Raw genomic sequence first — 1,028,286 nt, forward strand, 5'->3', positions numbered from 1 at the left:
AAATTACCATGTCAGCTCTGCCGCTGCAGCAGTCTGCAGGTTTACACCTCATTAAGCTTTCAAGTGCCAAATGAATCAACAGGGTTCAGCAGAACCATTCTTAATTAATCGTTCTAGCAACAGGGAAAAAGTAACAGAAAAAGAGAATCACAACTTTCAGTGAACGCAGGCGGGTTTACAGAAACTGAAACTATTTTTCCGATTTAGTGTTTCAGATTAAAGACACCCACATACTCATCTCAGCCAGCAAATAACTGCCAGGGGCTGGTTTTGGACTAGGGTGGAGTGAGAATACAAGCTGGTGACTTGGAAAACTTTTTCATCAAGTCCTTCAGTTTGCTTTGCACGGCTCTTCAGGCCTCAACATTTTGTTGCCTGTGAAGTCTCCAGGCTTCAGTTTCCCAGCACACCCGAGGCAGCGGGCAGAGTCCACTGCCGGGCACTTCAGGGTCTCCGGGCGTTTGTGGGACTTGCAGTCCAGCGTTTCCTTTAGAAGTGCAAGCTGAATCCGTCAGTCTTTTCCCGTCTACTCCCCCAAAGCAAGATGCAAACTTAACGGTAAGGGAGGAGGCCGGGAAAGCTGGGGTCTCGCCTTGTCGGTGCCCCAAGCATCTCGCTCTGACAAATTCCCTGTGCCATGGTGCTACAGGAACACAAGGGCAAGCTGTAAGGGTAAAATACCAGCAGCCACAATAGTCTGGAAAGCAAAGGACCATCCTGCACCTTACCTGAGCACAATTCCCTCATCCTTGCAGGAGGGCTTTGCTTCGGCGTTAGACAGCACCAGAAAATGTCATCGATGTCCCGAAAGACGCGGAGCTTGGGTGATGCTGCAGAAAGCAAATGCTCAGGCTGCCGTTCGATACCTGGACGGCAGCACCTCCCCTGACTGAACGTGCAGGTAGCCCCCACAAATGCGGCACCTCGTGCCGTTGCACTGCTAGGATGGGTTAAGGACATCCCTCGGCCCGCAAACCCGTGTCCTGCCTTTCGGCACGCGTTCTGCCGCCTCCACTCACACAGCCCCTCGGACGCAGCAGACTCCGAAGGCGGAGAAAGGTGTCTCAAGCCTGGCAGCAGGCAAGCCAGGCTGCGTAGCATCCAGCTTACCAAAGCGCTGCTGTACATAACTCAGCACGCTAACAGACCAAATTCAGCTGGGAATCTAACATGTACTGCACAGGATCTCTAGGGGAGTTTTGTATATCTTCTCCTGTCTTACCTCATGCTTGCATTACACCAAGTTAAATTCTCCCTCGAGCTCGCATCTGCTTACCGCACAACTTGCAATCGTCTGTGTAACATAATGGCCAGCTTAGCACTCAAACCACATTTCCAGTGCTCGGTTTTTACTGGTACTGACATTTTCACCATCATTGTCAGTCATCCAGTTTATTTTCCCTAATCTATCTAACATCTACCTAACATTTATATTTCAGTGGTGCTTCAACAGCTACAACCTGTCACTGTTTTTCTTCCTTTTCTACGTTCAGGCCTAGTTATGCCAGATTGCCCAGTTGCTCTATAACATTGATTAACCTTTAATTTACCAATTTAACGTGCAAATAAAATACGACCACAGGTTGCAACTCTTTAAGGCTTTTAGCTTTAGAGCACCACCACAAGGGAGGGAAGTATTACTATTTCCATTTTCAGGACAGGGAAGTGAGGCACCAAGGACTTGAGTGAATTGCCTGTGGTAGCTCCTGAAGACAGCGGCAGAGCTGAAATTGCACGTCCCAGATCCCAGACTCTCCTCCTCAACCCTTTGCTCCTTCTTTTATGCCAGAATTGGATCCAGTGGAAATATGTGGCTGGTTTCAGGGAAGTCTGGATTATTTTTAAAATAAACTTAGCAGCCTGGAAAACCTGATCCTACAACTTCAGACCTCTTTGTGCTGCCTGATGAGGTCAGAGAGCCTCTGCAGAAGGGAGGTGTAAAACCCCGAGTATCCAAACCAAGGCACCAAGCAACTCACTGGGGCTGCACCGCTCCCAGCGCAACGTGTGACGTTTACATCCATACAAACACATGCATTAGGGTCTGTATCACCCTGTCAATGAAAATATCTTCCCATGACTTGCCAAAATCCTACTGATGCTTTTAAAGGAGTGTTTTGAGACTTCATTGTCCTTAGATTAATTTGAGTCATACTGCCTATGGACTAAACACACCATTATTTTCTTTAGTTTCCCTTTTTCCCATATGAATTTATACTAAATTAGTAAAGCTGACAATGCATTAAGGAAAAATGATCTTAAATCATACTTTTAATCCTCTGAATTTCTGTTCTAGTAACAATCAGTATAAAAGAATATTACTTGTGGATTAGTTTTGATAAAGTTGGAGGAAAAAAACTGTTGGCTTAAAAATATCACTAAGATTATGTCCAAATTATACCTGCTAACCAAAAAAAAGTATTTACTTTAGAAATACTTTGTTCTCTTATAGTTATTATAGCAATAGATATGATAACACTTCCACACCGGTTTTATTTTAAGGGATTTTAAGGTGCAAATTGAAGAATTAGCAAACCAAATAGAACACCAGAAATGAAAATACTCTTCCAAACCCATTTATAAACAGCTAATTGCTGAAGAGTCTCTGTTAATAGTATTCTGCGGCGAGACAAGTGAGGAACCCGACACTGAAAGGCAGGTTCTTATGTGGAAAGTCACTTCACACCTCAATTACAGCTTCTGCCAAGCACTTCAGATCTGAAGTATAATGTTTTCTCTGGTGAGAGGATACCATTAGCACAATAAGCAGTTAGCACTGAGACTGTGAACTGAACAGCACCCAGGGAAATCACCTCGCAGTGGGAACTCCTTAGACTTTTGTTTTTAGCCTCTTTGAAAAGCAAATTGATTAGCACACACAGACAGTACACACACACACACACACACACACACGCCTCCTCTGCCGCCCATACTACTTAGATATTCATCGGTATCCAAACCACCTTTGCAGTTAATAAGAAAAGCTCGCTTTAGGACATTTCATAGGTTCATTAAGGGCATGGTACTAAGGTAATACTCTACAAGTGTACTGCTTCAGCAGTACAGAGCAGGTTCAGAAAAGATATATCGGTGTAATTATTCAAACTCAAATTCCTAGGGATCACAGACTTGCAGCATGATCAGACTGGCATTCAGGATGATTTTGGAATAGACTTTTCCCCAACTGTTCGGCAATACTATTTCACTTATTCTTAGAGACCCTACTGATCCTCCACTACGGTGACTAACAAAGTTTTCTATTGGACACCTGAAGACGAAGGGACTCTTTATGCTAGTGTCCCATCCCAAACCTTGCCTAATTCTTCAGAGTATGGATGAATGACTGGAGCGCTACCAAGCATCTCAGTTCAGTTTCATGGCTGTTGTAGATGATTATCACAACTCCAGTTTTGATACAACCTTGTACATCGCCATGGATGAAGGTCCAATTCTTCCCATGTCATGACAGTTTCCTCAGATATGCCAACATTGCTGTTTCTGGGCCTGAGAACTTCACAAGCCTTTGCCTTTTCCCAAAAGCCAGCAGCTACAGAGGTGCTTTGCAAGCCTAACTGGAGTATGCGTACCGCAGAGCTAAGCCAAAAAGCATGCCACCTGTAATAACTTACACTAGACTTCATGGAGATGCAACATCAAGTCATTTGTTTCATCTAACTGTAGGGACCTGACACACAAACAGACCAGTCAGCCAGGCTGGGCATAAAGCACGATGTGAAAGCTAGGGATGGACCAGAAAAACACAGCTTCCTACCGCACACTTGATTACATGACCATTTCGTATAATTTAACTTTTACATTAATTATAGGAATAAGACTCTTGAGTAATCTGCCAGTTAGCAAAGTTAGCATATATATCCGTGAATACAGTCAAACCCCCAGATATACACGGTTTGTAAATCCTTACAGCATTGTTCCAAGGTACGGAAGCACATTAAAGGTATTAAGAAAAATTTAAATTGCAAGAGCATACACACCATAGCTTTAACTTATACGGCCTCTCCCCTTTCCAAGCACGTTATTCCTAGTACATTACATTCCCTGTATATTACTTGTTAGGATGACCCACAACACATACTGGGCGTTTTCCTATTTCTCAGGAAGAGACTCAAATATCTTCCAGTCAGACTAACAAAAACTGGTTTGATGAATCACTTACTTCCAGTTGTTAGCGGCCTCGCAGAAACCAGCAGGAGAGCACCACGCGCTATCCTGTTGCTGTTGTTGATCCATCCGCGACCCTGCAGCGTGAAAGGGTGGATGCAGCTGCGGAGGTATTAAGCTGCTTGCCCAGGACAGCAAACCAAAGCAGTGCGGACTCAGCCCCACGCTCTGCCTATTACTCCCCCTCGGCTGGTGCTCAGATAGCCCTAAGCAACATCATCTTAAGTCAGTGCCCACAGTACATATTTACTTTCTAGAATATCATCACTGAAACACAGATTCCCATACTCAGATACTTTGAGCTTATTGTTTGGTCTTACACTCCTACATTACGATTTTAAAATTAATTATCTAATCCAGGCAACTGTTTAAATTCAGCTGAATGGGACATGAATCTTGCTGAATGAGAAGTGCAGGTCTCTGCAGTGAAATAGGTTCAGTGCTGCTACAGTCCCCATTCTGTTTCAAAACTTCAGTTGCAATTGCCTGCTCTAATTTTGAATGGGAAGTCTCAATATGCAGTAATTAAGCACACAGAGGAGCTCAGGAGGGCTGTCTGTCAGCACCTGGCAGTGGGACTCCCCTTCCAGAGGCACCTGCACTAAATGGTAATTCCTTCCCTCCTTTTCCCACTTTATTCCCCAATGCTTCTCCCTACTGCTCAGAGGAACAGATGGAACAATCACCCTCCTCCTTTTCACAGCACAGACCCCTGCTGCTACCAAGCACGTTATGCAGTTGTAATACACATGATTAGGCAAATCAATGGACAATGCAGCATATTAGAGTAGGAGGGGTTACATGAGGCAAAACACAAATCCCAGTTTATTTACATTTCTGCATAATTACCAAAAACTGCAGACACAGGACAAAACTAATTACAGCACTGGCAGGTAAGGTGCTGTACCAGGTCACTACCTGCAATATTTGGAGTACAGCTGAGACAAGTTTGTTCTCATCTTGACATGCAATTGCTGTCTCATTAGCATTTATGAGTTATTCTCCCAAATCTCTCACACATCCTTAATTAGGCACTTTGATGTTTACTGCCATATACCTTACTACTGACTCCAGACTGGAAAGCGTAACTTGAGGTTGCAAAATCCTTGTTGCAACTAACAGCCCTCCCAGTTTTGCACTGAAAGGTACAGCTCGCCTGACAGGGGCCAGACACACACAGCTGCTGCCTCCTGACAAAGACAGTTGCTGAAGTTTCTCCTTCCATCACTCCCCCAGCAGAGCTTTGGTTAAGGTAAATGCAACTCTGAAATGTAAACCCTTAACCTGTGCTCCCTGCCCAGCAGTTTCTCACCTCCATCTTCACTCCTTGCAGCTCGTGAAAGGCAGGAGGGACTCTCACAGACTGATGTGGTCTCACCATATCCGAGCAGCAGAATAGCAGCATCAGAAATAAAACATACCTACACAAGTAGCTAGCCTGCTGCTGACAAGTGCCAGGTAAACAGGTGAGGCAACGAGGTGAATGGTATTCAGAGATGGGACTTAAAAGAGCAATTTAGCACAAAGAACTTGGGTTCTGAGCCCAAAAGTGGGATTATGCACAGAAAAGAACAGAACAAGCCAAATTAGCGATGAGAATTAGAGAGGCTATTAAATTTCTGGGCTCTTCAAAGAAGGTGATCTGCGTGCCAAGAGGAAACACGAGGGATGTGTTCGCAGTAGTGGAAATTATCTCACACACGTGGAGTTGGTTTTATGCTGGTTTATTAACTCAGAGCAAGGTTATGCCCAGGCATCACCTGGTAAGCCTGGAATATTCAGACCTTTTGTTCCCCCCAACAATGCAAAAGTATCGTTCAAACAGTAACTAGGCCTCACAAATCCCCCTTTGGCAGAGGGTATTAAGCAGTCCATTTTACAGATGCATAGATATACACTGAAACCAACAGTCAAAGCTACAGAAGGGGGTTCTTAGGGAGAGGGATTGATTTCTGGCATCTAATTTTGGCCAAGTTTGTCTAATTTCCAGGCATTTAGAAGAGCAACAGCTCCAGCTGGTGTAAAAGAGAACCATGGCTCCCAAGGCACAGAAAGCCTCAAATCAGACACTCAAAAACAGACATGCAAAAAGATACTTAAGAATACTTCAGAAACTGTAGCTTTTGGTCTCTTGGCCTTGCTCAGTGCAAGTCAGTAGCAGAGACAGAAGTCTCAGCTCTCAGATTTGAGCTCCACTGTATTTCTGTATGCCCTACCCAAGATTTGGACTTTTATGAGTTAGGCCCCGTGAAAGCACAAGCTGAACGTGGGAGAAAGACAATGTTTTCCCCACATCAGGGTTCTCTGCTGCATCCAGTTACCGCCTCGGTAAGCGAGGAGGTGCGAGTGCAGGGCGCATCTGCAGCGCAGGCGGCCCTGACCAGCAGCCTGGGCTGCAAAGCAGAACCCCAGTCGGCTCCTTCAGAGACCCGGCCAAGGCCAGGCACAGGGGAGCTCGACTTGGCCGCGGCCTCTGAATTGCCCCCTCTTATCCCTGGCACAGCCCGGGGAAGTACACTAACCTCTCGCAGCAGCAATGCAGGAGGCAGCTTGCAGAGAAAGCAGAGGAGTTGGTGCCGACAGATTGCCATCTGCATCATTTTGACACGAATTCACTGGTGGTCTCTAGGGTTATTAGTCAATAAGGTTACTGCCTGGCTAACGTTGCTAGTTTAAATGTGAAACTTTCTGTTCTTTTCCATGCTGTCCACTAAGACTATCAGGCTAAAGGAAGCTTCTCTCACAGAAATGACAGGCTTTTAGGTAAGAGCTGGCCTTCCTCATGGAGCTCTGCCAACATCATAGCCCTCACCTACAATATATGGCTTTTAGTCTTGTCCTCAAGTGTCCTCCAAAATACCATCAACTATGCTGGATTGTATAGTGGCTTTTCAAGATGAGAAAATGCTTAATAAAATGCAAAGCAATGTTACTACGCTCATTTCAGATATGATCTAAGCCAGGTCTCCAAATGCAGTACTCATGGTGATAACAGTCACCTCTCCAAAACCTAAGAATGTAAAAAAAGTATGATTTATGGGTACCACAATGCTACAGACCCAAATTTATTTTGTCAATACAAAATCATGCCTCACACATGCCCACAAAACCAAAGGCTGCAGCCCATTTCCCACTGAAAAGGAGAAAAACAGTTCCGTGACAGACATGGAAAATACTTTAGAATTACTGGCTTACTAAGACTGACACAGATGCCATTTGTTTGTATGCTATAACTAATTATCAAACACTAATAGGACATTTAACAGAAAAAGGTGAATTCATCCTAGCCGCTTCCTGGGTGGTGTACCATACTCACATTAGACATTCCCCTGGGGTGGTACCATATTTCCTCCATGTGTAACATGTCCAAATACGATCAGAACAATTCCATATTCATTTTGTTCTCCTAGCTTATCTTTTCACAGCTTTGGAGTGCATTCTTCCTTATCTTGGAGACAAATGGCCTCCACTGAGAGCTCTAAACAGCAAAGCTATTTATCTGTTTGACATGTGTTTCCCTGTTTGTTTTCTCCAGCCTTGAGACAATCAGCTCAAGCTTTGACAATATTCAGCTGTGTCAACGGCGGAGGGTTGCCTGGCCCATTCACTCCAGTGATGTGAATCAATTTCTTTGCGATATTTATCATTTTCTGTAGTAAATCAAGTCTAATCGATGCTTTCTTCTTTTGAGGTAGAATTAAGTCTTTATAAACTTTTCAGAAAGCTGTCTGGAATGAAAACAACAACAAAGAAAGTTATTTAATCCGCTTAGTACTTTTTTTTTTTTTTTTTTTTTTTTTTTGGAGGGAAGAGATGAAAAGGCAGTAACACAGAGTGGGCTGTGCTGTCCCCATTAAAAAAAGACTTTTGTTTACTGACTTCTGATTGTTTGCAGTATTTCATTTGTTGCTTGTAATACAGAAACATAACCTTATTCTAACTGCAACTAATAGACAAGTGTCTCCCTCTCTAGCACAAATGTGTCTTCATATTTTCGGAATGACAACTGTCAGATTCAAGGGAAACCCCTCCCAGACCGTATTCCCCCGCTTGGTCCTGCCAAGCCACGTAGCCAAGATTTAAGAGCACTGGATTCTCTGTTCTTCTAGACTTGCCAGCATTAATTCTCATTTACTCTGGCTCTCAGTTACACTTAGGCAGCTCCAGTCCAGACCGCAGGGCTAGCGCATATGCCACCGAGGGCACCAACACGGCCTGCAGATGCCCTTTCTTCATATCCTTGGCAGGAACAAGCCCTCTAGGCACCAGCAAGGACGGAGAACAGAAAATCCACAGGGCCTTGGGCAACAACTCAGGCTGCTGCCATTCACTTACCCAGAGAGAGCAGCTTTCTGTACTAACAGCTCACAAACGCCTCAGCCAAGATGCAGGGTTGGCAACCAGACCTAGCCTTCTCTCAGGCCTAGATAAGAATAACAACTTCCAGTGACAGTCTCCTGTGGCAGGAGTGTAAGGGCCAACTGAACAGTCTTCCCACATCCATCTTGATCGGCTTTATGCGAGCTCTGCACCCCCACCATGACAGATGGCTGGGACAAAGATGCCTTATTTAGGCAGTCTAGATCTTTAATATAAAGTTAGCAAATTGATTAAGAAAATAAACAAACTACATGGATAACCCCATTTGATCTCTCCCCCAGAGCACTCTGGGCACCTCAGACAACCCACTTTCCCCTCCTCCAGCAAAACCCCACAGCTCTTCCACTCAGGCTTAGTTCACATTCAAATGCAAGTTACTTTCTGCAGGACTTTTGCCAAGACACTGCAATTCTGTTCCCTTAGGACCAACTACAATGATGAGCAACAGTTACCTTAAAACAAAGTACTGCCTATGCTATAAATAAGGAGGGGGGAACGAGGGGAGTTGAAAGAGGGAGCTTTAAAACCAGACCAGACTACACATGTACTGAGCTCCTCAGATCTATTAACTGATTTCCGGCCTGGAAAACATGCTAGGACCAAATTCCTATAAATTCATCCATCTAGCTCCTCTAGGTAGTTCTGACTCCTTGTCCACTCACATCCTCTAGGAGAACGCACAGCAGCTTACTTACTGGTACAGGATTCAGGGTCTTGGAGAAGCTTTTGTCCATATTTTTTCCAAGTGTTTGCAATTCATGGATTTGGCATGTCTCAGTTAAGACTAAACAAGGTTAAGGTGCTCCAGTTTCCTTTTAAAAGCATTCTTTTACGTTCTCTTTAGAAAGGCAAGGCTTCTCGTTCATGCAGACATCACTCATTTGGAGCACTCTGGATGCATAATAACCACTGCCTCTACCACAAGTCGAACAACGCAGCCGCACAGGAAATTCTCACCACCCAATATGGAAAAGCTTCCCATCCCACATCTACAGTGTTCACAAAATTGCTATCAATGAATATAAAAGTCAACATTCATTATCAGCTCCACTAACACTAAACAGAGTTTTGCAGAAGGGCAATGATAACTGTCAAAAATGGGCAAAAATGGAAGAAAACCATGCATGGAAATGGGACTCAGGGTACAATATATCACAGCATGGCCCAAGTGTGGACATAGAGAGGAATAGCATGGAGCAGAGACAGGAGAAAAGACTGCAGAACTACCGTGTTTTAGGAGACAGAGCTGAACCATGCAAGGCCTCAAAGGTGAGTACAGTGACATCTAGTTATCTGTGAGTTAACATTTGTGTGTTTTATGTTCCCATATGGAATTTAGCATGGCACTATGTTGTATAGACAGGTATTTACACCCAAACTTGACTCACATAGCCATGATGGAAAAGGCTCAAATTTAGCATAAAGCATCTTTGCATTGACTCCAGAAGGAAAGAACAAAAGGATTAATCCAGAACATTGACTTCACTCTAGAAGAGGCAGCCAGTTCCTGAATGTAAGCAGATCTGCTGGAAAAAGAAACAGTTCTCCTTGATAGTCTGCCACAAAATGAGAAGGCAAAGGAAAATAAAAATAAGGGAAAGAAAGCTGGAGATATGGGATATTATATCTATCAATTTTTGCAATATGTATTTCCTAATCCAATCAATTTAGCTTTCTTCAGCATGCAGTTGAAGAATGCTTCAATGTTCACACCTGAAACTTGTGAGACAAGGGGGTTGCTTTTTTAAAAAAATTGCCTTTCTCAGACATATGCTACATAATTGCACCTACATTGCAGATTTTATTGCTAGCATTTAGAAGAGTAAGTGCTCACTGACATGCAAGATGAGAAACGTTCCACCCTTAGGGAACACAGCACAGAGGCTGATTAAGCAACTGGTAGGTATTTAAGAGCATAAAAAATATTGGCAGATCAGGGTTGCAGTTCTTACTGAACTTGCTGAGCTAGCCTGCTGATTTCCAGCAGGATGTAGCATTGGTGAAAAATAAGACTTTAAGCCTAGGGGTTTTATATACTTTTTTTTAATAATAAAAAGTTTAAAAACTAATCACGATTTGCTCCTCCAGAGGTATGAATCTGACAGTCCCATTTTGTCAGAGACCGTTGCACCACACCTGATATTCCACACCTCCGCCCTTTTTAAAAATCCCTTTTAGAGCTGTAGCTCTAATAGCGCTGTATCATATGCAGTAGCCATCTGATTTCAAGAACCTATGCTCAGTTAACAGAAATCAACACAAAATGCATGCACTGATGATTTTAACACTACTAACCCAAAAAGGAGCAAATGAGTTGGCCAAAGCTATGCAACACAACTAATAGCAAAGCTAGGTTTAGCCAGCACAACAGCTTTGCTTTCAGTCCTGTACTCAAGACCTTGTACCATACTATTTCTCCACTTTGGTTAGTATCACTTCAGTGATATTAACAGCACATGGAGGAAGAAATAATTATGACTTCCATTCTTCAGAGAGTAGTGATGTATATGTGTGGAAACATTTCAAATACAGCACAAAAGAACAAACGCATATGTCAAAATTTTTGAAATACCTTACATAAGAACCACAGAAGTATAAGCTATAAACCTATCTTGCACTGAACACGATAAAGAAATTCCCTTTATTGTGTATAACAGAAAACATTTTTAAGAAGTGACAGCGCTATGCAGATTTTTCAAGTTATTATTTTTGAAATGTAGTTAGCTATAAAGCATTTTAAAACTCAAAAATGCAGCAAAACAACATAAACAAGTTCATACAAACATAAACATGATATTTTTCAAATAAATCCCACCACCTAAAGATGGCTAAAATGATGCTTTCAGTTATATTTGACTAGGACATCATTTTACCGCCTGATAAACAATTAAAACTGTTTCTAGAAGTTTACTGCGGTTAGATTCCCACATGCAGAGATCAAATCCGACTCTATTATATGAGTGAAGAAAAATAAGAGACTAATTATGAAGGTATTATACAGTCATATCAATTTCCTTCAAAGCTGTCTTGTCCTCCAAACTGTCAACACAAAGAAAGAAGAAAAATATCAACTTTTCTGCAGCTCAGGATAGCCTTGGGAACACCTCATTATAGCAATGAGCTGTGTTGCCTAACAGGTCACAGCGTATTCTAACACAGTCTTTTAGTCTTCATCTTCATTTGTGCTGCAAAGAAAAAGCAAAGGGTTTTTCTTTGAAGACACCTCCAAGAAATTTCCCTTCCCAATAGCATCTTTCGAAAAACCATCAGGTTCAGATGCACAATTTTCTTGTTGCTGTGAAACAACGCAGCTTGCAGTAGCCAATCCTTCAGGCTGCTCTGAAAGTCTAATTGCAGTGTGCATTTGCTTTTCTAGTTCTTCTATCAATTTGCCAGGAACAGAAGTAGATTGCAAAGAAACCTTTGATTTTTCATCACTAACCTCAAACATCGAAGTGTTTGTGTCTTGCCTTAATCCATTACAGTCAATAAGTGCAGCTGTCCTCTCCTCTTGAAGTGTGCCTTGTAAAGAATTTATTTTCCCATCTTCACTGGTTGAGGACTCTCGCTCATCTGAATCAGAGCCTTCTGTCTCAGATGATGAAGTACTGCTTGATTCTTCAGAGTCACTTGTCTCCGATTCAGAGGAAGGCAGCTGTTGCTTAGAAACTGTGCCAGCAGCTTTTAACTTGCTCTCTTCCTCTTGTACTAGCACTGCTGCTGCTTCCAGCTCTTCCAGTTCAAGTCCTACGTGAGACTTGGTGAGTGTGGCTTTCTGCAAGGATTCAGCAAGTGCAGCCAACTTTTTCGATCTTTAACAAAGAAAAAAATGTTATTTAACTTTACACACAGAACATTCCCATTTGATAACGAGATCACAAATCTTAAGCATTTCTATTATTCACTTGGTTTGCAAGCAACTTTCTTCTTCAGTTATGATTTTAAGAGTAGATGCTACAGGGAAAAAAAAGAATTCATCATTATTATTTTGAGTAACTTTTCCCACAAGGCTAGACAGTATACCATAAAGTCCTCATCCTCAGTGACATTTTCAGAAAAGATACTGCTTCTTCAACATTTCAACAACACACAATAAGGGAAAACACTGATTTCAGAACAAATCTCTTCAGGATTGCCAACTTCTTTAATGGCAGGTTCATTGGTATTTGGTTAGTTGGATTAAGTCCATACAGGGCAAGATCATTTTGTTTTACTATCCCTCCAAATATGTGAATGAAGCATAGGTGACCTACAGAGCATATTTGATTAGGTTCATCTCAGAAGGTTGTCTTCATTATTTACAGGATTAGTTTTTGCTATTAATTCTTCCAGAGTTATTTGATGCCCTCAAACTATTTTCAGATTTTGTACTGGTTATCTATTTAACAATCTCTTACCACACTCTTATTCTAACACATGCACTCAGTCGATGAATACCCTGGTTTAGCGGAACAGCATGTTCCTAATGGAAACACTCTCAGACTTCAGGAGCATGGTTCAGTATTTGCTAGTATTCAACCAAGTGATGCTCATTTTGTAGATAAAAATAATTGTATTATGTTGAACTAAATTCTTAGAAGGAAAACCTTCAAATTCAAACAAAACATGAAAATTCCTATGAAATTAGAGCAGTTTTGCTGTTTGAAAGGTTTATGCTAGACCTCTTTGATGTGCAACTCCTTTCACTGTCTTCCACTTTCAGCATGTTCCACAAAACTTTTAATTTGCCCAGCAAGCATTTTCAAAAACCTTATTTAATAGCTTTGCTCTGCCATCTTCCATCCACTTCCTGTTCCCCCCCCCCCTTTTTTTTTCCTTCTAACTTTGAAGATTTTTTTTCAAAGCTCACCTCTTTAGGAGCACCTGAGCATCCCTCTCCCTTCTCCATCGAGCCTAGCAAGCCTCATTCTTTAACGGTTACTGGAGACGAGGCCCCCCCCCCCGACACACACACTTTTTAGCTTGTATGTTAAAAATAAATGTTTCAGGATAAAAAGAGGTATGTGATTACTCAGATTTGTTTTGAGTCGTATGCATTTACTAATGCATAAAAAAAGGCAACACTGACAGAAAAACTGACACTGACATATTGCATATACATATTCTAGGCCTCCCAGAACATTTTTCCTGCATAAGAAAGTTTAAGAAATAATATTCTGCAACTATGCTACCTGTTTCTCTGATACGTCCTCCTCCTTTCAAAGCTACCTTGGTGCTCCCATGCTAGCATATGTTCAATAGACCATCTGAAGGTGTGCTTTACCTTTCAGTTGTACGTATAATTTAAGAAACAAGTATCAGGACCATTCTGGTTAAGCCGTACAGTAAGGCAGGCACGCTAAGTCAGCTGCCAGTCTTTGGTACAGCTATATCCATTTCCTCAAGCATTTTGAAGTCAGCACATGTTTTACCAGAAAACTGCATCGCAGATTTATAAACAGAACAAAAAGCAAGAGAGTGCCTTGAAATGAAGGGGGCGGGTAGAGAAACAGGTATAAAATAGCAAACATGCATCCTGTTTCTTGTTGCAGAGCTTTGCCTCAGACTATCAATCAACTTTTCACCACTTCCTGCACCAGCAGGTCTACTATAAATCCTGCAGCAACCGACTGGGTTTCATTTCCTCCGCCAAAGCCTGCTAACCTGCAAGGCATGACACACTGACACTGGAGCAAGCAGCTGATAATGTAATACATGACTCCTGCGAGGCAAAAGTTAAAGTGCTTGTCCTCTCAGTCGAACGATTTTAAAGATCTTTATATTCTATTTCCCAGGGGGGATAATTACTCAGTATAACATAGACTCTGCAATTTTTTTTCCTGCTCCTAAAGGAATTGTACTTAAAAGTGGGGGAAGGGAAATTTAATGCAGCTTCTTATATGTTTTACAGAGACAGTGCAACATTTAAAAACTGAACTTGGAATGAAATCTTATTTAACTTCCTCAGTTCAACCTGTAAACTAGAAAACTAAGAAATAAGTGTTTGCATGAAATAACTGAAGCAACAGAAAGTAATTTATATTTTCATGGTTTTTTTTAAACTCTAAAGCTCAAAATTGACTTGCAACCTGATCTAAGCAACCTCCAATGTAAACATGGGATTCCAAATTTTAATAAGCTGCTTACTACAGCAGTACTTTACTCTGATATCTTTCCAAGAGAAAAACTTTCACCAATTTATTTTTGTCACCAAAAACTTGAACTTTTCTTGAAAAGGCACAGAGGATTTGACAAATTGCCAACCACAGTTGGAGGCATTTTCCTTACTCCATCACAAAAAAAAAGAAAAAAGCCAAATGATTCATAAGAAGGTTCACGAAGCCTTGCAGGTCGGTGGTAACAGAATGACCCGCTTGCAGGGAAATTTGTTTCCTAAACACATCCCTGAGAAGTTGGTTTATGCCTTGAGTCACAGGAGTTTATATCCCTTGCAGAAAGCATTTTTCATCTTTGCTTTTAAAACAGTCTCCCCCTTTCCTTCCAACTAGATGCATGTATGTGTGTGTGTATAAACCCTCCCTGCCATGAGAGCTGTTAACACTGTAAAGGTACAATCCTTTCTACTGCCCTATTACCTGTCTGCAAGAACACAGCAATAAGCTCCACAGGCTAAATACATGTTGTGACAAAGCACATTGTCAGTGAAATTAAAAGGCATCGCGTATAAAACGGATAAAAACTAAAAAACAACCACGAGAAGTTGCAGGCACAATGATTTCCTCTGGTGATACATCTTCAGCTCCAGCCACCTCAGTCTCACCTACCTGTTTTACTACTGCCATTATAGATAGAAAATCAATTTTGAAAGTCCTGTTTGTCCTCACACCTCTTCCATCATGTCTGTCACTTCTTTTCCCCATCCTATATATATTTTTTTGGCTTTTGCCCCATTTCTGCTGTTCTAAGTTTTCATGCGTATTTTTTCCTGCCAGATATTCTCAGGCCTATAAATCAGTCCCTTAAAAATTCCCTCCTCCTCTTTCACTGTCTTATTATAATGCAGTTAACACCTTAGGTATAAAAATAAGCCACATAACTAAGTAACTACGTCGAGTATTATGCAAACGTATGGCACCTCTCTCAAAAAAAATGAATAAATAAAATAAATAAAATAAAATAAAGCAGTTAACAACTGATTTCATTACACAACTGTGGCTTCAAGAGTTATATTTAGCCTTTTTTCCCCTAAAAGTCTTACTAGCACTACTGGCGGAGGATGTGATTTTCATCTTTACAAAGGACTATAGAAAGAAGCCATTCATTAAAAAAAAGCCTGCTCTGACAAAAACAGCACAACTGGATACTGCACTTGGATGAGTAAATGCCTGCAAAAGGCCAACAAGTCCATCTATCCTCCTAACCCCTACAACTGCCTCCCAACTCTTGCACACGTATGGTCCCAGTCCCCACAGCAGCGACAAAGGCAGTACGCGGGCAGAGCTCGTGGCAGACAACTGGAAGGGAGGACAAACGGAAGAAGGGGAAGGAGAGGAGAACCAAACAACCTCTTAAACTGCTGAGAAGGTACCTGTTTGTCCAGCAAAGGCAAGTCAGGCCCACTATTTTGCTGCTCAAACACAAATTCACAAATTTAAATGTCACTATGCATGGAGCTGCAGTCCTGCAACGCACGCCCAGAGACCCCCACACGTCTGGTTTATCAGAACCCACCTGCACTTCAAGACATGACTTATTTCCACCTCTACTCATTGCTTATAATATATCAAAACAATTTAAAGGACATCTTGGCTCTGTCTAGTTGATCTTCCCCCTTTTTTCCCCTCCCCAAAGGATCTCTAAGATTCCAGAAAAAGTCTTCTGAGAAGTCATTAAATAAACCAACAATTATTTTACTATTGTTTTGTCCTTAGCCACATCAGGTATTTGATTTAGACGAAAAACAGTATGAAAAAAATCTCTCTTCAGTTGCTCAGTTTTCATTTTCTCAGTACATGAAATGTTTTACTCCCAACTTTCACTTTGGTCATCAAGTCTCCTCCTGGAAAAAAGACAGTGTAGAGTGTGACACTTCAAATGCAAGAAACAAAACAAACTCAAACTGCCATCTTCTTGACAAATATATACATAAAAGCAGAAACTCCACGCCCCAGCTTTCCAATTTTCTATTACAAAAAAAGAACACTAGAAAACCAACACCTTTCTGTACAGGGGACTAACAGAATTCCATCAGAAGACCATAAAATAAGTCCATCTGTTTAAGGTGATTATCTAATTTCAAGTACTGAGTTTTCAGGAATGCATTCCACATCAGCCTTAAGACAAAGTGGCAGCACTCAGCAGAAGAAAGAAAGAAAGGGAAAAAGAAAAAAAAAAAAAAGAAAAGGCAAACAGCATAAAAATCAGAGCATGAAAACCTTCCAAAGCATGACAGTGGGTCTCTGAGCTAATGATTTCTATAGGTGAAAGATAAGCAACAACTCAGGAAACAAAAATCAAACATCAGAAATGACATATGATGTATTGGTTAGAGACTTGCAGTAAACAGGTCCTCCCGTTCCCAAAATCTTTTGAATACTATTGTAGAAATTAAACAGCAAATACTTTAATTTTTCAAGTATGATTAATGGAATTGCATGATTACTTTAAGACATGCTCATTCAGTATGCACGTTTGTGGTAATGATACTTCTTATTATGGTAATAGTGTTCTTACATAAACATGCATAATAGGTTTTAAAGGTGCTGCACATGATAATTATTAGTTATCAAGATGTCAGTTGCTTAAGAAAAATGTTTAATTACAGGTTAAACAGATCAGATGCATGTTTTATTTAATGTACAGCTTTGAGGAACAGATTACAGCAGAGGCATCTCAGGTCTTGTCCATGTAGTCTGAAATTAAGATTTCAGGACGAAAGTACTGTAATCCTTCTTCAGGCAGCAGCAAAGTTTCTGCATGTGCTAGAACAAAAATTCCTGCTCCATAGCTCTTAGCTTGTAAAAGGGTAAAACGAGAAAAGAAGAATAAAAGGAGATTTAGCAAAAAGCTCACATGAGAGCAGGAAAGTAAAAGCCAAGAGCAGCACAGCTAATAACAGGGCCAATCAGAAGACAAAAGCGTAAAGTTCAAGTTAAGCCAGTCTGGAGTAGCATTTACGTACACAGGAGCTGTAAAAGTATTCGCTGCCTCAGCACAGCCTCTAAAACCGTAGCCCCGAATACACAGCCTCCCCTGCATTTCCCTCCCCTCGTCTCCTTCAGTCCTGACCATCACAGGTTTACAGCAAAGCCCTTCCGTGGCAGTACGAAGAGAAGTGAAGGCGATGAGGATCGACTGCAGTGCTGAGACACAGAGCGCAGCTGGGAAGCAGGACACAACTGAGTCTGATACTCCTGCGGGTTCCTGTTCTACCTTTTGTTCCCGGGAGCAAGGAGAGCACTAGGTTCTCATGAGTCAAGATGGCTTTTATCTCCAGAACATGGAGTTGCAAGGGAAGTTCACATAGAAAATGTATCTTAGGGATGTGATTAATATCATCTTCTGCAGGGAGGACAAATAGCTTTACATAAGCTGGAAAGACAGACAACCTACCAAGTCAACCCAGTCACCGAAGGTAAAGAATAAACACAGAATTTGAAGTATACATCCAGCCTCAAAATCCTCTAGTTTTTCCTGAAGGTTAAAATAAAAATGTGCAAGTAATTATGTTTTTGTATAACCTGCCCATCAGTCCGAAATAGCACCACAAAAGAAAAAGGTTTAAACAAAAAAACAAAAACAAAAAAATAAACATGGGCATTAATGGGCCAGGCCTTTCCATCTGCCCAATACTTACCCTGTGTCCAATTGTCTTGCTTTAGCAGTTTAGTTATGTTTAAAAAAAGACCAATCAGAAAGAGCACTTGAAGCACTAATCGGGACATGGGAGTTACATACCTAAAATACTGTGCAGAAGATCTGCAAACATGGCAAGAAATATAATAGTCAAATTGGCATAACAGTCCTTAAAAGCAGGAGTCCATAACATTTTGCTATGGAATGGAAAGTGCGTCCTTTCTTGTATATATGTAATCCCTACCTTGCTTTTGTTTTTTTGTAAATAACAGTTATTTCTGCCACCACATGAGTTTGGTTTTGCATTTTACAGATGTATACAAACATCCACTTTTGTGAAGTTCAAAGTGTAAACTAGGTGTAACAGATGGCAAAGCACAAATATAAGGCTACAGAATTTCCTTACTGTCCACCCTTGCTCAAGCACAACCAAGCTAGCTGACAGTGCCCAAGAGCTGCCGTGGCAGACTGAGCGATTCTTGCCCGAGTAAAACACACGAGCAATAGAGCCTGAGAACAGAATAGAATAGAGCACGTCTTTCAAAAACGTTAACAGCAGCTTTGGTTACAAGCCTGGTGTTTGAATTAGACCTAACTGGTCTTGGAACAAGGTTTTATAACTGAAGTTTGTTATACAACCCTGTTAGAATGTGGTTAGGGCCTATTAATTGTGTTACAATGGGAACCAATCCTCCATGCTAGCGATGCTCTGCCTTGGCTCTATAGGGCTCACAAGCCCTACTTTAAATGTAAAACACTTTACATTAATTATCTTTAAGCCTTACAGGCAAGATAAACAAGCCTCAAAGAAACAGCAGATCTCCCAAGTGCAGACTTGTCTTTGCAGTGCCAGAGGTTCCACCAAAGGAGAAAACGGGTCTGTCCCACTGCAAAGCAGCCATCCCTGGCAGGCCTGCAATTCCCCAAGACCCATTCACACACAAACTAGCATCACGCTGTGCCAGTCAGCATGGCTGACAGACAAAAAAAGGGCAGTTGTTTAACTTACCTCCACTCAGCAAGAGCTCTGGACAAACAGCATTCAACTAATAGTAAAGTTGCTGCACTAAGCTAACGGCTTTCTGTCTGCTGCATTGTAAGGTATTCCCAGCTGCCTAAATATTTTACAATTATTGTATGAGAAGCTACTGAGTTTAATGAGAAAAGGGTCAATCTATGTTTAAAATACCTGTCTCAATAAGGCTTGGAAAAGTTCAGACCTATGAAAGAAAGCTTAATAAAAACCCTTTTTTCTTAGATAAAAGATGAAGACAAACAGTACAACCAGTCAAGAGCACAATCACTTTAAATCTGTTCCAAACGACATACCTGGCAGTGTTGCTTACATTTTTTTTTTTTTTTTTTTTACAATTATTCTTCAGTTAGAGGTATCATAACTATTAAGCCAATTCTAGAATCAACATTGTCCCAGACACCACCAGATACTATCCCAAAGTAGAGCGTCAGCGGTTCAGATAAAGAGGGTGTGTAAATTTAGTATCTGCAAGACACTGAAACGACAGCTCAGCAGCAAGGGATAACAGAACTTTCTGCCTTGCCACAAGACAGGTAGAGGACAGGCTGCAATAGGACATAACTGATGTTTCTACATGAACTGTCCATGGTGAACAAAAGTTACACAGATCACTGGGCATCTGCAAAGGATCAGACCCTTCGACTTATTTTTTTTTTCTGCCCAGAGCGGTTCCTGCTCGATTCCATCCATCACTGCCCTCCAGTCCAAGCTGCATCATCTAGACACAATGGTTATGAAGAGACATCCTTTAATGTTCAACCCATTGAAAATACCAGCATTAGCTTCCTAGAGGAACTCTGTCATGATCTGTTGAAAATTTATCTCCCTTCAGCAACAAGCCTGCTGCTTAAGCTCCTTTCAAAGAGAAGGCTCAACAAGTTACAGCTGACCATGATATCAAAAGACTAGAAATTAAGTTCACACAAGAATGACACAGACAGCAGAGCATCCAACTATTCTTATAGGTACTTGAGAAGAAAGTAAACTGTTATTTAATCTAAAATTTAGATGACTGCTTCTATCTACATCCTGCATAGCTGTTTTCAGCAACCAAAATGATCATCTGATGACATCTCTTGAAGCTTATGATAGAGCTGGCCTTTTTAGGTAACGCTGTAAGTTACTAGAACAGCATATTCTGACACCTCAGGGTGGAGGGAGAGGTTGTGGAGACAGACAACTCTTGGAATTACCCTAACATGACTTAAACCTTTAGTGCTTCCAACCAACAGTAGCACGTTGCTCTTAGAAAGGCAACTAACCAAGCCAAACATCCCTCCACACCCGAAAAAACAATTTCAAACAGCCGGGGGGGAGTGGGGGGGGGTGGAAATCTTACAATACAGAATTGAAGGACAATTTGATTTTACTAAAATATTCAAGACATGAAGCAGCTCAGGTTTGATCAGCCTCTACTGTGGAACACAGAGGTGATAATGACGACGGCACTGAATGCAAAAGCAGACTTCATTAATGTAGGAACATCTAAAGTCAACATGCACAAGAATAAAAAAAAGCACAAGTGGCCCAACAATGAGGACAGATAAGGAAAAAAAACCCTCCAGTTCAGAAAAAATCCTTACAAATGGACATTTAGCTGTAATAAGAAATTCATCACTCTAAACACACCATCCATTTGCTGAAACTACTCTTTAAAGTGTCATGGGTTACAAAAGATAAAATGAGCCTCAGAACGTGCCTGGAGATAGAAGTCTCTGACTTAATTACACCTTTTAGCATATGGGTTTTATATGAGATACCATATTTCAACATTTCTTATTCCAATTTCAAGGTTATTCCTAGAAAGTGCTTGAAGTTATACACTATTCAAAACCAGAGCCAGCCCTGTAATGCGTATTAGACCTTTCACAATTCTTATTTGCTGGAAGTAGAAACACACACACCAAAAGTGAACAAAAATATTCCAAACAACACTCTGAAACAAATTCACAGCAGAAAGCCAGTAGTCTTGGTAAACTTTAACAGATAATCGTAACCACTTTGCATATCTGTACATGCCATTGTATTACTGACAATAAGAGTGATTTTACCTTTACACTGTTTTTCACTGAAAAGCACCTTATACACCCTTGTTCCCCAATTCCCCATAAACCTGGGGAAACTATTCAGATTTTATTTCATTCAGTTCTGGGAACCTGACCATCCTCTACAGTGAAACATAGCTAAAACCTAACAAAGCAGAACAGTACTACCCTGAAGGAGGAAAAAGATGAGGGAGGAAGTGGAAAAAAGAAAATACACACAGCAACTAAACCAAAGGGCAACTATTTCATGGAACAAAACACATTCATTCAGAAGAATACCGATTATATTCTGTTGCACTTGCTATATGCACTAAGAATATCACAGGCCTGATGAACAGAAGAGCCCAAAATCTGTTTTACATCCCTTCTGCAGAAACAGCATCGCTAACCACACAATTCCTCTTACCGTACCAGTTAAACAGAAAGCCAAAAAGGCAAACATCTACAGAATCACTGCTTCCAGTCTTTACTACTGCATCTGTTCTCCTAAGATACAATACCTAAAGGCTGCCCATCATAAACCTACCTGGGCTTATGGGATCTGAAAGAATCCCAGAATAGGTAGCATGATTAACAGCTGGTGAGATAAACACAAACAGCACCATTCAACAGCTTCATGTTTTCAGTCTATTATACGTTTTTTATAGTGATAGGCAGAACCAATAAATAACCTCATTCAAATCCCATTAGCTCTGATCAATGAGTGCAAAATATAGCATAAAAACAAAGCTGAATTTAATGTGTTTGTGAAGTGGGAAAATGGCCCTATTTTCCTCAGGACTCTTGTAAAAATTGACCGAAGCTTTAACTGATCTACATTATCTGCAGCAAAAGAAAGACAAATGAGCGTAAACAGGACACAAACAACCTAATGTTTGTTCACATGATTTAGGACTAAACTAACCACTGTCTTCACAGGCAACAAATAAATCATCCTCACAACAAAGCACTAAAGGCTGCTTAATTTCTAAACTTCCTTATGAAAAGCTAGCTGTTGAAACAACACAGGCCTAGTCTATACAAGATAATTTATCCAGCCACAGGTAAGAACGGATTCTTCCCATTTCTCATGAGAACGGATTCCGATTTTTAGTGTAGGTAGCTTAGGTTTACCTAGTCACGCTGTCTATGTATATTCCTGTTAATTACTCCCTTTCCAATAACTTTCGGAAATACCAGGCAGCTTCAATGAAATTTGGAAGTGACTGTAGGTCAAAAGAGATCTTTAAATTCCTACACATTTCATGAACCTAAGTAGAGGCAGACCCAAAATAATGACCTGTGCAAGAAAAGGCAGGCAGAACAGAGCTGCTGTGTACAGGCTTCGTAGGAGACCAAGGCGCACACGTACCAACTGGCTGATTGGTGCTAAGACTAGCCACAGCCTTTGCTGCCTCTCACCAGGTGGAAGGGTCAAAGGATGGGATGAAGAGCTTAGGACACATGGCCAGGTGCTGTAGGAAGTTTACAGAATCATTTTTTCCTCCCTTGTAGACATCAGACAAAATAGAGACTGGGAAAGTGTTCAGTGCACACCAAATCTTTATCTTGAATGTAATAAAAACAGGAGCATTGTGTTAAAAAAGAAGTCTGAAAAAATACATCTCTCTCTAAGCAAGATGTCACCATTTTAAACTGACCAGATTAGAAGAGCAGAAATCCAGCACAAAGAGACTGCTTTTGACAAGAGAAACCAACCACTTGCCTTCAGATACCAGAAAGCAGTCCTGAGCTATAGCACAAGGGCTGATGTGGAAGCACCCCAAGGGTCTGAGGGCAATATAACACGCTTTCATCTTGAAATTCTGGCTTTTAAAGGGCATTACATGAATTCTGAAACTAAGAAAGAGTAATATATTTATGCTGCAATTCACCCGGCAGTCCTGTAAACATGAACTGCAATCTACATAGCTTAAAATATTACAGTTTGTTAAACGTAAATCAAACATAAAACACAGCACCATCGTTTCAATTTAAGTGACCTTTTATGTTAGTCTTTTTTTCCATATTTCAAATAATTTTCCCTCCCTATTTATTCTGAAATTCCACAATGCTTCTTTTATAATGAATCTAAATACTGCATGAGCTGAACTTCACAGTTATAAATATATATTTTTTTAAGTATTAAGCTTTCCAATATAGCATCTTACTTTTATTATTCCGTCTTTTTGCTAAGCTGAAACTAAACATATCTCAGATTATAAAAGAAATTAAGTACAGCTTATTTATGTAGACAATGCTATGAAAATATTCATAAGAGGAACAGAATTAATACTGGACTATAAAAAGAAACTCAGCAGTTATTTATATATTTTGAGAATCCTTCAACTGGGTTTAGAAATAGCTCAGTGTTGCCAAAATAGCTTCAGCTAAGTTGCAACCAGTCCAAATGTCTAACAATGGCACAGCTTCCAAAGTTATACAGGATAAATAGGAATAACAAGAGATGAATAGACAGCTCACCACAAAACAGAGGCAGAGAAAGGAACACTTTCAAAATGCAATAATAACTATTGGCTATATTACACAAATGGAGAACAACTGTCGATGTTCCATTAGCCCTGTGTCCCTCTTAAATTTCTTAACTACCATTGCATGGAACTTGGTCTACACCTTGCATCTCTGGTGAGATGCAGTACAGCATTACTAACATTGTAAATTAAACAATTTGTGTTGTAACATAGGAATGAAAGGTATTCACATAAAACAGTGCATGAGATGCGACTCTGAGGTCACATACTACAAAACTAACAAGAACAATGACAATGGGCAGAGTTAAAGGTACTATTTCAAACACATTTCTCCAAAAGGATCCCACCCCTTTACAGTGGAAGTTATCAACCAAAGAAGAAGAATCCTAGCGAGGCAGACTGCAGTTCTGAGCGTAATACCCCTCCGTAGTTTCTGACACCGGTGGGAAGGCAAAGCACTCCCTGTAGCCTTCCCACTCACAGCCTTTGTCAGCTCACGCAATCTAAACAGGAAAATGCACCAAAAGCCTGAGCAGCTTGCAAATCCCCAGCAGAAAAGCACAGATTTTTGCAAGAGCCTAAATTGATGGTCTGTTCCCATCTCCCCCTCCACATTCCTGTGCTTGTAAAGCACCCAGCATCAGGCAGTCCAGTCCACAACCAAGCCTCTTTTGCATTATGCTGATACTATTACCATACTCCACAGAAACGGCTGGGGATCTCGCTTCCTGACTACGACAGGAGAACTTGAAGGCCGCAGATGCTTTCCATCAGGAGTAGCTGGCCCAAAGCAGCAGTTCTTGCAGGAAAAAGTCCTCAGGGAACAGTGACCAGTAGGCATTAGGCCACAAACTGTAAATTACTATCTCAATAAATTCAACATTTCTTCTCATTCTCTCTGCTCACTGCTGAGATTTATGGGGCATTAACTGTAAGGGGGGGGGGGGGGAAGAAAGTGGAAGAGACCGTGCTAGCTACTGACAAAGTTGAAAACAAACCAGGAGGGCATTATCTGCCTGCAGACCGTCTTCCCACTTTGATCACAGCTGCACACTCCACCTGCTTCAAAAGGCAACAGCTACACAAGCTCATCCTTCCCCTAGTCAAAACAGGAGAAGAATCAGCTGAGATGTGCTGACTGAAGAGACATGACACAAATCACTGACCCTTCTGTAGGCAGATAGGAACTGCCTCCCCACAACTTTGGAAAATCAAAGGAAGTGCCTGAGGGGGAAAAAAATGGCTTTCTTCTTTCCCTTCTCTACCCACAGCAAGGTGCATTCAGACACAGCCTGAAGGAATGAGCTGTAGAAAAGTGATGGAATAAATAGAAAAAAAACACAACAGAAGAAAGGAGAGAAAAACATCAAAGGAAACTGCAGCTAGCAGCTGGGAGGAGAGATTAAATCCCTTGTTAAAAATCCATGTTTTACAGGGCTTGCTAAAACATACATAAAGGGGAATTTCTGGTATTATATCCACCTGTCTATCACATTTCAGCCTGCAGGGCAAAGAGTGTTTTGCTTTAAGCCTCTTAAGTCAGTATTTTATATTACTTGGGTATTGTTATTTACAAAGTGCCCTATATGCACCTCCTGCTTTACAGATAATTAAAGTGACAGCTCAGGCCTTAAATAAGACGCAATGTTTAACGGGAAGCATGGCAGCTCAGGATGACAGTAAACAAAAGGAAAATATATTAAAGAACATGCATCATAACAGTGAAAGATGAGACAAATATACAATGTGCTTGCAAATTATTAGTTACTATTTTTAAATCAAAGAACTACATATGATCTAAGGATTAAGAGCAGATGACTAGGAATAAAAATAATAAAAAAAGCCGGGTTCTCTACCAAATTCACACACCAACAGCCAGTGCTCTTTGATACATTGGTAAATTCTTACCTTAGTTCTAAGGAAGATGATAGCACTTCCTTTTTGAATTTTTAAGAGCAGAAAAGGCTATTTTATCATCATAATACATTCCACAGAAACTCAAGTATTTTCTGCACCAGGACCATACCTAGTGTCCAAATCATGTGATATTTTTCATCTTGACAGAAACAAATAAGACAGTACAGAATCACTCAACAACCTAGGGAGAATGAGACATAAGATAATTACTCTTCACTACTGAGATGTGAAACTTATTGCTGGTCTGATTTTTTTCCTGCTTTATTTTTCAGGTAGGTGGACCTTATCCGTAGACATACTATCTTTTGCTATACTACAAAGCGGCTAAATAACAGAAATCTTTCCATCATATTTGTAGACATGTCCAAATCAACCTTTAACTTTCTTACTGATGAACTACCAAATTCCTTAAGTCTCTTGCCATAATGCAGGTCATTCAAACTCATAAATTCACATAGCTTTTTTCCCCCCTAAACTCTATGTTTTAACATCTTTTGGAACTGCTGACACTTAAAGTAGTCAGTTTTTAGCAGTCTCACAAATGACATGTGCGGAGGTCATGCCACTTTGTTCTCCTACACGATACCACCCCCCTGCTTCAGCTAGGCATTTTACTCAGCCTCACCTGCAGAGAAATAAACAGACACACAGGTTCAAACAGTTCTAAGCACGACCCAGCCTATTTTTCTGGAGCTGCTGCCTTCAACTGCTTTATGTTCTCCACTCCATAACTATGATCCATAATCTTTTATTGTAAATGTGCCATCTTATATTTGGCTGCATTAAAACGCATGTTGCTCAAATAAGTACATGTTGCCAAACAATCTGGATCAGTCTGTGCAACTCATCTGTTCAATTCATTTTCTACTTCTGTCTTTTTTTTGAAAAAGAACTTTTAATGTCACAGAAATTTCTAAGACATATACTGTTTTCTTTTACAGATTGTTAAAGATACAGGACAGTACTCAGACAAAAACTGGGGAAAACGGATATTCTTCATTTAAAAAAAAAAAACAAAACAAAAAAGACAGTCTTTTCCCCAGTCCTTTTTCCATTTTCCAGTATTTGTTCAAACATTAACATATTAGGAAAGCCAAGGCTTAGTGGTATGTAAACAGAAATATACATAAAAATAAACCTCAAAGAGTCTGCAAAGAGGCCATTTTAAGTTGCCACTCCCATCACTGGTAAAAGCTCGAAAACCAGCTGCAGCATCTGAAAGTCAATACACCACTATAGGCCACCAAAGAAGTGAATGAAAAGCAAACCTAATGCAGCATGATTACTCAAAGCAGCAAGCGAATGTGGTGCTGCAAGCAGAACCTGCTGCCAGCAGTAGTAATGCCAGCTTGTAAAGCCTGCTAAGAAGGAATTACAATAATTGAGCCCTGTAGTCATGACTTACCATTGCAAGTTATCACAGGACAAATAAGGGTGAAGCCTATGTAACCAGATAAAACAGCTTTCTTACTGTGTTCATGGAAAAGGTGTGATCACAAGTAGCAGACTTTTTGCTCTATCCCCGGTACCTGTACGGCTCTTTTCATGAAGCAGAAAGGAAGGAATATTCTTCAGAGTGACAATCTCCATAGACCAACAAGTTTCATTTTGCATGGAGTGGAGAATAAATGTATCCAAATGACAATACCATTCAAGAAAGCACAAAATATATTCTTCCGACTGCACAACACATCAAAAGAAGGCATTCTGCAATAGGAGCAATGAGGTTATTAGACTATCTGATAAATAACATGGCTAGCTACACCAGAACACATGCTGATGGCAAGGCTGTTTTCAGAGCAGCAACATGAAAGCTATTTTGCTTTTCTCTGCACCGCCAACTTTGAGTACTGAAGCTGTGTCAAGCCTGAAATTACCACAGCCTTCACTAAACCATGGTTAAAATGGACAGCAATGAAAGTAAAGTAAAGCCAGAACTACAGCCAGAGTACAGCTGACTGTGAAACTGGAATTCACAAAAAATACAGTACCGGGAGGTGTATCCTTCCTAAAGTCTTAACAGTATGGAATGCTTTAAATACCCTGTACAAATTGATTTAATGCCACAGAGCAAGAAATAGGATTTTTATCCAGACTGTATTCCTGCCTGTGCCTGTTCTTACGGATCATGGCTGCTGAAGAGGTTAAGAGCTGAAAAATCAGCATATTCTTCTGATACTGAGAATACTTTAAAGCACAGATTATTTTATGTTAATAAATATTTTTTCCACACACAGACACAAAGTTTATTAAACATGCTAGTAGTACCCCTTTTCAAAATCTGCTCAGACAACAAGATTTTCTCTATTCCTTCCTCATTTGACAGTACAGTCACGGGTTTCAGTTTAGTCACTCCTAGGAACACGGCAATGCCACAAGGACTGAACAGCTCTTTAATGAACATCCACCATAAAAGCAGCAAAAAACAAAGACCAAAAGATTTTTAAAAGTCTTTTTCTTCTATTCCAATATTTTGAGCTTTACAAAATGGCAAATCATTAAAAACAAACAAAAAGCCAAGAAGAAACAGTTGTAAAAATGGCATAATCAGAATAGTTTCTACATAACACTTTTCAAAGTTTTTCAGATCTTGGCAAATAATGAAAAGGGTTATAAAATCTCTAAGTCTGTAGATGGACGAATGGTTTCACAAATGATTTTTAACATACTATTGGAATACATGCCAAAGTTCTATTTATATTTATCTAAAAGTCCTAATACTTCACTACACAAGCTTAAAAAAATGTTCCATTTAAAAAAAAATATTGGCCCAAATCTAGCAAAAGCTTAAGTTAATTCTTTCAGGAATACGGCTGTATGTGATTTGCACAAGATGCTCTTTGCCCTACAAGCAATCAGCATAGAATATGGAGAGCTGGTATGTGGAGGCACATACAAGGAAAGCACTGGATACAAGAAGCTCTAAAGAAAAGACAAGAATGTAAATTAATAAAACATACAACTATGCAAATACTCACATGAACTGAAGGGAGGCTTTTGAAGCATCAGTAGTAGAGTGTTTAAACATGCACATCAGCAAAAGTGGATGCCCAAACTACACACAGTATAATTTTCAACTGTATGTTTCCGAAAAAATTTTAGTAGGCTTAGACATTCTAAACTGTTCCTTTTTTTTTACAAATTTAAAGAGATGATCACTTGTAAAAATAAATACTTAAAATCAGTTGCAGCCATCAGAAAGGTCAGAAGGAACAAAGAGATCTGCCCTCTACCAAACTAACCAATGGACTGAAACCATGATGCTGAAAGTGGAGCTCCTTTCTTCCTTGCACACTAAGATCTGATCTCACAATGGTCGTAACAATCTCAAATCTCATTGATCTTAATTTCTGAAGGACTAGGTTCCTTAACGTTCATGCAACATCAGGCCTTAAAATGTCTGGCCCACACTACTGTGTATTGATGAAAGCAGTAATTCAGAAAGCCTGGGGAAAGAAAAGGGAAGAGCTGAACAATCAGTCAATCTCATCACCTCAGTGACATGCTGTGAATGTAATTAATCCTACATTTATTTAGAGAACTTCACACCCTACACATAAAGCAGCAACTCCCTGCTGGCTTCAGACGAGGTAATTATGTTGTAACAAGGACTTGGTTTTTATTATAACAAAGAGACGAAAAGAAAAAATGTAGCTATAAAGCTATCATATCTTTTAGGGTATGTCCGCCTGCAAATCAGGAGAAGCAAACACAACATGTCTAGAAATATCTGAGTTCACTTAAATTTAGTTAATTCTGATAAAGATAGCAGCTTCTACAGAGGCTGCATAACTACCACAGAGAATCTTAGTTCTTATCCTAAAGCAAATAACTTATGCTTCAAATGGCACATTGCACCTGCAGTCACCAAAACTAGCCAGAGCAGATTTGTCTTAGGTATAAGTATTTGTGCTCTGCCATGCAGATGTGTGACTGCAGAGCACACATACATTGAAGAAGTCCGTGCACGGGTATAACAAACTGTGTTTCTGGAGGGTACAGTTCCACAGGACATGCTGACGCCATTTAGCAGCTCATCGCTCTGGAAAGAGGGAAGCCCTGCTTCCTGCCACAGCAGTTGGACCTCCAGTGGCTGTCGGACTCCCCCACCAGCTGACAACAAACCCAGCCGAGAAAGGAGCAGCATCTCTGCCAGGTGAGTTAAACTGGCTCCTCCAAGTCAAATGAGAGTCACAGCCAGCATGAAGGACAGGATGGAACTGCATGCCCAGAAGCATGGGAAGAAGCAGGAAATGGAGAAATAGGATGGACAGAAGCAAGGACAAGTAAACAAGATCTCCCTGCTGTGGTGCCAGTAAGAGTTACACTGACTTAACTGCCCCTGAGACTCACGGCCAGGCAGCCAGCAAGTGCTCAGTAAATTTGGGTTACATGCTAGCAACAGAAGTGCTGCATGAACAGCTGCCCATACTGTAGTGCTCTACACACCTCAGAGAGGTGTTCTAATAATCTGAATTAGAATCTATTCTAATTTAAACTAAAACATTGAACAATAGGGGATAATTGCCTAAAGTATACCATTAAGTCACCTTTTGTGTCCAACTTTATAGTTATGGTTCTGCTCAACAGTGAAGGGTTATGTAGCTGCAAACCTCCTTCAAAGTCCCAAGTCAAGAAAAAGCCCTCTGCATCCTTCATTTATTGTACAGGCTTCTTTTTTTTTTTTTTTTCTCCAAGAAAATAAACTAGAACTAGTGTCTGGCTATACGGAAAGCTTCATACCTGGTACAAAGGTACCTTCAAACCTGAGCAAATTCCTTCTCTCTACTCACAGCTATAGGAAGTCATTCCAGCCAAGAACTTAAGATTAAAAGAGGAAAAAGAGGTTCATATGAGTATTGGTAACATCCAGAATTGTTACAGTTACTTAAAATTAACCAAAAGGTATCAAATGTTGCTCTTAACTTCTAAGAGATCAAAAGAGATTATGAGAGAGGTGGCAGAGAAAGAAATACAGTGGCAGAGAAAGAAATACAGTGGCAGAGAAAGAAATACAGTGGCAGAGAAAGAAATACAGTGGCAGAGAAAGAAATACAGTGGCAGAGAAAGAAATACAGTGGCAGAGAAAGAAATACAGTGGCAGAGAAAGAAATACAGTGGCAGAGAAGCTTTCTCAGATACATGGACGCGGTTCCCCAGCAGATGTATGTTAAAAACAAAGTAGCATATTAGATGGACAGCTTGTCTGATCCAGTACGACAAGTCCTGTGAAATCTCTAAAGCTTTTAAAGTCTTGAGTTTTTAGATTGACTGTCATTCAAGTCTTATCTCTAAAAGGTCAGGTCAATATTTTGTAGAACAAAATATATCATGCATGATACTGTTTTATGTATTTAAATTGTGTAATTTTTAAGTTTTCCATATCTGTGCACCTAAATGGAATCTCTATCCAAAACTCCACAGAAGCAGGAGTAAAAAAAGTCCTCTCAATTGTATTTGCCCTCACACAATAAAGGTATGTAAAAAAAAAAAAAAATCCACACACAAGCCAGTCTTCTCCATCTTTATATGGCACTTGGAGTAAAACTGCTACTCAAATTATTTTCACATTAAAACTTTTCAGAAACATGTATTATGTCATAACCTACTGACAAATTCCTGAAAGAAAAAGTGCAGTAAGAAAGAATACTCTCCGGGTACCACTGAATTACCGCTAATAATCTACACAATGTTGAACAAATGTCTTCACCTGAATCTATCCTTACTGAAGAAACCTTTATAAGGTGTTGACATGTAGTAGTCCCTTTGATGAAAGGGAAACAGTCCCACTTACTATCAGAAGACGTCTGTGAAGTTAAAAGAAAAAAAAAAAAAAGAGCACATTGCTATGTAGTACGTTAGGCTAAGTCTTTTATCAAGAATTAAATCAACTGAGATTCAGATTTATTACAAAACGAGTGAAAGACTAGCAAACACTAATGAGTTTTAATCTAGATACTGGTTAAAACTTAAAAGTGCATTTGTTGACCTAAATCCACTCTCCTTATGGAAATAAAACCTAACACAATATTATTCAGGTACAGAAGACATGTTAAAAGGCTGAGGCAGCCATCAAGTGTATATAACGTACCTGCTTCAAATACCTGTAGGTCACCACCACCAAGAATAATTCACCGAAATCTTCCATCAAGAACTTAGCACTAAGCTAAAAGAGCTGTAAAGTTCAACAGTTAGAAAACTGGGGGGGGGAGGGGGCAGGTGACTGCCCAGTCTGGGTTAATTTGCCTTTTTGCACATATATGAGATGTGATCATTTAGTCATGCTCTATTTTATATGTACGGTTTCCAAAATTTTGGGGGGAGGGGAGGGAACACGGAGGGGAGAGGAAGGAAATTGTTAATCAAGTGGTCAAATTTTCTCTCCTGGACTTATCACCTAATTTCAGTCTCCTCTCCCCAACCCTCCCCATCTGCATTTCAACCTCTTGCCTGTATCTTCTTTCATCAGCTCCTCCAAATTAGCTTTCTACTTTACTCCTCCCTCCCACCTTCCACCAACTTCTCTCCTTAGCACCTTCCCAATCTTGTTTCCCTCTTCATACTCTCACCAGGTTCTTTACTGACAACTGGCATCACACTTCTACTTAAGTGAGACTGCACAGGTGTCTGTCTGGAGAAAAGGATGCTAGAGCCCAATAGAGATGTTGTCTCACTCCAATTACAGTGCCCAGTCTCATCCTGTGATCAACAGATGACCACTGCCACCTTCAGCAGAAGCACATGCAGCCACACTCCAGTGATGCTACACGTACAGTCAGGCTGTACACATGAGCAGCAAGACACCACAGCATGCGGTCTAATCCACACTACATGCTCTGAAGGGAACGAAATACAATCACCAAGAACAAAATCTTCAGACATTTATGCATTTTGGAACATAATGATTAATTTAATTGAACGTATGTGAGTGGCATTTTAAACAAGCTTTGGTAGATTCACAGGAAAGCAACACACATAGCCATAATCCAAAAACTTAGGTAACCTCAACAGTAGGCAATGCTGAGCTCTGCTTATGACAATTCTTTTAATACGTAAGAAACACTACAGGTAAAAACAACAGTAATAGTTCCTTATGACTTTCCATTTAGGCGATATCAAAGACCACATAAATGGATTTTTTTTTTTTGCCCCCTGCCCCTCCACATTGCAAATTCAATTCATAGCTTCCTTTGTGAATAAGAATTATCCTGTTAATAAGGATTCAAGAAATTTTTACAAAATTAGTCAAGAAAGAAGCAAGCATGGAATGGGAAGGTGTAAGAGTTGATTTTTGAAGTTATCTAGATACAGTACTAATGGTATGTAAAAAACTTAAGTCACTCCAATGTTATTGCATTTGTACAAAGCTTAACAGATCTCCTTTACTGTTTGTGTCTGAGTGCTAAAATATATAACAAGTTGGTTTTTTTTTTTTTTTTTTTTTTTGCAATCATGAATAAAAGGTGAAGTGGTAAATTAAAATATATGAAAAGTAGAGACAATGAAAAATATAATACACGTTACAGGGAATCAAAGATCATTCTCTTGCATTTCTCCTCATATCCATGAAACTTTGAAAGGTATATCACTGTAAAACTATACATAAAAAAGCATAGTAACCCCTGGAAAACTGCTAGGAACCCTAACAGCTCTACCTCAGGAAAGCAGAAAACATACAGTTACCGATACTAAAGTAGTATATGCTCAAGACAAAACATGTATTTAAGCATTAGGAAATATATGTTAATTTGCCACGTGCTTGATTGCTCTGCTTTATGGAGGGATGCAGAACATGGATGCACTTAACTGCCTGCCTGGACAATGGCTCAAAGGCAGATGTTCAGCCTTCTACCTACCCACTACTGTTACGGGCAGCAGACGTCACCTGGCTGAGCTATGCAAAAGCACGTATGTACAACAGCGGCCAAGAAAAAGCAGTGTGAACAGAGGCTGGAGCAAAGGGGAATACAAAGGACCAAAGGGAGACATCAGGCTACACAAAGGATCTCAGCACAGCTGAAGTCAGTGAGTAGACTTCTGTGACTTCCACAAAGGACAAGTCCTATGGGGTCACACAGCCACGACTCTCCTTCAGCAGAAGGGAAAAAGCTCTTTTGCAATTACTCCTCCTCTCCCTACAAACCCACACCTAGATTCCTCCAGTCTTAGCAGCCCATCTGCAGCCATCAGACAGTCAGTGGTTGCCCTACAAGCTCTTCTCTCCTCCCATCTCCTTCTGCCCTTTGTACCAGAGTAAGGGGCTTACAAAACAAATTTAGTTACAAATGCACCTTGGAGAGGCTGCCATATGTATCATAGCAGTTTTGAAAAGCTCTGACCTAGGAAAAAAAAAGGCAAGCAAACCAGACAAATTAAATTTAATTTTATTATGGAAATGAAAGTAATAACAGAAGTGACAGCAGGGTGGATGATAAGCTCACTTAGCAGGGGGATCAAATGAAGTGATGACATGCCATTATGACCTCAGGGGTTAAAGATGCAATTTTCCATCTGGCTGCATCTGGCTTTTCAACATAAGTGTTGACACCACCTGCCGAGATTTACTACGAGCTGCCTCCACAGGTCTTTGTCTAGCTTTTGTTACCAAGTTAACATTTATTTTTCTCTCTTTTCTGATAAGTTTAGCTGAGCAATATGCTCCCTTTCTTCAAAACCCCATGTACAGTTCATACCAGTTTATAAAATAGATCAAACAACTAATAGTAACGTCACAAGCAGCTCAAAGAGAGACACTAGAAAACTACAAGGCAGGTAGCAAAACTAGCCTTAAGAGTACAAACATGAAGATTAAACTTAAGCTACACTTGATAATATCTTGCATTATCTAAGACTTTTCTGAAATGTACTTTTCTCTTAGCAACAGCTACCTGAATAAAATGAGTTTATCTGAAAGAATCCTTAAAATTAAAGAACTAGATTGTACCCATCAAACCCGACTATTAACCACCTGCACTTCTATTATTCAGCAGCTTAATCGTTTCCAATTCTAGATACACTGTACTTGCATCATGTTCTGCCAGCCCAGTGACACATTCACTTATTCATCTAATTTAGCCACAGCGAAACAATGATCTCAGAACAAATTTGTAATCAGCTATTGACACACTGTTAGCTGTACGGTTTTTGTTTCCACATCCCGTATTTAAGGGTTAGTAACTGGTAGCTACTATGTACTGTTCCTCTCCCAGAGGCTTAATCTTGGTTAGGACTGTCCTCTTACTACCATTTGATATACCCCTTACATTTTTGCCCATGCCCCCCCCCCCTTTTTTTTTAAACCTACAGATCCCAGGCTTCTGTTTGTCAGAATAGGTAAATTAAGAAGCTTGTTTCCAGCCGTTTTTGAGGTGTCCAGATTCTTCACTAAAAATAACCCACAAGCTAATTCAACTAAGACAAAGAGGACCCAATCTCCACTAGGCGTTAGTTACATAATGGGGGGGGGTACATGCATCTGTGCATCTGCATGCCTGCGCACATGTGAAGCCAACCAACCAATCCACCCTTCATAGATTTTGACAGTGCCTTGGGATTAAAACTATGAAAGGAGAGAGGAAAATGGAGGCAAAGAAGGTTAACGAAGCTTGCATGGAGCAAAGAACAGTTAAGAAGCAACAAAACAAAGAGCGCCAAAAACACCTATAAATACCTTCCTCTGCCAATACTCTTTCCCACAAAGGCAATCACTATCACCTTCTCCTCCAGGAATGAAACAGGTACCACCCTCCTATCAAGATGTGTTACTCACCTGGTGCAGGTGAGAAGCCTTGTTCTTAACAGACCAATCACCAACCACTTCCAAATCTGTTAAGGTATTTTCTGAATTGCAAAAAAACTTAGTAGTTCCCTTCAATATTTATTAGGGAAAAAATAAAGTGTTCCTGGTTCACTTAGCACATGCTTAACTTCAAGCACATGGTTCACTGCAAAACTGAACAGGACTGACTTAAGCCTATGGTTAAATGCTTTCCTGATTCAGGACCTAAAAATAGGAGATGCTTTCTGCAGTTCCTCTTTGTCTTGTTCTCCTAATGACAGACAACTATTGTGCCATGTCATTATGACAACAAGATAGCTTAATTACCTTCTTTCCAGAGGCTGTCAGTTCTGCTTAACTGGTATCTAATGTATGCGTCTGGAATGGAGTAAATGTGTTAATGTTTCAGTCACATCTACCATACATTTTCCTCTTCTGTATTTAAAGAAAGTCTTGGTTTCTATAACTGGCTTGCTAGACATTATATTCACTGATATGGACAGCAGTGATAGTCTTTTATGACTGTTTTTTTCAAGAAAGATGCATGAAATAACTTTCTTCTTCATTTACTGTACTTTTTCCAACTTGATTTCAACCTGCATATGAATTTCCCCACACCTGTATTTAAGGCAGTAGGTGAGAGGCCTCCCTCAAAGAATGAAAGTTTAGAATGAACTGGCTGTTACTGTAAACTAAGCAGGTTTCATGAATGAAAAGCTGTAGTTGCTTTAGGACTTTTCGTGCATTTTGACCTGTAAGAATATAATCATTGTAAACATACAGAGAAGAATAAGAATCAACATTACCTAGAACAAGTAATAAGCAGCTGTGAACTAAAGGCCTTTAATAATCTGAGAAGTACTGGTAAGGTCAAGTCTTAAACATGCTTCCATATTTTTTTTATCACTCGAACTCAGAGATAAGCCATTATGCAATAGCAGCCTATTTAAGTTGGCTCAATTCTCTTTCATATTTCCTGTTCTGATCATTACCAAGTTCCTTCTATATCCCTCCATTACTTCTTGTGTCTCGTGCATTCAGAAGTTATTTTTTCCTCAGAAATCTCTTGTTAAATTGTGGACTGAAATGCAAAGACTATTTTTAACCATTGCTTTATGAGTCTATATATTGCTATATCATCAAACATGGCAATGTCACTTTTCCATTTATATCAAGAAGGCCTTGCTCTTTAGAGAACAGTTTTAACATTCAGGCACAACATTTTGCTGCCATGATCATTCCATGGCTTTCTGAAGCGAATGAAGAACTTATGCAAGTGTCTCACATTTCAGTAGGTTTTAGGCAGCAAAATTTTACAGGAAAAGGTAGGGGACAAGGTGAACCCTTGCAAACTCAATACTCATTTTGGGGAAAAAGGAAAAAAAAAAATAGCGCAAAAATCACAGAACCTGTACCTAATCAGCTGGGTTCTCTGCAACAAACAGGAAGGTCTGTATTACTTCTTAGATTATTGCATGCATCCCATACACATTTGTGGGTAGTATGAAAGACAAAAATCTGTCAAGAATAGTATAAAGTTTAGTAAGATTTGAACATGCAGCTTCCTTTGTTCATTTAATCCATTTCTCATTGTTTTTCTACACATGCTTTTGTTTAAGTGACTGAAGCATGCCATTACTCTAATCAGTCTGGTTGCAAGCTTCCCAAGACACAGGGCTCTTGAAGTTAAGCAAAGCCACACTGACTCTATTAAAAGAGCACAGGTGAGACACAGAAGTGGTGAAGTGTAGGGACTTAGTCTAGAAGTGGCAGAGTCACCACTTCCTCTCAACAGAAGTGGAAGCCCAAGCTTATCACCAGGGAGAGCGAGCTGGCAAGCAACTGCAGGAGCAACAGCAGACAGGTATGCGTGACACTTATTCCAGTGTTACAATCAATTGGTACAACTGCTATAGCCAATAAACCAACTGCTCCACACAGATGTAAATGGTTTGCAGGTGCCTCAGACTGGAATTCAAAGTTGTTGATTCAACCTTGAATTGGAAGTTGTCCCCAACTTTTTTCCAAATGTTACATAAGTGCTATATAATCATTTCTGTTCCTAGGAAACATTGCAGTGCAACAAATATTCCCATAAAGTTGTTCTACTATATTATTCCCTGCCCCCGTCACCCCAAAGATGAATATAATCAATGAAAATTCACAATTTTATCTAAAAAGCAATTCTTCCCTTCTCCAGTGATGTTACTGTGTAAAAAATCACAATGAATATTTTCTCTTATGTTATATAAATAGCTAAATAGCCATATTTATGAAATGAAAAGATTGAACACATTTCCACTTATGGGATACAGCATTTCTTTTGAACTTCTTGACAGCTATTCATAGATAAAGTGCGCTAAAATATTCTCATATCAATAATCAATTAAGAACTTACTTGATTTTTTGAATCCAGATGCAATAGTCTGTAATGAAGAGATCATTAAGGATGTAGGAAGGGTCATTCTCCCTAAAAATCTTGTGAATGTCCAGCAGACACTTCAAAACTGCACCTTTTCCTGGAAAGAGATTTTGATTTTTGTAATTCATTAGAAATAATGGCTAATCTTTATCATCATCTCACCTTTGAGGTTGATAATCATGCTATTTACAATGATCTTGTAACTTTAAGTTGATTCACAGCCTCAGAAAAATCCTGCATGCCTCCCGCATGCCCTCTGTGAAAAAGACAAAGGTTGTAACTCCATATGCCTACACAAATACCCATGCCAGAAAAACACAAAGTTGGGAACACACAGTCCACAACAGGATCAACCGCGCGGGAGAAGCCACAGCAACTGCAAGCCAACATAAGCGATACCACTCCCTAACATCTAACCATCACCTTAAATTTTGCGGATCACTTCCTACCACTGTTTGTTATGGAATAACTAGGCAGGTTGGGCCCCCAGAAAGAAAAGCTCATTTCAGGCTTAAAAAGGCCAAATTTTACATGCTGTTGATAAATGCAGTGAAAGATCAAACTGAGTGTTTTCTCATTCTACAATCAGAAACCATTCTGTAGTCAGTTTAATTTTCTTCATATACAATCATTCCTTATGAGGAGAACTCATCAGAAAAACTTCCCGTTAGCTGGCATCTTCTCGTTTAGTTTTCTAATCAAAGCTACTAAAGGGTTAAGTGCTGGAACATACAAAAAAAAAAAAAAAAAAAAAAAAAAAAAACCTCCACTGTTAAACAGAGGGGGAAAAAAATTCAAATAAAAACAGCCACTACTGCAAATGGAATCTAATAACCCCCTCCCAAGAGACTGGCTCCTCCAAGGCTATGAAACCTGAACACGGATGAAGTTACATTTTACAGACTAAAGAAAAAGAAAAAAAAAAAATCAGGACTCCCCCTGCTGTTCAAGCACAAGATTTTTGTTTGTTTGTTTTTAAGTACTTAGATGCTGAAAAACTATAGACAGAATGCAATTGAAAGGGTATGGAAGATTGCAACAAGGAGAAAGAATTTGGACAGTAAAAAGCAATGGCAAACAACTGAAAAACACTGATCTGGAAGAGAAGCAATTGAACAGAAGGCAAGAAAGAATGCAAATGAAAACAAAGCCTCATATATAACTGAGAAACTTATAGATTCCATGGCCATCAACACTTGCCAAGCTAAGCTTGTCAAACTAGACTATTCTGACTACAAAGCATGCTCTTCTAGAAAGCAATGATATGTGGAATTAAAATTCAGGTAATTTTTTGGTTCTAGCTGTCAAGCTCCCAGCCTGAACCATTTACAATATCCACTGTTGCTACTCACCTGCCAAGTAAAAATGTAAATCAGTGACTATAACGTTAATTCTCAATAGAAAGTAGTCTTTCTTCACAAGTTAAAATTTTAGATTATACTCATTTCATGGGGCTCTAATCAGAGAGGCTGCAATTTTGATTTCTGCTTTCAGAATATGCATCTTTTAAAATGCCATTTATAAATAAGAATTCCTTACGCAAAACTGCATCAAGCAGTCAATCACAGGAATTAAAAACAAGAGCTGAGTAACGAACACTATTTAAGCCTTAATGGAGGGTGTCCATAAAACATAGATGACTCTTAACCAATTTCTGTGAAATTCTAAATTGCAAGTTCCATCTTTGGAGATCTATTTCAGTCTTTAGTAGACATCTGGTGCTATCTTTCAGGCTGCAAGGCTGCGGTTACGTACGCAGCAGCAGCACTCCATACACCGGCTGAAGGATGCTTTGCTGAGCCCCTCGCCCCCACCTTTTCCACAGGCCGTTCCTCCGCGTGTCTTTGCAATGGGCTAGCGCGGGCATTTGTGAAACCACACACCGAGCTGGATCGGAGAACTGAAGCTGGAGGATAAACAGGTTGGGGGCTTTTTTGGCAGTTATGTCAGTATAACTCACTGAAAGGCTGTCTGTTAAAGCAAACCTACAGTGTGCTAGTTTTAAATCTCACCTGTTTTGTAGCCCTAAAATTCTCATTTTTAAAACACAACTGTATACTCAAGTTAAGAAAGCCATGGAACAGGCTATGAAGACACACCAAGTATAACCAATTTCGTTTTCTCCACGTAGCATAAAGAGTCAAGCACTCTCATGTACAGGGGCAATAAAGAATACGCATAAGAAGCTTTTGGTGATAATCTCAGGAAAACAAGTGATCTATTTTAAAGTCAGTTTTGCTTATCTTTTGTATTTATATTTTAACAAGGCAAACAAATAATACAATGACATATGCAATTCATTTTGATTTCTTCAAACAAATGAAAATAGCACTCTAAACGTACTTACCTCATAATGTAAAGTTATACCTCTGTGTTATGCTGATCAATAAATATACTGCTTTTCATGTACAGATGCTATTATTTAAAAAACAACTAGTTATACTTCAAAGCATGCACAAGATTTTTTTGTAAGAGGACCAAAAATACTTATTTTCTAAGCTACTAAAATTTAAGATTTAGACCACAGAAGTATATGAGTCAGACTCCAATACACTCTCTTTAACTTTCGGTATAAGGATCTGCATTGGAGGTAAAGGAGGATAACAACTATTTTGAAATTGGGTATGCTGCAAGATAGGCTATCAGAACTAAGTACCAACCCATTGTTTTTCTGGGACAATGGGATTTTCTTTTCCTGCCATTCAAAAATCTCTGCTGTTGGGGAGAGGATAAAAAGTTGCAACTCAGGAGGAAAAGAAGGACGGAGCCTGAGCACGAGGCATAAGTCATAAAAGTCAGAGCACATGTCTGCAGATCACTGGATTCTGCTGGAGTTCATTGCTATGACAGCTGGCAGAGAATAGCCCACAATTTCAATTCTATATAGTTTCAGAAATCCATTCCTCTTTCCACAAATTAGTTCAGAAAATGATACAACTCAACCCCAGCTTTGTATCTGTCTTTTGATACAGTAACACAATGATCTGACACCATCATCCAGCCACACTGGCATTGGTACTGAGTATCTGGAAGTAAAAGAAGTTAACAAACCTCATCATTCTACATTGTTTTCTTCTTCCCCCCCACAGAGACTTGTATATATTTTTCCACTTGTTTGCAAGAAGCAGGAGTATTTATCTAGAGAAATAAGCTTAACTTTACCATCCCTCATTAAAAAGAAGATTTAAGAATAACATGAGATTGAATATAGTAGGACTATTTGTCACAACTCCCCCATGCTTTCAGCAATACCTAGGCAGACTGAGACATAATCTAATCCCAAGACTACTTAAATGCAGAAAAAAATCCACTTGCCATATCTTTACAGCAACCACCAAAGTGAATACAAATTAACTTTAGCCTCTCTAAAAAGTCAAATGTGAAGTCATTTTTCATGTTAATAATACAATTTTTGTTCTTTTTTAAAGCTTTTAAGTCTTCTAGTATTCTTATTGGTAAAAAAAATATTTTGCAATAATATATTTTACAATTTGATGGCAAGCTCAGTCAATCAACCACCCACCTCTGAGCCCTTCTGGAGAGTCTATAGAAAGTAAAGTAAAACAAAAAGTGTTGCCAGAGTCACCACCCTGTTAAAAATCAAGTAAAGAACTCTTACTGACTTTTAAATGAAAACTTTCTGGTAATAACTGATCCTGCTGGATGACAGTACTACCTGTTTTTATACATAATTTTTTATTCATACATCTATCAGAGTCAGTTAGTTAGAAGGCAAAGCACATTCAACATCACAGAAAAGAGCACAAATGGGTTTTCTCTTTATTAGCAGCTCATAAAAGATGGCTTGCATATCAGTATTACACAATGGTAACACAACAGCAGTAAACACCAAACAGCCCACACCACTTATTTACTACAGGTCTATTGAAAGTGCGCTTCGGATATTTACATAAAAACTACATCTAGCAAATTTTTCTGTTACTCATCTGCCAAACGCAGTATACACCTTTTGTTGGAAGGAGTATTTTAGCTGGTACATACCACTGAATCACCATTCAGCAGTTTAAGCCTATCCAAAGAACAAGTAAACAAATACATCAGATATCCTAGATGACAATGCTGAAGTCTGAACAGTTTTGTTGAAGAAGTATTTTAAATATTACAGATCATTAAAACAGAAGAATATGAGCAAGTTTGCTAAGGACCTTAACATTAATTAGCTTAATGCATTTGTCTTATAACTAACACTTTGACAGCAAGTGTTAATTCAAAAAAGTTTCAACAACATATAAGATCATTAAATAGCTTAAAAACACAGTATCCTGTACTTTGAAAATGATCCATCAACAGTGATAATATTTTTAAAGCAAGCTCACAAATAACTTGACATAACAATTCAATCCCATAAGAATTCTCACTAAATAGCTTTACCATGCTCATTAGTTTGGAAAACTTCAACTTTTTAAAAGCTGAATATTCATTCCCTTAATTTTGTTAGTTTTTGAAAAGTTGCAATGAAAATTTTTTGAATAGTAATTACTTTCCTAATAGCTGTTTATTAAATCTTTCCCATTTTATGCTTTGTTAAGAGTATACCTGTTCGGGTACATGAAGTTTCAAATTTGCAGCTAAGGGTTTGAAAACATCATTAATAAACAGATATCAACATACTTGGACTGAATTACATGCAAAATACCCTGACTTTATTATCCAAACATTCCATTATACTAGGTCTCAGCTTCTCTTGCTAGCATCCTGAAAGAGACCTTAAATCAGGATGAAGTCAACTACAACCAATTCTTCCTTGAAGTTAAACACCCATCTTCTTGCATCCACATGACAAGGAATAGTTCTTTGATACTATTTAATTGAATTTGCTATCTATCAGTTGACAGTCATTTTTGCCTGTGTGCATCTCATGTACATTAAAATACAATGCCAAACCAGGTTGGTAAGGCATCATTTCCAGCAACTAGAATGACTACTTAATGCTATCTACGACTACTATGTTTTTTCATGCTACATTTTGCTATGTACTTTGTAAAAACTGAAATTCTCCAAAAGCTTAGCTAGACTTCCAATGAAATTTGAAGGAGGAAATATTTGATTGAACAAGTGTGCCTTGGCAGCATAAGCACAATGTGCAAATCCATTTCTTTTAAAGATAGAGAAACATTTTTCCCCCTTCTGATTAGCTAGACATCATTTTGCACTTTTTCCCAATACTTTGGTAGTTGGTTAAAGAATTCCATGCTTTTCACGCCACACAAATTCCATAATTGCTAAGGCTAATCTGGGGCACAAAACCCAGAATTTTCAGTCAATATTAACTATGATTACTCATATCACTGCCCTGCTAACTTTCTAATGCCCCTCCAATAGATTAATGCCCACATGAAGAAATTAACATATTTTTTGCCCCTTTCCCAGGTAGCACCAAGAGATTATCATGGCTAATACTGAAGATAGGGCCTTCCTTTCTCCTAATAAGGATTCCAATTGAAATGGGCATGCATTCCCTTTTTTTGAGGCTTGTGTGTGCTATTCCAGCATCTTGAAGATCCACCGGCAGCTCTGCCAACGCAGCCAGTCACACCATCCTGCACTAGTTTCCCAGGCAACCAGCACAGCCGCAGACATGCACAGAATGCAGCTGAATGAAACCAGATCTACTGCATTTTTTAAACTTATTCCACTGCTTGTAAATCATTAGGTATTAAGATGCTAGAAGACTTAAATAGCTCAGTAATTACATGACATAAGCCTACCTCCTCTCGATACTTTGGACCAGACTGTAATACGAGTGTTCTGCACTTCTTGCAAACATTTTGAACTATTCCAGGTCTACAAACTACAAGACTTACTGTTCAGTGACTTAAAGGAGAGCGAACTAACACCTTATAAACATTTACCATTATTTACACAGAAGCATACAATGCATTTCATACACGCAGGCCCATACATTTTCCCCACCAAAAAGCTGATCATTAAGAGCAGAGTTCCTCACTCGCTAGTGGTTCAATTCAAGGCATTTGTGTCAGCTCACGTCAGACAGCCTGGAAATGAATGCAATGTTATAAAGAGGGAAGCGAGGATTACGAATGGACTTAGCGGCACGAGGACAAATTAGATTCTGCAAACTGTTCTTGGTTTCTTTATGAGGGTTCTGTTATCTTAGTTAAGTAACTGTACTCTTATAAAGAACACATACATGTGTGCATGCAGTATACACATGTATACATGTGTATATTACACATGTAGTCTGCTGCACTTCTACTCTCTTCGCCCTCCCCAAATTCATGGATTTTCCCCACCTATTCACTTACCACTGGGTACCATAAAAACACTAGAAGTTTTTGTAAATTAAACAAACATTAGGAAACAAAACTTAAATGTTAGGACTTACAACTGAAGTCTGCTGCTCTTTTGGTTATTGACGCACCCTGCACATCACATTATGGAGGAAAAGTTTTCCTTGTTAAAATAATGTTACTATAAATCAACATTGGAAGAAATTCCGCAAATGAAACCATGTTTCTGTCTTTCAGTTCCCTTTCAAGACTACAGAGAGTATATTGCTACAAAAAAGCTTTGAAACAGAAAGACATTTTATATGTATACTTTACCCCACGGGTGAATTCCAAAACACAGAATAAGAGGATATATCTTTAAATAAAGTTGAATTTCTTTTAAAGCTTACAGCAGTAATTTTTATGCATGTCACTGAGGTCAGAACTACAGTTAGCCCATCTCCTGTCCCACTACAGGATTATTTAGCATACCCAAACTAGCCCTCCAGGGGCTTTGCTGTTGGGCACGATCACCATGGGTGATACAGAGAGCCCATACTCAACTACTGCTTCAGCCCTAGTGGTTTGGAAGAAGCGGGTAACGAGGCAAGAGCTGCAGGCCACACGTCCAAAGCAGGAAGATACAGAAAGTTACTGTAGATGTCATCTCTCTTACCAAACTTCAAAATATTTTTGTTAGGTCATTGAATGTTCATCCTGTAATACCATTTTTGCACTATAAAATTTAAAGAAAAAGCACACAGCATACCCCCTGATATACTATCCTCTTAAACAATTCTAAAAGGCTGACAGAACTGTATGATTTTACTTTTATTACCAGAATTTTATGTTTCCACACTTGTGAAAAGCTGCATAAGCCCAGTGGAGATAACAGCACAGATTTTCCCCCTAAAACTTCACTACTTGACTGTTATAACAAACGGTATTTTCAGACATCAATACTTTCGTGCAGTAGGACAGAGTAGTATTGCAATTTCTGTGCATTTTTTAATCTTCCAGCTCACAAACATTGAAAATAAACCATTAATAAAGTGTTGCTTCTCAGTGTTTCTTCTGCTAGAAAAAAGTCCAACATTGAGGATGTTTTTTCTGAAAGCAGTAACTTACAATAAATAGCAAACTTGTAAGTAACTTTAACAGCCCAACTTATAAGTACAATTATGCAAACCTGCACAACTGAAGCTGAAACGACCATACTTCCAAACATTTGTACACTGCTATGTGAAAGCAGTCTGGGATAAACCAGGAACGTAGAATGCTGCTGCTGAAAGACTTATTAACAGTCATTAAGAAGATGACAGCTCCACTCCTGAACATTAAACAAAAAGCTACAAATATGTAGTGTAGGTTTTTTTTTTCTTTTTATTGTTCAGTTTTAAATAAATAGAAATTGTCAGTGTGGTAGAACTAAGGTAACATGCACAAGTCAGGGATTTTGAACTTTGCTCCTATGACAGAACAATGATACAGAAAGTCAGGGATGCAAAACAAATTATTTTGATGCTTTCCATTTGTGAAACTTACTGCAGGACTTTAGGGGCCACTGAAAAAACTGTAAGTTATGTAAGTTAGGTTTCATTCACTTTACTGCTCTAAAGAGCTCTCATCAATCCTTTAGTAAATATTGGCTTCCCTTAGATCTTAAGCCACGATCTCATAGCGATTCAGGATTTCTATTCTTCTCCGACCACCACTGGACTTACCAGACAGTCACCTCAATCATTTCCCACTTAATCCTACAAAAAACAGTAACAGTCTGCCCATGAGCCACAAAACTACCCCTTGCCTTCCAAACAGTTCCTTAACATGTGTGATTCTGTATGGCAATCCTAAAATGGCATACACAAAAGAACAGTTTAGGTACTGAGAGTTAGATGTCTAATACAATTATTATAAACAGGAAAAACATAATTAATGGATTGGCTCAAATCAGGAAAAAAAAACAGGTTTAATTATGGGCAAAGAAACTAGCAAGAAAAGTGAGAACTTAACAGTAAGGTAAACTTCCGTTCTGTCAAAATCCTAACAACAATAACAATGGTTAAATTAAAAGAATAGTTCTTCCAAAGGGTAAGACTTCGGAGGAAAGCTGCCCAGATTTGGGGGCATACATGTGCATTCCAGGAAAAGACGCCAAAATCAAGATGAGCAGAACTTAACTAGACAGAACAGTTGGAACAACTGTAGCAGATGCTTAAAAAAACAAAAAACAAACAAAAAAAACTATACATACACACACACCCTTAAATGGAGACAAACCATGGAAGTTAAAAGAGACTGGAAGCATTTCTGATAATGGGCTTCAGTCACGTAATTAAGGAGCACACAGGGAACTACGGAAACCACAGAACCCCTACTATAACTCTCCTGCTTTGAAATACAACTTAAATGTACCAGAAACAAAAATTAAATTTACTTTTAAAGGGGCCTAATACAATTATAGTATCTAACCTACCATAACAAAAGCATCATTAAAGTGTTCTTTTCCAACAGAAAATCTCTTTACAGACATACATATACAGTATAAACAAGGATACATTAGAAACCAACAACTTGCAAACACATATACTAAACTAAACTCTGAAGACCTTTTCCCTAAGGGCTTTATACATGATGGGTGGACTATCTCCATTTATTAAGATACAAGATCTGATCAAAGGTTTTTCTAAAGATGAGACATTCATAATTCTTCTTTTGCGTGGACTCTCTGAATTACATGCAGCTCTGCAAGTATCATTTTCAACCCCTAAAAAACTTACCTAGTTGCAGTATCATGACTGTATCATCGATGGCACGTGTCACTAATCTGAAATGTCTGTACAGGGGATAGCATAAAACTCTTCTTCCAAAAGATACCAGGACATCATGAATACTAGTGAAACTCTGCATGTATAAATAAAAAAAATATGAATTAGTGTGTACCTTTTGATACAGAAAATATTTATTCAGGAAAAGTCATAACAGCATAGATTGAAAAGCCCTTTTTATATACTATGTCTAAAACCTGTATTTCAATAGATTTGAAAATCAACATGCTAATCTTAAACAGAAACAAGACCCTGCATATTTAGCTTGCATGGCAGGATAACAGAAGTCCAATATATTTATATTTTAGTGGTTTTGAATTAAAAAAAGAATTTAGCAAACATTAGAATAAAACATCTAACTCAAGACTCCACCATTCTTTAGAACAGAGCAATGAATTACATCTGCCCCATATTATTATATATATATTAAAGGGAAGCTATAAAAAGCCTTTTAAAAATAAATAAAAATTAAAAACATATGATATTAACAGAATACATGTGTACATATAAGATCTTTAAAAATGATACACGACTGCCTTTCATGGACATTGCAGATATTTGAGACAGGGATAAATGTATCTCCCTAGGGAAAGCAGTTCATTGTCCTCCTTTATGAGCGAGGAAGACCTCTAATTTACTCTGGCCAGAGGCACCAGTGGGTTAAAGAATCTCTTAACAGAGTGATTTACTCTCCAGCATTCACTTTTCAAAAGACAAAATAGTCCATTTATGAAATGTGTTTTTATTTGAATACATCTTGAATTCTCAATTTATTAAAATTAAATAAAAACGTTTTGCTGAAAACCAGCACTTTTTCACATTTCATGACTACCTCAACCCATTTTTCATTTTAATGGATTGCTGATGTTTTAATCATTTATATTTTGTTATTTAATATTTAGACTCTAAGGTGCGTACATGTCATGCACAGCAAAATGGCAGACAGTTCAAACAAACCACAGCTGAGGCAGTTTTGTTTACTGATTGATGAAAACACCCGCCTCTACATGGTTTATATAACAGATATAGTTATTAACAGCTTGGTGCCAGGAGACTGAATTTTCTGGGTGTGAAGTATACTGTTGGCAGAAGCTGTGCCAAGAGCTGCTACATTATAGGATAAGCTCACACACAGAAAACTCCTTCACTATGTTAGGATATGGATCTGAAAAATTCAAGAGCAAAGGCAATCACTGCATTTTAACTGCACTCCTTCAAGACTTGCTACTGCAGAGCATTCAACCAGAAACAAGTAAAAAATGAACTAATTTATAAAAACTAGTTTTCAACAACTAAATACAACCTTCACCACCACTAGAAATGTTTGTGGGGTTGGACCCAAAAATCCTGTCAGAAATTTAATATTTGATCCTGCAAACTGCAACATGGCTCAGTAACTTAAGGAATGAGAGAGGGAGAGTCCTTTCTAACTTGTTGCCATCATGGGAAATAATGATCTAAAGGCCAAGTTAAGTCCATTCCAACCCCAGGTGTGTAACAACTTCATTACACAGGCCTATGTGCTTCTCAGTAAACAATTTGAAAGCGCACAGAGAAAAAAGGAATTCAGTTTCTTCCCTTTATTCTATGTTGGCTTCAAAGGGCTGGCAGCAACTAAACAAATATGGATGCAAAAACAACCCTGAGAAGAAATGAGGGGTAAAGCAACATGCATGTCCACTGACTGACTCTGCAAGAAACCTGAAACAAAAGCAATTAGAGTCGTGACAGGTCACACAGTCATTAGAGCCCTAATGACACAGCAATTTTACAGTTACAGAACAGGGGTATTTTTCCTAAAAGGTTATGGAATTCAGCATTTCCATGATATGGGAAATAAAGCAGTCGTTCAGTTCAAAAAACTTTCATTCTTCTGTCACTGGAGTTTGCAGTTACTTCTGGGCTTCCCAGCTCTGGAGCAGCTGGAGAAGAAGCCAGAAGCCACCCAATTTGCATCCTAGAAAAAAAAAAGCAAGCCAGAAGTGCAGAATGTTGATCTAGAAAGTCTGGAAAAAAGCTTAGCAGCAAAAATCCCCAGAAGGGGGCAACAAACTTCTTTATCAAAGCCCAACATCTTCAAAAGTCATTACTAAAACATGCATCTGAAGTAGCATTTAAAGGATACCGAGCTCACTAGGTCCCACTGGGCAATATCTAACACTAAGAAATTACAATTTCTGCTCATTATGCCCTTTATGGATTACAAGCTTTGCAAATCATATCAGCTTTGTTAACATATCTGACATTCAGTATCTGTGTTTTCTGTTAAGGTCTCTGCAAGATGAGAGCTTCTTGCAGAAGAAAACATGTTTTTCATCTATACATTTAAAATTTGTTTTGAACTTATTAATTGATTAAAGAGATTTTTCATCATTATGGATGTGTGAGATACTGGGTTTTTTTACGTGAAAAACCCTCATTCTGTTTGTTCTTTCTTCCAACCTTCTCACAGCATAACTTCTTCCTTTGACAGAAGATGCAGTCTGATCAACTAATCCAAAAAAAGTCAAAAACCTACACCCAGCCACATCGGTCAAGAAAACATGAAGATGGAACTGCAGAACAGCTTTAAGATAGCATGTGTTCAACACATACTGTATTTGATGTCCGAAGGTATGAGAACCTCGATAGAACAGAAAAAACAATTATATTCATCCTTTCTAAAAACAGCTGCCTGATAAAGCCCCTTGCCAGTTTTTAAGTTGTTTTGCTGTTCAGCAACTATTTTAACATTCAGTACTGCTTTAGCCAGTTAAATGGGATGATATTTATGACTTCTGGCCAAAGATCTAGAGGGCTGTATCAGTATTTTTTTACCCTAGTTATGTAGATGCATACACATACTTCAGAGGTATGGGAGGCGTAAACACCGTTACCCCCTACATAAAGGGCAGGACTTGTGAATGAAACCCAGGAGCTAGGACAGCGTGCAGATAAGCAGCTTTTAGGTAGTGCCCGTCCTTAGCTTTTCAACAATGGGCCAGAACAAGGTCCAGCACCAAAAAGATGTACCAGAGGTCATATTCTAGCCTCCCGGGGCCACTAGGAGCTGGGAACCCAAAAGTCCTGATCAATTTCTTGTGATGTTTATTAAATATACAACAAACACTTAATTCATCTTCATTATTGAAAGAGCAACCTTTCAACAAAACCAACATGCAGTTCCAAGAATAAATAATAAAGCAAATATATAATGCAGTACTTAAGTTTTAACTTACTTCCAGCCAGCACAGTGTTGCACTCAGTTTCCTGACGTTCCAAGATGATTCAACCTGATTTTAAGAGAGGAAAAACATAAAGCAAGTATTATTTAATTCAATGTTCAGGACTGCTGGCAAACTATTTAAGATAACATTCCGGCAGTAATTTAAGAACCTATGTGAATATGAAACAATAATTACATTACATGCATTTTAATGCTGTCCTGTGGCCATTTCAATGATACTGTAACACAGTATATTAATAAACTGAAATGCGTTTCCATACTGGGGATAACTAGCCTAAGCACAAAGCCTTTAAAATAGGACAGCAATCACAGGAAAAACTGCATTGGAAGAATTCTGTCCCTCAACACACTTTTCACCAAGCAAAAGAAACTTGAATCTGCCTAGTGAATCAACAGTTCAAGCTAAAATGCCTTGTTTTGTGAAAACAGCCCAAGACTTTTGGCTTTCAGAGAGGGTCCTAAAGCCAGCAGTGCATGTAAAACATCATTATTCTTAAAATGTGACAGATTCATAGGATTTGTGAGGTAGTGTGGTCTAGCGGGATGATTAGGGCTAAAAGCCAGGAAGCCTTGATCTATAATCCTGGCTCTAATAAAGATCTGTGTGGCCTGAAAGTCTTGGTTCTCCTATTAAAAAAAGCAGCGTGCTTTCACATATACTATAAGGCTATTGCAAGGATCAACAACATTTTTGTACATAAAGATCCTCACATATTTGTGATTTTGTGCAGCAAATTAACAATATGAAGCAATACAACAGCAGTCCTATGATTATTCTGTTGAATAGGCAGGTCTGCACGCGTCTGCCTGCAATTCTAAAATCCATGTCTCACAACTCTGCCTGATAAGGAGAGAATGCTTTTGATTATCTATTCCAATATTTTGATTAAAAGCATAGAAAAAACATCCACAGTTAGCATCAGCAGAGGAGATGCTAGGAACAAAGCCATATCTGGGAAGCAGCTCCATTTTTAAAACGCAAGTTTTCCACAGAACAGCACAGAATCTTGTTACCTAGGCTCCATACTAAACTTCCACTATTTTCTTAATTCTTTACATCCTCTAAAAAGCCTAGGATATACAGCACAAAATAAGGTTGGCTGCTGTCTTATGGAGGAGATAGCTTTAAGCCAGGTTTTCTTTTTCAGTGTTCTGGTGTTTGCCTATCTTCCCAGTTCCCTCCAGCTCTTGAGACACCATGAAAAAGAAAACTCTGAATTGTGACTTCTTTTGAGGGGGGAGAAAAAAAAAGCATCAATCTTAAGTTTTTAAATGCTTCACCATAGTTTCCAGAATGCTCCAATGCTTCAGGAAACTTTTTCCATATTCAGCAGACAAGTTTTAAAAACTTAAAAAGCATACAAAGGCAGCCTTTTTATAGACACTAAACTCTGTCTCAGTCCTGCAAACTTGATTATTTTGAGTACTTTTTTTTTTTTTTTTTAATTATAAGCATATCTAATACAGAACTGTCCAGGAAAAAGGAAGAACCATCAATTTAAAAACAGAAACTTCATGAAATCTCTATTAGGTCAATCAAGACGTGCCACACCACAAAACAAATCACAAAAGGAATTGTTTGGAATCTCCTGCATCTCCTACCACTTCTCTCCGACAGCTAAAATGCTGCTCCAGAAGAATAGCCTAGAAGTATTTAGAAATCATCATAATCCTTAAGTGTATCCCAATAGTTTAATCCAGATATATAAAATCTTTCATTTTAATTTACTCATCACATTTTTAATGTTTGGAGGTAAGGGTAAGTTCACTTTAAAAGGTTTCTCAAATGACAGTACAGAGAGTCTGGCATTGGGTTCTTGAAATAAGCTTTTTTTAAAAATTACTTACATTCTTGTCACCTTCATTGACACAGATTTCATAGCAATATGCCAGAAGGATATCAATTAGACTGAGATATATGTGATGACGGGCTCTTTTATCCAGAAGATGAGTTTTATTTTTGAATTTTCTCAGCTGCTCTCTCTCTTCCTCAGAGAAGACGACTATAAAAAGTAAAATGGTAACTGATTACAAATTTAAGAGTGACACATTCATTTTAACAGGCAGTATACTGCTTCCACAGTCTGTTTAAAAGAAGCACGCTACTAATCTCAAACCACTCATCACTCAAGAAAAAGCACAAATCATTCTTACTTTAACTTTTTTTAAACCTTGATACAGTCCTTTAAATATCAAGTTCCAGACCTGCAAAGTACTGCATGCACACGCTAGCACTTTAGAACCCCCCCCCCCCCCAAAGTACTGAGGATCTTTGTGGATGCCTAGGTATCTTGTACAGATATGAATGCAAAACTAAGACCTAGGTACATGAAAGTTTCTGAAGTTCATGTCCTATGGGACAAGGATAAGGAAACAGGCTAACAAAAAACAAATAGATTTTCCTATTGTAGAAAAGGATAAGAATTAAATAAATAGGGATGAATTTAAAGAGGGAAGGTACAATTCTGTATTCTCAAACCTCATCAGTTCTAGGAGCTACATCTGACAATATCCTTCCACTGGGTGGGAAAGATCAGAGATCAAAATCCTGTTCCCACTGATACTACTATGAAAGGCACAGTTCCTTCTGAAGAACTATGGTTTTCACCCTCAGTGACCATAGTATTTTGCTGATCTTCAATGTACCTCACCAACTTAAGAATGACAACACGAGCCAAACTCCAAAGAATCATGTAGCCCAGTACCTTCTCTTTGGGTTGCATAAGGAGGACAAAAACAGCAACATAGCAGGCATGCTGTAATAACGCATCAAAATACTTCCCTAGCAAACTGTGGTATAGGCACAGACAGCTGAAATTAAATATTGAAAGGGTAACCTGTCTGAAAAGTACTTAAAACACTTAAAATGCAGAAAGGATGGCAGAATTGCCTTAATCTCTAATAGCAGAGATTAAGTAGATAATTGACTAGAAGCCACCCCCATACAAACTCACAGTAAATCAAGTCATTCAGTAAAATTAAAACAGTCAGAAGCCTGAGCTAAGACATTTTCATCCAGACTGTCCAGGCATTCCACGTCAATAGGAACTGTTTTACTCTCTTTTCTTGAATCAGATAGATCCAGTGAACACACTTCAGTCACCCCGCAAAACAAAGTCACGGTCCTACAAAGGGACTTCATAGGAGAAAGCAGTGTTACTAGCTTGACAGCTGATGCTTTGTTGCACTCCTGAAGTGCCACTCTACTATTTGTTCAAGCACTAATAACACCGGAACCATCAGCCCAGGTTTAAAATACCACTTCATTCAAGGAGATTTCTCAGGGACTAGAACAAGTCTAACACAGCACTCTCGTTACACATCCAAAGCAAGTCCTAAGGCCACGGATAAGCACAAAACACGACCCTCAATTCATTTAATTTTAATTATTTATTCTAGAAAGAGAATCTTACAATACTGAAATCCCCATTCAATTATTCTGTTACCTCCCCTCTTTTGGGTCACCATGTTTTGGTATCTTTAGTTAAGGACTGAGAGAAGCTGCAAGGAGGATATACATAACTGCAAAACCGCAAAAATGCAAAACAATTATTGGTTAACATACTCAAGTGAGGACGAATATGTTCCCTATCCTGACAAAACATTAAAGAGTCCTTGCTGGCCAGGCAGACACCAGTCAGGGGGGAATGGTCAGCCTTCAAGGCTCCCTGAGACAGATCCTTGAATCCTGCCGAGTTGCCATTTTCCACCAGCTTCATCAACACTAACAACTTAACCTGATGACCCAACAATTCCGGGCAAGATCCAACTTGATTCCCTATTCTTCCACTTCAGAACTTTATACTTTCCATGCTGCACCTCTGGAATCCTTGAGCTACTAATGGTCCTGTCTTAAAAAAAATTAAATTCTCTAAAAGATCTGTAATTTTACCTTTATCTTTCTATAGACCTTCTCACAGTTCTCTCTCAGCAGTCTGAGCCAAGGTGGTGCAGCTGGGCCACATCAGAGCTGTGGATCCTTGGAACACAGGCAGCTAAACCCCACGGGGAGCTTACAGCTGGGCTTACAGAGAGAAAAGCTTACAATCCACAGCAAACCAGACTCCTTTTATACCCATTTCTCTACCATCAGGATGATGACTACAAGTGTTCTTAGAGATGTTTCTCCTCACACACTGCTCATTTTACACAACCTGTATTCTCATGGATACAATTGCTCCGTGAGACATGTGGTTGTCTTTATCCCCGGAGCTTGCTACAAGCTTTCTAATTTTATGACATGGATGCCAAAGGCACGCAAGTATGTGCACACCTCATCAAGGCATAAAATTACGAATGAGGAGAAAAATTTTGAATGTTTCTTCTTTATGAACTTAATGTTTCTATGAGCTGCATAACCATGAAATACTTGATTTAAATTCCTCTGGAAACTCCTTTATGAACTAAACGTTTCTCTGGAGTCAAGCCAGTCTCCATTCATTCACAAGCTCCCACACTAGGAAATTCCAGCTTTTATGTCATCTTGAGAAAGCCAATCTCTTCCAATTAGCTATCTAGTACAAAATAACCATTTAGCAAAAACCATGGCAATTCTACTCCATTTTTCCATTAATACAATGTAGTTCAGCATTGTCCCTTAACTCACAAATATAGGTATATCTATATTCCATCAGTAAATTTCCTGATAAGTTCCTAATTTATACTGATTCTTCAGTGAGTCACCACTATCATTTATATTAAAATTATCCATAAAACGTATGTGCAATGTTGTAGTACACTTGAAAAAAATCAGTTTCTGAAAAACATAACAAAAAATCATTTTGTAAGTTGCTACAGTAGTGTGGGATTAAGGAAGTATTACAACAGGGTGTTTACAGTTAGGAGACAGTCAAATGGTAAAGAAAAGGCATTTCCGATTTCAGCTAGCTTTCAAAAGAAAACCCTCTACCAGAGTAGAATGCAATTTATTATGTAATGATATGCAAATAGAGCTTTCATCCTGAAGAGAAGCACAAACCAGAGAGAGATGAAACTGAAGCTGAAAAAGCTGTGAGAAATTCTAAAAAACAGACAGCCAAAAATCTGTACGCAAATATTATTAAAGCAGATCCGATCCATAAAGTTTAAAATCACTTCCAGTGACTACATGAGTATTTAAAGAAGTCTGTTACAAAAACATAAATAAATAATGCCTCCAAAGTGTCCCAGAACCTGTCACAAACAGAATACCTGTTGTGATGGGTGCAGAACAGCTACCCCAGTACTCCCACAGTTCCAGGTCCACCCTGAACACATTTGGTATAGTTAGCAGTCGAGACAGACATACTAGGAATATAAATTCTGCTCTCCTCCAAAAACTGGTAACGTTCACTACTGGATCCACTACTGAGCATACACTTAACAACCTCTTCTTTTCCAAAGGCTACAAGCGGAGGTTTGTTCTTGTCTCATGACTGACCAAAATTAACCAAGATATCTATCAGCAGGGTTGAGAAACAGTAAGACTGTTTCTGATGCAAACAGACTTTTTAGAAGATCTACTAAGAAATATGAGTTAGATCACTTAAAATCCACATTCCAGAGGAATGTGTAAATGTGAACTATATTCCCCCTCTCAAGTAAAAAGCAAAGAAACTCCTAGTGAACTTTGTAAAACATATGAGGTAACTATGCTTTGGAGTTTTTGCATTTTAAAGGAAGAAAAGACTGTACCATATACAACTGGACCATATTCACAGAAAACACATGCCTACATCGTTTGCTGTTGTCTAGTAGACTAGACAATTTTCAAAGGTAAATGTTCCAAGATGTTTATTAACTTACTTACTGCAAAGTGCCAGGTGTTCTTAATAAAGTTGCTCCCTGGAGAAAATACTTCTAGTTTACAAATAAAGATCTATCCATTCCTTAAAGATTTTGAATAATAAATTATCCACCACCTATTTCTTATTTTTTCTAATTTGAAAATACAACTGTATAAGATTAACAGAATAATAAAATCATAATTACATTTTCTGCTATATTAAACCCATATTTTGTACACTGATTACCAATCTTTTATCTAAAAATACCTGCAGAGTAATTAAAACTCCTGCAAAGCAGCATCTGCTATTACTTATCAAATCCTAAATATGTAAGTTTTCCTTAAGTTTCATTTTAAAATGTTTTGTACATTTGTCAGTGCCAAAATCATGCCTCTTCTTGCTACAATATAACTGCGTAAGTTATATGCACACCTGTCTAAAGGATTCAGATGAATTAATCTCCTCATAGACAAATCTGCAATTCGACAAATCTACAGATTACCTTTATTTTGTCCTTTACTTACTTTAAACTAGCCTTTTCTCGTGTTAGAATAAGCATATTTCAAATTGTTCCTGAGTAACAACCGTCAGTCAGTGAAGCATAGTTTAGTATCTCTAAAAGGGAGGATGAAGTCCAACAATTATGGAGCGATTTATTATGGTGTTACCAAAATGTTATGTAGCTGAACTCATCACTTAGATTCTAGGTAGTGTTCACGCTTTTCAACAATAAAGTCTGTGTAATATCTATATCTCGAGACTACTGCGACACTCACAAATGGTTATAAATGTGTTGGGGTCCTCAGATGAAATGTGCTATCTAGACAGAAAGCAATCTCAGTGCTCTGACTAGTAGAATCCTAGAAGAGTCTAGATTGGAAAGGACCCCTGGAGATCAGCTGGCCCAGCTTTCTGACAAAAGCAGAGCCTTAGGTTACAGCCCTGTCAAGCACAGTCTTGAAATACATGACTACTTTGAAGGAAACTTTAAGGAACTCAGAGGGATTTTTTTTTTTTTTAACATGAACTAAAATATTATGCTACAGAATTCAGATTTTAAATGTGTACCTCTATCTCCATAAGCTAGTAAATCAGCAACACCAGAGAAAGGGGGAGATTAGTTAACAGAAAGCAGCTTATTTAGGAATAAGGTTAGCAACATTTTTATCAGTGGCAGACAAGTCTGTATTCCTTTCAAGCTCTTCCCAAGACACAAGAAGACAACACACATTACTATTCTGACTAGAAAAATGTCCAGAGGCTTTGCTCAGGATCAGTGTTTCCCCCCAGCATTAGATGCTGCTTTAAAAATACTTGAAAATACTACTATAAATTTATTAAAGTGGGTAACAACTAATGAAGCTGATTTTCCATTGATTTCTCTTGTGATTGAATCTTTTTGCTGTCTGATACGGTATAAAAGGTTGTTGAATCTTTTCACAGTGCTGATGTGCATTGATAATATCTCTTCCCTGTATGGATTCTGCAGTGTCTAAAAAGAGTGGAACTGGCACTGAAGATTCAATAAAGGCACTCTTTCCCTTCCACGTGGGGTCATTTTGAGGAACTTGTAGGAGTGAGCCATCTTCGAGACCTCCAAAGCTCTGTCAAGAAGAACATGATCAGACAAGCCTCAGTTTTTTAGGAAGTGAGCCCCAGAATCCTAAAAACACTGAACTGTATCCCTCTGTACACCTATATTCACTCTGAACTGCGATCAGTCAAGTTTATTTTGTTCATCCCTCCACTTACATGATCTTTACAATTGCTCCATTCAAATTTTAGCTCCAACCAAAAGTTTTTGCCTTTGATGTCAAGCCTCCACCCTTCTCTAATTCTCAAACCAACATCTACAGCACATTTCCTTCACAACACTTTTGATCTTCTGCCTGCAGTCATTCTCCATAAAGTCACTGGACTTCGACTGATTTTTGTCATGACTCTTTAACAAGTCTGCAGTTCCTATAAACCATACTGGACATGCATCATTCTTTCTTCTGTATCTTACTGTTGTCACCTTTTAAAGTCAGTGATACTTTACAACAGGGACTTATCCTTTACATTTTAAGAATTTTGCATGAATAAACAGTAATTCTTTCTCACACGAAAAATACTTGCTCTGCCACAGGAGAGTGCCACTGAGGTACACATACTGTGAAGGCCAGGAAGACTGAGTAAAACAGATACAGAGAACAATTTTGGAAATCTGGTGAAGTGATTCATCTTAAACTTGAAAAACTACCAGTAATGCTATATATTTGAGCATTCAGAGTCCTACTGAAAGGTGGATCTTTAAAAAGAAATTCTTATTCTAAAAAGAGATCAGAGAGAGAGAGCTGTAAACGAAGTAAATTATCTCTGGATCACATTAATGCTATATTAAATACATATGTCAGCCTGAACCTTTGAAGATTATTGCATTGCCTAAAATGGAGTTTTTACTGTTGTGCAATTTGAAATAGAATAAAAATGAACCTCTAACTAAGTTGAACATGACCATTACAAAATATAAAACCTGTCTTCTAGCATCTCCAGAAGCAAAACTAATATCAACTTCAGCTGCAGAAGAGAGGTTTTTTGAGAGTTTTATTCCCTCATGGGAAAGGCTGTGTAATTAGTTAAGCTTTACAGAGTATTATTTGACGTGAGTTAGACATTATAAGAGAGAATAAGATCTGGCCCTGTCAGCTTTAGAAAGTGTCCACTCCTGAAATGATATTTTGCTACAAATACAACGGTGAAACCTGCTCTGTAATATTTCTTCTGATACCTCAGCCATACTGCAGCAAAGACAATTATCTTAGTTGCCTGATGGTCAAAGAGCTGGTGGCAGGGAGAAGACACAAGAAAATGATTGTAATACCCAGTAAAATAAATAAAGACACTTAGTACAATCAAAGAGGAAATTAAAGACTGACAAAAACCACATACCATGCACAAAAGCTGGAATAATGGAAGAAAAAGAAAAGGTTAATTAAAAATAGATTCAAGGAGAGGACAGAAGAGAACCGAAGACAGTAAATGCTAATGAGAATAGCCGACAAAAAAAAAAAAAAAGAAAAAGAAAAAAAAGAAAAAACTGGTAATGAGACCAAAAAAAAAAAAAAGAAATAGATGAGGTAAAACAAGAGAAAAATCACCAAGGATGAAAATAAGAGCAGTAATCAAGCAAAGTCTTCAGTTAATTTTAACACCATGCAAAAAAATAAGTGATCTGTATTTCTAATTACTCCTTGTAGCCAAAGACTTTATAAAAAGTAATCAAGCATTTGGCTCCAAGAAAACAATTAAGATGAAAAACAGACATCACTATAAATCAGCAAGAGGAAGAAAGAAAAGTTTTTCTTGATTCGGTGCTTTTGAATATGAAAATTTTTAATAAACATGCTAATGTCACTTTCCCCCTAAATTCACTTTTTCATGTAGTAACTTGAGACATCAGTTCCCAGCATGACAGTAGGGATTCCACAGACACAGCTTAGGTGGGAACTGTCCTAATGGCCACAGCAATGGAGCACAAAATACAGAGACTACGGAAACACCAGGTGGCAAATTGTAGTGCCAATACCCCAATACCACGGTAGGCTGTACTGTCACCTCCTTTCAATTTCGTTATCATCACTCCTACTTTCATATCACTTATTCAACAGTCTTATCTGCAACAAAATATACACCATCCCATGTTTGAGAGAGGCAGGCTTCTCCAGTTCAAGATGCAGCATCTCTGGTGACATGATTTCTATCATATCTCTGTGTGTCCACATTCTTGGGTAAAGGCTTGAGACTGCATATGTTTAATCAAGAACGTAACTTTTCTTCACAGAAGACAGAAATAATTGTGCAAGCTGACCAGAGCAGTAAGCCTATCATGAGTTGTACCTCATCAAAATCTCTGAAGATTAGGAAAAGGAGAGGAAAGATGAAGGAAAGTACCCCTTTTCTTATTTTAGAAGTTTTCTTTACACACACACACGACACGTGACTTTGGAAGGAAGACTGCAGCAGTCTGAGTATTCCTCATTTTAAGCCTCGCTTCTTCCATAGGCAGTAAAAAGAACCTGAGTGAGGATCTTGGGCCCTCCTCCTTTATGCCCTCAAACAGGTCCAGAAGTTAAGAGAACACTTGAATCTGATTATTATATAAAAAAAGTTTGATCTCACACCTACCTGCGTGGGATACATGCATGCAGAGGCTGAAAGAATCACCAAACATCACTTCATAACACCTCTTAAAATATACTGCAATGCATACAAAGTTTGTGCCCCTTCATCTTCTGTGCTCTAGCACCCTTTGGCTTTTTATAGCTTAACCACTAGCGTTCTCATGCTTCTTACTATAAGCACAAGCTAAGACCAACGACAGTCTCTTTATTGGTTTAGGGATATAGCATGCCTTGGCTTAATGCATGCAGATATTTCTCTCGTTCCAGTGGAAATGAGGCAAAATTTCTCAGCTAGTAAAGAAGGTCCTTCATTTAGCAGAGTCTTCATTTTGTTTGTGTCTATTCCACGCCACTTCCACTTATTAAGTGCACAAAATGAAATATGTACTACTGCAGATCAATGCATTCAGCTTGTAAGAAGTCCCGAACTTGTAAGTCAGACTAGCTGGACTATCCCATTGACAGGAAAAAGCACAAAAACAATACAAAACACAGGGAATTCGTCCAACTGATCATCAGATTCCAGATCCAATAGCCCAGATCTACCTCCTGCTCTTTTCTATTTTCACTCGTAAGAGACCGTCAAGTGGAACCTGTACTCCCTCTCATGGTGGTTTCTTTTAACACAACTCACTCAGGTTTAAGAGTCTCCACTGGTTTCAGATGCTCATTCAGTTTGCCATTATTAGCTACTGTTTCCATTCAAACAACAGTAACTATGTTAGCAAAAGTAAGGACTTTTTAAGTTAACAAAAAAGGGGCAGCAAGGGTTGCTGTCATTACATAACACAAACAGCAGACGTTATCTTACTCAGATTTGCTGAAGATCCCCAAACCATATGAGCCTCTTTACCCAGCCACATGAAGGTAAACGGTCTAAGGTTTTTTTGATCATCCACATTAAAAAAAAAAGTTAAAACAAATGGTTTAGAGAAACCTTTTGTGCAGTCCCAATTCCTGCATGACTTTTACCAGCAGGATTACCAGACTTTTGGGTACTTTGCCTATTGTTACTGCCCATAAAGTACAATAACATACATGTTTTTCTTCAGGACCTTAATTTGAATTAAAAATATTTTTCATCAATAAAGTCATTCAGCTGCTCTTCATTTTCATTGTATTCCTTAACACAGGTAAACATCAACATTTCATTGACTAAGAAGTGAAAGGGTGATAATAAACAAAAGAACTCCTCATTATTCCATTTCCAAGCCTCTTGTATCTTTGTCCAATGCTTTTTAAATCAAATGCTTGTTATGGATAAAATCAACAATTTCTGGCTTCAAAGGCTGAAGAGAGATCAAATAACATCCACAGTGAAATATACAGCATTCACCCAAATTCTATTGCTCTACCCCTGTATCAAGTGTGGAAGGGCAGGGTATTACTAGTACAGTAAAATTACATTTGTTGAAGAACCTCTGCTGAAGGGATTATCATTATCTACTTTAGTAACATTAGATTTCATACTACATAGGAAATGAGCAAAGGACAATAAAAGAATATGCATAATAAATTGTACACAATGATTGCAGAAAGTACTACAAAAAGTAATCTCAGTTATCCATTACCAATACTGTAACAGGTTCACTTGCTAATCCTGAAACCATCCTTTTTAGTTTCTAAAAGGAAACATGAAGACTTTCCCTTAGAAAAAAGTCTCTAGAATCCATAAAAATAGCAATAGAATAATAAGAGCCACGAGCATCTGTGGTACTGTACAAATAAAATAGAACATCCTACAGAAGACACGCACACCACAGAAATACAGGCTGATATTAGGTCAGTCTTCCCCAACTGATTCTTGGAGGACTTGCTGCAAAGTGTCTGCACCATGTTTGTAAGTAAATAAAAATAGTTATGACAACTTTCCCCCTGGAAATACAGCCAGGAAAGGGAGAACAATAAGTTGCAAGTCTGAAAAGAGATAAGCACCACCAACACACAAAGGACCCACTTTCTATTAAAATAGCTACACAAAGATGGTTTTGATTTGATTACAAATGCCATGACTTACTGACACTGGCAGCTCATATGAAATCTTAAAAATTACAGCACACCCTCAAAAGGGAATTTTCTCTGCATAGAGAGCTGAAATTCTAGTCGGCCTTTAAGAAGGGTTAACTCTGAAATATGTTATGGAGACAAAAAGAGATCACATCCGAGCCTACAAAAAGCTAACAGATAAATGCTTAAGATGAAATGACCACTTTATCGTATATTGTGAGCTCCAGCAATCAGCGCTCTCAAAGATTTCAGTATGTAACTGTCTTTCAAAAAGAAAGGCATGATGCAGAATACTTCTTTCCTCTATGAAGGACAGCAGTTTTAAGACTGAAAATTGTAGGCTAAAACCAGTTTTGTTTGTTTGTTTTTAGAACAGTAACATAGTACATGACCTGGAATCACAACAATTAATTGACACAGATACGTTCTTACCAAAAGTTTGCCTGTCATGTTCCTGATGGCTTTCTTCCTGCAAGGCCATCTTTTTTTTATGGGCATCAATCCACCATGGTTGATATTTCAAAACATGCTGAATAGCTTCATCTTCAAAAAAATCAGCTCTGGAAAGAGAGTCATGTGCTGTTTATTTCACAGTTTATAGCACATGTGGGTATATTTTTATGCACAGAAGGAATACACCTAATTTGGCTCCAAGTTATTTCCCATGTGTTAGAAATACAATCCCAAAGAACAAACCTGGCCAGTATCTGCTCTTCAACTTAAAACCAGAAAATACTCATTATTAAAGCATAAACAACAGTATTCTTTTATCTTACAGTACCCCTCCCATACTTCCTCAACTTTTCCAAGGCTGCCCAGAAGCCTAGGAAGTTGATGAGTTTGTAGCATGACATAAAGGTGAATAGATCTTGTTTGTTTTGAATCCATCTAAAGAAAAAAACATTTCAAAGAGAGGACTTCTCAGAGAATATCGCTCTGGCAGCAAACTTGACTTCATTAGGAAGTTCTCCTATTTTCAAAGCAAGCATACTTTGGAGAGGAGATGTATGCAGCTGGAGAGCAAAGATCTGAAAGTAGGGCTGGGAACTGACTTTTGGGTAAACAGAAGGTATGCAGTAGCAAGGTGGAAAAAGAAGAGCTGTACGTGAATCCTGTAAAAGATGTAGCGCCATTTCAGCACAAAGCCACTGTGGTAGAAACTCAACATAGTAAGTCTGGAAGGATTTATATTAAAGGATTCAAGTCCTAAGCCTCCTCTTATCTTCATTTTTTTCCTTCAAGCCAAACAATAGAATGAAAAATGAGAACTATAAAAATGCAGGAAGTATTTCTTAACAACTTCTTAATCATTATACAAAACCTGCCCAGTTCACTGAAGGCAGATTGTAATTTGCTGTACTCTCACATTAACAGCTTCTCCAATGCCTTCGGTGTCTTTTTAAAAGGTATGCATTTTCCTTAAAACCAACAGAATACTTCTGCTTGCCACCGTTCCCTCCAGAGCTATGCTGGAAATACTTCAAATGGGTTAAGCCTATGTATTTCAGAACAAACAGAGCAATTCCTGTGGCTGTGCTTCAAAATATCTAAATACAAAAGAAAAAAAGCCACCAAGATCCCTCTTCTTCCTCAAAATACAACACAAATATTAATTCTCCCTACTGGGGCCTATACCCATTTCCCAGTAAATCAGTGTTACAGGAAGTAGTTCTGACAATTTAAACTTAGTGTATTTTTTCTGAAAGTTCCTGCACTTCCCTTGATTTGAAATATTCCAGTTTGGAGATACTGTCCTTGAAGGGCACAACGAATCATTTCCACCTTCATTACATAGGAAGAAGCACAAAGAAATGAAGTTTTGTTTGAGAGTTTTTCTCATTCTGTTGAAAAACAGGTTTTATCTGATACAGGCAAAGCCCAAAATGGTTTAAGCCAAAGTTACATGATTTCAAATCTCTAAGGAAAAATACCAGGATCTACTTAAAAGGGAACATCTACTTCCTTATCGACTAGGATGGATCAGTTACCATTGTTTCACGAGGAGAAAAAGCCATGACATCTGCAACCCAGAACGCTGGCAGGGTTTGGCTACTCTGATGCTGAAAAGGTCAACTATGAAACAAGATTCTGCAACAGTGCACAAAAGTCAGTCTCCACTGAAGTGGGGCTGCTGCGTTTAGCTAACCAGTAAAGTAACTGCAAAACAGGTATACAATGTCTTGTGTCACTGTCACTCTTCTGAATACCCTCTAATGCCTACTGCAAGAAGACAAAGAGCCAGACAGACAAAAAGTAAAGCCAGTATTTCCAAAAGCAATCTTAAAACCATCATCTATTAAATGAAACAGTGAACTTATTTCAAGTGAGGTACTTTCACTTGACCAGGTGAAATAAATCAGTACTTACAGGTAATGATCAGGATCAAACTTGGCAGCCTCAGCTGCCAGGCGTTTCCTCCTGCGTTCATCTACAGGCACTCGGTCTGGATCCTTAATGTCAATAACATCACTGAGTTCATCCTGAAAATGCAATAAGATTAGATGATCAAGCCAAAGATACAACGTACAAGAATTCTTTAATAAAAGTTTAGGAGGGAAGTCTATTGTCATTAAAGTGAAGTGCTAAGGCACTGTTCAACCTCCCTTATGAAAAGGTAATATACTACATGTCATACTATGCCTTCACTTTTAACACAAGTGCAAAAAATAATGATAATAATAATGGGCTCTGTTAAAATAGAGGAGTTCTAACTAGAATTTCTCATCTCTTGATATGCATTATTGAAAACTAGGCACAATCTTAAAACATCTGCATACCCTTTCAATTCAAACTCCGTCGTGCAACTGGACATCCAAATTCTATGGAATTTCAATTATTATGAATTCTAAGAAGCTTCAAATTTCATGAATTCTATTCAGGCCTTTATCATAAGGCAGGCAGGCCCTATTAACTCTCATCTATCCATGAATTAGAGAAACTGTTGAACATACAAAAGCAGAATGACTGCATTTTAAAGCTCCTATCCTACAAATTAATCTACAAAAGGAAACTTCAGTGCATCAGTATAGCCACAGTAAATTCATCATAAATCAAGCACACAGACCTTGAAGAATCCCAATCTCAGCCAGTAAACTTCATTGTGTTGAATAAAATAAAGTGAAATATCATATCTAAATGAATAATTCAGCATTGTCCTTTTCATGCAATATTTTATAAGAGTCTAATCCTATGAAGAGCTTTAATCTCTAATAATTCAATTATGGAAAAAACATACTATAAACACATTAGCAGGTAATAATGAATAAACCAGATTGCTACTGTTTAACAAACTGCACTATGTATGTACGGACAATTTGTCATACAATATTTTTCAAAATCATTTTCTAAATTGTGAATACAAATTCAGGTTGTTGTATTTAAAAAAAAAAATCAAGCAAAATATTTATATTAATGGGAAAAAGAAATCAGCACTATCAGCAAACAATCCATGCTCATTTTACTCTCACAGTCTCCAATAACAACTACCCCTTCTCTCTTCTAAAACTCCCCAAGTATTTATCTCAAATCACTTCAAGACAGGTGTCCCATATCTCAGATAACACAGACTGACCAAGAAAATAAGCCTGCATTCCCAGCCAGTGTTCCAGTCAGCTGATCAACCTCTTTTTGAAACAGGGCAAGCTTATCATACAATTATACTGCTCAAAGAGTTCAAGCAAAGTTCTCTGAAAGGTTCAGGCTCTGATAAGCAGAAAGTTTCAAAAGAATAGTATAGTAGAAGAACATTTTGAACAAAATATGTAAACCCATGACAGATTATAATCCTAATTTTAGAGGCAATAGAGAACAAAAAAATTAGTTCAGACTCTAGGGACATTTATTTACATTCCATTAACGTTTTCGTATGGAATCTGCCAGCTACAGTTATGAAGTGCTACTCCCGGAGAGAGAAGGAGACAAAACCAGGACTTCATTGCTGAAGGTCTTTAGGGATGATAAAGCGGAACCCATTTTCAAATATCTTAGTCTCCTGAACATCATCTATTTACTGCTGAAATTAGAATTTTAGCTGCTAATGACCTTATTTTACATCTGAAGATCTGAATCGGCTTTAGCAAGTGAGATAGAGTCAAGCACACTTAAAGAGACCCTCACATACACAAGGTGGAACAAGATGACTGCACATTTCAAAAGTTATTGCCTTCTGAAGAAATGAAGGCTAAAATGAAAACTAAAAGGAAAAATGACTACGAATTTCACAATGGAAAATATTTGAATGCAACAACCATAACAAAGCCTATAGATTAGGCAACTTTATTTTGTATTAGGTAAAATTGTTTCTTTTTTTTATTTGAATCATCTCTTTCATTTTAAGTATGTTTTAAAATTCATTGCATCTGAAATATACTTTATGTTGGCATTGAATACATTTGAAGTCAGAATAGGAGACAACGCTAAATAAAAGCAGGAGCGTTAATGGTACAGCCTAAAGACTGTTTGCAACTTGCCAGAACTATTCACCTGGCACATGACCAACTTCATACAAGCCTTTTTCCACACAGTGCTTTTAAAGGCTAGCTGAACTGTGCTGGCAGTGGCAGTCCACTTTCAGGTGTTACGTTCCATTTCTGCCCCCCCCCCCCCTTTTTTTTTTTTGTTAAGGCCAGGGACCCTTAGGCCCTTTCCTCTACCATTGATCCTACCGCAGACACAGACCAGGCTACTGCCTCAGCTACCACAGTTAACTCACACTTGACCACCCCTATTTCTGCAGGAACAAGGGTTTGTCTGTGCTATTATATGAAGAACAGAATATATTCAGTCATGTAATAGGATAATGAAGAGCATCTGTCATTAAATGACCCTCTCTTTACTATGGAACAAGCCAGGAAGCCTATCCAACCAGAAAGCCTATATACCTTAAAATTATCTGGAACTTTTAAGAGGCAGAGGAGTCACCTACCTGCAGTCGCTGGAACACCGCTGAGTGCAAGTTCCCAAATCCATAGCAGTACTGTTGTTGCAGAGTGCTTTCTGCAGTTTCTTCGTAAGCGGTCTGCTCAATTTCCCAGTCAAATTCTTCTTCCTCCTCCTCCTCCTCCAACTGAGCAGAGGCAGCTGTATATATTGCATGGTCAGAGAAAGAAAATGATTACAAGCTCATATCACACAAAACATATATGATTTAATTACAAGACAAACATTGATAATACAGCAAGCTTTTTATTTACTACATCTCTTAATAAGTCTTATATGACAGCATCAACTATAATTTCCAGAAAATAGAAGAACAGAAAAAAAAAGGCACCAAATGCACATGAACAACACATCTCCTAATCTCCCTTCATCTTATCCAGTTGATTGAGTGGTTTGAATGAAAATGAGGTATAACAGACCTGATTCATATATAACAATACAAAGACTAGGAAAAACAGTTTTGTTTTCTTTTTTGATGCAACACACATATTCCCAACTGTGGATGTTCACAATCTGTCAGATTTTGCTGCATCTCTGCAGCCTCCATCTCCATATGGCATTTTTCTCAAATATATAACTCTTCTCATTAAGAATGTGCAAAAGTATTAATTTCTTTCACACAAACCCCATGTTTTCTACTTCTGTTGTAACACGGAAGGATAGTACATGGCTGTATTACAGTTTACACTAGACCACTGGATTAGATTGACTCTTACAATCATGAAGTAGTTTCCAAAATTAAAAAAAACAAAAAAACAAAAAAACAAAAAAACCCACAACATTCACTGATTATTAAAGTGTTTCACACAGGCAGATGCTTACATCAGTAACCCATAGGTCCTGCTCCAAATTCTCCAACTTTTCAAAACGGAGACCAGGAAAACTTACACTCAGTTACTCAAAGACTGAAATAGTGGTTCCACTGACTTCAACATGAACAGAAATTTATTCTAAGATAACCCTGACAAGATCAAAGTAACATTATCAATAATTTAAAACAGATATTCACATAATTAATCACATAGTCAAACCTTCTTGTCTGTGAAATGATGCCATTAAGCAGGTCATCCACTGGAACCTGAGTGGTGGTGTTGTTTTGTTTTGTTTTTAAGCTTCCACTATTTGAGCTGAAAGACTAGTTGTACTGACTTGTAGGAAGTAGAACACTCAAAATGTGTGTTTATTATACAGCCACTAGAGGGGCTATGGATCTACAGAGGTTTAGCATGTGTTAAACATACATTTTGGAAAAGCATACATGAAACTAAGCTACAAACATGAAAAGTACATCACCTACAAGTTCTCTCTGATACTTATCCATACTTCCACATTCATTCACTTTCCTTGTACCTTGGACTAGACAATAACAGAAACAGACTTACATAGTGATATATGTAGAAAGACAAACTGTTTGTATAATTATTTTACTATACATATGTATCACTAATATAAAAGATTTTTTGTTGTACCTATCTCTTCCACTAAAGGTTTTGCTGATCTTAACTTCTTTGGTGCCAAAAGAGATGTCAGCATATCCAGTCCCTCAAAATATTGGCCAGGAATCTCCTTGGGTAACTGAATTGTAAAAGTTCCTTAAAGAAAAGTCAGTATATAGTTATTAGTCTTACATTAAAATATCCATGATAAATTAAAAAGGACATTTTTCTTCTTACAAAAAAGGCTCACAGAAACTGGGATACATGCAGAGAGTATTTTATCATGCATCAGTATCTGTGCATGTTTTTATACTTCCTTTACCAATTTCACAAAAATCAAAGATTTTAACAACACAGCATGAAAAAGCATATTTAACTGGTTGGGGTCTCTTGACTTACACTGTATAACATAAACCAACAGAAGATGAGCTTCATTTTAATTTGAATCCTTCCCCCAACCAGGTAATCAAAATAAGATCATAGGAAGCTATATTCAACATGCCGATTCATGTTGTAAGTTAAGTACATAATAAAGACTTTGGAAGCAGCAAACTATAGGTTTTATTTCAGTATTTATTTTCTTTCTGAATATATTTATTCCAGAAATGCCCTCCACCTTAAGGTGTGGAGAAAGGTTCAAGTCTTCTCTCTTAAATCAAGAGATTGCCTCAGGACTACTTAATTTCTGCTCAGCACTACTCGACTTCTTTGAGGACTTACTAGACTAATGATCTTGGCAAAATAACATATTTAACGCCTATAGGGCATGAAGGGGACTTGTACATAAACATCATTATTAGGACAATTATGGACATGTCTCTTGTCCTTAATTAGCTGAAATAAGTATAATGCATCCTGAACAAGAGTTTTGTATCACATAAAATAGAAGAAACTTCAGTAAAGTATAAAATACTGTATTTAAATTAAAAGTTCTGTGCAATTAAGCATGTTATTGAAGAGCTAGCACTGTATTTTCAGTGACAAATACACTAATAATATTAACTGATACCTTTGTCTGTATCATAAGATGCTTTTTCTCTACCATCTTCCACAATCCTTCCAGGAAGAGTCAATCTGCAGGAAAAAAAGAAAAACGAAGATGTCTCATTGAATGCCTGACTAATTCTGCAACTCAACCCATAAAACCTTAAGGCACAGTCCAAAGGCAGTACGAAGGATTTAACTACGTGACTGCTACTGATATTAATGGAAGTTACACTCCTAAATCCTTGCATACTACTTCAAAAGCTTACTCCCTACGTACTGGTACAAGAGATCAGTATCTGACAGAGGTAACTTGTGATTCCTATTCTCCCCGCTAAGATGAGGGCACAGCCACCACAGAGACGATGTCCTTAGTACTATGTGCAACACTCAGAAGTTTTTGTAACTTACAGACTCTGAGCTAACCTACAGTGACAGGATACAGAAACTCACCCAATTCACTGCATTCTACTAATCTACTAAAATCTTGCTTGTAGTTTACTACTGTATATAAGCAACATGAGGAGAAGAATGCCTGAGAATTCAGGAAACAGAAAATAAAAAAGGTTAGGAGCTCATCAGCTTTTACATGCCAAAGGTTCTCTTAACACTTTCATACTTGTGGTTTAAAACCTTAAAACAAAGAGGCCAGATCCACAAGATAAGCCATATCACTGTGGCAGCTACAGATGGAGCATGTTTTGAGGGCCCCAAAGGTAATGTTCATTCTCCATTGATTTTTATTTATTTTTTGAAGTTCAAAGCTTTTTACATCCTTCCACTACTTGCCTGAGAAAGTAAGGTTTGGCATAAAATTTAAAATCTTCCCCTTCAAAATATACATCAAACTCTGAAGCTCTGGCATAAGGTATTTTGATTATTATTGTAAGAAAATCTGGATCCTGGCTCAGCTCAAAAGCTGGAGTTATCATGATGAATCAAGCAGGAGAAGCAACCACTGACTCCACGGCCCTATCAAAACAGCAAAAGAAAAGATTATTTAGTTTCTATTTTATGATAGTAAATAGTGTTTTTTTCAAAATTTTTTTAAGAAGAATATTTCAGATTTTCACAGAATTATCTTCTACGTACTCAAGAATAAAACATTCATGATAAAAAAACCCTGTGCTCTCATCAAGAATAGCAAGGTCCTATCTCTTTACAACTTAATCATTGCTTCTTAATGAAAAAAGAGAATGTAAATGAATGCAAACATCTGGAGTACTGGAAAGCACCTACTATATTCAGCATACCAAGCACATTAAGTTCAGTCTTAAAACCTGTGGGCTTTTTTTTACCTGTTGATTACAGTTTTCCAGGCAGCAGATGTTAGATTTGCATTTCTGAAGTGATGATAAACCACTATTAGAAGACACTGAAAGAGAAAAATACTGTACTTCACAATCTATAAACACACTTCCCAGAACACAAACACTAGATTCAGTACACCCCAAAGAGATGACCTGAGCATACGCAGTAAGAGTACTACTCTTCATGCCTGCTTTAATATGTAAGCCTCTGGTTTAGTTACATGCACGGTAAGTCAAAGATGCCTCTTTGCACTGGGCTCATGATGCAAGAGCTGTCTTAACAGTTTACACAGAAGCAGTTTACACACCCGGGACTTCCAAAGGTCCAGTGTGAACATACCTTTCGTTCTGATGAGGCTGCAGTGCTTTCAGAAATCTTGAACAAGCATCTTAGAAACCTCACACTCCCCCAACAATTTTGGGGAGGCTAATGATTCAGTCAAAGAAAACCTAAACAATATACTAGTTGTAACTGGACTAAGGAGTGTCTGGGATCTCCTTCACTAAGTGTTTTTAAGGAGAGTTTAGGTCAACATCCAGGATCCTACATACGCATATAGGCAAATGCATATATTTATCAGGAAGGGAAGGAGCTTATATAGCACCAGCCTCCGGTACACAACTTGTCTGACTTTTCCAGAGTTTCAAAATGCAAGTGGCATTTCTTCAGTTTTAATTTAGAACGAGTTTTACCTGGAAAAAAAGAATGAAAACTATCTGTATAAGACAGAAAGTCTTTTTAATAAAACGTTTAGAAGAACAGAAGTATTATTTGGAAGAGAACTACTTTCCACGGACTTTCAGAGCTGTCTTTACTGAACAAACCCGCATTCTTACAGCTCCAAGAAGTGCAGAGCACAAGCACTAACAGGGCTAAACCAAGAGATGACCCGTTCCGTCACAGCGCAGTCACCTACCTCACGCGGAGGGCACGAAATTCCTCGCCTCCCTGTACCGTTTTATGGCAATTCAACATTTTCACCCTCTCCAGGCGCAGTAACCTCGCTGCAACCGCCGAGAAAACTCCGGTCCCGGGCACCTCCCCGCCGGTCCAACAGGCCGCGCGTCGCTCGCCGAACAGACCCGGCTGCCCAGAGCCGGGCGTTAGACCGACCGGCCGCCTCCGCGGGGCACCGCGGTGACTACGCGTAGGCGCGCGGCAGGAAAGGCGGCGAGCGCTCCCGCCGGGCTTGTCTGCCGCAGGCGCCGCGCTCCGCTACCACCGCCCGTTTCCGCGCCGCTCACCGCGCTGCCGCCCAACGGCCGCCCCCGCGCGCGCATGGCGGCACGCAGCGATCCGCGCATGCGCAGCCAGGCGGCAGCGCAGCGGGAGGCGGAAAGGCCGCGCCGCCCCGCCCAGAGGCGGCGCCATCACGAGTGACACCGCCTCCGGGGCGGGCTCGGCCTCGGGCGAGGCGCCGAGTTTCGGCAGCGGTTGGCGCATTCGCAGGGCACTGGAGCATCAGTCAGCTTTTGGGCCTTGTTGGTGTGATCTGTGGTACAAATTTCGGGCAGGAAGCTAAATTATGAACCGGTAGGCACTGTCCTAGTATCTCCAGGTAACTTCACATTTGCACCGAACAAATCTGTGAAGGACAAGGAAAAATTCCTCAGGAAGCTTATTCTTGTCTGACACTTCCCAAAGCACTACCTCAGTGTTTTTCCTTCTTCTTCTTTCCAGAACCTAAGAATTTCTAGCCCTTTTTGTCTGGTGATACTTTCTCCATAAAAGAAATGTTTGTGTGCTAATTTCAGGAGAGAAGAAACATCGGCCATTTTGTGTTGTCAGCCAAGGATGGCCTGCGGGAGGAAACCTGTATCGCCTTCTTCTGCAAAAGGTATACTGAATTTTTAGATCTATGAGGAAAAAGTTTTATCTAGAAATGTAGAAAGACCATTTTAAATTTTTTGACGCGTCTTACTGACAAAGTCAGTTTGGCTGCTGTGTGTTTAATGGAGCACTGAAAAGTGGCAATCCATCATCTACAACATTTTGGCCTAGTAATTAGTAAAATTTGCTGTCCATTTGAAAAATAAAAACACAAAGCTTTGCAGTTTGCAAGCGCAATTGACTCTACATGGTTAATAATTGCAAGTAAACCTGGTGTAATCCCATGGTTAAGGTGCCTAAATATACATCCTAGAAATATAGCTGGCATGCACATGAAAATGGTGATCAGAAACAAAGTATGCATTTCATTTAACAAGAGGAACAAAACTAGTAGTCTGCCCAAGAAAGAAATGGAAATAAGGTAAGTGTATGTTTCCCTCTATGTGAAATACATTATGAAATTCAATACAATAAAAAACAGTTTCCATTATCTAAACTACCAGTGCTATAATTTTGATAAAATACTAAGCCCTAGAAATAGTTATGCAAGTTGTCAGACTTACAATTTGCAGAATTTCAGTGTACACGAACAATTGAGGGATTTTCCTGAGATGGAAACAGAATATATCACTGCACATTCTTGGCGAAAATTCATCCTGTTCTCCCCGTTGACTTGGAGAACAAATACAAATATTTCAACTTCTTTTGTCTAAGTGTCCTGAAGCATTCCTCCAAATCTAACGCACTTTAATTTGAGTTTGCTTTCCAAGCCATGGATTTAATTTTCCAGGACTTTATAGTCCTTAACAGTTTCACTTACAAAAGTATTATGACCATAATACCATGATAGCTCTATTTTCGCTCTTTCCTCTTGCAGTCATGATTATCCAAAGATATTGAAGCTTCTCCTGATTTTATTTCTCCAGAGGAGGTAAGGTTCCTGAATCACAAAGACCTTCTTTGTTACTTTTTTAGATAAAGGATATAACACCATGTATTAAACTGGTTTCTAGCTGCATACTGGTGGTCTTTATAGCCTCAGGATCTAATCTGAAACAGTCTTTGCAAGAATAGAACCTTAATAGTCAGGGCTGTAAATATATAATGTATTTCCTAGTGTTACCTGTTTTGGTGTTACCTGGTAGAGAGCATGTCAGAAGTGCTCTATGTAGAGCGTGAGAGATCAAATTACAGTTTAGCTTCTTAGTGGCTGAAGAACACAAACTGTAGCATTAGTAACTGTAACGCAGAGGCGGTTGTGAACCTCTCTGAAAGCCCAGCCTGCCACCACTGAGCAGGAGAATTGTTAGATCCATGGATCGTGGAACAATGCAGAGGCAAGCACGTAAGGCATTGCATGTAAGGTGTGGTGCCTGTGGCAAATGGTTTCTTTCATGCCAAAACTACTTTTTTTGAACAGCTTCCTAGGGATATTGTTTGTCCTCTGTTGTATGTTAAAAAAGCCCTTGGTGTTGTTCAACCTAACTACCACAGAAGTAGCGTATAAGCAACTGTTTGCTAGTCTGGGTTTTTAGCTCAGTAGTAAGACTGTGAATTTTTGAAATTTGTAACTCACTAGAGAGCGTGTGCTACATTTTCCTTTCTGTCCCCTATGTATAGAGGACGTATTTCTGTTACAACCCCTTTTGAATGGAGCCTGGCTCTCAAGACAGAGTCACGGTTACAGTCTTATCTTATAGTATAGGCCTGTTTTGCCCCTCAATATATATGGCATTTCAGGGGGTTGTTACTGATACTCATTTTCTCATTAAGAATTAGTTTGGTGGGGTTTTCTTGCAGTATATACATTCTCGGAAAAGGATGTAGCTTTATGCATTGTGGGTTTTCTATAGTTTGTCATTTAGTGTTGTTATTTTCTCTTAGTATGAAGTAACTGATATTTTTACATCTGCTCAGAATCTGAGTCAGATGAAATTCTAAAACACCGACTGTTCATTGCATTCTTTTCATTGCTACTAAGGTTAAACACATTTTGGGATACCATTAGTCAGGGCTTGATGTGACAGCAATGTAAAATGACCAGGCTGTACAGCTTCACTGTCAAGCAAATGCCATTTACGTTTGGAAGGGCCAACTCTTGGAAGATTTGGCCTGAAAGTAAACCTGACTTTGCAGAGTAAGGCTGTGTATCAGGAGAGCTGAATGCATGGCAATTCACCCTTCTGCGTGAGATGCATCATTTACAATATGCTGCTCCCTTACCTTGGTAGCATTCAGATCTACAGCAAGTTCAAAAGACTCGGGCCTCCCAGCCTGTACAGTGACGTGTCTGGAACATAATCCTTTCCATCAGGTAGTGTTGTGACTTCAGTGGAGTTATTCGCATTACAATTGTAGCACTGAGCCATTTATTTTAAAACTACTAGATCAAACAGCTCTATGGAGAGCACATCTAGTTTTCATGTGAGGCACATGGGGCATCAGCCGTGTAACCCTGCTTTGGTGTAGTCCAGTAGACTGTGGTCATTTTACTGCCCGGTATTCCCTGGGGGTGAAACCAACCACATGGAGTTGTAGTTTGTTCGGACAACTAAGGCCACGAAGGATGTGCAAGGCCCTGGTTTCCCCAACCTCCCCATTCCAGAGGCTGCTGTCTCCATCCTCTGTGTAGCTTATACTCCGGCTCCTTGGGGCGGTGTAAACACTTGTATTTCTGTCGTGCTGCACACGCGAAGCTGGTAAACCATTGCAAACGCGTGTAGGGGTTATTTCTGTGAAACTGCCGGTGTTGCACAGACTGACTCGCTCAGCCATGGGAAGAGGAGCCCAAAGCCCCTCGGGCGGTGAGTGAACGCCTGTGCTCCCTCGCCGCGCACAGCGCCGCGGCTGCCCGGGCGCAGCGCGCCCGCGGGGCAGGTGGCGCCAGAGCCGCGCGCGGGCGGCGGGGCGGCTACTCCAGACAGTACGGTAGGGCGGCGGGCCCCGCCCCCGCAGCCGGGAGCCGCGCCGGGGCGGGCGGCCACGTCCCCGCGCCGCGCCGGGCCGCGGGCGATGTCCGCCGCGGCGGCGGGCGGGCGCAGGGGCGGCCGCCGGGCCTGAGCCTCGGCCTGGGCCTGGGCCTCGCCGCCGCGCCATGCGGCTCTCGTGCAAGGTGGCGGCCGCGCTGCTGTGCCTCGGCAGCCTGCTGCTGCTCTATCTGCTGGCGGGCAGCGCCGCCGCCCCGCCGCGCCCGCCGCCCGCGCCCTCCGCGCCCGCCCGCCCCGCCGCGCCGCCCGCCCGCCGCCAGCCGCGCCTCGGCCGCAGCCCGGCGCGCAGGAGCCCGCCCGCCGCCCGCCTCGCCGGCGCCAGGTAACGCCGCGCCGCCCCCTCGCCGCCGCCCGCGCTCGCCGCCGGCCCCTTTCCGCGGCGCCGCGCGGGGCCGGAATCGGTGCCTTCCCGTTGGTTCTGGCCTTGTCTCGCGGGCTGGGCTGCGCGGTGCGGTGCCGCTCGTTCCCGACCCGCGGGGCGGGCTGCCCGCCTCGGCCGCGGGACTCGTGCGGCTTTCTTATTTAGAGGCGAAGGGAGAGGGGAGGGGAAGGGCTGTGCTCTGCCGTGCCCGCAGCTTCTGAGCTGTTCGGCACCGGTGGGTTTTAAACTGCGGAGCTTTCTGCTTTAAAAGTTTTTTTCTGTGTAAGCTAACTCAGCAGAACTTCAGAAAAAGTTTGGATCCATGCTGTGTTATGTTCCCTTTTCCAGTACCTTCCAGTTGGAGTGTATTTTTTAGAAAAGTGGTAATTACTTCAGGAAAAAAAAAAAAAAAAAAACAGGAGTAGAGTGCTTTCAGTGGGTGGAGGACTGTTTTCCCCTCTGCATTCCAGCTATATTATGGTCAGTGTGACCTCATATATCTAATTAACTTGGTATGTCTTTGTGTCTTTGATTCATGATTTCACAGAGATGTTCTGAATGGAAGCCTGTTCCTGTTTTATGAGCTCTTATTCCGTAACTTATTAAAGCAGTTGGTTTCTTACAAGCATTGTTATCTTACTGAATGCAAGAGATGTTTACTGTGGCTGGGAATGGGTCATGAACAGAATTCAAATGTGTGTATTAAAGCAGGATTATTTCCACTGGCAACTGTACCTCCTGAACTCATTTTTCTTTAAGGCATATCTCTGCAATTATCATGGAAATCAAAAACACAGAAGGAAGGAGCCTGGAAAGTATAAAACTCTGCTGGAGAGAGTAAACAACTGTCCCATTTCAATGAGCATTTTAATGAGCATCTTCATGTTCCAAAATTTGACGTTATCTAACTTTTTTACTGACTTCTCAAGTACTTTTTACGAGGTCAGCAACACAAAGCGTTGGTGGCATGCACTACAGAATAGAAAAGGAATAATGCTGTGTTTAAACCATGCCACTCCAGCTGCCTTTTTTCCACCTCTGCTGGCAGGGCATGATCCTGCACCGTTGACAGCATCAGGAGTTACTTTACTGAGAAGCAGGAGTCTGATGGTTCAGTTGGACCCTTGCTGAAAGACCGTTTATGGCGTTAGTTACTTCCAAAATACAATATGACATAGTTAAGTGAGAGTACCCATAAAAAAAAAGGAGGGGGCAAAGTCTAGAGGAGATGCATGCTTTCCTGGAGAGGAATAGCAGCACCAGCAGGCACCGCTCCAGAGCGGATCGCATCCGCACTGCAACCGTGAAGGGATAAGGCAGTGTGATCTGCCTGTCTTAAAAAGTCTGAGCCGATGCACACTGAAAACAGTGTGGAAGCTGTTTTTAGGGTGCTTGAATTTGGGATAGAAGAAGCAAATGATTTAACTAGTTATTAACTTCAAGAGTAAGTATTCCCATAGATTTAATAGACTTTGTTTACACATTTGCTTACAGTAGAGCACATAATTATGTAATGTGCAGGGTCACAGACTGCCTATTTATTGCTATAGTATAAATACTATTTTAGTTGCTCCTTGTGAGCAAAAGAAATGACTTTTTAAATTGATTTGAGAGATCATATGTGATCTGATTCCTTTAGGACAATGAAAAATCTGATTATGATTGATTAAGTTCTTGTGATCTGATCATGGTATATGTGTATATATCTAGACTGCATGATTAGTTCAACTGACTTTAATGAAGTTGTGTCTATGTGAATGTAAAGGGCACAGTTTAAATTCAGCTTAGTTGATTAGCGTACTTTTGCAAGAAGAGTGCAAGTTTCGGTTTTACTCAGAAAAAATCACAGCTGTTATCTAGGATATGCATTGTTTTTAATCAATCGTACTGTGCACAAGGTGAATTGTAGTTTAGCTCAGATTCTGTAGTAGTGCTCTCTGTATTTGTGTGAGAATAGTAGAAGATTATTATTTTCAGGTTTCTTATGATGTAAGTAGTCATAGATGGTAAAGGCTTAACTGGTCACATATCAGCTGACTAGTGCCTACCAAATACTAATAAACACATTCTTGTGTTCTGCTTTGGTTGTTAGATGATTTTTTGGGCAGGTCTAAAGCATTATGTGTAAGTTTCTGGTTAGCTTTGAAAGCTGATTTTTTTTTTTTTGACAGTGGTTTTACTGATCCTTCCTCTTGGAAGTAGCAAGTCCTATGATTTCAGGAAATTTTTATATATATATATATATATATATATATATATATATATATATGAAGAAGTATAAATATGTGCCAAACCAATGTGTGCAAAGCATCAAAAAGCAAAAGGGTTATTTTATGTCTGAAGGGCAGATGTGACCATACTTTCTATTCAACCAGCATGGCAAGGCTTCAGAAGTGAACCCTCACCGTCATATTTAATCCTCAGAAAGTAACTTTCCTAAAGCAAAGCATCTCTTATATGGCAACCTCTCAAGATGCTTTTTCTTTCTTTGCAATCTGTGTGCATACGCATACAAGTTGGGCTTGAATTTGACAGCCTACAGTAACATGCTGAAAGCCCAGATACCTCATATTCCTCAGACAAAGAAACGATTTGATTTAAAAAAAAAGATTAAAAGCACCAATTCTGCTTTTGAAGGTTTTTTCTCCCTTTGTGTAAGTTGGAAGGAGGTTGAAACGTCAACCAGTTTTTGGTTGTCAGCGGTTGCAGTCAGGTTTGTGTAACTGCATTAAAGTGGGAAAACTCTATTTAAAGATGTTCTGAACCTTTCTAATTTATATTTTGAAGAGTTGTGGGAGAATGTGTTTTGTGTAATAGGGCCACTGTTGGGACATTGACTCAGTGTTGACTAGCAGGAAAGGAGCCTATTTAGTGAATAACCAGTTTTGATGAGTTGCCTAAATCTAACCTTGTTTATGCTGCAAGAGTAAGTGAGATCATAATATGAAGAACATTTTAAAAACTAACAACTGTATTGAGTTTGTAAGAATCTGCATTCATTACCTTTGTCTCATGAATAAATTTGAAGGCTTGAGTAGATTAGCAGGCTCTGTAATGAGATGAGAATGCGTTATTTTGAATGGATCTGGATTGATTTAGACAGGTTTTGGGTTAATTATGTTTGAGACACTTTGGCTGTGACTAATAAGAAAATTGCATGTAATCTAAACTTTAAGGCATAGAAATGAAACTACTGTGCTTGAACACACAAGCTTCTTCTGCGATGTCAATAAGCGTGCCTGTCCAAAAGAACACGTATGCAGAAAATAAAATACCATGAGGCAGCCGGATAGGAGTTGTTGGTCTGCATCACTGGAAGACCCTTGCTATAACCATTTTATCATGCTGTGTCTTAATAAATCTCTCTTCAGCTGTTTCACAGGGATGAACTCTGGAAGTATTTTGTGACGTCCTCTGCAGTGCTTGATCATAAGTAACAGTCCTTAATCTTAAAGACACATATTAGTACATAATAGGGAAAGCAGGAGGGAAGGAGAGGAAGAAGTAATTTTATCTGAACAGATGGATAAGAATAAGACAGGGAACAGAGTAAAGGCTTTGACATAATGTTACAATAGGCAGGTTGTAGTATATCAGCAAACTACATTTATATACTGAAGTTGGAAGATGGAAATCAGGGTAACACAGACCTGGTGTATGTAACTTCTGTATTTGTTCTTATCAAACACATTAAACTTTCAGGTCCATGTCACTGTATTATTTTAGATGCATTTACATCATAAAATACAATTATGGACTATATTAGTAGCCAGTAAATTGGACCATAAATGAACACGTGTAAATGTTAGGAAGAATATGGTAATAATAATAATTATCTATGTGCTTTTTAGTATGCATGAAAATCTCCTGAGTTAGATAACTACTATTACTGTAACAGCTGTTCCCATTTTACAGGCGGGACAACTAAAGCATAAAGAATTAGTGATTTGCCCAAACCTTCAGAGGGACCGAGTGTTGAAAACAGAGCCAAAAATAGTGGTCATTTGTCCTTCAGCTGCTACCTGAGCATGTCTCTATGGCAAAAGCCTATGAATGTCCCAGGCTGATAACCTAGCAAAGTTCGGTATGTTCTTTCTTGCTTGCTGAATGATTTTTATTCTATGTAACAAATTTTATCCTCTGTAAAGTTTATCCCAGTATTTAATGTACTCCATCCTTTAAAATAAAGTGTTCATCTTTCCTTTATACTATTTGTCATATTGTCTACAGACATCCAACCAGGCAATGTTTCAGAAAATTCTTAGCTTCCAAATATACATGATAAACTTACATTTCCAATTAGAGAAAATATATTGCATCAGGATTCAGTGTGCATCCAATATAAGATCTCTACTCAAAAAGGGCCTTGCCGTGAAGCAATAAATCTAAGTTTAATGTTATCGTTTGCTGCCTTTACTGTGTGCCCATAACATGTTCTGTTCCTCTTGGGGCTTCTTCATGCAGTATGGTGTGCTCTTCCATTGCTACCTACTGGTTTTCTCCACTGGGAGACATGGTTGTGACCTGTGCCTCTGCCAACAGAAATGACGTAGCTCTTCCACTTGCACAAGCAAACTGCTAACCTCCTATTTTCTCCACAACACATAGTGGAGATCCTCTTATATGCAGGAGGAGATCCAGATAAGCCTATATAGCCGCTTATTCTGCGTAAAGCAGAAGCATCCCGGATGTTATCGATCAAATTGGAACTGTTTGAAGACATTAGGTGTATCCTGTGAATCAGTAAGGCATATTGTTTCTTCCGAATGTCCTTTCTCTTTTGTTCCTTCCTTTCCTCCTCACAGTATGTGCCCAAGCGTGTGTATATGCGAAGGAGAGGAGGAGAGTTGTGAGATCTCCTTTGGTGTGAACTACTCATTCCCCTTTTATTGTAGCCTGACTTTGCCTTTTCTCCTGTCAAAAAATTCTATGTTTTTTCAGACTTCTGGGTAATAATTATTTTGTAAATGCAAACCTAAAATTCGTGTTAATGCATCCTTGTATGGCATTCTCTTTTCTCCCTATCCAGCTTGCCTTTGTTCTCACAGTTGTCTCCTAATGTGCTCATACTTAGGACACAAAATCTAGCGCTATTTATTCTTTTCCCAACATCCTTCTGCACCTCGTAGCTGTTTTCCTCTATTACTGTTGCCCTTGGTGTCCAAGACTGCTTCTCTGATCTGAAGGCTCAAACACTACTTCATAGCCCTTTTCCTTACTATCGGGCTCATTGCTCCTGCTTGTTCCTGCTTAGGCTGTTGCAGGCTCCTGAACTGTTTCAGCCCAGTTCCTTGCAACACTTTATTCCTAGTCTCCAAGGCTCAGCCTTTGCCTCCACTCTCCCAGGCTGGGAAGGTGTCTGTGTTGGCATGAGGTGTCTCTTGCCCATCTGTGCTTGTGTAGCTCCGTGGGCTTACGGGGCCATCCACTTTTGAGGGTTGACTCCACTGAGCCTGTTTCTTGGAAGAGCCCATCTACGTATAGCGATGTTCTTGCTATGAAATCACTGCAGAATGGAGAGTGGCTGAAGTCCACGAAGGAAAGCATTGCGCCCTGGTGCGAGGTTTGAAATGCTGCAATGAAAGGGTAGATCAGAGTCCCTCTCCCAGGGAATTCCATTGCCACAAGCTATATCAAAGCAGTTCACATCCTGTGTATGGCTTGATTTAGAGACTCAATTAAGAGGAAACATTAAAGAGATAGGGAGAAGAGGGGAAAATGGGATCTGTGTGAGCTGCTAATTATTTGCTTAAATAATTCAGTGGTTTTTACACTAATAGGTTGGAAAGTAAATACCACTTCACATAAACGTAGTATTCCATTATTTATTCGCTGTTGAAATTGGGGTTTAATTAAGACTAAAGCCTAAGACTTTAAACCATTAATGAAACATGTTGCTTTGTGTAGCCTGTAAAGTACTGAGGGCTGGTATTCCTTAACACGTAAGCGGATTATGCCATAGTACAGAATGCGGTTGTTTTACTAAGCAGTATTTTAATTTCTAGAAGAAGGTAATGACAACTTTATTAACTGTCATTTTTCTCTTTATTTAGAACTTTTGTTTATAGTATTCATTTTACTGATGAGTAGTATGCATGTAAGTGTGTGTAGTATGCTGAGAACAGGCCGGGATTGATGTCCTCTGTTCAGTGATACATCAAGAACTGGTAGTGATCTATGATTAGCCTTTTGAACTTTCCCATAATGATTACGACGCTTGCGATTTAGTTGTTTTGTCACCACGCATCCATCTAATGGTGTACAAATGTGGTCCGTGTTGGAATGTGAATATAATACAGTAGAAGTGTTCCTGGAGAATGCTTTATACTTCCGTGCTGATCAGTGGGAGGGGAAAAAGAAACAAAAACACACATTTTCAAGGTGTCTTAGAGTCCCCAAAAAGAGTCTGATTTTTTTCAGAGTAGCAAGAAGTTTTAACATGCCTTTTACATGCAGTTTCCCCTACTTTATAGTTGAAATGTCTGTAAAGGCCACATAGAAAGGTGGTAAGTGGAAGAACCTATAGCCTGCTCTTTGACTGCTTGTGGAATATAGAGTCTGGTTTGTCCGAGACACGTGAATGCATTTGTTTTTTAGAAGTATGTATTTTAGCAAAATCCCAAGTATTCTATCAGGTGAAATAGAGAGTACTCCTCTGAAATCATGCCAGTACCTTCAGGCCAGGATTAAGGCATGCATTTTAACAGCAAGATTAATTAGCTGTTGGAATAATTTGCATATAGATGAGGTGGATACTTTTTTTTTTTTTTTTTTTTTTAAGATGAGGATTGGATCTCTTTTTCCAGCCTAACCAAAAGTTATAGGTCTGGTACTGAAATTACTGGATGAAGTTCTGTAATTTAACTTGTATTGTGTTGGAAGGTCGGACTAGGTAGTAGTAAATCCATTCTGGCTTCATAGACTCTAAGCTGGAAAAAAATCTATCATTTGCTCTTACCAAGTTATTGTCTGGTTTTTGGTGCTATTAAATTGGTTTCACATGTATATGTACTACAGTGATTTATGCAAGCCAGTAAAAGTAGGAAAACCTTGATAAATTTCTGAAAATAGCATATTTCTTTGTGTTGTAATCTTAGCACTCTTGATTTTTACCTTTGACAAAAATTGGAATCCCATTTGCATGTTCTGTGGATATTTGATCAGAAAAAGCTGTTGATGCCCTGCATAATGGAGAAGAAGAAAAAACCCTGATCTCTAATAATGCAGTATTCTCTTCATGTTTGCCTGATTTTTTTTTATATATATGTCTATTTATTAATTTTCAGGAAGCCTGGAGAACAGAAACATTCAAAAGAACCTTCATCTTTGCAATGCATGCATCTAGCCGTTGTGGCATGTGGGGACCGGCTGGAAGAGACTCTCATCATGCTGAAATCAGCAGTTCTCTTTAGCAGCAGAAGGCTCTGTTTTCATATTTTTGCTGAGGATTCCCTTAAGCCTGAATTTGAGAAGAAGGTGAGTTTTTGTCATTTGTTAAATAAATTTAAAAAAAAAGTTAATTATAACCTGCAAATCTCTGAGCAAAGTCACACTGACATAAGTAAGTAGCAACTAAGCACATTTTGACTCTAAGCATGTTTCTAAAATCCTTATGCATGCATATTAAACAACCAAAAAAAAGCTATGTAATGTCTAATTCCTTCCCCCATGTCTTTCAGTTACAGGAATGGCCTTCCTCATATACAAAGAAGTTTGAATACAACATTTATCCAATAACCTTCTCAGTAGGAAATGCTCAGGAATGGAAAAAGTTATTCAAACCATGTGCTGCCCAGCGCCTTTTTCTTCCGGTAAGGCACCTGGATTTCTGAGTAGGTTGCTTCAGGAAAAGGTTTATTCCACAAAAAGGAAGCTTTGCTGGTGTAATATTAAAACCACTTTCAAGCTGAAACTTCCGTTCAAAGATATTTTAATCTGTGCTTTAGCTGCTTAAAAAAACAAACCTGAAATCCAGGCTTGCTTTTTCTCCTGCTAGCAAAGAATGTGCGTTTTTTATTTGTCTCCAATTCTGTTAGCCTCTCAGACTCTTAAGCTCAGCACTAGAGCTCTTTCAAGGCAGATGCTGCATGCTTTCCATAAATAACATTCTTCTGAGCGTGCAGTCATCATATCCTCTTTACCCACTATTTCCTTTGGCATATGTTAGCCCTTAGACTGATGATTTCAGGAATACCCTTTCCATGTATTTTTCTTCTTTTTCCTAGACTGTCAGATTTGCCCCGAAGATAGTAATTCCAGGGTGCTTAGCAACAGGATTTCACACAAGAATCCCATGTGCGCTGGGATCCCCCAGTTCATTGAACATTTGTATTCTTTACTCTCTAATACTTAGTGTCATAAACTGGGAAAATATTTTAGGCTGCTACAGAGGAAGAAGGTGTTACTAATAGTTTTGCTTATGCAGAATTCTCTGAATTTGAAAGAACTTCTGCTTAAACCAATTTCTGTGGAACTGGAAACATGTATCAAAAATATCCTGTGCATTGCTGTTGATTGGGGTGACTCCAGTAAAGTGATACGCTGTTCACATGATCCAGATTTCTTCATTGCTCTCCTATGAGAAATGGGGGGACAGAGAAATCTTTACTTTCTCAGATGGAAACAATCAGGAGACAGCTGCACACCCAGATATGTAGACTATGAATACATATGTGAGAAAATATGTGCTGTCAGCAGTTCTGTTTATCTGCCATTTAGAAGGAGATTTGAAGTGCTCCAGGACCAGACGGGCTAAAAGTAACTTGAACTTTAGCAGAGATCCTCTCTTCCCTGACTAAGTCCTTGTATCACCTGGAAAACTAACCATAAGTGTTAGCTTGTTCAATAAAGATTTATGTTTATAAGGATTTCATTGAGCAGGGTTATTTTCAACAGGTAAACGCAATTCTCCTGTTTCCATGGTACATTTTGGTACAGACCTCTCATCGCAGGAACCGCTTCGCTTTTGTTGATCATTACCTTTCTGATGACAGAAAGGGTTATGTATTCATGGTAATGCCTTTAGGCTGGGCAGTGCTTTTCAGTTCCCTTTTTGTCACTCACATGTTGCCAAAATTTGATGGGGTTCTCTAGTAACTTGTCTTAGGGCATACTGGACTGTTGGATGTTGTCTTAGCAAAACTATGAGGCAGCTTGCCCTGTAACTCTTTCTCTCTGGGGAATTGCAAGTTGTTGTGTGATAGGGCTGAAAACATTCAGCTTCCTCTTCAGTTTTTCTCACTGTTGTTAATATCAGGCTGAGTTTTACGGCTTGAATAGAAGTGGTTGGCTGAGAGCAGTTGCAGCTGACACCAAGTTGATAGGGATAGAGTGAGGAAAACAAGTCGTAGTAATAGCTGAGGTGGTAAGTAACCCTTCAGCTGGACTTTTGGTACTCAAGTTCACAGCCTGGTAGAACCTTAAGCAGTTTCTGGGTATCTTCAGCTGCCAATATTTTTAATGGTGCTTGTTAACTAGCTTCTGATGTCCCCTTTGATTAAGACATTGCTGTAGAAATCCAAGCCCCTCTTTTCCTGTGTTGCATTATACCTTTGAAGGAACCATGTCTGGAGTGAACTACAGCAGTTGAACTAGTGCAGAAGGCAATCCTTTCATTCAAGGAACAAATTACATCTATAGTCCAGGTGTTCAGGCTCCCAGCTTGCTTCACTGTGTGGTTTAAGGGCCTTGGGGGACCACCTCATCTCTCAAGAGAGAAATAAAGGACTATTTATAAAAGCTGATAGGAACTCTTAGGATACTAGGGTTAGATCAAAATTAATTGGTTTCTGTTTATGTGGCATAGGGCTGGTATAAGAGGATTGTTATTGGAAGTCCTCCAGTTTTAAAGACTTTCTCTGCTTGCTCCACTTCAAAGAATAGTTACTGCCCATTGGGGAGGTTTTAAGTCCTGGCTGTTCATCCAGGCTTTTCCAGGAAGGGCAGTCTGCACACAGCGTGTGTGCAGTGTGAATAGGGCAGGGTTTCTAATGTACTTGTTTAGATGGCTGTTTTGAGTCATATTTTAAATAAATACCAACAGGATGTCAGTAAGTACCCCTTTTTTCATATCCTTCCATGTCCTAAGCATTTTTAACTGCAGTGGCATAAAATATGACTGGATTTAGGGAGGATCCCAGGAGAGCAGCAGTGGAGTTTATCAGCTGTTTAGTCCTCAGTTATGCAGATTGTCTTGTTCCCGATAATGCCAAGCCCGAGAGGAATGTAAGCCCCTGATTCACAAGCACCTCTCCTGCCAAGGAAGTCTCTCTTCTACAGCACCAGCAGGCATGTGAAAGTGGAGGGTAGAAGGAATGTGTTAAAGGGAACTTGTACAAGAAACTTTCAATGGTTTTAGTCACTGATAAAACTAGAGCTTTGGGTTGTGTTACTTGCACCTTGTAGGAATGAAGTGTTTTGTCCTGGATAGCATGCTGATGATGTACAAAGTCTGAATTTGTGGAATTTATTGGGTTAGGGAAATACTAAGGAAGATCACAGGTTCCTGCATTTTGTAGAGGAATTCTGTGACATCTGATCATATGCTTGCTACATAGACTTAAGGAAACCTCAGTGTAATCTCATAACAAGTCCATAGTGAATCTTTCGCTGCAGTCTTCTTCTGTGAAACCATACTGTGGGATCTACAAAGGCAGAGTAAGGAAGATGTGGATTTTAACATTAACACAAAGTGAAACCTTAAAAAATTAACTAAGGTTAAATGTACATTTTATTCTAGCACCTTAAGGATGGACTAATGGCAGTGTAACAGTGCTGTGTATCACTACGAGGAGAGTGTTGTTTTTAGGAGGATGATGCTCTTAGCAAACATTACCTGGCTTATTTTTATAAAAAGAGAAGAAATTTTCCTTATTGAGAAGCACTTTTATCCATGTGTCATCCAGCTCGAGGCATCTGGGCATGGTGATGATGGGCACCTATAGTACAACCTGAGACAAGTCATGTGCAGCATTAAGAAGACTGGCAAGATCTAGCCTCTCTTAACTTTCAGGCAGTTCTGTGAGATGTCTAAACATTGTCCATGATTCAGAGATGTAGAAACTGAACAGTTCCCTTAAATTCTCTGTTCCAGAAGCATGCAAGAAATGTGACTCTTCTTATTTGTTACCTTTTTATGACAAGCTGTTTATATTCTCTTCTCCTTTCTCACTCAAAAAAAAAAAAAAACCACCCTCAAACCCCAAACAACAAGAACAAAAGACCAAGGCTGCATCACCACCTTGAGATACTGCCTGCCTGATTGTTACCTGCAGTTCTACTCGTTGTTTCATGTATGGTGTTGCTAGTGGGTTGGGAAAGAATGAGCCCTCATGAGGCCAACTTTTTTCTGTTACGAGTAGTTATGGTGGGAGGGTCTAGCCTGACTGGACCATAAGGACCACTGAGGATAATCCCATATATCTGTTCTTTCCAATGAGAGATCAGCTGTGATATGGAAACTGTTTTGTAGCACCAACATGGATGTTAAGACATCCGGATGAAAAGCTGTGTGGTCTAGATTCATGGGTGTTACATTCTATAGACATAGCTTGCAGCAGTCTGTGTTGCTGCTTTGGAGTTACCAAAACAACCAGCTAAAGTATCATAAAATGCTTAAGGGATTTTTGGATGATTTTAGTTCTAATAGTAACTAACATTTTAGAACCCTTCTCAAAACACTTAATCCACTTAAGAGCTTTTAAGGTAGATTAGCATGATCCCTATATTATAGGTGTCCTCTTGAGTACACTGGAGTAACCTACCCAGTGGATCAGTGGCAGCACTGGGAATAGATGCCAGGGCTTTATCTAGACAAAAGGCTCTGGCTCTGTTGTAAGTTAATTGCTATTACAATTTGGTTAATTAACTCAAATTAGTGGAACTGCTATGTTAGCATAAGATGCAAGCTTAACTGTGATTTGTCCCTAGCTTCTGGATAAAGATAAACTGACGTGCTAGCCAGTGCATACCATCAGGTAACACAGCTTCCCAGTACATCAATATATGCTTTCACAGTCGTGTGTTATTACTTGCCAGCCTTGCTAGCACAATCTGTAGAGACAGGTTGTGAAATCAAATTACAAGTAATTGAGTATTTAAGTGAAGTGTCAGGCTAAGTATAGCAAGTTCTGAGCAGAACTTTCTGACAGGTTTATTCAAAAAACTCTATAAAGCCGAAAAAAGTACAGTAGTTCTAAGCTGTAAGTGCCTGTAGAGCGAAGATGATGACAACAGCAGTCGTCCCATATTCCTGACCATTTGTTTCAAAAATCGCAGTCTGTCAGGTATGTCTACATGCTTTGTGCTAGCAAGCATGAACTCAGTACCAGATGCACCCTTGTGTTGCTCGTGCTCCAGGTCAGTCGGGTGCACGTCACTGGTAACCTGCAGTCGTGTCCCTCCCGTTCACCCCCCGGCAGACTCGGTGCTCTGCCAGCCCCAGCTGTGCAGTGTTCGGGCAGAGCTAGCCGCATCTGCCTCGTGGTGCTAAACTGCTCCCCAGTATAACTCCTTTGACATCCAGGGAGAGATACAAGGAACTCTTGTAGCTGCAGTTTTTGAAGTTAAATTCTTCTGCCCAAGGCCAAGTCAAACACACAGCCAGAAAGGGATGTGATCAATTCATACTGACATGCGTAGATTTTAAGAAGTCTTAACATTCCTCACATGAAAGAGGAAAGAGTGAAGGACTTAAAAGAGGAAGCACAGCTTTCCTTTTAGCCTGTTGGGTGTCAGCTGCAGGGCAACACCTTAGACACAGAGAAGAATCTTTTGACAAACCAGGAATGGAGAGTGTGTTTATTGTAAGCAGAGGAACACACGGCTGAAAACATGGAGTCCAATGCCAATATACAGCCAGTTCACAAAAAAATGAAATATTTCCTTATATCCATTTGCATAGAGCAAAATGATTAGAGCACATTGACTTCCACAGATTTAAATTTACATGTATGTTTAAAATCATTGGAAGAATAATTTTCTGCTAAAAGAAGCAGGGTCCACACTGCCACTTAAGTTTGAGAAGAGCTTCCATAAGCATCCATTAAACTTTACCCTCTGCTAGAAAATACGTAAACATGCCCCTACCAGGGCACCCTCAAAAAATTTACTTGGGCTACAGCGTGCTGTGGATCCCACAGACAAGAATCTCTAATTGCTTCTTATGATGCTCTGTATTCACTTATTGTCTCCTGTCTTAGACTAAATCCTTTTGGTCTTTTTTTTTCTTTTTCTTTTTTTTGTATTTTGATTGTGTATTACACATTACACAATGTGAATTAGGGCTTGTAGGTGCTACAGAAAAAAATGCAAGGTTCTAGATATCGTTAAGCTGAAAACCTTTTTGTTCTTTTCAACTACCTTTCTTGTATTGATCTGCTCTTAAAGTAGCTCTTTTTCTAACTTTTTTTTTTTTTAAGTATTAGATCCCAAGATATTCAATATTCGCTTCAAACTCTGGGCTCTTCACTCTTGGGTGTTTTATTGGACTATTAATGTCACTCTTTGTTGATATCGTCATATGCTGTTTTTGTTATTTAGCTACGAGGCCAGCAGAAAACAGTGGAAAAAGCAATAGGCTATGGAGAATTCTATAACCCTCCCCCCAGCAGTGATCTGTATTGTGATGAACTTGTTTACATGGAGTATCTTATAACTTGTGTTTAAAATGTACAGACATTTATTTTGTCCTGCTGTATAGGAAGAACATAATAGTTACCATGCCAGAAATATGGGTCAGGGCTTTGTTAAACTTGGCTAAATGTCAGTTTGAATCCTCAAGTGTTCAGTCAGGTGAAAATCTCATTTAAGTCAGTACTCAAGGATTTGGAATCTTAATGGAGGCCTGTTGAGCATGTCTAAAAGTAATTTTTTTTTCACTTTTCAAAATTTTAATGTTGTTCGCTGTGTTTCACAAGTAATCTTTAGTCGGGATACATTTCAGTTCATGTAAAAGTCAGATTTTAACAAAGCTTATTAAGTTACCCACATAAATAGGAAAATTTGGCAATAGTATCATTGCAAATGGACGAGTGAGTGATTGTTTCTTTCCATTACCTGATATAAATCGTTAGCAGTTTGGATTTGCCTTTCAAGTAAAGAAAGAAGAGAAATAGAGCTTTTGACATAGACTGAAATAAGAAAATTTCAGTCCTTCAGGAATTTTTGGACAGTTTTAGAAAATAATGAAGAAGAGCAACAAAAATTTAATTGAAACTGTTAGTCAACCTTAGCTAATAGTATTTACTGCCTAACAAACGACCTAACAAATAGGTGGTGCAAACATCATGGGAATTTTCACATCCTATTGAAGCACTATATAATTTGCCCTGCTAAGCTTAATTGAATGAACATGTAAGGACTTGGATAGCCACAAGGGGGAACATTGTCAACAGGAATAGATTAAATATCCTGGATCTCATTGTTTTACAATTTACACCAGTTTTTTACTCCCTTGTGACTTGGAACTAACTTTACTGTGGTTATTCCTGATACAGACTTTAATAACAGAGATCAGAATCTGGCATGAAAAGTTTTATGAGATTTCTATTTAGCAAGCAAAGTTTGCTCTTTAGGAGAACTTGCATAATTTTTTGTGATCAGTAGTGAGTTGGGTTTTTTTAATTAAGGTAGAGCATTTCTATATGTTAAATTGGGTTGCGTGACTGATTGTGAAAGCATCTTAAACATATGCACGCACGCACACATACACAGAGCAGCAGTTTCATACTATATTACACAGTGTATTATTATCAATACCAATCCTTTCAGAACCCATACCATACTGTGTGCCAGAAATACATCTCTATATTCTATGGTTAATTTTTCTGTACAACCATGCCACTTACAGATCTTTAAAAGAACTAACAAGGCTATGCAAATATATATTCCTTGCATTTTATTTCTGAACTTACATTAAGTAGGCCTTGCAGGCTACATCACAGGTTGTTTTGAGAGCTAAGTGGATTACTGTTTCGCATGAAGATTAGAATCTGACTTCTGTGCTCTGGTAGCTGTTTTGCCTGTCAGGTTTAAAAAAAATTATTTGATAACTGTTGTTCTGATATGCAATGACATTCAGCTGGTAAGTCAATAACTTTTTTAAAATTCTTGGTTTAAAATAAAGTACCTTTTGCCAATAATCTTCCTTTTTGTTGTCTGCTTGGTTTCTTTTTCATCTCTCTTCCTCTCCTCACTATGCAAACCCACAAGGTTATTTTAAAGGATGTGGATTCTCTTCTTTATGTGGACACTGATGTTCTCTTCCTGAGGCCCATCGATGACATCTGGCACATCCTGAAAGAGTTCAACTCCACACAGCTAGCCGCTATGGCCCCAGAACATGAAATACCAAAGATTGGCTGGTATAGTCGATTTGCGCGTCACCCTTATTATGGGACAACTGGAGTCAATTCTGGAGTCATGCTAATGAATTTAACCCGGATACGCAGCACTCAATTCAAGGTGAGAAGAAATAAAACTGTTGCAGAAACTAGTGGTTTATGTATTTTTAATATCATGTAAAATATATCTTAGTATAAAAATAGTAAAATTTAGAATTTAAAGAATCTGAAAAATATAGAATGCATATTTGGGTACTAAAACCAGTTGTAGTAAAAATGACTTAAAACTTTCCCACTGAATTGGTGGAGCACTGAGAACTTGCAGATGAAACAGTCCTTTAGCAGTAGTGTAACTGGTTTCTTTGACATTTCACTCTCCCTTCAAAGGTACATGAAAGAAGGATCTTCAAGTGCAGTCAGTGTATTATTTTTTAAATTATGGAGTTTGAGGCAAATATCCAGAGTAATTGGTAATTTTTAGCTTTTGCTGTAAATAACATTTTGGATCCTGTTGTAGATCAAGCGATTCTGTTAATTGATATAAATGATCGGGGAACCCTTTCACTCTTTACGGTGATATCTCCCCCTTTTTGTGAAAGGCCTGACTTGTTAAATCTCTATTTGTGTTGGTGAGCATTTATTCTCTTTAGAAACTTTGTTTACCTCTGAGTGGGCTTTGTCCTTAATCAAGGCCAGGGATTAGCTGTACTATTACAGGAACAGCTTGAGTAAAAAACTTGCTCTCAATATCATGATTCCCCTGGAAGGGAAAGGGAAGACCATTTTTTAGTCTGAATTTTTCTTCCCTTCAACACCTCAGTTTTGACCTTGTCCCTCTTCTACCAAGCACTTGAAAATAATAGATCTAAAACTTTTCCTCCTCTATGCATTTTTCACTCTTTCTCCATCCCGTTGCTCAGAATAGGAAGACTCTGAATAGCAGGAGCTGACATCACAGCTAGACCCAGGAGACTTTGCTTTCCTGTTTAGTCAGATCAGGAGATCTGGTTGTGCTCTATTTTTCCGACTCTTTCCATGCCTAACATTTCCTAGTAGTTCTTCATTTTTCATTTAGATATCTGACATGGCTTAGAAGACTGATAAATATGTGGGTGCTGTTTTCTCAAAGTCATATATGTCATTGCTGTTCACAGTATTAACCCACTGCTTCTGTTCTTTCTGCCCTGCAGAACAGCATGATACCATCTGGTTTGACTTGGGAGGAAATGTTGTATCCATTATACCAAAAGTACAAAAATTACATTACATGGGGAGACCAGGATTTACTAAATATTATTTTTTACTTTAACCCAGGTAAGTAATGATTCTTAGTCATGATTATCTGTAGTAAGAAAATTTCTTGAACTTGCAAAATTCAAAGAAAGTGCTGTTCATTATTTTTAATATGCATAATATACTCATATGTACATAATGTGCATAATACGTAAGTTCACCTAGGATTTACATTCTAAGAAAATAATTCTGAGGGTTGTGCAGGTAGTGGGGCTCAGACTTAGTTCCTTTGAAGATACAAATCTGTTTTCTAGAGATTCTGAGAAAATAAGGAAACACGCACGTACACAACTTGAACTTCATTCCTGCATTTGATCATTAATTTAATGTTATGTTTCCATTCCATATGTGCTCCACTGGACCAGGGCCTAGCTGAACAATATGTTTGTTCCAGGTGTTTATTTGAATGTTAAACTGTCAAACTTTCTCCAAAACTATCCTCTATTTTTCTGAAATGCAGTTGAATTCTGATACTTATGTAAACAAGTAACAATGCTAATATAAATAGAAAACGGACTCAGCTGTTGGTTTATCTTCTTTAAAACTGTTGCCCTTCCTAGCTTTGCTCCTCCACTAAAAGTTATTTTTCAGAGAAAGAAGCTTCCTACCTCTCAGCTGAATGACCCATCCTCACTAAACCCCAGAATGATGAGGTCATCTAGACTTCCGTTTCTTAGCTGTGTGTGTATTTTATGCTCTTCCTTTATTCTGCTTGCTCTGGGACTATAAAGAACTATGGAGGACTTTAAATCTCTCAAAGCTGTGTTCCCAGAGAACAGATGTGATACCCCACCTGTCCAAGAGATTGCAAATGCGGAGCAGAGGGACAGTGTGACCAACAAATATGTACTTGTAAGCCGAACAAAATGAAGTCGTATCTGATTCGTGTCTGTCATTCTTGCCCAGTGCCTCCCTGTAGCATTTTCAGCATAAACAACCTGTAGCATTTTAACCTTGTCCTTCATTTTTCCCCTGAATTGGAGTCTTACTTGCAAGAACGCATATTTCCAAGGAACTAGCAAGTTTAGGTGCCTTCATTTTAAAAGGGTGTAACTTTTTTCACAAGTGGTGAAACATAATTTCTGGAAATCCAGCCTCCTCTAAGTATTTTGCATTGATCACTCAGAAATGACTTAAGGCTCTTCCAAAACCAGTAACATTTGGAAATAGAGGAATCTCAAAATCAATTCTTTTTTGCTTGTTTCCTATGTGACCTTGTATTCCCTCAAGTAATCTTGAGACCAGAATAAGTTTGGATTTATCTTTATTTATTCTGTACCCAAATTCAGGCAAAAAAGGGAGAGAGCAAAAGCAAAGCAATAAAGTAGTATCTGTGTTCTGCAGACAGATGTCAAACATCAGTGTCCCTGGCACACCATGCAGTAGCCTCAATTCTAGGGGAAAAAAGTGGAGGAAATCTTCATTATGAAATCATAAATAACTTTCCAAAAAGAAATGCGTGTCATGTGATTGGGGTCTATCAGAAGAAGAAAAAGATGAAGCCAGATTAGTTGTCAGGTCAAACTCAAGCTGCTTACTTAAGAGTGCAAAAAAAAAAGATTGCAAAAACATTTGAACTTTGCAATGAGAGAATTCTCTATCAAATCCACATGTTGAGATTTCTCTGCTGCATAGCCAGTCTTTTCCTCATAACTAGTAAATAAGTTTTTATGAATTACGTAACATCAGACTGCACAAAAAAGAAAACAAAAGAACTTGAGACTATTAAAACAGAAAACTCGACTTTCCTGAGGTTTTAAAATGCTGGATTGTTAAAAATGGCTTGGGAAGGAATCAGAAATGAAAAACTGAGTCATTTAGTTAAGTCCACTGCAGATGGCTTTTTGTAGATACAATGTATTGGCTGAAAATACACAGAACCTGGGGCCTGAAAAGATCAACCTTTTCCCATGTCCCGAGGCAGTTCTGATGTTTAACAGATTTGAAGGCTTGCAGAGCAACTAGAAGCCGAGTCCAACTGTGACAGCAGTGAATCTCTAAGAGCATCTGGTGAGGAGAAGCTTATGAATACTCAAGTGATATGTACAAAAGCTGATAAGTACCTGGTGACATCCTTGCACACATCTGCTGGGGCTCATTGGAAAGATTCTTGGTAACTGTAAGAGGGTTGGGGTCAGGGCACTACAGCTCTTCTTGTCCTTTCAGCAATGCTGGGGAGCAATTCTGAATGTGTGATAGGTCAAACTGAATGGAAACCACTTAAAAACTACCCTTTCTTGAGCAGCCTCCTGATAGGCTTTACGGGAAGAAATGTCTCATAAACATTTTCTTCTACTTCCTCAAGAACCGCACAGGGCCAGCCACAGCCTTCCTGAGTACGATGAGTGGGAGATAAAGAAAGGCCAAGTGATGAATTCAGTCTTCAATGCTTCTGACATGACCTGTCAGCATAGTGCAATGATTCATTGTACTCCATTTCCATAGCGAAAAGGTCACAGGGGTTGGCATGATTTATTGTTGGAAATACTGTGAATGCGTGGAGAAAGCTTTAAAAAAAACAACAAAAATCAATAGGGGGAATGAAGTTACAAGCCCTGTTGAAAAATTAGAGAAATTAGACTGATCTTTAAAATAACCTGGACTTACAAAATTAACGGATGACAAGTCTTAGAAGGCCTATGAATAAAATGCACTACTTTGTATGGTCTGCTGTATCTCAGCATAGCAAATTGTCATAACCTCAATGAAAGCTGCAGCAGCAAACACCGGATGTACTTTGCAAGCTTTCCCATGCTGTCTCCAGAAGGATTCAGGATTTTACATAACCCCCACTGCTGTATGTGCTTCCCTAATCATTTCTGTAACTTCAAAAACTCCTACCAGAGGATGCCATATAGTACTACATAATGCATAGTCTCTGGGTTTGATTCTGTCACTTTTAACTTTGTAAAATGCACTCTTGGTTTGTATTTCCAGCCAGCCTTTCTGTTACCGTGTTTTTCTGTTAGTTCTAGTGTAACAGTGCTGAGACATGTATAGTCATCCCTGAAAAAATGAAGCTTCTGTATCTAGCTGCTGCTTTGGATCTTTGTGAAGCAAATAACTTTAAATGTTTTTGATTGTCAGTCCCAGCTTTTCCACAGAAACATGGCTTAACTTGTTATAACTCTTGTTCAACACATCTTTCTTTTTTCTCTCCCTCCCTGTCCCCTCCCCACCCCCAACCATCTCTCCTGACTGACACTGCCAGAGTGTCTCTATGTGTTTCCCTGTCAGTGGAACTACCGGCCTGATCACTGTATGTATGGGAGTAACTGTAAAGGTGCAGAAGAAGAAGGTGTCTCTATTCTGCATGGAAATAGAGGTGTCTACCACGATGACAAACAGCCTACATTCAAGGCGCTCTATGAAGTGATACGTGATGTAAGTCTGTTTTGATAGAGACAGTCCTTCTATTTCAATATAGATTATAGCTTTAACCAGATCACTTGAACTGCTATTCCAGCAGATTGGACTGAGGATAGTCATACTTTATGTATACCTGTCAGTCACAAAATAACAAGGTTGCTTTGGCCTCTTCTATTTTATTGTGTGTGTGCACTTGAGAGAGATGGTTTAAACAGTCCTCCTCCTTATTACAGTAAAACTCTAACCCAAGAGGCTGATAAGCTGCTTTTCTGTAGTACTGTGGGTGGAAGGAAGTGTTTGGTTGGAGATCTTCCTGCTGGCACTGCAGGTCTGATCCGTAAGTGCCCAGGGAAACCTTGGACTCCCTGAGCACCTAGAGCCTCTGGGCACTTGGAAGGCGGAAGAGGTTGTTCAGTAGCTTGCTTACAGGTGCAGATCCATATTTCCACTTTGATTAGAAAGAGTTAAGTTGTGGACTGTGTTTTCTACAGCACGGTGCGTACTTCGGGGTTACTTCACTTTCGTATTTGAAAGGTTGGTTTATATTCTCTTCCTGGTCCATACTCAAAATAACAGACTGGCTGTCACCAGCTGACGTAGCTGCACATAATCTGCAGGTGTGTGAATACATGATTTGTCCTGAAGTTTCCTAATTCTTTTTCCTGTGCTGATTTAAGCTGAAGAGCGTTGCAATAGCTATCCATTGCTGGCCACAAGGAGAGGTGTTTTTATATATTGCTGTGTAGGAGAGTATTGAGTTGACTTAGCTATGTCTACATCAGTAAGTAGTGCAGCACAACAGGAGCAGATTTGTGGAGCAAAACAGTTGTTGCTGAGGACCTGACATCCACAGTCTCAGTGTTCAGGAGTTTTACTTCAAGCTAGCTTTGGACTGGTCCTGAGGACTTGGAAGCCTGTTAGCAGATGTAATGTGTTAACATGTGCTCCTACAGGATATTTTCACCTTTAGTTTTATCCAAAAGGACCTCAGTTCCTGCTTTCTGAGGTAGCATCCGCTCACCATACTTTGGATTGCGTTGCAGAGCAATCAGGAGATTCGCTTCAAAAGTGAACTCCTGATCTAAACAAAAACAGTATTGTCCATGCATCCTGAGGTTACCCCGTTGAACGGGAGCACCTTCAAGTAACTGCTTCACTTATATGTATACAACCTTACCCTGCAAAATGTCTGTTTCATTGCAGTATCCCTACATTAGTAAACCTACTTTAAATATAAAGTCTAGAAATACAATTTCTGTGAAGCTGACTATTTCAGGTAATAAGCCTAGACAAACTTTTCTGAAAGCAAGCACTCTCAAGCGCACCAATGTCCAAATGTTTGAAGTTGATAGGCTTTGGTGACATTTTTGAAAGGTGAGGAACAAGTTATTGCCTACCTGTATAAAGCTTTATCTTATAGCAACTTTTAAATGCCATTTCACAACTACTGAAAATAATAATTCTTTTTTTCTTTTCTTTAGTTTCCATTTGAAGACAATCTCTTTCAGTCTTTGTACTACCCTCTTCAGTCTAAGTTTCTGGATACAGTGCACACTTTATGTGGGAGAATTCCACAAGTATTTTTGAAGCAAATTGAGAAAACTATGAAGAAGGTGTATGAAAACCGTGTCATTGTCTACTTGGGAGCCAACCACAGATACTAAAAGTAGCTATATTTTTATGCAGAGTTTTTCATTCTTACACCCAGATATCATGAGACACATAAATGAAGAGTATGACCTCTTCTACTTAAACTTGGAAATAAAGTGTTTTCCTTATATAACTTCCTAATAAGCTTTGAAATTACAAAATGGAAGAAATGCTAAAAGTCCACATAAACTTTCCTTTTTTAGACTTTTTGTTCACTTCCTACATTTCTCTCAGTTGTAACAGGGAGAGCTGATGACTCTCAGTTTTCTTTGATGAACTTAGTTTGGTTATTTGTCTACAAACAGCTGTATTCGCTGTAACTTTTTTTTTTTAAGTTGTGCGAAACTGCGTACTGATCTTAGGCTTAACAAAGAAGTGACAGTTTGAGCTATTTAATACCTAGGTAATATAACTCTTAGTGATTCTTGGGTGTCAGGAGAATGCCGAGTTACAAAAAAGATCACTTTTATGATAGGATGAGTTAAAATTTACTATGCTAAAAGGAAAATATTTGCTTAAAATTGCACTTCTCTCTGAAGATTTAGTACCTGCCATTCTTCACAGGTAGCACCGAAGATTTCTTGCTTAAAAAAATTAGGGGAATGGAAGTGTCTATTTACTTTGCATTTTACAGCACTTTTTATTTAGTGATTGTCATTTTTCCTCTCTGCCATTCAGTTGTTTTGTGAGGGCTTCTCCTAAAGGAATTAGGAGGAAAACCATTAAAGCATAAGTAGGAAAGCAGTATACAGGAATTGGGAAGGGGATGTAGTGGAGGGGGTGGCACCTACAAAGTTAATTTACTGCAGAAAGAGAATCCCCTCTTGCATGGAATACAGCTATGGTGTTCACCCTCACCCTTCTTCAGTCTTAAGAACATATCCCCTAACTTACTATTAGTAATTGCGTTAGATACAGTGCAAGAATATTGTGAATGAAGAGTACAAAAGCAGATACTATTGACCTGTTTTACTCTTTAATTAATCCTCTTTAGTTGCTATTTACTGCACAGTAATAATTGTATGCCACTGAGAACTTTTCTTCCGTCCCTTTGTTGGGTGACTGGGAATGCTGTCTGTGACCACTTCTTCTATTTTGCCAAAACCCCCTTGTTCTGTGGCATAAAAATGTATCTCTTCCTGCCGCTTTCATTCCCTGAAGCAGAGTTTTATGCTAGGATTATAGTGAATAGCCTCAGAGTGAAAGGACATACAAGATGGCTTTGACATTTATTTAAAATACTTAGTTTAGATTTCAAAAGCATGGTCATCATCTTACGATATGTGCATACTTAGGTATGCTTGTTAAAACTTGCAATAGCTAAAAGGTGCTAAGGAGAGGTTATTGGGGAATTGGAAGTAATGGCACTCCTAAGGAGCAGTGATACAAAAGCAAACTCACAGAAGGTGTTTTCTAAGTGTAAGCCCTGAGGGATACATGTAGCTGAGTGCTTATAGAAATCAACTGAGAAAATAACCTTACCTTTCAAGTAGCTGAGTGCTTATAGAAATCAGCTGAGAAAATAACCTTACTTTTCAAGTTCACTCAGGAAAAAAAAAAAAAAAAAAAAAACATTACTTGGAACGACTTTGCTTATTAGATATAAAAATGAGTAGGGGAGGGGTGAGGAAGACAAGATACATGAAGCCTTTCTCTAATGAAAGGAAAATGGCTACAGATATCCTGTATAGGTATATATCCTATACAGGTAACGTATGTGGTTAGAGATAAATAATCGATATGCATGGATGATGAAAAGGATGTTTCCTTAGTTGAAAGAGTGGAATTGCTGAAGAAATGCAGTTTTGGGGATGGCTCCCCTTACCAGTCATGACGTATGCACAAATCTCATAAGAAAACAATCTCTAGCAGCAACTCCTCTTAGCTCGCACGTACCTCTCTCCTAGTGTGGCAGCTGCCTGCCTGTCTCTTCACCCTGCCGGAGCTCATATTGCCATCAGACCAACAGCAGGAGGGAAAATACAAGCTTTGCCAGCATCTCAGGCTGCCAATAGACAGGCCGTATAGAGGGTTAAACGCTGACAGAAGCTTTTCCCAAATACACGGAGTGTGAAAACGTGTGTGACATATGCACGAGCACACTGCACAAGGGCCTCAGCACAGCAAGCCGCCCTGCTGGGAACCGGCTGAGGGGTGTAGCTGCCCCGGCAAGAGCTGTGAATGAGGGGCCTGCGGGCTTGGTCCTGGCCCTAGCGCTTTCACTGTGCGCCTGTGCTAGACCTCACAGGCACGACAGACACACGGCAATATCTGGTGTGTGTTTCTGTGGGCTGCAAAGCCTGGTCAGCAATTTGTGCGTGTTTCTGGCTCAGCCCCATTATCGTATGGTCTTTGCCCTGTCAGTGCAAATAGACGCACAGAGGACAGGAACAGCTCTGCAGTGGTTTGGATTGAAAGCCCAGAAGAGCTTCCTAACGGGAACCAGGAACCAGAAACGCATTTCAACTTCAGTGTAGATGTCACCATCTCTCACAGTTTTGATTGAAGCTTTAGTGGTCACTTAAAAAGAACAGTACATTCCTAGCTACAGAGAAAAGTTGGAAAACATAACCCAAATGAACGTGAAAGACTTCAAAGCCAGAAGGCAATAAAAGGAAAATTCAGCATGCTGTTTCAAAAAGTGCAAGATAATGTAAGCCTAATATGACAGGTAAACCTTTTAGGCTGGCAATACCGAGGAGTTGTGAAAATTTGAGGTTGCTTTTTTCGTTTTTTTAATATCAGGATAAAGCCAGTCACAGGTCAAGTGAGGACAGATGAGGCACACGCTGGGCACTTCAAGTGCCTCATCTCTTTGGTATCTACAGGCCACAGAAAGTTGCAGGCAAAAGTCTTGTTACCCAGATGGTTGTGACTCTAGTGCTAAGTCTCTGAAGTTGAGTGGGCTGTGGTTGCCCTGAAACTATGGGCATGTTATAATGAAGGAGTGGAATTCATTACAAAACAAAGGCAGTATTACATATAAAATTATTAGAGGTTAAAACAATGCTTTTTATGTTTACAGGAGGTGCTATATTATTTTTAGAACTGTATTATGTTCTTAACAGCTATTAAAATATATGAAATATATGCTTTAACATGAAGACTTCTGTTAATGTAATATCAAATTGCAGGAATAATGGGGGGAGGGTCCCCCATACTGTGCTTTTTCTGAGAAAAAAGCTGTAATTTGATGTCTCCAAAGTATTTTTAAATAATTATATAATTTTGATTTTTCCATTCATTAGAATTAATTTATATTTTATCACAGCTTCCAATATCATGTTATATTTCAGTTTTAACAATAGTTGATTCTAATATTAATCTTCTTTAGAAAACAGCTGTATTTCATACTCGTGGCTAATTCTTTGTTAATTAGCCTTCATTTATTTTATTAATGGGATATGTAAATACTTATATAGACTTTATATCCTTTTTTTTAACCCTTCCTCTTATGTATTTTAGTTATTTCCAATGGCATAACATAACCAAAACACCTTTGTTAATGTAACACATTGAGCAATGTCATCATAACATAGGGGAGAGCACCAAATAGTTTTCTGTAAATGAATATAAACTGTGGCACCCTAAATGTGTTGATAACAGAGGAAAAGAATCACCTTTCATGTTGAGAAAGAAGTAGTAGAGTATAGCCCAAAGAACTGTGCCCTGGTTATTTGAACGTAAGTCCTAACCCAGCAGATGCTTGATACTCTGAATTTTACCTGTGTAGTCAGTAGGCATATATGCAATGCATAAAGTTAAGCATGTACCCAGGTCCTTGCTGTATCAGCGTCAAATATTCAGGTTTTAAATTTGCTATATTATACTTGAATTTGCTGAAGATGGATAAATAGGGGCCTTGTATTAAGAGCTGCTGAGCACCTCCTTTTAGCCCAAAGCCATTTAAGAGAGCATCAGGCTACAGATGCACGTTGTAGAACAAAGAACTGCCAGGATGGGAAGCATTTGGTTGCATCGTTTGTATAATATGAGACCTTTTTTAGGCTATTTAGCCACATATTATGAAGTGGGCTTAGATAGCTTTGCTATCATTTCTCTTTTTTTACAGATAGAAACTGGAAACTGTTGTGTGGATGTGTTCATGCATGCGTGTGTGTGTGTGTACACCTACACAATAAAAGTGTACGTGTAAGAATTATGTACCATTTCTGTATCATTTAATTGCTTGTATATTTTTATTTGACAATTTGTTTATAGCTCCCAAGGAGGCACAGCAGTGCATTTTTATGTTGATTAAGATCCTTTGGCTTACCGTACAAATAAATGAAATTTTAAGCAAACTCTGTACTTTGATAGTTTTCTTTTAAATGTAAGAATTTTTTAAATTTGGTTTAGTACTAGTGATGATAACATTTAAGTGTAACATTTTCCTCCGTGTCCTTTTTGAAGAGTTAGTTACTTTATATACAATTGACACCGGAATTCGATTAAGTTTGCTTTTAAATTAGCTTCCAGTGAGGTTGTTACATTCTTTGTTATGTTGTGGGCTTTTTTTTTTTTTCCTCCTGTTCAAGGTAAAAGACGTGCAAGGATATGGCCTGGAGGAAGTGTTATCTTCTGTCAGCCTCACGCTGCATTTACAAAGAGTATCTTCACTGCACAATGCAATACAGCGTAGTGATCCACAAGCAAGGTCAGGTACTTAGTGACACTGATGTGGCTTTTGGTGAAGTAAGGTAGAGAGAGATAGAGTTGTCACAAAACTGGTTGAAACATGTCTGTATTGTGCTACGTGGAGTATGTCTGCACTGAGCAGAGAAAAATGGGCTTACTATGTCTCTTTTACCATTTTACTCTTACCATAGTGAGAGCGTATCAAACTGGGTATGTTACTGAAAGAGCAAATACATACATTTAACTTCCTTCAAAGTGCTAATGGGCCATGCTCCAATTCTGGCTGTGTTATGGCGGCATGGCTGAAAACAAAATTGGTCTCAAAGGAAACTAAAGTTTTTCCTTTCACCCGTGCCCTGTACTATTTCTCCATCATCTAATGCAGTACTTTGAGGATTTGGTCATTAAGCGTTATTTCCCTTCCCTTCCTTCCTTCTCTAGTTTCAGTTTGTCTTTCTGACAGTCCCGTGTGGTCAGCGCAGCAATGGCGCTGGCTTTCCTGTCACGCCTCTCTGCGTGACAAGTCTGGGAGCTGGCTGTTCAACCAAACCAGTTGTCTGCCTGGTGATGAAATTGTTTTCTCACTTGCTCAGCTGTATGGTATGTTGGACTCAGTCACACTCTTTGAAGTCAGGAATAAAACTCCCATTGATATTCGTGAGAAAAGGCAAGGCCAGCTGTAAAACAATAGTACTCTGTACAGTGTTTCTTCATCTCTGGCCAGAAAGGTGTGTAATTGTGTGGTGTTTGGTTATGTGCTCCATAACCAAACTGGTCAGCAATGTTCTGATCCAAGATTTTTTCACTAGGAAACACACCTTCAGTCAGAATTTAAATTGATTTTTCCATCATAGGCCAAAATAATATGGGCACAATAGCAAACAGCATTCATCTGTCACTGGTGATTCAGAGCAAGGGACCCAAACCTTGACTTCCCACAGGTCCTCGCTGCCATACTGCTGAATTCCTTACCTCAGTCTAAATCTCTTTTGCTGGAGCTGCCCTATTTCAAACAAATAAGCTCTCAGGGAAGCAAGGCCATGGAGCTCGGCGTTCCAGAGCTGAGGAACCTGGGAGCTGGAACAGTCTCCTCCCCAGGCCCACTGCTATGGACGCATCAATGACCATGACTGGCTCGAGGAGGCATCCGCATTGGGTTCACGTGAAGCACCGAGTACAAATGGAACTCAAGCGTCGTGTTCATCCCTGTAAGTATGACCCTAGCAGAGATAATTTCTCTGTATGTTCTGTGACGTTTGGAATTGGGAATAAAGCACCACTCAGCAAAAAATATGCGAGACTTTTAACTCAAATACCTTTTGACACTTTATCAACTTTAGCATCAACTAATGACCATTTAATTTCAAATCACTTCTTTGGCACTGCTTCAAGAAGGGAACCTCACCTAAATAACAGCTACCTAAAACCATTAAGGAGCCCACTTTCAGAGAATGCATCACTCCTTTCTATCAGGTATAGTCAAATATTATGCTGGTAAATAGCTGCTAGGTACCCACCCAAAGATGGGATGGCACAGGGGTGGCACAGGTACATGGATGACACCTGCAGATGCTGAAAACATTCCAAGATTGTGCTCCCGAGGCAAATGTATACCGATAGTGGGATCCATAGTGACTGCAGCATCCCAAAGAACCACAGTTACTGTGAGATAAAGAACTGCTGCTTCTGCTTCAAAAGAAATGGCAGTGTTTGGACATTTTGCTTTCATTCTGGATCAGAATAAAAAACAAAGTGTCAACACTTCCTTTGAAATTAAAATTGAGACAAACCAACAAAATGAGAATCCACGTTTAAGATTAACAAAACATTTTGTTAATATTTTCTTTTGAGGTAAAATATTTTGTTTTGACATTCTGATTTCCATAAATATACTATAATTGCTAAGTTGTTTTGTACAAACTACACTTCAGTGTATTTCAAAAATGTGTAACTATCTCAGAACTAAAATATTTTGGCCTTACTGAAATAATTACACTGAAATGACTTGGGCCATATTTATTTATTTATAAGTTTCATCAGTTGACCTGTCCCTGCAGAAATGTAACTTTACATAAAAAAGACACTGACACCGTGTTCATATACACTTTGGACGCAAGCTAGTTGCATGCTGTAGTGGTGTATCTGTGCAAAGCGGGTGCCTGGTCAGGGTGCGCAGCGTAAAGACGGACCTCCTCCTGCTCCGCTCCGCTCCGCTCCCCTAAAGGGCAGGTTGTTTTGCATGCTGGCTTCCTCGCACTGTAGGCTCCAGGTGAAAAACAAGTCTGCTTTTAATCTGGATGATCTTTTAGTTTGTACGATAGTCTAAAAAAGCTTTCTTTCCTGGGGATATACTGTGAGGAAGGTTTGGAAAAGTTAGCTGTGGGAAATACCGCACTGCCACTGACTTGCCATAGGCTCTCAGAGTAATATGAGAAAATATGTGGAGACTCAATGTGAGTTAATTTAGGGGTTAGTAGCTAACTAAGGGAAACCCTAGAATGTTATCAAATCTAATAGTCTTCCTCTTTTTTTTTTTTTTTTTTTTTTGAAGTATTCTTTCAAAAAAACCTCAGCACACACACAAATACAATTTCTGTGCTTTGAGCCTTTCCTACACTTCAGCTATTCTGATCTTTGGACACTCAAGTCTTCCAGAGCTACTGAAAGCCCGTTACACATTTTTAATCCCTTTCTCAAAGACGGTCACAATTTGTCTTGAAGTGGCTGTGTATGGCAACGTGCTTTAAAAACCAACCAAACAAACAAATTTCTCGTCTCTGACATTAAAACGTTTTGTGCCTTTGAACCATTCATTTTATTGTACCATGCTTAAGCTTCTGAAGCTATAACACCCCCCCAAAACCACAAAACCTCAAACCTTCTAACCTCCTTTTGTAAATCCTTTGATGTATATTCATATCAAATGTATAAAAAGTAGGAACTTTACTTTCTGAAGATCAAAGTGATTCTTGAAACATAGGATTGTTCTCATTTTTCCTATTGATCACCATTCTGATTCCGCTCTGTCTAGCTTGCCTGGTATCGTATTGGCTGGCTACCGATTTTTTCAATGCATGCTAATCAATTCTAGTTAAAACTGAGTTGAAATATCATACAAATTGCTGTCATACACCAATGAAATTACCTTAAGTCAGGTTAGGTCAAAGATCTCTAGGTATCTAATCTGAGCTTCACTACTGAAAGCAAAAGTAGCTGCTAGGCATTGCACCTTACATCACTTTAATCGGCCTACTGATCGAGCTGTGGTCAAACCGGGTGAGATCTGCAGCAACTCCGTGGAAACTTTTGAGAGCCTCATAGTCCTAAAGCTCAAGAATCAGGTTTTGTTCTTGGTTACAGAGCTAAAGGCCTTCCAGGGCCGTGGGATGAGCTCGCCGTCGGAGACGCCGCTGCCGCTGGAAGGATGCAGCAGAACTAATCTCTACTGTCTTACGTGATCTCACACCAGAGAAACACACATCAAGCACTGATTTGCTAAGTGATTGATTTGTTCATATGCATCGCTGCTGAAGCAAGATACACAAGTAACATCTAAATTACACAGCATAATCACACACTTCTACATTTGCACATTCCTGAAACACCAGCAGAAATTAGAACAATCTAGAAAAAAGTGATGGCAAATGTATCAGGCAGAACTGGATTAATAGTATAGGCTATTGCAGCTGGTCCTGCTTTATTGGAAAATTCTCCAAAAATATGTTTAAAAATTTAATTAAAAATGCTTTGCAGAACTATGAAAGAAATCCAAATTATAAATCTAAAGTAAGCTTTATGTAAGTTTAGTGCAAGAAGCTAGGTGAATCCTTGATCAGAAATGAATTTTCACATATGTAAAAGTCAACAGTATGTGATGTATGGTGGGAGGAGAATGAGAGTTCTTTGGCATACTGTAACTAAAAATCTCTGGTGGAAAAAAACCCAAATCTGCATTGGAAAACAAATTCTCATTGTTCTTTTGTTATATGTTTGAAAATACCATATCTCTTTTCTTAATATGCTGTTTTCACTGTTGAGTCTCAGTAAGTAATCTAAAAGCAGTATTGGGAACTTAGTGTGATTACATTTTGTGTGTCTTTATTACAAGGTATGTCAAATACCTTACAAAGAAGAGTAATTATCATTTCTCTTTCATTAAAGAAGAGACTCAGATACGGATTGCCTAACTCCTTTGCCTGGGATCACTCAACAAATCAATGGTGAAACTACCTACAATCTTTTTGTATTCTAGGGTTGTATTTAAATGCTTGTCCTTTGAAAAGAGAAGGAAAAGATGGATTGCTATGAATTGAAATATTTCTCAGTTAGTTGAGGGAACATCAGGTTCGAAACATGAAAAGCTCTCCTAACCTGAGCTTTATCCCAAAATGTATTTCAAATAACCTTTGCTACCACACAAATATACAAGTCATTCATGCACTTTCTTTGCTTTATTTCCAGAGAAATAATTGTGGGTTTTATCTTGTTTCTGCCCCAGAGATGGTTCTAGTTTTCTCAGAAACAGGTAGATGCTATTTGTATATCTTTTAAACATCTTTTAAACATTTTTCCCAAAACACACACACACACACACAAAAAGTGTTTTCATTTAATCCACCTGGTTGAATTTGCAGGACTTCTTGATGCCACAGCTCAAATTGGGTTGCTTTTTTTTTTGGCAAAAGATCATTTAAATAAAAATGTTTTTTTCCCATAGAAAACAATAAGCTTTTGCAAATATGTTCTTTGAAAAGGTGGTCTTTTTTCCTGTAGTGGGGGAGGAAAGAGCACTGAAAAATAGAAAGCATTTTCTCTTACCTCTGTCTCCTCCTGTGGTAGGAGGGAAAGAGGATAAAAGAAAGGGAATGTGGCTTCATTATTTTCTGTGATTTGCAGAGTACCATTTTAAAAAATGAAGGTTGCTGTCTCTTCGAATTACTTTTTTAGGGCAAAGGGACAGCTATGCTAGCTGTGATTTATGTACACATTCTGTATCAATGTACTGTATAAAAATTATTTTTTCAGTATTGATCTTAGACACTTTCCTAAGCAACCTAACTTAAGTTGAAAAACTCACTCAGGCCAAAATAAATCTGTCTACATGGATCTTGGGTTCTTCCCAGTGTAATGATATCGGATTATGCCAAAAAGCTTTCCTAAGCTTTCAGCTGTAATCCTGTAAGTGTTTAATGGTTGTCCACATGGGCAAATTATTGCACAGATGTAGTTATTCCACTCTAACTCTGCATATGCTCTGGAGCAAGGCAGCTTCCTCTCTGTTTCCAAATAAAAGTAATTTGGATTTATTTCTTTCAATTCCTGTGCATAAGATTGATTTACAAAAGGAATAGGTTGCTGTTTTATTCAGAGGTCAGCCTTGCTCTGGGTAGCTTTTTCATATACAAATACGTTATGTTCCATAACAGCTTGCAGCATAATGTCCCCTACTGATTTTATAACACGTGAAATATAAACAATCAATTCAGTATTTAGCACAGGCTCAAAGGCTTAAAAGAACAAAAAAGCGGATGTTATAAACAAAGAAAAAAAGAGACAACTTCTAGTGTGTCCATGTATGCAAGGATTCGAAGGCACATTGAACTGTAAAACCCAAACTTCTCCATAAACTAGATTCAGGTTTTTCCAGATCTGAATTAGCACTGTTTTCCACAATCTGCTAGTATCTCCAGAACATACTGTCGCCTGTCTTTGTTCATGATTCTGAAGAGGACCCAATCTTGTAAAATGTCTGCATTTTGTCATGTTAATTAAAACTTTCTTCCAGTGCTAAGATATTTGTAACCAGCACATAACATTTTGTCTGCCTTCCAAAAACCTTGGCTTTGTCTGGCTAACAATAAGCAAGCAGGGATGGTCCCACAAAGGGCAGGGAGCCAATTAAGCCTGCAGAATGGAGCTGGGGATTAAAATGGCAGGCTGAACACTATTGTTCAGTTTTCCTTGTGCACCACTTACAGACCTGTGTAAAATATAAAATGCTGTCATTTTTACTTGGTAAAAATAGAATTAGATTTAGGATAGATTTGCCATCTATTCTGACCCAACGGAAGGAATGAGACAAGCTGCTAAACAGTGAAAAGTCTGTGTTAGTATATGGTTTACTTCTTGTGAATTCTATCACATTTTGAAATAAAGCTCTTCCTTCAATGCCATTCCCAGCATATGACAGTAGTAATTTATTTAATATACTACAAATGTGATAAGTGCCACACTTCAAAAGATATAAGTCCACTTTTCTCAAACCAGGAAATAAAAAGATGGGAATGAAATCTGAGATGGTCTTCCCCTACCAGGTAAATCCTGCAGAAATTGTGATATCGACTTGTACCTTGCTTCTAGAGTCAAGATCTGAGAATGGTGGCCCCCAATTGCACTACCTATCCTCAGAGCAGCATCTATGTTACAGAGCAGTGCCAATTACATTTATAACTTGCAAATAACAAAGGTACAAAAAGTAACAGGGCCCCAAGCATAGCTACCACATAATACAGCTTTAGACTCAGACCTCACTTGCTACTTTCTGAGTGCAAAGAAGTGACTCTAGAGTACTTAATTAAAAGGTTATATGAGTGTTTTGTTCCATTACAAACTGTTGAATTAGTTTTATATTTCAGTACAGAATGTAGTACAGGAATTAAAAAAAAACATTCTTTTTTTAATGCAGCTAGCTTTTTTTACTGAAGAAATGCTATGTTGTCCTAGTTTTCAATATTAATTCTAGGTATCTTGGGAACAATTGTAATTTTTTTCTGTTTTAACAGAACAGGCTAGCAGTACAGCTTTTCAAATCGACGATAATTATGGTCTTTATTGTGTTCTTGGTGATACCTGCAAATGGAATGTGATGTTGTTTAGGAAGATTGAATTTGCTCTCATAGGGATTTCTAAGTGGGTTGTGTAACTGTACTAGACTTTAAAATGTATGTTTATGCCTCTCTGGGCTTGTTTTGGCTGTTGGGATTCTCTAACAGCAGTCATGCTGGGAAATGCAGTTCCTCAGGAAGAGCTGAAAATTGAGGGCATGTGACCACCTTTGAGAATTATTATAAAGAACAAGCTGTGCTGTGGATGAGAGCTGATGCTATCTGGGGGGAAATGTAGTCTGCTGGGGTACACAAGTTATTCAAGAGAAGCTGTGCCCTATGTTCCCCACTGTTCTGCTGAAGGTTACAAAGGTAAGCTAGTTTTTTGTTACTTTAACCAGACTTTTCTACCTCTTTCAAAATAATAAAGTGGATCCCAAGGAAAAGAACATAGGCTAACCTGTAATCTGAATTGTATTTTCCATTTCCTTTCCTTTTCTAGCTAGTGCATCTACTTACGGGCCTCAGCATCAGCTCCATAACTGCTGTTTGCTTTGCAACCTCTGTCAAGCCTTTTCTCAATGCAGCACATTTCTCGTTGAAGAGATTTTTTCACTTGTTCACCATGAAGAATACCCACTGATGTTTTGGGGGAGGATGTTGTTAATACTGTAGAGCGTAGATTGTTGTCCAAGCATAAAAGCAAACTAATTCTGTTTCAGTTGGTAGAGATTTCTAATCCTAGAAAGGTAAGCATATTATAGAGGGCATGAGATGGGAAAATAATGGTAGCAGAGCTGCAAGGGCAAGAGAGCTGCTAATAAAAATTGTTAAGTGTTCTTGGCTAACTTCCGAGGAAACAACTCAATGTTAATTTCTCTTAAGAATATATGCCTTAACTTTGCTGTTACTCATTCTTTCAGCACATTTCTATGATAAGGAAAGTGGTCAGAACAAAATGGTAGCTAAATTCATTAAGTTTTTATTAATTCCACCTCATGCGCTGATTTTTTTTTTTGCCCCTGTGGGTTGGAGCAAGTCTCATCATCTTTGTCTCTGTGGTCCTTTGCGTGCTTAATAGGGTTAGTGATGCTGGCTTGCGGCAAGGGAATACGTAACACAAGAGACATGTACAAGAAGGTGAAAGTGCCAAGTCCTAAGTATTGTTGTTGGGATTTTTCATGTCCGGTGGGGAATGCCATTTTCCTTTTAAAAAGCTGAGAATTGATCCATGGCACAAAATAGACAATGGCTTTGTAAAGCATTTAGAAGTAGCAACACTCGGAGTTAGACTTTAGAAAACTTTCAATACTCAGTCAGACAGAGCATCAAAATATTAAATCTGAGGTACCTGTATCTGCTCTAAAGTATTTTTGAAGTTAATGAAAGAGACGCTTTCCCTAAACTCCCTGTAATAACATAGCACAAGCTTCAGTCACCCTGAGCTCAGTTTCTTCCTCCCTTATTTTTTGTTTAACCTGATCTGCAACAATTTACTTTAATCTCATAGGTGGGATCCTATAACAAATTGTCTCAACAGTCTTAAGTGTCACTCTTGCTCTTTTATTAGGAGATGAGAGCAAACCATGGTGCGTGTTTGGCCCTGCCAAGTACCTTGAACAGCAGGGTCCGTCCCGTGTGGTTGGTTTGGTAAACTGCTGCTTCTCTTTTCCCTCCTCCTTTTGACCAGATATAGGGAGCGGGGACCACAGAAGTTCATTCACTCTCCGCTCCCACGAGCATTTCTGTGCCCTATTGCAGCCTTCACAAAGATTTCCTAGAAGGTCTGTTTACATTAAGGAGGGTTTACACAGAATAGTATGGAACAAGGGATTTGTACTGCTCCTTTGTAAATAAGAAACCTTAGATGTTCCTGTGAGCGTTGTATAGTCCTCCTGAGGTCAGAGATCCTAAGGATCTTGATCTAGAAGGTCTAGACCATAAAGGCCTTCATTCTAGAAGCCATATGAAAGCTGGGGTTTCTGTATGATGAAAATGTCAACACAGACCACTAATTCCACAGCCTGGATTGTTTCCTGCATGATAAAATCAACGTGAGGAACCAGAGGAAACGGCTTGCAGAAAGGATGTGCTTGCCATGGGTGCTGAGGTTGTCTTTTAGCCATTTATGGCAGTCCCCAAACCTGATCACTCAGCTACAGTGTTAGCAGCAGTTGCAAGAAATGGAGCTGTATCAGGGGTTTTCCATAAGTCGTTGAGCTGGCACTTGGGTCAGCAGAAAAGTCAGTACCGCTACAGGCACTACAATCTTTTTAGGGACCCCCCCGAGATGGTACAATAGATCTGAGACTCGCGGGGAGGCCGAGAGCTGCAGGGACGGGACCTGCTTCGCCATGCGTGGGGCAGGATGGTGACTGGCGTGCACGTGGTTGCCTGCACGCGCAGGCCTCCGACAGCGCCTGGGCCACTGTCCAGGTCTATATCAGGATTTTACCTAATAGTAAATTGCAGCAGATGCGCCAGCTCACATATGCCTAGAATAACAGTTGGCATCGATATCTGGCTACCTTATTTACAACCTCCTTTTTTTTTTTTTTTTTTTTTTTTTTTTTTGACTGTTTGCATTTCCTTCCAGGAACAACCACCACCAGCCCCTCAGCTCTGCTGAACTGTCCGTGGCAGACGAGTCCGTATGTCCGTGGCGGGCTAAAATCAGCCGAACGGGGGTCTCCCTCTCACCCCAACCCCAGCCGCCGCTTCAGCCTTGACTGTTGGGCTCCCCTCCTCGCTCATTCGGGGTCTCTTCCGGAAGGGAGCGACCGCCTGGACCTCACCGTCACGTTTTTAGGGATCTTTTCCAGAAAAAGGGACCGCCTGGACCTCACCGTCACGTTTTTAGGGATCCTTTCCGGAGGGGAACGACCGCCTGGACCTCACCCCCATCCTTCAGGCTTGGTGAGGAGAAGGGAGCGCCCGACGCGGCCAGACCCGGGGGTGCGGCCGCCTGACGTGAGGCGCCTCCCGTTTGGCGGGTGCGCGGCGCCCCTCGAGGCGAAGGGCGGGGCCGACACCCCCCGCCCCCGCCCCCGCAACGGCCGCAACGGCCGCCCCTCAGCTCCGCCCCGCCCCGCCCCGCCCCGCCCCGCCCGGCGCGCGCGGCGGCCCCGCCCCCCGCGCGCCACCGCCCCCCGGCGGAGGGAGGGCGGGAGGGGGAGGGCTGTCGGGGCCGCGCACGGGGACGGCCCGGGCGCCATGTTGGAGGGTTGCTGAGCCCGGGGTCTCTGTGTGTGCGCGGCGGCCGGAGCCCGTTTGCTGCGCGGGCTGGGGGGGGGCAGGAGGAGGGGAGCGGCGCGGAGCGGCGCGGGGGGACGCCCGGGCGGATCATGGACGTCGAGCGGCTGCAGGAGGCTCTGAAAGGTGGCGCCGGGGGGGGGGGGGGGAAGCGGCGTGTGTGTGTGTGGAGGGGGGGGCCGTGTCCCCGCGCGCTGAGGCGGGCGCGGGGTCTCCGGGGGCGCCGCGCTGCGGGACGGGGGAGGCCCGGTGGCGGCCGAGCCGCGGCCCCAGCGCCCCGGGACCCACGGCGGGTGGCGACCCCCGGCCCCGCCGCCCCGGCCGGGGGCTGCCCGGGCCGGCAGCCCCTCTGCCCCGCGGGGGCGGCCTGCCGCCGCTCCCCTCGCCCGGCGGTGCCCGTCCCCCCCGGTGCGCTGTGGTGGCAGCGCGCCCCGCTGGGCCAGCCCGGGGAAATCCGCCTCTCTCTGCCTCCGGCAGCTGCTCAAAAGAAGTTGCAAATCAACTTTTTGCTGCTCGGATGCGTGTGGCTTTCTCCAGGCGAGCGGTGCGGAGTGTCGTGCGGGGCTGGAGGGCGGTGCGGCAGCCGAGGCAGCGTGAAAATGTTTTGGGGGGAGCTGCGCGCGCGGTGGAAGCAGAGCGATCTTTAACGATTACGGATTTTTGTTCTGTCCTGTCTCCTTTTCCCATTCCTTTCGTGTCCTCCTCGTACCAACAGATTTTGAGAAGAGAGGGAAGAAGGAAGTGTGTCCAATACTGGATCAGTTTCTTTGTCATGTTGCTAAGACTGGAGAGACCATGTAAGTGTGACTTTTCTTGTTGTAGCTTATAAAGTTCCCATGTTTTAGGTGAATGAGGTAATACCTGATCTTTTTTGTCTGTGGAATGATTCCATGAGCTAAATAGCCTTGCCTTAGTTCTCAGTGTAACTTTGGATGATTAGTTTCATTTGAGGATAGAATTAGTTTTTTCTGAGAGAGGAGACTTTTTTTTTTTTTGCACAGACTTTGCTCAGGGTTATCTGCAGGTTTTACGGAACCTGCTCAACACAGCAAACTTGTTGCTTTTTCTGCATTTTATGTAACATGCAGGTTTTTAAACTGAAAGTTTAGCACATTGTTGCAATGTCTGTTGTACACAATGTGCCGCAGCATTGTACACAATGTGCCGCAGCATTGTTTACACACAGATACGAGTGGTTCGGATCAATTTTTCCGGGCTTTGTGTAATTTGCGGTGCTTTTCGCGAGGAGGGGAGAATCGCCTAGGAAGGTGCTCTCCGCAGAGAGGTGCGGGAGCCGACTTGTTACCCTGCCTTTCAGTCGCCACTCGTCTTTTTTCAGCTGGCCCCGAAGGGCTTGTGTTTCCCCTTTCCTGGGCTTCCTTCCGCGGGTGGCCGGTGGGATGTGGGCCCGCGGGCGCTGCGGGAGCGGGGTTACCGCGCTCCTTGTCAAGGATGAGGCTGGTGCTGCCGGGGGTGACTTCCTTGTGGGAGCACTATTTGGCAGGAAGGGGAAAGGCTTCCCTGGCGCCTTGCTGCAGGGAGGCTCACTTTCTGGCACCCAGGCTGTCTCCTTGTTTTTGAGGCCTAGTGCCAGGCTACAGGCTTCACCGAGAGATGCCTGCTTTTACCAGTGTTTTATTAGCAACTAGTGATTTGCAGGGGCTTTGTTCTGATTTCTAGAATCCCTCTCACTTATAAGAGATGTCTTTGCCTTTTTCTTTTTTTTTTTTAATAGCTTGCTAGTACTGTTTGAATTAATAGGTTTGAAAGAAAAATAAGTTCTGAAATGTACTTTGCTCTTTGAATAGAAGGCTTTTGCTCAGCAGAAAAATACACAGCTATAATGCTTAATACGCTGGAATAGTACTTATTTTAGTGTGGGCCTAAGCTGGTGGTTTTGTTTATGTAGTATGTTTAAAATATTTTTCCTGTTCTGAAATATTTCTTAAGGCTGTTTTTCTTGTTTATGCCAGTGTTACATATATTTCAAAGCAATTTTTAAAACCAATTGTATAGAGGTGACTTCTTAAGAAAATTATTCCCCAGGTAAAACTTGAGAGTTTGGTTATATGCTCTGAATAAACTCTTGTTTTTATTTCCATTTGGAAAATCTAGATTTTTTTTTTAATTTGGTTATTGAAAACTATTGCTTAACCCTGAACTCAGATCTGTCACCTGGAACTTCATGCAGGCCCTAGCCTTACATGTTTTCAGGGTTTTCTTTGGCTTTTTTTTTTTTTCCCCAGAGTCTGTACCTTTCTTCAACATTCTCAGACCTTACAGTTGCATTAAATTTTTTTTAAAAAGTGTCAGACACATATATGAAATATCCAATATCATCTGGAGGCAGACATGGAAATACTGCTCAGTAACACTTTATTTGCTTCCCTTTATCCATCAAAGTCTATATTTCTTCATCTAATACACTGCTGTTTTTACTAATGTGTTGTATACCAAATTATCAGGAGGAAATTGGTAACAAAATGTCGTGGTGGTCATTCATGATAGGAAATACACATTTATAAGAACTTAATGTACTTTTTAGAATACAGATTAGACTACTTTAGAAGTCATATTTTAAAAGTGCGCCTAAGTACACAAACTTAACAAGTGCATATTGATTCAAAATAAGCTAAACATTCTTTATTTCCTTTCATGTAAAAACCCCTTTTATTTAAAAGAAATCCAAAACAGTAAGAAATAGATTTTGTCATCTAATTACAAGACAATCCAAAATAATAGTTTGCGGTGATGATTATTAGTGTTTTTGTAAAGTTCAGAGTTCAGTTTGAAAAAATTGATGGTTAAGTCAGGACTAATTACACAAACAGTTTGCAGACTTATTAATTGAAGAACAATGGCCCTTATTCAGTCACAGCCTGTTCCTAAAGTAACAAACAAAAAGTACCCATGTAAGTGAGGAACAAGGCAACTAAGGACAAGCGAAACATGAAGCATTTTTGCTGTGAGTTATTGTTTCTTGTGGAGTTATGTAGTGTTCATGAGGATTCTGTATGCTTTTTAACCTATTCTATGAGGATTAAGTAAAACACTGAGTTTAGATTATACTTTGTAGTCTACATTCTGGATTAGAATTTAGAGTGTTCTACCCCTTATCTGTCTTTAGGACATAGTTGCAGCAGAGATCATAAACAATTACAAAACCTAGTTTGCAAGTGTGCTAATGAAGTCAGCTAAAATGATTTTTAAGGTTCTCATAGAAACCAGAGCATGGCATACATTGCTTGCTCAACAGATTGAAAGCATGGTCTCATGTAAGGCCGATGTGTACCTCCCTGTCTCCATTTGTTTCAGTGTGCTTATTCCTCTGAATAAGTTACGTCCAGGTACATGCAGGTTTAGGTTAGGCTGTAATTTTACTAGTATTTATTTCTCTTGGCAGCAGTCTTGACTAACACAGTCCTTGTGTCCCTATTTCACTTGTGCTTGTTCAACTGTTTATGTAGCTGCTTGGTAACCTGGAGCAGGAAACTGCTCAGGGTTGCGAGTAGCTTTCTTCTTGGCAAGATTGTCTTTAACAGGGATCAGAACATTGATCCAGCTTCCTGCGTCTGTGTTAACTTGTATGTCAAACCAGTACAATTGAAGAGGTGGTGTGGGGGAGGAACAAAGGGTGAGAGTTGTGTAAGCCAACACTGCAACCATAATAGTGCTCTCCAGAGTGTATCTTTGGTAATTAAATGTCCCTTTCATTTATGCTGAAGATTTGGAATAAATATGTTGTTAAATTTGGTTATGTTATCAGTATAAACTTAGTTGTGTTATCGGTACCTTGCAGTGAAAGCCTGATCGTGCAACCATGTGTGTTAACTTCATCCATTTGAAGTTTAAGGCTATCTTGTTGTGCAAAGTTAACCATTCACTTGTTTGCAAGATTATGGCCTGCATTTACAAAAGCTAATCTAAACTTGCTTTATTATATGTGACCAGAAGTTTGATTGCTTCACTACTTTCGAATAGTTTTGATTCTTAACAGTTGCTATGGTAAGACTTAGCCGTAGGTGAAATTTGAAGTTTGTGGTTCAACCCTTTTTAATCTTGTGTTGAGTCTTAAGAACTTGACTTTGAAGGGGTGGTGTATTCCATGATTGACTTGACCTTACTAAGATTTTAACAGAATTTCCATGATGAGACCCAGGATAGTAAGAGATAGTCATTATAGCCTCTTTTTCTCTAAATTATAAAAAATCAGCATGACTTGCAAAACTGAGTAAGGTGAACAGATATGAAATTTGTCAGTCTTAATACTTTATCTAAAAGACTTCTTCAGAAACACGGTATGTTTTTATGCTTGTTTTTTGCATAAAAAATCCACGTTTCTATTTCTTCTAAAGTAGAAGCAGCCGTAAGAGACAATAGAAAAAAAAGTCACAGTACTGCAGTACTAGAAGTGAAATACAAAAGTGATTTTTTTTCCCCAAGAATTCTTAAAGAATGGATGTGAAGTTTATCATTGTCACATATTTAAAATATGTTTTCTCTCACCTTTTAGGAAATTCTCTTGAATTTGAGGTCACTCTACCCCTTCAGTAGCAAAAATGTTTCTAATGCATTTATTTGGGTGCTTAACCGTGAAAATCCAATTTGTTTTTTACTACATTTTTCCTTTGGTTCCAAAGTTGAAAATAAAAGTTAGGAAATAAATGCTGCTAAAAAGGTGTTGGTCAATTCTCTCTGCATTTCCCCCACTCCTGCCCCAGGGCAGGTAACCTATAAAATACAGTCTTAATGTCTTATTATAATGGAAGCTATAATACAGGTGCTTCCAGCAGTGAAGGAATCCAGAAATAAGTAGTAAAGATCTTAACCAAATGTAGAGAATACAATACTGTGTGTAGGCAAAAAGGATTAACTGTAAAATAGTTCTAGGCTCAAGAGGAGAACACTGGCTAGGACATAATGTAGTTATGTCCATTCTTGTTCTAAATGTAATATAAAGAGTCATTAAAATATATTTCTGTTTTATTTCTCAGAGTTTCCCTAGAAGATATGAGATACTAATTTGCACCTCTTCTAAGCCTGAAGGTGTAAGTTGTATCTCTGTTAGCTTCCTTGAGGACTAGCATAAACAGTGCTTTGCAAAGCATCTTGAAATGGTTTAATACATGTGACTGCAGAGCAAATACGAGCATCTATAGAATTATCATAGAATAATAGAGGTTGGAAGAGAATCCAGGCAGTCATCTTGTCTAACCCCCTGCTCATGTGGAGCTAACTCCAAGGTTAGACTGGGTTGCTCAGGGCTTTGTACAGCTGTTTTGAAAATATCCACAGCCTCTCTTGGCTCCCTGTTTCTCTGCTTACCCACGCACACTGAGCAAAATGTTTTCGTGATCCAGTTCGTGTTTCCCCTGCAGCAACATGGGACCACTGCCTCTTACCTCTGTCATTTGGAGTCTGGATCTGTCATCTCTATACCCTGTTACCTCTTCAGTGGTGAAAGACAGCAGTTAGATTCCTTCATCTTAGCCTTTTGTTTTCCAAAAAAAGTCCTACATCCTTAGGTTATCTTATGTTGTGTGCTCCAGCTCTGTAACTGTCTTAGTGGCCTTCTGCTAGTCTCACTCGTTCTTCTCTCACTTGTATTGCATGGCCCAAAACTGGACACAGTGTTGCAGTTATGGACTCTTAAGCACCAAGTACAAGGGGATAATCACTTCCCTTGCTGATGCAGCCCGGTGTGCAGTTAGCCTTTGTCACTGCGAGGGTGTGCTGCTGACTGTTCAGCGTGTTACCCACCAGCGCCCCAGATTCTTTTCAGCAGAGCTGCTACCTTGCCTGTCCCTAGCCCCTGTGCTGTTGCATGGACTTGCTCCAATCCAGATGCAAGACTTTGCGCTTGTTTTTGTTGAACTTTGTGAAGCCCATTACTTCAGTTTATTGAGGTGCCTCTGAATGGCAGTGCTGCCCTCCTCCATATCAGCTGCTCCCACCAGTTTAGTGTCACTGATGAGCTTGCTGAGGGTGCATTCTGTCCCATCGTCAGGCTGATGATGACGTAGAACAGTATTAGTTCTGGTATTGGCTCTGAGTGACGCTCTTTGTAACCAGCTGCAGTTAGACTTTGAACCATTGACTGCTGCCACGTAAGCCTGGTGGTCCAGATTTTTAGTCCGTTCATTGAGTCGGTAGCGGTTCAACTTAGCCTCAAGGACGCTGTGGGAGACAGTGCTGCATGCCTTGCTAAAGTCAAGTTAAACATCATTTACTGATGTTTTCCTCATCCGCAGAGCCAGTAATTTCATCAGAGAAGTCAGTCAGGTTGATCAGGCATGATTTGCTGTTGGTAAATTATATAACTATAAATATAAGTTATATAACCATGGGTTTGTTCAAAGATAACAGGGAAAAAAAACTATTTTAAGCATTTCAATACTGTTTTACGTGCCCTGTATTAGAAGCAAATGTTTTTTCTTACAGATTTTTTTTTAAACACAGTTCTTGAACTTGGATCAGTTCAGCCTTTAATTTTGTTACAAAAGGGAAGTAGTTGTCAGTTATAGGAAAGGTTTGAGTGAAGATTGTAGCAATCTATGTGTACGTCAGTTCCCATTCTAAGCATTAGTGCTTTATGCATGTACTCTGACCTTCTTTATAGTAAATTCTTTTCTTATGTTACAATAAATGCAATTTTTTGTGGCCATGTATCCTTTAACGTATTTCCCTGCCTTAAATTTAAGTTGTATTTTTATGAAGAATGTTTTGGGGTTTTGTTTGGCTTACCAGTTTTGTTGCTTGACGTGTGTACACTAGCATTTTTTTGACTGAGTGTTTGAAATTCTTGTTCTCAGAACCAATTCTGATTTGAAGGTAAGTCATTATCCAGAAATGTTTAGAATTTGTAGGGGAATATAATTTCATATAATTAAAAAAAAATGAACTAAATTCTCAAATTCCTGGCATAGTACACAAGATGGTATTTTCTGAGGGAAGTCTGTGTGGCTTTGTTAGTGTAGGCCTCTCCTATTTCCATGTCTGAAACGAGACATGTGAGTAAACTTCCTTGCATTGTTTCCTACTGTCTCCCATTCCCCCTAATCTACGAATGAGGAATTCTCTGATCTTGTTTTCTGCCTCAGAATCCACTGATGCTTCCAAAGGACAAGAAGCACAGTTGAAAAGCTCGACCATTTGTCTTTCAAAAGATGGTTTAGTTCCATGGCTCTTATACCGATATTATAAAAATTCTAAATGGGTTAAATGTACAGTTCCGGTACTTCAGAGGAATCATTGTGAAGTAGATGAACTCACTTGTTCCTTTAGCAAATGCACACTGCTATACTGTTTTATGTTAAATGCTGCTACTTCACATCTTATGGGAGGGCGTTTTATAGTATAAAGGTCAGAGTTCAGCTACCATTGAAGAATTTACATGATGAACTGGTCCTAACAAACTCAACAGAATTCAAAGGTAAGGAAAAGCAAAAGGCAAAATCCTCGTAGCAATGCTTACTTCTCACTGTAATCAGACTGTTTGAACTGTGAATGTAACTAACTATATTGCCTGCAGATTTTTATTTAGAGGTACATCTTTCTTCCCTGGTGCTGTGTACAGTCTCAGTGTTTATACATGTGTTCTCATAAGCACACTGCATGCCATGCTAGTCTTTCTACAGGCCGTTCATCTCTACTTTGCACAGAAAACCTGCCACTATTCATTTATTCTGTACCAGTTAATACAGCTGCATGTGCTTTCACCGATCACCTTTATTTTCTTCTGTTGTCATCCTTCTACTCATTAACCTCACTTCTTCTGCGTTCCTTAATCAGATTTCCTCTCATCTTCAGTGTCTTTATCGGTTCTTATCTTTGCTTCTCTGTAGTGTTTCTTCACAGCTGTAGCTGTGGTTTTTGTTTGTTTATTAGCTTATTCTGTGCACAATAGTAGAGCAGCTTCAGTGCCCTGTATTCTGTGCAGAGTGACGATACTGAAACAAATTCAGTGCCCTGTATTAGAACATAAATGGGATTTAGTTTGTATGTGAAAGAGGTGATATATTTCTATATGCAATTATCAAAACGTAATTTTGTGTTACTCAGAATGATTTTATTTAGGAGGCAGCTCCTATAGAGGTGGTCATTTTAACTTATGTAGTTACGTTTTTGCAAATGCAAATTAAGACTTTTAAATATGCATTATTACATAATTAAAATTTAAATTAAAATAATTAATTTTTAATTTAAAGTTTAAATTTTGACTTCTGGACTTCTGTTATACAAGTTTACTGATGAAGCTCCATCTATTTAATGTTTTTGTATTCTCCCTACACCATCTCCAGGGTATTATACAATTATGTTGCATCTTTGCCTGAGGGATTACTTTCCTGAGCAATATCTATAGTAAGGATGCAGTCTGAATTGTGCTATGGAATTCCTGAAGAATTGTACAGTGCATAGCAGTAGTCTTGAAACATGTCTTAGTGAACGCTAATCTGTGAAATTTTATTTGAAATGGAAACAAATAAAAGCTAAGAATAATGCGTGGAATTGTTAGAGTTGAAATAAATATGATTGTCAAAATTCCAACAAAATGTCTGATCATGTTAAAGGCAGATCTGGAATACTGTATAAGTGGTTCTTGGGAGGTGTCTTGGATAGTACTATTCAAATGCAGCTACAGTCACCTGTGGAAAAGCAGTTGAGTGTAAATGTTCTTGAGGGTTATTTGATTGTAACTTGTGAGAGTCAGATTACCCTCCCCCAAGCCCCCAACTTTTTGTGCTAGTGGCTGAAGTGGTATTTATAAGGTTGAAATGAATGTCCTTTTATTTGAAGTTTAAAGATTTTTAAAATGCCCAACAGCTTAACTTGAAGAATATGATCACTGGAATCATGCCTCTCTTTGAAAAAGGTATTCCTAGTTTGTTGCAATAATGAATAACTGGATCCAAGTGTTGTTGTATGAAGTGCTGTAAAAATGTATAGTAATCTGGTTCCTATCTTGAAAATGTATTCTACAGAAGTGAGACAGATGTGGACTGAGAAAACAGTTTCTGTACGCAGCGATTACTAAGAGTCGATAAACAATTGTGTGTTTTGTAGTTAAGCTATACAGCAAATATTATTTGGAAGACTGTCAATCAAATTATTTTAAAATCAGTTGAGTTTTGTGTGTTTTTCTGTTCTAGTACAAACAGTGCTAACTAATCTTTTTACAAAGATAAATGTTAATTACACAGAATATTCATAAAAGTTATCCAGAACTAGAAACATACAATCCTCTACACCAACAGGTTTTATAAAAATACAGGATAGCAGGAAGCAATTAAGTCTGCACTCAGTGTGATAAGTTTAATTCCCTGAATTACAGTGATTTTTCTGCATACGTAGAAAAAATTATGTAACTAAATTGTAAGTAAAGAGTACTTAGTTGATGGTGCTCAGATGGAAGGATTTAGCTGGTGTTTGATGCTTATCTAAAAGTCTGTTTAGAAGACTTGCAACACTTTGTAGTTAGTGTGCACTGTAGGAAAGTCAGTATCTGGAATAATCGTTCTATTTGTAATAAAACTTGAGATTTATAAGAAATGTTGTTATAAATGTGCATCGCAGAAATGACATGAAGAGTAAGAAATGAATATAAGAATTTATACATTGATAAATAATGGAGAAGCACAGTAAGTGGAACAATTCAGTAAGTATACCACATTATTTTTATCAGCCAAAGCAAACTTCAGGTGAATTTTCAAGTGAAAGAGGGAAATGTAATGAAAATAGTATCTGCTTTTGTTCTTATAGATAAGCCATGTGTATGGCTTGTGGAAATTCTGAAGGCTTTCAGTTACCTTGTGCGTATTGTTTTCAACTGTGGTATAAGGAATTGAATTACTGAATCAAGAATCTATTGAAATCTTGTCCTCTTTCACTCTGTGGTCCACCTTTGCTTTTAAAACAGGAAATTGAAAGGTAGTTGAGTTCATTTGTCCGTAGATAACTGTATTAAGAAATACACTTTCTCAAAAAATTCGGAGTCCCAGTTCAGATTTTGTTTCTCTTCTGTGGAACAGCTGTACTCTGGAGTCAGTCGAGTATTTATCAGGAGAGATCAGAATTAGTCCCCTGATGATTGCAGACACTACTTTAATGCCTTCATCAGCTGTCTGTTTCCATAACTAAGTCTTAGTCTCTGTTGTTTGTGGCAGCAGCAGTAGTAATTTGCAAGTAATAGAGATGAGCACTCATACTACCAAAGTAGAAATATAGCCCTAATGTATTTCAGTTTTGGTGGTTCTGGAAGGAGCTTGTCCTGCTCACAAAAAAGAAAGCAAAGTCTCCATTTATGCTGACAATAATCAGCAAGTGAAAATGGAAAAATACCTTCTGAGCTTGTGAGAAATACCAGTTTTTCCTCTTTTGAGCTCTTCAACAGATTTTTAATTAAAGTGAAAGGTAACATGAGGTCAAATCCTGCTGAAGATAACATGAGAGCATTTTAATTTTACATGAGTTAGCAGGTGAAGGTGGACAGGACACTTCCCCAGGAAGCCTGTTTGCCAGCATGTTTTCCTGAGGAGACTATGCCATTTACAACAAAGCTCTGTGTTCTAGGAGATTCACAATGCTGTATCACCTGCAGTTTAAAATTTATTGCTCATTCAGAACACCAATAAAGAATCTAGCCTTTGCTCATGGTTTCATTTTATTGTTAGGCTGAAGAGTTTGTCTGCATGCCAGAAGCATTTAAGAATCTAATCTTCATTGATGCACAGGGGATTTTGGTGTGTAAGTCCATTGTTATTATTTGAAATTTCCCATGTTGATCTGCGTGGCATTGATAGTGAAAATAGCAACAGCGTGCAAAACAGCGACACTAAAATTTGTTGCATCAAAATAGTGAGTGCGTATTAAAGTGGAACATGGGAAGTACATTAAGTAGAAAAGTAATAAGTTTAGTTTAATGAATATTTGAAGCAAGAATAGTACTAGTAATAAGGTACTCTCTCTTCTTATCTGTTACATAAGAGCAATTGCTAGAAGGAATGGGTCTGCTCTCTAGCAGTCACATCACACACCTTTTTCTTCCTTGTCTGCAGCATTAATTTTTTGGTTAGATTAGTGATCTGCTTCACATCCCTATGTGTGGGATCACAGAAATGTGTATTCGGGAATTGTCCTCTCCCCCTTCCTTTTTGTTTGGGGGATTTTGTCTTAAAATCAATTTAGCTGACTGTAAAGTATTCGAGTGTATTCTAAGTAAACCATTTTGTCCAGTCATGATTCTTTTTAGTTATACTTGTCACAGAGCTAATAATGAAAGAGAGGAGAGGGAAGTGCTCCTTTATTTCACCTAATACAAAGTTCTCCTGTTTCTTTCATGGTCTTGTTCAATAACAGAACCAATAGTAGATCTACTTTGTTCTTTTCATTTTGTCTTTCGTGATGTACAACATCTCTCCAAAACAGATGGTATCATCTTAAAACTTAAACCAAGTAACTTTGTAATGAAATTCTTAAATGCTGTGAAATCTGAAGAGACATCCCATGAGGACTCCTGAGACTCTTAATGTTTTAAGTACATAGCTACGTCTCTAGAATCTCAACATCTCTCCAATGCAATGTTATTTTTAATTACACCTGTAATCTGTGAAGCAATTCCAGGAAGATTCAATGGATAATTGCAGTACCTTGATTTCAGATTATGCAGTCTGAATTCTTCTTCCTGTTTTTCAGTTCATTTTAGGTATCATCCTGATTTACCTTCTACAGATCTTATTGAAGTTTGCAACTTAAAATCCTGTAGTGTGTCCCTAAACTGTGTAAGCCCCATTTACTCACCTACAGTGCTAAATTTAGGGTTTTAATTAAGGTACTGAAAAGGAAGATATGTAACTTACTATGGTTCTATTCTGCACTTCTGTAAAATCTAATGGTAAACTTGTAGTCCAAGCTACACTTAACATCCAAGTCATGTAGTAACGTGTGGGATTGCTATGTTGTAACAAAGCCTTCCGATATAGTACTAAGAGAGAAAGAACTGTAGCATGTTCAGAATGGATATTTTTTTCTTAAAAACAATAGAGCAGGTATTTCATTTTTATGAAGAAAGTACACCTATTGCAATTGCAGCTTTGTTTCCTCTCCTTGTTCTGGTTCTCTGAAATTTAGTGTGCTTTTCCATGGTGCTTCAGATTGTAAGTAAGGCTTTTGTCTCCATTTCAGGTCCTCAAGTAGCCTTTCAGAATTACTTGAGTTATGTGCTTTGACATTTGTCGAATCTTCCCTGAACAACTTAAACACTTGTGATTTTCTGCCCTTTCTGTTGAAATTTCAAGTTTCCTGAAGTGAATATACCAAAGGGTAGCAGAATCTATTATAAAAAGTTGCCCAGTAATAGGAAGAAAACATCAGTTAATTCTCTGACATACAAAAAACATTTTGATACTTCAGGCTATTGAAAGAGGGTTCTCATGTCTCTCAGTAATCAGTGCAGTAAGGGAGAAAGCTACTCTCCCAGCTCCGTCAGTACAAGCTCTTCAAGTAAGCAGGTGATAAGGGAATTGGGTGAAGTCTTTTGCATTTCAGCAGCTTTCCTTTCCTCCTTTCCAGAGACGTGGGAGTGATGATTGGATTATTTCCGTGTAAAATGCAATTTTGTTTTTGCTATGTATGTTTGGAAAGATGACTTCTGTGTGAATCATGTTAGTAGGGAAGCAAGCTTATTTGCAAAGAATTTTGTGTTAGGAATTCTTGTTTTAAATCAAAGTATAGGATCATATTACTTGGTGAACTGCTTTCTATCTAAGGTCACTTCTGTCCCTTGTTGAAGAATGCTTTCTATCAAATAAAATTGGTTAATTTCTAAGCTTGGCTAACTTATGTCAATTGTAGTAATGGATTCCTTCCAACAGACAGTCATGTAGTTTTAGTACAGGTACGAAATTGTTTGCTTTTATTAGAAAACAAAGTTATTTAGGATTGTATTCTTCCTCGTTTCAGCTCTGCTATTGCTAGGTTGTGTCCCTTGTCTAAATTCATCTTTTTTTTTTTTTTTTTTTTAATGTTCCTGCTCCATGCAGTAGAGATCTTTGTTGCCTCATCAACTTTCAGTAAATAAAGCACATTGTTGTAGTACCATTCTGACTGTAGAGTTTCTTTGTGCTCTCTGTAGTTCTGCTCATTAAATTTTTTATCTTCACTTCATAATTCTGCCCCTTTCCTGGGGTTTGTGGTGGGTTTTTTTTCTGTCTTTTTGTTTTGTTTTTTAACCCCCTTGGTTATTTTTTTTGCCTTGCCTGTCACTTTTTCATCTCTGCTTGCTCAATTCATGTCTTCTATGTTTGATCTCTTTCCCCCCTGCCACCATCCCCTTGTTCTGCACTTAACATACCACCCCTGTTTTCACATGTAAATATTCTTCTAGAATCTTGCTTTGTTTTTCTTAGTATTGGTTGTTGGGTCAGGTGCTGTCTGCTTACCTGTTTAATTTCTGTGAAACACAACTGAGTATCTTTAGACACTCATATCTTTCCATATTTTCCAATATGTTTCTGTTATCTTCCTAATTTTGTTTGGCTTAAATTGCAAGGGCAGGGACTGCATTCTGGTACAGTATTATAGTGTTAAACATTTTTTATACCTCATCTATATAGCATACTTATTAGCATATGTTAAACCAAAGCTATAGTATCACATGTTTAAATAATGTAATGCAGTATTAGGCCTTCCTATAAAAAGACAAACTAAACTGTTGCACTGTGTGTTAGCTTCCACACTTTTATCTGTCACTGGACTGTTAAACTTTTTTTTGAATTTTAAATTGTTGAGTTAAAGTGTCAGCTTTCAGATCACTCCTGGAAGAGTTTGAGATGTATAGTTCCGCTATATACAATAAATGTGTATCTATATAAGCTGCAGTTCTGGAAGCATGCTACTGTTGCTTATTTTCAACCACCCATTCCTGACTTCTTTCCTTGCTGGGTGCTTTTCATCTGATTAGTTTCCCTTTTGCCCCTAGTTTTCTGTATGTCAGTACAGAACATTTAGGTTGACATAAGGGAGGGGTGGTGTGGGAGCTGGTGGGAGGAAAGCGAGAGGACTCTTCCTTTTCACAGTAATGCCAGTTTATGATGATTTAGAGGATCTGTGACACTATAGGCTCATTAGGCCCAGGGAGTTGCCTTTGTATGGGTATAATTACACGGAATGACCCTGATATTGTAGTGAAAGATGCTTCAGATATACATAAAATTTATATAATTTCAAAGTTGTTCATTTTCTAAAATGAGAACATGCTGAACCAAAGCATCTTAAGATCAAACAGTGCTTTCAAGTATTGCTCCTGAAAGTATTTCTACTAAGCATACAGTGTTCACATAATTTTTTTATTTGTGAGTTGCTATAAAAGAACTTTTACTAGGTTGCTAGTATAAATTCAAGAACAACATGGTTTAGAAAACATTTTAACATGCGGTTAGAAAAGGCTGATTCTGTACAATACTGAGTGTCAAAAGCAGGTTTGCATGAAAAATCTATTCGGAAGAATGCATAGATAGTATTTTCTCCATGAAATTTCTTCAATTTGGTTTCTTCACAGAGCTTAAAGTATGTCAGTTATTTTCCAGTCTATAAAACTTAATAAGGTAGTGTATAAAACTGTATGGAAGAGTTGCCTTTCATTTCTGATAGGCTATTGAATTAGCTACAAAAAGTATTGACCGAACTTTGCTCAGTTTCAGTGTGTCCCATTTTGTAGTAAAGCAGCTGTATCGGAGATCTTGCACTCTAATACTAGGGGTGTTCTCAGGGAACTTGTGATAACAGCATGGGGAAAAGGGATCACTGCCTGCTAGATTCATGTGGAAGCAAAGGTGGGAAGGAGATACCTGAAGGATGGTGTGTGGAAGGTAGAGATCTTGGATAGTGATAGAAAAATGGGGTCTAAAACAGTAAGTGACCTGCATTATAGCCTCCAGAAACCTTCCTGCTTCTTCCTATCTTCCAGGAATCCACTGTGTTGCCACTGCAGGAATGAATTTTGCCTACATTGTTGAAGAGTCTGGAGCTGACTCTGCTTTTTGTGGTGCTAGCTACTAAGTGGCTAGTGTTCCCATGTAATTTACTATTATAGGGGTAAAGCTGTTAATCAGCATCCAGTTATATAGATCGGAAGAGCTTCAAGACCATCATCTAAATGGGGACATGCTTTAATGTTTAAATTACAACAGTGAGGTCAGGAAATCTATGCTCCGGCTGCATCAGTGACCTCTGTAACTTTGGAGCAGTTGCTTATGGTATGTTCACATTTTAACCACAGATGTAACTGCAGTTTGTACCACTTGCTTTTAACCAGTTAGCTTTCATTCTGCTCATCTTGTAGCCACTGCAGCAGGGAATTTGGCAGTGCTGGAAAAAACTGCTTGAGAACCTGAGTGTGAATACCCAGGCAGCAAGCCTGTCCTGAGCTCCCTACCACTGTAGCAACAGCTCGCTTAGTTCATTGTAAAGCTAGTGTGGCTGTGTCTGGGTTAACTGTTGTTGCACTTGTGACTGGGTAAGTTTATCCTTAAACTGTGTTGCTTCTGTTTGTAAGCTGGAACATGTCATCTAAAAGGCAGTTGTTTATCAAGTGTTTTGATGTACAGGACAAAAGATCCTTTTTATGTCCGTATTGCAGCCTTAAGAGGTGCAGGTTCTTAGCTTTTTTTATACTAATGAAAAACAAATGGATTTAGGTTGAATGACATTTTTTTTTCCAACATTTTGTAAAGTGGCAAAATGTTATGTTCATACAGCTTCAGCATTGTAAAGAAGGGCTGGTGGGGACTGCTTTGAGGCAGTAGATTTCCATTTTAAACCTTTATACTTGTCGATTTTGTTTTATTTCAGCAGCAAGTCACTGTGTTGATAGTGTATGAAAAGATAAGTGTTATTATTTAGCAAGAAATAAATATCAATGAAAATAAGGAACTGCTCAAGGCGGAAGTGTGAAAACTAATCTAAATGAGCTTCTAAAAAAGTATTTAGAAGAATAGCGGAATCCCTTTTCACTGGGCAACTAAAACTCTTGGGATGCTCTACGGGGAGTAATCTTACTCTGTTGTGGGGGTTATTTACTAGGTCTTGTCTGCATTTTGTGATGCGCTTATGTATTAAATCTGTGATTTGTTATGAAGGGTTTTGGTCTCATGGTTACAGCACTACAGAGTTGGATAGCTTTTTAATTTAACCTTTGTAGTAGTAATGCCTTGTATTGTACACTGGAAATGTTACGGTATTTTGCTTTGACAGTATAATGCTTATTGGAGCAGTGCTCCATTGAGACTTAATTATTCTGTTTAATCTGTCTATGCCATTTGCTTTTGGGACTTTATTTATTTCTTTTGTTTTTCTTTCTGTTTTTATTGTTATTCCTCTCTGTAGTGAAGTGGTCAGTGGTTTCTTAGAAGGGAGGTTTGCTTTCCTCTTTGAATTCCTTTGCCCAGTTCTTGCAGATTTTATCACTCCTTCATAACTGCAAAACTGCAACTTTTTGTATCTTCATTTTTGCCTTTAATAAAAGACCAAGGTTTCATGTTTAAAATTCTTTAAATAAATCTGAGCTGAACTTTTCCATTTTCATCTCATGTTTGTTTGAGACGAAGAAGAAAATTAAGGCAAAGATAACATGGCATTATTTTTCTGGCGAAGGTAGGTAGTATGACTTCATTGGTCTGCGGTTTCATGTTCGGTAACAGTGACGCTTGAGAACAGTGTGCAGGAAACAAACTTCTTCATTTTGGTGGGGAGTGCCCACATGTAGTTCAGTACACAAACATTTGTATCAGCCCAACAGAAGGTCAGGTGTTATGTAGGGCTAAAGAAAGTTGGGGCTGTATATGCTAGCATTACTCCCAAAGAAAAGCCTGTAGGAACACAGCCTTTGGCTAAATGGTATTGCTTTCAGTTAAAGGGCTATCCAGGGGTCCAGATCTTCTACTTGTGTGATTTGAATCCACTCATTCCAGATAACACGTTGTTGATAAAGGTCAAAGATAGTTTTCTCTTTCTCTGTTGTCAGTTTGTTGTTCTCCCTGTGTCTTTTTCTGTTTCTTTTCTAGCATCTCTGTCCTCTCTCTGTGAAAGCTGCATCAGCGTGGCTAGAATAAAATTGATAGTGACTGAACTAAATGAGTTGCTTTCATGTTTCTCTCTATGCTGCTGAAGAAGGGCACTAGCCAGAGGAGGCCCAGAATTGCTTCTGTGGAGCGATTGGTGTAGAAGGGCTTTTGCAGCAGTTTTCCAGCTTGTATATTGTATGTAGTTTAGGAGACCTGTTTTCTTGAAAACGTCAATGTATAGAAATTCTAATTAGGATAAACTTGAAGTTATAAGGCAAAAGGGTAATTTGGAACGATTTTCATAGATTACTTATTGTTTGGGAACGTTTTTCAGACGTCAAAAATGTTTTGGTCAACTACTCATTAGCAAGTGCTGACTGTGGTACAAAGTATATTTGCCTGCCTGAGGTATTCTCTTACAAAAGAATTGACAAGGATGAGTACATCCTTGTTCAATACTTTTTCAATACTATTCAATACTGTTAAGGTTCATGGATACGGAGCAGTTGATTACAGAAGGCCTTTTTAGTCAGGTTTCCTAACATAATACACAACATGAGTGCTGTGTGGTTTCCAGACTGAAACTCAGTGAAAACTTGAGGCTGTGTATAGGCTCACATGCAAATTGTATAGAATGTGTGTCTATTTGACACGCTTGAATTATGACCGGGTATTGGTTCCTTAAGGAACTGGCTTACCCAGTTGCTAATGGCAATTCACTTGTTTTAATATAGTTTTCCAATAATTATTTAAATAGCTATCATGCATTAAATTCAGGAAAAAATAATGCTGCACTGCTTGCCTTGTCTAACTTAAAATTGGCACATCAGTATGAATGTTATTCCACGAACAATAAAGTTATGCTGGTTTTCTGTGGTTTTAGGGCTGGCTTGCATATGCCTTAATTCTGTGTGTCTTATGCAGGGTTCAGTGGTCTCAGTTTAAAGGCTATTTTATTTTCAAACTGGAGAAAGTAATGGATGACTTCAGAACCTCAGCTCCTGAGCCAAGAGGCCCCCCCAATCCAAATGTGGAATATATTCCCTTTGAAGAGATGAAAGAGAGAATTCTGAAAATTGTCACTGGATTTAATGGGTATGTAACATTTTAAATCAAATCTCATTTGTTGCCTAAAATCAGGTTTGCAAATACATTTTCTCATTTTTAACCATGCTCTATCTCAGCATTTTCATTCAGCTTCCTTAAACAGATGAACAGAAGTGAATTTATACCTTGGAAATGCATTAAAATGGTTTTAGAGCTTTTGCTTTTATCTATGAATTAAAATGTTCATATCTTGTGACATGTCAGTCATTTCAGCTTTTGAAATATGTAGCTAGTTTTTCATTAATACCCATTAATGAAGCAAACTGGCACTGTAGCACTGTGTACACTTAGCAGTAAAGTAGATATTAAAGTCAGATTTGTTTCAAGATGTTTTGAGAAACCTAATTGAAAGACCTCTTTAGGCATTTAGTTTTTAATTTTTGTGACAGTTCAGTAGCTTTTGAAGAACTGATCCTGTGATAAACATGGTGCAACAAGGAGGCAAGATGTACCTGTTTTTGAATTGTTAAATTTTGCCAGATTAAAATTTATAGATCAAATGATGTTTACTAATTGAGAGACTTCTCATATTCAAACTATTACTTGTTGACTGTATCTTTTAGATTAAAGTGTATATCCTTTGTTGGTTTTGTAATTCTGGAAGTTTTGTTTTATTTTAAATAAAACTGACTTTTTGTCAAGGGTGTTTTTATTTTCCATACTTTTTAAATAGCTTGTATAATATTTTATTGTTTCTAAACTGGTTTACATATTTGCAATAAACTGAGTCGTTGCCTTACATACGGGTCTCAATGTTTTCTTGAGAGAGACTCACTCACAAGCTAAACAAAACGGTCAATAAATGGATGGAGCTTGCCTCCCTGTCACCCTCAAATTTCAGCTTTGGAGGTACTAGTAACACTTCCATAGAACCATATTTTGAAGTTAATAGTTTTTACTGTCATTATTCCATACAGCTTAATTTATGTGTGATATAAATGTCTCTTAAGTCAGGTCCGATTCCCTTAAGAAGCAGAAAGAAAGCCACTTAAAAGAATGTGAAATTCGGCCTGTTCTCTGCTACCCAATATTTGTACCTGCCTACTATACTGAAGGAATTTAATATAAACCTATATAAACCTATTCTTTATGCTTGAGTTATCTGTTCCTCACCCCACCCCCCTTTTTTGTTAATGCTTAGCTGTGCCCAACATTTGTTAAACTTCTCACGTGGGGACAGTTAATGAATGGGCTGCTGTTATCTCCTGTTGTTCCCAAGTGTACTAAACAAACCTCCAGGTTTGGAGCTTACTCTGCAGCTGTGCTGTTTTGATCTATTGCTGTAATGCTAAGGGAAGCCCTCGACTTCCTCATACTTTTAAGTGAACCACCCAGTCTTTGAGGAAGTAAACTGCCTACATTAGTTACCTTTAGGAAAATAATAAAGTGGCATGTTTCAGAATCTACGACTGCAGAATAGTTCATTTAGCAAATCCTACAACTCTTACAGTGAGGATCTGATTGCGAAAGCAGGTTTCAGTTTTTGTCATTGGATATACAGGCTTTTTATCATTTTGAGTTGTGAATGTCATTTCAGGGTAAGAGTGCAGAGAATGAAGCTACTTAATGTGACCTGATGTTTTTGCTGGTGTTTATTTAAAAAAAGTGAAGGAAAGGTTTCATTAAAATCAGCTTATTTTTTCACTACATCTGTTCTAAAAAAAATAAAAATAAAAGTGCCACAGAGGTGTAAAAAATAAAATAAAAGGATCACTCCTGTTTTGGATCATTCTAGATGAAGTACTTTTGAAAGAAAAATCAAACTGGTTGTTTTAAACTTACTGTATCTTATTTGACATTGTATAATATGGTTGCAGAGACAGATTCTCATGCTACATTTTAGAATTGCTTTAGGGTAGGAAGTTCTTGAAAGATTTGCCATTTTCTTAGCCTTTGCTAGTGAAGCAGAAAGTTCCAAGGTAAGTTAATTATGTATCTTAGATGACAGGATATTTCACAACATGAAGGAAATAGCCATATTTGTAACCATAATCCAAATTTTTGGTTACACACTTTGCAGTCTAGCTAGTTTTTGTTTTCTGTATTTCATCAGTATCACATTCAAAATTAATGGCACATTCAGATGTGCCATTTTGAACAGAACTTGGTATTTAATTTGCAACCACTGGGTTTAGAAGGATATGAAGCTTATAGTGATACATATCTCTCTCTCTCTCTCTCTCTCTCTTTTTTTTTTTTTGGTATAATTTAATATGACTATATCTAGTTTTCCCCAGATATCTCTTGAATCCTGTCCATGTGACAGATTTTTGGTTTGTAAGTTATTCTGAACAGTAGTGCTAGGAGGTATAGTTGTGAGTGTTTTCATTAGGGAATTTTGACTAGTCACTTTAACAAAGCAGGTTAGGTCTCGGCATGCAGTTCATTTGCTGAACTTATTAAATACATTTGTAAAAATTTCAACAGTTCAGTTCTAATACTACACAAACAAACTTTTGAATTGTTGTCCATACATAGATTTACACCAATTTCAGTTACTTTTATTTAAAATCACATTATTAAACTATTTTAAAATTATGGTTTTATACAAAAAAATTCATGATTAACTAGAGGTGAAGTTAGCTGTTGGATTTTGCTAACTAAAAAACATTTACAAATGTTGAACAAAATACATGCAGAGGAGGTGATCTTGTGACACTTGGTGCCATCTACTGCTCAGTAAACAATGTTCAGTTTAATATAGGACGCTTTGGTGGGAAGCAAACTGGTTTTAGCAGTTGTCTAAATTTTTTATAGCTGAGAGTAAAATAGGTTAGATACAACTGCAAATTGTCCAGGCAATGATTCTCCAGAATGTTTCTTACATTTGGCTGATGAAAATTAATTTAAAATTCTGTGTATTTTTGTTTCCATGAAATAATTTGATTTTGAATGGACAGATTAAGCTGTTATAACTTTTAAAGGACTCTTTAATTAGGGACTTCTCAGTCCAAAAGCAAAATGCTCATCAGTGAGAACCAATAGACACAATTTGTGCTGTACCTATGTGGAAGAGTTAAGAGATCAAGTAAATTCTTGTATGTGGCCGCACCTTATATAGTTGGGGATTTGGGGAAAAGCAGGCACTGCATAAAGGCTGAGCATCATGAAGAATTTGGGTACTGCAAAGATAATTGTTTTACCAAAAGTTACAAAGACAGCAGCAATACCTGATTGATATTAGGGAAGCTCTAGTCAAATAAACAGTGAGACCACTTCTTGTAATAAACTGAATTAAAAGGAACATTTGTTCCTGGTTTGTTCTTGTTCATTCATATCAGACTTTGAGTTGGGAGGGGTGTGGAGGGGGCTACTTCTTTTTGAATGAAAACAGAGAGGTAAAACTTTTTGCCTGTGCATCAAAATATTTAGCAGTTTCTGCCTTTTGGTTTACTTCCTTTAAGCAAGAGCATGTCATAACGAATGTTTTAGAAATACTGTTGTCCTCATGTAGCATTACTTTTTCAAGTATTTAATGTATTTAATACTTCATCAGCCGTATTCTAACTCTCCACAGCTGATCGATGGAGATTAACTAGACCATCTTTCTATTCTTAGAAGTCAAGATAAATTGGAATCTTGTAGTTCAGGGTGAATGGCAATGGAAGGCATGAACTAAAAAAACAAACCAAACCAAAAAGATACCCCAGGGTAAACGCAATGTACCATCTGTTTTTTCAGGTAGCTGTGTTGGAACTAGGCTTAAGGATCTCTCTTAGGTTGTTGTATTGTAGCACACCTCCTTATTGTCTTCAAGTTGAGGATTATAACTTCCACAGTAACATAATATACAGACAAATCTGAAAAATATAATTGAATTGTTGCCACTTGGTCACTTCTTATTTCTGCTTACTGCTCACATTTAGTTAAAGTGAGCTCTCATGTAGTATGATTAATCTTAGCTATACTGACATGTTTTCACTGAACTAGTCGTAGATCTGCACATCTTAAAAAATGTGGGTTTTTTAGCTAACAGTATAGGCTTAATATATTGTGTACTTAGCTGAGTTCCTTATAAAGTAATAAAAGTTGAGTTATAAAAAAATCACAGTTTAGGACTTGGGTTATGTATATACATGTATATGTATGTCTGTGTTGCTCTGCATTTGGTGTATTGGTTATATTCCCAATCCAGAACTGATTCTTAAGTTTCATATTGTATCAGATACTCTTTTTAGATCTATTTTTGTAATGTTAATGGTTTCAACCTCAAAGAGTCAACTGTAAAAATCTGTAAATGTTCATTATTTTATTAAAATAACTTTAAAGGTATGATTTCATTATTGTGTCAAAAGTCACAAATTTGTTGAATTTTGACATTGTATATGAATTTGCAGTGAAAGTGTATACCATCTCAGGTAACTCTGGTAAATGTATGTAAAGTATTGCTTTTTTGAAATTTCAGTTTCTCAGTCGTATTTAAATAGAGATGAAATTGAGTGTGGAATTGCCAGATAGAAAACAGAATGTGTGAACATGATGTTTGTGGCTCTGTGGATGTATGTGTATTTATATATCTTACTCTAATTATTATTTTTGCTAAGGTGTTCCTTCATAGATAAGTATACTGTCTAATTATGACAAGATATAGTATTTGTAACCGTTAAACTTTAATGGTTCTACTAATTCCAACATATAATGCTTTTTCTGTAAATGTATTTTGTAAAACATGAAATAAACTACAAACTGAGAATTTTTTTAGATCTAGTGTGTGAGAGTCTTAAATTTATTTTGAATCACTTATCATTGCTGTTCTATATATTTGAATTATCTAATAAATACAGTCTTAAACTATTTTACTGTTGATCTGATTTCTGAACTTAAATACCACTTGCCTTTTCATTGCTTTAATGAATTACTTGACTTGTGGGATGATGCATTTAGGATTCTATTTTAAGTTTTGTTGTGGATGATCTATTGCACAAAAGACAATCCTTTGTCATCTCAGTGTATGGAATGAGGGAAATACCGCTCTAAGTTACTACCCTCTATTAGTAATGCTAACAAATTTGAATACTGCTTTCTTTCTATCCTCTCAGTAATGGGGGAAAGCAATAACATTATTGCTTCCTAGCAGTCTTACTCATTAAAATTGAATTAAATTGTTATAAATCTATTTCATTGCAGCATCCCCTTCACTATTCAGCGACTCTGTGAGTTGCTGACAGATCCTAGGAGGAATTACACAGGAACAGACAAATTTCTAAGAGGTGTGGAAAAGGTACGTATTTTTCTGAGAGAGAACGGAGCTAAATAGAATCACAATTAACATTTAAATAATTTCTCAGTTACTCCCAAAGATCTGTTTATTTCATTATGGCTCTAATAGCTCTTCTGTTTGTATTAGTTCATTTCATATCTTTACAAAAAGCAGTTTTAAAATAACTTAAGACATGAAAGTAAGTTTCAGAGGTAAGGCTATTGTGGTTCTTAATTATTGTGCAGTACTTGAAACTGAAATTTCTGGAGGGTATATTGTCATTCTTTATATTGAGTCCTCACCAGAAATGATCAAATACTCAGTTGAAACATTGTGAATTATTTGATCAGGGTATTTTCTTTCTCATTTGGGTTCAGATCAGGTCCAGAAGGTGAGGGAAGAGATGCTCTCTCTACCTCCCCCCCAAATGCTTTCTGTTTCAGTAGTTAGATCCTCTTTGGTAGAGGAATATATCTTTATAAAAGCATACAGATCTCATTTAATGGTATTTTACAGCATATATTCAGAATGTAGAGTCTTTCAAGAGCCAGTATCAGACTTTCAGGATGTGATTCCACGTAAGATTTTCTTAGTGGCGGAATTAGATTAAGAGGTCCGTACTTGGTCTATGCAATTAAAGAAGAGTTTGCTTTTAACCAGAAATGTTTTCACGGATCCAATATATAGTGTGGCCCCACAATCAGATGTACTGCTGCAAATTAAGACGGGAAGGGAGGTGCTCAGTAACAAGTGGTGAGACAGAGTCTTCATAAAGCCAAAATGAGATTTGTGGGATCCCATCTCATGTTTTGTTGACAGCCCTCATTAAAGTTAGTCTGAATTAATTTAGCTGGGCCTGCAAAAAAAGGCCCTTGGTATAATTTGTGTAAGCATTAATATGGAAAGAGAAACCTACAGACCTAATTTTTAAGCTCAGTTTTTAGATGTTAAAATTGATGATGTTTGTAGTGTCATTCAAGAGGGAGAGGTAGCTATGCAAAACATCTTGAATTCATTATTATTTCTGCCCTTTGTTTATGCAGTCAGAATCATTTATACAGTTGAAATATGGCTGTGCCAAAAATAGATAAGTGCTCACCTATTTTTTTGAATCCAGGACCCATACATACAAATAGAGCATTTCTTCAGCATTTCAGAATGTCTTCAGCATTTCAGAAGTTTTTCAGCATTTCACAATATTTTTCTTTGCTTTGCAAAGATTCTTTAATGAGAAACTATAAACACTTGAGCCTGAGATTTAATGTGCTTGTCTAGTTTTGATACTAAACTGCTTACGGAAATATTGGCTTTAAGTGTATTTATGGCCCAACCCTGTAAAGAGCCAAGACACTTTATTCCCGATCTGCTGATAGCTTTCAGCTACCTTTTCTTCAGAGACACTTTAACAGATATGACTAAAGTCTTGTAACCCTTTAAATTTTGGGGTGTTTGTCAGGAGCAGAAGTTTCTGTTTCTGAACTTGTAATGTGTTGTTTGTGTGTTGCAGAATGTCATGGTTGTCAGCTGTGTATATCCATCTTCAGAGTAAGTATAGTCTTCAGGTTCCTGGAACTTTAAGATTATATTAGTATGTATGTCTAATATATTACTCTTGCTGGAGGTAGTTGTATCCAAAAATAAGACATGCACAGTGCAATTTTCAGTATCACTACTTCAGTCAACAGTAGTGATAGTGGCCTGCAAGTGGTGTTACATGTAGTAATTTGAAATGACCAAGCAGCTTTGGAATTCAGATATATGGCACAGTTCATGATTATCCCCAAATTTAGCCATTGGTTTATACCACAGCTAGGTGTTGGATAAAATACATGTGATTTTTTTTAAATTGCTAATGTTAAAATGGCATAATTTTCACATCCATATGAGACTTTTCAGCCATGGTTCCCTGTTGGAGAAATTAAATTTCCTATTAAAAAAAAGAAAATACTCTTTGACATTCAGTGCAATTGCTGAGCAGGCTGGAAAAGGAGGCACGTTTGGTTAGGTTGGGTTATTTAATTTTTTTCATCTTTTAGCACTTTGAAATTAGATATATGAAATGACAACTGAAGGATTGCATCCTTCCATCCATTTATCACTGGGCTGTTTCAAATAAGTTTCCACATCTCCCAGTGTGTATTTTCTGGGTTTCCCCTGTATAAAGTAGCTTCATCGTGCCTCCTTGATGTGTTATGCAGCTCCATATAATAAACAGGTTAGGCTGTAATCACATCTGCTCATCATGCTGTGTAGTGTCCAATTAGATGGAAGCTAACTGTTCCGAATAACAATCTGTGTAGATTTCTCTGATGGGTATCCACTTGACTGCTCAGTGTGCTTCCTCCCTTCGCTAGTGTGGCTTAATTCAGGGGGTAATAGCAGCAAGCCTGATTAAAGATAGTTCAGATATTTTTATCTGTGCAGCAGTCATACCAGCATAAATATACCCTATTGCTTAGGCCATCAGGCATATGGATTTAACTAATGTAAAGCAATTACTAACCTTGTCTAGTTGAGGCGCTGACTTCAGGTTTTTTTCTGCCATAGTAGCAGTTAAGCTAGACACTAAGTCCACAGGATGGATACCCTTCAATATCAGTTGTGCTGTAAATTTATATCCTAGCCCATTTCCCAGTGTAACATTTATGTAGAAAACCCCTGGAGAACTAGCTGTGGGGGTGAGAAAAACATCATCTTAATATATGCAAGTATCTGAAAGGGGGGAAGGGGATTTGATTTGCTATTTTAGGTTAGGGTAGACCCTTAGTTCTTGAGGAACAGGTTTCAAGGCATTGCATTGGTCTGTCTGTCTTAATGTGCAGAAGGAACTCTCTCTGGATCAGAAATTCTTTGTCAAAATGATAACATGAATTTAATTCTTCCATCTTACCATAAAATAATGGGTTAATACTGATAGGTATTCTTTTCAGAAGGCTGAATAGCATGCATTCTTTCCTTAGAACAAATCTAAGCCCCAATCTAGCAAACACTTGAATGTACTCTCGTTTTTAAGCATGTGAGTTGTACACTCGATCACTGCTTTTTATTTTAAAAATATGCAGATATTAATAGAAGTAATGCCAGTAACAGAGCACTTCATTGGACAATTTTTAAGCCAATTTGATGCAAAAGAAATGTACCCTCAGTTCGTTTTGCAGAACGTGAAGAAAAACTTCTGCTTCAGAAAGCCCACCTCCCATATTAACTGGAATAATATTTAATGAGATACTGTCACTCTCAAACCCTGCCTATGATAGCTTAATTCTATTTCTCACTATTTGTTTGGAAAATGTGATGTTTTTCTATGCCAACAAGTTTAAGAAAGTAATTTAACTTGCTTTATTCATTACCTTCTAACTGTTGTATTTTAATTTCTTTTTAGGAAAAATAATTCCAATAGTTTAAATCGGATGAATGGTGTTATGTTCCCAGGTAATTCACCAGGTTACTCTGAGAGGTAAGTTTAGCTTCACGAGTTAACTTTTTTTTTGGATAAAAGCAAGGTGGTTTTGGATATAGCTGGCTCAGATCCCTTTTCTTTATCTATTCTGATCCCAAATAGGTAGCCTCAAAAATGTGTCCCAACATAGAATATTGGTGAAGGTAGGGAAGAGGAGTGGTGAGGATATACCCCATTTGATTTTTGTAACCTTGATCTTTTTGTAACATTGGTATTTTAAGTTACTTGGTTGTTTCTTTTTAACGTTTTTTATGATAACGTGCAATTTGGAGGTAAGGAATTTTATACAATGTAAAATACCAAAGTAAATAAATATTTTCATGATCTTTTAAAACTAGGATATAGCTACTTACTGTCTTACAGGAACAAAGTACTAAAAGAATGGGTTAATTTTTTTTAAGATCTAATATAAATGGCCCTGGAACTCCCAGACCGGTAAATCGACCGAAGGTTTCCTTGTCAACTCCTATGACAACAAACGGTTTGCCAGACAGTGTGGAACATAAAGAAACAAACTTGCAGCAAACAGAAGAAAAAAAAAACAGGTTTGAGGAGTAATGCGTTTTGAGTTTTTATTATTCTTACCTTTTTTCATTTACTAAAATATTTTAAAAGGGAATTGTCTTCTAAAGTATGTGTAATTAAGCCTTAACAGAAGAATATCTGCAGAAGGATTAGATGTGTACTTATTGCTGTTTGTGCTGTCTAGATAACTGCCAGCTCAAGCTTGTACAGTTGCAGTAACCCACCTCGTAAGTGTATGGGATATGTAGTAAAAATGAAGGGCGATTAATGGAGTTCAGAAACCCAAGATTACCATATTTGTGCCAGGATGTTAAACTAAACACAGATGTGACATTTCATAAATCATAAGCATTTGTCTGTAATTTAGACCCACAAGAGTATCCTGATCACTCTGCGTTTTCATAAACAACCAGATGAAGGGGAGGAGTGATGTGTTTCAGGGTTTTGTTATGTAGTGACTGAATTGAGTTTTACTGTTGTCTCTCGTAGAGTATTTAATTTGAAATAGCTACCTTAAAAACAAAAAAGAAGTGGAATAAATATGGAATATTTTTATTCAGTAAAAATCATAACTGCTTTTGTTGTTTATAGTGAATCACCAGCATCTGATTCAGAAGGTGCTCAAAGCAGTCCAGTAAAGAATAAGCACTCTGAAGATGATCCTGTAGAAGCAGAAGGACATGAGGTAAAAAGACTTAAATTTGACAAAGAAGGGGAAGCCAGAGATGCACCTAACCAAACTGCCACCAGTGAAGTTTCTTTAGGCATGGGGGAAGAGACAGAAACATCCTCTACATCTCAGGATAAGGAAAAAGATGCTGCTTCTGCCAGACAGCACTGTACAGAGGAAGAGGAGGAAGGTATTTCAGATTTTTCATTATCTGTGCTCTGTGCATTTTCCTAAAAGTGGGGATTTTCTTTGCTGGAGGCCAGTGCTGTTAAGATTGCTGAATGTCTCCTGCTGTGCATGAGGGTGAACTGCTAAATCCTGATCCATTTACCAATTCTGTTATTTCTTCTTTTCAATCTGTCCCACATCTCTATTAAAAATAATAATAAAATACTACTTAAAATTAAAGGCAGTACATTATATGAGTGTGGTAATGATATACCAAGAATTTGGGAATCTCTGCTTTAGGGTATCTTCAGATATTCTCATCTCTTCTCAAGGAGGTTAGGTCGTACATACATTTCACTATCTGTATTTTTCCTAAAATACTGAAATGTGGGTATAAAGTTCTGTTCCTCCACTACGAGGCTGAGCAACAATCTCTCAGATCCTATTAGAAGAGTGAAATTTACCTCAGGCTAAGGCAGGCACTGTATCTAATTCAAAAAAGATAACTGAAGTTCAAAGAGACTGATATTTTTTACATATTCTCCCAAGTTTCCTTTTAATCTTTATTTTGGGGGGGGGGGCTCATATGTATTTGTAAAATGTGCCTGTAGATGATGATTTCGATGTATACTCAAAGCAGTTGTTTTCAAGATTTCCAAAAGACTCTGCTTCTGAGGACAAATAAGAAAATGTGGGGAAGTCGGAAAAAGTTTTTTATATTGTCTTTATCCACAAAAGCTTAGTTAAATCAAGCTATATACTTAATCAAAAATTTTACTTTATGGTATATTAGGATAGGTAATGATGAGGTTGACTAATACTTTGAATTGTTTCTCATAAACAAAGGGGTGGTCAATTTTCCTATCTTTGCCTGTACTGTAGAAGCTTTACTCAGCATAGCTGGGAATGGAAAATAGCAGAATTAAAAGTTGTTTAAAAAAGCCTTATTAATACTTTACTTTCACTGTTTCTAGAGTCCTTCATGTCTCCCAGAAATGTTGGTCCAGACAGAAAAGATCAAGAAAAAGACACTGAATCCTCAACTGTGAATGAAGAGACCTCTGAGGAGAACAATCAAATGGAGGAGTCTGATCAGTCTCAAGCAGAGAAGGATTTACACTCAGACGACAGTGAAAATAGTGAATCTGTCAGTAGTGGAGCTGACTGCAGTGAAACAGAAGAGTTAGGGTCCTATGCTAGTGAAACTCCAGAAATTTCATCAGAGACCCCTATGGAAAACAGTGATGAAGCCACAGAAGTTGCAGATGAACCTATGGAGCAAGACTAATTTAAGTACACTTAGATGCAGTATTTTCCATAAGGCTCCGGTTTTACACTGTATAAATAATTTTATGTAATAAAGTGGACCTTTAGTTTTACAAAAAGAAGCAGGTTGTAAAATAAACTTCTCCATGGATTGAACCTTGAAAGAGTTGTACATGATAAGAACTGTGAATACCAGCTCCTTCAGGTCCTGCTTACCGCTGAACTTTCGTTTGGTCAAATCAGTGGTTTGTGTATAGTTTTTTTTATTTAGAATAAAAGTTTTTAAACTGGAAGGTAATTATAATTTTGACAACTTTTTTGGAGATTACCACACCTAGTTGTATGTAAGCAAGAAAGCTTTTTGTCTCGTCTTTTTCTGACAGCTATAGCAGTTATTTCATATTTTGGTTACAGTTTCAACATTCAACATGTGAATTATGGGGTTTCATGCTGGTTTCCAGATTTTTATTTGAATACACACTATGAAACCTTATGTTGTGTGTTTAAAATGTGTTACATTTCTCACACACACATATGCACGCACGCACACACACGTATGTGTACCCTCACTGTTCTAAGGGGGAAATGTTATATTTTTCTGTTTCTATAAAAGATAAATACAGCAAATACTTTTTCTATAGGAAAAGACTGAATTCACTTCTCAAGGCACTTTGTTTTGCCTCTGAAAAACAAATGAAATCTGGCCCATATGAAACCCTGGAAATACTAACATTGTTGCAAACACCAGAGTAAACACATTCCAAGAAAACTGTTCAAATTACAACATTTTTGTATACTTCTGAGGTGCCTGAGTGAAAGGATTTCATTTATTTATGAGAAAATGTGCTTTATGTTGAGAACGTTGTAATCAAAACATTAGCTTAAACTTTTGTAGAAGAAATGTTTGAAAATATGATAAGAAAATATCTTGGAAGAAATGAACAGGTACTTGCCTTTTTGAGTGCTTCTTGGAGCATTGTGAATATTGTAGAGAAGTTTCAAAATTATTCTAAAGTATGCAGATGGCATTGGTATGATCACACCACTGTACTGGAAGAATTAATATATGACCTTAGTTACATACCTGAGCTAAGTGACTAAAAGGTTAGAGGTGCATAGAAATCACCATGATTTGTATAACATTTTGGAAGTGAACTAAATATTTTTGAACATGCTACTTTGACAGCCAGTGTTACATTTTTTTCAAACCAGCTCAAAGCACAACTACTGCTTTAAACTCTCGATATTTTCCAGTTCCCATATTTAAAGACATGCAAGCTGCAACCTCCCAGTCACAATTACTGGCTGCCAAATTTATACCTGTTTCTTCAACTGTACCTTTTTGATATTTAGAATTTTTAAATTTCTGTAAAGTAGATTTTTGTAGATTGTAATGAGTGCTCACTGCCATTGTGAAACGGTATATAATTGTATAATTTCTGTGTGTAAACTGAATGCTTGGGCTTTCAATACAGTATTCATATAAAGCAATAAATATTAATGTTATGAAATATCTGAGTACATTTTTATCAGAATTGTCCCTCTTTGGTTTTAAGTTCACATACCTGAAGTACAAAAATGACCTCTAAAATGCATGCTGATAGTTTCTTGTACTACATGGTATGCTTTATATTTCTGGGGGGAAATCCAGGTTTTGAGTAACACCAGAATAATTTGGCTCAGTTTGAATATTTATAAAGTAACGTGTTGCTGACTTTACCCATGAAATTTAAGCAGACAGTGGCTTCAGGGAGATGCTTGCCAAAAAAAAATCCTATTGATTGAGATCCCCTTACAAAAGGAAAATCATACTTTATTGATTCATTTTTACTGTGCTGAAGGGTTGGATGTGTATTATCAAATTCAAAGGACTGAACCAAAATGTTGGAATTAGGAAAGTTTAAAATGTAGTGACATCTTGCATTTTTGTTTTTTGGGAATATTTTGCCAATGAGAACAAAATTTTAAAATTTCTAAGTTTAGAGTTTTCTGAAATTTTCTTTAGAATGTTTATTTGTGAAGATATTGTCAATAAACTTGTTCTTTAAGCACCTATGACCTTCCGATATGTTTGTTTTAGCAGCCCTAGTGCCAGTACTGTAAAGACTTGCATAAGAACTTTGAGGTATGGATCCATTTGTATACCTGCAAATATTTTTTTTGCAATAGCTAATAAAAATTGAAATCATGCTTTAATGTCACAGTAAGCATCTTGCTACCTAATATGTGCCTGCATTTAAAGACTGCATTCACTAAATCAGATAAGCTTCCTTTTTTTTAATGCTGATTTTTTATTACTGCAGTTCAAAGCAGCCATGTTTTGTCGAAAGTATTGTGCACCATCAGTAGGTAAGTAGCTGCTTTTCAATTATGTGGAGGTGTAACATTCAGTCTATTTTTATAGCTTAATATTTTTGAAAGATAGATGCTTTAAGTACCATAACTACGCAACACCACAGATTGTGTTTCCATGTACAGCCATTTAGACAGAATTGATCATGGGTACAAAGTCATTCTGTTTGCATTCACACAGGAAGTGTGTGACTAGATGTATGCATGATTAAAGCCCCCAGAACTATATAACAGGTGCTTTATTTTGTTTGTGTATTTGCCATATACATTCTAGTCCCATACCATGTTTTTTCTGCATAAAATGCGATGGTGGGGTTATATTTCAGAATACAAGGTAAAGATGAAACATTAATTCTGCTCTGGATATTTCAAAGAACCAAGAACTTGCTCTCTTAGAGAAAGTTAATTTCTGTAAAGTATCTGAGTTTCTGCATCTGCCTTGATTTCTAAAACTTGGTGATTTTTTTGATCTTTGCAATATGGATAGCTTTCTACTGTAGCATGTGTTTGATATTGTGAATATTAGTACATTGATGGTGTTGTCCATGTTAGTACACTGAAGTTAATGATAAAGTCTTTTGAGCTGGTTCAGGAAATGGAGTAGAAATTTCTGGATTTGCTCAGTTAGCTTGCATGCAGCAATTTCTGCTGGGTACTCTCTGGTCTCAGTTGTTGTTTTTGCTCTTGGCTATCTCATTAATACTGCCGAGCTATGGTCCTACAGTCAGCCAGTTCCTGTATGGAATGGTTTTACTCTATGAAAGACCTATCTTTTTGCTCCACAAATTGAGTTCAGAATAGCAAAAAACCCATATCCTAACATAACAACCTTTGGATTTAGCTTCAGCTGTTGGAGATTGCATAAAGTTTTGGGGCAAGGATTATTACTACTTTTTTGTACTGTTGAGAGCCTGGACAAATTTGGATTTTTTTTTTTTAATCAAAAATTTGTGTACTAAAGGTTTCCAAGGCTGAGACTCCTTCCATCAGCAGCACTAAGTCTCTGTCTTTTTAAACATTACAACAGGGAATATTCCTAATTGGAAAACTGAATTGGAATTGCATTTCAGCTTATGCCTAGCATAGGTGATGCAGGAACTAGCTGAAAAATATTTCTTGTTCTGTTTTAATCGATAAGAATTCTTTTGGGGTTTTGGTTTTTATTCAAACAGTTGACGGAAAGGCTTTATCATGACTCCAACAAGATTATTCTGGGTCTCGTACAAAAGAATCAGGCTTCTGTTTTTAGCTTGTTAACTCTACTGGGGGGGTAGGGATCAGAGCTGAAGCCTGATCAGATCTTATTTATATGAGATTTCTGTTTTAATAATTATTAAGCAGCAACCTAGTGATTGATAAAATCTAGAATTTTTTTTTCTAAAATGAATATTTCTATTGACTACAACCATACTAAAACACCCTTCTGAAATCTGTTGGCATTTTTCATTCACATAGTGCACTGCTAGGAAGGGTTTAAAGACTATTTGTATCTCAAGATGTGTCTTGTGCTCAATGATTTTCAGTCAGACAAGTATGGAAGAAGTAATATTTACTGAAGACATCCTAGTTAAATCACTGACATTATCAATGAAAGACCCACATCTTGTAGAGTAACCAATAAAATTCTTTTTTTTCCCCTTTATCAGCGCTTCTTGCCCTCATTTGCCTCAATGACTTTCATGCAGCAACTTCATTATCGATATAAATGTTCTCTTGGTAACTGCACAGTTTAACTGAAAGAGGTTAGCTCTGAAATTTGCATATATAGACTATATCATGTACTGCATGCATTTGTGTGTGTTCTCTATACTTCTATACAGTGGCTCATTCTGCTACTGGGCCTCTCCCACAGACTGATAATTGTCATCGGTTTACAGCGTATTTTGTATCCACTTCTGTGTTTGTGAACAGACTCTGGGACACCAGGCAGCTTGTTTCCAAGATTCCTACAACTGAATACTCATGTCAACAACTTATCTTCTGCAGAGTTCACTTTTTAGATTAAGTAATTCTTTGTTTTCTAGCTGAAAGATGATGATCTGGTTTCTGTGCATGCAGGTGGCAATCATGTTTTGGTTCTGAATGATTTTTTTAATGAACATGGCACCTGAAGTAATTCCAAGTTTCATCCTATTACCATCAGCTAGTTTGCAAGGTGCACTGTAAGCAACTGTTCCATTATTTCCGTTATAAGTTGATCTCCTGTCTTCATGTTCATTTCTTGGAAAAGCTGCTCTTCTCCATCCATTTTCATTGCAGCCAGTAACTATAAAGTTCATGAACTTTTCTTTCCTTTAGAAATTCTGTGGGATGATCAGTCGTAGCCAGGATTCACCCGCTGGTTCCTGCCTGCCTCTAACACCCGCGCGCTGGGTGTTCCAGTTGCTCCTATTACCAGCAGGAGTAACGGCCACAGTGAGGTAACAAGCAGCTGGAGCGTGTGGAGTGGATCTGAGGGGAAGAAGAGTTTGGACTACAGGATCCCTCCCCTGTACTCTCAGAGATGCAATAGCTGACTTAAGTAAGTTGGACCAAAGCAGCAGGATTAGTCTAGCAGACACTCTTCTGAACCCAGGTTCTTTAGTAAGAGAGGCTTCCTGTTTGAGAAAAGAGACATTAATTCCTGATTTTAAACAAAGGTTATTAAAAATGTATTGAAACCTGTCATTTGTATTGAAGAGGGTGGGGAGAAACATTCTAGTCTGAGAAAATATTTGGTTTATGTATTAACATCTATCTCTTGCCACAACTACTTAGAAGCTTAATTGTATACTAGATTACAGATGATAAACAGAGTGAGCAATGGCAGAAACTACTCACGACTGGCATTTCCCCTGCATACTTTATTCTGTTGTCCAATTTATAATTGCTGGATCACATCACTGCAGGTTAAGACAAGAAATTCTGAGGGCCACCGAACACTGCAAATTTAACAGTGGCTCAACCTAATGTTATTTGGCATACGTGTCTTCTGCAATTGTGAAAATTCAAAGCATGTCCTTAAACTTTCATTTCCACCTGTGTGGTGGTGTGGTTTATTGTCAATGCATGGACGCATCATATGAAATAAGCATAAATACTGACTCTTTAGACCGGTTCCAGAGTGATTTCTTCTCTCTCCAAATACTCTGAGCCATTTTACAGCTTTATAAAAAAATTTTTAAAAAAGAACCACTAAAATGCTGTGTATGCTGAAGTATGTCTCTGCTGTGATGCTGAGCATGCCTTTCAAAGTCTGCTCAAGAAGTATTTTTAAGCAAAACAAGCTATATACTGTTCTGCAATTATACCGTGTTCCTGTCATTGCAAACAGGAACACAATCAAACCCTTATATTACTAAGAGCAGTGTATGTTATCTGTTAGAGTGTCACATCAAAAGAAGGTGTGGCAGCCAGACTCCGTGCCATGATTTTAAAGATTCTCCTTTCCTAAAGAGCAGAAAAGCAGACTACATTGCATTACCTTTGGGATTAACTGGATTTACAGCACACTTAACAATGAGCGGAACCATGCTTACAGAGAGAAGGTAGTTCTAACTGATCAGGAGTTTCCCATAAAAAAGCTGTTAGTTGTCTAGCGCAGTATCTCTATCTTATTTACTATGGCAGAGTGTTGCATTTTGTGGGCAGGTGAGAAAATCCAGCTGTGTAAGATTGTGAGGTCAAGACAGCTGGACTGGTGGGATGGAGTCTTCCTGGGCTTCAGGGAGCTCTTGCTTTCCCTGTTCAGGTGCTGGGTTGGTGGACTGTGTCATGAATGCATGCTAAGGGCAACCTCAGTATCTCTTGTCATCTCCTTTACCTGGCTGTTTGATGGCACTTTTCAAATGGATGATGTTCACAAATCTAGGACTAGAAACTGAGAAAAATATTCAAGCTTCTGGAGGGAAACCCTAGACAAGAACATTCTAGCTTGAGATTTTACTTCTGGCAATGAAAATGCATTCAGGCCTTGAAAACGCAGTTAAGCAGCATCTGGACTTTATAGTGGACATATTCACATGGAACTTGAGGAACTTACTCTATGGTTGTTTTAGTGCTTGTCAGGCTACAGGAGAGAGCCAAAATAACTATATCCATTGTTTGTTTTACCTATAATACTTCAGTAAAAGCCTGTGTGCTGACAGTAAGTTTGATATGGCTTGTTAATTTAGTACAGCTGGTTGGGACAGGCCAGGGGTGAGCATTTCTGGGAGGCAACCCTGTTCTGTGGGCAGCTGGGACAGCTTGGCTTAGCCGGGCTCCGTGCAGGGGTGGGCAGAGCTGCCTGGGCCATCCTGAAAGGTGGGGAGTGCGGTGGGGAGCATGAATTGGCACTTGAGATCGCGATGCTGCCGCGGGGTGGTACCGCATCGGGGCTCCTTGGGGGCGAGGAGAGGCCGGAGGGGCTCTAGAGTAAGTTGGAGAGGAGGAGACAACAGTGAAGTGAGTCTCAAGCTTGTGAAGGAGAGGTGACGGCGGCCTGTTTGCAGAGGCTTTCCTGCAGCGGAGGGCTGAAGCTTTAAGACTCCCTGTGCTAATCTGAAAAGGCAGCAAGGATAGCCGCTGTCACCCTGGGGAAGTCGCGGAGGTGGGACAGCCGGGCAGCCTCCTAACAGCGCAGGAAGAGGACGGTGAACCGGCAGGTTCGAGGTCTGCGCTCTGCGGCCAGGCGTTGCTCCGAGGAGCGCACCGGGCCGGGCCGTGACCTGCTGTATGAGCCCCAGCGGCCTCGCAGGCGCCCGCCGGGAGGAGGCCTTGCCTTTCCCGGAGCCTTTCTAAGGAGCTCTCCTCGCTAGAGCGGTTTATGTTCCGCAGGGGTGATGCGGGGACCAATTCTACCTTAATTTTGTTAAATAAACAGAGGCAGTCGCGAAACCGTTCTCACCAAGGTAAAGTGGGGGAGCATCGAGGCTTGTTGTCCTCCCTCCCAGTTGGCCCCCGCAGACCGATGTCGCCTTTGTGCTCGCCGCGGTCTGTCCGCGGCGGGCGCAGGCGCTTCCCGGGGCCGCGTTAGCCAAAGGCGCCTTAGCCCGGCGCCCTCGGGGGCCGCCCCTCCCCCCAGCGCCACCTGGCGGCGCGCGCGCCCCGGCCGCTAACGGTCGCTCTAACGGTCGCTCTAACGGTCGCTCTAACGGTCGCCTCGCGCCGCGGACCCAGTGGAGGGCTGAGCGCGGGGGAAGGTAGGGTCCAGCGGCCGGGAATGGAGCGGCGCTGCCCTTTGGCTGGGAGATACGGAGTAAAAACTGAAATAGCGAGGGAAGGGAGGCCGGGGAAGGGTGGCTGTTATTCCCGTGGGGCTGCAGCCAGGCTGCTTGCGGGCATGGAAGAAGTGCTCCCTGGCTTCACCCAGGTGGCTCTGGGACTAAACTCTTTTTCCTGCTACCCTATTAACAGGCCCTGGCAAATTTTACTTATTTTTTCTTTTTTTAAAACAAGCAGCTTCATGTCCTGCATCTCTGGTAGTATTAGGCAACGGCATCACTTGATAAGGATGCACAAAGTGACTTGAAGTTGGGCTGCTCAAAAAAGCAGCTGTCCATACATACTTACAGTTTCTCATGGGGATCTGCCCTGCTGGAAATGGCTTGAATTTCACTGTAGTGAGAGACTTGCAGCTCCTGTGGTCCCTGAGGCTATGACCAGCTAAGAGAATGGGTTTCCACCACGAGGCTTCGCCAGCTTTGTGCTGCCCCTCTGTGCTGCCCATGGAGACATGGCTAAGGCTGCAAGTCTCGGGTAAGTTTGGTGTGATAGCTAACATACCACTGAACCCCCTTGTGCAATAACATGTGCTAGTTGTGGTAGAAGTGTGGGCTGGACAGGATCCAGCAAAACTATCTAATCTGTTTTTGGAGCTTGCCAAGGAACCCCAGGGGACATAGCTGTGCTGATGAAAAAGGAGCTGGGCAGAACAGGGGTGTGCTATGGCCAGCAGCTCCCCCGTCACACTGCGTGCCATGTGAGCCATGCCAGGGAACCCTGACCACACTTCAGCCTCCTCCTCCCTAGTGTGTCTGACCCTCAAGACTCCTGGGGGAGAGAAAACCACAGGATGGACTACACTTCAGTAAAGATTTCACCAAATACTTAAGCTAAATCATCTTGGCAGCAAATTAAGCTGATATTCCTCATCTTGTCCCTCTCCAATTTCACACTACCAAGAAAAGCCTGGTGAGTGACTTCCTGCTAACAATTCTCCTGAGCACTGCAAGCCCTATTAGTTTATCCTGCCACCCCTGTTTTCTACCTCCTAGACTAAACAGACACGACCCTTCCTGATATGACATGTTGTTCTGAGCCATCCTCTTCTCCCATTAATTTCCCTCTTCCTTAAATTGCTGTACCCAAATTAGGATACAGTACACCAGCTGGGGCCTCCCAAGCAGCCTGAGATAATGCCTCCCCTGTGTTGTATATATGTCTCAAAGTGATATTTGACTGTATTCAATTTGTGGTCCACCATAATCTCAAAGTCATTTTCTGCCCAACTTATGTATGAGCCATGATGCCCAATGGGGTATATTTGATTTTGCCTTAAGTGTACTGTTTTGCTCATGTCTCTCTTCACCTACATCTTTCAATTTTGGGGGGCCCTTTCCAGTTGAATACTAATACTTGAATACTGATCTTGTTCCATAAGGTCTTCACAACTGCTTCCCCTTTCACTGTCCTCTCCCTGTTCTCAGGAGCACTTTGTGTTACGCTGCTGCCTTGTTAATAACAGTCTGTAACAGAACTGGACCCAGGACAGATATCTGCAGGATTCAAGCTGATCTTAAGCTGTGCTGGGGATGAGGACAACAAACTGAGCGAATGAGAGCAGAAAGCCTGACCTTTACCTTTGGGACAATCCAGTTCTCCCTGTGCTTTGTTAGTTTATATTTATTCAAAAAGCACCATCGCTTGTGTCTTGGCATTAGTTTTCAGTGCCAGACATGTATGTTGGTACTCCTGTAACAGAAACAGAGTTTGACTTAGTGTGTTATGTATGAATTGTTACAGCCAACAGCTCCAAAACTACAGCTGTTTAGCTCCTGCTGCTCAGTCCAGGCTGATCCCTCGCCATCACACTTATGCTTTCAGACAGTTTTATCACCATTCATCTCTCACTGTCACTACAGTCTATTGCAATAATCTGGTGGACAGATGCCCTGGGACTGTCTTTCAGCTGATCTACAAATGCTTGTAAAACTGGCCTTTGGTACATGCTGGCGATATGACTGATCAAATGAATTGGGGAAGCTATCTGGGTATCTGTAACTGCCTGTCTTGCCATGGTCTCTGTGATTGTTCCAGAGGTGACCAAAAAGTCTTGCATTTGTTAGTATTTATACGTTGTGACATTAGTCACAAGAGAGGGATGAGGAAGGGGAGCTCAAAAGCAGGATGGAGAAGAGGCGTTTTCTTGTCTGTTCCTTTGACCACTTCTGTGCAATTGAAATTCTGTTTTCTTTGAAATGTCTGATGCAAAGACTTAAAGCAGGCTGCAAATTGGAAAACAGCCCTTCTTGGAGTTGTTTTATAATCTCGGAAAATAACAAGCATTAGAAAAACGCTCATATGAAAGCAGAGCCCTCTGGGTAGGCAACACAAAGATAGATGCACTATGATGACAGGTATGGAGATAGTTAACCCAGCAAAGCATTGTTTGCACTGCAGTTTAGATCACCAACAACACACAGTTCAGCCAGCAAGGAGAAGGATAGGTGAGCAGGGTGAGGAAACTTTTGTGCAACCTAGTTCCTGTAATGAGAAACTTGAGAGAGGGCAATGCAGAGCTGCCCTCTGAAATATGGTAGCAAAGCCCAGGGAAGAAGAATTTGAGACCTTGAAGATGCTGGACCTCAGGCTATGACAGTAAATGGAAACCTGAAATCTTCCAGTAACGTGACTTGGCTACTGCAGCCTGGCCTCCCTGGAGGTCAGAGGCTCTCTGTTGCATAGTAGCAGCTACATTTCAGTCTGCCAAATGGAGAAGAGGTCTGTGACAGCTGACACTGACAATAAAACTCCTGTTACCAGTGCCAAGAAAGGCCTGGAAAACCCTCTGAGCATCCTCTTCACCCTGTGTTTGCAAATAATACTCTTCTTTTGAGCAATATGGTTTACAAACAGAAGACAAACTCAGGAGTGAGCTGGCTGTTACGCATTCTTTCTCAGGAGCATGTGGAATTGTGAGTCGAGTCAGGGTAGGCTGCGCCTGGCCTCAGGGCCCAGCCAGCCCCGGGCCCCTGCAGCCCACGCACCTGGCTGCAGCGGAGCAACCCAAGAGCTAGACCTTCCTGCTGAGACGATCTACTTCCAGCTGATGGCCAAACCTGAGGCCACTGATGTCCCCCTTTCCCCCGAGCTGTTAGGGACAAGCCTGCAGTTACTGCAGTTCATCCCATTCAGGGTGGCAGGCCAAACAGCACAACAGGAGATGCACGGCCTTCCGGAGGTTCTGCCAAGGACAGTCCCACAGAGCGGCTAACGTAGGACACTGTGCTGCCTATATACATCCTGTATGTAGGAGGGCAAGTCTTAAATATTTACAAAAATACACTGACAAAGTGAAGCTTGGTTAGGGCCTGAAAGCTGCAATAGCCTTAAGTGAAAGGAAAGCTTGCGAGCCCAAAAGAACATGCCATGTGCCAAAACCAAAGGCTGATCTTATTGAAAGGTTACTGGTTGGCATAAAACACCTGGCCTCCTGGAGCAAAGTAGTTGTAGCTTTTCTACTTGCTGATACACACAAACCTGAACTTCAGCTTCATCAGTCATGCTGTCCTGAGACAGCTTTATTGAAAGGTTCAGCACCTAAAGGGATGTGCTAATCACATCCACTTCTGCTGGATGTGACAGAACTGGCTTTGTCAGACAGTGGGCATGAGTTTCAACAGTTTGTTGAAGAAGGAACATAAACCTGTCACTGCCTATCTGTGTTGTCTCCTTTCCAATGGGCTGATGAAATAGGGTGTCAGACAACAAAGCACCTCCTGGCAGGGCCCTGGAGTCAAACTCTGCGGTGCAGTTATTGCCACTCTAGGATGGCGCCAAGAAACTGGGCTGCCATGTTTTCTCACGAGAAAATTACAAACAAGGGTGCCTGTGCTGTTCAAAACCGGTGTCAGGCAATGGAGACTCGCAGAGATATTGAAAGAGACAGGGAAGGGCAACAGTGAATGTGATATGATTTAGAAAGGAAAAATGAAGGAGATGTGATCATTTATCATGAACTACAGCAAGGGAATATATAAACAGAAACCCACTTGCCTGCAGTTGTTGCTCAGGCAAATTAAATGTGAAGGAACAAGCAGATCTTTCTCCAAAGTGATTTGGGTTGAACAGTAACAGTTTCTGGGGATTAGAGTTACGGAGAACTGGTTAGCGTAAGCACTTAATGCCAGGAGTTCAAGCTTGCACAGGCTGTATCTTGCTGCACTGTGGTGGGAAAGGAGGTCTCTGCTCTTCATGCCTGAAGGGCGCTATGTGTTCTCAGCTGTCCTTTAGCAGCTGGACGGTGATGCAGTGGACTCACCCATGAACTTGACACCTGTGATGGTTCGCATTGTGTGAAATGGTGGTTATGAGGACGTTCTTGCTCTCTGAGGACTTCTCTGTGCCTGATCTGTATAGTGGCTGTGTAAGAAGGTCCTTCCCTTCCTAACCACCCAGCACATTCCTCCATGTCCCTGCCAGTCCCAGGGCCAAGCTGAGCTGCGTGGTTGTGCCTGTCAGGAGGCACAAGCGCAGGGTGCTGTGCCTGATGAGCAGGAAGCTGCAGCATGCCTAAACCTTCCATGTCTGGCTGGGACTAGCCTGCAGAAGCTGGGTCTAACCACAACAGTGCAGCCCATGGGTACTGATCTCCATACTCCTGCATCCAGAATGAGAACCAGTTTCCTGTGGTTCAATGTCACCCATGCCTTAGGACTCTTCTGAGGAGACCTAACTACTAACGGTTTAGAGAAAAAGCCGGATGTAGTTTATCCACAGACCTGCAGGCAGTGGGACAGTTGGTGAGCAGGCAGTTCCCTCACTCAGAGGAATGCCTGGAGAGGCAGGCAAAGAGACTGTGTGGGATTTGCCAGGCGGGACAGGAAGCAGTGTCTCCCGGGGGCCACAGGATATGCAGTGGGGCCTCGCAGTGGCTAGGTGAGTTGCTGCACATCCCACAGATGCCTGGCCACGTGCATGCAGACACCTGGCTGGGTGCACTGCTGCACGCCCTGCATATACCTGGCCGGGTGCATTGCTGTGTGCTCCACAGCTGTCTGGCGAGGTGCGTTGCGGTGTGCCGTGCAGACACCTGGCTGGGTGCATTGCTGCGCGCCCTGCAGACACCTAGCCAGGTACATTGCTGCGCACCCTGCAGATGGACTGGTGCCCTGCGAGCACTGACGGCAGTAGCCAAGGAGACCCCTAGCTCGCTGGTGGGTCTCGTGCCGTCCTGAGCCTCTTCTGGCGGGGTCAGCACCTCTCTGAGGAGCCTGGCTGGCACCCAAGGGGCTCAGATGGATGTGCTTTCCGGGGAGCGGTCCTGCAAACCGTGCAAGTACGAGCTTGGCCATCGCTTCACTTCCAGCGGACGGTGCAGCGAGAGCGCTGCGGGGAGCGGTGCGCGCGGCCGGCAGAGGGCGCCGGCGCCCCGGGAACGCGCCGCCGCGCCGGAGCCATTTTCTCGCCCGCTAGAAGCGCTGGCTCTCCGCCGCCGCCGTGGGGCCGGCGGAGGCCGCCTTCCCCGGCAAGGGGAGCGTGAATGGAGCCTGCGAGGGTTACCGCAGGGGAGGGTACGGCTGCGTGTCGCAGATGGCTCGGTGCCGAGCTGCGAGTTTACCTCCCCGTGCCTAAGTAACGCCCTTACCTCAGAGTGGGTGTCAGCAGGTGGCACGGAAGCTCCTGGAAACCAGTACCAGTAAACAACGGTTCGGCGAACCGCTCTGGTGCTGGTCGCTCCGATCCCGCCTTTAAAACGTGCATTTTGAAGCAAGTGTGGTATGCTACTCTCCTTGAAAAGCCTGGAATATGTCTAAGGTTCACTGTAAATTGCCAGTTGTGGAAGGTCAAAGAAACGAGAAGCGGGAATGAGTGAAATGGATGGGAAGCGTTCCTGACTAGCTTTGTATATTTAAATTGGAAATAGTCGCATCTTTGCAGGTTTACTGGGATCTAATGGGAAATTAAACAGAGCTCACTACAGCAAGTCTGTATTTGTATTCCAAAAGTTCCTACTCACAAGCACTGAGAAATTAAATTGACTTCCCCCAAATCACGAGATTATTTTCCAAATTTAATTTTTAAAAAAACTAAGAAATCTGGGATTCTTTTATCATCGTAAGTCTTGACCCTTTAACTCTCTTAAACTCTCGTTTCAACCTGCACCCCTATGTGAAGTGAAAGCTGAGCAATTTCTGTAGTACTGTCATGGCTCCAGGAGGTGGAGCTTTAGAATAAACAAATACTGCAATACAGTAAAACCGGCAGTGGCAATGCCATAGGTATGTCAGGCTGCAGGATTAGCATTCAAAAGTTTTTATTCCTTCCAGGTCCAAAGTTGCAAAGTACTATGACTTGCTGCATGTTATAACGAGTTGAAGGTTAAATATCTGTTTTTTTGAGCTGAACTGATCCTGTCAAGGATTCCAAGGCAAGTGTGTTCCTATCTTGTCAGGATATAAAGGAAGGAATACGGTGCACCAGGTCTGCATCGTCTCCCAGCCTCTAAAAACTCTGACTGTGATCCACCTCTCCACAGTCCCCCAAATCACACAAACCATTGCAGCAAGACTGTGCAAGTGGCTGAATTCTCATGAAACCAGTCTCAGTTTGAGTAACGAAAAGCTTTTCAACACAGTCTGTTGCAAATAGGAAGGGAATGACTGTGCCCATAAGAATGACTGTGCTTGTAATGCTTGGGAAAGGGAATTAGATATTTAGATGACCATAGGGAAGAGTCAGGCCAGGTATCGGGGCAGCTGTAAAGACAGTGCTGCATTGGAATAGCTTGCCCAGCTTTCTCAAAGCTGCTCTCCTCCTGTTCTTTCCAGTGATGGTGTCCAGCCTTAGGGTTTGGGGTGGACTACCTCCAGTCTTTCTTTTTTTCCTTATAATTCTACATTTCTAGAAAGTTTCTCTTTTATTGGGTTAAAATTCCACAGGACTGGTTCCAGTCTAGTTGGTGGTACGAAGATACGCATTTGTGTCTGGCCTGGCCTTGAAATTAAAATATATCAAATCTAGAATCTCAAATCTGAGGCTTGGATACTGTATCTGGGTAGCTGAGGCTGACTTCTGCAAGGAATTATTTGGCAAATGAGAGATGAAGTAGTCTTCTGTTTCCTTCTCCAGATAGTTTCTTTTTTATCTCTTGTTTTCATTACCTAAAGCTTTTTCCAGTCTAGTTTCAGAAGAGAAGTGATAAAGATCAGTTGCCTGAGATGTTCAAGATTATTCTACTCTCTAATGTACTTGCCTGCCAGGATTTTTTTTTCTCGCTGTTCATCATAAATTTTCTTTATTTCGTCCTATTTCCCCAAGATACACTTCAAGGCATCCTAATAATTCTTCTAATACGCATCTGTTTATAGATGCCACGTCTTTCCCTTTGGGGCCACTCCCCTCTAGTCATTCATATTTACTTTATCTTTGCTCACAGATCAGTCCTTAAGACTTTGGGTGCTCTTTTCTGAATGTATAGTCATGTGCTGCATTTTATTAACAACTTGTAAAGATACTAAGGAGACATGCTAGATTCTCTGTCAAGGTTAGTGACTATGTGTGTGTGAGACAGAGAGAGACTCCTGCTTTCCACTGGAGTCAATTATCTTCCTGGGAATCTTAGCAAGGAATGACTGTCTGTGTTTACATGGGCCTCACTCCATGCAGTTACCGCACCCAGGATCTTGCCTTCAGATGTCATAACGCTGGGGCCACCTCATGCAATAGCAGTCCCTGATGAATGGCTGTCTGCACGCCACATTTTATGTGAGGAGTGATTCATGTAAATTCCTGAGCAACCCTGGGAGCAAGATGTTGACACATGTCTTTTTCCTACTGAGGTGACTGCTCTGATCACTGGGCTATTAGGTGATGCCCAAACTCGCTGTGTTTTTCTGGACCCATGCAGCTTTGATTCTTTTCTTGTACAAGAGGAATTGAAGTCAGGTGGACAATACAAAACTGTTGATACTGGGCATTTCTGTCAGTGCAATACTGTAATTCACAACAAAATCTGTTTTAAACAACAAAAGAAATCCCTTGTGTTCTTGATACTCTAAGCATATCAGAATACAGCTGCATCTCTCAGAGTCTTTTTACTTCTGTTCTTTTGATTATTTATTGCTTTTTGCATTTTCTTTGGCTTTCAACTTGGTCAAAGAGCTGTGCTGCATGTACCAAAGGCCCTCCTCTTCAGATATCCTTCTGACTGCAGATCTGGGCTATCTTGTTTAAATATATGTTTCCAAAGAGATCTGTGTCAGGCAAAGACTAGAACTGGTGCAGAGTCTCTGTTTAGACGTCTGGCAGTACTGCTGTTAAAATACCCTTCAGAAAATGAATGTCTTGACTGTTTTGTCCTAAAGGGGGTTGCTTTCAAAACACTGAGTTCTGCATTATGAAAGTATTGCTGCACAGTGTTGGTTCACAGAATGCTTATGCAGGCTTTCTCATCCAGAGTAAATATCTCCATAGGCACATATAGCTGCTACCTTTTATATCTGATTCCTGCATATGAATATAGGGAGGCATGACATTTGAGAGCTAGGTTATCATGTACTTGCTAAATAGCTGTCTTTTAAACATAAATATTTTCTTCCCATCCATTTAAAATGGATACAATGGACATTTCAGCTTTACATATTCTTAAATACTTGCAACATTTTTAAATGATGAAGGGAACTTTCAGTTTAGTAGCTTAATGAAAAACATTAGCCTGATCTTTGCTTTTTTCTCCAACAGCTTTATAAGAGGGTTAATATATAGACATACCCTTTCTAGTGCTTAACAATAAACTCTCAGAGGCTTCCAAAACAAGCTAGTCACCTTTTTATACACTAACAGAAATAAAATTAGGATGAGAATTTGAAAACAGCTCTTTCTTTACCTGAGTATGCAGTGAGGATCTTTGCTACAAATACCTAATTTCTCTCAGCTGGGGGTTTGACTGTCAGCTGGTAGCAATAGAAGCTCATCAGTCTAGCAGTGTTGGATAGGATAAAGAGGCTGGGCATTTCTGCATACTGCTTTGGGGGGTGTGGAGGGGGTGGATCTTTGCTGTTTGTGTGCAGGTAATGATTGCTTCTGCTAAGGGGTGCTCTTGTGTCAGTAGCAAACTGAGATGTGTTGTACTTGAGAGATACACTCAAAGGGCTGTATGAATAGTTTACTTTCCTGACTTCTTCTAACAGCTTCTCTTTGACCCTGCCCTGATTAGTGGAAACCAAGCTAGTGTTTTAATTCATCAAAGCAGTCTTTTCCTTTTTTTTTTTTTTTTTTTTTTACTGAAAAGAAAGCTGTGAGTTGTGGTACATCAATAAAATGGCTGGGATACTGAACCAACAGATGGAAGACATGGGTTTGGGAGGAGAGATGGGAGAGAGACTTCCTAGATGAGAATGCCTTATAACCTTGGGGCATAGTGTCTAGTGCCTTCTGACAAAGAAGGATGTTTTTTTTTGTTTTTGTTTGTTTGCTTTTTTGCTTAGGCCTCCTATCCTGGGTAATGTGGTACCCTGTGGGTAGTAACAGGAAAGGGCTGTTGACATAGTATAATGAAGAGCATCTGCTCTTCGGTAGGGTTGGGGGTGTCCCTGTGTTTAAAGAGAAAGGAGAGTAGAAGTCCAACTCTGAGATTACCCCAGGAGTTTGAGCTGAACTCTTGAATAGTTTGGATTCACCAGATCTGCTGTTTTCATATATCTTCCGATCACAAAAAAATGAAAGTTACTGTTTGAAAATGGGTAAAAAGAGAAGTGCCTGTCCTGCATGTTAGTTCTTTGGACTTTAGCTGCTCTCTTCTTTTAGGAGACTGAAATAGCTTATAGAATGCAACACCTTGAGGGAGTGCTATGACTTTGGTCAGCTTGTGTTAATGGGAGAAGGAAAGTAACTAATAATACAGTTCCAAACAGAAATATCTTTTCCTCATGAGACATCAAGAAATAATTATGTAGAGGTTTCACAGCCCTAATGCAGGATTGTTGTGTTACTGCTCAGTCACATAGGAAATAAGGTGTTAGGTAATGTCCTTGGGAAAATGAAGCACAAAAAAGATATGAACCATGTAGCTACTGTGGAACATCAAAAAAATATTTGAGTGTTATGCAGGTGAAGTGAAGAGTATAGCTAGATGGACAAATGAGGTCTCTTTCATGATATCTGATATGTATATGCTCTACAAAATAGCAGCTTAATAAGCATCTAAGCTCATTACAAGAGAACTAGAATAGCTATATGGGGAGGAGGAATAAGCTTCCCAGCTACCAGATGTGAGCGTGCAGCCTACGCTGTGAGCGAACTGGCTTTTGTTTTCTGCATTGTTTCCTGGCCTGGGGGAGTGTTATACTGATTCTCATTTTCTAGGTGGTGTTTTTCTATTAGATGAGGCTTTGATTTAGAGCTATGTTAGCTGTGACTTGGTTTGTTTTCAGTCTGTGGGAATAAATGACCAGATCTGGGTTTTTCCAATTGAACTGTGAAAGAACATAGGGACAGTATCTTATCTGGGACAGTAGCAACTTGAAATTATGTGTACATCCTAACACAAACTGGATTTGATCTATGAGCCCTAAAAGGGACTTATATGGGAGTGCTGAATTCTTTTGCATGGGGTTAATTAACAAGTCTGAGAAAAGTCAGCCAACCTTCCATGGCTGAAATGATTGCCCATATAGCACCTTCTGCAGGGAGAAGTCCTGGTGCAGAGGTACCATTCTGGAAGCAGTGGCAGACTGCTAGCTGCTGTAACTGACATCCTTGTGCTGTGAGTGCTCTCAGTCTGAGAATAGAGCTGAACCGTGTGATCTGATAATGCAAGGCCTTGTCGGTTTTTATTCAGTGGATGTTTTTCACTTGTGGATGTCTGATGTTTCTAGTGGAAACTTGCAGTCTGATTACAAACATTATTCAGCTGCGTGCCTGCTGTAGCAGTGTCTGCTATCCTTGGGACTTACACTGGTACAGATATATTAGTGAATTTATCTTCTTCCATTAGACCACCTGGCATGGTGTATGCTTTAGGTGTGAATTTGGAGAGAATATGCTGCTATATGGTCTTTTCCCCTCTTCTCATCCAGTTCTCGAACTACTTAACACAGACTAGGCTGGAGAGGGCAAGGCAGTTAGCGCAGGACAGATGCTAAGAGCAGCTGGCAGTAAACTAGCATTTTGAATGATCTATGGACAGAATCTGAGAGGTCAGCCGTAAGAGCTTTGATCAGACAAACTCACTGGAAGGACAGACTTGACAGGAATGCAGGATTAAGCATAACAATAAAGGTAGTTCTTAAAATGTTCTCTTCCTAGCAGGTTTCTCTAATGTGGAGCTCCAAGTCTTGTTGTGTCTTAAGATATGGGATTTCTTCCACAAGCAATGTAGGACAAATGGAATCTACCTTTATACAAATGCATTTGAGAGAAGCATAACTTTATAGAGGAATCTTAAAAGTGATAGTATTTATTTGATGGAGAGCTTGTCTGTTTGTAGCTGCACAGCCTCCCTCTTGCTGGCTGGGGTCTTATAAGCAGCAATACCAATGCCAGTGGTTTACTCCAGATGAACATGTGTGTCTCTGGTACTTTCTAAGTTTGTGGAGAGACTGGGCAGTGTTTTTTTTTTAATTTGAACAGTGTTATTTAAAGTGAGATAATTTTTCCAGAAGTGTAATAAGAAACTTGTAACACAGGAGAGGGGTAAGACGAAGGAAAAGGGAAACTGGAAAAGGGGAAGAAAAGATACAGATATATCAAATAGCTTGTGGTAGAGTGAGAATACAAACCTCTTACTCTTGAGTCAGGTAGGGTTTACTTCCCAGGAATCAAAGGATGAAATACTGTTAAAACATTACCGTGTCCTTAACTGTCAACTGACATGAGCCTGTTCAAAGGATCTAAATGTGTGGTGTTTGCTAATCTAAATCCACTGCAAATGGATGGAGGAGCTGTTTAGCTTTCTTGTGTGAAAGGTTATTCTGTAGCTGAAATTGCTTTAGGTGGCTCAGCTGTATTGTCAGTAAAATGTGCCATCAATGAAGGGATTGGCAGTAAAGTAGCGTTCTGTGTGCTTGTAAATGTAGAGCATGTTTGCAGGACAGCAGTAGAGTATTTAGTAGATGCAATCAGCAATTGTATCATTACAAAGTCTATTTTCTGGGATTTAGAATTTGGATGTGTTTAATTGCAATGGGCTGATATGTACAGCTTGGATGCAATTTTTCATCTAGCTATTTTGGCTAGTTTAAAATGAACTCTGATGCATATGAGCTGCTAGACTAGAGAGAGAGTATGTGTATATATATTAAAAATATATAATAGGCATATATATTATATACATATATTAGGAATATACCCCGTAACATCTCTCCAAGAGTATATTGACTTTTTTGGGGTGCGTTTCAGTGAGGTGCATGATGGCAAGTATTTTCCGTTGTAGGTAGCTGAGATGGAAGGAAGAATCCTGTCAAGTGGTGAACTTATGTGCTTCAGCAGCTTTTAGTGTTGATTTCTGTCTCTAGCTTAAACATGTAGGCCAGGCTGATCCTTGGTGTAGCTCTGCTTCCTGAAAAAGGTGGTTGAAATAACTGATGATAGTAATGCTGTAGGTTGATGCCTTGCTTTTTTTTCAGAAAGAGTGAGGAAGGATGTTACTGAAGTTAAGAGGCGGAGAATCAAGAGATCTACACTTAGCTGTTGCTTCTGATGCAGGCTTCCTATGTGACCCAGGGCAAGCTATTTTTTTTTAGTTGCCCATTTACTGCTTGTCCTATCTAGACTACACTGACTGGGACCTAAAGTCTTCTATGCATGGTATGTCTAGCACAGTAGGGACTGAGCTTGGCTGGGGTCTTCAGGTGTTATTATAGAATGAGTAAAATGAAGAACAGTGTTTCAGCTGATCTTACCTGTCTGCATGAAGTATGATCCTATTTGTAAAGACCTTGTTCATAAAGTTATATGAGCAGTATGCTCCTGTGCACATAGGATAAAAAAGGCAAAATATTGTCACTTAAAGCTTCTAACTGGTCTTGATCAGATATATCGTGTTAGCTATTTCAGTCCATGAGTGTGGTAAGGGGTACACTGTCTGTATTTGAAAACTGGCTTTTGAAATCATACTGTAGCACTAATTCTTCAGCAGTGTTTATGAAATGATGTCATTAGTTGATGGAAATATTCACATTGCCCAGCTACGGTATATTTAATGTTGCTAATGAGTCAGTCCAACAGTACATATGTGTGTTTTGTACAAAGTAATTCAGAGTCACTCTTGGATACCATTTTAATCATTCTGCAAAGAGTTAGGGCCAACATCCCAGGGTGTTGGCCTGCAGAAAAATAGATGACAATTTTTTGCAGCTTGTTACCATTTCAAGGCAAGTTTAAAAATCAGCTGAGACTGCTGCCTTGCTGAGCTGCCACACACAGGGCACGGAGATGATAAGATCTTGCTAGTTCTTTTCCACAAGAATACAGATGTGCCCTGGCTTTGTCATGGTTCTGTTGATCATTTCTCTCTGCTGTAATATAGTGGGGGGAGGGGGTTGGCTTCGTGTTCGATCAAAATGGATATATTTGGCTGTGAGTGGATATGCCCTTGCCACTTCTGGCTTTTTCTTCCCTTCCTGCCATCTCTGTCCAGAGCAGCAGCCACTCTGGCTCATCTCGTTTGTTTAGCCTTTTTTAGAGGTAGCTTTTTATCGAAAAGTTCTGAACATGGACATACTCTGGGGTTTGTCATCCAAACAAGGTGGCTGTTTTCAGCTTGACATTTCAGTGTTAGTGGTGTCCTGTCTGATGATGAAAAGACAGGAGTATGGAACAGCTGTGTTACCTCACTGCAGAGAGGGGAGCAAAGGGGGTAATTGTGAAAGCTGCTTGGGGATCAAGTGTCTGTTCAATCCCAAGCAACTTAAAAGACAATATTTAGATTAAGGAACTGCTTCAAGGAATATGGAAAGACCAAAACACATCTAAATCATATCTTTTGCATGAACCTCAGCAAGAAAAAACAGACTATTTCTGTGCAGTTTACATGTGTAGTAAGACACATTTCTGATATGATACGTACTTACGGTTTTCTCGTTGTTGCGGTGGAGTGTATACTTGACAGCTTAAGGACTGAAAGAATTAATATATTCAGTTTATATTCATGAAGTACCTAGCAGCCTCAGTGAGAGATGAGGGCTCTTTTATGTAAGATACTATGCAGCTTTCTAAAAGAATTGTGAAAAGCCTTTCTACCTCAGTATTCAGTTTATCAGTTTTCTGTAGCTTAAAAACTAGACTGCTTTTCAGAGCATGTGTTCACTGAAGGTTTAAATCAAATGTGAATATTATACAAGAATATCAAATGAAAAACTAGTTTGATGTCAGCAGTTTTGACCCATGTAGAATCATTTGGCTTTTGTAATAAAAGCAGCAGCTGGCTTAGGGCTCTGGTGGTTACTTAGAAAAAAGAACACATTTCAGTAAAAGTGGGAAGGAGAGCTTTGTAAGTAAATATTTCCTCATTCACAAGCTACTTAAGAAACAGTGAGAGGAATGTACAGAATCTCCCAAAATTTTAAGATATGTCTGCCTAATCTACAGTATACCACACAAGTAATGATAAAATAAGTGTTGGTAGAATAATGAGCCAGTTCTTTCATTGTAGATGAAGCAGCTAATTATACACTAGAGGAGCGAGTCTAAGTGTTTCTGGAGAGCCAAGCATGTCAGATTAAGTTGAATCTGATGGAATGCTGTAAGGTTTGCTGTAAACTGGCATGGAAGCATGGCAGCAATCATACCTTTCCTGGGGCTTATGCATCTGACTGAGGGAATATCACTTGGAGTTTATGGCCTGTAATCTTGCTCTGAGATTGGCATTTCATTCCTCTTTGGCTTCTAAAAACTGAATGTGGGTATAGTGCAGGGAGTGGGGGCAGATCTTGAAGGTTCTGTAATTGGAAAAAGAGCAAAAATGATGGTCACATCAAGTTTAAGAACTGGATTGAGGTTTCTCTGGCCTGAACAGATCAAAACCAAAGCCTCCCCCCTTTCAAGAAGTATGCTCTTCATGCAAGACTGAAGCCATTCTAATAGTTGGATTAGATTAGTTGTCCAGAAAGCAGGAAAAAAAATCTCTTCCTCGGACTTGGAGGTGATCAAACTTTGATCTTACTCCTAGTGAAAGACTTGAGCACTGGCTGGAGGCTGTTCTCAGTGCGTGAAGTTCTGGGACTGCCTTTTAAAAAGCATTCAAGAGCCTCTTGCCAGGGGGAGCCTGGCTCTGGAGCATGACTCTATAGCCTGTGAAGAAAGAGGCTTTGACTTTAGCTTCTGTTTCTGTGGTGTTTTCTCCTGTTAGATGACATTGGATAAAGCAGGAGTTTAGGAGCAAGAGCTAGAACCCAGGGTTTGAGCATCTCAGATGAAAGTCCTTCTAGTTAAGTGCCTAGGGCGATGTCCCTCTGTGCAGAGAATTTGTGTGTTCTCTTCAGTGAATTGAGCCTTTTTCTTTGCTGGGAAAACACTTGCTGGATCAAGCCTTCTAAGCAGCATTTAAAGGCAACTTCTGCATTCAAGCCATTCCAATTTCATAGAAGTCTTGGCTCGCTTGATGCCTTAACTGCAGAAAGACCAAGCTGTGAAGAGTTGCATTCTTATGCCCTGTTCTGATTTAGCAACAGCTGAAGTAACTATTGTAACAACTCATAAGCTCTTAGTTTTTGGCTTGCAGGATTTGTGCATAATACAGAAAAGGCTGTGCCAGCCAGGACTGTGGCAGTTACTGGTATTCCTAAGGGCAAAACTAAAAGCTAAAGAAAATTATGTAGGCTTTCCTGTTTCCCCCTCCCCCCCCTCCATTTTTTTGACATCTGTATAGTGATTTTGGTGAATATAGTTTTCAACTTTGTCCATACTTACCTCTTTTTAAGGGGAAGGGTATGTTGCTGTGTGTTGCGTTGAGGCTACTGTGCCTTAACCCAACTCCTGTATGGGCAAGGAGCAGAGTGGGGGGCAGCCCCAAGTCCTTTCTGAACTTCAGTCTCTTACTGCCCTTGTTTAAGGGACAAAAGGAGGTATTCGATCCAGGAGTCTCATGCCATATAACAATGTCACCCTGACCACCGAGTTGTTAATTTTTTTCTTTTTTTAACAAAAGAATCACGTAAGAATTTAGGCAGTAGACTCTTTCTGTGATCTGGAAAGTGTTTTTCAGCCCACTATTCAGGAAAGTCTTGCTGGTTTTCATTTGGCCTGGACAGAGTGCTCTGTTAGATGAAATTTCATACTATTGTGCTCAGGAAATAGACTTTTTTTGGCTATTGCTGTTCCCATTGTTCAGTTCATTATAAAACCTGGATAAACATACTTTTTGGTATAAATATTACTAATGTTGACAGTAATTGGAGGTGAAACTGGCAAATGTATCTATCAAGCCATTTCACAAAGTAATCATTTATGAACGTAGCTCTATTAATTTGTGTAGTCAGATGCAGAGAAGCAATAAAAGTGATTGACTAAAAACAATTAAAACAGTAAAAATAAATTGTTTGTGTGCGTTAAAACCTGCTGAGCCTGTCAAATGAAAATTACAGGTTTAAATGTGAAAATTAAAGCTATTGATTTTAGCCAGTATGTGTGTGGCTATCAAATTCCTAATTTGTTGTAGTTTTCTTAGCTAAAAGTCCCTGAGACCAGAATAAAGGTAATCCTAAAACTCATTCCTGGAAAGGTGTAAACCTTCAGAAAGGTATATATGATGAATATTTGTATTGTCCGAGGGAGATGGGAATGTTTTTTGAAAGACTTATATTAACTGTCAGTGCTTTGATGCTGCAGAACCGAATATAAATATTCACCAATAATGGTAATTTATCGCACTTCAAAGGAGATGAAGAATGAGACATTGACATGAGAGAAAATATAACATTGATACAGACTAGATTACAGAGCTTCTCTCTTAATTTATGTGCAAGACTTTATTGTCATTTTATTTTTATGTGTTATAGTAAATCTTGCATTCAGTGAACTATTATTTTTTAGTATTCAATTAAAATGATAGCACAAAAGGAGTGCTATATCTGGACAGGTATTAAAGGATAGTGGTGGAGAACGGGACTCTAGTTCATATGTGAAGATCTTCGGCTGCTCAGTAAGGGCTACTGTCTTGAATTGAATGAACCAGGGCTTTAAAAGAGTATTGTGTGTTGACTTGCCAGTGTTAAGCTGTTGGTCACTGCATTATTTTCTTTTACAGTTTCTTTAGATCTCTAATAAATTACACCTTTAGATTGTAAAATGTAGTATTTGATGGTCAACTATTTGATCAATAAATAGAGATTTTAAATCTTGCTTTGGGGAGCATAAGCCACATCCTTTAACAGTCCTTATTTTGTAACTTAGGAAGCAGACTCTAAGGGTTAAAAGTTCTGGGACTTACAAATTCTGTATCAGTCACAACTAAGCATTTTTAAACCTGAAAGTACAGGGAGAAGACAACCTCTGTGCATGGCTTTTCCATATTTTCCATATTACTGTGGATGGCAGTGATGCTTATAGTCTGTGAAGCATTGTGGGTTTCTGGGGATGCTTGGAGATTGGAACAGCAGCAAGGAAGAAGGAGAGAATAGGTTGGTAACTTTTTATGTAGAAGTAACTCTAGAAAATAGACATGGAAAAAAAGGCTTCCATTGTTTCAGGGCACTGTATCTGAGAAGGAAGTATGCTTGTGGTGTATCTCTGGTGCCAGGCTGCTGTTGGGGTTCTCATAGGTGTGGTGTTAGGCTTCTTGGCTCTTACCAAAGCAGAAGTGGGCACAGCTGCTCGTCTCATACATTTGCCTGTTGAATTGCTGAGGAGAAAGCCTGCAAGAGGAGGGTTGCAGAGATACTCTCCAATCCCTCCTGAAGAGGTTCTCTTCAGGAAAGGTGGAATAAAGGATTTATTGAGGAAAGGTGAAGAAATCTCCTGCAGTCTAATTGCTTGGTACACTTAGCCCCAGAACAGCAAGCCTTTCTTGTTGCTGGCATCTTTAACCCAGTAAATGTTAGTTTTGTGGATGAGAGTGGTGCTTGGTATAAAAAGAAAAGAAGGAGAGGTGGGTTCTCAGTTGTTTCTTTCTTTCTGATCTCTGTGCTGTTGGGAGTTTCCTCTTGTGTCTTGAGCCTGTAAGGTTTCTTGTACCTTGGGGGTGCTGGAGCACATAGCAGCCATGAGGCTGTGCGGAGTGTTCTTGCAGGCCTGCAGAACCAAGCCGTTGCCCTGCAGCATGACTGAAAGCAGGGCCATGGGACAGAGGTGCCAGAGAGCTTGACTGCTACAGCCAGCCCAGAGGAGGCTGTGGTGGGGAGTGTCGGGGGGTGAAGAAGGAAGAAGAGCAGTGCTTTGGTGATATGCACTACCTCTGGGTCTGTCAGGGAGGGATGCCCAGGGAAGGAGGAGTAATAAGCCCCTGATTGAATGGCAGAGCAGCTGATTTAAGGCATGCTGTCTGTCTTATTTTGAGGACAGCTGTGAATCCCAAGTTATGGGATCTTTATGGAGCTAGATGCCTAAGATCAAAGCAAGTGGCAGCAATCACATGCATGTTGCCATCACCAACCTGAATGGCAGATATAAACCAGCCCCTTCTGCCTTCCCAGTCTGGGTTGTAAGAGGGAGAAAGCAGCGCACTGCCTAGAGCAAAGAATCACATCCTGTGCACATACGTGGCATTGTAGGTGAGTGTTTGTCACACCACACTGTTGCTCTTAATGGAAATAACCTGTTGGAGATAATTAATCTGATTATTGGGATGGCATAAATGAGAAGAGGAGAGACAGGGAGAGGTTTGAATCTTTCCACGTATATGAACAGCACAGAGTTAACAGGAAATGTTTGTCTTGATAAGGGATTTTTTTTAATGCCTTACAAAAATTGAAATACTAGGGCTGATTCACTTGAACACTGACACACTGAAAAAAATTCTTGGAGTCTTTTCCACCAGATGAACTCACCACATTTTCAGTAGATAACACAATGAAGAATACAAATAATTTGTAGTCACTACACAGTTACGAAAGTTTCTCTTTATGCCTGTCAAAACAACCCATTCTGTCAACATGCTACAGTGGTAGGCTAGTCAACAAAGGTGTTACTGAAATGCTATCAAGAATTTTTTAAGGCGGTTGTTCATGGGGCTACTGTTTAAAGCCACTAATACTCATTTAGTGATCAGAATTGGGTTAGTGTTCAGTTGTTCATGCCCAGCCAGACTCTATTGCTTGAAGTTAAGGGGAAGAGCCATGTGCATCTGCTCCCTCATGCCATTTGCAAATAGATACTGTGCTCCAGTGAGGTGCGTGCAAGTCCCAGAGCGCTGTATGGGCATGTCATACCATATGTCTGTTCCATCATGTGTGTGAAGGACTGAGGGAGGGAGAGAAGTGCCCACAAGAGGGCTAACTTGCTACAGTTAAGGAAGCTGTCAAAAGGGATGTCAGTTCTGGGCTCTGATTCAGCAAAGCTCATGAACGTATGCTGAAGTGCTTTGCTGAATCAAGATCTAGCAGAGGAACTTGTCAAAAGAAGCAGTTTACTTCTATCCATGCAGCTGTCAGGCTAACCTTAAGCCTTCTAGAAACTACTGTGTGAAGTGTGTTTTCTAGTAGTAATTCTTAATCTGGGGTCCATGACTGGTATGTATTATAAAACTTTCTTCTTGGTTAATTGATACTCATTTTCCCATCTCTACCTTTTAAATTGATATTGCTTTCCTAGGATGTAACAAAGATCAGAACCTTTATTAATATAAAGTTCTCAGTTACCTTAAGGCAGCAATCTGTGTAAATTAGCATTTGTATGAAAGCATCACTTTGAGTCCACAAAGCAGATTCTCATAACATCTGTATCACCTCTAGCATGACCTTTGCCTCTGAACAACTTTCAGTCAAAGCAGAGACTGCGAGGAGGAACAGATACAATGACTTGCACAGAAATGTACGGACAGAGTGAAAATAAAGCAAAAAACACTTTTTGCTAGAGCATATATTTCCCTTGCTCAAAATTCTTGGTTATGGTGTAAGTAACTACTAAGAAACTTAGTCTTCAAATGCAAAGGAAAAGTTAAACAGCATTTGGATGGATGGAGCAGGTGGTCTTACAACACATACTACAAATGACAAATTACTCTTAAAAGTAGTTCTATCTCACTTTCAGTTGAATGATAATGAAATACAAACACCGCTCAGGCACTCGTCATTCATTCTAGATGACAAGGGCCTAGTTTAGGACAAATATCTATGACCAAAAATGGACAATAGTTTGTACAACCCTGCTTTAGCAGCCAAAGTAGTAAAGTGGTTAAACTTTATGGCCTTGCATAAGTAGCAGATGTTCTGATTGTGCATTTTTTAATACAAATAATCATTTATTCACACCAGTTTTATATTCAGCACTCTTAAAACTCAATGTGTCTTATGTTTAGCGTAACAACAGGAGGAAACTATTCCCTCAGTAGAGGAAACCTAGTGAATTTTCACATAAGCACCATACTAGCATTTCCTTCCTTGTGAAGACTGTAGCATGCAGCAGTTCTAAATCTTCTGGGAACCATAGCATGGCACCAATATAGTAAATAACTTGAGCAGTTGTGTCCCGAAGTATAGTTACTGGCAATACCAGGCTGAAGACTGTTTGCTTTTTGTGTGTGTGGTTTTGTGGTTTTCTTACTTTTTTTTATATAAAAAGATATAACTCAATGCAGGAGCCAGTACATCAATTCAAGTGAAGAATGTTTTTTAGAAAAACTAGAAAGATCAGAGTTTTGTCCAACTGTGAATGCAACTGGGTAGGTGTTTGGCCTAAAATAGAATTTTTATCTTTATAATCTCCTTTGCAAGGATTTAAATCTGGAGGAAGGCCACCAAAGATTGAATCAATAACTCTAGCTTTACTTCAATATTGATATAGAATCTAAAGTCTTAACTGAAAGCCTACCAAAGTTAGTGACTTTGATCATTGACCCCTGGTTCCAGTATAGTTTGTGTTGTGCCTTTATGGCACCCTTTCTGTTTGTAAATGGAGAAGGTGACATATGAAGCTTCTATCTCTCTTCACGGAGAAGCAGATTTATGCAGCCAACCCCTATGATGTCAGTGAGGTAGGTGGTATGAATAATGGCTACCAGGTAGTATGCTGTTAAGATAAGCATGAACTTTTAAGACTTTTGCAAAGGGGAACTAATGTGAGCAGATAGACCTGCAGCTGATTTTTCTATAAATGATTTGCTGAAGGTTAGAAAAGGTGTTCACTGTAGTAACATACCACTTGTAGAGGGACTGTGCTGACTCTTTTCAGCATGAACCTCTGGCTGCTCCCTGGGAAACATGCAGCAATTAGAATGAAACACTTGTTTTGTACTGGATGTATCTGAACATCTTTGATAGAGTATTGATTCTGATGTATTCAGTTTTGTGTGGTAAGCTTTGTTCGCCTGCAGAGACAGCAAGCTTTGAGGGACCAAATAGATGATTCTAATTGACTGCTCCAGAAATTCCTGTTTGGAATTGTAGCTTCTTTTAGTATTGAAGTAGTGAACTACAATAAATGGTGCTTTCAGTCCTGCTTGCTGAGACAGCCTCCAATCCAGATAATGACTTAGTTCCTAGCATGTACCGCGCAGGTTTAGCCATTCAACTGTAGTGAGAGGAACGCATGTAAACCCTTTATGGAGGCTGATTGTGCTGCAGTTCTGTGCTATGTGGTTGGCTGTCATGTATGCATCCTTTTGGCCAGGATTAAAGGGACTGTGCGAGTGTTTAAGTGCATTGCTCTGTGTCAATTTGGTTGCTGAGGTTATGATTTCCATGGTTGTTTGTGCAAGAATCATTATTATCATTTATCCATGTGTGTTATGGGGAATGGCATATGCCTTGTTGGTACAATGAACTATGATGCTCAGTATATGTACATGGGGTCTAATTCTTCATGGTGGGAGCTAGTATGAAGTAGTGCCCTCTGCACTGGAGTGACTGCTTTTCTGTAGACATGCCTATTTATACTAATTCATCCCTTGTCTACTGCAAAGACTCTTTAATGCAATAGGGTGCTTGAAAATGTGAAGCTGAAATGCATTAGTAACATGATAACTATATTTGTTTTTGATAACTGTTTACAAATTTTGGTCAGCACTGGGGAACCTGTTGTTTTAGGTATTGCAGAAACTCAGTTTCAATTCTTTTTTTCCTGTGTATTGAAAATATGAAATCCAGCTTTGTTACAAAACATTAATACATAAATCTTCCTGTGTTTTTAAATGCAGACTGTAGTTAATCTATATGCAAATAACGTCTTTCATAGAAATGAAATTTCACATAAATTGAGTAGACAACTAGTAGTTCAACTTCTGCTATGTACTATGCATCATGACATTAAGCAGATTTTGATTAAAAAAAGAAAAGAAAAAATTTGAGAGCATACTATAAAACAGCCCGATGAAAAAACATATAGTGTCTCTTAAACAGAGTCCCAATCATAGTGAAGACTTTGGTTTTTTTTTAAATTTTTTAATAAGGATTGGATTGGGCCCTAAACCTCAGTTATGTATACCATCGCCCTTGAAGTTTACTAGCTGATCTAAAAAACTCATTCTGGATATTTACTGGAAGATTTTTAAATGTGATTAGCTGTAATTAGCATGCTAAAAGTCATCCTGTTTTCATGTTCAATTTTATTTCTGTTGGTGTAATGTGAGACATCTGGATTCATTACGTTGAAGTTGAGGATGGAAGAAGAGGTATTACAAAGCTGCTAAAGTAAAACCTTTGCAGGAGAAACTAGTGCCTAACAGTCATGGCAGTGCTGCTTGAAGGACTGATGTAACAGGAGAATGCTCTTGGTGCATCCTGCCCCCCTCTGCCTCTTTCAGCCTGGAGGGTCCCAGTCTGTTTTCACTCCTCAGATCTTCCTTTTCCCAAAGGTTTGATTTGCTGTGGACTAACTGAGTGCTTTAGAGCGAATCAGAAGATGTATCTGCATTTGGGGTAAAGTCCTGCTCGGCAGTTCTTTGTTGATTTATATTTGTGCCCTCTCCAGTCCCATACTGTCTTGTTTCAACTGAACACCTAGTTTTCTGTGTATTGCACCCTTGATTATAAAGGGGAGAAATAAAATAGGAATGTTGCTGTAAAGCTGCCTTCCCCAGTACCAAACCTCTTTCTCCCGCTGTACTTTGTGTTGCTTAACTCAAGGATGAAATGTGTACTGCTCTTAAATAGTAATTTTAGTCAGGATACATATATGCAAAGCTCAGTCTATTTTCCTGTGTCACTTCTCAAAATTCAGGCTGAGTTTCATGTTGTTCTTTATTGTCTTTGAATTCTCTTTTTTTGTCATCTCAGTGTGCTGTGGGGGAGCTCTGTTCCTCCCCATTCCTCCCTCCCCTCTTCTTTGTAGAGCAAAGGCATTAGGACTCCTCTCACTGCAAAAACGAGACCACTCCAAGTTATGCTTAGTTTTGGTGAACACCCTTCTTAATTACAGTTTTGGGCATCATTTCAAACAAACTATAAATCAGTCGAGATCTGTTTGAACTAAAGCCCAAATCTGTCTGGAAGATTTGCAAACCTCAGAAAAACCCAGTCCAAGTTTTACATATTATGCCGAACTCTAAACTTGCTAGGATTTGGGCTTCTTTACAAAAACTTAGTACAGCTCCAGTGAGACACCTCTTTTAAACATTTCATTTAAACTTTATGCCATGAGAACATTTGTCTTCCTTCTTCCTCTAGCTCTCCAGGAAAAAATCACCATGACCATTGTGGTGTTTGGAATTGTATGTGTGCTTACAGGAGGGATTTGCAGAGGAGCAGAGTTTGTTTTACCTCGTGGCTGGGGAAGAAAATGTTTGAAGTATTTCAGTTCTAGTTTCCCATGTGTTGCAGTGGGTACATACAGCACTGCCAAGAGAGAAAATAGAATAGGACTTGATAGCATTTCAAGAAATGCAGAACTGTGATTCTTTTGGAGAAATCCCTGTGGTTTTGGAGTCCCTCTGTGAAAGCAAGAAAGCTTACAATGAAGTCATGAAATCAAATGGACATTTTCACGAAGCTCTGTGGTTGTGTGGTGCTCCTACAGAGAGAATAAAAGAAGTGTAGAAGGGAACCCCTAGTTTAATGCAAGTGTTCCCATGGACTTCACTAGCCTTGGGATTTCACCCAGCACCTGTAACTGAAGATCTTGCAATGGTAATGTGTTTGAATCTAGTTATAGTCCTCTGACATACTGGCAGATGTGTTGTGAAGGAGGCAGGTGACCTGTTTGTGGGCATTTAATGTCTGGTCTTGACAGCTAACTTGCTCATGTCTGCACTGGTTTTCAAACACACTCACTGGTTTCAGTGGAGTTAATTACATCTGGGTTATGCGGGTACTTGATTCCCTTCCTGGTTCTCCGCCTTACTCTGATACCTTGTTTAGCCCTGTATTTAGGGAGGATGACAACTGAGGCTCCATTGGTGTAGGCTGAGTTGATGAGAAATTTTGCTGACAAGGTTCCTAGAGCATCACATATTCCCAAATAAAGTACCGCACAGTATTGTATGAGCACAGCAAAATCATTCAAGGCTGTAAGAGAAGTTCTGCAGTGTGTTTGTCTTTTGGGGGTGAAGAGATAAGAAGCTCAGTAATGAAACCGAAGCCCCATGTATTTCACATCCGCTTTTTTGGCTTAGTGTGTTCCATTACTTGGAATTTTTGAACAAATTGCTTGACTCATTCAGTTGCTAACCTGATGTTGGTAGAATAGACTGTTGGTAGAATAATGTTCAGTAAGTCCCTAGTAAAAGCAGTGGCATTTGGCTGCAGCTCCTAGTTACTTATCCAATAATGTATTTAATCCATCAGAAACAAATGATGTGAAGTCTTTGAAAAAGAGTAAGGAAGACTTTTTTTTAACTGTAGTACATGGGCTTGTATTAGTTTAAAAAAAAGTTTGCTTAACCATTTTACAACAAAGAAGCTCAAACACAAAAAGAGACATTTTCAGGCATTGTCATTGACATTTTCATCTGGCTAATTATTTCCCTTTCTAGCTAATGCTGGAGAAACAGTTATCTTACAGACTGGTTGTGTTTTTTCTAATTCTAAGAATGCTTTAGGTTCTCTGATCCTGGCTTGTTCTTCGAACTATTTTTGTGCTACATGTTATAATTCAGCTTTTACTTTTAAATATTTTGCAGTTGTAAGTTTGAAAAAGCCTTTGTTTGCTTAGTGAATTTGGTTTTATGGATCCATATAACATCAGTGCCTTAATTACTACAAATGGATAATAAACCCTTCCTCATATATGAGAATGGGAGACACAGAGTGGCTGTCATTAGGAACAATTGGATTTTCACTTGATAAGCTGGTTTTAAAAAAAAATAAATACTACAGACAACTACCTCAGGGCATGTTAGATAACTACAACAGGAACCATATAACAAAACTGATTTTTGCAGAAATTACTTCCTTTGTCTGTTGGCATTGAATACAGAAGACACTGAATGCATGTTCATGTGTAAATTGCAATACTGCTTTCACTCTTTGTGAACATTTTGGGTTTAGGTGTCTGGTACTTAATTTTCCTGTAATTCTGGAAAGAAAATGCAGCTGAATTTTGATACAGGAATGGTTAGGTCTCATTTTTTTCCCTAATAAGACACAATTCCTTGCCTTCAGGCAATAAAACCAATCCCTTGTTCCATGCAATGTAGTCAAAACAGTCATCTTGTCTTCCTGTTTTAAGCAGCCTAATCTCTTGTGATTGAAGTAGAGAAGGAAAGTTAGTCTTTGCTTTTGACTAGCTCCATAAGGAGAAAAGAACCCTACCCTTTGGCTGTTTAATGTCACCAGCCAAAATCCCAAGTCTGCAAATGAGTTAACACAAGCAAAATATCGTGCTGCTGTTGATTTCAGGGATGGAGCCCAAGCAATTCAATTTGGGAAACATTGAAAAGTACTTTCATTTAGCAAACATGACCCTTTGGTTTGGGATTTAATTTTTTAATGGATCAAGATTAAAATTTTTCCCCAGTCAATGGACTGTGTGTTAACCCCTGGTTCTGGTTTTACTTCAAGCACCTTTCAGTGATTAATGCAAGTTTTCTGAACTTTTTTAGAAGAGGGTTAAATTAAAATTCATGGGCTGCAAGTTCTCTGAGACTTATCCCTAGAAAGACAAATTATGAATAACCAGAGGACTCAAAGTACTGCAGCTCTTCCACCTTTCTGAAAGGTGGCACCATATCTGTTTTCTCTATGCACACCACGACCCTAGGTTGCCTTTAAAAAAATTGCCTACAGTGCATGAATGGTTCTCTGTAAATGTTTCCTCCCGCAATTCTTGTTTCCTCAGTCTGCCCTTTCAAGATGCACTTACTCCACTAGCTTGCTTTTCTCAGCTGCTGCTTGCATTTCCCCTCAACATAGTATCTTACTGTAGGCCTTTGGGTCCTGTTTCAGACCTTCAGAACCATTTAGCCAATAGGAAAAGTGAGATCCAAGAACTTAAGTGAAATTTAGTCTGTGTGAAGCTGGGCCTTCATGTTGGCCCTCCCTTAGTGAGCTGATACCTGTCCACTAAAAAGTGCAAACAGCTCCCCAAGGATTTTGTGAATCTGCAATAAAACAGATTCATTGCTGATGTGGATTTTCTTATTATGACTGTCCACAATGAGTGCTTAGGGAGAATAATACCTCATGAGCACTTTTTTTGACCCCTATCTAACAGTTTTTGCTTTTCTGATCAATCTTATTTTACCCCTTCTTTTCGGGACACTTCTTTGATTACCTGTTGCAGCTGTTTTATCAGCAAGCTTTCTGTAGTGTCAGTGGTAATCCTTCAGTGGAACAGAAGCAATATCCTTGCAGGGATTTGGGTGTAATTTTGACAAGAGTTGAAGACCTTCTTTAAGAACAGTTGGCCAGTTTGTGAAACAATTAAAATGAGTTTCAAATACATAATGAATGAGAAAACATACTTTTTTTCCCCTAATGCTACAAAAACATTGTTTTAAATTGAAACCTGAAAGAATCAGCTGCTCAGATGGTTCTTAAAGCGCAGCACCCAGAGTTTCAATTTAGGAAACAAACCTTAAGGTGCTAATGCTCTGTTTTTTCAGACTATTCGGATAAATTTTGCTGAAAGTCATAAGGGTTAATTAGTCCATCTGGAAATTTTATAGCTCAGACAATGTGTATTTAGGAAGTGAATTTTAAGTTCCTGCTCTTGTAAATGCTGGTCAAAAGTTCTAAAACTAAGGGTTATCAAGCTTTTTTGACTGACAGAATAATGACAGACCTCAGATTCATTCAGATGACTGTAAACCTTTGTCAGTGCAATACAGAAATCATATAGATGCATGGCTGTATAATAGGCCTTCCAGATTGCAGTTGCTCTAAGAGACAAAGACCTGAGATGACATCTTAAGCACCAAAGCTCTTCAGGTGAAGAGTTTCTATATCTCTTAGTAAATCTGTGTATATATGGAATAAGACAGGAGCAAATTTTGGAAAATCACAGGAAGATTATCTGAGCCCGATGAAAAGGAGAGCAGAACTGGACACTGCTTTCAAAGTTCTGTTTTGAAAATACTTGATTTATTAGAGAAATCAGAAGAACAGGATATGAAATAAATGGAGCTTGCATAGATGTTACTGAGTTTTGGGGAAAATCCTTTTAATATAGATTGCATGTGGGCAAGTTACCAAGATTTCCTGTAGCAGCAAACACTGTTTCAAGAGTGAATGCATTTCAAGAAAAGTGCCATCAGTTCATGGGGGGGCTTAAAGCACAGATTGTGGAATAAACAATGTACTGTTCTTCCTCCTTCCATGCTGGATCTTCCCTGAACTGGAATTTCAGATAGATATATGTATAAAATATGAAAAATGTCCCTTACTTTATGACAGAGAAAGAGAATTATATATTACAGAGAAAGAGAAATGTGATTCAGCTTGCAGAATGGTCAAATAATTCTTTGAACAGGAGTAATCAGCCTGGAGTGTAGGACAATACAGAGTCAATAAAGTGGCAATACAGGTGTGGAAGTTCCCAAGAGTATATGGTTAATGAAAATTATATAAATGTGTTTGTACTGAAGGGAAAAAAAAGGGTGGGGGGGAGAGTGAGTAGTAATGAATTTGTTTCCCGGGTAGGACACAGTGGGGCTATGATGAGAGTAGAAATAGACTTGCTTCCTGAGTAGGATGCAGTGGGGCTATGGATTTAATATCTATTCACATGATTATTGGCTTTGTTTTAGGGTTTAATGATTATTTCTAAGTGGTTCTGGCAGTCTTCTATTTAGAACATTGCAAACTAGTAAAATTTTGCTCAGAAGATGCACAAAAAGCTTTTGCTTTATCTTGTCACATCTTTGAAAAGGACTGTGACAGCTGGACCCTGAGGCTGCTCTCTGGGACTGTTGGGTGTAATAGAGTTCCTGTCATTTTGGATCTATATGGCTGCTGTTAAGATCTCCTTTTTTTTTTTTTGATGCTTGCTAAAGGTGTAATCTCCCTATGGAAAGGACCAGCATAGACCTTTGAAAACTTAGGAGCTGTAGAACAAATGGGCAAAACCAGCACAGCCCATTCCAAGTCACTCATGGATTGTCTAGCAATTTAGAGAAAAATTTCAGCCTTGCTGGACTCCTTATTCACTGAAGGTAGAAATTCTTTGTGGCTAGTGGCTATTTATTGCTTGCCTGTGGCTGTAGCTTTTCTCTGTTGTCACTTCTTTGTTCTGTGAACAGAAGAAAATCAGATAGGTTCAAACAATCAGTCAAAGTTCCCAAAGACTTCAACCCTTTGAAACATCTTAAATGATATGTTGACTCCACCAGAAAAGCCTAGGGAAGAGTGAAGATAGTGGAGAGTGCTTGTGGCTGAAAGCTTGAATGCGATTTGGGGTGTAATCATGCTGACATATCAGCAGTTGCTCCTGGGAGTGCTGATCTTGTATGCCAAAGAAGCAGATTAGTTGCTTCAGTCTTGTGCTTATTCTAGATCTGTCACAGTGTATGGTGTTGTCCTGAGATTGGAACAGGTTTGTGCTTTGCTCGCATCTCCTTTGTTCTTGCAAGAAATAGTATCCCTTTTTTGTGTGTCAATACGATGAGTAGATCTTTTGAGGCCTGTGGAGCATGTGGATTGTGAATCTTCATTCTGTAGAAAGCTGCCATGCCATAAATTGAGAAGAAGGTAACACAAGATAAATTAGCTGTACCATCTCATATATGGAAGCTTTCATGATATATTTTTCCTCATACAAGATGCCCATCATACCTACCTTTTAAAATGAAGACTGGTGAATAATGGCTGAGCCAAGCCATAAATACATAATGCAGTGCCACCTTTGAACCTTGTAGCTTGTGCATAGGTCAAAGATTATATGGGTTGTAATCATGATTTATGCTTTCAGTCTCCTGATATTTTTTAGACCATTTTTGCTTGTCTGTGGGTATGACTTTAATTATTTAATTATTCTATTTATTCTTAGGAGGCCACAGTGATCCTTCTCATACTACTACAAAATGCACTTTTTATGGATATAAAATAATTTAAACTTTGTGTATAAGGCTCATTGTGTTAAATCAGGCAAGCATATTCACAAAAATGTGAATAAGCATATTTATGGATGTTTCTATGTTAAAGATTAATGATTTATTAAAAAAAGCTTGTTTTATTGGTGGTAACAGGCTTAGCAATTGTCTGTCTTTTTTTTTTTAAATAATGTAAATTTATTTCCTAATTGCTGCAGAACAATAATTACACAAAGAAAGCTTGACAGCTTCCTAAATCATTTATCTAGTACTGGTTGATCTGAAAATTTAAGTTTAACTGATGAATGATCACTATGTATCTCAGAGAGCTTCCAAGCATAATTTTATTTGATGTTAAAGTGCATCAATCAACCCTTTAGCATAATTTGACAAAATAATTTGATAGTGGCAAATGTTTGTTTTCATATGTTTCTGGCTTCTGTTGATTCTTTGCTGTACCTGAGGCACAAGCTTACCTAGCTTATGGTGGGGAGCTTCCTGACTCGATGTGGACAGTAAACTTTGTTGTTTAGTGCCACACTTTCCTCTTCCTGTCTTCTGGCTTGTGTGTGATTGCTTTGTTGCAGGTAAAGGAAACTTAACCAGTACTCAGAAGTCCTCTGCATTTCACACAATGCTGCTGTCTGAGAGGGATGGTGTAGTATTTGCAGCCTTCCTCTGAAATTCACTAAGGGACTGAATGGCACAGGGAGGCTAGACTGCTAGCCTGACCTTGCCATACCGTGGTTGTATTGGCACATAGTAACTGGAATACTGAGTTAAGTTTCTAACCTGCTACCTTTAAAATACATGAACAAAAGGTTCCCAAGCCATGCCATTGTCTGTTACTGTTGATATTTCAATCTAGCAGGAGCTATATTAGTTAAATTCATTTCTACTTTGTGTTTCAGTTTTAATTGTCTGTGTAATCCCATTAACTGTCTGGGAGCTGAAGTCTGGCCCATCGGAAGGAAACCCTCAGAACAGCAACGATCAAATGTAAGTGGTGCTGAACGCATACAGTTAACAATCAAGTGTAATTGCAAGGAATAGTAGTAGGATTAGATGACTGTACTCCAGCCCCAGGGCATTGTGGCAGATGTAACATAAGGTCTAATAAACTATAAGTCCCTGTTGCCAGTATTACTATATAAAAGTAATAATAACACTGAGAGTAAAAACATCCATCAAAAGCTGACAAATCTGACACAGATTATACATACACACATGCATATACTAAGGATGCTAGTTAAATCTGATGGAGCTGCTAATAAAAATTCTTTGGTGGTCTTAATGGAACATCATTTTGTGCTTATTACTCCTTTCATGTGAGATTATTTGTAAGAAGCAATCTTTTGAGCATTGCTGGGAAAGGTGCTTGTAATTACAAAAGTAAATAGCAAGATGCCTGATAAATCATAGGAACAATAGCTGTATTCAGAGAGGAGCTTATATGCTGAAACTTTAAACATAGTGAATATACATGCTTATTTTTAGCACAGAGGCTGTGCTTTTCTTACTGTGTATTGCATGAAGAAACCCTGCTAGACAAATAACTCTTGTTTCAGATTGTGGGTGGCCCAGTTGCAGTCGTGTGGGTTTTTTTCTTTTTAAAGCCATAAAAAGAACACATGTATGGATTATAAGGAGAGTGTGTGTGTGTGTGTAGTTTAAAAAAGTCTCCAAACAAATACCAAGAGTATGTTTCTTTCAGCTGACCTGCATATCACTGCTGTTACAGTCCCATGAGTGCCCCATTCAAGGGGCTGACTTCTTTACAGGATAGAGCACTGCCTTATGATTTAGGAAGATGTGACAGCTTTGGCTGTAGCCTGGTGGGCCATGTTATCTTTCTCCCTCCTCTAAAATACTTACTGAAGTTAAATGTTCTAAGATCTATTGGTGACAACAAGTATTTGGGGAAGAAAAAGCTGTATGCATAATTCATTTTCTACAGCAAGACTCAGCAAATGCCAGATGTCCTACTTAAGAAAAGCAGTGATGTCAGCAAGTTGCATGTTGCTTATGAATTTAAAATGTTAGTGTGAATTTCAGCAAGCCCAGAATACAACTGTGTATATGTAGCTATTCTTCAACTGCATGTATCCTCCACTTACACTGAACACACGACTTTGGGGTTCAGCTTCCAGATCAGTGTCTAATGCCACATGTATATTTCTGGCTTGAATTTTGAAACTGAGATGTAAATGCAGTGGAAGTTGAAAGATCTGGACTAGTTCAATTGGGCTTTTATTGGCGCCTACTGCATTAAAAAAAAAATTGTGCTCAATTTTCAAATAAACATTCTATTTACGTTTAAATGCAAATGTTAATGTGTTTGTAAACCTTAAATTTGGCACATGCTCCAGTGGAGTTAACATAAGTGAAAGTAAACCTAGCCATGAAGATTGCTTATTATTACCTTTAGAGACTGGGTTTGTGTTCCTTTAAAAATATATGAGAATGAGTAGCAATGTGATAAGCTTCCTTTTTCTTTTTCTTTAGTGCTCTACATAAAATGTGTGTGGCTGTTGGAGCATTTAATCTTTAACTGCTCAAATTAATTGGGTGGTCACCTTGCAGAATATTCTTTAATGTTATACATCCCATTTGGGAGGTTGGGGCAGGGAGAGAGCCCCTCTGAAATTAATCTCTGGATATAACTGTTCAGATTTTCAAGGCTACCATACTAGGAGTGTTCAGAATTCTGGTTCTGTCTTTGAGTCTGTCCTTTTGTTTGCCTAACACTAGGAACTATGGAGAAATGTTTATTAATTGTTATTACTTAAATTTCTGACAACACCCAAAATATACAAAGGTGCTTCCCAACTCTAGAGGGTGATATACAGCCCAAAGCAAAGATTGTGGTTGTTAAGGTTCATTCTTAAGTGTTCCCTATTTATCTTACCAGACATGTATTTGTAGCCAAATGACCAATAAAAAATAGAAGTGTCAAGTTCTTTTTTCCAGAATGTGCAATATATTCACAATTTCCAAAAAGGGAGGGGTTGTTTATGTTGCACTCTTCAGATGGAAGAGCTAATATATTAAACATTTTCCCAAAGGATAGCTGTGGTCTTTAATTAACTTTTTTCCCATAGGCCTCTAATATAGCATTAGACAATATTTGGTCAGTACCCTGCTCTTCTAGTCCTGTGTAGGACTTATTGGTTCTCATTTCCTGGGGGAGCATTATGAGTGCAGACAGGAAGAATATATCAAATGAAAAGTTAATTGTGTTTAAGCTGGAGGTGAGAGAAACAGAAATGAGACTTCCATTCTATTGTTCCTCTGTAGTAAGATAAGCTAAATACACAGTTTCATAGGCCACTGACCTAGGAAAACAGGAAGAAGTTTACCTCAGTAACAAAGGACAAAATATTACAACAATATGTAAGCAATCACAAAAAAGTTCATGATAATTCAGCTTGAAAGCTGGTTACAGGCTTATGGAGGTAAGAACGTGCTAGTGATTCCTTCCTCAGGAAGGATTAAAATGCTGCCTACTTCCTTAAGGCTGCTCTGATTTGTCCTGTGTTATCCAAATTCTGCTGTGCACAAAAGCAGAAGTGATAGACGGTGTAGAGCAACTTAGTGCCTTATGGATTCATCATGAATTATTACAATGTTTTTGATGGTCAGGCTGTGGGCAGCTTCATGACAAACCTTTGGCTGGCATGAATTCTTTTGGGAGAAACCAAATTGGGTACATTTGAGACTAGATTGCAAGTGACTTTCCACTGTTATGAGTGCCCCAGACCCAACTACATAGCTTACTCGTGCAAAATCTGTTTTGTGCAAGGACATGAGTTCCCAAGTGGGTGATAACATGAGAAATAGCAGCTGTTTCGGAGCAGGATTTCCAATATCCTTCTCATTTGAGATGTCCCCATTGCTTATAAGATATTTTGCTGGAAAAGCTCCAACTGCCAGCAGCAATTTACCCAGCAAGGGTCTGTTATTTTCTTCCCTAATATGGCTAATGGGGCTTTGTGAAACCTGGTCTTCAGATGTCTGCTTGACTTGTGGAAGGTTATTACTCCCCTGGTTTCAATGAGATAGTTCTAGACTTCCCTTTAGGTTTAAGGATTTATATGATCCAAAATGTTATGAAACTTACTGGATCAAAAAGGTGCATGGCTTCTGCTTAGTTCTGTGCCTTCTACCCAAAACATTTGAAATCTTCCCTGGTGCTGGAGTTTCAGGACAGCTGTAGTCCAGGTTTACCTGAAACTCGGCCATAGCTTCCTTGAAGATTTATAAACCAGAATGAACCTGGCTTGAGTGTCAGGTTTGTCTAGAACTTATCACAGATGTTTTACCTAGCTGTATTTCAAGCCTGAGTGGTAGAGAGGCCAGCTCCGAGGAGGCAGAGCTTCATTAACCTCTAATAAATAGAGCATGGAGCAAAGGAAAAGAGGATAGGGAGAGAGAAGGACCAAAATGCTACTGCATAATAATTCACTTGAAATTTTGATTTGAATGCTGCCACAGTCCATAAAATGCACAGACTAGTGTTCATTGAATAAGAGCTGCTCAAGACCCTTCCCAGGAGTGAGCATGTGTATTCTTGTAAATCAAAGTAATTAACCGGTGTGCTGGGATCTAATGTGCCAACTGCACATGGCAAACTACATCACCATTGTGGCTTTATTATTATTTGGATGGTTGTAGCCTCTAGAGATTCTAGTTGATGTTTCATTGCACTGCTCACACTTAATTAAAAAAAATCAACCCCATCCCATGAGTTTAGAGTCTACTGTCCAGATTTTGCAGATACCTGCATGTGCTTACTGAGAGTAACCTTGCTGGAAAATTAGTGAGACAAGTTATACAATAAAATTTCAGTATATCATAAACTCAGCAGACTAGGGAGTACCTCTGTGTACCACGTTGTCAGTGCTGTAAGGCTGGTATTGCTGCTGTTTAACCAACACAGGTTATTAGTAAATGTGTGTTAGCATTGTTAGTGTATGACATTCCTTGTCATAGAAAATCTGAGAAGCTGTGCCCTATATTCCCTTCATATCTGGGTACACTGGGTTCACATGACATTGACAGTGTAAAATGACAGGATGTGGCTGACACTGGTTAACGCAAGGAGAGTGATCCTTGCCCAGAAATCTTGATTTACAATCTAGATAAATAAAAATAGCTTTCTTAAAATAGCCTGGTAGTGGTCTTTAAAGAAGTAAATACTTAAACTTTTTAATGTACAGAAATTTGCACATGCATCAGTGGCTTTTTGTTTTGTTTTTAGCATGCACAGATGAAGTACTAAAATCCATTAAATTTTCTCTCCAAGACAATGGAATTATTGAGGTTCAGGTACACAGATACTGCTGTGCCTCACTTTGACTGCTATGTCCATAATATCAAGACAAGATTCTCTGACTGAGACACCTTGTACAGAACACATTTAAGTCACTTAGAAATGGTATTTTTCATTGAAGTGGATGAAGTTAACAATTTTCTTGGATATTTATTATATGACAGGGCTTTTCTCTGAAGTCAGGCGTTACAGAGAGTGCCATCTTACACTTTTCTTTGCAAATTGCTTTTCTCCAAAGCCTAAACAAGAATATAAAATTGCTGTTATATTTCTAATTTCTGTAACAGTGCGTTATAACAATCTCTCCTGATAGCAGATCATTAGCCATGATTAAAATAACTGGCAATGGTTTGATGAGCTATAAAGAGGTGTCCATAACTACCTTCTCAGCCTTTGGTTCTTTTAACAGGGCACTGTTAGAGTATCAAATTCAATATCAGTACGACTAAAGTCTGCACTTTCAGGTAGAACAAAATAAAGATGATTATAGCTCATGTTCATTTATGGAGAGATCTTGGAAGTTATATGTTTTTGCTGTTATTTTGTTTTTTAATTTTTAAACAAGGTTTTTATGTGTAGATAGAGAAGATATATTTGAGTATAGATCTGCATGGGTGATGAGAAAACAATCTTACATGTTCTATGATTCATGATGACCCATAACTTACCATGCTGATGATTCAGTGGCCATACGTATTCACTTCTTATGGGGGAAGCACAGGCTATTGATGTCAGCACAGGATACAAATAGTGGAGATACAGGTCAGTTGTAACTAGACTTTTACCTTTCTACCAGTTGTTGGATGTCACGAGTGCCATACATACTGTCCCTGAAGGAGATCTACTTAGAATGTGATGTCTTTTTGCACCAGGCTGTGTATTTAAAAAAAACAAAACAAAAACAAAAAAACAAAAACAAACAAACAAACAAAAAAACCCCCACATTTGGCAATATCAGCAATTGGTGCTAGGTGATCATTTGGTTTATCTACATGTCATAGGTGTAATCATAAAGTAAGGATTGCATGGAAGAAGGAATTTGTAAATTGTTGTAATTCTGTGTATGTGCTTTCAAAGGAATGGAATGAACTGCTTCAGTTACTTTCATGAGCAGTGGTGGGAAAGCAAAGGTACAGTTGCATATTTTTGACTTACTGCTGCAGAACTCATCCAAGCCAAAGGAAATTTGTTTGGGTCGTAGAAGAATCTTGAGCTGCGTTACATGGGATATTGTTGCTTGGGCTATTGATGGGGCAAATCCACCTTTCAGTAAGGCAGTTTTATTGATCAGTCTTAACACTTTGTAGAATTTGCCAGTGGCTGATGTTTAAATCCTGGTGGACAGTAATTATTAAATACATTCATTTCCTTACTGGTGATTTATAGCTCCTAGTGAGAGGTCTTTGGAGAAATGTATGATGCCAAGTGTCAGTTCTGCAGAAATCCATTAGAAGATGAAGATTCATGCTGTGGTGCAAATGGTACTTGAAGTCTCTTGCTACATATGGACCCATCTGTAACTAAATATCCCTCTGGAGATGGTGATTCAGTTCTTACTCTTTTGTTGCAGCTTATTCCATCTGTCACTGATGCTTCAGTAGTTACTAAGTGATACTTCCAAAATAATAAGGACCTGAAACTATTCTGCCTGGTTTAGAACTTGTCACAACTCCTCTGTCTTCTAAATTTAGGACCTACCTGAAAATAATGGTAACTGGGGAGAAAGGGCTTGCCCTCTGCTAGGAATCTTTATAGGTCCTAAACTTAATTCAGTAAAATAGTCCTCTGAAAGTAGTAGGGCTGTTATCAGTACATAAAGGAGTTCATGTGTGGACCTATGTGTGCTCCCCCACCCCTGCCCCCAAAGATTTTGGGTAGCAAGAATTTAAAGCATCTGAATCTTTCTTTCTCTCAGCTCTGGTAAAATATGAAGGCTTTTACTAAAACAGCAGTGTGCCACAATATAAAATTTAATCTTCAGAAGACCTCAAGAAGCAGAAGAGATACTTTCAGTCTAATTTATGGTCTATTAGGTATAGTATTTGTGCATGTGTTGAATTTCCTTTTAAAGAGTAATAATTTGAATCTGAAGAAAACACTGTGGAGTTTCACCCATTCCAAAGTGTTTTTATTTCTTTTAAAGTAAACTGTGCGTGACACTTATTTCCATACATGTAAAATAATGAAAAAATCTGTGCTTCTTTGGATATAGAAGATCATGGGAGCACTTTCTTTAGTGTTCAACAGCTGCTATGTCCCACTGCAATGCTTATGTTCTCAACGCTTTAACAACATTAAGTTACATGGTTAGAAAAACTGGCTATTACCGAGTTTAGAATTACTTAAATCTTGCATTGGCAAGTTTCTTTCTCTGACTTACAAAATCCATGCACCTCTTCCTGTGGCTGCTTTGTAAAATCTAGACTTGAAAAACTTCTCATTCAAATAGCAAAATGAGAGCAACTTGGGCTTCTAAAGAAACTCTTGAAGAGCAGGAAAAGTAGGATGAGCTGGGAACGAGGAGAAGGACAATTTTTGCTGGAAAGGTGTGTGGAGAAAACTTTGGATGAATCCTGATGAATTGAGGCATCCATAAATAATATTTGCCAGTGCAACACACCCTGCATTAAGGAAGCAGGAAGGAAAACCAGTAATAGGTCCACAGAATGGGGAAGAGCAGCCAATCTGTTAGGAGAAGACTGGGAAAATCTCTTTGTTAACGTACTGGAAAACATCAGGGAAGTCATGCACCATAATCTTCTGCTTAGAAGATATAAAGGAGTACTAATGGCTGATGAAAAATGGGTTTGTGTGGTTAAACTCTTATCACTCAGCCCTGGAGGGCAGGACAGACAAACCAAAGAATATTCCTTGCCATCACAGAGCAAGCCTGTGCTACCATTTTGCTTTTTTGGATGCTGGGCATCATTCAGAGTATTTCTGGGCCAGGAAACTCTGAACAGGTACAGTGTATGAGGAGGTCATCAATAGAAGAGAAAAGGAGAAGGGATTGAGCAAATTAAAGACTCTTTGTGTCTAGTATCTTAAGCCTTTTTCAAGGATCTGTCTGAGTGTAGACATGGAAGTCATTCAGAGATGGATGAGTTTTAGTGATTTCAGATTAGGAAAGCATTTGAGATTTTTAATGGTCTCATGTGTGTAAAATCATTAAAGAGAAAATTCAGGAGCACTTGGTTTTGCATCAGTAAAATTTCTCCCAAAGTTAAAATTCTTCCCTCTTGATCACTTTTGTGAAGAATGCTGCATAGCTCCTGCATTGACAAATGTCATTGTTGTGACCTGCATATTGAAATGTGGAGGGTGGAGCTCCACAAGCAATTAAACAAAATTACTGGGTAGAATGATGAATGACTTAACTGTCTCATGATCTTTGCTATGGTCCAGTTAGAGAAAGAAGTGGAGCAACCACAGCCAGTAATTATTTGCAAGTAATTATTATTCAGTTTGTCAGGTGAATGCAGTGCCAGTGCCTGAGTTAGGTCAAAAAAACCTGTTTGTTATCCCTCATGCTTCTTTTGCCTTGGCTCCCTTTTAATTTCTATTTCAGACAGGAAGGGAATATAGTCAAATGAAGGTATTTTCTGAATTTAGTATATTGTGCCATCAATGAATACCACTTTTCTGTATTACTAATTTCTGTATCACATGCTATTGGGCTTCTAGCCTTTGAAAGGAAAAGGAGCAGCTGAAGTATTTCTAGCCTGTGCTTGAAAAATCCTTCATAATATGGTGTATAATGAATGCAAGACAAAGTCTTTGTCCTGCTGAAATTAAAGGTAAAAACCATTGTCTTAATAGCTTATTCTTAAATGCTTGTTTTTTAGCTCTGCTTTAATATTGTTTTTTGCCTTCTAGAAGTTTTCAGATCCACTTTTTGTCCTCTCCTTTGCAAAAAGGTGGTTCCTAGAAACACAACTCCTGAGTAAAGAGGGTTGAGAAACATCTATTAACTGTGCCGTGTGCTTTTACATCACACAGCAGAGTTCATTGTAATGAAAGTTGTGAGTTAGTCATATTCTTTATTTCAGCTTTAATGTTACTGAAAAGACACAAAATGCTTCCGTGTCCACTATTGTTCATCTCCATTTCTGTCACTGGTTTATAAACTGTCATATCAGAGATTCTTTTGTTTTCTGTTTACAGTGAAAACATACATATTTGTTTTTTCTTTCAGCTATAGGCACACCACAATTTTGTATGTTTCATTTGGTCTTTCCTGTGAGAGCTTCCAGTTATATGGCTCTTGCTCTGAATTTCTTACTGCTATCTCAAGCTGACAAGTCTTTAAGTCATTTTTTGTTTGTTTTGCCTTTTCTTTCTCTTGAATGGAAGGTTTCCAGTCATTCAAGTGATAGATGTCCTCTCCACCTGCAAATACAGGCTGAGAGGCTTCTTAATCAGTCTTCAAACTCTTGATGCACAATGTAACAACTGAACTGTAGCAGAACCTTTCCTTCCCCTCTGTTCCCCTAATGGAAACCTGTTCTGCCCTGTAGCAGCTCCTTTGGCAGTACCCGTGCCTTCCACTAGGCAGATGGGCAGGCAGTCTCCGTGCCATTCCCAACAAGTGCGCTGCTGGCAGGAGTTAAGCCATGATGTGTCAGGATGGTCTGCTTGAACTCCCCAGAGACAAAGAATGTCCTTTTCATTATGTCATGTCTGTAGAAAGATACTACTTCAAAAGCATTTATATTTCCTCAGACCTGACTATTTTCAGTTCCTGCTATGAAAATCAATTACTTTGGATGACTAAATGCCATTCGTCCTGTAAGAATTTCTGAAAGATTCTTCTGTTTGGTATGAGATCATGCTAAGTTGTATCACTGTGTCATTACTTTGTATTACAGTGCCAAAGGGTGGCTAAATTTCCCAAAGAGTCTTTTCCCTTGTTAATGATATAGTCATTTCTTGGTTATAGTATTAGGCACTGTATTCTTTTCTTGCATCAGCCATATCTGACAATAACTGAAATGCATAACTGCTGTTTGGAAGGGAGGCTTTCAGGATAAAAACAGAGATCCAAAGTAGAAATTGCAGTGGTCCTTTTCTGATAATATTCAAACTACTTTTTGAAGGTTCATAAAAATTTTAGGTTGGATTCTTCTGTAGGGAGATTGTGCTGGATGCTAGCATCTTTCAATGATAATTTGATGGAGATGATTTTGGAGAGAACTTGGTGAAAGGAATTACTTTGCACCTGCACAGAATTGTATACTGTAAATTATACTGTATTTTTGCCTCTTAGTGGTGGGAAGATAAACTAGGAAGAAATTAGAAAATGAATTTGGACCTTAAAAAAATTAGTAGAATATTGGGACTGTGTTGTGAATGAGATTCCAGAAGGTATGTTTTCAGCTGACTTAGGCAACAATCAACTTTAAAGTCTGCTTAATACTCAAATATTTTGCCAAACAAGAACAAATGTGTGTGCAGATACCAACTTGCAGAAACAATCAGTTTCAAAAGGGAGTACAGTTATTTCTGCTAAGAACTACCTAACTTAAGCGATCTGTTTTGCGGACACTGTATAAATGCTAGTGGAATAACATTAGCAATAATTCTTGTCTTAATATGAAAAAAAGTTGAATTACATGTAGTTAACTTGTAAAGCCATTTTATTTCTTCAGTCATTTATATAGCCCTGTAAATCTGTACAGTGCTTTACAATCAAAATTGGGTGTAGTTGCTGTCCTAAAAACTTCAGCTTCATCCCAAGCACTGATACTATTTGGATATAGTTAGATGAGTAAACCAATAAAGATTTTGTTTTTAAGAACTGGATGAAGAGGCTGCAGATTTATAGAAACACTAACATATATTACAAAAAAAGGCTGCTCTAAGCCAGAGTGAGCTAGTGTGTGAACAGTTTATGGGTTTTTTTCTGCTTTTTAAATTATATAATTGCTGCTACTTGGATTATGAATTACCAGAGCAAATAATATTCTGAATCTAGTAGGAGCTATAATAGTGTAAAATGTACCACAGAATACCCTTTTGAGTTACTCATAACGTAATGTGGGCATTCACTTAGCTGACAAACTTGACAATGCCAATACCCGAAGTTTTGAAATGTCTGCTGGCTCTTTGGTGTATGTGCCTAAGAGCTTCTCATGAGTCCAGTGTCACTCTAGTTAGGAAATTGGAATGTGAAATTCTGAGCTCTCTGTGGAACTATACACATGGAAGCACAAGATAGCTAGTACTTTCATTTTTCCTTTAAAAATAACAATGGGTAGGAAAATACTTCTTTGTATCTGGAAAAACTGAGATTAAAAAAAAAAAAAAAAAAAAACTCTCTAGCATGAAGCCTGAGCCTTTGGGCTACTGGTTTTGGAATGGAAAAGTGATATCTAGAAGATCGCTCTCAATAGTCACTTGCCTAGCATTACAGCAATTGCGTAGAATGCGAAAGACCTCAATTCGAGCCCCTGCTCCAATTAATACTTAATATGAATTCTGAAGAAAAAAAGGGGGGAGGAAGGGAGGAAGAAAGCCTGAACTGTTCAAATGGGACACAAGAGAATTGTCATTTAGCTGGTGGTTAACAGCTTAAGTATTCTGCTTTCTAAATTAGTCTCCCTGGCCTGAGGAAAATGTTTCTCACGCATTTGTGTGGGTGAGTGCTTTCTCTGTCTCATCAGAATTTTTGTCCCATCTCTGAAAAAACATTACCATTGAAATCGTTTGGCTTTCGTTAGAAATGTCTCAGCTATGCTTCTCTGCCAAAAACCAAAAGCCACTTAGCTGGGAAATTCTTATTATTCTGTTAAAGGAAAGAATGGTGATGTTACTGGGGAGAAATCTTAATAGTCTGAAATAAGAGTTTGTCTATTTAGAGGCTTTTGCAGTTTTAGTTTAGTGGATGCTACCTAGATTTTTACCTCCACGGTCTTTTTCACATGATGGTGGGTTTTTTTCTGCTCTTGAAGAACTTTTGTGGTTCTTGATTCTTTGAAAGCTTTCATCTGCGAAATCTGAAGAAGAGTATCCAAGAAGGGTAAAAAGCAATATGGCACAAAAGCATTATGGAATAAAAATTCAAATTGCATCCTGTATTAAAAACATTTCCTCTATTATTTTTTTGTTTGACATTCCACAAAACTGTCAATGATTTCTCTCCTCCCTTGTACAAGCCTTTTCAGTACCCTGGATACTTGATCAGCTAAAGCCTGTACTATTGTTATGTCTGTCAGCCTGTGAGCTGGCTGGTTAGTTCAGGTATACTTGTTCATGTTTCAAGCACAATTTTCACTAATGGTACAGATAGTAGCTTTAGAAATATGAGGTCAGATTCAGTGTGTTACTGGGCTATTGGTTACTGCACTGGTTTGTATCCCCTGAGCATCCTGTTGACTCCTAACTTGTGTTTGAGAAGGTGCTCCTTTGTAGGGTAGGCACAATGGTTCTGCTCTGCCTTCTGTAGGCAGGGTTCTGCTCAGTGGAAATCCTGGGTCAGAACAGAGCTCCTGTGCACTATGGTAATGTAAAGAGTAATAACTTGGAGAAAAGAGGTTTGGATGTCAGTGATGATTATAGTCCTTAAAGAATACAGAGAAGCAGTGCACATGTTTGGGTAAGAAGGAACAAAGAAATCCACCAGAGCGAAGGCCAGGGACTATTCTTCCCCACGCAGCTCTGCTGTGCTAATCCCTAGATGTGCAAATGTGAGGGTATCCCTGTATCCAGCAGGCCATGCTTGGCCATTTTCCTGTCTGTGTCATTGACTGCCTTTGCTGCTTTCCTGATGTTTGCATTCTTGTGATCGTTCTCTTATTTGTTCCCTAAGGTCAGTTGAAAAGGCGAACAAAATACGCTATTCAACACAACTTTGAACTGCTTCAATGTGGTTAAGGACAAATCTTTAATCAAACAATGCTAGCTGAAATGGTTGAATCTGGTGTTAGAAATGCAGTTCCCAGAAGCTGAGAGTTTAAGGGCCTGTTGGACATGATAGGGAGGCATCAATACTAGTAATGTGTAAAAACAAAAGGAGGGTGAGGAAATATGTGGAGTTTAGGGTGAGACTGATAATTGTCATATTTGGTAAGATTATGAAGACTGGTGATGTTTCATCTCTACTTTGTGTGGCACTCACAGGCTACAGGGGTCTGCTTTCTGTTACTCACAGAGTGCTGATGAATGCATAATTACGTATGAAGGGTGTTCCTCCTACGGGCATCTGCGATAACAGTTTTTGCTGCTGTTATTTAATGTTGGGAAGAGCTTTACTCTCCAAGAGATTTCTTATTAGCACATTTTACTTAATTTGCTCTTTGCCAATTTGCTCTCCTGCAATTACTCCAGCAAATTGTAGCTTGAAATTTGCTAAAAGCATTTGCTACAAGCATCTCTGTACTGAGTGCTAGCACAATTAACACAGAAACAACACAAAAGCTGATGTGAACACAGGGCAATTTTATTGCAAGATAGTGTCTGCTGGATTGCATATTGTCTTTACTGATCACATTATCTTAATTCATGTCTTTTAATATATTTTAGCTAATTTCAGTAATGTCTTGAACGGAAACTTAGCAAATATCTTCAATTTTTGAGTATGAAATCAAAGTTCACTGAGTTCCAAATCCAATCTATGGAGGAAAAATTCAAGAGTACTTAAATTATATTGACTTTCAATCAGATTTAGGCTTTTAACTACCAGTTCACTTCTCAAAACAGTTTAAATTCCCAAGCCACTCAAGTGATTTGGATGATTATTTTTATAATAGGCCAGCTCAAAACTCCTCATCTAAGTAGTGTAGAAAATTTTAAATCTGGACAGCACTGTCAGCGAAGACATATTCCCTCCTATGAGTGTATTAAGAATTCAGGCAGAATGAAAACTGATATTCTCAAAAATAAGATAATCAAATCCTTCTGAAATTCAGTAAGAGCTGAGTACACTAAGCTCTCAGGTATGTGGGAAAATGTGATCTATATGTAATTACTTTGGTGCTATTCATAATTCAGTTGCTATTTTAACAAATTCAGCCACGTTAGAAGACACACTGGTGTTGAAGAAACTTTGCCTCAGTTAAAATATTGTCACATTGTAGCACTCTCTAGGAATGTCACTGACAGAGGTCTGACATTGAATGGATGGTGGTTCTGTGTTTTGATAGTGTTTTCATACCTTTCAGGTGATTTAGTTCCTGTGTGGCAGAGTAGACTGTGGGAATGGAGCCAATGTAATTAAGCCGCTCCAACGTTGTATTTATTACATAATCATCTGGTCCAGCTGTCATTTCAGAGCTATTATAACCTACAAACTTTTTTCATCATTACATTTTTTTTATTAATGTTATTGTTGTGCTCTCTGGGAAAAGCTAGTCACTGAGTCACTTGCAACTGCATCACCTTTTTCTGTTATCTTCTGACCTGTGTATGATAAAATGGTGGTTTCATGCTAGTTTTCAATATCGATCTTGGATGTGATCACTGTAGCACAATTGCCGTGGATGGCTTTCTTGTTAGCAGTCCCTCAGAGGTACAGAGGATCAAAAGGATCACTTTGTACCTTCACATCAAGCTCAGCAGAGCTGCTTTGTTTAGGTAGGGAGGGGAATGAATTTTAGAAAAAGGCTGAATTGTTGCTTGGTTGTTTCAGTAATGATAACAACAACATGAACTACATTATCCATCTGTCTTCTTCCTAATTTCATTTTTCTCTATTAATAAAGGAGTAAATAAACAATTACTCTTACATCCCTTTTTTAGATTCTGGCTGCACTCTGTTTTGAGGCTACACATCCATGCAGATGGATCATTCAGACAAATCAGTCTTTCATAACTTTTCCCATTAATCTCACACTGTGCAACTAGCATGACATTTGATGTTATTTCCTCCCTCAAAAAGTTGAATTTTGGAAGTGTGTGATTTAAACAAGGGGAAAAGAAGGTGCTGAGAACTTCTCATACAGAGAATATTGCAGGCATGTTTTCTTGAGAGGTGTCAAAATGAAGTAGCATGAAAAACTCATGTTCTGGGTCTCTAAAATCTGACCTGACTGTAGGTCCAACATGCTCATGATTCTGGCCTTAGCTCACCCCTACCAGATGCTGAGTACAGGGCTGTGATAAGGCCTTGTGGGTTACACTGCCAGGGAGATGACTACTTAGGTTGTGGTTTTACGGGAGAATGTATATGAGATTCTTGTCTGATGGAGCACTTCAGAGAAGGGAAACCAGAATTGAAAAGGGGGTTGAGAAATAAACTGTTTCCTTGAAGCTGACTGGCTGGTGGCTTGCTGAGTAGCCCCTGTTCTTGCAACTGCATTAGCCTAGGAATCTTCCTTGATCTCATCAAGGAATAGTTTGCATGAGAAAGCAAATAAAGCATATGATGCTAAGTTTGTGTCCAGAGGAGCACACGTGTTGGTTTAATATGTATAGGCTATTCGTTGTTCAACTGTGGTGTGTGAATAGCTTCTCAATACAAACAGTAAATTAGCCAAACATTATATATTCACCGTTGCAGTCAACTTGTCCTTTTCCACTAGAAGGAAATGAAATCACGCAAAGTTTTAATGTGTATTGTTCAGTAGAGTACATTAAAAGACCATGAAAGGGCAAAACAGACCAAGATCTTTGGAAAAGGAAATAATGTGCATTTTCTCTTTATAGAAGCAGCAATCATATATAAATTAAAAGAAGTAGTTAAATAAGAATAATGAGTAAGAGGATGACCTCCAGTGTCTAAATAAAAATGAGAGAACTTAATACAGTCTACAATAATTTTACTTAAAGAAATCGAGAAAAACAGAACAGTAAGAAAAGAGTTTGCTTGCTGAAGTTGGCACTGACAGACATGCATACTTTTTCCTTGAAAGGATCACTCATTGAGTTAGGAATGTCGAAGTGTTCCCTGTGATCCAGCGTTGGGTTACAGTGAGAAACCTCCTAGCTTGTGGGCGTTGTTAGGCTTAGTGGGCTAAATTAGAGGCTGATATTTATCAGGCATCAGATTTCTTGCAGTACATGAATGACAGGCTGAAAAAGCCAGCTTCTCTAAACAGCTCTAGAACTGGGATCTCATATCATGTACTTGCATGTTCTGTTCTGCTTCTGACACTGCTGAAAATGCAAGATGAAGCACTGCTCTTTGATGTCAATGGGAGAATGGAGGTTTCAGGTTACATGTAAAAATCATTTTGTCCTGTGGATCATGAATTTCCTCACAGAAGCAGCATCACTAGTCACACAATGCAATTAGTCAATTTGTGGTGTCCAAAAATGTTTCAGAAAGGTGGAATTGAACAAGGAGGCTCAAATGGAGTCTTGGAGGAGAACAACTATTAAAAATGAACATTGGTTCTAGAGTAAACAGAAACTAAATCATACTCTCAGGCAAAAGAACAGCTTTGTATCTGTGAAGGTTTTCCAGTAGGGGAATGGAAACATTCACAGTGTGCACATGCAGTGGATCGTCATGGCAGTTGGGAGAGTGAGATGAATGGTTTTGTAGCTCTGTGTTTTTGTGTTATGTTAACATTTTTTCCCAAGTTATTTCCCACTTTTTGCTGGGCTGCTTGCCAAAGGTGCTTCCAAATAGAGAGTGGAGTTAAGATGAGATTGCCAGTACCGCGTTTTTTTAAGAGGATGTGCAGTGAGATGTGTCTAATTATGCCCATCAGCAGGTACTTAGCAGGTAGTGTGTGTCTTATTGTCTGTACAGCTCGGCTCAGGATCTTAGATGAGAATCAGACTTCTTTGAACACTGTCCTTTGAGACAACATCAGAGCACTTATCTTCTATTAGCTGTGGATTTTTCTTGTGCTGAGGTATTTGGCTGATCTCTAATTTTGTTTTCTTGATAGTGCAATTGATCTTTTTAAAGGACTTAGATCTCTTTTTGTGGTGGTTGAGATCTGTGAGTGTTTACTTGTTTGTTTTTGTCACTAGTTTTTTTAAGAAATTTAGTCTTGTCCTCTCTTTTGAATGTCTTGCTTTTCACCCTTTCGTTCTTTGGTAGCCTTTGTGGCACCTTCATTTTTGCCGATACAGCCACATGCATGTGGCTTCTGCTATAATATTACTTCATTGTTTGATATGGGAAAGTTAGAAATTGGATTTTAACTGCAATATTCTTAGCACAGATTACTTGGATTATCCACAGGCTCTGTGCTGCTTAGGGTATAATGGTGAGATCTTGGCAGTGCTGGTGCCTCATTCATTGTTTTTATGAAGGCCAGAAAGAACCATTATGATCTGCTAGTCTGACTTCCTGTGTAACACAGCTGGTGGACCCTCACCCATTAATCTCTGTATCAAACCCATAATTTCTGTTTGAGCTCTGGCATCCCATTTTAGAAAAACATCCAGTCTTGAACTCAAGACTGCCAAGGAAATGGAGTTTATTCCATTTTTAGGTACATTTTTGTTATTAAAAATTAATCTTTAGCATCATACAGCTTGGCTAGACATAGTCTGAAGGCCCCTATGAAGACAGAGATAGGCAAAGTCACTTGAGCAGGCACTGAAGTAACATCAGTGCATTTGTAGAATTAGTGTATGATCTTGTCCAAGGAGGACCGATGGAGGTGACTTGCACAGCAAAGGAGGTGAACTAAAGAGAGAAGTAGGAATTCTGCAGGTGGGAGGGGAGGAAAAGGGTGGGGGGGAGAAGCAAGCCTTGTAAAGCCTTGACCAAAGTGCATTTTTAAAATGAAAGAGAAGATTTGGCTGCTGGAGGCTCTATGGGATCCAGGTGCTACAAATGACGCATCTTTATTCTGGATTAATTTGTTTATTTGGTCTCCCCAAGGGCTGCAGGTAGTTTGGGAGGTTGTTACTTTTTGTCAAATGGTTTGTTTTGCTGTTCACTAGTTAGGTTCCTTTCCTCCTGGGAGGATTTCTATTCCTCTTGAAGGGAAATGACAGATGTGCCCTGCTTGTCTCTGCAACAGTATCCTCGATCCTTGGAGAGAGTTTTGTGATTAGTGCAGCTACTAAGTAGCCAAATCTTTACTCCTCAGCTTCCTATTCCCTTAGGTTCCTTCCTGTATCTTCCTGTGCTAATACTGTGTGTTTTGCAATAAAGTATTACTGATTTGACTGGTGTCTGACCCATGTAGAACTTGCTCTTTCCTGGAGCTATGTGACACATTTTGCCTTTTCATAGGCATGTTCTACTCTACATTTCTGTTGTAAAAAAGAAGGACCAAAGTAGTGCACCTTGTGGTTGAAGCAAACTGCTTTAGACTTGTGGTTATGCTTGGTTTTGTGAATATTTGTTCCATGGTGAAGTGCAGAGCAAATTAGATGATTGCTGGCCTTAGGCTATGCCTTGGCAACACAAAGCTACAGAGCTACAAACATGCATGGGGAGAATTACAGCCTTTTAGAAATATAAAAATGTATGTTTGCATCTCATCCAAAAAGATGCATTTATATTGGGAAAAATGTGTGGCTTCTCTTCAGTCTATACTGGTATGCGTCTAATATAGGCTATCATGTGGGGAAAAACATTTATAATAGTGCAGGTGGTTAAACACTGGAACAATTAAGCGATGTGGTTACTTGAGGGCTTTAAATCAAGACTGGAAGTTTTTTCAAATCATATGCCGTGGCTCAACTGAGAATTATGGGCCTGGAACCAAATTTGCTGGAAGCTCTCTAATTTAGACTAATAAGTGGCAGTAGCAATCCCATTAGTTTTTGGCTATGTGACTATAATGTTTTGATATAGCTAGAGAGGTATAAAACATGCATGTACAATATTTTGTATTTAAAAAAATAGCAATGCACACTTGATTCCAGAACAGATATCTCATATGGGCAGTGATATTTTTTCTGTGTCAGATACATTATCTTTGTGACTCTGCAATATGAGATGTTCCTGGACAATATATCTAAAGACTACAGAAAATATAGCACATCTTGATGGGGAATTACACAAGAATTTTCCTTTGCTTGTCTTAGATAATATATAATACGGCCATTCAGTTGACGGATGAATGTAGGGTGAGCAGGGTTTGTTGAGTAAGTTGACAATCAAAGAGCAAAGATCACACTGCAATGATCCATGAGTATTAAATCTTTCAGTTTAATTGTGCTATGAGTTGCAGGGGAAAAATGCAAACAAAGAAATCAGATGAGGTCTGTGAGGCACTGTCTGTGTTAGCACAAAAGCCCTCCTTTACTACCATGCTTGTCAGATGTGCAAGAGTGCTTGCGTGCACATGTGTGTAGATAGACATTTTGCTGTCTGTGTCTAAAGGCTAACTTCACGTTTCATGTGACTTGTGAAATGCACAGAACAAAAGCCCTGTGGTCTGTGAGGTACAGAGAGGTTGCATTTGGTGAACCTGAGCTATGGACAGTGGTAAACAGAAGTACTGCTAGATACACCTCCTGCATTTTGTTTCTTTCCCAGGTGTTTATTACTGGCAGTTGATGGATAGTGAGCTAAATAGGTTCTTGGTCTGACCCATTATGGCCATTCCTATGTAACACTGATATCCTTTGTTCTTTCTAAACCAAAGTTTTGGAAGGTCCTCAGTCAATCACAGGATTAGACCACACTAGCAGACTATGCCAAGGCCTTATTTGCAATAAAGAACAACTTTTCCTCCTCTTGTTCAAAGCAACAAAGCCATAGCTGAGCCTAGTCAAAGAGATTGTCTGCATTTTCTTCTTTCATTGTGCTTTGTCATTGCCAAATAACCTTGAGCAGTGCGATTTCTCTGGGGAGAGAAAGATAATGCGTATAATCAAAGCCCCAGGGATGCTATAGAAGGACAGGCATAGTGCAATGAAATGGCTGTAATGTGTCTATCCAGGCTTTTACTTGCAAAAGGGTTTTGTTTATCTTTTCTACGTGTTAAGCTAGCCAGTCTCAGACTCTGCGCTGGGTTTCTAGATCTGGTTGCTTTTGCCTGAAATTCATGGGGAAGGCTCAGATCCAGAGCTGGGCTTCAAAACTTAGGGTCACCTTTAGCTGAGCATCTCGGAAGAGCTCTGATGTGCAGAATGCAGAAAACGTGATGCTTACAAAGCTGCACATACACCTGTATAGGGTCTATTCCAAAATAATTCCAACTAGTAGCCTAATGCCAGTTATACAGAAGACTACAGAAACATAAGCTGAATGACTCAGATGTGGTTAATACTTACGTAAGTAGGATGGCTCTGATTCAAGCAATCAACCTCTTGTGAGGAATTAGCACAATTGAACAGTGCTCTCTGCTTGAATTTGGCTGAAGGACACCAACTTTATTCATTTAATCAAAGATTTCCTGGCCAGGTATTTGGCAAAGACAGAATGGAAGCACTGTGAGCCAGATACGCGTCGTTGTCCATCTGTGGAACTTTCATGTGTGCCAGTTGCTTTTCTTAGGCTGGGCTGTTGGAGGAGGTGAGACATGAACATCGCAGATAAGCCTCCCTTTGCTATCTCTCACTGCTCTTTCATCTACTCGGATTGTTCCAAGGGGTTTCTCTGCAAGTCTCAGATCTTCAGGCCTTGCCTCAAATTTTTGTAGGTGTTGTTTCAAACACTTGTGACCATTTGTTCACCAAACAATATCACTTTCATGCGAAGAGAGTTTGCAAACTTAGAGCTGGTAATACCGGTGTCTTATGTGCAAGTCCCTCCTGCAGATGGAGTTGGCATTTTTCGCTATAAGCTAATGCTGAAAAGCATGATAGAAGTGGGAGGAATACACAAAAAATGCCCTGTTTTAAAATTTCTTAATTAAATACAAACTGAAGAGCAGAATACATTAGTTATATATGACACAGAAGCAAAGAACATGGAAGTTAGATGCTTTGTATTTTTGCCCTCATTGGAGATGGTGGAACTGCTTCTGTGCTTTAGGTTACGTATGAAACATGTAAGTCTGTGTGATCAGACCCCTATGTAATGGGGATGATGCTCCTTTGTAAAATATCTATGTATTTCTTTTTTGTTCTCTGAGAAAACTACCGCAAAATAATAGTGCAAAATGTGCAAAGGAGGCTGATTGAGGTGTGGTGTGTGAGTGGTTTTTTAGCTAATTTCTCCTAGCACCATCACTATGTTGTCTGATATCCTTCTTTCTTAGTTATTGGGTGAAATAAGGCCTGTTCCTAATTCTATATTTCTTGAATCATTAATTAAAATTTGGTGCTCTCAATGTCTATAAAGTGTAATAAAACAAATAAAACATCTCTTCAAGTTTTTTTTTGTCTAAATGCATTGTAGGTAATTGTAGGTAATTAAAGTATTAAAAATTTTAATAACGGTTGGAAACACTTAAGTGATCTAATTTCCTTTTCATTAATTATGCTGCTTATTTCACAGTTTAAATGAGAAGCAGAGACTAGGCTGTTTCACCTTTGTGTTTATTAGTTTACTTGTACCTTTTTGCCCTTAGAAATTTATGAAACAATGTCATGCAGGGCAATGTTTAATCAAATAAAAAGTTTTGCACCGGTCTTTGGGAAAAGTTTGAAAACATGTCTGTTGGAATTAGGTCTTGTGGTCTGTGGTTTGTTTAGTTTTACAGCCCTAAATGCTAAGTCATAGCGATAATTCCATGTAATATTTTATCTAATTTTTAATTCTCTAGGTCCAAAAATAAGCTCTAGAAGAGAAAGATCTAAAAAATGATTCTTGTAACATTTAAAATATTCATTGTAGCTAAACAGACTTCTTGCATAAACTTTTCCTGGGGGGGAGGGGGGAAATGTGATGGTAATTTTTAAAGAAAAAAGCCTGTGAGTTGTTTGTTTTTTCTTTTCAATAAGCCACTTTTTTTTAGAATTGTCATGATTCCAAAGAAATGTCTTTTGCTGAACATAGAGCAGCCAGTGACTGATCAGCAAAAATCAGTGGGGTGTGTAATGGGGGGTGAAGACAATACGGATGCAGATCTAGTGAACAGTTGCTTTTTCACAGTTGGTAGGCTGTGTTGCAGGTGCATTTTCTTAATGAGGGTTAATTTGTCTCATATTTTAATCTGACAGTACTTGGCATTGTTGTTACTATGTAGGTTTTTTTTTTTTTAAAGGTAAAATATAACTCTTCTGTGTAAGATTGGGTATTTGGTTTCAAGTAATCTGTTAGTGCTGGGTATTAACTGAAGTTACTCAGAGCTGTTCTGTTGCTTAGATTTTTATGAAAGTAAAGACATTTTGGTTGCTTTGACAAAGCAAGAAGGGAGTACTGAGAGAGAACCAGGACCAGACCTGAACTTGAATACCACAGAAGATAGTAAAATGGTCTTGTAGTAATGTTCCCCTTTAGCATATGTTCTGCAATATTAAAACGTGTTGTTTAGTTCAAGAAAATGTCAGGCTGGGACACAACTTTCCTACAATTTCTCCAGCTATGAGTAGGGGAAAGTTATCTGTCTTTTAAGGAGCATGTTTCAAACAAAAGAGGGTACAGCTCCTCCCAAAGGAGGAAGCTGTCAAACTAACCAAACTTCTTGAATTGGCAGAAGCAAGCTTTACAGATTTTCACGTGGATACCACTTATTTGCTGCTGGCTAATAAGATGCACTTGTGAGAAGAAATACACTGTCCTGCTAGGTAGCCTACTGTCTCACTAAAGCCAGAAGTATTTGCATGAATATGAGCTAGTAGCCTGTCTTAGGTTTAAGGAGATTACCCTATAAAGGTTGCTTTGTAAAGGAAAAGAAAAACTGCACTGGGCACAGGACAAAGGAAAAGCCAGCTTTTCTATAGTTGCTCATTAAGCATCATGTGTAAATTATCCATTGTTAACCTACTGTACTTCATAGCCTTTCAAATCTCCTATGCCTTTTGTATTGATTTGTTTTCATCCAATATCAGCTCTCATGAATGTAAGATGCTGAAGTTCAGGGTTGGAAATCAATTCCGTCCTCCTAAAATATTACCTCTATGCCAGAGACTTCTGCTTCAGGGAATCTAGTTCAATATCCTATCTTGTGCTCATATAGATTACTTCTTTAGCTTCCTTATACCTGGAACATGCAAAAGGGATATTCCTACTGTTGTAAAGTAAATAACACAAAAAATCAATCTATGAAAAGGGGCCTTAATATCTCTGGCAATTGGCAAAGGAGTTTAGAGCTTTTTCTCTCACTTGATATCTGAGCCTGGTGAATAATAACTGAAACTCACCATTGCCATGATATTTATACAATAAGCTGATGACTTTAGTCTCTAATAGATACTCATGGAATAAAAGGCAGCATAACCTCTGGCATCTGAGTTGAAGTCTTAGCGAAGAGGCCAAACAAATCAATGAAGATGTATTAAGCTGTTTCTCACACTTCAGATACAGCCCTTCTGGTTCAGCAAATTTGATGGCACAGAATGGTATGTTTCCACTGGCATTTCTCATGTTATTACCATTGCATGGATACAGAATTGCTATAAGGGTTTCCATGTTAAAAAGGCACTTATCTCATTCAGTTGCTAAGTTCACTTTAGAAATAAATATTAATAATAGTTGCTTATGTAGTAGAATATCAAGGTAGTAGTTTATGTAGTTTTTGTAGTAGTTTATCAAGGGCTTGTTTATACCGCTGGTGCGGTACAGTTTTATAGAAGGATAACATTCTGGGAAATAGCAAGATGGGATGGATATTTGCCAAGGGGTGTACTTAATTCATCTGGCAGGGTTTTTTAAATTTTGTTTTGCTTATTCTTAAGAACTGTTACTGAAAAAGATCCCACACTTATCTTAACAGTCTGGTTTGTACGGTACCTTTAGCATGTATGTCCACACCTGCATATGTATGTGCTTTCCATCAGTCTGAATTATGGTTAGTCTTACTTGGGAGGTTGTGAGAAGATGGTGCTTGTGCGCCAGTCTAAATTAGCAAGCTAAGTCCTCGATTCTGCAGAAGGATCCAAAAAGATTCCTTAGTAGAGTCGAACCTTGTATGAAGGCCAGGTGTAAAGGGAGTTTTGATCGCAGTAAAGGAAACAAGTTTAATAGCAGTGGGATTTTGAAAATGAAGGTGTTTCAGTGTCGCTGTTTTTCAAGGAGGTTCATGCCTCTAGCTTTAGAGCTCTTCTTCCTCCCCCTAGACACTCTTCCCACAATGATCCTATGGTCCGAAAGGCCACAGTTTGGAAATCTGAAAACATTTGAGGCAGGCAGGTATGAAGATACTTGCTTTTAAACAAGAAGTACTGATCAATCCAAACTTAATTTAAAAACACTATAAAACAGAACAGCCATGCAGCAGTAATATTTATAATGAATTAAGAACAATAAATTATTATGGCTGTGACTGTAGCTCTGATGTGCCAGATATAAATGAGGAGATGAGCTGTCAGTACCCCACACTGGAGTGGGCTGCAGAGACCAGCAGGAACAAGCCAAGAAAGCAAAGGCTGGGCTCAAAGTTGCTCAGGGCTTGGCAGCAGTGTGACTGCATTTTGTGTACAGCTCTCCAGCTGGAGTACTTTCTCGTGATTATGCTGTCTCTGGTCCAAGAGCTAGCTGTTATGGGTTTCTCATAACATGCTTTTCTTCAGGATAGGCATGCCCAGTGTTTACACGGAGAATCAGCAGCTTTACAGAAACTAGTTTTGTAGAATCACAAGTACAGTGTTAGGTACCTTTATTTCTCTGTAGTAAGGGCAATGATATACCCAGATCTCACTTCTGACTGAAATCCATTAGAAATCGCTATTTGCCTGCAGCATTTGGGATGTTGACAGTAATTTCAAAAAGCTTATCTATCTAAGAGCACAGCTCAGATTATGGTGAAATTGCTGCTCAGAGTGGTACTGGTCTTCTAAATAAAACACAAATGCTATGCTGCTGATTGTAAATAGTTCTCAAATGTAATTGGGTTAACTCCCAAGTTTCTCACTTAATTTCGCCTGGTTTTGAGGAAAAAGGTTTACTTCATAGTCTGAGATATCTCTTACCTTTCATTTTTGGATGTAAAATCTCACTTCGATGTATCATAGCTGTATCATTCTTAAAAGCGGTGCTCTTGAAGTATCATTTTATATGTGTATATAAAAGTTGAAGCTTCAGATACTATGTTTAGCCTTAATGTGTTATGTAACTTGTTTTTAAGCTATGTATTTGTTCTTTATTTTGATCAAACTTCTGTTAAACTTGCTTACAAATAGTGATTTTAGTGAAAAGTTTCCAGTGCTTATTTGATGCATGATTAATAGAAGCTATCGCACGCTAGACTGGCCTACTGCTCATGTTCTAGCTTATTTTGATTAAACGTACAGTGGAGATTTATCTTTAGACAAAGCTCTGTCTTTTTGAATTACAGCCTGCTTAGCAGTTTTCTTTACCACCTCATTTGTAGGAAGCTCAGATGTGATTTAGTAAATAATGGCAATATTATCTGTAATCAGACACCTGTCCATCCCATTACAACTGTCACATTTCATCCCTTATATGGAAAGTGTTGGCACTGCAATGCAAGAAAACATATTAAAAAAAAAAAAAAAAGAAAAAAGCATGCCCTAATCCTTTTGTTAACTCTTTAGTGGAAAGTGTGCCAGTTAGCTGATGAAAATACTGCGCTTTGATAATTTTCATAAACGTAGGGCCACAGCGTAAGATACTTCAGTTGTGTTTGGAAGTACCTTCAAATCTAATTTCACATGCTTATACAAAATTAAATTTGTAAAGGCTCATGACCCCTCTGTGAAATAAAGCACAGTAGCTGCAGTTCTGCAGCAGGGTTGGAATCTGTGGGTTTGTGCATGCACAGAGCATGTCATCTGTGCTGTCAGTGGTGGGGCTGGCCCCTGGTCAGCAATCAGTGTGAGAATGCAACAAGGTTGCATCGCTGTCTAAGATCCTGGTGCTGTGCCCCTTCGCACAGCCAGGATATTACTCTGGTTCTTATAAAAGTAAAAGAAAAAAGGGAGGGGGAAGCCCACCCAACACAATAATAAACCAAGCTCTAATTATACTTCCTTATTTAACAGAAAAGGAGAAGGGCAGAGATGCAATCTCATAGAAGATGTGTTCATCAATATGAATTTTTTCAGACTTTATTATACATCCAAAAAAAACCAGACTACAGCTCGTGTGGAAATTAATGTTAATATGGCTTTTGTGCTCTTGTTTATTAAAGTTGTTAGAGTCACCGTATTCACAAATGGATCATGCAGTAGTCTGTCCTCCTCCCTCCCTTTTTTTAATCTGCCTAGGGAGGGACAGTATGTGATTTTTAACCCAACCATTTTTATTGTTTGGAATAGGATTTTATATACAAATCTGAGGTTTATGTTCCTTCCTATAAACAATATGTTTCTGCAACACTACTTCCAGTGCTTTTGTGGACTATAACATGCGAGGTACTCAGCAACTACTGTTCGTGTTTGAGTTGAAGGCTGAGTACCACATGATGGGTTTTATTAAAATGATATTTAAACTCAAAATGATTGTTTTTTAATATTGGAAGGTGCTTGCTTTGAATCATGCCAGCCTGATATATAAATAGACCATTTTTATATGGTTGTTTGTCCTGAACGATAACCATTATTAAGGCTAATATATCGAAATTTCCTCAGACAACCTCTCCATCAGAAGTTTTCTCCGGCTGGAATTAGAGTGCACATTTTTACTTGGCCCAGGTCTTTGGGGTATCTGGAAGCCCAGCCAGAATTCCTGGAGATGTCTGCAGGACCTGTGCAGTGGGTCTGAAATGCGGGAGTTGCTGCATGTGTGCTATATAGCTCATGTGCAAATAAGTGTGTGTAGATAAAACCAGACAGAAATATGGCAGTCCTTACTAATCTCTGTGGGACAATTCCCCAGTGGCCCAGTGAATATCTGCCTGTGCAAAAAACTGCTTCATCAGGAGTGACTAAATAGGAGTCTGCCTTATGGTTATGGCAGTCATTTGACATCTAAGGCAGACAAGTTCCAGTCCTTCAGATTAGGAGTAGAGAGACTTTGGTAGTCCAGGAGTTTTATTACAAAAACAAATACACAAAAATAAAGCCACAACAACTTCCCCTCCCCAGCTTCATTCCCATCCAAACTGCAGAAACTGTCACATGGCAAGAAAATAACTTCCTTTCTAGTTCCAGGCAATTCTACATTGCACTTTCCTTACCTCAGATACATCTGCATTTGTGCTACTGCTCAGACATAAATTGTGAGCTGCTGGGGAGCAGACTGTCCTTTATTGTCTACTTGTACAGCGTGACATGCAATGGGGATTGATGGATTGATGTTTAGTTGGAATATTCCTGACCAGCTTTTCTCAGGGTAATAGCAAGGCTCAAATGGACCTACTATTATAATGTGCCTCTTGTTTGTCTTTTGAATTTCTATAAACCCGAGCTGTGTTCTGGCTCATACATCCTCTTGTACTCAATGTTTTTTCAGAAGTGTAGTGTGCTGCGGTTTCCTGCATTGTAAGATGGCAACTATTACATAGCTTTACCTCATTGAATGCAGTAGGTGCAACTAAGATCGTAGATCTCTTAGATGACAAAACATAAAATTTGCATGGAAGATCTAATCTATCTTGTTCTAACTGATAAAAAAAGAGAAGGGCCACTGGTGGGCAGTAAAGTAAGATGCAGCATAAAAGTTTTACCTGGAGGTGCTAAATCATTTGACCATATCAGGCTCATAGGACTTTGTTAATAACTACAGTGCTGGGTTATCTGCCATTGTTTTAGTAAAGAACACAAGGGAAGGTCAATGTTTGCTGAGCCTTTCCTGTATAAGTAATGGCTTTTGCAGATCCTTGTGGATTAGTTTTGTCACTTTTGTGATTACAGCTTTTCATCAGGACGTTATCAAAGTGTTAGGCAGTAGTAAGGCAGTGTTGCATACCTTTTAATAGCAAGTCAGTATAGGAGATGAGTGGGCAAAGAAGAATATTTTCTTCATATTGGAGAGGGGTGGGGTGCTTTTTGATTAGATTTCCTGAATACATAAAGAAAATCACTGAACTGCATAAATGGATAGTTTACCTGTATATCTGAGCCTTTATGATAAAGGCTATTCTGAACTCCATGCTGGGCATCTTCTGGATGATTTTTTTTGGGTTAGGTTCTCTACCTTTGCAGAGATATGTCAAAGAGGAGTATTAGTGTGTAGTAGGCTCTTTTCTCCCAGTTATAGCCAGTGTCACAAGGCAAGTCCCTCATCTGTTGCTGTGTGTGCAGATGCACAGGTGCATGTACATACAACTGTTAATGACTGCAAGCCTGACTGTCAGTAATTTGGTTATATTTATCCCTCTTCATTTTAAAATTGAGTTGTAGCATTTCCCTATGTGGCTGTATTGAAATCCTCACAGCAATAGACTCTCTTTTGTTGAGCCCAGGCTGCATATGTGAAAGTAAAGCAGGTGGTGAGCATGCTGTGAATTGGAGGGTTTAGGCAAAGGACAGATAATATATTTCATTGACATTTTAAGCTTTTTCCCTTTTCTTCCAGTGGAAAATCACATGAACCCTAAAAGTAAAATCTTAAAGGATATGGCTGAAAATCTCTTTACGTCAGTTCATTGATGTGCTTTTTCTGATATTTTACACAGGACTTTTTGTTAAAACTAGAAGTTCAAGTTTGGTGGGAAATGATCCTTTGTGAAACAATTCTGTGTATATGGAGGATTATGTAACTACCATAGATAGAGACCAAGTGTTTTGGGGTGCAGTTGGACTATAGAAATTGAAAAGGGTTAAGCCAAACATCTGTCAAAATCTAATGCAGAATGACCCAGGCAGAAGAGAAGAGCTTTTCTGTGTAGTGTTACTTTGACTAAAAAGCTGCACGAGAAGCTGCTGGAAGTCAAGACTTTTACTGAGTTCACTATTTGCTGAGCTAATTTAATCCTGATTATTGAAATTACCCACAGCATTGAAATCAAAAGGGGTTGGGATTAGGCCAAATCTTGAGTACCTTTTGCAAACCTCACTGCTGAACTCTCAGTGCCTCTGTCCACCTGTGATAAGAGAAGCCTTATGCTATTCGGCAGGTTGGTTTCTTTGAAATGTATGTTTGGATAGTGTGTTGCAGAATAGCAACATGTTAGCATTGTAGAGGAGAGATGGCAGGTTTCTTCCAGTCATCACAGCAGACAAACTATGCCAGTTTTGGTGTCTTCAAGGTAGTTTGCGCAAGTTATTTTAATTGACTGAAAGTAATGGAGCAAATAAGCTATCAGGCCTTTGAATAATTACCTGCCAAAGGAAAGAAGACCGGAAATCATGGAATGGCTGGGCTCCATGCCATGTTCTGGCTCTACCAAGTCCCCAAACGGTGTGAATAACAAATGCCTGTTTGGGAGTATAGGATGAAACCCTGGCCCAGCAATACTGTGATGAGAGAAACTGCACTGACAGTGCAGCGTGTCACAGTTGTCTCTGAGACTGTGAGGAGCTGCTCCTGAGGAGGGATCAGGCAGCCAGCTGCCACTGTGAGCTTTCCTGTTGCTGCAAGTGTGAAGAAATAGTGAGCTCCCTTTGCTGCTGATCGGGGAGATGAGAGCTGTTGGAGCTCTGCCTGGGAGATGTCAGGGATGGAGCAGGAGGGTGAGCCTCCTGGGGCTGCAACTTGGGCTACATCCAAACATGGGCTAAAGTGAGACATAAACATAGTTTGTCAAAAATATGACTGAGGTTCTAGCACACAAATTTCAGCTTAATTTGGGGTTGGCAGCAGAGTCTACCAGCAGGAGAGTTTCACTTGGGATCAATATGAAAGAGTCAGATTGCTTTGGAGGCATCTTGCTGCAGAGGAGGTAAAAAAACAGATTTGTAACTTCAAGAAAGCATCTGTTTGAAATGTCTTATTCAGAAATAAAAAAAAATCACAGCAAAAGTAGGCTTCATATATCTATATCTTTATCTCTGTATGTGTGTGTGTATATATATATATATATATGTGTGTGTGTGTGTGTGTGTATTCAGAGTTTGTTTTCTAGATATTTCCCTCATCAAAAAATTTTTTTAAAGAAAATTGTTAAGTTTGACTTTAGAAATGCTAAATGTTTCCTTGCTTGTGTGGAAGGGGAAGACGAGCAATATAGAGAATGAAATTGCTCTAGCAGTACAAGACTGTCTCTTCCCCTTTCTTAAGCCCCTTCATGCTTCTGTTTTTCTCAGGAAAGGTAATGCCTCATGTTGGCTGCTGTTTGTCATGCAAAATCAAGGGGAAAGAAATAAACACTTACTAAACAATCAGTCAGTGCCAGGTCAGGATGGTCATGTCATTCTGTTATCACCTTTCCTGGAAGACAGAAGCAGTCAAGGTGAGATTGTCCTTGGCAGACTAATTCATCTGTGGCATCCAGTTGAATTCTGGCCTCTTACTGACACCTCCAGCAGCAGGGTCAGTGTTTCAGATCAGGCACAGAGGCAAAGTAGCAATGCCAAGTGATGGCAGGTATTTTTCAAGCAGTGGCAGCTGGAGGGCTCTTTGCCCTCCTTTAGCAGTTGAGCTGGTCCCCCTAGAGAGTTTTAGAGGGCTGTAAAGGGGACAGGCTGCTCTACGGCTGGCTGTCATTACCACCCGGAGCTCTATTTTGCTTTGCTTTCCTGTTTAAATGGATTGGCATTTGTGTTATAGCTGCATTTTGTCTGCTAGCATGATTGCAATGAATGATCTGTCAGCATTTTCAGGAAAAGGTGTTAATTTCAGGCATTTACAACTCAGCAATAAAAACTTGCTGCAAGCAGGAATGTGAAATACTAGTGCTTAGTAGTGGTGTTAATATTAATATATGGTCTTTCATAACAATGGCTTAGCAATTTAAAAGCAATTTCATGTTAACTCCCTTCTAACTGCACTTTAGAAGGCTGCTTTTCTTACAGGCTACACAGGTAACGGGTATATTTTGTCCCAAGGATGATAATTTGTGTACAGGGAACAGTCTCCTCTGAGTAATCAAAAATTATGGATACCAGCAATCATAGGAATGGCTAACAATTCCGTGCTAAAACTTCTTACAGTTTTCATTACTGTGGTATCTCCCTGTTGTGGCTAAATGAGGATCCTTTGTGAAAAGAAGTTAAAGACATGCTCCATGAAATAAATCCCTTTCCATTCTCTTGTATTACTGCAGTGAGAAATTTGGCTGAGGCTTCTATTGCAGTTGCTTCCTCTGAGAGTTTGACAAAAGGTCTCTGTACTTCAAGCCTTTAGTTCGCATGAGGTTCTCCAAGTTGGTAATATTGATTGTATCTTTTCATGTCAAAACTGCAGTATTTTTGCATGTTTTTAACAAAAATCCCATTTTCTACATCTTCTGTTTTTTTGAAGAAAATGGCAGCAGTCAATCTTTAAAGAGAGTCTTACATTGTGTAAGACTACTGATTGTAGAGATCTGTCAGACAGAACCTTAGCTGTTCTCTGCTGCTGCTGTGAGAATTTAAGCCAGCAAAGGAGTGCCCTAGAAGGTGCTTTCTCCAGCCAAGAGTCTTGCAAGCATAAGGATTTTTTCCAAGCATGACCGTTATTTCAGATGGTTATTAGTAGTACCTGAATTTCAAGTACAGTAGGATTTGGGTGAGATGGTGGCTGGTTAATACCAGTGTTATGGTAGAAGTTGAGACCTATGATGTTGCGTAATACATGTTTAGAGGAAGAGCTCACAGGCAGTCTATTTCCAATAACCCAGAACCAAGGATGCTTTGGAGAACCATGAAGTTAGGCAATGGTCTGCCTTTGCTCTCCCTGGGCAGTAACACTAAATAACACACTGCTCACGACTTGCTTTACCTGGACCATCTGGTAGTGCTGCAGTGGTTGCAGCAACACTGGGAAAACTTCTTGTTCATCTCCCAGAAATCTGCAGGATTAATACAATTTCTTGAGAAGCAGGTGTCTCTTAGCAAAATTTCCCATCATAGCTTCCAGTTTGGCATAGGACTTGTGGTTACAATTCTGGATAACCTCAGAACTTTACAAAAATCTGTTTCTGTGGTCATACACTTTCTAATAGAGAAGTGGCTTCTGAAGAGCTGCACAACCCATGAGTTGATTTTGATGGGATCACCTGTGCAGACAGAGACCTCTGGAGTAATTTGGGGTTTTGGAGGCTTCTCTACAGTTACATGGCCTTCACCAAATTTAGGGCAGGGGAAGGTGTCTTGCATCCCTGTTTTTTTCTGAACTGCTTGGTGCACATACTGTTCTCTTTACCCTTTCCTTGCAGTAAATCTTGCTCTTGGTGACAGCCATGGTAATTGCTTTATGTAGGATAAAAGTCTTCCCTTCTCTTGCTCTATTTTTATAGTATGCAACCTTCCACAGCTAAGTTTAAAAGGACAGAAAAATTCATGGTGTTTGCAATAAGATCATGTTTTATGCTTGCCTGGTGCTAAAGCAGAGAGAATACTGCCCTGATATGGAAATGTCAGGGGCATAGGCCTGCATCTAAGGCAGTAAATGTTTTTTTTTATTTCTCGTTCCATTTTATGCTGGTTGCTATTAATTTTAAACTTCCCTTGGCATTTGCAGCAATAAAAAGGGCAAAAATCCTGGGGCTTTGTTCTTCTGCTCATGAGACAAGTTCTCAAACTTCAAATGAGACTTATGCCCATCCTGCTTTTAGAGATGTCTGGGAACTCTTACAAATATGTGTCTTCAGGCTGAAAGCATCATCTGTTGCTGATGAACTCTTACAGAGCATGGCCCATATAGTTTTTTATATAATGAATTTAGACGTTTGCATCTATTCATCTATCTTCCAAGCTCCTGTTATGATACTGGCTAACTATGGTCTTAGTGCTGCTTTGCAATTTTTATCCACAGCCCCGTGAGCGGTTAGTGGGTCTGTGGCGACAGCCCCAGTGCTTTTCGTATAACCTGGTGCATAGGATGTGCCTTCAACATGTAACCTGCTATGGGAGAGGCGTGTGCTGTGTGTCTTGTAACTTGCAACATCCTGATTATCCCATTTGGACCAGAGCTATGGACTCTCCATGTTACAGGAGATGTGATGGTGCAGGGTTCAGATCCATTATTCTTCTTGATGATTCACTTTAAACTTGGCCTGACTTGCATAGCAACCTCAGAGAGGGTGGGGAAGTCTTTGATTTGAATTTTGCTCACTTCTGCATTGTTGTGGAGGCGTTTTCCAAACTCAGTGGCTTGCGTGTTCGTACCCCAAGGATTGTGATCCAAATAATGAACTGTGTCTTATATCTCTGCGTTATAATTTGGAGATAACCAGTTCCATAACACTATTTCCTGTGATAAAGCTCCTCTCAAGGGCATTTTTCAACTACTACTCTTGGTTGTGTCATACAAAGACAAATGAATGAAGCTGAAATTTTAGTTTGTCATGTATCTTCATAGTATTCATGCACCTATTCTCTATAGGGTTGGTTCCACAACATGTTTGGTGTGGATTGATTCTTGCACGCCTGGATTCCAAAGACTTTACGATTTGAGCTGAAATGAAGGAATATGCAGTGCTTGGCGATGACACATGGGGCTGGAAAGATAAATCCAATCGTATTCTACTGCTAGACAAATTTTCACAGCCTTTAATTTAATCACTGGAATATTGACAGGAAGATTTGGCCCAGTACTTCTCTGTTTAGCTGTGCTATTTGGTTTCTAGACTACAGCAGCAAACCACAGGTTTTGTCATGTTAATGAAAGATATCTCACAGCAAGTTCTGCCATAGGATGCAGTCTAAACAATGGAGAAATAACAATTCCTTGGCTGACCAAAGACTGTTCATGAAACTGAGCTTCCTGGAATGAGAAAGGCTTTGTACTCATCTCCTGAGAGTAAGCGATAGACTATTCTTTTCACTGAGTGAATCCCTGTACTGCTCAGGGCTTGGCACAGTTTAGGTTTTCCATGAGCCCACTCTTTAACCGGCAATGTGGGCACAGTTTCAAATGCTCTAAGTCTCCAAAGCACCTCTAAAACATCACACTCAGCTCTGAGCAAGACCCAGTTCGATGTTGTTCGTCCTACTATTGTATTAACTGTAACTCTGTAAATAAATATCAACACTACAATTATAGCAGTGCCAAGGAACATGATTTTATTGTGGAAGTTTTCAAGAGACATTTAGCCAAGATGCTGCTATATTATATCTGGGGTGGGGGGGAGCAGAACATTCCTCTTTCTGAAGTGATATTTCCATTCTGTTCTGTATAAATAATCCAAAGAAATGCATGCCTTCTTTCTGATATTACAGCAAAGAGGATTTATATGGGAAATAAATATTCGTAAATCTCTTTAAGGATGCCTAAATTATTTATGGTTGTTTTGGTCTGGTTTGCATGCCATATTGCTCTCTTCTGTTAAGCAGTTTTTACACCATCAGGCTTTTCACATTAATCACTGCAGTCTGTGCTTAGTTACCCCAGCTGAAGAGCCATCTATTACTTTCCAGCAGCCACAGCCAAATGATCTAATTTCTCTGTTGGTTGTTTTATCCAATGGTTCATAAACCTGTGGCTGTTATTATACTAGAAAAGATATGCTTTGATGTATCACATTGTTTGCCATTTTCCCTTCTCCTTTCTTAGGAGAAGTCATGATTAAAATAAGACTTTCTTTCATGGGAAGATACTACATGGCAATTCCCCCATGAAATTGAGTTTAAAGTCATGAATTTAAAATTCTTAAATACTGGACTACAAAAGCTGGCTTGATTAAAGTAGGTATGATTGCTCTTTGTCTTCAAAATGTGCAGAATATTAGCAGGATTCTGCTTAAAAATGAGGTGTTTGCTAGGAAAGGACACAGCTTTGACCATCATATAAAGAGTTTAACCTAATAAGTGCTGGGAAAGTATAGATATCAATATAGATGATTCCTTTTCAGATGCATTGACTTTTCACCATTCAGATTTTAGTATCAGTGGAATTAAGAGGAGATTCAAGTCCATGAGATTTGACTATCTCCAATTAAATTATTAGGATAGAATTCTATTTGGCTTTAAGGCAATATAGTGTGCCAAACTCCAAGAAGTTACTTTGCCATGATCAGCTGCAGCAGACTTTCCATCCCGTCTCTACCTTAAAGAACAGATTTCCATTATTAGGAGGAAGTACTGGTTAGTCTTTCCCATTTTCCGAAGAAAAATGAGTTGTGTTCATTTAACCTAAAAAATAGTAGGTCTAAAGTGACTGGGATTGTTGAAGTCACTGGGAGACCAGCAGCATCTCTGTCCTTCTCTTGTTGCATTTCTTCATATTTTGAAGGCATTCTGTACTCATTTATTTCCCTTGACAAAGATATAACATGGCTGTGAGAAAGTAAAGGTTACAAGGATACTAATGCTAACAGTGAACCAAAATGAGCATCTTTGACATGAAAATCTTTAACATATGGATTAAAATGTGGATTATCAGAACGAATTCATCCTTGAGCCTGCCTCACTAAATGGAATTAGGCTCTGTCTTGAATTTATTTTTCTTTGTGTGTAAATAGGTCTCTCTTGTATTGGAGTTTGGATCATATTCCAAACCAGATGAGGCCTGTCTTTTTGGGAGAGAGTCCAAAATCTTACAGAAGTTGCAAACTTTTCTCATTCTGATTGGGGGGGGGGGAAAAAAAACTTGGAAGAGCAATGACATGCATGGTATTATCAGCACTGAAGTGTGGAGAACAGCCTATATGATCTAAGTGGTCTGTGATGAGCTGTGTGGGGATTTCTTAACGTAACCAGTTCAATCACAGCCTCTCTTCTTTATTGCATGAGGCCTAGAGGAGGTTTAGTATAGCCACAGTGAAGCAGCTGCTAGGGCAACTATTTGCATGAGGGAGCCTCATGGCCGGCTGTGACAGTTGTGCATCTTTCTCATGGCAAGGTCTGTGCGCGTTAAGAAAGCAGGCCCCGAGATAAAGGCCTTCACTTCTGTAGCTCAGTATTAGCCGTGGCTTTATTGCAGTGCTACTGTACTCTTCCATGTACACAAGCTCTGCGATTTCAGTGCTGCTGACTGAGAATCTTAGGTTTTGCCTCAGTCCCTAAATCTGACCCTGTCTCACTCAGACCTTTTCACTGTGCCATTGAAGAAATACAGTATTCTTGCAGCTCTGATTCTGGTGCTGAGTCTGTTTTAACACCTGTACTGTATACCTTTTCTAATATTTTAGATAAGACCTATGGGTCTTGAAGTGCTCTGATATCTAGTTTTGGTTTATTGCAGTCAATCAATAATGCAGTAATTTTTCTGTATCTGCACACACAACAAGATACATACGACTCGCATGTATGTGATCTAGAGATGATTAATGGCATAAAGACACGTGGAAGTGATAAGGATTTAGAATTCTATTTACCTCACAAGTGAAAATACTTTGAGTCTATTTTTTGATGATCCCTTGGGGATTTGGGTTACTCACCTCTGGGAAACAAAACTGTTGGAAAGGATACTGCAGCTGTGCAAGTCCTGTCGCTCTTCCCACAGAAGACAGTACTGATATTCCTTTTCACCTGTGAAATGCAGTTCATAAATGCTACAGTAAAGCTTCTGTGGTGTTAGCTAAGCTCTCGCTGTTGCATGGGTTGAGTGATAATGAGATAATCTACAAATACCAAATCAAATGCAACTTTTGTGTGAACGAACAGCCAAAATGGTCTATTAAAAATACATGAATGCAGATGTCTGTAAAGTAAGAAAGTCACAGCTCTTCATTCTCTTACAGTTCTTATAAATGCATTTTCAGTTTAGGTGCCTAAACTTCTTTCTAAAAATGGGAGATGACAGGAATCCTCCTGCCTTTTAGGAAAAAAAAGCACAACAGGAGATGTTCTGCTATAATCCTTGTGGGGAGTTGCTCTAATCCATGAAGCACTGCCAAGTGCTCATATCCCAAAAGGGCATGATTATTTCATGACAACAGTTCTCCCTAGAGTGGCCTTACTGGTATTACAAAAAGCACTTATTGTGGAGAAAACCTGTATTTTTGGTGCTGGCAGTTAAGAATACTGAACAGCAGTTGCAGCTGAGGTAGTGATTCACAGTGATTAATGCAGATCTTCAGACTTCTCATTAGCCAGACACTGTTCCTTCTCAAGCCACAGGAAAAGGAAAGGAAATTCTTCAGATAAATACAGATAAAAGTATAGAGCTTCTAGCACCTCCATGCAAAGAGCGATGTTTGTGCCAGTTCCGAAGAGAAATGGTTCATATTTTTCTTTTAGGAGACCAAGTTCCGGAGTTCTTTGATCAAAATAGCTGCATCAGTGATCTCTCAGGTTTTTCCAGGTGCTCCGAGAATCCTGTGAGGACAGTGAGCATATGGTGTGAGGCTCTGTACAGACCATGTCTTCATCTTGCTAACTGAGAGAGAGATTGTGTCGAAAGCATACATGTGGTAGTTGGTGGTGAGCTCACTGTTTTCTAAATAGCACACGAATAATTGCAACATTGGATTTTGGATTTGCAGAGTCTCCTGCACAGTGCTTTCAGAAATGGATCCCCAGATGCTTATAATACATTATACAAAATTGGGTTCAGCTGGTGTTGTTATGCTAGAGGAAAGTTTTACCTTGACAGGCTTGAAAGTGTATTTCAAAGCTTCTATTACTGTTCTGGACAAAGAATTTATATGCATGTTTCCCGAAGCCATTTTGTGTTAATTTCTCAACTATCACTTAAGCTGCAGCATGTCTTAGTGACAGTCCTTTGGCTGTCATCAGAGGAATCACTGTAGTTAAAATTTATTTTTAAATATTCTTCAACACAAGGCATAATTATAAATATGTAGAAGAAGAGAAACTAGCAAGCTGTGCATTTTTCCATTTTGGTACTGGTATTCCAACCTCCAAAAGGAGAACAGAATATATCCTAAATTTAAACAGTGTCTGCCAGAAGTAGCATTAGTGGTAACATCAGAGAGCTGACACTGCTGGGATTAGTGTTACCATTATTAAGAATGCAGTTAGTAGTGGTATAGAGTGGGAATTCTGCAGTGGTGGTGCAAGAGTACACACTGTTCACCTGAAAGATTTATAATACACATAAAATATACATAAAAACAGGTTTATAGCATATGGCAGTATGGATGTGATGAGCCTGTTGAGATACTGTTTAAGCAGTCAAAACTTATTAAAAGTCAATTTGGAAGAAACTGCTGGAAAAGTCCATCCCCTCTTCCTTCTATTCAGTTGAACATTTCCTCTCTGTGCTGTAATGAGGAAGATGGATCACTGGCCATTTAAAAACTTTTGAAATAGGCTTCTGAATATCTTATTTCCTCTTCATTTGTCTCCCAAGATGCAACTCAAAACTTCTACAAATTGGAAAACCTATTTCATGTAAAACTTCAATCATAATCACAAAGAAGCTAACATATCATGTCTATGTCAGGTTTTATTTACTTCTGTTTTTCTCTAAATTTCATTGCTGATAGCAGAGTAATATGTCCCCAAATGTTTTATTTTCAAAAATACAAAGGCCAGCTGCATCATTCCTAAATTTGCAAACACTTAAAGAAAAGAAAATCCATTTATCTGCAGACACCAGCTTTCTGTAGTCCCTTAATTTATAGGATTGTCCATTAAATGGCTGATTAGCTTTGTGTCCTTTATATATGCTTCAAGAGTAGCAATCTCTGTAAAGTTTGCAGAGATTTGTGTTTGCTTGTTGTTATCCTTAGTACTTCACTTGATTATTTTTGTATACTCTTTGTTGTTTGCTTCATTTATTGCCAGCCTAACCATATTGCATGCTCAGGGATTTGCTAGTCTTCAAAGTATTTAAGAATGACTGCATGCTTGATTTCTTTGTATAAGTGAGACAACTGCTTCATTTCCACCTTTTCAATTCCCCTTCTCCTCCCCCATGTATCTCCCCCTCTCCCCAGTTTCTTTAGCTTTCCTCCCTTTCAGGAAGGACTGTGGAGCACCAGTGGCCAGTGAGGTGGTTGTGTTTATCAGCAAAATTCTTCTAAAATGATCAGCAAAGTCATACACATCCTGACGTGGCCAGGACTTTGTAGGTAGACATCTCCAATAGGCTTCTCCTATAGTGAGCTTTCCAGGGAAGACTGAAAGGCTTTTATATTCAGAGAAGTTCAGGTACCTATTGGAATATAATTTAAGATAATGAATTTCTTGATATAGACTCCCTGCAGTCTGTCCAACCTTTTCTCTGGTAAGCATCCTCTGTTGCTCACGAAGGACAGATCTTCCCCTCTTTCTGGAGGTATTCACTGCACTCGGTCAGCCCTTCTGAAATTGTGGACAAACCTGTCAAATAGTTTCTGTATGTCACTGACTGAGTCACATGCCTCTTTGTGAGGCTGGCTGCTTCTGTGGGTCACTGATGCCTTTGTGCTTTGGCATGTTGTACAAATAGAGAATGGAGGTTTTACCCCATGACCAGGGTACTAGATGCTACAGCAACATGGGTAATAGTGTTGAATTGAAATAAAGGGATTTTGAATGGAAGTACCTGATTGTAAGAGTCCACAGCTATTTGTCCACCAGTGTCCCTACTACCTGCAAAACTATGAGGCTTTGGACAAAAATGTATGCAGGCTGCATCACCATTGAGCTTGAGCATAACACCAAGGCTTTTTAACCACAAGAACCTAAAGCCACAGAGAAATCCCACTGTCTGTTTGTCATCTTTTCCACTGGAAAAGCAACTTGCAAGACTCTGGACAACTGCTGTTGCTCAGTGCTGATACCAGAGCAATGCACCGGTGTTAGGAGGAAATGATTCTGTGTGTTTATGGAAAGCTTTCACTGAAGGAATTCTTGGATTTTTTTTTTTTAGCCTTTGCAAAGGCAAAATTCAGTGATATGCCATTTTCGGGGCGGGGGGGGGGGGGGGAAGGCAAGGCAGAACTACTTAAGCAAGTGGAATTCCCTTGGGCTGGGCATTTGTATCCTAACCAGAGAGATTAGGATATAAATGCACATGGTGATCTTGGTTTGCCTGAGTCATTGTAAAGCTGTGGAGGAATCCTGAATCTGGTGTGTCTTTCACTACCGCACCTCTGGAGGAGGTAGAATCTGTTGTGGCACAGTGATTTTTTTGTTTGTTTGTTTTTAATAACTGGCTTTAAGGCAGTAACAGGCAGTCAGTGTCAGGCTGATGTATTCTGGTTTGATTTCAGGCATTACACAGGGGAACAGACTATTTCCTCATCTCCTCCTAGAGTTCTTTAGCAACAATAGCAGCAATAATAATAACAATCCAGGTTATTAAAAAGAAGAAAACATCACACCAGCTCTCTTAAGGAGTAGCACAAAGCCATGGCCAAACTCCATAGGGCTGGATGTCTTTGTTCCCAGTATAAGAGTAGTGTGTGTAGATAACAGTATACTGCAGTGTTGCATGATGAATATTTCAGATGTTTAGGAGAAATAAGTTTACTTTCATTCAAAGAAAAGCAAGCTTTTCACCAAAAAGGTCTTTGTCTCTACCCTTGCTCATGTAGGAAAGTTCATTCTTGCCTGAGCTCATTAGAAGAAGTGTTGAGAAAACTTGGTGGAATTGCAGTGAGTCAGATTAATGCGCAGGGTTACTACCTGGAAAGAAAAAATGGGTTATGCCATGGGGGCTAGATAAGTCTAACCCCCTAAGTGCTGGGTTGGAGGCTTGAGAAAGAGGAATGGGAAATGTCAATAGAGGGGACAGCTGATGGCTTTTTAATGGGAGAAGGGTCAGTGGCTTGGCAGGAGAATTGATGAACTGCCAGTGTACTATGCTGCATGTAACACTGAGGCAGTGCCATATACTGTATTTTAAGAGTGTACTGCCTCTCTTCATGAAATGTTACGGACTTGCCTTTTTAGCTAAGCGAGTCCCAGACTTTCATTCTTATATAGATTTAGGTCTTTTCTTTCCTTTCTTTGTGTTTCTCTTTTTAATCTAAAATGATTAAAAAGGGAACCTTTAGGCTCTTTTTTGCTGGAAATCTCAAGAGATCAGTTTTGGATTTGCTGGGTGGTAATAAGGTGTCGTGTTAGTGTGGTGTGAAAAAGAGGAGGTTAAAAGAGGAATTCAGAGAGCAGTGCTTGAGGGAAGAATTGTGCAAATCTTTTGTGCTCTCTTACATATGTTTGTATGAACATTTCATCAGAGTATAAACAGCAGAAGTAAAATTTCTCTCTCATCAGATTGGAGGAGGGTGGTAGCACTACAGAAACATTTAGAGTATGCGACCTTATTTTTTTCTGTTCAGAACCAGATGTGGGGATAAGGCTTGTACTGGAGGTATGTAATCCAATGAATGCATAGGTAGATGGAAAGAGGGAAACATGGGTGTTATAGTGGAGGGAACCAGATGCAGAGCCGTTATCTTCCAGATTATGGCAGATGTGGCAAGTTCTTCTGATTAAGTTCTACAGATGTCATCTGCATCTCTCATCCTGTCATAGACGCAAGATATTTTTACGTTGGTGGTTATCTTGATGCATTGTACTAACTGCAAACTTTTTACCTTGATTTGGCTGAAAGGTGGTTGGCTTTCTTTCCTCAAGGTTTTTGAGGTAATAATTACTGAAAAGTTAAACCATATTTTGCAGGGAATACATGGTGGGTATAGCTACACTGTCATCTTGCTTAATGCAGAGTGTGTAAGAAACCATTTGAAGTGTACACACTATCGAGCATGGTTGTTGGTTAATTAATGTGTTAACATGTGGACGGTAGAGTCCCTACAAGGGCCCCTAGAGTGTCTCTGACTGTATTTCCACTGCTAGGCATTTTGCAAAGTATGAAATGCAGGTTCCACCAAAAATCACCAAAGGAATTTTTCAGACTGAGAGGGGAAAAAAAAATCTGTTTTTCTTGTCTTAACCTTCTTCATATTCTTCAAAACAGGGCATTAATCAATGACAATGGAAATTGCTACTGTTAGTGCTGTCAATGTTTATAGTTTTGGGTTTAATAGCAAGGACATAAATATATATTTTTCATTACATTTTCACTGTTATTTGCTCATCATCCACAGTATCTCATATTATTCTAACTCATTGGTTGAAGCTATTAAAGTTATGGTTTGTAGTTCACACTGGCATCAAGCAGACAGCCATAAAAGCGAAAAACCTCTGAGACTGTGATTCAGCTATTAGTCAGTATTGGTCATTTTCTCACCATTCCCATAACAGCAAATCTCATCTTGGTAAATTGTATTTTTAACCTTCTTTCCTTATCCTCCCTCCCCCCATTTCTCCTCTTCAGCTTAAGCTAAAGTCATGTTTGCCTTTGCAAGTGCATGAAGATGGCCAAGTAGTGTTAAGCAAAGAAAGTCTGCTCATCTATCAAACAAAAGGAGTGATGTGATTAAGGCTTAAAGAAGAGATGGCTTCAAGCTGTGGTTGCAGGGGCATGTTGTGCTGCCCGCCCCAATGCTGTCTGTGGTAGTAAAGCTTGTCTGGCGCAGGTACTTATTAGGCCATTTTGCAATGGGAACTCTTCAGAGAAACTTGCCATCTCTGTAGATTCAGCTCTTTAGGTTGTAGCTCTGCAGATTTCAGGCCTTTTAGGCAAGTGTCTTTGGATTTCTACTTATGGACATTTCTCCTAGCTTCATTACTGTCTTGAAAATGAAAATAGCATGGAAAAAATATTCCTCAAAGTAAAAATTCCTCAAAATTCCTCAGAATAAAACTTTTATATTTTGCTAATATTTTGCTAATACAGCTCTGCAGGTACAGACCCTAAGTTTTTCCCTAAGTGTTTAGAAGATCCTGTGCTGCTTTGTCTTTGTTATCTGTTGTTACAGAGAATATACTGTTAATATGGTGGTTGCACTCCAAAAATTTGGGTGTCTGTGAATCAGTTAAAATAACATTGGCATGAAAACAAGAATCTATTCATAGAGAATACTGAGGTTTCAACAGATTACTCGATTCATGTGCAGAATGAAACCTTGAAATTGGTGAAATTGCCAGGGGCTTCACTTGAAGTATCCCGTATCCCAGGTAAGTGTCTTAACCCTAAACAATCAACTCTTAAGGTACAAACATCATTTTTTTTTCTTATTTTAATCAAAAATGTCAGCTTTGACTTGAGGTGCTCTCCAAATGCTTTTTCTTTTTCTTTTTTTTTTGAAATTGATACAGATAGATGAATTCCCTCCCCCCCTCCTCCCCCCCCCCCCAACAGCACTACTTAAAAAGCTAGTGTCTGGACTTCTTACGGATCTATATTTAATACAAGAAATTCTATTTCTGTTCTTATAAATCCTTTCTCTATAAGTCTGTAAAAATCCATTCCTCGGAGAATGACTCTCCATGGGCCAAACTCAGGCATCACTGCCACCTGTGCTGATCCTTGTGGTGTTGCTAGGATCTGATAGGAGTATGTCTTAATACTTCAAGTATAGTAGAAAGAATCGGGCCAGATCCAAAATCCACTACCTCTCATGGGGTTTTGAACTAACTTTTAAGGAGTTCTAGCTATTTCATACTTCATCTCAGTTTAAATTTCTGTTTACATGCTATATTCCAGGATATAAATTTACTGAAAAGTAAGAGTACTCCTTCATCTCTCCCCATTCAGAACTACTTTGGCAGCTGTTAGCAGAGACTTTTTGCTTTTTTTCCCCAGCTTTCTGCAAAGAATCCAAGTTTATCTTTGAATAGCCTAATTCTGTTTCAGTGGGTTTGGGATTTATTTCAGTCTCCAGAATTTGATGTGATTATCAAACACAAAGAAACACCCTTTAAAGAAGAAAAGTCTTTCTACAAATCTAACTATATTCCTCTCCAAAGGAGTGGCACATTTATCCTCAGAACAAGTCTTATTTGTATTTCAAATAAGGTGTTACTCTCTCTAAGCTGCTAAATGTTTGTAATCTCTGCACTTTGGAAGACACAGAACCAGCAGTGAACGTATTTCCTGTTTTCTCTCTCTAGCAGTTCACTTACTGCTTAGTTATCTGAATTGGTGCTTTAAGACTCTGACTGCCTTTGGGGACCTTTTTATATTTGTCCTATTTGCCAGTGCACTCATGATGTGATGACTGTCTTCTGGGTCATACCCAAAGTACATATAGCCCAATCTTCTCTCTCTAAGGGTACCATTTGGGGAGATTTTCCTGGAAAGCATATACAAAATAATGCTATGTCCTCAATTAGCCCTCCCAAGTTCTGGCAACTGATAGTTTGGGAACTTCTGGAGCTGACAGGTCTGTCTCCTTCATTTATCTTACAGTCTTCATTCAGACTTGGATTGTAATTCCCAAGTAATGGTCGTCATCTGGGTGCTTCAGCTGTTCAGTGTTGTTCTGTTTTGTCTTGGACAAAATTTCTGTCCATCTTTCTACAACTTTGGCTCACATTCTTCTTTATTAGCCCAACAGCCCTTGTGCTGTTTTTTGTCAGCTTGTTACTGCAGTCTTCTGTTACTACCTTTCCCTGGGCTTTCAATCATGTGTGTCCTGTAAACAAACAAATTGGTGTAATGTAGCAAATAATGCTGTGATCATAGCACTGCTGTGAGGGTAGAAGCTGAATGCTTCATCTGCTTTTTCTAATAACTGCCCTCAGAAACCTGTTAGGTTGCCTTTGCCAGTGACAGGTGAGAGTGGATTCTCAGTTGAAGTCTGTGGGAATGTATCTATATATACCAATACCAACAGCATTCTTCAGGAAAATGTTTTTCTATCATAAGGTGTTGATTCCTCAAAACTGAAACTGGGCAGAGGAGGGCAGAACAGCTGTTTCACCTTAGCTTTCCCTCTGAATGTTATCAGATACAGGAAGGACCTTTTACTAGAGGGAGACACTGAGAACTACCTACTACTAGCCTGTGGCTTATGAAGGCAGAGATCTGAGACTCAGGTTCTGAATGAGGCTGTGCTGCACATCCCAGGCATATGCTGCAGTCAGTCTTCTAGAGTGAGGCTTGGTCTGGCTTTAGTTCCTCCGTTTTGTATGAATAATTAAATATTATTTGGGCTGAGGGAGAGTGTACAGCAGTCCTATGGAGAAGGGACTTGCAGAACAACTACTTTGAATCCTTGCTCAGCCCAGCTCTCTGCCTTGTGATGTCCTGGCTTTGTCCTGACAAGCAAAACACATTCCCCCACATCAGGGGTTGTGAGTGTGTGTGAAATAGTAACTGTTTCTAGATGGTCGTAATGGTTATAGCCATCTTCCTGGTACCTGTTTGCAGCCATTCTTTTGCATGTAATTTAAAGTACATTTTGGAAAAGGTTCTATTATCATGGAATTTCTTCTGCTAATGCTCTATTAAATTGAGTATTGCCAGAGCAAGACCTGAGTTATGATAGGTTCCACCCACTCTGAAGGGTGCTCAGGACTGGTGCCATACCCAGCTGCTGGGGAGAGGTTCTTCCTGCTGCTGTGGTTTGGCCTTCAGTTCTTTTCTTCCTAATTCTCACCAGTGGTGTTGCTGTGGAATTTGTATTTCAGTACTGCACAGAGTACCATTTGCTTTGAAAGAAACTAGAAACATCTCAGAAGAGATGAAACACCTCATTGTGTGTCCTGGCATGTGTGATGTGTGTGGGTCTGATCCGTCAGCAGTTCCCTTCTCTTGCTGCTATCTTAATTGCTGAGAAAAAGGATGGGACCTGTAGTGGCCTTGTGAATAACATGCTGTGGTGTTTCCGTATGCGTGGTGGTCTATATGAGTAAAAGCCTTTGTGTCAATGTTTAAACAAGCTTACTTTTGTAGCCCTGTGTGTGATGGAGAAGTTTGATTGTCTGTGCAGAGAGAAGCAAACAGACATTGACTAGAGCTCTGCAATCATCAGCTGAATGAGAGGACTACAGATATTTTATTCAATGCTAGTGTTTTTTTAGCTGGCCGCCTCCTGTCCTGGCTGAATTCCTCTTGACTTCTGACCACTAGCTGACAGTCCTGAAGATTTGCTCCTCTGCAGTGAGACCTCCCAGAAGACTGTCACTCCTGGGAAAGGACTAGCTTCACCTTAGCCAAAGATGAGGATGAATCACTAGTTAAGATATAGGCCTCATGAAAGACTTACAGGTGCTGCCTTTTGTAAATGTCATTATCTTCTGTGGTGTTCCCCTGCTGGTGATGGACTTTCACCTCCTCACAGAACAATGTTCTCTGCTTCTCCCTGGGTGGTCACTTGTAATCTCTTTTAGCCCTACCATGTGGTATAGCTTCCTTGGGCATAAATTGCTTTGGAGCAGTTCCTCTACTTCACTGAAAACTGCTTATGGCAGTTAGATGCTGAACTACGTGCTACCATTTCAATACATGATCCCAGGCATCTGTGGCTGTGAATGTTACAGGTATGGAAGGGTACCTGGTAAAATGCCATGTTTCAGTGCTAATGAGTCCTGCGAAATAGCCAACCTTCTCTTAAAGTTATATAAACAGGTCTGTTTCAAAGTGGAAGCATTCTAGGGTGTTCTGGAGGAATTGTCACAAAATCATAGAAAATGGGGTTGGAAGAAATCAAAACCATCCTGAGGCAGAATCTACCAATAGCATTCAAAATCAGATATCTGTCTAACCATCCCCTATGCCAGATGCTCCACAACCACCCCAGGCGGGCAGTCTTTTCCAGCCCTGCTTTGTCTCTGTCATTAGAAAGGTTTTCCTAGTATGCAGCCCAAGCCTCCCTTAAATTTTAAGCCAAGTCCTGGGGAGTAGATCATTCCTTTTTGTTTTGGAGGATCACAAGCATGTTTCTCTGTCACTTCTCTATTCTTCACTCTCTTTTTCAGACCAAAATTCCCTTTCTGTCTTTTTGTGGCAATTATTGGAGTCGCAATTAAGATAACTAATTTGTGGACAGGAAGGGGAAGCTGAATTTGGGTGTTTTTGCTTTCATTGTGACTAACTTCAGATTGGACTGTGATGTTCCCTACAACAGTGCCCAAGCTATGCTGGATGCAGCCTTTCAGCTCAGTAGTGTCACCAGCTAGTGACTGTCTTTGCATCAGGTAAAGGCGCTCACTGAAGTGGCTGGCAGGGAAAAGGACTACCTGATTTTTTTATTACTTCTTTTCTTTTCTTTTCTTTTGGCTCTTTTAAGAGCACTCTGGTTTTATCAGTCTTCAGAGTATAGACTCACATATGCAAGTGCTGTCTGAATTTGAGAGAGTAGTTGGAGTGAAGATTTTTAATTTGGTTCAAGTGGCTTTTAATTTTTTTGAAGTATTTTTCAGATGAGTTATATGCTTGGTTGCTGACCTTGTAGATATAACTCATGTTGCTATTTATTTACAACCAAGGGCTGATGTTACTTAAACTGATCAACCAAGAAAGTGAGAGAGATGTTTGGGGGATTAGTAGAATACTTAAGGCAAAAAGGAGACTTATGAGCTAATTTGCTGAGGTCTGTTGCTACTGTTGGTGGGCAGACAGGGGAACCTGAGTCCATATTATGTCTCTTCCTACAGTGGAGAGGAGAAAAGTCTGAATTGTATTTCTAAGGCAGCCTTGTTGCCTCAGATGTTGGTGATGACTTGAAGTTTAAAGCTGTGCTGGGAATATGCAAGCCCTTTGGCAGGCACTTCTTATTTCACTGAATTACTGCATTTTGGGCTCCTGTGCCCCTGCTGATGGCACTAATCTCCATGTTAGGAGACAAAGTGCCAGCTGTGCCTAGTCCTATTTGTACTATTTTAGCCACATGGATGTTCATTCATTTAATTTGGAAATATTTCTCTGCAGTCATCAACAACCACATGCAGACAGCTGAAATTGCCACATTTATTCTCACTTCATTTTGAAAACGACAGATGCTACGTTAATGTAAAACATGGTGAAAGGGTTTTCTAGCTTTGGTTTTGTTTCTCATTTCTGTAGGATAGTTTGATGTATAAGCTATTAATGCTGATGAGTGAAGCTACTTTTCTCCAGCAAGGTCTGCTCCTGCTCCCATAAAGTCGAGCACAGCTTCCACTGGGGGACTGGTGCCCTTTATGCTTAGGCAAAGGGCTTAGAAACTGTACTGGGACCCAGGAAGTAGAAGAGTTGGTGCATGTGTGAATAACAGATACACACAGATGAGCTATGTGGTTGTTATTACTGGTTCTTAATAATGTGACTTTTTCCCCAGCCTGAATAATTCAAATGAGCAGTAGTGCTGTGAGCAAGCCCGAAGGTGTGTAACCTTTTCAGTCCTTTAGGTGTGGTGTATATTCTGTTGCCAGTGAAGATATTTTAAGAGAGCAATGGAAAAACATCTGTCAGGTTTTGCATATTGTGGGAGCCTTGCGCAGTTGTTTCTCTTCTCGTGCTCCCTTGCATCTAGGGCTATGTTGCAGTGTTTTGCAGCACAGTGCTAGAGCCTGGTTTCTGCTTGTGAACCAGCTGCAGCTGGAGATGTGCTGACCAGCTGTGCTGGGTGCTCAGGGTCATGGGCAGGGAGGCTGTGCTGCAGCAGCCAGGGCTGCTTACCTGCACCCTGGCACCTAGAGGAGCCTCCAATACAGGCAGTACCCTGTCGTGCACCCCGAGGGTCACTTGCATCACCTTTCACAGGACCTGAGGCACTGCTGTCTTTGCATTTATTTAGGGTGCCCGCGTAGAGTACTTAAGCAGTGCAAGACTAGGACGCGAGGGGAAAGTAGCTTTTGCTGTTTGTGTGTGTGTGTCAGAAATGAGTGTGCAGAAGAGAGGTGAAGACTGTGGTGAAACTGTTGACCCCCCTTTTAGTATCTGCTTCATTGCCGCTTTGGGCTTTGCCCTGAATCTGCATTCTGAGAGACCTTATTTGTTTGCTTATTTGTGTTTAGCAATCCTAGACAAGGTCCTGTTTGAGCAAGGGGGTTGGGCTAGTTGATCTCCAGGCATCCCTTCCAACCTCAACTGTTCTGTAATACAGATGCACAGAGGGATCGCTACAAAGACTTCTGGAAAGAGTAAAGGAAGCAAAACTTTTAGTTGCATTGTAAAACACTGACACAGGAGAAAGCTTAGAGGTTGTATATGTATAGGGTCTGTCTTTCCTTATTGGAGAATAAGTCCTTTTTGACTTTGGAATGGAAATAGTGGAAAACACTCATCAGATTAGTACCAAACAAGCATGCTTGCCTTCTATCTTGAGTTCAGTTTATAGCAAGAAGCGTGTGGAGTTTCTCTGAATGAGAGTTCAAATGCAGTAGAGCAGAGAAGCTTTTTCTGGAATAGCTTTGTAAAGTTGGCTTTGGTTTTTGTTACATTTGGCATCTGTGCTCGCTGGACCTTATGGTGTAACTGAGACTTGTTTCTTGTGCAAATTATTTGGATGTGACCTTGCTGCTTTTATTTTGGCTGTTTACCTCAAGCCCTAGGGGCTAGTAAATGCTGGATGCTTGCATGTAACTGGAGCTAAGCAGAAATTTGACAAACCTTGGGTCCCTTCAATTTGCAGCCTTTTGATTTACTTTTATAAAACAATTATAGTTGGATTTGCCTTTTGGGGAGTCTTTGTTTATGGCATTCTCAGCTAACAAAGACCAGCTAAGCCGAGGGATGGATTATCGAAAATCAAAGCTAGCTCCCCTAACAGGGACAATGGAATCCCGCTCGGTCCGAGCCTTGCTGTGGCACCTGGGAGGCCCATGCTCCAATATGATAAAGTATTTTCTTTGAGGGAAGGTCACCAAAGTTCACTTTTACAGAGGGGTTCTTATTCTCAGTTAATGGGGCTCCCTGTTGCATGGTCTTGCAGTTGCTTAACATAAAAAGGATGGATTGTCAAAGAAATTACTTTTAAAGTTCTTCCCTGGCAAATTTATCTGAAAGGACAGACCAAGTTTTCTCTCCTGTCCAAATGGAGAGGTCCATGACCCAGCCACCCAAGCTATCGTGCCATTTTGCACTTCCACAGTTTAGGATTTGTCAGCATTTTGATTTCAAAGCTTTATTTCTGGCCACATGCTGGCCTTCAGGATTGCGTTTTGTGATAGAATCTCCTACCTGGGTTTCAGAGCAAACTAATCTTTTTATACTATAAAAATGAAGACATTTCCAATCCCTTAGGGATTTTTGTAGTCTCAAAAAGCAAATTTATAATTTAAAATGAAATATTACATGCTTATATCACATCTGAGATGGACTAAGTCCTTTCTTGGTCCTTAAGAAATAAATACAAAATCAAAACATATGAGCAGAGCCAGATTTGGCTTTTTTTGTGCGTATGTAAGTAATTTCCTGCAAGTGTAAGTGATCCCTAGTCATAGCTGGGCCCAGACCCAATCGGAAGACTGGCAGTTATTCTTTCTGGTCCCTTTCAGACAGAACTGACTCGCTTTCCCTGGAAAGAGGGAAGTAGAGTGGGAGAAGTGTTTAACATAAGGCCAGCATCATCTGCTGGGAGAATTAGGTATGGGCTGTTTGGGTGTGCTTCAATTTGATTTTTTTCATGTGTAAATACAGGTGTTTGGAGAAGGTACTGGAGGAATGTAGTTATCTTCTTTCTATTTGATTTTGATTTGGGTGGGGGGAGATAAAAATGTCCGACAAGATTTTTATATGGGCTTGACTCCTGTGTAGCTACAATGATGTTTACAATACTGGCATTGTATTTTTGTAAATTAAAACACTAATTGTAGCTTTATTACCAAGTTATTTTCATTGTTAATTGGTTTGATTAAATCTCATCTAACAAGTGTGTGTTTAAGAAAACATACTTTCCTTATTAAGAAAGTATGTGGCAGCTATATGTGTACTAGATGACAGTGTTCAGTGGACAACTGACTTGAAGCTGATACCCTGTAGGACCACCTCTGGGGCCTGTCCTCCACGCTACCTGCAGTAAGAACCCAGATGTTGAGCACTCTGGAACTCAGCTGGAGGCGGAGACCTCCATTTTTCAGTGGTGCTTGTCCTGTCACGGGATCCTGCTTTGAGCTCTGAGATTGCTTGGAGTCTTTCAGCTTACATCAGTGGGCTTTGGGTCAGGTCTGTGTATTAAAGCCCTCATGCCTGAGCATGAAATCAGCCTAGCTGAACTTTATATGTGGCTCCCATTTTCTTTATAATATGTACCAATGTCTTGACTAAACATTGTCAGTCTCTGCAGTGACCCGTCTTGTGTTTTAGATGATGTGAAATAGGAATGACAAAGTTTCCAAGTAGAAGCCTCTGAATCTAGTACGGCTTTCTTTCATGACAGACACTTAAAGAAAAGTGGTATTAATTCTGCATTTTTGCATTTTAACAGTGAGCACATTTTCATTAATCGTAATGAAAGTTAAAACTGTGTATTGCTGAGAAGTTGTGCTTGTTTCAGAAAGCCACCACTCTTCCCCATTAACTCTGGATGGAAGCTCACAGAAGCTGTTCTGATGGAGAAAGGAAGCTGCTGGGATGAAACTCTGAACAGAATCTTTGCTATTTTGTCACAGTAAAGAATTTACATTTAATAAAACCAGGGGCCTCAGTTTGGAGGTGCAGCATCTACTGTGACAATTTTTGTCTTACCTTTGTTTTTTGACTTCCCTCCAATTAGTTTATGTTCCAATAAATCCTTAATACAAGGACTGTTTTAAAAACAATTGAAAACAAAACAAAAAGAGGACTTCAAATTGCTTATGGCTTGCTTTGTATGGCTTCCAGGCATTTGAGCAATTTTGCTAACAAGTATCCTGTAACCTATTTCCAAAGGCCACTAGCAGATAATTATATTTGGTTAATTTACATACTTTCAGTTTATAATCCTAATTAGTTCTCCAACCAGTAGTCCCTAGGCAATATGTAGTCTTACCTCATTTTATTTGCCATCCCTAATGTGCAAGTTTTCTTCTTTTAATTTACGAAAAAACGCTGTTAGGTTTGGTTCAGGGCTTTCCCATTTCAATGCATATCTAAACTGGGTGATTCCACGCTGATTTAAACCCTGTTTGCAAATAAGCGTTTTACATCCTTGTAGATCATTCTTTATGGTATGTCTAGATGTTCTGCAATTTAAGGAAACTGACCTGGGTTTGACACAGAGCCTGTTTGTATTATAAACATACCAGGCCAAATTCTGCACCAATCTGTGTCCAGGGGGTCCTGTTTAAATCTCTGGTTACCCAAAGTTAGGCATTGGCGTAGGCTGTGGAGTGAAGTGTTAGGTCTGTGACAGTGTCATACTGCTACCATTGCAAAGCCCAAGAGAGGGCTGTGTGGCAGTAAGGGTGAGTAAAGGCTGTGTGAGGATGTCTGGTGACCTGGGTACAGTCTCTGTAAGGAGACTTGAAAAATCTCCTGGCTGCTTGGAAATAGCTTGTTCCCCTTTGTGTATCTAGGACTCTCTCCTGTACATACCATTCTGGGCTCACATCACCCATGCCTGAGATTACATTCAATAAGGTGGCTAGGGCAGAAGGGAAAAGGAGGAGGAGGAAGACTGCTACCTCCAGGTTTAAATGAGAAACACTCCTTGAGCTCCTTCCAGGTTCAAATGAACTTCAAAAAAATACTCGGAATGCGCTTTTTTATTGGAAGGAGCAGGTCTGTCAGTGCTGATCCCTGCAGGAGTCTGAGTAACTGGGACTGAAGAGAAGGGTCAGCATCTGTGGGGTAGGACCATGTGCCCGGGCTCTGAGGATGGCTCTGGTGCTGTGAGGTGGTGCTCAGCAGCTGGAAAGCCTCAACTTTCAGGTAAAGCCTGTAGTAAGACAGGAGACAATCTCCACTCTGCATGGAGATTTCTTGCATGAGATGTCTATAGGCAACTAAAATAATAATTTCAGTTGTTATAAGCACTTTAGGCACTATAATACAATTTATAGAAAAGCTGTTGGATGAAACATTTCTTTTTGGGCATCAAAGACTACTTTCTGGTCTGATTCATTCCACTGTAATGAGGTCAGCTTGGACTAACACTATGGTAGTTTCCAATATTTCTTTGCAAGCAATAAAAAGAACAGGAATCTCCCTTTTCACCACTGCCTTAAGTACTTTGATAAAGCAATGTGATGAGCAAAAAGAAGCAAAATCTGTAGTTTGAACAACTTTTGCCCAGATTTATGAGATAACTGACAGGTTCTGTGAATTGACGTTGGTTCATAAATCGCAATATTAAAAGAGACAAATGATTTTTAAATGAAAAAAATAACAAATGTTTAGTGATGAAAAACTCAAAAGTGAGAGAATAATTCTTGGCCAATAATTTTATTTCAAAATCTTAAAGAATGTAAGTTTTTATACTGTTGATGCTTTGGTGTAATTTCTACACATCACACTTTAGTTCCTAGATTATGTTTATGCTGTTATACATGTGCATATGATGCTATAAGCATTTATATCATTGATGTCTTAAGGAACCATTATCTGTGAAGTTATTCCAAAGGAGCCTATCTTTGAGGTACACCTTGATTATAATTTTTCCTCATTAGAGCATTTCAAATCCTACTTTAGAATTTCCAGGTGGAATAAATGATAGCTTAAATGTCTTTTCATGCCTGGTTTATAGATTGCGACTCCACTGTAGTTCTATGCCTATGCTCTGCCTATGCATCTAGATTTCTGAACTTTATCGGAGGCAATAATATGATGTGGCTCATGTGCCTGTAATTGGGATGAACACAACACACAGCCAAAGTAAAGCAGCTTAGAGACAGAGATAACAAGCATCTTAGTTGAAGGCACAGTGTTGTGAAAATCATATGTTATGTTTTTCCTACTTGTACCACTGTTTAGATGGTAATTGTTTGTAATATGTCAGGTGAAATTCTGGCTCTATCAAGTCAATGGAAAATCTCTCAAAGACTACAGTAGGGCTAGTATTTTACCCCAGGGGCAAATATTGCTTGAAGATAAACTTAGAGGTTTATTGATGTGAGTGTCAGACTTCAAGGGGCAGTGACAATTGACATCAGCTGCAGATGCATTTCCCACTGTGTAACATGGTTTTCGGTGGAAGATGGCAGACATGCTTAATGCCAGTTCAGTGCTAATCCACAAATGGATGTGAAGAAATGAACCAATGTTTGCTCCTTGGTAACAGACAGAATAGGCAATGAGATGCTGTTTAATCTCTCCCCTTGCTTTTATCAGTATTAAGATTATAACTTTTGGTCTTCTGGAAGGAAAATTTAGAAGAATTTGGGAGTGAGTTTCTTGTGGGGGTAAGGAAAAAGGGAGATGGGATGAAGAATTTGGGAGCTATTCATAGTCTACTTCACTATTTATCCAGCATAGTATTCCAATTTATACCTGAGCGCTTAATTTGAAATAAAAAACAAGAAAATGATTGAGATCTCTTTGACATTCACTTTTTGTCCTTTTCACCATCTGTTTTTATTTATTTATTTTATTTATTTATTGGAATGTCAGCCAGCACTGAGCTTGTAGCTCAGATTTGTGTATCGCTAAGAAACCAGAAAAAAATAGAGTGGAAGGTCTATTTTATTCTCATTACAGGTCATCTTAAACGCATTGTGAAATGAAGCAAGATATTTGTTGTTTGATTCTGCTCTTCATACTTTTGGTACTTTTCTCTTGCCTCTTCCCTCCATGTCTCCTTCTCCCCCAAAAACTTCACTCCAGAATCTCCCTCAGAGTCATGATGCAGATTTTCCTGTTAGTTTTGGTCTACAGTAGGCTGACCAGTCATTCCTTCAGCAAATGAGTTATGCTCTAGAAATGAATATACTAAGTAGTGAAACCAGAAGGGAGTCAAAAAAATTTAAAATTGTTTGAAATATAAAACAATAATTTATTTTACTTCATTTTACTTGTTAATGTTTGTAGCTAATGATGATTTCATGAAACTGCTTTATAATTCAGTACATTCAAATCTATAAAGCAAACAGTTACTACCATGGGCATTTCAAATTACACAAACTGTCTTATATAAACAAATTAGCTGTACATGCACATTTTTTCAATAGGTTGCAACATTTGCAAACATGCTTTAAAATCCTTTAAAGCTGTCGTATACTGTACTTTGCTTCAGGCTTTTGAGATGAAACCTACATACTTCCTTTAAAAACCTTAAAAAGAAAAATGTTTAAATGTTGATCATAATTCTAAAGACTGCTGTTTGATACATGTTAAGTGTTATAAGAGAATGACTCTATCAGGAATTCAGTAATTCTGAGCTTAAACCTTGAGCTAAATATTGATAAACAGCACTCTGTGTAGAAGTGAACAACAGCAAAATAATATCACAAAATATGGTTTCACAAAAAATACGTATGTGCAGTTGCTCTTGTGGGTTTTTTGCTTTTTTAGGCAAAGAAAAGCATGTGTACTTTTTTATATGAATATAGTTTAAGCAAATTACTTGTGTAAGTATGGTTAATACATTTCTGATATTTAAACACTTTATGTAAAAGGTAACAAGTAAAAAAGTACAATCAATATTCCAAAAAGCTTTGCTAATATTGCCTTTGAAGGAGATGTGCAGGCTTTCTCTCCACTTTATAATGGAGATGCTGGCACCCACAGTTGTAGAGTTCAGTATTTGAACTATAAACTTGATGACTGTATCTTATATACAAAAAAAACTTGCCACATTGAACGAGGCATTGATTTCTACCCCAATGGTAGTGCTTTATGTACATAATTTAGCAGTGGGTGATTATACAGTAGTCACTGACAGGAAAGAATTGTACACTCGTGTGCCGTCTGGTGACTTTGTTCCGTGGGTTAATAGTTCTTGGATTGTCATCCAATTGTCAAATATTTTTTTATTTCTTTTCTTCATCATTTTTTTGTGGCTCAGTTCAATGATATTCATCTCTTTCTTTTCTTCTGCACCTTGCTGTTCCTTTAAACAATCTAACCTGCTCTGCATCATAAACTCACGTCTTCTCCTCTGCTCCTTTGCTTTCACTAAATGCTGCTTCCGCTCTTCCTTACTCCAGTAACGGCCCATCTTCATTTCACTTATGGCATCATCATCAGTTGTCATACCACTTCGCTCCTCCTTAATCTTTATGGCACGTTCTCTCAGCAACCTGTCCCTGACTGGCCTCTTTGTAATGTAGCGGGTCCCATCACTTCTGACCTTGACTTTCCATTCCATCCTCGGTTCGCTCTGGCTTGAGTTAAAGTCTTTGCACATGCTCACCAGGCTCATTTGGCTCTGTGCATATTCCACGGCTGATTTCTGTTGGATCAGCTGCATGTAGCTCTGATAGTGCTGTGCGTGGGCGGGGATGTGAGCATGCTTATATGGAGAATGATGGTATGGGGAGACACAGGAGCCGGAAGGTTTTTGACTGTGAGTTGGGCTTGTGTTTCCATCACTGGCTTTTCTGTCTTTGCTTTCCAGCTGCTTGCTGAGGTCAGGATCTTTAGGAGAGGAATGGCATTTACCAACACTGGATTCATGACTCTCTGAGCTAGGAAACAAATTCTTTTGGGAGGCATTATGTGCCACTACCCCCTCATTACCTTGACAGTTAATGCCTTCTGCAGTTCTGCGCAGTGAATTGTCAGGGGAAATCTCCAGTGTGAGTGGTGTGCTTCGGCAGCTTTCTCCTGTGTTATATGCGCTTGAGCTATCCTTGTCAGACTTCTCGGGGAGCTCTGTGATGTCTGAGAGCTCATGCCTGCGAACGTCGATGCTTGTATTATAGTTGCGGAACCCGCTGTTATGTAGCATCCAAGGCTCCCGGTACTGCTCTTTCAGCTGCTGCATTTTATGAGCTCTCACAATATTCAGGCACTCGAGCTCGATATTGCGGAGCTCCTCATTCAGCATCTCTAGCTCTCTGTCAACACTTTCTTGGTCGCTTTTGCTCATATCCAGAGTGCTGTTGTGATAATACAGATTGTAAGGGTTGGCAGACTTCACTTGGCACTTCAGTTCCAGCAGTTCCCGGAACCGCTCGCATTCGTCTACAGGGATTCCAAGGAAGTCGACGTCTGTGCAGTCGGCTGAGATGAACGACTCATTGCTGAACTGCATATCGCCACTTCCTAGGGTGTCATGGCTGTATGTCAGCTTCTTCTGGCTCCCTAAAGTGTTAGAGGAAGTGGTACGATCGTCTGCATTGTTTTCCTGCTCTGAGCTTTCATCATTCCGAGTGCTGTCATCTGTGCGCCCTACGCCGCTGTCCTTCTCATGCTGGTTAGATAAAATAGTGGCTGTATCTGTGGTACCTCCATCTTCCTCATGCTTCTTCTAACAGCAGAAATCAAAACAGAGAAATAGAAATTATTGCAAGGATATAAAATAGCTCAGGGCATTTATTTAAAAGTTTTCTTAATCTGTTACCTATTGTGTTTTCTGCATCTTTGCCTTGTACTTGCATAAAAAGAAAGCTTTATACGAGAGTGGTTACTGAAAAACAGCACACTATGGATGATCTTTTCAGAAGAACTTGGGGTCTGCTTTTCAGTTATATAGCAACAGTGTTAGAAGTCAAACTTTCAGAATGTTTCTTCTCCCGTTTCTAAGTGAAAATGTCTTTTCAAAACATGTGGCTCCCACAGAGGATGTGCAATTTGAAAACTCTAGACAAAAATGAAAAAGTTATTCATGAACTTATTTGATTGCATTGGTTGTGGCAGAACAGTGTGGAAACCTGGTCTGTATTGGTGGCTCTGCATGCACTTCACTGTTCAAAAACTTTTTTTTGCCTTTCTCCTCATATATAATTCTCACTTCCCTCATTTTCCTGACTTGTCCATTCACATTTTAATGTTTTGGAAGGCCGGCTGTTTTCACTATGTGCGTGCATATCAAATGGGATATTTTAGAAGCTAGCCTCCCGTCTGCCTTATCTGGCATATACCTCTCTCATACTTCTCTCAGTGACCACAGTGAGAATGGTGGATTTCTAAGAACTCATGTTGTAATGGGATGTGAGGGGGCAGGGAGAGGGGAAATTAAAAAGTTAACATTTTAAAATGTTTTGGTCCCTGAGATGAAGTTTTCTCTGTGGTCTGTGGACAGAGTCATGTAGCATTCTGATTTTTCATAAAGTCGTTTTGCCTTGATCGTCATTCAGGACACTAAGTTTATTTAGTCAAGCTCAATATTGGAATATTGAGTGCAATGTGATGTTTTGACACCATTGCACAATGGTATGGCAGTACCTGCTGAAGCATGCTGGCAGTAAATTGCATTGCCTGGTGGTGCTGTTCCTCTAACATGTCCATGTGCAAGTCATCCAGAAAATCATTTCTGTCATCATCCATCCATCCTTCATCCAGCTATGTGAAAAGGGAGGGAAAAACAAACAAAATGTTGTCAAAAGAATGAAGACTGACATAAATTGCACTCCTTTGTGAAAAGTGATCAGGAGATCTTAGGAGGTTCTTTCCTCTATGACGGTGCTGTAGTGTCCTGGGAAGAAGCACACATCCCCTCTAAGAGTGAGTACTGACTGTTTTACCCCCTCGTCCCCCCATCCATACAGATGCAGATGTCCAATAGCACAGTTAGAAATCCTCTGGACAAAACTTTTAGCTTCAATAGTCCTTCATATAAATGGAAAATAGCACTTTCATCCATGGAAATACCTCTAAGAGTTGGAACTGATTTGGTTTGTGTGTAATTTTATTCGTATATGTAAAAAAAAAAAATACTCCAGAGGCCAAAGCTTGAACACACCACTTGGCTTAGGTGGTGAGGCAGCATAAAGGGCTGGAGGGAAAAATGCTTGCTATGGGTCTGTGGGAGCAATCTTTTTACCCCAAACCTCACTCATCTCCCCAGAGGAAGATCAGGAACATCCAGGTTGGTTGTGGACTGGACCCTGTCTCTCCAGGAGCATTGGCGAAGGATGCTCACATAGCCCACGGAGCAAGAGATAAATCAAAGAGTGCTTGTGGCTGTTGTTCATGCCATGCTCATTAGTTAACATCTTGGTCATGCTAATCCCTCTTCTACAAGAAAAGAGTTGGTATCTAGTTCAGCCTTCTGTTATAGCTGAGAATGCTTCTTGATAGTATTTAATCACTTTTAGAGATGGTGTATAAAGGCCTAAATAATAGGTGTTTCTATGAATGATTAATCAATAGCTATAGGAATTAGAGTTCAGTATGTTGTTTATAGCCACGGCTAGAAACCATTCATAATATCTTGCACCGATGCTTGCAATGGGATTACAGAATATATTAATCACTGAACTTCTTACAAATTGAACTTTATAAAATGTAATAAAAGTATTGTGGTTGCTGAATTCATTATTTCAGACCATATATATGTCCTATCAAACTGTGTAATATGGTTTTAGGTAGATAAAATTCTTCAAAATGTAGTTATTACTTTCTAGAAAACAGCAACTCAATTTTAATTAAAACTTAAGAGAGTCTTTTTATTTTTGTTGCTACGCTACCTGAATTTCTGGTCTTGCAACAAGTAAGGAGATGTTCTTGCTGTCTTCACTGGTGAGAAGGGCCACAGCTTCTTCTCTGTTCTGTACTTCTATGCCATTAATCTTTAAGGAAAAGAGCAACAAAATGAAATCCATTCATATGGCTACTTCTGTCATAATGGGCTCTACAGAATTGCGTGGCCGGATAGATCCCAGCCCAGGTCAGGTACAGTCCCCATTCAAAACTGCAGCAGTGCTGTTTAGTTTAGTGTTGGACACATTTGTGGGTTTGGACATGTGAAACTATTCCCTGTGGTGGTGATATGCAGGGTTAAATAGGAAGAACCTTGTTATGAGAACAGAAACTAGAGAAGCAGAGTTGGGCAGGAGCAGAATCATAGCATCAGCTCTGGTGGGTGGGAAGGAACATCCTTATATGGGACAGGTGATAATGGGAACACTCTTCCCAAAGTCTAAATGGGATGGGGGCCTCTACTCATGTTTGTCTCTGCAGTGGATAATTGCTTCAACAACAATAATAAAAACCCTACAGTATAGGATTGCCCTTGGCAGACTATTTATTCTGGCATATGGGGAAGCTCGTTCAGCCTGCTGAACAAGTGTTAACACGCTTATTAATAGAACTGCCTGGAGAGATTTTGCAAAGAGGGATAAGTACTTGGGCCACAGTGGAGGGTTTCTGTGGTAGAAGGAGGACTTAAAAGGTGTATCAGGTTATGTGCTGAAAATCCATGCAGTGCAGTTGTAAAATGCTTAGCCTGCAAGAGTAGGGCTAATATCCGACTTCATCTGGCCAGGTCTACCAAAATCTGACTAATTGATATGTGGCAGAGGAAAGGGAAATGTCTTCAGAAAGTTAAAAAAAAAAGTGTATAAATATCAGTCTGAAAGGAGTGATTTGTAAGAATTATACTAAAATAAAGACAGTGAAATAAAATGGTTGCAGTGGATTATGGTGTGTTAGCAGACTTTCAGCCACATACTTGAATAATGCGATCCCCCTCTCGGAGTCGACCATCTTTTGCAGCAATACTGTTGGGGTCAATCTACAAAATAAGAGAACAGTGAGTGCTTTGCAGGTTTTACAGCTCAGTCTTTTACTTCCTGTTGTAAACCCAATACAGTATCTGTAATGTGAGTCTTGCAAGCCAGCATGTCCCTCATTGCTGCTAGATCTGTGGTTGTTGCTTGCCTAGTGATTAGAGGACTTTTCCTAGCTTAGGTAAGAGGATTTGAAATGCATGTTGAAATGGCTACGTCAAAACCAAAACATTTCTCCCTGACATACGTTTTCAGAGAATGTAGGTTTATCATTAAAAAAGTTATAATTTAACATCTTGCTTTAGAATACGGTGTTCTAACTGGAGCCTTCAGTTTTTACATACAGCACAAAGAATTATGTCATAAGTGAAGTATTTTAATGGAAGATTTTAGATATAGTTATGAGATTTTCCCCCCTAAATTACTATTGCTAAGTTTGAAATGGATCTGAGTGATAAAAAGATTGTGTATAAAAAGCTGTGTATTTCATGAGGGAGACAAAGAGAGGCTAATGTGCCCCAAATCTTTGTTCGCAAACAGAATTGTGTTGACCTTTTTCATGTATATCGTTTTTGGAATCAACTGAGAACAAAAATTCAAGGCAGAGTATATTAAAAATCCTTTGAAAACTTCATCTGAAGTTGAATGCCAAGAATGTTAGGGGAAAAAAGAACACTAAATGCCAAATAATGAATGCTGTTATCTGTAGGAAAAGAGATCCTTTTTTTAAAAAAAGAGAGATAATCAGACATTGTAAAATACATGTATTTCTGTTATGCGATGGAAAAGAAGCAACATTTCATGTGCCCTTACAAATAAGAAATGAGGTATTTTTGAGTGGAGGCTCAAGGACAACACATACCTTTTGTTTGTGCAGACTGAAATAGGTAATATAGCACTCTAGACTTTTGAACAAGGAGTTTGCACACAGGTGGCAAAGACAAGCTTTTGTGCTGGGTAGTTGTTCAAAACTGGAGAAGGTTTTGATTCAACTATGTGCTGTCCAGGTGAGTAAGGAGCAGGTACTGAGCCTTCTGATGACTGTGTACTTGAACTTGTTTTTCCCCCCCACACCCTATTTCTAAAGAAGTAGGGAGAACTTTTATCATTTTCTTTGCCTCTAGCATTGTGAACCGGTGCAGAGTTTCTTAATGCCGCTGGAAGAGGGGTTATGATTATGGAAAAATCATGCCAATATGTATCACAACACACTTAAATCTGTCACACTGTGATGAAGGAGAGAGATACATGGGAAACACTGGAGGAAAATGATTTATTTCAGGGGACAGACTTGTTTGAAGTGTCCTGCGCTGAAATCTAGGAAAAGTTCTGTATACTCCCGTCTGTCTCTGCTCTCTCCACGTCCTCGTTGAAGTCAATAAGAGCTTGACTTCAATGGATGCAGGATTTCACTGAGTTTGAAGGAAAGGAAAAACAATGAATTTCTCCCAATTATTGCATTGTGGCTGGTTTTGGAACATGGTACAAACAGGCAAGGATTTATCTTCAATGTCCAATACTCCTGTTTAAAAGACAAACTATGGAAATCAGCTCAATCTTACCTCACTCACGTAAATACCAGTGTCATCTTCGTCATCTGTTCTGTAACATACAGTAAGGCCAAGCTTGTCCTGGCTGTTCACTCTATGTAAATCTACTTCCTGAGGTTAGAGAAGGGAGGGGGGAAAAGGACATTCTCAGTGAGACACTGGTGACTGATGGAAGCAATTTTTCAAATACAATGAAAATATTTTGCTTAAGTGATATACTGGATCTCTTTTCATTTTACTGTGTAGACTAGGTTAACTTACAGAGCAAAACATGATTATATGCAGACAATCAATAGTTGGGGCATTTTTGACCCTTCAATCAATATAAAGTCATTTTGAAAATAGACCTTTTATTGATCTTAAAGAAGAAAAATTACCTATATTTCATGTAGTGGCAAGACTTCACATGCTAAAATACTTATAAAGTATGATTTCAGCATTTGCCACAGCTGGTATGTATTTTTTTCCTGTAAGGAGGAAAAGTCTCATGATTTTCTGGAAAAAAAAATACTCTATTACCTTAATTTGTGTAAATTTCATGAAGAAATGAATTCAGTAGCTTAGGAGTGTGACTGAAGATCAATATGTTGTCAGTGTAGTGTTTGATATTGGTAATAGAAATATAGTTTGTACTTCGATATCTTGCAAGGGTTTGCTTTGAGCAAGTCATGGTTTATCATTCTAGTGCTCTTTGATCTTATTAGCCTCGAAGCCATTTAAGCCATCTTAAAAATGTTTTTCCTCAATGCTTTTTGCCAAAAAGACATGACCTGGGTTAATGTTTTTCCTACGTGTGTTGTCTGTTTGTGCTACCAGTTGGTATAAAAGGGTCGTAAAATCCATGGAGGTGTCCAGCTGCAGTGCGGAAAGTTCCTGGCTGGTCCGTGGTCAGCGTGGCTGTCTGGGCTCTGCCTCGTGGCCTTCCCCGTCGTACCCTGGGAGAGGCGCCTGCCCCAGAGGGCTCAAAGCCTGCACTCAGCTCCTTGTGGCTTTGCTGCATCAGTCCGGAGGAGGCTGCCGCAGCGAGAGGGGAGCTTTCTCATAGGTAGACAGAAGAGTAGCAGGGTGTTTTACCCTCCTTAGAAGCAGGCTTGACAGCGAGAGGCTTTGCTGCGGCCCCGCTCCCCTGCAGCTAATGCCAGGCAGGATGCAGCAGGGGGCTGCTGCTGTGGAGGCGACGGGGATGAGTGGGCAGGCGGGGCAGGAGACCCGCCGAGGAGGAGGATGCAGGCTGCCTGGGCTCCTCGGACAGGGCTCCTCTGCTTGTGACTGTCCATTCCCATGTAGAAGTCCTGATAATGTAATTCATTATTTCCCACCTTCTCCCTGTTGTGACCTGCGCTGTGCCATTTGTAAGGGGTAAGACAATAAAACAAGCTGATATGAATAATTTATTGGCATGTCTAGATGACAGCTGCCAAGATCAGCAATCTCTTGTTATTTACTTGTCAACATGTGTAATTTCTTCTTCTTTTAAAGAAACATAGCTGTAAATGTCAGTGACATTTCAGATGGTATTTAAATGGTTTCAATCAATAGTATCCATGGTGAACTGCTGCTTTTTTTTCCCCTCTCCCTTTTGTTACTTAAAGGTTGAACACAATGATTTGATAGTGGGATTTTTTTTATTTTTATTTTTTAAGCTTTATGGGCTGTCTAGAGAGGAGACAAACTCTTCAGTAGAAAAGATGAGAGAATGTGGACCTGATTTTGATCTCACTTAACATTGTTAATCCTTGGGAATGCCACTGAAATCAATGTTTTTATTCTGGATTTAATCATGGTGGGAAGTGGGAAAAAGGTGGGAATATGTGAATCAGGAGCCTAATTTAGGCCTGGAATGATTCCCCTATTTCCTGCGTACTTTAGCAAAATGACTCCATGTCTTAAGAAAGGTTTTTGTGGTTTACTCATTTGAGAACATGACAGTGAAATAACTGCAAGGAATAATTACCCTTGGTGCTATACCTCATTATATTGTTTGTATCATGCTGGAAGTGAGAATATAAAAAGCCTGGTGGTTTTGGTTATTACTTAAGTGGATCCTATTTAAGGATAAACACTTGCCAACACTTTTGCAGGGGGAAGAGGGAGAGGAGGGAGCAAACGATTAGTTTCATTCTTACCTGTAGCATGTTTTGAATAACAACAGATGTTTTTTCAACAGTGTACAAGAATGAAGAGCATTATTATGATTAAAAAGAAAAAGTATGAGTTTACATTTAGTATGTAGCATCCAAGACATCATCTGTGATATACTGGAAAGTAATAAATCACCTGGTGAATTAAATAGTATATATTTTTAAAGAAAAACAGATATGTATTCTTTAAAAACATGCACACAAATAAAGCAGTAAAAAGATAAAGCAAACAAAAAATTCCTAGAGCAGGTGTTTAGAACCTGAATTTTTATGAGCAATTAGTTGATAGACTTAGCCTTGGGTACCATCCCTCTAGTCCTTGGTAAGAATAGAATAGTGCTATCCAAATACAATAATTTTGTGTACTTAAGATAGGAACAGCTGCTTTCTATGGGTCTTTGTGTCAATAAAGTTTTAATGTAATCATAAAGGTTTGAAATACTTGAGAGAGAAAAGTGCACAATTCCAGTTGGAGTTGAAGAATCAACTCCAGAATCTTCAAAGCAAAGGTTATTTCCTATGTTCACAGTCAGGTCTGTATAATGCACAGATACATTAAAGGGAAAAATGCAACAAAAAAATTGGCATCTGCAGGTACAGCTATTATGGTAACTTGTGCAATTGTACCAGGATTTAAAGTGTAGGAATTAATATTAGCTCAAAGAACTTTGACGGGGTAAGCTCAAGTGCTTGCAAAGTCATTGGACTTGCCATTTCTTCCTCCTCTGTCTGGAGCATTGTACTTCCGGATGGCCAGAGGGCATGATCCTGCAGATCTGCAGTGTTTTACATTCCCACTGCAGCCAACAGCCACTGCGTGCACAACAGTGGCTGGACGGCTTCAAAAGTCCCTGCTAGATGCGTGTTCTTTCAGAGTAGTCTGATGTACTGTGCAATCTTGAGATGAAAGAATATTTAGTGCTCAGCAGGGGCTCAGATTCTATGGTCATGACCTCTGTATACAACCTTAAGTACATCCTAAATCCTGTCAACCACCTCCATTGCAGAAGGGGGAGACATTGAAGTTATTTGGCACCTGGTCTAGATGTGCAGAAATTAGATAGCAGACAATGGTGGTATCTGTCACTTGTGGTAATATCAGGAACTGGGTTGATATGATAAATGTGAAAATTACATATATGATATAATTTTTGCACACACAGATGCTTAAAATCTTCTGCTTCTTTAGATCGGGTAAAAGTGGCATTTGGGGAGATGTTCAAGAGATATCTGCATACTATTGCAAAGCAGAGTCAGCACAGGAAAGTTGCTTGCAAGATTACTGGCTCCATGTCAAATGAGTAGAGCTAAAGGGATCTCAAATAGCTAGTTGCAGAAATCTATATGGCATTTGTAGCAATGCAAGAAGAAATGGATGTGTACTATGACATTATACCTACAACCACTCATAATAATAGATTAGGAGTAAGTGGTAATGGTAAATTAACCTCTACAAGCTCAAAAGATCACTTATTTGCAACAGATCATTGAATTATTCTACTGGTGACTTAAAATTATGGGTGCCTGCGAATTTATAAAAATCTAAGTGCTTTCTCTAACAAGAAACAAATGAGCAACAGAAATCCAAAATGAGTGCATAATTATGGGCAAAAAAATTCAAACATTCAGAAAGGATTATTCAGAAAGATAGTAAGTATTCTGTACTTCTGTTTCTCTCTCTAAAAAGTTGGCAGTGGGAGTGTTCTATGCTGAATTTTGAGATACCTGACCAGTAGGTCTACTTTTCTGCTACTCTCTTAATCGTTTCACCCAGAAAAGAATGTCAGGGAAGTAAATATAAAGAAACATTTTCTTTTGTCCTGTGTGAGACCACCTGAGTACTTTCTGTCAATTGACCCTTGTACAGCAGGAGGAAAAACCTTGTGCTTACTATCTTGAGTTGAAGCTAAAGAAAAGTGATCTTTACATTTGTCTTTCCACATAAATGTTTTTTTGAAGTAGGTAAAAACAGAAACCCCACTTCTCCACATTTTATGGAATAGAATTTTACAAAACAGGTTTTCTTTGCAAAATTGTTTGCTCTAGAGTAGAAGTAAAAATCTCTCTGCAGGTTTCCTTGCCAGTCTAGCTTTATGACGATGATTCTCAAATGGACCACAGAGACTGGAACTCAGCTTAACTCATCAGTGATGCAGGGGAAGGCTGAAGAAAACCACCTCTCATCCTGATGAGGATGGACTTAGGATGCCTAAGCAAGATAACTTCAAGTGTGTCAAGGCTCTTAGCCAAGCAGATGGCCAGTAGAAGTCTATAATTAAGACCTTTTTCAATGCAGTAAGAGGTGTTAAGGCCAGGTTAAGGTCCTCCAGAGAGCTAAGAGATGATAAACTTTCAATATTTGCTTGTCAGCAAGTTAAAATGTTTTGGATTTGTTTTTGCATTTGTTCCAAACAAAGAACATACAAGTATTTGTCTTAGAAACTATAGTTGGGAAGCTGAAGGAATGTACTGCATTTTAAACTCTTATGTATTCAATCACAGCCCAAGCATGACTGTGAACATAAGGGCTGACATTACAAGAAGGTGGCTCTTAATCAGAGTAATTCCTATTCAACAAAAGGTGACTGTGGCTGAACTGATGGTCCACAACATAGATTTCAGAAAAGAAAGTCCAGGGATTGCTTCCTCCTTTTCTGTCTTTATCCACATTGTCAAAATACAGTTATCCACTTGGACAGCACAAACAACAATCTAGACAGCAAAAGAAAGTGCTGTTACTTGCCTGTGGTCCTCAATACATAAGCATGGAGATGGCCAAGAAAGGGTTAGTAGCACTAAAATAGGCGAGTATCATGGATCCTTTGCCTCTCTTACTGAATTGCAGACTGGAAGTTGTCCGGGGCGGGGGGGAGGAATATTTGCATAAAAGATGCTTTCAAATGCTTTAAAGTCAGGATGGAATAAAGTTTTCTGAGTGTTCCCAATTGAGCCTATTGATTTCCATGTTCAAATAGTTACCTCCTTCACACCCTTCTTTCAAATAGATTCTTGGAAAAGGCAGTGGGAGAAGAGTTCCAACTAGAGCAGCAAAGTGCTGTAAGTGGGAGAGCTGAAACTTTCAGTACTCAGCTTTTAGTTACGACTTCCTAAAAGTAATTAAGTACTCATTTCAAGTTTTGAAGCACAGATTTTGTTGCTTCAGTGTGTTTATTTCTTGCTGATCAGATGTTGTGGTTTCACACGAAGAACCCAGTGAGGGAGCTGTTCCCTGACAGAAGTGGAAGAACTTGGGAAAAGGGATGGGATTTCCTTCAAGGGAGCTGTCACCTGAAATAGGCCTCTAGAGGAATATACATGCATTCTTTTGAAAGGGAGAATAACTCAAATATCGTTGTATTTGAGTGCTTCCCCAGATAGGTAAGCAAATGCTTAATGGGCTAGCACAGATGTGGCTATAGTAAAAAAGGAAACATGGAGAAGTTCAGAATTATCTCCAGTTTTGAAAATGGAATGAATTGTTAGAGGATAAATTTAAGGTGTACTGTCTCCATTGCAGTTTAGTAACTTAAATGTTTTCTATTGTACAGTTGGAACAGACTAGAAATATGCATGTTCTGTTACCCTGGCTCCGATAAACAGTAACTCTTTGTGTTGAGTAATCCCTTAGGTGCTGTCTATACACATCCTTTCTGTCAGTGTTTTGCCAGCTATCCCAACTGTGAAGCTTCGTTAGCCATCTGCCCAGAGACAGGGCAAGCTCAACTGCTTTGGAACTGGCCCTTGCGTGGCAAGGGAAGTAATTCAGTCATTTGTAAAATGTTTAGATTTAAAACTGGAGGTGGCATGACCTATATCTGATTTAATATCTGAAACGGTAAAAAGTAACTTTAAAGAACTGAAGAAGGACAAGATATTCAAGTGAAGGCTTCACTCATGTCCAGGACTGAGGGAGAGTATCAAAAGGGAGATTTTCTGGTGATTAGCAAACATTTCATTTTGTTTCTTGTCTCCAAGCTGTACTTTGTCTCAACTAGCCATTCAGTTCAAGTGACTTCAGTTTAACCCTCTACTCAGAAAACCAAAACTATATACTGTTCGGGTATAGGAAGGGGTAAGCACAGAAAGTCAAATGTGAGATAACAAGGCCTCATTTTTGATTCAGAATTTTCTCCTTTGTAATCTGAGAGAATTAACATCCTGAGAAAGCCCTCACTTAGTCTCCATGTCTGACAGCTGGACAGACTTGTTTGAATAAACATATTAATGCATAACACTGCAGGGAAATCCTGGAGTGACATTATTCTTTTTTTTGAACCTGAAATGATTTCTGGCTGGGCCTCTGTGAATAATGAATGTGCTTTTAATTTATAATAAAATAGTCATTCAGGACTTGGTCCCTCTTTCCTTGCAGCATGTAAACTTCAAAAGAAAAGAAATGCTGTTTATTTTTGTAGTAGGGAATGCATGAATGTTACCTCTGTCATCAATTTTAAGAGAAATGTTGAGAGATGAAGCTGTAAACACAATGTTGGTGTCTTGGCAATACTGCCAGCATAAATTCCTTCCTACGGATATTTATATTAGAAGCTTGTTGTGAACTTGGGTATTTCACTGTTTTGTCTTTTTTACTTGTTACAAATCACCAGTCAGTTATAGACTGTAAAAGTTTAGATGAGGAGCTTCTGATTTAAATTCAAAGCACGCCTTCTGGACATAGAAACCCAGAAGACTGACTTGATGGTTTTCGTAGTTTAGACATTCCTGCTACAGTCAATGAAACAGCGCCTTTGTGGTCTTTTAAAACATATCTATCAAAAGGCAAACAAAAAAGCAACTAGCCAGTTGAGTCCCTGTTAGCACTTTGACCTTACCATTGATCATAGTCTCTACAATTTGAACAAGAATCTTTAGTGGTTTTTAGGAAATACTATTAGGCTACAGAGGCTTTTCTAATGTTCATCTCCCTGTGTTACTGAGCTGATCACCTCTTGCCATCAAGTACTATATCAATGTCAGAATTATTAATGTTGTGGTTTAAGCCATATTAACGTCCGGCTACTGAAGTGCATGTGTTTAAACTGTTTTCAGCTCAACTAGTTGACCTCCTAATGGAAGCAATATAATTTATCCACAATATTAGATTTCTTAAAAGATAGATTTTGAAAAGACACTGGCAGAAAATACTAATCTGCTCTACATTTTCCCTTAAGACTGAAATCTATATTGTGTTTGTTTTTATTTTTTTTTAAAAAAGATAGTTACTCTGTGAAAGAAAGGCCTTGAGGTCTGCTAAATAGCATTTGTTTTACTGGTACTTTGATTGTCTTCTGACTTCAATTGCGTTTGTATACAGAAATGAATTATTACCAGATCTGCAGATTTTGAAGACCATTTGCAAACTTTTTGATGGGGATTAAGGCCTTGATCCTGCAACCACTATTATGTAAGGGAACAACTTCATGCTTATAGAATGACCAAACTCTGTTCCCATTGAAGATGGCAATAAATCTTGCACTGATTTAAACAGGGCTACAGACAGGTCAGCATTGCTCCCTTTGACAAATTAAGTGTTAGCGGGACCAGAATCTAAGAAATCAGAAGTGTGGGCAAACTAAAAAAACTGTTCACTTACTGATGATCACGAATAGATTATCTGGATCAGACATCACTGACAATATGGTATTGAGATACTTTACTCCTATTTATCACAAATGGTTAAAAATACTTCATTGGGACTTCTGTTCAGTACTTGCTTAACTATCTTGAGATCTAAGGCCCACAACTTATATATTATGCTCTGAATGATTGGGAGCGGGTTAATAAAATTAAGAAAGATAAAACTGAAAATGAACTTCTAATAGGATATGAAAGTACTAAAAGCACCGGCAGTTTTTAAACATTAGGCAGGAAAATGGGCTTACATGCATTCATGCTTGTTTCAACTTTTATCTATAATTTTATATGTATCTTTTCAGTTATGAAAAAGGGAGGAAGGGCTTAGTATAATGCTAGACCTATTTTGGTGTTTTCTTGTAAACTTAAAATAGTTCTGAATGATATGATCAAGAATGTCTGTTTCTCGGTTAGGGAATATTTAACAGAAAATGTATATTTAAACACTGACATTTACTTTTCTACTGTGACTGTGTGGAACAGGCCGTGCCACTGACAAAACTGAAACTTTTTTTCAGACTTTCAGAAAGTCTAAATCAGGATAGTTATACTGAGTTTAATGGGATTAATAGATTTGTTATTCTGTTTACCAAAGATCTGGCTTGTCACTTCATGGTATATAATTAAATATGTCATTAAAGAGACTAGTAATGTTTGCAACCTGTGAAGTAACTAAGGAGCATTATTATTAAGCATAACTGCTTGAAATGTCTTTTTGCTTTATACATAATATAAAGCTTATGATATGTACATGCTCAATTTTAAGTAAATGAAATTATTACTAAACATTAAGTACCTCTAATTCTAACTCATCTCGGTCCATTTCTTGATGAATTCCTCCCATGTAGTCATTTGGGTCGTAGTATTCATGCACTGATGGATGACTGGAGGGAAAAAAAAAGTTTGTTTTAGGATGGCACTCCGTACTTTGTACATATTAATCCATTCCAAGCTTATAGCAAGGCATGATGAAATTAGACTAACAACCAGACCAAGATATAGTGCAGGTGGTAAATGATATACAGTATACTTTTTATACCATTAAATGGTATAGGCACTAGGAAAAGAAAATACATGTATTATAAGGACAGTCTTAAACATCTGGCACATGATGATGGATGAAGGACTTGCAAACAATCTTAACATACATGTAGTGATTTTCTCCAAATGTAAAGCTGACTTGGGGAAAAAATATATAGGGAGGATGGTGGCAAAGTAGGAAAAGAGCTACCAAGTAACACAGGCTAAGTGGGCAGATATTTACCAGGGAGCAAGATGAGAGGAAATACTATACTTGCATTTATTTGTGAGCTCTGATTATTTGCAGACAAGCAGGCAAAATCATCCTTGCCTACCTGCTTATTATTTGTACTTTACCTTAAAGACACAAAATTATATCAAATTGCTAAATATTATGATAATAATTTGCCCCCAACTACTTGGATTCAAATCAATAGCATTTCATTGATTTTGAATACAACTGGCTGTGCTTAGTGATTTAAATACAGTTTAAATATGCACCACTTTTTAAAATTGCCACTCATTATTGGCATGTTGCTTTTTACACCTTGAGCTCTTGGACAACTTTATTGCCTGTACCTTGGCAGTTCAAGCAGTATAATTCTTTTGTGATCAGTGTTGTATATGCTGCAGCTTTAGTTACTTCTGTGGTGAAAGTGAATTCCCTTTAACTCTCTAACTAGATACATGTTGCTGTGTAAGTAATAGACTATTTAAGTAACAACATCTGCTAACTGGCCAAGATACCCAAGTTGTTATACACAGGCTGCATTAATTTGAATGGAATTTGGAGCAGTCATAGGAAGCATTAAGGAAAAAATGAGCTGCACCCAGTAAACCTGCATCATTCTTTGCTTACTCATGCTGTGTAACAGGATACTTAAATAGCTATTTGACTGCCCTTCTGTGCAGGGATGCAATTGGGCAGGCCATGTGGTTAAGGCCGATGTCTACGGCTTCAGAATAAGGCCACAGATGATGCCAGAAGTGGGAATCTGTCTAAGGATTTAGGGGCAGTATTAGGCTATTTGATAGGACTGAGCTTGTATTACACAGGCATGATGTAACCTAAACAGTTGTTGTCATGAATTAATCATCTTTGCCACATTTTTAATGTATTTGGTTTTGCAGTTGAAAAGCGGCAGGTAGTTTTTGTCTCAGAGATATTGAAAACGCATCTTGCAGTTGTTGGAGGACGTGCAGTGTTGGTGCTCTACGAGCAAGTGTATCCTCTCCACAGTGCTCTAAGCCCTACTGCCTGTTCACTGCCAACAAGACCACAGCTAGCTTTTTGTCAGGTATGTCTAGTAAAACATGTAGCTGTGCTTGCATTTTCGATGGGCTGTGAATACATGGCAATGCAGTAATATGTGATAGGACCTTTTCTGAGTAATCAGTATGGAGAGGCATGAAAGGAATAGATGTTGTACCCAGAAGCCCAGTTCCTGGCTGAATGTGTGAATGTTAACGTGCTATAAAGGTCACTTAGGAGTCCTACAGAATCAGTGCCTGTTTGTAGTCTGGGTGCACTGGGGCACATTTGTGCGCTGCCATTCGCAGCTCAAGCTCTCCGGAGAGTCTCTTCCAAGCTGTGCTGCACAGCCAGGATGGACGCGTATCAGCACTGCTTCTCACCACATACAGGGTCATCTCAAAAGCATGTAGGATAGACCAGGTTTATGGTCTGTCATATGCAACAACTGAGACCCCCTACAATCTTTTCTGTCCTTTTTGTACTTTGTGGAGATACACGGTGAGAATACAGACAATTTGTATGGATTTCTTGGGGAACTGTTTTCTTCTTGAACAGAGTGTGAGGGCATGAGGTATGTGCGCTAGGAGATAATCGTCATTTTTATTTCTAAGTACAAAAGCATCAAAGTACCATTAACAATAATTAAAATTTGATTCTAAAACATCTATGGCAGCAGTGGTAAGCAATTTTAGTCCTAGAAAATAATTTATTTGAGTAACATCGCTGCAGGGTTATAATAAAGTAATTAATACACTGGAGCAGAATGTAGCAGCTCTTAGCATTATACAATTTATGGCAGCCGTAAAAAATAAAGTTAAAACATAAGCAACCTAAAGAGGCAGTGAGAGGAATTACAAGCAGCAATAACTTTATCTATCAAACACCACCAACAAATGAGCTTTATGAGGCCATATTGTGACTCACTGGAATTACTCATGTGAGTAATGGCTTGTGAGAGTGGAGAAAAAGTGAAAATAACCTTTTGAGTTATGGCTCTGTGACATATGAATAGTGGCTACTTCTGTGAGTGCACGTTCACCAGCCAGTAAGGTGAGTTTGTGAACTACTTCTGACATGCTGTGCTAAGGAATACAAAGATTTGCAAATGCTTCATAAACTATTACTTACTCTTCAGATAGGAGGTATGGGTCTAGCACTGAAACGGGTGGAGTAGGCGAGCCCATCTTGCTTAGAGCCATGATGTGCTCGAAAGTGATGTCTGTCTGCGTGCCCACATCTACCAGCTGAGACTCATGGGAAGGACTGAAGATCTTGGTGCGTGGAGTTCTTCTCAGGACCTGCACCACAATGGGTTCCTTGGCTGTTTTGAAAGCTTCCACTGCCTGCTCATGTGTTGCTTTAGATAAATCCTTCCCATTGACCTGTGTGGAAAAAGAAAGCAAAGCAATGAGAGAAACAGTCAATGCAGAGATAATCTGTGTAATTCATCTGCTTATTTAAAAGTATCAGCTTCCATCTAAATGTACATACAGCAAGCACTAGGAACTATTTATGCAGTGTTATTTATCTGTTTCCTCTTTAACTAGACTGATGCAATAAATCCTGTGTTCTGCTTTTTATTTTAATTGTGAGATTTTACTAGGCTTGTTCTCTGAGCGAAAGTACAAATCAGCATCCCGTTTGCTTCCTGAAGATTAGAAATCCCTCAGCCCTTGTCCAAACAAAACAAGTCATTGATTCTCCTGTTATTTTCTATGTTTTCTAGGGTGGGGTTTTTTTTGTTTGGTTGGGTTTTTTTGGAAATCAGTTAACTGTAATACTGAACTCAAGGCTGTTGGGACAAGACTTGTGAATATACAATTTTGTATCAGTATCTGGTAAATACATTTTCAGATGAAACATGATGGTTGCGCCCAGTCACTGAAACAAAAAATTGTATCAGGATGGACATGGATATCATACAGGGATAGGGACTAGAAATAACGAAGAACCAATTATAGGTGTTTCTTCAAAACCACTTTTTGACTGTCCCATCCCAAAAATCTAACCACCATTACCTTTAGTGACCATCAGATGGAGACCCAACCCAGAATTACCAGCAGTAGACATGACTGGCTGGAAGATGTGGATCTGACTGATGCGCAGTATAAGGATTTGAACTCAGATCCCTCATATCCTAAAGGAGCAGTGTTATAGCTCATAGCAGTGAAACAGATTAAGCATGCAGTTCTAGTACAAGGTTCATAGTTTCAGATCTTTGGCAGGCAGAGATATCTCTCCCTGTCTGCAGAGCACTTCCAACCCACTGTGGCTTTGCATTTTCACTCCTGAATAGCTTCCCTGCACACAGGGTTTCAGAGGAATGCTTCCTTAAGTATCTAATTCAGCGCAGGGTTTGTGAAAGACATGAGCTGGGACATTTAGATCTGTGTTCTATTGCTTATGTTCCTTCAAGTAACTTACCCTCAGCTTACTCAGACAAGAAGAAAAAGTGTCTCTCCAAAGAAATTATGCATTGTAAATACTGATTAGTAGTCTTGTATGTATGTCTGTAAGCAGAAAGGGCCTTGCTCAGTTGTTCCCCTCAGCGTACTGGCAGTATTCTTGGAACTGAAGGGTAAATGCTTTGTGTTGTTAAATACCTGTAAAACCAAAGATTTTGAGAGAACCTGTACTGATGAGAATATCATGCTGCAGTCATCATTATCGCATCCTTGAGACTGAGGGAAGTGTTGGCTCATGTGTAGTGATAAACTCCAAGTCAGGATTTGAAAGTGCTGCTAGCAATGACCCTAAGGAACCCTTAGGGGTCCTGATCAAGGAATAAATTTCTTCTATATTTACTTTATGAATGATGTCTTATATTGTTCTCTTTCTAGTCAGACAGCTGTACAGTTGCAAAGCATGTTACTGAATCTATAATCAGAGGTATGAGTTGCACAGTAGAAGCCATAGCTTTCTGCATGGAACTGTTACATGAAAAACATGCTGAAGAGTAGGGCTTTTTTTTTCTTTTTTTCTTTTTTTTCTTCTCCTGGGTATAAGCTAGTGGATTTCCTTGCCTGGCTATTAATGCAGTACTGTCTAGACGCGAGTATTAATGGCTGCTTCTCCTTTGTCATATAACATTTCTGTAAATGCGCTGAAACTTATAGTAATGTGGTGACTCTGCCACGTTAGCTTCTTGAATATGATTTAAAACTCTATGTCCAGATTCTGACATCTTTACTCATATTAGATAGCACTTCATTCTTGCTGTGCTATGCCATGTTTAGTCCCACTAACGTAAGTGGAGCACCTGAAAGAGTAGCGTTACTCGGTGCAGTAATGATACCTGAATTTGGCCCATAGTTAACATATTGCCCACAGCAAAAAGCAATAAAAAGGGTTAACTTGAGTGCAGAATTGATTGAAAAGGCTAAATTCCTTTTGAATTACCCTGTGCACATAACACTTATTACACTGTCATCTTAGGTTTATCTTAGAGAGGTGATGACACTGGGGTTTTTTGATAAGCCGGCTGAGAAAGGAAGGTGTTAGCATTGCATTTACATTACACAAACAGTTGTATTGACTGCAATTGCTCACATTAATGCACAGCATGTAAATTTTGGCCTGGTCAAATTAAATATCATTAACTCGCCCAATTGAGCAGATTACTTTAAAACAATTTGTACAGCTGTAAAATTAAGTTCAGTATAATGTTTTCTGTGGAAAAAGGAAGTGCTGATTATGTTTCCAGTTTTATTATTTGCTGCAAATTAAATGTTGCACATTTTACTGTGTGCATCCTAATTTTTTGTGTACAACTATACTGAGCAAGTAATCAAAATAAAAGAATTCAAATTGCAGCAAGTGTAGTGTTTTCCAGAAATGTACTAAGAATCACTCTTGGGCAACACACTTTTCATATGAACTGCTTTCCACATCTTCGCACCAAAAAAACCTGCTAAGATCATGCAAAGAATACCTTCCCAGTTTATTACCCGGTATTGTAACTAACTGCATTTTGGTTTAGATTCCTTAGGATGCTTTATTTCAGCAAACCTCAGGACTGATATCCTCTTTGTGCTGTCATTGTTAATTGTTATAGAAATAATCGTAACTTCCAAGTCAGGTGATACCATGTAGGGAGTAGGCAGTAGTTCGAATGTGTCATAAATTGTTGCTACACCTGCTGTTATTTCCAAGTAGTATCTTGACTAAGTTTTCTACAAGCTGATAATGCACAAAAAAAAAAGTTGTTGCCTAAGGTGGCAGAAAGATGTGAGATCAGATTGTAGAATTTGGGGGAAGAGTCAGATAAAATTTAACTTAAAACCTCTCCTGCTTTAAAGGAGACCTTCTGAATGTTTTTTAAAAAAAAATAGTTCTAGAATTTCTGGCATTCAACTTTTTGAGACTGGTTGAGATATAGAGGATTTTTTTTATACCTTCCTAGCGCAGTATGAGGCTGTGACTGCTCGTTACCTCTCTGGCGGTAGTGGCGGCAGAACTAATGTGTGTGGCTTTTCACAAGTACACGTTCATCAGTGGCTTAGCTGTAGATGCTAGATAGTGAATTAGGTGGTTGAGGAGCAGCTACTCATCTTACTCTGCTTCATTTGTTACAAGAACAGTAGCCATGAGGAGAGGGGCAGGAGAAAATCTGGGTGCAGGGATGTTAAAGTATTGTACATAATTGTATCAGGGCTTGTCTGGTAGAACCTTTCATCTTATGCTGCTGGATTCAAGGCAGAATTGTGCATTTGATTAAATATTTGTATTAAAAAATCTCAACTTAGTGTTTCAGCATACTAGCACTGTACAAAGCATGGTAAGTGAATAACTCTGGAAGGGGGTTTATATCTGATATGTATAAAGTTTTACATTACGGGTTTGGTAATATGGCAATGACTACAGTAAAATAAAAGTGTAACACCCTGTGCTGTTTTTATGGGTTTCTTAATGTGCTGCAAAAGTGCAGACTGGCGATTTTGTCTTCAGAAGTTTATAATTCTATGAAAGATGGCAGCATCCTCCTAAATCATATTAGGTGTATAATTTTCTAGATAGTCATTCATACAATGAATGATCTCAGGGTCAGTCTGTCGATCTCTTATAGGAGACTGATTCCTTCACTCACACTGGGTATAATCTTTTTAGCTCTGCAGCTTTCTATCTTGATCCTTAGTCTTGGCCAATGGGGTAGGCATGACTGTAAGACAGCCAGGCCAATACGAGCTTTTAAGAAGCGCACTAACAAGAAAATAAGAGTTGCGCAGAGCTATCAGTACTAACTGTTGAGATTCTGAGTGTGGAATCATGGAAGAGTTTGCAGTGATGGGAAAACATGCTTTGAAGTGATTTACAGTAGCCAATATCTGGGCATGCTTATGGAAGTATATGCATATAACTGACACCTTTTCTTCTGGTGAATTGGGATAGCATAATCTGTTAAACTCTCCATGTGTCAACTGGAGAATTATGAACAAATGTGTGCCAGATGATCTGCAATTAGACAAAACACAATTACATTGGTGATTCAGAAGAAATTTTGCAAATTATTTTAGAGTATTCAACTTTTTCTAATGCTTTGTATTGAGGAATAAAGCTAAAATCTGTGAAAACATAACCTTAAAACACAGTTTAACCAGACAAAAATAACTAGGGGCTATTTTATACTATTGATTTCAAGAAGGAGCTCCTAAACTGAAGAGAAAATATGGATTATATTTTCTAGAAAAAAGTAGATTGTCTTGCTCCATTTTTCAAATGTGCAAACAATAAACGTTGCAATTGAAAAGGGAGAATGCCATTTCAGTAGCTAATCTTGTAGCTTGTGCATAGGTACTGATTAGAAAGTAATTTGTAAAAATTTACACCAGCTTTTCGATAGAAACTAGCCCTTCTTGCATTCCAGTAATGCAAACCTGATGCCTAAAGCCACTGCAGTCAGCCTTTAGGATATCATCCTTCCTGCTCTTCTCTCCCCCTATCGGTAAGATTTTGTCTAGTCAAATGAAGGACTTGAGGCATACTGGGGCATCCCAGAATTGCACATCTGAGAGTGGAGAATATTAAGAATTTCTTTATTATGAAATTATAATTTATGTTCAGAACCCAGCTGTAGCAATTTGGACTGATTAGGAAAGCCATCTTCATTCTCACTTTTGCTGCTTCAGCTAAAGCTTGTGGTGCAGAAATTCACACGAGTTTGTTGTGGTACCAGTGATTGCATTGCAGTAATTGATCTTCCTCTTCTTGAAATCTCAAATACTGTGAGTGTTTGGTTAGTTCAAATTATCAGGAACAATTGGACTGGGCTGTTTTCAAGTATTTTCTTTTGTCATATTTAATTCAATTTTAAATAGAAAACCCACATTTCATGCGGACGTCAAATATTTCAGTTCCATACTATTTTCAACTAGGAGACAAAAAATTGTTGAATTTTAGACAAAAAGAACATTTCAGAAAGGCCTGAAACAAAAATAGTGAAAACATTGCCTCCTCTTCCATTTTGGGTGCTTAGCCACATAGGGAAATTATACTGTCTTATCCTAGTCCCGTTAAAACTTGTGGTAACTGCCGCATTGTTATGTGTTAAATACTGAGCACTGACTTGGTTGAATTTTCTTTGTATAGTGTTTTCCATCATAGCACATCAATAATGTTATTTTCTGTTGTAGGGACATGAGAAGGAGAATGCTACAACATTTGGATAACAAAAATTAGTAAATCTCAAGACTGCTCATATATAGCAGACCCTATTTGCTTTCTTGTCTAGAAAAGCTAGCAGATGTTGGTATTTTATTTCTAATTAGTAAAAAAAAAAAAAAAAAAAAAAAAATCATGCAGAATAAAAATATACTGGGATGATCTCAATGGCCTGCTTTTTGGTATCCACGTGAAATTAGCACTGTGGCTACTTTTGAGTCCTTATGAAACTTCGGCAAATAGATTATATTGATAGACATGCTGTGTTGTTATCTGGAAAATTTTCATAATTAACAAACAATATTTTCAGTGCTTAAAAGCTAATAAATATATCAGTTTCATATTAAGTAAAAAAAAAATAGTTCTCTATAATCATATATTTTATTTCTAATGCCTCTAATTTGTATTCATCCAAATTCTTACTTAGTTACATCTGAAATAACACAGAATAAAAAAAATCCATGCATACGAATGCTTCAGAAGACTGCCAAAAATCTGCAAATATGCATAGTTTCTTAAGAACCTCACATGCCATGTGACAGAGACAATGGGATCTTTCATGGCAAAAAAGATGGATAAATTAGCCTGACTGAAATGTTAAAATGCTTAGCTTTTGGACCTTCTTTGTATTGGGAATACATTGAATATGGAGAAAGCTGTAGTCAAAGTTTAAAGAATGGACCTTGACAAAAGTTTTGGTGTAGCGAGGCATTAGGCTTAACAATTGCATGAGACAGAGATAAATACTCTTAATTAGGATCTTATGGTAAATAAGGAAGGGATGCTTGAATCCATGTTTTTAACAAAATTTTTGTAATGATCATGCAGTAGAATAGGTCATTTATAGTATATAGCATATGTTGTGCTATTTTGTACAAAAACAGGCTGCAGAGGGCTGTTACATTGTAATGACATCATGAAATCTGTAGAAATGCATGGCACAATTCTCTCTGGGAGGTCAGTGAATTTTATTTTATTTTTTGTTAATTTTTAAGAAGTTTTTTTAAGAGTTTGAATGAAAATAAAATAGTTGTTTGAGCTTGATTTGATACTCACTGAAGTCATTGGGCGTTTTGCCTTTGCAATGCCTTAGTTCAGGCCCTGACTGATCTGAAGAGATCGGTACAATAGCTGAAAAACGAAGCAAAATGTTACGAAGCCAAGCGTGCCATCAGTATTCAGTAGACATGGTCAAAGTCTGATAATGGAAAGCAGAATGCTGTCATGGTCCATTAAGGTAAGACATGATATATGTTTGTAATTGAGAAGAAGAGAGATGAGGCAATAAGATACAGCAAGGGAGGCCAAGGCACAAATCCAAAAGGAGGGCCCCTCCAACATGAAAATGATGTGTTAAAATCTCACTTTTATCATGCATCATGCATTAATTCTTATCTCCAAGACATAAATGGTGAGAAAACAAAAGAGGAACTAATAAAAAGAAAAAAGATGGTAATATGCTATGCTTGGCCAAAAATGGAATCAGCAGATGAACTTCACTTTTTTGAACCTTAAGCATCAGGTGAAATTCCCAGAGGACAGCCTGTGAAGGGTAGGGCACATGAAAGCAACTGGTATAATGTGACAGTACTTTAAGATCAGAATTATAATGGCTGTGAAAAAGGCCGGAAAGGTCTGAATACTACCTTGGCGATAGAAAAGCAATAGTGTACAGTGGGATCTTACTGGGTGCAGTTTTGGTAAGACCCGGGGGGGATTCTTGAGTCTGGCAGATTTTTCTTGCTTTGATAACTGCTTATTAAGTAGCTGGTTGTCTACAGCTATTCTGAACCTGCATCATCCAATGTAGGATGCAAATATATTATTCTTATGGAGTATGGGATTCTGCAGTATGAATGGCTCTGTTAGACGGGGGAGAGAATGAATGGATGGGTGAATCAGCAAGGCAAAAAGGAAGAGAAGTGGAGAAGAACTGATGGATTTGGTAGGCTTGTGAAGAATTTGCTCTGTCTAGGACACAGCTTTGCTTATTACTTTAGTGTTTGCAAATGTGTAGGGTTTTGGATGTCCAAAGGCATGACTTTCTGTCACAGTTGTGTGAAGTGTTTGGCATCCCTCCTTTTGAAATTATCCTTCTTCCTCTATTAATTCTGGATGTGTGTTACCATGAAATTGCTCTTGTGAGGACAGATTTTCTTGCATTGTTTTATACTGTACCTAATGCTTTTAATTTAATAACTATTTTACTGAGAGGTATGGTATCCTTCAGCAATTCCTGAGCCAAATTCCACTGTTTAAGATTGCAGTTTTAGGCCAAATCTTCTTGGGCTAAAAATCAGCATATCTTCACAAGGCTGGGAGCCCTCCAACTACGGTGTGAGCACAAGGGCTGGAGCTGCTATACAGATCAGTGGGAGTTGGAGCCATGACTGAGGTGGATCATACCGTTCTACTAAAAGGCAGCTTTGTGTGAGGTATGAGAAGGAGATTTTGATAGGGTGACGCATAATATTGTGCTACTACATATATGTCTTTTTATCAGCAGTTGCTGTTTAATCTTTCATCAAGATAAGCTATGGTATGTTGTATTTTTTTCTGGTGAAGTGTCATTAATTGCTACTTGGTTGATGGCAGACATAATTCTAAGTGAGGGTTTTCAGGTATATCAAACTGTGCCTCTTGTTTGTGCAGACGAAATTTACTCCTGGCTATCACCAGTCCTTGTTTCCTTTTCCTTCTGATACAAGGTTTGCAGAAAACCCGGTATTTGTTCTTCCTCTTTTCCTGCGATGACTGAATTTACACACCTGGGTTATTTACCCAAGAGAGGAGTTTAGAGTGACCTGTTCCTCAAATGAGTCTCGATTTCCCGCGTGCAGTGCCAGGGACTGCATGTCTGTGGGTCCTGGGAGCCCTGCAGGACTGAAGAGGCAATGCAAGGGCAACAAGGCAGGGCTGGGGAAGAGAATGAGGCAGGACACTCAGGGTGTGTGAGGAGTATGCATTCACGCATGTGCAAACTTCATCTGCGGTAGCACAGAGGAGGGAAATCTGGGCATTAACGGCAGTAGTTAACTGAAAAGTTGAGAAAGCAAGAATGACCCTGAGCATTAGAGTTTGTGTGCTTATAATTATTTTGTGTTTTATTTTTGCTAAAAGAGTGTGTAACATTGTTCGTTAGGTTTTGGTGATATATTACAAAAACTAGAAAGGTTTTTGTAGAAGAAAATGATTTTTCTAGCTATCGGATTGGACTAGTTTATGAGTTTGCTGTCATGAATGGTAAACATTTGTATGCATTGTACAGCTTGTTGGTTCTTCTATGGTTCACAAATCTCACAGAGGAAAACTTTTTTGCTTAAGAATGAGCAAGAAGCTTTTCTTTGTAGAAAATCATGCAAATCCTTGGGAAGCGCACCATAAAAATGCAAGATCTGTTAGACTACAGATGTCTTTGCCCCATTTAAAACACTCTTTATGGTCTGTTACACTTCTTTAGCAAGTTCTTAAGAAGTCTGCATATTAAGAAAAAGCAGTGCAACTTTAAATTTTATAGAAACTAGAGCAGCAAAAAGCCTATTTTCTAAACCTCCTTTTCCTCAGGAATTGGAGAAGGAAGATTCAAAACACAGGTTAATTCTTTTTGCAGGTCCATCTAATCCCTCTTTTATTTCCATATGGACACTCTCTCTTTTTCAAAAAACAGAATTATATTGTTTAGTAATAGACTGTTTCCATGTGTGTGCGCATTTCCTTCTGCCTTGCGAAAGGAAGGCATAGTTAAGACCAAAGAAAAATTTTTTTCTTAAGATCAGAGAAGACATTTGTTCTCTAACACATTGACTTCCAAATAGAAAATCTTGAGAGAGAGAGCCTTAAAATAGAGGAATTTTTACTCTGTTAGTAATTAACACATTTATGTATTAACAATACAGCACCAGTACTGTACATAGCACGTTGAAAGTTGCCTGCTTTGGGTTGGGTTCTCAGGCTCTGCTCTAGTGTATCACAACTCAAAGTGAAACCACAGGGGAATTTTATCAGCTGCTTCAGTGAAAACAGAATTGCACCAATGTAACCATAAAAAATCATGAATTACTAATGAGCAGAGTTTAGTAACTGCCATTACCCACTTTCTTTCATTCTCTGAGTTTGCCTGTGTATGCAAGTACGCTTCCTGTATGGCTGCTTAGCCTGCTTCCACTGTGGTGTTGCATTGACATGCTGTGCTATTGCGAAGAGGCAAAAACTACATCTATGTACTAGTCTAGTACAGCAAGTTAGAGCTTTTTCATGAATACATGTTTACTTTTTTACTACTATGTATTTCTAGATTTACCTTTAAAGTTCAGAATCCTGTAACATAGGCTCCTTAGGCAGATTGGTGTCTAAATCACTGATGTGTTGATGTCCTGAGTTCTCTTTCCTTTTTACCATTCTAGCACAACTTAATCACAGTCAACAGAGCTGTGTACTAATACTGTTTCATTTATATCATATGATCACAAGTATAGTATGCAATGATAGTAAATAGCATCAGAAGATTAATCTGTTTAGCTGAGGTTGTAATGTTACATGGATGTAGGCTAAATTGAAGTAATGTTAAGAAACCAGTTGCTGTACTGAGTCAGATGAAAGTCCCTGTAGAACAGTAACCTTTTTCCAACAGTGGTGCTTTCAGAGTGGTGCAAGAACAAGGCATACTTGGAGTGGGCTTTCTCCTGGCACCAGCAGCTACAGCTCAAATAGTTGATAGTCTAGCAATGTTTAACACCACACCATAATTAAAATCAGCATAGTGCAAGCTGTTGTACAGGTCAGGCCTTAGAACAATACTAATGTTAGTAGTATATCGGGACCACACTATGCAAACACAAAACAAGACCATTCTAATGCCCCACCTTCCCATTCCTACGCTATTGCTCACCTTTTCTAGTTTTCGATTCCATCCTGCCACTCCCCTCCCTTCTTCCACAAATTGACTCAGTGATGTAAGACAGGGAAGGAGCAGTTGTGGACAGCTCTGAAGAAACCCATGTTGAGAGGGTTATTAAAGCTGTTGCCGGGCAGAGGTGGAGCAGCCCAGCGCTGCTGTCTGGGAACCCTTCAGCAGCGACAGGTTCAGCTGGGTTCACTAAAAAGCGGGCCTGCTCCTTCAATGGCCAGCTACCTGCTATCTGTGGAGCAGGCTGTGTAATCTTGTGCCATCTGCTCCTAGGAGTACAGTAGCGTTTTCAGCTTAAGAGCACAAACTGATCATCTTGGAAGCTGGAGTGTTAGGTAGAAGTCCTGCCACCACCTCACTCTGCCCTTCCAGTCCATACTGCTCTACCTAGAATCACCGAGATTTCCCATAGTGGGTTACTGATAGAAGCGCTTTAATTTTCCTTCTTTGGCTAAAATTGATTGCAGTTATGCCAATATGGTCAAGCCTCATGCAAAAAGCAAGTTCTGTTGCACACTCGCAAGCAAGTCTGTCAAATCCAAATTTAAAAAGGCTTTTGGTTCATCTGTGATCTTTTAACATATCAATGTTCACTTTCTTTAAAGTGCTGTAGGAGTTAATTCACAAAATCCATGCAAATGCATAGACAAAAAAATGGTTTTAGTCTGGTTGTGTAATCCTTAGTCTTTGGTGAAGCATGTTATTTCTGAAGTGTTCCCAAGGAGTCTGATGGTAGCGTTTGAAAAGTACGGTCCTACTGAATGCAACTAAGGTTGTGCCTAAGCATAAAGCCACAAGAAACTTCAGCAATTAGAAATCAAATCAAGAAGTGTCTAGTTTCTGTGCCAGTGGGGAATGTGTCTAATCACCTACAAAATGTTCATGTTCAGAATTATCATTTGATTGAAACAAGTAGGAAAACACTGGCATGATTTTTATCATTTTTCTTTTGAATGACAGCTTCTAGTTTTTGCCTAAAGGTATGTTAATAGGAGGGCTTGCCTTCAATAGCCACTGTTTAAAGTACTGAATACTGTAGTGTATACGTGTATTTTGCATTACTTACTCTCCCATCCTCCTGTGAAATCCTTAACTGACTAGCTGGTTCAGGAGGGCTAGCTGGATCTGTTTACGCTTACCTACCTAGTCTCTAAAAGAAACCATCCGTACGTATGTATGAATGCAGAGTTCTCTTGTCCTCGTGAAAATGAAGCATGACCTTTTGTTTCGTTATTAATGAACACAACAAAACACATTTATCAAATCTGCACTTTTTCATTACTCCATATGTTTCCTTTTTCCCTGCCCATGTCTGACATGTGACAGTAAACCACAGAGTGATCGTCCCTAGTGCCCTCTCCCTTGTGACTCCTTGCCACCTGCTTCATAGCATTAAACAGATGTATAAGTGTAAAGCATTACAAAACCCATCTTTTCAATCATTTAACACTTGAAATAAAAAAAAATCTAAACAAAGCTATGCCGTGCTTAAGCATTTTATTTGTTCAAAGTAAAGAAGAAAAGCACTATGAATTTTAGGAAGATTATGAAGCAGTGAGATATTTCAGCTACATAGTAGGTCAAATTATCCATTTGTGTTGCAGCTGACCATTGGGCATTTTGTTGATTTCGTATCATATCTTGTTTATGTTCCTTTAACGACCAAAATATTCCTCTAACATGCAATAAAGAGCATCTTCCAGAGAAATTCTAACAGAGGCATTGCATTATTCATCGTCAAGTGAAGAGGAAAATTTCAATTGCCAGTTTCTGGTAAATGTCTAATTAAGAAAGGGGACTTCTGAGCCACAGACAGGCGCCACAATCATTAAAGGGCAGTTTTCTGAAGATTATGAGTCTCCAGTCTGTCAAGCAGAGTTTTTCTACAGCTAAACTAATTCAGCGGTAGAAAACCCTGTCTAGAACAAAGCCCTTGGAATTAACATCTTGTTTAAGCAAACACATGCCTACTTTGAAGTGAGTATGATAGATTCACAACTGTTATTGAGGTCAAGTTTAATGGTAGCTAAGTGACAGAATATAACTTTAATGCTATTCTTAATTCAGCTGCAGTTCAGAACCTGTATGGAAAGTGTACATACAGGATATTTAAAGTCATACAATGAATTTCAAGTAGACCAGTTTACTATAATTGGCACAATCACTTCAGTCATAGCATTGAAAACTACTGAAATGTAGGCCAATTAATTGTGTGGTTGCCCAATTATATTTGAGGGTATGAAAAGCATATATACAGAGGCAATTATTTTTGTTCCCAAATCTTAGTTTTGATTAAATTTTTCTTTGAGCTTCATCTATCCTGATATAGGATAAAATCATTGCTCAGTAAAGTTTAAGTCTAAAATCCAACTGTTATGCATGGGCCTAAATGTTTCCTTGAATCAGTCTTTCTTAAAGTCTGATTACTTTAGCTAGTGTAATTGCTCCAATTCTATGTGAATGGAATTCTAATTGTGAAGCAATTTAGTGCAACTGTTCTGTATAGTAGTTCTGGTGAAGGAAGTCTCCATCAGAACTGCTGCTTTTGGGAGCTGTCAATGAAACAGTATTGGTTAGTTCCCCTCACTGCCATTTTCTCATTATCACACTGATCTGTATGCTGGCCTTGGTGTTTATCTAACTTTGCCCACTTACTAGCTTCGTCTAGTTTAAAGCACAAATCCAATTTGAACACTATTGGTTTTTACCAGCACTGTCATTTTTACTCCTCTCAGAGGTGTGCCAGGCCACAAGCATGTGAACAGAGCTTTCAAGTTACTAAAATACAAAATGGTCATTACATCAGCTGTTTATTTATATGTGAACTGTAGCATTTGTGAAAGTTGCCAGCTCAGTGTTCGTGGAGGCAGAAAGCTTCTGACCCCAGACCATCTAAAGCAAGGACAGTGCAAGGAGAGCTTGTTTCCTGCCAGTGTTTCTATCCCTGTTCTGCAGGGACAGTGTGGAGGGGAGAGTTAGCGTGTGCTCACTCATCCCATGATCTCTCAGCTGGAAGTGCCAGTTTTGATGGGCTGGTTTTTTGATATCTTCCCACCAGGAGAACTGGATGAACTCCATCTCCACTTGTATCCCAGGGAACAGCTTTGGGCATTGTCCATCCAGTTCAGTGTCATCTGTGATTTAAAATTCTATGTTCTTATCCCTGGAAATATTAGATGTCTATTTAGGAAATCATTTCAGCATGTGCTTACCACCTAAGCTGTGTGTAAATATGTGCTTAAAGTGAAATGGGTACTTAGAAAATTTCTTAAATTGAGGTGCTAATCTTTATTTTTTATTTTACAAACCCTAAAAAGCCTCATCTCAGATGACTCATTCTTCTGTCACTTTCCTTCCATGAAGATTACTCTTTATTCCCCCAGGGATTTCCCTGTAAGGGGAGAAGCCTTTATTTCTGCTGCTGTTTCTATGAGAGCTGATGATATAGAGAAAAACAATACTGGAAAAACAGTCTAAAACACCTTCCCAACTTTGTGGCTTTACCTTTAAGAAAATTCTTCCCCCTCCTGCCTTCATTTTCACAAACTTTAAAATCTTCTAGTTAAACAGAAGTTTTCTTCGGGAAAAAAATCAAATAGCATATAGTTCTTTCATTTCATATGCTTCATGAAATTGGGAAATAAGCCTCAGGATATATGCACACAGGGAGTGTGCTGAATACAATTTGTTGTCACAGATACTACAGAACAAGAATCATGATGCTGCCACAAGTGCACTTGTCACCAGTGCCACTGTTCTGCATGGAGATTGCAAGTTGCCACAGTCCCCTTTGTATTTGTAATACAAAGCATTGATATGCACAGCTACAGTACACTTTAATGACTAGGTGTCTTAATTTGCTTTTTATTATGTGATTAAAGGTACAATGAGGTATGTGCTCAACAAGAGGGAAGACCATTGTTCCGCATCATTAAGCTCACAGCAGCACAAAAAGAAATTGTGGGCAACGTGCCAAAGCCCTTAATGAAGAGGATCTCTTTGAATTATCTATGGATGAGGAAGGGATAAAGCCTGAGCTCTGGTATATTTGATCCTCTTTGTGCTCTCTGTTAGAAGGACTTACGGAGCCAGACGTACCAGACCTTCTGGAATTGTAATTTATTGAAGCATTAATTTCCCAGCCACATTAAAGCTCTTGGTCTAATAGAGAAAGCCTGGTTATGTACTATTATTAATTCTTGCAAGTGTTTTCTGAATTCCTGCATGTCAGAGTCATGAACTTATTAACAACAACAAAAAAAGTTAAGGAGACTTGTTTATAATAAGGCTCAGTATTTCATAAAACCAAGTTATGGAAATTTTGTCTAGCTCTCACTTACATGATATTAGGGTTACCTGAATGATACCTCTTCTAGTAGGTTTTATTTTGTATATATTACTAACACATTTTAAAACTGTCTTTTATATTCTATTACTTGAAAAGAAAATGATACTTCATCTCCCTGACTGTTAAATTCTTACTGATTGCTCTCAATTTATATGAGGATGCAATTTAATTGTTATAGCAATATTTAAATGTCTGGACATACTCTCTAAGCTATTGAATTCCATCCCAACTATCTTCTGAAACAGAGAAATCAAAGTAGTAAGCTGTTAAAATAATTATGCACAGTAATTTGTATTCTAGAGTAATCAGGGATCCTAGTTGTAAATAATGCAGTCTTCTATGTTAGAAATCCCAGTTTTATAGGGTTACATGCACCTTTTACTTTCATGAAAGTTGAGGATGTTCCAACCATGTTTCCCCCAAAGGACTTGCATGCTTGAAGCTCATCCCTGATCCTGTGCACTATGCTATACACATCGCTGAAACAAGGTTGCAGCGCTTCCCAGGCTGATTTCTAAATCCCAGCTACTGCCAGAGATCTGCAGCTGCAGTCAGCACTGGACAATCTAGTGATCTCAGATATCAGTAGGACTGTTCCTGTGACTACTTTTAAGGATATGTATTTAAAGAATGGTGTCTTGCATGTGTTAAGAGATGTCAGTGGCTTGCAAAGGTTCTCAGTCCTCTTCATTTCACAACAAGCATTGTGCAAGCTTCCTAAACAATTAAAATATTCAGAATTTGTTTGTCTCAGTTTGTTTTGGTGGTTGCACTTCTGAGTGTGATTCACTGATAGGCATCGAACCCAGACTGCGTGGAAACTTGGCGACCTTGGGGGTTCGGTAACTCTTACAACAGACACTGCTTGATCTGAACAGAGGATTCACACAGACAATAGCCAACACCAAGTCTGCTGCTATAGGCAGCATCAGAAGCTAGTTCTCAATACAGAGTAATGTCCAAGAAATCTTATCATCTTCCTCTAATATTCTTCCCATCATAACATGCGTAGCACTTAATGAGTGGAAGTGAGTTGGTATAAATGGAAATGACAGCAAACATGTCCTATTTGTTCTCACAAGTGTTTTTTTTCTTCCACAAAGCAATAGCGTCCTCAGGGCGAGCAAGTAAGAATTAGAAAAACTATGTGGTTAAAATTTAATCGCTTCCCTACTGGCATAACATACAAAACACATATTTTATTCACTATGTTGTCAGCGACATCAGTATCTGAGATCAGATACAGGTAGCAGCGTAACAAACACTGTGCGATTTCCCTCCTCTGTGATGTTGTGCAATACCCTCTGCTGGTGACTGTAAAACATGACAGTGTTGGAGTATGTCAGCGCGTTTGGTATTTGTGTGACTCTCCGTAGTTGTTACCTGTTCTAAAACGTGTTATGAACGGCAAGTTTATATACGTACAGTTGGAAAGGTCTAGGTATTTTCTGTTTATCTGCAGTGTTAGTACGGTACAATCTGCTTCACGTTTCAGAGGTTAATCATAAGATATTTTCCTATGTTTATTTCAAAAGAAGTAAGAAATAGTATATCCCATGAGTATCTGGCCACCCCTTTACATGGTTCCATCATACCATTTTGATTGAAATCACGTTTTAGATGAGGCATGAAAGTAAGAAATTCAGAGAGATGTACAACATGGAAGGAAATGCAGAAACATAGGAAATGACATTTTTGTAATAGAAGTTAGTGTTATCACATTTTTAGAAAACTTATCAGATAATATGAATAATTAGAGGTATATATAGAGTGCTAGTTTCAATCTGCTGTTGATTCTAACTGTTAGCTAATACGTTTCCACCACAGAGGTGCAAAAACTGCAAGAACTAGACATAAACTTATACTGGCAGCAGCAGTCACTTGAAGGCAGCAGTCAACGCTAAATGAATGCACTGCATAGAGCGAGCTGTCTGTACGTACTTGTAAACAGAGACAAAACCTTCTGAGCATTAATCACTGCACGTGTCTTTCCTAACTTGTTCAGAGGGCGTGTGACCAAGCTATGACCCTTGTCAAGAGATTTTTACCTAACACATGTTGGAGAAAATAACCTCCTGTTTTGTGACACAAAGGTTTGTAAAAGGTTTGATGTATAATAACATACATTTAAATATTTGATGTTCTCTCAGTGTAAAGGAGTAGGTACATCATAACAACATAATGATTATGATACACATATCAAATAAGGATATCATATGAAAATTATATGAAAACCCTTTCATTTCCAGTTGTAAAAGCAATTTGTGCTGTTTCATTCTCCCTGTCAGTAACAGTGGTCACCAGCCTAAAAGAGAACATTTACTTTTAGAAATGAAATCTAATTGTTTACCTGACAAACTTCATATAGTAATTTGTACTGTTCCTCTTGCTTCTGTAGAGTGCACAAACTGCATCCCATGTTTAAATAAGTGGCAGAAATAGTCTTCCTTATTCACCAGTGCAGCCACAGAAATGTCTGTTAACGAGCATGCATGCAGATATCCTTAGAAATATCTAGGTGAGTCGGCTGAACTGAAACACTTCGCATTGGTGTTGCACAGAGTGTTGCAAAGCAACTGTGCTCTTTTCTTTCGTGCCTTCCCTCCTTCACTCGCAGTGCACGACACTCCCTCTACTGCTTTACCCAAGCTGCTGTACTGTGGTCCAACGCGCACGCTATATACCACCACTCATGCATATTAATCAGTGCTCATTGACTATTCATAACAGACAGTGATACAGAAGCTATAATTGCCAACTATGACAGCTGAAATTCCTCTAATTAACAGGCAAGTGCTTCAGTAGCAGGCATAATAAAAGACACTAACAATTTTGTAAACCATTTTGTAGCAATTACAAATAAACATGGCTACATTTTACTATGGTCCCTCAGGATAATTCTTAACATATTTAAGCAGCCTAGAAAAACATTTTAAATGTAAGTCATAATGGAATGAATCTACTGGTACAAAGCTCAGCAGTGGCTGTCGCAAAGCTGAATATGCTGAGTGGCTTTTATTTTTCCCTGATACTATGGTGTCATCTAGGAGCCTCAGTTTTACAGTAGGAGATGACTGAACCAGGCACATAAACACAATATAGGAAGCCCACCTTTATCCCTGAAAGCCTGTGCACAGCCTTACAACTTGGCTACAAAGTAGAAGAGATATTAGTGGTGAATGTATGTGGATTTAGAAAACAACAACAAAAAAGAGGCCTTGGACTGATGTTTATTGATAAGCTTTTGATCAGTTTTGTAGCATCTGAAAAATGGCCATCTATGCTATTGACCTTCATTGTTTTGTGAAAACTGTGACAGGATTGCATATTACTTGCAAACATCATTTTAAAAATATAAATTTTACCAGCTTGCAAAAAGACTTGCAATAAGTATGGCATTTATGACTGTTCAGTATTTGAGTGCCTATATCCACATTAAACCTGTGCCACAGATACAGAAGTTAAAACATCTGTGAACTGTCCAGACAAACTAGAAAAATACTCTTGAGCTGTAAGCTTTATGGATATTTTCCATAGGAAAATATGTGTAGGAAGTATTAACTGGCATTAGGAGTTTGGATTTAGCATACTATTTCCAATTGTTAAAGTATCCAGAAAGTGTGCCTTTTTATGCTTATTTTAATTCATTCTGCTATATAGAAAAGAAGTCAGAATAGCATAAGAATGAGGTATATATACCTCATAATTTTGTTGTAGGTGTTTCATGACAGAGTGCCTGTATCTCCTGTTGTGGTTATCTAACTGCTTTCTGACTATTGGCTTAGCAGATTTCTGTGGATGACAATGGCAATTTTGTGCCGGGACCTTGTGCAACTTTTATGTCCAAACTCTATTCCAGATACAGGTATCTTGCTGCAGGATAGCCAGCTATTACTACAATTGTACTACAATTTGCATTAAAATGATAAGCTATTGAAGTACAGCTCAGGCTCTGTATGTGTTTTAGTGTTAGACTTTACTAAATAGAGACTGTGACAAGTAGAGATCCTACTTTCCCGTAATATCTTTATGGGGATTTTTTGAATAGTGAATACTGTGTCTATGTGGCATTTCTCAGCTGCGCCTAGAGAAGAAAACAACTCTAGAGAATGCATTTTGATGGAGGAAGCTACCCACCTACGGAAAAGAAGGAAAGGGGATCTCTTCAGATTGCTGCTAAACATCCACAAGAGCTGAAAGCAGGGCAAGGCTCCAGCCCTGTAGTGTGACTATGATGCTTCCCTGACCAGGAGGTTACCACTGGGATGGTGGAAGAAGGACTTTTAAGGCTAGAGCAAATCAAAGCTACATGGTAGCCTGATATCTTACTCTTGGCCTCCTAATTTGAAAAACCATCCAGGCTATCTTTATTTAGATATGCCTCTGTTCAACAACATACTAAGCACTTCTCCAAAGCTGGTTGATAGCCAGTGGCTCTGGATCTTGAACAACTGGACAGCTCTAGTGTTCCCTAAAAACAGAAATGATGATGATGATAACTGATGATAACCAGTAAAATTGTAAAAGAGTTTATGGCTTTGATTAAGTGTTTTTTGGTTGTGTAATTTGATTAAGTAACTTGAAGATAAAATTTTCAAAGATATTGCCTTTGTTTTTTTTTTTTCATGGAATTAACTTTGTTCTTAATAGTAGATGCTATTTTTACTATGTATTATATGTTTATATGCTCATTATAGTTCAGTTTTAATCTTAGGATTTTTTTTCAGAAATAGTGTACAGCCAGAAATGATAAGAAATAAAACATAAACATGTGTGATATTCTAGTTGCTGTTTTAATAGCAATACACTTTTTTATTATTTTTCTATATTGATGTAATGGACTATGTGAGCTAATGTTTAATTATATCCAGTAAATGCCACTAAGGCCATAATAATATGGAATATAAGAATGTAAATCAGGCCAGGAGAGTAACTCCAGCAGAATGCTGCTGCTGTTTTCATGTAAGAGTGGAGCTCTCCTATAAATGTGATGTTTAAGATTCTTAGCTAATGAAGATTAAGCATATTGCTCAGCAGCAAACAGTATGGCTTACTGGTGCAGTTGGCTTTGTTGCAGTGTTGCTCTAGTGAGTAAGTTAACCTGATAGCCAAGCTAGCATTTATTTCAGTGGAGATGTTTTTCATTATCAAAATCCAATTCATATTTCTCTGTTCTTATAGGGAGAAATGGTAGCACTACCTCGTGTTAATACAGTCCAGTTTTTTAAGGTGTTTTGCCATACTTTAAACATTTGGGCTGAAAACGTCTATTCTGGGCATCGTCCAAGGCGAATTTTTATTTTTAGTGGTGTATTTCAGCCAGAGTGTTTCAGTCATTTCCAAGAGTGAGATTACAGAAAAAACGCATTGTTTGCCCATGTTAAGAAATTTTGGATATGTTTTCTTTGAAAAGTCTTTAACGTCAACATAATTTGAATCAAGAATTTGAAGTTTGGCACTAGGATGGTTTGTTTTGTCCCTGTGAAATCTGCTAAATTTGGTAAACTTTTAAGCTGTTGCAGTTTGCCTGTTTTCAGTAGTAAGTTGCCACAACTTTTCAGTCTAATTCTTATGAGACTCCTTCTGTGATGAACAAATTCTTCATAACAGAAGGTATGCAGAGGACCTTCTACTGCAATTGCGTTTCCTAATTGCTGTTTGTGAGGTTAAGGAAAAAAAGAGATTTTTTCATTGTCCTCACTGTTGGACCCAGATGACATGAAAGAGCCACCTGAAGTGTATAGGATGGGATTGATGTTAACTGCGTGATTACAGTTGCATTACAGTACAAAGACATATTGGGTTAAGCTTTAAGAGCCAAGTCTAGTGTAATACAGAAGCCCTGGTAAATGTGTGGTGTGCATGGTGGACGGAGAACTGGCTTTTTTTGGTTTGTCCAGATAAGGCAGATTGTTACTGCATCTGTCATTTACATTAACCATGTGTCATGTGTGGTGTCTATACTATGCCAGAGATAATGAGCTTAACAAAATGTGTGTTTAGTGAATGTCTTCTATCATGTGCGATATGAATACAACAGTGGTCCCAGCTGAATGTGAGGAATATGCAGTGAGCAATCCAAACTGAAGGGGAACAGTTAGCAAGCCAGCTGACTGGGAGCAATAATAAATAGCCTTTGAATACACAAGGTGCCAGGAAGAGTTTTCATTAGCATTTTTCTAGATTACTTGCCCCCTGACTGATTACATGTGACAAGTGTGTGAAAGTCCCTTTTATTGAAGATACCTGGTTCCAACTACCAGACACTTGCTTTTGTGTCCAAAAGCTAATTTCCAGGGAATACAAGATGGAAAGCATCCCAACCATGGGCCACCATGAAGGGCAGAGTCTTGCTCCATCTCTGAGAAGTGGGATGCACTGGACAGATCTTAGGCGATGGCTAGGAGGAAATCTTGTCACAGGGTACAGCTAGTTTTGCTTTTTGCATTTGTTTTAGTTGCAACTTATGATCTCTCTGCTTTTAACTACAAGCCTAGCTAAATTTTGCTACTTAAACGTTTGATTTATTTTACCATTAAGCCTGTCAGGTGTTGGCAGGTAAGGTACAGGTGAGCACAGATGAGGCCAACACACTTCATGTCCTGTCTCTGTGTGGGATGCTGAGTCAGAATAAAGAGGGACGCAAAGCACTCTGGGTCATTCGCCCTGGGTCGTGATTAAGGAACTCGAAGGCTCAGAAGTGCTCTCTGCCAGCTTTTCAAGGGTCAGCACTTGCACTGCCAAGTGCTTGCTCTTAGACAGCAGTTCCCAACAGCAAGAATAAACTCCTGTCCTTTGTGCAAGGAGCAGATGGCATATAGCTACTCCACAGACCTGGGCAAACACCAAGCCTGCACACGCCGTTCTGGGAGTTTCCGATGCTTGAGTGGTTGACTTTGCAGTATTAGTAATGGTTTGGCATTGTTTATTTTGTTTCTTTAAGTGCAAGTTGGCTTTCTTAGTATGTAGTAACTATTTAACGCTATATTTTTGTACATATGCTTAGCAAGTTCTGTTTAAACAAATGATTGCCATTTAAGCAGTGTGATTGTGGAAATGTTTGCTTAATGTATCAGTACTTTGATTACTTTTCTTATTTTTACAAATATTTAAGACTTGAGAGAAACAAAGGCAAGGAAAGAGAACAGCTGTGACTATAAATAATTCTTGCATTTGTGTGTTATATAAACAGAAGTCAGGAAACCGTACAGATTATGATTACAGAGTGGTGTGAAAGAAGATTGTTTGTGCTACACAACTGTACTTTAATGTTAGTATTTGGAATTTTTCAAAATGCGTTAGGGTGCTTTTTAATTATAGCTGTTGGCTCAGCTCTATTAATGCCCGAGTGCCTTCGTGTTGAGAATGTGTTCAGACTGAGTTCTCTGTCCCTGTTTTTATTTGCAAATTTCCAATACTACAATCCGTCAAGAGCTGTGAAATGTTTGATTCTTAATAATACATTTAATTAGTGTGGATCTACTTTAAAAATACCCTTCTAAAAAGTCCTCTGTCAAATACTTGAAAGCAAACCAGTATTTTGTGTGGCAGTGTGCAGGCACAACAATTAAATACATACTCTAAATATAATAGCAAAAAGATCTCAATTCTGCAGTTTTTTCTATAGGGGCATAGCAGTCTGCTTGTATCTTGGAAGCTTCAAGACTGGAGCCAAAATATTTAAACTAAAACATACCACAAGAGAGGATGTGAAAGCAAATGTAAAATGTTGGCTTTATTCCCATCAGTTAATGTTGAAGTCTTGAGATCCTTATTTGCTCCACTTAGCTTCTCTGAAAGAGTTCCAATTCTCAGTAGTAACTTAAATGAAATGATATTTATTGTTAAACCATGGAAGGAACTGTTCTGTCCTCTAAGCTCTTTAAGGAGTTTGATATCTCTTTAATTTATGCCGCTTGAGAAAGACAGTAACGTTATAGGAATATTAGAGCAGCATTATTGTAGGCACTGCAAGGCCAGTACATAAGAGAACTCTGTTGTGTTAATTCAGTCTTTCATGAAGCAGAGATGATAAGGTCAGAACAGGGTAAATAATTGTTTAATATGTCACTGAGACCTTCTGATGGAGAAAATTAGAGCTGACCTATAGACTACAAAACTCCTTGTACTGTGGGCTGCCCAAATGGGTGTCTGTTACAGAAGTGCCGAGAGGTCTTGGTCAAAGTAAGACAAAGGGTAATCCCTGAACCAGCAAATGTGCCTGCTGCCTCACAGTGCCGTAGTGATGCAAGTGGGCGAAACCAGGTTTTAGCTACTGAGAGAAGAGAATGCCCTAATAAAAAGAGGAAGGATGCTCTTTCACCTAATAAACTTAGTCTGGAATTACCACCTGCCAGCTGCTATACTTCAGGGCTAGCAATGCCTAAGTGAAGGACCTGAAGGCAGATAACGCTTTAAATGTTGTTCTTTAGCTGAAATCCTTAACGTGCTGTCCCCATCCCTTTTCCAATTGGTGACACAATTGGCCACTAAGAATCACCTATGTAAAGGTATAAGAGACTGGTAAGGAAATCTGGTGCTAAGCTGGCTTTGTGCTCTAAAGGCTTCTTCTGTGTTAGAAGGAACCTCAGCTTTCTGTCAAAAATGGTCTTTGATTTCTTGATTTTGGTACTGAAACAGCTGAGCTTGTGCCTCTAATTTTTTACAGGTGATTTAACTAGCTAGTTTCTATTTAAGAAGAATGCCAGATTTAAGCATGCACAAATTGTCAGTTTTGACATGGCAAAGGTACTGTGGTTATCGTTACCACAGTTACAAGAATGTAAAATAGAAAATTAAGAATATTTAAAGCAAGAAAGCAAATTATGAAAAAGTAGGACTATGGAGTTGAACATCAGTTACACACTTGTGTCCATAAGATTCATGTGCTCTCAAATCTAAAATTACTTACAGAGCATCTATCCTCATTTTGCTTTTGCTGTGAAATATCACTTTAGAGAGATAACACTGGTAAGCAAAGACTTCTATGAATGATGGTTCATTTTAAAATAAAAATGTTTTCTGTAAAAGCAGTAATACTCTTTTAACAATCTCAGGGCAAACAAAATGATTCACTATACTTGAATGCTGCGTAAAAACTATTGACATAATGCTTAATCTTTAAAACTGATAGACATGTGCCCAAAAGCTAATAAAGTTCATTCTAATACAAATGAGCAAGTAAAATAGTATATCATACTCTGTGATAGCTTTGCATCCTGATCATATAACTGTAGCCCAAGGACAAAGAAAATTGAAGTGATTTAGCAAGGTACCCAATAGGATATATCTGTTATTAGCCAGTTTGCTGAAGCAAAACAGTAATGTCAGAAAGATACAGTGGTGTAAAATCCATTTGACTGTGTCCAAATGCTTCTGCTCTTTGACCTTAATGTCTCCAAGATGAACTCCCCTTAGGGTCAGCAGAATAGTACTGAATAATATATGGCCAGAAACTGCCAAGACCTGCTAAGGACCACAGTCTTCACTTAGTTTTGTGTTTTAGCTACTGTATTCACATTATGAATTTTAAGACACTTCTGTCTGAAAAGATAACAACTTTAATTTCATAGTTTTTACTACTCCACACTTAATTTGAAACAGAGCAAAACATGAATGCTCTCTATTGTTATTTAGGTTTTGTATTAACCATCTGATGGAAAGAATACCTGGGAATATTAAGTATTCATGGTAAATGGTAGCCAATATGCAAAAGAGTTGTTTATATGTGTGCCTTTGTATTCATTTCTAGGTTCAGGTGGACAATGAGGAATCTGCTTTCTAATTCTTACCCAAAGCTCCTGAGCAGAAAGACCCAGATGAGCAGACCATGAATGAAATGGGATTTTAAGGCTGTTATGAACAAAGGAAATGTAAGTGTGCATTTTTGTCTTTGAATTTGGGAAAGATATATTCCCCCTGAAGGTGATTGGCCTTAGTTCCAGAACTGTTCTGCGTGTATGATTCTCTGATGGCCTGACAGAGGCTTCAGCAGTGACTGCAGTACGGTGCTAGGCACTGTACACATAAAACAAGAAGCTGCTCTGCTTCAGCAAAAGTACAGTCAAAACAGATTAGTCATATGGGGAAGGAGAAAACAGCAACAGAGGCACAGGGGGATACTGACTCCCAGAGAGAGGCTGTGTCTGTGCTGTGAGCTTCATCCATATTTTCCTAGTGCCAACCAAGAAGTAATCTTGAAACTATCTTCTTCTGAATATACAGGAATACAGAAGACAGCTAAGGTTTTACTGAGTTTTCTGGTGTATTCATAGTTATCTGTTTAGTGTATAAAATACACTAATGATATAATGTGGTATTTGGTTTCCATCTATTATATTTACAATATAATCTTATCAGTATTTGAAATTGCAGCTACACTGGGTTGCTTTCTTGTTTCATTATGAAATCAATACTATTGTGATAACATTGATTTGATAAAAGACAGTCTAAGTCCAGAGTCTGTTTTTTAGTACAGGAAGGACACTTTTCATGTCTAACTTGGTTCCCTTTGAACAAGAAATTCTAGTTCATTGAGTGAAGTCCACCGTTGGAGGTCACACAACTCTTACAACTTTGTTTTTTCTACAGTTATTGTTATCTAGCTCTATCTTAAATGGCAATGGAAGCTAATTCTGCTTGTTATTAGCACTGGTATTCTTGTGAGGTCCTGTGGATCAATGTAGGTTACGTATTTAACTTAATGGAAAGATGTTATGTATAATTTTGCAGTTTCTTCTCTTAAAATACACATTCTGATAACCAGTATTGATTAAGTAGGTTTGAAATGAATACAGAAGTATAAACTTTCAATAAAAGAAGTATGAAAGTACACAGGCAATCAGACACAGTGATGCATACTAAGAATAGCCTACAAATGAACATTCCTATTGGAACATACATTTACCCGCTAATCTTGTTATTTACAGTGAAGCCCCATAACTGCAGGCTTTCCATAATGCATAAATTGGATTCGGGTTTTCATGTAGACTCTTCTTTTTGGGGACTTGCAAGCTGTCTAAGAAAGTTAGTAGCATATGTGTTTCTTCTACTTTCTCTAAGAAATAGAGCAATGTAAGAATTTCACAGCAAGAGCATAAGTTGGAAGACAGGTATTAATTAATGAGATTATCTATTTATTCACAAAGTAAGCGGTTTTGGTACTTCAAAAATATTATTACATGTCCAGGATTTTTGTCCCAGTGGCAAACTGCAGAAAGACACCGGGCTCTGAAAAGTGAAAGCTTTTATGATTTACGATATGATTGTAGCTTTGCAGTTTCCCTGTTTGTTTGTTTGTTTGTTTTAGTGGCTTTGTCTATTTTTGGGGTGCCAGGTGTAGTTGAGAAATATTGTCAATGTTTCAATGAAATTTATTATTCACTGTCCCTCTTTGTTATCCTTTGTTGTTCCCTGAAATGAGAGGGCTGCTGCAGAGTACCATGCTTTCTGTTCAGATTATTTTTGTCTGTTCTGACTATGATGATGATAGATAACTTGTACATTTTTGTGCATAGCACAGTGCAGTGGATGCACTGGATTGAATGCATATGTCTAGAGACACAATCAGTTCATGGCTGGGGAGGAAGAGAATCTAGATTACTGAGAAATGCACATACAAAAGCATTAAATAATGCTTGCACGAATACAGCATCGAAGGCAGGGGTTACACACTTAAAGTATTAACTTGGTTACCAATATGATAATCAACACAATTTTCAGTTTTACTTATCCTTTTCTTTTCTGGTTATTGTCTGTATTTAGTAGGTTTATAAACTATCGAACTTAAATTCAAAAGTCTTTGAAATTCAGGTTTCTCTATGCTTTCTTTTGAGTTCATGTTCATAGCAGAGGACAGAAATCAAAATAATTAAAGCTTAAAATATTCTCATTTCATGGTGTGGCTAACAAGTGAAACTACAAGTAATGATGTAATCTAACATGTCAAAAAAGAAAATGAAAAGAGGAGACAGAAGGCAGGATGGAGCCAAGGGATGCGATGTGCCATGTCATCTTCTAATTAACTAACTGATCCTTTAAACTGTCAAAATCAGCAAGGAACTCCATGGCCCAATGTCTCATTAATATTCATATTAGGCCACTAGAAGCGATGATTCCAGTCCCAGTGGTTATAGTTAAACGTAAAAAAAAAAAAAAAAAAAAGAAAAAAAATGGCTAACCAAGGTTTCAACAGCTTCACATTCATAGGGAAATGAAGGCAGGCCACCCTGCTTTCTACAGACCTCTGCTAGGGGAAATTCTCTGAGGATGCATATTGATTTCTGAATTATTATGGGGGTTGTATATTGAAAAAACAATTATTTTTCTTCTTGCTATGAGCTGCCACATTGTTAATCTAACTGAGCTCCATGTTGTCAAATGAAAGAAAGATGCACACAACGTTGTAATACAAGCCCATTTTTAATTTTGTGCACACCAAATGAATATGCAGTTAATAAAAGCCTGTCATTTAGAGGAATCGGTGAATTCATTTTGCCTTGTAGGATGCAATTCAGGATTGTTTGTACAAAAATCTGGGGCCCACAAGAAAAATAATCTTTCATAATCTTCTTATAATACAATTATTCTCTTGCATTTCAGCCTGGCAGTCTTTTCCCACTCCCACTAAGTAGAGTTTCCTGAAGCTTGAAGTCTAAGGGAGCAGCTGACATTTGGTTTCTCCATTCATTTTCTATTTAATTCTTCATGGCAGGGCAATACTATGAAAAACAGTGACCCTCTTCTCTGTGTTACAAGTATTCATCTGGGGCCCAGGACAGGTCCGCGACTGGCAGGGATGTGCCAGTGTGCAGTAGAAGATGGGGATGAGGGCATAATTCTGCACCCTCTGAAGTCAAAGGGAGTTTCAGCACTGGCCTTGTAGCAATAATTTCAAAACCAGACTATTTTGAGGACAGTTAATCCCATTTTATACTTGCCATTTCTATCTGCACATGGCACAGTGGAAAGCAATATATTATATAGCACTTTATAGCACTGTGATCAGTAAAGGAGTAGTTGAGCCATAAATCATGCGCTATATACTCGATGAAAAAATAATTAAATGGTTTGAATCTCATTAATGTCTTTAATTGATATACTAAAGAAAAAATATCTTGGGTTCCCACCCTACTCCTCCTCTCCACTTCACCCCTCCCTTTGCCAGTTTCCTTTGAGATAACTTTTTAACAATTTCACGCAACTCATAGAGAAAATAATTTTAAATAAAAGAAGAAATAATCATCCACTTCAAAAGCTCAGTATAGGTCTGTGTCCTGTGTGCAAAAAGAGGGAGGGGAGTAGATGCTCGTTCTGAAGAGCAGTGAAGGAAGCAGCCCCGCTCTTTCTGCTGCTGTATGTTAGCTGTTGCTTTCCTGCTTCCCACACCGTCCTCCAGGATCATCTCAGCAGACTTATTTTAGGTTCTTGCTACAAAGTCATGGGCCTCTGAAGCATATGTCACTGCAGGGCAGTTTTTACTAACTTTGTAACCATCTGCATGGCCTTTCCAAGGGCTCATGAGCAGGGCCACCTTCCTGGAGTGCCCCTCAGCACATTGCGGTGTCAGCGGAGAGCGGCAAGGCCCTTGACAGGGCCCTGGCCCCTTCGAAGTGGTGGTGGGGAACTCTTGTACTCCTCCATGAGGGCAAACTTCACTGACAAATGAAGGCAGAAACTCTAAAATGTGCATAAAAATGCATGTGCCTCACCTATGGAGATCTGTTATTTGCCTGGGCAGCATCTCACTGCCTTCCCATCCAGAGGAAAATGAATCTCTATGCACAGATAGTAACCCAAGCATAGAGCATCCCGTATCTTTTTCTGTTGCTTATGCTCTATTGTATATGAAAGACAAGCTTAAATAACAAAAATTTAAATATTTTAAACTGTCTAGGTTTAGGTTAACAGGCACTGAATTGCCAGACCACAAATCTTGAATATGTTGACTATAAATGTCTACTAGGAGCATATGTTATGGATCAAAGAACACACTGATTAATCCAGCAGAGACAAAAGTCTGTCACTTTGGTCATGGTGGCATGATACCATGGAAGAGAGTACTAAGGAAGCAAAGGAATAGAAAACAAATGCTAATGAAAAAAAAGCTGTAAAAGGAGGTTACCTTCCAAAATACAGTTTTATTAGCTGAAATATTTTCACCTATGTGTGTATTTTTTAATTTAACATTTCCCATTCTATTTAAAAATCATGGATTTTTAACAGATATTTATTTAATTGGTCATTAATGCACATCTGTTTGCCAAGTTATCCTTAATGTTAAATCTATTCAACTAAAGGTTTCTAATTTTTATTGTGAAATGTGACTACGTGCAACTGTGTACACTGGTATATCATCAGGAAAAAAAGATCTGGAATCAGCAATGCTGTATTCAGAGATAAATTATTTTTCTTGGGTAGTTTTGTTTCATTGTTTTATTTTCCATTTTTATCAAACATTCTAGTAGAGCAGTATGTTTTTCATATGCAGTTCTATGGGGATTCTTTATACGGCAGTGTTAAAGTAGCACATCTTCTACTTTAAAACTACTTCAAAGGAGGGGAAGACAACTTCACCTTTTTCCTGGGAACCTGCCCATTTGATATTCTCTGGAACATAATTTGATTCACACTGAAATTTCATATTGTGAAATTTAGTCAACAGGAATAAGGAAAACAAAATCATGGCAGCATGGCCCTTTCCATTTGATAGAAGCAAACAGCAAAGTAGGGTTTAAGAATCAACTTCTCATGTACTCTGATGCTCAGCTCCATGTGCATTCTCCTACATCCTTTCTCCCATCCCTGCTGTGCTTCAAGGGTTGCCCTGGGGCGCTAGGTAAGGTGACAATAACACTGGGCTCTTTAGTGCCACGAAACTACTCATTCCCTTTCAAGGTGCCAGTTTTACTCTGACTAGTGTCAGGCTTGTTTTAAGTGCTTGAATGTTCATGTTTGCTCCCTGGGCCCTTTCTGTGGGCAATGGCAGAAAACCCAGACTACACCAGAGCAGGTACCTTGCTTAGATGTTTTTAATGTGGCCTCTGATCCTGCACAGAAGCCTGGGAGAGCAGTGTCCTAGCTTAGGCACCAGGGCAGAGACCATCCCCGCATAGGACCAGTCTGCTGCTCTGGTCCCTGAATTCAAGCCATACTTCCTCAGTGATGTTTGAAGCAGCCAGAGCCATTGTTGGTTTTCAGAACAATTTTATTTCTAAAACAGATTTTTTTCTTTAAGTAAGGAGCATGGACAAGGCTTTCAGCAAAGAGCTATGCCTGAATAAGATTTTTCAAGCCTGTAGTAAACATTTTGAATGGGAGCTGCTGGCTCAGTGTTCTTCCAACTGTCTTGTGCATGATATGCTTTTAAAAGTTATTCTAATACCTCTGTAAGCAGAAAACACATTTCCTTATGTGCATTACTGAGCACTGTTGAAATGAAATGCTTACTGCCCCTTCTCTTCTCTGCTGTTTCCACCTCTATCACTGTTCTACAACATATATCTCTCAAATGGTGTCTAAAAAAATCACTGCAGAAAACAACAGCTGCTAAATATTTTTTTTAGTATTTTCCAATATTTTTCCATACAGTATTGCAGATATAGCCTTTCCCCGTGTCTAATAGGTCTTCCCCAATTCATGTATCTTTCAGAAAACCTTTCCCATAGGAACATTTATGCTTCAAATGCTTTCCATTTACTTTAACCTATCTCTGCACTCATATTTTCTTCCCTACTATAGCTGTAATTTAATTTGGTTTTGAATTAGGAAAAAAAAATTGACTAGTAGGGCTTTCCTGAAATCAAGCTTTAATATTGAAAATATTTCTTGCGCTTGAGGTATCAGGGCCAATCAGTACTCTGTGGGGACCCTCTGCTCGTAAACCAGGGGATTTCTACACAGATTATGTTCAGAGGCACCCGATTCTTTGTAGAGGCTCAGGATTCCCATCACTTGCCTTTTTGGTTTCCAGAGAGCCTCTGGTGGAAGACAGGTTCCCAACTCTGCTCGTCATTCAATAGTGTTTTAATGTGCTCATTGTACATTTTGCAAAGATAACATTCTTTGTCATAATATCCTGTCAATGCATGCAGGTATAGTTGCTAACTTTATGTATAATCCATGAATTTGATTTTTCAGAAGTATTCAGTGAGTGGGTATACTTTACATGTTTTGTACATTTTCTGTCTCATTTCAGTAAAGGATAAATTTCTAAGTAATCTCAGAGGAAGGGTGCATGTGCGTGTATTTTATGTTTGGTAATATGTATTGCTAGTATGAGGTGTAGTAAGCATATCAGAAAATACCTGCCCCTACAATTTTACCTGATTTTATTGCAAAATGAAATTATGCTTCTATTTTCTGGAGGAATAAACAATGCTGTATTAGGTAGTTTCCTTTAACAAGCCACTGCTCAGCTGTATTTGTCCTCAGCTTGTTCTTCTGCATAATTTAAAAGACAGCTGTCATAGCTACATGCTATCCTGTCTGAAATTTGACATTTGTACAGTGGTAAATAAACCACATACTGTGCTCAATACTATAAATGCAAGTGCTCCCAATGCCCATTAACAGCAGACATAGCTGCGGATACCCATGCCAGCGGTGCTCAAAACCTTGCAAGTTCGGCTTAAACCAAATACAGCCGTGCTTTGGGAAGGGGTTAGAAATGAGAGGTGAGGAAACATGAGACTCCCTGTCATACTGTTTGCAGTGCCTGCTGCCTTGCTAGCTCAGATGGTGTCCTGCCTGCCAGGAAACCCAGCCCACGGGGCCTCGGTGGCAAACTCCCCTGCCCTTGCTGGGTGATCAGGGAATGTGCCAGTCGCCCGAGACTAGCCCTGGGGAAGCAGTACGCTGCTAATCCACGTCCTGAAAATGGTTTAGAGGAACAGCATTAAGGCAAGAGCTTGAATGGAACAAAATACTCTGACAACAAAAAAACCAGTCGTGTTCTATTAACAGACTGAACTGCGATTTCCTTCAGCAAAAGAGTTAAAGTTAATTGCATACTAAAGACTGTAAGATCAGGGTCCATGTGAATCAGGATCAGGATCATGAATGACTTATGTTGTGCAAGTCTATATATCCTTTTGAGAAAAGGCTAAACTCTTCCTGTTTAAAAACTTAAAAATACTTGATTAGACCCTGTGATTACAAAACCAAACACATTACATTATTTAGTCCATTAAAACTGTGAAAGCGTGAAAGCCTGCTACTTATCGTACAATCATGTATTGGTTTTAGTTGATCTTTCCTCCCTATGATGCTGTTTTCATTTCCTGTGAACATTGCATAGCACAGCAACAAAGCACAGGACAGAGCGTGCTCACTGCCCAACAGTGGAGCTGATTATAAAGATCTATTGTCACTTGGACAATATTTAGAGGAAAATGCCTACATTTTATGAACTCACTATTATTGTAACAAACATATGAAAGCTGGAGCCAAATAATGATAAGGATGCCTATATAAAAGCTGGAGCCCAATGATAATAAAGATACCTGAACAAGTTTCACTGAAAAATTTTTATCTTTTACAATTAAGTTAGTGTCACAGAATTTGATACACCCAAATGTTTTGTACACTACTTTATGAAAATCACTTTTTAATTGAAGCTAAAAAACACAGTAAACATGTTTCTTACAGGAAAAAAGAAAGAAAATAAAAGTGGGCCTTGACCTTTATTGTAATTGTCCAATAATAGTTTGTTATTTACTAAGTAGCAAAGGTAAATACTAATTATTATTCTAGCTTTCCCTGCTGTGGTTAAAAATACACAGGGTCAATGATGCATTCAGGCCTTTTCTTTCTCACACTTACTCATGGACATTTTATACAGCTGAGGCTGTCTTAGAAGTTGTTGTGAGACCAGTTATAGGGATTTATGAAATGGAAACTCTAAGTTGGAACACAGTGCAAAGCCCTGCTATACACGACTGACATCACAGATAATGAATTCCCCTAGAGATGAAGTTCAGAAATATTTTTTGTGGAGTTTATCAGTCAGGTCTCATTTCATATTCTAGGTTTCTGTTTATCATTAGATTAGTGAAAACACACAACTTTCTTAAGGCTATTTTCCAAGTCTCTGCTAATAAATGATTCTCCTTTCCCTCTGCCATTCATGCATTTGAAGATACAAAGCTGTAACAGCAAAAAGATGTTAATCTGCAGAATCCATGAGTTTATCTAATGTTAAGATCATGGAATAATTTTTGCAGAACAATCTGTGTTCTAAAAACAAGTGCAATACGTGCAACACAGCTCATTTGTACTATAGATGGTTTTATACTGAGAAGTGAAACTTTTTGCTTTTATTTTGGGTTTTCATTGACACGTAATACTTCTGATAGGTTTCCTCCATAACTTTCTTGTTACCACCTTGTGTATAAATCCTTTTGGGAAATTTCTCTAAGCAATTTAAGAGAAATAGTGTTGGAGAATTATAGACTTCATAATTCATGGAATAGTACGTTTGGTGGTTTTTCCTTTCTTTTAATAACAGGTTTATCTAAAACTCAAAAATGCTGTCATTAGTGTTTTTTCAAGTTACTGTGGTGATTCAGCTTAAAGATGATTTTCATATCAGTGGGCAGAATTAAAGAGATGACTTCTCAGTTCTGCAGAATCTGAATTTGTCCTCTTTTAGTTCAGACATCAAAAAGAGCAGCAGAGAGAAAAGGGAAGACTTACTGCTTCTTCCAACAAACATATCACTTCGGAATAGTGGGAGGCAAGGATTGCTATTATAAAGTTTATCATAGCCAGAAACTTCCAAAAGGTGGCATGTCAGGTTTTTAAAAACCCAGCATGAGTTTAACTCAAAATGCTGCCCCAGCAAAATGGGATTACTATCTCTGTTAAAATATGTCTTGAGGAACCTAAAAAACCTTTGACTCATCACCCGGCTATAGTTAATATTACATCTTTAAGTTGTTGAGTAAGTCATTTTTAAAATAAGTCCATTTGATTATGTGCCTTTTAAAAATGACCATTTGTTGGAGAAAGCATATCAGCAGGAAGAAATAGTGTAATTTTTTTCATGCTACTGTGGATGTAGCCTTTTGGTTGCTCTAGCAATTACTTGGATCAGACTACAGGACTTTTACGATTAACCTGCAAACTTTGCTCCTAGTTGGAAGAGAAAGGATTAATCTTTTCAACTGTCACAGCACACAGCTAGCATTGTACTCTTGGCCATGGTGGTAATTTCTTAAATTGCATACTTAGGGTTAAAATCTTGCTCTTGAGTTGCAGTATGTGACAAGGATTTAAGTATCTGTTTTGTGTGATTAAGAGTAATTTTGAGCAATTAAAGAAAACAGTTCATTTGTGGCAGGTGGCAGAAAGCTACAGAAGATAATTACTCTTTTTAGCCATCTGTGTTAACTGCCATTAGCAGAATTAAACTGAGATTCACCACTTTGAAATTTGAGGCAAAGTTCCTTTCCCTTAACTACATAATATAATACTCTCTGAAGTCTAATTAGAAAAAAAAATGTCATTTCACCCATGAGGTGCCTATTTATTAATTTTATTAAAAATATTGGCACTCCAAGATACAAATTAAACAACTGCTTGTATTAAATGTCTCTAAATTATGGTCTCTGAAAAACTGTTCAGCTTTGATAAGTGAGAAGTTTGTCCTGGAACGTCCTGATCTATACCATCAACAACTTCAGAGTTAAACTTCTATTGGAAAGAAGAGATGCGTCTATATCTTCTGTCTAGTGTTACAACTATGAAATAATCCAGTACTCCTCTCTGAATCTGCTGACAAGCACTAGGGCCTGCACTGCTGCTCCTAGCTTGGTTAAGCGATCGTGAATGATGTCATTTTGTGGTCCCTACACTGCAGAAATGCTATGAGCAGCTCTAGAAATATTTATTGAGATATGTGGAAAATACACAACATCAAAGCAAAACAGCAGGCATGGGAGATCTTTCCTCATAACAGTAGCTGGAAGAGTGAAGGTACAACAGTAGACACTCTTCCCTCGTGAAACAGCTGAAAGCTTTCTAGGGAGTAGAAAAACAATTTTCTTGTCTCTCTAGCAGTATAAAGAGCATATAGCACCAACCAGTTAAAGACTGATGCATGTGAAAAATCCAAGTAAGATTCTGGCAAAGCACTCGCGTCTGAAATGCTAGCATTTTTTCCCTTTTCTCTATTTCCTGGAGATTGTAAGGAGCCTGGGCCTCATGAATGTAGTCCCTAGCTCGTGTTATACCTTCTCATGTTTGTCAATTTTATCTACTCTGTACTTTCACTTTGAATATTAGGGTTCTGGTAAAATTAATGCTTCCTCATGCTACAATCATACAAAGCCACAGACACTATATTAGCTGGACAAAAGGTTACTATGTAACTACTGTGAAATTTCCCAAATACTCCTCATACTTTTGAGTAGTGAAGTACTGGGGCTTGGGCCTTTTATGGTAGTAAACATTATGCTTAATCACCAGTAGGAGTTTTCATGTTCATAGGATGATCCCAGCTAATTATTGCACCTTCCTCACTTTTTAATACCAACTACAGTTCTTTTACAAATGGGTGGATTATGTTAAAGGAATTACATTGGACTTTAATGACTGGAATGACCAATCATAAATTTGAGAATAATACTATGATTTCCTCTCTTTGGTGAAACAGTTTGCAATTGTAATTTTCAAAACCTGAATTTGCATTTAATAGCAGCTCTTGTGTAATACTGTACTATAATTACTCTTTAGCAAGGAGAGAAATAGGACACCAACAACAATGTTATACAGCTGACTCAGGTACAGTTTGGAAGGCACCATGCTGTAAGAGTAGAACAATACAATGATCTGGGGTGATCTTTAGATAAGACAAATGTTCAAAGTCTGATCTTCAGCAGATATAACGGACATTACAAATGAGGAACTGAGGATGGGACCGAGAAAGCGATCCACAAAGCCCTGGTTCTTACAAGTTCCTAACAGTGACGTTTGCATGATGGGTTTTCTGATTGCAGAAGAGTATGGGCTTCTGCTCTTGAAACAGCAGCCTTTATTTTGTCAGATGTTTTGTCCTTTTCCTTTGTCAGCAGACTGTATACGAAGAGACAGTTCTGTGTGATTTGTGAATTCAGAGTCTCTCTATGTTGGCAGACTTGGCTTAACAGAAGTTGCTTTCTGTTGCCAAGAAGTATGAAGGTTCTCTCAGCATTAAGTATTCAAAGAGGGTGGTAACATGCGAGGGAAACATACCTAATTAGTGCCAAACAAAAAAACCTCTCACTCTGTACAGTGACCTAAGCCATCTTAAAATGCACCTTCTTTTGAGAAACAGTATGCCTTAGTTTGCCATTGAGTTTTCTAGACTACATTTATACAGTCTCAAGTGGAGATGCCATGGACATTCCAATGGGAACTGGGTGTCCACATAGCATTTCTCACCATTTTTGTGACTACTGATGGGGAAGCAAATGCTCACGTGGCTGGTCTGAAGAAATACAGGACTTACAGCATTGACTGACTTGTATTTGCAAGAAGAAAATCCTGAGTTTTCATTCCCTTGCCTTCATTCCTGTGCCTTGTGTGCGACTTTCACAAGTAAATGGCATGTTCTGTGTTTTTGCCACAGTAGGAATAAAATCAGCAACTTCACTGTTAGTCTGTAAGGGAAGGATTCATTTGCCCAAATGGAGCTATCTAGTGCCATCTGAGATGCTCTAAGACATCCACACAACTGGCAGATAGGATTCAGGACTTAGGAGAGCCTACAGTCCTTTGAAGCAGTATCTGGAAGCCAGTCAAGATACTCCACAGTGCCTAAAATGACAATAAACTTCCACTTTGTGGCAACCGAATTCCAGTTTAGGTGTTGTCACCAAGTAGTTATCACTGAATATGACTGAATAGTAGAGCACAATATTTTGTTGTATAAACACTACTGCCAAGCTGATCAGGCAGTTTGAGTATTAAGTTGAGCAGTGGCTACATCTAGAGAAATCAAATACACATTTACATAGGTTAGATGTGATTCTGTGTAAAGTTTCTTACTACGTTTATTGTGCTGTGATCCATAAATGGTTGCAACATCCTGTTAGCTAGTGAGTTGTGCTTGTTTGAAACAAAGAAAGTATTTGTTATGGAGGAAACATAAACAAGTTGAATTCCAATGAATAGCTTTATGTTAAATATATAGGACAGTTATTCAAATCTCCTCAGCACACCAGAAATACTGAAAGTGGTGTTGTGAATTTGCTTTGCTGTGCAGCTGTATGTCCTTTCTTGAGCAGAAGATACTTTTTTCCTCCTTATTCCCTTTTTGAACCATGTTCTGGGAGCTTGGTACAAATGAAAGAAGAGAGTGGGAGGCAGAAATTGTGCAAGAGAACAAAATCCCTTCAAATAACTTTTAGACACATTTCACACTTTAATTGAATAAATTTTACAGAAAATCCTATGTCTGTAGAATACAACTCCCCATGTGCTCTCAGATACTATATCTGCAGCTGTTTATATCCAGACTAGATAATGTAATGCACTTATGTCTGTATATATTGTGGAGTGTATTTTAAAAACAAATGGCTATGAATTTCGATTTGGAACAAAGCAGACACCTGTGAAGAGACACTGTCTCTCTCCTTGGACCTCACTGTTAATCTCTGAACATTTAAGCAATATTAAAAATAATGCATTATGCTGAGATATAAGCACTGTTTTCAATGAGTGCATAATGTCACTGACATGACATATACGTACAAAAAAAAGTATGTATCATGTCAGTTGGCAAATCAGCTACTGCCTGGTGTTCCCCAAGGGGAGGGATTCATGCATGGGGCTGCCAAAAGAAGGGTCGTGATTCAGTTTGGCAGGGGCATAGCCTGGACACATTTTCCTTTAATTGCTCCTTGTCATGTGAGATGTGGTCCTGGGTGACATTGTGGCTAGAATAATACAGAAAATAAATACACCGAATCTCTCATGTGCCAGAATCCCTAAATGCTCTGTTTATTTTGCCAGTGATCATTAAAGATAAAAAAATAATTAGTGTTTCATTTTCTCCCACTTTTTCCCATCATTTCTGCCTGTGTAATGCACAATTCAACATGTGAGAACTACAATATATTAAACCAGGATCATTTTCCTGGTTAATCTGTAATCTTATAGTCAAGCTGCTTGCGCCTCACTTGTAACTTCATCAACACGGAGAAGAAAGGCTAAAGATACTTCTTAAGTCTCTCTGTAAAGCCTGATGGTTAGGGATGTCCTACAGTTTATTCACAGCGGGGAGCAGTGTAATTGTCAGCTCTATGTTTCTCTCCTAAAGAGCTGTCCTCTGGTGAAAGGAGGAAAAAAATGCAAACAAGATTTTACAAATTGGGCACACAGTAGTGTAACTGCCATGGCTGGAAATGACTCAGCAGCTACAGAGCACAAGACAGTATCATTCTGCAGGTAATGAAAGCTCTGCTTTTGAGTCTGTTTGTGCAATGTGTAAAGCAGGTGTGATTTGTTGGAGGTGCTGTTTCTCATGCAGGGGAGACTGGGGAAGAAGAAACTGCACAGATGAGGATACTTTGGGGCAGCTTTGCTGCACGTGAGGAAAATTATGGGGAAGGCTGGAGGGGATGGACAATGGAGGGATGGGTTTGGGGCTAACATACAGCTGGAGTATGCTCACAGGTAGTGCGTAATGATGCCAGGAGGCAGTCTGGGGGTCTGTGTATTATTACAGTGATTATATAGTCTGTTTACTGCACATACTGCAGAAAGTGATGTAAGCTGGCTGTAAATGACCTTGGAGGATTCCACTGTCATTAGGGTACCACTGGGTACAGATGTGCTGTGGCCCGTTTTATTTGTCCTCCTCACACAGAGGAGTGCTGCTTTACCATGGCAATTCTTATCTGGCCTACGGTTAGTTAAAGACTTTACGGCCAGAGGCAGAATTTATAGCTGCTGGACAGCACTGAGGAGAGCAGCCTGGCGTTGGGCGGTAGCTGGGGCTGGGGCGGCAGACGCAGCTCCTTCACTCAGTTGCTGCTGTGTGGTTGGCAGAGGATTGCTGTGGGGCAGTAGCCTTGGCAGACAGGCAGCGCAGGCAAGCAGATGGGATACTTCAGATGCAACAGGAGTAGAGACCCAAAAATTCGCATGGGGCCTGGCCACAGTGACCCTGTTCCCCTGAGGACTCCCAGTGAAACAGCATACAAAGCCCGGGTGCACTAGCTTTCAAGCTGATCATTTACTAGCAATGAGGGAAATGTCTTTGTTTCATTTGTTCACAATAAGCTCTCTGACTCCTTGTGCAGTTATCATTAAGAGTGTCCAGTTTGAAGGCGTCAGCCATTTAATTGTATAAAAGCAAAGGTTTAACCACAAAAGCTGCCAGGCACTCCCACAATTACCATTTGTCAGCCAAACAAAATGTCCTCAGGCTATGCATTCATCAAATGTTTATTGATTTAAACTTTGGGCATTTTACAGGATTAGAAATTATTAGTTCTGATTTAAATAGTGTTTAGAGGACAGAAATCAAATACAAAACAGTGTATTTATAAAACAACAGATTTTTTAAGAATTGCACAATGAAAGTATTGAAAATATGAGCATTTCAAGTGGTTCAGAACTAAAAAATGGTCTTGAGATATAGCAACTAGCTAAGTATTAAAAATAAAATGGGTAATTTTTCACTCGAAGTGAGTTTTTGGTCTTCCCAATGATTCTGTTTGGAGTAGAGGATACCAAGTCCTTAGAAAATTTTTGCAAATATATAAGAATGCAGAAAGATGGAGGGCTTCTTTTTTTGCATGTTATTGTTATCTGGTTTTAGCGGTCAAGTTGGTCATAAACATCTGAAAAATGACAAACTCCTTTGTTTTTAATCCTACAGTGTTTCCAAGTGCACGTAGCAATCATCTGAATTCTCCTGAAAGTGATACTCAGTAAGTCAGGAAAGGTGCTATCTAATTATAAGGAGAATTTTTCTATTTTGGTGAAAGCTGATCACAAATATGTGTTCATCAGCATATATTCTTAAATAGAAATGACACACTCTTTTGGGAGACCAAAGCACATGTAAACTCTGTGTCCATTGTATAGATATAAATATGGATCTATTTAAATATATCTCTGAAAGAGCTTAATCACATCAAACAGATAAACCCCTAAATGTGGAGGTGATCTTTGCAAAATCCTCAACAGTGATGAGTCACACCTCCAAAGAGCCAAGAAATTCCCTGCTTCCAAATACATATCTAAAGAATCTGATGTTCACTGAAACAACCTGGGTACATTTTGTGTGTCTGACCTGCAGCCTTAATCTTCACTTAAGATTATTTAAGGGGATGTGTTTATATACTTTCCTCAGATAAGTATTTTGTCCTCAGAGAACAGAATTATGATAGATGATGTAATCATCACATCCCACAATTATATGTGCGTCTGTGCTTTCAGACTGTTCCTCAGGAAAGGTCTGTTGATAATGGTCAAAGTTCGCAAGATGTATATGTTTGTACTGTAAAGATATCCCAATGGCTGATAATGGTCTTATTAAACCTGAAAAGATATTATTATTTAATGTCTTACCTTGGCCTTTGTAGGCTTGTCCTATGAGTAGCTTATATGAGTGTGACATTTGTTTATAGCTGAAACTTGTTTTAAGTGAAGGGCATCTTACAACACAATTTGTCAGTGGCTAAAGAGCCTGAGGCTAGGAGTAGACATTTACTTACAGAATCTTTAGACTATTTTAAACAGGCCTTTGGGACCTCCCTACTGACCAGCCTATAACATGCCCTTCTGTAGCATCTCACTGTGCTATTTCTTTTAATTGACTAACTTCAACACTGGCTGTTCAAAATCACTTTAACCCAAACATGCCCCCGGTCTGAAGCTCCTAATGACCTTCCCCTGGCCCTAAACACATATGGCTGAGACAATGCAAACATCATTTGGAAGATGAGTAAATTCAATAACTCAATTACCACTGCACCAAAATAACATTTATCAAACACTGGCTGCAGCAGTTTGTATCTTTAGCTCTCTGTTTCAATGGCACGACATTTGGGGGAAAGTAACTAATCGATTTAGGAATGATTAAATAGAAATTTGTAACACTTGGCATTATTAAACCTTCAATCTTCATTACAACTGCCTAACGATTACATCATGGGCTGTGTAAAATAAATTAACAGTAGCTGGAAACAATCTCCTCATAAATAAAGAAAGCAAAGGTATTAGACTAGTGTTCAATATAAAGTCTAATAAAAATACATATATTGTGGGATTATTAGTAGCTCGTAAATACAGAGATTTGGAAGAGTTTCAAGGCTGAAAAATTTAAAAAGCCTATCCAAAAAAACCCCCAAAGGTTGTTTCTAAGATTGAACTTGTTTACTTTATAAGGTCTAATCTATTGGTAGAGCCAGGAGCCTGAGGGGTAGAGATGAGAAAGAGGTCATCCCCTGAATCCTCCCCTAACACAGAAAAAACACTTCCTCTACAGAGCGCCTAAACCCCAGGTTCTCCTCCCGGGTGTTTCACACTGCCAGCCTTTGCCTCAAGTTCAGTTAGCTTCTAGTTTTGCCTGCTCCTTCAGAGATGTAGGAGGTCCTTTCCTTTTCCTTGTTCAGGACCAAAATGCTCAACATTTTAAATAAGTTAATTTTTAAATGTAAAAATCCTTCAGCTATTTTCCTACCAGCTTTGTTCAAACCCTGACCTTCTGCAATCTTCCAGTTGTCACACTTGTCTTCTCTTCCCATCCCAAAGCAGATTCAAGTTTTCAACTGTACTAGTAGTTACTTATCTGCCATTAGTGTAACTTGCTATTGTACTTGGGGCCCTGGCTTCGACAGACTTCAGCTAGCTTATATTCCAGAAACTGGAGGGTCATCTAGGACGCTACTGACTGAGCACGTTAAATTTGTATTCTGCATCAGCCGTGGCATGAAGGATCATGAGAGGACACTGCAGAGCGATTAGGGGCAAGAAAGCCAGAATCTCCTAACGGCACGTTGTCTGCTCTTGCGTGGACATTAGCACTCAGAGATGGCGAGAAACAATCTGTCGCTGGCAGAATTGGCCTGCGCCCTGGAATTTTGTATTTTCATTATGTTTCTTCTTCTGCACAAGCTTCTTTTTTCTTTTGTTTAATCTTTTTCCTTTTTGCTAAGTATCTTTTCTGTTTTTTGTAAAATAGGAAACTTGAAAGAATAATCTAGAAATAAAATTTTGTTTTGTTTTTTTTCTTTTAACATTACAATTCCGTCAGGTTTGTGGATTCAGCACTGGGAATGCTTGGGCAAACCGTTCTGTGTAGAAGACAGCTATTGAAAGGATCATTTACTGTCGCTAAATGAAATCAAAGCATTCTTTAAAAATTACACTGGCGAGCTATTAAATAGATACTTTTGGTTTGTGTATTGCTACAGTTACGTACTTATTTATAAAGTGTTAAAATGGAAAATTAATTTGATCTATTCTAGAAAGAATGGTGAGTACGGGGAGGGGGGCATTCAGGTGGTTTGGCACCAGTCTCAGAGAATGGAGCTACCTGGAGACAGCTCTGTTTTGCTGTTTTCAGCAAGACCCCTCTGAGGTCTGAAAGGACTTTCCAGGTATCTGTAAGTCTTATTTGCTCGTCCCTCTCTGGACTGGGCTTGCTTGGTACTAGAGAATGTGAGCCAGACCGTTCCAGCATCAAAACTTTAATCTCCAGTGGTAAAGGTTAAATAGTTCTTTGCCTTTATATGCTGGTTCTAAAACTAAAATAGCCTTTTCTTTCCTTTGCTACTACCATCTCTTCAAGGAGGTGAAAGTTTACACTAGAGAATCAGCCACTGAACCTGATTCTGAATGACTGATGAAATAAAAACAAAAATGGAATTAAAAAGATTTAACAAATATTTATCAAATAATATTGAGCTGTTTAGAAAGGGTTATACAACACAGGAATATTTTCCAAAACATCAACCATTACTACATCTATGAAAAATAATTTATACCACAACTCTCCTCCTATTTAAAACTGCAATGTAAATTTAAGTCACCAAAACCCATTTCTATACCATGACATATAATAAATAATAAATCAAAGGTTATTGACAATAATAAATATATTCCCTTGCTTCATTTTCAGAATTTAATCAAGAGAACAGATGACTGCCTTAAAATGGCTGTCCTATAATTTTCTGCTAGTCCCAAATTTATAGCAAATGTGGCTATTATCTTCAAAATTGTGCTTTTTTAAAGCTGAGAAAACAGGCCATTAAGCGAAAGCAATCAGCATGAGCCATAACCATCCAAGGCCCTTTATGTATTTTATTATTTAAAGAAATTCTTGCTAAGTGAATAGGGAGGGCAAAAAAAAAAAAAAGATGAATCTTCAGGTATATAGGCAACAAGCTGTGGAATGAACCACAGAATAAATAGTGTGGCTCTTAATCCTGCACAGCTACAGCACCCATGCCTACTGCTCCGGGAGGATACATGGAGACATGTATTTAAGGCTTGAATGCAAAGTGCAGCATTATTAAACCAAAGGTCATAAAGTTAAAATCACAGTTATGAATTGATTAATTGTTTTATAATTGTACAACACTTGATTATAGTTCTTGCTTGGATTAAAGCTTAAGTTGTTTACTTCCATCAAACCTTGCACACACGTATATTCAACTCCATGCAAACATGAAATTAGAGTCCTCAACATAAGGAGGGGGCCTTTTTATGTGAGCTGTTAATGTTTTTCACAAGTGAAATAAGTAATTCCTCTTTAAAGTGAAAGCATCTGCTTCAAATTTTACTGACACTAGTCACTATGAGGTTATTTTCTGTCATCATTATCCTATCCCATAAAAAACATCTTTAGTATGAAGATAAATAATCTGAAGAAATGATAGAATGGAAGGCTGAAAAAGGCAGAAGTATTAACTTGAATTGTGAAGGAAACATGCAGTGCTCCAAGTGAATACTGTTTCACTATCACTAACAGGCATGTAATTAAATACACCTTGCCCGCTGCATAAACAGGCTGTACCATGCCTAACAGCAATTTGATGTGTACTGAAAAATAGATCTTGAATAATACACCAGGATACTAAATAGAAATAATGAAAATCAGGTATTGTATTTAATAAAGTGTAATGTGACAGTAACCTCTAGCTCCCTAGAGTTGGAATTTTAACAGTTAACATCTTTAAAATGAATGTATGATACAGATTTAATCTAAAAATGTATTTTATGTGCTAAAAATCCTATGCTAATAGAGCAAACCTCAAAGTGAAATCTTTGCCTCATTGAGATCAATTTAAGTATTTTCATTGACTTTTGTGTGTACTGAATTGGCCATAAAATATTTGGTTTCATAAACTGACCGGCATGTAATTACAATAAAAAGTTTGTGCACTTTCTAGAATAGTTCCAAAGTATGGTTTTTTTTAAAAAAAAATTGCATATTTGGGTGAAATTTTGTATAAAGTGTTGCTGACTGTAGTGCAGTTACTACCATGAAATTCCTTACAGCATACACCAGTTGTCCCAAACTCAGATAGAGGAAGCATGTGTATCATACGTCCTTTAGCGTACAGAAGGGCTGTATTATAAAACCTCATACAGGTGAATCTGGAAAGTTCTGTTCCTCTTACAAGTGAGTTTTGGTAATCAGCTGTGAAGTCTCACATGTAAAGCACAGCTGCATTAAAAGCCATGGATGGACTGGTAGGTTGGGAACTGGAAAGGGTGTTTTAGCTCAAGGTTAGTGGCTTGATTTCTCCCTGGTCACTGGTTGCGGAAATTTCTTCTAGCTGACCGAGCTAGTCAGTGTCCTGTGAGAAGCTCGTGGGTGGCCTAGATCAGTGTCCAGGGAAAGTCTTTAATATCCTATAGCAATCAGTATCCTTAAAACATATCTAAGATGCTAAATAATTGTGAAAGTATTGGAGTATTGGAGAGACAGTGGCCTGTCTCTCCAAAGCAACAGGTTTCCAGGTTGTATTGAAATAACTTTGGTGAAAGTTTGTTCTATTCCTGGCTGTTTCATACTGTACTGTGTCCAAAAACAAAGCTTTTGCTTGGTAGGAGAGGAAAGTTTATGGCATTTATCCAGAGATAGGAAGCACATTTCTACACCTATATCTTTAGGAGCCTACCCCAAAGCTGTATGAAGTCAACAAAAAGATTTCCTTGGACTTCAAGTGCCCTCACATCCATCCCTGGGGAGCACACATGTCCCATGAGAACCTGGAAAAAATATCAGTGAGTCCCAGAACTCCAGAAACTTCCCCTTAGTTTATTTTATGACCACAGTGTGCAACATCATAGATTATCTCTATGGCTGACATGGAGCTAATTTATGTAATGCAAGGGTTAAGTCACGGATCAAAACATCATCGGTGGCACAGCCTAAGCAGAGTGCTTCCCCCTTTGTTTCATCAAACCCTGAGAGAGAGATTCTTTTTTTCTTTCATTTCCCAGGTAATATTACCTTGACCAGAAACTGTGAAATACACCTTGATCTTTGACAGCCTATTGAGGTGTATTTGCATTAACTGCCCAAGCTAGAATATAAATTTAGAATTCTGTTGGTGGACTGACCTAATTCCCACTTTGCTGTCTATGGTCCTCAGGTTTTGAATTTAATGATGCAAACAAGAAATATTTCTATGTCCATTATCTAAGGTTGATCCTATATTCCATTTATATGGGCTATATAAATATATCATTTATACCATATACCTGTGCTGCAGGAAAAATGGATTTTGTATCTGAATTTCTATATTTTCATTTGACCAACATATTTGCAAGACTTTATAAATCCCATGGTAACATGGCATCTGCTCAGTAATTCAGGCATTGAAAACAAACATCTATTTTTCAGCTGACATTGCAAAGGTGCTACAACCAAGACTAACGGATCAGTAGTTGAGCCCAGCCCCATAACGTGTATTCACATGCATCATTTAATCTCTCTGACTGGAAGGTGGTATAACACTGAGTCTTGGTCTACTCTGACTTTTTAGTTCAGTCCTGTGAGGCTTGAGCTTGGTAATCAGTGACAATAACTGGGCATCTTTTCAAATGTTTAACTTTGTTAAGCTTTGTTTAGCTTTTGCAGACAGTTTTAAGACTTGCTACTGATGTACATCCTGCTAGTTTTTCACTAAATTCACTGCAGAGTAATTGAGGGCAGATGTAGGGTAATAATGCAACAAACATGATTGTCTTGTTATCAGTTCATAAAATAGCAATCATCCTTTCTATCTTCTTTGTAGAAAGACTTTGAAATGATTATAGCAACAGCAACGTATCCTCAGGGTAAGGCTGCACCAATCTGCAGCCATAGGGTGAAGTACACAATCTTTAGGATAGCGAGAAGAGTTAGGACTCAAGCATGGTAAAGATGTTTGAGTTCAGCTCTCCAGACTTCCCAGTTGTACTACTTTTATTTTTGTTTACTTTGTGGAGAAATAAAGAGTGTGATGTGGAACAGTAAAGCTAATCTAAAATGTTTCAGCTAGATGTGTTTCCGTTGGCAGTATAATAATAACTTAGTAATAACCTGGTGTATCAGAGAATAAAGGCAGCCTATGCTCATAAATGTCCAAGTGTTTATAGAGGAGGATAAATTTATTCCCAGATTTCACCAGCTGCTACTGAGCAAGTTATCACTATTCTGTTTCAAGTTTTCTCTAGATATTTGTTGCTGGGGAACTGTGCCTAGAAAGGCAGTTAATCATCTGGGTGTGCCAATATGCTGGGATTAGGATACCGTGTGTTGGTTGCACAGCACCATCCAATTGTCAGCCATCTGACTAGCTGACACTGTTTTCATTTGGTATAAAATGTCCACACCTAATTGTGTCAGTCTGGTGTATGGAAGATGTTAGCAGTTATTCTGATTATATTTGAGTTCTAAAGATAGTATAGCTAAGGGATATCTGTAATCAAGTGTAATCCTTGAGAAAGTGGTAGTGCACTGTGCGTTCTCTGTCTCCTTGTATGATTGTTATCCTTTAACGTCTATTGAGAGGGACGTTTGAAGATACAGCATGTGGTAGATGAAGGCAGCACCACAGATACACATTGCATGGGATATCTCAATCAGTACAACAGTAAAATTAGCAAACTAATAGAAAAAGATAAAGAAGTAATCACTTTTCTTTGAGTTTCAGCCTCTCGTGTCTCTTCTTCTTTCTGAGCTCTTGTTAAGGTTGTGTCTCAAAGGAGAGAAAGGAGAAAAACAGGTCAATCAGGATGTCCATTTAAGTTGGCACATCCAACTCCTTAGGTTGCTGCAGTATATTCTGATTGTTCATAAGGAACTTCTTATAGTTCAAATGTGCTTGCAACTTCATTCTTTTTTTTTTAATGCATATTTAAAGTTCTGAGGACTTCATCTAATGTTGTGATTAAGTGAAGAAAAGCCTAGAGCAACTTAATTTTTAAAGAGGAAAAACAATTTTTTTAATGTAATTTTTGTTTTGATGTCTTTGGATTTCCTAAGTGAAAATTTTTAAAGCTGAACTACAAACCTTCGAAAAATGGAATTACAGCTTAGGTACCAAAACAGCCATACTTGTATGGGTGCAAATGATACCATTCTAACACAATAATCAAATGAGTTTCTCATAAAGTGTTCTGTAATCCAATAAAGCAACAGCCTTTATTTTAAAACCTTTATCAATCTCCATCTATAATATTTACATACATATCACAGATAGGGATGAAAGGGAACTGGAAAAACTGACAAGCAAACTGAGATAAATGAGAAATAACTCATCATTATGGCAAAAAAGCAAAAGGCAGCATTATGTAGAAACTTTATCAAGTAATTAATGATCTATCTGGGAATAATTACATGTGACTCACTGCTCCCATTTTCTTAAATGAATTTCAAAGCTATTAAATATCCCCTTAACAATAAACAGCATGTGAGATACTGCTTTGCAGCTTTTGTCCACAAAATTTTATCTTAATCAGTGAATATGGATAGTCTTGAGGAAGGGCGGGTGAGCGGATACAGCTGCCAAGTAATGAAGGATGTGCATGCTTATAAGAAAAAGGCTGAGATAGCAGATAAGAAGATAGAGCCTTGCATGTTAACAGTATTACTATTACTTATATTGTATGGATATAACTAGCAGATGATGTTTTATTATGACTTACATAATATGAGTGAGATGGACCTGTGAATGCATATCACACACACTTTGTAACTGGCATTTCTGACATTGTGAGAATATACAAATTAAACAGGACAGATAAAAAATGTATTTTCTTTCCCTTTTCCTATTTAAACAGATAAGGCATTAATCTGGCCTGTGGATAGTGTGGGTTTGCAGACAGTACTGCACATAGGTTTTTTACTGATTGCCCTAAAGACTAAATTATTATGAAAGTATTAGCTACAGTATTTTAAAAATAAACCAGTTCAACTACTATTTTTTGAAGACCCCGATGCTATCATTATATGTAGGATGTGGAATGAGCCTACTGAACAGATTGAACTGTCTGGGTTATGTGATTCAAGCAGGGAACACTTGGCTTTTGCAGGTTGGCTTAGGTAGAAGGAAAATGCTAAATTGCTTGGGACATCTATAGGCTATGCGCAAAAAAAAAAAAAAAAAAAAAAAAGAGAGAGAGAAAATTTAAACCGCCTGGGGATTTACAAATTGAACTAATGAAATGAACCATTTAAAGTTTGACCTAATTCACGCTTTTAGTACCAAGTCCTGTATCAGCTGCATTTCTTCATGTTTTAGAAAGAGATTATTCCCACTTTATTTTAAGATTTCATCCTATTTATCTGTCTAGACTGTAATCATTCTGGGCCAAAGTCTGGATCTTATTCTGTGTTTGCAAAGGTATGCATGATAGAGCTGTGTTTCAGCTGCCTGCTCTAATCATCCATAAAGAATGCAGCAGTCCAAAAGCAAAGAGCAGCAACAAAAAAAGTCATCCTTGTGGAGCAAAATGAACTCTTACAGTACACAGCTGTTTCATTTAATGCCTTCAGTTGTTTACTTCTAAAGCTAAAAATTGCTTAAAACTTTACAGAAATTTCACTTATGAGTCTGTTTTTATAAAATTCATTTACAAGCTAAACATCCAACGAAAATAATTCTATCAAAACATCAGCAACCTTTAAATATTCTATTTAAAAAAAATACATCCCTTCCAATACGATTCCTTTTTTCACCCAAAATACTATTTCATAGTAACATGATAAATGTTATATGAGATGGTTTAGTGTTGTTATTGGTGTTCTGTATGAGAGCTAATAACCTTACATAAAGCAGACATAAATTATTTTCACATATCATCCCTGGAGTAGCTTTATGAAAATGCACATAGCAATGGTATTGTTAGTTCTTCAATTAAACAACAGAGAAAAAGTGACTTTGTAGGGTTCTGCCACTTACAGAGAAAAAGTGACTTTGTAGGGTTCTGCCACTTGATTTCATGGGAGGATCCCATTCCCAAAAGTGAGAGTAACCTAGTTTTATGCTAAAGGGCAGTATGTATAGCTGTTGTATTTAGCATTTAATTTCAGCTCAGTTAAATTGCCTTTTGATTGGAAAGACTTCTGAACAAGAACATTCAAAGACATTGTTTCATCAAAAGGAATAAAAATGACTATTTTTCATCTAAAATTTTACCTCCTCCTGTGTCAAATCAGAGGCCACATTCAGGTTTGACTTTTAGTAGCACATGTGAGGTATATAAGGGACACGGAAAATTTATGTTTAAAAACATAAATAAGTAGATCTTGACATGCAAAAAGAAATGTAGCACTCACAGACTTACTCAGTTTTGCAGTTATTCTGAAACCAATGCATATAACGAAGAAAAGACAGTTTTAGATAGGCACTTTGAATTCTACGAACTAAAACTGATGTACCTGTAAACATATCTGTTGTGCAGAGATGGGCTTTAATTGCAGTGTTTGGATCCAGATCTGATTTTCTGAAGTTAGGATGTTCACAGATGTAGTAGGGCTAGTTCAGACTATTTGCTAACATTTCACTTGAGTTACTAGCTTTACACAGAGGCTTAAATAACACCCATGATCTTCCTCAGAAAAGCTTTCTGGAACTAACATGCTATATTTAAAGTGTTCTCAGCCAATTGAACAGAAATGCTGCACAATGGAGGAACACGTATGCAATCCTGTTTGTGAAACTTCATATTACTCAGATGCTAGTGCATAAAATTCTCCCACCTTCTTTCTTCCCTTCAAAAAATAAAGATATCTTACACTCAGTAATAAATATGCAAAAACTTAATATTTATTATTTTAACTGTTTCATATCCCAGAATCTACAAGAGCATGAAAATAAGAAAATTGTTGTATTAAACTTTTTTTTTTTTTTTACAAGAAGCAACACACTGTGGCATGTCCTCCTCACAGAGGAGTTAATTTTTGTTAAAGAAGTCCTCTTGTGTTTGCTTAATTTGAATGAGAGCAGCCATACTATGGAAGTAACACCTGAGCTGAAGAAAAGGATTGTGCAAGCAGCTTGGGAGATTCTCTAACTCTAGCTGCTGCCTATGACAACATGCAGTTAAAAACAATGCTACACTTGGGTTAAGAACTTGTGTGTGAGGATGAACTTGAGACAGGGCATTTAAACTGCAGTTAATATTGAGCAGACAAGGTCTAAGTGACATGTCACATGTGAGGTTGTGCAAGACAAGTGCAATCCACCTAACCCAACTAACCTTGCCTAAGTCTCCCATCTTAATCTTCAATGCACTTACCCAGTTCTCAGCCGATACAGATCACTGTTTCCCGTGACTTTGAAAATACTCTGCCAGGTTTTGCTAGCCAAGAAGTGTATGTTGAATTGCAGTATAAATAAGATAGAAGAAGGATTATTTGATTCTTTTTAATTTCTGTTGTATACATAGCTTAATAGTTGTATAGTGCAAGTAGTGAGTACCTCGTGAGTGTGTGTGTGTGTGTGTATGCATAGGTATATGTAAGTAATAAAATAACAATCTTGGAATGGTCTCACCTTTTCTTCCTTCCCTACATTTAGGGGAAATACTGTTATTTGTTATCTTTGGCTTCAATATGACTATATGAAAGAGATGCATGTAAAATATGTGTTGACAGAAAGCTGAAGTGCTCTGCCCTTTTTTCCTTTTTGATCATCTCAATTTTAAATAGCTTTGACTCTGTGTAATTCTTCCTTTCCATGTAATTTATGGGCTGAAGAAGTGAAAACAACTGTTTCCAGAGATAAAGCTAAAGAATTATATTGTCCTTTAGTTTCTTGCTTTTATGCTAGTACATTAATTCATAAATGGGAATATTAATACTTATGATGAACATACATCCTATAATTGCCCTGCTTAAACAGATAAAGGCCCAAGAGAAAGACAAAGCAATATAATGAACTTTAAGAAAATCAGTGTTTTCATTTCGAATATGAAGTTTTGAGTTGCAAATGAAGATGAGAAGATGAACTATATATGCTGTTTATGTTACCAGGTGCCTCATTAAGGTGCCTCCTCTCTGACCTATGCTGTTATGAGAAAGAAGCTCAGGCAAGTAGGGTTATACTAATGAGAGGCAAGAACATCCTTGCCTTTTCACAATTAGATCAAATGTATTGGGGAGCCAGATGGGACCTTTAAAATCGTCCACGATTATATGCCTTCCACAGATAATGGCAAAGACCCTGCAATGGCTATTTTACAGTAACACATAAATGAACAGATTAGCAGACCTTTTTTTATTTTTTTCCCTCTTGCTTGTGTTTTGATGTTTGGTGAGTTCTGGGGAAGGGGTAAGGATGGGAAAGAGGTGATTTACTGGAATGTTTTTCATTTAAAACAGTAGATTTCATACAGCCTAACTAGAAACAGGTTTTTGCTTGATGAAAGGAGAGCTGAATGAATTTTTTAAAAGTGCCTATGGTGGCTTTGATAAGAAGCAACTAATTCTGTCAGCTTCATCTAATTAAAACACCAGTGTCCTTGCTTCTACCACAACCCACATTATTGTTTCTCTGTTTATAATCTCCCCTTTTTCCTCGTGTGCCTTTCAGGTCTTGTAAGCTTCTGCCATGCCATCTCCTCCAAATGTATCATTCTTGTTTTTTAGGTCTTCCTCTGTATTGACTCTTCTGTATGTGTAAATGTGATATTGTATGTCTGCTTCTTGTAGATCAGAGAACACCCTTTTCTTTCTTCAGAGCAGACATTTCCTGAATCGGTTTACTAGTGATTTTTCCAAAATGTCAGGAAAGGAGTGCCAAAAAGGGACAGAGTGCTTGTGCTCAATACGCTGTTTTAGATCAGGGACTTAAGAGGGACTTGTTCATGTACATTAGATACTAGCAAGCTGGATATCACCATGTGAAGTGAAGAGACAGTTTAATCTATAGAGATTGACTGAGAATCTTTTACGTCTGCAGTCTAGTGTTGTTAAGATCTGTACTTCCACCCCCCCACACTGCCTTCCCCAATAGACCTAGCTTGCTCTTGTATCAGAGAGCCTGTGCCAAAAAGGGTGATTATTTGAGCAAATCTGGGTGACCATGAGGAGGAGAAAGCCCCGTGCAGGGAGTCTATCTGAGCATGAGTACAAAAGAAAGGTAGTGAAAAGCTGCTGTAAATACTGAAAACTACTGTGTTATACTTGCTTCAAATTTGAAGATAATGCAGGAAGCAAATAACTAATACCAATTTTTAATTTCTTTATGGTATACTGGATCAAGGCCTTACTTAACAGTACTGGCTGCTGAAAACAGTCATTCAGGAAAACACATTTTGGCACTATAAACAAAGTCTAATTATTTCATTTTACTATGGCATTTAACAAAATTGCCAATGAGTAAAACAATTGGCAAAGCTTTAAGATCCATGAGAGTATCCAGCAGAGTAGCAAACAAAACAACATAGTCACTACTGTGTTATTAAGTGGGCAATAGACACAGCGGGCCCAATTTTCCAAACTTTATAATAATTTGAAAAGCCCTGTAGAGTGCTTGCTTTTTACTTGTTCATCTTACTCCTTAACTGAGGCTCATAATTAATTTAAACCATATAATTCAAGAACAGTTGTTTCATTGTATAGTCAACTTTGTAGAGTTTTTAGATTACAGAAAAGCTTATTGGAAAATATTTTGCAAACATTGAAACTGTGATTGTATCTGCCTTGGTCACGTGCACTGAATTTATTATTGCTTACGATACATGTGTGCTGCACCCCCGAAGTCATTGCTCAGTAAGCTAGCTTTAAGCTAGTTCCCTTGCATACAGGGAAAGAGACTATGGACTGTAACACAAAGCACAGCTTGAACTGATTTACTTTGATTTTCAGTAGGGTAAATTAGCCTACAGTAAAGGCTAGATAGGTAACACTAGACTGCTACCTATATAGGTATACTTCTGTACCAACTCTGTTAAATCTATCACCGTTATTTCTGTGTTACCCTGTAGTCACTGTGTGACTGCAGTGTAGGCATACACTGAAGTCTCACCTTGCAGCTCTTTCCTCGTGATCACGTATGCACATTCACAGAGCCTGGTGAGAAGAGGTCTTACACTGCACAACTGACAGAGGTGCAGTTGTGGAGCTCCCAGGTACGCAGGAACCAATTGTCCAAGCATCCAATATAGCATATGCTGTCCCAAATGGCACAAGGGCAGGCTGGCTTTCTGTGGAGTAGTGCTGCTAAGAAACGATACCCTAAAAAGGCCCTCTTCTCTCTCTCCACCACCCCCAAATACAGGAAGCTTGTGTAGGCTTCACCCATGAATTGGCGTAGAAATAGATGCTCTGCCCTTCTCCCAGGAGGAATGCTGTTTGCCTGAAACAGTGTTTCCTGGCGGCAGTCCTGATTGTGAATAATGGCTATTTGCATGCAAATCCACCCTAGAATGCTCAACGAAAGTTAGGGCTTGTCTAAACTTAAGAGAAATAGGGTACGGTTTCAAGGCAATCAAGATTAAAAGATTTCTGCCTATCAGCTTAACTGCTTTCCCTGACCACGTACAGGCTGTCAACCTGTAACAATTGCAGGCCAAAACCCTGCAACTGTGGTGGAATAGGAGCTTATAGACAAGAAGTTATTGAAGACCAGCTGATGGATGGTAACTCATTAAGCTAGGGTAATATTATTGCTTTCAATGTTCTGCCCATACAGTTAATCAATTTTCTAAGTGAATGAAACTGAATTAAGGCTGCTTTAATTCCAAATGAGAATGTTGACACAAGCATTTAGTGAAGTTTAACTAATCTATTAAAAACAAACTTAGATTTGTTTCTCTCAGTAACCATCTGTAGATAACTCTGGGAAAGGTTCAGCACAGCTGCTTCAGGCTTAGTACATCTAATAACACAACTTAACCCAGTCCCCATCCGATAGAAGTGGAAATCCCATGCCACAAGACAAGGCTGCAAAGCTGAATATCTTAGCTCTTTATCTTCTCAGCTGTGATTGGATATGTGTTACATATCGCAAATGTTTAGGTACTTTTGATCAAGTGGATGATGAACAGAATGAGATAAAACATCAGATGTAGAAAAAGTATGTAAGTCATTGTGAATGAAATCAGCTTATACATCTACTTTTCATGTGTCATCAGCATTTTACCCCAAGCTTGTAGGTATGAACAAAACCAAGCTGTTTGTAAGAACAGAGCAGACTGCATTAAGGAATAGAGCTGATAAAGATGTAGGAAAACTTTGTATAGAAAAAAACTTCAAATAGAAGTTTTTACCAGTAGGTCAGAAGGCGTGTTAGTTTCCAAGTCTTCATCCATAGCCACTCACAGTAATATGTGCACTCTGTCTCTTTTTTACCTGCACAGCAGTGAAGAAAATGATAATGACCCTGAAAGTGTTAATGCCCTTCAAACTGCCACTACGCTTCAGAGTCAACATGCCATTGCAATGAATTGTGCCATTTCTCATTTCTCTGAAAGCTTATTTCACTTTGTCTTTTAGATATGGCTTCAAGCCCCTGCCCTTCAATTTATATGTTGAAGATTTACTTCGTATCCAAAGGGACTAGAGACTTATTTTATCTTGATGGTAAATGCTTTATTTCTTAATAGAGGGGTAGATGGAAGCAATCCTGAAGTAAAATACAAAAAAGAAAGAAAAAAAAAAAGGTGTAATATAGAACAATAGTTGTCGCATCAAATAATCCTCAGGAAACAAGGGAAAAAACAAGCACTAACATAGCATGCCAGACAGAAGAATATCACACTGACCCCGGAGACATAAAAAGAAATCCTAGTCTCCTTGAAGCTGATGGGAATTTTGCCACTGACTTGCTGGAGACGGGTTTACACCCACACTGTCTTAAAAGTGAATGCTTAGATGCTGAAGCACATGATGGCAGCCACCCCAGAAAAACACCAGCTTGCCGAACCAAGTCATGCTCCCTCAATCCAAAACCTGCTCCTAGCTCAAGGACTAAGTTTTTGGCTTGATTTTGTACCCACTTTTATTTTATTAGCCTTATGCAGGGATTGCAAATAAGCTAAAAGTGAGAGAAATCTTCTAACAGACATGAAATGGAGATGAGTGAAAGCAATTGCTAAAGGAAATAAAGATTTATTCTGTGCCTTGAAAAATTCAGACCAAAACCATTTAATTAAAACTTTAGTTCATCCCATGAAAAGATACATTTTTGAAAAAATAATAAAAAGTATAGTAATAAAATATAGCTGAACATACTTAGCATCTTGATTGTTCAAAATATTTTGACTACAGACTGAATTGTTTTTCCCCATCCAGTTCCTTCTACAGAATCAATTATATAATTAATCTGTATATTCTAGTAGGCAGAAAAATCTAGTTGGGAATAAATATATTTTTACTGCAGTGACTATTAAAGAGTTCTGCAAAAAGTGATGTGACTTAGCCATTGGCCCTGTGCCTCACTAATGCAAAAGTTATCCCCTCAAATTACATGGTCATTCTGGTTGCTTAGTATGGATTTGTGCAACAAAAGTATCAAATTGTTTTAAGTACTAACCTGCCTCCAGGTAGCAATTATAGTAACAAAAGAATCAAGCACCTGAACACAATTGGGTATGTGTGTGATCTCTTACTGTTCACCAATATATCCTGAAATAAACCAAAGAGCAAAGTCCCTAATTAGTTCTAAGCACTCCACTGTTTCAAATAATATATGTTTTAATCCACTCACGACAGCCTTGGCACAGCAGAAGTAAGACTTCTTCATACATGTCTATCCAAGCATAGTAGAAGCCCAGGTTTAAAACAGAATTTTATAACAATTTTTAAATAAAGTAGACAGATTTTATTAAATCAAAGATTGTGCTGTCCTGTGTGAACTGCAAAGACTCCAACTGTGGCCGAAGGAAAGGTTTTCCTGAGAGGAATCCCTTAGCAGATGAGATGTAGTAAGAAAATCTAGTAAATGCCTTTCAATGTATTTTCTTTAAAGCAATCTCCAAAGATTACACTTCAAGCAACCTTGTCATTGCTCAAAGTGAAATGGGCCAAAAGGTGAAAGACTAGTACTTCTTTCATCCTCATGGGGTTGCCAACCGCTTAGAAAGACTATTCAAATGATCTCATTAACTAACAACCCTCCCTCCAAAGATCTTTGCAGGTGCCCACAGAAAGGCAACAATTCCTGTTAAACTGTCATAACTTTCTTCTGATACTTTTTTCTTAAAAAGAATTCTGCACATTTGTCTGAAAGTTTTTCATGCTTATTTAGTGGCCTGAATTCTGACTACTATAAATTTGAGACTCAGCAACACTTTTGCTAGCTATTGATGCTCGTTATGTCTATTACTCAGATAAGAAAAGATACTTAATTCAAGAAAATACCTGCAATTTATCTGATACTGTGTTTGAAATAATCTTACATGTAACTCAACACAGACATGAGAGGGAGTCATATACTACTGAAGAAATTACTTGTTTTTAGGTGATACATTACTTTTTGGACTACTTATTCTAGCTGTGTTCCCTTCTTGCTGGTTTGGATGCTGAAGAGCTGTCTATCCTTGCACCTCTCTAGCCCCTTTTGCTGGGAAGCAATGGCATTGATTAAGAAGAGAACTGCCTAGTTAGCTACCTAGTCATTCTTTGGGTGGAGAGACTTGACCTTCTGCTGTATCCTGATCTCTAATGTTACAAACAGGTCTTGATTTTCCTAGAATTAATGGTTACAGACGTATTGATCTGGGTGTGAGAAAGGCCACACTCCCAAAAGCCAGACACATAAAAGAGAAAAATGGAGGAAGTGAAAGGGCTTTACTCTTCCAACTGTTTGTTGTGGCTGCTGAACTGCAAAGCGCTAATCACCGTGTCTTTCTAAATTATGTTTTTCTGTATACAAGGATGAGGTGGGACTTAAAGTTTGCCTTAGCTACAGTGTTCCACTTTGCAGCATCCTAACTTTTACAAGGCTTGCCATCGTTATAACAATGATAGGAATTAATCACAGAGAATGTCACCTTCATGTTAAAGTGAGCCAGACAGTTTTCAGTATATGGGAGTCAGCAAAGTCCTCTGAGGCTAAAGTATGCCCATGGTATTACTCATTGTTTCACACAGAATGAAAAGAGAAACTAATTCACTGTCCTTTTATACTGGGAACAGAATAATGCATGTGATTTTCCACTCTGAAAATATATTTAATAATCCCATTTAATGTTGAGTTAAACATTTCATTGTTTGCCATGACTAATCCATAGATTTGAAGGGAAAATTCCACTTTAAAGTGTAACGGAGCTTCTCTGTTCCTTCACTTTTGAATTAGTACTAACGCAGTTTTGAAAATATGTACCAATTTGTGGGGATATTTTGCAGCATGTGTTCTAACACACTTATCCTGAGTACAGTGAAACAGAGGGTGCTTTGGATAACAAATGCAAATTCTGTTAAACTAGTAAGACCAGTGCGATCTTCACTTAGAGAAACCTTCTAATGAAATGAATAAACTTATTCTGAAAGAAGTTCAATGAAGGATGCAGAATAGGATTATTCTACTCCATCAAGCACCCTTTTGATGTTTAATGAATCTGCAACACCAGGTAAATTATGGTTTTGTGTTCACTGCATACTTTTTAATGAGATTATAAAGAAAAATCCAATACATAACACATGGGTCAGATATATTTTTATATTTCCGTCTGGAGAGACAACCTCCAGAATGATCATTTGGAAATATGCAGTTGACTACAGAAGGAACATTTGAATAAACTTGCTGCTATTAAATCACGGAAATCACATAACTTGCTATTTATTGACACCTTTCTGAATCTGTCATGTCCAGTCGATAGGCTCATAAAAATACATAAATATTCACAGTAAAGGACTTTAATAACAAATTCTATTACAATATTTTTAAAGAAACACAACTGTCCCAACCATTTTGATATTTCATTAAAATTTTTAAAAATAATGTGGAGTGTATCAGTACGAAGGGGAAACAGGCACAAACGCTCAAGTCTCACGTGATATGGAGCATGTGCCATACCACATGGGGCTACAGCCCTGCTAATATCTCAAAATAAATCAGGCTTAGTATTTGAATGCCTCAGTTATACCCGTTCTTTCTCAACTTTAAGTCATGTCATACTTACATGTATGAAGGTGAAATCAGTACAAAAGTGCTTACTGTTTATCTAACACTGCTCTCAGTGACAGCAATGATCAAGCTCTTTTTGACTTAAGTAGGAACCCAATTAGGCTAAATGGTAAATGCTGTGGAAACTCCCTCCTGGAACAAGCCATGGCACCGTGCGATTGATTTACTTTTATGTCTCCCTTGCTCCCCAAAGCCGCTCCCAAGGCATTCCAGACCTCTGAGCTACTTCAGTCAAGGTTGCAAAGATTCCTTCTCTCTCCTGAGCAAAAGTTACCTTGGCCCATTGTCCAAAATGGGGTCAGTATTCCCTCTTAGGCTAGAAATGAACTTTCATCACCTCTAATTTTACTTTAACTAGGAACCTGCAGTACCTGCAGTGCTAGAAGTGGAAGCCTTCTGTCATCCCAGAAATGCCAGGCAGAAATGGGCCCCCGTGAACCATGCAGTGCATACACAGTCAAAGTGTATGTGAGCACTGATCATTGAGCCGGCACTTCGACAAGCAAGGTGTTCTATTTGTGAAACAAAGTGTTTAAATCCTGGCCCAATGGCAAAATTACTTCTCCTCCACTTGGACAATGTTTCTGGTTGTAAAAAGACAAGTTGTCTGGGGAAGCCTAGATGCATGTCTCAGCAGTCTCCGTTGGACCTGCTTTAAACAAACTAATGCAACGCATGCTCTGTGCAAGCCAGGCATCATCTTTCAGTTACTTGCATTAAAATTCAAAGGAGGGCCAGATTGTATGGAATGATCTTCACACTACAAAAGTTATGTTGCATTTTCTCCTGAGATGGTGTCATTTGATGGCTCCAGCTCTTCAGATGTTTCAGGACATGCTGGGAGTTGGGATTGGAGATGGACAAACGCAGTATTCTCAGGCTCAGATTTGTGGAATTTGAGAAGGCTTTCAGTTTCATTTTCCTCTAAATCCTCCAGTACTAAAATCAAGACTTGCATGACAGCCACATGACATAAATTCAGTATTTGTATTCAATAGCTACACTTTTGATAAAAGTTTTGTTACCGAGAAACTCACAGTTGGTGATAATACTGGTTCAAATGGTAAAAGCATGTATCATGTAATGAAACTTGAATCTCAGGGAGAAGATTAACACTCTTTTTCACTGAGTCACAGGAAAACATGATTACTGAGTTAGGGAATATTGGGTAAGCACTATTTTTCTAAAAAAACGAGGGTTATTATTCAAATGTCTTTCAGACCCATCTACAGCCCACCATACTGACTCTTTGTTGTCAGTGCAGGAGGAAAGTCTTCACAAGATAGATCTTCACAGTTAGCTAATGTAAATTAATATTATTGTTTTAAGGAATTTGACATACTGCAATATTGTCAGACACACAGAATTGCAAATAATTTCAAGAAGGAAATGGAAGAAAATTATTTTTATCTCTTAATTTAGAATTGATCAAAAATTAGTTGGTAAGTTTTTATTGGCTTTGGTTTAGGCATTAAGAGCTGTGAAGTCAATGAGACTGCGAGCAAGCTCAAGTGTTTTGTTAACAGGGATGGACTTAAGCATGTATTTTTGTAGCTCTTCTCATGCCTTTGGCTCTCATTACCAAACTTTGACAGATTTAGTTGTGGCAGTTGTTCCTACCCCCAGCTGTCTGCTTTGCCTTGACGATGATTGCTCCCCTTGTAGCAGGGAGTATGTGTCTGCACATCAGTCTAGTTCACTCTTGTGTTTTATACAGACCTACCCTCATCAGTGCTTTAGGCCGAAATGCCAGACTGTGAACTGAGGCACTTGAAGTGTTGACACACGTCCCATTCTGTCACTCTTCCTAGAAGACCGTGCTGCTGGAAGGCAGTGGTATTAGGTGAACAGCTGGAGGTGGTCACATCTTAAGCCACTGCAGCTAAATCTGCCAAAGCTTATCTGTCAGAGCGCACAGTGTATATATTTAACTTCATGTATATGGGACCATGGGATTACCACATTACTAGTTTGAATACAGTGCATTAGCCTGGATGAGATCAATTAAAAAAAAATGCAGGTAACAACTGGAATATCTGAGTGCTTCAATAAAAAACATATTGTTAAAGGCAATTTAAAGCAAATACAGGGCGCCTAAACTTTGCACATAATTTAATACAATTCTTTGGGAAAAAACTTTTAATAGTAGATGTTATCTGCTTGCTTGATAAATGCTTCTAACATACAGAGGTCGGATCTTCATCTGTTTTAAGTCAGAGTGACTTCACTAAAGTCAGGGCAGCCATGAAAGTCAACAGCAGATGGAAGAGCTGGCCCTAGTTTGCTGTTCACTAATCTTCAGGAAAGTCATAAGATTATAGACAGACTACTTTCTTTCTCCAGGATAAGGAAATATAATATCCCCAGAGTATACCGTATTTGCTAGCCTCTTATCTACACTCAAATTCAATCTGGAAAGTCTTTCCTCTTTACTAAGCTTTTTGTAGAATTTCTGTTCTATAAGCGTAGCCTTTCCAAGATTATAGGCCTTTTTTAATGTGTTAAAGCTGTCCTTCCATGCTTGGCCACAGTTCCTTCCTTTCCAGATTCCTGTTAAACATTTGAAACTTGTTCTTTGCTGCTCCTTTCACTCCTCATAGAAATTTCTTTTCCCCTTTTCTTTTGTGAACTGAAACACTTCCTCTACTTTAAACTCCCCTTAAGTCTTTCCATTGTGTTTCAGCTTTTGACCTTCTCAGTGTAGTGTGTGTGTGTGTGTCCATGTGTGGGAGAGAGAAAACCTATGTGTATGAGTTCAGATCTCAACAGTGTTTGCTTTATGGTAATATTCATCACCATTGCACATAATATGTATTATAAAAGTAAACTGAATTATAGGCAAGATAAACTCCTACATGCTAGAACTGAACCGAACTACTACAAGGCAACATGTTCTTCTGATGTTTGTGGTACTCTAGTGCCATCTAGTGAAACATATACACTAAATGTAATATGTGAGAAAAATCCATTTTTGCATTATTAAAATTAATTTATTTTAAAATATAATACTGAATATATGTACTGCTGTTCTCTGAGTGCATGAAAAATTCAGTGAGAAACTGTTGAGTATAAAATCATATAAAATAAAATTTTTCACTACTGTAATTTCTTAAAATAACCCAGAGTACTGCATTTCCAAGGCACTCGGTTTGCACGCGATTTAACATTCCATTGCACGTATAAAACCTGATTCTTAAATCTTTGATAAATCCATTCCAAGTAGAAACAAAGGAGCTTTAGTTAACAGTACCTAGTTTGTAGACTAAACATACAACTTGTATAATCGGTCTCAAAAAGCTGTTTACACTATTTGCCACATTTGCAAAGGAATGTGTAAAGGCCTGTTATTTACCTAAAATATTTTCCTGAAATCCTAAATCCTGCACAGCTTCTCATTTGTAGCACATGCGCTAAACAGCCTGGAAAAGCAGCTCAGGAGCCAATGGCTTTGAATGGGAAATTTCACATTTAAACCCCCCCCCCCCCCCCAAACAGGATACCTTTCTTTACAGGCTTTTGAAGCCTCCTTCAACTGAGTGGTAGTTTGAATTAGGAATTAGTTTGCACAGCATGGGCAACCTAATTGTCACTTCATGTCCCAGACTGTGTACACCTCCTCGAGTCGCTGGAACCAGGCTGTACACCCGGGCCAGGGACGGGCATGATGGAAAAGGGCTTTTGACATTACAGTGCAGCAGCTGCAAGTCTCTTCTCGCAGGGCTCCTTTGAATCTGGGTGCAGGCCCAGCTGGCTGGGCAGCCCCCTGAGCCCCCCCATCATGACACCACGTACCCATTGGCGTTACGGTCAGAGATGACAGATGTGGTGCATTGCCTACAGTTGCCATGTGGAGCATTTTGGAGCAAGATGAGAAGGCATAAGCCCCATACTGCATTACATGCATGAGACTTAGGTGCCACAGTGGAGAAACATGAGGTAAGAACCAGTTGAGTAAATCTCACGAGTAATCTGCCAGGCTTGACAAATTTGCATATAAGTGACATTACTATCCATTAATCAGTTCAAGAGAGAAATGAAAAAATGAGTCAACCTGCTGTCATTTGATTATGAGTTTCATTAGTCTTAAGTACAAACAGTTTATAAGATGTCGGTGAGATTGAACAGGAATTGTTTTTAAAAATCTATTGCCGCATTTGTCTTTATGTAGTTATAGTATATCAACATGCCTTAAGAAAATAGATCACATGATCAAAGTGTTTTATTTTGTCTTAATACCTGTTTCCATCTTGCTTCTATCACTACCTTTTATGCTACTGTACAAAAGTGAAGATTGCAAACCGGCCATACTGTGTGATGTACTAGCACAGATGGAGACAACCTCTGCCCAAATCAAGGATTAGATCCAAAATCTCTTGCAGTTAATGAACATATTTTCACTGATCTCAGTGAGGTCTGGAGCAGGCCTAAAAGCAAAGCTGTTGTATATTAAGTTAAATTTTCTTTTGGATGACATTTTGGAACTGTTAGTATAGTTCACATTTCAGTTTCCATTGTCTGCAACCATATGAACTTGATATTTTACAACAGTTTTATGTGTAGATTGGAAATCTGATTTCAGTTATTCCTGCTGCTGCCTTACTTCATTTAAGGAAATTGGTATTAAAATGTTGGATATATTTACGCGTCCACATTTGTTACTACTTTAGTCTGTCTGCAGTACCATGCAACCTACAATACTTCATTCTCACCATTAATTAAAACTCTTGCAAGGTTAACACACCCAGGAAATAGGATTGGTGAGCAAGTGTTGTGTAACAGATGAACTCATATAAAATCTAAATGTGATTTAATTAGTTGATAATGGATCATTAATTACAAAGCTAGTGAAATGAAACACATTGTTATGGGAACACATAATGGAACTATTGAGAAAGAATAGATTTGTTTTTACAAAGTACTTGTCTGCTAAGAAAACCACCTGTGCAAATAACTGGCTCAAATCAGATGACAAGCAGATTTTTTATTGCACAAGAAAGATTTCAGTTTCCATGACAACGCACCTAGGTCAAAACAGCAAATTGTATATTTTTCTGCAATAAACATTTCATTCACTCTAACAGGTTTAACATCCAGGTTTATAACGTGTCTAAAATATATTTATTAGGTAGCAATTATTTAATACAGCAGCTTCTGCCCAGTAATTGCTGTTCAGTGACTAAGGATTCAGCTAGAAGTGTACAGAATCTATCCTTAGACTTTTGGCATTTTCAACAAATTCTGTAATGCTGTTTGGCTCACAGTAACCTACTGTGAGCTCTGGGGAAAACTAAGCGCACAGTTTTAATATTATACAAAAGTTTTTTTTTTTAATTGAATTCAAGCATTTATAAAATTATATTAAATTAGGTCATATATAGAGGTTATACAGTATTTAACATTTTTACCAGTAATTGCCTGTACCTCTAATTTAATATTTAATGACATTATTTAAGAAAAGGGTTTCTTGATCTGAGGGCAAATATGCTTTATTTATAGGGCCTTTTCTCAGATGGAGAATGGAAAGTACAAATGTGTTCCTCATTAAGTCCCACGTTGTTACGTGATTGGATGACTAAATCACTGCTTCCCTAGGGTGCCTACGCCAAAAAGAACTGGAGTCAGTGCAAATAGAAAAATCGGTGTTCTCATTTCCAGTGTTCCAAATCAAAAATACAATTAGTAAATCTCAGAAATAATGAGGGTTTTTATTCATGAGAGCTGCCTGGAAGCAGCTCTGCACTTCGGCTCTGACCACTTGCCGGAGGTTTGGTGGGATTACATCTTACAGCACTGAGCCAAAAAACCAACATAGCGGTCGCACAGCAACTCCTGCTTCCCCTCCATATGGTACCTCTGTGTAAGGAGTCCGAGCCAACCCCCAATACAGGCAACTTTCTGTCGGCTTGACAGGGCCTTGAATCCTGCTCTGTTGTCTCCTTGCCTCTGGGGATAATTCCTTTTGATTCCGAATGAAATAATTCTGCGGGGGCTGACTCCGTGCACACGAAGGGGCGAGCGGGCCAGCGCTCACCGTCACTTTGTTCCTCGGGAGCTGCTGGGCCCCTCCTCGCTGCCCCCCAGCGCGCAGCTCCGACTCCGGGGCACAGCAGCTCTGCTGCTGCTCCAAGGACGGTACAGGGCAGTGCTGGAAACCAAAGCCAAGAGGCATCGCATGCTGAAGCAGCCATTTACATGTACTGTGCCATTTCGCCATATAAGCAGTGCACAACACAGTGTGTCAAATCACACTGACTGAAAATTTCCTATATTTTGAGTAACTCCCCGTCTCCTGGAAGTGCTCTGCTTTCTGCAGGGCAGGAGGAGGAGGGGCCTCTGCAGGGTCTGATGCTGACTCTTCCAGGAGCTTTTTAGCCTGGCTTCCCAGGGAAAGGTAGCTTGTATCCATGCGCTGCCTTCGGTTTCCTCCCAGTAACTTTTGGACTGGTTGGCTAATTTCTGCCAACCTTGACAGATGGTAAGAAGCTGAAAAGATACTGGAGCTGTCATGAAAGCTGGCAGGGGGGTAGAGCCCCACCAAAGGAAAGGAAGGTAGGAACTAGGTGGTCAAGGAGCACGTGTACCATGCTGGGCAAGCCACGGCACGTTTTATTAATCTTTGGTGGGTGTGTCACAGGGGCATAAGGGAAGCCTGAGGCTTTTGTCATAGAGGGAAACAAAGGATTTAGTGGAAAAAGGGCTTTAATTTATAGAACACTGGCTTCATTACCTTCTCTGGCCACAGAACAATTTTTTCTTTAATGTTGTTGGCCCAGACTACATTTTAGACCTTCTCCTAGTTCTGATTGTGTTTGTATTGACATTCTTTGCATCCACAATCAAGAGATCAGATTCTGAAAACAATTATTTCTTTCATGAAGATTTCTTTCTCTTATTTCAGTTCCAGAAGGGTTCAACATAGACGTAAGTCAGAGATGGGTGCTACAGTCACAGCTTTGGTCTGGAGCTCCAGACAGCAGCAGAACAGAGTGTACCCCAGGGCCTGCTGATTTCTAGTGGCAATTCTTCATGTAAAATGACACACTGGGTCCTTTTCTACATTATGTGAGCTGGACCTGGTACGAAGGAAAATTGTTTTAATAGCAGTGGACTGGCCAGAGGGGACTGGACTACAGTGATAGTTCTGAAAGTGCTGGGCTGAAAAAGGGGGAAGGTGCCTAACAGTATTTTATCTTCACTTTGGAAACTGAAGTGCAATGATTTCCTTCCAATCCACACTTAAAAGTATGTCGTGTTGTGTTGTGAGTGAAAAAAAGCAACTATGTCAAACATCTTCTAATAAGCTTAATTTTTTTGAAAAGAAATCTCTGAAGATAGTCTGTGTAAACTATTTCTTTTCCTATGCTTTCAGTTAAAAGACCTTTAGAAAGACCTTCTCTCGTTTCAGTGACAGCAAATACATGTGTACACTTAAAACCTTACTGGGACGTAGGACAAAACCTGAATATAAAATTCTTGATAAAAGGAATGTGTTTTACCTAATACTGTTCCCAATATCCACTATTCCTAAGTGAAGAACAAACAACAAATTAAAGCTTGTAAGGTGAGACTGAAAAAGAAGTGATAAGAGGGGAAAAGATTTCAAATGTGTGATCCAATGCAGTGAAGGGAAGGTGTCCAAGATGCAGACACTTAAAAAGGAAGGCTAAAAATTAGAGAAAGACCTTTCGGTAGGAGAAGAAATGGAGAAGGTTAATGAGGCCCTTTGGAGAAAGAAAAAGGGAAACAGCTCTGAGAAGGACTCTGAGGCACCAAACCAGAGAAGGTGATACTGGATGTGCATTATAAGGTCTAACTTCCTCAGATAGGAAATCAGTTTGATCACAGTTTCTGGCCCAATTCATATTAAGACACCAGGGATTTAAGATACTTGTAAAAGAGAAGAGGGACTTGCTCTGATGGAAAAGGTATGTGAATAGGACAGGAACGCACAGTCCCTGCATTGTGGGGTTTGGTCTTTCTCTTAGTGAAACCAATACAAAAAACCTCTTATACTGTAACATAAAAGGTTGACCCTACTTCTCTTATCCACCTACGAGAAGTCCCACTGGCCATTCATATTAGTAGGTTAGGCAACATGAGGTTTCAACCATTTCTGAATATTTTCAGTTCTTTGCCATTTTGAATAGGAAAAAACCTTCCCTTTTATGTCCTATCTCAAGATAGTAATGTCTCTGCTTTTACTTAAATGAGACACACATTGCCATGACTATTTAAAAAAAATCAACTTTAGCCTGTAAATATGTATGAAGACAAAACATTTTTGTATCCCCGCATCACTGATGGTGTCAACACAAATACAGAGCAAGGGCCAGCTTATGTTCAGCGAGTGGAAGGCATTGAAGTTTTCCTGCTTTCAGGATCCCCATGCAGTTGGTTGCCTGTTAGAAGTTGGTGGGAAGCTGGAACAACTCCAGCATGTTTCAACTTCAGACACATTGCTTCCCATCCTCAGAGCACATCTTTTCTTTTTTTTAATTTGAACACCCCTTGTACACAATGAATGACAATAAATGGGGAACTAGTTCATAGAATTAGTATGCCCTAGCCTTGCCTACAATCCCACCTATTTAAACATTGCAGAAACCAAAGCAGAAAGCATGTTCTGTATCTTTAATTAAAATATACGTACAATATGTTAATTACTGATCAAATATTTTGCAAACCGTGTGTCAAATTCTTTGAACATTGACACATATAGTAGTCAAAATCGACACACAAGTAGTCAAAAAACCCATTTATATGAATATAGGCTTCCAGGACTGGACACCAAATCTTGTAAGAGTCCACTTCTCACATTGTGAGTCCCTTTATTTAGTTTTATGTGCCAAATCTAAAATTGTTGTGATACATGAGCAGGACAAATTCTTTTTAGAATTTAGAATGTCTTAGAAAACAACTCGCCGCTAGATGGCTTCCTAGCAATGAACTTAAACTGCAGCTGCTCCCGTCACTGCTTTATTCAGTGCCCTCAAATCAGTAAGGCTGTATTGAATCCTGCAGGCATGCGCTGATGGTTTAAAATAAAAAGTGGTTCTTCCACCTCCAGAAAATCTTTCAGGTTTTCTGCTGGACACTGTAGATATATTCAGAGGAAGTGTTTGGTCCACAGCTTATAATGTTGACTAGAACACCAGTGAAGGCATCTCTAGGCTAGGAATAATATTGAGAATACAGTTTAATACCCTTTTTAGAATTAGTAGTTATCAAAACCCTCTGGACTAACACCATATAAAAGATACTGTACTGTGTGTGTTGTGCAGTTCTGAAAGAACTCAACAGCCCTCTGAAGAATTGTATTCTAAGAGCCTCAGACTTTTCTTATCTCCATGTGACAGGGACATTGTAGAGTACTTTGTTCTGTTTCAGTTAGTCCATCCATCTTTGCAATCTCATTTTCACTAGGTGTCTGCAGAAAAAATGTGTTTTGTTTTTTTTAGGAATGGAGCTTCCTGATAATATCTTTGCTTCCTGGCTTGGGACTTTGTCAAAGCTTTTTGTTCCCTCCTATTCATAGAATGTTTTTTTTTTTTTTGAATTTCCCTCTACCTTGGCTTTACCATTGCAGTTTGCAACTGTAGTTTGTTGTTTCTTAAAGCAGATGGGAGAAAGTAGAACTGTGCTATGCTCTGGGCGGAGGGCTTAAGAGGAACTGCCTGGAACAGCCAGAGTAGTTGTAGTCAGCGGACAGACCTGTGGAAGAAGGAAGCATTTTCTGACTTCCACCAAAGCATTCAGGAAGACTTGCAGAACAGAATTAACTTAGCTGGGAGCACTGGCTGGTTTCCCTTGGCTGGTCATGTCTCTTTGAAATGGATTCTCATGTTACTTTTCACGGAGAAGCATTTATATCTGGTCCTTCTGAGACAGTGACAACAATCTTACAGATAGCCAGGATTTATTTAGGAACATAGATTATTCACTACTCAGGTAGCAGGTGTGACCACCTCTGTCCTCCCTGCCTCTCTGCCTCCAACCCATCAGTAATGTCCTTTCCTTTAGGGTGCAGATTTCACTGTGGCTAACTATACCTCCAGAACAGACTACTGCAATGTACTCTTCCTAAAGCTCTGGTTTTTGACTATTTGGATGTACGAGATCATAGCAGAATGTAACTGACAGTTTTCTAAGAAGTAAATCATTTAGTGGTGTGCAGATATTATGGTAAGGTTTGGTTTTTGGTAAGTTTTAGTGGAGTTGAAAAAAAGATTAACCTGTAAAGCCTTGTCTGGAAATGTAAAACACAGGGAACCAACTTGTCTTCCATACAACAACATAAACGCTCAGGCTGGTGGATGTCTGGTCGGAAGGGAGAGGCTACGGCTGGGCCCTGAGTGTTCCGCTGCAGAATGTGCCTCCTGGCTGAGGTTGCTGAGCCCTGGCAAAGCTCCTCTCTCCTTTCAGACCTTTGAAAAGAGTCAGGTCGATGAAGACACATTGATATTCTTTTATTTTCTTTTTCTTTTTATTATAATGAATTTAGAGTGATGGTCGATGTGTTTTAAAATGGTGCTGTTACATCACGTAAACAAAGCAATATACCTAGTTAGTAAGTTAGGCAAAAAAGGGTTATCAAGTCAAAATTCAGTATTTCCCTGCTGATGCTCACCTCCTGTGGAAGCACTGTAAAGGAAACCACTTTCCTTTGGCTTACTAGTCACCTCAGCCAGTGTTTTCAGAAGGCAAGCAACTATCATCAAGGTTAGATTTTCAAAAGAAATGGAATTTGCAAGCAATTGAATGCTTGTGAGATCTCCTCCCTGTTGTGGTGTGATCACTGAAAGTATAATTGAGTTCTTTTGGAAATCTACTGATTGAGCGATTTACTAGCCTATCTACAGTACCCAGAAATAAGCAACAACCTAGTTTCCTCTCTGTAAGCTAGCTGATAGAAGAGCACACCTTCTAAACATGGCATGCACATATAATCCTAAGGTAAAGCTTTCCATCCGGGGAACATGTCATGGAAAAGTGGATCACGTCCTTAGGTATGTGTCCAGTGGCTTGGACAGATACACTAGTAATAAAGAAATGTTGGTGCAAAATACTCTAGAGTTCAAGCTCTATAATGACAGGTTTCAGACCTAAGTAAAATTTAATGAAGATCACAATCACTGTGAACACTGAAGTTTCTAACCTATGTAACTATGGCTGTGTGTGCCCCAGGGAGTTTTTCTGCTCCTGGAGTATGGATGTTCCCACAGCTGACTCTTGAAACAGCGTGTGTATCGTTTCAGTGCATATTTCTCTATTCCTATTCCCCTCGTTTCTGTTGGAAGGAGGGCTGCGTGTGTGGGCAGAGAGGGGGCCGCAGGACTCTGGTGTGCTGGCGATGCCTGTTGTGGTTCATCTCTGCTATCAGGAATTGATTTATTGCAATTTCACAGTTCTCTGCGTAAGGAGAAGTATGTATCTCCTACAAGTATAATTGTAACTAAAATTCTTTCTGGCTGTGTGGGAAGGGTGTATTTTTCAGCTCACACAGGCTGCCTTAATGGTGTTGAAACACTGTGTTAAGTTGCAACCTACTGAACAGTCCAATACGCCCAGCTGGACAGCTTAAAAAAGAACAAACTGAGAGTCCATACATTACCACAAATCTGCTATGGAATTACCATCAACATAAATGTCATACGGAAGCACTGTATAGAAAAATTCAGTTTCCACTGAATTCTTCACTTTCCCATTCCATGTTAGTGAAATTTTTTTAGAAAACTACAGTGAAGATATTGAAATAAGTAAGGAACGATGACAGTTCCTTGTGCATATTAAATTTTCGCGAGTCCCTCTTACATATTAAATTAGGCAATATCAGCTTTTCACAATTTTAACCATTTGCATTTTGAAGGATAAGACAGAGTAAAAATGTTGCCTTGCTGCACATTAAACATATAAAAAAAGCACTGCTCAGTAAACCTATCGTAAGCTAGCAGCCATTCCAAGCCTCAGACAGGAAACACCTGGTCTGCTGTGGTAAAACACCATGTGAGTGTACTGTGCATTTTGGAACAGATCATTTTGAATTGTTAATAAATATTCATCTTATTGCAGTAAAACACTGTGTGTCTAGTGCTATAAACATTGGTGGAGCTAAGCTAAATACATGCAATGTTAGTCATCTTGATTTTTCCCCTAAAATGAATACTTGACTTCCCCTCCAAGAACATCTGAAATTTTTAAACCTTAAAACCCAAGAAGATAATTCTATCAGATATACAAGTTAAATATCTCATTTTCTGTTATGTTTATTCTTTTTAACACATTCTCCCATGTTTTTTAAATGGCTCACCATAAGATTAACTAAAATGTAGTCTTTGTTTTCTTCCCTGGGAAAAGACTCGCAGCATGGCAGACATGGCCCTGTAGGTTCATGTTGGAATTCACTGTCACTCCTCTACTGGTCTTAATTTGAGAAACAAATCTAGAGATGTCCCTAATTACCTGAAAGCCAAGGGGCAAAATGCAAATTCTATACAAATCCTCAGGCCCTTCCTCAAGAGGCTGCATGCAACGCAGCTATATTTTTTTGCTGCATTAATATAGGATACTTTTGTGATAAAGGATTCCAGACTCATGCCCTGAATTAGGAAGGATTTTCTAATTTCAGGAACAGTAATTTAATTGTTGCAAATCAGTCCTGAACTGAGTGAGCCCCCAACCTTCTGCTACAGTATTACTATCTAGCTTGGCAAAAACTGGACAGGTAATACTAGTAGGCCAGCTTGAAAATAGGGAATTTTAGTGAAGACCATTAATTTGTTTCTAAAAACAGTTAAAGAACAAACACAACATTACAGACTTGCAATTAAAATAGCATTCTTAAAGGGTCCAACTGTTGAGATACCTATGACCAGAATATCTGCATATTTTCTTCCTTTTTTAGGCAAATCTATTAAAAGCACACGACACTCGAATGTGCCTACATCCATTATGTGTGCTTAGGGTTGCTTATCTGAACAGGGCTTCTGCACTGGAAAATGCTGATACTTCTGAACAAATGCACAAGCAGATCCTAGGCACTGCAGAAGCCTTGACCTATCTTGTGAGAGAGCCGGTGCCGGGGCTGCGGGAGACGTGGCTGACAGATGGGTGAGCTGGGCGCGCAGGCAGGCGGGCTGGCGGGAGCCGCGCGGGGCCGAGCCGCAACAGCACGGCCTCCGGCGGGGGCCACAGCGCCTCGGCTGCCAGCTGGGGCCCCGAGGATGGGCGAGGCTCCTCCATGTTTGTCGACAAGGTCTTTCAGAAGCTCCTACATAGGAGGCATGTGTGTGAATGGCACAAAGAAGCAAGAAATCTGTAAAATTGTGTAAGCTTTTTTTCCTTCTTAGAAAATTAGGGCTCAGACAGACATGTTCTGGTGGATTTGGCTGTGGTTTAAGATTTTACTGCCACAGCTGCATGGCCCAGCCCTCTGGCAGTTTACAGCCTCAGCTCGCAGTGGAGCGCAGTAATTTAAGAGCTGCTTATGGTGGATTTGTGCAGACGTCAGAGCCCGAGGTGCACGTGCCCGTTTCGGTGCCCCTGCAGTAGGGGCAGTAATCTTCAGCAGAGCAACCAGGTATGGGCAGGGGCAGTGGGGTCTTGAACATCTGTAGCTCAGTCTGTTAAAGCTTCTCTGTAAGAAGGTTTGGGAGCCATATTTCTCTTGTCTACCTATCTTTATTAAAGCACACTTGCTAATACTGTATTTCCATGTCCGTAACAGCTTTCATTGTTTAGCTTTAAACATTAAACATTTAGCATTCACCAATTTTCTGCTAAAATATATTACCCACAGAAAATTAATATTTTTTTCAAAGCATTTCAATACTCAGGAAAACAAGATATCATAAATCTAAAGAAAGAAAAGCTGCTTTCAATTGAGCAAAAAAAAAAAAAAAGGCCAAGTCTGTTGTGCATGTGTGTCAACAGCTTTCAAAGTTGAGATCTGAGCACAAAAAAGCAATCAGAAAAATCTTATTGCTCATACAAGAAAAATTTCCCTTGGTGAGAACACCACAAATGCTGAAGCAGCCCTAAAACTTGGCTTATTGTGTCTGTCTGTAGCTCTACAAAGCAGACTACTTGTTTCTATTTTCTGAGTGTGTTGAAAACTAAAACATGGCAGCTGTAACTCTGCTGTAAAGCTCCCCCAAACAAACACCAAAACAACTCGGAGCACCTGCTTTGAGCAGACATCAGCTGTGCAAAATGCCTCTCCAAAGGGAAGCTGTTGGAGAATATTTGTGAGAACCTAGAAGCAATGTCTTATGCTTCTCTGTCCCTTCTGCCACAGGTAGGTTATTTATTTTATACTATCATCACTGTTGTAAAGAGGAGTATTTCCTCCTGGTGAGATAAACAATGTAAGCAGAAACAGAAAGTTCAGCCCCAGTAGTTATGGCTGTCCTATGGGGACAGCAACGGGAGAAGCCCTGGACCCCTCCGGCGCGGAGGATCCCCGTGCCGGTGACAGTTTGGCTGCACGGTGAGCTCGTGCCAGTGCGGTGCGTGTTTTAGGCTGAGCAGACTCCAGCTCAATCGGTTTCCTTGCAACGCCACAAAACATGATATTAAGTGGGCAGAGGCTTGTTCCAGAGGAGGCAGGACTCCACTGCTAAGAATCAGCTCTTTTTGGATCTAGCCCTCTGGCTGGACACTGTAGATTTCTTTGCTTGGCCTAGATACTCAGCCTAGCTTATTTTATTTGTGTTTGCCTCTAGAGGGTATGGTACCTGGAATAAGCAGCATTTCAGGGAGACCTAGGCAGGTACTCATGGACTCCTAACCCTGGTGGCCAAGAAGGTGGAGTTTTAAATAAAAATCATTCACACTACAGAAAATACCACGTGAGAGGAAATTACAAAACTAGAGATTGTGTATGTTGAGCTGAACTGGTTGCTATGACAGTCAGAATAGCCAATAATATAATACCTTAAATAATTGGAATCATACTTCAAGTACAACATCTGTTTCCAAAATTGTCTTTGAATCATGTTACGCTTTTGTGACATATATAGTAGTGGTTTTTTTCTAACTATACTACTAAAGTGCTACGGTTAAGTAACGTCATAAACCCCTCCTGCCCATCTCTATCAGTTGGCAGTGCCGGAGGAAAGCCGCCTAGCTGATACACACAAAACTCCCTCTCTCTCTGTCCTCCATGCAGTCCTTTAGCTATTGCCAGATTAAACTTCCTGTTTTGGGTTGACACAAATAATCCTCCAAAATTGCAGACACTTTGAAAGATAATTGTGTTCGACAGATACTAATATTTCCATGAGTATTCAGGCAGTCTGGTATTTAAAATAATAAAGATTATAAACACTGTGTCAGATACCCAAAGTCTTCAAATAAATTCTAATTATACTGAGTGGTTGGCTATCTAGAAAAGGTGTGTGTAAAGCATACTCTGGCAGCTTCTGAAATACTTTTTGTCAGCATTGCCTATAAACTAGTAGAGTAGAATGACAAAGCCAGATATCAAGCAACCTGAAAGGGACACTCAGTTTAAAGATGAATGGAGAAAGGTGGAAGGGCTTCTCAAATGGATGAGGTCCTATTCCCCAAGCCATCTGAACCAAAGCAATTTTCATGTAATAACCAGATCGTAGCCTAGCTGACATGAAGATTGTTTTGGAATGAAAGATTAGCTCAGTCCCCTTTGAATAGATTTAATAATCTTCATTATCATTTTGGTCAGCTGCAGCCCCTAACCAGTAAAGAAAGAGAACCTTCTGCAAATACAAGACAACATAATTCCCCAGGTCAGTATTGCTGACTGTCACCAGTGTTGAGTATTCACATTTTTAATCTGCTGTATAAAAATGCTGCCAGGGCATTAAGGTGTCTCCACCACACCACAGACATTCATGCAGAGACCGATCTTTTTCCCTGTAATGTTCAAAACACTAGTGGTCTCACTTGGTATCTTGAGACCTTTCATTTTAGAATTTATTCCAGCTGGACTGCGGAGCTAGATTCATATTTCCTTGATAGGCTTTCCCCACACTGCAGTGTTGAGAAAAACCTCAGACTATTCAAAAGCTCTCCTGCTCTCATGAATGGCTTGTTTGTATGGGTGGCTTTGCCACCAGTCTTGGTACTATGAACACTCTCACTGTTACTGTTTAACTATAGTAAATCAGTTAAAGACTAACTGTGGTGTTCCGGAGAAATATTTTATTTCAAGCAATGAGACTGGCCTACAGTAATGTATCTGACTTCCAGACTGGAAAGACTAAAAGGAACAATGATTTTGAACATAACAGCATTTTTCAGTGATTTATATGTGCACAGAGTAAGGAGGATGAAGACTTTATGCTTTAATCAAGCTAAGATGTCAATATATCTTCCTTTTCAAATACTCTTCTGGCAGTGGGTCTAAAAAATTTAGTAAAAAGGTATTTTTTATGAAAGATTTCGCTGTATATTTCTCTAGCTAAATAGTTACACATAAAACAACTAAAAGCATGCATTATTATGGTAACTCCTGAGTGACCAGTTCAAACAGGCAAAACATGATAACTGCGCTGGAAACCAGATCCTCCTTGGCGGATGTTAGGGTAAAAGCCTTTCCAATAAACTCTCCAATTTTTAAACTACAGCATTTCGTTTTCCAGAAGCCTCTCAAGTATGACCATGTGGATTTTCAATGGCAGAAACATCCTGCTCACAGCTGATGTTTTGTCAAGCTGTTTTCTTCCCCAAGCCAAGTCAGGAGAAAATGCATAAATATTCTTAGAAGCAGGTCACTTTTTTCCAACTGACTTACTTTTTTTATTCAATGATTTTCTCTCTATTTTCCCCACAATACAGAGCCAGTATTGTTATAGGGAAAGAAGTTTACATGAGAAAATTTAACTGGTTTAACTTAATTTTTTTTTTTTAGCAAAACTTGAGCAAAAACCTGTGTGGACACTCTTTTGGTTGAAGATTAGATCTAATGTAAAAACAATTAGGAAAGGACTAAATTGAACCAAGGGAGAAAGCTGAATTTTTAAGTTGGAGTTTGGCACCAGTTATCTATGTTTGTTTAAAATCAGATTTGAATAATGTCAAGGTGACTTCTTCATGCAGACAAACCCTTAAAGCCTTTATCATTTTTGGATTCTGTGCTTCCTGCAACCAATCTGACTAGTGGTATGATATAGAGAGACGGTAACTCTCTTTTGCATTATGCTCCAGGTGAATAACTCCAGAAAACACATAGACATAAACCAGTGTGAGATGAAAATGAATTCAGTCTGATATATAGTATGTAGGAGGAAAAGGAAAATCATTGATGCAAAATATCTGAGAAAATTAGTTTCAAATCCCTATATGAACAGAACAAACTTCTGACTTCTGAAGCCTGATTTAATATTACACCAGATGTTAATGCATTTGCTGTTTTAGAAAAGCCTATGACAATTTTGTACAGAATTTCACTTTAATTATTAGTGTGTGAAAATAGCATTCAGGTGGTAATTGCAGTAAGTTTGAAGCTTTGCTCTGATTAACAAATTAGCCAGTTCTAAACAGATCAAGTAACAGTCAGAAAAGCCAATGACCCTTGAAAGCAGGCTTACACTTTCATTGGGCCACTTATTACAGACCACTTGCTTTGGATGCAAACAATGTCAGGTGTGCCCCCTTGGACCAGCAAATCTCTTTATTAAAAAATGAAAGAGCACTTGGTTTTCACTAGTTGCTTTGAAGTAATAGCAGTTATTCCTAATAAGAGGGATTTTCAAGACCCAAAGGGTCTGTATTTAAAAAGAGATTGCTTTCACTGGCATATTCCAATTTAATTAATTCAGATTTATAAGTAGAAGATCTACGTTAGTGGCATTCGTAATAGCAAATACAAAATTAAAAAAGAGTTTGTAATCAACTGAAATTTATAGAAAGGGGCCAGTATTTTAAAAAGCCAACATATCAGAAAATATGCTGTTGTTTAATGCTGAATAATTCATTTTTCATAATGGGTGAGACCCCTTTCCAAAGTTTTTGCCAACTGCTGTCTGGCTCTAAACTGATTTTCACGGGAACCTTCTTGCACTCCAGTGGGCATTGAGTTGGGCAAAGGCACCCTGAATTAATAACTAAGTTTTTTTCTTTTCCTTCTTTGGTTTAAATGTGTTCCTTTTCATCTCAAATTTTCAAATGCCAAATACTTCAGCTTCTATTCAGTATCTACATTTGCTATATGTCAGAAAGAGGAATGATTCCTCTACTGGTGTAAATCAATGTAATTGAGGACCTGTCTGGCATATTTTCTTGCTCAAAGGTAGTGTTTTGCTAGATACATTGAAATGTATATAAATTAGGTGAGATCTCAAAAACTGAGTCAACGCATTGCCTTTACAATCCAACATTAATAAATAAAGTATGTAAAAGAACAGTTGAATGACCATATTTATGAAAAATTCATCTTTGGCACAGATTGAGACTAGGCAGTACAGCAAATGATACCGTATGCTAGACTTAAAGTGGTTGCAGTGATTTCTGTTCATTATATATCTCATTCATTATAGATTCCCCTTCAAAATGGCATTCCTCTTCTGAAGCTATACTATCATATGCTATCACATTAAGATATGAAGGCAGTTTCAGTATTAACATATGGCTCATATTTGCTACTTTGATAAAATACAGGTCCTGACCTTGCAGGTGCTTTTGCATCAGAGTAACTTTTTCATCTAAACAAATGTATTGCCATATAGCTCTGGAAATCCAGAATTCCCTTTTCCAAGAATTTGAAAGTGATCAGTAAATACCATAACTGCAGAAGGGCATCATCTGACAGATCTACCAACATTAAAGCTGGAAACATATCCAGTGTTCATTATCCACTGATTACTCTATGATAGGCAACATACTCAATGAAATCTGTGAATTTATTCAAGGGTAATGCTTAGAGACAAGGGTATAAAACATATTTTCTCAATCTACAGGTTTCAAGCTGCTACAGAATTTCAGTTCCAAAGTATGATCTAGTCTAGCTTGGGAATTTTCATATGAAGGCTGTTAATGCATCTGGTTTGATTTGTTTATAATCAACCAATGTGGATTTTCTAAATATATTCCCTTGGAAAGTTTAGCTGATATTTTCAAGGAAAACAATAAAGAAAATTCAGCTTTCACATGCACTTTTTTTTTGCTTATACAACAAAAACCGTTGCTTTCAAGTCTGTGGTGTTCCAGAGACACTGGGGAACAGAACTATCTTTTCATGCCAAAATATGCATTTCTGCCCTACATAGATTATTTAAAGAAGTCTGCCCTGTTAAATTAAAATCTTCAGTTCATCAGTTCATAAATGGAAATTGTCAGTATCAATTAAAAACATCAGAAATAAACACAAAAATTTCTTGCAGATCTATTTATTTTTATCAGCTACAGAAATGACCTAAGGGAATCTAATTTTTCGGTGAGTCAGATCTCTACCCCAGCAGGGAGAGAGAGGTGAGGAGTTACTCAGGAAGCCGGTTTCCCAACCTCACTGCAGCAGACGGCTGCTTAAAATTCATCTTACTACACAGGCTGTGGCCCACTTTGGTGGGGCCCAGTTCTCTGGCTTTTCCTTCTGCCTGCGTTTTCAGTTGGCTTCAGCATCAGAGTCTGTTGGTTTCCTGGCCTGTGTCAAATCCCAAATCCCATTCTTGCCTGGATATTTGTCTTTCTACTGGTTGCCCTCCAGTCTCAGCTTACTGCTGTAATTAATGGGTTTGATATCCATCTTACTTCATCCCTAACATTTTCTGGACTGTTGAAATACAGTCCTTAGAAACTTTTCTTAGCATAACTATGCTTTGTTCAATGCCTGGCTGCAAAATATGCATTATTAAGTAGAACTTCCATTCCGTCTACGTGTAACATGAAATAAATAGAGGTTCCCAAATCAAAAGTATTTCACACCACCCTTTTGTGCATTACATATTTTAGGCAGGATTGGTAGAAATACCTACAATTAGGGATCCTTGATGCATTCTCAGACCATTTTTCAGGTTTTTTTTACATTTACATTTTTACTTACACTTTATCAGTTTTACCCAGCAGGTTGAAATTATCCATGCTGGGTATCTACTTCAAGTTTAGTTTTGAAGAAAAGTTTCAAGAAAAAAATTGCTCCTCTGTTTCTGAGACTGCATGTAGGGGAAAATGTGCTGTTTTGCACACTCTAAGTGTTGGGACTTCGAACATCTCACTTCACATGTGGGTTGTGGTGGCACATTGCTTTGGGAGGTGAGATCACCAGAGGTTCCCGCTGGGCTCGGCTCTCTCCACCCCAGAGGTGTCGCAGCTGAAAAGCTCACAGTCTCTTATGAACTAGAGATTGGTGTGTCAGGAGACAGTGTGACCGCAATAAGAAAGAAAGAAGCAGCCTGGCTAAAAACATGGTGCAAAGGTGTCACCTGGCGTATGTAGTGTGCAGCGAGAACTGAAAGCTGTGTTTGCAGGAGAGTGCGACCGGATAGGCAGGAGCAGGAGGTGTGAACAGAGGGATGCAAGAAACATTGGAAAAGCAGCCATGGGGAAACAAACTCCATGAGGTCCCGGAGAGAAAGAGGGCGATGGTGGGAGAGATTTGGGGGAACATATGGACTCCTTTTTCAAGCAGTCAAGCATTGCTGTACTTCTGCCATGAAGTTCTGATGTGCTGCTGAGCAAATCATTCAGAATGAGCTTTCACAGGTGGTCACAAGCTGAACACTCATTAGTTTGTTAATGCCCAGTTTGAGACACCTAATCTGGCTGATTGGCTGAAGTGCTGGAGCTCCACAACTTCACCTTAGGTTAGTGTCCCTGCTCTAAATATTCAAAGTGATTATATAACACTAAATACTCCAGAAGATCAGGTCTGAGGCTTAAGACCTGTCAAATCTGGCCTGCCACCCAACAAGGATGACCCTTCTTTTTGTACTTCAGGTTCCTGCCTCTTAATATCATCTCACTTTGCACTGGGGAAGATTAATTCAAGTTTGTGAAAAAGACACAAAGGGGATAACCATGACAAAATTAGTAATTCTGTATTTCAAGCAAAGTTCAAACTGAGTCAATAAGTAAGTCATGTGAAACACTCACTGAACAATAAGGACAACACAAAGTATTGAATAGCTGTTCTTGCTAGTCAGTGCTGTCAATCCTGTGCATTGACTGGAGATTTGGGGGGCAAGTACTCTGTGATCATAGGTATAAAGACAAGAATATGCAGCTATCCTAAGTGTTGAGCCTTTCAATCTACACTTTAACAATCTTCCAGTGTGATTTGTGTGTGTAATGTGCAATATATGAATGTATATGCAAAGATCCTTGGTACATAGCACATTGTGTAGCTTCTTGCTGTTTGCTTTAGAAATTCCTGACTGCCCAACTGATTCAGAGCCGTACACCCAATAACCCTTAACAAATTGCTCTTGCTGATAATCAAGGTTGCAAGGGCCAAAGTCAAAGTTCAGCTCTTCCTGATGGCGGGGGCCTCCCCTGAGCCCCAGAGCAGCATGTGATGCAGGAGGGCTCTCCACCGCCAGCTGCTGTTAAGGGCTGCGTTAGGTCACGCTTCGCTGCAAGTCGACTGGGACACTTGCTTACGTGAGGGGCTAGTTTAAAGCTCCTCTTAGTTAATCCCTCAAATGGCCCCAGTGACTGCTTGCAGGAAGAGTACTAGGAAGATTAAAACTACCTGATATTTTTGTTTGAAGTTCACAGGAAACTGCCCATGTGATTTTAAAAGCCTGCAAGAGCATACGAAAATGCATTTGAAATGGAAACACACGTATGAAGAATATGGACATTTTAGTTCCGCGATTTCCAGACGAGCTTCAAGTGACTATTTAACAAGAATTATACAAAGCATTAGGACAGTATAGATTATATCTGTATTATAGTGGGGTAATGCTACAAAGCTAGGGGGAGAAGGTTAATCTGATTTTCAAAGCTTTTTTTCTTCTTAGTGAAGTTTTTATGTTCCCTAAGGAAAGCTGTCATGCCTAAACAGATTATAGGGTAGTGTCTGACACTTTTATTATTGTCTTTTCAGGAAGAAGCTAATATTCAACATGAAACAACGCTTTCTCCTTCAAGCTTTTTTAAATTGAATGTTAAATGCGACATTTATAATTCTGACCTCAGCAGTGAAAGTCACATTCACATGTATTAAAGGGTAAAATCCCTGGTAGCTTGGAAACAGCTTTCCCATCAGTGTACTAGCCTTTGCTGAATTTTTAGGTGCTTATCTCCTTTTGTGTACTGAAAAGGTAGTTTGGGTGCCTAACTTAGGGATCTGGGTTCATTAGACAGCAAGGGTCTTCATTAGCTCGGTTTTGCAGCATCTGAGATCTGGTTTTGGATCTAAAGTAGAATTGGCCATAGCCATGATGATACCCCTTCTGTTCTAAAAAGTATCACAAGGTTTTCTGTACTCTCTCTCCTCCTCTGTAGCTGCATTCCACATGAATAGGTATTTTTCTGTTTTTAACATATGTAATTTTGGATAATTTTTCTTCTGTACAGATAAGCATGTTCTTTGTGTCACCATTTCTTAAAATGACCGAGAACAAACATACCCTATTCTCATATTTCAATCCTCTAGTTAATCCACTCACTTTTCACTACTAAACTTGAAGTTACAAGTAGTTACAGGATAAATACGGTGCCGTACTTCACATTCCTTGAAATTGTCTCTCTGCTTCCTTGTTATTTCAATCAGTGGGACTATGCCCAAAGTAAAGTAGTACAAATCAAGATGTGTGATCATCATCTGCTTCATAAACTTCAAAATAATGGTCTGTCCACTTTTCATCTGTGGTTCCTTAGTTCTTACACAGTCTTGTTTTTATTGTGGGGCTCTTCAGTCAGATCTGACAGAGAATGTCAGAAAAACATGTATTTTGAACGGATACATGCTGCAATTGTTCTCCTCACAGAATTGCTTACCATTTTTCCCTTCATAGCAGTTTATGCTTTTATCTCACTGCTTTGCAATAGCATTTTAAGATTTAGTGCTGATGCACTACCACTGATGTAAATCGCGCATGACTGTTCAGGGCTGCTGTGCAGCGTTGCTGCACTTCCCAGTTTTTAGGCAAGCGAATTCTCTTGATTTCCGCAGAACACGGATGTACGCTGACGCGAGAGTCCCGACGCCTTTTCTCAGACACTATAGTGTGGTTTTTGAACATTGCTGTGCTTCTTTGCATTGGAATGAACTTGCGTTGGCTTTGTGACATGGGGGTATTTGAAATTCACTTAGAATCTGTGCCCTTAAATGGTTTCTGGTATTTTGATGTAAGCTTGGAAAATTTACAACTTGATTATTCATATTTATTTGTAAATGGTCCAGAGAAACAAGCCAACCTCTTACCAAAACATTTGACATTATTTTTAAAGTGTGAAAATATGACAGCATATTTTTGCAACTTAAATTATTTTTACATCTTAGTAGAAAGTGACTTTCACAATGAAAATATTTGTTGATGAAACACAATTCTTATTTTCTATACTAGCAGCATTTTTTTTCTTCAAAGTGCAACTTAGAGTGTATAAAATTTGTGCAGATTAGAAATAGCATTATTTTAGTTCTAAGGAAATTTTCTCACTACCACTCAGATGGTTTTATCACTTTGTACTCCACTACTGCATTTACCTATTGCATAAATAACTAGTAATGAAGACTTCTGAAGGTGTGCAGGCACATTACTGCAACTAGAAGGTAAAATAATGGTACTTTTCATACTTAAATCTATAATTAGTTCTTCAAACAAAATCATATGGGAAGCAAATCTGATCCACATCTTGCCTATTCAGAACTGTTTACACTATTTGATTATTCTTCAATAAGTCAAAAGTGTGAATTTATATTTTCTCTTTCACCCAGACAAGGCTACAAGTAAATATTATATGACTTCAGAGGAATTCAGCATGTAATAATAAAGCAGACCAAAAATGTAGCCAGTTGACTAACTAGACAAATAAACAGTACCCATAACTTCACAAATCTTTAATTGGAATAAGAAAGTAAACAGTCAAGCAGCTTTCAAACAAATTAAACTAAATAATGTGAAAAATGAAAAATCTCATTTAGTTTAATTATAAAGAAAAGGAAAAGGAAAAGACAAAACCAAACAAAAACAATCTCATCTTGTGGTGTCAGTGTTTTCGTTCTGTTGAACAAGAACATACAAAGATTTACAGTAATTAAAACTCTAACCCATAATTTTTTAACTGACCATATTTTTTCAGCATACTGATGACATGATGATAGCTTTTCAAGGCTTTGCTGTAAATGACATTCTTCAGCATTTTACTACCAAAGTGCTGAACAGTTACAGTATCTCATCTGCATGAATTAATCCCTATGAATTTACCTTTTGGCTGTGTTTTATTCTTTCCCATTACTTACATGCAAATATATCCATGACTATTTGTTGCAAAGGAATAGGTTTACATTTCTACGTAAAATTGTACTCTTTATGTGTCTCATGACTTACTCTCATTAGCTATATACTAAATCATGTTAGACATAAGACTAAGTATGTTGATTCTGGAATGCAACAGTTACACATGGTTGACTGGCCTCTTTACTAAGGTTTATAGTGTAGTTTTGTAGTCCATAATATAGGCAATTTTTACTATATAACACCCCTGCTAATAAAAATAAAATTGTTACGTAACGCCACTACTAAATAATGAAACCACTGCTATGTTTAGTTTCCCTATTAAATTCTGCATAGCAGTAAATGTTGTTATAGAGTTTGTTATTAATGTGACTAACCTCAAAATTGCTGCCAACACTTGATACATAAAATTTCTGTAAAGAAGTTGGAATCAGATGACATAATGCTTTGCACCTTAATACACATTACAAAATTAGGGTAAGATTCCTAACAATTATGTGAGATTCCCAGTAAAGTATGTCCTGCACTGGATGGCACAAAGGACAGAAAGGTGAGGCCACCTGCCAAATGATGTCCGGCCCCTCTCTCATGTGACTCCACCGTTCAGGGAAAGACATTAGACTGCCATTTGTTTCTGGATTAACTCAGTTATGCAATTTATTTTTACCTTTCAAGTATGCGTGAAATGCAAGGAAGTATCCTGACTGTGCAGATTTGTTTTTAAACTTTCCTTTATTTCCATTAAGGATAGTGTAAGAGCTCCAGAAAAAATGCCAGAAACGCTGCCAGTGTTCCCAAGCGCAAAGATGCCGTGGCATTGTGGGGACAGCCGGTTCACACCACCTTACCCCTTCTAGCCTCAGACCGAATGGATGTGGGATGACAAATAAATAACTTTTTAGTTATAAGCAAAACAAAATCGAACTGTAAAATTACAGTCACTCTCTAGCATCATAATAAGGGAACTCTGAAAAAAAATTAAAGCTTATTGGAGTAATAAACTCCATAAGCAACTGCTTTTGTTTTTCTAAAAGAAAACATAGTAACTTTATTACAGTTCTGCCTTAATGAATCTTCACTGTGACCTCAGGATTCAATTTTAACAAGTTGATTTTAATCCTATTAGTTTAAGATCAAAGAAAAATGATTCACTAGCAAGGTTAAATGGAGCAACATTGAAGGATTTATAAAAGTAAGGCCAATACCCACATCAGTCCTTCTGTTTTAATTAAGTTTATGTTTTTCCTAAGTATTGCTGGCAGGAATTAATGCACAGAGGCCTAAGCCAAAGTAGCTTACTTTAACTCAAGGACATTTTTTCACTTACCCTGACTGCATTTTAAGGTTGCCATTTTAAAGTATTTAGCTTAATTTTCTAGGCTCTTTTCAGCAACTCTTTAAGTAACTACTATATTCCTTTTATATGACTAAAATCAAGGAGTTCTGATTACTGTGGTTGACAATAACATATTTTGACCTTCTGAATGGTTCATTCTGGTAAAAGGCATCTGTGATAGCATGGGTGTGCAACAAATCTGTATGCAGCTTCTTTCTGTGAAGTCCCAGGCCTTCCTTTAAAGGCACCTACCAATCTACAGCAGAAAGGACAATGCTCCAAGTTCTTCTCACAACAATTTTGTTTCCCTTTCTGTGGTTGCTTTGTCAGTCTCCAGAAAAGGTTGATAATGCAACTGCTGTTCAGATTTATATCTGACTGAAAACATTTGAGCTATTGGGACTGGTAAGCCTTGTAGATTTGCACACAGAAATTAACTCCTCCGTAGAGAACATTCCTGGAGAAGGGATCACCTGTGGCATTTTACTTTGCTCTTTCAGACTCCGTGGAGGAGGGAGATATTGTAGGAAAATCAGGCTGCACTCAGCCTAGGTGGAGAAGGCAAACAGGTGAACCAAATTTAGAAATACTTGAAAGATAAGTGAGCATATAAAGCTGTCATGGTGCCTCCAGTTACGTTTACTCATCTTCCAGTCCTTGCAAATTTACACTGCCCGGCCCTCACAAATATCTGGTTTTTTGGATTCACAGCACAAGCACCTGCTTCAGTGCAAGTTATGCACTTGCAAGTTCTTGCTATTTCTCTGTCCTCTTTCCACTTTTGGGTATCTAAAACCTTCAATCTCATTCTATACAGTGGTCTGAATAAATGCTGTAGGACCTTTTCTGCAATTTTTATTGCCTTTTTGATCACCCTAAGATGAAGGATGGTTTCTGTTGTTTTTAAATGACTTTCCTTAACTTCTATGCCATGTAGGACATGATGTAAGATTGTCCTGAGACAAAAAGAAGAGCCTTCCAGTGGTAAAATACCCAATCAGTGTCAGTTCTTTGTGACCTTCCTGGAAATCAGGTGATACATAGTTAACTTAGGCCATCCATTTGTGTGTCCGTGTGTGTGTGTGTATATATATATATATATATAAAAAATATATAAAGTTAATTAAAAACAGTTGTGACTGCTAAAGTGTAACGTTACTGAACATGACAAGTATTTGTCATGACTTCAAAATGCAAATGTGCTTTTTGACTTGTTATGGAAGTATTGCTTGCCAGACATTTCTAAATAAAGCCCAGGAGACTGGATTTACATCTTCCTCCTCTTAACCCTTCTGTTAATCACTTCCCTCTAATTCCACTTTTTTTCAATGTGTGTGGCTTGAGCAAGGCCCCTTCTGTATAATTGTTTTCTAAATTGGCAAGAGGACAGTGCAGGATGTGACCCTGCTCCAGTTCTTTACACAGAACTGTATTCTCATGTGCCCCATTTTCCTATGAGCTCTCCCACATCTCTGTTAAAGCAGCCAAGATCGTACAAAGCAGATTCCTCTTTCACATCTGTCTCTTCCTACAACAATTGAATCCATAAAATGAGTTGTCATCATGGTATTTGATAATACTCTGAGCCAGAGGTACTGTATCTTCAAGTTTGGAAGTGAGTGGGTTCCCTCCTTTTAGCTACAAATGATCATGTAATTCACTGCACTACACTAGCAATAGCAGTAAGAGAAGTCGATGAGAATTTCAGAGGAGGAGAAATAGCACCAGGCAAAAGAAGACAACACAGTTACAGCAGAAATACTGGAGTAAAAGGTTCCTCAGAATGTTTCTCTTTGTTAGGGATTTGTCTTGGCTGCATATTTTGCAGCCACTGGTAAGACTTCCCTGATTGCAGGTATATCTCAGTTAACGTAAGCAGTTAAGAATGCTTTCTAGCACACCAGTGCAGAATGGGACGTGTATGTGCACACAGCGTACGTGCACGTTACTGTTGCTTACGAGATACATGGCATCATCGTGTTGTATGAGAATGTTGCCCCTATGCAATATTAGCTTGTGCGCTTAAAAGAGACTCTGGAAAAAATGTGTGCTTAAACAACAGTCAATAATTGTGTTCTTTAAAACCAGTTTTATAGAAGAAACATAGATCCACTCCTTATGTGACAGTAAGCTAGTCTGACAGCTTTCGGCATACACTGATTTTTTAATAACTACCATCCATTGGCATATACTTACTTCTTTAATAAGTACCATCCACTGAGCACACATACCATAGATGTAAAACAGTTTTATTAAATTAAGCAGAGGCACAAATCATTAAAATTATTTTCTTACTAATAAAAGGCAAATGTTTACATTTATTAACACTATATTGAGTTCAAACCATATAAATTATAGAAAGGCTATTTTGCAATACCTCCCCCACCAGTGTTTATGGTTCTGTTGAATATGAGTTTAAAAGACAGCATTTTCTTACTAAACATAGCATTTTCCAGATTTTGATGGTTCCTAACTGTACTGGTCTTAATGAGATTCAGCGGCAGCTGCCTATTCTACATCACTTGCTCCACATCCCGCTGCGGTTCTGGGGACAGATGTCAGTGTAAGCATCTGTCCCATACCAGCTCCATGCTGCTGCCTGTGCTCTGCTTCTGACCACGGGTGTCGGGTTTTGCCTACAGCGAGGGGTACCTGCTCAACAGCACCAGGTCCCTCCGGTGCTCTGTTGCCTGCACTCCTTCTGTCTCCAGATGATCCTGTTCGTTGTCTCAAGGACTGACATTAACTGCCACCAGCAGCAGACCAGCATGAGCTGTGCCATGCAGCCCATCCTAACCACCTGGGAATGGTCTCTGACCTACCAAACAAGTACTTACTGCTCTTCCCAAAACTAATTCCGCTTCTATGGCCCATCTTTTGTTCCTCTTTGCAACCATCAGCCAAGAGGCCAACTGCTGATTACTGGGTTTCACTGCTTTCTGACTGTGTTAGTATAGTTTTAGCAGACTAGTTTAGCCTAGTTTACCAGACTAGTCTAGTTTTACTAGACTAACACAACTTTACTAATTTATTACTTAAAGACCACTGGCCAATCATCAGATGATAGCTACCAAGTTGTCATCAGGGCTGTGTAAATCTGTGCAATCTAAATGATGATGAAAAATCCATCTAGACTCTTGGCTATACCACTGTCTTCATGGCATCACAACTGCAATAAGAAAAGCTTATAGTCTTCAAGATGCATTATGCAACATAGTTTCATTTCTGTTCTTTAACAGAAGCTTACAGAAAAAGGGAGAAACAGATTATTACTTACTATTCACTGCACACTGGAATAGCAACTATATCTGTCTTACATAAAAATTAGCATCATCAACTATTAGATACTTTTCCAGCAGAAGAACCACTTCAAAAAAACTAGCTAGGAAAGTGTTCTGGTACCTAAATACATTTATTATTGTAATTATTCTGGTACATAAAACAAGTATTCCTGTACCTACTACATTATGCTAAATAAAAATAACATGTTACATGAAACAATAATAAAGTAGGTAAACTAGTATGTTTGAAGTGAAACAATAGAAGAATACATAAGAGCAGGACAGCCCTTTTTTTTAAATGCTCTTGGACAAATTAAAGTTCCAGAATATTCCAGAATGTTTGCAAATTCGGGTATTTTTACCACTCAGTTGGAAGGGGATTTTCTGCTATTCCATCACAAAACTTTTCTAAGAAGGCAGCACATGCACCATATATTATTTAGAAACCGCTGTTGCTAAAGATGGAATTTTCCCATAAATTTTAAGTTTTGACTGGTGTATTTGGGTATTTAAGAGTACGCGCAATGATTAGGGACCATAAGAACTGTCCGTATTTGTACCCTGATAGTAGGGCATTTTTAAACAGTCTCAAGCAAAAGAGCCTGCAGCTATCCGTATTTTTGGAATTGCTCTGCTAAATCATCCTACCAGCAACCAGATCTAATTCCTGCCCCCCACCTTTTCCACCTCACTGTAAGGTTGCTGACCGAGCAACCAAAATGCCTTACTGTACAGTGGAAAGAACATGAGCCTGCAGATCTCCCAGCATCATTTCCAAAAGTTTGCATTCTCAAATACCACTCTGGTAAGTGTGTTATAATCTAGCTCCTTGTAGAAAAAAAATAATAAATGCCAAACCAATGATATCAAAGCAATATAAATTAACACAACTGTGAAATCTCCTGTCTAGAGAGGAAGGGAGAGAAAGTTTGCTCATGTCACAGCAGGTCACAGAAGAGACTTAAAAGTTTTTTAAATAACTTAGATATGCTCCAGTAATAGTAAGAAAGATCTCAAGAGCTGCAAGTTCTACCTGGTTTCATATAAACACAGACAAGCAGGAAGGCCATGCAGCATCTCAGATCTTTGAATATAAGCGTTTTGCTACATTTCCCCACCATAGGTTTTCTGTACCTGTATTGCGGTGACCACATAGACAGCTCTTATTTGCTAGGTATGGGAGGCAGAGACTTCAAATTCCCTTGTCTTCTTTGTGCACACACTGGACACACTTCATTCACACCATGGTTGTCTGGTCTTTTGTATGTATAGCATTAGTTCTTACTGGCACATCCCAATACCTTCTGAAATCAGGCATCGTGCTGCGGAACAGCAGTGTGCTCTGAACCATGATACATGTGGTCATTCAAAATACGCCAGATGTGTAGCACTCCTGTATGCTGCTGCTGGTGCTGCAATATGGGAGATGTTATACAAAACTCCTAAGTATTTCAGTATCTCCTACTGCATTTTTCTTCTACTTCTATTGTTGTGTGTGTTTCTTTTTGGTAACAAGCTATCCAGTTAGTATATACATACATTTTGAAGTAATCAGAATATCAGATTTTTCTGTATGCTCTTGTACAATTGCAATATTACGTCAACTTTTTTTTCTGTGTATCTGGAAATCTTTCTGATTTCTCAGATCACTTTAATTTTCTGTAGTAATGTTGATAAGATGAAATGCAAAGCCTGGCAAATAAACCGCTGACATTGCAATGACACAGATAGAGATGAAATTTTTGCTTATTATTTGGATGTGAGAACTTAAAAAATGTGGGTTTATTATCTCTCTGAAGTCTTACATGATGTGAAGTTTCAGCACTGCACCTTTATTTCTGCAGGATACATTTATTCTGGAAATGATGCTCTTTTGGCAAGAGTCACCTAGTTTTCTCAAAAGATGTAGCATTCCCAGGACTGCGTACGCATGCCTCCATACACGTGCAGGCAGAGCTCTCAGGTTGTAGCGGAAAAACCACCTTGAACTTCTTGCCTTATTCCTTTGCAAAGATATCACAATATAGGCTTGTTCTGAGACAGTGTCTCTTGCAGTTGATTTCCCTTTACCATAGATTTGGCGATGAGGGGGAATGGTAAAAGAAGAAGAAATGGATTACTGTCTTCACCTGTGTATTGTGAACTTACAAAAATGTTGGGCCAAATGCTTAGTTGGTGCCAGTTTCCGCAGCCCTTGATGTCAGTGGATCTATGCCAAAGGGCTGCAAACTTGACTGTATTTAGATTACATGTGATTCCTTTATGTTTCTATAGATGTGACAGATTTTCTGTTGAGTCCCCAGTGCTCTCTCACTTTCCTATTTCCTGGACCAGATCCTCAACTAGTGTAAAATCAAGGAAGACTCTGCCAAATCAAGACTATGCTGGTTTACAGAGTCTAACAGTTTAGCTCCATGGAAGCTGTTGTGTGAATGTAAAAGGTGCAGTGCTGTTGTGTAAAAAAAAGAAAAAGCTGCAGATATTCTGGTCTTGCAAATGTCTGGAATGAGCTGCAGCATGCAGCCGGCTGACTGGGGGAGTCTGTGGGGTCTGCAGAGCGCTCGGGCTGGCTGTGATTGATGTTCGCTTCCAGGTACCTGTCAATTTTCCATCCCCCATATAGACTCAAGCACTGTATTACACAGTAATGAGAGATTAAAATTCCTGCAAACTTTCCAGAAATATCGGCCATGCTGACAAAGAAGTGCAGGAAGTCTGACCTGTTTTATGCTTACCAGAGTCCTCTATAGATACATAGATTTTCTTATATATCAGCATGAATTAAAATACTGCATTTGGGTAAAATGTTATTTTAATTAATCTCCTACAGACTGTTTTCAGCACATTTATAAGTGAATGGTGAATAAGTCTTCAGCTAAAAGCAGCACTTTCAGATCCTGCTGCTTAGAATAGCTCCCCACTTCTCCAGTATTAATTGTATCTGGTTATGTTTAAATGTCATTAAAATATGCAGCAAGTGATCTACAGGGATTCATATTTCTACCAAAAACTGAGTCTGCACCTTAATTTCCCAATGCAAGAATCCTGAATGGATTTTTCCCATTATGCCTGTTATAAACATCTGCCACTTTTGAACACTCAAAAGAGTGCTTCAGAATTCAAATTTTAAGATTGTAACTGAATGTTTTTAAGAGAGAATATTACTATTTTGTTCTATTTTAAACTGTTTCAAGAAAGGAAAGGGGGAGAAGAGGCAAGGAAGCCAAAAGTGCTTTGACTTGCTTTCTGTTTTAAAGTGTCTTAGAGAGCAGTGTGCCAAGAAAAACAAAGTCCAGAGCAGTGAGCAGCAGGGAGATCTTATTTCAGCAGTTGAGCATGTCAGGAGACACTATTGCCTCCGGCAGGGGGAAGGGAAAGAAAGTGAGAAATGGGGACTGGAACGGCGCGTACTTCACAACAGTTGCATTCTTCTATAGGCTAATGACAAGGACCCCATTCTGCAGTCTTCTTTCATATGATCTGAAATCAGTGGGATCATTCATGTACGCAGGACAAGTAAAATCTGGCCCTGGCTGGAGAACAGCCTTAAGAAATGGGTAAAGGGAAAAGTGAGAACTATAAGCTATCACTGTAAGGGAACGCGCAGACTTCAAGAACACAAACTACTCCACAGCCAGAGTGGGCAGCACTGTTTTCAGACCATTAGAATGAGCTTAAAATATGAGAAGGGAAAATAACAACAAAACCCTAGCATTTATGTATATTTTCTGTATATCTGTTAGTCTTATTTGAGAAGGCAAGCATGTGTCTGATATATAGCATATATTGTAGTATAGATGGTAGCAAATTTACTTGCTAAGGACAAGACAGTGACTTTCTTGTCCTACACATTTGTACAGGGAGCTGGGCAAGCCTACAAAGCTCCTATTTATCACCCTTTTAAGAAGAAAGCAGGGCTGCTAGTCCTTCCAGACAGGAAAAAGGGAAGCGGAGAAATGCATGGAGCACATATGAATCAGCATAAAGACAGAAAGAACCTCTTACTGCTGTGGGTCCATGCCAGCTACTTCTGTGCCATGCTCTTCTCAGACAAGGCGGTAACCTTACTCAAGCTACACATGAGGTCTGGGTTTAAAGGGGAAGGTACAACAGCAGGAGGAGAAAACAACCCGCAAGACTTGTGAAATTGTAACCAATTGCACTGGACCTGCTTTTGCCACGTTGTGTCACTGAAATGGGGCTAAAGCTGCCTGCAGTGCACCTATGTAGCTGAGTCAAACCTTGTATGTTTTTGAAGTAACATTATTTCAGTATGTTGAAGCCCGCAGGGCTATAGCAGGTGGAGTGTGAATTTTCACAGTACTGCCAGTGACCTACGGCAACCCTGCTATTTCTGCCCTTTGCTTCCTTCAGTGGGAACTGCCAGTGTCCTGGTGACACTGAAGCTGAGAAGGTTGTTAATGCCATCGATGGGACTGCTGCCTTTCACCAAGACTGATACCTTTGAGGAGTGCAGAGGAAAGAGAGAGCTGGAGAAGTAAAGCTGTGCTGTTTCTTGTCATGGAGAAGACACGTGGGACCTTAAGGGGTTTATGACTGCAACAAATTCACTCCAGATTTATACTGCTGTACATGTGAGAGCACAGTATGGCTCTGAGACTATAAAGTCATCCAGCTCAAAAACCAGGAGATCTTTGTCCTGCCTGGGAGAAGGTAATAGCCAGGGAGAGATGGGGATGAACTCAGTGTTGTGGCCACCCTCTGCTCCCAGGTTCCTTTGGGGCACAGCCCCACTCTCGCTGCTCCCTGACGTCTTGGGTACGACCTGGGGTAGAGCTCTCTGTGGAGCAATGACAGCTTTAGCACTAGCATTTTTATTTATAGTGGAGTGTTCTACATTGCCATCAAAACGAAATTTTAATTGTATTAGGTCAAGAATCACAGTCTTTCACTGATTGTATCTCTGTGTTATGGCACTCTGCCTGTATGTTAATTGGATCCTAGTGATCTTCATTGAGGAAGACAAGCAAGAGGCATCAAATGGAATTGGGAAAGGAGGCATTTCAGTATGGATGAAAAAGCTTACCTCTTTGACTCAGTTCAAGGACTACAGCTGAATTAGGAGTCCTTTTTATCAAATTCTTCCTGGTAGACCTTTAATCCTAGGCCTCATAAGCTGAAGACTGGTCCTAGAGGTGGAGGCTAAACAAGTTCTTTCACATTCTTTGCCTGAGACGGCTGCTTTAGCTCCTGACAAAAACTTGGAGCAATTCAGATTTGCTCTAATTTGTGCCTAGCTTCCTGCAGCCCCAAGAGGCTGTTTGGGTTGCTAGAGATTACCGTGGAAGAATGAGTGATAATTTGCTTAAGGCATTTCCATGAGGCTTCAGTCTATCAGCTACCCCTTTGAAACCGCTAGCACTAAAATCATTCTCTTTCTCTCTTCCACTTGAACAAGGAGAACCATTATATGGCCCTTGCCACTGATTTACAGACAAACACTTTGTGGATGTTAAAGTTACTGTCAGCATTGCCAAATACTCCCCAGAGTACTTAACTAGCACAACCCACTCTGAATGCACAAGAATCTTTATTGTGGTTTCCATGTCATTACATTGTTAAATGTTGCTACTTATTTCCAAACATGGCAGAAGCAACCAGTGCGACTTGAATGCATTTTGTAAAACTGACCTAGTTTACAACTAATCCTTTAAATCTGTGTGGAGACAGTAGAATCCAGTGGTTGGAATATGGAAATAACAGCCAAGAAACCAGCTTTAGTGCTGACTTCTGCTACTTATATAGTCCCTCTGCACCTATAGATCTCCACCTGTAAAAACATGGGTAACAGCACTTACCCATCTTTATTAATGGTTGTGATGTTCCGATGAAAAGGATGCTTTACACATGCAACACATTCATACCATTAGATAGAGAGTAAAAGAAATCAGCCGGATACAGCAGGGCTCATTCTGAAACAGAGTACGCTCAGTGCTGGCCTTCTCGCTTAGTACTTTCCAAGACAAATGTACAAAACACTTTAAGAAAAACAATCCAGAACCTAAATCTGAACTCTTAGTATCAAGGGAGTCAGTTATTGGGAATTACATAACTTGCTACACTTCATGGTCAAATAAGCAAAAGACTATTCTGATAGAAATGTTTGATTGAAAATGCAAGTTTTATTATTTAAAGGAGCTTTTCTTTTTCTAAAACTCTTTATACAGTAGTGTGAGGAAAGCTTATTATATATATATGTGTGTGTGTGTGTGTACTATCCAAATTCTGCTATCAATTACACTGATAACGTATCTGGAGCAACTCCAGTGGTATTTACATATGTCTAAATTAGAACAGACTGTGGTTTGTTAATGATGTATATACTTTCCATTACTGTATACTGTTCCAAGAAAGCAAGGACTCAGTGAAATCAGCTTTTCTTTCTTACTAGTGATATTAGCATACAAGGGATATTTTCTGCTCTGTAACAATGGGTGCAATTGTAGTAAATCTCTATTTACCAACATTTAAAATGACCACCTATAATCACTCCTCAGTTATTTAAATATGATATGATGAATTAGAGCAAAGGACCAAAACATGCCATGTCCCTTGTATAAATATAATTTAGTGGCCAATCTCGGAATTACTAATTTTGTATTAATGTTCCCATCTATATCAGTATTATTCAGCATGTTTCTTAGCCAACAATTCAAGTTACTCTTCATTGCTTTCCATAGTAAAATATTGCCTCACACAGGGATTGCTTCTAAACGGCTGTGTTAAAGGTATTCTATCCTATATATTGTTCAATAAGGTAAGTTTTAAAAACTGAATGATATGCAATTGGAAACAGTGTCATCTATATTTTCAGAATCCTCACTGAGTTACAAAACCACCACACGTACTATACATAGAAGTAAGCATTGATAGATTTTTGCATAAGGAGAAAGTTTAATATTATTATTAAAATTAATACAAGCAATACTTTATATCCATTCATGCCTTTCATGCAACCAATGCCTGCCATGCTTTACTGCATTCCAGTGGCATTTTTCATACCACTAAAACATGGTTGGTAACCACGTAACAAATTACAGTGTAGTAACACTATGACTACGCAGCTGTTTAGATCAGTAAACAAAAATTAAAACATCATATAAATAAGTCATTACAAAAGCTCTTAGAGGTGAGGGAAAAGGCAGTAATGAAGGCTTTGGGTTTTTTTTTTTTTTTTTTTTTTTTTTTTTTGGCTATAAAATACTATTAATTGTTCAACTGTGTTGCTGAGAAAGTGGAAAGACAGAGCAGGTTGCAATCTTCCACCAGTATGAAAAAGGAGCTACATTGCAACCATCTAATGATGATGCAAATTGCTGCAGTTCTTAAAACTCTATTGCAAATGCTGCATAACCTAATAAGAAAGTTTAGTGCTGTCTTTGGAACTCAGGAATGGAACAGACTAAATTTAAGTCAATGTAAATGGGCTGGTATTTTCACGCATTGGCTCTACATCAAATTTTTCTACTAAAAATGTTTCCTGTTTAGCTGAGATCTTTGTTAATTTGGAGTAAGGGCTGAAAGCCAATTTGCGTTTTTCCTTGACTACTTAGCAGTATAGAGGTGGGAAAATGACTTGCAGTGAGTCCTTCAGGATTACCTTTTGCTATTGCCGTTGCTGATATACGGACCAGAAAAGAGTAAGAAAATCTGAAACCATATGACACTTCCTTTGTTTTGGGTTTGGTTGTAATTTCCAAGCTCCACCCACTTTTGCAAAGTAGATCCTAAGTATTTATCTATGAATCTGGGCCTAGTTTTGCACAAACCTCATTCAGTGTGTATTCTTTAACATTAAAACCATATGTATTTTGTTGTTTAACATTGCTTTGATGCAGAATCTGGTTAAAGTCGGATGGTTTTAGGTGAACTTCACTTTGTTCACTCAAACCCAAAGTAAAATATTTTAGGGCTCATTCATACTTCTCATAAACTCTGTGTGGATGAAGTCAATGAACTTTCACACTGATGAAGCCACCTGTTTATCCTCATATCTCACGGGAAGGCACAACATAGGAATGAAAACACAGCGTTACATTACAGAAACTATATATTCCTAAGCTTGTAGAGCTGGAATAGTGTTTAAGAGATCTGGGCTTACTTTGAGTCTACCACAGATTTCTTCTATCACTCTGAACAATTCTATATACCTCAATTCTAAATCTCTTGAAATATGATTATAATAATTCCCTTCCTCCCATCATGAACCAATACAAACACAAAAAGAGCTTTGGCTAAAGTATGTGTATGGTGTCTAGCGTATGGGAAATGCAAGGAACTATAGCATAGCTACAAATCTGACTCGAATAGTAAACCAAAATTAATGCCAACTTGACTATTTGGCCTAAGTCAGATAAGACACAGACTTTAATTACAAACAGTACCTTGCCTCAGAAGTTATATCCCCCAGTACCAGCAGTAGAAAAGCCAACAGCTGGATGAAAAGCTGAATGGAGTTCTCCTAATCATGCGGGCAAGCAGGTGGTCCCAGCAGAGCCAGGACAGTGGTTCACAGCTTCATTGCTGCTATCTAGACTCAGGATGGACTAGAAGGCCTCTTTCTTTAGGGATGTGGAGCTGGCCACACGAGTAAGAAATTCAGAAGACAAACTGATGTAGAAAGATAAGACCCCTACTAGCTGTGATTTCAATAAAAATAAATGCATTTTTGCACTAACTTATGCAGTCTGTACTCCAGAAATCATAAGGGGGAGTTTAAAACTCACGTTGTGTTTAACATCCATAATTAGATTCTCTAACAACCTTATCTGTATGGGTTAGGTATTGAAAACAAAATAATTGAGATGTCAAGGAAGTGTTAATGGCTTTTGTTAGAATATACACAATTACACGTGCAAGATTCAGGACACAGTAACATTTAATGGAACTTTTAAAGTGTAATTTCAGAAGACTTTAACTTAAATCCTACGTCCCCATCATTCTTTTTACATAACATCAGTTCACTATAGATAAATGATAACTGTTTCAAAACTAACAATGCAAACAGCCATTTCTGAAAGCAAACATTATGCTGATTTAGAGAATGCAGCTGTTTTGAGTTTATGAAATTTGCATTATCTTTTCTTGGAACCAGATCATCAGCCTTGGGTTAGGAAATCTGGAAATATTTCACTGGATATTTCTGAACCGATTTCCGTCAGCATGTTTCCTTATTCTGACTTCAGCAATAAAATGACCATGTGGTCACAATTTGTCTTTGATTTTCATTAGTAGAGGTGAATACTGAAAGCAGTACTTAATCTGCAAAGCTTCAAGACAGTTTTCAAATACTAACTATGGTGGAAGTACTCAAATCATGTGAGATGCCTCGTATCACTATTATTTATGAAAACATTCAAGTACCATGAGACAAAAGGATTATAGAGCATAATGTAATATTTTATTCACTTGAGTTTTCTCTGCAGATTTTCCCTTGCTGTTTACAATTTTAACTTTAAAAATTCTGCTGAAAGGGTCTCTTTCCCCTCTGAAGAATTCCTAGTATGAAGTCATAACACAAATCCTAATTGCCCCATTCATTCTCCCACTGATAGAGATTAGTCATTAGAAATATCAGTTGTTACTAAGGAAAATACACTGTGATTTCATCAGGCTGGAACTATAGGCCAAATCTTCACCTAGCGTACATCAGCCATGGACTTCCACTGAAATCAAAGCAGCTCTGCTTAGTTTCATCAGAAGAGAATTGGTCCCATGAGATATACAACCCGGCAGGCATTGCAGACAGATTTAACAATTGCAATGGGTAAATATGCTGCTTCTGTACACCTTTTCTTATTTTGCCATCAGGCCTCAAGACAAAGGTAAACAAGCAACCCTTTGTAAAATGAAATGACCAAAAATCAAGAGATTTAATATTTAAAGGCTGAAACTGGATATTTATATATCACTGCCATACCAAGGTAAGCGTGGTCTACTGGTTTGAACCACAGACTGAAAGGGCTTTTGTATGAAAACAGGACACAGTTCTTCTGACTCTTCTATGACCTTGTGCAAGTCACAGGGGTTAGTCTTCTCTAGGCTTATGAAGGTTACAAGCAAAAACATTTAGAGGGAGACATCAGAAATGCAAATCAGTATTGGCATTCTTCATGGATCACCATTTTGTGCAAAAACCTAGCATGCTAGTCGACATCCACGCCTAATGGCAACTTCATCAAGGCCAAAGCGGTGTTCATTACAGTCTAAGGTTATGCTCATGCCCAGACTTAACTTTAAGTATGTCAGTGGTCATTAAAAATGGGCAGGCCCATTAAAATCAGTGGTCACATAAAGCGAGAAACAGAACTGGATTCTTCTTCTAAAAATTCTCTGGAACCTAAACAGCTGAAATTGTGCACCGGTAGAAAAGGTGTGAAGTATCAGGACTTTAATAAACTGCTGTGATCAACAAAAACTGACAGTAATGTAAACACCATCTTAAATGCTGAAGCTGATGAGTTCACCTGTGAGGTTTAGCCTGCAAAACTATTCCTCAAACCCAAGTTTTGAAGGTTGTTCCTCTGATACTACAAGTATGCTGCAACTGAGTCTTACAATATATATTATGTAAGAACCAGAGCAGAGCTCCCAAGATGATTCTCTACTGGCACAACTAAGTGAACTTATAAAAAGCATCTGTGAAAGGTTTCTATGGTCAAAGTCCCAAGACAGACGATTAACCAGTGATTATTACTATCGTCATCATCAACAATGTTTGAAAATTTCATAGTTGTTTTCTCAGAGAGTTAGGCCATATATTTGCTCTGAAAGCAAATAACTTGAAATGAGATGAAGTCCTGATTTGCATTACATGACTATTAGATCTTCATATATTAGAAAGGATTAAGTATTCAGAATTTCTCCAAATCTCAAAATTGTATAAATCTGAATGAATAAAATTATACAAATTGTGCTTATATGTCAAATTGATGTTTTGAAATTAATATAATGAGTAATATATCAACACGTATCGGGGAGTATGTTCAGCCAACAGGAGGATGGAATTCTTCTATAAAGGAGGTGATAAAAGTTAGATTGAAAGTACAGTATGTCGGGCAGTCAATGAAAGGTAAGACTGAAATATGGCCTTCATTGCTGATAACTAGATATATAGCTGGCAGAGTAAAGTAACTTATTATTATATCTAGTCATATACCTTGCATAAATTGCTGTTACAACTGGTAACGTCTTTTGTTTAACACTGTTAATGAACAATTGTTACCTGAGCCAGGTATTGCAATCCGGAATCTAATCCAAGCCCAGTTTAAACAGATGGTGGCCTTTCCACTTAGTTTCACAAAAGTTGGATAAAAGCCATAATTTTTAGTTCTAAAAACATTCTCCCTGTGTGTCTTGACTGAGCCAAATGGAGTGTTCTTACAGCAATGAACTCCCTTAAATATTTCAGCACAATTGGATTACAATAATTTCAGTGTGCTTAGCCCTGGAGACACTGGCATCTCCATAACAAACTTGAGTGCAGTAAGATCCCAGAATAGGAAAGACTTTTTCTCAAAAATGTGGCATGTTTATACATATTTTTTAAAACTCCTAAAGGTAAGATATTTCAAGTCTGCAGTTCTACGCATCTATTTTTGGGAAAGTAGTAACTCATGAAAACATTGCTCTGAAAAGTGTATTCAAGGTGCGTGTGTTTGTATATATGTGTGTGTATATATATAAAGTTCATGTAATATATTTAGCAGTCGATAGCTGGCTCGTCTAGCGACTGTCAGGCACGTATGTGTATGAGGGACTCTGGAGCTTTGACAGCAACCAGAATAATCTTTAATTATACAGACCTGAGCTTGGCTCGTGTCGTGGCCTGCTGTGAGAGGTGCAGAGCATAAGCTTTACAATGCTTATTGCTGTGCATGTGATATTTCCATGGAGTATTTTGGGTGCTCAGTATTTCTTGTCTTCGGGATATTTCTCCAACTGGCCACTATTAAAGAGTGAAACGTCTGATGGCTTTGCTTAAAGGGAATGGTAATTAACTTCATCTGATATTTGTTAGTAAGGCATGGTTTGAATAATTTTGGCATACACCTGTCTGGGATGAATTTTGTTTTCTGATATCCCATTTTCTTTATTGTTCTAATCATTCAGTATTTGTTTCCAGTTTTTGACATTAATCGTTATAATTTACATCATGTAACAGTAATGACAGACAAACTTGGGGTTCTGTTATTTTATATTCCTTCTGCCCCAAATACTTAGTATTGCACTACACCCCATATCAGAGGTGCAGCTATAAAAATATAGTGTGGTTTCTTTTTTGTCAATACAGTTCTAAAATCTGAAGCATGACCTCTATACCTGGGCATCGGCCAAAAATCATAGGGCTGTTCAATTTAAAATCCCTTTCCTGACATGCTCTGTAATCATTCCCTGTGTTAAGTCTGAGAGCGTGGCACCACCTGCCTGTTGCCTTTCAAGGTGTAGATACCCTAGTCAAATACTGGTCTCAGACACAAGTGTGATTTTCATGAATGAGTTCATGTAGTGAACCAAATTATATTTTTGGATTTATATCAGTATTGCTTAGGGCAAGCTGTTGCTCACAGAAGACAGCTGCTTGTGTTGTTTACAATCTTCAGGAATATTGTGTTACTTCTTCACAGCTCCAACTTTGTACCTAACTTTTTTTGTAACTTTTTGTTTGTTTAGTAATATTTGAGATGTAAAGAGGAGAAAAAATAATTACACCAGGCTGTGAATGTTCTGGATCATTAACAAAAGTATTCATGGCATTAGTCTAGCATATTTGTAAGAAATATCACAGTGTTATTCATTCACTATAATATACTGCAGTCAGCAAATGGATAAAGAGTGAGATTGAGTTGAATATCAGATCATGTAGGCTCACAGGTTTCACAGACTTCAGCTGAGCATGCTTTCAGCCCCTGCTTGCTCAAAGTCAGAGGGTTTGTATTTTCCAGTTCAGCGCACTTACTGTAAATAAGGAATATTACTGTTCACCCAGGACTTTAAAGAATCTTCTGAACTTCAGGCTAAGACTTGCTACGTGGATTTGCTCATGGATCTTCCCTTTCTTCCCTCTACTCTGTTGTACCACAGTGTATTATATATTTCTTGGGCTCCATAAACAAAACAAAAAAGTGTAGCTATTTCTGAGACAAATCTAAACTTCTCAGGGGAGAGATACAGCATCATTTCCTGCTTGGATACCTTCCTCTGGGTGCCTAAGTGAAAATCCTGGTGGCTTTATTACAGTCTGTATCCTTTGGTAGATGTCACCTACCAGTCCAAGAGCATGAACACAACCTGTGCCTGCTGCCCATGGTGGCAGCGACAGCCGTCCCCGTAACATTATTCTGTAGGGCGCTGCTGCTGCGCGTGCGGCTGTACTGCACTGTGCCTTGCAGACCTCGCGTCTGGAGGATTAGCAGGGGACACCGGCAGAGACAACAGAGTACGACTGCTGCTAGGACTGAGGCAGCTGCCATAATATTTTCTACTGGGCGGGGGGAATTATCTTCTTTGCCAGAGAAGGAGATGTAGCTTTACCTTTTTTACCTTCTCCATTTTTACCTACCTGTGTGTTCATCACATTGCCGGAAGCTGCCCATCAGTTAAGTTTCCAGTATTTCAAGGGAAAGAAGATCACTTCTGTGTCTAGTGAGAACCTTTATATAATTGCAGGGTGACTGGGACTTTCCATAGGCTGGACTATTGCCTGTTAAAAAATCCACTGAACCGGATTTTCTGTCATTGACTTCAGTGTATGCATTATAGCTATCTCCAACCTAATCAGAATCAGTGGGGCTAATCACAGGGTAAGAAACTGCTCGACACCAGTATGGGCAGCAGAAAATGTGGCCTATGTATTCATCAGAAACTGAGCTGGCTTTTTTTACTCTGAGTCATGCCTTCCACATGGATAAACAAAACTATTTTTAGCAGCAGTAACTTAGAATCACAAGTGGGATATGGTTTATTTTTTATAACAATATTCAGGAAAGGATCCTATGCACTCAAAATGTGTACTTACAGACAGTTTTTTCTTCTGAGAGTACATAAACAATTGTAATAATTCATAAATGTTATCAAAGTAATTATTTTCATTAGGAATACTTTCATTCTTTAAGGGCACACAGTGTGTTTGTATATGTGGACTTAAGAATACAGACATGCATCTTTTATTTGGGGATTGTTTCTATGTTATTACTGAGTTCTCCAACAGACACTTCTTTCCGTAAAGCACAAACACAATGTTTAATTATAGAGGCTCCAGCATGACATGTGCTAATAACAAACAAAACCTAAATCTTCTCCTTTGTACATTAGTTTTCTATTGTCATAGGTCTCTTGAAGCTTGGAGTTACAGTAGTGTAAAACTTTTGCAATTAATAGAAAATCATCACCAAATACTTGCAGTTAACTAACTACTAGTGTTGTGACCTATTGTACCAATCAAAGTCATGATTTGTAAAACTTCATGCAGAGATTTGCACTAACTTTGCCTATAAAGGGCTGCATAGATGCCTCGGTGCCATTTGAGGATAGCAGAAAACAATAAATCAGGCTGCCCTGGATTCTGTTTTACAACCGGAAAAGATTACACTGCTCTTTACAAAAAGGAGAGGAGAGCATTCTGATGCACAGCATTTGATGGTTACCACTCATTTTTGTCATCAAGAAGAAAGGAGTATATTGTCCACATGCTTTTAAATAATACTGTCAACATACAGTATTTCTAAATCAGCTTAATCCATTTTGCTATGAATGGAAACAGAATGCTTTCTGTATTTCTGGTGGGAGTTAGTTAACTAAGTGCTAAAACTTGCCAAACTGCATTCTATATAAAAAAAGAGAAGGAGCTTCATGAATCAAAAGCAGTGTTCAGCTGCATATAAATAGGCTTCCAGAAAAATGTATGCCTTGTAATCACATCTTGATAGTCTAATATCATGTATAAAAACCAGAAACTATTTTCTGCATCTGACAGTGTTTACAATATGGAGCCTGAAGTCTGCCCTCCTATAGTTACTATTTCATACAACTTTATTTACAGCCTAAAACAGAACTGGCTTCCTATTTACAGCTTTGAAGATATTTATCTATCAGGTGAGTACTAAGTGGCTAACTCCATTCATCCTGTCTGTGTGAAACAGGATGCAAGAAAAAATGTAATCCAAGGCAGAATGTAAATTGTGTCCCATCAAATATTTCTAAACTTGCATCAGGCTTAGCAACCAGTGAGTATTGTCCTGCAGAGTTTGATGTTCTGTGCAAGGAAAAAGCTATGTTTATTATTACAGTGTTGCAAAAGTGGCTTCTTGGCTTGTGGAGGAAATCTGCCCAAGATAAGAGCAGAAATCTCTGCTGTATTCAAGACAGACATATGGGATAGGTATTTCACTATATCACCTGAAGCAAGAAGGCAAAGTGAATGTAGGGAAAAAAATAAGTTTTAGGAGCCAGGATAACCATTCCCACTTGAGGAGAACTTGAGATGTGCGAGAAGGAGCACTCAGTTGCACTGGATTTGACTGGACAGACTGACAGCCCTGGTGTTTCAACCCTCAGATTCCCTATAGTTATTTTGACCTGATACACTGCAGGTACATTTATATCCTGCAGGGTTTCCAGTGGATCTTCAGGTGCTTATTTTGCTTTCAGCTGGAGAGGCCCTTTAGAAGGGAAGAAACATTTTACTACTTATTTGATGGATGTGATTTATAAAGGGGGAAAAACAGAATAAGTGGTTAGAGATGACTGACAGATGCAGTAAATCTAACCCAGTCTTTGAAGATGAATAACTAATGGTGTTGCACATGCAGCATTATCCTTTCTCTCTCCGTTAAGGCTTTTCAGCTTAGGAGCAGTGCTCTTACTTTTCATGTGTTGTTGAAAGCAGAACATATGGTTACGTTCAATCAAAACGAGTCAGAATCACTGTCAGATGAACACAGATTAAAACCATAACAGAAATCTGACCCACTCGGATGCTGTGGCGTTAGTGTCCTCCCACTCAGCTACAAGCACCACTGTCACAAAATGTCTAGTTCCTTCTTGCAGGCTTCGCTAGAAGCACACTGGCAGGAGAATATCATGAAACATTCATGTTAATGGTATTATATGATTTCCAAACATTTTCCACAAGAAAGAATTAAGTATTAATGTGATTATTGGCTGAGAATAATACACTAGCATCATATGGCTAGATGCCTCGCCTTTGTTAGGAAGGCATGGTTCTGGCACAGCCTCGATACTCTGTTTTAGAATGCGGTATCTTAGGTTCTGTAGCACTTCTGATAAAAAAGTAAGCCCTACGCTGTGCATTTTATTGGCTTTCCTCTTTCTCTGCTTGCTTCCCTAAGATTGGAACAAGTCCTTCTCTAGGGTGTATAGCTGGCCTTTCTTGTAATTCAGAGCTCTTCCTGCCAAATACGTTCTTCGTATTAGATGGGAGAACTGACTTTCTGCAATATTCATATTCCAATTCCATTGCCAAAAATGGAATTCAGGTGTTCTACAGGACAAAGACAAGACTGCCAACAAACAGAGTCCCTGGAAACCTAGAAACCTTGTATTCAGCAAGGATTATTTTAAACAGTAGAATACATAGATGCTATGTATGATGTCAGGTGTTGTCCAGTCCACTGATGACAGGTTTTGTCTAGGTGCTTAGCTTTTGTAGACACACCTCGAATTTGCTGGAAGAGCTGTTACTCTTAGCTCCCGTAGGAAGGCCATCTATGGGTTTCAGGATGAGTTGAGAACAGCCTCTAACAGGCAGCTGACCCTGCTCTCCTGAGACCAACTCCTTTACAAAATGAAACTTATCTGTAACAATATAGATGACTGCATTACAATCAGAAACACTTAAATTTGCAGTGCTTTTAAATGATTACTTTAAATTATTTATTAAAAAAATCTTGCTTTGTACAAGTGCAGTATATTATGGATCCAAATCTATTTTCTAATTCTGTGCTCCACTTGCTATCAAACATTAATGAGACAGATGTCAGGTAGTAGCCAAGATTATTGTTATACCAGTACTGTGCCAGGATGGGGGTTGATGTTACCATCTGATACATCTTTCCTGTCTCTGGTTTCGATGAGTCTGTGATATGTAATATGCATCATGCTTTACTAGGTTAGATCATATGTTAGAGGCCTGCTGCAACATTTGTCAGGTTTTTTTTATAGAGGAAAAAGAAACCCTAGGAAACGGTACTGATTCTGTGCTAAACTTTCACCACACATGCAAAGCCAATAATATTTAGCAAGCACTGCTCCAAAACCCAAAGGAAAGCAACACGGTTGGTAGAAAATATGATCTGAGAGCTTATTTTTACAGAGAAATTGCATTTCAAACCAAATCTTAATGTTTTCCTGTTTGTCCAGAGGTTTAGGATTTATTTGTCATAAGAGTAATGATATTATCTAAGAACAACAACTAACAGGATTTAACAGAAAGAAAAGCAGAAACTCAATTGTTAAAAAGAAAAAAAGTCCCAGGAAGAGTTGAAAAGCATAACTTTTTCAACACATAACTTTATTTAGAAGGAGTTATTGGGAGAAACAATTGAAATCCTTTGAGTAAAAGTAGGTAGTGCTGTTCTGTGCAGAACTCCTAAAGGTTAAGTTGTTGGCTGTCACTGTTCAGTTATACATCACATTACTGCTGGGGGAAGGGAGCACTAACTACTCTATTTTTCCAGCTCTGCAGCCAGACTCTCTTTAAACAATTTCCTGTACTGGGTTCACGTAAGAGACTAAATTGTTTCTAATACAAGGAATGTAGTTAACCACAACCGATAGACAAATACCTTTTCTTATCACTAATGGATTACAACACTTGACTGCAAAAGCAATTTAAACCTTACAAATGGCATATTCTACCCTGAAACAGCAGTTATGCAGGCAGAATTGTTGTTACAGCAGCTTTTCATTATATCTTTGAACGTTTGCACTGAAAATTGATTATGTGTTTTTTTTTTAATTCTGCAATATAGCTTTGTTTTTATCTGGTATATTTCTGAAAATGATAGACTTTCATAAGACTCTGTAGGTGTTTAAGCTGTGGGCAGATCTGGTGCTTACCAGTTCATATTGACACTCAGTAGCAATGCAGTGATGGATCAAGAATTGAAAAAAAATGTTTATTGTATTTATTAAAACATCTGAGAGACTTTACCAGGATTAAGGCCCAACATGTTAAGTGCTACAGGCAAAAACTGCAAATGTGGATGTACATAATAGTAAGCCCCAAACAGCCTATACACCACATAGACAAACTGTGATTGTGCAGCACTTAAGTGAGGAAACTAGGACCCAGAAACATAAAGGGCAGATTCAGACCACAGCGCTCCCCTCTCCCATGGACTATGTGCCTAGTTGTTAGGCAGCAGAAATAGTCTCTCTTTCTTCCTCTCCTTTTGGACTTGTGTCATTGGTATTACTGCAAAAGTCCCTTGTTTCAAAAGGAAGGAGCTCACTCTGTAGTCAACGGGGTAGGAGCTTCACCTGAGCAAGCGGTATGGATGAGTTCCCCTTGGGCTGACCCCTTCCTATCTTCCACTTTCTAGATAAAAAATCTTCTAACATTTCTTTACCATATTTTGGGTAAATCTATATTTTTGATGACAATTAAACTGTCGATCAAAATGGCCCATTTCTGGCTATCTATCAAACTGCACAGCATCCAAGTGCATCAGGCAGGCGGGATGCTTCTGGGCACCTCTCTGTCGCAGGTATAAACGCTGTGCATGGTCAGGACTCTGAAAGCACACTCGTCTTCCCTCGAGGCACTGTGGAAGCTGGATGCTTCCAGGCTCGGGGGATTCGTCAGAGTAAACCTTCTAAATTGCTCTCTGGGAGTTGGATGTCTGAACTCTGTCTGTGTCTTACCAAAGCAGACTCTGAATCTCACCTTGTGTGACTTGCTCATGCTATAACATACCCGCCTCTCTGTATTTTGTGTTTCTCTTTTAAAGCCCTGCTCCTAGAAATCATGGTCCTAAGTGGGAACATCAGCTTTCAACACAAAATTTTTAGCCTTCATGACAAAGAAGTGTCAAACTGTGGAACATAATGAGTTCAAAGAAAACAGATTAAATTCTCACATTATTTTTAGAAAATTTCTGCTCTCGAGTCAACCTCATGATATTTTGCCATGCTTCTTTAACACCAAGGGCTAGAAACTTTGTGGTGCCTTTTTTTAAAAAAACCTAACTGCTTTGAAGTTATATATTTAAGGCTCCTATTTAACAGATTACAAATACGAATCAACCAGTAGATTTAATATAAAACAAAGTATTTCATTCAGACATATTAATTCAGAATTGTTATTAATTTGCACATGGCTGAAACTAAATATTTGAACAGTGATTCTTCCAAACATTTCAAATACTGTCCTGGAAAACAGCACTCTTTAGTTACCCTCAGAAGACTCACATCTATGCTGCTCAGTATTTTTAGTTTCCCAGTTACGCTGGGAATTCTGTGCGGGAAAGGAATGAAGAGGTGATCCTGTGACGAGTAAAGAGAATAGCCTGGCTCTCTGTGCGCCTGACAGCCACAGCAGCTACGGGCTCTTTGCTCCGGTTTGCACTGTGCAATTCAGGGTGAATCGGCAGGTAGAGCAACATGTGGTACGCTCGCGGGATATTCTGGCATTAATCAAGTCCCATTTCCGTGTTCTTCTGTACGTGTCCACCTCAAAATCCTAATTACTAACGGGTTATTTGAGCCACATAATTGCATCAGTATTACAGTAAATATGCCATAGTATATACACAGAAGTAATACTTCCTCCTTTTTTAATGCAACCTTGGTTGTACAGAGCTAACATAACACACAGACATCTCTTCCATGTGTCGTAATATTTTCCATGTGTCATAAGATAATATTCATGTATTTTCTACAAAGTGATACCTGGCATAACAGAGACCTTCCTAAGTTAAAGCATGTTATTTCAAGCTTGTGAACAGTTGCCCTGTCTTCATTTTTAACACACCAAGAAACCAAGTGGTGTGGTCTCTGCTAAGCCCCTGCTTGAAGCACTGAAGGCAGGATTCGTGCCTGCTGTAACACTTCTCACCAAAAACTAAGCTGTCGAGATACAACTGAAAACCATTGCATTACCATAAGTTACTTAACAAATATCTGTATCACAGCAGAGCCCTGGCAACTTCTGGCATGTGCCCTCTTTGCATGCACCAAGTGGCCTGCGAAGTTCATTAGCTGAAATCATCCTGGAAGTGCTATTTTCAGAACGCTGCTCTTTCAACTGCCTGCTAAATGACTGCCTAATAATTGTGGGTGGAATGAATCAGAAAATTGTGAATATAATGATACTTCTTACAATATTAATTATTTTAAATGGAAAATATCTTGAGTTTGTCAGAAAGCAAAGTATCTGGGATCCTTGAAGAGGTTTGCTCTTGTGAGGAAACAACTAAACGGGGAGTCAGAAGAACGCAGGTTAGTTTCCATCTCCATTTCTGATCTCCTTTTGTGGATTAGGGACCCCCCCACTTGGCTGCCCAGATCCACCGTATGTCTGACAAGAGTGCTTCTAGGAACGCTCTTCCAGCCCCAGCACCACCTCTCCATCCTCTCCCTGAACTCAACTCAAATGGGCTGCCTGCAAATTCTGTTTGATCTGGCAGATGACATCTGCTCCTTTGATGTTGATGGGCTTTGTCACCCTGTAAGGAAAATTCCCAGGTCACCGTTTCTGCCTGCTGTTGTACTGTAAAGGCAGATGGCATAGCCACAGCCTAGGACCTGTCTGCACGGCAGGTGAGAGGACCTTTAAGGACTGAGCACATGTAAGGTTTTTGATTTCTGTAAGATTGCTGCAGAGCCAGCCCCAGGGGTCTCTGAGCAGCAGGCCATGTAAAGCAGCTAAGCCTTCCTTAGAGATTGCTCTAAGGTTGCCACCTAGAACCAACACAGCAGAAAGCAAAAACAGCAGGATTTTAAAAAGTCAAAATGAAGTGAAATAAAAGATGTGACTATCTGCCTCTGTTTAAGACAGCAGGTCTAGCTATCATGAAGGGATGGTAATAAGTCCTTGTAATTTAGACTTTTGCTATTTATACAGATCTTTGAAGACAGGATGTCTAGCCCTAGTAGTGTTGTTATTAGTAGGCAGACGAGTTATGACTCAGCCTCTAGGTTTTCTAGTGACCCAAGTCAAAACACTATTTAACAATGTTTCTTCCCATATTGCAAAACAGCATGGGTGTGAATCATGTTTTTCTTAGTGGGGAGACAAGGAAGGTGAGGCGAACAGAGCACTCAGGGCCACAAGTTAGCAAATCCACAAGCATCTTTTCTCTGCACAGTGTTTCTAGCAACACTGGGTCTCTTTCCCTACTACCCTGTACCATGTGCAGTCATTTAAATTACAGTGAGTGTGAAACAATATCAGTGAGAACAATTGTGGTTTACATGCTTTTCACATTAATTAAAATGACCACAGAAGGGGCAAGGTAATGGCAAGGCCCATGGGAAAATTTATCTGAATTAATGGTTTCTTCTAAGTTTGAAAGTCACTGAGATTATTAGGTGTACAGCACTGAGATGGTCTGAGAGTTAAACTTTGATTTAATGACTCCCAGACTTCTAGAAGTGTCTGATCTGGATCTTAATTTCTCAGCTTGATTCTATTGTCAAGAAGTAATATCAAAGTGTCCCAGAATGAAAGGAGTAGCTGTGAACTTCAGGCCCCAGATTCATCTGTGTTTTAGTTATCCTCTTATCACACTTCTGCAAGCCATCTTTTCCAGCGTAAATAATACATGCTCAGTAACTGCCCTCTCTTTGGTTAAAACAAGCAATAATTATGTCAGTGCTATAGATCACATATGTCAACAGATCCTCACTGAGTAATGGTTTAGTGTTTATTATACATCCCTAAATATATTTTCTAAAACATTTTAATGTTATTTCATTTCACACTGTAAAACCTCAGGTTTCAACACAAATGTCAGACATAATACTGAAATCCTTAAATAAACAGTCTTTTGGGGTAGTTTGTTAGAAGTACATTTTTCAGGAGCTGGTGCCACTTGCTGAAGCTTGCCCTGGTCTGTCAGCATACCTTTCCAATCAAAGCAACAGCTGCCAGACTGATATAGTCCTGCACCAGAATGAGAACTCTTCAGTGGTTACATGCCCTTGTCTTATCTCAGAGGGGTCTGTAGCTGCTGATATCAAATCACTAAAAATGGCAGTAGAAACAGTAATTCTGGGCTAATCTAATATATGCCAAAGTGAAGCCACTGTCCACCACACCCTAAATTCCTTGAACACCCAAATCTCCCTCTGAGAATCTTTGGTATACAAGGAATAAATGCTCTATCTGTAAATTGATTCACATTTTGGAGCTTTTTTTTAACAAAAAAGGCTATTTCAAATATCCAACTGGTATAACAAGCTGCAGTTAAGTATAGAATTCATGGATAAAAACATTTTTACTAACATTGTCATTTTGAGTAACTGTTGTCACCATTATAGATGCTTCCTATTCATCATGAAAGTGTAAGTAGAACTTGTTTATATGGTATATGACTGCAGGTGTTGTAATTATGGCTTAAGAAGCATTTTAACAATTTAATTCTTTGTTTTCTGAAAAAATCCTATCTCAGCTCAAATTTCTCATGTTTGTCTTAGTCTCAAGGTAACTGATTTCTATATTAAGCATTAGTAAAATCCCATTGAATATTTTGTTCTTTAATAATAAATGGTATTTTTGATAATTTTTATCTAGTGAGAAAATACTTATGGTTTCTGAAAATTGTTTAAATATATTTGAGCATGTAAGTCTACAGTTCTACAATTCTCCAGTGTTAAAGTGAGATTTACTTCATGCCCTAATATATGCGTTGTTCTGCATATCCTAACACAATGTCCTTTTTGATTTTTCACAAACATTTGGTAGAGAAAAAAACTAACTTGCAAATTTAGTGTTATTTTCCTTACTAAACAGAGGTTCATTTTTCTATCACTTTTTGCTGCTGACATAACACCACTGACTTGAAGTTTGTTGTTAGAATTTGTTAGCTAATCAGCTCTTGCACAACCAAAAAAATCTAGTGTAGACGTGGCTATGTACACTTTAATATAGGCTCAGCTGGTCACATTAAAACTGTTGCTTCCCTAATCTTTACCTTGACTTGTTCAGCAGATGCATGCATTGTGTTGTCTACACCACTTTAAAATGTGTCTTTATATAATTGTTTAAATGTTCTAACACTATCTATCTAAATCAGTCTAGACAAAGGCACTATGAGGCTACTACAAACTTCTATTGGTACATATGAGAGTGAGGAGCAGCCTTAAAGCTATCTGGAGCTGAGGATTACAACTGTCTGGGTTTATTCACTCCCCCAGGGAAGTAGGCTGTGTCTGCGGTTAAATAACTTGATGAACTAAAAGATCTGGGCTGCATACCTGGCTTAGCTGAGAAATGCCTCTGTGGCCATGGATAAAGTAACCTTTCTGTGTCTCAGTTCCCCGGTGACAATGATGATACGACCTCTCTTTACTCCATCCATTTGTACATTTGAATATTTATACTCTACCTTTTGTGAGACAGGGATTTTTGAATCCCAATGGGGATTCAATTTCAGTGAGGGTCCCCAGGCATTACTAGAATAATATTAATAACAGATGACCCACAATCTTGGATCTCATGTAGTTTTTCTAGTGGGTTGGAGGTTAAGTAGGGCAGAAGCTCCCTGTCCTTTCCCATGCAAGCAGAAAAAATATTAGACGTGTGGCTGTGACGTGTGAAATAAGCCCACTGCAATCAGTATGAGCCCATACCTTAATTGGCAGCTGCATTTTATTTCTGGTGAACTACTTAAATAAACCTTTGGGTTTTATTGTGGGAGATGAATAAGTAAATAACCTTTCTGATGCCATAATGGAATTAATATAAAGCTGCAGTTTGCTAGCAGGCATAGTCCAGGCATGAGTAGTTTCAAGGATGTGAGAAGGCCAGAAATGGAAAGAGCAAATGCTCTTTCTCCTAATGCAACAGTTGTCAGAAATAACAAGCCAGTTGTACAACGGTCAAATATTTGATGCTTATGTAAAACAATGTCTTGTGCTATTTACCTTCTGTTGCTAAAGTCTGTTCTGTTCCATTTGTGCCACTCAACTAATCTTTCCATTCAGTACTGGTAGTAGTAACAAAAAAATAATTTTAGCAGATTCTTGTCATCAACAGTATTTGATCGTTCTCCTTGGGCCTCCTACCACTGCAACAAAAAAGTGTCAGTGTCACTCCATGCTAACTGCAGCAGAGAAAATTTGTAGCCACTGAAAATATTCCGTGGAGGCATTGTTATGTGAACAATTGCTTATATAAATAAATACAGCTCTTTTTTGATAAAGATTTCAGACTTGCCCTTTATGGAATTCAGAACTGGCAGTAGACTGACATCACACACAAGTCGGAACCATGAAACCTTCATACTTGAGAATTTCTGATCTCTGCTTGTTACATTTAACAAATGGGAATGGAAATGCTTGTGAGACCCTTTTGATATTGCAGAGCCAAGAAGCCTGCTAAGCTCACTTTTTATGCAGCAGTAGTGCTCTTAATGCATCTTGGGGCCCAAATTCTGGTGCTGTTCAAAGGAGCAACAAAGTCAACAGGCACCGGAGCTGACCTTAGATAATCACAGAGTATTGCATTAGGCCATGAAAAAACTGATTCTGATTTGTGTTCAGTACAAATATAAGAGTCCACATATGAGCTTGATAACTGAGCTAATAACTATCTGCAAGACATGGCAGCTCCTCCAGCTCTATCATTAGGAAACCTTTAACTAAGTGCAAGTTGAACATATTTTTAAGGTGAGAGAACCTATAGGCTTGAACAAAAATACTTTAAAGCATAAACAAGACATCTGGCTAATGTGCTGCTGTTCCACATTAGATTATACATTTTTGTTTGCTCACATACATTTTGAAGCTCAAATGACGAAAATAACATTTGCCCACAGTTGCTTATGATAAAAAGCCCACTATGAGTCCAACTTACTGAAACTCCTATCTAGCTAAATTGGACATAATTCATGCAGCTAAAATGGAAACCTTGGAAAGATTACAACTTTTATGTAGTGCAGTTTGACTCTAGCCACCTGTTGCAAGGGTTCAGAATAGTTTCCAGTGTCTTTCCACATTGCAGGGCTGCATGAGAGAGGTCTCTAAAAGGGGCATGCCAGACAATAACACTCCCCACCTGGAAAGGAAAGCTCCTGGCAGCCTTCTCAAGGGCCTCGCGGCCAGCTAACGTGAAATTCTTCCTCTGTTGAGGGGGGAACGGCCATTTCGAGTTAGAATCTTGCTTTGGTTTAAATGTGTGAAGGGAGAAAGCTTCCCCTGGCACCTGTTAAAATGTATCAGAGATCCCTTGCTTCAGTCTTTACAACCTAATAACTAAATCTGTCAGGAGAAAACAGCCAACAGAAACATCTGTTTACCAAGTGCTAAGGGAAAGCGTTTATTTCCAGCTTGCACAGTAATCAGTCTTTTGCTGCCTCACTCATACTGCACTCATGTCTTCTGCAGCTGTGATGAAACAAAAGATCGATTCAGACTTACCTAAAAGAAGAGATCATGACTAAAAATGACATCGTGCCCAGGGTTACAAAAGCAGCAAGACTGCTTCGCTTCTTGCTGATTTGCAGCATAGAGGAGCTGTCTTTTACAGTGGTGAGGATGTATCTACTTGGCCTAGTGCACTAGTGCCCTTAGCTTCCCGAGCGACTGAGACTAAGACAAATGGGCTTGGGAATAAAAGGTTTTAGCCTACTCTATGCAAATTCTTATGCAATGTTATCATCAGGGAAGCTGAGCAGCCAGAAAAAAAAGCAGTGCCACGTAAGCCTTGTCTCTTGAAAATATTCTGAGGAAATGGAAAGAAATTTAAAAGCTGTCAACTGAAGTTTATCATTTAAAGTTTTCATTTATAGTAAGCTAAAGTACCTTGAACTAATTGTGGTAATGCTCTGCTTTATGAGTTCCTGAGTCCAACCTGTAGAGTTGCAATCATGTTTTTCTATTCTGAGACAATTTCTGTGTCACTATTTAAAATCCCGTAGACAACAGAGGAAGTTAGCTGAAGGGGTGATCAGTCACAGAAATTAATCAGGTATGTATATAAACTGCGGAACAATGCCCCCAAGTAAACTGATTTATTTAAGGATGATAGTAAATAAAGTTAGCCAAATATTTTTAACCCAGAACTGAATCCTAAATTTACTTCATTCCTTTCAATAGCACATCAACTGCCTTTAACTAATTCGTTGCTAACAGTATTACCTGGGAAAATGGTCACTACATAAGGTAGTGAAAATTATGTATCTGTCTATTCTGTGTGGCTAACTTCCTTGTTTTATCCAAGATAGATACTTCAGAGATAAATTACATCTTCTTGTTGAGGTCCACAACGAACTACAAAAATCTTGCCTTGTGCCTTCTTTTTTAAGAGACTCTGCTTGCGATATGCATTTTTTTATTTTATTCCCCTTCCTTATATATTTACTATATACTTTTCTCCTCTTTTTAACTGTACACTAAAGTAAGCCATTATGTAAAGCAACATATGAATATATATAACTTTCATCACAAGATGACTATATTATATTACATGTCTATAATAAATTCATTATATTAGCTCTGTCTGTAGAATCTTTAAATCTATATGATTTAGGAAATGCAATGAAAGCTGAATGATTAGCATTAGAGTGAGAGCTGACAAGATGTGGAATGGATTTAGCCACTTTTCTCCAAGCTTTTGCTTTATATTTTCTTACATTTAAAGCAATCAGGAGTACAAAATTGCTAATAAAATACAATCTTATTATTTTCTTGTTCCTCTGCACTTCCACTAAGTTTTACCTATTTGTTTGTTGCCAGTCTACATAGCTCTTGCATTCTTTAGAATTTCAATTTGACTCAAAGTCTCAGCCTTCTCAGAGTAGGTGGTCTGTAACATTAAACCATCAAACAATTAGTTTTATGCTTTCCTTTCTAATTCCAGACCCAGCTTTCTTTTCACTAGCAATGGTAGGAAATCCTGTCTGACATAGTGAATTATAAAGCAAAACAAAAATCAGGCACATTTGTGATTTAGAGAGACACTTCAGTGCTCTTCATCACTAAAATGACACTTATTTAATATAATAGCAAACTTTAATCCAAAGGCTATTTAAATGGTAGATAAAATAGTGTATGGGAGACAACAACAATAATAAAGGCTTCTCCAAAAAAATATAGCTTTAGAATTGACCTCGATCTAGAATTTGCCTCGTTGTACATCTAACCAAAAAGAAACTTTTAACTGTGAAGCTTAACTATAAACTCTAATATGATTAGCAGATTAATATAGTTAGATTGTACCCCCCAAAAAACTACATTCTGAGAAGGAAAGCTATATTAACGAAACTAGGCACTCAGCAATAATGGGTGGTTATGAAGTGAAAGACAACTAAAAATTTGTCAGATTGTTTTTCATAAGATTCTTCCCAGGCTGTCATAAATAATATATGATTTGGATTCTCCAATGACTAGTTAAGATTTTATGTGTTAAAAGGAAACGTAAAATTAATTTGTATCTCTATGTTTCAATGGATATGCCATTTGTGGGTTATTTTCATATGCTTATAGATAGATTCGGATATGTTCTTAAGTACTACCGAAGACCCCAGTTTTTCTTATTCTTATGCATATACTTAGCTTTAAGCAGATGAGTAGTCCCTTTGGCTTTAATAGGACTAATTCCATATACTTAATGTTAAGCATAATCATGTATGTTCACATGCTCAGGCTTTTTTCCTCAGTGGACAGATTATGGTAACACTGCTTTCATTATGGACAGCTATGGGTTGCATAGAACTTATAGTGATAGTTGACTGAGTAACTCTAAATATACTTTTTATCACTAGATTAGAAAACATTTTACAAATGATGCCATCAATTCTCCTAAATTCTCTCAGAGCAAGTTTGCAAACCTCTTCATTACTGATCCTTATCCCTCAGTGAAACCATCACCATTGACTTCAGCTAGCCAAGACTTCTGCCTTTGCAGATATCAAATTAATAGAGCACTATTCTCATTACTTCAGGTCAAGATTTGTCTTTTGATTCTGTCAGCTTTTAAAATACTGTCCTACTATACTTGGCTCCTTGTTTAATTTTATTTAAGGGCAATTTCCATTGAGAGAGGACTTACACTTATGATTTACTGTTAACAACTCCTTGACTAACACATCAAGGATGGGTAAAAGCAAAGACATTTGTTCTTTTTGCATCTGTTTGACAGTACAAACATATACTTATTTCCATAGTCCTTTTTTCCTTGCAGAAGATGATGTACATCATCTGATTCCCTGAGAATATAAATGACTTAGTGTGATTACTAGTCTGATGGCGAAAAGCGGTCAAGACCTTTCTCAAGACCTCCATTTATAGCCTTAATTTGCATTCTGCTAAGAGGATAGCCGAAGTAAATTCTACCATGGTTTATCGCTTCATTGACAACTCACTCTAATTAAGCAACCATGATAATTGCATTTCTTCCTGAAACTGCAAGGAAACATTTTCTAAGCAGTTAAAAGCTTTCAGGCTTAGGGTTTTTTCAGTGTTTTCCTAAAAGCAGGGAATTAAATAGTTGCAGTCTGACACAAACAAGTAGTAGGGGCCAGATTCTGCAATTCTTGTTCATACTGAACAGAACTTCAGGCTATGGAGTAAAACAATGGAAAAAAATTATTTTTAGGGTAAATTACTATTCCTGATAAAAGGGACAGAATTTGGGATAAGCGTATCATCTTAGTTCTGGCTGTGGACTTTTGGTCCATTTGTTCTATAAACCTGTTCATGTTATAACACGGTATTCAAAAACAAGTATAAAGTCCAAGCACCAAGAGAACAGTGACTAACAGCATATCATGCAAATATGGATGACTGTCAGGCATGTTACTTTCCCAATTCCTTAGCTTATGCATGAAATTCATTTTGTCCCAAAAGAAACTTCATACAATCTCCTCAACCCCTTAACTCCTCCCTTTTTCAGCCTGATATAAATTACTAAAATATTTTTGTTAATCTAGCGAATTCAGGGATCTAACGTGAGAACCACACCTGAGCATTTGGGGAAGCCAAGCTGGGAATACTGTACCTGAAATGCACAGTGTCAGCCCAGAGAAAGTAACCTTTAATAAACTAGAAAACTTGGAGATTTGCTATTCCTTGCAAAAGGTTAATATATTTTCTATCACTCTTTTTGACACCTTTGCTCATTCCTACGTTTATTACTTGCTTCAAGTCAGCCGCTCTGAAAGTTTGCAAATGTCTTTTGCAATTTGCAGTCCACAAGGAAGGCAAACAAACTTGCTTTTTGGCAAAGAGAGAGAGAGAAAGAGAACTTTCTAATTGATCAGCAGGGGATAAAAATGGCTAAAACGGAAAGAAAAGGTTCTAGGGGCTAGAGAAAGGCTTGTAATAGAAACAGCCAGCAATTCCCCTGCTGCAGAGGAAACTTTGCCTACAAAGCTTTTAAGAGGAAAGAGGGAGGCCAAAATGAAGGGAAAACAATGAAAGGTTATATATTTATTTTAAAAAAGGTATTGGTATGTACCGGGTCCTTCAAATGCAGGAAGGAATCAGAGAGTTGGCTGTGTGAACTTTTAAATTAAAACAAGAGTTGCTAGCAGGACACTTATAAACTCTAGCTGTGTCGCAAGACTGTTCATTTCTTTATGTTCCAAATTAGCTGACAGATTACAACTGCTAAAGGAATAGTTTTAGAAGCTAGATTTTCTTTAGCCTACATTATAACAGGTGCCAAAAAGATTAGTTTGAAATGACAGCTGTGGATTCTTGACAAACTAGCCTCAAGAGAAAAGTATTGCTAGCAGAGAAAGTAAGAAAATGCAAAAGTGAAAATTACATAAATTTGAAATTTTTTGCAAACTGTGATTAAGACAACTGCTTCAAACCAAGTGAAGTAAGTGAATCTAATTTAATCCAAGCCAGTGATGGTGCCCCTGAGAACTGCAGATCCTATGGCTTAGGAGGCAAACACCACGAACCGATAGACGCAGAGATGCCAAAGGAGATTTGGGAACCAGGCTGAGGAGGAGTTCATGCTTCTCTGAAGATGGATCGAGGTTCTGTTGGATCTTAAAAGATGTGCAAAAATAACTTCCTTTGTAGGATAAAATAATCTTAAAACACTGATAAAATCATCAGTTGTAAAGTCTCAGCTAGCTTACAGCGTCTTTAATCATTTTGGGCAGCGACAACTGCCATGACTGTTCCAACAGCAGACTTTAGGCCTAACACAAACTCTGGGCCTCTGAGCTTTCTTGTGTGAGAATTTGACCATTATTTTTGGCCACTATTTTTAGCAACATTTCATATTCTAGAACATTATCACTACTTTGCTTTTGTTTGTTCTCATGGGGGATGAACTAAGCTTTAAAGGGTTTGGTACACATTTTTGAAGACCATTGAATGATTTAAGGCATCTTCATAAATATAAACACAACAGTGGACTTAAGTGGTTATTTTAAAAAGCCAGAAAAATGTAATTGTTAAAAATGTAATTGTTAGAGTATATACCTGACATTGTCTTCTAATTGTTTTCCGTTTTGAATCTCATTACCTGATTTTAAATATATGCATCTATGTCCCATCCCTCATGGATTTCCTTAAGACTTACAGTAGATGAACGTTAGCCTCAATTCTGAATGAACTACAAGAGAGAGACAACTGAATATGCAGTCACTGGTGTCTCCTCATTAAACACATTTTTTTTTCCTTTGCAAGAAATCTGCATCAGGAAAAACATTCACTGTGCAAGAAAAGGGGTTATTTTTTCTTAGGTCTTGGCAAATGATGATAAACTTCCACACACTGTCTAGATTTGCACACCTAAATAGGTTCATCAAACCTTTCTTTAAAAAGAAATAAAAAGCTTTAAGTTTGTGTGAGAATTCCAATAATAGGAAATCATTCTAAAAATATAACATAACTGCACTCACATGTCTCTGACCCAACACCCAGTATGACCAGTGTAAAGGCTGTTTTCCACAGGGTTCCCAGCAGCTCTGCTTTAAAGCCATGCATTTAGCCATATTTAAATCAACAGCTTAGATTGCATCTTCATGTAGAACTACATGTCATCTGCTTACAGACCAGCCCATCTTTTTCTTTCACACTGGGTAGTACTTACTCTGCACAGGCAGTATCATGCTGTTGCACAGACTTGGCTTTTAGAATAAAAAAGAACAACTTTTCCTTTTTGCTAGAGGGAAAAACTATTAGCCAGAAAAGAGTGGTGGATCTCTGCATGCCACATAGAAAGAACAGTTTAAACTTCCAACTGCTCTGTGTCTGTGGATCAGGCTAGAGACTCTGGGATCTCCAGTGAATTAAACGGAACCTGAACTGAGCCAAGTTTACATGTATTATGGCCATAGGAGTCTTTTCTTTCTATTACCTCACTCTCCTTGTCAAACCGCAATGTATCTCCATCCAAAAGCGTACTCTCAGAAATATTATCATCCCTGAAAGCCAAGATTTCAGCAATAAAATATCTCTTTGAATGATTTCAGGCTGACATTAGCCTTTGTCCATGACAAAAGAATGGATAAACAGTAAAAGAGTCTGAGTAGCAAAAAAATTTCACTCTGTTCATTCATGGGCTTAACCCATGAAAGCTCTGCATAGGACCCATTTCTGTGTACAGTTAGATTTTGGTTTTAAAAAGAGTGGATTCTTAGGAAGAAAATGAATTCTTTTAGAAATCGAGTTAGAGAAATATACTTCAGAGAGCATTGCAAGGGTGGAAATCAGATGATCTCTGCGTATGCTTCTTTGGAGGAAAAAAGAAGTTATGCAATTCCAAGCAGTCATGTGATATAGCAGCTGCTAAAGTTACTGCTAATTTTTATTAGAGCTGCCCAGAGCCAGAAGAAAGAAGTTTAGTTTAAGAAATAAACTAAATCTTCCTGCAGAACTGAGAGAGAAGAAAAAATCTGCACTAAAAAGATTTTTTTTTTGCAAATGATTTAGGAGACATTTTTGCTCTCCCTTCCTGTTACTGGTTTCTTTCTCATATTCATCCAGTGAATCAAACATATATAATATTTACTAGTTTTCAGCTCAAATTCCTGCTAAACCCCATGACCCAAAAGGACTATTCACATGCACAAAGTGTACGTGCTTTTATCCACACAAGGAGGGAACATAGCCCTGGGCAATATACTTTAGTTGACCCTGCTCTGAGCAAAGGCTTGGACTAGAGGATCTCCAGAGGTCCTTCCAACCTACACAGTTCTGTGATTCCGTGAATCATGTAACGATTTTACTCTCTTTGTTAGACTTTAAGTTGGGATTTCAATATTACCCAAATCCCACTGATATTTTACAGGACTGAGTGCCTGTGGTTCATGTCTCTGAAAATTTGTGCAGAAATTAAACTGGATCCTGGGCCATACTTCGACACCAAAGCTTTTATGTGCTTTCAGTGTTGCACTTTCATGCACTTCAAAGCTATTTGGATCTCGGCAAAAAACAGAGCAAAACCAAAAGAATAAAGGCAAGTACTTCCACATAAAATTCTTTCCAGTAAAGAGACCAGTCATGACTTTTTCTACATCACCTCTTCCCAGTTTAGACAAGATGAATTCTGTACTGCTGGTGAATGGACCAAATAAGTAAGCTGTGTATAATATGCTGGGGTTGTGGGTGATGATAACTGTGGATAAGATTTTGTCAGTGTGAAAGAGTATGCAAGATGAGCCTGCTGCAGGGTATACTCTTCTCGAGATCCAGAGGCCAAGTCCTACAATACAGGCTATATACATTGATTTCTCTCAAAGATTATTTTAACATGAGGCTGAGTAGCATATTAAAGAGGGGCTTGTACCAGCCAAAGGGGAAGATACTGTCTTCCAGATGCTGACTTTCTCTCCACCTGCTTCACACAACTGAAGCACATTACACCCTTAATGCATAATTTAAATCGCAGATAAGATGTTTGCACCATGTGGGTTTTTTGGGAATTGCAGTGGTCTGGAGCATAGTAATTACTTGGCCTTCCTCGAAGGACACTCTCTCTATTACGTGTGTAAGGATGGCATGTATTTCTCTGCACAGCTAGTAATCTGCCCACAGAGCAGGTTTTATACCAGCCCTTCTTCCATGCATAACAAATTCTCAACTTTTCTCTTCTGAAGCATTGCTCCTCTCCCTCATGCTTTTGACTTAGCAGAGAAGCTAGATCTTATCAATCTTTAAAACCCATCAGAGGTAAATTCTCTTTACACATATAAGCTTTTTTAAAAATGCCACACCATTATAAGAAACCTAACATCACCAAATTAAATTTACTGTGGATCTTAAAATGTATAGTAATATTTTAAAAGCAGCAGCTTAAATATTATGCTCATTTTAAAGCCCCCGTGCTGAAGCAAAAAGTTCTGAAGTACTAATGTTGTCAGCCCAGTGCCATTCATATTTATGAGGGTCTAACAACTTTATAAGTCCTGTGGTTGGTTGCTCTTTGTAGTGGAACATAAAATAGTAAAGCTATATTGTCTAAAAATTACCAAAACATCATGCATAGAGCACAGAAGCAGTCAACAATTAATTTCACAATACTGATAAGTGTCACCTCTTAGTATTTAAAGCACAGAACTGCAGTTAATTGTGAACAGCTTTCAATTTTTCATGTTGTAAAGAATGACTTAGGCAAAGAAAAAAGCTTTAGGAATAAAAGGGAATATGAATCCAATGCCATGACTGCTATGCAATTTAATATAGAAAGTTTGATCAGTCACCTTGAATCTTCACCAGGCATCTTCATTTGCCATGCTTTCCTGTTTGTCTGTAATATGTTTCATGTCTTACCATAAGCTAATGTTTAGTAATTAAAAAACCCAAACCCTATACGGGAATACAGTTATACTGATGACGTATGCTATAAAGCAACAGGACTTTTTTGGATGTTAAAACTACAAATACCATTAATCAGAAGTGACGTTGTATGATATTTGTTACTAGGATAGATTCCAGGATTTTATTTCAGTTTCCTTATTTCGTATGTGGGAAAAAATGAAATATACTGTTGTGAAAAACATGCAAACGTGGTGCTCGTATGGCAAAGAGGTTTGCATGCTATGCTTTTGCTCTGAAGAAGAGTCCCACCAACAGTAACCAGGCTCCAACTGCAGGATCAGATCAGGATTCAGGATTCTCTGGATGATTTAGTTACCCTGACAAATTCAGTATATTAACATTTGCTAGATAAATTCTGTTTTTCATTTAATTCCAAATGAAAGGAGTTATGCAAATTTTACTCAAGTGCGTTTTGAATAGCAATGGTCTGAGCTTACTTTTTTTTTTTGTTAATTTGCGCATTTTGCATATCTTTTAGTACAATTGACATGGTAATTTACTGCGTGTGTGTACTAAATTAAGGATGATTGCGTCTGATTGCCCAATTATTGTGATACAAACGAAATGTGTGAAAATAGTTGATAGGACATTCTGTGTGTTTTCTCTAAAAAGCCTCAGAGCATTCAAAAAATCTAAAAATAAAATCTAACAGTTAATCATAATGGCTTGGCTTCAAATGTGGAAAACTGAACAGGAGATGATTTAAAATGCAAGAAATTGTACCATATGTGAAAAGAAGATTAAATCATCTCATTGTTAGATGCTTAATATGCCTCATTTTTAAAAAGTATTTGTCTGCTGGAGTTTGACACATTTCTCTTTGTTTAGTTGAAAAGAATATGAAACAGCTATGACTTCTTTGAAAGACTAATAATAACAATTCATAAAACTGAAACCTAGACTTCTCAGGCTGTTTGAATTTTCTTTTTAATGCATGTGTCAAGCAGCACAGCTATAGCCTGAATGGCAGTATCATCCTATAGCCCGTGACTTGACACCCCACGTATGTGTGTCCTAGCACAGGACAACCTTTGCACCAGGTGATTCAAGTAAGGAAGGACCTTTTTTTTCCTCAGCATGAAATAGCCTGGCAAAAGGCTATGCTGCAGCACAGCAGGCTATGCACAGGCTACTAGTTGCTTTATCAAGATAATTAGCATGGTCTGGTTTACTGGAAGATGGTAAACACAACTGAGGAGAGTGCATGAGATATTTCACAAGCTGTGTGATCATGCAATACATGAATCAACTGTGTGAGTCCCACACTTAATGTGAGATTTGACAGCCCTGGAAATTATAAAAGCAGTTTGCATTTCCTTTCTAAGTCCTGTTCCTTGTGGTGTTGAGCAAGTTAATAACCACACCACTTAAAAAAATGGGGAGTGGAGAGAGGGTGTATGCTATACAACCTGTGATTTGCACTGTTTCTTAATGTTATCAAATGCTATCATATCACTAGCATTTTTCTCCTACTTTTCCATTCCTATAAATATAGCTATGATAAAGTTGGATGCAAAAGAGAACCTGACCTAGAAGGTATATTCTTCATAGTCACTTCTGTCAAGTTTTCCCTTGTAACCATGGAATTCCAATGCAGCCATGAAAAAAATTCTTTAATTCCTCCCAAAAGATTTGGGGAACTACATCCCAGCTAGCCTCAACGGCAGGGCAGGACAGGGTTTCATTCTCCGTAGCTATTTCTGCATGGTAGGGCCATCAGAGGGTTTCTGTGGGGTACAGCTGTCTACAGAGAATACTATGTGAGAGGAACAGGGATTGTAAGTCATTTCCAGAGGAGAAAGGAGAATGAGGCTGTCAGGAGAAACTGTTGATGAGGTGAGGAAGTGCCAAAGAGCAGCAGCAAAGTCACAGATGAAACAAGGATTCTGGAAAGCAGAGCAGCTCTTGGAGACGCTGTCAGGTAGGCTGCAGGTGTCTCGTTCGGTGGCTCAGAGATCCATTTCTGAATGAGCATCTGAACAGACACTGATTGGAACAAAAGGGTTTAGATTTATCCCCCAAGTCTAAGTAGCTCTTAAGTAATTTGTGTAAAACTGAAATGACTGCACCCATTCTGTGCACATTTGAGGAACGAGGACAAATTTCTACAGTTAAACTGTTCCGCTGCCTGGAATTCACTGTGAGCAAGACAGAGCAGCACGCGGAAATCCTGGGGTGTCGTGCCTCTGTACTCGCGCCGAGAGCAGTTGTCTTCTGGCTTAAGCTAAAGATTTGCACTGTAAAGAGGTAGCTTTTTCACAAATGTAACTGTATTTAAAGAAAAATTGTATACGTTGTAATTCCAGTAATGACAATTATTTTCTCTGCTTTCTGTACTGTTTTTACTGCCATCTCAAGAGTAGTCAAGGTTAGTCCTCAGTTACTGTGCTCCCATGGATTGACACATTTACATCAGCTGAACATGGATACTGGTTTGCTTCTAAGCACATGGTATTCGCAAGAAAAAAGGGGAGGGGGAAGAAAAGGACACTATAATCCCATTAATTTAAAAAGAGTTACTCATAAGGGATTTATTCCTGCATTGAGGGAGCTTCTTTGGATAATTTCATTACCTCTTCTTCGCTCGGCATAGCCATGAAAGCAATATTCTGAGCTTCCACAGATTCAAAATGCCAGTATTCTACTTAGAGTCAACGTGCTGTGGACTTTTATTAGGAAAGAGAAAGAATACAATGTTGCAGATATTTAAGGCAAACTCATATAAGACTGTTTCAAAAGTTACAGTATAAAATAGGCTTGTAACTTGAGCACTGCAGTCCACTTTACCCAAATACAGACAGAAGATCCGTAATACTGCAAACAGAACAGCATTGTTTTGTTTGTTTGCAACACTTTCACTTTTCTCCCATCTTTTTTGTTCAAGTAAAGGACAATAATACAGTATTTAACATATAAGATGATGTTATACCTTTTGGTTCATTCGCTTTTTGCTGCCTGCCAAGGCTAAGCCTGGCTCCCCTCCTTGCTTCCTCATCTCCATGCCACCGCTTAGACTGGTAGGGAATCAAGTAACTAAATTTGTGTGTGTGGGGGGGGAATGCAGTGATAACCAAGGCTTTCTGTTTTTATTTACATTTTCCTCTTAAAACTATTATTATTCCCTTTTAAGATTCACCACGCTGTAGCATCCATGTTTTAGCAGAGATACGATGTCGCTTTATAAAGTATCATTAACAGATATGGACAAAAGGCTTGGACAGTTTTCTAGGAGTGTACTCTCCAAAAATAGCTGGATTTTCTGCAGCTGCACTCATTGCCCCTTTGTGTTCAATCTCCACAAATATTCTAATATGCTTGCGTGTCCTGGCAGGAACTTAAGCAGTCAATTTTAAGTGAATGTCTGAAAACCTTTTCTTCCAGAAAATTAATTCCTAAGCATATGTATCTGCACAGTAAATCTTGTTTGCAGAGCAGAGCTCTTCTGTTCATGACAGTGAAAAAATTCTGTTTCACCTATACACCTATCAGAGTTCAACTAGTGCTTACTTTGCAGTAAGTTTCTTGCAAGCCTATAGGCTTAGGTTTATCATATTAAAGTAATTTTAAAAACTGCCCACTGGCAGAGTATAAAGGCCATGTTCAATTAATACTTTTATTTACTGATTATTTGTGGAACTCTTACGCGAGTTGAGTGAGGCCACGTGAGCCGTCTGGAACTGGTGGGAAGCGGACCACAGCACGCAGCCTGTGGACGAGCGCGTTCTGACAAGCCGACCTGACTGGCAGCACACTGAGCCCTTTCAGTCTAGGACTCAGTCTGGTGGTAAAACTAGACCCCATCGCATACCAGTGGACCAGGCAAAATGGTTTTTCATTCATTCAGTTTTAAAGCAGCCCTTGCCTCCGCAGCAGATGCTTCTGAGCATATACATTTCACTGACAGGGAAGGTATGCCTTGCTCTTGTAAGCAGTCCTTTCATTGATTGCTCTGTTCCTGAGTAGCTGATGCATTTACTCCCTGCTAATTTGACTTTTCAGAGACTACAGTGTTAACACAGATACCAGGTTGTGTTTGCTCTGCAAACCACCTCCTCTGAGCAAAGAGTGGCTCTGCTAAAGCAACACATGTACTACAGGGCAGAGACCCCACAGCAAATTGTAAATTCTGTTTTTAAGCATACAGTACAAGATTTGCTAAAAAGTTTCACTGTTATTATGTGTAACCTATGAAGAAATCCATGTAATAGAAAAGCAGCATGTAATTGGTAGCAAATGAGTGGGCTTTGGGGAAAGTCAGTCAAATGCATTATGACATTCTCAGCTCCTGAAGTAATCATCCTTCCTGTGAGCAGCATGATACACTGGGCAAGTCCCAGGTGCCATAAATCCTCACGGCTTCACTGGAGCCAATGGAGCTGTGACAGTTTATGCTACTTCAACAGTACTGTGATTGTGCTTAAAGTTTTTTAAGGTGGCAAACAGTCAGCATTCAAAAGTCTCCTTCTTTCTAAACAGTATTGTAGCTAAGTAAACAAGTTTTCTAGTTAGAAGAGAATGTCATATTTAATTTATAATCTTTCAGAACTGATGTGCTTGAAAGTTTAAAAAAAAAAAAAGCTGAAATTAATTTTGTCTTAAGAAACGCCAGGCTGCTGAGTAAAGGATGTATTCATGGCTGGGACTTGAACCAAATTCTGTTAAGAGAGGAAATTAGCACCATTTTGCTACCCTGACAAAACAAAATCTATGAAAGTAGTAATCCGTTGCATAAAAATCAAGAGTTGCAGCATGTTATTTAACATGAGAGTTTGCTATGGAACATCTTAACAGTAATATAGTAGATCACTAGTACTGCATTAAATCAGCTGGTTTTCTTGCATGTGTAAGTCACAGCAGTATATGGAAAACCTCTAGTCAAATCAAAGAAAATCTCATTAATATTATTAATTCCTCACTTCTAAAATAATTCTGAAAGATCTGGAAATAGATATAGATAAGAAGCACTGCTTTCCATAGAGTAGCTATGAACAGATCAGAGTCCAAGCCTTTAACCCTGATCTGACAAGAACTTCGGGGAGTTACTTCCCTGTACACCTCAGACTACTCATTTGCAAAATACAGGTAATATTATAAAAGGCTAATATGAAATTAGTAATCGGTTAACAGCCATAACACAATCTTCATAATCTTATGTAAGCACTATCATTACTATTCAACAGATTCTGTAAAATAAAATAACAAGGGAAAAGGATATATCTTTATATTTCTGTTATGTGCCAGTTTGAAGACAGTAGCACAGAACATGCAACATTCATCTCAATGATATATGTCATTTAGTAGTAGAAACATGTCAGTGCTTATGTCAGTGGTGTGCAAGTGGAAAAAAAGTGCATTTACTGAAAATACAAGACAATTCTTAATCTGATTTATGTTTCTGCATTTAAGCTTTTAAAAGCTGTAAAACAGGAAATCCAGTCCCAAATTAGAGAAGGAAAATACGTTTTAAAATGATCTCAAACATAATTCAAAGTTTATCTCTATATCAGTTTGTCAGGGGACAGAATTTGCAAACAAATACCAATATAACAATACATTTGCTATCAGCTAAATAAACAGTGCTATATATGTTTATACATTTTACACTAATTCCTGCTCAGTAATTAGAAGTGTTTTGACAGTTCTGAAAATGAGAAATGACGCTTCTATTTTACATGTGTTCTAGAATGTGTCTACCAGAAGATCCATGGTAAAGCAACATTTTCCAGAAGGTAATAAAATAATTTATGGTTTTATTGTAAGTTCACTGTGATGGTCACTGGAATTAATTTTGGAAATGCTGTGCTCAGTGGCTTATATTGGAGTGGGAGTTCTTTACAAAAGATTCAGTTTTCAGTCATGCTGGTGATGCATAAAGCCATAGTATTAAATGAATATATCAAAATAAGCATACAATATACTCAGTTCTAGATAGTTAAGTTACCATCTTTCCCTCCTGCTAAGATGCTCTATTCTCTATGCTGCATTCCACTGAAGTCTTGCTGCTGTGTCCTGCCAGTTATCTCAGTAACTAATTTTTCACTTGAATTGCCAGACTAAAATTTGGGCAGTGGGAAGGTTACAAAAAAATTTACCTCTAGATGGGCACCATCATTCTACCTTACCTAATTTTCATCTAGACCATTTACAGGATATTTAGATTATAAAAGATATTGGGATTTAGTGTGATATTAAGATGTCTTGATGCAGGTAACCCCTGTTCCTCACATAAACCAGGGTTAAATATAATGCACTAAATATAAATTGCACAGAATACAGAATGAAGCAGTTGTTTCCAGGAGCTGATGTCCACACTATGCGTATTTCAAGGGCTTTGTGTTAGACCACCTCTAGTCTAGTTTTGTGAATGCCGGTTAGTGGCCGGGGTGCATTAAATGAGTTGGTTTTATCTGAAAAGAATACAGTTAGCCCACACAGATTACTCCACAGCATGAATCAAAATGCATTAGCTGGGGACGATTGACAGATTTGCTTCAAAAGGATAGTTCTAATCCAAACTCAAATGCTAATACGGATGCACCCAAAGGCAACGATTTTGAAACAATATGCTAAATCTTCACCAGCATTTTGTCTATATTTAAAGGTGAGAAAAGTGAATACGAGAATGAACTTGTGGTCAGCACAAAAAGAGTTGCCAACACCCTGCATTCAGTTGGGTTGTTATGGTGTGTTATGAATATAAGAAATTGCCCTTCTGCCTTTATTCTAGGGTTTTCTCTTACTCAACAATATAACCTGGAACTGTGGGAAAGACCCCGCAAAATGGATGTGTTTAGCCTGATGCCGTGCTACTCACGTGGGCTTTAAAAAGAGGAGAAATACAGAAGCATGGCACAACATCTCACCCTGCCTGCCGTTCTCCATGTTCCTCCTAGGTGCTTAGCATATGTACAGTGTAGTGGTAGTTAGTTGCTCAGCCTAGCCAGTGCCAGCTGCTGAACTTGTGGAGAAATGGGATAGAGAAAGGCAATAGGGAGAGAAGTCCCTTGCAATGGAGAGCAGACGCAACACCCCTTGGAGGCAGGCTACTCCCCTGTGCTGTAAGCAAGGCAGAGTTTGGCAGGAAAAAATGCCATATCACTGTGTAATTGCAGACTGAATTACGGCGCTGACACTCAATAAGAACTGAATTAAGTTTGCATAGAGAAACTAGGACATTTCCTAACTTTGGGGTATTTGATTTTCAAAAGGGTTTTTTTCATATAGTTGTTTTGTTTGTGTGACCTTATACTACTCAAAAATGGATGACAGCTTTTCAAATGCGCCTTTTTTATAGGAAAATTTTCAGTTCAAACAAAAATTGCACAGTTCTCACAAAATTGTCCATGCAGTTTCACAAGTATGTTACAACATATAGAGAGTTTAAGCAATTCCAGATCATTTCACAGCTCAACTTATCTTTTTATAGTTCTGCTACTGTGGCTCCATTCTTCTCCATATGAAGAAACTTAATTAATATTTTATATCCTTTCTAAATTGTGAATACGATTTATCATAACAGTACAGAAAATACCAAATACACATTGTCCCCTGCCAACAGAAAATCCTTAACAGCTGTTTATTGCTCATTTGCAAAACATAAGAGCAATGGAATTCCATTACTTAGAGAAACTGGCTGTTCCATGATATCCTTGGCAACAAACACCGCACTTATCTTTTTGAACAATAGACTCAAAGTTTCTCCAGTCTACAAAAATAAAAGACAGCAAAGAATACTTCTTCTTAACTGTAAAATGCTCAACAATGGAAACCGATTCACAATCAGATGCGTTTAGCTTCATGAAAACTAACCTAACCTCCCTCTCCCCCCCCCCCCCCCAAAAAAAAACTGCTCACTGCAGCTTACGAAAAACATTTCAAGCAACCATCTCTTTCACAGGAAGGGCTTTTTATTGAGGTCAAGACTTTGGCAAAATGAGAAGAAATTCAGACCGGAGTCTGAATAACACAAGGAATTACAAACAACATTAAGGGAGTTACTTAGACAGGTTTATAATAAACCATACAAAAATTACATAGCAGAATTTTTTCTAACTGTTCAAAACATTTTTTTGTCCTCGGTCTTAGAAACCAAGATAAATAAAATCATGGATTACACTACAGATATTTCACATATGGTTTTAACTAAATAACTTACAAGTTTCCACTTTCTTTAAAAAGAAATAACTGCAGCATACCAGATAGATGCTAGCTCCTCAGAAAGTCAGGACATGCACATACCATCCATAATCTGGTTTCTATATTTAGGTAAGAACTATACCTAAGGCCAGAAAGGTCAGCACTGAATCAAGTCAAGCATATTTTAACAAACATGTCTTCTAGACAGTGTTTGCCATGGTGGACCTAAACCCACACTAAACATCATGCCATTTGAAGACTTGACATGGAACTCACACTATTAAAAGAGACTGGAGAGTGTATTCACATACCTCAATAATCCGGTCATGAATTTGTAGCCCTCCTTCCTTAGCAGCAGGCCCAGTGTCAACTATTTTCGATACAAAAATTCCTTCACTAGACAAGCCATCTTGATTGTCCTTTAGGGATGAAAAGAAAAATGTATTATTTTATCTTGAACTAACTCTAATTTGCCCTAAGCTAAATCTTTTTCCATGTCACAATAATGCATGTAATTTGAAAGAAATATTCCTAGTGATGTCTTAATGGTACTGGTTTCTATGCGGTTACTCAGTGCTCATGAGAGCACCTGACACTCCCATTTTAAAAAGTTATACAACCATGAATGGACTTTAATTAGCTATATTAATTGCATAGTGATCATTTTTCCCTGACTTAGGCAAGCTCAGTAGTAATTGGCATTATAATTATTCTTGATGTAAAATTCAGTGAGATGGCAGCCTGCTTGCATATCAAACATAAGACAACAATACATTTTTATTTTTAGTTGCACGGCTCTTCCTCTAGAGGTTTAAAAATAAAACTGTGGCAAACAACTTCTAGCTAACAAGGTATCTTCATATTCCTTCCTATTGTCTAATCAGCTTCTATCAGTGCAGACCGATGCCTCAGAAGCATAATTGAAAAACTGGTTAATTATAAGGAAAGTATAACCATCAAGTCAATTTACTAGGAAGAATCATAATTAATGTCACGTCTCAGAGAGCCCCAAAACTAGTTCTGAATACTTTCTAGATTACTAGGACAAGTTAAAATCTGCTCCTTGATCTAATTAAAGTCGTATGCAACAGCTCCAGCCAACAAGCATCAAGAAAAAATACAGTAGTAAGTGCATGATGTAGGAAACATCTGCTGAAATCATAGAATTCAAAAGTTTTTTTTCTTTTAAAGTTCACCTGCACAGAGGGCTGCTTAACCTGTGGTGGAAAGAACAGTAAGTGACAAACTGCAAAGGGCCTGAAGCTGTGGGCTCTGATCTCACGCACCCTCTCCAAAGCAGTATGGTCTAAGAAACAGGTACCAAGGGTTTTACCATTTTGGAAGTGACGCTGCATCTATGTAGCATTAGTTTTGCTACCTGTGATCATGTGTGAGAGTAAATATGTTGAGAAAGAAAAGACGGTATAGTTAATAGACATCTGATACAAAACTGAATATAAGATCTGCTCTGAAAGAATCCCAACAGAACCAAGTACTTGGCAGCAGCATTTTTCCTCTAAGCGTTGACCTACATGCTTTTCCCAAATGGAAAGGGCAAACATATTTTAACAATTAACATACCATGCATGGTCGGCCACCGATAATATTAAATCCAAGAGAGCCAGAGTCACGATGAAGGACGAGAGTCAGTGCTTTAGTTTCTTCACCCTACAAAAAACAGATAAAAGTATTCAAAACATTTACATATTGGTAAGTGTGAGGATATATAATACTTCTATCCAGGTTTGATGGGTTTGTTGGTCGGTGCTTTTTCATGAAGCTTAGAGAAAAATGTTTAGAACAAATTTTCGCGAACACTCAGAACGCAGCAGCTCCAGTCTGTCACATCCCAGCTGCCTTATTGTCCTCCAGCAGCGCTTCTCTGAAAAATCCAGCCATTAAGATTTATGCGTATTTTTATTGAGATCTGCAGTGACACACTTAACAGCAACAGAAGATATTTATATGTAATATGGTTCCTGCAACTACTTGACCTAGTCATATGTGATGTGTTATGTAAAATACTCCATCTTTCCAATAGTCAAATTCTTGACTTTTTCAGTGCTCAAGGGGGACTGACTCTAAGGACTGCATTTTTATGTTACTTCTCTCTATTGCAAGCTACGTTATGTTGTTTTAGGCAGTATCAAACATGAAGTGTTATAAAACAGCAATTGTCTTGTGAGTTTTAGAAACCAACATTGAACAAAATTGCTACATATTTTGCAAAAGGCCTAGGATGCTAATTGCTATTCAGAGTGCCTGTTGTAAAGCAATTCTAAACAATTTTGTTCTTCAGACTCTTAACTCTAGCAAAACCTCTCTGATTAGACAAAAAATGTACAACAGAGAAAGAAAAGAAAGACATCTTGTAATATTTGAGGGACTGTGCAAACATGATCTGTTATCCTGTCCTCTTACTCAGGCTTGTTCCTAACTACAGATATGATATGAGCTTATATAAAAATGTTCTTTGTGACACCGTGGTGGTACTTAATTTTCTTTAATAGTGCATATACTTAACTTTGTCTCAATGTAAGTTAATAGAACTAAATCCTCAAAATTTAATAATTTCAATCTCAATCAAGTTTCTGTTATTAATACCACAACACTACAAAAAGGCATTTGAGTGACAAATCTTTTTAGAAATAAGAATAATAGGATAGTCAGAACTGTGTGTTGTACATCTGCAGACACATATGAACATGGCTATCTCCAAGAGCTTTTTTTTGTTTTGTTTTATCCAAAGGGTGAAAAAGTTATGAATACAAAAACGTTAGAGGAAGTTATCTTACAAGTCTGGTTTTCATAAGCAATTAATGACAAAAATTACAACAGTTGCATTGTAATTCAATGCAATGTTTTTAGTTTGTCCATTTTTCTTCTAACATGTCAATTTGAAGTTGTCAATCAAATATTAATGTCTATTAAAGTTGTAAAAAATGTCAAAATAATCCTATATTACTTAATTACTCTTACAGATTCAGGGGTGATAACAGAGCCAAATTCCCTGCCAGCGTAAACTGGCAGAACTCCACGGACCACATGCTCCACCTGAAAATTGGGTTTATAATTTTCTTGTCAGTTTGTGATCATTATCTTTCCTGCAGGTCCCGTAATTAGTAGGCTTGGACCTGATACAGAAAAACATGACCCAGCTCCCACTGATTTTATTTGAACTTGCCTATGCTCAGCTTCAGTAAGAATCAGGTGCCCAGAGGAGGACTGGAAAACTAAGTGAAAGCTATTTCCCCCCAAGTCTTCAAACCCACACCTCAGACAGTATTTCAAGGAGCTGATTTCCAGCCCTGTGAGACCACTTTCACGGACTGATAATTCAGTGTTTGAAAGACAAGCACATGCTACTGTCACTGTTTACTTCTCTGTTATACCTTTTTAAGATGGCAAAACAATTAGAACAATCAAGAATCAATTACTGCATTGCTGTCAAGAAACTTTTAGTAATTAAAGTGAAATGTTTTCATTAAAACCTCCTTATGCAGGTAAAAGTTTGTGTTTATACCTAGCAGAACCAGTTTTAAAGTAGGTAGGTTTGAAAGACGCTTAAAGCTGTGGAAAAGGAACCCTAATGCAGTGTTTTGGTAAGTATTCCTGAAAAATGTCCATGGGAGTTTTAAAGAAACTCTCAGTCCGTTCTGATGGATTTGTGTATTTTATCCATCTTGTCTGTGGCAGCAGAGCAGTGTTGCAGAGTACAACTCCAAATGACCCTGCAGAGTGATAATTCCACCATATGTGCTAAAATACCTAGGCACAAGGGAGGCAGCAGTGTGTTGGTGTTGCTTTAATACTTTGTTACTTTTGCAGATTCGCATCTCAATCTTAGCAATTTCTTAAACAGTCATCTTTGCTTCTTACGTAAGCCACAATGAAATGACTCTTGCACGGCTCTGCCTTTCTCATCTCCTCTTACATGTCTAACGTTCCAGTGAAACAATCATTAAACAGTGAGGTAACCCTGGAAATGCTGTGGCCACCATCCAGCCCTGCCCCGTCATCTGGTTCTGCAGCAAACCTGATGGTTACTGGCATGCTGTATTCCCACAGCTGAATAAAACGCTTAAACATAATTCTTGAAATTACTGTACTTCCCAGCTGAGTAATGTGGAGCTAATAGACTGGCTTTTGCTTTATATATTGGAAGACTCCAATTTCTTTGGTAATACTGTGGCTAAGGTCCGTCTTAGTTACAGGAAGCACTTCAGCTCCTTATTTATTGACCAGAAGGCTGCCAGGACGAGGCCAACTCATCCTGTTTGGGGGACAGTCAAAGAAAAAATACAATCTTGTTTCAAAGAACTTCATTTGGCTTTTATAAAATGAAAATTTGGATGTTATCACCCCCATAGAGGCACTAAATCTAAGGTCATAAATACCAGATCATCAGCTGGTTTCCCTATCTTTCTGATGTTTACTGAAAATCCATCACTGCCTTTGGTAGTCAGTATAGCAAAAGGCCGTAAGACTTTAAAATTTTAAAGGCCTTGTTTCGGCATGTCTTAAAGCCTTTATCTGCCTTTTAGAGACTGACATTTGTACAGTCTAAAATGTCATCCTCAAAGCTGATGTTACCACGCATGGCTTTCAGACTGCGTTCCGCAGCAGCTCAGACTGCTCTGCTATCTCCAGTGCCACGGGCTAGGTTTATAAACTGCTTTTCATTCCCCCGTGCTCATTTCTTCCCAAAGGACTTTGATGGCTGGGTACATAAAGGAATGATCAGAGCAGCTTATCAATAGGTGTGAACAGTGGTATGTTTCTGCAAGGATTAAGCGTTGTTTGAATAGTATGAGGTTTTTCTTGTTTATTCAGACTTTGATGTTTCAGGATTGACATGTCTGATCAAGGAAAATACTAATTTTTGAAGACAACACAGTACCTTCCATACCACTCCCTCCTCAAGCTTGCCACCATAAGCCTCACCTCTCCCCACCAAGGAATAAATAGTCATTCTCTGACTGCACTTTCAAACTTGTTTTTTGGAGTAAGCACAAAGTAGACATCCAATAAATACATAGTAAAATGAAAATGTGACAAAGTGACAAAGAGAATGGGGAAGAATACACATGGAAAACACAGCTGAAATCATTTAGTGCACATCTATCTGTTGAAGAGACTTAGAAAATTGTGAGATATTTACAGGTGATGTGTGTGCGTGTATAAAATATACATATCTGTGTATGTCTTCCTTCAGCATAGTTATGGCAGTGTTATAAAACTCACTTCCCAGAAATGGGAAGTCGAAGCACAGAAAAGCTATATGATTCATCCAGTATCACAAAGGAAGTCTATGCTAAGGCAAAGCCAGACCTGGGTCTCCAAAGTTGCTGAATCAGTGCCCTAGCCAAAAGGCCATGAATTCTGGTCTTGGAACAGCTTTAGTGATGCAAATGGCCTAATGTCCATCATTATCATATTTCTCCTTTAACTAAGCATTTAAACAGAACTGTGAGTGGACATTTCTTCTGTTATGACTACAGGATATGTTATCTCATTTATTCTAGATTGGTTCTCCATCTGCAGTGACAAGCAGCCACCAGGCAAAGAAGTTAGAAGACCTTTTCTCTTAACCTGCAGAGAACCCAGAACACCCTACAGTAAGTTTTGGAATCACCACATTTAACCTATGAACCCAGGTCATTAGTGCTAGGCCTATTTGTGCTTTAACATAGCCTAAACAATTACAGCTTCCAACAAAATATTTGAAGTATGAATGATGTTTACAATAAAATGATAGCAATGACACAGCACGCTTTGAATAAGCAGTTAATTCTGAAATTGAAATCAAACTGAAAAATCAGTTGTTTTGTATTATGATGCACGTAATCCAGGTGTTCAGGGACCTAATCTTTAGCCAAGTATGTATGCCCTGCTGAGTGCCTATAATCTGCTTCCTGTACTGCACAGTCTATGCTAGCATCTCTGAGAAAATAACCCCAGAGTGAAAACTTGGATGCAAGCCACATTCCCAAATTGGTAAAGCATCCCCTGCACTAGGTGATTACCAAGAGTCTTTTAAAAAACTCTCTGGTGCGCAAAGATGCAAGTTTCCTGATTGTACTTCTTTGGGAGCTGGGCAGACTGAAGCTGTTAGCATTGGAAAGCTGCCCAAAATGCCGTGAAAGACATGTAATTGATTGACCGCTAGACCACAAGTCTGTGGTGACATGGCACCTCTCAGCTTTCTTCAGATTAGGGGCTGCTTCAGAAAACCGTATAACAGCCTTTTGTAACCAGGCTGAAAATGAACACAGTCATCTTGGCCAGCTCCATCCATACATTTGATAAAAGGTATTGCTGGAAACTATGTACCAGGGATATTTACAACTATTTGCAGTAGCACCTTTCATGCTAATAGCAGTTCACCTCACTTTACAGAGCTAAATAATGCAAAAGCAACACTATCAACACTAGCCAAAAAGAAATGAAGGAGGAGCAATCTGAGAATAGAGGTGTGCTGTTTGGATCGGGTCAGAGATGAGGAGATAGAGGTACAGTGAGATTATTTCAGATAGCAAGACTGTGTGGAGGCCTTTCCTACCAACAGCAGCGTGAGAGGAGAGCAGAGGCGGCCCCGTGCCGGGTGGGCTGTGGGAGCAGTAAGCTCTGCTGTACGCTGTTGCGAAGGAAAGAGAGCTGCAGGGGAAGGAGGAGAACTGACCCGAACCTTGACATGAATGTGAAGTCTATGATTTAAGTTTTACTGAGTTTTTAACTTGCATCACTATCAAATGGTATTGCCAGAAGTTAAAATGGTGCATTCAGTATTGAAATACAATTTCTGTTTTGAGTCAGCAAAACACAGTGGGATATTTTGTCCTCAAATTCTAAAAAGAAAAAAAAGAAGAGAGAGATGGGAAAGAGAATTGAACATGAAGTTTTTTTTCTTTACACAGCTTTCTGAACTCCAGTATTACCAAAGGTATCAATACAGATGTTTGACAGTTTTGAACAGTTTAATGCGGCTGTGTCTGTGGATGTGGCAGCACATTCCAGGTCATGGGGAAGACTTTGAATGTCTTCATTTAAAAGATAATTGGCTTCTAGGGCTTCCCTCACTGGGGAGCCTCATTCCAATTAAAATTTTGGGATTGTTGTTGCTCTGGCTTTTGATTCTGGTCATTCTATAAATAGCCTATTTCTGACTGGCTGAAATCAAGTTAAATTTTCTCCTCCTAAGTTGAACTTTTAAAGAATCCAGTGTAGTTGGCTCTGGAAAAGTGCCAGGGCACAGTAGATGTCTTATATCTGGACCTCGATGTTACAAAGAAGATGGCTGAGCTAATGAAATCGATGGTGAGGTGTCCAAGTTGCATAACAGTTAACCGTAAAGACTGCATTTCACAGGAAGCCATATTCTCGGGTGGCTACAGTGAGCTACGGGCCTGGAAAGCCTCGGGTCACAGGGCACGCTGTGAGTGTCACTCCAGGGAGCCAACTTCTGGTGGCTTTAGACTGTTCCCAGTCCTGGAAGTTCCCGTTTTGTTGTCTAGAGGTTTCTTTAGGGAAGAGAACAGAGACAAAAACATCCCACGACCTGGGCATTTTGGTTTGTGAGTTGCCATACGGGACCCAGCTATCAGGGCGATGGTCACGTCAGAAAAGATACGCACAGAAACCAGTGAAGTGCGGCAGCCACAGGCCAAAGCGCAGGTGTCCCACGGGACCGGGGGGCCGGGCGCGTTCCCCGGCACAACCACCGCGCAGAGGCGCGCGCCGGGCAGCACCGCGGCCGCGGGGAGGCGGCCGGGCGGCGGGGGCGGCTCCAGCCGCGGCAGCCGCCGGCGCCTCGCAAGCGGCCCCGCGCCAGGGGGCCGCGGCCCACGCGGGAGCTGCGCGGCGCTCGCCGCCCCTGCGGCGGCAGCCTCCGTCCCGCGGCCAGCGGCCGCCCCAAGGCAGCCCACAGGCAGCCGGGCGGCGGCGCCGGGCCGCCCCCGCTCTCCCCCCCGCCGTCGCGGGCGGCCGCCGAAGCGGGCCGGGCGCGGGCCGCCCTTACCTTGCCGGGGGAGGCGGCGCGGGCGAGGGCGTCGAGGCGGGCGCTGTACTGCGTGAAGCGCTTCTGGTAGCGCAGCGCCGTCACCTGCAGCTCCAGCTGCGCCGCCGCCAGCCGCGACAGCAGCGACTGCTCCCGCTTGCCGGCGCGCAGCGCCTCCTTCTTGAGCGCCTTCTCCAGCGCCGCCGCCCGCGCCTGCAGCGCGGCGCCGTGGGCGCGCAGGGCGCGCAGGCAGCCGTGGCCGCCGGCGCGGCGCTCGCCGTGGGTGAGCACCAAGCCGCAGCCCTGCTCGCAGAGCCCGGCGGGCCGCGCCTCGCAGCGCTCCCGCATGTGCGCCTCCACGTCGCGCAGGTTGAGCACCTGGCGGCAGCCGCGGTTGCGGCACTTGGCCGGGGAGAAGTCGCAGGTCTCGGCGTGCTCGCCCAGGTGCTGCAGCGGCACCACCGCCTCGCAGCCCCGCGCGTGGTTGTCGCACTTGATGTCCAGCTTGAGGATGAGGCTCTTCAAGGGCAGGACGTGGTTGAGCTCCTTGGTGGAGATGCGCTGGCAGTTCACCGGGCAGCTGCCCTGCTGCACCACCCAGGGCAGGACGCAGCCGGCGCAGAACACATGGCCGCAGGGGGTGGTGAGCGGGTCCTCCAGAACTTTGTTGCACAGATTGCATTTGAAGTCGGGATCCACGTCCCCGCTGAAGCGATCCAGCTCGAATCCCATTCTTCTCCCGCTTCGCCAAAAAAAGAGAGGAAAAAGAAAAGCCCAGCCAAAGTAACCTCGCTGGGGGGCCGGGGCGGGGGGGTAAGAAAAAGAGAGAGGAGCAGGCGCCCGCCGGCTCCCCCCCGCTCCCGAGGAAAAGTTTCAGCGAAACCCCGAACTGCGGCGATCGCGGGAGCCGGCTGCAGCCGCTCCTTCCTCGCTGCTCATGGGGAGCGGGGCGGACCGGGCGGTGCGAGCTGCCTGCCGGAGCCCGGGCGGCGGCGGGCTCCTCCGCCCCCGGCGGCGGGGACTGCGCAGAGCGGCGCCGCGCGCTCCGCCCGCCCCGGCCGCGCTCCCCCGCCCCGGGGCCGCCCACCGGGGGCTTCCCGGGGTCCCCCCGGCTGTCAGCCCGGGGGGCGACGAGGGGCCCGTTGTTTCGGGGGCGGCGGAGGGGAGGGGAAGGGAGGGGAGAGCGGGTCGGGGGACGGGGTCGGCCCCGGCTGTGTCCCCCGTGCTGCGGCAGGTAAAAGGGAGCCCGGGGAAGGGGCGAGGGAGATGCCCCGGGGGGGGGGGGGAGGATCCTGTGAGGAAAAGGGCGGGATTTTGAACGGAGATGACGCTGGGCTGTGGGGAGCAAAAGCAGACGTCGAGGAAGGGGAGATTTGGGTAGGGGCGGCTGAGGGAGGGGAGCGTCTGCCCAGCGCGGGCCTGGAGGGACGTGGGGGCCGGGGCCGGGAGGGGCTGGCGGGCCATGGTCACCTCAGGGGACGAGGGGGAAAGTGAGGGGTGGTGTCCACAGGGACGGGGGGGGGGGGGACCGCGGTGGGGGAGGGGGAAACTGTGGAGAAGCCCAGAGGGAAGAGAGGGGCGGACTTGGGGGGCGGGAAGAGGCTGAGGGGAGGTGGAAAGTTCTCGGGAAAGTGCTGGAAAAGGCCCCAACTGGAAGAGGTGCAAAGGGGGCCTGGGGGAGCGTGGGAGGTAGGGCGCAAGCCGATGGCAGTCGAGGGTGTGAGCAGGCTCTGGTAAAACAAGGGAAGGAATGAAGAATATAAACTCTTGTCACGTTAAGCCTTAAAGTTAATAACAAATGGGATGGCTTGCTGAAGGTACAGTGTTAGAGCATATTGTTTGGGCACGTACAGAGCTCAGCGGCTTCTGGAAAGTGCCACATGAAGCAGTCCTCCAGAATCAGGTCCTCCGTCAGCTGCTGATGGATTGAGCTGTTCAATATGTGGAAAACCAGTTGTGGTGAGACACACACTACCAGTGAGAAAAAGTACACTCGCAACAGGCTGCCAGTGCTATTCATATCTTTATGAAAAAAGGAGCATGTTTTCTGTGTTTGTATAGCCTATTAATGTCCCATTAATGCCACTTGGATGTAAGTGAGGGAGATCAGAAAAAGTTAGAACTTTTGATGTCTTTTTCTGCCTTGAGATGATTTAAAAGCATTTCAGAATATGCTGTAAAAATATGCTATAAAAAGCTAGACCACACCTGAAGTACCAGACATAACATTAGGCAAAAACAATTTCTCTTACAAGGCAGATATTCAAGTCCTGAAAAAGCTATGGGAACTGCTTTGTTCATTGTGGATGATGAAGCACAATTCTGACATGCCAAAAAGCCACATACCAGTTCAATTGTTCTAGCGTGTCTTGCTTTATGGCAAAATAGAAGCCCAACTAGAAACCTCAGTTTCAAATGACCTTTAATATCTGCCTATTATATCATGGTGAAATGATTTTCTGAACATCTGGGATGATTATTTGTCTGTAACTGACCTTTAGGAGGTTGCAGACTAGTGGTTACACAATTAAGTTCTCAATTCAGTCAAAGGCAAGCAGTCTGTAGTATGAAGAGTTTTCATTTTTCAAATACAAATTCAATCTGTAGTGCTCGTTTCATTCTAATTATTAATGGTCCACAAAACTTAAGGCTGCTTTTAACTGTATGTATCGTCCCACTGAAAAAAGTGTTCATCACATTTATAGTTACATAATTAAGGAATTTTTGCAGGTTTAGGACCTTTTTTTAAAAATTATGATGGGATACAGGATTCCGCATGTAGATTTTCTGTCATCTGGTGTCAGGCATAGTCCAGAGCCATGATGATAAAGTTTAATGCGTGTGTATCACTGACTTTCTGATTATTCTATGATATTTGATCTGTAGTAGTGATTCCCGTACTTTCTTGTTGTGCTTCACTGCCTCTTTCCTCTTCCTCGTCTTTCTCATCTCTGCCTCCTCAGTATTCCCCTTTTCTCACCAGTCTCTGTTACCATTTCCTTCGCTGCAATGCTGCATCTCTTTTTGTCCCTCCCACTGCCTAGACCCACAGCTCCGCATCTGCTGCTTCTCCATGCATCATCTCTAATGGTGGTACACTTCTCTAGTAGGACACTGTCATTTTGCAGTTTGTCACACAATTCGGATATCTAATACTATCAAGCCATCTATTATTTTCTATTAACATTTTCTCTGAAATAGAGCTCGTCCCTGTTAGATTAGGTCTGAGGATGCACATAGTACAAATGAGTGACTTCGGATTTTCTGTTCATTGCAATGGCTGCTGTATCAGGCCTTGTCAAGACAGGGAAGTCGATCAATACAATTATTTCAGAATAGACTGTTTTGAGATAACAGCTCTAGATTAGTGCCCCATGTGATCACAGTCCTCTGTTTCTTTACATGCGTTTGCACAGTGCCTCATGCGTTCAAGACTGTAATGGAGTAAATAGAAATAATACATTACTTCTTTCAGCTACAGCAGGTTAGGTTTAGTATTTCAAAGATGTCAATACAGGATGCTTGAGGCCTTTTGTATTGAAGCCAGAGGCAGAGCTTTTATTGATTTCAATGGGAATGACGTCGTTACTAGGTTCCTTAAGCTATTTGAAACTATACAAATATTTGGATGGAAAATATGGGCAAGAACTCGAATAATATTTTCATTTGGAGTCATGGCTAGGCAGATGCTGTGCTGAATTCTGTGATACGCTTTAGCATGACGTTTATGTAGGAACAGATACTTCACTTATAAATTAAATTTGATGGAAACTTTTGAAGGCCACTGCAGTCTTTTATTTAGACGACAGTTTGAAGTGCTGACAGGGAATTGAAGTTCCCCTCTCCTTGCTGCCGTTATCCAGAGCAGAAGGCACAAATGGAACTTTCCCGACTGGAGACACATTTCAGTTTTCCCTTAAGGAAAAAAAAAAGGGGGCAGCCTCTCAACATGAGCCTTTAATGTTACTTTCAAAGGCTGAGGTTTGAAACTGAAAGGAGGTTTGGCTTCTACAGCCTTGCCAGCAGGGCTGAAATTACATTGCCACAGCTAAGAAAGGTCATTTTTATTTAGTCAGTTCTCTCATCATCAGAGCTAGCATACTGAGTTGGACCGCTTACTGAACCATTAAGGCTCTATCATTTTATTTTGCTGTCCTGTCGTAAGAAGGATGAGGGCATGTTGTCTTGTACTTCTGGCTGCAGTGCTGGCATAATGCCAACTCTGGAAGGACTGCAAAACTAAGGTTTTGCAGCAGCTTACATTCAGTCTAGCTTTCTCTGCTGCTGTGAAGTTAACCAGTCTCACAGAAAATCAAGTACAATTTGATTGGTGATGCTCATTCAGCTTCATTTGCCTTTTGTTCATAAACGTTAGCATGGTTTTACACGTGATTATGACATCTTTGCAAGCAAATTGATCTTTTTACACTGTTTTGCCTTTAAAAAAGGAGAAACCATTAGGCAATGCCCAGAAAGAATCAAATTCTGCTCCACAACGGGAATGTATGTCATTCTTTTACCTCACTTGACTCTGACAAAACCCCTAATGTTGATAGGATATGTCCAGTGGAACATGGTCTTCCTTACACACTTAATTCATGAGCTGGAGTCTTTCAGAAACTGAAACACACAGTGGTTCAGGGCATATTTAAAATATGCTTCGTGTATTTAAAATATGTGAAGTATATTTAAAACAGATCTGAAATGTCAAGATCTTATCAACATTCTGTTCATTGCTAAGCACTGAAGCACTGTACAGAGTCATTAATTTGAAAGATTCTGTATTCTGTAATAAGATTTTGTGAACTTTATCACATTTTTTTTACATATGTAAACTGTCTGTGTAGTTACTATCATTTTAATGCAAAGACATTTGCCACAATCTTTTATTTCTACTGACGGCAGAATACAAGTTTGCATTAATAGAAGATATGCAAAAGAGCTGGTGAGAGTGGACCAAATAAAATGTCAGGTCCTTTAATGGTGTGGTGTAGTATCAGCCAGAGTATAGATGGTTCATAATGACAATGATTTATATGATATTTATATTAAGTATTTTGCAAAGGATTAAACTCTGGCTTGGCAGTTGAGCTAGGATTTCAGGGTTTATATGTACAAGTCGAAAGCTGACAGAATAGTAAAATGGATGGTAGAAGTTAATTGTACATTAACAACAGAACAAGCTGCATCAAAAATCTGAATAAATCTCTCTCTTATAGAAGGAATGTTCAAGCAAGAAGAAAAAGATAACACTCAACAGTAACATCGACATCCTTTCTTGATGTTCCATATGTATTTTTGTGTAGTTGATTAACAGTGATTTCACTGCCTTGGAAATCTAGCTGTTTTCAGACATGTACTTGAAAGACTGGCATCATTTGAGCCTATTTCCTAACTTTCTTCCTCATCCTGATATACAGCTGAACATAGCCACCTATTTAAAAAATATGGCCGCATATAACTAAAGTCAAAGTAATTTTTTTTAATGAATAATTCAGAGGCAAGGCCCAGAAGAATTTTGACTATAAGTGCACCTTCTTATATTAATATGAATAGAGATAAATATACAATAATGCTATTATTTTGTTTTTTGTTTTAGGAAATGTGTTCAATCAGCAATGTTCATTGCTCTCTGTTTGAGTAATTATATTAATTCACCACTACAATATCTGAGAGTCTTGAAGTGATTTACACATTTTATTATGAAAATTCTTCTGTGTGTTGAGGGAGAATTAGTCCTGTTTTAAGGCTTGGTTTAATGAAATGCAGGATAATGTAAGTGCCCATTGTAATTCAGTAAGTCTTTAGCTGAGTGCTAGAAATTGAATCCCGCTTTTCCTGAGCCATTCTTCACTTCATGTTGGAGCTAGTTTTGGTGAGCAATTGCTTTTTATGCGTTAGTGTGTGATTTGAGTATGTGATGAGGCTCGACTGCTTGCCTGAAACTACACAAGGATTCTAAATTTCTGTGGAGGCTACATCCCAGGAAGCTCCATAGACATCTGTATGTGTCTAATCCTGCGCTCTGGCCTATAACGACAGGTGCAGTATCTTTGAATTCACTTAGCAATACAAAAAGGTGTGGTAGGTATCAATTATGATATAGACACCACATTCTATACTATATAATTTGTCTTTTCCTCCCTATTTAAACAATTTCAAGAGGGAGAACTGACATTATATACGGCTAATTCCCTTTCACACATCTTACATGTTGTAGCTAATGATAACATTTAAATCCAGACTGTAATGAACTCAGTGGCAATGGGTGGAACATAAAATGCAAGCCCTAATTAAGACATATGCTGTAGGAGTTTGTACAATGAATTCAGTAATAGTGGAGGTGATTCAGCATCTCAGAGAACAGGGCCTCTTATATAGTTGTACAAAGATTGCGTAAAACTTCTTTGAGCAAATATATAGCCTATGTCTGTACATATGAAATATGTAGATATTCATATGTACATTCATATGAGATATGAAAGAGCAACTCCTAGAGAGCTAGTAAGCACAAATTGCTCAGCATCTTTTCCCCATTTTCCATGCAAATGGATGTCCTGTAGTGTGTGGACCTGTCAGACAGTACTAACACGTGTGGCATTTTGCAGGGGCAGGTATGTTTCAGGACTATATTTAGCTGACAGATCTGAGAGTGGCCTTTGGATTGCCCTTACTTCACAGTCTGGATGCATGAAAAAGATCCTGAATGGTCTGAGATGAAGGTATGAGTGTGTGTTCACACATACACAGTTCTGAAAGTCTTCAAGTCCAGCCATTTTCCTCTTAAAAATGTGAAAAATATTTCTGTTGTCAATAACAGGAATGGATTTAGTTTTTGTACTACCAGAATGATTGTGAATAATGTGGAATGTTCTGTTTTGTCCACAACAACACTGGATGGTATCAAGATCTTTTTATACACTTTCCAAAATTAACGGTTCTTAATACTTTCACCAGGTGTTTTGACAACTAGGCATTTGTTCTCAGCCACTATTTGTTCAGTAAACAGTTGCCATGTTATATTTTTACAGCACCGCTACATTTCTGTAAGCCAAGGAAAAAACTATCATTTTAAAATGTATACATAAATTCAAAACCAGCAGCCTTACGGAAATTCTGGTGTGTTAAGCCAAAAATTCTTAAATTCTGGGTCAGATGAACCCTAAGACAGAAAAAAAGTTTAGGAGAATGTTACTCTGCCTGATGAGCATTACCACAAGATATTGGAGAGACCTAAGCTATATACTGGTTCAAGGAGGGAGTAGGGCATCTTTGGACAATAAGTCCACCTGTTGCTACTGACCTGTCTCAAAGAGTTCCTAAACTGCCAATTGCCAGAAGCTAGGAGAGAAGCACTACAAACAGGCCCTACTTCTGTCATGATAAGATAAGTATCCCCAGCTGAGCACTCACAGAGAGACAATTCTGGGCTTGATGACCTTTAATTTGATCCTAATGGAGCTTTTGACATTTTCTTTGGTAGCCAAGGTATTTGGGAAAATGGGGGTCACTTGAGGAAGCTTTTTCATGTCAGAGCTCTTGGATTTTCTGTCTAATTTATATAAAATGCTTAATGGTTTCTTTAGAACATGAGTTTTTAAAATGGAGGTTCCAGTACTTAGCAATACTAAGCACAGGTGGCAAAGAGCTTCTTCCTTATCACTTGTTGGGAAGGAGGCTGGGATAAAATGAAGCCATGGGTGAAGAGGTGCAACAGGCCTTTGTGAAGTTACAGCAAAGGCATAAGGCAATTTGCCCAGCAAAAAGGAGCAAATGGAGTGCCTCTCATTCATAGTAGTCAGTACTACCGTAATAAAAGTAAGTTTAATCCTTTTTAAAATAAACTTTGTATAGTTAGGTGAGGATAAGCATTGAACTGTCTGTGCAGGTCAGAATTGCCTTGCTGTGTTCTGGAGTTCCACAGGAAAGGTGTTTGAGAACTGTTTATTATATGTACTCCTAATTCAACTTTATTTGGGGGCTGAGCAAGAGCTCAGAAAAGTTGTATACTTTGAATGTTAAAAGATTTCCTCTGAAAGAATCTTACAGCAGTGTTTTGCTTACCTTGTTGCAACTGTTTATCTCTGCCTATAAAAATATACACAATAACTTCACAGAGACATTTTGAAGAAAGAGTGAGCTTGAACGATCACATGTTTTGTGTATGATATAAACTGAAGATGTCTGTAGGAAATCTCCCACACCATAAAACCTGAAGCACGTATAGCTGGGGATCCCATCCCAAAACTGCTGTCTGTATTTTAGGGATCTTAAATTGATGAAATCCTTGCCAGAGAAGTGCATGAATCAGACAGCTGTTAAGCCAAAATGTGCAACTTTTGATGCATGTTAAGATTTTAAAATTTTAAAGTATTCCCAGCTGATTTTCACATGGACATGATTCCATATTGCAAGAACTATAGGGGAAGCTACAACTTTCCAGGAGTTGTGAATCTTTACATTCCATGAAAGTGAAAACTAAATTTATTTTAAGGAAAAAATAACCTCCAGGAATGTGAAGTGCGTATTGCGTTGTTTCATATGGAAATACGTACTCTCACAAAACTGAGGCTTGATCTAAATTTGGCTAGTGGAAGGCCCTCTAACTGCAGTGTATAAGAAAAAGAAGTCCAGAGCTGAAGTTTCTAATCTAGATCCAAAATATAAAACATATGTCACTGATAATCAAGAAGGTAGATGCCTACACATGCCTAGCTGCATCACTGTATTGATTACTATCAGTAATCAAGGTTCTTAAGGATTTAGCCCCATTGCTTTAGTCAGTCAGTGGACTAAGAAGTCATATGTAAGAAACTTAAATCAGCTCAAGTGATGGTGTTTCTCATCGATCTGATTCAACAGTTATTCTTAATTAAAAATGGTGCAAGTGAAGGGGTTTGTGGGTATTCTGGAGACCAATCACTCACTTTAGAAAAAGAAAAAAGGCACGTACAGATATCAAACAAATCCCATTTTGCTGTTGCAAGACATGAGGTATTTTTTTCAAACATGAGGGGTTAAAAAAAGGATAAGACTTGCTGACTGAAAGATAGGAAGACTCACTCTTTTCGAATGAGCAGAGGCCTTTGGGAGCTCAAAAATTCTGTCGGAGGCATGGCTGAGTAGGTACGGAGACCCCTGAGGCCCCCGCGCCAGGGCTGTTCCATGTAGCTTTCTAATTGTGCAAAACTCTGGAGCTTTAGAAATGTTTTTAGTCTGTGTTTGTGTTCTCAACACCACAGAACTTGAGTGTGCTGCAGAAGATGCTGCGCAAGAGCCATTCAGATTAGCTTGTTAAATATTAATATTCACAGCTATCTTGCTCTAATGAGAAACATTTTTCACAGCTCTCATAACTGTTTCAGTTTCAGCCTTATTTTTCTTTTCCAAATGTCTTGATCTGGGCAGCTTCCAAAGTATTTTCTTCTTTCTTTTTTTTTCCTTGTGGTTTTAGAGTATTAAGTATGCCCTGAAACTGCGTTAAGATTTTAGACTAAGAGGAGGTTGAAAGTATCCTTGATGTTTCAAAGGTTTCTTCTGAACTTCTGACATTTCCAAAATGAAGAAAAGTAGTGTCTTTTAATTTTGCCAGTCTCTGGTTCATTTGTCACTGGGAGAATGTTAGCCTCTTGGCAAAGCAGTTTTTAATATAAATAGTAGATCTAATTTGCAAAATAAAATCAGAATTTTGTGAAAGCCCCTTGAAATATCAGATCTATTCTCACTGTAAAAAGTTTGAAGATCATTATGAGGAAGTATTGCCCACCACTTTTACAGTTTCCAGATGCGTTGATGTGCATTTGGACATCATTTGGAAATGATGGAAAACAAAGTTTGGATAACCAGTATGCCACATAAAATGTAAAGAAAATGTAACCGTAAAGGTGTTATTTGTGAAATTAACAAAATAATGATAATAGTACAATTAATAATATATTTTAATTAAAACAAGGACAGTTTCCAAAGACATTAAGATAAAAATTGGTCTGAATACTTTTGATCAGGTCTAATACATTTATAGGAAAAGGTCAAGTCACCAAGAGTGTTGAGGAACAAGGTTTCTTGTTTGTTTGGCTTTTTAGGAAGACTTACTGATGAGGTTGAAATGTCAGATCTCAAGAGAGGATGGTTTGGGACAGAGGACCGGAGTGGGTAGAGAAATAAGTAAAGTTTGGAATGAAGACTGTGCTGTACAGTCAGCATTTGGCTTATTTTCCCTCCCCAGGGCATATGCATGTGAGCTGTGAGTATCATCATACAGAAAACGGAAGGAAGCAAATGGCAGGTCTGGAGGAAGCGGGTGACACGTTCTAAGAGGTGAAGAGACTCCTGTGGAGAACAAAGCTGATCAGCGTGGAAGCTGTGAGTTGTTTGTATCCTAGGAGATCGCTATTTGTGTCTGGGTTAAACAGTTTCAGGGACACCCCGAGGTCATAAACTTCACTATTTAAGGTCACTCTCGCTTGGTTTCCATAGTTTTACTAGTTAATGTCCTACACAGTTTGTTCGCAAATCCAGCATGTACGTAAGGAATAGACACACGTCTGAAGAAGGATGAAATACCTAACAGGTATTGGTAGCCCAGCCAGCTATGTGCCAGAAATGAAGCTGAGATCCTTGGTCCAAAAGTGCCAGTCTCCCAGCCCATTGTGTGGCTTTGGATCAAGCTGTGAGCCGGGGTGGGGGGGATTTTAATCTTGTGTCCCTAGGTTTTCCAAAAAGCGCGTTTGCTTGGTTATCTCCAGAATTAATCAGAATTCCCCCAGTTTTGTACTACTTTGAAAATTTTCATTGACATTACAATGAGAATAAAATTTTGAAAATGGTTTGAATACCATTTTCACAGGTATTCCTTCTCTTCTGCATTCTGCTTTGTTGAGGCTAATGTTCTTCGTTGCATAGCTAAACGAGGAAGCTAAAAACTCGGCAATTTATTTGGGATCAAGGCTGTTTCCCAAACTGCAAAGCTGAGAATCCTGCTAAATATCAGGAGAAGATCTAACCAGTAACTAGTAGAGAGTGTTATGTGACTGGTAACAAATCCCCTCCTATAGCTGTTTGCTGCTGCAGGCTATTTTAGGAAGATTATTGTTTTCAATATAATGGCTTACACTGTGTGTTTGTACATTGCACTGTAACAGTGAGGACATTATGAGATTGCTCCCATACCTACTCTTCATGTTCTGCTAATTGATTTTCCATTAGGGAGCATTTATAAAGACTACTACGAGATTTTTTCCGTACTCTAGTTAAAATAACTTGTTGTGAGAGGACCTTGTGCCATGAAGTAAGAGAGACTTCACTTATTACTTAGGACCAGTACAAAATGTTCTGACAGTTTACAAGCTATGATTGTGACTTGGCCAAGCATCCTGCACATTCAGAAATTTGCTGCAGGGACTCTCTTGACATTTGCTACTTCTTAAATAGCTGTATAAGGTACTAGACTGGGGATGAGAGGTGCTTTTCCCACCCGGTCTGTGTGATTGTCAGAACCATAGCTAAGAGGCATTTAACCTCCCCTCAAACCCTCCTCCTACTTAGCAATAGGGGAAGAGCAGACTGGTTGTGTCTTCCTGGGACATATTTATATAAGCCACTGGTTGTTCTACACTGTATATTTCTGGCTATATGCAGACCTAGTGGATGTGTGCTCTTACAGCCCCAAGTAACTCAAGCTCCAGAACCTGTCCTCATCTCTGAAGACTGATTTAGTTGGTTCTAAAGGCAGATATTGCCTAAAGATGGGGTTTTATTGTTCAGTAATTCTATGTTTTCCAATATATTTTCATCAGCCACTGTGTAAATGTTTTTTTTTTTTTTCTCCCCCTAAGGTGAAGAGAAAATTCAGTGAAATTGGTAAAGAAAATTGGCCTGACTGGGAAAAAAATTATGAGCTGGTATAAATAGTTGTTTTATAGATTATTGAAGCCTGATGAAGTGGGCTTTAGTGACTGATTTAAGTCATTGAATAACAAGATGCAAAGTAATGGAAACAGCCAAAGGGAACAACCTTGGTGCTAGAGTTAAATGATTTATCTGACTATAGCTACTGTAGAGGCAAAGGTTAGTGTACTGAACTGGTGCTAGGAATTGTTTCAGAAGGCATGCAAAGCTGTTTCACTTTACTAAAATTTAAGTTGTATGTTTGCCATTCCCTTACAGTTAGCCTCAGTCCTCATACAAAAGTACAGTTTTACCTCTATTGTGTAATGTTAGTGGGTATGCATATCCAATTATCACGAATTTACTGAAGAAAGACAAATTGAAATAGGATGGCACCATTCATGCCAAAGCAAAAGTAAAGGGGAAAAAAAAGTAGGTAATAATGGTACGCTCATGGGTTTATTTTTTGTATTGTCACATACAATGAGTCATGTTTCCGTGTTTTTCCAAACACTTGATAAGGCATAAATTTGCTTTTCTGAGATCGTTCATTCTTGTCTCTCAGAACCTAACTGCTAAATTGACCTCTGATGCAGGCAACAGTATTGCAGCTAGCAGTAATTCAGACATATATGTCTAAAGCTGTTTTTCCTGCCTTTTGTATTGGTTTGCCTTCTTTTACTTTCCTACACAGCCTGCCTTTCGTATGTTTTTTCATACTTTCAATGTCAGTTTTCTTCTCACTGCCATTTTCTCTCTTCATTTCTCCACTCATTTCCTTGTCCTCCTTTTATTTTCTCAGCTCTCTGCATCTACCAGTGCATTCTATATCTTTCCAACCCACGGCATCTGGTTTTACTTGGCTGTCCTTGGCAGGCCTTTTATATTGCTCAAGGGGTTGGCTTCTTACTGGAATATACACCCTTCTGGGGCCTTGGATGGTAAATGTTAATGCTCAAACTGTGTCAGCACGCTGTTGGTGGCATTTTGCAGAACTTCTAGGTCTCTAGAGCTACTTCAGTCACGGTGGCAAAGAATGTCTGCTCTCAAACACTGAGGCTTCTGCCCAAGAAGCCTCAAGGAGAACAAAATCAAAGTGACCTGGAAAAAAGTAGAGCGGAGGAGGCTGCGAGATATGGTCTACATGCCTTTAAAGTGGTAGACCTATGGAGAAAACATTAAAAATAATAAAGCAGAGAGCAGCGGAGGCAGGTGCTGTCCTGAGAAAGCTGCTTCTCTGCTTCACTTGGGAAGTGTCCCACACTGGGTGGTACCACTGGGAGAGAGGTGTGTAATCCTACTTAAAGTCATTGGCAAGAAGATATGTATCTCAAGTGGCAGGATCTGAAGAGGGAACTACAACTCTAGTGAATAAAATACTTAAGTGCTGCTCAGTTCTGCACAGCAGAATGCAAGCCATTTTCATAAAAACAGTGAATACATTCTTGAAGATTCACAAGAGCTGAATTAAGTTAATGAGAGGCTAAGAGGGAGGAAGGTGGGACACTGGCAGATGTCTTGACGTGTGTGGACACATTGATCCTCTTTCATCTGCTCTTGGAAGCTGGCCACTTGTTGTGCAGTAATGAAAGGGACTGATTACAGAAATAACAAAAGACTTAGTCTTGTGCTATCCTAGCAAGAAGTAGTGTTACAGTATAATTCTACTTTAGCATTGATTTATCTGGGGAATAAATTAAATTCTTGCATTATTATTTGTTGTTGATTTTTTTCATATGGCCCTACTAGTTGACTATTATTTTCCCATGACATTTTCCCAGCATGCCTTCAGAAATATCAGAAAATGCTCACAAACACTCCAGAAAAGTGCCAACTAAATATTCCACAGAGTGCTTGCAGATCTTGTGCAATGCTTCCTCTGGTCTCTCCCAGCTGTTTTTTAGCATTGATCTAATATTTCACCCATGAGCAGTTAGTATTTTTGTGACATTAAACTTAGGAGGAGTTTGTGTTTCTACAGATGAATAAAGTGACTACTTAGGTTTTTCAGAAGAAAATAAGTATTCTCTTCACCAAAAATTGCTTCCAAGGTGCTTCTTAAAGGCTTCAGTTCTTTGGGTCTTTTGGGTTCTTCTGTGGTTTCTCCAAAGGAGATTAGGTACTTTTAATACTACTATTCAAACTACAGAAAATACATAGCATGTGATACTTTGTTTTTCCACTGATATTGATGAGCTTCGGATCAAGCCCTTAATATCCTACAAAACATTTAAATAGATTACCTGCAGTATTTTTCAATATACCTGTGTGCTAAAGAAGAGAAATCTATGCTAGCTTCTACAGCACGTGGAATTTAGGTTATATGGATATACAGTCATACAAATCTTACCTGTCTCTTGAAATTTAGTTAGCATTCCCTTCATCAACAGTTCTTTACTCTTTCCTTCCTAAGAAGATGTTTTTAAACAACATGACGTGAAGAAGGGCTAATAAGACCAAATTTTGTGGCTTCATTATCCTGTATAGTAGTATTACATTCATGAAGCTCATCACCTGTTTATCTAAAACCTGTAACTTTGGGCACTAAAAGGATCATGATGCAGAATCAAGCCTCTAATTAGATTGATAAAATCTTGGTAATGGGTAGTCGCTTTAGCAGGGCAGGCAAAACCCATGGTGCAACTTGCAAAGCTTGTCATCTTTTGAGGACAAACATGTCTGGAAAGCATTGCAGAAATGTGCTGGAGGCTCTTTGTGCTAATCTGGATCAAAAGGCTGATCAGAGAAATGGCAGACTCCTTGCTTTCTTGTGTGTGTTCTTTGACCAGGTTGTAAGCAACGTGCTGTAGGTCAGTCCAGTTTATAGCGTCAAGACATGCAGATAACCAGCAGTTAGATGAACCATGCTTGGCAGAGACCTTCAGGTTATCTAACATCCTACAAGTGGATGCAATGATGCAATGAGTTCTTGTCAAATGATGATGAGACCTTATGTCAGGGGATGAAAATAAGTGTTATGTTCTGTACTCTATATATTGTCTACCGGGAACATGTTGTACCACCAGTCAATTCCACAATAAACTTCTTAATATCACTAAGCCCTGTACTGGACATCTGGGCAAATACTCTACATGACTATGTAGTAGAAGTTGCTGTATGCATATCCGACTGCAATTTATTCATGGTTTCCAAAGGTCTGCATGCGCACATCAGTGCTCAGAGTCAAAGACAGGTGCTGAAACAATAATCCAGCACCAAAATTAGCAGGGTGGCAGGTTTCTCTTCAGATAACTAGTAAACTTATTTATTTTCTAGCTCATTTTCAACAGTTCTGGAAAAAAAAATAGGAGATCTGATGCATTGATTCTCATAGCAGGACTGTAATGGAAATATGTATAGAAACAATAATGCATTCTTGCAGAAAACACATTTTAGAATTCATGAGTCTTCACGTGATCAAGACATAATAAACAAAGGAAATTTTATAGACTCCAGCCAAGATTTAGCAACTGAAACCTCTTGCCACTGTTATTGGTGTTAGTGGAAGGCTGCTGCTGCTCTTGACCCTTTTTCACTGTACTTCTGCTGTTGCTTGGGACTGTAACAAGTTTTCATGTTCATGGGTATTTTGAGGAGTATTATGTGAAGTTGAACTTACATTAGCACTGAGTCATATAAATACAATGATGTGATTGCTTAGTCAAATGCCTGTGGTAATATGAATTCAGTTAGCTGTCTCTCTTTGCTACCTGTTTCTGAGGAGAAACCCCTACTTATTTTTATTACTGTTTAAAACATCTAGAATATGAGACATTTTGCAGCGCCAAATTGCATTTTACTCCAAGACATTATTTCGTAGAAAATGCTTTCATGAACGTTTAGTATATTGGGAACCCACTGATGAAATCAAGCTCCTTCGCAGGCTCTTTGTAGTTGCCTCTGGGTTTGTCATGTAGCTTGGTTCAGGTGGAATGCCCAATTTATGTTATTTAGCTTTGCTTCCAGCCACCAGTATGTTCACTTTATCTATCCTGAAAAGAAGATCCTGTTCCCTACTAAAGTTACACAACTTGTGAAAACCTTTCGCATGCAAAAAGCAAACAGGTGCTTGATTCATTCAACAACACAGATGTCTGTTTAGAAGACAAGTGACCCTCAGTCTGTGCCATATATATGGTGTTGCACTTGTGCTTGGTTAAAAAAGCAAGGCAAATAAATCAGCATTTTTTCTATAACCTTGAATTGTAAGATTTTTCGTAAGTACATTTTCATTAGGGAAAATTATTGTATTGAAAAAGACATGAATGGCCTAGAATACATCAAAAGACAAGGGAGCCTAGGAATTTCTTCTCTGCTGCAACAGTTACTTCTACAACTGATAGACCTATTCAAAATGACAACAAAGGCATGTCTGGCATTTTAAGATACAATTATTGGTTTAATTTTACAAATTTTCTCCTAAGAAACTTGAAGTAAATAATTATGCTTTTCTGTATTTTTCATTATTTATGCAGTGAGGAACAGATTCTGGATATCAGATCTTACAGATTTCCACTAGAAAGCAGATTTTTTGCACAAAATGACTGATGCTACTTTTTCAGAATCACATGGCAGTTGAGTGGAACAGCTCAGCTAAACCTAAAATTACTCACTCCTAGTCTTGTTCTTCAACTGTTTATCAATGTTATCCCTAACCCTACTGAGAAAATGTAGACCTAGTAGATAACAAAAAACAAAAGGCAGAAACAGTAGTATAAAGAGCACCTTCTACAACCTGCGCTCACAAATACCCAGTTGTACTAAGCTGAACTAGCACTAAGAGTTGTTGCTATTATTATTTTCAGGAATATGAGTGCAAGAGGAGTAAACATGGAGATTAAATCAGTCTCTTATATGTTAGGTGCAGTAACTCTAGAGCAGGACTATGATGATCATTCTGGATAATAGTAATAAAAATAAATGTTCCTAAGTAAGAAAGAATGTATGCATATACATATGTTTGTACTGAAAAAAGTGTTGTTATAAAATAAGACTAAGTAGGAAAAAAGGCAGCAGAAAACAGAGTTAATAAATAGAGACTGAAGAGTTATACAAAACCACTGCAACTGTATGCAGTACCTTAACGATATGATAGGTCATGGTGGAATCCCTGACTGTAAGTAGTATCTGCAAACTCATACAAAATCTTCAGGATGAAGAATTACTGTTGGCTTTAAAAATGACTAGTGAAAATTCATGCTCTGTTTTGCAGTCATCTTTTTTGGTGATTTGTTTATTTGTTTTCAGCACTGTGGCAGCGTTCTGCTCATTAGAGAGGAACAATAATAAGAGGTTTGAACTTTTGAGTTCTCTAAACCAATCTAAAGAAACTGTTGTTCCAAATAAAACTATCTGTAGAAATATATCACTGTATAAAGGTTTGAGAGATACTAGTGAACTACAACACTATCCCAGACATTACTTCAAAGATTTATTGTCTGGGAATCTGAATAATATTCTGTAGAATCTCTATTATCGGTATCAGACCATGATCCACTTTAATTGGCTGACAACATATACTGCAGCATGTTATTCTTGCTATCTACTTAATCCTAGCAAGAATAAACTATTCTCTGGAAATGGCAGTCTTATGAAAGAAAACATCAGTCTTTATATAAACCAGACTTAGGGTTCATAGAAAGGGGCACTGTTGTCCTCACTAGACTAAGTAGTTGTTGCATGAATTACCCATGCTGGCGTATGGAGCACCTTTGTTGTCTTTGTTCTGTGATGAGCTGAAATGAGATGCCAAAGTTCATTTGTCTCCTGCTGTGCAAAAACTAAGGAAAGAAATACCTTTTTGTCCTACTGACAGTATTCCCTGGGCCTTAAGAAGCACAATGTATTCTGCAGCAGTCACTCTGCATTTCGTGTTCAAGGTTGATTTAGTTCCATTTAGTTTACTGTTTGCATGTTTTGACTTTTTATTTTATTCATTTTGAATATACAGCTGAGAAAAAGATCCAGGTTGCAGACAGTATTGGAATGCCTAAGTAAGAAGGCAGATTGTTCTCTCCTGCTACAGGGCATGGCAACTTTGTGAGTTCGCAGTTAGTTTTCACATTTCACATAAATGAGTTTACATTTAGAGCCTCCCTTAGGGAGCTGTTTGGCATCCTTATATAAATAACAAGGCCCTCCTAGCCCAGAATAGACTTCTCCCCCAACCTCAGCAGACTTCTTACAAGATCCACAGAAGTCAGCAACATCCGTGTGAAGGACCTGCATCCCTGTATAGCACTGTTTTGCCTTGCCTGAGCAGTACAGCTTTCCTATCGTTTATGTTGTTGCCACCACATCTGAAAAGATTCTGTGCCAGACTTCTGCCCAAAAAGGGTAGAGGAGTAACTGCTACTTTCAGGCAGGCTCCCATCTGGAAATAGATTCAGAGTAGTAGAGAGCATGCTGCAGAAATTTGCAGATCCTGCTGTCTTGTTAGCAGCAGCCAGGCAAAACTTGGGCTAGACGTACTGCAGCACAGCCACATTTATTGTCTACAGTCACTTTGGAAATGGCCTGTACTGTGCTACTCTGCCTCGTGGGTGGCATCTGGTTGTATCTTCTCGCTGTTCGTCATTTGCAATGCACGTACTGCAAACCAAGTGATGACTGGTGATGGGTCAGACTTCTTGTAACTGGTTAAGCAATTTAGTTAATAATTAACTGGCTAGACTTGCCCTAAGGAAAAAAAACTCTAACTTTTCTTTTTAATGGAAAAAATACAGTTGCCAGGAAACAATAGCATTAGTTTGAGGGGGTTGCCCTTAGCTGATGCATTTTAGGTGGATTGAAAAGTAGAAGGCGGGAAGAAGGATACAAAAAATATTAGCAGTTCACAGTGCAGAAATGATGTTATTTCAGAATCGGAGCAGGAGTCTGCAGGTTTTTAGTGCTGTGTAGTGCTTGCCATCAAAGACTGAAGGAACTGTTCTGTCCATGTGAAACCCTAAGACTTTTATTATAAGCTCTAAGCAGGACAGGCCCTAGCAAAATATATCTTGTTCTTCATACCAGTCAAATAAGAATTTCTTGGGACAAATGCAGAGTATTTCAGTAATTTTTTTAGAAAATGCTTTTAAGTGTTTCTAACATATCTAAAATATTGTTCCTTCAAAGAAATACTGTGCTCATACCTCAGCGCTGCCGGACAGTTAACTTCACAGCTTGTGCTGTTGCTCCCTGGAATCAAGGTTCATACACCCACACAGGCTGAGAGTTTCACTGTACATAGGAACAGCGCTTTCCAGCACAGGTAGTCCAAAAGCACCTTCCTGGGGGTCTAGAGCTATTCCTAGAGGACATGGCTTGCAGGAGTGGCAGAGAAGCACTTGAAGTGAGAGCACTCAGAAACAATTTTGTTCACCAAACTGGCTAGTGAGCGATGATGAATACTTAAATAGTTCAGTAAATTCTCATTAAAGTTATCCAACAAATATTTTTCAGCCAGACTTGTTTTTGGTTGCTATAAATGCACCAACTGTGCTTAGATGTATATAATGCAGTTTAAGTCCTTCTTTTGTCAAAGCAAATGAATGCATTATCAAGGGTAATAGTCAATCTAACAGTCTTACCGAGTGCACTCACTGAGATATCCTATGACTTGTGAAAACACTTAAAAACCACACGTATTCTGTGTATGTTGTTCAGTGGTCAAGCATTGACTATGTTACATTTTATACAATACAGTACAGGCATTGTATGAAAATTTATGTATTCTTTCCTGAAGTGTTTGCTGTGCGGCAGGGTGTTATTTTAAATTGGGTTAAATGTTGAGTTGTTGCCCAAATGACCAATTTGTTTAAAGTGGCAAAATCTTTTAAGGCACAGTATTTTTTTCATCTTATATTAGACCGATTGATTTAGTTAGAATGAATGGAGTTTTCTGGCACACAAGCCCCTTTTTAAAAGATTTTGTATGATTCTTCAGTGGTTCTTCAATGACATGAAGGAAACATCTGACAGTTTGTTCTTTTACTCCTTTTCTAAGTAGAAAAAAAAGTAGAAACTGTCAAATGTCCCAGAAATGAAAAAATCAAATTCTTGCCCATCTCATGGGTACGTGAAGAAGTTCTCTTCATAGGACCTGGGTGGAAGTCTCTAGCTACTTCACTGAAATCATAATGTTAGACAGTGGTGGCACAAAAAACAGTAGTTAGACTCTGATTTCACATCAGTCTATCAAAGAAAAGAATTTATGCCCACTGTTTCAGAGGAGGAACAGCCATGAAAGTCAAATTCAGTTACAAGGTCTCAGTAATGATGAGGTCTGCATGTGATTGTTATCTGGATATTTTAAAAGAATTAATTGTATTATTTTCTTTAGTCCCTCAATCTACCTTTAGATAAAATTGTAGCAAGGCTTCCTCGGCTGAGAGAACGTACACAGTGCACACTGCTCACTAGAAGCACTGATACTGTGGTCATGACTGTCTGCGATAGTGAACAGATCCATCTCACTGTGCGATTTGTCTGAAAAGGGGTCAGTTAAATGGTTGAGGAAAGCTCGGTTTTTCTGTTAAGCTGGATCTGGTTGTGATCAGCAGTAATTAAAGTGGATAAAGTAACCATGCTCAGAAATTTTCCCTTCCAAGCAACCAGGACAATAGGTAAATCCTGGGATAGAACATGTGGTTGCAAAGAATAGCAAATGATGTATAGAAGTTTATCAGATTTTATCCTGATTATGTGGTAATTTACAACATTAAAGTATTCTTGTTGCTTTTCCTTTATTATTTATTATTTCCTTTTATTATTATTATTTCCTTTATATTTTAACTGAGGCAAATGAGTGTGCCATACTGCTGTGACCACTCAAGTCACAAAAAGCTGGCACCCATTTCCTAAGCTACTTAATGCTAGAGGAAAGCTAGAATTGCAGGGATGTTTAAGGATGCTCCCTTTTAAAAAAAAATAAGAAACTAAATAGAATTGATCTGCCTAGGTAGCTTACCCCTTCTTAAAGAACTTTCCTCACATCAATAAATCAAATATACATGGATATGTGTGCTAAACTATATAGTTAGGGTAGTTTGTATCCTCATACTTAATATGGCCAATGCTCATGTATTTTTTAATGATTTCCTCTTGAGCTATGTCTAATGTCATAAACCTCACGGGGATCTCAGAATGTAGTAGTAATTTCAAAAAGCTTCCATTTCTGTCCTCCTTTGTTGCTCAGCAACAATAGTTTTAGCTTAAATAAAACCTGAAAATTAAAAATAAAAAAACCCACAAAAAATAAAATTCAGACTTGAAATAATCCAAACCTCCTTGCATGACTTCATAGGTTTTCCCCAAACGCCACCAGGGAAAAAACGTTTCCCTGGCTTATTCCAGTGGAAAATGTTTGTGGAGTTTGCATGGGATGTGAATTAAAGCAGGCGAAAGTCCTAGGAAAGCTGACAGCAGCTTGGTCTGTTTTACGGAAAACAAAGTGAAAGTCGGTTGGTGTCTGGCTGCACTGGAATGCCTGCCCCGGTTGTGAACCGCGGAGTCCAGCTGGCTGCCGCTGGGCCGGAGCGCAGCCCCGCTCCGCCGTCACCGTACCTGCGTCCCTCGCGCCGGGCTCCCCGGGGAGGGCCCTCTCGTGCCCTGTGTCCCCCGCCGAACCATTGCAGCTGAACCCCAGTTGTGTTTGCGCCTCAAGCGTTACAGTAATGCAAATCAGAAGTGACAGCAACCCTGCCTCTCCCTCGCATGGAGGAAGAGAAGTGTTAGAGAGCAGCTGTGTTCTTTGGCACGCGGAGATAGCACATCGTTGCATGTGTCCCAGAAATATGGGCTGCCTCTGTGCAACAGGATTGCATTGATTCTCCCACATTAAAACCCTTCCAAGAGGATATTATTGAACAGGAAAAAGAAGCTGTTTTGAAACCCTGCCCTTTTATGAAAATTTGCTGTGAGAAACACTGATACTGGGGGGTCATTCAGGGCACTGGGAGCTAATTGAAGTCAACAGAGGGTCTTCCAGTGATTTTTAGAACTAGCCTTCAGAGCAGGTCCTGAACATAAATTTTTAAGTTTAGTAAATATACACAACAATGTGTCACTTCACGGAGTTCGTGTCAACAGAGATCTTTGCTGAAAACATAATGTTGTAGGCTATGTATTATGCATTACTTGGTTAGCCAATTCTCAGTTAGCAAAACCAAGTCCCTAAATGAAGTTTAAATCCAAACAAAATGAACTAGCTGATGGTTGAGATCATATTGGTTTTAGCCTGCTTTTAGGACAAATATTTTTGGAAAGATAATGTCTTAGTGAAATTTTTGACAAGCCCTGCAGTTGAGAATGAAAGCTGTTTAACATAAGGTTGTTTGTTACGTATCATCAAGAACATTTACAATGCAAACATTGCAAACATAGCTTATCTCTTCCATGGTGTTTTTCTTTTTCTTTTTCTTTTGCATTGTAATGTACTCTTATTCTAAATTAAATAGTCTTTTTATGATATGTGGTATAGGAGTACTGTATCTGAAATATATGTTGAACTCCATTTTTTTAAATGTAAAAGTAGAAGCACTGAAATATTGCAGATATTTCATGGATGCAAATGTCCCATGTTTAGCTCTGCAAAAGACTATTTCAGTTCAGTGGCAATATAGGCTTTCCTGTGTTGCCAGTCTAATGAAGCATGCTTGGACATAACATGTAAAAGGAGATGATTCAGGCTTCTCCAGTGTCAGTAGCTGGATGATAATCACATTGTTTACTTTGGGTCAAACTAAGCCAACATCACTCAAACAAACAGTAGAATCTAGTTGCTAGAATCACTGAATTCAGAGGATCCAGGGCAGATTTTAACTTTGGGCTTCCCAACATCAGGTGCCAATTGTCCAGACTGATGACTTGACAGCAGTGTGCTGCACATATGGATCTCTTGATCCATAGCTGCAAACTGCACTTTACTTGTAATTGAGAAGTAAATATATCATTGTTTTCAGACACAAGTTAAATCAAAATATAGGTCCTCTTTGCTGACAGGAAGTGGGAGAAGAGAAAGCAGCCTCCTAATTTCAGAGCCCTCTGATATGCTGATTATACCCATATCATAAATAAAGATTAAAGAAAATGCTCAGAGGACTCACTGCCTGCCGCAGCTGCCATGTATTGCGGTACTGCAAGGTCATATCTGATGCTGGAGAGTCTCTGGTATTCTTTCTTTCTCAGGTGTTGATGTTAATCAGCTTTCAAGGGCAGGGTGGCATGTTTAATGATAATGGAAATGTCTAATACTATTTCTTTCACTAGCTGTCTCTTGCATGCCTTACTTCCAACCCATCCATCAAGATTAACTAGAATTTATTATATTCGGCTTCCTTTCAAGAGGTGTCATTAGATGCATATAACCATTTGTGAGATTTATTCTTTCACCTTAAGGATCTTGGAGAAGTGTGCAAGCTCAAAGAATGCACATATAGCTTGATTTGGGATGTGATGAAGCCTCAGCTTATCAATCAGTAATACTGCTTAATGGAGAATAAGTTTTAGCCCAGAGAGTCATTCCCCCCACCAACTGTCTCTTTCCAAGGCAGATTCTATCTGGTCCTCGTGTAGCTGTCTTTACACAACTGCTTTTAAAGTAAATCTGGTTGCCACCAGGGTGCTCAGAATACCTCCAGTGCTGCCAGCAGTGCTCCGTTAGCTTCTCTCTGATGAATCTCTTCTGAAAACATGATCCATAGTCTTCCTGACATGATTAGCTTGCACTCCAGCAGCATCCACTCTCTGGAATCCCAGAGACATCTCTGGTTCGTTTCTGCAGTGAACATGTACCAGAACTGATGCTTCTGTAAATGTTAGAGTTATGATATACAGTGTGCTATAGAGATGATTTGCACATGCTCGATAAATCCATCAGTATCCATTTATCCATGCCTACATCATAGGCCTGGCTGTCCCAGAGGCACTGGACTCATTACAGGTGCATGGTAGAGTTGATCCATATGTGGTCAGACAGGGCTGCCTGACATCTGGAAATGCCAGACAAATTTACAAAATCCTTAGTTTTTTCCCCAGTGACATTTGTGGGTGGGAGAGTGGGATGCTGTCTCATTTTTACATGCATACCTACACTTGTAAGTAGGCCTGAGGAGCCAAATGCATTAGAATATGACAGATTTTAGTTATAATTTCTGAAGTATTTCATATTACTTTGAAGGGAGCTAAGGAAATGGAGTATTAGTAGCTGCTTCCTTTGATTTACAAAACTTTATAGAGTACTGAATTTAATATAAGATGCTTGACTAATGTAGTGACTTCCTAACGCTGTTAGAAAACTCTGCAAATAAAATTCGGGAAAGTCATAGAGTGCTTCATGTCAACATGATCAATTTGAACATTCTCCCATAAAATACTGGTTCATTAAACCAGATCGTGGTATTGGGAAAATTAAGTCAGGCCCTTAATGATGCTGTGATATTCTCAGGTTTGAAAATGCATGTACCTGAGTAAAATTTTGGAAAACTTAAAGAGTGTTTGCATCAAGACCTCTAGGAGGTTGCCTGGAGCCCATATGAAAATTATTAAATACTGCTTATAATGGAACCCAATATTCTTGGAACATGAAACAGCAGCTAAATGGAAACTTTGGCAATTACCATATTCATGCTTCATGCTAAAATATTTTTGAGATCAAAGTTTCTGTTATTAAAACAATGGTTATAAAAATAAAAAAATTACTTTTTGTAAAACAAACAGATTCTTTGTATCTGAGAGGTTTTTCATAGAAATCTTTATTTTGAAATGATAATATATTGCAGATTTCTTTGCTATACTTTGATTCATTCATTAAAATATTTTTAATTTTGGCATGTGGCAAAGGTCTAAATAAAAGCATTTTAGTTACATAAATACAGACTCTGTGGACTCAACAGTAATATAGTAAGTTTGGAAAACTGTCATTTGTTCTGAAAATATACAAAGACCAAACCACAGACAGAATTTTCTGTATATTGTAAACATTCTCACAGTATGGGTATAAATATCCCTTCTTTGATTCATTGCATGCCGGATTTTCAAGTAAAGAGATGGAAAAAGAAGCTAAAGAAAAGGGATTATAAATTCAGCAAGAGGCTTAAAGGCAGGGAAAGCCAAACAAGAAAAGAGCTTACAAAGTTTTAAGACACAGTGTACAGACAGGACCATAAAATTTTGATAACAATACTAGATAATACGATTTTATATTTACATCATTTTCATCTGCAGAGTTCCCCTCAGATTGTGCCATATTTAAGAAATTGTTCTAGTGGCTATATGCAGAGATCACTTTATCTAGTGGTTTCTGAGCAAAGCAGGGCAACTGTTCAAGATCACAAAGTAAAGTTTTACAGTTAAACAGGGTCAGTGAAGAACCTTTTCCAATGCGGTGCATGGAAAATATATATGCAGAGTCTGAAATGTTTCAAGACCAGGTTACTAATGCAATTCCAATAGCAAAGGTTTCCCCCCACCCCTTTCCTTTTAAGTTTTTTACTGCATTGATTTACGTTAAGTCCTATGGACCATCTTGTCCGAAATCCTTCCTCTGACAGTGCTGTGTCACTTGCTTTACAGAAAAGGAAATCAGCCAGTTGGCGATGATCCGCTATCTTTCCCAGGCGGAAGATTTTCCTAACTTCTATTGCGTAGTGAACAGCAGAAAGCAGGAACATTTACAACATGATTATATTAAGCCTGTCTAACGTAGCAGCAGATGGTCTCATTATCTATACCCGTATCCAGCTGCTGATTCACAGTACCATTAAGGTCTCTAATTCTTGCAGATACCTTGCAGCAGAGCTTGGTGTTTGAGGCACAAAAGTACTTTCCTTTATTGTTCAAAGGTTAGCAAACATATGTAATTTCCCACCCTGATTTTGTACATCTCTGTCCCCTCTCCTAGAAACCAACACCCTTTTTTAAGGCAATGGTTGAGATCTGGGCAGTTGCGCATTTCCCTCAGGCCACACGACCTGCAGAAGCAGGCTGGGTCCTGCCCTCTGTTTCAGCACCCCAGTCCCGAGGAAGAAGAGGGCGGAAGGTGCCTGAAGTTCTTCTCCCTTGGCCTCGGGAGCCCCTGGGGCAGGGTGCACTCCCTGCAGGGTGAGCGGGGCTGTGGGGAGTCCCTGGTGATACCTCCTGCTGATCCTGGGCAGACAGGGGAGCTGAATGATGCTTAATTTTAATGTAAATTTATGTAAATTCTGGTGGGTTTCAAGTAGACTTAGGCTTCAGAAAATAATGATTTTTGGGCCCTTTTTTCTCCTTTTAAAAACATGTTTTCATTGTCCTTTTAAACCAGATAAAATACACTGTTTTATGCTCAGTAGAGCAAGTCCTGAAGCCTTTCTCAAGCTGAATTCCTTTTAGGAGACTTGCTTGTTCTTTTTCTGGCAGAGCTCCCAGTGTCTTGATAGCAGTTTTATCTGAGTAAAGCCCTGAGTATTTGCATGACGCTGAAGAGCTAAAATTATCTTTAAATGGAGCACAAAAATTGCCAAAATGTATTGTTCTAAAAAGGATTGCTCTTTGCTTGGCCCAGAGGGGACACATTGTAAATATGATTTAAACATGCCTCTGCTACTACTGTCTGATCTTATCATCAGATGTTGCTGTGGAATTTGTCTATGCAGACCCTAGGAAGGAAAAACAGATTGAGAACATTAGCTTACGCTGTGAGAAAATACCTCCAACTTGCTTTGTCTGGCACAAAGAAAGCGCATTAGAAATACGCTATAAAAAAGGAAACAAACATTAAAATACTGTCTATCTTCTTTTATCACTCTGAACTTAAAACTTTAGTGCTGCTTATTGATTCTTTGATGTCAGGAAAGCGACATTTTTCTCCAGTCCTGTCCGACTGACTGTTCTGATGAACTTCAAGTTTTGATCTGTCTTTCTGACACTAACTTTACAACATGCCTCTGAGCAGAATCACTGTGTAAAATTTGATTACAGTGGAAAAGAAGCAAGCACTTTTCCGGGTTCTCTATGATGAAAATCTTGTATTTGTCCAATAAATCATTTGTCATTTCACAGACTGGTCTAGAAAGAGACTGACTTTTTTTTGTCAGTAGAATTTTCTTCAATCTAACCAGCAGCATATCACACTGTAAATGTGCTGTTACTGTATTTTGGTTTGTTTGTTTGTTTGTTTGGAGTATTAAGCTTGGTATTGGGAAACCAAGATGACAGGGCCAGGAAATGTCTGACATGAAATGTAGTTTATGAACTGGACTATATAATCAGGCAAGGGTTATCACAATTGTGTAATCACAATTAGCTCTGCAGGACCAAAGCTTTTTTACATTTGAGCATTTTCTAAACAGTAAAACATGAGGAAGTCCTGGAAAATGCAGTATTGGGAAGAACATTTGCATTTTAAAGTTGCTCTAAATGAATCCAGAAAAGAGGGGTTGACGGTTAGTGATTAGAGTATGAAGAAATACTTCAAATCATCCAGTAAGATTACTAGTACATCTGTAACTTACTTCTTACCTTAAGGTGTCTCTTTATAGGTACCAAAGATTTCTTAGGTAAAAAACCTGGGACAGTTGATATGTTTACTGTGGGCAGCAGCAGCATCGAAGGCAGAGTGGTGAGAATTTCAGTGCGGATGTGCTGTGGGTGCGTGGGTGTGCTCAGAGAGCCAGTATGCATCAAAGTCCACATTGCCATGTCCTCGAGTTACACGGCCTAGCCATGAATCAGTGCTAACGTAAGTTTGTTGATGCTTGTCTGCAATCAAACCTTCTGCTGGAACGTAGCCATCCTACTAGGGGAAGTAAGCTGGGATCCTCCTTGAAGGCCAGTTATAATTAAACACTGAATGGAGATGAATGGAGAGAAATTATGACCACTCTTCTGGTTCTTTTTGCCTTGTAGGATGTTTGGTATGTGGCCATGTTCATCCACAGCCTGTATGTCGTGCAACAAACTGTACCAGAAAAACCTCCTTGCTGCTCAAAACATGCCAACCAGGCAGATACTGTGCTTAGAGTAGGGCCTAGTGACCCTAAAAAATAAATCTGAGATCCCGGACTTGGATATATTCCCAACTGTGCCACTTGTCTGCTGGATGACTACTGAGATTAACTAGGTTAGGCCTACACACTCTTCAAGCTCACTTCCTGATTGTAGTGTAGACAGAGCTGAGACAGCCGAAATAAAAATAACCCGATCTTGTGCTCCTCATAGGATGTCTATCTGTTCCACATATGTCAGCTTGGTGAAAAGTGTTACCTCTCCATGTCCTTGTCATTAATTACATGGACAGCCCTTATGGTAGCATAGTTCTACTCAAACAAACCTAATTGGTCAAGTCACTGACCAAAAATAATACCAGAGCATGTTTGGAACAAAGAGAGGCAGAACTGGAGAGCACATGAAGTCTGCAGATCCATAGTTATTGCTTTGTCAGGCAACCAAACTGCATGGTGGTAGGTGCAATATGTAAGCTTTTCAGACAAAAACACAAGTTGGAGTGTGTGATAGACTTTAGACTTCAAACCGTGAGACAGGAGAAGTTACATGGAGCTTCTGTTACCAGGATTGTGGAATTTAGGAAAATCCTTAGCTGATGTTGGCATGGTTAGAAAAAATAAATTATGCCTACAGGAGCTGCGAGTTAGAGTGTAATTAAAAGTAGATCTGAAGTTACATGACTATGTGAAGAACAATAAATGAATGAATGATAAGTCCCTACAGATTCTGTGTAGTCCTTACATTTTTATAGAAAAATATTTATGGTAGAAGGAGTCTTGCACTTGTGTAAATAGAAGCTTCCATATGGTAAGAATACTTAAAAAGGAATGGAGTTTGTCTATTTAGTATTATCTCAGCTGCTTTTTTGGCTTCCGTAGCTGCTGCTGCTGCATTCTGTAGCTCAGGTTTTTTCTGTGACTTTGCTCAGAGGCAAATGTGAGATGCAACCAGTCCATTATAAGGAAAAAGACATTTTTTTGTAATTCTTCTCAAAAGTGCTAACACTTTAAGCAGAACTTGTATGATCAAATATTTAGAAAAAAACTATCACCCTAAAAGAAAACACGTTATTGTTAATGTGTTTGATCTGCTGCTTTTCTCACTTTTCACTGGTTTATATCAGGAAAAATGACAGAAATCAATGAAGTTGTTATTCTTTCCTCCCAAAGAGAATAATCAAACAGACTAAATGCCATGGTAGGAAAATTTCATATACAACAAGAGTTGGTATAAGGACATTTAAAAATTTATCTTCTGTCAATTTTTATCCGAAGTCATATTATTTTGTTTCTGTAAAGGGGTCTTAAGGAAAGTAAATTAAGTTTATCACCAGTGACAGAAGTAGTACTTTTAAGGTCAGTCACAGTCATAGTCAGTAGCTGTGTATATGTACTCTCTTTTATTCAGATTAGACCATGTATTTCAGAATGAATATCTTATATTAAATATAGCTCAATAAATACTATTAGAAATGCTCCTTCTTGTACCCTTGTGCCTGTTTTGGAGCAGACTGGAGAATACCACTGGTGGGGATGTGTCTTTTTGCCTTTTATTTTTCTGGCTATTTGAATTCCAAATAGAACATGACAAGGGCAAACTACACTTTTGAACTCTGACCTCTACTTTAAATTGAATGTGAAGTCTAAATATCTTCCTCTTTGACTGTATCCAAAGAGAGGTTTGTCAGAGACATCTTATAACCTTGTGGCTGCAAGGGTATCCTCTATTAATTAAAAAAGTTTTCTGAAGAAGTTCTGACTCAGTAGAATAGTCAAGGGGCAAATGTGGAAAAGAAAGGCACATTGTTCCAGTAGACAAAGACAGGGTATCAATTTTCATAAATCTGCATTCCCAAGACAACTGTTCAAATCTGGTAAAAGGTCCATTTCTTTGAACTTACATACCAGAAAGCTTTTATTCCTCCGCTCCACAGCAGACAAGAATACAGGTTAACTGTGTCTCATCAGTGTTATGCTTTAGATGATTCAGTGAAAAATTCTTTAGTCTAATGATGGAAGGTACTATCTAATTCAAGAAAAAATAAAAAGGAGAAAGAATCAAAGAGTTACCTGTGGTGCCAGACAACATTTTAGAAGATTCAATTTCCCTAAGTTTTCAAAGCTCTGCTCTTAAGCTTCATTGTTTTACATTCCTAGATGTTATAATTAGGGATTTATATTACTGAAAAAATGCTTATTTATTCCTGAAATAGCACATACCAAGGTTCTAAACATCAATGTCCTGTGCAGCCTAAGATCTTTGATTTTCAAGTTCTTACTGCTGTTTCTTCTCTCTTGCTGCATTTCCTCAGTGTATAAAAGTGGTAATAGTTAACTACAGTAGTAAACAGATACAGAGTCTCAGCTTCTGTTATTCTGTACTACAGTATGGAACTGGCTTTCATTGCTAACACAAAATCCGCACTAGTTTGCAAGTTCTCAACAGCACTGCGTGTGAGTTAAGTGCCTGGCCACTCATGTAGAATAAGCATATTTCACCAATTATTCGCAGTGCTTGTGAAGTCTAAACACTTACCTCAGTGTTTTCTCTCATAATTTTCATTCATATGCCTAATTTTTGTTAGATGAGCCCCTAGGCACCTGAGTGAAAAGAGGCATTAGGTACGTGTTTTCAGATAAGAACAAGCAGTGCATAATCCAGTCTGAAAAAAAGTTCAAGAAAGGAGTTAATTCTGCAATATAAATTCTGTTCGGCTCATATTATGTTTGTTCTGTGTTTGTGCAGCACCTAGTACCTTCTGTTTTCATCTGACTCTAAATACTCCTTGGATACATAGATAGTAGGTTAAAGTTTTAGATAGTGGCATTAATATAGCACATTAGACTATGAAGATAGAGGAATTTAGGTAGGGACAAGTAATGGTTGGCTGGAGAGAGGTCAGTGTTTTATTCCTCTTACATGAATCTATACTCAGCATACCACTCTTGGGAGAGTTATTTTCATATTGCAGTATTTCCTCAGACATTCAGTTTTTGTTTCCCTCTGGAATTCTGTTCCCTAATCACAGTCTCTCAGCTGAGGTTTCCACTTACGCTGCGCATCATGCTTGTTCATAGCCCTGTTTGAATGTCTGTGACTTTTGAAGGGGGACAAATCTGTAGCTGTTCAACCTGAGTAACAGTGTCTGAGTCTGGGCTGTTGTGAGAAGGTAAATAAAGCAATAAATAAATATTTTGGTTAAAATGCAAAATGTAGTGATGGACTTTTGCTTTATGGTTGCAATGCATGGCTAATCTACAGCTGTTTTATGCACAGCTCTTTTGTATTTTGTTGATTACTAGTGGTAGTTTTCAGCTGAAATAGTTAATAACTACACAGCCTTGAAAGTGGACTTTATTATATCAGTAGAAAGATGACTGTACCTTAACTTATTCCCCTTTCTATATGAAAATAGCTATATGGAAGTAAGCCCCGCTACATCAGTCTCATTCTATAGCTTTGTGTCTGATATAACTGAAGTGGTCTAATTTCTCTGTGTTGAATAGATTCTGAATTCTGATAAGTCTATCATATAGCTATCTGCATTCAGCAGATAAATTAACCCACACTGAGAGTCCATGCTGAAGTGACTGAATTTTCAATACCTATCGGTAGTGTCCTTAAAGTCTAGCTCAACCATATCCTCACTACATTTATTATGCAACATAGACATAGTTAGAATGAATTTCAGCAATCTACATTCTTGGCTGTGTCACTGTACCTAGATGCTCCCGCTGACCTGACTTGCTAGAATCTGGGAAGCTTTAGCTATGTCGGAAAAAATTGCTAGTACAATAGCTACAGGCCAGGTAGGTTAGGAAACCCACCTTTTTCATCTTATTTTACTTTCTGAGTTCTCTTGGCTTTCACCACTTTAAACACTTAACATTTTTGCTCTTTTTAAATCCATTTTCTGTTTGACCCCTCCGTTCTTGTCGCATATGATTGGACTTAAAGCATCTGCTTAGTGCCTGGCCTGAACAGCTGAAATAGATATGAGAAAATGGGAGGATCTGAAGAGATCATCACATCCTGATGGGAATACTTCCAAATGAATAAGAAAAAGATTGCTTGATTGATAGGAGATCTGGAAGACTTGCTCTAAAGTGAAGGATTTAAGTATCGCAGTCTCCTAGGGTATTAAAGTCAAGGCCAAGGTGTGTCTTGCATGAGGTTGAAAGTATCCATATAAGCAGAAGATTCTGAATAGGTGACAGCTTTTTTAGTCTGTATGATAGATAGGTAATGAGGTCTGATGGTCAGTGACTGGAGTCTCTCAGTGATTAAGATATCTTTGGACATCTTCCAAAGAGTTGTGCTCTAATCAGCTGGAAGTTTTATGCACCTCTAGAGGGTTCCTAAACTGTTGCAATAATATACAATGAAACTCAATTTAATTTATGTTCTCTGTTAACAGTATGTTATATATATGTATAATTCTATTCTATCATTTTCCAGACCATTTAAAGACGTTTAGTTGAGTTGGAGAATGAGGATAATGAGAAAGCAAAAAATACCAACTGCATGCAGGTATTATGCTTTGTACATGGCTTTTTTTCCAGCAGTGTTATGTTGGAGAGGGAAGAGAACTGTTTGTGCTTGCATTCTGTGCTTCCTATTTCTCTCTTTTCTGTACAGTTTAGAAAATGTGGGAGGTGGACACTGAGAATTGCATCTACAATTAGCATGATAGGGTTAGAAAAAACCCAGCAACCTGCAATGCTGAAGATCTTAATGTTGATGAACATGAGTATCCAAAAATTATAAATCATGCTTTAAAAATATGAATACAACAAGACTTCCTAAAGCCCTTGTGCTTGTTTAACTTCTTTCTCTTTGTCTGTCTGTCTTTCTGTCTGTCTGTCTGTCTGTCTTTCCCTCAATTGCAGCACTTTCATTACAAGAGCTTTAAGGAAGAAAATCCACCAAGGTTAGAGCTAAAATTGGTATCTCTGGATACAGTTTTTTCAGAGTGTCAGAGCAGGAAAAAGGGTCCTTCATGCACATCTGCCAGGAGTTAAAGTTAGGTTCTTAGGATGAAAAGGTAGACAGAGCCTAACTAGAAATTAGAATATGGAGAACTTCGTAAATTTCTGAGTCTTTAACAGAGTTTACAGACTGCTGAAAAACTTACATAAAGGGAACGCCGCAAATTGATGCAGGGAATGCAACCTGTAAAAAAAAAAAAAACAAAAAAAAACAAAAAACCCAAAAAACCCTGAAAACCTTCCCTCCTTCCCCTCTCCTCTTTCCCAGCTACATGCCCACCATGACCTTTCTCTTCAGCTGTTCAAGTGATGGTTCTGCCATACCATAATAATGTCTGTCTCTGGAGTTTCAAAGATGCTAATGTCTTGTCATCTTTCAATCTGATAATAGGTTTATGCACCTAAAAGTGGCATTTTCTCCTGGAGTTAGTTACAGGCAGTTGCATAGAGTAAATTGCTTTCCTAGTGTTTTTGATAGATGTTTAAAATGAGGACAAAAGGATATCTAGCTTCTTTTAAAATACGTGAGTGTATATATATGTATACATGTATGTATATATATGCATATGTTATTTAAAGACATTTTTGATACATAGAGGTAGCTGATCACACTCAGAATTTTTCCTGCTGTGAACAGAAGTTTCTTTGAATTTAGTTAAGTTTTGAGCAATTTCACAAGCAACTAATTAAAACCAGTATCCCTAAAGTGATTTGCTATCAGTAATAGTTGCACTCTGAATGTGTATTCCTGTATACCTGTCCCACAGTGCCGATAATTGCAGATGCTCTTTGTTGTAAGGATAAAAGGGCACATTAGTTTACTGTAGCTTAAATTACACTTCTCACCACTTTAGCCATTTGTCCTTTGATCCTTGTATCAGCACAAACCTTTGCACAGCACTTCAAGGAATCATCTTAATTCTCAGAACTTATTCTTGGGCACTTACCTTTGGCTTTTTCATACACATTTTAAAGTTTCTTTAATCATACCCTGTCACTGTCTTACAGCCTTAGCTTATCTGAAAAAGCTAAAGAAACTTTGAGGGATAAATTCTGTTCTTTGTGGTGCTCTCTGCACACTGGTGCTAATGTAGGGCCAGTTCCTGTGCTGCTGCTCCCGTTGACTTTGGTGAGAACTAAGCGATTTGACCTTTTGCATGGGATACTCAGCAGTGATCAAAACCTAAGTAGACTGTCAGTTTGAAAGGATCATCATTTCCTTGAAAAGAATTTAAATCTAAAAAATCAACAAAACTATAACCTAGGTAACATCTGAATCCTAGAAAAGATTTGGAATATTTCACAGGAGATAAGAAACTCCAAAGCAGAGGATTTGTGTTGTCTGACCCAACTATTTGTATGTGGAATACTATAAGTGGGTTTCATCAATAGGAAGAGTTGAAATATGGAATTAACTCTTAATGATTTGGAGAAAGGTATGCATTCCCAACTGGAGAATATAAGCTAAGCTTCTGTAGCCCTTTAATCTTCAAGTTCATAGACTCAGTAATACATTCCTGACTTCACATACTAGGTCATCTGAAAGGCAATGATTATTATGTTTTTCATTAGAAAAGACTAAGGGAGATAAAGACTAAGTGAAAAAAAGAGATTCGTAGGCCTTGTAGACTTTAAACAAACATGTGACTGATTTGTTAAGGGAATATTTTTTTCTTTCTAGACAAACCAATAAAACTGCAGTGTGGGGAAGGGAGTATAAGATGTGTGAAATGGGAAGACTTCCAGTATAAGAAGGTGAAAGATAAGTGTGTGCATGGTTGCCAATTATTTTAATGTACTATTGGATTTCATTATGTGTTATGCTATATATAATAGGTACTGATGGGTTATTAAAGTAGCAGGAGGCTTGTTGGCCGATCTAGACTGTATTTATGGTGTGGTTTTCATAGAGAAGGCACTAGATAAGGTGCAGTAAATAACAGATAAATTAGATCGGGAGAAAGAAAGGTCATTCATGTCATTTATTGCCCAAGGACTTAGTATCAGTTGATGGCCATGGCTGGCACTGATCAAAAAGCAAAGGGGACAGCTGGGAGGAAGTTAGAGTTAGGCACCAGGCTGCTCAAAGAGTGTGGGAAACCCAGCACTGTGGAACAAAGGATTTTATAGTAGTGACTGGTTCTGCAGTTTGTGCTAACTGTATTTGGTGAGGTTGATCAGTTCAGGGCTGGCACAACTGGTTACAGATTTTATTGTCGACATGTACACAAAGTCTTCTGGGCAGAAACCCCAAGTGCTTTGTCAAAACTGACATTTTTAGCTTTTACCTATTCCTCAGTGAAGTCTGAGTGTGCAGATTGAAGGGAGTGCAAGGCTCAGAGGGCAGCATGATGGTAACTGTACCTGTCTTCATGGGCTGGTGTGAAGTTAGGAGGGTCGTTTCTGGTGCACATTTTCCCATTTTTTTCGGCACTCCCTGCTGCTCCATCTGATGTTGCAGTTTAGTTCCAAGTATGAGAACTACCTTGCAAACAAAGCCTCTGAAAAAACCATTGAAAACAACCATTGTCCATGAGAGCCAATACGTAACAAATGTGTTGAGTGGGTCAGGGAGGGAGCTTTGCTTCAAGACAGACTTAGGCATAATTGAAACATTGCAGCCTTGTGAAATAACCTCTTGGATCTCTCGTACAGCCTTCTCTTTTGGGACAAAAGTGATTATAAATATGGGCCAGTGCCTCCAAGCCATGTTAGAAGAACTTGAGGGAGCCTTTTTATCTTTTGTCTTTGAAAATGAAAGTCACAATTTTTGGTGTCAAGTATGTGCTTCCAGCTGTTGCTAAAGAAAAGAAACTGAGGCACAGTGAACCTTAGTGTGAGCTGAAGCCATGGGAGATGCAGGTGGTTCACATCTCTCAAGCCGAGCATCCAAATTAGAAGTCCATAGTGAAGGTACAGCTCTGATCCCTGAATACTCAACAGCATGACTGATTGAGAAAGCAACAAAATAACTATAGTAGTAAAGAGATTTGAAAGAGAAGGGTTAGCATGTGGGCAAAAGAAGAGAGGGACTGAGCGGTGATGTAGAAGTGTCTATTTAAATATTTACGGGAGGGCTGATTCGTGGGTTGGTCATGCCTCTGAGTTCAAAATCGATTAAGTCAGTGAGAGTATGTGTTGACAGTGGAGTTTGCTTTGTTCCAGCAGACTGAACTACAGCTATAACTGATATAAGCAAACTGTGCTGGCTGTTGGAAAGGGTACATTCAAATTCCAAGATCTTAAATATTTCTTTAACATTTACATTTACGGAATTGAATTATGAGAAGATTCAGGTTGTCATAGCCTCATTAAAAAGAAAGGCTTGACTGACCTACCATAGTAATTAGTATTCACAGAATGAAAGAATTATGAAAATCTGTGCAATTTCAAGTGGTGTTTACTCTGCATGATTTTGGAGATGCACATTCCTTGTTTACAGAAAACTTAAGTTTTAGAAAGTGATTTCATAATGTTCAAGGAGATCAACAACATCACGCTTCTGTCCAAAGGGAAATGGATGAAAGGGGTTTTGTTTAGAGAGAAGCTACATTTTTCCACATCACTTCCAGTTGCTGCATGGCTGTTGTTGCCACATCATCAGTCCTAGATGTGCATCAGGCTTGGAATGTCGTTAAACTTTGTGTTGTGGCTTGCAAAAATGCATTTTGTCTTCTGCTGTATGCGTAGGGGAGGGGTGAGTTTTCCAACTCTCTTAAAAATGTGCTTGAAATGATATGAAGAGGTTTTCGAAATGAAATGTTTATACAGAAGTGAAAAGCATAATCAGAGCGGCGTCTTTTTGTCTTTTGTCTTTCTGTTTGTTTTTCTCAAATATTAGGAGTTTTACATTTCCCTGAAATAGGGCAACTCTTACTGCTGCATGAAATTTATCCTACTTAACTGATGTACACACAGGTTTTTTTGCAGAGGTGTTAGAGAAATCTTGAAAGAAATACTAACCATGTAGTACTCCTCTGCTGCCCCAGCTCCAGACTGCTAGTCACAAAAGTGGTATGCACTGACTGGATCTGCATAGCCACAGAATCTTGGCCTGCCTGTGGCTTTTCTGTCTCAAGTACGTATAGGCAGTCTGTGCCAGTCTACTCTGGAGCCAACTTGGAGTCCCTGCTGTATGATGTGGGAGTCCTCTTCAATTGGTGTGAAGCTGTGCTGGAACAAGAGCGGTAGGAAGGCCTTGGACCAGCTTTTGCCCTATGCAATTTGTTCTAAAGACGAAGTCAGTCAAGCAGAAATGCTGCCAAGGCTGCAGGACTGCCTAATTTGCTTGCTTTGTACAGATTCCACAGTGGCAGCATTGCTGGCTTTTGCTGCTGCTGCTTCTTTTTTTTTTTTTTCACAAAACACACTTTACAACGCTGTATCTCCAGTTATGGACGGACTTTGGCTTGAGGTGAGGTTGGGCAGAGCTTATCTGTAGATGGGCTGGAGACTGCTGGTACCCCTCCAGATGCAACCAAATAGCCAAAACAAAAGCAGTATTTATCCTATGAGGGGTGGGAATAGGTTTAATGAAAGTTGCCAGCAACATTCAGATTATGTGAAACAGGATAACCCTTGAGGTCATGCATTGGCTCAAGTTTTGCTGTGAGTGCAGTAAAAGCATGTTTTTTAAAATGAAATGGTGATGAATTCTACCTTTATCATCAATGGAAAACCTTTTTAAAAACTGGACTACAATATCTTTTGTTTGCTGCTTCTTTCACAAAACCTTAGACTATTTTGGGAGGCCAATAAAGATTCACTGACGTCAAAATGGAATATTAAAGGCAGATGTTTGTAGTTAGCTTATTTATCCCTAACCACTTTTCCTGATTTTTTTTTAAGAGATAAGTCTAGACCAGACATAGCACATTTCTAAAATGTACTTATTAACTGATTAGTTGTTTATTCAGCAGTTTCCAGAGTAGGACTATCAATTTTCTTTCCTCTCCTTAATATCCTTATTAATTAAATTACCATGTGGCATTTTGATAAGTCCAACAACGTTACTGTACTTGATGCAGAAAAATCAGTCTCCTTCATAACAGCAATGATCAGCAACATTATTAGATACAGATGCAATGTGCTGCTGATATGAAGAATCAAACATCCGGAGAAGATGGATGTTCAGGAAAGTGATATGAAAGAGTTTGCAGATTTAGATAAAGCAACAAGATAAATATATGTGAAGAAGTTTGTCTCTGTGAACTGTTTTTGGTTCATTCCCTGCCATAACCCCAAATATATTGTACACAGATTAGTTTCTCTGAGGAGGCAAACTCTGGGTTGGATGTAACAACAATATGGATTTCAGATGAGAGAAAGGAAGACTGTGTAGCAGCATGACACTGCTCTGTCATAAGACCCAGACTTTGCAGCAGGCAGTGCTGATAGGAGAAGAAATATTGCTCCATTAGCTCATGGTAAATATGCTCCAGAGTGGGAAAGCAATAAATATAAATATAGACATTGGTTGCTGGAAGCAGTCTGGTCCACTTGCAGAAGTAAAAGCACTCCTAAAACTGCTTTCCGTTATGCCACATTTTTTAGGCAACTAGGTCCTGTCTGCATTTCTTTTCCACCAGAAAATGGATGTTGCCTCCAAGAGAGGTTGCAAGAGAGTAAGGCAGCAGAGGCATGACAGACTGCCTGCTTTGCCTTTGCTTGAGGAGATGGAGGTCAGCTGTTGTAGACTGAATGCTGTACCACTGCCTCTGCTGTCCTGCTGCACATCCCTTTCCCATGCTGGGGACACAATTGCAGAGGCCCCACCATGGCTGTGGGTCCCAGGTAGCAGGAGGAGTTTTCCCCTACATCAAGGGGGTGTGAGGGGAGGAGAGAGCTGAAGGATGGGAAAGAAAGAGCAAATGGGATATACACATCCTCACCGTGCTCACACCTCAGCCTTCCCGAAACACCTCTGATCCTTTATGGACTTCTTCCCAGCCTTTCGTGCCCATTCATTTCCCCTCACTGCCTGTCCTCATCCACATCCATAGACCCTTCATCTATTTCAAGTCACACTGATCTCTCTCAGGCTTTCTTACCCCCTTTACCTTCCCAGCAAAACCCTACCGTCAACCAGTCTTTGTGATCCCTTACCTCAGTCCCCCTGTACCCATCATCCACCCTGAAATTTGGTCTGAGTTTTGCCTGTACTGCTGAGCAGCCTTAATACTGCTTCTCTCCTCAAAAGCCTGTTGCCTAATTGCAGCCTCTCTTCTTTACTCGTAATCCCTTGACACTTCGCACTTTTCAGCTATTCCTACCCATCTTCACCTCCTTTGATTCCTGCTGACTTTTTGCAGTCTCTTCTTTTTCTCACTGTCCCCAGACCTGCTCTGTGACCAGCACAAAATTAAATTTAGCCGATATTTCTGGGAAGCCTTTAATTAGCTCTGGGAATAGAAACTACAATGTCAACCTCGTACTAGCCAAGGATCCTTCTGCAGTTGGCTCTAGGACTGCTTGTCTTGCCAGAGAGCTACAACAGTACCCAGAATTTGGCTGAAGATCTGGTTTGGTCATGAGGTTTTTGACCTTTTCTTCTGTCTAATTTAACACTATTTTTCAAACTCAGCCAGGACTTTTTTTTCTCTTGACAGCTGGATTTGGCTTACTATTTCCGTGCGATTCCATAACATCTTTTTACAGTATTATCGTATTACTTATTTTCATTTTTAGCCTGGGGCTTCATTGGAGGGCGCTGAAGGAGTTATTGTAATAACTGACATTCCACCAGATGTGTAGCACAATAGCCAATAGCTTCAGACAAATCTTTTTCTGTTTTCTCTATAATAATAAAACAATAAACTTTCAGTTTATATGAAGACACATTAATGTAACTTTCCACATGTAATGCAGCTTATAGGAATCTTAAACCTTCCAGAAAATAATGCTTAAGTAGATTACCATGAGCCTTACTGGACATTTAAGGGAATATATTTATTAAAATGCACTTTGGTCATGAGAATATGTTTGACTTTAAACAAATAATTGAAACCATATTGGACCTGAACCCTGCCAGTCTTGTACTGTTGGACTGTGCCTTATTCTAACTGAAATGAATAGATATCTTCTGAAGTCAGTGATTTTTTTACCTGAATTAAGGTGTCAGAATTGGTTCTGTTAGTTAGGCAACTTCTTATTAAGGATTATTTGATTAGGTTTAATGTAAGGAGTTGTGTCTAGACATGATCTACGTAATTCAAGTGATGTTATGTTCTCACAGGACTTACCCATTGATTTACTGCGAGGTCACTGTTTGGCTCTGCTACCCCCGCAGCAAACAGGGAATCAGACTGTGACTCTCCGTCATAAACTCTTGCCATTTTTCCCCAGTTCCAGGATGCATCTGCTGTTTTAGACATACAATCGCTCTCATTTAGGTATCGCTAAAACCAGCTAGGAGGAAGTTTCCTCTAGACAGGGATTCAAATCTCCTGCCCTGAATTCTTTGAAGATGCCTGGCTTTCCGCTGACTATACAGGAGTAGAGAGTAGTCTTTTGGGGTGCCTAAATAAAGTGCAGACATGCTCCTCTTTTCTCCCCTCACTGCCTTGCCATCCTTTGTTGGATTTTTATCCTTAAATATCAGAGCCCCGATCATAACCTGGTACTTTACAGCCCTAGACATCCTCTGCTCCTTATTGTTCTCGCGTAGTCTACTCAGTTGTTCAGGTTTGGCAGTGGCCGTTTGGCATGCCCCTGCTGCTGCTGTTGCCTCCTTTTTGTAATCTTCCTTTTCTCTCTGCGTGCGGGGGGTGAGGGGAAGGAAGGGCCTCAGAGTTCACTCTTCCCTCTGTGTGTTACATGGCAGTAAGAAAGCACTGTATCACTACAGTGTGGCCTTGTGCCACTTAAGTAAAACTAATGAAGATGTTTGACCTCTGGAACTGAGAATTGTGGAAGAAAGTAGAATTTAGAAACCTGACATTCAAGTTTTCATATCTAGACTTGACTTCAAGATCAACTGGAATGCTAATGTTAAATAATAAATTTCCTTTTTCTAGGGTCTTTGAGTGCTGGCTATTATTAATCCCATACAAACAGCCACATTAACAGCGTATTCTGACTTCACAACTAAATGCTGGAAAATCGAGAAGGAGCAAAGTTAGAGTTTTCCATTTGACCAGTGCTTCTCTATTCTGTATGTATGCACAGCTTAGAGTTTGGGTGCAGACTAGAAAAAGGCGGATTGATTTAGGTCTACAGCTCCTGCTAAAATACTCTGCAAATACTAATACAGTAACTGAAGAAAGAAATCCTATCTATCAGCCTCAATATCTTTTGGCAGTCTAAATCTTCCAGAATTAAAGTTTTCTTCTTAACCCATTTAGAGTGTATTTGCATGGAGCCAGGGTAAACAGGTGCAGACTTATCTTTAACTGGCAACTGGCCTGAACACAGAGCAGCCCATTTTCTTTCCTTCATTATGCTGTTAGCTGACTATTGGTTTTTTTTTTTTGCTTAATGATGTAACAAACATAGACAGTACATATACAGTCATACTAATTTGCAGGTTTATCTTCTACTCATACATTATCTGTAGATGAGATAAAAATGTTGACTTTAAGGTCTGTATAGATGATTTGATACTTTCTTGCAATCTTTGATTAAACCTTTTCCATTTCTCAGTACAAAAGGACTAATTTTAATTATACAGCAGGCAGGACTGTGGTTATGCATGCAGAAGCAGCAAGACCAGACATTCTCTGAGTCTACGGAAAGGGCATGCAGGCTCTCCAGTGTTTCCAAGAGAAAGACCTTTGTGTTTAGCTGTGATCTCAAAGCCCTTTGTGGAATAAGCAAATTAACAAGCCTTTCTTGGTGCTTGGCCTACAACTCTTGTCTGCTGGAAAATGTCTTAGCTCCATGTGAAGACAAACCAGTATGACACACTGCTCTGTTTGTGAGAATATCCTTACCTTGCCATTCTCCTGCAGTCTGTGCAAAACACTGTTTCTCTGTGTCCAGCTTTCCACACCTGCCTTTTGCTTATCTCACCATTTTATTGGGTTGGTCACAAATGGGGAGTATTTTCTGTGAATTATCATTTTAGAAATTTAGTTATATTTGATACCATTTTTTCAACTTTTTCAGATTTTATCATAGTCCAGGTGTCAGCTAGCGGCATACCTCATACATGCCTGTTCTCATCAACGGAGTAAGCTGGTGGGAATTACTTCCTGTTGAGATCTTTTTGAGCACGATGCCCCCACTGCAGTATAGATAATGTGTACCTGACTTGCAGTAGAGCTATAAATATTCCACTCTAACACCTCTGTGAGTTTTCCTTCTCTTAATTCTCCAGTCAAAGAGATTGCCTCTGCTTTAGCACTACCCTCCTTTCAGTATTACTCCAATTTTGTAGCTCTTTATCTTCCTATTGGGAATGCCAGAATCTGGAAGCAGTCTAGGGTTAATTAGAGCAACTAAGAAGCTTTGATTGCAGTCAAGCTTGGGCAAAACATATAGATAGAAATTGCGGAATGATCCAAATAAGTGGGAATTTTGCCATTGGCTCCAATAAAGCAAAGATTTCATGCCTGGCTAAGTTCAAAGTCTGAAAAGCAGAAGAAAGTGAAAATGCCATGGAAGCTACTGAAGGAAAAAAACACTTAAAAGGGGTTAATTTTCTTTGAAGCTCATTTCTTGCTAGCTAGACTGAATTTTGGATGAACATCAGGATCTCTAAATAAGTAGATGGGTTTGATGGGGGAAGCTTCTTCCAACAAATGTAAAAGAGCTTGGATAGCAAAATATGGAACTTTTCCACCGTTTTATTTGTTGGTCATTTAAGATTTCGGTTGATCTTCCCCCTCCTCCCCCCATTTTCTTACTGTGGTCTCTTCCAAAAGGACGAAGTGTCAGAGTTCAGTGCTTGTGAAAAATTAATGTAAATGCACAGTTGCTTCACTGAAATCCAGTACATTCTTTCAGATTTCTGGTGATTTCCTTGAGAGCAGAATTTGGCTTTGCTTTCTAATCCATCATGTCAAATTCTCTGGCACTCACACATAAATAATCACTCGCAGGCAGCTGTTAAAAGTGGGCACTGCACAAAATATTTGCTTATCCAGTACTTCCACAGAACCTTCCATTCAGCTGTAAGTGCTTTGGGAAGAAGAACGGATGCGATTAGCTATGATAGCACATTTCAGCTCAGTTGCTGCTGTTATTTCATACCGTTTTGCTCACTCTCCAAATCTACAGGGCCTTCAGCTTCTTGGCTACTTTGTGCAATTTGTTCTCTTGATGTTTTCGTCAAGGGCCCATCTTTTTTATTGCTGGTAATTCAGATTAGGAAACCACAGTTTGTTCTCACTGTTATCTGTAGAATGCTTCATCAGCCCTGAAACACCTTCGAAAAGGCCTCTCAAAGGCTATTGTATTAGTTTGTACACCACCAGTCTAACCCGTAGTCTTCCAGCTTCTTTTTTAGTGTGGGAGCAAAGGCCGGTTCTGGGGAAGTCACGTTTTCTTGCTATTAGGGAATATGCTGTATCTTGCTATTAAGGGAATTCTGTTTGCACCATGTTCGCAGCCTGGGGCTTTGCCGAGACCCTGCATTGCAGGCAGAGTTGCTCAAGAGGAGCTGCAAACTGAGTGGTATTTCTGCAGGAGGAAGTATCTCTGCTGTCTGTTTGACCGTCTCATTTCGGTGTGTGGATAATGCAGCTTAGGCTCAGCATTTACTCTGGCGTCACTCCATTCCTCCTGTGCAACCTGATTTGATGTAGGCTGCTGTTTGATAAGCCAGGGTTAGAACGCAGCAGTTTTGACTTTATGATATTAAAACTGAGAGAGGTTTAACACCTCCTTTGCCCCCCCTTTATTATGCAATTTTTAAAGAGGAAGTTTGGGGGTGTGTTTTCTGGATAACTTTTTTCTGGATAACTTTTCTGGATAACTCTTCTTCCCCATGCTCCTGTCCCTTTCAGTGTGCGTATGAGTCAGTGCTGTCTACTCTCTCAGATTTATTAAGAAAAATAATTCTGTCTCTTTTGTATGCTTGGAGAGTACTTCTTATCCCCAAATTGGCCTGTTTCTTTACTCCTCCTCAAAATCAGCCATATTCCCTCTACTTTCTCCCTTCCCATCAGGTCTGCCTATTCCTATTTCCACTATAGACTTCATCACCATCTATGCTGTCCCTGTAGCATCAACTTTGCTCATTATGAGGTGCTCTTTCTCTCTCCAGGTCAGCAAAGAGGGATATGCAGCTACATCCCGGTTACCTTTTTATTCTTTTAAACCAGTCAGGATGGAAACGAGAAAGAAACTGGGAGCTGGGGGTGGAGTAGGAGTCCAGAGGAGTCACTCCCCTTCCTTGGAATCTGATCTGCTTTATTTGCTGATCTCTCTTCATCTCTCCATTCCCCCTCCTTTCTTGTCAGCCTGGTATTGGGTTACTGAAAGGAGTGAAGAGAGCACTGCCTGCTTTGGAGCCATTGCAGTCACTTCGATCCTGGGAAGCAGTCACTAAGACAAACAGCCTGTCAGAAAGGTTGCCTGAAATTTCCCTTAGCTTGGCTAAAATTTCTGAGGAAACTGGAGGTTCTCGTGTGTTCGGGAGAGCACCTGTAGCCCTCGCCAAAATCTACCACTTGCCAGATACTTGAGAGACTTGGCAGCCTGGAGAATGGGACACTGATGTTAAAAGAAAGAACACGGCTGTGGAGTCTATACGAGGCCTTTTAGCTTTGAAATCAGGGAGCCACTGGGTAACTGCAGCTACATAGCCATTTCTCTGCAAGCATAGCTAGGACTATTGGTTCTTCTGAGTCAGCACCAAGAGTATGAGCAGCAAGAACTGGGGAAGAAACGTCTCAATATGCTTTCGGACCTCTAGAGTGATCTTAAGACTGTTGTTTGCAGTGGTGTTTAGACTGTCATCCGTACCTAGCCCTCTAACTCTCATATAGATATTGTATCCAAAATTTTTCAGACCAGCTGGCCTGCTCTCAATTGTACATTTTGCTCCACTCAAATTGTGAATTTAACCAATGGTGATAAAGCTGCGCAGGGACAGAGGGTTCCATTTCACAAATCATTTTCTATTCCAAAATGAGAATGTGACACAGTTTTGAATTGCTGTGAAGTGAGCTTTTGGGAGCGTGGGGGGGATTATTTTAAGACAACAGAAACATTTTGGTTCAATATAATTTTGGTCTGAATTTGATTTTTGTGTTCTATGTTGCATAATATAAAGGCTTGAAAAAATGCATTTCAAAACAGAAAAGTTCCACTCTAAGGAAGTTTGAATGTTCAATTTCAACCTAATGCCTGTTCCAGCTTTTTTCAAAACACAGTGTCATTGAAACTAACACAGTTCTGCAAACATTTTGGATTCAAGGAAATCAGATTTCCTCCTGGAAGAATATCCTGCTGCAAAACTCCTCACCATCTCCCTCTTACATTGCTTGGCAGATTTCACATTAGACATTGCTTGTTTCCTTAGCTGTATTTAATACTTTTCTTGGAAGTATTGCCAATTTTACAACCCAGATGTGGAAAACTATAACACGTGATGAAATTCATATCAATACTGCCCAATAAAAACCCTCCTGAACTCAGTCAGTTTGTCTGTCACAAGTAACAGCTGAAAGGTTAGAGCCATATATTCAGGTTGGTGAAGGCAGAAGATGTGTGTTTTATGGTGCAACAATATGTGCCCCTCCATGCTTTATTTTTCAGGTATTTCTTTCAAACTTGTCCTTGCAAGGGGACTTGTAGGACATTCAGAATAACATTAAACACTTGAAATTACTTAGAAAATGTTTCAGTAATATGGGTACTTCACCACAGGAGGTAGTAAACCAGTTACGAAAATTTAAGTCTCTTCATGATGGCAACAGCCCCAGTACTCTTGCGAATGGTCTGTTGGTTGTTCCTCTTCGCCAGGATTCTTCTCCAGTCCTTAAACTGAACAGTTCATCTTTTGCCTTCCCAGTGAGCCATACATCACAAACTAAAATTGATCCCCATCAGTGCAGCAAAGACTATACTCTTTGCAAAGACACCTAGGCTTGAGTAAGAAAGTCTCTCTATTCTCCAGGCAGGCTGGAGACATGGAATGAGCAGGGCTGAACAGGAAGGAAAACCTGCACTTCCATGGGCTGTGTTAGATCTGACTTCCGAATGAGGGACTTAGGTCTGCAGGTCTTTCAGTTAGTTCCCTCTGTGATGGTCTCAGCTCAGTGTCCCTTTCCAGATCTACCGGCTTAAACAGGACCCTGGGCTCCAGTCCTTCTGCATTCCCTAGAGTCACCTCTGGCCTGGGTCCTGCAGCTGCGCTCTCCTGACGGCAGCCCTTCTTTGACTTTGGTGGTCCCTGCTTATCCCCTGCAAAATTCAAATCAGCTGGTACTCTTCAAGCATGCAGTTAACACACACAAGTTATGAAAGATTAAAGGGAACTCACGTTCCCCCTCTCCACATGAAAAGGGTTTGTAAAAACTCTTTCAGTGCCTATTTTTTTATACTCGTGGTAAAGAAATAAAGCTGAGGCAAATAGTTTTCAAAGATCTAAGAAAGAGGGCTCAGGGTTATTTTGCACCCTGCCTTGGCTAACATACCTAATAACTCTGATTTCATGATATACAGAGTTATAAGAGAGCCACAGAAAGTTGTTGTCCTGGAAGTGCAAAGAAATACAGGAGACTTCAAGAGACACCCTGGAGCAGAGCTGTGAGCTTCTCAGCCGTTTCTTAGCAGAATTGGAAGTGAAATTCTGCTGTGAGTGTTAATGTCATCACCTCCACAGACTTCGCGTATTGTGAAGTGACACTTCCTGGAGCATTGGGTATAGTCGTCTGCCTCCATTTGGGCTTTTAGATGTTTGTTTTCTCTCTGTTTTTTTTCAGCTTTGAAGTCATGTATTTGATAGATGATATATTTTGGAGGCCTTTGGGTGAGCAACACCAAGCAGGAAGAAGAAAAGACCTTGCAAGGGCTCTCTAAAATGCTGACGTGCAGGCCTGAAGGTCTGCAGCGCTGCGTCCAAGCCCTGACAGGTTTCAGAGGAGCTCAGAGCACAGGGAAGGTTCCCGTCTGCTTCCTCTGCATGGTGGGAGCCTGCAGCAGCGCAGCACGTGGCTGCGCTGCTCGCACTGCTGCAAGTGAGTCCTCGCACCGCTGCCTCTTCCCTGTGTGCCTGCCTGTTCTTCGCTCTTGCTGTTCCTCACAGAGCTTCCCAGAGCAGGGCTGCAGGAGGTCTGCCCTTGTTCGCAGTTTGAGTTAGTCCTGTTTGCCTGATCTGAGTTGCACCGTCCTGCCCAAAGAGGAGCGTGCGTTTGTGTGTGTGAGCGGGGAGCGCTTGTCTCTGTGGCGGACGCTGAGCAGCTTCCTCCGCGCCTGTCGTCAAATGACCTTTGGCTCTGTAGCGCAGCCCCGTCTGCGCTAACAAGTGCTCCACTACAAATTAACGTGCTGCCATGTGCCGAGCCGTTAGCCTGCATGGGAGCAAATGCAGCACCGGGAGTAGTATAAACAGTAGCAGCAGCTTTGGTGCATGTCGGTAGCTGGTGCACGTTTATAGTGATTTTGCTTATGGGCCATGGTACACCCAGGGATTTGTGGCTAAAGCTGCACTGCATAAATTCTGCTCTACCGGCAAAACCTAGCTGCAAATGTGTTCCTCAAAATCCTCTTGAAGCTTTGGATTCCAACTGGAGCTAACATCTGAACTTCAAAGCTTCGATGCGGTGTATTTTGTTTAAAGGAAACTTTGCAAGTTGATTGTTAAGCAAAATGAATCCCCCCACTGTGTCTTTTTATGGGTTGAAACCAAAGACTCTTGCAACAGAACAGCCGATAGAAGTGTTTCAGCCCTTTTTAGAAAAGTAACTTTTTGAGAGGGGAAAAAAAAGGAGGAAATGTAACATGATTAAACGGGATTCTACTGTTTTCCCCTAGAGATCAACATTCGCTGTTTCTCTTAGGTCATCAGCCACCATGAAACCAGCGTTTAACTTGCAGACTGATTGCAGCAGCTGCTTGAAGCCCAGCTCATAACCTCAAAACCAAACTAGAAAAAAAATAATTCCAGATGAACGTAGTTTAATTTGCTCAATATATTTGTAATGGAACACAGTATTGCAGATGGGCATTGAAGTTCAAGATTTCATCTGCATTAGATAAGGGAAGAAAGTGCTACTTTATACCACCGTAACTATTCTCGGTTTAATTCAATGCATTTAATCATGTGCAGTATACTTGTGTTCACAACAAATGTCCCAGATATCCTGGAGAGAAAAACATAAAGGGCTTCATGTCTCTTAGTTTTAAAGTTGTTAATCTTTTTGAATTCATTTATTTGGTTTCACTTAGTGTAGCACTTAGTGTATTTGGAGCATAACAGTTGGTTCACTGAGCATGACTTTGCTAGGTCATAGCAAATGGTGTTTTTCTAGTTTTAAGAAAAATCCCATCTGTCCCTGGAATATAGATTCTGTCCAGTGAAGGAGGAAAAAAAGCTCTCTTCTAGCTGGTGTCATTGCAAATCTCCTAAATGTTAATTCTTATATGAGTGCAGTTGGGCCGTTCTGTTACTGCGTTTTCTGAGCACCTCTGTTTGTGTTTGTTTTAATAAGACTTTGAAGTGGGTAATGCTGGAGCAAGGGGGAATGAGGTGTTGAGGGATGCGGTAGGAGTGTGTATGTGGTCCATCAAAGATCCTGGGCCTGAACTACTGACGTAACCACTGGACCATTTTGTCCCTTCACGAAGCTGGGGCAAATCAGCTGCTGATCTGTAATTATTCGTCTTGGAGGAGAGGAGATGTAGGAGGCAGTGGGAGCTTTCCTCTGTATTATGCCAGGAGAGTGAATATATACAGGCTCTTTCCCTGTGTGCTGGCTGTTGGACAGGGGCCACAAGGAAGGCTTAGCAAGTCCTTAAAATGGGTCCCCATCTTACTGATATTTTCCAGGAGACCCATCTGGTGAAATCATCCTTTGCCACTCACCCTTGCGAATCGTGAACTGGGGGGGCCTCAAGACAGAGAGTTATCCTGGGGGCAGAACTCCTCTATATGCAAGCTACTTTGCATCAGCAGAGAAATGCTGAAGTTATATGTACATGTGGGCACTGGTAGCTGTGCTCAGGTTTGCAGAGCCAGGTTGCTAAAGCAAGTAATGTCCCAATTGCATGGTGAACAGCAGAGTCTCAATGAAAATTTCCCTCCCTGTGGAGCCTGTTGCCTCATTCACTCCGAGGCTGAATGGGCGCTGATGTGTATGCAGCACGGATGAGGAGGGAGGTTGGATCAGAGTGCATGGGAAGAGATCATCCGTGCTCTGTTAACAAGGCTCAGTATCCAGCAGCTACCACTGAAAGACTTGCTGCATACTGAATACCCTTGAATATCTGACAAAGAATTATAAGAGCTAAGCTCTCTTGTAAATCTTCTGCTAAGACTCTTCCTGCCCTGGCTGTGTTACAGAGTGAGGTCAGTGCTGGGCTGCTGGACTCCGTGACTCTTTCCTTAAAGTGGAAATTTCTGTAATTTGGATGATTCTGAATATTTCTCTTTGCCTCATGTGCTTTTCATTATTTGTTGTTTATTTGTCTGCATGAAACACATTGATATTGTTAAGCTGTTCATGGCAGGAAACATTTACATGAACAAATATTTTGCTAGTTGTGCTCCAATCAGGAAATCACCCAGCAGGGGTATTGATTTTACTCTCTCCCACTCTCTCTTTTTTAAAACTAATTTGGAGCTCTGTTAGCCAGCATGGGGCATCGGTCATTGGCATTTCAGTGAGAAATGTCTAATGATAACTGAGTAGCAGTTGGCTTTCTATTGAAAGTCATTGAAACATCCCACCTGTCACAGCAAATTTACACATTCATATGCTAAAGAGCTCTGAATCAGCTGGTGTTATGTTTCCTTTCTGAGCCAGATTGTTTGCCTCTTACTTTCACTGAGTAGCAGATACTTCCTCTAGTATTTCCACTGGGGTAGATAAGAGTGGGTGAGTGAGTGCTCACAAGCTGGTGCTCTGAGGTTTGGTCTTTCAGATGTGATGTGAGGCCTAGGTTCAGCACCTGGACGTGATGTTCTACAGTAGAAAAGAAAATTGTGGCTTTTCTGTGTAAAACCTGAACCCAGTATTGATTTGGGGATTGATCATGCCAGATGAAGAGGTCTCTGGCCTAATACTGAGGCTCAGGTTCTGAAAGATATCTAGATGTGGCTTCATTTGGAAATACAAGGCTTAAGTGACTTAGGAACATGCAGCTAATATTCAAAAGCAGTTCATGAGTCTGGTGAGCTAAATCACAGTGTACCCCTCACCTTGTGCAAAGGCACAGGCTCCTGCATCAGCTCCACACACATCCTGAAGCAGCCAGAGTAGCCAGAGGCTGTGCCCAAGGTAGCAGACCTTTGCCCTGAGCCGGCTTATTGCCTTCAGTCAGGCAACTTTTAACGTGGTCACAGGCTTCCCAGACTGGGGCTCGCCCCTATCTGGCAAAGCTGGGGTTTGGGCAGAGGAAATAGCTGTCTCTCTGCACCCCGCAGTATAGACAAGCCCTTTGTGAGCTGGGTCTGCGTCTCTAAACCTCTGAGAGGCTCCCATGCCTTTACTGTGACTAAACTTGTGCATAACTTCAAGCACCTCAGCTTTTTGCTTGAGTCTGTCTGCTCGGCATTTTGCAGGATCAGTTGCTGTACAACACTGCAGGCAGTGTTACTGCATTTCACGTGTTTGCTGTGACACGACAGACGGCTGAATCTGTCCTGTTGGGCACAGTCTGGGGTTGCTGTCCTGTAATTCATCTACTTCAGTCTGTAGCTGAGTCTAAATGACAGGCACACAGGGACCCAGCGTGTTCCTCCCAGACCCCTTCTGAAAAATCTCAGCCCACAGAGGCAGGGCGCCCAATATCAGCGACTCTGCCCAGGGCGTATGCTTTGGTATAAGCCCGTTAGTCTCTAGCTCCTCAGTACTGTATTAGTGAGGCTATTTTTTTTTTTCCAACAAAACAATTAATTTGGTATTAAGGATTTTGACTGTAGCCACCTGACGGACGATGGGATCACAATATGAATGATGACTAATTGAGCAGCGGATGTGTAATTTGTCATTATTAAGGCTACTTTTTGTGCTGACAGCTGCTGTGTGTGGAGGCTCAGCTGCCGCTCGATGAGATAGTGGATCCAACACTGCCATCTTCTGACTGCACAGCAGAAAGGTACGGACAGGTTAAAGTTTTCATGTGCTTGCAAGAGCTCGCAGATTATATGAGCTGCTCTGAGTAATGTCATGGGACTTCCAAATTCCTGCAGTTCCGCAAATCAAACATTAGCTTTCTCAAGTCGTGTTTCCTGCAGTATGTTGGTATGCTCACACAGTTGTTGTTAACTTGTGAGAAACAAAAATATCATTAGTTATCATTACATGACAGAAATACACATACTTCTCAAATGCATCTGTTGAAGAAATATATTAAACCGGGGATACACAAAAAGTAGTTTAACACATATAAATCAGTATGGCTTGCATCAGGAAGTCACTGGATAAAGCAAACAATTGCAATGAAAAGCTAAAATGGCTTAAACTGAGAAATTAACATCAATTTAAATGCATTGTTGAGATAAACTGCAATATTGTTTAGGACAGACTGGGCAGGGACTGGTGTTTCTTAGGACTAAATTTTAGCAGCAGATGAAAAGACCAAGTGAGAGATGTTTGGGCCTTCCTGGGTAGTACAGCCTGGAAGGCATTCTTGTATTCTGTATGCTGTACTTTGATAAACTGAACAACTTGGTCATGTTAGCGCTGATAGCTCCTCGAAGGAGCTGGCTCCTGAGTAACTGTGACAGTATGGAATAAGGAGCTTCTGGTGTGATGCAGGCTTGAGTAATGCCAAAATGAGAAGCACTAACTCACATTGGCTTCCATATGTGCGAGGCCTCTGAAGAGGTGGCTCTACATGTGTGCTTTTGCACATGGATCTGCTAATCTAAAGATCCCTATGCAAGCATTAGCACTTGAGAGTGTATGTAAATTTATGACATTCCCCAGAGGATTTGGGTTCTATAAATTTAAGATGCTGGCAGGCTGGGACAAATATAATCCAGCCTCCATATGTTTCCTGGTATATAAAAAAGAAAATAAGCATATTTTCTTTATGCTCGCACAATGAAAATTCAAGCCACTAAAACATCTCTTTTCCATTTGAAGAACAGCAATTCATTTGATATCTTTTGGTGACATCAGGCTTCTGGGATGAGCAGAGCTAGTACAGTGTTAATGAGTCCTTAAGACTACAAACCAGAAATCAGAACAGTGTGTGAAACAGGAAAGAGAGTGGAGTGCTCATTTCTGTGTTGCATTTGTACCTTTCCACCCTTCTCCTTGCTCTAACTCAAAGGATAATGCTCCCTTTCTTCCTGACTAGAGTCCTCTCTTTAATTCCTCTCCTCACCTTCCCACTCTGTGTCAGCTTCTGACCTCATCTGATCACACAGTGAATTGGTTCAGCCTTTTCCACTGTTTTAAATGATGCTTAATGTTTTTGGCTGGAAGTGAGGAGGAAGAGAAAAATGTGAGTGACAGCAGGACATTCCCTTTTCAGCCAAAATAAGCTATTAATTCATTTATAACTCTAAAATGAAAATGAACCCTCAGCAGTTTTTTCATTAATATCACATGTTATTTATATTTGCCTGGCTTTCTGGCACCTGCATCACCCTCTGCTCTTCTATCGATGTCCATTCATTGGCTTCCCTTTCTCTATCACACCACCATAAACATCTTGGCTTTGCTTACAAGGTTTTATGGAGGCCTGTTGTAGCCTGTCCAGTCTGTCATTTCGCTGTCATTACTGATAGGTTGACTCCTACATCCAGATGTCCCAAGTTGCCCACCTCTATCCCATCCTAGTTATATTTTCATTTACATTGTTCTCCATGCTAATGATTGGGAGGAACTTCTCCTGCACATTCACAAATCGTGTATTTTGTTTCCTTCAAAACTTCCTTCGAACTCCAGGTGGTTGGTTGAGGTTGGTGACCCTGCTTGAGCGGGGGGGCTGGACTAGATGATCTCCAGAGGTCCCTTCCAACCTCAACCACTCTGTGACTCTGTGATACCTATTCATAATCTAAACAGCAGATTCTGCTGAGGCACGACCTGGCAGAGCGACCAGCGTACTGTCTCACAGTTACCCTGAGTGGCCCTGTTGGCTTGCCTGTATCCCTAGATCGTCCCTTGTCTTGTTTTAATTGCGGGCTGCCTAGGGGTGGATTGTGTCTTCATGTTTCTGTGCAGGAGGGTCAGAGTACTTGACCAGAGCTTGCAGGCCCTGAGCTAGTAGGAATAATAAGAACATTCCGGAGGTCTGACAATATTTAAAAAGGTCTCTTTGGACAGGAAAAGTCTCTAAAATTGTTTTCAGAACAGCAGGCTTTTGCTTTTCTTGTTTGCTTTTACATCAATAAGCTCTTTTGAAATATTTACTGTGTTTTTGAGTGATTAAACAGTAGGGTTTTGTTTGCATCTCCTTTTCCCTCCAGAGCACTATGTTATTAAAGCTGCTTATGTAAGGAGAGAAGTTTTCCTTGGGGAAGGCAGTACAGAGCCCGGTTAGCAAAGCAGAGCCGTTAGCCTGAATTCTTTCATAGGTAAGACAAAGCTGAATAGCTGTCTGTTGCGTGCTTTAAAAGACATCAGATGGTTCATCTTTGTAGTTTAAAAAGAGTTCAGCTACATTTTTGACCACTCTGGAAAGGAAGGCTGCAATGGCTTCCCATAACTAGAGCCTTCAAAGTTCATGTAATGTGAAGCAGTATCAGCAAAGCCAGTGTGCTCTTAAACACTATAATCTTGTTGGGATTAAAATTTTCATATTTTCTGGTATTCTGATGATTGAAAATAGGCACTTAATGACTCTGCGGGACTGTAAGGAGGACTGTGGGACTGAGAGGTCTACATGCTTATTCTAATTTGACTGCGTTATGGTATCTGCGACATAAGTTGTCCAAGCACACTGGAGTACTCTGATTTCTACCCACTAGGCAACGATCTCCAGAAGACTGTCTGTCAGCTCACAGCTCTGACCACCAGCTCTTTTACTTCTTTGTGCCCCGACATGCTTCCCAATGCAGTGGTTGTGCAAAGAATCCAAGTGCACTGATCCGGTACACTGGAAATGCCTGTTGCTTTCTGTCGAGCTTCACTTCATATAGTAAGGGGCACTGCTGGCCGTGTGTGTTTGTGCGTGTTTCCCTCACAGCATTAGTGATGTGAAAGGCTCATAAAAAGTTACATGTCTGTGTACATGTTTACGTGACTCAGACACGCACAGTCCTTGTAAATATTGCATAAATATGGAATGTGTATTTATATACAAAACTCATTCTTCGCAAAACATTTGTTCTTGTAACACAGGATTTTCAAGGTCTGCAGTGAAGGTACAAAAGGGATTTTACTGTAATCTGTTTTGCTCAATAAGATTTGTCTACTGCTGAGCAAAATGCAGTTAAAAAGTGAATACATGATAATATTTGCTGCACAGGCATTTGTGACCAACCATCCGCCAAGGGCTGCCCTCCAGCTCCTCCACAGATTTGAAATTCAAATCATTTGGATGGCCCTGACTGCTGTTATTCATCCAAAAACCTCAAAACCCCCAATCCGCATCTATCCATCTTTGAAATTATGAAGGTTGTATTGGTATAGAAAGGGAAAGAAAAACCCTGAAATAGCATTGAAGGGAGTTGTTACGTGCAGTGAGTAGAACCAGGATGTTTGTTGCCCGCTCTCTGTCCTCGGCTCACCTCCTGGGGAGGACTCTGGCACATCAGTGGTAGGCAGCAGCAGTGTATTTTTGAACTGATTGGTTTTCGCCGTGTTGCAGCTCCAAGGTCAAGTTACAGCTGCTCATCTGATGATGCTGGGGCCTGAGGAGATGCATAGCTTCCCTTCTCATCCTCCTCTTCTAATGCCTTACAGACTGACCTGTGTGAATTGGTAGCACTGCAGGAGCTGGAGCACTGCAAGAGGTTGTGGCAGAGTGAGTTGGGGATGGGGTTTGTTATTAAATGACAATTCAATCCAAGGCATTTGAGGCTACCTCTGTAAAATGCACTTATTGTTTGCAGTCATATTCATAATTTAGCTCTTAACTATGGCCAGAGCTTGTTCTCTGCAGAGTTCTGTTTAAACAGGTTTAAAAGACGCTCAAAGGGAACAAGGCTTGGTGCGTTCAGATAGCCTTGGAAATCACAAGCTCCTTATATTAAGCTCTATCCTGTGGCTTGCCTAACTCATTTTACACTATCAATTGCTTCCTCTTTTTAAAGTTGGGATAATAATTCTTATCTTGGAGAGCTGGGGTATGTGTACCTACAGAGTATGCAGGAAGAAACGTTTCAAAGAGCTCTACACCCACTTGACTCTACCTTTAGCAAAGTCGGGATTTAATGGGACTAGAATTAGACTGAAAAGAGCACTTCAAAGGAATAACAACCCCCATTCCAGTGAAAACCTAGGATAGACGGGATGTCGCAGGGAAGTAGGTAAAACATTATCAAATGTCCACATATTAACCAGTCTCCTTTTCAAAAGTGACTTGCACGTAAGTTACACAGACATTCATGGCAAAGGTGGTGTAAGAAGCTCCTGCTTTCCCCAGCTGTTAGCAGCAGCCTCTGCTCATGTGCCCTTGCCATCACGCTGCTGTGCAGATGCAGCTATCCGTGGGACCATGCTGTGAAGCACGTTACTACACATTGAAGGAGGAGTAAGCAGTCACACGGAGCGGGTGAGGAAGATGGCAGGAAAGGGGAAAGTTTTTAAATCAGCTTTGCTGTAAAAAATTTTTAAAGCTTGTGTAACTACAGCTCAATGCACTTGCTGACCTAAGCCAGACTGTAAAAGATATTTAAGGGCGTGTGACTTACGTACTGAAATTGGGACTAAGTGCTGCTTTGGGTGTTTGAAAATTTGACTTAAATTTCTAAGTCACTTGGACATTACTGAACACATTCCCTTGGAGCTGTATGAATTCTGTTTCTGGCCAGCTTTGTATTTCATTTTCAGAAGGCAGTTGGAATATGTATTACTATAACCTGAAAGAAGAGAATTGCATTAGGTAGTGATGGGGGCACTGGGGCTATATTTCTTTCTATATACCAGAATGCATTTGAATAAATTGACAGCCTATTTTCTTACTGTTCTTCATTTTGATTTATTTCCATTCTTGAACTCTCCCCCTTCGGATAACACAGTTATAGTTTTTCCTCCTGATCTGTACAGGGAGCCAACTTTCTCTAAGTGGTCACTAAACAAATGCAAGCAGATTGAATAACTGTTTTATTCTATTTGTACTGAACAGTTAAACCAAATAGAGGTTACTCTGAAATGCTAGATTTTGCAAAGAGGAGGGGAGCAAATTTAAGGCTGTCCAGAATAATTTCAGGTTTAAGATTTCAGTGAAAAACAAACACAATAACAAAAATGATGTACTTCTGATTAGTTACATAAATTAGCTGGTATTGTTCCTTTTTCCAGGCCAAGTGATTTATTGGATTATCCCACACAATGTTAAATGCAAATTGGAAATGTGTAAAATTATATTTGACTGCAGAGTGCACAATATGTACTCAGTTGGTAAGCAAAGTTAGCTCCATATGTTCTATACATTACAGTTATATAGTTACAGTGTTATGGCACGAAATGCCAGCTGTTAGGCCACGATATGAATAATCTGCAGATTGAGAGCCGTCAAATGTATGAATCTGTGACAACTGAATAATGAACATACTGAAAAGTTTATGACCTTAGTAAACCAGCTGTAGGGTGGCCAGTTCTTCAGTTTTCCTTTTTGCTGTATTAAAAAAGCAAGTAACATTCCTGACTCCAGAAAGAATAGGGCCAGATCTGCAAAGTAAAGAAAGTCTCTGGACACTTAGGTACCAAAATCCAGGAGTGGGACCCTCATGTCTCCACCTGCGCACACTCCTGCCCACTTTAACTACCCAAGTTTACGCCACTTCTCCTGGCTCTGGGCTCCTGGCTGGAAGGGTGACGCCGCTTCCTCCTGCTCACACTGTGTGTATGGGGAAGGGGAGAGGGGGGAGCTCTGCGAACAGCTCGGTCAAGAAGGGCATTTCGCTACTTAGTCTGTGAATCCTGACTGGCCTCAGCGTTTAGGAAACTTTGCCTCTGGAAGTTAGGATCTAGCCTAGTTCATGAGAGGCTGGAGCCAGCTCCCAGTGGAGTGAAAGGGGGCTCTGGTGTTTGAAACAGACCTTCACATGCTACTTGAAGGCGTTGAAATGCACGGGGCATATAGAAAAGTGAAATTCATGGCTTGGTATGCAGCTGTCACGTCATATGCCTTTAGTTTAACTTTGTATTTCTTTCTTAGTTTAACACAAAACACCGTCATTATGGTGGAGGGGATTTATTATTCTCTTTGTTTAATGTGAAACATTAGGAATTCTTGGTCTGGTGTTTTATGTGTGTGTATGTGTATGTATATGCATACATATGTATGTGTGTGTACATTTGTCAGCGGTAGCTGGGTCGTACTGTTATAACACTACTGCACAACACCTGCGTTTATACAAAAGAATGTTTGCTGATTGATGACAGTTTTCAAAACATTGAATTTATGCCATATTTATTTATTTAATTTATAATTTGTGCCTCTTCCAATTCATTCTGTTTCATGTTTTCCTTATCGGTGTCAGTTGTAGTCAATTACTTGTGCAAAAAGATTGAGGACCTAATTTACGGCATGATGACATACAGTAGATACACTGCTCCCATTAGATCCTGATGAAACCTCTCTATTAATTTTTTCAGTGTGCCAAGTCAAGTCATAGAGGGTAGAGCTTTGATGAATAAAGCATATTTTCTTACTTAGCTCTGTTCCTAACTAGCTCAGCTTCTAGAAATAACATTGGTTGGCCAGTGAAAACACGTTTTTGATAGTGGTAGGAATTTAAGATAAAAAACAGCTGGGTAATTTTTTTTTAGACGAAAGGAAACAACTTTGAACTCTGCAGACAATGTAGTTTAAACTCAAACAGATGTGGTTTAATCTTGTTTTTGATCCTCTTGTAGATTTGCTTTTAAAATGCATGCATGTGCACAGGAATGATGACTTTCAGATGTCTTGACATAATTTGTTAGAGTATCACCTTGGTGCATAAATCTTGTATGCCAAATGCTTCTTATCTTTGAACATGGACTGAAAGGTACCAGATAGAATTTATGTTGTTCTTTTGGTGCTATGTTGCCACTGTATAAAAGACACAGTATAGTCATGTTAATGTAAAGTCTCAACAGTGAGAAACTCGGATGTGTTTTTCTGGTTCTCAGTAAGTCTTTTTACTATGAGGGCCTAAGTAACTCTAAGACAAAAAAGACAATATCAGACATTCCAAATTAACAGACGCATTTGATCTGAGCCCAACCCTGTTTTACTGCTCATAGCTATTAGTCACATCTGGCATTTTCATATGTTAATTTCCCTCTCCTTTCCCCATATATTAACAAAAGTGGAAGTAAACATATAAGTAGACTTCCTTTCAATAGATAATCATCTTTACTTTTGATATAAATGTGGTATTGACACTGTCTTTCAGCACATGTTCAAATCACCATTAAACTTCAAAGTTCTGTGCAATCAAGGCCTACTTCTTCCCTATAGCCAAATCAGAGGATTGAATACAGGAGGGTTGACTGCAGATGTGGCTTTACACAGATGTGAGCATCTCTTTTTCCCAGTCTCCTTTCCTCACTGAAATGAGGGAGGTGGGTTGCAAAAGGTTCAAAGCTGCATGAGCAAAAGATCAGGAGGCAGCCAGCATAAATAACCACCTCTCTCCTGCTTGGCAGAAGTGAAGAACACTCAGAAAAAACAATGATGATACAGTGCTACCTTGAACTGAGGTAGGAGTAGCTGGGCGAAAGTGTAACTTCTAGACATTTTCATCAACACGTACGTATTTTTAGTGAGTCTCATGTTTGGCTCCAGGTCTCAAAGTTATTTAAACCTTTCACACACATTGAAACCAAGGGGGATTAGTCATTCAAATACCTTTTGAGCATTTGAGCCTGTGTTTTCTTAAAGTCTCAGCTTCTGAGATGAAGATACTGTATGAGATTTAGCAAAGGAAACATTTCTTTTCCAATCTGCAGAGTGGCAGGAAAAGTCTTGAGAATGTGTTGCAAATGGGTGATGGAGAGCAAAGGAGAAACCAAATGAATTCTGTTAAAAACACAAAAGATAGACCCAATTTCTGATTTCTGGTCATTCTTTCTGGTGGATTGATTTGCAATTTTAGAACATGTAGGGTTCAAAATACTGTGTGTTTCCCATGTCTCCAATATGTACTCATATAAATGATCTTTCCTGCTGAGGCAGTGAGAGCTCTCAGCTTGCCCTGTAGCTGGAATGTGTTAGTGCTCTTGAGCATGTAGAGCGGCCTTCTGAAATTAGCCAGGCTTTTCCTGCTTCATCTCTCCTCTGATGTAGCCACTCCAAACATGGGGATGTAGGAGCTAGGTCTTTTTAAAGCTATAGATAAAGCAGTCACATGACCTCTTACAAGATTAAAAACAAAGCTTATAATAAAATAAATATAGCCAGATATGCTGGGTTTTTTTACCGTGATTTAAGCCATTGTTGGTTTAGCAGATAGCAGGAAGCTATTAGTAACCCATTCTCTGTGCCTGATGGAAAAATGGGTAAAGTTGCTGTAGATCTAGTTCATGAAGCTCATCTGGACTCGTATGTTTTTATCTGTCTTGCCAGAGTCACCTGCTACTGCTCCATTTCCTTCCACATCTTTAGGGTGGCACTGTTTTTTGTCATTTTTTTTTCCCCCTGTCAACAACAGGAGTTTTCTCTATACAACCAGATTTATTTTTAGCAACTTTTAAAAAGGAAGCTATTTCCATGGTCCTTTACTGTAAAGATCTTTGCTGTATTTGCTAGATAGGGTAGAGATTACAAGAAAATATACTCGTTTTATGGAGCTGACAGACTAAGCAGCCAAATGGCACCCATTGCCTTCTGTGCAAAGACATGGAAGTGCTTGGTGGGTGTATGGGATCCTGAGAATAAGGCCCTCCAGATTCATGTAACAAGCCAATGTTATAGCTGTACTTCGTAAAGCATGGCCCTGCATTGCACGTGTCAGGCTGTCAGACTACCTTAGTCTTAGCAAGTGTGAGGTCTCAAAAAAAGGACATGTCACTCTGTGCCTACTGCACATGAAAAGCATCATGCTTACTAATCCTATATCTCCATAGATCCAGCCATCCTTATTTACGTACCTGCAAATATGAGAGTAAATGTGCAAAGCACTTCAGATTTATTCTGATTCCTGACTTCTCATTTACAGTTTCTACTTGTGCTGCACAGGAGCAGTGTTTCGTGTTGTGTGCTTTTCATAGGGTCTTCCAAAAGTGCCAAAAAGCCAGTGAACGTTACACATCTCAAATGTCAGCATCACATATTTGAGAGGCTCTGTCTGTTGTGCGAGCACTTCCATTAGTTCCTTCATTAAAGCGCCTGATTTCCACAAACAGCACAAGAGTGAAGTGTAATTTTGGCATCACCGAGAAGAGATGATTGATGGACACGTGGAAGAGGAGGCAGTGATGAACAGCAAGAGCAGTCATTTATCCAAATGACTGTGGAAACCTGCAACCAATTAATAATTTGCATATTTAGAGTAAGGAAGAGTTGAGCAGTAAATTATTAACTGCAGTCTAATAGCTTCAGCTAGGTGATCATATATAATTTGTAATGCTTATGTTAGCAAATAACTGCAGTAGTCAAGATACATCAAAATCCAAGACTGTGGCTGTGGAATATGTGTAAGAATATACAATGTCCATATTTGGCTTTAACAAACTATTGGCATGCCGTTTTGAAGAAAAGAGTGTTAAAGACATTAAAGAGAGTTTTTAAGAAATATTTGTCTTTTGCAAAAAGTTCTGGCTTTTCAGAAAAGGAAAGCAAGCCAGAAACCTTCAGAATTCCTCCTAAATCTTTGCTCCCCCTAAAAAACAAAACCAAAAAATTTTTAGTATTTGAATTTTGACCAACCCCCTGAAACTTTCTCAAGGACTTCTTTAAAGCTGCTGTCATGTGCTTGTATCTAAATGGGCATATACTATAAAATGCCACTACATTCAACAGCTGCATCTGTCAAGCATCCTGTCATACTCATCATAAAGTCAACCGAAAAAAATTTTCTGTGCACATTAGTGGAACTACGACTAGACCCTTCCTTTTTTTAGAGGTGGGCCAATTCTGAATGTTCCACAGCAAATGCTGTGTAATAGCATAATTATAACCTATGCTTTTTTATTACATTGCAGGAGATATAATTTTATGGGAAGCGTGAGAAGTCAGTAAAAAGATATTTTGGGGTGAGTAAGGAACAGGGTTTCAAGTCAAGAATTTTATTGTAATTATCCAAACTCAAAGCCAGCTATCTTTTCTTTTCTTTTTCTTTTTACATTTTCAGGGCCATTTCCTTCACTGTGACAATTTTGGGGTAATTAAGTTTTCTGAGGCATATTGTAGAAGCATAAAAATTGGGATTTATAAAATAAACTGAAGCATTTAACCATCAAGCAGTTGCTGACTCTATATAACATTAAGTACATGAAGGGAACCACTTGAGCAGTATTATGGATAAAAGGCATACTTATGACTTGTAATTCATGCATTACACCTACTTGAAATTGCTGCTTTAAAGCTCTTCTCCTTGTATGCAGACAGCATTTATACTGTGCATTGCATTCTTTAGTAGTTTATTGGTTACACAGTGTTATGACAATGATATCCAGTGATGCTGGAATAGTTTGAATAGTCAAACGGTAAGATTAGTGAATAAAATCTTGGGATTGGAACTGAGTCACGTAGTGATTTTCTGATAACAAGTATTTATTCTGTGTTCTGATCTTTGCTTTTAATCCAGCTCTTCCCTGCTATCTAATCAGAGCCAGCATAACGTGTTCTCTCTGACATAAAGTGTATCATGAAATGTATTTCACAGGTACAAGTTTCTCTAGCAGAACTTTCCAGTCCCTGCCATACCCTGGAGGAGCTCTGCTGTTGCAACATGGGGTCCGTACATCCTACTGTAGTCACACTGAGATAATTCTCCTTGACTTCAGTGAGAGCTGAGGTAGCCCTTACACATTATAACGGGTTAAAAATTATACATATCTGCATTCTCATGTGCAGTTAGATGATTATACTACAGAGCCGGAATGCAAGCTTCATCCATTTCCTAGCTTCCATCTTTTTGAAAGACACAAAATTAAACTCACCTCGCTGTGTATTGTTTACAGATTGTACTGTTTCATAGGGATCTTTCTGGGAAAAGTTGACACTGGAAACCTTGTTGTAACCTCGTGGGCACAATCCATAGCAGGTCTGGACATTTTGGAAGGTAGTTAGTTACCCTATATGTGTAAATATAGAGGGGAGCTGAGTTTTGATGAGTTCTGTAATTTTTATGGAATTGCCCTCGCCTTGTGTCATTGTTGGTTAAAGGAGTGAGCTCGTTGTCTCACATCGCCTTGTCTTGCTGTTATGGTTTATGTTGCCTTGTATTACATATTTGGCCTGGGCATCATTCCTACTGCTGGCTGATAGTACACAGCATCTGGAAAATTGTCTTCTTGTAAGCTCCTTCGTCCCTGGGTGACACAATGTTGGCACTGAAAACTGCAATCCCCTGCTGGCCATCCCCTAACATGAGGAATATAATGGGCCATGCCAGGGGCATGATTTGACTGGTGTCCTGGTTCCTGGAAATCTGGTCTGCTTTAGATTTTATATGAATAGCTGCACTTGAGTCTTGAATATTTGTGTTTATCCCATACATATCCCATACAGATACAACATTCTCAAAATGTGAGAAAATGAACAGAGTTACAGAAACAGTATTTTCTGTATTTAGCAGTCAGATTGCAGTTGCATGAATCTTTAAACTCAGGCAGAAACCTTTAATGATAATGCTATTGAGTGCTGTGTTGTTAGAGTGCAAGTCTGATATATATGCTTGATAATGGCCGTGTTATTGCAGCCTTTCACTCTGGTGCATTTTATGCTACATTCTTAAATGTTGTTTCTCTCTCCTTCATTTCCTATTCATTGGGAGAGATGTTTTTTAAGAGCAAATTTAAGAAGTCATAAAAGACGTTTCAGATGTATAATTTGGTTTTAACTCAGAACTTTCATATGATTCAAACAAGTTTGGATTGGGGCAAAATTTTAAGCTCCTAAATGTCTTAGGAGACAAATGGTGTTATGATAGTCCTTTGCCAGTACTGTTATTTTTAGGATGCTGGCCTGTTCCATGTGTTTGTATTGCAATCACATATGCAGCTAGCATGAAACAACCATCTTTCTTCATGGGTGCTATATCTATCTATATGTGTAAGATACATTTCCCTGCTCAGTAATATTTAGTATTTAATGGTCTATTAGCTTATCAAATTGTCAAGAAAAATGTCATTCTCTGGAAATGTTTACTTCAGAAGCTAAAGCAGCTAAATTGTATTGTTTCACTTTTGCTGACAATTTGGCGATTTTATGTTGAACTAAGGGATGCCAAATAATTATTATTGTCATGGAGACAGTATTTGTGAAAATTCTAGTAATATTATGGGATTAATAATCCAATAGGCTTCGTAACATCTCCTTTTCTCTCTTCTGTATTCAAATAGGTTTTTCTTCTATATATGTAGTCCAAATTGTTTGTGCATATATATCCCCTTATTACCAAATACAGCAATTCTTCCTGGTTAACGTGGCAGATGTTCAAGCACATCTCTGGAGATGTAGGTATAAACCCAGTTTCCACCTCTGCAGTAATGCAGTCGTATCTGAGGCAAGTGCACAGATCCATTCTGCTGTTGGAAACTTTGAATCTAAGACATACTTTGGGTGTAAAAGTGCTTAGTGATAAAGGCCTGTATTCCCTTAGTCCACTAAAAACGATGGAGAACTACCCTACTGACAACATTTACGTTCCAGTTAGGAGAGGCACATGGAGCTGGAAAGACTCTGGGAGTTCTAAGATATAAAGACAAGTGAAGAGGTGGCCTTAGTTAGATGCTCACCCTAGGCTCACTAATTTCCACTGGGAGGTATGGAGCAGCTCAGGGTCAAGAGTTAACTGAAAATCAATTTAACCCTATTTTTCCTTTGGCTATGACATTTGAGATGCAACCTTACAGCACTGATCTCAGTTTCTGGACATCCAGTATTATGCCATACCCACCAGGAACAGTGCTTCCTAACACTGGGTAGGTTAATTCAGGTGGTCACTGATTTTTAAAAACACTAAATCATAAAGTGTTGGGAGGTCATCAAAGCTAGAGGAAACAGAGGAGATTAAATGCAGACAAGGTAGAGTCAGTGAGAACTCTAAAACAAGTTTGTCCGCTAAAATGTGAGCTCAAATGAGCCTGCTGCTTGTGTGTGCCTCTCGCTGGAGCCCTGCCTTGCGTGTGGCTGCTTGCGTGGAAGCTGTCATTTAGTCTGATGGAACATCGAATCATATTCATTAAGCTAGACCAGGAATGTGGAGAGGCACTCTTCCACCCAAAAGGCTTTTATTACTCTTGTGATTAGTGAGTGTAATTAGAAAGTCTATGTTCACTGGAAGAAGACTGCTTTGGTATATGTTCTGGTATAGATTAATCTGAAAACCAAAACGTCATCATATTTTGACTAATTGCTGTTGAAACTTTTCAGCAAAATGTCAAAACTTGAAGTGAGGCCACATCAGAAAATTAAAATACAGTAAGTACATGGCTGGTATTTAAAAACAAAAAAATCCAAACAATTAGATGGATAAATCTAAGGGAAAAGAAATTACCAAACACAGTTGCTTGAGTTCTGTAAAATGAAATTCGAGTGTAGTATATTAGCGTACGTGCGGATTGTGTTTGAAAACATTTCTTATAAAGTCCTGAGAGCAAAAATAGGAAAGATGTGGCTGCAGATAAGCTCTGATGTTAGATGTGGCTGCAAATAAGCTCTGATGTTCAGAAGAGAATATAGATCATGGATCAAGCATCAGAAAGAAAAAGTAAAGGCAGGATCCCAGGGTAGTGAGTGAGTATTTTGTTATGGACTTGAATAGCTTTCAGAGAACTCACAAAATACTTGTTCCCAAATTTGCTGAAGGAAGGGCTCCTGTCAACCACAGTGGACTTTAATTCAGAACTACACCAAACAAGGTTTATGGAGAGGCAGCTATAATTCTCAAACTCTGGTTTCTATGATAATTCAGAGGGGAACTGAAATTCCAAAGCCAACTGTCAGTAAAAGTTACCTTAGCAGCCTTTTGTGGGTTTATTAGTGAGACATAAGCTAAATCAACAATGGCTATAATTACCTGCTACACAATAAAGTGGTGTTGACCCAGATAATAGTTTGCCTAAGGAAATAATAGTCCTTTCAATTTTCATTTCAAATAAAAGTAAAGGCCATGAATTTTTACTTGAGCTAGAAAGGAGCTCCATGTGCATTGCTTGAACTGGCCTTGAGAAAGGATTTCAGTACGTGATTTCTGAAAGAGCTGATTTAATGAATGCGATATTAAACTTCTGCTCTTGGCAGTCTAGATGAGTGTTTTTGACGCTTCGCTTGAACCAAGGAGGGTGAGATCTGTGCCTCTGACTCCCTGAAGTGTTGCATCTTACATCAGTACACGCACCTGAGCAAAGAGGCTGGTAACTTCTGCAGCCAGAGCTCATGGCTCTTGTGGTTTCATGAGGCTCATGGGAGAGGTACCTTACAAGTGTATTTTGGCTGCATCTTGTGCTCAAGTGGATGCAAACTGAAGCCATTGTCTGCAAATAAGTGCAGTTCCACTGCACTGTTTGAGATAGCTTGCAGTAAATGTTTGAGGATGGGGTAATAATTAGCTAACTGTAATGTTTTAATATATCCAAATTAATCATGACACTTAGTAACACTAAGCTTTGAGCATAGACCAGGAAGGAGCAGTTAGGTGGTGATAACTATTTAAAAATCAGGTTCTTATTTTTCCGTAGTTATGGCCTAAGTCCTTTTATGTAGTAGACATCTGGAAAGAGGAAGGAATTCCATGTAAAAAGTACCAAAGATGAGTGATCAAATACATAGTATAGCCATTCTATTAGGCAAAAATTAAAAATATGTACAAAATATCTATTGCTAAGAAAACCTGAATGCTCAGTCTTAAAAATAATGAGACAATGCTAGTCTTACTGCACTTCACTGGAAATCAGATGATTGGGGGTTTCATTTCTCTGCCATTTTGCAAGTTGCTTAAAACTCTTGCTGTTGCGATGCCTAGCTCTACTGGGGAGATGGTGTTTTCTGTCTTGCTTGTTTGTGTTGATGGTATAGGCTGGATCGATGGTACAGACCTCTGATTTGGAAAAAAAACAAACCTCTGATTTTGACTGCTGTCTATACAGGCCAAGTTTTCAAAGCTAGTCAGGAATCCAGAAGTGAAGACAGAAACCTAACATTTTCAAAAGTACATACCCCATTTCTGTACCAGGTGGGACTTAAATAAGTAAGAAAAAAAGGTACAACTTTAAGGACCTAAACAGCTTTGTGACTCTGACCGTAGCTGCTACAGGCATACAAATAATCTTGCTCAGAGACCAGCTAAAGTGCCTACTTCTTGCTCGCATGCCTTTGTAGAGTTGTGGATGGGGAAAAGTTTATCCTGTGTAGTTTTCTTATGACTTGTTAAAGAATAACACAACACAGCGCTAAGTATAACCCAGCTAACAGTTTAATGTGGAACAATTGGAGAGAATTACCCTTGGACTGACTGACTGCTGGAGACAGCGAAGGGCACTGCAGACAGTCTTTTCTGTTGAATGCAAGTCCCTAGGGATCCTTTTTGTTAGCCCTTTGTTCGCAGTTGTCTTCTCCAATGTCTGCCATGACGGCTGGTATATTTTATTCCTTGACTTTACACCTGTTTTGTGTTAACAAGCAGCAAAAGCTGAAGCATGACCAAGATAATTTGTCATATTATTGTGATTCTGACACACCCGAGGTAGGATGCTGATCAATCATGTACGAGTGGCTGGCTTGTCAGATAATACAGTTTGTGCACACATATCTTGTTGCTGAAAGCAAGTTAAAATCCTCATCGATTTGCAGGTGGATTAAGGAGTGTAATAACATTCCCTTACTGAAAGCAATAAAGTGGCCCATTAGCAAATGTGGTTGGATTGTTTCAGTAAGCTGCTTTCAAAGTCTCCACTCTTTTAGTTTTTATAACTCAAGGAAAGGAAGATGGAGTAAGATAACTTCAGGTACCATTCAGAACCTCACTTAGATTTGGGGCAGGAAATAGTCACCACAGTAAAAGCTGTTTGCACTGATCACAGTATTTCCGGAGGAAGAGATTTCTAGAGAAACAGAAACAAATCCGACTGCTTAATGATTTTCTCCTTGAAAAAAGTGTGTCTTCCTTAAAAACTTCATTCAGTATCACTTTTCAAAGTAGAACTGATCCAGTTCATGCTGATACAGGTGAGCATAATATCTGGAAATTAAAATAATTTTAATAATTAATATTTTATATTTCAGTTTATCTCACAAATGAGCTATTGTCTATAGGTGACTGAAAAGTCAATCAGGAAATGTAACAGTAAGGGAAGGACTCAGTGCAACTTTATTTTTAAAAAAGCTATTATAATTTCCATCTGATGTAAATTACTTTGTACGCTTTATACATTTTTGTTCTAAACCAGCAGGATTAAAAAAATGTTTGATTCTAGCAGATTCTTATCTTATTTTTTCCACATGCATTATAGTCTCCAATTTAGCTGAAGAAACCTGGAAGGTTTTAAAGAAAGTTGTTTAAGAGAAGGAATATATACTCTTCAGGAGTTGCCTTCCATCCTGTAGGGGAGACGGAGCCTGCCAAGGTTCCGGGCTAATTTTTAGAAATAACTGATCGGCCTCATGATCTGTTTTCTAGGTGATTTCTCCTCAGGTAAAATGGGAATAAAGGGTGGGAGCAAAAAGAATGGGAAACTGCTGTGGTGTGAGACAGAACGGATATTTGGAGTTTCTGCTTTGGCAGTAGTGGGCTGCACTGAGCTGCATTGCTGGACTTCAGTTACAGCTGGGTATTTTGTTGCATCGTTTAAATTACGTCAGTGGTACTTACGGATTTTAGTGTGTTTACCAATCTGAAGGAACATTCGTACTTTGCAAAGCTGTGTGGCTATTTTTTTCAAGTGGTGTAATTCTGAAACCTTGTTGTTGCATACCCTCAGATACTACATATATGTGCTGGTACAAAGAAAAATCTTAAGGTGTTCAAAACTCAACTTTCTGGCTGCCCAGAGCATGATATTTCAGCATTTCACTCTGAATTGGAACAAAAAGTTGAAACGTTGACTTTTTTTTATGGAATAAAGTCCTGAAAACGTCGGTCTGCGTTGCCACGATGCCTTAGAAGAGGGGGGATGGCGGGGCTGTGCCAGCGTCGCAGGCTGGGAGCAGGTTCCTCGGTGAGAGAATTTGCAGGGGGAGCTGCAGCTGCATAGCTCCCCAAGGGGGACATTGCACAGCCTGCGTGACACGGGGCACCCGGCCCCACAGGTGTTATGACCCAGAGTTGGATACATCCAGGTTTCGTGATTCCCTTGGCCTAAATTAAGGCAAAACGACACCAAATGATTGGTTACCTGCTTTATTCGTTAGCATGAACTTAGAAACAAAATTAACTTGGAGGCAACCTGAACCCAGAAAGCATAAACGGTCGGCGAAGGAGCCTACTGAAATGTTATAAGAAGCAACAAAGAGAGAAAAGCAGTGAAAGATGCAAATTGGCTGTCATGCACAGTCCCCCCTTCTGGAACCTTCCAGAAATGGTCTAGGGGCTTCTAGGGGCTTCCGGGGGTCTCTGGTGGTCTCTGCTCTGCCACTGTGATGTCACGACCAATCAGAAAGCAGGACTGTGCCCCCTCCGTCGCACCTTCCCCCGCCCGGGTTCCGGAAGCTGCCACCGGGTTCTAGAAGCTTCTCCCGGGCGGGGCAGCCCCTCCCTGTCGTTTTTTGCACTCTTTCTTTACGGTTTGCCACTGCCACGCAGAACTTGTTTGCAAAAATTCGCCTGGCGACGATGTTTGAGATATTAACAACTCGCATGTCCTTAATGTTCTCTTACGGTAGGCGCAGGCTAAAGAGGAACTAGAACAAATGAAACTTTCCCGGTAATCTCAGCAAAATGGAATCTCACACAGGATGTTGTGTCGGAAAACAAATATTTTGTCTTGCTTTTCTTGGCAGACCATAGAGAAATCTGATTAGATTTTTTTGAAGGGAGCCCACAAACGCCTGGGGTCTATGTCCGGGCTGCTGCGGTGCCTCTGGGCGCAGGTGTGGGGCTTGCACAGCTGCGGGGGATTATTAGGAGCTGGCCAGGCCCCAGCCCTTCCTGTAGCCTGTTACTGCGTGCTGCTAAAGCTTGATCTTTGCTTTTGTCTCCAGCATGGTGGGACCTTCTGGTTTTCTGGATGCTGATCTATGTTGTGATCTTGCTAAAAGGGACCTGGAACCAAATTGCTGTTAGACAAAGGAAAAGAGCTGACTTCTGGCCTCTGTGCTTAGAGAGAAAAGTGGCTGCGGGCAGGAATTGCTGTGCGAAGGAAGGACCTGAGTAACTGCCACGGGGCTATGAGATGTCCTCCTGGGAGCCTGGCTGAGGCTGTGGCCGGCAGGGGATCCTGCTGGCTCCTGCATTCGTTCACTGAAGTCTGAGACCCCAGCGAGGGGCTGCTTGCAAGTCGTGCGCTGGGCTGGGTGAGTACGAGGCTTGGGCGTGCTGCCGGCTGCTGTGCAAGAAGGCTGCCTTGGGATGTTATATAGCTCTGAGAGTGAACATGAGAAATATCTGTAAGACTTCTAGTACTTATTCTTCTGCTAGTCTCGCTTTGATTCTGGTTGTGCAGAACATGTTCTTACAGACCTAGGAGTGAGAGAAAAACTTGCTAATTAATGTTTTTAAAAAAACTCACCTCCACCGAAACTCAGAAACAGCTCTTTTAGCACAAAGTAACTGAATAATTCTAAGGCTTAATATCTGGAGGTCGCTTGGCCCTCGAATTAATTCTAATAGGAGCTCTTTCCTTTCTTTCAGAGGTTTTTAAGGTGGCAATTTCTGAGTTTAGAGTTGAGAATCTCTCATTGGTACAGGCCTAAAATGTGGTGGTTCTTGGTTTCAAGCCAGTGCAATATTGGGGGGGAAATACTTTTTTAAGTTCTTTGGAAACTAACATTTTTCTCTGGGGAAAATGGGAACAATGTTCTGTTTCTGCTGAACTGTACTGAAATGCTTAAGTCTGACTGCATGTCACTAGAAAACTCTTAACATCTAATCTCTATAAAAACATCATTATCAGTTTTAAAGTAGTGATTCATTCCCAGGTGGGCAATGATGTAAATGAAAAAGACTGATCTAGAAGGAGGTGATTTATTTAAGAAAGGTTTAGTCTTAACACCCTAAGTGTCTGTGGCTTCTCTGTGCCACTGAGGGTCTCTGCGGTGCTTGCAGGTGGCTGACTTGGAGGACATGAGCAATACAGGCAGGAGCGTCACATGTTTGCTCTTGAAAGATGAAATTTGATTACAAGAAAAAATTACCTGGATGTGCAGGGGAACCGATTCTGTGCAAAGGGTCAGATAGTGGGAAATGCTGGAACAGATGGCATATGCCATCACAGTACCAACATCTGCTGAATGAAACACCCAGAAAATCAAAATGCTTAGTGTCTGCTATGTGGCTTACAGTTACTGAGACATCCCATGAGAGAGGGAAGGTAAAATGGATAGAAATAAGCAGGTGACTTAGTACAGAAGCCAAGAAAGATGCATGGCTCTGAGTGTGAGAGAGGGGAGGCAGCAGGGATGGGAAGGGAGGAGAGTCCAATGTTTACGGCCCTTTTGCTGCTTTCAGCTAAAGCAGAGAGATTACTTGAGACTCTCCTGCCACAAACGTGGACTTTAGATAACTGGGGAGCAAAGAGAGGAGCTATAACTTGCTTCTGTTTTCTGGAGAATTAACTTGTATAGCTGAAGATCATGCAAAAGGGAGCGATGGAATAATTTCCTCCCAGACCAAAGGGCTTCTTCACCCTGTCTTGCCCACTGTTTTGATTCATCTCTTCTGTTCCCTGCAGCGTGTTGGGGCATGTAATCCTGTAAACAGCCCCTTTCCTGCCAGCCTTCGCTGGCTTCATGCAACGTGAACACTTGGAACTGCAGCTGGAACTGCAGGCAGCTCTCATCTCCTGCTGTGTCCCATTCACCTCCTGCATACCCTTCCATGTGCTTTCCTGCATGTCTGCAGAGAAGCCTGTCTATGGGAAGAAGCTTTAGTCCTTCTGGGCGGTGGGTCTGGAGCTGAAGGGCCTGAAGGCTCTTGGTCTGCATGAAGAGTTTTGAGTCAATGTTGTTGCAGTTGATTAAAACCTAAGGGAAAAACCCTTCAGGTCAGGTCTTGGTTCACAAGTCTGGAATTCTCTTTGCAGTGAACAATATTTGAGGGTGTGTTACAATAACTAGTGTCACTCGCTAAGATGAATTTGCATCTGAATTCAGACTGTGCGGTGTTGAGAGGCTGCAGAATTTGCCAAGGAATGATTCTCCTCTTAAGGATGCACCTGGGTTTAGGCCCAAAAGAGTAACGTAAGTGTAAATACTTGAATGTGTTCTGTAGAAGAGAGTGGGAGAATGACAGGAGTATGGCCCACTGCCTTAGGTTTTGCTAAAGCTTAACAGTGTATGTGTGTCAGTACCCTTTGTCAATCTTGAGCTGATTAAGCTTGGTGAAAATATTATTAGGCTGATGAAAGCTCCTTATCCAAGAAACATTCAGATGGCTTCCTTGGAACGACTTGCAGATCTCTCTCTAACACCCTTCATACCTTATTTAGGAGAAATGTGAAGAGCCACTTCTGAAAATCCACAGAGGGTAAACCTGTCAGTGGATAAAAACTTACTTTTTGCTCATACTTACCTGATTTGATCATTGCAAGAAGAAGTGCAAACAATTCTTCAGCTTCTCCAGTCTCAGCAAAGAAGCCAGAGCTGTGGCATGCAAAAATTAGAGCATGCAAGAGTACTGAAATGGGAAAGATGCTTTTATGCAGATCTGAAGAGGCATTTGGCCACATCTGGTGATTCTTGCTTAGCATAACCACACAAGCTATTCTGTCACTTAAAGATTCAGTATGGAGTTGGGATCATCCTGCTGCTGTACCAGAAACAAAAGATGTTACGCAAGGTAGAATGCTCTGCTGCAGTTTCTTGTACCTAACGTCAGCTTATGTGAGAGGTAAACAAGAAGGAAACAAGTTACTGAGAAACCTTTTCAAATTGAAATGCCACAGGACTTTTGCTTGTTAGCTACACTCTGCATACAGTTAAAAAGATGACAGTCATACGCATTTTCAGCCTAATCAGTAAGACTAATACTGTCAGGATGATTAGAGAGCTCACGCATACCAGATACACAGGGCAGGTGAGCGGAGGAGGGCTAGAGCAAGGCTTGCAGAGGGCAGTGTTGGGCACTGATGGTGTCCAAGATGAGTGGCTGGGTGTGGGTAAACGAGAGGGGTGCCTGTTGTGGGTGTCAGGGCTCTGGAGAAATATCAAGTTTGGGAGAAGACTTCTGATTTATAGCTTGCATTTACAGCTTGCTGTAATGCACAGTTATAGGTGCTCTGCTCTGAACAGAGCAATGGCAGCTGTTATTCTCAAATATTGCTGGTGCTAAGAGCTTCTCGGTGTTGCTGTTATTCTTTTCCTCCCCATGGCTCTGACAGCTATTGTCTACCTCACAGTACATCAGTGCAGGGACCATCTTCTTGTCTAGAGCAGTAGGGAGAGACGGGGGCAGTGCTGGCACAGCAGGACCTTGCTGTTCGACTGCGGTATCTGAGCAGTGTGATCTGTGACTGAGTAAGAGGCTGTGAAAAGCTTAGTAAAGATAGAGAAGAGCTGGACTTCTGCTATGCTCTCAGCATTCAAATACTCACTGTAGTTTTGCCTCCCTTGAGATATGTATGGATCTCCCCTTCTGTTACTGCTGACCTGTCCTGAGTAACTCACAACTATCCCAGAGTTAGGCCAGCTCCCTGGTAGCTACTGTGCAAGCCATGGCTTTTCTTCCTGATATGTGCTCTCTGGGGGTCTGCTGTTTCCCTTCCTTGCACTTTTAAGGTGCCAGCTCTTCCCAGTTTTCCTGTTGGTCTTCTCTTGCTTTGCTTTTTTTAGTGCAAGAATCCTCACAGTGCTGAAGGAGTTAATTGCAGCATTGCGCAACTGCCAGGGGTTTTGGTTTCTTATGTCCTGTTTAAGGAGGAGACAGGCTTGTAAATATTCATCTCTGAGGTATGATTATGCCATAGACCACAGTGGCTACAGACATCTTCCTATAATAGACTTTGGCAAGGCTGAGTTGATTAATGAAGTTAGAAGCATGAGGATAAAAACTCTGAGCAACTCCCATGCTACGCTAAAATATCTCATTTAAATTAGTCTTTCTAAAATATTTAGTCTGCTTTAAATTTAGACCCAGAGGAGAAAATGTGCTGATACTCATACGTGTACGAGTTGTCTGATTTCCTTTGTAAGCTGAGCAAGACTCTGCCAGTGACAAGCAGCAAGAACCTTTGAACAGAGAAGCTAGGAGCTTAACATTTCTAGCTGTTGTATGAAAGAATCAGGCCGTTAAGGAGATGACTGTGAAGGACAGAATATCAGCATTTTGAAAGCCTGTCAACATTGGCTAATGCTATCCCTTTAAGAAATGCTGTGTTGATGTAATGAGTTCTTCAAGTAATGACTTTTTAATGTATTTAAGGGAAACAAGACCACCCTGATTAGCTGTAGCTTTATTTTCAAAAGCAGTTATAATTACTGAAATATTGTCACATGCTATGAATCACTCAGTTCTGTGGCCAAGGTATCACAGGCTTGCTACAAATTACCATTAATTTCAGTGGTTAGGCCTCAAACGTTCTTTCCCATTTTGAAACAGTTTGGCAGCTAAACTGAGTGTAAACATATCGGTGCATATTTTCCTACTGGAATCAGTGTCCTGGTAGTTTGAATGTAAAGACTGTAAGATCTTATATATGATAGTGCCTATAAGGCTGGGAAGGGGGATGCTGTAAGCACTGTGGAGTCTGCCATGTCATGAAGTCAGCATCCTAACTGAGGAAAGTGCTTCTGCTTCCGTGCTGCCCTGTCTCTCGTCCCTGTTTGCTGGGCTGGCTGGTGTCCCTGCAGCTGCACGGTAACCCAGTTTGAGGAGCTGATCGGAGAAGAGCTGCTTTTACTAGTTGGGTCAGTTTGGAGATCCCATTCATGACAAAAACACGTCAATGTTTATAATGGCACAGTGTGCAGGGTAGAAACTAACTGCTCGGCAATAAGGAAAGGAGACTGACTCTCCTTCCATCAATAGCATGAACTTAAATATATTAAATTAATGCCTCTGCTGGTCAGGCCAATGGCACGTGGCAATACCTCTCAGTAGCCTGTGCTTTGTCCCAATTAACTTAAAAATTGTTTGTGCCTCATCATAATTGGAGGATCTTGAGCCTTGTACTGTTCTGTGCAGCATTTGTTTTAATATCTCCCTGCTGTAGTTGTACTTCATGAACTGTGAAGTGCTTGGTGTGAAGGTAACTGCACTGTGTAGTCCATGAGGAGATCGGCGCAGGATCTCTGATCACTAGAAAGTGCACCAAGGACTGAAGAAGTGAAATGGACCAAGGATGATTTTTCATCCCAAAGTCATCTGAGAACTCACTTGGGAGGACTCTCCCCGGAGCTGGGTAGTACACCTGTGGGCACACATATGGAGCTTACTTCTACTATGGTGAAGTGCACTGGAGCCTGCTCTCTGATAATTTACTCAAGCAGACCTGTGTAACTTATTGCAAAAATCTGTCATTGAACGTAGGCATTGCAGGAGCTGAGCTGTGCCTTGAAAAAGTTGCTGTTTAACTGCCAGCAGAAATCCTTTGTGGTTGGGCAGTAGCTTTCCAGGACTGACATCTAGGAAAGCTCTCCTTTGCTTGTTATCCTGTATTTATTTATTTTTCTTAAAGCAGAATTTCAGCAATGCATGTACAACAGAGTCGGACTGAAGAGGCAAAGTGATATCTGCTAGATAGCTTGTCAACAGAGGCTATAGCATATGAACACAAATGAACAAAAAGTTCTCTGGTGCTTGAATATTCTCTTTGCAAATGGGTTCTTTGAATCTTCTTTGCTTGTGAATCTTGGGAAGTCTCAAGTTCATTGTTCATGTTCAAAATCAGTATGGGATGGTGAGCTGCTGCAAGCTGGAAATGTGTGGGTCACCGCATATCACAAAGATTCTTGATGTCTGGGAAATACCACTAAAAGCATTTCACTTGTTAGCCGAAATAAGTACCTGAATGCAAAATAGCTGGCCTCATTTGCAAGTGGCCCAGCTCGCCTGTTTCTTCTGCCGAGAGCATCTGCATCCTGCCAAAGACTTCTGTTCCTCTTCAGTGTCCCGGGATTCCTGGGTGTTTGGGCAGTAGGAATGGAGATGTGCACTGAGGAAGTACAATAAAATGTTGTGAAATCTCTGATAACTTCTCTCCTATTTAGTGCTGGCTGTTATAAACAAGTTGCTGTGGTGACCTCTTGCAGGCAGCAATGGGTCTGTCCTATCTGTTCTCGGTGTTGACTTATACAGCAGTGGTCACTTCTGCTAGGCCTGAGTTAATCAGGAACACATCAGCAATCTCCCACATCCTGATAACTAGGAAATGTGTTTGTACTAGCTTTCTTTTCAACTTTTTCTTGAAGTCCTCTGTGAGATTTCTAATATTTCATCTAGGCTGGTTAGCTAACTGCTTGGGCGGGCCTGGCTCTAGTAAAGCACTTAGGAATGTGTATAAAATTAAACACAAATTTAATGGCTTAGTTTGAAGGAGTTCTTAATACTGTCAGCACACTGTCTGATATTTCATACATCACTGGATGTCAGCCTAGATTTTTCTGAAGTGATTAGTGCCTGAAGAAAGCTGATAAAGGTTCTGATTTCTTGAAGATGGATACTTCTCTTAAAAGGTGTTTCAAGTTGAACATACAAAATCTAAGCCATCTGAAATATTCATTTTCAATTTCTTCTGGCTGGAAAAGGGTGGTGGTAGGGAGGTAGCATGAGGGACTCTACGCCAGAACTGTTCAAAAACCTGACTTTTTTGTTGTAAGCTGCAACAAGACTAGACGAGTCACTCTGCAGAAACTTTACAGCAAAATACTCTCTTGGTAGAAATAGTAGCTGGATTTTATTTCCAAGGATGAGCACAGCTTCATTATTTGAAGATCTTTGCTATTGTTTTAATCGGTATGTAAAAGTCCTGCTTTTCATGAGCCTGCATGTTCTGCAGGGCTGAGCTCAGTGTGATGCGTGTGTTTCACTGTCTTTCTCCTTTAACTCATCTTGTGTTAACCTTGTCTTGTCAATGTTTTCTAAATCTAATCAAACAGAACCTGTGGAAAATAAAGGAATCTTTAAACTGATGGTTTTGAACAAAATAAATCATAAATCAGTACCTAATTTTTGAAACCTCTTTCCATGTAGAAAGCTGTTTTGGAAGCTGGAATATGGTTAGCATCATTTAGAAAGGAAATGTGCAAGAAAACCATGCCACCTGCAGGTACTGGAGAGAGTGAGCATTTCTCAACAAATTTTCCAGCACTGGCAAAACTGCTGAACTGCTTATTATGCTCATTTGCAGGTGATCAAAATACATAGGCTCAGTATTCTTTCATGCTTCCAGCAGGTGAAAGGCATGAAACCTAATAGAGATTGATTAACGTGGAGGTTCTGGAAGAACAGTCTTGGTCAGATGTAAATGAAAATGGTCTAGCTGAGGCAGGGTTGGTGGAGTATAGTTTTTCTGTTGTCTTCACAGAAAGAAGAGGTGTCTATAGGCCATGGGCTGGAACTTAGATGCTCTGATGTACTGGTGTGCATGCTAGCCTAGTCATCTCTCAGTATGAGGCTGAAGCCTTACCGTATGTCAGAGAGGTAGAAAAACAGGGCTCTACTTCTGCTAAGGGTGACTTGGCACATAGGTCAGTCTATATATTCAGATTTTTGATAGCTTAAAAACTTGACAGTGAGCAATCAGACTACATTGTTTGAACCCATAACTGTCAGGTTGCGAAAACACCGTAGTAGCGTTGCTAGAAGCAAAGCTGCTCATCAAATATGAAGCTACTTAGAAATAAACCTTGACAACAATGAGAAAAAGCATGAATGTGAAATGATTTAAGGAGAACAAAACAAAGTATCAAAAGAAAGCATGTGTTGCCAATTACCTGCCATTCTGATTTCTGAAGTAATTTTTCATCTGCAAGCTATGTGGTCAAATATAGCTGCAAATCAGGAGTGTACGTTCTAGCTTGTGGGCATGTTAAATACAAGGAATTGAGGTTATGTCACTGCTGCTACAGGTCTTCCATTTATAATCATTGTTCTTTAGCTCGGGGAATGCTGCTGGAGCTGCATCATAAATCGTAATTGCATAAAGATGATCTGCTGCAGCTCCCCAGACTCAATTTCCACCTGTAATTGGCAGAAGAAAGAAGACTCGGCACAATTATCTGGTATTAATTATGTCAAAGACTTTTTGTGATCTCCTCCTCTTTAAAGGCTCAAGTCTTGACATCACTAGAGAGCTTTGTGCAGAGAAAGGAGGATGGAGCAGGTAACTCACTAATTCAGCAGTTCTAGTCAAAAGCCCATCTGTGTCTTGCAAGGTAGAACTTCCTTCAGCAGCTCTAGCTGTTGAAGTCTAATTATCTCCAAATATCACACTGCTACATCAGCAGCTGGGCCTGGAGCTTGGAGCTGGACTTCCTGGAGAGAAAAGCACAAGGCCCTGAGAGTTACGCATGTAATACCATGGTAGGCATTCACAGGATCTAATGCAGTCCTGCCTTTTGTGCCTGCAAGAAAATTTAATCTTTTTATTTAAGTATTTATGTGTAGTGGGCTGAAAACTATTAGCAGGTACTCAAGATTTAAGCCTTGAAACAAATTAGTTGTACAATACCCACTTCAAAGGAAGAGGTGCATTCCACAACTAAGACTTCTACCAGATAACTTACACTTTAAATTCGTCTCTCCCCTTTTCTCATAGTGTATTTTTAATGTGGTATGGGCATCTCATCTGGTATAGCAAAGCCTTGAGTTCTGACTTCGCAGAAACTGTGTCTTTAAGGAGAAGTTACCTCTTGTAGGGGATACTGGAAAATAACCTAAACCCTTGTTTTGGCAGGATGTTTTTGTAATGTACTGAGAATGTTTATAACATTAAGTAGGAGTGGTACTAATGTAATTGGGACCTGATGATACACTTCCTCTTCCTCACACTGTCCTACAGTTACAGCGTTGTGTGCAGTGGGAGGCAGTGGAATGAAGAGTGTCCCACTAATCCCATAAAAATCCTGGATCAGAGGTAGAGCTGTACAGGAGTTAGTGCTCGTGCATGGGGATGTATGGTTTATCCTCTGGGCAGGTGCAAACTGTTCTCTGTATTCTAATTGTCCTGCCTTTTTTTTTGCCCTCTCTGAAGTCTAGTTTTGTGGCAGCTGTGGTGCAGAACGGCAAGGGTAATTAGGAATTAATAGTGCCAACACATAAAGGAACTATTCTACAATCTATGAGGATGATGGGATTCTTTCTCTCCTGTTGCCATGCATGTAAACTCATTGTAGGATTTCTGTTTTCTGATGTAAAAAGCCAGAACAAGCCTGTAGCGAAAAATGGACATAAATAATAACTCAGGCCGCAGCCAGAAATAAAACAAAACAAAAAAAAGCTTGGATTTTGCACCTGGTGGTTCTGTCTGTAGTGGGTTTAAGGACAGAGCTCATGGTTCAGCCTCCCAGCATGCGGAGGCATCACATTTAGTTACTCCTTGATGCATGTTTTCATGAATCCTGTCAGTATACAGTATCTTTGCATCCTCTCTGTGTCCCCCAGGTTTACTGGAAACTAGACAGAGGCTTCCAGGTTAATAGAAAAGGACAGATAGATGCACAAAATGATTGTGTATAAACCTTATTTTCATAGGAATGCAGGCTGAGAAAATGGAAGCAGTCAAATATAAATACACATCTCCCTCGTATTGCTCCTGTTTTATCAAGCATCACAGTGTCTGTGGGCCAGCTGAGAGAATCTGTCCTCTAAGAGTAACGTGAATAATGGCAGTCATGCTACTCTAAAGCAGGGTGATAATATGCAATATTTATTACATTTGCTTGAATGCTCAAAATGTCTTTTGACTGAAATCTGTACTCAGCCTGGCCCCTGGAGGGCACCAGCAGCCAACATTACATTTTTCCACCTGCCTTTTAGCTATTACCCACTGACATACAGCGCTATGAAGATGGCAAATATATCCCCTTGTATAGATTAAATTGAACTTGGCTTGCCTTGCATAATTTGGAAATTCAAAAGACCAATTTCTTAGTGTAATTGAAAACCACTACATTTCAGGCTTATTCATTGAATCAGTATTTCCAGTTAGAATTCAAATTAATCTGTCTACCTTTAAACAAGATAACGAAGGTGTAGTTATATTTACTCAGCCTTTTAACAATTAGGTTCAGTGTAGCTGTGTATGATTAGCTACACATACACAATTGCAAAAGGCTCATACGGACATGACTCGAGTCATAAGGGAAATTCATCTCTCAAGGCTGAAAATCTGAACTGACAGTTCAACACTCGGCCTAATGCCAGAGCCCCTCTGGAAGGGAAAATTAGAAAGCAGGAGGAGAAGAGAGAAATGACCAGCACAACATCGGGGCCATGTCAATTTGCATGTGTTTGCTTTGGTTTTTTTTGGGGGGGGGAGGGGGGGAAATCTTCAATCCTGGAGCCTTCTTGCTTGCATTAATGCAGCTTTACTGAATTATTCCACCACCTGTCAAAAAAAGACATGACACCTGAGTGTGTTTCCAGATCACATCTGTGCATCTGGATTCTGTGTTTGCTAGTCAAATGTACACATAAGCATGAGATTTGTGCATGGAAACATCTGTCTGGAGCATACCCTGCTTTGCATCACAGGCATCTGATGTGGTGGTGGGTAAACTGGGTGGTAAAATCCCTAATTCTTTGGAATATGAATAGAAGGGTTTTAAGAGCTTCCTTCTATAAAGAGAAGTGTAAGAGAAGACTTGACTAGTATCACCCTGAATTTAGGCACCTGACTGAGAGTTTGTGGATTGAGTTGGTCTTTGGACGGGCCTGAACTGGCTCTTACCTTCATAGATGGTGTAAGAAGACAGAGCTTCTAAAGTTCAAGAGAATTAAGCTGGACCCACAAGGTTAATTACATTTTGATAGGCTTTTCAGTCTCACTAGTAGAAGACCCAGTGGCTGAATGTTGAAATGTGTCACATGAATCCTCAGTAATGAAGAAATGGAGCAGCTCACCACAGACTTTGGTGAACTCCCCCTGACTTACAACTTGCAAACTGAGCTCAGGTGCCTTTCTACAAGCTCTGCTCTAGTTCCAACACAAGTGAATTCTGGGAAGTCTATCTGGCCTGTGTTAGACAGGAGGTCAATGTGAAGAATCAGATTTTCTTTTTTTTAAATCTACTGTTATAAAAGGGAGGTTGCATGAGGTCGTATCAGACAAGTTTGAGAACAGAAGCTGTTCTGCTACACTGTCTTTCTGAGAGAAGGTGCTGATTAAGTTCATGTGCCCAGCAGTCTGTGGCTGTTTCCCCAGCTATTAGATAGTGTTTCAGGGGGCCTGGGATTCCTAATGCTGAAAATAACTAGGAGGTCTGGTGAACAAATGGCTGCCATGGTTTTCACTAGAGACTGACCCCCAGGAAAGCAGATGACTCGTACTGTAGATCAACTGGCAATGGCCTTTGAATGTGAGAAGATCCAGGGAATCTGTGATTCTTCTTTCTGGGAAGAATTGGAGAGAGTAAAAAGGTTGTCCATAGGCATAGTTGACAACCTAAGTGGCACAGCTTAACTGCAGTGGGCTGTGGTCTCTGATTTTTGTGCCCATAACCCAAGTGAGCTAATCTTTTCTCGTTGCAGATGAGGCTTAGTCATGTTTCCTTGCATTTGCAGTAGGCTGAGACAGTTAACGAATACAGCTGGTGCACAGTAACTGCTTAAGCTGTGATTACTTGATTTGTGTATAAGCATGAGGTTGCATGCAGAAGGCAACCTTCAAAGTAAGTGTTTAAAAACTAGTCATTATACAGCAACAGCCATACATAGATACTCTGAGGTGGGGTTGGCAGTGCATGTTTGGGTTGTACTAGTATAACTTCTTAGCTTAGTTTGACCTGCCAGCTCTATTGAACAAACAGGCAAGAGACTGTTTTCTAACAGGCTTCTGCTTCATGCTTTATCAAGCAACCCGTGGCCTCATTTTCCATTAATTGAAATTTGTTCTCATTTATACTTGTGCAGAATGTGAGTGGATATTCAATTTTACAGGTGTGTTTATATTTAAACACCAATGTAATATAACACCCCAAAGAAAGGTGAAGTACTTTGTTATTAGATGCTATACAAATTTTTCTCCCTGTGCTTCATTTCCAGGTCTGGACTAGGTTATCTCTGCATCTGTCTCAGTTGTAATGCTGTTGTCAGCAAGCACAAGCGGGAACAGTGTGCAGATTGTTTTAATTTGCGCTGGGGGACTGCATTTGGCTCTATGAATGAGGACGCATCTTTGAACGTTCCCTGCCTCTACTGAGCTCAGTGCTCCTGGTTTGCAGTTCTACAATATGAGTATGCACTTAGCCAGCAGGATCTGAGCTGGGCCTACAAGGTAAGTGCAGGTATATTTGTAATAGTCATTAAGTCATTGTAATTCATATAAATTGTTCTGGCATCTCAGACTGGACCAGAGATTGGATATTTCAAATAGTAAACTCACTCTGCTATTTAAGGAGTATGGCAATGTTGGGTGGGCATTGCTAGGTGTTGTCATGTTTTCACTGTGAGTCATGAGTCTGCCAAGGGAAGCTGAAGTGTTTTGGATATGAGAAGAGACAGGGATAGAACTTGCTTGGGCAATCCTACAAGCAGTCCTCATGCTACTTTTTACTTGTAGGAACTAAGCAGAGTGTCACCTATCCCTAATCCATTCCCTGAGCTATTCTGCTGCGCTCAGCATAGACTGGAAAGAGAAGGGAATCTGTCCTAAAACATTTTTCTTCAAAGATTAGCCATTGCACTTGCTGAGTGAAATCCTCCCCTTGAGTTACTAAGGGGCTTTTGATCTGGAAGGCATCCTGCATATGTTTTTCAATGACAGACTGGAATGATTCCAAGGAAGCTTCTCTGTTCTGTTACCTAATTAATAATACATCTCTTGAAGAGGGGGAAAAAAAAATCAATGCATATTTTACTGATAAGCTAGAGTAGCTTCAAAAGCACCATTTCAGTCCATGAGCTGCATAATATAGCACTGCCTTACTCTGAAAATCCTAACTAGAACAAAACTTTGAATGTATGAGTGTGCGTTATGTTTCTAAAGTACTTGGATGGTTATTGCTTTGACTTTTCATGGCTTTTCTCTTAGAGAGAAAGAATGGAAAATACAAAGTGGAGTAGCTTAGTGAGCTGAGCAAACTAGCTGAGGTAAAAAGCTCCCTCATTTCCTTCCTGAAAGGGATTTGTTACTAAGATGAAATCTGCACCAGTGTGCTTAAGTTGTAAAGCCACTACCCAGTGTTATCTAATGCTTAAACAGCTGTTAGTCAACAAGCTGCTCTGGAAAGCAGCTTACGTGACCATCCTCCACTGAGGAACGCAGGGCAAAACTGGTGTAAAAATAGGGTTTGGGAGAGGATGTTATCTACCTTGATGACTGTCACTGTACAACACTGACCAATAGTTCCCACTCTGCAGTTTCTCATAATGAGATAAAACCTGAGGTTTTAACATGAACTTTTGCCACTGTCATTTCAGCTGATTCTCATAAAAACTGTTACACCTTGTTGTGCACCCTGTCGTACCTTTCTTTATTAGAAGAGAAGGAAAATTTAGTTTTTGCAAAGCCCAAATTATTGTGAAAAGCCTGGCTGTGTTTTTAATTCATTCGTGGCAGTTATCCCTCACCAATATAGACTGCTGCTATTAGGAAAGAAATGACATAAGTGACTTGACGTAAGTCTACGAAAGTAGATGAGGAGTCCTAGAGCGAGCATGCGAAAAAGACGATTTTTGTTGACAAATCTCTTCCTGCTTCTGTGTCGTGGGAGGAAAAAGCCTTTCCTTTAGCCTTGTTTTCCTCTGGAAATGCTATTTCAATTTCAATGGTTTCCCTTATGTTTCCAGAAGAGTCTTTTCCAGAGGTGCTGGAAAGACCTGGCCCTGCTTGTTTCCCCATCTCTGCTGTGCTGCAGCCTCTCTTGTTGTTGCTTTTGCTGACCGCCAGACCTGGTGTGCTCTGTGCGTCTCCCACCATTTTTTTCCCTGGGTATTCCTCAGAAGCTCCCAGGGCATAGGGGACCTCCCCCCTCTCTCACAGTTTTTCACCAGATTCAGTGTGCAGCAACCAGGAGAAAAGAGAAAAAATCAAACAATTGTCTGCTCTGATGCTGAACAGTGTACTTAAGGAGTTAACTGTAAACAGGTGAGCAAAACCAGGTACCATTCATTGCAAAGTGGCATTAGGGATTTCAGGCTTAAGCTGCTATGAAATCAAAATATAAGTCTTTCAACACAAACTAGGATTGCTTTGATTAAAGCTGAGGCTTTAATTTAATTTGCATGGGATCTAGATGAATGGCCTGCTTGATCAAAACAGACTGCATTGTAAATAAGTTCATAGAGAAATTGAGTAGTGCTGAGTGAAGGAGCTCAGTTCATGGGCTCAGAGACAAAACCTAATCCTAACCTGTAGCAGGAGTGTGCAGGACATGATGCAGGCAATTTTTCATCTTCTAGACTTCAGTCATTGGCTTTGAAAGCTTGCAGACATTTCAGCTCTGTAATATTTTTTGCTTGAGGGCAGAGGTAGTGGAGAGGCAACTGCATGCTACGCAAGATGTATACAAGACCATGTGAGATTTCTACACCTCTGGAGCAGGGGAACTGCTTTGATTCGGCTGTACCTGAAGCTTTCTCATGGCCTATCATAATATGAGTCAGTTTTAGCCACAATTAACAGTCAAAATTCAAAATCATCTTGGGGATATTCAAAATGGAATATTCAGTAGTTATGGAAACCATTGGTTTAGGAAACTCTGAAAACTCTTCCTAGCATCAGAGATATTTATTAATGGAGTTCAAATTGCAGATGCTCAGGAGCACAGGTGTTCAAAATATACATAGGACTAGAATCATTAGGAGTAAATATTCTTTAAAGTCATTGCAAGCGGTTTTCTTTTTTTTTTCAATTGCTTTTCTCAGACAAATAACTCCCACAAGTGGAGATAATCCATATTCAAAAGATGTTAAATCTTCTTACCATGGTGAACTAAATTTTAGGAAGGCTGAAGATTCTGTTCATCAGTAATCTAGTTCATGGGGGCCCTCTGGCTACATTAAATGTGAGAATTAACGTAGTTGGTCAGATATTAAACAAGAATGACTTGGAAGCCTTGCCAGTAAATGGCTGGGAGGAGTTCTTGTCTTTAAGTTCTCCAGAATGGTGGTTAAACTCTTTATTTGTTGCCCAGATATCTCCCAAGTTGGGTATCAAGCTGTGTTAGTTAAACGTTTATCACCTCTGCAAAAACAAAATCTTTCAAGTGGATAGCTTGAAAGATTTAAAGATCTCTGCATTTCAAGGACACTTTTAACAGATGTATCTTTGCTAAAATGCTACTTAGCACATTTGGCAATGCACTTAATCTATTACCCCTCACAACTGGATTCCAAGCACAATAAATGAATCCACCCCAACCTTTGTGTAGATTCCCAGCTAATTATAGATGGTAATTGTACAGGAGGAAACCAATAGCTCTGTTGTACATAAAATGAGACTTACTGTGCATCAGTCCTAGATTTCTGAAGAATATTGCAAACAATCTTTTTTAGTCATCAAATTCAGTTCCCTATTTTGTGAACAACTGCATAACAGAATCATGGTAAAATCTGGAAGGGTGTTAGAGAGGTCATGTAATTCCTCCATCAGCCCCAAGGCAGGATCAACTATATATTAATCCTGACAGCTATTTATTCAGTGTGTTCTGAAAGATCTCTAATGGTAGAGAGACTCTTGGCTAATCTATTCTGCTTCCTCATTCTTGCCATTAGGAAGATTTTCTTAATGTTTACCCTGAATCTTTCCTTTTGCAACTAATCAAGAAAAGCAAGTAACTTGTCCAATCCGTCACGGATATGGAAAAAATCATATTCCACTCTGTGTATGTGAAAACTTTAAGGTCTTGCCGTGAGTCTTCTCTTCTTTAGGGTACACAACCCTTAAACTTGGTCTTCCTTTATACTGTGTTTTTGTAGAGCTCTGATTATTCTCATTGCACTTTTGCTACTCTCTGCAGTTAGTTGATATCTGTCTTGATCTAGAACATCTTTCTCAAGTGTCTAAAATGGCATCACCTGTTTCTGATTTAGTAACACTGTTTGAAATATGTTTACTATCAAATTTAGAAGTAAACAAATACTATTATTCTTTGGGTTTTTTCCTCTAACAAGATTATTAGTCTTTCCTAGTGACAAAAGTCCTAGATAAAACTAAATTTAATAATATATATTCACTTCTAAAATAAGGTTTATTTTTAAAATAAATTTGGGGGTCTAAAGCAGGCTGTAATGCTGTCCCATCTTACTGTTCTTCCCCTATGTGATTTAGAGTCAAATGGCTTCAGTCTCTTCTTCTGTTGTATAGTTCACCATTTCTCCAGCTCCTTTACCTGTCTATTCTTCCGTGCATACCCTTCAGCTCCTGTGTTCTAGTCATGGCTGGTTTTTATTTGCTTTGTTTCAGTTCTTCACAACAAGTTCCAGATCTCTCAGTGTGCAAGTGCTTTCTTGTGGAAGATAATCATTCTCACTTGAAAATATTCCATGACGTAACAACATACTTCATGACAAATGACATTTGTTGCTGACTTTGCTGCATGCAATTCTTGAAGAGTCTCCTTTCCTCCTGCAGTTAAAGGCTGCATCTTATTTACTGCCTTATGTTTCTTTTGAACTCATCAGGGGAGGAATATAATCGGATAATATTTGAAATTACAATCTTTCTTGAGACAAAACATGAAACTGTGAGGTAGTCATCACCTTAGATTAGCATTCAAAAGCTGATAAGTAGACAGGGTAAATAATCTGCGCTCATTTCTGTGCACCAATTTAGGATTCTGGGGAATCGGATATCACACTAAGCAGCTTTGAGGAAGTAAGACTCAGTTAATCAAAGCGGGAGAACAAAGCTGCGATAGCAGTAGCTGAGATGATTTACTAGTCATTTGCAGCTGAGATATGCATGTGTTCTTCCACCTCCAAAAAAAAAAAAAAAAAAAAAAAAAGATTGCAGAAAGGGAATTTAGGTAAAACTTAGGTAAAAATTTAGGATTAGAGGAGACCAATAGGGTCATTGAACCTGATCCCTTAAAAGCAGTCCAGAAGGCTCCACAAAACCACTAGTTCTCACCCAGCAAGCCTCACCACATGCCTAGTGTGGGCACAGTAACACACTTGAAACCTTTAGCACAAAAACGGAAAAAATCATAATGTGCCAGAGGGCAAGCAAGAAATATCACGCTATTGCTAATGTCTTGAACTCCTCAATTAGCTACAAATTTGCTAAGTCAGTCAAAAGCTAGGAAACTGGTTGCTTTCCCAACTCCAAAGCCTCCACCAGTCTGTCCAGTAAGGATAATTCCTTCCATGAACAGTCAATTTCTATCCTGAGTGAGACATGCTAAGCAAGTCCCTGAAAGATACTTGTCTTGCATTTGCATTTCTAGATGTTTTATGCTTTGGGTTTAAAGTGAGAGGAAATCCTTTAAAAGGTTTTTGTGGAAATCATTTCTGTCACAGGGCCAGAAATAAACTTTTCTGCACTGCAGTTGCTGAAAGAAATGACCATCTGAGTTATAGTGGAATGAAATTTACTTTATCACCTAAGCCATAGTTATTTTCTCAGAAACTTCGTTCTTCAAGATGTAGGATGTCTGCCTGGGGCTTCTCCCAGAAAAGCTTGTCACTTTGAAGCGTGGCTTGGTCTCTTTCAGCAAATTCCCTTCCATTGGGGATCTTACTAAGGGAGACAGTGGAGTTTAATTAAATGTGCTTTAAGAAGTGCTTGTTGCAATTCAGATGTTCCAAAGCAGGCAAGGGAGAGACAATTCATAGGATATGTTAGGTGCAAAATCTTCTGTTGCGTAGGCCCGAAAGGGCTAAAGTCAGTAAAATCTTGGCTGATTTTTGTAGGATTGTGAAGCTTCCAAAATTGCTTCATCTTTATCCAAGCTGGCTTTCTGAAGTGTTGAAGTTTCATGTCATTCTGCATACTGTGCTGAATCAGAGGCTAAATTCAGTAGGTTTTGTTTTTCAGGGTGAAGTGGAGCTACAATAATTACTGAGGTCTGTGGATCGTTTCAATTATTTCCTTTTGCAAAAAGATTTTTATAAATCATCCTTCCTCTTTCATATTATTAACTTTCTTGTCAAAGTTTTATTCAAGCCACAGAGACAAAGATGGATCTTTCCCTTATAGATCTGCAAAGTTAGATTTACTTCTTCGACCCAGTTTAGTACGATTGAAAGCTAAGCTGTCTCCCTTATATAGGCTCTTGATAAAGCATGTATTTCTTTTGTTTCTGTCTTTCGTTCTGCATTGTCTTGTGAAAGCATGTAACTTCAAACTGTAAAAAACACTATCCTCCTACAGCAAGGAGAAAAATGACAACTCTTAATTCAGTCCAAGGGAAGTTTTATATCTTTAATTAGCTTCTTGGATTGTGCTCATGTGTGATTCACATAAAATGAACTATGAGCCATTGCTCATAAAGGTACTGTGGTCATCTGTAACCTTACAGAGAAGACTGTTAAGGCCAAAAAGCTTTTCTGGCTCAACATCAGTGACAACTTCAGAGCTAACTCTTTGCCATGAAATACATGTGTAGTGCTCCCACTGCAATTAGCTTGCTATCCAAGGGCAGAATTTAGTTTGTGGATTGTTAACTCCCAAGACTGACATTTTAATAGTAATGTGCTCTGCTTTAAAATGATGTAATTAGTCCCTTCAGGGCTCTAATCCTAGATCATATATTTCCAAACATTCTATAAGAATTGTTTACTGTTGTTTTTAATACACTTAAGGACACATGATAGTTTTTGTGTGTTATGCTACAACTGTAAAGCTAAAATTACTATTTATGGAGGTTGTTAATGTTCTTGCCTTAATCACATGGATGATCTTGTGATCATTCATAGTATTATGCTAAGCAAGGAAGATTTGACCCTGTACATATGTCATTCTTATTTGTTCCTGAACAGCTGGATGAGCACAAGGATTATGCCCAGGTATACTGATCCTGGGTCTGTTTTTTTTTTTTTCCTTAGAAGGCATTGTAGCAACCCCAAACTGTCATTGTTTCCTTCTTTCCAGTGGATACTGTCCTTGTGGTGTCTCTAGCAAGCTCCTGACCCCTTACAGCTGGACTAGCACAAACACATAATGCCAGAGTTAATGTATTGCTATTTGCAAAGTGTTTGCAGAGCCGCAGATGGGGAGTACCAATAAAATCTGCACTTTTACTACCTGCAGTAGTTAAATTTACCAAGGCATTTTGCTACACTTCCTGCTCAGTGTAGCAGTTGTCTGTTTTTTAATGATTTCCAATATATCAAAGTGCAAATAACTATAGTCACTTTTTGCTAGTCTTCAGGAATGAAATACCGCTTCATTGGCATGTAAGGTGCTGGCTCAGGTGCCCCATACAGTATATGTGGTATATAAGGATATCCAGACCAGTATTTTTCTTCCTTGTATGAGCATACTATTGGAATAGGAAGATGTGGCTGTACGTTGCTGGTCTTGTGGCAACCTTGCTGTGAAACAGAATTAAGAAAGGCTGGATTAGAGTAGATTAAAACAATCCTAAACCTATTTTAGGTTCTGAGGGGGAGCCAGACTGTAAAGCTCGAATAGAGCGTGAAGTCAAGCTTTATACTACTGAGTGCCTAGACAGAGCAATGCAGCAAACAGCTAATATTCTCTGTTGCTAAATGCAGGGAATCGCAGGAAGAACAACAGAAACATAAACGAAGTAGAACTAACGCTGCTAATGCTGTTGAGCCTGCCGGTTAGTGACAGCAAATCTTCACAAGACTTGTGTTTCACAGGGGTTTGGGTATGGATGTCAAGTTCTATGGTTCATGATTTTGGTTTGGAAACGTACAGGTATATTTCCATTAACATTCCCACTCATTCTTTAAGCATATTTTATTCTGGCATTCCTGACATTTGACAGTGTAGTCCTGATGGTCATAAAATACGTTCTCTTTTCATATATGGACTTTCGAAAATAGTTGCTAATTGCAGTCAAATAATGTTTACTTAACATTCCATGTTGCAGTCAAATAATGTTTACTTAACATTCCATGTTATTTCTGAAACTATTTATTTTGATAGTTACAGTGCTGATCACCTGTAAAAACTCTATTTTGGTCTTCTGCTGCCCAAGCAGTACCTGCAAAAAGACTCCAAAATCAGGAAAAAAATCCACAAAAAACCCTCTGTTCAGGCCAGGCATGTTGATGTAGAAGGCATCTAGGTAGTACAGTAACTTCTACCCTGAAATCAAATAGCTAGATAATATAACCTTGAAGAGCTAAAAAAAAGTTGGGTTCAGAAAGCATTTATGACAAAGTTCAACATCCAAAGTTAATGCATGAATGTTGAGGCAGTCATGGGGCAAGTGGAAATTTCAGCTTTGTAAAATGAAGGGCTAAGGAAATAAAGAGAAGAGGGGAACCGGTCAGAAATGGATGACAGAAGAACATAAATCAAAAAGGATTAAAGCTACAAATGGAGTTTAATATTTTATTGGCTAAAAAAAAAAAAACCTAACAGAGGATTATGTTCTGTGCTCTTTGGACTGAATTAACTTGATATGGGATGATGATCATCCACATACTTTATTAGACCAAGTGTTAAGTCATTCATTTGCTCAGCCTTCAGTCAGGCAGATTACCCCCCAAAATGAAAATACTAATGGAAAATTTGCCTGATTGAAAACTTGATCTCCCACCTAACCTGAATGATGTCCTAATTAACATGATACTACACTGGAAAAATACCAAATGCAGAAATGTCTTTGCATATGCTTGCACCACAACAAATAATGTGTTTTAATGAATGTGCTAAAGGGGTCACATCCATACAGGGATCCTACTAACCTCTGTCAACTTATTTGGCCTAGGTGGGCTTTTTGGAAGGGTCTAATATATTGGATAAGCAATATACTTAAGCGTATGAACTGATTCAGTAAAAGTGATGTGGGTAGTGATTTGGGGATGTCAGTTAATGACCTTAAGGAAAACAAGAAGTAATATAATGTGTGCTTTGCTGCTTCAAAGCTATATGACCACCTCTTTTCTCTTTTGTCCTATTCGCAGTGCTTAATGTCCCTAGGTAAGAGAGAACAGAAAATCAGTAAAATATTTGAAGTAGGGGAAGGGAAAGCATTCCTTCAAAATTGGTTTGGTGTGAACTTTCTCAAAGATAGCTGCCTTTTTTCTTTGCCACAAATCTAAAATTTGACCAGCCTCTGTTGCTTGTCAGAGCCCATGGATGAATTAAAATTGTGCCTCAGATGATCAGCTGGGAGTCCACAATGCCAAGCTCTGTATACGGACAGGGTTGAAAGACCTAAGGAAAGGACTTTGTTTAAAGTGTAAGGTGACAGGTGGCTATGGATTTGGGAGAGTAAAAGAAAAGTAGTGCGGTACTGGGTACACTGATACAATTTCAGTATCCTAGATGCCAACTTCCCTGATGTAGAAGAGTTTCAAGGAGGAGCTTTGGGGGTGTGGAGGGGAAGCTCTGGCCAAGTGTTAAAGGTAGCATGGAAGGAAGCGCAAGCAAAGGTGGTAGTTAGAAATCTGTTAAGGAGGAGACAATGGAGACTAGATTCCTGGGACAGACTCTCTGTACTAGATGAAGATGTGTGCATTAAGGATTGGCCATGAAAGACCTTGAAAATTGACTGTGGTGGCAGATGGTTTAGGAAGAGGGCTTTGTTTCAGCTTCCATTTACCCCTTTTGAAAAGAGGGGACTGTTATCTCTGTGTGTTAATTGGGAGCAATCCTTGCGTTTAGCTAGGAAAGGCTTTACTGTAATTCCTATGAATTAGTGGGAATAATGCCAACTGAGGTTGAGTGACAATTACTTACATTCATGGGTGGAAATCAATTCTTTGTTGACTGACCCCTACCTTTCCGTATGGTGATATGTTGCACTGTGGTCAGGTCACTGGCAGGCTGGCTGATACAACTTGGAATTGCCTTGAGTTTCTGATTCGATGGCTCAGAAGTCACAACATAGTAGCAAAAATTAATAATAAAAAAAATGGCTGACATAGGAAGAGTAAATAAAGAAAACAAATACAGCCAGATGTAGCAAGTCTTTGATCATAGATTACAAAGATATTTCAGTGCATAAAAATGTGAAGAGTAACGATGCCTTTGAAGAGTTTGTAACACGGAAGTCCATGTACATCACAAAGCCTAAAGGATAGGAAAGGGTAAAGGATTAAGAAATGAGAAGATAAGACTTTGCATCATTAATGGAATATGAGGAATAGAAGGACAAATGACAAATTTCACTGCATAGCGTGATGACTTTGATTATTTTACTGCTCTGTTGGCATAACACAATACAAGGATTTAAAAGTAGTAAAAGAGAACAAAGGCACAGAACTACTGAATGTGTATCACAAAGTTTGAGGAATTGGTGGTAATTGTTTCCAAAGTGAAAAAGAACCAAGAAGAGCTGTTAAAACATGAGATGCATATAGAGCGAATCATGAATCAAGCAGAGCTGGAATCAGACTGTTATAAGAAAGTAAGTAAAATAAGTGGGAACATTGGTCTCTGTTCTAAGGCTGTTTTTCCTGTAGAGTGCCAATAGGAGGGCCAGTTTCATGTATTTGCTGGCATGGGCTGTCAGCCTGAGCATTATTTGACCATATATCTGCTAGGAGCACTGTTGGCAGAATGTGTTAGAGAAGGAGGAGCTAGCATTCCTCATTTTCTAGAAAAACAGTGAACCGCAGCATTGTGTGTGGTGCAGTGCAAGCTGGGGTAGGTTACAGTGCTGGTTTAGCTTCCAGGGTCATTACTCACTTTATTTGCCTTCTCCTTATTCCTTTAGTACTGCATTCCATGCTATAAAATGTCAAGCCATGTAGTTACCTATACTTATTTTTCTTTCTTCTGCCTATAAGGTTGGCAAATGTAACAAAAAGTGCAGGTTATCTGTCAGCTGCTTCCATTAGTTCAGTATACTCTTAACCCACTGTTTCAGTTGTCTTAAATGGTACTACATTGCAAAGACCATGCCCAGAAGGTTATTTAGCAGTGATAACAGGCTCTGCTATCCTATACGTTATCCTGTGTTAGAAAAGTATTCACTTCTCAGTTTTCCCACAGCAGGGAAACTCTCTTTCTTCTCTCTGGGGCTAACCTTGTAAAATGAAATTCAATGAATTTTGCCTGATTGTCACTTCTAATCTCTTTGAAGATCTTTACCACTTCTGTTTGATCCAGGCAATGGAGGAAGAAGTCTTTAAAAACAAAACAAAAAGCTATAAATCATTGATGGAATCAATAGAGTTAATCCAAAGCTTCTGCTAAAGATTTTAAGAGTCTTTAAAACACAATGTGTGCAAAAAAGGCACCAATACCCCTATGACTCCCTGAGACATGAAATGGGCTGGGTTACCAGCTGTATCGGAGATGCTGGTTCCTGTAAGCCAGCGCTGAGTAGAGGCTCAGTTGAATTCTGGTCCACGTGTGAGACTGGAGAGCGCTCTATCGGGGCTGAAGTAACATCAGCCTGTGTAAGCAGTTTCACACCAGTGAATGTCCTGGGCCCTAACGAGGAAGGTGCAGGTGGGGAGGGGAGCGGTGTTTAGTGCACGGAGTACTCTGGTCTGTGCGATGCCTGTAGTCAGTTGAGTACATCAGCGTAGGAGATTTTTACCTTGCAGAGTAGGCTGGGAGCAGGCAGTGAGCTGGCTGTTCTCCACTCTGTTGTAGAGAATATTTTATCTGAATTTCCAGAATATGGAATTGAGGGCTCAAAAAATGAGTAGCCTTAACTGCTTTCTGCTTTTAATATCTAGCACCTGGAAATACAAGTCTCCAATAATGTGAACTATTCTAATTGTTAGGAATTTGGGGAATACATATGGTTTAGCTGTAGATGTTCAATTAAAGCAGTTGTGAAATGCCATCTGCCTGCTTGTATTCTATGTTCTAAAACTGCAGACAGCTCATACTTGCTGCCTCTCAGGTTTATCTCATAGTTTGTTTGTGGGTTTTTTCTTCCAACAGCTTTTTTTAACTTCATCTTCGTGCTTTTGCTTTCAGCTTTGGTTTTGGTTGTGCTAAAAGCAACCATTAAAAATACGTGGCCAAGATATTGCCTTCTGTTCCATCCAATATGCTTTAATGACACATTTTTCTAATGATTTTTAAATAGAAAATGTGACAAGTTTTTATAAAGTGGAACATATGAACATAAATCAGTATCTCATGTTCAGAATTTTTTTCTCTTATAAGTCAAATAACCATACAACTGTGCTACATTGCATTAGCACATATATTTTGTGAATTAGTATACTTTCTATGATCTCCCATCTGCTGCTACCTCTGATTAGATTTAAATGCTGGCTCCTGAATACTGAACGCTAAGAAGCCTTACTCTAGTATGCGTTTGACAAGCAGAGCTTGTCACAGACTGCCCTTCTTGTGGATGACTACTCATGAAATATGTAAGCAGTAGGAGGTTTTGTGAAGTCGAACAGTAAAAAAGGAAACACGGTTTATTTGCAATAATCATCTTCTGCTAGCCCATGCAAAAATCTTACTTAACACCTAAGTGAAGAGAAGACCTAGCTTTTCCATTTGCTGTTAATTCACTGCAGTCCTGTGACTTCTGACTGCAGAATCCAATTGCTGAGGGTAACTGAATCCCCACTGCTTCTCTGGGTTGCCTGGCCTGGCTGCCAGGGCTGAGTTAAATCGGGGGGAAACCTAGCAAAATCTTGGGGAGAAGAGGAGGAGGGAGAGGAAGGGAGTCTCCTCTGTGTTGGAATTCACTCATGCCACCTCTGGGATGGGAAAAACACTGCACCCCTGAGGTATAATCCAGCCTGCAGGGGAGTCACCGCTGCTGGTGACTGTCAGTTGCGGGGGCAGGACCTGGCTGGCGCATTACAGCCCTGCAGACATGGGAGCGCGAGGCCCTGTGTGGCTGCGAACCGAAGCCAGAGGCAGTTTCGAATCAGTTATGCCCAGGGGAGAGTTGGACGCTGGGCGAGTTTGGTCTGCCATGCTTAGCCGCACGTGCCTGGCACTGGTCTGTTTGCTGTGAGGCTTCGGGTGAATTTTTGCTGTGATGCCCCAGATACAGCATGGGAAGAAGGGCACTTGTTTGCTCCAGTGAGGGATGTTTGTGCTAGATCATACAGTGCTATCCAGGCTCTGCATGTCTTCAGTACAGTTTCGTTTGCAGCAAACAGTGTTTATTGCAGTGAGACATGCTGCAGGCCATCACTTCAGGGCTCAGATACTCTACAGAGCACAAATTCAAAGGTGATTCTTTCACTGATGGGAAAGTCCATCAGTGCTCTCCTGGTCAACACAGTTATTAGTGTAGATGGGCTGTTGGCTGAGCACTGCATTTTTATGTTTTTATTTAGAGACCAATAGAGCCTTAGTTTTGTTTTGTAGTTCCATCGTGCAATGTAGTTCACAGTATAGGAGGAAAGAATATATAATAAAAGAATTTTCACTTAATACTTTGACTATATAAGCAGTTTTAAAAGTTGTTTTGTCTTGGCCGCCCTTCCTTCTTAAAATTATTGGATGGATTCCCTTAATCCATTCCCAATTTGCAGAAGCTCAGGTGCCTTTTTCATTTTAAGGCACTCTTATCTGGTAAAATCTGGAGTAGCTCCAAGGGGCTTCAATAGAAGTCACATTTTGCTCTTGTTTTGGCATGTAAAATATCAGCTGCTCCTGGTTTTGGTTTGGCCAAAGTCCTGAAATCAAAAAGCTTTCGAGTATTTTGGTGATAGCAGAGAAGCCGCTCCCACATTTTGCAGGGAAGCGGAGCTTGCTGGGGAGATTGTCTGCTCTACTCTGGACCATACTTCCACAAAGAGCAGCAAATGTCTTAAAATGCCTCTGATGATCTATGATGGCAGAGAAAATCCACTGATGTTTTTCATTTTTAGAAGCAGAGTGGTTCACTCCTACAAATGTGCTTATGGATAGAAAATGACAGGGCTCAGGACACAGCTGGATCAAGCGCAGGATTTCATTGTCTCTTCATCGCCCTGCTTCTCCATCGTCATGCGCTTTTGCTGTCATTTGTACCTTGTAGGCTGATTGTAAAGTGATTGCAAAATAGAACAAGCAAGTAGCCAGGTGGTTTTGATGGTGTTTTGCACTCATTTTATGCTCACTTCATATAGCTGCAAATGAACACAGAGCGCAAGGCAGTGCTGAATCAGGGCCCCAAGCATGCAGTTTATTGGAGGAGCTCACTTTGTTTCCTTAATGGCACTTGATGGCATATCTCTCTTTTTTTAATGAGTATCAAATGATTATTTTCTTAGTGTACGGGTTTCAGTGATGTTATAATACAGTGAACAGCAAAGTGACTTATTCAGGAAGATTCAAAATATCTAAGACATCACAATTTTTGTTCCATAGCATCTGTTCTCCTTAAAATGTCACATACAAAAATACAGGCACAGGGGCCATTTTAGGCATTGGCACATACAAGGCTGGGCAAACACGAATAAAATGTAATGCCAGTGGAGGAATGAAGAAGGAAGTATTTTTTTTTCCCCAAATATTCTCCTTGATGTATGTGGAAGAGGTGGATGAATGCCTCAAGGGAAAGTATGGCACATCATAATCACCACATTGATCACTTTGCTGCCTGTGGCAGGGTTTTGATAACTGCAGCAAAAATAGCTTAAGGCAAGGCCATTAAAAACTACTAAAAACCCAATGGTCTCTTTTGTAGGTAATTATGGTCAATTGGCATGACCATACAGGGAATACAAAGGTTCCCTTTTAATCTCTCAACTTTTTTGTCTGGAAATCATCAAAGTAAGGAGATCACTATGAACAAATGTTACACTGTATCTGTCAATATTGGCAAACACAGTACTGTCCACAGTTATTCAGCTAGAAATGTATGCATAAACAATGAAGAACTGTATACACCTGGGTGCAAAAGATGACTTTGCCTTCAGCCACCCTAAGATCAATAAACAGAAGATAGCTGTTTGGGAAGTGTAGATATGCAGATACTGTAAAGTGAATATATTGAACATGCATTGTAAATCTGTACCAATGGGGGGAAAAAACCCCTGGAAAACTCAGAAATGAGATTATAACTTTTATTCCTGAAAATAGTGGTAGTAGCTTAACAGAAATTCATCTAGCTAAGCTTTGAATCCTGGACAACCATCAAACCAGGAATTTCATGTGCTTAAAGGAGTAACAGAACAAAAAATCCCACCTTTTTAATAGACTTATTTTACCCTAAGAAAAGTCAGTGGGGACAAAGACTTCCAGTATTGCAGCGTGGATTGCTTGTTGTTACCTTCAAAAGATGTGGACTCTTATCTGCTGTAGAGTTTTGGCTGACATAGCTGCGTGGTGTCAGTACAGTGTAGGCCACCAGAGGGTTACCGCATCCTTCTTAGCTTAGTTTTATGTTATTTGAAAAGATAACGAAGGAATCTCTGCACAGGTGTAACTCCGTCAGTGGTCTTGACAATATAATGTTAGCTGGTGGTTATGGGTATGTGTTTTTCCTCTATGAAATGGTAGGGGATATAACTATGTGTAGCAAAGGCTAAGCCCTAGTTAAAACTGGTGTATGGTATTTGAGTCAACTATAGTAGATGTCTGTGATGTGGGTAGTTGTGTATATCTTACAGAAGATATCTACGTAGTATCTTCTGTCATTCCAGCAAAACTGGACAATTGAGCAGTTCCTAAATCAACCCAAAAGCTTGGGGCAAGCAGCCAGTCATTGTGAAAATGCCTGAAGGTATTTTTAGATGCTCAGAAACACCACGGAAGGCAAGGGGTGTTTGACCAGGCTCAGGGAGAATCTCAAACAGGACTTCATAAAGAAATCAGATGCTAGGTAGCCATGTAGATAATCCACCACAGACTGGCCCTAGTCTGGCCCAGACTGGTGTGACTCTCTCGAGATGAGTACAGTGGGGGAGGGATTGGAAACTGGGAAGCAGGGGGAGGAGGGGGCAGGACTGTAATGTAGGGGCTCTGTAATGTAGGGGCTCTGTAATAGCTCGCAACCCAGGCAGTACCGTTAGTATTGCCTTCCACCGTCCAAACAACTCTTGTTTCACTGTGTTCACTGTTCCCTTTTTTTCCTGCCGTAAATGCAAGAAACGTCAACTATATTTGACAGAGATAACTGGGGGAATGGGATGCTAATGCTAAAGTGTTTGATTACAACTTGATTTTCAAATGGTGCAGCACCTGCAACAGGCCTTAAAAAACAAAACAAAAAACAACAAGAAATGCTTTGATAATTTTACTGCAAAATGGATAGTTCATCTCTATAGAGAATAAAAGTGTCATTGATCTATATGATAAATTGTATCTCAGTGTCTGAAAATACAGACCTTGTTTTTTTCATTATAAGGATGACCTTGCCTCTACTGTAAATCAAAAGTAACCAGGGATTCGCAGCTCTTATAAGAGCTACAGGAAAAAAAAATATTATTACTCTGGAGCTGCAGCCTACTTTGGAGCTGAAGGAATGTAAGGGCAGAGCTTCTCAGTTTCATTAGGTTTACACTGGGATGGATTTGATTTTCTGTCCGTTTGATGCTGTGTATTGCCCACTTTCCAAAGTGCAAGACGAAAGGAGGAGCAACATGGGAGAGTTTGGCCTCTGGCAGGGAGAGGGTGAAGAAGTGGTGATTTTTCTTTAAGATTTAATAATAGTAAAAAATTGCTAAAGCTTTTCTGCAGCCAGGACAGCAGTGTCTTTCAGGATCCTCTGAAGTCACCATTTCTGTTTATTCACGAATACTTCAGTGGTACACAAAACCAGACAATGCAAAGCCTTTCTCACTTTCCTCTTTTTACACTTGGAATTGAAAACTGAACAGTAGTACTTGATTTCATTTTATAAGTGGAAAAATGCACATATAATGTTAGGAATTAAATGGTTTTGAGTTGAAGTAAATGACAGAGCACAGCTCCCCTTTGTCAGAGACCAAAGCATCTCAGTTTCCTTGTGCTCGTGAGAGACATGGAGATCACATTTTCTACTTCAGCTAAGTAGAAAACCAATGTTGTGTGTTAATAATGTTAGCTCTTTTACTTGTCACTTTCTGATCGGTCATCTCAGATCACTTTTGGGGATAGTCCTGTTTCTCAAATGGAGAAACTAAAACGAGAGCTTGACTGAAGCAGTCACTGAGATGGGTGGTGGTTTGAGGAGACTGGGGGTAGATCAGCAGCCCCCCGCCCCATGCTACAGTGGGCACTTCAGGCTTGGCTTGGAAGCTCTCTGTATAACGAGCAGTAAACTTAAAAAGACACCTCTTGGGAATTGTTTGCATCATTGGAAAGATGCCTCTGATCTTTTATATATACATATATGTATATATAAATATAGGCATGGGAGTAAAATTTTCAACAGTTTCAACCAGAACTTCACCAGTATTAAAGCACAGTAATTTTCCAAACAGTTGGACTAGATGACCACCAGACTTGGCATTCCGTTAGAGATTGGCATTAAACTTCTGCTACACAGTTTCACCAGTGCCAGTGCATGCTTTTTGTTGGATGCCCAGGGTAAATATCTATTGAGTGTGAGCCTTGCAGCTATGTAGGTAGCAAAGGAGGCTAAAAAGGCTGGGGGTGGGTTAGGGTGGTGGTCTTCCTTTAATTCCTCTCTCAGAATGTGGCACATCCTGATGCAACATTTAGGATGCAAACAAATTAGCCTTTTCCCTGGTCTCCATTAGTATAATGTCACATGGTACATGGTGGGTCCTTCATACCATGCACCATCCCACCAGTCTTGTTTGATGTTTTTAGAGTTAAGTCCTAGTAGAGAATCTGAGTTTAAGTAGGAAAAGGCTTTGTGTTGATCTCTCTTCTATAGCGAGCACCATTTGCATCTGGTCCTTTTGAGATGGCTAAGGTTTAAGCATGCAGGTGTCATGCTTGGAGGCAGCAGATGCAGGTTTTGGGCAGTAGTTACTAGCTTCCTATTAGAGGTTAGAGCCTGAATTCTACTTCAGGCCCTGCCTGAGGGGACACCAGTGCCTGTCCATCTTTCCTCTGCACTTTTTTCCAAGAGCAACAAAAGTTAAAAATACAGCTTTCAAATTATTTGATTCAAAATGTTTTACTTTGTTTCAAGCTGAGATGTCTCCATTTGTTTTTGAAAACTGACCGATTCTGTTGATTTCTATGAAGTCAAATTAAGTTCTCTGGGGTGAGGTTGAACTACTTTATCATGCGACCAGCTTTTTGCTTCCCTCAGATTCCTGCTAGTATCTCTAAGGATTTCCCCTCTCTGTGACCTAAAATAGTCCTACAGACACTCTCTTCACTCCTCATCTGTCCAGCATGCTGAACGAGGCAGGATCTTAAAGTACGTGTTCATGTAATTAAAGACAGGTATTATTATGCACAGGCACAAGGGGGCAAATTAAGGTTGCACAGTCAGTCTTAATTCTGGCATTTCCAACTTTCAAGTGCTTGACTTTGCATCTTTAACAGCAAGGAGAGAATGAGATTGCTGTTCCTTTTTCTATTATATCTTCTTAAGTTAGAAAAAAAGTTGGATTTATTTAATTAAAAATTGAGGCTGTAGTATTGTATAAACAAGTTGTATTGTAATTTTGCAACATAATGTTCTTTTAAAATAGACCTTTTTTGCTTGTTCTGAGAGTTTTGTTCCCAATACCTGTCCCCTTCTCCCAGACCACACAGGTAGAGATTCTTTAAAAATCTTGGCTCTTTAACTCTATCAGCTTGCTGTTTGGCTTGGTAATTTATAGTCCTCGTGTCATGCGTGCTTACTGCTTGTGCTGTTATCATTTCACTGGGAAGTTTTTTGTTTCAGTGTTTTGAAGAGTTATCAAAAATACTTTTGTTTAGTTTTATTATGACAGGCATCAAGATGCAGTGAGCCTTGATTTATGTAACTGCACAGCAGGACCATGCAAAATGCCCCAGCTAAAGGAAAAGAATGTGTCCTAAGCTACACCCAAAGAGCCTGGAGAGCTTTGCCCGCTCTCTGGGTCGTTAGGTTGTGCTCCGCAGTCAGCATTAGTGACCAGCCAAGACAACCCCACCAGAGCCGCTGCAGCAAGCTCTCATGGAAGCTGCTGTTTGCTGCTGTGTTGGGTGCAGCTGCAGTTTGGGCTTTGGCAGCTCAGTGGCAGGAGAGCGAGGGACATCCTGCCCTGCAGGTCACAGAGCCAGTTGCTGGTTTGACCTGGGAGGGTAGAGGAAGGGCTGGACGGGCTTGGACCTGGCTAGCCTGAGGTGTGTTTCTGAACTGTGGCACAGTAACAATCAAGGTGCTATGAAGTCCTCCCTGCAGTCTTACCGCCATGGGACTTTGCCTCTCACGTGTAGGAAGTCTCCCTGTTCCCACATTCAAATGCATAACGGGAAGCTGCCCTGTTACAGATCTGTCACCAAACTGAAGCAAGGTAGGTCCCAGGTCTGCACTGTTTATTGCCAGACATAATATTCTTCCTAGTCCTGCTTCCCAGTCTGCACAAGTCCCTTCCGTGGGAAAGAAATGGAGTTTTGCCTGCCACCACGCTGCTGTTAGCAGGAGGAACGTCCAGGCTGTGCAGGGAGGAAATGGTTGGCTGGGTAGGAGCCCGGCGCAGGAGCCGGGTGCTCTGCTGAGAGCAGGGACTGGCAGGCGCTGCTGCATCCAAATCACACAGCTCCATACAGCCCCTGCCTAGGGACAGATTCCTTCTCCTGCTACAGGCATGTCCAGTATTTGGTTTTGAATTTGGACTTGAAATGCCAAGGATTTAAAGAAAAACAACTATACTTTATATTTGACAGGCATTTTAACTTCTTTTTCAATATGCTCCTGAGCTGAAAGATTGGGCTGTACCAAGAATCTTCACAAAGACCTCAGGGCAAAAATGCCTTATCGTTTTACAGGGCTTGAGTATAGCGAGGGTATTAAAAGTGCTATTAAAGGCAAACTGCAATGCAGGGCAAAACGCATTCCAATCAATAACTCTATTTACAAAGAAGAGTAAATCACTGTTCTTTGAGAATGATATCATGTATCACAATAAAGACAATAACAGCCAAACAAGAAGCCCTTTCCTTGACAGTTGATGTTGTAATCTGGGAAACAAGAAGTGTTGCTCGTCCTTTGATTGCATTAAAAAAAAAAAAAAAAAAAAAAAAGCCCGAAGACTTTCACTTCAGGAGCTAGAGCAGTCTCTGTGTGTTATTTGGTGGGTTAATGTTAACAAGGCATATATTCTTCCTGCATAGATCACAAAATTCATATCTTTAATGAGATGCAGGTAAGCCAGTTTCTCTCCCCAGTTTTCTCGCGTTTACAGGATCCCAGGCCCCTGGTATGTTATCTTCATCCCCTCATCCAGCAATTAACTCTGTGTAGGGTGACTTCTGTGCTCCCAATCCAGAGGCAGGATGGGGAGGTTTGAGTGCATAACTAATTTTTGTTTAGGAGTGTTGATGATGGGTGAATAAGTTGGTAGAGAAGGCAAAGATCTTTCGAGTTGCTCTCCAAACCCATTCTGACAGTGCTTCCTGGGGATGGGGGGCAGGTACACACTGCCTTGTGCTTGAATGCTGAAATGGGTAATGCTTCAGGGTTTAAGCAAAAAAAAAACCAAAAAAAACCCCAAAAAAACACGTTGGGAGACCAATACCATTAAAGTGGATAAAGCACTTCAGGAAAATAATTCCTAACCTTTCAGAAGTGCTTTTCATTTACGATGATGTTGGTTCAAAATCTAGTTTGATGAAAGCTTGTTAGCTAGTGGCCAAAGGAAGGAATATTTAACAAGGTTTGCGTTTAACTCTGATGGTTTTTATGGAAGGGTTTGTTGTTGAATGGCAATATTTCTTCTGGATTGTTCTTGAAATACTACAAATTTAAACCGTTGCTTTGAAAAATGTAGTAAGCTAACTCAAAAGTTTATTTTCTCACTAGGAAAAATACCCCAGTGGGTGTTGGAATATTTAGCTGGATAAGCTAATCAGCTAGTCGTCATAAGTTTCGCTGACAGTAACAGCAGCTTTGTAATAATATACTCTTACTATGTTTCCTATCTGTGGTATCGTGTGTTTGAGTAACTGTCTTTGCAATGCATGTCATATGGAATAACTGCTGCACCTGTGTCAGTTTGATGTTCGGAGCCTTTTAAGAATATTGGCATAGATTTTAAAATCAATTGAATAGCTAACCTCCAGAGTACAGTAAAATAACTTTATTAGGCCTTACAAGTAGTGTCACTGAGTTTGTTTCGTGTCTCTCTTATTAAATCAGTTCAGTTAGCTGTTCATCCTAAATCCCTATAGTTATTAAATGCTCCTCCTTAGAGCAGAACCAATATCGTATTAGAAAGCCTACAAATGAAGTTTTAAATGTCTGAAGCAGAGATGCTGTTTGCTGAACTAACGTATATTAAAGTCCCTTGTAGGTGAAGACAGCTCTGCATGGAGCTTGTTGTGGTGTCCCGGCTTGCTGCAGGAAATTGTGTTGCAGCCGCGATGCTCCTTGCAAGGGCCCCTGGGAGAGGGGCCAGCGCTTCCAGGCTGCAGAAAGGGCCACTGAAACTGCCAGCGGCTGGCACTGATCCAAGCAGCCAGCAAAAAGTTTCTGAAATTACCTGAGTAATGATGCATGAACTGGAATCCCCTCCCTGCTCCTTAACAGTGACATATTCTTTCAAATTCAAAAGACTCGCTGAGTTTTATCAGGAGTCTCTCTGGCCTGGAGTTGTTCAGCACTGCAATACTCTCTGGGCACTGGTAGATCCAATTGTGTGCAAAATTTGTCAGCTCAATACATGATAGTTTCACACAATGTAACAAAGAAATTTGTATCGACAGTTGGGTCTGCCTGTGATTTGGCATGAAATGGGCAGGCTTCAGAGGTCAGTGGTGGTAAATACAGGCAGAAGCAGGTTGGAGCGCACAGAGGTTGTCTGACTTTTGTTTGCAACTTGGGATAAATTGGAGTTTCAGAAATTTCACATGGAAGCTATTGCCAACCTCTCCCCTGTATTCGCAGTTATTTCACATGCAGGACCTCTGTATAATGGATGTGAAAATACTGAAGGACTGCTGATGGTTATTGGGTGCTGATACACAGCAAATTTTTAATGCAGCAGTAACATTAGCTGTGAAATAGGGGCTAGTAATTTCTTTGAGGTGTTTTTGGAATAACTTCAGGTGTTTAAATCTCAGTTTTTTTAGGAAAGTACTATAAAGCAAGTTGAATTTTCCTTTAGTGAATGAAATAGTTTTTTCTCTTCGAAACTAAATGCAACAAGAATTTAATAATTCATAAATTGAGCTTCAACATCTTTTAAATAATAGATAGACTGTCATGCCAAGTTCAGCCGAAAACTTACAGAGCATACATTTTTATGTTTTTCTTTGACGTTTCGGAGAATTACAGAACTACAAACATTTATTTTGTATTTCTGCTCATTTCAATATTTTATTCCTTTCAGGTTGATTTAAGAAATAAAAGCAACAGTTTTAAAAAAAGTAACTAGCTTCAGTTTCTGATGGAAAAAGAGAACAGACGAGAAAGGAGCTTTATGTATGCATTCATAAATGATTCACTGGGCTTTTGGCTGACAGAACAGTTTTGTAATAACTTTGTTTATTATTTTCTTATCAGCGGAATCAAATGTTTAAATAGCTCTGTTTGAAAGTCCTGTAAGGTTGACTAACAATTATACCCCTGTCACCTCTACTGTCTTTGTCCTTTCCAAAATAATCAGACTGGATTTATCTTATTGGTTTTTTTTCCCCTCCTCTATAAAATAGAAACTATTCCTGGATGATGAGGCAACATACAGCAGTAGTGTGTCATTTTGTGGTGTTTTTGGATATGGGGAGGATGGGTAGTCTCTTGCTTAAAGCAAAAGTAAACCCATTGTCCCTGATGCTGACTTTCCGTGTGACATTGGCCCTGTTCCATTACACCACTGGATGGGAAGTGTCCAAGATGGCAGAAGAGATGGGGATGATGCCCATCCTGGCCTGTGGTGGGCCCTGTCCCTCTGCGGTGCGTCACAGAGCCCTATCTGTGTGCCTCATTTGCAGAGGTATTGACATGACAGGCAGGCAAAGTTAGCTGTTTGTGCTTTCAGCATGGTTTCCTAAGGAGATGGGCCTTGTGTGATCTAGCTGCATGCGTGCAGCATCGAACCTGCTAGGCAGTCTTGGCTAAATGCAGCAGGAGGCAGAGCTTTCAAACAGTCCAAATGTCCACAGTTTTTCATGAAAATAAATGTCTAGGATTCCTCTTCTCTTTCTCATTTATACCCCTAGTCAGGAAGAAAACTAAAACACGGGCTCAGCCCTTTTAGACAACAAATAATCCATCTGCGAAGGTGTTGCAAGTGACTCATCCAAAGGAAAAACCTCAATGAGAATACAAACATTGTTAGGGCTTAGAGAATCCAGCCCAAAACACAAATCCACGAGAGCAGCCTTTGTCCATTCCGTGATCCACACACCTTCTGTCTAATGCCAATCTAGCGGAGCTACAACTGACTCTGGAGGCGATGGGCTGTCCCAGCAGGCCCCCTATCCACGGTGCTATTTCTGACCCTACTGCAAGGTACGATTTATTATTCAAACAGAGAAGTCGGAAAGTGAAGTAGTCGCCTTTGAGCCGTGGGAACACAATGCGGCACTTCCTTGCATACCTTGCAGGGTATTATAACTAGCAGGGGAGCCTTCATGCTCTCCTGGTGGTTTCACCTGCTGCAGTGTGCAGCTCTGTAATAATTACTTGAAAATAGGAAAGATATCCGTCTAGGTGTCAGAAAACTTGAAATTAAAGCAGTCTGAGGTTAGAAGGAGAACTGTAGGCATGGAGCAGGGAAATGATTTGCATGTTCAGGTCAGTGACACAGTTTGTAGAAGACCTGCTCCTTCAGTGGAACATCCTGCTTTTCAACTCCTTGTTTGTACTCTTGTAGGGTTACTGTGGATAGTAAATACATTAAAAAAAAAAAAATTTTTTTTTTAGTTTCATTGAGGAGAAAATGCTGAAGTAACTTCTTTAACATGGATATCCCAGGTTTTGAGATAAAATTACTTACTGTAGACTTTTTGGAGAAAGAAAGCATGCTGAAGTACTGGTTTAATATCTCTCCTTTAATAAACACACGTAGAAACAAGTGCGATCAGAAGTATTCCTAGGATTTTATTTTAAATGTTTTGCACTGCCTGAAGGTCTGGCCCTGCTGAAATAAGTGGAAAGGCTACTACTGATTTCCTGAACAGGCAGCTGCTTCTATCTTTTATTTTGGCAAAATCTCCAAGCGCCAGAAACGGAAAGAGTATTTTCATTCTTTTATTCCCATTAATGTACATCTTTCTTTCCCACTCTTCCTTCTTTTGTGCGATAGAAGTTAATGCTGGAGTTGGTGAGAACAAAGATGGTTGTTATTTTTTAATTAGTAGCAGTTGTGTGTGTGTTGTAGGGCATCCTAGTGTGAATACGATTCATTTAAAGATTTAAAGTTTGTGAGATGAACAGTATTGATGTGATTTCTCTACTCCATCGCAACAGGAGTTGCAGTAAATGAAGAATCAGGCACTAGGGATTTGTTTAAACAGATGTAGTTGCTGTTCTGTAGTGTTATTTATGAAAGACCTGAGATATCTCTGGTAATGACAGTCCTAATTTCTTATTTTCCCATTCTGTGTGCAGAACTGAAGTAAGGAATACTTAAGAATCCTATGCAGATGATTTGAAGTAGTCCAAGTCGCTGTATCTTTGCCTTTGTCTCATATTGTTTACAAGCTATGAATTAGTGTCTTACCACTCAAATGGGAACACTCAAAATTTTAAGGGAATCGTTATCTTTTCAACTAGGTATTCCAAGCATAGAAACATGACACTGGTACTTACTGTGTATTAACTGGCAAAGATTGGTCGAAATTTCGCTGTGATAAATGCTCCCACGTGTGAAATTACAATGAATCTGTATTCAGTTCCGGCTTGTTCAACTCCATTTAAAATAGTTCAGTAGTCTGGATGGTTATTTGCAATAACTCATCAAGCTGATAATAGTGTTTATTGCACCTTTTAGTATCACTTAAGTCTCATATTGTATCTTTTACATTTCATTGGAGGGAAATAGGTTAATTTTAAAATCAAAAGAACTTGAATTCTCTCTCTCTTCTTTTGGGAACTTGATTCTGTTTCTTGGAGACTCTAAAAACATAAAAGGCAGGCAAACGGGAATATTTCTATCACCTGCCTTATGTTCTAAGTTGATGGGCTGGTCTCCTATGATTCTTTTTGTAGTGAAAAGAGAGAAGTTGTTCATCTGGAGAATGATCTGGAGCTAATAAATAAGGCTTTTCTTTACATTATTTGTAGGATGGAGCCTTGCAAGAGCTACTGGCTAAGTTAGGTTTCTCACCCAGTTACAAGTTGGGTTCTTAACTGATGAAAGCCTTGACCAACTGAAGGAGGAGTAATCTGATCTGGATGGATATTTTTAGCACTATTTCATCTAAACACTCAAGCTGTTATTGGTAACCTTTGTCCTGTAGTTATACCTAGGAGCATAGTTTCAGGGAAGGACTCCATGTACAAGAAGCTACACAAATTCAGCGCGAAAAGATAGTCCCTGCCCCAAATTTTTTCTAGCCTAAATAGTTTGATGCTCAGCTTGTGTGATCTGTCATAATACTGTTTTATTCTCTGTTATACCATTTGAAAGCTGGGCTTCTGTGTTTGCTTCTGATCATTTATTTCTAAAAGATCTTGCAAAAAATGTTTTTCCTCAATCAGAATCTCATATGAAGCACCTTTTCACATAGGGTGCTTCCCCTTCTCATTGAAAATGTTGCAAGCGACATAATCCTGAGGGGAAGAAGTGCTAATATTCAGTGGTGATGGAAGAAAATAATTTGAATGTGATGGTGCAGTGGTTGGAACATTTTGATTAAAAATGCAAGAATATTCAATCATTCTATCTAGCAGACCATATGTACATGAAAAGCCTGTCTTCATTCTTACCATTCTGGGTGCTCGTTTTCAGCGGAATGATTGATGGCGAGACTCCTATTTCTACACCTTTCATCTATCTTCAGTACTTTCATAAATGTTGAATTAAGCAGTTTTTATGAAACTTATCATAGACTGGAGTGTTCATTGAAAGTGACTGTGACAAAGTGGATTCCCGTACTCCTGAACTTCAACAGCAATATTGCACGATACGTTTATTTCTGCCTGGTTAAAAGCACAGGATATTTTTTTTATGCATTTTCCACTTTGAGAAAAATTAGAGAGAGGAAAGGCTTTGGAGGGCTTTTGGAAAAAGGAAAGGAGAATCATGGACTGAAAACCTTGCTGCTTGTTCTCAACTGTGGAAAGAGAGACTATTGCCTTTCAAAAGTTTTTGAAATCTTTGTTTTGTTCTCGATAGCATTTTGTTTTGGCCCTGTCCTTCTGAGATTGCCTTTTTTATCTTGGAGTAATACCTTGAAGCCTTGTCTATGTTGGATTCTGTTACGTCTTTGAAACTTAAGTACCGTGGCTTGTGTAGGTTACTTTGGGTTGAAACTGGAGTAAATAATGTTAGGACACCTCTTTTAGATACCACCTATCAGTGAAGAAACAGTGGAAACTATTGCTGAAAAAATATAAAGTTAGCATTTCTTCTATGTTATGTATGACTGATGTTGGACTTTGGAAGTAAAGACCTGTATGCAGATCTGTAGCTGGACAGAGCCATTTACGGTGTATTGCAGCTAAAGATTTCTCTCTTGGGTGACTGTCATGAATCTTCCCACGTTAGAACTTGATAGAACTGAATTTTCCACTTCACCCACAATGGTGCGAATACAACAGTTGTCGTCGTGTTAAAATGCTCTGCTTTATCAGGCAGTTCATTTGCTCTGGAGCTGTTAAAGCCACGTTGTGTCACACCTGCTGGCAGTTCCAGTACTGTGATATTCCATTAAGTATCTTCCAAATCGGGTTAATGTTTTTCCTGTGAAAAAGATATATAAACGCTTAATTTATGGGAGCACGTGGAACTTGCAGATGTATCAGTGTCACTGCTTCCCCCAGTAACCGAATTAAATGGCTGGAAAAGGGCAATCAAGGTGGCTGTCACATGCCAGTGCATGGAAGTTAGCATAACATCTGCTTTGCCGGCTGTTTCAGAACTTGCTGGTGCATATTATAAGCAGGGGAATAGACTCTCTGCTACTTTTTACTGGCGAAGACAGTGCATGGGAAATGTTCAAATTCTGCTGAGAATAGCCTTTTGTGAGTTATGGCAGCAGGTTGATATTTCTACCCTGTTCAGCATTTAAGTTACAGGAAGCTTGGAAAAAGGGCATTTCTCTTTTTCTATAGTCAAGCTGACTTTTATCCTTTCATCATCTGCCTGAGCGCCTAATACTCCTCACTTCTCGCTCTTGGGAGTGCACCATTCATTGCCTGATTAGTATTTGGGATGTAAACTGCAAGTCAATTGTAGCTATAATTGTTGCAAGCGGTTTGTGTTTTGTTGTTGTAATTTTGTATTTTCTAGAAGAACCATTACAAGCGGATGCAATATAAACTCCTAGTTAAAAGCAGTGTGATGCATGGGCTTTCTGAAGGCATGGGGGAAAACTAGTTATTGGTAGTAGGGCTTCCGGTTAGAAGCATTTATGTACCTTTCCTCTGGGAGGCTGATGAAAGGGTAAAGCTTTTATACTATCAGGCATTTGTAAGTGATTCTCCATCTGGAACTTCAAATTGGACTAGCTTGATGAATCACTTGTACACCAGAGCTCTTTGGGTAGTTATCCTTCTCTTCTCCCAGCTGCGGGTGGCTATAGTCACATATGCTGTTGCTGAAAGCACAAATAAAATGCTACTTACTTTCTGGACTCGGAAAGCACAGGCTGTAGTCCTTGTGCTGCCATGGTCTGCTGGTATCATCTTGGGCAGGCTCTAGCCTGATAGGTATTTTTGATGTGTGCAGTGAGTTAATTGTGCCAAAAACCAGTGAAAGGCCTTGTTTTGTTGTTGTGGAAGTGATTCCTGTAACAGAAGCCACAGCCATGATTTGGGGCATGACTAAGTACAGGACAGAAGAGGTGGAGAGTAGATGTTGAACCTCTGTCATCTCTGTCCTGAGTGAGCAGTTGAGCCACTGCACGGTTACGTAAAACTGGGGGCATGGTGGCCGCTTCCTTTTTCAGTACTTTCTGGTCTACGTAGAGTCCAATCTCAGGCTATGTATGGTTTTGGTATATATGCATTTTGCTTACTTTCTGGCAGCTTAGTATGACTTCTGCTTTCAGGTGACCTGCAGTGGTGGAAGAGGATTCTTTAGTGCGAGCTTTTGGGACTTGCTTTATTCAGTTGACTGTGTGAGTAATGAGATCCAGGAGAGCCTCTGCTTCACATGTGCTGCTATTATCTTGGATTTCATTGCTCAGATGGTAATGCAGTGACTGAATCGGTGTGGTAAGGATCATTTTTGACTCGAGGAGCAAAACAAGTTCTCTCATCAGTGACTATGTCTAGTTGAGACTGGAGCTGGGCGCCAGGTGTTACTGACCTTTAAGATGTTGTCTTTGACCTATTGCAGGTTGTCTCGCTGCTTTCCCATTATCCCGAATTGGATTAGTAGATCAATGAGGAGCAACTAGAAAAGAAGCAGAACTCACTGTGCATTAGGCTTGACTACACTCATTACTGTGAGGCTATGGGCAGCGTGGTGCGGACAGCAGAGTGCGTAGCAGCATGAGCTTAATTTATGAACAGGAGGCCTGAATCATCTGTTAAGTCAACTGTAAGGTCAAGGAGCCAAATTCAGTCTTCGTGGAAGTACTGTTGATTACAGTGAAACAGCAACTACTAACACCAGGGTTTTTCAGCAAAAGGAGTTTTAGGAGAATTAAGTTGTACTCAGCTTATCAGTAGCACAATTTCTTGTTTCTGAGGGTACTGCCAGTGGCTGCATGCAGTATCTCTCACAGTGAGTATCTTTTGAATTATTTATAACTGACATATTTGCAGTACTAGACCACAAGCATTTTCTGGCCTAAAATTAGGCTAAGCAGTAATCTCTCCCAAAGCCTTTGCCAGTTATTAGAGGTTGTTGCCAGTCACTGGTCTCTAAGCATCTTACCCAGTTTGCTACCAGGTTCTCGTAAACTCACTCCAATACAGCATACTTTACCGCAGCTGGGCCGGCTGTAGCCTCCTTATTTTGCTGAATTCATGGGACTCAGTTTACCCATTACCTGAGATGTTTTTAGTTCAGAAGGAGTTTGAAAATGTGCCAAGTTACCTCTGTAATGCAGTGGGCAAGTATGAGGGAAAAGGTGTGTGTGGGGGAAGACTCTTAAATGCTGTAAAACTAATTATTTCAACACGTGTCTGGTGGTGGCCATGTCCGCGCAGCTTCTTTCACCAGGGTTCGTCGGTGCCACTGTGGGCAGAGCCGGCCCAGCATTGCTGGGCTGCGAAGAGCTAGTGTCCAGGGTCTAGGAAGGGTTGTCGTCACCCCAATGCTTTTGAGTGGGATTTTGAGCATGCTGATATTACAGTTTGAATGTCTGAAGAAGAGTTAAAATATTCTCAAAAGTACTATTGTATTTTACTGCACTAGGGCAATAGCTGCAGCTAGAAAGTGCTCTGGGTCGTGTCCAAATAAAGAGGTGATGGGCGGCTGCTGGCGTCAGCCTCTGCCTCGATGGGCCCCGTACCTGTTGCTTGCTGCGCGGTTGGTTTCCTTCCTGAATACTGTTTCAGCTGCTGCTTTTACTTTGTGCATGAGGATGCATTTATGAGACTTCATTAGCTTATGAACTGAAATTAATTTAGAAGTTTGTCTTTTACTGAGTTTAGTACTGCAACATCAAATTTTTCTCACAGTTTGGCTTAACGCCCCTTCCTCATTCAGTTTAAAGCTTGAAATCTTACAGGCTACACAAGAAATTAGGTTCTTAATGACTGTTTTATTCAATTATTGTAGAGATACTCATCCTATCATCGTTAATGTTGCATTTTGAAATTGGCTTGAGATGGAGTGTAAAATATTACTTTTCTCTCCAAGTCACAAGTGTTCTTGTATGATTTTTTAACACAGTTTTTAACCATGTTGGATTTCCTTTGCAAATTTTTAATTTATTTTGTTTCAAAACCCAGAATTTATTGAAGTTGAGATTAAACTGGATTTTAAAAAAAGCTTTGAAACCTTTTTTGAGAAAGGTTTTTCCTCTCTCAAAATTTCTCAGCATCTCTACAAAAATTGGTTTTGATTGGAAATAGTTTCATTTGCTGAATATTTTTTAAAAGTAGTTTTAAGAACTATTTAATTATTTAGTTACTATTACTTGCTATTTTAGTATTTACTATTTACTTTTTAAAACCAGAAAAGTCAAAATTCATTTTAAAATTTCATTGCTGCTTGTCTTAGAAAAAATATTTTTATTTATAAAAATATTTGGCTGCTCCAAGAGAAATCCTAATCATTATAATAAGCCTTTTTTGATGGATAACATTTTTCTAACAGCAGTTGATTTACATAAAACTGAGAGAGCAATCTGAGAGTAGGTGTAATCCAGCAGATTTTCTACAAGGGGAAAAAGAAAAAAAAGAAAAAAGAGGAACTTAATGTAATTTTTAGACATTATTCATCATTACTGAAAGCTGGTAGTTAGATGAAGAGATAACATCCTTCCTAAACTATCCTTTCAGATTTTTCTCCCACAACAGAGAACTAATATGCTTTTCTTGAAAAAATCACATAATGGAGGGGCTGTTGGGAAGCGGGTGATAGAAAAACAGAAAAATCTGCAATCAGTTACAAACACGTTTCAGAGGACAGCATTGGCGTCTGCTTACTTGGCAATTTAAAAAGTCAGCTCCATTTAAAAAGTAAGACTGTACCATGTGATTTAAGTCAAATAAATACTGAACATTAAGCTGACAGCTTAAGTGCACTGTATTTGGTGATAGTGGGCACTGCGAAGAATATAGTTTCTTTTTAACAGTAGGTAGTAAATGTTGTAGCAAAAATGGAAGTCTTTGCAAATACAATAAATAAGCTGCTCTGTACAGTGATCTATCAGAGAAGATCCTTCACATACAAGGTGCACTCCCATCTTGTCAGCCAAAAACCGCCATAGGGAACGTACACATCGGCCGCATGAGGGTGCCAAGAGGGGAAGAGGGGGGGTCCAGGAGGTTTGCTCAAATCCACAGCCCAAGCTGTGCATCTCTGTATTTCATATGGTTCCCAGGTGGTACTAGAGATGGGGCAGTAGGTATTACTTCAGACGATGCGAGGAAGAAATGGGCTGGGACGTGGCAGTTGCTGGAGAGCAGAGGGGCAGCCTGAGTGAAAGACGAGGAGGATTATCCCCCTTGGACAGTGGGGCAGCCCTCCCATAGGATCACCTATTTTCTTGTGTTTCCTTTCTTATATCATTTCCAAATCATGATTTAGTTTTCTTAGCTATACAGGTCAAAGTCTGTCTACTGGTCTTCCAGTCTAATGTACAGGCCAAGTTTTATCCCTTCTGTAACACTAGCACTGTGCCACCCTACAGGGCATGTTTTGTGACTTGGTCCTGGATGGTTTCAGGGGTTTTGTTTATGTGGGGATGTCTCCCACCCCATGAAACCTATTTTGTTGTACAGTGCACTTGAGTTGTCGAGTTGTCCCCGTTTCCCTTCCATGTGTTCAGCAGATAGGCTGAAAGCCTTCTGGCATGCTCTACGCCTGCAAAGCAATATATTGCAAGCGTAGGTTTGTAACCTGGCTGGCAGCTTTAGCACGGACAGTCCCTGATTTGCAATCAACAGTTCTGTGAATTTTTAATTAGAGTCAGCTGGATGATTAAAAAAATTACAGGCATCTTCCTATCTGATCAAGTGCTTAGAAACAGTCATTTGTCTGGTGAACCAAAAGTCTTTTGTCCATTCTAATTATATTCCCTCAGAGTGTATTCGGTAAAGAGGTGCTGAAGATGTGAAAGAACTTGCAGAATAGAAACATCATGGCCACATTGAGAAAAGAAAAATGAAGCTGCAACCAGAAGGCCTACAAAACGTTCTGCATGTATAAAATAGGTCATTGCACATTAAATCATGCAAATAGCTATCTGTGCATGCAACTATGAAGTACAGGGGTAGGTAGGTCTGTGCCGAGCTGACATGCTTAACTGCTGGGTGTTAGAAAGCAGTCTTTGAAATTATCTGGATATAGGTTGCCCCAATAACTGTCAATGAAAATCAGTAAGCTCTGTAACCAAAACTGTGTGAAAATGGATGAAGATATGGAAATGCTAGTAGAAGTCTGGCATGGCATAATGCCTGCTTTAGGGTTCCAGTCCCTGCACTTTGTCCACAATTTTTGTCCTGATCTCCAGTCTTCTCTGTTAAGTAACTGCGTGATATATCTGGCACTCCTAAATGTGTAGATTCCCTTTGAGTACATAATGATCTGGACCATTAGTCTACTTCTGCTTGTGTCTCTTCTTTCCTCTTTTCCTTAATTTTCTACCTTACAAACTCCATGCGCTACTGTTCATGAATTCTTATGATTTTCTCTCTTGATGTTGGGTCTTTTGCGTTTCTTTAGATTATCTTTCCCGTCCCCTTTACTTATTGTCTCACCAGTGCTGTTTCTTCATCTCCTGCCAGAGAATCAGCTCAAAATCTCCGATAAAACATCATCGTTTCAACCTCGTCCTGTAGTTCCTGTCCCCAGCGGTATATCTGTTGCTAAAGAGAGTGTACATTTATTCACTTTTAATTAGCAGAAAGCCAACCTTTTATATTCATGCACAAGTGGTCTGTAGGTTGTCTGTTCAGTCTGCTGTGTTCTGGCTCCAGTTGTATCTATGCTACCTAATGAAATGCTTTTGAGAGAGACAGGCATTGCTAAGATAACGTGGTGGTCAGCACCAATTAAGAGAAAAACAAAGACAAAAAGATAAATAATGTCTTGATTCCTTCCAAGAGGAATCCTAGGAACTTTTTTATTCTTCAGACTGGTCAAATGAATTATGGAAAGTACTATTTTAGCATTATATGCCTTAGTCTGCTGAATTCTGTTCTTCCAGAATTATTGTTTCCAGGACTTTTTCAGTTATAAAATTGAATTTGGGAATTGGCTTTTTTTCTATGGTACTTTATTCTGTCTGTCTTCTAAAATTTAGAAAGAATTATCCAGATACTGATTTCTATACAAATTCAAGCGGTCGATGCATTGACTTGAATGCTATCCCACAGTCTTTAAAAGCTCCGTCAATTGTAGGTAGCAATGTTGGTTCATTGTGTTCAGATCACACGCAACGAGGAACGCTTTTAGGCTTACTGCTGGCCCGTTGATTTAAAACATCTTCTACTGCTGGGTGTTACCTTGGCCACCAGGGTAGCTTCAGCTTGGCTTACCTGTGTGGGAGTTGTGAGATAGCAAACGTTTTTAAACAGCTTACATGGCAATTAATGTTAAAGACTACATGTAATTATCCCATCCTTATTTCACAAGAATTAATGCATGCTGTTTAAAAAAAAACCCAAAAAACAAAAAAACCCAAAAAATAACACTTAATAGCAAGGTAAGAAGTGGCATTTCATTCTCCTCCTTTTGCAGATTATGGTACATGGAGAGTTTGCTTTTTCCTATCTGTTTTTATTTTTGATGGAAGTTGAATGATTCTGTTTATCTCTTCATGTATCATTTCTGTGATATGCATTTTCTGTATCCCTTTGGGAAAGATAATGCAGAAGTTGGCTACCGCCTGAAATACCCAGTAGAAATATACATGCATATTTGGTTATGTATCAATTTCCATGTATACAGGACCAAAAAAAGGCAATAAATGGCAGGGGCACAATGAAACCGCATTTTCTGTTTTAAGAATAGGTGTTGGATAGCTTCTCTGAATGAGCCACAGGTGGGAAGCAGTGGGAATAGCTCTGGAACTGAAAGGGTTGTGCAATGCGGAGTGAAAAATTGAAAAGCCTAGAGTATAGGTCTGAAAGTCTTAAGTAGAAAGTTATGTTTCCTTTAATAACAGTGGTTCTTCCTGTTTTGTCTTTGTTTCTCAAATTGTAATATTAGAAATAATGCCTGTATCTTATAAATGTTGGGGTTGGTCTGTGGAGCTACTCCTTGTGAGTCAATTAAAATTTTCTTTGACCAGTCAAAATGCTGGCAAAATAATTTGTTTGTTTAGATCTCTGCTTTGGATAAAATAGCCTGCTGTGAATTTTGCTCTTTGAATACTCATAATTCTAAATCTGGCTTAAGAATTTAAACATGAGGTCTGAAATTAATCCAAGTGCTCTGCTTTGTATCCTGTGAAGAATAATTGAATGCTTAAATATTTACCAGCCTTGAATGTGGTATACAATAATAAATAATCCATATATACTGTTGGAATACCACCTCCTTTAATTTACTGTATATAACATTGACTAGGATAATAGTCTGCTTTCTCTTTTACTTTGCTTTAGTACAATAACCTTTAAACCTCAGCTTATTTGTTCAAAATAAATCTGAATCTCCTTTTGTCAGTAACCTGCTTTATTTAACAGGTATTTCCTATTTCTAGTCTCTTTGCTGGCATTTATCTGCTTGCAAATGGATTCTTTTATCAAGTAATCCCAATTTTAAACAAAATGTCCTTTGCTATCTCAAAAAACCAGGCTCTTCAGTGTTTGCTCTTCTACCAATTAAGTAGAGTGAATCATTGAAACCCTTTTTCAAAGCATCAAGTAGCTTGTGTAGAAAGAAATCCTGATGGGCTACTCTGGCTAGAGTACACAGTATATAAATGGCTCATTTGGACATTGGGAGAGGCAGGAGGGGATGGATATTTATGGCTGTGGATTTCTTGGCCCTTTTGCTACCTCTTTTCTAGCCAGCTATTCCATCCCATCCCATCCCATACATATCTGGGTTTGCTACTGTAGAAGACTTCTGCAGATAAGGGGGTAATTACAGAGTCAGCAGAAGCCGATCTAAGATCATGATGATGCCAGTATGGCTAGTCCCTCAATCTTGTCTTGTCCTGTGTGCTAGTGATTGTGGGGCTGCACAATGAAGCAAATTTATTTGCTGATCCAGCTGAAAAAGAGTTGGTTTTTTTTTTTTTACAAAAAAAAAAAAAAAGACTTTTTGCCAGGTTACTTTGCCACTGGGTTAGTACTACATGAAACTGCATGGAAAGGGGACCCCTGACAAAGCAGAGATGGTGGGAGTGACTGGGGTGAGGGACAAGGGTTGAGGACAGGACTGACCATTTCAGCAGTGATGTCACCTTAAATTAGCCTAAGCTGAGCAAATTGCTATGACAAACTTGCAACTTTGTGTTGACATCTCTGCCCTCCCTTCTCCCTCCGCTATACTTGCTCTCTGTATTATATCTGCAAATCCTGGCTCAGTTTTCTATACCAGAAGGTACCTTTGTTCCCTGCGAGGAGGAAGGGGAGCAGAATTTGGACCTGGTCTTAGCCCATTTGAAAAAAATTCTGCTGACTTCATTGGATGTTGTCAGGCAAATATAAGATTGTAGATACTCGATTCATTCTGCCTTTCACGTTTAGCAGTGACCTTCTTCAGATTCAGGATTCATTACTATTCACAGAGATGAAGGTATCTCATTTCCGTAATGGCACCCTTCCCCATATGTGAGGTGTTGGGTGTTTACATGTAGCTATAACAACTGAATAACTGTAAACAGAAGTATGCAGATGAGAAAATTACCAGCCATTTATTCATAAAATGGTCAAAGGAACTGCATCTTTTATCCAGGGATAAATACAAAAGAAATCCTAGGCATATAGCTCTGATGCTGTAGATCTTTATGTCAAAAGGTTAGGAGTGAGGAATATAAGATAAACTGAACTGTAATCTTAAAACCGAACAAAGAGATGAGTAAACAAAAAGCTGCTAGAGAATCTGTACTTATTTTTCTTTTCAGCAAACCAGTGTTGATACTTCTTTTACATACGCAGGGAGCGAGTCCTCACCATATCTGCTTTAGTTGGGATAGCATTTTTTGGATACAGGTATTATAGCATTTAGGTATGTGAGAATATTACTGTTGCTGTCTGAGGGAGGTGGAGTGAACTCCTGGCAAATGCCTAAGCACACACCTGTCCTGCTTGGGTACATAACTTAATTGTACTGCTTGGGTTGATTTAGCATTCAGAAAGGTAACAAGTATTTAAGACTGTGGAAGGTGCAATGTATATAAGTATCTGATGGGGGGGTTGTCAAGAAAATGGGGCCAGACTCTTTTCATTGGCCCTCAGTGATGGGAGAAGAGACGATCAGCACAAACCAAAACACAGGAAATTCCTCTTAAACATAAGAGAAAAGCTTTTTTATTGCGAGGGTGGTCAAACACTGGAGCAGGTTGCCCAAAGGGGTTGTGGCATTTCCACCCTTGGAGCTGGGTCAAAACCCAACTGGATGTGGTCTTGTGCAACCTGCTTTAGCTGACCCTGCTTGAGAAGGGGGTTGGACCTCTCAGGTTGGTTGACCTCTCCAGAGGTCCCTGCCAACCTCAACCATTCTGTGAATCGGATGCAAGACCACAGCTTTAAGGCAGCGCAGTCTGCAGACAGTTCAGACTCTGTTTTTTATATGGTTGTGGGTAAGGCTATTTCTTTATGGGATTCACAGCCCTCAAATTTGAGGACCAACCAAAACAGCAGTAAAATGTGGTGTTCAGCAGCAAGGAGCTATCTGGCTCTGATATTTGAGAGTGTATACAATGGCAGCTATTTTATAAAGCAGCTGACGGCCTGAATGTGTTATGCTGTTATACACCTGCGTTTCAGGAGCTAACGGTCTTCAGTGTCAATTCATGTCTGCTGCATGTCAGTCCTTTCTTGCCTAAGCCATTCTGTGCACACCTGCAATGAGTAAGATCTTTCCAAGATTTTGAATAATCCCAGCTTCTGCAAATTTATGGATGATGTCTAATCAACACTGTACAGCTTCTCTGCCACTTTCAGTTATCTTCTGCTGTCTGTATTCACGTTTAGAGTGTAACTGAAGAAGAGCATTCCTCTTTGGCCTTTATCAGAGGAAACAGGACACCATCTTCTAATAAACCTTTACTTCTGATGATGTTTCACTACAGCATCTTATTTCTGAAAGAATAGTAAAGAGATATAGGATGTTCCTGTATAATTGCGAGGAAAGACAATTGAGAATCCAAAACAAATCCCACCCTAAATAGGCACAAGGCAGACAGCAGGGCCTGTCATTTGTGTTAGCCACCAAGAGAGGCAAAAGTAGAAAGGTCCATATCCGTGATGGAAGGAGTGCAACCTGAATTAGGCATGATCCTAGTAACTAGTTTGTGTGAGATGATACTTGAATCAAATATGTATGATCTTTCCTGTTCCAGTGTCTATCAGATTAATGTCATACTTCACAAGCAGCATTTGAGCAGTTTTGAAAATCTGTTATTCTCTGGAGCATAGCAGAAGTCAGATGAGGGAATGGCACACTGGAAGGATCTGCCAGTAAAGTAGCAGGTGAACCAATAAAGAAGAAAGGATGAGGCTTGCAGCATACAGGTCCAGGACCTGGAAAATTACTTGATGAGGAGGAGAGAAATGAATATTTTATAACTATTCATGCTACAATTATGGTAGCATGAAAAGGCAAAGAAAGAAAAGGAGAATAGTAGGCTTGTTTCTCTAGCAGTGCTGTGGGTTTGCTCTCATGAATCTATCTTGTGTCTCACCCAAAGAAAAGAAGCTGGCTAATGTGTTCTGCAGATGGATTGGTGCTGGCACTTAAACAGCTTTATATCTAGTACACAGGTGTTTGATTTTGTTTTTGTTAACAAGCCAATAGCAGGCAGATTTAGGGAAAATTGACCACAGTTACTTGTATAGAGAGAGAGTTTCTCTAACTGTTCCTAATCTAACTCCACCATATGCTCAATGTATGAGCCCAAGCCACTACACATCTTCCAGTCAATGGGCCACACTCGCATCTGGTGAAAGATAAAAGCTGTAGAGCTATACCTAGCAACATTGCTCAGTCCAGAGTATCGTTCTGTAGTCCCATTTTGTTTCGCAGAGCTGAGCAAACCCATCCGAAAATTATCCCCGATTATTCATCCTGTCGCATTCCTGTCCCTTTTTGTTGCTGCTTGTATGCTTTCCAGAAAACGCTCTTCACAGCAGATGTTTGCTAAAGCAGAAAGTGTTAGAGAAATAGTTGTGAAAAGTAGATTCCAATATGTTTTTTCACATCAGATGCATATATTGAATATGAGGCTTATCCAAAGAGTTGCTAGAGTTGGGAGAGTCTTCATACGTATTCCAAATTAAATGCTGCTTAGGTGTTAACTGTAAATTTTCTGTAAGAACACATCTGTCCAACATGAGCCAGGAAAACTAAAGCAGTGCTTATTCAAGGAAGTTTCTTGACAGACACCAGAAGGGATAAGAATTGAGGCAACATGTAAGTATTGCACTGGGTTAAGGCTATGTAAAGTAGGAATTCATTGCTGAAACTATTCATAAAACTATAATGGAGGGATGTTAGTAAAAACTTGCATGCCTTTTGAGTTTGTAAGAGGCAAGCATGGGAAAATCAACTGAAAGCAGTAACAGGCAGGTCATCTATTCTTTCTCACATCTACTGATGCTTTGTTCAAATAACTGTAGGTTGTACAATAATGCCAAGTTTTTCCAAATATTATGCCTCCAGGAGGTTCTCAACTGCATGTACTCACAGTAGCTAGTTTAGTGCAGAAGTGAAGACAGCAAGTCATTATTATTCACCAGTGTTCCTGTTGTCCTTCTCAGGTTGTCTCCTTCTGTCTCCCCACCTCGTCCCCCAAATGACTTGTTGCTTTGTAGAAGGGATTATTCCTGATGGTGTTTTGTCACAATCAGAAAAGAAGTATTAGAAATACCATGCATCCACAGTGTCCTAGATCAAGAATCCTATAGCTGGGGGGACAGAGCCCCTTTCAGTGTTCATGGTAGTCACCACTCTTTTTGTTAGCTTCTATCCATGACAAATTTACAGTGCAGCTAATGCCTCTCTCTGGCCTGCCGAGACACTGTTAAAGTGCATATGGAATTTGAGTCATGAGGGAGTGTATTAAAAGAAAGTAATCCATTGATTCTTTCCTTTGATGGTGTAAACACAGGGGCGGGGTGGGGACACAGATATCATACACAATGTTCCAGGGAGAATTCAAAAGGGATCCAATAACAAGACTGTGCAAACCCTTTTAAGAATGACCAAAAAGCCATGTTCTAAGAATGGTATAGAAATTCAAAATTCAGCAGTTTTTCATCTCTAAGACTTTTACCTTGCTTTTGGAAGCGTCATTTTATCTTGACTCATCCTAGCTTACTGGGAAAGTATTGTAGTGTAGGAGTAAGGGCTGTGCAGTTGATGTTAAAGTTGTATTTATGATGATGTTCTGAACTAGTATCTTAACTTTTTATGAGCCAGAATGACATTTATGAATAATTCATTCATGACATGGTAAGCTGAACTATAGCAATTTCTTCCTAAGAGTTATTTGGGAGAGCTATTGACAATACGAAAATTAATGTTAACGAAAGGACAGAAGTAGCAGTAGGCTGAAGAGACTACACGCGGCCTCTTGGGAATACATCAGGATTTATAGTTTTTTCTTGCTTTGATTAAATTAGAATATTGTCAAGAATATGTGATATATTTTATATTTCTCCCAACCCCCCACCTCTTAAATATGTTCTGAAATTTGAATGTGGTACAGTATCCGAGATGTGGCAGCATCACAACATGTTACCTATAGCAGATTCACACAAGGACTGAGATGCCAAAAGTGGGAATTATTTGGAACTGTCTTGTCTAAATTCAGAATTGGCACTTGGGAGCGAGATCTTGGTAGTGATGCATAGTTCCACAAAGATATCAGTTCAGTGACAGTAGCAGTCAAAAAGCACATTGAATGCTAGAAATTATTTGGAACGAATTGAGAACAAAAGAGAGATTTACACAGTAGCATAATAATGTTTGATGGTTTTTCTGTATCATGAACGCTGTGCAAAGTTCTGGTCCTTTCTTCTGAAAAAGAATACAGAGTTGGAAAAGGATCAGGGAAGGACAGTGAAGTTCATCACTGGTATGAAATGTTTTTTGCATGAGGAGCAAGTGGGCACGGGGACACACAGGCACACATACACACTCACAGATGTTTTTTCTGACATGGACAGAATGGATGGGAATCAAATATTCACTGTTTATTCTGCAAGAACAGTGGCCTTTAAATGAAACCAGTAAGATCCAGGATCACAGTGAGCAAAGGAAGATAGCTCGTCAGGGGGAGCTATTAGCTTCCCTGTTGAGAAGTGTTGTGGGTGCTAAGAGGTTACATGATTTCAGCCAAGGACTGGACAGATTAATAAAAATCTGTTGAGTATTCTTAAATATACAGAAACTACCCATGGCTCTAGAAATCCCATAAAGCAAGCTGTAGGCTGGGAGAGTATTACGGGAAGAATTTTGTAAAGTTGTAGCCTTCCTTTTTCCTAGACATCTGCTTATGGGATTAAGTGGACTTTTGGTCTCACTGCTGTGTTCTCACATCAGTATTGTTGATCAAATGAAAGACTAGTTTGCACCAAAAACCTGCAGCAGGCATTCTTTTATCCTTCTCTCCATTCTGATGAGTCCAGGCCAAGTTGTAATTTTACTGTTTGCACTTTCAACGAGTCTAGTATAGACAGTTTGTATTAATTGGCATCATTCCTCTGTTTTTATGGTCATATTCCTTTGTAGGGAGGACCATGGGAGCATTTCTCAGGGAAGGAGGATTATGTGGTTAGAACAAGGTTTCTGCGAGTTGTGACTTTCAGATTATGTTCTTTGCTGGGCTTTAAGCCCAGCGTGATATGATACTTCGACGTGCAGTTTGCTCATCCGGAAAAGACGCCAGCCTGGGTGCAATGGAGGGCAGCAATTTTGTTGATTTAGGAACTTTCTGCTTCATTAGGCAATGCCGGAGATAAATGTCTTTGGCTCTACCTTACAAGTTGCACCTCAGCTGAACTCATAAGGCTGATTCAGAAGCTGCTTTTACTCTTTTTTTTTTTTTTTTATTTAGTTTCACTTTCCCTTTGTGTCAGTGCACAAGCAAGGGGATGTTACCAGCTGCTGAGACACTGTCTCCTTTTCTTCATAAAATGTCACCAAAGCAAGATGGACAGTGAATGAGTCAGGTGTCACATGAAGGCCTGGACTGAGTCCTGGTTGCAGTCCACTTGGCTCAGATTTGTATTTTCCTGAGTCAGCTTGCAGGTCCCCCTGGAGCCACAGTGATTTGTGAGTGGGTTTCAAATCCAGCTCTGGTCTTCCTGGATATGACAGGTGGCAGAGAGGGAGTCCAGGAATATTCATCTACGTTGACAATCAGTACAATAACCGTGCGAAAACTTCCTGAAAACTCCATGGAAGTGCTGGTATAGGTGGATAAAGGGAAGGGATGTGTAGCCTGCACCTGGGGAAATTTTGGCATCAGGAGAGCTGTCTGTGGCTGTATTGTAGCGCAGGGGGCCTGCTCAGTGAGTCTGCGATAGATGTCATAGGCTGGCAATAGGGGTAGCTGCCTGAATTAGGCAGAGGGCTTTCCCGGTCCTTGGTGGAGCCCAGGATAGGAAAGACTTAACCTTCTGTTTCTCTAAACCCAAATTTTGCATGTTCCCAAGTCTGTTGTTGGCTGTCATGAGCTTGCTTTGCCTATGCTCTGAGCCCTCTGGATGCAAATCAGCTTCAAACTGAAGCCACATAGCTCTGTTAGTGCCCTGTCAAGCTGGAGGGAAGAAACTGCTGAGAAAGCCCTGCATTGCTCTGTGCTGTGTGTCTGCAGGTTCTCCCCAGCTCAGCACAGGAGCGCAGAGCAAGCCTCTGTCGTCAGCAGAAGACCCTGTAAATAGACCCTTAAAGGAAGAGCGCAGACTGTCACCCTGCATTTACCCAAATTATGGGGCCGGAGATTGTCTCCTAGCACAGTAGCACGCACTTCAGCATCCAGTTTGGCCAATGTCAAATGCTTTACAGATCCTGCCTTGATATTTTCCTTGTTTCCTTTTTTGTGTGTGGTCAATCACGAGGGAGCTATTTCATACGGATTTCAAACATCTTGCTAGTAGTAAAAGCTGCAGTTTTTCCTACATTCAGGAGGAGTGTGGGATTTTTTCTTTCTCTTGTGCTGTTCCATTTTGCCTAAACTAAGCACTTTGTTTGTGTCCTTGTAAATCTTTGTCCTTTTAAATTCAAAGGTCAATGATACTTTCTATATGCAAATTCAGTTGTTAAATGTATTGCACATTACTACTCCTGGCAGATGGGAAAAACTGCAAATTTATCATGGTGATGGCTTCAGGAGCAAAGTAAGTAATTATAGACACAGTATGACAACTAACGACAGTCTCTTGTATTCTCTAGTGTTTTCGGTAGCCTTTCATATGAAAGAAGAGGAATAGAAGGTTACCTTAACTGTGCATCTGAATCTAAGCCAATATTACCAGAAATTGTAATGTATGTCCTTTATTATTACCCATAATAATGCAATTTAACTTCTGGCCCCTTAATACAACGCTTCCTGAAGACACGTTAATAAATACAAGTTTATTTTGTGTTAAAACTTTGCTTTTGTTTCTCATGCACCATAGGGAATTATAGGTAGTTGGAAGGCAATAGTCTGCAGAAGGAAGTCAATTTTTTATTAGTTCTACTTCATTATGCTTGGGTGCTCATGCAAATATTCAAATGTAAAGAAGGTATTTTATAAAGTAGTAGTTTTGTTGTTGTTATTATGATAGTGGCTATCAATTTTACATGTTCACAAGTCCACTGTGCCAGGTGCTGCATTAACTACAACAGATCATAATCCAAATATTTAGGTATTAAAGAGCAAGAGAAATGGAGGCTTGGAAACCTCTTGGTACAGATGGAAACTTTCATAGAGCTGCTCACCATTTTTGGAGGGACCAGAAAGTGCCGGCAGAGCCAAACTGCTCTGCAAGGATGTGTGGTTTCTGCTTGGCCCAGGCTGACCAGCCTGGCCCCTCACTAGGCTAAACTAGTTGCTTCACTTAATGCCCTCCACAGCAGGCATCTGGGGGGAAATCGTGTTCCCACGTCACCTGGCTGCATTCCTCAGTTTAGATCAGAGCTTCAGCTCATCTTATAAACTCTTACTTATAAATATATATATATATTTTTTTTTACCAGGCAGTTACTATATATTGATCCTTAGTAAATGTAGTGATCTGCACTCCAAAAGGCCAATTAAATATGCTACATATCTGCAAGAGAATGAGTACTTCAAGTGGTAGAACTCCTTTTATGCAATAAAAATCTCTTTTTTAAAAATCATGTTCTAACCACAAGTGATTGAAAAAGTTATAAATTATTTCACCACTGATAGAACTGTATAAACTACTGTGCCGTAACATGGACAAAGCTATAGAGATTGCATAAAAGCTTAGTAGTCAAAAGTCTAATGAATAATATTCATAAACTGCCAAAAGAAAAGATGTAGTCAGGCTAAAACATTGTGTACCTCAGATGACACTTTTCTGACATTTTGGGGAAAATTCAATTAGCATTAATGCTAATGGTGGCAAAATAGCACAGCGTGGCCTGAAAAGCTTGCCAGTGCCCAGCAGAGGAGCCAGCCTCTTGCAGGTGTTCAGAAAGCCTAAGGTCAAGCTCATACCTGATCTGCTCAAATTCATAGCCCTGGAGTTTGCAGGCATCTTTGGGTTCACAGCCCCCAAATTCTCTGTGCCTGCTGGCTAGATAAAAAACTAGAGGTAGTGCTTATGGGCCCACGCTGTTGACTTCAGTGAGACTACCAATTTTATACCAGCTAAGAACTGAACCTGGGCCAGAAAAAACAAAGATTTTCTGCCATAAAAGCCTGAGGATGTTGTCTTACCTCTTGCTGACTAGTGTAATCGTCACAGGGAAATAAAAATGTGCAGGTGCTTCTCCTGTCTGCTCAGTTGGGCAGGTACTTTGCTTCCTCTCCTAGAAAGAGACTTTGATGATAGCTTTGCCCTGCTCCACTTAAGTTATTGCTGGCAAGCAAAGTGCTCTGTCCCTCCCCAGACATAGGGAAGGATCTTCAGGAGACTGAACTGTCTGATATTTAATAACTGCAAGTTGCCAGGACTGTATTTAAATAGCCCAAAGAATATTTAAATGCTTTGATCCAGTACTGATTTATTACTGAGATAAAGTATGCTATGTCTCTCATGTTTGCAACAAGAGTGTTCTTAAATGGCTGTGAACAAATTATTGACCTCATCCAACTCCGCTAACTCGCCTCCTTACGTTAAGCTGCCCCTGCTTGCAGCAGAATAGTGACTCTCTCTGTTGTCATGTTTAAAAAAAAAAAAATTCCTAAACTCAAGCAAATGCACTTAGATGTTTCAGTGACTCCCAATGTCTTTCATTTGCGTACCCATATATTAAAATTATACAAGCCTTTATTCTAAAACACTTTGAACATTGCTGTAGACAGGTAGAAACATTTAGATAAACAAACTATATGTTTATAAGAAACATACGAGCAATAGTTTTGTAACCATTGAACAACTTTGCTGAAAAGAAAAGAAATGAGAAAGATCGGCCATTGCTCACTTGGCAGATCCCTATGATGAAGTCTTCATGATGCTAGTGTTTAATTGTGGTTTGCTGAAAACTGCCCCAGTGCAGTTACCCTCAAACTCCTGCTGTCACCTAAAGGGGAAACATTTGTGGTCTCTTGACAGATCTAGTAAGAAAATGAAATGTGTAGGCGTACAACCATGGAGACCCAACTCTTTAAAACTCTGTGTAAGATGGCCTAGCTTCAGTGTAAGATGGCCTAGCTTCAGAAGAGAGAAGAATTAGGTGCCTCGTTCCCAGGAATGTGGCTTGTCTGAAGTGTAATCACTCCAGGCATTCATGTTTAGATAACGTTCTCCAGCACAGTGAGCTCTCTGAAAATACCTCATCTGAAGAATAGCTTTATATTGCCACTCTAGATTCTCTCTAATTTTTTCCAGTATTCATCTTATACTAATCTTTTCCACTCAGATGTGTGGAAAATGACTGCAATCTTTCTTCATGGTTTTTCCTTCTCTTAATCATTTGTCTTGAGTAACTGGTGCTGCAATATTATGAGACTTAGAATAAAATGCCAAACATGAATTTACAAATGTTGAATGTCTGATCAGATTTTGAGTTTTGACTGCCAGAGATTTCCCATGAATCTCTCATATCCAAAAGCAAGAGTTGTCTCTCTCTCTTTCTCTCTCTCTTTTTTTTTTTTTAACTGAACAATATGGGTGCTTAGAACACAGTGGAATCTTAGAACACAGTGGAATCAGTCCACCCATTCAAGTAATGGGCTGCTAGGTAAAAGCTGTTAACTGTTGATAGGTTACTTCAGCGCTGCTTATTCCCTGCTTCTCTTCTCAGTTTCTGGACCACCTCATAGGAAGGTATTGTGCTAACAGGGTTGCTGGTGTGATCTAGTGCAAAACATGTTTCAAAACACGGTCAACATTCATTGACTTCCTGATTCCGATCTGCAATGAATTTAAGGGCCAGGTATACAGAGCAGTAAGTACAGGAACACATAAATCATTTTCTAGGGCTCAGAAAGGGTTTAAAATTTCTGAGACATGTAGAAAATCTCAGAGAGCTCTTAGAATGAAACTGTTTCCCATAATAATGTATAGTAAGAAATGTGAAATTCTCAGGTTTAGGGCATAATAATTGAGGTTTGGTTAATTGAGTTAAAATCAGTTGACTTCAGTGTTTGATGGGCATTGTCCTGGGCCTCACATACAGTCCAAGCAAATACATTCCAAAAATATATAAAAATAATACCGTATTTTGATAAAGTTCATTTGTTTATGCACTTACAGTTAATAAAATAAGTTATGCATAAATGTACATTTGTAAGCATAACGAGCATAGATGTATAATTATTTATAATGCAAATAACTGTCAATAGATACTTTAATTTTTTGAATATTCAATAACATACCTCATATTCTAATAACGTCACAGATATTCCACTAGCTTCATTAGGTTATAACGATTTTACACGGTTCAAAAGGCAGTAGGATCGGAACCAAAATATTTTGACTCTAACATCAGTTGTTATGATATATTATCTTTTTACTCTTTTGTTTTGGCTTGGGAGATTTCTGTACTTTCAGTGACATTTCAGGTTCCATTTTTGTCAGTCTGTAAATGTAGAACTTGCAATGATTGATGCATTTTTACTAAAAAATGTCATGGCTTTGGTGGCAGTTTTGGTTGAGTATAGGTTGGAGGATCAGGTGTCTAAAGGCAAACAGCATTTCTGGAAATATTTACTAAACAATAGAGAGTTTTGGAGGGCAGCCAGATCCCCCGAGTGTGGGTGTGTGTTAGTGCTGCCCGTTGGCTGAATGATAGATAGCCTTTCCTTCGCTTTTGTGTCACCCCCTGGTGACACCCCTGCTATCCCCTGGGTAGTCTAATGAACGATACTGCGCATGGTCAGAATGCCCCATAAACATAGTATGACTTTGTTATTTCTCAGGGTTAAAGGTTTAAGAGCTATTAACAGATACTAGTTTTCTTCTTGAAATTTCTTTGGTAAGTGCATTGATGATGGAAGTGTCAAGTTTTCCTAAGTAAAATTCAAATGTTATGCGGTAACAAAATAGCATTGATTTTAATCATGAAGATACTAAAATGAAAACAGATCTTTGAAGTTCGGGGAAATACTAAGACTTTCCATCTTTCTTCATGAATATAACTTTATCTATAGGTCCAGACTTAAAAGCTGTTAAGGACACACAAAAATCTGCTTTAAAACGTGTAATCGTAACTGTGACTATGCTCTTGTACTAAGCAGATGGGGACATCACTTTTAAAAAATGGCCGTACATGAAAGACAGTTTTCCTCAACCCTTAAAACCCATTTTGTACAAAAGGAATGCTGTTCCATCCCATAAAGACAGATGATTGACATTATACAGTGCATGAAATTTTTCTTTTCAAAATCATGACATTTTATAATAAAAGTAGAGATAATGCCGGGAGCTAGTAATTACACTATATACTCCCCCAACAAAAAAGATCTATCGGGGGAAGAAATGAAACAATATGTCTTTACAAAGAATGCAATTAAGTAAAGCTAGATTAGAGAAACCACAGAGGATAAGTGACGTGCCTTATTATCTCAAACATGTAAATTTAATTTTCTTTTTTCCTAATAATTCTTATTTCTCCTGCATTTTTCTCACTCCATGGAGATCAGCTTGCCACAGCTTCATTTTTCTATTGATCTATTTAATTTTTCTCCATTGTGCATAATAAAACACTAAACAGAACTTGCTATCAATGTGCAAACAGCCTTTCTGCCTCGGAAAGGCAAGAGATAATATTGTTACAAAAATCTTCTCCCTGGGGGAGAAGATGACATTAATATTTTTGTTAGGGGAGGAGTGGCTAAAAATTAAATCTTGAAATTACCAGTATTTATCAGAGCCCCTCACAGAAGTAGAGGCGAAGAGGTGAAATGGCTGAGTAAATACCATCATCTCTGCATCTCTAAAGGCAAGGCTAAGGAGACATTAAAAGAAGGATGGAAAGTCTCCTCTTGGGAGTATTTATCAAGGTGCTTCATCTTGGTGGTAAATTTAAGACAAGACGTGCATGACAGTATCAGTTGATGTGAAAAGTTTCTTAATAAGAGGTTAGGTTTTCTAGAAGGGATATTTTTTCCCCAGGGTTTTTATAAGTGGAAGGATGTATTGTAGATTAGTTCTGCACAACTGGACAAGGCAAGGAGCAATACCTTCTGCTAGATAAACCACTTTTAGAAGGTTAGAATTTTGTCAACGGCCTTTTCCTTAGTAAAAAGAAATTGTACCCAAAGTGTTTCTGGTAAAACATGCAAAAAGGGTTTGTATAAGTGGAAATGTGTAAGGAATTATTCTGCAGTCAGTAAGGCTGGCAAATTCAGTGAGGTTGTAGGAAGGTTTAAAAATGCATTCTACCCCAATTATATACAGTGACCTGAACGTGTGTTTTACCGTTTTCAGTACAGTCAGAAACAGAAATCTTCATTTACAGTAGTCATATTCCGTAAAGGTGAGATGTAGAGGAAGAAAGATTTTTCTTCGTACCTACTTGATGAATTGGTAGAATATAATCATAACTCTGACTTACAATGTCTGGTAGCAATTTGAGCTCTGGAGTCAGTCAGCCCCTTTGCTACTGCAGGGCAGAGGTAATTGTAAAGTTTCCGGTCTTTGAGTAAGCAATACATTTTAAATTTGATTGCAGTATTTTTCATTGTATTTGTTTGTTAGGTAAGGCACTAGTGAGGAAAATAGAAGAAAATATCATGGTTGGAATTCATCTTGCTTTACTTTAGTTGTCCAAAATTTAAGCACCTAGTCAAAGCTAGCCATCTATCCTTCCTCTATGAGTAATGGAGAAAAAGAGAAATCTCCAAAGGGTGAGACTTCTTACATATTTAACCTTCTTCAAGATGTGATGAATCGCCCTTGGAGAAATTTGCCAAGGGCATGCATGAACTGTAGAGGCATCTAAACACTACTTTGCAGTATACCCCATGCTTTTAGTAGACTGAAGGTAGATGAGATGAGTCCCGCCTCATGTGACTTAGATCCCTTACAAACACAGCACGGACTTTGATTATGAACACTAGTAATCTGAAAACCATCTGCAGATCAAAATGTATTTGCTGATGAATAGCCGAATCATTTTGAATCATGAATCCAGCTGAGAACATGCAATCTGTTCGTGGGCAATTCATGAACAAGAAAAGGGAGAAGTCAGTTGAATAAATTGTTGGTTGAGAGGTTTTCACTGATCGGTATTTGATATAATTGTCCTCACGGAAGGTCCTGTCCAAAAAAGCCAATGATGAGAGGCAACGACGGCTTTCTGCCGTTAGCATGCTGCCCTCATAAAACTGTCTGGTGTAACAGATGAGTCTAGCACTTAAGTTTATTGCAGTGGAGTAGATAATAGTAGCACAAATGATAATGATTCCAATCATGATGTGCGTATCAAGTGCATAAGGTACATGTACCTGTTCTTCTGTTTATCTTAAGAACAGTTTTGGTACATGGACTTCTGCTAATTATGAATGCTGCACATTGAATCATGTTAGTCATGAATCTTGGCATTGAAAGGGTAAGAGAAGACTTTAAAAATGAGATTCATTTAGGTAGCATGTCATCAAATGACCTGATAAGTAGGGACTCATCTGGATAATGATTAGGTTTTATGTACTAGTACAAGAATTGATTTACTATAAAAGAAAGGCAATGAGCAAAAAAACCATATCTATGGAAGATTTTATCTGGCTAAGCAAATTACCTGACAAGATATGCAGATCCAAGCCAGACTTTTAATATTCTGAAAGCACTAGATTTTGACTCCTTATCCAGCACAGTGTTTATTTTATGTTATGAGTAGTCCCACTTACTTTGATTGTATTACTTAAAAAGGAAAAGCATACCAGTTTCCACAAAGATATCAGAGTAGCTTCAATGGCAAACTTCAGTGCCCAGCTAAAGAGACAACTTTGGTATTGCAAAGTGTTCAGTGTTCACATTTCCTGCAATGTGCGGGAACTTTAAGGAAATATTTAGAAAGTAATTTTATGCTCATGAATGTTAAAGGCAAAATTTTCACTGATTGTAATTCTTCAGGATGTGGACCTTAATTTATACCCACAGGAAATATCCCATTTAGGGAAGCAGTTAGCATTATCATAGTGCATATATTTGAGAGGTAGAGGTTTATTTTGGGGTAGGTGATCCACTAATTCGCTAAAAGAAAGATTGATCATCTTTCACTTTCCTCAACTGCATAACAGAGATCTTCAATTTCTCCCTCTCTCTCTTTTTTCCTCTATTTAAAAATAAAAAAAAAAAAATGCAGAAGAAAGGGCACTGGGGCATGAGTTTGGCAGAGTTTTATAACTTTTCTTTCACGTTTGTCCTTCAGCATCCAAAAGTAAACTAGTGTAAAAATGAGCGGAGTGAGAATTAAATAGTCTCTATGATTGGAATTTGCAAAGGTAAAAGAAAAAATCCACTTATTTCAATGGAAACAAAATTACAGCAACATGGCACATCCTTCAGATTACACGCTATGGGTCTTTAATGGGCGCGGATAGTAAATTAGATAGGCTGTGCCTGTCTATTTGTCATCAGGAATCCTGCAAATTCAAAACCGCCAACTTTGATCTGAGTCCAAATCTCTGATGAAAAATTTGGCTTATGTCATTATAATAGTATGTGCTGCTAACTCAGTATGTAATTTCAAGTTTATTTTTCAGATAATTTATGGGCTGATCTAACATAACATGAGTAAATGAACTTCCATTAGTGAATGCTGTTTCCATATTAAATTGACAATATATACAATGTTCTCATGTTCAGAAAGTATGTACGTCAACATAGCTTCATTCTTTTTGCACATTGTTTAATGAGAGTGTGTGCAGAAATCAGATATGAATGTGCACCCCATGCAGACAGTATGGAGAGAAAGTCCCACAGTTAGGCCATCGGCTGCTGTATGACTGCACTCTGTTTCAACAAGAACGGGTATTTTTTTGAACTAGCCCCCAAAAGTCCATAATTTCTTTTTACACTACTTATTTTGGAATATATGCATATATGAGCTCGGCAATTTTCATCGGATTTATGATTATGCTTGGCAGAATTATACAAGGAAATTATTTTGGTAGTATGTAGCACGTGATGAAGTGTATTAGTGTGAACTTCCTAAGCAGTCTCTTTAAAACAAAAGCCAGCTTTGACATAGAGCGTTTGTTTTTTACTGCATTCATGTAAATAGGTATTTTAAGCAGAAATTAAATCCTGCCACTGAATTATTCACATAGGGGACTTTTATTTCTATGACTACTTGTATTACTACTGACCATTCCATCTTTCTCTCCCCTTTTCCATTTCCCTATTTTTTCCCTAAATTTGTCCTTTGTTAGCATGACCATTTATCAGAAGGATGATTGCCTTCCATTTCCCATGTCATCTTGGGTTACCGCTGTAATTTGAGTACATCACAATCACAGGAGCTGTATGACACGCTTTACAGTACTGAGCCACCGCCTATGAAGGGAGAGGGCTTTCCCATCATACTCTTGGGTTTTTGAAGTTTTATAAGATGCTCTGGCTAACAAGGCAAGAGTATGTGTCAACGTGCTGAGAGCGCTCCCTGTTGTGTGTCCTATTTCCCTCTGCTGCGCTGTTGACTCCAGTAAGACAAGGAGGAAGGAAACACTGAGAAATGAAAAGGGATCATTGCAGGAGGGACTGTCTGAGCAATAGTAGTAGGCAAAAGGTTCAAACTTGTTCTGGTTGAGCTGGGGGAAAGGTGAGGGAAACTTTCAGGCTTGAAAACCAATGTGGTGGGGATTTTTTTGTTTGTTTTTGTCTTTTTTTTTTTAACATTGATTGCAAATTCTATTGCGGTAGGGAAGACTTTCTATTAACTTCAGTAAGTTTTGGATCATGTTGAAAAAAAATAAATTCTATAAATGCACACTGAATATTTGGTAATGAAGTTTTCCAAGGCTTTAGGATATGATTTAGTTTCTGAACTACTCTTCCTATAGGATTCAACATTGCCTTGGCTATCTGCTTTCCTTCAGTTCAACTCTTGCTGTGCAGAGTTCTGGAAAAGCTGCCCAGTGTCCTCTCTTTCTTGCAAAAAGCTGAAACAAATGGTTAATTTGAAAAGACAAGATTTGTTTCAACTTAGCAGATGTATTTGTGACCACTTGTAAAACTACTTTTAGGCCTTGAATCTAGGTTGCTGTTGCAAAGTTTCTTGGTGTTTAAAATATAAGCCCAAACAGATATTAATAATGGAAGAAGGCCAATAAATGACCTTTTCTTCAGTTTTTTAAAGCAAATGCAGTATTGAATTTTTCATCTGTTATTTTCTTTTGAAATGTGAAAGATCACATAAATGAAAGCAGGTGAATTAGATTATATTCTCTGCAGACACAGCCTTGATGCTATAGCAGCATTTGGATACTTGAGAATTGTTTTTTCATTTGTTCTGTATGTTTTCTTGATCTCCGCATAGTATTACTGCTTCACATTTTCATGAGAAATATTTGAATGCAATCTGATTTTATTAATTTTTACAAATACAAAAACATTTTTTTGTTTCCTTAAAGCTTTCTGAACAACCGTGACTGTATTCCAAGGGAGTTCATTTGTCATGTGAGCAATGGGCCATGGTTCTCCAAGCAGACTGGTATAAGTTAGGAGTATCGGACTGGTTGCGACCCTAAAAAAGAGAACCAGGCCAGAAGTGGCTTATGGCTAGCCAAAAGTGGCTGCTGTTTAACTATTGCCTTATAATTAGAAACCATAAATCTGTGCATAAATAGTGATCACCTGGTTAAATTTCAACACCAATGAATTGCTTTCTGGGATAGAGTAGAGTGAGAGCGAACATGTGAGTAGAATGACAGGGAGAAAAATGCAGCTGGTGCAAATCTCCCTGACTTCTGTCAGTGGAGTCGGACCAGTTTTACACCCCCCTGAATTGTTGGCCGTAGAGCTCAGCTTCAGAAACTTGTATTATTAATAATGCCCCTTGCAAACTGGTAGGTGATAACATTTTGCAGTCTCAAATACTGCACTGACCCTCACTAATTTGCCTTGAAAAGCAGTAGCTAAACCCGTGGTGCTTTGGCTAATGGCACAACTTACAGAGCAGGTTCCAGCGAGGAGCGGAGGCTGGAGGCAACCGGCCCTTGCCTTGCAGCAGGGTCTGTAACGCTGTGCCAAGCGATGCTCAGCCCCTTGCCTGCCACGCTTGTGCGCGTCACAGCTTCATTGCAAGCTTCAGCCTGTTCTGCATCGCGTGCGTGAGGCGTCACAGGATCTGAGGAGCTGATGGGCTTGTATTGACCAAGGGGAGGAAGTTGTGCATTTTAGGTAGTGATTTCCTGCAGAGGCAGGCTAAGGTGGCGGCAGTAGAGATCAGCCCTCTCCCCGCTGTCTCCGTGGTGCCCTGCAGAGGGCAGGGCTCTCTAAAAGCCGGTGTTGTCAGCAGGATGGTGGATTGTGACCTGAACCCCATCAGCTGTGCTTCCTGGGGCTGCCAGGTTTGCGTGGGAGATTAATCGGCTCTTGTGTTTCCTGCCAGACCTTTCCCCAGTATAGAGCAGGGTATTTTGGCCTGCTCTAACTAATTGTATGGGTGTTTGCTTAGCTTTTTGCTCTTTTCATTGCTTTGTTCATTTCTGAGATGTTAAAACACTCATTAGCTTTGCTTCCCTTCTTTGGTGTGTCTGAACTGGATGGTTGTTGTGGGCATCAGGCCTGCGCCCTTCTCAGAGGCCAACCCCTGCAGACACGGAGCAAGCGAGGCAGCAGGGAAGCCTCTTTGTACGCTTGTCAGGCCGCTTCTGCCACCCCCAGCTTGCAGTGTGTGGCTTTTTCCAGGCTGCACGTGCAGCGTGTGCTTTGCTGACAAGCACCAGTCAATAGGTGAGGAGTCTGGACGCCCTTGCTGAGAAGCGTTGAGGAGAAGCAGACTCCCCAAGAGTGACTGTGCATGAAGCCTCGCGCTTACACAGAAAAAAATGACAGAAAGGACACACAGAGTCTGCCCGTGCTACCAGCCTTGAAGGCTAAAGTCTTCTGAAGGGCATGGTATTAACCACAAGTTTACAGCCTACTCCCCCTCGGTGCATGGAAGGGCTGTACCAGGAACTGATGCTAATCTCACTTTCCCTCCCGTCAACCAATAGCACGAATCCCTGGGCTTGTACCACAGATCTTGTCCTGTTTTTTGGTGGTATTTAAGCTTCAGCTCCTAAACTAGGGAGCATCTCAGCTCACATTTAGAAATAAAATGCAGTGTGCGATAATTTTGCACTGGCAAAAGAGGCAGGAAGTTGGACACAGGATCCAGGGGCTTCTGAGCGCTTGGGCGGAGAGTGTTGCATAAATACCGGGGAGTCAGTGTAGCTGGTGAGGAGCAGTGTGAAACAGTGTGAGGGGAATCAGGCCAATATTTTTTAGCTTCCCATATAAGTGTTATGTCATTAATGGTCACCTCACAGGAGAAATTGAATGAGGGAGAGATTTAACACCATGAATACCAGAGTGAAATAACACAACCTGCAGGTCTCACTGTCGCCTTAGCGTACTGGAAGAACTGGCCTTGATATTCAAAGCGGTGTGAAGGCACTAGCTCCAAGCACATTAACATTGAATCTTAACTGACTTAAGGGCCTCCACGTACTCCAGGCTTAGAGTTTGTGCTGATATTTTAGCTTGTGTTGGTAAGAATGAGCCTAAATCAGTGAAAATTATCGTCTAAAGAAAAATTAATGCATGTCATGTAATGTCTATGCAACTTGTTATCCGTTTAATGTCTTTTGACATGAAAAGAGAAGTGGCAATGGGGGAGCGAAGAGGTCAGCCATGTGCTCTGCGTTGAGAGAGCTCAGAGGACCAGCCTGCTCTAGGGTTTCACCGAACCCTTGACGCTCAGCTTAGTCCTACTGAATTATGAAGTCTCACATGAATGTGAGTTCCACATGCGCTGGGACAACATCGTGCTGTTATGAGATCCAGGTTAAGGCCAGCACTTTAATTCTTTTAAACTTTTTCATGTTGGAGATTGTTCAGATGCTAAATCCTGGCATCAGACTCTTGATGGTCTAAGGAAAGACAGTTACAGCTTTGAAAGAGGAGAAGAGAAGGAAGGAGGGAATAAAGGCCGCAAGGGAAAGAAGGGAAGAAAAGCATTATGTGATCAAACGGAAAACAGCTTCCAGATGTTTCCTCTAGTGTGAGTGTGTCTGAGATGGTTAAGAAAAGCTTATCAAGATATACAGTCCAAATAACAAAAGTGAGAAGTGATTATTGCAGTTGTATGTGCACGTACATGAATCCAAACCCAAATGGAGCCAATGAAATGGCTCTCTAAGCTTTTTGATTTTTTTCCAGGCCCAGCTGCACATGGTAACTTCTCAAGTTTTAACAAATGGATTTCAGGTTCTTTTTTACACCAGTTGATTAGATTCCCTGCTGTAAACTCCATTGCCACTGATAAGTCTACAGAGACCAGCATTTGCGAATTTATTAGTTCTCTATTTGTGGGTAAAATATTCTCCTGTGATTCATCCCATCACTAGAGAATGCTTTTTCAAATAGATTGCATTTTGCTTCCTTAAATTTAGCTCCTTATTTGATATTCCCATTGTTTGCTTAGTATATATCTTTTCTCAAATGGCTTTTGGTGAGTTTTTTATAACCTCAAACTTTCACATCCTTCAACATAACTCATGCATTTCCACCAGTGTGAGGGAGAGGGCTTTGTGTCTCTTGTGCTCTCTCTGCCGGTTAAAACCTGAGGGAGGGTTCCCATATTATATCTTACATGTCACATTTGTTGGAGAATATTAAAAGAAAGCTGGAAGTCGAGTATTGCAAGTTGTACTGATATATAAACAGAATCGATTTAACTTTTTTGTTTTAAACCCCGCTGTCAGCAGAACTTAATTTGTTCATAAGCAGCTGATTCAGCTCACTTACAGTGTCTGGGAGATGCTTGAAAATATGAGGTTTATTTCGGCAGTTTACAGTAACAATTCAGACAAAGTGTTTTTATTTGTATTCCTGTAGTACTTTGAGTTCCATTCATGGATTTTACATTCTAAGGAGCTGACCAAAGAAAGAACAAAAAAGGGGTCCTTGCTTCAGAAAGCTTACAAGTTAGCCAAAGACAGGAGTTTACAGACTATATTGCACAACAGCAATGGCAGTTTCACAGCTGTGAAGTATTTTAAAGAGAACTTTGTGTGGATACAGATATTTTTTACTTAAACATTATGGCTTTTGTTTCCTTGTATCTTAAAATAGACTGCTTTCCTTTGAAGGGTGATGAATCAAAAATTCCCCTGAATTTTGGCGATATCTTAGGTTGAAAGAAAAGCTCATTTATTATGGTTTTGCTTAAAATGTCTTGGCTTATTGTCAAGAGGTAAAGTACATCTATTGTATTATGCTTTACCAAATATCTGATTTAAAAATTACAAATGCCGCTCACAGTTCTGGATATCAGCAAACGCTTATCATGGTCCTTAGCTCATCTTGGGATAACAGCACAAATCTGCTATTGAAGTGTAACCAAAAGCGGCAGAGACTGTGGTCCCGCAGCGGTCTCTGTTATGTGCTTGCATAGCACTTGGCATAACTCAAGCCAGAGAGCTAAGTGCATATTCAGATGAAATTCTCCTCCCTCTGTCATTAGAAATAAATTACCAGAATACAACAGAACATTTCTAATGACCTGTTGAAAAACAAAGCTCTGTATTCCCTGTTAGTTCTTATGGCTTTGAACTTTAATAAAGATGTAAGCAACTACATTCCTGTGATAAATGGCCTTTTACTTAGGTTTATGATGACTGAGTTATTGGAGGAGAACAAAGTAGTGGGAGGATTCCAGCAGACCTTGTCCAAATAACTATCCTTCAGTTTTACTGCAGTGTGTATAGCCACTTGATGTGAGTGGGAACCCGAGGGTCTCTGGGTGGTAATGGAAAACTCAGGAAACGATGTATTTCTTTTTCACCACATAGACTTTGAAATTCAAAAATTCTATGTTGAAATACTATTGTTATTCCAGAATATGGAAAATAGTTTGTTTTTTTCATGAAAGACTGCTGCTTTTAATAGGCAGGATATAATGAAATGAAGTGAAAAACTTCAGTAATATGGAATTTGCTGTTTGCTGCAAGTATATTGCACAGGTCTCATGGAAAGGTCAATGCAGAAAAAATATGTTAATGCTCTGCAAATCTTTTTAGCTTTCTGTGCTACGATTAGTCCCATAAGCTTTAGCGAAGTAAGTGGGGAAGCATATGGAGAACTGGCGTCTGTTGGAACCAAATGAACATTATGAATGTGCACAGGCTTAGCAATGGGGCTTGGCTTTCACTGTTACTGTGGCTGCTTTACACCACCCCGTCCGTAAAGGAAAAACAAAGCGGGGTGGGGGGGAAGAAGGACCTGAGGGTATATGTGCTACAGCCAGCTGAACACTGGGCTTCCACAAGTTCTGAATTTCACTATCGCTGTGCCCTGGACTCTGTAGTTGAGACAACTTCAGAGAGTTGTCCTGTGGATGTTTGAAGCAAGTTACAAACTTTCAAAATCATGACTCTGACCAAAACACGGAACCTTTTGTAAGCTCCCAGCAGCTAATGCTGTCACTCTTTGTCCTGTCCACCTAATGCCGCAAGATGAAAGCGTACTCTTAGCATCAGCATTAGCATACCCCTATGTACTCTTTCATCTCATGCATAAGCAATCTACTTACCCACCAATAGTAGAAATGAAAAAGCCAAAGCTTTAACTTATCCAAATGATAACAGCACGCCAGCACCAGCTATAATCAGATCATGGCAGTGATTCGTGCAAATAATAATTTCTCCTCCTCGTCCAGAGCAAACTCCCTTAACTTGGAATCATGTTCTTCCTGCTACACCACGAGTAATTGAATGTCGAAATGTTTTGTCAGTGGTAGCTGTACTACTATAAAGAGACCGGTTCTAAAGCGTTGCTTGTACTTCCACTGCTTATGAATACTTCCATTGAGTCTATAAGCAAAATGAACCCAATGCGATGAACAGATGACTAAACCTACATCTCTCTTAGATGTAATGCAGGTGCTATCTTTGCAATTACTGTTTTACAGAAATAAAAAGAGGCTTGAGTGAAGGTATATGTGTTGGCAGTACGTCCTAACATGGAAGTGATGCTTCTGGGAGGGGAGAAGTGTTTTGAGAAACTAGCCAACATTATGACATTTCCCTTTATCGAGAGCATCTGCTATCGAGGTGGTACCCAGCCTACATTTGTTGATTTCAGTGGGATTTGTGGTTGCTTAGCAGATTCTTAGGATCAAAGCCAAATTGTTCAAAATTTAGATCAAATAAGTTAGATACCAAAGCTAAAATGTTCACATTCATTTCTCAAGAAACCAATTTGATATTGCTATGCTTGATGAAGTGTGTAATGATGATGGGAGAAAAAGTGCTGTTCATATTTTTGCTGTAGTTACAGTTAAACTAAAGAGGGAGGATCCAGAGTCTTTTTCCTGGATTAATTTTAAGAAGAAAAGACTTAAATCAACAAAAATGATAGCAGTATAAAAAGTTTTACAGCTTTTCATGCTAGTATTGTCGTTTTGGTGCTGAAGAAAATTGTGATGTTATTTATTCACAGCATTTATGTTTAAGCATTCATATGTTTTGATGAGATATCCCAATGGGGAACTGCTCTCATGAGGAGTAATTTAAAACCCTGAAATAACTGCATAGTCAAACCCCGTAGTACAGACGTGATGCTGTACTTGAGTGAAAGTAGTAGAGAGCTCTGAAGATCTTTATTGTATATCTAGTGGGAAGCACACTGGTGAGATGGTTTGCTTCCCAGATAATTGAACCTGTCAGTCACAGTGTCGAAACCAGGACAGGCACTGTGCCCATCCCAAATACAGGTTCTCTAATCTCAGGGGGGCAGAGAAAGACTTGATCTGTGCTCTGAAAAGCTTCTGAGCTAATGAAATCCGTACCTACATGGATTGGTTTATATCTCTCATTCTCCATGGAAATTCATTTCTGCAAAACTATAGTGCAAACATAGATGCTCCAAGATCTGTTGAGGGTAAAAAGACTCTAGGATATCTGTGGTTCCAGGTGCAAAAGCTATCAAGTAGTAATGAAAAGGGAAAAACATAAAGATGATGATAGCACCCTGCTATTCATCCATTATAAGTATTTTGTGAGGCCCTCTTAAAAGAAGATACAAGATTTGCAGGAAGGCCAAAGGACTGGTCATTATTGCTCTCCTTGCGATGCCTTCTGCTGCTTGCTTTCTACAGGATGAAAGGCAGGAATTTACAGTTACTGCTCCTTCTAAGGGCTGTACTACACCGCTCATGAGCATAACAATCCAATCCTAGTAAGTTGCCAAGATTAGACCACTGTGCAGATAAAATAGATTTCTCCTCACATTAAGATACAAGTTTGTAATCTAATAAGAAATTAGATAAGTAATAAATAGTTGCTGAAACTTTTTGAAAAGTTCTCATATTGCAATAATGTTGCAATAAAAGTAGAGTGAGAGCCACAGCATGTTGCATTTTAAGTACAGGAAAGTTTAGCCTGTGTTTTCAAGTATGGCTGATGATGTCAGGTGTGCCAGGTTTCCTATTGCTTTCTGGCACAGTGGACCATCAAAGTGCCTGTAATGCTGCTATTTACACTGGCACGGAAGTCATTTGGTGGTATTGCTTATCTCTCTTGGACGATTGTCTTGAGTTGTAACAGCAAATGATCATCTGTGGCATAAATGTCTATACTACCCTGGTGTGCAGGTACAGCTTGTCATTGCAGAGAAGTCCCTGGTGAGTGATTTTATTTCAGTTATACTTGCCCCAGCCCCTCTGAATTTTTCACAGCAAATAAGGAAAGAGAAGTGATTATATTTTCCATTTATTCAGATAAACTTTTGTTTATTTCAGCATCGTTAGAGGAGGTGCCTTGTCTTAGGCTGTTCTGGTAGAAACAGCCAGCAAGTGCGGTTTTGGCAGGCAAAGCTGCTCCGACAATCCGGACAAACTGTTGGTGCTGTCGGAGAATGCTGTCCTACAAGTAGTGACAAGTATCCCGAGACTTACCAAGGATATTCCTGCATGTGCACAATAGGGTTGTGGTCTGATGAGGAAACTACTGCAAGAGCTAAGGGTCTGAAAGGACAGGACCCTGCATTTACTGTACTCCCCTTTCCACATTTTAAAGAATATAAATTAAATGGGGCTAGAGAGGGAGCAGAGGTCTAACTGCAATATTCAGCATGTTAATCACATTTTTAGTTAATGTTCTTCAGCCTGCCTCTTCCTACTACTTAGCAGCAGTTGTCCCCATACTACAGGATCTGCTTTTTTCCGTGTGCTCTTTGCATTGAAAATGAACAGCAATGCATAGGATCAGGTAACACCACCAGCAGTACTGCTGAGTGCGTTCAGCTGCGTGCATAAAGCCTCACAGGTCATCAAGGGGACAGCAAATTCAGGGGAGCTGCTTGGCTAGACCAGGTGCTTGTGCTGGGCAACCAGGTGCTGCTGCTTTGGCCTTACTAAGCAAAGAGCTTTCTGAGCAGTGGGAGCTTTGCCTGTATGAGGACTGCAGCATCCAGACATGCTGCATGCCATGGAAATCTATAAAAGCTGCAGATGCTTCTGGTCCTGGCACCCAAGGGAACAATACTTGCTACTGCATGTTTTAATTTTGTTTATTAATAATTGAATAAGCTGTTACTGAAGCCCCAGGACGCTGCAGCACATCAAAACTCTCCTATCATGTGCAATGCTGAAGTTTCCCTAGCTGATAGTGAAATTGGTGGCTTGGGGAGAACGCAGCAGTGTTCAGTACAGACGCCGCTTGTGGAGCCTAGCTGTGAGCACTTGCAAAGTCTGTTTTCAGGCTTTTCAGAACTACGTATGACTTTGAGACAACTCAGCATCTGGGAAGCCGGGTGTGCGGCGGGCAGCTGGTGTGCCGGTGCTCGCCTGTGCTAGTTTATTTGCTTATGGCAGAGAGAGGGCGCTGTTTGTTGCAATTTCCTTCTGCGCTTGCAGGACTCCGAAAAATGCCCGGGAGCCTGGTACTGGAACTCAGTTGTTCCAGGCATGTTTGGCATGGGAGGAGATTTTCATAGTGACTTTATCTTGAATTTGTTTCAGTCTGTGCCAAACATCAGAATTAATACAAGAACAGAAAGTGTGAAAGGTGTCCTCCGTTTTCCAGCTGTTGCCTAACTGCATGCAGTAGTTCACATTTGGCTAGATAACAAGTAGGAGAGCAGGTTCTGAAGAGGCCGTCGAGCCAGCTGAGCAGTGACACGCGCAGGGCTGTTACATCAGTTGCGTGCAGGAAAGGCTCTTCTGGTTCCACCAGGGTCCCTCCAGCCCAGTAACCTGTTTATGACAGCAACAACAAACAGGTATAAGGGGTGGGAGGAGGTACAAGAAATAGGGAATATTACTTGTAGAGTGATCCTTTCCTTGCTGCCCACTCCAGCTTCTGGGCATATATGTATCCCCACACCTTTTCTGGAGAAGCGTGGGCAACTTCTGGTGAGTCTGCGTGCAGCCGGAGCCCTGCTTGCCTGGCAGTCTGGGCCTGCGTTGGAGCATGACTGAGCTGTAGCAGCTCAGTGAATTGTCACTGCTGCGCGGGGCAGCCCTGCCTGGCAGCGTCCTCGCCAGCGCAGGCCGGGTGCTGAAATGCAGTTGCATAGATCTGACTTCCGCAAGCTTTTTGCTGCAACCTTCTCTGTCGCTGCCTTCTGCTCCACTGACCCGTCCTCCTCCCCTGTGTCTCCTCCAAGCCTCGTGTAGGTGCTGGGGCTCCTCGTTCCACCGAGTTGCGTGTTAATGCAGACCAGAGGCAAGAGAAGAGCTTGACCTGGCTTTGCTGCCATCGCTTCCTTCAGGGAAGGGGAGGAAGCCTGCAGGAGAGCGCAGACCCACCAGGCCCAGCACCAGCCCTGGGCCTTGGTGCAGCGTGCCTGCGGAGCACCGCCTCACTAGGGGAATTGCTGCTGCTTTCCTTTCCGGAGGCTTGAGGGACTAAACAGTCTCTTATGTTCCACACGGGGTGAAATGATAGCCAGCTACAGCAGCTCAGCTGAGAAGTAATAATCAGCTGAACTGCCCGTGACTTACTTGCAGCTCTCATACCCTAACTTTTCCATAATTTTGTAACTGGATACAGAATTCTGCCCTGCAGAGTGGATTCATACGTGCCCAAAGGGTTTAGCAGTATGTAGTTTCCTAAAGCATTAAACCATGCACATGAATTGGTGCTTAACGTAGATTTTCATTTTATTAGCTTCCTTCCAGACTTCAAGAAGTGAATGAATTGACTAACGTAAATCAGGATTTTGAGGCATTTTAAATATATCTTTTCTCCAGCCTCCCCCATCGAGAAAACAGAAGACAATTTCTTGCAAAATACAGCTAGTAAAAGAGGGGGGAAAAAATGATGATCTTCTCCAAGTCTGTAGGAAAGATTCACAGCATTAATAAAGAGGTTGTTGCTCCTGAAGGCACCCTGGCGGTATGCCTTCCCGTTCTCCATAATCCCTGCAACAGTTGTTACGTGTCGCTTGTGTCCTCCATCACAAAGTGTTAGCAGAAGGTGGAGCTTCTCATGCAAATGATAACATCATTAATCTTCCTGATTTTAGGAAAAGTCAAGCAAAAAACCTTTGTGCAACAGCCCCAAACCAGTATCATTAATCAGGGATGATTTCATGGTATTAATTAAAGCACTGGGCTTTTTGCCTAGAAAACATACTTCTAGGCATTTTTTACACCAATGGAGTAGTCTCCACTAAAGGGCAATTAGCAAAGAGACAAAACCAGGAAAGTGCTCCATTTGATTCCTCAGCCGTATAAACAAGATGCTGACACCATTTCTTCAGCCTTAGACAATAAAAAGCTTATGAATACTTGTATTATCTGTATCACTTGTTATGGAAATCTGGAGAGGCTTTACCTGTTAAAATTTGGATTTTTTTTGTTTGTCCTGTATTTCAGCTACATGCAGTTAAAAAGCCCTTTATTATTTATTCAAGGTTTCTCAAAACATTTTAATGATGTGAAAAGAGAGAAGGTTTTAGAGGAAAATGCAGAGTTCACAGTCAAACAATCCTACTGAAGTCTCTTGCATGCAATTAGAAAAGGACTGCTGTGCGTTTTAATTGCCTTTGCCATACTAACAAATCTGAATTTCTTTTAAAGTAAGGAGAGGCAGCACTTTTTGTCAGCCAAACCTCTACAGGCCATTAGAGATCTTTTGAATTGATTTATTTCCTTTCAGATTAGGAAAATCTGAAAATCAGTAGCTCAGAAATTGTTTTGTGTGGGCTCAGTTGCTTTGTTTGGCTGGATTTTTCTTTTTTTCTGTTCAGACCTCTTGGATAAAGTATGTGCTCCGGCTTAAAAAAAAGAAAAGAAACACAGAAACTTGAGAGATGGGGAGAATCAGGGCTGCCCCTGAGGAGCCAAGTGACTGCTCCCATTTTATGTGGCCCTGCTGTGGCCCTGTAACACCCCTGCCTAGGAAAACCCTGCTTTTGCTGCTACTGTGGTCTTGTGAATGCTAAAGCTGTGTGTGCTTGTTTTTCTTCTTCTTCTTCTTTTTTTTTCCCTCACAGTAGCATCATCCTAAATGATACCAGAGCGACTCAGAGATATCAGAAGGAAAAACTCATTTTCTAGACACAATTTTTGCAAGACAGCCACCAGCATCAGCTCTCTCTTCCTGTCGAGCCCTAGCTTGTCAGGCCAGGAGGGACCACTGTGATCATGCCAGTCGCCCTCCTGAATAAACAAGGATGCAACAGTTATTCTGTTGATCTGCGGGAAGAAGAGCCCAAATTGCTCATTAGAAAAATGTTTCTGTTAACAACTGCTTTGAACTGTGTCACTTCTGATCTCTCGCTCAAGCAGCTCTGCTGAGGCAGCATTCTCTGTACTCCATGGAAATCACAGCAGAAAGCAAGCATGTAGTTTGCACAGCACTGGATTGCAGATACATTTTATCCAATCTGTTTTATCAGAGCTTCAGGCAGCTGTGAAGGTATTCATTTGGGCCTAACATTTCTCTGCTTCTCAGGTAACCTCACCCTTGAGACTGACTCAATGTGTTATTAGCAGACACAGCACTTGCATTCACAGCAACAAAGCAAGAAGGGAAGGGCGTGTTGTTAGTTGTTTTTACCTTTGGGAACTCGTGCACAAGGTATCTCATGATAATATATTAAAAAGCAAATTAGCTTTGTTGAGACGTAAGCTTACAAAAGTTAGCTTTATCCTCTGGCTGGACTTGAACTTGATATCCGTCACAGGAAAGCAGAGAGGCCGGATCTGGAGCAGGTGGCGGAAAAGATTTTTTGCATCAACAGTGGGATTTATTGAATAAGCTTTGTTTTGCCATCCCTCTGTGCATTGAAACAGCCAAATTTCACAGGTGCCATAGTTTTGATCTTTAATCTCCTGTATTTCTTCTTGAAGTTGTGCTTCTTTGCATGGGCTTGAAGTACTTCCACCTAGGCAGGGCTGAATTGGTCAGTGTTGAGGATGCAGGTCTGTAACATCCCTAATTTGATCTCAGTTATCACTGCTGTGATTTTGCACTCTGCGTCATCCTGATGGTGTATTTCCATCCTCATACACCGTGTGCAGGGACCACAGTCCCTCATGGTCTCTCTCAGCCTGAGAAATACAGTGGGAGGAGAGGAGGGATTTGACCAGAAATCTGGTAATTCCAGGATGAGGGGTGTGGGAAAGCGTGTTTGGGGAGGGCAGGAAGGGCAAGGCCCCAGCAGCCCTGGTTTAGATTGGTTTAAACTGCTGTGGAGCTGCACCTCTGGCTTGTGCCTCTGCGCCGCTGGGACCTGGCAGTGGGCAGTCTCAAACCATGTCCTGCAGAACAAGCTTGGTGTGAGGTAATACCCGACTGCTGGTGTGGTAATAGCCAGCACTGCTTTCTTGGAAAGAAAGAGCTATTTTCTACCTTCCCTTTTCCACTTTTCGTGAAATTCTGGGTGATTCTTTGGCCCAGAGGGAGGGCTAACCAGGCACCGGTCTTTTTAGCTGAGCGAAATGTGCCTGGACACATCAGTTGTAGGAGTCATCTACAGAAAAGGTAGTTGAAAATAGGTGTCCCACCCAGCTACCATTTAGGGAACAAGGAGCACTGTTACCACTAGAAATCGTTAGATTTAGAGACATGTGTTAACCATCTCTAGGTTGCTCCATCCTTTATGCGTTGATTTTCTGGAATTAATTCTGAGGCTCCTAGTTCCATCCTAGTTTGGCCTGGATAAGGAGCCTGGCTTCTCACTCAGACCTCCGTACCCTCCCCTGGCGTCACCACCTGAAACTCAGGCAGCACTGTACCAACCGCATTCACAGGGTTTTTTGTTATTTAAGTTTTGTTCTGGTCCAAAATGGGTCAGGAATAGCCTTCTGAAGAAGATCCTTGGATAGCCCTCACTTACTCTGCTCTGGCTCACGTTGCAAAGCAGTTTCCAAGTGCATACACTATAGGTTGCTTTTGAATGAAACAAAGCCAGAAGATGTACTTTAACTGCTAATGGGCTTTCGGCCCATGGAACTACACTCTGAAGTAAAATCCCTGAAACATGTATTGAGTGGGTGCTTGCATGAACCATACCACTGTTTTGCTCCTCCTGTTGTGCTGCGCTACTTGCCGAGGCAGACAGAGCCCCGAGACTCTCTAGGAGCCCTTTGGTTTCTGGGACCGTGGCAGAGAACTGAATGTCCCTCGAGGCAGTGGAAATAGTGTGGCTTAGAATGTTGTAGGTAGGAGTTAAAGTCTCTCCTGTCTCTTCACTGAACACGAAAGGAGGGTCTGCAGTTTGTGCCTTGTGTGGTGAATGATATCTGCAAAATGTACTCAAATCCCTAGTTTGGTGGCATGTTGTATAAAGTACACGTGATATCAAAACCTCACAGCAAGCCACAAGGTTGGTGCAAAGTCCTGGAGAGCAGTGACACAGAACAAGAACGCGTTATATTTCTCTACAACTTTTCACTTAGTCAAAGCAGTATGAAAGGTTCGTAATGGATATTCTTAAGGGATCATTTTTCTGCTAGCAGGGAGATTTACTTCGCATAAAATGAATCTGGTTATTTCTTGTTATGGGAAGATGAATATAACGTTCAGTATGAATCATTTTGGCCTGTCATCTGACAGATGCCAATCATTTCTTTGTCCTCATTCACAATGAAATAGAAAGGAAGCTAGTGCAGTGATTACTTTTTTTTCTGAAAGAGGAAATGTCTGACTGCACCTTGTTTCGCTCTACAGCAACCAAGAGAATAGGGCGTACAAGGCTGGTGGTGGCTCTACCATACAAATGAGACCAGCAGACAGATTTGAATCCCTCTTTCCTAAACACATGCAAATACAGCCCCCACGCTGCTCTCTCTTAGCTCTCATTGATTTTGGAAGACTAAGATGTTCAAGTCTGAACACATGATACGGAGTGAAAGGTAGATTATTTTATGACAGATTTTCTTTGACCCTAAATTGTCTTCAGTTATTTGTATTTATCACCTCTGTGTCCTTTACTGTCTTCCTGCCTATCTCTATGTATTTTGTATGGTATGCGTGTTTGCATGAACTCTTGTAAAGCAAAAGAGTAGCATCTCATAGTACTTTAGCTGGTGAGCAGCTACTATCATTTATCACTATGTCATTTTGACAAAACATAAGAAGTCACATAACTGCTCTTGGGGAACCTGGACAGATTTTGCACTACCCCAAAGTTCTTTATAACCTCATGACTTTTCCTGTGAATGACTTGCTAGAATTAAAACATGAAACTGTGTTAGCATTTTAGAGGATTTTCTTAATGTATCATGGTTATCCTCATTATATTTTTTCACTGTAATCAAGGGTTGTGATTATCTGGCAGTCCCATGGTAGATTTCTTTTCTTTGCAGAATAAAAGTGATGGAGATTTTTTTTCATCTGGGGGACGTGTCTCATAATCACTTTTTTTCTCTTTGTCCCCAATATGTGCTGCAGGGATCTGCTATCATTAAGGTTGGCTATCTGTCATGAGAGATTATATATAAAGTCATTTTTTGGCCATAAGATTTACTTTTAACATAGAAAAGAAAATGAAGTCATGGGTAACATCGTAGGACCTTTTTGAAAAAACAACACTATTCAGAAATATTTATTAATAAATAACAGTATAAATAAATATAAGGGCTACTTTTTTTTACAAAGCAAATTCACTGGCATTGCGCATGGCAGGCAGGAAGCGGAGCTGCAAAGCCAGAATCCCACGTGCACTTGAGTGTCTTACAGGCAGCCAGGGCCGCCGCCAGAGAGGGTGGGAGGCTGCAGCGCTCCTAGTCCTGTGAATTGACTCCTGTCCTGTGTCCTATTCTCTTGACATTCGTGGAACTGCATTTCAAATATATGGTGAAGTTTTATTCAGCAGTAAGACTCTGGATGTTTCATGGAAGAAAACCGTAGTTGCAAGTTTTGTAGCAGGAGTCAGAAATTTGACAAACATCAGCTTTACTTATAAATAGTTCTCTAGGACAAAAATGATAGCCCCTACTTGGAAGGGTGTCTTAAATTACTGTGATGTATAATGGTGAGCAATGCATAGTGAAGCACTTTCTGCAAGATCGTTCTCTAGATAAAGCTGCAGCAGACGATGTATCAACCTACAGGCTTCCTTGCTTTTCTAAAAAGCCTCCGGTTGCTCTCTAATCTCTTTCTGCAAGACTATTTTCTCTATGGTTCCTCATTACAAAATAGATTAATGAGACCACAGAGGACCTGCTTTTTGAGCATCTGTCCTGTATTCACAATACACTAATAGGGGTTGGTTAGAAAATTGTAGTTAAATCATCCCTGTGTGACCATTACAATTACTGCTGCATTTTGAGCGTTTTTAAAACATACCTCTTGTTCTTTCCTTTCCATGCCTGCTGGAAGGTTTTTTAAACTTTTAGATTGTCATGTCTGTCTTGGGGATTTAGAAAGCCATAGATTACTTGCTCTCTGCATGTGAAGGAGTTACACAAGCGATTGTTTTTTAGGCTAACAGAAAATCTGCCCCTGTGTTACGGCCCCTATATAAATTCTGTACAATTGATAGAAGCATTGTGAAGAATTCAGTGTGTCAGGAGACACTGCAAACAGTGAAGGCAGCTAAAATGCAAATGACTGCAAAGCAGTAAAAGTGAGATGCTGTAGCAGACTGAGGAAATCGTGCTGATGGATCATAAAGAGGCTGAACCAGGCATGAGAAAGCAAAGTTTAGCTAGAGAACAAACATACTAACTGACAACAAGGAATTGCTTAGAAACATAAAGAAAAACCCTCAGCAGAAGAGCCCAGAACTGCGATTCAGCAGAAGGCTGTTAAGGGAAGGCATTTTGCATGAATGAGAGTGGAGGTTGTAAAGTGGTTGTGTCGGTAGCTTAAGTGGTGGTGTGAAACTATCCCCATGTTAGACTGAGCAGATGCATGAAATTATTTATGTTGTTTGTGGTCTACAGAGCTTGTAGAAATTCTTTTGCCTGCAAGATGTATCTTTGCTAGCTGAGAGGTGATCTGTTTCTCTATAGCAGTGTACTGTGGTTTTCTGCACTGTGAATAAAGGGACTGACTTTGTGCAGGGACCACATTCATGGTTAAATTCAGGCATCCGTCTATTCAGCTTCACATACTGTAATACATCCCTGAAACTGATGGGAATTAAGATACGTTCCTAATGTGTATGTGCTAAATCCTTAGCAGAACACATGGGATGTGTTGTTGCTGTGCTGAATGAGATATAACTGCTATGGAAATGTGGAATTGAAACTAGTTTCTTACCACCTTCCACTAACTACTTATAATTTCACAATCCAGCAACCTGGCGTTTATCGAGTGGGCTTGGAAGTGGACACCAGTGGACAGAGAAACTTGCATTTGAAAAGTTCGTAAGCATGTAACGAGCAAATTGTTGAGCGAGCATTTAATAATTTTGGTCGAAGGCTTGGAGCTGTGTTTGCCCCCTCTTCTGTTTGAGAAGGCAGGGTCTCTGGCTTGGCGCTCCCCAGTCCTTCCTAGCATGGGACTGTGGGCAGCTTCTTGCCTGTGAGGTCTCCCAAAGGTGCCTGCAGCTACTGGCAATGCACAGCGCAAGAGAACTGTGGCCGCCAGCGCAGGCGAGTGCAGGGTCACCTGCAGCGCGCCGCTGTTCCTCGTTCCTGCCTGGGAACCAGAGAAAGTTGGAGAATCGTGTGCTAGTAGTTCATTTTAAAAAAATGTCCTGAGGAGGAAGAGTGAGGATAACTTCTTGCCATTATAGAAGGAGGAGAAGCTGCATACTTGTTCTCTAAATGTAGGTCCCTCTTTATAGTCTTGCTTATAGTGAGTTTTTTTCTGGAGTGTGTCTTTGGGCAAAAAAGACACTCTTTGCTTTAGGTCTGTGCTACTTTCCTCGGAAGGTTCTGAAAGACCTTTGTAGTTTTTCTTGAGCATATAGTATCGGAAGTTTTTATTAATAGAAACAGATTATTTGGCACTATCCAGCAAGTATAGATCTTTGAAAACAGCTTTTAAAATGGTATCTGTAGTATTTTTACACCCAGTAATGAAATTCCATATAGACCGGACCGCTTCAAAGCTGGAAGCGCCTCTTGCCGAATAGCCTGCCAATTTTCATCATACATGTTGCTAAATCCAGTCGCTTCTGCAGTGCTTTTGGTGCTTTGGTGATTAGCTCCAGCAGCATAAAGCTTCTACAGAAAATGTCTGAAGCAGTTGTGCAAGGTGAAGCTTCTGTGCAGGTTTTCAGTTTGTCAGCTTTTCATATGTCAGCCTTTAAATACCTTGGCTTGAAATTCTTGATAATTTTTAAAGGAAAGGATGACCTGCTTTGCTTCACTGAAATGCTTATTATTTGTGTAGCTCTGTTAGTTCTGCCAGAAATATTTACAAACCAAATCGCATATGCTTTGGCTACTATCAATCAACAGACCATGAAAGGAAGATCATCGTGTCTGTTTACAAACAACTAAATAACAGGGCAATTACGAAGATTTGTTGGGTTTTCACCTGTACTTGTGCTTTTTTCCCTATAATTTTAGTAACATCCTCTGGCTTTTCGTTTTTAATGAATAGAACAGATAAAGGCTTACAGAAAAGACATGATTGGCCTTTGGGACTTCTGGTAAATTTTGTTGTCTGTTTAGCTAAATTACGTGTTTGTTACCACAGCAGCTGTCTCGTTGTGCTGGGTGCTGTACAAACACATGGAGTAATCCTGTCTCAAGGGAAATGCCATCTAGATGGACAAAAGGGAATAGATGAAAAGCTAGGATGTGGTTATCTGCCTCTCAGGGCTGGAAGAGTTGACGTGTAAAGAAAATAAGGACGTGCTTACATGAGTGGGGCATCGTGCAGCTTTCTCAGCTATTTTCACAGTGCTGCCATCCAAACAAGCCAGATGTAGATCTGCTCACCAGCTCCATTGGTGGGCCTGGGCAAATAAATTCAGATTGTTGAAATGTCTTGTTAGCTTTCCCAGCTCCGATGCTCCTTCCCAGCCTCCTAGGTCTAGACTTGGCACCTGTAGAGTGAGCTTAGAGCTGTCTGTATCCATCTGTATGGCTTTGCCTTAAAAGATTTGCCTTGATTGACTTGTTACTTCTTGAATATTGCTAGAAGATTGAATAGGAATCTGTGATGGAGGTGGTAATTGAACCCAGATAAAATTTTTAACATAATGTCCTGTTTCTCCCAGTACAGTAGCAGACAATTTCTTGGGTACAGTCTTTTTCTTGTGGGCAGTTCCTGGTGTCTTCCTAAATAATTGCTGAGCCAATCAAGAACACAGGAAACAGAAATAAAAGAATCTAAATTAAAAATTAACATTTGTAGGATAATACTAGCTCATAAAAATGTACCTGTACTAAAACTACTGCAGGCAAAGTAGCTCATGCAGTCAGTGGGTGTCCGTGCTCCAGGTGTAACGTATGTTCCACAATGGCTGTCCTGCTTTTTAAAAATAATGTTGTTTTGTGTCATACGTACACAGGAAAAACCCGATTCAGAAATTGTTCAGAAGTAGGAAAGCAGATCAGTCTGACCCACTTAAAATTGAGACAAATTCCAACTCCAGCTCCCTGTTGGCATAAGTGGATCTACTGCTTTGAAAATTGCAGAGGGGCATGGATTTACACCAGCTAAGAAATTGGCTAAGGAATTAGCCAGTCATATGGTGGTGGTTTAGACAAGTGGAGAAGATCAGGAAAAACTGCATGCAGTAAACAATTCTGTAGCTGAACTTAACTCTTTGTTGCTGGGCAGGTGAATAAAATAGCCCGATAACATTTTTGTGTTCTCATTCACATGTTAAATATTTAGTTACAAACATTTGGGATTGCTCACGATGGGCTTAACTTACAGTGACGCTATGTTTCCGTCAACTTCAGCTGTCTCTGGATCAGCCACAAACTGTCTGTTTCTAGGTATTCCAGAATTACGGTTTGGCATTCAGGCTGTGTGATTAGCCACCTAAATTGCATGCCATTTTTTTTCCATGGTTTTATAATCGGATTATTGTGATACTAACAAATAAAAGCAGGAGCTGAACAACAATAAAGCTTTAATATGAAGTGAGCAGAGAGGAAAGAGAACATCGGTAGGCAACAGATTTAAAAACACAAAAATGCTGAAGTGATTTGTTTCCTCCCCCCAGCTGGAGCATTGTATTTACTCACATTCACAGATCACAAGTCTCATAATACAGCTTCAATTTTGAACAAGGGAGGAAAACAGAAACTTACAAACCATGGAAAGTGAGACTTACTGGATGTTTATATCAAACCATGCTCAGAGGAGGAAGCATTTCTTTTACCTTAATGTATGGACAGTTTTGCATGAACCTTTGCTCTATTTATACAGAAGATACTCTCATACAGAAATCACACTTGATTAACGTGCTCTGTGCCTGGCTGAGATGGCTGCACAGCCATTTACTGTGTGAATTACCACCGCTGTGTGGACCCGTCTATTAGAGTGGAAAGACTTTCCATGCATTGAGCTTCCATCTCTACATTTGTGCATGCTCACAACACTGGTCTTGAAAGTGAAAATTTTATGAAAATCAGCAAATGAAACAGAGTCTAACATTTGGCAGCAGATATTTGTTACTGTTTCCTCCTGTGTAAGGAGGAAGGCGTAGGCGGGAGCCTCTCTGTTTTAGATGTCATACAGACAGCAAAATGATCGTTCTTGCCCCCAGAAGCTTGCAGGCTAGTATGAATGGACTAAAGCCACTTACTAAAGTATGGATGACACTTTATTGCTCATAAGTTGACAATCTTGGAGCAAAGATGCTGAGACAGTGTTTTTGGTGAGATTTTTTTATCGCCTCCCAAGGAATATGCTCTTTCCACCATGGGAATGAATGATGGTGCTAGCAAATTGCTCCTATTTGTCATGGGTAAGCAGACACTTTCCTGTTCAGCCATTCATGAATTAACTGTGAGATTATTTGCAGTCTTTAAAACAATAAGTATATGCCCAAAGAGATGACAAACAATATATTGAGGTCCAGGTTAAATACTGGGCTGTGAGTGTGTGCAGGTATAAGATACTGTCTACTACCTGTTGTCAGGTGATGACAGTAATTTATGATTGAAATGCAGAAGAACATTTACGTGTGTTTCTCTCATAATAGCCCAGGCCACCTTGAGCGTATCTGATGCATTTTGCACACAGTGAGTTCTACAACTGAACTTTGAGCTAAGCTCATGGTCTCAGACCTTACTTTCAAGGTGTTGCAAGGCCTGAGCATAGGTAAAGATCTAGAGAAAGGAGAGCAGTGGACACCTCTGCTCTTGTGGCAGGGTAGAGCTTCCCATGGATGTGGGAGCTTTGGCTGAGCAAGTGTCTTGGGCCTGGCTGAGGCTGGAATGAACTGTCCTAGGAACGAAGACCTCTAAACTTTCTGGCCTTCTGCACCAAAGGAGAGGTGTTTTCTTCGTCTGCCCTCTGTGCTGTAAACAGAGCTGTATTGCTGCAGAAGTTTCAGATGGGACTGATTTTCACCTGCCCAGTTCTCTGCTACTGTGAAAGTAGAGCCAGGTTGTCCCCTTTGTTGCTGTAGCACATTGCAGTCTTCATAGCGTAGAGAGCACTGAGGAGTGTGTTGTCCTCTGGGACACTGGGAGTGCTGGATAGGTGTTTTGTGCACCCTTTTGCATTCAACTTTGATTATGATGTTGGTCTGCAGAGAGCAGAGGTCTGGATTGAGTAAGACGGATGTGAGCAATGTCGAGAGGGCTCAAGGAAAGAAATATAGAATGGATCTGATATCAGCTCTGACCAAGCTGAGATCAGAAGTGGATTTTGACTTCCCTCCTCACAGAGTGAATGAAGTTCTTCCATCTTTTTTTTCTTTTCCTTTTTTTCTTTTTTATTAAGGAGAATCGTTAATGTGTATCATACAGTGCTGACTGCATGTTAAATTAATAATATGCCATTCTTCCCTTATACTGAGACTTCCCATGAAATTTTCTCATGGGATGAACCTATGGGTTTTTTTCTTTCTTTTTTTTTTCTTTTTTGGGGTGCATTTCCTGTTACTCTATCAAACTGCTTTACAACTGCTTACAAACAAAACTTCGGCAAAGCTGGAGAGGGCTGATGAATTGTCAAAGAAGTGTGACAAGATAGAACAGGGCTTAGTGGAAATGGAGGACCTGGGAAGCAGCCAGGGATGAGAGCACGAGAGAGATGTGGGGACATGAAAGGGCGGCAGATGAACGGAGAAAGGGCGACTGCTCCAGTCACTGCTGCCTTGGCAGAGTCCTCGAAAGGCAGCTGTCAGGACACGCTGGGGATGAGAAATATAATGGGAAGTGGAGCTTTGTCCTCCTTCAGCAGGAAAGCATTTGCTCCTTGCTTTTTCTAAGGGAAGGATTGTTGAGCAGTTGCTGTTTCAGTTAATTAGGGAACGTGTGTTGGGTTGTAGCTCAATATAAAGTCACAGAGCCGTGAAGCAGGTAGTGTGCCACTTTTTCAAAGATGCCTTCATGCGGCAGGAGGAAAGCTAGCCCTTCTATACGGATCTGCCCCATCGATCAGTGTGGCTGCAAGAACAGTGATTTCTACCAACTTAATGCATACTGCATTGGTCTGTGTTTGCTACAGATTATTTTTCCACGGTCCTTTGTACTAGTTATTAACATATCTCACCATAGGCAGTCTGTTTTATGTTGGTTCAGTGTCTAGCTAGCAAAGACTTGCTTTCCATAGGCAGAGGAAGGTAACAGACCACTTAGAATGAATCCTGCACTATAATCCCTTAAATGAGACAATTTTACAGGATATTGATCCTACATTGTTACCTTATTGTGGCCTATTGAATATGAAGTACTTGAAGGCTGTAATTGAGTTGGAGCCTTCAAACAGGCTATCGTTTCTTTTCTGTTTCTTGCTCACAGAATGAGCTCAATAGAAATTTCTAACCAAGAGTACATAGATTGGCTGCTGATAGGTCAACAGTCCTGGTTTTATTTTAAATTTATGCAAGATTAAACCAAAGACTTCTAATATTTTCAGTTTTGCAACTGCAGTTGTAATTTCCTCTTTTATTATTAAGGCCTTCTGATATTTAAATTTGAGGACATTTCAACCCCTTTTCTTCATAAGTATCTTTCCTGCCATGTCGTGGAGTTCTAGGCTACTGTTGAAAATGATACACTAAAAACACTGCATAGTTAATGTACTTACACTGAAATTCTAAAGACTTTATTTTATTAGTCTTGCTTTTTAATGTAATGCAATTTTATCAAATAAGAGATAATCTATCGCCAGTGCTGCAGATCTCTGATTTTTTATCTTTCAGGATTTAATTTAAGTTTAATTTGATACATTAGAAGATTTTCCCAATTCCACTCCAACCCCTTGGAGTCAGATTTCTACATCAATGCACTTTCTATTTTTGTCACCAGAGCATGATCTCCATGGGGAGAACTGTCCAGAAAATACGGAATAATTTGACTGTTAGAATGTAAAATTGAAGTATTTAGAAGGAAAGATGTTTTGAAGTTGGATGTGCTTCGCAAAAGATGATGTTGTTTATGCTTATGTTTTTCTTCTTGATATGTAGAACAACTTGATTTTTAAAAAGTACCACCATTTTGTCCAGAGAAATCATGCCTTTTTTTCTCTGAGAGGACAGATGTTATAGTATTGTGATCACAAATGAGTCTTAATCCTAAATAGTTGAGAGAGGAAAAGATATTTCATGCTTTTCTAAATAGCTGATTTTGATAAATAAGCATTTGTTCTCTCTGAAAGATTCAGCAGTTTCTCTTCTATTTATTGAAAGGACGGAAAAAAATATTTGTAAAGATTTCTAGCTCTCCGACATGTCCTCTAGCAAAAGCAGCAAGGATGAAGTTTGAAATTCTTAATGCTGTTCTAAGATTAAAACCAACAAATTATAAATATTCTCTTTAATGATATTTTCATATATTACAGAGAAGTGAAGTACTATACTTCATTTCGTCTCCTTTTTGTTTCTCAGTGACCTTTCCTTTCTAATATTATCCGGGACATCTAATTAGGATTTCTTCAGTTGTAAAGGCAAGTTGTTTAGTTATGCAAAATTTAGTACAGGAATCTACTAAATGAGAAATTGAACTAGAGATGGATTCAGTGGTTTCCGAGGTGCCCTGGAGACCTTAAGTCCTATTTTATGGTGATTCCTCAAGCTTTTTACCTGCAAACACTACTTCTTGCGTTTCAGGGGAATTGCTCCTAATTTCAAAAACCCAGTGATGCTCTGAAATTTCTGAGGGCCATGTATCAACCCGATATGCTTGTGAGTTGCAGTTGCTAACATGGATGAGGAAATGATATGCAGTAATGACTTCACTGGAAAAAAACACAGCCTTCATGGTCAGGAAGCAGCAAACCCTCTGGAGATCGTTAATATCTCTTGGCCTTTTTTAATTAAATCTAGTCATTTCAACAGCAGACAAATGCTCCCCGCAGAGCAGGGGGTGATGCTGAGGCGACAGACAGGTCTTTATACCCGCACAACACTGGAGACAGCTACTGGGCGTTTGCTGTATTATAGGTAAATACTGGAGCAAATGTGTAATGTGTGTCAATACGATTTCATTTTTTGTACTCACTTCTCACCTAACGGCTTTGATTGGGGAAGTGAAGTAAGCCAATATGAGACCTTTCTCCTGCAGTGGGTATAACAGCACGTGAACCGAGTACCTTAGTGTTAACTGTTACTGCCGTGAGGAAGCACTTTTTGCCTTTGTTTTCCGAAGATGTAGTTTCATAAAGTAATTCAATGGCTTTGAATCTGTAGCTTTTCTCCATACACAGTAGAACAAAATCTCTCACTTCCTAAGAAATCAAAAAAAGTGAAGCAGTTTATTTTATAGCATTCTTAGAAAATATTAACTTTTTGGCTTGTTGCATCTCATTTATAGGTTGAGCTATAATCTCTCTTTGCTCATTGTGGCTTAGTTCCTGCCTAGGCAGATGTACCACATTTGAATGTCTTTAAACATACCCAACTGGACACTTCTTCCTTTTTTTTTTTTTTTCTTTTTTTTTTTTTTTTAAAAGGCAGGTCCTCTCCCGTGATTCCATGCGTTACTTGTTTTAGGCAGCAAATGATCCACAGTCCATGTGCCAGCACTGCAAGAGGAGCAGTCTGTTAGATTCACGGTGTTTGGGTAATAGTGCTGACTTTGCTCAGACCTACGGGAGAGCATCTGCGCGGCGGGGAGCCGAGGGGAGAGGGACCTGTGGGATTATGCAGGCAGTGGGAAATGGTGGGGGGGAATGGGTTGCCTTTGTAGCATTCCGTAGTATTGCCAAGCAAAAAGCCATGGTGACCCTGATGAAATGTCCTCCATCTACCAATACCACTCAAGAAGTTTTAAAAAAAGAAAGGGTGCCCTGAATAATCAGCATATTCTTATTTTGACTCAGTGTAGGAATAAATACCCAACGCCAGATTTTGCTACAAGAGATACGTTACTATTTCCCAGTAAATTAGATGCTTTGGCTGAAGCGTCTTAAATGATCACAACAGCTATGCCAGTAAATGGACAGACAAAAGCAAAAATGTAGCCATCACTGCTACAAATACAAAATACTTTGTAATGAAATTTGGTTTTATGCATAAAGCTTGCTGGAGGTTAACAGTGACCTTTGTAATTGTTAGCGTGTTGCTTTGATTTGTTAATCTTACCCCAGAGGGAAAAAAGCCAATCTCCTCTTTCATTTTTGCCATGATGATATTCTCGGGCTGTTTCTCATTGTGTCTATTCACGACAGACCTGCTTGTCCCTGGAGTTAGCCCTGGAAGCCACCCGCATTACCAAATGAATGAATTGAGCTTAAGCAGTCTAATCTTTCTAATAACTTTTCTGTATCAGGACAGGAGAATCTGTAAAGATATCAATCCAGCAGAATAGTACATTATTAACTTGTGGTGATGGCCTTTGTGACTGACAAGGTAGTCGTAATAAGCAAATACTTATCAGCGATCAGCAGGATGAAGGAATGAGACCTCAGGACTAGCAACCATGCCCCAATCAGGAAATAGGATTTTGGTCCCTGTTCTCATAAGGTCCATTATGTGGATACATCATCTATTATGTACGGTGAACTCTGTAGCTTGAGCACAGGTAGCTACTTTCTTTCCCAGAATACCTCTGTACAGTGAGTGATAAATGTAGCTGGATAAGACATTATTATCTACAACTGCTTTACCTTGGGTAACCACTCCTGTGCCGCTTACAGGATCTCTTTTTCTAGCTGATGTGGCCTTTTCTAATTCCTAGCTCTGTTCGCAATTTATACCCTCTAATTTTTTTCTAAGAACACTAAAGAGTTGGTACCCCTTGAATCTGAGAACTGGTTGCCTCCAGTTTCATGTTTCCTTGGGGTGTTTTGTACTTTTGTTCATTGCAAAATGAGGGAAGAAAACACAACAAAGATCTGTCTGAAACAGCAGAATAGACATTGTCCACCTGACCCCTGTAAAGATTGCAGTACATTTCAGATTGAAACGCTGCTGACTATAAAAATTATGAACAGGCAAACTACGCCTGTAGTACTGTGAGCTGCCTGTGCATACAGTAGTAAATGTTGACCTCCTTACTCTATAAAGATAAGAATTTCAGCTATATTCATGTACTGTGCACAGCGATATGCTCATAACCACATCCCTGTGATAGGGAACATATGGGCCATGCTGAGCCTCTGACAGCAGCATCTCCTCCCTGTCCTGGAGTGTTCAGATGCCGTTATAGCACAGCACAAGCCGCGGGCGCAGGATATGAACCATGAGCACATGACAGAAATGGAAGTCAAGCTTTGCTGAAACTAGTAATAAAACAGACATAACCCCCGGATGGTAGTTAATCATCCATTTTGTTCAACTTGGCTAGTTCCGGTAGCTGAAGATGAGCTCCACAGCTGGCGCAAGCGATCTGCTCCACTGTCTTTGGAGACCGCTTGTGCCAGCCGTGGAGCTAGTGAAGGAGACGTCGCGCTTACCCTAGGTAGCTGCTGCCAGGCCGGAGCCTGGTTCTGCAGCCCATTGCTCTCGTGCAGCCTCCAGTGGACAAAAAAGGGGGGGGAGCATGTTTGCTTTGGTCTAAATAAAGGAGTTTTCTCTGAGGGAATACGGCTAAATAACAGTTAAGGAGTTTCATAAAACCACAAAGAGCTTAGCTAAGCAACCTCCTGGAGTAATGGGTATGGAGCCTTACTCTGCAGCCTTTCTGTTAGGCAGTTGTGCCCATGGTGATCAGTGTAACGGTATTAAAGCGCACCACTCAACAAGAGTCAGAGTTGTACAGGCTCAAAAAATGGATGGTGGAAGTCAGAATATTTGAAGAAAAGGAAGGTTTGGCATCAGCTCACTAAATTGCCAAATATTTATAATTTCCTTTCCCCACTGCCATTGATTTTCCTTCCCCTGGTTATAAATATTCAGGTAGTCATATTTTTCTGCGCCTGAGGCTGGAATAATTAGCAGCCCGAAGGTGGCTCTCCAGGCTTGGTACAATGGGGTCCGGCTGCCAGCGGCTCGTCCCTGCGGAGCACAGCCGGCCTGGCAGAGTCGCACCGCTGGGGAGGCGGCACGCACCCTGTGCACCCACCTCGCCTGTGCCCCAGCCACGCCCCGCACCTGCCCTGCAGCAGAGAGTTACGCCGAGAGGCAAGGCTTGCCCCAGTTGGTGTGTAGCAATAAGATTACACACGCACTAATTAATCTTGTTGGTTTGGTATAATAATATGCCGCGTAAGAATAATCTCTGACTTTGTGCTATCTGAGAAGTGTTGAGCAAATCCCCGGCAAGGAGCAAGTGTGGGTGTACCAAAACTCTGACATTTTCTCAGGTCTCTGGCATTTTGTCCATTTGGATATATCATCACCATGACAACAGCGGTAAGGTTGGAGCGAATTCCAATGCAAATCTGACAGCACCTCCTTAGTGGTACTTAAACTCATGTAATTAAGTAAGAAAAGGCTGCTGATTGAGAAGGTTAGAGCTGCCTTGCAGAAGATTACAGCCTATTCCGTGATTAACAATCAGGACGTTCTTTTCCAAAGCTCTACCTAATTTAGCAGACTAAGGTTGCAGCTAAGAATAAGACTCTGCTCTTAAAGCTGCGATGAGGAGAGAGCACAGCAATTTCCCACCATGTCACTGCTCTCCTGATGTTTACTGCTGTGTCAGGCTCTGTTGTAATTTTGCCGTCCCAGTTAACTAACTTAACACAAGTACCGGGAAGGTAAAAAGGTCAACTGCGTTGATCATAGCACTGTAATTCGCTTCACTCTCTTGACAGTTTATAATTAGCATAGAGGAATTGTATAAAAACAACCTGTTCTGGTGACAGAAACTCTTCACCCATCAGTTAGTGCGCCATAATTAATCTTTTCGCTTTGTGTCCCTTAAATTACAGGTTGCTTTTAAGGATAAACTTTTGTTTTCTAAACTACATAGCTGAAGTGTTTGCAAGGAAGAAAATCTTTGCATTATGGTACTCCTAGCAATCAGAGAAGGGTATTATTTAGAGTTTTAGATAGAGTATGTTGATATGATACATGAAACATTTAAGAGAAATGCATAGAGATGACACAGGAATGGTGTATCAGGATCCCTTTTAAACCATACAGAGAGAGGTGGTGTTTTCTTGCAACTTCTGCTGCTCTTGGGACCACTCTCAGGGACGTGGCAATGAAGCTTCAGTTTCTCTTGCCCCTCAGCACTTGCACAATATTTGCAGATGGATCATCCAGGGAAGCTGTTCTCGGCACAGTGAGATCTGGAGGAATCGTTAATGTGACACAATGGCAGGGATAAGTAAGGTCCTTAACCATGACATGGTTTTGGGCCAGATGCTTTATTGTCATTTTGGTCAGTTTTTGAGATGTTGTTCATGTTGTCCTGGCTCTGTTTCCCAGGCTTTATTCTCTTGTTATATATAAATATTTAAATGTGTGTCTTTTCTTTGCAGCCTTCAAGAAAAACCTCACTACTTCTTGACTCTCATTCCCTTCTAAGTTTATTTGACCCCATATGAACCTCCAGATTTCTCTAGGGTGTATTTGGCTTTTCTTCCATCACTTGTTAGAGTGGCTCATATGTCATGGCTGTGAGTTACAGAAACACAGAATATTCCTGTTCTCCAGTTCCTTTCTATACATCCCAACTAAAAATGTGGGGGGGGGAGGTATATGTTATGTGGAAGTGTGCTTGAGGTTGGAGATAAGCTGAATTTGGAAATGTTGCATATAAGATTTTTAAAAAGCTTCATATTTTCTAAAAACAGTATTTCGCAGAATAAATACCAACTGCATACAAGAGCAAAACCCCTGAGAGTTAGAGCAGCAATATGTGCACCCTGCGATTGCAGCTTCTTGCCCCCAAATCCCTTGAGGGAGCAGGTGTTCTCACACTGACATAGTCTCTGTAATGCATACTCATTTCAATCTCTCCTCCTTCTGCCTCTGCCAGACATCGTTTTTGCATTATTTGAAAGGTTTTTGCTTTCAAGTGGCAGTTAATAATTGTGAACAGTCATGGAGAAAACCAGCGAGTGTCCCCTGAGGCTGCGCAGTACAGAACAGCAGTGTAGTTTGACAAAGTGACCATATAAACCTTCCTTGACTTTTTGTAGAGGTAAGACTGAAATAAAGAATCAGAAAGAGAATTGCAAGACCTAGCAATTAGATCAAAGGAAAAGCCTGATATGTGGTACCTTTGAGTCCCTGCAAAATGCAATGGCTAAAAAGTAGACTGGCCCCGTCTGTTCTGCCGAGCAGCAGCCAGATTTGCCATATATGAACTCCCGCCTGTGTGACCTTAGGCAAAGTCAGCAGCTTTCTGGCTCAGGGTGCCCATCTGTACCCGGGGCAGCAGAAGGAATACCCCTGCCTCGCTCCGGCTTAGCTGGTATTTCCAAGTCCTTTGACATTGAGAAATGCAGCGCGTTAATGTCTTACTTCTCCTCTTGCAAAATTCAATGCACTTTGTGAATAGATTTAAAATAAAAAAATACATTCCTGATATAGAGGCTCGGTTTGAGCGTAAATATTGTTGAACAAGTATGTATCTATGTCTGCATATCCCAGTTGTTGAAAAGATGAAGATGAATCTGACTTTTTCCTAAAAACTCTTGGGGAAATGCTGGCATAGGTATCATTATTAGCATATGTTAAACCAGGACAAAAAATATTCTTTACATAAGCAGCTACTGCTGGTGTGATCAAATATCTCCATTGCTGTAGCTGAGAATGTGCAAACTAACACAAATATTCAAGTATTAAATCACTCCCAGTGAAAGGCAAAAGGTTTACAAAAAAACACGGGCTCTGTCACATGTCTATCCGCCAGGCTAACTAAATGACAAGATTCTGTGCAGTCCGCAGGAGGTGTTGACTCAGAAGATAAGAACGTGAAGCAGGCGTTTTCAACTCAAGTCTGCAATTAACTTACCTCAAGATGATGTTACAGGATTTATATTACTGTCATTTTATGTATATTTTTTTTATATTTTGTCAATTTATATTACCGGATTTATATTAGTTAATCTGAAGAGTAAAATACATCAGTGTTTGGAGTTTTAGACGCTTGTAATAAAATGTGGGGAAAGAAACTACAAAACAGGAAAAGTAATATATATTATATGACTGTGTGTGCTTTGAGAAGGTAAGAGGAAACGCAGTCAAGTTAAAACAATGAAAGGCAGATTTTGCAGAAAGTTCCTTTTTACAAACAAGCCCATACTTTTAGCATAAAAGCAGACAGGGATTTGGATGTAACTCTGAATTACAGAAGTACCTTTAGTGCAAGGGTTTTGATCTTTTTTGGCTCAGTCAGGCTGCTCCGTTTGCTGCAGAGGAAGAGGAAGGGCAGTTCATCGGAGCCCCTGGGTGCACAGGCGAAGCAGGTGAGGTGTGTGTTGCAGGGTTGAGCAGCTGCCTTCGAGGTCGGTCTGCTCAATGGCCTCAGTGGCCTACTCAAGGCATTAAATGAACTGGCTGCTGTTGAGCATACTTTTCCAAGTGGCATAACCGTAATGAACTCTATAGGAGGCTGAGAGACTCTAGCAACACCTTCCTTCCGCAGCCGGGCATAGCTCAGACATTTCACGCTGCTGTTCAGACAAATGCTTGTATGATCAGACCCTTTTAGCAGTGTTTTTCCAGTCTGTCCAGGCACACAATCTGAGATTTAATTAATACATTTCCACCAGGGTTGCTTTCAAAGTAGTATTTGTAACTGTAGTGAAGGTCATTTGGAGTGGCTACAGTTGGTTTTGTAGAGCAAATTGAATTCAGCTTCCAAACAGAAAACCGTTTGAAGAGGTGCAAATGCTTTAGCAGCGCACAGTGTTTTTGTGTGTTAGTTATGCAAATGCCAAAGTGCTTTGCTCATCCATGGCTTTAAAGTATAGGTCAGGTCAGAAAAACAATTGTACCAAAATGTTGCATTCTTGCTCATGCACTTCTTATGTTTCTATTCCCCCCACACCTGAGAAGCACTAGGGGGCAAGTGGCTTTTTCTGGAGTATGGGGGAAGCTGTAATTTTGCATGATTTTCTCATATGAAACAGGGAATGACAGTATTTTCTTCCTAAAGATCATCAAACCCCAGCTTAAGTTCTGGCCACTGAAGATGCATAAACCTGAAACGTTTCATCCCAGTGTTGCCTTTTTAGCTGATATTGTGACAGAGTCTAAAAATGACGATAATATATTTTCAGAATTGAAAACTGCAACATTTTGTTTCAGATATGTCGAAACGTTTGTCAAAATGATGCTGGGAAATAGCTCTCTGCACTTTTTAAACAAGATGTGACTTCCGACACATCTGTGTGGTACCTCTCTTTTGCGCGGTCAGCACTCCCCATTCTGCTGGGAAGTTTTGGTCACTCTGGTCTGGAGCGTTGTTTTTCGTGCATGCGGCTCCTGCTAGCCCTGTAGCCTTATCCTCTGTTTTGTGCTTCTCACACATGAATAGCTTTGAAGTATTCTTGTTTTCATATGGGATGTGAACCTGCGTATCCTTCAATTCCTAGGTCAATTGGTGAGAAATGCCAGTTTTGACCTATAGGTGTGTCTCTAAGAATAGCAAGGGACTAGGGAGGTAGGGAATGTGATTTTAAGCTGTTTCTGTGCTTCTAGAACTACTTTCCTGAGTGAAAGTTAAAACAACTCTGAATATCATGGCAGCAGGTTTCCATTCCCCAGCATGCATCATCCTTCCTCTGCTTCTCCCATTACACACCTGAGGCAGTAGCTGCGGTCCTGGCCCCAGCTGTGAGCTGCTGTGGGACAGACTGTCTAGCTAGGAGGATGCAGAGGACAAACTCAGCTCTCGTTATAGCCAGTGTATTGAAATTTTGCTAGTGTGGCAGATCCCCAAATCATTTCCCTCATTCAGCTGGACCTAATCTGGTATATTTTCAAGCTTCATATCTTTGTTATATTGTGAATTTTTTCTCTAGGTACTTTCTGACATAGTATTGCTACAGATAGTTAGCTCTGAAATACAGATGAAATGATTGTTCTGGAATAGATGCATAACTTTAAATTTGATGCGCTGGTTTGACTCACATTTTTATGCTCATGGAGCATTCTTTTTATTTAATTATTCCCAGCCAGTTTCCAGTGGTAAGAGAACTTTAATTCTAATTTTTAGGTTGCACCATTAAGTTGCACCAATGACCTGATTGTACAGCTTCCAAGTGAATATAGTACATGTGTCTTCTAGTACAGAGAGTCTCCTCTAGATATGCTTGCTAGAGAGGGATAGAGAGATGTCTTTTTAGTCTGTGGCTGAGTTACTGCCACTCTGCGAGCGCATGCTCCAGGCTCTTCCGTTAGGAAGCGGGACGGCGTAGTCTTGACGCTTGGGCAGCCGCTTGCCTCTCTACTGCCCAGGGCTGCAGAGCGGATGTGTTTCCTTAGGACTTTCCCCTTAGGCTTTCACTTTCAGTTAATACGGTTTAAAACAACAGTTTCCTTGACTTCACTGGGATCACAGCATTGGGTGGTAATACCACGCTCGCCTCCCCTGTTACAGACCAGACTTAGGTTATATCACAGATACTTAAGGGATTTTTATATTGCTATTCTCTAGTGCGAGCAAACGCTATAGCATCCTCTGGTTTTGTGACTTGCCTCCGTAGCTGAATCCGTTATGCTTTAGCTGGGGCTCTGCTTTCTGCTCACACGCTCTCAGCAATGTGCTTGGCTTTTCTTTGCCTCACCAGCAGCATTACCTATCAGTCAGGATTTCCTATAATAACATCTGTTATTTTATTATGCTGTGATTTGATTCAGTACTACTCCACAATGCCACTCTATTCTTTTTATTTTTATGAGTGCTCTCTGATGCAGCACATCTCCTGTCATTTCAAGGTACTAGCCTTGTTCTGCCAGTTGCTGGAGTTCCTCCTCCCAGCTCCATCTTTCTGTACTTTTTTTTTTCTGCAGGTCATTAAACTCTTCTTGTTGTCATTTGTCTGTGCAAATGCAAGTTTTGCATACGGCAGGTTTTTCAGTGAGAAGAAAATTTCCATGACAAGCCGAAGGTCATTTTTGCAGTCTGTTCAGTTGTAGAAGTAATGAAAACACTGCTTCCCTCCCAAATATCCCTTTATTCCACAGGTATTTCAATCAGTGACATCCTCTATGTGATTGAAAGTCTGGCAGGTATGCTTTAAAGAAGGCAGCTCTGCATTTTGCAGTGTCTGTTGATTTTAGTGACAGAGGTGGAGGGTTTCTCCTTTGCAAAAACTGGTGAAATGAGAGTTAGAAACGCTATCCCAGCCCCCAGCTTGCCCTGAGAAATCTCTGCCAACAACTATTTACATGCTATGTGGGTTTCATTGATACATTATGGTGTAACTTGCCCCTGCAGCTGACAGGGAGTGCCACGTTGTGTGTCTGAGTGTGCCTAGGAGAACCTAGAACCGCAGGTCCAGTAATCGGTCTACGCGTTTCCAGCAGTTCATATTCCTACTCCCTCCTGCTCCCCCCGCAAGATGGAAACTAAATTATATTTGCTTCCCTGCTTCCCCAAAGCGAGCCTTGTCCAAAAGCTCTGTCAGCTGCCACGCCTGCCCTGTTTCTGGGCTGTTTCCAGGCGGTGCAGGCTTGTCTCCAGCGTTTCTGTTGTGCTAAGAACGGATTGCCAGGAGGGCCTGGGGAAGGAGAGCGCCGTGCAGCCTCTGGGGCCTCGCAGAGTGCCCGTGAGTCACTGAGGCCAACACGGAAACATCCCTAGCCTTGCAGCCGGCACCAGGGACAATTTTGCTGGTTATGAGATAAATCAATTTTGTAGCTTCCTGCTTCAGCTGGGATCTTCCTCCTAATCTCGGCAGGGGCTCTCCAGACCCACGTTAGGACACGTGCATTGGTTGTTCAGGCATTACAATCCCACTGGAAGGTCAATCAGTTAACCGTAGAAGGACACTTTGCATTCCCTCACCTGGCTCCTACTCTGCTCATGCTGCTGCAGACTTTTTTAAGGACCATGTATACCGAGCCTGAAAGATCTTGGCAACAGGAAAGCAGGAAACCTCAGTTTCCTTGCGCATGACCCTGCTTTACACTTGCTATTTATCGTCAGCCTGGCTCTCTCCGTACTGCTAGTTTAGCTTGGTGTTAGCAAAAGAAACCCATACTTATTGCTAGGCAACTATTTCCAAACACCACCATCCAGTCAAGGCTGTGGGTGGTTTTCTTTAAAACAGCTACAGCTGGTGAATCTGTTTAGAAAAAAACCAGCAACCTCCTGGGTACTGACTTTTCTGGTATCTTTTTGTTAACAATCTGAAAGGAAACTTGTTGAAGGGTCAGAAATATTTAATTGAGATATCATAGTCGGTCACAGATGACAATCTAGCATAGAAGTAAAATGAGAATTATTGTAAGGAGAATTGTCACGATTTCAATTGTCTTTCCTCAGAACTTTTCATTAAAGGCAGGCAAATCCTTTTAGTTAATATTCAGTCTTTTCCTTGAGGTTGCTTTGCGCCCCCTCCTGCGAACCTGCCTGCGGAGCTGATCGCAGAGCCGAGGCCTGGGCCTGACTCGGTGGCGGTGCATGAGAATTAGACACTAAAACCAAATTATCTGCTTGTGTGGAGTTTGCTATCCTACATCTTTTATAAGTGAATGGTTTGGACAACTAGTGCAAAATAAATACTTAATATTCTTTCAAAGACAATTGTTTAGAGGGTTGGTAATAATACTTGTAAGTTTGTAAAGTAAGTGGCTTTTAAAGGGAAGGAGTTTCTAAAACTTTTTCAGGAGCTGTATTTATGTCCTACGTCTGTGTCCATGCATAGTGCAGGGTGCCGGCAGGGCAGGGTCTCACAGGGTGCCGCGTGTCGGGTTATGCTCAGAGCTGGGTGGAAGCTGGAGTCACCAGACACCTTGCAAGGGAGCTAAAGGTAGCTGAGTTGTGCATGCTAACCAGGTGGAGGGAAGCAGCAAAACTTCAGGGATTGCCGAGCAAACTGAAACTACAGCTCTGTGTACTTGCTTGTCACTAGAAAAGCAGTTTCTGTTTGTGCATAATGATTTTTCATATTTGCTTAATAAAACATTTTCCCCCAAGTGTTCCCCATGAAAAACAAATACAAATGCAAATTTTATACAATAGGAATGCCATTCCCACAAGTTCCATATATCTGTGTTTCTCCAAAAGTGTGGCTGCCAGTTTGATACAACTTCATAGCAATTTCTAAATTCCTAAATTGCATATATGGTATTTGCTAAGATAGAAGTGTTAAGATGAGGGATGAGTTAATCAGTGAATTGCTAATTTACGTTTAATCAATAATGTCTTTAATAAGCGCATGTTATCACAGGAAAAAACATAAATTGCTATGCTATATCCCATTACTGTGTACAGCAATCAACGTTCACAGTCTTAATAAAATAGATTGGAATTTGATTATCATATCTTGAAATAAGCTTGTATTCATCTCTGGCTTGAGTTATTTCTGTTGTTTTCAATTGATATGGTAATGGGAACTGTTCCCAAGGCCTTTAGATCAGGCTGTTATTTCAGAGCCTGGAAGGTGAATTTAATCGACACTTTCCTGATACTCTGGCTTGCCCCATCCCTGCAGCCTACCTGTGAATTTCCAATTCAATTTCCACCTCAAATGGGAACAGCCACAAATCCAAATGCCTCGTTGAAACTGCCCAAAATGAATTATGTGGATAACAATATTTCATCAAGCTTGGCGCTCAGCTATGTTGTGTCCAAAGCAGTAAAACTGTGTAAATGAATTGCTAAGTCACTGTAATATTGATGACTTATATCTCATCCTGTAAAAGCAGGATGACAGAGGGACAGAGGAAAGAATTGCCTCTCACCTTGGCAGGATTTTTCTTTTATTTAAACCTACACATAAATATTAAAATAAAATCTATCCTTCATAGGATTAAGTAACTTCTAATATTTTCTATCAAAGTTTTCCATAAAATATAAGAGAGGACTAGGATTTGAAAGTGGGGGAACAGCCTATATGCCTCGGGATCACAAAGTCTTCTTTCCTGCAGCATAGTTTTTGCTTGCGTTACCAGTAGAGCAGGTGGAGCGTCAGACACGGCAGCCAGCGCGCCCCACGAGCTGAGCGCCCTGCCCTGCCCTGCCCTTCCCCGCAGCACCGACATCTGCCCCAGGGCCCGCGCCGAGCCATGCCGTAGCCCAGCCTGGGATAAGGGCCTCGGGGTCGCTTCCCCGCGGAGTTTGGTCTCCTCGGGCGGGTGGGCCGGGTCGCGCGCCAGCCTCGTAGAGCCCAGCAGTGGCTTCCAAAGGGCGCCCGGGCTGGCCCTGCTCAGGCTCCCGGCGGGGACAAACGCGCCTTTGGTGTGTCCGGAAGCAGGAGCTCCTGGTGGACAGCCCTCAGCTGCAGCGAGGCCAGCAGAAAGAACTGGACTGGAAAAACACCAGGGGTCAGATAAAACCCATAGCCTTGCTTGCCAAGCAAAAAAGGGAAAACAAAACCTGGTGTTTGAAAGCTTTTCTTTATGCAGCCTCAGATTATTGGAATGAACTAACCTGAAATACCTGCGTGTAGGCTGCAGTAGTTAGGAACTCTCAGCACGGGCACTCGTTTGCTTCTTCCCATGCTAAAATGCAAGGAAGCATTCGCATTGGTTTCCATGGGAGCGGAGCCCAGGCCAGACTCAGCGCTTTTGAAAATTTGAGCGTTAAAGCCCTCCTTGGGGCACGCATGCTGCGTTTTAGCAGCCCACCTCGTGGTAGTCGTTTTACTCGGTGAGCAGCTTGACGTCTGTCTGATGCAGCAAGTAGCATGCTATAATAAATCAGAGTAAAGTTGCAAATACAGTTTCTTTTGGCTGAATGTTTTAAAACAACATATCATCAAAAATAGTTTTTTCCTGCTTTTTCTGACCAGTTCTAAATTCAACATTTATGGGAGCCAGGCTGGCCAGCACATGATTCTATATCAGACATTTTTCAGAATAAAATTCAGCACCTTTGTTTTCTGGGCATACCTTTTCCCAAAGATTCCCTGTGGGATTAACTGAAATTGGGGGGAGAGGGTATAGAATGCAACTTTATAGGTTTTCTAGAAAATGTTATAAGCATTTACTTGATACTGTGTAAAAAATATTTCATCACTGGATTTCCAACCCATGTTTCTAAGGACTGTGTACAATGAGGTCTCTGATGTAGTAGCAACATGCACTTTGAATGCGTGATGCAAACCGCAGGATTACAGTGGGCAGAAAAGTAATATATTATCTATAAATGTAAAATCTAAGTAGTTTCAACTCTTGCCTCATAACAGAACAGCTGCTTAGTAGACTGCCTTTGTGTAACTGAAGATATATTCAGCCCAATTTTATTTCTGTCAGTCCAGTTACCACACAGCCTTAGGGCATAGATGGGATTACTGAAGTATTGTGTAGGGAACGTATCATTTCGAATCCGTATGGGGCAGTGGAAATCCTGCCGCTACCTACTGCCAGCCAGGAAATCCATTGTTTCTTTTGTGGCGCAAGACAGATTGTGATTCTCACCTGTTTTTAAAAAGGTAAAACTTTTCATTTCCAAATTTTTATTTATGCCAACCATCAAATTTCAAGCTCTCAGCATTTTCTCCTTTAAGAATGCATTAGCTTTGTAAATTCTTTTTAATTTTTTTATCATAACAGCTCTGTTTAATATGGCATTTTGTTTCTTATATTTCCATAAAATTCAAGTGTTGGTGAACTGCACAGTGTTATGTCAATGTCTTGCATTTATTGTAGGCAGGATTCAGGGAGTGCAGAAGGCTCCTCAACAAATGTATTTGAGTATATGTAAGTATGGGCTTTAGTACCTGCAGATGTTGATCTAGATGGATGTTTTGAGCTTGCCTCAAAGGGGCGTCTGCCTGGGCTGCAGTGTGGGCAGGGAGCAAGTGCAGCACTCCCTGGGGTACCAGTATGAGCTGTTGGTGCAACAAGCAGTGCGTAGCATCAAATTTTCTGCAGCATGTGCTTGATACAGGAGCAAAGGGTAGCACAGCTACCTTTTACTTCATGAAGTCAAAGTGTGATCTACATCTATGTGCACGCAGCTGAGAGCACCTGAGTTGCCTGATTATTGATGGTGTTAATATATCTTTAAGTTCTGTTTTCAAAAATGACCTAGGGGACCTTGCATGTTTATAAAGGTCTCACTGACTGAATTATATCAGTATAGTTAAGCTTTACGAACGCTCCCACCCCTGGTGCAGTTACGCTGCTATAAAAGCTCTTCGGGTCGTCCAGCTGACGCAGGTTCCCTGAACTGGCTTAGCCTGTGATTGGGTAACTGCTGTTATGGCATAAGACTGGTTCGCACTAAAGCTCTGCTGTAACTTCAATTTTATGTGGGTACAAGCTGCATCCTCCTAATCAAAACCGATAGACAATAACAGTTTTAAACCTAGACCAAGTCTAGCTATATCAAAATTAAGACTCCTGGATTTTGAACTGCCTCACTTGTTTTTGAAAACAGACCCTAGGCTCCTACGGCAAGGAGGTGATTTTGAAAACTTTACCTGAGGTCAGCAAATTTGCACAAAAATCAAGTCCTGGGTCTCCTTTTAGCCCAGCACTAGAGGGAGACAAAGTGACATTTGAATAATGTCTTTGTACAGCTGGAGCCGGTCACTCTTGCTCTCCCTGCCACCCTTCTGCTGGAGAAGGAACCTTGTCTACATCCCATTTTCCTGGCCAAAAGAGAAGCAGCAAGGCCCTGCAGCCTCCTGGGAGGGGGGAATGTATGGTCCAAAACTCAGTGGAGTAAACACTGTGAAATGCTGCTCAGTATCACTGATTAAAAAAAAAAAAAAAAAAGTTCAGTTATCTGGTAGAAAAAAGATGTCCAAAGCTTGTGATCTCCAGAAGGTTTTTAGTGGGACTCTGGGGCTGGTGGCCTTCTAATTCTGAGAGACTTGAGTCATTTTGCAGTATTTGCACCAATTCTGATAGGGCTCTTGCTAGAGCACGGGGATGTCTCTCCGGCTTTGTGCTGCAGAGTCGCCCTCGCCAGCCTGGGCTATTCTCCCGCTCAGCCCTGCCGGCTGGGCAGCTCAGCGCTGGGCTCCCGCCTCGCGGTCTGTCCCAGCGCCCACGGGGCAGCTCTGCTTTCCTGAGTTTCTCAGCAGCACCCAGCATCTGCCTGCTGGGTGGAGGGGTTTTTCCTTTGTTTGTTTTGTTATGATGCATTAGCAGCTTTTGGTCAAATTTCTTCTGCCTAATGTTGTTATTAGTCATTGTTTTCCAAATTACGCTGCAGCTGTCCCGCCATGCTGTTCTGGGTGCTGTGCTCCTCTCAATCACCCTGCCCTCCTTGCTGTGCGTCGTTGCTGCTGCCACTGCAGTGCGCCTGCTAAATAATGACACCCAGGGGCTTTTTCTTACTTACAGGAAACTGGGCCTCCATAGAGAGATGATGAAGTGTAGCTACCATCGCACGCAGCCCGCGTTTTCTGAACGCATCTCTTCAGCTTGCAGCCTCTGAGAAGGCTCGAACTGCCTGCAGGAGTGGCTATTTCTTTCTCCTAGGAGCAGAACTGCAGTATGTGTAACCTAAGGAGTAGGAATCAAGGCTCTTAATTTCATGTGTGCGATAGCTACCTTTAATTCAATATGGAAGCCTCTTACAACAGCCTTTAATTGCTTTCTGACCTAGGTTTTCCAGCCCTTTGAGCCACCTCGAGTGGCATTCGGCATGCAGGCTCTGCACCAGACACATATTCAGGTACCTTTTATAAAGAGCTCATTTGCCATAAGTGACATGCATGCTTGGTACCCACTGCTTGGGCACCGCTGCTCTAGAAGGTGGTCCTCCCTCTGATTTATCCTCTTATTTAGTCACATGTTTTCATGTGACAAGATATCTAAATGTAGAAATGACGTATCTAAAATAAATTAACAGGGCGTAGCTGGATGTGGTGGCTTGCAGTGGGTAAGTAGTCTGTACGGATCCCCCCTGGGTAGAAAAGAAGTCTGAGTACAGGCAGTATTTAAGTTTAATACTTTATTACTGCTAATGAGCAGTTATCACAGCTAAATGGTCACCTGCTCGTGTTCATGAGCTGTGCACCTCTAGTTAACTGGCACACTGACTTTGCTTAAGCTGCTTTGGATTTACATCTCTGTGAATGCAATATATGGTTCCTAGTGTCTTTCCCATTTTCAGCAATAACAGCTGACTCCTGTGTCAGATATCTAGCATTATACTCTTGTGGTGCTAAATAGTTGTGTTCATCAGTTACATGTGTACACTGTGTTGAGACTACAATATATATTTTAATATTTCTATGTCTCTGGTCAGATAGTGCCTAAAGCCTGTGATTTAAACGTTGGCTTACTCTTAGCTTGCAGTTCTAATGCCCAGTATCAAGAAGCTCTTATTCTGTTTTTTAAACAAAGTGGTACCTAGATCCAGGAGATGAAAAGGGGATGTGATCACAAATGAGATTCAGAGGTGGCTTTATCCATGAGACTGCTGTATGTACGTGCTGCATTTTGTTCCTAGCATCAGCCATTGTTCGAAACAGGGTCTCCGCATATACCTGTACCGGGGCTTTTAAGCAGACGTGGACTACAAAGTACTGCAAATCTGTATTGAATTTTTCTAGGCAGTATAGGCCTGATCCAGAGCTCCTTGAAACCAGTGGAAAGACTCCCTTTGATTTCAGCAGGTTTGGATGAGGCCCTAAAATCTGCAAGAACTAAGTTCTTTTGTATAGTTATCCTAACAAAGTAAAACTGAAAAAGAAAGAATACTGCAGGTGTCATACATGGAAGGTACTATTTAAATAGAAAAAAGGATCTTCTTTCTCTTTGCCTTTTTTGCTCTGATTTCTGATGGTCACTATAGCAACAGGAACCAAAGAAATGAAGAACTGGAAAACATGCAGTTCACTATGACAAGTTCAATTTACAGCCAGCTCAGCAATGTAACAAATCTATGTCATACTTAATGAGAATCTGTGTAGCAGGTAATGGATCAGCCCAAGATTGCTATGTGCTACCAGGCAGGGAAACCTGAGCTTGACTCAGGTCCTCCTCATTAAAAACACCAGGATGAACTGGAGCATTATAATTAAGACCAGACCTTTGTCAAAGCTGCTCCAGTCTGCCATAGACTATGTGCATTTTGTGTGTGGGTGGGTGGGTGTTTGCACATCTATTGCAACTGGCCTGATTTTTGACACTTTGCAGATCTCTGCGTGTGCCAGCAATCAGAAAGCAGGGCCATGGGCTGCAGCAGGACCAAGATGCAAGCTTGGAATGAACCTGAACTTGCAGGCAGAAAAGGGTCCATGTGAATGGGTCAGCGGCCTGGATCCCAGACCGTTGACGTTTCAGCAGGCAATTAATTTTGTGACTCCAGGGCAACACTTGCTTTGAAGACCAAGGCAGTTATGACTTACAGCTGTGAGTGCTGGGGCAGCTGCAAAGAACGTGACAGGACTATTCTAACAGCAGTGTTGAGAGCTTGATTATACTTGGAAAAACCTGGCTGAATTTCTTCTGCATTTGTCAAGTTTTTGCCTATCTTGCAAATTCAGTTGGTAAGCCCTTTAGTGTAGGGGCTGCCTCTGACTTCAGCAAACAAGCTCTCCTTTTGGTGCTTGGCTGCAGGTAGGCAGAGTATGGCTCCTCCTTCTCTTGTGGTTACTGAGCGCTCAGGGGCTTTTGCGCGTTTGGGCTGTGTGAGTGGCCGAAGGGCTTTTGTGGTATTAGAGCTGCTGCCATAGTCCAGCAGCTATGGGAAGATGTATGCTGGCATCGCAGGGCAGCTCTGGGAGCTCGCTGCACGCTCATCCCCTCGCTGTCCTGCTGTGCAGTTACAGCATGTGTAGGTTGTCCTACCATATCCCCCCAGGAACTGAGCTTGCCTCTCTGCTTCCGTAGGGTCTTCCATGTGCATATCTTTCAGCTCTCACTCATGTGAATATTTCTGTACTCAGATAATAGGAAGGTTGGCCACTCTTGCTCTAGGCAGTTCTATAAAAATACTTAATGAAAAAAAGATATAATGCTCATTTTCAGTGAGAGCTGCTGGGATTTAGTCTTTGTGTGTAATTGCAGTCTGATTGAAAGTAATTTTTGTTTAATACCATATTTCAGATGGTGTCTGTAAGCTGTATATTGTGTTTTGGCATCCAGCATAGACTACAGCAAAGTAGCCTGGGTGCTGCTAAAAGAGACTACAGGCCAGTCACTGGAAACCGGCTTTTGTAGGGTACCTGCTATTTAACTAGAGCTCATGGACTTTTACAAAACAATATGCTTGTCTGGTTATTAAACCAATTTGTATGAGAATTGCTTTTAAAATATTCAGTTAAAAAGTGCATGATAAGCAGCAATAGACCATTTTTATATACTACGCAAGGTGAAGTGATACAATGATTTCTTTTGCATTCCGCTAATTGCCGAGGATACAGATAGGATATTTGTGGCTGTATTATTCTGCACAGCACAAAAATGTGCTAGGAAGATGTTCCTCATACTGTGCTGGGGGATAGGCCTGAATAGCAGGCTGCCTGTGCTTTTCCTGAGTACCAGCTTTACACTGCAGAGCTATCATGGGCTTTGGTGTACCCCGAACTCGTTCAGGTGTGAGAAGAAAACCAGACATGGATCGTAGGAGGGGCGCAGCCTCTGCCTGCACCCCAGCCGTGCGAGGAGCCGCGCTGGGTGTCTGCCTGCGGGATCCCCCACGCAGCCCTTGGCTGGCCCAGCACCCCTTTCCCTGGAGGGTCATCGTATGAGAGGAGACTATTTCACTAATTCTGTGCTGTAATTCCTGTCTGTGTTTCGGCGCATTTAGCCATTCCTGCTAACTGCCGTGTGCATATGAATACAGTTTCCCATGGCTTTGCATGAAAGCAGGGGGAGTTAGGTTTTACCTGTCGCACTTAGCCACCCCAGATTTGTCTCTGCAAATAATCTGTACCTGGAAGCCAAGTGCTGTGAACATTCGCATTTCCTTTTGCAGATAGATGTGTGGCTGCAGATCTATTTTTGTAGCGGTTCCACAAAGCAGGGTGTGGGAGTTAGTTTCCATGGGTGCTGCTCTTTGCAGAGCTGCTCAGAAGCATTACAAAAGCTGGATTTCAGTTTGAAAAAGTCAACAAAGTTGGTGGATTTAGAAAGAAAAATTCACCCTCAGCAAGATTCCCTAAGCTCTTTATTTCGGTGGTATTTATGCCTTAATTTCCTACTTGTTATTATATTTTCATTTGTTGTTTTCCAGGCGTTTATTGTTTAAAAAAAAAAAAGAAAGAAAAGAAAAAAAAGTACCACAGATCTGGGATCACAACATTTTCTGGGATGTGCGTGCACACGCACCCGTGCGTCGTGCATGCTGCTGAGCGTGCAGATCTCGCAGCTTCCCCAGGGCTCACGGCTTCCCCCAGGCTCCCTTTTGTCTCGTGCCAGTGCCCATGATGACTGCGCAGAAGGCTCTGTCCACTGGTACAGTCATGAGTAAACAAATAACGTCTCACTCAATGACCTCATTTTTTTTCCGTCCTAAAAAGACCCTTATTTTCCCTTTACTGATTAAGCCATTCTGTGCATTTTTGCCTGTTTGCTGCAGCACATCTCTCACATCTGTCCAACCCCCTCTTCCCTCTCTGTCTCTGCGTGCTCCCCGTTGTGACTCCAGATCAAGAGGATGATCAGCTCGAGAACAATGTGGCAGCGGGTGGGTATTGCTCTTGCCCCTCAGCTGTGACTCAAATATGTGTCACTCACCAAACAAAAACTGCTTTCTACTTGGAGGCGAAAATAGATCGGTATGTGGGTAAATCTGCGACAATAGTTTTTTTCCCCACCAATCTGCATTTTTTTCTAACGTTGCTTTTATGCGTCGGACTTCTGGCAGCTGTAACTTCTGTTCCTGGTGAATGTATATAGATTTTGTTCAACTAGATCAAGCAGTATTGTTGCAATAATTACTGTGACAGAGCAGTTAGTACTGTAGTGCGTTATGCGTGCTGTTAATGTTGTGGCTTACTAGTAGAATTGTACTTGTGCAGAGGAGAGGCTTTATGGGATAAAGTAGAATAAGGTAGGAAAAGGGGATCCTGTCAAGGTGGGACTGGACCAAAGAAGGATTGAAAAGTCTGCCAGGGAAGCCAGCTTGCCTTCACACTGTTAGTCTCTCAGACTTGTTAGCTGAGGACCTGTATAAACTGGATCCACCTAACCCCACGTATTGGCCTGTCTCTCTCTTGCCACTGCTGTAAACGTAACATAACGAAGGCGAGATGCTTTCCTCTGGGGCTGTTGCTGGTCATAAGATGTGCATCCACCTTGTCCTGTTAAATGGGGCTGCCAAGATGCTTTTCACTCCAGTTGACCTTACCACCTCATCTCTACTTACTCACATTTTCCACTCCGGCACACTCGGAGTCCTTATTCTCCCTTTCATTTCTCTTCAAACTCTTCTATTTCCTTTTTTTAATCTTGGAACTCATCACACACATCACCTGCCTCCCCTTTCGCCCCCTTCATCAGCGGTGCTGGTTTCCTCCTATAGAAGTCTTTACACTTTGTTCAGAAATGCTTCTCTTGCGCTATGAATTCATGCTTTGATTCCCTTCCTTCTCTCTAGTCCATGCCCTGGTAAATAGTTGTTTGTTTTACTTCGAGCAATCAATAAATAAGATACTCAAATAATCATTGGAGCATGGATTGGGACCCCAAGTCACCCCTTTCCTGGGTTAATCCTCTGAATTATAGGCCAGGCAATAACAATAAAAAAAAATTCATTCTCTCTGAATGGCACAGCAAATCTTTAGTTATCCCATACCAAGTGGCATACCTTCAGAGTAGCCTGTGGGCTGGCAGCTAGGGCAGGCAGTTGGGACATGGAGGCTGTTTTGCCTGCAGAGAAGCAAAGAGTGGAGCCCGAACTGCTGAGCTATTAGATTTAAAAAAAAAAAGGCAGCACCACTGGCCTGTCTAGTGTGTATCATAAGAAACAGCAGATCCCTCTCCCTCTTGTCATGTTTTAAAGAAAGGTCTTTGCTCCCTGACTCCAGGAGATGCTTCCGAGCTGTGTGTCCTGCTGAAGGAAACGGCTCCTTGCCACCCAGATCTGCCCTCTCCTCTCCCAGCATTTCCTCCTGGCTGCGCAGGCAGCTCCTTAGCGCTTGTTGCAGACTACGGTTTTGGTTCCCAGCTGCCCCTTTACGTTGCATGTGTATTAGCTTGGGCAAGTAACTGAGGACTGTAAATCCCAGAGGAGTATCAAGGTGGCTAAAGTGTGCGTTCTGTAAGGCTGCACCATGGAAGGGGCTTTGAGGGCTTAGTCCCTATGTTCAGATGCTTCCTGAGCCAGGTCAGTGGCCTCAGAGCGTTGATTTTTACAAAAGGAGATTAAACTCCAATAGCTGAAGTAGCAATGGTGCTTTACTGTCCACCCAGCCGCGTTTCCGCGAGTTTGCGGTCCACCAGCCGCCAGGAGGGCAGCGCACAGCCCTCCCCGCCAGAGCCGCCTGTGGCCGAGGCTCCCTTTCTTCTTTGGCTGCTGCGGAGGCTGAATGCTGACTGGGATCTCCTGGGTGTGGATGACAATGCTGCTCGTATTACAGTAATACCAGGCAATTTAATTGACTGGTGAATTAGCTTCTGGCTTTTGAACCTAAGTAATCAAAGTAGGGCTGTGCACCCAAAGGCTTGTTTTTCTCCAACTGTATCGTCTAATAAAAATAGCGCCACTCCCAACAAACCTAGCCATACACTATTACATGTGTGGTCTTTGTGCACGGTGTCCCCTTTCTGTTCTGGGACAAACCCTGTTATTACTTTAATTTTGCAAAGGGGTAAGCGAGATTTCAGGTCTGGGAGTTTTGGCATTACGGTAAAGAGGCTGGTGGCTGAAGTCGCACACTGTGCTTCAAAAATCCACCTTCTGCTATTAAGTTAAGTTCTGCTCTAATCTCCACTTGACGTTTTTCTTGTGATCCTCAACCTAAACCAGTTGTAAAGCAATATAAATTGTCCTATTCGTCTTAGTCCAGATGTCCGAGCTAGTTCTACCCTCGAATTCTCTGAGGAATTGAGGGAAAGTTTGTTGACACTAGTCCTTTCTTGAGTGAGCAGTATAAAGTTTTCTCATATATATAAAACTTTTGATTTCTTTCTACACTTACCAAACAGAGCATCACACTGGTCTGCAATCTTTCGTTTCCTTATGGGATATCATGTTGTACCTCTTCTATTTTAAGGATTTCTTAAAGCAAGTGCTCCTTCACTTCTGTACTTGATCTTCTAGGAGCTCTCTGTATCCTCTGCGTCATCCTGTATCCCTCAGTCTCAGGACTTGGCATCCCTTGCTTTTCCATGATAACCTTTTGTGGATCAAAATAACTTTTTCTTTAAAAATTTAATATATACTGATTATTATTTTTTTTTTTTTACCACTCTTAAAAAGAAATCACATCAGTAATCTGGCTGGAACACTGCAGTTGAGTTATGCTGAATTTCAAGATACTGAATATTTATCCCATTTTAGGAGGGAAGAGTCCAAAATGTCAAATTCTTATGGAATGAGGAAAAGTTTTTGGATATTTGTTTCTGCAAAACATTTACTAATTACTTGTATGTTTTACTTTTCTTGATCTTTCGTTTATATCAGTAATTTGTTAACAAAAATTTGTGAAATTTCTTGTTTGTTTTTGGACCTTGCATTTCATTTGATTTGATACTTTAATCCTATATATAACAGGATATGTATCTTGTGATCTTTGGTGCTCTTTAATAACAGCATTATAATATTTACTAAAGTAAATTAGTATCTTACTAAAAATGGAAAAAACAATCTGGCATAACATACCTCCAGATTTATTTGGTTTGTGGTTTGTTTCTTGAGCTGTCCTGGCTTACACTGCATAAAAAATCAAGAATCCAGATTGATAGGGGATGAAGCTGGAGCAGTGGCTGCTGGCCCCATATGTCCCACTAGTTCTGGAAACCCCAAGAACAGGTCCCCTAAAAGCCAGAATAAAAAAAGTAAGCTGAAATAGTACCGCTCAAAAAAAACCTTCCCGACCTTCAGCTTTCTTTTCTCTGTGTCCAAACCTGTGAAAGGCAGATAAATCTTACAGAATTTCTAAAGACACCAAGTTTGATGAACTAAGGATCTCTGCCAGCCAGCATCCTGCTGGCATAACATGCATCATTTCCAACTTCCAACTCCTAGAAGCACGTGTATAGTTCAGATCTCTTGGAAATAGCTGCTTTTTTTTTTTTTTTTTTTTTTTTTTTTTTTTTTTTTGCATACAGTTTGAGATGGTTAAGCAGGATCTTTGTCCCATAAAGAACATGTAAAAAGAGAATCTGAAAATGAGCCAGGGAGCTATGAAGTGGAATAGCAAAATGGTGAGGTTTGTTAATCGCAAATAAAAGTACTTAAGAGTGTAGGAAGAAGAAAACTGTGTAAAATCAATCATTCAATCAACCAAACTACCATGTGCTTTAATGGTATTCATTCAAAGTCACTTAATAAAACAGTAAAATTAGCAGCTCAAGTAATAAGTAAGTCAGCTCGAACAAGTGAGTTTTCAGCAAGAATGTGATAGCTAAAATAAGATCGGCACAGCAAAGTCTTGGAGTCATGAATGTCCAAGCCTAAGACAAGTGATGCCTCTAACCCTTATGTTGTTATTCCGAGGAAAGGGCTATTACACTGGCATGCGTGGAGCTTTACAGAGCATGGGTGTCAATGTTTTGTCGCCTCTGGAGGGGGTGCAGCTGTGGAAATCAGGTGAGCTGTAAAGAAGAGCCTGAGTGAAGAGCTGGAGGTTCCCTGGGCACCAGGAGAGCAAGGAGGTAGGCAGCACACGGGCAGGTGTGCGGCATGTCTGTCCGCCCACGGCACAGCATAGGTGCCATCAGTCTCCGCGGAAGCAGGACTCCAGGAATGGGAGGAGCAATCAGAGATGGTGCTATGAGAAAAATAATAGGCAAGCCGGATCTGCCCTATCAGCAAGCTTGTGTCTGCTGCCTGTTGTGAGGTCAGCTTTAAATTGGCTCAAAAAGGGGTTCAAATTCCAGGGAAGAACAAAAGATGATTTTGGCTACTCTGCTTGGCATATGATCCTGCAAGGAGAGATGAAAAGCCTGGAGGCTTGACAGAAAGAGGCTGCAATAATCAAAAGCAAGAGTTGAGAGGAGAGGAAGGGGATGAGTTCTGGCAGAAAGTCACTGGATTTGGTTGAAGTGTGGATGCTGCTGGAGATGAACAGAGGAGAGGTAATTATAACCTTAGGCGACTGTAGTTAGGTGCAGAAGCGCCTGTGGAATTGGCAATACTGTAGGGCTGCCAACTCTCATAGTGTGCGTTTGAGCTGTGAAATACCTTGCAGGTTCTTCACACCTTTGTCCTCCAAGTCATGTGATTAGGTGAGACTCTCAGTATTATTTTTGAGCGTGTTTCTAGCTCTTGTAATAACAGATAAAAACCTGAACAAAGCCTTCTAAAGCCAGAAGGCAAATGTAAAGAAATTGAAAAGCATTTAGCAAAAACACTCATAATTTGGGGGACTTCATTCATGTTTTTTTTAATCCTGTTTTAACCATGCAGCACCCATTTGACTGTAATTACAGTCATCCAGCTAGTCGTTCAGCTCTTGTACACCCCCTCAGACATTATTTTGGCAAGGAGAATTTCAAATATAAAGCTGGGGTTAATCAGCAAGCGATGAGATGATTGAAGTGTTGTGGAAAGATGTTGAAACTGCTTGATATTTATAAGAGCTCTGGTGGCTGTGTTGTGTGTGTTTTGAACCATGCTGTGCTTGATGACCTCGTAATGATGAAATCTGAAGGGAAACAGAGCGAAGCATCGCTGCCGAGACTGACTGTTTCAGTGGAGGCTGATCCTTGGCGCGCAGTCATGCACTAAGAGCTCTTGTTCAAAGGTCAGTACGTGGATTTGGCACTGGGCTCCAACACCTACAGGCATCTGCAAAGCCGATGTGCCCGCTGCTGATCAGCAGGATGCAGGACGAGGTGGGGATCTAGAGGCAGCTGGGGTTGTTAGGGAGCACTTCACCTCCGAGTGATGGCATTTGCTGGAGCTTTGCTGTGCCCACCTGCACACTGCCACCGAGCGCACGCACTGCCTGGCGGCTCTGAGGCTGCCCCCAGTGCTCCAGCCGGCATGCAAACACAAAGCCGGTGTCACTAGATTATCACAGATTACTGCAAAAATGTAAACCGGGGGTGGTTACAGTCGGAAGTTGAGAAACTGAGTCTCAAATCCTTGCAGAGATTTAGGCACGTAACCCCAACTGATTTACAGCTAGTTCCTCGCTGCTGTGCAAGAGCTAGGCATTACCCCAAGGTGCTCTCCTGCAGTTCTCTCTAGGCATAGTGCATTTAGTGTTGCCCATGTGATAGGGCAATGAGATATTAAGGCACCAAATGGAGCCCAGTCTCATAAAGCAGCACTGGATTCTGGCGTCTTGAGAGCTTTGTGTTGGTGGGTGCCGTACGCACCCGCAGCAGGAAAAGTGGCTGCCTTATCTTGGGCCACGATCGGTGCCAGGAAAGGTCAAGGCTGCCATCTGTACTCCTGGTGTTTTTCAAATCTGTCCCTCCAGCTGCCGAAAGTGGGTGCTGAAATGACACAGCCTCTTGGCTTCCCGCCCTGAGAATAAGCCCCCAGCCGCCTACCTGGAGGCTGTGCGGCTCTTCCCCGCTGCAGCGGCCCTGCCTCCAACACCTCCATCTCGCAGCCCTGAAGTCCCAAACCGCTGTGATTTCCTGATGCCCTGCGCCATGGAAGCTTTGTGCATCCCAAGCCCCCTGCCCTTGAGTCTGGACCTCAGCGTGAATGGAGGGGCAGGTGCTTGGGCCAAAAAACTGGTTGGAGGCAGGGCAGGATGGAGCCGGCAGTGTCCTGGCAGCAGGTGAGGGCCGGTGTGTGGGCTGGCCGCAGCGCGCTGCCCCCTCCCGGGAGGAGTCCAAGGCCCAGCCAGCCCCCGGGAAAGGCAAAGACAAGCAGCAGGAAAGGGTCGCCTTTGCAGAGCCTGGCTATTCCCTCTCTTGAAATTAAACAGCCAGCTTTCTATTTTTCAGAAGATAGTTGAAATGTTTTGGATACTTGCTTATGTAATTAGCTTTTAGCGGCTCTGGATACTGTGGCTTAATTATTCCGGATTCTGCTGTTAAACAATTAGAGCTGTCCTGTTTACTAGCAAATTTTCCATTTGTTGCTCCAGGGTGATTTGTTTTATATTAAATTAAGTACCCAGGGCAACTAGCTTTGAAGTGTCCCAAATGCCAGCAAAGAATTGTTTGCATTTGTTTTGCCTCTGGGCGCTTTTGAGATGTTTCCTGAATGGGCATGATCTGACTGTCTTTTGCTTTAGAATAGCTCACTTTCTCAAAACAAAAGCTTTCTTCTGTTTTTTTTTTTAATTCTGTCTTGCCTGAATTGTACTTGGAGTTGCTTCTAGGCTGAGCTTTTGCTTAAAAACTTGATTCACCCTTTTGCTGCTTGTCTAACATGCATCAAGATTTGCTACCCCCTTCGAGCCTCTCCCGTGCTGCCCCTGTCCGTGCACTGAGGTGGGTGTTTCGTGGTGGTTTGGGGATTGCTGCTGCAGCAGAAATGCTCTGACAAAATTTGTAGGGCCAAAGGGGAAGGTAAAGGGAGGGCCAAGAGTCAATTCATAAAAACAGAAATCATTTTGCGCAATGGTCGAGGGTGGCGTTAACAGCAGGAGAAGCCCTCCGGGGTCGCTGCGGTCAGGTGAGCGGAGCAGCTGGCAGTGACGTGGAGGTCCGTGGTGCCGCCTGGCTGCCGCACACACTGCTCTCCGTGGGGGCCGCTGTGATGGTCCTGCTGTGCGAGGAATGGATGACATGAGGGTGTAAGTAAGGAATTATGTGGTAGAGCAATTTTGAAGCCATGCCTGGCAGTTTGAGCAGCTTCTTGGAGTTCGGTGCTCACCTCCCCTCCAGGACGTGGGCTCGCACCTTGGCCTCTCACCTCCTTGCGACAGGCAGAGCTGCTGGGCTCTTGGCGGTCTTTCTGCCCGCTTTGCATTTTCCTGTAGAATGGGAGTAGTCTTTAAAACACTTATTTTTTTTTTGAAGAACCCAGGTTCTTGTGTCCCAGCCAGCTCTCATTATAGCTCTCTGTTCACGAAAAACATACATTTGGTCAAAAACGTCTTTTATTTTAGACGAGGAGAAAAACAAAGCAAGAAAAGGAATAGTCTCCAAAAAAGCCTGTATCCCTTGTTTATAAAGGTCTGTGCTGAAAACAGAGTGAGAATAATGTGGTCACCCTTTTCTGCTAAGGTCAGAAGCCAGGCTTTTACAGAAGCCTGTGCAATAAATGAAACAAGGACATAATACTGACCTAGTGGAATAGGAACAAACACATTGCAATACCATGCAAGAATATGCTTTCTCGCACAGTGGCCAGCAACAGCTGCTTCTCTGAAAAACACAGGATAACCTGTAGGGGAAGTTTTTTTTAATCCCACATGGCAATTTATATATCATGTATTTTTTTCATCCTCTGCAATATCCATGTCGGTTTAGATGCCTGGTGGAGGAGGAACGCGTCTTACTCCAGTAAGACTTGGCAGTGAGTTCATAGTTTGATAAGCAATGTGCTTACACAATTATTTTTAGCACATTATTAGCAGGCTGCTTTGGTTTATTTAGTGTGTGATGTTGACTCCTTCTCCGTCCAGCTGTGAAGAGCCCAGCTCTGCTCTGCGAGTCTGCTGTAGGAGGTTGTTTGCTGAGGCTTGCTTTGAAGGAGCAGCCTGCTCCAGTCTGCTGCCAAATGACAAGAGTGAATCACACATCAACGTTATCTTCCCTTTGCCTTTTTCCAAACTTCCTTGGTCTCTTTTCCAAGAATTTTGCAGCTATCAGGCATAGGTTTCCAGTTTCTGGCTCCCACTAATGGAGTTCTTGGAGTTCACGAGCGAGGTCCCGGGGAGATGCTGTGGCTCAGCCAAGCTGCGGCAAAAGATGGCGTGTGCCTTCAGCCCGTGACAAATTCAGGCTCAGACCCCAGTGAAATACATTTATGTTATCCCATTTTTCTTAATTTGCATTGGGCTAAAAGCATTCGTACAGGCAGCTTAGTGAAACGTAGTTGTTGTTAATCCATGGCAACTTTATCATGTGTCTGGGCACTGACTGTCCTGGTGGGTGATTTACCACGGCAGATGCCTGTGGCATTTATGGTTTTTACACAAATGATGCTGTTTAGCTGAAAGATAAACATTCCAACCCCACTTCAGTGATTTAGGAGCCATAGGCAAAATGTATGGGAGTTGGGTATCTAAACTCATTTAAAGATCTTGCTGCGTATTCCTGTTTTAAAAATGTGGCACTGGACCAGTTTTCATAGATAATAAAATACTGAAAGATGCAGTCAGAAGAAAAATTCTCTTGGGGACTGCCTGCATCCAGAGACTTTTATATATCTGGCACTTCAAAAACTCAAACGTTTTCTCAATCCTATTTGTTTTAAATCATTTAATAAGCCCATGTTACTTTTGACAACTTGAGTCAAGATCTTAGTTCATGTTGACATTTCTGAAAAATGTTAATTACCGTGATTATGGGGGAAAGAGCTTACCGTTCCCCTTACTCGAGATGGGCTTTTCGAAAACAGTTCGCCTTTCCTCTGCAGAGAAATTTTGGCTGCGTAGAGCGATGCTGATAGATACAGAACCTTTCTGCCGAGTGGGTGGCAGGATGAAGGAGGTCTGCTTTTTCTCTGGAGCTCCAAAGAGCCTGGGCAGAGAGGCGCAGCCTCGGAGGCTCTTGGCACGCTCAGGGACGGGGTCTGCTGCTAGCAAGGTGCCCCAAGCAGAGCCGGCATGTGGGGCATTACAGCTGTGCGAGCTCCGTCCCTGGCTGCTCCCGCTCACGCAGGCAGTTGTCTTTGGGCTCGGTGCCAAGCGAAGGACTTGCCCCAGCAAGGGGGGATTAAGTGTTTGGGGCTGGAGAGTTTTGCATCGCTTTTCTGCTAGGTGAGGTCGGGAGAGCGCTCTCTTGGAATTAGTGGTAAAGCATGTTCTGCCCTTAGGCACAGACCTGCCTGTGAATTGTGACAGATTGTTACTAACAGGGAACAGAGAGAAATGTGACTTCTTAATAATTGTTTATTTTTTAATGAACCTTGTGTTAAACTTATGCATACCTATCTGTCATCAGACACCCTCATTAGTTTGCACTTAATGGTGTTCCTGCAGCCAACCCGAAGGCTGGCTCTACAGGGCTGGCATTTTTCCAGTGTCACTTTTTTTTTTGGTGACAGTATTTCTCGGTTTAGCTTCTTTCCAGGACAGTCTCTTCCACAGTGAAAACACTGCAAGGGCTCTGCAGCGCATGCTAAGGAGAGATAGCAAAACATGCTTGAAAAGGGCTCTAAGTACTCAAACATATGGGACACATTAGCTAGAAAAGAAAACGTTTTACTGTAAAGTAATCTACAGTTCAATGAACTTAAAGAAATAAATTCACTGCAAGTCAGTCCTGAAAGGTGTAAAAACGTATTGTAAGGAGACGTTTATCAGAGGAAAACTGCATAAAATGGCTGCTTCAGAGAAGGAAGAGGGCAAGAAGAGTAGACTGGAATGGGGAAAATAGACACCAGTGCAGATACGTAGTAGGGTGTCTTAGATGTCTCTTGAGCACCATTTTGCTTTTTCTTAGCAGCAGCTAGAAGTGAGAACAGGGCATCTAGAGGACGTGGGAAAGGGGGGAGAACCTCTTAGGTTTTAAAGATAGAAGACCCAAATAGCAGTTGTACCCAAGTACTAAGCTTTTCTACCTGCTTCAGACCAGGCAGCTAGCAGGCTGACAGCTCAGGAGACGCTGCAAGCGGGCAATGTGCCCATTCATTCAGACAAACAGAAGAAAAAAATATCTGGATTGGGCATTTGCCTCACACCTTTCTGATTTTGCTTTATTCTACAAGGTAGCCTGCTGGCGGCTGCCCTAACACAGCACAGGGCATCCTGCTTCAGGCACTGCGAGAACCGCTGGGCCTCTGTGGCCGCGGCAGAGTCTGCCTGAATTTTCCCCACGTCCAGATTTGGCCCTGTCTCCTCTGCCCGCTTGCTGTGGGAGCACTGCACTCAGTGTATGTGCTGTTTAGATGGTGCTGAATTGGTTTTTAGAAAAGGTGCTGTAGTAAGTGCTAGCAGCTTTATTGAATGAAATTAAATATACTGTATATCATTCTAAACGACAACAGTTTGTAGATCTTTACTTTGGCACATTATGGAGTTTATGGGGCGTAAAACAATTTCAGAATTGACAGCGCCGACATCTGAAAACACTGTCATACATTTGGGAATTCAAAGCAGTATGCAAGTGTTGTGCTGGGAGAAGTGCTATCCGTTCCTTTCCCAGCTGTAATGAAAAACATAGCTGCTCTGGCAAATAATGATAGTCCAAGTGGTTTGCCAACTGGTGAGTAGAGCAGCTTGGTCAGTGTCTGTGAATTATCCAGTGAATGATTCAGCTTTTAATTGGGTGCAAGTGCTTAATAGCCCTATAGAGTTATGTAAATAGCGTGTAAACAGAAACAAACTCCAATAATCGGAGGTATCATCCGTGGCTATGATTAGATCACATTTGCATCTAAACAACTAATTGCCTGAGCTTGGTGGGTGAACTCGCACACAGCTCTGAGGACTGCGCACACGCGCTGCACCGGACTGTTTGCAACCGTCTCCCTTTCAGCGGCCACGGGAGCCCCTCGGGTCGGCTTTCTGGGCCACCGGCCCCGCCGAGGGCACAGCAGTCCTGTAGGCACTGCCTTCCCCGGCTTACAGAGCCAGTTCCAGGGTTAATACACCTCTGTTAGACATGCAGGGACTTAAAACTGGGTTTGCACCACACTGCTAACAGACAAGCTTTTGCTCAGGTGTATTCTTAGGCACAATTGCCAAAAGAGAGGCCAGAGGAGCTGATCTTGCCCAGTGTTGCCGGACGCAGACCCAGGAAACACCTGGTGGGAATTTCTCCCCTGCTCTTGTTTTGGTTCCCTTAATAAGGCAGCGATTCCCTTGAGTACCACATGGATGATCTTTTTTTAAACAAAGGGAGCTTTCCATCTCCAAAATTGGCAATAAAGTATTTGAAGTGTGACAATTTATGGAAAAATGGGAGTATTTAATCCAGACAATGAGAACTGGCAGCAGTATATTGAAATATTGGGCTGGTATTTTCTTGCAGATAAGGCTACAGATAAGAACAAAGATAAATTGATTTTCCTTGGTGTCTGTGGCAGTAAAACCCTATCTTCTCTGAAAGACTTTCTTACACTCTCAGGAACTTGGAGATAAAAGAAGGCTAGCAAAATAACGCAGCAGAGTGCTTACTGCACACCAGAACCATGTCATATGGTAGAAAGGGAGAGGAGGAAAGGCAAAACCCCCAAAAGCCCCAAACAAAGATGTGTGTGTGGCAGAATGAAAAAGATTAAAAAGCACTTATTTGGGTATGGCCGTGGGGCTACGGTGTGGCCGTTTTGGTATTAATAATGAGCGAATTCAAAGACAGCTGCTGGCAGAAGGGAACTTAAAATAGCTGAAGGCTGTGGAAGGAGCAACAGGAAAGGAGCAGCCGAGCTTTTGGAAGGAGGCACTTGGGAAGCAGGGACAGTAAAACGCAGTAAACAAAATGCAAAGCTATTTGGAAGGCGGTTAGGCTCCTGAGAGTTGTTTCCACTGTGGAAAGACTCATTTTGCATCTGTTTGTGCATTTAAAACGGCCCAGGGCTAGACTCGTCTGAGGATTTAAGCAGTGTAGTGTTGAGTATTGGGGAATTCAAATCTTAGTAGAAAGCACATCCTCCCGCCCAGAGCCTAGCTGCCTCGGTAACACAGTCAGTGAGCCAGGCACCCAGGAGCAAAACGCCCCCACCCTGGCACGCAGACCGCCCCGCCAGGCGGCTGGAAATGCTGCGGGGGCTATGCCCCAAGGTCGGCTCCTCTGAGCACCCCTCTCCTGGGATTCAGGCTCCCAAACCCCCTTCTGGAGCTGGGCCACGGGCTCGCAAAGCTCAGCGGGAGAGTCGCCCTTTGCCGTCGCATCTCCTCCAAGCGGTCAGCGGTTGCAGCACCCCGGCATGTGCTGGATGCGGGTCGGGGTCCTCTCCCCGCCGGCCACGCGGGTCTCCTCGCCCACCCGCCACATGAGCTCTGCTTCATAACCTATGGGCTCTGCCTTTTTAAGGGAATCTCCCCTTTCTTCTCCGGAGGGTAATCCATGTTTTGTGGACTAACGAAACATTTAATGGCGTACAGCATTGCTCCTGGGACCCAAGAGGCTGGTAGGTTTAACCCTTGTTTGAGGAGGGATAAAATCAACCATACAAATCATTGCAAAATGGGACTGTGTTCTCTCCTTCCTTGTCCAGGCAGTGCACTTTCCCTTCATGTCTTCTATGATGCAGTTCTTGCAGTGTTTTTCCTTTAAATGTATTGCATTTAACTATGATTAAGTGAATGGGCAGGTCTCATGTTTTCCATGACTGTGCTGTAGGCAGCTGCCAGTCAGCGCAGGAAGCTGAAGAGACGCTTGCAACATTTATACGCCATTTATCGTTGAGCTTTACCTTGCCTTCGACACAGCATCTGCGCTTGACAGCCAGCCAGATATGAGCTTTTCCGGAGTGAAATCTCAGCTAAGAATTTTCTTTTCTCAGAAGTGCTTAGTGCCTTCAAGGATTTAGCAACAGCTTCTTTCACCTTTGGGGAATAAATGGGTTCCTGCGTGTAGATTTCTAAACAGAGAATACATTATTCCTGTAGAAAATTATACAAGAAATGGAGTTGGTGTTAAATGCAGATGAATTATTCATTGCTTTTTTGCCCCCTTGTTTGTGCTAAGTAATTAAGAGGCTACCATATGGATGTGCAAATTAAAATATTTTTTGGTTTAGTTTTTCATGGTGGACTCTACTTGCCATGTCCTTTTACAGAATGAATACTCTGACCTCTTCTCCCTCCTCTGCCCGCTATCTGCATTTCTGTCTGATTTCCCAGAGCACCTGCCCAAGCTGTATCCCAGACCTAGCTATCCTCAGTCATGCATCCCTCTCATTACATTTGTGTAGAACTATATATATATAAATATATATATATATATTGCTTTTTAAAGAAAAATGTTTAAAATAAATTATCATGTAATATTTTGGTTGTTTTTTTGTTTCCTATCAGCTTTAAGATTTATAAGGGACCACACGGTATTATTCTTTTCCAACAAATTGTCTCAGTGACAAACTAGCAATTACAGTGCCTGATGAGTTATTCTCTGTGAAGTCACAGACACAGTCTCATTGCTGGAGTGTAGGTGGTAAATATGGAGTTTACTGGCTTAATTGTTTGACATTATTTGTGTGCATAGACAACTGTATGTGTATTGCAGCTGCGTCAGGGCAGCCTAACGAGCGCTGCCATGCGTTCATGTAGGTGCTTGCGGTTTAAGCTGACTGTTCTTTGGGTGCTGGAAAGCAGGCTTGGTTCTCTCTGTGCTTCCATCTATCTTTGCTTTAATGCATTTACTTCTGAGGGACATCACTATGAAAAGAGCCCTGGATTGAGCACCATCTGAGGCCTCCTGCAGCTGCCTCAGGCCTCTCCCTCCACGCTGCCCAGCGTCAGCATCAGTGTCAGCAGGCCTCTCATGAGCTTGTTGCAGGAGAGCCTGAGCCTGTCCCTCGGAGGTTATGTGTCAGTGCACGAGAATCGGGTAAAAGTCACCGGCGATACGAACCGCCTCGGCAGGCAGTGTTAGCAGTTTGCCTGCTGATTTGAGCTGTGCTTCTGTACGGCCCCGGCTGAGCTTACTGCGGCCTTGAGCCAGCAAAATATGATGTATCTCATGGCTTCTGGAAGAACATGGTTCATCTACTCACACAAAAATCTAAATCATTAATTTCTAGGGCCTCGTTTTCAGGTGTGAATTACCCCGCTCACTCCCTGAGTGTTTGGCTCTAAGAGCAGCGGAAGTTGGAGGGGTTTGGATGGTCTCTTTATTAGGTGGTTTAACCAGTCCAGATTACAAATGGGTCCTGTGAGCTCCCTGGAGAAATGTACTGCTGTAAAAGTCATATTAAGTACACTGAAAAATCTATAGTTGCTCACATTTGCAACTTAATTACTTATTATGTTAAGAATTAGTTGAGTTGCTTGAGAATAACAAACTCGAATTGCCTTACACACCCTCTTACAGCACTGCTTTTGAGGTCTTCATTCATGCGCTCTTTACCCAGCTGAGTAGTTTCCCTGAATTTAATCAGCCGTTTGCCTGGGCCAGAGCCGAAGTTCTGCAGAATCAAACCCAATATTTTTGTTGTGGGCTTTAGAAAGCGTGACGTTGCTGCAGATGCTGCATGGCAGCTGTCATTTTTATATCAATAGTATAATCTATTGAGAGCTTTGACATACACACTGCAATTGACGTGCTGGTGACAGCGTTGTCGCATTCAGCGCCGGCGGGTTGAGCGCTGCCTTCTGCACCGGTGCTGGCATTTTCCTGCTCTGTCAAGTGGCTTTGGCGCTGGGTTTCTGATGCTGTGCTGAAGGACGCTTCAGCATGCCTTCGAATGGGGGGCAGCCCCCGGGGTCTCTGAGCGGGCTCTGCATTGAGGGTGGTGAAGCTGGGGCATGGTGGGGCCCCAGTGTATTGCTAGTTTGTGGGTGTGCGGGAGGGCAGAGAGCCGAAGTCCGGGTAGAGTGCGGCCCCTCCGTTCCCCTTCAAGTGCCGTGGAGAGCAGGTGTCTGGGGAGAGCGAGGCAGGAAGGAGGACGGGCCGCGTTTGCAGTAGCGGTCCGAGCTGACCCGAGGCTCTGGCTCACGCCTGGGCGCACTCGTCATGCCTGTGGCCGCACTCCAGGCCGTCTCTCCAGGCCCTGCAGCTGCCAGTGCTCTGAGGCAACCCAGCACAATGGCAGCATGGCAGGGCGGCCACCGAGGGATGATTTAGCAAGCAGTTTCTACCCGCCTTGTAGCTGAGAGTTGCTGCTTTGCAGCTGAGCCAGCCGCCTAACTACTGGAGAGGCCTGACAGCCACCCGCAGCACTGCCCCCTGCGCTGGGGCGCTGAGCGGGGCTGCTCAGGCCACTCGCCTTGATTCCCTTGCGAGCTGACAGGCTGCTGCCACCCCGCACGGGTCTGCAACCGGAGCCTGCTAGCAGAGTGCTGCAGCCGTGCTCCATCCCGGCGCCGTTGCACCGCCAGGTAGCGGATAGGTCCCCCCCCTCGCTGGCTGCGAGGGGCAGAGGTCTGGTGGCACCAGCTGGTGTAACTGCACCCAGTGCTCTTAACCCTGCCCACGATTTCTGCCGCTCCCTCCAAACAAGCACGTTTCTAGGTGGGTAATTATGGTCAGTAGTACCATCTGCCGAAAAAGGTATTAGATCTATTTGCACATGCTAATGTGTAATTTGCATATGCAAAATAGCAACCCAGTTGCACATGCACTGCAGCAGGTGAGACTCGGCCTTTAGCTTCCCGAAAAATGAAACCATCAATGGCCATAAGTTTTAATCGTTATCTGAAAGACGAGTTCTCTGTCTGTGTTGTCTCTGCCGGGACTGGGGATCGCTCCTGCCTCAAAGGGAGTATTGCTGCTACAGCCATTAGACAGCATCTCGCACCTGCCCCGACCAGAAATGTGTGATTTCTGTTGAAAGCGGTGTCAATCAAAATTGCTAGTTTCTGCAATATTGTGACACCTGCAGATCTATTTGGAAATAATCAACTGATGTACAAGTAGATGTTCCTAACTCAGAAGGGAGGAAAAGAAGGAACAAAAAATTGTCTTTGTGCTGGATTTAATATTTACATCTCTGACTTTGCCAAACAGGTTTGCTATTTATAGCAGTAACAGCAGTAATATTCATCAGTTGCCATGGACATACTAAGCTCACCGAATACAACAGAGTGAGCCACAATCTGCACTGGAGTCATTTTAAAATGCTTTCATGCTGAGTGTATTAAATTTAAGAATAAAATGCTAGGTTTCTCTAGTGCCATTTCTTGGATTTCAGATATAAAAATGGAAATTTTTTTATTGGAAATTTAATGAGAAGAGCAATGCTGTATACAAGAACCCCAAAGAACTTATTTTCACTGGGTAGTATTCAGGATCGCAATTTACTGTGCTTAAAAAGCAGAATACATAATGAGAATATCTAGAGTTCCATTAATAAGGATGTATTGTAAAAGAACTAGAAAATTAGATGGAAAATAACATTTTGTAAGTTAACTCTTTTCAAGGGAAACACATTTGGGGGCTAGTTATTGCCTTCTTCTGGATTTTTGGCACTTTTATTTGAAACAGTCAGTGTGTCTGACATGGGAGAGTAATCACCTATGCAGACCACTGCTCTGCTCAGATCCTCCTGCTTTACATTCTGGGAAGCAATCCTCGTTTAAGAAATGCCAGACTTCCAAAATATTGCTAGAGTTGCAAATTTTTCTTTGTTGAGACAATTTTAGGAAAGAAAAGACAGCGCAGTTATCCCAGGCTTTATAAATGGAGACGGAAGAAAGAGTAAAAGCTGGGCAGGGAGATCTCGGTAGATATTTACTGGTTATCCGTTGAACCTGTCCCTCCCCTTAGCCAACCCAATGAGCAAATCCAGCAGTGAAAGAACAGCTGAAAACTATTGGGCTTTAATACCTATAGATAAGGTCATCCCTTAGGGGACACTTACTCAAATGCATAATAATAACCAGGAACTGTAGAAGACTTTTAGGTATATTAGAAGATAAAATAAAGCAGGCTGAAATTCAAACAAAGAAAAATCTAAGCTTTATATGGGGAAGGATAAAATATTTCCAGAGATAAGCTGAGGCTCTTAGGTGAGGAGCTGTTTGTATGACCTGGGAAGCTGGTTAAGTCTCTGGGGAAGAGAGGCAAAGACCTCCGTGATATCCCTGGTGAAGGACGCCGGTTGCCGGCAGGGGCCACGCCACCCCCTGCAGTTCGCAGTGCTGGGGCTGGGCTCAGCGTCGGTGGCTGAGGACTGTGCGTCGTTGGCTGGCCTGGGACCATTTGCTTTCCGGGGTACGGTTGCTCAGTACCTGCTCCCAATGGGCATTAGGCAGTCAGGGCTAAGCACCATTTTCTGGGTGGAACCTGCTGCTTTCTGTGCAAGCTGAAGGCTATCAGGACCCGTCAGCGCCGGAACTGGAGCAGGTTATGCGTCAGTAAAGTAGTGAAGAAAAAATTCAAAGATCAGCCATGCTAATGAAATACCTATACTTAGTCTAATACTGTAAAATTTTAGCAGTTTTACAGTTCAAGACACAGAAATGATTATGAGCTGGATTCAGTGAAAATGAGCTTCTTAAATGTAATACTGCAAATGCAATTGCGGAGTAGGGAGTGTTACAGCCTCCTAATAAAACTTTTGGTGTTGGCTAAGTGGTAGATTGGCCTTTGTAGACTGCAGATGGCTCATATTACTATCCAATCTCTTTCTTGCTGCCAAAAAAGTAAGGTAAGCCATACTTCTGTAGTAGTTTTTGCTTTTCTTCGTCTTTTCCTGAGTGGAGGTTTGGTAGTTTTCAGATGGACTTAGATCAGATATATTGCTGCTATTTTAGAGTTTTTGCATGTATTGTTATGACCAGTGTGTAAGTGTATCTCCTTGCCAGCAATAAACAAATGGTAGGTAGGAAAAACAACATGCTAATGTTGTATTTTCTTCCTTTTCATACAATGTAGCGTAGGAGATATTCTTGAGATAAAATTGCAACATGTGAAATCCCACGCTGAGCACTTCAATGCATCTTTCTTACAGTGAAAACAAATACGAACAATGGGAATAAAACTCACTGTCTCTTCAATGCTTTTTTCCTAGTGAATATCTTATTTACAAACTTTTGTCAGATAAAAGAGATGCGCAAAGTGAAAATGGAGAGAGAATTGTTAAGAATAATTACTTGGGTGCTCTTAAAACCCAGGATGTAATAGGCCATTCAAAAGATGTTCCTCCTCCCTGAAGCGTAGGGCAGTGTGGCTAAATAAACTATCAGAACTATTTAATAAAGCTACCGAATTAGCCAAACAAACAGAAAACAAAATGTTTCCTCCTTCAATGTGCTTATTGCATCTCATGCAAATCTCCTAATGTGTCCTGCAGGCCGTCTCCAAGCAGCAAAGCATTCCCGCAGGACACCGTCCCTCCCTTAGACCTGTCTGCTGCCTTTCTTCCCAAATGTGAGTGCATTTTGTCTAGGCAAAGCAGACTTTTACCTCCGACTTCAGAGTTCGCATAACTTCAGCTATTCTGAAGTATTTAGCTTGGTTGCCATGTTTTTTCTGAGAGGAAGCAAGCCCCAGCTGCATGGAATTTAGTTTAAAAAAAAAAAAAAAAAAAAAAAAGTCCTTTATAAGCAGGGATGCTCTGACTATAAAATTAAGGGGTCTACTGGAAATCTTTTTCGTATCAAGAGGTGTTTTTCTGAAAGTCTTTATTCAGAGGAAGCTGAATAGCCCCCCAGCACGCTGTTGCTGAGAACGAGGACTGTATTTCCATAACTGCATGGGTGCTTTGCACATGCCGTGGTGCCAGTTGTGAGTGGCCATCCCGTGCCCTCCTGCCCCCGCTGCAGCAAGCAGCCCTGTGCTCCCTTCTCCTGGGCAGCTTTAAGAGGCCGGGCTGCCCTTACGCCTCCCTGGCTCCCAGAAATACCTGTCTGCCCTCGCTGCTAGTGTCCCTGGGGCAATGACCTCTCTCTGTGTAGTGGAGTCCACCGTGAGGGCTGCGTGTATGCCGCTATGGCTGGACTAGTATAATGGCACTGTGTCGTATTCAGAAAGCTTGCACAGCTCCAGCTATTGCAGCAAAGTTGGGTAATCATCATTTGCAGAGAAATGTGGCATCTAAGTTGTGCTTCTTGGACTCGGACTGATCTAAAATGGGAAGCTGCCTGTTTCCAACTCCCTGAAAAGTTGTACTTGAACCAGATTCCTATCCCAGCATCTGTACTGGAATTTGTCACTGGGTTATGGGAGAACATTCCAGATTTGAGAGATTTTAAATGCGTATAAGCTTTAATGGGTTCAGACAGTAATGCAATTTTTGTAGAGTATTCCATAGTACGTAGCAGTCAGGGAGCCACAGGGTAGCATCACACAATGGAGGAACCTAAGTCCTACATTTGCTGTAGAGCTTCAAGCGGTGAGACCATAACGTACACAAAGCAGTGTTTGTTCAGAGCATTGCAGTTGAAGTATAGTGTTTTTAATGGATTAACATATGGAAACATCTGTTGCCTGGGGTAAACTGAACCTGGCATAAATCACCAGTACTTGACTGACATTTCCCAGCGGTGGGGTTGTTGGCAGCAGCAGTTCCCCCACCACGGTAGGAGCACTGCAGGGGCTGATTGCCTGATCCACGTTTGTGAGCTTCTCATCAAACTGTAGTTGCTCGTCTGCTCAGGGCAGGGTAGAGCAGAGAAGAGCACTTGCGAGGAGCTAAACCAGAGCAGGGCTTGCCCCTTGCCACCACCCCTAGGAGTCCTCTTTAGAAGGTCTGCCCTGGCCCGAAGGTGCCGTCTGTTGCTCACCCTGTAGGAGCGGGCTAAGGTGGGAGCTCCCCGTCCTCACAAGCCCTGGGGTGCCGCAGGTCTCAGCGGGCGGTGGGCTGTTGCTGCGCCCTGGCGCCTGCCCGGTGCCCTCTGCTCGCCTTAGCCACGAGGCCTCTCTCTGCTCTGCCTCTGCCTTCGAGCGGGGAACCGCGTTCCCTGCTTGCTAATGCGCATCATCACTCTTGCAAAGATGCTTGATTTCTGTTTGATTCTTAATTATTATAATAGTTAAGGCACTTAACATGCTTTAGTGATTTACTTCATTTAATTGGATGTAGTGATTAGAATATCTTTTATATTACCTTCACTGCAGTTTTAATTTAAGATTATAATCTTGTGATCCTTTTCAGCTCCTCTAGCTTTCATTTACATACAGGTTGGGTTTTTTTTTTCTGATTTCATTTTGTTTGTTCGTTTTTCCTGCTGATTCAGTAAACATGCTGCTAGGGTGATTTCTCAGGAAACCTGATTGTGGTTATAAATTCTTTCATTTAGTGCCAATGCTAATGAATTAAAAAAATACAAAAATGTTGCAGGAGACCATAGTCAGCTTGTGAAATTGTCTGCTGCTTTTTGTAGTCATTTATTAGAACTCAAAATAAGAATTATTCCCTCCATGGGGCCTGCAGGGAGTGTGTGAAGTAAGGAAATGGAAAATGCTACTGTAACATCCTCTTCGTGTGTGTCCCATCCTCCCTTAGCAGATGGGGGATGTACTGATTAAGAGTTTAGTATTGCTACCCAGTGTGTGCATTACTCGGGCGAAGGGTGGCTTACCCAGGGATGCCAGCACTGGCACAAGCGCGGCTGCCCCTGGGAGGCAGGCAGAGGGGAGAGGGTGCTGGCGGTAGGGCTGAGACATACTTCTGCATAGCCCGCAAAATGAGCAACCGCTTCTCCGCAGGGACAGTGGCCAACTGTCTGAATGAGATAAAGCCTGAAGAGTAGGATGTGCTCTTTCTCTCTTAGTGATGTACAAAATCACGCGGATAATCCAGCTGGCTTGTTGCTGTAGAAATATATAGCATCTGTACTTTTTTTCTGCTATAGAGCCAAAGCCAAAGCATCCTCCATCACTATCAGTATTCTTTTCAAAGTGAAAGAGCCTAAGCAGATATGAGTACACGTGAGAATCGAAGGATTTACAGGTCCAGCAGGAGAGAAATGGTTATTTTGTGAGAAATTCCCATTAGCAATCAGGCTAAAAAGGCCCGGATATCCATTTTACAGCCTCCTCTGTGCTAGGAGCTTTGGTCAGCTGAAAGGTATCAGAGTAGTAAAGCATTTTATCTATTTTCTCTTCCGTTTGCTAGCACACATATTTGCACTGTTATTCCAGAAGAGAACAACCACTACGATTCCTTATCATGAAAACATAGCAGTGATCAGACTGAAGCAGAATAAAGACTTAAGTCTCCTGGTGCTCCCCAGACGCGGCCTCTCGAAGGAAAGCAGCCGGTCCGCAGGGAGCCTTGCCTCTCCGTAGCCTCTTGGCTCTGGCAGCAGGTGGGCTGGTGGCTGCCAGGGCCATCACAGGGCTTTCGCTGGAGACTAGGTCTGCTCGAAAGGCCTCTTTCCTTTTTATGTCCAAGACAACTAATTAGGCGGAGAATGCGCGTATGTGCTGTGCTTCTGAAACTATCTTTGATGAATTAGTTACTCAACCTTCCTCACTGAGCTTATGAGTGCTGTACCACTCTCCCAGACCATATGACTCCACCTTACGAGCCAGTACCTTAATCACTGTGAACTTTATTCTGAGAAGTGTCCCAGTGAAATCAATTAGTCTTCATACAGAAGAAGGCTCAGCTAAACATGACTAAGAGAATCAGAATTTGGCCCTAGGTGACCACCGTATCTGCTTCAGCTGTACCAGAGCTTCAGAGCACTCAGCAAGGAAAACTGAGACTCTCAGTACATTAACATGAAATATTAAAATGGCTCCAGAGTTTGGAGCTGCCAAGTGTCAGACCCATAATACATGTCCTAGAGCAATCAAAATGTTGTTACAAGTACGAAAATATGAATAAATCGTTGGTTATTTAAACCAAATCATTTAGGGCTCATCTGGCTAATGAGGAAGAAACAACTGAACTGAACACTTCTTTTCAGTTTTATGTCTGCTATGGAGATGTACGAGATCAGCTATTCATTGGAAACTGTCACCGTACATACCTCACTAGTTCCCTAGCGCAGCCTTCCTTATCTGCATCCTATTAGTCTTTCATCAATTAAAGGTGCAGAATTCAGATTTTTTTTTAACTGTTCTGTCAGCATGAAATTCAGCTAATTCTTCTACAATTGGAAACAATGCTCAAAGATTTAAGTTTATTCTCATTGTGTTCTTTCAGTTATTTATTTCATATTGCTGTCATGCATGGATGGATTTATATGATGCTCTGATGACCTTTAGAAATTCTTCTGATCAAATGCTGTTCTACTTCATTATGACATTTCTGTACTTGTACTACCAGATTTGATGTGTACAGCTTAATAACGCAACTAGACATGAATGCTAATAACTTTACAATTCATTGCGTTGCTATTTTTTAATGTAGATGAAATTTCAAACAAGTTTCTCTTGCTGCAGGCTTACATGAATCATATAAGGTATTAGAAGGGAACAAAAGAACATATTAGCATTTGTTAGCCTTGATGCACAAATTTTGTAGTAACCATTTTAATATGTACTACAACTTTTCCAGCCTCAAGTTTAATATGTACTACAACTTTTCACCCTAATTTTTCAGCCAACATCATAATTGAATTGGTTCCCTTCTTGCCTGAGGATAATGATTTTACACTGATGGAATCTTTATTAGATTCTAAGGATTATACTGACGTTGCCTGTTTTACATAGAGCTAAAAAAAGTATCAAAGTCATTCAACTGTAAAATACTTTTACACAAGAACTACTTTAAGGCTGAGATATCTGAACTATTTACTATGCTGGGAATTGTCATAAGGATCCAGCGTTGGTAACAGGAGCAAACTTTTTGAAATAACTGCGTGTGGAGGATGTGGAGCACATCTGAAAACCTCGGCCCGTTAAATGTCATCGAAATGTGGCAGGTGGTACCTAGCTGCCACTGTCAGACAGTTGGCACGGTGAAGGCACGTATTTATTAAGGCAGGAATCTGCTCGCTACAGATGTTCAGAGATGACTCAGAAACTGCCTAATCTACAGGTCCCTCCTCTGGGAGTGGGAGGAGAAGCAGCAAAAAGGTGGGAGCGGGAAAAGAAAGCACTGCCTAGAGGACAGCTGTTGTTAGTGGTAGAGGTCTGGTTGTCGTTTCAGTTTGCATTTGCAAGTCCTGCCCGTCCTCCACCAGGCCCTCCTATGGTCAAGTGTTAAAACGGTGTTTAAGACCTGTGTGTGCGGAAGGGCAGAGGCTGGCTGAGGATGGTAGGAACCAGCCCACCAGAATCTGCCTGTTTCCATCTGCGCATCCAAGGACAGCTTTGCTGTTCTGCGATGTATGGAGAGAGAACATAGGCCAGGCTGAGCATAAATGATGAATTTCTGCTATGCTGAAAAACGTCAACGTTTCATGGGTAATTACACTTTAGACTGCAGAAATAACTGTTGAGTTAATTGATTTTACAGTTACTTTCTGATGTTGGACATGTCAAAATAAGGGCTTTGAAAGTCTCAGTGATAAAGGACGTTTACCCACATACCTTGAGTAATCAACAATTAGAATACAATGTAAATCTCTGCAACCTTTAGTTAGACAGAAGAGGAAGGAAAACAGTATTCTTGCATCGAGTCTATTAAAATAGTACGTGTATTAAAAGACTGCATATATTAAACACTTTTGCAATTTTTACTTCTCAAATATATGTGTCTGGAACTGAAACTGAACAATTAGTCACTCTTCCTCTGACTTCCTTGAGGCTGCAGGTTAATGTGACTTAATTTTTAAATCATGTTTTTCTAAATGCCCCTTTAAAATGACTTTAAGTCATAGATGAGAGGCCAGTCAGCATAACTCCCAAGAATGAACTGCTCTTCTGTGTGATTTTAAAAAACCTTCATGCTTCATTAATGTGGATGAATGGATGTAACTTCTAAGGTCATAAAATATGATTGCTTTCCCACACTTACGCTTCAGTCAGTTTTATTCACTACAGAAAACAAGAGTAAGGAGCGGCACCAATTGTAAACTTGCACTTACTTGACTAATTGTATATGGAGTGATCAATATATGAAATCAAATGTTGTGTCCGTGGTGCATTAAGACATTATCAAACTACTCTGCTTCTTGGCTGCTTTAATATGCCTCGAGGTATAGCATACCACTTCAGTTATACATGGTTCAATAGTTTCTTTAAGCTGAGATGTAAACATGTCTTTATAGAAAAGAGCAGACCTAAAGCTAATAAAGCTACAGTGAATTCATCTCAAATACATGTTAAATTCTCTTGGCACGATTACCCATTCCTTTGGAAACTTCAGACTATTCTTAGCTAATAGTAATAATAATCACTAAAAAAAAGTGTAACACCCTCCCCCCCCCCCTCCCGCCCCCAGCCCAGCAGTGTCCCATACTGTGCTCTCAACCTTTTACTCTCTGTCCTGGATATTCAGAGCAAAAGAGACAAAATCCCATTGAGTTTTCTTTTAAGCATTGCACACTGGTTTATGCTATTTGCTAAGCCTGATTTTTTGCCTGTAACACCAGAAGGAAACAATTAAGGTGGCTCTAGCTACGTTCAGTCCAGCTGGTAGCAGGAGACACGATCTCCTAATTCTGGTTCTGAGACTGATTTACTGAACGACTGCTGCTGAATTATTTAACCTATTTGCCACTATTTCCCTGTTCATAAAGTGAAGGCAGTACGCTTTACCTGCCCCTAGTGTCAGTCACAGCATTTATTGGCTCGTGTTGGTGTGGTGCTTTCAAAACGGAAACTTCTTTCGCGCTGGTGGGAAGGGCAGCAGTGCCTGCAGGGGGGACGGGGAGGCGCGGGCACCGCTCGTCCTTGCAGATTTTGGCTGGCAAGTGCCCATTCCCTCTTGTTCATGGGAGCGGGTGGGTTTCTCCACAGAGATATTCAGAGCAGCATCACCACTGAGATGTTCCAGCAGAGGCAGTTGCTCCCCATGAACTGAGTGAGGGACCTTCAGGAGATAAATGGGCAAAGCCCCGGCAGTGTGTAGGTGAACAGGGTGCGTCTGATCATTGAAACAGCACTGAAGTTGATCTTGACTTCTCATGTTGTTTCTTCATGTGCTTTATGTGGGTGAATATATCTTGGACTGTAAATAGAGGACTCTGACCCTAAACATTTTTACAGTCATTCAGCAACTCCAGCAATTAGTCAAACATGGCATTTTTCATTATTCTTGTCTACAGGCACCTCTCCCTATCTGTTGCTGCCCCGTAGGGGAAGCCAGGCTGGCTAATGGTGTACTAAGCTGGTACCTAGCAGGGAGCGTTGGAGACCTCCCTGATGACTGTCTAATTCCACGTGGCCTCACTTTTCGTTGTATTGTTAACACCAGTTCTTTTTTGAAATATAATTTAATTATCATTAGTTCTTTGACATTCTGCTTTAATGTGCGCTGCTGAAGTATGGCTACATTAACTTTGGTGTATTTTTTCATCTCTCAGTCGTCTTCATCATGAAATGCACTTGGATTTGTACTTCCAAGTACCAGAAACATAACCGGTGTTTAATTGTGCATCAGTTACCAGGGTAATTACATTACTCATTTAGAAAGTGTGGTTGTGGCTATTTTCAGCTTAGGATCTTAATGTTTCAGCATGAGGTTTCATGCCTAGCCCTCCCCATGTGCACGTCAATACTAGTTACTCTAAGCTGCTGTATTTTGCAGTGAGGAGACCATCAGCAAGCGAGTACCTGCCCCGGCATCCGTGGCAGCTGAACAGCAGTGCTCTGCTTTCTGAGCCAGTGACCACTGGGGGAGCAGAGTGCTCAGAGAGCACAAGGAAAATGTCTCCTTTTGCAGACAGCAACTTTCCTAGAAACTTTGGGGCTATTTCCAGCCACTTTTTCATGTTCACATGGGCTTGGCTCATCACCTACAAGGATGGAGTGATTGCTACTGCTGCTCCATCCAAGCCACTGGTGAAACTCCAGTAAGGTTCAACAGGGTATAAATTTGCCCCCTGTTTTTAGTTCAAGATCTAAATCCATCGAGGGAACTAAAGTGCTGTCATATCTGCATGGTTTTTGGGTCCAGAAGAGGCAAGAGGGCACAACTCCATAGGCCTAAAGTCTCTGCTACTTTTATCCATTTCAGGATTGGAGCCAACATGCTTTTGCTCCCCAAAGCTTAAATTAAAAAAAAAAAATTTGACCAGAATTGCAAAGAACTCTAGAGGAAGAGTAAAATCTGTTGTTGCAGTAAAACTTTGTTATAGACTTATTGTTACATTTCATAAGGGATCAGTTTGTGAACCATGTTATTGCTCTGTTGGAGAGTAAAACTGCAGAGAAGCGGTTGAGTTTTGGGGATCTGACATAACTGATGAGTTGTTGGAGACTTGCCATGGGCTGTAATTAAAGGGATGCTGTCAAAGGCATAATGGGCATAAAAATGTTCCTTCTTCAACCACTGTCCCCTCTGGTGAGTTCATCTTAATTTTCAACGTTTGGTTGTGAACTGAATTTTGAGAGGGAGAGGGGCATGTCTCTTTTAGCAAGACCTTGCTACATCTTGGAGCTCTTCTGCGGGTCTTCCAGGCTTCACTGGCACGGGAGGAAGGGACCAGTTCCTGGGCACGTGGCTGTGTCCCCCAAACCCATCCCAGGCCTGCTCTAGGGAACGGGCTGGCAGCAAGAGAGGGCAGGCTGGGTAGCTAGTCCCCACGTTTTCCATTTGCTGTGCTCAACACAAGCAACCAAGTGTGCTCTACCGCTGGGGTCACCTGGAACCAGGACTGGAGCTTCCTCTAGGGACAGGCACGGTAGAGGCCTCCAAGATGGATTTCCTTGGCAGATACCAGAAGATTTCTATGAAGAAACACTTGAATTCTCCTCCACTTTGGTAGCTATAAAGCTTCAGAAATGGAAGGAAACGGGCTACAAGCTTAGAGACTACCTTGTCCTGGGCACCAGTTATCCCAGTAGGGAGAGGTGTCAACCATGCCTAAGGGAAGGCGGTGCTCCTAAGGACACGTGTCAGCATTTGACACTCCCTAGCTCCAAGGCAGCATCTGTATTGCTGCAATCGTAGCTTAGATGGATGCATTTGCTTTAACCTAGCTACTGAGGCACTGCAAGCAGTTCAGCTGCAGCAGCAGAGAGCTCTGCAGTTGCAAAATCCTTCTGAGCGGCTGAGAGGAAGGCAGTGCTTTTAGCAAGTGCTCCATCCTGCAGCTGTATGGTCTGGCAGCAACAGTGCTATTGCTAGCCAAAACTAATTTAAAGCTGTGTAGAGCTGCTACAGCTGGTACTCACAGGAGTGGCTGCAAGAGAGAGACATCTTGTAGCTCTCTCTCCGCCCGGCCAGGCCAGGCCTGGCCTTGAAAAATGACCTGCTTCCTGCACTCTGAGGGGCTGGGTGGTCTCTTCCCAGATAATGGGAATAGGTAACAGTGGTAATAAGGAGACAGCTATAAGGTTTATTTTTCTGCCTTTTTCTTTTCTTTCTAAACTAGCTATAAGGTTTATTTTTCTGCCTTTTTCTTTTCTTTCTAAACTAGCATTTCATTTGGTGCAAGTGTTAATATTGACAAGCATATTTTATAATTTACAAATGCACATTAAGCTGAGATGGTGCATTGGTTTTTAATGTTTAATGCACATAGTTTAGATGGTATGCATTAATCATATTCCTATTGCCTTTGTTATGTTAATGGAAGAAATAAGCTCTTTTTTTAAAAAGAAAAAGGGTTAGACTTTTTTTTTAAGATGCATTATATATCAGCAGCTAATGAAGAGGAAATAACGGTGACTCTGCACTGTAATATGTATTAGAACACTAATTAGACTATAGCAGAAGTGCTTACGGATGTCTTTTAAACACCTGCTTGGTAATTTCCAAGGCCGTGCGTTACTACATTTAACAATGCATGCATGATTAGAAGACAGAGTTAAGACTGAAATACGAAGCCCAGTACACATCCGCCTGCATTCTTGCCTTTCTTTCAGCTTTGCATATATTGAAGAAAAGGATATTGTAGCTGGTCATTGAACGGCCCTTTTCATTGTTTGGGCTGGTTCTTTGCTTTCTGTTGCCTCTTGCAGCTAAAGGAGAAGGACAGAGATTTGGGGTTTTTTCTGACTCGTTTGCGACCATACAAAGGCATAAAGCTTTCAGGGCAAGAATTCCTGTTTCAGACTATTGTCTTGCATATGTATGAGGCCTGAATTTTCTGTATTGCATCTCCAGCATTTGCTTATCATAGATTTAGTTGAGTGTGTGTTTTCAAGACCATTAAAAGCTGCGCATCTAGAAATAATGTTGTCCTTTATTTTTAAAGCCATATTTTGAAGTCTCTTCCTTTCACCGTAATAGGAAACAACAAATATTTCTACCATACATCTTATTTGCCTCTACATTTTTGTCCATTATGTAAATAACTGAATTATAAACATGGATAACAAATGTGGAGGCCTCAGCATAATAGTTTACAATCAGAATAAAAAATAATCTTAATATAGAAGTGCTTCCCATATATCTGTGATGGGCCAGTGCTTCATTTGTAGATTTTGAATTAGTACTAGAAGAACTAGATATTGTCAATAACTTGTTCCTGAGAATGTATATATAAGGTGGTAACTGTTCACTTTCCATTTTCATGCGCAAAACATCTCTAAGCTGGTACCATATTGCAGTGATAACTTTTGGCATAGTTATGCACATTTTATACCCTCAGACTTGTCTGAGTGAGCACCGCTCCCCGTGTGCACTGCCGTGTGCCGTGGGAGAAGCAGCTTCATGATGGGCTGCGGTTCCCTGAACTGTTTTCAGGATGGAGCCTTTTCTCTGGAAATGTAACGTGGGGCAACATGACTTGTTTGGGCTGGGGCTGGCTGGCTGAGGTGTGGGTGATCCCTGCTTTTGAAACGGCATGGCAACATATACGCAATTATTTGCAACCTAGGGCTTAATGAGTCCTTTATTAAAGGCTATTGAATTTTGGTGTTTTCCTTGCACTGTATGTGCTTGCAGATGGCTTGGTCCACTGTGTCATCAGCATACACGATGCTTTAAATGGATGATACAAAGTCCTTGTAGAAAATTAAGGATGTGCAAATATGTTAGTGATCTCAGACTTAGGTATAAGAGCTCTGTTTCAGTATGTGATACTTTTTAATATCTGTGATAGATTAATACCTCCGTGGAGGTTTATGTTTCCTGGCTGCACAGTGTTGAGCACTGCTGCAAGGCTTAGCAAGATACAGCAGTACATTGCCGTGATGACAGATCGAAGCGCACGCCCGGCACAGTGGTTAGGTGGTGGGGAGCAGTGCGCAGAGGGAAATGCAGCACCGCGGCAGTGGTGTGAACAGGTCAGGTGTCCAGCCCTCTCCTAGGCTGCAAACCTAGGATTTGGGGTTGCTCAAGAGGGTCTGAGAAGAGCCACCACCCTTTTAGTGATGTGATCGTGGTAGGAAAATCTTCACAACCTCCTCAAGGTCCCAGAGCAGCTGGATGCTACAGCAAGTAGAGCTAGATTTGTAAAGTTATTTAAACATCTTAAGCACTCACCTTTAAACAACATCGGTTTGATTCTTAGCCCTTTACTTGTTCTGGAAATCTTAACAATAAAACCTGTTACAGCTTTTCAGAATTAAATAATAAATCCTTTAGCTCCAGAGCAGTTTTACCAGCATGGTAAACATTGTAAGCCTGCTTTTGCTTCTACAGAAACAGAAATGATAATCCCACAAGCAACAAAAAAATAAACTTAAAGAGTTTTTCTCTGATTTGCAAGATGAAAGTGCATTTGTCCTGGATTGCACTGTATATAGTCAAGGGGGTACCGGAGGGCATGGTGCCCACAAGAGATTTTGTCAATTAATCTTTAAAGAACAATAGGAAATAGCAGAGGGAGCAGTTACCCATACATGTATTTTAGAGTGGTCGTTGGGGAGGTGAAAAAGGTGAATGTCTCTTGGCATAAAATATCTGTAAAAGGGACAGATGTATATACGGGCAAAAACCAATGCAAAACTGAGAGGAAAAAAGGGTGATTTTGGTGGAAGTGCATATCGTCCCCCTGCAGGATACAAAACAAACCTTTTCTTTCTTTAATGAAAAACATGAATGAGAGATGTGGAGCAGGAACTTAAGTATAGGTTTTCCATGGTGAAAACCAGAAGTTCATGATCTGATCAGTTTGCCCCAATTATCTGGAAAAAAAACCAAAAAACAAAAAACCAAAACCTCCCTGTTAATCAGGAGAATTTTTGCTTCTAAAAATTCTATTTTAAAGAATTGGCGTTTTTGCACCAAAGCCAGGAGCCTGCTGTGTTTCTATTTGTATAGACCCACTGGTGACATTCCTATTTTTAGTGTCTAGAAGAGGTCTTTCAGAGTTTAGGGCTACTCATGCAAGACTATCTGGACATGAGTTAATACTAACAGTTGACTCTCCACAGTGCTATATATTAAGTGATCCATTTTGGAGTAGCCCACAAGGGTAAAAATTATTGTAATTACTGCTGGGTAATGTGAAGAAGAAAGTGACTTGCCCAGAATCATTTATCAGGCAGAGAGTAATCTTCCTAATGCAAGCATGCCTCCTAACTTACACTGCAGCCATGCTGACCATAGGTTAGAAAAATATTCAGTTATTTTCTATAACAAAATGCAGAATATCGGCTCCGTATTTGCAGCCTGTGTAAATGCTTGTGTTGCCCACATTCGAGCCTTCCTTATTGACAGCGACCTCTCAGCAATCCTCAAATCCTAATTCTCTGCGGTGCTTCAGCTCCTTTCTTCTTGCTCTCCTTCTCACAGGCAATCTTTGTGGACTCTGCTGTTCCCATGTTGCAGGGTGTGGGCTTGGCTGTGACCGAGATCCTGAGCAGACCCCGAATGAGCATGCTAAAGGTGAGCAACTCAGATTCAAAGCAGGGGTTTTTTATTATCTTGACCATGAAAATTTTCAACCGACGCACTAAATCCTAAGATAGTTACTCATTTAAATGCAGTATGACCCCATTTCTCATGAAATGAGACATATAAAAGTAGTATGCAATATTTCCATTTTATAGGTGTGTCAGAGACAATTTTTTTCTCTATTTTGAAATTTTTGGTACTATCTGCATTTTTATATGACCACATTTCAGGTGGCTGTTCCACCCTGAATGTAGAATCATTTTTGACTTGCACATGAGGATGCTGCTGCTTTATATAATTTCTGTTTTGTACCCTGAAAATAGCAGAGAAGTTTGAGTAACAAGCACTGAGAGGATATAGCTGAAGAGGAGAAGAGTGTCAGGGCAGTCGAGCTGTACCCATTAGTAGTACTTTGTGTTTGTCTCATTGAGTGCCAGAATGGCAAGATTTATGGTCTGCCCTGAAGACTTTACAGCCCAAGTACCAGGCGGGAGGTAGGAGGTGAATGCAAAAACACGAACTGAAGGTGGTGTTGAAGGGAAAGAGGGAGGAGGAGAACCTCATTCCTCCTCCTCAGTGCTGCCTGGTGCAGACGGGGCCCTGGGCAGAGGTAGAGCGGGCCGCCGCAGGCAGCCAGGTCAGGTAGGAGCGTTGCACGGGTACTTGCCGTGTTTAGAGGATCTGCGGGGCAGAGAGCAGTGGCTGGTGCTGGGCAACAGAGCCAGCCTCCGAGGCGTCCCAGCAGTGCCTGCCGCACTGATATGACCACTGCCACGTGCCCCCGGGGCTGCAATGCTGGGGGAAAATGCCTTTGGGTAGGAGGCGTACAGACAGAAAGAAACGGCGGCTGTTTTCTCAGAATATGTATCCTCCAGGTGTAAGACGAGGGACTTGCCTAGAAACAGACAAACAAGCAGCTAAGCAAACCTGAACCCTCCCAAGCAGTTTTGTGCCATTCGTGGAGGCAACAAAGCCAAGGGTTTGATGCAAGGGCACCGGCAGGCTAGAGCCTCAGACCTTGAAAGCCCCCGGTGCGTAGTTAGTCTCACTAAGCTTGTGAAAAAGCAAGTGTACAAGGCTGGTAGAGCCACCTGTCGTTACCCAGCTCCGCTGAGGAACATCTGACAGGGTGCTACCGCCAGACCCGAGCTCACCCTCCAGTAAATCACTGGACAAATAAGTCTAAGATTTTGAGTAAGACAAATAGGGTAAGAAGGGAGGAAGGCTCCTTGAAAAAGGTCTCTCCACGTCCCACTCTGCGCAGTCATGGCTGGAGGCAGAAGTCCATCGTGGCACGTGTGTGTCGCTGCTCAGGGTCCTGCCGAGTGCCTGCTCCACAAACACGTTGTAGGCACCACAGTTTGGTCTAAGACCAGAGTTTGTGCCAGTAAATCCGTTGTTTCAGTCTGCACTGCTCCTGAGGCGTGCTGCTGTGTCAGTATTTCTCATGTGGAAGAAGACAAGAGAGTCATAATTTTATTCTTCGTCTCCCATTTTGACTGCTCTGGAAAGCCAACGGAAGTACGGAAATGGCGGGTTTGGTGGTGTCGATGGCAGCCTTGCTCTGCTCTGCTCTTGGTTTGCAATCATGGGAGGATGAGGAGGAGCAAGAGGCATAGCCAAGCACCGTTGTTTCCAGCCGTAGCTGGCATGGCGAGGGGAGGCGGAAGGCTGGTGCGAGCCCTTCCCTGCCCGCCAGCTGCACTGTGCCAAGGCGGAAATGCGCGGTTGTCATGGCAAGCAAGAAACACTCAGCCTGGTCTAGAGTAAGCCTGATTTCTGAAGATGAAAAAGGTTAAAAATGAGTTTAAACATCTTGAATTTCCCTCAGGATGGTGTTTTGTGAGAAGGACAACAGTTTCATTCTGTCGCTTTTCGCTCACACTGCATTTACATGGCGAAAAGGATTCGGCTGTCACATCCCTGACAAGTGTTAAAAGGCCCTTGTTAAGGTCAGCGATATCTGCAGATCGCGGTGTGCGTAGCGTCGCGGTGCATTGGGGCCACCCTCGGTGGGACCAGGGCAATGTCGGCCTCCGTATGCTCCAGGTGGGACTGTGACCCATGCCACCCGGCAAGGCTTAGCCTGGTCCCTTCCCAAAGCTTTTCTGGAGGAGAGCGTTGTAGTGCTCCTTTATTTAAACGCCAGCGCTCTAAACAGGCGTGACCTTTAAAATCAGGCAGAGACTGAAAGATCTGCTGCTAACTAGAAATCTGGAGTTGCCTTCATATCGAAGCGTTCAGGCAATAGATGGAGCTTAAAATGCAAATGCAGTATTTTCCGCGGAGCGTCTCTGCTTTTCAAGATCTGTCACTTCATGCTGTGACCACTCCCTGCCCTACTATTTCCATGGAAAGAGCCTCTCTGAGGAGAAGTTTCCAACAGCTAGAAACCCAACTGCTATAGTTAATAAACCCCAAAAAACTAACTTATATTTTAATTTCTGAAATGTGTGATGTCCATCCAAACCCTAGCATTCAACAACATGTCTGCTCTTGATGTTTGAAAAACGGCCACTGCCTCGCAGTTCTCTGTCGGTATGCTTTACGCGTCGGTCGTCATCCATGCAACTGAGCAGATGCTGAAGTCAGGCGTCGGGGTCCGGCCCTGGGTGCAGAGAGGGAGATTTCCCTGTGTGCCCCAAATCCACAGGTACAGCGGCCGCCTGGCAAATCTCTTCCCTAGCGGTTGTGCACTCCCGTGCAACACAGTAGCACCAGCGTCCACCTGCTGCAGTAACATTAGTTCGGCACTTGGGCTGTTTTCCTGGGAATCGTCATCGTCTATTTTTAAAGCAATGTGTGACGCATTTTTGGTGGGTGAAAGACAGAAGATGTTTGACATTTCTCATTTTTATCCTCTTCTAATTTCAAATATGTCCCATTCTGTGCCACTACCATTTAATTTAACATTTCAAGCATATTGTTCCTAACAGCGTCTGTTTGTATTTTTAAGCATTGTCTGGTTATTTTGACAGCAAGAGACTTCATAAATTGCGTAGGCAATTTCTCTTGTTACAAGCCAGTCCCAGCCCTGTGCTGTCCAGGTAAGAGCAGCAAGAGAGACGCAGCCATCGGAACAGGGGGACGCCGAGCCCGCGCGCCGCCTGCGCCCCACCGAGAGCGCTGAGCACGCCGCGCTTTGGAAACGAGCTGAAACGGCACCGAATAGGGGAAGAAACCCAAACCAGATCCAAGCAGTAGGTCTGGCCATTGTTTGGGGCTTTGCCAAGCCCTGGGGAAGTGCAGTCAAGCGTTAGCTCCTTTTTGATATTACCAAGGTGAGGGTGAGGGGATTTCTGGTGGCGCACCAGCGGGTGCCTTGGCAGGGGCTTTGGGTGCAGCCTTGCGTCCATCTCCAAGGGCAATTCAAGATGGTGATTCAAACCAGGGAAGTCCCACCTGGTTTTTAGATCCAAAACTGTGCTGCCTGTTCCAGGACTAAGGAGCAATACAGGAAGCCAAAATTGTGACTCTAAAACCTCTGCTCAGTCTCCCCCTAAACTGAATGTGCCTGAACTGCTTAGGCAGCAAAGGAGTTTGGGTTTAAATTTCCTGAGGTGTTGCGCAGCTGCAGCTGCAGTCGTGCCATGGGAACAGAGCCTGGTGTGCCTGTCCATCCGGGCGCAGGAGTCAGGGCACCTTCTCGCTGAACTTGGGGCTTTTGGGGCTAAGTTGGGGTAGCTGCGGGCAGCGTGGGCGTACGGGGCCCTCTCATCCACAGTGCTTCTAGATCAGAGATGCGAGGTTAAATCCCTTTGGGCAGGGGAGGGTACTGAAGCAGTGTCTCCTGCTTTCTCATGCCCACTCCTATTAACCAGGAAAGTGACCGCAAGCAGCAGCATTTTGGTTCTTCTCTGAACTCAATGCAGAGGTTGAGCTGTGCTCGTTTCCTTGCAAGACGGGCAGGGAGGGTCTCTGCAAAGTCCTCTGGGCTCTAGATCTCGGGTAGGCTGAAAAGCTTCCTTGTAATCCTGATTTTTTGGTGCTGGGAATCTCTGCTGTGCTCATAGTCTCAATACATGATTTTTTTTTTTTAGATTCCACTGTGAGGTTGCTAATTCTCATGTCAGCCAGCGTAAAGGATCCACTCCTCAGCCTTTTTTACTCACCTTTTTCATATAAACAAACTAATGGATGAACCTGAAGATTGGCCACAGTTGTTCAGGACAGGTGAACATCCAGCAGCTTCCCATCACCATGCAAGTCTAATCTTTTCAAGAAAGCCTTTACCAGATGGGTCTAAATTAAAGCAGGGCCTTCCCATATCTGCATAGAGGATAGCTAATTAACTGCAGGATGGATAGCTCTGCCCCTGCTGAGCAGAAGTAGGTGTTTAATATTGAAATATTTATGTGTTTGGTTCCAGTGCATCAGTAAGGGGAGATGATGAAGTCGTTAGAATAAATATCAATATGTGTATTGAACTTTCCATTATTCTGTATTAGCAGAGCTGGCCAGAAACAGAACGGTTCTTGAGAAATGTGTTGTGAAAAAATGTCTCTTTTATCTCTTTTTTATTATTGTTCTGCCATGACCAATTCTAGGTCAGTTTGTATTATTTCTCATCAATCCTACAAGTAGACTTCTGCCAAAATCTGTGGTCACAGCTGAGGAGCACACACAGCAGCGCAGAGGAGGCTGAAGTAAAGCTGAGGCTGCTCTTGCTTTCCAGGTGCTGCCTGCATCAATGTGTTTGTTTCTGGCAGTCATTGCCCAGGCAATAGCCAGGTTTGTCATCTGACATTTGAACCTCTGCTTATTTAACAGGGCTTCTCACAGTCCTCGGTTTGCTGTCTGCAGAAGTGTTAGCCCCAGGCTATCCTGGGGTACTTTATTTGCTTTTTTTCCTGTGCATGAAAAAGGCTCCAAGAGGTTCTTCTTCTGCAGGCAGGAAATCTTGAGAACTCTGGAAGTTTTCAGGTAGGTGCATTACACACTGTGCTGATGCCAGTCGTGTCTCTTTTCTTCTACATTAGCTCTAAAACACCTCTTCTCCTCTCCTCCCCTAATCAAATTAGAAATGGCTTATCTCTATATGCTTCTTACAAGCATGTCCACATGGCAGAAAGGAAGAGTTCTAGCTTACCATGTGTTATGGAAACTTTTCCATGCTTCTAGAGTAAAAGATTTTTTTTCCCCTTCATCCAACTTTCTTGTAGTCAGTTAAACCTTCACAGGGAGTCCAAAGTAGCTCATGGAGATCATTGATGGCATTACTCCTAAGGAAAACCGGAGAGAGAGGAGAGGCCTCAAAAATACCCATATCAGTAGCTCATTTAGAAATTAAAGTAATTTACATGCTGGATTATATTATTGATAGAAATGTTTATGCTTATGGTGGCAATAGCAACAGTATGGTTTCTGAGAAGTTTTTATAGGTTAGCAGCAGAAAAAAATTAATCAGTTATTTTGAGTATGTGATTTGAAACTGTTTAGAGAAGTGGATATTAGGGACCTAGGGCAATGCTGGTAGAGGAAATGCGATATATGCATTTTGCTCAACGGTTTTTCTCCTTGCTGTGTGCCCCTCAATAGAGACTCAGCAGTGGAGATCGTAAGAGGGACGTGAGTTTTTTACTATGTATCTGCTCACTGAAACTCACTCATCCCATATTGGGGACAACAAACCGGCAGCAATCTCCAAGACTAAGTATATAAATAAAACATTAAACTATGAAGTTTTCCCCAACAACTTTTACTGAAGAAATTCTATAAAGATGAAGCTAGAACATTAATGACTTACTGCAGGAACAGCCGAACTTAATTTGTCCGTCCCAGCGGCTTCTGACTTTGTGCCAGAAAAGGCATTTGGCAGGGTTGGGTCAGGGTCACGAGCTGCTGTGAAGGGGTTTTGTAGTATCAGCACTGCACCCGCCGGCGTGAGGGAAGTACCTGGCGTGTAAGCGCACGCTAGCTAGCGTGGCCGTCGCTGCCTGCCCGCGCTCTCGAGCGCACGACCAGCGTCCAAACCTCGCGCTCAGACCTCATCCCTGTGGGTCTCCCCGGCCATACAAGTCACGTTAAAGGGTGCAGCGATACACCTTGCAGCAATTTCCAAAATTATCATAGGTCATATTTCAGATTTAGCTTTCTCCTTTCTCATAAAGATAAACTGTTAGTTCCTCTGTCCTCAATTTGCATAGGAGAAATCATTCTGTGATAGGTAAAATCCTTGTTTTTCCATCTGCTCTTTTCTTTGCTTCCACAATGTTTAGCTAACATATCTTGTGTGATTAAAAGGGATTTACTTAAATGGTGGTAGCTCAAATCGATGTGGGTCTGCAGCAGGTTCCTTTGTGTAGCCTCACGGGACTCTGAGTCGATGTCACCTAACTAAAGGAAAAGGGTGTCTCGGCATGTCTTTTTAAGCATTTTTTTTGTTTGTTTGGAATGACTTGGGACCAAATGCGAAAATAGCGTGCGCCATGTCTGCATCGCGTTACAAAATGAAGCCGGTATTGGAGAGCCTGCTCTTCCAGCACGACCTGACCGTGCCCTGCGCTCGCGAACGACTGAGCCCTCCCGCTGCCACGGGTCTGAGCGCCCAGCGCTGCCCGGCACGCTGCGGTGAGGCTGGGCGCAGGAGACAGTGTGTCGTGGCTGCACACCGGGGGCTGCTGCTCCCCCCCCCACGCTTTATGGGGCAGGGAAAACGAGCAAAGGCACTTTGTTCAGCACCACCAGTCAGTCTCTGGCGTATCTGGTGTGATCCCTTTTAAGTGTAAGTGTGAACAGTGTCAACAGAGAAAAGGAACACTTTGAATGAGTGTGATTATAGATGATTTTTGTAACAAAATGATGTTGCAGGTGGATTACTTGTCTTGAAATGTTAATTATACTTCTTCAGAAGTATGCCAAGAGGAAAAGCAGCTCAGGTGGGGGAGGAAGCAGCGAGAGAGCAGATAAGAGCTGCAGTATCCAGCATATTTTATTCATTAACCTTTTATATGAAGAAGGCATTTTGAAATAGTCTGACGCATTTTGCCTAAAAGCACTGGAACGAGTCTTGAATTTCATATACGATAATGCCAGTGTTCATGGGGCAGGTTGCATAGAGGAGCACGCGCGTATGTGAGCAAGCATGTGGCACCTCGCCATGAGACGGGCCGGACTGCTGGGCTCAAGCACTCAAGTCAGCTTTGCAGCGGGCTAAGCTGCGCCACTTTCTGGGCCGAGCACAGATCACTCGCCGGGAGACCAAAAGGGGTTTGTGTGTGTTGAGGGGCCGGTGTGCTCCCTTGCACGCCAGTCAGACCCCAGGCGGCCCCGGCCCCTGCGGAGCTCCCCACGGGGCAGGCGCCCCGGTTTGCTCGGGGTTTGTCCGGGTGGTGCAGGGGCGGCAGCCAGAGGTTGGGGCTCTGCCACCGGCTTGTTGTCTCTGCATTTTAGGAGTTTACTGCAGTGGAGTCCGCAACTCCGACTTGCCACGCACGGCTATGTGTGCCTGTCTTTGAACAGGCTGTGATGCCAACGTGACTTCGTTGCCTTTCAGTAACTGTTTTATAAATACTGTCAATGATACCAAATAATTCTGTGCTAAAACCTGGCCCAAATTCCAAACCAGATAATTAAAGTTCTTTAGATGTGATGGTCAACCTTATGTATATTCATGAGTGGGAAATACTCTAAAATTGTGCTTAGGTTCATAGGTGGTTTTGCATTTTAACAAGCAATCTGAAAGCGTAAATGAAAGAGAAAGGACACACTGCATAGTTCATAAATTAGAAGGATTTCTTGAAAAAATTAAGATTTTACTAGAATTATTTTTATCCTCTCAGACTAGGTGGCTACTGTTTTAGCTAATTGCTTTGGGCTGCACTGGAAGGGGAAGTGAGCACTCTTTCCAAAAGAAAATATTCGTACAGCTTCAAGCTTCTATAAGAAGTTTGATGTGTTCGTAGAAGTCTTGTCTTCACAGATTTCAGTCTTTCACCAAAGGTGACAGACGTACAGTTCAGACCAAGGCACCACTAAAGAGAAGAGGAAAAGATGCAAGTAATCTTCATTTGCTAAGTGTGCATTTAAAAATGATTTTGCAGAAGATAGAAGTTTTTTATTTGGCGGTATTTTGGGCAGAGAGAACGATAGCAGAAAGTCTGTCTGAACTCATGCTTCTGTACCAATGACTAGAAATACTGGTATGATTTCCCGTCTGGAGAAAATGCTTCTGTGGGATTTATAGCCCTGCTTTCGTACAGATGTTTGCATGGATGTTTATGAGCTTGGCTGCTAACATCTCTTTGAAGGAAGAGGGCATATATTTTGAAATATAAAGGGATGATAGAGGCAAAGGCTAGAAAGCATCACTGTGAGCCACTACGGAGTGTCTTCCTGAAACCTTCCCACGTTTGCCATTACAGGGACACTCCTCAACATTGCTGGCGCTGCCAGTGGCTCAGCGACAGCCTCCTTAGCATATACGTCCAGCAGTTAGGAGAGACGTGTTATTTCTGCTTCTCAGATGAGGGTATTTGTGTCAGTCTGCTTCACTTGAAACAAACAGAGTGGAGGAGAGCTTTTGAAGGGATTGGGAGCTCCCCTGATGTCTTTGACAATGCTGCTTTGTGCTTGGACAGAGGAGGAGGATGTCCGAGGCTGGGGGAAGAGAGGAAGGGTAGCTGCAGGTGCTGGAAGTAACTAGAAAGCAGTAGGAGACACTCGCAGTCAGCATGCAGCTATTAAAGGGAAAGAATAGAGTCAGATGAAATACAGACCATGTGGTAAGGCTGTGTTTCTTCTGAACCACTGGTAACAAGGTTCAGACAAAAAAAAAAAAAAAAGGTGCTGCAGAGACACCTGCCCAGCATCATCCTCATCACACAGCTGAACCGCTGCCCTCTGTGCTCCTGCCTGCCTGGTCACCAATGTACCTGCCCCTCCGAGACGTCCCCTTGGCAGATGCTTATTCACTGAAAGGCCTTAAAGCCCTCGCTTGCTGTGGAAGGAGCCATAGCAGTGGGTGAGTGTGTGTGGGTGTCTGTGTGCGCTGATCCTATGGAAAACTTCTGATGGCTCTTTTGGAAACAAATCACAAGTAAAACTTGGCTGTGCTTGTTCTGCCCTGGTTCTTTTCTTGGTGAGTATTCAGACTCTGCTGAGATTGGTGTAAGGATTTTGTTGGCCTTGGATCAGGCCCCCAGCACTGGATATTTTGGTTGCTTGAAAATAAATAATTAATTATGCTTTATTTTTCACGTTTCCAGGGCAACGCAAAACCCAGAGACATCATTTTTTATTGTATGAGCAAAAGCTTTTGGCTGCCGGAGAAGAGTTCTCCTCTGTTGCATATGGAACTGCTGCAAAGGTACCAAAGCCATGTTTTCTACGGTTATAGTCAATTTACATCCTATATCCAGAAAGTAATGACAATCAGATGCAGCTGATGAAATAATCTGTTCTCACTGCAGAAGAGCTCATTCAATCAGCTGAGAGCTGTAGTGTTTGAATAGATAATTAGTGTTGTGACAAGTGTAACTTTAAATGCCTCAGTTTGGTGACAATGTTAGGAAGTGTGACAAAAATTAAATTATTTGTCTTCTTTAACCATGGCTCTTTTTGGATTGCTAATGAGACAGGTTCTTGCTAAACATATGTCCTTTTTGATAGACTTCTTTACAGGTCCTCAGTTGGGAAAATGATTTATATTTCTATCATAAAGGGCATGAAAGACAGAGCTTTCCCTTATTTTCTCTGCCTCATTTCTTTTTATGTCTGTAGCTGATGTAACAGGTCATTGCTTGTGTTCCAGCATGAAATGGGAAGATCTCCCCAAATGAAGTCACCAAGGATAGTAATGCTGAGAAATGCCTCTCTTGCCTCCCCAGAACGGGGCTGGTACACAGAACTACAGCAGTTTCTGGCTGTTGAGCTGCAAAGCAGCCAGTTCAGAGCGCCTAAGAAGAAGCTGCTGGGGCTGCTTTGGAGTTCCTGCCTCAGCACACGGGCAGGAACCCATGCAGGCCCTGAGGGGGAGGGCGCAGTGTAAGCGCTCAGGGAGGGCAGGGAGTCGCTCCGGAGCACAGCTGCCACAGGCGCTGGCATCTGGAGGAGGCACGAAAGGAGCCCTCTTTGCCTTTTTATTTGGCATCTTTGCTAGATGGTTTGGAGGCTGGTTTTAGGTCCCACTGTTGACCGCAGGAATTTAAACCCTCCTCTTCTGCTGCCAGCGGCCTCTCTAACCCGCAGGCTGTTATCCTCAGCGTGGGCAGTGGGATGGAGTGTGACTCAGTCCCTTCTCCTCTTGGAGCTGCGGCATTCTGCCTGAGGAGTGCGGGATTTGTGAGGCGAGAGATTAGGTAGGCAGGAATGAGCCGGACTCTCTTAACGGGGGCTTTTTCCTGATGGACAGTTCTGGGAATCTCTCCCCTGTGCCAGGAATTGCTTTGCATTTAAATTATCATGGGCTGAATTAACAAATATCTTGGGGTTGCAGCCTCTCTTCAGACTCCTAATGGGATGCTTTTGGTTCTTCCTTTTTCAGTATTTGCCAATGCCTTGACGTTCTTCCACCCGAAAGGGAATTAATCACTGAGAGGGCATGAAGAGCACAGCACAGAAAGCAGGCATGGTCCAAAACTCAAGGGACTAATTATGCTCTTAAACGGTAAGAAAATCATCTTAAGTACATTGAAAAGAAAGTGTCTTTGTAGCGCTTCATAGGGTTACTGGCATATATCCAAAATGTGCCCGTTTAAAACAAAGGGAGACTTTCAGAGATGCTCATTTACCTCAAAAAGATCAACAAGGAGCCCAAGAAAAGAAATTTGATACGAAATGGATTATCAAATTTTCTTCACCCTTAGAGATGTGAAAAAAAGAAAGATGCACGTGGAGATCTTGTGATATTTTAATACTGAAACACTCTCTCATGCACAAACTGGAAAGTCTCTAAACAGAGTTTAAAACCAAACCAAATGAAGAGCATGGTCTGGATTATAAAAAGTGTCCTGGCAGATGCTATAATGTGACAGTGTGTGAGAGAAAGAACATACCAGGTAGTTAAAGCTGATGAAGAAAGCCCATAAAAGAAAAGGCTATTAAGAGGTAAGGGGAGTGTTCATAGAAATACCAAACTGTTGTGGAGTGGAAATTTTCCATGTACGTAACACAGCACAGGACAGAGTCAGGGGACAGGCACCACACAAACACTATCGAAAGGAGAAAAATGTGAAATTAGATTCAAAATCTGGTGACAAGCTAGGGTTACTCTAGGCTTCCAACTGTCTGAATTTGAAATGTGCACACAAAAACACACGTTCTCCTAAGGTATCTCCTAGAGATGCCTGCACTTGTTTCTCTGGCAAAGATGCTGCCTACCAGTCTGGTTGTGCCTGCTACAGTGGCTGTGGACATTAAAAGGTGCTGTGGCAAAGCAGGTCCCTGCTGAGTTGGCAGTACAGTGGCTGTGCAGCTGCCACAGGGGCCACGGGTTCACCCTGGAACGGCCGGATGCCCTCTGGGAAGGGCGCTGTCTCTAGGAAGCTTGCCAAGGTAGTGTCTGCATCTCCTGACCTTTCTGAAGGTGTGCTAGCGACCAGGCCCACTGAAATTAATGACCTCCGTATCCAGATGCCTCCGCTAGCTTTGGGAAAGACTTCAAAGCCAAGGGTGAGACACAGTAGCACTTCTGAGAGGCAGCTCCCACAGGTGGAACATTCCGGCTCAGAACCCAACTTGGGCGCAGGGAGCTGCCAGTCTTCACTCAATAAGGTTGTTGAAATATGAGTAGGTGTGGAGAAAGACAAATGTCTAGACCTTCTTTATAGCTGTACATCCTGCTTCCCAGTGTTGTATGCATGGCAGGAAGGCAAAGATGAACTGTAAAAAGTTCTCACAGAAGAACTTTCTTCTAAGAGGGGAAAACTGATAGCTGGAGAGAAACAGTTAAGTGGGTGTACCCTTGCGCCCCCCCACCCATTTTGTAGTTTCCAGTATATATGCATGAGATCTGTAGAAAAGTAGTGTCTCTTCTTTTTAGCAAGCAGGCTTAATAAAACAGTAATGTACATTCACTTATATCTCTGCTAAACATATCTCTTTTTATTGCTTTTCAGTAGTTCAAAGCATTAGCATAAAACAATTGAGGAGGTTGTTTTTCCTGAGAGAGAGCGCGCCAGTTTACAAACTCATTTTATTTCTACACTACTCCATTGTTATTTATTTCAGACAGAAAGCTGTCATATTAATGCACTCCTTCACGCAGGACAGCTTGCTTTATTGCCTGTTATTAAGATATAACAAATATAACCTGACAGGCACTGCCCACTTCTGCATTCCACCAGTGAAAGGCAAATTAAGTAGAAAATGGGAGATCTCCAATATTTCTTAGGGCTAAAGTAATATTAGTTTTTAACTTATTTTGTATTCATAAAGGATCCTACATGTTCACAGTATATCCAACAGCGTAAACTGTCCAAAGAAAAGGTTTTGTTTTTTCTTTTAATTCTTGGACCAGCTATATCTGAAATTTTCAGACTTCAGAATCACAAGAATCAATTCCCAATATAAATGAGTGCAAGGAAAGAATGAAAATATGTAATATTTGGATGGCAGAAGAAACCAATTACGAAGCAAGTCTCAGCAGAATAGGGGTGCAGGGGTGAGGAACCTGAAACCCAAGCCTAAAATAACCCAGCAAACACCCCCACACCAACAAACCTTCAAATCCCATACTACAGTACTCATATCACCTATAGTAACTGCTTCCAAATGAAAGCAGTTTCTGCTTCCAAAGGAAGTAGGCTAGACAAACAGTCACAAACTTTTTTTAAGCTGTTTAAGGCCTGTGTGTGTGAGTGAAGTTGGAGGCAGGATTCTCTTGTATTCTCTTTCCATTTCACAATGATAACTAGGATTGTTGTCCAAAAAATCCAGAGTCTCCCAATTTTTTGTTTCACTAACAGTTTCCAGAGAAACTATCTGGAAGTCTCCAAGGAGACTATTCAAGATAATGGCTTTAGCCTTGCATCTTGCTGTATCACAAACACTTGTAACAGTGCTGGGTTTATGCAGGTAGAAGCCAGGCTCTCTTACTTGATTCTCAGTTCTAGTAAATCTGACTATCAATCATCTATGCCAAACCCCATTTTATTACAAGGTTTATATTCCGGAAAAGCCAAAGCTATTTTTTTTTTCCTTTGGATCTTGGCTTTAGACTCAGCAGCTGAATCTCCTGGTAGCAGCCAAGAGAAACTAGGGATTGAGGCAGTGGGGTACACTATTATGACGAATGCACAGAAACTAGAACACAAATACATAGACAAGGATTTTAGTTGTGGTAAATACCCATGTGTGCCAAGAGACAGTAGGCTGCACTGTCTACCCGCCTCAAATAAAGCAGGCTGTTATGACACATAATGTCTATTTATTAAAAATTAACAAAGCTATACCTGAGACTAAAATAACATTTTTCAGTTACAGACCTTTAAAAACTTACTTACTGAATTATTGTACAACTTGTGGGGGGGGGGGGGCGGTGGCGGAAGGAAGCATGGGCCTGAACTGTGAGACTTATGTCTGTCTCTTTATGAATTGCACAGCTTTGAAAGGGTCTTAGTAGCTCTGCTGCCATAAGAGGGAAACAACTCCTATCACCCCCCCCCCCCCAAGAAGTACCAGTTAGTGAAAATGTTATGAAGAACATAGACATAGCTTTTAGTTGCAGTAAATCCCCATGCATGCAAAAATATAATATTGCAATGCAATAATACTTTGAAATATTCTTAGATCCCTCAATGTAATAAATATTTTATTAGAATAATAGAAAAAATGCATACAGATAACCATAGGATACACACACAGCTGGAAATTTAAGGATAAATTTCAAACTTTTCAATATGAAACAAGGTACTGGGTACATATCTCATGGAGATATATAACTAGAAATTAAATAATACAATGTAATAGTTATCATCATGAAAACAGCAATACAGGAACACAAACTAGAATTTTTTTGCGAAACTAGAATATAAAGATTCATCCTTTGTTGCATGAAACAGAACTATATATTTACTAGTAACACCTGTTTTCCATCTCCCCCCCCCCCCAATGCTCCCATTTGCAAGTGTCTGAAAACATCACTGGTTAGCCACAGATTGAAAAGCAACTAGCCATTTATAACTAATATATATATATAAGTACAGTATATACAGATCTTGCTTACTTCAACAGAGTCAGCACATATTTTCTTCTGGATGTTATAAGCTAATTTTTATTGAATGCATATCAAGAAATTTCTACAGTAGTACCATACTTTCATTAATCCTGGTTTTCTCTCTCTCTCTCTCTCTCTCTCTCTCTATATATATATATATATTTATCTTTATATTTCTATGTGTTGTAGCAATACTGTGATAGATTTTAAAAAAAAAAAAACACTCCTTAAAAAGATAGATATGCTTTATGTCAGCTGAACACGCTCTACCATGGATGTGGATAGCTGTCTAAAAGGTGTCTAAAAGACTGATCTGTCTAAATTCACAACTGTGTAAGTCAAATGTACCAGGCTTAATGTATTGCTAATATAGTGCTATGAAAGATAGTATAGATTTTTCTATAATAGCAAGCCTGAAGAGTCTGTGTGTACTTTTTTTTTATAATATAAGCTATAGTATTGCCATAATCCTATCAGAATTATATGACAGTAATAGGGTGCATTAGCATCAGACCAGGAGAAAACAGCATGAGCTGGCTGAACAGAGAGAGGCTTTTCAGCAGCAGCAAGGAGCGTTATGAAAGTAACAGCAAACACTGAATTAGGCAAGAGTTTACAATGCAGCGTGGTAGACAAAAGAGCAACGTAATTTTGGGCTGCCTATTTGGAAGCACCACATCACAAGGTAGGGCGGTGGTAAGAGTCCCTCTTCATAAGGCCATGGTGCAGCTGCATTTTAATAATACTTACAATTGGGCACTTTTGTTAGTGAAGCAAACTGACAGGAGTTCGGAGAAGGTTAATAAAAATGATCTTGAAAGTAGAAGGTTGGTTATGAAGAAAGAACTTGCTAAGAAATACAAGGTAGTGATGTGGGGAAATTAACTTAAATGTCTGTTGATGAAGAGAAACGTACAGTGTACATAAATGTACACTGAAATAAAATGGAGAGCCTTCTTTGAAACATGGTTGTGAAATCATCTCTCAAGAGAAGCAGTGGACACCCTGCCTCTTGGACACCCCAGCACGGATTGTGCAAAACTAGCATTCGTGCTGTGCCTTTTCTCTATCTTCTATGATTTGTTAGCTTTAGACTAAATTATGTAAAGGGAAGTAGGCAAAATTATCCAAAGCTACTTGATAATGACACTGTCTTTTAAGAACTGCCAGTTGGTCCACACTTTGTCATCAGATTGCAACAAGTGTCTCTGATTTCCTCTTTTGCATTTAGAATGCACAGAATATCCTCAAAACAGTGCCCGGTCCCTGCAAAAAGTTCTGAGTTCCTCACAGAGCTTCGCTCTTTATACCTCTGTAATCGCAGTGCCATTGCTTTCACTCCCCTCTCTTTTACATTTGTTAGAAGTCTGTAATATGTAAACTCCTTTGGTTCAAGTATTAAGGCATTTTAGATTCCTTTTTAAAGGATTTGCTAAATATTACATGATATTTTTATTTGAACCTACAGTGAAATATAAAGAATTTAAAAACACATCAGAATAGAAGAAAAACATGCACTAGCCACTGCAGTTTTTTTAAAAAAGCACTTTTCTGTGATAATTGATTCTTTTTTTTCCAGTGAATGAAAATGTATCATCACAACACCGAATTAAGGATCAAGAAAAATACTGTTGGCAAGAAGCTGTATACACTGAAGGTATTCAAGACTGATGGACAAGAACCTCTTGCATCCATACCTGTGGCAAAAGAAAAAGGTTAGAATTAAATGAAACCAAGAATATCTGCTGAATAAAATTATTACTCTTATTAGATGCTAAGCACTGGTTTCCAGAAAAAAATATAAATTTTATTTCTGATAAGCAATGAAATATTTATAAAAATATGCTAAATATTTTTTAAAATATCAAAATGCATTATAAAAACACTGACAGTATAAAAACAGTCTTTATTTTCAAGGTAATAATTAAAAAAAAGGTAAAAATCTAATGTTTGTAATACTAATTTACATGGCAATTTACCAGTGCAATAGAATGAAGTTTGTCATGCATAAGGGCATGAAGACTGTTAATTGCTTTTCTTTTTATTAATTCACTACCATACAGCATACAAGCATTTTTTTTTCTTCCCATCACTATGTACTCAGTTCATATAAAGAAAATTGCTGGGTGTCAGGTGCAAATCTAGTAACGTTTCACTACACTTAGGCAAAAGTGATGGTATCATCGCTTTTGAGGGGGCGATGGATGCATACAGATGCATATATATTTATAGACAGTTATGCCACTTAGTTCTGTTGATGAAGCAATTTAAAGGGCTGAGAAATGATTAACATTATTTCACCACTGTGTTAGATTGGAAGGACTTTTGTATTTTAAGGCTTGGTTAAATTAAGCTTAAATAGAGATCACGAACCTTCCGCTACTGTGCTGGTGCTGTACTCTGAGACACAGTGCCAAACCTTTCACAGAGCCTTCACGAACCATGCCTGTCAGTCCCGTTACCGCCAGGGGCATTATACCACATTGACCTGAGAATGTGGCTCTCCTTTAAATGCTGCACTTCTTCAGTCCACAGTATAAGCTTTCCTCCTCACAGGGAGTTTCCTAACATTGTCACTACCCGCTTGCTTTCTGGAAGGCTGTATGGTTTCCACGCTATCTGCCCAGGGGACAAGATGGCTGCTCTTGTCTATGTTTTGATCACCCTCCCCCAACCACTTTGCGCTTGTCCAGCTTCCTCTCCTCCACCCCCTCAATATCCCTTCACACACATATTTGCATAAATTGATCATTTAACCTGGCACTGAAGGATCAGATGATATGCTCTGATTTGACTTTAGCCTCGGTAATGAAAATATAAGGCCAGCTCTCAATAGATAGATTACGTAAAGCACAGAGCTGGATGGCAGATAATGTTCCCAGCCCTGCTTTTGACGTACTGTGACATGTTAGGCCAGATCCATTTCCCCTCTGTACTGGTCTTCCCCTTTGTCCTTTTATCTTTTTGACTGCAAGCTCTTGGGTCCCACAGTCTTTTACTAATGCTTTTTTCCTTGGTTGGTATAAAGGAGGTTCTGATATTGGCCAAAGACCCGACACAGGCACATGACAAAATAATAAGAATTCAGCTTCAACATACTAGCCAGTTTGGGAATCAGGATCTGATCACTGCTAGTGCCATCTCCACCGTCAGTTGTTGCTTTTACTTCTATAATGTAATCTTCATTAAACTGGAGCAAAAGTTCAGCTGTTGTCTTGTCTGTGTTCAGCACGTTCATATTATTCTGACTGCTAGTCCTGTAAAAAACCTACAATGCAAGCAAATAGCATTTTTTGCAATGCTGTAGTGCATTATTTCTTCCACTAAGACCATGAAATTTTTAATGTTTCTTGGAAACAAGGCTTTTTCATTTTTTAAAAACCTGAAGAGGGAAAAGATCTAATTTCTGGTTGATATCATAGGGCAGGATTACATTCAGAATCTAGAGAAGTAGTGAAAGAAGGCACTATCAATCAAGCTCTTTATTCCAACTTTACTCTAAAATGGCACAATATATAATGATAACAAATGAATAATATATTCTGTTGAATAATTTACTTAATAACATTTTTGTATAAATTATCCCACCATTTGGAATCTTGTCATTATCTAGATCAACTGCTTATGACAATACATAGTAAGGGAAAGGAGAGATGAGAACTAGTCAAAATGCAAAACTTATGGACTATGTTAGAAGATGTTCTGCAAACTGAATAATTATTCTGTCACAAAACTTAATTGCATATGAAGATCTGCTTTTTTAACAATGGGAGCTATATCTAAATGTTATAGCCCTTTCCACTTGAATATGATCAGGGAAGAGGAGGGATTTAAGAGCAACACACAGCCTCCCTTCTGTTCTGAAGGTTAGATATAGCCAGAACAGCCCCTAGTGCAAGTTGCTTGACCAGGAAGAGAGGTGACTTGGTAGAGGCTGAAGTATTTGTGGGTCCAGTGCACTCACCTGGCAGAGTTTCACATCAGCTTGGGATTCTCCCAGTGCAGTGCAAAACAAACAAACAAAAAAATCCCCAGACAATCCAAACTAACCCAAAATAATAGCAATCATAATGGAAAGAAAAAATGCAAGACCCCTGGAATTACACACGTAATAGCTGGTCACCAAACTTAGATCTTCACCTTGAATTCACCTTACTATAAATCTTTCCAGCTATGTGTGCAACATGCTTCTGCACTCAATGTGCTCCTGTTCCCAGCGCCGGTCCCTAATGCTATACCTTGTTAAAAAGCTCTTGAAAGGACAACAGCTATATGGCTTACTTCCACAATGACTGTGCTATAGCAGCTCTGGCATGCTCAAAATCATTTGCTGGATATTCTCTGCTTGACAAACCAAGTTTTGTTAACTGCACTGCCCTGGCATTCTGTGATTAAAATGACACCCTGTTTTACTTCTGGTCGATTAACTGGTGTTATCAAGATTCAGCATTTCATTATGTGTTTAGCAATGCTATCGTTTGTGAAACCTGAAAATGCTGTGGGAGACAGAGTATTCAATTTGAAACTACACATGGTATGTTTTTAGTTCAACTACCTGCTATGGAACTAGGTGGTTTATCTGGGCTGTAAACATGTATTTCTTGCCAATATTACCCAGAGCACTGCACAGTCTGATCTTCATCATAAATCTTTTATACAGGAGTATGTTATGTGGGATCCAGCTACACATAGATCATCAAGAACCTCCTCAGCAGGTCTTTGACACGTATGTAAGATATATAACATATTTAGAGAAATACCTTCATATTTGTGCACTGATCTGCTTTAGAATAGAGATAACAATGTAATTTCTATCAAGACAATGAGCATGTAGGTAATGAAAAAGAAAAGCTATAAGAATAGCAGGTTGGTATGTGGTAACAATGAATATACTGGGCCAGCCATGGAAATGATTTCCATCAGCTAAATTTTTGATTATTTTGTTTCATTCCAAATGTTACACATTTGGATACCTGGGGAAGGAGACAGCAAAGGCTGCAGCTCCTGGCTTTGTTTGCATAAGCAGAAGAAGGCATTTAGTGTACCATTAATGGCAAAAGGACCACAGTTTGTGAGATATTGTCACAATACCATTTAAACCTATAGAAAGGAGACACTACTGAATGTTTTAGGCATGGTATTGTTCATCCTTTAATCAAGACATACGGGGAAACAAACAAACAAAAAAAAAAAAACCAGCAGGTGTTTTGACTGCTAAACTCATCGCCTTGCAAATAGACAACAGAGAATCCAGTAAAGCATGCATTGCTTTCAGATATTCTGGTCTGTCCTTTCTTACCTTATATCCAGTTACCTCAGATTCATTCTCCATAGCTCTTACTTCCTCCCAGTTGAGAATTACTTTGGAGTCTGTAACATTCCATACAACATTTCCTGGTGGTTGACTGGGTGCTTAAAATACATAATAAAAGCATGACTTTAGTTTAATTGACATTAGTGATTTATTCTGCAGTAGGAAATAATAGTTCAGGTAATTGGCTGTCATTACATGTCAGATGTAAAAGCAACTCAAATACAGCATTGTCGTTTGTATACTTTATGGTTCAGAGACTAAATTGGAAAAACAGAAGGAAGGAAAAATAGACTGGCACATAAATGTTATTTCCAAAGTTACATTATGTGTTGATGGGCCTTCATTAAATACAGCCAAACAAAAGTATTTGTCTTAGGACATGGGCGATCAATTAGAACACACACTAATGAAACTAGTGATGATAACAGATAAATTTCTATTTTTAATATAGTGTCAAGACTAAGCAAATATTTCACAAGGAATCATTTGTCAGACACATTTAGTATTTTCTTAGTGAATATTCAAACCTATCTGCTACTCTGATTTACTTTAATGTGTTTGTTATGCAAAAATATTTGACAGTTTTTTTTTTTTTTTCTTCTTTTAACTCTAGGCATGATTTTGAAATGCAGTCTGTACCACTGCAGTTACTACAATTGGAACAGTAGTGGGTTCTTGCCAGGTAAATCTCTTGCTCTCATATGTTCATTAACAATTTGAGACCGTTAATTTCAAAAGGAGTAGTATTCTTTTGGCTGTCCACCTTAATACATTTTGGATCTGCTAAACTTTCAGGAAAGGAGAAGGATGAGTACAAACCTCTTAAGATGTTTCAAGCTGGTTTCCCAAATGGGTCATTCAGAGCCACAATCAACTATTAAAATCTTCTCTAAATGTGTTAAGGAAAAGAATTTACTGTTGCTGTCACCTAGTGGAGGCAATCGCTGCTTAGGTGGACCGCTCTAAGCTTTGATGCTGAAGGTTCCAGTATTAAACAGTAATAGAGGCTTTTAAACAGTTCTGTGCACATGCTCTTTTTGTTTGTTTTCTAAAGAACTCTTCCACACAGCTCCCTAATTTCTGTCCATGAGCAGTCAGATCAGAAAAAAAACTGATTATATGTCTCTGCACAAAGTGGACACAAAAATGCAAGAGCAAGACTTAAAAGAATTATTCTAAACTATTCACAAATCTTTTTTTTTGTAGTATTTCCCTTGTTCTATACACTAAATAGAATTTAATTTGATGCACTAATAGTCAATTTCTATAAATTTAAGAGGTGATTGTCAGATAAAATTGTTTTATTCGTGAGAATTGAGTAGTATATGAGCATATATGAATAGTTTTCACTCAGCTATTAAGGCTGATTTTGAGAAGAGAAGAATCATTTTTTTTTAATCAAAAACTTCTTAATATGATCTCTGAGAAAAAGGAAGAGTAATTATATATAAAAACCATAAGCCTCTATCTACCACTTGACTTACAGAAGTGATTTAGAAGGCTCCAGTTTGCTTCACTTACCAAAATCCCCAGTAATTTTCAGTGATCAAAACAGCAGAACTTAATTCATAAAAGACCAGATCCAAAACCATCAAGTTGCTTAAGTACATGTCCAATGCTAAGTATGCAAATAGCTACAGTAATTTCACTGAGCCTACTCACATGCTTAAAGTTACTCATATACACTAATACTTCTCTGCATTAGAACCTATGGCTAGAACATGTCGAATTTTAAGAACTCCTCAACCGTAAATAATTGTATCATTTTGCCTTATAAACTTAGGCAAGACATAACAAAATATTGTATAAAATAAAGCCATGCTTGTGATTTTGGGTTATGAACATGAATATTTAATTTTGAATATAAAAACAAAGATACTTTAATGGTCAAAGACAAAAACTGAATGTTTAGAGCTGAAACAGGCTGCAAATTGAACTTACTTAACTATGTGTTTCTTGTTAGATTAATAGTTACTAATGTGTATCTTGTAGAATGTGTGGGCAAATGTAAATGTAATACGTGCAGAATTCCTTTGCAGTGAGAAATACATCAATCACAATTATTCAGATGGAAGTTAAAGTAGAAATTAGAACCGATTAAAATTCACACATTTGAATGAAAAATTAGCTTTTCCCCCCCTTTCTTTTCCATTCTGGAAATTTTCAGATCAGTTCTTGAAAGAAAACAAGGAATAAAAGGTGTGAGGTTTCTTCATCTAAGAGGCATGTCTCAGGAGTAGAAAGCTCAAAGAAACTCGAACAACAAAAGTCCAATTTGAAATAAATTTCTTTTATAGATAACCATATCTCATTTTTGACTTGAAAAGTTAAGTTCTAATTGGCGTTTCCGCTACAGTGTTACAGAGAATTATTTGTCTTAATTAATCTAACAAAATAATCTAGTAGCAAAATTATTGAAAATGTCATTAGGTTGTACTGCAGTGTTTTTGCCCTGTTTATTCACCAGCAAGAGGTATGGGTATAGTGCAACTATTTTTTTTTTCTTTTTAATGATTCCAAGTAGCAGAGGTATTAATTAAGGGCCTGATCCAGATTCTGTTCAAATCAGTGAGATCAGGTGCTTGTTCATCTCTAGTTTACATGTGTGAAAAAGCAGGCAGTCACTAAACAGGACTGCAAAATTACTGGATTGACCAGGCTGGCATGATCTTGTGCGAGTAGCCAAACTGATGATTACTTTAAGAACTCTATTCATCAAAGGTCAGATACAGGTTGCAGACAGTGAGTTACTTCATGTCTGCCAATTCACAGCAACTGTATGCCTATAATAAATTTAACCTCTAGCAAATACAAGTTAATCTGAGTTGGTTTAGTTCTCACTGACAGTAACACTTTTTTCTGCATATGCACATTTCTAATAAACTGGCTTATTTCATAGTTCCGGTGATGAGACTACTTTTGGTACCAGAGAATTTGACCTTTGGTACCAGGGAATTTGACCTTTCATACAGATTTAATTGTGCATTCTTGTGAGTTTGACAGAAATGCTTCAAGATTTATGACCCCTTATTCTGAGTTGCATTACAATGCAAGCACATACTAAAAATATTTCCATTTGTAGAAATTAGTGCAGCCTTTGAGAATCTGTTCTTCAGCTTAATTTCTCCTTTTTAATAGCAAAGTAGTCTCTTGAGTAATTTGTTCAAGGAGAAACAATGGACATGAATGATTATTCTGCATTGTATAAGGAACGTTCCACTTCACGCCCTAGAGAACTTATAAATATGTTATAGAACCCTGAAAAATTCAGCAAGTCACTGTTTTTCCTTCTAAATAACAGAAATCTTTCTTCTAATAGAAGAAAATCACACCTGACTTTTTAAAAGTCTTCCAGTCGCTAGAAGAATACTAGAGGTTCTATGCAGAAATGAGGTATCTTACTCCAGGTCCGGTGGTATATTTGAATTTTGCTTAATCATCCTACTAAACTAGCAGAGGGTTGAAAATAGAAGATCTGAGCTTGACTTTTAATTGTGTAACTGTTCTAGTCTGTATGAAAATTTTGGTCATTTATGCACATTGTGACTCCTGGTAATACGCCTGTTTCTCATTTTCCTGCGAGTGCTGAAACAACATTATGGCTCTCCGCACTTTAAATTCATGATACTTACGTGTCTTTTTTGTGGTAGCATTTACTGTGGCACTAAACGGACCTGCTCCAGCACTGTTATAAGCACGGACAGCTGTGTAGTATGCTAAGTTGCTCTTCAAACCTGTTATTCTTATTGATGTCTCATTGCCTACAGCTTTTACTCTGTTTGAAGATTCTTCTTTTCCACCGTTATTCCAGTACCTAACCTGGTAGATATAAAAAAAACTATTTAAAATTCTTTTGCAATGGAATGTTCACCCACAGTATTGCATTTAACTCCTTTAAGTGTATTTTTTTTCTCAGCTGAGAAAGGTAGAAATACATTAAAGTTTCAGAAATATGTACACTACATAAATAAAATTATTATTTATGTCTTTCATACTTGCTACTCTTTCTTTGTGTGACTTCTTTAGAAAAAAAGAAACTGAAGTATCAGATGTTAGTTGAATTTAAAAAAATGACAATGAGAGGAAAAGCATTACTTCATCTACAAAGAAAACAAGTTAAACTCATTAGAAGAAAACTGTATCTTACAAAATAGTTTCTTTAGAAGTAAATGTAATCTGAAAAAAATATCTGTCTGAAAATATTATTAGATAGAGCCATGACTGCCATCACAGGAAGCAAAACACAATTTCATGCTGTGTTCCTCTTCATTGTCAAAGATAGAAGAAAATATCCTTTTTCTGAATGAAGGTAACCAGAAAGAAAGCAAGAAAGGTGGTAGCAGCTTTCTGTAAATTAGGTATTTCTAGAGTCCATTAATACAGGTTTTCTTCGATTTTCAAATGTTTTATGAAAAAAGTAATAGTTTTTTACAGTATCGCAGTTTTTAAACAGAATCTCAGTTTTGAACAGAGATGAAGTCGGAAAAATTCTGGGCACGTGTGTCAAAACTCTCTGCATCCCGTGTATTCTGCAAATAATTGGAAACTGTATGCCTTGCTATCCCTGAAATAGTTCTGCCCAAAGCACTAAATGCTGAGATTAACTTTAAGATAATGTGGCCAAAATTTTCTCTTTAACAGAGGAACATGCTATAATAAGCAAGAGGTGTTGCAGATACTAAGGCAAGTAGGCAGCACATCAGGCCATGACAGTACAGCAGTCTGAGGACCCTTCTTGCAGTTTTAGCAAGAAGCTGATGATGCTCCAAGCAAAACAGGCTGCGCATGGTGGGTTGTGTCCCAGAATATTATTATGTTATGGTGCTTACTTCCAGCCTGCAATACAGCAAACACAGTGTCAGATATTCATTTATATGTTCCTTAGCCTGGCCATTCAAAAAAAAGTGATTCAGAAATGATGTAGGCCTAGTCCCCTGCAGGCTGCTCTTGTTAGCCCACTAATTCCCTGGCTTCTCATCTTCCCTTTCAGGATTTGTGGAGTCACCTGAGGATTTATTTTTTAAAAGCATCACTTTCAGAGGGATGTGGGTTATCTGACATGAAAGTTATGCATGTAAAAATCATTACAGGTCATGGTCCTTTACAACAGAGAGTACATTTTAGATGGGTTTACCTCATAACCCAGTAACCTTCCACTACTCATCTTCCATGGAATGGCATTCCAGGAAACTTCAATGACTGAGGATGACAGACTGGTTGCAGATACACCAGAGGGTGCTATGGTAGGCTCTGTATTTGGAAATCAGTAAATGAGATCAGTAGCACTGGTGACTGTGGAAATAAATATGCTCATATTTAAAATGATCTAATTTCTATTAACAGTTGCTGTAGTCTCACATGAAAAAGCTCACGTTAAGTACTTGGAGAGAACTCAACCACATACCTTCTTCAGCTGAAAAAACTGTGGTGACCGAACTGAATGGCCCTTCTCCTTTATTGTTATATACACCAACTTTGACTTCATATGGTGAAAATGGTAAGATGCTTTCATTTCTAAAGACATATCTTGGTGTATCAGGAGATGTGACTACAGTCTGGATCCATGTTGTGGTGCCAAAGGGGCGGAAAGCAACAACATATCCAAATCCTTCTCCATTTTGTAATTCTTCAGGAATGGGCTGCATAAAAAGCAACAGACAATAATAGTCTGTAATGTTATATACAGCACGGGGACAGGAAGAAAGTACCAAAAGTCTCACATACTTGACTGTCAGCAGGTTCTGGTACATCATTTGGGATCATTCGATCAACAAATTAACTCTGGTACAGTATAGCAAAATGTGTTCTCTTCCTCCTACCTTAAAGTTTGCACTGTACACATGCCTTCCTCAAGAAGAGAATAATTTTCAGGTATACTGCTTGTTTTCCAACAAGTATACTGGTTTAAAACACTCTTAAGTAAATACATATTTTTTTTTTTTCCTCAATTTCTGGTCACAATTTGTAGTTCAGAAAAAATAAATGATTTCTTAGTCAATTGTTGTAGACTCCAATACTACCTTCAGCACAGTGGCTTACACTGTCCTCTGATGTGATTATAATTATGTAGCCACACAGAGTAGTCATGCTAGTAATAATATATTTACATTTTTTAAACTCATAAAAAAGATGAGATATATACCATAAAGTAATATCTGATTTTTTTGCATTTGCTAGCATGTGAGTCCAGAGTTAACGGTAATAAAATACGAACTGCAACGTTTCATTGAAAAGCATAATTCCTTGTCTTAACCTTTGAACAATAACACTTCCATTTCCCCAGCCCTCCCCCCTCCTTTTGAGCTTAACAGTTGTTTGAGAATAGAAACAATTTTAGACAAACTAAATTTCCTACTGATTGCAGTCTAGCACAGTAACAAATGAAAGTGAAAGAGGGAAGGCAAACGTGCATAGCTCACATTACAGAATGTTACCGAGCACATATACATCCTAGATGAGAAGCTGCCACAGCCAGGAAATTCATCTTTTAAGAAGAGTCTGAATGAAAACAATCATTCTCTGAAGAAAATTGCTTGCCAGAAAACTTACATCCCATGTTATGACCAGTTCAGACCTGCTGCCTCCACCCCCACTGACTTCGGATGGGGGAATTTCAGGAACTGTGAAAAAGAAATGTATAGCTGTCTACACAGTGCAGACAAAAGACAGAACATTATATAACATCGCCCTCATGCTCTGAAGCAGTTGTACAGCTGCAATCTGCACTGACATACTCTGCACATCAAGGCAAAGGCTTTTGAATCAGTGTGGGCACAGGCCTGGAAAGCCCATGCCCCTTGCTGCATTCAGCTTGCTCGTTTGCCTCATTGTGGTAGGCAGATAGCCACCTGCAAGCTTATGGACCATCACAAGCTCATGAATTGAACCCTGTTTGTTATGCATACTTTAAAGTTCATGAGCCTCTAAAAATTTTCAAGTTTTCAACAGAGTTAACTTATGCAGATATATTGGGGCAATGTCCTTAACTACTGTAACTACTGTGGGTGGGGAATTAATTGATATGTTATTCTGGGACATACGCTTGTTACACGGAAGGTGAACGCTGATTGAACACTAGGAAGGAGTAAAACACCTGTCCCCTCTCCATCCATTGACATCTTCAGACTCTACAGTGCTTACTGAGCAGACTGAATTTTGGCATACTAAACACAGTTTAAATGTATTTTAGATGCTATGCTTATGTGACCTGTGCAGTAATACACCATAAACTGTTGATAGCAATTCCAAGTTTGTCCGCAAAGACCCATGGATTTGAACACTTTATATATATTTTTGAGTAAGATTCTTGAATTTAAAAAAAAAACAGAAAAACCCACTAACCTGCCTCTTCAGTTCTTACTTTTTCTGAGGGTAAACTAGGTTCTCCACCTCCAATTTTGTTACTGGCAACTACACGAAATTCATATTCAACCCAAGGATTTAAATCCACTGCTGTGGTTGTAAATGTTTTTCCATCAATCATGTCAGGAACTATTAGAAAAAAAAAGGGGGGGGGGGAAGGGAGAGAAAACTAAGAACATGCTCTCCCTGGTTAAAAACATTTAAAAGAACAAGAATTCTGTTTTACCTGTTGTGACTCTCTGCCAGCCAACTGAAAAAGGTGTTCTGGCTTGTATGGTGTAAGTGGTTACTGGGCTGTGATTATCTGTGCCTTCCTGCCAGGAGATCTGAGCTGTGGTATCAGTTATTTCATCCACTTTCACATGTTCAGGGGGCCCAGGTGAGCCTAGAATCAGAATGAAAAATAGGTGGTGGTGTTTGGAAAGGGTAGTACCCTGGAAATCACTAACAAAGCACGAGGGATTCCCATTTTATCAGCACTGTGGGAGGAAGAAAACAATTCAGCTTGGAATAAGAACATTTTTTAGTTTTATTTTTTAGGGTTTTTTTTTTTTTTTACATTCACTAAACTTAAGTCTGATAAATTATGAAGCAGTAATTCTGAACTGTGACAGATGACAGAATTTTTTTTTTTTTCCCTCAGGACCTTTGTTCAGCATGATTCCTCTAGCATCTTTCCGAATTCAGTTCTTTTACTTTAGTCCTTGATATCCTCTTTTAATCTATTAATACCTCTCTATAGTCTGCCCATTTGTTATCTACAGCTGTTTTACTTTATGATGCACTGTGGCACTTTTTCAGCACAACATCTGATCAGCACCCTGAACAGCAGTTCTGTCAGGCGAGCTTTCTGCCACATTCTGGAAAATCCTGATTCTGTGCATCCTAGCAAAAATGCTGGTTTTGTATCTGTACCAGTGAAGGAGTGAAATAAATACTCAACAGTTCATAAAAATATCCAAATACCAGTGTGTTAACGGTCAGTGTTATACAGCAATACATCATATCCATAATACATAAAATATATTATCCAAAAAGGTATCATCTGGCATATTTTAAAATATGTTGAATAAATGCTGATTGCATAATGGTCTTTACATTTCTTCTAATTTCAGTTCTGAAGAAAAATAAATATTCCTACATTACATAATAACTTAAACTCAAATGCATCTCTAGGACAAAGGCTTTCCTAAGCACTGGCAGCAGTTGCCCATTTCACAGGAAGGATATTGGATCATGGAGTCAGGAACCCCCTTTATTTAGCAGAGGCAGCAATTCATAACTCTCTCACAGCAGCTGCCAGTATTGAGTTCCCGCTTATCAGTGACTTGAGGAACTGCCAATGGGAAAAGGTGTGAAGTTAAGATTCGTTATATTCTTGATCTCTCCATTTCTCTGGGAAAAAGTAAGCTTCAGCCACATATGGAGAAAAAAAAAGGTGCTAACATTCTCCCTAATTGCATGACAGAATCATATAGTTCAAGTCATAGATGAATTGGCTACATAATCTACAACATGAGTTGTTTCTGTAATCTACAATGTACAAAAGTTAGAAAATATAATTCATGTAACTGAAGCTGAAATTTACCTCGTACTATAAGGTCAGCTGCAGAAGATACACTATCCACTTCTGTCTTCACCGTACAAACATACTTTCCACTATGTTTCAGCTGGATGTTTCTAATCATTAAGTCACCTGATGCACTCTGTCAAGATACAAAGTTCTTACCAATTCAACTGTTCATCTTGCAATTTAATATTGAGTTCATATTTTATAAATGGAGAAGAAATCAACCAAAATAAGTTGAAGAGAAAAAGTTACTCAAAAATTACCTTGGCACACAGACTACAGGATAACAATTTATTATATATCGTGGGCTCCATGGTAATTGTCTGTAAGCATGTTTCTAATACACATTTTTTCAAACATGGGAGGTAAGCCGTAACATGGTTACCTCATCCTAGGAATATACCTACTGATTGTTAAGAAACATGAAAGTCAGTACCCTGTAACAAACTAACTCAAAGCCCTAAGAAAGAGAAAATGTGGTTACTATAGCTGTGATCCGATTTGGCATCTAAACAGAATTTGTAAAGTCTAGCTATTACAGACTTTTAAAGAAAGAGTTCGAGTGTGTAAATGACAAAGCTGAATTTGGTCTGTTCTATATGTTTACAAATAAAAAGCAAAAAGGCACAGTGCAAGGTGAACTGTCTTGAGTCAATTTGCTGCTGACTCCTTTTCCTCATTTAAAGCCTCATATTCTTGAAATCTTCTGTGAAGTTACTAATTTAAGTAGTCTATATTGTGAGCACACATTCATTTAAGGGTGGTACATTTCTAGGTCTTTGATAATTTCCCATTATTTTAAGATTCTCTTAATTCTACTCTTGGTTCTACACAGAATATTTCATCTTCAGTAATTTTTTTTCTGTTTTTTTCCTTAGGTCATAGCATGTGCTTGATCTTCTGAATCAAAGTAAATGTACAGATAACTTGAATGATAAGTATAATTTAATAATACACATGAAATGTTTTGTCTCTCTATATAATTTGTTTTCTACACTACCTTAATGGAGAACTTGATCCTAGACCTTTGGTAGACTGTGTCACTTTAAAATCTGAGAGATTTTTCACCTGGAAAATGTGATGTGAAGTGTATTAAAGCAGTTACTATTCAGCTGACACAAAGAGAAGATTTTGATCTCAGTCACGCTGGGGAAGTAGAGTTGATGGTCTGATATCCACAGGACTATGGTGGTGGATTCATACACTCAGCAAAAACTTGGTTGCTTTGGCTCAGCGTGACTATACCTGGGTATCCTGCTACTTGAGCAAAAGTTTTAATAGATCATTTGTGGTATGCTTTGCTGGCAGAAATGTTCTCTTTGAAAAGGCAACTTCACCTACGAGAGACAACAGAGTTTGCTGGGAACTGCTACCATGCAGCATGGTGCTGGAGTGGTCATTTTCTGTGTTTCTGGTCTATCTTATTCACTAGAACAGTGAATAGTTCAGGTAAGGATCACCTCCTTTAATGTCATTGCTTATTTTATATGACATCACTGGTAGGGAACAGAGTCAATTAAGTCTGGCAAGACTTTCCAAAGAACTTTCTAGCTTAACACCTGCTCATTCTTTCCATTTCATGATTCAGTTTGCTTCAGGCTGTTTTTCTGCACATCTAGAAGACTTTTCCTTTACAGAAACCCCCTAACTTTCCAGGCATGTTGCAAAGTTCATTTTCCAGAGAAGTAGGAATTCATTTGAAGACAGAATCCTATTCAGTGGACATTTTCAGCTACACTGGGCACATGATTGATTCTTTGACACACAATAGTTTGGGAGAAGAGGAAAGAAATGACTCTGGGATTTTAATCTTATTTAAAAAAAAAAACAACTTTTCCAACTCTTTGGTTATTTGTGTTCACGCCTATTATTCTGTTTTGATCCTTACATTTCAAGAATCATTTGTTTTCACAGAGACTGCCATTATTTCAAATAAATCTCTAACACAAAAAGCAAATAAGCTCAGTCATTTTGTCACAAACTTGTTTTAGAGCTTTAGTCTAGTCCACTGATGTCAATGGGAGCTTTGACGTTTATAGTTAAAATTGCAGGACTAGCACTGTCACGTCTCACTTTTTTATTCAGCACAAGCTCAAGACAATTCTGACTGCTCCCTTCCACATGTGACAATATGAATACAATGCCTCATCTTCTATTACAACGTAGATGCTAGCATTTACAGGACAATCCAGCACTGATAGCCTACTCTACATTAAAAGTTAAGTCAAAGGCAATCTAAAATCCAGCTATCTGCTTGGAAATGGGAATGCAAGAAATTAACAACAGCAATGTATACTCACAGGCAAATCATGTTCGACATGAACTTATTTTAGCAAATGACATTTAAAACATCTAGACAATAGGGAATCATCAAATAGAATAATTTTACTTGAAATAGAAACCTGCCTCCCCTTGGCCTGACACGTTTGAATGGGCTAGACCACTATCTTTTTAATGGAAGTGAAGAAAATGCTGTTACAGGGTTAGTTCTAATATTCATTATGTAATAGCAAAATATATGGCCACTGAAATAGTAACACTGCACTCAAATTTTTCTTGGCTATTTTGAGGAAGAATCCAAAAGTAGTGGGGAAAATACAGAAACCTGCAGCAGCAAAAAGCTGCAGTGCAGAAAGCACTCTCACCTCTCGTTGTTCTGCAGACCACTAGCAGTATCCACATTTTTGCCTAGCCAGATTAAATCTTTGCCAGCGTGGACTAGTCCAGGTGACAGTAAGTCACCCACCTTTCTCCATGCTACACAGAATTCAAATAGAGTAGTCCACGTGGTATGAACATCTGCAACTGGTCCTAAAATTGCTTTTACTTTTCCTGACTGCATAACAATTTCAGCCATTGCTGGGCTGTCTAAACAGGTGACACTAGAAACAGTTTAGGGCCAATCTGTTCAGAATTTTGGAAATGCTTGATTTGCCACACTCCTCATATAAATTATCTGTCTAACAAAAAAAGAGCAGTTAAACAGTGTTATATCGTGGGTTTTTGTAACCATCTGGAAGACCAGGTGGTTGGTAGTCCCATAACATTCCCACTAACTAGTACATGTTGGAGGCCTCAAGGCATGCTATATCCTTTAAGAATGTGACAGGAACTCCCAAGACATCATTACATAGCCCTCCTCTCAAAGAAGCAATCCATTCATTGAAGAGTTATTTTCCTTTTGCCGTGTTCACCACCAACAAAGCTGATGTGATTTTTGCATAAATAAGCACTGCAGCTATTGGAAGGCTCATAACATATTTATGCTGTCTTCTTTACTTACCATGACTCTCATTTCCAGATGAAATCATTCCATTAACCTAAATGGGATCCAGAGAAAGCCCACAAAATATTTTAGTGTATCTCTTGATAATCTATGAAGTTTTCTAGTAATGGGCTTCAATCCCCTTTTTATACAAACAAGAGTTAAAAAACAAAACCAAAAACTTCTACTCCCCATAAGAACCCCACCTCTGTTTCTTATGACAGATTTTCAAGTAAAATGTAGTTTCAGCATTCTGAATTAGTCAATAGTATTCACCCTGGAACACTATCCAGGACTGGCTGCGAATTTTCTATGAAAACTTCTTTTTGACACCTGTGTTTGTTTTATGAAAAAGCAGAAATTTTTATTGAGAAAAAATACTTAACTTTCCAGTCAGCTTATAAATCCTTATTGTCAGAAATTGTCAGATTTAAGTTTTTTGAATATTTTTAACCTTTCCTTTCTAAAATTACTATTTGTATAAACAACTAGAGTGCAGCTGGTACTTCAGGAAAATATTACTAAGTAAATAAAGACCATGTTACTGGAAGGTAACAGGCTATGAAATCAGAGCATTCCCATTACATCATGACAGATGGTCAATTCATAATTCTACAAAGATTTCCATGAAAACGTACGTGATATATCAATATCTTATTGTTCATCTCATCATCTTCACATGCATTTGTATTTAATTGCCCACTGTGGAACAATCTGTGTATTTGATGCCTACTGATTAAACGTCTTGTCTTATAAGATTTTAAGGCAAAAAAAATGTTAGGGAGGTGCTGAAATTTCACAGGCAGTACTTTCTAACCCGCAGCTATTCCTCTAGAAGGGAGATCTGGCAAGATTATGAGAAACAAAACTTTACCAAGACTTTCAAAGGCCAGAGTTACATGCTGATGCTCAGCTGTTTGTCTTTTTATTACTTGGCTATGCCTTGCACTGTAATAAGGCTTTTTACTGTAATTGATTTTATTCTCTTGCAACATCTTACATCCCTCTTAATCTTTTACTTTTTATGTTTTGATTAAAAGGCTAAATTATAAAAAGCATCAATTTCATCCATCTCCCCGCCGTAACATCTCTACATTCTAAATAAGAAATATGTAATGCGATATATGGCCTCTCCCATTCACCTAGGGAGACTCAAACAGAATGCTGAGGGATTCATTAGGGATACGATCCAGGAAAAATAAGGCAAAATGCCATTTTTTTTTGTTTGTATTAGACTGTGGTCCACAAAATCTCAATCATGCTCCTTGATCTGTCATTGATACGTTTTATGCGCGCTTGGGAAAATCTCGTAGGGCCAATGCAGAAGCAGAGGCTGGCACTTACAATCCGGTCTAAAATCTAGGTGGCTGTACAATGGATTATGTGCAGCAGCTAGCTCAATTAATGATTTGTCTCCAACACAAAAGAAAATTCTACAGCCCCAAAAGAGAGTAAACATCCTATTTTTACCCTGTAGTATAAAAAGAGAAAAGGTAAGCCTGTATGTGCTGCATACACATATAAGACAAGAGAAGGTAATTTCAACTTACCCCCCCAACCTTCTCAAAATGAGAAGCATCTCTTTTGAAATCAGTGAGTGTGCCATTAAAATACCAGGTGAAGCTAATGTCTAGTATTGGATCATGCTGAACTTGGCAAGGCAAGACGACACTTTCTCCAACAGTGACATCCATGTTTGAAGGTGCCAAAGTAATCCTTGTTGGCTCTGTTGAGAACAGAAATATCAGTTATTGGATTTCCTTATTACTGATCTTTCCTTGCTACTAATATTCTACCACAGTCTTCAGACCTGATTAATGAGAGTCACTTGGACTATAAATGCTACTGATTGAGCTCTCTTGTTGGAGCACTGTATTCTTACACATTCACCAGTGGGAGCTTCTTGAAACAGAGAAAGTAGGTTTTCACTTGCTGCGTACAGGTCAATATACTTTACAGAACTAAATGGACTGCAACCCACAACAACAAAATTACCATTCAGAAGTGTATGTGGTTCTCAGCAATAATGCTCATGTTTTCGAGCAGGAAAGCTGTAGTTGCAGGCACTGGAACACTGAGAGATGGCAGTGAGAGATGAAGCTAACAAGATCTGGAGGAAATCCACACAGGGTAGAACACAGTGGATATCTGGGTCCATGTATTACATAGAAAATAAATATTATCATTAAGAATAGCTGCTTGTTACTCCAGAATCACCCTAAGATATATTAAAAAAATCAAGTAATGTAAATATTGTTTAAATAAAATCTTCTTGTATAAATTCTTTGTAAATAAATTCTATTGTTTGCATAAAAAGGGGCATGAATCATTTAACAGGACAAGCTGAAAATCTGAAGTTGTTAATTCATAAAATGAAATAATTCTGGCTGGATCTATGAGATATATAGTATATGTAATGCAGTGACATATTATATAATTCTGGATTTGGAAAAATCTTTCAGACGTTCCAGTCTTTAAAAAAGAGCATCATGAGAAAAGACAGTCTTCGGCTAAACATTGCAAACCACTTGTCCTTTTAATCCAATATTTTAGACAGCAGCTAATGATGGATGAATTAGAGGAAGGGGCAAGAAACCCTTTAACAATTACTTATAAAACTCACTTTTGAAAGATTTTATGTTTTTACAGCCTCTGGAGTCCCTGAAGGATCCTGCAGCTGGAGTTTCTTCTATAGCTTTTTCCACATGCAAATAATGTAGAGCTCCTTAGGACTAAACAGATTTTGGACTGGAATGTAAAGCTGACTCAAATACTTTTCTTGATTGCCATGAATTGTCTTTTTTCCCCCCTTTTTTCAAATTAAAAAAAAATACTTGAAAAGCATAATTGCATTATTTAGTAAGTGAAAGAGGGCAGGAAAGTGCTCAGAACCTCCTGATCTGAGATCCAGAGCCAAGAAGCATCTCTGTTAAAGAGAGAAAATCCCTCAGTCTCTCTTCTCCCAACTGATCAGAGATCTGTAACTCATGTCCTTTTATTTTTATATATTCTTAAATATACAGCTTTTCAGACCCTTTACTTTCCAACATTCAGAATTTCAGAGAGCAAACTCAGAATTCACATAATTGCAGACTTCTGATGAAGAGTTTGTAATTCAGTTTAAATAATCTTACAAACAATTCTCCTTTCCAGCTCACCTGTAACTATTAAGATTGTTGTGCCACTAGCTGTTCCAAACTGGTTTGCTGCCAGGCAAGTGTAGCTTCCAGCATCAACTTTAGTCACATTGGCTATTGTTAATCTTCCATCATTTAATAACATGATTCTAAAAAATTATAAAAAGCTTTTTAAAACTGTAGCATTGGTTTGTAGAAAACATGTTTGAATACTCATTCTGTTACGCTAGATATAACAAACTGCACCAGTTACCAACCTGATGTTTTAAAATTTTGCTGCCATACACTGATACGCAACAAAGTTGAACCCATGCTCATACTATTCATTATTTTGGACACCAGCAGAACCAACATCTAAGGTACGTATGTGTGTGCGTATATGTATGTTTTTGTGTGTGAGAGAAAAGAGGAATCGTGTATTAACTCCATCTCTTTCAGCTGCACCAATTGAAACGAGAATAATTTTCAACTGTATTATGTTGTTTACTTTACACAGTCTTGCATGGCAACTTTGAAATAACTGTATATCATCAATACATGTTTAATAAGCAATCCACATTTTACGCTTTTGAGGATTCATATATAAAAGCCTAGCATATATTTCATTTAAGCCAATACTTCATTTGCACCATTGACATCTGCAGAGTAGCATTTAGCCCAAGCAAATATAAACTACTTGTTGATGTCTGAAGGCTTAACTTCATATGCTATACTTCCCCCCGCCGAAATCTAGGTTTGTACAGATATTTAGTCTTGGCCCATTTTGTTGCCAGCATCAAAAATGTTCAAGCTTTGTTGTAGAATTACCTTATTTATTGATATAAGGTTCATTTGGATTGATGTAACAGCTGCAAGCCATGGACGAAAAACACCATCTCTCAAATTATTACAAAATACAATCTCCTATATACCAGTACACATGATGTGTTGTCATGTGCACTCTATCAAAATAAAATATAAATCTGTCTTCTTTCTCAGCTACAAAGGCTGGCCTCTTATAATCAAACAGAATAGAGAAAATAAAAATGGACTGGAAAGAATGGAAGCATGGCAAAGAGAAGTGAAGATTTTTCATAGCTGTATGGCTTGTAAAGTCCAGCAAAAATTTCAGGGAAGTGGAACTAGCATTGATGTAGTGAAAGATGCCAGGAATGCAGCTGGGTCCTGCCATGACACTATTCTCCTCAGCTGTATCACCTATGGTGGCTACATGATGGCTGGAGATTGTGGTTGTTCAGAGGTATGAGAAAAGACATCCTATCTGCAAAGATAGAGGCACGGAAGAGGCTAATTAGGAGTTCTTCTCCAAACAGCTCATATTAGTGTGTTTCATTTCATTCCATTGAAATGAAAACAATGAATGCTTCAGTTTATCACTTACACTTGTATGAGTCACCTCTAGACAGGGAAGAGGTATGCCTTATGGAAGAACTTGAAGGAAAAGACTCCCTCTACCCCAAACAAGCCCAACTAGCGAGAATCACAACTAATGGCATATAACATGGCAGAAAACATGGCAGAAAACAGAAATAAGAGATGTAGACAAAAGGAGACTGACATTAGTGATGCAGAGAGAAAAGCACCAGCATCCCAACAGAGATGACATCCTAGACAGCATCTTTGAAGGGACCTAAAAGTAAAGGCTAATTTGTTTCCCTCTTTCCCAGGCCCTGGTCCTTCCATCTGTCATATCCTTAGATACAGGACCATCTACCAAGTCTTCCCTAAGATAACCTGGAGCAGCTATATAACTGTATATAAGAATGTTCAGAATAATTAAAAAAAAGCTAAACATCGTCCTGATACCCTTAGGTCAAAAGAGCTTATCTCAAATCACATCAGTCCATTTCAAAAGGCACCAAATGAATCAGAGAGGCTATTTTGTCATTTCACCAAGCACCTTAACAAGAAGGCATTTTGGAAATGTCCAAACACCTATATCTAACTAAACAGAATTAACACAACAGCAAACAACATCAGTACTCCAAGGGAACCTCTAATCATAGTAGTTGGAGAGTCTTACACAACTGTCAGAATAAGTACCATGTGGGAAGGAGGCAAGTGTCATGAAATTTAACATTGCTACCTTTCCTTTCTCAGAGGAGTCATGTAGACTTTACCTTCTTATGTGCATATATTTCATTATTAATGTGCTTCTTTATTCAGTACAAAATTAATTAAATATATACCCCTACTGTTCTTTTTATTTTTAATATACTTCAGGCAAGTTAGTAGCAACAGATCTCCATAATTTGTCTCAACTAAAGATTCAGCGCTCTGTGGTTAAATACTTGCTACAAAAAGTAGATTTAGAAGTCTGCTATGTTAGGTGGGAAGTGGGATCACTGCCTTTCCTCTCAAAACTATTCTCAAGCATGGGATAGGCAGCATGTTTGTCTGAAAAAATGGGTTCCTTGGTTTTCCATCATTCATGTACTGTAGCTAATATCTCAGTGTGAGCCGTTCTTTGCATGAAACTCTTCACAGTAGTTGGTGAAGGATAATACAAGCTGGAAACTGCAGCAGTGGCTGTAGGGCAACACTGTAAAGACCTTCTGGACTGAAGGCAGGCATAGCTAAGACATACCTTTTGAATGCTCTACCTTGGATTCAATTGCATTGTGGAAGCAAAAGTCAGCCCTTAAAAGGTATACGCTTCAGTAAGCAGCACTGTCATTAATTATTTATATTGATTTATATTATAAATAATACAGTGTTATGAAAGTAACGTGTTTGAATCCATTTTCAGGGAATAATTATGTTGCTGAATAAGAGCAGCAGAATGCAACATTAGGGTTTGATGGGTTCAGTGATCTTATCCTTCACCCGCTAACTTCTCTGATTCTATAAAACCATCTTCACTAACCACAGACTATGCCTGTGGGACTCTGTCATGGCTCTGGCGTTGTGCTGCTCCTTTTCTGTAACAGAAAGTTTCCCTAACCCTCAAGGCCAAATAGAGGCTGTATTCTAAATGTCCAAAAGTATGAGCCTGGATTTCTTCCACAGTTGCACTGATATTACACAGCTCTTTACAATGAAATATACTCTGGAATTAAGCACAACATTTTTTCAAAGTATTTTTAGTTATTCTGAATTGTACTTTATATATTCTTAAAAAGGTGTATAATTGCATTATATAACAATACTGTAGCTGAGTTACATTTTCTTCAGGCACAGGTGATAAAATAATGAAACTAACATGCATATTACAAAAAGTAATAAGTCAGCTTGTTAGAATGACAGAGAAAAGCATCTTATTTGGAGGAGAAAGGAGTTACAATAGTTAATCTTCAAAAGGGTACTGGGATACGTAAACCAGTGTGGCAACAGTTGACGCAAACTCATAAGGAGGATATGCTTCACCGGTGTTGGAATGGCTGGCCCACTGAGGCTTACCTTGTTTTAGAAAATTGAGTAATATTTGGCTGTGCTTTATAGTAGATGGAACATTTCTAATTAATTGAATTTACTATATAATTTATAGGTAATTTAAGCATGTTACAGACATGCGTAATACATTTTATAGGTAATCATAACCACATCAATAAAAGGTGTTAAAATATGATCAATTATGGTTGCAGGCAAGCTATTGAGTTGTTGGACTGTCCAGCTATTTATATATTCTGCAACGGTTTGTATTACAGCATCTACTTTGAAGCAGTTTCCCAGGAGAAAAAAATGCAAAAACAAATAAAAACTCAGCAGTGTTGACAAAGCTTTAGATCAAACAAAGTAAAAAATAGATCACGGTATAAAACAGAAAATGTCTATTGTTTAATTAAAACAAATAACATTTAGAGTGCTCTGAGCTATTTGCAACTCTAGCTCATCTGAAATAATGAAGCAGGAGGCTTATTAAAACCAAGATATAGTTAAGAATCAAGAGTTTTTTCAGAATTAGAAAAACAACAAATCAATTCTAGAAAAATTGTATTGTCAAAATAAAATCTTTACTGGTAAATTAAAAAGAGCAACTCTTTACTTTTTTCCATTACAAAGGCAGCAAATGCAGCTCAGCTTATGAAAACACTAAACCCAGAAATAGCTCTACCCCTTCCTGTTGAAGCATTAGAGAAGCTGAGGCTTTTAGTATACTTAAAATCATTAGACATTCACACACTGTGATAAAACAAGTATGCTCTGGCTAGCTCCTGCCAGGAAGTGCTCTCGATTTCCTGTACAGAAAAATGAAACACCTTTTGATGTTTCCTGTATCCACAACATTTTTTTTTCAATAGAGTTTGCTAAAGCCTAGCCATTTCAAACTGAATTCCATTTTCAGCTGCCTGCAGACTTTTGGTGCACTGGCAAATGGCAGAAACTTTTAGCCCTCCAAAATAGAGATAATTGGCTGAATAATGCTTCGGCCCATATGCATTAGCACAAGTGGAGACCGATTTGTGACCTTTACCTGGTCATCAGATCACAGCTTTCAAAAGATTATTGACAAAAACAAAATAGTCATCTAGCTTTTGAGCAAAATTGTAGAAACGGATCTTTGAGAAGAATCTGTTTTCCAATAATCAAGGAATGGCATAGAAGATACCTAGACTCGCCAAATGTATTAACTTATGCTCATGCTTGAATGTCTTTTGACTGAGGTCGAACGAATGGTGAGAGCGATTAACCAGTCTCAGGACTTCAGGGTTCCTTATTTGAGCTGCCCAGTTTGGCAAAACTATGAGAGGCTTCCTGTCTTACCTATGGTAGAAATAATGTATTTGCATTACAGATCTCCCACATAGCTGAGAGATTTCAGTTGAGAGACTTAACACTGCTCAGTATGTCAGTTGTGTGAGATCAATATTAGTTAGCTCAGTTACAACTGACCATGCAGAAATCCAACTGTGAAAAGAACACATGTACTTCACATAATGGTAAATTATTTTACTATGGTTACATACTGTACCATATTTTCATATATAAATATATAAACAAAAATATCATCTGGGATTAGAGAGCAAATAGTGCTCCAGGAAGCCAATCCAAGATCTTCTGTTGACTTCAGTGCCTGTAGCATAGGGATACTGAAGCTATTCTGGATTCACTGTCCCTGTACTTTAACTGGACAATTTGGCTTGCTCAGAGAACTGGCCTAGTCTTATCTGCATATTTACATATTTTTTCCTTACTCACCAAAATCCTGTTAAAATTCCAATATTGGTGCACAACAACCACAGACATGCCTAAAACCCAGAATATGCCTTAGGATTCAAGTCCACAGCCCTTACAGTGGTTCAGAGCTGCCACCTGACATTTGGTGTCATCAGTGAAAGTGTAAATGAAAGCAAATTTGCTCATCTTCCCATGACAATGCTTTATGACTAAAGTAACAGCCATAATCAAACTAAATAACCAGTGCCTTTTGTATTTGTCAGATTATTCAGCAGAAGGGCCAACCATTTTACACTCTTATTTATATGATAATAAACATAAACATACTACTTTCCAGTTCGTAACACTTCAATACAAAGGATCAGTGGAAAAGTGAGTCAAGCTGCTTTTTATATATCAATCAAAATCCAACTAAATTAAACCAGATTACTTAACAAGAAAGCCAGCAAAAATAAGCTCCTGTTGAAGCACTGGTAAGTAAATGCATTACTTTCTACATCAGAGCTTGAAACCATAAAGCAAAATGAACTAAAAATACTTAATTCAAACTCTAGTGGTGATAAATCCAGTAACTGATCCTCATAAAAAACATGTAACATTTTATCATAAATTAGTTTTTCTGCTTCCCCCCCTTAATTTGACACTACTTCATTATAGTTAAAGATGCTTAAAACTGCCTTTTTTTTTTTTTTTAAGAGACTTGCACTGAAATGTCTATTTTAGTGAAGTTAAAGTTTGCAATATCTTTTTGTGCTCTTTTTATCTTTTTCTACTCTTGATAAATCTAAAAACTTCTAGGAAGAAAGGTGGATCTGTTAACAGCTGAAACACTGCTCTGCATGACCTCAAAATCCCTCCTTAATCTTTTTCCAGACAGATATTTGAGCCAGGAGCTCAGGACCAGCTATAACCAACCTATTTCTGATTTCTTGCAAATTTCTAGTACTATTTATCAATTAGAAATAATACAGATACATTAAATATTTTTTAAAAATTCTTTAAAGGGTATACCTACATTGTAATATTTTTGGTATGACTTCAGTTTTTCATAGAAATATGAGTTAAACTAGCACCAAGTTCATTTAACCTTTCTTAAATCTGTCTAATCTGCTTTTTTTAGAGGATAAAAGAAAAAAATTAAAGCTTATCTATCTGGAGCTGGAGGTGTCTTAGGCGAGCTTTGCAACAGAGGTGGTTCATGGAGCTCTGCCCCTCTGAGACAGCTATCGTTTGCCCTCTTTGTTCCCTCAGCTTGGAGACCCTGTGGGCTCTGCTCTGCTCTGCTCTCAGTAGAAGCTACCCTCGATTCATTTGGAATAAATCCAGCCACGCTGTGGCTTAATGACTGCTGATAAAATATACTGTACAGAAATTCTTTAAAGGCCTTATAATATGAGATGGTTGGAAAGAATGGCCTAGATTACTAGAAACTGCTCCTAGTGTGCTGGTATACACAATAACCATAAAGACATTCCTACTCTCCCAGTACTTGATTTGGCATCATTAAAACCAACAGAATTCTTACTGGGATTATTATGCTCATTACATCATCCAAAATTATTCCTTTCAAAGGAAAGAACCATTCTGGAGGGAGCCATTTCTTGCTTCAGTACCCAATTCATTTGATTGTCCTTTTCTCTCCTTCGTTATGCAATGCTCTACAGTGACCCCTATGCCTTCAATTCTTTCTACATTCCACTGCTCTTCACTGTCTAGCTCTCTTTATTCAAAATATTCTAAAAAACACATACTTTGCAAAATTAACAAGATGCAAGATTGTATTTTCCAATATTGAGTGATTTCTCAGTCCAGAGCTCATGAATCCATTTTGAAACATATCTTCTGCTCCCTCAAGATATGTCATATTCAGCTCACTTAAGTAAAACTTACTGAGTCATTATCCAAATCTATACATGGAAAATGCAGCACCATTTAAAAATAAATTAAAAATACAAGCAACAGAGACATCAAAATGAAAATCTTTCAGGCTTCACAAAAGTCTTGAGGTGACTACCAGAAATGAAACAGAAACTCTGACGTAATAGAGTATTTGTGCTTTATTCTCCTTATTCAAATAGAAGTTTTCTTAAGATGTGCTGTTTCTATCCATGTTGCTGCATCTTACTTTCACAGCAGACATCTAAGATCTAGTTCCACCCTCATGCTAAGCCATGGTCCCTAAGCCTTCCTGCAGGCCTTGCCAGCTCAGGTGCAGACCCAAAGTAGCATCAGCTAAACACAGTGTCTACACTAGAGCACTGGCAAGGTGTGCCTGTGTCTGGAGCTGCCTGCGCTGACGTAACCTCAGAAGAGAATATGCTCCAACGTGTGTATGCTTATGTGAAAAACAAAACAACACACTGCCCAAATTCTCTATCAGAGATGCTCCATTATGCCACAGGTAAACCTACCAAAATCAGCAAGAATATGATTCTAACTACTCAAGGGCAAATAGATTTGGCAAACTCTATGTATATTTATCCAGGTGGGATATAGTGCAATACGAGCAGCAGAGCTTTTCCCTTGTAGAAACAGACTCATGGAAAGGAAATAACTTGCTGCAGCCTTTGAAGACTGCTCGACTTCCCTGCTTGCTCTTTATATTCAAATGCAAATTGCAAAGGGAGGAAACACCCTTTACTTATCCTCTCTTTCTCCTCATAAGGAGTGCTCTGGGAGCAAGCCTGAACCTGCCATAGGTCCGAGTTCCAAATATAATTAAGCTCATTCTCCCCTCCAGGTAAAGAGCATTCTGGACCTCTCTGGCCAGCTTTATCTTTATTTTGAGCTCGTTCCTCCCTTTTTCTTCCATTAAAAAGCACCTCTCCTGACACATTTCTCCATTAGAAACATAGTTACTGGTTGAAAAAAATGTACTGCTGTTTGGAAACCCTTTCCTCAATTGCAAGAATTGTAGAACTGCAATAAATTCATAAGTTGCAATTATTCATAGCAGACAGTAATGAACTAGAGTGCTTTCTGCAAAGAATCACATTTCTCCTTTACTCTGAAGGCAAGTGCACTTCATTTAGATTAATCCAGGATTATTGGCTTGTTATTACATTTCTTCTGTAAGCCATTTATAGCGTGCTGTTGAAAATACAGTAGAAGATACTCTGGACCATATTTTGGAAACACCTGTGCTCAGTTTGCATAACTAAAAGCCATAATTTGCCCTTTCAAGCAAAGGCATAAATCTAAGCTGGCAGTGTTATATATGCTCAACACATTTTCAGAAATTGAACATTAGTTTCTTTTGCCTGGTACTATCACCCCAAATGAAATTACTAGGTATTGCTTTTGAAGGGCAATTCAAACAACCATTAAGACCAGCTCTGATGTCTACTCAGAGGGAATGCTTACAAAGCAAGGTCCCACTCATGGCTGAAACACTCCTGGGCATGCGTGGAGTCCTGCATATTCAAGCACACCTGGCAGCTTGGGCAGCTGCCCTATTGCTGCCATCAATCCCATGAATCAAGGTACACAGGTTATCTGAAGGGTGATCATAGGCGGCTGCAACAAAGGAGACAGGGACAAGGAGGATACCACTCTCTCTGCCTTTTTATAGGAATGGCACAGGGACAAAAGCTAGAAATCTTCCTAACTGGAGAAAATCAGGTGCTATCTATTCGCACATATGCTTTGCAAAAGTGACCATTAAAATAAGAACAGTCATCAAATCACAACAGGGGCCACTGTGGCCCTGTGTTACAAACTCGTTTATGAATATGATATTATGACATTACAAGACAATAGGAGGTATCAGAAAGGAAGAAGAACCAACAAAGGCTTACTTTGAATGAGATTTTACTTGCTTGCAGGCAGCCAGCTAAACAGATCTGTGGCACTGTGTAAAGCTCTGTAATGATGGATGTCTTCTGCCCAATTGCCACACTTGTCAACATTTAACACTTGAACACATGAAAACCATTGTGTTCCCTGTGAAGAAAGTGCCAGAGCCGCACAGACCAATAAGATATCAAGTCTCCATACCTTTTGGGTACTAGGAGACAGCTCTGGCCTTACAAATAATAGCAGCTAATGCTCTTAGTCCCAGCTCATAAAAGATTTTGATGTATCTGGTAAAATCTTCTGCACTTCAAATTGTCAAAACAAAAATACCATATGGTGTTTTATAGGAATAGGGTTAAAAGAATTTCACCTGGATGAGAACAGCTTCACAAAGATAGGTGAAGCTTTGTAAAACGTAACATGAAAGACCTAAAGAAGCGCACACGCATTCATGAAATCAGAACACTGCCTTGGCAATCTTCCTCCAAAAGCAAAATGGCCAAATCAGTTTCCTCAGTCTCATCTCTGAATTTTCAGACACTTCAGCTATACTATGCTCACTGAAGTATCCTGTTAAGTATGGTTTAATACCAGAGTGTTACAAAAGGACCATGTGTAATCATCCTCTCTTCTCTGCTCCCAGTCAAACCTTACGTCTTTCTGCTTTCTGTGGCTGTTGCTGTGACTACAGTTTGTAGCCAGCTCAGATACTCTCACAACTAGCTGCAGAAAGATTGACCTCAATGCCAGCAAACCTCCCAAATAGTTATCCTGCTCCTCTATTGAGTGCTAAAGTGCTGCAGCTAGAATGTCATAAGGATCAAACTTCCTTGTTCAATACTAACTCAGATATGAAACTGTCTTAATTGGACCTCTCATTCAAAGGTTTTTTCCCTACCTCAGTTCGCAACCCAAAACTCCCAGTTTATGCAAATATTCAAATGTAAGACAGAAAGCTTGAAAAGGCAGCAATCCCTTAGGGTTGGAGAGATACAAAGTAAATGGCTGCTCTAGAGTGCAGAGAGGTACATTTCTGTATAGTTTGACAAAATGATCTACTGACTGGTGCAATTCCCATTTATGGCTAATTCAGTAATGCTTTATTTAATGCTTATTGCTAGAAAAATTGTTTACATTGTTGGAAGTAAATAGTTGAAAATGGTGAATCACAAACTTACCACTGAAAACTGCACAGCACTTTGCTAATACAAAACATACTCACTATCATGTAAATACTAAAGAAATGGCAACCTATTTTATTATTGATAAAAGTTGGTAAGTTTATAGGAGCTTATAGAGAACCTGAATGCCTATTTTCATTTTCCTTTTTTATCTAAACAATGTGCACATGAAATTAAGTATTCGTATGAATAATGAATACACATCCCATTTTTTTCCCCATAATCCATTTTTTCACACACCTTTATTGCCTTTAGTTCTTCTTGAAGTCACGCAGTCTTAATCCTTTCAATCTCTGAATTGATTAGAGATCAATTAGTCATGCTTCTATATATTTTCATCAACAATCTCTCATCTACTACTTATTTCTGAGAGAAAATGACCAGGACTGAACACAGTATCCAAGGTAATGGATTTTTGTAATGGTGTAATAAATTAAAAAAAAAAAATTATATTCTATTCTGTCCCATATATATCACCACTCTATTATTTGGCTGTTAATGCATACCAAGCAGATGTTTACACCCACCTGTCCACAGTGACGCCTGTATCACTTTCCTAAGTGATTACAGTTAATTTATAAAAAAAACTTGGATACAAGCAGTTTTATTTTTCCCTTGAAAAGTGTATTACACATTTGTCAATGCTGATTTTCATCTGCCACCACTCAGCTTAAGTGTGTGGATTTATTAAATCCCTCTTGTAAACACCTGGTAAACCTTTTTTTTTTTTTTTTTTTTTTTTAATGTCACCTACACATTGGAGTTATCTTTGTAATAACCTTGCCTATATAAACAGTAAAAGAACAGTAAAAATCAAAATATTAGAATGGTAAGAGACTCCAAACCTCCCAAATGTTAACTTTTGCCCATTGATAATTTATTATTTTTTTCTTTTCTTTTTGTCTCTCAGCCAGATTATGACCATGGCTGTGCTTTGTCTCATCTGCCTCCTTCACAGAATTTTGGGAGAATTTTGTTGAAGGCATTTTGCACTGTTTTATAGGTTTTGTCATTCCAGGTTTTCTATCAGTACGTGGTTCTCTCTAGATCAGGCCAAACTCTCCACTACACTGAAAATTAAAGTTGGCCCTTGACCTTAAAGAAAGCTATACATATGTATTCTTTGTGCTCACATACAATGACAATTAGAAAACCAACCAAAAAACTTTACAACTATTAAACTTTATAACTATTTATTTAACTTTAGAACTGCTTGGATCTACAGGTAGCACTGTTATATAAGCTTTTCTCAAAAAAGAAAGAAAAGTGTAAACAAGGTTTTTGTAAGATTAAAACAAAGCAAGTAATATAGAGTTGATACCTTTCGTTTCCTTGTAGCTGCTCACCTCCTTTCTTCCACAAACATTTGGCCTTAGGGGAAGCTTTTGGTTTGCATTCAAAATTAACTGTGCTGCCTATTTGAACCTGAATCATTTTCTTCATTGGATTCTTGGAAAAATCTGGAGCAGAAGCTAAAACAGAGGGGATACTAACAGTGAAATAAAGCACCTTGAATTTTATTAATGATACTACTATTTAGCACTTATATGACGCTTCTCAGCTTCCAAACATAACTGAAAACATGAACTAATCCGTTAACTCAACTAGCTCTTCTGTTGGACAATTATGCATTTCTCCATCTTATATCAGAGGAACACAGATACAAACAAACATAAAGCTCCCAAATTTGCAACCATTTGTTACCAAATAAAGCACGTACACAAGGTAAGACAAGACGATTTCATCTGAACCCAAGCTCACCAAATCCAGTGAGCTTTAAGCACATGCCTAACATTAAGCTTTGCTGAATTTGAGCTTACGTGACTTGCCTAAGTCCAGTGAGGGGAGTTAACACCAGGACTCTACTTAAAACTCAAGGAATTACTTGGCTTCTAATTTTGTACCAGAATACTACATCAGATCAGATATGTTAGATGACACGAAACTACAAAGCAGCTCGTTTTTTATGGCTATAATTTGTATTAGCTAACAATTAAGTAAAGGCACTTGAAAGACTTCTATCTATGCTAATGCTGAACTTTGAAAGGAAATTGAATGTTTTAGGTGGCCAAGGCTGGGGGAGTAGTCTGCTAATTGGCTTGTAACCTTAACAATATAAAGGAAATAATTTAGGGCCCCACAACGCACTGTTCCTACAGGCTTAGTTTTGAAATCTTGTCCTTCTATATTGGAGGCAGGAAGTGCACAAGCATTTGAATGCACTGGTAGTATGCATGTTCAGATCAAATAAATGGTTGTCATTTATTTTAGACTCAAGTACGCATCATCTGAATGACTGACTGATAGTCCCTTGTCCCCTCAATCAAGAACGGCTGCACACAAGAGTACTCTATTGCTTTTAAATGACATTGGTCTCTCGGGAATGCTGGAATCATAATGCAGGAGATCAGAGGAACTGACTATGTGCTGAGCCAGTGTTGCTTCCAGATCATATGATTAGTTTTAATCTTCAGGCCTGTGTCCAAGCCCTTGTCTCTGCTCTTCCTCTAATAAATTATCTGTGTTCTGTTTTAAAGCAATGAATGATTGGACTGCAAATCCTCTGGAATCAGGTGAGTAAACTCTTTGGCCCTGCAGATAAAATAATATTAGGTTGACAAAAATGTTTATTTTAGGGATAGTATCTGAGTGAGTTACAAATTGCAAGGTGTAATACTAGGGAGATAGAGGGTGCGTGATGGAGGGGAAACTGAGGTTTGTGTTTCAGTAGAAAGGAAAGGTGATCTTACCTACAACTCTGAGCTCTGCAGTTGAATAGATGACACCGTGTTTATTTTCAGCTATGCACTGGTATATGCCAGAATCTGTCAGATTTAGATTTGATATTGTAAGTGCACCATTTTCAATTTGGATCCTTCCCTGAATATTAAGAAAAATATCTTTATTGATGATACATTTCCTGTGGAGAATTTAAAATAAGCAAGAAAGAGAACTATGACAGCATAAATACAACAAATGGGGTAAATATGACAACATAATTATGACAAAAGTTCTGAAGTGAGTGATGTGGTCACATCATGATAGGGCAGCATTGGTAAAATTATGAGACTCAGCAAGACAGTGTGTGGAATCAACTTCTTCAAACTTGGCTGATTTTATAGATGCTTATAATCTGAAATACCTTTGCGTTTCTGCCAAAACGTGGAAAAAAATATACCAGGCTCCTCAGAATACACTGATGTATCCAAAATGCACTGGCATTTCATACTGTTTAGGGATTTTACACACACCATTTGTTAATGAGCTCTCTGTAATACAGTGCAGAATTCCAACAGACATTAAATGGAAGACATTTAAGTGTCTGATAGCTGACAAAGCTATTGAAGTACAGGGTTCTTTTTACCTTGCTTTCTCTTGGAAAACCGTATGAATTAGGATAAGAAGTGACTAGTTTCAAGGATGGACTGGTAGGAACTGGTGACGAAGGACAACAGGAATCAGTAACAAAAACAAGCTTCTCCTTTGGGGAGAACCAGAGGAATGAAAGTGAACAAAAGAACAAATTTTTGTCTCAAATGTATCTTTTGGAGCAGAAGTGACTAACAAATGATCTGGATGTGGCTCACCAGGCCTAATGCAATGGTAGTCCTCTTTGCCTTTTCTTCTGCTTTTTTCTACTCACAGTTGGCCCCCACTGAAGGGTGACTGTCTCTCTACTGGGCATATAAGACATCTCAGCTCAGCTCCTTCCTTGACAGGTCCCTTTCCCAGTTAATTAGAAGGTGCTCAGTCAGTTAGGCAAAGGACAAAACAGTCCCAAAGATGAGCACGCCTGAAACTCCATGTCTTGATCCTATTTCTAGCATCACAAGGTCTTCTTATTATTCTTCCTTATGAAAGATTCATTTGTGGAGAAGGGGAGCTAAGCAGAATAACCCCAACAGGAGACTCTTGTGAAGGAGGCCCAGCACGAAGAGAGGATATTGCAGTAGAGGAGCTGAGGACAATCGATCATGATACACAGCCACAGAGGACTCCTCTTCTGCTGTCTCCTCAGCCTTGGCTTTCAAAGAGCTAATTCTACAGTTTATAGCCCTTATGTGTTTACAGTATAAGTCATGCTTATGCCCGTGCATCATGGCAAAAGGCTGGATATCAATGCTGCGGAGTGGAAAATGGTATTCAGGGAGACCGAATGAGAGAAAGTATTTTTGTGTTTACCAAAGGAAAAAAGCATATTATCTCAGAGACTTTGTATAATACAGTAACAATGTCATTGAATCATTGAGACAATACATTGTATTCCCTCACTTAACCTGTCCACAAAATGCAATTATCCCTTTTCGTGAGCATATAATACTCTGAATGGTAAGAATTGTTTTTCAGTGCTTAGATCATTATTCATAGCCATCTACTGAATTCACTTGAGCATTTTCTCTTTCTTCGTCAACTGTGGGTGCCAACACTGAGCATAATGTTCAAGTAGTCTTATGAGTGTGGACCAAAGGTAAAATGTCTTCCTACTTTTGCTAGTGTCCCTAGGTTTATATGCCTCATAACTTGAATTAGCCAGTTTCCTCAGTGCAGCAATGAGAACCAAAATTGATATGGGCATCAGATACTTTTCCGAGTTACTGATCTGCGGGACCAAACATCTTACATTCTAAGTAAAATCTCTTTTCCCTGTCACCAGAGAATTACTTTCCATTATGTTAACAACAGCATTAAATCAAATACCTGTAAGTACAGCATTAAAGCAAATACCTATGTTACACTGCTGTTTACTTTTCATTCTTTGCATCAAATAATGGTGACCTATGACTTTTTAGGATTCTTTTGCTTTTTTCTCAAGAAGCTTAAAAATATTTGCTTAACACCTTTAACAAAATGGGAGTTACCAGTATAACGAAATCATTTAAGTCCTCTATCATTCATTTATGCTTTTTAATGTTATATATGTTATATATTCTTTTATTAATTCCATTAAATTATTTTTCCGTTCTTTCCTTATACTTAATTTTACAGTTTCATCACTGTTTTAAAATCTTCTTTTAGCCAAGATGTTTTTTTAAAACATAATTTGTCTTTGTGGTACTGAAGCTTTTCAAATTTACATTTGGATGCTCTTGACAAAAAACACATAAAAGTTTCAAAGATTTCTCTGGACTAATTACACGGACTTTTGCAAATCCTTGTGTTATATGAAGTACACTTAGTTTTACACATCACCATGCTTTTCAAAAAAGAACGTTACCTCTATTGACAGTTGGTCTCCATTCTTCAGCCACCTATACGATGGTTTGGGCTTCCCGCTTGCTTTGCAATCCCAGTACAAGGTGTCCTCTACAGCAGCTTCAGTATCTTTTATAATCTGGACCCAGTGAGGTTTTGCTGCATATGAAATACATATCAACAACAAGTTATCATTCCATATGAAAATCAAAGGGTTAATTTGCAAGGTACTGCTTAGTCTTGTATGTAGACTGGTTTATACAAGCAGAGAGTCTCACTGGTTTTGGTCCAAGTCACCTAATGAAAGAAATTACTCACTGTCCCTCTTATACGTTTTTATTACAGCAGTAAAACAAAAGAAAACTGAGATTACAGATCGCTGAAGCTGAACTAGTGAAGCCAATACTAAAATCACTGATGATTAAACAACACACCTTTGAAATTGATGTAAACATAAGATAAAAAAAATTAGCAGCAATATTGGAATTAAATAATTGATGTAGTCAAATCAAACTAATACTGAAAAAATCCTTTAAGTCCTAAAAAAAAAAAAAAAAAAAAAAAAAAAAAAAAAAAAAAAAAAAAACAGCAACCAAACAAAACCCCCCCAAACCCCTAATGATATGTCAGTCTTGGTTCTAAATAACACTTGAATTGGTTTTTAATGTTACTCAGTTCTTAACTGAACTACTTGCATATATGAGATTGATTCTATGAAAATTAGTCACAGTATAGCCTTTGGGTGATGCAGACCAAAATAAAGCCTTAAAGTTTGTAAAAATAACTACTTCTTAAGTGAAAATGCTGATGTATTAATACATTATACCCTTCAGAATGTCCTAAAATACAGTTTAAATCTGTTAAATACATTTTAAAATATCTGCTATAAATTTCTTTGGGTAAAAAATGTCATTTGGCAAATAAACACCACTGGGTGAAAGGTTACAATAGTTTACTCCTTAAGTGCTGTTTCACAGAACAGCACAGCACAATTTTATACAGAATTAGTATGAACTTTCTTTGAATTTATTCAAATTGCTATAAACTTCATAATATCAATAAATGCTATTTCTCTCAAAATATGACAGATTCTGGACAATGCATATGAATAAAACAGATAAAAAGAAGAATGAGAGTTGGTTACTCTAATATAGCTAGAGGCAAAGGAATTTTCTGGATTCAGCTTCATTACCCAGTAAGTTTTCCTAAATTGGTAATTTTTCTTGTAAAATGAAAAGTTACTGGAATTAAACTTTCTAAACTAACAGCATTTTTATTTGTGTTATGTCTTAGAGTGTAGTTTAGCACTAGCATGTGGGTCTCCATGATAAAACAGAAATGCTTCTTTTGCTTTTAATATCTAAACATGTTCTATCTTCCTGTTTGACAGCTGCACTTTCAAAAATATTCCAGGTTTTCCTCCGAGTATCTAACACAAACTGAGCCACCAGTACTTTGTTAACATAGCCTTGCAGAAAACATTATCACTACCCTCATTAGCGTAATAAAATGATGGACAGGTCATGAAGATTCAGATAAACATTCAGTCAAAAATGCCACAGTGCATAGTCAGACAATGCTAAAATACCAAAAATGAAAAAAAGTTATCAAATACTTAAAGCATGGGATATATAATATGCATCATGCATTTATTAATACATACAATGCATTTTACAACAATTTTTGTATATATCAAAAGGCAAAACTGTGAAAGCTCCTAGTTTATGCTCTAGATCTAGGGGCCAAAAATTCATGTTTTGTATGTGTCTTTACCCTACTGTAAAACTACACTAAGTGAAATTATCTTTATGCATGCATCTACTTGTTAGTTCTGGTACTGTTAATATTGATAATGTTGCAGACCAGTGCTCAGTACACCAATGGCCAACTGTCTATCTTAGTTTCTAGATAATCTGTGCAGATTATACTAAGGTCTATGCTGTTGCTTTTGTTCCCTTATTAGTATCGAAAAATTAATGAGGTACACAAGATGCAGACCATGCTGTGTAGACGTATGTTTAGAAGAAAGTTTTCTTTCAACAAGACTTTGGCTCCTAAAAAGAAAGTGTTAGCTTCTAAAACAGAAAGGATCTTTGAAATATTATCCTTTATTTGCTTAAATAGAGGCCCTAACACTTTCTATCAAAACACTTAAAAATATAAAAAACCCAAAACCCTAGTGATGGAGGAAAGCTCATTATTTTATAGATGAGTGTTGGAAGCACAGAAGGTCAGATAAGTTCCTATTGAACTTCCTACCGCAGTGGTGTTACACCAGCAATTAATTCAGACCGGGGAAATTAATGACTTGCCTATGGACACAAGGGAAGTCTGCAGTGCAGCTGAGAGCTGAACCTTTTCCAGTGCCATAGGCACAAGACCATCAGACCAGCATTTGGATGGGGGTTGGTATTAATTTTGTTACAAGAAGGTTCATTCTTTTCTAGCATATAAATTCTCTCAATATATTATGTTTTGCAATGCAGTGATAAGATCACAAAATTACATACAATAATGTATTTTAAGGATAACAAGGATTAATGCTATATATACATATAATTATGTATATATTCTCAGAATTGACTCTCCACAGAAGAATCAACTACACTACATTTATTGAGATATTAATTTAAGATGCTCTGGAATTCAACCGGTCTTTGCTGACAGTGAAATTTTCTGTTATTTCCTTTGTTTTGTATGTCCTTTTGTACCACAAGGGTTAATGCTTTTCACTGATTTGGGGATGATACATTTTTCACTCTCTGTTTACCCTAAAAGACAGGATAACTTTATCTTTGTGTCAGACAAATGTATTTTCTTATTGATATTGATTTTGGTTAAATCTTGAAAGCTAACATTATTACACTGGAGTTTCAGAAAGAGTCATTGCTTTATCTCACATTGCCATTTGGTATATTTGTCCCACATGTGTCAAGGGGATGAAAGCTCAAGGCTACACGTTAGCACGCTTCCTGCACTTTGCATAATAGTGCAGGAATAATAGTGCATTTGCTAAATATTTATGTAACAAGCAACAGTCCTTGAATTATTGATGGACCCCATACATAGACAATATTTTCTATCTGCTGCATATCTCCATTTGAAACTAGGTTAAGTGTAGCCTGTTTTCAAGTTCAATATCTATTCAATTCCATCAGAAAGAAAAACATTGCCTGCATGGTAAATTTTCGTTTTAGGACTCTTCATGTCAGACAGTCTCCACAGCAGGGTTTCCCAAGTCTCCAAGGCAGATGCGGGAGCAAGACCAACACTCGAAGCAGAAATATAGAGAACAGCGCTTCCAAAGCCATACGGTGTGATATTCATGGGTTCTTAATCATTTGCAAAGAGTGTTGATGTAGTCTTCAGTGATTCTCTTCAGGGAAACTGTTTTTCTTTTCAAATTACTGACCAAGGAATCAGCAGAAAGAACAATACCTTTTTCACCCCCCCACATCTAAATGTCTTAATAAATGGCTGGAAAAGGTATTACAAATTCTTTAGGGAAGAGTAATTCAACTAATCATTTCAAAATTGAAATGACAGTTAAACTGGGACAATTCCATGTGGGAGTATTCTGTTGAATACTATCTTGGCAAACAAAGATGTTCACATTGCAGCAGCTGAGAAAAGTGCAGACAGAAGGTCATGTAGATTTACAAATCTTCTCAAAAGATGAGCAGGATTTTTTTCTAAGCCCAACACTGTCCTTTTTAGGTAGAGCCTGACAGAGTGCCATTAATGATTCTGAATGTACAACTACTTTCCTCTGGAGTTCTAGTTGCTGTTAGGTCAAGAAATTTTACCTGTTTAGAACATCCAGTTTCGTTCAGGAGGGTAACATACACCACATCTGTGCTCCGAAAGGAAGACTGCGGTGACTCATTATACAGCCTCATTATTTTACTGAACTACTGCGTTGGCCTGAGTGTGTAACAGCGATCTTTCTGAGAAGACATCATTCTTTCCTCCTCAGTCAAGGAACAGGTAAACAGGCAACACTTGCATTGAGATTAAAGAGTGTCCTGTAAATTATGAAGCTGAAAGTTAATTTTAATGGAGCTCGTAGAACTCGTAGATCGAGCCCACGGTAGGAATCTATATTCTGTGATAATATTACTGATTCTCAGGAACCTGCTGTACAATCTTCATGAAAGATTCATATGAGGTTCCCTAAAGACAACATACTAGGTGGGTAGCTGATTTTTTAAAAATTGTTAGCCTTCAGGCTCATAGTCAGCCACTTGTAAAAGCAGCAGCTTGTATTCTGCTTCAGTTGTTTTTGCCTAATAAATTTCTTATAACAGTCATGGTCCCATAAGCAAGAAGTGATACAATTACGTAATTTATACAATTTTTCCCAATAAGAAGACTCGGTCATCCTTTTTGGTGACTATGATCACCTTTTTCTTACAGCTAATAAGCCAGGTAGGTCTCCCTAAAGAAAACAACAGTTACTTTATTACATCTTGCAGTATCCCTGTAGTCTATAAGGGGAGAAAGGACCATCTCTGAGAGAAAAGATTTTTAAGAACCTCTTTTTTCCAGGGTTTGGTATGAGTGAAGACTAATTGCAATGAGTGACTCCACTGACGCTGTTGGAAGCAATGGCTGAAAAAGCAGTCACTTTTCAGAAGCTGTGTTGAGATCTAATTTGTAAGTAACTTGCAGATTACCTTGCAGTCTCCTCAGCAGGTACGCATGTCAACAGGAGTGTTTGCATCTGACTTCCTTGGAAGTATGAAACTCCAATAAAAATCTCCTTTTTATTCCGTAATCCACAGAAATACTGTAAACAAAATGCAGAGCTCCATAACAGCAACTCTTGTCTAGAAGCTGTGCTCTGCCAAAGAGTATTGAGGTCTGCCATGCCTACTGCTTGGAGGCAGAAGGCTACAGGAAGCTCTTCTGGAAAGTCCGTAATTGGGGATCTTCTCACAAAAGACATAGCCTGCCTATATGCATATATTTACTTTGAAATTTACACACTGAAAGCTGGGCTGGAAATCTCTTCTGAAAACACCTTCCAATAGCTCAGCAGTTGGGCAATAAATCAGAGGCAAAAGAAAGTTACCGTAATTTAACAGAAAGCAGCTATGAAAAACTGGAAATTCACAGTGTTTTGTGAAAACAGAAAATATCACCTTCATTTTCCTAGGTAATATCTCCCTGAAAGTCTGACTATGACTCTCATACTGATGAGATGAGCCTATTTTTGATGAGACTGCCTAAGCAGTGATGAGCCAATTTTTATCTGACAAATCCAAGCAACTTAAAACATTAAATAATTTTCTCCTGATAAAACAATTGGCCTAAGGAAGCATCTGATAACAGAATTTCCAGTGACTTTTGAAATTAAGTTATCTGACCTCCATACAAAAATAAAAATGTTCTCAATCTGATAGGTAACTTTTATATCATTGGGAAATGTTTTAGTATGCAAAAAAGAGCAATCTGTTTCAATCTGTTTCAGTAGTAAGGCAATTAAATTATTGGACAGCATTGATGATTAAATTTCAAGTTGATCAAACTCAGCAACTCCTTAGTATTTATTTACATACTTATATTTTGTAACTAGTGATTTAAAGACATCACCATGAACAAGATAGAGTCAGGTTATCAGACAAAAGCTGTAAAACAGTGAGGCTGTTCCACATTCATAAGTAACATGATTTCAGTATAATTTTAATGGTACACTATTAACAAAACATTAGTATTTTATACAGAAAAAAATTTACATAAAATCTATTAACTGGAGGTTTGTATTTTCACAGAAGAGCAAGTCTGCTCTCTTATTTTCCCACATGACTTAGATAAGTGAACAACAGTGGCTGTTATCACATATAAGTTACAAGGATTTGCCTTTGCTAGCTGACTTTGACTATCAACATGCTGGTCAGCTTAATAGTACTCCATTGCTATTACAGACCAGTATCACTGACGGAAAGGCAAAGAGTAGCAGAATTTTTTCTCCCTGTTAAATTTCTGACTGACTTCAGCACTGTCAAGCATAAGTTCCATTAAATCAGCCTGTGCTAATTAAGAGTATATTTTCTTCAATTATACTTTAAATTAATTGCTTTAAATATCTCTACCAGGTTAGCTGTTATTTAACTCCATCTTAACCTATAAAAATGCCATTATTTCATCTCTCCTCATTTTTCAAATGCCTCCAAAAGTCTTCATGGAATCTCTCTTCCTCTATTATCTCCTTATAGAAAGGGATACCAGTGATGACAAATGAATATACTACTAAAGTGAAGGCAAGTTATTTATATATTCAGGTTTTAGATTAAATCAAAGTTGGATAATCTTCTCCTATTTTTAGTGCATTCTGAACTCCACTGAGGAGAAAACTAGCATTAAACAAACGCTGGAACTGTAGAGAGGACAATAAACCGCACATTTGATGGTGGGCTTTTCTTGATGTAATCCTTCAGGAGAAAAAAAGGAAGATTAATATTCTCCTAGAAATATTATGAAAGAACCCACAATATTTGTTTTAGAATATCTGTTCTAATTATCAGCTTCAACTATGTGTTGAGAGTTATACTTAAAACCCATAATGAAATTAGAAAAAATGGACCTGTTTTATTTTTTATACCTGGAGTTACTGACATGCACAGAATTTCTAAACTAAACATGTACTATAAGCTTTCTTGAAATAATGATTATGGTAAAAAAAAGTTGAGCCCACAGTCAAGTGCCTTATGGATTCAGGACCATAACTCATTCTTGGGAGAGGAGGATACATGGTAAATAAAGTCGAACTTGTTTAAACAACGTATATGCTGAAATATGCAGTTTCAGAATTGAAGCTTTATAGTTTCAGCTCACAAAACAAATCAGGAGAACAAAAATGTTTTCTTCTACAGCAATGCTAGGAAATTTCTCAAGCTTTTGTTTTGTCCTAGGTGTCTATTTCATTTACAAAATAAACTTTAAAATCTGCAAACAAAGAAAAACCTATTTTTAGATAAACAGAAGATTTTTGTCTATTAGAATTTTTTTTTTTTAAGAGATTGATTTTTCTCATTGTTTCACCAAGACAACATGGGAAATGCTAACCTAATCCTTCTTTTACTCTTTTTGGGTAAGCCAGAAATCTGCTTTGTTCTGCTGATAAGAGAAAAAGAAATGTTGCCACTGTTGAAATAAAAACACATTTCTCCATTTCTAAGGATTATATTTTTCTATATATGAATACCAGACACATCTAACTTCTACCAATAAAATGTTTTAGCATCAGCCAAAATCTGTTAACATTACCACACAGTTGTCTTTGCCAGAGTTGGTACTTTCCGGCAGATGGATGATTTTCGTTCTAATTCTTCAGAATATTGCATTAATTTTCCCCTAAAGCCTCCTCTGCTTCCAGAATAACCTCCTCAAAAGCGCATAAATATTGATCTTGCATTGGAACATTGACTGGCATATGGTTATATATCTTTGCTGAACAGATTTCTGAATTTTGATATCAGACACAGTAGCAAGTCATCAGAAGATATTCTCTTCAGTTATAGAACATTATTAGTCTACAAACAGAATGAAAATCCTTCAAATTATCAGAAAGGTTTAAAATTACCCTATCCTGAATACAGACCTGTTGGATTCTATTTATATCAACAAAGCAAGTAACAAAATAAGTAAGATTACTTAAATCTACTTAATTCTGCAAAATGGGTTTCACTAGGCAGAACAAATGAAATAAAACAGTTGGAGCACCATTACCACCATTACAGGTTGCATTATTCTTTTTAGTCTAGGAACGAATCTACTACAGATGGATATTTGTATTGGAATACTAACTACTTGAGGATTCAGATCCCTTTCTGGATTTTGAATGAGAACATTCACAGTGATCAGTGGCAAATCATGATTTACTTTTTGTCACAAAACTTCAACTCAGTATTTGATTTTTTTGGTCAGCAACATCCTTTACTTCAGTTCTGTGCCTTTTAATGACCAAAATGAAACTTGGGAAGCAGGTCAAGTATCTCAAGATTACCCACTGTCATAACGATGTTTTAAGAACTAATGAATAACTCAACTCTATTTTGCATGAAGTGTACATTGATGTATCTTACAAGTCAGCAGAGCTGCTGATTTAAACCTAGAGAAGGAGTATCGAGTCAAATTGATGTCCAAACCACAACTTATCTAAAACTTTTCAAGCTGCTAATGAAAGCCACTTTATAGCATACTGCCAAGTATAAAATGACAGATGACACTGGCAGATGAAGCATCTTGGCTCTTCTGTCCAATGCTATCCACAGCATTTATCAAAATGCTCATAATCACAACTCACATGTAGAAAATTCAGTGTAACGTAATTTGCGGGGGGGGGGGGAGGAGGCAGGGAGAAATACTTTTCCTTCTTATTTATAAAATCTGTGGTTTCTTAAATTAAAATCTGCACTGACCAAAATCTACATCCTGCGTATTCTAGTAAGCAATAGCTTCCAATAAAGAATAAGTAAATTAAAATAACATTTGCAAGAAGTTGCACAACAGCAATGTTCTTTTCTTTTTTATACTACTTTGTAAAAATCTTTGCTCAGATATGCCTACATGAAAAAAACATTTCATGGCACAGACTGTCACACTCTTTAAATTACCATTTACCTAAGGAAAGTTATATTTGCCGAGATTTGTCTTTAACAAAAATTGTCAATTACCACTCTGTTGCAAATCACTGTAGTTTTAAAAGAACACCGATATGCTTTGCCCATATTCAAATCACTCCACAGCCTTAAATGCACAAGAGACTCTTGCTGTTCTCCAGCTATTAAATTTTACATTTCTTCGTTTCCTACTTTAGATTATGTCTCTCATTTATTTACTCATTTTAAAATAGAATTAGCCATTTTGACAGGAAAGGATTCACAAAATCTATGAATAATCTTTTCCAAAAACAAAATTAAATTTGCATTTCCTGTATATGTGACATTATAATGTAACATTCTAACCCCCAAATTAATCTAATTTACTAGAAACCTAAGATTTCACCTGTGCAACAATAAAGTGTTAATAAAAATCTGGGCATCATGGTCAAGTAAGCAGTTTCCCCACTACTCTTAGCAACCCTTTTGAACATGGATGTTTCTCAGAAGAAATCCTTGTCAATATTTCTTAAAGTATGATGCAAAATCCCGGTGCAGAAGTTCTTCTCTTTCTCTGAAAGCAGTTATAATGCCATGAGTTTTAAGACCCAACGTTTGATTGCCATTGCAGAAGCAGTACTCCCCAAATGTACCCTGTGTAGTTAGTTTCATGGGTAAGGGGTGGGGGGGGAGGGGGGGGAGGGGGGGGAGAGAGGGAGGGAGGGAGAGAGGGGAAGAAGGTTTCCTACCATAGTAAGTGAGACGGCCTCTTGCAATATTTTTTCCTCTTGAGTTTTCAGTAATGCATTCATATAGTCCTGCATCCTCTTGCTGGAAATTAGGAATTTCCATCATGCCATTGGATTTCCTTAGCTTTATTTTACGTGGAAATGGCAGACCATCGGTTCTTCTCCAGTTAATCTGAGGCACAGGGCTAGAAAGAAGAGAAAAGAAAAAACTCAAAGTGATGAAAAGCTTGTAGTTAAAGTGGTATACATACTCTATATTACAGATAGTGAAATAGTACAGTAACTGATTTGCATATAAATAGATTCTGCTTCATACACTATTACTTATGGTACCAAACCTTTCTGAATATCTGTGTGACTGTCCAGTAACTGCAAAATTTCCTGTAAATCAGCACTGGCCTCCCCTGTAGACAGGTGAGATTTACCATTGCCTTTAATGGAAGGAGAATCAAGCAAAGTCTTTTGATTTTTCCATCCTTGAACAGCTATTCATTGTCTGATTTTAAAACTTTCCCTCACCTAGCCAGGGAACAGAAGCAATAGCATATGGTTAAGTTATCAATCTGGCACTTAAAATTTTGAGTACCTAACTAACAAAGCTGTCTGCAAATAAACCACAAAGTGGTTAGTAAAGACATTTACAGAAACATTAAGGCATTCTCAGAGCATTTATGAAGCACAAAAGAGATCAATTTTGCATGGAACGTCATTCAGAAGAGGAACGTATTTTTATCTTTATTTCAGATATAAAGGAACAATATTATGAAAGCATCAAGTATAGTTAACATTCAAATTTAGACAAAATTCTCACTGACTTCAAGAACAGTCCATTGCACGCAGAGAAAGTGGAGGCAGGTCAGAGTACATTTGGAAAACTGCATTGATCTTATTCAACATAACATGAAATTAAATTCCTGTGTTGCCAACATTCACATCTTAGTTTTAAACAACAATAAAAATGACTCCAAGATCGTTTGCCATCTTACTGTTATTCGTTATTACCGAGGCAATAACTGTGACAGTCAAAATACGGACTTTAGAAAACAACACTGAAAAGACTGTTAGAACTCCACATCTGTTGCGTGGATAAACCCTGGCATGCTTAAACTCTGCAGCACCAGTGAAGAGGGGAACTTACTTTCCTAGTGCAAAGCATTCTAGCTTCACAGTTGAACCTTTAGCTGCAGGAAGCGTCTCAGGAAACTGAACTTCTATTTTGGGTTCATATTCTCCCATCACGCCTAGATGACAAAATTGAAAAAAGTCATTTTTCATTTTTAAAGCTATCTTTCTCTCTTTGGCATTGACATCACATCCAATTCAAAAAATAAAGTTGACTATTTTTGCACTGTGTTGGGAAAAACAAGCACAGGACCTTCCAATTAAATCATCATCAGACCTATAAGAGGATGAGGGGTATGTAACACAATACAGTTTATTTTCTTATAAGCAATCACTATTCTGAGAAGGCATGAAAGCTTAAACTTTAAGAGACAAAAACATTCACTAGAGACATATACTAATTAGTAACTACTAGTTTTACTTATTCACAGTATCAGAAAAATTCATACCATCCGTGCGAAGCACTAGAGGAGTTGGTGAACCAAGAACTTTGCTATTCGTCACAGTGCTGGTTACAACACAGGTGTAGTTTCCTACATCCGATGGTTCGACTTTGGCTATATAGAGGTGACCAGTCTCTTGAGACACAAATCGCCGACTGTCCTCTTGTACAAATGATGGATACTCATTGAAGATCCAAGCAAATGACAATTCTAATCAGTATTAAAAAAAAAGAAGCAGGGAAGTTTGATGAGGGATTTCAGGTTTTCTTTTTCAAAGATTAGCAGCAAACAGAGAACCAGACAGCCCATGCGAGAAGGAAAAAAAATGCAAAACATCTTCAGATTAAAACCATGTCTCCTCCATCAGAGGCAAAAAAGTGAAATGAAATCAGTGTTTTACACAAGGACAGCTTTCTTGACCTACTTGATTTTTTTTAAAAAAATAACATACATGGAAAGAGGAGCAGACAGCACATTTTCTAAAAATGGAACCTACTATACAACTCAGCTAGATTTTTAACAGCTAGAAGTGGCACAGTTCTGTGCAAATGAAAGGAATGCCAAAAGAAGAGTAAACACCTGGCAGAGACAGTACATAGCAAAACTATGTTTCTCATATAAAATTTAGATCTTTTTGCATGAAATGCCAGAACAGCCCTAAAAACTATTCTTTATGGTCCCTTTAAAGGAAAACAGTTTTTTTGAAAAAATAAACAGATTTAGCAGAAACTACAGTATAATTTCATTTTGCTGATCATCATTTGTAGAGAAAATTGAACTCTGTAGTCAATTTTATTCAGCAAAAGCTACTTCCTCTGAGAGGTGATGTTCTTGTCTCTCATTCATATCTTAAAGAAACAGAAAGGAAATCAATTTTTAATGGTTTTCCAGGCAAGAAATAATTTTTCACCCAAATACCACTCAGCTTAGAGTTTATAAAAAAAATTACAGCTTCTGTAAGTGCTAATTAGAGACAATTATAGCTTGATTGACCTGCCTTGATGTTAAAATATCTTGAAGCATTTGTACTGCCCTTACAAAATGAAGATTGTCCCTTTTTGCAGAGGTTTAATTTGAAAGTGCATAGATGTGGACACAGCCATGAAATGAAGTGCAGGCAATTAACATAATCCTCAGCATGGAGTATGAATATGTATCTAGGAAAATGCTAAGCCAACTGGAGAATTTAACAAAAGGTAAGATTGGGAAGATGAAAACACGTTCAATAAATGAAATTAATAAAATACTTACAGACCGATTAATGCAAAAGGGGCATCTAAATGAAATGGCCTATCGTAATTGCATTTACTTCTCTTCCATCAATATTTATAATCCTGCCATTAACATAACTATTCAGGAACAGCATGTATGAACAATTAACATTCTCTAGAACATTCAAGAGTCAGGCTTTTGTTACGTGGGGAAGTGTTTATTGTTGAAAGCAGAGAGCTAGCTAGCCTACTCTGCTTGTAGCAGAAGCCTCTTCAGGTGGAGGAATGGCTTTGTCTAAAAGTTTCTTCCTAGATGACATGAGATGAGTAATAAATTTAAGATAAGGAAAGCCAACAGGGATTTGTCAAGAAAAGAAAATTACAACTGATCAATCTATTTTATTCTTTGACAAAGTAGCTACACAGTGGGAAGAAAAATTGTAGATGTAATATAGCTTAACTTCAAGTAAGACTCTTCAAAAGTGCCACAGAGGTCTAGTAAGCAAGCCACAGCCTGTATAGCCAATGTAAAACTGTTCTATACAGCTATTCACCCATCTTGCAGTAAAAACACTAAGCAGCATGTGTCACTAGTTCGCTGTCGAACAGAGGGGCATAGCGAGTAACCAGTCCTCAGTGCCTAGAGGGAGCTGTAGACAGTTCTGGCTACATTCTGCAACTGGTCAGGCAGCCACTTCACTCATGAAAATAGTACACAGACATAAATGGGAGCAGACTACATCCTTTTCGAGAGCACAGATTGCATGATCTTGCTAAATAGGAAAAAGTGGAAAAATCAAACATAATTATATTTCTACAATGTGGCTGGGGAAAGAGAGTGGTCAATAAGACTGAGGGAAAAGCTGTAGCACAAACTAGGTAACAAGTCAGTGACTGCAGAAAAACTGATTTAGGTTTTCAGCTCTACAAAGTCAAACAGCAACAAGACACAAAACTGTAGGAAAACAGGCTTTATTAGTTCCGGTACTCATTGAGCTACTTGTTTTTATTAATGCAAAAAGTATTTTATTCTCAAAAAAAGAAAAAAAAAAAAAGAAAGAAAGAAAAGGAGACATTCGAAGGGGATGGACCAATCTGGATACCCTGTAGGGAAATAAGCAGCCTGATTTCATTCCCTTTACATTACCTTAAGTCAAGAGTAAATTCATTAAGACCACTCATTATGATTACAAAAGCCAGGTAAAGTACATTCCAGTTTAATCTGATCCAGAGATAGCCTATGAATAAACACCCCTGGAAACCTAATTTCCCATTTGATATATATTTTCACTGACTCTCTTAAAAATGGATCCTGGTGTTTCTTTCCCAGTACCCCACAGCCAATATCTCATTTTATATTTATTGTACTTTACAAAATTGTATTCTTATTTTCTAGAAAAATTCATATTAAACAACTTGTTCTATGATTTATTGTGTTTACCCCATTTTCCTGTTGCTGATCTTAGTGCACCTCAAGGGACAAACTCACTCCCTTTCTGTCAATTACAAGTTTTCAGTTGATTTTCTGTTATAAATGAAAGTAATATGTCTCTTCTGAGGTTCCTCAGAGATCTAATCCTTCGCTTTCCAATGTATTTTCTCCTTATTTGGAGGCCACAGATGGATAAGGTATTGGAAATTACAGTTATTATTCAATTTTTATTTGTTTACTACATCTTGGTTGGCTTCTACTCTTTATTTTGCATTATTTGTTTATTATTTACTGTGCAGTCTACATACCACAGTCTAGGATCATGCTCACATGGTACTGGGCACTTTACACACATTAGTGTTCAATGAAAAAGGTCATAAAACTGCATGTAATTAACACACTTGTAAAATAAAGATTCAACAATTTAAAAATTAACCTTTCTGGCCTGCTACAGTCATTTTCTACTGCCTATGAGCCTTTAAAAAGTTACCTTAGCTTCTTATATAAGAATAATCTAAGGTTCCTAAAGCAATATAGGGGTGTAAGACTCATTTTTAGTGACTTTTAAATGGGATTTGAAATTAGGCTTTAAGCTCCTTAGCCATGCAGCCACTTTGGCAGGGGGGGAGGGGGTGCTTTTAATTGTGTTATATATTTTCTCTTTAATACCATCATTCTGAAAGAGATTCAAACTTCCTATTTTCAAAACTCAATGGATTTCAAACAGGGAAAAAGAAGTTTACATAAATAATCCCCCAAAGAAATGTGATTTTGGATTGTACTGAGCTGACTTAACAGTTGTTTGAGCAAATTCTAGCTATTTATCTCATTTAACTCATTAGAATGAAGAAAATGAGTACTTTTGCAATATAAGTCCAAAATATAAAGACCAGCTCTGACATTGACTGATCTTCAGTCTTCAGCTGACTCTGCTAGTTTACGGAATTCCTACATTTCTTCAGTATTCCATCATCCCTTCAGTGTGCCAATGCAGTCAACTAGAAGGCTATTCTTGGCTACTGGATGTAAGCCAAAGTAAGAGGTAATAGTTTTTGTCATAAAATAAACTGCACTTTTCTCTTCATTTAGTAAACATTAAACATTATTCTACAAATAAAAATCTTATACAGTGTAGGCTTAAGAGAAGGTATCTATGTACTCCATTATTAGATCCCCTATGTAAGAACTGGATAGAGGAATGTATTTAGATGCAACTTTCAAAAATGACAGTTTTGACAATGAAAAAAACTTCAGAATTTTACTGAAAATAAACTGTATGCTACTTCTGGGTTTTTGAGTATACTTTTGAGCATATAGAATGCCCACAGATTGGAAAACTGAACCAAGTATGTTCAGTTGGAAATGACAACTGTATAAGACTGCATATTTCTGAGGAGCATCTCAAATTGTTTGCATGCAAATAGTTGTATCATTAATAATGCAAAAATCTTTAGATATTTACATAAGCTGCAATTACATGTCAGACTAAAGTGCATATATAAACTGGAGGCACTCCATATTTTGTTAATCATTTCCTATATTTAAAGTAACAGCCATTACAAAACAAACCTCCATAAGATGCTTTGAAAGGTGCACATCAGGAATAAGGTGAGATAAAAAAGTAAACGTTTACAGTAGCTATATCCTTCACCATTTTAGCTGTACTTGGGAGGGGGGGGATTTAGAAGTATTTGAGATTCTCTCTGAACTCTTTAAAATAATTCTTGTTCTGGTTAAACAAACATATTTTTAGCTAATAGGAAGCAAATTGCATGATGGGAATCTGAGTTCAAACACAAAATTGAAGAATATATTCTGAGAAACTCGTTTTATTCTGGAGTATAATGGGAAACATTCTGATTTGAAACTAAGGTATACCATTAATCTTTTTGGCATAAAAGGTGAATTATTTTGTAGATAAAATGTAAAAGATCAGTTTTCAGCATGCTGTGCAGGATAACAGGCATGCAACTTGTGTATGGAATAACACAAAACAATGGGAGTAGTGTGAGAAACCTATGTAATATCTTGCAATTTTAATCTATACATTTAATAAGAATGTTGAAATGTTTTAGCTGCAATTAAAAGCATGCTAGTTCAAGCTAACACCTAATTTTTATTTTAAAATTGCATGTAGTAAGAGTCCACTCTTCTTCTGATTTTAAAATGAGCTAACTGTGCTGTTAAAAAAAACCCACCCACACATCTGTCAGTCTAGTTGCAGCATTACTTATATTTTTATTCTTTCTGCTGGACCCCATCCTGCCTACCCACGACTGTAAAGTGGCCAAGCAGTAACTGCAGAAATCTGTTAACTTTGCATGGCTACTGCACATAACAGTGATGCAAGTATTCCACTAAAGGAGTTTTTCCTATAACCTACAAAATTTTTCTAAAACTTCCAAAAAGCATGAAGAGAAAAGCAGACAATTGCAGCTAAAAATTCAACATTTCTAAGCTCATCCTTCAGGAACAGACCTCTTCAAAAGAGATAGCATTATTTGTATAATACCACAGAAAAACTCATGTTCAGTTCATTCCCAAACAGCATAACCATTGGGAAAGCAGCCCAGCAATTTGCTATTGCCTGCTGGTTTTTTCCTTCTTCTGATGCACATGGAATTTGATCCTTAGCTAGTGTTAGTTTCAAACTGAACATGACCTTGTAATATAAAAGCAGTCCTTAACTGGCAGGTTAAGTGTTCATTCCTGCTCTGAAGGAAACCCAGATGCTAATGGAAAAGTTAACAAAATGCTTTTAGTTTAGGTTCCAAAGCTGAATAAGAACCCAATTTCATTTACCCTGTAGCTGTGAAGGATGATGGATTAGTTTCTCTTTATCACATTTCCAAACTAATTGTTTCAGACTAACAATGTCATTCAAAATGTACTGGCTCTGATCAAATCGTTCTTACTCTAAGAGTAAGCACAAAAGAAAGAAACTGCTTTAGGAAGCAATATTTAAAACACATACCCATTAGCCATATCCATTTCAAATGACGAATTGTTCTTTTAATCACCTCCCTAGAACTTTACATTTAATTGCTCAGAGTTTTTTTTTTTTTTTTTTTTTTTTTTTTTTTTTTTTTTTTAAACTCTGTTGTGCATTTTCAATGGTTGGAAGTATTTTAAATTGCTTCCTGCCCATAATAATTTTGAGGCTAAAAAGACAATAGTTTGGTTTATTGCTCAACTAAAACATTTGATTTCTTCCAAATGTTAAACATGTGAGATAAACTATGGAAGCTACCTAAGCATTTTAGTACATTTGTTCAAAAAATTTGCATTTAATAGGTGGTAGTAGTGATGAACTTCATTTCATAGTCTTGCACTCATTTAGAAGGTACTTGGCAAAGCCTCTAGGAAAAACATGAAAATTACTTTTTGTATTCTTGTTACCCATATAATGATCAGCAACGACCACATGCCAGGACAGTAGCCATTCCCCTCCTGCCTCTTCCTGACCAGTTATCATATTCCCAAGGAAAAGGGGGAATATTTTAGTACAGAAGAGTCAGGGGCAGGGGGAGAAATGAAAAACACACAAACTAGCAATTTAGCAGCATAGGGAATCTTAGTAGAGGAAAAAGGTCAAATGCAGTTTTCTTCAGTTTTATTCTCCTTTTCCCAAGGGATATCTGAAACACTCAGAACTAGCTAAAAGAAAATATTTCACTTGAATTTTTTTTCTTGTACTTTAGTCCTTCCTAACTTATCTTCTCCTCTTTCTTTCTCCCCCTCCTTCCTACAAATACCCTAACAGAAAAGAATTCATGCACAGCCTCTCATTACAAGACTCTTATCCCATACTCCTGAACCTAAATAAACCAAATGAGGCAGCAAAGGCAGCTAAGGAGAGCAAGTATCAAACAAAGTGGACATGCCATAGTCTTTTTTGTTCTTCTGGAGAGCCTGTATACATTTTGTTGATGAAACTTGTGCAGTATTAGTCTCAAAAGCCTCCTCTACTCCCTCATAGCTGCCTAACATTACATGTGCTACTACAAACTCTTCTAGTGAGTCTTTAGTGGATATCAGGTGTACTGATGCCAGCACATCCAATCTTATCCAAAACTCTTCCCTAGGCATTAGGTGTATCTCTCATTGCACAGACTAGTTTCTGACACGCCTCCCTCCCCCTACCCCTCCAAAATATTTATTTTTATATATGTATGGATATACATACACACACGCACACACTCTTAATGACTGCAGGCTAGAACCTCTCTTTAAAAACAAAATGATAAAAAGCTACAGTATTACCATAATCATTTTGCTAGGGGTATTCAAGAAGATTTAGTGCAAAATTTACAGGAGCTAATAACACTTATTGTAGATGTCCCCAGGCTTTAATGACTATCTATCTTACCCGGCCATGAAACTCCTTCACATACGTGCCCCAAACTAAGACTTACTAAGGTGCTAGAAGAACAAACATTTAAGAAATAAAATATAAATAAATATAATGCTAATACATTAAAGTGTTCACTGTCATTAATGTACATAATGAAACATGGAGAAAAAGTATTCTGTAAGGGATTTGGAGTGATATATTGCTCATTTAGTTTGCCCTCTCCCAGATTGGAAACACACATCTTTTGATGCAAGTTCCTTAGGCTGGGTATACACCTCCACGCTAGCTTAAAAAACATCTAGTATATAGTAGCTGCATGTGTTGGACAAATACATGAATAAGGATATGCTAATTTTAATCAGCTTTACTTCAACCTGGAACACAGGCTCATCAAAAAAGTGCATTTTATATACACGCACACATGGAAGAACACAGAGTTAGTCTGCGGAATCATTTCTCTTTGTAGACATTAATTTGTTACCGATAGGGAGAATAATACTTTGACAGATAGAAATCACTGTAAATTCCAGCTGGAAACATGCATCATTGTCCCTCGTATAGGCAAATATAAGCGTCTCTTGGGCACCATTTGATTTCAAACTGTCAGCTGAAATTTGTGCAGATGATGACACCAACAGGACTATTGCAAAATATATTTTTAAATAAAATCACCATTTCTCCTTGGCAGATTCAGAACAGCTCAAGAACACTATGGAACAATTTGTAAGACCACTGCTTTAAGAGTATTGAACTTACTATTCTCCTTACAATGCATTTTTATGTGAAAACCTTATAACGTGCCTATTGCCAGTAGGATTTATTGTTCATGCCCATATGAATATCATCCACAATCTGCAGCGAAAGCAAAAAGTAGATGTGCAAAAATCAGACTACTTTGCACCTAACTGAAAACACACAGATAGGCAATAGAAAAGAAACTATAATCTAGAGTTCCATCAGTTTGCTTTTGCTTTGTTTTAAGGGTATGAAACATTTACAAAGCCAAATGAGTTAAATTAACCAAAATCATAGTTCTCTGAAAAATGGCATGTTGGTATTCAAAAGTGTGAAAAAAATAAAAGCAGCAAAATATTTCTGGCATATGAGAGATTTTCTATGCTATGTTATTCATGAAGCAGTCTTTTTGGAACTTACAGGTCTCCAAATGGCAACACAGAGACATGCTCAACAATTTGCAAGTCTAAATACTAATTTGCAACAGACATGACATTATTCACTGGATGATTTGTCATACCAACCAGTAAGCAATAAATTGTGATCTATTTTCAGTGATCTCTTATCATTTCAAACCAGCATGCCACAGCTTTAAAATAATGGTGATCAATCTAGCTTATAGCTTATTTTTCAGATATGGTCTCATTTATCAATTAGGACTGCATTTATCAGGACATGATAGTAAGATGGAGAATATCCTTGCTGCTTTTTCATGTAGAAATGCCCTCGCCACAATGACCATTTCCATAGGAACATTCTTATCACACAAGGCTGATGGTGAGTATAAGGCAAGCAGGATTTCATCCTAGCACTGTAAGCATGAAAGCAAATAGTTTGGTGGCTCCACAACATTCTTGACATTTACTTAAGCTCTTCTTGGTTATGTTCATATTCCATACAGAAACAAGATAAAACACGAATTCCTTGAAAAGGGGGGAAATCTTCACACAAAACGTAAAGCATTCATCGAATCTCCCATTCAGTAAATCTCAAGTCTGCTGAAACAGAGAATGCCAAAATGGGAAAATGCTGTAACTATTAAAAAAACAAACAAACAACAACAAAAAACTAGAATACCTTGTGATACAGGTCATGTTTAACCACAGTAATATAAAACTGATCTGTGAACCCTCAGCTGGAAGTACTGACTGAGAGCATCCTCTTCCTCCTCCCCATGTACTAACAACAGTCACAGAAAACAAGCTAATATATGAGCTTAACATACAAGCTAACATTTACAAAGTTAAATGGAGTCTCATTATGGTTTAAACAGCAGATGTCCATACCTTCATGAGACTGAAGCTGCAAACATTAAAGGACAGCAGAACCCTTGTCTGCATGAATAATTCACTCCCCACTGAAAGGGAATATTCATACTATTTACATGACTATTTGTGGCTAAGATAATCAAAGGGGAAAGAAAAAAGAAAAAGAAAACTGTAGAAGTAAAGGGAAGCAATTTCTTTTTTCCAAACTGAACTGATATTTCTTTGAGATGAAGATCTGTTTGTATTGTAACTGGAATAATCACAATTTACTCAAGTCTCCTTGAAAGCTCCTGAGAGGGAATGTAAACGGTAACTGCAAGTTTCTATCAAGATAGCAAGACCTTCTATATTGTGAGAAATGGCAAAACTCAAAAGGCTTTCATTGAAAGGTGTCCACAAGTACCTATAAAACAGGTGGTTAGTGCTGAAAGAGATACCAAATTCAGCATACAAAGGCACTGGTTTTCTTTACCTCTTTAAGAGAAAACCTGCAATGTGCTTTATTTCTTCCTTGTATCTTACACCCCTAGTACTAAAACTTTTTTTTGTGACTAAAGGCAAAGAGAAGACAATGTATTTGAGAAAGTTCTTAAAGTTACATTGTTTAGAGTTTGTTTATGCAGCAGAACAGATACAGAACCACAAAATCAAATCACAGATCTAGAAAGGGCTGAACAGCCCTCAGAACCCTACAGACAGGTCTGCCGTCCTAAACCATCCCTGACAGATAATAGTCTAACTCATTCTTTAAAAAATTCCAGTTTTTAAGTCTGCCAAGTCCTCAGGCAATCACTTCCACTGCTGAATAATTTTAGCCACTCTGGTTCTAGTATCTAACTTCAGTTGCCAGGCCTCCCTTGCTGCAATGGAAGCCCAGTTACTTCTGTTCTATTCTTGCTAGATACAGAGAACAGTTTATTGCTATTGGTTATCACACCACTTTTCTCTTTCAGTCATGCCTAATAGATTACTTCTCTTGCTCTCTTAGCAGCTCTGTTGAATGGTCTAATCAGTATCTTATCATCGTGTTACCAATGTGCCAGATCTAAAGACAATACATGCTTGACATCACTGTGATATAGACTTATTTTACTGGAGAGAGAAAGAAGAGGATGGACATTCCGACTTTGCTCTATATCTCTTGAAAACTTTAATGGTTAATCCTCCAATTCTCAAACAAATCTAAAAATTCTAAATAATTTTGGTAACAATTCTCCATTCCATTTGGTAATTCATAGACCCTCCAGCTCTTTTTTTTGCATGAATAACAATTAGTGTGGGGGTATCTACCATATCCCATCTGCTGACTGTGAAAGAAATTCACCTTTTCCACGTGGTGATCCGAACCACGGTTCTTAGGAATATGAGCATGTTTTGTATCGCCTCCTGTTTAACACCTCAAATTTTCACATTTCAGATATAGTGCAGGATTGTAGTCAGTTTTGAGACATGCATAGGATGCGGGAATCAAATTGGCTTATATAATTCAGACTTTGGACTGTACATAGAAATGGAATTTAATCATTCTGTTATTACAGAGAGCTGGGACAATAACCCATTTTCTCAGCAGCCAAAAAGAGAAAGCTGTTCTAAGGAACTTAAAGACGATTAAAGCATATATGTCAGTTAGTAGAGAGAAAAAATCTGCAGGTTTCAGACAGTTGTAAAGTTGCCACTTTAGACCCGTGAGTACTTGGACTCTGCCACAATACCCAAATTATTGCATTCGCAATGTTTAGCTTGTATTACTTTGTCTTTGCAATCAAAACTAATGATTAATCTCACAGCCCTTCAAAAAAATGGGACTGCATATCAATAAACAAAGTAAATAGAATCAGTTACTTTCAAGTATTATTTGAGGCTCAATGCTAATTAGCTAAAGATTCAGAATACAAAATGAGTGATGAGATGTACTCACAACTTTGGGTCCACAAAGGATCCATACATCCAGGTGTCTGGTCCCTCGCAAGACAGCAGTTTTTTAATTATACCAGCATCACTATACTATACTATCAAATGTCTTAACTTCAAGAAACAGGCACACACTAGCACAATTAAAGACAAAAATCTAATTTCTTACAATTGTCTGGTCATACAGAAAACTAGATTCATTGAGGCTAAACAATTGTGAAATTGGGCAGAATTTAACTGCAGAAGATACTCAATTAGTGGAAATACCATAAAACTCAGACACACTAAGTGCACAGAAATTGCAAGGACCTAGACAGACATTTCAAGATAAAAGTCAGTCCTTTTAAGTACTTCTCTCCCCCTTTCTCTCTTTAGCTTCCTTTGCTTTTATTTTCTTTCCTTTCTGTATTTAGTTCAGAAAGGGCGTTCCATTCTTGCTCTCTCTGATGAGCTTATCTTCCATATTTCCACAGCGACAAAGAGATATTTTCCCTTAAATTCAATTAGCTCTGGTTAGAATCATACTTTAACAGTCAAAAAAGAAAACAAAAAACAAAACAAAAACACCATTCTAGTTTGAACAGCATACTTCAGAATTCTATGTAGTGCTGTTGTCCACCTCTGCATTGGAATTACATCCCTTCTCTGCACCAGATATCTGGGGACTCCTGTTTACATCCTCCATCTACCACCTGGAATCTGCCTGTTAGGTGAAATAGCAGCTTTCTAAACCACTGTTTGCTCTGTTCCATTTCCACACTCCTTAGGATTGTAAGCCCAGTATTGTACGTTAACTTGAGTTGAGTTTTGAGTTGATTGAAACTGCATTTCTAGACTACAGGACATTTGCTAGAAGAAAAAAAGTCAGTCACCCAGCTGTGTTGCTTCCCTGTTACTTGCTGAAAACTCTACACCTGAAGAACTTAACTGAAAGGTTCACACATACTTCATTCAAAAGAATGGGTCAAATGAGAGTGATAGTATCATGTGATGTGTAAGGGCATATATTTAAGACTTCACTGGGAAGAGTTCACATCTTACCTTTAAATTGGACAATGCCTGCCAATAAACACAATGGGTGCTAACTATAGAGTAGACTGCTTTATTGAATTGAAATAGACAGCACTAAGAAATCTTACTTAATTATTTCACATCTGTTTAAAATCTGTGCTCATGGCTGGCTCCATGAAGTAGCTTTGATAAGTTTTTGCAAGAATATTCTACCTATAAGCAGCACTTACTCTCAGCACCAGAGGTTATAGATTTGCTGGTTTTAGCAGGTAATACTTGAATACTTGAATTTAACACAAAGCATGGAAACATCCAGTGTACCTGGCTCACAAAAGACATTTTTAAAAGCCGCTGTTGCTTAAGAGAAAAAAAAAGAAAAAAAAGTGGTTCTTACCTCCAGAATGAGGTGGTGTTCCACAAAGCAGCACAACTCCCTGCCCCTCTCGAACTGACACTGTGCTTCTTATTTTAGTTCTGGAGTTTTCAAGATCTGTTTTTGAAAGAAAGGTAACCTGGATATTAGGAAACAGAAAAGCCTAAATATACAGGTGTTTCAAGCTACTCAACTCCAAATATCAAATCATTTAGTATGCAAATAAGTTCAATGATTTCAGTGGATTATTTGCAAAAGAAATGGCTCTTCAACATAAATAAGTATAACAGAATTAGGACCAAAGAGAACTGATTTACAAGAATATAATTAAACAGATCCTACGGCTAATTTTATTCTTATGCTAGGTCTATACTATCAGAATGTCAGTAACTAGAAAGGAGTTATCAGCATAACTTAAAAGGAAGTCTCTAAGCCACTGTTTCTTCTAAAATGAAGAAAATAGCATCAAGATCCTACTGAGCTTCCTTGACCACCTATAAATTAATGATAACAACAGCCATTCAGAAAAGAGATGCATGTCTCTTTTCGGGGGCTGGGGGGGAAGAACCTACCACCTCCCTATGGGCAGAATTCCCTGCGATATTTCTAAGCTTCGACTAAGGCAAGCACTTTGCATCTCAATACATTGAAATGGAGTTCTGTCTGGCTTCAGGCCTTGTGCAATCATTTTTAGTTTTATTAAAAGCGGACAGTAGTATTTTTACTATAGTTTTTAAACTAACTTTAGCACTAACGGATGACTCAAGATCCAAGAAAGTATGGTCTCATTATATCCTTGAATTAGCTGAATACAATCATCAGTAAGAGCTGACACTGGGGCTCTACCTTAAAGATTTTTTCCCATGAGTAAATTCTTAATAAAACAAAACACAGAAATGAACTTTGAGACATGAAAATTGGACTTGAAAATACTGAGCTTACGATAGATAGCATTTCCTTCAGCTGCCTAAGATCTGGTCTCAGGAAATCCTTTGAGTGTTATTGATAGTAACGAAGTGTATTACTACACATTAATAAAGCAAACTACAAACTAATAAACCAAACAGAAAAAAATCCAGAGACCAAGAAGTAAATCCATGTAGAAGTTAAAAAAAAGTTTATAACTTTATAAAAAGATATTTTCACATACAGATGCTCAAAGACCCACAGCAGTCTTTAAAATAGGGCTGTCTTTACTATGAAGTATAATCATAGTGAGTTGACCAACAGTAGCTATTTCCCAAAATATTTTCAATATTAAAAAGCAACAGCTGTTCCCATCAGAACACTGAAGAGTAGAGAGTCTTAATGCTTCATTAAAAATATATTTATTGCCACAGTGATAAGATACTGTTCTATTATTTTTTGTTACTGGCCTGTAAAAAAAATTTGTTATGTAATTAAAAGAAAGAGGGGAAACACCTACGAACTCTTGAGTGTCTCATACATGCACAAAGCTGTCTGTCTTGCATCAATATATTGCTACAGACTCATTCTGCCAGCTGTTTCACAGCTGGACTGATTTCATCAGTACTGGCCATGTAGTGACAACCTTAAACACATTGGAAATCAGCTTGTATAGATACATGTTTTTGTAACTGCTCTCACAGGAGTGCTGTCTGTTTAAAGCATACAAGGGGGATCTTAAAAAGGATTCTGTTTCCAGCCTTCCAACACTTTCTGTTTAAAATAGATACCAGGTGCCTATACTTTCACTCATACTCAGTAAGTTTGGGTCCTTCAGTTGGACACATATTGAAGGTCATGAACAACCACAACTGAACAGATTTCACCAGCGATCAAAATAGTCTGCCTTGCCAATAGTTTCAGGCCTTTTACACATCTTTCTCTTCCCTGCATAGCAATATAAATTCATTAGCCATCCCTAAAGCAATTTTGTTTTAAGGATACCACTGAGTCAAAATGATGAATTAAGAGCTAATAGCATTCATGATACCATTATCCCCACTAGGTCTGAAAAGAAGTGCTAAGAAAGCACATCCTGAGTTATGAAGCAGGAACTAGAATTGGCTTCTAGTGACAAAAACTTAACACATCAGTTTCACTACCAACTTTTAGACTTTTCCTAACCTGGTTAATGGACCTATTCTCCTGTCATACTTCGGAACAGAAAAGACATGCTATTTGTATCACGATGAAAATAGCTATCCAATCTGTTTTCTTTAAATGCCTATTTACCAAGAAGTTTTACATACAAAATATAAAATGAACTTGGACTGAATTTTGTCCACTTACACCACAACCACTCCAAGTTGCAAATCTTAAGCAACATGTATTATTTCAGTAATCAAGATGACCTATTTTTATCACTGCTTTCCAAACACGTATATTCATTTATTGCAAACATACTTTTTTAAAAGACTCAGTCTTTGTGCTGTCCTCCACACCGTGCTAATAGAAGGGAATTGGGCTGGAAGCAGCTCAGAAAGGGCCATGACCTGTGGAACACAGGCAGGCAGGCAGAAAGGCAAGGTTTCATTATACTGGAGGTATCCAGCTGTGACCCATCACAGCTCCACAGTTTGATCTGTTGCAATTTTACACTGCAGAAGTTGTTAACCATTGATTGCAGATAAAGATGATTGTCACAGGGGATTTTTTTTTTTTTTTTTGGGGGGGGGAGAAGCAAAGCAGAATCCATCAGAAACAAAGAATATGAGCCACATTACAGTGAAAGAACAGTTTTTCATTAATTAGCAGGAAGCTCTCCATTTTACCTTGCAGAACAGTTTAAGTACTAGACTAATCACACAGCTGCAGAAATACCACTTAATTCATTTATATATCTTTATATTCTCTTTATGCATTATCTGATACCACTTGGAAAATGATCAAAGAATCACCATGTAAATTATTACTAAAACTCTATTAGAAAGTATTGTCTAATGAAGTCCAAGCCTCTGACCTTAGAAAATATCCCCTGCTCATATACAATATTCTGATCTTATTTTCAGGGGTTTCTGTAGCATATTTAGAGCATTAAAAGGTCAAAGAAAGTCCCGTTCTGTAGAAAAGCAAGAGAGATTTTTTGTTTTCTTTTGCTTCTTTTTATAAAAGTATCCTAAAAGCAATGATACTAGGGAGCAGTGGTGAATCTTCTAACAAAACTGGCTATTAAATGAAATCATTGGTAAGGAACATTAAGTTCCCAGAAAACTGAGAGGTTGAATAAAATATTGTAAAAGGTGAGCAAATAATGGAAAAGATTGTTTACTTTTTCAGATTGATCTGTTACTCTGAAATAAGAGGCTCTTATCCTGCTGAAATGTTAATATGATAAAACATACTTGGAAACAAAGAATACAGACAAGAACAGGACAGAAAAAGAGACTTCAGACACATGCCTCACTTCAACCTCCTAACGCGTGGCACCGAGTTACATCATATTGTTACAAGAAACCCGCCTTGCTAAAGCTTCACCCCAGTCACATATTTAGTTCTTCATAAGATTAGTAAAGGCTGCTGGAAATTATACCAATTTTCTTCTCTAAGTAATGTACAGGGCCTACAGGCACTCCTTGGTGAAGGCTAGGATTTAGAAGTCTGACTCTGAGTCCAGGGGAACCCAAGCATCTAAGTACATGACGGTATTTATCATCAGCATGTGTTTGTTAACAATTCTACCATGCTTTGTTAACTGGAGAACAAGGGTGCGTGTTCTACAAATACAGGAAAAAAAAAAATTTTTTTTTAAAAAGACATTGACAAATTTCACAGAACAAGTTTTCCTCATGTACATTACTCCATGTACATTCTTAATAATGTTCTCCAAATCAACTCACTAAAACAATAGAGATCGAAGTCTTACTGGCAGCCTTGACAGTACTCCTACCTTTTGTATTTTATTGCTTTTTTAACCAAACTAGCAAAAGTCCTTCTCCTAAGTAGTGCTAAGAGGGTAAAATTACATTTGTGTCCCTTGTAGCACAAGTATCCCTTAACAACCACAAATATTTATTCCATTACTTCAATAGACTCCCTCAAAACAGCAGAATTTATTATATACACTTAGTGTGTAAACTTGAAAAAATTACAGCTAAGATGCTCAAGTACCTAAGTTAGCCAGACAACCAAATCTTAACTGTTTTCTTGAACATGTAATTCTAAAGTAGGGACTCTGTTTGATGTTAGCACCTAATTAAGTACTAGACAAAGTTGCATTATTAAAAAAGAAATGAAATACCAATTTCTCAGCTCTCTTAAGAAAAATAAGAGAACAACAGCCTGAGTATATTGTAATAGCTGTGTTGATGATGACAACTTCTGGAGAAGAGGGAGACAGACAAATCCCTGGGATTTTTGCTTATTTGTTTGTTTTAAACTTTCCCATCACCAAAATGGCTTACATGCATATGCAAACTTCATTACTACAACTCTTATGTCCAAAACCTGGCTATAGAGAGACACTTTCATGAACATCCATTATTCATTACTTCAGTCAAATGCTGGAAACTGAATGTATACTTGGCGTAATTAAGCTTAACACTTTTATCAGCTCAATAGAATATTTAGCATACTTTGCCTGTCTACTAGAATACAGTGCCTGTGGACACACAGCAATTAAAAAAAAGACATAATAAACTGCATATAGAGAAAGTAAGCCTTTCCACTGACTTCACTAGGTTTTGGATCAAGTCTGAAAGAAGGGGATGGAGGAAGGAGGATTAAAATTATCTCGGTAAATATCAAATAGCGTTTGAGGTGGAAAGGAGAGAAGAGAAATGATGAATGCAAAACTGAACATTACTCAAAACATGAGAACTAGGTGATTTGTCACAAGAGAAGAGATTCACTGGCTATTGTAGGACTATCTCTATAATTCCATTTTTTTCAGGCTGGTATTACAGGAAACAATATAACTTCACAGCAACCTCTACAAAGTCTCATAATGCTGTGACACACTGCTGAACTTACGTACTACAACATTCATCTATATGACAGTAACAGTACAACAGGTTATATATACTAGCATAAATATTTTCAAAACTACATTTTAGTAAGAGGGGAGTGGCTCTTCTACTATTAGTGTACTTCCATAGCACAGGAGTAATGACAGTTTCAGAGTACCTCTTCCAGGTTGAGAGCCAGCTCTGATATATGCCAGTTAACACAGCCCCCACGTCCTAAATATACTGATATCCTGTCCATCTTCATGCCTTATAAGGTCCAGGATAGGGCAAGCAGGAAAGTATCTACCTCCCACCTCCAGGAACCTTTATTTGCATCAAACAGAAGCACTGCTAGGAAAACCACCTTCTGTTTCCTGTTTAAAACATTGCTCACTTCTCTGTTCATGCAGCGATCTCATTCAAAGTCCATTTGAACCAGTATCTCATATCAACAGAACTACTGCTTATAAAAATGCAGCAGCCTTACACAGCATGGGTGAGGGAAGAGTACCTGTAACTTGGCTCTGCTGCATGAAAACAAGAATGTTTAATGAATGAGTCAGGAAGGGATTAGAACCAGTAGGAACATGCAGCAACCCCCACCCCCCCCAACATGATCACATCAATTAAATGACAATCATTTAAAAATTATAACACTGTTATACAAACACAAAAATGAAAAGCTGGAAATTGGCACAGATGAATGCTGTGGAGATGGAATGCCACCATACAAAAAGGTACAGAAGATACTTAAGTGAGAAGGGAGAGGGAGAGAAAGAGGATATTAGATGCCTTCACAGACTGTGTGGAACAGAAGGAAGGGAAGAGATCAGAGATAGCAAAGCAAGAAGTAGTAGTCAAACATTAACAGCATAAAAGATGATCAAGTCAAATATCTGATGAGCAGCAAATGTTTTTTTAAAAGAGACAGAAATAGAAAACACTGGAAAAAATACAAAAGAGGAGAAAAGGAATATTGCATGAAAAACACATTTTGAAGGAAAAAACATGCTCCAATTAATGTTTCCAAAAATGTCTTCTTGAAGTTCATATTATCTGGGAGTTACCCTTCACTCAAGGCAAATACTTGAATTGTTTTGTTCAGTGCTGTAATTTAAGAAACATCTCAGAAGGGAACAATGTTTGCTCAAGCAAGTAATCCTACAGCTGAGTTCAGATGCATCGCAGTTCTCATCCCCCTAAAGCTTTCTTAAAACAAACTGTAAGAATATCCTGACAGTATTCTATTAAGAACCTCTATCACTCTAACAGCTTGCGATTAAAAAGCAAGTTTAGTGCTGGAAGAACACTGGGCTATTCACATTTTAACAGTTAAACAGATGGCTAAATGCTTTGCAAGATCTGGGTCTAATTACCTGAAGGTTTTTATAAATGATAGCTTCTGAGAAGGAATTCCTCAGAAAGACTCCCTAGAACAATACACTTTTGAAAAACTGAGAACACGTTGACAACAGAAGGTCTTTTTGCTACCGACTTCAAGGAAAGTTGCCATCTTTAGAAAGCTGAGCAGAGAAACAGACATATTCTCCCATAGATGCCACAGAATACAGTTGGGTTGTCACCAGAAAAGATTGCCAGGATATGGGTAACCAAGATCCATCATTTTCACCACCTTACTTGGTATGGAGCGACCTGGCAAAGAGCCACACTGGTTTGATTAGAGCCATGCAGACTATAACAGATGTAAAGATGACAAATAACAGATACAGCAGATGACAAAATGTCCTATTAACAGATGTCTTACTACAGCTGTGGCTGCACATGTAAAAAATATAGTAAATCGTTAGTCAGCATAGAAGTCTTATGTTCCAACACCTTGAAAATATTTATAATTTTCATCTCAAAGTATTTGTTATACCTGGGTTAAAAAAATTTTGGGAACTGCACAAGTAAGTGTAGTGCTACAAGAGTAATAAGGAATATACCTTGAATGCCATTTACAATAGTTAGCTCCAACACAGCTAATTAAAAATGAATCTGCTGGAGGAAATAACCATATTATCTTTATGGAACTGTTACAGAGTGAAGCTCTAGCTTTAATAATCTGTGTAGAATGCTTCTTTGAGAATTAGACTTTCCAAAGGTAAAAGTCTCAACAGCTCTTCAACTTTAAGACTACGTTTCTTGCTGCAATTTAAATTCTTAAGTAGTTTTATCTGTTTCTTTCTCTCCAACACCAGCTTTCTCAGCTGGCCGGCATTTGCAATGAAACAAGATATCTCCCATCAGTAAACTACAATCCTATATTTAGAGTCTTTAGCCTAGAAAAAGAGAACAAACCTTCACATATGAACTACAATGGCAAAACCATCTGTACAAATTTCTTTTCCAAAACCTCTTAGATTTCATCTCTATCACCAACTACTGTTCTCCATTTTTAACTTGATTTACTGCGAATCCTGAAAAGTTAATGCATGGTTACTGGGTTTTCATTGTTCCTGAAGAGCCCTTTATTCAACTGTCAGATCTGGACACCTCCTTGATAAAAACATGGAGTGGTTTATTTCCGAAATCAGTGTGGTCCAGCTACAGATCTGACTAATAAGTCAACTTTCCATCCTATCTAACATTTTCTGAAGGGCACAGAAAATTGCCCAACAGGAAAAACTCAAACAACTGAACACTTCTTTTGTTGCTAGCTCATAGCCCAGTGCAAGAACTTTACTGAAGCATCAGTTTCTGCCAAAGGGAACACAGACATGTCCGTCAGGCTCCCAAAAGCAAGCTCTAACTGTCATGACAGTGGGACTAGACGATGCCTTCCTTCCAGGCTATGTTAAAACAGAATACTCAACCAGCTGAATTTATGCGAAACAGGGAAAGGTCATTTCAGGGTAAGTAATATTAACCAAAATTTTATCTGAGCACCAACTCAGGGAATTGGGCACATATCTTTAAATTGATTTCTATGTCCTCATAACCATTTCTAGCTACCTAAGAGGCAAAAATACATTCTGAATAAAAATTATGATAAAAGATCTGCAGTTAAGACTTCTCAACAAATAACAGTGTTCATTTTTTCCTCTACCTTACTCTGTAAATAGCTCATAATACTCTTCCATGATTTTTTTTCTATTCTATTTTCCTTAGATATGAATTGTTTCTGATAAGTCAACCATAAGCCTGAGTTTTACTGAGACAAGTCTTCAGGGAAAGTAAAATTTTTAACTTGCATGACTGAGTAATTGGGGATCCTGAACTGTGTGCACATGTCCATGACCATTCATTTTGAACTACTCGCAGTGTTATCCATCCATGGAAGAAGATCTAGCATCTTTCATCTCACCATGCAATTATACAACTGCTTAAACATTACAAAAAAGCCTTCTCCATAGAGGTACACTTAATAACTCAGCTAAAAAGACTTAACACACTTAAATCCAATACTTTTTCTTAATACAGAGTTTTTTTAATATTCTCTAATATGCTATTTCTCAACCAAAAATACCTGGAACCATCGGGTATCAAATTGTTCGACTCAAAATGATTCAAATCATTAGATTAATAAACTTATAGAAGATGACTATTTCTATATAAATGATTTCAGTAATCTACTTGAAGCCATAGAGATGACAGACTACAAACACAGAATGTTACCCTTTAAGGGTGAAATAGATGAACATTTACAGATGAATTCAAAGAAATTAAAACTTTGCATTTTACTTCTGCCTCTATTTTGCTACCAGTCACTCCAATAGTAACATTTATACATTTTCATGATATCATATTTGCCTGGTTAGTATGAAGAAGGGACAGTTATTTTATTAACCACTATGTTTAGAAAGAGATAAGTGAATTTTCACATCTGACAAATAAAATAACTCAGACTTAATGCCCTGAAAATAGCATATGGTACTGATTAATTGCTGCTACACTGCCCAAATCTATTACTTCTCAAGTAGGGGTATAATACAGTCTTCCTTAGGTGCTCCACTACGATTGCTGCAATATCTAGCTGAGCACAAAGATATTCTAACAGCATAAGACAGATTCTGGAAAATTGCTGCAAACACTGCGACTATAGATCTCTTTGGTTACTAGCTAGGATTAGACTGCATTAACAGGCTCAGAAAGACAGGACAGATAAGAAAAGTAATCTATTTCTATCAGGGCACCATACAGCAACACTAAAGCTGTACCTTAATGGATGTTCAGTAGCACAAAACAAATCAGAATATAATTTGTTCATTTGCTTTACAGTAGCCAAAAGTGGCTAAAGCAGATGGTCTGTAGTCACTTTCCTTAGAGATTTCAGGGGAAAGGGATTCGGTGAAGTACATTTCTTGCCATGATGTCATTAGCAGCTAACTGACAAGTATGATTGGTACTTCCTACCACAGATAAGGCAGGGGGAAGACATCATTTTACTCATTATTGTGATATTAACAGTTCAGGTAAGTTTATAGTGATAAAAAAAAAAAATCACCAACTTCACATAAAAATGCAAAAATGAAACAGTAACTTGATCACTAGGAAGTACAACATTGTGCAGTCTATATGACATAGAATGATCTTGAACACTGAAGATAAAATAAAATGATGAATATCATCCAATGAAGCCACATCTCCATCTTGTGCACAACCAGTCCTTAAAAAAACACAACAAAAAAACAAAACCAAACAAAAACACACATCACATACTCCACACATTTAATCAAAAGCTAAAAAAGGGTCTTAATTTAGTATACTTGCACAAACATATTACTCTGTAGTCCCTAATTAAATTAAAACAACATGTTGAGGTTGAAAGCTCAATTACTTGGAGTAAGGAAGTGCCAGAATTAAGGTTGCCTAAGATCACAAACATTGGCCAAGAAAGAAAAGAATGGTAAAATCTCAGCACCTAGAGTTTCATTCCTGAATTGGATGGGAATGTGTGTTGACTCCTCTTGATCAGGGGCATGTTGTTGGGAAAAGCACCGAGGAACATTTGCTTCTCCTGTAGAAGCAGCAGAGATTGCAAAAGACAGGTCCAAACAAGCAGCTACCAGGACTGAAATGCCCTGTTCCAGGGAGCTCCAGGTCCCAACACCAGTTTTTTCCTCAGTGGTAACTAGCTCCAGGTCCAGGTCCCAATGCCATAGTTTTTCCTCATGTGGTCAGTGCTCTTCAGTTCCAGATTCAGTTTCTGGCCGCATTTCTGTCATTCCTAATATCACCTCAGTGCTGTCCTCTCTCATCTCTACCTAGTGGCTTCCAGCTCAAGCCTTGCTTTCCAGTCAATTCCAACCTCATGAACTCCTACCAAGTCTCAGGCCCAGCATGTTCCTCAGCTCTTCTTAAAAACCCTTTATCTCTAATCTCAAAGGACTCATCCTGTCAATCCCTTACCACTTAATTACAACAACATTATAATCCCCGCCCCCCCCCCTTTCTTTTTCATCGAGAGGAATTTCATCATTTATGCTGTCAGGCTCCCAACACAAGGAAGACTGGCTTACACTCTCAATTCCAATGCTAGACTCCATTAGGTGAGTGGTATCGAGAAGTATCAACAAACTGCAAGTATGGGGAGCTATGAAGACTTCAGGCATATTTCAATAGTGATCTTTCACCTGTAGGTGAAGACCTAGACAGGATTGTCCTGTCTAAACCTAAGATGCAGGGGGAAAGAAACACTATAATAATGTGAACTTTGTTTCTACAAAAAGGTTAAGGGAACAGAAATTTGATAGAGGTGTTTCCTAAATGGACTAAGAGCCAATTCTACCAAAACAGCTCAAACCACCTGGTCTTATTTCAGAGCTGCCTAGTATGGGGAGCAAGTAATTTGTACCAGGGTTTCCTGCTGTTAGAGCAGTCAGTTCCTTGTCTCATCTAGAAACCTCTCCTTCTCAAGCACTGTTAAATATATTTAATTAGTTTTTGACAGTCTGAATTTTTAGTGGAAGATGTCAGATTATTTTGTACCCAAGGCATGCTGCAGCGGGGACTGAATATGCTGCATTTTTTTGCAGAGAACTGGCTGTATATTCCTGGTAGGCCATTTAAGAAAACTTGATGAACAGAGATCCTTGCAGTTGCTCTAACACACACAGCAAGACTTATTTACACACTCTGCAACAGCTCTACTTATCTCAGCTAAAATATGTTTTCACTGTAAATTTATCTTCCACTTGCATCCTCCCACCAACAGATTTGCAGCAGTCGGTAAAAGAAATCATTTAGAACACCGCTGATACATACCACTACAGTAAACAAAATAGTAACCTGCAAGACTAGCACAGACCCTGCAGCAGCTGTCAGTGCTAGTCTTGCAGGTTACCACTGCAGCAAGATATTAAGGGAAATATTTGAATCATACCAAGTCTTCCAAACAAAGCTGGACATCTGAAAAGCAGCAATAAGTTTGCTATAGACTGGCTAACAGTTTAATACAAAGGTTACAAAGTAAAACTGGATTGCAGTATGCAGGAAATCAAAACAGATAATCTAACAGTTCCTTCTGAACTTTTATCTGAGAAAGATACAAGTGACCTAGTATCACAGCTTATTCTCCGAAATTTGAAGTACCATAAACATTACCTTTTATCCTACCAAAGAACTGTTCCTTCTAGCTACAGAAACACACACTAAACTAAATCAGCCTGACTGGAACTGAATTTAAAAAAAAAAAAAAAAAAAAAGAAAAAGTCTCTTGCCTGCAATGAAGCCAAGGTTTCATTTGCTCTGTTGCACATCTACTTCTGCCCCTCATATCCTCCATGAAGTCAGAATCATTCTTGGCCTTTTTAATACATGTGCCAGCGCTTCAGCTTGGTTACTAAACCCCTCTCAATATTAAGCATTGTTCTGACCCAGATATAATGCAGATACATTTAAAAAAAAAAAAAAAATCAAGCAGTTTAATCTCCATGTGGATAATAAATCTTGTGTTTTGATTTACAAAAGCATGAACAATGATTGTTATGCAATTAAACATAGAGGTAAATAGACAGAAGATAAAATTGGATTTGGTCTTGCTCAAAATGAATTGCTATCTGGTACTCCATTGTCTGTGGAGGAAGAACAGGAGAACCTTGCAAGCATGACCTGGAATAAATTAAATTCATTACACAATGCAATGATTTGTGATAAGAATTCATTCTGACTTGATTTACTTCGACATCGTATATAGTAACAAATCTAAGTAGTCCAGGCTGCATTGCAGACAAGTACCACAGTGCGCTCAAGTGTCTTGCTTTTAACCGGAAACATAGTCCCAATGCATAGTGGCTCTTTTACAGCCTCTAGATCTCCTTCTCACAGAGGCTGGGGCATAAGAAGTGGCACTCAGTTGTGTTTTACCCTCACCCCAGAGTCAGTATACACTGGGATTCTGGCAGTATGCTTAGGTTCCCCAGTTTAGACACAGGCCTCAGACCTGGAATCCTGCAGACAAGTTTAATCAATAAAAAAAGATTTACTCTGAGACAAAGGTTTCTAAAAGAAACAAGAAAGTAATTCCAGTGAATCATCAAATAAAAAGAAAACTAGAAGCAATAAAAATACAGGAAGGATAAGGTAGAACTAGTTAGAGAGGCTATAGTTACTCTTTTAAATTCATGTATAATTCTTTTGTTCACTTCCATTTAAAAGTAAATAAAGCAGCAGCACATGCTATTAAGGGGTCAAGCTATGAAATAATAAAACTAAGAAGGAAAATACTAGTTTTGCTAATCAAAAGGAAGCATATTCCAGAAAACAAAAAAAAAAAAAAAAAATAGAGAAAGATACTTAAGAAAAGAGCAGGTTTAAAATAACTGAATTCTTTCTTCCAATTTTTAAGGATAACGAGAAGAAATTTTTCTCGGCTTTTATGTAACTGATGATTATGCAAGGGAGCGTGAACAATCAATAAGGGAGTGCAGAAGACAAATTGTTACAATTAGATATTAATAATCAAAAGCACCAGACCATACGCATCTTAGGTACTTAGGGAGGGAGCAAGGAAGCCCACAAGGCAACTGGCAAATCATGAACAAGTTAAGGAAAAAAACCCCTCAACAGCAAAGATGAGCAGCAGTGACATTGTAAAACCAGTCTCTAAAAGAAGAAACCCAACAGATTACCGACTTATCTGATCAACTTCATTACTGGATAAAATATTAGAACATACAGTAAGAGGAATCAATATATAAGCACTAGGAAAAACACAAATCACCAGAAGTCACAAACAATGTAAGTTCATAAAGAGTAACTGTAGTAGACAACATGACAGCTGCCTTCTTACATGCATGGATTTAGAATAGATAGCCCAGACACTGGCTGTAGCCCATCATCTATAAACTCTCTCATTCTCTCCATTCTTTTGATTTCTCCATCAGCTCTACAAGATCCCAGTACAGCAGTAAAGCCAGCAAGAAGCAGTATAAGAAGTTTTTCCTTTGGAATAGTTGCGTAAGAATGCAGGAAAGAAGAAATGGCTTAGAAAACACACTGCAGAAGGTTGTTCCAAGCTTTGGCATAAAGGAGGTGATAAAAAGGTTATCCACACTGCTTACAGAGTGCTATTAGAAAGCAAATACCCATATAAAGTTCTGAGGGTTTTATTTTGCTTGTTTGTTTTAATGGTATCTCTTTGTAAATGTATATACAGGAAGGCACTTCTATGGGCAAATACAACATTAAAATTTAAACATGATTTAGACATTTTTGTGTAGAGATTGACTTGCTTATTTCCATGGCAAATGCTATTAGGAAAAAAAGAAAAAATCTATTTAGCATTTGAGTAAAGTTAAATAAAAATAACACCAGTAGAAAAAAAAAAAACAACAAAAAAAGGCATTTGAAATTCAAGTAGTAAGTATAACTTTCATAATATTATCCTTGACTCCAGTTCTTGTAAAACATTATTTTAAATGATAATACCAATTCCCCTTTGAAGGAAAAGATAAAGTTTGTTGGGATGATGTTGGATGCTGCCTTGGTGTTGCCATCATTGGAATCTCAACAAAATAAGACTTAAAAAAAACCCCCACACACCTCAAATTGTCCCTCCACCAAAGACAGAGTGCCGCTAAATACACAGCACAGGTCACACTAACTGCGGACAAAGGGAAGAGATGCAGAGCTCTTTGCTGATAATGAATAGGAAGGGTATGGACACAGCAGAGAATGGGCAAGCATGAGTGCAGGGAAAAAGAGGACTTCTGCCCAATTGGTGAGTTCACTCTTTCCAGTTTACTCCATCCCCCCCAGAGCTAGTGCTAATGCATTATTCAGTGCACTTTTTCTTCTTTGCTCTTCTGGCAGCATCAGAGAATGAAAAAAGAAAATACATGGATGATTTGAGCACATTAATCTCCTTGGAACAGAAAGGAATGAGACAAGATCTACAGAGAATTGCATTCTGTCTGCCGCTGCTGTAATGGCATTACACTTGAATGAAAGCAAAATTATGTGGAAGACTTAGTTTACTGAAGGGTCAAAGAGATGACAGCTGCGGCAGGCTATGGTAAGCCTTTAATATGCCATCATGTACCAACGTGCACATCCTTCAATGGATGAATAAGTGTGGCTGAACAAGGGATTACACCTGAGCAAACAACTGCATAGGTTAATAAATTCAACATCAAACCATTCTACAATAATGGAATAATGGGGGGGGGGGGGGGGGGGGGAAGCTACCCAGAAATAGGGATCTGTTCTTCTGCTATTCTGTTTTTAGAAAACAAATAAAATCTCAGTACTACTGAAGCGAGTTTAATAGGTTGAAACATGTACATAAGGAGAAAACCCCCCCAAACACAGTGGGACCTCAACTCTTTGTTGGTATCTAAACAGATATTTCAAGTGACAGATGCACTATGTGAAGATTGAGCTCCAGTGTAAGCCAATTTTTTCCATGTAAGGTGGCATAATCCTCCAAAGTATATTGTTAACTACAATTTAATAAAAAAGCCAACGGCTGAAAAAATAGTTTCATAAAAAAGAATGAAGATCTCGCACTGCACAGGGCTGAGAGAGGTAATAACAGAAGAAAATAAAAAACAGGTAGTGTATATCTTCTCATAAGTTAAATTACACTACATACAATTCATAGTCTGTGCTGTTACCGTTCACTACCGTATTCTATTAGAAACACTTCTATAAATGTATTATCAATACAAAATAAAAAAGCAATTCAGTGCAACAGGAACAGTACTCCAGGTTCCATTACTTTAAATATCTACTTTGTTTAGCAAGTAGCTATACTCATAACAAACATCAAGAAACAAACTAGATAGTCTGGCAGTAAATCAGAGCACTAAACAGCTATATATAAAAGTAAAAAGGCATACAAGTTGGGTTTTTTTGTTTTGTTTTGTTTTTAAACAGCATTTACAGCAGAGATTCTCAGTCCCTTCTAAATCTGAAGTTTTATGTCAGGGTCATGGGCTAACTAAGGTTAAAACTTACTATATACTTATATATTCATTTAGTGTTAGTAAGCTGCAGTTGTTATATGCCATTTTTTTAAACCAACCCTTTGCAGATGAAGTTTTTTTGCTGTAAAGTGCATTCAAAACATTAAGTTTATTTTAGTTTTTATTTCAGCTTGCAGATGCTCCAGTCTACTACTGTTTGGTTAGTCATGAAGGGTGAAAGTGTGCCACAGAGAGCACACACATGGGTTTCTGTTGACCGATACATTTTTAATGTTTGATTTTGTAAGTTGTAAAACCTCAGTTGAAGGATCAAAGGATTAAACTCGTATCAAACATACCTATCAAGTTCAACAGGCTTTAGATCAGGCCCTTAATGTGATATATATACAAACAATAATTCCAGAGTATATCTAATTAACATTTAATCTGAAAATAATTATTGCCAAGATTTTGGCAGTTAGAGATAAGTGAACAAGTGTGAAACATGAGTGAGCTAACAAATTACATTACATAAACAGTAGTCCATTCCTCACCTACTGCTAACAAGCTTTGAACACATGCAACAATCTGTCCAATAGCGAAGCTGCTCTCACCAGGATTCTGGTGAGAATGAACAAAACGTGGCAGACAAACAAAAGCAGGTGAGTGAACAGGAAGGACACAAAAATCCAGTTTCCCAAGATCACTGTTTCTTAGTGTCAGTACTAACACTACAGTAACTGGATTGCTTCTCTGCTTCATTGCAAGCTATGGCCTTCAAAGTTAAGGTAATAAGCAGTGAAGTATCTCCGTTATAGCTACGAAATAAAAACTTTGATTCAGATCAATTTATTTAACACCATCTCCCATTGCACTCCAGTTCAGAAGCTTCTATTAAGCAAGTCCACTTGAGTGAAATATTCAACAGGAGACAGATTTACACAGATGAAGCAACAGCTCCTTGTTTCAACCTCACTCAATACCTTAAAAATGAAAGCAGATACAACTAACACACGATGTGAAGCATTTTGTATAAACTGATTTTGCATTCTGACTTTGGGCCTTGTCCCTATGATACAGAAGATTCAGAGATCCTCTCCAGTTCAGGAGGATTTGATTTTGATTTTGGCCGGGGGCATAGGCTAGCCCTCAAACCTTTTGAAAGGGTTTTGCCCAGACAACCTACCAAAGCAGAGTGAAGTTTTTATTCTCATGAAGAGCTATGCTAAACAGAGGGAAAAAAAAAGCATAATAAATAATTAGCTTTTTAAAAGGATAAAAATAGTTTTGTCACATATCCAAAATATTCTTTCCTTTATTTTCTATACCAGAAAGACTCTGTTCTTACCATACTCCCCTCCTCCACATTATGCATGTGCAGTCTTTGAAAGATAAGAGACAAACAGATTTACATCAATTAAAAAAGAAAGATAGGGTTGCTATGGGAATAAGATGACAAAAAGTTACTTAATCCAACATAAAAACGACAACTGGAGAGAACTCAAATAGAATTGAAACTGTCACCTGAACAGATAAGGTTATGATTTGTAACAACTGCTTTCTCTCCTTCATTTACTCTGTCCTTTTACCTAGATTTTATTTGCTCTTTAGATCTTATTTACAGACTACAATAATTCATGTTAAGATTGAAAAAAATCTAAAAAGAATTAGAGCTGAAATAATGTTTTCCAATATGTTGGTTACTATTGTAATTCACTTGTATTCTCAAAGCTGAAATCATGTCCACTCTGAGTCAATGCTATGGATGTAAATCCAGAAGGTTTAAAGTGAACCTCTGTACGCATGCGTGTTAAAAAGAAGTACAGACATGGAATTTTCTGTCCTTAAGCTAAAGTCTACAGCCTGCAACAACATTTTCCATAGGCAAATACATAAATTTAGATTTAATTTTCCCATAGCTGCAGTCATTAAAGTCCATTCTTACAAGTTTTAAGGGCAAAACACTGTTGCACCACCCCCTCTCTCAAGAAGTCAAGCCATCATTAGTGTCAGTAGTTTATCTAAAACAGTTTCTTATTACAGCTTGCTAGAATCTCTCTCCAGTTAGCAAAAAAAAAAAAAAAAAAAAAAAGTAATTAGTCTATTCCATTTTAAACTAGGCTACAGTCAGTGCAACAAGATATATCTAGTGTTGACACAGGACAAACCTTTCATCATGTTCAAAAATGTGGAGAAAATGTATCTGCTTTCGTTACATATCCCCATAGCTGCCTTGACTTATTAATATGCCATATGACTTCCCTACATAGTGAACCTGAAAAAAGAGACACATCATGAAACCTTAAAAGGCCCAGTTCACAAAGTCTCTCGGTAACAGAAAGACCAAGAGTTAATCTGGAATAAAATAGCACAAAAACTCCCAACACTTAAGAGATATAGAAGAGCTTTAGAAGACTGATTCTTATTTGCGCTTCAGCTCTACCTATGTAAAGGCCTCCTAAAATGAACACAGAGTATATATGAAGATTGTTTAAAGTGCTGCTGCAAGATTTATGTTAGGATAGATTAACATCAATATGAATCACAAACCATTTCAACATCATAACATTGGCAATTTATTTACCAGTAACAGTACATTTATCAGCTGCCTTAGAAGTACTGGAGAATCCTTAATTGAATCTTACATCAGCCTATTTTGGGCATTTCTATACTGTTTCCAGAATCATGAATACTTCTTTGAGTAGTCAGGATAAAAATGCATAGTAAATGCACTGGTCTGTGCAAACTAAGCCATTTTAATTCAGGTTCAAAGTATTTTGAAGTTCTCATTGCACAACAGCTAAAGGCAAATAAACTGCCTGACACTACACTACACCTTGCTGTCTTTCACTCCAGCTGCGGAGCACCTGAATATGCAACAAATTATTTTGCAAAGTGTATGCCTTGTTTGCCAGGAATGACTTTCATTCACAGTGGACAAGATGGCATTTCAACATTTCCCTATTTGAGACAGTGGAGAAGAAGCACAAGAGTTGTGAAGTTTTCTGCTTATTTTAAAAGAAGTTCATGACATGCTTCTTCCAACTCCACACATGCACAAAACAAAAAAAGTGATTATAAACCAATGTTTCCTCACTTTGTATTTCTTAACAAAATTACAGTTACTAAATGGGAATAAACCCTGCTGTACATCTAGAATAATGCAACAATGACATTTCACTGTACTGATACTTAACAATGCAATAAGTCTTCTCAATTTTATGATTCTTTTCAAGCAGAACATACAGACTACACAAACTTTCAAGTGTCATTACACTTTTCCTCACAATATTAATTGAAACTGATAAACCACCTGTATAAGGTCACAACAGTAAAGACAAGATCAGAACCCAGGTCTCCTTAATACTAGCCCTGTGCCCTCTGTATTGGGCTACTCTTTCTCATTTTATACCACAGGGAAGCGTCCAGTTAGCTTAAGTACAAGGAGCTCCTTGCTTCACCATTGTGTAAAATTACTCCACACCTCACCCCCTTTATGAAGGCATTCTATTCCCCCTCTGTTGGATTAAAATACTCTGAATACTTATAGTGACTGGTTCAAATAAAATGATTTCTACATTCAAATGTTCCTCCCTTGAGTTCACAGGCCCTGAACACTTGACCCTCAAGTTTTGTGGAAGAGTAAAGGATAATCAAGTGCAAACACATTCACTTATGTGTCATGTTAAATAATGTTCTGCTTTCTCTCCCAAGATAGCAAGCAGCACTTATCTAGAAAAACACCTACATTCCTGCCAAAATGTAGGTATCCGAAATGTTTTTGAGCTTGTAACAAGACTCTTCAGTTGACAAAGTTGCATTAGTTCCATCCAGGAAGGATGAAAAAAACATTATGATGCACTAAATAGCTATATCTTAATATTCTGTTTACAGCTATGGAAGTTTGCTTCATTTTAGCATCAATAAGTTCTGATCATGCTAATCATACATGAAAATAAATGAGTCTTTATTTGCTTAGATTTTCAAACAGGTATAACAAGGTTGAAGTTAAGCTTTTGCTTTACAGCCTTGTGCTATTATTGCCCCCCTCTAAACTAAGTGAGAAAATTGTGTTTTGATCCCTGATAAACACTAATCCCTGAAATCTCACTACTGAGATGTACAACCTGTACTGGAAAAGCTATAAAGGCTAATATCCCAATTGTTATTAAACAAGAAAGTCCAAGGTAAATTACAGGAAAAAAACCCACAAGCTTTTGTCCAAGAGGCAACCATCTGCCTAAGTTGATTATTACATTCAAAATAAATGCTTCAAGAACAACAGAGAAATCAGAATACAGTTTCTTCTAGGAGTTTATTTAAATAAAGTGTATTTATTCTCAGTTCTGTTGTCTTTCTCAATAATTAAGTAGACATTCAGCTTTAGATTTCAACCTCAATGTACCCTCACTCAGTTTTCAACTCTCACTCAGCCATATTTTCTTTTTCAATATCCTGAGCTTCCCAAGTGGCTGATACAGGTTGTGCAACTGCACAGCAGAACTTCTACCAAAGGCCTTTCACATAATATTGCCTTTCCAATGACTTTTTATCATTCTGTTTGCAGAGAAAAGGGTTCTCCCCATTCCCCTTTTCTCTGCTTAGCATGTCTACAACATGACTCATCTGCTGATCTCTAGCCTTCATAAAAGGATGAGCTACTAGATATATTTTACAAGTAAGAAATGTAAAATTAAAGGTACTGCCCAAAAGCCCGGGAATTATCACACTAGCCGAGATTACTCATCTATCTGGGTCATCATTTGTTCTTCAACAGTAGCCAATGATGGATACTTCAGAAGGTGGTTTGATCAGTAAGGGTTGTTTAACAGCAAGCCTGAGATGTTTCTGCCTAGTTTGCTATCAAAAGGTAGAAGAGACAATAGGATCGCTGTTCAGGTAATGCATGAAAGCTCTATCTTCATTTTATTACATTAACCAGAAAAAGGCAAGTAAAACAGCCAAGCTCCCTAAGCTTTTATCTCTCCAGCAGCAATAGCCTGACAAGTAAAGGAGGATGACTAACAGGTGCTGCTCAGGATCAGGGAAGAAGAGAGAAGCTGATGCTTTAAGAGAGAAGAAAGAAGGATACCAGCTTGTTGAAAGTGCATGACAGCCTCTCTTAGAGGCAGCTGCTAAGTCTCTGCTTCTCCCACCTGAAAGCTACCTGCCATTAGAGATGGGAGGAAATATGTTGTCCTGCAAGAAGTTCTAAAATCTGCATTTTGCCAAACTCGATTGTTCCGAAACTTGGAACTGCCAAGGTTGGGCCATGCTGACCCAAAAAGCAGTCTGGAGAGGCTCTTGTCCTACCCCCATCAGATGGTAGTCATGCTGTGCCTTGCCTAGTGCACAGCTGTGTACCTTCAAAAGATACTTTCTCCAAGGTGTCTGAGACAGGAGACTGAAGTAATACAAGGAATAGATAGACCTAGAATAAATTCTAGACAATGTTCTAGACAATCCACCAAGAAATTCTACAAACAGAAGTCCCAAGGCAGAGAGTTATCACCATTCTTATTCAAATCAATAACCCAGATATTTGATAAATGACCATTTTTAGGGGCTATTAAATGTACCCCAAGTTCTATAAGCTTTCAGAAAAAATATAATAGAACTACTTGTTACATTTTACAGCACTTTAAATTGCACTAGAGAGAAGAACTGTATAAACAGATATATAGCCTTTACGCCCAGTAATATTTGCAATAATAAGATTTTATTGCAGAATAGAGCACTTAAAGTTGCCAATAACCAGAACTACTCCATTCAAATGTCATAAATACTGCGAGGAGCTTAATTAATGAAGATAAACACAGCATTTGTCATGTTGACATGAAGCAGTAGTTTGCAGTGCTTAAGGTCTGTCTTTAGAAAGAGGTTTATAGTATCACAGCATTTTCAACACTTAAGGAATTAAATGTTGTAACTGATATAATATGCCCATCATTTAAATGTCAACTCCTGTAAATCCAGTGAACTCAGGGAAGCTCCAGTAAGTCAATGACAGTCTTTTCATTGACTTGAACAGCCTTAGGTTTACAGCTAATAAGAAAAAAAAAGAGGATACTGAAAAATGAAACATCCATTCCCTCACTTCATTCAAAGTAGAGGAATTACCATCATTGTCCACTGCCACTCACCTTCTTACTGATATATTGACAAAGAATAAAAATAAACCCTAAAAAGCCTTTCTTGAAATCAGTGTGCTCCATTGTTAAGCTGAAAACACAGAAAAGCTTGCAATGCTAAGCACAAGTGTACAAGATGACTAATAGCTATATTAAAAACAAAAGTTGCTGTAGGGAGGCAGAGGCAAGATTTACACTGGTTCATAGCAAAAGGTGAAACTGAGTCTTCTCTAAGCTACTGCCATCTGTCACTTTATAAGCAAAAAGTAAAAATGGCTGCAGGAGGACAAGTTTCTTAGCTCCCAGAGTTTATATGCCAGACACTTTGCTCTTTTATTCAACGTAAGATTTAAAAACAAACAAACCAACCAACCACCTTTTGGGGGAAAGGAAGAAGAGTATTTAGGCTTTATAGTAGGTTGGTTTTAAAGCTAAAGGAATACCTAGAATGGGTGCATTTTAAAATTTACAGTAGCAGTTCTGTATTCTGTTATCAGATTTGTATAAAGCACTCATGACACCAGAAAACTGACAGGAAAGCAGAACTTATGAAATCGGTTCCTCATTTTGCAACTATTGTAATAAGCAAACAAAATCTTCTATCAATTTAATAAATCTGTTGGCAATACATAAGTGATCTAAGCTAAATAATTCTCTGACAGTCACTATTGGCATAGATGCATATTACGTTATGACTATACATATATAATGTACAAAAGGGATATTACTATGTAAAACATGCATTAAGATACAGAATGGATCTGTCTGAACAGCTTAATTCTTAACGAAAACTGAATTTTAACAAGAGGAATGTCACGGTCTTAAGTAAGTGATGATAGCTATTTATTCTTTCCACAAATGGATTTTCACCCATACAGGAACTCCTCACCAGAAACTAAATCAAAATTATAGCAAGGTCCTAACAGCTATAAGAAAATGTGTATGTTTTGCACAGGGGAAGGTATTGTTGGAATTCTGCCAACATCCAAGAAGCATACACTAAGAATTGCACATTTATGACTACAGCTATTCCACTATTTGCAGTTAGTCTCAACATAAGAGGAAGAATTCACCTGAAACGCATTGGTTATTCTTAAGCCATTTCCTCATCTATCAATCAAGGACAAGTGATTGGTACATCCTTTGTTTTCAAGAAAACTACCAAAGCCAAAAAAGCACTCTCATGCCTTCAAAGATGTTTAACTAAGAGGAAACAGCATCTCACTACATAAACTTATGCCGACTGGAAGATAACATATGCACCCATGGATCCACAGTGGGAGACCGAGTTCTTAAAGAAATAGATTGCACACATGAATACAGAGAACACAAATTTAGACTACATTCATTACAGTGATCAGATACTACAGCAGCACTTGAAAAGAATACATATATTTTCACATCAGCTTTAGACATGTCTAGTGCATCTGCCAACCCAGGACAGGAGAAAGGTACTGGGCTTCCCACATCAACTACTGGTTAGTAAGAATTTGACTAAAATTCAAGCCTTTGTTTCCCTTTACACTCTTCTCATCTGGATGACAAATCAAAGAGCAATAGTGCTCACTCCTCTCATTCATCTTGCAGTATCCTGAATATTAAAAACACACCCATGTTCCACTCTGTTTTTAGTAGGATCCAATGCCAAGGGTCTTCTATCAGAGGCTTCAAATGCCAAGGGTCTTCTATCAGAGGCTTCAGGGTTTGTTTCTGTTTTTACTTCTACATTGCAACAGTAGAACTCACAGAGTCCAAACAAAAAGCGTAAACACTGTAGCTGGCTCTCTCAACATTAAAGACAGTACATGCTGCATCTCTTTTAATGTGGTTCCATATCCTATGCACGAAAACTTACAAATCTGATTGGGGCTGAATGAGCAGGCTGTAGAGCCCTAGTATGAGGTAGAGAGCCACTTCTGCATTTCACAGTCATTCAGATTTCTCAGAGTACTTTGGAGTACTCCTCAGCAATAAGCAATATTTCAAATGCGAGTTCAAGCAAACCTAAAAGTGTGCTGGTTTTATTTAATCTTTTCTCCAAAAGCTATACTTCATAACACTACATTCCTTGGCTTTCTCTAGTAATCCCTGCCACATTGTCTCTACAAAAATTAGTTTATGACTAGAAGTCAAAACTTCCTATCCATTAGGAAGTCATGACATTGAATAAAAAGCTTTAAATTATCTGGTCAGAGCATGTAACACAAAGGCATAAAGATACACAGCATTTCAGAATGAATTCAGAAATCCAATACTGTACTAAAATACTTTGGAATCTCCTGATATTAATGCAAATAGTTTTCTTCATCTATAAATAGAATCTTTGAGATCTTATGGTAATATCAAACCATACAGATCCACTAGCAATACTCAACACAATTTTTATGACAAAAGTCAAAGGAAAACAGGATTGTGATTTTTTTTTTTTTTTTTTTTTTAAAAAAGAGAGGAATAGTGATCCAAAGAAAGAAAACAGCTTCACCTGAGTATTATGGTTAACAAAAATACTCTGTGCATTATCCATCTAACGAAGATGTTTATGGTATGCTTGTAGTCATCATATGCATGCATGCACACTAGGAATCTCCAATTATCAAACAACTACATACTCCAGAAGAATGAAAGTTGGGGATAAGCAAAATTCAGTTTGCAATATGCATTTTTGTATTCACAGACCAAGGAAAACAATAAGCTTAATTCTAGACTGCCATCAAAATCAGCATTTTCCTATTTTTCAAACGAAAGATTTGAAGGGGAGGAAAAAAAGCACTGAAGGGAAAGAACCCATTAAGGTTCAATTTATACATAGATAGGTTTGAAACATTAAAAATTACTCAAAGTATTACCTGCACATCTACACATGCATTAGTGCCCAAAAGACTGCAGAGGAACCTTCTAAAATTTTACTTTCTGTTGATTGTGATTTAAAGGTTCATAAACATTCAGTATTTGTCCAGCTCTACTGCCTTTGACTTCCATATGTCTAAAACTAGGTCCACGCAGAATATTTTAGCAATCCAAACCTACCTCTGCAATACAGACTTATTCCACTTAATTTATTACATTTTCTGTAATACATCTATGCCTCATTACTAGAGCAGCTTGCCTAGTTACAACAATTCCTAATTTTACTGTTTTTTTTAAATTTAGCATATCTGGGTTTGTGTCAATATACAGGTCACTATACAGAAATTATATAGAAATAGTTGGCTTAATTGCCTTGGATGCTGACTATGCTAACACCACAAACATGGCGTTTGGAAGTTCAGAATTATCCAACAGTCACGTGCAGCAGCAAGAATTCCAACGTGTTTCAAACTAAGGCAGACAGGCATTCTACTTTGATTTGATCACTTTCCTACCATTGTCACATATGCACATACTTATGCTGTCATTTATATTCAAGAATCAATACTTACTACATTTCAGACTATTTGTTTCTAGTTTTCAGTCACAGAAAACTGTCTTTGATGTTACGATACACAGAGAAGCCACTAAAAAACCCAAATTTTAAGTCTGTAGTCTTTCATTGTCTTTCTGCATTATATCTACTTTATTAATTAGAAGAGAGTGGAAACCATGGTGCCTTCCATAAACAGAACAGTAGTAAGATTCTCCTTTAAATAATCTTGCTCTGTTCTCAGCTGCATACAGACTAGAGTAGCTCACTCTCCTAGGTGATCCAACAACAAGGCAAAGGACCATCGGACAGGGGACTTGCAGTGTTTGAGAGTCCACTTGAGAAAGCTACTGCTTCCTTTTTGGCCTAAGCAGCCGACGCCTCATTTCATACCCCTGTGAGAAGTGAAGTCTGCACTTAAGATTTTTGTTAGATGCAGAGTGATAATTTGTTCAAACCCAGGAAAATGAGACAAAGCTTGTGGGACTGAAGGTTTGGGGCCAAATCAGGAGCCTAATCAACATCCTTTGCAGGTGCCCAAATAAGCAGTCAGTCTGATACACCACCTCATGAACTGTTATTTTAGAGCCAGCGAACCAAACTTCTCCTCTGAAGATAAATATTTCTGCTCCTAATAGCATGATTTAATAGCAACTTAAGAATGAGGTCACAAGTTATGCAGTTGCATACACCACTCTTCTCTAGCAAGGATTTCACCTGCTTGAAATGTACCCTCTGCCTCTTGACAAAGGAGCATCCAAAAGTAACATAGTATTGTCAGCTTGTAACTAAGGGGTTCCCTGAGGCTCTTGAAAGACCTTCTATGGTCAATCAGTTGAATTTAGACTGTGCAAAAAGCTAAAGCAAAAAGCTTTACCACACAGAATGACAATCTTTAGTAGAAGCCATGATGCAAGAATTATATTTTTTCAGCCAAAACCATTAAACATTTAGAAAATAATATAGAAAAATCTGGGATTTTGTGCGCTGTGTTAAAACTTGCAGAATTAAAATAACAGCATGTAAGACAAGAAATCCCCCAGTAAAACAGTAAGAATATGGATTTTCTCCTTAATGTTCTGTAGAAAATACTGAAGAGAACCATGCCTTTCTATTTCACAAAAAAATCTCCTTAACTTAATACTAAAGAGGAGAGCTGTGGATCTGATGGATACATGACATTATTGACCTGAGGGTTTAACAGAATTTTGTTAGAATTAGATTTTCTACATAAACAATGAGAACACCTGAATTAACAATTACATATAACATGATCTAGTTTTAAACTCAAATGAAGTATTAAATAAGGGATTAGAAGGAAAGCCTCCCTGTTGGCAGATTACATCATAAAAAGCCAAAATAGGAACTGGGCTACAATATCTGAGTGGTGTTATACATTACAAGAGATTTTTTTCTTCCTGGGAGATCAGTATTTTGAAATGCCTTGAGAATGTTCTTACTCAGCATCTGGAAAAGATGATCAATGCTCAAACTCTATACTTGCAAGACTGGAAGGAAAGAAAGAGAACATCAATCAGATATTTGTCCTAATCAATAAGTTTTGAGGATATCTGTAATCTAGCACTCTAATTTTCATTCTTTTCTTCTTTACAGACCTCCAAAAATTTTCCAGTGGAGTTGCAAACTGATATATGGCAAATGCCCACCACCAAAAGGTCAGGTGTTTTTAAGTTGCACACCTTCATTCTGCAGATCATAAGTTAGCTTCCACTGCTGTAATGCCTCAGAGTCAAAGTGTTGGTCTTGAAATAACTTTGCTGACATGGTTAGGAGCCAAATTCTTGCACTCCAGTTCTGTACTATGGACTGTTAGTGCTGCTGACTTTTTTTCTTTGTAATTCAACTACAGGCTATTGAATCTTGCTACACTTCCTTTAGAAAATTGAAAGGTTAACAGCTAAATAAACAGAAAATCCAATGCATAAGAAGGCTATCTGCTAACTGTTGTACTGATAATGAATCATTTTAGCCTACAATCACAGAATTCTGAACTTTATCCAGCACAGATATATGCCAGTGGTAAACTGAGAAAACCTTCTCTAGGTCTTCAGTGTGTCTGCGGAATTCCACATGTGGACAAATAGAAGGCCACTTATACAAAGCAGTCTTCTATAAAAGTCTACAGTCTTAGCATTTCATATATTTACCAGTACAATGAAAACAGTTCTCAGCAGAAAAAAACAAAACTATTTTTAAACATGTTGAAATGCTTGAGAGGATCGTGCCTAAAAGGAATGAATGGGATAAGAACTTTTCAGCTCCATGTTTATAGTCCAAATACAGCCAAGGCTTGTAGGCTTACATAAACAGTCAAGTTTAATAGCTCTCTCTTTTTTTGTCTTGCTTTGCTCTGATAAAATGCAGTCAAGATAGTGTTATGATACTATTTGTGGTGGTGACCAGTTAAAAATTCAGCAGAGGAAGTTAGTCCAAGGGGATTCTACAGGTCTCACTCCAGACATGTTTGGCTGTGTTTGATCTGTCCTTTGATCTCCTGAAGAAAGGTTTTTTTCTATACTATATATTTATATTTACACACACACACACACACACACACACACACACACACACACTGCATCGTTTCCTTTCCTTTAAACCTTTTTTCTTCTTTTTATAGTTTTATTTCCCCTTCCAGCATTCTTTAAAACTTGTTTTTTCTCTTAATTCTTAGGAGAAACTAAGAAGATACAGAGAGAACAGTAGTCAGTTCTAACAGCATAAAACAGATGAAAACAGCAGCAAGTGACAGGAGAACAAAAGAAACTAGTGTCTTCACTCTGTACCAAAGTTGCTATGAAAGGATGGGTTAGCAAATGAGGAGCACAACACTTCTGCCAGCTGAGGTTGAGCAAGATGGTGCTCCCCTTGGAGCTTACTTCTGCTCTCCAGTTTAGCAGTACAATAAACCACAGCAGAAAAACAAAGCCAAAATGAAAAGGAGCAGTAAGGAAAGCCAGCTGTCACAAACTGCAGAGAAGCAGTTTGCACACTCATTAAATAGGTGTTTACCTTATCTGTTTACTTTAGGTAGCATATTTGTCAATCACTGCACAGCAATGCATCACAGTCATCAGTGCCTTTATCTTCCTAGCATTCTGGACATGAAGGAACTGCTATCAAAGTTTACCAAGAGATTAAGTGAACTCTTCTGGGGCATTCAAAAAAGTCACTATTATAGTCACTACAATCTATAGTCATGGAAAGTCATAGGATCACAGCATCAGTTGACGTTGGAAGGGACCTCTGGAGATCATCTAGTCCAACCTCCCTGCTTAAGCAGGGTCACCTAGAGCACGTTGCCCAGGGTTGTGTCCAGATGACTTTTGGATATCTCCAAGGAAGGAGACTCCACAACCTCTCTGGGCAGCCTGTTCCAGTGCTCCCTTTCCCTCACAGGAAAGAATTTTTTCCTCATGTTCAGATGGACCTTCCTGTGTTTCAGTTTGTGCCCGTTGCCTCTCGTCCTATTGCTGGGCACCACTGAGAAGAGTCTGGCCCCATCCTCTTGACACCCTCCCTTCAGATACTTATACACATTGATAAGATGCCCCCCCAGAGCCCTCTCTTCTCCAGGCTGAAGAGTCCCAGCTCTCTCAGCCTTTCCTCATATGAGACACTCCAGGCCCTTAATCATCTTAGTAGCCCTTTGCTGGACTTGCTCCAGTAGCTCCATGTCTCTCTTGTACTGGGGAGCCCAGAACTGGACACAGTACTCCAGATGCAGCCTCCCCAGGGCTAGGTAGAGGAGGAAGATTACATCCCTCAACCTGCTGGCAATGCTCTGCCTAATGCAACCCACGATACTATTGGCCTTCTTGGCCACAAGGGCACATCACTGGCTCATGCTCAGCCTGCAGTCCACCAGGACCCCCAGGACCTTCTCCGCAGAGCTGCTTTCCAGCAGGTCAAACCCCAGCCTGTACTGGCGCATGGGGTTATTCCTTCCTAGGTGATAGACTTTGCACTTCCCTTTGTTGAACTTCTTGAGGTTCCTCTCTGCCAATCTCTCCAGCCTGTTGAGGTCCCTCTGAAAAGCAGCACAGCCCTCTTGTGTATCAGCCACTCCTCTGCTTTGCATCACTGGCAAACTTGCTGAGGGTGCACTCTGTCCCTTCATCCAGGTCACTGTGAACAAGCTGAACAATACCGGACCCAGTACTGACCCCTGAGGGACACTGCTAGCTACAGGCCTCCAACTAGACTTTGTACCACTGAGCACAATCCCCTAAGCTCTTTCAGCCAGTTTTCAATCCACCTCACTGTCTGCTCATCTATCCCACACTTCTTGAGCTTACCTGTGAAGATGTTATGGAGACAGTGTCAAAAGCTTTCCTTTAGTCAAGGTAGACAACAGTCACTGCTCTCCCCTCCCCCAACCAGTCATTCCATCACAGAAGGCTATCAGGTTTGTTAAGCATGATTTCCCCTTGGTGAATCCATGCTGACTACTGCTGATCACCTTATCCTTCACATGGTTAGAGATGGCATCCAGGATGAGGTGTTCCATCATTTTTCCAGGGACTGAAGTGAGGCTGATTGGCCTGTAGTTCCCTGGGTCCTCCTTCTTGCCCTTTTTGAAGGCTTAAGTGACATTAGCCTTCTTCCAGTCATCGGGCACCTCTCTCCTGTTCATCATGTCCTTTCAAAGACGATTGAGAGTGGCCTAGCAATGACATCTGCCAGCTCCTTCAGTACTCATAGGTGCATCCCATCAGGCCCAACAGACTCGTGGATGTCCAGTTTGCCTACTGGATCTCTAACCCAATCCTCCTCAACCAAGAGAGTCTTCCTTTCTCCAGACTTCTTCTATGGTCTCTAGGGTCTGGGATTCACAAGGGCTCATCTTAGCAGTAAAGAATGAAGCAAAGAGGGCATTCAGTATCTCTGCCTTCTCTGTATCACTCATCACCAGGGCCCCTGCCCCATTAAGTAGCAGGCCCACGTTCTCCCTAGTCTTCCTTTTGTTACTGATGCATTTAAAGCCACCCTTCTTGCTGTCCTTGACATTCCTTGCCATATTCGATTCCAAATGGGCCTTGGCCTTTCTAGTCAAATCCCTGCATACTCTTGACAATGTTCCTGTAATGCTGCCAAGTGGCCTGTCCCTGCTTCCATCTTCTGTGCACTTCCTTCTTCTGTTTGAGTTTTGCCAGGAGCTTCCTCTGTTCATCCATGCAGGTCTCCTGCCTCCTTGGCTCGATATCCTGCTCATTGGGATGCACCACTCTTGAGCGTGGAGGAAGCAACCTTTGAATATTAACCAGATCTCCTGGACCCCTCTTCCTTCTAGGACCCTATCCCATGGGATTCTTCCAAGAAGGTCCCTGAAGAGGACAAAGTTTGCTCTCCTGAAGTCCAGTGTTGTGATCATATTTTTTGCCCTACTTCCTCCTTGCAGGATCCTGAACTCCACCATCTCATGGTCACTGCAGCCAAGGCTGCCCCCAGCCTTCACATTTCCAACCAGCCCTTCCTTTTTTGTTAGTACAAGGTCCAGCAGGGCACCTCTCCTTGTTGGCTCCTCCATCACCTGTGTCAGGAAGTTATCATCAATGGTCTCCAGGAACCTCCTGCATTGCCTTGCTGTGTTGCTTCTGCAGCATCTATCTGGATGGTTAAAGTCCCCCAAGAGAACCAGGGCCTGCAATCATGAGGCTACTTCCAGCTGTCTCTAGCAAACACCTACAACAGTGTCACCCATGTTAGTCCACCCTTTAATCCTTACCCATAAGCTCTCAACCCACTCATCATCCACTCCAGGCAAAGCTCCATACATTCCAGTTCTTTTCTCACATAATGGGCAACCTCCCCACCTTGCCTTCCTGGCCTGTCCTTCCTAAAGAGCCTGTAGCTATCCATGGCGGCATTCCAGTCATGTGAGCTATCCCATGTCTCTGCAATTGTTATGAGATCATATCCATGCACACAGAGCTCTAATTCCTCCTGTTTATTCCCCATGCTGCATGCATTTGTGTACAGGCACTTCAGAGAAGTATTCAAGCATACTGATTTCTCAGGAGGGGTGCAAGGGTATTGCCCCTAACCTTGTCTTGTAAGTACTTCCCTAGCTGTATGCAATTGCTGGAGGTAATCCCACTTGAGCCCTGTTTTGCTGCCTGCATGGTCTCGATAAACTAGGAAAGACAGGGGAAGGGGAGAGTTAAAGCCCTTCTTACCAGGTTGGACAGCCTGTTGGCAAAGACACACATGCCCCCTTTCGTGAGGTGGATCCCATCTCTACCAGTCAATTAGGAATCTTCAAACAGGGCCACATGGTCATAGAAACCAAAACCCTGTCACCAACTTCAGGAACACAGCCAGTTATTTCCTTGGAGTATCTATCTACTCCCGCTCCCAAGTCATAACATCTCTGGAACCAACTGAAGAATTCACCACAGATGATCACTTAGTTTCACACTTTACTCTTGTTTCTTTACATATTCTATTAATCTCATCTTTGAGCTTGCTGTTCAGAGTAATTTAAGTGTAAACATTATAAAGCATGTGTTTTAAATTTCCTTCCTAATAAGGTGGGTGTTTTTCTCACTGGTTTGAAACTTCATGTACGCTTTAAGTGCTATATAATCATTTTTCACTCCCTAAGGTAAATCGCCCAGGTAAACAAAGAGATAGCAGGATCATTAGTTATACAGATATAAGCATACATGTAAAAAAAACAACAAACAAAACCTCAAATGCACCCCCTACCCCGATTAGATATTCTCACATCCCCACTTTGATAAACTGGCAAGATTCACACAGGATAAACCAAAACCAATTCAATACAGGACACCGCAATAAGGGAACTAGTTTGAAATAAGTTTATCTGTAAGGACTCTGAGAACATGAGAACAGAGTTTAAGGCAAGATCAGCAACATCTCCATTTCTGTAGAAGTGACGTTATCACATAACATTAAATTGCAGACAAGACTTGAAAGAATTGTCTTTAGCTTATAAGCAGACCATAAGAAAAACTGTTTTCTATGGAAAATCAGAATACCTATCTTAATGACAGTTTAAAATAATGGTCTCAAAACTTTTTAATAGCTTACTTCCTGTTGACAGCATGCCCTTACTAAAAATGGGACTTGAAATAAACTAACATGCAGGATTCTACACTGTTCCTGACAGTCTACTAATAATTTTAAGCTATTTAAATAAACCAGTAATGCAAGAATTAACACATGCCCAAAATCCAAACAGTAAGAGTACTGAAAGTCAGGATCAAGACCTTTAGCTGTGGTTTTGAGCGAGATGGGTTAGACAGCTAGAACTGTTCAGACTATTTAACAAATCATGCCTTGCTCAAACTTACGTCTGCAAACAGTGCCTGTAACTACAAATGATAGTCTCAGCAATGGCAATCTAGCAACACTGAGGCAGGTATATCAACAGCTGGTCAAGGCTTCTAAGCAGTCCTGCTCTATCAAACCACCTGGCTTCCAGCAATGTGAAACATATATATATACACACACACACACACACACACACACACACACACACACACACACACAGAGCTTTTTGCTTGGCTTCTTGCTGGTTCTCCAACCTACCAACTTCCCGTTGCTACCGAACTGATGTTTGGGATATACTCTAACTAAAAGATATGAGCTGAAACAGACTCAAAGGCCTAGGAGTATGAATGGGGAAGAGGAACCCAGTCTTATCAGCACCTAGAATCACTTGCACTTCAAAACATTAGCAACTTGTTCACTTTTAATGCAAGTCATTGCAAAGTAAGTATTCTACTAGTTGAGTAATTAGTTGAATAACAAGCATTTTTCTATTACTTCCGCTATTATTTTTCAAACTCCACAATATTTGATACAAGCTTTGCTAATACATTGTTTCAAAGATGTGGATTGGTAAGTTTTTACATTGCCCCTAACACTGCAGTTCCATTTGCATAAAACCACACATTTTTTTCTAAATCTTTTTCAGAAGCCATTTGGTATGTCTGGAGTTAACATGGTTTAGCAAAGGAACCTTCCTATTCATCCTGAATCTTTAAGATTAACATTCTCCATAGGCAGCAAAAAACAAAACTTGCTTTCGTCTAAGTTGCTTTTAGAGGGGACACAAAAGAACTGAGATGACATGAAATAAAAATGTAAGAAAGATTAAAGGATGAAAAATTCATTCAATAGATGGACAACACACACACACACACACACACACACACAAATCTGTTTTTATAAACCTCCTTTTAGGGGGGAAGATCATGTACTTCTCCATATGAACCTCTACCAAGGTCAAAGCGATCTGAGTGAAGCACTGAGGGTGTCACGTAAATAGTCCTGTAGATGTTGCAGCTCATAGTCAAAGCATGTTTGCAAGCACTCATTTCCAAGTCTCTGGCTGGTTATGCCTACAGCTTTCTGCATCTTACTGTTGATAAGAAGTAGCATCAGCAACACCTGGGAAACTATGAAAGCTCCCCATACTATTTAAAGAGTTAACCTATCCTCTTAGGTCTGAATATTACCTCATCTATGATCCTAAATGTTCATTCTATTAAATAAGTTCATTTGTTTGTTTTTCAATTCAACAGATTGATCTAGAAGATTCTGGATGCTCTGCAATCAAAAATAGATAAACCTTTAGGAAGAGTAAAATGCCTGCCATTTTCCAGTGTAACATATTTAGTCCACATTATCTCTGAATGAAATACAAGTATTATAAGAGGGGAATGCTAGAAAACAGTATCTTATATATTTGTTATGATTCAAAGGTTAAAATCCGAGTTGTTTAAATGTTACCCAAAACTACAGGAAGACAGTTATGCAAGACTAACATACCAACTGAAGAGTTTATAGGAAAAAATTTCAACAGATTAAGAACATGATTTTGCTGATTTTAAAGTATAAATAGCCATCTAACACCACCGCTACTGTGACCATTCTGAAATCATTCATTGTACTACAAATAACATGCATGATACCAGTAACCAATACAAGTGATCTATTGCACAAAAAAAATATTTTTGCACTTCAGTAAGGTACCATAATGTAAATATAACAGAAACATCCAGCAGCTAAAAACCAGCAACAGGACATTCCAAAAAAACTTTAGGTGTCTAAAAAATTTTTAACATTTAGATTCTATCTGGTTTCTTCACAGCATCCTTCATTAACTCAAATAACCAGTAAAAAAATTTGGCTTAGCCTAAATTTTAATTCTATTCAGTACAGTTATTATTCAAAGGTGAAATACTGTATGTACAGCAGAATTCTAAAGTTACATACAAGACACTCAGAAGTGCATACATGTATTCTGCAACCATGCACCCTTCTGCTGACACTTATAACATCAGATTTTGCCAGTTCAGGCATTGCAGCTGCAAATTGGCCTTACAAGTAATTCTCCAGTGACAAAGACTACGCTGTCCTGGAACATGGCAGTAGGCATTATAGAAACTGAACTTTCATCCTTAAAGTCATTTTAAAACTACAAACACATTTTTCAACTTGAGGTACTTCCAGATGCAGCCCGAAGAAATTGCACAACCCTGAGTGGTACAGCCCCACTTTTTAGCTAACAGGATTTTCAAAACTGCCTTCTTCTCTAGAACTTGATTGCTGTTGCATACCTTTACTGCTAAAACAGAAGAGCAAGAAGTACAAGAACAGTACTGAGGAACAACACAAGACACTACCTCTAGTGCTCTTGAAGGAAAGCAACTCCCTGCAACACTCTTACTATGTTGGGGTTTCTATGGGCGGAAAGAGAATCAGACTTTTACATGGCTTGAGGATTCAGCAGGACCAACCAAGGCTAGGGAAAACACAGAATCAGTAGAAAGACAATATCTACTTGAAGAAATACAAAAATACTGAAAGGTTGCTTTAGGTTGCTTTAAAGTGATGGGGGGAAAGCTAAGAAAAACAAAATCCCTCTGTTTTTAATTATGTATTAATTAATTAATTTCAATTTTTTTTTTTACTGTTGTTTTAATGACAGAAGTTCCAAGGTAACTCTTTGAAAGCGGTCCCTAAAACAGAAAATTGTACTGGAGAAGAGAGAATTTATATTTTTAAGTCTCCTGAGATTTTCTTTTTGCTCAGACAGATGTTTGAATTTGTTAGGCATCACAAGTTCCAAACATTGAGAGTTAGCTAGGTTTCATGTAGCAGAGCAGAAAAAGCAAACCTCTGAACTGCTGAATTGGTGCAATGACAATGCAGTGCTATTCCTCATGAATAAACTCATTCCAAAATAAACAAACAGAGTTTTGACAAAAACTGCAGCAATCATCCCCAGTGACCCCCAACGACAGCCCTGAGTAGAAACTGTAGATGAAAAGGTAATCACTCACTGTTAATATTTGAAATCTCTGAATTGCATGCTTATCTTCTGAATGACTTTATTTAGCACCTGCATTTTAAAATATGTACAGTTCTACTCTTCAAGTGCAGTTTGAATTTGGAATTTGAAGACCTGTGTGTAATTCTAAACTGGACGTTAGAGACCATCATGTATTGTTACCTCCAAGACAGCCAACAAATGATAGCAGGAACAGCTGTTTCCACAGCAGCAGCATCTTCATTTGCCAAAATTTAGTAATTCTGTTTCAGCCTCAGATGAACTGTACATTTAGTCTTCCAAGATAAAGGTTTAACCTGTTAAACGAACAGATACACAGGGATCACAACAAGAACCATTTTCCTTATAAATGCAGTTAAGTGAGATTGACAGACCGATCTCTTGAAATACCTTTTTTTCTTTGACTGAACCCTGAACAGAAGAGTACAGCACACTTCATGTGGATAGCCTGTTAGAAACTACATAATTCAACAAGAGCACAGCTGATAGGTAAGTTGATTTTTATGGTTAGCCTGCTTCCCCCTCCCAATCCATGACACTTAGTTATGTTCATGAAACAGTAGTTTTAAAAGATGAGAGTACAGGAGGCACAGTTATACATAAAGCACAATAGTTGGAAGTGTAATACATTAGCATTGAAGAAGTACAATTTTTTTTTTTTTTAGTACAACTTTTGGTACAAAAACAGCTTGTATTCCACTTGCTTTGTATACACTATTCAAGCAGCAATCTGAACATATGCAATAACTGATTTAATTAAAAACATGCCTACTCTTTCCTAGTCCTTTTGTTTACACGACTGGAATTGTGTTCAGTATGCATAACTGCAATGTAGAAGTCTAAAGAGGAAGATGTAGCAAGCAGCTGAACAGAAAATATCTGAGTGTACAGCACCCCAAAAATGGAATTAGTTTATAGCTCTAGCTTAATTTCTGAATCAAGGGATAACATGTTCTGTTTGACAGAGATGTTAGAGGACAGAAATTTGTCTTGCAATCAATCTCATTTTTGCAATATCATGTTAGGTATTTCTACTAAAATATTTTACAATAGCTAAAAACAGTGCACTGTCGGTATCGGGTATAACAATACGCTATATGCTAACATGTTCACCTCCATTTCTGACTTTGTTATGGCCTAGATGATAAAGCATTTGTCATGGTTAGCCTGAGTATGATTGATATATATTTTAAAAAAAAAAAGAAAAAGAAAGAAAAAAGCTTTACAGGTCTTTTTATTTAAGTTCTGAGACTATGGCCTTTGTGTTTTGTGTATGTCACTTCTATAACATCCTCTTTCTTCAAAAGGAGGGTAGCTAGGCAAAATTTAAGGTCTTGCAATATACAGATCAGATTAGATCAAATGGTTCTTCCAGGGACAGAAAAATTAAGGTCAAAAAAGCAACCATTAAATTTCAGGAGCCAGTCTGAGATATCTGGACATGGCTTTTCAGTTAATTTCACCTTACAGCTACAAATTTCCAATATTTCTGTAGATCAAGTGCCTGAATTTCAAGTTAAGAACCCTAAAAAAAAAAGATTATGCAAAGGACTACCTACAATATATCCCCCCTCTCCACCTGCCTCCCTAAATGACTTGCCTGAAGCCATCTATTTCCCAGAAAAACATTGCATGACCCTTGCCACAACATCTTTTCTCTTTCTGCGATTCTCTGACACATCCAGGGTACACTATCAACTTCTGGAGCAAGGCACATGGGGACTCCATTGAGTTTCCTCCATAGTGTCATAGGTATTTTCTTTCAGGTTTTTTTTCCCCCCACATTTTTCTAAAAAAGAAAACAAAATACACTCTCAAATTTCTATCAGGTAATATGTATTGATAATATTAATCATAGAAACTTGCTTATTTACCTCATTGGTCTAAGCCATGAAAGACAATGAAAAACACAATACCAAGGGGATCATACTCCAGGAGGATCAATAGTAGAAGACAATTTGACATTTTGCTAGTGAATTTCATAGGTATCTGCTGCCAGCAAAGCAGGTACCAGAGCAAATTTTATTTTAGAGGGTACAGCAACTCTAAAGTACCTAAAAAATGAGGGGGGGGGGGGGAAATCCCACTACCAAGTTACTCTGTCTGGATCACACGGTCTCCAGTAGTGTCAATAACCATGCTCAGTTCTCACAGACTAAGATCTGAATAAGCAGTTTAAGAAGCAGCAGCAACTAAAGTGTTAGTGATTTCTGAAAGCAGTCATGTAAGTACTATGACTTCCAACGTTTTTCATACGAAAAACCATCACTGGTCTGGCAACATTACAACTCTTCTTTCTGCAGCTGAAAAAAGCCTAAAGTCAGATGTACATACCAAGGAAACCACATAAGCAAAGAAAGGTGTTCTGCTTAATATTTGTAGGCTTGAGAACTTATTTTCTTTTTTAAATAGAAAATAGAAATTGTGTTTCCAAAGGCTATCTATAAAGCACTCCCCTAATGAATGTTTTCTGGGGGCAATCACATACTTTAGAATGTGGAACAATAAAACACCAGCCCAAGGTACAAGCCTCATTCACACTGCTTCAGGACAGATGCTAATTTGCTGCAATTGTCAAACACCATCCTGTATTCCATTTACACAAGGGAAGCCATGTTTGATAATGTATTGAAATGTACTCATAATTGAAGGGACGTGGATGGAATCTAAAATGCAAAACAGGCAACAACTGAAACAGGTTTACTTGACTTAGAACAATCTCTAGTAGAAATGCGCAATGGGTCTGGCTCTGATCAAGTTCTATTCACATGACAGCTGCATGACATGAGCATTCAAAAAAGCCAAAGAACATGTTCTCTGCTGACACACCAGCACGCTGCTGCTAGGTACACAGAGTCACAAAGCATGAGATCCAACAGCCTAACACCTAACAAAACAGATCACGTCTTTCTGGCAAAGCCCTGCTCTTATGAACCTGGAAAGCCACTGTAATCAATCAATATGGAAGATGAGGTATCCACTGCAGAACACAGCTCTGACTGCCAAAGCAAACTCTGTAGCACATGGTTCAGGTTCCAGGTTGCCTTTCTTGTGCACCAAGAGCCACAGCTGCTGACAAGCAGGCAGAGACACCTAAGGACTATGAGCCTGTGCCCAGGAGAGAGAAACGAGCCATAGGGAAGGAGACACACACCTATGTAACTCTTAAACGGGATCTGTAATTTCAGCCAGCCTACAAAAGGCAGATGCATGCTAAAGCATGCCAACTACTATCCAACACACCGCATAGTGGTAAAGCTTAGTTTTAATGGTATTAACTACTGTAATCATAAAAAAGACCAAGAAATTATTATTCAAAAAAATTAGATCACCATCATGTGATAACAAGTAAAATTCATGAAATCAGAAATGTAGGTATGAGTTACTCTTCTTAGTATGCATACTCCCATTATCTAGCACATGAAAGTAATCTGCATCAAAACTATTCACTGACAAAGCAGGGGTTGCAAATTAGATGACAAAGTTGAGCTTCTTAGTCATCTTCAAAGCTTATATTCAGATGACCCAGGTCTTTTGAGATCATCCAAAGTCAGAAAGGGAAAAGGAGTATGAAAAATTCTAATTCCTTGCTGTTTGATTGCTATATTTCCAACATATAGCATCTTGCAAAACAGAGGTAGTGAAGTATTAATAGCAAAGCATAATTTTACATTCAGAAGCAAAGAGGCATATCCACAAAGGCATTTTGGTGCTTCTGAATTGGATTTCAGGCACTTGAATGGAAATTCAGCACTTTGTATATAAAGGCCAGAGAGAATAAAGACAAGCAGCGCCTCCTGTGGTTGGAAGTGATGCTAAAGAAACAAAAGAATAGCCACAGAGAGTGTGAAACGACAAAAGGTTTTTTCCTTTTTTTTGTTTTGTTTTTTGTTTTTAATGAAAAGGCTTCCTGGCATTAGATATGGCACTGAAAAGAGGAGAAGCTGAAGATATCACTTCAAAACGGTAAGAATGCAAGTCTGAAGTAGAAGGAACACACAGCAGGGGGGTGGGGACAGGACATATTTATTTTATTATACATTTCTTTGAATTTCAGAAGAGCTAAGTAAATTCATGAGTTAGAAGTACCTTGAAAGTGACCACAGGACAGTGAGAACAGCTGAACAAACTACATACCAGGGCAGCACACACCTATAAGGGTGGCACTTCTGGAACTCAGGAGAGCTACAGAGACCAAGAACTGATTTTTCTACATTGATCACAAGCCACAAAACAGAAAATAAATTTAAGTACTGACACTAGAGGTCAGCATATCTTTACAAAGGTAAGGAATTACTAGAAGCTGATCTTGATAAATTACAAGATTAACACTCTAGTTAGTCAGCTACACAGGGCAACTTAAAATGAGATAGTGATTAATGTGACATACCCATCAGGAATTCCAAGTAATCCTTAACTATTTTTATGAAGGAAGTTATTTTCAAAAATGATCTCCAATACAATCTAGCCAGAAGAATTAAAGTCTTTGAAAATATGTATTCCTCTCAAAAATGAGGTTACTAGTTGTGAAAAATTACCCAAGATGCTTTGTGCCAATGGAGAGAAAAAAAAAGAAAAAAAACCCCGATATTCCACATCACTGAAGCAAGCCTCTTAGTCTTTTAGTTCATATTTTAAGACTGAGAGGAACAAATTCCATGATGAAAACAACTTATTCTGTCACTGGAAGAGCAAATGTGTTGTAACCATATACATTCAGAAAAAGCTGTCTTTCAAAAGATGCTACAATCCCAGGCTTCTGAAAAAGCAGAAGAAATACAATTAAAAAAAACATTGTAAAAAGCACTTTTTAAAAACATAGTTTAGCAAGCTAGTCCTTCTGTAGTAATTCCTAATCTCTTGACTCTGTTTCAATACCAAGATAGCCCAGCTCTCTAGGACCAGTCTCCATAGCGACAAATTCAAGTCCAAAGTCCAAAATACATATGAAAATACCAAGTCAACACAGATCCATCCAATGTCAGAGTTAACCAGAGAAAATTGTCTATTTTTTTAATCCATTTGTATGGAAATTTCTGCACCTAAAGCTCTAGAGTTCATTCTTAGGTTTCAGTGTCTGATATATGGAAGCAGGCACTTCTGTTCTGGGAGAAGTGGAACATTTTTGTAGGTGAGGGCACTTGCAGATCAGAGTATTTTAAGGGATAAGGCAGATCCACAACAGCTGATGAAAGTATGTATATGCATTTTCCATACTGGTCTGCTCAATGAAGATCCCGCTAGTCAGGATTTTTCCTTCCCAACTTCTTTATTTCATGCCATATCTGTATGCCTCTCTCCAAAGAGATCTTTCACCTCAGTGCTGAAGCAAGTAATTGGTAACTTGTTTTTCAGTCATTTGACTGCTGGGCCACTGCTCAAGAATTGCACAGAGTGGCTTTAAAGAGTCCACTGTATTCTGTTTTAGTGCTTTTTAATCAATCAATCATTCTTGCAATTTCTAGCATTCACCAAATCTTTTCCATATCCAGTAGAAGTACATTCTGATTAGTTCCACCGACACAGATGTGGTGTCAGTGTGTAAGATTAGCATAACTTACACTTACAAATTCTCAAAAGGAAGCTCTGTCACTTGGAGTAGAAAACATACATTACCTATTTCCCTTTGACATCATCCATCTGCAAACACGCACATCCAGAGACAGAGGTATCCGAGTAATTTAGTGTCAGAGACTGGAAAGGCTTCGCAATAAAACAAAATACAGTGTATGTATTGAATACTAGACAGCCAGTACTGGCAATATGCTTCAGAAAAAAATGCAAATAGATCCAATACACCTCAAATGCAGTAAATAAAGAGTAATTAACCAGTTAAAAAGCTAAGCAGCATGACGAAGAATAGAGGTAATAAAACAAAAAAAGAACCACCAGGCACACACTAAGCAATACAATAGCTTGTTCACAAAAGTTTAAAATGGTGCTCCAAGGAAAGTTGTGGTTGCTCTGGCTCCTTTGGGGTCTCATTAGATCTTTGCTCCACAACCACATGATAGCACTCATTAGCAAGCAGCCTTTGCAGGTAGCAGTTGTGAGGCTGCCCTGTGGCTCTTGCTCAGCCTTCCTATCCCTGCAGGGATATCAACAATAGACAGATCATCTTGATGAAGTTGGACTGTAAACATAAAAAGAAGAGGAAAGTTTTAGAGGAACTTCACCATTAGCAAGCACTAGGTAGGATTAAAGTTATCTTCAGTGCATCACCAGTAGATGTTTAGTCAGAAGAGTCATAGAAAATTTTAACAAAATTTATTTACAAAAATCTTAAAACAGAAGGACCAGAAACTGTTCTATGATGAGTTTTACTACAACTTCTCTTGTCTTAGCACATTTATTGACTCTTCCATTTACAGTCCCTTGATCCACCTGTCTATTACATCCTTGGCACTTGGTCTAAATCTTGTATTGTGAGCTTTCTGGTCTAAGGACCATGTGGGTGGTGCTAGTTTATACCATATCTCCCCAAGTCCTATGCTTATTTTAATCCTTCCCTTTCCCACTGAAACAAAGAACAATTATAGTAATTGAATGCCACTGTATACTAATCTCTCTACAAACAACTTCATGAAGCATTTCTACTTTGTACCTCCTCATGACAATGAAACCCTCTGAATACGCCAGCAGGGCTTACCGAACTCAGTATCTGCATTTTTCCCCCACTTCAGATCTAATAACCACCATGGAAGGCTATAACTCAATTCAGTCTTTTCAAAGGGAATTATTCCACACCAACAAACAGGGTGAAGTTACAGTAAGAAGAGAATCAAGGAATGACCTTTATCTTAAAGTCCTCAGGAATCCTACTTTATTTTAGGCCATCAACTTCTACAAGTCTGAGCATTAACCTGTGTACCAACAGCCTGAGAGCCTCTAAGTCTAGGCAGAGGTCTTTGCTTTACACAGTTTGATCACCCATGAAGACAGCCTACTTAAATCCATTTTAGTAAGCTCATGGGAAAACTTCAAAGGACCTGGCTTTACATTTTTCCCAGTATTTACAGCGCAAAGAAGTCAAAACCTCTAACCATTTCAGTTAATCAATTATGTGATAGAAGTTAATAAGTCATCATAAGCAGTACTAACTCCATACCCAACATACATGGAGGACAGTTATTCTGAACACAGTGAATACAGTTTCATGTTTAATTACTGTAATTCAGAACTGAATTATAAGAGTTTTTGTGCTGATAACACTGGAGATAGAGTAGGTTAGTTTTTCAAATTCAAAACATACATATAAAACAAAAACTAGAATTACATTGTTGTTCTCTATATTACTTCAGGAGGTGCTCAAAGACTGGCAAATATGGAAGTTTCAAACATTGATGAGAAAGTATATTTGCAAAAAGGTTCATTCTTGAGACCTTCATACTTATCTTGATATTCTCCTTTTCTGTCCAAACAGTTAGCAGAAAGTAATTATATTTAAAGTAAGTGTTCCCTGTTATTCATGGCATGCAATCCAGATTCTATACCTGCTGCTTAGGGATGGCTGTCAAGCACCAAGAAGCAGTATTTCTAGCTTTGCTACAGTTTTTAATCTACATATAGGCTCTTTGCACCACAGTTACGATCAAGCCAAACTCCGGATTCTAAGGTAAAATTGACATTGAGCTTCGATGCCAAAAATTATACTTTGAATTCATATAAGAGAAAAGGGTGTTTTTACAGTGTACCAAATCTCTTAGGTTGCAACTTTTTTGTAAAAAATTCTTTAACTATGGTAATGAAGAATTAGGAATCATCTTACCTTGTTGCCATTCAGCATAAGAGAACTTTGAAGAATTAAACATTCTTTTAAAATTATATTCGTATTTACCAGTCATCTTCTAAAGCCAACTTGTTAGTTCCTTTAAATATCTGTTTATTATTGTTATACAGATACATTGCTCTATACTTCAGTAGATTACTAAATACCATCCCAAAACACAGGCTGCATAACCTCAACAATACCAGTTGCATTTCAGACATCTACGATTAATGTACTGTCACATTAAAAGTGCAATGGCAATGACCTGTGCTCTGTCCATTAATTCCTCTCTTCTTGGAATATTTCAAATCAAGGACCAACTTCAGGCCAACTTCCAAAAGCCTTAGTGAAGTGACCAGGGGAGGACCCCACCCACAAACAAAAAACTTCCTCTTATTTTCAGGCCCCTATTCCTGTCATTTGTATGCCAGAGGCTTTCCCCACTTAGCTTACCAACTTCAGAAACCTTTTTGATAACACATGTGGGTCATGACCTTTAAACCAGTGTCCCAAGACAGGTACTCCACCAGAGGTGAGAAATTCTTTGACCCTAGGAGACCAGATGTAATGAATCATTTCAAAACAAACAAAAAAACCTCACCCACAGAATTGTGATGAAGTTATTGGAAAGATCAAATATGAAACTGGATGAACTATACCCTAAGCAGCTGCGCCATAGGTGAAGGGACTAATCTACCTACTTGATTTCTATTTCTGTAACTTTCATGAATATACTGTCTGCATTTTGATTATATCTCCCAAAGACTGCCAGAGTCCTTGCTGACCTTTAGCACAGCAAGTCTTGGGATGGCAGATGATGTTGCCAATGAGTCAGTGTTTCAATCCCTGACAATAAGATTGATATTTGGCAGTTAGGCCTTCTTCTTTGCCACAAACATACGGAGAGTAAGGTTTGCCATTTCTCTGATCAGGTGCAAATAATATGGTATTTGTTTCAAAACAGCTTAGATTCCATCTCCTATAAATCATAATTTCAAAAGCTCCTTTTATCCTGCATAGTTGCCAAAATATAATGCATCATTTTCCATTGCATACATAATGTCATTTTGATATTTCCTGGCCAGAAGGAAGCTCATTTGTACATCTCTTCATGTCCCAGTCTGAATTAACATCCACTTCTTGCAGGGCACTGCCCTACCTGGCCAAAGATCCCTTAGAATACCAATTAGGGTTTTTAACTGACCTGGCTCAGAGGGTTACCTAAAGCAATTTGTCAGTAGTTCTCCCTTCATCAAAATTTTAGAGAGTTGAATTTCTAATAATCCTACCGCCCACAGTAGGCATCTAGCTCAAATAATTTTTTTTTTAAATGGAAAGTGCCATTCTCCCGCACATTTCTCCCACAGAAGTGCGCTATGTAAAATGGCAATGGTTCATGGTGTAGGAAAAGCAATACTCATCCTACCCTTTTGACAGGCTTCAAATCCCAATCATTGGAATTCATTCAGTTCCATTTAATTTGAACTGAGAAACTTAGAAAGCAGAGAATCACCACCTAACAGACTTATTTCAAGCACTTAAAAACCCCAAACAAAAAACAGCTACAAAAAAACCCCAGACACAAGCATTTCCTATGCTCCTCCTCTCCAGAAAAATCATACTGAGGGGCTTCGGTGCCAGAAGACATGTATTCTGTTCTGAATTACAATGAGGAGATTGCTGATCACCTCATTACCTGCATTACCACAAATGAGCTCCAGACCACTATTTTAACCTCATGGATTACTAGAGGTCTATGAGCAGAAAAGGCTATTTCTACCAAGCTACTACTAACTACTAAATGGAAAAGGCCTCCAAGACTTCATATTTTAAAGGCTTTAATAATATGTTTTAATCCAGACTTTTCTTGCCAAATTATTCAAAGCAAGAAAGGACAGACTTCCCTGCATTATGTCTCAGAGTTCCGATTGCCAGAGGTGGACGCATTTTCTTTTTGTCATTACAAAGGAAAATATATCAAAACCCAAACAAGTAATCATATTACATTACTAACTCTGTGGTATAGACCCATGGGGATCCTCAGGCACATCTGTGAATGAATATGTATATGAAATTAATAGGAGACTGCTTCCAACATTTTCTTCACTGTTTCCTTCTCTTGCCACGCTCCTTCTTCCCCCACCCCTTTCCTTACCTGTTTTCTTTTGTATGTTAAGCATACAAATGCTCAAAATATTATACAACATTCAAGGCACAAAAGAAAGTTGCAAGCAACATCTGAATTTAGGGCAAAGTCTATCAGTATAGAGAAGAACACTTGCCCAAGAAATCCTAAGAGATAGCACAGTATGACATGGTGACATGACAAAACATGGAAGGAAGAAGAGAGTACTACTGGGTAGGAAGGAATTTGACAACTCTCAGCTGCCTGGCTATACTGTGCCTCAGTTACAGAGACCCTTTCAAGCTTCTCCACACTACATTCCCATGCACATCCCACAGGGTCACATTATCTGGATTGCCCGAGACTCATTTTCCCAGGTAGCAGAGAATACATCATACATGATAAATCAAAAACAATGAAAAACACCACTCCTAAGAAAACTATGTAGTATTTTGTCTTTTCTGAAAGAGTAGCTCAAATTCCAAAAATTCAAGAGAGAACTTCCACTATACAATTGTCTGTTCTTGTTTGATATCAATGGGGGAAACTCTTTAGACCAGATTTAATCTAAAACTGATGCACACTTGTTTGTGAGACACATTGCTCACAAGCAGCAAAGAAAAAGTTCTCCTCTTTCCATCAGGCTAAATTTAGGAAGCAAAGATGATCTAAAAGCAAGCAGACATAAAAACAAAACCTGCAGGCTTGTTTTCTGCCTCACAGATAAGCAGAGAGTGAAAACTGCAGGTGAATGAAGGGGATGCTTTTTTGTTTTTTCTGCAGCTATTAGATATTTACAGTTCTGCTACTGTAAGCAAGGGTGAAGAGTGTCACACACTAACTATTACTCATTTCTTGTTTTTTATGTTGTAATCAGATGTATGCTGACATTGAAAACAAGTGTTCTGGATAGACTTTATTGAAAAAAATTAACTCAGTGAAAGACATGGAGTGGTTTAGGTTGGGGAAGCTGACAGAAACCAGTTGCTTTGGAAGTCTTCTGCTCCGAAGTTTAGCACATCCTTCACACTGTTTTCAGGGACTGCGAGCCTAAGTGTAACGCTGGCCCACTGCTTAGCTCTCTATGTCAAATCAACTACTCACAGAGAATAATCCATATCAAACATACATAGTTAGAGATAACAAACAAAAAGAGCACTTGGGAAATGAGCCATTGCAGTCCTAAACTGAGACCTAAACCTATGAGTTTAGGGCACAAGTCTTCAAAAGGTGAGCTGAAAGACTGGCCCTTCCCCACACACTACAGCTGAGTAAGCAACAGTGTGTGTTCTACAGCTTCACAGTGGATAATCAACGAACGATTAGATACTTCGTTTTGAAATTAGAGACAACAAAAAGTCCCACAAAGTCAGACATCAAGAACGGCAAAGTGACATCAATACTTAAATACACAGGCAAAAAAGAAAACCCCCAAGAAGCAAAAATAGCAATATTTCACATTTCATATAATCTTACTAGCCGTTTTTTTATATCTATCCATAGTCTGGAAATGAGTGAGCTAAATAGAAGAATCCACCAAATTTAATGTGGAACTGAACCTCAGTAGATGTAGCCACAGGTACGCTTAATCTACCCTATGACTATCTCACTCAGTCACACACAAGAAAGTAATCCTCTGAAGGACAGAGCACTAACGTGAAAGGAAAGAGAAGCTGACAGTCATAGCTGAATGGTTACATCTGAACTTAACTACACCAAGGCAGCTGAATCTACACCCATGTCTACAAAGTTTCTCTTTAAAGTTATTCATCCTGAGACTATTTTTATTCAGGAGAGAGGATAAAGTCCTTAAGTATTTTTATGCAAATTTTTAAACAGAACTGAATTTTAAACAAACTGAGATGTTGCCCAAGAACTTGAATACTGCATTTCAGCCAAATTAAATTACCAGTAGCAGAGATATTAACCCCAAAATGAGATTATAACAGCAAAAAACACTTAGCAGGCAGAATAATACCCATTGGAGACCATGATAAAGCAGTTACAGATGCTCAGTCAATTAGTATGCCCGATTAGCTTGAACATTCCAGTGCACAGAAACAGAAATGAACCATTTCATGGTTACTACCGCGTAAGACCACAAGACTTGGTATATTTTAAGTTATTATTTTTATTTAAACAACACTCTCCTGCTTCCTCCCACTCCTCTTCCATAATGCACCGAGGATAACCCAGGCAGCTGCTCCTTTTCCCCCCCCCCATCCCCCACTCCCCGGTTCCCCTTCGTATTTGCTACTGTGAAAGAAATTCCAGCATTAATTCAGACAAAAGCTTGTTTGGTTAACTCACCACTAGCAGAAGACAGTATCTTGAGATACTCTCATAAGCCTTCACAACCCAGATCCCTACAGTGCAGTATAGGAGGAAGGAAGAAACATAGTGGGTAATGAAACAGCAGCAGATAATTTCCATTTTGCACAATTTGTAGATTATTATTCAGGTATCTATGATACTGCAGTCTCCAAGCAGGAATTTGAGTCATCATAAGACAATAAATCTGAAACACCAGGAAAATTTTATTTCCACATAGTTTCCTTCCACCAAATGGTGGACTCTTGGGTCTTCCCAAGTTTATTCATTGGGTGACCACAGTTGAACTATGGCTAGAAAGAGAAAAGAACAGAACTGCTAGACTTGTTAGCCAACAAAAAATGTGAAACACCCCTTTTATTCTCCCCATCTATCAAGACCCCACTTTCATGACAAAAAGAAATGGGCTTGACACAAAAGCAGTGTTTAACTGGAAGGAACAGACAACTAAACTTAAAATACAGAGATAGCATTCAAAGGCCAGAATGCATAAAGTAGTAAAGATATCAATTTCTTGACTTACAAAATAAATTCAAATTAGGAAATCTATGGTTGACAGATTCTGAAAACCATGGAAATAGAAGATGATGGTGAGGGAGGTTAATTTGTTTGTAAAGTATTAAGAGTCTCCTGATCTAAAATGCTATGGCAGGAAAGAAAAATCTGTGAAAAAGCCACACAGACAGACAGCGTGGAATTTGCACCTGTTGGGGAAAAAAAGAATTAATGTAGATAAGCATCTAATAAGAAAGCAGCAACAAGTTCCAGACCCCAGAAGATGCTAATTTTCTCTTCGACCTCCAACGTACACTTCATGCCTTTACATACTTGGCAACGCTCTCCCTACTAATCATATATTGCAGACAAAGCAAGTGCCTTTCCGGAAATGACCAATGCAAAACAAAAACCCCAACTATTTGTTATTCCCTAAAAGAGAAGGGGGAAAGAAACCTTATTTGTTCTTCACATAATAGCTACAGAGTAATAACACAGAGTTAGCATCAGCCCCTTTAGATATTACACCTGTGACTGTGCTTTCATCTTAGACTTATCCAAAAAATAAGATGCTCAAGTAGACTAAACTACAGTATTTAAAGCATTGGAAACAACTCTTTACCAGAACCATATGGATTTTATTTTCCTTTAGCAATACAATAGCAAAGTTGTCAATGTGAGATTTAAAATCCAATACAGTTACAACAACTGTAGTGAGAGACTGATAGACTGCAACATCTATAAACAGATTAAGTTAAACATATACAAGGTAAACCTAGCGTGTATGCATGTGTGTGATTTCAGTAACTCCACTTGATAGCACAAATCGTTTGATGGAACCTTACAAAGCACTAGCATTTTTGAAGTTATAATTTCAACAGAACACTCTAAAAGTAGTAAAATGAGAGAAGTGGCAGCAACAAGAAGAATACTGGTATATGAGAAGGGAACGAGAAAAAGATAATTCCATTTTACAGTCTATATAAGTTACCTCTATTCTTAATTAGATTTCTTTTCTTCCTGGGTGCTAAATTATTTTTGTTTACCCTTCTTCACCTCTTCTGCAACCTGTGGATTTGCTTTTTATCCTGCAAACCAATGACTACACATAAAAGACAGAAGTTTGACTTGTGCATGGCTTGGAAATGGCAAAAACTACAAGATACATGTAATAAAGCTTATTTATTCATCACAACTCAGCCTTCTGCAAAATTTTACCTAAAGAACTCATTTCTTCTGTAAACTCTTCCCCCTTCCCTTTTTAACATGAAATTATCACCTGCAACATCCCAAACTCAGAAGCTTGTTCCGGAATTTAATGGAAAAGAGGTTAAGAAAAGGATAACATGTGAAAGCTAGACAGTGATACATAATAAAGACTACACCCAATAAACCTAAAACCCCTCCCTGCTAAAGTTATTTTAGTTTGCCTTTTTTAAAATCAGGTTGTAGAACAGTTAAGACAATAATCAATTCAGTTGAAGAAAGTAAAGAATCAAACAAGCACTCTCCAATTTTAATATTCTCAGACTTCATCTGAAAAAAAACAAAGAAAAAAATCCTAGAAGACAGTTCAGCAGAGAGGCTCAGCATTTATCATAATACCTTACCTTTCTCTCAGAGGAGACCAAAGAGCCACCCCCAATCCTCAGCCCCTCATCCATACACAGGGAGGTGCATTTCCTCCTTAACAACAGGCAGGTGTCCTGACAGGTAACTAGAAGTTTATGGCCAGAGGTTAAGAAGCTCTTGGGAAAGAGGGCAGAAGAGAGCCAGCATTAAAACAGAATGTTGCAATGGTCCCCATTCCACCTATCCCACACCAACTCATAATTACAAGACTAATATACTATCTCCCCCATTTTCTCTTGGAAGGTAACATGGCTGATAGATGAGGGCCAGTGAACATCAAGAACTTAAATTCCTGGCTGTGCCACTGATCATTTGCAACTTCCTTCAGCTCACCATGTCTCTGTCTTCCCATCTGCAAGACTGAAATAATAAGAACAGCTCTTTGTCAAGTCTGTGAGCTGTGCGCAAGTTCTTCTAAAAAGGGTTAAAAATTCACAATCATCACTGTAGCACGTTTTAATGTATCTGAAGTAGTAGTCTAAACATGCAGTTCATTCATAAACAAAGTAACACAGATAATTCTCCATTTCTACTCACTGTTACTCACTCCCACTCTAGCAGTTACATTCAATTTATATTCCAGATCTCATTTTTAAAGTACAGTAAATATTACCCCAATCATACCCCAAGCTTAGAGTAGCAGACAGTCATCTGCTCCATTCAAGAAGTGTATCTACCTGAAGAGGTGGAGTAGAATCTCTCAGGATACATCTCCCTAAAGATCCTAAAGTATCTGACCCATCACCTTTAACATTTTGGGCTTTTTAATGAAGTCAGTTAAAAAGAGATGTTGCCTACAGAAGAAAAAGCAACCAACAAGAGTATTATGCACATACATAGTGCTTCTACATAACTTTTACCAGAACTTCTATAAAACAAACATCTATCAGTTAATCCACACATTAACTTCTAAGGCAAGCATTTATATGCATAAATGAGAAAACAGAAACATCAAGTTAGGAGTCTATCTTCTGACTTAGCTATCAATTCCCTCTCCTCTGCTGCAAGTTAACCTATTAGCAGCAACCTTTAATGGAAAACCACCGGGACCAATTTTACACCTAAACCAAAAGAACTGATTTTACACCTCTGCTAATCTTATTTTCAGAAAAGATGGACAGTCTTTGCTTCCATTACGTTTTTCAGAGGTACTGAGCAGCACTATTTGCCATTGATTTAAGCCATTATGTATAGCAGTCCGATTCAAAAGATCCAGATATAGGAAGGCATAGTTGGAAGAGTTACTCTTCCAGACTGAATAGAAATCTGGATACAAATCTCCAGAAAGAGATTTATATTCTACTGGCTTGCTCTGTGGTCTCAGGGAAAGCTTCAATTCCCTGTACCTTGCAACTTCAACTTCATTGGAAAGACACTCACTTACATGGCAGCACTGTGAAGTCTTGAATAAATTATATTATCTTTCAGGAGTCATTATGCTAATATGTGATGCAATTCACGTATTTATATGTAATGTCATAAGAAAAAGAAGAAAGGAATAGGTTTTGTAACATCTCTCATGTAGGCTACCCAAAGGAGATACTCATTTTCATACATTTATCTGCACAGTCAAAAAACACACTCAACATATTTAGTCAACACAAGCAGAAATTAAGACAGATGGAAAGGAAAGAGTTGGAGCCAGCAATACTATATAATGAATGCCAATTCATGTGCAAAAACATTAGGACTTTTCCTAAAAAGCCAGAAGCAGAGCTGAACAGTCCAAAAGCCAGTAGCAGCGCTTGAAACCACTGCTTAAGTAAGAGATATCTTTTAAAGGCAGCCAAGCTATTGTCTTATTTAATTAAGAAAAAAAGATACACACACAAACCACAATGTTTACATCTGTTTCTCTGTGGAAGTGTACAAATGCATTTTCTTTTATTAAAAGGCAAGCTTTGTGTTAACTAAAAGGCAATATATTCTTAAATCCCAAGGTTAAAGAGAACCCTAACCTGATATTGTTAATGATTGCACTGTATACACCAATGAAATAATCCTTAAATTTAGTGCAGACTACAGTAACAGAAATTGTTAGCATTTAATAGCTTCTTCTCTCAAGGAGAAGTATTTATAATAAAACACCCTTGTAACTCAGGATGCATATAGTGGCCTACCAATTATTCAGGCACTCACATACCTCCCTGCTAAAAATAAATAAATAAATAAAATAAAAAATAAAAAGACTCATTCCAGCTGAAACCCAGCTCTGCTCCTTAACTACAGTCTCAATTCCATGCAAGCAGGTAAGAGTAGATGGCCTGAAATGGAGCATCCTACTACCAAACTGACTTGGTAACAGGCTCCTTTTATGTCATTCTGGATGTTCAGGGAAGTAAAGAGGTTGTGATGAAGCGTAGCTGTTACTGGAATGGCTTCCATTCTGTTACCATGCCCTTCATTTGTCCTTTTCATGAGCCATGGTTGGCAGCATAAGAAGAAACAAAGAGCACCAGCTGTTCCTTCTAATATGCTCTGGTTTCTCTGCAACTATCATCTCCTTCATTATTCAAAGAAGTGACTAAGAATTTCAGAAGAGATAGGACCAAAAACAGTGGATGGAAGGACTTAATAGCCAAAGCATTGCTGGAACAAAGCACTGTTCCATCACCTAGAGAAATGCTAGCAATCAATATAGTACCAAACCTTTTCATGAAGCTGTTTTAAGAAAACCCTACTTTCTTATGCATGGGCATCAATAGATGACCACATAATATGTTTTAACTGCCTTAAAGCAAAGGAGAAATATTCCTGTTAAAGCCCCGAGATTTTGCCCAGACTGTAGAAAGTGAGATTCTCCTCCCACTGGCACTGGTAAGTACTTATTTCAGGGCTTAAATTATGTAGCAGACCAGAGGAATTCTCCTCACCAGCTAACTATAAGCTTTCAAAAAGATTTATATGGTCAGAAAGACAACTGCTAAAATGAGTTAGGGAAGATTCCCACTTAACAACTCTTCTATAACTAACTATAAATACATACACACACACAAAAAAAAAACAAAAAAAAAAAAAACACACATACAACAAACCACACACTCCAAACCTGCAGTATTTCAATAATATGCAATACTTATCTATATAATCATAACCCTATACTACCCATACCATTAAATTTACATTTTTTTAAGCACACACCAATTCCAGCAATTCTTTAGATTTACTTAGAAGAACACTCTCTAGTCTGGCTTACTACAATGAATATAATTTTCTGCAACAAAATATTTGACTGCAGACAGTAAGTTCAACGGAACCACAAAGATAAATGTATTTTTTCTTAGTATTTTTGAAAAACTGAGTTAATTGTTGAAGAATATTTTCCGCAACCTTTAGAGAACAGAAAACAGCTCATAATTTCCAAGTGTGAAGTATTAAATTTAAGCACATATAGAGTCTCCTACTAGTCTTTATAAAACAGGGGAAAGTGTGCACATATATATGATACTGTACATGCTAATAGCTCTTGATCACTTCCAGCTTGTATGCCTTTCCTTAGCACATTTGTTTTTAGAAGCACAGAAAACAGATTTCACAGGAATTATTTTCATCATCCAGGAGCATATTCCCAAGCATAACACACTTGTTTAACAGGTACTGGTGTTCAAGCAGTGACCTAGCGGACATGCTATCAAGCTATACGGTGCTTTACAAGTTACCCTAATAAAACAGACATGCATGTACTGTGTTTTCTTATTATTATCATTTACAGTCTACATCAATATGCTCAGTTAAGATGTTAAATAACCCAAGATCCAGAAGTGAGCTTTCCTCCCAGTCAAAACTTCAACTTGGCACACAGTGATCTGCACTACACTTGTAGCAGGAAATGCCAGACAAGTTCAGATTAAATCAAAAATGTTAGCATAGGAAATGCTGACTACCTTCCCCCTCCGCCCCCCCCCCCCCAGAAAAACCATGATTTTCAGGCTCTACATAAAAACATGCATGATTCAAAAAGCAGTTCTGCATGAGTGTTGTACTGACACAAGCAGTCCCATCATCCAGGCAAGCGTTACTCCCCTGCATCTGCATATACAAGATCAGGCCCAATAAGGGTTACTTCCCCTGCCCTACTATGTAGTGGCACTACCACTAGCTGTCCTGTTCCCAGGAAAGCCTTATTTCCACAACTCTAGATCCTGCTGGTGGGCTATCTAGCATCTAATAAGCTGAAGTTTTTTCTCTTCAGTGAGATACCAGTAAGCAGGCAGATTGCAGTCAAAGACCCTGTTTTCAGAGAGTTGTAGAAACAGACTATCTTTGACCCACCTAGTTGAAAGAGATTAACAAGACAGATGGACAGGTAGGCAAGACACATCTAAAGTGACTGCATAAACCTTACTTCCTTAGGAAAACAGGATGAAAATAGAACACTTGGTTATAGTTAGAAAGGTAAATTATGGCTTCTGTGTTAGTCATTAGTTTGATTTCCCAATTTCTCCATGGAAAATAACTCCACAATAATACACCATTAAAAAAGGATTTTTCTTCTTATATGTTTTACCTTGAATTCCATGACAGTTGATTTCAACAAGTGGGGTGTTTTCAAATCCAGAGATGCATGATTTTTCTGTAAATGAACTGTGAAAAATCAGTATGCTTGTAAGCTAAACAAAATTTATCATTTACTGACCTGCTTCAGATTGGATTAGACTGGATTCCTCCTTATGTAGTCAAGCAGTGCAATACACTGAAAATGATTGTTCTGACCTCAGTGCGAGTGAAGGGGACACTGGCCATGCTTTACATTAAGTCACATTGTGGAGAACTAGTTGATTTCCCCCACCAATTTACTCTAAAGAGAGATCTATGGCTACAAACAGCTGTGATTTATTAGATTGTAAGTCTCATAAAAAGACCTAAATATGTTGAGCTATAATACTCTTCTGAATTGTCAAGGTCTATCAAACTGAAACCTGTTCCCCAAATTACAAACATGGCACCATGATTTCAGTTGCATTACAGAAATAATGTGATCTTTTTTAGTTAGTTAGGAGTTAGCATACAAAAAACAGGAATAAGGGGAAGAGCTGTTTTTAAAACAATTAATGCAGCGTGGCTCACCATGGCTTGGATTAAGATGGAAATAGCAAATATTGGATTAATCTAGGCAAGTCTGAATTTGAACTTGATAACTATACATTCTCAATAAAACTCAAACTGTTGAGCTACAGTAAAAATCAAGATTTCTCTCTTCCCCATTATAATTGAACTTAGAAGCACGTCTTTCCTTAACTATAAAAGACAGAAACAGTGTATAAGGATAGGTATATAACAATAGATATGAAACCTAGCTATATCTGAGACCTCCGATGCTTTATGTGCTACTGCCAGAAGGCCTAACTCAAACAGATGGGGTCTTGATTCCACAGCTTCCCTGACATTAAGCTACATCAAGTGACTTTTTAGAAAACTAAATGAAGCATATTTTTTATTTCTTTGAAGATACACTAAGAGAACTAATTTGAAACAGTTTAAGCATTTTGTATTTTTGCTGAAAATAAGCTACAGTAGAAAGGCAGAAAGCCCTCAATGACGTACACAGACCTTGCTATGTAGCTAGAGCATAGGAGTCTTGCTTCACTCTTCACTGCCCAATTGTGATGCATCAGGCAGTGCACTGACCTTCTGGGATAAGAAAGGAAAGTTAGTGGCATTGCCATGGTGCTCAGATTTCACTTGCACAAAGTTTATAAGCTCCTTCATACTCATTAACTCCTTGCCATCATAAAACATATTTCCACCCCCCCAAACTGCACTTAACAAATTTAAAGAATATGCACCATATTAAAGAGGTTGCCATTCCCACCCTCTGCCTACACATCACAAAAAATTCACCAGAAGGAGGCATCCTGTAAAGAAAAGAGGAAGACTGACTAACTGTATCTTTGCAATGTTACTTCACCTGCCTATTTACATAGTCCTGTGCCACTTAAGCATCACTCTCAGTGTGCAGGATTTTTTTTTTTGGGGGGCGCAGTGTTTTTGGGTTTAGCTAAAATAAAACCATCAGGCACACAAAAAAGGTGATACAATAACTTAAGAAAAGTAACAATTCAGCCAAGTGCTAAATTTACAAGGCACACTTCATAACAACAGATATCAATATAAATGTCTGTCTGGAATTAGACTCTATGGCAACAATTTGCCTATTTCCAATATTTAAAGAAGCCCAACCAATTGCACTGTACCTACCTCAGAGCAAACTAATTAAAATAAATACACTATGATACAATGTGGCAAAATAGCAGTACAGCTTTCTGTAATAGTACATATGGTATGACCAACATTCTTTTAGACCGGAATTACTGTGTAGCATTACCTATAATGGAATCTTAGTGTGAAGTATACATTGTTAGCTAACCTTATGGCATCAGTGTATGAAAAAAGTAATTGTCCAATGTTACATGTGTGCTTAAACTCATTAATATCTCCACACAGATAAATATTTGCAAATCTAGTGTTGAACAATGTAATTTTTTTGTTCTGGAGAAGAATAGTAGGGACACCAGGCAGCTTTGAGATGTTCTATTTGTAGGGCCATAGATGGGTTTTTGTAGGAACATGCTAAGAGGCAGGGGAAAAGATTAGAGACAGGAATAGCAAGCAGCATTAAGCAATGGATGCAGAAGAGAGACTTTCATATGAAAGCTGCAGGAGTAGGCAGAGAGGGAAAAAGAATTGTCAGCTTTTAGCCAAAATAGTCAAACATAACCTCAGCACCACCAGACTACCTATATTCATTCCAGATCACTGTGATCCTTCAGAAAGGGAGAAGGAATACATCTGGCCACAATGGACCTTGAACCTAGGCAGCCCAGAAGAATGCAGCATTACAAAAATCCTGATTTTTTTTTTTTTGGGGGGGGGGGGGGGGCAGGGAGGCAGCATCCAATAAACAACCAATCAATAAGTACTTTCCAGGCAAGCCTAGCCACCTCTATTTTTGTTTCCTATCGTCTGAAATGCTTGCTCACACGTTGCCACATCTCGTTTCCTGGGGGTTCACCAAGCCAGTAGCTCTGCAATACTTATTCTAGTAACTTCATGCTCTACAGTCGAACATTACAAGACCTAGACGGAAAGTAGTTTCCTGTTGTTTGCGCTCAGGATTCTCAATGCATTAATATACATGTACTAGCTTCTTCAAATACTGTCCATTCTCACAAGATAAATTTCTCCAGGAGAGCACAAACAAGCTTCAGACATATTTTGGTTCATTGCTGAACACAACTTCAGTAGTTACAGCTACTGTTTCATTCAGGTGGATATGCAGCAATTTTACCAGTTTATTATTCATTACATTGACCAACAGATTCATTTTTCAAATGACTGCTACTTTGATAGTTTGGAGAAATATGAGTACAAGAAGAAAATATCTTATTGATTTTAAGGAATAAAAATACTTTAATACATTAAAATACTGAAATTTTAATAGTAGAAAACTAGATCTTCCTTTCTGAATGCCAAAGAAGAAATTAAAGCATATTCAGAATACTCCATCACCCCCCTTTCATCTGTTCTGTAATCATTCCCCTCTTTTTTTTTTTCTTTTTTTTTTTTTAATCCAAGAGGCCTGAGTTTTAAGTAAAGGCTGTAGAAGTCTTCCGAAGTGCCACTGTGAAAAGGTGGTTCCTATATGTTTTCAATTTCCTTAGAGACAGTGAGCACAGTGTCAGCCTACAACCTGAGAAGTCCTTCCAAGAAACGCTCAAAGATGGCTCTTTCAAATAAAGCCAGCATTATACATGTTATGAGATGTATTTTAATTAATCTTTTCTCAGACCCAAATTAAAAATACATATTTAAGCTTGACACTAAAAAGACCAGCTACCAAGTTGCTTTGGTAGATCCAGAACTTTCATGTCCAGAAATCTCCAGCTGAGGGATTTGCAAAGTGTATGGTCAACTGGGATACATGTGTATACTTCTGTGAGAGACCTTAACTAAAGCCCAGGCATCAGACTGCCAAAGCTATAGAAAGTTATGTGTAGGGCCAGAGCTATCCAGAGCCCCACGGCATGCTCCAAACCCCAGCTACACTCTCATTATTTTATTACTTCACACAACAACAAGAGGCAGCTGAAGAATCCATTTCAGAGTAGCACTGTACCGGTCTAGGATAAGTCTTAAGTTTTCCACCAATGACTTCCTCCACTCTTTCACATTGCAACAACAAGCATGAGCCCAGAAAGTCTCATATTACCAGTTTAAGTCAGATGATGCATAAATTCCACTAAAGGATAAGTTAAATAATAGTGCTGAATTTTCTAAAGATATTTGAAGTTATGATCTCATATTAATTTCCTTAACATAAGAGGTACCAAGTTACAGATGAATTATGCAGCCCCTACCTGGTGTACTGTTCATTACAGTACAAGACAGATTTTGGCAAATCCTGTAGCAATGCCAGTATTATCTTCCAGATCCTCAGCTCTGACTAAATGTAAGTCAATGGATAGTGAGTTACACCTCCCATTTCTTTAGCATGAGCAGAAAAGATCCACACTTTCAGCTAAGAAATCCTGTAGTTCACCCCCAGCATAAGCCAACGGTAAAACTGATAATGAGATGTAAAAATACTATAAAGCCTGTAGGTGACCTGGTGAGCAAGTGAACTTACTGAACAGCAGGATACAAAAACAACACACACACAGCTGAGCACAATTAAAGGACAGCAACATATCTTTAAACTGCAGTCATATATTGTGAGTATATTCAAGTCAGTAACATTTGAAGTAAGAGTTATACACATTTATTACACAATTTCTCCTAAAATGCTTTCTCAAGTTCATTTGCTGATTTATTATAAAAAGTCTCTTGCATAATAAACAGCCTTCCAGGAATAATTCTACATATAGTAGGAATACCATGTATACGTTAAAGTTAGTTCAGCTTTTCCATCATTAACTTGAGTTTTGTTTGCAAATTCCCATAACATTTTTTTCTAAAAAAATGGGAAGTGTATCACTCTTGAATTTAGCATGCAGCTCAAGCTATAGGTTGAGTTACTCTTGAAAATTGTAGCGGTCAGTAGTCTGCTTGTCCTTCAAAAGGTCTTGTACTTTTGGGGCACTGATACAACGTAAGTTACTATTTCATGTCATGTAAAATAATCGCTTTGACCAAGAAAAAAATATCATAGCATATTGATTTTAGCTGTCCTCAGTATCATTAGCAGAAACAATCATGGCTAACCAGTTTGCACCCAAGTACACTGCTGGATCATTTCACATCAGAAGTGGACTGATCCCTCTCAGACGCATATGAAAAAATGGTGTTCAGATTTAGGTTAACGAAGCCTGGCACTATATTTAATGGCAACAAGGGCACCAGTAGTTCAAATCCAGTAAAATATGAATGACAAATTCCAAAAAAACAAGGCAAATCACTGTAGTTACAGAATGAACACCAAAGCAGAATAGAGTAAGCAAAATCTAGAGAGATATTGTAGAGAACTACCAGGTAAGAGGAAGAGACTAGATCTAATCACCTATTCGGTATTTAGCTATGTTACTGTTGATTAGAATTCTAGTATGGCATTACCAAAACTTAGTGTACAACTCAATCTTTTTCCATTTGTGATGGAAAGATCCTGCTTTTGTCAGAAGCCAACAGAAATCAAGGAGCAACTTTACTTCAGGACGAAAATCCATATTTGTTCAAAATTGAATTAGTAAGGAATTAGATAACCTAAAGAATGATTTTTTTTTAAACTAGTATCAGGTTCTAAAAGATTTTGAGTATAAAATTAGGCAAGAATGCAAATTAAAGTTGTTTGGAGAACAGTATATTCAAAGCATTTTGTACATTAAAAAAATATATACACATGCCCTGAATGGTGTACAGAAAAAACAAAACCAGTATTCAGGAGGTTAAAACACAAAAGCCAAATAAAAAAAAAAAAAAAAAAACTTTTCACTGGAGATTTGTTGTTGTTAATCAGCACATTAGCATTCCCCGCAACATCAAAGATGGAATAAAAAGCTCATATACTCAGGTTCTTGAATTTTAGAGGATTAATAGCACATCATTAAAAATAGAGAAGTATAGCCTTACAACTTGAGTAACTCCAGAGTCACACACAAAAATGAACTTGAAGCAATTTTTGGAAAAAAAAGGCATACAAACATTCATATTTTCAGCAATCCATTGCTTTTATGCATAATGCTAATTTGCTGAGTAATATCAAGCAAATATCAGTCCGTTTGCAAAGCTGCAGTGTTTGGAGGTCTCAGACAAAACGCTCACAGGTGACTCGGGTAACCATTTTCAAAAGCAGGAGCTACAGCACCAAGTCAGCGGGAGGCAGCACAGAAGGCAGCTGGTTTGGTCCTAAATCACCTATTCACCAGAACACTTTTCTAGCCCTTACAGAAGGGTTTGGAAAGGAAGGAAATTTTATGAGATGTTTACAAATGAAGAAAATGTTTAATACAATTAAAAGACTTGCAACAGCCCTCTGCAATAGGTGCAGAAATGCAGTGTAGCTTGCTTACTGAATTAGCAGAAATCAGTAAGCTAAACAGCAGCAGTAGGTTGTGCCACTAGGGCTGTAGAAGAACGTACAAAGTGCCGGTATTGCACCTTGCCAGAAAGATTTAAAAAAAAAAAAAAAACTTGACTGCAAATACACTTAGCAAGACAAGGCAGCAAACTAACCCCCGCCATTTCTTCGAAATAAGACACAGACCCTTCTCCAAGGTATTTTAGAATAAAACCTACGAACAGCGTGCATCGTGCGTCACCGGATCCGCTGGTTAACGCGCGTTACGATCCGCAGCCAAAGCCGCGTTTCCTCAGCGGCCGCAGGGTCGCAGCCCCCCGCGCGGCGCCACCGGCTCAGCCCCGCTTCGCCCCCGCCGTCCGTTTAACGGTCGCCGCGCGACGCCCGCCCGCCGTCCGTTTAACGGTCGCCGCCCGCCGTCCGTTTAACGGTCGCCGCGCGACGCCCCCGCCGCCCCTCCCCCCCCCAGGGTGCCGCCGCGTTCCAACTTCGCCCTCGCGCCCTGAGCGCTCCCCGGCCGCCGCTGCCCCTCCGCAGCGCGCCCGGGCCGCCGCCGAGCCCGCAGCAAGGCTCGAACCAAGCCGCTGTTGAGCGTCGCTAGCGGCGGAGGGCGGCACGTGCTCCGGCGGCTCGGAGACGCTTCCCCGCAAACGCCGCGGCAGCGAAGGGGCCGCGGAGGTCGGCCGCCCCGCCAGCCCCCCGCCGCCCCCGGAGCCCAACTTTGTTTTGCCAAGTTGCCCACCCCGAGCCGCCGCCACCGCCGCCATCCCCTCGCCCGGCCGCTCGCCCAGCCCAGCCCAGCCCAGCCCGGCCCGGCCGCCCCCACGCCGACCTCCTCCGGCCTCGCAGCCACCCACCTGCCGCGGGCCCGGCCGCGCCGCCGGCGGAGCCCTTCGCGGGCAGCAGCGCGCCGTAATCCTGCGGCTCCCGCAGCGCCCGGCGCCTCTTCTGGAGCTGCGAGCGCCGCGCGGCGGGGCCGGGCCAGGCGGGGCCGGCGGGAACCGCCTCCCGTCCCGCCTCCCGCCCGCTCCCCGGCTGCCCGCCGCCGCGCTGGGGGTGTGCGGCGGGGGTGTGCGGCGCGCAGGCCCGCGGAGCCGCGGCCGGGCCGGGCGGGAGGGAGAAGGCGGCGGCAGTCGGTGGCGCGGCCGGGAAGGCGCCGTGCTGCGCTCCCGCCCTCGCGCTCTCCGTGCCTCAGACCCCGGGTGCGGGGTATTTACGGAGAAAGTTGACGCGGAAGAGATTAAATAAAAACTTCATCTAATTTCTGGGCTGGGAGCCCAGGAAAAGAATCAGGTCCATGTAGGTCTCTGTGTAGGAGCCGGATGGAGGTTTTATTGAATCTGGCTCTCGCCGATCACAGTATTATGGCTGTGTTGCTGTAATTAAGGCTGAGCACAATTCCTCTAAGTCTCTTTTTTAGCAGGTTATATAACAAATAGCAGTAAGTTTCCTGAAACTTCTATTATCTTCCAGGATCCCATGCCACAGTAAAACATACATTAGAGTCAGGTACGCATTAGTCCACTCGGCCTCGGCGAAGGCCACGGAGCTACGCTGAGGAAGGATGTGGCCTCGTGAAACCCCTGCCGGCACGAGGAGGCATGGGCTGGTGGCTGCCCCTGGCCGCACTAACCCCTACATGGTGTGGGGAGCCAGGACGTGAAGGAAACGGTTGGCTTGGTCAACAAGTAAGGTTTAAGTTGCTGTCACTCTGTCTGCCTTTCTGTCCGTCTCTGTGGTGAAATACTGAAATGTGCTAACTGGAGAAACCGTGGCACCCCTGTCTCTGGGGAGTGATACGCACTAGACAAACATCCATTGACCCAGACTGAGTGCAGGAGGCCTGGCTTTCTGTAAGGGACCTGAGGAGACCGTCTTTACTTTTCTATAAATCTGGGAGTCTTTGTATTCAGGGAACATCCAGCACTGAAATGCAGTCACTTCTGTGATGACATGTGGCACTGGTTTGAGGAAGGGATATTGAAAAATACATTAGAAAGACTACAAGATGTGTTTTAATTGGCAGACTGTGATCACCAAGAACTCCTCGACATGATTTAAGGAGTTAGCATCCATGAGCTGAGCACTGACGTTCACACTAAGATGGTTCAGCTCAGGTTTGGCGTAGAGCAGGAACGCACACTCAGTCTATTACTGTAGCTTGGCTGATGTATGGTAGGTAACACATTAAAGTGTGGTAACTCTATTATGTATCTAAGACTGCTTTGGACTTTTGCCTAGACGATGACGTTAACTTTTTAATTATTGCACAAAGTCTCATGACAGGCTGACCAAGTCTCGGTTTTACAGCAAACTACAGCGTAGCGTCTCCAGGTAGCAGCACAGCGGCTGTTAACACCTCAGCAGGGCATGAGTTTAGTACTGACCCAGGAGGAAGACCTGAAATGCAGTAGATGGCTCTCTTCCCTCTAAATATTTTAGCTCCCTCAGAGCTCCCCGATTCACACATTCCCTGTGCCCGATTCACTTGGGCTTATGAGACCTGACAAGGTCATAGACCTGTGGCATAGTTTTCAACTTGGAAATATGTGCTTTAGCTGTGCTTTGTATAGGAAGGAGAGCCTATATTTTTATGCTTGACTGACCACAGTTGTCATTAAAATTTTGAAAATGCATTTTGCAGTTTGCCCTCCCTTATGACCTTGTCTACTTCCAACAAAGCCCTGCACTTTAACTATTTTGGCCAACTAATACAATTATTATTTTTTCAGTTTCAATAATTATTTAAATCAAGGACTTCAAATTCCTATCACAGGTATCAAGTTACACTATGTAAAAATACAGGTTTTTTGAAGTTTGTTGGAGAGACACTTTATGAGATCAGAAAGATGACTCCAACCTTTGTGAAGACGAGTGAAAAGAAAGCACTCTTTCCCTCACTCGTTTTATAGGAACCCAGGCATGTAGATATAGTGGTTTAGTAACTATTTTGCCTTTATTATTCATTTCAGGAAACACAGCAAATGTGCAATAGCACAGTATATTTACTGAAGATAATCAATTTGTAGACTGTAAACTCTCTGAGGCCAGATGGCATGTTTTCATCCAGTACCTGATATTATGATGTCCTTCTGCTAGCTGGGGCTTCTGGACGCTACTGTAATATACATGTTTAATAATAACAACCTAATTGAATGTCCCACGCTACTTCCAGCTTAATGATTTTTTTCATTTCTACTTGTCATTCAAACATCACTGTGGGCAAGTCTCAGAAACTATATGAGAAGAGATGTTTCTACTGCAACGCTGTCTGATTAATGCTTCCTGAAGATTAAACTGAGGGGGCAAAAAACCCTTTGATTTATGAGCGTGGTATGGGTGTAAGCAGGTAAATGAATGTAAAGATATTTAAGTAAATCAGCTAAGAAACTCCCCAATTAATAATTAAGGAAAACCGAACTTAATCCCCCTCCATCCTGATGTCTGGCATAGACCTGTAACTATCAACTGAACTCTTGTTCCCATTAATTACATACCCCCTCACTTCTCTCTGCCAACTGCCATAGTTGATATGCCTACTTTCAAGTAATATTTCTCTGATCATGTTCACATGTTTTCAGCATGTGAGTTGCCTACATACCTGTTGTATGCACCACTGTTGTCCCCTATCTGCTTTGACAAATCTTGTTGTTTCAAGTTTTAGATGGGAATTTAGCCAACAGTAACAAGTAGGCTCAGATTCACCATAATTTCCTGCAGAAAAATAAATCACAGCTTGTCCTCTGGATGCTTTTGTTTCAGAAGACTCTCTTAGGCGCTGGCAGAAATACTGTCTAATTCACCTCAAGCTAAAGCTGAACTTCTTTTGCAAAAGAACTTTAGAACATTGTCAACACGGAAAATAGTCCATTGAACTAGATGGACTATTGGTCTGGTCTTGCTACTGACAATCACCATTATCTGTTTCTTTGGAAGCAGATAAAATACTCTTTAATCTGAAATGGCCACCAGACCCTAGAATATTCAAAATTAAAAAGCATATTTGAAAATATAGTTTCTTGTCTTTCTAGCTGTAGAGGCTGTAATAGCCTTCATTTTCCATCCATGCTTTCAGGCATAGTAATGTCAGTTCAAAATACATAGACAAAATATATGATGCTTTAGATGCAGTTAAAAGATTGGAAGATCTACTTTTCCAGAATATTTTATAGAACTTTTTATTTAAAAATAAGTGTTTAATATAAATTCAATAATTTAATTTTTAAGAAATACTTCTCTCCTTCAGCAGTATTGATATACACTTACCTGAGGCCTTGCTCTGCATGCACGAGTAATAGATTATGCATTTTTTCAAGACCAGGGTCAACTGTAGTACCTATATGGTATTTTGAGTTTGTATATCACAAGATAACGTGCCAGTTCTTCAAAGCACAGAAAGACTCCCTACTGTGGCAGTGTCAGAGGATAAGCTGCATTCACGCTTGCGCTCCACAAGTCCACCGTCATTTCATGTCATTGGTGTTGCTAATACGGATGCCAATATCAGATGAGCCATCTGTATTTTATCACCATTTTGTATAATCCTGCTCTCAATAGGTCTAGGAGCCATTATATTAAAAATGATGTTATGTTAAAAAGTTAGGTTTTTAGAAGCATCCAGCAACGGTTTAGTCCAATTTCACTGAAGTCAATGGTAACACTTTTTTTGGCATCAAATGTGATTGATTAAATCACCAGTATCTTAAAAATTCAATTTCATTGTCTCCACAAGCTCCTGCTCTTGCTAATAAATGGAGAGCATAGCTGGTGCTGGAATAGCAGGAGGGAAAGGCTGAGAGGGGGAGGCTAATGAGAGGCCCTGTCTGTATTAAGGAAATTAATTATGTGACTGGATTAAACTGCAGCACTGAAAGCCCTGCTTCACCATGACACAGGCTATATGCATTAAAGGTTTACACTAGTGTAATAACTACAGCGATATTGTTATATGGATGCAAATTTCCTTAATGCAGCCAGGACCTAGATCAGGCCACAGTGACTAATACAAAACTGATAAAAGAAAGTGAATTATGTGCAATTGTACTGGAGAGCATGATACAGAAAGAAAATGAAATAAGAAGGTTAAGTGCCTAGTGAGTGCAAACTGATATACAATATCTTGAAATCACAGAGAGAGAGAAAATTAAAATGGTGAGAGGATATCACATATAGGTAGATGGAGGCATAAAAGCAATCTGTGAACCATGGGAGGAAGAAGAGGGTGAGAGCATCATCTTTTCAGATGTACAGTCATTTGTCTATTAGAACTGAATAAGTGATTGAAGGCTAATTCCAATAAACAGGCAAATTTAGTTTTGTTTTTATTTCAGGTTTTGTTCGGCTTTGTTTCTGTGTGTCACTGAAATATCTGTGTATTAATAGATACTCATTTTAATAGCATTACAGTAATCTGAACATCTGCAGCTACTAGATATTAAAATATGATTACTTCTCCATATATCAAGTTATCTTCCTAGTACTTCTACCTGATTTTGTCACATCTATTAAATGCAGTGGATCAGTTCTTATCATTACCTATTAATTGGCAACCTTGAGCTCAAATGTTAAGCAGAAACAAGCCTGATGCCTGTAGGCCTCGCAAGCAAATCAGTGGAAGGCAAAGACATTTTATGGCTGTCCTAGAAGCTAAATGACAGGCTGTGTAACTCTCCTAATCAAATAGAATTAAATAGAAAATTACATTCCTGCCACCCCTGCCATCCTGTGTTTAAACAAGCTGCTTGATATACTATTTAACGGTTTACAAAATACACAGCATTTTCTAGGTGAGTGGATTTACTTCTACCAAAAATTGAGCTTACATTACATAGAGAAATCAACTATTTTGTTGGTTTAGAGTACCTAGGAATTTTCACGCAGCATAAGGGTTTTCACAGGATGAGAAACTACTGTTCTCTGTAACATCCTGTTCTCAGACTTACTTTTGGAGAGGTGAACACCCAGAGGATAAATGCATCCAAAGCATAATTTTGTGTTTGGTAAAGGCTAGAAGACAAAAAAACCAAAAGCTTAGGCAGCAAATGTCAATAAAGACCTGGTTAGTAAATTTTAAGCAGTGGAGAAATACTCCTTAAAATCACTCTGAAATGTGATTGTTATCATCAGGTGACTGTTCACTTACCAGAGGGGAGTGGTGGAAACAGCAGACTGCTCGCCTCCTTCCTTGTTCTTAGCACGATAGTGATTTTTCAATATACTCCAAAGCATTTACAAGAATCTGTATTTTTACAGTTATTTGTGTAGTGGTACAATATTTGTTTCCAAATGTAATGCTGAATTTTAGTTATCTTCAATAGCTTTCTGTTCTAGTTGTGAAATTCATGGCAGTCATCATAACACACAAATGTTAGGAATGTTCTTCATCAAACCATCCATCAGTTAATATTTTGTACACAGCATCCTCCATGGAACCGTAGAGTGGTGGTCTAGCAACACAGTTCTGCAGTTAGAATTTTAAAAATCATCTGACATTTCAAGTTTTAATATGATAAAGTAGGTTCAGGTTTTAATATGAAGTTTCCTTCATGAGTTAGATCAGACATCCAAACCATGTCTGAGAAAAAAAAAAGATACATGCATTTAAACCTAAATTTTGTCAGCAGCATCAGATGTAGGCAGATAAAACAACGAGCATAAGTAATACTGACCTATTAAAAAACAAATTGAAAAACAGTATACCTGAAAGATAAACAAAACAAAAAAGTGCCCTAAGAGCTTCGATTTGGTCAAGTATTTCAACCAGTATTTTGTATGTCACTATGAAAACAGATGCATAATTCCTGTCTTGGTTAAGAATACTTTTCTAAATTAAGAGCTAATAATTCTGAGATCTATAAATACCCTGATGGGAAAACTCTGCATTTGTAAGGAATACAAATGGCTCTATGCAAATTCACTTTGAACAGAAACAAGAAGAAAGTAGTATATTAATGACCTCCAACCAAATTGGCATTGCATCTCCACATGAGGGCAGTTGTGGAGCTTAACACATCAAAATGTAATTTAAAAATCCTTAGAAAATTCTAAAATAAAAAAGGACCTATGTGAGAGCATTCAAGTTGCTAATATTATTGACTACCAGTCTTCCCAAAATTATGGTAATTGTGCTGGAAATCCTTAAGGATGGTATTGCCATCCAACAAAATGCCTCTAAATACAAATGGAAGTCATACTCTTTACAACATTTGTGCATACCTATTTTAAGATTATTGACATTTTTCACATATGTGATATATATATCTACAATGTGAAACAAACACAGTTTCCCATTCATCTTATATATAATCACACAAAGTATTCAATACCTAGAGAAACTTCAGATGGACAATGTCCAGGGAAATGAATAGAAATTCTGTTGTGAAAAGCAGTATATCCCCTCCCTCCAAGCACAGCATTATCTTTCTTTTTTTAATTATTATTTTTAATTACCAGTTGCTTTACATTCAATGCCTTACCATTTTACTAGTTTCAGATGAAAACTTCTATCTCATAAGGTGCATGTTACGGAATAGTAAAAAGGGCCCAGGACTGGATGTAAGTTGTTCTGTCTGTTCAACGGAAAAGTATTGCCAGTCCGACAAGGCAAGTGGGATCCTACGGCCTGAAACTAAAGGAACAATTCTTATAAAATTGGACAAGGTCCTCTTTGTAACCAAGGAGCTGCTTTCAGATGCAGAAAGACCATTCCCATAGTCAGTATTTTACTGAATAAAACAGTTTCTTGACTAACCTTCCCAGCTGGTTCCCATTTGCGAGGAGTTGGTAGAGGAGGCTACAATGGAAGTCCCAAGTGGCTGGATGAGTCTGACGATCTCGCTGCTTAAGCCAGCTGCGTTCGTGTTGTGTCACTGCAGTGACAAAAAAAACATTTGCAGTTGGGAAGAGGTCCCCAGACAGCTGTTACTGTTTCCAAGTTAAAGTTTGGAAAGTGTCAATGTAGCTCTACCTTTTAAAGACACTTGGCATGTGAAATTTTTTCTGGGGGGGAGGGATTTGGAGATACTGAAATTCACACTTATTAAGGATACAACTGCTAACTCTCTCTTATTCTGCTGCTCAATTTAGTTATATAGAATATTTTAAAAGTAACTGCATGCACTAGAAAATCTGCAGTACCTCAGCAAAAAATGAGCAACAAGACAAAAAGTATCAGAGTTTTCAATTATGAAGGGAAAAGGTTCAAAAACTCAAAAATTACTTTGAAAAGTTTGCACAAACTCTGCTGGGGCCAGCTATTTTCTAGTATGTGCACTACTCTCTCTCTGTCTATATATTATTCTTATCTCTTCTAAGCCTGCTGCAGGGCCAAGGCTATCTGGCTCAGTACCTGGTATGATGCTGAATGATTTGGCCACAACCCTCCTGAGTATGGTTTTGTGGGGTCTTGATACTTTTAGCTATGTTGATCCTTCTTGTGACCTTATCATGAACGATTCTCTCCACGGCAGTCAGTTTCGTGCATTCTTCAATAATTTTGTCAAGTTTTTTGACAGCAACGTGCTGGCTGGCTAAAAGATAACATCTCTAACTTCAGGGTTAGAATAAATCCAATATTAGGTTTTTTACTCACTGAAATCTTGCACATATTTTTTTCAAAAATTTACAGACACTGGTCTGAAAGTGCAAGAAAATAAGTTACTCTGTTTTCTGTATTTTGTTAAACTTTGGATTACTGGATACTATTCATGTTAATTAATTGTTCCCAGTTTCAGGTAAGCCATTTATCTGTTGAACACTATCTTTCAAAGCCTTCCCAAAAATAAACACTGGAATGAGACTATCATAAGATATGCATAAAATGTACAACTGTTTGTTTATCATTTTTAAGCCCGTGATTTTCACTCAGTCCGCTCTCATTCCCATTACATGGATGTCAAATGGAATAATACAATGAAAAACTAGCCTATGATTTGGTTTCCCTTTGCAGTGTTTTCTTTTTTAAAATAAATTTTGCCTAGTTTATATCTAAAATTTGAATAAAAAAATCTCAAACCTTCTAATCCCTAGTCTGTAAAAGCAGCTAACTCATGTTTTATGGTTTTAAAGTAATACCATAATTGGTCTTATTCTTTTCATTGCATTACTATATCTTCATCTTTCTTTCCCTTAATCCCATAGCCCAAAATACTGCTTTCTGGTGCTGAACTCTATAGAAACACCCAAATACTCTTGCAGTTCTGGAATGCAAAATTATTTAAATAATCTTTCTTGCTATTAGCAGTTCCCTGTCAATGCAGTCAAACTCCACAAAATGGTCATCATGAGGAATGGATGTGTATATTTTTAAATTTTTTCTATGAATTTTTATGTTGTCTTTATAATGAAATGTGTATAAAATGAATGTGATTTAAGCAGTTGTGCCCTCTACTGGCCTAAAGAAAGTAATGAAAAATGAGAAGGAAAGGCCTTTCCAGATGTCGTATCAAAACAGAGTGCCAAAACCAACTGTTTTTGTTGTAGTATGCTTCGCTCACATTTGAAGGTTATATTATTTTCCACATGAAATGTTAGCAGATTAATTACATTACTTACAGAATTTTATTTAAACAAAGGACCACTTACAATATTAAGGCAGTATAAAATGGCCTTATCATAGATGAACATGATGGTGTGGATGCTATGTTAATATAGATAAGAATGGGGTTCTTTAATTTTATTAGGTTTTTAAGGAGCTATACTATCATCTAGAGAGTATGAGAATGAAGCTGTATGACAAAATTCCTCACAAAGTTCATAGAAAATTTGGAATATTAAACTATTTAAAAGAAAGTCTGTAGGAGCTGATGCATAATGTGCAGTAGAATATAGAATTTCCTATAATGCAGGAGATTTAAGACCTAGCCCTCTACTGAAATGCTTCTAGCCAATCCTTCATCTTCCACTAAAAAGAAAGCTTATAATTTTCGGTCCTGTCCCCTACTATTGAAGTTGTCAACTGGCATTACACTTGAATAACAAAGAAATAAAAACATACCCTTTGGTAAGAAACTTGCATACTGTAACTTCCCAGCATGGGCAGGATTAGTCACAGATGCTAACTGAAATACTAATTGACATATTTATACCATCATATAAAATCCATTCAACACAGTGGCAATAACGTTCTTATCTGAAATAGCTGTAGCATCCATGTGGAAAATAGTGACAGACTGAAAGTCAGCCCCATACTTTACTTTTAGCCTAACAGGAAAAAAGAAGACATTTTTAGGTTCCTCTTTATTTTAAACTTATATAAAATGTAGCTACAGACCACAGACTAAATCAATATCAGACTACATTGACCAGAAGAAAAGAAAATGTAATAATCATGAAATGAAGAGGCCAACATATTTTGCCTTGTTTGGCTCCAACATTGGCCCTCCGTAGTAGAAATCAGTGAGTTTATTTACCAGTGGAAGCAAAATCATTTCTCTTAAAATTTAGTTATAGTGAACCCTATAACTGGCCTTATTTGTGAAGAACTGAATCCGGAACTGAGGTAGTCACAAATGGCATGGGGTCAGCCTTTCAGGAATCTCCATTTAGTGCTTCATTGCCAGAGAAAACGGTGCCACCAAAATGAACTGTAATCATACACTAGACCAGAGGATAGACTCTCCTACTTACAATACATTTTTCTCTGCCAGCTTCTCTGTACAGAACCATATTATAATAAAAGTAAATATTAGTATTTCAGGCAAGACTCTTGCCTTGAATCTATGCGTTTCAACCAGATTTAACACTACTGAAAAACCTTTCAATTTTCGACAAAAAAATTCCTTTAAACCAGTATTCCAAGTTAAAGACTATCTAAAATCTTGTATTTATGTTTGCTGAATCAGTGGAAAGCAGAAATTTTCAGGCATCACATGATTATCTGAGTCAAAAACTAGTTTCAATGCAGTGAAGTTCAAGTACGCTTACAGGGAAAGAAGTAGCGACGTGGGTGGGCAAAGGAGAGGCAAATGGCCCAGGGGAGGAAGCAGGAGGACTGGGCAGAAGAAAGCAGAGCCAAAGAAGCAAGTGAAGGGATTAAACATGGTAGGAACCCCCCTGCCCCCCAAAAAACTTACAGCATGGTACATGACACTGGTACCCACAAACTGCCACAAAGTTCAAGCAAAATAGATAAAAATGTTGCAGATGGAGAGCTTTCTTATGTGTAGCATAAAACTGTAAGGAAAGTTTAATCAGAATAAAAAAAGGAGACAGGGATAAAATAGGAATAGGAGGCACAGAAAATCACTGTAGATGTGCAGTTAAAAACCCAGTAATCCTCTGGTGAGGAACGGTGGAGAAGAGGGAAGGGAGAGGTGGCTAAGAGGGAAGCCTGTTCAAATGCCATGGATAATTGGTTGCTGCCAGGCCTAATGTGCTCCGTGCTGCCGGCACAAGCTCAGCGTGGAGCACCGCTCATTTCCTGGGCACTCAGGCACCAGGGATTTGTACTCTCCTAGGTGCTGCTTGCCTTTGATGAGTGCTGCTGTGACATGTGCATTAAATGCAAGAAAAGTGAATTTCATTAGAATCTAAAAACCAGGATCCATCATTACTCAGACTACATCAGCAGTCAGGCTTGAGAGCAAAACCAGCCTTTGCCATGGCATCAGGGAACTATTGCCTGCCCCAGCACAAGTCTCTCCCAAATGCACCAACTGCATCTATTTCAGGGCTTCCGGGAGAGCAAACTGGCTGCTTGCAACATCCCTTTTTACCCATAAGGTTTTTGGTGTTTGCTTTCAAGAAGCTAGTTGCAAGTTACCACGAAAACTTCAGTCTGGGTCAGCAAAGTTGCACGCCAGTGTTAGCCATCCAGTTTGAAGGTGAAGTCTCTGTGTGGGACACAAAGAAGTCCAATCACATTTTTGGCTTATGGAATTCAAAACATCATGAGAAAGGTCGGTGAATAGCCCAGGCCATGTGAGAGGGAACATGATGTAGCTTGGGCTGTCCTGCACATCAGTAAACCCACAGACTCAGGAACACTCCTGTGGCTCCAGAGCTCAGCCAAAGGCTGATGGACTGTGGCTGTGGTCGACAACTAGTCTGTGATGAGGTTTGAGCTACGAATGATGCCCATCCAGTCATGACTTTCTCTACCACTGAGCCTGGAAACCCCAAATGCTCCCCATCACCAAGCGGCTTTTGCGGAGAATTTCACTCCTTGTTCCTGTAATGAGCTGCACAGGACAATATGTAATTAGCAGAATCAAACTTATTAATTGGCTACAACAATTAGCCAGGGCACCTGTGCCTTCAGGCATGTTGGTTATGCATGGGAGCCAATTATAACCTCATACATGTTCATGCCACTTCATCCACTCACTGTGAGAGCTGCTTCCCCAGCCCTCAGCAAGCTCCTTTACTCTGACTCACATCCAGCTCACCTTTAACCATGAAGGAAAAGAAATTTCATTTCCTTTCACATTTCACTGAAATCAAATGTTTGCTGTGGCTGTAATTCATGATATGGAAATGCAGAAAAAGCACATCTGAGAGCAGAGAATTGAACTGGCCTGGCCAAGCCTCACTCATATCCTAAAAGAGGAGAGAGGGAGACCATGGTGGATGCTTTTCTGCAGTCACCTGGCTCAGCCCATAAATCACAGTACCTCATTCATCCCAGCTTGATCGCAGAAGCATCTCACATTCAGCAGCAGACTCACCCCATTTGAGAACAGTTTCCCAAATACCAGCCTCAGGCCTGACCCTTGCTTGATATAGATCAGCGTAATGCCAATGGATTCCATGGAGTTAGATCAATGTTAGACCCAATGAGGACCTAGACATTGGTGCTGAGTAGGACACAGGGCTGCCTATCAGATGACTCCTCTTTTTTGAACTTCTTAATAATTTTTCTGTGATTTTATGTTGTGTTGGAGTGAAGCTCTGACTGCACAGTCTTCAACATCAACCTCCCATAAACACCTTCCAGTTCCTCTAAGACACCGAGGAACAAATCTTTCTGCTTTTAATTCACATACAAGGGCAGTGGGAGACACAACCATAGACTTCAGATTTGGCAACATACGCTGCTCAGTGTCCATTTTGACTTCCTTCTATAATCCCCTGTATGACACCAGCAGAGTGATTCAAAAGCACTGTATTGCCCGTAGTGAGTTTGGACTCTGCTGATCTCAGTGTCCGCAAGTTGGTTTTGCACAAAGTTTTACAGTATGTTTTAATCTCTGGCTAATAAAACTTGATCTCTCGACAACATAATTAAACTCAGCTACCTGCTGCTTGCTTTCTCCCCCTTTCTCTGGTTCTTGTTTCATAATTTTTTTCTTTCTATTGCTGCAATTTTGCCTGTTAGGGGAACTTTGTGGAAAGGAAAATAAACAGATCAGTGTTTGATGTTGTGCTTTCTATATAGAAGTTTGTTTTCCTTTCTTCTTCCATTGCATCAATATTAACATGTTGATTCATAAGCAAAATAAATAGAGTCTATAAATACATTCTTTCTTTTTTAAATCATGAAACCTCAAAGTCATGGTTCCCACAGCAACTGTAACTCGACTACAATGTGCACATACATTAAAGGCAGGGATATTACCACCCAAGGCAGCAATCAAATATACATGAGGGAGTTACATTACTGACATTGGGAGAACTGTGCAAGTCTGAAATCCCAGAGCCATGAAGCATCGCAGTTCTTTCTGTCAGTATGTCAAAGAGAAAAGATCTCAGAGATTTCGATCCTTATGGGCACAAGTGGAACTGGATCTTGCAGTATGCAGAACTGCTTGATTGAGAGCAGACTGGTGTTGCCTTTGCTGTTGAACCCCACTGGCCTCAAAGATGCAAAGTCACTACAGAGATAAAGATGCTTGAATAAATTAAAGTAGTCATTATTGTTAATTAGCCAAAATCTACAGCCAGAAGGTGTCATAACAACCAAAGTGTTATGTACTCAAATCTTTGTTAACAGACCTGAATATTCACAATGAGTTTTGTGAATGAATTTCTTGTAGTTTGATTGGTCTGTATATTGTCGAAGAAGTTCAAGTCATCTGTTCACTGTATCTTTTATAATCCATTAAATGATTCCATTGAATAAAAGAATTCTCAGCTTCCTGGTTTCTGGAGCTCCATCAACTATTTGCTAATCATAAGATATTTCTTTAGGTTATCAATTCAGTGTCTCAGCAAATAACCATTCCTGGTATTGTCAGCTGAAATCAAAGTTTGCACCATTTACTGCTCCCTTTATATTTTACATTCTTTTCTCAGCTTCTTGCAATTTTAAACTAAAGTTTTTGAATAGTATATGCATGGTAGGCATTCTACCCCAAGTCATGAATTCTGGCATCTTTCGAAGCCGGTCTAATGTTGCTTGGTAAGTCAAATGCATGTCTCCTGCTGGTTAATAAAAAACACCACAGAGGCCCTAATTCTCAGTGAGGTACCTTGAGAGAAGAACAGTGAATACAGATTTAAAAATTTAACAGTATAGATTATTTTCCTTTCCATGGTTTATTATCACAAATAGTAGTAACTGTAGGCATCTCATTTCAGTGATAAAAGCAGAAGCAGCATGCCATCAGGTGACTACATATCTTGTTACTATTTGTCTTATATATATACTATATATATAATATATATATAATAAGTATACTACTTATAATGTAGTCAATAAAAGAAATTTTAGGATTCTAGATTTTGTAAACAAGAACCATCAGCATATTTAACTGTAAGCAGCTAGATATGTTGTTTGTTGGAAAAAAATTGGCAAGTTAACTGCTAAGATGGGACTTTTCAGCATGTGTAGCCCAGGTATCTTCATACTCCATTGTTAAACAAACACCAGACTGGTTAAAGAGCCATTTCTTTGTGATTTCATTTAAAATTTGGGGAGTGAAAATTAAAACATCATATATACACAGAAGTTTAGCCAAATTAATCTTTTCATTACTTTGATAGTTTTTGGATTAGGGTGTTCACCTTGCATAGTCAACAAATACCAATCACAAAATCTGAAGAGTATTTTTAAATTTTGAAAATGTATTACATTAAGGGATATAAATAAATTCACATTAGATTGACAATTAAGAACAATTAGATTGATTGGTTGCTATGGGTGCCACTGTGAATAATGTTCAATTAAATTTTTTCCTTTATGTCAGTTTTGAAATGAAATTCTAGAAGGTTTCATAAAGGCTATGCCTTAGTCTTTGAGACTTGAAGCAAAGTTTTTAATCTTCAGATAGGATACAGAAAATAGCACTGTGAAAAAAAACCACCTGTACAGAAATCAGTATTACGAAGTTGCCATGTACATATACAAAAGTATTTTTTCCTCATGAACAGCAAAAGAGAAGAGCAGGCTGAGTAATTTAGTATCTCTCGTTACACGTTTTCAAGGCTGATTTTTCAAATAATCAGTGTTTAGGCACCATATGTATGCATTTGCAGACCATCTCAATTGCAGTATTCCTCAGACACATATGCTGTTCCTCCAGAACATATTTTGGAGAGATAATTTATGATCCAAGAGAGAGAGCTATCTTCAACTGTCACCTTGAACTTGCATGGAAGGATGGGTTTTGCATTATCAGCCATATCCCTTATTTAGCATCAACATGTAAAACCTTTTGTGAGACTACAAGAGCTTATGACCTGTTTCCATAGAGTACATATCTGATTTGTTTTGTTAGAAATAACAGTGATTAGCATAAATTTACTTTTACAACAGTAGCAAAATTTGAAGGTAATTGTATCAAAGCATCATCATTTTTGTGGAACAAGTTTTAGTTACACCATGAAATATGTCCTTTAAAACAAATTCTTCTCTCTGAAAAGCAGCAGGTACTGTTAGCCAGATTATTTTTCAGAAATGTTCCAGGATTTCTTATGGATATTAATTTCAGTTTAAGCCTCTCCAAACTTTGGCAGAAAGACAAGTTTCATTTTTCTTTAACAAGTCCTTTAGTTGTGCAGATGTTGTAGCCAGATTGGCAATAAATTTTGCTGTAACAGTTAATTCAACTTAGGGAAAGATGTTATTATTTAATATCCTGAGCCTGTGTTGCCTTTTGAGCCTTAATTTACAGGTGGTGTGTTTTATACTTAGAATACTATAAAAGTCTGCAAAACTATTAGATTATTCTCTGTGAATGAAAGTGTGGATATTGTTCTTTGTAAGGTAACAGTCCATCTTATATCCCATTTCCAAATAGATACATACCTTTTGATTACACCTCTCTAATTTCCATCAGTCTATTTTTATCTCTCTTCTATTGGCCTGATTAAAAGCCTACTGAAAGGAATGGAAAATGGAAACTCTCATTGACGTAAGTGGTTTTGAAGCAGTTTTCTAATAGTTACTTCACATCGGTTTATTATTACATTTGAGAAAAGCCGTATTTTTCCCCGGTTTCCATCTTGCTGTATCACTAGTATTTTGCCTAAAGATCAAGAATCTATCTTTAGACTTTCATCATCTCAAGCACCTACACTAGTGGTAGTCCATGAACTGCAACAGTTCATTTTCAGTTCAGAAAAAGACCTTGTGACTTCTCAAAATACGCTCGATATTACTCCGAAATGGGGAAGTTGCCTTTGCCCTGGGCAACATACTCCAGCACAGTTCTCTTCTAAGCCAGTTTTGCCTGTGCTGGGACTGATACACAGGACTTGCCTTTTTTTCTGCTCCACCCTTTCAGCATTGAAATAATCCAGGTCAGTGATTTTCAGCTTCTGTTCTACTGACTGTTGGGGGTCTGTAGATGGCTTATAAAGACAGCAAAGAAAACCAAACCTGACTCTCAGTTAATGTTTACTATACAGGAATCCACACCTCCAATAGGGTATTTTTAGGAGATCCACAGATCACAAAAGCACTACCCTAGGTGTAGTGTTCATGTGTGACTCCCTGAGGTCCTTCCTACAGTCCTGGCAACTGCTGTAGGTTTATGAGATTTAAGCTGCCAATTTTGCAAGAAGTCTTATGTAATTCAAAGACAGACTTTGTATTCTGGGGCTTCAGACATTTGACCAACAAGAATATGAAATGACAAACTATCGGTATAATTGTATGATGATGTTCTTGACAACTGAAATTTTTAAAAAGCACATCAGAAGCTTTACATCTGCAGTAACTAGTGGGCATCAAAGTTACAAAGCATGGCTAGTTTTAATAGCGTTTTTTTTGCAGCAGCCAGACTTACCATTATCTTGGGGCATTTTGTTTTACTGTAGCAATTTGGTAAATATATTCCAAACACACAAAAACAACATTCTTGCTGTAGACAAAGCAATCCTCTCGAAAGATGATATTTGCATTCCAAACCTAACCCTTTCTGCCAAAGGAAATCCTATGGGATTTCCTGGCATATGAAAGATGCAGAAGGAGAACTACATTGGAGGCAGCTTGGTCCAGTCAGCCAGAATCAGGTGTTAAAATCCCAGACAGATCTGCCTGCTGGACCCTGGGAGACCTCCTGCTGCCCCTGTTGCTCACGCTCCTGGGAGGTGTCTTGGTTTGGGCTGGGTGAGTGGCTTCCTCTCGTCTTCCTCCCCCTGCTCAGGCTGGGACCTGCACCACTTCCCATCGGTGCTCCCCAGCTCGCCCCAGACCTGGCCGCATGCTCCAGCACACCCTCTCATCCTTTGGGCTGGGTGACAAGCCAGGGGAACTCTACCACCCTCTTGTTTATGTGAGTTAGGACAGATCCCTTAGTTTCAGAATATGTTGATCATTAGATACTAACATTTATCTGTTCTGTGGCATCTCTTTTTACTGCCTTACTAACCACTTTCGCCAGGCTGCCTGGCACCCCAGCTGATTGTACAGTCAATGGGCAAAATGGTCACTAAGTCCAACCAACATCAGTGCTGGCTTTTGCCTGAAAATCAGATGAATCCAATGTGAAGGATATTAAGACTGAGAAATCTTGGGAAGAATATGCTTAAGGGGGAACTTAGAAGTTTCTATTCAGCTATTGCCATCAGCGTTATCAGCAAAAACCTGTGCAAGGGGAGAGAGTACACACCAATAAGTGTGTAAACATACAAAGTCACAGCCCTTAGAAATTATTAGAAAAGAGAGCTCTAACTCTGCCGCAGTCCCTAGACAACCCTCATTTCTCTCAAGCTCAGAAAATACAGGTTCTTGCCTTGAACACTTGTTTTTTCTCGCAGGGATTTAGGAAAGCTTCCATGCAACTCCGAATTGGCCCCACTATTCATCCTTGCAAATTTCAGAAAGTCCTTTTAGAGAGCCAAACCTAGAGAAAAATAGCTGAAGATTTCTTATGTAGTGGATAGCTTTCTATTGCACTGCAGTAAAATGGCTGGCACTCAGTGGAGCTAAATTAATAAACTTTTTTATGATGGCTTGAAGTTACTGCTGCTATATTCTGAAGTAGACAGATAATTGGAGCGGTCAGGACTGTATCTGCAGCACTGTGGGAAAACAGTGTAATAATTCTTGACCAGAAGTTATCTAAGCTTAGGACAAAGCATGAGCATATGCATAATATGCCTTCCTGAATACCTAAGACCCCTGGGGATTTGGACTGTGACTTAATCAACTGTAAATTAAAATTCACATGACAAGAAAAAAAAATCATTAACTAGGTTATTGACAGCTTCCATGTTAAGGTAAACAACAGTCTATATTACTAGATCATGCAGAAATCTGCACTGGTTTGCTTATAGGAGTTCTAATAAAGCCATTTAAAAGCAACTGCAAATACAGGCAAGAAGGACATCATTCTCATATGTCACTTTTTACAGTGTTGATTTTTATTTTGATTCTTTTTACAGTGAAGGTTGCCAAGAATTATGGCTGTCTGAGGGTCAACAAATTCTGGAAGGCACTAGCCTTCTCTTTGGCCTGAAAAAATGCCAGAACTTTGAGCTCTGAAATTCATGACATCCATCCAGAAAAGTATCATTTGCTGTGATTTATTCTGACACTTACATTATTGGATGAATGTTAATCAGGATATGTGGCTTTACAGGAGAGAAATACAGAGATCCAAATTCCACTTTCAAAAACTGTTCTCTATATGGTATCCTAGTAATAGAGAATGAACAATGGCTTTTCACAGTGTAAGATTTCATCAGCAAACTTGTATTAATCACTCCTGGCTTTTACCAGTTGTAAATAAGCGGACCATACCAAATGCCCACTGCCAAACCTTTATATCAGGCTGTTCCATCGTGCTCCTAATACCTTGTTTAACTATTTACTATATTTGAATGTATGGAGAACAGAAATAGCAAATATTAATGTGGTGTCACTGTACTATTTTTTTCCCTACTATATCTTTTGAGGCTATTGTCTGATTTGGCACAATACAATACATTGCTTTGCCTTTTCTCCTGCAAGAAATGTCCCTTTGTGTCAAATTTTGTTTGCAGACTGAGAGCCACAGAGCAGTTCCTCCCATGGAGAGGAGCAGGGAGAGCGCTGGCTTGCTGGCACATCTCCATGCCATTGTTAACAATTATGACATGACTGTCAAACCTTATTACCAGCTTTTAGGAATCTCTGTGGGGTTCTGTAAGCGCAGCTGTTTGGCTTTACTCTGAAACACCACTCTTGGAAGGCAAGGGAAAGAAGAAGTGTGTATACTCTTTGGGACAAATCACTCAGTGCTTGTGTAAAGCCAAAGCAGTCAGGTTTTATGTGGGTCTCCCTCCCCAGGCACTCCATTCTGCCTCTCTGACACTTAGGCTAAGATCCCATTGCTTTGTCACTAGCCTTGTCACAATCCAGTTACACTTCAGATCCCTACAGCAGATATTTTGGCTTGTTGCTACATGCCACTTGCCAAGGAAGAATGCAGTCCCAAACTGAAATTTCTGAACTGAAAAGGAGAGGGAAGTGGAAGAACAAGGAGGAGAGGGTTAGCAATAGGGTTGTGTGGGATTATGATAACCTGCATTCCTTGTTGTTTGTGCTAAAACAGGCCTGATGCTTTCCACCCAGTAAACCAGTACCTCCTTTCCATGCTAATCAGCCAGCTCCTTGCCGACTGGCCAGCTCCTTGCCCTTTGTACAGCCACAGGGCTCTTCTCTGGCTGCCATACTTGTTATCCGTCCCTAACCCACGTTGTACAGACCAACCATCACGTACATCAAATGTTGGTCTATCTAGATCTACTATCTGAAGAACTTCATAGCATTGTTTGTATTACAACAAACCTAGGAGACCCATTATGTATCAATATTAGTGCTTTGGTTCAGATGAAGACTGCGTTTTTGAAGTCAGTCTCCCCATTTTCCACCTGTATCGTGCTTTGTTGCACATTGTGGGGCAGTCTTGGAGTGCATGAATTGGCTCCTCTCAGATGAAAAAAACGGGAAGATGCACCCTAGAAGCATGCTTAATGCCATGCTAAATAAGCATTCAGTCCATGGGACACCAGCCCTAGTTCAAAGTAAAAGGCACCCGAAATCTGCAAAGCCCCACACCAGCCCTTTGCTCTACAGATCTTCCCTGCCTGCTTGTAGAGACCAAAAAGGAAGGTTTCAAGCCTCAAAGATATAAGGGAAACAATAGACAGATGGTCATGGCAAAAGACTAAGGAAATGCCAAACCTCAAGGTAAATGGTGGTTTCAGAACATTAGCAGACTTACCTGTTGCCATTTTTGTGGTATTAATGCCAACGGGAGTTTTGAAGAGAGGTCTGAAAGGCAGCAATGAAGTAGCTTTGCAGCTCCCTGCTGAGCAGAGAAGTAAATGTCTGAAAACAGAGCTAGTAGTGGAGAGTGATTATGACATGCATGTGGAAGCAGTGCTCATTTGCTTTGTATCACCACTGCTAATCTGCCGTGAGAGCAATATTGTGGAGCTTTAAGATAAGATGTTCAGAATATTGTTCCATGCCTCTGTCTCACACTCTAATGACACAAAAAATAATAGGTATTACATTTCACGTGCTGTTTCTTCAAGGCTGGAACATCCTCCTCCTGCTGGCCTTATCAAAACTCCCAGCGTAATTGGCAAGTTTTCATTTCAGTGGGAATCTTGGGGGGAGGTCATTGATTTCACACAACTGATTCAATCTTTTTACATGCCTGACTGCCCTAAATCACTACAAGTAGGAAACTATTTTCAAAATTTCTCAAGAGCCCTGAAGGTATTGATTGAGTCCAACTTTGACTTCAGACATTAAATTCTTTCTTTTCCTTGAAGAAAACAACCCCAAACCCTATACAAGGCTATTCAGTTTCAGCTGATGATCTGCTCTTGCCTCATTTATTTATACTTTTCTTAAAATACAAATCAAGCCTTTGATAGCTTGTTCCAAATTTCCTTTTTTACATATCTGGCAATGAAAGTGAATTTTATCAGAATTTTGACTTTTTTAACTGGTATTAAATTACTAGCCTAAATCAGTTGTTATATTTTGTTCTCTTTTTTTTGTTAAAAGGTAGGATATTGCCTCCAAAGTCACAATTATAATTATTTTTGTTAAATTCCATTACCCCCAATTAAACTGCAAGGACTTTGAAACTTAGAAGTTAGTTAATGAAAAAAACCTCCACACTTGGGTAAGTGTTTTTGATAATACCCTCCCTTGCCTTTTTGAATATATCCTGAGAGTTAATGCAGTTAGTACAAAGATTAGTGATAATGTTTCACCTCATTTCCCCCAATCTATTACAGTGAACAGCTCTATTAGAATTGTAGATTGTGGTCCATCACATTAAGGACCTCAAGTTTGGATCTTAAGTCATGCAAGTCCTCTGAATACAGAAGTATATCTGAAGTCAACAGAATTCCAGTCAGAAGCCTTACACACTCAGACCTACATTTTTTGGAAACAGATTAACTACATGAAGCTTACCTAGAGTACACAGATTAGTCTAAAGTGGAGCAAAATACAGAAGAAAATGAAACAGCTATTCTTTCAATTAGGGCAGGCTAGAGAAGCCAATCCTGTTGCAATGCCTTTGTCACTCAGAAAGGTGAAAACTGATCTCAAGTCCTCTTCCCAGGACCCATGGGGGGGGGGGGGGGGAAGGAGACTGGTACAGGGAACAAACATTGAAGAAAGTCCTCCATGCAGAGCAGAGAGCCATTAGCTGGTCACGGGAAAGTTTGCTTGTGCCTGCTCTTTCCAGTGGAATTAAGCCAAATCACAAATATCAGCTTTGTATGTGATTTTTGAAACTAGATGCATTTAAAGAAAAAAATTATTCAAAATTTTTAGGTTTTTACATAAAAACTAGAAAATATTGGGATCACAGATAGTCAATGGCTTCTTGTAATGTGAAAAATCATAAAATGGAAGATTTGAACACAACATTTTGAAAATCTGAGAAAACACCAAGCTGTTTTAATTGGAAGTACTTATAATTTTTATGGTTCTAACTGGACTACATGGTATAAGGTAGACTAATCCTCATCACTGATGAAGGTTGGCAATGTGTAATACTATAGGTATGCTTCATAAACAGCCTTCATCCTGGAGCTTGTTTTATTCCATATACTGTAATCTGACATAAAATGAAACTAACATTTTTTCTGCCAAAAGCTAGTTAAACCTGCTCAGAGACAACACACACTTTCAGTTTATCCATATGTACAAATCAGTGCCATATTCCTCCATTTCAGCAGCCAGTTGAGACTGACATCTCTTAATGTTTCTGGGACCAGAGACGACCACAGTGGCATTATAAACAGCTCTGACATTTGAGCAGGAGAACTGTGTCTTCTGCTAGATGTCAGGTTCTCCATGTTTAGCTTTAGAGATGTCACTCCTTGGTACCAAACCTTTCATGACAGTTAATAATCAGATCTCAAAATACAATAAATCTGTCTTGTGAATAATGCTAGAAAGTGGTCAGTTGAAATCCAAGGCAGGAATTGCAGCCCCAGCGAGCTGCACATTCTGGTCCTGGATCTGCAACGGCAAACAAAGGGGATTTCTCAGTGTTCTGCTCCAACTTAGATATGACCGCAAAAAATAAAGATGTCAGAGATATGATACCAACTTTTTAATGATGATTATTCTAAACAACTGTGCAGAACTGAGACTTTGGGAAGAAGCCCAGAGGATGGAAGAAGCAGAACAGTGATTTAGTTTCCTTCTTTTTCTTTTCCTAATCACATTTTATTTTTTATTTCTGATGAAACATTGTTTGAGTAATGTGATTTCTTTACTGCTTTTATCTTGTTTTGGCTTTTTTTGTTTGTTTGGACATAGAGTTATTAGGCTGTGAGATCTTATCAGCAGGAAGGAATGCCACAAGGGTCAGAGTATTGTCCAGGGGCTCAGGAGACACAAGTTTTAGTCTTTATCCTGATTGCTGGTAAATCTCTTTAAAATTGTATCCACAGTTTTCCAACAGTAACAGGAAATGGATCCTACTGGTGAGCATTCATCGACCTTGGACCTGTAACTTGAGAAACTGAAGCATCTTTTGCTGCTTAAGCAACTCTTTTGAGCACTGAATCACACTGTTTGTAGGAAGGTTCCATATTGCACCACCCAGTCGTGATATAATGAGGAGCTAGAAAAGAGAGGACTTGTTTTATGGTGTGGGACAAGCAGTGAATTGTATTTGAAACATTTCCATACTTCCACAAAGAATCAGATTTTTGAGAAATTCTTCTCATATGCAAACCCACACATTTGGGTTCCCAATCCCACATTGTCCAGGCATAGTCCCAAGGCTTGTGTGTATGTTTACATGCAGATAAAAGGTATGAGCACACACTGCAGTTTACAGTGTTTGTAATTCGATTGACTCTGAAAAGCATAGACATCTTTGCAAAATTGAGTCCCCAGTGGGGAAGTAGTCCTTGTAAGTATTGTATATAGAATGCTGTAACTGCGTTCTGTATGCAATCTAAAATTGCACTGGAACTCCAATCTAAAATTATTCTGGTAACGTTGATGCAGAAACATAAAGCCTTTAGGAAACTGAACTTCACAAAAACATGCACTTATGCACACAAACTGTAATTTCCTATGAAAGTTAATCTTTTCTATTACTCTTATTACATTTGTAAATGGAATGCTGGTTTGAATTATGGCCTAGTACAATATTTCTTTTATGCTTCAGTGGTCTTTGCTTTGGTATTTCCAGTATTTATTGTAGAAGCTTGTCAACTCTCATTCATCATACACCTGTATACCAGCCCTGCACAAGGATAATTCGGAACCACGGCAAACCTACTGTCAGTATGTGGCAAGTCAGCATTTCTATTGCCTCTCTGCAATAGATTAATTACTAAATCTTAACCCAGCAAGTTCTTAAGCATACATTAGAGTCAGTGGCATTACTTATATGCTTAAATGTAGACACTGTTTATGCTATAAGCTGAATCTCGTTGTAGTCATAAAATATATTATACAAAATTGAATTTTGCTTTACACATACGATAACAACATTGATACTATTTTTAGGATGGAACTTTTGATCATCTACAGGAAAATATAAAAAACCCCTTCCTTTTAATGCAGAGAGCTTCTTATTGTCTAAGTACTGTGGAGAATCTTTAAAAGATTCCTGCTAGCTGTCAGTAACTGGTAGCAAATCGATGTAATCTGCATTACAATACTTGCATCATGACTTTGAAGAGAGACTGAACTTTGGCTGCCTATGCATCCAGAATCACCTTAAAGATACCATTTCTGTCATTCAAGGTTATCTTTGGCTTTGTTCCAAATCATTTCATTGTAAAGTGAATTCAGGGATAGTAAAAAAGCATCATGCTAATGACATAAGAATTGACATCCTCAGTTCATATTAAAGAATGGTAGCATAAACCATGTCCTTGCACTGGGCTACAATATAGCTAAGTTGTCTTTGTAGGAAGACACAACTTGTTAGAACAAACCTACTTACTGTATTATTTAGGTGGCTAGAGGCTGGCTGGCCCCACATGAAAAATCCTGCATGATTTAATAGGAAAGTGCTACAGTATACCATCAGTCATTATTTAGAGGTTGATGGGCTACAGTCCACTGTAGCATCAGAGGACTATAATGTCATAGGTTAGATGTATTAATATCCTCCCCAAACCCCGGAAGATTGTATAAATGTACCTGCACATTCTGTAGCTGTAACCATCCAAGCACAAACATAAAATAACTTGCCCAATTTTATACTGAAAAAAAAGCTATGAGAAAAAATTGAGTATTTCTCCTCTGAGTTCCAGTAAGCTAACTATATCATCATTTCTCCCCTTTAAGCTAGCTCTATAACCCTTATAGCTAGAATATCCTCATATAAAATTCTCTAGCATACCTGAAGATCCTCCACAGACGGCCTAATTCTATAGATATTTCTCTGTAAGTTAAGTTCCAGCATTGTTGCTCACACACCTCTCTATTTTATCCAACCTATATAACACTTGCAGGACATCCTAGCAAGTCATTTTCCAGTTTCTGCTGCTTGATATCTGTATGAGAAGAATTACTCCCTTGAACCAGGCAGGGTTGCATGCATGAAGGCCATGACACAGCAACAAAAAATAACCAAACATGTATGAGCCATTTTTTCCCTCAGAAAATCCTCCATTGTAGGAAACCTTTTGAGATCTTCATGATATTGATTCTATATAAATATTCTTTTCTTCAAACACTTATTATGATAACTCAGTAGTTGTAAGAGACAACACATGAAAAAAATTAGTCTAATTTAAGATTAGCTTCTATGTTGGAAATCTCAAAGTCCAGGGAAATAGGCTATAAGGCACCCTTCTGAGACTATAGGTAACTCTGCTAGCAGTTTATGCACAAGACTTCATATGAATTAATACTGTATGAAAATATTTTGGTGAAATTAGAATATTGAAAGGAAAGCTCTCCCTCCAAAACAAAACACCACCCCATTTCTCCTTACTATCTGCCTTGACCTATACCAGACTGCTCTTTGGTAAATAAACTAAACTTGGCCTATCAAACTCAGATCCTGCTGTTACTGCTTTCATGAAGACAATGGGATAGAACCAGCTTGTCTGAACTATTTACATATATTAAAGTGGATTTACTGAGGCTGAAAACCTTCTATTGTCTCCTCCTGGTTGAATCAAATATATTAAAATGGTAATTCTCTCCCACATTTTTAATCCTCTCAACGTTTCCTTCGCATATACAGTATGAACCAAAGTTAGCAGGATTTAGGAGAACATTTGCAAATTTTATTTTGTCACATTGTATAATGCAAGTTCAAGGTGATGGAATAAATTACAGATCCCTGAAGAAAAGAGAATGTTGTCATTTCTGAACCTCAACTGTTATAACTGGGCATCCCAATTATGTATAATCCTGTACGAATTAGTAACTACAATGGTTCCGCTGGATAGGTCAAAAGTATTGCAAGGAAGTAGATGACTTCTTGGCATTAATTTAACACTGCTTTTAATGAAACCACTACAAATAAATCTGGTCCATTATTTATAGTTACCTGCCTATCATTCATTTCCTTTGAACAGTTTTCTAATCATCCCATTTCTTTCCTTTACTGCTTTCTTAGGTAGTAACCTTTCCATATGCCAAAACTATTAATGCATATTTATTGATATTTAGATATACCATCCTTGCTATTGGTTCCCCTTTATTGGTTCTTTCTCTCTGGCAAACTAATGCATTTTGTCTGACCTGATAAAATTTTGGTATGGATATAGAATAATAGGTCCTCCTAAAGTATTAAAGATTCTTTATTTTTTCAGAGGAGTGCAGAGAATCCACTTTAACTCAGTATAATGTCTTTGGGAACCCCCCTCCTCACAAAGAATTGGTGTTTGATTTGATTCCATATGAAGCTGCCTGTAATGGTGCCACATAGGTCATTTTAAAAATGTGATCTCAGAAATATACATGCTAAGATGAGGCTGATTAGGTTTTAAAACCTGAAACACCCAACTTGAAAAGTGTACTTATTTGCAAGTTTACTAACTGCAATGTTCAGCCCTTTTATAGGGTAGATGCTATGTTTTCATGCTATTAATAGAACAAAATAGCCTCTCTCACGCAGGAAAACATTGTGTTTATTGCTAGGAAGAATAGAAGGAGATTAAGTATTTTTTATTGTATACTCAAACTAAGGTTCAATTATATAGGGATACCCTGACCAATGGCAGAATAGCAAAAGTGACAATTGTTCACAACTTCTGCTAAATTTAAGAATTCAAGATACTGGCCTACGTGACTTGTAGACCTCACAATTCGGTCTTCCATATTTTTCCACTGAAAAACATTGCCGTCCTGTGTTCTGCAGTGTTGTCTGTTGCTCTGGCACAGTGATACTGCCACTAGCTCAAGGAAACACTTGTTAACAATGTTTCCTTCAAAGTTGACTCCTTTCAACATATTTTCATACAACAGCCTATCCTACCTTCTGTACCTCGGTAGATTTGAATGGTGATTTTGAATGTATGAGGATCAAAATGCCTTAAGCTGTTCTATTCATGTTTTATTCATGTTTTCAACCTCTCTTTTTATTTACCTGCTAAACTGCCTGCCAGAAGTAGCTTTTGGCAGACAGCAAATAATTCATTTTGTGGACATCTGCTCAAAATGTTTTGTGAATAATTAGAGAAATCTGTAGGGTCTATTCAGTGGGACTGAACACTGACAGTCTCAAGGGATTTCTCATCCTCTAATACTCCTCTTAATAAAAAAAAAAGATCATTTTTAAAAAAGAAAGCTCCTTCAGTATTTAAGTTACATTGCTGTAACAGAGCTACAGAACTTATGTTAGGACCTGTTCGCTTCAGTCATCTTTTTGACATATTCCATTGCTTCTTCTCTGATGCTGAAAGGGGTATAATTCAAGAAGAAAGTTATTTACAAAAAAACAGCTTTGCAAAAATGAGATGGGAGGAAAAGAGCTGACTGCTGCATGAAGAGAAGACACCTATTTGTAATGTTAAATATCCTATCCCATATTTTAATAAAAAAAACCTAACTCTAGGTAAGAGCTGGGCACACACTTATTTCCTTAGTAAATTCTACATCCCCAAATAAGCAAATTAAACTGGAAGTTTTTCAAAATATCTTTCTATTTACCTATCAGTGCAGTTATTCAAGCTCATCAGATTAGATTTTTCCATAAGCATCTGATGTATTTGATATTTACACAATTTTTGCTCCAATCCAAATCTGTCTGAAAAATCACTGCCAGCTACTGTTGATCTATTTCCATCTTCAATGGTCGTCTTATTATGAGGAATCTTAGACTAAATCTTCCGCAATATTTAATCTATCTAAAAGCATCCGATCTCTGAAATCTTTTCAGATATAGTGTATTGAAAACATGTATATTTTCAACATATTTTTGTTTAATTTTATGGATTTTTCTGTATGTTTTCAGGATACTTAAAACTAACCAAAATTAGTTATAAAATAAATCATTCCTCTTTTTCCTAGCTCTTTGGCTGACTAAGTATTTCAAATTGTTCTTAAATTTTCCTAAGTGTTCTTTTTATTTATTCTTCTCCATAAAATATTTTCATTAAAAAGTGGTAACAACATTTTAACTTTACACAATTTCATCCGATATGCCAGTGACGCTAAATACATTCCTTTCTTTTTAGTGGACGCAGGCTCCAAGAAGTGTGTATCAGACATTCAGACTATTTCTGAAGACAGGTCAGATTTTGTAAGTATCATCCTTCTTGCCAACTTAGCAAACAAAAGTCATGGTTTTGGAACTGGAAACCAATCCACTTCCAGGTTGGCATTTCTGATGACTTTGTACTCTACACAAACATTCCCATCACTGTAGAAATACATATAATCATCGCAAGCCATTAACTGAGCCTACAGATGAAATTATGACATTATTGTCTCTTACATCAGGTTTTTGAATAGCCTTTTGAGGGTTTTGTTCAAAGCAAGAGGCACAAAATGAGCCTTCAGATACTTAGCAAAAGCATCATTAGCTACACTTTTACCTTGCTCCAAAGCAGTTCTCCTACAATAATCCAACCTTTATTTTCTCTTCATCAGTATATTTCTTGGCTTGCTTTTTGGGCTTAAATGAGCTATTCTGTAGCCTACCCTTTAACTGGACTTTTTTTCTTTTTTGAAGGTCCTCAACTAAACAAAACAAAAGTTCAGGGACAATTTCACATTTTTTACAACTGTATTTTCCAGCATAAAAAACGCTTGTCATATTTTTCTGTCCAGTTCTAGTCCTGTTCACAGCAGCCCAATATCTGCCCCAGCGTCATGTAGGTCCTCTAACAGGAGCACCTCAAGCTATTACAGGCAGCCTTTGAATAACTTCTTTATTGTTAGAGAAACATTAGTTGGCATATATCAGGAGTAATCCAAGAATTAAAGAAATACAAATAAAGCTATCTTGATTATGCTAACAGATGATTGGGCTTAATTCTTCACACTGTTTGAACTATTTGGGTGTACGGTGTGTTGTTCTGAGGCACGATGGTTGCCTTTGAGAATACAGGTTAAGAACCTCCATCAGAAATGAACAGGTTGCTAAATCTGGCACCAGCAGGTTTTTCTGAACTGCTTCCTGTTCCGTCTTCCACTTGTGCTTTTGACTTTTTTTCCCCCCTCATCTTACAGCATATTTCTTTCATTCTATATACTATTTTTTACAAATGCTGTAACAGTGGGTAACAAATACCTGTCCTGGAAGTAGCATGATAAAAGGGAGTTGAGGGTCTGCTCTGAATGTCACTAGATCTCTCCCTTTTGCAGGTATTTCAGTGCCTCCAAACCTTCAATATTTACCCCCATTGTTAAGAACCAAGATTTATTGTGAGGTAAATAGGTATCATAGAGAAAAAGGCACTGTAAATGTCATACTTGTTATTATCAAAGTAATATATGTGATGCTCTTATTGGACTACATTTCTAGACTTATCTGAATGAACAGTGCACATGATTTTTCTATCCTTGGTCTACACCTTAAAGAACTGCAACTTAAAAACATTACATCAATCGAGGGCAACTTATTCAATCCTACGAAAGCTCTCTGAGGGGCAGAATTGGAGGTGGCCGTTTCACAGCACAAACCTTGATGGTTAGACAGCTACAGATATAACTTTCAGATGGCCAAATATAGGAGAGATGAACACAGCACTAGATGATGCCACACTGTAGAGCTTAATAGCCAGCTGGGCTTTGGTATCAATAGATCTAACCAGGAGACAACACATTAATTTATAGTGGTATTTATTTTCTTGATAATTATCTTCTGTTTAAAAAGGACTCCAAACCATGACAACACAAATAAAGTTAAGCATGCATGGAGTGGCTAGAATTAGTTCTTACAAGTATTGTTGACTCTCACTAATGAAGAAAAAGGAAGAAAATACAGAAGAATTCCTTTGCTGACATGGGAAGATTCCTCCTCCATCCCCAGTAGGCATCACTGACATGCAAGAAAGATGTAATAAAACAATAGTAGGAAGTAGGTAAGGATTTACCACACTGTCAATAGAACATTAATTACAGTTAGCTCCAGGACTCTCTGCCTGTAGTCATACACTAGAGCTTTAAAAAAAACAGCAAAAAAAAAACCTGTTCATTAATAACATATTAAATGAAAAAAATAGGTGTTATATTTTACTTTTCTCTTTCATATAATTATCTGGAGCTGGTGGAAAGTATTTACTGGATTGCTTCGTAGAAATTTCAGGATAAGAGGAAAATGTATGTTTTTTTCCCCCTCCCCTACCAGCTATTCAGGGACCTTTCAGCCATGCTGTCTGGGACCTTTAAGCAGTGGTTGCTTTTGCAGTGAAGTTCATACACAAGTTAGGTGTATTCTCTGGAATATCAAAATACAGATGTGGATACAGTCCAAAAGCAAACAAGCTGATTACCAATTCAGGCCTTCAGAGGTCAGTTTGCACCACTAAAATAGCAAGAGTCTGGAACAGCTTTTCAATAGGAGTCATGGGAGCAATAAAACCTATTGTGGTTTAGGATGGGACAGAATAATTTTATAGCCAGTGCTTGCCCAAGATAGCAGGGTACAGATTTAATTTAATAGCCCAGGATTCCTTCCAGGCCACATTCCTAAAGGGATGTGCTGCCAAAAAGGCTCAGCTGTTTCCTGGGGTGGCACTGGCAGAGATCAGGTCATTCTGCGGTGGTGGGGACCTCCCAGGCTGAGCCAGGACCAGGGAGGACGGAGGAGCAAGGGTAGCCAATCCCGGGCAACAGCAGCAGGAGGAGCAGAGATTGCCAACAGGAAGCTTTATCAGCAGCTCAAGAGCCACTTTAACAGCTGACGACACTGAACCAGCCTGGACATCTCTAGTCTATTCCCTGTGTCAAGGACTGAAATGCAGCTACCTGGAAGATGAAGTGCAGTAACTTTGTAAAAGCACACAGATGGTTTAGTACGAGAAAGCAGAGAGGCATCCAATCAATATCAAATTCAAAGTTGAAGTGTGAATTTTAAACGGACAGAATGCAATTACCCAAATAAGAACTTGGCTAGGCAATTGAGGGTTTTATATCTGTATTTTGGAAGTTTTACAGGATTACATAGCTTTGCCACGTAAATAGCAAAAATAAAATAATAGCCAGTACTAAGAGGGCTGCTCAAAACTGTACTTTTGTGTAGTGATGTAATGATAAAATCTTCCTAGTTTAACACTGTGCTGCCATAGAGACTGTAATATTCGGTGCTTTTCGCTGATTTTTAAAAACTGACTGAATGCATGGACAATTCACATTTATCAATATCTGTGCATCTAGAGAGTATTAAATTGATATATAACTGTAGACCCTTACTGTAGTCCTTGTTAGAGATACACGTACATTTCTAGAGGGCACAGTACATGTTCCTTATAAATCCAAAGCAACATGACAATTTCCAGTGCTATAGTTACCATATTCAGCAGAGACCTGTGGTTCAGCTGCTTTAGGGAGCTCCCAACTTTCTCCCAGTGCTGCTTTGAGCAGGGTGACCTGAGAATACTAACAAGAGAAACACCTACAAATGACTAGGAATACTTAGTCCTGTCTTGCATTGCTTTGTGATAACAGCTGTCTCTTGGCACAAAGGACACATATCAAATCAGCGATTCGGTTCTTGCAAAATCTACATTTTTTTCTTTTCCTTTTCATCCTCTCAAAATCACTGACCTGGTTCAAACATACTTAGTTTTTTAGCTCAAACAAGTCTATAATGCAAGATAACATACTGCAAGAGTTGTACTTTATCTTCAGTTCTATAGTTTCTCTTCTTCCCCTCGCAGGCACTTCATAGCATCCCTGTCAGTCTAGCATCTTGGGAGGCATGATTTTTAAAACAGGAATAGCAACATGGTGCTGTAGGAGTTTGGCATTCATGTGGCATGATTTAGCCATCTGCATGGAATGAATTAGAGTTAAGGAATGACACAATTCCCAAACTTATCTGACAGAGTTGTCTGAATTATTAGGTCTTGTTTTCTGTTAAGAGAAAAATGCATGAAAAATTGAAATGATTTCAGTTTTGGTCTTTCTGACTAACTGCCTTCAAAGGTCTCGTTGCCTCATCCAGCTAAAATTTTAAGTCACTAAGTACAAAACTCTGAATTTTCATTACACAGAAATTTCTTATTCATTTCAGATAACTAATCCTAACAATTTCAAGAAATTCCACAGAGAGATCCATTTCTCACTTATTTCAAATCTGTCTCAGATGCAAATTCTAGTTCTGATAAAAGCCAAACATTATCCATTTTCTTTTCTGTCTTTCCTTCATTGTAGCTTTTTCTTCTACTCTCACCAGCATTGCTGCATTTTCCCCCCTGCCATTTTCCCATTACCCCACTATAATTCTGGCTTATAAAGGTAACAGTTTTAGTCCTGTGACATACCTTCCAAAGTAACATAAGCAAAAACAAATAATTGAATACATTTAAGTTGCAAAATAAATATTGGTTTAAATTCACATTTAAAAAGCAACATCATCTGCTACACCTTTATTGTATGGTACTGAATTCAAGCTACTTGCAAGCTGTATGTTGCTTAAGAGTTACAGTTTGGCTATTCTTGACTTAGAGGTTGGTACTTGGAAGCTGTATCTGTGAAACCACTCGCAGTTACTAAGCAACTCTGGGGGAAGGGGTTAGTCTAAGTTTCAGCAGCTTTCCTGCCTGCAACAGCATGTATACACCCTGTAAGATCAGCTTACAGAAAGAGGCCCTGAAGGGTTCTCCTAAATATAAAGAAGCCTGCATAGAGCATTCCACAACCCAGTTCACAAATCAGTCTTTTGTTGTGCTTATATGTCATTTGTAAATTCTGTGAAGAGCTCAAAGCAAGCTAAATGTCATAAAACTTGAAAGAAGCTAGTACTACTTACAATTTCTGTATCATGAGAAGTATAGACTAGTGGCACTGGGTTTTAAGAGGCTGAAAACAAGCGGAAGCAGCCTGGAGCCTAAAACCAGAAAAGGACTTAAAGGGTACAATAGATACACTTCACCAAGAGTAGATTATGTTTGTGGACTGTCATGAGGTGCCCCAGCCACAAGAAACGAGGAGAGTAAGAGGTAGGCAGCAAATGAGCAAGGATACATCATGCCATCCTGAACAACGGACAGAGCAGGTCAGGCTGACCCTCTCTAACAGGGGTGCAAAAAGGAGCCGTAAGATCAGGGCACAGTAATCCTCGGCAAGTTTCAGAGGTTTACAAATACTAGCTTGAGGTTCACTGATGCATCTTTGCTTCATGTAACATTGTTCTTTACTGCAACTCTACGGCTTTAAGCAAATGTATTACTTTACCCTTAAATTCACCCTGGTGATAAAATTGCTTCTTTATTTTGTTTTTCTGTCATACACACACAAATGGGTAATGAATTCATTATTCAAGGGTGGATTGGTAAATGTGCAAGGAACCTGCCATCTTATGACCCCTGCACTCCCAAGAGTGTTTAAGATAATAGCGATTATAGCTGGGTAATAGAAAGAGTTTGATTTTGGAGATATATCATTTCTGACAAAGAGCAAAACTGTGGGGAAAAGTGTGAGACCGGGTGACCTGCAAGCTAACCTGATGCACATATTCACAAGCTAGTGCTAGTCCAGATTCTTTGATGAAACCAAAGCTCTAAAAATCCCCTAGAGTCCTCTGGATCGAGCAGGAAGAAGAATTTCACTAACAAAATCTACTCCATGAAACTTGTTACTAACATGAATAATAAAGAGCAGAATCTGCTTCCTAGAGAACATGGTGAGTGTTTTGGCAAGTTTCAGGGTGTGTAAGCATTTTCCTAATAGCCTGTAATTATTGGCAGTTACTAGATGGTTCTACATCAATAGGAAAAGCTGGAGAGAGCGACTCAAAAAAAAAAAAAAATAGTAGTAAAATCCGGGGACATGTCCATTTTCAATAATGCTGCACAGACCATCAGAAATAAGTGGCATTAGTGCACCCCAGAAGTCCAACACAGGCTGTTTCTGTATCAGACATAATTAAAAGTACATGCCTAAATGTAAGGTCTGATTTACCCCATAGTATTTCAGAAAGCTAGCATAGGTGCTGGGCAAAGTGAACAGCAAGAAGAAAACATGTTATCAGATTCCCTCCAGAAAGACTGTAAAGATAAAATGCTGCTCCTTTCTAAATTAATTTTGTAATAATAAATCTCTCTGAAATTGCAAAAGGTTCCTCTCAAAATAGTCCAAGTATAGCAGGGATTCCCTACAAAAATTAATGCTTTACTAGTAGAAAGGAGATTCACTATTACATCCTTTTGCACAAGGACTTAAAGATCAAGATCTGTTTGAGTACAATGAGTTAGTGGTTCCATGCCCAGGATGCAGATTTATAAGGCAGCATTATAAAACCTCAGTATAAAACCCACAAGACCCAGGACTGAATCTGTCCTTATCATGAGTTTAGGGGGGGTGAGGTGTGTGGGGGGGGTTCAACTCAGAAGCCTGAGTTGAACCTCTGTGGACTGTGTAGAGATCCAAAATTTTTATCAAAATAGGAGCAGAGATCCCTGCTAAAGTATCACAAATCTAAACCTAAGCCTGGTGGGTGTCAGAACACACCATCTGTTAAATTAATACAGTTTAATTAATCAAAATTGAATGTTTTTACATTTTTTCACCTCCATATCTGAATAGGCATTAATCCTACAGAATAGTGTATACCCTGCAATTGAACACTGTAGAATTCAAGATGATCAATGTGTTTACAGTGAACACGCAGCCAATGGAAATGTTGAGTTGTAAGATATATAGGAAAATCTGCAACAAATGGCAAATATATTGCAGCAAATATTTAACGTATCATTTAAGATAATGGACAAGAGTAAGGCCTACATATGGTAGCTACCATCTAGATGACCAACATGTGGAGAACTGGAGAATGGATCTCCAGAGCTAAAGCAGAAATGACTTTTGGTTGAACTAAAGATACAGGTACTTTAGTTGTCAGACTGTAATGCACCGAAAAGCAGCTGTAGAATGAAACTCAACCCATACTGACCCAAAAAAAGATGTTCTAATTTGCCAGACAAGTTAGAAACTTTTGTAGTCTGTAATTTGTGTATTAAATACCCTAGGCTTATCAAAGCTCATTTATTTTCCTATAAAAACACCCACATGCCTAGAGAAATCATCAATTTCACTTTTCTCTTAGAATGAAGAAAAATAATCTCCTTGCTGCAATACTTGGACAATCTGCTATGAAAGACTTCTGCTTAGAGAAACTATGTCCCCATAGTATGGCCAAGACATTCCACAGCAATCTTCAACTCGCAGGTGATGTTTCCTGGTTTTGGGTAAAGTGAGGTTTTCAGAACAGTGTCTTTGCAATATGTACAAGTTGGGAGAAGACCTGCACTGAATTAGATCCAGTATAGGCCTAGTAACATTGGACCAATCGGCCTTGAATTCTCAATTCAGTAACTGTATTATCTGCCTTATAACAGCACGTAGAGCTCCAATCATGAAGGGTCTCATTATGTGACATGTATAATACAGATGCCCAGCAAAGCTTTCTATGAAATTGTCACCTTATATTTAAGATAGACAATCTGCCCTCTTTGTCCCATTCCCACTACAAAGATTTTCCAGATGACTTCATAAACTGTTCATAATGTATTGATTTTATTCATCACTATACTTGTTTACATTGTTACTCAAGCAAAACAAATATGCTACAGGTTACCACAGAAAAAAAAAAAATCTGCTGTTGGCATCACTACTAGTTTTCGCATATAGTCAATATATTTAGAAAAATATACATACATACAGTCTAGTTTCTGCAAGCAAAGGTTTTCTGCATAACATCAAGATCTGGATGATATTTTTGAAACTACATGTAATGGTAGATTGAAGCAGAGGATTAGTTTTATCAATTAAATCAGATTTCAATGTTTTACAGCTAGTCCTCTGGTAGTGCACATGACTACAGAGCTGGAGAACAGGGTCAGACCATCCCTGTACTGGAAATATTCTGTTTGTACAGGAGATTATAACATGAACAAAGCTTTTTCCTTCCTTGTGAACTACGCTGAAAGACTACTCTAAGGGATAGAAATAGATTAAATAAAAGGAAAAAATAGCCATAATCATGTTAGTAATAAGCAAAATTATCAGCCGACGTAGAAAGCTAAATTTGAAAAGCAAGCATGTTAAAGCCCCACAGAATCACAACAGAGAACTCCTAGACTTATAGTTAGAAACAAATGCTAACTCCATAAGCAAACCTGATTAAACATTCATGCTCTGGCTTCTCAGCTCCATGTAAGAACACACAGGCAGCTGGACCACTCTTACTGCTGCTGAATTTGGAGATTACTGGGTGTGGGCTGCTTCTCCTCATGCAAAGGAGATTTGTGGATTGAAGGGAAAGTGGGGAGGAGAGAGAAAAAAGATCAAGGGAAAAGCGTAATTCTGCCACGTGCAGATGCATCGCTTGTGCCCCCGAGTATTGCAGTTCACTTCTGTGAGCCAAGATCTTGCACGCTTTCTGCTGTCATGCAGTCATAGCAGCAGTGTAATACTTTTGTTACATTTAAAGCCTACCTAATACAGGATAAATCAGGTAAGAAGACAGAATTTACTAAGTAGCTTTGTACATCAGAACTGGACTTAAAAAATTTGAGTTTTGAAGATAAGACCAGATAATGTAACTTAAGCTGTTTCTCACTACATGATTATTTCTATTCCGCAGTGACACCATCCAAATGATGCATAGGCAGCATGCTTCCTGGATAGACACAGCATGGCCTGTTTTGCTTTCTGTGACCATTCCTTCCTACCACACTGTCACACTGCAAAGCTTGTCCTTCTCCTAACTGAGTTCTGGAAGAAAAACTCCGATAATAAGCAACAGATTTTTGCTTAGCCATGTCTCTGTTTGTCTTGTGCTCATAAGATCAGAGTTCACCATCACCATAGAGATATCTCAGCGCGGTTCATCAGACAGACATTTACACACAGAGTACCAGAAATATCAAAAAGAAATGCTAATTAAAATTCTCAGGCCAAAGTCATCCACCTGTGCTTCTGGAAGTCCTTCATACACTATCAATTGTTCAATACCTTTCACTATGCTCAAGGTGGGCATAAAGGAGATGAACAAAAAGGCATAATGAGACAGCTATGAGAAGGAAACACGGTACAGAAAAGCTTCCACCTTACTGCAGGTAAGGGAAGGAGTCAGAGGCAAGTCAGACATGGCAACATTAGCTCCTACCTCCATCTACCTAAAACATTACTCACAGCTGCACAGAACTTTCTCCAAGTCACAAATAGCTGCTGTGAAGCAGTACTAAGTACATTCCCCTCAACATAGACTACACCAAGCTTGAATTTATACCAATTACATTAGCAGAGATTTAGTCTGGTTGCAGGTGGTTTCTGAGATTGATGGAGCACACAGCACAGTTAAGTACTGAACCAAGGCCAAACCCACACACAGAAGACCCAGACTGCAGCAGTCACAGTCACGGTGTCACAACCTGCTCCACATTTTGCTGGATATGTGAACTTGAGCAAGCACATCATTGACAGACCATACTTCAGAGATAGAGCGTGTAAATCAAGGCTTGTAACAGTCAGTTCTCCTGCCCTGTCTCAATGACTTATGCACTGAGGAACAAAAAGAACTGAAGGACCCCTACTCAGTATACCATGTGGCTCAGCAGTTAGGTCACTCACCTTAAAAACAGCAATCTCCAACTCAGGTCTGCTCCCTACCTGATTTTCACCTTACCATTTCTCAGGTAGGTGTTCTTAATCCTTGGACATCTGAGCAAGCTCATGTGACAGTTCCTGCTCAGATATTTTAGTAGCTGCCATGTGCTTTGGAGTTTTGCATTTTGCCTATAATGTTCATCTGCCCTGCCTGCCATGCACACAGCTGCTAACTGCTGTGCCTACAGCCTCCAACCAAACACACTCACCCTCCCTGCTGGGCCAGGATGCTGCCTTTTAAAGGATGGGGACAGGTGAGCAGCAGGAGAACAAGGAAGGGCTGTGACTTCTATCAGTGAGAAAGAGAAGTTGCAGGTCCTGCCACTGAAGCTGTGAGGCAGCAGTAGCCAACCTGTGTACTGAGAGAGGGCCAGGCATAAAACAGCAGCCAGGTGGAAATGCTCAGCAGGCTAGCAGCTGGGCCACAATCTCTCCATCACTGTAAAAACAATTGACTTCCCAGTGAAGAATGAAACACCTCGTTCCTACTGCTGTTGTGGTCTACATTTACCTAACCATCAAGAACAGGAACAGAGCATTAGGGACACACAGATTACCGTGATGAGGACAATCTCCTTAGAGATGACATTGGGTACAAATTGCTTCAGAGAGGAAAAGAAATTGAAAAATTGTGTCTTCTTATTCTGCATAAGCAACTACCAAGCTACTGCTTAAATAAGAGACAAGGGAGAGAAAGAATGAGCAGCTGGCTAGTCTTCCTGAGGCAGTATTGTGAATGTTAGTCCTCCAAAGCATATGATACAACTAAATTCATTTGGGTGTTTCATTTTGGTGAGAAAGAGTGAAGAAAATATAAATCAATTTGACCTGATCTAGTTTTGTCCCGTTTGGTTCACCTGATAAAGTAATTCAGATAATAAAGTCGAACAGAAAACAAGTGTTCCCCCCACCATCTTTGTGCTGCAGCAAATCAGCAGATTCAGCTGCAAGCCCAGGTGCCACTTTGCACCTTGTAGAATCATTTGCACCTGTGAAAACTGCATAATACACGGTGAACGCCAGTATAAATGACAACCCACTGTGCAGGGTAGTAAGGTATTGAGTTCTCTGCTTTCCCTTTGTATTGAAGAGACTAACTCAGACTACACTTGATGTGGTTGTGCAGGTCACTTGGCCAAATGCATGTCAGAGGCAATTAGTGAAAAAGGGAAGAGAACTTTCCTCTAGGGACTCTGAAGGCAAACAGAGGACAGACATTAGCTGAACAGTATCACTGCATGAGTCAGGAAGTTTATTCTACATCTAAGTTACAGTTCTGCTTCTTTTGCCATAAAGTTATCAAACAAGTTGTTGCTCTTAAAAATATAATCTTGAATTTTGTTTGGGTTGTAGGGATTCATCCCCAAATGCTTCAGTGATTTATGATGCTATGACTAAAGTTAAAGAAACTCAGTTCCCCTGTCCTTCTTGTAAAACCGTATCCTTCCGAGTTGGAAGGAAGAATAGGTCGTTGGTTAGGATACAAGTCTGGAACTAGAAAGATCTTGTTTCTTCTCCTGTTCCATCATAAACTTCCCATGTGACTTTAGACAATTGTTTCTACCTGTAACTCCAGCATTATTCAGGTAACTAGTTCAGATTCAGAACCTAACAAGCCTCTAAGTTTCAGCATTTCTGGAAAAAGGTAGAAAAGCACTTCTCTCCTTCACAGGGGTATGGTGAGAATGAATATACGAGATTTTGGCTACCTCAGGTAGCAGAGTAACAGGTTGATCAATAGCTAGACCAGACTCAAGCTATCTGTTGATGGATGGCATGAAGGGGTACACCAACAGAGTTCAGCAAAAACTTAATGAAGCTTTTGCACAGCAGGAGCTAACAGCTATTAGCACCTCACTGCTTTAGGCATTCATCAGATGATTCGTGAGGTGTGGGGAGGAAGAGGAAAAAGCAGGGGCTTTTTTCTGTTTCAAGCTGATATCCTGATTAAATAACTAATTTGATTGTAATTAAATTGCTGAGACTGTGTGCACAGCATTCCCAACTGCTTGTCACAGTACACTAGATCACATCACTAAGGCACTAGAGCAGGCCTCCAAAAGCAGACTACAGCATCTGAGAATTACGATGCCTCCCGGAGCTTTTCTCCTGAGGGGACCACTGCTTATTTCACCACATTTGAGGAGGCTGGAAAGCTCTAGAAGTTACCACTAGCTGAACTCCCAAGTGAACAAGACAATTTTATCCAGATAATTGCTAAGCAAGCATAAAGGCAAGGTTTCTTCTTCCTTTCTTACCAGAGATGGTGATGCTCCAGTTACTCAGTTTTCTTTGCTATTGTTCATTTGCCATGTGCTAGAAAATGGAAAATAGTTCAAAACAGGCAGACCCAGGGATGGATTCAGACAAATTTACCAAGGAAGCACAAGACAGAAATGGTCAGCAGGATAAGTAGCAAAAGGAAATTATCTTTTTCGTTGTGATTCACTTTAATTGCTTACTTGCAAAAGTTTGCATTAAAAGATCTGCAATAAAGTCTACAAGGCACTGCAGAAAAGGATGCTGCAATCATTACATCTGGGGAGCTAGGTCTACATTTCAGACATTCTTGTCCTAAGAGAAGACTCTGAGCTTCCTGAGGTCAGCATCTTCCTAATTTCACCCCTGCTGCTCCTTTCCAAGGGTAGATAGTAAGGATATTTTCTCACTTCCTAAAATACCAGTACTACTTCCCACAGAACTGTCTGCACATCTTTAGAACAGACATTGTTGAAGGTTACATCAAGATGATTAGCCTGTAAACCCCTGCATACATCAACCCGAGCCTTGCTCTGCGCGTCCTATGTTGTCGTTTGGATTTGAAAACCAGTCCTGCTCCTTTTTGCCAGCTTTGTTATTTCATTCTTGATGCTACTGCATAGCTTCGGGTAATTTCTCCCCTGCTCCCTCCTTCTCTTTGTTTCTCATTTTCTCTGACCAGACAAATTCATTAAGTAGCAGTGAAAATTGCTATAATCCTTGGGCTTTCACATTTGCACATTTGACATTCGTTGCCAATTCTGCGGAAGTTCAGGATATATATGTATATGTAAGCACTCATAATTAGATATTCACGGATGCATACAGGTCACGTGAGCAATGTATACACACATACATGCGTGTATACACACTTTCTTTCAAATCATCCAGTGCAGTTTCCTAATGTGTATGATACTTGTATACTTACAAATTTTTCATTTAACTGAATTTTTACAAGAACCACATAAAATTGTCCAGCATAACAGTTTTATCAGCAAAAATAAATTTACAAATGCAATTTCCTTTCAAATACTAAATCATTTTCTTTTTTGGAAGTTTTTATTCTAGGCTTCTTTCTTAGTGACTATCATTTAATTTCAGAAGAGTTTATTGCTGCTATGTACTGACTTTGGAGATAATCTTGTAAACTATTTAAAAGAAATGGGACATAAAGTTTTCTTGTTCAAATCTTTACTGCTTACCACCTTTCTTTCTGAGATTTCCACACAGAGAACATTCCTTGTCCCAGGTGTATATATGACTAACTATTGATGCAACAGAAATAATTAAATTTATGGTTGAGATTATTATTCCTATTCTTGAATGACACAAACTCCATTATTCAGATTAGCACTTGATATCCCAATTTTTCTTTGTTTTTCACCACTGTAGCTAATGGTAACTTACATATAGTGCATATACATATAGTGCAAACGTATACATATACATATAGAGCGTACGTACAGTGCAAAAAAATAACACGATAGCCTTTTTACCCACGCTTTAAAAGTATAACTTGAATTGAATATACATAGTTCGAAGCAAGAAAAATAGGTTGTCATTCAGCTTCAGGGCTCCTATGTTCAGATGAAAAATGCCATGGCTGGATGACACCAGGTACTGATGTAATATAAAACACAGCTTACTGCTTCAAGTTTATTTAGGAAATTGTTGAGGCGTTGGTTTCGTACCTTAAGAGCCAGTGACATCAGGCATCATCTGCCCTCAGCCAGCCTCCGAAAAGCACCATAAACTCAATCTCATGTGCTGTGGTTAATTGGTCTGCATGCCTGAGCCAGTTCCTATGTGCAGATCCAGAATTAATGGTTGTAAAGCCTAGATGCCTGGTCCACTCCACTTCCTGTGTCCATCACAGCAGCAGGATAAGGCCCCTTCTGTAAACCACTTTTTAGGCATGTTTGGGTAAACTTCCAGAGAGATACTGAATCTCTGCGAATTTCACTGTGATCAATGGCAGCTGAATGCTTAACCTTTACCATTTTAACTAATATTAAATCTACTTGAACTTCTAATGTAAGAGGAAAGAATTCATTCAGGTAAATCTGCTCTGTAAGCTTTAGAGCTGTTCTGAATCTTAGCTACAGTTCTCTGAAACACACATACTCCTTGATTACAAAGTCACCATTAAAATTACATTATAGAATGTGAATGGGGTCAACAATGCTAGTAAACAACAGGTAAAAGCTGCCATTAAAAAACATTTGCTGACGGGTAATCTTTGTAGTCTTAGAGAAGGCCAGGTAAGTCACTGAATGTGAAATGCTGAGATCAAGAAATATAATCAATTATTAATTGTCATAATTTATTATTTATTTCCACAGTGCAACAGTTTACCTAGAGCTTTATAGGCAAATAAAAGGATCAGGGTATTCAAATCAAACTTATGTTCTGACATTTAAGTTTTGTATCCTTTATAGCTTTATATGTATCATAAGGTTAGGGCAGAATTCAAAAGACATTGAAGTCAGTGGCAAATCTTCCCCATAATTATGATAGTAGCCAGGTAAGGTTCTCTAATCAACTTTATTCCTATCATTCCAGTATATGACTATGATTAACCACTCCAGATTAACGTTCTGGGTTCCAAGCTGACTCACACTGCTACACCCACCAGTATTTTAAGGATGCATTGTATATGGAATATTCTGAAGTATTTTTTACTTTCAAAGCTTTGTCTGGAAAACTTGCCCCAGTTTCCAGTGGGGATAGAATGGGTGGGGTAAGTGTTACTGCAATATCCACAATTGCTTGGGTTAACCTGGGGGGAAATAAAATGCAAGTCTTGGACAAAAATTTGAGTTACTCATCCCATAAATTTAAAGTTATGTTCATTTAGAGCTAGTCCAAATCTAACAATGGCTTTGGTCTTAAAACTTATTGTTCACATGAGGAATGATAATCAAAAAGAGCAATGATCTGCAGATCTAGATCCTATGTTCACTCTGTTAAGACTGATACCTCAAAGACACACACACACAGACACATGCTTTTAACATTCCTCTGCGGATTGGGGTGAAATTTAGTCTAAGTGTAAGCAAAGGGAATTTTCCCTTTTATTTGATGGGGACAAGCATTTCATTCCTGGGGAATTAACTGTTATTCATTATATGAAGTTAAGAAAGGACATACATTTTTTCAGGATTAAAGCCTTGGAAAATATTGCTCTGTGTTGCAAGTTGAATTATAGAGGCCTAGTTATATCCCACAGCAAAATTTACTGTAAAATTTGAGGAAAAGGATTTTTGTTAACCTTTGTTTTCTGTAAATGAAGACTAACCTACCCTTTTATAAACAGAAAAGCAACTTATGTTGACTGGTAACTTTTTTTTTAAATCTACAGTTCACTAATGTTCCTTATTCATTGAAAACCAGCATTTTACCTCATGTATAACAGCAAACTTAGGACCAATTAATTTGTTCAGCCAGAGTCTGGACTAATATAAATAGGTGGGACTCTATTAAAACATGAAGCTCAATGATCTCACATCAGCAGAGAATGCACATTGCTTTTAAACACAAGATGCTGACAGAAAGCTGACAGACATAAGTAAGAGTGGTAAAACACCACAGTGGTATAGGTGCATGAGCACATTAAAGAGCAAATTAATTCCCTACTTGGAGGGCAAGGAACATTTGGCATCTACAGAATGTGTTGCCTACACCCCTTGGGAAGTAAAACTCCTATCAAGATACAGAAAATGAAAGCCAATTGCTAGGCTTTATCAGACCGTCACCGAGGATCCTGTAATCCAGAATTAGAGTATTAGGACATACAAAGAGGATGACTGAGCATTAAAATGCCTTGCATGATAAATAAAGAGGGAACCAATAATTTCTTTCTAAATATAAGTAGTAGAAAAAAAAAGTCCAAAATTCCTTGGTTATTAATGAGACCTTTGCTTGTTTTTATGAGTCCCCCAGCACTTCAGAACAGAGTGCTGGTGATGGAGCACACACTGGGTATTTACAAGCGGGCAGAAATGAATAGCCTGTCTGATTCTGACAAATTATCCTTGAAGAAGAAAATAACTCCATAAGAAATATAGTTGGTGTTAAGCTTAATAAAAACAGACCCTGATGGACTCCCTGTGGGCTTCTGACAGACCTTTCACATGCACTCTATCCCCACTCCTGTCAAAGGGCCTCCATGAAGTTATATAATACCTATGAAAAAGAAATTCTTTTCAACCATTAAAATATAATTAGAAAAAAGAAGAGGAGCTAGCGAGTAAATCCCCATCTGATGTTGTAATTGCTGGATGAAGAACTTACAGTTCTAGCAAAATAGGAACTTAAGAAACTCCTTGTTTTTCGAGGGATTCAGCAAGATAAGTTAAGAATGTGTTGTTTTATATGCCCTTAGGATTAGCTTACAAGGAAAACCCATGCATACCATTAAGTTTTATGCAAAAGCATGAAAGGGTCATATGGAGATACTGAATAAATTAAATGTAATGAATATATATATATGTGTATGATACATGGAATGTTAATCTCTGTCATAAAGAAGATGCATCATCTTTCACTCCTTTTGGTGATCACTTTGCCAAGATTTTCACTATTTTTGTAAGCAGCTAGCATGCCCTGGGAGTCTGAGAGCCATTACTAGCTCATAAGAAATGAACTGCCTTTTTAGGGAGACGTAGAGGACGGAAAAATGAAAGTTATTGCAATGCACCAAGAGGTGTGGGAGTCATAGGGACAGAAGAAATCAAGGAGATCGCTCAGAGTGCTCCCACGGCTGCAGGGAGGCCGCCGAGCGCCCTATGGGAGCAGGTTTGTGCTAAAATCATGGTATTGCCCTGCAACGGCATGAAGCTCTGGGTGGATGCATCGTTTTATTCTTAACCTCTTTCCCTTCTGATGGAAACACATTGGTACAGGACAAATGTGCCCCCCAGGACACATGCAGGTCCCAGCTACCTCACCAGGCTCCGCGCCCTGGTGTCTGGGGAGGAACTTGTGCCCAAATGCATTTTTAGGGCTATGACCCTCCTGGGACATCTATGCGGAGGGGATTTGTCTGCGCTCCTGGCACAGCGTCCGGAGAGGGGCTGGAGTGGTGCTCCAACAGGTGAGTGTCCTCATTGACTGCAAAATGATCAAAGTATCGGTCGGTCAACCAAGAGCTGGGGGACTCCCCAGACAGGTGGCATCCTCACCCGAGGACTTCATCAGCCCACCCAAAGCCCAGGTTTTCTTTTTTTTCCTCCTGCTCCCGCCCACCCACTTTCAGTTCATGCTACACATTATATAGGCAGAGTGATTCAAACCCTGACTTACCTGCAGTTTCAGATTCTCAGTTTCATGGACCATTTTGCCACAGCAGTTGCCGCTCTGCGGTGGTTGCTTGGTATCCTCTCCTCCATGTTGGGGACCAAAACAAGATGGCACTGTGAAAGACAACAGAGAATCTCTAAGACAGAAAGTGATGATGTGGTAACTATGATCTGTGGCCAGAATGTGTGCACGTGAGTTGCCAGTGATCATGATGTGCCTTCCTCCCTATGTACCAGCAGCCAGGATGTGCCTTCTTCCCTGCATACCAGCAGTCACGGTGTGCCTTCCTGCCTACGTGTCAGCAGCTACAGTGGGCCTGTCCTGCTGGCCTGCCTGCCTGCCTGCCAGGGATCAGGAGATGTCTTCCTACCTATCACAAGATGCCACAATGCTTAGGAGATACTTGGAGGAGTGGCTGGGCTTGGTTGCTATATAACCGGCCATTATGTTTTTCAATAAAGGATCTTTGCACTACCCTACCTCAGGTCCATGTCGTCATATGCCACACCTCCAGTGTTGCACAGAGCCAGCAGAAACTTCCATCCCGTGGCCCCAGCAAGTGCCTGCAGCCCAGCCCTGTAGGGTATGATAGCCCTTCTGGGGGACCACTGATAAGCTGACTTATATTGTTGTTACAACCACCATCATCCATACATTATGTTGAACTCTGTTAAAACTGTAAATTTTGCAGCAAATCTGTAGCAGTAGAAGTCTCTTTTGCATAGTTTATGGAGGTCTGGAAGGATTTATTTCCTTCTATCCAGAAGGTTTTCGCTAACACTTGAAGATTTTCTATCCCCCACACCAAGGAAGTCTACTCTTAGCTTTATTGGAATATCTGTTGATAGATGAAGAAAACTTTCTTCTATGAAATCTTTGCTCTACCCCATCCATGCTTGTTTGAAACAGGCACTACATGGATTCAAAAGTAAAAACAATGTCTGCCTTCTGCCTTAGTGTACCTTGCTTCCAAGAACGCGGGAAAGAATTGCACAGCTTGCCACAGAGAGGACCAGCTGACATAAGGGCTGTATTTCAGGGTACCCAATTCCCTATAGCAATTCTCTTGTTTAAAAATAGTCAGTTGATTTACTTTCTGTATAGGTCATATTCCAAATGTTGAATATTGCATTATCTCCACAGCAAAGGTTCCAGGCTGAAATTGTCTGATATTTAGAGACTAATGGCATGTTACGGAATTGATTTTCCATCAGTAATTTCAGGGATATCACTCCTCCTTTGTTCTTCTAATAGACAGCATCACCTTTTATAATCTCTCCTCTCTACATCTATTAACTGCCATATACATTCCTCTCCTTCCCCTTCATTTTTTCAAATAGTGTAACTTGATATGAACCTAGTTTTTCAAGAGGGTAATACCTTCACAATAAGGAGGCATGCAAGATCCAGATACGAGTATTTTTCCACACACAGGAAGAAATTGCTGGGCTGGGACTGATGCCTTCTCAATACAAGGAGAATCACAGAATCATAGTGCACTACAGCCACTAAATTTGAGTTTGATATAAAAACTACAGCTTAAAGTTAAGAATCTGATTTAAGAGAATACCTAAATCCAAAGTTTAGAAATTATATTTAAGCTATTAATTCCTATTAGTTTCTCTCAGATGCATTTGCACTACTATTAAAATATGCATATTACATAATAATATAAATTTTAAAATACATCTTGGAAGAGTTCAGTGGCCTTTGGGTTAAGCCCTAATTGATTTATACCATTAAAAATAATTAATGTATTTTAAATCATATAAGGATAGGGCATTTTCTGGGATATCTGGCTCCTTGCAAATAAAGAAGAAGCTAAGAAATGATAGAAGATTTGGAAAAATGTGGTATTAGTGGATATTAAGGAAAGGGAGGAAACAAGCTCCAAATTTATTTGTGTGAGCTCTTTGGTTACGTTTTGATTGCCTTTCCAAACATAACAGAACCACTAAGTATTCTGCTCATCCCTGAAGTTAACATTTTCCCATATACTTGGGGAAATATTTTATGTTGAAATTACCAAGTTGTTGAATTGATATCACCTGGTCTGTCTCTAATGTATTCTACTCTGTTCACAATCTATAATATCATCCACGGTTATGCAAAGCTGACTGAAGGTTGTGCCAAGTTCAAATGAAGTGTCTATTTATCAATTGCAAGCTTCCTAGCTGGAGCCTAGGATGTTAATATTGAATATACCTAATAGCATTTTTCAAACTCAAGCAGTCTTGGCTTACTGCTGAGCATTTTGAAACAGAAATCTCAACTGATATGGACATTCTGCATTAGAAAATACCTACTTGGCATGCTATAATTACAAGCTTTCATAATATACACTTCTCCCTCTAAGACTAAACAAAACAAGGGACCAAGAAGTCCAGGTGGTCCACAGTAACAGACAATTTAGTTTTGTATGAGCCAAAGGATACTTGCTAATTATATAATATCTAGATAAGATACTTTGTAGAGGCCTTTAGTGATCTACTTGGCATACATCTCTTGTCCATTGGACAAGAATGTAAAAATTATAAACCTGTTTGCCTCAAAAACAAGGCTTATCGAATCCACCTTATGTCATTGTCTTCTCCTCCCTCATATAATCTTTGAGCTCCATAATCAATTTCAACCAATCTGCGTGATTGTGTATCCATGTCAAATATAAAATATTGCTCCAAGTTCCACAAAAATAAGAATGAAGAAAAGTCTGTAGTAGCAACACACACTGATTTGGTATTAAAAAAATTAAAAAGGCAAAAGACCTTCATTTCTCCTGTCCCCTTCCTCCTATACAGGAAGGAGATGTTATGAATACCTCCTTTGTGTGAAGAACTTCAGATAGAGTTCTCATTTTATTAGGCACTAGAGAATCCAACTATAAGACACAAAACTGCAAGAAAGCAGGCTTCAGTAGTTTCATTGCTCAAGGAAGTGTGTGTTAATACAGACACTCCATTTTTAAAACGTGTTTCTCTGAGCACAGAGACTGTCTTGTGGAATTAAAGTTACATAGAATATGAGCCCCTTGCCAGTTCAAGGATACACAAATTAAGGCTCTGATGTTACTAGCATTTATGCATGTGCTTAATTTTACAAACCTGTGGGAGTAGTCATATATCTGAACTTGAACATATTTGTAAGTGTTTGCAGACTGGGGACTATGGAAATAAACATCATTTTGTGATACTGTGTATTTGCTCTATGTAAACTGAATACTGCACTTGAAGATACACATTTGGAATGAAATTGGAAGCAGGCATTTAAGGATTCTGCAATGAACATATATAATTCTGATTTTTCAGGAAGTTGGTGTATTCAGGTTTAGCAATTATGAACTGTATACAAGTTGCTGTTGCCTTTAATTTTTTAAAAAATATTTCATTGGTCATTTTGGAGAGCAATTAATGGATGCCAATTTGGCTATGTTTCAGCAATTGCAACATTAGATCCACTAAAATAGAGGAAAAGAAACAGATTACGCAAGGGCATATACCTACCAAATCTGGCCAAATGCAGACTATTCATTTTCAGTATTTTCCTCCATACTTTTCTTCTTCCTTCTCTAACAGTCTCATGCTGCATTCAGAAGTGCCAGCTTTGGGTGTGTGCTCTGAAAAGGAATTTAAGGGAGTACTCAGAATGTTTTGCATGTAAGAAAAAGGATACTTTCCTAATCTTCAGGAAGCAAGTATAAAACGAGCCATCAATTTAAAAGCAGAAAAAGGAGACCAAGAAATCAAAGAGTTGAGAAGACAGTGCAATGGGCTTATCAGAGCAGCCAAGACAGTGGCAGAAGCGTAAGTCGGGGCCTGATGCAGCCAGAACTGTGGCAGAGGCAAAGGGAACAAGACTCCCACCTCCAGGCAACCAATTCAGAGCTCGCTCTGACGGTTCAGTGGCAGTAGCTGCATTGGGAGGGGCAGTGCAGGCTGGCTCCCTCAGGTTTGTCAGTGTGCCCTGCTGCCGAGCCCAGCAGCCGAGATGTCATGGCCATAGATGTCAAACTTCTCTGTGTATTTATGCAGCCTTGTGACCACATGGGGGTCTTGTTCTTAGTATTTCAAAATAAAAGGCCAGGTCTTGAGCTGGCACAAATCATGATAACTATATGGAACTATACTGATTTATACCAGATGAAGATTTGGCACTATAATTCCTCCTTGGTTTCAGACTAAAGAGCTCCAAAGCACCAATTTTATCTTCAGGAGCACTTAACTGGGTATCAAAATTCCCATTAGAGGATTTACACAAAATTTGTTTGAAGGTGTAATCCAACCTACTGTAAAGATCTGTGTACTGGAAGGGGTATACACTCATCTGAAATTCAGTATAGATACAGTCAGATTATAGCTCAAATGAATCAGAAACATGCTGCATGTTCCCCCCATTTAGAACTCCACGATGGTATAATTTAGGTCTAAATATTGCAGCATGCATTTGTCTTTGACATTGAACTACTACATATTGTTTGAAAATAGAAGTGGGCTATTTTTCAAACCCTGAATAGATGAACAGGTAGGTAAAGCTTCCTAGGAATGTTTTATCACACAGGCTCTTCTTCCAAACACAATTAATGAAAATCTATATAACAGTTCTAGAAATAATTTACTCCAAAAATAGACTTTGAGCCTGATTCTCCTCTCATTTACATTAATATAAATTGGGAATCTCTCTCCTGAATCCCCAGGCTAAATTATCTGCTGATTTCTGTTAACTCAGTGAAGTAAAACTAATGAAGCAGGAATTAGACCCTTTCCATTACCTGCTATATGTTCTTTCACATTTGGAATTAAGATGATACCTTACTATAAGAGTAATCAAAAATTACAGCCATTCTGCTGAATGACTTCAGTGACCTTAGTATTCTATTAAAAATGGTTGCCATCTACATCAGCATGTCCCATGCTTTCCATTTTGATTAATTTTATATGTCTTGCATGTGGATGCCAAAAAAATTGCCAGTACTTCCTTAACACTCTCAGATAATGGATGCTATATGAAAAAACACAGAAAGCTCAATACCAGATATAGTTCTGTCTCTGAGGCTTCTCAGAATAAATTCAGCATTAACAAAAAGGTGGAAGAGCAAGTGGGGGCAGGAGAGGGACAAAGAAGTGGTAAATCCAGGTGTCATTTTTGCTTGATCAAGGATTCCTTTAGGACCAAAGAACAGAACATTTTGAAAAAGCCCTGCAAAATTCAATCTCAGAGGGTTCAGGAAAAAGCTACTGACATCTCCCCATTTGCTGGGAATAAAGCTGAAAAGAAATTTCCCTTGCTATATTTTTCATAGACTGCCATTATTATGTTTATATACTTGTTTTCCTCCACTGTGTATTTCGGAAAACAACCTCAATCTTTTCAATGGCATCTGCAGAAGGATGCAAAACACTATGCACACATTTTGATGCTGTCAGCCTAGTTTGTAGTCCACAGGATTTTCTGTAAATTTGAACTTACTCACTGTGTTGATGTACCTATTTCCCATTAAAATCTGATTAGATTTTAATGCCTAACTTCTGTACATTTCTTAGGAAATCCTGGCTATCAAGCATAAGTAATTTCCGAATACTTCAAAGAGCCACAACTCGCAATTAAAAAAAGTGTATTTGGGGTAGCAATGAACTGTTAAATCACAATGACCTAAAATGAAGCTAACCCAAACTTCAGAGACACTTCAGTGAAAGCTGGGAGTTCAAACAGTTCAGATGTTAATAGTCTGTCCAACTGGCTACGAACTTATTGGAGAATTTTAAATATGCAATACAGGTAGTAAAATGTCTAGCATCTCCATAGCACATACACATAAAAGTGTATGGGTCTTGCAGATACTTGGTTAAAAACAGTTACTTGGGTCTCAGAATGAATTATAACCTGAAGTAGTTTTCCCTTTGCGTTTTGTACCTGAAGAGATGCCCACTGAATAATAAAAAGAAAGAGACAGAAAGTGATTTTTCTGTCTGGGCACATTAAAAGCAGTAGAGTGGCATCGCAGAAGGGAACACTGGCTAGTCGACCAGTATGTCTCAGAGCATCCTTTATTATTATAGAACTGCTCTATCTCCCCCAGGTATTTCCCCCAGTTTGTAGAGTAAAAAAAACAAGTTTAAACATTGGATATGTGTTAGTGCTAGAGGATGGTACTTATTCTGACTGGAGGAAACGTATGATGATTTCTGCCATGTATTCTGGATCTCAAAATAATCTTGCCTAGAATACGAGGGATGATGCAACAGAAGAAAAAGAAAACCGAGAGCCAGACCAGTGACATGAGTTGCATGTATAATGCTTTCAGCAAGCCTAGAGGGAAAAAAATTCGATGTCCAAGTTAAAGCAGGCAGTAGTTTTAACTTAGAGGGCTCGAGCTAGACAGACTACAGACTATAGCAGATTACTCAGTTTTACTCATACTATCCTGACACTACATTACAATGTCTATGTATTTTTACACTGACAGACTGTTCTTTTTTGAATGATATCTCTGAAGTATTAGGCACTGGCAGCAACACACAAACAAGGGCTATCTGTTTTCTTCTTCATAATCATCACCATTACGGTTACCCACATCAAAATCCTGCTTTGCATTCCTGCCCCTCCTCTCTTGCTCTTGTGGTTACAACTTTTTAGGGGTAGCAGGGCAATGTTACCTTTCCTCTCCTACGGTTTATTTTAGGAATCTTACTGCAGTGCTGCTGCAGCAATAAATAATAATTATTAACCATAAAAGCAAAAAAAAAATTATAAACTTTGATCTTGCTTCCACTGAAATCAGTGCTAAAACTGTCATTGATTTCCAGCCAGCAAAAGCTAGAGAGTTTTTCCTTCATCCTCTTTGCAAGGTAAAGACAGAGGAATTATGCTTCAGTATTGATGATCAAATGCAAAGTTGAATTCAGCAGCAAAACATTTAATATGCTGGTCAGAGTTCAGAGGTGGTTGTGACAATTCACATCTTGTTTTCAGTGACAAAGCAAACACTTTTTACTAGCAAGATAGCTGACTCACATAAAACTAGTAAAGGTAGTATGCAGGTAATTTTTACCCTGAATTAGTGATCCAACAGTTAACACTACCAGAACTAACCTGACTTGGTCCCTTAGATATTCGAGAAAACCCTTATCTTTCCTCTCCTCTCCTTTCACGTAGTTCTCCTCCTTTCCCTTCCCTTACATTCACCTCAGTGTATTCTAGAAGTGAAGGCATCTTTAATTTGGATTACCAACTTGTGCAGGAAATACAAAAACTCATTTGTCTGAGCTACAGCTTTTCCCCATAATGGTCAAATCAAGCTGAGAACATGATCCATTATTTAAGCTACTTTCACTTCTCACAAAAGATACTCTCAGGTACATCCACAAGGCTTTTTGCATACATACACGAGTAAGGCAAATTGTATGAAAAACGGAGGCTCCATACTTACAGAAAAGATGTCTTTGCACCAGGGGCATGACTCCCTTTTAAGCACACACCTAGTGTCTATCTTTGAAACCAGAAACTTAAGAAATGTGTTTTTATGCATAGTCCACATAACAAACTTCTATTCCATCTTCTTCATAATTTCAACAAATCATGAATTGATTTTACAGGCCTCTAGACCAAGGATATTTGTTCTTATCTTTTAGCCTGGACTTCAGTATTGTATGTTCTGGTCCTTTTTGTTTATTTGTTTTTAGATTAGGAAATGAACTTTGATTACCCAATCTTAGCATAATAAATTCCTGGATATTCAGTTGCTTCCTATTACTATTCATGGCATTTCATTAACCATAAAGAAGAAAGAGCAGAAAGGTGAGATTCCTGTTAATATGCTGAGAGTCTTTTGATGAAAATGGGAGGTTCATAACGGTTTTATTGTCTTTGAAAAAGGAATCTGCAGAATTCTGCCCTTTTTCTGAGATGCCTGGTGACGGCAGTTTCCTATCTTCCTCATCAGCTGCTGCTGTAGCAAATTAAACCACAATTCCCAAGAAGGTATGACCCCTTTCTAAGCACATACCAAGCACCTATCTTTGAAAGCTGACATTTGAATAACACTAGACTGTACAAATTATATAAATACCACTGCATCTCATTTACTAAGTTATAACAGAAGGAAAAAAAAACCTCAAGTGAGGTACCAGAGACTCTCCATCTTGGTAAAGATATTTTGTTTTTCTTGCTAGTTTTCCCATGCAGGATCTGGCTTCTGGCCAGATTTCTTCCTGTCCTGCACTTTCTGGGACAATGAGTTCTAATTCTAGACAACATCCTTCTTCTTTTCTATGGCAAATACAGCAAACTCAGAAAGACCTCTCAGGCATGAAACCACACTAAATTTAAAAAACATTAAAAGCATCAGAAAATTCGCTTGTGCTATTGGTCTAGACATTATAGTTTCTTTTCCAACTTTTCTATTTTCATCTATTCTCCTTCCCAGGAGAAAGCTTCCATCATTTTCTTAGACCACTATTTTCTTCCTAACTGGCCTGCATGTTCTCTCCAGATACTGCAGATGAGATTAAAAAAAAGTTTATTCTCCTTTTAACATTCTCAGCATAGGAATAGCCAGTGGCTGCCTATATAGAACAAAACAATATCCGAATACTTACTGTATCTTCCTTTTTAACATCTCCAAAACTGATTTTGAAACCATGGAATACATATGAGAATAATAAACCTCCCTGATTTTTAGACCAAACCACTATCATCGGTGTCTGACATATTGGATTATGTGGGCCAAAGAGCCTCGCTCACGAATTTGTTCATCAAGCTCATACTGTTTGGCTGTACTTTCTGCAGGCAAGAGAAAAAAGCAGTTGAAGGCAACTACTTTTGATTTAAGGGTACCACAGAGCAGAAAGTCCATTTAAATCCAAAGTAAGTTATTTTAATGGCTAAAAGTATTCATTTCAAATTTGAATTAGGCTCACTTCATCAAGATCTTTTTAATATCTTTTTATTCTGCTAGATCGATGAGTTATTTACCATCAGAATTTCTTCATTCATCACTGAAATAGAGCCAGTTCTTAGATGGGCATGAGAAATATGAGTCTGTAAGAAGCTCCTGCTGACACAGAACCATTGTTTACAGTGGAGCTATGATAATGTGTCCCAATAGCAAATCTGTCCTGGGATACGCATATTATTCAATGGTGCATTATGTCATTCTTGTGGGCATGTGAAAAGATAAGATATAAAGTGTCCATGCTGACTGGTCACCTTTATTAATGACAGTTCTTTGGGAACTATCTGTAATAACTTGGATAGACTGTGCAGCCCTTAGTCATTGCATTCCCATTTGCCTTTGCACTCCACTAGCATTCATCTTTTATTCTGTCCCATTCCATGGGAAAGAGCTCCCACTGGGGGATTTAAGTAACAGATGCTTTCACGGTTCACACTTTTGCACTGAGTACCATAGACTTCCCTCCATAGCAACTAGCATCTGCCTTATCATTCAGCACCCAAGCAAACAGCTGGGAGAAGCCAATCACTAAATTCTGGGTCAAACATACAACGTTGTGCCCACACATCCAGGTCTCAGTTCCTGTGACTCATTGTCACAAGGGAAGAGACATAAAAGCACTTCACTGTCTTTCCCAATGAGGGTCTCCAAATACTTTACTTCGGTCTACCATCTCTTCCAAGATATGTGGCTGTGACTGTGGCTCTGATGTGGTTTTAACCAGCAAAACTATAATGCTCTTTTTCAAATAAGATTTTGAATTAAAATGTTCTTGTTCATGATTGCAAAAAAGCAATACTAGGTCTTCTATATGCCTATAGCACAAAGACTTCCCTTATAGAGAACACTGGCAGATACTCAGGTAGTGGTGCAAGAGTCATGTAGTCCAGCCTGGGTGAGCAGGGATCGATGGTTTAACTGACCCTTACAGGCTTGCTCACCCAGCTGGGACATCACTTGCTTTCAAAAGCCAAAGAGGAGAAAGAAAGAGCTACGAAGAAAAACAACACTGCTTTCTGTCTCTACCAGTACAGATAAAAATCATCTGTGCTTGAAATTTCAGAGGCTGCATTTCAATGCATTTTAGAAAGGAAAGAAAACTACTTTCTTCTTTTAAGTGGGTGAGACTAGTCAAACAAAGGTGGACCTTTAAGTCAAACACATGCTTTTAAGTACTTTGCTGGATTGGGATCCCAGCCTGCAGGTATTTTGAGGACTGTTCCTATGAAGAATTCATATGCAGTTACTTTCAGAGAAGGGAATTCTGCTCTGTCTTTGCCATTATCAGCTCTGTCTTCTAGTCTGTTGACAGGCAAACTCAAACCCTAGGGAAGGGAATGCAGATAGAACATTTTCTTATTTTGACATACAAAATATTGCACTACACCACTGTCTCCTAATGGAAAAGAAAAGAAAAAAAGATTGTTGTGATATATATGTGAATAAATCAACATGCTGCTTCATCTCTTTGCAAACACACTAACTTTGACTGACATGGAGACACTCATTTTAATCAAGTGTTTGCCTTAGACTGCTCTCAACCTTGCTTAAGTAATACTTACAAGAAATAATGGATAGTAATTTAGATACTTCTCTATACCCTATAAAACTAGAGCAAGAAAAGTCAATGCGGATTTGTACAGGAAGACTTAAAGATATGAGAATCTGAGATAAAGATGAAAGCTGAATTTTTAAAATAGCACCTTCTCTTTTGTGCATATACTAATTATAAAAGCACTCAGATTTGGAACAATTATCCTATACTTTTTTTTTAAGGAATAAATGTGCAGAAACAGAAAAATAGACTAGATTAAGGCTTCTAAGAACTGGCCTAAAATGGCAGAATACAGTTTATGGATATTTTCACAAATCAAACTCAGTTCATGGTCAAGAATTCATTTCCTTCTTTCTTTTCTATGTCATATCTTTTTCCTCTTACATTGTGACTATGCTTACATGATTCACATGCAAAACAGTCTGATTAGAAAAGTAACACACAACCAAACCCTAATCAGGGAATATTTTATTTAGAAGGATTCCACTTTGACAGTGATGGCTTACTAAGCCCCAAATATTATATCCTCTGTAAGTAAGACTTCGGCTTTAAATTTTGTAGTGCAAAATGTCATTTTTGAAGACATTTATGGCAATGCACAGCCTAAGACTCTGAGTTCACAGAGTGATGTACCTAATTTAATACGTCATGTTTTAATAGGCAAGCCATTTACCTATTTCAATATGAACTGTCTATCATGTAATGTATTTATTTTAGCATAGTTTAAGGCATCTCTTGTCCAGGATATATGTTTCAATTACATTTCAGTGCAAACCACATCCACTGAAAGAATCTTCATACTCCAGGATCTTGAGTAATGAAACATTTTAAGTGTGAGAGAGCCCAGAACTAAAATCTTTATTCAGACAATCTCCCACAAAGGCAACCATTTCTCTCAGCAACTTTCATCAATATCCCAATATGCCAGACTGAAAAGCTTTAACATGAAGGTGGCTTCCTTCTGTTCTTATCATTAAAATATATAATCAATTGAAAACTGAAAATTTGATTAATTTCCATTTGATTTTTTTCATTAGAACTCTATCAGTTTCATTAGAACTCTATATTTTCAAATATATCTGGGTCAGGCCCTCATCTGACACAAAGCAGAGAAACTCCAGCAAGCCCTATAAAAGGAGACTGATTTTAAGATCTAGAAGGTAGAAATAATTGGGAAATGAAACAGTTAATATGTATACTTTCTACTGAATTTACTTTACAATATGTATACCAACTATATTTCGTGCAAATATGAGGTTAGCATATTAATTAAATCAGAAGTCTCCAAACAGCTCTAACATCCATCTAGCCCAAGTTTATGGATAAAGCGATGGTACCATGCAACCATGGATTTCTTGGACAGTTTGTGCCTTGTGAGGTCTTCCAGCAGCAGCAGCAGCAGCAGCAGTCTTTGTACTGCTCCCACTTCTGCCCCAGGCTACTGCTAGCCCCCAATGTGCTGCTCCTCTGGTCAGGAGGAGGAGATAAAGTACAAAACTGAAGGATTCCAAATACCAAATAAAGGCCTGATTTTCTGCTCTTACACCAGTTCTATGACAGTGTGAACCCACAGATGGCTCTAAAATAGCAAAAGCTGGAAAAAAAGAAGTGCAAAAAGACTTAAGGATTTGAACAACTCATATTGTATCACATCCTCAATTGACTTGAGAAACTCTTGTTGAAACAAGGTACTGCATCAATGTCAGGAAGAACCCTTTATCACCACAACCTATTAGTGAAGCTAAATCTGAAGCCTTCCAAGGCAGAGAATAAACACATGTTTTAATATGATTTTTCCTGCAGCTGCAATTCACCTGAAGGGTTTTTAAGCAACTATTTTACAAAACTGCAAATCACAATATTGACTTCTTTGTGTGGGCACTCGCTTTCTGTTCACAAAAGTTGCATCCTTCTAGAGTTAAATTCTGAAGCAAGTGAAAATAAGCTAGTAAAGACACAGCTATATACATATATGTATATATACACATATATATATATGCTTATATATGTTTGTCATTTTAACAGAGCTTCTATTATAAACCCGTATTAATCAGGCATTCTATCAGGCATCTATTTATTTTCCATTAAATTCAAAGAGGAACTGTAGTGAGTGTAATCATAGCTTGTTTTACGCAGTGCATTGATGCCAACATTTCTCTCTCATCTATCTAGCTGCAGAACTTTTCCCTACTGAGCTCGTCACTGGAGTAACTGAACAGCTCAGTGACAGAGTGGAAAATTCTCCTGAATATCTACAGTAAAGAAAAAAATCCTCCTGACTTTCACAAATTTTAAAGCAAACCTGGCAATAGCAGGCTGGTGAATTACAAGTTTCAGTGTAGATGTTTACAGTTTTTCAGGGCCCACAGCTCACAGGTTTCAAGAATGCTTCAAATGTAGCTGTACAGCTTCTTATTCATACGTTTGCTTATTAAAGTGACATGTGGACACTTCACAGGAGCAGAAATGAAAAGCTGCGGTGCCCCGAGTGAAACACAAATGGAAGCATTTCTGTTTAAATGTTTGCATGCTTTGTATGCTTTCTATTCTCTAGTATCTTTACAAGATAGGAGGGAAGAGGCAAAAACAAAGGAAAAGGGAAAAAAGGAAAGGCTCATTTGATTCAGAGGTTGTAATAAAGCACTGTGCAAGAAAACTTTTTTTTAAAAGAACCATTATATGGTCTTTGAGGCTGTTAAAATTAAACACTAGATACTGAGTTAGACATGAGAGAAACGAAAATGAAATGAAACACTGTAGGGAGGGTAGATATTTAAGTCACCCAGCTTCATTGGCTAGAAGTCAATGAGAGGGAGAAAGGCTCCTCAAGGATCATTAGACTCCTGGAGAGTTTCTTCTCCCTTGATTATAGAGGGATCTTAAATGAGATGTTGAAGTTGGGTGGAAACTTCCCACCTCTTGCTCCTCTACTCTTTTTAATTGAAAATCTTCCCTTCTCCATCTCAGGGGGATCTTGAGGCTGGCAGTTCTTACAAGGCTCCAAGAATTCCCATTAGACTCTTTTTTTCCAAAAACACTAACATACTTCATTTCCTTCTCTATCATGTCAAGTCATTTCTGTCAGGGTGTCCCTGGTGGGTTTTTGTCCTGGCTGTTAAATCTTGTTTGCTCCAGCCGAAACACCCAGGGTTTCACTCTCCTCTCTGCCTTGGCATCTTTGGTTTCCTCTGACAGAGGGCATTTCCAAAAAAGATGGAAATGTCTTTCTTTCATCCCACACTGAATTGAAAGCAAATGGTGAAACATCGCAATTTTTAAAGACAAAACAGTAACTTGTTTCCTAGTTGGTCTTCAGTGAGATTTATGGTATATTTTCAGTATCACTGATACTGTGCGGGACAGTGCAGAGTACTCAGGCAGGAGGCTCTTCTATGCTACAGATTATATTTCTGGTACAGCTGGTGACCTAAGCCACTAGGTTTCCAGCATTGCAAAGTACATTAGCAGTAATAAACTTCTCCCATTTCAGTCCATCACGTTTCTCTTTTTAGATTATGACAGCTCCCTTTGCCAGCAGTGGTGCTTCACAGCCCTTGATAGCCAACTTACTTCTCTGGGCTGGTTTCACAAGCCAGGAGACTTCACACAAAGCACAGACTGTATATTGGGTAGGCGAGTAGAGACCGACAGCCTACAGGGGATTTCTTGTGGTTGGTTGGAGGAATATCTGAGGAAGAAGACGGGTTTGATTGCTGGTGACCATATTTTTACATGATACAAAGCTCTAGGCATGTTGCACAGTCCTAGAGAGGTGAACATCCCTATTGTTAGATGCAATATAAACAGTCAGACAGATGAAGCGTAAAATATAGCAAACACAGTGAAGGGTTCAAAATCAATTTATTTTCCACTGTTGAAGACGATCACGCCTGGCTCGTCTCAGTGCTCTGCTCCACCACTCATGAGCTGTATGCTCACCCATCAGTAGTGAAAGCTATTTATTTAGTCCACACTGAGTTTGTATATTCTGTCTGTGTGTAAGTGTGGACAGACAAGAAGAGATACTGAGAGACATATAAGCCATTATACGGCCTCTCCATTAATTTTTCAGCATAGCTGAACCTGACTGACTGATCTAATACCACAGTTAACCCCATCAGGCATAACTGCAATAATGCAAATGGATTTTGAGAGAAAGGAGATCCAGGAAGAGAGAGGGTTGCATAGAAAAGGAAGAATCTAATATTTTCATACCGGGGGAAAATAATCTTCACACTTTCCTTGAACTTTTCTCTTCCTCCTGTGCTAGTTCCATGTCTTTCTGTAGACTGACATGCAGACAATAAGGTTTCTTTTCAGAAAAGTATAATATTCCTTCCCAAGAATTACTCATGCACTTCAGGTTAGATAGATAGATTCTTAAAGGCATCCTTGACTCATGACCTAAGATATCATTTGTCAATGAAAATCTCTCTCCTTCTATTTCTCTTTTGGAGCTAATAAGGCTGTGCATTTACACAGCAAATTCAATACATTTCAGAAAACCAGCTCTGCTAACAGTACATTATTTCCTGTCTTTCAAAGGCTTTTTAGACTAGAATATAATAGATTATCTTTTAACAAACACACTCTAAAAAGTAAAAAAAGTCAGTACAGTGTAGATTTTGCTATTAATGTGCTAAGCAATTGAGCTGAAACCTAAGTTTCTCTCACAAGCTGCATCTTCACTAGGAAAAAAGGTGTATTCTTAAATCATGGGGCTACTAAGGGGAAGTTAAATAACGGTGACAGCAAAATGTAGTTTAATTCAAAGTTAGCAGGTCAAGAAAGGCTATGAAGGATCCTCATATTTACCTCAAGCTATTAATTTAGATAAAAACTCCTAGATGCTTCAGTCCTCAAGGATTTTATTTTCCATGTTTCTGCTTGTTAGCTCACACAAAGCAAGAATTGTTTTTTTTCTTTGAAACATAAGTCTCAGTTGGCTTTTCGAACTTAATGGCTTGTACTGGTTTACTTAGAAAATGTCCATGTTCTAATGCCACAGCCTGAAGTCTAGAAAAAAGCCTCAGCCTACATACATATATTTCCCATTCCATCTTTTTTGCTCTGTACCTTTCTCCATGCCTGCACAAGTGATGCTAAGAACTGTGCCTGGTTGCAACTCCGTCACTTCCATCCTATGGATACTGTAAGTCCCTAGCGACATGCTGCCTTCAGCATCCATGAAGATATATATCAGCTGCCAGCATCTGTCCCTTGAGCTCCCCGGAGAACAATGAAGCAAATAATTTCTTTAATTATTTATCAAGGGCTGCTTCCTCAGTCAATAAATATATTTTGCTGTCTCCTGGAGGCCTGGCTTTCTACTTTATTAGGTTCTTCTTCTATACGCATTTGAAACACGTTTTATTATTCATCTTAATACCTACTGCAAGCTTCCTTTCTTTTTCTGCCTTTGTTTTTATCAACAATTTTATGCTATTCTTCTACTTTATTCTGTAAGCTTTTTCTTACTTTTTCTGATATCTCTGGTACTTGATGTTTTATGAGACACATGACTTGACCTTTAATTAACTTTTTAACCACCCTTTCTTTTGCTTCCTCCCCCCTGTATGTACACTGGAAAAAAAGTTTGCATATGTATTATTTTAATTGACCACTGAGACATTTAATTCCCTCTCTATTGTCACGATTTGACTTGGAGGAGAACTGAACTATTGTGTGAAACTTCTCCAAATAAGCACATTTGCAGTTTTGTAATCAACAGCTGTGAAATAGCCAATAAAATAAATTTGCATTCTGGGTTTGTGCAGTCGGAGAGAAGATTCATGAATCAAAAAAAAAAAAAAAATCCTTCTTGCCTTACTGAAGTGGTGCCTGTTTTTGGCTAAACTCCCAACTGACAGTAGGCAAAATGACTTTTTTTCCAGTTTGGCAGCCATACCAAAAAAGAATTGTTTTGAGTCAACCCCAAACAAACATTTTGCAGATTGCTTGGCTACTTTAAAGGTTTTGAGTTTTTAAAAAATTATTATTAACAATCATATTTTCCAGCAGAAGAGATGGAATAGAACGGGGAGAGAAATGAGGAGTGGGGGGAAGAGGGTACAGGGAGGAAGATAAAGGGAAGAGAGCAGAAGGTGCTTAAGTCATTGCTTATTTCTCCCTTGTCCAAGGTAATCACAGAATGGCATCCTGGCACCTCAGGCCATCTGTGTGTTGGCCCATTAACAGGGAATTCCTGTTCAATTATTAGTGAAGCACGGTGATAACTAAATGAGTTTACTTTGAGAAGCTAAGAACACTAATCTGAATACCATCTGAGAGGACAAATACTGTATTTGATTAACCTGAAGAAGTTACATTAAGAGAAGGAAATTAGCTCACTTAAAACCCCAATGACAAGACACTGCAGTACCTGTGCTCAGGGTAGAAGAGAATGTCTCGTATGGACTGCAGAATACTCCTCTTTTTCATTATCTGCCAGTGCTGCAGAGAGGATATAGCCTGGCTCCTTTCAGTGCACCATGTTGTGTTCAACTAAACACATCTTGGACATAGCACCTTTTATGTGTAGTCCTGCTGCCGCTTGCAATTGGAGAGTGGACGCATGGACTCCTAAATCCTACCATCACTGTGCAAGACCAGGGCACAGTCTGGTCCAAAATAATTACTAATCACTGACTTCATGTTCTTCATATTAAGATTTGCTATTTTCAGCTGCAGTGATAAAATCTTGCGCTTAAGCATATTTAAGTTTAACTGGTAGAGAAGTCTCAAAGGCTTCACACATATCCCCATCCCTCCATGCAACATCACAATACTTTTTATATATTTCAGCCCAGCAGAGTCTGCCTTTCTAATCAAAGGTATACAGTGATAATTCAGCAGGGATTACTCTCTTCAAACAGCATACTTATCTTTTATCATTATTTCCATATCCAGTTTATAGATGTTGTTTGTTTGCCTCAAAAATGTACACTGATATATGAAAGCACTCAGATTCAAGAAAAACAGACACAAGAGAAAAATGAAATTAAGTAAATCTTACAGAGAGAATACAGCCTTCTTTGTTATGTCTATACAAAAAATAGTGAAATATTAATTACATCTTGAAAAATAATACCATATGCTCTAATACAGATCATACTTTCAATCATGTTGATGTCAGATGTTAATAGAATTTCTACATTTTTTAGGTGACGGAATTGTATCTTTCATACCTAATGTCCTGCTAGGAGTGCTGTGTACCTAAGCTGGCATACTTCGATGGTTTTTAATGACAATTAGTTTTTTTGATCTATAATTACATAAAAATACATATATTAGTCTAGGATAGTTTAAATATTCAGACTGGTTAATACAATAACTTTTCTAACTAAACTACCATCTGAAAGCATCAGCAGCAGGCTAGGCTATATTGAGGATTTACATGAAGCTCTTCAGCTCTGAATACCTGGTTATTGTCACAACCTTTTTATTATTTTGCAAGGTTTGGACTCAGTGCACGATTGAAATAATCACCAGATCTTCTCACTTTCATACATTTTAGAAAGGATTTGCCCATTGTGAAAATGCAAAAAAAAAAAAAAAAAAAAAAAGAAGAAGAAGAAGAAATAAGCCACATCTATTCAAGCTAGCCAGATAACTCACCCACTTCTCCCCTTAAAAAACAAAACATTAAAATTTCAAAGATTTTGACTTTCCTCAGGGAACCCTCAAAAGAAAAAAATAAAAAAGCTTTTTGTTGCTCAGTCTGCATTTTACCTGTCTGATCAGCAATAATCAAATTCACAACAGAAAAAGACAAAGGAGAATGGGAAATACTGAACCAACTACAAAAATTATTTGGTTCAAATGTATTTATTCATGAGTACATACGAAAATCTTATTTTCCAATGTAAAGGTGAGAAAGAGAATGGATTTGGCTGGGATTCCAAATGGTGAAAAAATTGCAAAGAAAAAGAAAGTACAAGTAGTCAGTTTACGGAAGGGCAGACAAGCTGTTACACTCTGTGAGGGACAGCAGATAAGCTCTTCTGGAAATGAATCACCTCTGGAGGAAACTGTAATTTAGAAAAGTGCACTTCTTACTGCACTGCAGTAGCCCTTCAAAGGCCTAGTGACAGGAGTCCTGTCCAGTGTGTTTTTACAAAGGAAAGACCACTACCTCGACTGGTTTACAAAGCAGGTGTAAAATGAGGAACTCTGGGGTGATACAGACAACGGGGGCTTATAGAAAGAGACCCCACCGGTCAGCATGGCTCTCAGTGGGCTGGTCGACTAACCAGCTACCCCATGAGCATGTGGGGCACCTGCCTGCCAAATCCTTTGTTGATTATTAATTGTGACTGACATAACGAGATGAACAGATAAACCTTCACCCCAGGAATGTGAAGCCATGGCTCTGCAGGAAGCTCCATGCAAGTGACCCCTTTGTGTTCCAGCCCCTCATTGCTGTGTACCTATGTCCACCCTACAGAAATGTTTATGCTAGTCCATCATGTGGCTGATTTCTTTTTTTCACATTTAATCAAAAACTTTAAAAATCTTAAAAAGACAAAATAAGTTCAAGACACTTAACATTAAGTTCCCCTTTGGTTTGTTTCATAGTGTTATGGGAGGTGTACGTTATACTATCTTCAAGAGCACACCCATCACCTCCTTTATGGAAAAGGAGGCAACAATCTCTGCATGATTCTTCATTATTTCTACAGATTTGCAAACTAGGAATGTTTAAAGAGTTTATGTATAGTATTATACACGATTCATAATGTATGCTTTCAGATAATGCATTTGTAATGCGTAGAAAAATCAGCTTTTACTTAGAAGACCTCAAAACATCATTTCATTTCCTATCCTCAGTTGAGACTTGATGACTACTTTTGGAAAAAACCCTATCCTGTTTTGCCATGCTTGCTGCCATATTGGTAAGTCACACATATTCCAAACTGTGCGTAAGTGACAATGTTATTACAAATGCTATTTGCAACAGTAACGGTTCTTTCAAATTATTTTGAATTGTTACTTCACGATCCAGTTATCCTTTCCTTCCAAAGCCTCTATTTTTAATTCACAAACAAGGAATCCAGAAGAGAGTGGCTGCCAGGACATTGTGTTTCCCAGCAAAAATCACTGTGCTTCCTCCAACGATCTTTGCCACCCCTGCAAGGATCTCCTTATGGATATCCACAAAACTGCGTCAAGTCTTCCTGAAAGCTCATATTTCCCAAACTATCAACCAAATTCAGAAGATAATACATTTTCACAATCATTTATCGTAACCATCTCACTGGTATCTTGTGCTTTCTCATCTTTGAAAACACAGGGTATTAATAACAGCTGCTCATCTACTTAGTATATTAACTGCTTATCTTTTGTTCAAGTCTAAACATGTCAAAATTTCTTTAATTAGAGTACAAATCAGAAATACTTTAGTACAGAAAATAAATTATTATATTCAGTACTAAGGAGCTGTACCAATTATGTTATGCTACTCTCTAAAACAATTAATGAACAAATAAATACATGGAATTATTTTGATTATGGCAAAAGATGACATATGAAATATATCAACTTCTCAATATATAAAAGGACATATCATTTGCTACCATAACGGACATGTAATTGAACATTTTAAAGTATAAAGGATAAAACAGATTCCAAAACAGCATTCAGTCTTTATTCTCCCCTAAAAATACTCTTCAACTTGGCATGAAAACAAATGATGAAGTGTGACTGGCTGCATTTCAAACTCTGTTCTTGGGCCTATTCATTCTAAATTGAAAGTTAATGCTGATGGAAAACCTCTTTCTGAATTAAAATGTTTTGGATCAGATCTTTGGTTAGGATTTATTAATGCCATCAAAAAACCTGATCTCACTACCGCTTCATGGGCCCACACCAGGAAAACGGACTTTTCTTTTTTCGATATTTTATCATTAGATGAAACAACAACAAAAAATGAGCTGTGAAATTTCCACTCTTGCTTCTCATTATGTACCAGCTTCAATTTCTATGATTTTAGAAATACTGTCAGTTACATTTCATTATATAGTTATAGCCATATTTTCCACCACAAAGAAGAAAGTTATGAATAACTTGGGTTTTACATATTTACAACTTCATCTTAACATGAAACTGAAGTCAAAAACACCAAAATTGTTGGAGATGCAACTAATTATTAAAATTTGGGCTAAAAATTAGGGAGATTTAAGCACCTTAATTTTTTACTTCATCTTCTTGTGCAACATTTCTTTACAGGGTTAATAGGTAATAGATGCATTTTTCTTATTCAGGAAGTCTCTGCCTGAAGTACTAATAATTTTTTAATCCTTTTACATTGTATTTCAAGGAGACTCATCAGGATTCTTGTGGAAATTCATTTAACATCTGTAGATCAGCCATGCTGCTCACTCAGTGTCCAAGTCCCTTTATCCCCAATTCTGCTTATGGCAGAAGCCTTGCTAACTGTTTACTAACTGCTAACACTGTCACAGTAACATGGGTTAACCTCAAAGGAGTATAAGAAGATGGGAGTGGAAGGTGTGCAGAAACTCAAGTTAAGTGTCACTTAATGGTATGAAAAATAATGGTTGGACAGAGGCCCAAAATAAGCTTGATTACTAAGGTACAAGTTTAGTTAGTGTATCATAGCATGTAATATTGAACAATAAACAATACTCAACTAAACACTCTTTTTCCCTGAACAGAAAAGATGCCTTGTTCTCACTGCTGTTCATAACCTCCTTATCTGGCCTACCTTCACTATTATCACTAAACATTTCGATGATTTTTAAGAATGGTGATGCTCAGTGTGTTTCTGTCACTCATAAACAGACCTTTCTAGCAGGTTTACTTCACATATTCTACCAAAATCTTTTGCCCTAGCTTATACAAAATCTTAACAGGGTTATAATTCTTGAGCATCTCATGTGAAACTGTTTTTCCCTTAACACTACTTGCTTTATTTTCCCATACATTCTACATCACTAAAGATGCTCAAAATAGGCTCAAATAGCTCCAATTATGCAAAGCACAATGTGATATGTCAGTATAGCACAGCAAAGGCAAGTAGAAGACTGCCATATAGGATTAACAGATCAGAGCTTAACAATCTAACCAAAAAAAAGTTCACAGACATCGCAACATGCGCAAGGACAAATTCTCTTAATTTTCTACCCTATCCTGCTGTATTCCAGTGAAAGATTTGTATTTCCACTCCCCAGACTTCCTCAGAGACATGTCTTTCCCATCAGCTGATCTCATTTTTCAGTCTGACTCTCCTTTTTTATTTGACTGCTTTCTTTTACATTATCATCACCATTTCACGCATGGATTCCAGTCTCTTTCTGTCAAAGGATTTGCCTTTTTTGCCCTTACCTTGCCTAAAAAGTTACACTGTTTAAGTGTTTACTTACAATAGATTGTCAGTACATGAACAGTGGCTCTCCTGGTTTCACGGGAGCACGACCAAGAGGGTTTTTTCCCCGAGGACCTCTTTTCTATCTAGGTTTTCGTGTGTTTGTGTTTTCTTTTTTTTTTTTAATGCGACTATGCACAATGGATGAAGCATATATGTTCAGTAGCATGTGGATGTTCAGTTTCAAAACCATAGTTAAGCCACAGATTCTAAGATAAAGTGCACATTGAAATGTTCATTAGCCATTCTCCGGGTTGGAATTGGAGCCATTTTTATTTTAAATTTCTCAATAATCCATCAGTGAGAGTATTATATTCACTGGAAGTGTTAGGTAACCTGATTTCTTGCATAAAAAAACTGCCTGTGTTTCTTGCTAGTAATTCCAATAAGATTCAATTTCATGAGATACTGATGCAATTTGGCTTACTCACCATAACATCCCTAAAACACAAAATGCATACTGTGAGATCTTCTGGGCTTTCGCAGCGGAATGATATGTTGTTTCCACTCTCCACTTATAGTAAACATGTAGTGTTGTGCCACTTCTTTTCTGTAGAGATTCTTCCTGTATCTTCCCCTCCACAAGTTTTTTTTGATCAAGTTCAGTGTAACAAATGATACAGCAGCTATTTAGACACGTAATTCTGAATTACCTTCCAAATGCTACTTGTGCTTGCATTAAAGTCTTAATAAATTGTATCCATCTGTTAAAATATTCTGCAGAACAACATGGATTGAAATAAAGACCAAGCAATCACAATCACCTGCTTCCTTATAATCAGTTTGAGGCATTGCCAATCACTCATAACGTTAAACTTTATTGAAGGCCATACTTTTCTCTCCCTCTTTCACCGTATCAATACAAGCACTTCTTCCTATTGAGTGTCCTTTTTCAAATGGGCAAGATTTTTGGATTATATTTTTTGACAAGATAGATGAGACTACTTTGCACATGAGACCAAAGAAAGTAATGAGCCAGTAATCTTTGGGCTGGAAGATATCTATCTTTTTTAATTACGGGTAGCTTATTTCTGTATTAGCCCCCATGGCAAACGTCAGCATCACATAGGTTTATCTGAGCAGTGCTGCATCGAGAGGAAGGGATTGTAAGAGTTTTGGACCTTGGCACGAAAAAAAGCATTTTCAAACTTGAGTCTGTTTTAAATTTTATATCTCCATACTATTTATGTCTATGCGATTTATGTTATTCAGTTGGCAGGTATTTTGACACTGTTATTCAATACAAGTAATAAAATATTGTCATCACATCACTGAGCTGGTTATTAGAGGGGCCCTACAAATATTTCTGCCTTAGTTTGACACATCTTTACTATTCTTGCTAAAAGAAGCTGCAGCTCTCACATCAATTAGAACAATTTAAACCCATTTAACAAAATATCTGTTTGTATATATATTTTTAAATATAGCAGATTCCCTTTACCTCATTCCTGAAGGAAGAAAGCGTTGTCTTTCTCAATGTCAGACTTCTAATCAGCCCTGACTTATTCCTCATGGCTTGGCCTGAAAATAATCCCTTAGCTTGTCATACCTCCTGGGACAGACCTGTCTTATCTTCCTAGCTTTTATATGAAAGAAGGCAAGAGGTTTTCTTGTTCAATCTAGCTTCCTTAAGTCCAGATCCCCTGTTTAATCAGTCTCACAGCAACTACTTTGCTACTGAAAATTATCAGAGCAACTTTTAGAAAAAAAGATCATTCTTTGACCAGGATTTTAGAAGCTTATTACAGAAAGACATTATTTACACTGTACTATTCTCTTTTGCTCACAGAGATCATGATTGCTCCCTCAAGATGCATATATTACCTTGTACTAACAATTTTTGCTTTTCCAACTATGTGTGCCAACACCTTGCTGATATCCAGAGCCTTGGAAATCAGCTGTCAAGGGTGGGAAGGCCTGACCTGCCACAGAGATGAGCACGTTGAGTGTTTAAACTACTTGTGAGGAGCCTAGTCAAAAGGGTCAGTGCTGCGCAGACAAGTCACTCTTTGGTAACTGAAACTTGACTTAAAAAAAGAGCGTATGACTGAGCGCTTCACCTACAACCTCCAAGAGAGATGCCTGTTCTCACTGCAGAACTACTTTTTTCGCCCATTTTCTCAAGAGGAGAATTGCACAAGAAATCTACAGTGAAACTCTGACTCCACTGAAATCCCAATAGAGCCACACATAAAAAATTAGGATCCAGGAAAACTAGTCTGTAAGTTATTGGAGTAAATCTATATCAAAATATTTATTGTTTGGAGCCAAATTATATCAGTCTTTCGTTAATGATGTTCTATTTTTCTTTTAAATATAAGTTGATGTTTCATGAACAGTACTTGTTTTGTGCAGAAAACAATTAGAATGTAGGGGTTCTCTGGCAGATGGCGCTGATGGTAAAGTTTCACAGAGCCCTAGTCTTCTTTTCTTCTATTTCTCAGCACTTTGTTGAGAGCACTTCCAGGTTTGAGTGCCTACTGAGATTCATGGAACTGCTTGGGAGAGCACTGGAAAGGATGAGGGATGACACAGACATTGCTACATCCTGACAAAATAGCAACAGTAAGGCTCACAATATAATGGGATGGAAAGGGGAAGAAAGACTTCAAAATGAAAACAAGAAAGAGTAAAGGAGAATCAGATAAAAAGACAAAGAAAAGTCTAAAAAACCCTTTAAAATTGATCAAAAGCAAGGGTGTAATGGAAAACTTCTTTGGTGTATCTCTTCAGTTGCTGAAATCTGCACTCTACACCTGCAAATTACATAAGCATTCAAAAATAAACTTGAAAAGCAGGAAGCTGTACATTAGTAAACTATTTATACCAAAGGAAACCTTTAACAAGTTTTACTTCCTGTATTGCACCTCACAGGTTATATAACTTTACATTTAATGGATATTCTCAACTGGAGTCCTATTTGTGAGCTAGAGGGAATGCTATTAGTATGCTAATCAGTTCTGCAGAGTAAATTGGTTATAAGAGTGGGGTACTAGGGAAACATACAATAAGGGAATATTTTCTAATCAGCACACTATGAAGTCTGTTCTCCCCTTGATGCCTATGCATATCCCCTATTGATGTTAATTTAAGTCATGCAACTTCTATTGAAATCAATGGGGATTGCATGATTCGGTTCCAATGCAATCGGGGCATATTAACAGGAAGAGATGACGACCACTCTATTATCTGCAGCTGTAAGAGATTCCAAACACTATCCTTTTACTATTAAGCATGGATATCATATTCCTTATGTCCCATCAGACACTCCTCTTTGAAGGTGTGTTGATTCCCACACACTGGATGTTTACAAACGGGAATTCGACCTTGGTTTCACTCGACTGTCAGTTTTTATACCAAACTTTGGACAGGTTTAGTGCTTATCCTGGGCTCAGGCTAAATTTGCTTTTGCTGCAGATGGACTTGTAGAGTTTATCACTGGAGTTCGAAATACCTGAGAGAATCGGTCCTGCAAAACAATCTTGCTTTCTAATTTTTTTATTAAAAAAGTTCCTAAGGTTCACAAGCCCTGAAGGAACTTTCTTTTCTTTCAAAGTCAGACCCCCTCAGAAGCGATACAGTGTTTTCAAGGTCACTGTTCAATTCATTGTTCATTTCCATTTCCTGTATAATTTGTCACTGACTTTATGCTAGAACTTTTCTAATTGATCCTTCAAAGTATGAAACAACTTCATCCAAAGTTGCCTTTTTCTTTTAATTCTTTCCAATATCCTGCTAACTTCATTGCAACGTTTATATAAAATACTTTGGGATTAATTCTTTTATCAAGAACTTTGAGAGCTATCTATCGATGAAAAGTCCAGTTTGAGAACCAGGTATTATGCAGTCACAAGGCAGAGGACATTGTTTAAGGGAAGTCAGTAGTTACCTAGTTTTGGCAGAAATTTTTTATCTAATGTACCCTGCAGCAGCTCTGCAAGCTCCAAGGCTTCCTAGGTACATCTTGCTCCCCATGCACAGGATGGACTCTGACCCAAGTCCATGAAGAAAGCAGATGCCGACATGCCAGCATTTACCTCCTTATTTCCTAATTTCTCACTGCACAGCCAGACACATCTCTCTCAGAGGTCCCAGATCACTGTGCTTGATGTCCACACAGCTGTGGGCACACTGGCATCACCAGCGGATGTGATATATCACAAATGAAATGTACTACAGGCTAAACATGCTGTGTCATTTGGCAAGTTGTGCAATTCTGAGCATACTGAAGCTCCTATTTACTACAACAAGGCTAGAATTTCATGCAATATTATTTTTTATCCATACATTTTACTATGGAACAATTCAATGTAACCCCAGAGATAAATCCCTGACAGAAAGTTAAGCCGCTACTATGATGTTCTTGACCAAAGTTTCAAAAGACCTCCAGGATTAGATAGTATAAGTTCCCCTAGAAATTTAGCCTTTAATTTCCTCTCTTCCAGGTAAAGGATAAGTGACAGTTCTGTTGTATTAATTTCTGAATAAATTTATTTCACTGAATTAAAAAGTTTTAATATTATTAGAGCAAAATACTGTTTAATAAAAAATAAAAGATCATGGGAGGTTTCAAGGCTCTTGCCTTTAATCTCATTGCAATAACCACCTCAAACATATGCCTAAAGACTATTAAAGATGCCAAAGAAATGTTGCATTAGGACATACGAATATCAAAGTACTGGTTAATTGGTCTACACATCAGTTGCTATAACACCCTTTTCTCCTTTATCTTAGGCTCAGGAGAGATTTATAAAGACAACTCCCAATTTGACTTTTTTTCAGGCTAATAATTAATATGTTAGAGGAAAGGAGAGGATATTTAAGATGATCTGTTTACTGCTGAATCTAAATTTTGGAGGAAAAAGAATTCAGACGAAAGACTAGAACACCAAATATAAACGTAGCAAATAAACCCCCAACCTCCTTAAGCCCCAATGAAACCAATAAACAGAAAACATAGCAATACAGCTTCTACAATTGGTATGGATTTTCCTCTGCAACCTCACTTCAGACCCAGATTTTCAAGGCTAGATGGCATTTACAGTGCTTTGCCTAAAACAGACCACGAAACTCTCCTGAATCAATTCTTGCGAGAACTAAAGCAGATCATCCGGGAAAACATCCAGTCTTGATTTTGACAGAGAATCAACCACAACCTAACCTCTGGCAGTTAATCATCTTAACTGCTACAAGCTCTGACATTATTTCTAGACTGATTTAAACTCCTAACCACTACTAAACTAGAAGAATGTACCTCTTATGTCTGCATTTCTTACCTACAATGAGTGATCAAATCTTTAATGATTTCTCGCATGATGGTCCAAACCTTTCTGTTCTAAGTACTACATGTTTCTTTTACAGAACTTCCACTGGCCAAATATCAAGTTAAAATATTGGCAACCCATTCTTCCTACAAGGGCTGGCAACAGCTTGCAGAACTGAGACCAACGGATTTACAGCCACAATAAATCATAGACTGGATAGAATTGATTCACATGCTGGATTTGGGCTAACAGCTGAACCTCTCTGACTCTGGGATTACATGAGTTTAATCTAATAAAGAGAAATTATTCCAAGTCTTTTAACAAGTTATTCTTGAGGTCCTTTCACTACTCCCATCCTTCACATCCTTCTTTGTTAAGAAGTAGACAAAATATGACACTAATAGCTGTTTTACTGCCCACTGCAGAGGCAGCCTAACCCCTTAATTTCCATTTCAGTTTTTCTGGTCCATACATCAGTGATCTCACGGAAGGGCCCTTCTCCCCAAAATCCCTATCCCTTCTCCCCGAAACATTAGCTCACACAATTCCCCCAGCATTCGAGTGATGATGCAGCCTGATGGAAGGGAGCCATCAGGAACGTGTGAGATTGAGGCAGAGCCCACAGTTAGATCAGAGTAAGTGTGGTATGAAAAAGTAACCTGAACTGAAACCCTGCTGAGATTCTGAAATTTATTAGCCAGTGTGAAATGGAGTGCTGCTGGTTTTCTCTACTATATTTTAACATAATTTATATTAGTGATATGGTGCAGTCATTTATACTAAACTAATAAGATACGTATACCCTACACAGTATAATCTGATTGATCACTATGTTGGAAGCTCATATTCAGCATGATTAGCCACCATGGCTAACCCCTAAGGGCTTTCTCAGAATAACTGCTTCCCAGACTTCAGTCCATCACCAGTGAAGATTCCTTGTTCCTATGTATGATTTTACATTTGGTTGTACCAAAATGCCTGGTTTTTAATCCGGATGCAAACTGGTGGTCCATATAGTTTTGTATCAGTGATTAGTTCTCCTCTTTTTAAAGCATTCCTCCAAACCCAAAGTCATTTGGGGACTTGGTCAGTAACAACTATTTTTTCTTTGAAGTCATAAATAAAATGGTTAAAATAACAAAGGATAAGAAATTCACTGAGTCCACCAGATAAAACAAACATGCCCAGTGAAGATCACTTATTACAGTTAGTATGCGTCCTGTCGGCCAATTTTTAATCCATTTTTTGGTGACCTGTTTACTTTGTATCACTCTAGCTTTTTAATCAGTGTCATGCAGTACCAAGTCAGATGCTATTACGTGAACATTATAATGGTTATCAACAAAATTTGTAATCTCATTCACAAAAAAGTAATTTTGACAGAATCTGCTTTCCATAAATCCATGTTGATTGGCATTAATTAGATTTCTACCATTAATCCATTATTAATCAGCCATTCCAGGACCAGTATCAATCTGACAAACCGGCAATTAGCAGGGTCGTCTCACTTTACTCTTTTAAATACTGGAACAACATTTGCTTTTTCCAGCCTCCTGGAACTTCTCCACTGTTCCTAAACTCATTTAAAAATTCACAATAGCAGCTGGAGGAAGTCAAGCGCAGCACACACTCTTATCAGCCACTGCAAGATTTGGCAAACTTGTAGTAGCATTGGGCTGTTTAGGGTATTGCTTTTAGCTATCTCATTGGTCACAGGCTCACAGTGGTGTTGCAAAAGATGCAGCCTTGGTTGGTTAAGCCAGACTCTTATGAAACAGAAGGTAAAGGGAAAGAAATAAGAAAGAGAAGAAATAAGACAGAGAAAGAAAGGGACATACAAAGCAGAGCTGATAGCAAAACCTGCATGTCACATGTCATGTCCTGCTGAGAGTGTCCTCATGAGCTCCCTCTGCACCTCCCCTCTCTGACCCCACTGAGGATCAGGGTGAAGAACCATACGGCTTCGCGAAGACCTGGGGACAAATTGCTGGTGCCTCATTCTAATTCTGTGATCCCAAAAGCTTGCTCAGGTCCTGATCCTGATGGAGTTTTCATCTAAATACTCCTCCCTCCTGGCAACTGCAAATCAAGATAGGCCTAGAGATTCTCCTCAGCTCTCACTCAGAACTACTTTAAGCTTGACAAGGCTATGTAGATTTGTACCATGCTTTGGCCTAACCAGAGCCTGGAAGTAAATCATTCCTCTATGCAAGGCCCCTGCTGACTTCCTTGCAGCTTTTTAATATACCTCAAAAATGCTGACATTTTCAAGATGCAGTTCAGGCTGCTTCTTCTGTCATATTATACAGGTAAGACAGGACAGCGGCAATAGCAGTGTGTTCCCTCTTCACACACCATCCTCCAGCCAGAGCTCTCCCTCTGATGCTGGAGACACACTGGAGATTAACATCTATATTTTCAACGCTCCTGTAGGATCCTAAGCACAAAGCCATACTTTTCTTGCAGCTGTTAGGCACCCGGAGTAACAGACCTACAGATTCTGTATGGATGGAAATGCCCTGAGCAAAAGGCTGTTTTTACGGTACAGGTTTCCACTGTTTCCTCGGGGCCCGTTCTGGCTGCACACAGTGCACTCTTCTGACTCTGTTCTCCCTTTCTCCCCGAGTTCTTATCTTAACACTGTCTTATGGTGGTAGGGCTAGCCCCATTTCTTTGGGTTATTTTTGTCCATCTCATTCTGCCTTTTATCAAGCTACACCATTCCAGTACACTGTAAGATGTTTACAAATTTTCAATCTCTTTCTAACAAGTGAACACATGATCTAGGTAAGTCTGGTAGACAAGATTTTTTTCAAAAGGTCTTTTCTGTTTTAATGGTAGAAACTTATCTTAAAGTAAGATTAATATTAATCTGTAGAAGAGAACAAGATAAAGATAGATTTTGCCTATTAAATTTAAGAATGACAGTCAGTTAAGCGTCTACTAAGTACTGCTAAATTAAAATGAAACACTAAGAGAAGTACATATGACAGGCTATAGGGTATTAAATGGTTTCATTATTCTCTGATACAATGAATAACAAATGGATTTGGAAATTGATGCAATGTTTTGAAAAAAAGTATTCTTGTAGAATTACAATAAAATTAGATAGAATTTATATTTCCACCATTACAGTTTTCATTGATGTCTCACAATGCTAGTTGTGTTTTTTAACGTCTGTTTATGTGCCTTTCCCAAGTAGAATTTGAAATTAGATATCATGTAAGAACTGCTTAAGAACAAATCCATATTAAATTAGAAAAACTAGGTAAGATAAGAATGTAGCATTTGTAACATCAGTAGGGAAAAAGTACAGACACAGAAATGTATTTGAAGTAGAAATGTGCTAATTAGGTATTAAAGTAGCCAATATTAATAAAGACTGTGCTACTTCTGTATACTTTAAAGAAATGTTCTTGATTCACAGCCTTATCACTTTAACCAATTTTTAGTATGTTATGCCTGAAAGATCACCATAAATTAAATTTTGTTCAATAGATTTTACTACTGAACCAGATTATTTAAAATTCTCCATGAAATGTAAACGTGTGTTTAAAATTTATGAACAGGAGCATACAATGACATAGGGCTGATAAAAAAAAGTGCAATTTAACATAAAATATTGTAAGTAATAACGTTGCAATCAATCACCTTTCTTATCTACTCAAATGTCTTTAAATTCGATCTTAAAAAAATTCTCGTAAAGATAAATCATACACTACTGAGTTGAGCACTACAGCTGGGATTTTCAAAGAAGCCTGGTGGAATTCATTACCTCAGTGCCCAACTCCTAGCTGTAGATTCTTACACAAGCTACACAATCTGTATTTAGAAAAATTAAACTAGCTTTTGTTCTATAAAGAGAAAGAAGAAATTGAAGGAAAAATCTTCAGACACCCCCCCACACTTTCAATTTCATTTCTATGGCTATTAAAGATAGAAAAAAAAAAAAAAAAAAAACCTGTAATGATTTTCTGCAGAGACTTTAAGCACTCTTCTAATAGGTTGTTAGGCAGATGAGGTTTTTTTTACGCAATATATTGTTCTAGAGTACTGGCTACTGAGTGTTGGCTGAGATCAATTCCAAGGTCATGGAAGGGAAATATAGATAGAAAAACTCGGTGGGGGGGGGGGGAATGCATCAAGTGGGAATAATACTAGCCTCCTTTGCAAAGAGCATTAGGGACTAAGGAGGAAGACCACCAAGCAAGTTCAGTTTTAGCATGAGATTCTTTGTCATTTTCTCTTTTGCATTATTTTTTCAAACATTCCAACAAGAAATAAAGGTAGCAAAAATTCAGGAAGAGACCCCCCCCCAAAAAAAGGAAAACTCTAGCAGAAAAGAGACTGGCACTGAGAAAGGCACTTAGAGGTGAAGTGGAGCTGGTGCCAGCAATGTGAAAGAGAAGAGAAGAGCAGCACAAAGAAAAAGTCTTGGCATATAAATGAACATGGACATTTATTGTAATTAAGCCAGTAACATTCAGCAGATAGCTCATGGCCTGTTTCCCAGCTGCCATCGGCTCACACACTGCTGCCAGCCGTAAGATTTCCGCAGCAAGGGTTGGGGCATGTGCCCAGGCTCCTCGAAGGGAGGTACAGTGCTGTTGGGAAGGTCTTGTTTGGTGTGAAAAACAGTCTGAGGTTTACTTTGAAACTCCATTTGCCAGCCTGTCTGGTGTTGCAGTTTAATCAATACTTCACCTGGATAGCTCTGTTACTTTAGGACTAACATGGTGTTTATAGTCAGCCCAAAAGATCTTAAATCCTAGCAATCATCCAGAAACATCTTTTCCACTGTCCTTCCCTGGTCAGCTAAGTGTTAATAAGCACCAGGATTAAAAAGGGAGTACTAAGAAACTCACAGTCCATGGCAACCCAGAAGGAACTAGAGGCTATTCACTATTGTTTGAAACTGTATGAAAAGCTCCAAATAAATTATGCACTTTGAAATTCTTGATTGCTTTACTTTTCTTCTCTCTCTTCTCTGCCATCCTCTTCTGTAAGTCACAGGAAACCCATGCAGGGAAAATAATACATTCCAGATGTATGAAGATACTAATTCATGCACAGTCAGTTCTTTTCCATATCTATGCTAATATTACTTGGAAAAAGCTGCTGCAATTAGAGAATAGACTAGTTAGCTACACTCTTGTCCTATGACCAGTCCAATGCTTCTTACCTGACAGATTAAATGAATGTTTTGTAGTGTGCATGCAGAATGTGACAGGTATGCAAGCCAACCTACTTATTTGAGGGTATTCAAATGGCTAAAAAGTGTGGCGAAAGAGGAGAAAGAGTGGAGCTGAGCATGCTGTTGGCTCTCCTAGTCATCTCCCTGCTAGTGAACAGGATTATTCCCTGCCACATGAGGCTTTCACAATTGCAAAACATCATTACTCTTTTCCATTTCTATTTTTTAAGCAACACTATAGGTGCCAGAGTTGCTGCAGATCTTTTTTCTGCAAGGACTAACTTGCGGGTGGGTTAACTAGGGTAAGTTTTCAGCCAAAGCCACAGGGAGATCCCTTTACCAGTATTTCCGCATGAAAGGCTTTAAGTAAATCCATACAGTTGCTTACTTCAGGCTTTCAGGTTTAACTTCAGACACATGCCTCTCTGGCTGTAGCATGGGTTCTTTCAATATATGTGTGGTCCCATCTGATCAGCTAAACAATCCTTTTGCTAGAGACTCTGCCTCTCTGTTTGGCTGAGGTACTCATGAGCAAAAGGGGTAAGGGCATCTCAAAGAAGATCTGCAGCATCAAGACCCAGACTTGTCTTAGTGGAACAGTTTCAACACAGCGTGTGTGGGGCGCTTATCAAGTGAGTGACATAACATGTTATTTAGGAGAATAACACTGACAAAAAAAAAATCCTTAAGAGTCTTACCAAATATTAGTAAAAGGCAATATTGTACATTTCTTTCCTTATCTTGTTCCCAATAAGCCCCCTACATAGTTTATTATTCCTATGCCTCAGAAATCATGTAGCATTTTTAAAGATACTATTCACAGTCCTTATTCCTTTTCCCAGCTAGTGTGTTTGTTGTTGATCACAGCCATGCTTACTTCCTCTATGACTTACTTAGATTAAGAGTTTGTGTTGTGAATTTTGCAGGTTCACTGTTGTAAAGCAAATTTGATTCACACAATCAACAAAACAGATACAGAATCAGCAAATTTCCACAGCAAAGGCAACAGTTTATATTACATCTATAGTATTCTTGTTTATTAGTTTAGAGGCAAGAGTTCTCTTAGGTCAGCTAATCTAATATGAGGTGAGAAGGGAGGTCAGCTGCTATACCAGCATAGGTAGTCCCAGGCAGAGTGGATGGCAGGTACGGAATTCCAAGAAGAGCCTTAGTGACATGGGAATACAAAGCTCTAGGAAGTAGTTTTGGGTGATTTTCCACACAGCTATGGATTATCTGGCTCATTTTGCTGAGGCACTTTGACCTTCCCATGTACAGTGTAAAGAGTTCAGGGGCTCAAGTCTAGGCTATCGATTCCTCTCAGGGTCAGGATCCCGAGCCGTAAGGGTTGTGGTGCCCAGGCCGGAACTGGCCCAAAGTATGTAAGTACTCTTAAGAGTGAAAGAGAGCACATTTTAAAGTTTTTATTCTGAGGGATATGGAAGATTTCACCCTTGTAATTTCAACAGGAAACCCTCCTGAGTTAACAGCCCCTTTTCACACAGTGTAAACTGAGAGAAGATATGTCTCTTTTCCTCACTGAAACTTTGGGGATCTGAAAAGCCTTTCCCTTCACTAAGGCATTTTCTGAAATTATGAGTCTGTGAAAGTGCACTCTCCATTTTGTTATTCATTAACTGCCTTCAGCTCTTTTAGCATGCTACTGTATCCTTCTTTTTCTGAGAGCCGGTGAGAGAGATGACAGAGCAAAGGGCAGCACAGACAACATCAAGAAGCCAGAAGAGCAATGAAAGCAGGGAAATATTTTGTTTCATCCTTTTGTTACAGCCACTTATTTCCATGCTCAAAGACAGCACATGGACTGAGCTGTTTTACTTGGCATTCTACACAGAAGCTATGGGGAACTCTTTTCCACTTATTATTACTGACGGGGAATGGCCTAGTGCAGTTTCAGTCTGACAATATTAAAACATGACCATTAAGCCAACTTACCACTGGAAGGTGAGAAGAAGAGCTGTTGAAAGCTTTGGTTTTCAATTATGAGTTGTCTGCTACATCAGATTATTTATACAACTATCACTTTACCTTATGGCCTTTACCCTGTGGTGCTGATCTGTCCCTCTGGCAAAGAAGAGTACTTCATAAAGAATCATCAGCTCAAGAGATCCTGTTCTGCTGGTATCTCCTGTACACTTCAGTAAATTGGGGTATTTAAATTTATGCAGCAAAGGACTGGAAGACAGAAAGGAAGTCAGAAATATACACCCTGAACCCAGATTTTCACCAGACTTCTCATAACCACATGGCACAGCCTGACAAACATCTTAGATCAGAAAACAAATTATATCCTGGTGTGCCACTGTGTGGCCCGAAGGTGGCCAGCCAGCACAGAAGTGCTGATGCACCTGCAGCATTCTGTCTCTTTCCTTTCAGAGGCTGTAGCCTTCTTTCTCCTAGACTAGTTTCTCTTTTCAAGGATGCTCATCAAGATCATACTTAAGGGACGTAAGATACCTGAGAGGGCTTTTTCCTTTTCAATTGCTTCTCTTAAGTATTTTCTTACTCCCTAAGCTCTAACTTTGATGGCCTAGTCTATTTTCCCATCTTCCCCCATCTTTTGTCTACTAAATTTATTAATAGCTGTAAATGGTTGCTGACAGACTCAAGAATTACCTGTGTGCCCAGAGCAATTTTAAGACGCAGTGAGACTAATGAAGCAAGATTGTTAAGCGCATTAAATACTAATTTAGGACTCAGGGAACCCAGACTAGATTCCCTCCTCAGCAGGTTTTCTTTAAGATCCTTGGATTCCTTCAGATTCCTTTGTCCTCTGGGTTTCAATCCCCGTCCAGAAAGTGGGGAACCCTTCCTTCCTCCCTGGCCTGCATTACAGCGATGGCATTCATATGCTGTCACACACAGGAAGTAGCTATATTAGCAGAGAACTTATTACTCAGCTTATTTTTCTAAATATACCATAGTTCTTATCCTGAAAAGAGATCTTTCTTTAAAATGAATTAATTCAGTATAAGCTAGGCAGTAGCAGCCCTGTACTCCATAACTACTAGACATTATCACCCTTAAACACTTCAAAGGGAGCTTCTCTTCTGCACAGACATGCTACACAGCACCAGTTATGCAGTCACAACCTGGCATATCCTTCTCAGCTCCGTTAACAGTTTGGCTTCAGCTCTATGAAAGTGCTAAAATTATTTATGTTTAAAATCCAGTAGTTCTCACATGGAATCCATAAAAGAAAGTAAGAGTGAAAAATGGGGCTGCAGGGACAAGGAAGCAGCAGTTAAGTAAAAGATTAATTGTGATCTACATCTTCCATTTTTACTGTGAAATTTATTATTCACCAATGTCTTGAAAATACAGTATGAGAGGTCTAAGAAAGCATATGGGCATGTTTGTATATTCTTAACTCAATGTACAACAAGCTTCTGTATGGAGGCAAGGACTCATTTTACAGATCACATATTTGAACATTTTTAGGATAACTGAGGTAGCTGCTGGTTAAAAGAAAAAGGTGAGCTTGAAAACGATTTGAATGTTTATACTGTAAGTAAACTCCTATTCCTGGGTACTTGGCAAAACAGAAAGGAGAAAAATACTTTACTTCTTACTGCTGTAAAAGCTTCACAAGTATCTTTTGAGAAGTTACTTGGTATTACCAAGTTAACACCCCAGGTTTTTAATGAAGGAGTTGAGAGGTGGCAAACTCATTTCAATTCCTATCTCCCTGTGACACTGAAGGCAAGACCTCATCTCTTTACATCATAGTAGAGTCTAGCATTTTTTGCTTCTTCCTCTTGTCTTATGATCATGGCTGTAAACATGAGTTTCTCCATAAAGATTTATGAGCACAGTTCACTTTACACACAGAGCAAAATCACTGTGGTTGAACACAATACACACAGTGCGAGAAGTTAGGCATATATCTAAATCTCAAAACAAATCAGTACTTTGTACTATCTTGGTGGACTACATAGCCTACAGGCAGGAAGTGTCCCTGACAGTGCGCTTACGTACTGCCTTGCAAAATAGGACTATTGGGTGTTGGTGTGATTTACAGCAGCTGGTGGCTCCACTGGCTGTATTATAAAGCAAGTGAATCCAAGCTGTAAGTAATTTGTTTTTCTTCCAAAAGGGGAAGGTATCAGACAAGTATGTTTCTTAGGATCGACACACACAAATAAGCGAGTGCAGCTGACCTGCGGCAAATATCCACATGCCTACTTTTAGCTTCTGGCAAATGAGGTATTTCAAGTTAGCTTAGCCTCTTACACAGAAAGGTTACACGAACTTGAATTACCTTGCACTATGCTAGGGCTATGCTAGAGTGTGCCCACCAACTCTGCTGGAAATTAGATGGTACGAGGTAACTCTGTTGTGTGCCTGAACAGGATACTGTACCTTAATTAACAGTAGAATCAGAGAGTGACAAATCAGAACTGTTGACTGAAAAACTTACCAAGATATTGAAACTTTTTTGACCAAACTCTACTATATAATTTATCTGGAACAAGTTTAATACTGCAGCTTAAAAGCAAACTTGTTACAAAGGGGAACATAATATTATATCACTTAGCTAGATAATATAAACATTTCACAGCCATGTGAACTTTGCATTGGGATACAAGATGCTATGGAAGATAACAAGAGTTTGTAACTCCCACAAGAGAAGGGAGAAGATAAAATTTTACCCGCAAATATGTAAATCTGTGGCATCGAGTAAGTTAAAACTGCTGCTGCATCATGTGAGTAAAGGATCGAGATTCTTGGTCTCAGCCTGTTTATGTTTTTCCAGATCGAGAAAATTTCAATCCTCATTGTGACAATCAGTAGACAAATATTATGACAAATATTATGTATTATGAACTAATAAACATCAGAACAACATTCTGACTTGTAATAGAGAGTTTCCAACATTTGTGTTATCCTGAAATGGAAATTTCAAGTTTTGACCAGCTCTGGAGTAAAAGATCTTCTTTGCTTTGGTTGTTTTCTGTCACCTCTTCTTAGACAGAATTGAAAACTGTCCTGTAGCCTATCCCATTCTTTGCCGAACTTACGGGTTCACTACAAGGCAGAACATCTTGTGTAAAACATGCTATGTATCAGGACATTCATTTTCCTATGCCCATAACACACCACCACCACCTCTTCCATGGACCAGACTGAATCAGATGAGAGGTTCCCCTTAGAATTTACATTTGAAACAGACTCTGAACCTGTTCATGATGAGGCAGGATCATGCAAAACTAATGAGCACTGTGCTTATATTTATATATTGCATGCAAAAACAAAGTTTACAGATTGGTACCTGTCTGCCAAGCCCCAATGCCACCATTTTAAGAGCTCTTTGTAACAGCTATACAACAATAAAATTACTATTGAGTAAACGACATATTCTTTTGCCTCTCAGAGTAAATGCAAGCTGTCTTTTGTAGCTAAGTTTCTCTTTAAATGTATGTGTGCCTGTACCTCCCACTTCCAAACTGAAAATCAGATTAGTATCTTGAGTACTAGCTGGAGTTCTGATGAATGTTTATTTGGCACCATGCTCATACTGTTATGCACAAAGGCATAGAATTAAAATAATAATTTCCACTTGATTTCATGCTTCTCTGCCTTAACGGTCTCTGATGTTTTTAGCAGATCCATTATACATACTTAAATATAGAAAAGATGTCGTGCAAAAAAAAAAAAAAAAAAAAAAAAAAGTAAGCTTCTCAATAAATTGGAGACCAAGTTTACTCCAAAATGAAGTTGGAAAGAAAACTGGAAATACGACTTTTAGTAGGATTTGCCACTGTATTTTTTCTGGATAATTTGACACTGACATATTCATAATAACCAGTGGTGTACCCAGAACAATTTTCTGCTTGTCTCTACAAAATCCAGACACCTCCTGTTTCCCTTTAAGTGCAGCTGAATGTAATTATCAAACTGCTCAAAGCCTGATTAAAATGTCATTTTGTGAACTTGTGGTATATTCAGCTCCTCTCCTAAAGCCACTTACTAACAGCTCAGCTTGACCCCTGAGCCAGCCAAAAATCTTGTTACTAAGTAAAAGGGAAAAAATGATTATTTTACTCTGCAGCTTGACATCACCTACTACTTTCCATCCAACACAGACGGTGAGTACCCAGACGAGCAGGAATAGATACCAAAAGACTGCTGATACTTCCAAGCAGAACAGGGGCTGTCATTTTGGATGCCACTCTCTAAAGCCATGCCTTGGAAAAGCATCCCTTTTGGGAGTGACACTGTGGTGACACAAAAGCGCTGACAGGCTGACAGTGCTCAGGGAGTCTTATCTGTGCAGGGACTTGAGAGAGAATTCAAGGGAAGAGATTCAAAATAACGTGAACAAAATGCTGGTGTGTAACACGTACAGGCATACATCCCTACCACCTGAGCTACACCAGGGCTATTTATTGCTCACAGTTCCACTGCCCTTCAGCTTTTTGACAGCATCTTTAAAAATTTGCTCACTGTTTCATTCAGGCTCAGATCTTAAAGAGCTGGGTCAAAGTAGCTTCAGTTTCATTTAGAGTCAATGGAAGTTGTAAGAGTGAAATATTACCATTTGCATTGCAGCAAACGGACTTTCAGTGTGAAAGTTTGGGCATCTGTTCTGGGAAGGCTGAAGTATTCATGATCTCCCCAACAACCTCAGCTTCTTCAGCTGTTGTGGCTATCATCTAAAGCGGTAGTTGTTCTTGTTTTGTTTTTTCCTTTAAAGAAAATAACAAATGTTTATTAGCTCTGCCCCTTCCCACAAAATCCAAGTTGTTTTTATCTCAGTTCTGCCTGGGGATAATACACTGATATTGCTTAACTGCACAAGATCTATTTATGCCTTACAGTCTTATGGGATCTCACATCAAGAGAGCTAATGCACTTTGGTTATAGCTCTAAAAATAGAAGACAAATAAAAACTCAGCACCCCTCTTCTACCATATGAGAACATGCATGTTCATACACACTTTGTCAGGGAAGACAGATTTCATAACCACTGTCCTTTTCCTACTGCCCAGCTTCTTAGCTAGTGTTGTTCCTTCTGTGTAGCTTTTTGTGTTTTTCCAAATTTAGCTACTCTGTGACGAATTCCACAGTAATATTGGCATATCAGCATATTGAAAAAAATCACAGAAGAGAATCGAAAGTTTACTCAAGCACCCATTAGTATAGTTTGTCACATCTAGCATTTTTAGTATGTCCCACATTTCCCCCAGTAGAAAGAAGGCCAGAATGTGAGCATTTATTTTGAGTTCTCTAGCACTGGTAGGTCATAACCAGTGGTATTTTACAATTATATCTTCATTCTCTCAACATAAATCATGCTTTAAATGAGTAAATAAATCTTAGGAAAGGCACGGGACTTCCTGCACTACTGTCTGTGAGTGATTTGCATGCAAGTGAAATAGATTTGGACCTTTCCCTGAAAAAATTAATTTTCTAGGGAGCCATGAATTTTGCATTTTTAATTATTACACAAGTGTTTTTGTTTGGTATTATTCTGTTAAGTCTATATTTTATTAGGCCTCTGATGATTTATAATAATAAATATTTGTTCAGCAACAGCTGCTCTCAGATCATTATCCTATCAAACCTACTTAATTTATTTATCCCGCTTCATTTTTAACCCTTGTATGTTTTGTCTTCTTCCTCTAGTCACAACGGTTTAGCTGGAAAGAAGTCAAGCTCTCTTTGAAAATTATTCATAGCAAATTAAGGTCGATGTTCATTAACAGGCATTGAATAGTACTTGAGCATGCAAGCTACACCACACTCAAAATCTGTGGTGTGTTCTCGATACATACTGACTTCACTCTCTGTAAGGTATACACTCAGAGATTCCCACAGGGTTGTTAGTCTCTTAAAAAATAGACTTCTTGCACTGGCAGAAGGCTGGATGCTACTAGTATAGTCAGTGGGAGTTCCACTCTTGGTGTCTTCAAGAAAAAGAAAAACATGGACCTTCATGTCATCTTCCTTTGAAGTTTTCAGCGTGCTTTACATCTAAACCATCAGTGGAAACATACGTCTCCAGTACACAGGAAATGAAATAATCCCCATCCCACAGCTACGTCAGCTAAGGCATACAGGTTTAGATCCACAACATGGATGTCATCTTAGCTCTGCTTTCCTAACTCTGGAACCAGCCTCTTGGTGGTATTCTCAGGTACCAATGCTCTCAAAGGTATACAGTGATCATGCAGTACCAAACGAAAGCCAGCCTACTTACAAAGATGCCATCTAAGTCTGCCAGAAGGAAACAGTGAGGAACATGTTATAGGTCCAGTCTTGCTTTTTGGGAGGTGTAAGTGCTTATCTCCTCGTACAAGGGACATGCTACATGCCATTCATCATTTATAGATCAGAACTCTTTCCTGATCAAATCAAAGCATAACTAAGAGGAGGAAGTGAGATATAATGCCCTTCATTCCCAGGGTCAGCCAAGCGCGATATTGGTGACTTAAGTTCAAATCCTTCCTCCTTACCTGAAGCAGAGAATTGAACCTGACACCTCTCCTCATCCCAAATCTGAGTGCATTAACCACGAGACTAGAGAAACAACCCCTCAGTTCTCCTCTACCTTCATCTGAAATCCAATTAAAGTTGACACTATTTAAACACAAGAGAGGTTAACTTTGGGGAAATAAAGGAGAGATTGGGTGCATCTCAGATGGCTTAGGGACTGCAGCATTTTACTGAAGGAGAATAAAGATGGGTACAAAACCTTAATTCAATTAAAGCAGAGAAATAGAAGATGCATAATACTGTGACAAATAACGTCCCAGAGTGTGGGTCTAACGCAAAGTCCACTAAAGTCATGAGCTGTACTTCCACTGACATATTACAGAGCTTGAATGGACATACGGGTATCCGATTTGGGCATTTTTATCATTTCTTCACATTTTTAACTGAAAAAATATGGAATAGTGACTGACAAAGAATTAGAAGATAGTAGAGGGATTGGTAGAGCAACTATCAATTAAAAGGCAAAGTTAAATATACCAACTGAATTAATAACAAGCAAAGCATGATCTTCAGTAAAAGAGATTTAAACATCTATTTACTTTGTTGGTTATTTAATGCTTTTTCAAAAATAGTTTAAGGTGTCTTCACAGGCAGATCCACCTCTTTTGAGGTGTAACAGCACTCCAAAAATAGCAGACTTACACTACATTCAGTTCCCTATGAGGTTAACACTCAAAAGAAATCACAAAATCATCGAACTTAATTTCTTAAGGTCATCGGCTTTATAGAGAGAACTTAATTTCTTAAGATTGTCAGCTTTATAGAGAGAAAGAAACCATACTTCCCAAGGGGGTTGAAATTTGAAATGCAAATTTGATGTAGAAGAAGGCATTTTATTTTCCCCTTGCTGTTATAGTTTTTTGGGCTTTTTAACCTTGGTTTCAGTCCAGCATCCTGTACCACTTGTCTGGATATCTTACCATGACAGAATCCTAAACAGCAACTTTCAAGTGGTGCATCTTTTACTGTCCAAACTTTGACTCCTTCTGTGTGTTATGACCCATCAGTGAACATTAGAAGTGCCAGGTTCCTAGCAACATTGAGCAAGAAACTCTTTGTAAAGCATAAGAAATGCGTAACAGATGATATATACTATTCATAGTTGCAACTCGTTACAGCTAGCTTTATGCACATCGTTCAAAGCTTTTAACTACCTAAAAGAAAACTAAGAATTATTGGATCCTGTTGCAGTCTATAATAAAAAATCAGCCAATTTCTAGAAGCTTCTATGATTCCTTTTTTTTCTCAATCTCTGAGCTATTTATTAATGGAACCCTACTATCAAATGTGATGAATGCATTTTTGTAGTTTTCAGTTTCTCTTATTATTTTTATTTTGCCTTCATAAAACGACGGTGATATGAGAGGAGAAAATAAATGTGAAAAGCTTTTCAATTTAACCACACTTGAGTAACTATAACATATTGGTATAGTGATGCTCTTTCAAAGAAAAACCATGGAAGTGCCCGGAATTGGCACAGTCAGTCTGAAATGTTTAAGGCATTTCCCCAGTTTAGATGTTCACTAGTCACTGAGAAGTAAATAACCATGCATTAACAGTATTTTGTCTCCGCTATGCTCATGTGGTTTTCTTGTATTATTATTGCCAATGGAAGGCACAAACTGGGAATATTTTGAGGAGCTAATAATGCTGAAAAGCAACACTAGGACTGCAGACTTACCCATCCACATGTAAAACGTACAAGAGGCTTTAAAGTGCCAAGTTTAACTTCTAGGGTCCTGGCATCCAAAAGTAAATATACATTCTTAAATTCAGCATTTCATCACGTGCAAATCACAAGTCCCCAAACGGTATTCCTGAGAGCTAGCACGTGCAGAGAGGGGGTGGCCTGCGCTAGCAATAGGGAGCACAGCTGAGAATCAAGATTCAAGAAGCACAATCAGCTCCAGCTCCTGCCTTGTAAAACCCTTTCTCACACACACTCCTTTTCATCTATAAGAGCACCAAAGAGGCAGGATTTTAGGTGGTGGCATCTCCTCTTCTTTTAAATGCCTAGTGGTTACACCACAAAATGGAGAAGCCGAAGTCCTTATGTGAATGTCTTCCTTATCCAAGAGGAGCATGCTGAAGTCTCCTACAGCACGCTGTAATGTTATACCTGTTGAGTTAGTAAATAAAGGGACATCTGTATGGCCACACTTGTTTCCTTCTGGCCAACTTTAACTAAACTTGCTGGGGTGCTGCTTTGTGTTGCACTTACTCATCGTATTTTGAAAAACCACAAAAGCAAACAGCAGTTCCTGTGGATGTCCAAGGAGGTCTAAGCATGGATTTTACAAGTGAGACAATTGTTTTTAAATCTTTGTGATCTCAGATGGAGTGAATTTACCAAATCTTGCCCCAATCCTTAGGTAGTTAAGAAGTTCAGGACTCTAAACTCTTCTTAAAAATACCATTTGCAACAAACATTGAGACATGTTCAGTTATTTTCCAAGTTACTAGTCCATCTCCTGTCTTTTCTTTCATGTCATTCAGTCATAACTCTCATCCATGAACACAAGCTATAGCAACTGAGGCAGTAAAACCCTAAATTGATGGCATCATGTTGCTCTGGCTTTTCTCGCCAAGTCTTGTTTTCTTTATTAATTTCTGCTGGCACAGTACTCTCAGTTCTCAGTGCCACCTGCTACAAGAATCCCCACTGAACCATTTCCCAGACATATTGCACAGGTTTCTCTAACAGAGAAACGCTCCCTATGAAGCCTCAGTTATTGCTTTCATACTCCGAGCAGCCCCAAAATCCAATTTATGATGATTTGATTTTGATTCAGAACATCTTGATTTGGTGTATTATGTAACTAAACTGTTTGGACGAAGACTCCCAGTATGCACAGTATTACTGGTATTGAAAGAGCCTTTGTATTTGATTGTGTACTTTACAAATATGTTTTGACAGTTTTCTCTTAAGATTTTTAAATCTTAAGAGCAAGGGAAAAAAACTAAAATGGCAGGAGAAACAAAGTCACAAATTGGAGATCAGTTGTATAGAGTTTTTAAATGCATCCTCTGGGAATTGCTGCTCATCTTTTTCTATAAAAACCCAAACTGACAGATTGATTGTCAGTTCTTTCATTGGGCTGATAAAAGAATGGCCAAAAGTACTCAGATTTTTTTCTATCTTTGTTTTGGTAAATATAATAAGCCACATTTTCTTCTCACTAGCACCTGTCTAATTAAATGAAGGCAGAATTTGACCACTGTTTAATAATATGGATTCTTATTAAGGTTATATATTTTTTTAAAGAGGAGGTGGAGCTGGGGGGAAAAAAAAGCAATGGATTAATCAGATAAATAAAAACACATTTATGTAGATGCTTGACTTTGGTATGGCCGAGAAAGAGGAATAAGCAGAAGAATATACAGCAAATATGGCTACATATCTCTATGTCTGTATGACCACAATTGAGATGGTCTTTTGAGAAGCCTCATGATCTAGAAGTAGCTTTTGTATGGCCTGGGGAAGGGTTACGGAAAGGCAAGGGAAAAGTACTTACAGAGGTAAAATGTGGAATTTTTGTTTTGTTTTTTAGAGGGGCAGCAGTGAGGGAAAGGTGGTATAGGCTTTTTGGTAGGGAAATGTATAATATATACACAGCTTGAAGCAACAGAAGGAAGAGAGAAAGATGAGCTGTAGATCAAGAATCCAAGTGATAAGGAATAAAACAAAATGACTGTTAGCTGTAGGAGAGATGGAGAAGGAGGTCAAGGTAACTGTGTCTTGTTTATACTACGGAAGCACAATGAAGTGATGTAAGAACAGCACATTAGCAGCTTCACACTGAAGTAGATTATCAACAACTTGTGCAGTATTTTTCACTTTTCTATTTAAAAATATTTTGTATTCCTCCTCTGAACAGGAATGCAATTTAGAATTTTTATAAAAAGCACCAACTTCTGTTAGTCAGAAGAAACACAAGTAGAATTGTTTATTATGCAATGACAACAGATGTGTGAAGTTAGGATATGCAAACTTCTCAGTAACACTGAGAAATATCCCTGTTCCAGTATTTCCCCTTCCCAGGAGGCTCAGATTTATGTACTCAATCTACTAAAATAGCCATACATCTTTAGAAAATTCTCTGAGATGTTAGAAGATTGACACATTCATGAGAATGAAGACTGCCTCACAGACAATGCCTTCAGCAATCTGCACAGTGCTACTGCATTAAACTTGCTGTAATATATTATGATTCACACCTGTAAGTGAAATAGCAGTAAAGCAGATCTGGCTTTGCAAGCATTAAAAACTAGGTAATGTTAAAGTTTTACGTTTTAACATACATATTTACAATCATATGCACATAAACTGAGCTTGAGTCATCCACTCCTGACATAACAGGGCCATCTTCAATGACAAGGGACTTGGAACAGTGACTTGGATGGAAAAACACTGGAGGCCAGAACAGATCTTCTCTGTTCATACAGTTTGCAGGCAACTGGTCCAATTCAAACACTCCTACAAGTCTTAGAAAAAAGCTTAAAGCAATCTGAGGCTAATATTTGCAATGCCGAAATCCTTGACCAGGCGCAACTTCTATATTATATACCTTCATCAATCTCATATACAAGTACCATAGGGTCATAACTATACCATTTTCCTCAGTATTTGCAAGGGAGCAGAGTATCATTTCCACGTGAGAGACAAGAAAAAGACACAAGGTAAGTTATTACATAAACCTGTCTGGAAAGTCTCAGCTGAGTTAGGGAATAAATACTTCTCAGGACCCAAGCCAGTATACTAACCACCATTATTCACCTCACATTCATTGCTTATTCAGATGTCTCTGCATGGTCAGCTTTCATTGACAAACCATACAGTCTAAAATTGTTTTTAGGGTTTCCTACTTCTTAGGCACACAGGTATATTAGACTCTTTCATATATGGAGTAGCTTTCCACTAATGGCTGAGCTCCTCTAAAGCCACTGGAGTCTCTAGAGCAAAGTGCAACTAATACAACAGATGAGATGCAAACCTCATAGATCATTTACACCTCCTAGCAACAACAAAAACAAACAGGGGGAGATTCTTGAGAACTTATGGTACCCTATGCCCCCCATGAAAAAGTACAAATTCATCAGCAGGGACACTAACCCACGCTGTCATTGCTGTGAAGGACATGGGAATCAGGAGGTATCTGACCAAGTCCCTGTTGCGCTTCCATGTCAGGGAAATACCGTGAAATGGAGATTACGAGATTTAGGCTAGCTCTTTAAGAAGGTCAAGGCATCAGTCACAATGCTTGCTGATAGCACTGCATTTCCAGGTGGTTTTTGGAGTTACCCAGTCCTTTTAAAGGGTGTAAATACACGCAACTAGTTTGAGCAGAGATATCAGTGCAGAGTATTATGCCTTTAAATAAGGCATAACCTTAACAATCAGAGTGAACACACATGTCAAAACATTTCAGAAAAAAATAACCTGAAGAGTTTTCTGAAGTTGCTAAGAGGAGAAGATTGATTCTGGTACAACTTGACTCACCATTTTTCTTCCTCCAGGCAAAACCAAGTTTGGCTTCAGTCTAACATTGTCTTTGTTTTTTCAAGAGCATATCAGATTTTATTTGAAAGTAGAGCAAACAACATATTTTTAAAAGCCTTCATGTATATTTTATCCTAAAGCGATCTGTATCATTATTGATTGTTCCTGCAATAAGAAAGTTAATAGGATGAACTGCAAGTAGTTGCCATAGTAACTACTATTGGTCTATTTCCCTTGAAGAGGAAGCATACAATTAATTTGTCTCTTAACCTACTTTATTGCTGGAAAGCCTATATAAATGCAGTAGCACAGGTCTAGATTCATTATTCACTTCCATGCCATTGTCCTCTTAAATCATCTCTTCAGAATTTTTGAAGTGTTTATTGAAAAGTAAGTTTTTATACAATATATTTCTTGAGGTCTAACTCATAAGACCGAAAAACAAAGATATTCATAGGCTTGGGATTCTTCCGTTTCCTATCATCTGTCTAATACCTGGCAGCTCATGCCCTACCCTCTCCCCCTACCAGCAAAACACTGGAGCAGACTGTTATTTACTTTGACAAATAACATCAGCTCTGAAGCTAACTAGCATAAACACCATTTTAGATGGGATATGAGTTGTTTTACACTGTATTACTTAATGGATTTTACTTTGCATTTTGATACTTATATCATGTCCTTCGGAAATTACTAATGCAGCTTCTGGCAGTTTTGCCTGAGTAAGGACTTCAGGATGTGGCACATCTTAAACTCACTTCATTCCAGGTTAATCAAAGAAAAAAAAAATCTGTTATCTTCAGCAGGAGATCTTTTGGGGACTGTTTCCTTAATACATGAATTAAATGACCGAAAACTTCATTTAAGGAAAATGTTTCTGATTCTGATTTGTACCTCTTTTATACAAGAAGGCCATCAAATTTTACTGGTAACTTCTGCTTCTACTTTACAACTGTAAAGCAGATCAAGGTGTTTATTGTTACTTCCCTTGACTTGAAAGGGAGCCTGTTTTATAGGCTATTCGTGTATGAAAACTCCACAATTTCTGTTTCACTTTGGCTAATAAAGGGATGTGAAAGGGACACAGAGTTGCCTAATCTCTCACATGCGTACTTTCCATTAAAAAATAGTTCTCAGTATAAAAGCTGTGCTTTTGAAATTATTTAATATTAAATTTGAGTATTCCTGTGGTAGTCTTCACTTAAGCACAATTAAACATTAAACATAAAGGAATGCCTATACACCACTGTAATTTACTTAATAAAAAAAGAAAGTGATTATGAAAAACCCTAAAACTGCTGGTACCCCTTAAAGTAACAGACTTTAAAAATCATAGCCCAAATCTGTTCTCTTCAGTTCTCTTGGCTGAAATAACTCCACTGACCCCACAAGCATGAGCCAACCCCAGAATCAGATGTGTTGGCAGCTATCTAGCAGCCAAAGTGGAATTATTTTTTTATCCAGCTAACTCAGGTTACTGTTTAAGATACACAAATATGAGATGTATATTGTGACAAGTGCTATAAAAAACATTAAGAGAAAGTTAGCCACGATGGTGAGACTATGCACTCTTCAGGTCAGAGTAAGATTTTGTAAGGAAACAGAGCTATTACTACATTCTGCAGTCTAGGTTACTTCCTTCACTCTTCTGAAGAGACAGCCACTGCAGGAAGTCGTTGTGCTACAGCTCCAGGGGCAAGCCCATGACAAAATAGCCCAGGCCACTGGGAGAACTTCTTAGTCATCTCTTCTACCTTTTCACTCTTTTACCTCCATTGGATCACACCCTCATAACAGCTGATGATCACAATCCCACTAACAAAGTGGTCCAGAGAAATCACGGAAAATGCAATGATTTTGCAAAACAGATCACTATCAGATGGAGAAAGACACACAAACCAGGAGCACTCAGTCACAGGTGGCACAGGATCACCCAGTCACAGGAGCACCCAGTCAGGTTTGCAAAGGATCCTCTGGACTTCTAGCTTCTCTACACAGAGATAAGAAACAGTTTAACACGCCACAGAGCAAACTTTTAGAATGAATGAGAGCAAGAACAAAACAGAAAGGTATTTATTCCAAGAGACTACACCCATAGCCATTTAGGAAACATTGAATGATTCCAAGGAGTTCTGGGTCAGGTACCAAGGATAAAAGAAGAACTTCTCTATGTACAGTTCTCCCCTACCTCCTAATGGAGATTAAGGAAATTATTCAAAACTAAAATATCACCATATGTTCAGCTATGAGCTGACAAAGACATATTACAGCTTCACTCCATGAAATACGAGGTCAACCAGCATGAAGATTTGTCTAGAGTGTTTGGGGAAACCACTCACCGCATTGGCACACAAACAGAAAGGCAGAGCGGTGTGGGGGGGGAAGAGGAATACAGACCCCACAACCTCTGCGAGAGAAGTCAGGGAGGAGAGGGGCTGAAAAGGTTGAAGGCACTGAGACAGCAAAAAAGGAGAATAACTAATAATGCAGAGGTCACAGAGTGGGATCCTCACAGTCACAGCTGCAAGAGGGGAATTTTAAGCAAATTCGTTTCTGAGGAAGGAGCAGAGGTAAATTCTTGTAGGCAGGTCATTCATTTTTACCACCTCCTACAACTTCAAACCTCGATTTAAACCTTTATTAGATCAATCTGGACTCAAGCGCTTGCTGAAACTTGTCTCAGAAGACGTTTTTCTTTTTTTTCTCTTTTATTTTTAGTCCACCTAATAGAATTGTTTGTTATGAACAGAAGAAAAGGAAGAAAGATGATTCTTTTCTTCTTCCCCTCATGACATTACTGTATCTAGAGTAGGGAATATATGAAGGGAATGTCTTCTAGAATAAAATAATCTGAAAGAAAGTAACTAAAGATTTAAAAACCCTTAATAAAAGAAATGGAGCTCACAAATTAGGAAAATCTGAAGATTAGTACATGAAAGAAGACTTAAGGTAATTTAAATGGTTCAAGTCAGACTTTTTTATTTTTGAAAAACAAGTTTTCCCCCTTTCTTTCTCTTCTTACAAGCCTGAAGTGAATTTTTGTTTTGCTTTTTAACAGAAGCATTGGTTGGATCTATTCATGTTTGTTGACAAAAGCATTTTGACAGCTCCAAGAAAGAAGAAAGGTTTGAAAAAGAAAAGATGTCAGTCACGTCACTGCAGTAATGTTTAGCAATATGTGTGAGTAAAAGAGACTGGTGAAAGGGATTCTTGGAACCAGAACTTGCCTCCTGGGAGACGAATAACACCACCACCCCAGAACCAGTTCCATGGAAAACATGATTTCATTAGCTAATGAATTCTCAAGGCATTTTCCTACTTAAAGTCAACAGGTATGCTACAGGTATGCTCCATGTTACAAACAGGAGTGAAGACCATCTGTACAAGACCCATCACCTAAAGTCTTTGCCCCTCATTTTTAGGGGTTAGCTAAATCCAGCTCACATATATCCATGCCTCAACATAACCTTTGATCTCAGGTCTAAGATTTCTCAACAGTATGGGCAGGATTAGACATCTGTTTGCCTCGGCTTCCACCACCTTCTGAGCATGTGTACTCAGTGTAACTAGCCAAGATGAAGTGAATTAAGTGGGGAACATCCCCAGCTTTTTCTGCCTCACCATCTCCAATGCTCAGGTGGCCTGCAGTCCTCCTGACTCATTCTCTTCTCTCTACACTCCCCCTGCCAAGGATGTAAACACATTGCTGTCAGACAGTAGTTTTATTTCCCTTTCCTGTACCTCATGTTACTTTCCTGACAGTGGAGAAAACACCTTTTTCTCTGGCTCTGCAGTACTTAAGAGTGAGTCTACATATCTCATAGGAGGAAAGACAACCTATAGTTAGAAAAATAATCCACAGTTTTGGAGGAAACAGTACTGACATTAGAAAAGATGCCATTAATCTATTTCTATTACCATTGGAAAGAATGTTATCAAAAGTCTCCCTTCCTCCCAATGAGTTTTGGCACTCTACATGTTTCAAACACAAGATATAACTACATACAACCCTACTACAAATTCCCCAAAGCTCTCCTCTGTGAGAACTTACACTCTGGATTACTTGAGAGGGTATCCATACCCAAGCCTGGTATCAGCTTCTTTGTGGATATGAAGCATCCCAGGGTCTCCATCTTTAGCACTCACCTGTGGCAACCTGAAAGCTCCACACCCTGCAGCACTTCGGTGGAGGCACCCAAAAGCTAAACCCAGCAAACTACATAAGCCCTTATAAAATGCTCTCTATAGCACACACATATATACCTTCCACCACACCCCTATGCTTAGGCCTGATCCTCTATTTACAAATTCTTTCCCTCTTGTCCTTAAATTCTCTGCTCTAAAATGAGCAGGGTGTGAATCGTGAGAATATGCCCATGTAATAAAACTCCTCCTTTCAGCTAGGCTGCTAACAGCCTAATCCATTTTCTGGATGATTTTAACCCCAACTGCAATAATCCTGCCTGATTCCTCAAGTCTACAGGAACATATACTTCCACAAGAGACAAAAGAGCTTTATCATCACTATTTCTTCCTTTATTGAATCAATAAATGCTGCAATCAAATACGTAGATTATCATTGCATTTTCAATCTATAGTTCTATTTTAGCTGTGACAGATCCTCCAGGTAGGAACTTTTTCCAGTCATCAAAGCAGCTTCCAGTTTAGTAAAAAATTCCTTGCTCAAGCATTCCTTTAATCATAAGGATATTTATTTCAGTTTCCCCTCATGCTTTTTTTGTGTACCCCAGTCAGATTATTTTATGAATACCAAGGGACTGATTCTATTTTTTCTTGCCCCAGTGCTGCATGTCAGTGGAGTTATTCTGAATGGCCCTATTATAAAATAGGTCAAAATCAGGTTCTTTCAGTGGATGAAAGTGCTTGTATTACCTCTTATTATGATTTCCCATTGAGCTTTATAAACTTTCTCAATGCATCAGCGGAACTTTTGAAAAAAGCTCTAAAACCCAAAGCACTATTCATGATTAGTATTTATATATTCAATGTTTCAATGTTATCCACTGCTCTGTTAGCTCCATGACACTGGAAAGCTTATTCCATGATTTTGTCTGAAGGTTTAGTGGGCAGTTTGATATTGCTATAAAGTCTGGCTCCTTCACCGGACTCTCACAGTATCTCCTCCCTTGTAACCCTGCATCATTAAATTCATTATAATAAATAAATCATGTATATAACAATAGTGCTGGCTGAGAATAGGACTGATTATTTCCGGCACGGTAAAACTGTGAATAAGAGACCTGAAGCATGGGAACAAGTTGGGAATAGCTGACAGCAGAAAAATCTAAAATGAACTAGACAAACAAGGCCCAGGCTGGGGACAGGGAAAGGCATACAGAGAGAACAATGTGATAGCTGCAGATATCCTGTTATTCCTGTGCTTTTGTTTATAATTTCAATCCTTTGTATGGGTTGCAAGGCATTACTCTAGCAGGAGTTAACCACTCGCAAAGCTAGAAGGAAGGAGGGGAAGGCTGTTGCAAGCAGTCAGCCAGTTTATATGAGAAAATACTCAATCCAAAGGCGGCACAAAGCTCTAAGATAGGTCCCATTTGACAAATAACTCATTCCCCAAGGGCAACAGTACCACCTTAAATCGCTTCCTCCTGCTGCTGCTCCCAGCTACACTGGCACCATTTCAGTCTGCCTTCTCCTGATTCAATTTAGAAGTTCCTAGTTCTTTTTAAAGATGTTCCAAATTTCAGGCTGTTAGTGGGCAAATAATATTGAACATTTAGACCCAGCCAGCATTTTCTGTCCAAATTTTACATATGGGGCCGGAGTCCTGTGCAAAGAAATGCCCACTGTGCTGCTTTAGTGCTCCAGAACAGGCACTGAAATGACTCAAATGGGCGAGCTGAGATTTTCCTAGGCAGTAAAGGAGGCAGGCAGGTGCGTCTGCTGGAGACGGGAGCGGTCAGGAAAGGGAAAGAAGTGTGACAGATCAGATGCACCAGATGCCAGGGAAGGAGAAGCAGCACAGAGCCACCTGCACCCTATACCATGCTCTGGAGCTGTGTTGAGCAGGGCATTGGGGTAGCTGCGAACCTGACTTAGGCTGTCTAATTAAAGGGGGAAGAAACATCTGGCTTGCTCATTTCTATAGCTAATTCCTGATAGACTAGTGAGTAACCTCAGAAGATTGTTCCTATTTAAAACTTCTTCGGGAGGGCAGTGGCAACTGTGGTTGATTGCCAGCTCCGGCCTCGATATCTGAAATTACGACAAGAGCACGTGCAGGAGCATGGCAAATATAGCTTTTTAAAGCCCTTGCATTTCTTGTGCTGCGAATGACAAAGCTTTGTATTCACATTATGGCAGAAGTGGAATGCTGGAAGACTCTCAATAAAAGTGTAGTGTTGCTGCCTGTGCTGACACATATGTTTGAAATCATTATTTTGCTAATGTCATTAATAAATTTGTACAGCCTGCTGCAGCAGTTCAGTTCTATCATCATTTCCTTCTCTACAAAAATGTTAAAAGGATAAGCTGGGGGGAAAAAAAAAACCAAACTGATTTCCCAGCCAGAGAAAACTACAGCATCTAAATTGTACATTAACTGGGCTATGTTCCACACAAAGGAACATGAACTTCTACTGCACCATTTTTTTCACATTCGAGATAATTACGTATTTGTCCTTGCCTTACCTTGTTCCTTTTTTCTGGTAAGAGCTCATTTAAATGCTCAGATTAATATAAGGACTGGTCAATGTGATGGGTTGCAGGAAGAAAATCATGTGCTAAATCCTCCACTCCTGTTAACCAATACAGTTCCCAGTGATACACTGCAACTGAGGGTGCAGCCCCACAGTCTTTACAATGAATTGAATAGAGGCATGAAAAATACCTTTGCATCTCAATAGTCCCTCCTCACTAGATGATTTTTGAATATCTCAGGCTAATAAAACTGGTTAGCAACCAAAGAACCTTTGAAAGAGATGTAGCAAGTATTACTAGTCCCCAGTTAATAGAAGGAAGCTAAGATACTAAGAGATTAGTCCAACAAAGTAGAGTAGCTTTTAAGGGAGCAGCCTGTCCAATTCCACAGTGACTAGGGAACATATGAGAGTAAAGGAGTTTCAGGTCCCTGTAAGCACTCTTAATAGCCCTGACTGGCCTCACCTGCAGCCCCCATCCACACCTCTGCCTATGGGCTCGGGGTCTCCATTTAAGCTCATGCTGGGGCCTTCAGTGCTTCCCTAAGCTATGTTGGAAGGGTCTCTAGCTCAGCTGCAGCCATACCCCTACCTGGCCATAGGACCTGTTGATCTAGAGTCCAGCCTACAGACTGACCTCCTGGCTTGACCACAGACTATCTTGTCACTATGGATGGTCTGGTGATCCAGTGGCCTATGTCTGACCCTGGTCACCATCACTGGACCAGATTTTGATCTGCAGGATGATCTCCTGGCTTGACCTCAGACCTATCTTGTCACCATAAACTGATGATCTGGATGCTTGACTGAACCTGGCTACCCTTTCCAGGCCTGCTCTGCTTGCTCCACTCAGGTACTATGGGGCTAGGCCCTGGCTGGTGAGTGCCTGACCCTGTCACCTGTGTTATCACGCTTGGCTCCCCAACAGGAAGTAACTGTTACCAGAGTGTAGGGGAAAAACCTGAAGGTGGGTTGGAAAGCATTGCCAAGGTGTATGGGATATTGTAGAGGAACCCTGTATCAGGGGACTCCAAACTGCTTACTGCAGAGGAGAGAGGACTGCTCTGGGAAAGCAGCGTCTCTAGCAGCTAAAGTCACCCTCCTGCTGTCCCTCCTATTCTACATGCCTGTGGAGGCCACAACAGCTGTGGTATAGGCTCGGGTAAAAATCTTGTTCCTACTGGATAGAAGGATCTCCCTTTTCCAATACTGATAGGAGAAGAAAGGATGAGAACAGGCTTATGAAAAGCAAGATCTCAGCAGCAGACTCAGGAGCCTTTCTTCCTTGCTGAGGTATATCTGCATTGCCTATAGGGCTGTAAGAGAAATGGGCCTTACAAGTTGGAGGAGTACTGACTTAGGAGACCACAGTATGTCTCCTATGGGGACAAGAAAGAAAAAAGTTTTGATAAGAACTGCTCTGGAAAACAGGAAGAAGTAGGGAGCAGCTGTTGCAGATTCCTGTTTCAGACCCATGGCCATGTGCCCACCTCCTTAGGGTATGTATATTATACCTATATTTTAAAAGCTGTACAGATGAAGTAACATGGGTGCTACTGATTGGTCATATCTTCTTTTGCTACTATGCTACGGCTTAAGGAGACACTCTTTCTAATACCTGAAGGCTGCTGGAATGGTGAGTTATACCCCATTTACCTTCCTGCTGATAGCAGCTTCATCTCTGGAAGGCTTTCCTCCATGATAGACAGCACTTTACATCAGCTTTGCTTGACATCATCTTATTCTACCTGTGATTGGCTTCACCTGATGGCATGGCATCTCATGCTTCTCTTACTAACCTCCTTGTTGGAGAATGGTCTTGTTCCATTAGCTGCTGTTTGCCAGCAGTCAGTGGGCCTCTTGTATTTCAAACAATAGCTAACCATGGAGAATACAGTTTTGCATGAAAGTGTGCAGAAGACTTAGTGAAAAGCAGATTATAAAGTACAAAAAAGACTATAGTAATCTTAGTCATATTCCACAAGGTAAATTTACTTTCATCTCTGAAGGACAATAGAATTTTCATGGCATATGGGAAAAATGAAAGCAACTCTAATACTGCATAAACTTTATTCCTTTTTTGTTCTCCTGATTTGTCTCTAGACTGCTGCAACAAATCCCCTGTCTGAGAAAATCATCCAATGTGACTAGACCTTGGATTCCTGTTTGTAGATGAGCCTAGAGGAGAATGTCCAAGAGCTTTGAAGCTGAAAATTGAAAAATGAATAGCAGTGAGAAGCTAGATCTCTCAAAGCTCACCTACAGTGTTTCAGAATGCTTCATGAAGCTTATATATAATTCCAGTTAGCATATAAGCTGCTCATATGGTAATCTGTTGGCTTCTTCTGCTGTTTCCTTGCAGCTGGTGAAGCAGGGAGAAAAATCAAGTCATAAGCATGTTCTAACCTCTACATTTCACTATACCTGTAAAACAGGAGGTTGCATCAACCTTTGCAGGAGGGAGTAATAACTGATAATTTATACGTGCAATTGGAGAAAAGCACAGTTCCGTGGGGTGATTATGGCAATAAATAACTGAAGTAGAACACCCCTGTCCTAACATAAACCCAACTTCATTTTTCCCAATACTCTGCATGAAGAACCTGATCTGGAGGAGGGAGGGGGGAGAGAGCTAGAAGAGAAGCATATATAACCTTCCTAAGGAAGTCAAAGGAGATCAGCAGAATGTAATAATTCAGCTTAAGAATTTAAAATCCAATAGATATGATCCCAGTATATTCTGAAGCAACATCCCAGTGATGTTCTCTTTGTGTTATGACAAGTAGAAATGAACAGGCAGTAGCAAAGGCAATACATGCTATTGTGCAGGTACACTGTTCAGAGCAAGAACTGTCTTTTTTGTTTTATTAGAACATTACCTGACACAACCTAGTTCCAGTCAATGAGCAGAATATCAGTGAGCTGCAAGCCAAAATGATAACAGTACTATTATACAGCTAATAAGCTGATGACCTTTGATAAATATTTTTGGCTTAGCTTCACTTTAAAAATATCTGTACAGAGCAGAAGCATCCAGCACATGCTTAAAACATGCTCCTTTCTAAAACAACTAAAATGTTAATAGCTTCACTTTAAAAATATCTGTACAGAGCAGAAGCATCCAGCACATGCTTAAAACATGCTCCTTTCTAAAACAACTAAAATGTTAATACCCACTGCCAGCCTCATGAATGTATTCTGCTGCAGGAACCCAATCTGTATTTGCTTTATTCCTTTTACTGTGGCTTTTGCAATCCTCCTTATCTGTTCCTAGGCTTAGTAAATGAAATCTGGGGCGGGATGGAAGGGAAACACATTCCAGAAATGTATTTACAGGGTATATGGAGAAGTAGTTGTAAGGCAGTATGCTCTAAATTAGTGGAGTAGAGTACCTGACAGAAGGTGCATCTGCTCTATTCATTGCTACATCTGCATCCAGCCATGCTCATTCCAGCATCCTTGCTGTGCCCTCACTTCAGTCACTTGCACTCGAGGAGTTCTTGCTTGAATATTTCCGCTGGGAGTAGTTGCCATGGGATGGCAAGCAGGAGGGAGGAAAAGGTAGAGTCATTCTCTGGCAGGCTTGGTTCTTGCCATGAAAGGCACTAAAAGTCAACAACAACAGCTTGAGTCCCACCTGCAAGCCCAAAGGCTGCCAGCTCCTCTGATAGCAACAATGGAACATACTCCAAACAAAGTTTTGTCCACGAGGCTGGCGGCCACCGACTCGCCATTCAAATGGCCTCCAAGGGTAGCCCTAACTATGCTTCGCTACAGTAATCTGAACTGACAGAGTCCTGGGAGGGATTTTAACTGATTTCTCAGCCAAAACTGCCTGGCCCAACAAACACAAATGAGAGTTCTCTTTGCTGTTGCTGCCAACTGAGCATCCAGCAAATTCCCTAAACTCTGAGCTTAATCTACAAGCCATAGTTTTGCATTCCCACTCCCACTCCCCATTCATGACTGCTACCCTGCTCTATTACTCGCACCAGCACTGTCTCAGCCAGACTGCCCTCAACCAGCCAGAACTCATTCTTCTGGTTGCTGTTATGGTAGTCTAGGTGGATTACTGAGAGTCTATGTTTAAAATCTAGCAATAAATATCTAGCAGATCTGTTCAATTGGACTAGTGCCTGTAGGCATAATGAACCTCTCTAGCAAGGTATTACTACATACTGCAGACGGGGTAACCCAGATAGCCCTCATTATGCTCTTGGGTATACAGTCAAAAGGAAGTTGACAGAAATTAGAAGTGAATGCAGAAGTGATTTGTTGGTTCTCTGCCTACAGTGAAGATCATCTTTAAATCTAAAATAAATCAAGATTTTTTTTGCTACAAATCAAAATATTGGTTCATTTTCAGTTTCTAAATGCTTTTAAAACTCTGCATTAAAAGTTTTCAAAAATTCCTAAATGAAAATAATTCAATTGAAAAATCAAAACTTTTTTTAAATCTCAGAATAAAATTTTGGGGTTATTTTTCTTTGATTTTTGTCAAGAGACTGTTACTCAAATGTGACCCAGCTTGATAAATACTTCATGATTTTGTCCCCCCAAAACTGCATCTTTCAGTGCATGAACTATTTGCAAAAAAAAACCTTCTCCACCTCCAAAACAGTAACACTTAACTGTGATGTGTGAAAAAGAATAAACATCCCTACTCAGGGTGGAGGCTGATATACCTTTTACCAACCAAAAAAACAGACTAGCTGATTCTGTTACTGTCTGGCTTCTCCTTCCTCTGTCCACTGCCCCATCAATTGCTCTGGTACAGTCATTCACAGTGCTGCACTTTAAATTTCATTGGTGAAATAATAAAGGTTAAAAGTATCTCTTTTTCTCCTTTTTCCATCTTCCTGCCATATTTGATTTGCCATTTATTGTGCATGGTTAGGAATGTCCCAGAGACTAAGGCTACTTGTTACAAAAATATATATTGTCATTTATATGCATTTTTGTACCCCAAATTACAGAAATCCAATGCAACAACAAGGTACAGCCCAGAACGAACAGTACTGTGATCACAAGGTACCCATGGATGTTTACTAGTGAAGTTTGCAATTAACACTTTTATCACTCAGTTCAAGTAACAATGGTTAAGTCACTAAGAATACAAAATAAGAGAAAAAAATATTACTACCTGGTCTACTCAAGGATTCTGCTAGTCTTAAGTTTGGATTAAAGTTGAGATCAGTTAAGACATAAAATGAACTGAGTGTGGTACGTAGTATGGATGTCCAAGCTTTGAGCAGATGTCTGTGCAGTGAAACTAGCAGATGAAATAAAGTTTAGAGGTATTGTTTGATGTGGATTCTGGCTAAATTTCTACGTTCTACCATTGTGACTACAGCACATGATATAGAAGACTTAAAATAATTGACAGAATTAGGCCTAGAGACGATAAAGATGATCCATGTTCTGTTGTCCTGCCCAGTGTATGAGCCACAGCGCTTGTTAGCAGGGGGGGAAAAAAAAAAAAAGAAAAAAAAAAGCTAGTGACAGGTGATTTTAATGGAGCTGACAGTAATGAATGGAAAAGCAGTATCTGACCTTCTTAGATGTTGATTCTACTCCCTGACTGCCTAGTTTCACAAGAGTTAGGGAACTGCTGTCTTACTTCACTTACCAGTTCCACACTTCCTTATTTTACAGAACTCCTCCAATTATTTATTTTCTGTTTGCATCTACCTAGCTATATTTACGCTGTTTGTCACAGGAAGTGGACTGGCCTAGAGAAGAGGCATGAGTGAGGGACTCAGGCTTTAGGGCATGAACAATGATACCTGGGACACAGCTCATAAAATATCTCATAAAACAGCAATGCACCAACTGAGAGAGTGAAGCACCCATTTTTCAATTAAAATATATACATAAAAATTGTTCATATTTACACAATCCTGCCATTTATGTAAAACCTTTTCCCATTATTATTGTTACCGAAGAGATGAAACTATTAGAAGTTATTACCTATGTAAGTAATAAGTAGGTTACAGAACAAGACCTGCTGTGTGTGAAGCTATGACCCACCGGAGACAAGCAAGTATCCTCATTAATACTTTACTGTTCCTATTACAAGTGATGAAGAGGAAGGGAAGGTTCTCTAACGAGTCCATTGACTTCAGCCAGTCAAGAAGTAGAGTTCCATCAGCTACACTGAAGTCAATTAAATTACATCAGAATTATGCTTTAATGACGAGGTTTTAGTTTAAAAGAGAATACTGTTACACTCTGAGTTCTGACTTTTTTTTTCAGGAAATTTTTTCTTGTTGGCTGAATCACTACATTAAGATTACTTGATATAGTCTGCTTACCATCCCCTGTCAGGACATACTGCCAGTCATTTTACCCTCTTTTTAGAGGAATACTCAGAGATGACAAAATGATACATCAAAACAAAGATTTACATTAAGAACTACGATAATTACATCATTTACTACATAAAACTACTTTTACAGCTATATTTTTCCAAGGTCTTATATTATCTCTTCAGAATTACTAATTATTATCTTTTTGCACAAGAAAGGTATATTCAGTACCACAACTATACGTTACAGCAGGGATTCACATTGAAGTATCAGCTCCATTTGCATTCCTCTTTAGTTTCTTAACAAAAAAGAATAATTATCAGCATTTCCTGGGAAGTTGTTTCTTAGCATTTGTTTCCTTCTCTCTCGGGAGAGGAAAAACAGCTTTGTTGCCAATTGTTGGATAATTTCTGTAATATAACAGGATTTCTAGATTTGTTGTGTTCTGTGTAGCCTATGACAAAAACATTTGCGAGGAGAATAAATGCATGGTGATATAGGCTTGAAAGGGATGTGAGTTGTTTTGCTTTGGGATTCTTTTGCTTGCTGAATTTACATTTTGTGCACAGTGGAAGATTTGCTCTTGAAAGATTTAAAATTGAAGTGTTTGAGTTGTTGAGAAACAAGAGGTAAGGGGCACCACAGTGCATGGGAATTTAACAATCAGGTTTGCACAGTTGAGAAGAAAAGATTGGCTATTTGTTATTAAAAAGGTTTGTCCAGGTGGAAGCTTGCATGCGTTTGAATGCTGAATATTTCCTTCTATTTGCCTGACACAAATACTGACTTTTACAACTGATTTTTTTTCTTTTGCTCACTCCCATAAATGCTGTATGTTTTCCTTAATGGAAGTTGTTGCATGAAGCGAAAATTACTTTAGATGCTGTTGTACTTTAGGAAGGAAACCTGAATGTTGTTCAGCAGAAGTGAATTTGGGTTATATTAGAGAGAACGAATAGATAGATGATGGTTTAAATGCCCCACTGGAACATGAATACCAACATTTTGATTAATGTCGTTGTCACAGGCAAAGATTATTTAGTTAATGATTTGTTGTTTCCTTTGCCTGGCTCTAGGAAAAGAACGCCAAATCCCAGAGTGAAAGGGAGGAACCAAGCAGTTTGAAGTCACTGGGTTATTCAGGTGTTTTCAGCACATGCCCAAAAGCTTTCTGGATCAAGCCCAAAGCTTACAGGTGAATAAAGTTCAAGAAATACCATTTCACTCTTATTCATACTCTGTATGATTTGCAGGGCTCAGAAACTTAAAGAACTGCTGAGAGTATGTATACATGGCACAATTCATTGCCACCTACAGATAGTCAGGCTAGCTAGTGGAATTAGACCAGCACTCTACCCAGGCTAATATACCCTGTGCTCCTTTTCCACGCTAGGAGACTCAGGACAATTAAATGGACCTCTGTGGTGTGGGCATGGGCCAACTTAATCATTTTTTGCAAAGCTATGATGGCTTGTGAGAGCAACGGAGGTGTCCCTGCGCTGTGCAATCAGACCAAAAAGCATTGAAGGGGATGATGCAGTGTCATTCGAATCTGCCAAATTTACTAGTTGGGCTGCAGAACTCTCAGAGCCAGCAGCAGAGTCAGTGGGAGGAAGTAGTGGTGGCCTCGGGACAAGGCTGAAGAACTGGCAGTATTTCTGGGTTAATGTGGGGGGGAATAGGACTCTCAACAGGACAGTGTCATTGGCATCCTGCCAGTTTAGTCAAACAGCACAGAAAGAACTAAAAACAGTTTGGGATCACCATGCTAAATGACTCTGACTTTAACAGTAGGGATCTTAAAACTCTCTTTTATCAGTAGAGTCAGCAATGATAACTGTATGTGAAAAAATGGCCCTGTTCCTGCCATTTTTAGTTTCAAAGTTAATCTTGAGCAGCACAAAACACTTCAGCGTTTACGTGTAAAGCTATTCGTAAGCATATTTCTGTTTTTCAAGTCCTGCTGTGTACAGCCTGTGGTCTTTTGTCCTCTATGAACACTGTATTTTTCCCCTCCTCCCTCTTCCATTCATAGTTTTCACAAAGACTGGAAATGGAAGACATCGTTAAAGGTTTAAACAACTTAAGCAGTTACTCTTAAATTATCTTAACATGTTCAAAAACCTTGCCAGATTTACCCTTTGGAAGGTAATAAAATAATTTGAATAGAATGTGACCAGATAAAATGAATATGATTTTATTATTCATGAATACTTTAACCTGAATGCTTTAGTGCCAGCATCTCTCTTTATATTAAATTATGGTGAAACATAAAACTGTCACGCTGAGGTTTGTAGATTGATATTCCCTATGGATTCCCCTTATGTTTTTCTTTAGCTTTCCCTGCTGCTGCTAATGGAACTAGTCCTTTGATACCTTTTCCCTTGTAGTTACATTCTACCACTCTAATGACTGCTCGAATCACCTTTTGTGTCCGATTGGGAGGTTAGCTACCTCTTTTCACAGGGAACACACAAATAACCCTTATGTATTCCCACCTACACATGTACTTTTGTATCTGGCTTGCTCTTTCATACTTCTCTTCTTTTATATGTTCTCTCTGCACAATTTTTTCCCCAGACATCACACTTCAGGGTATACTTTCGAAGTGATGTTCAGATATTTAGGTGAGACTCCCATTAAAGTTAATGAGATATGTGGCTAAATGCCTGTGCACTGCATTAACAATACCCTTTACTGTTTATTGTCTGGCTTAGAGAAAAGGTCACATTGACTCCTAACTCCTAGTCCTGGATCTTTACCTTCTGCTTTAGATCTTAGAGGTCACTTTGGAAGAGAAGAATTTAAGGCATAACGCCTTGCAGTGCTTATTTTCCCATATTGTTCTTTTAGGTCCATTTTCTTTTTATAAAGAGCTATAGAAATTACTGACCCGAAAGGAGCTTTTATCCCAAATTGTCAAAAGCCCAGTGATAACAAGTTCCTGCTGAAGCACCACAAAATTCACCACAGTGCTTTGTGCAGAAAATTCCACTGGAACCATATAGAAATACTAGATCTTCAGAGAAGGGGCTGTCTTAGTGGAAATACAAGATCTTCAGAGAAGAGGCTGTCTTAGCATGCTGCGTGTTTACTGAGTGTGGCACAATAGGATTCTAACTCTTGGCTGAGGGGAATCTTGCTTACTACAATATAGATAACATACAAATAATAAGTAAGTATTTGTTGAGGAACACGCATGATAATGTAGTACAAATTTTCATCTGTGTGTCCTTGCCTGAGAATTTTTGGTTAGAAGTTCTGATGACGTAGCCCAAGGAGGAGATGATAGCGGACACAGAACTAATGTAACATGGGAGGACATACAAAAAGGGAGAGGATCACAACCTTGTACATGTGTCATATGAAGTGATAGTGTAGACCCCTCCAAACAGTAATTACAGCCCTTTTATCTGTGTTCTGGGTAGACTGGCACCTGCTTTACCAGGAAATTGGTATTTCTAAACAATGTAACTAAATGTTCTAAATAATAAACGTTATTTAACTTCCTTGTGCCTCAGTCTTCTCATGGGAATTATGATATTTAAAAGTCTTGGTAAACATGGGTAGAGAACCTAAGGTGAAACAGACTGAGTCTAATCTCATTACGTGAGCTGAAGTCCAGCTTTGGATCCTGTTTTCATTGATCTCATTAGTCCAAAGGTAACCTCTGTACTCTATTATAATGGACTTCTCTGGTATAATGGAGAAGTTAGCTTTTCAATGCAGTCTTCATCAACGTGGTATTTTTTTCATATTTCTAAAACTCAGTGGAAAATGGCATTAACCACTGTATGGAGTCAAGGAGCTGAAGTACAGCAAGGTTAAACATAGCTTTTGCGCTAAAAAGGGAAATGAGACTTGGATAAAAATTCAGGAGTAAAAAAACCCTAGATAAATACAGAGGGGGTAATTAAACATTAAATTAAATGACTAGCATGGGTGGGTGAAGTTCAATATAAATCAGAGTATTTAAGATGAGAAGACTTTTATCCAACAGTGAATTGGCTGATGATACTGCTAACACGCGATCCTACAGTTGATTAGGAAGGTGTGTTGCTGAAGGCAGGCACCGTCCTAATGTTGCGTCTTTGAGAACTATAATTACCTAAAAAGAACTCGACATTCATCAATGTATATAATCTATCATTACATAGTTCTTGTTTGTTTCTCATCTTTATGTTGCGAGGATTATATATGGGAATGAAATGGAAAAATGGAACACACTGTTTATATAGAACACATGCTCAAAGATACACTCATCTCAGAATCTGACAGATTTTTTTCTTTAACTGTTCCTTGGAGGAAAAAAGGGGAAAAAATCTAAAAGACAGAGCTTTTAGATAAAACCAAGTATCTAGTCAAAAGGGTTTTAAAACCAAGATCAATGTTTACTAACTTTCTCTGGCTGCAAGGTGAACTGTGATTATTAGCCTGTATGGGCACAAGTAATGTTTTGACTACTTTGCTTTTTTTATAGGGAAAGCTTAAATATTCAATTGCAGGAGGCAGGAACACAGTAATTGATTAGTTAATAATGGTCTCATTATTATGATTAATACTCATTTCCTCTGCAACGGCACACAGGTGTTCCAGTCAGACACAAGAATCTAATGTGCTAGGCCCTGTACATGCACTGAATGAAATGGTTTTTGCAGGAAAAGAGCATCCACTAAATACAATGCCCTAAAATGGCTCTGATCTCTCTTTTCCAAAATGTTTTCTAAGGGCAGCTGCACTTGCTGCTGAAAGGGCTACCCTGCAGATTCTCACAAAGCTAAGTTGTCTTTTTCACATTGTTCAACATTTGTATGAAATATTGTGTAAATTAAATTGGTATCTAGTTGTATGTCTCTGATATAAAGAAAAGCATCTGAAAACCTTTCTCTGTCTCCAGCCACAAACTCCTAGCTTTCTCTGTCTCCAGCCACAATCAGCCCCTATTTGAAGACTGGCTGGTTAACTCGCATGCTGGGTTAGAACAGTTCCCTGATGCTTGCTTATCTGATAATACTAGCAAAGGAGGGCAATTTTTCACATCAGTGTGACTTGGAGACCTAAGCCCTGATGTAAAATTGTATGGGCATTGCAGCTGGGCAGGTAATGAGTGTTATGAACAAAATATTTCTTCTCAATAGCTGTGAAATGTGTCATTGCAACAGTGGTAAGTACTTTATTTTTATAAGAATTTATATTTCTAATCAAAAATACATTGACCATTTTTGATAATTCTGAAACTCTGAAGTCTGAGGTTAAGGAAGTCATTGAAAGTGACTCTTTCCTTTAAGAAGTTCTGAGTTCTAGGAATCAATATTTTTGGAGAGAGTGGAAATAGAGATTCAAGGAAAAATTTCAAACCAGCTGTATTAGGGATATAAGAGACTAGCCTCACTGAAAACTAGTGGAAACTAGAAACTTGGTTATTTATATGTCTCTATATGTAATTTTGCAAAGAAACAAAAAGGAGGAGCAGTCCTCCCTTTTTTTTAATCTTATGAATGAAATTCAGAGTGATACCTGTGATTTGCAAGGCTGACTTGCGTCTTGGCTTTTTCAGGGACCTTGTGTCTTTGCAGATGCAGTCTTGTCTGAGGTCAACTGTGAGACTAGAGCTAACATGTAATAGGGGCAGAGGGGGACTTGAGAGAATTACTGGAAAGGGATTCACTGGACAAGTTTCTTAACTTGCTTGGTCTACCTCATGAAGAAGAGATTATTTTGCTCTTTCCTTTCTACTTCCCAATAAACATAAATTTGCTGCATTAGAGATTTTCATATATCCTGAAATGTAAAAGGCAGGCCACACCTACTAAATAAGTAATAACAATAATAAATTGCATGACTGATGTAACAGAATTGTTAAGGACTCCTCAGTGGAATTCATAGGTGATGAGGCTATCCAACTGAACTATTCTATTTTTTACAGCATTTGTTGGCGGAGTGTTACATGGGAGCTTGGAGAGCATTTCTGGACTCAAGTGATAGGCAAAATGTCAGGTATACTGTCTTCCAGACATTATGAGTTAAAAGCTACCCTAGCTCTTCTCTTGAGAAGGTTCAGTATTATTTACATCAGACTGTATCATCTTCACTTAGGTAAGTATTCTGCATCTTATTTTTTTTTTTCAACTGAGTAAAATTACTTGCCCATAGTCAAACTGTCGCCTTGAGTTCCTATGTCTGCATAGAAATGCAGGCTTTTACTGTAAGTCACATCTGGCCATCTTTACCTTCTGCTTCCCCCATCTGAGGTGCATCCCTGAGATGGTGGTAGGGAGCAGCTTTAATTTTCATAGAGAAGCTGGCTACAATGCAGTCCTGCAGTTTAAATGCCATGGCATTTTCTAGTTGCTAACATAAGAATGTTAAATTAAAACTAATGTTCCACAAGGACTGTAGCTTCATATGGCTTAGGAAAATTCACTTGCTTATTTAATGAGACTAAGTTTAAGTTGATTACATGTACAATTAGTACATTCTTTCCAGGAGTATCATTTTGAGATAAAATTAAGTCAAATTTCGCTTAGATATTCTGATACAACTCCCTGGAATTTCACCTAGTCCTTGCTAGTGTACCTAACCCTGATCAGCTCCAAGTCAGTGAACTCGTCTGAGTAAGCCTTCTAAGACTGATTCTTTAACTAGCCAAATAGTAGGGCCCATTGTCGGCTGATGTAAATTTGCATTGGCCTCATTGCCTTTCATGCAGCTATGACAATTCACATCAGCTTGGATCTGCCCTATTGAGTTCTGAATAGCTTGCAAATGAATGCAGATGATAGTTTTGCAGAAGGTGCATATTAAAATGTATATGTATATGCCACCCAATACCCTATGATTAAAACTCTTTGCAATTAATCAAACATACAATCCTAGCTTTCATGTGCAATGATTCATGCCCCCAAAATTGGAGCACTGGCATTTAGTTATTTGTTACCATCAGATAATCTAAGCGTACTGCTGAAACGGGTATATTCTGTTTGTATAGCTATTATGAAACAGGATATGTTATTTTGCAGTAAATTAGAACTGTAACTTGTGCCTTGATGAATCTCTTTCTGTGAAACAGGGAGGTCATCCCTAACTTCCAGATATTTCTATTCCCCATGTATATTTATTTCTAGTAGCCTGGGGTTTAATACACATTTCTGTGCTTCATTTCCACAATTAATGGTTGTAAGACAACACAGATAAAAATGCAAATGAACAACTTATCTTTATGGTTTTCAACTGGATGTTTACAATTGCAGTTACAGTGAGCTTTTAAAACTAAGTAGCTTCTCCTGCAGATATGAAAATTATAAAGATACCTTTATAAATAAGTTTTTAAAAACTGCTGTCATTTTCAAGGGCTGTATTTTTCATATTTATGTGAACTACTTTGAGTATAAATGCAACACAGCTTTTTTGTTCTTTTTTTGTAATTCCAGAGTAATATATGATATTAACATATAGAGAAGCCCACAGACTTAGACAGACATAAATATATAAATATATTTCTTTTCTGCTTGAAAGATTTTAGAATAGAGACATGTAACAGTGAGCATTTTTTGCAGCGCTGCCTTTAAGCTCTTCTCCCTGTGGATGCACTGCTATGACATCATCATGGAATCAAATGTAAAAAAAAAAAGTGCAAGAAAATTGTGGTCCTTGACAAAGACACAGGACTGCTACAGCTGCAGCATAATAGGGGCATTGGGAAATTAAAATTTCAGTTTTCCCTGAGCTGCATTTCTACAGCTGGTAGTGAGAACTTAATTTCTGATTATGTGTTAGTTAAAAAAGAGATGATACAGTTCAGAAAGAGTATGTTCAAACATGCAGATAAAGCTTTCATTTACCTTCCTACAACCAAGAATTAATCAAAACAAATCTAATAATATAAAGAGCTCATGAATGTCACTGTAAATCTACTGTAAATCTGTAAATCTACTGTAAATCTACTGGTCTATGTTTAAAATGTTTAAAGTTGTTCCCCTGTCCCAGAGATAGGCCAGTCTGCAGGGAGAAGGAGATTTTCCTGTCCCTTCTGACAAAGAATCTTTTATTTTTGAGATGTAATTTCATTTAAAATGTAATAGGTTACTGCTTCAATAGACCTTATGGCTACATCTATATTAGATGCAAAACATGAGCTTCTAATCTACCCAAACTCACTTTATGTCTACACTTTTTGATGTGGCCTCTGAATGTGCATGTAGGTAGTGGAGCTTGAGTTTATCCTTCCTGTAGGTATGGGCCAGAGGTTGCTACCTGAGAAGTGGTGGCTATGCAAAGAGCTCTGGGATAAAATCAGCCAAGTACTAGAATCTAAATGTAGACAGAGCTAGGACTGGACAGCCTGAGTCCTCATGGCATAGTCCATCCTGTTTTGCAATTTTTCACATGGCCAGTGTGAGGCAGTGCAAGACCTAAGCTAACTAGCTCCTTCCAAAGAGAAAGAATAGTCTGTCAGAGTTTCAGGGAATCCCAGGCACTGAAGCTATTTCTGCAGTATAGATATGCGTAAGAGTGTAAGCCAGGTAAAATTTCACATGCCTCCTGGCCTGCACTGCCCAGGACATTGTAGACAGAGCCAAGGAAACTCTCAGTGATAAATTGTGAGCGCTACAGATTCCAGCTTTGTAGAAAAAGATATGAGCAGTCAGGGGAGGTGTCTATTACTGCGCTATACAGTTTGTCTTCTTTCAGCATCTCTAGTTATTGTGATCATTACAGACTAATATATATATTACTTCATCTCTAAAGAGGAGACTGCACAGTTGGTTTATTGTGAAACAAAAAGGTCTGTTGCTGAGAGTAAATTCAGCTACTTCTGCAATTATTTTTCCCCATTGTATTTATCATATTAAGTAGAATAAATCAACATGACAGTGTTAGATGGGTCATACAGTGACAAAGAAGGCTTGCACTCTAGTTGGGCCAGACTAGTTAGCAATAAGAGAAGTAACTTCAAAATGACATCTGCAAGCCCAGTTCTGAAAGTAACAGATCTCTAAACGTGGTATGGGATTCCCTGTGTGGGCTCTGCATATTTAGTAAGTTTTGGTAAAATACATTCCTCTGTTAGTATCCGTGCATGGTGTAGCTATACTAGCTAGGCCAAACCAGTCATGGTTTTTGATTTTGATAATTATTTTCACATGAAATTATATCATTACTATCATTTTTTTCAGGGGTTAATTATCATGTTCTGTATTCCTGAATATCTGTTCATTTGCTCATCCTATCTGTCAATCCAAGGGTTTTGTGCTTGGTCTGCTCATCAGTGCAGTATACAGAAACAGCTATGTCTAAGGCTGCATGCTGGGAAACATGTAGCTGTGAATCTAAACCCAGACATTAGATATCAATGCACATATTTAACACCAGGGAGAATAATATGGCTATATCCATACTGTAGCATTCAGCAGTATGCCATGCAGTCCTTGTCAATGACAGGTGTGTCTTTCTGACACCACCTAACCTTCTGGTCTACGTTACAGACTATAATGCTCCCTGACTTGAAAACAGGCTCATCATTAAAGAGCCTAAAGCCATGGTGTTCCAACTCCAAGTGAAATTGTTGAAGTTGAGTTGAAAGTAGAAAGAAATGAAAGCAGATTAGGAGCATTTTCTGTAGACAACTAAGTGGTAAGAAAAGTAATAAAGCATATACAGAAGGAAACGTTGGCTCAAGCAAATAGAAGCTCATGACAGCTCTCAGCAGGCTGCGTTGTGTAAAGAAAAAGAGGCACTGAATGCCTTAGAAGTGCTTTACATTTGTATGTGAAGCAGTATATTCAGTAACTTAACCCAGAAAATCAAAACTAACACTGCAGCATTTTTATTTGTCTTCAAACATTAGTAGCAAATAGTATTAGAACTGACATCAAGGCCACAGATAGAGCGGCCTACCTTTTTAGGCCATTTTCTATCATTTTAGGTTGATATTTCTGTGCACCCTTCCACTGTTTATGCTGGCAAGCATAATAGCCTACAGTCAAGTTGGCATCAATTTGTGGTAAGCGGCATTTGCCTGTAATTCCACATCGGTTGCAAAGTGTGTTTTAGAGCTCTGTATGGTGGTAAACAAAGTTCTGCAGAATTGTTTGTACAGTTTTCTCATCACCTAATGTGGCAGCTTCAGCTGAACACTGGAAGCTGCATTAACCACATGGCTTACAGCCACAGTGAGACAAGTCTAAATCGCTTCTCTCTCTCTCTCTTTTCTGATCTCATCTTCATGACTGTAACAGCATTTTTAAGTTACATCCTACTGTCAACTCCTAGCTACCTGCCTAGAAAAGGGTATTTGTTTCATCTTCTATGCTCAGCCATCTTATGTACCAAGGAGGAGAGCTGAACAAAAACTCTCCAGTGTCCTCCAATGCTATATCTCATAATCAGGATTTGGTACCATTATAATAAAATACTCGCTGCTTCTTTTCTTTCTCACTTTTTTCATTTTTTTTCCCTGTGGTTTGCATGGAGGGTGATAATGCATGCGTCCTGAACTGTTACTGGCCTCTCATCATCATTCTTACAACAAACAATGATACATTCAAGCCAGTTTTGCTCATGGAAATAGGGAAGGCTTTGACATCATTTCTTCTGTGGGAGCACTGAACTGATCTGTGGCAAATTTCTCACTACACTATCGGTACTACAAGAGGCAACACCATTGTCTTCTGGGAAGGCAATATCATGTTAGCACAGCTCTTGTGTCATCCATCAGTACTAAGCTTAGTCTTTTGATTTGGTTGATTTCCATGGTCTAACATCTGACTGGTCTTTAGTAATCAGTCAGGTACTAGGTTTCTTACCCAAGACCTGGTCAGGCTCCACACTGCTCCTTTGCTGAAATAAAGCACATTCCAACTGGTGTGGTTGAGCTCACATCCTGCTAAAATGCAGGCTTTCTAGCCTTAAATCAGTATCTTACAATAACTTAGAAAGCCCTGTAGGTACCTTTTCTATATCAATCTGAAAGGATCCACTTTTAAAACAGTAATCCCTATTTTTGCTGATTTTGGCAAAATCCTAGTCTTGAAGAAGTCTGTTGCTAAGTTCCTGATTGCTTGGGGGGGGGGGGGGTGGAATTTTGAGGCAAATTTAGCTGCTTGCATAAAGATACGCAGTGATTTTTTTGAAAGGTGGGAGAAAAGTAAGGAATAGAAAGGAAACAGGAATGGAAAGAGATTTTCTTTAGAGAGAAGGCTTTATCAATGAAGAAATCTCTAACCATTCTTCCAAAATAAAAGAATTTAGATTCTGAAAATGTATCTATTGTGTGTACCACAGTATTTACTACACTATTCTGCTTTCCTTTTTGGCTTCTATTTTGGGTTAATATTTTTGACAGATGGTACTCTTAGCAATGGAGAAATACACTGGATAAGGCAAAAATAATTACTCATTTTCCTTTGGTCCGATCTACAACAGATTAAATAAAATAAAAGAGCAAATAATAAAGTTCTCAGGCAAAATCTGAGCTTTTTTTTGTGTCACCTTTCCTCCACTATCCTCTGCAGAATATAATTAAATCTGCCCTTGGTAGATAAGAAGTAACACTGCTCTTTCATCTCATATAAATATGTCTGCATTTTGCTTTTCTAATGTTTTTCAGAGTTTGCAAGAGAGATCATTGCTTCTTATCTTCCTAACAACCTTTGGGTTAATGTTAATACTAGAATTCCATCTATAGATAGCTGCACAGCCTTCTCAAGCTGTCACTGCATTCTTCCGACCATCTGGTTCCCATCCCAAAAGACTGGCAAGGTTCTATAGGCCTTCTGTATGGGAGGATTATGTACTACTTGCTAATCAGCTCTGAAACAAGCTTCCAAGTTTGTTTGTCGTTGCCGATTTTTCTGTAATGCTTTTGAATGGGATAATGGGAGACAATTCTATTTGTTCCTCAGTTCTGCCGCAAGTTCCAGATCTGCTGGTATTTTGTACTGAGTTACTAAAAACACAGTGTTCCCATTCAGTGCAGTGATTGCAAAAGTTTACAGGAATGCCCAGATTCTGGAATGAGAGGAGTTTGCTGCGAGCAAACAATGCAGCAAAAAAAAAAAAAAAAAACCCAAAACAAACAAACAAACAAAAAAACAAAACCACCATATATCAGCTTTTCAGTCTGCTTTTTGCTTGGGCAACTAGTTGTTTGGCAATGACTGTTTTTGAAGTTGGGAAGAATGTTACTACAGCACCCAAATTATCCCTCAAATCCAGTATAATGGCACAAACTCAGGAACCTCCCCTTCCATAAAAGGAGAGTGTGTTGGTCTGGATGTTTGAAGTTGTAGACTAGGTAAACTATGAGGAAACACCATCTCCTTAGATTGATTATAGAGAGATGAATACTGAAACCATCTCCTTGGACTGATTATAGAGAGATGAATACTGAAACTAATCCAATAGAATTTATGTTAAATACTGCTTCCACTTTCTGCGTCTTTCTGGATGTAAATATTTAGGATGTATTTTGCACACCAAGTTTGACATTCTAGAAGATATAATGTAACTACTAAAATACACACATTGCTTATTATTCTACACACACCATCATTTATGTCACTTGTAATAATACCCTAGTTACATAAATATTTAACAACAAATACACTCTATGCATTAAACAGGAAAATTCAAAGCCATTTTTGCAGTTACTGAAACAATGTGAGATATTTCTATTTAGAGTGTTTATTCTCTGTCAGTAAAAAATGGTGGGTGCCATTTTAACGATCTTTCTTTGCAAGTAACCTAGTTAACAAACTGACTTTCTGAATAGAACTTCTTTTGTCCAGGGGGAGTGGAAGGGAAATAAGAGCAATAGGAAAGAGAATACTGAGTTCACTTTAGGTACATACCTATGATGTTGCTCTTCCTTCCCCCGCCCATTTTCTCCTTTGACTCAGTATGGTGTTAGGTCTTATACTCTCCTTCTATTGCTCTGCTTACTTCTGTCTTGTTTCCTGACCTGAAATGGCAAAAGAAAAAAAAAAGAAAAATAATTAATAGACATAGAATCTTTTTAACTTATAAATTTGTAAATATTGTTACAATTTGGTATAGAACAAAACAATAGCGACGATCTTATTTCCTAACTGGAGTCCTTCACCTGAAAATAAAACCCATTCTGATCTTTCATGAAGCCTGCTGGAGAAACTGTGGCTTCTTCACATATTATGTGGTTGTCAGTGGCTTGAATCTTCAAAAATGTCATAGTGTACTCAGGAGTATTACTGTCTTTCATATACAATGAGTTTTATTTTCTTCAGTTAAGCTGGATGTGACAGAATAGAGTATCTTTGTCAATACAAAGGGCAGTTTATGGATACTGTACAGTGATCTGACAACGTGAATGCTTTCTGTATGAGCAGATTAGGTAGTTTCAGTCAAGAATTGTAACAACGATAAGAAAGATAAAAAGAATAATTCAAGATAAGACCGGGCGGAAATGTCTGGAACCCTATGCCCCACTATGTTTTCTCTCTGTAAATGAAATAATAGTTGAGGAACTAAGACATGTTGGGTATTTGAGAAAGATAGTCCTGTTTTGGCTGCCATCACAAAATGGAAGGGTTTAACTTACCCAGTTATGCAGGTAGACTTTTTAGTTTTAAAATCATTTTCATTTAAATGTTTTATTCCCCTGGCAGAAACAAATAACTCCGGTGTAAAGGAAGTATTCAAGCCATTCTATTTCCCAGTGGTCACAGGCTCGCAAAGAGAAATACACCTTTATTGATTTCCATCAGAACTACCTATAAATGCAGTAAACACACAGATCAGCAGCGTTCCAGTTTAGCAGTAGAAGATGCAGAGAATTCTGGCCAAGAGGCATGACACCTATGAAAATCCACTTAAAGACAAGGAGGTAGGCAGAAATATACCTAGCCTCAAACCATGACATTAAAGCTAAGTTTCTCAAAAGAAATCTCCAGACCAAATAAATTTTTAAGGGTGTAAACATATTTCTTATCAACAAAAAACATACCCATATAAAAATAGCTATTGTTAGCTACTTGACCAAAATAAACCATCTAGGCGCAAACACATGCATATTGCCTATGCAAGGCACAAAAGAACGTCATTAAGGCAAAATCGCATCCAAAATGACTTTAGTATAGACAATAGGCAAAAACAGACATATCAGATAAAAGGAAATCAAAAGATTCTTGAGCAGATTTCTTCCCTAGACTTGGTCTTGGATCTCAGGGGTAGGTACATGCCTATTTACACACACTCTTTAGAAATCAGATTATGGTGACAAGATCTTGTTATCTCATTAGGGTAGAACTCATATGAAATATTCTGTATAATTTTAAAATACTTATCAGAAGTTTATTTAGTATTTAAAATATATTGTACCATTTGAAAATATTTTTCAACAAATTTAATCTACAGGCTTAAAAAGTTTTTCTATTTGTATTTCTACTATTGAAAGCAAACATACTGCTCCACAGATCACTTTTATTGTTCCCAGACTGCATAAAGGTAAGTGGGAATAGCTTCACAAATCAGCCAAGTCTAGATTCACTCCTCTGGTTTCAAAGATTGACACTCGTTCTGCAGTCCATCACTTGGACACGGGACAGAGTTCTGTTACTTGCTAAATATCTCCTGTGTTGCCTGTGACAAAATAAAAGTTTCCCCTTCATGATGAAAATCACCTTAAAAAAAAGAGACAGCAGAAGAAAGCAAAGCTGACTCCATCATGAAAGCAGCAAAACATCTGCAGGAAGCTGTTCACTAGTGAGTCTAACCAGCCTCTGAAAAAAATCACTTTTTATGCCCACATCTAGCTCTTTTTAGTTATACTATTACTTTAATCACACCTGCTGTCTGACATCCCATTACATGCACTCCAGCATTTTTCTAGAGAGGAAGGTTTTTGACTTGAGGAAATAAAAACTGTTTCCTGAGTACCCCAGTACTACCTATTGTTCTTGCAATAGTGAAACTCTTGGAAACGCTTTTCAACTGCCCCTTGCTGGGGGTGTGTGTGTGTGTGTGTATGTGTGTGTCTGTCTTGCTGTTCTTGATGGAAGCTAGGCACCAGGTCTAAATTCTACGCAGACCCTACAGCCTGTTTTTTTTCTTACTGAACTGGTAAGAGATAGCTACTAACAACTACACAACTGTTATTTCTTTAAACTACAGTTATAATACAGCAAATTCTCTCCAAAACATATATTCACCTAAACCCCCAGCACTCCAGATCAAAAAACTGCTATTGGTTATTATTAAGGAAAATACTCTCTGCAGAACAGAAAGGATACACCTCTCAGTATTGAATTGGGACTCATTTCTCTAGCTTTACTACAGACTTGACCTGGGGTAAGCTACTTACTCTCTTTTTTTCACCTCATTTGGTAAATGAGAATGAGAACATTCCTAGGTTTTTTGGGGAGTGGGGGTGAGATGAAAGAAGGGGGAAGAAATTTACTATATACATATCATAGCCTCCTTTATTAACACATAATTACCACCTCTGTAAGGGAAGGCTGCCGTAATTGTAATGCAGGCATTCTCACGGCTATTTGCTAAACTCAAGCAATAATTACGCATTATAAGCTGAATCCAAAGGCACAGATTAAAACAGAGGAGAAACTTCCTTACTTATTGCCACAGCTCAACAAAAAAATCTGTATTACAAAAATGTAATACAATTATTTCTTCCAAGTTTCAGGAAAGCTGTCAGACTTCAGTGACTCATACTTTTGTCAGCTTTTTCTATTTAGACTGTAAAGTCTTAGAACTGCCTTTGTATGTATAGATAACCAAGTGCTGCTGGGGTTTTCAAAGGGCTAGTAGCCAATACAGAGCTAAAATAATGAGCTTCTACAATTTGAACTGGTGAATTTTAAGAGACTTGCGTTGTTTTTGTTTCAGAAGAGGATGTGTAACACACACCTACCTGTGAGTTACTTAGTATATACATAGATGTATACAGTTTAGATACCAACCTTCCCATGGGTTTTGTGAGAGTACAGGTAATCTCTTCTCAAGGGCACAACCTAAGTGGGAAGGTGTTCTTCCAGCTCTGTATTTTACCCAAATAATTGTCCCAATCACCTTTGTTAAACCTATGGTATTTCCTTAGTAACAGATTGGTGTTTTCAATCATGGACAACTGAGTTTCATTTTAATTCATTATTTCTGTTTTGAAACTGCTGATATATCCCACGTAATGAAAACAGGACTGGACTCTGTACCTTGAAGCTCTATGGTTGCAATGATGACAACAGGAGAAAAAACAGAACAGAAAATAGAGAAAAATGTACGTGTAGTGCAAAATTATGAGCTACCTATTGACCCAAAGGTACTCACCATCAAGGCAAAGCTACCAGAATGGTAGCTGCTTCTAGAAAATACTGCATAATATGCCAGGTCCTAAACATTTGATACAGTCAAAGAATAACTTTAAAAAGAGGGAATTAGGCGGCTTAACTAGCACCAGATGTTTCTTTAATGGTCTGATATCATATTTTTATTCTTTAAAACAGGATTTCTTTTCCAAATGTGGATGATGATATATGAAATGTGAATAAAACAAGTGAAAACCTCCAATATAAAAACAGCTTACCTAAGGAAGGCAAGTGATTAGCAAAAGCAGGAGAAAGAAGTGTAAGTAACTGGGGTGATGGGTTCTGAGAGCCAGTTGTAGTCATTTGGCTTAAATTCTATGAAAGTCAAAAAGTTATTTTCTTTTAGTTTTCTCTTAAGAGTGAAAGATCTATTTCAATTTACTTTCACTGTAGGGTCTTGCTATGATTTGGGTGGTCAGAAGAAGGCTGCCTTTTCTTACAAACTATGAAAGATAATACACCCCTTTAAACAAATTAGAGAATAAAATGAATAGATTGTGCATGGTGCCTGAAATGACAAAGTAAATCAAGAGATTTCTGTGAGCTACATGAATAGATGTACATGCTTTAGTGCTGCTATAAAGAAAGTCGCAAAGCAGATAATGGGGCCTTAGTTAATTGGCATAGGTCTTAACTCCACTTTGTTGAACTGCCTCAATTACTTCAAGCATTCCTAGATGTTTAAAGTGGAACAACTTTGCAAAACAGGAATATATAGAAGATTGATTAAGTGTTACATTGAATTTTGGTTGGTGCATGTAATAGCAACTGATAAAATCTATAACTAGAATGTTTCTATACAGTGATGTCCCTGTGGGATACTTCTGAACATTTATTGGAAATATTCTGGAAGCAACATTGGAAATATTTTCAGGAAGAAGTGCAAAATCACTTCATTCTCTTCCTCCATTCCTTTGAAGTCATCCCTGCTACACCAACAAATTTGGAATTTTACTGACAAAATTTTGGCCCTAGGATGAGCCCCTAAAGTAGAATGCGATGGAAAATGAAACAGCTCGGAGAGCACTGTGCCCTGATCCTTCCATCTTGCTAACAGCGGTCTCTCACACGATCTCATTTGTACAAAAGGGTCTCTCCATGCAAACCAACTTCCTACATCTACCTCTGCTCAAGATTCCACACTGCTCTGCCCTTGCCCAAAGTTACCTTGCCCAGCAGCAAGATCAGACCGTGCCGATTCACTGCAGCAAATGGAATAACAGAAATGCAGCAAGGACTCCTTGGATTTTCTGACCATCCCAACTAACTACACGCATGCTGGGTAGTCTGTGTTTGTGATGCAGAGGGCAGTTCTAGAGAGGTATCTGAGGCGAATCACTGGGGAGTCCCAAAGTGTTTAGTCCCCCCATATTTGCATATTTAATAATTCCAAGAAATTAATAGAGATTTTGAAAGGGAGGAAAGGGAATTAAAAATTGCCTCCAAAAATTATGGAGCAAATTAGCTGATCCACTGAATATCTAGGCATAATTAGAAACCAGTAACAGCTAAAAAAACAAATGTCAGCCTCAGCTGGAGGTGTCAGGAGGAAGTCATCAGTAAGCACTTTTTTTCTTTCCCCCAACATAAACGCCAGATGAGGTTATCCCTAAAATAAACATAGCCCATCTGCTGTCCTCAAATTTAGCAAAGAGGGAAGGTGAAAACAGGCACAGATTAGCATTGGGTGGTATGGAAGACACTCAAACTCAGGAAGCTATTACAGGTAGGATCAACAAGCTGTTAGGGACCTAGCACTTTCTATGGCACTGTTTCCTCCTGCCACTCCTAGCAATGAAATTTGGCTAAAAGCACAATCCTGGGCTGCTGTTTTTCCTCTATGTTTATGATGAGCTCCATGCATAAGGGGAAAAGGCTTAAAAAGAAGGAACCAGGAACTTCTGCGGTTACCTTAAGGCCTCCTTGGGCTTCAGGAGAATCTTGTCCTTTACTCAAGCACACAACCTGTAACTGCTTTATGTCTTGTAGGGGAAGGTTCCACAGAAATAAGCAAAAGAAATGCTGAGAGGGGAAATTCACTGATGTTCTGAAACATCCACGGGATAAATCAATGTTGAGGAATCAGCTAGCTCTTGGTGAACAAGCTAACAGCTCCCTAAATGCAGAGGTAGATTTTAAGCAAACACAGTTTTGACACAGAACTGAAAGGCTTTTAAGTACGGTTAGAATGAAACAATCAATCATTGGCTTCTTTTTTCTAGTAAAAAGTATTAAATATATTTTAAAATTAAACTTTTACAGGCACACTTCTCAGCATGAATTTTAACTTTTTCACTTACCCCCCCCCCCCCCAAAAAAAAGTGGAGCTGGAGGGGAAAAAGGTGAGGTACCAAGCTTTAGGAAGCTGCATCAGTATCATAAATTTGAGAGATACTCTTAGACATCTAATGCCTTAGGAAGTCCTGCATGACACTGTATCATTTGTAAATGCACAAAAGATAGATATTGTTGTATTTTTAGATTTGTTATTACAGCAGCATCAGCAGTCCTAATAAAAATCACAGCCCCCTTGTCAGGGGTACTGAACAATGATAAGTAACTGTAAACATGTCAAGAATCTCAGCAGGATTATTTACAGCTGTGGAATTTCTTGTGTTGTTTGGTAGAGGCTGAATTCACAAAATCAAACATGGTTCTTACCAGAGAGTGAAGATGTATGGACAGAAATAAGAAAAGCCTATGGCAGTCTTCTCAAATGATTATTTTAAATCTAGATCAGACATTATTCTGAAAAACTTCCTCCAATTCAGTGGTTTAAAGCTTTTAAATTTTACAGTCACCTCCTAATTTTCGAACTGATAAAGACTTCTGTAGAAAGAACGTAACTGTACTGACAACAGACTTGTTTTTTCTCAATTGCCTGTCACTGACTTCTTGGACTCCCTGTACCCACTTTCCTGCTTCTGGTTTCCCTGAAGGATCTATTCATCCCCGCTTTAAAAGTGGCACAAGCAAAAATTAATTTAGGGGAAATTATACCGCTCAGCAGTAGAAAACCAACAGCAGTTCTGTTACGTTTGGCTTCTACAGAGATCTGGACTGATACTAGATGCCAAGAAGAATCATTACTCATCTAGAAGACCCTTTGTTGAGCCAGACTCTGACTTCACAAAAGCAATAAAATATTCCTTAATTTAGAAAATTCCTTAATTTAGAATATACATCACATTGAATGGTTCAAAATAATACAGGAAACAAAACTTAAGATATTGCAATATTATACCGTGTTTATTAGGTGGTAATGATAAAATACCACATCCAGATTCAAACTTGGGTAAGATGTTAGGATAGAAACCCGGGACTGAAAGATTAGATATGTAGGATTTTTTCGTTCCTAACTTCTGAAGAAAGTGTTGTAATTCATTATACCCAATGTTCTTATTCAGTCTTCTAAGCTTTCATTTGAACTGTGCTGCACACCTCTCATTCCACCCACTAATGATCTGCCAGGCTTAGAGAAGGGATTTTTCTTTTTCTAAATTTAAGTTTCTCATCTCTCAATACCCATCGCAGACACTGGTGATAGTGCCATTCAACAGGCTATCCTAAGCCAGAAAGAAAACTAAGCAAACTTTTCTTGCAAGGCTACTCGAAATACTTTTAAAAAGTGCTTCCCCCTTTCCTAGGATTTCAGCAGGGTTCAAGGCAAAATAAAAAAGCACTTGCTCTTACCTCATGAAAGAAGCTGTTCTTCCTTTTAAATTTAACAAACAGATCAAATGGAACCAACACACCTTAGGCTTTGTATTTCTTAAAAGCTTTTCAAACCACGAGCAAGTATACACAGAAACACATTTACAAAAAGAATTACATCCTCCTCTTTTTTTGTAACTGTTAGAATGAAACTGAGTCACCTTTGGTAATGTCGTAGACCAGATATTGTACAACAGTTGCCATTGGAAGAGACTTTGAAACATATTAAAGTAAATTCTATACATTTTCTCTTACCCTTGTTAGAACATGTTCAGCTCAGTTGATGAACTTTTCCAGTGCTGGAATCTGATCCTGCACTCACTGACACTAATAGCAAAAATTTTAATGACTTCAGTTGAAGCATAATTTTTTATTCACGAGAAGACCACAATATTTTTCCTATACATAAAAGACAATTCTTGAACTTCAGATGGAAAACTTGACAAATGTTTTCAAATATCTTTTAATTCACTGCCAGTTAAGGTCTACATACACAATCCAGTAAGAGCTGGATTAAGCCTTAAAAGCTTGGTTTTGCTATTTCCAATGGAGAATCAGAATTGTCCTGAGTATTTTCTCAAGAGCCAAAATATCCCCCAAACATTTATTTTTTATTACCACATTCAGTAAATTGATTATAACATTTTATACTTGAGCATTTTGGATCCTGCACTATATTTCTACTCTTGCGGATCCTGATGTATTACATAATACATTTCCACACTGGAACCAGCCCTCATGTTTTACAGTACAAGGACTTAATACTGGTACATCTACGACACTGTAGACATACACATAACTACTAATGGCAGCTCCAGACCTACTCTAAAGATCAGATTCACTTATCATGCATTTAAGGTGTTTCCTATCTTACATTTAGAGCTTGTGAATCCCCATGTCCTGAGGCAGAGTTTAGGAAGTCACATGGGATGCCCTGACGGTTCCTCTGAAAGAGTAGTCTCCAGACCAGAGACCTAAGTGATACAAAGGAATCAAAAACTAATGCATTTGTCTTACTCCTTGGTGTTGAGGAAACCCTCAGCTGAAATAAATCAGGTGTATTTACAGTGTTTTGTCTTCTGCTCTCATCAAAATGAATGCCACTGGGCATTGCGAAGCCAAATAGGATGTGGCCAGTAGTCTGTTACACCATGGTTATTTTTAACCAAAATTGTTTTGATGCTATTATCAGTTCTTTGAGATTCAATATCCAAGAACTGGAAACTTCAGACAGCACCTTTCATCTCAGGAATCAGAAAAATACACAGAAGCAGGGCTTGGATTTCAACTTCTATTTAAATCCCAAGCTGTTCCTATAATTTGTACTGTTTCTACTTATGCAAACCTTGAGATCCACAATGAAATGTTTCAAACTGAAGAAGACAATGGGAGACTGTGCTTACATCTGACTTCTCACTGTGCTTGTCCTTATCAGGAAGCACTCCAGTCCTAAATGCATCACAGAAGATATGAGGCTCAAACACCTATGACATTTTTTGTGTGAAAAGTACAATGCTATAAATACAAATAAGCAGGTTCTTCAATAAAAAGTGATGATTTTTTTCAGATAAAAGGTTGTTTAATAAGTTTCATGATTATTTAGCCACATAAATATGTGTTTTGTACTAGTATAATCTCAATACTTTTTCTCTTTACAGCTCTGTATATCTTTTTCTGAAAGATGTATGCTTTTCATTGGGGCATAACTAAGAACAAATCAATGAGACAAGCGTGCATAGTGAATCATCAGCAGTTTCAAACTGCCTAAAGATATATTAACTTAGAATGAGTTTCGTCTTAAGATATCCATTCTACTAAATATCTGCGACCATGAACACTGGATAATGGCAAATTATCAAGTCCAGTTGAATTTTAATGCAACCCATTCAGGAAATTACAAAGTGTTCTGATAATTATCAATCACTTCAAAAGTGAGTCTTTTCAGGAAAAAAAAAAAAAGTTAGACTAACATGATGGATTCTAGGTGTCCTTATAAACTTCTTTCTTTTTACTGATGCCATCATTTTAAAATGTCTGCCAGGAACCATATGTACAAAGTTTACTTCTAGCAAGCAACTGGGGCTATTATTTACAAAAACCACACCAATTATCCTATCTTGAAAACACCAACCTGCCAGAAACTCTGTTCTACCAAATCTTCACTGTGTAGAATGTCCATATCTCATTTAAGATGTCTCACATAATAAGTCAGTATTTCAGACTGCCACTTTTTTGTCTTAACATGTGCTTTGACTATCAAGAAAAGTCTATGAATGTTAGGTGCTCAAACTACATGGGAAATCAGGGAGACTTTTATGACACTAAAAATTTTAGGCTGAGACAATAACTTCCTCTTCCCCTCCAAATGTAGAATTTTCAAGGTTGAACTTTGCTGTGCTTATTTATAAAACGAATGCCAGAATATTTGTTCTCCTATTAAAAGAATCACAAGAAAATTTTTAAAAATATTTTGCTAAAGTTAATATTTTCATGTGTGATTTACAGCATAAAAAAGAGAGATTACGAAATTTCAAGAAAAAACAGACGTGCTTAAAATACGTAGAAGTTTAGAGTAAGTATCTACTGGAAAAGGTCCTGGTCTTCATGTTCTGGAAACTAAAAAGACAAGTGTAACACAACTTCAGTGCTGGAGTGAGGAAAGTAGAGAAAAAAAACCAGAAAAATTCCACAAGTTCTGCATCCTACATGTCCTAGGATTTTTGTATTAATCTCAGTATAGGCTTACAGGCATCCATTTATACTTATGAGTAAATCCACTAAGTTACATTCTCATCTATTTAATCCATTTTGGGTGTAGGCTTTCTTTTATTTTTAGACTACTGTGGTTTCTGCAGAACAGTTTTGACTTGTCTGCAAATTAAGAACGCTTTTCTGTCCCTTTCTGAAATCTTTTTTGCACTTGTCTTCCTCTGCTTTGTACTCAAAGTGAACTCATTTTATTAATATGCTGAGATTTTTTTTTTCCAGCAAGATGCAGGAGCAAGCACTGTAACTCTTCATTATCACTGGAATTCAAAATGAGTACATTTCCAACAGCTATTCAGTAAGTAGTTATGGTGTACCATTGTACAGGGAGGCTCCACACGGTTCACTTAAGGAGTCCAGATTTGACTGATTTTTTCGTCCTTGAAGGAAAAATGCTTAGTAAAAGCACCATCTGCTCAGTCTACAAAAATCCTAGTTTAGGAATTCTCAGAATTCTGAAAATAAGCATAAAACAGATTAAATTAAGTAGCCACCTAAGGTTAAATTCAAGCCTAAGTAAAGAAAGAGTGCAAGAAAAATCCCGTGTTTTAAATTAAACTCTTCAAAATATAGCTACAGTGGGACAGAACTTACACTGCTCCTAAATAAATATGAATCTCATCCTTTTCAGGAACTTACATTTCTCAGCTATTACACACCATTGAGGAGACTTAGTACAAACGCTGCATAGCAATAATATGCGAAAAAAGATTTAGATGAATGAATGACAGCTTGATCATTGGCCAAGAAGAACTATCTGGAAGCTGTGTTCTTTCAATCTAGGAACAACTCAAGGACTGTATCAGTAAGTTAAACGGATCCAGCCTTATGATGAGGGCAATATCTAAAAATAGTAATCACAAACAGCTGGATGAATGTTAACTTATACAATGTAAAAAAAGCTTAATGCCATAAAAAACTCTGCAGTACCATAGGTACACAGGGTTTTCCATGGTAAAATACAAGTCAAAAGCTGTATCTTGAAGAGATCGATGTCAAAGCAAATGTAGATACTATACACTGTTGAGCAACTCTTATGAACTACTAAGCGTCCTCAGTTCCACTGATTTTAAATTTACAGCGAAAAAAAACCCAAGAATTTCTAAAATTGTGTGTTCAACCCTCTGAATACCTAAGGCAGCTCCCCTGCCCTACAATACCACCACAGCACAGGGGGCACTCAGTCTGAGGGGACGAAAAACCAAACCAAACCACGATGGGAACTCCAGATCCTCCAAGGATATTGTGCAAGTATGTTGTTAGGGAACTAGAGAAGAAACAGAATTACTGTAAAACAGCAATATAATGGAGAAAGACATTATGTAGAATGGCCAGTTGTAACATCATGAAAAGATGGTGATTAACTACCACAATTACTGTCTCAAAGGGAAAGAAAGCATTCCCAATGTGAAAAAGAACCTTTTGAAGTTGAAAATACAGCCTTTTCTTTTTCCACCACTAAATTCTGTGAAGCGTGGATGATCGCCTGACATACACTCTGCAAAGCCCACGGCTCCGCTGCGCGCTCTCCCAGGGAACGCAGCAGCCCGCGGAAGGCAGCAGCCGGCAGCGGGAAACGCTCCTGGGCGCGCGCACGCTCCGCGCGTACCCCGAAATGGCGGCCTGGGGTGAAGGAACATGGCGGCCTCCCCTCAGCCTAGGGAAAAGCGCGGGGGCAACGCGGCCCGTTGCGCCGATGCGTAGCTTGTTTGCTTGGCGTTCCCGCCGTACCTTAGCGCAGATCGAGCTTCCCAGCCGCTGCCTCAGCCCCTCAGGGCGCGAGGAGAAGCCCCGCCCCTGACAGGGAGGCAGCCGCCCGCGAGGGAAGGTTCCAGAAGGCAGCGGGCGGGGCTCGAGCTGAGCGGCCGTGAGGCGCCGGAGGGCGTTGGCCGGGGGAGAGTCGGCAAAATGGCGTGTCCGCGTGAAGGGGCTGTGATCAGGCGAGGTGCTGAGGCGTGCTGGGTGGAGGAGAGGAGCTGTCTTGCGAGGAGGGTATGGTAAGTGGAGACATTTATCTGGCCTTCCCTCATGTTGTCTCATTTTGTGTTTTACATCTCAGTTGTGCTTTCTGTTTGAATAAAACCTGTCTCTGAGGCTTGAGAAGGAATTTTGATGTTTTGTGGTAAAACTTGGAGGCAGGCTCACACAAGCTCTCTGGGTGTAGTGGGTGTAGCAGACAGACCAGGGCTGTCTGCTGCCTTCCAGCCTGCTCCTGCTGGTGTGGGGCTGCCAGCCCCGATGTGCCACTGCATTGGGGTGCTGCAAAGGAGAGAATGCCAAATACAGTGCAGGTACTTCTAAAGTTACAGTTGTTGAATACTAAATGCTTAAAGCGGGGGGAAAAGCTGCATGGGAGAGAAGACTAGTAATTTGATGACAGATCAGGCTTTTGCTAGGCAGTGGGGGTTTCTTTTGGTTTTGTTTTGTTTCTGAACCTTGCTGGTTTGTGAGAGTGCCCTGCGCTCAGTGAATATCTGCAGTATGCAGACCACTTGTTTGGTGGGTGGTGGGCATGGAAGATCCCCTCATACTGGGATGCTCCTGTTGCCCTTTAGAGCAGGGGCCACTCCGGTACTCCAGCATGAGACTACCCTGGCTCTGTAGGTCGCTGTAGTGGAGCTGGCCCTGCTGGTCCCCTCAGAGGCCCTTAGTATGGCTAGCAAGCTAGGATCTGGGAATGGCTCATCAGTGTGTCTTTATCTGTTCCTTTTATGGGAAGACATTAATTTTTATAGGGTCTTTTTAGCCTCCAGTTTTGGCAAGTGTGTCCATTAATGGATGCTCCAAAGAAAGGAGAGGGTGAAACAATTTCTATGCCTGGTGCTGATTTCTATGCCTTGCAGACCTCAAGGATGTGGCAGCTGATGGAGCAAAAGTATGGTTGGTCTTGGCTTGCCTTAGTTGAGCTTGTGTTCCACCAGCAATCCTCTTTGGATAATAACAGGTGAGTTGATAAATTAATTTAACTGCTGCACCTGTAAAACTAAATGCGAACTTTTCAAATCATCAAATGAATTTGCTTAGGCAGTAATGTTTCAAATAAGGAGAGAGGCAGAGAAGAGCAAGATAGTTAAGTAATACCTTAATGAATTTTCTGATGCTATTTATATGTAACAACAAGACAGTGGTGCTGGTCATTCTCAGTATTTCTTTAAAATGCAGGAAGCTTATGTTGTAGTCCCTGAGCAGGGAGGTGTGAATTTTATACCTATTATATTTGCATATATTAAATTATAATTTCTGAGAAAGTATGGTTAGTGTAAGTCAAACCAAAACAAACCTTGACAGAAAGGTTAAAAGAGTTGCAAAAAGAACAGTTAAAGAGTTTCTTAAGAATCAGCTTTTCTGTTCGTAAGGTAATAAAAGAACCTATTGTAGTTAAAAACTTTAAGAAATTATGAAGATTTTAAAATAATACTTTAAAGGCAAGAAGGAAGACTCAGTGTGAATGCTATTCCAGCTTTTTGAAAGCCAAGCTTTACTTGTGAAAGAGCAGATAATTCATAGTTTTGGCAAAGAAGCAGTTTTATATTAAAAATAGTGCTTTTACCTGGATTTTGGAATTATTATAAGTTAAACTGTAAAGATCTTTTCTCAAAACAAAGACTTTTTTAAAGACTTAGTCCATATGCTTTCCTTTTTCCAGTGCATGAGGTGTACTTACATGTAACTTCTCAATTTTGTGCACATAATTTTTGGGTAACTTTAAAGACTCGTGATTAACACAGAGTACCTGTGACTATTTTTTCCTCTCCCCAATGTAAAATATATTTTTTTAATTTGTTCCACATTTTACCCTAGTTTTATCGAAGTATCTCCTCTCTGAAGTTTTTCAGTGTTTCTATAAAGTCATCTAATAAAGAACATGAAGTCAAGATTCTTCTACCGTAAGAATATTAGTCTTTAAACAAATGTGCCCATCACTGTTTTGCAGTCAGTGTACAAATAAGTGAAAGGATATTTGATTGAATGTTAAACTAAAAAATATTTGTGAGTCATTATAATGAATTCTCCTTCCTTTTCCAAATGCAATGAAAAATAATTTCAGATTTCAAGATGGTCTCTCTTACAACAGAAAAAGAGTATGAAAAATATTATGCAAATGCATGCACAAATGAGTCTTCTTTAGTGTCTGATGCTAGTGGCTTTAGTCATTGAGGAGAGAGATACAGCCTGTCTGTAATCTTGGCTGTCTTCGTTATTTTAAATCCTACTATGATGAAGTGATCCAGCAGTAACTTCTTCCTCTTACTTTTTGTATCTGAATTACAAGTAATTGTCACTTTGAAGGATTCTGTTAATCTTTAAAATAGGTGTTGTTGTAGGCTTTTCTGTTAGATTGCTGCTTCTGTTGAAGGAGGCTGAGGCTTTTTCTCAGTGGTTTTGGTGCAGGTGAGAGTGCCTGGTGTATTCTGAATGCTGTTGAAGCACACCTGCCTTCCCCAAATCCCAAACTTGCATATTGCTGGGAGCCAGAGGTACCCTTTTGGGGCTACCAGGAAGATAGCTCAGGATAGGCTGTGAGAAATGACAGTGTTATGCTGTCTGTGTTGTGGAATCAGCAGGGTCTGCAGCTGGCTTTCAGTGAACTTGTTAATGTTAGCTTCAGCAGTTTTTTTTTTTTGTTTCTTTTTTTTGGCTTGTTTTCTGCCACAGATGAACATACCGAATGCTCAGCAGCTTCTGCACCTTCATCCTTCTGCTGTTGGTTACTTCAGTAGCCATATGAACTGTGTAATATAGGAGCTACATTGGAATTCTTTCAGAAGGCAAGTGTTCAAGTGCTGTAGATCCTAGAATAGGAGTTTTCCCAAGGATCAGACTGGTTGGGGGAAAGATTCACTTTTATGGTACTTATATAAATGTTACACTTGTGCAGACATGAGGCTGCATCTTTTCCATGCCTAAAACAGATGTTACAGACCACTGAAGTCCAATGGATATTGGTATTACAAGCTCTAGGATAAGAACTTTTCTATTCCTCACTTTCTTCTTCCTTGTCACGGCTAGAAGTGTTTTCTCAGTTATCTGAAGGAGGTGATCCCATGGGGAACAGCTTCTTGTTAAAGTGTTAATCTGCTGACTGTGACTGTGACTTCTCTGAGATGTTATTAACCATCCATATGTCATTTACCTCGTTCTTCCTCTAAGCTCAATGCACAGTATATCTGACACATGCTACGGTTCCATGATAAAAGCTGTTAATTGCAAAATAATATTTTTGAGTATTGTAGAATGAAGAGGTACCTTATGAACCTTTTTGTGTGTATATTCTTGTGTTAAATGGTGATCGGAAATGCCGCAAGTCACAAATCATCTGGTTTTCCTGCATTCCAGACTTGGATTGGTCAAGAATAGTCTGTGAGCTGCTATAATGAGCTAAATTTTGTGGGTTTTATATGCATATAAACCCCACATATTTTAGTGTTGTTTACATCATTTATATATATATAGCGATATTTGCCTCATCTGTGCTTTGAGTTTAGCTTTGTTATTTACTGTAATACTTCAAATATAAACAGGCAACTTCGACATGATCTTGGATTAATTTTGTGGCCTTTCTTAGAGCATAAGCCTGCATGATTCTTAACTGTCTTGTGAAACACACAGTTAGTAGCTCCCATTGTCTTCAGAAGGAGTAAACAGTATTGAACCACTAATATGTGTTTAAAACTGACACAGCTGCCTCAGTTTCTCTCAGTTGTTTTCTCTCCAAAATTCATCACTGGAAAAACTGCCATTTTTGTCCGCTTTCTACCAAGAGCTTTTGTCTCCTTTTAACAAAGGATGTCCCATCATTTGCTTGTGCCCTTCATAAGGAAAGTCCTTTATTAGGCCATGATCAGTTCAGTGTCCTAAGTGAGTCGTTATAAAACAGGCAGAAAATGCTGTCCCAGGAATTGCTCCACAGCCCGGTTTATCTGTTCTGACCTCTGCCAGACCCTGTTAAAAGTAGCTTATACAAACTGTTCCCTGCTTAGCTTGGTCCAATCCCTGCAGAGTAAAATGGTCATCTGCCTCATGCTTAGCTCTGCTCTCAGAATGCAGTTTGTAACTCATCACACACTTCCTGAGTGGAAGCTCTGGCTTTATGTCCCGTAAATAACAATCATTGTTGAGGTAATATCTGTGGTCCAGAGCAATTCTTTATTTCCTTTTCTTCACTTGGTATATTTCCTCTCTGAAATACTTGATACTCTGCCATGTATAGGCCTTGTGAAGAATGTATTATGATCTCTTCTGACTGTTACTCCAGTGGCCTTGATAAGTAGACCTTGTCCCAGTCTGAAAACTTTAAACAGTTTTTGGTCAGTGTGTGTTTTCTTTTTTTTTTTTGTTTTTGTTTAAAGCTTGGTTATGATCTTTGAAATATACTATCCAACTTTATCCCAAGTGGAGAGAAGGTCTGTGACAACAGAATATTGAAAAGAAATTAGCATTGATTTTTTCCCTTGAAGGCCAAGCACATGCTGTGATAGCACTCTTAATTTAGTCGCTAAATAGTATCATGTGGCAGTGGCTATAAACAACACTTCAAACCCTTTACATATGGAAAGTCAACATACTTCCTGTGTACTTGGCTGTCCACTGGTAATACTGTCGTATGCGGTACCCTGTGGGCAGTACATAGCAGGAGGGAGGAGAGATGATATGAAAAGGTTTGATATAACTTAACCATACAAAGTAATATTATTTCGTTTCACCCGTATATGAAAATGATTTACTACTACATCTTCAATTAAAAAAAAACCTCTTGCCTTTCTTGTGAACACTGTCATCTGTGCTTGCAAACGTAATGCTATTAGCCTCATAAGCTCGCAATGGAAGGAGAGCCTGTTACAAATTCAGTCAATGATCCAATAGGAAATTAAACCTTTTAAAAGTGGATGAACCAGTGGACCAGGAGTAATGGAAGAAAAAGCACAAAATGGGAAGAGTGAGTCATTAACTTGACTTAAATATATATATATATATTTTTTTTTTGGCAGTGAGGCACCAAGGTACAAGATGATTTCCTTTTTCAAAGATACAGTAAGATGGTAACCTACAGAATTGGAACTGAACATTGGGGAAAAAAAAAATTTAACTTAGAAAAATCAGCAATGCCATTCTGGCCAGGAAAAAAGTATGAGGAAACATATACATTTGTGAATCTCCATTTAATGTAAAATCACCCTTTTCTATGACTTCTGAGGATAAAAGGATGTACTTTTGTTTTATAGTACATAATTATAAGGAAGGATAGGAAAGGTACCATAAAGGTCTTTTACTTGGAATCTGAAGACTCTGAAGCTGACAAAAAATGCGTATCACTCCATGATTTCCAGTCACAGACCACAGCAGTAGCATCAGACTTGAAAAGCCTCACTGTTATGTTCACTTATGGATGGTGGTGCTTTTATTCTAAATAATATGGTGGAAAACCAATACCACTTTCCTGAAAGCGGTGTGGGGGGACAGACCTTCCAAATGCAGTGGCTATTTGTAGACAAGCTTGCAGCTCTTTAATCCTGAGTAACACTCTACTTTGTAGGTGGATGAGCAGTTTCATAGGAATATATCCAAAATTATTTCATTGCGAACTAGTTCATTTGTGGTGGTCTTGAAATGCCGGGTATGTTATATTGCACTTTGCAACACTGACTTTCATTGCTGGTTGCTGATAAGCAAGTAAAGATTGTATCAGATAACATCAAAGGGCTCTTCTTGCTTTCCTTATCTTTCTATTGAGAAAATAGTAAAAGCTTTAAAAACTAATTAATAACAAAATAAAGGAATTTTCAACTACCTAATCTCAGTCATTTTTAACAGATTATTACTGGCACAATTGTTTCATGGTATTGAATTCATCCCACTGCAAGTGGTCAACATTTGATGTTGCTCATGAAATTAACATAAGGTTACCGGACTTTCAGAGATGATAGGTTTGTTTTGTATGTTCTAGGTCTTTTTAAGTCGCTTTTTACATTTTCGTTCTCCCCCTCCCCCACAGGTTAGAAATACATCTTTTTATTTTGAATGTAAGGTGAGATTTTGTTATAAGGCATCAATCATTTCATGGAATGAGGCTTTTAAAAAAAGCCTCAAAGCTTGACATATAATTTACTGAAATAATATCACAGGTATTGTCAACTGTCAGTTTTGACATCAGTGCTATAGGGGTGAGGACCCCTCCCCCCCATCCCTGTATTTCTTGTCCAGGAACCTAGACTCTATTACATGTACAAGTATACACTTGTGTTTTGTGTTCTTATTCTCTCCATCCCATTTTCTCTGCTCATATGCATATCAGTTTTGTGAACCTTTTTCTTCCTCTGTCAAGAGGCATACCTAACTGCTTTTTGAGGGAGGTAGAAATGCAAGGAAGTAGCCAAACCATCATCTGCCTGCCTTTGAGGGCAGTGATCCTGGCCACACGAGCAGGAAAATAGAAATATTTCCTTCTAGCCCAGAATCTACAAGAGCTGCTGATGGGAATGAAAATGGTAAAAAGAGTACTAACTGAACTGCAGTTACTGTGTGGGATGGGGGTTTTTGTTTGTTTGTTTGTTTGTTTTTTCCCTCCTCTTCTACAATTTGAAAAATTTGAAGGGAGGTGCTATGCCCATTAATCATGCTTCCAGAGTTACCAAGAAAGGCAATCTTTAGCATTGCAGGTCTGGTCTAGTATTTACAAAGTCAGGATATAGGGATATAAAACAGTATTCATAGTCTAAGAACACTGAAAATCTATCTTCCTCACTTGCCTGCTTTTTGTCAAAAAATGTCAGAAGTTTTTTTGCATGGCTACAGGATGATTCTTGTCTTGGGATTATGAAATTTAACTATCATCTCATCAGAGGTAAACTTAACAGAATATGGGGTGCTTTGCATTTGCTACAGATTTCCTCCCCCCCCCCCCCCTTTCCCCTGTGTTTGTAGTGTTTCAGCACTTCATCATGGAACTGTTCATTATGAGAGGTTGCATTTAAAGATGGATAAACACTTTCCACTGTTTGTAGTTACAATAATAGAGAAAAGGCTTGTTTAGTTTATATTTTATGTGTATGTTTTGAGATGTTTTCCAAGGCACTTATAGAGTAGATATAATGTGGAGGACACATTTGTCTTGGTATAGCGTTTAAATTTTTTTCATAAACCCCTCCCGCCCCCCCCCCCACGCAGACTAATAATACAGTTAAGAGTAGTAATGATAGGGAACTGTCCTCTAGAGGGAAAATTTTAGTCACCTGTTTGCCACTAATGCTGCATTTGACTTGACTGATGAAGAGCAGTAAGAGTAAGATCATTTGACTAAACAGGAAATGAAGGAATTTTACTAGTTCCTTGGAAGCTTAATCCCAAGGTCAAGTCCTGCACAGGAGCTTTTGCATCATGGTGCCATATACACAAGCCATACACCTGACCAGATCTGTTTGAAGTTGATGATATTGCTGGTAGGATTACTCCATAAATGAGACACAGTTAAGCATTTTCAAAGCAATAGACAGAAGGATGCAGACAAATCCTATTAACAAATAACAGGATTTGTGCTTGCACTGTACCTCCTACTCACCACCTTGAAAATTTACCCCATGCTGTCTGAACTGTTGTTCTGCATAAAATCAAATAAATTATAGTCCATTTAAAAATAACCCCCCCATAGGATTCAACTGAAGTGTGAATAATGATTCAACAGCCATCAGCTGTGGTTGCCATAAGAAACAAGATTTCATAAATCTGTAAAGTGTGGAAGAGACAGAAATGCCACAAGCAACATTAATTTAGCAATGATAACCAAAACGGGATCTTGCTTTCAGTGCTGGGTCTCTTCTTTTCTAGATTATTTCAACCAGCTCCTGTCGTGAGCTATGGAAGAAATTTTCTCAAAAGGTAAATGGAAGCTGCTGTAAGAATTCCAGCTGTACAACTAAACACAGTTGTTTTAAGAAGCCTGAAGGCTTGGTCTGATTGACTGCATTGTGGATATCCATCCTTTGTTAATAGTCATAAATGATATGTTTCTTTTGGAGATAACCAGGAAGAAATACAAATGAAGGACCTGTATCTGAGTCATAAGTCACTTCACATCATATTCTACTGCTAAGCAATCAAAATATCATATTTAAAATCTGCTCTGAATATTTGCAGGGTTTAGTATTTTAGAAGTCCTAATATATCATTGTAGATGAGCTATATGTAAGTTACCATGAACACAGAAAACGTTCATTTTCTTAACGTAAAGAAAAAGTAGAGCAAACTGGGAGCTAGCATTGATTGTAAACTGACTTGCTGAAATTCATGCAGAAATCTCAATTTTTCTGTGTCTAAATTCTTACTAGTATGGTCAGGATGAATTACTGCACAGTTGCAGGTCACTGGATGATCCATGTGTGAAGACAAAATACCATGTGACCTATAGGCAGGAAAAAAAAAGTTTGACAAATACTGGGAGTCATAGACTTTGAAACAGGATATAAACTGTCACAAAAGAAGCAAAAATAAGGCTGTTTCTCTGCAGTCTTTGGCAGCTATGGCTTTCCAGAAGGCATTGTGTTTATATCTGCGTAATGGCAGGAGCAGAGTGGAGTGTAACTAGTAAGGCTATGTGATAAACTGCTAGAAAGATTTCTTTATAGGTGTTTGGATACGGAGGAAGATCGTTCTGGACTAAAGTATAACCCATTGAGCTCTCTTTTCTGCATTTAATAAATGCCTTTGTCTTGACTTTTTCTGCCTTCTAGTAACGATGGACAAATGTTCGATGCAGGCTTCCTAGAAAGCTTAGAATAGAATAAAATTGTCAAAACTTTGCTTTGGACATCCGGACTTTGCTTAGTCAAAAAAGGTTACAAGCAAGAAAGGTGATTCTTCTCTGGATATATGTGTATACCACTAATAAATTTAAGACAAAAAAATTAAGACGCTGAATCTTTAAACCTTATTTTTAGCACTTTCGGGTAAATAAATACAGAGACATTTCCTTCATCAAATGCAGTAATGAACTGAGAGTGGAGAGGTTAGGAATACAACTTCATCTCATTTGCTTTATTTAATTTCCACTAGTTTCAGACATAATTTTTTTTTCTGCCAGGCTGTGTGTTTATACAGGCAGCCAGGTCTAGGTATGTGTGTATATGTAGACTTAGAGTAACTGTGGTTACATATGTAAAAGTGTGTTTAGAAGTCAAGCATGATACTGCATGCATGCTTATTTTGCAGTGCAGCTGGCCTCTAAAATTTCCTGAATATTTCTTAATTCTGAAAAGCAGTCTATTAATGTTGTATGTATACATGTAAAGTTGTTTCTCAGGATTGCTGTTTCTGATCCAGATCCCTCATAAGAGCACTATTTGTGAAACCTGTGGTATTTCCAAGAAATTTCTATTTGTCCTAGCTACTAAAAATCAACAGAAGTATTTCATCTGCAGATACTGCACATTAGCTTTCAGTAAGAGCCTGCTTAAATCTTACTGAGAACTGAAGCCTTTACTTGCTTTCCAGAGAGTTGGATCAGGCATCTTCAATATTCATTTATTTAACTTATATCTTCCCCCTTCAGCTTCCTTAAACTCTTTGCCTTCTCCACCTATCCCTCTTTATTCTTTACCTCCTTTCCTTCTTGGGATTATATGTGAAATTAAACTAAAAAATGTTTAGGGATGAAAGCAGATGCCCTCATCTATACTGTGAATTTTGTGGAATGTGCTTGGTTGAGCAAGATAAATAAGCATAAATAAAAGTAAGAACACATTTGACAGGTTTGTGGGGTTTTTTGTTTTGTTTCTTTTAATGGCAGTGCCATTTACAGACCCTTATTCCATATACTTTTCCTAGTTGTTTTGCAAGATTACATAATTACATAAAAAGGGCTGCCAAGGAATTAATTTTTATATGAAATGTGAACTTGCGAAATTTAGGTAGCTTGACAATATTGAAAGATTTCTAGGCTTTCAGTCGCTAAAGGCTCTTTTCACTGGTTTGTTCTTGAATGTCCAATTGGAATAACAGGAATTTTCCTTACTGCAGTTTTCTCTGACTACTCTATAGCAGTTCAGAAGATGATCTTAGTCACTAACTTAGAGAAACTAATTTATGTGTGTTCATTAAATGTTTGTCAAAAAATGTAAATATTATCCAAGAAGCTCAGCTTTTGTCCATGATTAGTTTGGATGAGCAGACTTTTATTACAAGACATAAATCCTTTTAAATACTTAAAGCAGTGCTCTTCACATCCAAAATTATTAATGCTCCTACTTAAGGGAATAGAGCTTTTGTTAAGCTAGTATGAATGCCATCAATAAAATATTAACATTGCCTTTTGCATAATTGCCTGACAAGGTAAAATGCTTCCCCTCCCCCCTCTAATTTTCTAAATATATATATGTATTTTATATATATATATATGAAATATATAAATGTGTGTTTGTCTATAATTCTACGTATATAAAATGTGTATGAATCTGTATATTGTATTTTAAAGGAAAAACAAATGAGAGCTGCAGTCTCTTGAGCTGAATGAATTTGGCTTTGCATTTTGGAAGTACTGTAAATCATTGGAGCTATGTAGTCAGAGTTTATGATTTCCATCAAAGAGTATGAGGGACATTTCACTGTGGTCTATCCATTATTCTACACATACTTAAAAAGAAAAACTCAAACAAAGCTCTCATTAGGATGTGTTGACATAAGACTAGCAGTGAATTCATTTACTTGTACGTTGTGTTACAGCAATCAGAACCGTATATTACACTGCCACAGCAGGTATCGAAGTTGAGAAGGAGATGAGAATCAATCTAGGTGTGTGGTTTTTTTGGTTTTGGGGTTTTTTTGGTACAGTCCTTACAAAGTTTGTTGGTTTTTCTAGTAGCTTGAGATCAAATGAAAATTCATAATCGAAGTGTCAGGGAGCAGCAAGGAGTGGCTGCTGCGTAAGTGACAGGGAGCCTCTTGGTTATACTTAGGCTGGGTGTGGGGAGTGGTATGGTTGGTTTGTTTTGCTATTTTGTAGGCTAGAGGAAACCCCAGAAACACTGTAAACAATTACATGTTGTACATTCACTGTGTGGGAATACTAATTTTTAAGTTAGTCTTGCTGAGTATTTTCCTTTATTCTAGTTCTGCAGGAATCCTGTAAAATATATAGACACTGAATCTTATTTACACTTGAATTTACAGTGAATGAAATTGATCTTGTCCATCTGCATTCACTGGTTCATTGCATGCAGTTGTTATTAGGATGATATGATACATTCATTTGCTTTCTTTATGGTACTGATCCTTATTTTACGTTCTCCCTGGTATCATACAGGGTGTTCATCTAAAATGTGTATCAGCTGACATGGAAGCATATTAATTATAGCATCTTTTTTCAAGGTGTATTAGCACTTTTTTCCCCACTGCACATTGAATCAGTGCTGTTACCAAGTTCACCAAGCTGACAGTTTTGCACTTTGTTATAGGTTTTTTTTTTTTTAATTTGTTTGAACTCAGCTGCTGCGTTTTTGACATGCTTTTGTGGATATTAAAACATACCCTTCCATCCTTTAAAAAAAAAAAAAAAAAAAAAAGTAAAAAAATTGGGAAGTCCCTTCAGTAATACTACAGGTGATGCAGAAACTCTTGTAATTCGATATGTTTCTTCAGTTATATAATAGTTGATGTTAAGGGTTATAGATAATTTTCCAGTCAAACTGGTTGACTTTCATTTGAGAAAAGTGCTTGGAATATTTCCTTAAGATTTGATCCAAAATGTTCTGTGATACTTCAGGGGAGTTTTGGTCTGCAAGACTATTTTCCTCTTCTACTTCATGGCTGTGCTACATCCCTTGTTTTTTATAGAAGCTAATGAACCTCATAACCTTGGCAGTAGATGAGAAGGCAGTGCATCCTTGATGGTGTGGTCCAGCCTATGTGAACAAGGGAGAAAGCGTTTAAGTTACCTGACCCGTCTCATCGTTAACGTATAGCGCGCGCGTGTGTGTGTGTGTGTGTTGTGGGAGAAGCATATGAGCCTCAGAAAATCTGCTTTGTCAGACCTGGTAGAAGCACTCTGACACAGACTTCATAAAACAGCACTGATTGAGGCAGTCTGGTCTATGTTAATGTGAGGTAAATTAATTCCTGTATCTGAATGATGAGTGGGTTGGGGAAGAAATTAGGATAGAAGAAGTTACGCTGAGAGGCCAAATGTATCATATTTTGGTGTTCCATCTGCAAATGACAGATTTATTATAGCTCAGTTTTGATTGCTACAATGATTCCAAATCTGTTCTAGAAATGAGTCTGAAAGCTTTTCTATCAAAGTACATGTTGAAACTAACTAGAAGCTGTAGTGTGCACATTCAGAGAATGCTGAAGAATTTTGGCTGCATCAACTGCAGCTGTTTTTGTTTTAGATCTGTTTTATCTGAAATTTGGTGTCTTCTGAGCATTTCTGGTGTCGGTCAAGCCTATGGCTTCATTTGTGGGAAGAAATGATTAGTTTTGTTTCAGAGGTTGTGAACAGCTGGATCTCTGAGTAGCAGCAGAGTACTACTACTTGACATGTCAGAAGTGAATCAAGAACTTTAGTTAGGTTTAATTGTGTTGTCTGCACAGAAATGTACTGCTCATTTTAATTAGAAGGTTAGTAGAAGGTGAACACATTTCATATTGTCTGCACTAAAGAAAATTTCAGGAACCTGGACATTTTTCTGTCTGACAAACACACATCAAGAGATCATGGAGTCAAAATCACAGGTTTTTGGTACTCGCCACTCGTGGTGTGGATGATGGTAATACTCCTGCTAATGTGGTACATGGACCATACTAGATACACATGCTTTGTGGGCTAGAGTTCCAAAACTTAAACTTGCATTGAATAGACTGTCATTCCAGATGGACTCACTGACATAACTGTTTTAGTGACAGAGAAGTGCATAGCTCCTTGTACTGTCTTCCCCTTCCCATTATATACAAATGTAAATATGAAAAAAAAATTAAACAAATTTAAATTTAGAAAACAAGATTGTTACATACTTTGAGAATATGTTAGTGTTCAAATTGTCAATGGGACATGGAGTTGCATGTTTAATGTCCTGGCAGATCCTATTAACAGAGAAGCTATTTTGACTTAGGGAAGAGTCAACTCTGAAAACTCCTGTGGAGCAATACATGAATGAGCACAGAGTGCCACTTAGTACATTATTGGCTGGTTGTTGCTTTCTGACTGGCAGCAGAGGTGGGGGTGAAGGGTGGGAACAGGAGAATGAGTTATGCTAAGATTGATTTATGAATTTCAATAAGTGGTGTTTCAAACCAGTGTTCAGTTCTTCATCAGTGAGAAGCACAGCTTGTTTATCACATTCTTAAATGGATGAAAGGAAATATATGCATATTAATGTAAAAAAAAAGTTTTATAAATGGTTGAGAGAGAACTTTTCAAACAGCCTTTAATGAGGATATATAAATAAAATGAATATTTTCTAGCTGAATCTAAACTGCTTTTGAATCCTGCCCAGGAGGAAGATACTGACCTTCCTAGTCTTGCTTATGCCTTGTTTACAGAGGGGCAATAACATCAAAGAGTAATCTCAACATGTTTATTTGAATTGTAGAGTTATTTAATTGTCAAATACAGCAACAGTTTGTTTCTGTGGTCATTTCCCATGACAGGAATCCTCAATCCCAACACCTAGATTTGTATGGAAAGAGTGTTACAAGGCTAAAGGAAAGATTTCCAGAAATCAGATGAGTAGCTAAGCTGGGTAGGAATGAAATGCAGCATTGATGTGCTTCATCAGCTGTCTAACCTAGGATAATTGCCTGTGTCTGGCCTAATGCTTCCATTCACATGGAATACTTAAGCTTGAATAGTTTCCTCTTTAAAAGTTTTGCACAAGGACATCCTGAGGTTCAGTTTAAGCTAAAGATCAGGGTACAAAGTGACCTTTAGGTCTTGTTAGTATTTGAGCTGTTTTGCACGTATCTACTAGTAAAATCGTATGGGTTTTTAAGAGGCCAGTGAGCATTGCTTTGAGGATGTTTGCAGTGTTCAGATAACGAGCTTAATCTACACTGTCTTTGTCGACAGCTGGTGGAGGGAACTGTGGCCTATGTCAGGGCTGGCTTCTGCCAGTGCTGCTCACAGCTGCCACTCTGAGGAGTGGTCTGGCTGTGTCCACACATACCGGGCTGCCTCTATATTCCACAGATTGCCAGTGAGATGACGTGATTATTTTTGTGTGCTTTTCCTTGCAATAATCAGGAATTTGTATTTCAGACTGCTGTTAGTTCAGCTCCCAGATTGCACGCTTAGTATCTGGCGGGTTAGGATTGGGCAGTTGGGCAGCATCAAAGGTGCAGGGAGCTGGGGCTGTCTGCATTGGTACTGTTTGCCAGGAGAAGGTGTAGGAGCAAGCAGTGCCCTGATTTGCTTGTAGAGGGAGCAAGATGGCTTGCTTCTGCAGAGATGCTGGCCATGAATTAATGATTCAAAGTGTGAATGACTAGGGGGCTGGTGCCTGGGAACAAGTAGGGTAATACAGGTATATCACTTTTTACTGAGGGTATTGGTCCCTTGGATGTAATTGAGATAAAGACTATATTGGATTAAGGTTGGGAGTTTTAAAATTCAAGAATCCTTCAACTTCCCGAGCCCCAGCCTATTCCTGGGTCCAGTAGTATGTCTGGACATAGGAAAACAGTCAGTATGAAGAAGGTTAATGCTTTTTGTTGTTTTATCATAGGATTGGCATACTGAAAGTCAGGCTAAGGGAATCTGAGGAAGTTGATCAATATGCAACAGAAAGGAGAAGCAGCCATGTAAATGTATTCCCTAACTTGCCTGCACTTGACTAACTGCTGCAGATAACCTTCTGCCTGTTGCAATTATGCAGAACGTGATGATAATGGCACTTCTGTGTTGAAAGAGAGGAGGGCTAATACCAAGAAGTGTGTTCAGACACCTGCATTATTAAAAACAAAAGCAAGCAAAAAAAGCCAAGTGAAAAAACCCACTGTTTTCTTAAGGTCCAAGGAAGAAAGAAAGAGAGAGAGGGATGGAGATGGACAGATGGGATAGGCTGCATTCTCGCTCACCTTGAGGGAGCATGGAGAGGAAGAGGGAGTGGTGCCTGAATGCCAAGTGCCTGCCTAATAGGCATTAAAGTATTTGGGTCCTGAAGCACTCAGATGTGGTATTTAATATGCGAGCATTAACTGCAGCTGTCATGCTGTATAGTGGAGTAGCACTATTGTTATTTTATTACCTTTGATTAGTTGTAATTGTATCTTACGGCAAGAGGAAGGACTAGAAACGCATTTACCAACAGCTGTATATGTGCCCAGTGCTGACATCGTAAGAAGATGCTGCATTAGAGAGACACCATTCATCACTTTTTAGAATTGAGGCAATATCCTTTTTCTAAATTAACGTCATCACATTATAACAGCTGTGACCACTAGCTCAGTTATAGTGATGAGCTTGTCAGCGTTTCCAATATAAATTCTGTCTTTAATAGATTTATTTATGTTAGTTCTACTTAGCTATAAAAGTCTGCTCTGGGTTGGAACTTGGCATATAGGGCCTTCCTTAGATGATTTTCTTCACAGTCCTTCTGTTCTTGATTGAAAACTTTTTGCCAGATCTAGTCAACCCTAATAAACTTCTGGAAATAGTAATTAAGGATCTTGATGGCTGTGTTTTTAGCCAAATGCTTCTTTCTGTGGGGAGCAGACATAATCTATTTACTGATGTTGTGTTCTGTGTCCAAAGGGTGCTTGAATAATATCCTGCCCTAGATGGTTCATGGGGATCTCTTGGCCTCCCATCTCTCCAGAAAGGATATTGGCTCTATTCCTTCCCCTAAGAATATCAGAAATTTGAACATTAAAATTTTAGTTTGGATTACAGAGAAATGCTATTTGTTTTTGCTTTAGAATATAAAATATTCAAATTCAGTATAATTTCAAAAATAAGCTGAAAAGATTCATTTTCGCTATATGCAAGCTAAAGAAATGATTTTTTTTCCTAGTTTAGACCTGTTTTTCAATTGAAATTGTACATAGAAAATGTAACCCAACAATATGCAGTTTTATTGACTTGAAAAATGCATTTCTCAGGTTAAAAGTATTTTCCTGGAAGAAAATTGCCACTTTTAATCTTCAGATAATACTCTATCACCTGTTTACAGAAAATTTGTCCAACAGTGCTTTAAAAAAAAAAATTAACAGCTGGTAGCAGCCACCCACTCAACATGTATTTATCAGCAAAAATTTAAATAAGAACATCTGATGACCAGATGTCTCCATTTGTTTGCAAGATAAGACATTTGAACAATCTTTTATATTTAGGAAACAGGCAATCCATCAGTTATTTTTGCAAGTTTTCATCTAACTGACTAAAAATTTTATAAAGCAGTCACATGGCAAAATACATGTAACTCTGTGGAGGGTCTGTATTTCCATATATGCAGGCTTTCAAAGCCTATGCTGCAGCAGGGGTCCCAGTAGAAAATAGGAGTGTGGAACTACATTCTAGCTGATACTGTTTTATATAGCACCCAGAGGACTGAATGGGTTCTTGTTTGAATAGTTCATTGTCTGTTACTTATGGGAATCCTTGAAGACCGTTCCCGATTCAGTGGTCAGCAGACTCAGAAAAGCTCGTGCTTTCAGTCACTGCACTCTTCTCCTTGCAGTGTTGAAGAAAGACAGTATATGCAGGGTGAAAAACCAGCTTGATCCGAGTATTGTTTTGGTCCCCCAGAAGATGCAGCAGGTCAGCATCTCCATGATGGGAGCTCTCTTAGGGCAGGATATCATCATCTTAGTGGATACAAAGCAGAGATTGTGCTGTATGTCCTCACTTGTGGCTGCACAGAATTGCGGTTATGACCTTGCCAGCGCAAGAGCCTTGAGTTTCTGTTCCTGACCACTGTCAATTGTGTGGCAGCTGTATCATGTGAAAAGTTCACTGCGTTCATTCCTACATATAAAAATTACAACTTATGAAAGTTAAAGTTATTGTGATGTTTTATGACTTAAATGTTAGTATTAGCTTTTGGGGGCTTTATTGTCTTAGTTAAGAAAATATTTCTCATGAAGCTGAGAGGGTTGTTTCTTTGTGTGCACAACTGATAGCACCAATATTGATATCCAAATGCAGTCACAACAAGACAGTTTTCTTGTTTATGTATATAAGTGTGTGGTGCATGCTAACGATCAAGAGATCTTCCTATAGGGTTTATTGCTGTGGTGGGAAGACCTAGTGGATGTCAACTAAAGCATAGTCTGTGCCGGATGTATGTTTTTCCCATCTTCCTGATCTTCATTTCTGCTCTTCAGGTTATTTTATATTAGAGGAGTGATCAAGCTTTCAGTGTGAACAGAAAAAACACTAGTGCAAAATTCAGCTTAGCAGCTCCTTCACATATATCTGTTGTAATCTGTAATTAGCTACAGCTTACCCAAGTGCTTCTGGCACAGATATTTTCACATTTATGCACTGTTCTACTTTTACATTCTGTCTCATTAAAGCATCATAAATGGCAGTACCTTGACAGACTTCCCATGTGACTGTTTGATTAAAGCTGTTAGTTATACACTCACCAAAATCTCTCCCCTGTGTGTAGGACCAAGACCTCTGTGTTAGAGGCCTGGAGGGATGAATGATACTTGAGGCTTTATGTTGCCCCTCTGGGATTAGTTTGATACAGGTATAAATGCAGGGTTTTGTAGCAGTGTAAAGCTAGCCTCCCTTCTCCTCCTTAGAGTTGGCTTTAATGTCTTCAAAATAGGTCAGCTTTGGAAAGAGACATAATAATTGTGGAAAAAGGCATAATCCAAGTGTTTATGGAAAAATAACCTTTTGATATAGAAAGTTTTGAAGCTGCTCAGGTGAGCAAGACTTACTCAAAGCCTAGTATGTAAAATTACAGGAGCAGTCTGCATGATATACTGACAGTTTAAGATGTCATAGTTTAATTCTTACAGTTCTTCCAGTCCTGTTTGACAACAGAAGAAACAGTATTTGGTTGGGTTCCGAACTGGCAGTTTAGAAGTGAGTCATTACTCGCATTGAATTTTCTCATGTAGCCAGCATCTGTGTCTTTAAAAAAGACAGTAGCAGTATGTTAGCATCCCATTGATCAATATTATGATTAAAGTTTTAAAGCATGAGGCATGATGACTTTGACCTATTGCTATACAAATTCTTTCCTTATGTCTTTTGATAACTTAGCAAAATGAGTCTGAACTAAGATTTAGAAGAAAGGTTACTGTTAGAAAGCCACAAGCCAGTTAGGGCTTAAATCAATAACTTTTCAGAAGTTCTATCCTAAAGCCTGTTCTTGAAGATTTCTATTAGGAATATAGGCTTTTGAGACTAAGAGAACCCATGTTTTAAAATTTTCAGTAAACTGACAGATGTGCACAAATGTTTAATACAGTCATTTAAAAATATTGCAGGATATATATGTATCTAGAGATGGATAATATTCTAATATGCTGTGGCTGTCCTGTCTGAGTTTGGAATGGCATTCAATGTGTTAACAGTTCACCCACTCGCTAGTCCATCTCCACTGCCATTTCAGATCTCTGGAAAGCCTCTGCCAGCTATAATATATTATTTTTAAAGGCTTGAAGTATTTGCTTCTTTCACTCTCATATAGAATTTGAAATTATACAGCTCCCAGTTCTGAGCACAGACAGTGCTGGGATTGTGAGTTATATTCCAGGTTTAACATTTCATGACTCATGTGGCTGGAAGTGATGGCTATAGAAACATGAAGGAACCCTCTGGGTCATGGATCCTTAAGAAGCAGTTGCTATGACCATGAGTAATTCTATGCTGCTCTGACTCTGGTAGCAGCTCTGTAGGGACAAGAGAAAGGATATGATTCGTACTATACTTTAAGGAAAAAAAAAATTTGCCTGTGCAGAAAAATATCTTAAATTCAGGACATAGAAATGGTGGAGAATATTAAACTGTTGGGAGCCATTTTCAAGTCTTCACAAAAAGAATGTTTCTGTTAGGAAAATCTACTGTCTACATCAATATTTTTAAAGTTGAGAGTCAATCAGATATCAGAGATGGTCTGTAAAATAGTTGTGGACTAAAACAAAGCAGAAAACCCCCAGATCTAAAACCCTAAAGAAAACCATTCACATTCTCACGGATGCAGGCCACGAAACAAACAAAACAGAATACACAAACATTCATAAATTTAACACTATTTTTGTTTAATGAAAGTGATTATGGAAACATAATCATTGCACAAGATGATGTTTGAATTTTAAAGAAAATGTTGTGTGGACCTACGTTTAAAAAGGCATAATGAATCAAAGGAAAGTATTAATTGCCTTTGCCCAGGATTAGTTTTTTTAGGGGGTAGAGAAATTGTAGCTAGTATCTTAAATTCTGTCTGGCTGTAGAAATGCCTCTATCTTGTCCTTATAACAAAAAACTTAGTATTTTCTATAATTATTTTCCACTCTAACAATGAATTACAAATTACAAACCGTTATAAAAAGAAATGATTTTTCTTATTTCTATGGTTCAGGAGTTAGTGAATATTTATTTGGTATCCTAAAGATCATTAACACTTGAAGAGGGAGCTCAAAAACAGACATGAAATTAAAAAAAGGGAGATATTAAATCAGAAAACTTCTTCCCTTGAGATACCCCAGGAAATTCCCATATCTTAATACTAGTTTCTTTAATATAAATTTGCAGAAGGCTTGATCTTTCTGTGTATAAAGGAATTATCTTTTATTAATATACCCATAAAGCTTTGTGTGTTGAGTTGTTCATACTGGTGATATTTCTTAAACTTTTAAAACCATTTCTGAAATAGCTTTTTGGTTAAATATACACTGTATGTATCAGACATGATCGTGTACTGTGGCATAAAGATTTTAATTGGTTCTCAGTTTGGATCATCTGGGTTACTTACTCTTTAAGGCATGTTTTTTTGAACAGAGCTTTATTTCTGTGTTCTTTTCTGGTGTGTTACCATATCTTTAAAAGGCAGAACAGACTCCTGTGCCCACTGAAGAAAATAGGCTTTGCCATTGATAGCAAGGAAAGTAGGAACTAACCCCTACTTATTGTTTCACACATTTTTTTTTTTTTTTTTTTTTTTAATCCCCTGCTTCTACCCTGCAGTGTTTGGTCTTAAGGCTTGTGGAATACATATCCATGTTGAACTCTTGTGTTAAAAGAGTATGCCTTTGAATCCACTGGGACCCCCACATAAATAAAGTGCATTGAACAAGGACCAACCCCCAAAGATAAATCCAGAAACTTAGAAGAGGAAAATTTAAGTTCCATTGAAACCAGTATGTTTATACCAGCATATACAGTTAAAGATAAAGCCCAGAAAGATAAGTCCTGGATAGGATCAGACCACAATGTAAACTTGTAACAAAATTCAGATACATGCGTGTTTTATGTACAAAGAAATGTTCATGTAAATCAGTAGGGAAGTTCATAATCACAGATTCAAAATTGAAAGTGTAAGTGTGTTATCTGTTTGGGTTTTTTTCCCTCTTCTCCCCCCCCCCCCAATGTAATTTCCTGATAGAACTTGGGGAATTCTTCACTCCTTAATTTTTTTAAATTAGTTTTTCAATTAATTAGCTTTCCCAGCTTTCTCAGTGGTGTTGGTATGTCTGCAGAACTCCCTCTGGTGGTCAAAGCAATACTTCTGGAGTCTTTCATGTCAATCCAGCAGTATGATGTTTTTCAAGGAGGGTTGTTTTGAAAAGGGTCATATGCTTAGCCATGAACTTTACAATATTTTTCTGCTAGTCTTGTGATAAGTATAGAGTTTGCAAATTCAGTTTTAATATGGACAGAATCACTAGTCAAACCACTGTAAATAGAAGGAAATTGGCTTCCATACTTTGTATTCAAATTCATAACCTCTCCCAGCTATAGAAAAATCCCATTTTAGAGAGATGAGGTGGGAAACCTCCATAAGACTTACCATTTCTATGTAAAAACTGGAAAGAAATGCTTTGTCGCTAGCCACTGCAGAAATACGATCCCATAAAACGCCTACATTCCCTGTGCCCTCTCCTTTCAAATGACTAGTGCTACTGTGTAAAGCTAATTATTAAAACCACAGCTATACCCTGAACTAGTTGTTGACAGGTTGGCAAGCTCTCCTTCTCTGCTCTTGCTTTATCTCCCAGTAGCATGTGGCTCTGTGGCAGCTTCTTTTCTGTGTTTTCCCATAAAGTTTCCGGTTGTTGTGCAAGATGCTCCTGGCCTAGTCCATACTCCTTGTCCTTTGCTGCCACAACCAATTAATATTAGTCAGCTCACCTTCTCTCTCCCCTGACTCTTTCCTACTTTCTGAGAACATGCTGCTAATTGACCAAGCATGCAGCAAGCACCCCAATGGAGATCTCGAGCAGAGAAAAGGGACATATTTAATCTCAAGTATTCAGTGGGAAGAATCCCACATAAAGAGGAAAGTGTTAGAGTGAAGACTGGTGAATGGATGATCTGTGCAATATTTTCTTACGCTTTAATGAAAGAGTACAGTGATAGTTGCTCTCTACTATGAAGAATTAATTCAAACTGTATCTTGTGATTGTGCATCCTACATGTACAGTTTTTCCTTGTTTTAAAACATATTTCTAAAAAAAGGGAAGGAACAGCAAACAACTTACTTGAAAGATTTCATATGAGCAGTTTAAAAATATGCTAACAGAAAAATGTCTGGTAGCTTGTATGAATGTCAGTAATAAGATAGAACAGCAATCGTGTTAGGAACATTGACCCGTTATTAAGTAGGCAGATGAAATGAATTAGTTTTGCCTGGTAGATGGAATATAGGAGAAAAATGAGGAAAGAGAACTATCCCAGGTAAAGTCCTGTGAAGTGAGTGATATTAGGAGTTCTGTAACTGCTTGCTATTCACTGTTACCATGTTGCACCACTGCAGCGTATAAAATTCTCTCTCAAATAAACCTCATTTGATGATGAGCCATAATGAAAACACTTCACAGATGCTACAGATACTGATGAATCACTAAAACAGCAACAACCACATCCTCCCACGCTTCGTATCAAAACCTATACAGCTCTGAAGTGCAACAAACAACTATTTCAGGATTTGTTGTTATTTAGTAAATGTCGGGAGGACTACTGTCTTCTCAAATCGTGTGTTTTAAATAGGTGGGAATATACCTTGAAGTTTAACAGCTCTTCTGTTTTACTTAAGCATTTGCACAAATTACATTTGCCAATGCCTATGCTAAACAGGACCAAATAGCTTAAATCAATCATAAAATAGTATTTTGACCTGTCTGAGCATAGCTTTGCCAATAATCCTTACAAATAAGGTAAGGCATACAACTGAATAAATACCAGTCCTAGATATATTAGAACCACAGAAAAATTAAGTATTTCATCATGTCAGTAATATCACAGACTATGTTAACAGATACAGAGGGTTTCTCCTGACTGCTGAGAATGTCTTTATCCACCCTGACATATTCAAGCCATTCTTAGTCAATAGCTCCCTCTTTAGTCCTGTAGCGGAGATCAGCATTAATTTGTCTTGGCAAATAAAGTTGATTGTTTTATGTGAATAATGGAAAACACATTAGTTAGCTTTTACAATGACATTTACTCAAGAAAAGCTAAAGAAAATAACATCCAGGTAAGTGTATGCTTCATGACAAACAGCACTTGTAGCTCTTGGAATCTACTTCTCCTTCTGGGGTTATTTTATTTCAGATAATCTGTCCAGGATTGAATATGACTTTGATCTACGAACTATAAACTCATTATGTGATGGTAGTAAAATAAGTCAAATTGGGGAAAACACAGAGGACAGAAGAAACTAATATACTGAATAATAAAGTATGTGTTTAGCTGGAAATGACAAAACAATTAGAATATGCAGTCATGCTCTATGTTAATGTAAAAGCAGCTGCATACAGAAGCATAGAGCACTATAATCACAGTGAAGGAACAAAGCTAATTCAAAGTTAAGAGTGACAATTTAACTGTTTCTGTGAGATCATCCTCTTTTTGCTCAGCTAATATCAGCAGTTCACTCCCGTAAGAAAATTCTGTTTAATTCTAAAGCCACTTAAGTCATGGAAATGATATAGAGTAATAAAGACAATGTCAGGTTTCTTTCATTTATCCGGTTGTTGTCTGCAGTTTATTACTGTGATAACCCAACACTTAAGGGCCTGTGAAGTAGGTAGTGTAAATGGAATAGAAGGTAGTCACTGTCTCAGAAAACTGTCTTGATTCTGAAGCAGGAATGAGAGTGGGAATGGAATATAGGTATCTTTGAAAGTAATGGCATGTGTCTTATGTCAGATGTTGCAGTAATGGTAAAGCAAGTGGGATAATAACAGTAGAGATAGTTTAGGAAAACTGTGTAAACTTAGTAAAATTAATGATTTTCTCAGATCCATTGATATGTGTACCCTTTTCTTATTGTCCTGCAATTTCTAATCCTGGTTTTCTTATTGTGTTGATCTAGAGAGTCTTTTGTAATTTCATCTTACTTAGTTAATGTTTGTCTATTCCTATGAGTAGTTTGGTGATGTTTTTAAATATTCCTTGCAGCTACCAGATTGTGACCAGCCTGTCCTCACTGAAAACTATAGCAGCTGAAGTCCTTGTTTTGGTTACAGACACTCCAGGTTATGCTTTCCATTCAAGTTACAAATGGCCAATAAGGGAAAGGAGTTACTCTAACACTGAATCCCATTGATTTGGGGGGACACTGTTTCAGTTTCATGCCTTTTTGCTGTAGTGTGAAGTGACTGTTAATTAAGGATTGGGTTATTGTGGTTTAATATTTCTGTCTTTATAACACATGGAGGAAAGGACAGAGGCCTGCATCTGATGCCTTGAAGTGTGTGTGGTAGGTTCAGAGCAATGGAGGGGAAAACAGAAAAATAAAAGCATCAGGATCAAAGACTCTGCTACTCTTTCCGCTTTTGTCTGCTACTGTCAGTGGTACTTAGCATTATTTTAAAGAATGGATGTCTACAGGGCACAGAGCTTCCATAATCTATACCTGTTTAAATATACCTGACTTTGTTACTTTAATCCTTATCACTGGATAAAGTGATGCTTTGCTGAGTATAAAATTAGCTTTGTTGTTCTAAATGGGTAGTCCTTTTCTTGTTGTTCAAATTGACCTTTAAATACTGTAGTCTAGCACTTGACTCTAATTGAGGCACATTAGGTATACCTAATAAACACACTAACATGATGTGGGTATAAAAGTGTAACTTCCAGGGTGAATTCTAAATGTTCCAGATGTGCTAAAACCATCCAGACTAATTTGGATAATTCACAAACTGGGAGTCTGCCAGCATTTATCTGCATCAGTGTTATGTAGCAGTGCTTTGCACATGCTTCAGAGCTGCTGGAAAATAAGAACAGATTTTTTTTTTTTTTTTTTTTTTTAGGAAGTCCTATGAATCTTTCTTTTTTTCCATTTTTGTGCTGAATGAATTATTTCCTGCATATTCATAGGCACGACTTGACTATATCAACCAGTGGAGTATTGAATGCTTCTGTAGATGATGTGCCTTTTATATTTGAAATTGATCACCCACACATTCCTTGTCTGCCTTTGCCCTCAAAGTCAGGAAATGATTCAGTGGTGGGGCTTATGAACCTACTATTTCAATCAGGGAATGATGCCTGAGTTTATGGTGGTGTGTGTTTGTTTGTTTGTTCCTCTGCATCAGGAATTCAGTTGGGTTTTGTGATGTCAAGGCAAAACCAGTCAGTAACCTGTTTGAAGAAAATGACAAAGTCACAGGGCTCCAAGACAGACAACTATCTGTAATAATTATATACAGGTGGCATCACTCTCCAAGTGAGTCCTTCCCAAAGGGCTAGAAAAATCATCTGCAGGCACAGGACATAGAGAATCTTCATTCAAAATAGAAGGGACCAATCCATACAAATAATTTTCACAATCGAATTATTAACTGCCTGCCTTATAAGAGTAAATAATTTACTCTGTGTTGTATTTGAACTGCTAAGCAGTACCAAAGTAGCATGCAAACATTCTTGTGGAAAAATTTGACATCACTAGTGGGGAAGAAATTATTCTTGTAAACCCTATATGACTCATATTTCAGTAGTTCTAATTCAAGTCTTTTTAAATTAATGTAACTATTTAGAAGTTTAATAACCTTTAACTGCTGATTTCAGGCCAGGAAATGTCCAAATCCTTTGCGGAGGGGCATGTGCGAGTTACAGTACTTTATGGTTCATTGCCCTTTTTTTTGTTTTAATTCCACAGGCATTGAATTACAGAAATTAATGCACAGGAGTCCCTTAGGTCTGATCTCTTCATAGATTTCCATTCTTAGAAGGTGGAAAATACTCTGAAAAGCTTAGCATTTTCAACTGTGAATTACTACTAAGGCAAAGCTAAAATAGGTGAATGTTAACTACAAAACTAGCATCACAAAAAATGAAGATACTGCATTGCTCTAGACGTCCCAGTGTGTCAGTCCTGGGCTCAGTTCTAAGACAACCGTAATTCTCTATAACCTGAACCTTGGAGCTGAAGAGAGAAAGGGACAATTGAGATATCTTAACTTGTGGAATTGCAGTTTGGATCTGCCTTCCATTTGCTGTCTTTCTAATTGGCTATACTGAAATACAGTCTATTTTGGGGGGTTGTTTCAAAGTGTAATAAATGACCAATATCTTGACAATTTCAAGAAATGCATTAAGTAAGTGTTACTCATGCTTATAGGTGAGATCCATATACTCTCTTAACATATGCTAATTAGTCTTTACTTATCTCCACCCCTCCTACTACCATACAACCAGAAAATGTCTTGCCTAATTCTCAGGCCCATTTAAGGCCAGTTTATAATAAGCCTTATGAGGAAGGATCATTTCTTGGGGAAGCAGATGATACATCTCCTGCATGACTGCTTTCTATAGAGCATTCACTGGGGTTGTGGTTAAGAGAAGGGAGCGGGGAGGAAAAAAGTACATGTAGCCCACTTCCATGAACCCAGCTGCTGTAAAGCCAAGTTTCCTTGGGAGATACGGTCTAGTAGGTGGTAGGCATGCTCACTTCATAGTTTTCCTGCTAACATTCAGGCCCAGGGGTTTTAAATAAAAATACCCTGCCGCCAGGGTAGGTGACAGGCAGCTTGTGGAAATGGCACTCTAATAAATGGAAGCAGAATTTAGTCCATGTGACGTGACTGCAGAAAACCTGGTCATACTGCAGTTTTCAAAGTATAGAAAGCTTCACTTACAGCAACCTGTTGTTTTGTTTGCTTAGGAAAGGGGCCAGGGCTTTACTCAGCCATTCTCTACATCTGAGCCCAAAGGTGAAGAGACTGTGGACAATAGTTCTTCCAAAGTGTTTCTGTTGAGATTTTAAAATTAAAAACTGGACTTGCAAATAGCACAGAAATACAAATCATGTGTGGTAGTACATGTAAAGTATTGGTAGCATTTTAAATAGGTGTTTTAGATTGGTATTTAATTTGCATTTAAAAAGCATTTATTACAAGTTAATGAATCCATCGATTGCTCAAGGAACACTTAATGAGTTTTATTGCTTGGCAAGAGAAGTTAGCAGCTAAATAACTGAGAATGTTATTGTCACTACAATTGTACCAACTCAGAAATAATTGTACCAACTCAGAAATAACTTAGAGAGGACAGATGCTGCAGTGCTGGTTGTTGGGTGAATACTGGAAGGAACCTCTTTAAATACAGGTGCTCAAATGCAGGAAATATGTTTTGAGGCAAAAGCAGTGCAAACACAAATGTCTGGCTGGAGTAGTCATCTGAGAATCTCCAGAAAAGAGACAGGCCCTCTTCTGCAGTGGATTTAGATCCATATCACAGAATCACAGGATGGTGATATGGTCACAGCTTATCAGTCCAAAAGAAACAGGTGAAAGAGAACTTTCTGCACAGCATCTGCAAAGCCACCTTAAAATTTCATTCTGATCTTGGAGACATTCCCCCCCCCCCCCCCAAGAAGTATAAAAGTCCCCTAAGTTATGCAACATTTAAGCAAATGTCCATTAACTGCTTGATAAACTGCTTTATAATTCTATTAAGTATCTCAGTTCCTGTTACTCATACAATTGTGTTACCTTCTGAAAGTAAATTTATCATCTTTTCCTATCCATGCTTAAAAATAAAAGTGAATTCTCTTTGAATTCTGTTAAGTAACCTATTAAACAAACTGAGACTTGTTTTTTAATCCCTCTTACCTTTTATAATTTCAGAACTCCCTTTGAATATTACTGAGACTAGAAGAGAAGCTCAGCTGTGCCTCATCCGGGAATTCCTCTGTCATCTACTGTGGTTGTTTCCTCTCAGATATCTTTTTAGGCAAAACAGCTGTCTGAGTTTCCTCCTTTTCAGGAAATACGAGACAGTATGCTTTACTCTTCTTTAGAAGAGTATACTTCACTCTTCCTCAGTTAAAATGACATGATAAATCAGTACTTTGATTCTACCTAAAAGCAGTTTTTTGACTGTTTCTTTTGCTACCTCTGCTGCTTTGTATTTGTTTTCACTTCTTCTACCATCAGTTTTTAACAATACAAAATTCTGATTTTCAATTTTCTGTTCAGTAAAATGCCTCAGGTGTTAATTCATGGTTCACTAGTATCATCCTCTAGTTTATCTGTGCTAGATGTGGAGCCTTGTCTGACTTTGCATCCTTTTTCATTAAACAGTTTATTATTCTGGCATGATTTGATCCACCTTAGTGGACTGGAAAATAATGACCACAGTCTGATTTATGTCTAAAACCAGACAACAAGGCAAACTGCTTGAACTTACACATCTTAACTCGGATCCCAGAAATACTGCTTTAACAGATATACCATGGTTAGCGTTTCCAAACTGTGAGCTTTATTTTGGAACAATTCATTTTACTTCAGACTTTCTGTGGACTAGAAATACTACCTTCTTCTCCTTACTTTAAAACCCCATCTTGCCAGTTGGAATTCCAAGTTCTGCAATGGTATAATGCATACAGTTTGTTTTGTTTCTTATGTTGCAGAGCCAACTGTTCTGCACACAATAGTATTTCCTTTTAATGTTACATGCTATGGTACACCTTAAGTTATGTCATTTATTGTGCTGCAGTTATTTTGCTCCAGTATGTGTTATGGGTAAGCAGGCATGCGTAGATCCTACAGAAAGATAATATGTTTATCGGCTTAAGTGGAGTAATAGAAACTTGCCAGCATAATAATCAAGGCATTTCATGAACATCACCCTTTTTAAAAATAAAATCTGCAAAATAAACAGAACAAAAATGTTTTTAGGAAACCATCTGTTTTTCTAGGAGCTCAGATAAAATTTTAAACATTTTTCCACAGCTCAATACTGAAGTCATCTGGTCTCTCATTCCAGTTTTACATCTGATACTGGAAGAATCCAAACAGAAATAGTGATTCTGCTCAGCAGTAAGATCAGGAGCTGCTGAGAATTATCCGGAATCCTCTGTCTTCAAACACCAGCATTTTTTTTTTTTTTTTTTTTTTAATTCCCTAGCAAGTATTGCCTAAGTGCCACAGAAAAACTAGACACTTAACATTGGCCCACTGCTGGCTTATAGCACCTTTATTACAGAATTAATATTTGTCAGATAAAAATGAACCATGACCAGGGGTATCATAGTGGAGTTGCTTCTTATTCTAAATCCTTGAAGTATTTCAGATAATGTGATGTGGGTAATGCCAGCCTTTTAAAAGTGATTGTTATAGCACAGCGTTAGGGAGTTGCACTTGTTTTGACTTTTTCTCTCTGTAAAGCAAAGAGCCATTTGTTTCATGCTTACTCAGAATATCCACTTAGAAACCATGGAAGTCTTTGGCCTAACAATTCACTCCCAAGATGTCTGCTTTTGTTCCAGCATGTAATAAGTGAAGGTATTAGGGGAAAAGACAGACATGTCTAGCTTGAAAAATGAGAATCAAATTCAGTTATGCATCCTTCTTTGGAAGTCCAGTCATGCAATGGACCAGTTCTTTGCTTGTGTGTGTGGTTTTCTTTTTAACCTTACTCCCATTTAGTATCAAATGTGTGTATTTTAGAAGAATGTAGAATGCTTAGCATACTTAGCTCTTTTGAAAACCTCGCTTCAGCAAGAATTACTGGTATGTACATCCCAGCAGAGAGCTGAATGGTCCATCAGTAGCTCTTCAGCTCAGTCAGTATATAGTATCTGATATATTCGAATCAGTATCCTATAGCTCTTCTAATAGTCATTTTGTCTTCTCTCTGTATTTCTCATGTACACGTACTACACACACCATAGCCAGGGATGTTATCCAAGTAAAAGTTCAAGGAAAAAAAAATGCAGATTTCTGTCAAAACATTAGCATAAATCCATATTTTTCCTTGGGGGATGGTGGAGTGGAAGGATTGGTTTCCTTCCTTGCCCTGGGTACGGGATCATTGTTGGCATGGAGAAACTGAAAATTGTCCTCAGCTTCTTTGAAAATTTAACCTGAAAACTTCTGGCCTTTCTGATAGGCTAACATTTCGAAAGGTTAGTGCAAATAATTTTTCAGTGAAAAAATTGTTTTAAAATTATTTACAGCTTTTTAGTAGAAGCATCTTGGGTTTTGTATCTAAAATAAAATACTTCCAGCACATTTTTTTCAGCCTCTTTTTATTTTTATTTTTTTCCCAAAGTTAACCAGCTTTTTCCAATGAAAATAAAACTTTTCACTGAGCATTCTTTTCCAAGACAGCAATGTCATGCAAATACTGCTACAAATAGTTATCTAAAAATAAGGTTAGTTACCATATAGTTGAAATTTACTTTAGAACCTGGAACAGTATACCAGTTTTAAAGAAAATGGACATGATTTGAATAGGAGCATTTGTGGTAACAAGTTCTTCACTATGCTTTTCAAAACTGAGAGCGGTTAGGAATCTGGCTGTCTTCCAGAAATATGGGATACTGTCTTCTTGTCTGAAAATGTTCACGTTTTCCCACTCTTCTCCATTCTTCCATCCCAATTTTCTCTGTTGGAAAGGGCTGTGATATCCTGTGTGATACTCTTTAAGTGCTGTATCCTGAATGATACAGGTGGCAATTCTGGAAAAGGAAGGCAAAAAAGGTGGCAAACATAGGTATTTCTGGTGCTTGTAATTCCCTAAAGTGCTGTGTTCTGAAGTAGCACGTCCAGGAATGACTTTGTTACTTCATGGCAGTGATCCCTATAGACAGGTGAGAGATCTAGAGTCAAATACCAGCCAGTCCTTAGTGTAGGTATGGGGTCCCCAGAGTTCATGCATTTTCTGTTTCATGGAGAGTATTGCTTTAATTTTGCATTATTAGTGTTGCTGTTCAGTGGTCATCATTAAGAGGTATCTGTGTGATAATACCCTTGCACTTGTTGGTAAATACTGGTTTTATAATAGCCACTATATATGTTAAAGCATAAATCCAGAATATCCTGCACTTCAGCTACAGAGCATACATTTTACAATAAACTTGTACACTTTCCTTTTATATTTTTAAGCAACAGTGAATTCTCTGCATTGCAGTCGCAGGCTATAACTAGCTTACGTACATTTTGCCTGCTTGGCGTAGTGTCAGTCAACAGATTTGAGTCCACTGAGAAAGGGTCATAATTCCAGGTGTTTTGATGACCATTCTTTGTTCTATACCTGATGCATTTGTGTTCTCTGTTAATTTCTTTGGAGAAGTATAGCATTTTGTGAATCAGCTGAAAGAGACATCTTTGTGTATAGCTGTAGCTGCCAGAATAATTTAGAAGCAAATGGGTCACATATTAACTGCTGTGTCAATCAAATCCTTATTATAACCTAACTCAGTGTCAGAATGAAATACCGTTAGTCCTCTGCACAGAAGAGTGCATCCTTCTCTGCTTTCTGCTTTGTTACATACGTTCTGAGTTTTTTGCATTATCCATTTGCGCTTCATTTCCTGGCAGCTATCTCTTTAGGTGATGCCAAGCAATCTGTTTGTACAGGCACAACAAATAGAGGCCAGAAAAAGACTGAAAGAATGTATTCTTGGCTTATAGCATAGATAAGACTTTGTCAAGGTGAAGTGTAAAAAGAACGTAGGATGAATTTGATGATGATATAGCATGGTGCTGTTGTTGCTCATCCTTTACTGTAGTGTTCTGAGATGAAATATATGCCCAAATGTTTCAGGTAACTGCTATGATACGTTTCTCTTGAGACTGCAGCAGCAACTCAAAAATGTGTCTCTAGGTACTTTCTATATATAAGAACCTAGAAAAACCTTTTCTAGGAATCCTAATTCCTGTGCTTATAGCAGAAGTGTAGGTAAGACCATTATCAGGATTCACTGAAATGCCTGCTGAATGCCCTGAACAGTAATAATGTTCTGTAACTTTACCTTAGAAGTGTGATACATAGCTGCAGCTCCTGTTGCATCCTGCAGACTGTCATTAAATCCTGTATATTTTCCTTTCAACTGCAATGCTAGAAGACCAAATTGCTTTGAGGAGCAAACTCCCATGATCATTTTTGAGGTTTTAAAGCTTTCTTTTCACTTGCAATAGCATATTTGAAACTTCCATGATTTTAGAAGCAACCATAGGGAATTGCCTGCAACATTAATTAGTTTTCCAAACTTTGTTAAATACTGTAACTGTTCCATGCTTTCAGCAGCTCCAACTTCAGTTGCCTAACCTAAATAAGTGCAACTAAAAAAGTACAGAGTAAAAAAGCTTCCTGATTAGTCATGCTGCAGCCAGGGTAATATGCAGGATATACCATGTGTTCTGGATCAAGTTCTTCAAGCTCTTAAGCCCTTATAGAGGGCTTTGATACAAGTATCTGCACATACTGTTGTGATGCTATGTAATCTGTAAGGGATTCAGGGAAAGACAATACTGTTAATAACTATTCAGACCTTTTGTAATAGTGCTTTTTACAGGAGGATTACACTGTGCTAAATTTGGAACAAAGTGTCTTCCAGAAATGATTTTAATAGCCTAGATAAAGAGCCTACTAGCTAATAAAAAAGCTAGAAAACTGTTGAACGTGAATGTCAACATTTTTTAATTGATTACCTTTTTTGTTTTGTGCTGAATGTTTTTGTCAGGGGAATATGATAATCACAAACTAGTAACAGTAATGAGGTTTTGAATATTCATAGGCAATTAAAATATGTTTCTGTGCATTTTAGCAGTACCCATTGGGAAGTGTTACCCATTTTTTAGAAATAACAGGTCCACAATCCTGGGTGAAAATATAGGACAGAAATCAAAACACCATAATGCTAATGAAGTTTCATTGATCGAGAGGGAAAAGTAAATGTTACAGCATTGATAAAAATACATATTTATATTCTTACATTCTCATTGACAATGACTTCTCATACGGAATAAGAATACTGTAATTTAGTCTTAAAATGTTTTGGGACAAATACCACAAACTCTTCTATGAATAGTGGACATTTGTTTGGAATGAAAGTGAAAAGTGTGTGTGTGAGAAGGGGGAAATACAAGAATAGATAAACTGGTGGTAGGCAAAAAAAAAAAATAGGGAATTTCTAAGTTTTAGTTAAGTAATTGGGGGATGTATTAAACAATTGTTGAAACAGCATTGAAGCCTTTCTCAGAAATTTTTTTTGTACTTCAGCTAAAAGTTATTGAATTCTTCATATAATGATTAAACAAAATGCCATGGCTTTTGCTGTGTACCTTGTCAGATTATTAGCTGATTGTAATGATCCTTTGGCTGTTCAGAATGTATGAGTCTATATGTTTCATGTGTGTAGCTGCACTTTTTCAGTGACTTTTTACTATAATGTGCTTATTTTTGAAATTTAAATAGGGATTACTTTAAAATTATTTCCTCTTGGTTTGGAAATGTATTTCTCATGAGGTACTCTTCTTCTGATTCAGTTTATTGGGTATATTTATGGCATTTTCATGTCATATGACGTTGAGTTGTCATGAGACTAATTTTGTTGTCATGCATATTGACACATAATGAGAGCATTTAGTAACTTAATTAGCAACTCTGTAACTTTTCTTCAAGAAAGAAAAAGCATTGAGCATGAAAATTTCAGGACTGTGACTAGTTCCTTAGGCTGACAGCCAATATTGAAACGCCACTGGGAGTTCTGCAATATTTCCTGAATGGCAATAGTGAAAGGGAAAGGTTAAGCATATTATTCTAGCCTCAGATTTGATTGATGAATCTGCTGAGTATGTGGGAGAAGTTTTCTCCACAGTAGTTGCTATAATCCACTTTTGAGTACTGTATTTCCATTGATGTATGTTTAAAAACTAAACCGTTGCTAAAAGAGGTGACTTCAATGAAATTCTGAGCACCTAAAAAACAAAAGACAGTTATTAAAAACAAAAAAAAAAACAAAAAAACCCCCCTAAATTAGAAAAACTTAAGTAGAGAAACTTAAGTTTCTAACGGTAGCTTTGTCCTGACTTTATGGCTGTGTAGGGTTGGGCAGTGCTTGCACTTAGTACTTACAATGTAAGATACTGAGTACTTACAATGAAAGTAGTTACAATGAGACTAGTTTTAATTAGTCTTTTCTGATTGCAGGTGGTTATTGTGTCAAATAATTGAAGCAAGAGGCAAAAAAAAAAAGCTAACTTTCCTTCTATGTATATTTCTGCCATTATCCCAGTTTGAGCTCAAGTGTCTCTTAATTGGATATACTTAGGAGATGTAGGCATCTGTCTCTAACAGATACGGCTACAGTACCTGTTGCATTATTTCAGTATCTGGAAATATGCAGGGTATGACTGTAAAAATACTCTCTCATAGTACAAATAGCACTTACTTAAGGTGTCTCAGGTGTTTAGATAGATTTTTATCTTAGCATTTTAATTATTATATTTTTCCCTAGATAAATCCAATTTTAAAAATGGGTTGCTGAGGTCCAAAGAGATTAAATGGTCCAGAGAGATTAATATATTTGACAGAAAAGAAATTCAAGCCTGTTCTCAAAAGAACCATATTTTTGTGTCTTTCTCATTAGGCTATTCTTTTGACTGGTGGGGCAAGTCCAGTTGTTTTCCAGTTGACTGCATTGTAATCATGCCTTCTTTAATCCAGGATGGAATTTGATCTAGTATTTTTCCTTATTCTTTTTTTCCTTTTACATAGTTTGAACTAAAAACACAAGACTCGTTGAACATATGTTTGTGATGCTGCAGCATTAGGGAAGTGAAATATATTTTCAGTCTATCTGGCTTTTCAATCATACAACTTTTTTATTTCTTTATGGCGTGGTTCAGTTTATTGACTACGGTGAGATTATTGCAGTCTGTGAAAATGTGTGACAATCAGAAATCTCTGAACAGTGCATAGAGAGATAATATTGTTTTAGCAAACATTGCTCTGTTATTTTGCTATTCATAGAGGGGCTTGAATCCTGCAGTTCCAAGTACTTACTAAGTTTGGAGTTGTATCATCTTTATGAGTGGAGCTCATAGTATGGAGCTGTATCATCTTTATATCATCTTTAGTTTTCCTGAAGTACCTATTACCTCGGTATATAGTAGGAAAATCAATGAACTTTATAAATAGTGAGCTGAAATGCACGCAAGGAAACAAACAAAAAGAAATGTATGTTTGAGCCAAAATGGAACAGATTGAAGCATTGGCCTGGAGTGTGAAAGTTTTTTTTTTTTTTTTTTTTTTTTTTTTTTTTTTTTTTTTTTTTCCTACTATGCCAGCTTATTTGATAATACAGTAGATGTCCTTACCAACCTAGGGATATTTTATTTCATTTAAGTCTTTTTATTAAAAAACCCCCCAATATTTCAATATTTTGATCATTTCAGGGTTTGTAAAGCAATAAATTCAGCAAAATCGATGCACAGGCGTGAGTTATTTTGACATTGCAAAATTTGCATTTCTTGATTCTGAAATAATCGATAGTAAAATATATGCCCAGCTATAAAGCTGATACAGAAGTATTGTCAAAAATTTTTTTGGTCGTCTAGCCCATTGTGTGTGTGTGTGTGTTTGTATGTATGTAGGTATGTAAATATATTTGTATATATACCATTTGTATTTTAATTTTGGATATCCAGCAGGCCTTTTATCTTGAAGTCAAGAATAAAAAGAACAGTATCTAAGAAAACTAACTCAGATAAAATTGAGGGAAAAAATTGTGCAACATATAAAAATATATTTGCAAAAATTTAATCAACTCAAGTTCTTCAGATACTGCTTTAGTAGTTTGGCAGATTATACTAGAGATGCTAGAACAGAGCTGGAGATGTATTAACACACTGAAATCTATGTACTGTTTCCAGCTTTTCTTCTTATGCATGAAATATATAATCAAATTATTACAAAAAATACAAGCCAAGTGTGAGTGCTGATGAAATATTTTAATTTTGTTCTCTGTAACAATTTCAGTCTTGTATGAGTAATAAGCCTAAAAGTTGTAAAAGTTTGCTTCTTGGAAGTAATTTTCTAGCTCACCTTTCTTTGGCTTGTGCAAGTGTGAGATAATCTGTAAAGTCAATCTTTTACGTTTTACTTTAAACTTTATCCTTGATGCCTTGGTGAGGCAGCTCTGAAGAAACTCTCATTTTGTCAGCAAAAATGGTAGCCCTCTTAGGAGGGAAGCTTGCAGCAGATACTTACAAACTCACCAAGGACTAATTTCTTTAATATATTATAATACATTTTTACATGCCACAGTATTACATTTTTCTTTGATGTCCCAGCATGTAGCAAACGATTATAGTTTCATTGTGGCTGTTTGCAAGATTATGAGTGATAAGGTAAGCTCTATGGTTTGTACTTTTTTTTTTGTTGTTGTTGTTGTTTCTGCTTCATAGTCTTCATAAATAATTCATGGAGCAAAATTACTGTCCCAGAAAAATGCAGTCTGTTTCATCAGGCCTTTCACACTTTACTGATCAGCACACATAATTTTTTAATGTGCAACATCACTGGAGTTTTGAATACTAGTGGGTTTCTTTCTCTGCTTCACAGACTGCTTCAGCGAAGACTTCAAGAAAACTAGGACAATCTCATGCAAATAGTATTTTAGGCCAAAGAGGAAGAAACATCTCCCCAGCAGTATAAATTAAACTATTTAGGGTCCATTTTAAATTTCTGGTTCACCAGATATGGAAGAACATATGAAAAATCAGCAGAAATGGAAAGGGAATGATATAGAAGAGAGTGGAACTATTTTAAAGAGTAAGCATAGATGCTTAGCTGGTGCGACTCTCCATAGCTCTATTACAGTCGGTAACATGATGCTGACTTTTACTAGCTATAAATCTGCCTAACTGATGTATAAAAGTAGTATGGTCTATGATGAAAATGGAAGGAAAATATAGAAAGAATTTAAAGTTGTATGTGCTAGCAAGACTTAAGTGATGTTTTACTTTGCTTCTAAAACAAGTTTGTCTGCAAAAGCCTCATAAGCCATCATCCTCTAGTTGCTTCCACACTTGCCTGTGAAGCCATGCTCTGTGTTTTTCAAATGTCTTGTACAATTTGTTTGAGGTACTGTTTATCTAAAGAGGGAGGCTTATATGCTGATTGGCAGATATATTCCACCATTTACTGGATGCAAGGGAAATAAGATTAAGACTGGTCCTGTAATACAGTAAAAAGTATCTGCTTTGTGTGAAAACAACAACAAAAAGCCTTCTTACAGCAGTACCTAATCGTCTCTTTAATTGTGTTGGTGTTCAGAATATATTCGTTTTTCTTCTTTGTGAGGTAGAGCTATATTTCGATTACTCCACTGGATCAAATTCTTCCACCTTTTATTTGTGTTATGGTACCTTACTCTACAGATCATCCTGCTGTTAATGAATCTCCTAACATGGCATAAAATACTGTCTACTGTTATTAAAGGGAGAAGAGTAGCTCCTTTGGGCTTCCCATGGCTGATCATTTTACAAGTACTGAAAGGAAAAAAAGAAACCTACTTTTAGATTGTTGCATTGCATGAGAAATAGTAGTAAATGGTTGCCTTGATATTATTCTTACCTATATATGGTATGGTAGTTAAGAAACCTATTTGAGAGGAGATTTCACACACTACAGAATGGTAGTTAGAAGATTAGGAGTAAACCTGGTCAGAAATGTTTCAGCAAATTGTTTCATCATGAAAGAAATGGAATTTTTGAAAGGGAGCATTCATTTTGACAAATATAAAAACTGAGATATTTTGGAAGTGTCAGAATAAGTGTTTGTAGCATTTTCAAAGTTAAAAACATTCCATATCTATTCTAGAACTGTTTTTCTTTAAAGTGTAAACCTATAATAGTATCTTATTTACTAAGTAAAACATCTTGAAACAACTGAAGTGATATGAATGACCCCAAGTTAGTTTTTTCTCTGTTGCAGAATACATTTTAGAATTTCAGCTTTAGTACAAATATGGAAGAACAGTTTGTAACATACCAGAATCTTTTACTGGCTAGTGGAAACTTTCCTCTCCAAATGTGTACATGTGCTTTAATTTATGACCCTATCATAATGTTTACATTTTGCTTTATGAACACTGAAAATAAGGATGATGGCACTTTCTTTTTCTAAAGTAAATACTGTGATTAAAAAAAATAAAAATCACAGTCTTTTTCCTGTAGTGGTTCAAAATAATAATGTGTAAAGCATAAATCAGTTACTGTAATAATGTCTCTGTAGCTCTCTACTAGTCTATATATTATGGAATCACTGCTGTAAATTGTTAGATCAGCATGTAGCAAATGGGGAAAGGGTGCAATAATAGTAGCATTAATATAATGATTCTAGAATTTGCTTTCAGTACAAATAAATGGGAAGGAATTCCTCTTGCTAATACATTAATTCTTGAAGTGAGAAGGGAAGATATTAAAAATAAAGACTAGAGTCCTGATGGCCAGCAGTGAACAGTTACTAATTGCCCCCAACTGCAATTTTATCTGACTAGAAACTTACTGAAAATAATGTACTAAAACAGCTGGAAATCATGATAATTAGCTAAGGATGACCTCAAGCAAGACAGATAATGCATATTGCCACTGTATCTTTGGTGTGGGATGCTGGCAGGAGAGTTAATTCCCTGTAACAGAAAGCCATTTCACATGGGCACCAGAAGTACGCAATGAAGTCCAGTCTGCATCTGGACTTCAGTCTGTTAATGTATACCCATCATCTGAGTTAGAAGTTATGTTTAGAGCCAGTATGTTTTCTAAGCAAATTTTTCCATGTTGACATACTGCATCTCTTCTACTGCGAACCAGAAGGAAGTGCAGTTTCTCTCCCTGAAACCTAGATGGTTAGAGACCACAGATGTAGAGGTCTAATGAGACTGCTTATTTTTTTAACTGTCTCTCTGCACCATGCAGGCAGTAATTGAAGTGCATTTACTGTCTGGCAAGAATAGTTTGATCAGCAGCAAAAAGCCCTCCTGTATTTGGAGCAAGAAAAAGCTCTGTAAAAGTACATGGAAAAACTTGTTAGGAGTTAGAATTCAGCTGATGGCTGCTCATGAATTGGTTCCCTTTGCTCACTGCTGCTTCTCTCAGGGGACTGTGTAAAGTCATAGTCTGGCTCTTAGAATTTGCTTAGTTGGAGGTACCGTTGTAGATTATGCAGTAACATCCAGCTTTTGCGCCATAGAAGTTTATGTAATCCATAATAGGTGGTTGCCAATATTACTGCATTGTTCTAGTTCTTTCTGTGGTTGTTTGAATAGTTTTGCCTGAAAAAAGACTCCAGAAACAGATTCTAGTCATGACATTAAGGTCATGTTAAATATTTCACAAAACAAAACATTAGGGGCGAGGCAAAAAACTGCTAGGCGCCTATTTGTGTGGTAGATAGTAGCTTTCAAGAAGTGCCAGCTCACCTATTAACCAGAATTTTTATACCTGGGATGTTTGTAATGTCATACTTCGACAGATGCTTTGTTAAACCCAGCATTATAAATCTGATAGGAAGCACTTTAGATAAATGCTTGCATATCTATTCACATATTTGAAGAGTTCGTTTCATAAATGTTAGCATTGTAATGATTAAAGATATATACACTGTTCAAAAAAAAAAAAAAAGGGAAGCAAGCACGTGTGGATTACTTTGTTAGTTTTAATCTTATAGCAGTTTCATTAGAAGTAGATCTTTGCATGGATTAGATTCCAGAAGAGGTAAATGTAAACTGTAGTACCTTAATTTTCAAATTTAGAGAAAATAACTGTAGTTATGCTATACATTTAATATGGATCTTATGACAAAACATGTCAGTCAGTATCATAACCCTGCTGAATTAGGCATTTTCTGAATCGGATAGATGGTTACGTCATAGTAAACTAGTTTTACTGTTTTCATCAATTAAAACCCAGTTCTAGTATTGCAAGATTTAGTGAGTGACAGTTCTACATTTACTTCACCTATCTGTTGCCTTCACAGTTTTCTAAGCAGTGATAGCATTGCACCCCCACCCCCTTCCCCATGAGATCTGTGCTCTCGAATGTTTAAACAGCTGTTAGATTGCTGGTTTAGTAATAGTAACTTGTATTATCTACTTTGGTCTTCACTCAAAATTGCAATGATGCATGGGGTCTGTAGTTTGTGCCACTGGGGTTTCCTATAGTAATTAATTCCTGTACTGCTAATTTAGTCAATGTAGTAGGACAAGAAGCAATTTAATGGTGATCACTGGTAGACATCTGTATTCCACGGTATGTTGGATTATCAACACCTGCTTTTAGCAGAACTTACATAATAGTTTGATACTGTATTCTATCCTATTTAAATTGGCTCAAAATTATAAACATTTTTGAAGTGTTGTGATAACTTTGATCACTTGTGATAACAAGGGGTGCTACAGAACTTTAGCAAAAATCTTTGAAGAGCAGTAATTTGATGCTATGAACCACATGTTTGGTTTTTATTTAACTTTGATCAGGCTCTGAAGCTATAATAAAACTAAATATAAACAAACTACATTAAAATAACATAAAGATTTGACATTATGAAGCTTTAAGTTGCAACATTCGAAAGTTCTCCCAACTTGCACTTAATGGGAAGGATACACAGAATGGATGCTTTTTAGCTAGAAGAAATGAGAACATGTCTGTACTACCTGGTGACTACTATGATATGCTTTGAGCTAACCCATAGCTTCAACATCTTTTTCAAGGGTGGCCTCATCTCAAAGATGAACTTTTAGTATAGTATATAAGATTTGATCCTAAGTATGAATTTTTATTTTTCTGCTGACCATAATATTCATCCAGCCCTACTCATGACTGTAATGAGTGTTTATCCTCTTTAAAAATTTTATAATATTTGGGTGGTTGTTATTGGATTGGGTTTCGGGGGGGGGGGAGTTTTGGCTTTGTTTTTTGTCTTGTTTTGTTCATATTTCATTTGCAAGCTCAAAAGTCAGTGTGTTTCCATTGAGGACTTCACTTTTTTTTGTTTTGTTCTACAATCGAAAATAAATCCCTGTGTATAAACAAAATTTGCTGCAAGTGAGAAAGACATTTCTGACTTCCATAGTTCCATTTCAGCTTAGACTTAAGTGGAAATTTGAGGGGAGGGTAATGACAATAATTGATGCCAGTGTGGTTTTGTTTCACTGGTGTTTTTAATTTAGGTTTTGGATTTTATTTTAATTTAGTAAGTAAGTTGAACTTTTTAAAGGAAGAAAAAAAAATAAAGTCTCTTAAAAGAAGTAGGAAGAGAAATAGAAGTTACAGAACTGGTTTTTGTTACTTGCTTACATCTTTCTGTATTAGAAAATCAAAAGAAGGGTTGAAATGGTGTGTATATATACTGAAAGTGAACCAATTGAAAACCAGATCCTGCACTGAGTCGGATCTGATCAAATAATAGAATATGACTTAAAGTCAGCCAGAGAATTCTCTCATCATAATGAATATTATTCTCAAGAGAGTCTTTCTGCAGTTCAAGAAAATATAACATGTATCATAACACAATAACTAATGCACATTTTATGAAGGGAAATTTTCCTGAACATCTTTGTTAGAGACTCTAACCCAGATCAAATAGCCTGTTGTGAAATACATAATATGAAGTCTTTTTTGTTGGAGTTCGGGTCCCTGATATTCTCAGAGTTGCTGATAAGATCCTTACTCAAAAACAAATAAACAAACAAAAAAACCCCAACCTTGTTAGCATTGTGTGGGTGGTTTTTTTTGTTTTTTTTGTTTTTTTTTTTGTGTCATGCAGGCAAGCATGGGACTCGGGATGGTGCAGCCCATTGAAGAGGGGTTTGCTCTGGGGTGCTCCCCAGAAGTTCAGGAACCTTGGGTGTACCATGGCCAGAGTTGCCACACTGTGGTTTTGCTGTAGCCTAGCGGCAGACCCTCCAACAACCCCGTGTTTACTGAACAAACCAAGTCAGCAAAGGAGACCTGATGGAGATTTTGTGGCACCACAGACTCGCACCATTAGCATCCAGGCACTGTGGAGTTTTTGCACTAGATGACCTGTCAGTAAAACTGTACAAGAGTCACCCTGTACAAGAGTCAAACCCGTACAAGAGTCAATCTGTATAGAAGTTAAACTGCAGAAGGCTACTGAGGCTGATAAGAACCAGACCTGGACTTACCTGTTGACAGGCTCACCGTTACCAGCTGAGCTAATGCAGCTGCTGTGGTCTGGCATTCTTTGCTTGGATAATGGACTCAGCCCAGGAACAAAGGAAAGATAAAGTGGGCCAGGTAACTCTGTGTGTGGACTTGGACGTACCATCAGCTGGCGTGTGGACCGGATAACCCACCCATCAGCAGGGATGCCCCTGATGTCAGCTGCCGGGGGAACACGAGTCATCCCAACGCAGCTCAAGTGTGGTGAGAACTATCCATGGAAAACTATACTGCAGGTGCGGCCCATAACCACAAGCAAAAGGTGGAAAGCAGTCACTGTACTGTTTACCCATAACTTAACTGTGGAGAGCAATCCAGGGAAAACTATACCAGAGGGGTGGCCTGTAAGCACATGCAAAGGGCAGAAGCGATCACTGTACCATACATCCATGATTTGACTATAGAGCTCTGATATATATGTATTCCTTTTTTAATCCTGCTGTATTCTCTAGCTTTACTGTACTTTTAGCTTTGTTGTAGTTTGTAGATTGTATGGTGCTATTTGTTCAGTGTAGTCTAGTGCTTGCTATATGTGTAGAACCACTTTCCTGTATTAAACTCATGTTGGACAAACGATGATCTCTCGAGTTCAGCGCGACTAATGCCAGAATCTGAAAGAATCCTGGGTGCCCCTGTAATGATGCATGACACAATCTTGCTAAATGTTTTGTTGGCAGTGTAGCTAACAAGCAGTTATGGCAATGGCTTTGCTTTCAGGTTTTTTGCTTGTGATCTTTCAAGGAGGAGGCTTTAGTTATGGCATGGGTCACTTGTGGTCTCCTAGCTATTCATCAGAATAAAAAAATAGAGTAGTTGATATCAATGGGTAGAGTACCATCAAAGTCAGTTTTGACCCCTATTATACTCCTTATTCTGTTATGAAGATCTGCTAACCACTTGTCGTATGGTAATTGAGAGAGGGTGTTGAACGTCTCTGAAAAGATGGTTTAAATTCTTTGTATTATAAGTGGATTCAGAAGGTAATTTTTGGTGATTGGGGTTTTTTCTGAGCTTTTTGCATCAACACAATTTGACAGTAAGAATTCTTACTGCATAGATTATGTATATGCTAAATTCATTTTCAACTGATCATAATTATTCCGGAAAATAAGTTGTGTCAGAAAATGTTCTCTGGTTAACAGATAATAACTAGATACCATTTTGAAATATATGAAACATTCCAATCTGAAAGCAAATGAAAAAGGTATAGTGATCACACTCATTCAGGTAGCATATTTAATGAATGAGTGCTATTCTGAAATCTACTGCCAGTTGCAAAAGAAGATAGGAAAGAATGAGGAAGCATCATTGACACTACACAATTATATTTTAATAAGTAAATATATCTTAAAAATATAAAGACTGTAGTTCAAAACCTGTCATGAGCTCATCTACATAATCAGCAAAAGCGTTTTCCTTCTGACAGGTAACGGAGCAGTAGTATTACATTGTAGCTGCTAGAGAGCTGCTTTTTCAGAACAGCAATGCAGAATGTTTTTTTTTCTGGCCTTAATGACATTTTTAGTATAATCCAAACCTGCCCTTTACTCACCGAAGGCCTGATAGAAAGTTTATGATTTTGTCATCCTTTGGCTCAGTTGGCATAGCTTTCTTTCTGGACTTCTCTCTTCTTATCTCTCCTTCGAGGATCACTTACTCTCATCTTCCTGTACTGTAGCCCTGACTCAAAATCTAATTCTTAAAATCTCCTCGGTAGGTTCTTATTTTATACAGCACTGATTTCATTTTTGTTCTGATAGTTTTTATATGATCCTTTCCCTTCTGCATCTGTGATTTCATTTTTCTCCCGCTGCCCTTCTCGTTCTTGATGTTCTTCAGAGCATGTCAGTGTCTCCGATTTTCCTTGTTAACTTGTCATACATTGAGACAGCAGTATATCCTTCCTTTCAATGAGGAAACTGAGTTGTTAGGAAGCCTTGCTTATTGTATCTGCACCAAAGTTTCCATCAGTACAATACAGAGGCAGAAATGTATTGGTTTTTTCCAAGTAATACCAGAAGGATAGAGTTTTTTCACACCAGCAAATGTGATTTTTTTTTTCATGGGGCAGTAATGTTTGTAGAAAAGCTATGTCTTTAGCACTAGATAAACGTGTTTCTTGCGCTTGCACCCAAGTGACCAAACATCAGAACTGCAGTCTCCTGCCTGACAGCCCCTTTCTGTGCAGGATCCTAGTGAAAGTTGGATGGAACAGAGTCAAGGGCAGTCGCGCCTAGCCTTGCTTCTCCAAGTCATTCTCAGATTTGTGCCATCTCTCCACCGCCCTTTGCAATGCAGGCTTGTTTCAGTGCTGAGACTTTTCAGAGTTGTTTTGTTTTAAAGTGGGTGTTGTTTGGCAGAGAGTGTTTTATATTATTTGGAAAGCACCGTGTACTGATAATGACCTATTCAGCTCTTGCTGAGCTTCAATTCCATATGATTTTGAAATGACCATAACTGAGAATTCATAGTTAATAAAATAATGGTGGAGGTTGGTCTTAGTTCTGCAGGTTATGTAGTGACTCAGTATTTCTAGATAGGATGACTCTGATGTTCATACTTTAACCATTTTAAATCACCTGACACTAAACCATCATCTTCTTTTTCATTTTCTGCTGATGATGTAGAAAGTTTGTTTTTCATAAATGGTAGCACCAAGTTTATAGTTGTCAGCTGTGCAAGAAACCAAATGTTTTTTTACTTTTGAAGTAATAAGAAAGAGAAATCGGTTCTAATTGGGAAAACTATTCTGTACAGCACAGAGAAAACAAATGTTTTCAAATTAAATGGATGAAGGTAAATCTCTCTGCATTTTATAGTATGTCAGATCCTGAAATTGACATCATAGTCTGATGTTGTGGTCATCAGGTATGCTCAGCGTACAAAAGCATCCAGTTTGGTAGCTGAGTTAAACAGCTATAAAGGTTACCTGCTTGAAATACCAATGGTTAGCTTAGTCAGACTTTCTTTAGAAAAGATGCAGCTTATGTATTTTTGGACCTACTGGTTCATCACTGTGTGAACAGGAAGGAGGTTGTCAATATCTAGAATACATCATCTACAAAGTCACGTCTCTCTTGATTAATGACTAAAATGCATAGATTAATTGTTTAATTTTTGTCCTTGAAAACTGCAAAAGCAAGGTTGCCAGCAGAAAACAGTAAAGCAACATGTCTTTCCATTAGACATGTTACTTTAAAAGCTTAGGACCTGATCTTCTTCCATAGTTACTAAAACAATATTTCTTTTGATTTTATTACCCATTTATGCCTCTTCCTTGAATAAATGTATCCGGTTCACCTTTTTCAAGTAAAAGGCATAAATAGGTAATACTTCCAGGAACATCTACCTAAAGATGTGTCATTCTCATTGCTGGACCTTTCATGCGATCACCTCAGCTAGGCAGAGTAATCAAACTAGCCGTCAAATTCAGTGATTAGAACTCAGAATATAATCTTTCAAAAAATTTATGATTTATTGAAGAATAAAATCCCCGGAGCTTCAAGAATATTAGAAACTGGTGTTGCAGCAGTCTGAAGTGGGTAAAGATCATGTTGCTATTGCTATCCCATAAATTAGTCTAAGCAATAGACCCATCTTTTGCAGGTCTCAGTCAATCAGTTTGTGGTGGTTTTTTTTAACCATTGCTTTCTCAATATACTAAGCTTTTTCGGCATGGGTATAAATACTTCTTTCAGTTAAAGGAGATTTCAGCTGAATGTCCAGATGAATTATGAAAAGCAGTGAAAAAAATACCTAGTAGAAAAAATTTGGGAGAGGAAAATTCATATAATGAATTCATACAAAGTTTGTGTTACAAAATTAGAGTATAAAGTAGCAAATATGAAAGTTAACCTGTTCTTCATAATGAGAAACTATGATGTATGGTTCCAGGGGACCACAGTGGTGACTGGACTGTAAACCAGTCATGTCTACCTGTTGCATAGAGGTGGGGAGTCTGCACGCTTCTACTACCACTGTTGAGTAATGCTGTAGGGATGACTTGATTTAGCCTTGTCCTCAAAAAAGAACCAATTATGGTTTTGTTTAAGTAAAGTTAACAGGCATGGATCAGTAGTTCTTGAGGACTAGGACATGCTTGATTTTCATGTTCCTGTAGCCTGAGACTCATTCTGGATAAGAGAAGTTCCAGGTTGTAAGTAGAACTACTTACCAGTTTTGACTATTAATTTATAGCTCTTTACTTACCCTGTCATCTTTGTACCACTGAAATTTCAAGAGATTCGTAAAATGTTGTATTGAATACATGTAGCAGAAGGAAAAAATGTGAGTTAATGGTTTAATAAGCATGAGTAAATCTAAAAGAGGACGGTTTCTGACAACAGTTGGTAACATTATTGAAACACAAATGTAGTATCTTCTTTTGCTGACTTCAGCTAAGAAGGTGTTACAGAGTTTTTTTCAGATATATCTGTTTACAATGATGTCTCTTCTAACAATTACTGGTAGAACATTATTTGCTTGTCGCTTTCAGCAGGTGTCCTACATATCAGACATGACTGAATATTATATGTAATACCATAGGTTTCCTACATATTTGGTAGGAAGAGTCCAGCTAGGCTAACACGGTATTTCTCTGCAGAGGCTTTGGTGTGAATATGACTTAGTTTTAGACCCAGCTCCAGCTACAGTTCCTAACCGTTGCTATACTCTAATTTATAGGATCTGTAAGTACCAGTTCCTTCCTAACAAACAGTAATAAAGCTCTCAGAAGATTAATGGACATAATTCATACACTAGTTGATTGAAAATGCAGAACAAATCTGGCACTTGAGTATTATAATTATAGAAAGGAGAAATTGTAAATGTTTTTTTCTGACTTACAAACTGCTACCAAAATGTGTAGCTCTTTCAAAGAGCGTTTTAAAATTTCTTAATATTTCTGTTCATGGAAGATGCAGATTGTAATTCTTTTCTCTTAATTATACATGAGGGTGCATGTGTTCATAAGTGGGGATGGTTGTGCCTGTGAATTCCTTCTGTCATACAGAGATACTGCCTGATACTGCGGAGAGCTTTTGTGCACACTAGTGAGGCAGGACTGGATGCTGATCTTCTAGTCCTACCAAATCCACTTGGCTCCCCGTCAAACATTAGTGGAACAGGCTGCTGTTCTGGAAGTGCTCATGAGATCTGTTTTTCATTATTACTACTTCAGATAAAATGGTTTTTTTTTTTTTTTTATGATTTCCCTTATTGCACCACAGGTTCTTTAGGGGGAGTAAAAGTTTGAATTTGAATTTTAATAATATGCCATTTTGATTTTTAAGGATAGAATGCTGAAAGACAGTTGGGAATGTTACCAGCTTCATTCAGAGTGAATCACTGCTGTGTGAAAGGTTAATTTCTGCCACACACTACCGGATACTATGTGTTTGTCACATCTCTGCTCTTTTCCTGTTAGATCATTCTTTTAAGAGCCTTCCAAAAATGGAGCATCTCTTACTTACTTAAAACTACAGATACCCCAGTTGGTTATATCGAACTGCCGTTCTTCCAGATGGTTGATCTCCATCATTCCCAGTGCCACTTATGGGTTTGTAGCTGTTTCCAAATACGCTTTTCTTCATCTGATTGTCGTCATTAACAACTAATCATACACTTAGATACCACTCAACTCTTAAAAATTGATGTTTGAGCAGGTTCAGAAGTTCTTAAACCCTTTCTAGCATGTATAAATAAGAAGGTAAAGAGAAAATAATTAGTGGAAAAAAACTGCATTATGACTTAGGAAAAAACCCACAAAATACCATAACCCTTTCTCCCTATGTCCATTCCTTTAGCCGCTTTTTGCTGTATGTAGAGAGACTCTGCAACCATGCTGGGCACAGCCTGAAATTATAAGGCTTTAGCTGCTTAAAGCACCGGTAGATAGCTGGGACTAACAGGTTACTGGGCTAAATACGTATGCTGCCCCTCCTTCAGGAAGGCAATCTCTGCTGGCCAGGCCGAGGTGAGGTGAGGGGGAGTAGGTTGCCTGAAGTTTCCTGTTTGAACAAGCTGATTCTCAGTGTTGCTGACTCGCTGTTTTCTGAACACCTGTTTTTTTTTTTTTTTTTTCTTCAGGATTTTTTTTGGCTTTTCATGTTAGTGGTTTTCCTTTTGAATCCTTGGCTTGCTACCTGTTCCCATCACAGTGATCTTACCTCTGTTTGCAGTCTTACTTTTCCTATCTTCATGGCTCTCCTCAGTGTACTTTCCCATAGTTCTTTCTCAAAAGTCCGTGATTTACTCAGAAAATTGAGTACAATACTGTGTGAAAAAACAGGCCTCTGATCATTGGCAGCTGAAACCTTATGGAGGTGGAGTGTCAAAAAGATTTGTTCTTCATTACATTGTTTCTGTAGAAATCATTTTGTATTACGACAGCGTATTTTCTTTTGATTCCTATTTATAAATAAACTGTCAAAAATACTCAGAAATCTCACCTAAGGTTCAATGGGTTCAGTAATCCCTTTATGCTAGAATCATTACTTAGTAATAAGCAGACAAGCAAGAAAGAAATCAGTGGCTATCCCAAAAGCACATAGTCTATGCTAAGGAAATATGTTTTTCTCTCTTATAATACTAATAGAACTATGAAGTGTGTTTCAGTAGCTTTGTGCTACATGTCAATTACATTATAACCTTTTTATAAAAGAAAAATGCATTGTAAAACTATAATAGGAAGAGAGGGGAAGGTGGCTGAGTTGTGCTTATGGAGAAAAAACCTTCCTGTTCATTTTTATGTAGGCATTTGAACCAGCTGATTTGTTCTGCGTGAGTAAATGGTTTGAGAGGTCAGCAGCACTGGAACAGCTTGCTGAGAGACAATGCATTGCATTTGGTTGGCATAACTAACGTTAAATGAAAAGGAAACAGATTAATCAGTGTTACATGGATGTTCTTGGAGACACTGAAATACACACCTATTCACTGTCTTTTCAAATGTCTGCGGTGTTTTGTCTTAATGCCAAGAAATAGAAGTGTAGGAAGTGAAAAGGAAATACCATGACAGTATCTTGTGTTATAGCCCAGGGGCATGTAACCTTACTGAAGTGGGAATGCACTTAGCAAGGAAGTTCTGCTGGCTTAGCAAAAGTAAAAGTTTTCGTCTTTTGTCTGCATTTGTTGATCTTCTTTCTGTTGAAGAGCATTATAACAATTAGCATAAGTTATGACTTAGCTCTTTGTCTTGCAAAGGAAGTTAAATTACTTCCATATGACTGTCACATCTTTTTTTTATTTGGGCATTAGTCATGAATATATAGATGCATAGAAATTAACTTGATGTCTAACATAAAGGATTCTTTAAAATATGCTCCTTAGAAGTAAGTATATTGTAAAGATACCTAATTCTAACTGCTTTATAATAGAATAAAAAGGAACTAATTCTTTTGCTAAATTTTTTTGTTTTTTTTAATCATAATGATTTGTTGCTTGACATTTATATGTTAATTTATGGTTAATACTGGTAGGGATGAAGTGTTTTTTTTTTCTTGTCAAAATAAAATCTGTTATGAATAACAATAAGATTGTCACTTTTCCTGTTTTCTGTGTGTTTCCTCTTTTGTTTCTCCTTTGCTTCTCCAGAATTAATGTTTTCTGATATTATTATTATAATTACTAAATACAAAACTGAGCAAAAAAAAATCCATTTCATGAACCATATGACATCTTTGTCTTGAATATATTATCATAAATATCTTATTTTTCTTTTTGTTTTACACAGGGTTTATTTGCATTCATGGAGACTCATCAACAAGTGGTGGCTGAGATGGAAAGCATAATAGAAGTGATACTGGTCTCGTATATGAAAGAATTTTCAGGTAAAGAAATGATGAAGTAACCAAGGAATGACAAAATGATCATCAGCCTCCCTGTTAAAAACTATCAAGACATCTGTAGCCAATGTCTTTAGGCATGAAGTGTTTTTATTACAGCATTCAAATGAATCATTTGGGGAAACACACATTTTGATACTTCTGTCAAATTATTTTCAGCATAAAAGGGTTCTTTTTCTTGTTTTCCTGCAGTGATTCTGACCTTTCCTATAAATATATGGCAACTTGAAAGTCATAATTGATACTTCTTAGTGGTGGTGTTCATTTTAATAGTTACGGTAGAGGTACATACCCATTTTTGTAGATGCCACAGTCATAGGAAGAATAACCAGCATTCCAAATACAACACAAAGTGAAAAAATGTGTATATATCAATACAGTAGACATTGAGAAGTAAATGGTTGGACCCTGGCTTCTGCTATTTTGAAAGGTGAGAAATTTTCTTATTTTAAGTGACACACTTAATATCTTGCAGCACGTAAGTACACAAAGAGGTCATTACCCCTTTATAGGGTTCTGGGAAAATCTGCTCTGGAGCTGTTGAAATATGCAGCAGTGCAGCCACACAGCAGTGGGATTTAGCAAGGTATTTTAGGATCCTCTGTCCTTTGTGTTAGCTGCCTAATCACCATCTTCCAGTTAATTTGCTGGCTCTAAATGTGTTGACGTATCTGGACTGACAGGTGTTTGAGCTTATTGTCAGAGGAAATGATAGTTAAGTGGCTGTAGAATCTATACTGTGGATCCTGTTTGGATTGAAATCCCAAGTAAATATTAATTTTAGTTGGTTCTAATGTTCAGGGCTCTTCTAAGACAAAGCCTTTGGTCTTGTTTGTCTTTCCCCCTAGCTCAGATGCCATTACTTTTCTTTTTCTGTTTTTATCCAGGATCCATCATTCCCTCTCTTGCTATTGCTGTTTCTTTATTTACTATGTCTCATGCACTATATACATGAATACATTATGACTACTCTTTTATTATGTGTATATTTTAGCCAGATGTGTCCAAAGTTAAAGCCCAGTAAGTGAATACATTTTTGGTTCAGTGGTAGTGGTGTGCCAATTTTACAATATGTTAGTTGCATACATATTACAGATTCCGTCCTGTAGTCTTCTACTTCTTTAAAAGTGAAATTCCTTGGAAAAGCACTGAAAACTGATCTGTAGAGGCCATTACAAACTAGCTGCAGATACAAAATCTTGTATGCTTGCTTTAAACACTTACTGAAAAAATACAGACATACGCAAAATCCATAACTTTTTTTGGAAAGATATGATTTTAGTTGACGATAATATTCACGTATGTCCTTTCTTAAAATAATTTGTTTTGATTTTGGTACTTTCAGATTCTTTGATCTCATGCTTTACCTAGCAGTGAGCAAAGTTAATGCTTAATAAAGTAGGATGCACTTTTTATAATCACTTAATTAAAGGTGAGTTGCAAGAGATGCATTAAAATGTTTGTGATAGGGGATCAATTTTATTGAATCCCACAGACCTCTGTACACCTCATAAAGAGCCCTCTACTTTGAACATATCTGTAAGTGACCCACTGAGAATTTGCTGTTCTCTTTGATTTGAGAAATTTAAATTGCCTTTATTACCCTTAATAGTTAAATACAGAATGAGGGATAAACTGTCCTGGAGGAGAATTAGTCTTTTGGTCTGCAACTTTAATAATTCATAGCCTCATAACAATTATAAACAGTGTGTTACTGGGAATAAAATTCACAATGTTATACTTAAAACAAAAAAAACTTGTCACAGTTTGCTTCCAACTCTTACAAGTAACTAGATTTTACACTGAGATTACTGATGTGTGAACAGACATACTCTAGATTAGCTATAGATTGAGGAGAGATTTAGGAGCTGTTATCCCTCAGACCATACTGTATTCTTACACTGTACTCTTTGGACCTAAGTTCCAGAAGCCTTTAAGTGACCTGCTCTTTGGTGGCTAGACTAGTTAATTCCCTCCAGATATTGCAGTAGTTTTTTTTACTTTCTAAGAAAAGTTAAATGAAAAATACATGTTATATGCCTGTGTTGTTTTTTAAAAAAAATCAGGAGATGAGTGTGCATACATGATAAAATAGGTGTATTCTTTCATAGCTTCCCCACCTCTGCCCCCTTGCACTTGCATCACTTTTGGTATGTGGAGCTTTAAAAGAAAAAGCCAAAGTACAAAAGCATATCTCTTACTTATGGCTCCATGAACCATAGAGTTTCTCAGTCAGGGTTTGACGTTTATATGCCTGGAGTATATAGATATACAGCAAAAGTTTTCAAACTCAATAGCAAGCAGTATACTGGAGATATTCTACAGATTCTGTCAGCTGGTTTATGAACAACTGTAATGGATCGTTTCAGCCTCTGCTATTTCTGTAATACATTCATCTAATAATCTGCTATAATTAGTGGTGTTTTTATATACACAAACACACAAACTGTATAATCTGTTATGTATTTTGGGTATGTGTATATATATTTTATGTATGTGTGTATATATATATGTATATAAAAGCTGTACACTGTATTCAGGTAAGCTAGCTCAGATAGCAGTAGTCTAAAACAACAAATCTAACATTGGGAAGCAAACATTAAATTGAGATTGGGAACAGAGAACTGCAGCACTTCCCTTTATCTTTGCAGAAAGTGCAGCACAGTCAGTGGATACACAGGCTTCCAAGCTTCCTTATTCTACCCTGACTCTGTATCTGAAGCCTTTACTGCTACAATCCTATTATGTAAAGGTACTCCCCTTAAAATTGTCTGTTCTAGATCGATGCAAGGAGATAGGCACCTCCAAAGCTATTCATCCTACCTGTCTTAGACCTGTATGTAGGAGGGGATAAGTAATGTTCTGGAGTTACTTCGTCTTACAGATATGCATTAGCACCAGTTAGGGAGGCAGCGAAGGGGATTAGTTTACACTAATCTAACTCCTGGGTTGTTAAAATTAAGATGAATTCCACCGGGTGTGCACAGAAGATTTTGCAGTCTCAGGCCCTTTGCACCTAACTCTAAGTAAGGGCTTTTTTCCTGCCATACAGAGTACTGCAGCATCACAACACAAAGGAGAATTCTCTGCTTACCACTATAGCAATATACGGACATAGAAGTGGGATAATATTTCTAGAATGAAATATATAGGAAAAATACTGCCTTTCAGAGGGGATGGGCTTCATAAGATAGATTTCTCTACTTTTGTTAATGGAAAGTATCTGTCTCTTCTGTTGTTACAATGTAACTGTATCACAGTATATCCTTATTTCTGTATTTAAAAATACCTTGGACGCTACTCAGTGTCTTTTGGATATTTCTTATTGGAAGACTCAGATAACTAGACTTTGCTTTAGCCTTTTATATTTTCCATTTGAGTTATAACTGTAGTTATAACTACATGTAGTTCCAGTTTAGTTATAACTGTAAGATGTAATTTATCAAATGCACAATGAGAGGTTATCAAACTCTTGTTTCAGTAAAAGAAAGATGAACGTTACCCTCAAGAGATAAATATTTCATTAAACTTTACAAAGATCTTAAGCAATTTCTACCCCATGTATCTTTCCCAGACTTTTTTTTTTTTTAATGCTCCTAGTGTTTAGAAAGTAGCACAAAGCAAGCATCCAAAATAAGAGCTGATTTTCTAGCCAAATGAAGGAATTTCCTCTTCTGTAGCTAACATCTGACTTCACCTTAGGAAATTATTTTTAAAATTGCCTATGTTTCAGAAAGAAATTACTTTTGAACAGGCCCATATTTTTAGGATGCGGAGAAGGTCAAAGGAAATTCTCATTAGAACACTGCAGATGAACTTGGTGAGGAGTACACTCATCTGATTCATTTTAATTTGGTGCTTGATTTGTTGCACTTGCTGTAAATGCTTTAGGAACTGGAAACCTTATGTTTTGATAGTGGAGATATTCAGCATCAAATGAATTATATCACTTTGAGCATGTTGGAGAGGAATTATAGAGACAGCTTAAGCAAGTATGGAGAATAAGTACTTTCTCACCTACTCAGCTTCTACCAAAAGCAGTTCTTTTTTTGATTATCGGTGCTATCTGAATTGCAATGCTTTCTTTCCTTCCCTGATTTTTAAAAAGATGTTATGGAGCAAGAAAGAAGAGTATAAATAAACTAGACAAAGTAAGAATGGGAGAGAAAGCAAAATCATAGAGCTGTGATTTATCCAAGACCATGGCTGTGATTAAATGTGAATTTGATTGTCCTTTGTAGGAAGGACAAAAGATATATGGCAAGTTCTAACTCGGGCATCTCTAAAAAGCAAGTTTTCTTTCAGGTCTAGTAAGTTTCTCCTCATCCCTTGGTTTTGCAGCAGGCTTACGGAATTTCAGTCTCTTTGCTGTGCTGCTTACGCTTCTGCTTTACAGCGTGACACGTTTTTGAGCCGTGTGGGGATATGTGTGTGTGTGTTTACGCGCACACACACGCACACAGACATACTTTATACTGTCTTATAATTGAACATGTAGTCTGCCTACCTATTCACTTAATCTGTGGTTAGGCTCACAAACCCTGCATTACACTGGTCAGTGTCTGTTCAAAGACAAAATGCATATTAATGTCACTAAATAGCTCTGCCCATATCTGGAATTTTTGACTATTGCTCTGTTTTCAGCTTTGACTGGGAGCCTTCCTTGAACATCATAAAGTAGTCTAATTCTTTTCATGTGCACACACATGTGTATGTGTGTACATGTATGCGTGTGTATATCTAGGTATATAAATACATATAAAAATAAATGAAAAGGCCTAAAAGGTAGTTCCAGTTATCATTCCCATAAATTATATGAGAAGAGAAAGGAGCACCATAAGAGCTGCCTTGAAGACTGAGGTACAGAATGAGAGAGACTCCTTTTCACTTCACATAATAAACATTCTTGTTTTTCTTTCAAAAATAAGGCTTTCTATACAGTTCTCCTCATTCTCCTCTATATTATCTGTCTGTATAATTCAAGGTGATTACTTAGATGTATAATGTGGATTGGAGTGAACTGTAAAGAGCTCCCTTCCTCTTTTCTCCTGCACTTCTGCCATGTCTAATTGGGTACTTGATATAGACAATTCCCAAGCTAACGATCTTTCTCTGCAAAATTTATTTTCCATATTCTCACATAATAATGAAATATTTCATGGTTCTGTATTGTCTTTTTCCTGTATGGGCTTTATAGCAAGTGTCTGAAATTATCGTTTGTTGATTAATTGATCCTGCCATGAAGTTGTATAGAATTGAATTTGTCTCCTTTTTTCTCTGTTTCACAGTCTGATTAATTTTAATGGCTGTAACATATTCTAGCAAAATCTGTTTAATTTTGTAATATCTATATTGAAATTCTCTTATTTATTCCAAAAAAGAAGGCCCCCCCCCCTTTTCAAGAATTTCAGTGAGAAGACAAATGAGGCTTGACCTGTGCTTCTGAATCAAGCCTTTTCAAAATTTATAAGAATTTTTAATATTTAAGATAAGATTTTTTTTTTTTGCTTTTGTTTAATAAAATCATTAACAATGGTCTGAACATGCAATTCAAGCAACGGTTAGAAAAGAGTGAGAGTAACTGATGTTAAGTGGTTTCCAGTACTGTCTGGTCCAGACCTGTGTAGTATTGACACTCCAAGTTCCATACTCATCTCAGTGGAAGTTTACTCCAAGGAATTAAAAGAATTCCTGAGAAGTTATTCTAAGGAACCTTTTAAAAAGCAGGGTACACAATGTGCTCTTTCAATATCTATTTTACTAAAATTCAATGTAGTTAAACTGTAAACATCGTAGGCATTTTCTTGTTGTTCATACTCCAGTGAATATTTTGCCACTGACCTTGGAACTTAAAGGAATTTAGTCAGTGTTGAATGTCTGGATGCTGAGTTGCACGGTTTTAATGTAGTGTCTTCAGTGAGAGTACTTGTATACTTAGGTGAGTACTTGTTGCTTCAAAGCTATAGTAGCTAGCTCCCAATAAAATAATTCTGAGATTGTTTTTCAAACAGCAGCTGCAGAAAAGTTTGAGATGAGGTATGGCTTGCTTTGATTCAGTTTAGGAAGTCCCATGCCTTTTTTTGTGAAGTGGTATAGTGCATTTGTAAAATGTCCCTACATTAAAATAGCATATCCTAAGTACTGTTTATACTATAACTTCCCCCTTCCCCTGAGCTTGTCTGAATGTTTTTCGAAGCTGCTTTTTGTGCCACTTATGTAAAAGGATCTGTATTCCTCCATCTTCCCCTCTAGTTTGCCACATTTACAGGACAATACTTGTCTCCTTAATGGCATTATTAAACCTCTGTCATTTGATACTGTATATGCTATGAAGAGGCTCAAATGACAAAGTGCCAGTTGTGCAGGCAGGAATGGAAATATATCTGTTAGCCTATTTGTCCATGTGAACTCATAGTGATAGTACTCTGGGGTTTGAGAACATGGACAGTTTGGCATAATTTAAAGTATATTTCTTATGGTGTATTCTCACTTGATGGTGTTACAGTAGCCACTGCTATAGATCTTCTGTAGTAAAGGACTAAGTAAGAATGAGGTCCCAATTACAGAATAAGAAAATCTTTGGGAAGAGAATATCTGAAAATATCTGTTCAGCCTAAATAGTACTTAAGAGTGTTGTTTGTTGTTGGGTGATGTTGGATGCTGTAAAGTCACAGCACCCTTGAACTTGCTTTTTCACATACTGTGAAAGGACACTCATGATGACAAATGTGTACAATCAGCTGAGAGGCGAGTAACCAAAAACTTTGCTTATGGGGAAGACAGTAGTGCTTTGAGAGAACAGGAGAGTTGGGAAGATACACAGGAGTCCCCCAGAGCCTGGCAGTGGAGTTGTTAAGTAAGGGGAACTTCCGCAAATGAGAGGAAACGAATTTTGAAACACCATTTCTCTAAGGAGGCTTTTATCAGCATGATGGTTTGTTTTCAAACTGTCACAATGGATCTGAGGCAGTGCAGGTGGGATTTTAGAAATGCTTTTTCATTCCTTTCCAGTATGAAGTCAGTGGCGCCCCCGACTTTTACAAAAGTCGTAGACCTGTTTAACGTTCTTGAAAATCTTTCCCTAGGAGATCAGTGCAGGTGTAATTCACAAAAATTAACTTAGTAGTTAGGCTTTATGAATAGCCTCCATACGTTTTCAAGCACGAACTAGATAGCAAGTAGCAATGTGCACTTTGGTCTTGAGTCATTTACGTAGATGCAGTTCCTCTGTTGAATGGCTTCTAGATAGACAGTTAAGAATTGGTTCAAAATCCACTGATGTTAAGAGAAAGATTATAAGATTGAGAGTGCTTTGGATTCATTCAGCATTCAGCAGTGTTTTGCTTGAAAACTTGGTACTTGGAAACTCTTTTCTGTAGAAACTTGGATGTAAAAGCTCAATTTAAAGTAATCAATCTTAACATCTTGTCAAAATGAAGCTGACATACTTTGTGCATTTTTTCTTTTTTTAACTGCATGGTAATTTTTTAACTTCAGTCCTTTTTGTCTTGATGCTACTGCTATGTGTAGTTCCCAAATAAACTGGTAATAGGTGTGTTAATAACGGATTAGACAAGCTAGCTTTTTTCAAATACAGGCTATTTAAAATACTGCAGATTTCCGTTAATGAGCCATTTTCATACTTTTTTTTTTTTTAATTGGAAGGACAGTCTACCTAAAATAGTTTCTTTGATTTTTGATGAATGATAAGGTAACTTTCAGTAACTGGAAACACAAATCAGTTAGCTACATCTTCAAAACTAAACAAATATAAAAATGAATAGTTTCTAGAGCTGCATTTTTTAATATCCTACTGCTTCTTAGTTTTACAGTGTTGATGGCATTTTGCTGCATTTTATATGACACCTATTCATTATTCACATCATAGTAAAGACCTAGAAATGCTACGATCAATTTTTATATGTTCAGCTGACATCTTAGAAGAAAATGTCTAAAAGAATAGTAAGCTAATATATATAAAACTTAGTATTAAATGTGTTTAATGAGATGAAATTGAACAAAATTTCAGATGCAAACAATTGAACAGATGTATTTTTCTGTTGACTCTGTAATATCTGGAATTTCATAGAGCCTTTCTTCTTTAGCATTTAAGTTAGAACGGATGAATTTGATATACGTGAGAATTCAGTTGTCAGTAATATTATGGAACTGCTCCAGAACTCATGGATGTAAAAATACAGGTTTTAGCCCTGTGTGCTAGGTGATTTTGTGCAAATTTTTAAGTATTTACTTTTTTAGTTGAGCATGTTAGCGCATCTCATAGCTGAATACAGAATACAATAGTTTGCAATTTTAAATATGAAAACTGATGTATAAATGTGTGCTCCAGGACAGAGGGGGAACTGAAACTGAAGCTGAGGAGAGAGCAAGCTGGTAAGAATTTCCACTGTATTTCTTGATGGCATTTCAGTGTGGCCTCACTGATCCTGCAAAAAAATTACACACGGGCCTGTTTTCACTGTTACAACTTGCTAGCCTGGTTTGTAACTCCTCCCAGTAGTAAATTGAACAGTGTTCCTTTTTTTGCAAATTGCTATCCTAGACTGTATTTCAGCGGAAAAGATCAGGGTTTCTGAGTATCAGAATGAGAAGGGAAAATTTATTGCTGAGAAGATCCATTGTAATTTTTAAAGCATTGAAGCCCCTTAAAATTTTTCAAATGAAGCACTGAAAAAGAGAAATACAACAACTGCTAATTAGGTTTGAAATCTTGGCCTTAAGAAAAAGATACCACAAAGAATACATAAACATTCTGTTTTTTTGCTTTAAAGTGCTCACAGATACTTCTTGTGACTCTTGGAAAGGCAGCCGAAGACAGCTGACAAAGTCAGCTGTACATAGCCAATAGCCTGGCAGTTCAGAGTGGGCGACTAGGCAGGAGGAGAAGTAGGTGGCTATTAGTTATCTGAAGGGTGGTAGAACTCATTCCGCATTTCAAAAATTACAGTTAATATATAATATGAAGGGTGCACAGAAGAAAATGTGATCCTTAAGCAATTTTAGATCCTTCTAAACAGACAGAAATATGGAAATCTGAAAGATAAATATCCAAATAATTTGTGGTATGCAACCACTAAATGTAGAATTGTTTCGCTATTCCGTTCAGTTACTGTCCTATGATATTTTGAAACTAGTACTTGTGCACCTGTCTTCCTCAAAAGCTGGTAATCAGGAGATTAATTTTTATCTACTTCAGCTGAATTACATTCTTTGAGATTAAAGTTCAGCAAAATGCAAATGAAGGTGTAACAAGACGAATTAGTAAGGAGTTTTCTGTAATTCTGTGGTGTAATTCAAATTGCAGCATTGTTCCCCATGGTGAAATAATATTATACTGCTGTGTAGTACAAAACTGTACTTAAGTAAGTCACATAACAAATAAGAAAGAAGACAAAGTAGATTTAATATGGATTTCAGCATTTTAAAAAAATTAGGAAGAGAAGATTTGAGCTGTGGAGATGGAAGCAAATTACACATTTTTGAATTGGCTTTAAGTCTGGTCATTATTTCTTTCAGTGTTTTCATATATTTTGTGAAAGACCAGCATGAATTTCAAGGGTGTATTTTTAGCTGTGTTTCCAAAAGAGTCACTATTTGCTTGTTTGTTTCCTGGTTATATCCATGATTACTCATATCATCCATGTTATTTTTGAAGGGAAAGGAGAACATTTTTGCTGTAGATGTTGTTTGCTTGTTTACTCAAGGTTATTTGTACAATTTATTGTTTCTACTGAGTTTGCATTGGTTGGATGTATATGAAACATTTATCTTGCCAGAGTTTATAGGCTAAAACCTGCTAAGCCTGATGCTTATCCTAAGTGTGAACATGAATACACATGATTACTGAACTTGTGCACATTGAAACAAATGCTTTCTATTTTTGATCCTTGGTCCAGTAAGGTGCATTACCGAGCATGGCTGAGAGAACATAATTCATATCTATTATCAGTGATTGAGATGGATAATATAGACAGTGTTAAAGGTTTTGATTGCTAAGGAAAAAGTATAGACACAGGGAGACAGAGAAATGCATTTTTAAATAGTTGGGTTGATGGCAAAGAAAGAATGGGAGAGCAGGATAGAATCGTGCTAGGATGTGGATTAGATGTTTTTTCACAAAAATATTTTTAAATCTTGTCTTTGTTTTGCTGCAGAGTGAAAAACTGAAATTGTGGAGTTGTTGCTTTCTGACCATCACTGTTGGCTGTATGTTTGTGTGTATGTTACAACTTTTTAAAAAGAGACTGCAGAACTCATGTACAATATCCACAGTAAAATCCACAACTCAAAACTGGGCTGTGTGGAAGCACATACTTTAAGGGTAGAATATACAGGCCTCCAGCCCAAAAGGAAATTTGGCCATAGATCAAGTTGTACATGTAGAGAAGCAAATATTACTATAGTGTGTATTTAAGAAAAAAACAATTTTTTAGTCCTGATGTTTCATGCATTATTACATAGTCTGCTCTTGAAAGCTGTGGAATCAAATAAGCTCACATTTTTGCTACTGCAGGGTGCCAATTTTATCTGTCCTGTTTTATTGTGCCATAAATAATTTTTACAAGCAATTTAAAAAAATAAAAACCTTGCATAATGTGCTTAACATCCATTATCTCCAATGAAAATTTTACTGATTTGCATTATGGGGATTATGCAAAATAAGGTATAATCAATCAAAATCAAACTTCCGTTATGCCCTTCATGCAATGCATCCCAAAGCACTTTAGAGGATAATAAAATTAGGAGCTTGGCTAAGTAGGCATAAGCTAGGTCAAACAAATAAGTCTTTAGCCTACACTTAAACAGTGAAATATGGTAGTCACTGAACAGCTTAGAGTAAGCACTCTCATATTTATTGTGCACCATAATTAAAGCTCTCATTATAAAAAATCTTCCATGGTCAGAGATCAGCCACACCAGAAATAGACAGAGTAATGTTAATGCAATGACAGAACTGTCTTGAATTGCAGTCTTACTAAAATAACAGCAGCCCAGCTGATACTATCTTCTGATTTTGCATGTCATTTTTCATTTCGGTTCGTTTATTTTTCTTAAAAGGTATATTTTTAAAAGGTAGTAATGCATGTAGTTATAAAACATTGCTGGAATAAACTAATGGGTGTAGGGATAGTAATGAGTTCTTTTAAGTCTACTTTCCAGCAACTTTGCAATTGAGCATAACTTTAAATATGTGTCTTCCTGTCATTAGTAAATGCTTTCTCTCTGGTCAGTGATTAGTCTTCATCTACATGCATTACTTCTGGGGAGAGAATGAGTTAATAAAATGTTCCTGTTCATGACTACATGGAAGTACTTCTCCTTGCGTGCAAAACACTACAGCGATTACTGTTAAGAGGATCATGCCTTTCAGAGGTTCTGCTTGTGCTGTTCTTGTTCAAATTAGAACACAAGCAATTTGAAATTTCAGCAATACTAACTAAAATGTCTTGATAGGTGAAGACAGGACTACACAGTAAATTTATATTTGGTTTGCTCCAGGTTATGATCTGGGCATGTGTTTTGTTAAATCATGACACGAGTTATTATTTAAGATATGTTTGTAGACCACACCTTGTTTTTCTTATTTTAATTGACTGAGGAACTTCTGAGGAAAATCATGGCTTTAGAGGTTTATGTTGGACTTAAAGGGGAGAAGGATAGGGATCAATTGCTCCTGTTACAGGGAACGTTTTGGGGGGGGGGGGGGAAATCCCCTCTACTTGGTTTTGATAGTCTCAATTTATAGACCTTGCTCTTCATACAGACATTCATGGATTACATCGATCTGCTGCAGATACGTGATGCTGAAAACACTGCAAATGTGTGGTTTGTTCTCCCTCTTGTGTTCATTCACTGCTTGTTATTCTTGTTAGATAAACTAAGATAATGTTTTGAAACTTCAGTCCTGTTCCTGTGGCTATTCATGTCAAGGTTCCCTCTAACATCAGTGAGAAGTATAGGATCAAATTCATGGTGAGTTACATGCATTAAATAGTGTGTGCAAATCTAAGTGTAGAAAACTTTGAGCAGTTTTCTGTATTGTTTCTCTGCTTAAGGGAAATAATATAAGGAAGAGAACAGAGGAAGGGAAATCTCTCTCCCATAAAGAATCTGCTTTTTCATAGCCACTTTCTACCTTTCTCTGTTTTGCGGTGTGGTACTGCACAATAATGGTTTATAGAAGTGAGAGTTTGCAAAGAGACTAGCTACATACAAAGTTCGTAGTTTGTCTCTGTTTGTTCCCTGAAGGTATGTGGCTAAGAAGGACTTTCCTTTCCCCCACCTCCCATGATGTCATTTAGTGTATATGCCTTTTAGCTAGCTAGTTGCCATTTACTCTCACTTTTCTTTCTTATTGGGTCCAGTCTGCACATGGCTGTCCTACGAAGCATTTTGTTCGTGTGTGGGAGCTCTGGCGTTGTCCCCTGAGCAGTCCATCAGACACCAGGTGTTCTTGGCCTGTTTCTGGCAGAACCTAAGATGTTGTCAGGGGTGTTGCAGTGATGAGAGTGGAGGAACAATGATTTGCATGTCAGTGCATACATGTGTGTACAACTTCTTGCCTTAAGAACAGTAGAAGTCGAGTAAGGTTTGAAGACACTGGACCTATCTGCCTACCTGTGTGGGAGGAAGCAGTTGGGATTGGAACTGGAAGAAAATGCTTAGAACTACGTGCTCAAAACAAGGAAATTCAGTTAGGAGTTCAGACACTTCACTTGGTATTGTATATAGGGAGGAATGTATGGAAGGAAACCATCAAACACAGAGAAAAACAAGTTAGGTAGCTTGGAAAAGGACAGGTTGTAGTCCTTAGAGAAGCTGCCTGTCTGTCTGCCTGTCGCTTGCTCGCTCTTTGTTTGTGTGTTTTTTTTTTTTTTTCTTTTTTTTTTTTTTTATCATGCCCTGGCTAGTAGTGGATCTGAGTTCTGAAGAATTAAATGATTTTCAGGGAGGACTTGACTTTATCATCTGTTATTCAGCTGCCATGGAGATGTTTCTTCTCCCAGATGGAATAATTTGTCGTATTTCAAGTTTTCATCAGTCAATTTGGATCTATGAGAGTAACACATTAACCTAGCGTTTTTCTTTCTTTTGCATACTTCCACAAAATCTGGCACTGCCCTGAATAAATATAGAAAGCCAGCAAATATAAAAAGGTAAAAAAAATGGCATTTTTAGTGTTTGGAACATTTTTCTCAAGAGAAATGATTTCTGCTTAACTTCTAAAACTTTTACTTAACTACTAAAAATTTCTGCTTAACTTCTAAAACTTCCTCTACTTCAACTTCTAAAAATCATGAAACATCTAAATCAGTAAAATTGCCTAAGTGAAAAGAATACAGTCAAATTATTTCTGTATTAACTGACTGTTTACTAGATCAAGTGAAATTCTGAAAGTTATATGGATATGAGCAAGAAGCATTCAAATGAGAGTTTTTCCCCGTAATAGTCTAGTAAATTAGATTTCCAGGTGCAAACCCTGAGAAATTTTGTTATTTATTTTAAAAAAGTTACTGATGGCAAAGCTATTAAGCTGAATTTATGTGTAACAAACAACCAAAAGGGATTTAGTGCATGTCATAAAATTCTGTGTCAGGGACCCATGACAAGGCCAATAATGTCAGAGAAATGAGAGGCAATAAAGCCATGCTTTAATTTATGATTTGCAAAACATCTGCTCAGATGAGGAGCATAAACCATAGGGCACATGAATGAGGAAGTGTATGTTATGCAGAGGCTTTAGAGAAAAGACTAAAATTTGATATCTTGGATCAGTGATACAAAATTTTGAATGACTTCAGATAATTCTGTAGTATGACTGCTCATTTCAGCCAGCATAATAATGTAACTACTAGTAAGGGGTTTGTAACTACTACAAAGTGGGGTTTGGTTCTGTTTTATTTCTAGACTTGCTAAATTCTGTTTGTCCTATTCTCCTATCATAACTGATACTATAATTTGAATGTTTACTTTCATTATGTGTGCTAATGCATTCACTCAACCAAAAGATGTTTCCTCTGAAAAAGATGTACAAATAAGAGGTTAGTAGGTTAGCCCATAAAACTCTCCCCACCAGAAAAGATCAAGTGCAGGATATAAGTCTTTTTCATGGTGTGTACTACAAAACTGGCATGCATAGTAAAGGTATTGCTCTCATTTATTGTTTTATTCTATTGTAAGCAAGATACCACTCTTGGAAAGGACACTTACAGACTGTATCCTGGTTCACGTACCTGGCACATCCTATTATCAAGCTAAGAATTTGGACTGGGATTCAGGAAAGTACACTTAAACACAGTAAACTTTCTTGTGGTCAGCAAAGCCTTCAAAATGTGTACTCAGCAGTAGACGTATATGGGAGTATCAATAGCTAAATATCTATATCTTAATATCAATAGCCCTTTGACTAGTTAAGATTTCTTGTCTTGACAGTGTAGCAACACAGGCCTGAAGCCAGTATACATATAGAATTTTTAGATATATTTTTTATTTATACAAAAAATTATTTCATGTAATTGCTTTTAATCTTAGTATAGCTATACTTGCATACACTGCAAAGATGAGTTTTACTGTCAGAATGGTGTAAAAAGGCCATAGTGTAAATGGGAATTGGATTTAAGAGTAGTAACCATCTCAGGGTGTGTTCTGCTTTCAGTACCTTCTTTCATAGTATTAAGCTGCTAATACAGGCAGAGCTAGTGGAGATGCAGCCTCCAAGAGCACAGAGAGGTCGAAGAGGCTCGTCACAGAGTGGGGCTCTGTCAGGGCGGTTTTTGGGCTCAGTGGGATCCTCTGAGACTAAGGTTTGTGTGAGCACTATCAGGCTGCAGCCTGAAACAGCATCATAGTTTTTAATTTATTGCTATATTCATAGAACATATATATTCTTTCAGAATTATGTATATATCACTATAAACAAAATATTCATTTGAAAAACAGAAAATGGGAAAAAATTATTCTTCAGCTGAACACCTTAAAATGTTGTTGATGTTAAGTAGAAAGGTAGAAATAGAGAAAATGATAAAGTTAGAGCAGAAACTTTTCTTTTTTCCACAAATGTTAGCTGACATGACTGAATGCTGAGTTCAGAAAAATTATCTTCTGTAGCTTTCTGTGGAAAGGAGGTTTCTAAGATGGTTGATTTTCTTCATCGGCTTTTGGGACTCATGTGTTAAGATGTTTCTTATTTCCTTTACCCCATCCTTTTATACCTCTTTTGGTATGTTTGGTACCAAACATGTTCTACATTTGGTAGACCGGTTAATACAGTGCAGTTATGCAAGAGAATCATCAAGAATTTTGAAGGTCAGCTTTGCAGAGAATAATTAATATGATAGTAATTATTTAATTTGTGTCTAGAACAAGAATGTTTTGAGATTAAGCCATTTCATTTTAGCATACTTTCCTCATTCCCTGCCAGCCAGAGCCTCTGAAATTACATTTTCAAGGAATGTGTCTCCTGACAGCTGCTCCAGGAACCATCTCCCAAACTGAGGGGAGAGAAGTCCAGTGCAAAACAGGGAATGAAATAAAGTCTGTTATTTTCTTTATAGAATTTTAGTTAGATTTTGGGGATAGTAATTCAACTGCCTATCAATCTGTTTATTGCATTTCATTCTAAGTGCAAAGGTGGACTTTTGATGGTTGTTTGATTAAAGAGCTCTTAGTTCATCTAGTCTGACATTTTATCTGACAGAGGTCCTTTTTTTTTCCTTTGGAAAGGCATGCTGTGTGGAATTGAGAGCTTCAGCAGATGGAGAACATCTTGAGTCTTCTTGTGATTTGTTCCAGTGACAAATCATCTACACTTTTAAAGTTGTGTGTCTTCTTCCTACTTTGAATTTGTCTGGTTTTTAACTTTCAGCCCTTATTTCTTTTTGTGCTTTCCTATACCAAACAGACGCCTGTAGCGCCTGCCATTTTCACTTGTAAAGATATTTATGTACCAAGGCCAAATCATTCTGAGTTTCTTTTATGATAAATGAACAAGAGTACATGTCCTTAGTTTGTCACTGGAAGGTATTTTTCACATTATTGAATAAGACAGATATTATTAATGTTGAAGGTGCTACTTGTTGAATGGATGAATGACAATTTAAGGATTCACATAACCAGAAGGGCACCTGAAATGTTGATGGAATATGACCTGCCTGTCATAAAGTGGAAGTGGCATGTGGAATTTTAATATTCATGTTGTAGTTTATGTTAATCTGAGCTATGTGGTTTGGGTTGCTACATAGAGTAGTCAGTAAGACTGAAAACCAGATACTGGGCATGTAGATCTGCTGCAGGCTGACCCACACCATGGGTCTCCCATATGTATGGATTGTGTGTATGGCTTCAGGCCATTAAACAAGCATGTCAGGTGCAGCTTCTGTGCTCAGTCCTTCAGTGAAGTGTTTACGGTATGAAACTAATACCAGCTTTTCCAGACCTCTCTAGTACCTGTGGTGTGAAATCAGTCTTACTGCATTTTGAATGTAAGATCATGTTGCATGAGTTAATTTTAAAGTTCCACTAAAGCTGAGAGTTTTCCTATTTTTCTCCTTTCTTTGGAAATTATATGGCTGTATATACATATAGCATTATTACTTTTTAAACATGGTTTAAAGTTTTAGTAAATCTGTAATTTAAACATGGTTTAAAGTTTTAGTAAATCTGTAATTTTTAAATGTCTTAATTTCTTTTTGTTATAATTTGCACTGCGGCAATAGAAAGTTGAGAAGTCAGTATGATTAGCTTTAAGGCATTGTTGTAAGCGAATACGGAAATCAGTTCTAGCTTTCAAAGGTTTATATTGCATGACTTACTACATTTTCATATTTATTTCAATAACTTTAAAATGCTGCATATTATAGAGGTACTAAACATGCTTAAGTTGAGCACCAATGTACAATTAAATTAGTGACAAAATTTTTAAAAATAATTTTGGATTAAAACTGATAATAATCTGATTAATGATAGCATTGTATTGTCCATATGTTCTTACAGCTCTTTCTTCAGCAAGTGACCCTCAAGTCTAGATAATTGAAAGTGATCCTAAAAGAGGATCACTGAAGAGCTTACTGGCAAATGTCACAGGAAGCCCAGATCATTTCAGTGAATAAAAATATTGCGATATTTATTACTTGAAGATTTGATTATCTTCCTTAATATGAGGTGAGCTCACGTGTCTAGTGCTATTCTCGATGTTCTCAGGTCTCCCTCCTTGCTTCCAACTACTGCTCCTGAGGGCATGGATTTCTGCTAAGTACTATGTTGCATCTGCTACATGATGTCTTGTATATCCTACAATGCTTAAAATAACATTAGACACCTGTGTTCATGCACCTGGATCCCATCTTTCTGTAGGTGTTGTGTCATTGACTCAAGAGGCTGAGTCTCATGTGCCACATAGAAAATGTCTCTGACAGCAGGAGGTATAACTTGCATATTGATCAACAGATTTCAAAGGATGTTGATCACCCTGCAGTCTCATATTTCTGTGTTTTATGTCTTTTGCCCAGTATGAATGTTCCCAGAAAGGTTCTGGCTAGCTCACAGTGAAATGCACTGTGTTCCCTGTACTTCTGTTTCTTTTGCAGCTCTCATATACTCAGATTCCGGACTGTTTAAAAAAAGAGTAACGTTTTAAAAAAGAGTAACAATAGACATGTAACTAAGAAAATACTGAAAGCTAACGATATCAGACAAAAATGGCAGCTGCATATGTGAAGGTTTATCTGTAATTATTTTAAAGGGTTTAGTCTACTGTGTTTAATTGCTGATTAGAAGTAATCATTTCTGTCCAGTTGTTACAGAAGAACAATTTATTTAACAGCTTAGAAGTGGTTTATGTATAAATGACTGCTGGTGCCTAGTTCATATATGTCCGACCATCTTCACAGAAATCAGTAGGTCCTTGCTTTGTGTACAGCTGAAACGAGGTGGGTGGCTCATTGTTTGTTTTCTTTGAGATGGTTGCTTTCAGAGAAAGTTGGAGATAAATGGAGAAAAATGGAAAAAGGCCAAAGATGTTGAGGAAGTTAAGATTTCTAAATGTGACCCAAAAAGAGAAATGATTACAGGAGTGAAATCTAACTCAAACTGAAGAGCATCTTGTTCTACAAATAGCCTTACCGACTTCTGTGTATTAAATGCCATTTAGAGTGATTTAGAATACCAACAGCTGGCCCTATGCTTTTTTCTGATGTCAGTACATGTAGATGTACATCTGCAATTTTTGTGGATATGGACTATTGTGTGTAATGGGTATTTCAAAAGAGAAACAATTCATGTAAGCTCTTTTTTTTTTTTTAACAAATAGAGCTAGTCCTATTGTAAGAGAGAGGCAGCTTTACCCTGTAATAGTGTAAGTGCTTATTCTTATATTCACAGTCGTGTACATCTCAATAGCTTGTAGTGTATTTTATGCTGTAGATGCCTGAAACAGAAGCTGCTGTATTTGCATCTTAACACCAAATTGTCTCTTGAAGAGTTAAACTTCTAGGGAGTTGTGAGAAGTCATGTGTGGTGCTTATCTGCGTTCTCTGTGTACTTAGGCAGTGTGAAAATCTAGTCTGTGCTGAGCTGTGCTGAAGTGATTGTAAAATCTAGCAGTGAAAGTCATTGAAGAGCAAAGAGATATATTTGTAAAAATGGCCAGTTTAACAAGTTTTGTTAATTAAATTTTTCGTAAATGATTTGTCCTCCTGAAAGAGGACATAAAGAGATATTTAATAAACATAGTATATTTAGTATAGAGGTTGTGAGGGATATTCTTAATTTTGCAAAGTGTATCAGTGGATAATTAGTGACCACGTATAGTCATTTAATTTAAACATTAGATGGTTAGGAGTAGCCTAGGCCGTTCTGTCTGGTTAGATATTTCAAAAATGATGTCTCTTACCTAAGGAATCACTGTTATGGCTTGAGAAAACCAGGACTGTTTTCCATTTGCAGGTATAATACAAATATGTGTTTTTCTTATGTGTTTTTCTAGCCACTGATATTAGAGTGGGTGAAGATGAAGACATTAAGACTATAATGACTAGTATAATCATTCCTATTGGTGAGAATTTTAATTTCCATGAGCACAGATCCAGCCCGAAGGGCTGCATGCAAAATGCATTGAAGTCATTGGTAATATTTTGAATCCATTTATTTGTATAAACCTCTTAGGCCCAAGCACATAAATTACATTTAAGTATTCTTACTATCTGATGTTATTCCTTTTCTTTGTGTCATTTCTTCTCCTGCCCTCTGCCTCCCCATGCATTCTTTTTTTCCTTGTGTTTTCTATTCAAATGAAAATATCACCAGGGAGAGTAGTATATTTTTTCTAAGGTTATATTTGCCGTAGAGTACAAAGAAAGAAGTTCCTGTTATTACTGAAAACGATTCTGTACAATTTCCAGAGATCACAAAAATGTTATTCTTAGATGACATATTCATAGTCAGCTCTGCATTTTGTCTCAAAGTTAAAAAACAAAAACAACCAAAAAATCCCTCACTCCTTTCTCTTCTCTGTTTCAAAGAATAAAAGATCTTAGCGCTGCTGCTAGTCTCTGTGTGTGCACATGCACATACTCATGCATGCACATACACACCCCCATACACAGGTGTACGAAGATGTCAGTCTATAATTATAGAGAAAGGAAAAGATTGCATGTTAATGGTTGACATGTGTACATACCCATGCATACAGAATCTTATGGTCTGGTCTGTGATTTTTTTTGTTATTTTTATTTTTTTATTATTATTGTTGTTGGTTTTTTTTAGTAACTGTGACTATAAAAGCAGAGAAACTATTGGGTTTGAGAAGTAGAAGGCTGAGTGCAAGACTGACTTTTTACTTATGCAATGAGCAGTTACATGATGACACTGGGACTTCTCAGATACTTACCTTCAGATTTTATTCAGCAAAGCAGAGAAATTACAATTTAGCCTTGATATTATATCTAGCTGAAGACTTAGTACTACACAGAAAAGATATATAGCTGTATATCTACACAGAATCTTTGAAATCCAAAAAGTATTTAAGAGTTCTGCTGTGTGAAAGGGCTTTATCTGAGTCACAAGAGCTATGGGGGCCAGGAGAAGAACTAGAAGGCAGTGTGTGCTTTCCCCGGGGTTATAGGACCATGCATCATTGCTGCCTCCCTTAACTTCCAGCTGTCTGGCTGTATTTGATGATAATTGTTTGTAGAAAAATTAGCAGAGAAGACTTGGTACCTAGGGGAGGGCAGAGATTGTTGTAGTTATCAGGGATTTTATTCTGCAAGTATCAATCCAGTGTCTATTTTTATGTGTACAGAGGTAAATTATCTTCTGATTTTCTGTGGTGAGTTTCTTCCTCTGTGGCTGTCAGTTTGCTGTCAAAGGCTGGACCATGTGTATTGTGGATTTCAATGAAAATGGCAGTTTCTGTGTCTTGTTTCCAGCTGCCGTGATCCAAGAGATATATGCCTTCATATTGTTGCCAGTATTTTGAGAAAGAAGGCACATGAGGGCTTTTTTATTTTGTTTTGCTTTGTTTTGAATTCACTGATTCCTGACAATCGCATTGACTCTTTGCACCTGGTAAGAGGAGGAATTCAGTGCACTTTTCAAGCAGCACTGCATTGCATTGGAACGCCAAAACAAGCAAATGAAAAAATGTTTTCTGATTTGAGTGTTTTCCCTAATTTACAACCCAAATCAGAAGAAAGTGTATTACATTATGAAAATTCCTTTGCAAACTGACAAACTAGTTCTATCTTTTAGAAATACTCATTTTCTTTTGTTAATTCTGCTAGTATCTTTAATTTGTGATTTTCCTGTTCAGCTCAAATTTTGAAAGAAAAAGTTGCTTTAAAATGGAAAATCAGATTTTTTATTTTTGAAAATGTCAGACTAAGATAATCTGATAATTTTGATACCTTAAAAAATTATGAATTGTAGAACTCGTTAAAACAGGTGTCTTTCTGCAGACAGTTTTGGTTTGGCGGGATCAGTAATATTTAATGCATAAAAGGATGTTGTGAGTTTTTTAATCTTTCATAGACTGTTGACTTCCACCCACCAGAGAGCAAGACTACACCCTTACTTCTGTACTTGCTGTATAACAAATAGCGAGGGTCTCTGTTTCTCTGTGATACAGTTTGACCCATCTCTCTATTTCTCTCTTTTGCTTCTGAACTGCAATCTACACGTAGCATCTGGACTCCTGTGAGCACTGCAACTAAGAAAATCCTTCTCTCTCATTTTTACCTATGCTGGATGTGAATCTTTGCTGTTTTTCTGCTGAAGTGATGCACTACTAAGTTTTAGCTAAGGATGTCAAATATAGTCCTTCAAGCAGCTGGACTTTAGGGTCTAGGCAGAGTCCAGCTTCAAAACAAGGCAGAGTCTCCACAACTCTTTCCCTATAATTTCCATATAGTTACCTGTCTGTCTTTGTTCTTGAATGTTCCATGTACTTTTCTGTACAGAGTCCTGGGAACTTCTATCAGATTGTTTTGCCAATGCAACTGAAGAATATACAGATTTATTTCTGAAAGAGAAATACTTTCTGTAATTGATGCTGCTACAGAAAGACCCAGCTTTATTAGCATATAATTGTATTTTGAAAGTCTGACGTACCCTATTCATTAAAAATAAATTTGACAGAGGAAGAAAGACACACTATCTATATTAATAAACCTGATTTAAACTGAAAAATAGGTATACCAAAAACAAAGTATTGATTTTGTTTAAATTTGTTAGGAAATGCACTGATAACAGCCTTGGAATATTTCTACTCAAAGAAAAGGTATTTCCTGGAAGCATCAGCTGCCTGCTATAAAGACTCAGTATATCATAATTTCACATCTATTTAGAACAAATAATATGTTTCACAGAATATATCAGCTTCATAAATTTACTTTTCAAAAATAAAATGTACTTGACTGCTTTGGCTGCATAGGAGGCACAATACGGATCTATCCTTACACCACTGAAACCATTGAAACTATTGTTATCAGCTTCATTGGAAGTATATTGGCACCTCTTTCTAGATTCAGGGAACTGACTCCAACCACAAATATATAGCAATATCCAATGCAGACCAGACTCCATAAGCTCACTGATTCTCTATGAAATATACATTTCTATAATACCAGTCAGAACTAGAGAAAAATGGTCCTCATCGTCTAATCTGCTGGTATAAATCAATTGTGAACCTGTTGAAATCAATACGGTAATACTAATGGAAAAATGGTGAGACAGGCTTTAAAATTAAACTGTATGGCCAAGATAAATGTGCCTCAAAACCTTGGACCTTTGCCAGCCTGAGTCTGAAAGATACTGTAGTGTTATCCCATCCATCCAGAAAGATGAAACACCTACGTATTTTCCCTATAGAACAACACATCCTTGAATGTTGTCCATACCAGTTGAATATTCATCTTAAAACAAGGTAAACCATCTCTACCACAGTGCTTTTCGGAAAGTTATTCTTCAGTTTCAGAGCCATGGTAGCTGTATGAATACATGCAATGTATATCCTCTCATGTATGTGTGTATATGTATGTATGTGCGTGTGTGTGTATTTGTACACGAAAGTCTTATGGAAAACTTATTGGAGCATAATTAAGTCTCCTGTTTTCATAATTCATTACATGAGTAAATATTGTACAGAAAGCCTAAGTTAATATTTCCTGTTAATATACAAATTAGTTTACTTTGGCCATATTCATATTTTATATGTTTCCTTTACAGGCATAGCTGAGAAATTAAATATTACTGATGAAAATGTAGTAAGAAGTAAAATTCAAATAAGCTCACGAGTACAGGTGTACCATAGAGCAAGATTCTGTGTCTTTTAGAAATATTTTATTTTATTTTTAAAATGTTACTCATAGCAAAATGCAGGGACTGCAAACTCACAGGAGCAGAAACTGAAAGATGTTCCTTTCTTCCTTTATCTCTGTGAACTAACACTGTCAGGTTTCGTGCAGCTCTGAATCACAGCAAGCTCTTTGCACTCCAGAGGGTTCTTCGTACAAAACTCCTGACAAAGAGAAAAACACTTACCAGGGAAGAGATGCTGTCCGCTCCCTGTTTGCAAAATATCTGTTTGTATGGGATGCAGTGTATCTGTTTAATCAAGGTTTGTGCAGCTACGTTTTTAGTACTTATCATTTTTCAGAATTCTTCAGAATAATTTTTCTTTAGCTAGTTTCTCATGATAGTTGAAAATTAGAAGTGTAGGGCTTAATTCTTAGTTATTCTGTCTCTGGCCTGGGGATAGGAGCACAGAGAGGAAGAAGACGTTTTCAGAGCACTTTGGTATTCCCTGTTTTCTGGTGTCATGGCGACTACAGTATCCAGTTCAAATTGCTCCAATGTGTTCTGACTTCTCCTGTGAAATGCAGGCTAGCTTTGTTTGCTCAAGTTTCCATTCCTATTAGTAGGATGGTGAGGAGTATTTATATCAGCCAGATAGGCCCTTTAAGCAAGATGAACTTTGAAGGTATGTTTCCACTACTGTTGTAGCAATGACATAAGATGTCCTTAACTAAAAACGGGACATCTGATCTGTCATTTTTATTTCATGTCCAGCTAAGAAAGGTTTTCGAGTGTGAAACTTGGGTTCCAGTGAATACCATGTGAAGTTCCTCATGATTGCTTTTCGTCAGGATTTTATCCAAAAGACGTTTCTACAGCCAAGAAGTTCCTTTTTACCAAAGTCTTCAGATTCCGCCCTCCCCCGGCCATTCCAAAGAAGAAAGCACTTCTGCTTTCCTCAGAAAGACAGAATTAGCTGCTGCTGCTAGTCCTGATTCAGGTCTGGTAGGAAGAGTTTTTAATTTTGGTATATTTAAGTGGTTTAGTTAAAAAAAAGTTAACTTGGAAACTGATTCTGATTCATTTTCTGTGTCCAAAAAAGTCTCTAATATTATCTAAAAGTAGAGATAATTGCCTTCTGCCTTTCCAGTTCCTGATTCATTAAAAGAATTGATTGACTTTGAGTGGCTGCAAAGCTGACAGCAAGTAGTCTATTAATGGATTAACTTTTTTAAAAAGAAGTCCTGCCCTCTGTTAAATAACTACTGCTCCCAGTTAATGGGAGTTGTGCCCATGTCACTAAGCAGAAAGAGACCCTGACAAAACAAATGTCAGATGAACCCAGCACTGTGGTCTGCAAGTTCAGTTGTTCCTTATAAATGATGCAGAGTCAACATGCTAAATTTACTGATAAATAGCAGAAGTGCTGTTTGAAGTTGTTTCACTGAGGTTACTACCTCATGTCATTCAGACCCAAGAAGTGTAAAAGACACCTGAGAAGGGAAAAGTTTGTAAATCCAGTTCTCAGCTCTGTGACCCAGTAGGGTACAGAGGGAGCAGAGACCTCAGCTTCTTTGTTTAGTAGCCTGATGTGGACTGTAGCTACTGTGTCGGTGCACAGAGGCAGAAAATGCGGTGTTGCAAGTTAAAGAACGGGGGCCTGGGGATATACGGACTGCCGTTGATTTCAACGGGCTTTGAACTGGGCTTCTAATACCCCTGAGAAGGCATGGACTAGAAGTGAGGAACCTCTTCCTCCTTTTTCATACTGTCTCATAGTCCCAAAATGGCAATTCTTCCTTTATCAATAATCCTGAGCAGCATATTGGGAATGGAGTGTGCCACCTAAACTATACTTCATTGCTTACAGATGCCTCTGCAGGGCCCACTTGTGTTACAGTTTGATCCACAGTAGGTGACAAGAGATGAAGAGAGTTAAAAGCAAAGTAAGTGAGAGAACAGGGAGGGACTAGATTATGGGGATTCTCATGAACACTTCTGTATTCAGAGAATCAGAAAAGAAGGTAGTAATTTTTATTAAAGTTTACAATCAGGTCAGTATATGGCTTCCAAATGTTTTTTTGTTAAATATACTTGCAGTTTTTAATCAGTATTTGATTCCATCTTTAAATGAAGATTTTAAAACTTCACTACAATTTTGTTCAAAAAGATCCTTTCTTTTTCCTCCCAAAGAAATACGTGTAGACTGGATGAACTGGTTTAATCGAATATTGATTAAAGTAAACTCTGGATGAATTCCAGTCATCTCTGTGCCTGTAGTAATCCTTGTGTTACTGCATGAATCTGGCTAGTACTTCTGCTAAACAGATATTGTGAGAATCATTCTGTGTGCTTATCCTTCTATATTTTTTTGTGATGTGTTAACCTCATAAAGAATAAGAAAATAAAATATAATCACTAGTGGAAATAGTTTTAGTCACAATGGAAGAACTTGTGCTGTTATTGGTAGAGGCGTTTGTAGAGCTGACCCACAAGGCCAGCTGCTATATGAGGTTTGTTTTTTTTTTTTTTTTTTTTTTCAAGGTACCCACTACAGAATTTGCAGTCAAAGAAAGGAGTAATGGCCTCTTTTTGGTCACGTCTGCAAAGAAAATGGTTGCTGCTGGCTCGATTTTTTTTTTTTTTTTTTTTTGAAGCCCAGTTTGTGAAAATACCCTTGAATAATATTGCCTCAGCGTTAACTCCTGCTGCGAGCGTCATTAGCGTAGGATAGGAGGACTGGTCAGAGCTTCAGGGAATTTGCGTAACAGTTCCTTTCTGCTTTGTTGTTTCCATTTTTTGTTTTTAAGAAAGGTTAAAAATACTCCAGGTACTGCAAACTTTAGGAAGTTTGCAGACAGGTACAGAATGCTTTGAACTTATATAAAAGGCTGCTGTTAAAGTCAGTCTGTGTTATAAATTTATTATACAGTGGTGGCTGTGAATGTCCAGTGTTAGACTCAGACTAGATTTATGTGTAGTCATACATTATGTATCAGCTATTAAAAAAAAAAGAGAGAGAAAAGGCTCTATGATACAGCACTAAATTTTTAGAAAATAAAAATTCTGCTGAAAAAGGAACTGTGCTGCATTAAAAATGCTAGGCTTGTGATCAACACCTACTCCTCCTCTCAACTGCCTTTTATGCATTCCAATTTAGATTCATGCTAGTATGGATTGTTAAATTTACATTTCATGTCAGAGTCAAAAGTCAACTCCAAAAGCACTGGAGTTGGCATTTATTTCTAAAATGATTAGAAATAACAAGAGGTATAGGATATCAGCTTTAGTAAGTAAAAAGACTAGAATCAGTTATTTACAAAAGATTGATTAGATTCCATTGTAAAGCCTTCTAGCACTCAGATTTTTCTAGTCCATGGATAGCTCTGATACTTGGACAGATTTTCTGACAAAGATGTTTTATTTCAAATATGGGATTTGTAATAACATTTTCATTTTTGAAAACTTGATGATCCATACTTTGATCAGACATTTCTTTAAGTACAAATAAAAACAAGACTAATCATCTCTAAGTTAATGACAGAAGTCAAAAATATAATGACATTTTGGAAGGGAAAAGTGCTTCTTCTGTCTGGTGTTTGGCTTTAGTTTACAATTCCTAGACATAAATCAGTGCTGTAGGTCTGGTTTGACAGCACTAAAATTTAATTAAATTCTGTAATTTTCTTTTTAGATTATATAAGACCCATAAATTGGGTATTTGCGCAGTGCTTCCGCCATGTTGATTAGAAATCTAGATACACAAAGGAATTTGTATTAACCTGAAAGCAGAAAACTGGAGAACAGTACAGAATAGCAAATGTGAAGTGTTTAGGATTAGGGAATGAGATGCATGCCTCTGCATGGGCACAGTCACCGGTAGCAAGCATGTGTCAGTATGTGGCAGCATGCAGCATTGCTGTTCTGTGCTGTAGTAGTGGGTTCTGCAGTGGCTAGAGTCTGCTTGAGAAAACTGGGTAGTAAGTCACATTGGTGTAAATAGTGTAAATTGGTATATAACTACTTCAGAGATCTTTCAGTTGTATCCTACAAATAAGCAGCAAAAAATCATGCAGTTTTCTTATCCGATAATCAAATATAAGTGTACTAGTTTTACAGAAAAATAATGCAGCACTGGAATCTGGTCTGGCTGAATGACATCATTTGTTCTCCTAGCAAGTGCTTAGAAACAGTGACGGTAATAGTCTTGTTAGCCCTACATTTTTGGATATCTAATTTCACACATAGTTGGAATGCCATGGCTAGAGATTTTTGGAAAACATTGTAAATCAGTCAGTCAGTCAGTTGTCTTCACAATCTCCATAGGACAATTCATAAAGTTACAGGGAGGACTATCCACTACAGCATCGTAGACATTCATGGAAAGTGTCCCATGATGGCTGTTAGTCTGTATTTCTCTTGTGAAGGTTTATCATTTCATATTTTTTGCACTGTGCGTCTTGCTGGCATGTTGGTAAACCATCTATGAAGAAATAAGGTGTTGCATGTTAGAAAGTGAGTGTGCCATCCACTTTGACTCTTGGTCTGTGTAATGCTTAGGTCATGAGTACTGTTCTGGTTGTCTGATTGGATGACTTAGCCTTTTTAAAGCATTAATTTGAGGAGGAATAGGTATCATCTCTTAAAAATAATGACTATGTTTACTTGAAAAGGAACTTCTATTTCTAGATTGTGTCTTTTGCAAAGAGCCATTTCCCAAGCATCACATGAACTATTACCACAGAAAGACTTATGAGTATTAATGGTAGGCATGAATATCAATATTGTGAATACTCTAAAATTTGAAGGAAGGCATGTGACTGTTTTTGCAATGTTATAGCCCTGAATAGTATGGTGGGTCATTTTTTTTCCCCCCCTCAATCCTGAAAACACTTAGAAATGTTAACTAATAGGATAACCCTGTGATGTTACTGATTCCATTTATATAAGGAAAAGGAGACTAAAATTGGATTGCTCGAGGTGATATTTCTTAAATATTCTAGTGTCCTTAATATAAAGATGTATTTGTCTTTTTATCTTACTGTCATCTTCACCTGCTCATCCTTTCAGAAATATATAGAGGTAGGATTACGGCCTTAATGGCATTAAATCATCAACATTCTTCCACCTCTGAGGTGTTTCCTCAATGTGTTGCCTGCAACTGGACATTATTTGCATTCCCACTGAGACTCCAGAGTCATGTTTCACAGAGTCAGGTTCCCAGGATGTTTTCTTGGGAGTTTTTCTGTGTTACAGTGTAGTCTGGATGGTTGTGGAGTGCTTCACACCATCATTCTTTAGTTTAATCTGTGCTACGTACCTGTTTGTAGTTACTTCAGGTGGACTAATTGATTGTATAGTACTGACCTTGTAGAAAGTACCTCTGAGTTTAGTTAGCATAATATAAAACATTAAGCAAAATATTATGTTTTACATTCTGTATTTTATATTTCTTTTGATCATGTGACAGAAACAGGCACAGAAGGATTCTGCAAGAAAGTTTCTGTTCCTGTTTCTGTCACAAGATCAAGAGAAATATTCTCCTTTCCTTTCATTGCCTGACCTGTTCTTGAGCTTAGTGCAAATATTACACCATGAATTTGTGTCTGTTTAAGGCAGCTGAGTAATAAGCGAAGTCACTCACTGAGAGGAATGCAAAAATAACACAGAAAGGAGTAGGAACTGTAAGTTTAGTATTCACTAGCGGTGACCTCCATAAATTCATAATCCCGTGGGTCAGAAAGGGCTCTAGCTCTCACATTATCTATGACTGGTTTATGCCTGTGATACCACTTCATGAAACACTGGATTTCAGGCATCACATCACTGCCCAGCATGATTTTAAATTTGTGCTACTTACTCTGCTGCTGGAAATGTTTTGATCAACAACCCTGTAGGCCTGGAAGATGCATGAGTTCTTACTTCATGTGTCAAAGGGTCTTCTCACCCTATTGCGTTAATGGGGAGAAGAGATTTGGGCAAAAGTGTTAGTGTATTAATGTGTTATGAGTAGCTAGAAAAGATGCCACCTAGGATCTAAAAGAAAATTTTATGTGGCTTTTTTGATGGATATTACAATTCATCCATGTAAATGGCAAAAAACAAGTAACCAAATGAGAAGAAATCTGTCTGGAGGAATGACTGTGTCCATACCCAGTACAAGACTCAGTAGAGCCTGTCCTTCAGGGGTTTCAGGTTCTGCGCCTACCATGGAAGATGTCCAGAATGACTTCCCTTGCAGGACGTACACACAGTTTGGGGATATTACAGCACGGTTGCAATCCCAATCCCATGTAGTATCAGTCAGGATTGGGAGAAATCTTGTCAAGTGGACTTCATATCATGAGTTTTCTCAGGCTTTGATTCCATTAACTACCAGCTGAACCCCTCATTCTGTAATGCTGCCATACAAAAATGTGTTTTGAATTACCTCCTCTATCCAGCCACATGTATAGGAGTGAGAGCTGTTAGGTGTTACACTAGTTGTAAATACCACATCAAATAATGCAAGAGCTGTATGTTTTAGTCTCTCCTTCTCCTTCCCTCCTCAGTTTAAAAAAAAAAAAAATTAAATAGGAGGAACAGCAGTTTGCCACCATTAAAATGTCTTATTAAACAGAACCACACCTGAGCAAACAGAGTAATAATATTATTTTAAAAAGAATGTATATTGGTTAAAAAAAACCAAAAAGCCACTGGTTAAGAGATTAGGACAATAAAGCAGGTATTTGACAGAATCCCTGGGCTTGCTGGCTGGTGTATTTGTACAAGCTTAGCCTTTCCCCAAAGTGAGAGTGGGAAGCTGCAAGCTGGCTGTGCTGCTGCCATTGATCTACTGCTTGGAGATCATGGGATGTCTCACTGAAAATGAAAGCCTTTTGCTTTTTTAATCTAGGAAATGTTTCATCATAGGAGTTTCTTTTCACTTGCTATTTTAGTTTCCAACAGCAGAGAGCGACAGTACAGTATCAAACCAGCCCTGCTTCTTGGAAGCTACTTGTACAATGACTGCACACAGGGACCGGAAAAAGGAAGGGTAAAAGCCACCTAAGAACTAGTAAAACAGCTGTTCGACTGTTTCTGTGTGAAGTTAATTTGAAGCGCTCTCAATCAGCTAAGAGAAAGGACAGATATTGCAGTCCTTTTCCATCATCTAAACTCAGAGTGTAGTTACCACTCTTCATTTCATTGAGTGATAATAAGCAAATTGCAGTGGAAACCTTTTCCCCTCTTCTTCCCAGATGATACTCACCTTTGCATTCAGAGCCAGCACAAAGCATGTGCTTAGCATGTGTATAATGTAACAGGAGTTTCTTGAGCTATATTTCATCCAGTTTGGCTCTCTGCTAGTACTGGTGTCCCTTGGGTAAGTGAGAACTGGTAAATATATGTATTGATTCTGTGGATGTTGCATGTAAGCTGCATACTCCAGTATTATCTGTGGACCTCCCCAAGGGGTTAATTCCAGTTTGCAGGGCATCTCCAAAACATTCACAAGACAACTGCTGTGTTAAGAACCCCCAGCCTAGGTATAGCAAGAAGATAATGCTGAAAATGAGGTATGAAATAAGTAGTGTAAAAATGAGTGATCACAGCTTATCAGCTGTATAGCTATTGTATCTGAAGCATACACATTCTAAATTTGAGACTCCTGTTTTGTCCTCATGGAGATGTCAGTGTTAACTACTGATTTATAACGAACTAAGACTTATTCCCTGTGTCAGTGCTGTTAGTGGCTTTGAAGAAGGTATCCTACCCTACCTTCTCAGGAGAGGACAGGTGAGCAGCACCACTCTTCTCAGGAACAGCATGTCATTAGATTGGCTCAAGGACATCATTCCACTGTTACCTCCCCTGTGTGTTACTATGTAGTTCGTGATGCTGTGACTTCTTAGCGGGAGGTTCCTTTGTTTCTCCTACATTCCTTTGATTGCATGCGCTAAATGGACAGATCAAGGCATTAAAATGGACAAATTGAATTAGAAGTGTTCTTCACCTTTTCTTGCCATTCTTTTAAACTCTACTGAGTTTCTAGTCAGCGTCTCTGCGTTTTCTTCCCTCTCATCGTCTTTTCCTTTCTTCTTCTCTCCCCTCTATTTGTGTTAATGGAGATGTTACTAAAAAGCACCTTTCTGTAAGTTTGTACTCCCCACTGTGATGTGATCCCTGGTCAGCCTCACTGCCCACAGCTGGTGATACAAGTTGGTCAGCCTAGCCACTTGGAAGCCAAACAAAAAACTTGTATGTTGGCCATCTCTGTTAGCAAATGTATTGTACTGGGGGAAAATTGTTCATAGTTAATGACCTTTATTCATTCTGTATGAAGTAGTTCCTTTTGGAATGAAACCCTAGATGGATGCTTTTCTGTATTAATTTTTACATTTCAAACTGTGCTCACAAAGCAAAGTAGAATTTCTATTTTGATATAGACACTTTTGCATATAGCAATGTCACACTCAAAAATTAGTTTCAGCTAACTTTTTAAAGAAGGAAACATTATAGAGTGAGAAAAACACAATTTTGGACTCATTGCTTCCCAGACAGAAAATGTTTGGTTAAAGAAAATGAAAAAACTTACATCGCTGGAACAAATAGTAGTTTTGAGACTCGTACAAAACCAGAATTAAATGTCTCCATTGATACTATAAAATGAATGTTTCTCTTTGGAAGACCTTGCAGCTGTAAAATTATTTCAGTTGCAATTGTAGGTTTGACTTTGTCTCTCAAACAATTCCATGGCAGCTACAACCACTGAACTTCTCTGGGCACTGCCCTTAAAGAGCATCAGCCCCATGGACTGTTGTTTTACAGTCAGTTCTGGATATGCCTTGGTTGCCCCGGGTGACCAAGAAGTCTTGGTTTGATCTGGATCAGGTATGTGTGCGCAATTACGTTGCTTTCAGGCTAGCACAGGACACAATATAGAATCAAGGCAGGCTTTATAACTGTATGAAGATGTAAAAATGAGCTGGCTGCTCATAGGACTATGAATGCCTGACCCAAGGAGAAGCCTGCCGTTAAAACGTAACCTGTTTAAATTTTTGGAACACCAAGATCAGGACTTTGTATAATCTTGTGATATTTTTTAATCTGGTACTAAGGCCTAAACCATTTCTGTGGAATCACCAACTTCAGCCTGAGTAGCTAGAAATATCTAAGCAGCTTGAACTGAGAACTGCCAGATCTGTTCTATCCTCACTTAATTTTCAGAGGAAAGAAAACCTGGACCCACAGGAAAGAATCATAAGCTGCCTCTCTGGAAGGGATTTCTGGGTGTCTCAAGTGTTCTGCATTGCATTGTAATTGCTTATGCTGTGCATGAGAGCTGGGCAATTGAGATGGTAGAAAATAGTTCAGAAGCTCAGATGAACATCTGCATATCAGGCTACATACCTGAAATTAATCTTTCAGTTTAAGTGCTGCATTTTATCACTTTTACATGAAAAATCCATGATCTTGTCATTTTCTTCTTGCATACCAAATGTTTATACTGCTTTTGTATCCATTACAAAATAAACATGAAATAAACATATTAGACTAATTTAGCCATGACTCATATGTACATAACAGCTATTCTGCACTTCAGATTAATAACATTTAAAGGGTTTAAAGTACTGTTTGCATTTATGTCCTACTGGATTTTAATATGACTGATATTTGCTAGTGATGTATTTTACTGCTAAGCAGTGTCTGTTCAAGGAATTTACTATGGGAATTTAGTGAACAAGAAAAAAAAAGAAACAAGTTTTTTACTTGAAAGCAGTTTGTCATTGAAAAGCTGTAGGAATTTTCTAACCTCTTTGTTTTACAAAATGGAAAGTTATGTCAGATTTCTTATTGTCTAGTAACTAAAACTGATGTAAGTGTAACAGGCAATTTTCTTTTATATGTGCTGTAAAGAAAACCTTTACTTATTTCATGTAGTTGTTGGAAAGTTATGCCACCGAGCAATTCATACTGTATCATTTGATACTTGGTTCTAATTAGTTTTTTAAAAGATATGACTAGTTTTGGCAGCCTTTTCATTTTTGTGTGATCGATTTGCATGGCTTTTTTTGTACCTTGCTTATCACAGCTCACACAATCATTCTTTCTCCTGTGATTATTAGGGGATCATACTAAACACTCTTAGTTAAAATAAACAAAATGCAAAGTAATAGAAGGCAGTTCAGCAGAAGAGGTTAAAATGTGTATCTCAGTTCCTACTGTATGAGTAGTGTGCAGTATAGTAATGTACAAAGTAGTTTAGTTTCACACAAACTGTTAGTTGCAGGACATTTTCAGAAGCTGCTGAGATTATATGTATATGTAAATATCTCTGTGTCTTAATTCTCTATCTGTATTTTTTTTCTTCCTTTCCCAAATGTCCAGGAAGCAGTGATTTGGTGGAATGAAGCATCCTTAGGGAGAATCTGAAAATATTGAAAATATAAGAAGTCTACTCTTTAACTGTGTTTTTTCTGTGTGCTGTGGTCTCTCTGGCAGAAATCATGTTCAGCCTGCTGAACTGGAAGGTCATGGGTTGTGCTAACTTGATAGGCTTGTGTATTCAGGGGAAGGATTTGCTGCCTGTTCTAAAATGAGTCAAAGTATATTTACAGGGAATGGAGAAGGACAGGAAAAATTGAGATTTTAAGCAAATCTGTGGATAACGGTAAATTTTCCAGAATTTGAGAGGTATTGTTGTACTTATACTACTGGGTAATTAGGGGGAGGGAGTCCCAAAATTGAACTAAATAGAACTAAATAGTTGCCCATAGATTCTGCTGTGTTTTTGCAGTTGATATTAAGGCCTGTCTTTCACACGGAAAACAAATCCTTGCACATCCTTAATATCAAAACCATGGGTTCAATTTTTAGAATTGTATTAATATATTTAAAAAACCAATGACTGGTAGGATTTGCATATACTGTTCTTAACAATATACACTCACATTGTATCTGTATTGCACATATGTTGTCCCACACCCAACAGAGTGATAGTATTTATCCCTTATACATATATTGTGTAGATTCATACTGTCATGGCTGCTGTATTTTTCCATAATCCTGTAGAGGTCTGCACGTTTTCCACAATTCAGAACCACTTCTGCTCTCTATTTGAGGAATCAGATGCTGGGCTACTCTCATTGTACTACTAGATTGTACAGCATTATGCAAAAATGTGATAAGCCAGCACTATCTAAAAGCCTGCACCAATCTGCTCAAGCTCGAGCTCAATCTGCCAGTATCTCTGTTTGAAAGGAGACTCCAGCAGTTAGTTGCCAGTGCATGGCTGATGCCCTGTACAAGACCATGTACATCTTCTGTCAGAACAGATTTATTGTGCACATATGGAGGGTTTTACATCACTCCAGAATCATTGCTTTGAACTCTGCAGTTCACGTGAACAGCTTTAAACAGTTTTCATGTGTTTTAGAGTCTGCCATATAGGCCTAGGAAGTGTGACAGCCTCCTAGCTTCTCAAAATGACCCTGTTGTGAGCAAATCTAAAACTTCTGAATAACCCAGTGAAATATAATAGATGATTTTTCTTTTCTTAAAACTAACACATTTGAATTGAAGATAAAAAGCAAATAAGAGAAAGCAACTTCAGTTATTTTTATAAACATGAGCATTCTGTTGTTCTTCCCCCTTTTCCTCTTGTTTAATAAGAAGATCTTTAATTATTTGTATCATTTCAGGTTTGCCTTTTTTTCTTAATTTAATTCAACCTGACTTGACTCTAACCAACAATGTACCATCCATCAAGAAAATTTTCTGATAGTTCTGGTAGGCTAGTAGTTAGTATATAGAGAAAAGATAAAAATCAGTCAAACCACAAAGCTGAATGTATGGATGTTTAAATTAGGTTAACTTTTTACCAAGCAAAATGTTTGTATTGGAAGAAGCTACCTGATGGGCCATTCAGTTTGTTACTTATCAACATTCCCTAAATAATATTGAAGATTGGACTTAATACATTCTTTTTATTTCCATAAATTTTCAGTGAGTATCTTGGATACACATTTTTTTTACATCCTGTGCTGTACAAAAATAGACTTATTAGACTGATCAAAATAGATACAGATCTTCATTTTAATTTATCTCTTTAAAAAGCTTGTATATTCTTCCCATGTTTATATTTTAGTTTTATGGTTCTGTTTTTCACAGTTTACTGTCTGATACTTCACTGAACATTTAGTGGAAGGAATTTTATGGTTACATAAAAATAAAGCTAGACTATTTCATTCGAACTGGTTATCTAAATAGCAGCTGGTATCTCCTAGAAAATTTCAAAAAATTATATATATGGAAACACATCTGTGAATATCTTGATAAAATTTATTCTCATCCTGTGTGCTGTTGGTAGCATGATGTGTGGAGAAATGCAGGTTTTCTTTTGTTTTATTTTCATAATCTTGTGTGGTTCATTTTCTACCTGAAAGCATGGTCCCAATTTATGATGTGCAATTTCCATGATGATATCTCAGATGGGGAATAATTTTAAGGTGAGGAGTATGTTTTGGAGAAAAGATGAAGTCCACAATTCAATCTCAGTTCCTAAGTCATTCCAGCATAAAAAACGTACTGAAGTTGTAGAATATTTTCCAGCTCTAGCTGGAGCTGTCAAAAACCATGACTGTTTCACTTCACCTGGATTCCTAAAAAAGATCCTGCATCTCAGTCTTATGGGTCAACCCAGCTTCAATATATGCTTAAAGTATGCTTTAGACTTTGTTAAAGCCAAACTCTTTTATATAAGATTAAATTGAAATTGTTGGCTGATCCTTGAATATGTGAACATCACAAATGCATACATTTGCACAGAGTGCAAATGCATGTGTAAGAGTTGACTTACAAGATCTAAGTTCTCAGTTATAATATACCAGCACTGGCTTTTGCCATTTCCAGTACTGTTAGAAACAGTACAGAGCTTCAGGAGTATCTCGCTGTAAGGGGAAGTGGCTGTTAGAGAGATTTAATATAAGGACCCTTGGAACATATTGATGAAAACCAGTTGTAGATGCTTATTATTTCTTCTCAGCGTGATTTAACTCTGACTCTGCAGTTAGCGGTCTCAGTGCCTGAGGGACATACAGACCTATCTTCATTTCTCAGAAGGGCTTTTCAATTTAGTGTTGGTTAGTCTACCTGTTGTATTAAATATTCATCATTCAGGCTTAGGGTACTCATTAATTACCACTCAAATACAATACACAAGTATCTCAAACAGTGATTAGAAAGAATATATGTTTTCATTTAACCCCCCTCAAAGACTTATAATACCAGTGAAATTAGGATTTGTGCACTTGACAGTAAAATCCTAGGGAACATAAAGTATTCAGTGCACATAGGCTAAATGTCAAAAAAAAAAAAAAACAAAACAAAACCAAAAAAACCCTCAAGCCAAATACTCTTCTTGATATTGAGGAAGAATGAACAGGCACACAGAAGAACTAAAATGGCGTAATGAGAAACTTCATGCAGACTTATCTGATGAACTGAGTTGTGCAGTGCATGACAGTAGAAATCTATAGATAGTGCAAGGTGGCCAGTTTTTACTGTTTGTCAAATTGAGGCCTAAATTATCTGAAGCTAACTAGTTTGAAATTGCCATATTATAATAGGAAATTGACTTGTTATTTCACTAACTTTATATCACAGAATCACAGAATGGTTGAGGTTGGAAGGGACCTCTGGAGATCATCTAGTCCCACCCCGTTGCTCAAGCAGGGTCACCTACAGCACGTTGCCCAGGGTTGTGTCCAGATGACTTTTGGATGCCTCCAAGGAAGGAGACTCCACAACCTCTCTGGGCAGCCTGTTCCAGTGCTCCCTTTCCCTCACAGGAAAGAATTTTTTCCTCATGTTCAGATGGACCTTCCTGTGTTTCAGTTTGTGCCCGTTGCCTCTCGTCCTATTGCTGGGCACCACTGAGAAGAGTCTGGCCCCATCCTCTTGACACCCTCCCTTCAGATACTTACACACATTGATAAGATGCCCCCCCAGAGCCCTCTCTTCTCCAGGCTGAAGAGTCCCAGCTCTCTCAGCCTTTCCTCATATGAGAGACACTCCAGGCCCTTAATCATCTTAGTAGCCCTTTGCTGGACTTGCTCCAGTAGCTCCATGTCTCTCTTGTACTGGGGAGCCCAGAACTGGACACAGTACTCCAGATGCAGCCTCACAAACTACTTTGTATCTAATGAAAAGGATATGCTTTCTCAGTTACAGGAAAATTATTAATAACTGAATAATTACCACTTATTAGGCATTTTAAAAGATGCTGAGCATATAGTATGCTTTCTAAATTTCAATAGGATATTAAAAAAGACATTAAATATGATCACTACTAATAATTTTCTGGCTGGAAAACAACATTTTCACAAAAATATTTCAACATTTCATGTATGGTTGTTCTGTGCTGTGGAATGAGATCGAGATCATCAGTTTTTTCAGGGGAGAAAGAAAGTGAGAGAAGTCACCTGGTATAACTAAAAGTCCTTTGACTGTAATATACATTTACTACTCCAGTTTAAGACACTGCTTCCTCGTCTGAGCAAAAGTTGAGACTTGCGCTTTGTTCCTCCACATTGCCTGGATGTTCTATCAACCTCTACTATTGAAATGCAAACAAATATTGTTCTTGATAATTGTACAGAAATAAACTGCATGTAGATGACATATGGTCTTTAAAAAAAAATAGTACACATTTTGCATGAGCATTTTTGCTGGCTCACTTCTTTAGCAATGTGTTTTGTTTTGGGAGGCTACTCTTTTTATTTTGCTCTACTGCCTGCTTATTTCTTAATGACAGTTCTGCAATGTGTCTTTGCATACAAAACTTGACCTTATTTATTTATATTTTATGGTTTGTATAAGAATCATGCTTTTTAAAATCCGAATGTCTAGTTTCTAATAAAACTATAATATCTATGCTTTTGTGTTGGAAAAAAGGAATATATGAATAGGTATGTGTATGTATCATACCAGCAGTATCTTTAAAACATTATCTTCAATGGATAAATACATTTTTGTGAAGATTTTTCATAAATGAACTTGCTTTTGCAGTAGAACCAAGCATGAAAAATCTCTCTAGAAAGTTATGAGCATGGAAAAGAAGGTGTAATAGATGCTAAACTGTACCTTAAACACATCTACTGCCACTGAAAGTTGTATATCTCCTATTATGATCTATGATGGTTCATACCCCTCAATTTATCCCTTATGGCCCATCAAACACAGTATTTCTGTACACAAAGTTTTGTGGTCCTTTTAAACTGGTATGACCTTAGGTCTGATACAGCATTTTGTTACCACTTTGAGTCATGTTGGAAGAATTGTTTCATTCAAAGCATCTTGAACAGAATACGTAAGTGCAATCCTTTATGGTCCTTGAGAACTGATAATGTGGGAAAGGATACTTTATGTCAAAATGTTATGTCTTTATTATGGTCATAGAGAAACATATTTTTGCAGCATTCATTCAAGTCAAAAGAACATTTCAGGAAATGTACGTCCTAAATCAAATGAATAATTTATTTAGCACTGACAGTGTTGCATTAACATAAGGTATTTCAAAGATGTGTAACAGAGGTAGGCAAGCAGTCAGTGAGAGCTGAGTGTCTAATGAATTTACCCATTCCAATGACCAAGTGTATTACATACAAAAAATCATCAGTGGTATTTGTGCACATTAGTAATAAATTGTTTCATTACAGTGACCAGTATTTTAAGATTTGAAAATGACCGATTAAGTCAGGTAAAGTATGCATGTAAATTTTCATTATGTGTATGTGTATGTGTATTCAGTATGTGGATACACCTTATTATATTAAATTTGGATTTTATATTTACTCTGTACTTTATTTTGCAGCTCATTTTTCATGATGTTTCATTCCTTTCACATCAAAGATTATAAATTCAGCTACTTTTTAGTTTACAGTAGTGCTTCAGGTGTAATAGCTGGGGGGGGGAAAACTTTTTTCTCTCTCTTTTTTTCCCTCTCCATTTTCCTGTGTCAGTATTTTATACAAGGTCAATAACAAGCTTCAGTGTGTTTACAATTACCAAGAGGATGGGAATTGTTATTGTGCGCAGACAAATGTGCTGATGCTTCCATTATTTATGGATAGGAGATAAAAATCGTGCAACATACTGAGACAAAAGTAAGGTGTATGTTTTATATCTATATTTTTGATGAGTTCTCTTAATAGACATTGGGCAGCGCATGGCTCTGTGACTATGTAATGCAAATTTTTCTTTGTAATAAAGCTGTCAAAGCCTTGTATTTTTTTAATACTTACTTTTATGCAACTTGGATACTATCATCCCACTTTCTATACTATTTAAAAACAGAACAGATAGTTTTGAATAAGGTTTACTTCTGCAGTCCGAAGGGGTTGGTAAAAATAGGACAAATATATTCCCTTAATACTGAGGTCATTTTTAGGAATCTTTTACTGTAAGAATGGAATTTTTTGTAAGAAAAGATCCAATTTATTGGGGAGGTGGGGGGGAAGTCCTTGAAACATCCTTAAGACCCATATTCCTGTGGTAGTTAGTTTGGCTGGCACTGATTAATAACGCAGTGAAAATTTGGAAAGGACTCTTGTGGAGCCCAGTTGTGTCTAGGGAGAAGAGAACAATAGAAGCATTCAGTTGGTCCAATATTCTGCACTGTGTTAAAGCAGCCACCCTGGAAAAAGTGATGTGGAACCTCTGTGACTCTACATCAGTTCCTTTTGCTGCTGTGACAAAGCAGGATCAATATCACTTGCAATGGTTTCCTATCATTTGGGATTTCCAGAAACCTGTAATACATTGATGCTTCCCTCTGAGTTAATCTCTAATGATTAAACAGAAATAGCCTGATTTCTGTGATTTAGGAATGCTTTTTTTTCCCCCTCTTAATCTGATCGGAGCCTTGCATATCAATGTGACAGTCCTTTTCCTTGCCGTGATTCAACCCATACGAAGTTGGTGGATCTATCCTTGCTACTTAATCTTTCAATCTCCCCTGTTTTCATCCGACTGTTACTGTTTTGACAGTTAGGTCTCCACTAATTTGTTACGTCTGGAAATGCCAATGCAGACTTAAATAAAAGTACATCTGATAATGGGGGACTGTCTTTTTCTCATTGGCACATAACATAAACCTCTGTGTTCTGAGGTTACTCTTGCAGTGGTATGTGAAGGTCACATACAGGTGTTACAAAATACCTTTTATGGTCACTGATAGGAGAGAGACTTTTTTCAGGAGAAACTTGGAGCACCTAACTTAGATTTGCCTTTTGAATTATTCTCAGGAAAGTTTCCCTCTCTTTTTTTTGTGAATTGTAGGGAGGGGACAGAGAAAGCCTAGTCTCCTGTATGGCTTTATGGCCAGAAGTTAGGTGGTATGAATCCCTTTTTGTGTATCTGTATGATAAATAATTGTCCTTTGATTTACACCTTGTAGAGTAATTAAGAGTGTAAGATTTATTGTGTAGTTATTCCACAACATAGGTGACTTTCCTTGAATATAGATCTTTCCAAGGATCAAGGCAGCAGATTTATACTTTACTTTACTCTAGCTGCTATCACAAATTGCCAACTAGATCCAAACAATACTATGTTTTTGTCTTTATTATGTAGTGTAAAGCCTATCAAAGTAGAATCCGTTTTTTCCCCAGTTTTCCTTGAGGATTATTTTATAGTGTATATAAAAAACTTTTTTAGCTGAGTAGTATTTGAAAGTGTACTTGTATTAAGTTTTGCCTTTCATTAAATTCATAACTCCTTGCTGTTACAATCTTGATTCATTCTCTACCTAACTTAAATAGTGAAAAGTAAACTTTCAGAATCACATAAGATCTTTTTTAGAGAGGAAGCCATTTTGGCTGTTACGGGCTTTCACTGTGAAAGATGGAAAATGAAGAAGACATCTTTCTTAAGGCAGAGAGAACATTTCTGCAGCGAAGCAAGTGTTGTCTGAGAGGTAGACACGTTTTCTGTACTGTATTTTAAAGATCTTAAGAACAACTGTGCATTTACAACAATGTACCTACCATTCCAGGTTACAAAACAGTGAAAGTTTAAATACCCTATTAAGAATTTCTCTGTGGGGCTACTGACCCAGAATAAATGCTTATGAAGGTATTGTAAACCCCAGTTTCCAGTAAAGTTTCTATACCGATCTCCATGAACCTAGCATATTGCTCACAGACTCGTATGAGGAAGCAACTGGACCAGTTTAAGCTTTGGGTGAATCTCTAGGACCTACTCACTATTTAGGCTTAAGAAAGATGGTAAAGACATATGAGCTGAAGGGGAGAAAAAGTTCAGGATGAGGAAAAAAGAGGAAGTGATTACAGCCTAGTGGAAAAACTTAGTGGGATAACCATGGTTCAGGTTTCAAATATGTCGCTGGTGCAGAAGGAGCTTCCTATGCAGAAGGAAGAAGCAGAGAGGGACATTGGAGGTGCTAGATCTTTGCTGGTTGTAGGGGCATCTTGGAAGTTGAAGGTCGTGTCCAACTTACAGTTTTTCGGTTGAGGTATGTGCTTGTTTTTTCTAGGATTATGATGTTTATCCTATATTTATCCTATTTTATGTTCATTTTGTAATCTATTTAAAAATTGATTCTTCCTTGTTTGAAGAACTCAAGCTCCCCTCTTTTGAGATTATCTTTTCAGAATGAGCTGCTGTGGATGGAGGGCAGATCTCATCAGCCATTATAGTGCACTCCCAAGGGATGTTGCCCTCTGCTTCCAGTTTACTTAGAAATTGGATGCTTCCACCCCATCAAAGTTTCTTTTCCCACTTTCCAATTTAAGACCTGTCTGCATTGAGGAACTTGCTGATAAGTTAAAAAAACAGAGAACCTCATAGTGCTTCAGTATCAATCAACAGGCATCATTCCTTTTGCTCTTGGCTTTAGGCTATATATCAGATAACTTTGCTTGTAGCTAGCTCTTACCACCTTCATTTATTTTGTATATAGAATTTAGAAGTGCTTTGTTTAATAACCAATCACTGTGAAAAAGGTAGTAAGCCTGGTATTGGTGTTGGATACTGTTAGTAATATCCCCTGTACTTCTTATGATTATTATGAAGGTAATAGAGCAAGCTAGTCAAAATCACTTCTGCTTAATCATTTTAAATTTGGTGAAACAATTCCATTCTCCTTACATTTTTGACCCACATAATTGTTAACGTTACTAAAGTCTTGGTATACAGCAGGTAATTTGAATATGACAATTTTGTGAATTTCAAATTGCAGTGAAAGTCTTTAAAGACTATCTCCCAAGCACCATATTCTGCCACAGAAAGGGTCTTGAAAAAATAGGACTCACTAATATGAAAGAGAGGAAAATTGTAGTGAAAACAGTAAGTGAAGGAGAGAAGTTAATTTGCTGAGAGCTGTTTGTATGTTACAAATGAAAATAATCATAACGCCTACAGTACATAAAATGTAATAGAAAGCATGACTGCATTTCCAAAGTATTTTCAAATAAATACTGAATTCAGGTAATATTTCTGTTCCATTTTAGTTTATGCTACTGCCAGTTACCATATCTTCAGAGCACAGTGGAAGGATAAACAATGTCTGTCATCTGTCAAATGCTGATGTATGTTAAATGCTCTAGATGGCAAACTGAAGCTGAGTTACTTGTGGTAGGTTAATGCAGAATTTTTGATATGACAGTGTCTGGGAGAATTGATGCTTGCTGTGATCATGCAGATTTTGCTTCTTTCATGACTTATGAAGGTACAATTGCATATTCACAGTTTAGAAACTTAAGCACATGATACTAGGTGATCATAGCTTCTTAATAATTGCCTCCTCTCAAAAAAAAATTAAACATTCTAGTTTGAAAGAGTAGTCAACATTACTGCAATTAATACCTGATCAGATATATTTTCTATATAGCTTTTCCATAAAGATGTGTCTCACCTAGATTTTAAAAAGTCAGGCATACAAATAAATGCCCATCTGGAAAAGTGCCGCTATAGTGCTCCACTTCACCTCTGTCCAAGGCATCAGGCACACACTTCCTTGCAGGAGTCATCACCAACCAGATGACATAGTAAGGTACTTTCTGTTGTGGCTTTCTGTCCTTTAGGTTCATGATTGTTTTTTTCCTGTTTTTGTTTGTTTTTGAAATTTTGTTTGTTTGTTTTGAAAGTCTGCCTGCGTTAATATAAGCACAGCGAGGCTCTTACAGTTTACTAATGTTCAGATGATGCTGTGTAAGTTTTATGTAGCCCACATTTTAGCCAATCAACTAAATGTATTAATGTAATATTTTGTGATCGTGTTCTTGGTGTTACAGAATGGAAAACAGCTATACAATTTTAGTCTGGTTTATATAAAATCAGATGTTTATAGCTTTGAGAATTGGGTTAAGTCTTCTTGTTTGGTGCAGTATGCTTGAAGGAAAGTTAATTTGGGTCAGTTGAGTTTAAAGCACTGAATTTTTAATTTTTAAAAACTCAGCAGGGAGCTAATACCTGGTGTGTTACTTCAGCTCTTGCTATCCAGACTGATCAGAGGAGAAACGTGAAGATTTAAGGTATTCCCTTCAAGATCCACTGTCTTCAGATATAAAGACATCAGATCTCTGATGTCTTTCAGGATTACTGGGCTGCCAGTTAGAACTGTAGAAAACATACATTCCAATAAGGTATTGAAATGTGACATATTAAGGTATTAACTCGTTTTAGAATAGGCATTTTACTCTGTTCCAGGCTCAACTTACAACATTGGAATGAAATATTTTCAATGCAATAAAATCAGGTTTGGTTATTGCTTCCTAATAATATAAACAGTACATTATTCACAGGTTTAACTTTCTGACTGTCGTATAGCTATTATATTTTATTTTCTGGAGCTCTTCATATATGAATGTAATCTACTCAATAAGGTGTGTGCACTCAGTAATTATGTATCAGATAAATAGTTATAGTAAAAATGTAATAAAATAGGAAGAACATCAGTATAGCTTAAGTCTTACAATATGTTACTATCTTGTTATTTTTTATCTTTAAAAGTAGCAGTTTTATAATGGTATAGGGAAATTTTTTCTGTAGTTCTTTGTAATCACAGTAATTGGAAAGACTGTGCCATCATCTCAAAGGCTGGGTCACACTGCCACTTATATGCATAATTTTCTGCCTGAATTTCTGTGGTGTAAAGGAATAGGAATGTATTTGGTCTCTTCATATTCTGTTTAGCTTGCTTTTCACAAGTCTCTGCCCAGCCAGAGTTTTTACTGATCCTCTGGAGTCTTTGAAGTTGTACAGGAGCAAGTATGTTTTCTGAGCATGCTGTATTTAGGGCCTTGCTGATGATAAAAGTGCTCTGACATTGTCAAAGTGGTCTTCTCTGACACAATGGCACAGGAAAATTCAAATCAAGTTGAAAAAACATAATGAGAAAGCCAAACAGCAATTTTATGTTTCCTTTTCAGAAGTCAGTGTGGTGGCACTAAATTTGCAATATGCTTCGGGGCTTTTGTGTTGAAAACAGAAGACTGAGGAAAGAAGCAGGGGAAGAGGGAAGAACTAGAGATTTTATTAACTGCATAAGGTGGCCTGAAGATAAAAATTACGCGAGTGTTAAGCATTGCTAATTGTTTTAATCAGCATGTAAAAGAGGTCTCCAGTAGAACATCTTGCCGCTGAAGTTGAATCAGTTTGAACTTTGCAGCTTACCACAGACAGTTGCTCTGCTCTTTCTTTCATGGCCTAGTGCTGTGCTGAATGCTGCCAAAAGCCCGCTGTGTGGGGGACTGCCACCCTAAAGATAAATAAATAAAACAGCGTAGACAGATTAGTATCTTGTTTCTCAGAGGAATGTATGTAGTTAAGTTATTCTTCATGCAAGTCAAAAGGCTTTGTTTTGACATACGTGCAATGATAAAGATTGTGTTGAAGTCCAGGCCCATGTGTTTGCTAGCAGTTCGTGTGAGTCTGAGTGGTGTTTCAGCTGCCCTAGCCTGGGCACAGGCAGCCGAACAAACGCCCTGTGTGAGCCTCCATCACTGCCGTATTTCCATGGGAATGCCGGAGGACTTCGACGGCCCTTGTGGGGGGAGTGCTATCTAGTATTAACTTGAACTAACACACGCCGAACAAGCAGGAGCTTTTTCCTACCTTTTATGTTACAGATATGGAAGTGTTACCAGAGAATAAAGCAAGACCCTCAGATGTGATAGATGCCTGTAGTTCCACAGTTTTTCATTTCTTTTCCTCATATCTTCCTGAAGTTATTTATTGCTTGTGAAAATTTGTGGAACACTTCCACATGCCACAGTCTTTTGGATATGTATTTTAAGACATTATCTTAAAAATACGCTTTCCTTAAGATAAGTTTATCTATCATACATAAATGTCAGGCATATATACTTCTATAAGATTTTAATCTTAGTGATGCTAGTAAATGCACTAAGTGTGGTAGCTTTTATTTTTTATTTTTTTATTTTTTTTTAAATTTGGTTTGAGCCCAAAGATCAAGTCTCACTCCTCTGTATGTTGGAGAGATGTACTGAAGAAACCCGCAAGATTTATTTTGTTCTGGTTATTAGAATGGATTTTGCTTATATTTTCACTGGAAAAAAAGTTTTTGTTACTGGAGGTTTTTTTAATGATAATCATTTATAGTTATTTATTTGATACGTCAGTTTCTTTTAAGAAAAGTTACTTTGGGGCATGGTTATGATGAACGCTAATGTGATGTAGAAAGCCACTTTGTTTTTATAGAAGTTTTAAAAATTTGTCTTCCAAATATTTTCTAAGTCATAAGCCCATCCATAAACCATCAGTTGTTTTGGTGTATGTCATAATGAGATTTTAATGCAAAGTCCATTTTAAATACTGAGGATATTTCCATTAGCTTTAAGGGATTTTAAAAGAGAGAGTCACAGGCAGATCTCTTGCCTGTAGCCTGTCTCTGGTTGTTGCTTCTTAAAGACCAGTTCTACTTTTGTCTGTACTCAATCTAGAATTACAGTTAGCACTAGAAAATGTGTAGAGTATTTTCATTCATTCAGACAGCAGTGACTGTGGGAGTAATCCTCATAATCACATAGTTACATGTTATTGATGGGATACCTGACAAAAGTTTGCAAAATACAGGCAATTTCAAGTGTGCTGCAATTCTCAGAAAACGTTTTAGCAGCTCATCATATCCTTCGTTAGATTTTTATCAGATTGAATTTCTAATCAGCCCCCACACTTAGTGAGTTATTTAGCTGCAGCTTATATTTGGCAGTGTGATTACTATCTAAAGTTTAGCTGGCCAGTGTAGCAGTTAGTGGGAGCTTTCCCTAAATTAATATGCCTAAAACAAGCCAGCATCTGTTCAGAAAATGAATGTTACACTTTTTCATAAATTTTTCATAGTAACGTTATCCCATTTTTCATTAACCTTCTCAGTGACAGTATCATTCTTTATTGTGGCAAAAGTTCTATTGATGATATTTTTTGAAAGTTTTGGCTAGTGCAAGAGAGAATAAAGCAGAACGATGACAAGAAAATAGAAATTTAAAACCTTTCTTGCTCTTTCATTTAATACAGTGAACCTTTTTGACTCTTAAATAGCTCGACTTCGTGTAAGCAAATCCATGAATTACTATTCAGCTCTCCAAATTGTTACTGAAATTTTGCTCTCATTGAGGAGGGATGAAAAGGACAGTTCAAAGACTGATATGATTTTTATGCCTTTCATAGTAAGAAATACTACTTTTTAATAAAGAACATTTTTGCCAGGATTGCAGCAAATGGAAAAGAAACTTCTCTATTACAGCATGTTTTTGTTTTCCAAAGGTCATTACAGCTATGTCATACATAGAAAGGTTAGTAACAAAGTGCAAGAGGTTATAAATTAATGCTCATAAATTTTTTCAGAATTCAGTCATTCAAACATTTCCTCATCATACAGGAAGCAAGCTTCTCAAATTTACAAAAGTAATTTCTTTAGTGAAATGCTGTTTTAGACCTGCCATCAGTTTCTTCTAGCTATTTTTCAAGCCTGTCACTTTGTGCTGACTCAGACGTGTGCAGTGCAGGGTTGCTATTGCAGAGATGGTTAAAAATTTCTTGGACTGGCTGGGTAGGATGACAGTCTAGTATCTTCGCGGAGAGAATGAACATTTCCATTGTATATTCCTCAGTCCTAGGCAGACAGAGAGACTGTCTGGGACTGACAGTTAAGTGAGGTCTTTCTGCTTTGCTTTGTTTTAAGAAAAATGCCAGGCAAGCACTGCAAATCCTGCAGAGGCTTCTCTCAATCCCTAGGGTAGCAAATAGTTTGCTACTACTCTGTAGTAAACCCTTTACATAATGAGTAAAGTGGAATAACAGTTTTGGATAGAGAAGTGTTTTTTTCCTGCACCTTTATTACAATATTGAAGTTTACATGGATTCAGGAGGTGAAAAAACAGGAAATCACCATTGATCTAAGAAATGGATTGAAAGAAAACAACACTGCTACAATTTTTTTTTTTTTTTTTTTTTTTACAGTAGCTTCACTGACAGCCTCTGTAGATTCTATAGATATGTATACAAAAATGTGTACTCTGGAAATGTCAGATATGTGGGTGTAGAGCCAGAAAATGTCTGTCCTACAGTGCTTGATTTGCAAATGTTATACTATGGTTATCAATCAAATTAAATCATACAGTTAGATGATTGACTCATCCATAAAGAAACCTGGTAATTATAGTCTTGAAGTCAATGCTACTGAAATCAGTTGTATGCAGCAGCCATAATTACAGAATATGATGCTCACATGATGCTCCATCATCAGAAGAAAGCGTTTTCCCCTCTACCTCCCAGAAATGACAGGAAAGTTAACAAAGTAAAATGACATTAGAATAACATTAATAAAATTAATGAATCCTTATCAACCACTTACGCATCATTTTATATCCTGCTTACAAGGTTAGCATATCTTTTTCCGCAAACAGTGTATTTTTTAAGGCTAACACAAATCGAATGGAATCTTATTAAAAAATTCAGCTCTGAAGCAGTGCAAGATATCTGAATTATTCATACTTCAGGACGTGTTGTATGAATTGTTTGGTTTTTAATGCAGTTCACAGGTTCATAAACTGTCTGAAAATCCAGTGATTTCTGGTGTGTCAAAAGTAATTCCAAACTTGGCTGAAAGCCCTACTGGGCCTGATTAAAAAGCCTGTATAAGAGCAGGGACATTTTGCATGGGAAACAACCTGCAGGAAGCAGAATGAAGGGAATAGAAAAAGAAAAATCTTGTTTTAAAAATTTCTGGGCCAGCTTTATGCTTTTACAGCATAAAAGTGATTACTTATGCTTGTAATTTATCCTGATCATAGCTGACAAGTTATGGTGTAGCTTTCGGATCAGTCCTAAGGCATATCAAGGAGCAGAGACTGAAAGAGAGAGAGAAGGGAAAACCACTTGTTTTTATCTTATGTTGCTATATTATGATTAATGTATCGGTATGTTGTGCGGCAGAATGTTTGAGAAAATATAGGACTAGCTTTGGACCAGAATGAGGAAGGGTTTTTTTTTTGTTATTTGTTTTTTTTTTTTTTTTTTTAATGAAGGTAGTATTTCCATTTTGCTGCTGTTGGAATAAGCTGGAATACAAAAATATCTTCAACTGTCCTTTGTCAAGGAAGGCTGTTGATGGAAAGGTTGCCAGGCAACAGTCATACATCTAGTTGTCATCAGTCTTTGGTTTCCTAAGACTTTGCAGTGACAAATTTCCAGTTCTCACATCCTGCTATTTTTATCTGATAGACTTTCCTGTGAATGAGCATGCACTTCAGTGCAGACGCTGTAACTCTTCCTCCTATTTTCTTACTTCCTTTAAATCTGATAATTCCATAATAGGAATAAACTAATGGTAAGAAAGAAGGAACCATGGCTGGGAATCTCCTGATGTTGCATTGACAGAGCTCTCCGAAGTTCAGTCCTCTGAAAGATGTTAAGCACACGCTGGAAGTGTTTTGTAGGAACCTTCTGATGGCTCACCTTAAATCTGCAGAATGTGCAGATCTGGGAGCTAATCTTAGTGTTTTCTCAAGCCTCTACCTTGAGTCTAAGCTAACTCAAATTTTATCAAAGCAGTGGGGCTTAATGATGCTAAGAAAGAATGATAGCTTGTAATGTGTGCATGCTCTTTCTAACTGGGCTCCCAGAAATTGCAAAATGCCAGTAGTCATAAAATGTCATGCCGTCACAGTTCTTTTTCCTAACTGTAATGCTACCCCTAACATTGACCTGAATCTTCCATCATTCTAGGAATAGACTTGTAACCCAAAAACCAGAATGCTCCCTTCAGAGCTACCAATTTCATCTGTTGTATCTCCTCCCTAGAACATGTAAGAAATACTGCAGTCATTCTGCATCTGCAGTCTCTGGCTTTTGTAGCCTGCAAATGAACCCAAACCCTACCCTTAACATGAAACCCGTGCTAGTATCTAGTGTATGAACACAGGGCTGCCAAAAAAGAAGGAAAACCTAGGAGGTTCAGTAGGGCTCATGGAACCTTCAGTGTGTCACAGTTTATTCAGCATTTGTGGTACCTTCCTTTTCTAATGCTAACCATATACCTAACTCTAACTAGGATCTTCCATGTGTAAAGAAATACACTTCTTCCCATCCAGAGAGAACAGTACGTGGGAATCTACTGATGTTGGTTGTTAGTATATCACCCTTCACTTACCCAGCACCGCAGTCATACAGGATCTGTGGTGCCTCATTTCCTAAGGAAGTGATCTAATGCTAACTAGAATCCTGGGCACTTAAGCCCAGAGAGACAAAGTAACAGTAAATCATGGACTCATTCCAGTCCTCAGTGTGCCTTACAAATGTAAAAATATAAACTCTTGTATCTATTTTTCCTACCCGTATCTCCTGTAACTTTAACAGTAAATTGATTCTTTTGTCAACAGAGGGGTATAGGGTTGTTTGGGAAGAGAGAAGCGTAACTTGATGTATATTGATCGATTGTACAATTGCAGATATGTAGAAGCTATGACAACCGTATCATTTCTGTAATCCTAACCCAAATTGTAACTCTAAGGAGTCTCCATCAGCCTGGAGCTATGCTGCTACCTGGCAAGAACGAATGTGAGTAAAGAATCTGGCATATCCATCGGTTATCCCCCAGGAACTTGCCAAATGATGCAGTTAATCAACACTAGGCATCCCCAGTTTTCCTCGTCCTAATGTGAACCTGAACCAGAATCTTACATCATTATGTGATCCACTCGTCTCTGTATTAAGAAATGTGCACTGTGGGAAGTTTAATCATCTAAAAGGTAGACATCTGAATTGCTGTAGGCTTTCTGTAAAATCAGTGGAGATAGGCACGTCCCAAGTGTGAATCCACCCAACCCGTTCCAATTCCAGATTAGATGAACTGCTTTCTAAAGGTGTTTCTTTCTCTCCATTGACTAGTGGGTAAGTCTGAACACTGGGTTTAGACTGGATTAGACTTTCAAATGGGTTTTCATTAATATATTGATGGAATATATTCCATTTGGTACCAACAAAATTTTGTAGTTAATTATTTCATAAAATATATTCATCTTTCATATCCCCATCCTATTTTTTGTATTTGTTTACTTTACATGCTTTTCTTCATTTTAAATTAATATAGAAGTGCTTTGGGGTTTTCCGCTTGTAACTGTGTCTAGTGCAGTGGGACCTCTAGATACAGCTGTACTGTATACAGGGAATAAGAAATAGTAATAGGAAGGATTTAATATGTTTGGCCAGCTCACTAAGGACAAGACTGATAAAACAATGAAGGATAAAGGTAGAATGTAATGTAACGTATTTGATTTCCCAAATCTAATAAAGATACAGGAAAGCTATATCTTACTATTGACATGTGCTGCTGGAATGGTTCTGTTGAGCTTATTCTAAACGTTGTAAATTACACTTCTCGATAAGTACAGGCATAAAATGCCCATAAAAGGTAAGATCTATGAAAAAATGGGGATCTGAATTAAGCTTTTCAACAAAAATATGTACGTATCTGTCCTTCCGTAGCAATAGTAGAACAGCAGCACAGACACAGCTATTCTTTCCTGGAATCACTAGAGGGCACTCAGCAATTGTATTTTGCTGTTTTGTCATCCATTTCAGAGATGTTAAATGCTTCTTTTCTTTACAAAATAAAAGATAATGCATATATTAAATACAAAGATTTCTCAAGCATCACAGTAGGATTTATTGCTGATAAATAATTCTCAATAGAAATGTAAAATAAATGCTGTGTTTAAATAGTGCTGTAATACAGCACTTTTGGGATCTAAGAAAGTTGTAATTCCAAATAACGGGTTTTTATTTATGTCTGAAGAGAGATGGGATAGTCTCGATTCATTATTGCATCATGACACCTTCCCACCATGCTTACAGCTGAGCAGGGAGTGAAGCAGCTTCTGGAAAATATTCTCCGAGCAGAAAAGTGATGGCAGAAAATAGGTTTCTTGACTGCTTTTAGCATAGGGAATGTGCTGAGGAAAGATAAGGTGAGAGGAAGAAGCAGGCAAGTAGGTGGTATGGCTACAGTGCAGTGGTACAATCCAAGGAGGATTGGTCAGAAAAAATAGCCCAGGAACTAGCCCTTCACCTTGAAAGATGAACCAGACAAATATAAGTCACTCCAGATAATAAGTGCAAAATTGACTTTTGTCCATCTGTTACATGCCATGTTCATTTTTACCTCAAGCACAGAAAGAGTTTTTGACCAGAGTTGTGAGGACAAAGCCCTGATTTTCATTGTAGAGCTGAAATTAATTGTAGCTTGCAATAACATTTTCTGATGTGCACTTGAATGGGAGTCTGGGAATTCTGTTGCTAGAGAACATGAGTTTTCTCATTCTAAGTAAATAAATGCTAGATTAAGTGACAGTACAGAGGAACCTGCAGGATAATGTAGGAGTATACTGCTGAAGCAACTCCCAAACCAGAAACGTTGTTGCATGGCAGTACTTTGCCTGGACTAATCAATAACTTTTCTGGACTAATAAATTTATCTTGACGAGATGGTTTATTTACAGATAAATTACTTACTCCAAATGAGAACTGAGCTACAGCCTTGTCCTGAGTCTAGCCTTCCTCTTAGCTCTCAGGACTGAGCAGGACTCCAGTTGAGTGGGAGTGTCCCGCAGCTTGCGTTTCCTCTACAGCTTTACCTCTATAGCCTCTGAGCCTAGCCTGTGAAGAGCTCTTAGGTTTCTCAGAAGTGCACATGTATTTCCTTGCTAAGAATTTTGAGGCCTAACTATCTGGAGGCTTCTCTTATCTTTGTATGCCATAAGCCCGATGGTGGCATCTGTTGTTTAAATTAAGACTATTGGATTTCACCAGAGGCCTTCCTGGTGCAACAGGAATGTCCCTTCCGTGAAGGACTGGGGGAGAGAATTTGCTTTTCTGTAGATTGTCCATCCTAAGCAGCTGGGTGTGATCAGAATGGTGCTTTGATTGCCACTATCATCAAAAAAGACCCTGTGCTTAACAGGCATAGGTTTGTGAAACTGTATCAGCTATTAAAACCTTTGACAGAGACAGAAGATTAGATACAGAGAATCTCTGCATCCACCTCTGCACTTTGTTTAGGATGCTTATTGTGATGGCTGGTTGAACTTCAAAGCAAACCTGAAGGCATAAACCCAGCTTTTTCCCTACTTACAGGGACATATTCTTCTTTTGTTAGAAGTCCATCATTTGGCAGCAGCCAAAATGGATTCTAAAATGTAGGAACTCTATTTTACTAGTTCTTCATTCTTCAGATGAGGGTATTATAAAAAGGCAGATATTCTTTATAATCTTCAGAAGGTACTCAAAAATGTGCGTGCAAGCTCTGACCACAGAAATGGGCATTACTGTTTTCTTTTTCTTTGCTATACTGTTCCTGCTATTTTCAGATCAACTTTAGCAAAAAGCAAGTTGCTTCTCTGTTCAGTAAAGGGGAGCTAGAAATTCACTTCCATTAAATTGTGTTAATGACAGAATATTTTATGTGCTTAAATGCTGTAAAGTATACTAAATCTGATTTAGTAACAGGCTGCACAGTTGTTTGATGCCTCAAACTTTTATTAAAATGCTGCTGCTTCAGCTTTTACCATTGTAAAAAACAGAAGAACTTTGAAGCTTGATGTTCTGTACAGCTACATTGTAGATGGATAAGTACACAAAGGATTTTGGAAGTACAGGTTTGGAGGAAAAAAAATCGCTTAACAGAATCGTACGTTTGCTGTGGTACTAACAATGTTTCCTCTTTGGACCCAACCTGACTCTGGATACAGCTGGGGATTTGCCAGTACCGTGGTGAGCTTATACAAATTAGATTGCTTCATACTGATTGAGGATGTGTCCCATTATTCTGGAAGAGAACAGAAGGTCAAACAAATATTTGAAAAAAACATTCAAAGTGTTTAGTCATTTTTTGTGTTACACATCTTGGAGCAAAGACATTCTCTCCAGCTTTTGTAGGTATTCTATAGCAGAACATCAAACGCATGCACCAAAGGATAGAACTGATCACAACACAAAAGTAAAGAAATCAGGTGACGAGCTGCTAAGAAAAAGATCTAGTCATTTAAAAACCACGCTTCTATGGCTGAGTTTTGCTATGATTTTTAACTAAATGTAATGAGAAGTAAAAACCAAACATTTAAATTGGCCAATGGAATGTAACATAACAGGTTTTGAGTGGAGGCCTATTGTAGTTTGTTTTGTAAGAGGTTTCTGTTTTTCACCCTGAGAAGTACTGGAAAAGCATATGTTGATGGGTGCAGGAGATTAATTCAGACACCTGTGATTTTCCTGAGAAAGAGTTCAGTAAGAACTTGTGGGTGGGAAAGTAAGGAAGAAGAAAGAATTAATTAAAGGTGTGTACCGAAACTCTCATCCCTCGGTGTCTCTCTTAATACCAGAGAGTTCATACGTGTTCGGCATGTAAGGCCCATAAAATTTGGATTCTTGCATTTCACCCATGTTCTGTAAATCTGAAGAAAGGGATTTCTATCGTGTACCTACAAGCTTATATGTTTTGTTACCAACACATGTATACATTCTCAGTTGAGTTTTCTGTGACTGTGTTTTGAAGGATGAGGCCTGACGCTGACCACCTATATACAAATCATTTGCCTACAAATCATTACATTTGTAACAGCACAAGACAGTTGCGCTGGCATGCAGCAGTACATAAGTTTTTCCCGTTGTACTTAGTCAAAAGCTGGTTTTCCAGCCTGCTACCGCTAATAATAAAGGAAGAAAAATAATTTGATTTGGGAAATAATATAAAAATACCTTACAGCAGATCTTATTTAAGGAACTAGTGTCTCTCTTCTCCTGTGTGGGCCATAGTTGCTAAAAATGATTAGGTAGAAAACTAATGCCTAATTTGCTAATGCAGTTTTCCTCAGCGTTCCTAGGTTTTTCACCTAGGGAGCAACATATTCTGGCATTTGATTTTCATTGACGTGATTATAGGTTGAGGTCTCTAGTGGCCTAGACTGCAACACTCGTAAGTCCTGTCTGGGTGCCTGGTGGTGCAATTATTTGACTACTTCAGTCACAGCCACGGGAGCTAATGGAGAGAGTCCATTCCATTGAGTCTGTCTCTGCCAGTACAAGGTACATACCCAAAAGATGGAGTTCCCTAATCCGTATGATGACAGCTAAGTAGAAAGTTAGATTGATTTAATAACTGCTGCTGAAACCCCAGCCATCCATTGCTTTTAAATACAACCTGGAGGTGTTTAGTGCTTATAGTAAATAGGCAATTTTGAATTAGGTACCTATATGTAGATTTTAGGAACCTGACTTTAGGTATGCAGGTTTGTAGGCTTTGGCTTTTTCCTTTAAAATTATCCTCCCTTGCTCATCTGAATGTTTGCAATTGCTGTAATCCTCTCATTATATTGTATTTTGCATTGCCCAGCAACAAATATCAGTGTGACTAGAGTGATAACAGCAATAAACTGGCTCAGAATAGCATCTCCTAATAAAGATCACAGGAATGAAGAAGGCAATTATTTCTCATTTTTCTGCATCCTGGCATGATGTGAAAATTCATAGTAATTTCACTGCATAGAAATCAAATCTAATCAATACATTTGAATTGCAATCCCAGCATCTACAGAAATAGGTTTCAGGAGTAATCTTCTTCTTTAATTGTGCTACATATTTCAATATGCAAAATTTTGTATTTAAATAGGAATAGGATTATTGCATTATTCAAGTTAATTAAGACAGGTAATTAAATGCTGCAACTAATATATTGTGCATTTTACAGTTTATTTCCATTAAAAGTGATTTTTAAGTATAACATAAATGAACGGAGGTTCTAAAACAACTTTTCTAAGTCTTTTTCCATATTGTCCTACTTTCTGTATTTTCCCCCAAGATTTCCACCTTTGAAACAAGGATCAGGACCAGCATTCATGCAAACCAGTACAAGTTCACTAATTTACAACTACTTATTTCCATAATAGTATCTTAACTTTTAGCTTCCTCTTTTTCTGTTTCCTAACAGGCTCAGTAGCAAAGAGCAAATTATCCCCAGTAACTTATCCATACATCTCTCACCATCTTACTTTTATATGCCACTGATTTCTGTCTTGATTTTTACTTCAACCTCTACTTTCAGGGCAGAGCAATTACTTGATTTACTTATAGGTAAACTGTTAAGAGTGTTACAGCTGTCCTCTCCAAGAAAAGCCAGGTTCATGTCTAGCCCAAGGCTAAAGCCATTCTTTACTAACACCTTAGAGAAGTTACTTCTGTTCAGATTTGATACTGTTTATCCATTCTTAGTTAAGGTGGATAAGTCTCCAGAAAAATTGTTGCAAACCTTCTGGGCTTTTTGGGTGCCTTACTATATCATAATTGAGCGTAGGCGAGTAAACAAACTGGAAGATACCTGAAATGTGCTTTCAGAGTGGCACTTCTTTACATCACACCACTAAAATAGGTAGGTCTTGTCATGGTGTTATATAATGGTGAGATTTTTCTTGATAATGAACTGGAGAAGTTGGGTATCTGAACTAGAGCTTATAGTTAGTGTGGCGACACTGACCATGAGTTTCTATGCATGTATCACAACATGGGGTTTTAAAGCAATGTTAGAACGAATTTGTGTGAAATCCCAGTGGAGACAGGACCTCTAAGTGTCATCATGTCTCTTTGGCATTATAGTGTGTAGTTTTTTGGTTCATATATTTCTTAATGTCTTTTCCTCAGTCATTTTAGCAAGGAGACAGTCCTCAGGGGCTAGGTTTCAGGCAGACTTCCACATCTGGCTTCCCTGTTGGCACTTGCTAAGGACTTGCTGAAGGTTACTAAGTTGCAGGCAAATCCAAAGGCTTTATGGCTACCAGAGGCTCGTGCTGACTCACATTTTTGTCTAGAGACAATGGAAAATTGCAGCTATAAAATACCACAGTGATTACTTTTACCATGTTTGAACATAGGCTGGTGAAATCTTTTGACTAAACAAATTAACAAGACATGTTTAGTAAAAAGCAGTATTAATATCTAGCTTAAAATGGGAAGCGGGGGGGAGTGTTATGCCAAATGAGGAACACTCCCTGGATCCAGTTTGATCTCCTGAAGTATCTCCTGAAGGTTTTTCTGAGGACTTTCGTGCTCTGTCGTGAAACTGTTCTATTTCCATGCTGGCCATTATACAACTGCCTGTAAACTGGTCTTTGGCACATGGCATTTATAATGTATTCCAGGAAGAATATAGGATGCCAGGTGCTTTAATAAAAGAAATCTTTGTAGATGTTGTAAGACAGGTTTCAGTGTGCTTCACTGCACAGCGTATCACGGCAAACATGCTCTCCTTTTCTGCCAACAAGGATATTTGCTTTTCATTGCACAGCTATCACCCGCTTGGCTGACAGAAGCTGTTGTGACAGTGTAGTGTGTATCCAAGTTTTAAGGCTGAAAAGTGAGGCTGGTCTCTTTTGCATGAATTGAGTTTCTGTTTGAATTTTGACCCACTGGAAAGTTGGCTGCTTATTTTACTAAAACAAACCCAGAATGCTAAGCAGGTAATTAATTTATGTTCTTTGCCAAGAGTCAAAAGGCAGTGTTCACTAGGCATTGAAAAGCTTCGCATTGAAATGCGAAGATTTTTATGAACATTTCGAAAATATACAACTAATGTATGACAAGACTTTGTGTACAAATTCTATCAGCAAATATTAATATGAATATTCCTATTCTATTTTATTAGAGCCTATATTTTTCTAGCACTTACTTCAGAAGCTCTGTGTGGTTGTAATTACACTTACTGAACTGGCTGCAATGCACTTGAAAGAAGTTGAGATGACATTTACTTGTACTAGAGCAGTTTCTTTCTTGCAAGTGAAAGAGAGTGAGATGAGCAACATTAGGAGGAGACACTGCCTTCAGAGATGACATAAACTACCTGTGTCTTTTCCTACTAGCAATAGGAGGAAGAAGAGCAAAGTCACTCTGGGTTGCCCAAAAAAACCAGCCTTGAGTATTTTGGCTTGACTGTATTTTTCTGTTGCAAATCCGTTTAAGGAAAACAAAGCAGAAGGCTTCTCTGGAAGGACAGGTCTTCAAAGAGCTGTTCCAGTTTCCTGGGGGGACCTGTTCAGTAGTCCAGGAAGTCATGAAAGAAATGAAGCATTGCCAGTCAAGAAAAGGGAGAGCTTAATGGAGATCCTGACAAACTGGCTAGTAGGTGAAACCCTGAGGAGCAGACCAGTCATGCTTGAGCTAAAGGATGAGGGGAACTCTAAGGCTAACTCAGGCCAGTATATTGAGGTGAAATTACTCCCTCTTGCAAGTAAAAGAGTGAGAGGACTCACTGGACTGGGTATTTGGAGAGATGCTAAGGATTAATGGCATTGTTACATGGCCAGAATTGGTAAATTAAGGACTCCAGTCCCCTTAAGTGGTAAATGCAGGACCCCAGAGTAAGGCAGGATTTCTCATTTAGTGGAGGAGACCTTAGAATGAGATATCTAAAGGTTTTCAGTGTACAGCACGTGCTGTTGGAGTTCTTGAAACTTGCTCGTTTGGTGTCTTGGGTCGGATAGTTGTAAAGGGTGGGTGTGTGCCTCAGGGGAAGCCCTAGTCAATCTGTTGCCTGCTTGCTTTTGGAGTCCTTTGCACAAGACCTTCAGAATTTCTGCTGTTCCTGCCCAGCATGTGAGTGCTGATCAGAATATTTCAGGCACTGCTGGGCCCAGGCTGCCTGACAGAAGCTCTCTTGGGAAGATCAATGGTGTAGTTTTGAGTAGGGTATCTCTAGATGCTGCTACATTTTAGCATTTTGGGACTTTGCTAAATGCTAGATGTGCAATGCTACCTTGACTCCTGTCCAGATTGCTACAGCAAAGATATTGCAGATCTTATCACAGTCAGGATCCAGTTTTAACTCTGTGCTCTGGAAGGAATTGTGTCACTTCTACATACGCAAATTTTGAGGACAGGAGTGCATCAGCCTCAGGCTGCAGGCTCGTCAAGCCGTTTACCAAAACATTGAAAAGATAATTAGGTGGCTTTACAGAAAGATCTCAGACACTGGGTTTGATTGTCTTTGAATTACTTTTTGTAAAAAAGTAGCTCAGATTTCTGCTGGCTTCTCACTGTCTGAATTGTTACACAGCTATCAGCCATATGGGATTTAAAAGGCTAAAAGAGAGTTGGAAGGCCTAGATCTGTGATGTGCCCAACATTCTGCAGTATTTTTTTCAGCTGAGAGGGAGAGAGAAGTGAGGGGAGCTGACAAGGCAAAGCCGCCTGAAAGTGCAAATTAACCAAGAGAGTCTGTACAAGAAGCAGTTTGGCAGAAGTAGTCAAAACTAAGAGGACTCATATTTATTCTGCTGCTTAATTTAGATTACAGGCTGCTCTTTGTTGAGGATTTGTTTCCTTGTTTGTTAACATCTATGATTATTTTGACATGCTCTGAAATGCATGTACATATTTTGGGTACCATGTTTTTATTGAAAAGACTTTGGCTGTAGTAGAGTCATCTGTAGGCACCATTGCTCAAACACTTTCAGTCAAAAAGAAAAGCAAACAAAACACTGTAAAGCGGCAAGACAGTATCAATCCAATCCAATGTGTTCAGGAACCACCTTTGTTATAGCTGAAAACAAATTAGAAATAAGCTATGTTTGTGTTAAAATTTCAAAGTATGAAGTATTTTGAGAAAAAATGGCAGTTGTCAATATAAAATGTTTTCTTTTTCATGTTGGTCATTCACTGAACTATATGTGAACTGAAGTATTTATTCATTTCCCTTAATAAAAAGAAAACTGTTGTCTTAAAATCTCACTAAATACCTAATGGAATATCTAAAATAAATTATGCCCAGTATTGATCCAATCATGTAATTATAGACTGATGTCCAGTCACTTAAAAATGCATATAATTAATCATATACCTGGCAAGCACATTTCTAAAAAAACCCAGATTAATGATTTGATGAAGTGATCAGGCACTTAGTGGCTTTTGGGTAATAAATCACTTGAGCTCTTTCATACATACGCTGTTTAATTATGGTCATTTAAATATGTGCTTATTGTTGTGAGAATCCATAAACTAAAGCAATCAAAACGTTAACTCAGATAAATAATGGAAAGTTATTGTATCCACAGCCTTATTGTTCCTGTTTGAGCAAAGGTGCCATTCAAGTCGAGGGAGATTTGGCTTTTAGGGGGGACAGAAATTTCAGATTTTACACAGAACTTAATATTTTGATTGACTGTTAATTGTTTGGGATGCAGAACTTCATACTCTAAAGCAGAGCAGTCTTCATGCTACAAAATTCTGCAAAAATATCAAAATAAATAGATAAGGAAATGAATAAATGTGTCCTCCACCTGTTCTGTCTATAGTCATTGGAGTGGTTATGATGAAGTGCTGTCCTAAGGCCACCTATAAAATCTGAAAGTATCTCACAACTGGTCTCACACAACTGCTACTAAACCAGGGGCTGCCTGGCCACTCTCATATGAATATGGAGGTCTAACCCTGATATTTTTCTTCTTTTGTAGACTGGGAAACTTTGAATTGCAGCCAGTGGACTAATCAGTTTTATTCCAGAAATAGTAATTCATACACAAAGCCCCCAAAGAAATAGATTTTTCTTCCCACTGGAAGTCACTTTTATCTTTTGAGCAGTATTGAGCTCATGACAGGTTCAGTTCTTTCCCAAGAAGAGTTGGCTTTTGTTGGACATAGAAGTTCATCTCCTTTTCCCTATTTCTGCATCCATGTTTGGGAATATCCGCTGCGTATTTAATTTCACAGCTTACTTTCTGCTAGTCTCTACCTTGTAAGAACTGGTTGAGAAATTCAGAGGAACAACACAAGTTTACACCAACGCAGCCCTTTGCCCATTATTTCTGTATTGTATAAATAGAAAATGAGATTAAATATGGCTGGTGGCTGTAGAGTGTTAATTCAGGTGGTGAGAAGCTAGTAGAAGCCTGAGATTGCTTCATGAAACCACATAATTGTCTTTTCATTTTGGTAACCTGCTTGACTAACCTTTAGTCTTAACAGTAAATGAACTGGGCATTCAGCCGTTCTGTCCCCCGTTGTATTTGAAATTGGGGGTAAATCAGAGTAATTGCTGAAGTTAAGTGAGATGGAGATTATTACATCAGCAAACTGCACTTACGCTTTTGAAAATCGCTTTCAGACTAACAAACTGTACATAATTCTCTTCCTGATTTGGAGTTTTTTGTTTGTTTGTTTTTATAGGGCTAACCCAGTACAGTCAGTGGGAGGCTTTCCACTGACTTCAATTAACTATTGGATCAAGCCTAGGAGATTCTTGTATGTTAGTCAAGGATTTCCTGATGGCTCCTGATATCTCTATACAGTTAGTGCCAGTTGCCTTCAGCAGCTTGAGCTGTCTTTTGTTTTTGTGCAGTGGACTCAGATGAACCACAGAATGCAGCAGGATTGCTGTGCTCTCCCTATTCTTTATAAGCAGGCAGGAGATGTGCTTTTTCTCCATCTTTCTTGTATTTATTTATGCATTGACAGGGTATCTGTTTGTTTTACTCATCTCCACAGGCAGCCTGAGGAAAGCAAACACTGAGCTGCTTTAGTGATTCTTCAGAATGTTTATTATTTATGTAAAATTTCATTTCCTACTTTCATTTTGTTTCTATATATATAAGCATAAACAAATAAGCAAAGCAGGCAATGCCCCCAAGAACCCGTTGGGTTTATTCAGTCTCCGGGAGGGGTGTTCTGAGGTTAGCAAGGGCACCTCTTCAAAAGCTTTGGCAGTAAATGCAGACTATTGCAAGATAAGGGGCCTAGCAGTGAGGTTGCTTTGCATATCATTTTGCTGAGTATGATCTTACACCAGAAAATTTAGAAATCTGTGTATAGAACTCTGTGTGTTCTGGTAAGGTAAGTGCTATCTCTGATCCTTCTAGATCTGTGCAGAGACATTCATGTCCATGTTGCACTCTGCTGAAGTTAATGTATTGAAATGAAGGATTATAATTTACACCTGAATATTGGATGAGAAAAAATATCTCAAATATTGGGATGGCCTGAAATAAAGAAGGTCAAATAGGAATGAGGGACCGTCTATTTCATTTTCTCTTTCTTAGAGCCAGTCTTTCATGGCTTCTCTTAAAAGGACTATTCTAATAATTTTTTGGTGTAAGCAGGGGGAGGAGCTGTAAAGAACATGTGTCTCTTGCTTAAATGTCATTGCAAGCTGTTACTATTAAGCCAGCCCAGAGAAGGAATTGAGAGGAAACAACAGTGATGTATAAGGCACTGCAGTGCTTTTGTTCCATGCCAGTGCAGCACAGAGAACTGAAGCAGGATTTTAGCCATGCTGCAGTGACATTTGTAAATGAGAACATGGCAAGCCTGTTAGTTCGGCCAGAATAAAACGCTCTTTTTTAAGGGTGGAAGAAAAAAGTCTGCCTTAATGAAAAAGGGGAATGAGTCCAGGAAAAAAAAAAAAGTTTAAGAAACAAAACAGAATTTAGAAACAGCAGGCATGCCAAAAAGCAGGAGTCATCAACACAGGAGAAAGGGTCTTGCAGAGGCAGAGTGAGTGGGATTCCAAGGGAAAGGACAGTTAAGAGGAAAAGAAAGGCTTCTGGAATGGCACGGAGGTTTGGAAAGCTAAAATGAAAACAAAAGGCCACAGGGGAACATTCAGATGGATATAAATCAAAATGAATATTTGTAAGGCATCTCAAATATGTCTGTGTTACAGTTTACTAAGGGGGGATTTTTTTTTCATTTTTGCTTGTTATGAATTTTATTCTGTATTGTTTTGTATTTAACATGAGAACAAATTGTTATGTGGATCCCCATTTCAGGGAGCTGTGGAAAGCTGATGTTATACCCTTGCATTTCATGGCTCTGTAACGTTATTTGCCATTTTCTTTGATTTCACTGAGAAGGTGAGAGAGTGACTGTCTGTGTGTATCTTTGACACCCTGTTTGTGCAGGAGGTAACTAGGTGCTATAGCAACTGCAAATTGTAGTAAAAAAAAAAAAAAAAAAGAATTGTAGAGATTCATTTAAAGAATAAGAGGAGGAATTACCCTCTCTCAGGACAAACCCAGCCCAGCAGCCAGGCACATCTCACAGGAGATACGACTAGGTCATTCAGGAGCGGAGATGGGCTGTCACATCTGGTTTCACCTTTGCAGCTATTGCTGCTTCTCGGTGAAAGCATGAGGCTGTTGCTGGCACTGTAAGCTTAAGGTGATGACCCTTCATGCTGCTGCTTGCCCGGTTAGGCATGCACTGTTTCTGAGATGCTGCTGGGACAGAGTTTGAAGTCTGCTGGAAAACTGACTCTTACACCTATGCTTGCCAGCAAGTTGTAGACAAGAATAGAGGAATGCCAGCACATCCATCCTGGAGGCCAAGCTAAAACTAATCTATTAGAAATAACCTCTGAGCTTTACTAGGTTCCACATCAGAAAGAAAAACACCTGAGGCTTCATTTATCTCCTCTCTCATAGGGGATTTGTAACCTCTTTTCCTGTGAGAAGAGCTCTGCCAGATGCAGCACTTGCCCTTAAGGTGCAGGCAGAAAGGAACCGTTTAAATTTCCATGAAATTAAGCAGAGATTATCTGTGAGATTTCCTGATACAGCCCATTTGCAGAGGACCCAAACTGCCCCTCTCAGCGCCGCCCTGCTTATGGGCCACAAAGTGTGGCTTCAGGGCATCGCGGGTGCCTCGCGTCTCTTCAGGCAGATTGCCTAGCGCTGAAGGCTGGAAGTCTGGATAGAAACCGAATCCCTGGAGTGAATTGGCCCCTGGATTGTAATACAGCTGATGAACTCTGAAACATCATTTCAGACGAGGGAGAGGCAAGTCACAAACAGCATCTGTGGTATCTGGCTGATTTTCTGCAAGAAATAACAGTGAAAAGAGGCTTCCTAGGAACATAGGGACTGTTTTGGGAAAATTGGATGCTTCTTGGAAGGCTCCTGAGGATTCAGAGGGTTATTTACCTAGTAGCTTAAGACCTCAAACATACAGATGAAGGAGACAGAGTAAGTGTGAACTGGGCCTGTGGCCTGTTAGAGAATGTCCGTGGCCATGCAAATACAGCAAGCATGATGCCTTGGGAATTAGTAGTGGGAAATGGGAAAGCACAAAGCATTTACCAATTTCAGATACCAGATTTTAATTCTTTTTGTCTTAATGAGGCTCCTAAAACATATCTTTTAATACCAAACCTTAGAAGCAAAAGCTTTGACTGTCAACATAATTACAGCCTGAATTGATTTTTTATTGGACTGTATTTTGATGTTTGCTTACAAAAAGTTGAAAATATTACCATACGTTAGCTAGGGTTTTTGCAACCAATTCTTGCTGTTTCACTTCACAGAGATTTACACCTTCAGCAACTGATACAATGATTTCATTAAATACAGGATTTAAGTAAACTTCCAAAGTGAAATTCATCTTGTCTGACATCAAATCCATGCAAAAATGGGTCACATAGAAAACAGTACTTTAGATTGGGCTGTTACGAATAATTAATACAAAATTTAACAGACAATTGCTTAGCAGGAGTGATATTTGGCTTTAAGAGGCCATCTATATTTACGGTGCTACATAGTACAATAAAAAATATCAGTCTGCTTTACTGAGATGAACAGAAAGCAATAACAAATGCAAATACTGGGCTTCTTTTATCTGTACACAAAGCCTTGTCTCAGAACAGAGCGGGTAGACAATCGCTAGTACGTGAACATGAATGAAAACTTGAGAAGGCATTTCCTAGTTGTTTCAAATTTTCATTTGTATCAGTACAGGCTGGTTTTTAATTCTTTTGGGAGAGGAGACAATGGCTTTTAGTCTTGGTATTATTTACATACAAAAGATTCATCTGTTAATGTCAGTGGGCTGTGTAGTATAATCATTTATCCAAGGGCAGGTGGTGCATATATGTTGTGTATATATATATATGTATATACGTGTATATTCTTTCCCTATTACTTTGTCATGGCTTCCAGTATTTTTTATGTCAGTTCCTGCGTACAGTTTAAATGTTGATCCTGTGCAATCTCATTTGTTCACATGTTGACGATATTCCTCTTGATACACTAAAACCTCCAGTATGTCTCTTTCTTACTCATCAGTTATTTTTCCACTCTGTGGAGTCTTTAGATAAGAGTGTAAAGGGAAGGAGGTAAAGAGATGAACAAGATAACTAAAGAATATGTAATGGAATGAATTTTAAAAAACCTGGCAACATAAGGAATCAGTAACTAATGAGTAGAAAGTATCATACAGTATGTCATTCATTTAGCATGCTCTATACATGAGAGTACCAGATGGTGCCCTGAGGGACTTGGATGTTCCCGTCTATGCTCTAACACTACTAAAGAGGTGAGATGAGAAAAGGAGATGAGATAGATAACACCAATCTGCCCAGCAGAAAAATGATTATGATTACATAACTAATGACCCAGGGAATTAGACAATATCAAAAAGAGGAAGCATGGCAATTTGTACTGTGACACATTTCAGCAGCAAAAGCAATATGAGGACAGTGTAAGAATAGTTTATCTGAATGCAAGAGTAGAGTGGTTAAGACAAAAAGGCGGTTCCTTATGAAGCCTTCAAAACTGTTCTGTTCCTTTGACAGCACATTCTCTAGCTGTTAGCTGATAGAGCTCCACTGTTTTGTATCGCAGTAATACCAGCCAGGATGTGCATTTGCATGGTCTCTCTTTGTAGTACTTAGCTCAGCTGGGACCTTGTTAGAATCTGATTTTTCTACAGTTAAGTTAAATAGCTTTCCTGTTGAACGCAGTAGTAACAGGATTGAGACCTTAATGCTGCTATTGAGAAAAAGCAGCTTGCATCTTGTCCATGTAAGAACTGTCAAACTGGTTCTTAGTCTGTTTTGTGGCACAGTTTAATGCTGTGAGTCTCATGCTGCTATCAGCTTAATGGCACTAGGGAACAACCAGAGAAGTGTGTGTCATAGGAATGTAGTGTGACGTAGGACCAGGCAGAGAGCTGGGGAATGGATCTTAGGAAAGAATAGGACCACGACGCCACTTAACAGAAAGCTGCCTTGAGTCATTACAGGCAATTGAAATACTCCAGATTGGAAGAGTTTTGTTTTGGGATACTGGATTATTTTGATGAAAGATCAGATTACTCAAAAAAGGCTTTGTTTAATCAACTCCTCTCCCCCAGTTTTTCTGGATTTGTTTTTATTTTCTGTATTGTTTTCCTTCGAGAGGATGGCAGACTCTATTTCCACTGTAACACCCTGGTGCTAGTGTCTACATACACTCTAAATACACTTTTAGCAGATATTTTCATTTCTAAAACTAGTTTTGGTGTGCAGTCCTGCAGGATGGGCTTCAAGGACTGCCTCTAAGTCCAAAATAATATAAAATGCAGCTTTTTACCATCTGTTGGAAAATGTTAATGAGCTGGTGATCTCATTCGGTATTTTAGACAGGTGTCCACATCCCCAAAAATGTGACTACAGATGACATCTTTGTTGACAGTCTCATCAGATTAATTGGACTTCAGGACTGAGCTAATTCTCACATCAAGAGGCTTGAGAACATACTGTCAGAGCTGTGTGAAGAACCTTGAACTGCTGTTTCTTGTGCTGTTGCCAGATCATAACAGCTTTGATGGGCTGGATTAGGAAATCAATATACACACATTGACATGCTAATCCCTTCAGGGACACTCATTAAATAACATTCAGATAAAGGGGCCATAACAGTATGCATAGAATCAATGACTGCAGCAGAGTGCGAGATTTTGTTTCTTTTTTTTTTAATAATTTAACGTAAAAGAATATAAAATATTAAAAATCTGAATTAAACTCCTAAAAGCATAAAATTGGGCATTGAAAAGGAACTAAATCATTAAAAGCATGAAGAAAGAAGCAGGTTTTGATTGTGCATAAGCATTATTGTGAAGAAGCTCATAGGAGTGAAAGGGATCTGCTAGGTCACAAGTTCAGTTCTGCTGTAGGAGATACCCATTTCATGTAATACCTTTCATAAACTGATCAAGCACCATTTTAAAACTAACAAGAATTTTTATCCTCTTGGGACCCTGCTATGTAACTGTCTTCAGTAATGGTTAGAGACCTTCATCTCATTTCAGACTAAATTTATTCCTCGCTAATTTATACCTGATTTTTCTTCCTTTAGCTTACAGATCCTTTTCCCCTCCTTGTTGGCCACATAGTATGTTTGTCAGACAGGAGCATCTTCTCTTCATTTTTACACTGTAAAGCTGAACAAGCAAAACTTGGTGAATACAGTCTCATAAAAGTACTCCCTTACCCTGTTCATCACAGTAATCCTTTTCTGCACCTATTCCTGTATGAGTGCAGTTTTTGTGAACATCAGTGGCACCAATTTTTAGTGCTCTGCACAACGTGCCACCGTCATACTTCACCATGTAATTCCTTGCCTCATACAAAATATACTCATTTTTAAAGGTTCACGTGAGAACAGTGACAACCCCAGACATTTCCAATAGAAGGCAAAATCTAAAAATAACATTTTAAATTAAATGCAGTGACATCTGTTGAATGAAGGAGCCCAGGATGCAAGGTTCGCAGCCAGGCAGGCGTCTGCGAGGTTGCGGCAGCTCTGCGCAGGGCTGCGAGCGCTGCCTTGCCCAGCAGTCTGCCTGGGAGGCGGCTGCAGCCCTGCCAGGCTGAGTGCTTGGGCTGCGCTGTGTTTGCCCAAGGTGTTCTGACTGCACTGAACCAATGGCAGTGGCTCATTTCCAGTGAGGAAAAAAACACTGAAATATTCTGGGTAAATTGCACTTCATATTTTACTCTGTTAAAGTTGCTGTCACCATATTTAAATAAACAGAACTACTTTAGTTTTATACTGTTTCAGAATTTGTACCAGAGATTCAAACCATGCCTTGCATAGTTGTTAATACTAAATATTTTGTAAAGACAAAAACACTAGCATCATGTTTTCAGATGGGGTATTTTCTTTAACTCCTCAAAACATTATTTTATTTTGTTATAGCACATTTACACTGAAATGATATTGGGTGCAATGCTGAGTGTATCAGATTTATTCTGTAAGTTACACATATTTTTAAAAAATATTGTCTGTGGGGACAGTTCTTAGGCAGCTCATCTGAAGAACCCAAAGCTCCAAATGTTGTATTTTGGATTTTTTAAGATTATTGAGCAGTCACCCCCTGCCCTGTGCTTTTACGTAGGTCTGTTTGTTGTTATTTTCTAGTTAACCACTTCCTATTGGGTAAAGACTGTTGGAAGTTCCAGTGTGGTAGCTAAATTAAATGATAAATTGGGTTTAAGATGTTTTGGGAATGAGGTGGGAAAGAGAAGGACAGCAAAAAAAATTCAGATACCTTCATTCTAGTTCTTTACTGAGACCGTGTGTTTTAGAGTCACTCTCATGCTTTCTACTTAAAATACACGGACAGCTAACAAGGCTTCTGTGGCATGATTTTGTATACCTATGTGTATGTTTTGGTAGTTGTGATTACAGTGTTTTAATGAGTAATTATTCTGTTTACCAGTCAGAAAAAAAGATGTCTCTCACATAGCTAGCAACTGTCAGGGTATCTGAACAAACACACACAAAAAAATCAAATGAAAAGTGGTGTAAGAAAATTTCTTTCTTAATCCTAAGTGCAAGGAAGGTGCACTGTTCTTCATAGCTGGCTGTCACAGTGACAAGAGCAACATAAGATCGTCTTGAGTTTGCAAGATAAAGTCAAAATGAGAAAGCTTTCATGCTTTTTTTATCAACTGCTAACATAACCTTGTTTTACAGCAGCACGGTTCATTATAGTTTTCACAAAAAAAGGAATACTATATATTATTCAAAGGAATGCTACATATATTGCAGTGTTGCCTTTTTTCTGTTATAATCTCTTTTTTTTTTTCAGTTTCCAGTTACTAAAAACAAACACACTTTCACACTAAAATTATACTTTATCTCAAGGCAGAAAGTTGTTTTTTAAAAAAAAAAATGAAAAAAAAAGAGTTCAGTAGTTTTTAGGTTCTGGAGTGGAAGTAAAATACTTTTTCATATACTCAGATGGAATTGTGCTGAAGTGATAGATGAAGCTAAGAACAAAAAACTTGCCTTATGCTATGGTCCTTCCGAAAGGAGAAGTTTAACTAGTAAGAAATTTAACAACAGTATAGACAGGATATAGAAAATAGTATTTCATGTAGGAACATTAGTGAAGAAATATCTAGGAGTCTTGAACCAAAGCTTCTCAGAATAAAGAGGTATAGATTCTTCATAATAAAATATTTATGGTTTTAATTATAATAAATTTACCATTTATTATGAATTTTCTGTTACCAGACTGTGATTTTAACAAATGTGTTTATTTTGAGCCAGTTGTCTATCTTGGACAGAAGTACTTATTCCTTCAGCAATTACTAAAACAGAGTTGCTCCAAATATTTTGTATTTGCCTTTGCCTTTTCCAGATCTCTGATGTTATGTAATTCCAGCAGCATTATTTCCGAACATGATTTGATGGCAAAAAGCTTTCTAGCTGGGAGCAATACCCCCAAACGAATGGGACTTTGCTTTTCTGAAACCGTGGGAAATGGAGCGTTCAGCAGTTGTCCTGTTGGGCCGGATGGGAGAGGGTACAGATTCTGTTCCTGGCTCTGCTTCTGACATAAGTTAAGCAAATTGCTTCCTTCCTCTTTAGTATCTCTAGTCCCATTTAAATCTCCATCAGTGCAACTTCACTACGCTGTGATCTATGGGAAGCAGAATATGCTTGCACCATGGGATCCAGGGTCAGACAAGGTCTGGTTGTGCTAACATATATTAGGAGGGAGGGAAAAAGAGGGAGAGAGAAATAGTGTCAGGACCTGAGAAGAAGAAAAAGGAGCTAATCAGGATATTTTGGCAGTCAGCCCCAGAGAAGGGGCAGCTGGCTGGATAAGTCCTAGTTTATAGACAAAGAATCGGTATCCCTTTTGAAAGAGTGTCTGGCCTTGCTTCAGAGGAAGGGGAGAAGTACAGACAAGGTGATTTTCACCTTGTAACGCAGCGCTTCCCCTCGTCGGGAGACGAGGCGTTATTTGCATAGTCATACCCTGGCTTGCTTCTTTGCTGCCAAGAGACTGCGGCAGAAGAAATCTTTGATTTCCTGCCTGTTTATCTCAGATCAGACTGTACTTGGGGAGAAAGATGAGAACTTCAAGAAGCTACGGAAGTGGGGTCTCAGGCCTTCTTGATATGAAGAAAGCAAACTGTGAATTGACAGAGTAAGTTCCTGCTGCTGCTGAAACCACTGTGATTCAACATTGCCTGTACTTCTGCACTTGGACGGAGGCACGGGAATGTTTTTCTCAAGTAGAAGAGGATCAGCTCTTATCCCTCCATGATGCTAGTCATTCCTATTTCCATGGGATTTTGTTATCAGCTTTCACTTCAAATGCACATCTGACAGAGTTTTCCCAACTGTAAATTACATTTTTTTAGTTTGATCTCCACTGCTTCTTGGTGCCCTTTTCAAAGTTGGCAAAGTGTGACTCCATTTAATTGATTATTTTCCTATTATCTGCTTCATCTAGCATTATTAGCAAGTGCCATCTTATCACATTTTGGAAGGTTTGTAAACAGAGAACAGCTGGATCAATATCCACATAAGAAACATGCTAATTGCTTTGTCTACAGCTATGTTACCTTGTAGTCCTCATTGCCAATCTTAGATGCTGCTGTAGTGTAAATTCTTGATCGACTCTCAAAACATGGTGCATAGTTTAGTTCACTATGTTTCTGTATATTATACATTTAAGATTGCCCTCAAGTGAGACATTTTGGAGAAAATCTGAAGTTTCTGGGCTCCTTTCTGATGTGAATAATAGACTTGGTCTTCTGCTGTCTTTCATCCTGTGGTATTGAAGTGCTGGCAGAAGGATACTAAAGAAAAATGACTAATTCTTTTTTGTACTCTGTAGTTCTGCCCACTTAGTTTAAACAGGTTTCACTAAATTGTTTTTATAGGGCCAGGTAGTTAAATCACTGTTGATGACTGTGTAAATATTCTTAGTTTGGGCTTACGAGTGAGTTACTTTAATACATAAAAATAAACTTACACATTTTTTTAACTTGATTTAGAGTGAAGTGTTAGAACCTTCCTGCATGAATTATGTTTAAGTTCAATCAATTTGAAAAGTATATCTTAAATATAGTTCAGGTAAGGTAGGAGAAGATATTTGTTCATAAAGTTTCTAGTATGCTGCTATGTAAACAGTAAAACTTTACTGTTGTCACTGGTGAGGAGCAAGAATTTATGAAAGAAATAGAATAATCTGCTATTTTTCTCTGCCAAATATTCTATCTCACCACAGACAAATCTCTCCTTTAAAACAATCTAAGTTCAGGTGACAGATCGACAGTTTAGGGAAAGTTGTGAAAATACTGATGAAGATGCAGGGAAAGGAAGTGAGAGAGATGAATGAAGAGTCTGAAGGAAGAACAGATACAGAGGCTAGGTCGAGGGCAAGGCAGCTTTTATGACAGAAAGTTGTTTTCGGTGTGCAGTGTAATACGCCAGTGCTGAAATCAAAGCAGCAGTAATAGAGCAGTGGGAGAAGAATGTGACTGTGGTTTGGAACTAGTTTGAAATGGGATAGATTTAGATAAAAAGAAGAGAATTAATCAAAAATTGTAAGCTGAAAAACTTATCAGTAATTCTGAAATGAATAAGAAGACTATTTGGTTATATTAAAGAAGATGGATCAACTGATTATTCTACGCATCCTGTAGAAAATCTCTTGATAGTGCACCACAGAGATTTCTGTTTTCACTTGAATATTACAATATTGTCTTGATACCCTTTGGGATAGTACCCTCGATTACTAAATGCCTATGCTTTGTTGGATCTTGCTTTCTCATTACAAACCTGGGATCATTGAGTAAATGTATAAATACAAGGAACTCTTTGCCTTGACTGTCTTTTCTCATTTGTGTTGTGTTTAAACAACGGCTACCTTTTAAAGGATAAAGAGGGCAAAGAGAGCGACAGCATTATCTTTCCTCCCTTTCCCCATTTTTTCAAGCCTTAGTTTTGTGCGTAGTGGGTAGAATTATGTGAGCAAATTTGTCAATGAAAGGGAGTAGCCATTTTAACTGTTTAGGGGGGCACTGACTGACCATCACCTATCAGCCGTCTTCCAAGGTCAGATGTAGAGAACCAGAGAGAGCTGTGAATTCTCTTATCAGTCTGTTCTGGCATTTCTCCATGTCCTCTTTTCTTCTGCTGTAGGAAAATGACAGACATAATTTTATATATATATGAGTATGTGTATTTGTACAACACAGAGCACGTGTGCGTATACACTGGAAAGAGAATTACTGAAGGCAATGATCGTATTTGATAGACTGTATCGCAAAACACACATAAAACCCCCTTTGTTCTTGTAAATTATACTTGTTTCTTTTTTTCTTATCTATTCTGAATAAATTGCACAAAATATCACTAAATGATGGTCTTCCACAACTTATCATTTTAACATGTCCAAATTTCAATATTAACATTGTATTCCTTTGTGAATTGAGCTTTTATTCATTACATTCCTTTTAGTCTAACAGTTATTATTATGCTGCTCATACTTTAGCTTCAGAGCTAATTATAGTCTTTGGCTGTCTCCTTCTTCAATATAGATACTGATATATATTAATAACACACACCTTGTTCTCCAGCCAGCACTTATTTCCCAAGAATGCTGAATTTTGTCCTCTCACATTTACTAAAATGCCCTGATTGTTTTTGCATTATCATTTTGCTACATTGAAATGCATTACCTACTAGAAATCTCTGCAAAGAAAGATTCCCCCTGCTCCCTATAGATGGAAATCCCTTAAAATAGCCATGTACTGTCAACGAACACATAATGAAAATGTCAATAGTCCTCAGATTGGAACAGTTAAAGTACTGAAACATATGTAGTCCTATACAAAATAAATCTATTGAGCAGATGAAGAGGAAGATGGCTTGGTCACACATTCATTAAAAAAAATGCAACAACCCTCAAACCTAAATTAACCATGAAAATCCTGCTAGCAAGATTATATTACAAAAAATGCAAAACAATGGAATCTGCCCCAGAAAAGAGGTGCATTTAGTGCAGTGCCAGGGATTTGATCCAGAAGGATCAAAGGGAATGAGAACTTGGTACCCGCTCCCCATTGAAGGGAAAGCAAATTTTGTAATCCCCATTTCATTTCTCAGCTGTCCTGACCAGAATGCAGGAAAGACTTTCCTTTTTATCCACCTATCACATTTATTTTGCTTATACTTAAAATGAAAAGTGAAAACTAACCCAGTTTTTCCACAGATTCATAATTTTAGTAGCTTGTCTTTTCTACACACATACAAGGAGATTATGATTTTCTTCAGTCTCCAAGATGACTGAAATCTGTAGACTGTGTATTTGTCTTCTCAGTGGTTTTAATGCACGGTTTATTTTATATTTATATTTGAAATTACTTCTAATTCAAAGTCTTAATAAGACTATTTATTTGGTGACTGGCTTATTAGACAGCATTTTCCTAGGAACTCTAGGGAAATGATTTCCTGCAAGGACATCTAGGAAACAAGCAGGCAATATCTCTATTAATGTGAGATAGTCTTATTAATGAGTGAAAAAGAAACAAATGTGTTGTTCAGAGGATAACAGTTGAAAGACAGGTAATGTTATAGAGAAGTTGTGGAGGTTTTCCTGTTTTTCTAGAAATTCTTATCTTTTTTAAATAGTATTTACAGGACTTCTGTGTAGTAATAAGATAAAGTGCCTATACTGTCAAATATTTCAGTTCTATGGATGGTGCATGTTACTCATGAATGACATTCTTGTAAATTAGTCTTTCCCAGATGCTTTGTCTTGTGGTCTAAATTGCTGTAAAACCCATTAAGATATGTTATACACGTAAAAAGGACAGAGCAGTTGCAGAATCATTGCTATAAGGGATTATGTGTTGCTTGATTGTTATCCATTAAACAAAAAGAATTTCATCATCCCACTTGAATCTTATTTGAGATGCTTTCATTTGAATCCGTAATGAAGACTAAAGGCTATAGTTGCAATCTGCCAATGTAATTTCTCTCATCTTATGTTATTGTTCATTAAATACTGTTTATTCCTTTGTATTTGTGGTTCTGTGAAAATGTAACATGGAAGCCTTGAAGTATGAAGTACCTGCACTGATAGTTTAAATCATACCTATTGATGCCAAAGGAGAACTGTTACAGAGTGAGATCCGTGAATGTGCCTCTGATCCTTCAGGCACTTTACTTGAGACTGGCTTCACCCACATGGGTCGTTGCATTGCTTTCTTAATGAAATATGTTTAAGACTAAGCAGAACAGAGCTTGTTTATTAACAGATCAAAATGGCAACGTACTTACTTTGAGATTCAAGGCTCCAGTTTGGCGTATATATTCCTATTTTGCAAGCACTTGACTTCAAGCTGGTGTATGCTGGCATTATTTAGAAATCTCTGGGACTTAGATACTCTCTGCAGAGTGGAAGCAGACCAGAACACTGATAGCCATAGGTTTCTGCAGCATGAAGTGTAAACCAGCAGTAATGCGACCTTAGCATACGCGTCAGGTCTTCTGTTGATTAGTACTATACGTGTATTTGTCTAATCGGTATAGATGGTAAAAATACAACATTTTGAGAGTAATTTTTTAAAATATTTTTCAGCTTGATTTCTGTGAATATCAGTTTTCTTTCCCAGGAATCCATGCTAATTACTTCCTTTTACATTATATTTTTACTCCTTGGTTCAGACTTAAAAAGGCTCAGTGAATCTAGGACAAAATGACTTAAATTAACGTAGTTTTGATCCATTCACCTCAGCTTCACTTGGAATGGTTTTTTTTAGTTTAAGATTTTCAGTCTTCTTTTTTAAAATCTTGTCACTGTGATTGTTTAGCTCTAAAGACTATATCCTGGATTTGACAGCATTTTTTTCTTTTTTGTGTGTGACAGCAGTTGCCTGACCTTTCAGCACACGTTTCCGACTTGCCACTGGTTTGGCTGAACACTCACAAAGGGTGATGCGGCCGGGGAGCCGAAGGTCTGGACACCCTCAGTCTGCTTCTGCTTCTCCCGTAGATTCTCTTACTCAGGGTTATTATTAGGCAGGTCTCTTCTCTTGGTAAAAAAGAGCTTGTGAAAACTGGGAGACTCAGATTTAACATGTTCTGCCCCATAGTTATCTCAGGAATGTGGGGAATATTATTTATTTCCTTCTCTATGGGATGGTTCAGCTCTCCTCGATCAGTGCCAGGGTCTCTATCTCATTCCATCAGTTGTGACTGGGATACCTGGGTATTAGAAGTAAGAAGGATTAATCCTGACTGAAGCCACATAGTCAGCTATCTGATCATGTTACTCTGGCAAAGATGGCTGCTTTTTAGTCCCTTTTTCTCCTGAAACTGCTGTTCTGATTAGTCTAAAACTGCAGAGGTTGTGTGTCGCATTCTCGCTTGGCTTGCTGCCGGCTGCTGTGGTGAGGGAAGTGAGATCTTCCTTTGCCTTTCGCTCCTTCCTTCTCTCTACGCTTACTAGAAAAGTGGTGACTCTGCGTTCACTGGTGTATCTATAGAGCTGGCACAGAATGACTCAGTGCCAGTATTATGATGTTTCCTTGATAATTTAGATTCTCGGCAGTTTTATGAGTGCTAGATAGGAGGATCCTCTGTCACTGAAAAAGGTAAGAAAGTGCTATGAGAAGAATGTAGATTGAGCCACTTCCCGCTCCTTCAGATAGAATGTGGGTAATGCCATAGGGCTTCATTGTTATTCCGTTTTTCTAAAAACAATATCCTAGGTATTGTAGTCTGGCTTTGCTGTTATCCACCTCCTTTCAAGTTGGGTCTCAGAAGTGTGTTTCGTTAGGAGGACAATGAAAGCGGGGGGATTGTTTCTAGTCTTAATTTAGAATTCTGTCATGATTTCTTTTCAGACAGAGAATTGCTCCTGATGCTGAATGATGCTGGAATGTATGCAGGGTTCAGAAAACAGGATTGTGTCTGGTTTAAGCTGGGAAAACAGCAAAATTTTGAGAAATGTTGACTGCATAGATTTCCTGACTCTCCTTGGCATATAAGTCCCTTAGAAGATTAGATGCTGGAGTGATTTCATGCTGTGTAATACCATGTCGTGAGCAGGAGGGTTTTTTGATAATAGAATTGTATTTTGGAAAGTACGGTGTCTGGTAAATGAGACTGCAAGGAAAGCCAGACTTCAGGTCTTAAAATTGTCACACTTCAATGAGAAGCTTAAAACGTAATGTTAAAAACAGTGCTGCTGTCTAGAAGTGTCTCGCAAGCCAGAAGGATGTAGTTCTTGGCTGCTAGTGGAAGAAAAATATCTCAGAAATAAAATCTGTTTACTTAGTATTTAAACTAACTACGTTTATAAGGCAGCAGTGTAAGATCTTTCACTCATACATGAATAATCAGAAGGGGGAACTGATAACTATCATTTTTAAATTTTGACTACCTGTTTAAAAAATCAGTTTTACTAATAAAAATATAACCGTCTGTGACTAATCTTCTGTGATGTATTTAAACAGTAAATATTAAGTAAATGTTCAGGTACTTTGTATTAAGTTGCTTTTTTGGGTAAAATGTACTTCAATTACATTTTTAACAAGCTTGCAAAGTGTATTAAACTTATAGATTAAATTATTTTCTAGGATTTTTCTCCCCAGTGAAGTTGATAACACTCCTACCAAAACAGTAGTAATACTGATATGATTTTTGGTTACACATTGATTAAAAGCAAATACAAGCTGTTATGGAAACAACTGCCAAAACGTCTTAAGATGGGGGGGGAGGTGTCATTAAAAAGAATGTTTTGCAATGCTTGCAAATATTAGGATAATATAGGACTAGGATATTCCTGCATGTGCTGAAACAGATTAGAGAGACATTGTGAATGTGACTCTAGTTAAAAACAGAGACAGAAAATTTGACCAAGGGAACTATTTGCTTCAGCCATTTTCGGGGAGATGGAGTTTGGCTACTTTCTCTTACAGAAAAATGCTTTCCACCAGAAGCTGAGTGCAACGGGGTTTGAAACATCAGAGGCAAAATAGTTGTCTGCCGTGATAGACTGATTAGATTCACAGGGTTGTTAAGTGACTGTGTGTGTCTGATAAGTCACTCTGGCAGAAATACTGCTTGATATACTTTCTATTTATGTAACTGAAGTTTTTAGACTGTGCAAATTTAAATTGTATAAATTTAGATTTATGTTTGGGTGTTTGTTCTTGGGATAAATATTCATTATGGATCCCCCAAGGCCTAAGCCTTCTCTTTTATGCATACATAAGCTTGTTGTCTTCCATTAACGAACAATATGGGCTGAATTAGCATTGTTATGCTGATGATGTTCAGCTCGACATTACGTATATTTATTTTGCTTCCTCACTCAGTTAAGGTTGTTCAGTGCTCTTCAGCCTGGCAGTGGTTCCAACCGGAGCGTCAGGAGGAAGCGTTTCCAGGTGCAACGCGCTCGGCTCCGGTCCTAGAAATGCTCGTGCACGTGGCTTTGAGCCCCGTGGGTCAGGGCTTCATTCTGGCTGTGGTAGCTGTTCACATTGTCTGCTTTGCATTTGAAGCAGGAAGCCTCGCAGGCAAGAGGTGTAGAAGACTCTCAGAGCTAGCAACACTAACACTGTTTTCTTATTTTAACATAATGTTGCATAGAGTTAAAGGAAGCAATTCTGTGATTCCTTCTGCTGGCACGTGGTATTGTTCCTGAAGGTAGTTTTCTTTTTAACCTGTGATGATATCCTGGAGATGGTCATTAGGACTTTCAAGAGGATGGTACAGGTATTTCCTTACATTTATGCAGAACGTACGTACTGGACCAGTTACTGCCCTACTCAGCAAATGTATATGAACGTACTTAGCTTTACACTTTGCAAATAAACCCATTCAAATTATTGGGACTGCTTGGTTAAACTAAATTGTTCATAAATCTTTGCAAGGCTGGTACTTAAATTTTCGGGTAGCGGTTTGAAACAGAGTTTTTCTAGCATATAAAATAACACCTGTGGACAATGGCACAAAGCCTGTGACCCCCACCTGAGTAGTCAAGTTGAATAGATAGGCAGAAGTCTGAGATACAGGATTTTGTAAAAATAATAATATTGACTACTGCAATAGCAGTGTATTCATGTCATGCCAATTATTTTATCCAGGCCTCAGCAACATTTGCCCCTGTGGACTGCTTCCTTCCATTGGTGCTCAGGACCTCTGGTGGATAGGTGTAGCTGTGCACACAGGGGAGTGCCGGCAGCTCCGCTTTGCTCCGTCACCCGTGGCTTAAGTCGACTGGAATAACTGGGCGGTTCTTGCCAAGGCCGATAGGGAAAGGGGGGAGGCGTGTAGATCTGTAGGCCAAGCCAGGAGGCAACGTAAGCTGACAGAGGAAGGGAGATGCTTGTTTCCCTTGCTCTCCACAAGCAGCATGGAAGCAGTGTGCTGCAGCATACCGAGGCCCTGACCCCTGCCGCTGCGTGGTCTCCAAGAGTCTTAGCTACTGAAAATGGAAAAAGGGCCGAAGGCAGAATTTCCCTAAACTGTTTGTTTTTCCTAAGAAACCCACAAAGCATGAAAGTTTCTGCTTGAAAAAAAAAGTCTTGATCAGAGAAATCTAGATTCCAGTCCTGAACTCCATGGGGTTTTCTTCTTGCACAGGATCCATGTTCACTTGCAGGGATAGGGGACTCCTGGAAACTCTGTCACTGACTTGGGACGGAGCATGGGCAGGAAATTTTGCTTACGGATGTCTGATTGCTGTTGCAATCAGAGAAGAAACGAAATACAGTGCTGCAGTAGGTTTTGGTGATAAACCAAAAGCGACTAAAATATATGCATTTCCTCTTTCCTCCCAGACTGCCCTTCCCTTTCATAATAATTTCTGAAGGACTCTGCTGGCTTAGTAGATGAACTTCTTGTACTCTCTTAAAGTCTTTCTAGTCCTTTGCTGAGAAGGGGAGGGTGAAGGGGGATGAGAACTGCAGGGAAATTGTGGTTCATTTGAGGTGTCCTCAATGGGCACTTACAATCAACAGCTGAATGCATCAGTTGCTTTAAATAGCCTGACTACAGTCATTCATAAGAATAACAAAAGGTAGCAGACTGATTAACATTTGGTGGAGTTTGAATGTTGAACTTTTTCAAATTTATTGATGTGGGTTAGGCAGTCTTTCTCTCTCCCACACACATCTGCTTGCAAGGCTGTGATGCCTATTTAAGAAGACTGACACAGGATTTGGCCCAGGCTGTCCAGTCCAGCAAGCTTTTGACAGTAACTGTTTTTATCCGTAACTGAAGTATCAAAGGGAAACCCGCAGAAAAGAGCAACAACCTGGATTTGTGCACTTGTTTGTATCCATTACTGTGGTAAAATCAGTTTGAAGAGATTGGCAAATATTTACAGCTGTTTAACTGCAGAACAGAGACTTGAATAGAGTGCACTGAATGGTAATCTCAATTTTAAATTATTTCATACAAGAAAAAAATTAATTCAGTCAGAGAATACTGATAATGAACTTACTGTATTCACTTGAGTAGCAATCTATAGATTAGATGAACTCCATGAGACTAAATATTCACATATGAGTAGCAACTGTGTGAAATCAGAATCTCGCTCAAAATGTAGCTGCATCTTAACACTCTCTGCAAATTTGAATGCAGTAGGAAATGTGGCTGCACACTTGGGACATGAACTTGTTTAGAAACCAAACTAAACAGAAATAAATAAATAAATGATGGAAATTAGGTTTTGATGAGAGAGTTCCTTTTAACAAGGTCTCTGGACAGCTTAGGAAAGAGTGTGTTGCCATGTTTCCTGAAATGAAAATATTCATAAACTGAGGCAGTTTTTGACCGTGAACACTAATTTCAAATGAATGGAATAAAAAGGCTTTGGGAAAGCAGAAGGGGTGGATTTAAATGCAGATATATGAATTACTGGTGTGAAATCTATAATTCAATCTTGGTTTATCATCCTAAGTAAAAGATGGATTTCCAGTAATGGATTGTCAGTTTTGAACTACACTGTATTTTTTTGTAATAAGCACGAGTAGATTCTTGTCAACTCAGCATGCAATATTTTTCTACATAAATAGTTTTTCATATAAGATTTTGTACTAGCTCCTGTACTAAAGACCAGGCATTTTATAAGGGTATTTGCTCACATTACCTGTCATGGTTGTGAAGCAGTGAAAGTAAAATGCTTTTGCAATTAAAAATATTCAGCTTTAATTGAAATCTTCCTTATTTATGCAGGGTAGAAGCATATCATAATTTATTCAATGATTTCTTTTTTTTTTAACTTGAAATCAGGTCTTGCAAGTCAGAGGTTATAACCCTGGGAAAAAAAACCCTAGTAATTACACCTGCCAGCATTTCCCTTTGGCCACTGGTGGAATTACCCTTCAAGGATAATTGACAGATAGCTAATAGGGTGGTTTTTTGTTTGTTTGGGTTTTTTTTTTAATAGGTTGAAACAACATATAATCTAGCAAGCAGAACTTCTGCGGTTGCATCAAGAAGGCGTATGGGCACATGAGAACAGTAATGAAAGCAAACCGAATGTCTTTCATCTTATCTTTGACATTAAAATTCTCGAAACACCCACTGCCCATGCCTAGAGCTGCTCCAAAAGGAGCAAGCTGCCCTGTATCATCTGCTTGAGCAAGTTGCTTTCCTACACATAGGATGGGCTAAGAACGGGAACAGGTCTTCTCAGGAGCGGGCTCTTAACAAGCCGCATCTGTGGGCACCTTTTTTCAAGGTGGCAATAGCAGTACGTGCCTTTCTCATAATGGCAAAGTAGTTAGAGTGAGACCCATAATCACTGCATCAGTCTAAGAGGGGCAGACTCACAGATCCTGAGAGTTCACAAATGGCGAGGCTGTTATAAACAGGAGCGTCCTTCATCTTTTTTCCTAGACCAGTGGTCTGTTCGTAGTGGTCTCTGTTCAGAGCAAGCAGCAGTCACTATTCACAACTGTCATAGCAAAGATTGCAAGTCATGAGGCCAGCAAAAGGCAGAAAGTCCAAGAGAGAGAAGAATTCATAGCTCAGGGCACTTACTTGGAAATGGAGAATCCAAAGTACCAGCTTCAGCATCATTAAGTTTCCAATTTATATTCCATTGCTGGTTGGTTAGATGTTCTCCTCAGATGTGTGCTAAGTCCTCATCAGACTGAGAGGGAAAGGGAATATGGATCTTTCACTTCCGGAGTCCAGCAGACTATAAAATAAAATAGATCAAATCCACACTAATTTCTCTGAAGTTCAGTCAGCCTCTGAAGATGGATCTGGATGCAGAGTTACAAAAGAAAGGAGCACCTTTCTAAGTCAGAGAGAGGCCTGAGTTCAGGCTGTGTTTAGTTTCTGCTGTTGGCTGACTCTGAACCACCCCTTGGTCAGCCTGTGGAGGTGTGTTATGTATTTTGCCAAACGCCAAATGCTTCATGCACTTTAACTTCTGGAGTTCCCCTCTGGAGGCTGGCCCTATAGTGCTTTGTTCCAAAGTGTCCACATCCCTTATATAGCCCCAGCTGCACTTACTCAAGTATAGGAGTGCTCTCCTAGCTCTGTCACAGGCTTCTCTTAAGTGGCACATTTCTCCTGTGCATATTCCACAGCGATGAGACTTTTGTTGCATTGTAATCTTCCCTACACAGCTAGATGTCTGAATCTCAATGCATGTTTAAGTATCTGCCTAGATGTTACTAACTCATATTATTTTTATTTAAAATATGCAAACCCATTAATCCAAATTACCTGCTGGTTTCCTGCTGAATTTGGTTTTCAGAACAAATCCTGTTACCTTTCAAACAGCACAAAAAATGGATTCTAAATAGCTTCTATTATAAAAAAATTACAACTATGAATAAGAATGTTTTAAACTCTTTAAACCATCTGCACTCTGCCAGCTTACCTATTGTGTCTTTAATTTAAAAGGAATACTAAAATGAGTGCAAACACTGCAAATTATGGCTCAGTGTGGAATACTAATCCACAATATTTGCATGTCTCTAACATTTTAAAATTCCTCTGACTCTCATTCCTCCCAGTTCCTTTTAGGGTATTTGTGAGGACATTTTGCAGTTAAGAGTTGGAAACAAGCTAGGAGGCTGTAATCATGGCCGTTCAGTAGGCTTCCCTGGTGACTTTCAGAACATCATTTCGGACTTCATAAGATTAAAATCAGTGCTTATTCCCCTAATATTAAGGGAGAATGTGAGACATTATTTCATCAGGAATGTCAAAATAGGTCTTTTGTCTCTTTCTGTTTCTACAGTCTGATTCACATCACTGATGAAAAGTGCATTTTTCTACAGCCAACTCCTGAAACTAGAAAGACAAGCATGGCTCTTTCTGATTTTGATAATCATCACCCATAATAAATATTTTACTGCTGGAATGTATTTACCAGTCCTACCAACAATATAGAAACCCGGATGAGGTCCTTCTCTGTGTTACTGAGAGGCCGCTGGAGAGCTGATGAGTCAGAGTGAATAAGCCTTCATTTCTTTCATTAGGTAACAGATGTGATTTCAAATGTGTGAAGATGAAGACAAGTCTGGACTCAGACCATAGATACACTCAGACTTTTATAAAATGCTTGGGTAGCGTTGTCTGGAGGATTTAGGGTGAGAATTTTTGGGAGAATTTGGGACTTGCATTTGAGGCTGAACTTTCCACTATTTATTCTGCCTTAAGTGACTGTTAGCTACTGTGCTCTTCACAGCTTTTGCCTGGGTGTCACAGAAAGAATGGGTTTTGTAAGAATTTGGTCCTGATTTAAGAGAATGGTGTTGACAGAGCCTTTAAAGATCAGAACCTCTGAAATTATTTTCTGTAATATCTTTAGTCAAGTGCAGAGAATAATGCTTTTGGATTATTAATACCAGCTTCCCATGTCCTACATAGAGAGTGCAAGGAGGCAAGAACTGTGGCAGCGCACAGGTTCCTCAGGTTCACTCCGAGGCAGAGGGCATGCATTTGGTCTAGCTGGTTTTCAAAGGATGCCAGGGTGTACCATGCACTGTCCACATGGCACGGGCGAGAAGGGATTGTGCTGCAGTTCTGCTGTTCGTCCGTGAATGGTTTCAGAGGTGCATACAGCAGTATACAACTAACATTAGTCCTGAGACTGCTATAATCTGTGTTACACCCAGAAGCCAGCTCTGAAGACAGTGAAGTGGTATCAAGCCATCTTTGGCAGTTGTTGGACCTGCTTGGCTGGGCAGAATAACTTGCCTAAAGAGCCGCTTCCAAGTTGGAGTGGGGTTGTTTGTGTCTGCTGTGCACTCACTTCCCATAGATGTAAATGATGATAAATATGAAAGACAAAACAGACTCACTATTTTGGAACTCATTCTAAACATTAAGTCCATCCAGTTGCTAATATTGCTCATTTTTACCCATTTATTTCCAGTGCAAAATAACCAGGGACTAGAATTTCTGCTTCTTGAAAATATATTGTATTAGACCTTATCTTCATCATCCTCTCCGCCAATTCAGAAGAATGCAGTTAGCATTCTTGATGCACTTCACCGCCCAATTCCTAGCCTTAATTTTTTTCCCATTAAAATCATTGGCTCAGTTTACAGATGGCTTGTTTTTTAATCTAGTCCTTTCCATTCATATCACAACAGAATCTATGCAATAAACCTTCTGGTGGATGGAGGGAATATCAATTATTAAGTACTCCCTATTTTTCCTAGCCAAACAGGGAGGAGGCTTGCTTTGCTCTGTGTCTTAGAGAAGAAAAATTCTGGAATGTGATGTTTTTAGGGTGGGACTTCATTTTGTGAGCAACCCAGGTAATTAATGAACTTCGCTTAGCTGCTGGTGGGGGTAGTCTCTGTGTTAGGATACTCAAAGTCACAAGAGACAGCTTGGCTTCGGGTGTTTTTTCACTGAATTAAGTTTGTTTTGTATAGAGAAAGAAACAGAACAAATGTGTTTGAATTCTGCAGTACTTCATTGTGAGTAAATGAATAGCATGAAAGAATACCACAGAAATCCAGTGAACCTGAGGTAGACTTGAACTTTCTGGGCTTCTTTTGTTGTGAATTTCTTTTCATTACCACGCAAGGCATCTTACTGCATGAGTATGCTCATGCAGTCATAGTAACAACCCTGTTCGAGGCTCGGTAACAGCACTTGAGCGAAATCAGGCCTTTGGTAACGCTGGAAGCAAAACAGTCGTAGAATTTGACAAAGATAAGGAATCTTTCATCCCAAGAATGAAGGAAATGCAGCAGAGGAGTGCCAGCCTTGGGAGATGCCTGCAGTTGAGGCACAGTTTATTTAGGGACTTAGCAAGTCCCCTTCACCACTGCCACCTGGCAGGCCTTCTCTGGTGTCTTCCGGTCCTACTTTTCTTTACAAAGAGTTTGGAAAGGGTGAGGACCTGGCTCCTTCTGCTCCATTGGATCCACCACTATTTTTTGTTGTTATTCATGTTTTGCAAAGAGAACTGGAACAGGTTCCGCCAGGAGAAGGAGAAAATTCCTCCTTTCACCTCTCTGTGGTTCCCCTTTGCAGAGCAGGCAAACCTGAGGACTCAGGTATTCTGGTACTTTGGAAAACATTAATACAGTAGATAGGAATAAATTTTTCCTGTCTCATATCTAATTTCAAAATGTGTTACGTTCTACCATTTCAGTAACTCTGTGGGAATTATACAATATTTTTCCCGAGGGCTGGGAACTCAGACGGTAAGCTAGTCAAGAAGCTGACTGTACAGCATCTAACGCAAAGTGCTGGTTGTTTTCAGTAGCCCTGTTCAAGTAAATCTCAAAGCAGAATTTAGAAGAGCTTGACATTCAGACCATGTACAACATTTTCCAGGGAAATGTATGCAAAATGGTGCTTATTTGTAAATCTTAGTACATCTTAGGATGGACACGAGCTGATTTTCAGTTTTGCACTATAGTAAGAGACCTACAGTCACACGCTCTTGAGTTTTTTTGCTTGGAATGTCTCGCTGCCAAAAGAAAAAAGGCCAAGCAATCTGTTCAGTTAAATTCAACGGAAATTTTCCCAGTGACTTCAGTAAAAACTAGTACGGGCACAAGATCTGTGAAGATGACTGGAAGTGGTCCATGGAGAATTTTAAGGAAGGCAGCTTTGAACTGGAATGTGAAATAAATGGGAAGCCAGTGTAAGTGTCTGCCGGGGGGGGCTGAGATAAGGAAATGTGCAAGCAGTACCTCTGATGGTAAGGGAATTAGCTGCAGTTGAATATGATTTCATTGAGGAATACATTGCATTTCCAGTTTATCACAGTGAGAAACATTTGTGTAAAAATGACAGCTGCAGCAAACTGTTTATGAGTCTCTGGGGACACTTCCCAAAGTTGGTAAGCTACGATATTTGCAGTGTCAAAACCAGTGGAAAGCTCAAGCTTCCAACCATGGGAAAAAATGGGGAAGCACTGGAGCTAGAACTAAATGTATAGTAGATTACAGCACTGTCTTTAAGTTCAGAGTGTGAATGCTCTGGACTAATGCACACAAGGGAGCCCTGAGGTTGTGCAGGTGCTGAGCGAGAGATGCAGGAACTGAAAGTCTCATAAAGTAGGCAAGCAGGAGCTCCAGGATTTGGATCTAATTGAACGTTGTCAGCATGGGACCTACAGGAGAAAGGGCAAAGGTGATGGTGTGCAGCTTTGACATAGTCTGGCAGTAGCCTGGTGGCTCCTGTGTCCCCGGGTTAAGCTGACCTGCTCTAATTCATCTGCACAGCCCTGGAGGGCCCGTGCGCCATTCAGAGCTCAGTGAAGTGCGGCAGTGCTCGTCTCCCTGCCTCGCGTGGTGGGGCCGGGCCTGGGGCCTGTGGAACTGGCGGTCCGACATTTGGCCTTCCTTCATGCCAAGAGATGCCTCGGCAGGGAAGGCTGCTTTCTAGCTCCTCCCCACCACCAGCCTTGTCACCTACTGTTTCCAGGACCCAGTCTGTAATACTTGTTTTAATACAATTTTGGAAAAGTTTTAGAAGAGTAGCAAAATGGTACTAGAGGAGCACCTCTAATGGAGGTGTTTGATTTTATCAGTTTTGCTTTGCATTTATCCTGGTTTTTGCCCTGTTATTATGAAAGTAGAAAATGGCAGGGCAGGAGAGCAGTCTTTTCCCTGTAGACTTCGATGGCAATTTTTGCCAAAACTGAGTTTTGATACCATTTAATGAGAGCAACGAGAAACTGTAAAGTGAGGCAGTATCAAAAACCTCTGTGAGGAACAGAAAAGAGGAAGAAATGTAAAGGGAGCTGCAGACTGAAACATGACAGCGTCCTGTCTTGGGTCTACAGCTGTTCTGGGCAATCCCAGCCCTCACCGAGGTCTGTTTTACTGTTGTTATCAGAATTCCAATCTGTTTTAATTCATGGAAAAATCTAGGTTTTGACTGACATAGGTGGGTAGGTGGATGACAGAGCATTTCTGTGCAATGTAGTAAACAAGATACTAAAAGGACCTGATTTTCACGTTCCTGCTCTCTGTGGCTTTGTTTCTTCTCTTCTTTCATTTCTGCTAATCTGTTATTTTGGTGTAGGTGGGATGGTGTTTTCCCTCACTGATTTTAAAAATGCACTGTTCGCATGTTTCTGCTTATACAGTATTTAACATAGGGGATAGTATGGAGCCCTTAAGGAATTCCCTAAAAGACAACCTTAATTAATGTCACCAGCTGTATGGAAATGTGTTTGCCCCTGGCAGTTTAGGGGAGTGATACTGAATGGTGACAACATTGTCCTCCTCCTCTTGAGCATAATAACTCTTGATCTTTCCTATTTCAGCACATGGAGATGTTGAGCCTGTCTTGTAATCTAGCTACATCGCAATGCATCTGCTTGCCCACATAAATTATATCTGTTTCAGTCTCAATATTTCTCAATAATTGTGTTTTAGGAAAAGGTGAAGAAGACAATTCAGTGAATAACAGCTGTAGACCAGAAGCACAGCAATCATCAGAGGTGTCCTGATTTTTTCAAAGCCTTACTGAAAGTAACTGAGCCGTGACATTTTCAGGTAGAATTTCATAGAAATGAAAGCAGTCGAAATGTCTGATACGAATAGGTTCAGGACTATCCATTTAATACTACTGGCAGGATTGCTTATCAGCATAGGTGAATAATACCATGGGAAGCTTGCCCAGGCAGTGTAACTGATTTCTGCCCTCAAGGTACTTGTCAGAAAACATTGTCAGATGGTTGCATTTTGCAATGACAGGATTTGTCTTCATTCCCCCAAATAGTGTGTGGGGGAAAGGCATGGTGGTGGTGGCAGTGGTGCATGTGTGTGTGTTTTAAAACAAGATTGAGAATATTTTATTTTGTCTCACAAACAATAGTTTGGGGCTTATTTTATTTTATTTTGTCTGGAGAATCATTTTGCTGAAGTCCAGACTGCATCTCTAGTTCGTAGGCATTTTGGCACTGAACTGTGATCGTGCCACGGTCTAGTTCAGATTTGAATGAACCTGCTGACGTTGTGTGATCTTCCTTGACATCCAGTGGTACAAGCAACTATTCGCTTTGTCTCCAGCTGCTGAGGGAAACTGGTTCACGTGTTTTGGTTCTTTTACTCACAGGTGTCCTTTTATTGAGAATATTTACTGTTTTGTTGCTTCTTTCTCTTCCTTTGGTCTCTGCTGACTGATTCACTAATCCTGCTGCTTTCTTTGCCTTTCTCACCTGTAGTGGTGCAATTCCCCCTGCTTCCATTACATTGAGGAAATGGACTCTGCAGCCAGTGATGGTTAAAGATTGATGCAGACTTCCTTATTATTAGGCTGTACATTTTTGTGTGTTGAAACTGTGTGATTTTATTTCAGTATTAGTCCTGCAATCCAGACTGTTCCAAAGGTGGGGAACAGACACACCCCAGGAATGATCTTGCAGGAGTTAATGTAACCCTTAGTTCTGTGCGGTAAAGGAGTCCTAAGGAGGTCCAAGATTGGGTGTAGTGTGCATATATGTAAATACATGTGCATCTTTGCTGCACCGGGGCCTACATGACCCAGCAGGGAGTAGTGAGTAGCAAGAAGTGGTGCTAAATTGCCTGCATTAGAAATCTGTACTCTGTTTCCCTTTTGTAAGAGCTTTTAAGTAAAATACTGCTGCATATAATTCAAATAGCATTGAATGTATTCATCAAAATGATCTTTTGGTCATTTTCATTGCTTCCTTTGACTAAGATGTGTGCGGTTTGCCAGGATATCATAACAGGAGGATCTTAACAGCAGGACCGTTTAGGAGTGTGATTTCTTTACGGTATGTTTGTACTGGCAAAAGCTTCAGTGTGGGTGCAGTTATTTTTTGGTAGAACTTACTTCATTTAGGCAGCTAATGCTACTTAACTGAAGTTATTAGCCAGGATGAGCTACATCTCTGCTAGGAAGGCATTTTAGGATAGTTCTGTAGTTTAGATAGTACTGATGTAGAAATTATGAATTACTGAAATCACTAGAATTCCATGCATTCCTGCACACGATTTAATCTGCAATTTGTATTCTGATCTGAATCCTGCAGCAGCTATAGGCAGTAATCAAAGTGTGGGTTTCTACCCACAAGGAATTGTTGAGTGCTTCCCTTTCGTAACTCACCGGTGTGAAAAGCAGTGGGGAAGGTTCCGTCTATAAATAGTCTCACAACAGTGTGGAGCCGCACAGTGGTTCGCAGCTGTGGCTTTTAGTTCATCTCTGTAGGAAGGACGGAAACTGAAAACCCAAGCTTCTCTATAGCTGGTCCTCAGAGCTATGGTGTTTTCATGAGTTACAGCAAAGCTCTTATAAAGTGAGAGGGTCATAAAGGCTTCTCAGTGGGAAGCGTGTGTAGGGGCATTATAACAAAATGCCTTTCAGAGATAAGCAATTAGGAGCTTGATCCCACTGCTTTTATTCAGTGAGATTACTCAAGTGAGTAAGTGTCAAGACTTAACTTTCTTGCTTTTCAATGACAGTATAGTTGTGTGTGGTTTTTGGCCTGATGTGCGTGGAGTGACATTCAAAACAGGAACATTTTTCCTAGACTGAGAATAGTCTATATCTAGAAACCAGAAGAGGAATAAAATAAATGCTGGCATCTTCAGGTCATAATTTTGAAACAAGCACATGTTTTCAGCAAGTGTCTTCATCTAAGCCATGCAGGGTAACGCTATCTTGAGATACACTCAGTGCAAAACCCTTGCAAGGAGACTGATTTTTCTCAAGAGATGTTGATTGCCTTTTCAACATCAGGTCTCTGCAAAGTGCCTGAGATGAGGCCATGCATTAAACTGACAAACTCACGGTGTAATTTGAATGGAAGCCATGCCTGCCTTACCTGTAAGAGATGCGTCATTTGCTCTCTTTCAGTACTTTTTCTCTCCGTGGCAAAGGCAAGCCCCAAGCAGGTCGTGATTACAACACGTGCTTCGCAACGATGTGGAAGTAGCAGGTGATATAACCAGGCGATGAGGTAACGTGAGTCCAGCCGCACTACTGTGGGGATACTCGTGCACTCCATTTACAGGGCAGGGTAAATTAGACATGTAGCTGAGAGGAATGAGTTTGCTGACCGATGGGAAAGGACACAGCAGACACCTACTCAAGAAGACAAATATTTATGCCATTCCTTAGCACTGGTTTAGCAAATTGTGGTCATAACCAGTGTTCTTCATAATAAAGTTTAGAGACAAAGATCTGGGCCTCTTATGGAAAACATCAACAGCATTTCTCCGAGGGAAAGCACACTGCATGTATTTCTTAGAGAAATATTTTCCTGTGACACTGCTCAGTGTCACCCCTTATTTAATGTTCCATTTTTATCCAAGACTGCTGAGAAGCTTATGGCAGGACCAGTCTCAGAGAATTCATCACCTCAGATCAAATAATCATTTTCAGGCTGGTTGAAGCCTAACTCCAGAGTGGGAATTGTGCTCGCGTTTGTGGTAGATAGTCTGTCTGCCTCTGGGAATAAACAACTAGGATCGCGAAGGGTGGAAGCACAAAGCACCATGCTGTTTTTTGAACCGGAAGACCAGGTGGTGCAAGGTGCAGCACCTTTTCATGTAATAGTGGGGCCTAGTAAATGCAACTTTTTAGCATCTTTTTCTGGCTACTCCTCAACTAGACTCATTCTCTTGACACGTGAAAAATGTTACTTCTGATCATCTAGCAATGAGAACATTTTGAGTAATCACTGTGTAAAATCACAGCACTACACAAAGTCAGATTTTATCAGCTGACCAAAGGCCAATGCAACACTTTTTGATTTGTATGAGAATACTTTAAAAAGTCAGCTGGTTCACAAAGTCTGACCATTAGGCAGTACAACAATTTTTACTGGTAGCTTCAGGCTGCCTATATTTTTTCCTGGTCATTTATATACTACTCAAGCCCTAAGTATGTGAAATAATATGTTTGTAAATTCATAGATAGAATGAAAAGTTGGCTTCAAACTATATCTCAGGGCTTCACAAGACACTTGCTGTGGTCTGATGCAATGTTTTTCTTTTATTAGCAGATTTGAGCTGTAAAACACTTGGTTCCGAGAGGCATTACTTAAATTGCACTTTCACTGTTATTTATTGTCATTACTAGTGCTATTATTTGATGCATAATATTATTTTAGACGATCAGTAATTCTAAATACCATTGCCATGTCCAAGCATGAAAGTGTTAATATGCAACTTTCTTATCTCTGGCACTGAGTATGTTTAAAACAAAACTCTTTCACACTTGCGATAATCATTATTCTTAGCTCTAAAATCTCCAACTGTTTAAAAGACAGAGTTCATTAAGTTAATTACAATTTCTTGATGGCAAATCGTCTTGTTGGCATAGTCAATCTCTATAGGAAACCTAAACAGCTGAAATGTAATCAGATGCTGCTACAGAAAGTGGTTTAAAATGGCAAAGTGATTGAAATTAGCTCATTTTAAAGAGACTGTTTGCCAGTCCTTGATTCTCTGTGTCTTCCTTTTGTCAAAAAATTGATTTTGTGTATTGTTTTTAAGTTGGCCAGTACAATAGGTAATTCATCATCACTGCGAGATATAAACTCAAGCAGTCTCCAAAAATAATTGAATTTTGCAGAAATTCTCTAAGGGGATGAAAAATCCATAACAGCCATTAAATTCTGCTCTTTGTAGAAGGAATCTGAAATATTACAATTATGATCAAGTAGAAAAAAAGCCTCTTTAGGTGCTGAATGTAGTAGGAATAATTTGGTGTTTTATTATCCTGTTCCACTGTTTTGATGGAATTTGTATGAAAAAACATGGTAACAGATATCAAAAGACATCATTTGCAATGGGAAGGGGAAAGCTGCTTAAGAATTCTAATACAAATGCAAGAGATGTTAGTTTTGATCTGAAGCTTCACTGGTATCTCAGCCTGAATTGGAGGACAGCCAGTTGCTAAAGAAATGAGGAAGAGGCAAAAGAACAAGAGCAGGATTTTGGCTTAAGCTCCACATCAAGTCAGTATTGAATAGCAGACCAAGTATTATGGAAGAAACTTTCCGAAACATGAGTGGGCATTAGGACTGCATCTCCCAGTGATTTTGTTCCTTTCAAAATCTGTCCGGATAGCCACAGGATTTGACTTACCCCTCAATTTCAACGATGGATCAAGATTCCTTTTAATGCTAATGTAAGGTTTTAGGCCTAATGGTCATACTGAATTTACACTGCTATGGGCGTGTTCTTTCCTGGAGAGATACTACAACTTCTTGTGGTCCATGCTGATAAAGAGCTCGTGAATATTAGGATATGGATCTGCATTTTTTTAGGTACACTTGTGTTGGCATGGGTTAAACGTGAAAGTAAACAGACACTGCAAAATAAATAGATGCTGTGATAATTTATTACAAGCTAGGTTTTATCTACGTGCATAATAGCATGCTGTAGAATAATATATCGTATCAGAAGACGCCATAAGATGACAAAATGTATCATTTAATATATCAAATGATGCTGCTCTGTGTATTGTTGTATCCAAACTATAAAAAAAGTATCAGAGTATATTTTTTTCCTGTCACCCTCATATGCCTAGATGTGGCTTAGTAAATCTGCTGCATCAGTAGCTTCTGCCTGAATTCAGGTTTTAGAATGGTTTACGGTTCTGTAACCATTCCAGTGTCAGTTGTCCTGTCGGTGTTAGTAAAATAATGACTTGGAAACAAAGGAGAGAACTGACCATGCTGTTTAGTAAGGATCCGCATCCAGAGCTAGCAGGAGATTTACAAACGAAAATACCGTTTTGTCTTAGTTACTAAAATCCTTTCCCCTGACTTCTGTTACTGTATTCTTTTAGTGGGCTCTGCAGGGAGGAGGAAGCGGCGGCTGCGTGGGGGCCGCAGAGGAGGCCTTGCTTGGTGCCGCTCCCCCAGTGGGAGTGCAGGCAGCCTCCTCCCACCGCGGTGTGACTGTACTCCACGTTTCCATCGCAGTGTAAACGCACATTAGAAGATGATGAAGACAGGAGCGCAATAAGCTGTTTATGCTCTGTTGCTTGGGATAATCAGCCCCATCCATAACCTCACTTTGCTGGGTAGTAGATGTGGATCCCAGACTCGTGAAAGGAAATGTCATTCTTTAAACATTTCTGACCATGTTCCTTATAGCAGCTCTCAGCAAATGAATATTATCTGCATTGCAGTATGTTCTCTTTCTACATGGTCCCATGGCAGTAAAAGCAACTTCGAGTCTTCATAACGTATGCGGGTATTATGCAGGTATTGAGCCATGTTTTTTCTTTCCTGGGCTGAAACAGAGCAAGCAGACTTGTTCCAGACTTTTTGAAAGCGCACAAAAGAGGAGTCCTTTTTTTTCCCTTTGTCTATAAGTTTCAAGCCAGGATCAGAGACAAGGGAAGTGTCTGTATTTAAGTAAGTTCAAGGACACCTCTGCTTTTGTGTTTCTACAAAGGCGAAGTGCAAAACAGTCTGGGACCAGACATGGAGAGGGAATATTACTGCACCACTTGGAAAGATTTCTGAATGCTTACAGAGTCCTTGGGAGATCAGAAAAGGGTTGTTTGGGCTTGTGAGCACTGTTTGGTTGTTTGTAGCTGAATCTGCGCATCTCTGAAACCTGCTGACAAGCACATGTACGCACTGTGTGTGCCAGTGACTGCTAATGTGACCTATGGCTTTCGATTCCCGCTGTATATAGAGAAGATGCATGCTTTTCTCACTGATCTGGGTGATGACACTTGTCACACTTGCCAGGCCCAAAGGAGGCCGAGAAGAGAGGGAGAGAAGACAAGGTGAATGCCTTGGTGGCTCTCAGATGGCAGCTTATAGACTGGAGGATTGAAAAGAGACAGGGAGAAGTTAGGAAGTTTGAGAATTTTACTGAAATTTTAAGCAAAAAAAGAGAATGATCCAGAAAAAAAATGAAGTAAACAAACCCCTCAGAAGCCATGAATTTGGGTGTAATGGTAACTTCTTTCATGTATATGGCATACAGCCTTCTCCCACCATCAGTATTTCTTTGGCCTTGCTCTCTGTTACCCTTCGGTATGAAGTATTGTTTGTCATTCTCCAGACACGCACTTCCACCCCCACACCTATATATGTTTTAGGCTTAGCACTGCTCTCAGTGCTATGTTTCATACGTTTTAACAGTTGCAAGGGGAGTTGCAATATAATTACTTCAAAGAGGGTATTCAAGGAGAAAAATGTTAAAGAAATCTCTTCAAGGGCCTGACTCAGTGTTCATTAGCAAGTCTCCCGTTAACTTCCGTAGCCCCTGGATCAGCCTCTTCCTTTCCCCGTCTCTCGGCTTTCTTCTCTTCTGTCCAGGTTCTTACAGAGCAGGATGGGGGTTGTAAAGGCTCCTGTTAGTTCCTGGCAGGGTTCAGCTCTCTCCCCTGGCCTCTCCTTGGCTCTCGGGTCCCCCCACAGCTGGAATCCTGCAGAAGGCCCTTCAGCTGAGTGAATTCAGCAGGAACTGCTTCTGTTACAGTTAATTCAGCCTAGCCTGGGATGATTTTTGCAAAGGGGCTGTCAGTCCTGTGGGAAAATTGGCACGAAAGAAACCTGCTCACAACAGAAAACAGATAGGTCATCAGATATGAGGGATGGAAAGAATTTTCTGATAGATAGCATTGGAATTGATTTGTTCATCTCATCTGACTTTGCAAAAAAGCTTCTTATGCCGTTAGTCTCTGATTCTGGGTGTGGTTTTAATTTATGGCCTGACTTAAAGCTGGGCTGCATTACCTCCTGCTCTTCTCCAGAATGACCTCTGCTAATACTTTGCTGGGGCATTTTGCTGCTAGTCTTTGCTTGCATGTTACTGCTACGTGAGGGCAGGGCTTTGATCCAGATATTGCTTCCACCAGTATAAAGGCGATGCCATAGTGGCTGGTTGTAGCTATTCTGACAGCCAGTTTGTGTTGAACAGGAGAGTTTCTACTGTGAAAACATGGTTGCAGAATTCTTTTTACAAGCCACTGGCATCTGCAAGTATTAGCTGTCAGAGCATGGCACAGCACTTAATTTAATTTAATTCTGAATTTATTTGTTCGGTAGCTAAAACAGTATTTCACTGAGTTTGAATCAAGCTTCCCAGCCTTCCCTAGTAATGACTGTCAGTGCTGTTTTCGAAGGGCTGTCATAATAAAGGTAGGTTTGTTCGGTTGCTATCCTTGTTGCCCCTATTAGGACAAGGAGAGAGTGAGTGTTAATAATACCGTTGATTTTATGAAGTGGAAACGTCTTTATTCACAAAGGCCACTGTGGTCATAAATTCTAGCCAGTGTTGACGGGGGCATGAGCTGAGTTAGTAACCTAGGGGTAGAAAGCAGTGCATAACTATTCAATACCCAAGCGAGCATGTTTTTAAGACAATGAATCTTCTCTCTGTATTGATGTGAGCTGTCATTTTTGGCTTTTCTAAAATTTGCAACCCCTGTCTTGTCCTTTCTTTCCCTACTTCTTCTGTCTTGCAACATTTCATATTTCTGAGATGCATTATGAAGGGCGGGATTGCCTTCCACTAAGGAATTATCTACTAGCCAATGTTGAAAGAAAGATACAGGATTTCATGGACCAGTGAACTAATATGATGTGAAATCCTATTTTCCTATCTTCGAAGTGTCTGCAGAATTCCAAGTTAATGTACTTTATATTATATGGTTGCCACCTGTTTATATTATCAGTAGTTTGAATATTTAAGCGTTACACACTCCATCTCCTACCAATTTGTTTGTATTTCAGCACTGGTTTCTCCTAGTATTTCCATACTTCATTCATTAGTTCTTCCTCCTTTTTTCCTCTGCAAAAAGAATATTATGGCCTAGAATTACTAGATGTAAATTTTCATCAAAAATACGTGGTTCACAGCAGAGATACAATTGATCACATCCTAACCTGGCGTAAATCAACATAGCAACATTATTCTAATAATGCTTTTCACCAGCTGAGTATCTGCGTCTATGTATTTTTGTATTTTTCTCAAAGCCCAGAAGGGTACGTTTTCAGAAACTAGCTTTGAAGCTGGCTCACTTTTAACAGTTCAGAATCCCATTTCATTATCATATGCACATTTGAGAAACATCATAAATCTCATGTAAACAGTCTATAGTTTCAGTGCATATATTTAAATATATGATGATCCAAGGGCCTATTGCATACTGGTGCACAGACGCGTGGGTGGGTATAAGCACATCGACTCATAAGGGGTCGTTGGATCATTTCTGCATCTGGACTAATAAATGGCAACTGCAGTTAATGGAGAACAATGAATCTTGGAACAAAGGGAAAAAATAGCGCATCTGCTAAAAGGAAAGATGTGTCGAATACTGATTAGGAAAGAGATCTGGGAGTTGTTGTAGAAAATCTCTAAAGCATTCAGCTTAATGTGCAACTGCAGTGAAAAGGGCAAACAGAATGCTGGCTTGTATTGCTGGAGGAAGGCAATATAAATCAAAGCAGCTGGCTTTGTTCCTGTAAGACATTGTTTTGACATAACCCAAAGAGCAGAACTTTATTTGCTGTTGGTCACTACAGCTTCAGAAGAATTTTTTTTTACTGGAGGGGATTTTCTCTGTAGCAAACTAAATTACCATCTTCTGCGTTCTAAGATAACGTAGAGGGAGAGAGAGGAAAAAATTCAGTTCGTTAAGAAGCGAAGCCCCTATATTCTGATTAGTGAAATTGTTTATTTCCAGCAAAGAACAGTCTACAACTTGACCTGAGTTTCAGTTTCAGAAAAAAAGATATGAGAATTTTATCTAAAACTTGGAGAAGTTAGGTTGAAAAAATGTTATATTGAAAATCTCATTTCATTACAGCTCTAAAGATGATGTGAGTTATCAATACAAAGACAGCAAATGATAGAGAAGAATGTAACTGCTAGTGAATGAAAGGCGCCAACATGAAGAGCTCAAAGCTCTTATCTGCTAACAAGCATTTGAGTTTTCTTACGTTTTAATTTGACAAGATTCTCAAAGAGCTGAGCAAGCATTATGCTTACAAAAATTGGGTGCAAAACTTTGAGCAGAACCCATTGCAGTTTTTGTGGATGGCATTCTGTCAGCATTTCCGTTACGATTCCCTGCATTCAGAAGCTTACAATTCATCCATAAATAATCACTGCTGGTTAAAAATCTGGTGTGTAAAATTCTGTCTAGAATCAAGTCACAGAGTCTATGTAAAAAGATACATAAAGAAGTTTTTTAAGCAACAACAAAAATTTCTGTCACTCCTGTTACGTTCAAAGAGAATATCTGAATCTAACAAAATGTTATTACTGGATTTGGAAAAGATCTAGAACATCTGTCTGCTTTCCCTCGTTAGGTAGTTGGAACACTGAGTCCCGTGGGAATCTTCAAAGCCTCTGTTTAAATTCAGTGGAAAGAAACTCAAAGGCACATCAGGTATAACACATCTATCTTCATCTGAACATTCATAAATGCAGTATCTGTACCCCAGAGATGTGGGAAGCAAGGCAGCCTTGTTTTGGTTGACACACGCTGATTAGCATTCTTTGTGGGCTGAATTCCAGCCAGCCTCAAAACTCTGTCAGAACAACTTAGTATCACTGCAAATTCCCTAGGTTCTCATGAAGAAGGGTCAGGACTTTAGACCATTATGCTTCTGGACGAAAACCTATCTGTAACCAAAAGGGACTGGAAAAAAAAAAAAAAAGAAAGAGTCTCTGCATAGTCGCGTCATTTCATGATTGCTAATGACAGATTTGGATCCTTTGCTCTTAAGAAAGTGAAGTACTGCAGCAGTGTGCAGTCTGGAATAACAGATGTTTTGACTGGAACAGAAAGTCCTTCATTCTTGTCCTCAGAACAAGAGCAGAAGTTGACTAATTTCCCAAATCTCATTCTATTCTGATTGGAAAGAATTCAGAAGTAGTATTTTCAGACTGTGTTTAACTGTCAGATCAAGTGAGGTGATGATAGCCAAGAAAGTTCGCTTAGCTGTGTCCAGCACAGGATGGGTCATATTTACCTTCTCTGTTATGCCTGTGAAAAGGATAATGAAGATCTAATCTTGTGAAATATTTTCTGTTTCTTGAGACTGGTACAGTAAAACAGATCTTCAGCTAGCTCAGCTCCACTGACTCCAGTTTAGTCTCCCAAATTCATTCCTTTGTTTGCTGGCCTTCTGCTCGTGTATCTTCTCTAATCCTCACTTTCTTGAAGCCACTTTTTTTAAGTTTGTATTTCTGCATTGTGATGGGCTTCCACAGTGTTTCAGATATTACTGCTTATCAAGGTGGTCCCCACAGTGCCATGACTCTCTAAGAAGAGTGCTAAACAATTTTCCTCAATAATTTTATGCGCTTCCTAAAATGCAGACACAGGGATAGAAAGGGCACCAATATAGATGTCAATATGTCTGCTAGTTTATATGTATTCAGAGAACAGTGGCTTCAGGAAAGCACTGGAGATGCCTCCTGCAGCACTTACAGAGCTACATATATATCTTCTCTTCAAAACTAGCGTAGTTTCCCAAGGATATAACCAACTTGCCAGCAAGTGCAATGTCATTCTTACAGATGTGTGTGAGGGTAAGTAGCAAAGGAAAAGTCTGTGCGTACCCAGTAGAGTTAGTGAAGGTGGGTTCCCTGCTGGGAATTTCTCAGCAGCTGCCATCCTCAGTGTGTGTGCCTCTAGTTAAAGGGGTATGGCATTACTAATCCAACTCTACAGGAGATTTACTGTCCAGGGATAAAATTAACCTTCCGTGGCCATGTGACACCAAAGACAAGTAGGGACGCTGGACCGTATCTGTACAGAATAATAGGGTACACTCAGTCTTCTCAATAGGACACTTTGCCCCACCTTTACCAGTCTGACTATCCATCCTGTGTCTCAGTTTCTAGACTGGATGTATTATTCTGCAGTTATATTCCACTTAAGGTCAAACAACAAGTATAAATTAGAGCTAAGTGTGGTGTGAGCTGAACAGTTTTCACTTTAACAGTATTTTAATAATCAGGAAAGTCACCCATGTATAGTTATGATAAATTGCTTTGCTACAGGGTAATATAAACTTTAACAAGTATGATGATAAATATTTCTGCTTGACCACGAAAACTGAAATAGTGGAAACTGTTTCAATATGTACATCAGAATGAGCAATGATGAAAAACTGGTGAATATTAAAAAAAAAAATATGTTTTTGTATAGTAAATCTCAACCTGTCTTCATAGAAACAGAAATTTGGGCACTGGTTTGTTTTTAAAAAGCCTCAGGAAAAGTAATGATGGCAGTGATACTCTAGCAATTAAGAACAGAGGGCCAGTTTTAAAAATCAGTAGCTGTATTTTTATCTCCATTTTCAGGTGTCAAAATAGTTCGACTTACGTAAGTGTCTAAAAACAGGCCCCTTTATGATATCTTTAACTAAGTTAATCCCAAATAACTATCCCCCTTTGAAAAACATGCACAGAAAGAACATACCTGAAAAAGCAGAGTCATGGCTCCTAAAATAAAGCCACAAATGCACAAAAATCAAAGAAAAGGCTAGCGAGAGATGAAAATTAAATGCACTATCCTATCCCATAATCAACAAGACCACACTTTAGTGTAATCGTGGTTTAGAAATTCTGTTGCACATGAATTTTAAAAAGTGTTGGAGGATTAAGTACTCTCAAAAATACAATACATGTTGTTGTATTGTCCATTCTTGTATGACCTCGCATTTATGGTCCATCTGAAATCAGTGAGATTTTGGTGTCACATAGTTACAAGATTGGGATTTATTACTTTTCATATTGCTGCAAAAGTAAGATGGGATTAAAACATTCAAGATTATTTAAAAGAACAGTGTCCATCTTAGATTTTTTTAAGATACAGATTTGTTTGTGGCAGACTGTTGTCTGGTAAATAAAAAGATTTTGTTTTCATAGGAATGCTGCTTTTCTGAGATTTACAGCTGTGATCCCAGCAAGAATCCTACTTACAGCTATATATTTCAGTGATATTGAGATAGACTGAGATCTTTATAACAGCCCTGCAAAGTTAGCCTCCCATTCCCCATCAACAGCCAAGGGATGTGGGAGCTTGTATCATGGGACTTGGGGCCATGAGGAGCTACTCTCTGTGAAAATCCAGATAATAAAAAAATAGTAAAAAGTATTAAGTTTATTAGGCCCTTTTATACCATTCGTGATTAACTGTAGTGGTATGTTAACATGCAATAGAGGAAACAAGAGTAACTTAAATGTGGAATTTTATGTAGTGTGCACTTGACCATGAGCACTATGATTTTGACTTTTTGAGTACTCTGCATGGCTTCTGGAGCCCCTGTTTCTCTGCTTCGTTTTTTAGGCAGAAGTCCGCCTGTTTGTTTCTCCCTTTCTCACTATGCCCAGTTGGTGGCATTTGCTTTCCAAAATTACTTTTGCTCCTGGGTAAGAATGGACAGAAACTGTGACTCTCAGATCAGTGCTATTCTGTAAACGGTTGAGAAGCTGAAGCCATCAAAGCTTAAGAAAGAAAGTGTTGTACTGCTTGAAAATTTTGGTTTCAGCATTGGTTTTAGCACTTGTGATACTGGTCTTCAACTCATTCTGTAGAGGACATTTCTACCTTTACTTAATTTTCCTTCTGGAGCTACTATATTTGTGTCCTACTTAGAATTGTGTAACTTGACTCAAACCATCTACCTGCCATGGCCTGTTTTTCATCTGTCGTTTTGCCCCATGAATATTGTCAATCAGTTCAATCTCAGGAGTCCTTTATATCAGAATTATCTAATTCGGGGTTTCCCAATATATTAGAGATAGTTATATTTTTAATATCACTTCGATATAAACTCCTTAGTGTTCTAGCATCTCTCTCTCTCTTTCTCGCTGTGCATTTCCAACATTTTTTTCTCCTCTTTTTTCTTTTTCTTGTGCATCTTTTTTGTTTCGTTTTTGGGGAGAAGTGGAAGATAAGGAAAAGGTGGACTGCTTTACAATTTCAGCTCCTCTTTTAATTTTTTCATGACCTTTTTCCTACTTCTCTCTGCTTCCCAACTATGTCTCAACAGGAGCCAGAAGGGCTCGCTGAGAGGAGGTGCGACTAGTACTTACACTTTCTCTGCAAGAGACAAATGTCATGGAAACAGGTGCAGAATAATGTTCTGACAAAATCTTTGTCTCTGTTGTTGCAGATCATTACAAGGTCAAATTATAACAACGAATATGTATAATTCCAAATATAGCCCAGGAGAAGAGCCTATAGCTACAGGAAGAGCTGGAAACTTGAAGCTGACCTTTTGATCTTCAGGCTGTAAGTTTAAAATAAAATCTTGCCAATCATCTCTTCCAATTTTGTTACAAATTTCTTTCTGTATTCTCTGATGTATGGTTATAACCTCTGGAGATGCAATTCATACTAGGAAGAAGCAGCTTTCTGTCTTTTCATCAAATAAAGGGAGAGTGTTGTGGTACTCGGAGGGTTGTGTATATTGCTCTGTTTTGGTTCACTACCCTGTCTCGTCCTGGCTTTTCAGCTCTGCTGAATAATTACGTTCATTCCTGATTTTTGTCAACACTGTGGACAAAAATTATTTTCTGAGAGACAGCAGCTTTCTGATTCCTGTGTGGCTGCTGTATGGTTTTATATCAGACATTTCAAAATACAGACATGCAGATCTCAGTGGATAAAAATAAACGAAGGTTTATATGCTGAGGTGAGCAACCACAGTGAAATGGCACTGCAGTAGTGAGTACAGGCTGTCTGCATTGACTCCATTTTTTAACTGTGTTTTGGGTAGACAGTGCTAAGTTTAAATTGACTTATTCATGTATATGAAGGAGCACATTCAGGAGTCTAATATAAAAATATAGATGATTAAATGAAACGCTGCAACCCACTCACTCCTTCATACTATAATAGTACCCATCGACAGGAAGCTTGATTGTCAGGGATGCTCAAGAGGTACTTAGAGTGGCTGTAAAATTGCCTATGCATGTGCAGACACTGATGATTTTCCTGGAGCTGTTGGGATCAAACCAGCTTCCAGTTTATCTCAGAGCAGTCTCAAGGTAACTACAGAATAAGCCAGCAGATACGACAGCTTATCCTGCCAGGCATGTGTTAATTTTGGTGCCTGCTTCTGTCACTACCTCCTCTGACCACAGAGGCTACCCAGATTTCTCCTCCTGCATGTGGCATGCTTTATGAACAGTGGTAGGTAAAGCCAATATTCATCCATAAGTGGATTTTGCTTTAAGACAGATTTGTGAGTCTGCAGCAAAATAAAGGGAATTTCCCAATAATGGAAAATTTAGTTTTTGTGTTATTACAAGGAAATTAGATTATTATAAAGTTCCCATCTGGCTTAAAACATATGAATCTCTGTGTTTTCTCTTGGGTGAGCAATTGAGTTCATCATTTAGAACTTCATGTTGGAAGAGAGGTTATTGTTTGGTTCTCTCTAGGATGCGGTTTGTTACAAGTTTTATGATTGTTTATCTGCTTGAAGCACCCATTTGTCAATATTGCTAACATAAATACTTCTAATATTCTCCTCGCTTGGCCTAACACAAGTATTTACTCTTAGGACAGTAACAGGTTCCCACAAGAAGGAATTTGTACTGATCACCATCCATGTGAACAGTGTAGTGTTGGGAACACCTTGTGTCCTTTCGCGTCTGTTTGCACAGGAGAATCATGCAGGCAGTGGGGAGTAATTAGGATTGATTTCTGCTGTCTCAGTGGCACACATGGATTCTCCTATAATTGAGAGAGATTTCACTGATAGAATTGAGGTGATTATCCTGAACAAAGTAATGTTGCATCCACATGCATCCTGCCTTCACATAATTATAATTGTTGGTTTTCCAGGAACAACTGAGATCAGGTCACTGTTAACTAGAGGACTATATCGATATGTAGTAGGAGATAGTTTCTGCTGCAAAGTCCTTCCAAGTTCCTGCTGCAAAGTCCTTCCAATCTAAATGGAAAATTAGAAAGTAAGAATAGCAAGAGATAAAGAATTTATGTCAGGACTCCCTGATCCCCTGCTTCTAACCACTGAGTCACATCCATTATCTTTCCAAGCCGTTGTAATACAGGCACCTTTAAAGTTATTCTAAAAATGCTCTGTATCTTTAAAAACAAAAATAAATCTACTGGCTTGCAAAGGGGGGCTGAAAATACGTAAAACACTACTGTGGGTGCATCCAGCCCCGCATGATGTTATCTTTGCTTTTAAAATTAGCAAATTATCTGTGGATACATAATGGAAACCTTGACACACAAACACATGCACACAAAAAGTGATATATATTTGCAGAATTACTGCTTAGGAAGGTGCTAACAAAGTTTCTTGTTTCCCTGAACAGTGCTGTCCCTCATCAGTCCTGGACAGGTGAAATCCCATTGCAAACCTCCATTAGAAGAAAGATACTTTTTTCTTCATCGTTTATGGGGGTTTTGAAAGGTTTTACTCTAAATGGAGCTCTGCCATGCCACATTTACATAAGCTCCTTATGTCAGACAATACCTTTGTTTGTTTCTGCATATACCATGCATTTTTCCCCTGTGTTTAAATTTGGATTCACATTTGGGGATGATAAGGAGGTTTGAAATTAAGCTGTTTCTAAGTTAACTGCAGTACCTTGTTTCAATTAGGCATTCAGACGTTATAATAATCCCTATTTCGAAGACTCCACTATGTAAATGAAAGATTATAAACATGAATGTCCCTGAACAGTGCCTCTCCCCTACCCGATTAAGAGTGTATCCTCTGAATATTTGCGTGTAACATCTTTCAGCTACTGGATCTAGCTGAGCCAGATGTTGCACACTGATAAAATCAAACCACCCAGACATTTTTCCAAACGCTTATTTCTTGGTGAAATGTTAGGTATGATTTTTGTTCTCATGAGCACCTGGGGTGTGAAATTCAGTATGATGAGCAGTTAGAACAAGCTATATAAAGAGCAATTGAAGAAATGGTATATTGCTCCCTTTATCAGTATTTTGTGGAAAAAACATACATTGAATTTACTCTAAATGGGAAAGGTATTTAAGTGCAACACTAGTTTATCTGTTTTGGTTTGTCTTGTTAATGAAGGCAAAAAATACATATTTTTTCAGTTAAAGATACTGCTTAGTATTCATTGCCTTGCAGGGAACTGTGGAGGGGAATATAAAGCCCTGTATCATCTTGTCTTTCGCCTTTGCCAAAGTCTTCCCTTTCCAGGTCAGAACAGCTTCTGTTGGTGCCGCTTTAAACTACAGCCTGTCTCTAGAGCTTCTCCCGGCTGGTGTGCCAGGGCTCTATGTGTTGGCTAGTGCTCGAATTCAGCTCTTGGCTGAACTGGGAACTACACAAAGGCCTGTTTTGTTCCATTTACTACTACCATGGCTGATGGCTGCAGTGTCTTCAGTGATCTGTTGCTTAGAAGAATGTGAGGGTCATCACCATGCTGGCTCCCCTGTGCTGCGTTTTTGAGGACAGCTGCACTATATATCCCTGTTTTCTGTGTTCCTCATGCTGCTGCTGTTTCAGAATGAACTGTTCCTCAAGGAAAGTGCTCCTGCAAAGTGGAAAAAAGAGCAAATGTATTTTATGTCTTCATGTTGAAGAACCTTCCCCCTGTGAGGAGTGAGTTTGTCTGTGCAAGTGGAGGAGGCAGTGTGATTCAGCGTGTAGAGGTAGGGACTTGGTGTTCTAGTCTAGGTCTCTCATTGACTTGCCATATGATCGTATGTCACTTGTATCTGCTATAGACTGACAGCAAGAAATGTCTTCTGTATTCTACGGTAGTCATGCCATAGAAAGGCTCTGATTCCCTGTTTGTGCAATCAATGAAACAAAAACAGCTATAAAATTATAAAAAACTGTGCACCTCCTCATCTTGCACGCAGTCCTGCTCTTCCAGTCTTTCTTCTGTACATTTTTTCAGTACCTATTTAATGTCAGCTTCATCTGTTTTAATTCATTCCAATATTCCACAACACCAGCAGCTGAAAAACTGATTTCTCCAATTAGTGCAATCTTGCTTGTGCATGATAATCTTTCTCCAAGCTGCTGGCTGCTCTGAGAAATGGGCTTTTAAGATAGCTGATCCTTCAGTGCAATTCAGATTAAGTGAAGGCAGTGTAACTTTCAGAAGCAAACACTGATGGAAAAACACTGTCTGATTTTCCTTTCAGATAGAGGCAACAAGGTAGTGATACATTTCAGATTACCAGATTCCACTTCTTCTGTACTGAAATTCAAGATCTGATATACCATTAGGTAATAAGAAACTCCCTACCCATCATCTGTCATTTGTCGCATAGTATCGCATGCCTTTTTTGTGAGTTCAGTAGTTACAGTAATGTTCTTAGCTGTTCACATCAAATCTTTGCATCTTCTCTTCCTAGGAACGAAAGCACTGCCTGAGGCAAGAACTTGTTTATCTAGTAGGTAAGGATAGAAGAAGTTAATGCCATGTAATTCTGGTGAAGGAAGGGTCTTCTCTTTGTTCCCTTTTATGCCCACAAGTGCCCTCCATCAGTGATATCTGTGCTACAGGTCTAATGCATGTGAGTTTGAATGCCTGGGAAATCCCCACAATGGCAATAGGCCAGACTGTGAGCCTGTGTCTCCTTTTTGTGAGACTCCCCTTACACAAGTAGTTCTTTTCACACGACCTGTGAGTAGGAAAGACTTCTGGCTATATCTACATGAGGTGGTGCAGAGCAGTGCAAAGCCAGCTTTGAATAAACTAGCTTCAGATCAAAATAGTTCGTGTTAGCTAAAAAACTGGGATGATTTCATGGACCTGGCCATACAGCTATGGTACTTCCAAAACCAGATGATACGTCTGTGTATCGCTGCAGTATCATTCAGTTGACACTAACTGGACAGTCTTGGCATGGTCAGTCATGCATCTTGTGGGTTTGCTCAGATCCCTTCTTTTGCAGTGCATGAAGTTTGCTGATTTGAATTTGGAGATTATTGTAGAGAAACCAATAAAGAAATGCACCATCAGTATCTAGAATCAGTTTACCATGAGTAGACTGTGCTAGTGGTTCCACTGTTATGGACGAGATCATGATGCTCTGGCACTAGGAGAGGGCACCAGAAGCCTTGACTCTTTTCCCCTGTCTACCATAGGACTAGTAACGCATGTGAGGAGATTTCCCACAAAACAACATTTCCTCTTCTGCATGTATTCCTTTTCTCCCACGTTCAAAGATACTTAAAGGTCTAACCTGGAAAGACTGGATTTTTACCTACAAGAGCTTTCAGTGCCCTGTGTGAGTTGAATTTTTCTACAGGCAGTACTTAATGGACACATATTCACATACAGAATGATTTTCGTAGTTGGCATTAACACCAGTTAGTATGGTCGGTATGCTGAGTAGCAGTTTTAGCAAAGAGATGAAGATATAACTGGGATGAAGAGTGAGTGAGCTGCAGACAATCTCATTTTTACTACGATGGTGTGAGGTGCATCAGTGAAATAGTGTTGGAGAATTTGTCCTTCTTCTTTCATCCTGTGGAGACAGCATAAATTGGCTTGTGATTGTTTTGTTGTATGCTTAAATACTGGTGTCTGAATTACAGGCTGTGAATATTCTTAGGGAGATTGTGCAGCTGCCTAAAGACAGAGTGGGAGCAGCAAGTGAACCAAGTGTGCTCTGGGGAGAATCAGAAAGGAGCTTTCTTTCATTGATGGCCTGCAGAGAAGGTGGGACACAAAGCCTGAGGAGAGGACTAGCGATCTCTTCCAGCCCTTTTGCAATCAGACATGTGTGCCTGGAGTGTTCACACAAGTGCATGCACCTAACATCTGCCTCTTGCAAGTTCATACTCGAAGGTGGTGATTGAGTCTCTGGGAGAAAACTGTCTTGGCTCACAGACTGAGCATCAGATTGACTACACAAAGGACTGCAGGTCCAGAAGACAATCTGGTTTGTCAAGCAAAGAACAAGAGGCAGTGGCTTGCCTGATGCTTGTAATCCCAATTGAAATAACACACTTGGGATAATTATTTCCAGCCCTACAGCATAAAGAGTTGCTGGTGTCAGATCTTCTTCTATTTCCAAACCACTGTTGTTATCCTGACACACTTATATCATCAGCTCTTTGTTCCTGAAGCTTCAGCTTGGATATGGCTTTGAAATTAATTGGAGAAACATAAGGCATCTCTTTATGAAATCTGCACCAATTAAGTTGTCTCCGGCTATATCCAGGTGTCTCTTTAGACAGGACCTTTGGCATTCAGTAGGGTGATGCTGTGCATGCCTACAGGTGGTTACAGAAATTCACACCAGCGGGCTTTCTTATAAGCATTGCCATCTTAGAATTGCCTCCCACGTATAAGGCTTTGACTCTTTGTATTTATTTAATAAATATATAGAAAAAATATCTGTATTTTAATTCAGCTTTGTTAATTACACATAGGGATCACCTATACACCTGCCCTCATCACACATTCCAAATGTGTGATTCAAAACCTCAGCAATCCTTTGATACTTTTATCAATCTTAAAATTTTCAGCCTGTGTTTCCGTAACAAGCAGAAGAGAAAGAAACTCAGAAGTAAACTGTAGTTAAATGCAAGGCTGAGCTGTGTGGATTGTGGAGATCCCACACTACCCGGCCTCCTGAACCCTTAAACCACCCTTAGACTCAACGGAGAGCCCAAAGATTTCCGTTCTTCCTTAAACTGAAATGTTCCCTGAAGGACTCAAAGAGAAGAACCAATCCACTTACTCCTATTAGGGGAACTTAAATTCTTCCATCAACTGAACTGAAATAGGAAACTCAGCTCCAGGATGCAGATCCACAGATTCACATGGGTATCTAATTCCTTTGCAGATCTATCAATTAGTTAATTTTTATCCATTACTCTTTTGCTATTCATCCTCCTTTCTTCCCTTCTGCCAGGGTCCTGAATGCTCTAATAGGCCTTAGTTGCCCTGACCAGCCTCACATGGGACCTCCACTCAGGTATGCTCTGCTTATTGATGCAGGACCTTGATTTAAGCTCAGCCCTGGGCAGTAGAGTATTGTTTGAGCTATGTCAGAGTTTTATTTGTGCCTTGTTCTGGGTCGTGCTCCCTTAGCTCACTGATGCAACTTCTTGGATGGACCCTGGGCCTGACATATAGGTGTTACTGTCTTCTAGATGGACCTCAGACTTAGGTAGCCTTGTCTCTAGTCTTGTCTTTGACTCTGCTGTTCCGGACTGGACCTCCTGGATGGAGCCCAGACCTGACTTACCACCTTGGCTTGGGGCCACCAGTGAGACCTGTTGCTATCCCCAGCCTGGCCATGTTTGGGTGCAGGGGGGCTGCGCCATGGTCCTGGCCATGCCATGGTCAACCTCAGCTCCATGGTTCTTGCCAGCACACAGCCCTGCTCTTGCTGCTCCCTGACTATCTATTTCATAGACCTTTTCCCTTCCGGCTCTTTAACTTTCTGTGTGTTACTGTTCACTTGATTGTCATCTCTCCCTCCCATTCTTCCTTTTCATTCTTCTTCTGTTCACACTCACCTTCCTTTCTAATCTCTCTGTTTTTTTTTTCTTTTTTCTAACTTTGAAAGAACCCTTCCTCTCTTGTACCATGAGTTACCTTCCATTTAGAAAAAATAGTCCAAAACAGCCTTTTAACATTATGATATGAAAAGATGACACAACTTCATGTTTAAAAAACAAACAACAAAACGCTAGTCTGAAGTATGTGACTACATCACCAAAGTCCTCTCTTACATTGTCGTTGTTTGTGCTGTTCTTTTTCTGATTTGTTGTTTTGAGTATTATCTCAGGAATGTACACACAGCTTAGTGTAATGTAACACTGATAACCTATAGTCAGTATTGCAATATAAACAATAAGTTATTTGACAAGCAAAACAAAATCTTGTGTAAATTGGATAGCAAAAGCTTTTCCAAGCAGCTTTAATTAAAGGTAGTCTTATTATGTGTTTCTGTCCTGATTCAAAAGTGACTTGCTCATTTAAGCAGTGAAAAGAAGTCTTATTCTAATCACATTCACTCCTGTTTTACAGAGATATAACTCTACTGCCCATTGGCATTACTTCTGATTTATACCAGCAGTCAGAATTGTGCTCTTCCTCTCTTTCTTTCTTTTTTATTAATTCTGGCTTGTCTTTGGCCTTTCTGGGCTCTGCAGTTCCTAAAGGCACAAGTGAGAGGACTCGCGGGGGGGGGGGGGGGGGGGGGGCAGGGGCTGCTAATTAAGGGCCCGTAATTCATTGGTGCTCCTACACAAGATAGAGATGACACCCTTAGAACAATTAATCTTGCTCACTCCTTGGGTCACAATCCAGGCTACTAACCTCAGAGTAAACACCCATGACCGTTCCTTATCCTCTGCTTCAGTTTGAGCCATATTTTACTTTCACTTGCCTTTCAGTGGTTTGCATGCTGAACTTAAAACATGAATTTGCCTTGCCAAATTTACCACATTGACTTGTGTACTTTTCAGCTGAGGAATGGTTTTGTCAATTGAGACAGCTAGTGGCAATCTATGGCCTCTCACATTTCCACCTAATAACCATATATTCTTTTGCAGCCCTTGGAAGCGTTCTCTGGGAAACAAGCAAGCTAAGTTTCCCTTGGTGTGAAGGGTAAACTTATGCTTAGGATACAGATTAACTATATAGTTTGAAGCCTGAATACTTTCCGTAAACCAACATCATAACAAAAATGTAATATTTCATCTATACCATTGTCTGTTACCAGCATTATATTTGTGGTATTTGTAATGAGATAATGCACGTTACAAAATATTTTAAGGAAACAGCATTTGGGATTTGTAACATCTGTTCCATTTTTTAACTACATTAGTCAATTAATACTTTATTAATCATAATAGATGCCCATAGGGGTTGTCTTTTTTTCTCTGCTTTATTACAGAGGTATTTAAAATCAGCCTTGGTTGAATGGTCTGTGACCACATCTAGATCAGCTGTGGTTTAAAAGAGCCTTTGTCAGCATAGGGCTCATCGAAGCATTCTTAACTCTATCTGGATGTCCAGAGTCATAGACATGCTGCAATTTGCTGGTGTATTTTAAGTTCAAATAGCATCTCTTGATGAGAAAGCTTAAAGTCAAAACACAGTAATTCAAATATTTCTCACCGTTTGTTTTTTTCAGTGAAGCACAAAGCTTTATGAACCAGTGACAACATTCACACCTTCAGCCATAGCTTTGAAGTTTTGAGTGATTTTATTTTTAATCGGAAGATCTATCAGCTGCTTTTGGTGAACATAACTTGCTATCTCATTTTGCATTTCAACTTTGAGCATTAAAAATGCTCAACTGTGGATGGTGAGTCAATACTGTCTTCTCTTTAAATATGTTACCCTATCTAGAATGTGACTAGCTTTTTAACTTTTTAGAAATTTTTAACTAGCATTGCTAATAATAGTTAACAGTGAAGTAATTTTAATTTTTGATTGTTCTGTAGTATAACTGGACTGTATGCAATGCATGTGATGTAGTGTGATACAAAGATGATAACCCACTCCACCCCACTGCAACGCCTTTCTAGATTGTTAGATGAAGGTGGCACAGCAACATATGCAGTCTAGCCACTTAGTGAGTCAATTTACATCTACAGTCTAAGAATTATAAGATGCTGACATATAAGGCCCCAAATCCTGCCAACTCATTGATCTTTCACTTCCTTCTTTGAGAGTGTAAGCAGAGAGATCTGTCAGAATGCATTGGTTACAGGATAAATTAAATCCCACAGCATCCTTTCACCCATCTGGAAACAGCAATTCTAGCTGTTTCCCATCGACCTCACAAGATTAATTGGCAGTTAATAGCCTTTATATTCTAATTTTCCATCTAAGGGCCACATTATATTTTGAGTCAGTGCCAGAAGTGCATCTCCATGTGGAATTAAAACTTTCATGAGTGCAGAAACTCAGATCAGAGGAAGGACCCTGCCTGTATCGAAATTCGTCTTTCTTTCCGTCCCTACTTATTCCCTCCTTGGATAAACAGGTAGTCTCGTACGGACTTTTTTTTTCCCTATGATTTGTATTAGTTTCTTCTCGGCTTTACTTTTGCTGTGATTGCTTTATTTAATGTCCCTGTCTTTTTTTTTCACTTCAATCCAATCTCTCTGCAATATGGGTTGAAAGCAAAATCATCCATATTCAACAAATATGTAAGACTGCATATACTGACTATCGCAAGAAGGGGAAAAAGATCCTTTCTACAAACTGGGGGGTAAATTATCCAATGAATCCAGCAGATATCTGTATAGTTTGGAATAAGGTGTCACACAGAAGCAAAATGTGAAACAGCTTTGCATTTTATCTATGGTTTAAAAAAAAAAAAGTAACCTCTGTTTTCAGTTCTCCTGCTCCCCTTCCGAAGCACCCATCTAAGCCCTCTAGTGTATTTAAGTGCATCATGAATAGATACTTGTATAGAACTTGGGAAAGATACTTACTCTAGTAGAGGTAAAGAAAAATATAAAACAGCATGGGTGTCTACAACTTTGTGCGTGGGATTGAATATAACTCTCTAGAAACAATTCCTTTTAGAAAAGTTCCTTTTGTATGCTGGTGATTACTGTCATCGTGGCAAAATTATGTCTGACTTGCATTCCTGTTCAGAGTTTGAATGTTGGCATGGGGACTTTCTTTCTTCAGTGGTCATATAAAGGATGTGTGCAATCCTTCAAGTGTGGAATATATGCTAGGCTGTGTTCACAGACCTTTGAAGAGGTTGGTTTTGTCAGCAGTCACAGTGAATACTTCTCAAAGAAATCTATACGCAGATGTAGATTTGCTGGATTTTGCTATTTCTTATGCATTATCCATTTGTCTTAAGTGCATTTAATTCAAAAATGAAGCAAGACGCTTTAAGTATATATATTCCGTTGTAATATTCACTGCTGTAATATGTTCTACAAAGTCCCTGCCAGTTAAATGCATAGGAGCCCAGCAAAAAAGCAGATGGCGGAAGAACTGAAAAAGTAGTTCCAGTGAAGTTGGAATTAGGGAGCTGTTAGAAAAGATGCATATATTTAGAAAAGTATATAGGATAAACTTTCAGCTGGTGGAAACTGTTGTAGCTGTATTAACTTTAAGTTGGAGCTCAGCTCAGCTTGAACTTCAAGTGGAGCTGCGACAGTTTACACCGAAGCTCTGTTCTATATCGTTAAATCACTGTGGAACATCGTGTAGCTATATGGAGCAAAATAGAGGTGAATTTGACACCAGTTTTTCTCAGATAGTGTTCTTTTCACTTGATGTTGGATTTAACATCTAGCCCAACTGGTAGGTAAGATGACATATGTATCTGATCTTCATGTTGATTTCTGAGGGAGCATATTACTTCTCTGAGAGGCTTTTTCAAGCCCTCAAGCAAAATAAACTTGATGTAGCTGATCCATTCTTCTGCACCATCCCAGAGCTGGACTCTGCACAAACAGGAGTAGGAGGATGCTAGAACAGAAAGAGCCTGTGTAGTCTGCTAAAAGCTGTAGCCACTTTTGGGGCTTCCAAGCTAGGCAGGTCTCAAAAGCTGTTTGTTTTTGCTGGTGACAGGACTTGGATAAATGGTTTTCCTTTGAGATCATCTTAGCAGCAGCGCATCCTTGGTTTGTTCCAGGATCCTGTTGGTTTGGACCTTGTTCTTAGTTGTGCTTTTATCACTGCTGTGCATCAGCCACAGCTGCAGTACAACCCGTGTGATCAACTAACATCAATTTCTTACATTATGCATACCTGATCTGATCTTTTTTCTTGAACTAAAAAGTATTATTAGAAGCATATACAGTCTTGGTGTTATAATATCCTGTAATGAATAATTTACCACAACTAGGAAAATTTTACCCAAGGGTTGACTAAACTCAGTGTTAAAAAAAAAAAAGAAATCTCATCTGCCAGTCATTAGATGTCGTTATACCTTGTCAGCTAGATAGGAGCCCTCCATAACTAAATACCTGTTCCCTCTGGTATGTACAGCTGGGATCTGATCACCTCTTAAAATACTACTTGGTGAATTTTTGTTGCTCACTGTCAGATGTACTTCAGTTCTGCAGTTGTTTGCCTGACTCCTTTCTGATTCCTAATGAGTAGTTTGACATCCATCCTGAGCTGCAGATGCCAGAATTAGACACTTTAATTCCAAAATGTTTACCAGCAAGAAATTAGAAAAGAAATAGAGACTCTCTATACCTACTTAATATCCTCTGCTTATACAGCTGTAGATTCTGTAGCCCTTGGAATAGGTAAGGTTCAACTGATGGTCCTGCAGTCTCTTTCAGAATTACATCCCACTCAGGATATATATTCTCTGTATGAACCCTGCTATTCTGACTTACATTCCTTGTGTCTTGCTATATCCCATTATATTTACTGGCTGCTTTGAAAAACCATACTGCTTGCTTACAGCCAGCTAACCAAATGGTTAAGGTCACCTATACCACTGATCTCCACTTAGTGTTACTTTTGATTGGAAAATTTTAGAAGCGTTTATCCTTTTAATCTAGTTACTGATAAAAATGCTAAGTAGTGCTTATGGAGTCTACTAAAACTACTTCGATATGCTGTCACACCTTACAAGTATAGTTCTAACAATTTTGTTAATTCCCAGACTCTAAAGGGAGTCCTGGGTTTCAGTTGCATTCATAAGAATGTAATTTATGATCCATGCTCATCACTTGGCCTGGTGTCAGTATGTCCAGTATTTACTGGTGGGTGCATATTTTTAATAAATTTTACTGGGTTCCCATAACATCAATTTAGATTTTTTTTAAAGACTGAAGGGTAAACTAGAAATATACCTGTTTTTACAAAGTGTTTTCCCAGTTATTGTCTGTGATATTCACAGTACTGATTTTTTTTTCTCCTTGAATGTCTTGTGTGAAGGACACTGAAGAAGGATAAATCATTTATGTACTCTGATACATGAGAATTGCCAATATTTTTTGAAAGTCTTTTATTTGAGAACATGCTGTTGCTTCTCTGCTTGCATTAGTGATTTTATATAACAGCTGATAGCCTGGACTGTGCAAAATTTTATGTTTAATACACAGATCTTTGTATGCTGTTGTTTCCTAAGCCTTCTCTTCCTATAACTTTATCTGGTAGAATTTGAAAGTGGTCTGAATTGTAATTGGAAAGTGTGTATCATACCATTCAGTATTTTGAAGCAAATTGCCTAGACTGAAATTGCTGATGCCGGTGACCTATTGAACACCCCAGGACCCACCAGTCAGATTAAATTGGTAGAGGAATGTAGGGAGCACCAAATGGCTCAGCAGTGTTCTGTCTAGCATTGTTTTTAATTTGGGCTCTAATATAGGTCATTTTAATAAGATCAGTTCAATATATGGATGTAAAAAATGGAAGAATACAAATGAGAACATTAGCCAAGACCACTGTCTATGTGTAAGAAGATCAGTGTCATTTCTTCTTTTCTCATAAAAGCCAAACAGCCCCCTCGGTAATTATCTTGTTCACATGTCTGCAAAACCTGGGAGGGTAGTCCCTGATCATTCTAAATTGGCTGTTTACTTTCACAACTGTGACTCTGCTCAGTTACTGGGTTAGCTAAAATAATTCTGTATATGTGGCCTGTTGTTATAATCCAAATTTGTTTGACTCTCTGTGGAAAAATTTGCACATACCATTTCTTTAAAATACTTGTTTTTATTTTTGTATGGGGAAGTATAGATGATCATGTTATGTTATTATTAATGTAGGGTTTTGGAAGTAGGCATTTTTTGCAGATTATGGCATTTGACCCTGACAGAGTGCAAAAAGAAACCATTTTATTCAGTAGTTGGTGAGTGGTAGGTCTCATCTACATCACTAAATAAGCTAAGACTGTTCATGGGTTAGCCATGCAAAGGCTTTATTTGTTCTACATATCGCACCTCCTCACCAGGCATCACAGGAGCTGGGCAGGGCACTGCTTATGGTGAGTAGACTGACCTGGCAGACCTGTGCTTTCAGTACATGTGTGTGCTTGGAGCCTGTGCTGAGGAGGAAGCGTGCTGTTTAGTTCTACTTCTAAACTGTTGTATCTGGGAAGGTCTCTACTGCTCAGAGCAAAAGACCCTCCAGAAACCTAAAACCTTGAATGTTTCATTCAGAAAGAAGCTTTACGGGCAAATTCTAGAACTTATAGTGAATGCCTGAAGTTTCCTTCAAGCCTTCACTCGCGTAAGCATAAATAGCCTGTTTTGGCACCACTGGGACCCAAGCCTGCTGTCCACAACTGCGTTAACCCAGGTGAGGCTTGTTCTTTGCTCCCCCTTGGGTCCTCTGAATCTTGAACACATTTCATCAAGCACTTAATTCTGGAGAGCTCAGAGTCCATCCTAGAACAGGTGTAGACTGCTGATGGAGGAACTTCGGTGAAGCTCTCTGGTGCAGCTACAAATTAAACCTAAATCCCCATCTCCAGGCTGAGTGCTATCATCTCTTGTTACAGCTGATTTTCAAAGAAAGGGTGACCTTAGCCTGGTGTGTGTGTGTGTGGGGGGGGGGGGGTTGTTTTCTTTTCTTTTTTTCTTTCCGAGGGGGAAAAAGTACAGTTGTCTTCAAAAGCAAGTTACTACAAAGTGGCCACAGGAGATCCATGAGCCAGCTTGCATGGTGACTTGACACTCTGAATAGGTTGTTTTTCATCCTGATCTTTGGATCTTAATCTAATTATGTGGGAAGCAACTCTCTTAACTTAAATCATGGACCCTGCTTGAAGATTCGTGCTCCTAAGTTGGTTTTGGGGATCTATATGTTACTGCTGTCTTTCAAAAAGACTGTAAGAAACTAAGTGGAAATTAAGAGCCAAATACTTCACTGAATCTAGTCTAAAATCTATTATTGTACGCAGAGCAGATAGGTAGATAGGTATCTGAATGTATTTTGGTGTCATATTTGTTATTACAGATTAGATCATTTGTCTAGTTGCAGTAGCAAACACTCCCTGTAATGCAGTTAGGCAATTGCAAAATCATGTACTCGGCAGGGGAAAAAAAGAAAAACCTCCATAGCTCCTTCAAGCAATCAATTTATGCCCTGAAGCATGAGATTTGATTACCATTGTTATTATCTTAGCTTGCATAGCTACAAATGTTACTAGCAGTCATAAAATTATCCAGCCTTTAAAAAATTATATTAAGAAAAAAATCCCAACATTTGACTCCAGGTTCTTCAAAGACTAACTTCCTGGGATTGGTTCTAACTGTGAAAAGTGGTACTTTTTTGTTTTAGATTTGCTGTTCTTTGATTGCACATTTCTTCTTGTATTTTCATTATGAAGCAATAAATTAGCATTGTAGTAGGTCTGGAACTTCTCTGCTCTGGTCAAGACCCATCTAACTTTCATCATTTTAAAAATAAGCCTTGCTGATATATACTCACCTACATTTTTAAATAGCCCCATCAGTGGGTTATGCATCACTCTTTCTCTCACAACCATTTATAGTTTTTATAGGTAAAATCTTTCCTCATAAGGTCATAGTTTCTAATGCATCTTTGTGCTTCTTAGTGTATATCTCAGCTGGTATAATTAGAATGTTCTAAAAATTCCAAAGTTAAGGAAAATGCTCTGAAATGTTTCACCAGAACATAATTTCCCACAAGTTTTTTTTTACAAAAAAATGTTGGTTGTCATGACGTCAATTACATTGGCCATTTAACTTGTGCAGTACCACAAGTGATTCCCAGAAACCGATCTCTCTTTATAAACAATATCAAATTGTGGTTCCTGAATATCAAGTACATTTGCATTTTTGCATATCTACCTATTCAAAAAAATACATAATCTTTATTAATTAGCTGTGGTAGTGGGATATGTACTGGCAAGTATGAGCAAAATAAATTTTCTTTAAAGAAGATCTGGCCAACCTGTTCTTTTGCTGTGAGTATTCTGTGCATCTCAAATGGCATTTAGAGTAAAGTTGGAGGTCCTCTGACCCTCCCATCAGATTGGGAAACTCATTTTAAAATGGTAGGTGTTTCTCGAGGGAGAAAGTTCAGCGAATTGGGTAACAAGGTCAAGTTGAAATAGCCACAAACACATCCTGTATTGCCTTGGATTTCTTTAAAAAAATCCTGAGATTTTTGAGTTATTCTCACACTTCATTTGTAACGGTATTATGCATTTAAAGTGTATTTTCAACATATAATCAATACTGGCCATGACTGACTTAATAGATTTTTGCAATGTCTCTAGCAGTGTTTGTCTCATCTTCATCAGCAGATAGTGGGTATGATGAAAAGGCTCCTTGATTTTTCCGCAGGAAATCCCAAAATAGCAGTTCTGTAGAGACATGTACATGATTGAACTGTGCTTCTGTCTGTCTTTTCCTTTTGTGAAGACCTAATGTGTCACAACCTTTGTTCTGTTTCATTGTCCAGTGAAATCTGCAGTACAATGGAATAGAGCTATTTACACTTCATTTAAGGAAAACTTTAGTCTTAGAAATGGTGCAATTGGTGCCATGTCTTATTATTAACATGAACAGATTTTGTAACTGTAGAGCTGTTTTTTGTAAGCTAAAGTATCTTGAATTTTCCAGTTGCCTTCCTAGTGGAAGGAACACTTTATGTACAATTCTGTGTCAGAAACTTAAAACCAGGTAATAGCTTTCATGTTATAGGCCCAAAGTGGATAACACGAGAAGGTCGTCTTGGCAAAATTGTGTTACCAGAGAGGACCTAAAAGTTGGGCCAAGTAGGCAAGTCTAGGTGGACACTGAGTTAAGCAAGCCCTGCCTCTCGCTGTTTGTGCCTGAGCAGTGGATATGGCAGCACAGCTATGGGCCCTGGAGGAAGCTGTCTTTGGCCATGGCAGTCCTGCCCCAAGCAGTCACTGGAGGTAATTCCATTGCTGTCTGTCTTCTCTGTTGGAGCCCTGCAAAAATCAACCTGGAAACTCCTGGTGCTGCTAAGGCATCCCAGGAGGCGACCACTATTGGCTAGGCGTGAGTCAGAGCCCTTGCGCCTGTCTTTCATGCTGCTGGCAGCAGCAGAAGCAGCAGTGCCAGCTCTCCACGCGGTCTCCCAGCTCGCCCTCCAGCGCTGTCCTTATCTCTGCTCCCAGCCGAGGAGGCGGCACGCAGCTGCTCGTCCTTGGCACACGCGCGTTTTGCCAGCACTTCTACTCTCCAGTCATCTCTGCATTATGACTTGCTATCTGATGGCTGTGTTTACATGGGGTCAAATGGATTAGCAGCCCTGACGCGGTGAAGACATTCCTTTACAGCCAGCTCCTTTCCCATTTATTTTCAGAAGTTTCCCTAGCCCAGGGACACAAGTCCGTTGCTTTGGGAAGCAACGTGCTGCAAACGCAGCATTTTGCTGTCTTTGGATCAGCAGTCAGTTCAGGATTTGGCTATAAAAGCTGGATCCAACGTGAAAACTCCCATTTCCTTATATGTACTTACATATACTTAGGGCTAGGCCTCAGCTGCATATAAATGCAATTGCTCAACACTGTAGTATAGAGCCACAGCGCATTTTATGTGATAGATGCTTTTCCCCATACATTGGCGATAGGCTAGATATTTCTATAATCACAAGTTGTCTTACACATAGTAATATGACAGTCATATCTATGAATTGCCTGACTTTGCATGACTAATCAAGCATAATACTGCATTAACAGAGTTTTGTGTTGAGTCTTTCCTGTTAGTTTGTAGATTTTCTTTTACTGCCATACTGAGTTTATGATAGTTTCCTTAAGTTTATGTGCCATATTGTTCATTTCCTGTCAAACAAGTAACCTCACCTAACTAAATCTGCTGGAGATGAGCGACAGGAGTCGCTAATACATTAACAACTTGGTACTACTTACTTTGGTAGGGTGGGTTTACGGTTTAATGTCTGTGAATGTCTCTTGATTATTGTTCACTGCATTAGACAAAGCTCAGAGGAAAAAAAAAAAGTCTAGTGAAACAGAGGATTGTGTGATAAGGCCAAGTCCTCATGGACGTAATCATTGCTGACCTTTACCACTTCCACCCGGTGTCTGTGGACAGAGTGCTCAAGAACATGACCAGCAGGGCTGTGGTGACTGCCTTCCCCAGTCGCTTAAAAATCTAGCGTGTGCGACGGAGAGGGTATGCAAGCAAGCCATGCCGGCAGAAGGTCCGGGCGTGCGAGAGCGCGCAGGACTGCCTCGTGTTTATGGGCAGATGTGCTGTAGAGCACATGCGGCAAAAAGTAAGAGTCTTGGCAAAAAAAGAAACAGTACAGCGATTTTCGAAGGTTGGGCTGTGCAGAGCACTCGGTGTTGGGGTGACAAACGCCCGGGGCAGCCCTGGGGTTGCCAGCAAGGGAGAGTGTGGAGATGGACCAGGAGGATGGGGACCATCCCCGTTTAAGGTTTGCTGACTCCTCATCCCTCCCCCTGGAAAGGAGTGCTGCTTCTGCACCCTGAGAAGAGGGGAACAAATTTGG

The 1,028,286-nt window shown here is 39.1% G+C and overlaps 5 protein-coding genes and 2 long non-coding RNA genes across 12 annotated transcripts; 3 read left to right on the forward strand and 4 right to left on the reverse strand.

Moving 5' to 3' along the window:
• Nucleotides 1-5,890: 5,890 nt before the first annotated feature.
• Nucleotides 5,891-72,279, reverse strand: SHQ1 (SHQ1, H/ACA ribonucleoprotein assembly factor). 4 transcript variants are annotated; one of them, XM_064519208.1, is made up of 14 exons: nt 71,852-72,279; nt 70,923-70,999; nt 70,414-70,596; nt 69,650-69,714; nt 68,674-68,796; nt 67,191-67,345; nt 64,634-64,746; nt 62,699-62,826; nt 52,180-52,334; nt 50,324-50,377; nt 47,058-47,181; nt 38,003-38,123; nt 12,005-12,374; nt 5,891-7,910 (listed from the first exon to the last, which is right to left on the reverse strand). In XM_064519208.1, exons 3-14 carry the CDS (start codon nt 70,554-70,556, stop codon nt 7,899-7,901), a joined length of 1,563 nt encoding a protein of 520 aa, XP_064375278.1. In that variant the 5' UTR covers nt 70,557-70,596; nt 70,923-70,999; nt 71,852-72,279; the 3' UTR covers nt 5,891-7,898. The 4 variants fall into 4 exon arrangements, with proteins under 4 accessions (XP_064375278.1, XP_025966207.1, XP_025966190.1 ...); XM_026110422.2 differs by lacking the exon at nt 5,891-7,910 and adding an exon at nt 11,175-11,747; XM_026110405.2 differs by lacking the exon at nt 5,891-7,910 and having other exon boundaries at nt 11,175-12,374.
• A 428-nt stretch (nt 72,280-72,707) lies between these two features.
• GXYLT2 (glucoside xylosyltransferase 2) lies at nt 72,708-102,070 on the forward strand. Of its 3 annotated transcripts, none has more exons than XM_026110768.2 (8): nt 72,708-72,772; nt 73,643-73,696; nt 83,400-83,589; nt 83,793-83,924; nt 91,324-91,575; nt 92,645-92,768; nt 95,959-96,131; nt 97,598-102,070. In XM_026110768.2, exons 3-8 carry the CDS (start codon nt 83,449-83,451, stop codon nt 97,778-97,780), a joined length of 1,005 nt encoding a protein of 334 aa, XP_025966553.1. In that variant the 5' UTR covers nt 72,708-72,772; nt 73,643-73,696; nt 83,400-83,448; the 3' UTR covers nt 97,781-102,070. The 3 variants fall into 3 exon arrangements, with proteins under 3 accessions (XP_025966553.1, XP_064375279.1, XP_064375280.1); XM_064519210.1 differs by lacking the exons at nt 72,708-72,772; nt 73,643-73,696 and adding exons at nt 75,763-75,781; nt 76,050-76,074; XM_064519209.1 differs by lacking the exons at nt 72,708-72,772; nt 73,643-73,696 and adding an exon at nt 75,701-76,074.
• A 10,355-nt stretch (nt 102,071-112,425) lies between these two features.
• PPP4R2 (protein phosphatase 4 regulatory subunit 2) lies at nt 112,426-143,986 on the forward strand. The gene is made up of 9 exons (XM_064519211.1): nt 112,426-112,606; nt 113,196-113,277; nt 130,462-130,632; nt 135,772-135,865; nt 137,352-137,389; nt 139,227-139,301; nt 139,706-139,849; nt 140,421-140,689; nt 141,642-143,986. The coding sequence occupies exons 1-9, from the start codon at nt 112,573-112,575 to the stop codon at nt 141,953-141,955; spliced, it is 1,221 nt and encodes a 406-aa protein (XP_064375281.1). The 5' UTR covers nt 112,426-112,572; the 3' UTR covers nt 141,956-143,986.
• Nucleotides 143,987-233,790: 89,804 nt separating this feature from the next.
• On the reverse strand, nt 233,791-390,694 carry PDZRN3 (PDZ domain containing ring finger 3). Its single transcript, XM_064519213.1, has 10 exons — nt 389,658-390,694; nt 383,222-383,308; nt 381,952-382,059; nt 252,170-252,423; nt 249,563-249,650; nt 241,004-241,102; nt 239,384-239,446; nt 238,401-238,502; nt 237,157-237,273; nt 233,791-236,239 (listed from the first exon to the last, which is right to left on the reverse strand). Exons 1-10 carry the CDS (start codon nt 390,366-390,368, stop codon nt 234,689-234,691), a joined length of 3,180 nt encoding a protein of 1,059 aa, XP_064375283.1. The 5' UTR covers nt 390,369-390,694; the 3' UTR covers nt 233,791-234,688.
• Nucleotides 390,695-390,952: 258 nt separating this feature from the next.
• On the forward strand, nt 390,953-629,879 carry LOC112989548 (uncharacterized). Its single transcript, XR_010391297.1, has 11 exons — nt 390,953-391,013; nt 399,862-399,998; nt 471,156-471,387; nt 597,393-597,485; nt 606,701-606,801; nt 607,978-608,100; nt 613,229-613,364; nt 616,310-616,375; nt 617,577-617,645; nt 622,307-622,460; nt 626,774-629,879. It is a non-coding gene; the product is annotated as an uncharacterized LOC112989548 (long non-coding RNA).
• Nucleotides 613,246-731,775, reverse strand: LOC112989542 (contactin-3-like). Its single transcript, XM_064519214.1, has 21 exons — nt 731,650-731,775; nt 706,094-706,227; nt 670,818-670,913; nt 658,508-658,711; nt 658,075-658,177; nt 656,937-657,121; nt 647,607-647,743; nt 645,142-645,271; nt 643,713-643,863; nt 632,319-632,446; nt 630,711-630,886; nt 625,914-626,031; nt 624,552-624,710; nt 624,305-624,454; nt 623,513-623,583; nt 622,368-622,602; nt 622,098-622,213; nt 620,596-620,782; nt 616,949-617,061; nt 614,749-614,917; nt 613,246-613,346 (listed from the first exon to the last, which is right to left on the reverse strand). Exons 2-21 carry the CDS (start codon nt 706,152-706,154, stop codon nt 613,246-613,248), a joined length of 2,790 nt encoding a protein of 929 aa, XP_064375284.1. The 5' UTR covers nt 706,155-706,227; nt 731,650-731,775.
• Nucleotides 731,776-735,982: 4,207 nt separating this feature from the next.
• Nucleotides 735,983-776,734, reverse strand: LOC135329596 (uncharacterized). The gene is made up of 5 exons (XR_010391158.1): nt 776,463-776,734; nt 738,543-738,660; nt 738,268-738,419; nt 736,935-737,366; nt 735,983-736,798 (listed from the first exon to the last, which is right to left on the reverse strand). It is a non-coding gene; the product is annotated as an uncharacterized LOC135329596 (long non-coding RNA).
• Nucleotides 776,735-1,028,286: the final 251,552 nt, after the last annotated feature.

The sequence above is a fragment of the Dromaius novaehollandiae genome, chromosome 12, assembly GCF_036370855.1.
Source record: "Dromaius novaehollandiae isolate bDroNov1 chromosome 12, bDroNov1.hap1, whole genome shotgun sequence".
In the NCBI taxonomy this organism is placed as follows: Eukaryota; Metazoa; Chordata; class Aves; order Casuariiformes; family Dromaiidae; genus Dromaius; species Dromaius novaehollandiae.

What these genes read in the sequence shown, in the direction of transcription:
- SHQ1 (XM_026110405.2), bottom strand. Translation starts at nt 70,556, where the DNA reads ATGATAACTCCAGCTTTTGAGCTGAGCCAGGATCCAGATTTTCTTACA. An exon ending in CGGTGTTCCAGCGACTGCAG is followed by an intron (nt 64,747 to 67,190) that starts GTAGGTGACTCC and finishes TTGCATTTTCAG; the next exon opens with GATGAACTCAGTGATGTTAT. An exon ending in ATCTGGATTCAAAAAATCAA is followed by an intron (nt 12,375 to 38,002) that starts GTAAGTTCTTAA and finishes TCTTTGTTAAAG; the next exon opens with ATCGAAAAAGTTGGCTGCAC.
- GXYLT2 (XM_064519209.1), top strand. Translation starts at nt 75,860, where the DNA reads ATGCGGCTCTCGTGCAAGGTGGCGGCCGCGCTGCTGTGCCTCGGCAGC. An exon ending in GCCCGCCTCGCCGGCGCCAG is followed by an intron (nt 76,075 to 83,399) that starts GTAACGCCGCGC and finishes ATTAATTTTCAG; the next exon opens with GAAGCCTGGAGAACAGAAAC. An exon ending in TATTTTTTACTTTAACCCAG is followed by an intron (nt 92,769 to 95,958) that starts GTAAGTAATGAT and finishes TGACACTGCCAG; the next exon opens with AGTGTCTCTATGTGTTTCCC.
- PPP4R2 (XM_064519211.1), top strand. Translation starts at nt 112,573, where the DNA reads ATGGACGTCGAGCGGCTGCAGGAGGCTCTGAAAG. An exon ending in ACAGAAGAAAAAAAAAACAG is followed by an intron (nt 139,850 to 140,420) that starts GTTTGAGGAGTA and finishes TGTTGTTTATAG; the next exon opens with TGAATCACCAGCATCTGATT. An exon ending in TACAGAGGAAGAGGAGGAAG is followed by an intron (nt 140,690 to 141,641) that starts GTATTTCAGATT and finishes CACTGTTTCTAG; the next exon opens with AGTCCTTCATGTCTCCCAGA.
- PDZRN3 (XM_064519213.1), bottom strand. Translation starts at nt 390,368, where the DNA reads ATGGGATTCGAGCTGGATCGCTTCAGCGGGGACGTGGATCCCGACTTC. An exon ending in TTCATGACCGGATTATTGAG is followed by an intron (nt 252,424 to 381,951) that starts GTATGTGAATAC and finishes TTTTCCACACAG; the next exon opens with GTCAATGGGAAGGATTTATC. An exon ending in CCATACCTCCTATCTGAAGA is followed by an intron (nt 249,651 to 252,169) that starts GTAAGTAATAGT and finishes TTTTCCCTCCAG; the next exon opens with TCATCCATCAGTGCATGAAT.
- LOC112989542 (XM_064519214.1), bottom strand. Translation starts at nt 706,154, where the DNA reads ATGAAGATGCTGCTGCTGTGGAAACAGCTGTTCCTGCTATCATTTGTT. An exon ending in GAGACCAACTGTCAATAGAG is followed by an intron (nt 645,272 to 647,606) that starts GTAACGTTCTTT and finishes CTTAATATTCAG; the next exon opens with GGAAGGATCCAAATTGAAAA. An exon ending in AACTGGTCATAACATGGGAT is followed by an intron (nt 622,603 to 623,512) that starts GTAAGTTTTCTG and finishes CTTTTTATGCAG; the next exon opens with CCCATTCCTGAAGAATTACA.